We start from the raw sequence: 1,153,433 nt of genomic DNA, 5'->3' as shown, positions 1-1,153,433 counted from the left end.
CAAAGTTTTGGCATATTTACTTATGATTCAGTGCAATCAAATGTGTTACATAAAATGACAGGCTTCATGTATCAACACAATATAATTTATGTCATACAAAATACAATAAATATTGATTCGCCAACCTTCCCCCCTTTGGGAAGTCTTGTTCACAATATAGAAGAAATTGTGAAAATATATTTCCTGTCTGCTTTTTCTAGGCTTGGAGACGGCGAGAGAAAAGTTAAGGACCATCCGGTCGAGGTGAAGTTGCAACAGGAACTAGAAGTAACAGGAAGTGGCACTGGTGTGAATGTCGTCGATATTGCCGGTGTGGCCTGTGGAAGCCGACACTCCTTCATATGGACTCAAAGTGGACAAGCCTACAGCTTCGGGAACAACTTTTATGCCCAGCTAGGCTATGACTTCCAGAGGGCCGACTTCAAAGAGCACCAGGTACGAGATCATAAGCTGAATAAGATGAATTATGGAAAATTTAATTTTCCTTATCTCTGGACTTTGCCTTTCACATATAAACAACCCAGCAGGGGATTATATGGGTCAGACACGTATTCATTTGAATCAAATGAATCAACGACGTCAGCCCGTATCAACCAAAAGTTCTTAAATTTAATATATTTCAAGGTTGACATAATCTTAAGCACCTTCTTCATATTTTTCACCCTAAATTATTTGTAGTCTTTTTATTTTTTCACACTTGCCTCTGTCATCAATGAGCCCACTCGCTCATGGTGAATCCTTTAGACAATATCTTGCTGTATTCTCACATAGGGCTCACCCCAGTGATTTTACTAGGAGGACTAGGACTAAATATCCGGACTTCACTGCATGTCTGAAAGCAGCTATAAAGCCTTTACAGAAATGACGAAATCAAAGCGAAATGCACGATTATCTAAGCATGACGCGCACAATTCTCGCCAAAAATGTGCACTCATCCCATTAAAACCCATCTGATTTTGTAATGCCCAATTAAAAAGAACCACACTATCTCTGCAGTATGATATCATTAGTTTTTAATTCATTGTTGTGAGACAGAGAGATGGGGTCTGACGGAGAAAGGCGTGTGATGGATACCTCCAGGGTGTGGATGGCTGTTTGCTGGTTGCCTCTCTCTCTTTCCTTACATGCCTACCATACAGTCGCGTGCTGTTGAACCATACAAATCCTAAATTAAGTGCTGTGGAATTGAAATTGGCTCTCTTGTGAAGTGTTCCACTTGCATTCGGAGCTTAATTTTGCCTACTCATATCATTTGATTCAGTCCCTCGGTCCCTCTCTTGCTCACGCGGCCCATCACTCCCTCTTCCTTCCCGTGCTAAATAAGCCCATTTACCGCAGTGTGACAGCATCTAGGTGAATGATTGCCACTCAACACTTGATATATGGATATGTGCTTCCGTGCACATGTGTAGTGGATGTATTATATCTCCGACAGATTTTCCCAGTCTCTCGCAGCTACATTAGTGCATTGTTATACTTTAAGTCTCCGTTATTTTGACTCCCACATATTGTAATGGATGGATTGAAAAAGAGGAGGGGTATTTCAGTCCACTCTCTCTCTCTCTCTCTTTCGGCCTGAATAAACTCCTCTGTTTTCATTTATTTTACTGAAATCGCTATGGAGACGCTTACTATTAAAAGCAATTAAATTTCCTCAAAGTCTTAAACGTACAATATGTAACTAGGGGTGTCTCAAACAAAACATCTTGAAGCAGTGTGGGATCGTCTTTACCACCATTGCCGATGTAAATCTACCACTCAGGCGCAAATCATGTTCACGAATGAGGTAATGTAATAAAGTTTTATTCACGTTACACAGTAAACAGGAATGAATAATCGTGATCCATTACCAGTAATATAAACCGTGGAAGGAACAAACAGCCGACTGGGTAACTGGCCAGCAGTGGGTTTGTCAGAAGTTAAATCAGAGATGGCCAACGACACCAGTAAAGTGGAAATGATGCAGTTAAAAGTTAAGTGAAAAGGTCCTGTTACCTTTAATATAGTGGAGATTTCTCTTGATTTGAACATCTTTGGAAACACATTGGATGACGAGAGTACACAAGTCAATATATAAAACATAGGTCCTATCGTTTGTAGACATTTTAACAAAGAGTTGTTATATATTTGTTCACAGCTGATTTCTTTATATTTTTGCCTTTCCACCACACTGCTGTTGTTTTCTCCGGAATGATCAGTTTTCTCTCCATGTTATCTGTTGCTCATCTGGCCTCGTTCCAGCACTTACATAACACTTGCATAGATAGAAATCCCCAGAAGAGATGTGTTACAGCTCATATGCACTCATGCTTTGAGGGGAGGATAGTGGGGGGGGTCAGGGAAAGTAAGGAGCCACCTGGCAGCAGCACGGAGGCCCAGGGGCCAGAGCTCCCACCCTCTCCCCTCTGATAAAGGCCTCCGCATGACTGCACCCAGCCCGAAAGCAACCGATACTGAAGGGGCGACATGCAGCCGCAGTGGCAGAGAATAGCACCTGGTGGGTTTCGTATCCCAGCGTCAACCTTTCCTCCCACTCTCGCATACCATCGGCCTCGGATTGCCCCGGGGTGGAGGCCCAAACCTTGCCCTCCAACCACCCACCTCCGTCCTCTTTCATCCCTTCTGCCTCCTTGTGTGCGCGCTGTTCTTTCTCTTTCCTTCAGTCGGTCCAGACACGCTGCTCCACCTACAGTTATCCCCCAGACATGCGTACTATATGATACCGGCTATTGTTGTATAGAATCTGTAGGTTGGACCTGCCAGCTTCACCCCCGAGGCTCTGTCTCTCCTTTTAATCTGAAACGGAGTGGTAGCCGGCCGCTGAGATCTGAGAAACACTATATTCTGCTCTTTATCGTCCCAGTGGAGAGGTGTTGGGGATTCTGCTCACACCTGCGAGCCCTTTGTTCGGGCCCACTATGGCATTTCACCTGCGACAGACAAGGTTAGACAGAGCTCCCGTTTAACGGTTTGACTGACATTATTTTAATGTCGCACCGTGGGGTTCTGTGTCTGTGAACGGAAATGAAAGTTAATCTTATTTTTTTCCCCCCTCATGTCTCCCCACTCTCTCTGTCTGTCTCTCTCTCTCTCTCTCCTCTCATTAGGACAATGACATTGTCACTTTCTCAGGGTTTTGATGGATGTGTTTGTTCTGCCGACAGGACGATCCCTCTCCAGTTCTCCATGTGCTGCCTTATATCAACATTTTGATAAGAATTAGTAGTCACCGTTGATTGTTTTTCTGGTAGCTCTTGTATCGAGCCAGTATCGTATACCATAGGTCTGTTTGTTATTGTGTATGAATTTCTCTCCCTGTATACCCAGCATAGCTTAGTCTCTAAGTAGGTTAACACCTCCTAGCTGAAAATGTACCACCCATTGTCTGCATTTCTGTGGGAGCATGAAAATAAACTCTGTTCCTAAGTGTGACACGTGTGCAGCTTGAGCTTGGCGTGGCATCTGTGTTCAGCCTGGCTGAGCACAACTTGTTTGAATGTCATATTTATCCCTGTGTTTTGTCAGAAAATTAACTTCCTGCGAGTTTGCGGCAGAGCCGAGCATATGGCCGCCGCTCTCTGGAGATCACAGCCTAGCGGAGCAGGAGCTCGCCGGTGCCGCTGCCCTGCTCTGGCGGCAGATGCTCCAGGCTTCTCCGCGATTAAGTGGAGATCATCACTGTTTTCTTTGAGCACCGCTGTGCCTTGTACTCTGAAGTGTTCCGTTAATCACTGCCTGCCTCCCCGCTTTTTCTACGCAAGCTGCCAATGCACTCATTCAGTTTGGATCTCCCTCTCGCCACTCGCTTGCTCACGGGCTCAAAACCCTGAACTGAATCTCAGCAGTCACGGCTCCGCAGAAGCACAATTTCTTACCGGTTTGCCTGGGGATCATAAAAAACAAAATGTTTTTGTGTACTCTTTATTTGATCGGATTCCATTTCTTCCAATCTTCTTCTGCTGTTCATTCATTTTTAAGGTAGTGTGGATGTAGTGTAAAATGAGTTTTTTGCAGCTGAATGTTTTTGTAGCCTGTGTATGTTACTGTAGTTTGAGTTTGAGTTTCTCCCAAAGCGTTGAGATGCTGCATTGTTTCCAGACATCTGAGGGGGTGACGCCTTTTTTACCTCTGCCTTTTTTTAGTGGTGACTCCTCCTTCTCTTTTTTCACATTATTTAGAAACATTCACAGTTACATTTAAAGTTGTCAAACATAACTGTGTGTGTGTGTGTGTGTGTGTGTGTTTGTGTGTGTTTTTGTTTGTGTGTGTGTGTGTGTGTGTGTGTTACTGCGTGTTACTGTGTGTGTCTGTGTGTGTCTGTGTCTGTGTGTTACTGTGTGTTTCTGTGTGTGTATTGAGTACATTCAGTCAGAATGCAGCTATAATGTATCACACGTTTCACACAGTACTGTGGCTTGTATCTCCTACACAAGCAACCATCCATTGTCATTGTTAAACATTGTGACACGCTTTAACCCTGATTGATCTTGATCTCCGACACAAATAATAATGTGATTAGAGGCTTTTCTCTGCTTCTCTCTACACAGAAGTGGAAAATAACATTAGATATTTCCTTTCACGTTAATCGCCTTGGTTGGAAGTCTACCTCGGTGCACCAATAGGCCTCGGTAATGCCTTCTTTCTTCCCATCCAAAATAACCTATTTGCAGTACACCCCCACACACACATTGCTTAGCTCCTTAACACCGTTATTCTGCTCCCATCAAAGCCTGGCTTGCTTGTCCTGGTGGAGCGATCATTTCCCCACGAAAGCAGGATGGCATTACAGTGCTTTTGAAAGCATTTGCATGGCAAAGCAATAATATGCACCTTGTAAATAAAGGAGCTGATCCCGTTCATCGCAGGTTGGATTTCCTGGATGAAGCAGTGGGGAATGGATCCCTGCTCCATCTCCCATCGATGTACAGACGCCGTTCCCTAATCCTGAAGTTTACTTTGCCGTAACGGCTTCTTATTCTTGTGCTATAAGCTCAGACAGACACATGGAAATGTGCTTTTCTCTGCTGCATTAGTTATTTGGCAGACACGCTGATTAGTGGCAGTTTTGTGTGTGTGCTTTTTTCCAATATGTAGATATCCTGATAAAAACTGACCCTACTCACTGAACCCAGATATCAAAATAGCAGTTGCTGTTCTCAATCAACTATAGAATTGTTTAACATTGTTGGTAATTTTATTTCCAAGAGGCTGTTCTGCTTTCATCCAAGCTAAGTTTACTGACAGCTGGTTCGGTAATCATCCGACAGTGGAAAGATGATGTTATATCTTTTGCCATAGTTTCTTTTTTTTACGAGTGCTATGCATTCTCCCCATCTGAACCTGCCTCTTGTTGTGCTACACAAACGTTTCCTCTCATCCACTCGGAATCAAATCTATTCACAACTGTACAAATTGCTGCTGTGCTCTTGGCAAGGTGCAGCTAATTCTTGAACGAGGAAATTCCTTGTCAGGAGCAGCCAAGGGAGAAGGTGTCAGTTTGATACCACGAGTACACTAACGGCTGCGCGGGAGCATAAGCGTTCGCTGCGCTTCGGTGGCGGTGCGTTTGATTTCAACACTGACCACCGGTGATGCCAACCCTGTAGTCCTCGTCTGAGCTGCCTCTTGAGACGCAAAAACATCGATGGCCCTCCCCCACTACTCACTCAGGCTGCTGCTGCTGCTGCCGAGAGAGGGTGAAAAGTAAGAGACAGGCTGGCAGACAGTAAAGTCACTGCAGAGTATGCACTTCTATCGTCTGTCTATTGTTCCGCTGCAGTTACAAGTTATGCACTACATAGGAACTGGGTGTGGGTGTACAGAGACCCACACTACTATGCTCATCTCCCCCGGGGGCACCTCAAAGGACGCTTGTTCTGTTCCTCCACTCAGGCCCTGGGCTCCCCCTGAAAAATGAGAGGAAGAGACGGGGAAGAGAGGGAACACAGGGATTTAGTCTCGGCTGTGTAGGAAGGCTAACCTGCACCTCTGGAGATGTGCGTCTTTTTCAAAAAAGTACAGAGACGAAACCATCTCTCTGAGTCCTCACTCTCCCCTCTGACTTGTTTAGGACCGCGGTGTGGGAATCGGTCGATACGACGACTTGTGCTGCACTCTGGAACTCACTACAGGCTGCCCGCATTGCTTTGCCTCTCTTTTTGCCATTAGTTGCAAAGTTGGAACCTGACACACGCATTATTTTCTCAGAGTGAACGAGAGAATATGGTGTTTGTGACCTTGTTTCAGTTTGAATCGTAACGCCCCGCTGTTCCCTAATACGCCCCTAGTGTATGTATCGCTGAAAGCACATTTATTACACATCAATAATTCTGTACATTTCCTTCCGGAAAACTAATTCTCATAATAGGATTTTGTCAATGTGATTTGAATAATGATCTCAAAACATCCCATTTTAGGCTACTTAACTAAATAGAATATTACTGATTGCGACACTTATCCATGGTTGGGTTTTTGGTAACCTTCTTTTCTGTTTCTTGCCAACAGCCAATTTTCTCTCAATTAAAGCATGATATTAGCACTCAGTGGGGCATAAACAGAAATAACCGTACGCGACTGAATATCATGCCTTGATTATGAATTTAGGAGGGGATGTACAGATGGATCCAGTTTCTACACTCCTATTAGCGTGCTGATGTTTTTATGTGTGTCTGTGAGAAGAGAGGGGAGAGGAAATCACTGCCTGTGTGTGTGTGTGTGTGTTTGTGTGTGTGTGTGTGTGTGTGTGTGTGTGTGTGTGTGTGTGTGTGTGTGTGTGTGTGTGTGTGTGTGTGTGTGTGTGTGTGTGTGTGTGTGCGTTTGACAATTGGGTTGCAGGAAAAGCTGGAAGTAATCAGCTTTATCCAGTGGAAACCTCTGGAATGGGAGGGCAGGGCGAAAAAAAAAGAGAGACAACAGTCCCAGGTATAGTCAGAAGAAAAAGTGTATCATTACGTTCGGAGCCAGTCAGCGGTGATGCCAGTTGGCCAAAGTTAGCAGGAAGCTGTCCTAGTAAATGGCAGCAGCTGCTCGCAGTTCGAGAGAGCATGTCCCAGTCAGAGGAGAAAAGCGATGGCATCTACATTAATACTACCTTAATGGCCCATCTGGTGCTCCGTAGGGTCCCTGGCTGCGCCACCGACTCATAGGCGTTTGACAGGCAGTCTCCAGCGCACCAGACGCGCATGGCATGCCAAATGGCGGGGAGACGCCTCTGTGGCGCACAGATCTGTCAAACTCTGTCTGACGCTGTAGTCACACAGGCAGGCGAAGTTGAGGCAAGTTTTCACACGTGATTGGTTCTTGACATGGTTCGGGGGGGGGGGGAGAGGGGGAGGAGGAGAACGACTGGCTTGTCTATCTCTCTCTCCTCTGCACACACACACACACACATGCACACACTCGCCATGCTGGATGCTAAGTTGCCATGACCAGATTAAACCCCAATGAGAAAGGCAGGTTAAGATGAGCCAGTGGTGGATTCTCTCGGCTGTGATGGCAAACGGAGATAAGGAATATTATTTTCGCTGCGAGTCACAGCCTCTCTCTGTAAACAAATACTGGAACAAATTGCTTCATTGGAAGAAATGGCGGAAGGTCTTATCGAAACACCACAGGGGTTTCTGGCTGTAATTGGCATAATTTCGTTGACAGAGCAGACTGCAGTCCATGATGTGGCACAGTGATGAACTGACTGATCATGGCTTTAGGTCTCTAGATTGGCCTTTTCAAATATTTAAAGACACTGCGCAATTACTTAATATGCAAACATGTGGGATACTGTGAGTTCCACTGGTTTGTTCTATTTGCTTGGAAAATCATTTACTAATGTTTGTTAAAAAATCCTCATAGTGTCATACTGTATATTTCCAACATGTCATCATAACCAGCTAAAAACTTTCTTTTAATCAACCATATAGTAATTTTAAATGATTTTGTATGAATTGATAGAAGTGGATGATCATCAGCCCCTGTTTAGTTTCACATTACTGTCGCAGTCGAGGTTTCTCTCCGAGTGGGTCACATTGTGCGGTACCCACCGGCACAGATCACAGTCCCAGAAGCACACATCACACTGCTGCTGGGAAACTACTTCTCCTTTCAATGTGAGTAAACTACGCACTAAAGTACAGCATACTTTTTTTTTTTTCTTCTTCTCCTTCCACACAGAGTACTTTAAAACATTTGCTGGCGTTCTTTCGCTCACACTTTTTTCTTAAGGACATTTTGAGAGATAGCGGCAGTTCAAAAAAAAAAAAGAAATGGAACGGAAGGTTCTTTAGAAAATGCATTTCAAATGGCTTATCCAGTAGGTAGCCCCAGAGGACACCTCAGGGATAAACCTTGGCAAGAAAGGAAGATAGAAGGAAAAAAGTGAAATTGGAAAGAAGACACAGCCGTGACTAAAACAGTAGAAATATATAGAGAAAAAGGTATCCTCTTAACCTGCCGACGCCTCTTCAGAGGAGTCGCAGCGCTCCGTATCAGTATTCACTTTGTGAACACTCTGCTGTGTTCTGTGTGTAAAGAAGCCGAGATCCGCTGATGTCTCTTGCCCCAGACGGTCTCATATTTAGACAGCCGGCGCAGGTGATTTCTAAATGACTCACACCACAGTCAGACGCTGTCCCACTTTAGTTTTTGTTGTTTCTTCTCTGGCGTTATCGTTGATTTACTGCGTCGCGAGCGAATCAGCGGAGTGATGGAATTGTGCTCGATAAAAAGGGGATTAATGTTTTATTTTAAACTAAACAAAACACGAAACCAAGGAAATTGATGTCAGGGAGAGGTCAGCTGGACAGCGGCTGCCAAGTTTTTGTGTGCGAGAGGACGATGGGAGGAGAGGAGAGAGAGGGAGAGATGAGGGCTGAAAGAAAAGGCGAGAGGAAGAAGGAGAAATCAGTAAAAATGGGTTGGGGGGGCGGGGGGGGGGGGGGGGGGGTTGAGAGAAAATGAGCAGAAGGAACTCTTCAACTTTCACTCTCATTCCCAGATGTGTTGTAGGCAAGACGTAGCCTTTGAAAAGCTTGTGGCAAAATAGGCAAACTACGAATACGCATACCCTCACTCACTTTCCTTCTTTCTCATACACTTTCTCTTTTTCTCTCTCACTCCCTCGTATTTTTCCTGCTACCTCTTTCACACCCTCTACACATCTCTGCGTCTTTATCTTTCTCCCTGGGCATCTCCATTCCTTAGTGGCAAGCCCAGCTGGGGGTGTTCTGTGGTACTACGAGTGAACCTTCACTGTCTCCTTCAGCAGGCTGCTGTCCCTGCACAACACACACACACAAACACACACACACACACACACACACACACACGCACACACACACACACACACACACACACACACTTGCTACCCCTGCTATCTTTGATTTCACAAAAAAAAAATATCTTTGCATTCGCCTTCTCTACTTCACCTGTATACATATGTGACTGAGTCAAAATGTATCATTTACAAAATAAACCTCACTTGTGATTTGATGCTGACATTTCCAAGAAGGAATAAAGTCTGAATTTTTTTTTATTTTGAAAACCACCTAAGAAAAGGGCCCTGCATTGACCAGCATTCTTTGTTTTGCAATCTACTGTAAAGCCACTAGAGGGAGCTTATATGATGCTGTGCGCCCTTATGTCAGGGATCTGTTTTAAGGAGCCTTTCAAATCTTCTTTCAAATGTTCCTCATTCAATCAATAAGAACCATCCTGCAGCGTCATGTTCTCAACAATGCACGGATCTTAATCTATTACTTGTACAAGAGGTGTACATTTCCATCAGGCGTATGCTTTCTCTCAAACAAAAAACAATAATTGCTTCTCATGCGTTTGTGTGTTTGATATCTTCTGTGTCTGAGTCTTCGTGTTCATGTGCGAGAGGTGATAATTCTACAGTTGCTCGGAAGCTTGAGCCGGGGGGGGGGGGTGTTTTTAATGACAGTAACACAGAGCATGCCCAGGCGTGCTTTCAATCTGCTCCTCAAACGTAATGAGTCTGGGCAGAAGTCCGGTCATCCCAACTTGATCAAAACCGGGCAGGAAATCTGCAAATGATTTATCGTATCCTGCGGAGATTCATCAGTTTCACATGTCAAAATGATGCTGAGCCGAAAATTAAAAGGCATCTTTCGTCACCGTTATTTTTCTAATATAGACGAAGAGAGGGAGCTTCTGTCAGGGTGGGAGAGGAAAAGTGTTTTATCTGGTTTAATTTAGAGCATATTGCATTGTTATTTGATCTTATTCTGTCTGTATCCGTTTTTTACTCAGATCCTTCGCTCAAAAATAATGATGTTATAGAACTATATAAGTCGTTTGAACGAGAGATATCACATGAACCTATTTTTCAAAAATGTACATTACAAATTATGTGATAATTAATATGGCTTATCACCAACATACATGCAAACACGTCTCCATGCTTCATGAACTATTATTCCTGTTTTTAGTGATTTATGGACACCTTATAGATTCACATGCACATTCAGTCTTACCTGATGAGCACCTTTGACCTTCTGCGTTTTATCAGCCTGCAGACGACTAATGCATATTGCCAGTTAATCATCATTTTTTTTTTCTGTCCATGTCCCTTCCTAATAGGAGTTGGGTGACATGACAGCGTCTGAGTCCCGGAGTTGTCCCGCTGTAACGTTACACGACCGTCCCTCTCGTGTTACTAAAACAAGGCTCGGCCGAGTGGGGGGGGGGGGATTCGCCATGCTCCGCTCTTCTCCTCTCCCTCCACTCCTCCTGGCCTTTTCCTGTGACAGGGCTGCCGATGATACAGATCCGCTGTGACATTTTACATTGTGCTCCCTAATTGCAGCAGCTGATAGTGGGATAGCTCACATACAGCTGCATATTTCCCTCTTTCTCCCCTTTTTCTTTTTTTTTTTTCCCCGAGGTGGCTTGGATGGAGCGGTGGACTGGTTTCGAGTAATTTCATTGTTCTCATGTTGTCTGATGGTATGTTCGGTGTTTCTCCCTGTTTTATAACTCTAGAAGTCTAAAGTAGCACTTCATCATATATAAAACCCATCAATTTATTTAAACTTGTAAAGAGATTTGTTTTACTTTTTGTTTTAAAATCTAATTTTCAGCATCTTACATAAGTGAATGACCTGTTTCCGTGGTTCTGTTCGGTCTGTCCTTCTGGTGCCGTGTCCTCGAGCGTCTCAGCCTGGGACTCCCAAACGGAGAGCCAGGATAAACCTGTGTGACAGATGCAGCTCTAATTATACAGTTGTTTTAAGACTGTCAGGTTGCAGGGATAAGGGAGCCATTTGGGAAAGTGAAGGAGGAGGGTGTGCAGTAGTAGGAGACGGAGGGGGGAGCGGGGGCGACGGTTTGATGGACGGACATTGTAACACCAGCATCTGGTGATAGCTGCAGCTGCCGTATCGTTTTCCCACCGCCAGCTTGCCAGCTAAATAAATATTGCCACGATCTGTCTTGTACTAGCAAGTGTAAATTACTTTAACACGTCAATAACTAGTTTACAATGATGTTTTTTCCTGCCATTTCAGAACATGTATTGATTTCACATTGCTGTTAAATGGCTTGAGCATTGTTTCCCCTCACTCTGCACTCTGTGTTTCACATAGACTCCCAACGAACTTGACAGGAACAGGGGAAAGAAAAGGGAAAACCTGTATTGATCACGCAGTTACTCCACGTTGTCACTCTATAACTAAGTACAAAATTGAATTTTATCGTATGGAATTTAGTGTCTTTATAATATCAGATAGGTGTTTGTTTTCACATGGGGTTTTTACACTATACTGTATATGCTTTTTGAACGACGTGTTGACTGGAGTTGGGTTTTTGGGTTAATCATTTTTCAACTGGGAAGGTTGCATTTAATGTAAAAAGGATAAGCTGTGTCTGAAAAAGACGGCATATCTGACTTTTTCTTGCTTCAAGTGAAGCTGATTATAATTAGTAAAGATGTCTTTGGTGACAATGTTACCAGTATAATTTTCACTCTACGGCATTTCAACAGTAGAGAGAAGTCATTAGTTGAGAAAAGTGGTTCAGTTAGAAACAATGCCTGCTTACAGTACACATTTTCTCTGTGTGTGTGTGGTTTGTGAAAACAGACAAAGAAACCATAGAATGCACACAATGTTTGAGGTTGTTTTTGTGTGGACATGCACATGTGCGCATCTTGAAGTGGGAGCACGCACGTGTGTGCACCCATGAAGCATCTTCGCAGGCTACTTGCACTTCTCCAGTGTGTGTGTGTGTGTGCGTGTGTGTGTGTGTGTGTCTATTTTCCTTCATATGGGTTCCTCCTCTAGAGGACAGATGTTGGGAAACCCACAAAAATCAGAGCTGAAGCCGCACTATAATCACCGCGATTTTAATCAAGGTCTCACATTGTGACCCACTTATTTTCTCACAGTACTGATTGCACTGCAGTGCAGTGACGACTAGCATTACAAAACTGCAGCCTGTGATTAACCTTCACATCATATACATGTCCCCTAACCAGCATACAGCAAATCCTAATCCCAAAATTGCATCCACTTGGACTGGAAACCCTCTCCCTTTGTCAAATTTAAACATTTCTTCCCTCCTCATCCTCCCGTCCTCACATCATACGAGGATGATGCCTGCTTCCTGCTCATGAGCAAATTGAGGCATGTCTGAGTGTGTAATACTCAGCTGACATATTCCTGTCAGACAGAATAATATTTCTGTTCAACCATGTACAGACACTGTGACTTGCCAGCTTTTAACTCTATGAGCTAAAAGTATTCACAAAATCTGATACAAATGAAAATAAACAACTCTGTATTAGGCTTTTGTGGACGTTAGGAAACCAAACCTTTATTTTTCATTTTCACCAGTGTTATAATTTTAACATCAGCAATAATAAAGCAGATTGATTATTCATTCTCGTGCTCCAACACCATTTAATTGTGTAGCCGGAACCCTCCAACGTGGGGTCAACAGGGCCCACGCTCATTTACACACACACACACACACACACACACACACACACACACACACACACACACACACACACACACACACACACACACACACACACACACACACACACACACACACACACACACACACACACACACACACACACACACACACACACACACACACACACACACACACACACACACTCTCACACTCACACAAATTCTAAAAAATCTCTTTTCTTCTCCCCCTCCCAGATGCTCGCACTGTGCCTTCTCAAAGCCCCCCCCCCCCACAAAAAACATGCCCAGACTGGAATTTGCCAAAATATCCTTTCTCCTATCAAACACACACTGTGCCTCATCTCGGTCCCTTCCCACTTACTCCTTCAACATCTTAATTAATACCCCTTAGGAGGCATATCGCCCCGCAGAGCCACAGAGACTCACTGTGGTGACGCTGGATTCTCCCAGTAAACGCTCACCACAGATGCTGTAGTGGGTTCATTTGAAACCACAGCACTAAACTGTCGCTTCGCTTTGAATCCGTCCCTCGCAGATTCAACACGCTGGTTCACGAGCAGGTGTCAGATATTGTGTTTCATTAAAAACTTCTCCTCCTGTTAGACAAACCATGCTGCTGATGAGAATATAAATGCAGGTAGTGACTCTGAACTATAGAACATTTTTAGTGGTAGAAACTTGGACCATGGGCAGAAAAGGTCTCTGGTTCGTCTCTGGTTCGACTCCACGGAGAAACAACAAAAAGACGAACCTGGATTGATCTGTCCAAAAATCCAAGAGGATTCTCCCTACCCTGTCTAGTGCCCCTGAGCAAGGCACCTTACTCCCCCAACATCTGCTCCCCGGGCGCCGTACATGGCTGCCCACTGCTCTGTGTGTCCTGCACCAGATGGGTTAAAAGCAGAGGTTAAATTTCCCTCCTTGCATGAGTGTGCTTGTGCATGTCTGTGCATGTGTTTAGGACAAATACAAAAATAAATGTTTCATTATAAACTTTTCCTCCCGTTACACAAACACTGCTGAGGAGAATATAAATGCAGGTAGTGACTGAACTATAAGACATTTTTTACTATTAAATATGTTTATTAATTAATTCATATTCATTTAACAGTGTTTATGAGATTCTAGTGTGTTATTTGATAGCTTGGTAGTTTAAAAAGTGCTACAAAGTCAGATGCCATTTTCATTCCATCTGTGTGACAGCCATACAACCTCTACCACACCTGTAGAGCTGCAACAGTCTCCGTCCCCTCGTCTCTCTCCTCTCGCCTCTGCTCCTGTTCAATGGCTAATGGATCGTTGTGGTTTCCAGGGTCTGCTCCAAATGTTCTCCCGTGGAGATCGCGTAAGAAGTGCCCTCAGCTGGTCCCTCCGTCTGCCATTAGGCCTCTCCACACTTTTTATCCCTGGACCTCCAAGACCTCAAACTGCCAAATGAGTTGAATTATGGCCAGTTATGTGGAGTGGACCCGGCGTCACAGGGGAGAGGCCTGAGTCAGTGGAACTAACCACACTCCTGACCATTAAAAGGCAGCCTGACACTGCCTCTTCATCTTCCCCCACCGTGCTCTCAAAGGCCGGCATTGCAAACCCATGTCTCCCCAGAGGAGAGACGCAGTACAGCAAACCAACCAGTGAGACAGGCAGGCAGCCATCCACTGGTTCAGGCAGGCAGGAAAGCAACTCGCTCCCACATCATTAAAATTAAGCACCTCCTGGACTCTCTCTCTCTTTTTGTTTTCAGGTATTTTTCTTTTCCTCTCACCCGTTTTGCCCTATATTTTTGCCCTACATCTTCACCTGCCTTTCAAATGTCTCTTCCCTCCGTGTTCTTCAATCACTTCTCTTGCCAGGTTTCTTTTTTTTCTCCCTCTGTGCCCTCCAGCTATGTGGGCGGGGTTTCAGGGTTATAACCACACAAGGTTAATTGCCGCAGCTAAAACAAGCGTGTGCGACCGGGGCCCCAGCTACTGTATAAAGGAGGTCATCTGAGTCAGGCGACGCTTTTGCAAATGTACTCACAACATCCACACATGGCTGCTGACCACGCCGGCCTAGGACGCCACTGTTTGCTCCCCTGCTAGTCGCACACACGCATACACACACACAGCCCTGAATTTGATCTGTCACAATAACAGGAGCATCATGGCATGATGGATACAGCCCCTCCCCCCCCCCCTGCTCTTCTCTCCCCCTCCTGCTTCTCTCTGGTAATCTTGATGCGGTGTGTAATGTTTGCTGTAGCCAGCGGCTGAAATTGAATGAGTGATACAACCAGAGGTGCTGGGATTACTGTGGGCAGAATTGATGCTATCTGTCCAATGATGTGTTATTTTGTGGAAGTGAGGCAACAAACCGGAGAGAGAAATGGTCGCAGCACTCTGTATGATTTTACAGTTTAAGTGGTGAAAGACAAATAGAATAACAGTGATGTGCTAGCAGGGGTTGTAAATGGTTGAATAATTTCCCTCGATTTCGACATTCATTTATCTTTCCTGCAGTCTTTTCGCGGGGCTTCGCACGGCAGCTTGAATGCTATTTATCGCTCTCGTCTGCGCCACAGTTGCAGCATCAGCTCGCTCGGCGCCCCGTCTTTAGAGGTGAGACAGGTTGCGTCCAGTCCCTGCTCCTCTAATAAGGTTGGCTCAGAGAAGGGTCAGAGGTAAACTAATGACACCGCCAGTAGAGGCTTCTTCCTGGAAGCTTAAGCCCGGGCTGAGCAGGGACTGGGCTTGTGGGAATAAAGGTGTGCTGCTTTGAGACTCAGCAGGCTGCACCTGGGTCAGACGTTAACCATTGAAAAGACTAAATTCAGCTCTTTCTGCCAGTTTGGGGGCACAAGCTGAGGGTCCGGTGCTATTGTTGTGGGGTCAGGTTAAAGCCGTCCAGATTGCACCAGCAGCTGACAACCATTCATCATGAATCCAGCAACAAGTTCTGCTTAGGTAGGTCGGAGGCTTTGGACCAAACTTAGAGAAGAATAGAGACAAAAAAGAAATTCTCTATTCACCGTTGTGCACAATATATTTTAAATTAAAGGTGGTAACAATAAAGTTATGAATACACTTTGTTATTATATACATACTCAGTTACTCAGACCTATATATATATATACAGAATATGCTGGTTGTATACTGGAATATATTGATTGTATCAGAATCAGAATCAGAATTCTTTTATTTGCCAGGTATGTTTGCACATACAGGAAATTGCCTTGGTGTCATTGGTGCACTACTTTTGAACATAAAACAACAATATAAAAAACAACAATATATAAGAAATAGAATAAAATAAAATAGAATAAAATAAAGTATATACATATATACAGTAACAGACTAACAGAGTTATGGGCACGTGCTGTGCGAAGGTGCAGAGATTAGTGATAGTGCCAGTAATATATAAGTTTATAAATTATAAATTATGTGCAGGGGGTGGGGTGTGGTACAAACAAATTACTATTTCTGTAATTTCCACCCTAGATGGTAAAAAGGTTAGTGGTATTACCTGTCTTTTTGGGAACATGTTTTTAACACAAGTTGCAGTGCAAGCTACTCTGCTGCTTGTTGGCAGAGGAGCGTGACCCTTCTTTTCCACAATGTCCTCGTCTTTCGAGCCTTGGGTTGTGGTCGATGGGCTGTCTTCTTCTTTAACGCTGTAGCTTGAGGTTTCGTTAACATTTTCTGTCGCTCACACTCCTTACTGTTGTGTGTGTACGTCAGGAACCCAAACATTATCATGTGTGCTGCTGCCGGCTGCTACTCCAACACCCTGTGCTGTGTGTGTCAACCTAACCTGATGTGGATGTTACTCTATTCCAGCCACAGATTAGTTCAGCGTAGCACTATTCTCATTATCATTGGCTGTTTGGGTTGTCCGTCAAATCTTGGATGAGTGAGTTCTATCGACTGTCTTATATCTCTATTGAGGAAAAGTTATCTCGCGATGATTATCTTTATCGTTTTATCGCCCAGCCCTATTTGCAACTGTAATTTACAATATGTGTTTATATGTAATAAAAACACAGAGGCAGAGAGAGACTGTGCTGTTGGCTTTGTGGGAAAAAGGAAAAAGTAAGGGCTATTTTTCTCCCCTATGTAAACAGCTGGCAGCATCCCATGCTTGCACAATTAATGGGCAACTAATTGGCAATAATCATTTTTAAGCAAATTTAGAGTAGGCAGTTACCCCTGGAACAAACAGCTGTTGGTGGAACCTTCTGGCAATATAGCATGGATGTTTAAGGATGTGGCTGATCTATGCTTAAAGGGGGGGGGGGTCCATTCACAAACACTTATATACCAACTATTGGCTCACACCTGCACAATGTTTACCATCTGTATTTACCAGCAGGCCTAGAGGATCTGCTGTATGCAGCATACTGGAGCAATGCGTAAAAACAAATCTGTATGAATCCAACTGTACTGCACTTGGTGCATTTAGTGATACATATAGTAAACTGTGTTTGAATTGAAATGCTCTCAACAGAGGATTCATATATACAAAACAATATGGCTTAAAAGTCCTTAAAACAATTGAGAAATCATTGAAAACTAAATTGCTGCCTCTCCTTTAAGGTATTATGGTTGTTAAGGCCTCAAAAGGTTTTAAATACTGTTTTTCTAAACTACATATATTCAAAGGTGTATCATTTTTTTCATTGCTGGTCCCTTTAATTGCTGTAATACTATTGAGATCACCACGTACTATCTCTTATAAGGTGTTCTTGCTTAGGCAGTTCATCCTAGTGAAACTGGGCACTCTGGTCAGATGTTTGCCCAAAGGCATAAAATATAGACTCAGTTTTCGGGTCTATAGAGAATAAACTGCTGTAATCACCAAATTACGTACACACATAGATATCAGCCTCCTAAATATTCCACTTTAAAAGAAAATCAAAATCTTTGTATTATCCTGTTAAGATTTTTGAAAATGTCAAAAAGCATATTTTACATCGTTACAGAAAGTGAGGGGGAAAAAAGTTCCCGTACCGGCCCCTTTGTTCGGATCTGAGTAAAGATTAAATGGGTTCCCTTTCCGTCTGTTCAGTAGTTTTTGTGTCATCCTGCTGAGAAACAGACAGGGATGAATACAACCTCCTTAGCAAAGTTAATTCCCTCATCTCATTTATCATATTGTACATAATGTCTGAGGTGCAAAACCATGCAAAGCTGTGCCTACTTTCCAGCAGCTAATTTCTTTCAGGTCATATATAATATTTTTCATTAGTCTAGTTTTTGAGTGATTCGTTGGATTGGTTTGGTTGAATAGTTTTGACGTTGAAGAGCAGTGTTAGAGAAACCAGTGGTTACTTTGTCTGTACAGATTGTGAATATCTTGGGAGTAATCCTTGAACACTGTGAGCACGATACACACTCTATGAAGTTTGTGGTACTTATAAAATTTGAACTTTGGTTAAAGAGTGGAGTATATGTGGTTGAGTTAAAGAAGCAGTTTTTCAAACCTCAGTCAAAGAGAGGCAGCAATGCATTTTTTGTACAATGATAATTTCTCTATCGTGTCAGGGATTTCTTTGCCATATTGTTTTGAACATACTTGTTGAATCCTCTATTGAGAGCATTTAAGGTCAGACCTCTGCAGTGTGAATCTATGTAGCTGGGATTCCATTCAGCTGAAAGGATCCCTGCCAAGGTCTTGATTCAATAATGAAATACTATGAAACAGTACAGTATTGGCAGGGAGGACAGAACCTTGTGGTTGGCAGACAAGCAGCGAGTGAGCATTGAATTAAATCAAACCGTGCTTCGCCGTATAACTCATCTGGCCCGGAGTTACTCCGACTGAAAACCAAATAGGACGAGAAGAAAAACGATGGTGGCGCTACAGTTCACTTGATGGAGGTACGGTGACAGTCTCTCCGACACTTGCTCTGGAGGCCTCTTGTATACAGTGATGCACAAATTAATTTACATGATGAAGTCTCTTCTGCTTTAAGCCTTCCGCTTGATGAAAGGTTGGGGGGGGGGGACGAGGGAGAGAATGGGTGTGTGGGATGCTGAAAAGTAATGTCAAACATCCTGATTGTGAGACGGGAATGGATTAAAGGCATTGTTTGAGCTGGAAGAGGCACCTTCCATACCGCTGGCTGCCATCTTATCTCGCCCCCCAACAGTGGTTTAATCTGTTGGTCGAGCACGCCTGCAAATAATTTCTACCCGTCAGACAGACAATGGAGCTGCCACCTTGTTGTGCATCATGGATTACTGTACTGTGCATCCTGTCCCGCCCCTACATAGACCCCTGACAAAGGACTTATTTGAATATCCATCCATGGCTAATTTGTATGTGTTGCATGTGGGATCGTGCACGCGTACAAGCTTAGAAGTGCATACAAAATATACACACACACACACTTGTTTTAACATGCGCACTCACACTTCTTTGTGCACATGCCTATAGGGGGCATTTGCATAGATTTTTGCTCATTTGGTTGATGTTGAAAGTCAGGAATTATTGCTTCCAATCCTTATGGCTAAACTGTAAACAAACTGAATAGAGCAGATTCAATTAACTCCGTCGAACTTAACATATAATTACATGAAAGCAGAGAGAGTGACGAGTGGGAGATAATGGAGTTTGTTGCCCTTGAACCTTCACCCCGCTTTTCCCATTTGTTTATCAAATTAATTTAAGCCAGTAGATTTGTTATGCTTGGGCTTAAATACATATAATCACCCATTTTAGCTTCATATTACACTTGTGCTTAAGCTAATTAATCCTCGGTGTTTATCATGCACAAACAGTGATGGCTTTGCATTATACATCCACAGAAGTGAGGGTCTTTTAACTTTTATCCCAAATGGTAATTATAAGGTGCCGTCACAATTTACTCCTTGTCCAAACACACATCTTGCCCTTGTTTTCACACAAACATTGGTGAATGACATTGAATGACAGGGGTCTTAATGAAGGCATGCTGTTTTTTTACACTCGAGAGTCTTCTGCACTTCACAACAGAAATAAAAAATAAAAGAAACCCACGTTCTTGTTTTTGAATTTTCTTTAACACTAAATCAGTTTTCCTGAGAATTTGATATAATACTGTGGAGACTGACATGAGCTGGTGACAGCTGTGCTTCATCTCGTACGATGATGTGTTAAACAAAACACTGCCCACATGTTTGCCCTAAACTAAGTAGCCCTTAACTGCTTGGACAGACAGCAGGCTGTTGCACTTTATGTATTTGTTTATTTTCAAGATAAGGGGGCCTCTTTTATGGATAAGCAGCTGACGCTCCTGCTCTGTCAAGCTGGGACAGGCTGAGGGAAGATAAAATAGAGTCTGTTAATCTGGTGCTGGTGAACAGAGAGAGCGATGTTATTGACCTACGCTGGCAGCAATGTGTTTCAATTATACACCGCCATCCATTTGTCAGGCAAGCGGAGCGATGGGGGGGACACCGAGTTCAGGCCTGGGTTACAGTCATTCTCCATCACTTATGATGTGTCTTTGGAAAGCACTTTAATTGAATTACCCAATTTATTCTTCAAGCAACAATGCCCTGGCCCAGACCCATGACGTGAGACAATTAGATACAAGTTTAAAATCAGGCAGTTTGCATACTTCATCTTTTTACGGTGTACAAAGGGACAGAGACAACTAACTTATGGTGACTTTCTTCCCCTCTTCATCCTGAATAAATTCTATTAATGTGAGTGATGCGACTGTATCCGTTCCATCGTACACCTTCTTTAAAACTGTTTGACGCGCGACGTCATCAAGCCTTTAATACGGTAAGTGGGGCTTCCCATGTGTTGCCATCCACCCATGTGTATTTATTCTGCTGGACTGTATCTGGTCATTTTTCAGCAAAAAAACTCCCAGTGGTTTGGCCAAATGTGCAATTGAGACTTAAATGTATTGTACTGTAAAAGTATGGATAACTTCTACAAGAAAGTTACTTTTGACCAATGCTGAAACTCTCTGGGATTGTTATAAATTCACACAATCCATCATAGCCCACACGTGAAATGCACTCTCCATAAAAACAAGTGTTAAACATCCAAAAGTCTGTTTTCTTGGAGAAAAAAAAAAAGCTGCATATGCAAGCCACATTGTGAAAAGTAGGGTTCACTGCTTTAGTTGAGTTTTTTCCCCCTCCTCGTTTCCCACCACTCTCCTCCAAGCAGATTTCCTTGAATATTTCCCCCCGATATTTGCAAATTGCGCGTGGATGAGCGTGATTAATTCTAATCAAGTTCAATTTATTCTGCTAGAGCAGCTGGAAGAGGCCTAAGTGTTGTCTGTGTTCTATCTGCGAGCTGTCTGACAAGATGGCGAGGCTGTCGATCACCTCGGCCCCAGTTCCAGGTGTAGGGAAGGTGCTTGTGTCAGACGCACACTGGCCTACTTGCACTCTGGCCCCAGCACCTGGCTCTTCACCAATCTGATTGTCAGTTCATCCATTTTCACCGAGACAACAAGTCTCGCTTTCTGCTCCAGCTATCTGTGTCTAATCAACAGTGTTGCTCTCCCACTATCTCCACAGCTCATCTTGTTAAGGGCGAAGAATAGTGGATAAAAATGTACTCTCTATAAGCGTGTAATGTACACCAATTATGTTAATTTGCAGTGTTGCAGATGGTCCAGTGTTGATTGCCGCTTTAGGATCAGGAGAGGCCGTCTGAAATTTGAACGTGGGAGTCACGTGACACTCATTACTGCACAACCTCAACCAAATATCCCTTTGTCACTCGTCATCCATCTGTGCTCACTGTCTTTGACAGATAAGACTATGCAGAACTCGAGGCAGCTAAAGAGTTGCACAAGTAACAAAGAAACGCATTCCATAGTTTTTAATTGGCAGTTCCCCAGTGAAGCTAAATTTGAGTGTTTTCTCAAGACAATCTGCATCATAAGTCGTCAAAAACGCCAACGACTGGGAGACGGAGAGGGGGAAATAATGTGCTACAATGTCCTAATACAGAATTATAATGTCTTTTAAAAAGTAATCACACTCTAAATACACAGCACATTACGAGCTTCACGGTGAATAGAATCATCCAGTTGTTGTGCTTCTTTATTTGTTAGTGTGTCATTTTCCCTAGACTGTCAGCCTCTTGGGGACATGGATAGCTCTCCGCTGCAGGGCCGGGAGAATCCACTCCAAATGCCAGTCCTCTATGGGAACTGTGACATTCGAAGTGTGCCAAGGTGTGCCGTGCGTTAGGAAAGCATCTGCACTCAGCTGTAAATTCATCATCGTCATCGGCCATGATGCTCTTTGTTCCGGCCGCGGAGGCAAGTCGGTTTAGCCCCCATCTTCTTGTAGACCATGCTAAAGTGAGCCCATGCTGATGTTCAAATGAATGGAGTCCTTTCATAAAACCCTGGCCATTGAACCCTGAAGACGGAATATAGCCTTAAGTCTCGCGACCTTTGTGGCGGGGGGTTCCTGCTAGGCATGATTTCTGTTTAGTGAATAAGTGGGGTAATTATGGCGTGGTTGGGGCTGTGCCGCAAATGTCACCAGCAGATAAACAGTGGGAACAACCCTTCCGTAAAGGCCTGATTTATCCACCCTGGACCCCCTGTAGCCTGCAGATGAATTAGGAGCACTTGGGTGTAAAAAAAACAACAAACTAGCTTCTCTTGATTCCACTGGAGTTCAAGGATGCATATAATTGGAGAAGAAGTAGTTTGAAGATAAGGCTCCAGGTTAAATCTTACTTTGTCACACACCAAACATCTCATGCTGTGCTGGAAGGCAGCTGCTAGTTTGATCTCTGGATACCACGGCAAGGAAAGTGTGTGAACTCTTACCAAGATTCCATGTAAGTTGTTTAAAATACTCTCCTCCTTAACTGCTAATAGAGTACACAGGTTTAAAATAATCCATACTTATGGTTTTATGCAGTGCTGCTAAGGTGTGTGAATCTTTAAGTTATCCATTCCAAATCCCCTCCTGCGTGTCCCCGATTGGTAGAAGAAACCACATCCATCGCAGTCCATTAAAGAGTGCCCACTTACGCGTGACTGTAGGGCGGCCTTTATACCATCATGAGCCTGGGGAAATGGGAGAGCGAGCCAGCGTCATTCCATTACCTGCTGAAATGGATGCCCCTGTATCTCCTCCTTGATTAGCTTTGTCTCGAATAACAATGATAGCTTTAAGTGTGTCTAATTGAGGCCGGGCTCGCCCTCCCTCTCTGTGCGAAAGTGCTTACTCATTTTCTCTGTCCTTTTAATAATTACATTATCATTTTACGCCCCTGCCGGTTCCTCGGGAAGAAGGCTGGCGCTTGTGTTGAAGTGAAAGCTCATTATTGGAGCTGAATTATGTGCAGTTTATTGATCCCCATGGTGGATTATGGTGCTCTAAGTTAGTCTAGACAGAATAGTTAGCCAGATGACAGAGAGGAAACATAGAGGCCTCTCGGGAAAGATCCCTGGGCTCAGTTAGCAATTAATGCCTGCCAGGTAATGGAATTTAAGTTTACACTAAATCCACCAATGGCTTGACATTTGAAGTGCCTTGTAAAAAAACGTTAACCTAATGAGACGGTGGAGAGCAGCAGGGGGATTCTTTTACACACTGTTTCTCTTTCACACTTTTCCTCTCTCTTCCCTTCTTCTTATCTCATCTTGTACAAGCCCCAAAATGCCCCTTTATCACCAACCCATTCTGATGCTTAAGTGACTTAAAGCTACACAGGACCAGTACGGTGATGCCTTTTGGGTGTGTTTTCTTCTATTGATTGATTAGCAAGTTTGATTGATTGACTTTAGTTGGGTCCATTTCCCAGGCAGGCTTTGCTAATCTCCATCTCAGGATGTGTGCGGCTGTTTGCGTGATGAAGCACACAATGAGTGGGGGAAAGGCCAAAGTGCTGAGTAAGAAGCCAAGCAGGACATTCGTCTCTATAAAGCCGAGGGTCAGTTTGAAAGCTATCCATCACGATCGCAATGAACACAACACATTACCAGCGGCATGGCCTCCTCGCCTTGTCCTTCAGTGGACATGTGAGGATCTTTGTCACAAGAGGAGTGAAGGAGTGGTGCATGTGTATTAAGGACTGGGTCTATTAAGTGCTGACCGCTTCAGTTTCTATAAACCGCAATAATTGATTGGGAAAAAAAACAATGAGCTGAAAGTTTTTACAAGGCTCATAACAGCTTAAGAAGCTAAAGAATCGGGTGAGAATAATTGTATCGGTTGATCACAACGATCAATCCCCTTTTACTTTATCACATTGTTGTTTGACACATTGTTTTTGTAAAAATACAAATAATCATATAAAAAACAGCAAATGTTAACCGTAAACTACTTGTAATTTTCATCCCTGGTCTGGGTGTCTGAAAAGAGAATTGGTCAGTTTCTCTGTTTACCGACTCACCGGCCGCAGCTGTGTCTTTTTCCCCCCCGTTGTCCGTCCCTCCATCTGAGGTAATTTCTTTAAATTCAGCAAAAACATTTACTTGGATTTAAGGAGGAACTGACTGGATTTGTTTTAGTTAAAGGTCAATGTCACTGTGACCTCACATTCGTCCCATCGTTGCAAATGTGATAAACCAGTCACGCCCTGAGGGAATTTAATTGCATATGACTCAAACATTCACTTTGGATTCCAGGATGCACTTATTAGAATTTGGTAGTGAAAGGTCAAGGTCACTGAGACATCATAAAACACATTTTTTGGCCATGAATCAAAAATCCATACGCTGATTATGAAGAAATACACTTAATGCCTTTATCTAAATTCTTTTAAAGTCTTTACTACAATATTATGAGTCTGGACAGACATCGATGTAAACTGTAACTCGACTGGTTGGCAGAGACAAGGCCACGAGGCAGTAACTCAAATTTATTATTGATGTTTAGTTGTATAGCGACAAATATATAGCAATGCCACATGCTGCAGCATTATAGCCTAAGCTAATTGCCAATGCCTATTAGATTTATCTCTCAATAAAATCCATGTCCATCTACTTGGCTGGGGAAAATGTGATCGCTTTTACATGTTGGTGTTTAGGACACACACTTTTAACTGGGGCAGGCTGCCAGTTGTTAAACTCCGCACTAAAAGATGGCCTTAATGAAAAATACTGGGTAGTCAGGCAGTGCGGCGCACCTGTTAAAGCAGACCTTGTACGTGCCGGGTGTGAGACAGGGAGCCAACAACTTTACCTCATAATGAGGCCAATATCTAGCTCAAAGCCTGTCTGTGCCTTTTGTGTGGTTTACCATGTCCTTGCTTCATAAGCCTTGATAATGTTAGTAAATACATACAGGGGCATGGATAAACTGGCTGTAATCCACACTACCCCTAGATGGAAGAGCGAGGGAGCGCTGCGGGGAGAGGGAGATAGAGAGGGGAGAGAGGCGGCTGATTAGACTGGTTTTACTGTTCCTCTGCCGACCTAGAAAAACACAGCAGCCCTGACCTTGCATAGCAGAGCCCTTATATATCTAATGATCTCTGAGTACCTTAATGATACAATGTGTTCTCTCTCCCACTCTTTCCTTCCATTTTGCCTATCCTTCTTTCATGCCGTCCTCTCCCTGTTTCCTCTCTTTTTTCGCACAAGCTTGTACACACACACACACACACACATACACACAAAGTACACATACACACAAAGTACACGGCCTTGAAAAACCCAGTCAGCAGTTTGGCCTAGGAGTCTAGCAAATGAGCTGTCCTATTGAAATAGAAAGGAGAGTGCTCTGTGCTGCAGAAAATGCTGCTATAGCAAGCCTCACAGAAGAGGGACGGGGGGGGGGGGAATTACTTGTTCGGACAAAGAAACATGAGAATGTCCTTTCACTACAAATGTACCAATTTACATTTAGACGGAGCCGATTACATCCATTTCCACCATACTTTATTTCTTTCTCCTCTTCTTTTTTCCTACCACCCCCACATCTCATTTCATTATCATTCATAAAACATTAGTGGAAGAGTGGGGGAAAAAACTTTCAATTCAAAATGTCTATTTTTCTTATTGATTCCAGCCTTCTTTCCTTCCTTCTCCTCCCAGCTTACACCGTGGGTTGGAACACTCGCAGTGTGGTCGGACTCCTGCAGTCTAATGGCGACGGCACTGTTACACAGCTCAGCTCCATCGCATCAGAGATGACTAACCAACCATAGGACCCTCTTACATTCTCAGAGCGCCGAGCTGAACGCTGTGTAATCGTCTTCTATATCCCACCAAGAGTTTCTATTTTTAGACACGATGGGCCTGCAGTGATTGGACTCACCGATCAAGCATCAAAACCCACAATTTTACTTTGAGTCATAATAACAACAATGATAAAATCGTGTTTTTTAGTCTTCGTTAGGCTGTCGAGGTTCCCCGGCCATTTTGTCAACGTGTGGAAAACAGCTTCTCCTGGCTTAAGTCATTCACTCTAGCGTCTAATTCCCTCTCTTTGGCCACTTAAAGCATAAACCTCCATTTAGTCCTGGTATTCCCGCCTCTGGCTCTATCTGCCCACAGTAATTAAGATTCCATTCTGCTCTGAATAGGAACGTTAAGATGGAGGGTTATCACTGGGCTTCTGTAGGCTCACCCAATGAAACACCTATAGTGACCTCTCTGATTTAGCCAAAAAGGGGGTGCCTCCCGCCCCTCCCTCCCTCGATATCCCCCCACACCACCCCCTCCATGGCCTTCTTGTTGTGTGGTCCCCTCTCTTCGGCTCTCTCATTACTCTGCGTGCGAAGGCGTGGGAGGCGGGTGGCGGGAGGCGGTTGCAGAGGAGGGCTTCTGTCCCTGGATGAGTGAGTGTGGATAAGAAGTTGTTTGAATTCATAATTGTGCTCTTGTGAAGGGGGAGATTTGTAAAGCAAGGCCGGGTTCATTGTGTGGCAGTGCGAGTCCAGTGGAGGGTGTGAGACGCTCAAAGCTAATGTAATCTACGCTATTAGAGAGGGTTAATTAGCTGCTGAACTGGAGCCTGAAGAGCAGGCAGAGCAGGAGAGACACCGAGAGTGTGACACAGAGGGGGGGGGGCAGAGAGAGAGAGGAGGGCGGGCAGTGGGGATAGAGAGGTCTTCAGGGAGTCATTAGAGACTGCTTGTTGTAATACAGCCACCCAGTCAATAGGACTACTCTGAGGAGCAGAAGAAAGACGTGGAGGGACGAGTTCACACCACGAAAAATGTCTGGATGTCAGCAGCTCTGCCACCGGGCAAATGTTGAGAAACCGGAGATTTATTTCATTGTTTTGTTTTGATCTACTGCCAAATAAAGTTTTTTTTGTTTGTTTTTCACCTAAAACATTTTTGTGATTGGTTTGGCCATTATATAATTATTCTAAATATTAATCAAGGACACAGCATCACCACTTTTTCACATATATACCAGTATTATGATAAATGAGTTATCTGCTACTTCATGTGAAAGTTGAAAAAATAAAACATGATTGTTTATTTTTTGTAAATATGGAACTCCTTGTTTTTAAGTCTTGTCAATGGAGCGCTCATTATGGTGTGCCTTACTATATGGATTTCATGCTGTACCCTCATGAAGTAATTTGTGCATGTTTTTATTTAATTTAATTTATTTAACAGAAAACAGTAGAGGAAAAACAAAAAAAACTAAATTCAAGCTTTTTTCTGTAATGGCCCTTCAACTTCCGGTCGTTGCTATGAATAAATATCGCAGCGCAGTGATGTCCTCAACAACTTTTTATAGGTCTGTCTTACAAATAATACAAATTATCAAATTTAGCAGTTCCAATTGATTTCTTCAAACTGGCATAAATGTTTAAACCAAACATGAATTACATGTTGTTCTTGAACCTGCCTCCTTTGTTTTGAGCATTTTTATGGTTTGCATTGTCGTGCACAGAAAGATGCCATCGATCCATTATATATATATCTTTATTACCCATCAAAGTATTACACTGGCCTTCACTGCACTTCTGTAGTAAGGCCTGCATACCTTTTCCTCAGTATTTTCTTCTTCATTGCTTTATGTAGGTGGAAGACCTCATCTTGAAGTAGCTCCGGTGAAGCTCCGCTGGCCCCCTGCTACCAGTCTATTTGTATTTATCACTGTGTCCTCTACTAGTCCATCCTATGCTTGCCATGGGTCTCTTGTCGCTCTGAGTAAAAACTTCACTTAAGATGTGTAGTTAGTGCCTGTTCCCCAGGCATTTTAATGCAGATTAATTACTTTCCCTGGCTGAAACGATCCATTTTTGTTTGTTCGTGGATGTTTTTAGCTTTTCCTTGACCTTGGGGTGAAGAAAGAGAGAAAGCAAGAGAGGGAGGAAGAAAAAAAAACCCTCACCAGTAGACTTATACCCTCAATTTAATAGCCGAGTGAGGTGTTTCTCCAGCATCATCAGATCAATGGAGAGTAAATAGCCCACACTTCTTGTTTCACAGTGCAGTATTGATCTTTTCCTCAGCCTCAGCTTCCCTTTCCCCGGCATCTCGTGTCTTTCAACCCCTGGGACTGTGCTGATTGCCATAGATTGGACAAGCTAACAAGCGCATGATGAGGAACCAGGCTTTCTTTTCTTCTCATAGGCTGTTTCATTTTTTTTTCTTTGTGGCACTGGCATGAACACACACAGAAAGACAGACATACACACAGGGACTTAAAAACATCAGATCTACACAGCTCAGTGCCATGAAGGAGTATGTTTTTTCTTTCTTGTTTCCTCTGTTGTTCACCTCGGTCTGTCTTCATCCACACTGAGAGGATCTACTGTAGCGGCGCCTGTCTTCGGGATGTTTGCCAGGGCTGAAGGAGTAGACCAACTTAACTACAGAGAAACTCCGAGAGACAGTGTGTTTCTTCACCTCACCGGGAACTTTATATTTTTTTCTTTTTCCAGCTGGCACCGCGTTTGTTCCAGAGTCTTCCATCATCTCTGAAAGTATCTCAAGTGGCCTGCGGAGAGCGACATACCCTGTTTGCTCTGGAGGACGGCAGTGTGGCGGCATGTGGGTAAGTTCAGTGTCAGTGCAGCCGACAGTTTGCCGAAGTCCAAACCTGAGGGGGATGGAGGAGAGGCAAGGAGGCAAACCCCTCCCCACACACCCCAACCCTCCTGATGTTTCTGCATAGGCAAATAAGGGCCAAGGGAAAGATCGAAGGGTTGTGTGCGTGCGTTTGGTACATTGATGAGAAATCATTGGGTATTTAAACTTAGCCTTTTGTGCTTGTGTGCGTGTGTGTGCTCATTTGTTTGCATATGTGTGGGCAAGTGTTTGTGTCTCTGTTTCTGCTCACTGTGCAAAGTTGTAATAAATCTTGTTGAGTGCTGGTAAGTGAGGTGCATGTGCTGCTGGGTGGCTCAGAATCAATATGAAGTGTGTTTATTGAATCCAATAGTTGTGTTTGTGGAGAAGGAGAATAAACCAGCTGGAATAAGTGATCAGATTTGCTTTTAAGGCTCATTAACAGCCTGTTGGGCATATAGATCTGCTTCTGAACAGCACAGTGGATTGGACAAGTTTATGCTTGAACACAGCCAACATGATATACTTACATATTTCTGCATCATAGTTTATCATCCACTCAGTAAAACAAATATGGATTTTTTTTCCTCGCAATCTTTAAATGAGTTGTCTGTTTTTTTGTCTGTCAGTTCTGTCTTCATTCAACATCATAATGTGGATGTTACTAAAACTAGCTTAAATTGGTCTTGTATTTATTTATGTATTTTTCATTTGAGGGTTGATAGTAAGACATATTGTCGATTATTGGCATTATATTTGGTTCCTCCATTTCCCACAATCATTCCTATTCGAGATGCTATATTTTTGCTAGTAATGTTAATCATTTAAAGATTATTTAGCCCATGGGAACGAAAACTTGTCTTTGAAAGTGAGGACTCCTAGTACAAAACAATGTAATCTGCAAATATCAGATTCTTAGATTAAGAAAATCTGTTATTAGTTTACAATATTTAATAACTTATGAGAAACTTGACTTAGATGGATGTGTTTGTGTGCATTGGGTTGTGAATAATTCAGAAATGTGTAACATCTGAATTACAGTTGAGTACCTGTAGAATACTAAGTAGTGTAAATGAAGTAAAGCACTTTGGCACAGACAGCAGAAAATGCACTCTAAAGATAAAACTGTTTGGATTAATGTGTTATTTTAAAGATGAGTGCTGAGTTGTTCCTCTTACTGGTTTAATTCATATATATTTTCAAATACAGAATATATTCTCATTGTTTAGAGGAGTTGAAATGTTTTCGTCATGCTTAATAAGAATCAGGCTTTTACAAAGAGTCATAGCATTATTGGACAAAGATGAATTCAGTTCAGTCAGAAGTACAAGAAAATAACCTTTTAAATTAATTTGATTGAGAGATTTTTATAACAATGAGACAGACAGGGGACATACGGAGAGAAGCATACATTACATGGTCCAGCTGGCTGGGAGTCGAACCAGCAACCTGCTGCTTATAGATCACATATGCTCATGTGCTATGAACATTTGTGGATATTCAAGTTTGTTCAGGCTTTGTTTTTGTTCACTCCTCCAAATTCAAAATAACATATCTATCATTCTCACAGAGGTAATCAATACCAAAGTTAAATCACTGTAACCTGTCCTTATTTATTAGCTCTTCACCTACGACTCACCCCTAATCACACACACACACACACACACACACACACACACACACACACACACACACACACACACACACACACACACACACACACACACACACACACACACACACACACACACACACAAAGGCTTGTGCACACACACACACTCACATATTTCTCCCCCATTCCTCCCTCTCTTCTTGGCTCCCTGTGTTTGCATGTGATATTTTAGGCGACTCTGGGAGGGATGACAGTTCTAACTAGGCCTATTAGGTAACCCTCAGGGTGCCCTCAACACTGATTTGAGCACCATTAATTTTCTATTATGGAGTGCTAAAGATGTGCCCCTGCACAGTCATTCACCTGGCTTATTGAGTCTCACACACACCAATTGTGGACTTTTCCAGGGCAGTGTTGCTGAAGGTTTAGTGCGGCCCTCTGGGGAGCTAATTTATTATTTGCAGATATTGATCTGGCAGGGTAGGCCAGCCAAGCCGTGGCTGATGTTGACTCTGCTCTGGCCTGTGGCGACTTTAACCCTTTCCAGCCTGAAGTAGATTCACAATAAAATGGATGGTCAGTGGCTGTCATAACACTGCTATTAGTAGTTCCCATTCCTTTGTCTGTTCAGTGTTTTGTTTAAATTAGGAAGGGATGGAAGTAATTTGCAATAAGGAGAGGATAGATTGTATCGCTCTAGATATAGACCTTTTCCCCTCCTCTTGCAAACAGACAAACAAGCAGACCTTCATATACACATACACACACGTATACACACCTATATACACACACACGCTGTCTGGCCTGTCCAGGGGAAATAAAATCACAGTTAAGAGGAAGGAAAACAAATTTAGAAGGTCACACAAAACATTTATCAAGCTGTGGGTGTCTGGTGGGTAAATAACAGAGGGACAGCAAAGGGCATGACTCTTAAACCACCAGATAACCACAGCAGATCATCACACACAGTCTCGAGATTCACTGCAGAGAACGGATATTTCTCAGAGGGTTGCCTTCAGAGCATTTGCTAATATTCTCTCCCCTGTATTGCTGTTTTATTTTGAACATAAAACTGAGTTATTACAGCATACACCCGTGTGAGTGAAATGAAAGTTATCATGGAGAAAGACAGAAAAGAGAGAACTCCTACACAGACACTTGTGATAAAATGACAGCTTTGATAAAGTGGAAAGTAATGCAATGCACCCAATATGTAGGAGGAAACCCAGTATTGAAAAGGGGAACCCATCTGGGCTCAAACTACCTATACATATACAGAGCATTTCAATGCAAGTTGTACATCCCAGACTTTTTACTTTATTATTATAAATGTATTATTATATATTATTATATTATTATTTATTAGTCTCAATTTAAATGTGAATTACAATGGTTCTCGGTTGAGAAAATACCTCTGACAAGGCCAGAGGTATTTTCTGGCCTTGTCAGAGGTATGTAATGACCTATATGGTCTGGGAAATCCATGGAAATGTTTCAAAATTCTATGTTTCAAAATTCTCCTTAACATTTTTTTAGATACATGACCTATATGCTCTGGGAAATCCATGGAAATGTTTCAAAATTCTATGTTTCTTGCAATATTATAGAAGGTGAAAAAAACAAACAAACTTGGATCTGAATCGGATCCGCACCGAAAATGAATTGATTCTTCCCTCAGCCATTTTGCATCCCTTCACCTTGTTTCGTAATAATCCGTCCAGTAGCTTTTGAATTATACAACTAACAAATGCAAATTAAAACACAATATTCTTGGCAGAGAGACCAGTGAAGTGACTTATATCAAAACAAATTACTCTTGTTAGACTTTACATCGTAACAGTCCAATTCAAGCCATCAAGCATCTGTGGTATTAGGATATTTATTAAGAGAGAGACGGACAGTATCCTGAAAAGGAAACAGTCGTGCTCTATCCTATGATATAACAGAAAATAAGTTGAGCCAAAAACCAGGTTTCTTGGAGAGATGAACAAGGGAGAACATGGATATTACATTACATACAATGTCATTGTGCGTTTAACTGTAGTACTGTACTTCAAACACACACACACACACACACACGCGGGTTACCACAGGTTTCTGCCCAGGGACCAATAAGTTGCTTCCCATAGGCCTCCTCAAGGCCTTCCTACAACCTCAGACTGAGCTTGGCCTATCTCAACCCTAATTGGTATTTAATGTTCTCACTGAACCTTAGAGGTCAAACAGCAGTGTGTGTTTGTGTGTGTGTGTTTGTGTGTGTGTGTGTGTGTGTGTTTGTTAATGTTTGTGTTAAGGTGCTGAGCCAAGTGTGACACAGGGGGTATTACCAAGAAAGGGAAAAGAGGAAAAGCTACAGATTGCACGGCTGTGGGGGCGTCCTGTGATGACTGCTGGGTAGCCTGAATGGATGGTGAATCATGATAGATGTCCAGAGAGGAATTATGGGGGATAATAGACCACCATTTTCCTTTATACTGGTTGTTATGATAGCGTTTTACCTGATCTTTATGGCCTAGAACATAAAATAAAGGTCAAGAAATTTCCCAGGGATGAAAGTGCCTCCAACCAATCCAAATTTGTCCATACTACCTCTGTAAAGACGATTTCATGGTTGACAAGCCCGTCTCTTGTTGAATTTGGCGTAACCTCAGATGTTGGCCCATATTCATCTTCCATATTCATGTGAATCACTTCAACTGAGGTGGAGGTCAAAGAGAAGACATCGCTGATGAGGAAACATGGTGTAGTGGATTTTCCACTGTTTTGCTGCATGGTCTCTGCTAATGCTGTTATGAAAGAGTGGGCAGTCTGCCCATGGAGCCCTGATGGGGAGGAAGACGGAGGGAGGAAGCCACCCCACGCTCCCTTTGTCTCGTTCCGTGCCACTTCCAAAACTCAATTGTCTGCCTTCTGCCAGAGACCACAGTCTGTGGAGACGCTCAATGCAGCTGTCTACACTCAGGGAGAGGAAAGGAAAAGGGAAGAAAAGAAGATGACAAATAAAGATGGAGGTGGGCTGAAATACATGAAATAGGGCCAAGTAAGATATTACCCACCATCCCTTCTTTCGAGATGCCTCTGGCATATCATTCAGTGTTTGATCTACCAGGTCAGACGGCTATGAATAAGACATCATATAGGAATAGTATTTGTAACAATTAGACTGGTTACATACAAAGAGACACACCTTGAATGACCAGAAATAAATTGTGAAATTTGACATACATTTTTTTTTTTTGAAATGTTACATGCTCCTGGTTTATCATAAAAAATCTCATTGGATTTACATTCATTACAGAGCCTTGGAACCTTTGCCAATACAAATTGCTCTATATGTAAAAGGAGTAAATGTGGTTCTAAAGCAACACACTTGTCAATAAGCATCAAGCAGCCGTCGCTGATGTTCCTGCTGTCTCATCAGTAATCAGGCCAATCTGCTTTAGCAGAAAATGGCCGTACAAGGCGCAGCATTGATGGAAATGCCTCATTTCAACTTCATGGTGCCTTGAGAAAGCAAAGCAAATCAGCAAATGTTCATGAATTTGACAGCAGACGCGTGGAAATTCTATGACAACTAGTTGGATGCGGTGAGCTGAGTGCCAGCACTTTGCATTAAGTTACACTAAACACTAATTGGATGCTACCTGGCTCGACATCACTAGCAGTTCCGAACCGGATCAGGATCTGGCTCTGACAAACAGCGAGCTCTCTGGTGTTTCTGGCTGATTGCTCTTAGCAAAGGGAAAACCGAAGCGATGATGAGAAAAAAAAATCCCCTCTCTTCTTCTCTCGCACAAGCCCTCGGCCCTGTTGGCACAGTGCTAGCTTTTTGATTTTTCCTAATGTCCCTGAAATTGATTTTCAGCCATGATTGCATTGCCTCTCAGAGGATAATCAAAGATTTTGAATAATTGCTGCAGTATGACTGTTGAATGGGGAATAACAAGAATAGTGGCTACTTCCCCTCGCTGTCATTTATAGAACAATTTTAGCTGAGCACTACAGTATGACTTCACAACATACCTCTCAAATGGTTCCCAGTTGTAAGCATGACACCATTTGCTTCGCTGGATAAAACTCTTGCAGAGTTTGATAATCACGAAACATACCATGATGTCACAGCTTTGGAAATCTGCTTGGGTTTGTTTTATCACAAAAGAAAAGTATTATTCAGGTAGCTAATATGTAATCACTCTTTTGGCTATGAGGGGAAAAGGGAAACAAGAAATAAATGACTTCCCTTATCCTGTCTGATTCCTACACAGTTGGAGAGAAAAGCTTGATGTCTTCTGAATCCCTACTACACGAGCCCGGCAACACATTAGCTCTCGATAACATTTTCCCTGCATAATCTGGCTCTCATTGATTTAAAAACATCTGAGAGAAGTCGTTTTGTGTTGTTTCTCCTGGTTGCCTCGTGCAAAGGAGACATCACCATCCTGGAGCCACCCTTTTGTGCCACATTGAACGATGGTCTCTCGTTCAACGTGGGAATGTAACCGGTGTTTGCAGGGGGAGAAACAGATTGATTAGAGGGCTGGGGAAGATTAATAAGCTGCACAGGGCAGTTATGACACACATTGTTTCACACATGCCCTGTAGAGGTGTGACTCCCAAAATGCATCATTGTATAAAATATTGACCTCAAGCATATCATTACTCTTTCTCCCGTGTGCTTGCTTTGCTCTCAGAAGGAGGCTTCTAAACAGTGATAGACTATTCTCGCCCTTTTCTGAATTTCCATAAAACCTTAAACAAAAAGTGTACTGTATGGACTCCAAATCCTGTCTTGTGCCGAGAGAGACGAATCAGGAGCACAAGAGCACAGGCCACATTGTCTGGTGCCAACACTTAATAAAAGTGTCTTTCTCCCTGCTAGCCAGGAGGAATCTGTCCCTGACAACAGAGCCAGACAAATGAGAGACCTCTGGCAGTGTAGTAGGAGGCTGGAGTGAGATGCAACCTTGAGGAACAAACTGCACGACCCCAGCGACTTGTTTACTTTTTCATGAGGGCCCATTGTTACTAATTTTGTAGAGCTCGGCGCTGTGAGTTACGACTGGAATGAAATTCCTGATAGCATCATCCTATGAATGGCATAGCTCCGTATTTGTTATTGCTGATTTATTTCACTGAGATATATAAAGTCTAATCCTATTTAACACAATAACCTTGAGCAGTGGCTGACACAGCTCAGCAACACATGATCAAAAGTTAATAAAGTTCACTGATCCACTAGCTTGCATTGTGGGAAGAAAATCTAAGAAACCCTGGAGGCAGCTAAAAAACCCACTGACATACAATGTGAATAGCAATGAAATTAACCCTTTGGAATCACCAGACGCAAATTGATTAATTCCTTAAAAAATAGGGTAAGATCTTAATCTAAGTAACAACTATGAAGAAACAAGCAAATGCAGTTCTTATCAATCATTCAAACATGCACTGTGCAAGTTGGAAAAAAGCTCTGTCAACTCCCAGGCTGATGACATTTATCAAAGCTATTTGGAGTCAGGAGTTAATCTGGGCTTTAATCAATGAAACCAAATTGATGGTGTGTGTTAGAGCTACTTTGACTCAAAGAATTCACTCCAGTATTTTATTTTCCTACCTGCAAGAAGCACCTGTTTGTGTTCATTTTGCTCCTCAAAAGAATCTCAACCATCTAATTTTCATTAATTTATAATTTGCATACAGCTGGAAACATTTACTAAGTTAACTGATATATTATAGTTTTTGATCAGAGCAGTCCTAACATAATCAAGTCCAGATTACAGCTAAATGCTTACATAGATATGTCGATCTCATCACCATTCCTGTTTATGAATCTATTTCAGACAAATCACTGATCAGACATGGTGTCCACCACAGAAGAAACCACCACTCTCTAAAATAATAATACAAACATCTAAGTGCATCTGAAGTTTGCTAAAGAACATCTTGAAACTCTACCACAAAACTGGGAACATATTTTGTGCACTGATGAAACCAAGGCCGGATTGTTTGGGAAGAACAGCCTGTGCTACATATGGAGTAAAGAAGGGAATTGCATACCAACATGAACATTTTAATGACTCTATCTTTTGAGTCCAAGGGGACACTGCTGTCGGATGTAATGTAACTCCCTGAGGCCGTTCCCGTTCTACTGTGTGCAAGGAGAATGGGATGGATGCGAGGTCACAGTGACCTTGACCTATGACCACCAAAAACAAATCAATTCATTCCTCAGTCCAAGGGAATGTTTGTGTCAAATTTGAGGATAATTCCCTCAAGGTGCTCTTGAGATGAGTGGGACTGACGAATGGATGGACAACACAAAACATAGTGGCTCCCATCATCGCTGTTGCCAAGGTGTCACAATACAATAAGGAAACAATCAAGTGTTGAGACTTAATTTTCTCAGCAAACCGTGTGAAGTTGATCCAGAGATCACTAGGCTACTCTGATTTTTTGCGTTATTTAATCAAACTGCACACAACTCTAGAATGTATATGGAAATTATGATACAATTGTATTCAAATATCGAATTAGATGAAATGATGATGATTTATTTCCAAAAGGTCAGAGGTAAACTTCACAGAGACGCCATAATGGTCTCCAAAAAAACACTTTTTGCCATTATTCAATCTCATAACTAATAATAATGATTAGCCAGCTACAAATTTCAGTTATAAACATGTATTTGCTATCTGAAAAAACTAAAGATGAAGCAATTATAGAAATTCTGATTCAGAGATTATTTAAGGTGAATGGAGTAAGGGATATCACTTGAGCTTTATATAAGTCAACAAAACTGTTTATGTCCTTTTTAAACTTAATGCAATTATAACAAACTAATGGATTAATTTGCTATACTCCCTTTTTTGAGGCAGTCATGGATTGAACAATGTTTTGCACAATTTTAGTTTAACTCCCTGTTGTAACTGCTAGTGTCATTTCTGTATGAAGAATGGAATTTATTTCCAATTAGTCAAATAGCAATGTTTGATATTATCTCAAATTAGCTTTCATGTTAGATTTTCTACACTTGTTTTTCCGTGACTTGCTGGAGGCATGGCTTTGTATCCTTTCTATTTAATTTGCTGCCAACCTGTTTTATTTATTTCTGCGGTTGCAGAAAAATGCCTTTTGACCTTGATGATTACAAAAAAGTAAGTGAATTGAAAACGCACCGATACCCAAAATTCAATGGACTGGTGCCGCAAGGTCATTCATCTTCCTACCTTGGTGCGGTTTCAGTTTTGCAGTGGTCAGATTTTAGTTCCCGCTTTGCTGTTTTCATTATCTTAAGAGGGCAGAGGAGAGCCTTTTAGCGAGCGACCTTATAAACTTCCATTTCCAATTGGGTATGCCAGCACATAGACATACCCAAACTCACCACACCATCTGTTATGAGTCCCCTCCCAACCCATGTAAACCCAGAACATGTATAAAAAGTCACTATTTAATGCTGAGGAGAAACATAGCTGCTGCACTTTACCCTCTATAACTCCACTGATGATTTAATATAATTTCATTGGGGGACTCATTTATTAGAGTTTAAAAAAAAAGTGACATCGTCATTTTGGAAGCAGTGTCCTGGGAAACTTCATGGATTTACTTACAGATCTCATTGGGATCTATATGATGGAATCAATTGAATTTATGTAGAAAAAAGAAAAGAAATGATTTTGCAATGAACACTACAAACTGGTTCCAGGATGATTTACTGTAAATGGCATAAATTGTAGCCCAAACAAATGTACTTGTTAAACAAGGGAAGCCTCTGCCACTATGCATATCTATCAATGTTGTCTTTTCTATTGCATTGCACCATATTAATAAATATATAGACAATATACAAATTAAAAAGATAACTGATTCCAGTTCTCGGCCGAGATGCACCTCGTTTTACAGCTCATTGCACCTTTCCCTCTTTGTCTCCACAAGCCTGGACTTTCTAACCCACACACCCACACACATACACACACGCACACACTCATGCATTATAGCCATATCACTTATGACACCTGTAAAATATGGTGCTAATGATGTCTACAGTGGATGAATGGCTGAATGAACATGCCATAGGTCTGTATAGCACCGTGTTCACCTTGGGGTCACTCATTCGATTCAGGGTCTGCTAGGTGGTGATCAGAAATCATTTCCATCTAATGGTGGAGAAGAGGAGGTGAAAGCTGGCAAACGGCATGTCAATGGTCCCTGGGCTCTCAGGTCCCTTCATAATACAGGATAAACCATTAGAGCCACCACTGCTTCCTCCACCTGCTGCCGTAGTGCACACATTTAGCGATGGTTGTGGTCTTTATGTATGAGTAAGTGTTCCCATAACAAAAGTGAGTTTATCTGTTTGCTTTTTATCTTGGTGACAGATCATTCAATCATGCGTTTATGGTCGCACCGCACCGCAATCTTTTGTCTTTTGTACGGTTAGGAAACCATTTCTGGTTGCTGAAGAAGAGTGTTTTATTACACTGGGCAGAGATGTCAACACTTTAATATTACTCTCTGCAGTGGACTCGTGGATACCTGTAAAAATACGATTTCGCTGTCACGTCCCATTCCCAGCTAAATGTAGCTTTATACTCACAATCGCCGATATTGTTGAACAGTTTGTTCCCTGTCTGTCACACCACAGTTCATGTCATCCCAAAAAAATCTCTATTTATCCTCCTTGAAATATTATTTAAAAAAGACGAATGCCATAATTGGATTTGCAATCTTGTCACACAATGATCTCTAGATTAGTGTAAACTACATAAGTATTTTCTGTTTGTTATTGTTCGTAACAGTAATTGCATTTTATCGACCTTTGTTGGTATTTGTTAATCTTGAATAATTAATAAATTGTTGCAAGAGATCTAAAACATTAATGCTTGTGTATGCAGTAATATTTACTGTGTTTATTGCAGGGGGGAAAGTGGTGGAGGACAACATAGAGGTAAGAGGACTGCTGGGTGAGAAATAAGAGAAGCTTATTTGGGCTCTCCACTTTTTCTCTGCTTCCATTTAAGCCCAGCGAGGCTGGTATGGGGGGGGAGTATGTGAGGCAGGAGAGCAGGGAGCACGGGGCACTGTGTAGGCCGAGGCTCAGCATCTGCCAGCCCAGACTGTCCGTGGCTTGTTCCTTTTCCAGCACATCCTTATGTAATTATCTGTGATAAACTTCTCTGCAGTCGAGCCACAAATCCACATGTCAGGGAACAACTCTGAGAAAGCCCCATGCCATGAAGATTCATAAACACGCACACAAACACCCTCACGTGGACGCACAAATGTGCATTGTTACACGCCTACTCACACAAACAAAACTTTGGAATGCAGGGACATGAGGGGTTTGTCTTTTGCAGGCAGAGGATGGAGGGTATAATCCTGGCTTCCACACTGACACTCAGCAGAGTTCAGCAGACTTCAGTGGTTCCTGTCGTGCCCAGCACTTTCCCCTCTCAACACTAAGTTCCTTAAAGTCCCCATGACAAAGAACCTGCTGATACTCTCTACTGTGTCAGAACTGGCACTACAAGAAGTCCTGCCTCCACTTTCGGGCTGTGAACAACTTTTGACAACTCACTGCTCCACAGACAGAAGAGAGGGTTATTTTGCTCAATGTGTTATGACCTCCTCTCCAGTCTCCCCCGATGCTTACCTCCGAGACATCGTTCATATATCGTTATAATTAGCCGTCAATGCATGCACATTGTCGAGATAATCATATTTTGTACCACATTTTGGTACAAATTGGGGCACAAAAATGAAGAACAATGGCCTGGTTTTGAGTTCAAAGAAATAATAACCATATTATTCTCTTGCCATGGCTTCTTATACAAGGGTTCTTGGATCTTCGTTTTGCTGTGTATTATCTAGTCTTATGCCAGCAGAACAGGGGCAGGGGATGACAATGGAGTGGTGTACTGCGGAAGACTGAAGGCTGTGCCAGCAGGATAAGAGAGTGAAAAACAGAGGAGGGTGGGGGTTTCATTAGCATAACTAGCGGGATGCCCAGAACCTTTCTGGAGTGGCATGTTTACGGCACCACGCTTGGCAAGAGCACACTCATTTTATGGGGTTTATTAAGGAGACAAGGGGAGGCACAAGCAGGATTTGGGATATTGTCGATGTGTGTGCGTGTTTATGTGTCTGCTCGCATGTGTGTACGTACGAGTGTGCGCTAGTTTTTTAATGCGTGTTCGGGCTGTTTTGTTTGCATGTGTGGGGTCTGAGGAGGAGGTGTGCTCGGTTTCAGCGGTTGTGTGGCGGCATCTAGCCTAACTACTTTTACATGTTTGTATTTTGGCTTAAGTGCCCTTTAAAAGCAATGAAATAGAAAGTGCATTCATAAGCCAATCCTCCAGAATAATCCCATTTCAGAGGGAGCAGAGAATGGGGCTCTTTGTTGTGCTCTGGCTGCTTTCATCCCTCTGAGGTCATTTTCACAGAGCAAACAGGGAGACTCATTATCAACCTGCACCTGAGAGGTCAGAACCTGAACCCACCCACCCCCCACCCGGGCCCCCACAGCCCCCGCAGCCGCGCCTCCGCTCACTGCTGCCCCTGCTCCGCATTCGGGTTTATTAGCGCAGAACATCTTTTCCAGTGACTGAGCTTGCCCTTATTGTCTACAGCGGTCAGGGTCAAGTCAAGGGCGCTCAGCCTAGATTGGAATCATTTGTCACATGGTCTCGGACTGGAGCTGATTTCAGCAGAGACCGGGGTGAGGAACACAGCGGTTCCAACACCACCTCTGACACAAGGAGCAGAGCAGAGCAGCCACTGGACTACGCAGATGGCCTCAGCATATTACACCGCACCTGCTTGCCAACAAAAAAGCCCCATCTTTTATCCTTTTCTTTTTTGCTGGCAAATTTAAGGGCAATGACGGGGAGAGTGGCTTCAGAGCCTCAATGGAACATGCTCTCTGGATTGTCAGGACATGTGGCTTGCAAGTGTTTTAGCCCTTTCTGGGACCTTTGTCTCCCTTTGACGGTCCAAAATTGCCTCATGTGTGACTGTGATAATGACTACACCTTTTATGTCTGCAAAGATTTTTTTTTTCTTTCGGCAGATGACTTCCTAAATGATGTAAACCATTCAACGTGTTGCAATTTGGTCTGGGAGCACAGGGAAGGGCTTATTTTTTCTCCTTCTACATTCATTGTCAGCAGGAGCTTGCATGAACAATGGATCGTGCTGAGGTAGCATGTGGAAAATGACTTTAATACACCATATAGAATGGCTTATTGCTTTGGTCAATAGGACTGCAGTAAAGATGGTGTATCCTGCCGCTTGGGAAGGTTAGACCTGTCATAGGGCCACAGTGACTGATACCCAGACCCTGCTTATGAGGTCCGTAATAGGTGTGCATGAGTGCGGGGGGACAGACTGACAAGCAAAGTTATAAAGGTTACATATGACACACATCTTGCCATTAAGACTTAGATTAGTCCATATTTTTTCTTATTTTTACATCTAAGGCTATTTCATACATGGCACAATAGGATGTCAAGGTGGCACTAAAAGTGCTACGCCATGAAAAACTGCGAAATAACAAATCTTAACAGAGTCCTGAATCAAATAAACAATATGTTTTCTGCAACCTCGTGAGGAGAACGGGTGGAAATAGTGGAAAAACAAGGGGAAATGAAAGATTGAGCGTCAGACCATTTTAACTTGTTTTCCCTCAGAGAGGGCAAGTGCGGAGGTGAAGGTCACAGAGAGACTAAGCACACAGCTCATAAACAGCACAGCTGGAGGAATCATTGAAATATAGCCCTTTGTTTTCTTGGGGCTGTAATTGGCCCCGGAGCCTTTTCCCCCTTCCCGCTCTCACTGTTTCTCTGCACGTGTTTCGCACCAGCGTGCTGCAGTTTAGAGACACAGATTGTGAAGGCTAATGACTTTGGGGTCAAAGGGCACACCTGCGGTCACAGAAACAATACACAATACAATAAATACAGGAAAACATAAACAAACATATGGGGAAATAACAGTCATAGCCTTCCACTGCGGCCTCCCCCCACGCAGCTTTATTGGGAAGCTCAGACTGTGATTAATACAGTAATAATATTGTTATATTTGGCCATTTCTTTGTATTAAAGGTGGAGCAATATAATTTGAGATTATGTTTCCAAATTGAAATTGATTGAGGGTCAGCGCAATTGTTTTTTTTTCATCATATACGTCATATGAGAGGCAAAGAAAACACAAATTTCAGTTCTGTCAAAGGTTCTGTATTTTATTTAAAATCCTCTACTTCCATGCAACAATATGACATTTTCATCACTATTAGTGCCCTTTTCATTATTGCTTCAGTGGTCTCACAAGGTCGGGGTCAGCTCATCTCTTCAGTTCTTTTTTGGTCCAAACCACCTGACCTAAGTCCAGGATGACCCATGAGGTCAGTTTCAACAGATGTCAGGGTCACCCAGCCATGGAGTGTTAAATGCATTGGTTCAGATATTCGCTTAAAGGTTTAGTTAAACAGGTCAGCAGCATGCACAAATGTATAGTTACATAAATTAATAGAGCTTTTAATTCAGTCTTCATTCTGACTTCTAACTCAATCAAACCCGTATGAACAACACCTACTATTACTTCAGGACATTTGAGAGGAATTTTGACATTCATTTAAGCATGTCAATATTGACACGGTACATGGGGAACCTACTGGGGAGCAAGATCAAGTTTGGATGCCTGTGTCTTTTTGTGTGCGTGTGTGTAATCAAATGCATGCACTCGCAGCAGGTTTATTTTCATTAAGTTGACAGTGGTGGAACACCTCTTGAGGGATTAGCTCTGGAAGACAGCTGTCGCTCCTCCTGACTGGAGGCCTGAGATCTCTGAGTAGAGAGGAGAAAAACAGTATCAGATCCAGCCTGAGATAGCAGGGCTTTGCCGTATAATTACCATGTTAACCCAGATGATTCTCTCTGATCTCTGCAAACATCAGGGCGCAGGCCCCGCCAGGCCGGCTTCGGCACGGATCTGTCACAGTGCACTGTGGGACACTGGATGTATGTTAGCTTGCTAGCAATAGGACTTTTGGTGTGATCTGCATATGCTTTATTTTAAACCCCTTGTGTGTTTTAGTGCACGTGGTTAGTACAGGCGCTTACATTTTCAAATCCCAGAAATGTAAATTGTAAAAAAAATATGCAAATACTCAAAAGAAAGGCCTGGATGGACTGTTTTATTGTTCTTGTTTTAAATTATATTTTCCACCTTGCATACTGTACGAAATATTGTTCTGATCTCGCTGCAAATATCAAAATTGAGAAGGTGTTTTTTCTTCTTCCTGGAAACCGTATTCTTTCAAATCTCCTGTTTCTCCAGATTTTTTAATTCTGTTATTCTACACCTAAACCTCTTTTTAATCTAAACCACACAAAATGGGGATATATGAGATCTGAGACCCTTTCCTTCATTGAGTGTTATCCCCCTGAATGTGAGTGGAGATTCTGTCTTTGGTTGCTTGCTTCCTAAGCCTTATTGATCTGTGGGCGTTTTTTTCCCCCCATTCTCCAAAGTCACTAAGCTTGCATCAATTCATCTTAATCTGTTTGCTCCTTAAACCCGGAACAAGGCATGTCTTGTTCCTGGTTGTAGGAGTCTCTCGGCTGGTTTCCCTCACATCCTTCCTAGTTGGGCTTCTCCTGGGTGGCAACAAGAGGCTTTTCATATTGAATCAAGTGTTATTGAGTTCCCCCGCACACCTCTTATATTCCCCCCTCTTCTGCGTTCTCTCCATCTCTTTTTTTCCTCTCCTCCATCCACTTTTAACAAAGCATTCCTTTAATGACTGAAGGATTACGGGCCAACCTTTTGCAGCCAGTCTGTGGACTAGCCTGTAATCTGACCTCATTACATCCCCTGTGACAAGCTCCTGGGTCACCCCAGAGTGACTACACCTTATCCTTCTGTGAAGCCAAGCTGCAACACAAGCCCCCCTACCCCGAGATGACACTCAGTCAACCAAGTCAGGCATTCAAGGCAGCCTTTCCTCACCGCCATACCTGTCCACCAAAGCATAGGATCCCTTGATCCTGTTCCCTTCCCTGAACTTGTCCTCGGTTTACACTACAGCCAAGATGAATGGTCGTTTGTGGAGCAGATGAAAACACAATTGTGCGGGTCCAGGCATGGCGGTGTTACTGATAAATGTTGAAGGAACATGTTTTTTTTCACAGGCTCCTAATTTTCTGACAGAGTGAGGTTAGAGTACAGGCCTGTACAGCCAAGCCACAAATACAGACACCAGACTGAACTCTGTCTCTTTTTCTGTCTACCCTTTTCTTATACTGTTAGTGGCATCTGGTAACCGCTTTTTATTCAATTTGATTAACTAGGTATTGACTATTATTACGAACTGAAATGCTCTAGGAAATGTCTTAATTGAATACATTAAAGCCAATCAAATTTGTAGTCGACCAGTATGACCACATTGAAATTAAACCAATCAAGTGTATCGGATATCAATAAGAAGCTTATATGTGGTTGTGTTTATATTAAACTATAGTTGGGGCAGGCATGTCTAAACCTATATAATCTTTTACCCCTCTTTTCCGCCCTCTATGATTTGAATGCTCCTACAAACCTTCTCTTTATTTCCTCCCTCTTCTCTTTTTTCTGCCTCACTCTATCCCCATCTCCATCCCTTCTCTTCCCCTGCATGTGTCCCTTCATCCCACCAGTGTTTGAAGGGCAGGTGTTGACAGCAGGCTGGCATGTTGTCAGGCCTACTATGCAGGATTGTGCGGTTGCACTGTGCTTGAGAGGACAAGGGAGGCCAAGGCAGGTCCATTACATCACCCCCATCAAGACTGATTGGGCTCAGGACAGGGATCCGTGCATGCTCATGAGCTGTTGGCCTGGCCCGGCCCATATGCCTTTAATACAGGAACAGATGTGGAGCACAGACCCTGAGCTCTCACTCCCCTTTTTCCCTTCCGCTGCCCTGCGCACCGACTCATGCTAGCCATGTTGTCCTGGGCCATGCTTAGTTGGCTGCTAGTTCAGGTTTAATGGGAACTAACTGGCACACTAAGATGGTTGGGTGGACATGATTTTTATTTCAGATGGCCTCCCTGCAGATTTGTCTTTGTTTTGCTCTGCTCAGAAAAGGGGAGGGAAGCAAAAGTCAAAGAGGTGATGACAGAAAAATGAATTGTTGGCAGATGATACCAACCTCATTCATCATGAAGCCTTGTGGGACATGGTTTCTTTTACAAATACCGAATGGACCGTAACAGGTTTAGAGAAATGTGTCAGTCGATATCTCATCACTTAGCAACTGTTTGTCATGTATTTTTACAGACAGTCATAATAACTAATGCCAAAATAAACCACATTGGCATAAAGGATGCTGCCTGTTCAAATACAACAAGGATAGAGATGCGATACCATTTACCAGAGAATTATCGATGGTCCCAGTAATGCTACACTATGGGCAGATTTGTAGGGGAGTGTGGTGGGGAGCAGGTGGGAGAGACTCTGCTGTGTCCGTGTATTAATTTGTTGGACCTGAACCAATGGCGACTAGGGAGATAGACTGTTCTGTGGCACAGTCAGGTGACCTCATGAGTTCTTCTGTGTGGTCACGGTAAGATCAGGCCTGGTCAGTCTATCATTTCTTTCTAGCCTTTCAGGTCGACTCAGCAAAAGCAAGGATACATGGTATCAATGGAGGTATTTGCACATGGATACAAGGAAGGACAGAGGAAATTGTGTGAAGGGTAAGCAGACAGACATATAGAGGGTTTGGTGGGTCTATGTAAACACATACAAACAAGAGCAAAGGAGAAAGAAGAAGAGGACCAACAGCGATATTATGGGAGAGGAGGAATGAACAGGAAGCAGCAGGGGTTGACTCATATCTCCTCGATAGCATCCCTCTCCTGTCAGCTGTGCCAGAGCAGCTCAGATACAGCCAATCAGGTCCTGAGGTCTCTGGCAGCTCTTTCTTGGAGAGGGATTACCGACCCCTCCTATTGGGCGGGACAAGGCCTCCTGGTCTGAATTCATCAGCGACATGGCCTACGAGATGTAGGAAGCAGGTTAATAGACACTCATCAGACATCTGCCGCTGGGTTACCGTCCAATAATCTTCTCCCTGGAATTGCTGCCAACAATTGGTGACCACATTTTCCCCCCTAAACCTTTCTGCTGCCCTCCCTCCTTCTCCTACTCTCTTCTTCCCCTCCTCTCTGTTCATTCCATCTTCTCTCCAACAGTGTTACACACGGACAGAGGAAACTCTGAAGACAGGTCTGTCGTTGGGGTAAACATGCACATGCGTGCACACATTTTCAACCTTTATCCCCTCACAATCCTAACCATCTCCCATTATGCTGTTCCCATGGAGGCAGACTTTTTCAATTTGGAGGGCCACTTCTGATGGAGTCTGGTGACAGATTTGGGAGCTCAGCAGTGGCTCAGTGTGGCTGTGTGATGAAAAGTCCGCTGTCATACATGAGCCAACTGTAATCGTTGCTTCTAAAGAACATGGCCTACATCCTTCTGGCTCCCAACCACTTCCTGCTCGCGGCGCCAATGAGGAATGACTATCTCTGGCATTGTCTGTCTGTCCTTTTCATTCTGTGTTTTCGTGACGCTCCTATGGTCTCTCACTCTGTCTCGGTTACTTTAACAGCTTGATTTAGCAAGTGGCACTGATGCAGCAACAGTAAATACACAGTGTTTGCTACTCTCTTTTCAGGAAATATGCATGTTTTTTTTATGCTTGCTGCAGCAACTGTCCATAATTTATTTTAAATGTCATTAATTTAAATCCAGACATAACATTTTCCCTATAGCCATTATTACTTAAAATAACTATGATCTTCTATTGACATTTTTCAGCATTCAAGGTTAGTATTTAAAATCCCCGGGCATATAATGGCTCTTCTAATGATTGCAACCACATAACTCAGGTGAAAATCATGTGGCTCCTCTCTTATTGACTGTTTTCTCAACCGGGTTGAGAGGGCAAGTAGAGAGTGAAGCCCCCTCACTCCCCTGGTTATTTATGACTTTTCTTCCCCAAAGTTATTTTTCTTTCTGTGATTGCAGAGAGGTGTGTTAAATCCGACGTGTTGGGAGATTACTCAGCTGGCCGTCAAGTGCACATGGTCAATTTGCCATGATGAGAGCGACTACATAGCACATCCCCGGGAATCTCTCTGTGGAATCTCTGAGGGGGAACACCACACACACACACACACACACACACATGCAAACATACACACACGCACACGTTCAAGGAGGACGCCAATGTGGTAGTCATTTCGGCCGCCAAAATCAAATGGAGGTTCAATCGTTTCCACATTTCTTAAGATAACATTATGAGAGGGAGAGAGATCGGAGGGCCAGGGCAATCAAACATGTTCTGTTTGGTGAGGTTTCTATGGAAGGAGAAATAATGGGGTCAGAGGATGAAAGGTGAGACATGTGTAAGAGCAGTTTCGGGGGTTCAGCTGTAGGACAGTGCCACTTGTTTTTGACTTCTCCTCACACGCACAGTTCACTGCTGTCAAAGGCAGCCTGTTACAGATGCCCTGTGGCCACTCCTCACAGCAATTAGTGCAATTGGACCTAATAACTTTGGGAATTACTAGAAAAACAGCCGAGGAGAGGTCGGTGAAGAAACCTGTCGTGCACAGAGCACATGTTGGAGCAGTTGGGTTCACATCCTTTAAAAAAAAAAAAAAAAAAAACATCTCTCTGACTGAATGATGCAAATGTAAATACATGAATATCAAGGGTTCAATGTCGGGTGCAGCTGTAGCACTGTGCATGCATGAGCCGTTGATTTGCATCTTAAGTTTACCGAAATGTCCTGATGCGTGAGAGGGGAGTGGTCACCAGCAGAAGAGTTATTCATAACTGCCAATTCCTTTGTGTGAGGGATCTGTGTCGGTCAGGGGTGACTTGAATGCGGGCTGGTACCCGTCGCGGGGTCTCAGAGGGACTTTAGGACTTGTAGAATGGGCGAAGGGGCGTTCCCCCCGTTCACACTTGAGCTCTGCCCAGCCATGCTGAACCCCCCCGGCCTTCATCTCTCCTCCAGGCCATCATCTCGTCTTTCCCAGCAACGGAGTAATGAAGTGGGGACCATTACGGTCACTATGGCTAATACTGGGCTAATGGAGTTCAGATAGAGGACCAGCCCACTTCTACCCATTGATATAAGCAAGAGCAGTTAAGACACAATTAAGAACTAGGAAGGCTGAACCTTGGGAGCTGCCCTTTTGAAATTTAAATATGCTCTTCATTTTAGTGGGTGACACATCGCTTAATCAGACTTTTTATATTCTGAGGAAATTATACGCAGACGCATTAGACTCAAAATGGTCCGTAATGTGAATAAAAATAATCTGGAAAAGAAAAAAAATTGATTCACAACAATTTGTGTGTTTGTAATTTGGTTATGTGTTCTATGACACACATACAATCAATTTGAACGTGTAAAATCATTTTACAAATGCACAACCTGAATTAACACTATTATCTCAAGGACCGTCTTTTTTCATCCCAAAGTTTCCTGTGTATACAAATTTCTGTGACAGTATTTTGTATGTATTTATAGATTGTTAAATGTGATTGATTGATTCACAATGATTACTACTGTGTGTGTTTAGAAATCTTATAATAGTCTCCAACATCCCACACATCTACAATTGCATCCTGCATTTAATTGCTGGTTGAAAACTGGCACATCACGGCATTCTTAATAGTCAGAAAAAAGCTCATTGCCCAAGCTCATTGATCAGAACACATACATTCACCAACTTTAGACTCTGCTGTAGGCTATGAATGTGAATCTATGGTTAAATTACGCCACTGTTGAGAGGTCGAACCCCTAACCTGGCCAGTCCAGGCAAGAAGCAGATGCCGGCTGAACCTAACATTTGTCAAAGTCTGATTCTCCTTCAATTGTGTTTCCTTGACAGTTGATAAATGTATGTGTTCTCATTTTTTTCCTGACCTGAAATGAAAAACTAAACGTTTTAAATTAGCAGTGTTTGTAACATTTCATAATTTAATTATAATGAGTCAAGAAAAATCCAGTTTTCATAACTACAAAATGCCAAATTGACGCGATTTGAACTTGTCTCTGTTTTTTCATCCATCTTGTTTTTTTCATCCAGAGTATATGAAGTGTCCTGGATATCTGCAGTTAGAAGTTAATATATCTTTGATTGGTCATTTGGCCATAACATTGAGCTATATGTTGATCCTTGACCTACAATCGCCGTCAGCAACCCTAACCACCATGGGAATGGTCTGTAAGAGTTCAGATTAAGACCAGCATGGCTGAGTGTCAGCCCCACAGCGTTCAGCTCCGTTTCCCCAGAGACACACACACACACACCTGCTGATCGATACTCTCCCTCCCACAGGTGCAGTCTGTTGCTTTCATCGTCTCAGGTGCAATCAAACTCATCTCTCCTACGTCCCTCACCAGCACACAACTTCAAGCACTACTATAGACTGGACACATATAACTGTTAATGTTTTAGCTGTTATGATTGAATACAAACACAAAGAAAACCAGATTGTGCACCTTCATATAATCTGTCTTGTGTGAGAAAATGCTTTGATTAGTTCAACAAAACCATTTTTCTGATTTTTGTTTCAGAATAGGTCATTGATTGAGATACAGGTACACAGATTACATGTCTTGATGTTGGAACAGTTGAGTACCAAGATTGTTTTGGACATTTGTAAATTTTATTTTATTTTTCATTTGTATTTATTTTAATATATTCTAATGTTTGGGGACTGTCCTTGGGATTTTTAGAAAGACGCCTGGATATACAATTTATAATTTTATTTTTATTACTATTATTTTTCTATTATTTGTGACCGTTTTGCATCTAATTTTTCTTTGTAGAACATGAACCTTGTTTCTGCTCGTGTTCCCACTAAGTGCGACTGTGTGCCGAGTTTATAAAAGTTCAGAGCTGATGTTTGCCTGGACTCTCGCAGGCTCAGATGAATGCAAACACTTGCTATCAAACAAGTTTGCTGTAATCTTGGTCACAGTCTGCCTGAGCCTTTAATGAGGGAATTTTTGTCACGATGGATCTCCTTCTGATCCTCGGTTAGAAGTGAGATTCCTGCAGTCAGCAGTCAGCACTTCTCCACACAGTAGCTTGCTGCTGCAGAAACCCACGAGCCAAGAGATTTTGAGTTCCAGCGCCGCCATATTCGAGGCTTCAGTTACATTCCTCGTCCGGACTGGCCTCTGGCTCGGCCACAATGATTTGCTACACTCCGAACTCCCGATGCCAACCGTCTTCCTCTGACTTCTGACATCAGCCATCTTTAAACACTTTTCATTGCGCTTGCATTCTCTCACATTCTCTGTTTCGCTCTCTCTCTCTCTCTCTCTCTCTCTCTCTCTCTCTCTCTCTCTCTCTCTCTTTCATTTGCTTTCCCCCCTTTGTGCTCCTCCTCAGCGATCTGGCTTACAGCTGAAGCTGATTCAGGCATGGAAGGGATCGGATGAGTTCAGCTGGAAAAACTGCATTCTTTTTGCGTATTGCTTTGAACCCTGCCATTATCCAGTTGCCTGTTTTACAGTAATACCCTTGAACAGAAAGACGGGTGATGGAGAAACCTTAGCACAGCCTCTGAGTCATCCAACAGCACTTCATTTCAAAAGTACCCCCATAGAATGAGGAAAACATCATGGGTTTTCTTTCGTACTTGTAAAAAAAATATTTTAATAATCAAAACCCCAAATAATTCTCTCTACTTTATACGACCCTTGCCTACTGTGTACAACTGGACACAACATTTACTCTCTGACAGTTTGGCTTCATTGAGATCGTTTCTATGGAAAATAACAACATTTCAATTTGGTCACAAAAGCCAACAGTTCTATTATCATGACATGTGTCGTACATGATGGGGGCACTTCATATCTCATTGTGGTGTGTGTCGGACAGGGCCGAGGTGAATACAGGGTGTATCCCTTTGGGGGTCCCCGAGAGGTTCCAGGGGGCGATCCGGAATGGGCGATGGGCGTTCCTCCCCGTTCACACTTGATCTCTGCCCAGCCATGCTGAACCCCACGGCCTTCCTCGCCTCCCAGGGCCATCATCTCTACTTCCCTCCGTGCAGCAGAGTAATGGACTGGGGAACATTAGGGTCACAGTGGCTAATACAGGGCTAATGGGGATCAAACAGACGCCCGGCCCATATACCTTTTAGGCACGCAAGTAAATTGAAGACTTTTAAGGGACAATAGTGTTTTTTTTTCTGCTGTCTGAAATGCTCATGAAATATCAGAATACGTCGGTGCTTGTTTCTCATGACAACTGAAATGATTTAGATTTGGATTTAATATTTATTTCAACATTTATCATCAGATCCCTGTGTTATTCCTTCATTTCAAATGTAAATAATGCTTCACAGTTTGTTACTCCATCTTTGCTTAGCAGGTATTACTAGGTTATTATTTGAATGCTAATATTTGAATGAGTAATGTGCATGTTCGAGTGTCAGCATTGCTTGTACATATTATTCTCCATTGTTGAATCCCCCCCTCCAACCTGTTCCAGCCTGTCTGTTTCTCTTCCTGGTCAGTAACTATACGAGGATGGCCATTATTCCAGATAGAGGTGTTAGCTGTGCCGGGGCCGACCTGTATTGATCGCCTGTGAGAGGACGCTGAGCGGGGGAGAAGGACTATTTGCTTTAAAGTTCAATGGCTCTCCACTGCTGTTAGTGTTGCAGCCACGGGAGCAATCGATATCTGGACAGGGACCCGTGTCACGAGACAGGCTCCCCATTTAGAAACATCATAATACTTTGCTGATGCTGTTACCCCACGGCCAGGGCTTGTGTTTGGATTTTTTTTCCCTTCCCGACTCTCTACCCCCTCCCTCGTGTGTTGGTTGTCATTTCCCCCCCTTTGCACCTTACAAGCTGCTTTCTTATTTCACACTGTATGCTGGGTTTTAGCATGGCGGGCTGGAATCAGTGTGAATTGTAATTATAGATGATACACATGGCTGGAAGGGAGAGATAGAGAGAAAACACCGAGTAGAATAAAAGGCAAACAGTCATTTGCAGCAAAGGTAGGTGTCAGAAGGTAACTGATTATGTAAAGAACACAGCGAAGGTGTTCAGTGGTGTGTGTGTGTGTGTGTGTGTGTGTGTTTGTGTGTAGTGTGCGCACACACTCTCTTTTTGCCTATGAAATAAAATATATAATAAAACGCGCTCATTGCATTTCTTGGCTCCGGTTCAAGTGCTGAGGGGAAAGAAAGAAAAAGGGCGCGATTGTTTCTAGTTCAAGGTGTGTAATGCACAGAGGCATTCATACATAATGGGGTATTGTCAGGGGGTTAGTATGAGGATATTAATGCCCTGGTTTGTCCATGCTATTTGGTGCAGTGTCGCTCCCTGAAGGGAACAGCCAGAGCCGGCTGCTCTAACTACTCGACCCCCTCCACACCCTCTTCCCCCAAGGCCCCGACTAGAGGTCACTCTGTTTAGCACAAGAGGCGAAGCCCATTTTCGTCATGATGTACCCAATACTCTCCTCTCCTCCTTTCCTCTCCTGCGCCCGGGACACGGCCTTCTTCCCCTCTCCTCCATCCCTCCTCTCCTCCTCCTCCTCCTCCTCCTCCGCCCCCCTCCCCTTCATTGGTAAACATAAATGCCCCGCCTTGCCTCATTGTGTCCCGAGCATTCACCCTCTTTTTAAACCCTCTCAGTATCTCTGCTCATCCCTCTGTGTAATCCCTCTCTGCCCGTATGCATATGCATAGCCACTCTATGGCTGTGCATACATTTGCGTCAACCCCCCCTTCCACCCGTCTTCTTCTACCAACACCCCCCCCTACCTCTGCCAACACTCCTCCCCATCGCCTCTCAATGAACCTGTTTACGTTTGAACATTTTCGCTGGCATTTGAACTCGTCCCATCGATTTTCCTGGTGGCGAGAGGTTGGGAGGCAGTTCCTTAAAGGGGCTAAAATCGACCATCTAAATATTTGACTAAGGGGTCACTGAGATTGCGCCGGGCCCGAGCGAGAAAACTCAGATGGAGAGAGACGAGTGCGTGAGGGAAAAGAGGAAGTGGCCGGACGTCTTCGACAGGAAGGGGCTGGGTTGAAGAGCCAGTGCTGCAGAGGAGAGAGGAGCAGAGAGAAGCTGCAGTGTTGAGCATAGCTTGCATTATTCTGGGGCTCCACAAGAGGGTGCTGCTGGACAGTGCATCCTGGATCTTTAAGAGGCAGAAGTGGGGGGAAAAATCCCAAACACCACATATATTAAGATATATATATTCAGATTTCAACAACCTTCACTCTTACTCCCTCATAAAAAGTTATGTACTTAAACTTAAGTTGCAGTCCTGAAAGCTAAATTGATTGTCCTTGCACTTCTCTAAGTACCGCTATTATGCATGTGTGACAGTAATTACATGCTAAGCCGTCAGTGACATCAAGCAGAATTGACTTCACTCTTCCCGTGCATTGTCAATCCATCTTTTTTGCCGAACAAAAATGTGTTTCAGAGATAAATCTGAATGGGAAGGGGTCTTGACCGACACTAGGAAGAAATGCAAAATAATGAATCTAATTGAATGTCTATTAAAATTATAATTTCTGCCTGATTGGGAAAGTGAGTGGCAGTGTCCAGAGTATTACCTGCCACAGTGTTTCCTCACTTCACCAAAGACAACTCTCTCCCTTCCTCCTTTCTATTGCGCCCTCTTGTCTCTCTCTTTTTGGGACTTTGTCATCTCTCGCTCCTTCTGTCTTCATCTGCACATCATCGTTTCAGACCGCTTGTCATGATTCACACAGAGTCCCTTCCCAAATTGCAGCATTAGGATATACAGATGACAACATTTGCACTACAATCCCCTCCCATTATGCCCACCATGACAATAGCCCCAGGGCACACAGAGGGGCTCTTGTACCATCTCCTCTGGATCCTTTATGCTTGAATGAATAATGCATACAAATATTCACTGTAAAACAAGTGTGTGTCCTCAGCTATTAGCTTAGCACACATTACGTATTTTACTGTACATATTTTCCATCACTGGCATATGTTCCTTGTCAAGACAATGGTTCCTAGATTTTAGAACTCAGGGGGGGGAGAGGGGGATTTACATCAGAAACATTAGAGCAACGCTTGTCTTCACAATAGCTAGGCTCTACATAATCCACTTGTTATTGGGAGTTGTTTAAATAATGGTAATTACTGATCTCTTTACATTGCATTCTCCCCCATTAACAAGCTGTGTGTCTCCCCCTCTCTTCCTCATTGTCTGTTTTCTTGCACTACAGTCGTACGCTGCCTCGGTGTCTGTATTCGCGGTGTCTGTTGTCATGGTGTTCAGAGCCCATGCCAGATGTCATAGTTAACTTTGAGGGAGAGAGAGCGAATCATGCTAGAGGCTATTTTGTTGTCAGTGATTTAGATGAAACACAGAGATGTTAAAATGTTAGACTTGCCCCACAAAGCTTCCTCCCCGGTTTTTTCATGCCCTCTTTTTCTTTTTTTTTTGAGCGAGATAGTACATTTACCTTGAGGGTAAAGCCTTTTGCTCTGTTAAACACTCGCAAAGCATTATTTACAATCAGCATGAACAAGTAGTTATCAGAGAGGAAGTGAAAGTGGCCATGATGATGAAAAAAGAAGATATTTATGTTCTTTTAATTTCATCCACAAAGGGAAAAAACACAAGCTGCAGTCAGGAGTACAAATTGATTTCTGGATATGAATTTACATTTGTGTCCATTTGATTTTACCTGACATGATTTGTGTCAAACTATTCGCATTCTTAATAATATTATTCTGAAAAGTTAAATTCAAACAATGTACACTTTTAAAAAAAGAGACAGCACAACTGTACAACACATCATTGTGTTGTTTAGGCAAGATGTTGCACTCTTTTCTTCACTGATTATTACAGCAAGTCCTTAAATGCAAAATTGATTTAAATAAGGTTCAAATCTGCATGTGAATGAAGTATGAAATATTACATGACACTACATAGTTTCACTTGGTTGCTTCTTAATGAGGACGAAACATGAAATAGTTAAATTAATTAAAGATAAATCCATGCATATATAATACAACATATGGATTTTGGTTTACATGCATTTATTCATTACATTCATAAATTACATATATGCATATTTATGTACATATATATATATATATAAAATAAAATGAACCTGGACTCCTGAAATTAACTTTTTTACTATTTCAAGTTGCTCAACTGAATTGATCTTGATCACACCATGTTTCTAACCACAAAGTATGTCATATAAACTTTAACATGTTCTAAAATCAATAACTGCATTATATGATATTTATAGCAGCACTAAATCTTAGCATTTGCAGTTTTCATTTATTCACAATTAAGACAATGGATATTTGAAATTGAAAGGAAACAGGACAATATTTTAGTAAAGTTGTTAGTAAATCAAATTAATTAATTATGTTTATTATTCTCTGAGTATGTAGATTGTGTAGATACTGTACAGAGTGGAGCTGCTGTGAATGAATTAGACTGTAACATTTTACATTTAGGCAATAATTCATCAACTAACTTTTATTGGTTTAATTTATGGGAAAGCAATTTTCACTAGCAGCACTGTGGTAAACATCGTTAATCAAAATACATTATTATAATGAAGCTGTTTTAAAATGTTTATTAAAGGAAATAAAAAAGGGGTTACCCTTGCTTTGTGCATCTTTCCATTGTCGTAATAATTAATAGCTAAACTGAGCGTTTTCTTTGCCAATGCAGATGAGGAGAGAGTGCCAGTGCAAGACGAATAGTTGCACTATAAATTTAACAATAGGTAGGCTTAACCTTAAGTGATGAACAGTACGTAATATTACAGGAGTAGTCCCATGCAAATGCTGCACCCCATCGCCTCACACAATGCCGGAGACGACATCCAATTAAATCCATCGATGTAAATGGGCAAACTATTCGTCTGATGCTCATTGGACAGTGGGTGGCCTCCGGATTTTTGCATTTAATGTTCGCTAGTGCTGCGACAAAGGGATTTTATGTCACTTGTGTGTGTGAGTGTGTAACTCTAGTGTGTAACTGCGCCATGTTGAAATTAGGATTCTGAAAAGAGATGAGTCATCATTGTGTCCTTGGCATGCTGGGCGGCAACAACATTGTTCACACATTATATTGAAAATTAACCAAAATTATTTGAATGTCAAGATATTTAATGGCACAGAAATCTGATCCGGTGCAGAGTCGCCTTTGTCCGCTGCTTTGTCAAACTCATGAAACGCACCTCGCCACTTTGTACCGAGACTTAGGTCAGAAAGTGAAGTATGAACACGCACAGGTTCAATCTGTGTCGTTTGGCGACAACCTTATCTCTCTCTCTGTCTTTCCCTCCTGTGGCAGGGATGAGGAATCACGCACCACTCGAGTGCCATTTGTTAATGAAGGCCAAAGTGTTGGATGATAAATATAGTTGAAGAGAAATGGCACATGTAAATGATCTCATTTAGGAACATTACATTTGAATTTATTGGAGTGCTTGGAGGGGACAGAGGGGCCACGGCTCTGTGGGAGAGGGGAAGGGTGCATATGACTGACTTATAATAGACAGTTGGGTAGGGCAGCTCGGGGACCAAAGACATAGAAAGCACGAGCTGTGTGCTCATGTGGCCTTGTGTACGATCTTGCATACAGCTGAGTACTTAAATATCAGTACATAGTGTTAGTTAGAGGCTGAGGAGATAAATTAACCTCTGAATTAACCTCTTTTAATGGCTCACCACTCTGTATGCTCCATTGCTGTAGGATTGAAATGTTAACTTGTTTTTACATCCCTGTAATATGGTATAACAATATAAAAAAACACGGAACAAGGTATTTAACTATTTCACCAATATTATTTTTAATAAACTATGTTTGTCTTCTTTTTAAAGTTGCATTTCATGCACTAAATTTCCTGAAAACCCTTCAATATTCATAACTGTCCTGAAAAGTGTTTGAGTGTAAAACCTGCGAGACATGAGACGTGCATAAAGAAACAACAAAAACGTGTTAAACATGGCATTGATTTGTGGAGGGACATGTTGGGGGAACAGTTTTCTCTTCTTTTCTCTGTATAATCCTCGCATCAGAGGACAAGAGCTTTGCAGGAGTGAGTTGCCTGCTCGCATGTTTTAATTTATGTTCAGTTTTGTTACAGTAGCTACACCCATATCGTGCAGCCCACTGTTCAAAAGAGTCCCACAGTATCTATAAACATTGGCAGAGTGAGACGCGCAGAAGAAAAGAGCCGCGATACCTCCGACTGGTTGACACAATTTGGATTGCAGAAGACGAACAATATATTCAATCCATTTCTTGGCCCCGATGCATTTAGCAAATACAGTGCCGGGTTGGTAAGAGGGATGTTGACAGAAAATCAAAAGCAATGTAGCAGCAGCGTCCTATAATGGAGACTTAGCTCTACTTTACACTCCTCTTACAAAGATCTACGATTTGAAAACAATCAATCCCTTCATGAGAGCTTGTTATTTTCTCCTATAATAAGAGCAACAGCTTTTCATCATTCCTGCACGGCACTGATTGTGTTTACACTGGAAATATAAGCATTCGCAGCATGAGTGCGAGCGCAAAAAGAGAATATAGCAAGATTTTAGTTTGTGAGAATCCCACTCTTTCCCTTTTTTCACTTGTCTGAGGAACTTGTTTTGCTGTCATCAGACGTTAATCACGGCTGAAAAGATCCTCATGGCACATCAACTGCTCGCCATGAAGGTGGCAGAGGACGCCAAAGATTAGTGCGGTGCCAAATGTCCCCACCCTGTCTATAATTTAAGAATTACCAGTAAACTTTTCCTTATATTGACACACAAGGACAGTTCTGCAAAACATCCACTGCTTCTGTGGTCCTGTTGCTTTTGCCTCCATTACTCCCTGAAAGTTTATGTTTCCAGTTCTCACTTCCTGTAGCCGTCTGCTCGATTTCAGCAACATAGTTTCATGTGATACTCTATCTGTTACCTTCAATTACACAGGAACATCTGGAGTCTCTGTTGAAGCAGGTGTTGATAAAGCAAATAAGCTTTCTTAGTAAATGGTTAATGTTTTGACTCGGTGCAGACCAGTGGACCGGAGGGAATGTTTCTTGTTGAGGCCCAATATCACTTTTAAGAGGACACTGTTTGTCTCTTTCTTCAGGACTGTGCCTATGGCGCAGCCTCTATTAGGCCCTGTTTCATTTCTTCTCACAAATGACCGTTTAACCGTCTTTTCCGCACCCTGACGCCTCGCCTGTTATTACCATCATTGTCTCTTTTTCTGCTGTATACATGTGTGAGGCTGGGCCCTTTAATATGCGGAGAGCTTTTCCTAGGCTCTCCTACGGGCACAGCAGTCTGTGTTTACTCCTCAGTCAGAATGCCTCCTTTCCACAAGTTTGACATGCCTTTTTGTTGCCATGGTAAGCCCTCCCTTAAAATATATATTTCTGCTTTTGGCCTGGATGGGTTTTTATCTCAGTGGTTTAGAGCCTGTTGCCCCCAGGGCCAGATTTAAATGTGTGTGGGTCTTCAAGGATTTCTGCGCTGAAAAGCCGTTTGGATTGCAGCCTCACCGCCATACAAGTGCGACCGAATTGTGTCATTTCAGGTTTTTGAGCCATCGTTGGAACCAAAGGAAAGTCCAAAAGAGAAGCAAAAAACACAAGACAAAAGCTGATGAAAATGGACCAGATTGGATTATGTCAGACTTGGCATGTGCCTCGTTATGAGGGAAGTCTTCGTTCTGTCTTATCACACTCTGCCTTACAGCTAAATGAATAAAAAAAAAAAAAAAAAGAAGCAAAGCACGGCTCTGCTCCTTGGAAAACAACAGCCAGATCGTAACTGTAAATACTGGCTTAAAGTGGTGTGGGCTCTGCATGATTTACTGAGTGGATTGGAAAAAACGTACACATTGAATGTACTAACTTTGGGGACATGGACTGTTTTTAAAATCAGTTGTAGATGGGCTGATCTTTTTCAACACTTGAGAGTAAATTTGCCTTGAAAACAGTTTCCTTATTTGCACATCATTTCACACACTTAGATTTCCACCTGAGCATCTACCCATGGGTCCTTATGTCTGGAGTGCCACTACAGTGGGTTCAGGTGGGTTTAACTTTTCAGCTGTTTGTATGCAAGAAAATCGGAAATCTGAACTGGTTGTTCTTTTCATGGTTTGTTTCCTCTTTTTTGTCAGACCAGAACATAAAGAATAACCTTAAAAACACCCCCCAGAGGATGAGGTTCTTTGGGTTATGGAAACAGATTATACAAGATTCTTGGTGCAATTTTGAAGCTTCTATCCCCCTAATTTCTACATCACTTATAATTAGTGCAACGCAACCATCATATCTCTGAGAGCCAGGAGGCTGCCTGTTTGCAAAGTTCAACAGGTAATCAAGACTGATTAAGAACTGAACATCAGCTAATTGCATTAGATCTCAGAAGCGAACTATAAGCATCATAACTGCAAACACGCACGGCCTCATAGAAAATAAGGAGTTCAAATTTACCAAAAGGAGGAGTTTAATTCTTCAATAGAAAGAGAGACACTTGTGATTGTGAGCATGACTTTTGAAATTGAAAACCCACGTAAGATGCCATGAAGTCTGCCATAGTGAGCATGACAACCCTTTTGGTGGGAAATGGCTAAGGTGTAGCTGAACCTTTTAGTTAGACATATAACTGTGTGTTTTTAAAGCCACAATAAAACATTAAGCACATTTTCCACAGGTCAAAAAAACCACCAACATCTGGCTTTTGTCTGCAAGTGGAATGGATACAATCGGCATTCACTCCCGGGTCAAATGACTCTGCAGTAGATACCGGTTTTTAACAGCAGGGATGGAAACGTGACACCCGGATGAACATGATAATTTCTACTTTATTTTGACAGTCCAGATGCTGATACTGCAACGTTATGACTCACATTGAACTTTTGGGCGCTGGCACCTAAATAGCCACAAAAGGTATTTATTATTTTTACATGTTGGGAACAAGATGCTTCGTAATGTGCAAGATGCAACACGTGCGAGACAGTGAGATGATAGAGCTTCTAAGTTTCTCTTTTTCATTTTAGTTGGTTTGAAAAACGTATTGTGTGCCGTATCATGCATGAAACGTGTTCTCATATTCTCTCTCTGCCACATCATAACTGCCGTATCACGGTGAAAGCCTTTTAGTGTGCTGTGACATGTCCTTGTTTAGCACCTCAGTCTGTGTGTGCAGGGTGTGAACTGATACCTTGTGTCAGCTGGTGTCAGGGATAGAAACGGTGAGAAAGAGAAGGCTGCGGCCTACATAAACCAATAGGCCGTGAGGATTAGCCCCGAGTGAGTGCCGGAGACACATTAGGGAGGAAGAAATGAAAATATGAGGTAAGAATGAAGAGGAGTGGAAGAGAGAGTCGGGGTTTCAATGGGAACGTGTCAATTTTCTCCAATTTAGATCAGGAGGCAGCTATTTTCTTGGAATTAGATGTTTGGATCAATGAAGCTCTCCATTCGTTTATTAGTGCTCTGTGACGTCAACTGAAGCTGCTTCCATCACCAGGCAGGAAAACTAAAAGCTAAACGTTCACAGGGCTCAACCTTATCACCACCTGTCAGTTAAAGTTGCATGGAAAGTGTGTGTGTGTGTGTGTGTGTGTGTGTGTGTGTGTGTGTGTGTGTGTGTGTGTGTGTGTGTGTGTGTGTGTGGGTGTGTGTGTGTGGGTGTGTGTAACCACTTTGATTGGGCCCTTTGAACTCAGCCAGGAAAATAAATCAGTTCCCTTAATCCCGGCTCCGATGTGATCATCGTAGCCAGAGGACACAGATCTCTGCATCCATCGTTCACCAGTTCATCCAACTGCAGCACCGTTACTAATGTAATCACCCATGTGATCTGAACTTCGGAACACTGAACCAAAATAAATAGATAAACATGTCAAAGATATGCCGCTGGAGGACAAAGAAAAAAGTTGTGAATGAGTCATGTGTGAAAGGTTCATCCGTGGCGGACCTATAGGACTCCTGCCAGCTGGTCTTGATAGCCTCTGGTGATATGAGCTCTACAATACATGATCTTTTTTTGATCATACAACAAGTAATGCGCCTCTCATTAGCACGGGTCGTGCTCATGGCTTCAGGTAGTTTACACTTTTCATCGTGTTATTTTAAGAAACTAGCATACGAGGATGATGCTGTAAAGTTCAACACTATGTGCATACTGGGGTGGGTGGATGGGTGTGGGGGGGGAATGAATAGTGCAGCACTGGTGTGAGTATGCTTAAAGGAGTGTGGGTGTGCGGTGTGGATCTCCAGGGTTTTAGGGCATCTTCCGTTGAGTACGTCCGAGTCAACATCTGGAACATTGCAGGTTGTGCAAAGATCCCACTTTAGTATTCCCCAAACTCGTAAACACTCCAGATCAAGGGCCAAACACACCTCCGTTTCTGTCCCGGAGAGATCTATCGCCACAATTTATCAACTTTGATTGGTTAACACTCGGACTCTCAAAAACGAGCCCCTTTGTAATTTAGAAGCTGCTCTAAATGCAGTTGGCCGGGCTTCATCTAAATGTTTAAAAGTCAAGTGAAGGAAGGAGGCGGTTAGACCTGAAGTTATGTCCTCCAAGGGAACTTTACAAAGATCCTCTCCCAGATTTATAGCCACTTACCTAGGAGCCTGAGTCGATATTCATAAACATGGCTTCAAACAAAGGCCCCATCCACCATCCCTGCTTGTAAATAAATACATATATGCCTCTTTTACAGACAGCTGCAATCTAAAATATTACCACCAGCATAATTTTACCACATGCATTAATATTTTATGGCACATTGTATTTTACCGCATTGAATCTTAAACTTTCATGGCCGGCCCCAAGGATTTTATACCTAAGGAGTCTGTATCATTATTAGCCAAGATGTATAGTCGGCACAGGAGAAGAGTTCCTTGCTTTTGTTCTCTTTGCCAGTTCATAGATAATGTTTTCAATAATTTCATTTGGGTCAAGGGTGTTTGCGTTACTGAAGTTTTCTTGAAGGTTGAATTACTTTGTGTATTTTTGTTTCATATCCAGGTATATTCTTAATAATCAAAAACACATGTGTATTTTGTGCTAAATTGGCTACATTTAGCGCCTGTTGTGAGGTAAAAAAGAATAGTAACCATGTGTCTTTATAGCAAAGGACTGATGTGTGCGTTTGATGTGCGCGCTCCCTGACTGTCCTTTGTCATTTGTTTTTCTCTGTTCATGAAACTTACCGCCCGTATTCCGATTCATAAATTACCCATGTAATGGCAAGACCCCATTAAATCTAGTTTGAAGTGTTTAGCTTTTCGTCTAAACAAGTAAAACCCAACCTGTACAGTATCTGCCTCATTATGATGGAAATAAACGCTAACATCTGCACGTGTGTATTTGCATCTGTGCTGGTGTTTATGCCCGAGCGGTGATTTAAGTGGTTTTAGTGTCAAAACAAGTCTAATGAGTTGGTGCAATAATTATCAGCCATTTTGCTCTCACTTAAGCTAATTGAGGCTTTATATTAGAGTTAATACCGCTGCCTACATACACTGTTATACAGTTATCAAAATGTTTGGCCAGAAATGGTCCTGCCAGTAATTTAGATTTTTATTTGTGCATGTCAGCATTTTAATATCCCTATCAACCATACTTATGGGCTTTGACAACCCTCCCAGATGGAGGTCATTGCCTGTTTTGTGTATTTTTTTTACTAATGCAAACCACGACTGTATACAATCGTATCAAAGTCAAGGAGGACAAGTAGTTGCCTCACTTCTTTTCTTATTTGCTTTAATAACAAATGTTGGAGTATTAATCTGGATTTTTTTCTTGTGGGAATGAATTAAGATTTTCTTAACCTCTATAGAACAAATGAGGTTAATAGCATCGCTATAATTCATTGTGTGCCGTACAAAGGCTCAGCATAAACTGCAGAAGAGCGGATATTTAACATGCTCTCGCCTTTTTCATGCTCTCTGCACTTTTCTCTTTTGAGATGTCTCTCATGTTTCTTCCTCTCTTCCTTCGCTCTCACTTTGCTCCGTGTATTTGTGGGGCGCTTTGTGAGATTCCCATCTTATCCAGGTGAGTACGAACTGATCCGCAGGCCCTTTGCTCTTGTGAAGAATCTCCCAGGCTATCGGGCTCTCCTGGGGCCCTGTTTCACACACCAAATTGATGTCTCCGACTGGAAATGACACTTTCAGCAGGATTTGCCATTCTAAACCACCTCAAACCCATGTGATCTCACCCATTCACTCTCAGAGGGATTGCCTTGAAACGTACCATAGCTTCAAAAGCCAATGAACATGGCATGCTTCAATAAAAAGCTGATGCATATCCTATCAGGGCAGAAAAAATAAAATATATTCTAAAATGCTTGGCAATGTAGAACAGAATTTTTTGCTCCAAAATAAAGACCAACAGTCCAATGGATGAGTTGTTTTTCCAGGGGAGAATGAGATAGAGGGTGGAACTTAAAGAAATCAATTACCATGTGGATTTTCAAATGGTTTCCCACCATTAGCTTTATCTCAACACCATGTTGTTAAGTGGGATAAAACAGCTCATTAGTGAAACTCAACTCAACCTTTCATAGATGTATTCCTCACAGCAGCAGTTTAAGGTGAGCTCTATCGTTCAGGACCGACCTTAACAGAGCGAAGGCCCTTTGGTTAATTCCTTGGTTTGTGGCCCCTACAGCCATCGCACTACCATACAATGACACCACAGGTTGATGCACTTATCCCATGCATAGCACTTTAGGCCTTTTGTGTGTGTGTGTGTGTGTGTGTGTGTGTGTGTGTGTGTGTGTGTGTGTGTGTGTGTGTGTGTGTGTGTGTGTGTGTGTGTGTGTGTGTGTGTGTGTGTGTGTGTGTGTGTGTGTGTGTGTGTGTGTGTGTGTGTGTGTGTGTGCATTGAGAAGCTTATCATGTCCATGAATACACACAGAGATGGAATGATTTATACATACCAATCAGATCTAGTCACCTTTTTTTAACACTCCATATAAAGGAGGAGCACGGTGACCATGTTGCTTCTCTAAAGGACTAGTTATGATATAATTTGACACTGGAGTGGAAAGAAAGGGGGAAAAGGTGTGACCAAGAATCCCTCCCTTGACTTATTTTCATCCCCGAGTCTTTTTGGGGCTGCACGTTTCTCCGAGGCGGCTCTACAGACTGGCATAATGGATAAGGGCAAGGGTGTGAAAGGAGCACCTTAAGGCTCCTCATTCAACTCTCCCAATCTCTCCTGCACACACTCTTGAGCTGTGAAGGCCCTCTTTCTTTGCCCTGCTAGCATGGGAGCCCTGTAATAGGCTCTAATTGATAGGGAGGTGTTGGGGTCTTTCTCTATGGGCTGAAGGGATGAGAGTAAGAGAAAGAGGGAGAGAGAGGATTACACGTGGGCATGCGGGGTGGAGCGGGGGAGTATAGGAGAGGCTGCGGAGCGGTCTAGACCCCATTGGTAATGAGTCATAATTTCCTAGCGGTTTTGTGGCGGTTGGCTCATTACTGGTCTGCAGAGGAGCAGGAACAAAGCTCCGGGTAGGTAGGAGGTGAGCTTAAATAGTTGGGGCTCAACACTTCTCAACAAAAGGAGGAAGAAAGCGTTGAATGGCACTTGGAACAGATGCAGTAAAAAGTGGCAGATGCAAATTGCGGGAGAGCAAGTCTTCCTTCAAGCACTTTCCTCTTTTTTTATATTTTGTCAGGCTGCAGCCTGAGAGTCTAATTAGTTAGTGAGGTGTTTCACTTCTGATAGGGCCGTGTCTCGTTATTGTCACAAAGAGGATTCGAAGAATCAGGGGGGTGGGGGGGAAACGCATATGTTCCACAGTCCCCCAGTGGAACCTGCTCACCGCAATAGTTTAATTGACATGATTATTTATTTTACCCTATAGAAACTGAAAGCTGTGCGATATCCTAATGCTTTGAAATGGTGCTGTGTATAGTTTAAAATGTGATAAGAGTGAGTGATGATGACAATGCCCACAGGTAATTAATTATGTCTTTAATTATGTGTTTATACTCTTCTCCCTACAGGCAGAATGATTATGGACAAATTGGCAGCGGTCCTAATGAAAATGTGGTCATCCCTCGCTTTGTGGAGCGTGTGGGCCGCGTGTCGAAGGTCACCTGTGGGGCAAACCACAATCTTGCACTCACAGGTACAGTAATGCACTGTTCTGGCTTGCTATAGTACACTGCACTCAATACCAATGTTATTATTAAATTATTCTGATTGAATGTTTTAACTGTTATCAATAGTATGCCCTCGAACAGTTACCTCTTTTGTATGCTACCTCCTATAGGAAGTGGATCCTATCATTAAATTATTTATATGTATTAGATTTTGCTTTATTTCAGAGTCAGAGGTCCATATCAGTGTAGAAGTAAAATAATGAAAGACAAAATATTGAAAATCAATATAGAAAAACCATCAAAACATCAAACTGGATAAATGCACAGAAGACCTTGTTGCCAAAAAGTAAATATAATAATTACTTTGTTTTTACAGTTTTGCATTAATAAAGAATATAAATACTTGAAAAAGAAACAAAAGTATTCACTGCTTAACCATGCAACTACTTGTCACATAACTACAGCATGTGACATGTGTTTCTGGGTCTATGAGGTTTCAAATTGTCTCTCATGGAGCTCCACAGTATTGGTTTGTATAATTTAAGCTGGAACATACATTTCCTCTTTCTAGCTTAAATAATTTCAGTAATCCATTTTCTTTAAAAATAAAGTTTAACATACAAATCCTCAAAATCACAGAGTTATTTCTCAGAGCAGCCAAAAAGGTTTGACCTTCTATTTTACGCTCTCTTTTGACCCTTAGCTGTGCAGCCTTAGACACCTTCAAACAAATAACATGACACGTATAATTCACATTTATAGTTAATTATATTTAATTAAAATTTCTGTCTAAAAGCACTTGGGTGATTTAGATATTACTTAAGAGTACACATTATTTCCCACCCAGCAGAAGAGAGTTAAATCGAAAGGAATTATATTTCTAGAACTGTTCTATGAAAACGCACCAACACAAATCAGCTGGACGGTAACTTAATGAAGCTGACGTCACCTTTCATGAGCTTTCACTGTGCGTTTCAAAGTTCACCTGTTTCACTCAATTTTATGTGAGTGTCGGGCCCTCAAGCCCTAGATCGGCGCATCACCTGAGAGAGAGAGAGAGAGAGAGAGAGAAGGAAGAAGAGAGAGAGTTAGTGAGAATATGGCCCTGGCTCCTGATCCATAACAGTCATTGCCTGTTACATACATTTCAGAATTCATTCAGGCTATGAAGATAATCTAGGTAGTCGACAGTTTCCCCTGCAGCCCAATGGATTTATGATAGCACTGTCAAGAAAATGAGGCGAAATGACACAGTAGCTGACTTTAGCTGCAAATAATGTGATAGGCCGTACAGTGGTGCAGCAGCAGCTGCTGTCATTGCAGGTAATAGGCTATAAAGAAGCCTGATAGCAATACCTGTCATTTCTTAATGGCTGACTTCACTGAAGAGCTTTTGTGGCCTTTAACATGAAGATAATAGAAGATACAACAAATTTTACAGCTTTTGCGTTGCATCCATAATTTATCACCAGAGGCCCCATGCAGCCGCTGCACAACAAGGACAACATGCTGCACAGAGATGCATGATGCATCTGCAGGGGGTCGGAGTCCCCCCCCCCCCTTTTACTTTCTAATTATCTCTGAACTGTACAGAGTCCAAAACATCTTCTTTCACTAGATATTTTGATATGTTTTAAAAAAATTATACGATAAGACCTTTGTTCTGGAAATTATCCTCAAAAATCTTCAGTGTTTACATTGATGCATTGAAAGATTCTGCAGAAATAATTTATAATAATATGTCACCTAAATGAAAACGTTATACATGTATTAACTGGTTCTGGTCTTAGTGCAGAACTGTACAGTTTCCTTCTATCTATTTTCATGTGTATATTAAGTTTCTATTTGTGATGCTTCAAAAAGCTGCTGAATGCCATAAATAAAAGTATCCATCTCTCTCTCTCTATCTATCGATGAGGTGCAGGTGACGGCAGGTTGTTCCAGTGGGGCTGTGGACGTGCATGTGGTAACATGAAGAAGAACATCCTGTCTCCAGAGGAAGTGACGCTACCAAGCTCGCCAGTGAGAGCGATAGCTGCAGGATGTTGGCATAGCATACTTCTCACAGGTGAGTCCCCATTCATGTTTGAAACCTATTAGCGCGACACAGTGTAATGCAGCCGTTTACTGCATTGACTTAATCGAGTACCTTCTGCCTGCTGTTTTATGCATTTTTTCCTGTTCTGTACATGCGCTCATGCACCCTACACGCTGACATGTCCGCGACCTGCACATAAAGTATGTGTAAATCCTTGGTGTGTGTCTTGGCCCTCACACAGACGTGCCAGTGTGAGCTTTTAGCTGTGGTGTCCATCTATCCACATCATTCATTAAGAGCTCTCCCAGGGCTGGTGCGGCTACATAAACACAGAGGTTGAGGCCACGGCTGCTCTTTCACCTCACTGTGGAGAATTTCAAAGTCACCTCTCCTTCCACCGCAGATGAATGCTCCCTTTCTGCCCCGGCTGATATATTGGCCCCTGCTGCTGTCTTCTTACTGTAGTTTGCCTGCGAATGAGGCCCCGTCATGGAGCCCGAGCTACGCCATTTGTTAGCTTTAACTGTATCTCCAAGACCTGGCTTCAATTCTGAAGGGAGGACATTAATCCTTTTAATACAACACTTTGTAGAGTCGTTTTTCCTGTGTTGCTAATGTGTCTATTATTAACCCCATTAAAAGTGTAATACAATTTTAGTTGAGTGCTAAAAGTGGATCATTTGTTGCTCCATTCTGTTCGAATTAATTCTCAATTTATGATTTAAATGATTAAACTATAGGAGTCACCGCACTAAATGAGATTCTTAAATGACCAGGCATACATTTACACACATTAATACAAACATTTATGAGCACGTTTTCTCAGGGACATGTTGAAGTGTACACACACACTCGTGAGGCTACTGTGTGTTGCGTGTGCTCTTCCAAATCCCGTAATGTCCCCAGTTTGATCCCTAGCTCCATTCTGTCATAAGGGAACTGAAATATCCATCTCCAATCAGGCCTTAATGAATAGCCTGATGAGTGTCGAGCAGAACTGAATTACCAGATAGATTTGAAGTGTGTGACAGTGTGTCTGTGTGTGTGTGCGTGTGTGTATGTGTGTGGTTGGATTGGGGAGGGGGGGTAGTTAGAGGGTCAGTAGAACAGGACACATGTAGAAATTAATTCTCTCTGAGTTCAAAAAAGAAATTGGCTAATTCTGTCACATGGAATCGTCTTATCTATTGGTATGAGTTCTCATTTATTGGGGTCAAACTGCGGAGGGATGCACGAGGGATGGAAAAGAGAGGTGGTGGGGGGGGGGGCGAGTTGGACTGATGGAGGGTAAGGTCTGCAAAGTGGAAAGACAGAGAGAGAAAGAAGAGGAGCGAGAACAGGAGAAATTATGGAAAGATGGAGCAAAAAAAAAAGAGTCAGTGGTATGAGAGACAGCTTGCCTGGGCCGGAGCATATTGAGGGCAGCAGGTGGAAGAGTGGCACAGTTAATTAAAACGCCTGTCTTAATGTCTCAGCCCGTCACTCCAGGGAGAGTGAGGGAGAAGGGGAGAAGGAGGGAGAGAGAGCTTTGCCAGGCTGGAGCTCGGCTGCACCCAACCAGCCATCAAGCCAGCAAACCAAGCATCCAGCCAACCCACCAGGCCACATGTCAGACAAGCCCTGACACTTTGCCCTTCAACCTCCTTCATCCTCTGCAGCAGACACACACACACACACATGTGCAAACCCCACCCACAATTTCCTTTTTCTTATCCACACACCCATGCGCCTCTCCAAACGGCCACCCTCTCTAATCTGATTCAGACCTTACATAAAAAAAGAGACGCCCTCCTCTTAAAAACAGGGCGAAAACCCACTTCTGATGTTACTGTTTTGCTCAGCAGCATCTGTATCATGCCTGGAGACTTCCAGCCTTGCAGCGTAATCTGTCTGCTTTTAATAATTCATGGAAAGCACAGGCTGTGCACTATGTACCGAATGCTGAGGGTAATGGGGTGTTGTGATATTTCTATCATGGCCTGTCTGCAGCGCTGAGCGAATCAGACCAGCAGAGATCTGATAAGCAGTCTGTTCAGCGTGGTACTGTAACATCACTGGCTGTCACCACGGCCTTAGGTGGACATCAACAAATCCATTTGGCTCCGTGAACCACAATTTAGCACATCGTGACATGCTGTCTACAAAGTTATAAATTACATCTATTTTTTCACAATCCCAGCATAAATAAGCCCCCAAAAAACCTTTGGTAATCCCGAAAATCCACCTTTGTTTATGGTGTGAATCACAATCTATTTTAGCAGACTTGAATAGAAAGGTATTTAAAGAGAGAAAGGAGGAGTGTGAGCGTGCATCCATCTGCGAGGTCGGGTCTAGAGTTGCACGGCGTTGTTGTTTGACTAATGTTTTATCAGGCTTTGCTGTATCACGGCGGATTGCTTTGTCAATAACCAGCCCCGGTGCCTCTGTGAGCAAGAATCTGAGATTGTCAGGCTGAGTGACAGGTTGGAGATGGCAGATAATTCAAAGAAATTGGAAGTGTGAAATCTTTAAGGGCCACTTCTTAACACAGCAAATGCTAGGGTATCTTTCCATCAGCTGCTGCTCTCACAAGCCACCGCATTGTTAATGGTGGCCTGTCTGTCCATCAAGACCGCTTCAGGAGGGATTTAGACCTGTTTGGCGCCTTATCTCCCCGACTGCCTCCCACTAACCTGACCACAGCGCCGGCCATGAGTGCTGCGTGTGCTCCATGGGGCCGGCAATAGTCATAAATTTACCTCCAGACCAATATATATGTTTTTTTTTCCTGTTCATTTACTTATGTATAGATATTGATTTATTTGATTATCTGTCCGACAGTGTATTGGTGTATATTCATCGTTACATAACCAGGAGGCAATAGTAATGGCTCTGGTAGCACTTGTTAATTTAGCTGTCAACACAAGTGATTACTGATACCCTGGATTGTTGCATCAAGTGCTCTGTTGTTGTGAGTGTGTCCTTGTGAGTCTGCTGCTTTGTTTGTGGATGAACACAGGAATGCCAGTGCCAGTATGTGCTTTGGTAATTTGGTGATGGATTTAGAAAAAAACTAAACATTTAAACTTTACCAAATTAAAGTATTTAGAGAAAATGTGCTTGAGTCCGTTCAAACTGCCAAATAAAGTTTTTCCTAAAAGAGTGAAGAAGGAGCAATGGAATTTATGTCTTCTATGAATATACATTTCATTATTAAATTGAGATCTGGGGCATTTGAAAACCCCAAATTAACCTAAATGTAATTTGAAATATAACTTAATTATTAGTTTGATAATGAGGTTTATGATTAAGAAGTTAATAAAAGTAACAAAAAAGTCCTTTTGTGCTAGAAAGTAAAACTGAGAATTCACAAAGGAGTTAAAAAAGTGTGTGTGTGTCTGTTTCTGTGTGTGTGTGTCTAAGATTATATGTGCACTCCAATGTTCATTCATCTCACCAAACTGCCACTGCTTCAGTGAAAGCCTAGTGTTACGGGTTTGGAAAGCGACTTACTGACCGAACTCTTTCTCTATGTCACATACTAACTTTTCACACTCACTCACACTCACTCTCTGAAAACAGTTCAGTATAGGTTGAGGTATACTGTGTAGGAGTAAGGCAGGAGTGTAGGAGAGAGGTGAAAGAGGACAGAGGTTAGAAAAGTTCCCTCCACATCTGCTTATCCGAAAAGAGCTTGGATTCTGTCCTCTGTTTGTATGTACAGAGAAATAATGAGAGAAAATAGACAGAGAAGCGAGGAAGGACTACACAGAAGGACCCAGTGAGAGGAAAAGAAATAAACAAAGAGGAAAAGAAAGAAATATGTCCCCTATTTTCCCCTTGTAATGGTCTCAATTCCCTGCCAGAGCTCCCTGTCACAGGGAGGTAGTTCCCAGGCCGACACATCTCAAGCTGTTCAAACATCCATTAGGATGTTTTGTTTCATACTCACTACAAATACAGCAAGACGAGAGAGAAACTGGCAAATGATGAGAGGGAAATTGAGGAAGAAAGAAAAGAGACAGACAGACTGAAGAGGAGAGAGAGAGGAGCAAGAGGGGAGTGGGTTTATGAGAACAGCAGAGAGAGGAGAGGAGGAAATTTATCAAGAAACTCGTGTGATATTTAATGATCCTTGTATGTGGAGAGGGAAGACCACACCAGCTCGTTCTCCTCCGCCAAATACCGATCCCCTAACTTAATTTCCTGCTCAATTGCTGTTCTATAGTGCATAGTACAGTGATACAGCCTGGTAATATAGAAAACAGATTGCCTGTGCGGCGGAGTGGATAAGGCTGAGGCTTGTGCTGCTGGAGACCTGCAGTCTCCAGGGGGGTCTTGTCGGTGGGTTTCACAAAACCAACAAAGCCCATCTTTCCCTGCGACTGGCAGCAGCTGGCAGGTAGATCTTCAAGCGCTGGAGGTGGGGAAGTGGATCTGTGGGTGTGGTGTGTGTGTGTGTGTGTGTGTGTGTGTGTGTGTGTGTGTGTGTGTGTGTGTGTGTGTGTGTGTGTGTGTGTGTGTGTGTGTGTGTGTGTGTGTGAGTGAGTTTGCTCCTCTGCAGGTTGTGTGTGCGGTGCAGCGAGTCTATTCTTTGTAGTGGAGAGTTTCTCAGTCTTCCGTCTTGTGTTTGCTCATGTGCTATGACTCCAATCCACTCAAATGTAGGCCTGCGTGGACAGCAGCCATCAATCAGTGCACAGAGCAGTGTGCAACTACACCTACAGTGTGCTTTTCCACACACACACACACACACACACACACACACACACACACTCACTTGACCAGTGTTATTAAAATTTCTTTCTCATTTTATGTTCACCTTATTCCACAAAGAAAAGCTCAATTTTTGACATCCCAAGTTTTATTTTCATGGATTCCGGTAGCACGGACAAACAATTTTTACCGCTGATTGGCAGATGGAAATTTCATAAATTTCATTAAAGTTGTCAGCTCTTATTCTGTAGTTTAAAGAAAAACTACTGGTGATGGGATAGGGTATGGGTCAGGAAAACAACCCATTAAATGTTGCTGAGGATCTGAAAGGCGGCTTGAACTTTGTTTCACTTTCTTAATAGAGTTTCCACATAATTAATTTAATCTATGGCGGTAGCAGGGCTGCATGCACAACAGATTCTGAGTCACACATACGCAGACTAAGGAATGAAAGCGAAAAGTTCTTGCACGAGAGAGAGAGAGAGAGAGAAAATTGTATTGCATGCTACAAGCGGGAATGTGCACGATGCAGCTGTAACTGAGGTCTGTCTGTCTGCGTGGATGGTAACAACTTTATGGACAATACCGCATATGCTAAACACAGCATAAAATGCAGAGATCTGTTAAGCTGCTATATTATCATGAAAAGTGAGAGAAACTTTTTGGTTCATCATGAAACTCTAGCAGGAAATATCAGAACATAGTGGGCCACCGCAGTAAATAATACATAGCCTTGGCAGAGTTATACAATGTCAGAGCTAGATTTTATTGCATAGACAAAGTTTAGAGCAAATGCATGTTAAAGTAAAATTAGTTGTTTGACTGAACTAAATGAAGAAGACCAGAAAATTATGACATTACATATCTTTAGCTCACGCTTTTATCCAAAGCCACTTACAATAAGTGCACAATAAGACACGGAGTGCATTATTATTAAGATACTTTTTAAGCACAGATGCAAGTATCTTATTTATTATATTCTTTGCTGGTTAAATCCATATAGTATGGATTACCCCCTAAGACAAAGATGTTAATGTTGATTCCTTTGTTAAACACAAAATAAGCTCACATATCCTTGTGTATTGAATTACAACCATTATTGATTGTGAATAATTGGCTGGAGTCATTGAAATGCTGTGTTTTACAGCTTGAACCCACAAAGTCTCAGTGTGTTCTCGTGATGCTGCTCCCCTGTCTGGCTCAAAGTAGGCCAGTCTTCTCATGTCTACCTGGAGAACCGATGTTACTCGTATCCCAGTTCTTTTTAAGTTGTTATTTTATGCAGGAAGTGTCACTAACCTACTTGCCACTGGGTTCTGCTCTAATGTTAGCAGTGTGAACCTCCTCTGACCTCTCAAAGTGACAGGGTTTTGTTGCATAACAACCTAGTGTAATGAACTTCCTCCCAGGAGATGTCATTAAGGACGGGAATGTTTGTCTTCCGCTTGCACCAAAATGAATATTCAGCTATTATAGCTGCACAGCATTCAGATCTGATATGAATATTGGGTTTCAGCTTGTACGGAAGAGAGACAGAAACCCGTTCCAGATGAGTTTTATTTACTGTCTCTGCGTCTGTCTGATCTGCCACTGGTACTTCTTTATTCTAACTGGGGTTTCGCAGGGTGAAGACAGTTGAGGTCGTTCCAGTCTTTCTCCTGTAGTTTATCTGGGGTATATCATTCAAGACTCCTCCTCGTCTTTCACTCAGATGTACATATTTGTTTTAACTGATGTCCTGTTGTAGGCCACTAAAGGTCTGTAATAACACTGCTTCGGTTTCTGCAACGCGACCACGCCAAGAACCACAGAGACGTGGACGGGATTGAGTTGTCAGAGGGTTTTCCATCATGCAAGCGGATCACATCCCAGCAAAGGTTCTCCTTGATAAATGAACCCAATTGGTCGGCTTATCGGCTGGATCAACACTGTTCGCCTCTCGTGGCTCGACTCCTTTTTCCCATGCAGGAGGCCCTGTAGAGGGGGAGTGCACTGTGGGTGAGCGTGTGTGATATGGGAAGAAGAGAGAGAGAGAGACAAAGAAAGTTAGGGGGGAAAAGTGAAAAATGTCACAATGATTATTTGAGTTCTCGTGTTTATTGAAAATGACTCCGATCCAAAAATATTCACAGCAAGCGGAAGAGAGAGCAGCTCTCTGTACCTCGGGGGGTGGGTGGGGTGAGTTGGGTTTGGTGGGGGCACCTTGATTACCTATTCCCTTCTGCGGATTCTCATCATCCTAATAGTGAATATAACGAGAGGAAGTAATGATTTCTGCTCCGAATTATGGGGATGTTTACACTGCTTGTCGACTAAGCAATATATTTCAGATCAAAGATAAAGTGAACGAAAGAAAAATAGAAGTTGCATTAGTGCAACACTGGGAAAGAGGAAATGGTGAGTCCCAGTAGACTGATGTATCTTGTAAAGCAATCCCTCCTTCTCCTCCTCCTCCTCCTCCCTTCTTGCTGCACCGAAGGAGTCACTGCCAAGATGGCTGCTCGAGCTCCAGGCCTGCAGGGCTTGACCCCGCGCACATTGCCAGACACCATTTCTCTAAATCCGACCTCAAAATGAATCTTCAGACCCTGGCATAATTCCTCATCCTCGCTTCCTGTCCTCCTCACAACATCGCTCCTTGTCTCTGCGCTCCGCTTTTATTTTTTCCCCATCGCGGGCCGCAGGACGGATGGCGTGGGGCGCCTCAGCCTTCAAATTCCTGCGAGTTAAAGATGGTATAAGACTCACAGAGCTGGGCGTCTGGGGCTCCTCCCTGTAGGTTTGTAATGCTGGCAGCCACGGACGCCTCCTTTTTCAGAGTCGTCGCGAGTTGTCCTCCCCTGAGTCTGGAACTCTCCACCACAGCGGCATGAATCCCTGGCAGATTGTGTGCACAAATAGAGCCATTAACATAGAAGGTCACTTTTAATTGCGGAGCTCACAGTAAGTGTTTTCATGTACTGCTGACCTCATGCAGAACTCCCCTGTAAATGAAACGACACACCATCACATCATTTTTTAATATAACGGAAAACTCTGATGAAATCTGGGCGAACGGGAGAACGCTAGAATTTTTTTGTCCAGTGCACTTGACAAAATGGAAAGTGATACATTATGTTTTCAATGAGATTGGCACATATCGCACTAATGTAAAGCCATATTTTACTAAGCTGAAGGAGTTTATTGTTTGCATTTCTTAAAGCCAGATGTGGGATCAGCTGTATCCAAGTTTAATTGCTTGTGTTGAATATATAGCTCATGAGTTTAGAAAGTCATTGCACTTGACAAGTCCCCATAATAACAGCTGATTTATTGTCTTAGAAAAGAGAAATAATAGGTTTTCTGTCGTAGGCCAATCACTGAGGGCTTTTATTGGATTTTTCCACTCCTCTAATAACTTTGCATTATTTTGATTTCACAGCGCAGTATATGCTACGGAGTTGTTCTCATGGTCTTTTTTTTCCATCATCGAAGGGGCAAACAAAAAATATATATTTTCCACCCCTGTTTGTCACATTATACCGACAGATCCCTGGTTCTGGGCAGGCCGGCCCGGTGTTAACTACTACTTGGACCTTCTCTCTCTATGCCTCTCAGTCTGTGTTGGGTATATTCTCATCCTGTTTTTCTTTTTCATTCAAAATACGTTTTTAGTTTTTTCTAGCGCTCATGAGAAAAATAGTCAAATTAAAATCTGAACTCCAACCACTCGAGTTTACACTTATTCTTTATTTTTGATGAATTTTCCTTTCTCTGAGCACCCCCCCCCCCTCATCCCTCCCCTCCCTTCTCTCTAGAACCACCCACTACGTCTAAGGTCACTCACTAGCCAAGACGAAGGCTGTTGAGCAGGGCTGCAGCAAACTTGGCAAAGTCCCGGTCAGACTCCCTGCTGCTCCGTGGGACATACCAGCTCCTTTGCCAAGTCAAATAACACATTTGGTGAATTGAAAGTAAGATTTAAGTGGGCCAGTACAATGCGGCCAACCCTCTCATCTCTGCTCCTTCTCTTTGTGTGCTAGAGTGTGAAAACTGCGCTTGTTCTCAAGGACTTAATCTTTTTTTTTTTCTTCTTTTCGTGCTGATTATTTGGAAACAGGTCAGTTGCGTGTGGAGGCTAGAACTCCACGCACCAGTTTGATATTTTTTATAAATCCAGATTCACTGCCTCACCGAGTAAATTTTTTCTCACCTCTCAGTCTGTTTCTCCTTTTTTTTAACCAGCACTCTTTTCTCTTCTCTGTGTGAATAAGAACATTTCTCAGAGAATTCAGTGGCTAAGTTCAGGCCCTTGAAGTGATTGGCTTTGATTCAAGACCCTGTTTTCGTCTCTTTGAGAAGAAGGAAAAAACGATGAAAAGGAGCAGGAGTATTGTGCTCTTTTCACCTCACAGTTTTTTTTCTTTAACATACAAATATAAAACATGCAGGCTTATGTTTGCTGTACTCGCTCTCTTTTATGCATCGTGATAGAAAAAAAGAAAACATAAGAGAAAAATCTTGCCACTAGTCTTATTGAATTCTGTTAGATTAGATGTATCCATCACAAAAGTACATACTTGAAATATATATACAACTCCATGAATATCACACTCTTTTTATAAAAGAAACATTCGGGAAAATAACTTAAATGATGTCTTCCCTACAAATAAAGTTTAGCATTCATTTTATTCATAGATTTGGGGGGTTGCTTTGTTTTTAGAGGAACCACAAACAGAAGTGTGAAAATTTGAATTGGACTCATCGAGGCGGAAAACTTTGTCTGGATGTCTTTCTGCCTCTGCACTCTGACATGGCCGTTACTTCAGAAATCAAGTCACATTTATTTTTTTCATATAATGATATAAAACATCCTGAAAAGACAAATGTAGACACACGACTAACACAAATACAACAATTAAACTCACTGGTTTGAGGCTGTTGATTGTTGACAACAAAAATGTATGAGAACTGAAACTATACAGTGTGTTATCAGAGAATTACATTTTTGTATTTTAGATGTTTAAGTTCATTTGAGCCTGTAAATCGGTCACTCTGCTCCAGTCCTTCCTATCTGAGGTTTGCAGTCCCTGATATGAGAAGCACCAGATTTAGCTGCATGTTGCTTGAGGATACACAGAGAACACCTTTTCTGCAAAGACGTCCCTGTTGTTAATATGGTTTGTGATAGATTTTAATTAACTTTGGAAGAGAACAGAGGAATTGCTTGTAATTAAACTCTACATAATTGTACCATCACAGACTTGTTTCTACTTTTCTGTGCATCCAGTATTTTCTTGTTACTCTGCATTTGTTCCCCAGTGTCTGGGAGTTAAAGATGGATTAATGAATATAAACTACTGACACCAAAACTCTACACTGTGTCTGTCTGTGAGACCTGTTAAATGGTTGTGATTTGATTTCACACTGCTAACTATGAGTGGCCAAGACTAGTTTGTAAACACGCCATTTATCTGTCATCATTCATTCTCCAGTTTATGTTCTATTCAAATTCTTTTAGCTGTAAAGGATTCTGTCTTTGTGAGAATCACTCAAGTCAGGTCAAAGGTCATCTCACTGTGAATTATTTTTGTATGTTTTTTTTTTTTAACTTAACTTTACAAGGGCTAAGAGGGTATAACTTATTTGTTGTTGAGAAAGTAAAAATGTAATAAAATAGAATTAAAATCCAGGTAAAATCAGGAAAGGCCCTCCAATAAAAGTATGTTTTAACAAGGGATTTAAAAGAGATCACTGACTCAGCTGACCTGATTGTTCCAGAGTTTTGAGGCCCTCCCAGCAAACACTCTTTCCCCTTTGGTCCAGTATTTGGAACACACAGAAGACACAATCAGTAAATTCTTAAAATCAATCCTAAAACATACAGGGACGCAGTGTAAAGACGCTTTGAGACTTTTCACAGAGAGGCAGGAGATTAGTACAGTTAAGGGTGCAGTGAAAAGTTAAAATCTACGGATAGAATGAGGAGAACAAAGATGGAGAGATAGAGCCGAGTGTCAGGACAGAGAGGGTTTGTGGAAAAGAGGTAAGGGATTTAGGGATCGGGAGGGCAGGCAGAATCAGCAGGCAGTACTCAGAGTCCAGCTGGTCCCCGGCTTCCAGGGTATACTTCAAGGACCACTCTCTCTCTCTAACCCACACACACACACACACACACACACACACACACACACACACACACACACACACACACACACACACACACACACACACACACACACACACACACACACACACACACACACACACACACACACACACACACACACACACACACACACACACACACCTACTACACTCACCCACCATTGCTCATTGTCTGCTTCCAATCTCTCTGTATCCTCACTCCCCACATCATCTCCACCCACCTTCCCCTTCTTTACTTTTGCTGTATCTGTCATTTTCACCCCCTCTCCATTTTTGATCCACGGGCTGATAATGATGAATTTCCCTCAGCTGTACAGGAGTTGGCAGAAAAAGTTTGCTCAGCAAAGTTTTGAAAGTAAAGCGGAGTGCAGCTTATGATATTAGTGCAAGTTCAACACGATGCTTCGGGAGACAAAGCCATTTTTCCTCATTTAACTTCCCCTGGATGTATTTTGCTAAATAAGCTTTTTAAGGTAATATACTGTTGTTGTTTTTTCATAACTTCTTGGTCATTTTTTTTCATCTCTCTGCATTTTCAGATAATCCACAGGCCAATCTACTCCGCTTGGCTGTGTGGCCATGATTTTTAGCTGAGGTTATTTTAATTGAAAGGTCACTCACTAAGTCAGCAAAAACTAAAAATAATAGAAACGTAGTCAAGTTCATTGTTTAAAGTAAAATGAACATAAATACAGTCACGCTGATCAGGAATCTTCATATTCCGTTATTCAGATGCTTCTGATTGATTGACTAATTTCAATATATCTGAAACTAACAGAAACTGTCAGTCTACTGCGAAGATGGTATGTGTTGTCATAGGCTTACTGTAGTAACTCTGTTGTAACCATCTATCATTCATAGTTACTTTCACTCCCTGACACAAATCTTCATTTTCATGTTCACATACTGGGTCAGATAATCAATTATGAGCCATCTACAAAACAAGATTTGTTTTTGTGTGCTTCCTCTCCAGTGACAACCATGTCTGGAGGCATTATGTTGGCGAGTTGTCTTTTCCTAGTTAAACAATTGAAAACAAAAGTCACTGCGTCAGGCGCATGCTGTTTACCTAATTTCTCAATAAAATATTAGTATTTGTCGGGAGTAACATGCATTAAAACACAGTCCTATTCCCCATTCCCTTTAAAAAACAGGGGTGACAACATTTTAACACAATATAAAGCATGGGCACTTAGATGGGGTCAAGAACATTGGTTATTTAAATAATGAGATCGAAAATAACAACAGAAACAGGAAAATACACATGTTTCGGGATGACCAGCTCTTAGCTGGAAGTCAGCGCTCAATAAATCAGGAACAGAAAGCAAAATCCTGATTATATTTCCTGCTACTTGAGTGGTTGGCGGAGGCATACAACCACACGGCGGTAATGCTAGTCTGTAGTTGGGAAAAATACCCCCTCTAGTGGTGACTACCTTGCAGTCTCTCCCCACCTGACCTCTGCCTCTCTTCTTAAACTGTGAGTCTGTGACTGTAACTGTTGCGTGAGTGCAGCTGTTATGTTTTGTTGTTGCTGTTGCTAATGTGTCTACGATGGTTTTTAGCTACTCTGAATTTGCTTTGTTTGGCTAGCTGAAGGTTGAAGGTAAAACAAAAGTAGCGTACATTGCTAACTTTTGTGCTAGTTCGTAGCATCACTGTCTAACTAATGTACGATCATGAGAATATACACTATTGGCCACACTTGTAAATTAATTAGCCATACAGGACATATAGCATGGTAGCAAAGGTAGCCATCAATTATTATATTTTGCACATATATCATTGGCTTCTAAAGTGCACATTTGCAGATTGCATTGTCTGTCGACCAGTTTGCCTAATTGCAAAATTTGAGCTGAGAAGTGAAGTTACTTTTTCTTCATATGTCTTCCTCCCAACCTCGCTCCCTCTCTGTAGGATTATGTGCAGGTTACGGAGCTAGCACAGTGTGGATTAGCCGGGTCGTTTCTCCATGCTTGGTGCCTCTCTTAATGAGATTATGCATCATCAGGCTTGTTTACTGGTAGCTAGTTTATTGTTGAGACCTGACAAAAGTTCAGCCCCCTTCAACCCACTTACTGGTGCCCACGCCCACACACTCATACTTGGCTTAAGCCGTCAAACCCAACAAACAAACTACACGTAATATTCAGTGCTGCTTCCTTTCGAAAGGCAGTGCACGGTGTTTCTCTATTTTGATAATGAAATCAAATATACCACCAGTTGGGTGGAACGCAGAACGCAGTAATGATCCAAACTGTTCTGAAGGATACCATTAGACAGATCACTACGGATCAGGTGTCTCTGTGTGTTCCCTTTAGCTAGAGTCCACTATAACCATCTTTTAGCGTCAGCGCCACCTTTCATTAGCCTAATGAAGCCATCAAGACAGCCTGTTTGTACAGAGCGAGGTCTAGCTCTGTCAGACATCCCAGCTCCGCACTCCATCTGTGGTGAATGAGCCTCTGTGTGGCCTGAGGGGGGTGTGACTTAGACTCTGTGTGTCATTAGCCATTGATGTTATTGGCTCATTATCTCCCAATTAGGCTGCTATCAGAGCTAGCTGCCGTTTTCATTACCACGTAGACCTCCGTGATCTAACAAAGACCAATGCCGCTGATTAAAGATGGTTTCAGCAATAACATGTAGTGCAGGGTCTTTGAACTCTCTGTGATATAGTTAGAGCCGAGGTGATATAACACAATGAAGCTGATTAGAGAGGGCACGTCTCTTATTGTGCCACTTACCGAGGTTAAGGCAGAGTAATACTGATTAATGCTCCCTTGGTGGTGCGTTTTGTTAGTATTGTACAGTCAATTAAGAAGCAGAATAATTCAGGATGGTTACGATTAGGCTTTCAAAAAATACAACGGGCAATTTTGATTTCAATTCAAGACGCTCCATTTGTAAATGTAAGCACCTAGTCTTTCTTCACATCATTATATACTGTACAAATTGCATCATGCAATGTAAGAGCACTGAAGGACAAGTTCAAGTCTGTGTGTGTGTGTGTGTGTGTGTGTGTGTGTGTGTGAGTGTGAGTGTGAGTGTTGAAGTACTAATCAGCTCTGCTAATCACCCAGTGTGGGTGAGCCTGTAAGGCAGGGACAAGAGTGGCCTCTCCTCAGGTAAATCGGAACAAGGAAATAAAGTCCTGCAAATTAAAGCCCAGAAAAGATTATACAGTCAAAATGTTTGTCCTTCACTTTGACCATGGAATCAGTGCCAGCTGGGCAATGCTTCTCCTTCATGTCGTATTACTTTTTTAATTAATCTACTACAGACTCCTCAGAGTGATGAGATACATTAGAGTCTTCTGTTGAATGCAATCAATTATTTAGGTTTTGTTGCTGCAGAATATGGGAGATAATTGACATGTCTTTCTCATGTTTTGCACGACTGCAAGAGCATTTTGATTTAATATGTTGAGTCTCAACCATAGGATCATAACAAACCTTCTCCTCCTATAGGCCTGGACCATCAAGCTTAAGATTAATTAAGGGAAGAAACGGCACAATACAGTAATTGGTAGCATTAATGTTTTTAATACTGTATATATGTATGTGTGTTCTTGGTTGGCCTCGCCACAGCGCTGCATTTCTGCCTATTTACCCGTTAGAGGGGTTAGTTCCCTGATCCGTGAGAACTGTGTAAGTGTCTGCCTGGTGATTAACTCCACATCGCAGCACAACGTCTTCCCCCTCACTGCATAAATGGTCTTTAATTGAGGGAGCCGGCTCCTTAGCAGGGAACCTCTTCTCACTCTGTGTCGATTAAAACGTCATTTTATAGCCAAAAAAGAAACACGTTCCCAATCACTGCCCTTGAATTATTGTTCTGTAGCTCGAGGCTTGTATTTTAAAGTCACTGAATAATTGCAATCAGATTATTCTAATCAAGCGCTGGAACAGTAATTACAGGTTGCAGTCATTTAAACTGCCCTGGAAGTCCCGTACACACTGGTGGTGCGCATATTAAAAGTTTATGTCGCGAGAGATAAATTTAATGAAGAGGATTGTAATCTCCCAGCTACTTTTAGATAGGTTTCACACGTGTGTGGGGAAAGTGCGATCTGAATCCCGCCATCACGGTGACTGTGCCGAAGGCGCTCATCGTGGATATTGTTTCGTACCTCGCGCCATTCTCCTTGTGCCTCCTCAGTCCCCTCAGTCAACGGAGCCCAGGCATTAGCACCAAGCATTGCTCTGAATTGGACTAGACGCGTTTCCTCCCACTCATCTCCCCCCACTGATAACCTCATCTGTGCCCAGGTCTGGATTTCATGTCAAGGCAAACGTTAGGTGACTTAGTGCTGTGCCAAGCTGTCAGAGAGGCATGAGAATTACAATCTGGAGGTCTGTGTGACAGTGGAACCGTCTCTCCTAATCCTGTTTACGCACATCCGCATCACCCTGTTCCAAAACAGAAACCCTAAAGTGTGTGTTTTTTTTGTCTGTGTGCTGGTGTGTATGCATGTGTGTGCATTCATATAAGTGTGTGTGTGTCTCATTCTGAAAACAGTAGGTTTGTGTGTGTGTGTGTGTGTGTGTGTGTGTGTACGTGTGTGTGTGTCTACGTATTGTGTTGATGTGGAAGGTGTCGTACATGCTCTGAATGTATAATTCAATATGACTAATCATGGTGGTGGCTGCCAACCCAGCAGCACTGGCTGACAGACTGGGCCCAAAGCTAATTTGATAAGGTTACAATGCTCTTGAGCTGAGATTCAGATTCAGCAGCAGCAGCAGCAGCAGCAGCAGAACAGCGGTGGCGCTGCATATGCAGCTACCTGCGATACAGTCCCAATTGACTACTTTGGGCTTCTGTCCACACCCAGCTATTCCACATCTAATCCCTATTCAGTTAGTTTGGCTGCATAGGCAACATCTCTGTCTCCGACGCTAATCGCTAAAAGTGTGCTTGCGTTTTTGTGTGTGTGGGGCGAGGAACGGAATTTACAATGATAATAATCACCCGCAAAATGCAATACCTGTCCCTTATGAAACACACGGGGGCTTACCGGAATCAATCACAATGGAATTGATCGCTGTAACACTTCGGCTTGGTGGTGTATAGCTCCCATGCTGCGCTAAAACAGGTCCCATTTTAATCTCTTTACCGTCTGTCTTTTCTGTGTAATTCTCCAGCTTGTCAGTAAATGTAGTAGCTTCTAAATTACATGGTGGTGAACAAAAGTGGTTAAAGGCGAGTGGATGTGGGCTGTGTTCGCCGTGAGGGTATTTCCATAATAACTCAGCATGAGAGATAACAAGGGGAGAAGCCCACCTCAACAAACTCCCCGAACAGTTTGATACATGTTGATTGACGTCTGTTGATTGTATGTTGTGTTAAATTGAGAACTTGATGATTGGGACTCAATGTGGACTCTTAACCTTTATAAGCAGTGTGTGCATCATATTACACGTAATGTTGTGTACTGCTAGATTACCCAATGTTAAGAAATAGAATATTTGAGTGTGGAGTTTAACTTTATTGAACTTTGACCCACGGTGCCCTAAGTTGGGAGGTTATCTGTAGCCTGCTGATCCTCATTTAATATTCATCTGCTTCCACTGTTGTTTTCCTCATCATACTGTAATAGTGTAAGACCATTACCCCAAGAGGCTACAGCTGGGTCATATGTAAGGCAGTCAGGGTCAAATCCCTTTGGTTTGGTCTGAGGACTGATGCAGGCCTCTATGGAAATCAACTTGATGTTGAAGTGATGATCAAGTGATGTTGATGCTTGTTTCAGTTATAATCAAGTTGATCAACGATGACATTTGTCTATTTGGTAAGAGGTTCCTCTAGATTTTACCATTTTCTTTCATTTCACCCTCTTTGTAGTCTTTGCATTATCGGAATGGATGCTCTTAATTTAGAGGCATTTACACCAGGTCGTCATGGTATTCAGACTGATGAATCTGAGCTGGCACCACAGCACTTTATATTTGTTATTAAATATTTAGTTGTTAATTGCCACATGTCAACTTTAACTTAATTTAAAATGTTTGCTGCTGTTACAATACAGTATATAGATATATATTTTTTTTAGTAAGTATTGAGTAATGTATCGTGTCTTCTTATGTACTGTATTGTATTCTACACCAGCAAAAGATAGATTTCCATTAATGTCTGCATTATTGGGCAATAAATGTCTAAATCTTTATTGTTATTCCAAGCAACACATAAGAGATGCCAGTTACCAATTTCCTGTTGTGATATTTCAAAATATTTATAAAAACATTCAACTCTATTCTGACCTCCTGTTTTAAGACGCACTTGCTGGAGATCACTGTCTTTACATTAGATATCTCAGTATCATCGAATCCTCTGTCAAAGGATTTGAACACAGAAATCAGTCAGCTGCTAAAATCAAATACAAGGAAGGAGGAATGGCGAGGGAGCAAGAGGCAAAGGGTGTCAGCAAATGGTTAAGATAAAACTGGCAGGTTATTACACTTTTTCCATTTCGATGTCCAATATAAAATTTCTATTATAAGGACAATTAATTACCCCTGCAAAATGGCAAATGTGCATCCTTGTCAGGTGGAGTGTACTCTGATGGCCTTTCCTCAAACAGAGAATGTGAAGATTTGATCTCTTCTAATGGTTCTGCAGGAAAGGGTAATTACGGCATGGTCAAAGCTAATTTGCTTTCTGCCAGATGAACTGTTGTATTTTATTGCAGGCTGACATTTTAAAGTAATTATGGCTCTGTTGACCCCAGACAATTTCAGATGTAGCATGGTCTTGGGTGATCCTCTCTCTCTCTCTCTCTCTCTCTCTCTCTCTCTCTCTCTCTCTCTCTCTCTCTCTCTCTCTCTCTCTCTCTCTCTCTCTCTCTCTCCCTCTCTCTCTTTCTCTCTCTCTCTCTCTCTCTCTCTCTCCCTCTCTCTCTTTCTCTCTCTCCCTCTCTCCCTCTCTCTCTGAATGGAAGTCAGAGGCGTAACAAGGTAATGACACGGACGGAGAGAGCCATATGGGGCTCCTCCATCCAGCTCGCAGCCTCAAACCTTCACATCATCATTACCCACCATGCATTTCACATTGACTTTGCATCCAGATAGAAATATATGACACTTCCATGATGATGATGATGATGTGTGTGTGGGCATGTGTTGTCTTGCAAGTGTGTGCGTGTAGGTCAGAGTACAGGCTTATGTGTGTGTGTGTGAGGGTAATGTGTATTGTACTTTCATCCCTGGGTTGCATTCATTGCCCATCCCATAGATCCATGTATCGATGAGGGTGTAATTATGTGCCTCAGTGATCATCTCTCTGTTTCTTTACTGCACAGGAATTAAGTAGGCAAAGGTCAATGTGTGCTCCCTGAAAATTGCCTGCAGAAAATCATATGGCGATGAGAGCAATTATGGATTTTTCTCCCCCTCTCAGGACCCCTCTCCCTTCCCCTGTCTCTCCCTCGTACTTTTTTTCCCTTCGTGTTTCTTCTTTTGTCGATGAACATTTGAGCAGATGTCAATTGATATGTGCTTCGAGCAACCTCCGTATTTGTTCTGCAGCAACCCCCTAAATTATCTCACTTGTATTCTCTAGTTATTCTGGAAATGCACACAGACATGGACCTGCAGACACACAGGGAAAGAATTATAAATATGTGAGACAATATGATAGTGAAAGCAAAAGTAAAGAGATGCTTCATTAACTCAAAAGATTATGTGATGAATTGTACTGACAGCAGCAAACAATATGTACTGTATGTAATGCACCCTTTGACCTATTTTTTCATATTCACTGGTACTGATTTGTATAATATGTGAAAATATGGTTTTTCCGTAGATAATTCTACTTAGCACCTGATGATTCCACCTCACTTGTCATCTGGGCTGTAAGATATTTCTACCAGGAAGCGTAATTGTGTCTCATGACCTGATAGCGGAAAATTGAAAAGAAAACCACAAAGTTGGACATTAGATAGTGTGACAATCAAGAAATATGAGAACCGCTGGCACAGTAGAATCCAAGGTAGCCTCACCACTTCTGCATTTGGTAGGGTATTCAATTTTCAGAGAAAATGGCATAAGAAGGATGCTCTCTATCCATCTTGCTCAGTCTATCTTCCCCTTTCCTTGACTAAGCATACTCCTCCATCTCCTAATATCATTCTGGATCTAATAAAGACTGACACTTGTGACACTTCAAACATGTCGCCACCAACAGCTCCCGCCTAACAAAAGAGCCCCTAGTGCTACACGTTTTAATGGCGGAGCAGAGCAGGCCGGTGCAACCCGGCCCAGCAGGTGTCTCCCACACATCCTGGTACTGAGAAACACTCCCTCTCATTCAGCCTGTCACTGAACACAATGGCACAAAAAGCCCTCGCCTGACGGCCTCACAATGGCCACCGTGCACAGACGGGGTCTATAGCTTTGTGATGCCCAGTGTCTTAGAGAAAATGTATGTGTAAACATGGAATAGAGGCACTTCAGAATTGGCAGTATTGATGATACAGAGCAAATGATATGGATTAAGAGAAGTTTTTAGTGCTTTTAGACATGTTTTAGTTTAGTAATGCACAATGATATATGATAATATGTTGTGAGTTTACGGTGATATGTTGAGGAGCAAACCCACTTAACAAAATAGTTGGTAATTGTGTAGGTATGTATAAAGACAATGGATCCTTCAGCTCCCTGTGATCATGAACAGGTTGAGTTTGATATGCAGATGATTATATAGATGAATGAAACCAACCGGTTGAGGCAAATGGCTGCCTACATTGAGCCTGTTTCTGTTTTGTTTCTCTCCACAGTCCCCAAGTGCTCGACCTTACTATGTTAAGTGCCTAAAGTGTTATATGATTTGGCGCAAAAATAATAATAACAAAAAAATATTAACTTTATTCATAGATCACTTTTCATCCACCTCACGAAGTAGCAAAGCAGCAGCACAAAAAACAGACTATTCATAAAACCATCAAATCATACAGTACAATTGATTTGAATTGAATTGAATACATGGGTTCAAAAAAGGAATACAATTTTTTCACAAATAAGACAAACCCCAAACCTAGAGTACAGATTAGAATCAGCAGATTTAAATGGGTTGAATTGTTTTCTAAGGAACCAAGCATCAGGCATATTTTGCTACTGCTTTCACTTAGCAGCATCTGCGCTCATCAACTGAAGTTATGCCTAATTCAAAAGGGTTTTGGGACCTCTACAACCTCCATAAACAATTGGGTGGAAAGATCAAAGGCAGCGAGCCTGCTCTGTGCTGCCTGTAGGGGTTGTAAGTGAATATATAGCCTGCTGTGCATTGTGTAGCTGAGATTTCGTCTTCGTCTCTCAAAGAGCAGCATGCCTAATTATAAAAGCCTTGTCAATTGTCTGATACAACTTTGATAATGTGAGCCTGCAGCTCAATACTGCAGTACAATTATGTTTTCAAAAAGCAAAGCTATAGTTCTTGCTAATCACATTCACCTTAGTAATCTAATAAGAATTCCACCTCCCTCATTTGTATGTATTGAAGTCGTTGCCAGGTGATGGCCTCGTTACAATCTAAGAGGAAGAGTAGTGTTATTGTAAAATTGTGATACGGTCAAAGTAAATTCAGGAGAGGACTTTCTGTTGAGCTCAGCGATGTTTCAAGGACATTATACATGTAAGATTATTTATTTATGGGTAACCACACCCAGCGAGGGTCATGTAATCATATGGTCATGTGTATGTTTGATTACTTTTTTGAACATATGACTTGGAATCCAGAATGCTTAATGCAGTCGTGTCTTTTGGGTTTACACTTGATAATGGTGTACATAACCTCTAATAATTCACAAAGTTAGATTAAACTGACTTATTAAAGCCAGTAGGTTACTTAGTTCATTTAGTACCCAGAACCTCCAGTATGTAGTTGCACTGTGTGGTGTATTCCAAAGCTTGTTCATACCATGTTGACCTTTACTTTTACCTTATATGTAAAGATGCAACAGGCTGTATCTATACGTGTGTTTATGACTAAGTGTGACATAATATAGACAAAGATAGAGTGAGTCTGTGCATGTATACTGAATGTGTATATGTGTTCCCCATAAAGATTATGAAGGATATTAGTGTTGTCCAGGACATTGGGCATTAAAATTGATTTTTTTCTCTTGCCTTCTCTTTTCCACATAGCATGTTTTAATTATAATTATAATAATAACATTGATTTATATATTACTCCTTTCAAGGTAGCCAAGGCCACTCTACAGAATTATGAATTGGGAATAAAAATTCAATTGGAAAATATTTGAAAAGGTAGCCAGGGTTAAAAAACAAGTGGTCGAAAGGCTGTTAATTAGTTTTTTATAAGAGTCCAGGGATGGTGAATTGCGGCACTCTGCTGGAACAGAGTTGAGGCCGCCACACTGAATGCCCTGTTGCCACCGGTTGTTTGGTGAGGACTGGGGACGGTGGGTAGACCTGTATCTCAGTACAATAGGTTCCAGGATGGAGTACACATAGGGGAGAGGGAGGCCAGACAGTTGCTGGGTTGCCGGGGCATGGAGGGATTTATAGAGAGATTATTGCTACAGTGATTTAAGATCTCAAAGTGACTCTTCTTAATAAATGATCAACGATACATATAAGACCCACATACGTTGCACCCTACTATTTGTCAACATATGAACTTGTCTTCCCAATGAAACAGATTTGAGAATTTTTCTATCTGTAACAATTTAAATTTCAGCTACAATATATACCATGAATATTGGTGTTTGTAATGCTGCTCTGTGGCTCGAAAAGACAAAAATGTCTCATAGAGGTATGACCAGGTCCATGTCAGCTGTTTCATCCACATGATTCAGAAAGAAAACTCCAGGTAAAGTTTGTGCTGCAAGCATCACTTATTAATTATATCAACGTCAGGTGATTCCAGAAAAATGAGTCGTACAACATGAAGTTGTATCACCTTGTTGCGTTAATATGGTGCTAGTGTAATAATATGTTCCTTAAGCACTTGTAGACCAGGCTGAGGCTACAGGTTGGATTAGGTCCCTGGAGGTGATGATAATAATAATGTGACTACTATATTAGGTTAGACGGGTTCCGGCCTGTCTGCTCTTGAAGGTGCCTTAGAGCTCCTGATCACTGTTGGATGAGGTTCTTAGGAAGGGGGAAAATGGCTCTTTAATTCATCATGCAATCAACCAACCATATAATTTAAATACTTCTATGGGAATTAGTGTAATGTTATGATAATTGCTGTACAATTCAGAATAATAATTTTTCCCCTGGTTGGAATTGCTCAATTTTTCACTGTAAAGGTGGGTTTTAATTGGTTTATGATTTATTTGAAAATAATAATAAAGTAGTCAGAGCGAGGTTGTTAATGTATCACATTGGCAAAGCTCAAAATCTCTCTGTTCCACATTAACTGAAATAAACCTCAAATGTGGAAGAAATCGTATTTTCTGGATCTTTTCTTTGAAAAGATGGGTAAAAACAGAACGCTGTGTAAATGTGTTGATACTTTAAAGAGCTCCTTTTCAGATTATTGAATAGTGCTGCGGTGCGGGGAGATAGGGCTGAAACGAAACACTTTCTGGAGTCAAAGTTGGAGTTGAAGAAAGTCAAAATTTCAATTTCCTGTTTTCTCTTCTTTGTGTGTTATACATCCAGGTCATCACCCTATTTGCAACACAGCCTCTTGCTTTGTCTCCGGGCAGGGCTGAGTGGCTTAGTGTATTGTATGTGTGTGTGTGTGTGTGAGATTGCGCACACACACACACACACAGGGGAGATATTCATGTGTTTGTGTGTGTGTGTCTGCCTGCCTTCGTGTATATGTGCACAGTGTGTATAGTGGGGGGGCAGGGGCATTGCTTTCACAGCCCATCACCTTCACTTCCACACCCAATTTGTCATGAGTGTCACGCATCAGGGTGAAAGCTGAGGAAGTCACCACAAGAAAATGGCTGCTTCCACATCACAAATGGTGGAAGGGAAGGGGCACTGGCTCGGGGAAGGCGGTGTCGCGCGGTGGCAGAGAGCAAGACGGTGAGAATGGGGAAAAAAAAAAAAACAGGAATAAATAAACACACACTGCTGACCTCTCCTCTGATTGTGTGAAAACACATGCTGACCGCTCAACATCCTCCATTAGTAACCTGAAAGGAGCTGCTGCTCGCGGGTTTTTCCCCGGTGCTGCGCGGTGGCAATGCTAAGTGAGTGGGTGTGGTAGGTGACATGGCTGCCAAGGCTCTGACTCTGACTGATGAGCTGTGCGGTTGGTACCGGGCATCTATAAACATCTGCCCCGCTCCTGAGTGACAGGTCATTAGCAGTTTAATCAGATTCTAGCGTCAGCGCTGGTCGTGATTATTGGTTCATACCAGCCCCTCCCTCACTCTGCATGTAATTATTGCTTTTGATGGCTTCTCCTGTTTTTTGGTGTTTTCTCCCCGGCGACATGCTCCATTAACTTGAATGTAAACTGTGAAACATGCAGTGTATTCTGCTTATTATCATTCCACTGTAGTAGCTGTAAGGACTTGTTTCCACCTTGGGCGAAAAAACCTGAGGTGGAAAATGTTCCAGCAAGAAACGCTTGAAAGCGCGGCGTGTTGGAGGTGGCTTTGAACCTCCATGTACACATTTCCATGACTTTTGTGTTGGCCTAAGCCGAGTGGTCAGAAAAGCCATTACAGAGGGGTAAGGCTTGTAGCCGGCGGATTATGGACTATTGAAGTCTATGTTCGTCTCATGCTGGAAACTATCAGTGACATCTTCACCCGGTCAAATCCCCCGGCATTAGTCCCTTGACCGGCTGACCTGTCTGTATAATAAGGACACAGGTGCCACAAAGCTTTAGATAACAACATACTTCACAACTAAATAAAATAGCCTGTTATTGCTACAATTTACATCGAACAACTCATCACATTTTATAATGCAAATTGTTTATATGATTTTTTATCTTTTTATAAAAATCCTTCATTTGTGTAATATCTTTATTCGTATACAAGTTGTACTTATTGATGTACAACAGGCAGCTTTGGCCCACACATGTTGTCATGGGTTTGTAGCCGTGCATGATCTCCATATTGCACGCTGAGCTCTCAAGTATAACTACTGGAAACAGAATTAAATAGTCATCAAACTGTGTTAACATTCGGGGGAATGTGTCGGGAGGTAACGGGGACTCAGCTGAACACTGACTTGAATATCTGGCTCTTGATTGACAGATGTTTTATTTCGGTACAATGTTCTCATTGAGGGGTCCGGCGCGGAGCAGGGGCTGGGGGGTTGGACAGCGGGGGTTTCAACCTGATTAAATGCACCCTCTTGGAGAGATGGCGACACAAAGGCAGCCGCAGACAAACTTCAGCAGCTCGAGGCGGGGAGACAAAAAGAACGGGACTTAAAACAGAAACCAAAACAGGCTGAGGGTAAAATAGAGTTTGTTGGAGCGCACACCACCGAATAAGAATATCTGTCGAAATAGATGATAGGTTAGAGGAGCACACATCCTGTAGCAGCAACACTGGTGTAGAGTCGAACAAGTTGAAACTCAGAGAGGAGTGCTATGTAAAAAATCAAATGGGTCAATAACATGAAGCATGATGGAATGAAAGCTGCAATTTTTTTTCCTTTTCTGCAGATGACTTAATTTGCACAGGAAAAGCTGGGCTCCCTCTGAAGGGGCTACCTCCCTCCTTCCCTCTCTCTTTCTTTCTTTCTTTATCTCTCTCCCTCCTTACCTCCCTCCTTCTTCTCCTCTTTGCACTGTACCGTGACCTTCATTGGCGTTCCACCTGCAGGAAGCCATGTTTGATTCTCTGTCCGCCGAGACGCCTGCTTGACAGCAGAATGGTGTCATAGGACCGAGTGGAGGAATTTCTCTTTCTCTGTCATCATTAAGGGGCTTCCCCCTATGGTGAGGGGGATGAAAAGTACGATTTAATGTTCTCTGGAGAGTGGCAGCAGAAGAAAAGCTCAAAGTCCTGCATGCTGGTTTCTGAGTGGGTCACTCCAGCCCTTGCAGCGAATGGGATGTCCCTGAGGAATTTGCCATAGACCGGCCTGAAAGGATGGGGATTAAGACCCTTTTAAGGATGGAAATGTAACAAAAGGAGCACTTTTATGATGTAGCAGTATAAAATGAGGGGGTCCATTGTGTAACTGATTGCAAAAGATCTTTGAAACAGGCGGCCCTGCACTGCCTGCTCGCCCGGCCCAGTGGGCTTTAACGGCTTGTACAAAATGACTTGTCTACATTAGAGACAGAGTGGCTCTCGTTTAGGAGGCAATGTAGAAGATTATTGGTTTGTTTCTATTTTCGCCCTTTGCTCCTCCCTCCCTACCCTCGCTCTCCTCCGCTCCCTCCCTCCCGTCCGTCTGCCATCAACACCGGATTGAAAGTGGCGACAGAGTCCCAGTGAAAGTTGGTTAATTTAGGGCGAGAGGGAAGGTAATTAGCATGCCCTCAGGCACGGCTAAGCTAGTATAGGAGGCACTGGCATAGTTTAGGTGTAAATGGGGGAAAACACCACGCTTGGTTTTGAGGCAATAGCGACCAGATGCTCTGACTCTCCTCTCCACAAAAGCCAATCCTGAGAGAGAAGGATGCTGCCAAGGCAACGTCACCACACAGGCACACACAACTGTAACTGGATGCTAATTGACGTCAATTCATGAGTGGTTTTCTTATTGCTCTGCGGTTATTCTGAGATTACATAATAGTACGATCAATATATTATCTTTAGTTACAGGAAAAAACATGACGGCGGAGGAGAACTTGATTGAGAGTGACAATTGTCTCTTTAAATGTATGTTAACTTATAGAAAAAGTATGTTGTTAAAACTTGCATGAGACTGAGCTTGTAGTAAAGTGAAGTACACATGTTGAACATGGGAGCATCTTGTGGGCACCTGCAGTGCATGGTATTCAAACACAACTAGATCCCCTGTAGCAGGTATCTCTGTTTAGATTAACAACACATTTAGACAGTGATTGAAAACTTTTCTTCCAGTGGGAGCAGGACAACACGCACAGGAGAGGCCAGTGAACACTAGAGGGGGAGCTTACCCATGATGCAGCCTGAGCTGCTGTGTCAAAAGGGAGCTGTTCTCAGGGCCCCACCACATCCACGCCTTTTATCACCCCTCCATCCCTCTCCCTCTCTTTCTCTCCCTCCTCACCTCCAGCACAGGCGGTGGGAGACCTCCAGGGATCAGAGGTCAAGGGTCGGGAAAAGCGGCGGGCCTTTTTATTGTCATTCTCCCATGGAACCGAAAAGGGGAAGTGTTTGTGTGTGTGTGTATATCAGGGAGGAAAAACACAAGAAAACTGTCAGTGATTATTTATGTATATTTGCAGGATTGCGTCCACAGACACCAGCGTACACTACATCTGGTTTTAACATGACATTTAATGTTGAAAACAGATTCATATTTCCAATACACATGCACGTGTAAAAATAACTAAGCACACAAGTTCAGCAAGTGCTATGTTGGTACTATATGTGTAAGGTGAATAAGTTGTGAACAGAGGGGTTTGGAGAGAGGGGGCAGGCCTGGCTGTTGAGTTGGTAAGTAGGGGGAGAGAAGTTTAGGAGGCCTCACACTGTGATATGGAGCTCTTAAAAGGCCTCTGGAGGGAGTGTAATATCAAGAGCAGGATTATTTCCCAATCCCTCTTCTCCTCCCCCTCCTTCAGTCCCCCTCTTCTTCTCCTTTCAGCTGACCCTCGTCACCTCCTCCCTCACTCTCCACATCATTTAAATGTCTAAAGAGTAATTGAATGAATTATCATAAAAAATTTTGACAAATTCATTGACTCTGCAGACCGAGTGAGGCAAACCTTTTCTTCCAGTTGTGTCTAATAAGACATGACATTTGAGATTAGTTTATGTGCCGGTTAGACCTTTTGCCTTTTCCCCTGGTTCCCGAAACAAAAGCCCCAACAAGTGCAATAGAGGAAAAGTCCTAAATGCAACACAGACTGCCGACTTCTAAGGGGGAATGTGGTGACTACAGAGCCTGAAACATGGCATCTATCCATTCTACACTCCTACATATTCAGACTGTGCTAAATTCTTTTTTTTATGCTTGTTTTGAAGATGGGCTTCACAAAACGAAGCCAGTAGCAAAGTGAAAAGGGAACTGTTGTGGGGGATGGAATTTAGTGCTGCACAGACTGTTCTCCCTGACCTCGGTGTACCCACATCAAAGGACCCTCCCAGCCCACTTCCCTCAACGCGAGCTGAACAGAGGTCTTTAGTGTGAAGGCTTGTGCTTGTGTGTATACAGTATGTGTGTGTGTGAATGTGTTGCACTGAAACCTTCAGGCTGCCTTGTATGCTGCCAACATGTGGTACTGTATGGCAACACCAACATCTCGGGCTTCACCTGAAACTCCCTGAGCTGAGAGAGGGAGTTGAGTGGCTCATAACGTTTTCTGCATTTTCCTTTTAAAAAATATTTCTGTATTTTTCTTTTTTCTTCTTATTTCTCTCTCTCCTTGTTCTGAATCATTAATTAAAATGATATGTTTTTTCAAAGCCGTGCTTGCTCACTCTACATCCAACACTCTGCGTTTTCCATTTCTGGGGAGTTTGAGGTTTTTCCTGTTGCCACTCACAGCTGTGGGCCCTCCTGTCTTTCGATGACGGAGGACAGAGTTAAATCTGGCGAGTGTGTGGGTCACATGCATGGGGTGCTGAACCTTTGCAAGGAAGATATTCAGGACACACACACACACACACACACACACACACACACACATCCGGGGCCACACACAAGCCCAAACTTAGTCTTGTTAGAGCCACTTGTTCCTTGTGTGGAGTTGTTTGTTGGAGGCAGAAGCTCGAGCGTTTGCCGTGACAAGATGAAACGGCCCGCTTCCATGCCTCCATGTGATGCAACAGCTGTGTCTGCAGTGAGTTGCTCATTATGCCCCCCACCACCACCAGCCCCACCACCACACACACACACGCACACACACGCACACACACACACTAATAAGTCTGACTTAACATGCACGTACACAGTTGTATCCGTATTCCTTCCTCACACCAAAGGCAAAGGAAACATCACTTTTTAAATTTTGCAATGAACTTCTTTTTTTGTACAAAAAACATGTTCCCCTTCGAACTCCCCCCCCACTCACACACACACAGACATACACGCAGACGAACACAGGACTCCCACTACTCCTGCTGGGTGAAAAATGTGTATTTGCTGACAGGCATGGAGAGGGCCGCCACCATGTGCCCCATCCGGCTGGCAAACGGCTCGATACATCATCGCGGCGCTCGCCTCTCCTCCAGTTCCCCGGCTCCAGTCCCAGGCCAAATCGAGCATGATATTCTTTGCTCACATCTGATTTCCCCCAGCCACCCAGTGACTGAGGATTCTCCTCTCCTACAATGGAGAGCGAGCGAGAGGGAGGGAGGGAGGGAGGGAGAATCTGGACACACTTTCCTGCACACACATCCGCGTGCACACGCACGATCCAGACAGTGAAACTGACAAAGGAAGCCACACACCCTTATAAGTAAGCTGGGACACACACACACACACACACACACGCCCGCTAACACACACACATACACTCGCTGACCTCTGTGCTTGCCACCACAAGGCTGCCACTGATCTTCAAATACAGCAGAGCATCAATCAGTTCGTGACTGCCTTTTAGTGTCATTTTTCTTCCTTCCCCTGGCTTTTTGTCGTCATCCTCTCAACCTTTCCTCTGCTCCTTGAGTATTCTTACAGGCGTCTGCTCTTTCTGGCTGAGCCTGCAGAGCATAGGTCATATTCAGTTTATCGCTCAGCTCCCCCTCACATATCGGGACTGTAAAATATCCCAAAGAGATAGAGCTGGATAATGTATGTAAATCCAAGTTGTTGTATCTCAGGCACTTATTTATTCCACTTTTTTATGGAAATCTTTTTGATTTTCTCTCTCTTATCCCAACCCTACCCCCCCCCCCTCCCTGCCTCAAAGTCTCTCTGCATCATAAACTTGAATGATACACAAATGTTTCATCCCGGGTCTGTAACCCGTGATAGCGCACTTCCAAGAAAGAAAAACCTTTTGAATTGTCTCATAAAATAAACTTCATACTGACATCATAGTTTCTCCTCAACACATATGAACGTTGTTAATGTTTACACACTGTTTTAATCATCTGCTATTGGTAATAGAGCAATCACAGTATATTATCTGTACAGTGCTACAGAATTGTATCCTTATGATCAGCTGTAAATAAATCAAAAGCTTGTGCTTTCTCCCAAATATTGGAAACTAATCACAATGTTTAAAACCTCATTATTATTTTTCGTGTGGTATTTATAGCTCCATGTCCCCTTTTTATAATAAATAATACTCGCAAAATTGAAATCCATGTGCTCAACAGTGTCTCAGCTGTTTAAATGTTGAGTCCTTGGTTATAATTTGTGGTCTTGCTTTATTTCAAAAGCTCAATAATGCTCACATTCAGAGCCCAATTAAGTGTGACTGTGTTTATTTTTAGCTTTATGGCAAATGAATTAAACTTCTCAGTGGAAGACTATTAGACGTTCCCTGGCAGCTGCCGCCTGCCAGCCAGCCAGCCAGCTCGCTGCTTTGGGAACGTCAACGCGCTGAACACTCACCCCGCAGAGCACATAATCGTGTTTACTTGGTTGAGGTCCCAAAATAAGTGTTATCTTAATTAATAAACAAATTACAAAATAATATAAAAAAAATTGTCAGCATAGAAGTTCATCAATTACCGGGATTAGCCGGGCAAGAAGCATGTAATCTACACAGAGACATTTATAGGACAACGATTATGCCACCTTCCCCTATAAGCCTTTATTGTGATGAAATTTGGAGCAATAGAGCACCTTCCCATTTCCCCTGACAAATCCTGTACTCCTCCTCAAAATCAAAAGGTGAAGCATTTAGCAGTCCGCCTCTAATGGGTAAAGCCGTGTGACGAATGAATTGCCCTACACACACCCAGTGGTGTGCTAAAGAGGGTGGAAAGTCAAGAAAACAGAGTGAAGGGAAACTAGAGAGCGACTGGGAGATCCAGCTATTAAAACGTGTTGAGATATACTTTTAATGAAAAAATTCACAGATTTATTCCCAAAATCCTGTCGTACGTTGTTGTGTTTCAGTATTTTAGGGAAGTTCCATACAGGATGTGGTGGATATTAACGACATATTGCAACATAAATTACTTATTACTATATCCTGGAGGGAAGATTTAAACTCTTCCCCCTCTACATTTTTGTCTTTGCTGGAGCCGAACGCGGGCTGTTAATTATGTGCAGTGGAGTGAAGTGCAGACTGAAACCCGTATTGTCTCATCTGGCACGGTGAGTCCTGCTTTACGTCTCTCCCAACACTTTATTTCTAGTAATCTGCTGATAGAACCTATGGATTATGAACAGCAGAGCATCGTAAGTAGGTTTCTGGCTCTCTTACCTGGGAATTTGCAACAGACCCTTCTCGGAGTGAGGAGGAGGAGGGGGGGGGGGGTACATGGATGGGATGCACAGGCAAGGGAAATCTCCATGTCTTTCCTTTGATATGTATATTTCCAACCACTTTCTAAATCGGATATTTTTCCCCCTCCCCTCACCAAACGCCACTCTCTTTTACTCGCTACAGTCGTCCTTTTTTTGTAGAGGATCAGTTTGTGTTTTCACATCTCCCTTCTACACGAGAGTAGACACATCTAATATACCTTTGATATGCCTCAGACTGGCATTTTCATCTCTACTTGTGGTTATGTTACTCTTTCAAGTCTTTCATATTATAAATATATACAAGGTGATTCATTGCGTGTTTACTTAAAACGAGCGCCACCGTCTTTTATTCGAGAATGTTTGCCGTATCCATGGCTGCATCCATCTGAAAGAGGAGTTATTTCATATAATCTGTCGCCGGGTGTACAGTCGAGATGGAGTTAATACCACTTCCACTGTACGACTGCACACCACTTCTTTTTATGTCCCAGTGTCCAGATGGCAGAAGCCCTAAATGTACCTCCTTTATGTATTAGTACTTCCGATCGTGTTTTTAATTCCCCTGGCATTAATATTCTCTAATGTCATCTAGCTGACTTCAATTAGTGCTTCCTGCTCAGAGCCTGGAGTCACTGCAGTGCGATGGGCAAACCTTTTGACCCACTTGTCGTAAATGTCAACAAAACATCTCCATTTCTTATTCTCTCTTTTTTGCAAGCTTGCTCTCTACGTAGAGATGTATATTTTAACTTTCCACGTGCAAGTAGGTCACATTAAGTGATTGCTCAATCAGAATGTCATTCAGCGGCACTCGCACAAAGTGTATTTAGTCTTTAAGTTGTCGTGTGTGTGTAATTAAATCTGTTGAATGCTGAATTATTGTAATTAAAAGGTTTGCCCCATTACAAATTAGAAGCACCTCATGACATATTTCCCCATGCTGTACATACAGTATAATACTAGCTTTTTGTCTTGCTTTAAATATTTAGCTGCCCACATATTGGGTTGATCTAAGAAACTATACCCATCTATTCAAAGACATCAATAATCAAAGGTTAAGATATCTCTTCACAAGCCGTAATGAGCAGCCCTGCTCAATTGTTACCATAGGTGTACCGATCCGGGGAAGGCATTAGGGACCGCACTCCGAAAATTTATGATTCCCATAGTCCCCCTCAGCAGGGATTAATTTTGAATTATTTATGCTCTTATACGCGCGGAGCTGAAACATTTTAGTAGGTGTCAGACGCTCACTCACAGATGAGGCTAATGTGCGGACTAGCAGGGGAACTTATGGCAGTCTCTTGTTATTTCAAGTCTACCTTTTTATATTCTACCCGCCCCCCTCGGGAAAAGGGGGGCAAGAGATGAAAACAACATGTCTCTTTAAATAGAAATATACAACGGAATGAGAGGAAAAGTTTGGAGTTGGTGGTTGGGGGGGCACTTGGGCTTTTGGTGGTTTGTTTTGTTGGGGTAAACTTCTCTCCGGCTCACTTGGAAGTGACTGCAGGTCGGCTTTGACGCATCGCTGACGGCCTCGGGGGGGTGCGTCCCTCCTTTATTAGGCGACGTCATGAGTGGAGTGTTTTATTTGTGGAATCCATGTCAGGAGTCAAATCTTTAATCATGTTTTTGTTTTCGCACAAATGAAAATGGATCGACGTTTTGAACCCCTGAAATGAAAAGGTGCTCCAGGTTAATAGTGGCTTATACTTCGCACAATTTGTACAGTTAGTCATTTCTAATATCATTAGGGAAATTAGGTGTGAGGTGATTTATTTGTTTATTCATTTAATAAATCATTTAAACCCATTCTGAATCTTAAGCATGCTAGGCGAAAGACGAATAGCCCGGCTCGCGGTGCCCTTATAAACAGGAAGCCAAATAAATCAGGTAATAAACTTACAACATGTTTTGCATAGCGCTAATTACTAGTGTTTTTAATTTGTCCGGTTCAGGCAGGGTTCTGTTGCCATGTGTCACATCTCATTGCTCTCTGGTGAGTAATGAATGATGTGATTCAGCCTAATTCATGTTATGGATATTCCCCCTGCTTTGTTCTCTTCATGTGTACTAATTAAATTTCCTGCACTGGAATAACGTGGCTTTAAATATGCAGAAATTTTATGTAAATTCTTATATTTTTTTTGTATTAATTTTCACTGTGCTTTTTACAGATCGGCTCAACATAAACAAACTGTAGTTTTACTGGACCACATGCTGGTTGTATTTATCATCATACTGTGCCTGCACACACAAGGACACACACACACACACACACGTACAAGGAGACACACACACACACACACCGCAGTGTCAGTCCTACAACCCTTATAACTCAAGCCAGGCTCTGTAATTGTGTTGGCAGCAGTATTGTCCTTGCCATAGGATCACTGCTACTATTGTACAGAAAAGGTTCCCTTTCTCGCTGCTCAACAATGTCTAATAAATCCTGGGGTGGGGAACATTGATGCTGGGCACTGACTGTGACACAAAAGAAGGGAATTTGGGAAGAGGCTGCAGAGGATAATGAACAGTATTTTAACTCGGCAGTTTAACCTCCGAGCCTGTCAGGACTGACCTTTCGCCAACCCCGGCGAGAGTCTGATTTCTCCTGTTTCTCCCATTTTTTTTTTTTTGTCCTCCTCCTCTTCTTCTTCTTCTTCTCCCTCCTCCTTCACTCCCTTCTCACTCTCTCCTCCTGCCTGCCCCTTCCCTTCCCTCGCCTTCCCCTCTCTTTTATTCTTCTGCTGACAGAGAGTGTACTGGAGTAAAAGAGATGGAGAGAGAGGGTGTGTGCGTGCATGTGTGAGTGTGTGTGTGTGTGTGTGCTTGGGGAGAGAGAGAGAGAAAGAGAGAGAGGGTTGGGGCCGGGATGTGTAAGAAGTGTCAGTCCAAGACATTTACATGAAAAGCAGTTAGTAGTTGAAAGGCGAGCTGTTTCACAATCTGCCTGTACATTTTCTTTTTTCTCACCCTTTCTCTCTGGCTAAGTCTCTCTCCATCTCTTTTATTGCCGCGGTCCATGCCCAGCAAATTGATGTGAGAGCAGGGGCGACCCCCACACGTCTGCTGCAGACTGGGAGGTGTTATTGACTCTCATTGAGGCCTACATGGCCCTCATCCAGTGTGACCTTTATACAACCTTTTGCTTCACCTGAGGTTGACCTTGAAGGAATGCGGCCCCTCCACATTTATATGTCTGCTATTATTAGTGCCCTCCAACTCGTGTTTTCCCCCCCGCCATCTCCCCGCTTTTTTCTCTTTAGTAGCTTTTCCATGCATTCACTCGGTTTCTCTCTCCCTCTCTCTCTTTGACACAGCAGAGGGTAGTAGGTGTAAATCAAGTGGGACCGTTTTCTTCAGCCGGGCCCTGATTAGTGCTGATGATGTTTCCAAAGAGGTGAAGGGGACAACTCGGAGGCCACTGCAGCTGCTCTCCCCTATTCACCTCATGCAGATTTATGTCTCCCTCTCGCCCTCTTTTTTTTCCCCCTCTTTTCTCCGCCACCCTCGCTCTTCTTTTTTCTACCACATTTTCAACATTATCAATATCGATCGGGCGGTGCACTTAGAACCTCTCTTTAACAATTGGCTCCTGCGGTTGATATAAGCATTTATGGTGAGTGCTTGCGGATTGAGGGAGGGGAGGGTGAGAGTGATTTAAAACAGTTTGAAAGATTTATATATTTCCACGGGAAGAGCCTTGCAGATGCCACGATGAGGGGGATTCTCTCCGCGGCGCAGACACGGCTCCATCAATGTAATTTGTTATCTGCATACGTCCGAGTTCACATCATCATGTCGTCTTATCTGCGGCCAAATGTTTACTTTTCGTGGATATTTCATGGGGGGGAGTCGAGATGAGGTCATAGTTAGTGATGCTCCGACTTATGCCGCTGTATCTGTCCCGATGTCCTGACCCTCCCCAGCGTGATTTATGATTATAGGAGTCAGCCGGGGCTTGATGGGCTTCAATCCATTTGGCTGAATCACTTAATGAACTTGACAGTGGTGGGAACATGTGAGAGGCGGCTTTGTCTAGAAATATCTGTGGTATTAGTACTTTTGGTAATATTTATTTTTGATGGGAAACATTTACCGCAGCATCTACATAGCAATTAGCATGGTTAACAAAATGCAAGAGGGCAATTTCTCATATCGACGCATATTTTTTTACAATGATAACTGTAATGAACGCCTGGTTAATTTCATCATTGGCCAATGTTCATCTCGTTTGAAGGCAGATATTTGTGTGTCACGCTTAAAAAACAACCCAGCTTCTCTTTGCCTTGAGAAATGTATAAGGGAACACGTTAAGTCTCATATAATGAAACATTATCACAAACAAATAAAGCAAGGTGTGGAAACAAGAGGCTGATCTGATTGAAAAATAATAGATTTTAATTTTCACAGGGAGCAAGTAGAATTAGTTGTTCCACTGCACCCCCCCTCCCCTGCACAGCATAAATAATTATGCATGGGTGACTAATTTGAAGACACTGCACGCTAAGTATACAAATCCCCCTTTCTTCCCCCTGCTCCGGGGTTCAGGAGAAATAACACATGACCGCAAAACAAAGGCAACATCAAGCTCATAAAATTAACATAGCAAATGACCTGAAGAGGAGGCTCGATAAATATTCTGATCTTATCACCTCTAAGTACTGCGAGACGACTAGAGAGCAGCCAATGAAAACATCCTCGTTAATCTTCTGTACCTTCGGATAAACTTTTTTTTTTTACAGGAAACCTTCTTTCCAGCAACTCTTCAGGGGGTCGGGACAAGGGCGCCTTCTCCCTAACTTGATAGATACTTTTTGGGAGATATCTGACTTTTGTGCAGACAGCTACACACTGACCTTGGACTCAAACTCAATTTAGCTTTTCCTTTCTTTTCGTGCCGCCTCCCTCTTTGTGATGTAGAAAGTCCTGTTTGAGAGACAATATTTAAAAAAACAGAAAAAAAAGACGTCTTGTTTTGATGCTGTATTGAATCAGATCTACAAAGGTGTGTGTGTGTGTGTGTGTGTGTCTGTGTGTGTGCGGGAGGGTTATGGGATTTGTGTTTGCGCGTGTCTGGCTGCATGTGCACTTGCATACATAGTTTGTGTCACAATCTTAACACCTTCCCTTGTCCTGTCTTTGCTCCTAAAGCTGTTTACGCGAGGTGAGGAGACGCAGCTTTGTACAAGTTTGAATGTTGTCTCTTTTCGAATGCTGTCGGAGGAAAACAGTCGCTTGAGAGATGAAGAGAGGATCAATCAGCCTTACCCTCCTCACCTGCCACATGTGTCAGGTGTCTTTTGGCCTGTCGTTCTTATGTGCTGCACTAAGATAAAATGCATAATCCGCCTCATTTGATTCAGGTACATGTTTTGTCATGCTACCATTTGGATGAAAGTGATGTTTCTGAGCATTTTCTTCGCGTACACAGGACTCTCTGAATCACCTCTGGATAATTTTTCTTCATCAAAACTGTAACACTGTAGTGATTAGTATCATATTGTTTGAATTTATATATTTCACAGTATATCTCTTAATTTGCACTTCCCAAATTGAACCCCTGTTCCAAAAGCTAAGTAATGGAAACAATGTTTCATGGTAGTTATTTAAAAAGTAAAATATGTAAACTGAAGTGAGATAATAATTACCATCATTTATAGATCGACAGATTTCTTTTAAATAAAGTTGCGGAGGCTGAATGACGGCAAAACTAAACTGATCATGTTTTCTGAAGTTGTCAAAGATAAGTCAATTATAAATGAAAACATACTAGAACAGAGTATATCAGTACGTATCAAAATAAAGATACAGCATAAGGATTTGAAGTTTTAAAACACATGTACACATGTCCCTTTTTGATATCCCATACTGTAATCCTATTCCATATATGATGGGTTTTATTGATACACATTCATTTATACATTGTTTCCTTTCCTCAAACCTCTGAGCTTCATGTAACAAGCCAAATAAATCACAATGGCTTTTTAGAAAATTCCAAATTTAGTCAGCTATTTGTCCAGGTCCCTTATTTCCCTCCCCCTGGTCATTAGACTGGTTGTCCCACTTGAGGCCCATAGGTTTAGACAAGCTAAAAGTGTCCTCCTCTGAGAAAACAAAACTCGTATCCAAGGCATCCTGCAGCAAGGACAAAATCAACACGAGGAAAAAAAAAGTTAGTGTCACCGCCGCCTGCATCAAAGAACAGGGGCATCTGATGCCCTAGTTTCTCTTTTGTGGCGCACTTCTACATGTGAGTTGAAACAAGCCTCCATCTTTACCTTCTTGCCCTCAGAAGTGTTTGATATCTCACTTTTCCTTACACCTTGACAAACACAGAATAACTGTGTGTGCTGGTGTGTGTGTGTGTGTGTGAGACAGCTGCAGATGAACGGGGGGGGGGGGACAGAATGCGAGTGTCGTGAACAGGTCGGGTCACTGACGAAATATGTCACTCCTCGTCGTTCCGCAAAGGCACACAACACACACGTTGCCGACGGCCGGGGCATAAATCACAATTATTGAAGTTTAAGACACTGACTGGTCTGGAGCGCACAGGGCAACACAGCACAGCACAGGGAACTTCTCCAAATAAGCTTGTCTCCCCCGTCTCTACCCTTGCTGAATGACACTCCCAGAATAGAGATTCGTGCGAGTCGCCGGTAGCCAAACGAGACAGGACAGGGACACAGAGTTGGTGTATTTTTCTGGGCACAGACAGGAGCCTCGGTGTCAGCACAGAGAGGAGAAAAAGGCAGGTCGCTGTGTGTTCTTGCACTGTGACCTGGTTAATTAGGAGAATATGTGTGCGAGTGGGTGTATGTGTGTGTGTGTTCAACTTGTGTGTGTTTGTGCACCAGCCGCAGCCACACACCGCCTCCTCCCGTCTCCGCCGCCTCGCCGGTGGATGACAGCGACAGGTATTTGTCATCACTATTAGTGAGTGATTAGGCCGGCGTTTCCTTCCCTGCTCTTACCACGTCACGAGAGGCAGGATTATGGAATTAACGTGTGATTTTTCAAAAAAATATGACAAGAAGAAAGGGGTTAGAGATCATGCAGCTGCTGAGATAATAAATGGCGCACAAACAATTGCACACAGGTCTATGGCCACACACACACACACACACACACACACATGCACACACACACATCGTTTCTTTCCTGTCTGCGTCTAGAAGATATGATTTCTACTGACATTGGCTCCAGACTTCCTAACACAGATCTGATGAGTAGACTGACCTTGTGTCAGGCTGACCCTGCGTGACCTCCTGTCCTCCAAGCCCCCTCAAAGACAAAGCCTCATTAAGCAGGAAAATGGCCCGAGAGCGGTGACGGTGTGTCTGTGTGTGTGTGTGTGTGTGCGTGGTGCCTGTGTGTGTGTGCGCCTGCTGTACTTCCGTCTCGGCCCCAAAACACCCCTAGTGGCTTCAGGAGGGTATTATGTTTTATTCAGCATGTGCAAAAACAATGCTACAGTACTACAGTGGTGGAGAGGGTAGATTGAATGAAGAGTAAAGCATTCAGATGACTGGTGATGTTTAAATTGTCAAGCTTATAGATCCGCTACAAGTTTATGGGTTTGTGTAAAAAGTTGCTGCTCATTAGATCTTTTTCTTCTCATTTCTGGCTGAATGTTTTGACTTAAATATTGCAGATAAACTGCCGCAGTTCATTCAAAGCAGACAGACGGCAGACACTTAAAATCACACTCATCACAAGAGTATGCGTCTATAAAGTATGCTAATAATTTTAACACTCCTCTTACATTTGATTTGCTGAACCTCGGAACTCATCCCGGGGATCAAAAGGGAATCTGACTTAAAGAGAGAATCCAGGTTCATATTTTTATTTGACTTTGTTCCCACATTCCTCAGCCTCCACGTTATACGAGCCGCGGCAGGTATTCAGAGAGCTATGTATGCATTGTAAAATTTCAAGGATTGTCGACTGTCGCTATTGTCCCCCAAAGCTTTAGCTAATAGGCTGTAAGATGTTGATTTAAGGACAAGAAGGGAATGTCAGCAGTGTAATAATAGGGATGCACCGCACGGAACGAGGAATAAAAGAAGACGTGTTACCTGGATTTGCATTTCTAATGTTGATAACTTAGCTTAGCAAGCAATGGGGGTGGTTTTAAAGGAGGGGGGGGGCTCACGTTTCAATCCATAATAGCTGCTTTTAAATTTATTGAAGCTAAGTAAGAATGCAAGTGACGATATTTTGTTCTGAGCAATTCACTGTACAATTAAGCAACAAACAATTCATGGGTAAACAACACAAATCAGACTTTTTCTTCTTGTATCAAATAAACAAATGAAATTTAGTGAAAACAAGTGAATTTAATCAAGCAACATCAGTGCAGCAGCTTTGGGAAATTGCTTATTTTTTCCCTGCAACAGTCCATAGCTTCCTCAGACATTTTCATGGCATTTTTTATTCATTCATAAATTTACATTTTATACATGATGTTCTCAATCCTCTAATATTACTCATACGCTTGTTTCTTTGTCTCGCGTCACCCTGAAGGTCACGAACAGGAGGAATGAAATTCGCGGCACAACAGACGTCAGGTGTCAGACTCTGCATGCATGTGTTGCAACATGAGTTTTATGACGATAATGATGTCTTGCCGTCTTTCTCTGTATTGACACCTGCCTCCCAGATCAATGGCAGACAGTCCAACAGGTAGACAGGCAGAAGAAAACACTGTGCTGTTAGTTCTCTCCACATAATAAGTTCCCCCGGGGTACAGCACGAGACTTTATAGCTGCTGCTTTCCTCCCGCTAAGAAACTTTGAGGAGATAAGGAAGAGGGAAGAACAGAGGGGGGAAAAGAGAGGATGATGAGAGAGGAGGGAAATTGGGACATGCTGCATATCAGTATTAATGATGAGAATGCTATGGATGAAGAATTTTGAATGAAAGACATAAAAGCGCCTTTTATTCAATAAGTTGTTATTAAATCCCAGGTATTTGGCTTATCTCAGTGGGGCAGTAGTCTTGCGGAGAGCACATTCCAAACAATAACATAATTTGTTCCTTGTTGTAAAATATTAGCTTCAACATCTGTTTAGTGCAGTTCCTGCCATCTCCTCTGCCGTCAGACTGCAGAATAAACAGCTCCTGAAACTTTGTTTTCAGGGTCATGAACTGTCTGTGTGAGGTGTAGAGGAAAGCAGAGAGGATGCTTTATAAAACGGAGTGTTACCTGTGGTTTGCTATTGGGGCTACTCATAATGCATGTGCTTTTAGGGTTTTTTTAATATGATGAATAATTATCCCTAAATCATGGCTTAAATCAGCCAGATGAACAATGTAGTAATTTGATTGGTGTCACATTTTAGGGGTAGAATTTGTTTTTACTTCATGTATTACCCTTCATTTAACTGCATTAGGAAATATATTGATATTTATAACTTTCTGAGAAGTTACATGATTCATCAGATGATGGTACGGATTGAAAGATACACACGATACTACCATTTGGAGTGGCTACGACGAGCTGACTTTTTCTTTGATATTGCCACAAACCATTAAAGAAAAGAGGATGCACTTGACAAAAGCAGGAGTGATATTTTGAGTAATGGGATGCTCCGCAGGTGTAGCCTACCTTCTGCTTGTAATAAATGACGTCCAGTCCCTTAAAGACAATTCTATTACCTCCCCAGTCATGTGCAATCAGTCTCTGTCAGGGAAATGGATATGCACACGTGTTCCCAAATCGGAAGCCAAGGCCCTATCAATACGGGCTGATCTCAAGATTTATGCCACTTGCTGGTGGCTGGTGGCAGGTAGGAGCGAACCACAGCCAAGTCTTTCATTCAAGATCAAAGTACAACCAGCCCAATCTAATAGATATGGAGGACTTCCAAGTGAATATAATGTGGTACGTTTTCATTGCAAATAAGCCTTTTTTACCAAAACTGTTTGTTTCATTACTTTTTCAAGCCAAAAAAAACAAGCAGAAAGTTTGCCACAGAATCTCCACCGCCGTGGACCTGTGATGGACCAGTGGGACTCATTATTTTCTCTTTGAGTCAGCATAACTTCCTCTAAATGCTCTCGTCTCCAGCTCCTCACAGAGGTAGCAGCATTTACAGACAAACATCACTTGAAGGATTAAAAACCCTGGGATGCCTCTTTTTTACATCCAGGGCCGCTTGTTGTTTACTGGCAAGTGAAGCACATGGCTTGAATTTTTCTCTATTATCCTCTGTTTTTTATTTATTTTCTTTCTCTCTGTTTTTTTTTTTTCTCTCTCGCGTGCTCTTCTTTTTTCTATTGCCATTTTTTGCATTTGCGCCGTGAGCATGAAACCAAAGTCAATGAGAACCAGGGGTGTATGGGTCCCAGCAGGGGTGAGGAGATCAGACCCTCTTTGAGTGTCACATGTGGGGCTGGTTAAACCAGGGGTAGACCTAAACAGTCACACACACACACACACACACACACACACACACACACACACACACACACACACACACACACACACACACACACACACACACACACACACACACACACACACACACACACACACATATGAATAGATGCATGTATGCTCCTTTGCTTTCATAGATGGGGGTCTCTGAGCAGCGGTGTCATTTTGTAAACCCATATCAACCATCCAGTACTTCAATTGTTATGGTGGTGATAATGAGAAATATATCTTGATAATACTCCAGTGTACCAATCCTGTAATGATGCTATTAGTTTACGAGAGCCATCAGGGAATCAATCATTCCCTGTGTCCATCTAGGAGCAGATGTACTCAATGCATCTTGTATTACTGTCTGATACTGTGCGTGTGTCTGAGCATGGACACACTGTACCGACTGAATGCACCAGATTTCCTTGAAGGTCTGCGCGCCCACTTACGACTCGCATCTTTTCTTTTCCCCCTCCAAGTTGCACCTGATACATTTCTCTCCTCTTGTGACTGTCCAAATATTTGAGTGGGAGAGACATTTAAGAGAGACCTTGAGAGGAGCACAATAACCCTCCACTTATTTCTCCATTGGAGGGGAAGAAATAAAAGCGAAAGGAAAAAAAAAGAAGCTTTCTCAGGCAGGGGCCCGGACATCTGGAGCGCAGGAAAACACCTAAAGCTACCCTGATTAAAATCACACTTTTCCTCCCGAGCCGTGACAAAATGACACTTAAAAACAGCGAGCCTTAGACTAACACACTCGTGAATTAGAATAATACAGCTTAAGTCTCTCTTTTTATTAGATAAGGGTAAGCACTGATATAACCGGCTCACGCTCTGTTTAGCTTGCGCGTTACACGCCACCTCCAAAACCAAGCAAGTTTTGTTTTCTTCTACCCTCTTTAGCTAATTTGTTTGTGGACTTTTTCAATTCTCATATCATCATCTTAAACTTTCCTCTTAAACCTTGACCCTGTGAGTTATTGTCGAGTACCGTGGGCTGGAGTGCAGGCTGGGTGGGCGGCCGGAGAGGCAGGAAAGAAGCAAGGCTACATGCAAGACTCCTTGGGATCTATTTACACAAACGGAAAGCTTTTTGGTGGGAGATAAAAGTCAGTACAGCATTGAAGTGCTTTTCCCATCGACTGAGGAATCTACCTCACATCAACCCGCCGCCTGTCACTTTAACAGATGTTTGGTTTAGGAAACTGTAAACGATGTCTGCATTTCCATTTTTTCTTATCTCCTTATTACTATAACTCTCCAAGCGCCATATTAAAGTCTTGGCATGGACCCGGTGTCTGCAGCTAAACACAAAACTTTGTGGTGTGTAGCACAAGCAACATGGCACACCCTGTCCTCAGGGAACAGATGAGGATAGAGAACCTGAGGATGTAAAATAAGATGGACCACTACTGCAAATTGACAGATACAATGAATAATAAATATGTGGCTGACTACCTGATTCCAAAAAAAGGCCATGTAAAAATCAAGCCCTTCGCTCTGTGACCCATTGTTTGTCCGCGTAAACCTCTACACGTTAATCCCTTTAGTGTTCAATTAATCCACTCGCTGCTGTTCCAACTTTGTATTACACACCGATTTGTATAACCCCGCTCACATAAGCTGTCTGTATCTATGTTAGCTCAGCCTTTGGTTTTCACAGCCTTCACCATCATCTCCATCACCAGACAGGCAGAGAGAGAGAGAGAGAGAGAGAGAGAGAGAGAGGGAGGGGGAGGGAGGGAGGCAGTGAGGGTCAACATCAAATGTGATGAATTCCTTTCTACGGAAAAGCTGCACGGAATGTCCTTGACTTTAATCAAAACTATTTGTTTTTGGGGCGGCTCGTCTGTTGTCTCATGCGCTCATGTCCACTGATAGCCTGACATTAATGACACCATAAATCAGGCCAAGTGACGCTGGGGTTTTTGGTAATGTTTCAGGGCCGCTACAGAGATGGCGGTCATCGAGGAGGATGAGGAAGAGGGTGAAGAATCGGTTGGAATGCCAGATTATGTGTGTGTGTGTGGGGGGGGGTTAACTAATAAAGGTCGGAAGCTGAGATACGCCAGAGCCAAGAGAACCAGAGCTTGGCAGCTTTTAATATGCATGAGATAATATGTTAGACACAAGAGCTACACGATCGTATTTTGTCGAGAATGTTCAGCACGGTGAACAGGGAAATAAATTTGCCACTTTTCCTCCCAAAAACTATATTTTGCGAAAAAAAAAGCAGCTGATTTGCAATACACGATTCTCTCCTTCCTCAATCCTCAGCAGCCACATGGTAACATTTGTACTTCAGCAGCATCAAAGACTTGGGCCAAACACGACTGATAAGCTGCTCTCTGTGGATATGTGGATGCCATGATTCTTCGCTGCACATCCCTCATCCCTCGCTGTGATAGTCTGCTCACATAAACACACAAGCCCTCGCTGGGCCAGGATCTAAACAAATCTGACATGATTGATTTTACAGAGGCTATGAGATAACTGTTCATCGGCCAATACACTATGAATAGAAAGGGCCCCCAGAAACCCTCATACAGTAGGGATGGGCCAAGAAAACACTGCTGCCCATTTGTGTGTTTGAATAGAGGGGGAGGGAAAGGCTGAACAGATGTTTAGTATTTCTAAGGGTCAGTTAGTGTAATTCCACCTCAATTAGTTAGGATTTCAGGCATTAAGACGTTCTGTTTTGGGTCAGTGTGAACTTTCACACGCCGAAATCGTTAAGAAATGAAAAAGCTTCAGTCTGTTGGAGGCGTAGTCGAGCTCTTGCACTCCATTTCTTACTTTTATAACATGCACATCTGGGTGGCAAATACAGGAAGCTCACGTATGCCCTTAACATATAATTTACTAATGAGCATTTAGTCCAATATAGATGTATTGCTCAATTAAAAAACATTTCAACATTTCACTCCTGTACAAATAAAAGGAAAAACAATCCTCTCTTGTCTTCATAATTGCACACTGCCATAGAGCAGCACTGTAAGTGGTGTGTGGCTTTTTCCCCCTTGTCACAGTCAATGCAAAAACTAAGGAGCAGTACATAGATCACAATCACAAAAGCTGTTTGGTTGAATCTCACATTGGCAAGAGAAAGCTATCTAGACAGTGCCTGCCAGTGTGCATTTCTAATCCCTAGATGGCTCATAGGCGCAACAAATCTTATCTATCTACATGCTGTCAAAAAATGTCACCGACATATCAAATGGGGAAGACGATACCTGAAGGAGAGGTGCTGGAGGGAGGTAAGAGGAGAGGAAATATACAACAATGTGCATTTTCACCAGCGCGCACACACACACCTACACAAATACACTGGAGAGACATGGAGCTGTCGTCAGTTGACAAACAAATGACAGACAAATGACATGTTGGAACACCTCCACCAGGCCCGATTGTAATCGCCCTGTGAAATTGTGCCAATAGCATCTCTTATGGAGAGGGAGGGGAGGGGGGGGCCGTGTGTCATTTTACACAAACAAAACCTCTGCCAAACACCGGATCTGATTGCTTCCACCGCCGTCAACTGTGTCCAATCTAATCTGTCTGTCAATCTGGGTTGCGGGGAGTGAGGACATGGTTAAAGGAGGGATGACGGAGGGGTGGAATGGTAAAGAGGGGAGCGAAGAGGTGGATTTGTGGGATTGGACGGAGGATTTGATGCTAAAGCTGTGGCAGTATGTTAACGTGTTTGCACCTGATTAAACTGATGGAAGGGTTTTGCAGGGATCCCCCCCTCCTCTGCTTTTCTTTGCTGTTTACACACAAGGCTACATGGATGTTTTCAAAGAATTTACGACAGTGGCAAGAAAATGTAAGCGAGTCTTCTGTAATCATGGATTCTAATCTTCAGATATGAGATTATCAAACTAAATCTATTTTAACTGATAAAATACAAAATGACTGTATTGTTCTGCTTCTAAAAACATCATTAGTCCAGTCAAACAGCCAATACTGGTGGTGTGAGTTAGAACTACTATTCAACGTCCTTGAGATGAAAATGAATTGCTAAGTTTATCAAGGGATCTTAAAGGATAATATCAACATTGCTCTTCACCAACTGTAGGTCTGTAGAAGTTGATTGGTTCAGCAGGACAATGACCACATACACTGAAGTAAATGCAGAATGCCTTAAAGACAATCCACCTGCTGGAGTACCCCAGTCTAAGCCCAGCCCCCAAGAGAGAAGCTGTGGGATGACCTCAAGTGACTGTTCCCACCAGATATCTGAAGAACATGGCTGATCTGAAACGAATGTGAAGATCCGATCGACCAATTAATGCAGAATTCAGGTTATTTCAAAGGGTTCAAATACTTTTTGAACTCAACTGAGGTGCGCGCCCCATGTTTAAATGCGTTAAAGAATCTCTGCTTTGTTTTTCTCTGCTTTCTGTGTCACTTTTCTTATATACATGCGCATGTATTTATGGAGTGTCTGCATGTGTTTGTGTGTGTGTGTGTGTGTGTGTGAGCGCATTTGAGGATGGGCTGTATTGTGCCTTGCAGGGTGGGTGTCACGCATCCAGCAGTGAAGCCGGTGGATAATTGGCATCATGGTCTGACTCTTAGCAGCCTGAGCTGACCCAAGAGCTGCAACAAAGTGAGAGAGCAAGGGAGAGAGACAGAGGGACTTAGTGCAACCTAATGACAGAGAGACTGAGTCCATATATAATACAGGAACACTGGGGGCTTATTTATTTATGAGTCCATGAGTGGGGATATGAATATGGTGATGCGCATGTGTGTGTGGGTGTGCACGTGTCTACATGGGAATGTATGTGCAAGCATGGCGAGCACCTGCACCATTAGTAGCAGCACATGAACACACTTGAGAGTTTCATGCACATATTTACTTGTTTTTGTGCAACAGTGAACAGCAAAAAGAAAAAGTAGATTATGAGTGCAGACAGATGTCATATTTGTTACCCCCGGAAATTCTTCTATAATCAATGGAGATGCACTTCCAATTGGCTGGTTTTCTACTTGATTGGACCATGACGAGTAACCAACCAAAAAATTGCATATATGTGTTTCTGTGCTGGTCAAATTAACACTCATGTGCCACACAGTGGTTCACATTTGTGTGGAGGTCCTTTACTTTGTGAGAAGAAGACAAAAGGCTTGTAGTTGTAATACATCGGCAAAAATAAGCTGTGAAGGAACAACAAACCTACTAAGACAATGAAAACACCATACCTATAACACCCAATTTCAGGAAGCTCTTATAAGGAAAATTATGGAATTTGTAACACTGGATGACCATTGTTTTCCTGTTGTCAAGGACAGAGGGATATTTGATACCTGAACCCAGGATACACTTTAGCAAGAAGGTGCTACATCTTTAACTTTATGTCACCAGAATTGTTTAATCTTGTGTCATGCCACACACGCAGCCTGCTACAGATTCCAAAGCAGCCATCAGTTTTTCAACTGACATTTGGAAAATCTAACTTAAGCGTGATGTCAACGTTAAGCCTGACTTCTCAGTGGGTAGATGAAGATTTTTTTGTGGAATCAAGAAATGCCAGGATTCCGCAGTGCCGCCACCTCAACAGCCACATTTGACAAAGTTGCAGCTGTGGGTCACAGACAAGGCCAGGGTTCATGTTGTGTTACGAGTCAGCGCTAGAAATATGACCAAAGCGCTGGATGATGGCAAGTTGCTGAGTTTGCCCTGTATGGCGCACACACTACAGCCAGTGGTGAATGAGGGTCAGCTGTCCCAATGGAGCATCACTGACTCTGTTAAAACTAGAAGGAAGATAGTCAGCCATTTTAAATAGTCACTGCTTGCCAAATCGCAACTTCACGACATTCAGGCACAGTCAACTTAGTCTAGGAAATGATTGCAGCAAGATGTTCCTACCAGATGGAATAGTACTTACTATATGCTGCTATCGCTGACAGAGCTGAGAATTCCTCTGGGGGCATAAGATGCTGAGCATGAGCTGCCAACCACACACAACACACAATGTGTTGAGCCTCCTCACACCTTTTGATTGACTCACAACAGAAGTCAGCTTCCATCCATCTCTGTGCTGAAATTGTTTTTGTGAAGCAGAAGTTAAGGATCAAATGAAACAGGATGCTTCTAACTCTGATGGAGGGCAACACCGCACATGCACCCGAGGAACCTGTTGCAGAAGAGTCCAACAGTAACGGCAACAGTCACAGAACCGCCTGGTACCAAAAAGCCACGTAGTCTTCTGCCTTAAGTGTGTGATGAAGTACTGTAGGACTGGTCATCTCCTTTAGTCAGTTTAGTTATTGTTATAAAAGATAGAAATATAGAATGCAAATTGAAAAGGGCCACAATTGACTTTGAAGGTCAGACTTTGAAGGAAAAAACACACCCATGAAGCAGCCAATAAATGTGCAGTCGGTGCATTTATCTGCAGAATGATCAATCCTAATAAGGCCAAATGAAAATGTTATGCATGATGCACTTATGACTCATCAAAGTGTCATGTCGGGCCATGCTCTGCGACCTTTGAGTGGATGTTTGTGTGTATGTTGGTGTTTGGCTCAGTGCTCTGCTGGCAGATACAGTATAATGTGTGCTTTTTCTTCTCCCTTAATTCAATCAAGTCCCTCCCATTGCCGTGGCCTCTTTATTCCAATTCGATTAGTGGGCTAAAGCCATCAAGATTTCCTGGACAAAATGAATGCTTGTATTAATCCCTGCAATTTCCATTTAAAACGTAAGGGCATCGACTTGATTAATAAGGGCTGATGCTGAATAATTACACAGCAAACACAAGGAGGGTTATAGGAAAAGCACAGCTGGGCCTGCCCCTAAATGCCCTCTGGGAAACCAAAGAAGAGGGGGGTCAAAGTAAAGCAATGGCAATGACTGAGGTGATGAATCTCTTAGCTGGCCCCTTATGCAATTAACGAGCAACGCTTCTATTAATTTGGTTCCCCCAGAGTGGTGACTGGTCAGATGTCTCAGGGTCAAGGGTCAGGGGTCGAGAGCAGGGGTCAAGCCAACAACAGCAGACGCAGAATAAGAGAGAAAACAAGAGGGGAGAAGGACACAGAAGGAAAACGAGAAGAAAAAAAAAATAACAGCCGGATCAAATTCCAATTTAATTTAACGGTCTGCCTTTATGTTTCTAACATCTCCACAGTTTGAGCGGGTATCTGTGAGTCATTCTGTGAAAAATCTGTCCACGAGCATTAGGTATTCAGGGACGTGGGTATGAAAGGAAACATCCAGTGCACATTTAATTGGGAGTGATCAATTGTTGCATGCAGTGTTTGAGCATTCAATAAAGTCCCAATCGATTGTAGGGTTGGGCCAAAGGGAGAGAAGACAAACAATGGTACTGCTCTTTAGGAAGCTGATTACAAGTTTACATTTATTCATTGAAGATATATCGTAAGGCCAGTGTGGCCACCGGCGTAATATTAAACTGGTGATCCATCGTCATCCATTACAAATGTCACATTGATCTAACCCACATTGACTTTTCCTTCCAGTTTTGGGTGGCGAACGATGTTTTATCTTGCTCTGTACTGCAGCTCATGTCGCCGATTCTATTTGTCTTTAAGGAGTACGTGAAGGAAAATGTGGCGATCATAGTTTAACATACTTTGTAGATATAATCGCAGCAGCCACCTAATGGCAAAACCTCAGTGGTCTTTGTGTATTGTCTTATGTAGAGTTGTTTTGTACGTTGTTGGTCGACACTGAAAAGATGCAATGTGTGTCAAGTCTGAGCTTGAACGTTCAACTCACCTCTGTGCCCAGAGAGCTCTCAGGTTTGTCTCTTGGCTGTCTCACAGTCAGAGTTCAAACCAAGTCAAAAATCAAAGGGCGATTGAACTTGTGCTGTACTGGCACCTGAGCTCTGCAGCGGCCTTCCAGTTAGGATTAAGTCTTCTGGCACCGTCTCTGTTTTTTAAATCCGGCTTCAAAACCCATATTTATTGAATCCCTATCCCGACCAATAATCGTCTTTTATTGCTTACAAGTTAGCCTGTCATTCCTATCCATACGCATAAACTGTATATTGAACCGAGCTCTGCTCCAAAAAAACTTCAGGGTCATAACTCAAAGTCAGAGCCCACTATCCATTAATAACTCTTAATAACAGACTTGCTGACCTCACTCTGGATACTCTCATTCTAGGCAGCAACCACTTCAAAAGAGGTCCAGCGGCCTCAAGGTTAATGCCGTACCAAATAAAGGGAGAAGTTGTTAAAATTAACACTGTGCCAAGGCAGCTCTGTTTCCCTTTAGAATATAGGGAGGCTTGATCCTTTTATGTTTGAGAGAAAGCATTCCCACATGTTTTCAAATAAGGGGGAAAATGCTCCAGGGATGGACTGTCATGGCTGCGTCCTGCACGGCTTCAAAATACTTCTCTGTTAAGTGGCAGCAGAGGAGGAAATGAAGCTTGACACTATTTTGATTCTGAAAACACCGTCCTGCCTGGCCCTGCCCTACAGCGCTTATCATAGTTCCTCAATGTGATGCACGCATGAACGGAAACTCGACTCAACTGCCTCTCCTCCTGTGGTAACGCCCCTAACACTATTTCTACAAGGCCAGTTCTATCTCAAACTGACGTGCATGTTTATTCATAACTAAAAAGCACTTTGTTACTGTAGTAATGGAATTAGGAAAAACAAGACTTGTAAATCTTGCAGCCGAAGCAGTGTTAAAAAGTGTTCCCTGTGTTTGTGCTTTCTCCGCTCAGTGTCACAAGTGGATAATTACATGAGCATATTTGTGTCTCTGAACACGCTTTTTAAGTGTGTGGTGCTTAATTTGCAGATACTGCATTTCGCTCTACATGCTTTTATATTTACTAGTAGATAAGAACCACAAAGTGATTTGCCCTGAGCTAATTTCGCCATCTGTCGATAGAGACGCTGCCGCTCAGAGCCTCACAGCACTTGAAGTAGAGCAATACAGTGAGAGAAGACTAACTCTGATCAAAAAGACAAAACAACATATGCTTATACTCACAATTTGAGCAGCAGTTCCTCTCTAATATGTGGTGCCACAGATGACTGACATTGTTTTGTTTTCAGCTGCACTTATCCCATCTGCCAGCAAATGGGCTGGATTCATTACACGAGGACAAGAGGATCCAGTCAGTGTGCAGTGCGGTCGCATGTTTGAGTTTTTATGTTTGGACATGTGGTGAACATGAATGTGGGCGTGCACGTCATGCTTTAGGAAACTGCACATGACTCCAGTATTGATCTCTTCAGGGCTGAGTCCTCTGTTAGGATGCAAAGGGCAGCGAAGAAAGAACAACCCAGGGTCTCATCCCATCTCCCCATGGCCCCACTTCCACTGCATCTCAAACTATTGTTCTCAGACACAGATGAAGCTCCAAGTGGAGCCGCGGCATCGAGGGACTTGGATGGCATGAAGGGGTTGGGTGGGGTGGGGGCTGAAAAGGAAGTGGTTTCCTCGAGGAGGAGAGAGCCATGAAGGAAAGCGGGATGGAGGAGCTGGTCTTTATCTGCCTACATCCTCTTGAAGGCCGACAGGGTCCTAAGCCTGGCTCAAGGGGCTTATGCAGATTCACTGACCTTTTTCCCATGGACCAGATTTTACACTTAAATTACCATTAGAGCGATGGTCTCCCCAGAGGGGCCTGTGGACCCACCCAACCCCCCAGCAGGGGTTAAAAGCCACGGTGGCACTCTGCCTGGATGCATGCTAAACGATGTGGAACACATGTAAACTACAAAGCAGCAGCGCCGTTAGCAGGGAGTCACAAACAGAAGGTGAGGCGGCAGCACGAGGAGGCCACGCATGACTCCTGGAAATACCAGAGGAATTTGCTGATTTTAAGGTTCAAGTGATGAGGAAATGAGACAAAGCTTGTTATGGTCCATCCGGGGCTGTATCATATGGAATTTGAGGAATCTCTTATTAGGAGATGGTGAATGGAAGCAAAAGTCGTTCTACCTTGAGAATCTCAATTGCACGACTTCTTAGGTTTCTCAATAAAATAAGTTAAACCAATCCAGAACACTGGCTGCGAAGGCTGGACATTTTGTCACCTACCAACGCTCTTCTTTTAAATATTAAAGGCACTTAAGAATTGATGGGGATAGGTTTGCAGCAGAGGAAGGAACATGAAATGAAAAAACAACAAACTTCTGCCCCTACTTCTCCTCTCAAACATAAGAAAAAGATGGCATCTCCACTGCTGACACTGTAACTGTGCGGCAGGGACACAAGGACAGGCACAGCGAACACTCACACACATACACACACACACACACACACGCACACAATTTCACCACCTCTTCCCATTGCCGCAGGTTTGTTTGTCTTTAATTCCCTGCTGCGTGGGGGTAATGGGGACTCTGTGACAGCTGTCATTCTGCCGTGACCTCAACGGACTGCAGATCAGAAGTGGCACGATGATTGTCAGGATCAGGTGTGTGCGCACGTCTACGTCTGTGTGTGTGTGTGTGTGTGTGTGACGGTGTGTTCGTTTATGTATGCATGTGTGTGTACAAGAGGACAGAGGAAGCAGGCTGCATTTGATGTGAAAATAGTGGTTAAATACTGAAAGGGACTTCCTCCACTCCGAGGGCCCCCTGCACCCCCCCAAGGCCCTAAAACATGCCACTAGGAATACATCCGTTCAGCGGCAGAGTCGTTCTGACAGCCGGCCAAAACAAGACTTACACACTCATAGGCTGATGTGACACAGGGCATTAGGCACAGGAAAGGCAAAATCTAAGCGGAGACATGTTTTTGTTGAGTTTGAAACATTTCCTCTCACATTTTAAAAAAGCTTTAAAGTATTGAAATACTTATGAATCAGGGATGAAGTATTAGATTTCGGGTCCCAACAGTGAAGTCTACAAATGCTTTTGCTGATTTTCTATCAAATTTCTTTCCCCCTTTTTTTTTCATATACAAGAAAAGACATTGTTGCTTTCAATCCCAGATGCAACAGTTCACCTGTCTCTCTCTCCCACCCCCCCGCTCCTCTCCACAGTCTCTCTAGTTTATGTTACCTACTGTAGCGGAGCTGTCAGAGAATGTGGAAATAGAAGGCAAAGGTGCACATGAGAGCGAGAGCAGAGCGCGGTCGACTGCTGCTCCAGGGGTGTTTGGGGTGGAGAGGTGGGGTGGGAGGGAAGGAAGGAGGGTGCAGGAGGGGTTGGAATAGCAAAGAGACATGGGGGGGGGGATAGGTTCATAGTTAGTGGTGATTCCGCTCACTGACACATCAGACCAGGCTGTGAGGTTGGCGCTCAGTTCACCAGTCCTACCGGGAGTGGGTGTCGGCGGTCGGAGCCTCGCGTTAGACCACAGAATCAGCCGTGTGCTAAAATAAAGGTGCAGAAAAAGTGAGAGCGGGTGGAGGGGGCACGTGGAGCTCACACTCTGCCTTTCTCCAACCCCCCCCCCACACCCAAACATACCCTTCTTATCATCGCAGTCTGAGCCGCCTGAGCCATGTTCTCCACTGGTAGGACAGGCTGTCTCCTGGAGTGAGGGCCAAGGTGTATGCATGTGTGTGTTTGTGGTGTGTGTGTGTGTGTGTGTGTGTGTGTGTAGAGGGCCCTGCCGTCGTGCATGACTCATCCTAATTGGGAAGGTCTCTGCTCAGCAGCGGATCCTTCTCCTGCTGTTCCAGCCTGTTTAAAGTGATGAACCCAGGATGAGATCAACAGTCGGACACCACAGCTTTTATTGCCTCTGTGTTTGACCTCGTTCTGTCTTCCTCACCTCTGTTTGTGAATATGTGTGTGTGTGTGTGTGTATATGTGTGTGTGTGTTGGTGTGTAGTTCATGAGTACATCATTCACTTCATGAGTGTGTACGTGCTTGCAATACATATTGTGTGTCTGTGTGGGAATTCGAAGACTAGAACTATTTGTATTGATGCAGCCTTCCTTCTTTTTCGTTCTATAACATACACTCTCTCTCTCTCTCTCTCTCTCTCTCTCTCTCCCTCTCTCTCCCTCCCTCACCCATCTAAAACGATTATATGTCAGCAATCCCCACAATTTGGTTCCCGCTAAAGCCGCTGTGAACTCATCGCACCCATCTGGGGAATTATGCAAGCTGTAATGCAGGTCTCACCTGCCAACGCACACCACATGGCCAGCCCGGGGTACTGGCCGTCATGTGATAAGTCTGCCCTGACCAGTTCAAAGCTGATTTGGCCAGGGGCTGATTGCTGGCAGCTAATCATTTTAGCTGTACCTAGCAGCAAGAAAGTTCAGGGAAGGTGGAAAAGGAGGAAGAGGAGTCGGGGAGAGAAGAAGAGGTGCGAAGGGAGAAAAAGAAATGGCTCTTTTTATTTATCCCCCTCAATCTTTCTGCTGGCATTCATCTGCTGAACTTGGGCTGAACTCTGAGACCTTGTCTATGTGTTTGTATTATATTTATTCACTTTAACTGGAGATCGTCTGTGAGTGTACAATGCAGTGTGTTATTTGGACAGTGACATATTTCTTTTCTGGTTTTTGCTCTGCATGACAGTGAGGTTAAATCGCTGATGCTCATGTTTAATTCCAGGGTGTTTACATTCAAAGCACTTGAGCCGTGCAGGAATTGATGGTTTCTGTCGCGTCGATTTCAGGCAGTCACTTTTTCCCACGCAGTTCATCTGATGTTGATGTAAATAACCCAAAATTAAAGCGGAAAATCAGCACTTTAACCTCAGAGTCATTGTTTCACTCCCAAACCAGTGTGCGGCAGCGCCGAGCCAAAACAATAAAAAATGTGTCACTGCCCAAATACTGACAGACGGCACTGTATTTTCATCCTGTGTTTTATTGTTCTCATCTGTTTTGTTCTGCTCTGCTATTCTCTCCAGCAGAGGCTACATCTGCCAAACTTTTGCAACAACCTTGGAGAATATGGTTTGACCATCTCTATAACCAACTGAATTTGATGCTCCACAAAAGATATATTCATGGGAAAAAAGATGATAATACACTTTCAGTTTCCTGACAAATACTCAAGGCCTCACAACCGTAATGGACAAGACTTGGCAAATACTGTCGTTACAAATTGAGTCGTTTCGCATTGTTACCTGGAGAAAAAAGAAAGAATCTAATCCCTGAGCAAGCTATTGTATTTTGTGTTTTGATCAACCTCTGTCAAACTCAATTTCTGGTATCGATTTACAAATAATTCTTACATGTTATAGAAAATGTGTGTTACTGTGTTTGCTGGCCTCGCTCTGATTGAGACATCCAGTGCAATGTGTGCGCAGGCTCCCTGGGTCGATGTAAGCAGTGGTCTTGGCAGAGACCCTCCATCATCTTATCCCAGTGGGGAGCGGTCTGCTGCCAAACCCAACCTGGGCTTCACAGGCTTCGATAAGCCCTCAAATGGCACAGGCCAAAGGGGCCAGAGAGAGACAGACACAGAATAGGAAAGACAGAGAAGCAGGAAAGGTAAAAATACCACAGTGGTATGGCGTAACAGTGTGGTCGTCTTGTGTTTGTGTGTTTTGTTGTTGCCTCAGGATTCAGAAATGGGATTTAGTCCATTCAGGGGTTCTTTTGTGCTAATGTATACACACTAGGAAGCTCCTCTTTTTTCCTGTCAATACTTCTTTTCTGGCTGCCTCATATATCATACACAGGGCCTTGCCTTCCCATGTACATTTTTTGTCTCTGTCCCCCATCATCAGTCAACATACATACTCGGTATGTCACAGCAGGCTATGCTCCGAACGCCCCCACAGTGCTTATCTCTACAAAATGTGAATCTGTTATTCTACTGTAATGGAAACCATGTTTGTAACATCTTAACATATTACATTCACTCAAACACACTGTGAAACTCTATCTTACCTCTGTGTCAAAGCTCTTTTTATACTGCGGGAATGTGGGGGGGGATGTGGTGAAACACAACGTTTTTTGCCCAAAGCGCAAACTCTACGTGAATGCACACACAGACTACAAGGTTCCCTTTTTTTTCCCTGTATTCTTTATTTATTTTTTTTTTTTGTTTTAAGCGGACAATTCAAAAAAGGCTGAAAACACAGGAGAATGGTGCGCTTTAATGTTTTGAAGCTCTTCCGTGTCTCTCTCTTTACGTTTGCAGTCTAGCAGCGGTTCAGATTTCTTGAGGCAATTTGTTTCAGGTAACTGGAGCTTTCAACTGCAGTTGAGTGTATCCTGGGAACTATTAGGGAGAAAAGAGAGCGTTCAAGCTTTTCAAAATGTTGATGGATCCAACATAATGAGCTTGTAACTGATCACAAAGATAGACAGATGAGTTTTTTTGTTTTTTTCCAAGAACAGGGTTGTGCTACGCAGGAGAGAAGGGAGCCGAACACAATGCTAACCAGCACTATATATGTGAAGCTACAGAGGCTCTCGGTGGCACATTATTATTCTCCTACTGCTCCTGTTGGGATAGCTACAGGCTGTATACGTCTTTTTTTCCCCTGCCAGACATCTTTGAATTGAATCACTGCACAGTCAGCATACAGTAAGCTCCAAGCAAGAACAGCTAAACATTCAGTTTTGTATGGATCCTCTTAAAAGTGTGTCGACAAGTTTCCTCTCTGTATATGTGTGTGTTCATCGCCTGCATTTAAAGTCAGTTCAATTTGACTGCTGCGAGTTGGAATTGTTTTCCTCATTTGGCAAGGTCTACATCATCGCCCCTCACCCAGGTATTTGAAACATTTTCTCTGTGTTGCCTACTGGGAGACTGGTGTGGTGGTGGTGGATGAAGGGGGGGGAGGCCCCAGGTAAAACATCACTATTTAGGGCATGGATTCCATGGAGGGTGCAGGAGAGACAAGAGGTTGGAGCAGGTTTTTCTCATGCAGACAGCTCCGATTTAGCCTCCAGTCTTCAGGTCGACTGAGACAGTCATCACACGCCGATGTCTCCGGTTTAGAGGACATATGATAATGAGTTTACTGACTGACATGTGACTAAAACCGTTGGGGGGGCTACAGCCCGGACAGGAGGGCAGGTTTAAAACAGACTTTGCCAGCAGTCATGGTAGGAATAGATCAGCGTGGTGGTCCCAGGAGCAGATCTCAGGCTAGGTCTATCATTGAGGTAATTACGGCCATGGTTATGGTGTCTGTAGGAAAGGCTGATCTAAGACCTGTGGCTCTGCTGGTAGCCTTGTGTCGTTAGAGTGTCCTTGACATGTTCTCACAGTTAGAAATGGTGGAAAAGTTTGGAAGTGTGAAACTTTCTAAAAATCTGGAAGTAAGCCAGCGTCTTGTCCTTAAATGACTGTAATTATATGTCACTCGTACCTGTATGTCACTACTGACCTGCCTGCCTGTGTGAACTCTTCCCGTACTCACACTGCACATTACCGGAGTCTTAAGTCGGAGTGACATGCGCCCTGAAGCAGAGATGACAGCAAGAAGTTTGCGAGCGAGTCACTGAAAAGTCGGCATCTCAGACAGAGAGCCGTTGGGGGGGGGGGCATGTCTTGGTTGCATTTTAGTATGGCCTGCTCTTGCTAGCCAAAGACTACCAAACGTAGCAAGAAAGTTTTTATGGTTTAAATAGATCCTAACAAACTCAACATTAAATCTAAATTGCCATTTTAGGGAAATACATTTGATCCAGTATTTCACCTCACCTAAGGTGCGTTTCAATCTACCTGGACGGACCACACAAATGGAGTGTATGGGAGACAGGATGCAACTAACAGCTCTTTTCTTTTATCAAATTAAGCCACGCTTTGGACTGTTTCTCCCTCGCCACCATGACTCCTACCTGTTGCAAGGTTCCTTAATGCACAGGTTTGCAATTATTTTGTAATATGCAGCAGTCAGGAAAGGTAGCTGATATCTGATAAGCTCAGAAGCGTTAGATCCCGATGGTTCCTCGATTTCTATCCCTATCAGGGCCAAACAGAACTTTATCTGACCCCTCAGTTTTACATCATTTGCAATTTGCCACTCACAGGCTGGCCTGACGTGCGCTGACAGAAACAGACAGATCTCTCTATCTCCATCCAGCCCTCTCTCTTTCCCCCTCTGAAGTCAAGGGCACGCTTTGAACTCAAACAGATTCACTTTTTTCTGCCCTGTCGTCCCTTATTCATTTATTTCTCTCCCACTGCCCCCTATCCATCATTTATAGCCTCATCCCAGTATCTGCTAATGATACTGATTTCACAGGTTGTCAAAGGCATGTCAGAATTAGGTCTCTACACTAATAGTTTGGCCGCTGGCATGGTCACACTTATATCTACCTGGACAGGGGGATCCAGCTGTTGCGGCCATGTATACTGGGCATGGGAAGAGACGGGGACATATCCAGACATGCAAGAGATGAGAATGACAGAGGTGACACATTGAATCTCTTCATGAGGACTAAAATTGAAATGGTGTGACTGAGTGGCGCTTGCTGAAGACATTGCCATCCCAGATCCCCGTCCCCATCACGCACTACATCCCGAATCACCCCACCTCGCTCCGCTGTGATTGATTCTCCGCCCAGAGGCTGTAATCCCTGAACCCTTCCCTTTTACTGGACGCTCTCTCTCCTCTCCTCCGCCATACCTTCCCCTAGCACCTGCCAGTTTCCCGCTCCCTGCATGGCATCATCGGCTATGACAAGAGAATAAATCTGTAAGCGGCCACCGTCGCCTAGCATCTGAGGGACGTCCATGACAGCTCTCAATAAACTCCCCAAGATTGTTTTTTTTTTTTTTTCTTCTTCCTCCTTTCTTTTTTTAATCTCCGACGGCAGACGTTGGAATCCTGCTGTCAGCATAACGGGAGCATATTAGCAGGGCTGGCCCCACCTGGACCCGCCGCTCCCCGACCTGTCCCCTCCCTGTAATTATCCCCTAGCCCCTTTCCCATTAACCTACTCCCTTTGATCCCCACACATGCTGATATTATGCAAAACTGCTGAATAGAGAGACTAGGATAGTGCAAAAACAGCACGCAGGTACCCATGGTTCTGATTTCCTCACTTATTCTCCTCTTCTTTTAGCCTCTATCGCCTCCTATTTATCTGCTTCTTTGTCATGGATTAAATTAATTTCAAAGGAGCCTGTGAGGATAGAAAAAGGAGGAAAAAGAGAACAAAGATAGGAGTTGTGGAGGGAGAGCAAATACTGGTATTGGACACTTTTACAAGCCATCTAGGATGAATAAGGGAGCTGGAAAAAAGGTGCCACAAAAGAAGTATTTCTTTTAGTCCCCCCCCCCCCCCTTGCTTGTATCAAGTAAAACGTCTTCATTAGGTCTGGGGCCTAAAAGCAAATATCAGGGCCTGCACAATGCTGAAGGTCTGCGACTGACCTTTCTTTGGTTTTAATCATTGCAACTCTTGACAGCTTAATAAGTTGAAGGTGCTGGGTTGCAGCCTAACTTAATAAGGCCCACACCAGAGCCTTGGCCACCTATGATTGCTCCCATAAGTCTTAGCACATCTGGCGCTGTGTCCTTGGGTGAGAGATATTTTCCATAACTTTCCTTATGCTCAGAAGGCGCCATCGCCTTTTATTAAGGATGGGGATGATACAGTGCACAGTGTCTCCCCGTGGCAGAGCATGTCCGCGAGACGTCAGACGCTCATGGCGATGTACTACAGTCACTATTATCCTTTCAAATGACAGCGCACGGCAGCTCCGGTGCATCCCACCGTGGGATGTTTAACTCGTTAAATAGTCCAATAATTTATGGGTGTACTTTGTATATCACACGACCATATTTACTTCCTCCCTGCTGAAGTATATTGTTAGGTAGAATATATGCCTTCCATATTCTATGGTTTATTACGCCTGTGGATGAATTACCCACCATTTATGACGCACATAAGGTGTATAATTCTATATGCAGTAAAGTTGGATTTTTATGGCGCTGTAGCTTTTCACCCTACACACTTACCCCCCCCACCCCCCCCACCCACCAACCTCCGCCCCCCCAACCCTCCCTGGTCCCCAAAGGAATCAAATTAATCCAAGGCTATATGTGAAGTATTGTTGTATTAAGTTGACTTGCTAATCGTTGATCATATTCTTTCTTTGAGAGGAGAACAGCCTTTTTCCTTAGCGTACTATTAGTGCAAATTAGTTGATTTGTTTCAAATATGTTTATTGGGAAACCAATCACATAACAGAGAAATTAACAGTCGACAGTTATGTTTCCTTTGTTTTTTACAGAAGGGGAAAAAGTAATCCCTGACAAAAAAGACTAATGACAAAAAAGAATTGCAAGTAGTTCGGCAGATTTGTGCAAAGAAATTGTATCTGAAAATAAATATTGTGACAAGGGTTATCATAGTTGAACTCTGTGAATGTGACAACTCTTTCATGTGCAATACAGCAAGGGACGTAGTTTTCTTTCGACCTTTGTATATATACTTGCTATTAAAACTGCAGCATCCAGCCGAGCCAGTTTGCCACGCTGTCATCTGCCACAACTGTTTTTGTCACCTTGACATCTCTTCATCATATATCCCTGCGATGACTGATATTCTATTCAACTGACAGCCGCACTGCCGAAGCCTTTTTCAATTTGCCGGCACTGAGAAATACCCCAGTGTTCATATGAAAGGCTACAGACTGAGGTGAGCTGCTATTATAAGCAGCTATATTAATAAAGGGGACTGGGAGTTGTTTGATTGGACTGTGACACAGGCGAGCAGCAAAGGCCACATCTGGCCACCCACTCATTGTTCAGAACAGATGCTCCTCCACCCACTTTAACATCTTCATTAGTGTTCTGACCCGACCGACCAGTGTGTCTCGCCGCTGAACGCAGAGGCCCTGCCAGCCTTGACGGCCTCCTTGCTGGAGTCCTCAGTTACCTTTTTCATAAGAAGCCACTGCCCGTCTCTGTTGTATACCTGCGGTTTGATCTCTGCCGTGTGTTAGCAGAGGGGCTAATGTATTAGTTTGAACCCATGAGGTTACTGTTGGAGATATTTTAATGAACGGCCTTTGTTTGGGGCTCCGTTTGCCTCTGTGTGATCGCCACAGAGGCTTCGGCAGGCGCGCGGTTGATTGGGTACCCTTAAAGGTGAGGATGAAAAGCCCTTGCCAGCGACACGGGGGGTTGGAAAAGGGTGATGTAGAAGGGGAGGAGATGAAGAGGTGGTAAGGAGACAGCATGAAGGCATTAAAAGCAGGCCCTTGCTCTTTTTAAATCCACCCGTAACAGAGACAGTAGAAATTTAAATGTAAATTGCCTATTAGATTTTCATGTAAAGCATCTCTATCCTCCTTTGTGGCTGCAATTGGACGACGTCTGCTCACTTCTCATGAATATAACAATGAGTCAATTATGTGCAATGGAGCCAGTGTACTGATTTTCTCAAAAATCTGTTATTCAGAGACATGCTGAACAAGTGGAGGATAAAGACAAACACATAAACAAAGTTTGAAATATACGGACTACATATGTCAGGGTCATAACGTTCATTTCATGTTCATGAGGAGAAGAAATTCCTTTTTTATGTATTAAAACATGAATCTTATTTGTTTTACAGTTAAAAAAAAGCTGTGGGCTTTGCCTCAGCTGTATATCTAGTTCCATGTTTGTATTTTCACATTGTTGTATATCAAATTCCTGTAAAGCAGTCCACACGTATCTTAGTTTTGTCACACTGATATAAATTATAGAAGTATGAATTACAGAGATGGGTTCTTGTAACATACTTTTTGCTCGTTTCACCCTTTGATCCTCATTTATCATGACAGCTCAACTTAGGAATACATTTTTGTATTTGTTCTATACTCCCCCTTGTTCTCTGTCTCTTGCTTTTTTTTTCTCTCTCTCTCTTTGTGGTGAAGACCAAATTGAAAGAGTGAGGCGCCAGTTTAAAGGGCAGACCCAGGTCCCTGCCTCCGGGGCTTTTACATCAGCGCTGACAGAAAGCCGTGTGAACCATTGGGAAATGTTTCATCGGTCACGACACATTATGCAGCCAAGTGAGAGTCACATTAAACTTTTCACTTACTCCATCATTGCTTCACTTTTATTGTCCAGCACGCCTGCTGACAAATCTGCAACCCCGGGTCCGCTGGAGAGTTTAACAACTCCGAATGTTTCCTCCAATTAATGTAATTCCTCTGGTCTTTGAAATATGAAAATAAATATTGCCGTGGTTCAGTCACGTACACCGTTAGTTTGTTTAGCCTGTGGGACTGGTACCCTTCATTTTACTTGATGAGAAAAAATAAATACCTGATTGATTTGGATAGTTTTAATCAAACAAAACGTTGTGTCAGCAGTTAGTACGACGTGCACATTGAAACGCCTGTTTTACTGATTTAGTGATTGATGGTTTTATTGTTTCTTCTGACATTTGAATGAAAGACATGCACAAATGCACTTTGAAAACATATTGACTCATAAAAGCCTTAACATCTTTTATGACGCACCAAGATAAATAGGTTGTAACTTACGGTGGTATTTGCTTGAGCATATCTCACTTTATGATTATTTAAACATCTTCATTTTCTCCTTTCTTTTTTTCTCCTTTTCTTCTGTAAAATCATCTCCCCGTCTCGTGAGAAGTCAATACTTTTTCTTTCTATTCTCTTGTTTCAAAAGCTGATCTGCGACTCAACCTATTTTCTTTATGCAAGTGTAATCGGTTCCTCCACAGACTGAATCGATGTTGTATACAAAGCATGTTGACTACGATTCCAAGGAGTGGAGAGATCCCCGCTGTTGCACACTCTGGGAGTGAGCAGGGATGGAAAGGATGGCGAGAACGAATTGCAAGGCTTTGGGAGTTTCCTAGTTTGGGATTTAATCATTTGGATTTGGCTGTGGAACTGATGGATTTGACGCTGACAAGGGGATGTGCCGTAGGTCTGACTGCAGAGGATCTCCTGTGCCCGTTGGATTTGTCGGCCCATGAGGGTGGCAGAGCCGTGCCGCTCCTGGTCAGCATAAAACCATTACAGGGGCGAACGCATGACAAGGAATTTCATCAGGATTATACATGTATGGAGCCACCGTTTTTAAGCTCCAGAGACAAGATATAGACAGACAGCAGGATAAACACTGCTCATTTCTACTCTAAATTATTGTTGCAATATTTTATACCTCCACCAAGGAGGTTATGTTTTGATGTTTGTCTGTCTGTCAGAAGGATTACTCAAAATCTACAGAAATAATTCCATGAAATTCTGTGAAGGTGGGGCACGAAACAAGTAAGAACCCATTACATTTTGAAGCGGAGAAGGAATTTTTTTCACTTTGAAGAGATGGTGTTAGTAATGATTATGCGCTCTTTAAGGATTTTAGAGGCATTTTTTAAAATGTCCTTTCATTTTTCACAATCCCGATAAAAAAAACAACAGGATTGTCTTATCTAATTAGCTACAACACTGAATTTAATGCATATCATATTATTTTAATTTTAGCTTTTTAAACTATTTTAGCAGCATTTGCATTTCATCATGATGCTGCAGCAACATGTGGCACATGTCAGCATGCCATACAGAAAAGCGGGATACTTCCCATATGCAAGTCAAGATGGCTGCCCTAATGGTCAGTCAGCCTCAGCGACCCCTTGATCATGCCCTCTACCGCCTTGTTATGTGTGAAACCCACAACAGGCATTATATTTGATATCAATCTGAATTTCCTTCAGCCTTGGGAGGGGAAAATGTTCACAGGGGTCAGCCAAGGGACATGCAGAGAGATGCTGAGTGTGAGAGAGGGAGAAAGAGCAGAGAAAAGTGGAAGAGAAGGAGATTAGGGGGAAAATAAATGTAACACGGACAAGAGAGCTTTATTAATAGGATTATAGGATCATAGATTTCGATATATCATTGGTTCGTAGAGGGGAGTGAAAATGTCAGGGAACACAGAAAAGAAGGGGAGAGGAGAACAAGAATTTGTTAACAGTAATTTATTGAATCTGTGGCGCTCAGAGGTGAGACTGTGATTTGGCTGAGGAGATAAGTTTCTCCACGGACAGAGCTGTTGTCTGTTGAGGTAGTTAACTTTTTAGAACAGACGTGCAGGAAGAAAGGACGGTAACCACAACACATCATTAAACTTGGCATTTCATACTTGTAAATATAGTCCAAAACGGTGTCCTTCTCAAAATTTATTTGTTATTTTGTGACTTTATATTGTGAGGCTATATACAAAATCACTTTAATCACTGAACCTGCTCTTGCTGATATGCCACTTCATAAAATGTTGTTTATTGACGCTATATAGCCATTGCCAAGCTGTGACGATTCACTAAAAGCTAGACAATAAAAGAGACAGCCACCTTTAATGGGAGGAGGAGCATTTGCTTGTTACTAAACACAGCAGTTAACCTCTTTCGCACACATTAGCAGGACCCAGTGTTAAATCTTATTTCTATTACTTTCCCCACTCACTTTATGATAGCTATAGCGCTCTCAAAGAAATGATATTGCTATTTTGTAATGACCTTTTCTTGGTTCATTAAGCACAAACATAGGCCTGAGTGTTGAGGAGATCTAAGCTATTACAGAATGACAGACTGCTCGGCAAAATAGAGCAAAGGCAACTATTTCTTTGTTTTCAATTATTTGTTACTTATATTTACACGTTTCAGGAGCCACCATCTATAAATTAACATTGTACTGTTTCCATTTTTTCAAGAGTGCTACAGATTATCACCATAGGGTTTACATTAAACCTGCTAAATTAAGGTAAAGTAGTGTGAAGAATAACAAGAGGTATGAGTACAAAGCTCATATACACAGTCAATCTGTTGTATGGCTACAAATGTGGATTTACACTGTAGGAAAATGGTCCCGACAAACCAGGAGGCTGTTGCTTTTTATCTTGACGCACATTGAGTCTATCCTTATCCTATGGAATGTGCCATAAAAATTTGTTTTTACTTGACAAAGATAACTGACAAATGCATGTCAAGAATGAATAAGAGGAAAACGTGTAAAAATAAGAGGATTGTTTCATATATATATATATATATATATTCCTGAATAAATAAGTGAAGAATAACATAATACAATTTTGTGGGATGAAAAGAAATAAGAAAAAATCAAAAACACTGAGAAATTAAACAGTATATACAAAAGAGCAGAGAGAAAAAATAATAATAGACTGATAATAATCTAATAATTAAGAGTAAGAAGGAGAAAACACTATATTGATCCAGTTACGAATCAAATAGAGGGACACTCTACCAGACTCCAATTTAAAGCTTGTGGAAGAAGATGTATTTTAATCTGTTTTTAAAAGAGAAAATAATTTGAGCAGACCTCAGGTCAGAGGGTAGACAATTCCATAGAGACGGTTCATAACGACTGAAAGCACCATATGCTTATAAATGGGCACAACAGTATAGTGTGTGCATTATTTTGTGATTTTCTCTTTGAGCTTGTGCAGGTTGACTGTGTCACTGAAGTTAGTTGATGCGTGGTTCAGTTCTTACTCCCAGAAATGTAACATGCCAATAATCCTCCGGTAGCTTCCACCACTGTGTTGAGTTTTCTCTCGCTGCTCACATGGCAAAGCCTTTATGCTCCTTCATATAAGAATTTAGTTACAGTTCTCCGCTGCCACTTATTATCTCAGTGTCATATTATATTTCCCACAGTGGAGACCAGTGGAGATGTGTTCAACAGCTTTCCTTCCCTCGCTTGTGTGACTTGGACTAGTTCCAAAAGACTCCAAACATAGTAAAGTACAACTTTCTGACGCTACTGCTAAAACCGATAGCTTTCCTAATCATTTCAAACGCGGGGAATCACTCCAAAAACGTCGCACTATATCTGACTGGATTTCTAAGAGCACGGCAACATCTATTTTAAGCACAAAGAGGAGAAATCGCCTATCGTTTAGTGCACATCTTTTTCTGGTGGGTGAGGGGGCGGAGAGAGGTTGAGATTTGAAATGCCTCAGTCTGATGAGCTTTGACAGTAATGCAGCCACATTGGCAAATGTAGCAGATTTCTATGACACCCATGTCATAGGGCTGTGGTTATGCTTCTGCTCGATCATTAGAAGAGACTTCTAAGAGAGACGAGTGAGAATGAGTAATGGTGCTGAAGCGAGCTTGTATAAACATGTCAGGGAGCAGAAAAGTTCTCATGTCATCGAGGTATTTTACTCTCAGAGAGTGACAAACTAAATAGCTAAAATCCCCTCGGCTAAAATCTCCACACTCACATTACAGTATTGGCTCCTAATGCCGTAAGAATGTGACAATCGCATCTGAAGCATTTTTACATATCCTTTCTCAAACAACCTTGTTAGCCTACTGTGTTTGTTTCCCCTTTCTCCCCCCTCCCCCTGTATTCCTCTGCAGGCGAGGCTTTTGGAAGTGGTGATGAATGAGTGGTAGTTGACTCATTATTAAAGGTGGGAGATGATTAATAAAGACCATGTGTGTTTTCCTCTATAGTGTAAATAAAATATATCATTCACGTAATGCGGGGCCGGGGCCGGGAGAGTGATTTATGGTGTGCTAAAATGCACGAGGAGCCAAAGGCTGAGGCCCTCTCAGACACACAGCCATGACAGTGCCCTACCCCGCCGCCTCAACATGGCTTAGAGATCTCACACTCCTGCTCCTGCTATCGCTCTGCGTTTCCTTATCTCGATTTCCGCCATGCTGGATTTATTTGTCTCAGACTTTCGGGAGAGTTCCCAAGATTGTTCTGAGGTCGTTCAGAACTGATATTAATGAGACCTCCCAAAACCTTACATTTCACATTCTTGTGTGTGTTTTTTGTCATAGATGAGATTTTTTTTTCTTCTTCTTCCTGTGATTGAAGAGTAACAGGACTTAAAAATAAAAGGCAGTGTAACATGGCCCAGATTTAGAGGGCATGTACTGCGAGGAATCCTCTGCTTTAAAGGAGACTCACTACTCATCCTTGATGTCCAGAGGAAGACACAGTGGATCTGCCAGTCGCTTTGGCAGGTGGCCGCCACTCAGCAGCCAAGGTATTGATTCACTATAGACCTCACCTTATTTCTCAAGTTTAAATCCTGATGGAGTGTCTCTCTTTAAGTGTTTCAGGCTAGACTTCCAACGAGGCACGTGGATTATCTCCTCATCAATCTCAGCGGCTGTTTTCGAAGCCACATTAGGAAGTAAAGGTTTGAACTCCCTCGTTAGTTTTGGCTCTGACCGAACCCACTACCATGTAGACACATAGAAATAGAAAATGTGAGACTCAAATGTTCAGTGTACCAAAATTGCAAAGCCTTTGTGTGACCGATATATCAGCATGAGGGAGAGAGAAAACAAAGCAGTCATTCAGTCAGTTGTTTTTCTCTTTTTCCAGAATGCAAAAATTGCTGTGTAGTCAACCCCCTCTTTTTTCTCTCGTTGTGATAACTCTGGTTTCACTTAGGATTTTGGGATTTCTGGTTTATAATATTTCTCGGGCTTAAAGGCAGAAACATTGTCCTTTTCTTCAACTGTATTACCGAGCGGCCTCCATCATTTTGCCTGTAACGGCACAGAAAAGCAGATGTCTATATGCTAGTTTTACAGCTGTGAATAATCATCCCACAAAGTCGCGGAGAGAAAAAGACGCTTGCAGAGATGCGTTGGTTTTCACATGGGCATTTTATTGAACCCTTCTAAACCCCGCTTCCCCTGGTGGAGATTACCTCATGTCTATTTCCTTAATATGTTCCCTGTATAGTCCTTCAGAGGATACCACTGTTTGTTTTCTTTCCTCAGCCATTTCCACAGCGTTGTACAGTGAAAGTGGAACAAACGTGTCTATTTGATTACATATTGGAAAACTATTCCTGTCAGACGCAGCAAAGCTCACACTAAATCAGCTGCACATCAATCGACTGCAGCCTGAGATATCTGGAAATTCTATTCCGTATACGTGTGTGTGTGTGTGTGTCTGCGGGAACTTGTGCATGCAGAGTGCGTGCACAAAGACAGAACATGTGTATGAAAGTGTGTGTTTTTGACATCAAAAAAGACTGACAATGGAACCTTGAGTAGCCCCATGATTCAGTATCCTGCCCGATCCCCATGGTTCCTGACCTGGGGGAAGGATCTGTCTGTCTTTTGGCAGACTCCGTAACCGCTGCCCTCCCTCACTGCAGTTATCATCACTTGGTCTCGAGTAGGAAAATAGGGACACAACGGCGGAGGCTTGCAGCTCACTGAGGCTGTTTTTTGGGTTACAGCTATTTTGCAGAATTTCTTTTTAAGTCAGGCCCTTCCAGGCCCACTGGTGGCAGCTGTCTATTGCGCTGTTCACTGGGGGCATGCCCTGGTTTCATGCTTGTGTGTGTGTGTGTGTGTGTTGTGGCGGTACTGATGGAGAGAGAGAGAGCAAGAGGGGGGTGAAAAGATGGAGGAGGGGAATAGAAACACTCCCGTTGTGCCACTGTGCCCCAACCTCAGCCAGGGTGACACACTTACCAGCCAACACTCTGCCACCTTGCCCTGACGCCGCAGGAAAACTGCGCTCTGCCTGCGAATGGGGGCACTGGGTGCAGAGTGAAACCTGTTGGAGGAGATACCTAAACCAGGCTGCCGGGGAGACGGATGTAAATGTGCTGTCTCCGGGTCTTATAACACGGAGTTGGAGCCACACACTCTCGCTGAGTGAGGCTACATGGCAGTGGCTCCCTCATACCCTTTGTTTACACAGCCAGTGGAGTGGGACGACTTTACCTGGACCCGTGGAGTTCGCTCCCTCAAATCCTCCAATATGTACAAGGGAACATAAGGAGCTTAGCCCAGAGATGGCAATGCAGCGTGCTCTCCCGGCCGTCCCTCTGGAAATGACAAATTAGAGATGTTAAACAGCCTGGTGAGGGTATTACAACTAAAGAAGCATTTTTGGGGAGTTATGTACCTACAAAGAGTTATTACTACAAGCAGCCATGCTATAAGCTCAGGCTTAGGCTTAAGTTCAAGTATTAACTACATCTAATATGCTCAAGTGGAATTGATAACATACAAAAACATACATTGCTTGCTAGTCTTGAGAAATAAATATATAACATCACTTCCAGACTTGGTCGTGTGTGAGATGAGTGACAGTCGTAAATATGTGTTTTTCCCGTCTTCCTCAGACACAGACTGGATCAGAAAGCTCTTTGCTCGCCCATTAGGGGAAGTCAGAGCTCACCCCTCCTTTTACCGAACCTAGTGCCCAAATCACACGGAGGCGCAGTAAGAGCCATGTTTAAGCTAATATACAGCATTTTCACGGAGTGGGTGTAACTGACACCAATCCCGGTGGGGCAATTACAAGAAATTAATTACCAGCCATTCCTGTATTAATGGTTTATTTCCAAAATAAAGCGAGCTAATTTATTCATTTTGACACAGAAAATTGACTCAATGAGGATTATAAAAAGCTATTTGCTAAACAAAATGGGAGCGAGGAAAGGGAAATGAAGTAGGGGTTAAAAAAAGAAAACGTGAAAAATCCTTCAAAATGCGGTAATTAGTGAGTGATAATGGCAGCGCCTTGTGCTTTGCTTCCCCCAAATCCCACTGTATGGATTTGGCTGGGCTGTGACTGCCGTTTCCCAGTGTCTGCTCAGGTTTCCCTTCCTGTTTACCCCGGACTGGAGTCGCCAGAAAAGAAGTGGAATCTCCGCCGACACAGAGGATGACGAGGAGGGGGTGAGGTCCTGCCGGGTCTGGGGCCTACGGGCTAGAGGACAAAATGGGTGGCGTTGTCGGGGGAGCAGAAAGAGGGAGAGAGTGGGGTGGTGGGAAGTAAAGGAAAGGGAGTCCGAGAGTGCGCTCTTGACAGCCTGAGAAACCTTGAGGTGCCATCTGGCGTGAGGGGGGGGCCAAAGGACAGGGCTCAGCGACCTTTGACCCAGATCCCTCTTTTAGCAAACATCCCAGCGCTGCAGATTTATGGGCTGCAGAGGAACAATAACTGTCAGAGAGCCGAGGGGAAGGCAGGCAGCGCTCCATTATCTTCAGGTGACTAGAGACTTGAAATGAGTCCAAACATAGATGTCCAGGATGTGGTGTCTCATTTGTGAGTTTGACCTCGCAGCAGCTCAGACAACACGGAGAGACGGGAGGAGGAGGCTGTTTCACATTCCACCGATATACTTACACACGCTTTAATTTTTTGGTTCTTCAGACTTAACCGAGGGTTTATTAAGTCAAAACTTTAGTGAGCTTCCAACTTTTTTTTTCCACTCTTTGCCTGCTCTAGCTTTTAGATGAGAAAAATCATTAACAAGGAGACAGGAGGTGAGGGTTATGTCAAAGGCCGTGAGTTAGGGGGCACAGTTGAGTCTAGTTTGTTTATAGTGAGAAAATAAGATGAGGGCCTGTGCAGAGCAAGAGGCTGGGATGGACTGTGTTTTAATGCGTAAGGGGAGAAACGAATAAAATGGTTTGTGATATTAGCAGGAAGAACAGTCTGTTTTCAACTGATTAGTTTGTCTGTGTGAACATTCAGGGCTGTTTCTGCCTCCTGCCAAACTTTCGATTTGCAGTAAAGTCGGCAGCACAACAGCAATAACGGCAACTGCTCGGGGACCACTGCGACGAGATCAGTGCTGCCTGAGGAGCCCATCAGGGCACCCTGTGGCAAACGCAACCCCGAACAACGAGTGCAGCAAACCCCCCAATCGCACATACATCACACAAGAACACAGACACACACCTCTTCACTCGGCTGTAGAGAATAAAAACTACCTTTAAGAAGAATAAGAACACGACGCGTGTGACAGCCAGCTGTCATTCACCGTCCCATTTAATTTGTGCAATGGAGATCAATAAATCATCTCTCTCAGTTTACTGAAACCCTAACCCTTACTTCATTTCTTTTCATTACCCGCTCGACTCTGTTCCCCTTCTTTTCCCCTCTTTTTTATTTTTGCATCTTACGTGGGGGATGGGCAGGTCTATACATGGGCCCGGGCCTGAATAGACTTTTGTTTTGCTCATTTCTCCTGGTTCTGACTGAGTCAGCCGCAGGCCGCACGTGACGAAGGCCGTCTCGGTCTCAGATGTGGGCGGAGCTGTCTGGTTGCTTAGTTAGCATTCAGAGCGGCCGCGCTATAGCACCCACCAGATAAGTCTGCTACAGTGGCCTGTGCAGGACAAGCTTTCTCATAGACAAGCTTGTTTAGTTTGGCCAAACAGAATCATTTTGTATTTCTCTCTCTCAGAATTGTTCAGGTTCCTCTTCTGATTCAGCTTCTTCACACACACTCAAAACAAAATAATTAGCTGTAAAGAGTCTGCACCTACTGTGAAATGTTGATGTACTCAGATAATTATGCAAATTAGATCAGACGTGATGATATATATGAAGAGCCCTCTATTCAAGTGTACTTATAGTTGTGCTTTATAGTAGGAAAACATGCATGCAGTATGTTTGAGCATTGATCTGTTGATATGAAATGTAAACAGATTCCTTTCCTTCATTTGTTGGACTCTATTACTTAATTATGCGTTTCTTAATTAACTCTCTATGTGAAACGGACATGTGTAGGATTCCTATGGATAACCTAAATAACTCTCCAGAGTGCCTCTCTTGTTCATGCTTTCTCTGCCTCGCATTGTGCAGCGTAGTGACATCACGGATGCTAAAACCCGCTGGCTTGCGTGGCATCTCTAAGTAGGCGGCCCGGAATTCCAGACATTTACTCCTATCAGGAAGCGCCAAGATCAGCAATGCTAACTATGTGGATCATTCTGAGAAGATTGGACCGCAGCCGGCATGTCCTCATAATAATCCTGCGCGTTTCGGCAGTACGTCTCAATCGAGAGCCGCAACAACCCAATGCCTCCATTGTTCCAGTCCTCCTTTTGTGATGCAGTCAGGGGAAGAAAAAAAAAAGCAGCGAGCGGCCCTTTAGATTTCATTTCTTTTCTAATGGCATGAAAAGATTTCATTGAAGTGCAGATTGAGTGTGTGCCGCTGTGGGTTGTGGAGCGAGGCCAAAAGCTCTGTGCCCGCGAAAATGCCCTGACCGGGCAGCGTCATTCCAACGCCATGATGTTCCGATGTTCTTCATTGAGGCCGGACAGTGTCATAGCAACCCCGAAGAGATGCATAAAAGATGACAGCGGAGACGCCACGTTTCTTCTTCCACAACAAGAAGAGACACACGTTTGGCTGGTTGCAAGCTTTCCGAGGTCAAATGAGGATGTTCTAACCAAATAATTTGATGCTGTTGGGTTATTTTCGTTCTGTAACAAAAGAAAACATGTGAATTCATTCAAATGATGCATCCACGTTTCTGCAGGCAAGATCCCATTTGCATTAAATGTAACTTGTGTGTATTCTCATTCTCCTCACATGTCTTCACAAATACATGGATTGAAGTGCAGTGGGGCTGTCAGTCTGCCTAATTGCTGTCTACTCTCGTATGCACACATACCAGAGAAGATATGCTCTGCTCTGGTAACTCTTGCTGGGAGCATATGCTCATGTAAAGCACAGGCGACTGTCTACAAGTCCATCATCTCATACGTCCCTGATGACCAGAAGACACAGCTCTCTGAAGTAAAGAGAGATATTAATCTCCTTTCAGAGATGGAGAGAGTACGAATATTTTCACTTAAATGTGAAAGTGGTACTTTAAAGAATTTGTTTGTACCAACTGTATATTTTGTTTAAACTAGGAATAGTTAACTTCTGTAAAAATAAATATTGCTGCAGGTGATGCTACTGAAGACGATTTCATTGCGTTGTTAGTTAATTGATGAGTCTTGATGTTGGTCCATTTCTGGTGTTTCTACACCAATGAGTTCTGCTGATGCAGGAGGCGGGGTCTAATGTTAACCTGCCCGCTTCAATAAAAATATAAAAAAGTGAACATGTAACGCAATGTATTGAACAAATGTAGTGAGGTAGAAAGTACAGATGATTGGTGGTATATGTACTGGTGTAAAAGGGAGTCATCTGAAAATATATAAGTAAAGATACACAAAAACGGTACTTAAGTACAGTAATGAAGTTAATGGACTGTTACATCCCATTTCTGTATTATATTCTTAAGGCTTCATCCCCTGCAGGTGAACTTTGTAAGTTGTGGACTGTGATGGTGAAAGGGACGAACAGATACAGTGGTGATAATTGCTCGATGTGCTAAACTGTACATCCAGTTCTAGTTCACATAGAAATAGAGATGATGTAAAAAAAACACATACACTTGTTTTTGCAATTTTCCTCCTGCTCCTCTGAGTGCCTTGCTCTGCCTGCAGCACACTCTAACCTCTTCTGTGTAAAAAGTGACAAATGTATGTCACTAAATAAATTCAGAAGGAAAAAGGGGGGTGAATACGACGTGTGTATCTACAGGAGAATGAGTGTACAGCATGCACGGTAAATGTGTGTATCAGTGTGAGACGACAATCCGGCGAGAATGGGATGGGTGGAAGAGAAAGCAATATTGTCCTGTAGGGCTCAGACACTCATGAAATTAATCTATTATCTTGCTGTGCAGCTGCCATGTACGATACAAGGTGCTTGACAATTCCTTGCGCCATTGTGACTCCGTGACATTTGCCCATTCACCGAGCTCGCTGACACCAACAGGATCTGGCCTCGCCGGCAAATTAGGGCAACGAGTGGGGAAATGAGAGCGGTGGCATCAGCCCGGGAGAGCCCGAGAGGCGGGATAGATTTCCCCTTGTGTTTAAAGACCTGACCTAAGCACCTTGCCCAGGGGCTTTTTATCAGCTGGAGCTGAAAAACACCTTCAGGAGGGAGACGGCGATATAACCACAGCCGGTTGTAATGGCGTGACAAGGCTGAGCTGTCCTTGCACACCTCTTGACTCCCCTCTCTCCCCTCCCTGCACCACTGTCCCCCGCTCCTCTCTCCCCTCCCTCTCTGCCAGGCCGGGGTCCACTATATCTCAAACTTTGTCCAGTTGGGAATGGGCAGGCTTTAAATGCCTGTCGCCCGGTGTCACGGGAGCGGCTGCACACGGGGGTGTCCAGTGTCACAACACAGACCGGGCCCTGTCAAGGGCAAAATGAATTTGTTGGAGGAAGGGAGGGAGAAAGGTGGAGGAGGAGAGAAAGAGAACAGAGGAGGGATATATTACGGGGGAATGATGAATAACCCGAAGGTGCACAGATACTCCACAAACGATGAGGCGAGAAAGAGGGGTGAGGTGTTGGGAGGAAGTGGTGTCTGGTGTGAGTGTGAGTGTGCGTGTGGGGGGGCGGGGGGGTCTGGCCTGGCTGTTACTGGCTCAGGTTTACGGATAGCGGCTGTCAGAAGAGCAAGGTTTTATTTATTTATTGTTGGTCTGCTTAAGAGATGGTGAAGGTCAGGCTATGTGTCTGCTCCACAGCTTTGTTATGTGAACTGGATCAATTTATGAAATATGTCTGTTAACAATGCGGCCGATGTAATCTCCCGCCCCCCCCACTCCCCCTCACATGCATTCTTTCTTTTGCCCCCCCCCCCCCCCCCCCCCCCCCCACTTCTCCTTTTCTACTATTCCTGCTCCTGCTGTTGCCACCGCTCCTGCAGTGACCATGGTAACCTCATGACTATATTGGCTGCTGATGCAACAGTGTCCTAGGATGAAGGGGTCAGTATATTATTTCCTTGAAGAAGTAAACGTGGCAAATGTAATTCTCTTTAACTGAGGCTCTGTCAGCTGTGATCACGCTATCAGTGTGTTTAAGGGTTTGTGTCTGGGAAAGCACGGGGTTATTTATTGTTTAATAGCACAAAGAGAGGTGAGTTCTTTTGTAACTCAATTTGAAAGTAGTGTATTATATTTCAATTTCACATCACTGGCTTATCCATTGTATCCATTCTGTGTTCCTGCTCGGCAGCGAGTGCTGTGATTGACTACCACCTTTTACGCTAATGTGTCAGCGTGCATACACCGCATTGTATTTATGCAATATGCATATTGTGTAATTCCCGTAATTTATGTGTCCCCTGTTTGTGTGTTTGCTTTTAGTGTGACAGGTCATTGCTAAAGAGTCAATTTCACATAACGTGATGAACCAAATGGCAGCTCGTACATGCAAAGAGGCGTCATGATGTGATGGATCAGTAAGCCAGTGTGTGTAGCCGATGTCCGTCTGCAGTGTGTGTGTGTGTGTGCGTGTGTAATGTGTGTGTGTGTGTATGGTATTTACAGTGAGAATTGCCACAGTGTCTCTTTTCTTTCCCTCTAAGTGAGTTAAAAGAATGTTCTTTCTGGACTGTCTCCGGCAGGTCCTCAGACAACCCTGCTCCCTAACCATTGTGACCACAACTCCCTGTCACAATGTCAACTTGTGTGTGTTCAATCTGCCTTGAGATGGAGCCTGATTCATTCTTAAATATACTGTACATTATTTAAATATACTCTACAAGGTATTGTGTAATCTCTGCTGTATATTACATCTTTCTCCATAGACGGAGCCTTTGCTTGTTGCTCTTTCTCATCTCACTCGGAACGTCTGGGAAGCCAGACAGACTGTGGTCTGGATCACTGCTGCACCACCGGGCCCTGCGGCCTTTTCCTTGGTCAGTAAACCAGAGGAGGATCAGTGGGCCATCTATCTCTCTATCCATCTCTCCATCCTCCTGTTGGAAAGCTCAGTGTTCACACAGTTTGGGTCAAACCTCAGAGCATGTCCGATCAGTCTGAAGATACCGTAGTGTTTGAGTGGATCCCTTTTTTTATTCCGCGGTTCAACCAGAGCGAAAGGAGGATAAGAGGCATGTTGTTTGGAACGCGGTTGCACATCTGACTTTAATAAAGCGTTTTTTGGTGGAGATGAGTCACACTGTGTGTCTTTCCTTTAAGTGAACCAAAGGTAATCTGGGACAACTAGGGCTCAGGGGCAGCTGGTGTGCACGTACATATCCGTGTGTGTTTGTGTTATTTTGTGTTTTATATGTGGTGTGGTGTGGCGCGGGTGGGAGGCGGGAGAGTGACAGGGGGTGAGTAAACAGTTTGGGAAAGAGCAACAAGGGGAAACACAGGGCGGCCAGTTTGTTTTGGATTGCTCTGGGCCCAATAATTTTTAGACGTAAATATAAACAGAGAGCGGGAACAACTAATCCCTCCGAATGCAAGATTAAGAAATGAAATGATTCCAAGATGACCCTTGATTACAGAGCGAGGGTGAGTTTGATGGAAAGGGCATATGACATGGGTATTCAGCAGCGGGCGAGGGAAACCAAACATGGAGAGGAAAAACTGGGCCACCGAAGGTCCAAGTGATAATTTGCACTTTGTGAGTGACGTAAATAAGGGCTTTGCAGATTTCGAGCCCGAAAGCCATGACCATGTAATTATCACAACTTTCAGATCAATATCCTCTCATTTGCCGAACAAAGCTGCAATCTAACCATCACTCCTCCTCGCTCCCTCTACTTGCATGTGAGTGAGTGACTTTGACAACTAAACTGTATGTGTGCCCAGTTTTTAAAATAGCTCGTCTTATATTCGCTCTTCTGTGGCGACACGTTGAGCTCTCCCACGCACATAGTATCGTTTTTTACGAAAAACTTAAACGTCGAGCATGTGCTCCTTTGCCCCCGAATATCAAGAATCTGTCACTGATAGAGAATTTGATTGATCTATACATTTGTATCCCTTCACCCTTATTCAAACTGTGGATTCATCTAAATTCTATGGAATCTACTGCAACACATTTCTCTTTTTCTCCTCTTCTCCTTTTCGCCCTCAGAGTTCAGAAGCTTGTAGGTCTTTAATTATGTATAATATTCTTTTGCCCTGTTTTATGGAAACTCCAGACTGGATTCGCTCAAGTCATCGACTTGAAAGTTTGAAAACCTCCAGTGACAAGAATATTAATGTGCCAGCAGTGTCATATCTGTTTCAGCTCATGCATATTCAATGTCCCCCCAGCTCTCCAAGATTTATGTCAGACTTTGCCGGAGTGTAGTTTTCCACCATTGGAGATAATAGCATGCTAAATTGATGTTATCGGGGGCAGGTTTCTCCCTCTCTACTCCTCTCCAGGTCGGGGGGGTTGGGAGAGGGGAGAGAGGAAAGCGCAGGAACCCACTCGCCGGGCTGCTGTTCAGACGGTTGGCGGCTCTGGTGCTCACCTCCACCCACCGGCCTCTTCTGTAGTAGCAGCAGACTGAAAACCTCCGTCATGGGGGAGAGGAGAGCATATTTTGGAAGGAGATTAGGGGGCGATCCTGTGGATTATCTTTTAATTAAGGATGGTTGAGTTGTGCCCACTCTGGTGGAGCAAACGCCCAGCTGCTAATGAAGTTTAAACAGACATACTTTATTTAATTACCGCTAATCGCTGGGGCCCAAAGTCCGGCCCTCTTTGATCTGCCTGTCGCACTGTAATCTTCCTGGCAGATACCATCTCCCGTTCTACCCGGATCCCTTTTAGAAGTTGCTACGGGAGGTCCAAGATTAACCATGGGTTAATTGAGACAGCCGAAGTGGAAATGTGTGTTTGTGTGTGTGTGTGTTTGCGTGTGTGTGTGTGTCTGTGAGACATAGGGAGATAGAGGACCGGAGCGGGAGAGTGGTAGAGGGAGAGAAGGAGGGAGGATGGGCAGTGGGTTGATTGATGTGTTTGTGGTCTTAGAAGTCATCCTGTTTTCTCAGTCTCTTGCTCACTCTCTCTCTCTCTCTCTCGCTCTTGCTCACCCGCGCTCTCTCTCGCTTTCTCTCTCAGTTCCATTCAGTTTCTTGCTCTCTCTCTCCCTCTCTCTCTCTCTTCACTGGTCAGTTGCGTCATCAGGATGTGTTGGTCACACATTGCCTGGTTGTTTGACTTTTGGGACACTAGGGGGCTGTGATCATTCCTGACCTATGATGGGGTTTTCTTTCAAGCTCTTGACAAAGATTCATGGACACACAAACAAAAATGTCCCTCTTAGCACAATGTTATGTTTAGTGCAATATTTTTGAATTATTTATTTCATTCAGAATTCTGTAGAATTTCCAGGACCTGCGTCATAACTAACCCCAGTGTCAGATGGATTTCCTTTTATTTTGTTTTTACCAGCCGGGTCACAGTGTGTACCTACAAATACCTTTATCACCAAGTTATCGTTTACTATTGTTTAACTGGGACCATTGTTGTCATTGTTCATATCAATGTAAGTGGATGGTGAGCAGCTGTTATCTTTGTAAGGTTCAGAAAGGTCAGCAGGGGCGCAATAGAGCTCAGTGAGCGGCTTTTGTGTGGCTGGGGTGCATGTGTGTGTGTGTGTGTGTGTGTGTGTGTTTGTGTGTGTTTGTGTGTGTGTGAGAGAGAGAAGAGGAGGGGGTGAGGGGGGTGTCTTTAGCTGACCAGGGGGAGCCACGGGCTGCCTGTTAATTGGGTTAGTGCAGCGACCAGGGGCAAACCGTGTGACTGGAGAAAAATACTGTGAGAAAAACCCTGAGAGGCACTTTTGTCTCAGCAGAGACATATGGCAGAGGAGCTGTGAGCACACTGAGTCTTCATCTGGAGGGACCGAATGAAGACGTGTGAGAAAGAGAGAGGCAGAGAGAGAGAGAGAGAGAGAGATACATGTTTCCCCAAATTAATGTGGTATCCCCAAATCGAGTGAAAAAGAGCCAGAGGACACACTTGCTGTGGTAAACTGATCTCCCTATCGGTATCACTATCTAGCATGTGCACATCATCGCGCGCACACACACACACACACACACACACACACACACACACACACACACAAACACACACACACACATACACAGACACACATACTCAACATCCTTTGTCTCTCCAAATCTCTCACACCCACCCTCTCCAACGTCTCTCCTCAGTCTTTACCCTTTCAATATGTTTCCATTTCTTCCCATCACCCCCATTTTCTCACCCGCCCGTTCCCATCCTCCACACCTGAAAGATTGCCAATAACTGAGTGATTTATATTCCGATAAGAGATGTTAACTAAATCGTTGCATGCATATTCATACCTGAAGCTCCTGATTAATGCCGGCTTCGCCATAACAGCAAATGTGTATTGTTTTCTTTTCCGTTGTAACATGAACCATGGAGTCAGTAAAGGCCGTTACGTGCCTCACAAAGAGATTTACTGCTTTAATTATCCAAAGTAAAATGGCAAAAATTATTCATAGCCCTGCTTAAAACATGGTTGATGGAATTATGCATCGCAATTTGTGAATAATTGAATCTTTCCTTCAGATTGTGACAGAATAGTTAATTTATTAATAGACGTACACAAAGTTGAGTCAAAGCCTTGGTCGGTCCTGCGGGTAGAGCTGCTTTCAAGAGAATGAACCCTTGTTAAATAAGTTACAGAACATAGTCCTGTGCAGACGTCTGAGCTGCAAACAAACCCATAAGACAGAAAGGGGAAAGGAGGAGACAGAAAAGGGAAAGAGAGAGAAAATGTCGGTGGTTTTGCAGACACCGGGTGTTAAACACAGTGACGTCTCAGAGGCCCCTCGGTGGAGGAGATGAAATATTAAATGCTTCAGTGTTTATTAAGGGGATGAAACAAAGGGCTGCTTCCCTTTGACTTGTTCACGTTGACACTTGGCACAGAACAAACAAAATCAAATATGGTATTGATCCATTATGGATGAAAAGGCCAACTTTGAATCAGAAGCATTATTTAAGAACTAGGAAAGGGAAGAAACAGAGAACAGGGAGACACGCTGATAGTAAACATCAACATTTTGTCAGGGGCCTAGCTGATTCATGAGGCTGGTTCTGTCTGTGTAGCACACAAGTTCAACACACAAGCTTCCAAAATATCATGGAATCAACATATTTTGTGACTGTGCATCTGGTTTTCTGAAGAAAAGTCGATGATAATAGTTTGGATCCAGAGTTAATCGATCAGAACCATAACAGGAAATTAATTCAGAATGGAGTTTTTTGGGGCGTTGAGTTAGGAAGTGTAATATATCACCTGTGTTTGGTGACAGTGCTTGATGTAAGCCACTTTGCATTTCCTTCATAGTTAAGTAGGCCGAGGGTGACATTTAATGTTGTTAGCAGTTTAACCCTCGGCCCTGTCCTTGAGGCCCTGTCATGTCCGAGTGGCACCCCAACTAAGCACTTTTGACACGGGGGCTCCGGGCTTGCGGCCCCTGCCTCGTTGACAGTTCCTAACAAAGGGCCCCTCTTCCATTGATTGCCTTTTGCTGTTATGCAAATTCGAGTCTCACAGCTTCCCAACACATGGACGAAGGTATGGGGGGGGGGTTTACGGCTAGTAGCAAAGTTTATTTTTGTATGTTTTTTTCATTTTTGGTCGGATTTTCTTCTGTTGTGTCATCGAGGCTAAAAGTCCTGTCCCTGCCGTTGCAGACCCGCTTTCTCGATAAGGTTTGCGTCTTTGTTCATCCAAAATTCCCAGAACTGTTTCCCCACCTGCTAGTGTTTCATGGCGCAGAATGAAGGAGGTCGGACCTGTGTGCAGAGATAAATTTACAGACGACTACATGGAGCAGCACACACTCACACATGCACATAGCCACACAAACTCCACTCCACTGTTCTCTACTTATGTTCTCTCACTCACTCATCCCCCATATTTAGTCTCACTAGCACACACTTGACACGAAGGAGAAAATCCCCCATAGCCCGTTCCTCCTGGTCGTGGCTCATATTCTGTTCCCTAATGCCTTCCCCAGCTGTGCGTTTGTGCGTCCCAGGGGAGTCCAGACATAGCTGCTGTGGTGACCTGATAAAATCTGGGAGTAACTGATGGTTTTGCCCACATGCTCTGGAGCCTCAGGACCCCACAGGCGTCCTCACACGGGCCCGTTCGCCTCAGACCCTTTCAACACCTCCTCGACACCCGCTTAATACGGATTCCTCCAGCGAAAATCCAAACACACTCTGTGTTTTATTAAAAAATGTGTGCCTCCGGGACTTTTCCTCATGATCTTTTGAAGTTGAAGTTCTTGTCACTGAACTTGGAAAACCACTTTCCATGTTGATTTGCATCATCTTGGATCAAGCTTCCTCCAAAAGGAACCAGAGCTTGCTTAAAAATAAATTTCCACTTGGGTTTTTTAATTCTATGTTATACAGTGGAGTTTTACCATGTTTGTTAAGTCCTTGTGTTGCCACTAAATAAATTACATGGCTGATTATTTGATAAACATTAGCTTGACAACCTCAGCTTTAAAATAATTAATTTGTTAAAGAAATAACAACGTTAAGACCGAGAGAACAGAAATCAAGGTTCTGTTAAAACACAAAATCTCCCTTTATATTTCATGAGTGCCTTGAACTCCCATGACTCAAGGTTATCGAGGCGTCAGAGCGGCCTGTCCTGGGATTCGGAGACACGACAAAACTCAGAGGAGAAAGAGTTTGTCCAAGGCTGCTGTGATGATGAGGATGACAAACTTTTCTCTTCCCTCCAATTTCACAGTAACCTCGTTCGCAGAATATTTACATATTGTTACATAAACCCCTGAATGGGATGAGAATGAAAGAAGTTTAATTGCATGGAGTTTTCATGGCAAATCTGTTTTATTCCTTAACCCCTGGAGCCATATCAACATACCAGTGTGGACGTAGCACTTTGTGTCATGTTCCTCACATTTCACACGGAACTTGTGTTGTGTTTGTGTGTGAGCATGTTTGTCTTCACGTCAACATCTGAAGTACAACAGAGGCACAAAAAAGGGGAGTAAAAAATGCATGATGGCCGATGAGGGGATGCATATAACCCACCCCGTAGGAGGAAAAATAAACAAAACACGGAATGAAGGGGAGGAGGAGGACGAGGAAGAACAGAGGAGGGCGGAGGAATAATAAAAACAGAGAAGGAGTGTTTCCACGCTTGCTCCAGCTGTTTTCCCATGGAAAGGCACCGGTTGTCCTCCACAGCTTGTTACAATAGAGAGAACGAGCCTGGTGGGATCTAGAATTGACAACTTGTGTCTGCTTAGTTACACTAGTTAATGACCCTAATTATCTTCCTCCTTGCTGTGAACAGTCAATAAACAATTAGTGTGGCATATGGACCCCCTAAACTCTGTGTTTTCTATCTCCAAGACAATGGGGTGTCCTTCTCTGGCAGTGGTTGAGTGTCAGTGCAGGCTGATTAAAGTATGTGGGAAGCAGTAATCAATGGCTTATCCTGAGACCCTTGAACACTATCCTGTCCTTGTAGCCTTTCGCTTCTCGGCCTCTGAATCGGCGCTGATGAATGGCAAGACTCCATCCATAGAGTCCGTACGTGTTACTTTTATCTTGCATCCGCTTATATCTGTAGTTAAGTACGAAAGGGGACAAGGTGCTGATTAATACGATTTCACCAGGGACGCGGAGACTTGTGGCCTTTGCCAAGCTCGTCCAGTGTAAGCTCCCTTTGCTTCCCAACTTCCAGGCAGCCTTGAACAGATCTGTCCTGTGTTTTTGAGTTCTACCTTTGAATAGGGCTTTTTCTCCTCAGTAGCCATAGCTAAACAGGCAAAGCTAGCTGGAGGGAGAAAGAGAAGAAGCAAACCCCTTTGAATATGGATGGAGTTCAGGTGAACTACACCTGAACCCTGCCTCTGATGTCTTTATAGAGAGGTGTTTCTGATTTTCTTTTGCTTTTCAGCCACCATCAAAAGTTCAAGAGGCAGTAGTGTTTTGTATTCAGAGGGAAGAGAACCTTTCAAACCTGCGGTATAAAGAGCTGCACGGTGTCAGTCTGAAAGGTAAAGGAGACGGAAGGAGGAGGGCTAAGAGCAGGAGAGAGGGAAAAAAGGTGCACTTTGTTGTGCCGTTTCACAAGACTAATCTCAAATAAGCACCTACTTCCATGGGGAAGAATAAGTGATCAATGATAACAAGGATGGGCAGAGTTTTATTAGCTGATCACCCTTGAATTTATATTCAGGCTTTAAGAATTCTGTGTGTTCAAATCTGAATCATGTCACTTAAAAATTCAGGCCACCCACTTTTTGTTTATGTTTCAATTTGTGTTTTGATAAGAGTCGTACATTTTATACAGAGAAGAAACTGTTCTGCCTTAGATGCAGGATGCAGTTTTAACATCTGATACAGCCGGTGAATAGCATCCCTCAACTCTTTAGTATCACCGTCTTTTCCATAATAGTATTATTCATTTATTCATTGTTTTATTGACGGTCTGAATGTGGTATCTGGTGTGAGGGTGAAAAAGAAAACACGATAGGAATGTGACAGTTGTTTTTGGAAGCAGGAGGCGCTTTTCTGGAGAGTACCATTTTTCATTGTGATCATTTCTTTGCAGAGTAAGTTCAGACCACTCTTGGGTTTCAGGACATTTCTTCTGTAATTTTAGGCTCTGCTAGAATTTAAAAATAAAAATAAACCCAGTAGCACTGTTCTGAATATTTCCCTTTGGCTAGAGAAGAAGAGTTCTGATCTCTTGGTACAAACTACAGTGTATCCCTGCTGGCAGAGGTTCTGACGCCTTGTAATGGCCCTCCATGGATTTGATAAGATTATTGCTTTTCTAACTGTAATGTTTTTCCCTGCACTTTCTCTTCCTTTGGGTTCTGTTTCTGAATTTGTGATAAAGCACTGCAGCTACACTTATGAGGGAAATATATTGTGGCGTGCAGCGTTGTTCATGTGTTACTGTCACATATGAGCCCACAGTAGCACATGTACCAAACAGAAATCCCTGTTTATATTAGACGGCAACTAAATCTTTTTCAGATTTTAAATATATTTCAATTCAGACTTATTATAAAAATACAATAAATTACTATTAACATGGTGGTTCTATATGCACATTTAAGTTTTTAGCTCAATCTAAAAGTAAAATGTGTGGATATTATTTGTGTAAATGCCCCCAGGTGTATTTTACACCAGGTGTTCCTTTCTGAAAGCCCCTCGTTTCTTATTGGATGGCAAGCGCACAACAGTGGCCCTTGTTTGAGAATGGTTTGCATGTTTTTCCCATGAGGAACTTCTCTGTTGAGTAACTTTGCAATTACAAATCACAGCAGTAACAACATTGCACTTAAGCATTGCGCTGCCTCTGGTTGCCTGCTACTTGAAACATGCCTTTTTCTTTGTACGTAATTAGGCTAACTCAGTGCTTCAGCATTAATGGTAAGACTGTCGGCTCAGGGGATTAACTTAGTTGTGTTGGAGGGTTAGTGAAGGGGTCTGCCTGTGAGAGGGGCCCATTGTCCCGCCAGGTCACTGATCTAGGGGTTCATACCCACTCGAGGCCAGGACTTTACCCTCCTCTCTCCACTTCAGCAGGCAGCAGAATTGCCTGCATTGTGTGATATGAGGTGGAAAAGAGTCCACTGCCCCACCCATCCACTTGGGCCCTGGAGTGTGTTTTGAACGGTGCTCATCACAACACTGGTCGCGCACATTCACGCGCACGGCCGCACACAAGCGCGCAGTGGCGTCCCGTTTGCACTCAATAACCAGAGGGAAACTCCAGCTGGGCGAGCCATTGATGCTTTCGTAACAGGCTGATTGTTTCCTTTAGGAGAGGGAGGAGCGGGGTGGAGAGAGTGGGCAGGTCACTAACTCCACCCACGGGCTTTCAGTGGGGCCTAGCAGGTGTAAACACCCAGTACTTCTCTCTTTATGAGTGGGCAAGAGGAGAGGAACCCCCAGGTAGTCATAGAGCACAGCCCTGGGGGATAAGAGAAATTAAAGGGAAGAGAAAAGGGGACAGAGATCCAAGAAGGATCACGGTTCAGGCTGAATACATGTTCGACTCAGGCCAGGTGCTCTGCTGCTGAGATAGTAGCTGCCCCAGTCCTGCTGTGAGAGGCAGATAACCTCTCTATTGACCCAGTCTGAGATCACTTTTCTGTGACCGGACAGCTGTAACACCACACAAGTTAAGGCAGCAGCTGAAATGGGGATAAATAAAAGCATTTCTGTGGCACTGGCAAACACTTGTCAGCACAGGGAAGCTCCTGTGGAGATTCTCGCGGCCCATTCAGATGATGGAAATTCAGCTCTCAATGATTCATCTCCATTTACTTAGCTATGAGTAGCCTATCCCTGCCAGTTTGGAAAGCGATATAGCGCCGGAGCTTAGCTTGTCCCTGAATGGGGCTCGGTGAGAGAAGTTAGTATATGTTCGAGACGCTTCTGATGCTTATTATGCGAACTCTTTCGGTAATGCTGTTGGGATTATAGAGTAGAAGGAGGCAAATATATCGACCAGCGTGCTGTTTATCCGCTGGCTCCACACCCTCCAAACAGAACCCCATTACACAGGCCAGTTTGGAGAGGCTTAACACCTGTTTTTTTTTTTCAGTCCATATAAACTCATTCTCTTCCTCCCTCTCGCTTAGTTTTTGTCTTCCAATGCAAAGAGGATGAAGCCAGGGGAATGAGAAGAGAGCTCCATTATTGCTGTATTTTCTTTCCAGAGAAACGTTATTTACTAGAAAGATATCATCCTAGCTTTTAATCCTCTTAGCGGTGGATTGCGGTTGTACTTACAGCACCATGCACCTGCTAAACTGCCTTCTCTTAATGCTGTATAAACACAGCCGCAGGAGCCATTGCCTTCCCAAACCAAACCCATCAGCTTTTTCTCAGTTTTATTTATTTTTTTATGAGAGAGTTAGAGAGAGAGAGAGGGAGCGAGCTCACCAGAAGTTTAGAGGACACCGTATTGATGGGATGATGCTCGAGGTCCCTCTCGCTCTCCTATCGGATGTGGTCGGACCCCACCTGAAGCCCTTGGTTGTCGGTGGGCTGCTTGAGGAGGATCCTCAGCACCAGTCCACAGACGAGGGCCGGTGTGTGTTTACACAAGAGCTTCGAGCAGGCTCCAATATCCTCAAAGTTTAGAGGGGGGGAGCTGCTCAACTATAGAAAACTCATGGAGGCCCTGACTTTATATTTTAAAAACATTTATGACTTTTCTATGCAATTACTGCTTTACACTTTTGAAATATAGATTTAGTTTTAAGCCTATATCAGTGTTGCTCAAAATGAAACAACCTTCACTTCTTAGCTCTTGTTTACATTTAGAAAATTGAGCTTGAGCAGTGTGGTTTTTTTTCCCTACTTGTGAATAATCCCTCTTGCAACTCCTTAGTAAAGGACATTATGTCTAGTTGGCATGACAGCAGCACTGCACTGTGTTAACATTACCTCCTCCTTTCTAACAGGGTTACAGACACCACTCATCCTCACACTCCCTCATGGGGGAGACAGACGGAGAGACAGATAGAAAGACAAGGGGAGAGCAGCAGAGACAAAAACAGATAGAGAGAATATGTGTGTGTGTGTGTGCGTGTGTATGTGCGTGCGTGTGTGTGCATGTATAGGCTGGAGGAAGGGAACTTCCACTGCAGGCAAACAATATCGAATTTGAAATATTAGCTCGCTCTGTGATTGAACATGGCTCCCTTATCACAGGGTTGCCAGGTTGGCCAGCCATAACGATGACTTATCACAGGGCTGAGGAACATGGAGTATATAACAAGATTCTCCGACATGACAAACACTGCCCTGAGGAGACACACACACCACACGCCGCAGACTGCCCCAAACCAGGCCATCCAGGACTGCAAATGAAGGATTCTCCCAGGATTAGAACGCAGGTGGAGGTGCATCTGAGAGTGGAGAGGCTGCATGTTTCCCACTCCCTATGAGATGAGATGCCAAGTGCTGCGCAGGCTGACAAATGCTATAAGTGCAATGACATTTTACTGTCCAATAGAATCACAGAAGCATAATATATCATCAAAGTTTTGAGAGGGCTGTTTGTCACTGTCACTGCCTCCACAATTACTTTGCCAGGTGCTGACATTTCTGGCTTTCGCACTCACTTTGTGACCTATACGCTCTTGTGGAACCAAAATGAGAAGAGGTGCTTTGAAAAAAAATGGCAAAGCAGTATTATTTTACATGTTACAGTGTTTATAATGTCTGAAAAAGGAAAAAGTAGTAATATCGGTGCACAAAATTAACTCTAGTGCTGAAAAAATGGAAGAGAATATCTGAACATAATTTATGGAACATATTATCTTTATTCCCTATTCATTGGTGAAGCTTGCATAGAGTAAATGATTGTCAGTATTTTTTTCCCATTGTTTAAAATTGTGCTTCAGGTCGCTGATGAGCTGTGGACAGATGCTGACTCATCGTTTTGTGTTCCTCAGTAGGGGATAAAGAAGGGAAAGGCCTAAAGATGATGAGGGGAAACTTGAGACGTTTTCAGACATGTACTCCTCACAATTGGTTCTGGACTTTATCCGGAGTTGCCTTGAACAATGCAGCAGGAGATTCTCCAGTCAGACGTGTTCACAACAATGCAGAAATCCCCAAAGCATTCAGGTTTGGGTGGCACAGATCTCAATGTATTAATTCCGCTGCAATGATCAGAGATTTTCGTTTGCAGCACATCTACACCGGCATCAGTCTTTATCACCAAAAGCTCTTGGATCGCATTGTCTGTCCAGCTACACAGCTTTGTTGGTTCTTCTATGTCTACAGCACGAGAGTTATTTGTATTGTCTGCAGCAACTGACACGGACCTCTGGGTTCTCTCCATCTAGCCTCTCCGGAGAATGTTAGGAGATTATCTGGAGTTCAGTGCATGTCTGAAAGTAGTTGTAAAGGCACACAAGGGTTCAGGTCAGTTAGAAGCAGTCTGAACAGTATGTCTGATCCTCAACTCAATAATTATTTTTGATGAATCTGGGTGATTTCCTCCTCGTGTCATCTTTGTCCAGACGATACATGGACGAGAATGAGTAAATTATATTTGCAGACTGATGTAGAAGCAATTCGGGCCATAATTTGTTCTGAAAAAGAGTTCTGCCTCACAGTGAACTCTTATATGATAAGAGTTACACCACATAATGTTAGAGCTGATCAGGTTCCTCAGTGAACAAGCCTTGCAGCTCAGAACCTCAGAGCCATGACCTCTGACCTTTGAGCTCAAAGAAAAACAGATGCCAGGTGAGTTGACTCACATCCGGCTTTAAATACACTGGCGAGGAATTTTTCACCCTCTTCTCTGCAGTGTTATTGCTTCATCTCCTCCTTCGCCTGCTCTTCCCACCAGTCGTACTCTTTGGCAATGAGAAGACCACCCCCCCCTCTTCCTTATCGTCTTTTCTTTTCACCGTCTCTATCCTTCTTTCCTTTTTTCATTCGCTCTCTGGAGTTTTCATTAATTATGTTCCTTTGCCAGGAACTTGTTTGCTTTCTCTCTGTGTGTATGTATTGCTGGCATTGGAATGGATTTGTTTATAGTTGTGACCTTTGCTGCTTGAAGTCTTAAAGCAGCTCTGCCGTCAAGAGCCAAAACTCTGGCAAGGTCAGCTCATTTCTGTTTACTTTTCGAGCACTATTTACCCTCTGGGGCTTTTAAAAGTACTTCTGCAAAACATCACTTCCAGGAGAGACAGAGAGAGAAAGGGAAAGGTGGAGAGAGAAAAGATTAAATGAGCAACTAAGAGGATGGTGATGGGATTTTAGTTTTCCATCTGTGACACTGTCATATTACCCTGAACCAGGAAATTTGTTAATCCTACTCATATTGTATTGAAAATTGCAGATTCGTGCTCTGCTTCAAGTAACTGCACTAATACATTGACGCGAATATGGTGCATTAACCATAATGGAACTAATTTTCCCACTGCAGCAATACTACTCCTGCATATTACCAACATATCCTAATGCCTTAATACGAAAGCGATACAGTTTTTTTTTTAGCATGATAGACCCTGAGGCTGTTGCCTGAATGCAAAGCCACGGAGTTAGGATTAACCCATCAATAATCACTATCTGCCGTGCCATGCATTTGCCCCTGCAGAGCTAATGATTAATCTCCCCTATATGGGACTGATCACTATCAGATTGATGAATGCACCGACCAATCATGTTCCGGCAAACACCCGGCATGTACATACACCAATAAGTGATGATAAACAGCCTGTGTTGTTTGTTATTCATGCTGGCTGCAAGGGGGAGTCCCTGCGGTTTTCCTATAAGGATACGGCTGCATGGTTTTTAATGTTCATGGGTATGAGTACTTTTTGAGCCTCTGTATATGGGTCTTTTTCGGTGTATGTATGAAGTGCACTGATCTTTCCCCCTGCAGACCAGAGAGGAGTAACGTCTGGTTAACCTCTTACTATGGCTCAGATCTCAGGAACATGCAGTCGGATCTGTGTACCTCATGCTCTGAAATCCCAGCGCAAACATCCTTCCTCCACTATCTGAGAGTGAGTGAAAGTTTTTTTTATGTGAGTGTGTGCGTGCACGCCCGAAAAAGAGGAGCGAATGCAAACCCATGTGGACAAATTGTGTTCGTCCCTGTACAACGTGCTGTATCTGCCCCTGAATGATGGATGTAGATTTTGTCCTTGTTGCTTGTTGTTGTTACTCAGGCCCGGGCCTCTTGTGTGTTCCGTGCTGATGTCCTTGTATAGTCAGGCTTGGGTTTATTTTCTCTGGATCGACAGAGACACCTCCTCTTGAACTTTTATGGCTCCTCTTAGTGATGTGTATCTGAGAGAGTTGACCCTGGTCACCAGGCTTTTACTGGCTTCCGCCTGCGTCTCGGCCACAGTGTTTGTTTTTCCCTTCACTTTGCTTTTTCATATCATTGCTTTTCACAGGTTTATGCATGAGCTGAATGACAGTGATGGAAATAAAATGAGGAAGATTTTATTTTAATATGGCCACTGAAACAAACCAAAAATAATTTCCTCATTTAACATTATAAGTGTATGTGCTGGGATGTACCTTGCCATAACCAGTATTTTTTTTATTTGCTGTTTTTTGTCCAGTGGAATTAGCTTTATTTAATTTTTAAGTATATTCTTTTTCTTTTTTGTCACTATTTTATTTCCACAATCTGTCGTCATATGCCATATGCATATATTAATTTCACTGTATAAACAGTGGGGAGAGTTGTGGTGAAAGCGCTGGGGAGCAGTATTCCGTTTCCCAGTGCTGACATTCAGTCTGGGTCAGTTCATAGTGTAAATTCCAATAAATATTAAGTGTACAGCATAAAGCCTGGATGCCAAAACCAGTAAAGAGGTCCAGAAAGAGTCGAGGGACGCGACCCCCACGAACCCAGCCCACCCTTTACCTTTCACCAAAAACTCAGAGCGACTTTTAGGACACCTCATACTCCCAGCTCGACACACCTCCTGCCTCACACTCACAGGGTGGGGCTCCGAGGGGACCCGTTTGCCGTCGGAACACGACACCAGGTCTGGGAAGATTGTATCCATCTTGCAAAATGGTATTTTAAAACAGAGGTTTCCCTCTAGAAATCACTGACCAGGCACACAGGGAGCTGAGAGTCCGTGGGCCTAAAGCAAAGTGACAGTTATTGGCCCCTCTCGTCCAGGAGGGAGGAAAAAAACTGTTAAGCCATTTCCTGTTGTGTCACATTTCTTGGTAGGAAACGTATTCCCATGCATTTGATACGGCCACATTTAACCACGCACTCATGAGCCCGGTTCATAACTTTTCTCCGGTTGAAATTTATAGCACAGAGCTGCGTTATGAGATACTCATGTATACAAGCCACGGAGTACACCCTCCTCTGTTTCTGACATGCCATAAACTGTGCTACAAACCCCAAAGTGTTGTCCTTTATATTGTTTATGTCATTGCCTTCTTTGTACCCTGAGAAGGGTAAAGGGGACAAATCACTTGCTCTCTTTTTATGACCGATAGAGTTTTGCCTGGATACAAAATCTCAACAAAATCGGTGTCGTCACCCTACTGAGAGCAGATGGTATTTGATTCTAGATTTGTGTTTCTAATCTTGTGCTGCGTGTCTCGGTTTCGAGCGGCCGAGGTGCCTGCCGATGCTTCTTGACCCCATCTGGTCACAATCCGCTCCTTTTCTTTTGTGCATTTTTTGCGTGCTGTGGGTTAATGTTTGTGATATTATCATTTCTTCTTTTTTCCTTTTAAGGTCTGATATGGATCTGAGCAACATTTTTTTTCATGAGCAGATGGGAAACATCTTCAGTATGCAAACACAATATGATACGTAAACACAGACACAGCACATTGATGCCAAAGCAGGCATGATCTTCACTAAACAAATACAGCAAAATAGAGCCCATGGTAGCACATCACATCTGTAATAGAAAACACATGATTACAATTTTTGTAAACTTGAACGAAGCACTGCTCGAGCATTATTTACCCAGTTGAATATTTAGTTTGGTCCGTTCTATCATACTTGTTTATTTACCTTACGAGGGGGATTTATTTGTCCTTTTGGGTTTTGGGTTTAGGTTTTAATGCATCGCAGCTTCACTGGCACCACGGTGTGCAAACTTATTACGGATCCAACTAATCTCGTGCAGCGAAATTCCAACAAAAACAGCTAATTTTGTTTAGCTTCCCTCTGAGTCAGTGAGCCGTATTTGTTTTATTAATTGTGCTTGTGTGGACAGGAGGGAGGAGGGAGGGAGTTCCATGCAGGTAAGAACTGACATGGTACAACTGTAAAGTGTAAGAAAATTTAGAAGAAAGGAGAAAAAGACATGACACACACACATGTATAAATGACTTTTATTTTTTATGAATATTGAAAAATGAGCCATTGGATAATGCCTCCATTAGTTAACGCTGCTGTTTGGAGTGTGTGTGTGTGTGCGTGTGTGTGTGTGTGTGTTTGTTCACAGTGTGAGTTTTTGAATAAACCACACTCGGTTTATGAGAATTCAGACAAACAGGACCTGATTATTGACAATAGTGCAGTAACTTTAAACTTTCTCAAATTTGTTCAAAAATGTTTAATGTTGAAATTACTCTTCTGAATCAGATGAACCTGTGTCAATAATCTCAATGTAAAATAAACCACAAAGACATTTTTAATTAAAATCATTTATTTCTTATTGGTCCAAATACATTCTTGGATTCCATCAGTATGAAGACATCCAGCCATGTAATAAAATATTAAAATGTTTTATAATGTTTTAATGAAAGAATGTTTGCACTGACCTCTGCACACTGTGGAGGCGGTTGGAGTAAATTATAATTCTGATTAAAAATATTTTTGCACTGCCATTAGTAATTGAAATCAAATGAAAACAAAAATGTTTTATTCCCCATCACCTCATCCCTCATCCCCTCCTGGCTGGTTTGTACAGATTAGCGCATGTTGGTGCACGACCCACCGCATGCACTTAAACAGGGATCGCACACACACACACACACAAACAGACACAGACACACACACCCGCTCACTGCAATTAGACCACATCTGAGGAGCATTACCCGTTCCTTCAGTATTTACACAAGGTCAGTCCTGACGAGAGAAAGTGGGAGGTTCAGATGTTCTGACACTCACTGTAATGCCTTTGTCTACACTCTGGCCAGCCATGTGTTTTCCCCGGGGTTAAGTGTGGTATTACTTGATGTTTGGTTTAATGAACGTCAGCGCTAACTGACAACTCATGCAAATCATAAATGGATGGGAATGCTGGTGTAAATGTGGCCGTACTGAGCGATTTGCTTATTACCTCAGGAGTGGCTTGTAAAAAAAAAAAAAAAAAGCCTCTGCCACTTACGAATAGCATATGGCGCTGCATTGAAAACAATTTTCCTTGAATGGAGCCGTTGTGCCATCCCATATGTCCCTGTGCTCAATAACACCCACGCCTTACATATAGAATGCCTGGCAACGTCTATCGTAGCCATTTAAAGCACACTATACTTTGTTGTGTGTGATTGCATAGACACGCGTGTCACCAGCCTCGTTACCTGTCTGCGACTCGTTATCGCACATAACTTGGGGATGACTCTTCCGTCAAAAACAATTTAATTGCCTCGCTGTGAACCTAATGCGCTCGCTTCTTCTGTTGTGGAATAATTGACCTGCATTTTCTAATGAGAGAGAAAAAGGAAGGAGAGAGCAGAGAGAAAAATTGACCAAGTAAAAGAAAAACTGCATCGATTGAACATTAAAGCTGTCGGGAATCTATTTCACAATCCATGAGGCTCCACTATGGGATGGCGTCATTGTGAGCTTTTATCACAACGCGACTGAATAAAGTTGTTGTTTCCTTTTTTACTCAGGACAACGTTTCATAATATTTAGGCATTATGGAAACAAGATGCAATCTGACAATTCATTGTTGTTCCGTCCTTTTCATGTATACACTTCGTCTGTTCGAAGCATTCGGTCCATTATTTCAGAAATCATGTGTTCAACGCATTTGTATGGTGGTATGATGTACGATTATGCTAATTGCGAGGCAGAAAGCCACATAGTGTATGAGACCTGTATTATGCTCAGAGATTAGTGAACCATAATTGTTGTGTAGGTGCTTCCCACTCAGGCTCAATATGTGCTACTTTACATCCCCCATCCATTTTCCCTTTTTCTGTCTCTCTATCTGTCACCCCCCCCCCACCCCTTCCTCCACCTATCCGCGACCTGGTTCTTGATCCCTACATTCGAAGCAGATACTTCTGGTCGGATTAATATTCTGCCACTTTGATGTCAGGAACTGTATTTCACAAAGACAGAGTTAGGATGAGGGGGCGATGGGCAGAGAAAGAAAAAAGACAGAGGGAATGAAAGAAAGAGAGGGATAAAGACACGGGAGAAAAAGGAAAATGAAAAGGTGGCAAAGATGTGAGGGATCTTCACTTGGCAGCCAGATGTATAATCTCATAGTGTGTGTGTGCGTGTGTGTGTGTGTGCGTGTGTGTGTGTGTTTGTGTGTGATTGTGCACGTGACTGCTTGTACATCAATATGTGTGTGGGGGACCTCTGTTGGCAGCTCCCCGGTGCTTCCACCCAAGGCTGTGTTTGCAGAGGCACGTCACCGTTGCTGTGGGCTAGCGGAGGTCAACAAGGGGGTACAGGCCGGGCTGCAGTTGCTCATTGGCTCCCAGGCAGACGCTCTGGCCTTGCCCATTAAGCCAGTCACTCAGAACCAGCTGACCCCTGACAGCCTATCAGCTTACTTGGCCTGGAGGCTGAGAGCAAATAGACAAAGGCAGAGGCGTCGGGGAGGGTTATTTTATTGGAGAGAGGTAGAAAAGAAATGGAACGAGGGAGAGAGAGGGGCGAACGAGTAAAACTGTTTAGCATGGTTTCGGCTGAGGAGCCAAAGGTGAGAGCAAGTGGTGGGCGAGAGCGCCCTTAATCTGTGGCTGACGCGGGCACCAGGAGCCTCCGTACAATAATTACATTAGAGTCAAATGGAACCCTGTATCTGAAAGCAACACATTTATGCCCTGCAGGAGAATCCCTGGCTAATTGTAATCCACCAAGACAGAGCGAGCACAAGAAGTGCCTACCTTTTAAAGTGAAGACGTTTAGGCAGAATGCTTTTGTGTGAATCATTGTGTTTTAAGAGCATGTGTGTTTATCTTGTTTTGGGAATTCTATAAGTCTAATGGTGGCACAAATAAAAAAGAAGCATCCCAAAGGATAATATAGAGGAATTGTTTCCATGTGAATGATTTCAGCCCGCAAGTAGTTATCTCTGCATATCGATATGCATTCTTGTATTTACATGCATAATAGCTGTTGGCTGCGGCGTATGTTGGTAGCATTGCTCCTAGCATTGCTTGAGGGATGTAGGTGTATGGTGGAATGGCAGGATGGCGAGATAGACTTGCAGGAGCATGGAAGGATGGATGGATGGATGGATGGATGGATGGAATGAGAGGAGGGGGGCTAGTATATCTAGTGAGCAGAGCCAGGCGCAGCCGGAGGGGAGGAGAGGTTGATCTGTTTAGTGTCCGTCTCCTGCCAGCTTTCACTGGTCATTAAAAGTAGGCTGTTATCAGACAGTGCAGGGAGGACTACCCAACCAGCCAGCCCAGTGCTGCGTCTTCAGGTAACAGCTCCTTATCTGTTCACTGATTGCCTTCACGCTCCCAATCCGTCTGACGTTGGCGTCTCAATCAGTCTTTAAATAATCTGCCTCCTCACGGAGCAGCAACAGCGCAAGGAGGTCCGCCTCCATACCTCCATCTCTCTCTCTCTCTCTCTCTCTCTCTCTCTCTCTCTCTCTCTCTCTCTCTCTCTCTCTCTCTCTCTCTCTCTCTCTCTCTCTCTCCCTACCCTTGCTCTCTATCTTCTTCTCCCCTTGTTGTGTGTGAGTTGATGCTGAATATTAATGCGGGAAAGCATTCTGTCTCGCACACTTAGAGGAAATAAACAAACAAGTCTCTAAATCTGCCTGGGTGTGCTGTGCTCCCTAGGAGCATGTGCACCATGCGCAGTCCAATCCCACGGATCTGAATCCTCGGCTTTGAGCTGAAGAGCCAGCGATTCACACAGCAATGCTGACATTACATTCTGGGCTTTACCCTCTAAGAGGTTACTAACAAATGCAGAACAATCTGAAGAAAAGGAATTATTCAAAACTATTTGTTTAACAAGTTTATATAGTACTTTACGACTTATGATAATAATTTCTCATAATTATTTATTTGAATATTTAAATGAACCATTCCCAGTATGTTCCTAATCTGAGTATTAGGAACTTGAGTGTGGATATTCTAAAACTTAATGAGCCATAAGGAAAGAGTAAATGGGATGGAATCACTCTTGGTTTGAGGCCATTACATTACTGAAGAGAAAATCTACTTTTACCTCAAAGTTGTTGGAGTTGTTTAGCTCAACTCTAGGGCACCACTAAGTTAAGCTGGCAAGTCCCGCTGCCAACAGCATGGCTGACATGCAACACCAGCCTCCCACTCACCTCCCACCCCGGCCCACAGTACAAGACCACTACTGCTGTCAACTCAGTAGTTATCTCTTCTACACTCCGAGAGGGAGGAGACGTGAGAGAGGTAGAGTCACGGTGAACTGTAATGAGGGAATGAAGGGAAGAGTGAGATAATGAGGGATGTGGTGAGTGAGCGTTGAGCAAGAAATCCAATTCACGCTCTTCTTTGGAGGGAAAATGCTTTTTCTGGCTGAATACAGCAGATAAATGAATATGTCAATATCAAACTTTACCCTGGTCAACCAAAACCTCCAAAGTATCACAAAAAGGTAATTTGGTGCTAAATTGAAATACTTATGGTGTAAATCTTATTTGAGTCATGATTATAGTTTTCATATAAATGTATTTATAAGTGTGGGAAAGTGTGAAAATAAAACCAAAAATGTGTACATGAATTTTCTTTAATTAAATGAATTCCACAAAGTGTAAGTAGTATTATTCAGGAAATTCATGCTACCTCTATGGCTAAACGAATCAAAATATTTTAGAATGTTACCCAGCTCTACTTACTTTATTACGGGAACTCGTCAGTTAAAGTCTGTAGGTGAAAACTAATATAAAAGCTGACTGGGTGAGACTGACTACAAGAAAGCGTTCCTTTGTGTCTTTAACCGTACGTCTCCGTCTGCCTCTGTAATTGTCCCATCATTATACGCTGACTCTGTGAAGCAGGACTCTGGGTTTTACTGGGAAAATATGGTGTTACTATTTCCAAATTATTCAAATCACATTACATTCCTCACGACGTTGGATACTTTCCCTTGTTTCCTTACTTGTGAAACATGATCAAAGTCGGATTCAAGTTTTATCTGTCACATGCATTAAGCTTCCTATAAAACATAAACATGGCCCGTGCCATTATATGCCCATAAGCTTAATGAGGATAATGGCTGCTTGTGATTCTGGAAGTTGGAATAGAATTCAGCATATTTATATATCTCGAAAGATATTGTAATGGTTTGGTGTTACTTGATACATTCAGTTTAATTTATGCTACAGGCAACCAATTATGTAATGATTACATGTATTTATTATGTATGCTTGGTGTTGGGTCAGCATTATGCTTCAGCTGGGTATGTGTATGACAGAAATGTTTGGTCAGGCATTAGGTGAGAAATGTCTTGTATTGATTAGAGCTGACGCAATGAGTCAAATGAAAATAAACGGGCACCAATTGATATCTTCAATTTTGGAGCTTTGGTTTGAAAAAATGTTGAATATAAATGTCAACTTGACCTTATGTCAGGCCTTTTGCACTATTTTCAGACATTATTGACTAAAATATTTAACAAGAAAACTGGCAGATTGACTTAAAATGTCAAATCACTGTTAGTTGCAGCCCTATGAGCACATGTAAGAATCAGTAAACAGTATTAAATTATGCCGAAAATTGAAACCCATATCTACACCAATATATTTACTCTGTCACTATATATCTTTTCATTTCCAAGAGGCTTTTTTCAGATTAAAGTCTGTATGAATGAAGAAGAGCCGACCAGCAGTTGAAAAATGACATCCATCAGCGAAAGCACTGTTATCCTCGGCGTTCGGGCTGAGCTCTGACCAACGAGCAGTGTTTGTGATCAATGGACAGTGATGGGAGGCTGTTGTTTCAGCAGCTGGTAGCAGCTCCAGTAGATGGTGTAATAGTGACTGTACCTATTGACTGTACTCGTATCTCAGAGCGAGTCAGATAAATGAACGTTCCACCTCTGTCACCACTTCACTGCTGATGTCGTATGGGATTTTAGACTGTAGGTGACAACCAAGTAATAACTCCTCTATCTCTCCACCTCCATCTCTCTCTTTTTCGCTCGCTCGCCCGCACGCTCGCTCCCTCCTCTACCTAGAAAGCGCGCTCCCATTCCTCAGTTATCTGTCTCTCTCTGTCTGTCCCTCCAGTCCCTTTCTGTCTCTCCTTCCTCGCCCCTGCTCTCATCCATGTGATGTGTGATATGTATCATTGGTTAAGACTACTCCAGGCCGGCATGTTGACATTCCCCCGTGCCTCTTCATCTCTCCCCGCAGAGCTGAGTGGTGTTGAGTTGTGTTGATTAATGATATTGATCGCTCTGCACACTGCTTGACTTTCAGTGAGCGCGGGAGAGGGGGAGAGAGACGGGAAGCGAGAGCACGGGAGAGGGAGGAAAAGGAGAGTGAGAGAGGAATTGGAAAAAAATAAAAAATAACTCACTCACTCTTGATACAGTTTTTTTTTTCTATCTGCAAGCTCTGTTTCCATGGAAACCATACCATAGGGGGAAGAGATAGCGAGAGTTTAGATGCATAGAAAAGAAGAGGTGGAAAAAAAACAGAACGAGTCTGGTTTACAGGTGATGAGGGGGCATGTAAGTTCACTTATCAATGGCCGTCTGCTCTGCTGCCGAGTTGGTGTGTGGTGAACAGTGTGGGGACGTGTGGAGGTGTCATCAGCACATGGGACAACGCATCGATGGAAGTGGAAAGCAGGATGTCAATTCCTCTCAGGACGGTCTCCATGACACCTGTTAAGTTGTGTCAATAGCAATGAGGAAGTGTCAATACCTTTTTAGGAGTGGAGGACGTCCCCCTGATAGAGTTAGTCACATAGATAGCTGGTATAGATGAGGATGATTAGGTGCCCTATCGGCAGAAATCTACTGACTCACTACTGCCAGTTACTGCTTTGCGACATTGAGGGGAAAATGTGAAAATGTTTTTTTTTATCATCATGAGTGAGATCGTTAACTGTACCATCCATGTGGACAGTTAAAAGTTTTTTTGTGATGATGTGATTATGGCCCTCTGTGCATCTGAGGGGACTTCCCCCCCCCCCCCCCCCCCCCCCCCGTGGTTACAAACCAGTGGCGCTTCCTCTCTCCCAGGCTTGACAGGACCCATGGGGAGAGTCCCACACCACAACTATGGTGGGGTTTGCAGGCTCCAGTGAAAACCTAAATCCCAGGGAAATGTATTAAAACAGTGGTATGAAGTATGCGTGTGTTTGTGATGATGTGTCAGTGCAGGACAGGATGCAGAGTGTGTGAACCAGGGTCTGTCCCACTGAATCAGCGGGCGTACAGGAAGAGGGGGAAACATAATAAGTGCGAGAGGATATTTGAGTGTGCAACATTTTGTCACTGTTATATATGACTAAGGTCTTTTTGTGTATATGTGTGTGTAAGCGGAGCAAAATGAGTGGTATGAGCTGCACACTTTTCCCCTCATAACTACAGGCAACTTCCATGCACCCCCCCTAGGCAAAACAAGCATAAGCAGGCGCCCACCTTCAGTCTGCTGAGTTGATCGGAGCGGGTTATAACCCTCCGGAGGTGTGCCTCCAGAGCCGTGATGCTTTCAACGCCGCCATAAAACAGAAACAGAAACAGAAACAGGAAAAGGTGAAAGTGACGCCATGCTGTCACATGTGCGCACAAACACTGATTAACGAGAGCCTTTGGGTTCTGGTAAATATTCATGAAACGGAGATTGCTCATTTATTTGAGTGTGTACACCTCAAAGTGTGTGTGCGTGTGAAATGAATTCTCCCGGCACATATTTGTTTGTGCGTGTCTTTGTTTTTCTTCTTTTACTTGTGTTCAAGTGCACGTTTGTCTTGCGTGTGCGCGTTTTTCGGGTGTGTGCGTGTGCTGCCCGGCCTATGTGCACTCATGCTCTCTACTGTCTGGCCTTCTCTTGTTCTCCCAGCTGTCCTAACACTGGTCCGTGTTGACAGTAAACACAGCTGCAGGTCACAGAGGCCCCGCTCTGGTCGGACACGGGGCTCTGAAGGCCAACGGGGGAAAGAGCACACAGGGAGCGTGAACGCAGGAGTGGGAAGCTGCAGCTAGATGGAAGAGGCTCTTCTTTAGTCAGGCTTAGTGCGTCCTAGATTAAATGTTTAGGAACGAGGAGAGACCCCTTTTTGGTGCAGCATGTGCCCCCTGACAGTAAAGGCTCCAGTATGCTTCTCCGTGTCCGTGGCGCGGAGAGGGAGGCACGGATCCCACGGACTCTTTTTGATTTTTGCTTGTCCGACAACTGTACGTCTGAAAACAATTCACCGCCAAACAGTAGGTGGCGCAACGGAAGACGAGCTCAGCGAAGCCTACCCCAAATTGTGGGTAGAAGAAGTCCACGTGTTGTTTTTTTTTTATCTCCCTGATTCCCTCACACACAGTGAACGATGGGAACTAACAGAACTAAATAAAGTGACACCCAGCGGGTCAAAAAGCTGATGTAATCGTTTCTTAGCTCAGCGGTTCCCCGGTCTTGTTTCCGAACTGCGTTGCTAATCCCACAGCTTGAAGCTACACGGAGCTAGCTAGCTTCCCCCCCAGCTTCCACACACAGTCAGCAGGGACTCCCGATATTAACTACCACCCAGTGTTTGCTTCTAACCTGACGGTATTATAGAAACAGTGTCATGATAGAAGTGGAATTAAAGTCGTGACAGCGGGTTTTTGCACTGTTACCACCGCAGTTAGCATGGTGGTTAGCCCGCTAGGACCGTTATGAAAGCTCGTTATAACCGTATATGACTGTGCACACATGCCGTCACTGCTCTCACCAGCCACCGTCAGCCGGACAACTCCGCTGGCTTAACACACACGTCACATTAATCGTAGAATCGTAGGTGTGTTTGGGTTTGTTGTGATACATATAATAATATATCAGCCTTAAGAGGCACAGTGAAGCAGGAGGTCGAACCGAGGGAGGCAAATGAGAACACGAGGGCAGAGGCATTACTCCAAAATCAACAAGAATCGAATAGACAGATGAAGAAAATCACAAGGTGCTACACCAGATATTAGAAACGCCGCCAGCATCCAAGAGCTCAGAATCAAAAAACATCTAATAATACCACACTTGACCTGTACCCGTGTGTGTGTGTGTCATTAAATCTCAGTGCTATTACGTGTCTGCATTTGAGAGACTATATCCATGATTGCGGATTGGATTTATCTTATACGGATCGATAAGTTGCGATAAATCATCTATGACTATATGTTTTTAACAGATGACATTAGCATTACTTACAGACGCACTACCATTAGGAGTCCGTGACCTTTGTGTGTGTGATTGATAGATTGTCTGACCCTGTCTACGTGCCGTGGCCTTGCCGTAAGAGACACGTTGTTTTGGTTAGCCACCTATCTCTGAGTATACACTCCCCTGTGAGGGTCCTTGCTGAGGCATAGAGAGGAAGATATGTGAGGCTATACAGACACATGCAAAAACACGAGCACTTACACCCCACTACCATCCTTACACATCAGCACACACACCCACACACACTAGCACCAAAAAAAAAAACATTTGACGTGTTCCTTTCCGGCCCCTAAGGACAGATCAGGCACAGCTGTGACTTGAGAGGTCACGAGGCTCCGAGGGGTCAGACTGAGCAGACTCTGAGAGAGCCCAACGCAGGGTCACAGGTCACTCCCAGCAGCCCTAGCGGTGTGAAAGGTCATGGGTCAGAGTCTCACCACGATGCGTCGGCAGGGTAGGGTTTCAAAAGGCGGCTGGGGCCAGTGAGAGGCACAGATTTATAGATACTGAGCTGAGCCCCGGTCCTCAGCCTGAGGTAATTACACAGAATATGAGCATGCCCGTTGAGGCTTGGCCGCCATATTTCATTTCCACCCTGAGCCCCTGTAGACTGAAATAATACATGAGATAGCCAGGGAGAGACGAGAGACGAGACCAGGGGGCAGAGAGGGAGAGAACGGAAGAGCCATTGATGCAAGAAAAGAAGAGATGGAAAGCGACGGACAGAGAGAGGGAGAGAAAGGGAGAGAAAACGTGGGACGGAGTTAATAAACAAGTTATAAAGTCAGCGTGAGTGCGCGAGCGGACGCGAGACCGAGTGGAAGCAAAGGCAAAGGGTCATATTTGTTACTAAACAAAACTCCATTCTTAGCAACAAGACCTTTTGACGTCAAATTCCAGTAAGACAGGGAGAAGGTCACAGGGATCATCCCCGGGGAATGCCGGGAGCCGGAATGACACGAAGCATGGACAGCAGGGAGTGACGGCCTCGCGAGAGGAGAGGAGCAAAGGAACAGATGGAGCGAGGGAGGGGAGTGAAAGAAAAGAAGGGCCCAGAAATTAGATTAGTTTAGAAAGTGAAGTTGTGATGCAGCGGGCTGGATATCCTGCTCGGAGCAGTTTCCCGTGAGAACCTGATCGGGCCACCGCGGGCTCAGCGAGACAGTTCAAACATATTTACCCCTCGTTGGAAGGTACAAATTAAATTAGGCCCTTCCACAAAGAGGAGATGTTTTCCCCTTCTGTTCTGATGTCATGGTAGTGGGGCAGTGTAGAGTGGGGGTCGGCCGGCTCTGGCCTGAATGCATTTATCTTAGAGGCCATTCATCTTCCAATAACCCCCCAGCACCCCCGCCCCCTCCTCCTTTTCTAGATCCTTCTGTCCCTTTTGCTAAACACTGTATCAAAGTCTTTCTCTGCCTAGTTACACACACACACACACACACACACACACACACACACACACACACGCATACAGGCTACAACAGATGAAATTCAAGAACAGGTCACAGCTCTTTCCTCACCTCAACACTGAGTCCACCTTCCCCCCCCCCCTCTGCCCCACACTGTCTCTCATCTTCCCTCCCAGTGCCCCCCCCTTCTTATCCTATGTTATTTGAAAAGAGTACATTCTGGGGAACAATTGGAGGTGTCCATCCTTTTGTTCCGGCCTCAACAATGTCATCGCCAGGTTTCTTTGGAGATTATTGCAGTAATTGCTTCATAATTGTGTGGACTTCAGCCTTGGCATCAGCCCATTCTCTGAGCACATGCAGGCCCTGTCACACACTCTGTGCATGTGTGTGTGTGACCTTAGACCAGGAACTGGCAGGGTCACTGTCACTTAGCCTTCGGAGAGCCTGGCAGCACCACAGCATTCCTGTACGGGAGAGAGAAACAGAACAAACTAAAACTTGTTATTTTTTGCTCCATCTCACTTTCTCTTCCTGCTCATTACGCCTTCATGCTTTTTCATCCTCATTTCTTCCTCCCATCCCCTGATTCTATCTTGTGTTGGTGGATTATACTGTAAATGTTTCCAGATAATATTGTGAAGGACAGCACCGGGGAACCTTCACCCTCCAGCCTCTCGTCCTGTATTTATAGAGAGCAGCAGCATCTGCTTCCAATGTTGCTGATTTTTTGGAAAAGGCAGAAAGAGTTTGATGACTTGGCCAAGCAGTTTCGATGAAGGTTTACTCCGTCCTTTTAGAAGAACTTGCTGGAGTCAACTCATTGTGGTCTTTTGTCATGTGTGTCATCACAGCGCACATCCTTAAAGTAGCTCCGTGCACTTCCTCCAAGCGCCAACATTAGCCCGAGCTAAACTCTTCCTCTGAGACAAACCACCACTGTGACACCGAGACAGAAAAAAGATCCTTGAGAGTGGTACAAACACACAATAAATCAATTCATTATTTACGAGTGAACTCATTCAGAAAGGAAGCATATGTAATCTACTCATCCATGCTGAGAGGATGCTGGGAGAGAGAGAGAGAGAGAGAGGGACGGAGAGGAGGAGAGGAAGAGAAGTGGGGTGTGTTCAGGGATGAGGCAGGCGGCCAGCTGAGAATGAATTCTGTTTCTGTTCCTAACTCCCCAAAGAGAGGTGGGAACCAGTAAACAAACAACCCAAGTGAGAAAGTGTTTCCTTTTTTAATGACAAAGGGAGAGACTGGAAAAAAAGACAAGGAAAGAGGGAAGTATGGGTAGGAGTTGGCCCAGTGTGTCAGCTGTCAGCCACTGTGTGTGTGTGTGTGTGTCGGTCTGTGTGTGTGTGTGTGTGCCCTCTGCCCTGTTTGTATGCAGGCCAACGGCCTCCACAAAGGCACAGAGGGGGCATACACACAGATGGGTAAACAAAGCCATTGTTTACTATTTTGCTTTTTATTATGTTGGGAGAGATTAGTTGTTATTGATTTTTCTCAGTCAGGGCCAAGACGAGTGGAGGCAAGTGGTAAACGTTCCCATCAGTGGCCATATCTTCACACACACCCACAGACACACTCACAGAAACCCACTCACTGGGAGTCTCACCCCTCCGCAGGACCCCATGACCATTGAGTCTGTCACGCCCCTGTCAGTTCCTATCACAGTGTGTCTACCTGAAATATGCAGATGAGGTCTTTGTGGTCCCCTGTCCCGGCCTGGACGCCCATTCTTTCGGGTTCAGGTCTATTATGGCCTGAGCCCGGGGGCGGGTCTCCGGCAATTCACACCCGCACACACACACATACACACACCGCACTCCTGGGGTCATAGCCTTTCAACCTCATGGGCTCGACTTCTGCCACCGCAGCCTGACAAATCACCCCGCCACACACAAAAAAAGCGCCAGGGCCCCAGCGTGAGAGGGGCCCGGCTCCGAGCAGCTCCTCCAATCTCTGCTGCGCTACAAGCAACGCCAGCGAGCTTCTATTACCCTACTCCCACTGGATTTGGACAAAGGGGAGGAAAAGAAGATGAGGGGAAGGAGAGCGGAAAAGAAGAGGAGAGAGAGAGCGAGAGAGAGAGAGAGAGAGAGAGAGAGAGAGAGAGAGAGAGAGAGAGAGAGGGCTGAAAGGGAGAGATGGGGAGAGGGAAAGAGATGGCGAGGAAGAAAGAGACATTTGGATTCTTTCATTTGGTGGACTATGATAAATGGCTTGGCCTTTAGCTGGTCTGTGCTCCCCCAGCGCTCTCCCCGGGCCTCCCCTGACAAGAGGGTCTTTGAGGGAGAACGGACCCCAAAAATATTGCTCTTTGTCCCAGACAGAGCATAGCCAAGACCCCAATGCTCCGGCTTTAATCAAGTAAAACCAGCAAAGCAAGGGTCTGCTTTTATGTGTGAGAGTCAATCACTTTGTGAGTGTGTGCGGCGCTTCTACTATTCAAGCATTGTGTGTGTGTTTGTGTGGGTATGTGTGTCTGTGTGTGTGTGTGTGTGAAGGAGAGACAGGAGGGGGAGACGTCTAGGAGGACTAAAGAAAACTCAGCACACTACATTACACTGGCACGTCTTCCCATTACTTCTTTTAAGACATTCAGAGCTTTGCCTTAGGGGTACGTGGGTAGATTTGGGGGAAAGCTGAATTCAGATACACCCTAAAGGCATATTACAAACTGACTCAGCGATCAAAACAACTTGTGAAGTTCACCTCTAACAAGGGGAGGTCTTCGCATTTCAAAAAATGTTTGGAAAAGAAAAAGAAAAAAAACACCTTTTTCCCATACTTAACGTTAAATGAACAAGTGCACATCTGTCTCTCTTGGCAACGCTCGTTCATCAATCACAGTGCACCGCTATTCATGAGCTTTATCACCGATGTGTTTTAATGCATTGCTATGCTTGATTTTTTCTATGTGGCCAAATAAACAGTGTATCGGATGCATCGCACTAAGCCCACAAAGGCAAATTATCCAGCGTTTAGAGCGTTACAATCAAGTTAAAAAAAAACTGATTAGCGAGGTTGACAAAAAAATATGTAAAAAGGCAAAGAGCGAACGCCCTTTAGTGTCATAGATGGAGCTTTACGGTGGATTAATTGTTTATGGGGAAGGCCTACTGGCAGCACAGGGTGCACAGGGTAGAATTACACACTTGAAAAAAAATGAATGCTCAGGTCTTGTCGAAAGGGGGAAACTTGGGTAAGAAGAGCTCCTCTACTTTCTTTATCCTCATTCTCACAGCCGTAGTGTGATACTACTTTATGGGCTGTCTGTAACGGTGTGTTAAGGAGATTGTGTACGAAAGAGTATGTGAGGCAAATCGAGTGTTTTTCGGGGTTGCATGGAGTCGTGGGTGGAGAGTGGAGGTTATGGAGCTTTCTTTCTTTTTGTCAACCCCTAACACTCATTCCTAAGCCCTCCCTCGCCTCTTACTCTTCCCATTCCTCCGGTGTCACAGTCGTCTCGTGTCTTCCTTTCGCCCGTGGCCATTCTCGAGCGAAGGATTGGGGTTTAAACTCTGATCACCTCCTTGGTTTTTTGATTCAAAGCAGCCTATACTGTCTCTGTGCGCACATGCACTTCTGTTTGCACATAAATAGCTTGTGTGACTGTGTGTGTCTGTGTGTGTGTGTATGCAGTGAGGGCAACCCTCAGTGCCACACAGTGCCACAGTGCCATAATCCCCGCCCTTGCCCAGTGGCCCAGATTAAATCCAGGCTTTGATCCTCCCCCTAATCTGAGTTTACAGTCTCTGGGCTGAGGGTGGGTACTCCACTCTGCCTGCCAGCTAGATTCTGCTTGCTTCTTTCCTTCCTCCCTTGTCTGTCTGCTTCCCCGCTGCCCCCCCACTGAGGAGCTGGCAATTGAAATCAGCTTTAGAGTTGCTTAATACAGAAGCGGGCAGAATTAGGCCCTTTAATGCTTGTCATGGTCGAAGATTATATCAATGGCTCTTTTTGTCACCGCTACATTGGAGGCAATGGAGAAGCAGCAAGACTGCCAGCACGAGACAAAGGATACATTTTTAGATTCAGTTGTAGTTGATCCTGTCTCTCCCTGCACTCACTCACACACACACACACACACACACTCTTTCTCACACATAACGCACACACCTAAAAGGGTGCACGCACACACAAACATCCACGCAAATAAAATAAAAAGCCCAAACATGTGTTGCTTGTTTGACTTAAACTGTAGTTTCGCCGGGGTATCGAGTGATGTACATTTGGTGATTGTAAAATCAACTTCAGTGGCAACCTCTTTTGAAGTGGAGTGTGGTTCTTTCGTTCAGGGTCAAACACGTACATAGTCTCAATTGGAAACAAAAGCCAGAGTCTTGGCCATGCTTTAATGCTAGAGCGAGTTTGATTTACTGCCCATCTGCGACTGCACAAACAGCCTCTGACTGGGCCCGGACCAAATGAATAAGAGAGCAGGAGACTCGCTGTCGTTAACCAATTTACCAGTTTATACAGACAAGCCCATGGGTGATTAGAACAGGCTCTTCCTAAAGCAATAGTTTACAACGGGGCACGTTAAAAATAATTAGCCCCAACACAATAAAGTTGGAGCAATTTCAGGACCACAAGACTGGGCTGAGTTAGTGTATTAGCCTCCATGGGCTTGATGAGCTGCTCTGTGTGAGCTGCTAATATTTGGGGTTAACAAAGCCCAGAAAATGTACGGAGGTAATTGACAGAATGGCAGCGTCGCATGCTTTGTTACACAGTGTGGTGCAATTAACCCACAGTGTTGTTCCGATGTTTACAGCTGAAAATGAAAAATGTGGGAATAGGGGCCCCACACACACACACTGTTGCACTGTTCATCTCTGCAGAGCGGAGAAGGTCACATTTCCTCACCTGGCGTGAAATTAACTGTCCTTGTTTATGTTGGATGTAATGAAAATGGACACAGCAGAGGGACGAGGGTGGGAAGCTGAGAGAGGTGCCAAACAACACGTGGAAACAAGTCAGGCTTTATTACAGAAAATCTCTTTTGCACTTGTACAAACCAAAGTCGAGCTCGGCTGAAGAGAACACAGCGCACCGCCGTGTATCTGTAGTATCACTCTGACACACTCATCATGTCAGTGCTGAGCCTTAAACACCACTCCTGCGTTTCTCTCTGCTCCCACTGAATAAAACCACATCCCACACATGTACTCTTCAGTGTGAAACACAGACAGGTGCGGGAACAGGCTGACTGACCGACACACACACTCACACACACACGCAGACACACACACAGACAGACAGAGACACCACTCTGCTCTGCTCATCTCAGTCAGATGTGAGTCTAATTCAGCCCCGAGGGATGGGAGTATTGCGCTGGTAATACCTGAAACACTCCATTTCTCATTTCCTGGAAGTTTGGAACCCCCCCCCCCATCCGCCACCCACTCTCCGCCCTATGTGCTGCCTCAACTGCATTCATACACACGCACAGCTAACGTGCGCAAACTGAACAAAGACGCAACCTTTGAAAACGAGCGGATGTCATGTACGGTACCTTTTGGAAAGCCCGAGCAGTCACGAGTTATTTGTCTCGCTTATTGGCAGGGGTTGGCCAATTAACACCCCGATGCTAGGTCCAGATCACTGGCTCTCTGCGTGGTGGTGGAGTGTGAAATGTACCATAAATCCAGGGCACGGCCCGCAGCACATAAGGGTGACAGTGAGGCCTGGCAGAGGGTTCCCTCTCCCGCGTGTGAATGGCAAAGCGGGGTTCACAGGGCTGATCCAATTAAGTGCCGCGATATTCATTGCTTTGTGGTAGATGTTTCAGTTTCAAATGATGAACCCTACTGTTCGTTCCTGCGTCACACAATGTGATGAATGTGATTTCATAAAGAACGGGTTTGTATCAAGAATGGAACAGTCATAAATACTTTTGAAGTGGTTTTGCCCCTTAACACCTTTAACCCATTAAGACATACGCCACTGAAGAAGAAATGAACAGTAAAACCTAAGCATGGTTGAAGACAATCACCAAGGACCTGAAGGTTTTCTGAAGAGCTGAAAGTGTATATTAAAAAAAAAAAGAATTAAAATAGACCTTCTTCCTGAGTGAGCCTTGCAACCTTAAAAAATAAAGAGCGCTCAGAAAGAAACAAATTACATTTTCCACCATGAATTTTGCATTTCTCGTGGGTATTTCAGCAAATCACAATGTACATCTTGAAAATGGCCCTCACATGCTGACCACCATCATATAAAGACATGTCTCATCCGGGTCCAAAGGGAGAAGCATGCCAACATTGCACCTATAGCCCTAAAGGTGTTTACACAAAGATGTTTTATCTTGAACGGGTTAACTGCAGATCAGATCAGTGTGATTACTGAGTGCAGTTCCAGCCCTGAGGCCTGTGAGGGACGAACCTTCGGAGCCTTGAGCTGCTCTCAGACAAGTGTCCTCAAACAATCACTTACAAGGTATCAGAGGCAAGTCAAGGGGTCAGTGGCCCCTCTTGTTGCTCACTGATAAGACAACCATTAGTTTAGAATCATCTGCAGGTAGGTGCAGTTCAAAAGGTCAATGAGGAGTAAAAGGTCACGTCGAGAAACCGACTTTTGTATTGACTTATCTAATTGGTGTCACGTTGCTGTACATTTGTTTTTTGGTGTACTCGTGAATGAAACGGGACGTGAGCGAGGTCTTCCGTACTCGTGTCGTACCTCGGGCCAGTTAATGTGGCCATCCAGCGATTGACATATCAGCTGGTCACCCTTGACCTACATCACAACAGCTCTGTGACCTCCAAGCCCGTTTAAGAGCAGATAGATCATGGTCTAATAAGCTGGGCATCCCCCCAACTTACATGGCAATAAAAATAGGGGGCCGAGACTCTCTTCACTAACACCTCTAAGCATCCCATCATTGACACTTTGTAATATGACTCTGAATGTGAATGTGTCAGTCTTCCCAAAAGGACCCCGAGGGGTGTGAAGGTTGTCTATCATGCCAACAGCACCTCACGCTAAGCCACACCTCTAAACTTGGCCGACTATTGGAGGTCTTTGTGGAGAGAGTTGACCTGAGGTTCCCTCCTCGTCCTCCTCCTTTTCACTGGAATAAGAATTGTGTCTAAATGACTTGGCATGGAGAGGATGTAAATGAACACTGGGGGTTGTTGTGCTCACACCCAGCCAAGGTCAAGCATCCAGCTGTCAACTCATGTTTGGGACTAATCGTTTATGTGCCTGCACCACTCTGCGCCTGTTCCCTCATTCTCTCTGTGCCTGTCACACACACACACACACACACACACACACACACACACACACACACACACACACACACACCCCACACTCTCTTTAACTCAATGTCCTGTCTTTTATCACTTCATTCTTTTTTTTGCATTTATCCCGTGCATCTTTTATCTGTTTTATCCTTCACATCTCACGTCCTTTCACCCAGTGTGAATACCTGTAGTGTCGTTACCTCTGTTATCCAAAGGCTGATTACTTGCTCGATTATAAGAAGGTGTTTAAAGTATGATGCTGTGGTCACCTTGAAATAACTAGCCTAATAGAGGCTCACGCATAGTTTTTGCTGTTTACATTGTAACCATTTTGTATTATTAATCATGCAACAACCACTTACAATGGTTAGGGCAAAAAAGATTTGGGACTTTTAGGTCACTGCCCTGTACTCCTTTATTCACTGTGAAATCATCTGTAATTCAATCATGTATGTGTGTCTAATAGGGATATGCCAAGAAACCCACAGGTTTATTTTGATCTTTGTGCTCGTGACTAATTTATGGATCTTTCCTTTAAATTTTCACCGGAACCCTTTGACGAATTAAAACAAGGGAAAAAAATCCGTCACGTAATTTACTGCATACACACGTTCAGTCATATCGCTCAGATCTTTTTCCATCTCGGACTACCACCACCACCACCACGGCCACGACCATCGCCCTTCTCACTGGTCCGTCCGAGCCCCGCCGACCACGTAAAAATGTGGCAGGTTGCAGAGTTCAAGTCCTTCGAAATGTGAATCGAAACAGCTGCCCCTAATCACTAGCACAAGCTGGGCTTAAGGGCCTCTCAGTTTCACCCCTCATCTGCCTGGAATTTTGAATTTCCTGAGCGGAGATCAAATGGCAGTCCGAGTCAGTGAGACCTTTGATATATGGACACCCATCTCGCGAGGGCCTTCTGCATTGGGATTTACGCTTGACAACACACTCGGTGTCACCTCCGCTCCCGGCGGACGCTCTGCGCCCCTGGAAACATTGGGCCTCTTTGACGGGACAGCGGAGCCCCCCCCCACACCTAACCCACCCCCCCTGGAGTGCCCCAGCAGTTATTTATTAAATTTGTTGTGCCCACTGTGGTACGGTTTCAGAAGGCCACTTAGTTTTGGATTGCACTCTGGATTTTTCAATTATGTGGTTCATTTCACCTGCTTGTGTTCCTTTACCCCCCAGGATCAAGGGCACGGGAGATCACATTTAATTATTTCAAAACAAGAAGACTCAACCAGACCCCACAGATCTATAACACCAGGCTTCCCTATCTGCTGCTCCATCGCCTCTACTTCAAATAAGCAGTGTTTAGACTGTTAAAAAAAGAAACTGAGAACCTCCTTCCTCTGCTTCCGATCACCACATTACCCGTGTCAATAAAGAAATTTGTCTACCTATCAGGAGGGTAAATAAAAGGGCAGAATATGGGATTTCCAGAATTCCCCGCTTGTTGGGTCTCATATGGAGTGCATTAGTGGCCACTTTGATTGACAGGTGCTCCTGTGTGTAGCCAGAGGGAGAGGCAAAGAGAGATGGGAGATGATTATATCCCAGGTAATATGTGAGGGCTGTCCACAGCAGGCATGGAGATGCTATCTGGAGTGGCTGTGGCCTATGGATTAGAGGATGTTAGTCAGACTCTCCACTGTACAATCAGTTTATGTGTGCATCTGTGTGCCCATTCATACATTCTGTGTGTGTGTGTGTGTGTGTGTGTGTGTGTGTGTGTGTGTGTGTGTGTGTGTGTGTGTGTGTGTGTGTGTGTGTGTGTGTGTGTGTGTGTGTGTGTGTGTGTGTGTGTGTGTGTGTGTGCGCGTGTGTCTGTGTATGTTGCTTGGGTCATCCTCCTATATACACATTTTAAATATAAAAAAACAAACAGAAAAAAACATGTCAATTATCAGAGGAACTCCTGTTATTGCTAACTTTATATCCGATTAAAAATGTTCAGCACTTGTGTAGAACCTGTGTTTTTGGTGCATGTATCGGCCCATAAACATTGATTTAGCCCTGGGAATTTTTAACAATTTTTCTGGATATGTAGCTTTAGAATGATGTTTTTAATGCTCTCCCACTGACTTAAAGGTGATTTTTTATGGGGTTATTTAAATTATTCAATCCACAGGTTGATATTTCAAGTGCATGTCGGAGGCCTTGGTGTAAACTGTAGTTTTTGTCGAGTCATTGTTGTGCAATGGTTACCTGTTTGTTTCTCTTCTAATCTCAACTTTGTATAAACTGTTGTCAACCAAAAGAATGAGCGTCCATTGAGATTCAGTGAAAAATGTCTCACACTTCAAAAAAGAAAAGAAAAACGCTTTAGCTCTGTTTACCATTTTCCATTTTCTTTTGTCTGTCTATTCGACTCATGGGAGCCAAATGGTGCTTTGAACAGAATGAAAATAGCCCTTCACAACGTCTTGAGTAGTTCTGTGATTTAAGAGCTTTGTTTTTCTAAGAGTCTCCGGTCATTAAAATAATTCATTACCAATGAACGTTGGAGGCTTCACAACGCTTCAGATGGCTTCTCTGCATTCTTCTAAAGACCAAAAGAGGTGAGGGGAGTGTGTGTGAGGAGGGGGTGGGCTAAATGACTTCATGGTCAGAGCCACGGGGGCGACAGGGCATGCTGGGGACCCCACTGGACGATCAGAATTTATTCTCTGCTGCATACTGGGAGTATGTTTGTGTTCCCAGGACATTGAAGAAGAGATGCCATAGAGGAAATATTAGGTTGAAAGACAGGAAGTGTTTTTTCTTTTCTTTTTAAACTCAAGTTTCCCTTGAACTGCTAATTACATAAATCAGGGTGATAAAGAGGATTGAGAGAAAAGTGTCCGGGGTGGTGCTCACTGACCAGTCCCTGACCCTGGAGTGTGGGACCCCACCTGACCTCAAGAGTCGGGTTCAAACGGTCAATGACAGGTCACTGGCAGAACGGGGTGGGGGTGTGGGGTGGTGTAGTGTGTGAGGTTGTGCCAGAGGGTGTAGATTGTAAAGCTACGTCGTATTTAGCCTCTGATCCCTAATTAATGCTTAGAATGAATGACCCGCAGTGTATCCATTGGAAAACAGTTCAACCCTCAAACACACATACACATCCTCCCTGTCAGGAATATATATAAACATAGTTTCCTATTTTTCACATAGAAGATGACAGCGTGTTTACTTGTACCACATGCACTGACCGTCCCCACTCCTACTGTATGCGTATCGCTCTCTCTCTCTCTCTCTTTCTCTCTCTCTCATCCTCCCTCTCTCTGTCTCCCCCTCTTTCATCTCTGTTATCATCCTATCTCTCTTGCCATTCATCTGTCTCTCCTGTCCTGGCCACCAGGCTGGCTATCTATCCTTCTAATGAGCTCCACGGACTCCTCTAAACAGTTGTCAAACAATCCTCACACAGCCATCGCTTCTACCGAGCTCGAGCTACGGCACAAACAGCAGCAGGCTGCAGGAAGAGGGGGGGGGGCAGAGAGACTGTGGTGTTTGGCACTAAAAAGCACCTTGAGTGATTAGATCACGAGTGGGATACAGGTGCCATTTAATCCATATGTAACTGATACGGACTTCCAGTTAGTCAAGTTCTTCAAGTTATCCCTTTAGATATTATTGTCCTGAACTGAGTTCAATTTAGTTTCTCAATTTCCCTTGGATAAAATCAAATATAACATATAATCTTTTGTGGCTGTTCAAGATGCATTTGATTCCGGTCTGTTTCAGCTCTGCACACAAAAAAAAGTTCTGATGTAAAGAATCATCAATCCTCAAGGTGTGAGAAGGACAGAGACAAATTTTCAGCTCAAACTCACTGTGGAGCCCCTCACCCTCCACCCCGCGATATCACGTCCCTCTAATTTTCCCCCAACCTCGTCCTTCATGAGGCCAACATGGGAACATCACTCAGAGTGTCTGTACAAGCCAAGCACCCAGTTCATCAGAAACACCTTCTCTGGCCCCAAACCCGACCCGTTCTCTCCTGGGGTCAGGATAACAGGCTGCAGGGCTAACGCACTGGATGAGAAATGGACCGGAGACGTGTGTGCATGTGTGTGTGTGTGTGTGTGTGTGTGTGTGTGTGTGTGTGTGTGTGTGTGTGTGTGTGTGTGTGTGTGTGTGTGTGTGTGTGTGTGTGTGTGTGTGTGTGTGTGTGTGTGTGTGTGTGTGTGTGTGTGTGTGTGTGTGTGTGTGTGTGTGTGTGTGCGGATGCCTGCTCAGCTGCATTTTGAATATATGTTACAATGTGTATAATGTGTATGACTGGCCTGTCAGAGGGGGCCTGTGGAGGTTACACAAACACGGAGGAGGGTTATTTATACTACCAGGAAATTACACTTGGTTTCTGTCAGATCTGGCCCAGTCCAGTCTGATCTGGCACAGTCCTGGTCCATAGTCTTGACCTATTTCCAGCCTGCGCAGACCCAGTGATGCAGGGACATGCAGAATTGTGCTAATACGGCTGTCACTGACAACCCCAGTGGCCAAACTCTTGTCAGTCTCCAGCTCTGAGCCCACCTCCACAGATGGTCCAGCAGCACTTAAGAATTCACCCCCAGGGTTTTACTGCTCTCTTGTATGGACGACTGTCACAGCGCAGGGAGCATGTGGTTTGGATATGGGAACAGCATCCTCCAAGAGCTCTCATGGCCTGGCACAATGACACGTCTCCACCCCCAGTAAAAGACAAGACAAGTGGGCATGCCCTCTTTTATGATGGGACACAGCCTACCAGCTGAGGAAGTCAATAATGCTGATTCACGCTAAGCATTGTATTTCACGTAACATGACCAAGCAGGGTCCGTTTGAGCTTTTCCTTAATTTTGTGTCAGAATTTCGATTCACTTTGTTTTACCGCCTCTTGGGTTGTACAACATGCTGATGAGACCTCAGTTTCCATGTACCCAGTCAGTCAACCTATCAAGCAGGCAACCAGTCAGTCATTGGATGGTGTGGATGGTGATTTACTGCGCTGCATCAGGAGAAATGAAACCTGCTGTTGCCTCTTGTTCAGCCGTCCGCCCATTTCCTCTAAACGAGGGAAAAAAGGCACAAATCCACAAATCAGCATTCACTAATTTGTTTATTGCTCTCGCCCTGGCTGCTGCTGCTCCTCCTCTGTCACCCACCCTATTTACCACCCCTCCATACGCTCTCTCGCGTTCTCTCCCACTCTCACTGATCTCCCAGCCTTGGAAGCGAAAGTGTTACAGGGTGTGTTTGGTCTTCAGGAAGAAGCTGTCATGTGCATTAAGGCATACATAGGGAGAGGGTGTAATAAGTCCCTTAGGCATGTTATCCTTACGAGAAAACGGAACACATCCAGCGACAGTCTTGCTTCACTGTATTTATAATGGTGACTCAGAAGCAGTTGGGTTGTACGAGTCCCGGAGGTCAAAGCGCACGTGTCACATGCATGCATGAACGCTAGTATGTCTCACATCCTGCATGTGTGTGCGTTTAAAGCGTATCGGTAAAGTAAAGTGGCAAGCTGGGCCTGATGGCATCTGGAAAGGTGCCAGGTTAAGTCATAAACAAGCAGGGGGTTGAATTTAGGGGTGAGGGGGCGAGGGGAGGGGGAGGTGGGGCGCTCCACTAAGTGTGTCTGTCCTGGCAGGTCCCCTGCTCAAATTCCACTGATATGACTTTAATCGGACCTAATCTGCTTATCGGCCTCCTGGGGCACTGATCAGCCTAAAGTGCTTAACGGAATGCAGGAACCCATAAGATGCTGCCACTTGAAAGCATAAGGTGGGCGGTTGCTGAGGGTTTATTACTTAATCTGATTAATTAAAACAAACTATACTTAAAGGAGATCTCTACCTCTGTGCCTTTTCCCTGACTCCTCTGCCGTCCTGCAGTTTTTTTTCCTTTTTCTTTCACTTGCTCATGACTAATTTTAGGACATTATATGACACACTGAGACCTGTTTCAGTTTGTTTTACAGTACACAGTTTGCATGATTCTTTTATTTGTTTTTTTGTATTTAATCTCAAATTGGATTTTACTTTAGACCCCATTTGAGATTGAGTAATTTATTTGAAATCATCTTTATCAGCCTTTCGCTGATTATATAAAGCCATGTCTGAATTGCTCCACTTCTCTTTTGCAGTGGAAACATTTACACATGCATAAAAATAATCCATTAAACCGACAAGAGAAACCCTAAAAAGGAGAAAGACGGAACATATCGCTTCACATTGGAACAGCTCATCACATCAGAGTGCCAAAGTTCACTCTGCGGAGCATCTGAGAGACGAGACAGGCCATGCCTGTTGTTTGCTGTAATTGTGAAGACTAATAGAATAATCGACTTGATCTTGTAATGCGGGTTAAGAGACATAACCCCAGTTAATGAGAGACAGAGACAAATTTGTTCACGATAATGAATTTCGTTCAAACAAAGCATGTGCGGCGGCATGGCGTGTGCTGGGAACGAGAGGGGAAACGCTCGGAGAAGGAACAGTGTGCGAGTGCTTTCTGTCTCTGTCTCCCTCCTTAATGCACCTGACACTGTGTGATAAGGTGAATGTGATGCAGGATGAGTTCACAGGCCGTGTCAGGGCACTTGTCACCTGTGCCACCTTGTGATCATAGATTATCAGATTAATGCTGATGCTTCACGTGGGCCACCCTCAATTTAACTTGATTCAGGAGATCAGCGAGGGCGCTACCGGGGTGGAAGTGCTCTGACCTCCACAAGGTTTGATTCATTTACACACAATAAAGCTGGTTTGGCTCCGGGCCGCTGCCATTTCTCCGGGTTCATATTTTCCTGCACCTTTGCAACCCTCTCAGTTTCTGCCTCCACCTCGTCCCGGTGTGTCCTCTCCCAATCTATCTCCTGCTCCCATTGACCTTTCATTCCCTTCATGCATGTCTCCTCTCAGAGGACAGGCCCTCGCGTTGAAGTCCTCCTCATGTTCAATGTGATCAATACAAAGGGCAGGGACCTTGCACACACAATCCCCCGCTGACTAAACGAAGAGGATTAAAGGCTGCAGGGACTGTGTGGTGGGTGAGTTTGTGAGTCAGTGTCCTTCTCCGTCTACAGCACATGTGTGTAGGTGCCTGTCAGAACATCACATTCTAAAACTTGTAAATAAATGGTGCTGTGATCTTGGCAGGGTCGGCCATGTGAGCTCAGAGTTCATGACCCCGGTGTGTGTCACAGCAAAAGGTCCCTGCAAGTCATGCAAACACACACTGACACGCACTTATTGCTATTTAACCCAAGGTGAGGAGAGGGAAGAAGTGAGCAGAGAGAGAGAGAGGGATTAACAAAGACAGACAGCACCAGCAGCTGGCCGGCCTTTTAGAGATTCCTATTATCTGTATGGTGCAGTATTAATAGAAACTAGTACTCACTCGGCACGGTCCTCCAAAATAGATGTTTATTTCCCTGACCGCCTGTGATGGGTGGGTGGAGGTGCAACTCCGGAGGTCAAAGTGGCAGACAAAGGTTAACAGGTGCCGAGGTGAAAATCAAATACAAGAACAAAAGCCGTGTCTCCTGTTGAAGCAGCAGCGACAACTGATATATGATCGCTCTTAAAATGGAAAATGAAAGTAAAACTTACGTACTCATTTGGGGTCATTTGTGATTGTACTGTTAAGCAGCCTTTTTAGACATTTATTTACTGCCTGTCAATTAAATCTACTTCAGTTTAGATTTGTGTGGAGCCCTTAGGTCTTTGTTGTGCCACATATCTGGAGGGGGCATTGAAAATGATGTGGCCATTATATGATAAGCAGGATAATGGAGGGATGGATCGATTTTTCCTTTTAATCCATTGTTTAAAATATGTTTTTCTCGTACACATTTATGCTTCAGCGTGGAATGTTGCTCAGACATATTTGATAATGAATCAAAGGGCTCTCTAATCCGGCTCTCAATGAAAATCCAATATTGCATTAGATAGTTGTTGTGCAATAAGAAAAGAGAGTTTGATTTTGGGGGATTTCAGACCAGCACCCTGTTGTACACTATTTACATACAGACACAAGTTTGTAGCCCACCCTGCAGTATCCTCAGTTTCCCTCTTTCAGGATAAAAAAAAAAGCAGATGATGAACTACAGCTGCAGAGGAAAGGACCTTTTTAAAATGTTGTCAAAACACAGTTGTAATTGAATTAATTCTTCTCCACCTCCGCCACTTCCTCCCGAGCTCAGTCACCTCAGGACCTATTAAGGAGTGGTGAGTGACCCCCTCTGCCCTCTTCCTGCCCTCTCTGGTTGTCGCTGAGCGGGGGTCCAGCTCTCTCCACTGGGCTTATCACAGGTCAATGTGCAGCAAGGGCACACACACACACACACACTCACACACACAGACCACAGGCTGGACACTTTTTTAGCATAACTCCTTAGCGCTATAGCAGAGACCTTTCCACAGGGGGTCTGGCGTGTCACAAACAGATAAAGCGCAAAGACACCGAAACACACCCTGACAAACATTCGTCCCCTATCTCCCTGCAACTTAAACACACGCACATTTCCCCTTTCCCTTGCCCTCCGTAACCCAACATACACACGCCTAACTCCCACCTCTCTTGTCACCTCCCATCTCCCAGACCAAGGTCAGCTGTCCAGGCCCACAGCTCTTGATGTAGAGGCTTTGACCCAACATGGCCACCTCTGTCTCTCCAGAGAGATTAACACAAGGCAGGGACAGAGAAAACTCAGCTCTGCTGCAGCCCCACGTTCTCCCGGCCGCGCTCTCTGTCTCTGCTCTCACTTCTCATTCTGTCTCAGATAACTCCTCACGTCTGCAGACTGGGGACCGAGAAGAGCTGCAAATTGAATATGTCTGGCAGGCAGATCTGTGAAGACTCATGGGGGATGTTAGCGAGAGAAAGCAGACTGTAAGTGTCCACATTGTGTCACTCAGGCAACATACATAAAGAAATGTGTAGAAGAAGATAAGAGGGGTTTATTATCCTGCTTGTGTTTCCATTACACCTTTTTTTTTTTTAATACCAATTTTTTTTTGTTCTAAGATAATGTAGCAAAGGAATACTGCTGCGGCTCTCAACAGGCAAATACAGGATCTGGTGACATCACTGAAGACGTGCTGGTTGAAGGGTCAGAATGACTCCACCTTGTCTTTTTTTTTTTCGATCACCCATCCCATTCAGTTGCTTGATTTTTCCACTACATTATTTCTTCTGTTGGATGGGGCTGAGGGGTGGCTGCCCCGGCAGGCGAAAGGTTAAACAAAGTGCTGTGACTGTCAGGCTGAGTGAAACCAACTGGCGCTCGGCTATCAGAAGATAATCAAGGCTAATAGGTACATAATGGCTAACAGTGGGGCCGCACTCGCTGGCAGATGCATCATGGGGGACGTAACGCAGACAGCGTGACCTCGCATTCCCACCGCAGCTCTCACCGCTTCAGAGTCATCAGGCGGAAAGAGCCAGACACCAGGAATTCTACCCCTCCTCTGCCTTGGGATTACTTGCAATGGAGTTGCCTTGATTGTATATAATATGTTTGTAGTTTGCTGTTTGTCTTTTTTCCTCTTTATATAAATCATTTATTGTTGATTTGAAGTTTTAACTTTTTGCAGTCTATCAATTAATGGACCTTTTAGTGCGCGGCCGCGGGGAACGATGTCACCGCGCTGGACAGAAACAGTGGGAGCATTATTCAGCACCAGTTTATTCAGAAGGGATTTATATGGATCTTAGTAAATTATTGTTACTGTTGCATATGCTTTCACTTTTGTCTAAACCAACAAACAGTGTGTTTGTGTAGCTGATGGTCAAAGTGCCCAAGGTCCTGAAGGACACTTTGTTCTCAACACTGAAGATTTATGAGCCTCTCAAGCGAAGAGGATGAGAGCAACGTTGCGAGACAGTTTATTGTGGTTATGTCAATGGCGGAGAGAAAAAAATGTATCCACTGTCTTCAACTACGGATTTAAAACCACATCTAGAGACAGCATTTTGTATTCATCCTAGATTTAGCAAATATAAATAACAATGCAGCCCTCAACCAGCCTGCATTGACTTGTTGATGTGACCTCATATTTTCCATGAATACATTATATAAAAAAAACACACACACACATTCTCACAAGTGGGACACTTTGACCTCACGCAACAAAGAGTTAACATGTTTAAATTGGTGCAATTGAGCAGAAAGGGTCGCAGGATCATGTGTTAACGAACGCGCACATGCTCAGTTCTCTGCGTTCTGCGAAGCATCCAGCCAACACTTCCCCTCTGACAGCACTCGGTTGCCCTGGACTCCTCTCCAAAGACTCTCTCTGTAAACAAAGCCTGCTTTTGTTGAGGCCCAGTGCGTCAGAACCATCATCTCCAGAGGGCAAGAGGGATATGGAGGAGAGATGTAGGGGTGGGCGGAGAGTCAGTCAGAAATAGAGAGAAAGAGGGAGAGAGAGAGAAAGCGTTTAGGTGGGGGTGAAGGGCAGGGGAACTGAGACAGAGGTCTGGGTAATTGCAGCACAATGGAGATTGTGTTTGATCTCTGAGGTGTCCAGGCCTATTTAGTGGGGGTGAATGTGCCAAGCTGAGGAATGTTGTTGCTCTGAAAGGCTGAGTTTATCAGGAGTTCAGCAAGTGAGAACAAGAGAAAAGGGGGGGTGGGGGGGGGGGCGTGCAGCTTGAGAGAGATGGAGTCAGAGGAGAGAGAGAGAGAGAGAGCGAGAGAGAGGGACAGAGAGTTTAGCCAGGCTGCCTTTTCATTATTGGCTAATTATGCCTTTAAACCCTCTGAGAGCTTCACTGTACACACTGTTCACACATGTTGTATGCACTCTATCATGCGTCTCTCTTTGTATTTGAACTGATGTGAGAAAGGCCAGTCTGGTCGGTGGTGCAGTGCAGCAGCAGCAGCAGCAGCCTCCTGATAGCAGGGCTAAACTGCTGGAGAGCAGAGAGTGCCCGCACAGAGCAGAAGGCTCTTTGAACTCTGTCTGTACTCGCTGCTGCAGAGCTTGAACTGGGTTAATCGCTATTAATATTTAACATGCTGCCAAAGTTCCAGCCCAGAAACTATATCAAAGCCAAGAGCTCCATCCAGCCGAGCCCTTTCGCTGCTCTTCTGTAGCAAGCCGGCTGGCATAAACACACTGAAGCTGCCGACATGAGAATCGCAGTGAAACTTATTTAATTATTTTTTATCAAATAAAGGAGCGGATTCTTTTCCATTTTTCCGTTGTGCTTGATATTGTATGTTTTTTTTCTCCGCGTGGAGCAACAAATCACATCCGGGATAGGGCACGTATCTCGTTTTTTAAGACGTTCATTTGTGTGACTGTGAATATCTATATGAAGACGCTCGTGTGATTTTAATATGTTGACATATAGGATGTATTATTGACATGGATGAAAAATGAGTAAAAGGTGTTGGGAGGACGGGGTCTGTTATGAAACAGCTTCAGGTCACCAGGGGTCCGCTCTTCTGTTGCTGCCGCTCCTCTCGCTGTCTGTCTGCACTGTCAGCTCGCAAACTGGATTATTTCATCAGAGTTCAAGCCTCTATTGCCTCTGCCACCGCAGTCTTTTTCACTCTGTGCCCTCCTCTTTACATCTATCTCTCCATCTCTCTCTGTCTGTCTCCCTATCTCTCGCTCTCCTCTCCGTCTCTCTGCTCCCAGCGCCAGGACCTCAAACAGCATGGTTAAATACCCAGGCCAATGTGTCGCTCTTCAAAGAGACTCAGGTAGTAGATACGCTGGCAATGGGCCAGAATCAAAATGAACAGTTGTTGTAGAGAGGATCGTGGCTGCACTTCACGTGGACCTCAGTCGAACCACATTAAGGGGCCCCACATGGGCCCAAACCTTCCCACAAGGCAGTTGAAATATGGGCCTTGAGTCCCACTTCGCCCTCTCTGAAAAACCCACTAATACCACACAGGGACCCATTTTTATTTCACTTCATAAATCAGGCCAGCGGGACGAGGAAGTTCATTTGGCGTAGAAGAGCTTATGTTAGCTTTAGCCCCCGTCGTAAAGTTCCCTCTCTCCGTACATCTGCCTGTGTGAGTCCCACGCTGCAAAAAACAACAGAAACCAAGAGCGCGTTTAAACGGCCAGAATTAGCTGTGATGACTTAAGATTTAGAAAATGAGTGACTGTTTGTTGCCACAAGTCCTGCCGGATAAAATATTAAAGCGCGGCTGAAGGGAGAGCTTTGTAGAAGACAAAGGCTGGAAGCAATTTGTGTAGCTACCAAATTAAAGTTATTCAGCACCAGGGGTAATTTAATTACCATTCTTTAAATGTTTGAATGACTTTGACCTCTGGAGTACTCGGAGGTCGTGCAGGTGTATTTACTTAAGCTAATTCAGAATCAGTAACATGAAACAAGGTCCCAAATCAAACAGGCCCCCTCCTGAAATATCTGGTTACCAAAGTACCAGCTCTTTGTGTTTGGAAATCAAATTAATATCTATCCACCGTGTCATTAGCGCTGTTTTCTCTAAACCTTGAAACATCTCTCGGCCCATACTTATCCCCCTGAGCAAACATGCCAGTGACGGGCTTGACAATGAAAAGACCAAGAAAAGAGAGAGAGTGAAGAAATGGAGACAATGAGAAGCAGTGAGAAAGACATAAACAACAGATGAAAAAAGCTGACAGTGTTTCCCAGGATGCACCTCTCCCAGCATGGCTCATGAATGGAAACAGGTGTGTGTGATTGTGCGGTGGGTCTTGAAGATTCAGGCCTATGTGGCATGTCTACTGCCTAGGTGATTTGGGTCAATGGAGCACATCTGGTACTAGTCACAACAGAGTGCACACGTCCACGGCCCTCAGACACCCCACCAGGCGAGTAGGGAGAGAGGGAGAGGGAGAGGGAGAGAGAGAGAGGCAAGGGCAAGGAAACATCTGGGTTCTCTCTTTCTCTCTCGCTCACACACACACAACCACACACACACACACAGACACAGACACACACACATTTGAGATTCTGTGCTTTCTGGGGTTGCTTGGATTCCTCCAGGTGCATCTGGACTCGGATAGAGAACAAGAGTGTGTGTGTGTGTGTGTGTGTGTGTGTGTGTGTGTGTTGAGGGTGGGGGGGCAGGTTTGATTGACAGCCTCGAACCTGAATGTTCCCTGAGCCGGGTGAGTAACTCTCCCATCATGCCGATTTTTTACTTTTTTCAATTTTTTCTTTTTCTTTCTTGGTTTGTTTCATCCAAGGGTTTTCCCCCACACTTTGTCTCTGCTCCACGGTCTTACCTCATGTGCTGGTGTTCTGCTACAGACTCATTCTTGAGCTGGCCCCAAAAAATTGGAAAATTGCGTATTATGTGTATATCTTACGCTGAACTAAATACGGCAGAGCATTTTTAGTTTGCTCCATACATAAATCAAAATAGCATCTCGCTTCATTTGTTGTGTCAAATGCTGGATCTTCATGAGTCATTCGGTAAAGCAGAGCATCACAGACCGAAAGGACATTTGCTCGCACACACACACACACACACACACACACACACACACACACACACATACACACCTAAACTGACAGTCTGTATTTTGGCTGGGCTCCAAACGTGAAGTGGACTTGATTCACTGTGGTAATGATAGGGTAAAACTGTATATGAGACACCATATTGAATTCTGATGCTGGGACTGTTCAGCACTGACAGCTCTCTCTGCCTCTCTCCCTCTCTTTCTAACCCACTTACCTCACTTCACCCACTACCTCACCGCATGCCCAAGGCAACAACAATAAACACGATTGGTCCTTCACACAAAAGAAGGCGGGCCATCATCTGGACAGGCATGACAAGGGGCAAGTGAAATTGATTTCAAGTGTATCAGCCTGTGTGGGTATGTGTTTGTGTGCCTTAAGAGAGTCTGTGTGTGTTCATATGCGTGCACGTGTGTGTGTGTGTCTGTGTGCGTTTTAACACTGGGTTTTTGGATTCTTTCACTAAGTTTGAGCGGTGTGACGAATGTGGGAAGTGATGGCATGTAGAGCAGAGCGTTTCCTGCCTTATACTCGTAACAGTGGCTGAGGAAACAAATACAGGTTCCTCTCTTTTGCTCACACAAACCAAACAAAGAGTCATGTGTCATAAATGTAAATGTGTTTGCCAGTGACTGTGTCTGTTAAAGAGCAGAGAACATTACATCTGACACTTAGACAGCAAAACAAGAGGCAAATGTTTCGGCACCAACCCACCTCAACCAAACCATTCAAGCCACTTGATCCAGATAAGACAGAACTGAATCCTTCTCGTGAATCAAGAAATCTCTGTCTTTCTGTCTGTTGAATTTCTCGACAACCGCTCATCCGATTGACTTCAGGCTTGGCGAGTGTGTTGCCAAGGACCCCAACCCTGAGGAAGTGCAGTGTCGACTGTGACATTTTTTGGACGAGCGGTTGGCGAGACTCTAACCTCACTCCTATCTCCCTCATGTGTTTTAAAGCTGTCCCGGCTGTGATTCATCGTAACATCGTTAGAGGTTCATGAATTCGAACAACACATAGCGAATAGTCTGCCCTCACATTTGAGACGCTGAAAAACTAAGAACTTTGTCAGTTTTGCATGGAACATGACATGTGAATCGTTTCAAAGTAGTTGACCAATCAGTAGTTCATGTGAGAGACAGCTACACAACCCAACTCACTTATACATTTCAACGAACATGACAACCGTCCAGCTGAGCGATTGCAGCTCCATGTTGGAAATAGTCTAAATCAATATTAACATGGCTGAAAACGCATATTGAAATGCACTGGAAATGCTTGTTCCAACTTGTTGCTCAGTCATGCACCATTAGCCAGTTGTAGCATTTAAAATACAGAGGCGTAAATGTAGCTAAAGCTATGTGTTTTAGAACTAAAACGTAGTATTGCAGATGTAGTCTAAGAATTGTCCTCATGTGGCCATCTCCCCTGTGTGCGTGTGTATTTGTATGTGTGCGTGTGTCTGTTAATTTCATGCAGTAGTGACACTGGGTGACACGAGGGAACGGCGTATGACCCTGGGTTCTTAATCTGGTTAACTAGAGCTGAATGGGTCAGAGTAATGGCTGTAATCCTCACATCTAAGCACAGAAAACCAGACCGAAATAACAACCGATGCCCTTCTTTTGAGTACTCTAAATGTTCTGTTAACTCAGCAGACATCTGCACCAGTTTAAATGGCTGCTGACATACATGCACGAAACCATGATTTAAAACCTTGATCCCTCATTCTAGACTTAATCCTAATTCTTGTGAACTATAACCAGATCCGTTCCAAAATAAGTTTTATTGCTCTAATTCCCGTAATTCCCTTAATGGCTTGCTTCTTGTTGTGTTCTGTTTTCCGACATCTCCCTGTGTTTCTAGGTTAGCGTGATCTGACTGTGTGTGTGGTAGCTGTGTGTAGGGGTAGCCTTGTGACCAGAGTTACATTGTTCATCCACAGCGATGGACTCTGGCCCAGAAAGAAAGCCCACACACAGTCAGCGAGCTATGATCCCACTTGGATTCAGACCAAATAATCTCACATACAAGTCAGGCTGATTCGTGCTGCAACACTATCCACATCTGTGAATTCAGATGTCCTTCAGGACGGCTCAGTTTGTTCAAATGAACAAATAAGAAGATGAGAAAATGAATAAAATGTTTATATCGTACCACGGCCTCTTGAACACACACTTGTTTAATGTGCCTCTTTCATGATGCATACATCAGCTGCCTGTTTGTGTTCCTCAGTCATCTATTGCACACAGTCACGGATGATGCTGCTGCTGTTGTGAGTTGGTGATGAGGTAAGCCATTAGTGGAGTTTTTGTCTACACAGAGCAGTGCCGGGTTACTGGACCCCTTCTTCCTTACAGTTGGCTGATACCAGCAGACAGTCAGTATGATTACTATAATTCCAAACAAATATTTGCCTTTACTTTTTCACTTAAAAAAAAAAAAAAAAAAAAAAAGACTTATTTACTCCACCAATGAGGTCATTTGTTCATCTGCATTTGTTTATCTGATTGTGTTACAGCAGGATTATGTGTGCAAACTACTCATCGATTTCCAGGAAATTCGGTGGAAGGGTAAAAGGTGAAGGAAGAACCAATTTGATTTTGGAGCGGATCCAGACAAACAGATCACAGAATTTTTCTCACCCTCATTAACATGGCTAGAGAGGGCGGGAGGTGCACACACTCTCCCAGCACTCTCCTACTCACCTCCACAAGGGAAGTTGTGTTTTCTATCTTTTAGCAGTATTCTATTGAAACTCATCTATGGATTACCAGGAAATTTGGCTGCATTGCACATCACCTGTGTTTGCACAACTGCAGCTGGAACTATAAGGACTGACTGGATGGTAACCGAGTGTAATTTTATGGACAATATTGTCAGCGATAAAGAAGCAAATAGTGCTGCACACAGCCACGCAGTGCAGCAACGGAGCGAGACAACAAGTTATACATCAAAAAGTGTTTTGCTTTGTTATTAAACCGTGGCGGACCGCATAATAATAATGGGGAAACACGGCTTTAACATGGATAGATGGGGCAATAGCCTTGGCAGAGATATGTGCTATCTGAGCACCCCTCTAGTTTTGTACATGTTTCTTTCATCAGTTCACCCTTATATCCTACTGTACAGTCTCTCCATCTTTTGACCCTGTAGAGTTAGCTCTATATGGCTCTAGATTGACAAGGTTAAGATGTATCCTCATTGCATATCTTGACAAATGTCAAATAGGCCTGTTTACATTTCCGTATAAGATATTCATGGCAGACTCGCTACAACACACAAACACGAGGATCCTGCTGAGATAAACAGAGCGAAGGTGGAGGAGTGTGAGGAATTTGGGATTCTCTGACTTGCCCCTGCTGTGCCAGCTCTGGAGTAAAGGAAGCTTGGAAGTGGAAGCAGCCAGAGAGAGAGAGAGAAAGAGAGACAGAGAGAGAGAGAGGTGCATAAATCCTATTCCTCACCGCTGCAGGAAAAGGGTCTAATATAGGTGTCGTCCAAACACCACTCTTTTCCTAATCCCCAGACACTTGAGCAGATCTCAAAGGGATAGAGCAGTTTACACATCATGCACTCTTCTTAACCACAGGCCTTTGTCTTTGGCAAACACATTTAATGTACTTGACAATAATATACTGGTTCTGGTCTATTTATTTGACTGTTTATTTGGGTTTGTTGTTGCAGCAGATATGGTTTGAGTTATATTTGGATCACTGTACACACTTTCCTGGCTAAAGCAGATCTTTGTGGTCACAGTAGCACCTCTCTCACTCCTACATTTCCTCCTCATTTCTTGGCCTCCTGTTTGCAGTAAAGCACACAAGACAGAGTTGCATTGGAAAACACCATTGATTACAAAAATCATCACCATTCCTTCATCCGAACAGGAGGAGACACATTCCCGTGTGTCATCATTCGTTTCCAGTGACATCACGGCCGGCCACTCGTGCCAGTCTCATGAGCAGTCAGCATGGCTGGTGATGAAGCAAATTGCGCGTCTGCTGCTTGGAAATTTTGTTGCACCTAAATTAGGCTGCGCTAATACTACAGATTGGTCTGTGTGGTTCTTAATCATCTTCAATCAAAGCTTTGTGGGTGTGCATTGCGTAAGTGTGTGCGCATTCACAGATTTGTGTCCTTATGTGTGGATGTGTTTGCATTTGTTCACATCAAATCATGTCCTTGTAGCGGCTTGCTTGTTCTCCGCCTGTGTTTCTGAATTCAAATATCTGTCTGTCAGTCCGTCTGTCCGTCTGTTTGTCCTTGTTCAGAATTTGAGGACAAACCCTTAGAAGCAATGAAACAACATAATTTTCTAGCCCCGCCAAGGTCCAGCTAACCCAAAATTAATCCCCCTTGCTTTGGAAGCATGTTTGCCATTTATTAAGAAAACACACACACACACACATGTAATTAAAACATGCGCACAAATCCACTCAGCAAACACATGCATGCCTAAACCCAGATCTGCCCAGCATCCCTCCTACTGTAATGACTAGTAAAAGAAGGTTATTGGGCTCCTCTGACATGTTTACTGACTGTTGTCACTGTACAACACAGCTTTCGCTGGAAGGACCTCGCTGTGAACTTTTGAACCGCTCACATAAACACAGCAATACTGCTTTGCTATAATGCTGTTCAATGTTACCTTTAAGCCTTCAGTAAGTGGGATTTAGAAAATAATGCCCTTATGCAGCCTGTTTACACAAGATCCCTGCCACAGCAGCCACACTCTTGCCGCCACCGCCACTGCGCCAAGCCCCACCCTCCTCCCCCCCTGCCCCTCCTTCCTCAAATCACATTTAATAGGGCTAGTTTGATCCCACGCCAGCATAAGCATACACTTGCTATGACCTTGGTTGAATTTAATGGGGGTTAAAGAAGTTTTCACATTGGCAGTGTGCACATTAACAGTTTGTCTGGCGGATTTGGTAAATTGGAAGAGACGGAAGTGGAGTCAAAGTGTCCGATTAATTGGGTCTACACAAACCCCCCCCACACACTCTCCTCCATCGCTTGCAAAATCCTGCTCGTGCTCCCAACATCCTGTCCAGGTTCACCTTGGGATACTCCGTGACATTGTGTTAGGGTCAGTACTTTTGTGTGCTTCATGTGTGTATCTCTCTGCATGTGTTTGTTAACATTTGAACATTTTGCACTGTAAGTCTACTACTTATATGTGGTAAAAACAGGCCCAGACTTTGGCGTAAAAAAGTTGTTGAATTTGAATGATCGCAAAAATAACTGTACTCGTAGCTTTAATAGAATTCATACATGCGTTGATTTAAATGTATCCAATTTCCGTGCTCTGTCTTGATCCCCCGATCATTTATTTATGAATTTATTGTTTTGTTCCACATCTTACTGGATTTCGGTGGATTAGTATCGCTCATAGTCTATTAAACATTTTCCAGATATGGCAATGCCAGCCTCAATAATGTAATTTTTTCATGAGTGTCTTTACACCCATCAGACTGTAATATATGTGATAATAGCATGGGATGTAGCATCATCGTGTGAGCCAAACAAGTCGAGTAATCCACTGTAATTGGTTGGATTTTTTTTGCAGTGACTCAACCTCTCTGTCTGCCTGCCTCTTGTGCCTTTGATAATCCAATATACATTTCTTTAATCTTTACCCTCTGCGTCGCGCAAATTAATTAAATATTGACAAGGAATCCGGCGAAACCACGAGAAAAACAGAATGTCACAGCTAAACTGATTACTTCCATGACAGAGGTAAGAGACAGACACGGGGAGATGCATGATCCATCTCATGCACTATAAATGATTAAAGACCATAGACAATGGCTGAATAACCAGTGTGCGGACTGGATGCTGTGTAACGCGAGGCTTGTCTGTCTTACACCGTCAGTCTGCGGCCACTTGTAAATCTTAAAACCCAACATGAAAATGATAACAATGTCTTTCTGAGTGTTTTGCTCCCAGAGAGAATCCCATTTCCCTTCTTTAAAGCCAAAGCACCATCTGTCACCCTGGTCCTGATAATGAAACACTAAGAAAAACAGTTGTAGGATCACACACACACACACAGATGTACACACACATACACACACACACACACACACACACACACACAAAACCTAACATGTTGTAGCAGATGATTTGACCAGAGTCCATGCAAGCTGATGATGTTTCATCCCCCGTGGTAACCTTAGTACGACCCTTGTCCTTTTCTCCGCAAAGGGTAATTGGCCAATCTGGTAGACATGCACATAGTACATTGTGGAAAAGAGCCAAAAGTATTCTGGATCATGTGTGTGGCGGCGGGAAAATGTGCATATTCACGTTTTTATATTTCTACCAGCCGGGTTGTTGTCCATGTGCGCGCTCAAGCCTGCGCGTGCTTGTGTCTGTGTAGAGGCATTCCTGCGACTGTGTTTGTGTCTGACTATTTGGGAGAATCAACATACACAGTGATGATGGAGTTGATTTTATTAGGGAGGAGATTAGGGTCATGTTGCAATACGCTTGCTGTGGTCTTATAATTCTGATGTGTCCGTCTGCGTTTCCTACTGCAGGGAAACAGCTGGCCTGGTAACATGATCCAGACCACCAGCTACCCTCTCACTTCTTCACAGCCAAAGCCAAAGCCCAGGCCAAGGACTAGCTGATTCAGATTTACTAAGGACACACACACACACACACACACACAGACAGAAACTCCTCCTTACGTTCAGCAAGTATATGCAGCAATAACAAAACAAAAATCTGCAGATCTTCCTTCTATGGGGCGCAAAAGAAACAAGTTTTTATTTTCCTTCCAAAACGGTGAGGAACGAAAAAGGAATGGGTGGCTGAGAATGAGTGTGGAGGAGTAAGGAAAAGCCCTCTGGCTGGGAGAGGCAGGAGAAGCTGTGAGTGCTGGGGAGGGAGGAGGATGATTCTCACTACCATCATGTGGCTGCACCGAATCCCTTCTCTCCTCTCCTCTCCTGCCTCTGTGTGAGGAGCGAGTTTGGCCTCGGGCACATGTTCAGATATGGGTGCTAGTGATTGGTTTGCTGCCAACAGTGGCAAAGGTCAAGCTGCTCTGTGCTCTTTGTTGTTGTTTCCTCAGAGTCACTGTTGTATTCTGTTCTCCACTGCAATCCCATGTTTCATTATTACAGTTGGAGGTGGGATGGAGGGGGGGGTGGGGGGGGCTGCGAGTTGCATCTGGTACACGGTTGTTCATTCCCCATTTTTTTGAGCTCGCCTCTTTTGTTGCTTTATTATATTTGTTTAGCTTATATAACATGCCACCTCCTTGACTCTCTTCACAGCGGGAAGTTGTTTGAATTGAATCCTAATGGCTATGTTCGGAAATAACACCGCTATATTCAGAAATTAATCGCCATATTCAGAAATAACATCATTTCACAGAGCCTTACAGCAGGTGTGTTCAGATAAAAGTGTTATCTGTTTGCTGCCAAAAAGAGCAAAACGCGGCTTTGCTGATTAAAAATTAGGGGAACTAATTAGTCTTAAGGAAAGTCCCAAGTGAAACAATGAGCAGTAAAAAGAGATATTATTAGGCGTGTGTCATCAATTATTAACTTGATGTTAAAAGAAGACAAAGGAGAAATTTCCCAAAGTTGCTTTCTGCAGAGAGAGAGAGAGAGAGAGAGAGAGAGAATAAATGTTCACCCCAGTGATTCATAAGCACAAGTGTTTGGTAGTTTGACCTAATTCAGTCCTTGGTGTCATGCAACTGTAAAATATTCATGTTGTGATGCCAAGGGAGGCAAGTGTTTTCATCAAGAATAAATGCCTAAATGATGATATCTTATCTAATCTCAGAATGACACCCCACCCCCCCTTCTCGCTCTCTCTCTCTCTCTCTCTCTCTCTCTCTCTCTATACAATAACATTGTTTGTCAAAGCAATGGTAGGAACTGAGGACTAAGAAATAGATTATATAACCTGTAAAGATCATATTACTTAATTATTTTCTGTGCATGCTAAATTTCTCATTATGCTGATGGGACTTACATATGCACTTTTTTAAATTCTATCATGAGGAAATGTAGTCATACATCTTGTGTGCTGCATAGAATATATTCTAAAGCTGGAACAGAGACCTTTCCTGGAGGATTTCCTGCCAATAGCCATGAGAAGGGTCCTCCTGGAAACGGAGCCTAGAGGAAGTGCAGTCGTCCAGTTGTCTCTCAGAAAACTGGATTTGCATTACGCTGAAAGGTTGTTATAGCATTATTGATTAATAACTCCAAGAATGTGTTACCTACCTGCAGCTTTAACCATAACTGCTCATTAGTATTCAGTATTGACCCTTTTTGCATTGATTACAAACTTATTCTTTTACAGAGCTCCGTTTATACCTGCCTGTGTGCATCCCACCTCTTGTTCACATTTTTGGCTGAACAGGCTCCAGCCTCCCACAAGCCTCAACAGGATCTGTGTTAAATAAAATAAATGGATTGTGTTGTTTGGACCATGTTTGGCTTCTTGTCTCCCTACAACTTTTGTCGAAGTTGTTTTATACTCTCTGCCACTATTTGTGTAACTGTTTTTGCAGTCTGCAGTATGTGTGTCCTCGGGCCTGTTATTTTAACCCCTGAGGTGTGTGCGTTTCATCCCCTTGCCCTCTTACTCCTGAGAGGTGAACCAAGCACACTTAAGACTGATGTGTGTCAACAGCATAGACAGAGAGACTCTAGCCTGCAGGACTTTTCATTTTCCATTATGTTTTCCACAATTTTGTGTGTGTGTGCCTGTGTGTGTGTGTGTTTGTGTCAATGTATGGTTTGGCTACAAGACGGTGGTTAAAATAAGAGAGGTTATGAGGGGCACCGGAAAACCATGGCAACCAGTAGTCATTACTGTTACAGTTATTCTTTTATAATTACTACTTGGGAATGCTCTGGAAAAGCTGATCATTAGATTAACTCCAATTCAGGTATTTGACTCGGTGTTTAAATATGCGCAAAAATATAATTTCAGCAGCAAATGAAGTGGTGGTATTAAAAATGTCCTGAGCCACGTTTCTTTGAGGAAACTTCTTAGCTCTTTGGCTGTTTCTCATCATCGAGATATTTCGTCTGCTCAGCTGAAATTAAGTTTTCCTAAAATCCCTATTTCCGCCCTCTCCCACCATTCCTCCACCCTGCTATACTTTACCCTGTACCTTCACTCCTCCCCTCGCTTCCAATGCCATTCTATTATCGACTTCCCTTCCTCCCCGTTTTCCATATTGGCCTTTTTTGGGTCTCACAAGCCAGTCGCTTTTCTTCATAGAGCCTGGAAAGGCGCTTGAGCAGTGAATAATTCTGAACATGATAAATCCCACCTTAAATCCAGCCATGAGACTCCAACAGGGTTCCACATGTAATTCTAAGCCCTATTATAGGGCCACTAATGCCGGTTGAGGATGGCGAATCACGGCACAGCCTGCAGCCATATAAGAATTAGAAATAAATATGCATCGGTACCAGATAAATATAGCAAGCGGCAAATCTGCCGTGAGACTGTCTGTGTGTATGTGTATGTGTGTGTGTGTGTGTGTGAGAGAGAGAGAGGGAGAGAAGCCACAATTTGCAGGCAATGAGGAGAATTCGCAACAGCTCTCTGCTTAATTGATGGATTAAATTCAGTGGCTAAGGGGTTGGAGCTAATGTGTGCCATAATTTAGAAAAAAGAAAGCTCAATAACATTTTTTGGTTGGTATGTAAGGAAATGTGTTTGGCTCTAGTGATTGAACACCTCATTTCAGGGCTTGTATTAGGTGTCTCGTGGTGGCAGTTGAGGTCTCTATCAGTGGTGTTTATCTTTCTGTTTATTGACTGTGGAATTACTTCAGCACTAAATGAGGGGTGTAAGCCAGCCTGGGTAGAGCTCCAGCTCTGGATATTCTGTGCATACGATGACCCCCTTTGAAGTCACATAAGTATAAGTGTAATATTATTTTACTGAGCCCCGACCAGACAAATTCTTTATGCCTGTTTCCTCGAGCTGCGCTGCAGCTGCTTATGCTGTAGCTGTGGGTCCAAAAGCTGATCTCCTCTCACTCAAATAGCAGAGTTACTCAGATTCACTACACTCCCTCTACAAAGTCTCAGACAGTCTAGCCATCCAATCAGAATGCAGGATTAGGAGAGACGATTCATGATTGAACCCAATTCAAATTCGGTCTACCACCTTCATTTACATGGCTTACATGCCACTGTCTGCCTGTTACGCTAATGATAGCATCTTCAAAATCGGTGCACCTCACATTTTGCATTTTTCAAGGGTAGAAAAAGGGCTCGAAAGACATCTGCTGTAAATCAGCTGGGTTATCAGAATGTACGAATCTATTAGAATATTTTTCGAGGTTTTCTTTGCCTCTTTTACAGTAAACCTGATCCAAATGCCTTATAATCTTACTTAGGAGCAGAGCAATGTTCCTCTTTCACTCTTAATTTTTGAAACTTGCCTATTTTGGATGGAATGTTTGTTTGACTTGTGTTGATGCTGGTTGACATTGTCTTTTTAAAACTGTTGACATGATCTGCAACATCACTTGTTTTGATGAGTCAGCCGCTCTTTATTTAAAGTTCATTGCCATTGAACCTATCTTGTGTCCAAATGGCACCAAATTCATCACCAACCTTCTCATTAATACACATGTATTAAGGTGATAGGATGTATGATATTCAAGATATGCGATTTCTGGAATTATTGGATAAATGTGCTTTTACATATGGTACTGAACCCTGATTTGCCCCTCATAGGAAGTGCTGCCCATAGATACACTGATTTAATGGGTGTGTGAATGGGTGAATGGGTGAATGGCAATAACCTGTTGTAAAGTTGTCATGAAGACTAGAAACGCTCTTTATAAATACAGACCATCATCTATTTTACTTTGTTTTTAAAAGTTAGAATTCGAAATTTACTGGCCACTTTCTGTGAATGCTCCCCAAATATTTTGGGTAATGCCTTCCACCTGTTAACATCGGACATTTGCAATAAAAATGCACTTCTTTCTTATAAATCTGTCCTGAACTTTTTGAGACAACCCACTTGCAAGATACAACAGACAGCAGACTGTGTACCAGCCTGTTAGCAGGGACGACACACAACTATATTCAGGTAAAAGAAACCGACAACACCTCAATTTGCACTGTAAGCTCTCAGATCTCAGACGTTTTATGGTACGTCTATCTGTAGCCATGCTCTCTCTCTTATAAACCGTGTGCAGAACACTGTTTGCTGTCGGTGTGTTCAACCTCTTACTCTCAATTAACCACTGACTGTAAGTAGTCGATACATCAGATCAAGGTCACAGTGGGATACTGTAAAAAAGAGTTAAACAAAAGAAAGACATAAAATCCAGTGAAATGAAAGAGACAGACAAAAGGAGCTTTACATATAGCCGTCCCGTCGCTTTCATATCAGTGATCATACCATTCCGCTGTAACACCCTGTAGACTTGTCACTTGTTGCAGTTAACCTGCGGGTGCTTATCACCCCTCGCTGTGTGCCATCCTCACCATGGCAGCTACATTTTAATTAAGTATTTTGTTGCATTAGAGACCTCAGTTTAAACTTCAAACGTCTTATTAGATCATTTCCCCCCTCTGTGTTTCGACATGAAGACTGAACACTGCAGAGCTTCTTTAATTTTTTTTTTTTTTTTTTTTTTTATCTGAAGGCATATGCTCGTTTTTGTTCTCCTTCGGTGGAGTAGTGGCACTATGACATGGTATTAGAAAAATCCTTGTTTTCTTAACTTATTAATTTCTTGTGTCTATCTAACTGAGCAGCGCGGAGATGACACGGCATGCTGGGATATTCTCTTTAGATGGCGATGGTGGTTGCGGCGGAGGGCGGGGGCAGTGGGTGGAGGGCTTCCTCTTCACTCCCTCCGTCTCTCTCTCTCTCCGTTTGCGTTCCTCCCTCAGCTCATCACTTCATCAGGCTTCTCCGTGGAACACTTAGCCCTGAGGAGAAGCCGTGGGTGGGGGTCTGTAACTTTTGATGAATGAATACATCTCTGACTCACTCCTCTTTTATCTGACTGTTTAATCTTGACTCTCTCTCTCTCTCTCTCTCTCACTCTGTGTCTCTTTCCATCTCTCATTTGCTCCCTCTCTGAACTTCTTCCTCTCTCTCTTTCTGGCCTCTGCTCCTCGCTCAAGACAGTGGTTGCTGATTTAATTGGATTGTGCTGAACTCTGGCTCTCTGTTGCATCTCTTATGATCATCTCGGAGACTCTTTGACTCAGACTTCCTGTGAAGTTCAGCTTTGTAATATTGTATGAACTCTGGTATCTGTCAGAGCAGCTTCTCGACTCCAGGTTTGTTTTTTTCTCAAGGTATACTGTGCAGCGGAGTTTATCAATTACCTAGAAAGTCTTCTGTTACTTGAATCAGTCGAGTGTTCGAGGCAGTGCTGAGCACAAAACCAGGACAGCTGCGATGATTGTGTTTACGACAGGCCCAGAATCTACCTCGGGTTCCGGGGTCTCACTGAGCCAACTGAGACTTAGTCATCCAGAGAAAAACAAGGGCTGCCTCTCGGATCCTCTACCCACACAGGGCTCACATCCTTGGGCTTGCCCCGGTGCCTCGCTCCATGCCCTCCCGCCTCTCCTCTCTCTCTCTTCCCTCTCCTCTGCCCTCCTTTCCCCTACCTCCCTGAGCTCGATTGAGGGAGATGATTAAGACATCAAAAGCTGCGCCTCATTGTAGATCAAAACTCAGGGCTGAGAGCATGATCCCACATAGACTTCCGCTGCATCCCCACAGCCGGAGATTTGCCATTCCCAGCAGCTCTCCTGCTCTACTCCATTAGTATCTCCATGCCAATCGGAGGCTCCCCAGGGTTCGACATGTAGCCAAGGATGAGTCAGTGCTGTGCAATCAACCCCATCCATGGAGAGGCAGGTGCTTTAGTGGTAAGACACAGCGATATGCGTGTGTGTTTGTGTGTGTGTGTGTGTGTGTAGGGGCATCTGTATATGTGTGTTTGTGTGTGCATGTGTTTATCATAGCTCAAGGCCCTTATTCACCCCCACTGTTTTATCATCCCCAACACTGAACAGCAGCAGCCCATCACACCGCCTCTATCTCCTTTTCTCTCCTTTCTCTTCTTCTTTCACTCTCACTCTCTCCCTTGAGGGGTTTTAGTTCATGTGATTCCACGCTCCAGCTTTAGCTCAACTTTGCCACTTGGCAGTCTTGGAAGAATTTTTTTTTTTTTTAGGCTTGTCTCTCGTTTTACTCCTGCTGTTAAAGTGGTGATAAAGAGAACAGAAAAAAGAAAAATACATACAGGATCACGAGGAGAGACTTTTCCCTGCTTGTGCAATGAAGGGCTTCGTGTTCCATCTGAGCGACGTCAGTGGAAAAGGGAGAGAGAGCCAGTCGGAGTCTGTGAGGACAAATTGTGGAAAAAAAATAAAAAAAATAAATGCGGTTCCCATCCAGGCATGGAAATAATGGGAGGAAATAATTGGAGTCTTTCTAGCTGAGGGGGGTTAATAATAATAATCTAAATACAAAAAAAGGAGGTTTATAAAATGATTTGGTGTTTGTTTTTAGCAGCACAGAGATAAAACTGAGCAGGGAACACACTGCACTATAGCGTTATTATTATCCCATAACCTGGCTTTTCTAGGATTTTCTCTCCCCGTGTTCACTGTAATTTGGTGCTGATGTCATGGCTGGTACCGGCAGCAGCAGAATCATTAATGTTCCTGGAAACACAACCTATGAATAGTCTTTATATCCCTGACTGACACAGAGGAATGTGCACCACACAAACACACCCACCCCGACAACACACACTGGCTCTGTAAGCAGGTCAGACATTAACTCGCAATTGACAATGTTAGAATCATCCTTAATTAATCTCCACTTATCGGCTCATGGAGGGCTGTGCCACGCGTCACGTCAGCGCGGGAGCTACAGTCGTCCGAGCAGCCACTCGGTCATTGGGTTTTAGCCAGTCAACCAGCGAGTCAAGCCCCGGGGCTAAGCTCATTAAGGCAGGAGAGTCCCCTACTCTCCGTGCCCCCCCGCGATGCACCTAAGGGCCAGCCCCCCTCCCTGTCAACTCCCTGCCTTTAATTGAGTTCTCACTTCTCTTTATTTTACTGTCAGCATTATACCCCTCGCATTGTTATCCCTCTCGCCATCCCCTTTTCTTCTTGAGCCCATGTCCTCCCTTCCCTTTACTGCTGCTCCCACCAACACTTCTTTTTTGGTATTTCAGAGAGTAAGCACTTTCTCCATATTAAGATGTGAAATTCATTTTGACACTGGGCTGGAAATAGAGTGGAACCGGCAATATGGCCCTATCTGTTCCCCCATACTCTCTCTCTCTCTCTCTCTCTCTCTCTCTCTCTCTCTCTCTCTCTCTCTCTCTCTCTCTCTCTCTCTCTCTCTCTCTCCCTCTCTCTCTCTCTCTCACCCTCTCCTTACTGTGTTTTTTTCCCTCCTTCAATCCGTGCATCGGCTCTCCCTGCCTACTTTCTTAAATCACCTACAGAGTATCCAGGAAACTAAGGGCCTGCCTTGCCCCAAATTATATTTTCATAAGGATGGCATAGAAGGCAGGAAATAATCCTTTGCACCTTTTTCCATTAGTTGAATCTATGAAGAGAGCAAGAGAAAGAGAACGAAGGATATATTTATATATATAAATAATCTGTGATGTCTGTGGTGTAAATTTGTATAATGTTTCAGTGAATAAGCTGATGATGCAACCTAATGTACTAGTGCAAGGATGAGGTTGGATGAAGTTGATATATGGATTTCATGAAAACCATTGCATGAACAGCCTTATCCCTGGGCCATCAAGTGTTTCACTTAAAGTGTTATAGAGGTAGCAGAAGACATAAAGATGATTAGACTGACTGTTACATCTGGCCACTAGCCCAGAGCTAATTCTCATGGCTGAATAACTCTGTGGCTACATGGCTGGATTGCCTCGACTGCCACACACTCTCCCTGAGATGATATGATGCAACCGGATAAAGAGCAGAGTGAGGCTGTGTGTACATGCATAAATGCACTTTAGCCAAGCAGTGGCTTGGCTTATTTGATTTTTTTCCATCATGGCTAAATGTTTGTTTTCCCCCCAGGGACGTCAGGGTTGCGAGATCATGACTCCAGCCATGTTACTGAGGTGGATTTGGTCCTTTAGGCGTGTCTTAGCCTTAAAATCACCTCTCACTTGATCAGATATACATTCAGTGCGTATGCAGGCATGCACTGTATAGAGTATGCAATGGAGCATACAGATGCAAGAGCAAACAAATGCTTGAATAGACACAGAGGTTATACATTTACTGTATTTCTTGACCTAATTTGTAGACCTGAATGTCTTCCTTTGTAAATTAATAGGAAATGGCTATGATCCGTGCATGTAAGTTGTCTCAGCTGACGAACTTGGGTCAATCCTGGGAACAAGTTGTGGCGGTGGCCGCTTGAGCTTCAACCATTGATGCATTTTCATGACAAGCCCTCTGAGCTATGCTGCTTCTTCAGGTCAGACTGGACCCGGTCTTAAACAGCTGAACCAGAATCAGGAGTCATCCTCTGAATACACTGCCAAGAGGAAGCCTGGCTCATCACTAAAGGAACATGGCCTGAGCAAGACATACAGTTAAAAGCCAACATATCAAGGTAATAGCAGTTTTAAACAGATACAGCGACACATGCACACACAAAGTCTTTCTCTGACACACTCGCATGCTCACACATAGAAAGCCTCCCGACCTCCAGCACCGCACGCCAAGTGCTCCAATTTGATTTGTAATCGAATAAGTCTAAAAAAAGCAATCAGCGACAGCCAATGGCTATTCAACTTAACCCCCTTGCACCGTGTGACTAGACTGAGATAATTGTCCTGTAATGTGGTCGAGAGGGCAAGAGGGGCGGGGGGGGGGGGGGGGGCGTGACAGAGAGCAGAGGGTCAGGGCCCATCTCCTCACTGAAAATAGCCTCTAAATGTGCAAGGCAGGGCTCCCATTATTAGGCCTTTTCCGACTTGACAGGGATGTGGCCGAGGCCTGTTTACATTCGCCGGCGATATTTGGAATGAGGGACCGTAGAGAGCGCGGGGAGTGGGGGGGGGAGAGGAAATAAATTACCAGGATGGTCCAGGAGGTGCAAGGCAGGTAATTGCAGTTGACAGTCCAGTCTGCCACACAGTCAATTTGAGCCTGAGCCCAGGTCCCTTCTACTATAGCACACCGTACTTATACACAACACAATCTGTCTGCATAGGTACATGCCCAGACACCATCTCTGTCTCCCTCTCTCTCCCTCTTTTTCTCTGGCAGTAGAATTATGTCGTCAGCAAGATATGAGCAGCCATGTCTCCCCCCGGTAGGTGCACACTCAATGTCCTTATTTTTCCTATAGTTTAATTTTCCACTGAGAAATATTGAATTTTGGGCAGGGTGATAGTGTACCTGTCAGTGATAGGGCGTCATCTCTAACTCCCTCTGACAGGTGGACCATTATATCTGCGAGGGAAAATAATCCCTCTCGACTTTAAGGCAAGCAAATTTCAGCCCTTTTTGTTGGTGATTGCCGAAGAGCAGGAAAGAAAGGCCTCTTAACTAAATCTGCTCCGATCAGTTAATGAAAGACGTCGTTGAAAAAAGCTGATTGCTTTTTCAAAGTGAACGTACAGTAGGAGTGTTTACCAATCAGCTATTTTGAGAATCCACTTCGGTGAACCTCACTGTGGGTACACACGGATACCTATGCATACACATACATGCACAAGTATCAGTTCTCATTCATTTAGCAGAGATTGTGATCTCACTGAATTCTAAAACACAGAAATTAATCTAATATCTTTATATAGAAAAGTGAGTATAACCCACTAGGTTTGACATTTATCCACCAATTCCACAAATATATTTTTGTTTGTATGTGTTATCAGCTTCACACTTTGCCTGCGCATTGCCAAGGGATCAAAGAAGTGCAGTGTTGAATAAGTTGTGATTTGGACATGTTAATAAAATTTGAATAAAAGATAAACAGTGCCTTGCAGTCAGGCGGAGTGGGGCAGTGTGAGTTAACAGTCAGTTTGTTGACCAAGTTAAACATGTTTCCGTTTACGTCCTCGGATAAACTACATCAGTGGTCTGCAACTGGCGGGAGTCATATCTGTCCTAACAGATAATTTTTGGTAATTTGAGCTCCCATCAATAAATCTTATCTCAACTCCAGCATGCTGGGAGCTCAACCTGCTCCTCATTCCACTCCACTGTCCTCCGTGTTAAGGTTGGGAATGCCCAGTGGCCCCCTCAGTCTACTGTACCATAGATGACATCAACCCCTCTGGTCCCACATCCCTGCAACCACTTGACATTTCTATCGACATTTCCCACAGTGCTCTCACATTAAAGGGCGTGACATTTCATTTGCACACGATGTTGATTAAAATACACCCTCATCGTCTCAAGAAAAAAAATGGATGTAAGGCCAGTTTTGTACCCTCTACTTTGGGGGATGGAGAAGAGGGGAGGGAATACATGGAAGATCGGCTGATGCAAGGGATTATGGAAAGGTTCTTTGTGTAAAGACTGTATGATACAAGCCAAAGAACATTTCAGTTTTTCCAAATCTTGACATTGATAAGAGAAAGGAACCATCAATGAAAACAGATATGTATACTTTCAAGGAAACTTCAGTATTTGGCAACATTTGTCCTCACAATGCCTTTTAATGCAAATAAAACCTGATTTGAATCAAACCGAATTCAGTCCCAGTCCATCAGTGGCAGGTCACATTTGCGTCTGTGTCAGGCCACCTGCACGGTGCCACTGTCTACTGATGTGTTAGCCCCAGCTGGACTTGTGCGATCTGACTCCAGGCCAGGTCTCACCTGCCAGCTCCTATCGGCTCCTCCGCTCGTGCGCTGGCCTGGGGCCTGTCACTGATGGGCAGCCTGCCGTCCACTCTAAACGGCTGGCTTCCAGAGACATTCGCTGATGTCTCCTCTCTCCTGCCTGAAACTGCTTCTGACAACACATTGAGATGTTTATTTCCCTTCTCGGTTCATGCTTCTCCTTTGTCTCTCATAAAGCTTGGCATGGACATAAAATCTGTTTTATCTGATGGTCCTCGTATCACATGAAATTGGTCACAAGAATATTTTTAATAATGAGCTGTTGGAATATTACTTGTAATACCTCATGCACTCCAGCTGAATGAGACGAGCGCTGACCTGTGTTTCCACTCATTCTCACGGCACAGCGGTCAGAGTGCCGTGACATCTGTAACTCAATTATATTAAATTAGCACAAAGGGAAGTGTATAACCATAAAAAAGGCATTTATGGTATACGTTTATCCCCAAGCAGCCAATAGGAATCCAGAAAATAGTAACATAGTAACCTAATTAAAAGCAGTTGATGTAATACCCAATGACCGCTCAATTGTTAAACTAGGGGAGGTGTATAGGTTAATCATAGCCTGTGAGCAGCTTTCATGTAATAGAACCATAATGTGATAATTAGTTCACTTTTACCCAAACTTATCTATGTCAATAAAAAATATAGCTGAGCATACACACACACTAGGTGCCTTGGCCTGATCCAATAAATCACAGTAGACGAAACATCGACTATTCCATGCTGCCCTGGATCATGTACAAGCGTCGCCATAATGAGTGTCTACCATTACTACAAGGTGTTTGATCACCATTATGCCTCACAGATATGTTAATTTAGCGACTATTATATGAAGGTTGCCCTTGCACCTTGAAAGTATTTCTGTAATTACTATGGTGACAGCGTTGTCCCACATGGTTACACTATTATAGCCCAAGAGGTTGTGTTTAAAGAGTGATGCCGTTATTAGCATAGCTTTTGTTGTAAGCAAATTCCGTAACCTACAAATTGGCACAGTTAAAGCAATGATGTGAGAAGAAGTGGGACTTTTTGCATGTTTCCAAAAAAAAAAATGCCAGCATATAACTTTCTAGAAATAATCTTTTGCATTTCTCATCTTGAGTAGAGAAGTTGATCCCAATTTCTTATATTCTAACCCTCTAATGAACTGCTCCATTTTGCAGCACGCCATTGCACACAAAAAAATGTGTGTGTGCTCCCGGCAGCAATTCCTCCAGCTGCTGGCTACAGTTACAGTGCACATATCATAGACTACCATCAAGTTATGGAGATGACAGTTATATCATCAACTCCATCAGCCCTCCTCAGTGAAACAATTTCTAGTGTCTACAGGGGCAGACACAAACAAACCGTTTTCCTGATATTCTTTTTCCAGGCAATCGGGCTGCAAGGGTCCCTCCCAGCTCGAGGGGACGGCAGCAGGCCTGTGGAGAAATGGATAGAGGGAGAGAATAGGAATACAGGGAGGGAGGTGTGTGTGTGTGAGAGAGAGAGATGAAACAAAAGAGAGAGACAGAACGACAAAGAGGGGAGAGAGGGGAGCCTAAATTGGGAATCTATTACTGAGGCATGGCTACAGCAGCCCCTCTCTGTCTCCCATAAACACACAGAAATGTGTTCAAGTGCAGGGGCTTTATAAGTTTCCCCTTCTCCAGAGTAATGTGCTTTGAATGGCTGGTAAAATGGGACTGGGAGAATTTCATTCCCGCTGCCTCCCCAGGCGATTCACCTTTGCCCCACCGATGATATGAGCCCTTTTCTATTTTTTTTCCACTTTTACTCTCCCTCGTTCCCTCATTCCATCTACCTGACTGATGGAGAGGAGGAGAAATAAATGGAGAGCAGTGGCACAGCAGGGGATGCCGAGACGAGAAGTGGAGAGGGAGAGAGAGGCGCGAGCGGGTGGGGATGAGGATCGGGGGGTACAGGGCTTATTTATTTAGTGGAATGAGGCAGGTGCGTTATCCACAGCTCAGATTAGCTCATCTGTTTATGCTAAATGCCACACCATGGGAAGCGCGGCCGTGTCACAGGAGGTACAGAAACCCATTTTTCTCACTGTCTGCTGCTCGCGCCGATGGCTGGTTCTGCTCTATTCGCCCGTCAGACCTTCCCTGAGATCCACGTATCGGATGTAGTCAACAGATTATTGGCTTTCCTTTTCACTTAGCTGCGTGTATCTAGTTACCTAATAATCCAGCTCACCGATACGCTTGTTTCTTATTTCGCTTGATTCAATTACGCGAAGGGACATTTTCTTTTTGATTTGCAAAACACAACTGAGGTAGTGCTTTCTGCGGCTCCCTCTGAACCTCTGGGTCCCTGTGCACCCAAATGAGTTGACTCAGAGATTAAAGCGCGTTCAGGTCCCGCGTTGGCCCCTATACTAACATGAAGTCATGGAGCCCTGGGTTCTGGGTCTCTCAGCACCCACTTAAACATGACTGATGGACTGTAAGGCATGGTAACACTAGATGTTAAAAACATTATAGCGACAGAACAACATCCAGTTGTTCATGTAATGCACATGCATGATGAAAGTCGTAGCTCGGGGACATGCTATCCCCTGCGTGTGTATGTTATGTGCTGCTTACACCCTTATATGGTCACACTGGAGTTTAGAGAATAAGTGCGCTATTATATTTCAGACACTACATCATATTGGACTTATCACCTTTACTCAGTATAAAGTGCTGCAAGCTTTAGATAAAGACAATGAACTCCATTATTTATGTATATCAATCTTCACTAAGAACTGTTTATATGACTGTAAGTGATTCAATGTATAGATAGTTAGATGTACAGTGTAGATTAGCAGAAAATGCTTATTTATACTGGCTGCACAACTTTAATTTCCCTCTCAGGTAAAAGCATAAACACATGATCGAATGTGCGCCTGTCATCAGAGGAGCTGCTGAAAATCAGTCTGATATATATTTCAGGTCTAGATGAGAGATTGTCACATGTTGGATTGAGCCAAAGGAAATACAAAAAAAGCAACAGTGAAAGAAATATTACACCTGTTCTTCCAGTTGTGTTTTGCGCGGTGCCCGGTGGTCATATTCTCCTCCATTAACCCTGAACTTGTTCATTACCGCGTGATGTTTCCGCCTCTGCACACCAGGAGGAGAGCGTGGCCGAGCACCGACCTTTCACCTCTCTGTCCTCATGCGGAAAATCCTCTCGATAAGACCTGTAATGGCTGAAACGTTATTGCGTGTGTGTGCGTGTCTTTTGTGTATCCACCTTGTGCATAGCATGTGAGAGGGTCGTAACCCCCGCTGCATGTGTGGCTCCCACCTCCGTCCTCCTCCGCTCATCTCTCTCGGCTCGCTGAGCTGCCGGGCCGACACCGGGTGTTCTGTTTTGCTGCCTTTAGAAGATGCTCGGTAATGCTCCCGTGCTGGCATCGCTCACTCTTCTCCAGTGGCCAGAGTAAATGGAGCAGCTTTTCACAAACAATAAATCCCAGAGGGTCCCTCGGTTTCCCCCTCTCCCCCTCACCTCAGAGCACTGGCTTTTCATTTGTTTTATTTACATAGCCGCCTTTATGAGCTTTCATCAGCAGGTCTGCTTATATGGGAAACTAATGGCTTCTCAGAGCTGTAATTCCAAAGTGTGTGCGTGTTTGTGCGCATGTGTGCATGTGTGCATCCATCCATATATTCTATGTTGGTATTTCCACCCATGGATTTGCATCTGTATGTGTGTGTGTGTGTGTGTGTGTGTGTGTGTGTGTGTGTGTGTGTTTATTGTCCACTATCTTGAGAGCTAAAATCAACATTTTCATGAAGGCTTGTGTTTTTTGCCCAATATATCCCTCGACTTCACTTTTCACTTTCTCCTCCCTCCTCCCTCCTTATTTCCTATATCTTTTCTCTGTCTGCCTGGGAATCCATTTTTCAACCTTACATTTCTCATTGATTATCCATCATCACCACAGCTACGCTACAAGATTCGCTGAATAAATGCCAGAAATTAGGTTTGCCTTAAGATCTAACTGCTTTACTAAATGCTTTAATGCAACACTTCTGACTTCTGTTTATCTCCTTAGTGTGTAATTTACCTGTTTTAATATATGGTCAGTTGCATTATTTCATCATGTGTCAGTTTTCCTGTTTTTATATTTTGTTATTTTACAGTGGGCAGTAAACTCAGCGGGCAACGCAGAAATAAACAGACACATTTATGTTGTGGGAAAAATAACACTTCCACCACCTCTGCTCCCCTCCTCTCCCTGTTTAACGCCCTCTGTGCCCCCCTTGGGCTAAACAGAAATAGGTCCAGCTTAGGGCCATAATTGGTCTTGATCCTTAGGCTGCAGGCATATTCCAGCGGTGGGTCTGGATGGGGGGCTTGTTATGTGTGAAAAGGTGGCAGGGGAATGCCTGGCCAGTAATTAACAGTGTGCAGGAGACTGTGGAGGAGGAAATTTAAAAGTGAATGGGGGAGGCCAGTTCATTCTATGGCCCCCGCTCTGCCTCTCTCTCTCCGCCTCCTCTGTTTCTCATCTATTCAGTCTTGCCTGTTATTGGAGCTGATGGGTTTATAGAGATTTTCACACTTTTGGAAGTTGAGCTGGCATTGTGAATTTGTTTTTTTTCGCTCACTCCCCCGTTCCGCGCCCCCTTTGGCCCGGCCCGCCCGCCACACACAAGCATGCTCCCCCTTCAACTGCCTCAACTTTTTCACTCACTCACTCTGAGCCAGTTTCTTGCCTTGAATGGAAGTTAATTGGTACTATGTAAAAAAAAAAAAAGTGCAAATACTTTGTTTTGGAAAGCATAAAAATCTCTTAAATAGCAGTAAACTAAACTAGAATATATTCTCAGAATAAGAGAAAAGCTGCTTTCAGACATGTAATGAACCTCAGATAATCTTTAAATTAGGGGCTAAATGTGAGAACGCAAATGTCTCAGATCAGTTGCTGTGGACATTCTCCTGAGTCGTTTCTGCCAGCTCCTTAAGTATCTAGATAATGCCTGAGTGAGTCCATGGGGGCAGGATATTTTTTACAGGATTCACCGCAAGTAAGTGTTGATGACGTTTCAAACACTTCAACATGCAAAGACAAAGAGAACATTTGAGAGCTTTCGGTGATAAGGGCTGACATTGGTGTTGTAAACGAAAACACTCGATCCGACCCGGAGCATCTCCTGCTGTGTTTACAATATGTAAAAGGCAAACGCCGCAAAGTGTTCAGATCCAAATGTCCAGACTTATTTTTAAATTGTCTGATAACTTCTTAAGACTGCAGTTTGACCTTCACTCATCTGGGGACCCGTGTCTGTGTGTGTCCTCCTGTCTCTATTGTTAATTGGCTGCCTCTAAACCCATATTTATTCAGGATCCATCTCTGTATCTTATCTCTGACAGACTGGAGGACTCACTCACCCACTCAATCACTCACCAACTCACTCGGCACAGAGTTAAGTCTCCATCTTGTATAGATTTAGTCTACACAGTGTTTCCCATGGCTGAGCTGTCTAAACAAAGAGAGGAGTTGAATAAATTGTAACACAAACCGCACAAATATTATAATAACATTGCGGAATGATTAATGTGATACAGTTAGGGTATAAACAAGTCCGTGAGTTGGTGACCCCTCATGAAAAAGACGCTTATTCTAGTTTTTCAAATGTCTCGACAGCCTTCAAATGGCTTGTCTGTAGTCGGCGATGGACAAAACTTTCCCCACACATGAACACGTTTCCTCTTCCCTTTATTGTTCCTTTTCCGGGGCCGCTTGTAAACAAACTTAAGTTTCTCCTTTAAAAGTTCAATTAGCTTTATTCGCATGAAAGTTGATAAGCAAAGTTGCTGCATACAATTAGGAACAAGACGGGTAAATATCACCGCATTATAAATGCATATTTCACTAAGCTTACATTAATATACAATTTGCCAGCAAAAAGTAAAACAACAACCCTGTCATTGTGGCTCCTTGTTAAAAATACATTTGTATGCTTACACATCTGAAGTATAGGCAAATCTGAATTTGCTGCCTTCAGCTACAACCAAATAAATATTTATATTCTCTCAAATTTATATTCTCTGGATACCTTCGATTGAGATGTTAACAAAATACTGCGCACACTGGTACATCTGTGTGTGTGTGTGTGCATGTGCGTGTGTGTAATAGTATTTTGTGAGAGCAACAAATTGTTGTTTGTGTCTTGTTTCTCCCTCAAGATACACTCGGGTGTTAGCATGCCAGTGTCTCCTCCGCAGCCCCTCGTCTCCTCCGCAGCCGGGCCTGGTCCAGACTAAACACGTGAGATTGAGCAGCCTGTTTACGGTGTTCAGGCAGGCAGGCGGACGGACGGACAGGAAGTGGGCTAAGCGATGAGAACCTCCCCGACAGCTCCGGAGATAAATGGATCCTCTGCTAAATGAAGGAAGGAGAGACTTCAAATGAGCCGTCGCAGGGAAGCACCCGGAATGGGCTTTTAAACACTTTCCCAAGGTGTAGCGCAAAAAAAATGTGTGTGTGTGTGTGTGTGTGTGTGTGTGTGCCTGTGTGTGTTTTTTTAAGGATGTCTGTTCATGTGCAAGCATGTGTCCCCCCTGTGTGTGGTTTCTGGGGGTAACAGGTGGGAGCTATGCCATGTCCTGGTTAACAAGAGTGTTATTGTGTTGTCCTGTCCTGCATGACTGACCGTCAGCTGTGCAGGGTCATCCTCCTTCCCCCTTAACCCCGGAACACTAACACGCCAGCCACGCATGCCCGCACACACATAACACACACACTTTTCAGACGGACACATGCATGCGGCCTCGGCGACACACCCAATCGCGCACACACAAACGGGTGGTTGTTATGCATCAGTTGGTGGCCTGTAATTGAATGACATGATCAGTGGATATTTCTGATTTGGTGGCCCGATGCACCCCAGTGATGAGGCATCTGCTCTCCTCTTTTTTTTCCTGCTGGAGAACAGTTCCATGCTGTATACACACACATACACACACACACGCACACAACTCCTCCCCGCTGCACACATACACATAGCTTTCCTAAGTCACTCACACACAGTGCCCCAGGGCAGTCTTGCAGTTCGGTAACACTACCCAACAACAATACTCCCTCAACTGCTTGGCTGTTTACTTTCTGAAAGAGTTAAAGTCTTCCACTTAAAGGATTACCTTACGCTTCCCTGAACCCCATGCCCTCGTTGGCCTATGCTCTCACCTCAGTGCCACACACACACACACACACACATGCCCGTACATCCACGAACACAAAAACACACATGCATGACCAGTGGTGGGAAGTAGCGAAGTAGAAATACTTTGTTACTGTACTTAAGTCGATTTTTCACATATCTGTACTTTACTTAAGTATTTTCCTGACATTTGAACACAAATTTCTGTACTTTGTACTTCATATATTCTCAAAACTGGCTTGTTACTTGAGCAGCGGAGGTTTTAAATTATATGCATTATAAATTATATGCATATTGTTGTTATAATTTTTCAGTCAGTTGAAATAAATCTTGAAGAGAAAAAATTGGGGTTTTGTCTCTGTATAGGCCTACCATAAAATGCACTTAGCATTTTTAATTTTGATACTTGTACTTGTACTTTTGATACTTAAGTACATTTCAACACCAGATACTTTTGATACTTAAGTACATTTCAACACCAGATACTTTTGATACTTAAGTACATTTAATATGAGCTACTTTAAGACTTTTACTCTGGTCATTTCCTGACGGGGGTGACTTTTACTTTTACCGGAGTCACTTTCAGGTACGATATCTGTACTTTTACTCAAGTATGGCTTTCAAATACTTTATACACCACTGTGCATGACCACACTCACGCACACACATGTCCAACCTGAGGCTGACAGCCACACAAAGACGAGGATGAAGCAACATCGTGCACTGATGGAGATTGCCTTTGTGCCTGTCTTACCTTAATCTATTCTTCTCTACCAGCTACTGACTTTTCACCAGAGCAATAAAGAGCTGTCAGGAACCACGCGTCCTTCTGATCAGCTCCTCATTTATTTAACCAAGAGGGGGATTTTTTTTTTCACCCCCATTTCTTTTACATCTAAACCATTTAACATTAACTTCCTGTTCTTTTACTGCTGAGGATGTTTTACTTTTTTTTTTACCCCTTGTAAAACATTGGAGAACATGCGTTTTCAACATTTCCGTTAGTCCTGCACCGTGATTGGATGCACTCGGGCTAACTTTTCGGGAGTGGAGTCCCTCTCCTCTCCCTCTATCCCTCTCTCCCTCTCTCCCTCTCTCCCTCTCTCCCTCTCTCGCTCTCTCTGCACTCTGAAGTGGAGCTCAAGTGCTCTGACAATCTCCACCTTCTCTTATAAAGCACCCCCCTCCTGGGCTGGGCGGGGCGATCAAAGCACTGAGGCGGGGACGCCGGGTCGTAACTGACGGACTTGTTTACCAACAGACTAATTATTGCCCCCCCCCCTGCACTGCTCCTTGCAAGGCACTGCCTGGCTCTCTGCATGAAGCATTGTGCTCAAAGCAAAGGGTAAGAATCAGGGTCTGAGGGAGCAGGAGGGCCGGAGGCGTGTCAGCAACCCCCTCGCTGACTTGAGCAATTAGGTGCGTGTGGGTTTTGTACCGGCAGGTGTGCGCTGGAAGCCGTGCCCATCGTTATACTCTCTGAGCCCGTTGCGTGCTTGAATGCCCCTCTATCTGAGGAATTCCTCTCATTTATGAGCTATACGTGCATGTCTGTGTTAGCTTTTCTCCTAATCGGGGAGTTGTTACTGTTATAACCTCCTACAGCCTCTTGTCTCCCAGCTTAACAAAAAGCCACATAAAGGTCCGGGGGGGTTTTAGGCTCTTATGCCGCCCAGCACCCGTTTAATTACAGCTCTCGTAGGGCAGGAAATGCCAGGCTTATGGGGGTATCAGGCCCAGCACTGTGGCACAGAGATGTCCGTTTTGCTATAATCCACCTCCCTGGATAAACATTCAACAAGGATTGAGCCACTTTGCACGTCTATTTGTAGCCACACAGTGGGGGGGGGGGGGTACTAGCCCCACGCAGATGGATGGAGAGACACCCACATTTCCAAAGAGAACAACAGACACATAATCCGAAATTCTAATTACTCGGGTAGTGTGCATTTTATTTTATATGTCTGACACCACTCTTTGGCACATATCGGCACACAAGATGACCTTTAAAAGAAACACATGCATCAAGGCACTTGCATAAAGTCACAAAGTCACTCACACACACCTAGGAGGGCCCCTAAATTAACATAATGTCATGCCTGCCCCTTGGAGAATGCAGTAGACAGCTGACTACTGGAGCTTATGAGAATGCTCAGTTGTCAAGAGGCAAGAATTCACATGAAGGTGCCGCTTCCAGTTTATGTGCTATGCATAACCCCCACATGCCAGCTAGTGCACATGGTATGTACATGTGTGTGATGTGGGGTTATGTATGTGTGTGTCGGGGGCAAGTTTGCATGTGCACGTATCCCACTTTATAACACACTGCGTCTGAAGGTGTTTATGAACTCTGTCTGTGCATGTGCATATGTGTGTCTGTATTATATTTTTGAATCTGTTGCATATCTGATCGCCCTCGTAGTGCCTTTTCAAGTGTGCACGTGTGTGTGTGAGTGTGTGTTTGTGTATCTTGAGTGTGAGAGAGAGACAAAAAGAAGACAAAAGACAGGCAGAGAAAGCCAGATCCCACAAAGACTCAACACTCCGTTTGATGTTGCTTTCCTGACCTTGCGAGGTGTGTGAACACACATCCTGTTGGGAGTTTAGCTCCAGCAGCACGAGGAAATGTGCAACTGAAACATACTTTTCTCATGATGGCATTTGACAAGTGGGTTAGCTATTTCACTGTCGTCTTTAGAGGTCACTGCGAGGTCTGTGTAAGACACCCCCTAATCCTCTGCCTTTCTTCTCCTTCGCACCGTCCACAGCGTGACATGTGAGATATTACTGGTAGAAATTTTTTACATGATAATATGAAAGAGAAAAACTGGCGAGAATTCCACACATTTGCTCGGGGCCATTTTTCTTTGTCATTTCAAGACTTAAATCACTGTGTCCTATGATCCATCAGGACTGTATTGATTCAGCTGGCTACCAGTCAGTTATTCCAGAGTACAGTAGATATGAAACCAAATCTCAGGCCAGTGGCTGAAAAATATATATGACTAGAGCGAACAGGCCTAATCCTTGGTAGTAAAAAATATGTCAAAGGGCCATGCTGTCACCAGCGGTATGTTTTGTTCCAGGGTCACTCATTTTCCAGGAGGTGTGCGAAATAGCACTGACCCCACAAAACTCCTGACACTGAAGCATGGCATGTCACAGGTGAGCCCTACAACATGGAACACACACACACACGCACTCACACACACACACACACACACACACACTTACCAACACTGAGCAAATCAACAGCTGGCTACAGTAGATGGTGCGCCTGTTGTGTGAGGGTGAAATTCACAGACACACTGCTAAGGTTATTGAAGCCCTGAAATTTTGTGCATTTCTTCACTGAAAGTGCTGTTAGAATGGATTGTGTACGTGACCTGGGGTAACGGACATTGCAAAAGAGACCTGCAGTAATTGAGCCGTAGCTCAAGTAAAGACCGACTCCTGCACAAAGAGCTGCTCACCTGTTTGTTCAAAGTTTATCGAAGCCAGAATCAGTTCACAAAACCCTGAACCGGAGAGTCACTTGTTGTAGCCATTGCCGTGAACTCTGTTTTTGTGATCAACAACATCGCTTACTTTCATGTGTCCGCTGCTACAGAGTCCTTTATGTCCGTTTATTCAAAGTTTGTTATTATTGAACGTATATTACATCTAAAAATCACCAAAAATGTTACACTGCACTTCCTAGGGCCCTTAACAATACACATGCCGACAGCACGTTTCCTTTTTATTCAAAGAACAACGTGGGATGTTTTACACATCGGTTATATCAGAGTCCACCTTTTGTAAGTGATGAGTCAATCCTCGCACAAGAGCAAACCCACCCACTCCCCCCGTCCACCTCATTCTCACCCAGTGACTCAACTCCCCCCCCCCCTCGTTCCATGTCTCTCACCCTGGCTTCACCCAACTTTCTCAACCGTGCCTCCCTTCAAACACCAGGCCATTTCCGCTCTCTTCCCCTGCTCAACAAATATGTTCTTTGGAGCCCTTCCCAGAATACTTTGGCATACACCAATGCCCACTCCCAATCTGCTCTCTTGTTTGACAATGATCCAGACGACAGCAAGGGGGCAGTGAAGGTGGCGGGAGGGTACGCCCATATAGTTACCGAGCACTCATGGCACAAGTAGCCCTCAAGAAATAAAAAGAGATGCGAGGGAGGAGCAAAAAGAGGAGAGAGGGAGCTTTACCTCATGCCCTCTTCCTCGTAATATGGCATTAATGTGAGGACACGGTTTGTTCTCGGGGGACGGGCTGCACAAAGTGAGCTCCTGCCTAAAAATATCCATTCTTGTCCTCTTTGATGGAAACTATGACTCTGCCTAACAACTGCTGTGAGGTTATGAACAAGTGATGATAGGCTGGACGAGAGAGAGATGAGAGAAAGATGGGAAGGGGGTGAGGGAGGAATGGGAGTGATGGGAAGAGGGTGAGAGAGGGATGAGAGACAGATGGGTGGGGGAGGTAGCAGTGGAGTCTGAGACAGTGCGGTAGGGAGAGAGTGATAGGGTGAAGACACGGACATGGTGGGTCAGCACATGGGTTCAACTTTCTCCTCCCTTGAACCCCCAAAAACATGGATGTTCTTAAAAGGAATCTGGGGCCATTTTATCTACTAAACTTAAACATGTTGTGACTCTAACTGAAAACACAAGCGTTTCAAACTTTCTACGTTGTATTCCCTCAATAGATATATCGTTTTCGGTAGGTCAGGGTAGTTCAGAGAATGACTCAACACAGAGGCCATTGTTGCTCAGTGGTTTTCAACTTTTGTTCATCTGCAGAATCTTTGCACTAGTCACCGTGTCAGCTGTCAACCATTTACCAAACCCCTAACTCGTATTTAGGTCTAATTACCGGTATACTCTCTGGTGCCGTCAATACCCTACTCAGCAAAGCACCCGACTCATCCCTCAAATCTCGTCAAACCTCTGTTTGTCCTCTCGTCCGCTCTCGCACTTCAGAACTGCTCACTAAGGCTTCGGCAATCTCCCGGTAATGGTGTTTTTTAAGTGGCCTGTTTGCATAGAGGGTCTATGGAGAGCGAGCCCATGATAGAGCCAGTGACTAAGTGGGGGCTGTTACAGTGACTGAACTCATATTCAGAGCCCAGTCATCCACTGGGGGACTGGCTGCTACTGTAGTCTGGCTGTGGTCTCTGAGCTATCACCAGCCAACACACTTTTAGCAGTCTACTGTAATGTGACACTTGGGGATTTTTTTCAAAGCGTCACGGCTGTGTAGCGTACTTGTACCATGTGTAGCATATGCGGCAGTTAATGCCTTTATATGTATGTCTGCATGTCCGTGTGTGTTTGCATTCACCCGCGTGAAAAACAGCGCTCGTATCTGTGTCTTCATGTGTGTGTTGAATCTGTGCATGCATAGTAAACATGCTTCCTCTGATTTGATTGTTACCACAACGAGTCCCCCTGAGTGCCCCCGAAGAATTATTAGTCCTCTGCCTTCATCTCTGCATTTAGATTTCTTTTTATGGTGTCTTGAGAATTTTTAGTGAAGTTATTTGCTCTCACTTGGCCATTGATAAAAGCTACATTAAAGCAGAGTGACTTTGATGCAGGGGAGAGGAACCTTTGGCAACGAGCCTTGATGAGACAGCCAAGCGGCCGGCCAGCCAGGTTTTCATTAGATGAATGCTGTTTGGGACTCTGGCCAGATAAGATGGGCGCCAACATACTGGAGCCAACCAATATAGTTATAGCAAGGTGCTCTCTATTTCACTTCCTCTACGTCACTGTCTGTCTCCGTGGAAGTCGGTGTCTGTCTCGCGCTGCACAACCCCGACAGAGGGTGAGACCAGTCTGAGCGGCTTCCATGCCCTTTGCAAATCAACACACCCAGAGCAGCGATTTCCATAAAGATGTCTTGGCCCAGCTTTGCTTAAGAATAGGTCGACTGAAATAGGTGGCTTAGCGGTAAATGTCAGCGAGAGATCCAAGAAGGCAGAGAGACACGGAGAGAAACAGAATGAGAGGGGAGAGTAGAGGAGAGAAAATGTGTGGAGACATAGCATGCAGAAATATGAAAAATTCAAAGGTTCATAGCTGAATTGCAGCTGTCGACATATGATTTGTAATACAGGCTTGCAGTCAAAGGATATTTTTGAAAAGGCTGTTGAATTTTTATACGTATTTGCAATATTTATTCACAAAACTTCACAGTCACTGCATAAGATAATTAGCTTGGAAGTCAAGGATTCAATTTATGTAGGAGCCAATGTCCTTCCCTCATCAAGTGCCATTAAGAACAACTACATGACGACAGTGTACCAGAATTATGTTCCTTGTCACAAGGAATAACTTATATTTCTACATTACTCATCGTTACGGACAAGGGGGAAAAAAGTGTTTCTGATTAGCTAACGATGAGAAGGCCGCTGGACAAACTGAATGAAGGTCAGCTGTGTTGTTCCAGGGTCAGTCTTTTACTGGTGGTCACACTTTTGCCCCCGGACCATGTAGGATGCCCTGGATTTCCCACAGACAATAATAGCTACAGAGAGATGTGTTGAAGAGTGCAGCTGGGGCATGACTTTCCTCCTCTGTCTGGTGACCACACACCATTTATAATGACCCGCTGAGACTCGGCTGCTCGTTCACAGAGACGACACCTAACACAGATTACTCTGTCACACAAAAAAATAGTAATATCAATCGGTATCACATGGTAGGGGGAGCAAATGCATTCCGTTTTTTTTTTATAAACCTGACACGCTGTGACGGGGAACACATATAATCTGCAGTGTTCCTTGGTGACATATCGATTGATGATGCTGAGATAATTCTGCAAGGGCATGAAATTAAAAAAAGGGGTCACTTCTGCCTTTTAGCCTCTTATCAAACATCCCCCTGTTGTATTCAGCTATTTTAGATTCCTGCATTCCTTCGCCAGGGCCCCTTGTCCTTAGTCAGCATTTAGCTTGTGAAAGACATGACCCCAAGAACGACCTGCACACACACACACACACACACTCACAGACAGACACACACACACACATATCCGATCCCCTATTAGGTTTATACCTGCATACACAAACACACAGTCTCACGCACCCATTTATGAGCTTACCAACATTTTACAGGTGTTAGAACCAGTTTCACTCGAGTGTTGTGTGTGTGTGAGTCTGTTTGTGTGTCTGTAGGTTGCATGGCAAAGCCTTCTCCCTGATTGTTTTAACTTTTGAGAGCTTGCTATGCATGCGTGCGTGTGTGTGTGTGTGTGTGTGTGTGTGTGTTTGTGCACACGCAGTGCGACAGATAGCTGATATCTATCGGGGCGTTAAGCTGATTAGTGTGAACTGTGGCCAGGTTCATTTGCATACGTTTCTTATCTCATTAGATTGGTATCAGCCTCTGTCACCATGCACGGCCTGGACCGGGATGTCTTCGTACCTCGCTCTCGGAAACACACACACACACACACACGAATACACAATCACCCTTGATGCCCCTGGCTAACAACAGCGCTAATGTGTAACACCAGCCAAGAAGTGCAGGCTCCTCATCTCCTCTTGTCACCCGCACTACTACACCGCTGTCACGGCAGCACATCACATCTTCTCCTCAGGCTCCCCGTGTCCCTGGTCTTATCAAGGTCATTAACTTGCATCTCCTACTCTCATCTCCACACTGTCACCCTTGTTCATCTCATTGTTTTTCCTCCTTTCCCCTTGTTTATCTTTTATTGTTCTTTATTTATAAGTGAAAACACGGGGTCCCTATGATTGTAGATACATTTTTTTCAGGGTTTGGAATGAAGATGTTTTATTATGTCAGGGGACAATATTGGCATCAATTTGTGTGTGTCTACTGTAAAGACATTTCAAGGATGTAATGCTTAATAGAAGGAATTGTGCAGATTAAAGACAAACAATGCAAAACAGAAACATGTATTAAGACTATTTTTATTATTGAATTGCACAGATTAATCATAGTACATGAACATAGAATTAAAAACTGGCTTTATATAGTCAGACAACATTTATCAGCTTACTTGCAGCAACTTGTCCATCCATCCATCCAAGCAGCTTATCCTTAGAGGGTCCTGGGAGGAATGGAGCAAATTCCAGCTGACATGGGCGAGAGCTGGACTACACCCTGGACACCCTCCAATTAATTGATTAATCTGCATGTGTTTAGACCACAGAATAACCACACAGACATAGGAAAGGCCCCAGCCGGCCCTCAGGTTTTAACCCAAAAAACATTCATGCTGTCAGGAGACTGCTAACCACTGCACCACCGTGTCGCCCAGCAGCAACATAGATATCATCATAGGTATCATTTGCCTCTGCATGATTTTACGCCCCTGTTCAAGCGTTTGAACTCCGTGGACGTTTATAGAAGATTTAACACGATGGCCATTAGACTATCAAAAACTCATGCATGATGATGACCCTTGATTTATCACTTGACATGTTTATTGATAAATGAAATGACACATTTGTTTTTTGGATGTAAAGCAAAACTGTAATTGGGTCTTCCTGATACATGAGTAAGAATAACACAGAGAGTTTAATAGTTTTGCATTTCACCATGAAATAATCTTTTATCTCGCGTTACAGCGGCAGCCTTGTTACTTTGAATCATTTGAAGAGCCACTCGCTCCGCTAACACTCGTGTGGTTTCCTCAGGCGGTGCTGATGTTTAAAGACGCGTCTCACTCCGCTACTAGATAACATTTTATTTACTATCATGCGTTCCCGTCCAAGGACAGCATTAACACTTTGTTTTATGAGTTCTGTCAGTGCCGCCACGCCTGTGGACAAACCAATACATTGTTCTAATTTATCCATCAGGTCCTCGCCCGCCTTGAGTGAGCGGACCTGCGCTGAGTGCTTGTTTCAGCATTGCTCAGTCATCTCCTGTACAAATTTCCATTGTCAGGCCAGACCGCGGCTACTGATGGAGACATACTGTATATCATTGCCTGGGCGGCCGGTGGAGAGACATAGAGGTCATATTAATTTTAAGTTAGAGCCAATAGTGGAGGTTACAGTGTGCTGAGGTTAGCATATGTCCTCCTATAGCAATTTCAGTGCATCTACATTCATAAACAAGGGGATGGTGAGGAAGTCTGAAAGTACAATAAAACTGTCATGGCTGGAGGGAGACCTTTGCTTTATAATATTATCACCCTCCTCAGTCAGAGAGTATGGCTGTGCTGCATCTCCATGGGTGACAGGTTTAGGAATGTGCACCTTGAGAATGGGAAGAAAACAACGTGAGATAAGAGTTTTAGTGGGGAAGGTCGGGTGGGGGGGGGGGGCATAATAGCTAATTGGCTTGAAGCAATTTTCTTTAGTATTTTCACATTCTTTCTCCAAGTGTTGCTAATCAGTTTTACGTCATTGTTTGCAGCAGGATTAACTAATAAAGTATAAAGGATACATTTCTGCATGAGACTGGAAAGGATCTGAATTCCATATGAATTGTCTGATTGTTGTAAACATGGTACAACAGCCTTGTCTGCTAAGAAAACACAAACCTGAGTTCGACCCTGTGATGTCTGAAGAGCTGTTACTAGCCTTTTACTGAGCTGGAACCAAACATGCCGACAATCAGAACAGCGTGTATGGTCAGTGCAGTGTGGAACATAATGTTAGACCATGAAACTAATGCCTGGTTGAAATGGTTCTGTGTGCTACACATAAACCACAACTTTGCAACAGTCATGGAGTTCGTGAAGTGGTTCATGCCAAGTGTCATCTCCTTTCCATTGCACACTACAAGGAACGATGCATGGTTTTGAGACTATTTACTCTTATGTGTCTTTTTTTAATCTTATCTATTGATACTATTTTATAATAATATTACAAAACTTGTTGTGAGGAAGTAAGTTTGTGGTCACTTTATTTTAAAGTATTGCTTTGCAGTATAAAGACCGCAGCGGTGTAGGTCTAACATTCACAGTGGTATGAGATACTTTGAGGAATGTTAAGTTTAAAATATTATGGTCTATGAAATAGTAATAATAATGACAACAACAATAATATGAATAATTAAACTTTGCTCGATAGCACGTATCAAAATCATCTTCTCTACAAAAAAACATGGAAGTAAAACAATGCAGAATAAAAAGAAAGATAACATAGAAGAAAATATTAAAAACCAACAACATACATTCAAACCAGTGAATAAACATTCATTCAAAGGCTTTCCTATAAAAATAATGTTTTAAGCAATGATTTAAAAAGACATGATTCCAGAGTCTCGGGTCCTGACAGGTCCTGACGTTGGTCACCCTTGATTACCAGCCTTGACTTAGGATCTACTAGCATTGGTCGTTAGTTGCTCTGTTATTTAACCGGGGGCCAGCCAATGCATGAGCTTTAGAAGTTATTTTTAAAATAATCCTAAAACCAATCCACAATTTAACTGGCAGCCAAGGAAGGGATTTGGGCTGTACACTTGGTGATACTAACCAACCCCCCCCCCCCCCCAGTTTGTTATCAACTTTCTCAACTTTATTTCACAAAGTTCTACAACTTTACCACAAGGAGAAGATTGAGTCTGTGTCAGATGGAAAATATGATGGAAGTTTTTCCCCTGACCTCCACTAAATGTCGAGATTTCAACATGAGAGTCTCACAGTTTACCTGTTAGTGATTATTTTGTACCCTTACATGTACCTCCTCTGCGATGAAAGAAGTACATGTACACGCCTGCGGGTTAACTGTTAGTTAGAGTTAGTCGGGAAAAGAGAGCTGCAGAGACAGCCCCTCACATCTCGGTTTCCTTCAAGAGGCTAATGCTTTATTTATAACACTGCACCCCCCAGGTGCGCACCCCGGGTCCCTGCACAGCCCTTTCTCTTCCCCACAGGTATACTCCGCGCCTCTGCCTTGTGCCGTGCTACCTAGCGCACCTTCACATGCCGTTCCTTTCAACATCCCACTCCTACGGCTGCAAAAGAGGAGGAAGTTGAGGAGAGGGATACAAAGAACTCGGCGTAACGCAACATACAATCTGCAGACTGAAGCGGTTTCACAGCCGTGGTCTCCGAAGTCTCGCTGCAGCTCTCTGGTGTGCTCGAGAGAAAGAATCCCCTATCCTCCAGCCCCGCTCGCTCCCGCCGAGCCGGAAAACACCACAGAGGAGAAAGACAGAGCGAGAGATGGAGCAAAAGAAATGTTGGGGAACACTAAAGGAATGGAGAAGTAGAATTGGAGGTGGTGGGGCAAGGGGGGGGGGGGGGCGGTGATTGGAGAAGACAAAGAACTGTGCGGGGGGGTTGAGGAGAAAGGAGAGATTGAAGAAAGCATGATAAAGAAGGGAGAGAAATGGTGTCTAGCTCTTTTTAAACTTGGAGATGCTCAATCCCTTCTTCTCACTCCAACCTGCATTTCTGGGTCACTAGAGACATTTAAACTGCACTTATAATTAACAGCTATTTTTAAACAGGGAGGGAGAAGTGGAGCGGTGGCGAGGTACAAAAGCATTAAAATTGCCCCAGATTCGCTATTGAATAGGACACATCAAGGCAATATGCTGGCAGATCAAAGTGAGCGAGGAGAAAGGAGACAGGGCCGATCAGTGGGGATAAATTGTTCCTTTTATAATGGCATAAGAATAGACCTCTCTGCAGCTGAAACAATTTAATAACTGCATTCATTACCTCTGTCCAGCCCGTCTCCCTGTCTGTCTGCTGCACAATGTGCAAACGCCTCTGCCATGCACTACCCCTCTTTGTCTCTCGTTCCCCCCTTTTTCCCTTTGTCTTCCAAACTTATCACCTCACTCACTCTCTTTCTTTCTCTCCGTCCCCCCGTATTCTCTCCTCCTCCTCCCTCCCTCCCTCCCTGCCCACCCTCCGTCGCAAGGCAGCATCCTCCACCTGTCCCCCAGCACCTTATCCCCACCGCCTCGCCTCTTGCATACTTCAGCAGTAGCTACAGTAGCAGAGGTTCCACAGAGCCGATGTGCTGCAGGCCCCCACAATGAAGATGTGCAATGTCTGACACTCTTGGAATGAGAGCCCTAATAGAAGGGGAAGCGGTTATCACAGAGCTCCCCCAGGACCAGCCTCTGTGTGCCTGACGCTAATTATGGCGCATGCAAATGAATGTGCAGCATTAAAGTCAGGAGGAGCCTGCATGACTCCATGTAGAGGGCTTGTGTGAGTGTGAGTGTGCATGTATCTGTACTGTCCGTGTGTGTGTGTGTGTGCAAAATATGCTGTTCACAGTGTGACTACTTGAGCTTGTTTGGATACATATTAATGTGTGTTTTCGGCACACATGTCTGTGCACAGCAGGAGTAAACCACCAGGCCAACACCCGTTTTACCTTTTTACACCTGCATTGGTTTGGATACTTACACTGATTCATTCTTTATTCTTTTATTCATTAGTATAGACTCACAGAGTAGGCCATGCATCAAGGATTAGGATGAAGAAATCTCTCTCTCTTTCTCACGCACACACACACACACACACACACACACACACACACATACACTCACACACACACTGTGAGGCTGAGCAGAGAGGATCTCACAGGAGGATTCCTATAAATACATCTCCCTCACATTCACGAGCAACCTCTCCAAGAGGGCGTCTTTATTAAAACCATTTTGTCTTCTCTTTGTATGCTTGTGTGTACGCGCGTGTGTTTGTGTGTGTGTGTGTGTATGCGTGTGTGTGTGTTTTTCCATTTGTGTGCTCACATGTGCGCATCAGCATATGTTTATATTTGTGTTGCTATGTCTGGACATTGTGCTGGTGTGTGTTTATTTGTGAGAGTTTGTACACATTAATTGTATTTTCCTATTTCTGCATGTGTTTGCGCCCGCACCTTTATGTACCACCCCCTTTCTGTTCTCCCATCGTTATGTGTGTGTTGTCGTATGTGTTTGCGTCTGTGTGCGTGTGTGTGGGTGTGTGTTCGTAGGTGTGTGTGTGTGTGTGTGTAGTCGTTATGTTGGCCATCTTATCTCCCCATTAGCCTCTTGTGCCCTGACCAGTATTCCCTCTCTCCCCTTCCTGCTTTCTCTAATGGGTAATTTAGCCATGCTCGCCTGACATCTAGCCTATTCCTTGTTTAGTTGCCATGGCTACGCAGGCCTATGGATTGCTCCCTTGCTTCCCTGGCCTTGCTGTGGATGCTATAGATGTCTCAACTATTAGAGGGCAGAGCTGCTAAACACAGAGCACACACACACACTGACACAGACACAAACACACACAGATTTTAAACTACACGAATAAACAATCAAGCACTCTGACATGAATATAGATTAAACTCTAAGATCTCTCACACAGATAAGCACTGAAATTGACAGTAATCATGAAGGTGACCGCGATGATGTTGTGATGACAGGTTAACAATTTTATGAACTGTATGTTTTTTAAAACCATCATTACATTAAACCAAAACACACCTGTCATTCGAAGCTCTGGGTGAAATAAGAGACTTGATTGTTTTTGTAAATCAATTATTAAGTAGTTAAAAGCCACAAGGGTTGGATACCATTCAAAAAATATCAGTACTGGTACTGATGTTTTTACTTCAATATTGGTTCCTAAACAATATTCTGTATTTATATATTAGAAAATATTAGATTACACGTTTCTGTACAACTCTTTTTGTTGTTTTGTTTTACAGCTCCCTGGCATTCTTACACAATCCCCCAAAAAATGTTGTGTTATGTTTCAGTACATTGGTGTTTTTCCTCATGAACAAATCTTATATTTACCACAGCTTGAAACTGTCTCAACATAAAATCAGTAGTACAATTGTGTCACTGCCCCAACAAAAACTATTCAATAGTAAGAAACCAAATGTAAAACATCTAACAAATCCATGCACGTCAGCTAAAACTTACTCCTGCAGACTTAAAACATTCGTATTTTACACTGACACTTGGCGCTTCTTCATCATCAGGAAAACAGAAATCGTCTTTCTCAAGTAACAAGCAAGCCTGCTGACATCAGATTTAGTGAAAAATCTTGTACAATTTGTCAAATTATTATTTTTTCTAAACAAATCACAGTCATAACTCCGCCCTCAGTAATCTCAGATGAGAGGGAATCCAGTGGTGGAGATGTTGGAGGTTCTCTAACGAGGAATAAGGCTGTGGCACATCTGTCTGTGGTCTTTAAAGTTTATTTTATACATGTAGGGCTGTACAATATGACCAAAATCTCATATTCTATAATCAAGGTCATTTAAAATTTGTCATTTTCCAGATAAAGGTATGAATCTTTAGTCATTAGTCGTTACTCCTACCTTTTCTTGATCGTTTGAATCGGAGCCATGTCTGCAGATTTGTTGCTGTGTCTATCGCTGCAGGCAAAACCCTCCTGCTGCGTTTAAGTTTGGAGTTGGTTTTGAGCACTTGACTGTACTTTTGTTGCTCTATGGGGTTCAGGCGAATTTAGTTCTCTGTTTGGGTCTGTTGTGGGGACAGGCCTGGTGTATCGTTTTCAAAGTACAGATTTTAAGGAATTGTCTTACCCAGAACACGTCCACGTGAATCACCCAGTTCTGTGTCGTACCTTCAGGGACATTTCCTGCCTGCATCAAACTGCAGAGGAACACAAAAGGTCAATGAAGAGAAATATTGTAGTCTAACCTCTCAAAATACAACAACACACGTGTGAGTGTTTTTCTCCTCTAAGGCTTGTTTGCGTAACGTTGCATCAGGCAGCCAATCTATTATCAATATTAGATCTTGATACAAACATGCTGCCTGCTTATTGACTCACTGACTGATGAGATTTACTCCTTCCCTGTTGAAATGTTTTTATATTCCACAGCATCTGAGCAGATCAGTCCGTGTCAGAGTCAATGTTTGCTGCCCAGTTGTACTTATCCAGAAATAATTTCTCTGCAAGATGATGCGAGAATACGAGGAGCTTGAGTGGTCTCTTTTGATTTTGCTTTATAGTCATCTCAGGTAACTTTTAACGCTATAGTTTGCACTGTGTTGTATTTTTTTATAAGGTTTTATCGCCTCTACTTCCTTGTTATGACAGATCCGGGCCTGGCTGGAGGCAGCAACCTGCTGATAGATGAGGCCCTTTTGTACTTCCCGAAAAGAAATCATAACCCAGACACCTACAGAGGCCAAGCTAGATGAGTCAGTGAGGAAACATAAATGCGTGTGTGCGTATTCACTGTGTGAGAGCGTGTGTGTCTACGTGCATGAGCGTTTGTGTGGCATTGATTTTTTTTTCATTTTCTTAGTGAAATATATAAAATGTATTTGAAAGGTTCATAGTCTCTGCCTCTCCAGAAACTTTAGTGCTTTGTACTTTGTCATCGGTTCTGCAGGGTCGTTGCAGTAGACGCGGTGCCACATGCCCGAGCTGCTTTCGACAAAGGTTACACAACAGCAACACATGGGAAGAACGAGGGTTTCAGGCAGGTGGAGAAAAAGAAGGAGAAAAACGCAGCTTTGGATCTGGTCTCTGTTCCCCATGTATTTTTCAGGACTGGCAAGTTGGAGGTTCAGGGTTGCAGCAAGGGGCTCCGGGGTCAAAACAAACAAACGCGCTTGAAGGTTTTTTCGCGAAGATCTTGTTGTCTTTGAAGTTCTCGCTATCGAGTGCAAAGGAGAGAGGGAGAGGCAAACTGGCATGGAGAGAGAGTTAGGATAGGGAGAGCAGCGAGGGAAGGAGAGCGAGTTACAGAAGTGTGAAGCCCTTGAGTTGAAACTGTGCCTGGCTGGGCCTACAGAGAGCAGATGACAGTAGCTTTAGTTCCTTTTGCAGAGCTCACAGTGCGTTTGCCTTACATAACCCCTCCCATTGTGCTTTTTCAATTATTTGGGGAGAAATCTTATGTATGCACTTTAAAAGTTAATACTTTCATGTGTTTCCGAAGTGAGGGGGCGCGTTCGCAGATCGCACATGAAGGAGATGGCTCCGACAAGTTTGCAGAATATCGACGATTATAATATTCTGTGAGGTATATCAGCTGAGTTTAACAGTGTGCAGGGGGGGGTAGAGAAGAGGGAGAGACGTATAGCGTTGTAAGAGCAGATACAAGCCGTGCAAACTCATTCTTATTTGTTACCCCTTCCCCCAACACAGATTCCCCTTAAGGTGCCCCTTACCCCCCCTTACCCCCCCTTGCCTCTGCTGCTCTGCGAGGTTAAAGCGCACCTTCCCACTAAAGGGCTCTGGGGTCACGCATCTGCATGTGAAATGTGAACCCGCTGACATTCCAGGGCAGCCCTAAGCCGTGCAGTCCTTTTGTTCACCAGGGTGCCAGTGTCAGGCCTAACAAGCCTGGCGAAAGTCTCTGAGGGAGGCGAGGGAGAGAGAGAGAGAGAGGGAGACGAGGGAGAGAGAGAGAGAGAGAGAGGCTGCTGTGTTATTGATGCCCTCCGCAACAATCCATTTTCACAAATGCCAAAGTCGAAAAAAAAAAAAAAGAAAAGTTATGTTGCCCGAAATGGCGATACAAATTATTTCTTTACTGCACAACCTCCAAATGACATTGTTGCCATGAGCTGGCGGTAACACCCGAATGTCATTGCTTTGGGTTTGTTAAAATGGTAATGCACCGAGCGCGTCCATATATTGAATAAGGTCAAGGCAACCATAAAAAAAAAACAGTCGGTCTCCTTGACAACAATGTAGTCGTTTAGCGACCGTGAGAGCAGCGTCGGCTCCGGGATTGCTTATATTCACCGTTTAATATTTAACAGAAATAGGGCGCTTCTGTACGTTTCAACCTTGTGATCTTTGAATCCGCAAAACTAGATTAAACCTGGTATGTTCAACGCGACGCAGAGTTTTCAGACAGAGCGCGGCGGACATGCAGGCTCTTTTAAATCAGGCAGCACACAGAGGTGCTATGGCAGGGCCGGGGTCCTTTCAGCCTGTGAATTAAGTTCTGAGGCACAAAGGGCAGCTATTCACCAGGCAGTGATGGACTTCACACTAGCCTTTATGTCCTCACTGGCAGGCAGAGGGAGAGGGAGAGGGAGAGAGGGAGGGAAAGAAGTTGGAATAAGTGAAACACAAAACAGAGACATTGCCCAGGGAGCAGTGGGATGGACTGACAAATATTTTTAGTAGAAAGTATTCATTAAAATGGCCACAGGCACTCCTACATGTGTTTCTGTCGTTTCCAACGGATTGGAGTGTTTTTTAACTCAATGCATTACGGCTTGTAGTGGCCGATGGACAGAAGCAACATCCGGGGGTCAAATCACAGCTCTTTGTCAGACGAGATGATGCAGGAAGGAAAAACACGTTAGACAACAGGTGTCAGTGAGTCACACAGGATAAACAGACACGTAATATTTACACCCTAATACAGATTAAATGAAAGTGTTTACTAGCCTAAAAAATGCATATTTATGTTTGTCTAGATGAGAACAAAATTATCAACATATGAGTTATGTCCGAAATCCCTCACTCTTATCCGACTCACTGTATAGGGAGTTCCATGTAGAGAACTATATAGTGAGCACATCTGCTAAATGAGAAAAACACTTTCAGACACTACTCAGGTCATTTTCTTTTCCCTGGTAAATACATTATTGTTGTTGCACAGTTTTAACATGCCGCATCAATGTCGGTCCATTTTATAACTCTCTTATTTTCCCACATGAATGTTAGAAAACGTTGTGAGCCTCTGCCAACTCGGATGTCAACCTGCAGGGGGGGGAAATCGCTCGGGACCAGGAATATCACTTTTATCCTCTTTACTGTGGAAGTTTGCGTATAGTGTTTACAGCCTGAAGGACGCTGTTAGTCCAAAGCAGACGGACGATTCAAAACCTCTCCAGAGCTGAAGAGCATTCGCAACAGCGTGGACATGCACAACAAACACAACTGAAAACTATCTCATGTGGTTCAAGTAGGAAGTAGGAACATAGGTAACATACAGTACAAAATAACATATGGGGCATGAACAAAATTATTACAATATTTAGTGTCTGCTTCTTCCTTCAGTTTATTTCATTTTTCATTCTTCCTTCAGACAGGGCAGAATTTAGTGTTCACATCAGACAGTTCTCATCTGTTTTTCTTTTCATCCAGTGCAATGCATGATGGTATTCTTGTTGCACCCTACTTTCCACAATGCATTGTGGGATACAATAAGTTTAGTAAATAGGGTAGTGAAATTCTTACTAAACATTCGGCAGCACCAAAGAAAGGCAAACTCACTATGTAGTCGGTAGTGACTGATTTCGGACACAGCCATGGACCAACATTTATCCAATAGCAACATCTTAACTCATCTTTTGGAAAGTAAAGTTAATATTTGTATTTTTAAGTAGGGTTTTTAATGTTTTTAAAGGGTTTGAATGTATTGACCAGCTTAACTACAACCCTGTGGAATTTAAAAGAGTCATGACACTCCAGCACCTGTCAGGAGATCAATAAAAGCGTCACATTTTGACAGAAAGAGCGAGCCCACTATGTGCACCTGTTATTTCCATTGTGAACCTGCTTTATTTGAAATCTTCTAAAATCAACACCTACTATACCGAGGGTCCTGTATATGCCCTGAAAAGCACATGCCATGTTGCTGCTATCCTGGTGTATTAATGAGCCTGAAGGTCCATGCATGCTTTCACCAAACCTCTCAGGGGTCGTACAAGCACATGCACTCAAACACGTATCACACACACACACACACGTGCGCTGCCCTCTTCACCGTACACTTTTACTTACACATATTTTAAGTGGGGCCGTACACTCCCATCCCACATTCCTCCCCCTGGGGGGAGCCGGGTCCAGTGTGAGTGATTCAGTTAGCGTTACTACGTACATTAGAGCTGTCCATCCATCCGGTCTGCTTTTCCAAACACATCCATCCCAGTCCTAGTTAAAACACTGGGGGATCTCCTCCACTCCACCTCCACCACCACCCCTCCCAAAGTCTTTTATGATGTCCATAAAATGGAAGAGTGCAGCTTTACTTGAACTAATAATATCTGAGCTTACAGGGCCGTGATTGATGATCTTTAAAGCCGGCCCGATCGGTCTCATCTTTCTTCAGATTTTTATCACTGACTTGTTTGCAGTCATGTGCAATCACAAGCACCGGGAGAGGTAACAAGTGCTTGATGTATGATGCTTGAGCCACTTTTGTCAGCTACGCATTTCCCTCCTCTCCCTCCACTTTTTTTTTTTTTTTTTTTTTTTTATTTCTTCCGTTTTCTATTTTAACCCCAGGATTCTATTTGTTGCCTTGCTTAAATTGTCGGCCGGTTGTTTTACTGTGTTCCTTCTCTCCCTCTCTCTGCTTCTCTCTCTCTCTCTCTCTTTCTCTCTTCAGATGGTGGGAATGTCTTCTCCTGGGGGATGGGGCAAGAGGTGAGCCAAACATTTTTCCACTTTTGGCCCTGCCAGGAGAAGTAGAATAAGAACAACACTGGACTCCAGGCTTTTTTCATATGGCACAAACACTCACACACACACACGGAAACTTCCTCCATTTTTTAAACATTTTGAGGTCTTTCTCCCTCCAGAGTAGAGATTAAAAGGTTTTGGGGGACTCGTGTCTGAGCCCTCCCTTCAAGCACTTAATATCCTTCATGGTGTGCCAAGAACGCACATCTTTTTAAATTCCATAAATCACCTTTATGGGGTCTGCTATTTGTCCATTTCAACTCCTCTGCTTCACATGGACAGAGCAGGAAATCCTCTTTGTGGAATCTACTGTAGTTTATGCATGTGCATGACCCTTTGAATGTGCATATAGCCACAAGGATGTGTGTGCGTGTGTGTGTGTGTGTGCGTGTGTGTGTGTGTGTGTTTGCTGGCCCTGTCCTGTCTCCTCCTCCTCCTCCTCCTCTGTTCGATAAAGAATCCCACCTGTCACTGAGGATTGTTCTGGCCTTTCATTTAAGACGTTCTTTAAAGTGCCGCATCATTACACAGCCCCCAGACAGAGCCCGCAGAGTGTAAACCTAGGCCCACCTCAATCCCCCTGTTCCTCTCTCTCTCTCTCTCTCTCTCTCTCTCTCTCTCTCTCTCTCTCTCTCTCTCTCTCTCTCTCTCTCTCTCTCTCTCTCCTCCGTCTCTCTCTGTCTGATTCTTTTTCCTCCCGGCTCTGCTGTTTATCTGGGAGGTCGTTTTGAAAACCTCCGCCAACATGTGATCACTTTTACAATGTCACAGCGAAGGGTGACGCTTCGCCAGGACAGTGAAACAAACACGCAGGTGAAGGTTAGTGGGACGGGGGGGAAGGCAATGAAAATGGTAGACATCCGCTGTTACGAGCTTTGACGTGGCCTTGGCTTCCACACGGCAATCTTATTGTGCTTCTAGTCTAACTAGACTCATTGGATTTTCATAAGCGTCCTCACGTCTATATAACTCAAAGTTAGTCTCTGCAAGGGCACAGTCAATTTCCTCTCTCCCCTCATCGCGTTCTTTCGCTCTCCTCTTTCCTCCATCTCTATCTCCAGCCTCGTTCCCTCGCTCGTCCTCGTTGCTCTCCACTCCTATACCCTTCTTTTTTGCATTTTTTTTCGTACTCTTCCTCTATCTTTCGTGTCTTTCTGCCCTCTCGCTCTCTCTCTCCCCTCTCTCTCCTCTGTCGTGGAGCCGCTCTGATGATTGATTGTTTCTCTCTGCAGTCTGACAGGATGTAGCACACTCTCAGCCCCAGGGGCCCCCTGGCAGACTGCGCCACCTGATTAAGACTCCCCCTGTAATCAGCCACATAGTGCCACACCGAAACTACTCCCATCAACACGTAAAAAATAAGAAAGGTTCCACCTCCTGAAAGATAACACTGTTTGTCGCTGGAGAAGACATGAGACGAGAGGCCATCTTTTTTCCTTTTTTTTTTAACTAAGCGGATACCTTCCTCTCTCTGGGGCTTAAAAGCTCTTATGTATCAGTAGCAGCAGAAAAGCAAAAGGTCTTAAACCTAATAAAGTTCTCTGCTGCCTTACTAAGGTAAACCCAGGCAGCTCTAACCCTATTACGGCTGGTAATAGTATTACTGATAGAAATCTCATTGTTTTCCTCCTATTGAGACTAAAAGACGGACGGCCTGCGCTGTATCACATGATTGAGGTGAGAAGGAATTTGAATGATGTCAGAGAGTGCATGCCACAGGCAGAATCAATATGTTAACAGCATATAACAGGGGAAACAAGTAAGTTTTCAAAGCAGGCAGGAGAAGTCAAAGCGGTGCATCAGGGTTGTGGAGAAAGCAATCGCTTTAAATGTGAAATATTCCTATCCGAATATCTACGACTATTACTTCACATTATGGATTATTGAATTAACCAGTACGCCAGTGTAGCTGATGCCATAAACTCAATAAAGACAAATACATCTGCAGTCTAGAGTCAAGTCTGGATTGCTAATGTCAGCTGTGTGATAGCAGAGTCAACTGTCTGCTGAAGTTCTGACAGCGAGTTCAAACTGGCCAGGGACCTAAATTGACATATCATCCAATTGACTTTAAATACAAGCTCTTAACAGCCTGCGTAATGAGGTGGACAGCAGACGATATTAGTCCAGAGATGAACTACAGTTTATAGTTCATCTGCATTGGCAATCAATGACCAACCCTCCGAAACTAAATTCTGTTAGAAAACATCATTTGATTCTCAGGGAAACGTTGAGGGCTGAAATAGGAACACGTGTGCAGTGTGCAACAAATGCACATGCTGCATATACAGCTCTGAAACTTAACAAATCCCTGCATGATTACCATCTTATTGGATTTAAGATCAAATTAACATTTTTGTTCTATTCTTTAAACTACTGACATGTTTCCGATATTAAAAAATGTAACACTGGAATAAAATGGCTGCCATACATGAAGATATGCAGATTTAAGATAGTCTGGGGTGGTCTCTTTATCTGTATATAAAAAATGCAAATATTACATTCATATATTTAATACATATAATACTGAACACATGTACCTGAGACCACAGATAATAAAGCATTACATTTCTTTTTTCATACCTAGTCTTATTATTTTCCAGACTGGTGAAATGTAGTTGAGAAGCAGGGTCACCAGGGTAGCAGCAGCTTGTAGCATGTGTTTATACATATACAATAGATATGTGTGGCTTTTTGGCCTTTCCATTGCAGCCCCGTCTGTAATGTAATGATGCGGGTGACTCATCAGGCATGGTAAATTATAAAGGAGCCGGTCTGATGGTTGTGGAAACCCCGGGCCTGGTTCCAACACAGTTCAGGCCCCATCGAACCCTGGACCTGTTCCAAATTGATGCTAATATGGTCTGGGCTGCAGCAGCGGAGTAAAATGAGCGTTATTGATACCGCTGATCTACAGGTCCTCCTCTGTGTGAGGGAAGAAAACATGAAAAACAAAAGGAGGAGAGAAACCTCTCTGTGCTCGTGTATTACATGGTGTGAGCATCTTTGCCCGTGGGTGTGTGTGGTGTTTATGCCATGCTCACATTTATATCTGTCTGTGTTTTCCCCCTTTTCCTTCCTGCTGATGCCATCAGTACACACGTCGTGACTGATGACAGTCGTTGCCACAGTCTGATGCTCCGCTGCTTAATGTCCTTTTTGTTTATTAATTAACTGCAGGACATATATGCTGAGAGACACCTATTGATTCTGCTGCTGCATTAATTGATTTTGTGCTTCACTAATCATATTGTTGCTGCAAGATCATTACTGGGCCTCTGTGTTGTCTTTTGTGGTGCAGGATTGTTGTTGTTTTCAGTTTTGTGGGTATAGTGTGGAGCGCTGTTATCATTTTAAATCGATATCCCTCTTTTTTTTTATTATGTGGTAGTTTTTTTGAGTGTAAGGGGCTGAAAGAGGAGATGACAAATAAATCCTGACAATCAAATCTCAACTCCTCCCCAGGTCTTTACTAAAATAATACCACTTCTAATTGTAAACACCAGAAGAATACTTATTAGATTGTTTTCAGAATACTTCTTAGTATGTTTTATTATTGGGTTTGAAAGTAAATCATGCATTTGTGACTGATGTAAGCAATGATTAACCAAATAACGTTAACAGCTGAAAATAGCAAATAATTCAGAATTAATACAGAATGAGCTGTTCCCCCCCGATCGTCCCATCTCTCTCTCTCTCTCTCTCCGTCTCCATCCTCTTTCCTCCAAATGCTGTGTTTGTGTGTCGGAGACTTGTTTGTGCTCATTAATTCAGAAATACGTCTCAGCGTGTCCTGCTGAGGTTGAAGCAGGTTTTTAATTTCAGCACTGGCCTAAAAATGTTCCTCCGTCTAATATGCTCCCACTTTCGCAAAAATCCCAGGTCTGAAACAAACTCTGTGAGCAAACTAGAAATAGAGTGCACACCACTATCGAAGCCCAACAGTCCTCTGAAATCAAGCAAGCCAAACCCCAGAGATAGATATCAGTCCTCTAAATATGCCTGATAGTTTTCATCCAGATCCTTGCACCCTGGGATATCAGTGGAAATGTAACACACACACAAACACACTATTAGAAATGTTTACTTAAAAAACTTTGACCCCTTAAAACAAATCAATATCTGCCTCGACCACTTTCCCATGTTATGGCACATGAGTTGAGCGCAGTTCTGCTAAAGAATGAGTTTTCCTTTTCAAATGGTTTTTGCTTGAAGTTCTCAGAGGTTTTGAGGTGAAGAAACTATCCAGTGTTTTAGATTCCAGGCAAGAAAAAAATAGAAATACAACTCATTTTATATAACAGAAACCAACCGATCCTCTTGAGTCGATCTGAATTTAATTCTGCAAAGTGAAAGAAAGTGACAAAACAAAAATGTTGGATCTTAAATAGATACCACCAAGGGAAAATAGTGTTTCGAGCAATCCTGACAGACGGACATAACCTCCTTGTCAGAGGTAAAAACTGAAATGTCCAGCTCGATTTAATTTAATTATCTGATCATGTAGATACACTACATTGTAGAAAGTAGGCGACAGAGGCCTGACAGCTCAGAAAAGATGAGAGCGGCCCCTGATATAAAACACGACTCTCCTACCACTGGAACAAGCAGATTCCAGTGTTTGTGTGTATCTGAGTGCCAGAGGTTCCCCAGTGAGTCTGACCGGGGTTACAGTGTAACCAAAGCATCTGTCTGCTGCTCACCTCCCAGATCAGCCGGTTCAGCTTGACTGGGCCCAGTTATCTTGGTTTCATACTGACAACTGTCTGGGAAAGGTCTGTCTGGGGTTCAAGTACATTAAAGTCATCCACTCCCCCCCCCCCCACTGAGCCCCAACACAGATGGCTCCAGATGCAGCTGGCACAGCATGGAGCAGCACCTGACAGCGCTCATTCACTGACTCACACACACACAGACACACACACACACTCACACACACACACACACACACACACACACACACACACACACACACACACACACACACACACACACACACACACAAAAGTAAACAAGTACAAACACATGCAGACGTGTAAACTCAGGTATGGACACATCTGCTCACTTACTGTACCTAAACACAAGTAAACTTACACTTGCACATTTTGATGAAAGCACACACACTCGCACTTCCAAACGCATAGACACACACACACACACACACACACACACACACACACACACTCGCTCTCTCTCTCGCTCTCAGCAGGAACATATGCTGCAGCGCGTCTACAAATCCTCACTGTAGCGCACATTCAAATAAGCAATTAAAGACCCAGATTACTCCACGGCACACACACACGCACACACAGTTAGAATGTAAACCCACACATATTGTGCTCACTTTCAAACATATGCCAGGGCATGCTGACGTGCACATGAGCACAGTGCCGAAATCCCTTTGTCTCTGCAGGAGCGAGCAGGAAAGAGAGAAGCAGGACAGCTGAGAGAAGTCAAATTGAACACCCTCACCATTTGCAACACACAGAGAGGGAGAGATGTAAATTGAGGACAATGCATTCTATTGTACTGCACGAGATGCTGTGGTTATTAAGCCTTTGTGTGTGAATAGAGGTTTTACACAGACACGCTCGCCGATGAGGGATTGCATTGCCAGGCAGTTGCACATGATGGTAAATGAAACATGAAACACACTATGCTTTTTTTTTTGGTCTGGTGAAAGAAATACGCGAAGAGCCTTTTCTAACAGTATTTCCTCCTGGGCGGCAGCCATTTGAGCCGAGATGAATTGCCAGTTCCCTGTGTCATATTTAACCGCGCGCAGCAGATATCATAACAGGGCTTTGCAAAGATGCACTTAAATTACGACACTCTTTGACAAATCTAACAACCGTGTTTACGCTCAGGAGCGGCAGGGCAGCGTGAAGGAAGATGAGGTGAAAGATAGATTCTGAGCAGCTCGCGATATTACGCCGCCACGCTTAGCGGGAAGATTCATCTTTCCCCCAAAATTGAAACGCCACTCCGGCATGTGTCTTTATTTAACTCTTCTGTCTACGAGGAATGAAATCATCGGGATTAAACTTTTATTTAATCCTGTGACTGACACTGTATCATTATTTCGCTCGCAGGGACAGCTTGGACTCGGCGAGGACAGGATTCACATCTCTGCTCCTCATCTTCTCAACTATTCTCAGCTCGCCGGAGTCACAGGGGTACGAGCAGGGGACAGCTACAGTGCAGCTGTCACAGGTGAGCCAGACCTGCGAGCCTTGGGTGAGGTTTCTTCTCTCCCTCAGCGTCCTTCACTTTCTGTCACTGCAGATATCATCTCATTGTGACGTGTGTTTTTACAAAATCTTTAAAAGTTGTATTCACTCCGCGTAATATACCCCCCAAAAAATACTTAATAAGTTGAAAACCTTATTTTCCCAGCAGTATCCCTCACTGTGGCTTTGAGCCATGCTCATTTTTCATCTACATCATTTCATTGAGTTTTAATTAACACAACAAGGATTCGGTGTCCTCAAATGACATCACTCGGAGCACAAATTCAACCTCATTAGCTCTCGATATCTCTTAAACCATCCCAGCTAAATTGTGCAACACTGCAGCCCGATGCAGTGTTATGTGTTAGATGGAGTACATAATGAACTGATTTGTTGTTAAACCAGATTTCCCCTAAACTACTGCTGTGAAGATATGTCTGTCCCTGTAGCTACTTTGTTATTAATAAGACCGGGAGATAAGGAAACACCTTCTCTTTACATCAGCTTTTCCACTCGCCCGGCCGTCTTTCCTGTATCTCCCCCCAAAAAAGTCAAACTCAGATTTCTCTTTTTGCCAACTTACTTGAATAAAAAAGTATTTGTAGATCGTCCCTTTTTTCTTATACCTTTCTCTGTCTTTTACATTTTCCAGCAATCCGATTCATGGCCCCTCTGCTCCACAGAGAGCAATTGAACTGCCACGAAACTAGTTCCAATACATTTGCACCGTTACAACGTGCCAAGCCACTGCTTCTCCTTCAATTGCTGCTTTTCCTTCTGTCAGACAGATGGAATTAAAGTGGTTACACAACAAATGTAACATCAGCCACTAAAAGAGAGAATGAAAAAAAAAGGAATTGTACTTGTTTCAAGACCGGGGCACATTTACAGCACCCGGCTCTACAGCAATATTCGGTTAAAAGAATTGCCTATTGTTGAACAGAGACGTCTGCTGGCACTGCGTGCGTAGTTTCACTCGAAATGCCACTGGTTCATTAAATGAACTGCAGTGAACATATTAAGTTTGGTCCCATTTGAATTCTTGGCGCAGCGAAGACTATTTGGAGAGTGGAGCCCCGCTTGCCTTTGGTACATTATGTCTTTAGGTGATCTATAAAATGTTATTATTTAAAACAAGCTCTTTATGGATTGCTTATGAGGCATGCTTAGCACATGATTGATCTGACCTTTCACAGACGGTCGTTCTTTGGGAAAACATCAGCCTTAACCTTTTTTAGCTGGATTACTCTGCCAGCGTCTCTGTACAAGCGCACAAGTGTGTGTGTGTCTGTATGTATACATTATGTATGTGTGTGTTAGCAGCTTAAGCACACGTGTGTGTGTGTGTGTGTGTGTGGGTTAAAACGCCTCGAAACGCCCGCCTCATGCTTTTATTTAGTTTCAGTGAAATGAAAATAATACATTACTGATTGATTGATCAATCATGTCTGAAAGGGTATCTGCGTCTGTGTGTGCACGTGTGTGTGCATATGTGTGTGTGTGTGTGTGGGTGTGGGTGCACGTATGCAGCGGTAAGGCTACGTAGAGCTTGATGCAGGATAGAGATTGATGGAGGCCTGCCGTGAGGAGGATACTCAGTTATCTCCTTGTAATTAAAATCCACCTCATAAAGATTATTGACTCCCCCACCATACAAACCAGCATGCTCCCTTGCTTGGCAGGGTTTGCAAAGCGCTTCTTAAAAAATGAAAAATAGCATATTAAGCAGCCCATATTTCCCATTTATGCAGAACATTTAGATGTGGTTAAGTTATCGTAATGTGCAATAAAACCTGGATGTGAAATTTGTAATCCACTTTGGAAAATTGCTTACTATATTGCTTTAACATCCCCTGAAAGAGCTTTTGAGATGTGTGTGCCAGGTTTATTGTATGCCATAATTTAAAAGTCCTCAATGCAGGCAGTAAATATAAATTTATTAGTGGCAGGTTTAAATAGGCAGACTGAGGTAGTATGAGTGAGTGGATGCTTGAGTGTTTGCTCTGTGTGAGTACATACTGGGTGTGTGTGCCTGTGTGTGTGTCTTTTGATAAGTGCCAACTGAGAATGTCTTCCCTCTGCTCAGCACGCCATGAAGAAAAGTGAGAGTGTGTGTTTCAACGCAGTACTGTACATCCGCACACACACTACCCTCTTCTCAACTAAACCAAACTTACAGGATGTATTTTAAAGTCAAATTCAACGTTTTTTTCATTATGGGTTTTCTTTTTCGAAATCTGAGTTTTAAGGTTCTGTGCTCGCCCGGGGTCTGGTTCCCTCCTGGCTCCAGGGCCACTGAATGAGTAAATATGATCGAGGAGCTTGTAATGCATTGTTCACGGTGGGAAACACATGAGAACCTCAAGCCAACACATAAATCCTCACAGGAGTCTTTTTACTTTCCATAGTTCAGAATCGAAAGGAACATTTGGAGAACGCCTGTCCAACCATCTTAAAGAAAGTTGATCGACTCAATTAGATGGATCCACTCTGGATTTAATGGATTCCAAACCCTTCCACCAAATTTCGTGGAATTTGATTGAGTAGTTTTTGCATAATCCTGCTAAATCAGAAACAACCACCAATGAAACCAACCTCCTTGGCGGAAGTAGTAACGTGGCAAGATGACTCTGCATGTTTCTGAGCATTTCCCTCTTGTGTCCACATCTGCAGCAGGTGGCGAGCTGCTCCTCTGGGGACAGATCCCCTGTGTGTCCCTGCTCACTGACCATCCAGGCCTCAGAAGACTCTGGACCCCCCAGCCTGTTGCACTGGCAGGCAGAAAGGTGCGTGTGTGCGTGTGTGTGTGTGCGTTTTTGAGTAAGACTGCGCAAATGATGTTTTCCGGCTCCTCAAGAGGGAAGTAGATGAAAGCCTCAGGATTTTTTCGAGTATATGAGATTTGGCTGGATATGCATAAATTCTTAAAGGGTAAGTCCACACTGAATCACACAGGACCGAACGCTGAGCACTGCCTTCAATGGGTTCAAAGAATATACATCACTCCTGGCCACGTGACATTAAATGATGTCCCAGATGGTGTTTAGCCTTTCACAGCTGATGTTGCAGAATAACCACCTAAACTTTGTGTGTTGTTTATTCTGTAACTGACAGAATGTAATGCCAAAAGTCCATTTGCAGGAAAATTCTAAAACCGTATGATTCTTACGCAGGTGTGTGATGTCGCCTGTGGGACCTGGCACATGATGGTCCTCACCACACGTGAGTACCCCATCGCCCACCCCGAAACATTCACACACATCCCACTGGTTCATTGTTTTTTGGGGGGGAGTGGCTCAACAAAGGTAAACCAGTTCAATTCCTCCATCGTCTTCCCTCTTCCTCCTCCACGCCGGTTTCTCTTCCCTTTCTCTAAATGATGTCTCGCTCCTCCTCGAAGCCCCTCCTCACTCACTTTTCACTCATCAAACCATAATTCACTTCAGAGGGAGGCATCATTAATGCACAGTAGGACCCAGCAGCTTGATGTGTGCTAATTATATTGTGTGTTTTACACGCCGGATGACTTTTGCTTAGTCAGTGATGAGCTTAGTCTCTGGTAATTGTTTTTTGGATATGATGAGTTTATAAAAGCCTGTGTGTGTGTGTGTGTGTGTGTGTGTGTGTTTGTGTGTGTGTGTGTGTGTGTGTGTGTCTATGCGTTTATAAGTGCGAGTGTGTGCGCTTCCATCAGACTGTGCAAGTGTAAGTTTACTTCTATTTAGGTACAGTGAGTGAGCAGATGTGTCCAAACCTGAGTTTACACGTCTGCATGTGTTTGTACTTGTTTACTTTTGTGTGTGTGTATGTGTGTGTGTGTGGGGGGGGGGGGGGGGGGGTGTGTGTGTGTGTGTGTGTGTGTGTGTGTGTGAGTGTGTGTGGGTGTGTAATGTATGTGTGAGGCTTTTAACTTTGTGCGTTTGCAGGTCTTCAAATGTATATGTGCCTATGCATGTGCAGTGGTGCATTACGGCCGTGCACATACATGTACACAATATTCTGTTTATCCAAGTGGCCCCAAACACAACATCATCCCACATCACACGCTCCCGTGAACTTAATAGCGATTAGCAAACCGTCCAAATCTCCACTTCACCCCGACACTTTTAAAAACTGCGTGCAACTTTAAACCTCCATCAATCCCACTGCAAAACTTAGACATGCACCGTCAAACGTGGCGGCGGCGCGCTGCAGGACTCGCTTGCATTCCGCGCCGCACATGTGATCCTTTTAGTGCCGTGCATCACTCAGCGCCGGAGCTGGAACCGCTGCTCAGCCGTTTGGCTAATCACGCTGATTGGAGGTGTCCTTTGGCTCACCTGGGGGCTTCCAATCCTATTAGGCCAGCCGTCCTGAGCCTCGCACACCCAACAGCCGCCTGTGTTTGATCACTGGTGCTTAGAGCCCACACTTGTCCTCTTACGTTGGTGTTGAGGCACGGTGGAGAGGAGCGGCAGGGTGGGGTTCGGTGGGGGGGGGGGTTAAAGTGTGATCTCCTTAACTCTCTAGGGGGGCAGAGGGGAGCTCGGTGCTCCACCTCCCTCGGCAGAGACACTCGGCTGCTCCTCCGACTGGATTCTGCTCTTTTAAAACTTCAGACGTCAGCGGAGAGGCGGCAAGTCGTTTCCAGGCAAAAGGGATGGAGGGAACGGGAGAGTGAAAGATTAAGAGTGAGAGAATGAAGAAGAGGTTGAACGTTCCTGTTGTGTTTTCACCTTTTAAAAGAATCTCTCGGAGTCTTCGGAGGCACGGAGGCTCTGTCATGCGCTTCCAAGTAAATACACCTGATCCCTTGAGGCCTGTCACCTTCCGCTCCCCTCTCCCCCGCCACGTTCTGCCTCCCCTCCATTACTCCCTCGCCCAACCTCCCCCCCCCCCCCCCCTCACTGCTCTTCTCCCCTCGCAGCACACCCATTACTGTGGCTCTCCTGTGGCTCTCCTTCCTCCCCCCGTTTGCCCCCCACCTCCTTCTCCTCCTTCATCCCTGGGCCAGGAGCGCCCAGGAAGAGCCATGTGTTTCCAAAGTGGACTGGATGGGAAATCGAAGCAGGGCTTCTGTGTTTATCAAGCTACAGCTCCGTCACCTTGCTCCAACTCCCGTCTGGAGGCCCCGGCAAATTGGTGACAGCAGCAACAACCCTGCAGCACACATGCCCCTTTTTTTTTTCAATGCACACACACACACACACACACACACACACACACACACACACACACACACACACACACGGCACCTTGGCCTGTTTAGTTTTATTGCTGGTGTCAGGTGAGGAGGTGGAGGTAGGAGTGCTGTCTATGTTCACCTCACACACACGCACACACACACACACACACGCGCACACAGTCATTTCCACCCCTGCCGACACCTTGGCTAACAAGACCTGTGAACCGCCGTGACAGAACTCGGAGACTTGTCAGAGTCCCAGTCATTTAATGCCAAGACCCACCCGGCTCTAACCCAACAGGGTTTCTGTATGCACACCGAGCCACGATAGACTGCACAGTGATATACTGAGCATGAGTTTACTGAATACTGCTGCTCCTCCAGGTTCATATTCTGGCCTATTTTTTACTATAGTGGATCTGCAGCAATTGTTTCCATGAAATGCTGAATCGAAAAATAAAATCACAAAGTAACATTGTAGTTATTGAGGTGGATTTATTTAGATTCAGTTTAACCCTCAGTTTGCATCTCGTTGTGTTAATCTGCCCCATTACACATTCAATCTATAAATTTTGTCTTCCATCTTGCCAGTGCAGTCATGTGTCTGTAAACCTGCTGTATCCCAGACATCTTTATCCAAAAGCATCTAATAGTCAGTCATTACAGGTAGTTGTGCACGGACCGCTGACCCCTTTGTTGCATGTACACAGGATGCTGGTTGTTCGATACCTTTTTTTTTTATCCTGTATCCCCCTCGCTTCAATTCTCTGTGATCATGTAAACAGAGGAGAAAGGAGAGTGGACTCGGGTTAGAGCCCTGCGCTACCTTGGAAATGAACTGCACAAACAACAGCCGGCCATTGTGCCTAAGAGCTTACAATGATGCCATTTAAGAGAGCATCGATCCAGCCAGTGCAGGGTCAATCACCGGATCAATGGTGTGTGGGCTGGTCAGCTGGAAGGCCAGTTGACTGCATGAATGAATGGACGGCTGGATAATGGATGAATAGACGGTTGGATAATGGATGGATGGATGTATGGATTGATTCATGGATGGATGTGAAGACTGATAGGTGGTGGGACAGTAGAGTCAGGGCTGTATATACATGAACTTGTGTGTTAGTCTGTAGTATTTAGCTGTCAGTCCCCGTCTGTGCTGGACTGTGTCCGTCCTGTTCTGGCTTTTACATCTCTCAAAGATCTACGGTGGCCGAGATGTCTCACACAAGCTCATTAACAGAAAACACGAATAAAGAAGTGTAAACTTACTTCAAAACCACAGAACAGAAACACAATAATAATGGAAGTTAGCAACAACGCTTGTTGACAATGAAAGGAGCATAGATACTTACTGCAGTCAGGTGAGAGTTGACAAGCCAGTCACACACCAAAATGTGATGCTTGTCTACTTGAGGTGTTATGGTACAGGTGCTTAGAGAGCCCAAAAAGGAAGAACGCACCTGTACCGTAACATTTCAAATAGACAAGCATCACATTTGGGTGGGCGACTGGCTTGTTCAGGTTTAAACAAACCTAGGTTCACTCGACCCATACATCCATGACTTGACTGCAGTAAGTAAATCTGCTCAATTAATTGTCAACATCCATTGGTCGCTCTTGTGTTTTCCATTAATGCGCTTGTGTGAGATATCTCGACCACTGTAAAGATCAACAACTCCACTGAAATTCAAATCTTCAACAATCATACTTTTTATTACCTGCCTGTGACTTTTTGCTATGGAAGTCATGCAGCACTAAGTACATGCAGCATGTCAGGGAGCTAGCGACCCGCTACCTGCTATTTTTTCCTTAGATATACACGGGCTTCTTTTGACATCCCTCAAGGAGTTACACTGTGCATATATATAAAGTTTAACTGTGGAGAAGTACAGACATAAATTAAAAAAGAGTCATTGTCGTTAGCATGTTCTTGGTGGATTCTTGTGATGTGTTTACACCGGGGTTGATTGACCTAGTTACCCAGCCCCTGGCAGCACAACACGGAGAAATGCAACACAATGCAACACAAGGGAGAGGTATAGATTCTGTTATTATTCTTACATGTGAGTGCAAACACACACACACACATAAAACTCACATGCAGAGCAGCGATCATCGGGGGCTCACAGAGGTCGCGCCTCATGACGAAAAGGGAAAAAAAGGGAGAATGCTCATTTAAAATTCTGTAAGAGATGTCAATTGTGCCCTCTGCATATTTCTATGGGAAATTTGTAAATAGATCCTTTGTAAATAGCTTCTCTCTTGCCAATCACCCTGTCTGCTCTCTGCACAGCAGCATTAAAAATTGATCCTTAGCCGCACCAGGGTGAAATGCTAACATCGCTGCCAAATGACTGATTAAAAAGAAAAACCTTTAATCTTTGCTTAAAAGTGTCTACTGCCTTGGCATGCCTTTCCCCTGTGCTCCTCTATCTTCCAAGGCTGCGAGAGAGAGAAGGAGGGGGTCGCCGGGGGGGAAACGGGGTCACGCTTCATGTAGAGTCAGCACTGTACAGCGATAGAGCTCCAGAGGTGAGGGATTTCACTCAGAGCAAGATCTAGGAATCGACATGTATTGCTCTCCTCTGGATTTAACCTCAAGCCAAAGGTTAAAGACATATTTGAGTATTCCACAAGAGCGGGTTGGAATGTGCGAGCTCTCCGACTAACAGCTCGCAAGAAAAGCAGCTCCTTCATCCCAAGTCCAAGTTCTCTGCTGGGTGGCATAGACAATGCAGCAGAAGATATATTTGACCTGCCTCCAGCTTAGACTTAAAAGTTTTGATATAGAGAATGATGAGTATCGGGTTTAATATGTAAAAAGGAGTAAAAGTGTTGATTGTAGATGCTGAGAGGTAAATGGATGGATTTTGTATTTATATAGCGCTTTTCTAGTCTGATGAAGACCACTCAAAGCGCTTTACTGTACAGTTTTACATTCACCCATTCATACACACATTCATACAGTGCATCTACTTGCAGCACTTTGTTATTCTATGGGGGGCTATTGAGGGTTCAGCATCTTGCCCAAGGACACTTCGGCATGCAGATGGTTCAGACTGGGGATCGAACCGCCGACCTTCAGGTTGGAGGACGACCACTCTACCCCTCAGCCACAGCCGCCCATGGTGGTGCGTTTGTGTTTTCAGGAAGCAGGGAGAGGAACAGAGGATGCGATCACCCACAACGTGAAGCTCTCTTCGGAGACGTTGACAGGAATCCCCCACCGACGGAACACGCAGGGAAAGAAAACACAGCCCAAGTAAGATAAACACACCTCCTCTCTCTTGCTCTATGGCCCTTTTATTGACTCGCTTGCACACTGTACGGCTCGATCTGTAACTCACTCGCTAACTCAACAGCAGTGGATCGCTCCCGATTGATATCTTCCTCTTCTGCACTTCCTGTCTGCCTTGTTGATATTCCTCATACGCCGCGCACCCACTGTTTGCTTCTCAAACCCACTTCCATTCATTTAGCTGTTTCTCTATGCATGCAGTAATGAGCGACACAACATAACAAGTTGCACTTGAGTAAACAGCACAGCGCTCAAAACCCAAAGTAGCGAATATATTCACTCACCTCTCAGAATATCAGTGACGACTGGTAAATTGTCACCCAGGAGCACACTCACACACACACACACACACACACACACGCTCACACCTAAGCTCCCGCCCCTCCCCATCTCTGTCATTCAGGTGTTTACTGTCATTCATACTCAGGGTTTTGTATAATCCTCTCACCACACCTGAGTGCTCCCCACTCAGTGTCACTGGATTTACCTCCCTCCCTCTTTCTCCCTCTTTCTCCCTCTTTCTCCCCCCCTCTCTCTCTCACACTTCCCCTCTCCGGTGCAGAGCCCTTTTTTCATTTTGCATCACAGCCATTCTTTTACACACACATTTTCATTCCTAATGTATATAACCACAGACAAAAAAGAAGTCAGTTACAGACATTTTAAGATTTACACACACCGCTCGCCGCGTGCTGTATGTTTTCACTCATCCCCTCTCATCAGCCGCTTTGTTTGGAGAAGTGTCTTTGCCTGGAGCCATAAATTAGGGGTTGTGATTTAACTCATTGAGACAAAAGAGAAAGACAACGAAACATGAATAAAACAAATGATGTGGAGAAGGTGAGGGTGGGGGAGACAGAGAGAGAGAGGGGGAGAGAGGGAGAGAGTGCGTGAGGAGAGGAGGGTGAACTGAAGGCAGAAATGGGCCAGTATATATTTCTGCTCTAGTTTCACTTGGGGAAGGCTTCATTAAGAAGTCTGTTTCCAGAGCATGGTGGAATTTGTGTGTGTGTGTGTCAGTGCACAAGAGTGTGTGTATATCCTCATCGGTTAATGTGTGAGATGCACGTGCACGTCCATGCATACATGCGTGCATGCCCGTAAAAATTATTTGTGTGTGTTCAGAGAGAGAGAGAGAGAGAGATTTCTTAAATAATTTACACCGAGAACTCTCTAATTGGTATCAAGTTTTTAAATGGGGTCAAATGTTGCGGTGCAGTTTCATGCAGCTTTCCTCTCGCCTTAAGTCGGTTTCATTACATCTGGTGCTGCGCTGCCGCCGCTTCATTGGACTTGAACCTCTAAATGCTGTCTGTGCCTATTGACTGGGGCCTCTGCTCTCAGGCGGGAGGAACATGCTGCAGCAGGCTGAGGGGGGATTTGAGTTTTATTGCTGTGGTAGAGCTGTGTTAGTCCATCCACTCATGTCTGTTACATAGAGAACATTCTATGAGAGATCTGGTGAGTCGTAAACATCAAACAGAGGTACACACACACACACACACACACACACACACACAAACACACACACCCACAGAGCCTAAGGCAGTGCACGGAGCTGGTATTAGATCTAAGCCCCCTAATAAAGCCAATTAGAATTATACTGTGCATTGGTGAAGGCAACTTTTTCCAGGGCAATTCCCTCATCTCCACACACACACACACACACACACACACACACACACACACACACACACACACATTCATGCAATATGATGGCTGTACGTACACATAAACCAGACATACCATATTTAAGTCTCAGTTTTACGAGTGGATTTACTTTTTATAGTTTCCTTTTTGATATGTTGAGTCTAGCATGTTTAGTTTAATCATTGTAAAGTAATAAGAATACTTCCTCAATAGCAAAAAGTAATTCATTACAGTACTTGTGTTGCTCAGCTCTTGGAAAATAAAACTTATCCCTTTACCCTCAACTGGACTCTACATAAATCCCTATAAACAGGGAAAAACAGAGAAACCTCAGATTGAGTCACAACTGACGGATCCTTCTCAAAGAATTGACAGATGTGCAATGGATGTTCAAAACTTTTACTTTTAATGCAAACCTCTGGTTACCAAAAATTATTTTCATTGCCACTGGGAAGTCCATTGTCACCTCCCTACACCTTGGGTGCATGAAGCCAAGCTCTGAACCTGTATTTCAACTAATACAATAAAATAAAAGTGATATGTGACCTCCATGAAACTGTTGGTATGACAGCAACCAAGGTGGTGCTTACATTTAATTAATATAAGTAATAGATCATCAAATTCTGAATTACTTTGAAGTGAAATTTTAGCTTTTTTTAGATCCATGTGTCCCAATAGGAGAAACCTGAACAGATATTGTGTGTCTTCCTGACAGGACTTTAAGCACAGGATCCAGGATCTGCAGAGACCAGAGGGCCCAGAGGAGGAGGAGGAGGACAAAGACGAAGAAAGCGGGGGGGGGAAAAACCATGATGAGGGCAATGGAGCGATACCTGATTCAGCATTCGCCGGAGCCAGGTCTGCACCGGGGATAGACAGGACAGGAAATGGCCGCTCATCAATCAAATCCGACCAGGGGCAGAGAGAGAGGGAGGGTTGCAGAACAGAGGGGCCGCTGGAGCTGAGGAAAGACCCACGCAGGAGCAGAGCGAGCAGAGAAACAGTCTTCACCACTTTGCATCTTTTACCTAAGACAGCGGGAGAACAGTGCAGGCCGATAGCCAGCTGCTTGCCGAGGCTGCTGACCGGACAACAAGCTCATAGCAGAGTTTTAGCCGAGGCTCAAAAAGTGAGTGTTACTGGGATTATCTATCAACTAATTCCACAAATCTCTGTCTGTCTGTTTGGATGTGAAACTGTTCATCAAATCGGCTTCACACCTGACGTGTGCATCGAGAAAATACAGTGTCATATGTGGTGTGATTTGGACACTTGATACCTTCAATATTAAAACAATTTTAATAAAAAGGCAAACAACGCCTTGTTTTCTTCAACCTCCTCAGATAAACTACAGCAGTGGTCGGCAACTGGCAGCAATATATCTGCCCCCCCCCCCCCCGATCATTTTGAGAATTGATTATGTTTATTTCACCATATTGGACTGAAAGGTCATAGAATCACTTCCTGTTTGTCTGCAAAATAAAGGCACAATGTTCATTTTATTGCTGCAATAATACCTTTTGAGCAAATTCACAAAGCTTTTATTATGAAAAGTTGTGAACTTGCGTCCGAAGATTGTGTCAATTGATTAACACACATCTGGAATGCAGCCTTAGAACTGCGCTGGTCAAAAAGAGTAAATCTAAATGGTCCAGGTTTGTCACTGGTGTATGATCCATGTGTCTCTAAAGAGAAGCACACCTGTTTGCACGTATCAAGTTTTATTTCTTTAACTTAGCCTCGTTTGCCTCAGTGAGTATAATCCAAACATTATTTTTTCTTCTATCAGGATGAGCTGGCAACATCTCAGGGCTGCTGGCCCTCAACCCTTTATTTGTTCTATTTTATATGATCGTGTGAGATAGCGACAGTCAGTGGTGTTGAACTGAGAGGCTGTGTTGAATTGCTTTGGCTGAGTTTAAATAAGAAAGTGTACATTATATTATATATATGCATCAAGTCATTAACCTAGCATCTCAGAAGTTGGTCCTGAGTACGGAATATAGGCTATTTTCGCTGTATTCTTCTTTGTTTTCACATGTGTTTGTCTTTCCAGGAGAGATCTACTCATCTGACTGAGCTGCTCCAAAAATCTGGAAGTGATAGCAGCATTCTGCAGAGTGCCGAGCTGAGACTAAAACCCAGACCTCCTGGGAGATGTTCAGGTCCTGGGGCTCAGAGAGTGGCCTCCTGTCACCACTCAAGAACAAGAATACACACTGGCCCAGAGTCTCCGATTAACAATCCTTCTCCCCGTCTGACCCCTGGACAACAGATTCAGACGTCCCCTTCCTTCCACCAGAGACCACGAGCCAAAGCCTCTCTTTCTCCTACTCCTTCTTCTTCTGAAGCATCCAGGTACTGTCCAACACACAGGAGAGCGGTTTTCTCCCCTGGCGCCTCTTGGAAGAAGCTATAAAAAACCAACAGACCCTGTTCTGTCCACCAGTGGAGCCGAGAATATTTATTTTAATGCTTTAATGTTTTAAACATGTGTGTTTACCCTTTTATGTCAGGTTATGTGAGCATCTTAAAATCAAAATATGTTTATTGTATAACCCCCTGGATAATACACGGCCCCAGCTATAAGAGAGAGAGAATGTGCACTCTATTATCTAATTGATAATGTGTTTCTACAGGCCACATACAAAGCTTAATACTTTTGGCGCCAAGATGACGGAGAAACAGCCTCATTTACTCTGCATGAGTTCTCCAAATTTGACTTCAGATCAGTATTCAAGGGCTCCACTTTACCCCAAACTGTGTTTTGGCAAAAGTGCTCTTCTTTCAGACCATCTCAGTCAATGACTCTCGTGAACTTTGACCTCATCGGAAAGCATCAGGCTTTGGTGTTTGCAGTGAAATCTGCGTGCAGGACTTTCAGACTCCTTGAGCATTTCTACAGAACTTGAGAGGGTTGAGTTTTTTTTTTTTTTCACCATACATACTACCAAGCCACATTGATTTTAATACTTACAGTATGTTGTTTATTAAAGACATAACGCCCTTCAGATCTTGGCCTCTTGTAAGACATTTCACGCTGGAGTGTTTTCATGGCTGCTCATCTCTGCAGTATGAGTCACATGTGCGTACTACTATCGCTCTATAGAGGGTGAGGAAATTGATTTGTTGCAGAGATAACGCTATACGATTAGGTTTCTCTGTGTAAACAGGATCACTCCCTTGAGTTTTCTTTGCTTTTCTGTGTTTTGTTTTCAAATTTCCTAGAAACCTTCATTAGACTCTATTTTAAACTGGTTCTTTGTCGCAGTGTCAACGCATGGTTATTCCTCTTGTCAGGGTTTTACTTAAAAGCTCATTGACGGTAACTTAATGTCCGAAAAGAGATTTGCCTGTTTCAAATTATATCAGTGTTTGTTCATGATCTACACTTCTAAACTACAAATCTTGCTGAGCGAGGTGAGACTCATCACTCAGAAATTTCATCAAATTATGGTTGAATTAGTTTGAATTATTTCAGATTAATACAACTACTAATGATGACAGTATAACAATAATGAGAAATATTAAATCGTTTTAAATGCTCATTTACAAATGTAAATATTTCTCCATGAATGTACCACCTGTGGGTTATGAGTTATCCTACAATATTGGTTAGATATGTTGCACCTATTTTTCTTGTATCAGAGTCGTTGTCATGTCATCTGAGTAAAGAACACGTCAAAACTATTCATGACTTTGATCCCTGTTTTTTAAGCCATGAAAAAGAATTCTAATGTTGGGTATTTAAAAGCAAATCTTATTTCTGCTCCAGGTGACTGATCCGTCAAATATTAACAGAGCCTGTGAATTGCTTTGGTGAGTAACTAACCAAACACTGACTCCACACAGACACGAAGCACTGATGGCATTGAGACATCTGCCCATCCCTCCCCATCATCGCTTAAACTCCCGTCGGTTTGTTTTCGGTGTGTGTGTGTGTGTGTGTGTGTAAGCCTCGGCCGTGTATCACGTAGCTGCCCTGCGAGATTCCTGCCGATCGATTCAAGGTGAGGTCTGTCGATTAAACACCCTGAGCCGCGCTCTCCACCTAACCCCAGGGTGATTCCCACCCCGTACACACACGGATACACACCCATAACAAACACACGCACGCACAGACGCCAACTTCATCTGTCATCCATCAATACCTCCATCGGGGCCTCTATCGATCCCCTCCATCCAGCCTCTTCACCCCATGCAGTACAACACCCGGGCCGAGACGCCGTGTGTGCAGGTGTAATTTCTGACAGATTTACAATAAAGCTCAAGTTATTATTTAACTCTTCCGGCCGCAGTGTGCTCTTTGATTTAGCACCCTGGGAAGGGATGAGTTACAGCTGACACGGAGAATCTGCCGGGGCTGGAATGGTAGGCACCCGGTTCATAACTCAGCCGCCGAATGTGTAGTTAGTCAATCACTTGATCTGTAATCACAAATGCTGCCAGAAATTACATGAGTGATGAGATGTAATAAAAGCACTTACTTTTCCTGCTCTGTCTCTTAAGTGTTATTGGCAGACCCCACTCTCCCAGGAGGCCGCGGCTGTGAAACAAAATCCCGATATAAACTGCCTCATTGGTCCCTGCCTCACGCTCCCTCTCTGGTGTACTGTATGTGTCTGTGTGTGTGACTGACTGTGTGTGACTGTGTGTGTGTTAATGCAGAGTGCTCCCACCCCAGTGTAACACAAAGCTCTTTTCGACAGTCTTTCTTCCAATCTCACATTGCTTTGCTTCAGGACAAATGATCCTCACTCCAGTAAAGACAGTCATCTGTGTCTCCATCATTTATAATCTCTAATGCAGGCAGAGGTGCCGGGGAAACTCGATTCACTGACGATGGCTGTTTTTTAAACAGACCTGCCGCTATTAATTGGTCAGTAAAACACACCGTATAAAAATATAGTTTTAAAGGTGTAGGCTATGCGGCGGTTAGTGTGGGGAGAACTTTCCCTGCCTGGATCTGCTCTCAGCCGAGCGTGTGGTGATAAGTTATGGTACATGAGAGATATGACCTTATGTACAGGTAATCAAACATCTCGGGGCCACGACACAAACCTTTTCTTTGACTGTCTGTGACTGGCGGCCTTTGGCCAAGGGTCATGCGTGACAGTTTTATTGATCCGGACCTCTATAATAATTACACAGCGTCGTGCATGCACTATTGATCAGGCCTATTGATAAAATCATATTTTACTGTAAAGGTCTGTTGATTTGATGCATTACAACATAAATCTCTCCTCACAAGCAGCTGAGTTGGAACTCCTACTGCTGAGTGATGGATGCTCCCGCAGATAAACGCACGCACGCACACACACACACACACACACACACACACACACTATTTATATCTATTGTCTGAATGGGACAGTAACAGACACAGGTTAGAGATAGACAGAGATGTAATGATATCCGCACCTTTAGTCCATCCATATAAATAGACCATCACATCGGGATGACAAGTAGGAGCTGCTATCCAGCCCAGCTCATATGATGTGATATATAAGCGAGGGTGTTTATGGAGTCCCCGCTCCATCTTATCATGATTTGTATTGTCAGCGGGGGCTGAATCTGCATGGTGGTAATAGATTCTAATGTGGTTCAAATGCCCCATGGTGAATGGGAAATAGAGATGAATGTGACAGATCATACAGAACTTGTCCCGTGTATAAACAGCCCTTTAGAACTGTTGCTCTCGCAGGGGAGGGAGGGAGGAATAGACGGTGTAACGGCTGGTGCGTACAGGGAAATGTCATTGGCGGTATTAAAGCGGTGAGCATCCGATCCTCGGAGCTGACCTCTGCAGTCCAGGCACTGAGACCGATGCGATTTCCAGAGGAGAAACACTCTAGACTTTGGCTCCTGCCGTTTCTCTTGTGTTAAAGAGGTCTCTGTTATATTGAAGTTGCGTGCAAGCTGAAATGCAGACTAATGGAGAACTAAACATAAAGTGTCAGGTAATTTACACTGGTGCCTATATGGTGTGGAGCATTATCACTCTTTGATCTAACCATGGAAAAACATAACATGTGTAATAAAGGAAAAGAGCAAATTTATTACTATTGGAGGAAAGGAAAATACTTCTTTATGGTTCAGGTTAAAAAGCAGCTTACTAGACCGTGTTTCCGCTTTGGCCGCTGGTTCAAAAGCGTGTTTTCTTTTTGGACTTTTCTCTGGCTGGATTCTGAACCACTTGGGGGTAGTTCGCGAAGGCTGTGGTGCACCAGTGACGAGCTGGTTTTCACATTTAAAGGAGCCGAAGGGACGTGGGGAACATGTTCGTGTTCAAGAGGCCTACGCGATTCAACAAGCCGGGATATCGAGTTAATCGCCGGCCCCGGCCAAGTCCCCCCAGATCAACGGCTGCTGCTGCAAAAAATCTGACTGGCTGCAGCACCAGGAATTCTGTTCTGCGGAGGACAGAGGAGGGTAAATTGATCCTAATCGACAGCGATTTGTTTCATAAGCATAAAACCTGCTTCAATCTGAGCTCTTTTAAATGTCGTGGAATTCTGATGTGACTAACAGCACAGAGGTTCAGCTCCTCTTATTATTTTCTCATGCAAACCAGGCTCACGGAAACCTGTTAAAGGCAAAAATAAATCAACTGCAAGCCATCGAAGTAAATGGAAGTGAGGTAACGTTGTATTTTTTAAAAAAAAGGCTTTTTGTCACATAAGAGATTTTATTTGAACGTTCCATTTTTTTTTCCTCTGTATTTTCCAGATCTTTTGAGGAGCTAACTTCCACAGTGCATGATTGATATAGTATGGAATGTATCTATGGCGCATAACTAAAGAATTCTGCTGACTTTGAATGTACTCACTACTTTTGTACCACAGCTGTTTGAAATGCTAATATGAAGCTTGTGAAATAGCAACAATACCGCCAGTGTGTTCCCCAGAGCTGGGGGGGGTGGGGGGGGGAGAAGGCAGAGCAAGACAAAGGCAGTTTCTAATCTGAGCGGGAAGCATACAGTGGCGATTCACTGTGACACGGTGATTGATATAAGTGAGTAGTATATTTACTGAGTCTGACGGGATAGGAGAAAGAGAGTGTTTTCTTCCCATCCGCACGCTTATCTCCCGCCATAAATCACCGCCGATGGGATGCATAAATGTGGATGAGCAAACGCCGTATTGCTCCGACTCAGGCTATTCCACTTTGACCTTTACATTTGCCATTGGTCACTGGTGCTAAATGCATGCCGCGACCTTCCCTGACCTTGGGCTATTCATATTTAATAGCCATGCAGCCTGATGGTTCCTCAGATAACATACAGTATATTAGCACACGCAAACACATCACACACAGATACTGTAGTCAAGCCAAACAGCATTTAATGCCACAGTTTGAGATTCTGATCACGATCACCTCTTTTAATTTTCTATGTCAATTAATAATTTCACAAAAAACAAAGACAAGATATGATCCTTTTTTTTCCTCCCTCTCATCATTTGTTTCTTTACAGCTGTGATTCCATTACCCCTTGCCCGGCGGCACTCTATGATGTCCTATGTCCGTGCTAACCTTTGACTCCAGCCAGTGCTTTAAAGGTTCTGCACTTTGCCCTCTCCCATTTGACCTGTCTGAAGTATACCTTTATAATTGCGCCTGTCGCTATCAAACGCTCGTATGAGAGGCTGCAGGGGGCAGGGGGCTGAAGTCTGTCATGTGACCTTTTGGCCTCTCGTGCATCCATTCTGCTCAAAGCAAACGCAGCCGGCCTCCTCCCCCTACCCACAATCCCATACTGTATTAGTCTGCATGTCGGAGTTATTGATGGCGCCCTGGAAATATTTGATTGGTCAGTCATGACCTTTGACTGGGGTAATGCAAACACTAACCCCCCTAAAGCTTCCTATTGACATGGACACAGATACATGGATATATATATATGTGTGTGTGTGTGTGTGAGGGGGGGTCTGTGTGATTGCATTAAAATGTATGTATGTATCTATGTAAATATATATAATATACATATATAATTAAGTGTGTATATATATACTTGTGTGTATATCAATGCATAAATATATATGTATTTGTGTATGTGCCCTTAAGGCTTCTTATGGAAACATATACTTGGATAAATATGTGTTTGTGTGTATATATATTTATATTTATTTATATTTATTTGTGTGTATACATATTTACACAAACACACGATCAGTTATCTAATATAAGCATCGATTAAAAATATCTGAGGGTCGGCATTGCCTTGCTCACTATGCATGTAAAGGATAAATAGTCAAAACACAAATTGACTGACCGGATCGAAATTATGAACAATACCTCTATCTCTAAACCTTCATCTTTCGCAGCCAAAGTGCAAAAAATACAAACAACCGCATGAGAAAATATCGTACACACTTCCGAAAGGTACTTCCTCCAATCTTCCTCCTTTTATTCCACATAAGTCTCTTCATCAGAGGAAGTGTAGCTCGCACTGAAGCGCCCACAATTAAGATAAGCCCGACCACAGCTGGACAATTACCTGCCAACTAACCTTCTCTGGAGGCACTTAAGAATGTAAGGACCCCTGAGGATAGATGTGCCCCGAGTAGAACAAGCACTTCAACGGTCCAGAGAGAGAGAGTGAGAGAGAGGGAGAATAAAATGAATGAGAATGGAGGGGTGGAGAGAGAGGGAGTGACACAGAGAGGAGGGGAAATGATAGAAATAGAGGAAAAAGACAGTATCATGGTGAGATTACCTAATCCTCTGTCTGAGAGGAGTATTTGAAGGAGCTGGTGGTGTCAGACATGTGGCGGCTTTGTGGAGGTTTACCCAGGAGAGGCCAGCTTAGCGGGGGGGATCTGGTGGAGCACCAGGTGACCGGTGCCCTGTCCCCGAGCACAGACCTCAGCCCATGGCTTTGTAAACACTGTTAAATTGATTGCAGGGAGCTGATGAGATTTCCCTGCAGCCTGGGTCATTATCACATCGTGTATCAGCTCCAGCTCACTCGCACTGAGCCACCCCCCCCACGGCTCGTCACTCTTCTTTATGCTGCAGTTTTTTAACATAAGCGACAGTGTTTTCTATCTTAATTGTGGGTGCTTCAGTGCGAGCTACACTTCCTCTGATGAAGAGACGTATGTGGAATAAAAGGAGGACGATGGGAGGAAGTACCTTTCGGAAGTGTGTACGATATTTTCTCATGGGTTGTTTGTATTTTTGCACTTTGGCTGCGAAAGATGAAGGTTTAGAGATAGAGGTATTGTTCGTAATTTCGATCCGGTCAGTCAATTTGTGTTTTGACTATTTATCCTTTACATGCATAGTGAGCAAGGCAATGCCGACCCTCAGCTATTTTTAATCGATGCTTATATTAGATAACTGATCGTGTGTGTGTGTATAAATATATATACACACAAACACATATTTATCCAAGTATATGTGTCCATAAGAAACCATACACACATACATATATCTGTATATATTTATATACAAACAGGTATATATATACACACACACTTAATTATATATGCATATTATATATATTTACATAGATACATACATACATTTTAATGCAATCACACAGACCCCCCCCCCCTCACACACACACACACACACACACATATATATATATATATATTTATATATATATATTTATATATATATATTTATCCATGTATCTGTGTCCATGTCAATAGGAAGCTTTAGGGGGTTAGTGTTTGCATTACCCCAGTCAAAGGTATTTTTGCACTTTGGCTGCGAAAGATGAATGTTGACAGATAGAGGTATTGTTCATTATTTAGATCCAGACAGTCAATTTGTGTTTTCTGTCAGAAGTTCATATATCTGTCACACGGGGTCCGAGTGCGACTGGTGGAGGACCTGCAGTGATTTTTAAAAAATGTGCCATCAATTTAAAAAAACTGAAAAACACCAGTTAGTATTTAATATCCTAATGCTCGGTGTGGCACTGCAGCAACAGGCAGGGTGCTGCAGTCTAACCCCGGCTGCACGACGGGCTGAGTTTCAGCACTGTATGATATCTGATCCCCAAAAACCCTGCAGGGCAGCCACAGCAAATCAACAATGGATTAATGGATCTGGTTCTGCTCATAAATCTCTGTGGGATTGGAAAGCATTGGAGGACAGTCAGCCTGTAGTGGTGTGCTTAATGTTACAGGCAGTTTGGGTTTTTCCCATCGTTCAAAGCAGTGACAGGGCAGTAAAGATGTGGCAGCATCCGATGTCTGTGTTAAATCAGTGAATGTCAGGAATGCCGGATTGTCAGTCTGCGGCGTCGAGAGCCGTTTGGACACTTATTCACCGGCAGAGGTTTGTTAGTCAATAACTCCCCAATGCGTTTTCCATAGCTCTTAGCATACAGCGGGACAACTTCATGCACCGTGGCGGAGACAGAAAGATGTGTTGTGCAGACGTTCCCTAATTCACCGGTGTCACTACAACACCGGGTGCAGCAAGGCCTGGCCATAGATCACGGTGGTTAACAGTTAGCTGCTCCTGCAGGTGTGTAGGGAATGGCAGTAACTGCTTCCATTACTGGAGAGAATGGCCTAACTCCCACAGTCCCCTCCAGACAACGCTGCCATTACCCATCCATTGTAAGGCCTGAGAGGGAGCTGTAAGCACGGCAGACTTATGGCTCTGTTCGAGTGACTGGATGCTCTCCTCTGGCTCAGCACTGGATAAGGAGGGTGACGCCGGTATGGAGGGATAGCCCGGATAGAGTGATAGAGATGGAGGGCGCGGATGAATCGAACACCTCCCCTGATATCCTGCCACCGACGCGCTCGTGAGTAGAGTGCAGGCTGCGGGGGGGTGTGGGGAAGGGGAGGGGGTTATTTGGTGCTATTTTTACAAGAAACGGGTTGATTTGTCTTAGGCCATTACCGTCTATTACAGCTGCGAGTCTTGGGGGAAAAGGTGGGAAGCGGCAGACGCTGGCATTCTGCCTAAAGAGAAATCAATGAAACAAATTAATCCTTCGCAGGCAGCGGTGACACAGTAATCCATCATTCAGGGGGTGCTTTTACACACTGAATCAGGGAGCCGAGGCGAGGGAGGTGGAGGGATTGGGGGGGGGCTGGGTTGGCGGGTGACGCTGGTTGAGGAGGGGGTGGTTGGGGGAGAGCGGCACCACCGAGGGCCCTGGGGGACAGGGGGGAAGACATCCGTGCTACAGTAACACTGGGGTAACGGTGGGTGGTGGCAGGGAATCAAGTGGCTCTAAGCCCTTCCATTACATCCTTGAGCTGCCTGTGGACATACAGAGCAGAGGGGGGGGGAGGAGGAGGAGGAGGACAGGGACGTACACACAACAACCGTGGACATGACCGTGATTACACACATATGCCTACACATTTATATTCCCTCTTGCCAATCGCTTTACTTCCTGGTTTGACCCCAGCCAGGAACAGGAGGGAAACTGTTCATCAGCGCGTGGACAGAACTAGGATGTGAAAAGGGAAGAGAGGAACGGGACGAATCCGGGGAATGTGAGACCCCTGCGGTGATCCCACTCTCTGCTTGACATTCCCAGCTGCACCTTGCGTCGTTGATCATCATCGCAGCACACCCAATGTCCAGGTGTCCCCCGCCCACCCGCATTTCGGAGGCTCACTGCCCTCTTCCCTGAGAACGCAAAACTACACTTAAAGTACATTCCACCCTTTTTTTAGCTACACAAAGCGGGAGAGACAAACACAACGCACCCACAATCGCCACGGTGATGCGCCAGTGCACGGCCAATTAGAGCTGGGATCTGTCCATGTGACTCCAGTCACGTGATCGGCCGCCCTGTGAGGAAACAGTCCCGTCCGGGGCCGGGACCCGTGTGAAGCAGCTGTACCCTCCGATGCATCACGTAACAGGCAACATCAAATAATATCACAGTTCAACTGGGAGCGAGGAGGGAAAAGAAACACACACACACACACACGCACACACACATATCGAGATTGATGTGTTTTTATTAAGATCTCTGCTGCGTTGCATTGGCTTTTAGTGATATTACATCATTATGAAAGCAAGTTCAAGAGCACGATTGGTTCAGTGGGACTGTATCAGCCGGTCTCTGTCGGTCTCCAGGCTCCTCTGTGGCTCTCTGGCTGCGGTGCTGACACTCACCGATAGTGACCGGGTGTGTTTTTACAGCAGTGACTTGTGGCCACACGGCTCCGATGGAGGCTGGTGACGCTTAGGAAACCGAGGTCAGTGCATGGAGAAAGAAAAAAAAAGAGCCAACAGCCGAAGCCATTATTTGCTATGTCGTTGTAATAGGTGGTGCCACTTACCTTAACCAGTTTCTTCAAGAGGTATACCAATAGCCCCCTTCTCCCCCCCCCCACCCCCCCCCCCCCCACCCCCCTAGAGACACAGGTGGTAGCATTCTGTGGAATGGCATGTTAGAAAATCAGAGAAAATAGTTTGGCGGAGGGGGAGAAAGGAGGCGGGGGTGTGCTGGACGACGAGAGAGAGAGAGGGAGGGAGAGGGATGGAGGGAGGTAGGGAGAGGTCGAGATGGGCAGGGTGGGCCAGCGCGGAGAGGGAAGGGTAGAGGGAGCGTGACTGGTCAGGGAGGGAGGGCAGGGAGGAAGGAGTGAAAGGATGGAAAACTGGAGGGGGGGGGGAGATATTGCAGCAGAGCGGATGGTGTGAGGGAGGCAGAGTGAGAAATGTTGCCGGAAATGCTCGAGCCAGCAGCATGTGTAAAAAAAAAAAAACCACACACAGCAACATTTCTCATCCTTGACATCAGCGACAAGCTTTTCCCGAACACACACACTCTCTTTAACACTCTGTTGTTTTCTCTCCTCCTGTAAACAGGGCAGAATCTTACGTTTAACCAGTAGCTGTGACTCGTCATTTCAAAGGGTGTGTGTGCGATCGGAGAGACTCTCGCGGCGGCAAACGCAATAAAACACGAGAACTTTCTCTCCGGCTCTCTCTCTCTCTCTTCTTTAGGTCGTGGAAGAGACGTGTTGTGAGAGAAGCGCGGGGGGGGGTGAAGAATGACGGATATGAGGAGAGGGGAGGAGGACAGGAGATTGTTGTGGAATGTTTGCTGTTCTGGGCCAGAACTCGACCATCTCATTTGTCAGGGCTTGACCCCCCAAACTCCTGGGTCAAAGGTCAAAGGGAACATCTGAGGGAAACTGACTTAACTTTCGCGCACACACACACACACACACAGACGAGTAAACAGGCAGATGTGTGAGTGTCTCCTTCTCTGCTCTCCTCCAACACTCTCTCACACTCGATTCCAGCTCATGCGCAGTACATCTGTATTTATCATCATGAATATCCATCCCAGTCATATTTGTTTTATTAACGCTGAGTGTTATGTTGACCTCTCGCTATGAAAGGACACGCTGCCAGTTTCCCCCCAAAAAAGAAAAAAATATATAATAATTTGAGTTCCAGGATGCTTGGATTTATATCTGCGTAAAAAAAAGTTTGGACTATGAGTTCAGAATGGAAACTCATTACCTCATAAAGATGAAGTCAATTTAAAATGGTGAGCTGACGTTGCTTGTTTATTGTGATTGTGCTCTACTTAATATAGCTCGTTGTTAACCATGTGAGATTTTAGTGTATGTTAGCGTGGTCCATTTTAATAAAGTTGACAGAAATTAAATACGGACACGTTGTATTAACTTAATATATTGTGCCACAGAATGGGGTTGACTGGTTTTATAATGCATCTATTATACTTCAGCAATCTAGGGATTTATCAAGGTGAGAACTTAAGCTTCTCTATAAATAACTATATGATTGAAATGATGAGTCCAAGCATAAACAATGTCCACACACACACACACACACACACACACACACACACACACACACACACACACACAGTGGAGGGATGGTACAAACCATACACATAACTTCACTTGTGTTACGATAGAAACAATGTGAAGAGGAGTAACACTAGTGTACCAATATAACAGCTGTGATGATTTAGAACACAATTTGAACTTCTGCACACCTCAGAGCATTCTGGGGAAACTCTGAAAAATCAAGTTCACATTATTAAATGAAACAATTACGGGAGCAAAGAGCACAGAACACACAGTGTAAGCAGGTCAAATTAAAAGATGAGTACAAATTGAGTTAAATGCAGTATTAAAATTTAAGTCGGGACATTGTTTGAATTTACAGTGTTACTCAATAAACAACGTGTGATATACTTAATGTAAAAAACTAAATCTGATCTGAGCGATGAAATTCACAGAGGGCAGCCTGTTAAAATCCATCCTGACAGGGCCTATTCATTTTAGGCTACCTACCTTTAATGTCACATTTACCACACGTGTGATTAAGTATATTGTCCCTGTCATGCTAAGTGATCCCAACACTTCCACCGAGCAGTGGTATCACCGTCACTGTCCCTATAATCAAACGGCACTCGCCATAAATTACATCTCATCCCAGCATTCAGTCTTCGTCACGTCCCGCTGTGTCTCTGTGGACGCCCGGCCGCCGCTCTCTCTCTCTCTCTCTCTGCAAGGGACACACACAACACACACCTGGTATTAACATTTGGTATTTAGTGAATCCAGCCAGTCTCTGCTTCAAGTTTCAGATCAACGGGAGGATAACGCAGGCAGCGTCCGGGTGGGTGGCCCGCTCCAGTGACCGACATAACCACTGGACACCTGTGAGTCACATGGCGTTGAGACAAAGGCCGAGGGCCGCCACACCTTGACAAGTGAAGATGGTAGATTGAGTTGCAGTTGAGTTTTATTAAAAGCATCTGCGAGAGATTCTTATCATGCACTTACTTCACATGGCTGTCCTCTGGTCTCTCTCTCTCTCTCTCCGGCAGCCCCTGTTAGGAGACAAAGTGTTCATTTTTATTTTTCACATGCAGCCTCCCTCCTTCTTAAGAACCGGGCGAGGTGTCACAGCGGCTGAATCCTCGTGGCTTTTCGAGATGCATCTCAAATCGTACACCTTTTGTCATTCTTTGGCCGGACACATCAAACAGGTGCTATGAATAATTTATCTTAAGAGTTTCACATTGATAAGGTCACAATCTGCCAGGTCTGGACACTAAACACACACAGGACCACCTCCTCCGCACCTCCGCTGTCTCTCCACACACATGTGCCCTCTCACGCAAAACACTGCAGACACACACCCTTTGAAAAAAAGAAAAGACACAAAGCCTCAAGAGATTTTATTTGGCTCGTGTGTGTGTGTGATGTGAGAGACGGTGGCAGGGGGGGGTGTATTTTGGTTTAAATGTTAAAGCTTCAATGCTGCTTTCAATCAGAGGTGTATGGTGGAATTTATATTTCACACAATTTCTGCTATATGTCAGCATAATAATATGTCACACTTGTTTAGGATGATTAGAATGATCATGTGTATACAGTCTATTTTCTTTAATGGCACAAAATATTTACCAGTTTGCTCAATGTAAAAAATAATCATTTCATGTTCTTCCCCTTCACTTTAATTGTATGTGAGAATTTGTGTGGGAGTAAATTTCTGTTTTCTCTGCTCCGATCATTCAGCCTCAGCTTCATGATGTGTCGGCTACGTTAAACATTTCTATCACTGTGTGGTGTTTTTCTTTTTACACTTTCTGCTTTTTTTTTAGTTTGTGTGAGAATGAACGGAGACAAAACAAGATAATGCACAATGAAGTGCTGAGGTAACGATTGGTCAGAACTTAAACCAAACAAGTTGACGCAGAAAAAAGAGGGAGGGAGGTGGGGGTGAGGAAAAAGGGGGGGGGGGAGGAACGAGGTCAAACTCTGACCCGAGCGTCAGGAATCACTGCAGGACACGACGAACAACAAATCCACCGAAAAAGAGAGCGAGAACCAATTTGTTTACGCAGCCCTGTAAATGATTCGTGCAGCGCACTTTCATATTTTGTCTGATGTGCGTTTCTACGCGTCATTAATATTAATGGAGGTTCTTTTAGGCTGCCATCCACTCTATCCACAATGACGAGACACTTTATAAACAGGGATCGTCTGTGTGTGTCACCCCATCAGAGTCTTGTTGAAATCACACGGGGACTCGCACCTTCCACCGAGCCGACACCCCTCACCTCAACGCCTCCCTCCCTCAATAAACGCAATACTTCCTTTTTTAAAAATTGTTTGTGCTCCTCTGTTCTGCGTCGGAGGCTAATCTGGCTCCTTTTGTCGTGCAGCTATATTTCTGCTGCGTGTTGTCGGATAATGTGAGGATGGGATGAAAGGTAATCTGCGTGCAGAATTCCTAAAGCTCCCTTATCCTTGTTGAATTTCTCAAGAATTCCACCTTTGCCCTCCGGTTTCCCTGAAATAAATTACTTTAAGGGTGAGATGCCTTTACGCACACACAGACACACACACACACACTCCCTTTCTCTCTCTCTCTCTCCCTCCATCTGAGCTCCTGGTATTTTCTGTATGTTGCTTTTTAAACGCAGTCAAACAGGTATTCAGTCTTATTTATTTTATTCACTTTATTCCTCAAGGCGCTGGGGGGTTTTCTCTGCACTTTACTGGTTTTCTATAGATGCCACAACATTAAAATGACGCACAACGATGCGTCAGGCTGACACAGTCATGTATGAAACCTCATCAGCGGCCGTGGGGCTGCAGTCAAACCCCCTCAGATAGAACATGTTCCCCTGTCATTACACTCTCTGTTCTGCTCACTTTACTCTGTGTTTCACTGGAGCTGCTGACTGATACACGCCAGGCTCCCGTCCACTGTGGATCCCGGTAAGAGGCTGCACACGCTGGTGAAAATCTGCCTCCCTTCAGCTTCTGCTACTAAAGGTTTTGGGTTTTCTTTTTTTTTGTGTGTGTGTGCTACAAAATTACAGTGTTTGCACTGTGCAACCACGAGGGTTTGAGTGCTAATGGATTTATAATCTCCGTCTCAGGGACCATCCAAAGTAATTAGCACATAGGCTCTAAAGAAATGATGGTTAGTGAGCAATAAAGCCATTGCCCATAGCATAAACTGACAGTCCCTCTAACTTCAATCCAACCTCAAGCCTAATTGGGAAAGTCACTGCAGTTATTGTCCTCAATTATAGTGTGGGATGCAAAAAAAAAAAGAAGCCTGGAAAGAGACTTTCATTCATCACGTCTGAAAGTGAAGGATCTCAAGTCTCTGGAGAGGAGAAGCCATATTAAAAATAATGAGGAAATAGCCTAAACAATACTATCTACATAGGAAGCAAGCTGATTCACAGGGTAATGCAATTTTCCAGCTAAACTAAACTCCTTACAGGCAGAATTATAACTTTAACAAAAACAACATACACAGTGTTATAATGAAATAACAGGAATTAGCCGCTTTATTTTATTACACATAAAGTTGCATTAGTAAACAGATTGTTGTTTGCATCTGACACTTTTAATTTAATATGTAAACTTCCCCAGTCTTTGGAGAGTCACAGCAGAGTTTCCACTCATAATTAATATCCATGCTATTTAGTGAACTCTTGTTGCCTGTTAGACGCATTGGTCTTAAATGGCTGCAGCCTATAGGCTCAGCGATATTTCTAGCTATTTCTCATGAATGGCCATTCCATTAACAGCGATTAGATTATGTCTATTGAAAGTTGCTGATCCATAGAGGGGAAAAAACTAGCGGATAAAAGGCGATTTCAAGTGACCTTCTCGTCCCTTTCACACCAATCTGAGCCCCCCAGAATAATTTGGGGATCAGATTTGGACAAAAAAGAAGCACCCACTCCCCCCCACTCACACACACACTCACACACACACACTCTCTCTCTCTCTCTCTCTCTCTCTCTCAGCCCCCTCCTCCCTTTTCAACATACACTCAAAGCAACAAAACCCTCCAATTCAAACATGTGAATAAGTTAGATTTCTTTTTTAGGACTTGGCCAAATATGAGTGTGTCCGTGTTTATCCTGCATCGCATCTGTTAAAATCACACTTCTTTTTTTATTTCCTTCAAGTCCTCCCTTTATAGGTTTACATTGTGTTGAGAAAAAAGTTTTTCCACTTTAGAAACTCTAGGTTCCCAGTTAAAAATAAAAAATACATGTCAAATTACTGTTGTTTTTAAAGTGGAAAGTTTTAATGTCAATTAATTTACGTGATTGATTTAATTTGAGCCTAATTATAAAAAAACGTAATGGTTGCTCAACTGAAACAGTATGAATCAATTTGTCACTGCAGGATCAGTGCTAACAAACAAATTATGTTTACTTCTGTAAAAACTAACTACACTCAGAACATATTGTTAAAAGAAAGACAAAGGACAAACCCTATGTATTGTCTTCATTCATTGTCAATGTGGCTACTATCTACACCTTGTCTTTATTATACCCCACCAAAATACCCTATTATAGCAGTGTGAAATTATCATATTTAGGAAAAGAATATAATTGAAAGTAGAAATCATATTCTACAAAAAGTAGCTGATTACCAAGATATCATAAGAAACTTCATTATTATTAAATATAAGTTTTATGGTGAACTTCTCCATACAGCAGCCACACTCCAACATGATGTGTAAAGTTATTATTGAGGTTTAGAGCTGCGTTAGTTTTGCCTTACGTGCTCGATTGGACTATTAATGGGTCAAACATCCAGGACCCGACGTGGTGATGTGTTGACGCTGCTTTTAAATCCACGCATCAAGTTGCTCGTCGCATTATTAGTATTTCAATGTTGACTTGTTTGAATTTTTTGCTGACAGACGCTGAAATCGCAGGGATCAGCATCAGCTGAGTGTGTGTATGAACCCTGTAGCACCGTGTGTGTGTGCGTGTGTGCGCGGGTGCGTGTGTGTGTGTGTGACGAGCAGAGCAGAGGCCCCCATTGAAAAGCGAAGCTCACCCTCTAAGCCAATGCAATGTCTTATTGACTATACGCTGTGGTTATAACCCTGATGTGATTACACACAATCAATGATAAATAGAGCCCTGCACCATCTATAACGCTCGTCTCACGTCTCTCTCTCTCTCTCTCTCTCTCTCTCTCTCTCTCTGACGGGATATCGTGCTCGTGTCTCGTTTTATTGGGGGGCCTTGCACTTGTGACCCCAGTGTTTTCCCAACTGATAGTGCTGCTTGTTGGTTTCAGCTGGATTACAGCTGCAACACAAGGTCCCACTGCAGAGGAGTCCCTCACTGATCATCACTGATTTGCCCAAACTGCGTATTTGTGTATGTGTGTGTGTGTGTGTGTGTGTGTGTGTGTGTGTGTGTGTGTGTGTGTGTGTGTGTGTGTGTGTGTGTGTGTGTGTGTGTGTGTGTGTGTGTGTGTGTGTGTGTTGTATTAATTCCCATAAATATTTTAGCTGTAAAGTCATTAGTAGAAACTTTCACACAGAAGGAAAATCCATCATCTATAATCCTTCTGTGGATTATTCACTTTGGATTGAAATAGAAAAAGTCGGATGGAAGTTTAATATTCTGAATATTCACTTCATCATAGTGAATTAAAGTCAGTGTAGGACGGCTGCTGTGAAGCGCAATAGCGAGACGTGTTTAATAAATAAAAAACAATACTAATAATATGTAATTCTTATGTAATTATTCTGTGATGTTCACAGAGTTGTTCCCTTTTTAGAAACTCTTTTAGAGTGCCGTAATGCAAAATTAATAATACTTGGCCCAGGTTGAGAAATTAGGTTATTAATGAGCATGAACTTAATACGCACATGCAGGATTAAGGTCAATGTTATTATGTAATGTTCTTTGACGAGCACTTTGTTCTTGAATAACCTTTAAATACTGTTAGTTTCTACGTGTGGTTTTTGAATTTTTATTACGATCCCTTCATATTAATAATGCTGCTGTGATCTATCCCCCATGTTTGACATCTTACACCTCCTCACTGCTGCCTTGTCTCACACATAATGTAACAGTGCGTGAGATTTAAAATTGAGTGCATTTAAATGTATTATTTACTTGTTTATTTATTTGTTTTTATTACTAGTTTGTAGAGAGTGTATTGGGAGATGGGCAGCGGCTGGTCTCCTCCATCAGCCTTGAAATCCGGTGACACTATCGCCTGAGACAAACCGGCTGCTATCGATTCCGTTTTACTTTGTGTTCTCACAACAAATAGCCTCGCAGGTGAGGTGCGCGTTGAAATAATAACAAGAGGTCCCGGTGTCCAGCGGCTCCACAACACGCCAGCCTGTGATAACACGACTGCTATCTGATGCACAAATCAGCTGGAAAACAGAGTCTCCCTAAATGGGACGTAAAGTAGAGACAAGATGAGACTGTCCCAGTAAAGAAAGCTAAAAAAGTTGTGCCCGGCTCGGCTGCAGGGTTTGGAGTTCCACGGTCATGTGGAGCCGAGCGCACAGGAGTAGCTTTGCGCAGGGAGCCGTGCGCTCCGAGCTCATGGAGAAAGTGTGGAGATAGAACGCGTACTTGCCTGATCTGAGCCGGGGTTCGATCCCGGTGCAAAAAGCTGCTCCTCCGCTGCTCCTCGGCGCCTCCGCTGCGGCTTCTCCTCCCTTCCACGTCCCGCTGCCTGTCGACTTTCTCCCCGGTTTCCCTCGCCGCTCCCCAGCTTTTCTATCAGAGCCTCTGTACCCTGCTCCCTATACTCGCTGCCCCCCCTCACTCTCCACTCTCCTCTCTTCTCCCGCGGAGCCCCCTTTTTTCCCCAATCTGTGGAGTTAAATCTTAATGATACACTTACGGAGGAAGAGAAGGGGGGGAAAAAATTCTTTGTCCGATTTAATCTTATTGGTTTCACCTTTTCAAAGAGCCGGAGACATGGCCGGGGAGTTTTCAGTGGAGTGTCCGAGACAGGGACGGGAGAGAGAGCTCTCATGTTGAATACTTAAAAAACAACCCATCCCTCCGATGCCTTTCCAAAGGGGGCACTTGCATATTTGCGCTCCATTGTATCTGCTAATATCTCTGTGTGCTTAAAGCTCTGTATACAGACACTTTGATTATTTATATTCAACAGCAACTTCGTGTATTTTCAATGCATATTCCATTATTACAACACGGTGTATTACAATGTTTTGGTGACTATAGAAAAACAACGTTTTCGCCTTTATGTTCCACGTAAATCCAAGTGCCATCAAAAGGAGAAGTGCACTTTTGAGGCAGTCTCTATTTTCCTTGTAATTTAACCTATCTTTATTGCTGGTTTTTTTCAAGTTTGTCCCTGGTTATACGTCCTCAACATACAAAATATTGCACTTTTGCACAATAAGTCCAAATAAGGTCAAGAGGAGCCTTTGCGCAAAATGTTTGGCTCGTTTTTAATTTTTCTAGATCAACTTTTAAGTTAAAAAAATTCATGTTTGATGACTTGGGCATGCATTAACACGAGGCTGTAATTGTACAACGTACGCTAGATGGCAGCGCGATCCAGACATTTCTGAGCTGGAGAGGCAGCCAGCCTGCAGAAGCCCTGGTACAAAAACGCCGGAATCCCCCCCATGCAAATTCCCAGCAACTTCACATGATTTTGAATTACTGTCATTATTAAGACATAATGTGACACCAGCGCAGTGATTGTGGAGACTATAGGACCTCGGTAATTATTGAATATTGCTTATTGCTCCGTCTATTTATAGAGATTTCCGGCCGCTGGCACGGCATCCCGTTTGTATAACACGCTCTTTCATGCATCAGTCTTCCCATTGACATTTTTCCTCCCTTTATAAGCTCCTTTAAACTAAATTGTAAGTTTTAATCAGCGAGACTGTGCCGATTACAGACAAGGATTTACCGCAATGCGCATGCCAAAGACAAAACAACGTGTGAAAATATAAATCCGCTTCAGACCAATAATGACACCCGTTAATTCTATAATAAAGATACTGGACTCAGACAACCCATTTTTGAAACTTTGGGGGAATTTCTGAGCCAGAGTCCTTCTTTCGCCGCTGCGCACAGCTTTTTTTTTTTTTTTTTTTGTATATTTGTCGTGCGTAAAAACCTTTGTCCCCCCCCACCCTATTGCCTTTACCCCGCTTTTTCAGCTATTCTATCCAGGGTTTCTTCCTCTTTTTGGTGACAATAGACGGCCCATACTAATCAGGTTTCAAAGTAAATAGCAGCGCGGGGCGAGCTCAATGTAAATTGTGCCTGTCAGAGCCCCCCCCCCCCCCCCCCCCCCAGCCCCCTCCAGTCGTACATGGCAACACTATAAAAAATATCCATCCTCGGCTGCGAGTCGGTGCAGCACTGAGTCTGGAAACCTCGGATTTACCCGAACCAGGAGCCCCGGATCCTCCATCGGACCCGAGCTGCCTCCACTTGCACTCATCATTGTGAGCGTTATTGCATCAAGTGTTCATTTTTTGTAATAAGACAAAAAAAAAAAGGAATCTCCCTTCGCGCTCCGCCGTTTATTTCAAGAAATCGACTCCTTTGGAAAATCTACAGATTCGAGCCCTGGCTGGGAACCGGTGGGATTCGCAGGGTTGCACATTTCTCGGACTTTTTCAGAAAGAAATAATATTCTCTTAAGATTTCAACGCGAGACCCAATGACTTCGGTGGATGGACATTTTTTGCAGTGAATGAACAGAGGGGGACTAACCAATCGCGAGGCAGAGAGGGCTTGGCTATAACCTTAGCCTCCCATTTTCTCTCTCTCCCTGTCCCCCCCTCTCCTCCTCTCCTCCTCTCCTCCTCCTCTATGCAGGGCTCTGGCCAGTCAGTCGCCTTTGATTATCAGTCTCCAGCAGCCCCTCTCTTGGCTCCTTGACATGAGCACCATATAAGGCGCAGCGATCTCCATAGAAACGTGTCAGTTTCAATAGTAGTGTCAAAGTTCACTATATACAGACATTCGCGCAGATCCCCCGTTTCGGAAACATTGCTCTGCTGGTCCTCCCGTTTAAGCGCATTCATTTTTTGGGTCTCTCCTTCTTCTTGCATATTCTATTAGTTGTTGCTGTTTTTCCTCTTCTGCCGCTTCTTGATTTTTTCCAAAACCTTTTTTTCTCCTCCTCGCATCTGCGTTCCCTCCTGCCGGAGAGAGGCGAAACTCTACATGGGCACTTCATTCGGCGACGCGGTCTCCTCTCGCTGCTGGGCGAGATGATGAGGTTTATTTAAAGAATATACATGTAGAAAAATCCGGCTCTCCAGTTTTTTTTCCTCCCTTCTCGTGCGGCGAAGACCGGAGCGCAAAGGAGCCAGGGGAAGAAAAGAGAAAGGAATTTATCTCCGCAGCACTTTGGATCGCGTCTTTCCAGCAAAAGGTTTTTTTACTCGCTCCTGCGTCCATGTGAATCGCTCCTGCCTTTTTCCCTTTGTGGCTATTTTGTATCAAACTGCATTTTGCTGCGTCTGGACTCTGGCTTTCCTACAAGATTAGGGATTCCTGAATGGCTGGCTGCAATATACCTTGGAACTGGCCTCCCGATACTTGCACATCCTGATCGGTGCCTATTCAATCGCTCTCCTGTATTTTTGAATGTATTGATCGCGTTCTGCTCGCCTTCTTTACCCCCCCGTAAGAGATCGCGTGTTCCGATTTGACTTTGCACTGCCCCGTCTGTCTGAGATCTATTTTTGTTCGAAATCCTCCTCGCTTCACAAACACCGGCGATCATTTCGCTTTATAGCACTTTCCGGGGCCGAGATATGGCAATGGTAGTTAGCGTGTGGCGAGATCCGCAGGAAGACGTGGCCGGAGGACCTCCGAGCGGCCCCAACCCCGCGACGCAGCCGGCGAGGGAGCAGCAGCAGGCGGCATCAGCGGCGCCGCACACCCCGCAGACCCCCAGTCAGCCGGGACCCCCGTCCACGCCGGGCACCGCCGGGGAGAAGGGCAGTCAGAATTCTGGACAGCAGCATATTGAATGTGTGGTTTGCGGAGACAAATCGAGCGGCAAACACTATGGCCAGTTCACCTGCGAGGGATGCAAAAGTTTCTTCAAGAGGAGTGTACGGAGGAACTTAACCTACTCATGTCGTGCCAATAGGAACTGTCCCATTGACCAGCACCACCGAAATCAGTGCCAATACTGCCGGCTGAAGAAATGTTTAAAAGTGGGAATGCGTCGGGAAGGTGAATATATATATATTAATATATATTAGTACATATTTTTTTTCAAACCCAGTCATGATTACGCATCCTAGCAGCAGAACGTACAGGGCTGCCATGTTGCATTAAGGTCACAGGCTACACGGCTGGGCATACTGCAGACTCCATCCATGTTTTTGAGGGATGTTTGCATGAATGGTGAGTCTCTGTGTGGCTGTGTGTGAGAGGAGGGTAAAAGGCCAGCGTCGCCCCGAACAAAGCGGCTCGTCGGGTTGACCCTTTTATTTTGTTTTTTCTTGCAGACTAAACGCTGCCATTATCAAACACGGGCATTACCCTCATAACAGGCCCCTTTTACGCATAGGTTTTAGAGCAGAAGAGGTGTTGTGCGAAAGTGTGTGTGTGTGTGAGTGTGTGTGTATGTGTGTGTGAGAGATAGAGTGTGTGTGTGTGTGTGTGTAAGGCTAATAGTCCCTTTCAGAAGTATGGAAAGCTAACTTATTTATAATCGTACAGTGGGGTTTGTGATCTGTGTGTGTACATGTAAAATGCACACACTCCAAACCCCACGTCTGTCTCCAGCTCCCTGTGCAGACTAGACAGCCCCAGACACTGAATAATGCCGCTGAAGTTGTTCATGGCTAATTGTTTTGCCTGGTGTATTACAGGCCGTGGAACAACTTTCCTCCCCACGTTAAGTGTTTGATTCCAATTTATGCAAACATCCCTCATTTAAAATCCACTATTTGTGGCATCACGCTGCAAGCCCACGTATAACGCACCCTGACTTACATTAATATTTAATTTTAATACCAAACAATGGCTGAAATCCCTTTATTCCCAGCTGATCCTTTGATGTGGCTAAAATGTACAAATGTGGCTGCATTCAGCTGTAATTATCAATCCTATTTATAATATGTTTGACCACGATAGATAATTATTCAAATTAACAAAAAACAAGAAAAATATAGAGCTCAAGTAAAGAAGTAGGCTACTGAATGCAATAGGCTCTCGTGCCTCAAAATTTTGAAACTAATAATTTGGCAATTTTACTTTAGGGCAGCAGAAAGTGTGTGTGTGTGTATGTGTGTGTGTGTGTTTTCCGTGTAAAAGTTATTGTGTTTTCATTTTTCTGCCCCCAGCCCATGTAGCCTGTGTTCCTTAATACAAATGCTGTCAGTGTTTAGGTTGAGGGACACAGCACATCTGTTGTGATGAGATATTTACGTTGTCGATAACATAATCTGGAATAATATAGTCGTGCAGACAGCATATACTAGTCAATATGTTTAGAGAAGCGTGCAGAATTTAGATTTGTGTGCATGCCGTTTCAGTGAGCAGAAGCACACAAGCTGTAGCCTGCAGGACTCTTGTAACACTCATGAACAATGTTTATCAGTCCTGGATGCACATTTCCTCTTTTTCTCTTTCTTTTTGTTAGCGGTTCAGCGAGGACGAATGCCTCCAACCCAGCCCAACCCAGGCCAGTACGCGCTGACGAACGGGGACCCTCTGAATGGCCACTGCTATCTGTCCGGATACATCTCGTTATTGCTGCGGGCCGAGCCTTACCCGACGTCCCGCTACGGGAGCCAGTGCATGCAGCCCAACAATATCATGGGCATCGAGAACATCTGCGAGCTGGCTGCTCGCTTGCTCTTCAGCGCCGTGGAGTGGGCGAGAAACATCCCTTTCTTTCCCGACCTGCAGATCACCGACCAGGTGTCCCTTCTCAGGCTGACGTGGAGCGAGTTGTTTGTGCTTAACGCGGCCCAGTGCTCCATGCCCCTGCATGTGGCCCCTCTGCTCGCCGCGGCAGGCCTCCACGCCTCCCCGATGTCCGCGGACCGCGTCGTGGCTTTCATGGATCACATCCGGATCTTCCAGGAGCAAGTGGAGAAGCTTAAGACGCTGCACGTAGACTCGGCAGAGTACAGCTGCCTGAAGGCCATCGTGCTTTTCACATCAGGTGGGTGTCCAACATGTCACATATAGGAACATGTCTATAATCAAATGAGGCCTAGTTACACTCAGGGTTAGTGGGAGTGAGGAGCGGGACACTGGGAGGTGGCTGTCAAAGACACGCTGGTCACAAATCTGACTTTACGAGATGTTTGTGTTGCCGATGGAATCGCTATTTTGTCAACAGCTTGCTACATATCCACTTACATGCATTCCCATGTCAGTTGTAGCCGCAGCATAAGACGTGTAAACAAATCCAGATTGAGCGAGCGCGTCAAGTTTTAAGTGTAACACTCACATCAGTGCTTTTTTAAAATAGGTGGCAACTGACAGTCTCATAGGTGTAAATATTTTATAATTACTCAGATAAAGTTTTTCGGACTCGTCGAAGCTCAGAGCCAGAATGTAGGCTCGCGTCCATAAATTTTGGAACAGGTGTCAAATAATTGTGCGTAAAGATGAAATAGTCCATCACTGCAGTGATATATGACAGCTGATGCGTTTATGAGTGTTGTCGCGGGCTTTTATCCTTGTTTTGCGTGCACAAACACATGTCTTAGGGGGGCAGGAAATAATCCTTAGCAGACTGAGATCAAAAAGACTGATGGAAGTTGAATCATATGTCAGCGCATCGCTTCTGCAGGACGCAGAGTAACGCTGCTGTCGCCTATAGATGGTTTGTAGATTCGTCTTAGGTGACCTATTAATTTTCCCTGTAAGTGAGGATTGTTCCTCTTCGCGCGCACGCTCTCAAAAGTCACCGGCAGTAATTTTCAAAAGTAACCCACATTGTTGATAGCATAATTGATGGCAAGGTCCTAAAGGTCCTCATTTACTCTCGGTGCGTAATTTAGATGCTATTTCGGAGATGGTTGTGTACACTGGGTGCCATTAGGCCTGGTATGTCAGGGGAGTCCTGTGATGATGGGGAGGAAGAGGAAAAGTCCTAATTCACTCACTCACAGGCCCCAAACTACTTGTGAACTTATCTCGAAGTTTATACCTCGTAGTCTCGTATTTGGCCCATTACAAAATTCTGTAATACGGACGAACATTATCTATAATTGGACACGTTCTCGATAAAATATTAAGTTTTAACGTAGTTTTCAGATTTGGATTTTTAATCAAATAATTCCCACTTTCAATATCCCTAGCGTCTCAACTGAATTCTATATTGAAGGTTGTTACACTTGTATTCCAGCATATTTCAATTTGTATTGTTTACTACTTATTGTCACAGGAATCGACACATTAATAAATTAACTCTACTGTTTTAATATTATATTATATTATATTATTTTATTTTATATATTATTATATTATATTAAATTATATTAAATTATATTATGTAAAAAGTCTTTCATATAATTTTATAAAATTGTCAAACAGTTTATAGCTGATAATAAGCTCAATTTAATGAGGATCTAAATTAGAGTGGAGTTAGAGTTCTCCCCAAACTTGAAACAAGGAACACACTGATTGTACGAAACCACTTTCAATGCTCATTGTTCCATTAAGTCGAATACCACATAGGTTTTTCCAACAGTTAGAAGACTTTGTATTTTTACTATTTTTAGTTTCAGGAGCCACAATAACTACTTTCGGTTTCGGGGTTTGGAAGTCTAATCGACACACCAACATTTTGAACGCAAACTGAGACGTAAATATATGTTTTAACAGAAATAAGTGCGTATTTTTCCTCAGCGGCCGTCCTCAAGGAACACGCCAGCCTGTTAAATTCACTTTACTCACTATTAGTGCGTTCATCCTGTAATATCTCTTCGTGCACTGACACATTTGACCATATTTTCCCAACGCACGGCGCATCAGTAACTCACCGCAGACTACACCCAGAGAAACTCCATACGCACATTAACGTTGAACTCCATATATTTCTAACACATCACTTAGTTATAGGTTGGTGGGCTAATACTGGTGTTGGCTATAACAAGTCATGTGGCTCTCTGCCAGGGAGCGCGGTGGAATTGTGTTGCCTTTAATAACACACGACCTTTCGGGTGTTTTGTGCGTAAATAACGGTCACCGGGCAAAAACTCTATTTCAGCACAGTTCAGGTTCATTGTCATACATTAACTTCTTATCCACATGTGTCTGCTGCAGCCAACCTCCCAGCAGAAATAGTGGTTTGCAAATCTGGAAGCTATCTGTTCGCATGTCCCAGCCTATTGAGGGCTGTGGGGTGCAGGGTTGCAGGCAGGCCTTATGGAGAACGATGGGGTGTCTTTGACCAGCTTTCCCTTGACACATACATTCAACTGCAGCCCCTTCCCCGCGTCGCTTTGAACTCCCCACGTATCGCTGAGTTGCAACAGTCGTGCCAAGTTTGATAATTTACAAGAGAAATCTCCAAATGTAATTAATTTCCCCCTTATCGATCGCTGTAGATTTTAAAAAGGGACACTCAGCGTTAATCCACAGGGGGATTTGCATACGGGGGGGTGGGGGGGCGCTGACCGGCCCGGACGGAGGTCACACTAAATCACCCCGAGATCTCCGCGTTGCCCCGGGTTCATAAGGTTATTGTGTCTGGCCACAGTGAGTTATACCACTGAGAAAAAAATCGCGAATAGGCTTAAAAGCATCTGCCCGGTGTTTAATGTGGTGCTTGAAAGCTAAAGCTGTCTTCCCTGTGTCGTTTGTGGAATAAAAAGCACAGCTCAATACAGAATCTCTTAAGGACAGCCTGGGACTCCATGTGGGACCATGCAGCCGACACCAGCGGTTATGCTGCTTGCCTTTACAGCAGTTTATAAGCAGTAGAACACGCATGCTTGGGCTGTGTGAAAAACAGGCTGAAACACTGTAATACACTAACAAGCCTTTTATGCTTTTGTTTATATCTGAGTGTGGCTGCACAACCCACCGGTGAGCACCAAAACGCACGGCCTCGCCTGCGCCGCTTGCACATGCATGCAGGCTCATTTTCTGACGTTTTATGTCGCTTGTGCGCGACTATTGACTTCACCTCCTGCTAATAAATGTGATTGCTTCCAGCGGCCCCGTGTCCTATAGGCTCCACGGAGGAAAAAACAGGCCAAGGCTGGTCTATGGAGAGAAGAGCAACGAAATGACTTAACAGCTTACGCGCGGAGTAATTAGGTCACATTACATCCAGTGTAATTTCAGATTCATCAGTGCCGTTTATGTTTCCTTATACTTGAATCCCCAGAGTCCAGACACGAAGAGCAGCGGCCTTCGGGCCCTGGAGCTGCACTATATGCCACCCTGCCCCATCACTTCTTCCCCCCCCCTCAGCACCGTTTCCATTGCATTTAACTGCATGTTCGTGTTGACTGTTGTACGAGGACAGCAGCAGATATATATTTATCCTCCCCAGTGTTGTGCAAAGCCCTTGTCCAGCAGCAAGCCGCTTGTTTGCTCTGTATGACAGTCCCACCGGTCCCCCTGGCTCAGTGTGATGTAGCATGTTTGGCCAGTGTGTTTGTTCATTCCACTTTGTCAATAACACGTAAAGGCTGATGTTGAATGATAACCAGAGTGCTTTTGCAGGATGTAAATTGGGGAAGGCAAAGTGTGCTCCTAGGCAGAGTTAGGCTAAAAAAGACATATATGACCACGTGGGTTTGCGTATTTAAATGCAATAACTTTTCAAATAATTATAATGGAAAAAGTGAGTTGTCTTTTTCATGTCACCCAAGCTTCTCTGGGTGTTTGGTGACATAAGAAACTGATTTATTAAAAAATAGATATCATTTTAATAATGCATTTGACGTCTACACGTATTGTTTCTTGTTTGTTCCTGGAAATGTAAAAGTTTGACAGGAAATACACACATGTCAGAATCAGCTTCTTTCCCACAGCATGATGTACCTTGGGGTTTTTCAGGGAATTGACAAATCTAACCACAGTCTTCTTTGTGTGTGTGTGTGTGTGTGTGTGTGTTCCACAGACGCTTGTGGCCTGTCGGACGCAGCTCACATCGAGAGCCTCCAGGAGAAATCCCAGTGCGCCCTGGAGGAGTACGTGAGGAGCCAGTACCCGAACCAGCCAAGCCGCTTTGGGAAGCTCCTTCTGCGGCTGCCCTCTCTGCGCACCGTCTCCTCTTCGGTAATCGAGCAGCTGTTCTTCGTCCGCTTGGTAGGTAAAACTCCTATTGAAACCCTCATCAGGGATATGCTATTATCCGGGAGCAGCTTCAACTGGCCTTACATGTCCATCCAATGATCCTAAAATGAAAGTGGAAAAAAGAGAGGGAAAAAAGGACCAAAATTCTGCGCCCCTCCGCCCATCCTCCTCCAAGAAGACTATATATAGGACCTTTTCTGAGAAACTTGGAAGACATAACTTTTTTCTGTCTTCTGGGACTGTGATGGAATACATAATGTACAGAAAAATATCGGAACTGGACTTTACGCCTGTGTAAACCCACCCTCATCTTCAAGAACAATACTCTTCATTTTGTAAAATACTAGTCTTTATTTTCCTTTTTTTTTTTTTGTAAAAAATACGAATAAAATGAAAAACATCATATGCGCAGTAAGAAAAAAAGAATCAAGACTTAGCGGGAAAATAATGTTTCCAAGCAATTATAAGAATTGTCCTGTGTCTATGTACCTCTCTGTTTTGTATTTTTTCTGGTTCTAAACCAGGGTTTCTGTGATTCTATACTAATAATTTTTTGATATAACCTTTTGCTTCTTATAATGAGTGCGATATATGTTGTCGAAGCTATGTTCTCCAAGAATTAAAATTGAAGTGAGAATTTAAAAACAGAAAAATAAAGAAATTTAGACAAATAAGAAACAGTCTAATCGCTATGACAATATCAACACTGATGGTTGAACTTTTTTTTTCCTTAATTGATGCGATGGACCTGCAACCGCAGCAGCAGCAGCAAACTGACCTCCAGGACATTTTTACTGAGAGGACCGTCTGGGGCGCCTTTCCCCCGGGTGTCGAGTCGATCATCAGTCAAAGAGGAGAGACATGAAAATCAAAAGCACTTTTAATATATCATTTCAAAATACATTTTGTTTGTTTCGTCTTGGAAGAAATTTTCATTGTTTCTTGAATTTTATTGGTTGTTGCCTTCAATTTGCTTACTCCATGATGCAGCTTTTTGCAGAAGGGTCGGTTGATGAAGTTGTGTGATGGTGACTGTACTATTAAAAAAAGAAATAGGCAACGATGTCTCCTTCTCAAGCATTTTCCTGGAAGCAATTGTCAAGATTCTCGGGCTTGTTTTACTGTGTGCGTTAACGTGCAGCCTATGTACAGTCGAGTCTGTACCCTGCACCTAATTCTGAGTCCACTGTTTACCTCCATTACACCTACCAGTGAAAACGAGGTGCTACACGGGATTAAGAGTGGTAATTACACAACGCGTGCATGCCTTATATTTCCACAAACTCACTGACATAACTTGCAATGCGAGCACAAAGGAGGAGAGGCTTCGAGGAACCGCACACAGCAATGAGCCCGGTGCCAACCTGCGAGCGCATTAATGTTTAATATTTTTCCCAGACAGCCGAGGGAAGCCTGCGCACCACACAGAGCCACCTCTGTCCTACCTCCTGTGGCTTAATCAAGGTGATTCTCCACAAACCAAACAATATTCCCCCTCTCTCTCTCTCTCTCTCTCTCTCTCTCTCTCTTTCCCTCTCTCCACCCCTGTTCTTTCAACAACAAAAAAACGCACCGCCTTGATAGTGCATGGCTCGGTATTGATGTGGGCGTCGTTTGGCAAAAGGGTTAGGCCCCGCTGCAAAGCTGCTGTGATATGCGTGATCAATCTGGAAAATGTATTTTACAGCATGTAAGCCAGTCGATAGGAACACCGAGTGTGATGCATTGTGTGGGACTGGAGAGGAGGAAGGAGAGAGAGAGAGGTAGAGAGACTATGGAGGGAGGCAGTGCAGACACAATTTAGAGGGGAAACGTGTTTGTGTTGTGTGTGCGTGTGCGTGCGCGTGCGTGTGGTGCAAAGACAGAGACAGAGATGTGGCCTTGGTTTTGCCTGATACATTCAGAGTGTAATGAGTACATCGATAAGTCCTCAATGTGTTAGATGGGTTACATGGAGTTTGTGTCCTTGCATTGGTCCGTCTCAGTGTTTGCGTGTGTGTGTGTGTGTGTGTGTGTGTGTGTGTGTGTGTGTGTGTGTGTGTGTGTGTGAGTGTGTATGTCTGCGTGCGTGCGTGTTCGTCCCCTCTTTATGTGTCTCCTCCATACTCGCAAATGACGAAGCCCAGTTATGGACCTGGATCCATCCATCCATCCCTGTCGTTACTGCGTTATAAACACACACACACACACACACACACACACACACACACACACACACACACACACACACACACACACACACACACACACTTACACCTTCCAGTGCTAAATGTGATAAACTGGAGGGCGTTATGAAGAAGGAGAAAATGGGGTTTCGGTGTGACAATTATTACATTTGCCTGTTAGTCGTCCCCTCTTCGTCACCGGACGTGTTGCTCCTGCGCCATATTGCCCACGTCTTCCTCTGTGCGAGGGCCAGGAGGACAGGAGCAGAACTGCATGTATAGCAAAGGCTGAATTTCAAAACGCCATATTTGTTATCTGCCTCGTAGGATGGAGGGGGAGGGGAATCTGTGCCCGTGGGTTATTTGTTTGCGTTGCCTTGTCTCGTTCAGACTGAGGCTACAGTATTAAGGTATTCATTACAGTGGGCGCTGGTTGGAGTGATGCTATGGGTCTGTGCGTCAGGCTGTCCTCAGATGCTCTCTCTCTCTCTCTCTCTCTCCCTCACAAGAACACAGTTTCTTACTCTTCGTGATTAATGTGACATATTGGACCTGTTAGCCCTCCAGTCTGCGCAGTGTGCAGCAGCGGGTCAGTTGTCACGCAGCCTTGATGTTGCTTACTACACGAACACAAATGTGGTATTTCTTCAGGTTATATCGTTATGATGGAAAATAATCCCCCCCCACCCCCCACCCCCCCTGCAGCCGGCGGTCAGGAGCAAGTTGCAGAATAAACACGGGCCCTTTCATTGCGTCACGCTGGAGCCACGACATGCTGAATTACATTTAAAATTTAAATAAATAAACAGACACAAACCCATCAAATCTTACAACAGACAATTACGGAAGCTCACTAATTATTTAGCGTGTTCGTCGGTTTCTTATATCTTCCTGGGCAGCAAGTGAGAATAAATGTCTGCTTATTTTTTTTTCAAAAAGGATGAATATGGCGTCACCGTGGCCAGCATCCCAAACAGCCCAGGTCCGGGTGGTTCTGTGCAGATCTGGACTAAATTGTTTGCTGGGTTATTAAACGCAGCTTTCAGCCGGTTGTCTCCACATAATGTATTCTAAATCCCTCCTGAGCAACTATCTTTTATCCTCTCGCTGAGAGCATTCTGTTACACAATTGTTACACTACGGGCTATATAAAGCAATAGTTCAAAAAACACGTGAAATTGTGGCATGTGTTCCTAATTAACGATTTCTGGCCAGGCGATACAAGCTAAAGCACAAGAGGACTGTAGGAAAAGTGATATTTTCTATTTAGGCTGTGGACCAAATTCCACTGTCTCCACTCTGACAGAAGCTTAAATTATTCAAATATTGACACAATACGCTTCAAATATCAACTTTATTTTTATTTTTTATTTTTTTTCCCCCAGACGTTTATCATCCTCGGATGTGATGACAACATGAGTAGTGCTCATAGCGAATTAAATAAAGGGAAATGGATGAGGAGCAAAGTGCAGAGTTAATGCACCGTCAGGTTGGACTGTGGCTGCGGTGGGTAAAGGAGATGGATATGTGGCACACTGTAGGCCCCATTTGTGTCTGTAATTTCGGAAACTCCGGTTACCAGAGTGTTAGTACGAAATGAGTTAAATAACCATTTACCTTTGTCTGGTTTCATTCATCAAACCACAAGTGGAGGACTCCTAACACGAGGGGGCTATTTGTTTGCTTTACACAAGCAGCTGGGTGCGATTTCACGTTTGAGATATCTGTCTGAAAGCGAAACATTTATTATCCCAACTTGTCAGCGAACCTATTTCTCCAAAAAAACCCTCAATGCAAGCCAATGGCTTTTTATGCAGCGGTGGAAATGTCCTATTGGCGTTACACGTCACTTCATTTCACTTAGAGTAGCCTGGTTTCCCCGGTCACATTTGACAAATACTGTTGTTGGAGACAATAACAATTTCCAAATAGCTGCTCCGCGTATGAATGGGGGGGCCCTGTGAAGTATGACACGGCTTATTTCTCATGGTGTCTTGTGCGTAAAAAAATGATGACAGCAGCAGACAACAAGTGCTGCGCGCCGCTCGCCTGCCCCCCCACACCTCATCCACACGAGCCTGCAAAATGGCTGGGACCGGCACACATACAAGGGGGGGGGGGACACATGTCCATAAACTAAATGGATTCCCGGGAGATGTGCGCGTTGTATCTGAGCAAACAGCCCGAGTTCCATGTTGTATTGGCTGCACGCAGTCAATGAAGAGAGAGACACATCTTATGATTACAACGCGCTGCTCTGAGATCTGTCCGCGGACCTTAAAGACAACCTCCACGGATCAGATCCAGCCCTGCAGGGTATATGAACTATCCCTGGATGTGAATGTAACATGGGGGGGTGGGGGGTGCATCCCAGGGGCGCCTCCCTGTGCGCGTGTCTGTGCGCACACGCAAGTTTGTAATGATTGTCGCAACTGTACAGGCAGCCGGGTTTTTTTTTATATACATACGTGTGAGGTCCCTCTGCGTAAAAGCGTGTAGCCACCAAGCGTACGTACGCGTGTGTGTGCGCGCTACCGGCCGAGTGAGAGAGGGAGAGGGAGAGGGAGAGAGAGAGAGAGAGAGAGGGAGAGAGAGGTGGTTGTGAGAAAGCCCGGATCGCTGTGTAAGCGGATCCCTTTGTGTTGATTTAGGAAGACGTCTGCTGTATATAACGTTCAAGGCTGATAATATCATTGCCTGGCCAGATAAATAAAGCATTGGCCAAAACCATCGGGTCAGCTATCGATCCGACTCTTCTCCCCGAGAGAGGGAGAGCGAGAGAGAGCGAAAGAGAGGGAGACAGAGGGGCGGGGATGGAGGGTGAGAGGGGAATAGGAGGAGAGGGGGGATTGAGAGAGAAAGAGAGAGAGAGAGAGAGAGAGAGAGAAAGGGAGAGAGACCTCACTCATTAGCATTCCACAGCCATGGACTAAACGCTGACAACTAACAGAGATATCCAGCTCTACACCACTGCATGCATTTTCCCCCCTTTGTCTTCTTCCCCCTGGCCCTTCATTTCCAGCGGACAGATCTCTCGTCACAGCCAACACATTTTTATTTATGCCTTCTCCACTCATGCTTTTTTTTTCCTGTGCACGAATGGACCCCGTGCACAAGAGAGAAACCCTTCCAGTAAAACACAGAGAGAGGGAGAGGAGGGGGTGATGTTGTAAAAGCTGTGCAGAAGTGACAGCGCTAAGCACACAGGCTTTACTTGGGAGGGATACAATTGTGTGTGACTGGACAAAATAGAAGTAGAGACGTTTAAAATCGCAACCTTAACTGCTTTTAATTAAATATTTGAGGATGAAAAATAATAGAGCCTTTACATTTCGTCGTGAGAAGGTTGATTATTCAAATGTAACAGTATTATAATATGTTGTACACGTAGGCTGGGTTTTTTGAACATTTGCAGAATATCTTTTATCTTTAAAAGTTGTTTTGGCGTAATCCTTTATTAATCCTTTATTATTCGTATTCACCAAAAGCTGTAGGACACAATAGGCATTTCAATAGAAGAGCAAAAGCAGTAAATTCAAAATCTTTCATGTTTGAAAAGTTTAAGTTGTGTTTTTGCATTAGTGGCCTAAACAAATTAATCCCAACTACTTTTTTCAGGATGAAACCAATTTTCGGGGGGATAAATCCACATGCGTAAAATGCGTAAAAGTAATAGAGAGACACCACTGACATTTCTTGGACAACCTCCTTTTATTTTTCAGATGACTATATCCTAATACGCGCTCCAGTCTTCACCCAACAATGACAGCTGTTCATCTGATAGTAACTTCTTTCCAAGTTTTTCTCCCCTCCCACCCCGGGGCCCCCAGTCTCTGTCTTGCTTTGTTGTTTTTAAAATATGCATGTCTCTCCGGAATGCCAGTCACGGGTCCAAACTTTGTGTGTCCCAACCTCCCACATGATGAAATGATCCTTTTTAAAGCGGGCTCAATATGTCTCAATCTGCACTCCTCTTCCCTCTGCAAAGCTTCTGAGTGCGGGACGTGGCCCAGAAATATATTAATTAAAGCGCACGACCGGGCGAGTGTTTTTTAGCGCTGAGGAGGAGGAGGCGACGCTTTGGATCAAGTCGAACTCTGTCAGCGACGGATGGATGAAGATTCACGGCAGGAAAAGAAAAAAAGTAAGGCTCTCTTTGACGCTCCTCTCTCTCTCTCTCTCTCCTCTCCCTCTCTCACACTCTGTCTCTCCTTCTCCCATGTGTGTGTGTGTGTGTCTTTGTGTGTCTTTTGCACAGTGTTCTTGTGTGCTCCTCGGACTGAAACGGATAAAGCTAGGGGGAGTGAGAGAGAAAGAGAGGGAGAAGTGTAAGAGAAAGGGGAGGAGGGATATATATATATACCTAAAAAGTGAAAGAGGATAGACGTGTGTCCGTGTGCGTGTGAGTGGGAGAGTGTGTGTGCGCGCTTGTCATCAACAATAAATTAATCAAAAGCACGTGGCATTAAACTCCAGAGAGTTCTCTCTCACTTCTTATACCATAAACGAAGAGTACGTGGTTATAGGTGTTTTCATGCGTGTGTGGGTGTGTGTTGGTGAAACATGTATACATCCTGCGTGGAATAAACCACACTATACATTCCAGGGGGGAAAAAACCGAGAGACTTGGATGGTCGGAAAGGAAATGCTTGGTTTTAAAGGGGAAAGCGTGAATCGGATGTAACAGATTGTTTGCAGCTCAAGAGGAACTCTTAATTTCTCCAGTCAAGTTTGGCAGGATGTGTGTGTGTGTGCGTGTGTGTGTTTGTCAGCGTGCGAAGTGATGCAACGATAAAAGACAAAGCGACTTGGTAATAATAACAAATGTCAGGGTGAATAATCATTAGCTGTTGATGAAGGTTGGGAGGAAGAGGAGGAGGAGGAGGAGGAGGAGGAGGAGGAGGAGGAGGAGGAGGAGGAGGAGGAGGAGGAGGAGGAGGAGGAGGAGGAGGAGGAGGAGGAGGAGGAGGAGGAGGAGGAGGAGGAGGAGAAGCTGGAGCTGAAACCACTTAACCTGTTGCTTCTGGTCCAAACGCAGAACAGCCACCTCAGCACTAACATCCCATGAGCACTGCAGCGGTTCATCCCATAATAATAGTGCAAGCAGCCACAGGGATGTCTGCACAAACCAATTGAATTTTACTCTTTTCTGATCACTGTGTTCATTTATTAAATTTAGATACGTGTTTTTTTAATAGACGTCCCAACAGTGTTGATTATGGCAACATATGGGAGGCCATGCAGTCAGGCCTGGGCTTACATACCTGATAACGCCTGGGCTTTCCAGCAATATTTACGGCTTCTCTTTCTAATACTCTCCAGATGGTGAGTGAGTGTGTGAGTGTGTGTGTGTGTGTGTGTGTGTGTGTGTGTGTGTGTGTGTGTGTGTGTGTGTGTGTATGTGTGTATGTGTCACCACAGTCAGCGAGCTCCTCAATTTTTACTCAGCAGCATTTTGTTGCAATTACATCAAATGCTGAGGCAGAATTTATTGGTGACCCATTTTCTCTGCATTATATGCAAAAAAAAGAGGAAAATATACAAAAAAAGTTCCGGCCACTCCACTTTATTTGCATGTTAAGTTTTCTTTCTTTTTTTTTAACCACTCTGAAATTTACTTTTTAAAAGAGAGAGATAAATAAGAAGCAACTTAAAATTCTCATCAAAAGTATAGAGCTCCAATAGGGCCCACTTCACGGTTTGATGGATTAATAGACAAAACACACAGGCCGCATTCATGCCTGACCAATCTTTGTTGTAGCTGGGCTGTGCAGGGTTTTTTTTCAGCCAGTCACTCAGGCAGAATAATGCTTGTAAAGATATAATCCACTGAGCCTATAACCTCTGTAGTCCTCAGCTATATTATCCACTGACAATACATTGGTAAGCTTTACAACAGGTATCCAGCCTCGCCACTAAAACACATGCAAAGGGGCCATTTGCTAATAAACTGGTCAATAGACTAATGCAGTTATATTACTATAGTCTATATACTATCCTGGGTGCATTTTTGCAGATACTCGTAAAAAGATTCTATGAATATGACAAAGCAAATCATGAATAGTATTTGAATATTATCTATCTGTCTATCTATCTATCTATCTATCTATCTATCTATCTATCTATCTATCTATCTATCTATCTATCTATCTATCTATCTATCTATCTATCTATCTATCTATCTATCTATCTATCTATCTATCTATCTATCTATCTATCTATCTATCTATCTATCTATCTATCTATCTATCTATCTATCTATCTATCTATCTATCTATCTATCTATCTATCTATCTATCTATCTATCTATCTATTGTTTCTGTGGGTTTAGCTGCTGCACTTTACAGTAGGTGTATATTATGATTTACTGGAACGATGCATTGAAGGGTATTTTTCATCTGTGCCACTGAGAACTGAGCTCCTGACAGTGGTAAGGTTTCCCATTGACTCCCTATAGTCTGTCCATGCTTGGTTATCTCTCTGTCTCTCTCCCTCTCTCTCTCTCTCACCTCAGAGGACATGCAGCATGTTGATAAATACGTGTCTCTTTTTTCCATCTTACTCAGCACCATCCATCAAATTTGCATGCCCATGCTACACTGCTCTGCGTAAAGGAAGGGAAGGAGGGAGGAGATGGACGTAGAGTCGTGCAGAAATACAACTCCAGATCACAAACAAGGAACAAGGGATGTGTTTCTTTCTTTCTTCCTCTTAGATAAAGACTTGATCAGTCACTCTTGCGTTCTTAAATTGTCTTAAATCGTGCTACGCCATGTTTCTTGTTTGAAGATGTAGAAGTGGCCCTTCCCTGCGCTCTGTGGGTTAATAACCTCCTTTACGCACCATAACCACCGGGTTCTTGGATCGTGGTCGTGCTGTTGGATGGATGCGTGCCTCTGGCTCGACCAGGGCTCGGACCACTCTACAGAAAGACCAGTCGCCCCCTGGTCGCAAACGCTTTGTGGCCCCACATACCGCCGCTGTGATTATAGAAGTGCCTCCTCTCCCTTGTTAAAGGAGCAAAGCTCTAATCTATAGCCTCTGTGTCGCCCCCAAAGCCGGCGTGCTATATGTGCGTGTGCGTGCGTGCGTGCGCAAGATGTGCAGTGGGGGTCGGTCGGCGCGGGAGAGGAGAGGAGAAGAGGGGAAGGGTGAGAGAAAGGGAGAGAGGGAGAGAGGGAGGGAGGGAGAGAGGGAGAGCAAATAGGAGGGGGGTTAGAGCGGAGTGGCCCTCTCCTTCGTTTGAGTGACACGACCCCTCTCCTCTCTTCAAAGGCCATGCAGAAATAAACGCATCTCATTTGAATGGCGATTCTTCTTTTTTTTCCTTCTTGGTGGTATTTCACAGCCAAGATTTCTGGAATAGGAATGTGTATTTCTTTTTTTTTTTTTTCCCTGCAACATTGAATTGGTTCTGGTTATGGTTCTGGTGTGTGTGTGTGGGGGGGGCTTCTTCAATATTCCCATCTCTCCACGTGCAGCATTCTGCAGCCGGTGTGGTATTTTGTCCATGACTACACCACCACCACCACCACCCATATCACCCCCTCCACCCCCCACACCCCCCGTCCAAATTCATTTGCATCCGCTGATGATATCAGTGAAGAATCGCTGGCACCATATGAGGCGGTTTGGGGGGGGTGGGGGGTGGGGGGGGGGTGGGGAAGGCTTATTTGGATAAAAACTGGACCGCAGAGTGGACACGGCCCTAAAGGTCAGTCGTCCATTCATGTCAAGGTGGCAGGGGGTGTGTGTGTGTGTGTGTGTGTGTTGGGGAGGGGGGTCGGCATGGGATTGCCAAAGAGGCTTATTTGAAAGCGGGTGTATATTTGAGGCGAGGGGGGGGGGTGAAAAAACCACAAAGCTCGTCATACTTCATATAATGTGCCCCGTCACATCTTCACTCTCCTTTCCACGGGTGTGTGAGGAGGAGAGGTGGCTTCTCAGTGTCGTGCATGGCCTGCAGAACAGTGTGGATCACAGAGGTCTAGGTGCACAAAAGAATGACGCTTTGCAAAGTTCTCCCTTTCCTCTGATTTGTGCGAATTCAATGGCGGATGGACTCAACTGAGGAGGCCGGTGCAGTGGTCAGAGAGTTCCTGTAGCGCCTCTGACGTGCAGCATGTTCACGTCGTCTCACGGTGAAGTTTACAGCAGCGCATCGGTGAGGGGGGGGGGGGGACCCACAGAGAACCGTTCTATAAGGTTTCCTCTTAGAACCAGAGGTCTGCCATGGAGGGTGCAAAGCCATAATTGTCAAGGGTATGAGCTGCAAATTGTGTAAATAGTGCAGAATGACCGGGATTTACTTCTACTGGACGAAAAAAAGAAAGAGGAGATATTAGGAAGAGTATAAACGAAATGTATGTGTGCACCAGTGTGTTCAGACTAATAAAGGAAACGTTTGTTCTATATTTTATGTTGAGATCGTGTCATTCTAGGACATTATGTTACATGCGGTAAATATAAATATTTTATAAATATTTCCCCCCAATTAATTAATAAATCCATCAATTTGTTATCCAACACACGCACACACACACAAACACACACACACACACACATACACACACACACACACACACACACACACACACACATGTCATCATAAAATTAGAGTGGAAGGAGTCACAATTCCATTCTAATTATTTCTATAAAACTGCATTAGTGGTCCAGTTATGCGTTTGCTCGTCCAGGATGAACTTTATTCTCACAGGAGCAGTGTGTGTGTGTGTGTGTGTGTGTGTGTGTGTGTGTGTGTGTGTGTGTGTGTGTGTGTGTGTGTGTGTGTGTGTGTGTGATGTGTGTGTGCGTGTGTGTGTAAGAGTTGGGGTGGGGGGCGGTTATTGAGAGCCTCGAGCGAACCAAACATCGTCCCAAATTGCTGGTTGTCGAGCAGCAAGTGACAAGATAACGAATATGAGAATTTTTGCCCCTGACACCTCGGTTCATATATCACTGCAGAAACCGACTAATCACTCACACGCTGTCTTTAGTATTATTACACTTCAATGTCATGTTTAAGTGACGTGTCCGAATTGGAAATTTAGATTTATTTTCCCTTCATAGAAAAAAAACAACAACAAAGGATTTTTTATTTTTTATTTGATCATTTGACCTGGGCGGAGAGACTGATTTAATAATAAAAAAAAGTGAGCCCTTATTCGTGTATGAGATAAATACATGATAATAAGCTCAGTTATAATGTGCACTACATAATTTATAAGTCGAATTAAATGAAACACACGGCAGCTTGGACATTTCCCATGTAGCATTGATTGCTGCGGTAATGGTGTTTGTGCCAGCAGGCTCTTATACCTCTGTTATCATTATTATTACTGCTGATATTGTATGTGGCCATGTAACGACTCTTGCTGTTATTGCACTGCCATCACCAGTAATGATGTTCAAGGGAGAACAACTTACTTGTGTTTGTGTGAGACAGTGGTCTGCGGTGTGAGGGGGGGGGGGGACATGTTACTGACCAACACACACACATACACACCATCCCTGCACCTTTCCCCCCTCTTGTGTTTTTTTTTTTCTATCTGGTCAAACCACTCCTCTTAACACCTCTCAGCAGACATACTGTATAATACTATAAAATTGATTTGCAACTATGTACTCGACAGAAGATGTATTGTTTGCTTTTGCCACACACACACACGCACACACACACACACACACACACACACACACACACACGCACATACGAACACGCATCCCCAGTAAAACGCTGTGATGGAGCTTGAGAGCGATAGTATCGATTGATTGTTGTCAAGTGGGGGGAGTCACACGCCGCCCTCACCCTCCCTCACCCACTGTGACATTACAACTTCTCCCAGTTTCCAGCAGGGCGACTGGTCCGCTGGTCTGACCCCTCAGATGCTCATTAAAATAGGAACCTGGTGGGAAATAATACAATCAGTTCTTCTTCTTTTTGTACAGGCAGCAGAGTTTATATTGTAACGCAAATGTATCCACTGGAGCTGAGTCGTGTGTTAGTCTAGTGCAAATGGCACACGCTTGCATAGCACGGCACGGCACGGCACGGCTGGGATCAGGGCTATACGTCGCGCATGATACACAAAGTTTGTAGTGTTTGAGAGGCGCTAAGCCGCTGCGCTTTGTTGTGGCGTCCCTCTGCGCCCCTGTGCGCGCCGTGTGCGTGAAGAGTCTCTCTCTCTCTCTCTCTCTCTCTCTCTCTCTCTCTCTCTCTCTCTCTCTCTCTCTCTCTCTCTCTCTCTCTCTCTCTCCCTCCCTCTCTCTCTCTCTCTCTCTCTCTCTCTCTATCTCTCTCCCCCTCAGACCCTCTATGCTGTTATTGTTTCTACCTTTGTTTGCTAGATGGCGCTCTGCGTTGTGGGACCCTCTGACACAAGCACCGCCTCGTACCCTCTCTCCTCCCAGTGCTCTCTCCTCCCAGTGCTCTCTCCTCCCAGTGCTCTCTCCTCCCAGTGCTCTCTCCTTCCAGTGCTCTCCGCTCACCGCACCGAGCTGCGTTTTAAAACCAGGACATTTTCTACCGCCGCAACCGACTGTAATGAATATAACGAATAAATCCCCAGCACCGCTGTGAATAGCCCCATCCTCTATATGTCGACTGTGATTTTTTTTTTTTGTGTTGGTTTTGCTAAGCTGTGCCGATTAAAACCACGCGAGCAGTAATGCATTTAATTTTAATGCAAACCCATAATAACGCAGACTATCGCGCACTATTTGAGCTTCGGATAATTAATTGTTTGTTTTAGCAATGTAACGCTGCAGAACATGTGCAGTGAATCACATTTAAATGTTGAAAGGGAGGACTCGAATGATCCATTTTCAAATAACCGTCTCAGTAATTAAAACACACATGCACACACTTAATCGGATGCAACAAAGACATACTATCGATTATCCAACATCCACACAACAATACAATATTTAGCAAATAAAAATCTTTATTATGAGCTGTTAACTGTCACGACATGTGATGTGTGTGTTCTGCTGTAATAATGCGAAACAGAGGCTACAACTTACATTAAAAAGAAATACAATTAACGACAATTAATCTGCCTATATCATTTTGCAGCTTTATAATATTATTGCAGCAATGTGTGACTTTATAATCTGTTATAGATGAGGGTTCCGAGCAAAACGCGTGGTATTGTTTGCTGAGTGGTCCACTCTGCTCCAAAATATACTGCTGCAGTTACACTTTCACTAAATAGCAGCTTGTCGGTGGTTGACGTTGATCTAAATAGCAGCTTGTCGGTGGTTGACGTTGATGAATGTGCTGGAGACTTGGAGAGGCTTTTACAGCTGTCTTAAAAAGCGCCGTGGCCCCAGACCAGCCGCAAACACATCAGGTGCAGGCAGGGGCCTTAACACGGGCACACGCACGCACACGCACGCACACACACACACACACACACACACACACACACACACACACACACACACACACACACACACACACACACACGTTTTTATTTCAAAACCGAGTTGTTAACTTGAGCCATAATCATGTAAAATGCATTTTTAATCTGAGGTGATTTATTTAAAGACGTGCGTGTGTGTGTGTGGGTCTGTGTGTGTAAAGTAAATTAACGTCTTAATGAGGATTCAGTTATTTTATGTTTTTTTGTCGATAGCTGCGTTGATTTATGATGATGATGATGATATTTGAAGCATCTTTATTTTGCCACACACGTCACAGCTCGGATCCAGGTGACACATTTCAACTTATGTGGTTTCAAATGAGCACAGTGCGTGTGCGTGTGCATGTGTATGTGTGTGGATTTAGAATTTTTCTCATGAATTATTTTATTCCTCAAATGGAGACATTTACAACGCAGATAAAACTCCACCAGGTTGCTGTGTGTACAGAGTAGATCGATTATCAGTGAAATATTTTGAAAGGGAGTCAAACTTGTTTAAACAGTGTATTTATAGTAGAGCCGAGTAAATGATATACCTCACACTTCAGAGGGTCACTTCAAGTTCACAGGACAATCTTACAGCAGACAATGGTTCATTGTTGATTGAGCTGTATTACTCGCACGTACACACACGCACGCACGCACTTCCTCCCCCGTCGGGTCCTGGGTGGTGTGGCACAGCAGGTTTGCTTGTACTGTATACGGGGTCTCTCCTCTCCACCTGCAGCCCCCCCCAGAAGAAGAAGAAAAAGAAACCCAGTCAGGTTTCTACCCTCAAAGCCCACGTCTCCTCTTCTCCTCTGCTATTTACAGGAGTTTGGTCCAACACGTTATTAGGGAGGCAGCATTTCAATTATTTTCTTGTGGGCCCATCATACATTTTTGAGTGCTTGAGTAAGACTCTCTCGGTATTTGTTTTTCCTCGACTTTAACAAGCCGTCGTCTCACGCATGCATATAGAGCTCAGAGATCCCGCTGGCAAAGGGCGGGTTGCGGGTTCAATTAAGGTGGAATAATGCATGGGGACAAAGCGTAAGATGACCTCGATTGAAAATGATCAGAAAACGCATTCACCAAAACACACACACACAGACACACACGCATACACAAACACACGCTGCAGCCTCTTTGTTTTTGACTTAATGCTGCAGCCTCTTTGTATCTGCACTGAGGCATATCTGCCTCCCTGAAATCGCAAGCTACTTTGATTCTGGAAATAATTCCAACGCCTGAATATAAAGCTCCGAATTTAATACCACCCAACCTATGTCGAGACTAATTCACTCTTTTTTTTTTGACACTCCTTTCTTTCCCTCCTTAATCGAATTTGCCACATTTAAGCTGGCGTGTGGATTTTGAGGCGTAAGCAGCCATTTGGGCTCGATCCATGGAATGACAGAGAATACGGAGGTTTGTCATAGTTCCCTTAAGTAGAAAACAAGATATTTCAGCGGCACACAGTGGGATTTTGACGAATTAAAATATCTCACTGCTTGCTCGTGATAAAAAAAGGTATATGGGATTGAGGCGCTCACTTGTTAAGTAACTTGCTGTCAGGATAGTTAGCAGTGCTGTGATATGGACGGTGGCTGCAGAGCCTCATCTCTCGGGGTTTTAATTAACAAGCTGTCTCAAAGCTGTAGAGCTCCATCAAACACTCTCTCTCTCTCTCTCTCTCTCTCTCTCTCTCTCTCTCTCTCTCTCTCTCTCTCTCTCTCTCTCTCTCTCTCTCTCTCTCTCTCTCTCTCCATCTCTCTTTCTCCACCACTAAATCCTCCTCCCGTCACTGCCTCGGGCTCTCTCTCAAACTTTGGACATGCTGCTCCTCAAATCAACTTGTTACCACAGTAGGCGCACCAGCTGATAGGGTGTAACTATTCTGAGGAGATTTGCAACACACCAAAAAATTGAAAAAAATAAATAAATTGCTTGTTTGCTAACCATCTATTTGCATGCACGTGTATTCTCCAAACGTGCACATGGCGTGTTCTGCTGGGTCTCTGACTGGTGTGTGATGGAGCGATGACCTGTCTGCTCTGTGAAAGTGGATGGAATCTTTCATTCTGCTTCGCAAATGTGACGTTATGCAGCTTAAACCTGCAAAAACATGCTCTGAGGGATGTTTAACACACTTTAACGAACTCCACTTTTGAATTTGTCCATTAGAAAATACGTTATTGGAGTGCAACTCGGGGAACTGTACGTTTTACTCAGTTAACATTTTAATATTTCACATACAAAAACATGAATATGTGATGCAATGCTCCACAGAGCCACAAGCATGGAAGGCTTTACAACTGCAGCAGTGAAATGCTACTTAAACCTTAATGCATCAGTAATAGTGATGCAGTGATATTTATATATAATAGCAACACTCGCAGAATCATTAGTTTTACTTTGAGGACATTTTCAAACAGTACTCATCTGCTTTAAATGGCATTTTCAGAGCAGGACTTTATTAATAGAGGGTTTTTTTTGTTATACAGTGAACTGCAGCTACTCCTCAGTAAAAGGATTTGAACACTTCCTCTACAACTGGAGGATATTGTTTTAAGAGTATATGTGATCCTCAACTTTTATATCACTGGATCAAATGTGGTCAGTTTGAAAACCAGTGCACAGAGCGGAGTTTAAGTTGTGTACTAGGCTGTGGGAAGTCGTGCAGGGTGCGGACAAGCTCTTAAACGTTTAAAATAATAATAAGCCATAAAATAATGACTTCTTTGTGTGAGTGTTGTTTACATAGACGGTCAGCGCAGCGGCCAATGTAAACCGTGCAAACCTCTTGCTGATTTACCACAGTTTCACAGAGAGGAAAGGGAGTGCTGGCTTCACAGGAGATTTGTCTTTTGGTGGAAGAAGCAAATCTCTCTCTCTCTCTCCCTCCACCTCTCTCTCTCCCTCCCTCCCTCCCTCCACCTCTCTCTCTCTATCCGTCTATAGAGTAACTTGGTGCCGGGCTCTCTCACCACCGTGGCCCAGACGAGGGGGGTAATTTGATAGCGAGGCAAGGTCAAGACGGTGCGCTGTCCATGGTGCTGCGGCGGGGGCGAGGCTGGATGTTATCATCAAATTAGACAGGACAAGTTTCAAATCGATGCCACCCCCGGACGTCTGGAGACCGCCAGCAGTCGGAGTTAAAGTCCTAACAAGTCCCCCCTGACAGGTTAACACCTTAACACAAACACACACCTCTGATGCTGCAGCCTACAGGTCAGCGGCGCTGTGTTGGCGAGATAAGCACCGATCCCACTGAAGGCTCTGAGTGAAATACAGCCCTGAGTCCACTGGTATTTCGGGGAGATGTATATATGAGACCCGGTCAGTTCTGGTTGGATTTCCTGTTGAAATTTTTTTTTTTTCGAGAGAGATTTTTTTCCACACACTTGAAGTCCTTGGCCTTTGCTGATTTATTTGACAGACTCCATTTATCTGTGTGCGAGTGAAAATATCAAAGCCCTCCACCCAAACAGACACAGCTCACACGTCTTCGTTTATTTTTAAAAATCCACGGACATACGGAGGGTCGAAAGTTTAAGGGCTAATGCACAACTCTGATAATATATTGAAGCGTTATAATAAACCTATAAATATTAATATTTGAATATATAGCTGTGGATGTAAATGGTGCTGTACGTAAATGATGTGCTTTTGATCTCGCCAAGATCAAAGGAAACAGTGTTTAATGTATTTTTTCCATCCATAAAAAATATGTTTAGATTGTAATTTTAGATACAATAAAATGGCATAATATTATGGAATGGAATTATCTTTTTTTTATGCACTCCAGTGTCCTGAAATGCATTTAGATTGTACTGACTGTAGAATAGAAAGTACTTTACTTTTAATTTGATGTTTTTGTAATCAACCTGAAATAGTTATTTAAGAAAATAAAGAATTCCCAGTTTGAGTTGCAGTTTATAGATTTTGCTGTAAATTTCACCACATCTGAAATGATTTACTCAATTTTGTTGATATAATACAACTCTGTTTCTTGTTTTTATTCTCATTTATGCCTAAACGTCGAAATGACTAATTGCAACATTCAATATTAATAATTAAAATAACGTGAACAACCTGGCAAATTATACATTTCCAGATGTAGTCTGAATATTATACGTAAAAAGTTATGGTTTATATGTATTTATGTGTTTTACCCAAAGAATAAATGCCATTAGAAACAGTCCATTTGTGGGAGATCAGGAGTGAGTGAGTGGAGAGGGGGATCTCGGAGAGGAGCGAGGAGGGCACTCATTAGAGATGCTGCCAATCTGTCACCACCTGACAGCTTTTGCTGCGGGGATAAACAGCAATAAAGTAGAGTTGGCCGCTGTGTTGTTAACTTCACACACACTCACTCACACACACACACACACACGCCACCGGAGGAGCAGGTAAATTCACTCAACTCCTCACAGCTCCCCCCTCGCCTATCATCGGCCCTGTCTCCCTGCCTGCATGTCAAACTCCCCCCTCCCTCCCTCTCTCTCTCTCTCCCCCTCATTTCATCCTCCCTGCTGACTCAGGTAGCCAAACACAATGAGGAAGGACCTCGGCGACAAGAAAGAAAAGCCATTCAACCGGATGGAGAGAGATTGTGGCGTGGCAGCGCAGAGAAACGTTATATATTTGAATGGTTGATAAAAGAAACGAAAACGGATGGGGAACAAAGTCCGTAAAGCCGTCGGGGTAAAGGGAGGTGGGGGGAGGGAGGCTGCAAGGTGACTGCAGGCCCCCCCAACTCTAATAACACTATATTAACTCGCTTAACCACGGAGATTCAAAATGAGCCCGGGTTCACTTGAGGGGCTCCTGCAAACCATGAAATGCACATCAAAACATACACCTGCCAATCCCACCACCTATATCCCTCCAAGCCCCCCCCCCCACACCCCCTCTTTCTCTCTCTTTCTCTCCCACTATCTCCCCTCTCCCTCCACGCGAGCTGTCTGTCATGGTGTGGCCCAGCTAATTTGAGTTCATTGGATGGCAATAACTTCATTTAGACCTTCATCTTCTTTTTGGGGCTGGATGTAATGAGGCTGGAGGCCGGGGTGCTGCCAGTTGAAGGCCCGCTCCCTCAGTAATAATAACTTGGATCTTATTCTCACCCCACGCACCGCCGCGTGTTTATCCTCGGAGGGCTGCGTCCACATGATGAAACTCATCTATAATGTGTGATTTAATATCGCGTTGCACTCTGTGGTTTTCTCTTTTTTTTCCCTCCCTCAGACATTTTAAACCCCAAAAGAGAGAGAGAGAAGTGTGTGGTGCAGGAGATCCAGAAATAACACGATCACTGCTGAACTTTATTTTCACGTGTTATTTTATTTCCGTGAGTGTAAAAAAGATAAAACTGAAATTTGGGGAAACTTTTAAAAGATACTGTGTGTCAACATCATGTCCCTGCTATCACTAGATTTATCGATTGTTATTTCACAATAACTATTTAAATTAATACAATCGATTAAAGAGGTGAAAAATAAAAAAGGGAAATATTGAATCATTTGAGACTGTCAGATTTTTATAAGGTTTTGCGTTTTTAAGATAAATATTTTTAAAAGGGGATAAAGGAATATCTCTGTGGCTGAGGATTCGATGAAAGACTTTTTTTTCAATGGAAGTCAAGGCCTCGTCTCTCAACGCCAACTAATCGATATGTCTCCAGCTCCAGTGCGGTATTGATTTCTGGAGGATTGTACTATAAGGATCTGTGGAAATACCTAATTATTTCGTCACTTAAAGTGCAAACAAAAATATTGTTTCGTACACAGACGCTCTCATTCGATTTATAATGTTCGCCTGGAATAAGAAAGTGCACTTGATGTCTGCTCCTCGACGACAGTTCACTTGTGCAGCTGTTGTTAGGACGAATACAAAGGTTTGTATGAGCCGAATCACACCAGAAATATCACTTCTTTTATCAGATTAACTTTCCATAAACTTTTAGAAGTCCATGATAAGCTATGAGACAACAATAAAATAACATAAAACTTCACATAAATATTTATTTAACTAGCTATATATTATTTTCGTTTAATTGGTAATTATTTCATGGGTACAACAACATCTCCCTTTTTCGATTTATATTTATATTTTAATATTGCAGTTGTTATTTTTAATAATATCGAATTATAGTAAATAGTTTTCAGACTCCTTAATATATCTTAAAATAAAAGTTATCCAATATAGGTTTCAATGCATTGTGTTATTTATTTGACGTTATCTTTATTATTAGTGTTGGATATTATGTCGGTATTATTACAAAAATAACAGTTATATACCAATAATTCATATAGCCAAAAAACAACAACAATGAGGTCTTTATGATTTTTATTATTACATAAAATATTGGTCCTGTGTTAGACCTTTAACAATATGATTTGCATCTAATTCCATTGGATCCAAACTTGCATCCCAAGTCGTTATAAAAATGAAAAATAAACCGTAAATAATAACGTTAAATAAACAATAGTGAATTAAGTTTAAAGCAGGAAAGATGAGTGAGAACTGTGCAGAAAACTTACTCTCATCCTCAACTTTTCCTGTGTATATTGTTAACACACACACACACACACACACACACACACACAGACACACAAACAAACGTATAATTAAAATTGGCATTTGTCAAAGTGATATTTGAAATTGTACAAATTACAAAGTGCTGAATAACACACATTAAGGCCCCCGATCACAGGCCTGTGCCCTTCATCTCCTCCGTCACTCATCAGGACTAAATGACCAATTTTCTCCACTGAGTCGTCGGTGGCCTGTTAAACTACAGACCAATGATCTGTGTTACACTTTCTTTCCTCCCTCCTTCATCACTTGTTTGCTCACCCGCCCCCCCCCACCTTTTGAAAAATCTTAAAATGCAGAGCCCGTTCTCTAAGAGTGGTGTTGCATTTCAGAGGGTGTTCTCTTACTGCAGGAGAGTCTTCGGGCCAGCGCAGTATCAGAGGAGGTGTAATCGAGGGGGCGGTGAGGGGATAGAGTAGCGGTGTCCGCCCGAGAGCTGCTATTAAAGCCAAATGGACTGAACACCGTAAAAAGCCTCTGCCAACAGCTGTCCCACCATCAGAGAACTACATGCCAGGACCCCCCCGAGCCCACACCACACACGCACTGGGCCACGGTGCCGGTGAGGTGGCTCCTCACGACTGTTGGACGGCAAAGTCTAGGGAAGAAAACAGCAAACGAATATTCCTGTATTATGTTCCACTTCAGCCTCCTTCTGTGTCCTGGTGACTGTGGTCTCTGAAGGCATCTTCTGATAATAACTCATGGAGCAGCAATGTGGCTTGTGGTACACTGGGGTGGTCGCTTTCCTTTACATACATCCGCTTCGTGGTTGTTATAGTAGTTCTTTGACATATTAGCCCGATAGGCCAGGTGGGAGTAAAGGAAGAGGAATAGTGGATCATCTTATTTAGTTTACGTGAAGTGCATTTTCACTGTAGATTGTTTGCGTAAAAAAAACTTTTGATGACAAGGTGTTTTCTGCACTGCTGCATAATATGACAGAAAATGATATGTGTGATATTTCTGTTGATTCAGAGCCTTCTAACGAAATGAAAGCAGCCTGTGTGATGCATTTTCATGGCATCAAATTACAATGTAAATTATTTCAAGGCCATTTTAAGGTCGGGACTTTACAATATTATAGAGAACCCAACAGTTCCTAGCTTCTAACGAGGGAGGAAGTCAGTGCGGGCGACCATCTGCCTCGACCGGTTGGATCGAGTAGAGAAGTGCAACACCTGTGCCCGTCCATGCAGATCCGCATCTCCGCGTCCTGGCTCTGCACAATAAAGCCCACACAGTCACACTCTCTCCCCTAAATGTGACGTGTGAGGCCCCCGAAGTGTTGTCTGGGTCCTCATTAGAATAGAGAAAAGAGGGAGAGGAGTTGTTTCCACTGGATTAAATGGTTTCTCGGCAAGTCAATGAATATGTAATGATGTCTAACGAAACCAGTGGAGTTGTGTGCTCTGTGGTGCACATGCAGGCCTCATATTAAAGAGCTCTTCTGCCAAGGAGAGAAAACACAGTAGCCCATAGAGAGAGAGAGAGAGAGAGAGAGAGAGAGGGACAGAGGGGCAGAATAGGGGGAAAGGAACGGGAGAAGAAGGGATACAATCTTGAATGCACCTCCAGAGCTTATAAGCCAGATACTCTCCCTCTCTCGCTCTCTTTCTCAGTCAATAGATGAAAAAGTATTTGCTCACGCAGAAAGAGAGAAAGAGGGAGGGAGAGAGAGAGAGAGAGAGAGAGAGAGAGAGAGAGAGAGAGAGAGAGAGAGAGAGAGAGAGAGAGAGAGAGTTTGGTTCGGTCTTTTTGGAGACAAGGGTGAATTTACATTTTTTTACAACTGCTTTTGAAATATTGTTTCTGATAAGCAGTCATGCCAATAAAGTAATTGAATTAAATTGATGAGGCGAGGGAGAGAGAGAGAGAGATAAAGAAAGAAGGAGAGAGAGAGAGTTCCTCCACCATGATTGTTGAAGATATTTTTCCTCTCTCTCCCTTTGGTATACCCGATAAAACATTGATTGTTGCAGCTAGCTGACCCGTAAAATTTGGGGGTTAGTTTTCTCTTCTGAGCTGAGCATATAATTATGCAAATAGTGATCGGACAGTGATCCGCCAGAGGAGTGCTGAAGGAGTGTGTGTGTGTGTGTGTGTGTGTGTGTGTGTGTGTGTGTGTGTGTGTGCGTGTGTGTGTGTGTGTTCATTGAGGGGTGGAGTGGGGGGTGACATTCCAACTTTGCCTGGTTCCTTTTTGCAGAGAGTTCATCTTCTGCACGCATGGCCTCCATATCAGAGAGGGGCAAGCAGGCGTGACAACAACTCTCTTTAAGTTAAATAAAAAATTGAAATATCAGCCTGTGGTGGCAGCTTACGGGGAGGGAGGGAGGGAGGGAGGGAGGAGGGGTCCCCAACTTTTTTTTCCTTCTTCATGTCAAGGACTCCACCCCATCCCACCCACATCCATAAAAAAACCCCTGAAATTACAGCACATGCCCCCTCCTTCCATTTCCATTTGGCAGGATATCATCCTATAAGGCTTTACAGTTTTTTTCCCCTCCTCTATGATCCTACGAGGATTTGTCTGTAACTGTCTGTACACTGAGAGTTGACAATAGCTGGGAGAGAGAAACCTATAATCAAATCAGTCATACCTATTATACATTCACACGCTGCAGGAGCTAACTTCCAGCGAGTTGAAGAGACAAGACTAATCAGACAGGTTCTGCTTTTTTTTGGGTCGGAGGCGGGGCGGAGAGAAGTTTTTAGGAAACACAGACGGAGCTTTACATGAGACAGCATGAGTGATCAGTCTGAATAGTAATCACTTAAAGATGAATGGGATAAATGATGAGAAAGAGGAGCGTGAGGTTCCAAATTCAGCTGAAACACTGAGGCTTTTTTTCTTCTGCAAACTGAGGCACATATACTCTACCCAACATATACTCTACACAACTTTTAAACTTACCATGCAAAGTGTCTCAAGGCATAAACAATTATAATTCGTGGCTCGAAATATTATTTATTTATTCACTCGTCGTCTGCAAGTGATGCTTAGTGACTCGAGGTTGTAATTTAAGGCAGGTTATTGAATTCAACTCCGAACATTCTCCCCAATGTTGGATTGTCTGTCTCAGCATCCACGGAGCTGTTACACACAAAGGAGCCTGTGAATACATTTTTAAGACAAGAAGTTGAGTCTGGTCCACTTGTAAGTGTGTGTGTGTGTGTGTGTGTGTGTGTGTGATTGAATGCCTCCCTTTAATCAGCGGCCTGACACGGTGCGAGGGGGACTCGCCTGGTTCCACTTGTTGTTCGGGGGTTAATGGAAAAGGTTTCTAAAGATTTATTGAGGGGGCGTTTAATGACCTGATCGGTTTCACCGTGTGAAAACAAATGATGCTGTAAAACCACGCTGAGTGTGTGTGTGTGTGAGGAGAGAGAGAAAGGGAGAGAGAGAGAGAGAGGAGGGGGTCACTTTGCTAAAATTAATGACCAAAAAGAGGGGAATTACTGTTTATAGTTTGTGTTCCTTTTGACACACTTCTCACTATCGATATAATCACAGTGGAGACGTGGCTCAGAGCAGCCTGACCTGCAGGGGGACAGCTCACGTCTAACTACCACTTTCATTTAGAAAAAACATCACTGCAAATAAAGTTACATGAGTTGTTATGACAGTTTAAGAAAGGTGAGACTGCCAGGCAGGGAAATAATATTAGGTGGTATAGATTTCATAAGATGTCACATGAGGGGAGGCCACTTTTCACTTCTCCACTCTCTCGTCCCGTTGCACTCACTTTACACTTTCGTCCTCACAAACCAAAAAACCTGACACTTTCTACTTCTGCCCATTTCTTTTTTAAAGTTTTTATAATTTCTAAAATAAAACCATCCCATCCAAATCTGAAGGTTTGCAATTAAAGCCTGGGGAAATTATAAAAACAATCAATAATGAAATAGGAAAATGTGGAGCGTTTTTTTTTTCCTTCTCCAAAGCAAAAGTTGTTTTTATTTCATTGGACAGGTTTAATGGGATAATTACAAAAGAAGAGAAACCAATCATGTAAAAGCAGAGTGATTACTGGGCTGCAGAAAAAAAAGTCAAATCATTACTAAAGACAGTCGAAGTGGATCAAAAGAGAAACGTTTCTGAGGATGTATTTTTAAAAAAGGGAGCTGGCAGGACTCTGGCGGTTTCATCAAATTCAAAGGCTTGTGCTGCTGCGATAAAACAAAATAGGTGTGTTTCTTGAACCACAATCACACACAATACACACACATACAAAACATCCGTAAAAAGAATGTCTTCAAGAGCAATTGGCAAAATTAGTCCCCTTTTATTTGCAGGCTGTGCTTTGCATCCGGGCTGCTCTTACATCTTTAGTTCCATTCATATATGGCTTGTTCGATATTATTATTATTATTACAAAAAAAAAAAAGCCCAGCAAAGCAGAGTCTTGTTTATTCTTAAGGCAACAATATACAAATTATGGAGTGAAAAATGAACTGATTGTAGCTGAAAAGCAGAAAGATGAGCAACGGCATCTCGAAATGAAACTCATCAAATCAAACAATAAAGCAACTTCTTTGCTGAAACCTGGAGACATGGCAATCAAATTAAAAGGAAATTAGGCCCGAAACCATCAGCCACAGTTGTCTCATTACAGCAGGAAGATAATCCACAAAAGCCTTAAAACACAGACACTGGGCAGGGATTCATAGTGTAGAACTTTAACAATACTAACTATTTGAAGTTTTTTTTTTTTTTTTAAATACACATTTGAGCATGTGTCTAAGGTATCATACGATTTGGAATTGGGTTTGAGTTTTTACTAATGTCAGGACACATTAGGAATGTATTCCATTAAGCCTTGAGTGGTTTATAAAACACACCAGCCTTATGGAAATTCTTTTTTATCATGTTTGTGTCACATAGTCAGATTACGTGCAGCTGAGCAGGGAGCGGACTTTGTCACTTCTAAGTACATATGAAGAGTACTTTGGTGGAAAGGAAATAAAACAGGGGAAAAAATAGATATGTTACATTTCTCCAACATCTAAGGAAATATCATTCAGGCTTAGAATAATATTGAAATCTTGGATTTCCTGACATGTGTAAGGCGATATATTGAGCTTTATGAGTGTTGTGAGCTGACTTCTGGCTCCTGTTAAAATGAGATATCCCTCAAACCCATTTTGATGCTTGACTTTAAGTGATTTTAAATATGCTCAGCGTCCTGATTTTTTTTCAACACTCAGCACAGGTTGTGTTTGTTTTATTTGTTTCATCACATTCAATCATCCGGAGACATCAATTTCAAGGCTATAAAGGTAGTGGGGAAAAAAAGTGATATATATTTATAATAAACACAGAGAGGTGGACTCTCCACACTTTTACAAATCAAACCCGCAGATATTCTAAAGTAAACATGAGAAATAATGGTTTATTATTAAAGAACAAAAAAAATGTTATTTGTGGATGAGGCGTTGCGGTCAAATTTTGCTCAAAGTAAAAAATAAAAAATTGTAGTAAAAATAAAAAACTGATCCTAGTTATAAACACTTCAATCCCAGAAATACATGACACAGGTGAGGACCACATATTACACTGAACAGAAGGCGAAGAGTCAGTCAAAGGTAACTGGAGTTAGAGAATGAAGAAATTATAAAAACACCTTTTCATAAAACAAACGGTCACCAGTTAAATGTGTGTGTGTGTGTGTATGTGTGTGTTTTCACTCTTGCCAAAAACATGTGTGTTGGGTTTAAGCTGAAAAAGAGAACGAAGACGGGGATTTACCAGGTGAAAATGCTGTTGAATTTTAGCAGAAGATTCCCGACAGCAGGAGCCGATTCCTGGCTACGCGGTCCGGGGCTTTAGGAGCGGGGGGGGGGGGGGGAAGAGGGAGAGACTGAGCAGTGCAGACTGCAGGGCAGGAGGGGCATTAGCTCAGTTCAGGCTGATGTCAGGACAATTAGAGGTGCACCACAGTGCATTGTGCACAGCGCCTGTCAGCCTTAATCTCTGCTGCCGTGGCCCGTACCCGCAGCCAGGCCACAGCCCACGGGAAGCGCTAACACTCGGGCCCATATTGCTTTGACAGTTGCGCTCATCTAGAAGTAATGCAAAACGGTATTGTGATGTATACACGGTGACCCTGCACTCTCGTCTCTCTCCAACAACAAGGCTGTGTGTGTGTGCAGAGCCAGGGAGGGCTGGAAGGGAGAAATGACACTCGGAGAGGGAAAGATGGAGGTTACAGGGAGAGAGCGAGCGAGAGAAAAAGAAAGAAATAGCAGAGAGGATCTGGAACCTTAGCCTCCCTTTCTACACACACCCCCCCCGCCCTCTGATCCGGTGCCGTCCCCCTCCTCCTCCTCTCTCCTCTTGTTCCACATCATTGTTGTTGGGTCCTCTACAAATCCTGGTGTTTGTTTTTGAGGGAGCTGCTGCGTGTGGTGACAATGTTGGAGGTCTCCTCCGCCTCTTCGTCCTCTTTCGCCTCCAGGACGTCACCGAAGAACCTGAAGATGGAGATGAAACTCATCCAGGAGGTCAGCTCGTGTCTCTCTGTGCCTACATGGGAGAGAAACACACAAACACAAACATGAGCTGTACGGCTGCAGGCAAAGGAAGTGCGGAAATGTGGATATTCAAAGATAATTAAAAATGTAACTCCGTAGCACACTGATGAAAGATAAGATAGAGTCGTCTCTTCAGGTTCACCACTTCCACGACGCATTGAATCTCCCCCTGCAAGCCAAAGACCTTCTGCATGAGAGCCATGACAGCCTATGACCTGTTCGTCCAATGGGACAGCCTTTTTATGTTATCCAAGTGGATACCTGATAATCAACACCACCGCATGTCCCCTCTTTCCATCTCAGGCCTTCCAACAAAACCAGAGTTATGTACAATGGGTGCACTAAGTGAAACCAGTGGAGCGGTAGTCATTCATTCTAAAGGGCTGATTGAGGAAAGGCAAGACAGGAGCAGGCGAGAGGAAACTAGCGAACATATCAGGTGGTCTGGCAGCGGCCGGGGGGGTAGGCAGCAGTGCCGGGTTTCCCTCTGACCTTCTTCCAGGTTAGCCGGTTCCCAAGTTGGGGTCACACTGGTGCTTGAAATCTGGTACATGCGCCTCAGGTTCCTCAGGGTTACGGTGTCACCCAGCAGCTTTTTTCGGAAGATAGCTTAAACTCGGTGGCGGTTTCTCCGGCTATAGAAAACCTCGGCTCTGCATCGGAGCGTCGGTGATGAGGACAGATCCCGGCTGCAGCTGCTGCCCGACTCATTTCTCCTCCCGCTCGCTAACCATTCAGCGCCGACAGATAATGGCTTGTTTCTGCCGCCGCTGGCTAGCTGCTCAGCTGCTTAGCAACACAACTGTAGCTGGACTTGAGAAGCCATATTGAGGTGGCCTCTTCTTTCCCCTGAGGGAGAGTAGCTTTGCTGCGAGATGATTTTAAGAGTTTCATCCCTTGATAGATGGATCCAAGAAATAATTTACATGTGTTTACAGTCCGAGGGATGAATACAATACAAGCCTGGCAGGAATGAGTTTTTAATCTTTATTTGCAACACTTCACTTCTTTTTTTTGTCGGGACCTGCAGTTGTTTGTAAGATAAGAACAGTAAAATGGATCCCTGCAATTTCCCTCGTGAGGATTAAGACAAAGATTATGCGCAGGGTTGCCTGGAATCGGCTGGTCCCAGCAGCGCAGGGTTCAAAACCATGACCCCTCAAATCAGTCGTACATTAGAGATACCTCTTTACCTCCGCTCCAGTATTCAGTGCTGTTCGCATTCCTTCTTCTCTTCCGTTCTCCTCCTCTGTGCACATTGTCACAGCTATAAAAGCTAGACTAGAAGGCTGCAGGGATACAATTAGGAGGCACCTTAAAGGCTCCCTCGCCATAGACCGGCCTCTGATGACCACTGCACTGACCCCGTGTTTATTAGATTGACCCCTGCCTGGGCACATTAATGGAGATGCTGTGCGTACATGTGTGTGTTTGTGTGTATGGTCTGGGGCCTGAGAGTGGATTTGGGTTCAGTTGCTGGAAGTGTGTTTTGCTTGTGTGTGTTATTTGTGTGCACGAGTATGTAGGGTTCTCGATAACTCGGGAGATAAGGGACTGCGCTGCGTGCTCTATGGCAACCAGACTGCAGCCAGTGCCTTGGGTCAAATTTACTGGCCTGGCAATCATGGGAGTCAATAACCCGGCCCTCTCGGTGACCGTGCTACCCATGTAGGGCTCAACATAACACCCGTCCCTGGAAAACAAAGACACAGCCCTCTCACACCTCTAATCTATCATTTATATCCAATTTGAGGCACTGTGATCTTTTTCCACCTCCTCCTCCTCCATGCTTTCCGAGTCTCAACGGTTTCTCCCTCGCTAGTGTTTTTACTTCTGTTTTGTCCTTTCTTCCCCTTCCTCCTCCCGCAGAAGCGATCAATGGCGCAGCGCTCTCCCGTTCACCCTGAACTGGCGGTGAACTCCCGCGGAACGCCGCCAGCCCTCTCCACCCTATCCCATCGCCGCTCGGGGGTCACCAGGGGGGCGTCTCTGTGCCAATATGCAGATGAAACGGTGCCCCTCCGATGACTCCGGACTCTGGATCCACCCCTCTATATGGTGCAGGCTTTGAGATGAAGTCCAGCCCCCCCCTCCACCCAGACAACACTCACACACATAAAGACATAAACCCACTCTCACATTGGCTTAAATAGGCCTTTAACAGCTTACGTCCACTCTTCATTTAATGGCCAAAGTGTGTCGAACCTAATGGATGTTGTCAAAGCTGAGATGTGACCACTGATTTAGAGGAGGGACCCGAATGCCAGGCTTCACTGGCCGCTAAAGACAAACGCACACGAGCACACACACACACACACACACACAGGCAGAATTACCTCAGCTATGCCACAAATCAAAGTAATATCTTAAAAAGATGTGGGGATCGATGAGGTGTCATCTGGCTGTATCCCCTGTGTAAAGTGAACCCATAAACAGCCGGTGACAACTACTTATCCTCAGCTTTAGCCCCTCGCTGAGAAAGTTTTTATCTCATAAGCAGATTTTGTTTGGTTTATGGCCGATTGATTTCATGTATTGTTAAACTAAGATCTAAGCGGCAGAGAGCTCTTCCTTTTTCACGACTTTAATCACAACTTGTTTCTTGTATTTAATTGGTCAAATGTTGCAAATAAAGAACGTTGTGCATTTCTTGTGTGCTTCCTTGCGTGGACTACGAATCAATTAAGTTGCATGTGCCAATTTGAACAGGTTTATTGTAATCGCACTAATCTAATGAAGTTTAGCCTAAGTGCAATAATGTCCTCATTTATTGTAAATGCAATAATGATGTTACTGTGAATTCCATAATGCAGAGAATTGTCGAGGGAAATACACGGAACATTTCTCTTTACTTTAACATTGTGTTTATAATTATATGGCAGGCTTAACCGACGTTACCACTGCTAGCGTAGAAAGTAGAATGATGACCGATATGACCTTGAGGTAAGGCGACACACACGTGCACATACACACACACAGACAGACATACACACTGAGCTCCATCATGATGTTTCACAGTAACGCAGGACAGAGCAGGTATAGAAACTGGGTCTGTGGTGAAAGCCCTGGCTCTTTGCTCAGGTCAAGGCAGAGTTTCAGAGCGGCGTCTCACCCGCGCCCTGTGTTTGACCATTTTACATGTGTCGTCTGAGCCGGGTGAGGCCGCCTCATTATGTGACAGGCAGAGCAGAGTATTTGATCCTGGATATTTAGCCTCCTCCTTTCTGTCACAGCCACTGGAGCCCTCTCAAGGTAATTGACTGACTGTTTGATCTCCCTTCGACTCTGCACTGCTACAAGACACTGACAGACACACACACACACAGACACACACACACACTCGTCACATGCAACGGTCTACACACACTCACACATGTAGCACATGCTCCGCCGCAAACACACGCGCCCATGCAGAGACGCACACAAATCCACACACAGTTGTTATCATTTGTGTGCAGGACCAGAGGAGGAGAGTTTTGAGCTGTTCAAAATGAAACAAGGAAACTCCTTCATAGCTATGGGCCATGCTTTCTTCCCCGCGCACCAAACGCTGCATGCTGTTACAAATGGTAATCTGCTCTGATTGTCACAAATTTCAAAACAAACGCTAGGTGACTGAAAAGCCAAAGTGACGCCCCGAGTGATACTCAGACAGAAAGCCTGAATCAAAGCATGCCGACTATAATTAGGTTCCATCTGGGCTACATTATTTAAAGCCGCACCAGTTAATTGCTTGTGTACAAATGGCCTATTTTATTTGAATCAAACTCCTTTTTTTTGTGATTCATAATTACATTGATATGAAGGGGGGGACATATCTCTTTACTTCATTTACAATATAAATACATATTCAAACTATTAAGAGGACTTTGAGGAAGGGGAAATGTAAAGTGATGATACTTTGCGCGAATTGAATTTCTATAAACAATTATGAGAGTTTAATCAAATATACCGACAACTAGGTTAAACATTTAATAAGCTTCAATTAAAAAAAGGAGATGAACAGTGATACAATCATGAGGGGAAAATTACAAAAACAGAATATCTAACAGGGCTGATAAACAACATATTATTGCATGCAGAAGCAAACCTTTTTCTCATTTCCTCTTGTCAAAGTTTTCATCAAAAATCTAACACAAACAGTGCGTTTTCTTATCGATTTCCTATCGACGGTAACCTAAGCTTTTGTTTTATCTCGGTGTGAGGCGGAGCAGTGCGTGGTGCGGCCGGCTCGGGCTGCCGGTAACCTTAGCCCGGCTGCTGGTTGTGAAAACTATCTGTTGCATGGATCAGCGGTGGCGAATCGCTATCTGTATCCTGGTTGTCAGATGATCGGATTTCCGCCCCTGACGCTCTCTGATATTAGATGATCTTCTGCGGTGTGTGTGTGTGAGAGCATGTGCCCAGTGTGTGTGTGTGTGTGTGTGGACACCGTGTGTATTAGATCCTATGGTTGTCCATATGAGATACAAAGGAGCGTATAGACAGTTATGCGCGTTGTCATGTTGCTTGCTGACATGCGTAAAGGTCAAGGATGTCATTCTGTCCCGTGTGGCTGTCTGCCTGAAGGGGGCGGGACCTCGATGCCACTGGAGACGAGGTCAGAGAGCCCGGGCAGGTGACAGGCGGTCAGCCGCACTGCCACAGCGACTCGGCCCTTTGTAACCAAACATGGAGATGCTGTCCACAGTCAAAAAGTGAATTATGTCTAAATTTACTCCACCGCCTCTCAGTTTCCACTCAAGGTAAACCCACAGAATGAGTAGTGGAGGTATAATCAAATAAAACTTTTGTTTGTGATGTGCATTTTAAAATAAAATCACCATCACTCTGAGCCTTCACTCATCAACAGGAGCACAGGAGACAGGAAAAAAATGAAACAGAAAAATGACTCAAAACAGAGCTCATTTCATCAAACTAGTCGTTTCACTGTTGCTTCTTGAATGCATTTCATTTTTAATGCTCGTCGGTTAAGTGGGGCTGCTTTCCCCCCCCCCCATCTCCCTCGTACTGCTTTTAATTACTTTGCTCATTATTATGTGTTGTTGTTGGACAAAAACAAGGCAGAACTCATTACACATCCACAGATGAGGAACCTGAATCACTCGCCACACGGGGGGGGGGGGGGCCACTGAGGGAACTCTGTATTTACTTGGAATGAAATACAAACAGAACAGAGACACAGTGAAACAACGTCAAGCCAAAGCCTAGAAAAGAGAGAATATCGCATTAACTTGCTTAAATCATCACCCTAAGTGAGCTACTTTATATTTCCTGGGAGAGTAAAACTTGCGACTCTACGCTGAAGACTGTGGCAGCGCACTTCTTTCCCCTTCTTTCTCCTCAGGTCCCTCCCTTCCTCTGTCCCCCCCCACTCGCTGCCTCCCTCCCCAGACACTGAGACTGCACTGAGTGCTTTTTTATTTTAATGTGAATGAGTGGCCTTGGCCGTCATAAAGGACCCTCGCTTTTATAGACTTGGAGCCGAATATTTACAAGATAACCCCAGTCCAAGGACGGCCCGGGCTATTTGATACCAGGGTCGGACTCTCCCTTCTCCTCTTCAGTAAAATATCTAAAGCCTAAACATATCCCCCCCCCCCCCCCCCCGCCCCTGACAGCACCTCTCGATGTCAGTTGTTTTACTCGACTGCGCCGAAATGGGACGAGACACTTTGAATAAGAGGAGAGGCAGATGTGTGTGTGGCATTCAACACACACATCGTCTGCACCTTTTGTTCCCCATTTACTTTTTGCATTAAAATGATAATGACATTAACAATGGAGAGACAGAGTTTTGTAAAACTGCATTCAATTATTCAAAAAGAAGATTCAGGTTAACGTTGTATTTGAACGGTGTTGTGAAAACCAACATCGCTCAAAATGTGTCTGTGTTGTCAGGACGGAAACAAGGCAGGACATTAATTTCACATATTAAATTGATGAGAGACAAAACTGTTTGTTCCAATAAGAGTGTACTAATCTCATTTCCCTCATATCAAGAGAGGGACACTGTTACATTTGAATAAAACTGAAAGACAATTGTAGACAAGGCTAAAAAGAAAGGAAACAATTCAAGAAAAAATATCTAGAGTAAAATAAAACAGAATTAAATGTATTACTTGATTTAAAGGGAGCTTTACAGATTTAGGTCCGAGCACACTGTTAGGTGGGTTTGTAATAGAAAGAAAGATTTTAGAAAGCTTAAACAAAACATTATCCCATTAGATGCATACATAAGACACACTCAAACTCCTAACTTCATAAATTCCCCATTATGGAGAATCCCCATCGAGACTTACTGGCAGCTTTTGTTTCTAAAATGCACAAGATCTGTGCATGTACCTGTTGATTTAGTGTTTGTATGTGACGGAGGGAGCCGCAGAATGAGAGAGAGTGACTGGCCGAGTGTGCACATGCATGTGTATGGAGGGGCCATGTTGGGAGTGCCACCCAGACATTACCACTGTAAACAGTGCAGGCCTCCTTCCCTGTCCAGGCCTTTTGTTCCATCTGCGCAACCATTGGTTGGGACTTAAATGGCAAACACTCGGGGGCTGCTAGCTCGCCTGACATGGTTTTGTTTTTGGCCTATTGAGGGGCAATGGAGAGCTTCTGTTTCTATGCCCAGGCACAATGTGTCTCAAAAGCAGCATGGCTGAAAAGAGAGGCCCCCACAAAGACTGTCCATTCGCGGAGGCGCTGCATGCATGCACTCACATAGGCACAGGCACATGCACGCACACCGACACACACATACACACCATGATGCCTGGGCATGGGTCAGGACCGACAACCGCGCCACAGACGGTGGTGGAGGTGGAGCGCACACACGTAGGCAGGACCATGCACACAGTCGCACACTCACAAGCGTAGAGTCTCTAACTGCGCCACTTCACTATACCACACTCGGTCTTCACTCACATGAACACACAACCTCTGCTCCACTTTGAAGTCGCACAATGAGGTCTTGCAGGCACACACACCTCCCGGGCACCTTCAGGACAATACCAGGCAAAGAAACACACACACACACACACACACACACACTCCCGCACACACTCCTCTACAATGTCAAGACATACACACATCACTCAGTCACAAAGAAGGAGGAGGAGAAGGGCTGGAGAGGCCCCTTCTGCACCTGTAGACCTGGAAGAAAGACAGACTTGAGTGTGAGAACTTATCTGCGGCTCTCATTTACACACCATGTAGTCTCATCTTTATAGAAGGATAGAGCTCGGCCATTAACACCACTGACACAGGCTCTGTGCGATGTAAGGTATAACTGCTAGTACCTAAAGGAGTTTATACACTGGCAGCAGCACAGGGAGGGACACTAGAGTACATGCATCATATTCTTAGTGATTACATCCATTCTTCTTTACAAATAACTATTTTGTCTTCTGGCTGGAAATGTTTTTACAGTATTACTGGCAGATTTTAAAAATGCCTTGTTAAATCACAATGCATGGGCTTATATCTAAAAATGGCTGATTTTAGGACCTTATAGCAACAGTAATCATGACCAGCACTTCACCCAAATACCTCATCAGCATTACAAGCTGAAGAAAAGAGTTGTGCAGATGGTGTAACGCAATGATATGTCACCCGATGTGTCACAATCTCAAACAACAGTCTATCGGACACAAAAAGAGAAGAAAAGCTTATGAGCAAACTAGTGGAGCTGCACAATTTCACATTAAGCCTCAGATCGTCCAAAACTGAAGGTGCACACAAAAACAAGCACACACTCACACTTGCATGTTTTCTAATAGGTGAGATGACACCAGACATCTACCTCGCAGCAGATTTCAGCAACAATTCAAACACTGCGTGATTACACCGCTTGGTATCTCCCAGGGCAGTGGGCACACAACACAACACACATACTTCAAAAGATAAAACCAGAGGCTGGCAGACCGACGCTGAGCTCAAGAGGTATTCACAGCATTCGTATTTAAACAAACAAAACAAATCCGGCTTAGTAGAGGTGACTAATGCACAGCGAGAGAGCGACATTAGGCTTCTGAAGGACATTTTCTATACAACTACTACTGATTTGCACGTAGGTTTGGGCTAAGGGTTTCCTGAGAGAGAGGTTTGAAATCTACGTCTGACAACAGAGCGTTCTGTGAGAGCCTCATTGTCTTTTTTTGTCTCAAATGAATCACCATACACACACACACACACACCTGGTGGCCATGTATAGAGGTACTTGTCACGTGACCTTTTGATCCCATGCATTGTAGCACATAGGGTGGAGGACAGGAGAGGAGAGGAGAGGAGAGAGGGTCAGGTGGGGGAGGAGCAGGCCAGGGGTGGAGATAGCAGAGTGGGTGTTGAGGGCGGGGCCAGTCTGAAATAGATCACTTAAGGGAACAAAGTGTAATTAATGGGTCGCCACAGATAAGAGGGCTCGGGCCCTATCTGGGAATGTGCTAATGGAGTTGACACACACTCAACAAGATCAGTGGACAACCCCTCTTTATGTGTGTGTGTGTGTGTTCATGTCTCGGAGCGTGTGCATGTGCATGTGCACAGGCGTGTTTAACTTTTAAGGACACGCGGTGGACAAATCGTGGAAGCGGATTGCCAAGGTGACGGGTTAACTCGGTTTGCTCCATGACGGAGATCTGCCGTCGATGCATTCGCAGAAATCCCAGACGGAGACAAACGTGCGCACACGCCCATAACACACTGCCATGTCTACGTGAGTCGGCCTCCCCAACTCACACCGACTTCCCACCTCACATCAAAACATGAATGATGTTATTACACTTGGCGAGCCGGGACGCCTTCTGTCGCGGGGATGTGGTTGTTTACGGAGAGATGGAGGGGGAGGAAGCCGTCCGGTCAAGAGAGGGTCAGCCCCGAAGTGTTCTAAGAGAAGCAAACTGACACAAACCTCTCCTCCAGCTTCCTGCCTGCGTGTGTCCCTGCGTCAGGGGAACCCGGCTGGAGCCAAGGGGCCTGGCGCTTGTGGATACGAGTGTCTTGGGTTCGGAGCCTGGCTGGGGAGGCCGGGGGGGTGGGGGGGGGGAGGGTTCGCAGGCGCCCACGTGCGCTGGGACAGTGAGATGGCCTGTGATGGACAAGGCAAGACAAGGAGGATTTCCCCTGTTTGTCTGAGAGAGCGGAGCAGCCGCCTCGCATACACACAGGGAGCAGTCTGTCTCCGGGATGGATTTCTTGTGTGAATGTGTGTGGCATGAGGTCAGGCATCTGGTTGGTTTTGTGTGGAGCTATGTGTGTGCGCCTCTCTCAGGGTCACAGACCCCGGGCCCATCTACTTCACTCTGGTTTAGTCAAGACAAGCCGAGGCCACATTAACACACTGCATGACTTAATAATGTAAAGACCTTTGGTTTGCCCAGTAAATACAGAGCCCTGCCGGCCGAATAATCAAGATGTAAACACACATCTTACATCTTTATGGAAATGAACGATTTAATGTCATTACAGTCACCTTGACAAGTCAATAAATAGCAAATGAAGTAAGAGCGTAACAGTTCTTAAAGCACAAGGGCATGACCTCGACAACAGCAAGGTGTGCAAGGAGCTCCGGGTGAATCTTAAATTTTGCATAGTTTTGTTAAATGTGTCAATAGCAGCCCGGAAAAAGAAGTGTGTTTTGTATGTGTGTGAATGTGTGATGTAGCAGTCAGGGGTTAAATAGAGAGAGACGAGACTCCAATCTGTCAGGACAAGGGAAGAGCAGCTTCAAAGACTCAACAACAAGCCCTTTCTCTCACACACACACACGCGCGCATACACACACACACACTAACACACACACACACACACACACACACTGACGGACAGTCCATTGCTCCCAGCATATCTCTACTTTGTCCTTGGACTGTCTGAATACCACTGGAGGCGAACATGATTTGAGAGAGCAAGTGGGAACAAGAGAGAGGGAGACGGAGAGAAGGGAGGAAAGAGGGAAATGATAGAGGGAAGGAGAGGGAGAGAAAGGAGGCGCCCCTCAATGACATCTGAAGAGATAACTCACTCTCCAGAGCTTCTTTTCTCTTGCTATCACTTTCCGGGCAGCAGTCCTTCCACATAAGGCCTTTGCGTGTGTGTGTGTGTGTGTGTTAACTTTGTGTGTGTGTGTGTGTGTATGAATGAGTGACAATAGTGTATGTGGGAATACCGAGTATGTGAAGGTGAAATAGGCAAAGGATTTTTTAATCTCAATGAGAGAATCTAAAGAGCTATCAAGCACAATGAGGTGCATACTGGGGAAAACACATTGTATATGTTCCGCCAGAAAAACAAATGTTGTCAGAGATTATGTGTAAAACTATAATTAACAGAAATATAACTTGAGCTGAGAGTTGCTGTAAGAACTGTATATTCAGGTCAGAGTCATTGAGCTGTGAATCCACACTCAGACGGCTGCTTCACAAACGATGCACCGAACTCAACACAAACAAGCGCCGGCTCCTCTCTTGATTGAAAGTTAACTTTGGGAAAACAAAGCACCGGGCCACCAGCGGGTCACAAGAATTGTCGTAAACACCCAAACAAAACAGCAGGAAAACACAAAGTGGCTCGATGCCGCCACTGTTGTGAGAAACGTTCCCCTCTGTGAGCACGGGCAACTGTGGGGAAGAGTTAACCTTTTGATAAGCTGCTTGGAGCCCCAGTTGATGCATTTTTCATCGAAATGTATGAGTCAGAAAGAGAATAATTATCTCCTCTTGCTCTGTGGAGAGGCAAAGGGTTGCAGCCCCCAGTCTGCTCTTCATAAATTAACTAAGTCCTGAAATGAAGCAACACTGATGAGCACTGAGAGAAGCTGAGCTAATTCATCACCCAAACACAGAGGAGATGTTCACAGTTAAAACTTCACACACACGATGGACTTTGGAATTTGCAAGTTGTATTTAGATGTTGCTTTCACTTTATAACAGACACAACGCTTCACCCAAATATTCTTTTCATTCCAGCGTTGAATAAACTTTAAGACATCTGCAGGCCTCCATTCAGGCCAATGACAGCACTGCTGCAAATAATTGCTTCCTCATTCACTGCAATGAGATCACTGCATGTGCAGTGAAGCTGTGGTTCCTGACTGGCAGAAAGTTGGCATCTGGCACTGCACTGTGTTGGCTGACCAACTATTAACTATTAACTGTTATTTACCTTTTAAATAATGAGGCAGTGACTATGTTTACAGGGAAGGCAATATTCAGACTATTGACCTTGTTCAGAGTAAGACATTATTTCCGTTACCAGGTTAAAATGAGTTTGCCAATAAACTATTCCATTTATACTCCTGTTTACATGCCACAGAGCATAGTCTGGTTATGACTCACGTGCACTACCTCATACGTCCGATGTTCCAGGCAAATCTTTTTGAAAATATCCCCATTGTGATCCTTGCACCCATCACAACACTTCATAATATCCATATCCTTTTAAGTGTGTAGCATGTGTAGTGTGTCGATGTTGCAAAATATTGTAAATATTCCAGGAGGATGTAATAATGTGATTAGATGTATTTATATCTGCATAATGCAACTACAAGATTGAAATACTACGTTTTTAATTCGATTACTGCTTATTTCGAGTAGTGTCTTACTTGGATTAAATCAGAAGATGCTGTTTACAGGTAAGTGCATTATTCAAACTATTGACTTAATCAGGTTAATATCAGAATATTGGTGTCCATGTAAACGTAGCTGGTGATAATACTGCTTGGGTTCAATCAACTAGACCAATGTGATGCAGTGCATTGTTTGACTGAAAAATGGCCCCAACAGCTCTTGCTCTGGAAGACTTTCCTATAATCAGTACGAGAACAAACACACACAGAGACACACAAGTCGAGCTGCCAAACAGTGCAAGGTCACTGATCCCTGCTTCAGAGTGGCCACCATCACCTCCAGAGGAGACACACTCTACACCCGTCCTGGCACAGACACACGTTTACACAGAGACACACAGAGAGAAAAAAGAATAAAAACACAGAGCACCCACCCCGACCGAGCTTAAGACCTTTATCCAACAGCGTCAGCTAACATCAGATACACACACAGTCCTGACCTGACCTTGCAGCACTTCAAGATTAATCAAAATTGTGGCTGGGATCAGAGGTGTGGGTACAACGGGCAGAGAGAGTCATTCATTTTGTGCACGTGTGTGTATTTCTGCTGGATGTGTGTGTGTTTGTGTATATGTGGTGGACAGGAGAGGCTCAGAGATTGAGGGAGGGGAGGTCAGAGGAGGCGCTCACCCTCTCAATCCTCCACTATTGACTTGTGAGAAGAGAGGCCGCGCCGAGCGGTCAACGGCAAATAGAATAAACTGATCAATAACCTCGCACTTGTCAGGAGAGACGGAGGCACCTTTAAAGAAAAAAAAAATACAACTTGAACTATGCAGGAGGGGAACATTGATCAAATCATGTAGAACTGTGCTCGCCCAGTTTTGACCTCTATCCATGACATGTGTGGAGGGAGAGGGACTAGAGAGCGGGCAGTGGGAAAAGGTGTCACTGCACTTCAACAATTGAGAAGCATAACCGAGTAGAAAATTAAAACGTAAAGGGAACAGAAATAAATAACTGAACAATTTGTAGAAAATGGCTTATTCCTAACAGCACACGACTGGAGACTCTGATCGAGTGTGTGTGTGTGTTGGAGGGGGCTGCTTGTTAAGGAAGGTGTTGGAGAAAAGCGAGCGGTAAAAAAGTCAGCAGGAAAGGGGGACTGAGAGAAAGGGGAAGGAAACTGGGAGTGAGAGCGGCAGAAACACAAGTGCGGGAAGGAAGAAGAAAGGAGAGAGGAGAAAAACTACCCTCTGTCATAATTTAAACGAGCCGTGGTCTCCCAACGCTCTGTTTACAGTGTATAATTTATGCCTCCCAGTTCAAACACAGCTTCATCTGCACTCAGCTGCTAAGTGATATGATTTCACTTTTTATAGCACACCCCCACTCCCCACCCGTCCAATCCACCACCACGGTCCCTGTGTAATGCAGGCTGGTGTGATTCTGCACGCCTCATGCACTGACTTTCAACTGTACAGGCCCCCAAGGGCTAAAGTAGCATATTAAACCCCTCCCTATCCCCATCCACTTCCCTCCCTTAAGCAAAACCGCAGTCCTAGACACACACACACTCGAGCACATGCGCCATTGCGTGCACGTGCGCACGCCCGTGGACACGAACACCCTATACGCTGCCTCATATTTTACAGCAGTTAAAGTTTCTTTCTGTATTTATAGCTCTGTTGGTGAGCGGTAATGTCCCATTTCACAGCGCCACACTCTGACCTCTGATCAGAGCCGCTCTCATGACCCCACGGCTCTAACTGAGTTGCACTAATACGCCACTTAAGTTACTTTGGGGTAATGGCACTTTTCATGTGTACCATCCACACTCCAAACATGCATGCAAACACACACACATGTACACCCACATATTGTATTGAATGTCACAAGGGTGGAAATGTTTGAGTTCTTTATACACAAAGGTGCTGTCATCCTTAATTAAGACCTAGTTTCCACAGTGTTAAACCGAACATTCCTTAATACAAGTTTTTGGTAGGTATTAAGAGAATTGGTCACGCAATTAAAAGATTTTTTGAAATTCATACAAATTTTAACCGTTGTACAAAAGTAGCTTTGTGTGGTGTGGATCAGGATTTAAAATATTCAACGGAAAATTTAAGTAACATATAATCATTTCGTCTCTTATGTGACTATCAAAAGACAGCATGCCTACCAAATCACCTTATACGCTCCGCTCTCTTCTCATTATACCATTATTTTACAGATCTATTTATCTGACTTCTTCAAAGTAGCACCCCTCTGCTTTTCCTTTTTCTCTGAACCCGCTCTCCTCTACTTTCCCATGCACCATCTCATCTATTCATCATGCTGCTCCCTTCTCCTGTCCTCCACTATCCCTCGTTTTACTTATTCTCTGCCATCTCCTCCCTTCTTCTCTCTCAGCGATCTGCCTACATAGTGTGCGCGCTAGCAGAAAATTCCCACTCCATCTCTGGGGAGAACTGCGTTTTTCTCTGCTCAGCTCGTGTCTCATTCTTCTCTTGTATGTTTTCCACGCTGGCAAAGCTTCCTCTTCCTGCATGCAGCAGGGAGTGCGCTCAGTCTGAGGCTGTCCCATAAGGGACCCTATAGTGTGATGTTACAATCCCCCCCATCCAGCGGGATCCTCTCTCTATCTTCCTCTCTCTCTGGCTGCTCTTTTCTTTCTTGCGCTACAAGACGTTCATGCCCTCTTTTTCCCTGTCTCTGACTACTTTATCCTCTTTTCCCTCACTTACTTTCTTAATCTGTTTATCTGACTCTTACCTCTCTTGACACTTTCCACCTCACATGCTCTCTCTCTCTCTCCCCCACTCTCTCTCTATCGCACTGACACAGACACACTTTAAATTACTCCTTTTTCCTGTTTACTTTTCTGTTTCCTGTCGTCTTTTCTTGCGTTGCCTGACAATGTCTCTGAAGAAAAAGTGCAAATCCTGCACATATTGGCTGAAAACACAAAAAAAGGAATAATTCAACCTACAATTAACTGAGGCCTGCAATGGAAGTTAATGAAGGTCGGGTTCCAAAGTCTATCGTCCACCTTATAGCTTCTGGTTCAATTTTCTTGATACATTTTTAAATATAACACTCTTTTTGGTGCTTAGCTTCTAACTGCACACTGCATGAAGCCTGGAGTTCTCTAACAGTCCAGTCCCTACTGTTAAACAGCCCAAAGCCTCAGTCTCCAGGGAGGTGGATGTTGTGTTTGTGCTGCGGTCAAAATGTTACTTGTCAGCCAACAGAACAGGGACCCCTGCCATATGGCTCAGGGCTGTCCTGCTCCAGTGTTTCTGTAAGGGCGAAGTATGATGGGCCACCCCACAGATCCTGAGCGGTGCACCACACCCTGTGGCTCACATAGAGGTAAAGAAAGATGACCCAAACACACACTCAAGCAGCAATACTGTGTGCATAGAGAAGAGGGATTTCATTCATATGTACTCGCACGATCTCTTGCATTTTGCAGGGAGTACAATAATTTGTTTAAAAAGCAAGTGAGCTAAACAGAACCGATAGTTTGCACAGTGAAAAAATGTCTTAAACAATATCCACCACTCTACCAAAGGATCACAACCTGGAAATGAGCCAGAGAGTGTACAATTGAAGTGTGCATTGAACTTTATAGGAAAATCTGAAAGGCATATAAACTTAAGCTTACGTTTATTCTGGAAAATCGCATGTTATAAGATATTTTTTCCCTGATAATAATTGAATCCACTGTGCAATGTATAAAATAGAGAATGAGAGAATTTGAAGTGTCCATGTTACGTATTTACTTAAACCCATTCCCCCCCCTGGGGCACAGCCCAGAAAACAGGGCTGTCCGAACATCCTGGTCTTGAGCCAACCTCTCATGTGTGGCCAATCCTCAAGGCCTCTACATCTAGGTACCATAAGGTGTTTCGAGGTTAGCCTCACTTTCTTTTCGCCTGTTATATCATAGGTTCTTCCCTCAAACGTCCAATTTCTCTTCAACAAAAAGACGATGCCCTGAAGAATCACTGGCTCCTTGCCTAACACATACATTTTGAAGGGAACTCCTGAACTTCTTAGGCGATGCACGAATGGTAAATGTTGTTTTCAGTGTTCAGTTCTGGTGATACCTCGGTGGCTTTATGTATCTATCCCTGAGGAAAAATGCCTCCTCCAATGACGAGTTTGCTGGTGGCACAAAAAATTGCATTTCTCTACTTTGTCCTTCATCTCTCCTCGACCTTGTCTGTATTGTCTCTTCCAGTCAAGGTGCTGAAGTCAACCACTTACAATGGCAATGTCTTTTCTTGAGCAGTTCTGAATGATGGTGTGGAGTATACTAAAGAATTCTTCCTTGCTCCCATAGTCGATGTCAGGAGAAGGGCCGCAGCTGTAAACAATGTCCGTGTTTATTCTTTCCAATGTGTGCTCTCCGGGCAACCTTCGACATTATGAAGGCTGCTGCCTGGGTGTGCGTTGTCGTCTTCATGGCCTGAGTACTGCAGCATTTCTTCTGTGGGAAGTCGCTTCCGGCCGGCTATATTCCATCTTGATTTGCTAATTATGAGTATGGCAAGATTTTTATTTCCCATCTTGGTAGCCACTTGTACAGTGTTTTCAGCCTCCTCATGTCTGTCTTTACTCTGGGCCGAGATTTCTTGGACTACTACCATTGATGTAAATGTAGGTCGTAATGAAGAATAGATAGCCACTGGCCAAACCCTTTTATTTTCTCACCCAGTGTTTTAAGCCTCTACATTATGATGCCTACACGTACATAGACAGCCCCAACATTAAAACTTATATGCATATATATAAATAAAGCAGTAAGTGGTGATTGGTGTATAGGAAAATAGAGTATGTCCTCCTGGGACTTCTGAAGATATAAACAGAGTTTAAAAGGTTGACGGAGATTTTCAGTTTGTAAAAATGAAGAGCGATGCCTTGGCGAGAAAAGATGAGGTGCTGTGTGGGTGAGATTTCCTTGACCTGCCATCTATGGACAAGGTCTCCAGTTAATTAAGTTTCTTGTACATCCGACTCCATGGCTATTATGTTTGCGGCTCTCATTGGAGATTAACTTGGAGACCTCTAAATCCACCTTACAATTTCATTTCATTCAACAGGATTTCTTTTCTCTTTTCTAAAGGTTCATATTGGCAAAGTGATATGGGGGTGGACAGCGGTAAAAATGTTTGTGTGCAAGTGAATGCATATGCGTGTTTGTGCATCTCTGTTCTTTTCAGCATGCATCTTGTGACTTGTCTGAGCTGAGCCAATAGAAAGAGAGAGAGAGAGAGTTCTTTTCAGCGAGCATTCTGGCATGCGCATGTGAAAGAGAGGTGTTAAACTGAAACACAGAGAAGGGGATTCGGGTTAAAGCTGGATCACCAGTCTAAATATTGCTCTTGGCAGAGGGTGACACTTTTGTCCAATATCATAGGCTGATTCCAGGCCCGAGACCTGGGAGCAATAACAGGTTGAAGAGCATCTCTTCTTCTTTGACAAAGTGTAGGTAACACAATCCTTGTAAATGTGTAAATGATGAGCACAGAGGGCCTACGGCATAAGTACAATGATTACAGTTGTCAGTCATATGCAGACAAACATGCATTTGAACACATGCACACATGTCTCATGAGCGACTGGTACATGATGTTTGTTTGGGTGGAACTTGAACCTGTCTAAGCCCCAGGACCACAGCCAAGCAGGTGCTGGTGCACACACACAGACACACACATGTAAGAACACCTGGGCTGGACTTCACAGCACTGTCAGACTCACAGGAGCTGTCACACACTCACAGAACGAATGTGACCCTGGAGCTGAGGGGGGCACACCTGTGCCATGGGGGACCGCCCCTTCTCGACGTTGACAAAATTGTAGGCATTTAATTGGCACTTAAACCTGCTCACTGCTAATAAGGGTAGCAACATCTCTCTGAGCCATCTAAACAAAGGGACAAAGAGGCTGGAAAGGCCAAGAGGATAATAGTAATACAGAGAGTAACTTTATTATCATTTTCTGCCTGAAGATTAAATACACTTGAATGTAAAAAGTAGCTGTCTGGCTACCTTACTAGTTCCAGGCTGGTGGCCACAGCTTTGGTAAAACAGGCTAAGTCTGTGTCTTCACAGAGCGGTACAGTGAGCAGCTTTGCACTTTACGCTGCTATGAGCAATCATCAAAGCCAGTCACACGTATACATGAGAGCTGAGTTTCCGGGGTTCCTTGCTCGGTCGCCTGGCTCGGAATAGTGTGTGTGTGTGTGTGTGTGTGTTTATGTGTGTGCATGTGTTTCAAGGGATCTTGGCATTGTTTGATCATTGCCTTGTTTCGGTGCTGGTCAGCCAATAAAAGGAAAGTTTACCTGAGTGTTTAAAAACAATGATGAGGAAGACAGACAGACACAGAAACCAAGTGAGATAGGCAGAGATTAACTGATGAGGTTTGACACTCAGCCATGGGTAGAGACAAACACAATGCATAATGGTGACGCCGAGAACCCTGGCTGGGCAGCTCAGATAGGTACGGACCAGGCAAGGGACGAGGGAGGGCAGTGGGCTTGTGGGTCCTGTCCTGCCCTCGACCTGCGAATGCTGGCACACCCTGTCCTGCTGCTGGCTAAATAAAGAGCCCCAGGGTGGGCCAGGCTGGGCGGCAGGAGAAACAGACACAGAGTCGGCATTACCCAGCTAATCTCATTAGGGAGGCAGCCCTGCCAAGCTGCCAGGGGTCAGCCAGAGTGCCACGTCACTCATCGCACCTTTGGCAGTCCCTGTGACCCCAAGGCAGGTTTGGTCTGATACTCGTGTCCAGCCAGGGTGCGAGGCGATGAGGGGTGGGGTTTGGCGGTAAAGGTGGGCAGCAGGCGGTGAGGCGAAGGAGAGCGGGTGAACCGGATCGGCAGAGGTTAGCCAGTGTAGCTCAGAGGCGAGGGAGTGTCTGCATGCGGCACTTTCAGATAGCGGCGAGAACGGAAACCAGAAAGTGCATAAAAGAAAAGCAAGAACGAGACAAACTCAGCGACACGGACACAAAGCAAACGAGAGAGCGGGAGAGGTAAAATGGGATAAAGGCAGAGAATAGAGCAAGAGAGGGACAGAGAGATGGAGAAAGAGCCAGGGAGGATGGATAAGCAGCTTCCTCCTCTGCAGCTTGGTTTAATGTATTTACAGGGGATTGCATCAGGGTGCTGTAGTTAAAAGGGCCATCGCCATCCAACAGGGTCATCTGTGGTGTGATGTGCCTCTCATAAAGGTGTGTCACTGAGATCACACACACACATGCACATACACACACTATTAATTAACATACACGCCGATACTCAAGCATACACAAGTGTGGGCAATGGGCATACACCTACACATACTGTAGGCAAATCTCTTGAGAAGCCAACAAAGTGTCCTAAACCCTTGCAACCTCTTTCCAATGGAGCCCAGGATACTGCTGTTACCTTCATATCTCTCCTTCCTCCCTCTGTGAGCACAGCAGGGAGCTGATAGGATGAGCCCTTTAAGCTTCGGCTCGGCCAAAGGTAGTTTCGAGGAGTATAGAGCCACGGAGCACCTCTGTCCTGTGAACACCTTTGCTGCATGCTTCTCCAAACGGGGTCAGATACATTCGCTAACGTAACAGACATCACCAGCACTGCCCATTGTGGACACTGAGCAAACACACCAGCACAACCCCGCAAAGTTTCAACATCTATTTTCGTCCACTCTATAACAAAGTTGGGAGTGCACTGACTTTTATTACCTCTGCCGTTTGTCGATTGATTTGTAAGCAAGATTACAACCAAACAGATTTCCATGAAACTTGGTTGAAAGATGTAGCTCAAGGTAGAACTCATTCAATTTGAATGCAGATTTGGATCAAGGGGCAGAGCCAGGGTTTTTTCTTTCACTTTATTTAACATAGCAAGAATGGGCATTTTCCCAGAGTATAGTTTAGGCAACTGATATATATATACATTTGGTGCAGCTTGATTTAATTTAAAGCCCAATCCCATTGAACCCCTTGCCCCTTGAAACGGAGTCACATTGTAATCTCTTTTCTTTAACGTTTTGAAAAAAATTACCATAATTCAATGATATGATATTAAACTAAGATATTACCATCATTATCGTAATTTTTAACTCCTTATTATTGGATAAAATACTACATTTGTGGGTCTCCCTCCCAGCTTGCCAGGGATACGCAAGGCATTCTAGGTACACTCTAGGTTTGAAGTGAGGGTCAGAAAAATACACCTAGGCCCTACCCCTCCGTCCCAACAGGTATTTGGACAGCCTACCCCAAACGTGAAGGTGCAAAATGAAGGGGAAGGGGTAGGTCCAAGGCGCCGAAGTGGGATTGGGCCTAAGTGGGACTGTTGGGCCTTTGTGAAGGTACGTGTTCTAGCGTTACAAGTGTGATTCTAATTTAAAATGCAGTATGCACATTTATAGATGAAGCTTGATCATGTACAAGAAAATGTATACACTACATATCCATTATACTGAAAAAAGGCTAAATGCCAGTCCTGCAAATACCTAAGAAACTGCATTTACATGCTTTTCTAAATCACATTATTGCACATACATTCTCAAGTTCTGGCTTTAACTGTAATTGTTAAGTGAACAAACATTATTTGCTCAGGCCCATATGTAGAACAGCGTATTAATCTCGACCCTCTCCTACCCCTTAAATGTCAGCAGAGTATTTTTCGGAGGGTGAGAGCTATGGAGGCCAGAATAGCATGACCAGTGGCACACACTATGGACTGAGCTCAAGTCTTTAAAACCCCAATCTCATTATTGCAACTCCTGATACTCAGGAAATACAGACTGGGTGGAGAAAAAGGCAGGGAGAGGAGAAAGTAAGCTGAATGCAACATGGAAAGTAGAAGTTGACATATCTAGAGTTGCTGGTTTGTGTCTGCAATGACTAAAACAGGGACTTACAGTCTTTTGGCTGGGACTTCTGTCATTAGCCACAAGCCAGTGCCAGCTGACATACTTAGTGGTTTTAAAAACAAAGTGAGAAAAAGGAAATTAGCGCAATCGCCTTTTCTACTCAGGGGACACATTTTTTCAGAGTAGTGTTAGTTCGCCCAGCTTTGTAATGTTCATGATGGCTGGCTGGCCGATGGTCTAGGTGGCTACTATGATAATTGTTCAGCTGACAGCGTGCAGCAGTGTGACTCCCTGGCCAGATAGCTGACTAGCTGGCTGGCTGCCTAGTTGGGTGGCTTGTTGGTGTCTTGGCTGCTGTCTGGATAATAGCAGAGAGTTTATGTTATTGTTGAGCTCTACTCGACACCCTGAGTGTGTTTAGACGTGCCCTGTAAACTCTGCATAAGAGCACCCAGTGCACATAAAGGCCCTCATCCAAAACCCTCCTAAAATAGGCAGAGATGGAGTCTGGGTAAAAGGGGGAGGCAGCTGACTGAGGAGTGAAGGGCACTGAAGGAAAGGTTGAGAGTTCACAGCTGAGTTCAGGCGAGCCCTGCACCGCTTTGGGCCCTGGGCCAAGGCGGAGATTGGGATAAGCTCCTGATGGTTCCACTGTGAAATGGGATCAGAGGAGGGACAGAGGGAGGGATGGAGGGAGGGCTTTGGGGGGGCATGAATAGGCCAGAGTTGGCGTTGAGATTTGAAATTGTTTAACAAGCTGGTGTTGGAATATGCAGCCGGGAGCAGAGCTGTTGCAGCTGCACAGGGAGGGAACATGCTCGGAGGAATTTCTCTGCACTTGCTGGAATAGTGCGATTTGATTAGACCCCTAAAGAACCACATGACCCGTCAGAGGATATTATCGTCAGGGCATCAAAGAGAAAGAGAGAAATTAACCTATTTGGACAAACGACATGATGCAACTCTCTGTTCGGTTGTATAACTGCTAAAAAACTACTTTTGCACATGGAGAATGTCCGGGTACTTGAGGTAAACACTGAAAGTAAAAGTACACCAAAGTGCCCGGGGGCCCACTGCGCGGCAGGTGCCAAAGTTTTCCTCTAACTAAAAGCTGATCAAGCTAACCTCACAGTTACCTCAGTGAAAATGCCCTACAGTTTACTAAGAGTGGGAGTGCCCTTATCCTCTCAGCAGGGGAGGGAAAGAAGCAGAGGAAGAGAGAGAGAGAGAGGGGTGCGGAGATAAAGAAAGAGTCTTTAGGAAAGCCAGGCTCCTCTGACTAATTTTGGAGGGGTGAACAGTACAGAGTTCGGATTTGTGCCGGAGCTGTGAAAGCACATGCAGCAAATATTAACAGGAATTGGGGGCACATGCGATATATAAGTGCTTTAAGGACAGGGATGATATTAATTAGCTACTAAGCAAAAACTTCTACTTTTGAAATAAGGTGCGCTTGATTAGCTAAAGCAATACAACACGATAAAAAGGATGCAATGACATTAAGTGATGTTGAAGTTGTTCTCACGATGAAATATGTTGAACATTATGTACTAGACATAATCTTTTACAAACCCCGGATACATTTTAGATGCATGTGCTCATTTCCTGTCTTTTATGTAGGTTTCCTCGAAGAGAGAAGTGCTTGTGACGTGTGCATGTACACGTGTATGTTTCAATGCCTCCGTGTGCTCGTCTACATTCTGGGAACTCATTACCAGGAAAATCGATGCATGACATTGGTTTATAGCGGGCAGCTTTTCATCAGCCTAAGACCTCATTCTATCTCCCCTCATTTCTGACTGAGCACAGACACCAACACATATGAACACAGACACAAACACAAATCAATAAACTGGGCGTATAGGTACAGAGGGCATAATCAGTCTTACGAGCACGATCAAACACACAGCTGGAAAACGCGCAAAGGCTTTATTTGTGTACGAGTGTGCTTGTGGGTGGGGGAGACAATATAAACAGCTGGGTCTGCGAGCTCGGACAAGGCTGCACGTTTGTGTGATTGTGTATTTTTCCCGAGCATTTTCCTGCTCGTGAGTGTCAGTGTAATGCATCTTTGTGTGTGTGTGTTTGTGTGTGTGTGTGTGTTTGTGTGTGTGTGTGTGAGAAAGTGTGTTTACAGGCAGGCGTGTCTGATGAAGATATCAGAGTGAGCAGAGCCAGGGCAGGATCGGAATGTTGAGGAGGACTGGGGGGCTCAACAGGCAGAAAAGAGGATGCTGTCTGCCTGAAATGCTAACACCCATACTCTCACACATACAGACACTCACACACTCTCTCTCTTACACACACACATACTTAAACACACCCTTCCCCTTTCTGCCGTGGCCTCTGCTCCTACTGTATGTGTGGCACGCAGCGTGCTTTAAAGCCAGAACCACGAGGCACAACACTGTCTGCCTGGGGAATTCTCTACCTCAACATCACTCTCTTTGCCTTTGCACGCCCCTCTCCCCCCCCCCCCCCCCCCTCCCCTAACTCGGGCTGTACAGGAACCCTGAAAGAACTTTTGCTTGTGCAGCCTTTCCACACAACCCCCCCCCCCCTTTTTCTCACTCTCTCTTTCCCTCTCTTAGCCAGCGAGAAGAGGAGACAGCAACCCCGTGCTCAAAAGTGATCAATTTTTAATTTCTCACCACTTTTTCATGTTGTGTCAGAGAGAGATGTCAGCAAACAGGACCCCTGGGGAGGCTACAGGAAGGAGGAAGAGGGGGTGGTGGTAGATGTGGAGCGTGCAGGCGAGGAGAGCGAAGACGAGCAGAGGATTGGAGGAAGGAGAACAATTGCCAGAATAAAAATAGACAAATATTTGCAATCACGCTAAGTGAACAGAGAGGCCTTCTGCATTTCCGCTGCTAAACTGCACGCGCCATGTGTCATTTACACGTGATAACTATCCAGCTCATTTTCTATGCTATTACCATTTCTGCATGTGTTCTCCAACACATTAATTAAGTTTGGCTCTTCCAGGTGACATGGGCGGTGAAAACGAGCAGAAAATCGAACTGTTCCATATCAAGGAATATTTTTACTGCTGTTAATGTGACTTAAATACCTTGTTCCACAGCTGAGTGGGCTAGCACCTGCCGCAGGATGCTGCTAGCCTATTACAGCTCAGTACAGAGCTGTCGCTAATTTTCTGATTCAATTAGCATGCCTCAGAGCTTTCCAGTTTAATTGCAAACTACTTCACAGTTACCTCTCTGATTAATCGCTGCCCATCTGCGAACCATCGCACGCAGAACTTGGTGAAACAAATCTGTGGATTCTCAAGTATCAGCTGCACCACTCTAAGGGGTGGAACAGGCTCCACTCTCAGATGGTCACTGAGAGGTCCCCATGTCTGACCCCTATGATCTGAGCCCACAGGACTGTGCATTTGGAAGGACTGAAGGCCACATCTTGATGTTCTGGAAATGTTGCCAGGACGTCTTCAGTGTTGGTCCACCGAATGACACTGGCTAATGCTCATACAACGTCGAGAAGAAAGGTTGGAGGCTGTAAAAGGAATGTTTATGTCCAAGCTAAAAAAAAAGCTATGAGTGAATGAAGGTTTTCCATAATTTTCCTAAAGCGAAAGGTCAAAACTAAGAGCATCATATCAGCAGACTCTTATTCCACTGTGATCATTCATTCTTTTCTTTTGGTCCCAACTTCTGTTTGACCTTTTCCTTACATGTCCCAAATTTAAAATCTTACCTCAAAAGCCAGCACCTTAATGTTAATGTATTCACAATTCTGATATTGATTTATGTTAGTCTCATTGCCGTGGGCTTTGATCGATTTCTTTATATATGAAATTAACAATGAGATCACACCCTTAACCATGGCTGTGGACCAGTAAGCCACTAACCCTGTTGGCCTCAAACCTCCCAGAAGTAATGCATCTCATTAGCCTACTGTTGTTTTAACCTCAGAGATTCTAATATAAAACAGTGTAAGAGCAACTTAGTTATCAAATCAGTCTCATAAGGTCGTTATATTAGTGCAAGATCTTAAGATTTGACTACTAACAGGAAGAAATAAGCTGCAAACAAAACATAAAACACAAGAGTTTAGTCCAGCACTAAAGGAAAACTCATACTGATCAGTTATAATCAATAATAACAAGTAATGTGATAACAAAGGCCATGGCATGTGTGTGTGTGTGTGTGTGCATGCAGCTGCTCACAGAAGAGAGGGAGAGGGGTGAGAGGCGCAGGCGCACAGGCGAGAGGTGTGAGGAGTTTAAGACAAAGAGAGTTAGAGAGAGGGCAAGGGTGAGAGGGTGAGAGGGAGAGAGGGAGGAAGAGAGATTCAGCGTTGCAACATGCAGGAGAAGCTCCATTAAACATTGACCAGGCTTTGACGCAAAGGGATCGCTTCAATTGTATTTGTTCTTCTTCTTCCTGCAGCGTAACAGTAACTCTTCTTTCTTGGTCTACCACCATGTAAAAGCATTTCACTTTTAAAGGTGAACTTTGCCTCAGCACTTAGAGTACGGGTGTTTCCAACACTGTTGCAGTGAAAGATGAGAAGATGATGGAGATTATCTGTGAGGTTTAGGAGGGAATCCTGGGTATTATGTGCTCCAGGCTGGGCAGCTCCTAAAGCAGATATGAATATTGCTGCATGCAGAGGGGATGGTATTCGGTTAGTGGGATAAAATTATCATGAAAAAAAACAAGAACAGATGGAGAAGAAATCATTTCCTTTCTGAGCAATTTTAACAAATGCGTTTTCTAAAATCCCCAATAAAGGCCTTTTGACCACAATATTTGAGCTGCGATAACAACTCTAATAATATGATATTCAAACTGTGCATAGTATTGCCTGGTGTATGATATCATTCACCATGTTTTGGATCAAATTTTGAAGCCATACACCTGCATCCCTGGCAGCCCTCGGGCATTCTCAGCAGATCAATATTGACGGAGTGTTGGCCTGATACTCCATTTACCCTAACCTCCCCGAAATGAAGGATTCAGAACATCGTAGTCTAGACCTGGAGGTCGTAAACCTCCCCGAGACCAACCAGGAGACCCCTCACCTCTCCCACCAAACCAGATCAATAGGTCTGTGTTGTCTGGGCTGTCGGCCAGTGTTTACTTGTGTTGACCTCTGGAGCTCATGAAGAGCAGCGCAGGACAGATGACAGAAGAAACGGAGCAAAGCACCACAGCAGAGAAGATGAGGGCAGACAGTGGACAAGCTGTGCAGAGCCGGGCAGAGTTACTGCTATCAAAGAAGAAAGGAGCGGGGTCGGAGAGGAGAAAAGAGAGGGGTAGAGGGAACACGAGGAGAGGGCAATAAGATCTTGAGAGAAAATGAGTACTCCAATATCAAAGAGAAAGCAGAGGAGCAGAGGTGATGGCAGAGCTTATACAATGAGAGAGAGGAGCGCAGGAAGATGGTTAAAGGAGTGTAGCTTGGGTCAGAGGTAAGGCTGAGGTATCGCAGGTTATCATATCAGTCATTTAGCGAGAGACTTCCAGCTATCAGAGCCAGGGCATGTTGCTCTCAATCCCACACAATCCTCTCCTCTGTTCTCCAACCCAGCCCTATTGACAAATCTAAAACCAAGGTCACAGCAGTGTTTACACAGCCTTTAGCCCAAATTACATCATCCAAACTCTGGCCCGCTGGATGCGTCACACTGTCACTGAGAGTAAATGACCTGGCAGGCTGCCGTCGCGCCGAAACAGAGGAGAAGCGGAGAGAAAGGGAGACAGGGGACGTATGGGTGGAGGTGAAGAGGTGGAGTCAGATAAAGTCGGATGAAAAAATGACAAAAAGAAACGGCAAAAGAGCTTTGCTTACCCAAAAAACAAATAAATCCAGTGCCCCCATAACACACAAACACTGACTGATTGTCCCACTGAGGCAGTGTTTTCCCTTCATGAGTCTCCACACCAAACAACCCAGGAGCATAATGCATATTGTTGCGGGCTCCCAATAATGATGCATAACCCGGTGGCTGCACGGGAATATAATACCAATATGTCAGGTCTCTGATTTGGCCACAATTTGCATGGTTATAATAGCTTATCGACTGGCTCAAGGTTGAGCAGGGCCAGGCGGCTTCACTGTAATGACTGGCCATGTGCCTCCGACAGTTTATTTCAAGCTTCTGTGGCTCAGTCACCCGGCCCCCCTATCTCGTCAATATGCAATCTTGATCCCGCTATCTGCATCCTGACAAAGTCTGCACAAACACGGCTGCCCTCGCCTCCCCATTAGCAACAACCTCACCTCACCTCCACCGTTCCCTTCAACCCACCGTTTTTTTATTCCTGCATCATGCGAGTATTTCCCATGGAGATCAATACAGGTGCAATTCATTAGGCCGCCCAAAAGCTGCTTGTCTAAGAGCGTTTGCCCATATTAGAGCTATCGACCCCCCCCCCCCCCCCCCCCACCACCGGGTTGGCCCGGCGCCCACCCTGCTCCATGTCTCTGCGGACGCACAACAGACGAGCTACAGAAACGGAGCCCACCTTTTTGAAATCAAAATTATGGATTTAGTTTGAAATAAGCAAAAAAAAGCCTCTTAAAACCAGCATTTCAGTTGACGGAACAAATGGAAGCTATTTTAGACGTGTATCATTTCAAGGGATTCACAACAATTTTTAGTTCAATGCAATTTTTTAATTATAAAAAAGTTGGACGATGCCACAAATGACAATTTAATTATCATTGCTCTGGAATGAAATTAAATTATTCAATTATGAACTGATAATTAATTTAGTTAATTATCAATTAAAAAGAACACAGCCAGTTATAGTAGCACATATTTTAAAAATTAAAAACTTTAGCAAGGCATTTTAGATCTATATTTACGAAAAATTAAGGATTAAAACATAAACAGATAAATAAGCACGTCTGCCAATAATGGTTTTGAATTTTCCTATTTTACAAGTACATTTTTTCATTCAACTAAAATGATTAAAGTTTAGATATAGGATATCAGGTAATGAAAACAAACATCCACACAGTCCTAGCATGTGGAAGTAATATATTTGCAAAAGACTTAACTGAAATTTTATTTTGAAATTAAAAACAGTAGATCAGAAATGAGGAATGTAAAAAGAAGAGGGACATGAATAAAGGTTAAGTAAGAGGTTGATATGTGTCCAAGAAAGAGAGAAAGAAAAGAGATGGACAGTTTTCAGTCTGTGTCGAGAGCTTTGTAGGGGAAGGAGATCATACCCGAAGAGAAACCCTGCAATCCTAGCTCAGTATAGCCCCAGCTTTGAGAGCTACAGCTATTTTATAAATATAACAGATCTTCTTCATTGCTTTAGAAAAAAAAAAACTGTTAAAAACTGTCTAGCGCAAAATTTGTTGTGCATTGTATAGTTAACCTTTTTCATTAATCTAATTTTTGTAAGGCACAAAATATTGAAATAGAGATGATAGACCCTTATAACCATGTAAAAATATTTTAGTTACGGATTAAAACCCAGGATCTTCACAGTAAAATAGTGAATACAAAAACAATGATCAATTGTATGTACAAATGAATGTTTGTATTCTCCTTGATTACATATTTAAAAATCTCTTATTATTTGTCAACAAGTGGCATTCAACAGAATCTAACAAGGACAAACATGAGAGCACAGAACAAATCTTCCCGAATGTTGAACACAAAAACATTAATGAGAAAATCCCCATTTAGATTTTTTGATCATTGCAAAAAATATTTCAATTTCTATTAAGTGGTGATGGATTGGATTGATGAGATGATAGCACTAGATAAAAAAAAAGAAGCCTAAAAACTAAAAAAGCCTCCCACTGGTTGTCTGATCACAAACCTAGCCCACTGCTTTGACAAATCAATTTCAAAACATCTCTGCTTTGGCTGTTATGAAGCCATTTCTGAGATACAAAGAGAAGGGGGGGTAGTGGAAGGAGAAGAAAGGGATAAATAACAAGGGGAGGTGGAAACAGGCAAGCGGTGGCCCTCAGTTGAGAGGTCAGAGTGAAGGCTGTGCGGCCATGCCCACTGTGGGCACTCAGCTGGAACTAAATGCGGACGTCAAGACGCCAACTACTGCCAAGGACCTCTCACCCTGCTGCGCTTTCTCTCCGGCTAACCCCCCCCGCCCTGTGTCCCCCATCCAAACTGCCACCCAACACACCCCTCCTCCATTTCGCGCTCATTCATTCATTCAGCCTAACATTTTCATTACTGCAAATACAGGGACAGTGGGGTGGAGGAAGAAAGTGAAGGATGGGGGGGGAGGGGAAAGAGACCTCTGACAGCGAAGTCACCCAAAATATTACTCTCATTAATATTTTCACACCCATTTGGGTGATTGGATGGTTACGGCCATGAGTGTTTGTGTAAGACTCTCAGGGACGAGTGGAAGAGAGACAATGGGGACAGTGAGTGGGTCCAGACAGCTGTGGGTGAGCTTGGTGTCATACCGACTCACACACACACACACACGCACACGCACACGCACACGCGCACGCGCACGCGCACGCGCACACGCACACGCACACACACACACACACACACACACACACACACACACACACACACACTCCTATCTTTGTTAAGACACTCATGGACATAAGACCTTCTTTACTCCTTAATACATTTATAACCATCACAAGAAAATGTCTTATTCCAACAATTTTTTAACCGGTGGAATTAAACATTTATTCCAACTGTATGAATTAAACATATTTCTAACTTGAACCTTAAACCAAGGTTTGTACCCTAGACCAGACCATAGTTGTTAAGAGTCCACAACCAGATTTTGTGGACACTCAATGTCATACTGCAGTCCCTAACTCCTTATCCAAGCCTTCACAACTAACCCTAACCCTTAACCTAATCTTATCCCTGAGCCTAGAAGCAAGTCTTTACCTTCAAACAGTCTGGAAAAAAGTGAGGACAGGCAGAAATGTCCTCACTTTCCCAAAATATACTCAGTCTGTAAGGACTATACTTAAAATGGTCCTCACAAATATATAAGTACACACACCTAGCACACACACACACACACACACACACACACACACACACACACACACACACACACACACACACACACACACACACACACACACACACACACACACACACACACACACACACACACACACACACACACACACACACACACACACACACCATCTGTGAACACCAACACATGACGGAGCAAATCGGATTAGAGTATGGAGGAAGACAAGGAGGATGATCCAAACACCATAATATCATTTCCTAGAAGGGACAGGGCCGGGGCAGGGCGCGGACGGGCAGGTGTGTGGTGAGCTGGGGTGAGGGGTTTACCAGGGGTTGGGGCAGGGGCTTAATTGGTCAGGGGTCAGACCTACAGTGCAGTGATCTAATGGCTGTCTGGTTTGTGCACCACAGCTTAGCTCATGTTTTCTGAAAACAAGATACAGAAACTAGGCCAGGATACGAGAGATGAAAAGCACCACAAATAGCACAGTGGATAAATGAAATGCACCAAAGTTCACGTAGTTCAAACCTTTTTTTTTTTTGCAGCAAAACCTTGTTTATCTCAACTCCTTAGAGAGCAGAGCTATTCAGAGGGAAATTATTTGATATGTAAGAAAATATAGAAAATCCCCGATTACAATTTATGAAACACACAACATCATCCATGAATCCTGTCATTTGTGAATTGTGCATTTTTAATCATGGTTCAAATGTCAGCAATGAGCTTTGATTTGTTGGCGGCAATTTTACCTCCTGTTGAGTTTAGGTTAGAGGCCAAGATTGGACATGAACCTTATGATACGGTCAACACAACAAGAACCGAGCGTCAGCTACGATTGGATCCTCGGATTATATCCTTGGTGGACCCTGTCATTCGAAAGAAACACTCTCATATTTTGTTTATTATCATGTGATTTGTCGACCAATATTCAATGTATTAAAAGAGATTATGGCTGCATTAGAGGATAAGAGGTTTTTACGGAACCAGGAATGAATGCACAGTGACCCCTTACACCCATCCATACGCACACATACATTCATGCAAATAATTCACACCAACCTCGCCATATGTGAAGAGATTATGACGTGATTGCCAGAAATGTAGCACAAAACAATCCATTTCTCTCTCATTTGTCCGTACATGCGTTTGTTTCCATGTTTACTGGTTCGAGGGTCTGTCTGTGTGACAGGAAAAGGTTGATCCTGGGGCCACAGAAGGTCAGGAATGCCAAGCATGGGTTTAAGCTGTAATGTAACATCTATGTCAAAAGCCTCATCGTGTGTAAGACTAAATCTCGGAGTTGGGTCGGGTCGAGTAGGAACTACTGAGATAATCTAATATGAACACATTCAGCGTGGTCCACAGGAGCCAGTCTGACATGTGACTGGCTGCAACACCTCGAGGTTAAAGGTCAACACAGATTTCAGCAAATCTGAGCAGGCACGGCATGAGCTTATATTCAGGGAGGGGAGGGGGCATGGCTTGGCCTCCAACCCTTACCCGTTAAGACCCTTGAAGTTTTTTACCCTGACCTAGACTTGACTCCTTCATCTGGGATGTTAGCTATACTAATTACTGCCTGATAGCCGCCTGGTGCCAAACGCAATTCACTTCCCCCTGATTCTGCTCGACTCTGCTCCAACAGCTGGTGCCAACCTCACTTAGCACTCATGAAGTGTTGCAGACACAAAGTATGAGCCCCCACCTTACTTCTGCTCTGGCAAGCTACCTCTTTTGTTTAGGGTTTTGTTATCTGGCCACATGTTGTTCAGAGGGCTGGGTTCGGGGCAAAGGGTAGTTGCACTATGTAACATCAGAAGGTCGGCTGGCATGCACTCTGAAGGAAAAATGCATTTCATAAGCCAAACAAAAGGGGATTAGAATGGTGCCAAAGATGGATTTGGAATCAGAGAAGTGACCCCAGCCGTTTGCATCTCAAGGTTAGATATAAGACAAACGGTCTCATCTGCAGTTGGGGATTCTGTTGGTGTCTGAATAAAGGGCAAGGTTGGGTGAAGGTGGATAGAAGGAGGGCCAGAGCGACATAGCAAGTCAGATGATTTGAGCTTGAGGATGGGGAAGAGGAGTCTCTCTCACTCAGGACCAATTTATTTCCTCAATGCCCTAAGGCCCCCCTGTCCTACCTAGTGGCGCCCTCCACTACCTAATCTGCATGTCTCCCACTTGGCCTTAGACCCCCTTCACTGCCCTGTGGGCCACTCCCACATCTCACTGCAACAGCTCGTCCTATCTGGAAAACCAGAGCGGGCACAGATCAATGCGAGTTTGTCTGTCATTATCAGCATGTGGGTGTATATGTGTTGTTGGGTGCATGTCTCTTTTTGGGAGTGGGGGGTGTATCACTAAGTGTGTCTACATGTGTAGGGCTATCTCTGAGCATGTCCGTGCACATGTGAATCTGAAAGCATGCATGCCGTTGGTGTGTGTGTGTGTGTGTGTGTGGAGAGGAGGCCTGTCCATGTTGATTAGATAAGAGGTGAGCCCAGCAGTAGGAGGACATGCTGGCTGACCAGCACACTGATGCAGAGGCCGGGGGGGAAGGCAGGAGTGGGGGTTTTCCACAGGCTCTGAAGTTTAGCACTAAGAGGCTAACAGAGGTGATAGCCAGTCTGACTCTAGGTCACCCAGATAACATGTCTACACACCCAACATTCCTCAACTTGGGTGGATATACACCCGGTGTGGTTGAGTGCATGTTGAGATGGGTGCACACATTCCTTCATCGAAGGGTTAAGGCTCACCCAATTAAACAATATGGTTGAACATGACCTGTAACAGACGATACAGTTAGAGAGCCTCGGGAGAATCTATCCAAGGTTAGGTTTAATAGTATGGACAGTAATGACAGGCAAGATTAAACAGGAATTACAACACTAGATGCCAAAAGCTAAACTCCAGAACCCCATGATATAGACAGAACATGCACACCATTGAACAAAATTGAAATATCTATTATCCCAGAAATCTCTATCTGTCTCTATGCTGTGCACATATCTTGATATTGCCGTCACACTTGGCATGTGTATTGCTGAGGGCACGAGGAAGTGGAGTGTCTAATGTGGTGTGATGTGGGCACATGATACATTCAATATTAATAAACTGCTCTGGATCTGTGGTGTCTAGATCTCGTCAACAACAAGCAAATCACATCAGAAGACTGACACAAGTGAGACCAGCTTAAATGACAAGGCAGTTGTTAGTAGGGGGGTTTGGTTTGGTCGTAAAAACCCAGTTAGTTACACATTGAGAAAAACCTGCTCCACTGCACCGCACCAATGCTGAGACTCAGAACCAGACCGCTTTCAGAGCTGGAGAGTCAGCTGACACCCAGGTTAAAGGTCACGAGGAGCTGTCCAGAGCAGTGACAGGCCGGCGACGGTCAGGGGATGTCGGTGGATAAACGAGAGACGCAGGAAAAGAGGGTTGAGGATTAGGAGCCATTGCATCAGTGAGGGATCAGCGCAGCCTATCTCATTACTCTCAGGCACAATAAGCACAACAACTCTCAAAGCACTTTATAATTGCTGCTTCCTCGGCCACAAACAAGCTGAGTCTTTTACTTGTGTTTATTGTGTCTATTAGTATTATTCTACTCCTCTGTGCTTTCACTTGGAAAAGAAAACCTCATCCTCTAATTGCCACATTTCCTTAATACTAGCGTACATCGGTTTCACGGGCGGTTTCTCTCCTGTCCTGGAGACGGCTGGTTAATAAAGTTTTTATCTGTCAATGAGGAGCACTGGGGAGGATCCAAGGTCACTGCTGCATATTCAAAACCTGGACGGCCCTGGAATCTACCATCACGTTTGTTTACATAATTACAGAAATAAGATGTAATTTTCTTCACTGTGCAAAATAAGACAAATTAAAATTATATTTTGAGCCTGATTGTGAGTCAAGGACGTTCAAGGATGAACTTTCTAATCATCTCTTTGACAATTTCATGCATTCTAAAGATATTCTCTTAGCTTCCATTTGCTCCTTTTTTATTTCATAACATTTTTGTTAAATGTGCATTTAATTCTAAGCTAATTCGTGCAGAAGAGAAACGAGGGGATACGATATATCAGAGAAGTTCAGCTAAACAGCAGCAGTGGGTTTAAACTAGCAGGAGAAACATCACAACCCTTTGCTCTCACATGCCTACAGTGTACACACACTCACTGACATATTAAATTGAGTGCCATCTGAGATGTTGGATCTCAGCATGATTTCTTTGGTCCAGCAGTTGGGCATAAAGTGTGTGTGGGTGTGTGTGTGTGTGTGTGTGTGTGTGTGGGTGTGTATTAATCAACAGCTAAACCTTATGAACTGGCCCCATGAACCAATAACAATTTTGGATTTTCAAAGAAATGTACAATTGAATATCAGTAGAATATAAATCTAACAAACACAATAAAACAAACTTGTGGAAGTCATGAGAGTAGGTATACAAAATAAGCAGTTGGCCTAGTTCACTACTCATTAAATTAACCTCTCTCTGCCCTAATTTATCCTATTAACTAATTCCACCTACCTAGTGGCAACACCTACAAAGACTACTATCTTTACTACCAAACATTTAAAAATAAGGGATATTTTAACATTGGATTGTGTATGTCATTAGTATTGAATGCATAATACAAATTAAAAGCAAAATAAATAAATAACAGCAATGAAAACACAAGTGCTGTTATGAAGGTGTTGGGTTAACCTCTGTGGCTTGTTTATCCTCTCACAGACAAGGTCAATGCCAATAATAGTAAACAGTAATATCGGAGTGGGTATTGGACACCGTGACACTTGTTGGGTTGCAGCTGACGACTTGTTAATGACGGCACAGTGATACCGGCAGACTATGGGATCAAGGTGATTCCTAAGAGTTATAATCTTAGCAGTGGTAAGGATTTGCCGTGCCCCAGTAAGGCTTACTGGATTAATTCAACACCAGAGACTCCACCTATAACCGGCCTCCTGCTGCAAGAGCCCAGGTTGTTATTATGGAATTTTCTTGCCATTTGATGACACCACAAATAAAAATGGGAAATAGTATTTAGAAACCCACGCAGCCACTGATGATACACCAGCGTTCGTTTTCTTCCTCGTCTTTACGCTCGATCCCGTTGATGCCGCGGCCATCGAATGTGGTATATATGCATGGTTTGTGTGTTCTTTTTTTTCCTAAGTACTTTGCCACATGTCGAGGTCAGGGGTAAAGGCTGGGCAGATTAGAGCCTATATTGACTCAATGAGAAGAGGCCATATGGGCAAATGAGATCCATGTCCGTGAAGCACTAATCTGGGGATGCCCTCTGAGTGACCAGGGATGGACACTACCCACAGCAGCTAAGCGGCTTGGGGATTCGAAAGCAGCCCGTGGCCTGCTCGACTGAACCCTGTACATTAGCTCCCCCGTCTGACCCGGGATACTCAGGGAGGAAAGAGTCTGGCCTCTCAAATGAAATAAGATTTAAAAATAATATCAGGAGTTAACAAATACACAGAGTGAAATTTCCTGCATATGGCATGAAGAAAATGTTTAGTATAAGCAAAGTAATTTAGTTTCTCATATGTTTCAGGCAATCTCCTGGTGTCTGGACTTTAATACTTAAATCATAAATCAGTCGGACTAAAGTCAAAGCATATACAATATATTGGCTTGTATACTGCGGATACAGATGTGTTTGAAGGGAAATAACTTCCAACGAAAGAAATGTGTACAGTTATTAGCACATGAGCGAGTATAATTCTGGGTGTTTGCCCCATAGCAAGTAAATGTAAAAAAAGAAGAAAAAAGAAAAATCATAAATAAAGCAGTAGGAGGTATGGCAAGAGAAGAAAAAAAAACAAGTTGAGATAAAACAAGAAGGCGGGGGTATTTATGAGAGCTTCTGTCCCGGTGATTGGCTGCGAGGCGGGTAGCAGAAGGACAAATGGACAAATCTGAGGAGCTAATAAGAGTGAATACGGAACAGCCCTCATGGGCAAATCTGGCACTAAGATGATAATGAGATTATAAAACCCCACTATATTGCAGCAAATTGTATAAGTGTTTCATTGAACCTTGTTGAACTTTCATTTATGCATGCCAGGCGCTTTCCCTTTTTGTCTCTCCCCTTTCTTCTTTTCCCCGGGATGATGGGTAGAGCATGCGAAAGGAGGAGAGGATAAAATGCCTCCTGGATACAGTTTACCTAGTGCAGGGGTGAACTGAAGACCACAGACTGGGCTTTCCAGACACGCTTCCAGTTAGCATAATCACAATAGCCTAAACTGTTAAAGTGCTCTGCATAGGAGATGTGATTATGTATCGCACTTCACATGTAGTCAGGAGGCCTGCGTATGTCTTATAAATATATATCAATAGGTAAATATAGCTGATGGCCAACAACAGCCACAGCGGCATCAGTTACAAACCTGCCTTCTTCAGTTTGTTGCTTGAGCTTTGATACTTTCCAGTGGATTTAAACGAACCAATTTTAACAACATGTGATGTGCTGCTGCAAGATAAAGGCTGAATGTAAAAAATACATATGAAAAATTGGTTTCAAGATAAATCAAGACACATTTTTTGTGTTAAATATTCCAGGTTTTCAAACTCTTTCTTGACTAATTTTTTGCTTCCTTTAGTTGAATGCAAATCTGACAATGATAATCATCCATGATTAAACTGCATGTGACACATCTCACAAACAATATATTCTGCCGTAGTATCGGTTATAAAATAAAAATCTTGTGACTCATATAAGTAGAGCAACACTCAACATTTCACGCACCTCACATCACTTCTGAAGAATTATATCGTGCTAAGCTTTGACAAGGTTGTATAATCATTAGCTTAGAATATTGATCAACTTCATTTCTTCCTGTTCGTCAGTTTCGACAAAGGGACGGAAACACCCTTGTCTGGGACGTGCAGTGAGGGCTGGTCTATCGACTCTGTCAGCATATCTTTGTTTCTGATCTGGATGAAGATGGTTCAACACAAAGCAAGGCACTGGAACAGATCAATAAACATTAACAATAAACACACGTCTAGAATTGAATCAAAGTGATCAAGTCTTTGATCCATAAGAGATGGAAACCTTCAGGACAGAGCAGATTGCCCTGTCACTACGGGACAACGCTTTGAACGGACACTAGACTGAGGGCAATGTTGCATCTGAGACACAAAATCAAGATTTGGCACAGGAATCCATAAAGGCTGGCTCACATGTTTTCTACCGATTGTTGCTGCAAAGGTACCAAATATAATGGTAATATACGCCCATCTAATCTGTTTATTTATGTAGTTGTTACACATTGACCTTTATCAAGTGTCTACATATAATGCATCCAAAGACCAAGGAAATAAATACACCTGGTCAGAGACCCTGTAATAAAGTTCATCATGGTTATAGTAAAATCAAGTCCTTCTTTTCTTTCCAGGGTCCAGAGGGTTTGTTTTGTTTTTATTTAGTTGCTGAAGATTTAGTCCCCTTGGTATTGTCACAACATGAAGCTTCTGAAACTAAACTTGCCCCTTTAGTGTCTCAGAATCACAAAACTCAATAGGAGGGAAAAAAGGGAATATATAAAAACATCTAACAATGCCTTGGCACTCCCTGTTGCCCACAAGAACCGATAGACACCATTTCTGACTTTTCTCCTTTTTTGCCTTCAACATGACCTCATCACCGTTACCTCAAGGTTGGGGTAAACTGATGCATGTGAATTGGGGGGCCCCATGGTAACTCAACTGGTAAAGTCTAAACTATGCCTTTCCATTTGCTCTACCTTGACTTACCAGTCACTCTCTACTCTCTATCAAATAAAGCAAATTAAACCAAATTGTCTACCCATATCCAAACGTTATTAGTTCCTTACGAACCACTAATCCCAGACATCAGGAGACTTTAGTGTCAGCATTTTCCACAACACTGTGATAGAGTCTGTCATCGCTGTGACCCACACAATAGCTTGATCCAAAATCAGTGGATCCAGGTCAAAGGTTAGGGTCTGGTTCACCAAAGTTTACCTGTCTATTTCCTGCAGCACCAGCACAACGTGTGCCAGTCAGACAAAGGAAACACTCCGACACATTATGGGAAAACACACACACACGCACATGCACACGCGCACACACAAGCACACACACACACACAGACACACACAGTCACATACTCATGACAGACAGACTCATGTGATCTTCCATTAAGGCAGCGGACTTCCACTTTACCAAGCTGAAAAAACAGTGTTCTGAGGGTGTGAGGTTAGTTTGACTGGTCCTGAGTTTCCTCTTCAAGAGTTAAGTAACACAAACATCAATCACACAGTGTGAGTGTGTGTGCGCGTGTGTGTGAGAGTGTGTGTGTGTGTGTGTGCGTGTTAGAGGTGCAGACAGCTAGAGGTGTTTCATGGTCAGCAGAGCATGGATCAGAGAGGTGAAGGTAACGGTCAAGTCTAACCTACAGGAGGACGGAGTAAATTCACAGGAAACGCATGACTGTGTGTGTGTGTGTGTGTGTGTGTGAGTGTGTGTGTGTGTGTGAGTGAGCTCTGTGTTAGACTGTTTTATGCCGTCACTGATGCACGAGCCTTAGGTAAAGAGAAAGCGCAGAGTGACCTCATTGCGGCGGAATTATTGTCAATTCATAAACACTATTGTGACAGTTTTTTAGATAATTATTTTCATTCAACCTTCTAATATCAAGACGTCCTTCCGACGAAATTCGCTTTTAATTACGGAAGATAAAGTAGGAAAGCGAGCAAAGTGGGCACCGCACAAAAGAACATACAGTGGTGTTTTTATGTTGTGAAAGAAAATGAAAGTGAGTCTCTTTCTGCAGTCCATTAGGGTTAATTACAGCCTTGTGTTAGGATGCTTGTAACAGAGCAGGGTTGGTAATTAAAGTACAGGTAAGACATTAACTTACTTTTGTTAGCCATTAATCAGTGTTTACCTTCAGAGAGCTCTCCCTTTGTAATTAATAATCAGCCTGGACAATGAGTAATCACCCAGTTGTGTGCACATGTGTGTGTGTGCTTACGTGTGTGTGTGTGTGTGTGTGTGTTATTAGCAAAGGGAGTTTTCCTACCTTTGAAATAGCATCTTCACTGATCATCAATCTCAACTGGAAAAAAAAGTCAGTAAACCGAGCAACAAAAACAGAGGTGGCCCTTTTGAGAAAAAAAACTATTTTTTCTCTCTTTTCATTCATCTATTTTTCCTCCACCTATTTCACCGATAATGTGTTTATCTCGGCATTTATACTGCAGCGTAGTTTTGAATGATTATATCCGGGGAGGGCCTCAGTATAGCCACTTAACCAGCACCCCACTGACTAACTTGTTTCTCCGGCAGCCTTGAAGCTACTACACACACACACACACACACACTCACACACACACTCACGCACGCACGCACAAACAAAGGGAGATTTTCCAGCAGGAGATCGGTTCCAGTTTATCTGCATATTTAGCCTGTGTTCGGTGTGCTCCTAACTGATAAAATTCTGCTCGTGTGCCAGGCCACCGCCAAACGCCAGAGCAATGACCTTCTTCGGGGGGGAACAAATTCCTTGGGCATGGTGGCAATAAAGAACTGAGTGAAAAGAAGAAAGATTAACACAAAAAAGAAATAAGAGGAAAGAAAGAGGGACGCTCGCCAGTGAAATGCGAAGGGAATGGGTCCAGGTTTTATCGCATTTAAAACAAGAAATGCAGTGGTTGGCAGACCCCCCCCCACTACACGTTACTCTCTCTCTCTCTCTCTCTCTCTGGGTCCTTTCAGCCATGAGCGCCATGCTGGTACACTGCCGTTGCTTCACAGATGATTAGGAATAACAGACAAGCTCTGCCTCCACTTCTCCCTATACCTCCCTCTGCCAAGACTCTACCAGCACGGAGAACACAATCATCATATCATCACTGCACCACACAGGGAGACGGGATGCAAGTGAAGGAGGGGAGAGGCAGACGTATAGGGAGAGTTGGAGGCAGAGCGGAGTATGGAGAGGGAGAGGAACAGATGATGAGACACAAAAAAAAAAGCAAAGGCAAGACCTGTCCTTCAACCCATTTTCCCATCATGCTGTCTGACCAGTGCCAGTGTCCATGTCTAAGTACACATCCAATACTTTGTTAGCCTTAAGACATCTTACCATGTGTGTGTTAGTGTGTGTGTGTGTGTGTGTCTGATCACATGCCATTCTCCACAGCAGCTGAATCGCCCCGGGCCCGGCTCTGTCTGGCTCCACACAAGAGCAGCGGATCACACTGCGATGTGTGTCTGCATATGTGCATCTGCACGCATGACAACAAGGAGTCACGGGTCCGTCCTCTGCTGCTGAGACTCTTATGGTCAACCCCGATTACCGCCACCTACAGAGACACTCACATACTCCACCATAGCAACGCAGACAACAGCCGTCATGGCGGCACAAGAGGTGACTGCTGGGGGCAGCGTGTGCGTGGATTCAAGGGCTGGGCCGCGATGCCCTGACAGGCTTCCCTCAACCTTCTCTCAACCTCATCACCTCTGCTGCTCTGCTGCGACTCTCGCCACAATTGCAGCTGCCTGTGAACCTGCCAGGCTGCCAAGGACACAAAGACGGCCGAGTCAACCTTTGACATCGGAAGCTGCCACCAAAAGACCAGAGACAAACTGAGTTGGCAGCTCTGTTAACAGGCCAGAGACTCGGATCTTTTCAGCTCGGTTAAAGTAGCAAAAGTCAATAGAGCCCGAGTCAATAGTGCATACATACAGATGGACGCTGTGTCAAGCGGGACAATGTCAGGCACGCCAGCAGTTTCATAAAGTAGAGCTGGATATCTTGGCTCAAAGGTTGCCGTGTCTCGATCGGCAGCAGTCACCGAGAAGAGACATAAAACATCAAGGTAAAAAAACTGACATTTGAACATGAAATACAATATGGGTTTTGTATTGAAGGCTGGATGACATTTGAGGAGCTGATTCACCGGTAGATGTTAAGGCCACCCACCCACACAGCTCCATGCCGAACATGGTGTTTCAGTGAGCTGAGATGAGATAGCAGTGTTTGAGATGTCTTTGCCGACACGTGGAGCATGTGTAAGATGGCCTAAAGATTCACCATGATGTCAATGAGGGGCTTTGAAGACAATCAAATCTCAAAGCAGGATCTCCTGTACCGTATGTGCGAAAACATGTAAAAATCAATGCTTAAACATACACCCGTACATTTACTCATTTGGCAGATGCTTTAATCCAAAGCAACGTAGAAGTGAGGGATAGTACTGAAGCTTCAGGAAAGTAGGAGACCTTAAAGAAAGGGCTTCAATCAGACAAGGTGCAGTGGAGCAGGTAAAGAGGAGCACAGAAGGTGTGAGTCAGGCATGTTAGGTTGTTGGAGGTTTCACCAGAAAGTAAAAAAGATAAACGGAACCTTTAAATAATTACGACATATATTTTGTTTCCTGTTTCCAAGCTTGATTTTCCGTTTGTGTGCTCCCTGTGTGTGTGTGTGTGTGCCTGCACGAGCATGTCCGCATGTGGGTCACTCTTCAAACAACACTGCAATCATCATCTCTTATCAACGGTCATGTCGAGGATTACAGCTTTCATCCCTAATCCAACATTAAGGACACATTCTCATGATGGCCGTGACATCATCAAGGCCAGTCAACCAGCGAGAGGGCACAGGGACAGGAAGCCAAACACCACAGGAGAGGATTAATGAATGTAAGAGACAGAGTAGATGATGAAAAAGAAAGAGGAAAAGGGCGCAACCCAAAAAACGAGAGCAAAAATAGAAACAAAATCAAGCGGCTCATTTCAGTAGTGTGTGAGAGACAGCCTGTGTTTCTGTGTGTGTTTGTGTTTCAAGATAATCTGCCGCCGCTTCAGTCTCTCTGACAATGATCCCTCTCAATCAGCCCGACTAAGACCTGCAATCTACCCAACACCCACCAGCATGTGAGCATGTACACAAATGTGTCCACACAAGTATAGAAATACATGCACACACTCAAGCACACGCACAAGAACGAAAACCGTCAACACACCACACTGCACTGACTGAAACCTGATCATCTGCAGATGCTGACCACCGATAAACACATTTACTTGTGCTCATATGATTGACACCAACCAACCAACCTGTAATGTTACACACTTTGTGACGTTTGTATATTTTTTGCTCTAAACTATGACCAGTTAAAATAGTTTAGCCCATCTTTGTCTTCCAGGGGAGAAATATTTATTTCTTTATATTTAAGGAACGTATAGTAACCTTGAACCTGTAAACATATGAATGACCATGTAAATCACCAGTAAAAACTCATAATTTAATACTTTGACAACAACTACATCAGTGACCTTCGTAGTCAACCATGGTTTACCTTTTCTTCTTTGACTGTAAACACTTGGCCGAGCTAACTTCTGTGCTTGGATTAACTAAGTCATTACCTCAAACGATTGTAGTTTACACTGAAAGCAACTAGTTATGCTGAAGTAGAAACTGAGTAATCATGTTGTCAGTGTTGAAGTGTGTTTATACACAGTTTGTTTGATACCTGCAGAGACTCGGGGGCAGTCTGGCAGCATGGGATCCAGCGGCGTGTCCAGGGGCTCTGAACTCGACACCCAGTTACAACAGTGCTGAAGGAAAAGAAACAGGGATTGCCGGTTAAAAACTCTGAGCAAAAGATTTCTCATTATTGCTAAATGTTGCTTCTACAAAAGATTGTAAACACTTCCACAAGGACGGCTCGAGGCATATGAAGGGTTTGTGTACGGGAAATTGAATTTGTGGCATTCTCCAGTTTTATTGCCACAAACACACATGTATGCTCAAAGACGGAAACACAACAGGGGGAAGGATTTTTTCTTTTCTTTTATCTCCTCCTGATGAGCAGCATTTCTGTACTTCATGGAAACAAAGCAGGTTTAATTGAAACTCAAAGTAACATTGAAAGAAGAAAAAAAAGAAAACGGACAAGAAAGGAAAAAGAGGGGAGGCAAGGGAGACAAAGAAAAGGGGGACAGGTGGGGGAGCCGAAGGGGAGGGACCATGAGCAAGAAAGCAGTATGTGTGTGTGTGTGTGTGGCTGAGAAGGATGGGAGGAGAGGGGGAGGGAGGGACGGAGAGAGAGAGATAGAAAGAGAGACAGCAACAAGCAATTAAAAGCTCTGTGACATGTTGCTCAGACAGCTTGGCGTTTGTTTGTGGTGGAGAGCTGAGGCCTTCTACCACGGTGGATCAGTTGGTGCCCTGGGGGAGGGCGTCTGCCCAGCTTGCTGACCAATAACCCCCTGCAAACACCCCTAGTCCTCTCAAACCCCCCCTGTGGTTGACAACTCTACTGTCAGAAAGAAGTGAAGACCTCTTTATCCACTTTTGGCTGTCTTCATCTCCCTGCCCGCGTGGCGCCCCCTCTTTCTACCTAGTAAGTTATTTCAAAGACATCCCGGTTACACCAAATGTAACTTTAATGAACCGTGTCAGTTACTATCAAAACTACGAAAACAGCTTTCTCCATGCTTTGAGTTTTCTCTCTCTCGGTCGGCAGAAGACAACATATCACCGAGCAATGTGGATCCGTATGCCGTGGCTTGTAAGGCTAGTACAAAAACAAGGGGAAACGGGAGAGAGGGAAAGAGGGAGGGTGACAAGGAATGCTTGGAGAAGACGTTCCCCAGATAAGATAAAAGTTCAATAGAAGAAAGAGAAAATGTAAAGAGATTAGAATGTGCAGCTGGCGTCCTTCTGAATCATTCCTTATCTGCCCTTGTTTTCCTTTCACCCTGGCCCCCGACAGCCATTACAGTGTTGTGCATGTTTGTGTGTGTGTGTGTGTTTGTGCGCTTGTATGCGTGGGTCAGTGATTGCATTGCGGGGGGTCTTCCTCAAAGATGAGCAGCGTTGTGAACCCTTCAAACACAAAAACACACACGCAAAAGCACAAACACGCTTGTGCAATTTTTGCCCTCAGCGACCCTGACTCCCAAGGCCCTGACAGGGGAGGGACTGGACAGATAAATGTGTGAAACTTCTCTCCCACTTCAGCCAAACCAACACACACTCTCTCACTCACACACGCACACGCACACGCACACGCACACACACACACAAATCCAGGGTCACATCACACACACCCGCACAGATATTTTTATATATACAGATGTATTATTAAATGGTTCTGTGATGATGCTGTTTTTAACAACAAGCAGGTTTTGTTTCAACCCGTTTGTTTGTTGGTTTGTATGTTTGCCACTTTGACGATAAATATGATTTCGCAAAAACAGCTTGAACGGATTAAAACGAAACTTGCTGGAAGGATGGGGTGTGGGGAGAAACCATTACATTTCGGTGTGGATCCATGAATTCTACTTCAGAGGAGACTCATTTCTATTCGTGCTCTACTGAATCTCATTCTAGTTACTGATTCGAATATTATAACAATATGTATTGATATTATTATCGAAATTATAACAATTTATAACTTTACAACAATCTGAAAACGCTTCAAATACAGTTACATAATTGTTCCTGGTCAATCTCTGCCCCATTCCTCTCTATTCAACCCATCCTGGTGGAGGCAGATGGCCGCCCACCCTGAGTCTGGTTCTGTGTTCTGGACTTTCTCCTCTCCACAGTCACCACGTGTTTGCTCAATGTGAGGACTGTTGTGTTTCTCTCAACCTCTCCTGTAAAGTGCTTTGAGATAACGTTCGCTATAAAAATTAAATTGAATTACACAGGGACACTGAACATAATTGAGGTCCATAAGCTTCTGCAGCTACGTCAAACTGAGCATCTGTTCATACCTGGGATCAACATGCGTCTCGCATTTGATGATGTGCTCACAAGTGGCCAGCTCTAAGTATGACAGTTCACACCTGGCATTAGAATGCGCCTTCACATTCGTCCCGAGTGACCAATTGTGATCAGCGCTCACATCCCCGCTCCATATGCAAATAAACACGTACATAATTGCTGTTAGCAAAGACAAAATGTCTCATTCTTTTTAAGTCTGACTATGACAGACGGCTCCATTGTGTTTGTGTGTGTGTGTGTGTGACAGGGGGGGAGAGAGTGAGGGAGTGGGGCGAGGAGGGGCTGATCGAATCAACGCGCACAGATCCACAATGATATAAGATTTTACTCATTTAAATAGTCAAAAATATTTAGAAAATCATTATGATGTTGTGATGTCGGCCACAAATAAATCAATGAATAGGAAACCCCAAGAAATGAAAAACTATTTGAATTCATCATGAAGCAGCAGCAGGTCAGAGGACTGAGTAGGTGGTCCTTCAACCCTGGCCCACAACACATTCATGATCACACTTCTAAAAGAACGCAGCAATAATAAATATGGCGCATAAGAACTCTGAATGTGATCGGATCTCAATGCGTCCCGGGTGCACTCACACATGTTAATGCCACATTTGAATAGTGCTTGACCTGTACGTCATATTTTGATCCCACAGTCATATATTTACCTAAAGCTCATAGAGATATATAGAAACTCATTACGGGAGATGACTGTGATGAAACATCTGGTCCATGTAATCCTTATCAAATATGATCAACTAAGTGTGTCCGTAAACATTTGTTATTAAAAGAAAGTTTGGCTCATGTGTGATCCGTTGCCGTCCAATCAAAAGAAAAAGAAATGAACCAAAGTACCAATCTAACCTTCTCCACTCTCTTCCTCCATATTTCATTTCTTCATCCCTGTCAATCAAAAGTGCGGGTGGTGCATGGGAAGGAAAGCAGCATGCGAGGAGCCAAAGAGGTTATGGAAAGATCAGCAGAGACACGAGGGGAGGGGAGGTGGAAGGGAGGGGTTCCGCGTTGGGGGAAGATGACAAGTCATCTCGGTAAACAGTAGCATATTGTGTATTTTTAGATCCTCGGCTTTGCCCTAGATGTGCTCTCCTCTGAGCCTGGGCTTGAGGGCAGAGCGGTGCAGAGCGGCACAGAAGCAGTGGGGCTCCTTGACTGCTACATCAAGTGTCTCATTGTATCTCCTTTAATTCATTCAGTCTGTCTGGAGGAAGATGTCAGCTGGGCCGTGGCGCAGGGGGCTGAAGGCGGCTGGAGAGAGGGGAAGGAGTGGAGTCTTTTAAAGAGCCCTCCTCCCTCACCCTTCATCTCCGCCATCGCCACCAATGGAGGCAGGGAGGCCGGGGCTTGAATAGATTTGTCAAGGCAACCACATACATGTGCACTCACACACACACACACACACACAAACGCACGGCCCCAGTTCTGCAAGCGACCGCAGGCATGACAGCAGTCACATAAAGGCGAGGCCTGCTGGCTGGGATTAGAGGAGGCCGATGTGACAAAAGGATGGCACCTCACATCAGCTGCCTCTGACGCCGAGCAGCATCACTTCAAGCAGCCCGGCCGCTGATCAATGGCTCCGCTGAACTGAAGGCAGGCGGAGACAAACATGTAAACAGATCTGACGCTAACCCGCACCTCGGCTGCTCTGGGCATGTGCGTCTGTGTTTGGATTTCCACTGAACGTGCACACACACACACACACATTCCCACGCATACCCTTGCACACACTTAAGCCAGACACGCTGCCTTTTATTTTACTTAGCGCAGTTATCAACTTTATCAAGTACAAAGTTGAAGTAAAAAGGTGAGTTGGAGGTTGGGCTAAGTGCTGAAGGTAACCAATGGGCTGCCAGCATGGTGTGAGAGTAAAAATGACAAACAGGTCTCAGATCCCCCCCCCCCCCCGTACCTGTGAAGGATGCTTTTAAGCCTCCTCCGTTGTGTGTACATGTGTGTGTGTGATCCACCACCTGCTGCCTTCTGCAAGTCAGAGTGGAAGCCTCTCCGCACACACGCACACAAGGAGAATAATGGACACAATTCGCTGCACTCAGCTGATGGTGGGGGGATCTAATGGAGCCATCACGAGGACCAAATAGGTCTCTTGTAGGTGTCCACATCCACTGCACAGTGAGAGTCACAAGAACACACACACACACACACACACACAAGGCCTTTAAAAGAGGATGTGCACTCCCATCCTCCTAAACCTGCATTACAACAACAGCTAACTCAGGTTTCATGAACAGACCCAGATTATCTGTTGTATAAATCATAAAGAAGGGGACTGAATAATTAGATCATTTACTAAATGATTTGATGACAACTTTTCTAGGAAACTAAAGATTTGAATACACAAATTAAAGGACGATTCTGAAACACTGTCCCAGGACTTTAATAAACACAACGGACCGAAATGAAACGATTGGCTGGTGTACCTGTCTGTCACTAACCAACCTGACTACTTGACCGCACCCTGCCTGAACTCTGAAAGTGCATGACTGGAGTCTTCAGTGGCGGAGACAAACATCACTGAAGCAGACAGGGTTGTCAGAAAATTCGTCTTCTAGCCGTTTGCGTTCATGTGTTTTGGGCACGTAGCTTTTAGTGGCAAACGATTTATCGGTTGTTTATTTTCAAAGTGTTTCCTACTCTTTCTAGCTTTTTCGGGCCTTCCAACCCCATCTTTAAATACAATCTGTGTAGTACGCATATTTTCAGTTGCATCTGATTGAGTTTAATGGTGAAACAGTATCGACACCCCGTTTTTTCTCCAAACACATAGGACCAACTCCCATGATAAAAACTGTGCCAAGAGTACAAAAGTCCCCTGAACCATAACACACATGACAGTCTGCAACCTAACTTCTCAGAAAGTAGTTCCGAGAATCAGTCCTTGCTCGCTCTGTGTGTGTCTGTAGCTCCCACCTCATCCAGTTGCTGTATAATCTCTATGGATTAGGATGGTTTATTCATGACCATAGTGTACTCTGTATGTGTGTGTGGGCACGTGTGTGTATGTATGTGTGTGTGTGTGTGTGTGTGTGTGTGTGTGTGTGTGTGTGTGCTCTGGGCAGGCCACTAGAGTGTGACAGCAGGCCAGCACGGTGACAGGAGACACCTTGGAGACTGTGACAGGCTGCCAGCTGTACACCATCATTCACATTTCTCTCTCTCACTCACTTCTCCTCACTATGCTACTCATCTATCCCCACATTCATCTCTTCATCTCCTCTGCTCCATCTGTATTCACTCCATTCACAGCCTACCTGTCTTTCTGTTTTTCCTCCTCACAGCTCTCTACCCTATGTGCTTTCTCTGCGGCAGTCAACAGGATTTAAATAATTGAACATTTCTCATACTTTATTTCTGTGTCTATTTTTTTCTGTCTCGGTCAATAGATGAGTATTTCCATCTCAGCCACTCCTTTTGCCTTTCTCTCACCATCACTCTTTTTTTCTGCTCCCCGGGCAGTGACGTCACTTGCCCCTCATCTGACCCATTTGGTCTGTGTTACATGGCCCAGCAGGTGCAGATCTCTAAATCCCATCTTCTCTTTCTTACTCTCCTCTTCTCATCTCTCCATCCCACCATCTAGTGACTTCTTGAACCCTGGAGGGAGGGAATTATCTCCGTCCGACGAGAACAGAGCAGGGCACTGCTGGAGTGCCCCGACCTCACATGCACACCTTCGTGCGGGCACCCATATTTATTCACCACCCAAAGCATTGCTCTGCATCACTGCTAGCTCCCCTCTGTGATGGGCTATAACATCCAGGCCTGCCTGCTTGTGAGTGTTTGCACTCAGTGGGCTGGTCTGCAAGTGTTGCTTGTGTTCAAGATCCAGCTGTGTGTGGGTTAGTGATAGAGAGATACTTTAAAATGGAGCACTAAAGGCATTTGATGCTGGATCGTTGTGTGCTCATGTGTGTCTGTGTATTACACCGCACCAACAGAGGCATGGGTGCAAATTAAAAGTCAAACTTGAGAGCTGTGGTCAAATTGGGCCAGAGTGGATTTGAATCTACAGGACAGATTACCACGACACTTACTGGAAGGATGTAGTATGGGTCAGGAAAAAAAACATTAAATGTTGGTGCAAATCCAGATCAGGGGGTGGCTTAAGTATTTTTCTTTTACTGTCTTTAACATTGTGAGAGAACATTTTCACAGTTTTCCAAGAGAACAATTCACTGATATTGATGAAAAATCTGTAAATGTTAAGGGGACAGATATTTATAAGCGTTTGCATTTAGGGCAGATCCAGATAATTTAAATGTGGTGTAATAAGGGGACCATTGGGTCTTGGCAGAGGTATGCACTCTCCCAACAGCATCAATCAGAAAGTGGAAATATGAACAAATAATCACTTCACAATGAACTTAAGTGGTTTTCATTTGTAATTGTCTTCATCTAACTATAATAGTAGACTTTTGTATTAAAATACAGAGCGTACCTATTCTTCTATTATCAAGCTAGTAAAAACAATAGTAATCACAACATTTTGTTTTACCAATAACTCATTAATTAATTTGAGAAAATAAGACTAACACATTTTTTTAATTAAATCAATGTCATTCTTAGTAAAATAAGTATAATGGTAATTGATAGAAAAATCTAGTATATTTCTATTGTTTTAGAATAAGCAACAAGTGGTGAGTGATGTAGTGACATAAAAAGTTAAGGAACAGAGGAATACAAAGAGAGGGACGCATGCATAAGGAACTTAGAGGGCACAACATAGGTGTGCCACTGTTTCCCTCTTGAAAATGTCCTTTAATTAGGCGAGCTCGTGTCTTAATTCTGCCTAAAAAGGACTGTGGGTTAATGAGTACGACAGAGTGCTAATCCTTGCCTGTCCCCTGCCTTCGACTGGACAAAGAAGGTTATTTCAGATTTATTGTTCTGGGTAATCATCACAAATAGAAAATCACTTAACATTCCAATTATGTTGTGTCGCACGCATCCCTTAGATGAATCAAAAATAGGAGATGCCAGACAAGGAGAAGGGGGCCAGTGCAACCTTGAATCCCCACAACTCAAACCAACATACAAACACATTCGGAGACGAGCAACACACACTCGAGCACACAAATCAAAGGCGTACACACACAAAATGGAGAAAGACAGAAATAGCAAAAACAAAAGGCAAGGGACATAAAAGAGGAAGTTATACAGATAAAGGTGTGCGTGCGTGCCTGTGTGTGTGTGTGTGTGTGTGTGTGTGTGTGTGTGTGTGTGTGTGTGTGTGTGTGTGTGTGACATTTGCATCTCTGGCTCTCAAGCACCTCTGGTCTTGGCTGGTCCTCATCAGTATGTGCATACTGAGCGAGCCCAGGTGCAGCGTATGGCACAGAGGTCACATCAGAAAGGGCAAGTGCTAAAATGAAGCTAACACAAATGCGCGTGCGTCCTATCTCGCAGGCTTACCCATGAGCGCATAGGAACACATGCATGCGAGCTTACACACATATGCATGGCCGGCCACATGCACGCGCCCCGGGGAGGGTTTACCGTCTCAGTTATTCATTGACATGCACCCAGGAAGAAAAAGTGGGGGTCGATGAAAAAAAAAAAGAATAGAGGAAAAACATGCAAACAATGGTTCTCTATGACTTCTAAGGCCCGCTGCTGGTCAGGGGTACCTGTGTAGGTCAGCGGAGTTGTGCGGGGGGGAAATTAGAGAGGAGCATGAGCCTGGGCGACCTCGGCTCACCTGGGTGAATTTACATGATGAGATGGAAGCCGAGGAATGGACCGCTGTACGTTTCGCGGCATCTTTGTTGCCTACAGGCTGTGTGCGTATCTGAGCATGTGTGTGGCTGTATTCACCTGCTGCATCCAGTCCTGCGTGCCTTTGCTGGTCTCCTGAAGCCAGATGTTGTGAGCGGAGTCGGTCAGAGCCACGGCACACACTCGGTTCTTCACCTGCATTTCCCTCTGATTCATCTGCCCGAGAAAAAAGCGAATCAGATTCCTGTTAGTCACCCTTCCCACATGTTAATGACACAGTCGCTGTTGAGGAGCGTCCGGGTAATTTCACACAACGTTTGAACGACGGAGAGACCTAATGCTGTAAGAGACATAATAACCTCTTTAGAAAAACAAAAGCATCGTTTTGAAAGGTATAGATGAGAATGAAACCATATGAAATACCCATTGTGTCAGTAGGTACTTGCCTAATAGAAATTGTATTCCCTGTGTAATACACACTGTCAGCCTACTCCTCGGACCGTGATAGGACTGGCCCAGTGGACAGCTTTGTAACTGGCGGATACAGATTCAACCTGGTGTGTAGCATAATGTGGAATATGAAAGAGCTGCTCCTCCATAGCGTGTCCTTGTCACGTCCCGTACAAATGTCCTTCCCTGCGCACGTTCAAATACCTCGGTCCCCATTCTTAGTAGTCTTTCCCTTCACATGTCACGGAGAATATGGCATCACCAGGCCTGTCTTCCTATTCCCCTCTGAATGTCAACGCCAAGGAAAATGTCACACAAAGGACTTGTTACCGCGGTACAATAGACTTCCCACACCGCTGGACCTACCCCAAGGAGTAGCACAGCCGGGCGCTGGGAAGAAGTCGTCTCACTCTGCTTCGCTTTAAGATAAAACGTGAAGAAAAGGGAACAGGACTCGCTACAATAGGTTAACAATCACTTACTGTACAATGGCACTGGGAGAGAGTCTGGTGGACTGGGGATGGTCGCAGTACTGTGAAATCGCAGTGTGTGGGTAGTGGGTGTGCGGTCATCGGTACTCTGTGCTACAGCTGCACGGACCGAATGCTACATTAAACTACATTAAAGCTTCATCTTTAGTGTCATCTGGAGGGAGGGAAGTCTTGGCAGTGTCCTGGACTACTCGACTTCTAGTGGGCTTAAAGTAGTGGTGGTGTTTATGGCTCTGTGCCTGAGAGTAAGACTAGCAATTTGGTTGGATATCTAGGTAATGTTAATGCTAAGGCAGGGACCAGAATATGAGGCATTAGTTGGTACTTGTATTTAAGAACATGCTCACTATTCGCCTCGTGCAATAAGCTCAAGTGTAGTAAAGCAAAATAGGCCTGAGGTAAGAGTATAAAGCTGCTTTTCAGGCTGGCATAGAGGGTTTAAGCTGGGGCTTCAGTAGGAATCTGTGTGTGACACTCAGGCTGTGGCAATCACAGAGGACGGCTCTGGCTGGCTGGCTGTACATCATAATGACAGTGGGCATTTGAATACATCCTCCCTTGCCCGGCCAAATTAAAGTGGGAGTGTATAGAGATAAATGGAATCTATTAAGGCACTAAGGACTCATACATCATCCAGCTGATAAGGCTTCCACCGGTGCGTCTTCACCATGGTGGAGGATAATGCAGAATTAGAGGGGAGGTACGACCACAAGCATAAAGAAAGAAAAAAGTGCACATCTGTGGACGCAGACAACAAAAGGAGACAGACACTGCACATGTATGCGCAGACAAATTCCCCGCTCACACGAAAATCACACAATGGCATACACACAGAGAGATACAGACCCCTCGCTGTACTCCCTTCCTCATCCACGCTTGGTTGAAAAGCTTTCCTCTGGCAGAACTGGGCCCGTGGGAGCAGCAAAGTCAACCTTTTAAAACTGGAGGTGTCAGTCAAGGTCTTGTTTTCTGGTGCTAGCCAAACGGGCCAGTCCCTGAGCATAGGGGCTGCTAACAGAGGCCAGGAAACAGGAGACAGTAGACTGACTGCCCGTGGAAAACGCAAAGCACATGACTTCAATCCGGTCAAAAAAACGTCACACAAGCCGGGGGACGAAACATTTTCCCACTTTCCAAGTGGATAAATGGGTCTCTACTTGCTCCTGTTGCACAGCCCTTTAAAGAACTATTATGTTTGATGTAAAACATTGGTGTGCTTTACATGGTGGAAAGTGCTGGTATATTAAAACCGTGACTAATGCTCGGCAACTTGTGCCAAAGTATAGAGTGTTTGCCAACCTGCCATCACTGACAGGTTGTTTAAGTCTATCTTTGTTTGAAGCATTTTGACGTGCCACTTTTAAAACAAAGTACTTTGGAGAGATAACAAAGGATACGCAGATAAATGGAAGCAAAGACACAGAAGAGGAAGAGGAGCGCCAAGACGGACGACCGGAGGAAGTGTGTGTGCCTGCCGTCGTGTGTGGGTACACACGAGGATGTATGCATACGTGTGTAGGACTGAACGTGAGCAGATATGAGAGAAGTGCACAACAGAAGGGCAGTTCGGTGGAGGAGCGAGTGAATGATCGACAGCGGTAAGACAAAGATGGAGGCATGAACAAAGACAAAGGCACAGCTGGTAAGGTGGGAGTGAAGCTCAACTCCACAACTGGTGCTGGGTGGATAAGTGTGGAACCAAATTACTGAACTTATACATTTAGACAGTGCGTGGTTAAATGTGTCTGTCTCATCAAGCCGACAGATGACTGGGGACATTTTTTCTTTTTTTTAATTGGCATAATGAGACCTTTGGAAATCCAAAAGCAGTCATTCAAATTGATTAGATTCAACACCTCCGGTACTCTTTAATGAGTAAAAACAAGTTACATATTATTGGTTTGAACACAATGAGAAACTATTTTTTCTCTGCCTTTGTCTAAACAACTTTTGTGCACAAGTTTCTCTGTGATTTGCTATTCAAAGATACACACGCCATGTTGTGTATTTACAGCAAAGACGGATGGAAATAAACTCTCACCGAAGAGAGAGGAAGCCTCGACCAGAGACTAAAGACCAAAGAACCCAATCTTCCCACCCTGGCTGTATAAATCACTTGTCCTGACAGTTGCCACATTGCCAACACACACATGGTTGGCTGTGGTACGGTTGGAGTAATAGGTTGACAAATAGGGACTTCAGAAGAGAGTGGTCTGTGCAGTGCGGCCTTCAACCACAATAATTTTGACACCACTGGTTCTCGTGTTTTACAAGCCACAATGACAACTGTGGATGGCTTAGTGTTGAGAGGAAAATCTAAGCATGACTGTGTCCTCCGCTCGGTGGGTGATACTCATGGATATCTTACCAACCTGTTACAACCATAAAGCCACATTCTTCAAAAAAAAAAGTGGAGTTGCAATTGCTTTTCAGCGTATGAACTCATCGTGTCGTATTTTTTACACCAATGTACCCCGTGAGTTAGTGTTAGCCATCTTTATCCAGGACATTAAATGTGCTAATCCAGTATGTAACCACAGACTGCAGCTTTAACAAGGAGACAGGCCAGCTGTTGTGATCAGTCTTGTATCGGACAGGGAAAAAAAAAGAAAAAAGAAGAGAAACATGTGGAAATACTTGTTGAGCTAAAACCAACACACAGATGTTGAGACATTTGCCGCGTCTCTGCTGGCCTTTCCTCTGACGCTGAAGCAGCTGGATATGCAGAGTAAAGGCTCGGGTGGAGCGCGGACACGGAGGGCTTCAGGCTTGTTAAAAAAAAAAAAAGGAAAAAAAAGAAAACTGTACGAAAGGGCAGTGGGAATGCAGAGGGTTAGAAGAGGAAGCGGAATGGACATCAAACGTAGTAAAGGTAGTAAAACTAAATTAGGGGACTGATGAGAGACAAAAAAGCAGATGTGAAGAAGAACAAGAAAGAATATTTAAGAATTTTTTTTTTGATCTCCATGAGCAAAGTTATCTTTTTACTTGACCCACTAGACATGGACATCAGACCACAGGGTGAGCTAAAGAACAGCATGTTTGAAGTAACCCTGAAAGCACAAATCATTACAATTTAATAAAACACGTGCAAATAGACACAGTACATGCAAATGGATTCAAAAAATATCTTCATCAATTTCATCAAACAGGACACTGGCCACACATGCACTGCAAATAGAAACATATTGCAAATACACAACCAAATACTCACAACATACCCAAATACTCACAACACAACCAAATACTCACAACACAACCCAATACTCACAAAACGAAGTCATCAAAGTATTCATCACATGTTTTGTGCCCCCTGGAACCACTTCAGTTGAGCTGTGAGTATTTGGCTGTGATAGTACCTGGTTGTATTGTGAATACTTGGTTATATTGTGAGAACTTGGTAGTGTTGTGAGTGTTTGGTAGTGTTTTAAGTATTTGTTAGCTTAGTGTAAGTACTTGTATGTGTATGTGTATGTATGTTTCTCCACGGAGAAACAACAAAAAGACGACCCTGGATTGATCTGTCCAAAAATCCAAGAGGATTCTCTCTACCCTGTCTAGTGCCCCTGAGCAAGGCACCTTACTCCCCCAACATCTGCTCCCCGGGTGCCGTACATGGCTGCCCACTGCTCTGTGTGTCTTGCACCAGATGGGTTAAAAGCAGAGGTTAAATTTTCCTCCTTGCATGAGTGTGCTTGTGCATGTGTTTGGGACAAATAAATGTATCTTAATCTTAATCTTAATGTGTGAAACTGATAAGGTGTTATCTCCAGTCGCATGTGTAATAGTGCATTGAGCTCTCAGGGCCACAGTACAAGTGTGATTTCATTGGCTTCCCAAACCATAAACAGAAGTGGACATGATGTGGGTCCCATCACGGGTGTCTGTCCTTAGCCTGAACCTCCATCCTTACTTCAGCACCTAAATGATATGTTTGTCACCTATGTGATGTATTTCCTTTCTCTTTTGCAACATTTCAGGCTTCTAGATCTGATTGAGACTTCATAATTTAGTCTGCCAAAATAAAAGACAGATTCAAAAGAAATGTCTTGATCTGTTTAGGTACAAGCTGTTAAAATAAAAAAAATAAAATCCCCTGTGATGTGTATTTAATTTGACCACAAGTACACCTCACATTCCTTTGAACCGTGATGACGAAGCTGATTCACGAGTCAGACTCCAGTTCAATCCCCGCTCCACATACGTTCAAACTCTGGATGAACTACAAAATCTTTCTCCCTCTTTTCCCCCCCCGATCTCCATTTCGCCCTCATAAAACATTTCTTTCCTGATTTCTCTGCAGAGGGCCTGGTTGCTATAGAGACACGCAAACATCATAGAATTCTGACCCCCTGGTTGGCACAATTCTACTACATCATGCTTTTCACAAGCTCTATAAAAATCAGACATCCCCCACGAATATGGAGCCACTGAAACACACAGACATGCCGATGCACACACACACACACACACACACACACACACACACACACACACACACACACACACACACACACACACACACACACACACACACACACACACACACACACACACACACACACACACACACACACACACACACACACACACACACATTTACACACACTCAATCAGAGCTCGAGCTTGGGGACATTACATAGGCTGTGGTAGGAAAGTCAAAATAATCTCCTTTCCTAACCACTACTCCTTGACATAACAATGTCAAGGAAAGATGTTAAGGAGAATCAGTAAGGAGTTAGGAAATGAAAATCTTTTTAAACAACAGAATTAATTTGCAACAGAAGATATGCACAAACTCAATGGTGCTCTGTGCTGTATGCAGTGCTGTGACAGTTTTAGTAAAGTTTACTTTCCAAAGCAGAATGACACATACCAAGAAAAGATGTTTTCAGTTTCTAGAAAGAAACATCGAAATAAACAGGACAGAAATTTTGAAATAATACGATAACATGAAGAATAAATGTGGATGAAAGCTATTATGAGTGGATCATTTCTCTTTGTGTGCATTCTGCTATCAGGGAAGTCATTCGAAGTAACTTTCATATTTGTTGCTTCACCGGACAGATGTGACTTCAAAAGCTCAGGTGATTATGTGAGGATTTACATCAGTTCTGGATCTTCTCATGAGAATGTTCTGTTTTTCATTTTTATGTTAGTCTGTCAAGATGCAACTATGCGGTTGTGTGGCGTGTTGGCAATGAATTGTGGGACAGCATTTTCTCCTTTCCTTTTTCAAAGGACGGTCCTGTGTTTACAATGCAGGAGGAGATAAGTTAGGAAGCATTGAAGCACCTTTTCCTTATCATAAAGAGAATTCGAACAGCTCTTATTATGGCGGCTGCTGAAATAAGTGATTTCACAAACGTAGGAACTATCCTAAGCAAAATGGACTATTCGAACGCAGCCATAGACTCACACTGATTTGACTTACTCTAACCACAACTTGCCAAACCGTAACTTAACCCACAACCCTATCTATAACCTAACCTTTAACCCAATACACAGACGTTTCTCTAACCCTTGATTCTCGTACCTGACCTCTCACATGACCCACAGCTTTAAGCTGCTTCCTGCCACAAAGCCAGTTAACTGCAAGACTTTTTTTGTCGTGCATAATCTTATTTTCAACTCAGACGTAGAATGCTAGTGTAACGTGTGTGTGTGTGTGTGTGTGTGTGTGTATATAAATGTAGGGTGTGCATAAAGTGTGTGTGGGGGGGGCTGGCATTAATCATGTTTATTTATCTGGACGAGGAGTTGAAATAAGCGTCAGGACATCATTTAACAGCATGCTAAGCTAATCTCTGGTGGAGATAAATACTTCATTTCTCTGCTCTCCCCGTGACGCTCCCTCGCACGAGACCGCTCCGCTGACGCTACATCCAAACACCGGCAATAATAAAGACAATTATTTAGGCCTTTGATAATTATGTGTCAAAGGCAGCGAAAGCCACTAGATAATTGGGCGAAAAGTGAATGGTAATCTACAATGGAGATCCCCGCGGGGAGACGGGCAGACTCATCCCTAGAAAGAATGCACTGTGAGAGGAAAAGAGAGGAAAAAAACGGGACGAGAGAAAGATGAGAGCTCTTTAAGGGACCATGCTCACTGTCAGATAGTCAATGTGAAAAGCCACAATTAAACAGAGAGAGAGAAGCGAGCGTGCGAACAGAGAGCCACAAACAAGGGAAAGGGGGCAAAATAAGAGATTGAGAGAGAGAGAAGGACAGAAAGTGAGTAAGAGTGAAAAAGAAGACAAAGTGCAAAGTGCTGGTGGGAGGGTACAAAGACCGAGCAGAGGCCAAGGGGAAGGAGGAGAGAGAAAGAGAGAGAGAGAGAGAGGGGCGCCCTGTGTTGATGCCAGTCAGTGACGAGGCTTATAATGTGGCTGCGCCGGGCTCTGCCAACAGCCACAGATAATCTAGGACTTCCCACTGAGCACTGAAGCACTGCTTAAATATTTGATTGATTAACTGTCCTGCTGCTGCCAGGGAGCGAGAGGAGAGCGTCAGATGAAGCCAGGGCGATACACAGGAAAAACAAACAAACACGGACGCGCGTGCACACCGGAAGGGTTGGGAAACACATGGCGCAGACACACCAACACGTACACCCCCATAAATCCCGACATGCCAACGTTTGGAACGGGAACGGCAACACAAACACATAAAGACGTGTACACACTGCGAGCATGTGTAGAGTCTGCAAAGACTGTAGCAAGGGGTTGGGGAAACAACACACACACACACACACACCAAGGCCCTGGCAGTGATTTTCTCTGATCGTAAATCAATAGAGACAATAGACGTACAGATAAACAGAGGCTGAGTTGATGATCTTCAGCTGGATGTGGCTTTTCGATGACTGAGGGATTCACCGCAGGCATGAGCCTTGTGTCTGTGTACAAGCGTATGCTGCTAGAAACTGATCTCAGGTCGTGGCGGGGTGGGTGGGTGGGTGGGGGAGTGCAGCTTGTTCAGTCACTCTACCTACCCGGTCTGTGACACACACAGAGACACGCACACACAAACACAAAACACACTGATCCCTGTTCCTCCCCGACTGTGAAAACACAGGCAGCTGGCCCCCCCCACACTCCAACACCCTCCACAGGAAGAGACAACACCAGCACTTCCTGTGGCTTTGAAGCAGAGGTCCCAGGTCCCCTGTCTGTCCCCAGTTTCCTTTGTCTTAACCGCAGGAAGGAAGCCCTTGCTAGCACGAGGCCACAGGGCCCGAGGGAGTGAGAGGGAGCGGGTTTGTGTGTGTGCATCTTGCAGTGTTGCGGGAGTGTGCAGAGGTTTTTCGCTCGCTGAGGTTGTGTGCGTTTACTCACAGGGGTTTTTCTTCCCCCCCCCCCATGACTCTCCAGTGCATGAACTCTGGGTGCAGAGACGGAGGGAAAGAGCAGGAGAAGAAGTGCAATAACTTCCTCTCGTCTTTCCTCTTTCCTGTCATGGCTGTTACCCACATGCGTGATGGAGGGACGATGAGGGACGGAGAGGTATGGAGGACGGCGGGTGAGGAGAGGGGGTGAAATCTGACAGGGTGAGGAGGGGGGGCATTCCTGGATTGTGAGTGACAACACCGGACACAGGGTAGTGGGAAGTGGTGTACGTCTGCACATGTAGTCCGAGCTCAGTCTTTGGGACACTACATAGACTTATGCGGTATGCACACATATATATCTATACATACATATAAATATAGATATAAGTACACACAGCCAGACGTGCAGACAGATACACACCGACACCAGAGGTGGGGGCAGTGAGGAAAAGGAAGGCCAGTAAATATTTACTGACACAGCAGAAGTAGAGAATGGTTGTCCACCGGTGGAAACAAAAGGCAGAGGATGAGGAGCGGTGTGCCAGGAAACCTGCTGGCTGTGGGCGCTGCGCCCTGCCTGTGCCCGCGTGGAAAACAAGAGGAAGACGGGAAGGGCGGACGGAGGAGGACGAAAAGGAAGAGAAGAGGGGAGGGATGAACGAAGCTGTAGGCTCAAAGTGAAATAATTAGTTTCTTCAAGATTCAGTTCAGAGAGAGTTGGTTTGTGCATCCAGGTTCGTGCGGTCATGCATGCAATTTTCTTTTCTTATGTAACTGGTCAAATAACTTTATACACACCAGTGGAAGTCTTTCCTACGAGACAGTATCAGGGAAATGTTGTTGTTAAGATAAAAGTGGGAACTTTAAGAAAAAAATAAAGTTTGGATTTTGTGAGAATCTGCTGCTTGTTTTCTTTATTCTCTCAACATTAATACTTATTGTCCTAAAATGTGGACTTTTTTCTATTAATATTAATCTTGTTATTCTTGCATTTCTAATTTTGACTTTATCCTCAAAAATTGTTTAATACTTTCTCTATAATCCCAGATAATCTGAAAATATGTTTCCATTATAATACCAAAAAATAATAAGGAATCCCTAAAAGATTTAACTTTTACTTGACTGACGGCTCTTTTATTACAATGTTTTTGAATTCACTTCATTCAGACCCAATAAATCAGGCTGATGCTGAAATGTATAGCAGTATTATAGCTGCTATAACACAATTCAGTTAATTTGTAATTATCATCTGCAGAGTGGTTTGTGTTAATAACTCCAAACAGTTTGATCAGTTTACATTTCTGTCGCATTGAATCCACTGGTGGTCGTTGCTCAGGTTACTGCAGCTATACCATCAATACCTCCATAACGTTCACATTGAAATGGTATCGACACAATTAAGAAAGAGGACAAAGTTTTGCAACATTAGTCATTAAGGATGTTCATATATTGTTTAGCGACAGCAATTACAGAAATTCTCCAAATGATAATTTCTAATTAGGCACAATTCTTTAAGAAAATCAAATTACGCCACTGCGACTAATTAAAGTCTTGCGTTAATTAGAATACGTCTTAGTTAAGAAAATCAGCACAAGCTATAGTGGGCAACGTCTTCATCGTTCCCAAATCAACTGGACATATTAACGGCTTTGGTCTACAGAGTGAAATGAGAAAGTTTCTCATAGAGTCTAGGCCTCTTCTCCAATCGCCCTTTTCTTTCTCTCTCTTTCACTCTGAAAGTGCTTCTTTCTTGTCTTTCTCGCTGTCTCTCAACCCTCCGGCAATGCTGTAAAATAGAAACCTAACCTCAATATTTTCCCTCACGGTGCTGGGACTTGCTGGCCCATTAAATTCCCCTTCCCATGTGTCAGCTTGCACATTTCCACCATGAAATTTTCGTATAATTAAACTTTCTTAATGATTTATAAGCTATAATAATAGCCGTAAGTATTTCAGAGCAGGTTAAAGGGACAGCCTTTAAGTGCACGCCGGGGGATGACCCTGTTTTAACATAGTTTCGGATGGGTGACTCTCAGCTGGAGACGAGGATGGATCGGGTGAGGGCGAGCGAGATTGACGGAGGGAGGGAGGGAGGGAGCGAGAGCGAGTGGGCCTAACAAGGGTGGGTGGAGGAGGAGGAGGCTGAGACCTTTGTGTCGTAACTCAGGGTGATACTGACACCGAGGAGAACCGAGCGCTCCCTGAACCCTGGCCGGGAGGAGACGGCTCGCCGCGGAGAGCGAGACATGCAGAGCAGGCGGACGGAGCAACAGAGGAGAAATAAGTGAGAGACAGACGGAAACCAAGGGCTGGAAGAGGAAAAGACTGAAAGAAACGGGTAGAGAGAGGAACTGGCCATCAGATAAAACTGTAGTTTTCTAAAATAAATCATTAGAAGTACAGCAGGAGGAAATACGCACAGAATAACATGAGACATGGAAAACAGATTCTATTAAATAAAAGTGAAATAATATTATGAAGCTAAATAAACAGACGTAATTCTGGTGAATCAACACACAATAATAAACAGACAAAGTTTACAGATCTAAAGCAGAACTGGAGTTAATGTCTAAATGTGTACACAAACAGTTTGCATGCATGTTCAAGGACGGACACACACACACAGATGTTTGCTCTCGGCTGCCTCTCTGACGGCAAGGCTGATATGATTGCCACTTAGGAAATCAGTGTGTTTTCACACCACTCTCAGCTCTGCCAAAGCTAATGTGTTAAATATCCATCGGGTACTGCTGTCCATTTCTGAGACACACACACACAGACACACACACAGACACACAGACACACAGACACACACACACACACACACACACACACACACACACACACACACACACACACACACACACACACACACACACACACACACACACACACACACACACACACGCCTTAGGGGCTGATACACACTGATTCCTTGTACTAACTGAGCCCAATGTTGGCATTCGAGACACAATTTCTAAATTCGGGTACAGTGAGAAAATTCAACAAGCAGTGATGTGGAATTTTCTCTCATTTCCTCTAAATTTGTTATGAGAAGGTTGAAAGAGGAGCAACAATTCAACAATTGTGTGAATTTTTTCATTCTTCTTGTTGTCGTCACAATATTCCGATTTATTTTAAAGAAAAACAAAAAGTTTTTTTCTTTCCTGAGATCCATATAAATTTAATTTCATGCTTCAAAAATCAATAAATGAAGTCCAGTTACTGTGAGTGTGTGTGTGTGTGTGTGTGTGTGTGTGTGTGCGCACAAGTTCTGAAAAGGTGCAGCACACTAATGGCAAAATCTACCGAATATCTCAGTGGACTGTTTTTCACCTTAGCTGTGAAAGAGGGAGGAGGAAAATGAAACAAAAACAACAAATCTGGAGGCGCCTGCTGCTCTGTGCATTACTGGCAAATCAGGTGTGTGAGTGAGTAAGTGTGTGTGTGTGTGTGTGTGTGTCCCTTCAGGGCTGCAGGAGTTGGATTCTCATAGGAGGTGTTTTGCACAAACTTCTAGGGCCACTCGACCCATCTGCGAGTGAGAGGCGGTTCACGGAAGAAAAAAAAGTTCAGGGGAAGAGGAAAGGGAGGGAGTAGGGGGGGGGGGGGGGGAGTTAAAGAAAGCGACAAAGAGAGTGTTCCTGCCTTCAGTTATCATCCTCTCCTCCTTCATATTTGCTTGTCTCCTGTGCCGTGGGGCAAAAAGGAAAGAGAGCCCCTGAAAAAGAAAAAGAAGAAAAGAAGAAGAAAAAAAAAACATGCACTGTGATCGCCCTGTTCTGAACGGAAGGAGGGAGCGAGGGAGGGAGAACTACAGAAGGCCAAGTGAAATTAATGGAAATATATAACAATCTGAAATTAACTTCTCATTGCCACCAGCCATGATTTAAAACAGCTTTTTAACGAGAGGAAAGATGAGTCAGAAAAGAAAGAGAGAGAGAAGGGGTTGAGGCCATATTACAAATTGGACGGACTGAGGGAAGCTACAAGTTAATTTGCCCGGTCTTGTAAAAACTTTGTAGTTCTCAAGGCACACTCACTTAAATTATTATTTTTATGCCCAAAGTAATCAAGACACGAGAATAAAAGATTAAAAATTATACTTATGTAGGGAATAAGAAAATAATAAGCAATTCAATTAGCCAGTTAAACAGGCAGAGTAACGAAAAAAAACAACAAACCCATTAAAACTATTTAATCTGTCATATCATGATGTTCCGTTGAAGCAGATTTAATAGAAACAACATTTTCTCTTCTTGCCATAAATAGAACAATTTAATTCCATTGAGAGTCAAAAGTTAAAACAAACTTCGGTTTATACTGCCAATTAAATAAAATAAAGTAGGTAAAATATATCTAAATTAATAAAATTATTGTTAGCAAAAACTCATTAAATAAAAGTAACTTTTATTGTTATTATTATGTTATTGTTTGAAGCAGTTTGAAAGAGACTCACGGACACTTGTGCATTGATATCGACTTTTGTTATTCTTCTTTTATGCTTTCACGGTGTTTCATAATATCGTTTATTAAAAAAAATACTTTTCAAAACAAGCGCAGCAATATACTCTGGAGTACATAATGAAATCACCACAAGGATTCCCTTAATGAATTAACTGTAAAATTTACAAAAAGTAGTACACCAGTTGAAGAGCTTTTCAAGTGATATTGTTGATTAAAAACAAAGCCTGAGAGAAGAGTGTGGAGCACAATCACACACATGCCGAGCACACACACGCACACACACACACACAATACGGTATAAAGTATATTATTAATCTTATAAAAAAAGCAATTAAATCAAAGTGGTATAGAGCCCGGAGCTATGAGGACTGTCAATTCTGCTGGAAATGCCACAGAAGATTACAGTTGGGTTTGTGGATTCCATGAACCCTTTTTTTTGATTAGGGAGTCAATTATTTCTCATTACTGAAGATGCTATTTCGGAAAAAGACCTTGTCAGTCAATCATGCAAAAAAAAAAAGTCCTCGAAAAAAGCGTGAATAAACCATTAAAGAGAGAGACGGATCGGGGGGGGGGGGGTGGGGGGTGGGGAGGGGGACGCACGCTGACCCTTTTCCCCACCCAAACTCCTACTTGTAGTCAAATTACCTTTTTAACTATTACACCTCTGTCAGGTCTTTGTCAGCGTATGGTAATGAGGGCCGTCAGCGGGGAACATTTGAAAAGAAAACAGTATATTTATTAGTTTATCTCAGAGAGAGAGGCATTTACCCGGAGCTGAAGGTAAGTTTCGAATGTGGTGATTATCTTGTCATTTTCAGGCTGTTTGTCTAAGAGTGTGCACGTGTGGGCGCCAGTGGGTGTGTGTGTGAGCGAGAGTGTGCACGTCAGCGGGAGCGAACGCTGGCGTATATGACTCCAGGTACTGTGGTGTGTGTGTGTGTGTGTAGGTGTGGATGGACGTATGTGCATTCATACATATATATAATATATTTATAGGTGTGTGTGTGTGTGTGTGTTCTTTCAACACACTGATAGGCAAGCGCAGCACATTTCTCCCTTCCTCTTTGTTCTGCGTTGGGTTTGACACCTCCAAACAATAGCCCGGCCCCAACTCACCGCCAACCACACACTGCACGGACGGGAGCTGCCAATTAGCACCATCAAACATCCCTCATCAGCTGTCTGCTTACCCCCCCACCCACCTCCCCCCCCACACACACACACACAACAAATCAATAACTGAGTTTCCTTCAGAAACAATCACATTCATCAGTGAAGAAGTAAGCACGGTCGCTAATTGTATAGTTGCGGAGTGTGCATGGTAAACACAACAGAGTTCTGCCACACCAAGAGGAGTCCACGGGGCCAGGAGCGGAGGTCTGCTTCCTCTCCGTCTCTCCTCTTTCCAAATCTGATGTCTAGATTTCTCTTTTGCCGCCCCCCCTCCTCCTCGCCACGGCCTGAGAGCGACAGAGGTCTCTTGTCTGAATCGCCGTCCGTTTGGGGTAAACAGGGCGGTCATTCTCATGCACTTTCTTTATCCTCCAACACAAAAACTGTCAGCCACTCAAGGAAAGAAAAATGCACCACTCTCTCTGTCCCTCTCTGAGTTTATCTACCTTTGTGCGGTGCCACGCTGCATGGCCGTTTTTTTTGGGCGGCCACCGGGCGGCCAGACAATGTGGAGCAACCCAGGGGACAGAGGGTCAACGTGGAGAGGGTGGGGGGGTCGGGGGGGCCCTGTCACGAGGAGAGGGTCTCGGAGGGCCGGTGAGGTGAGCAGAGGTGTCTGTGAGATGACTGTCGCTCCTCTCGGTGGTCCAAGCCCTTTTCATTAACCCACAACCCGGGGTTGACCAAACAGAAACAGGGGGTAGAAGTGTGGGGGGGGGTGGGTGTGCTGACGGGTGCAGAGCGGTAACCCTGGTGACCACCAGAGACCTGCCGCCTCCCTGCCTTCCTGTCTGTCTGAATGCAGATCTGTGTCATCCATTACAGACAAGGGACTTGCATTTTGAACAAAACACAAACAGGAGCACATGAATGGACACACAGACACACACACAACACACGCACACACAAGTACACATGCATCCCAGCCTGCTAAGGGAACAAAGGACAGGCAGTGCCCCCTAGTGTTTTCATCAAAGAGAAATCAGACCAAATCAACGAACCATCACCTTGAAAAAAGCCACAAAAACACACACACACACCCACTAGGGGAGGAGGTAAGGAGAGAGGGAGTGAGGGGGGGAGGCAAGAGGTGAAGAGGCTGGATTCATGGGAGAAGTGCCATCACACGGAGAGCACGGGGATGGGGGGGGGGTTGGGGTTGGGGTTGACGGGGCAGGACACTGGGAGATGTGAGGAGAGGGACGAGGGAGAGAGGGATGAGGAAAAAAGGGGAAGTTAAAGTACGGCAGACGGGGGTCGTATGCTACGTGTTAACTGGCGGGCGGTGATCGTGGGAGTTAAAAGACGTCTGACATGACCAAGATGTTTTTAATATTCGAGGCCGGGAGAGAGCGAAAAAGTGAGCGGGAGAAGGAGAGGGGGAGAGAGAGAGAGAGAGAGAGAGAGAGAGAGAGAGAGAGAGAGAGAGAGAGAGAGAGAGAGAGAGAGAGAGAGAGAGAGGCAGGCAGGCCATGCATGAAAGCTGATGTCAGAGAGAGGAGTCCGGCGGAATCGCAGAGTGTGAAGCCATCTAATAGGAAAGCAGAATATATATGAGACTGGGACACACACACACGCACGCACACACACACACACACACACACACACACACACACACACACACACACACACACACACACACACACACACACACACACACACACACACACACACACACACACACACACACACACACACACACACACACACACACACACACACACACAGGGTCACATCACACACACCCGCACAGATATTTTTATATACAAAGCTGTATTATTAAATGGTTCTGTGATGATGCTGTTATTAACAACAAGCAGGTTTTGTTTCAACCCGTTTGTTTGTTGGTTATAGTGTTTGCTAGTTTGACGATAAATATGATTACACAAAAACAGCTTGAACGGATTAAAAGGAAACTTGGTGGAAGGATGGGGTGTGGGAAGAAACCATTCCATTTCGGTGTGGATCCATGAATTTAACTTCAGAGCAGACTCATTTCATGTCACACACACAGTGAATAACGAAGCCACCAAATGTGGACTGGTAACTGATCTGAGCATGAGCCCCAGACTAATGAGTGACATGACCGGGGAGAAATGAAAAAACTCACTGAGACAACAAACTGGCCTTTTGGAGCGAAACACACACTCACGCTTGAAGATTTAAAAAAAAAAAAAAAAAAAAGTACACAAACGTGAATTAAAAAGAAATATGTGCAAACCTGTGCCTGTTTTATATTTTACTCGGACGCCACGTCCAGCTTCATAATCCCACCACGAGACAAGGCCGGCCCCTTCAGTGACTTCGCATTCAGCTCCGAGCCGGAGGAGACATCAAACGCCGCTCTCGCTCGCTCTTCTTCTTCTCGCTTCCTCCCTCTACCTTCCTCTTGCTCTTTCATAACCCCCCGATCGTATTTCACAGCACATAAAGCCTTAAAATGGCACATAAAACAGTTCATCTCTTTTCACTGTCGGCTTTCCAGGCTTGAAAAATTAAATATGTTTTTACTGCAGGTACATAACTAAAACACACCCCTGAAAAAAATAAAAAAGATTGCCATAATGGATTCAAACTAGCTTTTCCATGAGTATCAAAGGCGATAGAGCTGGGGAATAGATTTAGCTGAATGTAGTCAGAATGTGGTATTTCAAGCTTCAAGTGCGGCAAAATATGAGGTGACTGTGCGATTGTGTGTGTTCCATTTGCCATCCCTCCCTGTCGATGTGTTAAAACACGATCCTGCGTAAAGGAAAGAAGCGGCGCCTTCTGCAGGTGATGCACCGACTCTGAGAAATCCTTTACAAACACGTAGAAAGAATGCTGTGACCCTGGTATTCGGAGCGTTTGGAGTAGGCAAGGCGCAAAAAAACCCACAGAATACCAACTCCCCATTCAATGAACTTTAGAAAGCAGTGAAAGACATGGGAGAGCGACGGAGGCGAGCGTGGATGGAGATGCAAAAAGAGAGGAGACGAGAGGAACAGAGGCAGAGGAGGGAGAGAGGGTTTAAACTTCAACCCTAGAGTCAGTGGGTTCACTGACATTTGCACCGGGATCCGCCTTGCTGCTCCTCACGGCTTTTCAGAAACAACACTTTTCTCCCCTTTTCAATTCCTCGCACTTATTCTTCCTCCTGCATTCGCCGCAGAGTGAGACCATTCACACCGTTGAGGGCAGAGAAAGAAAGAAAGAAAGAAAGAAAACAGACAGGAAAGTAAACGTGTGATGCCTGCATGACAATTTGCAACCCCGTGCGTCCTCTCAAGATTCACTCTCCTATATTGTATGCATTCTTATGGCAGAATTAACAAGGGGGGTGGGGGGGGGAGGGAAAAAAAATGACATGTGACAAGCGATTCATTTGAGCTGTCAACATGTCATCTCCACCACATTCAAAGCTCACGTCAGCCGCTCGGATCCCGTCTCTGGTGAAGGTGACCTAGGTCGTAACCAGCTGACACACCCACACACAGCAGGTGAAGGCATGGAAACACCACAGTGGGAAAACAGCTTGAATGAGGGACTGGCAGGAATGAAAAGCAAGTTGGAGAAAAGAGGACAAATAGGAGAAGGGACAAAGTGACATCGACTCGGCGAAAGGAGATAAATGAGGATTCTCTCATAAAAGAACTGAAAGAGGTAGGACTACATTAAATATTACAAAGATAATTCATACGACGTGATATTGAAGTTAAGGTTACTTATTTAGTTGGTTTACACAAAATAGATAAACCTTAAGAGATTATCTTTAATGGTAACAGTGGAAACTGTGAGTGGTGATTCAAATTGCTGCTCTCACATTCACGCCTGTTGAGAAAAGACAAAACAAAGGTCGGTGTCGAGTGAAGGATCGGAGCGAGACGCAAGGAGTGAAATAGCGATGTGAAGTTGAGGTTAAGAGAGGGAGGAGAAAATGAAAGGATCAGAAACAAAGGGGCAGAGCAAAGAACGCTCGAAAAACCATATATACGTGGGGCGACGAGTTATATGAAGAGAGGTAAGTTTACAGACGAGTGTTGAGAGAGAGAGAGAGAGAGGTGTGAGCAAATAAGATGAGGGAGGGTGAGCGTCACAAAAAAAAGGACAGTAATGAGGAGTGGTTTGACATCGGGGGGGCAAGGGGCAAGGGAAGAACGAGCGAGTGAAGTGAGTTTCATTGCGAATTGGGAAGGAACGTTAAAAAACGCGACAAACGCCGCCGGAGGAGCAAAAGGGAAACGGAGAGCGGTGCCCGATGGGTACTAAAGAGTGAATGAAAGAGCGAGAGAGCTCTGAAGTACGGGAGAGGGAAAGGGAGCAAGACCTTGCCTCTGAGGCAACGAGCCGAGAGGAACGAGGGAGGCAGACAAAGCCGCACGCTGCTCTCGCACGGCAGAACAAAGAGGAGAGGTGCATCATGGGAGTCGGAGCCTTGCGCCGTCGCTGACGCCATGCTGGATGAGCACACAATGGGGCGTGTGCGGACAAAAAATGACAACACAAACACATGAGCCGACATGTCATTATCAGATAAAGGGCAAGATTATTATTCAGAGCTCTTGGACACTTGGTCAAGAATCTTAAATACTTAAAAAAAAACTCATGGATCATATTTTTCATAGACTTTCAGTGCCTTACTGAAATATATGAGTGTTTGTGTTTGTGTGTGTGTGTGTGTGTGTGTGTGTGTATGTGTGTGTGTGTGTGTGTGTGTGTGTGTGTGTGTGTGTGTGTGTGTGTGTGTGAGAACCAGAGAGAAGCAAGAGAAGATGGAGAGCACTGATTCCTTTACGAGCACTGACCAAGCGGGGGGGGGGGAGAAGGACGTCCATGCAGGTATGAGGCCAAAGGTAAAATAGAGGAAAACGTGAAACTGGATTTGATTTCTTTTTCAACCCAAGTGTCAAAAATAAAAGTGAAAGCATTGAGAAAATATCAAGATATTAACTCCAAACTTTGTCCATCAACCCCTTCTGACTACGAGTCTCCCCTCTCTCCCATGCTCACTCTTTCGTCTCCTCTTCCTCTCTCTCTCTCTCTCTCTCTCTCTCTCCCTCTCCCTCTCTTCCTCCGGCAGGTCTGATATGCCGGAGCAGGAGCTGAACTCTGAGTAGCACTGTCTCCGGGAAAAAAACAAAGTGATCAATGTGAGAAGGCACGGGGCGCTCATGGACAGGCCAATCAATGGTGGAAAGAACCTTGCCCAGGGCCTTATGCAAATGGAAGCACGTCCCGTAACCTCAGGAGTGAACATGCGCACTAGATCAATGGGACGAGGGTAGAACCTTACAGCAAGATCAGCCTCAGCCAGTAAATATGTAATGATGAATCCCTCAAGATTAAAAACCGGACTCAAATGAACTTCATCTGGGCTTGGCTTCTCTTATATCATAAAAAGTGGCAAGAAAAAAGACCCCCGTGTTGAAGAGGTGGGCTACGGGCTGGGTGGAGCAGGACAAGAGGGATTAGAAAAGGAGCATTAGCACAATGATGCGCTGAGGACAGATGGATTCTTCACTTCCTTTTCACGGTGGGGAAGGGGGGAGGGAGAAGAAAAAAAAAAACGGGAAGACAAAAAGGTGAGACACTTATGAATAGTCACCTCCACAATACTTGTTTGAGATGTAATGATTTTCAATTACGTCGCCGTGGCAACCGCGTGTGTTTTCGGAGAACGGAGAGGAGCCGAGTGTGTGGCGACCTGGTGAAAGCTCATTTGAAAACACGGACCGAAGGGACTGGATGAGGAAAAAAAACTCCTGAAAACAAACAGCTGCCGATACTTTTATAAACCGGAGCCTGAAATTGGCCTCAATCAAAACCCTAATACACACCAATTAGAAGTGATGCATGCCTTAATTACGCACTATATAGGAAACAGTGTCGATGGATCGCTTTTCTGTGGGTAGGACAAATGATAGACAGGGACTTACTGAACTGGTCATGGGGGGGGAAACAAAAACAACCCGACAGCTGTGAAGTCAAACTACAGACTTCCACTGAGACGAGACCGAAACATAGAATTACTGTAAACGACACGTATGGGTTCTTCCACAATTCCAACAATCCTGGAGCGTATCGACCAGTCCAGTGTCAGAGCTGGAGGTGAGAGCAACAGCTCCATATCTGCCTCTTGGCTGCTGAGTATATTATAGGAGAATTAAATCAGAACAAGACACAAATATCCAAAGAAACATATACTATATACCATGTATGTATGTATGTGTGCTGCCTCGATTCGCCCTCGGTGGTTGGTTGTGTCTCAGGCGACCTTTTTAACCCTGCCCCATTCAAGAGAACAAAAGTTTGAGAAGTACGAAACAATGCATGGACGCTTTATATAATTACTTTACACCTATAGTTCTCCTGAAACGCAGTTCATGGAAACAGCTGCTAACAGACTGAACACAGGGTGAATCACTTCCCTGAGAGCTTCTCTTGCCAGTCGGCCTTTTCTGAGCAGCCACTGCCCTCCAGGAGCATCCACTGTATCTCACTCCACTGACTGAATTCACTACCGATGAGAGAAAATCCACCTCTCACAATAACGTTGGTCTCCATGGCATGAGCTGGATGTGAGTTAAACGCCTATGTATGGCTGCAAAATGGCAGGAAAATATATGGACATTTACAAACTGCATGGGGAGAAATCACTGATATTGTAAATTTTAAATTTTTCAAATCCATCATGTACATTGACAGCACGGCTCCTCACTGGTTAGCAAGTCAGGAAGTAAGTAATGTTAGGTTTCCACAGGTACAAAGATTAAACACTGTCATCTGGCTTACGTCTGCAATGGGTAAGGTCGGCATTCACTCCCTGGCTTCTCTGACTGGCAGTGATGGAAACATGACACCTGGGTGAACACAATAATTCTGTCTAGATGCTGATGCGGAACTTTTTCCACTTTACATCTTGGAAACAATGTGAAAAACATTTTTTTTCCCCCACCTACATAACATGCACTAAGCAACACTTGCAGTGAGGTGAGGGAGCATGACTCATAGGGGAAAAAACTGAAAGGCAGTGGCAAAGGAGTCAATTGTGTACTTGCTAACTTTGGAATCAAATAGGTATAAGAGGAAATGGGAGGATAAAAAAAAAGAAGCTGGCAGCGAACAGGACACATGACAGAGGACAACTCAATGGACAGATGTGATCCACTCTGTATTCTGGCCACCTGTATTCATTTTGTCCTGCCTCAGGGGGCTGAGGCTGCTTCCCTCCAGGTTATTGAGATATTATCGAAACAACCCGACCAAAAAAAGAGGAGAGCAGGATATGTACAAACAAAAAGAGGCAGATGTAAAAATGACTAATAAACAGACAGCGACTGTACAACAATAAAACAAGACAGAATTAATAAGGAAAGCAATCAAAAAAATGCAATAAATAAAAAAAAATGCGAAACTCTCGCACAAAATCAATTTCTCTGGATACTGACAAAACAGTACGAGGGAGACAAGAGTGAAGTATGTCGGACCCCCCCCCCCACCCACTCCTCTTCAGCACCGCAAATGTAATCTAGAAAGCAAAGATGCTCCTGAAACATAGAGAGAAACACCAACAAAGGTGAGAATAATGGCGACGTATTGAAGGGAATACTTCACAAAGCCTATTGTGTCAGTTTCCTTTTCAGGCAGCAAACCCGCTGTAATTTGGTCTGCGTCATCTGCCTCCAGCCACAATGCCGCACTACAGCTTTGAAATGGATGGCAAATGAAGGCCATTTGTACATAATCACAGCAGATAGAAGAATTCAGACGCCCCACAATGTGTTGTTGAGGTGCAAAGAAAGACCTTGGTCTATCTGTGGCAGGCAGCGCAGCTAGGGTTCGGGAAAGGAAGGTCTTTTCTCCAGAAACAAGCAAATCAATTCGAATCAAATCAGCTTGCTAGCAGTGACATTTAAACAGTTCAATTTACATCCTTATGTTAAGAGGAGAGCCGCTCTCTAAGATGCCTATTCATTCACACAGAAATTAGACGTCTATATTTCAGCTGCTTAATAGAGCAAATATGCTGTAGCCGCTCTGAGGAACAAGCCAGGTCTTTTCATGGAGCACAAAGGGCCCGGCATTGTCTGTCATTACGAGTGGAGCACAAGAACACAGAGAGGGATAATATGCACAATATAGACAGTACTAGAAAACAGGAGTATGCATGATATGCATGCATTACCACATACATGCACAAGTGCAGACACACAACCACAGCCACACACACCCCATCAGCGTGGATGGTGTATGTCCTAAGGGCTGCTGCCCTGCTGTGCTGGCTGGCAGGCACTTTTGTCATGGTGGTCCTTTTGTTTCACATCAAACAAAATGCCACAGCTTTGCATACGGCTCCACTAATTTCTGCTAGTGTGCTCCAGCCATTTATCATCGCCTCTCACCCTCTCCTTCTCTACTCCTTTCCTTTCCCCTTTTCCTCTCCTCCCTATATCGTGGCTCTGCTCGCCACCAAGCTGTTACAGGCTTCTCCAGGCTAGGGCTGACACACACACACACACACGCACAAACACAAACACAAACAGACACAACATGCACATATGCATAAATGCACATTCACACAAGCAAACACCGAACCCTTGCGATACGTGTGCATCCTCTTGCAGATATAGACGGACATACGCACACATGCACGTTAGCACACGGCAGGCAGACGTACACACAGGAAACTGTGCCGATCCTGCACCGCTTGCAAGCCCGCCAGCTATGGAGAACCTTGAGATAAAAACAAACCTTCTCTTCATCCCCTCCAGAAGCAACAGACAGGCCGGCACTCGGAGTTACCAAGGCGGCCGAGACGTGCATACAACATGAGACGAGGGGGTTTTCACACCCTGACGTTTTTCTCAGTTGGGATGATTTTGTCAACAAATTAAAGTGATTTTTTTTTTTTGTGCTTGCGTGGCGATGAACCCAGGTGAAGGTTGCACTGGTGCATCACAAGCATTTCAGATACATGTGGATGTAGATAAGGAACTTAGTTTGACAGAGTTTAAAGGAACAGTCCACTTTTTACGGAAACAAACTAGTTTGCCGTCTGACTTGGATTAATATACTGCAAAAAGAACGATAATAATTTTATGTCCGTATATTCAGCAGACAGGTTTGACCGTGTGGTGTTTAGTCAAGGAAAACACAAACAATTAAAACAGGGTGGAAACTGGAGTCTTCCCACAAAAGGGGAAACTTCCAACAAATTCCAACCAATTGGACTCATTTATATTTGTGTTGTTTTGCTTGAGTTTTAAAAGTAAGGAAAGTGTGGAATAGTCTCAACCATGAGTTCAGTTATTATCAAGACACAAACCAAAATGCTATTATTTTTATATGTAGAACTTAATGCATAAGAAGAAAAAAAATGACATAAATATCAGAGTAACATCAGCGTATCTATCTTCACCATATCAGTCCAAATTTAGCAGACGTTCGTGGGCTGATCACTTCCTCTTAAGCAATTTGTCTACAAAGTAAAACATTCGTTTTGTTGTGGCAATGCTTGACATATCGAGCTGAATAACAGAGCTTCATTTTGTAAACTTGGGTCTGATGATTGTGTCAATTGCTTTACAGACCTCTGACACAGCCAACGTGCAATTTATGAAAATCCTCAAACTTATATAAAAGCCACACGGGAACAGTAATGAAGCCGTGTGGAGTGGAAAACAGTGTTCGCACACACACTGAACAACCGTGTGTCCAGTTCGCTGTTGCCATGCCAGTCATGGAGCAGTGCAGACCACTGCCAGACCCAGAGCCCTGCACAGAGGGCATAGTTGGCACCGCTGCTGCCCTGAGGGTCACCACGTCTGAGAGAGGGAGAATTAGGGGGACGAAGGAAACGGGGGATCTAAAGCCGGGTGGGTTTTGGGAGGGAGAATTGTGGTGAAAGGGCTCAGTTCATAAACCTAAAAACTGGCTAAGCAAACAAAACTAATAATTAAAAACTGGTTTTATTTTACAGAGAAATTGCAAAGAGCATTTATGGAAAGTAGCTTTAGTTCAACTTGTGAATCTGCTTAGACATAAACACTGCACAAGATAGCTTGTTTATCTAAATGCAACTTCCTATACCGTAAAATATAAATACTTCTCCTTCAGTCTAAGGTTACCATACATCCCGGATATTCAGCCACTTTTTAAACTCTGAGCGATGTAAAACAAACTTCTCCTCCGACTGAGTCTGATTCACCCAGCAGTGTTTCATCTTTCTCATCCTCCACACACACACCGGTGAAACGCTGAAGTCCACAAGGAGCGAAGAAAACCTCCATATCTGTCTGTCTCACCTCGAGCATCTCTTCCCACATCTGACACTTAACCACAACTTACACACAGACACACACACGCACGCACACAAACACATGAAACCAAGGACGGCAGAGAGAACACAAGCCATATTCATTATAGATTGAAACAGATGGCGCTATCCAGAAAGTGTGCAGGCAGATACTTTGCAGGCATGCACTGTATGTATATGGCCTGTTTGTAGAGGACACTAAAAAATCTGTACTCGTGCGTTTGAAGGGCTGTTGTGGCGGCTGGCTGGTTGTCTGGTTGGCACCCACACATTTGTGTACTGGGAGACAGATGCATTCTTACATAAGACCTTATATAATGCTGCCCCTTGTCCTATCCAATAAGAGAGCTCCTTTTTCACTCTGCGAACGGGAAGGTTAGTGCAGGTTAGACAACCGCTCCTCAACATCACCACCGCCGCCGCCACATCCACGCACACCCCCACCTCACTCCTGGCAACGGAGAAAGATGAAAAAGACAGGCTGAGCGGAGGGAGAGGTGGAGGCAGGGCCCTTATTCTCTCGGTCTCCATCGCCTTGGCCCCTTCATCTCGCTGGTACGTTTCTCGGGTGAGATTTCGCCCTCGGATGAAGAACGCATATTGTGAACTTGGAACCTTAACGAGCATGGCCAGTTTATGTGTGTGTGTTGTTTATATGACAGAGAGAGAAGGACAGTCCACAGGCTAACACCTAGAAGGAATATAAGTATACTGGGTTCCCATCTTCCTTTAAAACTCCACAGCGGAGTGAGACAGAGGAGGAGGAGGAGGAGCAGGGAGGAGGAGGAACAGGCTGGCCAAGCAGGAAAACAGATGTCAGAGGAGACAACAGACTCTGAGGAAGAGACAGAGAGAAGGGACAGAAGTGGGAAACATTGAACTGAGATGGATGGATGGATGGATCATGCGATAGCTCGAGAACGGGGGGGAAAAAGGGCCAAAACAAAAAAGGTGGGGGCGCCTTCCCCTTCCCCCTGCAGCACAAGCCTGTCTTTCTCCCATTCAAAGGCAGTTAGCTACTCTTTGATGTATCTATAATTAGTCCGTACACACTGTGAAGTGTTTTAAAAGAAAATCAAATTGCAATGTAACACTTGAGCACTCCAAACAGGGGCTAACGTGCTCCGGAGCGAGCAGCAGAAATGAATGGCGGCGCACGTTTGATGTGCTTGATCAGAAATGTATTTATTAACTGCAAAGGGGAGCGGTAATTAACCCGCAGACAGCTTGTTTTCTCGGGGTCTTCTCATGTGTCAAACGGTTCATCCCGCAAGGCTCCGCTCTCCAGCCGCCTGCCCATGCGCACACACCTCCCATCCCATCCCGCCGGACCACTTTCTCCTCAATTAAGTAGACGGCATGTGCCCGTTAGTTTGTGTACTATTTTTTGCGCGTGCGAGTGTGTGCACGCTCCTGTGTCAGGGAGAGAGCTAAATAGACCACTAACAAGTAAGACGAGTATAGTGGCTGTCTCATGTATAGTATATGGGAGGTGCACGTCTGTAGGTGGGGAGAAGTTTGAGGGCATTTGATTTAAAGATTAAGATGCATTTTATTATCCCACACACATGCACAGACATGCACAAGCACACTCATGCAAGGGGAAATTTAACCTCTGCTTTTAACCCATCTGGTGCAGGACACACAGAGCAGTGGGCAGCCATGTACGGCGCCCGGGGAGCAGATGTTGGGGGAGTAAGGTGCCTTGCTCAGGGGCACTAGACAGGGTAGGGAGAATCCTCTTGGAATTTTGGACAGATCAATCCAGGTTCGTCTTTTTGTTGTTTCTCCGTGGAGTCGAACCAGAGACGAACCAGAGACCTTTTCTGCCCATAGTCCAAGTTTCTGCCACCAGTCCACCGCCTCTCCACAGAGAAAAAAAAGCTTTATATGAACAATGCTCCAAAACAATATATATAGTGCAAATATATAGTGTTTTTAAAAACTTGGGAGGGTGACTATCTACGTTTGTGTTGGTGTCAGGTTGGAGGAGGTGAAGGAGTTTCGACACTGATAGACAACAGAGGCTGGGATGGCCTCCAGGGAAACCTGACAATGGCGTATTCGAACACACTGTAGCTTGAAGTGAACACAAGGAGTCTTTCAAGTCTGTTCTGATGTTATCGCCGCCATACTGAATCTGCTATATATGCACATATTGTCTGAGTGTTTTTAAGAGGGCTTTCACATGACAGGGATATCACATAAAAGAGAGCAGTTAGAGCCTTGTTGAGGCCTCTACTCTAAACACACAGACACAGACACACACACACACAGACACACACACACACACACACACACACACACACACACACACACACACACACACACACACACACACACACACACACACACACACACACACACACACACACACACACACACACACACACACACACACACACACACACACACACAAACACCTTGCCACTGAAGGAAACACAGAGAGACAGAAAGATACAAATAGAGAGAATAGCTACTCTTCGTCACACAGGGAGAAAGCCCAGGAGATTGTGAGGCTGTCACGGACAAAACACCGCATGAATATTTAGCAGCTAAATTAAAATTACAAAATACTAAACAAAAAAAAAAAAAAGAGTAGGTGAAAGAGGAAGAGAGAAAATAAAATATTCCTGAAAGCACCGGTGGGACAAGTGCCCACCTTTAATCCCCCACTAGCTACTTCCTCATTGTGCTGCCTCCCTCCTCCTCCACTACCTAAGAAAAGAGTGTGTGTCCTGAACAATGTAGAATGTAGGAGGGAATCCTTCAGATCGAGAAACCACAGGCACTGTTGAGTAAATTATAGAGAGAAGTAGCGGAACTTAATATAGTTTAAGAAGGCTATTGGCTATAGACTGGCTGTAAATACACGCATACTTATATATAGCCTACTTATGTAAATACTTATTTTATACACTTATCTGCTGAATTTGTTTAATTACGACACGTAGAAATACGAGGCCAAAATATGTTAATATGATAATACAGTATTATTATTATTATATCTTTATATTTTTGATTGCAAAAAACACAAACAACGTATACTTCTTCCCCCTATACTATATTATCTGTTAATACTCTACATCCACAACACATCTCAGTAGCTTGAATCTTTACATCATATAATTTATTTATGTACTTTATGTGTTAGTATACAGTTCAGGACTAAACAGAGTGCTACTGTTTTCATTGCTTTACTGTATGGAGGACAGGTCAAACAGTAAGTACTGACCTATCAGGGTACAAACAAACTCACAATGAAACATGGCTCTGAAATGCACTTTCATGATAATTTACCATCATAGTATCTGAACACTGAAGCTTGCAGAAGAACAACTTGACACACTGTCGGCCCATTTAGCTCAAGGGTGCAGTTATAAAGCCAACAGGCTGGACAAACTTTTATTTTCCCCCTCGTCTGCGTGCCATTGATTCTTTTAAATCCGCTTCCCTCCCACCGTCTCTCGACCTATCCTCTGTCGTTCCTCAAGCTGCGAGATCTGCATGCTACACAGCAGATCTGCCTTAACAGTACCACTGTTGTTGTACTGCCATCCCTGGATTGAGCTATCCAGCGTTCTCCTTTTCCCCTCTTTCCCCCGTATTCTTGATGTGAGGATGAGTAGAGGAGGTGGATACTGCCCAAGGACAAGGATGAGCCAGATTGTTTACAGAAGCAGTCCTTTTTCAAAGAAACCAAATGCTATTTATTTTTAATTGTTACACGATGTTTCACGTGCCCGTCTCCCTGAGGTGACCAGTCTTATACTGCGCTGCATGTTTGTATGGACTATCTTGCATGCATGTATGCATGTACTGTTTGTTCTGTAGCATTGTAAACTCAAATTTGAGTCTGCATAAGAGATGGAATATGCAGATTTCACAGAATGAACATGTGTGAGAGTGATTGTGCTGACAGGAGTGCATTGTGTGTATCAGTGTGTCTTTATGGCAGTGGGAGGTAGGAAGGATAAGTGGAAAACTACAACACTCACCAGCTCAACGAAAGACAGCCCTCCGTAGCTGTGGGCCATGATGAAGACATTCTTGGCAGCGGCTTTGGACACAAAGTTGTCCCACACGTACAGCACGTGGTCCTCGGAGGAGCCATTTTCCTGCAACACACACACACACAAACACAAGTTAGATCCATGACCAAATAGACTGAAGGAAACATTACGAGATTGAACTCTGTCAACAAACTCTGACAAGTAAGCCGCGCAATTAAGAAACATTTATGGTGTCCAGCCAAAGAGACTTAAACATCAATAGAGTTGTCAGACTTTAATGCTGCAGAATCAAAACTGGCAACCCCGGGGCCAGCCAAAAAGAGAGGTATAAAAAGAGAAACCAAAAAAAAGTGGTGCTGGTGGCCTGAGGTGAATTCTATAAAGAGCCACACTTCAGCAGATCAATAAGTCTTGCATATTGCAAATGCCCTAAATGTAAAACTCAATAGCCTGGGAGACGTAACGTTTAAATCTTAATTTGTACCCTGTTGCTGAATCGATGATCCATCTATACACCAGTAGAGGCATAATGGGACGACGCTAGGGGAAGGTCAAAAGAAAAAACAATAGAGAGAAGATATACAAATGCATGTGAACAAATAACATACACGCATGTAGCGTTGCACACACTAACACACAATCTACGAATAAAAAGCCCACATATGTCCTCTTCTGCACACATGCACGTGCAGGACACACAGACACACACAGCTAGAAGACATGTTTAATTAACCAGAGATGCAAGCGCTTATCCAGGGCTGGAGAGAACAATAGTAAAAGTACAGGCGGGGAAAAGGGCATCCGTTAATGAACTTGTGACATTGATTTTAGACTTTGATTTCCTATCAAACTGTCTGGTCCACAATAGAATTCAACGATACATTCCCACAAGAAGTTACACCACACATGGCTCTGCCGTGTATCTGCTGTTTGGATTTACACAAGCACACACACATTTCTCCTAATTAGCATACACATGCATATGTGAAAAAAGAAAACCTCGAAAACAAACACATGGCCTAAGGAGAATTGTGACCTAATCTGTTAATTGAGTGTCAAAAAGTGTGTGAGGCCAAAACAAAAAATGAGTGACACGAGGTAAAGGACAGAGGAAGCAACTAAAGAAACAATCAGGTTTGTTTCCATAAATGTGTTTGTATTTTGCTAAGTGAGATGGTATATTATTACAGGGAGATAAAGACTTCAACAGTCGCTCTCATGAGGATACACACAGAGAGGAAAAGTTAACAACACATCGACGAAACCCAAAATATGGTCTTTACTTTTACAAGAAAGTAAAAGACAGCTTGTGATTTGATGAGACTTTCTCTGTGTGTACAAGTTTGTGTGCATTGTGTGTGCTTGTGCTGTTTGATGATGTGCTGATGTGTGTTTTTGTTGCAGTGTTTGTCTAGAGGTAAATTAACCTGTCAGAGTGTTTGTGTTTACTGCCAGATTAGCATGTGGGGGTTGGAGTGTCAGAACCTACTTCCATTCACAGAGCGTGATGCAAGAGCAGGCAACTCTGCTCTGCCCTGCCCTTCTGCCACCACGGCTGTGCGTGTGCTCGTGTGTATGTGTGTGTTTGTGTGTGTGTGTGTGTGTTTGTGTTATCGGAGCGGCTGGCTGCTGAAGCAGAGTTGTCTGTCTGAAAGGTTGTGGCATCAAAGTGCTTTGAAGTCTCCCTCCTCTCTCCTCCGCCATGTCACCCTTCATCTGCGAAGCCCATTTCATTAGCCTTCCTCCTCCCTCCCTCTCTTCTATACCTTCAACTTCTCCTCTGCTGATTCCACCTGTTCTTCTCCGCACGTCACCAGTTTTTGTCCACTTCTCCACCCACGCTTTAGTGACAATGGAGACATGAGGCAGGGTTTGGTACCGTACAGGGCGTAGCACCTTTATGCACGTTTGTATTTCCTATCAGAAACTTCCAAAATTGTTTAAAGAAGCTAGAAGGGCACTCCACACATACCTCCACTAAGGCACAACAGTGCCCTTATAAATCCACTATATAAATTCACTCGTTCCAGATTTAATAACATTTGGATCTGCTCCAAAGTAAAATCACTCATAGATAAAGGTTCAGATTTTTTCATCATGATCCATGAATTATTCCCTGGGAAATCAATGAAAATGTTGAAAAATCATGCAATGCTCAAGAAAGTGAAAAAACTAATGGATCCACACCCTGATATGAATCTTTCCTAACAAAAACTGCATTCTTCCAGCTATTTTTATGGTAATCTGTTTCGTAAATTTTGCAATCTCACTACTGAAAAACAGTAATTGAAACTAATAAGCAGGCACTCAATAGAGCTCATACCTTCGTCAAGGCCCAACAGTCCCCTTGAATTCAATACAGCTGCACCAACTCACACAATCTCATAGATATCAGTTTCCTAAATGTATTTTTTTTGTTCATCAAGTAAAGTTGCTGGGAAAACAGTGAAAATGTCAAAAAGAATGTTCTGCGTTCTTCACTGATTTATATCGCATCCTTCAATCAAGTTTCATGGTAATCTGTCGGGTAGATTTTGTGTAATCCTGCTAACTAAAGAATAAAACATTGACGAAAACATAACGTCCATGTCTGAGGTAAAAATGTGACAACGAATAACACCTGAAAATTTTTTATTTTTCAGTCAAAGTAAAAACAAGAGGAGGGTATTTATTGTTATACTGTGAATAACACTCCTAATTTTCAAAAACGTATTTCATGTTTGATGTCGTCATGGTGGCAAACAAGTTCCTCCCCGTGCTCCTGACTCCATCACCCAACCTCACACACAAATATACACACAACAACAACACACTATCTTTGCTTGCACCCTCAGCGGCAGGCGACAGAGTGACTGACTACCTGGCATGGCAGTGTAGTGAATTATCTAAACAGCATTTGCATATTGTAGCAATTATATCCCGGGGTTAATTAGCTGCGGTGGAACACACTGCCCTGCGAGACCGGCTTCCTGTCACCGGCTCTCACACAGTATCTTAGCTTATTTATTTATTTTTTCACAGTTCCCCCCCAGTTTGTTTGTGTGTATTAGAGTGTGTGCATGTGTGTTTGTGTGCTGTGAGCGTGTGTGTGCTGTGAGTGCATCTGCCAGCACTGTCAGAGTTGCATCCCAACTGCACACCTGTTGCCAACATCCTTCAGCCATGACTGTCAGGGGACACTTGAGGGAGTGCACTGTTTGTGTGTGTTTACATACATAGGGATCCATACTGTCCCCGCAGAGAATATAAAACACCAATCGGCTCCCGAGACAGTCTCAGGACCAGACAGTCTCCAGATGCTGACAGCTAACTATTATCAAAAAGAAATAAAAATGGTGGGAGAGCCAGAGAGACGGAGGAGCAGAGAGTGGAGATGCACGGATAGACAGAGGGGAAGTGGAAGAGAGAGAGAGAGTTAGAGAGAGCCGTACACATTGTGGTGGGTATACAGCCTATCTCCGTGAGTCGAGCAGAGGAGAGGAGTCTGACAGGTTCAGCCGTTGAGTTGCAATTTGCAACACGCACACGCGCACACACGCACACACGCACACACACACACACACACACACACACACACACACACACACACACACACACACACACACACACACACACACACACACACACACACACAAACACTTTTAGGACATTACATAGCTTTAAATTCACCCAAATGATAACCCCTACTTGTCAAATCCTGGCCTTAACATAACCCTAACCTTAAAGGTGCTTGTAAGCTTTGCTACTACATCAGCACTTACAGCAGTTAAGTTTAGTTTAGCATCAAACTTCTTTCCTGTACACGCCAAGGACTTTCTCCAGCAGTGGAAAGCATCAGCAATCAGTAGCGGTAACCTTCGTGTTTCTATTTGCCTCTATTGAAACTCTACCGGTGTGGCAAGATGGTGCAGTTGTTGGCATTGTCCCCTTACAACAGGGAGGTTCTGGGTTTAAACCTGATCCCCAGCTAGAACCTTTCTCTAGAAAGTTTGCATGTTCTGCTTGTGTCTGTAAGGTCCTTTGGCTTCCTCCCACAGTCCTGACACTTGCAGCTTAGGTTAATTGGAGACACTAAATTGTTTGTGGTTGTAAATGTGAGATTGGATGGGTGTTTCCCTCTATATGAGCACTGTGATGCACTGGGTGTCCTCGCCCAAAGTGAGCTGGGATTGGCTCTTGTCAATAGTATAGATATATACTGTAGTACAGTCCCCTTCTGAGAGTGAGTTACCGTAGTGTCAAGCCTGTCCTGAAGAAGAAGCGCTACAAAGAGGGTTCAGTATAATCACCACCTGCTGCCAGGGAGAAACCACAGTTGGCAGCAGAGAAAACTTACAAACAGCCTCTTTAACCAATGACCCCAAAATTATCTTTTTCACAAACAGGTACATGACTTTAGTCCCTGTTTGGACAAGCTGATTTAGAGGTCTCTAGTCTGAAATTAGTCCCCAAAGGTAGCTAATCGCACACACTCACACACAGACACCTGCATGCATGCAAACCGAACTGCATTTATTGTCAGTCATCACGACCTCTAGGGCAGACAGCTCCCTGTGGTGCAATCTTGTGTAAGTACCTTCATCACACAGCTTGTGCTTAAAGTGATATATGCTCAGCGATTGGACAGCTCAGTCCGTACAGTGAGGATTCTGCCAAACACAGCTTTGAGTGATATACTGTATATATTCATTTTTCCACAATACAAAAGGCTACAGTGAGGGAACTGACCAAAAACCCAGCTTTAGGCAGGTTTCTGCTGAACGCTGATTATGTGTTAAAAACTGATGTCACCATTAAAACTGCTACGCAACTTTGTGAAGAATTACCGATCCCACTTTCAGTCCATAAGTGGTTCCAACTGTTGAATGTGTTTTCCTTCCAATTGTCTAGTTTCAAAAAATTTGTTCAACTTAGCTCTTTCCACTACTTACACAATAACAGCTCACGCTCTGTTCAAATGCCACACATAATTGCCTGCACCCTTGAACACACACACACAAAGAGGCATGCTCCAGGTCTGAATGCACACACACACGCACAGACACACACACAACTCCTGTTTCTTCTAAAGTTGTCCTGTCCAATACTTGCCCTGTGTTTATTCATTGTAATGAGAAGCAGAAAGAGGAGAGCGGATGAGAGGAGTGTGCTGCAGCCAGAATAACAGCCCCCACGCCAACACAAACCCAGCGTCTGACCAACACAGGAAACAATGAATCTAACAACATCAACACACTCTGACAAACAACCGCTTCAGACCTCCCTGCTCCTCCCTTCTGCTCCTCCTTCCCAGGCGTCCAAAAAACACACAACTTCAGAAAAACTTCTGAGGGAGCTGGGACTTCTAGTCGAGGAGACGGTGAGAAGTGTGGACCGGACGGAATCTAGTGGATAAGGGCCATTATACTTTTTACGCTCAGGAAGCTTTCAGCTGGAGCCAGACGTGTCAGGACAGTGTCACGGGATGCCTAAACAACTTTATTGGACTTGAGCTCTTTTACCCGGGTGCACTGGTTCCAATCTCCCAAAAATGTCAATAAGTATATTAAGGTGTCAGTCGACGTAGAGTCAACAGAATCGCACAGCACACAAAAAAATATATAATTTCAGGGTTCTTTTCGGTAAAGGAAGACGCGGAAACAAATGACTCAAAGTACAGAGGAGCTCTCCTTTAATAAGTCACAACAAAAATACCCAGACCTCCATAAACTCTGTCTGACCGATTTCAATCTCTCAGTCCCCTCCTGCTCTCAGGCCACTGGGTAAACCCACATCCAGTCATTACACACTTTAATATATCCTGGTCAGCACAGGGCAGGGCTGTTTTCATTTGGCCTAATGATTAAATATTAAATAAGCAATGTTCGTAATTACATGTTAGCAAAGAGATTATTAGAGCGAGTTAGTCCGTGTTTGTGTGTGAGTGATTGTGCACATGTCTCTGTGCACACAATTAAAAAGTGGACCGCGGTGACACCTGTTTGCAATTGCGTTCTAATCAATGTCTGGGATGTGAACTCCTTCGCAATCTCTTTTCCTTTTTTTTTTTACTTCCTCCCCTTCTCGTCTTTCTTTCTTTCTTTCCCTCTCTCTTTCTTCTCTGGCTTTTGAGGCAGACAGACAGAGAGCTGAAGTTAGCAAGAAGCTGTCTGCGAGCTGATGGGTCTGCGAGAGTGGGGGGAAAAGGCAGCTATGGAGCAAATTAGCGGCAGAGATGGGAAAATAATGACTGTGGCATTGTGGGTAATTAGCAGGTACGGTGCCTATGGAGAGCTGGGAATATAATGATGTGAGAAAGAGACGGAGAAAAGGGAGAATGAGGTGAAAAACGTGTGTAAGACTAACAGAAGTGGGGGAGGGGGGAGGTGGTGGGGGCGACTGCACAAGCGTGCGAGTGTGAGAGAAATCTACGTGGAGGTGTGTTATTCAAGTGCACAGTGAGGTGATGTACAGTATGAGGACAGAGACGGAGTGAGAGAGAGGGAGAGAAAGAGAGAGAGAGAGAGAGAAAGAAGGAGAAGAAACAATGGCGTACAGGTCATCCCACGTGCAGATTAGCGTGCTCAGACTGTACACAATAAAATAGCGTGACCTTGGCGGGGTCAGCCTGCTCTGACAATATTTGCCGGGGCATTGTTTCAAATCAATAACTCATTAACAAAGTACAAAGGAAGTTGCTGTGGGTTTGTGAGATTCTTTATTAGAAAAGAGCGGCTGCGGGCCAGAAAGGTCATCGCTGTGACATCTCGGCTAGCCTCGCGCTGCCGCCCGGATTGTCAGGTGAAATTACTGCGAGCCCTTAATTGACATAAGGCAAAGGAGAGCAGGCAGGCAGACAAGGCTGTGTTTGTTCCAGTATGACCCTGAGGTGCTGTGTGTGTGTGTGTCTGCGTGTGAGTTTGTGTGTGTGTGTCTACGTCTTTATTCGGGTCAGCCTGTATCCACAGCAGGGTTGTGTGCAGAGATAGAAGAGAGAGAGAGAGAGAGAGAGAGAGAGAGAGAGAGAGAGAGAGAGAGAGAGAGAGAGAGAGAGAGAGAGAGAGAGAGAGAGAGAGAGAGAGAGAGAGAGAGAGAGAGAGAGAGAGAGAGGGAGAGACGGGGAAGGAGGGAGGAGGTGCGAGGGAGGGCAGGATGGATGTGTTTGATGGTTGACCTGACTAGAAGATTGGGAGCAGGGATCTGAGACCGGCTACACTTGTTCTGCCTTGAGCAAACACGCAAACACACAGGTATGCATCCACACACACACACACACACAGATGTTGTGTACTACATATTCACAGACGTTCAGAAAAGCTTGCACACACTAGATCGCACACAATCTAACTGACTAACGCCCCTTTAAAACTTTGGAAAGTCAAACACACTCACTTATACACTCAATTCATATTCGTACACTAAATTAAAACATGCCACACAGCCTGGTTGTGGCCCTAAACATGGAAACTAAGCTCACAAAGCAGAAACACTTGTGCACTATTGTTTTTTTTTCTCGAGCACACTCAACCCCAAATATAAAGATGGCATCACGCCAATTTGTTCTCTGCAGCATGTAGGTCAGCTGCCCTCTGGCCCTGGTCATTGACCGCTCCTCTGACCAAGTTCAGAGGTTAATCAAGTCCCTACCTGTCCTTGGAAATGCTGAGCCTCACCTTCTTGGCACGACCACGGGTCAAAGGTCAAATAAACCCTGTCTGTATAATTGCTTGTGGGCCACAGATTGGGGCAAAGGGGTGAAGGTGACAAAGAGCAAAAGCCCGGGTCCCATAGAGAAACACTGTAGAGCTGTGTCAAATACAATTACCGGTGTGTGTGCCTGTGTGTCAATGTCTTAATGTTTATAATCAAGTTTTGCTGTGCGTGTGTGTGTGTGTGTGTGTAGGTGTGTGTGTGTGTTTGTGCAAGTACATTAGTGAATCCTTGGGATGTTCTGTAGTACAGTTAGAACATGGGGATAGAGGACGTCATCTGCTAAGCACAGACAAGGGCAAGGATCTCAGCCTGCCCCTGCGGACAGCTGCAGCTGGGAATAATGGGTCCTGGAGAGGCAGGGGCTTAATAATGGATACTCAGTCCTTTAGGAAACACACCATGTACAGTCCACCAGTCAGACAAGTATGAGACACGACAAGACCCCCTGTTTAGCCTCTTAGACACCAGGCACTTGGAGGGTACGATACTCAGAGGAGTACCGCATCTGCAATGGAGAGAGAAAAACTAAAGGGATGACATACAAAAATGTGTCTTGTTTTCTGGATCTGATATTATATGTAACCAGACTAAAGATAAAACGGTGTGATAATTTTGTATCACGATTATCAAGGTTATCAGTATTACAGTGGTTTTGTAATAACTATTATAAAAGGTTCAAAACACGAGCTATACAATATGTTTATTCAAAACAAAAATACTGTAGCATCATATAACACCAAATCAAATGTGCAACATTACCACTGAAGAAGGAAGGCTGAAGAATATCATGATAATGCCAAAGAAAGCAAACGTGTTTTCCAATGTTCGGTTCCCCCTGTCCAGAGATTCACTTGGACATTTCCCTTCCGGAGAATGTCAGGGAATTATCTGGAGTTAGGAGCGTGTCTGAGAGTAGCTCTGCTAACTTTGGTTAATGCTGGACAGTATCAACCAAATCATGACATCATCACTGTCAATTAAGATTGAAACAGTACAACTAACGGTATGGAATTCTACAATGACACACAATGAAACCGGTAATCGTTTCAAACCTGTACCAGACTTAAGGGTAAAAATTATTCACCATGAAAGAATTAAACAATGCCTTCAGGAGTTCCAATATTATTTTCCACTATTGTGTTGTGATTGTGCCAAATGAGTAATTGCGGAGAAAAGCAGCGCGATGTGATTGTGAAAGCATTCAATGTCCTCCACTCTCACTCATATACGCACATCTCATTCATGAAGTTGCACTGAAGCTGAACATAGAGCCTCAATCGGCTGCTTGAAAATGCTATTGGTGCCAGGGCCTCCCGGTCTACACCTCTCGCTGCACCTTTGAGAAAAGTACAATGTGAGATGTTAAAAGGAAAAGCATTTAAAAAAAAAAAAAAAATAAGGGAGAAAAGTATTCAAGTCATTTATAAAAATAAGTGGTGCTTAAAAGAGAAGGCGAAGCTCTGTTTTTTGTCCCCCTTGCTCTTTTTTTCCCCCCTTCTTCTTTCCAGGGCCTGCTGGCCTAATCCCAGCCAGCCAGCCTTGGGTGAACTCTTTGGAAGCTTCTTAAGCCCATGAATGTGCCTTTTGTTCCTGCCATTCCTCCGCTTGGCTGACAGAAAATAGCTAACTGGATTACTGCTAAAATTCAGAGTAAAGTGAACTCCCAAACTTCTATATGGCAAAGTGCTAAGAAAGTAGCCCCCCCCCTCAGCCCCAAAACCCTTCCACTATCCTCATCAGCATCCCTTCGATCAGACGTTCTATCCCTCCATTCCTCCCTGTGTTCTCTCTCTCTCCTTCCTCAACCGACATCCCCCCTTAAAATGGCCCAGTGTGCGATCTGGGGCTAGAGGAGAGGGATTAGATAAGGTTGAGAGGTTGCACACTATGAACCTAAGGCTAAAAAGTAAGAATCCTAAAAGCAGTTAAGAGCTTATTAATGTGTGTAAGGAAGCGTATTAATCAACTCAACTCTATCAGGGAACTGGTGTGTGTGTGTGTGTGTGTGTGTGTGCGTGTGTGTCGGTGTATGTGTCAAATCTTTTTGGAAATAAAGTAGTAAAAAAAAGATATTTACAATATAATTAACTCAGTCTCAGATGTATAAATACAGAGCAAGACAGGTGTAGCTTCAAGCCTAAGGTGTTTTTTTGTCGTCCATTTGATTTCATTATATCACAACAAGTAGAACTATATATTTCGGTGTCTTTGTTTCTGAATGGCTGTGTGCAGGTGGTCCGGCAGCTCAGCGGGAGTTAGAGTGAGAGGTGTAGTGAATAAAAAGACTTGGGTACGTGTGTGTGTGTGCATGTGTGTGTGTGTGTGCGCGCGCACGTCTTGGGTGGGTGATGAAAACAGCCCAGCTAAAGAGGTTTGATTTGATCCACCACCCACCCCGACTAACAGAGGTGAAAGAGAAACACACACACACACACACACACACACACACACACACACACACACACACACACACACACACACACACACACACACACACACACACACACACACACACACACACACACACACACACACACACACACACACACACACACACACACACAGGCGCATGTCTAAACCTTAGTTCCTTTTCTACCTCCTTGACTCTTTTGTCCCTCAGTGAGGGCACCTTTGGATATCTGCATATGTGTTTATGAGCATGCCTGTGTGTGTGTGTGTGCGTGTGTGTGTGTGTGCGTGTGTGTGTGTGTGTGTGATGGCTTATTCTGGGTCGGACAGAGGCACAAGGGTGGAGAGTAACACAGTGCAGGAGGCGGAGTGGATGATCGCGGCGAGGTCACACACACCCAACATCCTTCTGAATTCTGGGTCAAAGGTCAAAATTCAAAGGGCACCAACACAGAGCCAGCCTGATCACTCATTAATCTTTATCCCGAGTCCCCCAATCCCCGCATCTGATGACAAGTGTATTTGGCCGGAAAATCTAAACCTTCTACATAACCCCTGTTTTTCTGGTTAATGAGGATCATTCTTATTTTAATCTGCCGGTATATATATATAAATATGTATATATATATGCTAAAAGAGAGAGGAGTGACATGGCACTAGGCTGTTGCAGTATTCGCCTCAGTTACGCGTCACAAGTAGTTGTGAAAAACCAAGATTGTTAAACTGAGCAGTATTTAAGAATCAGATCCATGTTGACATGATTGCATCGCACATTTTTTTCTGCCGAATTGTCGGCTGCACATTGATGCTGTGGAATTTCCCGTTTTACCACATCTCAGAGGTGTTCTACACATCTGGTGACTGGGGAGACAAGTGACGACTGTTTCATGTTCATGGAACCAGTTTGAGTTCTTGTGAAACCGTGCATTATCATACTGGAAGTAGCTACTAAAAGATGGTACATTGTGGCCATGAAAAGATATGCATGGTAAGCAGCAGTGCTAGATGGGTCGTGGCTCAGTTGTGTAGAGCAGTTATTTGAGTTATTGTGGATTTTCTTTGTGCTCCAGCCAATCTAACCTCTCTCGTCATCACAGAGTCTCTCTCCACAGATCTGCTCACTGGATGTTTCTTTGTTTTACACAATTCTGAGTAAACACCAAAGACTGCTGTGCATGAAAATATCAGAGGATCAGTAGTTTTATGAAAACCAAAGTCACTATGATCATCTTTTTCATATGTATGATGTTAAGCATCTGACCTGCATCAGCAGGATTTTATGCACTGCACTGCCGCCATGTGATTGGCTGACTGGATGATTGCATGAATAAGTAGGTGAACAGATGCACCTTATAAATTGCTTGGTAAGTGTATGTATATGGAGACAAAGAGAAATTAATGTGCAATATATGAATGAGATGTGGATGGCTTTTTTGCATTCAAATAAACACACTCACACACACACATGCTTGTACTTCTATCTTAGTGAGGACGCTCTTTGGCATAATACATTCCCTACCCCCTCACCCTAACCCTCCAGACTAAATGCCTAACCCTCACCCTAACCCTCACCTAATTATAACCCTCAAACAGCCAATTGAAAAAGTAAGGATCGCTCAAAATGTCCTCACTTTATAGATTTTATGCTTAAAATGGTGTAAGTACAGGAACACACACACACACACAAAAGGGAGGCGTAATCGTCATTAAGCAAACTCAAATGAAATAAGCCATACGTTTTAAATTCTTAGATTTGCTCATGTAAAATGAAGATGTAGATGCAAGCTACTGTGACTGCATCACTGTAGACAGCATGATGGGCTGTTTACCACAAGGCCTTCCTGTCAGAGAGTGTGAATCGAGTTCATCAGCTGCATGATGGAGAAACAGCGCACATGTACAGCCAGGGGAGGGCTGAGAGAAACACCCTGTGTTGACAGCTCACACACCGACTGTTAGTCCCACAGCAGCACTAACTCCTGTCAGACACCAGACACTGACGCACACACACGTGCTCTGACATTACTTTGACTGCACTTCATTTCCTGCAGACTTACTCTAACCTTAACCAGAACTAATACTTGCTGAACCCTAACCGTTACCCAAACCTTAAAACGTGTCTTCACCTTAAAATCGAATGATTCATGTCACGGTGGATTTCTTTGAGTCACCTTAAAGCGACTGGGTCAACAGATTTTAAGTCCCCACAATATTATTAAGACCTGGGTCACACAGACACATGCAGCATTACTGTGATGCTACTGTCATCAACCAAAGTATGGCACAGTAAATCAATGAGGACACTTTTCTATGACACCCTACATTAGAAAAAGGTGTAGATCATTGTGTTTGTTTTAATATTTTAAGCTCTTACTGAATTAAAGCTTCTAAGATAAAAATGCTAGACCCTGTTGGAGCCGTAAATAATGAATGTTCTTGGCAGGGGTGAAAGACGTCTATGAAGAGGCGACATTGTTTTAATTCCTCATCATATTTGTTTTTATGCAGAAGGTTGCTTCCTGTGTTTGACCACAAGGTAGACTGGCTGCATAGGTGTGAGTGTGTGAGTGTGTGTGTGTGGGGGGGTACGATTAGGGGGTGTACAGTCAGTGTAGCATGATAAGAATTTTCTCAGTGTGTTTGCACAGTGTGCGTTAGCGAGATAATAATCCCAGCGGTCAACAAGAGTGAAGGGCCAGTGCTGCACTGACCAGCCCACCGTCTGAGAGAGAAAAGAGCGAGAGGAGAGGAGGAGAGGAAGAGGGAGAGAGGGAGGAAGCCATGTGGTTAACACTTGCTCACTAAGAGGCGACTGGAGCACGGCCAACCTCTTCACACACAGGCTGACCACACAAGAGCCCCTCTTTCTCCCTCTGCCTCCCATCCTCCCTTCATCCCTTGTTGCCCAACATGTCCTTCTCTCGCTTCCTCGGCTATGGCTACATCCCACCCTTCTCCTCCTCCTCCTCCTCCCTGCACCTTCTTCTCTCTTTTGTCTCTTCCAAACTTGCCCAAATCCCTCCCTCCTCTTTTCTCACCTAAGTCTCTACTCCTACCTCCCTTGACCCTAAACTGTCACTCTGTCCGCCCACCCCGTCATGTCGGTTTTTGATGAACATCTATCCCTCTGTCTCTGCTCGCCTTTTCTGCCTCTTCCCCATCTCTCCATCCCTTCCTCCCTCCCTTCACGCTCCGACTTACTCGTACAGGGATCCATTCGGTCTCTGTCTCCTTCTGCGGGTTGCGGTACTTCTCGTAGAATTCTCTCTTCTTTTTGCCCTCTTTGTCGTCTTTACGTTCCTTCTTTTCGGCAGGTTCGTCTGAGTGTTCGGAGGCAGAGGGCAGGGGGTTGGACCTGGCTGGCTTCTCCACCTCCAGGTAGTTCTCGTTGGGGTTGAGCACCATCACACCATAGCCGTCCTAAAACAGATGAAAAAAAACAAACGTGTATGAGAAACGTAAACTCCTGTATATCATGTACTAGACCCACCTTGTATACCCTAATATGTTTTTATATATTCATTAATTTCTAATGACAATGTAATTTCTATTGACTATGTATACAATAAAACAAAAACACACTCACACATCAAATACACAAAGCACATTGTATTTGTGTAGAACTTTGAATAGTTATCATAAATAATTATCATAAAGACGGTATCAAAATGTCAGAGAAGAGACAATTTGAGGTGTGTGTGTGTTTGTGTGGGTCTCTGTGTGTGTCTGTGTGAGAGAACGATTTGTAAAAACTTTACACAAATGGAGATTATTCTTTTTTTCTACTTTATATTGTCAGTAATGCTGTGATTTTTTGTTTCTTTTGAAAATAACCCCAACATGTAAATGTTTCATAAAAGTGTTTCAATATTTTTAGTTAATTGTTCTAAATATTTTTTTTTACTTGTAGAAAAAGCCAATATAAACTTTGTCTAACCTACTGGGAAAAGTCAATATAACACCACAGATTAATCTACCTTGAAGCTCAAAAACGTGCTCAGTCTGATAGTGGCCCATGGTGTTAAAGAAGAAGAAGGATAACTGTGAGCAAATAAAACCGTAACAACACTTAAGAGACACAGATTGAAGAGATGCAAATCCTGCCTGATAGAAAGGGCAGAGACAGAGACGGAGGAGAGAGTGTCACTGCAGGGACAAGCCTGAGAAGTAACCGGGGATTGGAATTCAGCGGCAGTGGTTTCAGTCGGTGAGTAGCATTTAGTGACTCCAAAGGCCAATTGTCACTTAATATCAAACCCGATCGATCCTACCATCACTCAGAAGAGTGGGAAGCAAGTGCATATGTATCTGTGTGAAACTATTTAAAAAATGCTGAGAAAGTTTTCACATGAAAACAACATTTGTATAATAATAATATGTGCACTACTTCAAAATATAAAAAATTAAAGGATGATTTATAAAGATGGAAAATGTGAGAATAGAAACCCAGGTGGTTATAATAAGAACGACGGGAGGGAAGTGTATTGTGGAGAAAGGGGAAGTTTTTTGTAGCCTTCAGTGACTTCTTCAACTTTGAAGCCATTTTAATTAACTGCGTTTATTGTCCCAAGCACTCTGAAACTAAAGCAGGAAACGGACGGATTCCTGTTCCACTTTAAGTCGGGCTTTTCCCACACAACCACCCAAGCTCTTGTGTGTATGCCTGTGCGAGCACACACACACACATCACGCAGACGACACACACACTAAGGAGAGGTGAAAGATATCAGCGCTGACAAAAAGACCTTTAGGAGACGTAAGAGGGAGTTAACTGAGGCAGCATAGCTCAGCTCCCACTGCAAATCGCCATCACTCACGCTGTCCTCTCAAGGCAGCATGTCTCCTCTTCCTTAATAAGTGTTAACACAATGTGCTTGTCTTGTGTGCGTACGTACGTGTGTGTGTGTGTGTGTGTGTCCCTCCTGTGCCCGACGACATCAAACCTGCCATACACCCCTTCCCTTAGCACCTGCCGTGTGTTGACAAGAGCAAAATGACACTTTCACACTTGTTCAGATTATAAAATTAGTCGGATTCTCACTCGCTTCTGCAATTCAGACATGGCTACACTTTCCTTGCTGTAAAAATTTGCTTATTTATTATATAGAAATTATAAACCTGAGAAAACTAATATAAATGAGGAGAAAATTTAGCATTAATGAACTGATTATCTTAACATTTAAAATATGTGTATTAATAATTAATTGACAATTAATTGAATTAAAATTTACGGCAATTGTAATTCATATTTGGCAAGTGATTTAAGAATTGCATTTCCTTGTAATAGTATGTCAACAATTTCTAAGCCCATTATGTTTTTGCAGACACAGATTTGTATTAGTTTGTGTGTGTCCGTGTGTGTGTGTGTGTGTGTGTGTGTGTGTGTGTGTGTGTGTGTGTGTGTGTGCGCACATCAAAAAAGTGAAGTTAGAGCTATTGGCTGAGGATCTGTTAAAGAGACGTAATTCAGCCTTTAGACATCACAGAGACATTTGCCTGCAAAAACAGAAGTTCAGACCCACAAACGCACAATCAGACAGATGGGTTGCCGGATGAGAAAGAAATGGAAGGAGAGATCAGAGGAGGGAGAGGAAGAGAGGGAGACAAAAAAGGGGAGAAAAAGTAAAAAACAGAGAAGAGAGATTATAGATAGATTGTTAAATGATAAGACAGATGGATAAAACGTGGAAAGAGCAACAGAGAGACGTAGTCTAACCAGATCCACACCAGCTTTGTGCCACTGCCCACTGGTGGCAGCCTGATAAAACAACTGACGAGACCAGTTCAGCCTGTGGCAACATTATAAAAGAATTAAAAACCAATTAAAAATATCATTATAATATTCAATTAAAACGTTTAAATAATAAATAGATGTGAAAAAATTACAGAATGAAAAGTCTGCTGCATTGTAAACATTTACTAAATCCAACGAGAGGAAAAAGATGAAAAGCTTCCTCTACTTCGACACCATCACCTCTTTGTGTGCGTTGCTCCGTTCCTCTAATCCCGACTCTCGAGGCCAAAAGTTAACACCGTCCTACGTGTTCGGATGCTAACCCTAAGTGGCCTACAACCCTGTTTCGGCATCGCTGGTCAATAACCCTTCATGGCCCGTAACATACTAATGCTAACCTCAAGGGCCCCGGCTCCTGGCCTTTAGTGTCCTCATGCTAACCTTGAGTGGCCTGTAGCCCACGGCCTTGTACACCTAACAGAGCTAACAGTGCTAACCCTTTCAGCTGTCCAGTCACCCAGAAGGACATTGGTGTATTTAGTCTGGAGGAACAGGGCCGTTGACTTTGCCTCTACGTCGGAAGCAATCATTTACTCGAACACTGAGAGCTCTGTGCTGGTGTCGTGACAACACAGTCACTTCCTCTTCTTATTCTTCACTCCGTCAACCAAATATATAACAAAGAGGCTGGTGATGATCGACCGGGCACAACACAGAGACTGGTAAAATGTCCCTTTACATTTTTATTTACAATTTAACTTTAAATGTAATAATTTTCTTTTCTATATTTTCTCATGAAATATTTAACTCATTGCAACTTGCTACTGTGCTTTGGATATTGGATAAACAAAGCCGATCTACATACACACAATGACGAATGTTTTAGACAAAAAACAAAACGGCACAATGTTAATGCTTTTCCCACAGAACCAACTTCTCCCACAGAGCTCATCTGTGACAGCTAAATCTCTCAGCCATACACCCTAAAAGTTCAGTCATTTGGTCTTTGTGTTAAGCAAACTTTTAAGTCTCTCCCAAACACACACACACACACGCACACACACACCCACACACTGGGTACACCTGCTAAATCTGATCTTTGTGTTGTGATGTGCTGTCAAAGTGTGAATCTTACACAAATGCACGTAGCAAACCTTGGGTCACGCTGCTTTTTATACTGCTAAATCTCTCTCACACACATCGCTAACACCGGGTCACTTTGCCTTTGTCCTATACACACACACACACACACTGTGTCTGGAATAAAAGCAGACACACACGGTCCTCTGGTGTTGGGCCCGTCTTGTCTTCCCCGCTGCAGTATGCAGGCTAAGTCTCTTCCCATGCCCTGTGGGTGCCCCTGTGCCACCACCACACTGAGTCCCTGCCCTGGGGCCAGCGGTCAAGAGGGTCGCCCCGACCCCTGTGAGGGGGGGGGCGCCCCGACCCCCGTCACCCCGCTCTGGACGCTCCTTAGCGCTCCTTTGTCGGCCTGTCCTGCACCAGATAGCACAACAAAGGCTGCCGCTGCTACGGAGACCAGGGCTTGTCTCATCATCGTGATCAAACCCTTCCTCTGACATCCAGGTTTGTGAAGCCCTAATACTCCTCGGTTTCTGCATGGGAAAAAAAATATACTACGTAATATGTAATCTGTAATTTAAATATTAAGACATTATGCATTGATGTTTATTATTATAAAACCAGACCGTACTGTGGCGTCTTAACAATAATGTCAATACTCTTTGATGACACTGATGTGCCCTCTCTATGGTCAAATTAGACGCCATTTGTCCGCGAGAACTTTGATGGTAATAGATCATTATTTTTCCCTTTCCAGCATAATTTAAAAAGAAAGTGGACAGTGTGCATTTGTGTGTGTCTACATGCGAGTGGCTGCACGAGTGCGAGGGAGAGTAAATAAGATGTCCCTTTAAGACAGCAGCGCCTCTATTTTTCCAGTGGCGTCGTAATGAAATGAAATGTGTCTAATGTGCGGGTGCAGGGAGAGAGGCAGCCGGAGTGAGAGGGTGTTTCATCTGTGCGTGTGGAGCTCAGCGAAGCTTTGATGTGAGAGCTCTCATGTAGTGAGCAGGGCTTTGGGCACAGGGAAAAGGACAGCACTTGACAGGTACAAAGCATGGCTGATAGCGGTCACGGGTGCATGCAGTGAGGAAAGTGGATGGTATGGTCGCATGAATTTTTGGGGTTGTGTGTGTGTGGCCGTCTTGCTGAATAGAAGCATGTAAATGCCCTCCTCCACATTACGCTTGTGCCTTAATGCATTTTTCAGCCCGTGCATATGCATCTTACATCATCAGGAGTCTATAGGTGTCCACTGAAATTGGCTCACGGGCAGCTTGCTCTGTTCCTTTTCTGTCGGGGGGGGGCAGCTGCGATCGGGGGCAAGTGGCGGCGCCTTTTCTCCACAGCCCTTCGCTCCACTTCCTCGTTTGGGCGATACGCGGTTCCTGATTCGCTACTCGGGCGTGAGTGACAAGGAGGAAAGGGTCACCCAGCATAGAACACCCAATGAGGAGGAGGAGGAGGAAGGGAGGGATGTCTGCAGGCTACAGTTGGGCTTGAGATTTGAATGAAGCTCAATGGCTACACCGTTGAAAAAAGGCCAAGATGGAAATTTAAGCGTCACACTTTGCTCACATTGAAGTTGCTAAGTGGCTGTTTACAGGGAGACGGACACGACAATAAAGAGGTATGACGGAGCGAGAGCGAAGGTAAATACAGTAATAACAAGTTCACACCCGCTCTCCCTCTCTGTCAGGGCCACCCTGCTCTGTGTGACCTTGTCTGTCTCAGTCTCTACGTGAGCCCTTTTTTTTTTTTTTTTTTTGCACGCAGGGCCCCTTTATCCATCCGATCCCCCTCTCTTCTCTCTCTCTCCCTCTTTTTTTTCCCCTCCCTGCTCCCTTTCTCCCCCCGAGGCTGACATACCACACAGATCGCACAGTACTGTCAGATTAAGTCACGGTGCCCCCTTTCTCATTTTAACACAGCACCAGTCTGAGACCCCCCCCCATACCCACCGAGCACGCAGCTATGATTCTGTGGGAGCAGCGGGGATGGAAGAGTACTTACTGTACCACGGAGGCTATGAAAAGACATATGTGGATCTTCGGGGTGATTTGAGAGGGGATGAGACGGGACTGTCATCGCCCTGTCAGCACAAAATCAATCTTCCTCCTGATAGCGGCTGATACCCGAGAGACCGGACGAGTATTTGGCGGATCTAAATGTTAGTAAGCTTATATGGCTTTGGAAATAAGGCAGCAAAAGGTTGAAGTTGGTAAGGAAAACTAACAAGGCTAGTATTACGGCTTTCTGATGAAATTACATGGCGTGAGTTGCAATGCATACACAATATCTATGGGCTCAACCTGCACTAGTTGGGACCTTGGTTTAAATCCCTGTATGTTAAAGCCAGTAATTGAGCAGCCAACACGAATGTTTACACAGGGAAACTGAGACAAACTGGAGCTTCATCTCCCCACTTGCCCTCTGAGTTAATTTTGAACAAATCACCCACTGCAAGAGTGCACATTTAATTAACTTTCCTCAAATCCAACTTTTTCCCTCCAAGTTCAAAGACTGTAGTCTGCGCTCGCTTCCACTAATGTAGTCCCACACTAATTTGGTCAAAGTAAATAAGACTGTGGTAATGATTATCTTTTTTTTCTTGATCTTAATGAGCACAAATAGTTTGGGTCAGAAAGAGAAGCCAACCTTTCGCAGCCTCATCAAATAGTCGTGTGTGTGTGTGTGTGTGTAATAGGCAACAGAGTTTTTAACCTTGGCATGGATGTCTGGGCTCATTTGGATATTGTTTATATGTGCAGCTGAATATTTATAAATGAGTTCAAAGTGGAGCAGTTGGGTGGAGGAAGTGGAGAGAATAGCACAGCTTCTGATCCCTGATGCCTCAGCTTCTTTTCATGCTCGCATTTACATTTCTTTCTCTCCGTTTCACTTTCTATTTCTCTCTCTTCCTGTCTCGCTCCACCCGACCTGTCTATTTTCAGCACCTTAGTCAAAAAGGAGAGACGTGGAAGACATCCGCGCAAACACTGCTGAGTAACCCTACTCATTGCGATGCCAAAGTCAGTTTACGTGGCAATTATTTACCAACGCTCAATGTCTTGCTATCTGCGAGTTTGTTCAGCCACTATTTGTGCTCTACTGGTTGATCAAGCATCCGAGTGTCTGGACACACACACACACACACACTCGACACTGAAGCACACAAGGAGTCGGGAGGCCTGCTTCATCTGCTCACAGCACGACACACACAGAGGGAGGTGTTGGGCTGGGGGTTGCTAGATTGGGGGTGGATGTAGCATTAATCACCGTCCAGGTGGAAATTGTCAGAGCTATCGATTGTGCAAGTAAATGTTACACAAGTCATTTATCAATTTCTTTTTCTCTCCCCGTACAGACCTGTGTGTCATTTGCAAAGACACAACTGTGAATGTAAACTCAACGACACTTTAGATTTCAGAGCTGAGCGACTGGATGTGTGGTCGGCTCCGTGGCCACTTAGCAGATTGTTTCTGAATGTTTCATTGTGTTCTGTTTAAGTCACAAAAAAAATCTGAAAATGTGATACGAGTCATGTCTCCTCCAACAGTGGTGCTTTGGCAAATTATCAAATCTGTTGCTTACCACATTAACAATATTTCCAGTGTTGTTAAATATAAGAATACAGTAACATGTGTTTGCCTCATAGACGTATACAGTGAGCAGGAGGAGTCCTCAGCCCACAGAGGAAAAGCTATGGGGAAATAAATACAGGAGGCTTATTCTGATGCCGTTAGCATTTTGATTTATATATTCTATATTGTCTCCCCTAAGCATACACATGTATTTTTAATGAGGGCACAGAGAGATATAGATCATGGAATGATAGGTGCCTCCCTGCCCTCCTGCCTAACTATTTAATGTATAAATCAGGGAGAGAGGAGAGGCAAGAGGGGGATTGAGAGCAGCTACAAAAAGAGGGGAAGTCAGGAGGAGTGGAGGCATCCCAGGGGCAACCCTGTCCTGAAGGCCACTAATAACTCCACAGAAGGAAGGAAGGAAGAACTGAGGGAGCCGAAAGCCCGCATGTGAGTGACTACACAAAGATGATCATAATGATGGTGGTTGGAAAGACGTTTCTGGCTGCTTTTCGATATCTGTAAAAATGAGGCATCTGACCTGCAATGACGATAAAATATACAGCTCTTATTATCGATAATATTCCAAATAACAATGGGACTAAAAAGTGAACTTTCCTGTCAAATTGGGTGAGGTTGAGAAAAACCAATACAAGCCGTGTGAATTCTTAAAGAGCGCTGTCGATGAATGTCTCCTCTCCACCATCTGGACAGGTAGTTAGTGCGTTAACACACATGAACACACACACTGTGGGTGCGAGACGCTTGGCCATATGTACCGACTGAGCCAAGCGGGGTCAGTGGCAGGACACATCTAAACATTGTAGACACATGTAGGCAGGCCTGTGTGTGCATAGACCGACAGGCATGTGTCCATCACGGTGGTAAAACAATACACAAACACGTGCGTCAACAAATGAGAATGAAAATTACCGAGCATCTGTTTTTAATCATTCATCGTTACGGCTTAATATACTACGTGTATAATCGTTAATAGTTGAGATGCAGCATGTGTAAAATTCACCTAGATTTGATAACAATAATGAGATAATAGTTCATGAAGACATTTTGTTTTATTCCACACGTCTGCCGAGTTGTGTCGAAAAAATGTCGGTGGGCTGTTCTGAGTGTCATCTACCAGTAATCGTCATTGTGCGGGTGAATAATGAGACGGTGCTGTTGCGCTCGGGGTATTAATCTTACTGAACATCACAGGACCACTGTGACCTCTATGGGCCAAAGGTCAAAGAGGAATCCCTTCACCCCTGGCCTGTTATTGTGACCTCGTAGGGAGAGCCATGGAGAGAACTGGTGGTCCTGCCAATGTTGCTGACTGTTGCGGTGTGAGGTGTGTGTGTGTGTGATATTTCATGGCAAGTGTGACCTTTCATGGGATGAAATTTGCCATCTTACACAGTTTGTGTAAAATATTCATTTCTATCTGCGGCGGTACTGTACACAGTGAGAGTGTAACAGGCTATACTCATGAAAGTGGTAATAAATCTGAAGGCCATAGTATTAGCACACATAGACATGCATCCACACACACATACACACAAACACACACACACACACTCCAACAGTCCGGGAGTCTGACCTCTCTCTAAGTGGCGCTGCACCACAGGTCCGTGAGTCATGGGAGGTCACCACAGCCAATCAGGAGCTGTGTTTGAAGTGTGAAGGGTAAACACTATGGCTGCTCTGCCCTGCCATTTACTCTGCTTACTTTCACAGGATGTAACCTGGAGAAGAGGTGGTGTGGCAGAATACGGTATCTGTCTGTGCACGTGCATGTCTGTGTGTTTCAGCACATTTTCCATAGTGTCATTACCACATGGCTGGGTTTATGCTTCACAGCACACACATGGAGCTACGCATGTATGTTGGAATCCCCTTCATCCTCTCGCCATACGGCCAAGTACACATGGAGAAATCCATGCTGTGGCAACTGAGCAAACCATGCATGGAGCAATAGACATTTTCCTATTAACCCGATGTAGCCTTCAAAAACGGTTGAAAGCAATTAACCATGGAGAGCGGCTGTAAAACACATCCTCTCTCTCCTCGGCTCTCTTTCACACACGCAGCCCCCCCCCCCAAAAACCCCGCCGCCGCCACAATCCTCACTAGAAGCGCTTTCAAATCGACCACTTTTTTTAAGACCACCTGTTGTCTATTATTTTTACATACTGCTTTTCTCATAAATCATAACACTGGGTAATTAATCAAGCTGTCAAAACAGGGACCGGAGGTCACCTGGAGGGGTCGGAGGTGGTCGCAGGGCCGCTGGAGGTCAGGGTCACACCGCATTCCTCATTATCAAGTTGGGATGGGAGAGGGGCCAGGCAAACAAAAGCGAAAGCAGATGGGGGGGAGGGAGGGAGGGAGGGTGGGAGGTTTGCAGATGAAGAAGAAAAAAAAAAAAGAGGGCTAGAGAGACAGAGAGAGTGAGAGGGAGAAGGAGAAATTGACAAAGAAAAGTGAAAGAAGCTGTCAGCTGCCCTCAGATGAAGACAGGGGAGGCGATTCTGAGAAGGGAGACATCACATAAAGAGGTGGAGAGGAAAAAAAGGGAGGAGAGAAAAAAAAAAGAGAGAGAGTGGCATGTTCAAAAAGAACAAAAGAAATCTACAAGATGTTTCTACTGTATAGAGCTGAAATTGGCTGCGGAGAGGAGAAGGAGAAGAGAAGGATGCGGGATGGTGTAGATTCTTGGATGAGAAAATAGGGAATCAGCTGTGGAAGTATGATTGTTATCTTATTCTCTTTCCTAGCACGTGCGTGTGTGTGTGTGGGTGTGTGAGTGTGTGTGTGTGTGTGTGTGTGTGTGTGTGTGTGTGTGTGTGTGTGTGTGTGTGTGTGTGTGTGTGATGAGACAGACTGATATCTCTGTCAGAGGACTGCATATCGGTGTCTCAGTGGGTTGAGAGCCAGTTCAGAGCCCGGACCACGGGCCTAGAGTGGCATGTCACCGACTCCAAAATACACACTGCCGATTAGATCACACAGATTAGATTGACACCTACCTACACAACTATAATACACACACACCCACACAATTAAATTCCCATGGATAAGGAAGCTTCACAAATGTAGCGTCTGCTCTCAAGTTGTATGATCACCATCATTTCAGTGTTTGTTTCTTCTGTCAACCTGGTTTACTCAGGAATATGAAGTATCTCATACGTGGCGAGATGTGTTGACAATCACGTAAAATGAATTATCTCGTCGTGTTGATGGGTTGACTGGGTTATGTGAAGTCGGGTGCAAAATCAAGCGGATGAAAAAAATAAACACGGGAGCAGGATGCTCAGGAGGCTGCATGAAAGGACTGTGACAGACGCCGGGAATGACGGAGAAAGGAAAAGATTAAAAAAAAAATAAAAAAGAGAACAATTTAAAAAAGTGCAAATGCCGCGGAACTCCTTGTGCTGTGTTCACGTCCCCCCCCACCCCTCCTCCCCTGCGCAGAGCATGAATTCTCAGGCGTGGCTCGCTCTATCAAAAACATCACTCTTGAATGAGGCGCCGACCATTGCGCAAAATTAGCTGTCACCCTTTCCTCAAAATCTTTGTTAATCTTGTTTCCAGTGTTTGCGGATTTATCAGCACATGCATCAATGTCAGCTCCTTGGTTACTGAGCCGCACTACTTGGGAGAAGATATAATTAAAAATGTTTGGGGCGTGGGGGGAGTGGAGGGGGGGGAGTGGGGACAGGCGGGGAGGGGGCTGGCGAGGAGCGGGAGCGCGAGGAAAGACAGAGGTGGGGGTTGTCTGGGAGGAGGAAGGTGAAGTCTTCCTCTCGTCTTCGCAGTTTCCCCGGGGGAGCCGGTGGGAGACGGAGGAGCCGGCGATAACACTGGAGCGGGCTCGCTCGCCCCTCTCTTCCTCTGCTGCTCCCTCTCTGGTATCGCCCGGGTCAGGGAGCCCTGCTATCTCTTTAATAATGCAAGTTCCACTGATCTGGCTGCGGTCGGGAAACTGGTGTCACCGTTAACAGCTGCTTGACACAGAGGGAAACAACGACCGAATGCATCTGTCCACCGACATCACGGCCTTATCGACAATGTGATGCACAACACACCTACACACAGGGTTTCACACATGGCTGCGGAGTGGGCATGTACACAACATGCATCATTTTTGCAGAGAGCCACTGTGACACATTTAGTGCGTCTGAACTTCTGTAAAATCTGTTTTGCATGCTCACTGCCTTAAACTAACCCACGTTGACATCTGTAGGGGCGGTGATGAATTACACTGTGGCACCACAGCTTGATCCTTGATAAGTTTCCAGCACATCTCTTATTATCATGTGGCTTTTTGAAAACCATTATTCACCCGTCCAGCTCGCGTCGAGGGACACGATGTGTTCGAAATTCAACGTTTGAGTCGAGTCCCTGTATCACAGATACAAACGCACACCTGACATGCATTCACAGACACACACAAACCCCTCAGGGGGATGGGTTGTGATGCGGTGACGTCCCAGAGAGCCATGCCACAGCACCAGCAGGTTTCAGGCCTGCGTGGACAGACGTGTGGCCACAGACATGACAGGATGACAGACACATGTTTAAAACATGATGCATAAATGCAAACCCCTGATGAGATGACACCTACCACAGCAGCCCTCGGAAGATTGGGGTGTCAGAGAATGCAAAAAAAATGGGGCGTCCCTTTGTGTGAAAATCTACCGCAAAGAAGTGGAAAATTACCACCAGACAAACTGTGTTCTGTATTTGTGTGGCAATTGTTCTAGTCTTGACCATGGTTGCAAAGGGGCGGAAAGTTTCCTGTAAATTTCCGGAAACTTTCCGGAAACTTTCCATGGGAAGTTAAGGTCGGGAATTTTGGGAATTTTGAAAAAACAAACAAAACTAGGCAAATTAAACGCTGATCATCATTCAAAACTCAATTTTAAAGATGTATGGAATGCAGTACATGCTGCATGTTGATTTTCAACCCTCCACTGTACATTCTTCCATCACATGCACAGATAACTCCCAGCATCCTTCACTCTACAGCAGGGCTATTGAGGCCTGCTGTAGTGTGCAGGACTAGTCAGGTAAGTTTCGATGATATTACTGGGGAAAATATATTAGCATGCTGATTGAGGATTGTTCATCTGTTCATCTAGCCTATTTCCATTCATTTATCCATCAATTGTAAAATATTTTTATAGACGATTCCAATTGTTTGGCTAACTATTTATATCTCTGGCATTGCATGAGTGTTTTTTTACAAACTTTTTTCTCATCTTATTCTACAGAACAATGCCACATGGACTATCTCATGTGTGGAGACATTTCACCCCATCCAATGTAGAAGGAAAGGCTGTGTACATTAGCAAATACTGTGCAAAGACCTATGTTAAGAATGACACAACGATGCAGAAGCATATAGTCAAGTGCCCAAAGTTTCCTCAGGGCTCAAATCAGCCTATGACAAAACAAAATGGTTTTATTATGTCTGTATATGACAATGTAAATACAGTTAGTATAGATTACCCACAACATATCCAGTTTATTCCCGTTAATTGCTGTTAATTCCCGTATATTCCTGTTAATTCCCGCTAATTCCCATGGAAAGTTTCCAACTTTGAATATTCCAGGAATTTTGCAACCCTAGTCTTGACCACTCGAAGCCCTTCACAATAAAGTTTTGCCATCCACGCACATATTCAGTGCATCTATGTGCCGCACTCTCTTTCACAGAAAAAGTCAGGGTCACTTGGAGGTTCACTGTCTTGCCCGAGGACACTCTGGCACGCAGAATGGAGGAGCCAGGGATCAAACTATCAACCCTCTGGTTAGCTGATGACCGGCTCTACCTCCTGATCCATGGCCGCAGACAGCTGTGTGAATCTACTGTGGCCTACATGGGTGTTCACATCTCAGCACACGGTGAAAGGAAGGGGTTTGCTGACGATACAGGATTTTTAGAGAGGCAAGAGGAATCGAATAGTTTTTGGTTTCGGTCGCTGACTGAAATTCACACGCAGGTCTTGGACACAAGAATACTGCTCCACCAATGGCAGAGGCTGTGAGGATGGGGGGTGCATGGTAATGTTGCCCAAACCTTAACCTCACACCATGTCTGTTACAACGTGTCAGCACTAAGCGCCGAGCTTTTTATCTGCTACTCTTCCCTCCTCCTCGAAATCTTCGTCCACCCTCGTCTTTTTTTCCCTCCATCCAGACCTCTAAGTGCGGCGTGGCAGGTTTGGCTGGGAGGTCGCGTATTCCCCCTCTTCATTAGTGAGAAAATGGACTCTGGTAAACGCTTGTTAAAGCCCTTACCTACACTCCCCCAGTTAATGGGAGTTATCCATTTGTGTCCGTTTCTGCCTGACAAGGCTTTACTGGAAGATTAATAGTGCGGTGTCAGGCCACGGCCACCCTCTGTCCCGTTCTCATTTCCTTTCTTCTGGGACGCACACATGCAATAATGGAGCCCCGTCTTTTGTTGTAACACCATGATTAGCCAGGGAGGGGAAAAAAGCACAGGAATGACAGAAGGAGAGAAAGAAAACAAAAGAAATGTAAGACAAAAAAACTCTTTCCTTCATGACATGGTACAAGTGTAGGTTTTAAGGTTGTGAATTACGGGCACTTGACAAGGGCAAAGTGATATTATTAATTAATCTCCATGCGAGGTGAAGAGAGGTATAATGGATCACTTATGGATATTCCCTGTGTTTTAAAGAATGGCTTTATCTTGGCTTGATCCAGAGAGAGGGCTTAAAAAAGTTGACGGTGGAATGTATGACAGGAAACCAGAAAAGGAGAGCAAGGGAGAACCATGGGAGAAATAATAGAGACAGAAAAAGAGACAGAAAAGAGAGTGAGAGTACGGAGAGGGGAGAAGTCCTTAAAGGGCCACCCAGGGTTTCGTCTATCACCCAGGCCCCCCCAGCAATCCCTCTTCCTTTCGGGGATGACACTGTCAAGTGCTGTGTCCCTTCACTGGGTGAACAGGATAATCGCTCTTAATAATTACATGGACATTCCCGGGAAGTCTGTACTGTCCAGGAAGAACAATTTTCCGATGAGAAATCCTGTGGAGAAACAAGCCTGGAAATGTGCCACATAAACATATACTTTTTCTTTTCTTGTATCTTATCTCGGTCGTTTCTCTCTGGTAATTCCTGTGATGGGCAGACCAACAATCTGGTAAATACGCAAACACACACCGACAGGCAAACTGCACTGGAACCCCCCCCCCCCCCCCCCCCCCCCCCCCCCCCCATCACTGCATCACAGTCGGTGCCAACGGAGAGCAGGGTGTTTCTCAATGCAGAGTATAGGGGATTGGGGCTGGTGGTGTCTCATTAAATTCTTGGGATTGTCTAATTGTCTTCCGTGGACCTCAGAGAGACTAGTACATTATACTCATTGCAATTAACTAAACAAAAGAGCCCGAGTCGCCCAAGCGCTGGGGACGAGGCTGACTAGGGGGAGCAAGCTGTCCAGCCGGGACCAGCACAACAAAACACACACACACACACACACACACACACACCATAGGAGAGTGCAGAGGAACACCAAAGAACACGAGAGAAGATATGAAGGAGAGAACAAAAAACAAAAAAATTGCTCTCCTTCAAAAAAAGTGGGAGGGGAATGAGTGAGGACTCAGACAGATCTTGGGATTGGCCAGATGTCAGAGTGGGGTGGGAGGTTAGGGTGAGACGGGGTGAGGCAAAAGAGGAGGAGGGTGTCTGTGCTCATTTGAGACGCACCTTTGTGCTGGACCTGTCTTGTTTACTGCACTACAGCTTAGCGGTGCGAGGGTCCTATTCAGGGTCCGGGCCTTTCAGAAGGTACTGAAGGAGCCCTTAAGCCCACTTAACTACCATTTTCACACACTCTGCCTGCTCTCCTCTTTGTCCTTGCCTCCATTACATCAAACGCAGGAACAAAGGCAGGGAACAGAAACTGGGGCTGGCAGAAAGGCGCCCATCACAAATATTAATTTGAAAAGGTGTTGGAGAGTAGAATCTACTTTTATGCACAAGGACAACTTGGGATTTTTTTTCCCTCCACCTTGTGGGGGGGCTCTTCGGGGGCCGCAATGAGCTTGGTTTTCAGGCTGAGGACTTGCAGCACAATTATCCAAGAATAAGGGGCTTGAGACGTGGCACACTGCTAAACACTGAGCACACACATGCATGCGCACTGCCTGTTAAATAAGCTCCAAACATCAGGCCTCATTCACTTGCCAAACCTATGAGGCAGAAACTCAAAGAACACACACGGCTCATGTGACGGCAGCACTTGGTGAACAACAGCTGAGGAGTAACACTTAGAGAAATATATTTGATACATGGCAATTCAAATAAATGGAAACAAAGTGGCATAAGAAAAAAACGATAGCAAAGCTACGTATAAATATTAAGGTGTTTGAAACAGCACTTTCATTCAGACACGCGGGATTGAAGTTTTTGAAATTTTGAAATTTAGTGGTGAACTGATTTGTAAAACTGACCTTAAATTGACTGGGGGAAAGATAATTGTCTGAACTAGGGGCGATCCACAGTCCACCGCTCTTTTTTCTTATTATCCCAGAACACACACACAACTGCGCGCCCAAACCGTACACCCAGACCCCCCCCCACACACACACACACACACATTCATGCAGGTGAAAGGAGCATGCATTTTCCATGGAATGCTGTTTTCAGTCAGATCACATGAAAAAGTGGGGTGAAAAGTTTACGCTGCCATTACCCATCAGAAAAAAGGCGGAATGCCTCTTTCTGACATCGTCCAACACACACAGACACACACACACACACACACACACACAAACGTGCACGCTTGTAACAATCCAGTTCAGTGGAGTCATGGCCAGGGTAGGGTGGTATGTTGAAAAGCCCATCCTGTGTGTAGCGACGGTGCATCGCTCTAATCTGCAGGATACAAGCTCCGCAGTCCCACCCCCCCCACCTTCATCTCAGTCTGCTCCAGGTCTCCATGCTTGTCAGAGCGAACCCTGGCTCTCTCAGCAGGCTGGCTCTCACCCAGCTACTCTGGCTGACCCTCCAAACATGTGGTCAACCTGGGCACCGCTAGCCCTCTCAGGTGTGGGTGGGGAAGGGTGGATGGAAAAAAGAGGAGAGAAGGAGAGAGGGAACTTCACTTTGATTAAATAAATAGATTTGAGATGTAAAAAAGGTAAATACAAATAATGAATAAAAAAGCTGCAATAGCATATGTACACTACAAGGTTGTCTCTGCCTGGTGCCGCAGTGGAATGTAGGAAACTGCGGTGTGTGTTTATGCATATGTGCTTACAATTACCAGCGTGTGTGCAAGCACAGGACCCGTCCACTCACCCACATAGGTATTCCTGAGAGGGAGGGGATGCAAGAGGGGTGGGCGGTGTCCATTTATGATCTATGACAGAGCTGCCACTGCCAGAATCAAACCCCAGCTCAGTGGGGAGGCGGGCAGGCAAGGCAAAGCCACTTGATAGGGGGGAGGGACACTCCATTCACCCGTGCACCAACCCCCCTCCAAAAAACATACACACTTACAATTACTCATAATCTCCTTATGATGCAGGCCTATACGGTGGATTGCAGACATAACCAGAGAGAGACACACACACGAACGCAAGAGAGACAGAGAGGACGGTCTCCAGGTGTCCAGTAATGGTCGAGAGTGAATCTTTTTCTTATTTTGTGATATATTTCATCCACTGCACACTGATTCTTAGACATTTCACACAACTGCTTTGCTCCGAAGCGTCAAGAAGCATGATAAAGAAATAAAGACAGGGTGGATAGGGGCTGAAAATATGTATAATGTGGAATCCACTGCATTTAAGTAAAAAAGGATGATTATAATTTTGTTGCTTCAGATATGAAAGATCATTTAATTTCTTTTGTTTTAATGATTAATGTTTTGAACCAGAAAATGCTAATTTATTAATTTCAATACAGAAAACAAACATTTTTAGTGTTTAGTGTTTTTTGGTGGTACACATATTCAGTTCTTTGGAAAAATAATAATGTTCACTGAAGCAGCAAACAGTAGGCTATAATCTTTCCCTTGCAAAATCCCACAGGGATGTGTGAGTGCTGCAAAAGTAAAAAGGTTGGAGAGATGGATGGAACGAATAAAAGGAATACGACCAGAACAAGTAAAAGCAAACTATTGTCTAACAAGTTAGAATTTACAGCCTTACACTCAGTTATAATAGATACAAATTAAATCAATGACCATCAACATCCACAAAGTACTAACAGCAGTGGATATAAGACCATTCCAGCCCTCTCAGCTTTTACAAACAAGTTTTATAAATGTCATGAAGTCAATAAACAGAACAAAAGTACAGAACAAAAGTTAAAGTGTAAATCAAGCAAATATATCCCCACTGGCCATATTTTGCCAAGAAATTATGTAGAGCACAGAAAGGTTTAAGTTAAATGTAGCTGCTTCGAGTCGGAGGGACAATGAGAGGTATGGTAAAAGAAGGGAGAGCAGTGTGTGTGTGTGTGTGTGTGTGTGTGTGTCAGTCGCAGGTTACAGAACGAGAGGATGGAAAAGACAAGAAAGTCTGCGAGCTGAGGATACCACCACAGCAGTGTGTCTCCGGGGAAGAGTGGTGGGTGTTTCTATGACAAAGCCGTCTATTTCCATAGGCGCTCTGTGCCTGATCTCCCTCTAGTCCCTTAGAGCCACGGCCTTGGTCTGCGCAAACAGTGTGTGTCTGTGTGTGTGTGTGTGTGTGTGTGTGTGTGTGCGTCTGCGTTTATCTGCTCACACCATTTCCAAGTTGACGGTACTGAGTCACAGCTGGTGTGCAGTGCTACAATTTCTCATCCATCCGTTCGTTTATAGACCCTATATCGGACGCAGTGGACTGAAGAGCCGTGTCTGTGCTAACGGCTGCTAACACCACTGCGGTTTAGCATTTAAGCAAGCAGCACCTCCAGGGACACATCCTCAGAAATGGAGAGATAGCCTGGAGGGAGATTGAAAGGAGGCATATCACAGAAGATGAATGATGAAAACAGCGTGATAGTTGAAGCAGAAGACAACCATGAAGGTAGAGAGAGATTTAGTTCAATCCATGACTTGATACTTGATATGATAATTAGATAGGTAGATAGATAGATAGATAGATAGATAGATAGATAGATAGATAGATAGATAGATAGATAGATAGATAGATAGATAGATAGATAGATAGATAGATAGATAGATAGATAGATAGATAGATAGATAGATAGATAGATAGATAGATAGATAGATAGATAGATAGATAGATAGATAGATAGATAGATAGATAGATAGATAGATAGATAGATAGATAGATAGATAGATAGATAGATAGATAGATAGATAGATAACACACAACAAGTCAGAGGGAGGGGGAGCAAAGGGAAGAGAAGAAAGTTTTGATCTAGGCTGACAGTATACTGCCACCTATCTGTCTGATCGGGTAGAACAGCTCCTGCTCTTCACATCTATCCTACAGTCTGTTACAGCTCAAGTTTCATGTTCTTCAGACAAAACACAACCACGAGAAAGGCGAGATCATAGTTGGAGAAATTATAAAAGCCCTTAACAGATTGTATATAGACACTGACAGGTTTAGCAAGTGAAGGATGGAGGGACAGAAAGGGAGAGGTAGAAAAAAACGAGTTCTCCTCAAAGCCTGTTGCATCAAACGGTAGCATAGCAGCCTGGAGCAAACCTCTGCTCACCTGCCAACACTCGGCCTGACCCAATCCCAATCCCTCTCTCTCCTCAACTTCAACTTTATTGTCCCATTTGTCAAGCAGCCAGGTTTAAAAGATATACAACTCACAGGAAACACAGGCAAAAGAAAGAAAAAGATTAAAACACTTAAATAAGTTAATTCATCAAATAAATACGGAAAACTGAGAGCTTGAAAAACCATCAAAATTAAGACCCTCACCAGTCATCAGGAGTAAACAGCAAATGTCAACGAGGTCATAATTAGAATTTAGTAGTTCGATGGCCTGAGTTATAAAAAATGTTTTCAACATGTTGGACTGAAGAGAAGATGTCTCCAGCTTTAGCTGTAGCTCTCTTAGTAAAGGTGAGAAACAGGTCAGACACACAAACACACGTTTCCACCAAAATATATGTATATTTTTTTATCCCTTTAAATTTCACAAATCAATGACCAGAGGAAGAAAAACTGAAAATGTCAACAACAAAAAGAGAACTGTGTTTTCCTTCTCTTCTCATTAACCATCTCATGACCTCTCAGATTTATATGGTGGTTTGAATTAGCTCAACTCAAGCAGCTATAACAGCAAAACATGCAGCTCACACACACACAGTATTACAAATAATATATCAGTCAGAGGCACCAAACCACAATTTTCAATTTAATGGCCTACTTTTGCTACATTTTTATACGAATACTACAATTAATACGGATACTAAAAAGTACTTTTAATCAAGATTTTACAGGCAGAACTTTTTCTGGAGTATTTTTACTTTGCTGTATCGGTACTTTTACTTCTTTAGAGGGTCTGAATCCTTCCTCCCACCACTGGATCTTAAAGCACTCTTAATTTCTCCCAACTCCCCCTCTCATCGATATCAGCATCAATCCGGTTTAGGAATTCCCCAGCTAGGGAACAGGCATGGCCGCTGGGCTGGGCTACCAGCAGCCTTGGTTCATATGCAGGTTCCAGTTCATTCGCAGTTCACACGTACTCTCATCTTTTTGAAGCAGCATCCCATCAGCTCAGGATCATGATTATTCAGGACAGAGAAGAGGAGCGTGGCGTGCCATCAATATAACATCTGCCCTTCTCCCTCCCTTCCTGTCTCTCTTTTTTCTTTTACACACACAGAAAACTCCCTTTGAGAGTTTGCGTCGCAGAATTTAAACCCGTGTTCTGACCCTACATGTAGATCCATGCAATGCAATCATTTGCCTACCACTCACTTTTTATCAGCTCCGCTCTGGCTACAACAAAGTACACTGTCCTAAGCTTTGAACAAACCTGCCAATTTGAGTTAGACTGAGGAGTTAAGGTGAGCATATAGAGTATTTATTTTCCTTATATGTAGACGTGCTTTACATGTTTTTACTTCCTGGACATTAAACAGACAAATGCCACTAATAATGTAACATAAAGTATTCTGACTTAGTCAAGTTAGTGCAAATGCGCACAGAATCTGATACAGAGCGTAGAGTTGATTACACATTAAATTTAAGCAGCTATCAGACCGTTATCCAGTCTCTAGCACAATCAGTAATTTAGAGCTGAAAACCTGAGAAAGCACGAAGCATTGGCTTCCTAAAAAAAGAAACATCAAATAACTGCAAGGTGTATAAATTGGCATACAATCCACTCATTAGCGAGAGGTGAGAGACTAGCAGAGAGAAACAAAAAGGAGAATTTCTCCGCTGGCGTTAAAGGGCAACTAGAGTTCTTTAAAAAGCACTGGATGATGAACATCAGCACCTTCCACACACAGAATTAAGAGGACAGGAATCCCCCCCCCCCCCCTCCCCTGAATGCTCTGACTCAGGTTCCCCAGCAGCGAGCCAGCTTGCTTCTCCTGCACTGCCACCCACTGCCAACACATGCCACTTTCCAAACACAAGTGAAGGCACAAGTTACTTCACACACACACACTACGCACATCAATGTGCACACACACACACACATAGGCATTAGCACATTTGATTTGTGCATTCATACACTTGCTAACCCACCCATCCCTCTAATAGACACGCTCACACCCCCACCCTGCTCGGGGGCGCACACATGCACACACGAACACACGCACACACACACACAAACACACCGACTTTGCTCTTCTCATCTGGCCTCCTCCTCCTCTTCTTGTCTTTATTTTAATCTGCAGGAGAGGAGTTCATGGAGAAGTCAGCGGGGCATACAGGAGTTGCGCCTCCAGCGTCACACACTCGGAATGAGGAACCAGGCAAGCTGGAGGTAAATTTATAAGCACTTTAAAATCAACCAATAGTAAACAGAGAACAATTTGACACACAGACGCGCCCTCACTTCTTCCCACTGCGGTAAGAAAAATGAAAGAACGGAGCTTCCAGAAGTGCAGCGTTTTCCCAGAGTGACAGAGTTTGTAGAAACGGTGTAAAAAGTTTTCTTATATATACTCAAAGTACATAAATTACACCTTTAATCATTTTTATTTTTAAAAAGCTGACTAGAGCAGGGCAGGGGTGAGGGTTCCTAGTTATAAAAAGAACAGATGATGATGGAATAAATGAAAGAGAGAAATGAGAATGAGAGAGAGCGGGAAAGAGGGATAAAGAGACAGAGAGAGAGAGTAAGAGTATCTGTATGTAGGTTGTTGCAGTCTCACTGCACCACTCCTGAATTTCAAACAAGAAGCCTGGGCAGAGCGGAGAGCAGAGCAAAGAGCAGAGCGGAGGAGAGGAAAGAGGAGACTGGGAGGAGAGACAGAGAGGCAGCGGAGCAGGAGAACGAGCAGCAGCAGCAGCAAGCTAACACTGGAGGCTAACAGGAGGCAGGCGAGAGAGCTGGTACTTAATGAGATATCTCAACTAAAGACGGGCAACAGAGACAGAGAGGAGATGGAGGAAGAGAAGAGAGGGGCATGGACCTGGTAGAGGGAAACGCATCATCTGATAGAAGGTGCATACGGGGCTGAGGAGGTGAATGAAAGACTAAAGATGTGCATTTAAAAAAAAAATGTTATTCCCTCAGCCCATCCACGCATGCTGTATTTGAGAATATGCAACTGGTACAAATGCGTGCAGTCGTACACACTTGGATGCGTTGTCCTTAAGTGTATTTGTTTGTTTGCATCTGTCCAGGTGTTACTTTGCGTTAGAGCGTGTGCGCACACAAATCCAGCTCCTGTTGCGAGTGTTCGGCTGCAGCGTCTCTCTAATTGCTGGTGTGTTAGAGGGCCAGCTCTTTGATCCGTGGGCTGTGACGGGCCTCGGCACTAGCTGCGCAGGGTGGTCTCCCATCATGCTCTGCTGATCACAGACGCAGACTCGCTATTGGCCGCCTGGCAGGCCCTCCCATCAGCCTCAGTGCAACACGCCTCTGACAACTTCATTAGCCAGACTCGACCCTCCGAGTCGGCTCTGCTCTGCTCCTCTCTGCCAGCAACGGGAAGCTCGCGCTGCTGCAGCTGAGACACGACCAGGGGAGTTCAGGGAAGATTCTTATAAGAATAATAATTTTTAAAAAGGGAAGAAAACATTTTGCAAAAAGGCAAAATATGTGATAATAAGAATAAAGATTAAATTACATTGTATTTGCAACCTTTTTCCTGATTCTCAATTAAAATAAATCATTTATTCACACGTGTATTTTGTGCGGTTTGTGTCATAAAGCTGCATTCAAGTAGGTGTATTATAACTTTATTATCAGACAAATAATTGATGATCTTTTGATGAGTTAATAAGGATAAACAAGATGACGAAAGACAAATCAAATCGATGAATAAGCCGCACACACACATGCACGTGAACACACGCATACTGTACGCATGCACACACTCACAAACAGACACACAAGCCAGAATATGTTATACAGAATATCTCATAGCCTCCTCACTACTCATGAGCACACACTGTCTATGGCTTGCAATCGAAATGTGTGGTGTGTGGGTGGTTGTTTACGTAAAGCTCACTTTATCCATTACAGTCCTAGGGCCCATGTTTCCATTTTCACACCATTCCTCTACAATCGCCGTCCCTCTCATGCCAAGTGAACCTTGAAAATGAAGATGGGATGAGTTAACATTTATATGTATGTTGCAATAGAACTTGAAAAAAAGACTAAGAAGTAATTTTCTTTGAACCAGCTAAGAACTGTGTATTATAAATATATTAACAAGATCAATGACCAATCTCAATGGCCTTCAAGACTGACAGACACTTCACTTATTATTGAACTGACTGATGGTCCATATCATCAATATCCCTTAATCATCAAAACTGATCAAAGCTGACACATCTACAACAAAATCCTTATTTCATCCCACTTTGTCATAATTCTGATTACATTTTCAGTTGTGTCTCTTTCCAAACCTACTGCTGAACGCGCCAGCTCTTCAGTTTCCATGCTACTCAAACTATCCCCCTCCATGATGCACAGGGATTCCAGAGTAACCGACTCTGTCTCTTCTCGGGACAACACAGGTCCCGCCCCTCCTCCTGGCCTGGTTTTTGGACTGATCTCATGTCCAGGTTGTTGAACATGACCAGTACCTGTAACGCCGGGGTTGGTAAAGCAGGTAATCCAGGGTTATCATCGTTGTAGCTCAGTGGCAAACTATAGAACCCCTCCCTGCAGCTGTGTAGCAGGCTAATTAGCTAGTCGCTGGGATGAGGGGAAAAAAATAACTCTCTCTCTTTCCTCCCCTGCTCCACTTCTACTCCTTTTCATCTCTCATTCATGAGCCTTTGGTCGTGCCCTTGGCATAGGGTATGTAAACTATCAATTCAAACATCACACACAGACCGGGGCTTGGCATTATAAAACCGTAACAGGGGTTGCATAATGAGCACACGGCCTAATGAAGTTGTTTCAGAGGTGATGCTGTGTGAAAAAGAAAAAAATCAATGATTATTTCACAATCCTGACACATATTTCATTTAAAGTGAATTCTAATGTAGTTTGTAGGATGATGTTTTTTTTTTTCCAAAGGTAAACTGGGGAATTTGATGTATCCTCAAAAGAAGGTAAATCATTAACAGTGCATTTGGGTGATATTTATAACCCATTCATGTTTTTAATGTTTTGTTATGTTGCTGCCCTATTCTTAACAAAATAAAACATATATAATTCCCCCCCTCATTAATCTAAACTTAATGTGCATGGTCTTGTATTTGTGCCACATTCCTGAGCGAGCGATGGACATGAACTATATTTTGATGAGAAATTATATACAAGCTTCTATTCTGTGGGTATTGCGATTCTGTAAGTATTGCGATTCGATATTACGATTTCCTGGGATTTCTTTTGGTTATTTTTTTTTTTTTTAAATACTGGACCATGGAAAAATGTTGAATCATTCCTTCAAATACAACACAGTCAAATTCACTTAGAGCTTTACCAGTTTTATTTCAAATATTACATTAACTTATTGACTGCCGCGCAGCCAATAGAGAAAATAAATAAAAATGTGTCCTATTATTGTATAGCCCCTGTCAACTGCACACAAACTGACAGATTAAGAAATGTATGCCACTTAGGCTACTTTTAAACAATAAATAAAAGGAAAATTAAACAGAATGAATAAAAGTTTACTTAAAATATAAACTTTGAAATAAACAAAAAGTAGGCTATTGTTGTTTGCATGTAGCCGATGCAAAGCTAGTGCTTGGGTATGTTTAGATTCTTGTGCAAAAACAAGAGCTGGTAAACATGCTCTGGGGTGATGTTGAATTTTTTTTTTTTTTTTAAATCGATTTGGGAGGCAGCATATCGATTTAAAATCGTCATTCACAATAATCGCGATTTGTAACTGAATCGATTTTTCCCCCCATCCCTTGTGTGTACACACACTCCACCTGGCACAGTGATTCATATGTGCCACGAAATCAACCAATTGGAGAACAGGACCCTGCCTCTCGCCAAACTGAGCAAACTGGGGAAAAGAGCCACAGAGGTGACCAAGAACCTGAGGGTCACGCTGGCTGACCCTTTGAGGAGATGGGAGAATCTTCCAGAAAGACAACCGCTGATCTGGGCTTGTGGAAGTTGTGAAGCAGAAGCCATTTTTTTTACCCATTCTCATTCAACTATTCTATTAATCAAGAATACAGGAGTGAAAAATATCCATCCAGGAAAGAGTGTACTCTGTCTTTTCAAGCAAAAAAAAAGATGGCTGGCTGCATTGCTGAGAGAAAGTCAATCCCACCTCCCGCTGGGGGGGAGACGAGCGCTGGCTGTCGGCAGGCACGCCACCCGACTACCACACAGGTACTGATTTGAAACAAGAGAAGTCAGCAGTAAATAAGAGAGATAGGGAGCGAAAAAATGAGAGAAGGATGGGTAATAGATTTGAGAGTGATTTTTTTGGGAGCTGAGTAAACAGATGGAGTAAACACAGCACGAGGGAAACCAGGGGACTCCCACCGAATCCACTCAATGTGTCACTGACACTGCAGAGCAGAATCAACAAAGTGCTCTGAGGGCAACATGCACACACCCTCACACACACACACACACATATACACAACCACACATGCAGTTCAGCAAATGGCTGGGACCCAGAGCTCCTCTCCAGACTAGTGACAGGCACAAGGAGAACAAGCTGACTGACAGCACATGACAACTCCTCCACTAGTGGAAAAGGAGAGAAGCGTCTCCTTTCTCACCATAAAAACGCGGAAAGATTCCAACACTTGTGATGTCTGGAGCTAAATACCAAAACACTTTATTTGGAGGCATAATTTACCTGATCTCATCTCCTCATCGGTCTCTAAACCTCATCGTAACCTGCTCCAATTTCCTCCATGTCCCCAAACCTGCTCATATGCCCAAACTCTGGTGCCATGTGCCAGTGTACCACCAGAGCCTGCAGGCCGGTCCAAGAGAGAGATAGAGAGGACGAGAGAAAGAGGGGAGTTAGCCAATTAAGATTGGGTAATGGGAGAGTGAATGTGAGAGAGAGTGTGTGTGTGTGTGTGTGTGTGTGTGTGTGTGTGTGTGTGTGTGTGTGTGTGTGTGTGTGTGTGTGTGTGTGTGTGTGTGTGTGTGTGTGTGTGTGTGTGTGTGTGTGTGTGTGTGTGTGTGTGTGTGTGTGTGTGTATGGGTCAATGCCTGACTTGAAATGGCGAAATGTGTGTGTGTGTGGTGCCACAGGCTGCACACACTGCCAAAGTTAATTTAGCAGGCCCAGGTTTTTAACACAGGCCCGAAGCTAACCAGCAAGCTCGAGCTGGACCAGAGAGCCAGAAGTTAACAGGCACTTTGCTCTCTGAAGCCCCCTGAGATCTGGTTCCCAGCCCGAGGGGTGACAGAACTCATTTAGTCATTGATGACCATCACTGATCACGTCCTCGTGGTCATATGTTTCCGTCAGGCACTTCATTACAATAAAACTTTATGGAGCGAAAACTTTACCCCCCCTGACTTTCAAGACCTTGACAGTTGACAATGCTAAACAGAGGTAGAGGGACCACTCAGTTGTCATTGACAAAACTTCCGACATGTTTTGTGATTGTTTGTGAAAGTGACGTTTTGGAGGACAGCTACCACTTGCATTGCACGGTCTGACAGACTCGTACTTTTAAACCACGAAGAACAACAAAGACGACAGTATCCAAGATGTTTTTGTTTCTTTCTGCGTCCCCCGGAAGGGGAGCTGAAAAGAAATGCTGCTTTGTGTATACGTGTGTGTGTGTATGTGCGCGTGTAGTGCCTCAGTGTATGTGTGGCGCATCTGTGCTATCGGCGCTGAGATGGATACGGCGACATGGATTTTTCTTTGCACTGCAGCGGGGCATGCCCTTGACGTTGTTGTCACAGACGTAAACACAGACGCAGCTACAGTCAGAACACAAGCGCACACCTTGATCACTGGTGTATGGGAATTCACACTTGGGGACATAACACAACAAAACAGCGTTGGATTGTGTCTGAGCCTCCGAACAAATATGTGCCAAACTAGCAAAGCAAATAGCAACTGAAATATGGTTTGCCTGCTGCTTGGAAATGGAATTGATAAATATTGCATCAGTTAAAAGAAGATCAATTACATTTGATGGCGGGTGGATGTCGCCTTAAGCTAAAGATGCAGTGACAAACTAAACACGGGACTAAGCATGTGTGTTTGAGCATGCATGGGGTAGCTTGCACGTATGGATGTATGCACACACTTCACACTCGGCGTGTGTCATCTTCTTCCGACGAGGTAATAGGCCGTCAGCTTCACAGCCAGAGCATGACCTAGAAAGTGAAACCACACGGCAAGGGACTAAATGTGTCACATGGGCTCAATCATTTTCTCCTTCTCTGAAGACGGAGCGAGAGAAAGAGATGGAGAGGGAGAGCAATGGGGGAGAGAGGGAGAGAGAGGCTTCTACAAACCCGCTGCACTCAGGAGCTAATTAAGTCATTTGAAATAGCCACAGAGGGTACCTGTATGCAATCTAGCCAAGGCAAAGGGTTGATGAGGCTCCGCGAGGCCCCGGGCTAACTTCAAAAAGAAGGCAAAGGGGGGGGGGAATGAAAGAGAGAAGGAGAAAGGAAGAGGGGGCAAAAAAGAGTGAAAAAGTGAAGTGGGTTTTTTAATTGAAGCCCAACCTGAAGACGAGCATGTGTGTCTCCTTGTGTTGTGCGGCAGGAAGAAGGTTAAGCATGCCCCCAGCAGAGCAAGTCTGCACACACAGGCTTTCATTGGGGGAGCAGGTGGGAGGACGGAGGGACGGAGGGACGGAGGGGTGCAGGAGAAAGACGGAGGATAATTGAGAGAGTTCACGGGGCGGCCATGTCGTATATGTGTATGTGTCCGAGAACTCCACATGCATTAGCAGCATATTCTCGCACCAAGTTGTGTGTTTGTTCTGTCCCTTTGTACATATACCCTGAACTTAAAAGCACCAGTCACACAATCATATATGTACTCAAACTTCTATTAAAGCGGCCAGTTCTATACAGCCGATCAGTTCAGGGTCAAACCGAGGAGCTGATAACCCTGAGGGAGAATGTGGAAATATAACGTGTTTTGAAAGATTAGCAAACGACAGATAAATCGAGAAACATACAGCTGTGCTTGAACAAAGCGCAGACATCTGAGGGTTTTGTGCCCTAACATGCGTGCCCTCACCAGGGGCAGGCCTGGCGACACCAGTCACTGAACTGGGTCACACACACACACACACACACACACTCGGTACAGACTGCGGCATTGGCAGCGTGGTGATCACAGGAGAGGGCAGACAGGGGGCTGGATGTGGAGTGATTGGACTATTCTAGGTCAGCTCTCCTGACAATGCACCACTGTCTCTTAATGTGGTGGGCTTTAGGATAAAGGCGGCGTTTGGCCTGACATTACAGCCCCACGTTCCGAAAGGAATACCTGCAACACACAACACAAACACACAGCCAAAACGCACACAATCATGCACAAGCACTTGGAAAGGATTGACAAAGTGACCCAGGGAAGCACACATCCACGTGACTGTGGCTACAGAGGTTTAGGGCAGAAGACCCCGTCAATTTGATTCACCTCTCGCCTTTTTTTTTCCAAACCGGGTCTATGCAGCAGATCCTCCTCCGCAGCCTATAGAGAGAGATCAGCCTGTGGACTTCAAAGAGGTTGCAACTAGGTCACCACAAGACACTGCAGTCGGCTCGAGCGCAGTCTCTGGTCTGAGACATCTCACTTCTAACCCCCACCCCCCCTCTCCCATCCGCCTCGGTTTGCCAACCACTGCCGCGCTCGCTCTCTCTCGCTCTCTCTCCCGCCCTCTCCCGCCTCGCTCTCTCTCTCTCTCAACACAATGATATCAGTGAAATTAAAATGGATTATGGCGCCTTTCTCTCTTGTCATTCCCTGGGGTTGTACAGCACCATGTCATGTCACTGTTACTATAATGTTACTTCTTTATCACTGTCCATCGAAGCTGGTGCTCAGCAGTTTGACTAATGTTTAATTTAGACACCGAGCGAGAGGGAAGACAGAGAGGCGGCGCGAGGAGAGAGAGAGAGAGAGAATGAGTCAGAGACACCAAGTGGAATGCAGAAGCAGCTCAATCCTCCGTGGTCACACGCTGCCATCCTGATCTGTCAAAGGCCAAAGAGACAGTGACTCTAAAGGCGACGGCGCAGCACTTTGGATAAAACGTCCCCGGAGGCAGCCTGAGAGACAAAACGGGGGGAAACAGTAATCTTAGAAAGACGAGGGAGAAAAGAGAGAAGAAGAGAAACCCAAGAGGGAGAGGGAAGGGTGAGTTTGAAGAAGGTCAAAATGAACAGAGAGCTGCATGGCCGCCGCACATTCCCTCTCTGAATGCCAAGCAAAACACAACGACTCTGTTAACATGAGAAAACAGCCACAAACATCTCAGGGTGGAGACAGAGGAAAGAGAGGGAGGGGGCCGGGAGACAGGGGAGGTACACTTATCAGGTAAGTGAAGGACACAATATATAGGGATCCATACACACACACACACAAAAAGGGAAAGGAAAAACTACTCTCCCACTTCAAACTTGTATTTCTACTAATATCCTGTTGTCTGGGAAAACCACATATGAAAACATATCAGAGCAAACAGCCTCAGTTCATGGGCAGATGTGTGTTTGTGTGTCTGTCTCTGTGTTTGAACTGTGGATGTGTGTGTGTAAACGTGCACCTGTCCCCAACATGTGGTTGTTAGTTTGCATTTTGGACAAATCTCTCTGAAGCAGTTTCCATCAAACTGTGTCACATCTGAAAGTTGTGATCTTGGTTTGGGACAGCCATCCAGATTTATTTATTTATTAACTTTTTTTACACTTTGATTTTAGTATCAAGCAAACTTCTGTTCTATTAGTCTTGGTTACAAAGTGTTTTTGTGCGTAGCGGGAATCTTTTATCTCTGCGAAGCTGAAACATGATACTGATTTTCTGTTCAATAAGGAAAACAATTAACTACTTCTGCTCTCAGTAGGCAGCACTGCCGATTTAATCGTTGACAAAAAGACAAAAGAAAACACTTTACAGAATGAAATCGAAAGTACTGACAGTTATATCAGAACCATTACATTTGGGATAAACGAAGTTGAGCGCTCAGAATAGTGAATTATACTGAATATAACTGAACAATATCACAATCAGGGGCAAAGACTAGAGTTTAGGGATGGGGGTGAAAAATTGATTCAGTTACAAATTGCGATTCTTGTGAATGACGATTTTAAATCGCCATGCTGCCTCCAAAATCGATTTTAAAAAAACAAAAAAAACCAAAACATATTAATTGGTCTATACGGGGGGGATATATGGCCTACATCGCCTACATGCAGACAACAATGAAGCATAGCCTACTTTTTGTTTATTTCAAAGTTGAAATAATGAATGAACTTTTATTCATTCTACTTAATTTACCTTTCATTTATTGTTTAAAAGTAGCCTTAGTGGCATACATTTCTTAATCTGTCAGTTTGTGTGCAGTTGACAGGGGCTATACAATAATAGGGCACATTTTTATTTATTTTCTCTATTGGCTGCCCGACAGTCATTAAGTAAATGTTAATATTTGAAATAAAACTTGTAAAGCTCTAAGTGAATTTGACTGTGTTGTATTTGTACTATGATTCAACTTTTTTCCATGGTCCAAAATTAAAAAAAAATAATAACCAAAGAATCGCAATACATATCGTATCGCCACCCAAGTATCGTGATAGTATCGTATTGGGAGGTCCCTGCCGATTCCCGTCCCTACTAGAGTTCAGCACCAAGAAGCAGTGACCCTGGCTTGATCATACATTGGTATAAACATAGCTTTAACATAGTTGGCAACAAACAAGAGTTAATCTTAGCTTTGCTACTAAAAACTTAATAATAAATCAACTTATCACAAGGTGAATATCAGAATAAGAGCAAAGTCAGACTTTGGTACAAGTATGTGTTAATATTAAGTGCCTCCTGAGAAATCTGTTTGGCTTGACGTGTCCACAGTCGTGACTTTTCTCACTCGACAGATGCTGCTGCTTCCCTCAGTCAGCTGATGAAGAGCTGCATGTCAGCAGGACCGCACATTTCTATCAGGGCACAAGTTGGGATTCTTTTATTCTCACAACAGCGTGTCTGCATTTGTTTTTCCGGAAAGTTCACTTTAGTCTACTGCATGTGCGTGTTTGTGAGTGACGTGTGTGTTTGTGTGCGTGCGTTTCGTCACTGTCGCCGTGTTTCTGGGTGTGCGCCACGGCGTTCTGTGTTCTGAGCTGAGGCTGACGTTCGTTTGACTGACATCGGGGGCGACAGCAGCACAGTGGCATATGGTAACTGCCTGCTAACCGCTAAAACTTGACATCAGCGCAAACAAGTCAGCCAAGCGTAGCATAGTGTGCTCCTAAGAGGGTTAAGGGATAGGCTGTCAGCATACAGCAGGATGATAACACCTATCACGATCACGGTAATGCCAGATAAAGGGGAGGGGACACAGACCACATGCACAGGTTGGTGTTGACGCAGATGAAACTGTAAGAGACAAGTAGGCGAAAAAAGCAAATGGATATAGACACGTGTTGCGTGGTTGTTGTTAGTGGCATCATACGAGGCACATTTAGCCAGATGAGTGTTTTACACCTGACATTAACATGAGCTTCACACCTGAAGAAGGATAATATTCACTGTGACATCTCCCTTTAGTATTTACACTCAAATAAAAATTCAGTTTCCTTTACCGAAATACAGATGATCACAAATTTCTACGGAAAGTAACAGCAAATACCTGTAAAAGTAAAGTAAAGCAACAATTACAGTGGTGTGTTGCATTTATTTTTAAATGTGTGGGTGCGTATCCTTGTTTTGTAGCTTTTATTTACAAATTAAACATGCAAGGTATTCTCACACTAAACAAAACCTGATAAAGACCAGTTGACATTGCAGTTTACACCTTCAACATTTATTTGCTCATGCACACTTCTCATACATCTGTTTCCAAAGTTCAACCCAATGTTGCCTCCTCTTGTACAGGACACACAGAGATATCCAGACACAGTTACCCACTGACCCACTGAGCTGCAGAAGACAGAGGAGCTGCAGACAGATCTGATCGCTGATGCAATCGCTCTCTCCCTCCTCATTGTCCGTCTCTCTTTCTCTTGCACCAACACAAAAGCGCGCGTCTTGAAACACTGAGACGCCGCCGTCACTGCCAGGATCTGATGTACTCAAATGTATATTTCAAATCCAGGACAATACCCGTCTCGAAAGACAGATAAGCCTTGAAATAAAGATTCCAACCTGTGATGTCTGGTCACACACAGAGAGGGGAGACGCGGCAAATCAGTGACACTAACATACACGGGTAAACACAGATCAAACTGCAGCATCAAATAAATACATCTCATATTACCTATCATCTACATAATGATAGTATGATAAGTCATCCAGTGATTGAAAAGCTGGTCCTGTTGTTACAATAAAAAAACAACTGGAAAACAGAGCAGCCCTTCAGCCTCTATTTTCATTTCTAACCACACAGGCGACACTAAAACTATTAACTCAAAGATTTGTTGTTGTTTGCCTCTAACCCCAGTGTACCCCTCCAGAACCGCGGTAACCCTTGTTTAAGAGCCGAGGTTCCTCTCATCGATCAAAGAGTGGCGCACACAGTCCTGGAGCATGAAGCAGGCGCTGGAGAGCTTAAAGCAGGTTTCAACTTTGACCCTGAGAGATGCTCCGAGGCTGATTGTGTGCGCTTGTGTGTGTGTGTGTGTGGTGTATAGTGTCTGTAGTGTATGCAGTGTCGCCCATGTGCTCGCCACTTGCCCCGAGCAAAACTCAATTTCCTCCTGCGGTGTCTACAGCCAAACACCTTTAACCTCGGCAAACCTGCTGAGACGGAGGATACATGTAAAATTTACAGGAGGATGAAAGAGCCTTTGCATCTGTGTGTTCATGTCTGCAGGTAAAATAACTCGGAAGCATGAGCCACAACATTTAAAAAGGTGAATAAGTAAAAGATGCTACATTAGAGCCCATCACAGAGTGAACATGCTGCCACACAGGTTGAAGAAGTGTGCAGAATATTTTGATGTTTTTTTCTTCGAGAGAGAGAGTGTGTGTGTGTGTGTATGGGCCATAGATGAGTGTTCCCAGTGAGAGAGTGAAGAGGTATCCACCACACACTGCCTGGGGGCCTCTGGAATAGAGACTAAACAAGACCTTCCCATTGGGACGCACACACACAGCCTGCAGCTGCAAATGACCTACTACCCACCTCTCACACACACACACACACACACACACACACACACACACACACACACACACACACACACACACACACACACACACACACACACACACACACACACACACACACACACACACACACACACACACACACACACACACACACACACACACACACACACACACACACACACACACACAAAGCCTTTGTGATGGTATAATGTGTTGAATCCCCAAAAAACATCAAGTCAATTATCACACATGGGTTAATAAATGTACCCTCCTAAATAGTCTTTCACAATTACATCAAAGTCTTCCTCTTTTCTGCTCTTTTGATTTTCATCTTCTTGTTCTTCCCGTCTTCTCAGCCCCGAGCAACATGGCAGCATGAGCAGCCCGGAAAATGACACAACAAACTCTCAACAGTGTACATATATATACACAAGCAGCAGCGTGGTTACAGAAGTAAGAATCCCACTCATTTTCTAAATAGAGATTTTGATTATCAGCCATAATAGTGTAACCGTGGTAGATTTACCAGCAGCTTGGAGATTGTGGAACAATGTTATATGCTCCTGTACAAGTCTGCTGTTACCATGGAAATGTTTACTACAACTGCGAATTTTATGTTGGCTTGGATCAGCTATGATTGAATCGCTAAACGTTACTTCATTAGGTTCCTTTACTATACACTAGATGAAACACTATAAAAATACTGTATAAATACAAACTACTTATACTGTTTTTTATATAGTGTATATATACACACACACTATATTAACACAAGGTTAAATTCAAGACGAAGTGTGATGAAAATTGTGAAGGGATTACTCAGAATGCTTAATGGGATGTGTAGGTCCTTCAATCTTTAAATATATACCTACACAGTCTTTTTCTTTTACCTTTTTTCACTTTCCAATACTTTTCCAATGCTTACAACTGTTTCTAGACCTTGTTTTAAAACATCAATGGAACAGAGCCGTTCTAAATGTGGGCGGTTACTGTAACGCTCTATATAGTTTATACAGTTCGTGTGAAGATATGAATATAATGTATTTCAACGCAGTGTTTGTAAATTACTCGGACAAACTATCACACCTACATGTGTTTTTTTTAAACCATAGCACCCAGTAATAGAACCACCTTTAAAGGATATAATCAGAATATCATAATGAATTTCTAACAACCCCATTTTTAGGTCTGTTTACTGTGACAAATGTGTGAGGAACTGTTATTGAAAAAACACAAAAACTGGAAACAAATCTCGCACCGTCCCCTAGCCAGTTTGCATGGCACCCCGCGGTTCTACACCAGCCACTTTGGGAGCAACTGATCTGAAGTGCAATGTTTAAAGTCACACTTTTCAAATTGGATTACTTTTAGAGGAGCAATCCTCTAATGCAATTTGCATGTGCTATGTGTGTAAATCCAGGGGCACGCTGTACAACATAAATAATCTCTGCAAAGGAAAAAGAAATTGCCAGACTTCATTTACTGTAACTCTGATAGTGTTAAAATCAACACTTCCTGTGTTTATATAGACTAATCAACACTTATCAACACCATCGAATCTGCTGCGTTCTGCACTTGAATCTATGATCTTAGCCCAAATATGAAATGTCAAAACGCACGCTCCCACTTTAGGCACTTGCGTGAATAATGTATCTGGCAGATTTGAGCTGGATGAAAATTACAGACGCCAGTGGTAATTACAATAAAGACGGGACCTCCCGAAAGAGCATCCTTTTAAAATAGGGCTCAATATTTAATGGGAAGAAACATGTCAGACACTAATGACATATATAAATAATGATTTAAAAAAACAACAAGTGATATGACCGACAGTGTGTTCAGTAAATACTTCAAACCTATTGTAAACTGTCAGTTTCTCATTCATCAGCGTCTTGTGAAACAATAGTCAGTGTGTTTTCCAAGAGGAAGCCTGAGGATGAACATGTCTTCTTCATATCATTCTCGGACCGACAAATAAAGGCTCCGTGCCAAGAGAAACTCAATGAGACCACAATCAATACACTGCTACAAGGTGCACACACACACACAAACACACAAAAACACACACACACAAAAACACTACATGGATAGCAGATGATGTACGATTACCTGGAGCACATAACAATCAGCTGCATGCTCATACAGTATGCACACACACATACATACACAAAGATCTGTGCACACTAAAGGCACTCAATATGCAAATATTTTTTTTACAACAGGGACAGTCCTCCATTGTTCATCTGGTCATGGGGGGGGGGGCAGATAGATAGATAAATAGGTCTCTAGATATCTACCTTGGACCTCAGCTGATGAGATTTCGCATACGGCAGCAGCACTGCTGTTAGGACAGGGAATACCACCACAAAATAATGTTTTCTCTCCCTCTGATCAATTTTTAATTTGGCCCATGCAGCCGAGCCCTAGCGGGCCTGGCCCCGGTAATTATGGTAGGTTATTGACAGCAGCCTTCCCACGGGAGGCTATTTAAAAGAGGTTTAACCCCAGAGCAAGTCCAGGCCCCACACCTGCCTTTGAAGGTGTCAAGTGCATTGATCTGTGCTCCGGGATGTGCTGGGACCCACCTGGAGGGGTGTGTGTGTGTGTGTGTGTGGTGTTGCTTGCAGGGCTACTATTACAAGGCCATGGCTAGGCAGAGCATCTTTTGACCCTTACACAGACTACAAACACACACATGCACACACACACATGCACACACACACACACACACACACACACACACACACACACACACACACACACACACACACACACACACACACACACACACACACACACACACACACACACACACACACACACACACACACACACACACACACACACACACACACACACACTATCCTCTGGCTAAACCTGGCTAGCTGGATAGAATGATATCTGTCTGATTTCTGTAGCCACCTGATGCCCCAAGATAGATTGAGCACACACACACACAATGTTATCACTGGGACACACACACTCACGTGCACACACACACACAAACACACACAGGTTAACTCACAGCTCGGGGGGAATTAGACGAACTAATGAGAAAGGAGGAGGAGGAAGACTGGTGATTGGAGAGGGAGAGAGAGAAATCTAACAGCACGGCCACGCAACGCAACACAACACAGGAGGATGCCAGGGTGTGAAGTGAGAGTGTGAGGCCGATGTTGAACAAGACATCATCCAGCTCCAAGAAAAAAAACGGGGGGATGAGGGGAAGCGGTGGGGGAGGCATGACAGAAATTAAAAGAGGATTTCTGTGTTTGAGATTGTCTGCCCCGCTGCCCCCTTTCAGCCTCCTATTGAAATTCTGGGCAGATACAAACCCCTAGGCTTTTGACACACTTCTGAAAACACCACTCCCCCTCTTTCTTTCCAGTGGGTCTCCAGTGTCAAGCCATTGAGAGAGAGAGAGAGAGAGAGAGAGAGAGAGAGAGAGAGAGAGAGAGAGAGAGAGAGAGAGAGAGAGAGAGAGAGAGAGAGAGAGAGAGAGAGAGCGAGTTGGGTGAAAAATAAGAGCGGTTTATATATGTGTCTTTTATAGTAATTTATAATTTAGATGAAGTCATTCTTGAGGAAATTGTAATACTTTTTGTTGGTTGTGTGTGGCTATGCTAAATAAAATGAAATTCACTAAAATATGCCCAATGTTTTTTTAAACAAGATCCTTGAATTCTTCTTTGGGAAATCAAGGAATTTGTTGAACTATCACAATGCTCAAGAAAGTGAAAAAAAAAAAGTCCTGGATCCAAACCAAAATTTTAAGAATTCTTCCTTTGATCATGCCCCACCTCTCCACAAAGTTTCATGTAATTAAATAGATCTGATGACTTTTGATCATATTTAAAACCTGTACCTCCAGCTGAACTTCTTCAAAAAAGTCACTTTTTTTCCAACTACTGATTAACACAAGACTAGTGTAGGACAACTTTTCTGAGAGTAGCCAGTTGCCTACAAAACCTGCAGATGAAGACAGCAGGAGAAATCAAGAGGAATAAACAAGTCTCAGAAAGTCAATGAAAAGCGACACTGGAAAATGTTGTCTCCTTGTGCTGATGAGTGGACCAGGAGAGCTACGGCTTCACAGCAGCATTCAGGTGTTTTCTTTCAGTTTGGCCACCGACTTGTTGAAAGTCCTTCTCTTACTCCAGCAGCCACTGTAACTAATGATCCCACCTTTCAATATTCCCTCCCTCCTCAATTATTCTGACTGTAAAACCACAATCTCCCATCTCTCTCTCTCTCTCCCTCCCACTCCCCTCGCACCCACCCTCCACCTCCACCGTCTCAGTCTCGGGATGCAGAGCAGTGACAGGGCCAGAAGGTAATGATACAGCTGCCATGATGCAACAAGCAGACCTGTCGACTGTCAGGAATTGGAATCATGAAGGAATAAGCTGTCATTAAGAGGCCCTCTCCCAGTAGTGGAGCTGTCAGACGCCTGCCTTCTGCCTACTCTCTCTCTATACTCCCGTCTGTCCTCTGCCAGTCCCACCCCATTTGCAGTCACTCCCTAGTCCTCCTCTCATTTCTCTCTTCCCGCTTCAATCCCACTCTCCACTCCTCTCCTCTTCTGTCCTCTTCTGTCCTCTTCCAACCAATCATAATCCTTCTCCCTCTTGGCACCCAGTTCCCAATACCCCGCTCCCCCCATCTCAGATTCCTCTTTTCCTCCTCTTCTCCCCTCTCACTGAATGTTGCTTGAGCAACCTCCTCTCACCTGTCATTTTAGCTCTAGGCTATGGGAATAGCACAACTTCCATGTGCACACACACATATGCACTTCAAGACAACATGCATGAGGCCTGTGGACACAGCACAAAGATGTCCCTCAACTCGGTGTTACTACACTGTACTAAACATCACAATCGTACCCTTTGCAAATTGTGATGCGTTTGAGGTTTTGTGTGTGTACGTCCACATGTATATAGTTCAGACTTTATCTTTAAAGCTTGGGATGCTGCGCACAGAGACGCTAGGAAGAGCAGGCTACACATCGGAAATATGCAGCGGATACATCGCACCCCCCTCCCGTCGGCCCTCTCGTCAAAGCAACACTCCAAAAACTAATGAACATGCACACTGCCTAAAGACTTCTAGAAGCCAACTTTTCTGTGACTCGCTCCCAAACTTCTGGCTATCGTCTCTGCCTCTGCTGTGTATGTCTTCCCACCCGGAGACTCCGGTCATGCAAAGGGAGAGCACAGGCAGGCAGGTCGTCTTTTGAAAGACAGATACCCTAGCCAATCATTTCATCATTTCACTCAGTCCAAGTGTAATTATTATTCCTGTTTATTACAGACCTACAAAAGCAACAGGTTCCTTTTATAGGAGAGGCGTGGACTAGTGGCAGAAACTTGGACTATGGGCAGAAAAGGTCTCTGGTTCCTCTCTGGTTCGACTCCACGGACTAACAACAAAAAGAAGAACCTGGATTGATCAGTCCAAAAATCCAAGAGAATTCTCCCTACCCTGTCTAGTGCCCCTGAGCAAGGCACCTTACTCCCCCAACATCTGCTCCCCGGGCGCCGTACATTGCTGCCCACTGCTCTGTGTGTCCTGCACCAGATGGGTTAAAAGCAGAGGTTCAATTTCCCTACAATTGCATGAGTCAGTTTGGGAATAATAAATGTATCATAATCTTAATCTTAGATTTCAGACAACTTAATTTATTGAATGGAGATCAGAACCTGAAGAGGATTTTAACAAATAAGATTAAAAGTGTTTCAGAAACAAACCCAACCTTAAACATATGGGTCCAAAAGTTTGAAGTCAAAGAAGTCCCCTAACAGTCAGGGAATTGGGAAACCTGTTTTACAATGTTATACTTATGAGATAACTTCATCATAACACCTAGGCCACACCGGCAGCGGCTGCACCACGGAACAGCTGCGTGTCGCGGATGTCAGTTGTTCACGCCAGCTGCGGTTTAGCTGTGCCAGCGCTACGATTCTACATAAGGTTCACCTTGAGAAGGGCCATAAAAAAATCTATAGAAGAACCGTGGCTGAACCGCAGCCAGTGTGGCAGCTCTAATCTGTTAACATGGGCAGGGAATGGACAAGCAAGCCGTTCCGCGGAGCAACCGCAGCCGGTGTGGCCCGGGATGGAATTTGTGATATGTGTGTAGACAGGTACGTGGTGGACACAGGAGGAAGAGACAGGTGAAGGGATGTAAATCGTCAGAAATAGACAGGCTGCCCAGAGATTCACCCAAGAACGTGACTGTTTGAGTGGGTGTTGATGTGTGTTGTGTGAAAGGCCTGATTAGCTAATACAATCAGATATTTTTCCCACAATCTCCCTGATTAGCAGCGGTGATCCCGCTGGAAGAGAGGAAAGGCTGACTCAAGCCTTTAAAGAACATGGCTAAGAATTATTTAAGCCCACACACGCCATAGACTAACACCACATGCACACACACACACACACACGACAGATGTACATTTGCACTGAGTCAAATGATCTGTTGTGCGAGTGTGTTTGTTTTGCAAAGCCACAAGCTCCCACCATATTTCCCTGAATGCACTCCAGTTGACCCCTCGCTTCAGGCTTTGAATTTCCAAACAAGTTCCTGTGAGTAACTTCACATGAGCTGCACTCGGGGGGGAAAAAGGATTCTTGGAGTCAAACCTAAACATAATAAAACACTTTACCCAAGAATGCACTTAAATCAATTTGTAAATCAAAAATGTTGCTCTTATACAGCTACATAGAATCAGGACGTTGCAATGGCCCGTTTACAAAAGAAGGTCTCAGGATAAACCTTTAAAGTTCATATCAACGACAGTTTGGTTGACGGACTTTTCCACTTGTAGTCTCACATCGTGGTATGCCAACACTGATGAGCAGTATAATAACAGCAAGGTTATTTCTTTAGGTTCAACCTCCTCCTCAGTTAGTCATGAATTGCTTTGGACAAGTCATTGTAAAGTTTGCATTTTATTCAACTGGGGCTTATATGTGTAGTTGGAGAGAGACAGAGACAGTGATGCCACATAGTTTCCTGTTGAGTGATTTTTACACTACTTCCATTAAATGTAAATTACTTTTGGTAAAGACGACCACAACAACAACAACAATGGTGTCTCTGCTCGCTTCCTCTCTCAAGGTACATATACCAGCAGTCACCAATTCTGCTGCACATCTCTTCCTATATGAGGAGAAACATTTATAACAGGCTGGGAGTCAGCAAGCCACTTGACAGAAGAGTCGGGCTCCCATTATAAACACTGAAATACATTTAAATGAATGAATCCCTACAGCTATAACGTGTCAAATTCTAAACATAGCCAGAGCAACTGCCCTTGCAGTATATGTATGTTGGTGTATTTTATGTCAGCCCACTTATAGTGTGCGTCGCAAATAATCAATGTGACCCACACTTGATTAACACTTGATTTGTCGTAACAAAACCACTTCCATGTTTGGTACAATGTGTTTTGTCAGCTCTGTGCTGTTGACCTGTAGGAGCCCGGCTCACAGCGTTCCACCAGAACAGATCAAACATGACAAAGTGATTAAGATATGATTATGTCAGAGTCACAAGATGGAACTGTGGAACAGCCCATGTCATACAAACAACTTCAGTTTTTTTTACAACATATCTCCCAGAAGTAAGTGGCAAGCACTTTTTTTTTCTTAATTTGCCATTTTAACTCATGTGTTCTACCTCTTGAGCATTTTCCATTTTATAATACCACATTGAAGAACTATAATGGCTACTGTTGATGCATGTGCAGCATCATCCTCATGACATCACTGATTAGTTCCTCCCTCTCCGCTTGAAGGGAAACTAATCCTTAAAACCGTCTCATACAAACACAAGCCAAAGCTCAACACCTCTCTGCAGATGTTAGAGGAGCTGTAACTCACACGCACACCAGGCATCCACACCAATTACATGCTATGACATAACAAACCACAAACATGCCCGTAATAGCCGGAGACAGGATGAATTGACTGCGAACGCCTGCGCTCGTCTCTTCCGGTGAACACAGGGTACGAGGCCTGTGTGCGGTAAATGCCTGGATGATGATTTGTCAGTGTGTAAGAACACGGTTTCTTGTTTACGATGATGAATGAGCAGCACTTCCTCTACACACAACCATGTTCTCTATATCTAAGCTGTCACTTTGGCTCTCGGCGACACAACTGTAATGCCAGCAAGGGTGACGGTGGAAGGGTTTTGGAGAGAACCTGAATCATCCGACAGCACACGCACGAAACCCGCGCACACACGATCCAAACTGTTGAACGCGGCAGGCGGGGGGGCTTTACACGGCAGTGAAAGTCTTTATGGCATTCTGATTGACGAAAAGAGGGAACGAGGGGGAGAGGGAGAGCAGGATCTCCCCTAAGTCAATTTGAACAGCAGGCTGATGAAATTACACAGGTAGTCGTGGCCGCGTTGACAAATGAGGGGAGAGATGGGGATGAAAAGAAGGAGACAGTCAGAGACACCTTTTTTTCGCTCGCTGACGCACATGTGTGTACACGTGTGTGAGCAGAGGGTCGGGAAAGAAAAACAAATTTATATTTCATATTACATTATCTCCTTCTCTTTCTAAACTCAGCCACCCATGAATACACGGGACTACATGGGAATCATGCATCATAGATACTTGTGCAAGGATGTTTTCTCCTTCAATTAATGTTGAGGAATATGCTTCCTTTCATTAACAAGACGAAACAATACTTTTCTAGATCTAGCACTGTACCCTTACATGTAAAGTGATACTCTATTGAACCCATGTGGATGAATGTCTGAGGTTGTTTTTCACCCCTGTGTATTTGATGGTTAGTTTATTTTATGCGAAAACTACAGAACGGACTTCCATGAAACTTGGTGGAAGCGAAGAAAGAAACCATTACATTTGGGCCCGGATCTGGAAAAAAGGTTGATGTAGGTTTTTTTCTATTGTTTAAATATATAATTGGGGCATTACACCTTCATTGACAGGACAGTTAAGGCCTTCAGGTGTTTCTATGAGTGTGGGAAATTAAAAAAACTGGATCTAACGGATTTAAATGCGGTGGTGGTTTTCCAGTCACTGTACTGTAACAAATAGGGCTCCAAATATTTATCACCACCAATATGTACCTGATATCATGTGGATTCATTCGATAATCAACAGTTCAGATGCATCTCCGACTGTTGTGAAAATATGTCTCTGACTAACATGTCAGATTTGGGCGTTCTGGTCTTGTTATCGTATGACAATGCGAGGCGCTGAAGTTGTTCAGCATCACATCATTTATCAGCCGACACAGGGAAAGTTTACTTTAAACTCCACACTTGGCTACATTGTTAACTGAAGTTCAACTGACTTGAGTTGATGAGTAAGAAAATCGGTTATGAAAGCACAGGGAAACAACAAATTACCCACAATCCCACTCAAAACTCCAAGAACACAAAATACCACAACACTCTGTATCTGATTGAGCCACAACTGCTTCCAAAGCCTCAAACATTCAGGGCTGCCCTTTGAATAAACAATGTGCATTACACTTGTCACACCAACAGACCAACCACCACTCCCACTGTGGGATATTGGTCAGACTATGTGGTTACTCTTTCCACTCAGAGAAACACACAACCTCACATACCAGTGGTGTGTCACAGTTTATACTCTTTGCTTAGGCACGAAAAGTAGAGGAAAAAGGTTCAGTGTCCTCAGTGAACTCAGTCAGACAACAGGAAAAAAGGGACATCTGGAATCAAACATCAGGAAAACGAGTTCGACAGAGTAGCTTGAACTTCTTTTGTTGTGCCTCCTACCTCTATGGCTCTGGTGATGAAGGGAATCTGTGTCCCTGAGTCCAGGTCCTGGTTGATGATTAGTCTACGGGCCCACTGACCGGCCCGCACCACGCCGCTGCCCTGGATCAACACCAGCAGCTTGGACGGGTTGGACAAGGCATCTGGGCTCAGGTAGATGAAACTGGTGGGCTCATCGTCTGTGGCATCCACCTAAATGTTCAGGGAAACTTTAGTTACCATGTGTCACTGACATGTACGTTAATCAAAATAAATCCAATGTAATTCTGACTTAATAATTAGAGCTTTGATTTCTGTTGATTCAAAGAATTATCAAAACATAAATCAATGACTTTTCTTGTGACTTTAAAAAGAAACAGTCCACTCCACTGAGGTATTTGTATTCACAACACCTGTATGCATCTATACGAATAATCATGATCCGAAAACAGCCTTCGTGTGATTAGAGCTGAGGAACAAAGTTACACAGACGGAGGGAGAGCTTTAGTATTTCTGTGTGGGTGCATGCTCTCCGTCCACCTCCCATGAGCCTTTGCATCCCTCCCAAGTATGCCTGGAAGAATCTCTAAGGAGACAAACACTGTCCATAAAAGCCACGGGTGGCAGCTGCACGAACTTAATCCAGGCAGACAAAGACACCCGAGTGGGGGAGAAAATCTTACCCTTTATTCTCTTGTGCTCCCTCATTCTCTCTCCCTATACTTGGCTGCGGTTAATCTTCTTAAAATCGGTGGTCACAAGTTCAATGCCATGCAGGTGGACGGACCCACCGCTAACACACAAATACACACACACAAATGCTGTATACTCGCAGGCGGGTGGGCAGCAGAAAGGCAGAACTGAGCAATTTTCCAGAGGAATAATGAGATAAATAGGGCAGGCAGATAAACCAGTAAAAGTGTATGGGGGCTAATGAAAGCCGCTGAGTCCCTGGCTAAGTGATTTATGGACACTGTTAGCGCAGGAGCTAACTCTGCTGCGCTTCTAAACACCAGCGCCGCCTAACATCCCTGTAAACGCAGCCTGAAAAATGATCACAACTTTTATGAACAGAAAAAAAACGGAGAGCAGGGACGGAAGGGAAGGGAGGGGGAAAAAAGAGACAAAATGCTTCCAGCAACAAATAAAAGGGATCAAGTGTGTGCTCTGAGCCTGGATGAGCCGGGCAAAGAATAACTCCGTGATGGCTGAGAAAGTCCCCTTCCGTGCAAATGAATGCAAAACAGATTAAGCATCGGCATGCTGTGCCTCTGCGCCTTTGAAATGACACGTCACAATACAGTTAATTTGTTGAGGAGACACTTTTGCACAAAAGATGTGAGCAGAGGAGGGGGGGGGGGGGATAAAAAAAGAGAGAGGGAGATAGAAAGGAAAAGACAAAGACTGATCGGGAATTGAGAAGAGCTGACTCCTAGCAAACCCCTTTTTCTTTATTATTATTTTTTTTAAGCAGGGGACTCAATATAATCACACTCTGAAGCCGGAGCATTTACGTCAATTTTCATATTTAGTACTCCCTTTAATCTTCAAGGGCGTAAATGAAAGAGGAAATGCCTCTTTTCAAACTCGGGGTACTTACTGGCAGGAATGCTTTAGTCATGTTGCACTTTTTCTCCAACAGCTCGTAAACATACTGGGTGATTATCTAGAGAGAGAGAGAAAAAGACAGAGAACACACACACATTGTCAGACATTACACTGATAATACAATTAATGTTTTTAATATTGCTGCTGATACAAATCCATCCAACAAAAGCTGTGTGTGTGTGTGTGTGTGTGTGTGTGTGTGTGTGTGTGTGTGTGTGTGTGTGTGTGTGTGTGTGTGTGTGTGTGTGTGTGTGTGTGTGTGTGTACAAGTAATAGCAACAACTGTCATGCTTACAAACAGAATAAAAAAATACTATTCAAAACCCTTGTTTGCCCTCTGGTCTGTGTGTATGCATGTGTACATGAGCTACTTGAAAGGGTCCAGATTGTGCCGTGTGTGTCTGCATGTGTGTGTGCGTGTGTTTGTGTGTCTGCATGTGTGTGTGTGTGTGTGTCTGTGTGTGTGAATCACAGTGCAGTGCGAGCATTGAGGTTGTAAGTGCCAGGAGAGGAAATCTCCTGTACAAGCGAAGGGCTGATGTAAGTTATGTTTATCCCCGCAGCCACAGCACTAAAGAACCTTGTATACCGAGTCATTCCAACCCCGGGCCAAGCCTTTCATGGTTCAGTGACATTAACAACTCTCTTTTCCATTTTCCTTATTTTTTTTCGTTTCCCTCTTTTCTCCTCCCCGCGTCCTTCTCAGCTCAGAACAGAGAGAAGCACTTTGTGAAACAGATTTAGATTTGTGATCAGTTACGAGAGAAAGCCAGAGGAGTTAAAGAGTGATAACAGATGACAGGACACATGGCCACTGGCGGCGAAGCTGCGCTGGAGCCATTGTTGTTGTAATAATGTTTCCCAAACACGTACAATGACAGAGTCTGTGTCCTGGACACGTCGCGACAATACAATGTCGGTCGGATGGACCACGGGGGGGGACCTGAGCAACATGTTTTCGTGCTCTGCTGTGAAGTCTCACTTCGTGTGGCTTTTGAAGCATCAGATGCAGCAAATCAGGAAAGGAAAGGCCAGCGGTGGCGCCACGGCTACAGAGCGTGTCCGAGCCCCAGTCACGCTCTCTAGTCAGAGACCGACCAACTTGCTGACCCCAAAAAGAAACAAGGATCAAACAGAAACTGTCACGTCTCACACCACAGAGTGGGATGATGAGCAGATCTCAATGTGTGCAAAAGTGTAAAACTCCATTGACATTAAATAAGCAGGTAAAACCCACTAAATGTAATAGAGATGGTTCATTACAAACATCTTCACAAAAATACAATTTCAATTACCGCCCTCCTGTTGGGTATCCTCCCCAACCAGTGCATATGAGGTCACCATGACTTTAGACCACTGAAATCAAATTTATCTTTGAGTTCAAGTGACAAAGGCCAACATCATGTTTTGTGAGACATATCACAACCTTGACTTTTGACCGAATCTATTCAGGTAATCTGTGAACACTTTTTGGGAAAGGTTCTCGAGAGGCGTTCGTAAGATTAAATGTCCACAAAAATGGGGTTTTGTGAGGTCACAGTGACTTTGATCTTTCACCACCAAATTCTACTCAGGTCATCTGTGAGGATTTGAAACTCAATTTCAAATTGTCTTTCTTTCTTTTTGGTAAACGATTTCAATTAGAGAATATTTCTGCTTACAAAAACGTAAAGGTGGAAGACCACTGCCCACATAAATGACATTTCACACAGAAAATGAAGGACCACCAAAGGCCAAATGCAACTTGACTACTCAGGTCAGTCAAAAAGACAGACTTTTTGTTGAAAGTCAACTGTGAATCTCTCAGAATAATATTTTATGCCTGAAAGAAACTAAATGTAAATACTTACTTTATTTATTGCTTAAAGAAGAAGATGCAAGACAAATATTACACACCTGATATAAGACAGTATTATTGTTAGGAAAGCCAATCAAAGGCCAGCAGGCTGATCAAATGAGATGATCGATTCTACCATTTGACCCTGGGAAGAGGAGGGGGTGTGGAAGAGGAGGCGGGGGGGTAGAGGAGGGAAACAATCCCGTACCCACCCAGCCTCCAATAGCTAATTCCCTAAAATGTCAGCCAGTCTGATGAAGACTAAAATGATTTTGCGACTCAGAATGCTTGTGTTTAATAACATCAATAAGCCTCACAGGAAATTTCATTTGCACTACGTTATTTGTTCAGTGCCTCAGGTGGCTCGGGAAACATCTGATATAGAAGAAGGAGAGAGACTAATGGGGAACGAGACACGAGAGCGGAAAAACTGGAAAGAATGTGAGAGTTTCCACGTGAAAATTCATTTCCACCGATAAAAGGATACTGCAGATCATGATTAACAATCTAATATCCCAGAGTGTACGTATACGGCTATGTGAGCATCTCTTTTAGTTCTTCATGTCAACGGCAGCCAGATGACCTTTTCCTCTCCGCAAACAAGATTCAAAAACTAAGAGTTGAAAAGGGGACGATGGAAGTATTTCAATAGATAGAAATCAAGTTTTTGTTTTTAGACTCAATGTGATAGAGTCAGGGCGGACACATATAAAGCAGAAACACACAGACACAGCCAACCTCCGCCTGTGTGGGCCTCCGAGGACGACGCCCTCAGCAGCTGATCAGTACAATAAGAAAAGCCCCTTTGTCACCTAATTATCAATGTGTTATTTGCGCTTTAATGAAATGCCGGCAGGATCCAACTCTGAGCGCCTGCATTGTCCCCAGCGGACCATAGGAGTAGTGTGAGGAGCGGGTTCGGCAAATAATATGAAGACACACAAAGAGGAAAGGAATGGGAGTGAGAGAGACAAAAGGATATACAAAGATAAAAGCATCTAAATCAATTCAAATAGAGGCACTAAAAAGTTATCAATGTTCTTATCTGCAACACATTTAGTACACAATACAAATGAGTCCACCTCACTGCACATTTGTAACTATTTCTTCTTCAATGTCAGTATATTTACTTCACAGACCCGTCTAAGCATCGATTCTGCCCCATCTATTCTGTTAGGTCACTGTCATGTTGAAAGGCCCAGGCTTTGGAGAGAGGCTAACATCTTCCCTTTCAAATAAATCTGCTAATTCATGATGGCAACAATGAAGCACAATTCCCCCACATCTTCCACAGTCATCCATTCAAACTTTGCTAACCCCCTAGTTCTCTGTGACCATGCACCTCTCACTGTACAACCCCCACCCCCCCCTCCTTGCGACAACATGCTTTTTGGACCCCATCAGATCCGTGAAGATAATCTTTGGTCTCATCAGATCAGAGCGTGGATTCCCAAAAGTCTTCGCCTTTGACAGCGTGGCTTTAGCAAAGGCTTAACCGGCTTTCTTGTGCTTTTGCTTCAGCTGTGGCTTCCTGTGCGGACGACAACCAGGCATTCCACTTCTGTGTGCATCTTCTAGTGCATCTTATTGTGTGAGATGAAACAGTCACTCCAGTTTGGTTTGCCACAGCTTTTGCCAGCTCTGAGGGACTCGCCTGTACCTTTTTCAGCAAAACTGAGTCTCACAGGAAGGATTTGGACATTTCCATCATTTCTGATTTATGTACCCCTTTTTCTAATGTATTTTGACTTAATGAGATGATTTTCTAATCCTATTGTACCCTTGCCCTTTGCTGTGCAATTAAATAATAGTCTTTGCCAAGTCTCCAGACTATATTATACCATGTGGTGCCATTGTAGTTGCTGACAACAATGGCACCACATGGCTTCAAGTCTGAGATTGATTCAATGTGTTAAGTAAAACTGTAATTGTCGACCTATCACACCTGTTTAACTGTGATGGTTAAGCAGATGCATTTGGTTATCAAATCAAAAATTATTTGAAAAGAAAATGAAAAGAAAACTTGAAAATGGGCTGTATCATGCAAGTATGCCATACTGTACAGTGCCCCCAAATAATAATCATAATAATAATGATATAATAATAACACAATTTTGACTATTTAACATCAATGCACTAAGGCTTGTGTGGTGAAAACTCGGAGTTTAGCCATTACTGTCTCCGGGTGGCCCCACTGGCAGCGCCCTTGCATCCAGGCACATTACCCAGCGCCTCTGCTCTTTTCTAATCATCACACACATGTCTCATAAACTCACAAAGTAAACTTCAAGTACTGCACGTGTCCACATAACTTCTGATTGGTGTCTGTGTTTATTGTTCACGTGTAAAGTGAGCGCAAGTCAGCGGGAGAATGAGGAGTGAGGACAGCACGATATAAGGATACCAGATCTGTAATGTGTGTCTGCTGTGACGCCGAAGCAGCGGCAGCAAGAATTTTGCAGCGGCGGAACCACTTCGGTATTTAAATTTATGAAGATGTAATCTAAAATGTAAGATCTAATGAAAAGTGGGCGCCACAGTCCCCAACTGCACAGTTTCATCTCCGCACACCAGCCGAGACCGACACATAACAATGAGCAGGACGACTTGATGATGATGAACTCTCAAACAAAGTCTTCTACGTGACCATGAGAGCGATCGTGGGAGAGTCTGAAAGAACGGCTCCTGCATCTGAGGTCATCTGTGGTTTGTTTGTGCAGAGGAAGCACTGTGGTGATGAAGCAAGACGAGTGGGATCAGGGAGGAAGGAAGGGACTTAGAGGAGGGCTCAGTGGGTGGAAAAGGGAGAGGAAAGATGGGAGAGGTGGAGAAGTAATCCCCCAGGAGCCAGAGTGCCATGCCAGATCCCACTGCGGTGAACAGCTGAGGAGTCGAGGAGCAACGGACAGTGCGTGGCTTTGATAAGTGGGTGGGCTGCGGCCCCAACTCCAGGCAAACCTCTGGTCATCACCACAACAATCTCTTCATCAGCACCTTCGCTCGCACACCAAGCCAGGGACCGTCGTGGCTGCAAGTCAATACTTTCAAACTCCACACTACTGAGAGAGAGAGAGACCTCCCACCTCTTGTGTGCACACACTGCACATGTGTCAGTTAATGTGTGTGTATCTGTGTTCTCCCACTGATTACAACAGTCACGCCTGGTTTGGCAAACCACACCTGAGGCGATAAGGATATGATTCTTCCTGCACACTCACACACACACACACAACCACAAACACACTAACACACAAGGGAGGGAGGAAGAGAACCTGGACAGGAAGAGGAGGATAGATTGAGAGGAGGGAAAGATGAGGAGATGAGAAACAGGAGAAAGGGAACAGAGACTAAGGTAAACATGTTAAGGAAAGAAGGACAGGGATCAGGGAGCGATAAGAGGGAGGCAGCGGTGAAGTAATTACAGGGGAGGACGAGAGCAATGATCTGAATCCAACGTTTTTTCGAGATGACCATGAAACATGACCAGATGTTTATCAGAGTCGCGGTAAGTTTTATTGAGATACATCTAAGACTCTCTAGGAGCAATTCCACATCAATAACAGTGAAATGTACCACTTATGAATCGTGATGAATATTGAAAAAGTGGAAAATCGAGGTGTCAAGGTGGCATTTAACTGAGAATGCACCCATCAACCAATAAAAGGAACAATTGAAACAGCATCAGAAGTCATTAGTACAGAGCTGTTTTCAGGCCTTCTGAGGATACGAGTTCAAATAATACAATTTCAGTCACATATTGGGGCCAATGAACCAACACTGGTTTATCCGTCACCCAGTGTCAAGTCATGTGCACAAATATACTCAAGTCAGCAGTGCATGAGGCATACACACATATGAGAAACTCGTGTACAGACGCGCACATCTCTTGTCTCACTAGTCCAGAGCCCTCTCCAAAAGCCACTTAGCCAGAGAAGCCAGAGAAGAGAAGAAGAGGCATCAAAGCTGTTTATATAATGAAACTGAAAGAGCTGCTCCATGCCGTATCACTGACTGCACCAAGGAAAGCGTTCCTCCTCCAGAGAATAGAGGAGAGGAGGAAAAAGGAATAGGGGAAAAAAAAAAAGACGAAAATCCCCCTGAACAATGCAGCACAACAACAGCGGCAACAACAGCGCAGCGAACTCGGAGGCAGACTGAAGAAATGAGAGACAGCACGAGGCAATAGAAAGGTTGTTTATTTTAGGTCGGACCCTTGTAGCAACAAAGAGTGGCATTAAAATAGGGCCCGTTGTTGTGAGTCTGTGATCTGTCAGTCCACGTGGGAAACAAAGACAGGGAGAGAGACTGGCGCAGTTCCCATGAGGTCTCTGTCACTCTTCCGTCGGAGGAGAGGAGGCTCTCCGGGGAAGAGAAACTTCTCCGACTGACAGACGGACTGTTTACACTTAGCGTAGAGATCCTTCTCTCTCGCTCACTCCTCTGCCCTCCCTGCACTACTCATCCTAATGGCGTCGTAATGACCTCCTCAGGTGTTAACTGAGAAGCCGGCAGAGGGCTAATTCAAAGTAAAGTACTGTATGCCACAGTGGGTGCCGGCGGTAGTGACAGATGCCAGTGCTGTAACTACCAGCCCTCCTGTCTTCTCTCTAATACACCGCCCTGCACCCCCCCCCCTTCCCTGTCCAATTCCCTTCTCTTTCATCAACTCTAATCCACCTCACTTACACCCTGCAACCATTTTTGTCTGACTGTGTCTGTTTCCTCCTCCCTGCTCTCAGCAGAAGCAACAGCAGCGGTGTTTAAGTGTTTTGGGAATGGAGACGTGATGGCAGTCAGTGAATCAGGGCAGACAGCTGTCATTTATAGTCTGTCTTTAGAGACATCCCATTAGCTTTCCAACAAAATGGTCCACGGCTGGTATGGGGCCTCCTGGTGCTTTATGTACAGTACGAGGGGCCTGTCTCTACGGCTCCCAGTGTGGAGCTGACGCAACGTTTCATGACTGTGTCATGACTTTTTATTCATAGCACTTTGTCAACCAAAATAATCCATCCTTCCATCCCTTGTAGGTTAATGTTGCTTATCTAAAGGGCTGAACATACGACACTATTCTGCTTTTTGAGACTGTTGGTAAACAACGTTGTTAAAACGAGTGACTATGAGGCTGCAGAATGTCTCGATGTACCATTTCCAAAGCAACTACAACTACACCTCTTTTTCGTTTAAACTCATATCAACAGGGCAGATAATAGATCGAGTCGTGTTCACACTTCACTTGACTAATCTGTTTAGGTTCTCAAAAAATGTCCACACTTTTCTTGTTTGCGATGTGTATGATCTAAACTAAACGTTTGTCCTGGACTTACGATTTTATCTAACTCCTTTCCCTGCATTTATTGTTTCTCAAAAAACATTTTGCATCACTGTCACATCAGAATTTTGCTCAAGGGCACTTCAGCAGGGCCTTAAACCTTGGCCAGCTGGTCGCTGCTACCCAACATCGATAACGTGGAAACAGAGGGAGAAAGAAAAAGAAAAAAGAGCGAGACAGCACAGGGTGTAAGAGACGGACAGCAGAGAAAGAGAGAGATGAAGAGAGAGAAGGAGGGAGGGAGAGAGAGAGAGAGAGAGAGAGAGAGAGAGAGAGAGAGAGAGAGAGAGAGAGAGAGAGAGAGAGAGAGAGAGAGAGAGAGAGAGAGAGAGAGAGAGAGAGAGAGGGCTTTCTAATTCAGCCATCTGGCTAGTTTTACTTCATTATAATATTCTGACTGTGTGTGTGTGTGTGTGTGTGTGTGTGTGTGTGTATGTGTTTGTGTGTGTGTGTGTGTGTGTGTGTGTCTGTGTCTGTGTGTATACAAATTTGCGAGTGCCTTCCATTCCACAGATGCAGGCAGAGCAGAGAAGAATCCTCATTTATTAACAGCTTAATAGAGCTCCATCTGGGCCAGACCCTATGCTTGTGTTCTATCAGAGAGCTTCATCACTGAATCACAGGAATTAGACTACAACTGATACCTACACGGGCGGGGGTGACCCTGCTGCACCGAGCTACACCGCACAGATAGCCTACACTGTAACACAGCTGTAATACAGCTGTAATGCAGCCATTACGATAACAGCGGGAGCCAAGGACAGAAAATGTCACCAGAGAGTCCTCCGTTTTTTCAGTCTTGGTTTGTGTAATGTTTTAGTTTGCAGACAAACCAGTATAAAAAAGAGGGAAGAGAAAACATTCAGTACATTCGACCATACTAACATTTACACACTGGGGTTGATGGGAATAAAAAAGATTGTGTAGAAGAGTGTTTAAAATCTATAAAAATTTTAAAAAAAAATGTTTGGTTGCAGACTTCCTATTTCTCCTATAACCACATATAACCTTTCTTGTTCTGTTTCCATTCCCCCAAACTATATAGGATCCCTATGAAGGAATTAGGAAGCAGTTGACTTTGGGTAAAAAGAAGAAAATATCAATACCACCCCCATAACCTAGCTTTTCCTTGAACAACTGTATTCCAACAATAATTAGACACTCCCTGTGGACCTTTCGATGATGCTCATAGCAGATCATATGGTTAGGGTCCTATATGTTTACACTAGGCCAATCAGTCAAAGAGGTTATGTTCTCACCCATGTCTGTTTGTTGGTTTGTCTGGTTGTTTATTTTTAAGCTGGATATGAAATTACAGATCCAGTTTGCACCAAACTTGGTGAAGAAATGGACCAGAAAATATAATTTTGAGGAGGTTCCAGTTAAAGGGGATGTTACAGGATTTTTTTTTATCTCATTCTTTAACTTTAATTTATTATTTTTATCATCATATCATTTCATTTATAAATTTCTCATGGGTCTTGAAAGGATCAGACATCATTAGGATTGTAGACCTTAGTTGAGGTATGCACTCTTTCTTCTTTTAATGTGCATTGTGCATAACTTCAATAAGATATGTTCTACATTTAAACAATTATTTTGTACAACACTAAAGCGAATAGTAGTTAGTTTGATGTATCTCGCCAGTTAGTGCCCTTAATTATTTTAAATAATCTATTGAATCAAAAATGTGAGCTCTAGCAGTTACCATGTTTATGCAAAGTGCAACATGTGCACCATTAAACACACTTTCTCGGTAACTTGCACATACTTTGTGCTGTGGTATAAGTATATGACTGATGTTTTTTTAATGTATTGAACTACAGGCCCCTTATATGGACATAAATATGGCCAATGGGGGAGCATCTTGCAAAAAGCATCTGCAAACCTCCACATGGTGACATAAGTATAGGAGAACATTTTTGAATTATTCTTTATGGATCAAGATGATGAGTGAAAAATGATTCACTGCTCTTGTGCTCAACCCAAATTTTGTTCCCATCTCTTTCTTTTGCTTTGGAGGCCATCACACCAACATCCTCGTGCTCCCTCTTTGTATCTGTCCCTCCATTCAGACGAAGCTGAAGTGCAAATTGGACATCTGGTGCTGTGATGTGTCTGACAATACAGCCGCCACCCCCCAGCCCCCTCACACATGTACCGAGACACACACACAAACACACACATACACACACCGAGTCCTCCACAAAAAATACAGATCTGTGAGGATATAAAGACACTGAGAAGACAGGAGGAGGAGGGAGAGATGGACAGAGGTATGGAGGCAGGGCTGGGCGAGAACAGTATGCGAGTGAACATTAGGGGGCAATGATGATGCCATTCTATTCACACAGTGCCAGGGGCAAACACATGCACCCACGTCCTTGTGCCATCCCTCAGAGCTCTGCCACTGAGTCGTGTCCGGTTCGCAGAACGTATCAGGTGGCAGGTTGATAGAGGGCACTGGGGTGTGTGGTGGAGCGGTGTTGGCCCATAACAGGCCTGTCTGCATAGAAGCTTATTTTACCTATAGCCTTGTGACGTCTGACCCAGTGTCTCCTCTCGCCTGATGCATAAATGAATGGGAGGGATGGGAGGACAGGGAGAATTGCACAAATAGATACGCGTTTGTCGGCAGGACGGACGCAGAAATAATCACGCAGGTACGCCTGTGTGACACACACTCTGAAACTCGCACATACAGAACCTGACTAAGCAGTATAACCTAATTTTCCAACCAAAGGCATACAATTCAGTGGCTGTGTCTATTTATAATGGAGCATTTTTCTTACCAGGAAAAAAAAACAATGCATCTGTTCCTGCAAAGCTGCACGAGAGAGGTACAGTATTCATTTTCTTGAATCATCTGTGGCCTAAAAACAACAGACAGATAATACTGCTTATTCAGGTAGTGTTCCTCTCTTCTCGGCCAGTTAATCTCCTTCAGCACAACACAGAGTATCTGTTCTCGTTACATGAGCGCACATCAACACTGATTGACACCGTTTCACTTTTTTCCTCTCTAAAGAAGATGCTTCTGTCAATTTCTTAATCACAGGATGAATAAAATTTGCATACATCCCGCTTGATGATTATTTGTTTTCTCCAAATGTTTGGCCCCCCCTCGGATGTCTGAGTTCAGTCGGTTTAAATGTCTGTGTGTTCTTTCAGGGCCCCTGTTTTCCTGCTACCAAATGTTTGTTTCTATAGCCGTTTTAGATGTTGGTAGATAGTGCCAAAAGAAAAGAGTGTGTGTGGGGGGAGATGGGGGGACTTCACAGAAGGCATGTTCTCAAAGGAGCGACTGTATACCTGCATTAGAAAGAATAAAAACACCCAGGTAATCCCACAAACGGGTCTATCACTTGGCTTTGAACTTCAAAGAATGCGCACAACAATTAAAAGCAACATAGCGGGGGTTGCAAATAAAAAAAACTGATTACAAAAGAACATTTGTCTCATTATCTTAATGCATATTGCATGCGGTGGTACTGTGGGAGTGAATTGGAGGTGAACTCTATCACGGTGTTTACTTATATACGTATATATGGTGAAGCCACAAAACTTCCTGAGGTGGCATTGAATCCTTGAAATGAAAATCCAAAAGCAACTTTCAGAGTCCATACTTTTCTCCCCATGTGCTTCATGTGTTTACACTAAACAAAACCGCACAGGTCATCAGCTCGTCCTCAGTCAAATCCCATTCACACCAGTCTTGCAGCAGCAACTGTAAAGTCTCTAGAGCTGCTTTCACGATGCATTCAGTGGCTCCAGAGTTTCTCCTGCCAGCCCCGTGGTGAAAACTCCAGATAAGGTCTGAATGAGCCCAGCAGGAGATTCTGTGGAGGATTCACCGCGAGCTAGTGGGCGTGTTGATGACGTTTCTTACACACAACAGATGCAAAAAGGGAAACATTTTAAAAAGAACGCAAATATCGCAGGATTAAAAAAAGAGTTGCGATAAAAATAGAAGACAGACGAAGATGTCAACTTGGAAAGACAACGAGATCTGAGGGAGCGACGCTCGTCTTGATGAGCTGAAGACAAAAACATGTGATTTCCACAGCGAAATTTATACGTTACTTCCGGCCTCCTGCGCCGACCCTCGCCTGAACGCCCAGGAGATGTCTGTGTTGTTGTGAACACGTCTGACTTGCAGATCTCCTGCTGTGTTGTTCGTTTGTATACGGTGAACTCCAGAGACAGCCTCAGGGCCCCAGAGTGCGATCATTTGGTCATTAACAATAAACACCAATACTCATCAGAAGTTATTAGGACCTTTGAAAAGAACTGAAGTGTACTTTGTGTTGGTTTAAATTGCTCCAAGATTCACGTACGCACACACACACACACACACCTTAACCATCCTGTTAACTGAGCTGATAACATATATCTATATCTATTCAAAAACTGTTTTTGTTGACAGAGCTAGAGAGTCAATTTTATTTATTGTTTTAATTGTGTGTGGTGTATTTTAGTAATGTTTTATGTATTTAGGAAAGTTAATATTTCTTATTCTAATTCAAATGTCGGTCTGAATATTCTTTAGAATTAAGTTTAATGCTCTAGCATGATTATGCCGAAATATTATCAATATATCAGTGGTTTTAAAATGGTTTCACAATGATGACAATAATATCATCTACTGCAATAATTGCTGGGACAAAACATCGTCGAACAGAATGTGTTATTATGAAGGGCATACCTTAATATTTTTAATAATGCACCAAGTTAGAGGTTCCCTTGTTCAGTTTACAGCTTTAGTTCTCTGAGAATGTCTTTCATATCGAGGCAAAATTGCTATAATACAATAGAATATCCAGCACTGAATCAATATGAAATCGAATCTGAAATCAAAACCTTGTGAATCGTTTTGGGACAGACCTCTAGTACTGATCAAGTCAGTGGAGGACTTCTTCTCGTGGTTACAGTTCTCAGCAGCAGACTTGGTTTCAGACCTCTGCTCAGGTTCTGGTGAAAACCAGAATCTGTGGATGTGTCACCGTCCTGTTCAGATTTCATATTTGAAACTTCAACTGTAGCTATGTGTTAAATTTGACCTCAAACTCAACTCATACCTCGACTAAGCTGACAAGCAAGATGATTAGGATTGTGCTCACCAGCCTCAGTGGACCATGACTTTTAAAATACTTGTAAGCCTTCCTCATTCTAATCTGACAGAAGCCTGGACCACAAGATACACCTCAGCAGAGGCCAGTCTGAGGCTACTGGTATTTAAGGAGTTTAAAAGAAGGTTACAAGGCAAATCATCCAGTTTGAAATGAAAAGATGTTGAAGAGCTCCACAGCTCCCCTTTTACACACCAATTGTACTGTGCACAGGATGTGGCAATGTACCACATTTTGTTTGAAAAGGAGCTGGGGTCCCTTACAGTCAGGCTACGCAAATGTAACATCTTTAAACACATAAATGTAAACATTTCAAAACATGAATTCCACTACCTTCACAACCCAGTCACTGTTCTACAGTCAAATTCAATCAAACTGCACCAAATAACACTCACTTAAGGAATCAGTCCCCTAAATATACCCGTTTTAAGTAATCCCTGAGAAAAATAACGAAAATGCAGAAAAACACTCGATTTCATATTATTGACAAAATCCCTGGATCTGCCCCTTAAGGATCAGCACAAAAATGTCATGGATTCTCCTTCATCCAAGTTTCACGGAAATCCTTTCAGTTGATTTTGTGTTAACTTGCTTACAACCATATATATAAAATATAAAATATATAAATCAAGCGGACAGGGGTGAAATCATAACCTCCTTGGCGAAGGTAATACGAGTCACATTTTAACTTGAAACACTTGCTACTTTCTATAGAGCTACAGAGGCTTGACCTTGGTTGTGAATTGACACTTGAATTAAATAAAAAGATGAACTTTTAAAATGTCGGAGAACTGAGCTCATTTTTCTCGTGCTTCTAAACTCACCTAACCTTGGTTAATCAAAGACAAAAGACTTGAAATGAAATTGATCTGTACGAGGGCATCCACAATAAACCTGAATGCCAAAACTCCACTCAGCCTTCCATCCATTAAACAAAACAGCGTCTCAGGATTGTGATGAGGGGTTATGTGCCATGTTCTCTGCTCGACAACTAATCAACAGAAACTGCATCAGCTTGTAATGTCATGTTACAAAAACTATTCTGGACAGAAAATCCGAATAGACCCTGTACCTGAGGCTGAAGTTGCTGAAGACGGATAACCTTCAGCATGCGTTAAAGAAAACAACAACAGGAGAATGAGTGTGTTACTGTTAGGATTTCAAATGTTTAACTATAGTCTGTGCTGACAGAATTCTAAACAAATGAAGATAGAAGCATTTCAAACTATATTTGTACTCTTAACCAAATAAAGAAAGGTTGGGACAGAAGTAGTTTTAGCTAGATATTATGCTTCATACAAATGTTTTTAATAACCGTTGCTGTTTAGTGCCAATAATGAATCTTTTACTTGTCCTCATAATTCACTTTTTTGAAATTAAAGCATAATTTCCTTAGCTGCATTCGACATCAGACAGAGTTCCAGGAGCTGTCTGATAAGTCTGGAGTTCGGACAGAGCGACTTTGTTGACTTCATTTTGGGACATTGTTTGGGTTCAGTTGTTGCGAATGTTTACACAGTCAGGTTTGTTTTGATATAGCTGAAACATAATATTCTTTGCTTCACTGGACAACACTTTTGGCCCGTCATGGCACCTTTAATGAAGTAAACAGGTTGCCGAGCAACTATAGCGTCATTGGGAGTGTCTTCCTGTTCACTTCCGTATACCAAATGCCGGGAGGATGGCCTACGCGTGCGCACTTCCGAGGAGGGAGGAACGAAGAACTACTGTTATAAAATAAACAGGCGCCGGATGTTCATGGCGCTCTGATACAACTTGTGTGTGGAGGCCCATTGCTTTGCTGTGACCTGTTAATTGTTTCCTAAATAAATTCTGGATTGAGCAAACCGAGTTCGGCTCTTCTTCTCTTAAAGGATAAACGAACACGCTTTTACAATTTGGTGACCCCGACGACGTGATAAAGAAGAGAATCGCTTTAACATTACCTCTCCGAGAGCTTCGTAGCGTTTCTGGTTCCAGCGGTGAAGATCCTCTCTGGCGTTGAACACAAAGGGTTCGCCTGTTTTTATATGTCTGAGCTGGCCTTCTGTGGGACACACAAAGAAAAACACTTTTAACACAATAATTACCTGTATATAAACTCTTAACTGATGTATAGCTGTTTTTTTTTAATGTGTGTGAGGTGTGTCTGTCTGTTTTTGTGTGTGTGTGTGTGTGTGTCTGTGTGTGTGTGTGTGTGTGTGTGTAGGTATGTTGGGATGTTCGGCAGGTGACTCTGACTAGATGTGCACTACTATACTGCTAATTCGGCGAAATTAAACAAACTTACCTCGACCACATTTTTTGTAAATGTTCAATCTCTCTTTCTTCTAGTCTGTCGCTCTTTCTGTCCCCCCCCCCCCCCTTATAGCAGGTGCAAGGCCTGTGGATGAAGCATTCTTCCAGTCACGACTCGAACGGCCTTCTGGGTAGTCTGGCAGGCTGGGGCTGGACAGCTGGTATGGCAAAAAAATTCTCTCTCCCGAATTTCATCCATCTAAAAGCCTCTCCCTTTCCTATTTAACTCTGTCCATTTCTTTCTCCCTCTTCTCCCTCGCCCACGCTGGCGACGGGCCACAGGTCTGTCCCGAAATCTCCTAGAGAGAAAGCTCAAGGAGCGGAGCGCGAGTGTGTGTGTGTGTGTGTCTGTGTGAAAGAGAGAGCACAAAGAGAGACAGAAAGGTGGGCTGGCACACATTAGCCCCATGACAACAACTGCTCCTTGGAATTGCTGGGCATCGGCCAGTCGCTCTAACAAGCACAGTTCACACACCCAAACAAACACAGTGACACAGCAGCACCTCCAGCCAGTAGCACCAGATGTGAACCTACAGGAAAGAGTCACCGGCTTTTCCAAAATGAGTCACACTGTTATTACAACTGAGCAGAAACTAATGCTCTCTGGGATCATGTTTAAGTTGATTTATTATAACTCAAGGTAACCACCTAACACATCGAGGTTTTAGTTCATATGGAACAGTCATAAGACAAGAGAACGCTGTTTAGAAATGGTACCACTCTTTTTCTTAATAAACAATTACCCTTGTGTGGCTGTGGATTGTGGAGCCACTGTGTTTATACCTTAGCAATGAGCCCATCGATCCTGCGGTTGACACTACAACACAATAAAACACTAAACAGTGTTAAATTTAATTTTGACCTTTATGACTGCAGAATCTGGGAGAGCTGTACCACTGAGGAGTACACATATTTAACCCAAATAGCCAGAGGGCTCTCATACTTTCTCAATTATCGCACAATGTGAGAAAAACCCATCAAAGATATAAATAAATGTAATATCGTCGCAAGATAAAAGAATGCATGAGCACTTTTTTTTCATCTCCTTCTAAATTGCCACCACTTTCACCCCTCTATCCATGTGATCAATCTTGGGTCGCTAACACACTGTGTATCACAGCACAAGTTTTCACTGCTTGTTGTTATACAACATGTAATTCCGAGTGCAGGTTTGACATTGTGTTCCATTAAACAGAAAGAGTCGACTTGTGCCTGAGAGGTAGAGCAGGAGACGAGCGGGAAGTTGGGATAAAGCAGTGTGCACAAAAAGTACCTTGAAGAAAATCAATTATGCATTCGTGGAGGGGTGAGGATCTAAACACTACTGCCTAAGAGAAGGAAGAGAGGAGCTGTAATGAAATCCTACTGTAGGAGAGGGGTGTGTGTGTCTGTGCGAGTGAGGGAGGGAGAGAAGAAGTGTGTGTGTGTGTGTGTGTGTGTGGGCTCCATTACCTCCCCCAACACATCCTCTCAGAGGAATAACGTTTTCTCAACTTTTCTCCTCTTTTCCCGTCATAATTAGCATTCTGTTCTCAATTTGGCCGCTTAATTAGGTGTACATAACCTTGGATTTCCAGTAATGGAAAACCGGAGGGCTGGCGAGATGAAGCCATCATCTTCAGTGATTAAGATACCTGCAAACTATTGTACACAGACTCGTCTGTATTCACATCATTACATGGTCAAATTAACATTTTTGTTCCACCTGTCTCGGGCGAAGGTAGCCCGGGCGTAGCTAGCGCATCGCCTGCGAGTCGGAGCGACTGAGCGCCGACACACTGGAGACCCCCCCCCGCCCGAGGGCCGCCGTGGCGTTAATAGAAATGCTATCCTTCAAAAACAGGCCTGAGTGGAAACTGACATATGGATGGGCTAAAGTGTGTATATCCAAGGGTGGGTGGGTGGGTGGGTGGGTGGGTGAGGCTGCGTTTGGGCTTTTGAGCAGGGAAGGGGCAGAAACAGAGAGATGCAGAGAGAGGTGGGATAAAAGGGAAGAAGTGAGATCAGTCTTCCTCTGTGGGAGCCGCCGGGACTCGAGGCTGCGGCAGAGGGGGTGGTGGGTGTTGGCACGGTGGCTGCTGCTGCTGCTGGTGGTGGTGGTGGTGGTGGGTGGGTGGGTGGGTGGTTGGGGGGGAGAGTGTGCGTGTCTCTGTTCTTAGGCACAGCGAGGTTATGCAAATGCTCCGTCAGGCGGAGGGCAAGGCTGAGTAGGTTACTGACGGGCCGTAGAGTACACAACATGTCCCCCCACTCAGCCAGGCAGACAGCCAGCAGAGACACTGACAGAGAACAGAGGGGGAGAGAGAGACTACAGGGGAATGCTAAGAGTCAAATAAACCACCACCACCACCACCAGCAGCAGCAGCACCACCAGCAGCACCACCAGCAGCAGCAGCAACACCAACAGCAGCACCACCAACAGCAGCAGCACCAGCAGCAGCACCACCACCAGCACCAACAGCAGCACCACAAACAGCAGCACCACCAGCAACAGCACCACCACCAGCACCACCAACAGCAGCAACAGCAGCAGCACCACCAACAGCAGCAGCACCAGCAGCAGCAGCACCACCACCAGCACCAACAGCAGCACCACCACCAGCACCAACAGCAGCACCACAAACAGCAGCACCACCAGCAACAGCACCACCACCAGCACCACCAACAGCAGCAACAGCAGCAGCACCACCACCACCAGCACCAACAGCAGCACCACCACCAGCACCAACAGCAGCACCACAAACAGCAGCACCACCAGCACCAGCACCAGCACCAGCACCAGCACCAGCACCAGCACCAGCACCAGCAGCAGCAGCAGCAGCAGCACCACCAACAGCAGCAGCAGCACCACCAGCAGTAGCACCACCACCAGCAGCAGCACCACCACCCCCAGCAGCAGCACGACCACCAGCAGCAGCAGCAGCCTTTCCAACTCTTCCTCCGTCCTCCACCGGGTTTGATTAAGCCAAAAGAAACCTTAAGAGACTTTTAGATCATCTGGACCCAAACCAGCGTGGCTTCAGCTCTGCTGCTGCCTTGTCCCTGTTAACTGACACGTGCACACCCACCCACCCACCCACACCTGTAACCCCACAGAATGACCCACGCTACTACAGACACAGCTTTAGGTCATTATTTTAAAAACACTAAAAAGAGCTGCAGTTACACAAACACTCCGTTTAGTTGATATTGACTAAAAGTAAAGTCGTATGGTAATTTGTTTTTAAGTCAACTTCACAGTGGATTATAATTGTATTATAATAGTCTGTTTTTATACCAACTTATCAACCACCAAGTGCTTTACAGTACACAGCACAGCTGCAGGGGCAATGTTGGGGTTCAGTTTCTTGCCAAAGACACTTATGGACAGGAGGAGCCTGGGATTGAACCACCGATGTTCTGGTTTGTGGACGACCCTCTCTAACTCCTGAGCATAGCAGAGCTGCCCAGACATTTCTACAGAGGCAAGATCTAAGTGTACAGAGCAGCCGTTCCTGACGTGGGGTTCAACACCTGATATCACTCCTGAATATCTTCAGTTTGTGACAAGGGGTTGAACGTTTCAATTTAGAAGGCTCACAACTCAAAAGCCAAATAAATTGGGAACAACTGCAAAAGACGACAGGAAAGGGAGCAGACTTTGAGTTTTGTTTCCTCCAGTTTATATCCAGACCTCATGTGGGTTTGGCTCAAATCCAGTACCAAGGATTTACCCTCATGTTTACCTGAGCTAAAACACTTCACCTCCACCGTCAGTGTCGATCTCATCGCTTAGACTTCATCAGACTTTTGATCAATTCGAGCTGAAGCTTTGTGTTCATGCCGTGGAACTAACTCGGAGACTTGTGGCTTCTGCTCTGAAGACTAACAAATTAACTTACGCTCACTGAAGGCGTATTCAAACTCCTCCAGTGTTTTGGGGAAAGTGAATGGAGGTTCATCTTTCTTCATCAGTTCATCCAAGTCTATCCTCGACAGCAAATCTGAGGAGAGAGAGAGAGAGAGCAAAGAAAAAAGGTGAGAGAAATGTGAATGAAAAGTTCCCTTTCTTCAGACAAAGTCAACATCCAATTTTCAAATCATAATTTCAATCACATTATATCATAATAAGATCGAGGGAAAATCAACCACATTTGATCATGTCTTCCCATTTTGTGAAGTTATGAAGCGACAAAGCAAATGCTATGCCTCCCTCCTCAAACCAAGAGCCCTTCATCATCCTCAAGTGGCAGGGAAAAAAAGAGGGAGGAAAGAGGATACTCAAATACTAACCAAAAATGTCTATTGACATTTTTCTGCAAATTCTATCACTGAGGCAGAAAGAAACCTGGGGGGAACAAATTACTCATATTGGTGTGCTAAAGGGTGGGTGAATAAATTTGACTCAAGGTTAAGTGGGACATTTCCCATCCTGCGTTATCTACTCTGAGAGCCAGCTGAGAGTTGAAATATGAAGTGGTAGGTGAAGCTTCCAGTTGATGGCACAATTTTTTTAATATATAGTGGATTTTTAAAAAGGCATACACTCTCACCCCGGAGTTAGAGGGAATACACATTCCCTGATGACAATAAGAGACAAAATCAGTGTTTCTGCCTCTTTATTCAAGCATCTATTCCTGTGACTACAACAATATTTATTATATTTATTACACCGCCAGGGAGGTTATGTTTTACACCCCTGCTGATTGGTTTGATTACATAAAAACCACTGGACGGGGAACCACGAAAAACTAAAACAATGCGATATGGCTCAGGGAAGAACCCATTAGGTTTTGGTGCAGATCCAGATCAGGAGTTGTTAATGATATAAAATGAAGTGACAGATCTAAAATAAACAAGCAGGCGCCGTGTTAAACTATTAAAAAGGCAGAATATATCAAACTGAATGGATCAACATTGACGCTCGACTGATTCATCCGTTAGCTGATTATATTTGATGTTTTGCGCATTCACATACGCATCAGTATCTGTATTTATGTGTGTAAACTTATATTTTACATAAGAAAAAATGCAAAATAAGGGTATTTAGGTTTACATTTTACTTAAAATGTCATCACTTGTGTTACTCATGTAATGTATTTCTGTTTCCCTTGATATATAGTTGTATATAATAAAGTGTGTGATTAAACTGTACAATATCAAGCCTTAATTGCAATAATTTATCAGGGATAGTTCACAGGGAAATGATGATTCACTCATTATCTAGTCTTACATAAAGGCTAAAAACATGGTGTCAATTTAGTTGTATTTGAATGTCTGGGCTTGGAGACACTTGGATGACACCCCAGGAGCAGTATGAAGGCATGTTGTGTTATTTTCTGTTGGGATTTTTTACGTTTGAAGAATTGTCACATTTATTTCAACTGTATTGTATTTGGCTGCAACACTGAAACTCCAAAAGTTTTTTGTGGACCCAAACACTTCATCAAAATAGTGGTGAGTGATAGAGTGAATTTTCATTTTTGGGTGAACTATCCCTCTAAGAATCATTGCCAATTCTGTTATTTAATAAATACATATATAACCCAATATATTGGTATGGGAAAATGTTTAATCATCATATCTGCGTTGTATTGGCCACTGGATACCCATATCAGCCGAGCTCTAATCAACATATACATATGCAACTAGTACCAAGTTCTGAACACAGTCAGTTTATAGAGCTTCATTTTCACTACTAGTATTCCCTCTCTTCTTCTCTTTCATGACCACTACCAAACTCCACTGTTTCTCTTCTTCACAACCAACTTCTCCAGTCACCTTTGAGTGCGGTCGTTTTCTCTCTGTCCTCCTGGCCGGCGACCTGGGCCATGGCGGTCCACAGTAAGTGCAGGGCGAGTGTGGCAGCAGCGAGATGAGAGAGCATGAGTCCAGTGCTGCTGGAGGTCACCGAGCTGCTGCTGGAGGTCACCGAGCTGCATCCTGTCCCAGGTGGAGAGAGAAAACAAGAGCACACGTTGAGAGCTAGGCATCAGCAGCACCGGGTCACGTGACATGGTTTACACACGCCTGGTCCTGGCTGCAGAGACACACACATCACATCCTCCTGTTGAATCCTTATATACAGTCTATGGTTGAATCCTGCTGGTGCTACACGCTTCCTGTCTGCCTGCATCACACCGAGCAGTGGATCAGTCCCACTGCCACAACACAACCAGTTTACACTACACAACAACTGTGTGTTGACACTGCTGCTGCTGCCCAACACGACACCGTGCGCTGCGGCCACTGTGCACACGTACAGCCCTCTGAGTTCATGATGCAACACAAGTGGCCATAGTTGTTTACACTCTCTGCTGCAGACAGCTTCTCTTTATTTGACTCTGTCAGACCCGCAGCTGCAGCTTCCGGTGGACTGAGCCGCGGTGGGGGGGGGGGCTGCAGAGGAGACAGGGCTGTTTACAGGAGGAGACACATGCACACGCTTTTCGCTCGACTCACGCACCGTCGGGGCAAACGCGAGCGTCCACACGCTGCAGCTTCCTGGAGGATTTCTACAACAGGAAGCAGTCGGAGCCGCGCGGAGCGTGTGGCGCTTCCGGGTTACCGGGGCAACGGACTGGAAGGGAGATTTAAAGACACAGTAGCACGACGACGCTGACGCTGCTGCTGGTGCTGTTCGTACAGATGTTTATTGTGTGTGTGTGTGTGTGTGTGTGTGTGTGTGTGTGTGTGTGTGTGTGTGTGTGTGTGTGTGTGTGTGTGTGTGTGTGTGTGTGTGTGTGTGTGTGTGTGTGTGTGTGTGTGTGTGTGTGTGTGTGTGTGTGTGTGTGTGTGTAATTTATATATCATGACATTATACCCACTGATATCACTCCTGAATATCTTCAGTTTGTGACAAGGGGTTGAACGTTTCAATTTAAGGGCTCACGACTCAAAAGCCAAATAAATTGGGAACAACTGCTAAAGACGACAGGACAGGGAGCAGACTTTGAGTTTTGTTTCCTCCAGTTTATATCCAGACCTCATGTGGGTTTGGCTCAAATCCAGTACCAAGGATTTAACCTCATGTTTACCTGAGCTAAAACACTTCACCTCCACCGCCAGTGTCGATCTCATCGCTTAGACTTCATCAGACTTTTGATCAATTAGAGCCGAAGCTTTGTGTTCATGCCGTGGAACTCACTCGGAGACTTGTGGCTTCTGCTTTGAAGACTAACAACAAATGAACACAGTAGCACGACAACGCTGACGCTGCTGCTGGTGCTGTTCGTACAGATGTTTACTGTGCGTGTGTGTGTGCGTGTGTAATTTATATATCATGACATTATACCCACCGTTATATGGTGATGAGGTAGTTTTAAAGATTTCGTACAGAGTCATTCTATAAAATATACCCAGCACCAAGTAAAGATGTAAATATTTTGTAATAAAATGACAACATTTAATTTTTGCTAAACAGCTAAACAGGCTGCAAAATATTTGTAAGAATTTTTACTTCAGTACTCTACTAAGTACGGTTTTGATGTACTTTTACATTATACTTCTACTCCACTGGATCTGTCCGGGAAACATTGTACTTTCTACTGCACTACTTTTATTTGACTGCATTAGTTGTTTGCTTTCAGGATGAATATTTTTGCAAAATAATGTAAAAAAATCAGAGATAACAACATCTCCTCTTTCCTCTCTCATGAACCATCAGCAAGCAAATGGAATTTCATTTGATTGAACTGTTCTAGAGGTTTAACCGAAACCACCTGCCACACCCTGTTCCCCTGTTTCCACCACATACCTTTACCTCATGCCATGTGCTGTTGATTCTCTCTCTTTCTCACCAGCCTCCTGGTTAAACTTCAGCTGGATGCCCTACTTGTGGACGGCCTCCAGAAGTTGAAGCTGTCCCTCTGGGGAGCTGAGCGACCCTGATTCCTCAAGCGGAGCACCGGGAGACGCAGCGACGGGAGACCCACTTAAGAGACAGAGATGACATATTGTGGCACTGATATCCACCACGTTCCACACGACAAAGGGGATGCTTCCTGCTCCCTGAGCGCAGCACACGAGACCAGATGTGTGGATTTACACCACATGAGTTGGACTTCTGATAAATCAACCATGTGATCGGTAATTTAACTTAGATTAGAGGTCAGAGACTTGGCAAATTCAGCGGTGAAGGAAAAACTCAATCATTTTACAAATAAATAGACATTAAGTACTCAAGTAAAAGTAAAAGCATCTCATTAACTCTTGAGTAAAAGTAAGAAATAGCTTTTGGATCTACTGAAAGTATTAAAAGTAAAAATACTCGTAGGCGGTTATCTCACACAACAGTCTACTTCATCATTATGTCTCAGCATTGGATCTTCTATATATATTTCTTCATCGGTGATGCTGCTGCTACGGCAAGAGGTGGATCAGTGGACCAATTTCCCTTGTGTTACCCTTTAAACATAGAAAAAATAAATAGAAATAGGAATAATGACAAAAGATGGCCGTCCTATAAATCTAACATGGCAGTTTGCTGTACATTGACATGCTTGTTGAACCCAGTGGATGAACATACAAATGAAACGAACATGTCTGCTGCTGGGGACAATAAACAAATGCACTGAGGGGACTCGGTTAAAAAAGGAATCAGAGAGGAGTCAAAATGCTGTCACCGTTGATCCTGTATAAATATGTCACGCTGAGCTCTTGGTTTCTAAAGGTGTTTATGTAGGTTTGATAATCCCGAAAATGAATTCTGTACAATGGAAAAATTCAATTTATGCTTTGTGGTGAATCATTCTTTGTAATGATTTGCTGTGAATTATACTGTCAGCTTTACTGACAGATGTCTCCTGAGCCGATCACCTGTCTACAATGGAAATACAAACGGATAACCCTTCCGGTGTTTCCTCTGGGGGGGAGGGAGAGGAAGGGGAGAAGTGATGAGAGGAAACTGGAATCTTACCACAGTTATTTGTTTTTTTACCTGCATCACTAAAAATTGTTTTATTGGGTTAAATCAAGGTAATTAAGAAAAGATGTATGTTGTTGTGTCTTTATTCAGAGGCAAAAGCCAAACTCCGTTTTATTCTCTAAGTGGTTCAGCGATTACAATCTTTCTACAATTGCATTAAAAATCTAGTCAAGGAAAGAAACGTCTCTCTCTGGGGAAGAAGGTGATTTCCTTATCTCTCAGAGGACTTGCACAGCAGTAGCCTTTGTGAGCTAAAATGGAATCTTATTGAAGAAGCATAATTTGAGTTGTTAAATTATTATTTGAACATCAAATACAACAGGGAAGGACATGTGATGTATGTATTCTGGAATGTAACATCATGGTGATGAATCAAAATAAATAATGGATTTTCTCAGAGATCACACAAAGTGATCACACAATAGAAGGAGCACATTTGGAGGTGAAGTAAGAATGTTATTTTATTTAAAGGTTTGATTCTAAAACACTCTCTCTCTTTCTCTCTCTCTCCATTTCATGAATAACAAAATACAGACACAGTTGGAAAAATATACAGAGCAATAGTGTTACACATAAAATAAATGTTTTTTCAGGGTTTGCACAAAATACTGAGTTATATGACAGCGTGGGGCAGATTTTTGGGACACAGTGTAATCAAAAAATCTTCTTGTTTCCCAGTCGTAATTTTTTGATGTTTGCTTTCAGGAACCAGGAAAAAGTACGATGACACCAATGTCTTTACACTCACTGTCTCTCCCCAAAAAATTCAACTATAGCTACAGTGATCACAGAGTCATATCTCGTCCCAGGCAAACAAATCCGGGTTTTCCATTTCCCATCTGGAGATGTGCGCTCAAAAAAAGATGAAATGCATTTGATGCAGCACAGAAAAGCACGGGGAGTTTGTGTGATGCATGTGTGTAAAGAGGAAGGCACTGTCTCCCTCGCTCTTTTTGGTTGTTTCACCTTCTCATTCACTCGTGTTTTCATGCACAAACATATAGTGCAATCTCACTGCATGCAGTAAATGCACGAACCCTCTTGCACTCGCACATTCTACAACCACAGGAGCTGCAGCTACATGTTACGAGCAAGTGTTTGCAACATGGTAAAAAAAAAAAGTTCCATTTGCGTGGACTTTTATTGGGCAGCACTTTCATCAGATGGTTGTGTTGCCCTCTGGATCTGCTCTGCTTGCGTGTCCTCAGCGTCAGGAGCGTCCTGTGGTCCCGCACTGCAGCAGCAGACAGAATAGGTTTTCCGAAGGTCTTCCACCATCGCTTTCTCTCCATCATCCAGCTCCGCACCTTCCTGCATCTCCCACCTGGGAAGCACAGACGGCACAGAGAGTGGGTGGACAGAACAAGAGGGAACATCAGCTCTTTTAATGTTAACACACATTTGACGCCCAGACTTAAATAAAAACACGCACCCGGCAGCAGCTAGAAAGAAACCAAGTGAATGTTTAGACACATAAACTACAAGTTGCGCTGCTCTCTTTTTGTAAAAAATAAAAAAATACCGGATCACTGCAGCAGCAAAATGTTGTTTATGTCTGTTTGTGAGCCGGTGCCTCCTCTCTATAAAAGAAAGGACCCCACAGTGTGCAGCTCCGCTCGGGTTCAACACACACTGAGGTGTAACCGATTGTCCAAAATACATTCTCACACACACAGAAACTCTTCAAGCCTCTATAAGACACATTTTCACCCCTTAACTTCTCATATGGGAGCATTCTTCTCTTTATTCTTTCATGCTGTGTGGGTCAGTTCCACACTTCTCTGCTGCTGTGCTACACTATCGGACTTAAATAGAACAGAAACTCTCCTCTGCTTCTACTCGTCTTCCTCTTCTGTCAATGTGATGCTCATGTAACAGTGGTGATTAGCACAAGTATCATGCGTCACAGAATCCACTGTGCGATTTGATTTAATTTAATTTTAGTTACACAAAATCAAAGCTATAACCTGGCGTGTATGTGCTTGCATTGTCAGTGTGGAACGTTTGGTAAAGTCCTGCACCCCTACGTCCACTTTTGGGGGAATCCTCCTGATAAGGGTGTTTCTCCCGCTTCACCTCTCCCCCTTTCTGTTGTTGTACTGCATGGGAGAGGTACGTGGCATTTCTGTCATTCAGGTTTTGCATGTTTGCTTCTCTGTTATTGTGCTTTTATCTGAAGTTTACTCGTAGGACGAAGGTTAAACTATCATCACCTACTTGATGTTCGATTTGTGTCGGGGCTCCACATATTGTGCATGGTTTCTCATTTTTGCCGGAATTAACAGATTCTGCCTCCCAAGACATTCATGGTCCGAAACTCCCCATCAAATAGATCACAATGCAGACCTTATAGACTCCACCTGTTACACTCACTGTGACCAAGACACAGTGTAGCAGAAGCCGTTCCCTCTTTGGCCCGACTAATTTTCCTGAGGGAAATTGCTTCTCATATCTTGTTGCCTTGTTTAACCACTTCTACACTATGTCTCCCCGTCACATTTTCAAATTCCTTTAAGCTATGGAGTGGACGGAGGGCTTCAATAAGAAGACATCAAAGGTAGTCACGTTGTAATTCACCCGCAGTATTTCAGTGGAATCCCTAGATGAGTGACTGTGGTCAATCAAATCCATATGGAGAGCTGGACGAGGGCTGTCTTTGAGCCGCCGCCGCATCGCACTCCCCTCCGAGGGGAATTATATCTGTCTGACTGCAAATGATTGCATTTTCATTGCAATCTCTGCTTCTCCTTTTATCCTGCGCTCTCTCCTTTTCCGATTCCTCCCTGTATCTTCAAATATGTAACCATACAGTTGTGCCCCGACGCTTGTGAGTGAAGCATACGTGTGTTAGCGGAAGGAGAGGAGGTAAAACGCCAAATATGTCATGCATGATAAAAAAGCTGGCTTCTCGATTGCAGAGCACAGAGGTAAAGTTTCAGACACTGTCCTGGAATGTGGGTTTCCTCTGCCTCCCCAGCACTGTCAGCTTGGTAATTAACCATCGGTAAGGATTATATCTCCCTGTGTAAATATGCAGCTTTGACAGAGAGGTTTCTTCTCATGAGACAGCATTCTCCTTCCATGTACACCTGGTAGCTAGTTTCTTTGTTTTATAAATCTCACTCATTCGATTTGTCAAGGAATAAGTGGCCTACCCCTAAGAAGAAAGGGAGGGAGGTAGTTAAGCGTGTCTTCGGTGACTGCTACAGACCGTTAAGGAGGAATGAGGATGACTACTGGGGGAAGACAAACAGCCCTCGTGTTGTTTTTTTTCCAGCGACATAAAATTAAAATCGTTTCCACTAAATAACCATTATGGGACACAAATAACACTCGAACAAAAACAATACAAATGTCACACGGGGAGCAAAACAAGAACATCAGAGAGCGGGCGAGGGAGGACAGAGAGCTAGGAGAGGAGAGGTGGCCAATAAAGGAGGGAGAAAGACAGGAGGGCGAGACAGGAAGGTGCGCTAAAGGTTTTTCAATGTTTAATTTTCAAATAGGATTAAGCAGAATGACATTTAGCTGAAGGTTACAGGCTCAGCATTGTCTTAGCTGATATTGATATGCAGGAGGCGCCCCGCTTGTCACCGGGACAAACACCGTTGATGAATGAGAAGCCTTTCCCCAGGAAGGTGTTAAGTGCAAATTTGAAATGAGAGAGAGGTAGAGGTAGAGAGAGCGAGAGTGGGGGGAAAAAAGACGGGAGCGCACACAGACAGAGATTGAATTACCACAATAGTTGCCATGTATGCTGTCACTAGATAATGTTGCCAAAAGTGTAAAATTGTTCCGTAAAGTGTAAGTTGCGTATTTGTTGAGATTGGTTGATCCTCTGCTGTCAAATGGGCCAACACTACACACAAGGTGCACCGCTGTGTGTATCTAATTCCAACAAGTACAGCACAACAATGCCTCATAGAAATGCATAAGTAGGCTAAAGTTGACAATAACTTCACTGTATCCTCATTTTCGGGCAAGTTTTCCCCCGGAATTTACATCTTAATAAGGGAAGCCTTACCCTTTAATTCTTATGGGCTCTGCTCATTTCTCATGCATTAATACTGGAGCTGCTGACTTGGCTCTTCCTCTGAATACAGAGTAGGACACACATATTAAGAGTCATATATTTACAGGATTGATGCCACGGCAGATTGTCTCAGAGTGAGATGAAAAGGCCGGCTCAGATGTATTGCAACGCGAACATCACTGTAAGCTGTGCTAATCACGGGACTGTACCCGGGACGCACAGCATCCATCCGGATCTCCAGCCGATAATCAGCAGTGATGTCTGACAAATTAGGAGCATAAGCTTTGCTCGGAGATCATCCGGGCAATCAACTTCCTAAATCTAACTGTAACTGCAGATGAAACTTTGATCTGCAGCCCCCAGAATAACAAAAGAGGAAGTGAAGTGATAGTGAAGAAAATATCGACATCGAAAGGGGAGAAGAAAAGAGAAAAAAAAGAGAACGGGCCGAGGTGCAAGTAGGCGAGTGAGTGAGCAGAAGGACAAAGTGCTTGAACGATCATGAGAGGCAGAGAGACAGTGGCCAGTGGTTTCCTCCGCAGCTGTCAGCGGGCTGAGTGGTTTCTCTCAGAGCGCCGCGTGTTTGTGCTGCACTGGGTGCCCTGGCCGCTCTGCCACTGGGACCGCTGTTTGTTTAAAAGGCTCGCCTGTCAAACACAGAGCGCCACCAGCAGCCAGACACTCGGCTAAATGACTCTGACAGCAGTCCTAATCAGAGGCTTTGCACATTGCCGCGGGGGCCTGGAGGATCCATCATAACCCAGGCCTAAATATTTAAAGTGCTAAACTTTCCAAAGGTCAGGGCTTTCCATGCATGCCAGGGCGACATGTGTCAGAGAGGAAGAAGAAGAAGAAGAGGGACTGAACAAGATGGAGAGCTGGGGAGAGGGAAAGAAAGAGCGAGCCGATGGTTAACTGTTCTCTGTCATTTTTGGCCGCATGAGAACAGCTTTCAGTTTTAGACCCTTGGAATCAAGTTACTTGTTGTCAACGGACTTCGTGTTGTGCGGTCGTCATGCCTTCACACATCTCATTTGAGGTTAGGACCCGAGGTTAGAGTGACAGATGAGTTAGAAAAGATTTTAAGTATTTTTTGTGTGCGCATCGCAAAGTTGGGCGGCATCTGACAAGTGTCCCTTCGCTTAACAAGACACTCAGTTTCACCCGCTGTAAAGAAAGAGAGAAACAGATGATTTTTCAAAACTTTGGAGGCAAGTAAAACAAACTAGCACAGACAATCAGGAGTTTGCTCAGTGAAAGCTGGACTGAGATGAATTAACAGATACATGAGCAGAATAAGTTAAGACAAATTCAACTAGCTACTTCTTGCTGTTGTCAGAGTTCAAAGTGAGGCATTTAAAGGTGATGGGTAAAGGTGAGGTGAAGGCTCGTTTATGCTCAATGTTAAATACGTTTATGGAAACTAACAGCACGTTCTGTGTGTGGGCAGTGACGGTTGTTTGTTTGAAACCGACGAATCTCTTTTTGTTTTTAAAGGCAGCGTCGAGGAGCCATTCTTATAGGAATGAAAGAATGACCATATAAGGATGTGCACAGTGTATGTTTCAGACCAGGTGTAGCCAGGGTACGTCCATGTCCTCTCATTTCATGCTCCTATTGGCCTTCAGTTATTCACCGACAATGCCGCGGTGCATCCAGGTGTACGGGAATAAACTCTTACAGGAAAGAGCATGAAGTACTTCTAAGAGATGACAGGAAGTGCTTTGGGCTCTTGTTCTCTTAGTAGTTGTAAGTGAAGCGCATTAATTGCCACAACTTGAGACACACATCCGACCGAGCTTGACCTCAAGCTACACTGCTCCTTAAATTACAGTGAAAAACAGCTAGTAGTTATTAGTCAGGAGTGGATATTGCAGATTCAAATCTGGTACAGTTGGGGGGGTTAGCTGACAAGTTTACAATACAAGACAGGGGGTGGAGAGGCCTGGTGGGGGGGTCATCTCTTTGACTCAATTTCCATTGAGAAGCAAACATCCAATTCAATTTAGATATGTGCCTGTGCCAGGCCACGAGCCGGAGGGAGATTGTAACTGACAGCCATTGGACAGCCGGCTGGATTTGAATATTGACGAGACAGAGACTTGACAGAAGGGATTATGCTCTACCTTCTGACTTGCTGGCTGCTGCACTGATCCATTCTATTGTCAGATCAACTCAGTGTCACGTCTACAGTACGTCCGTATGGCACGGTGATGCCACTCAGCATTAGGGCCCTACCTGAACTTCATCTCAATCCAAAGTGATGTCCACTCAGAAGCTACAAGAGCTCGCACTAAATCAACAAGGACAAAAATGTGCAACAACAAAGCAAATGCATTTCAAAGTAGACATGAGCCGGTAGCTTGAGTCTGCGGCCGCTGTGTTTAGTATAAACGACTGAGCCGTAACCTTATAACTCTCGAGCTTCACTCACTCAAAACAAGCTCTTTACGGAGGTGGATTTTTTTTATTTATTATTTTCTAATCTTGTGATGAGATCGAAAACTCAAATAACAGACTTGACGTATCATCATATTGAATGACGTTCCACTTCAATATGCTTCAGCGAGTCAATCTTAAAAAATGATCAGTGTGTGTGTGTGTGTGTGGATGCTTGTATATTTGTGTGTGTGCCAGCATGTGGGTCAAAACCACAGTCTCCCCAACTTCAAACCAGACCCGTCTCCCACCCAGCACACACACACACACACACACACCCTCCCATCTCCTGGGCCACCGAGAGCAAGCGAGTCACAGAAAGCCTGATCAAAGGGCCTCGGACAGATCTGTGAAGGCCCTTTGAAGGGACATCCACAGTTACACAAGTTGACACGCTCGTACGTGCTTTGGCACAGACACATGCTCCCAAGCTGAGGGGCACAGAAGAGCATGAACAGAAGCAAACACAGACACAGAACCACAAAAAAACACCACGGTTTTAAAACTCCAAATCCATGAAGCAAGGAGTCCAGCACATCAGAGGGCATGTTCCTGAAATGCATTACACAACCAAGGACTCACATTACAGATGTTAAGACTAATTTAACTTTATCATAGGCTATAATAACCTATTCCAAACATGAATTGCACCAAAAGTCGCCTTTACAACATCAGGAAAGTTGAGAGGTAGCGTCTGAGCATTAAGGAGGAAGGACATGACGGATGAATTCGGCTTCTGCTTCGCGTATGACACATCTTTTTCATCCGGAGATATTTGTTTTTCTTCCAGTTTCATCAAAGTCGCGTGTAAGAAAAGTCAACAACAAACAAATTCGCTCAGAGTGAATTTTCTGTACAATATCCTGCTGCATTCTCACACAGGCTCACTCCGACATTTTCCAGACATTTTACTTTGAGGCTGGCAGGAAAAGTTCTGGAAAACGTCGGAATCAGACATTTGCTTTTTCAAACACAGCCTCTGTCCTTTCAATCATCCAACTAGACACCATTCATGACACATCCCAGCTCAACTCCTCCTCATCATCACCACCACTGTCTAAGCACTGAAGGGAAGTGTCCTTCATATCTGGAAAACCTAATTCACAGGACTACTTCCATGTCTCCGATGGGGTCTAAGTGCAACATCTATTGCTCTGTTCCAAATTAATTCAAGTAAATTATAATTTACCCCTTTTTAATTTGTTTCTCTGTAAGTATCTTGATGGGGTTGGATCGCTATACATTTTTAGTATATATTTTATAATAAGTAATTATTCTTTAAACAGACACGTTCTTAGAAGAAAGTGTTTGATTTTAAAAATAAATGCACATTGACACAGTGCATGTTTCTCTGTTGTTGTTTTCCATCCACAATCAAACGGCATTTATTTGTGCATTGATGGCTGTGATGATGATGGTGATGGGTGTGGTTGAGAAGGTGGTGGAGGATGAATTAAAATGATGTTTGCTTCAACAAAGATCTCTTAGCTTGGGTTCCATATGCAATACTGTGTGTGTGTGTGTGTGTGTGTGTGTGTGTGTGTGTGCGTGTGTGTGTGTGTTTTGTTGTACTGCAAGCTGCTATTCCATTACTTCCTGTAATACGACTATATATTCACGTCATGTGACCACATATTTCAAATACTGTTTCCAGCTCCTCGCCATTCTCTCCAGTCATCCAGGGGGAAAGTTTGTGTAAATTTGCAGTGGTTTAATTACTGAATAATTTAGACCATGCTCCAAATTAATGTAGATATTTCCATATTAATGTGTTTGCCAACCAATTCCACATTTATTTGTACTGCGGACAGGAGGGTAGCAATTATCACAGCATATCATAGCAGTTGTGCTGGTATTTCAGACATCATTAGGCGGCTTGTCCACCACAGTGTGACTGAGCACTGGTCTATTGGACACAGCTCGGTACATTCCTCAGAAAGGCTTGCTCTGCTTCTGTGGCTAGGGATCTATCAAGTCCTGCTCTGGTGGAAAGAAGTGTGAGGGCCCATGTTTGAGTCTGACAAGGTAAGGTCCAATTTAGAAACCTGGATGTTTGTGAATGTATTATTACATGAAGTAAAAATAGGGACAACAGCAAATAACCAAACACCTGCCAAACCGACACCTCCGACATCTTGTGGTCAGTGCGGTGCAGTGGCTGAGTGGCTGCACACAGACGGAGCTGTGCACACGTCCCAGGAGGTTGACAGCTCTCTGCTCCTCTTATCTCCTCCACCTCCCCATCTCCCCCACCTCAGTTCACCTTTCCTTTCTTCCCCCTCAGTCTCTTGACTGTTTGGCTCTTGTTAGGAGCTTGGCTGAGCAGCCTGGCACCTTTCACTGAAACAGCACCCAAGAGGAAGGTTGTGACACGGGGAAATGCGAGCAGGTGTGTGTGCTAACGTGTGTGTGTGAGAGAGAGTTTGTGTGTGTGTGTGTGTGTGTGACCCCTCTCCCTCGAGCTACTGTAAATCATTAAAGCAAGGGCCTTCATTAAGGAAGCCAAGCACCCTGGCACCTTTCAGCCATGCCCAGTGTAAACCTGACAACTGTCTTACACGCCCTCTCACACTCCCACCACATAGGGCATGATAGGTATTTGTACAAGAGACCAAAAAGGAACTCCAAATAAATGCCAACCTTTGTATTCCATCATCAGCACTCACATGTATTTCTTATGGTACTCGTCTCGGCAGCAGTAGTTAAATTTATACCTTTGGTTATACCTTGGATGTAAATCTAAGCATGGCAGTCTAATCACATCTACTCCATATGCCATACGACAACCCTCTTCCTCCTTCTTTCACCTTGATTTGTCCTTCCCCATAGTCTGCCATGACCCGAAGAGAGAGAAGAACGGGAGGGAGAGGGATGGAGGCAGAGATGTAGATGAGTAGACAAGCAGAGGGTAGAAATAAAGAGGAGAAAGATTTGAAGGACTCATATTTCTGAAAAATATAACACTTGATGAAATGCACTTATCTATTGTTATTACAAACACAATCACATCCAAAAGCGAAAAAAGGTAGTAATTCTGATATCAGACATGCACTGAACTCCGAATTTTTTCCTGAAATCATCGGGATGAGTTGAATGTGAGATCGCAAACGTCTGAGTCAGTTGCTCCGGACATTCCTTCAAGCCTCAGAGTAAAAACCTCTGCATAATGTTTGAGTCCATGTGATCCTACAGCAGGGAAACGTCTGGAGAATTCACAGCAAGCAAATCGACGTGTTGATGACATTTCTAACATGCGAAAACTGCAAGAATACAAATATCTCAGGACAACAAAGATCTGCCACACGTGTAGAAGACGCAGATGAAACCGTCAACTCAGAAAGACAATGAAATCCGAGAGCTTTTAGCTGATATGAACCAACACTGTGGCCTTGCGCTGTAAACAAAATATGCTGTGGATTCCGTGGACGAATTTATACGTTACTTTGCGCTGCCTCCTGCATGCTCGAACCAGACGCCACCCTCTGTACTTCAGACATTTCCCTGTTCTTTTTAAACCTATCTGACCCAGACCTCTCCTGCTGCGTTCTTCATATGTGAAAGGCAAAGTCCTGATTTTCCGGAGTTGACGTCTGAAAATGGCTTAAGTTAGTCACAGCCTCAATTTAAACCCCCAAAGGTCCTTTTCAGAACTTGCTAAATGGTACGACTGGATCCTCCGTGTCACATGTCAGCTCCTGAATCTTTATGCACTGCCTTGATCCCGGCTGGCTCCATAATTATTCCCCCAGCTTCTTCCAGTCTATTTAAGAAGATGTCTCCAGTCTGCGCCTCATCAGTTCATTAAGTCTCCCTTGTCAGTCGTTGCTGGGGGTTGTTTCTGAATGGTTTGGACATTTTATTGTAAACTTGTGAGCATTCCTGTTTCCTGCCAATATCCAGTCTTTGTCCACGAGTTCCCTGAAGTCGACAGTTATGTTTTCCATGTTCATGTTTTCCTGCTGCTATAAGTCAATATTCCCTTGTCCTCAACCTAAGCTAACCTGCTGCCTTAGTCCTTCCCCTGACATCCAACTGTAGCTTAAACTCTCTACCGCAACCAGATGATCCCCCGATTTCCTTTAGAGATTAATCATTAACGCCTGCGATTACACACACGGCTCCCTCCGTCTTGTGACTGCGTTTGGGTATACTCTTTTAAACCTTGTCACCAAATGCATAAAATATCACCCATGAATTAATGAACAAAGATGATTCAGATAAACAGTCAGGAGCTTCAGATTTTGCCCCTGCTCTCTCGCACACACTCAAGCGCAAACACTGAGAACAAGCATTCACTCAAGCGATCTCCCCGCTGAACCGCATACAGAGGGGAAAAAAGATGTTCATTGTGATTTCACCTCAGTGTGCTACCAGGAAATAGCCTATTACTTATTCAGTACTTTCTCTTTGTCATCTGTGCATATATAAACTGGGAAATCTACTAAGGAGCACTGGGGGTTGAGAAAGTGCGACTTGCTCTCAGACAAAGGCCTCGCTCTCAGACATTGATCTGGCAAAACTTCTATTCAAACCCGGCTATATATCATTTCCATAGCCGCTATGAATAAATTGCATATTTCAGCATATTCCACTTTTTCATGTAGTGGCTTCGTTGGGTAAGTTGCCAGTGTGGTTGATTTTGCGGTGACTGATGGAGCTAAAAAATAAGCAGATATGCTAGAATAAAAGTAAAGTTGGTGGAGCACTGTCAAAAAAACTCAAATCAAACACCACATTTAGGCCAATGGAAACGGTGCAATACAGCAACGGATGCATTGTGGGTGTTTTTAGTCATTGTGACTAAAACTTCCAAATTCCTTGTATAGTTAAAGTTGATCAGCTGCAGTATTGATGCTGATTTTCTGCATTAAATCAAACACTGAAATCACAGGTCAACTCACTGATGATTGTTTTACACACACGAAAGTAGCCTCTGCTTCACAAATGCTGACTGAGCAACTCACTGCAGTTTGATATCGTTGTATGGAGGGGAAAGATATTTTAATGTTCGTTTAAGATTTTCATCTTGATTCTCTTCACATATGAACTACAGTCCAGTGTGAATAACATGTAGTAATTTACCTTCATCTTTACAGTTGAAGCAGAAAGAGCGACAGGTAAAAACCACCTTGAAGACGCTGACGTTGCAGCAATTCACAAAATACATGAGGCGAACGTCCATTGCTTCAGATATTGATCACAAAGTGGATCATCTCACCACATGTTTATTTGAGAAGCACCATGTGTCTTTCAATGAAATCAAACCAAAACCCCAATTCATTTTAAACTAATGGCACTCAGTAGAGTACATACCTCTGCCAAGGGACAACATCCCCCAATGAAACCACAAATGCACTAGATATGGATTTCTATTTAGATCTGCACCAAACTGCACACACTCATAGATATCAGTTCCCTAAATACGCATCCGGGAAATCAGTGAAAATCTCCCTATCTTAAAAAGTCCTGGCTCTGCGCCTTTGACTGGATCCGCACAGAGTGTCCTGTCATCTTACAAAATGTTTTGTGAAATCCTGGTCAGTGGACAGGGGTGAAAACATAACCTCCTTGGTGGGGGTAACAATAGTTCCAGATGCCAGCAAATACAACATGTATGTTTTGGGGTGTGGAAAGCTTAGGTTCACTCACTGACAGCAGTCGGGGCCATAATGATATTATTAGCAATGGGCTCCCACAGTTTTGCGATTACTCCGTGCAGACATTGATCTCACCTTTCTTTCTGTGTGTGTGTGTGTGTTAGTCCTTGGTTGGGGGTGCTCTATTATGGTGTATCAGATCGGGGCCTTGTACTCTTACCATTTCAAACGGTTCATTTTCTACTATGCTAATGTCAGTTTTCGGGGGTTAAGGAGATAAATAAATCCTTGCTGTCACCTCATTTAAAATCAAATGTCACTTAATTATAGCTGTATGTGTTTTCAAACACTTTGCATAATTTATTGTTCTGCTCCATTCTAATCTCCAGATCCTTATCACTCGTGCTCTATTTTACCCTCTGTGTCCTTATAATAAAATTATAATGCTCCCTCTCCCGGTGTTTCGGTCTCTTTCTTGCTGCCAACAGCAGTGTGCAGGAGATAAGGAGGGCGATGAAAAGACGTTTTTAAGTTGTGCCTCACCTTGTAGGGATTTTGATGCTCTAAAGGTCTATTGTCAGCTCAGGAGTGCATACATGCGCACGCTCACACAAATACACACAGCCCTCTGGCACTGTTACATTTCTTACAACCAAAATACAAACATTGTCAAATTCCATGAAAAGCGCAAGGTAACACCGACAGTCACGTTTAGGTTACAGGCACGAGGAACAACTCAACATGGCAAGTGGATTTTTCAACCTCTGTCGGGAAGTTTTAGCTGCTTTTCATCGACTCTCACTTTCATTCCTTCGCAGCACTAATGTGTCGGGAAGCACTCGGCACATTAGTGACATTAATGTACTTGACGGTGTAGGTCATAAACGGAGGTGAGGGGCGCTAATATGCTACTTTACTGTCTGAGAATGTCAGATCACACAGTCACTTTCTGTCTATTGAGAGAAAAAAAAGGAGAATGTTGGTAAGCCGTCTCTGGTGACCTTGCCCACAACTCAATAGGATTAAATTAAGCGGCACTTAAAACAATGGGGCACAGGATGGACTTTAAAGAGGAGGTCTAATTAAAATACATAATATTCCACACAAAGATGGATTAGATTTTGATTACAGAGCAGATTCGTGTTAGTCACCCAATACAGGGATATTAAAGGGCTGAGCAACCTAGACACATTTATTTGTGAGATAAATTCGCAGTCACTGCAAGATATTGCAACTTTAATTTGTTCTAACCCAGATGGATTTTCCCAAGTTTTCGCCTCTGACATGATGAAGCAACAGGGGACCTAACGCCTGTTGAATAAAATGTATGAACCAAATACACAAAGCTGGGACAAACTAACAGGACCTTTGTCATATTAAATACTCTTTAAAAGAATGATGATCTTGGTGCCAACTGTTGATCAAACTTTCCGACAGACCTGAAATCTGTTCGGAAGCGGCTGTGGTTCAGTTTCAGCTTCTGAACCAAGAAGTTTTCATCTCTTCGTCAATAACCAAGGTATTTCATGTTTTTTCACTTCAGTAAGGAGGACCTGGTGATTATCGCTTGATGCGTATTTCATATTTATTTTCCCAAGGAGCAAATTTCTTTATCATTATTTGCTAATTGACAGTATTTTGTTAATTGCACCAGGTTTAGTGTGAATAATCACAAGCATCCAATTCACCTCCGAATTATTCTCTATTCCCTGCCATTAGTTAGCATCACTGTTGATGTGCAAAGGCCTTAGAAAGAGAGAGGGCAGACATCTAACTTTACATTCATACATTCATCATCTCTATCACTTTGCATTCCGGGAGCACGATGTGCTGCACAGCTGCAGCTGCTGATGGGGCTGAAGGGGGTGGTACAGTAACTGTCCTGCAGAACACTGGATCAGAAGACAGATTTAATCCGTATAATCAGTGTATTTGGATTCATGAGCATTTTTTATAATCATTCATCCAAGAACAAGTGTTAGTTTAAATGAGAAAACAGTGGCAAAGTCTGACGCAATGTAATTTCTCACAAACCACTGATTAAAATAGCGAGTAAAAGCTCCAACTGGTATCGATTCTAAAGCAGCACAGATTTAAAAAGGAGTTGATGCTGTTGTATGTGTATAGATTATAGAATAGAGATGTTGTGATTTATCCTTCCTGATACACATCATAAAACCTGTGCTGATTAGATACCAGTAAATAAAAAAACAAAACAACTTATATAACTTATTTTAAAAGCTTTATGCTACTAACCCTGTATGGAAGTATTGATTGCTATCATTGTTGTACGGCCTGACTCAGGTTAAACTGTTTGATAAACAAATATATACAAAGAAATAACAAATTTTAGTGGCAAGAAAAAGTTATTTCTGGGAAAACCAAATTGCAGTGTTATCGGGGTAAATTAAAAATGTGGTGTCGGATCAGTACATAGTTTTGTGTATTCGCTGATGCCCGATCCCGCATTGCACTAGTATCTGAGTATTTGCTGATGCTGGTTCTGGACCATCTCTACTATAAAACACACAAAACTGACCTAATAAAATTGAAAAAGCCTTTATTTAGTCACCTTGGGTGAAGAAATACCCGTTTGTATGAGTTAGAGATGAATCTCTTGGTGATGTACCTACACACACACACACACACACAATGTGTAACACTTTCATCAATGAGCCTCAGTTGGCGTGAACTGGGAGCAGGTGGTGTGTGCATACCTAACAAGACGTGTGTGTGTCGCTCTTTCTGTTCCACACACTCAGAGGAAGTAGCTGTTGCAGCCCCACTACCACTCTGTAATGGATGGGAGGAGCATGCAGTTGTGCATCCTCTCTATGGGCCTTCCATCCTGGGCCAGTCGATGGACCAGACAGGCCGGGGCTTAGTACATCACATAGATCCCATGACTGGACAGCACGGCAGACAGATACAAGTCAATAGGAAGGTGCTGCTTTTGAATATTCACTTTGGTGCTCAGTGGCGGGCTGCATATTAATTGACCACAGAGAAGAAGAGCTGTGTTATCAATTCAGACTTTGTAACGCCTCTGAGAAAGAAGGAGAAAAGAAGGCGCTGTCGATGAAAGTGTAGATGAAGTGTGAGACAACTTTCCCATTCTCTGAGACTTTTGGACCCCACTGTGTGTGTACTTGGTTGCGTGGGTCATAAAGTGTGTATGTGTGTTACTGTGTGTGTTTGTGGTGGTGCAGGCTGGGGTTGTATTCTCTTGATTGAATGACTTAACAGCTGGGTCACTTAAACCAACCCAATCAATGTCATCTAATTCAATCTGGGTTCACAACACAAAATTCATTGCAAATAAACTAATATTGGATAGTATAAACTTCAGACGGACACTGCATTATGTAATTACAACAAAGTAGATTGCTTAGCCTCAGAAAACCATCAATCATATACAGTACAGCCGTTCCAAACATATTCCCTCTAGAGGAGCATAAAGATATTGCTATCGAGCTTTTGAAATGTCAGGGCAATAGAAACCCGGGCATTGTGCAATTACATAATGATTATTGCAAAAAGTTTCTCGCCCTCACTCAGTGTGGCTGTAATATGCAGTGGATGGCCATGGGGGTTCATTAGTGAGCACAGGCTGCTGTTGAAAAGCTCCAGTTTCACCTCTGATCCTGGCTAATGTGATTTGGACCTGAGATTGGTAGTGGGGAGATTAGATGCTAGCTCACCTCAGGGTGGGAACCAGAGAAGGAGACATACATCAATGTTGTTCGCACTCAAACTCAAGCGTCTTCTCACCTCTAATTTGCAACCAGGCATCTGCAGAAAAGAAAAAGTGTCCAGAAAGCATCGGTAGTCTGATTTATTTATTTTTCTCAGGGAGGGAGAATCAGCCGGGACTGAGCGGGTGCTCTTCTAATTCACACTTACGTGAACGAGTGCATGATTTGTCCTTTCATAACAGATCAATTGGTTTGTGAGGAGGGCCGGGGGGGGGACGAGGATCAGCTACTGATGACAACTGTGCTAGCATTCTGCTCTTATTACCACCTGGCACACACCCGCCTGGCCCGCACTGCCAGGCTACTCCTTCTTTCATTTCCTTTTCATTAATCCACTGCTCTCTCTGTCACTTTTTCTCTTCCACGCTTACAGCCTGTCCACCTTGGTCCGTGCACCCCCTCCCCCGGCCCCCTCTACCTCCTCCATTATGCCTCTACCTCTATCCCGTCCCTCATTCCTCTCCCCCCCCCCCCCCACCCTCCCTCTCATTAGGTCATAGTCGTGGTGATTTGTCAGAGTGGCTGTGTTGATTAATAGGCCGGCGGAGCCCCTATATTTGGAGGCTGTCAGCGGGGCTCCGGAGTGCCAGGCACCCACCCCCCCCACTCTCCCGCTGAGCCCCCCTCACCACCCAGGTGGCCCCATTTGGGCTAAATGAGCTGTGAAGGGTCCCGGCTATGCCCGCCTGCCCCACACTAAGACGTTACGCACAAACACACGCACAGGCATAGACATAAAAAGTCACAAACACATGCGGGCGCGCACACACACACACACACACACACACACACACACACACACACACACACGCACGCACACATCTGCGATGCAAACACACATGCAGGCACGCTCACGTACTCAACACCCCGGCTCTCACTGCCACGCACCCCTGCGTTCCCACATGATTTGTCACACTCCATCAATAGACAATAAGTTACTGCCACTCTAGCCTGTCAATGGGCCCTGTCTTCAGCAGACCCCGCTCTGCTGTCTCCCAGCCCGGGGGCGGTGAGGAAGGGTGGAGCGGCGGAAAAAAAAAGTGGTGAGCGTCAAGAGGTTCAGTGTGAGGAAGAAAGGGGATAAAAAAAGAGAGTGAAAGGGAAATAGCGCGTTTGCATGCACGAGAAAGACAACAAAGACAGGTAGATGGACAGAGAAAGAGAGGGAGAGGTTGCAGGAGATATTAGACAAATTGCAGCATCCCACCTCCCAGCGGAGGGCTTACAGGGCTCCTCCTGATGCACAGGTTTAAGGTAATGCGGGTCTGAACTTGTGTGTGCATTTGTGTGTGTGTGTGTGTGTGTGTGTGTGTGTGTGTGTGTGTGTGTGTGTGTGTGTGTGTGTGTGTGTGTGTGTGTGTGTGGAGTAACATGGTTCAGCTGCGCCAAACCAATTGCCTGGCCTTGGAGGCCGAGGTGGGCTGTGTGCATGAACGCGTGTGAATGTGAACGTCCCTCTTTGCAAGATTATTTTTGTTCCCCGCAAACTAGGGAAGGGGGGGAGACCTTGGTGAATGAGATCATCTTGCCATATTTGCACGCACACTCCCACAAATGCACAAGCACGACAAGCACACACACACACACAAAGACACACACACACACACTCACGCCCCTGCAATGATACAATCTGATGATGGGTATTGGAGGGGAAACTGGAGTCTGTGAAGGTCAGAAAAGTCTGAGCAGTAACATCCACCACTGCAGGCTACTGCCGTCGCCTCCACTCCCACACTGTCATTACTGCTGGCCAGCTAGCTCTCATTATCAACTTACTTCATTAATACACTTCATTATCAGCTTGTCCTCAACAGACAGATGGGACGGACCCTCCAGCAAATGACAGAGTAACTGGTATAAAGTGATCCCTTTTAAAGGCTACTCAATGAATGGGTCATAACACACATATAGTCCTCCGCTATTAGTTTATCTGTGATTTACACTTGATTGGACATCTGGGGGAAGAAAAAGAGTGGTATGTTTCTTCAGAAAATACTGTTTAATTGTACCAATGGCTATGCTTTATAATTACATCTGAAGTGATTATAGTCATTATGAAGTCGTTATTTCTGAGGCTGTTGAACATATGAAAGGCGGATGGATACACGGGCTGAATAGACAGCTGTTACTGAAGATGTAAGTAACAGACAGCCCTATCACACTGGCAATATGGACGACCATGAAATTAAGACTCAACGTATAGCAATTACAATGACAATGAGCTTTGTTCGACGTGTCAAGTATCAATCTAACACTTGCCAGGCAGCTTTCATATCATAGCTAATAGACAGTTGGCGGGGCCGGGCTGTTGCCAACCACTGAACCAAACTATTCATAAGCCGGCCCTTGTGCTTAGCGGTTGACGTAACGGTAACACACACATCAGCTACATGTGCCCCCATGCAAATGAGTGCATTAGAGCAGACCTCGGAGAGCGGAGCGTGGCCAATAAATCCAGCTGGGGTGGGAAATGTAGCCTTTACCATGCGTGTCCAACCCCATCTATTTAACCTAATTACACACACCATACCAGGTAATAAAAGTCGGCATGCCATCAATTCTGACATCTCATCCAGGGCACTGCAAGGAATGTCTATTAGGATCTATAAATCCTCGGGATAGTGATCTTCTCTCGGTGTAAAGTGTGTGAAAGGTGTCTCTGTGGGTGGCTGTCTTCCCTCTGAGTGTGTGTGTGTGTGTGTGTGTGTGTGAGAGAGAGAGAGAGAAAGAAGTAAGTCAGCATGACTCCCACACACTTATGACAGGTGTGTATGTATGTGCATGTTTGACTGTGTGTCTTTTTAACTACATCTGCTGGTACTGTATTGGAGCCCACGAGTGAGTGAGCACACCGCCCGTCCGCAGCTGAGCTGTAAGTCAGCCTCAGGATGCAGGAGGGGAGACACAAAGGGATGAACCTGCCGATGGAGTTCAACCGTCCCCGTGCTCTTGATCGGCCCTAATCCCGAGTGGAGAGGCAAAACAACAAAAAGCTGATCCAGACAGCGGTAAAGCATGAGAGCAATCCTGGTTTTGGCCGGCCAGTGTTCCTACCCAGGTGTTTCATGTCGCTTGCTGACAGGCCCGTCTGTCACGCCTGAGGCCAGCCGGAACACGGCTGCAGGTACTTTCACTTTCCAACGTCACGCCTTGCGATTGGTTAAAGAAAACAGGGTGGCTTGCTGAATGGCCGCGGCCAGTGTTTTAGCCACAGGCGGCTGGAGTTAAATAGATGTGTTCACAGCGGCTTCACTCGCACTCTCTTTGCCTTTGTTTGCAGCACACCTGAGCTCCTCTTGACCCCCAGCACACCCGCCTGGATGTGGATCCATGAAAGAGAGGATGTGGGAGGTGAAGGAAGGCAGAAAGGGAGGGATGATAGGGAGTGAAAGACAAATAGCTGAGAGGTGATGAATCCTTTTAGCTGGAAGACAACGCTGTGAACCATTTCAACATTTCACCTCGGTGGTTAATTGGTAGAATGAGGATTAGAGGTCAGATTAGCAGCAATACGGTATTTTAAATGACTGAGTACACTGGCTATAAGAGTAAAGAAGGACATAGACAAAAAAGAAAAAGCTGCCTCCGGCTGTAAAGCCAAAATAAGTAATTAATTGCAACACTGTAGTCATATTATTTTAATATAAAGGGTGTTTCACAAACACTCTGCACCAACGCTCATGTCTTTGTAAAGTGTAAACATTTGATACATTTGATTTGGTTAATTTTGGTTTCGCATTGTGGGCATTGATTGTTTTTTTAGAGGGGCGTGCATCTGACGTGCAATTGTATTTGCTAACTGAAAAGTGCATTGAGAAAGAGTAGAATTTCCATTTGAATAGATACAATTAATGAACCAGTTAGTTCATTGACATTGTAAATCATTATGGTGTTACTACCTGCAAAACAAATGTCCTCATCAGTCTGAACTTCCTGCAATCGGTCTGAAAGTCCAAGCTGTGCAAATAACTCTTCACACTATTAATGATCAGATCCATGGTTCGCTGGACTAAACTTTGGTCAGTTGGCACCTTTCACTCTTGTTGTTTTGATTCGGACAAAAATGAAATGTCTCAAGGTCTGAACCAAACAAAGTAGGTGTGAACTAAACTTAGTTTTACAAAGTAGGCTACAGAAACTGTTTTGAATTATTACTAACAAAGTAGAAAAATCTTTTTACTATATGCATCAATAACATTCTATCCCAAAAAGTAAACGTAGACACCACTCATAGGAGCCTCTGTCTTTCTCTCTCTTCTGTGTTTTGATGGCTCATCACCCACCCAGTCTGCAATTTCTACCTTCCTTGTTCCAAAAGAGGGGGGTGGGGGGGGTAAAAGAATCACCACACCTGGATTTCCACTCCAGGATGTCATCCATGGAATTTTCAGCAGGAAAGCTAATCCATCAAACTCTGTAAAAAGAGCAGCGTGGGTGTGTGTATTTTCTATTAAAAAGGATTACTCCATTACCCAAAACACGCCCCGGTTCTAAAAAAGCCAACTCAGAAATATGCGGGTTTGGTAAATTGATTTATGACTGATTTATCTTACGTAAGCCTGTGATCGTGTTGGCTTGTGGATGAGCGCAGGGCTTTGCGTCACAAACAATTACCGTTTCACATAAAAGAAATGGTGAATTCCCGGCAGCTGGTGTCACTACGTCAGGCCGCTGCGGCCCCCGTTACTGCAGAAAGCATTAAATGGTCTGTGCTGATAGACGAGTTTGATGGGAGGAGGGACTTCTGTTCACTGCACTCATTTAGAAAAAAAGACAAACCGCGAGATTGTCACAATATACAAAGATTTAAAAAACACTCACACACACCACCTTATTCATGAATATACTGTACACACCACACACAGCGGCGGTTAAATGGTGATTCGCTGTTGGTTTATGAAGATTACGCTCTTCCTCATTGTCACATGTTTTCCTGCATTGTGCCGTGACTCCTTGCAGAGCTCCCAGCTTCAAAGCTACTCGGGTGCAATTGTTGTCTCAGTCACCTATTATAAACAACGCGTTTTCTAGAGAAAAGGCTGTAATTGTGCAAAAGTGTTGCAGAAATGGCTTTGTAACATTACTGTATGCCTTTTCTTCGATGCGACCCATACACAGGACTCTGAGAGCTCTCGCCAATTGAAGTTCTGCTTTCATCCAGCATAAAAGCTATGTTTGCAATTGAGCCTCGGCGCTATACCTTTCCTCGCCTTTACGCCCACCCTCCTGTCCTTGTTTCATATGAGTGCACAACCTCAATGGCTTGAGTAATGGCTCCAAAACGCCTTTTCCCTGAACAAAATCGCTGTTTTTGTGGGTCATGCGGAGGTAACTTTGAGAGACCCGAACAACTTGAACGGGCTACCGCCATTACTAATTCCTTTCTCCCTCTCTTTCTCCTCCCCTCTCTCTTCTAATAGTGAAATCTTTCTGCACTACCTCCTCCATTCACCCTGAACACAGCATACACACATGGGTTAGAAGGGGAAAAAATAAAAGGAAGAGAGAGAAACAAACAGTGAAAAACACAGGGGGAGAGAGAGAGGATCACAGGTCAACAACAGAGCTTTTTCCTTGTTTTAAGATGTCAACATCAAGGAGAAGCTTCTCGCCGTCTATGGGGGCCTGCCGGTGGGCCGTGGATGCCTCTCTGCTGCAGAATCAATTGGGGTCCAAAGCCAAACCAAGAGCAAGCTGAAATAGCCTCATGACTGGGTGGTTATGGCCTCACATCTCATATGAGTTGAAAAACTGCACGCTTTTAGTGCCAAGCAGTCGGCCTTGTTTGCTGCTGCATTACACTGACCCTACGCTGTATGGTGAGAGGAAAGTGGCGGAGTGCTACGATGGCACAAAGGTTGAGAGTAAAAAGTTACTGTCTGAGCTTGAAATCCTTTAATTTGGCAGAACTCCAGTCATTACTGACATTTCTACGAATTGCTCACAGCCTTTAATGGTTGCAAATGGACCCGAGACTCTGTCCTCTGATCGAAGCTCACAGCATCTCACCCACTCCTGATGTAATATCCTTTGACATGTATCCTGCATCACATATGAAACATGTTGTAGGTGCGGGCATATGTGTGTGTGTGTGTGTGTGCTCTTGTGCATGTTTAGAAGCGTGAGCAGGCTGCAGACAGTGGCCACTGGGAAATCAAGGAGCACTTTGTCATGCATCCATAAATGTGTGACACTGCGTCTCATGAGACGGCGCCTGATTGGTCTACGAGGCACCGAAGAATGACGGCTGAGTGATGGCCTCCAGGGGATGGAGTGTGGGTGTGGGTGTGTGCGGAGGGATGTGCGTGTGTGTGTTGGCTGGGGTTAGAGACACAGGACAGCACTGTGACATGTCTAGGTGGCACCCTGTCAAAGCCAGCTGGCGACATGTTCGTAATGCTGCCATCAGGGAGTCATACGCCACTCTGGTCTCAGTTTTCAGGATTCACATGCTTTTCAACCCGTATGTAGAAAATCAGTCAAATAAAGAGAGAAAGAACTGCATCAGCTTTTAACCCACCGATGACTCTTTGTGTCATGATTTGTTCGACCAAAGATATCCTAATGAGCATGTGTCAATATACAGGAACATATGTGCACGTGAAAAAACATTTTCATTTTTAAGTAGTGCAAGGACTGGAAGGGAGCTCAATTAAAATGTTCAATTCTTACATCTTACTCACACGATGGGAACAAGCTCAATATTCTTTATTATTTATTATTATATTAGAGGGTTTTTTCTTTTGATTCAAAGTTTATTTTTTGGTTAATTATGAAGAGCTCTGTTGATTTAAACGCAGTTCAAGATTCACGGCTAAAACTTCATGTTTAATGTATTCATGCAGAGTAAGAGAGTAATAAAGTATTTGACTTTTTACTGTTACGTTCACCTCCTCCTTGATGGGGTTCTCCCTCGCAAATTCTGGTAAAGGGCGGAGAGCCAGAGGTATTAAAAAAACAAAAGCAGTTTTTTCAGTCCATTAGCTGCAAATAGATTTCGCCAAGGTGAAGGAGAAATGACAGACACCGGCAATATGGACATAGACAAGCAAGACATGTAGATATATAGTCAATGGCTGAGTTAAAGGTTTCTGAATGGATTTCTCATCTATAATAAATATGAATAAATCCAGATTCTGCTGTGAAACAGTGCAGGTCATAAAAAGTGAGGTTTAAAAAAAAGGACAGTGTGTAATATAATTAGATACCGTGACCATGTAACTATGACGTGATAAGGTTGTGTTTTTTAATTGAGAAAAAAGAGAACAGAATAAAAGAAAGAGAAGCAGTCCTGAATGAATCATGCCTGTCATGCTGTAAGGAAGAGCTGAAATACAAAACCAACAGGGGGCCGGCATAATTACCAAGCGTGTCCCTCATATTTACTATCTCTTAATAAGCTACAGGCACAGAACAGACAATGACCTGTCATCTGCGTTCAGCATTTATTTTAACTGTTGTTTTTTATTGTTGTACTTTCATCAGCGGATAAGGAGTGGCGTGGAGTGTGAGAGAGTGTTTAACTTTGTCTCCGTGGTCTCTGGTTCTGATCGATGTGACCGGCTCTCACCACCCGAGAGGCAGGGAGAGGGAGAGAGGGAGAACGAGAGCGAGGGAGACAGAGAGACATTGAGAGGGGAGAAGGATTTACGCTGGCACCGCATTTTTGTCCAATTAATAGATTGCCAGTGTGTTGCGTATTTTGCATGACAAAGGAGGGTAATATTAAACTGCCATTTGTAATGAAAATGCACTTTGCAAATTAAAAAGTGCAGAAACCCAATTTTTCCTACCTCTTTAGGAAATAAACAGTCCTTAACCAATTAAAGCGCATTGTAATAATTCTGTGATTTATTGCAGGTTGTTTAACTTTCAAAACTCAGCTAACCTATATTAAGGTCACAATCCATCATGTCTTGCATGGAGTGCTGTGGAGTAATGGCTGTTGTATTAGCTGCTTTTGATGATAGTATGAAAGAAGTATTAGCACTTGTCAACAAAACTGCTTACAACATAACATTAGCATGCATGAGCTGCATCGCCTATTCATTATCTTGGCAGCTCCACACACACGGTTACTGCCTTATAAAACATTTTGCCGGGGCTGAGAGCACACGCACACTGTTTGGTTTTGTGATAGAGTGGCAACATGCAAACCATGGGGGCGCGCTCCGGTTGCAAGGCAAACAGGCACCGGAAAGATGAAACAGTCTCTGTGACACACACGAGCGAGGGAGGGAGGAAGAGCAAGGGAGAGACAGAGGGATGGAGGGATGGGAAGGATAAAGGAGATTACTCTCCATCTTTTGCCTTGATCAGTCTTCTCCAGTTAAGCCGAGGTCTCTGTGTCATAAATACACACAAAAAAAAAAAACGTGTCCGCAGGCTGACAGAAGAAGAAGAAAGGGAGGGAGGTACGGAGTGGACAAATGCACCGAGGGTGAGAGAGGGCACTGGGATGAAAAAGCAACTCGCTTTTAGGGTTCATCCGAGGCTGTGCGGTGACTTGCCAGAGAAAGGTAGAGCCAACGGAGGGATGGGAAGAAGTAAAACACAAAACAAGCAATGCTGCTGAGGGTAACATTTGGGGTGGGCTTTGGGGGTAGACCCAGTGAGGAAGAGAAGAAGAAGAAAGCTTCAGTGCTAAGTAGTAACTGATTTGAAGGACAGAAAGCTGGACTTGATGATGGGGTGGAGAGTGGGTCGCGGGGCTGGAGTAGGCAAAGAGAGAGAGAGAGAGAGAGAGAGAGAGAGAGAGAGACGAAGAAAGAGGGCGAAACAGATGTAAACAGAGAGAAAGCACTGCAGCTGAAGGGCACGGCAGGGTACCAGCCAGCCGGAGAGAGATGCAGGGCGCTGTGACACGGTGACATTTGCCTCCACAAATGGGCTCTCTGGCTTTAGCCTGTGCAGTCTGGTGCGATGCCCCCCGACTGTGAGCCAAGAATGCACTTAGCTCAACAAGAGCAAATGAATGGCCCTGTTTTGACTTCTACCATTACACTCCCTCTCCCCTGATAGCTGGTGCTGGGCAGAGTGGGTCTTTGTTGGAGCACAGGGATCCCTGCGTGTTGAAGCACCTCAGCACCACGGCCTAATTAGTGGGATATCAGCAGTTGGATAATATGTGGATTCGACCCTGGATTCTGGAGTTCTGCTTCATTTGACTCGGTGCGGTTGGAAAGCGGCCCGAAATTGAATTTATGTGTCCACGTTTATTGCTACAAAGCAGCACAGTGTACATATCATGCCACGTTTAAGATGTTGCAGACGCCGGTTTCACATCTGCAGGCCTGCTCTCATTCCACTGGACACACTGAACGGTGGCTCCCTATGGAACCATGTTGTTTATGTCCCAGGGAGAGGAATCAAACACCTGACAAGCCCACAAACATGTCAACAACAGGCCATTTAGCAGCCAAAGCCACAACGCCAGCGATTCAATGGAGCTAATTGCAACCAGTAAGGATTCTCGTATATCCGAGGGCAGCCTTGCTAAACATCAGGCCTTTATTAATTATTTACTTTCTTTCCTGGAAGTCCATTTCCCACACACGTGTTCATCCCTCAGAGGAAAAGGAAATCTACTCCCCTTGTTCTGCTCTTTCAGAAGGAGCTATGGCATTAGCTGTTTTTGTTTCTTATGCTTTTTTTAGTCCTCCAACCTAAATGACCATAACGTATATATAGTTCACATTCGACTACCCACTGATACAATCCTAGACCTTGTTTTGGGGATATGTTTGGACACAAAACCTTACGTGGGTAGCTTTTGGAAAAGATTGTTGCGTTTGTAAAAATACCAACTTGAATGTCAATGCTACAATAAAAAACAAAGTGAAGTTTGTGGAACAGTAATTGAAAAAAGAAACAGTGTTAACCATAATGGTAGGAGAGCCGAGGGCCCATCGGTCCCTTTATGAGACCACATTTAAATTCACTCGATCTGCACCAAATGCCACACACTCATTATTATCAGTTCCCTGAACATGTGTGATTTTTTTCATCCACATCCATGAAATAGCCTCAGAGAGAAATCAATCAAAAAATGCCATCTCACAACTTTAAGATGGAGAAAAGAAAATCCTGAATCCTCCCCCTGATCTCTATCGGCACCAACAATTGGAAACAAATAAAAAACCGACCAACTGGCAGGGGTGAGAACATAACCTCATTGGTGGAGGTAATAATCTTGGGAAGCAAACAACATCCTCCTTAGTCCTGTGTTTTGTCGACCCATCCATCCAAACCCCACCTCCTCCTGACATGGACTTTGTCATCACCGGACATCCCTCTTTACTTCCGCCAAACTTACTCTGACTGCTACAGGTCAACTAACAATAAAATATTCTTAACTTAACTTTAGTCATATTTCTGTACTGCATTTGAAAAATCACGCTGGTAGAAAGCAAGGTAACATCCATGCTTATGCATCTTTATGCACTGGTCGGACAGACTACTCTGACTTTCATATTGATATCTGGCCTGTAGCACAGTTACCAGTACATGTCTCTGTACACTGTCTGTCTCTGATCACTCAGCCGCTCGACCCGCTCCGCATTTGTTGATATTCAAATCTCTCCTTTGCTCCGTAGCTCCGGCTCCCAGATGATTATTCATGTGCATTTAACTCTCAAACAGCCCCTCATTAACTGTGGCACGCTGGGCCATACGTTGGGCCAAATTACGCAGCTTTGACATACACAAACCAGCGGGGGGGGGTGGGTGGGTGGGTGGGGGGGGGGGGGGGGGCGCAGCCAGGGAGCAGAGTCGCCGGGATAAAAGGCCTGGCTCTCTACTTGGTCCTCTCTAACCATAGATAATGGCTGCCAACGTGTCTGTATGGTCTTTTATAGCAATCAGCACTTTCACTTTTAGAGGAGTGGGGTTGGGGGTAGGGGGTGAAGAAGGGGGGGGGGGTGAAGAAGGGGGGGTGGGGGGGTAAAGAGTAGGAGGCGAAGGAGGGAAAAGGGGTGGGCGGGGTGTGAAGTGGTAAACATTGAGTCATGGCTGGACCTTCACAATCCCGGGGGGGAAGATGGGTAAAAAGTAAAGTCAAAAATCGACACTAGATATTAATTTCTTGGATGGATAGTTTTGTTTTTTCAAACAGTTTTGTTTTTTCAAACAGTTTTGTTTTTCCAAACATGCTCAACTGTCGTACATGCATTGATTGAGCCGCCTTTGATTATTTTAATGTGGCTCTACTTTAGTTTAAAATCGGCTGTGAAACTTTATTATTTAGAAAAATATAAATATCCGATTGGGACTTGGCAGATATTCAATTTTAGATGACTCTGATTAAGATCATCAGCAAATCATTCCATGCAGACATCCTGCTCGAAACTTTTTCTGATTCTGAATGATAGCTAATGAATGAAGGCTGCTGGGTATGAAATATGGGAAGGTTTATTGGATTCTGACGGCTAATGGAGATTGAAAAGACGCAGAAAATCTACAAGGAAAACAGGGGGAAAAAACTGTACAGTGTAATTACAGCTTAAAAAGTAGACATTGAGCAGTGAACAATACTTTCTCTTGTTGCTACAGTCGTCGTCTATTTTGAGTCGAGAGGACAATCAAAAGCTCTTTATTCATTAAGAGCCGATGGCCTAATAACAGTGATCGCGGTTAAATAGTCTAACAATGGATAATGGTAACAGACATGTCAGGCCTTAAAGCTACGGAGAAATTAGCCCTTGTACGTACAATCACCGCTGCGGCGAGGTGCTTCGTCTCTGTCTGACGAGCTCCTGTACACACACACACACACACACGCACACACGCACACACGCAGACACACACACAGAGCTTACATTCAAAGCTTTGGTGAAACAACAACCTTCACAGTCAGGTTGAAAGCTTCACATGCATCGGCCTCAGAGTCAGACTTGTGTATATTTCGGGGTCAGATTCTCAACATGACCTCCTTCTGCTGCTCTCCTTGGCTCAGGAGCGTTTGTTTCATTTTATGAATCAAACAAACACTATAATACAAACACTGTGAAATTAAAACAGAGCCCCAATTCTACCCCAGTGTGAGAACATGCATATGACTCGATTCCCATCTCGCATCCCAAGTTACTATAGCTGTATTTAGTGTATATACGGACATGTCACTCATTGAGCTTCAAATAAGAGAGAAATTACCCAGCACATCTGTCATCACCTGCGTGCGCTGACCTGCCATAAAATAACTGGGAGAGCGTGAGGACAAGTTTGGAATGACCTCAGCATTGACGAAACACAACATAGCCATTACAAATCAGCCTTTATTGAACTGCAGGCTGAGAAATCACTCATCGTTGCCTCTACCTCCCGGCTCCCCCCCCCCCCCCCGCACATGCAGCTCAGCAATCAAATCAAAATGCATTCTAATTTGACAGTTGCTATGAGAGTGACCTCAGCATAATGTTAATAACTACCCCTTATTATGGGGAAGAATTGAGACTAATTCTAGATAGCTTGTCATATCTGACGTTGGGACCTTAAGGTTTGGGGGGAGGGTGGTGTTAGCGCCATATGCTCAGTGTGTGACAGCTACATCACAGCAGTGTGACAACTTAGAAGTGTATACTCCTCTCATGGGATGGTGTTGAGCACTGTGTGTGTCTCTGTGTGTGTCTGTGTGTGTCTCTGTGTATTTACACGTATATCCTTGTGAGGACGTTTCGGCGGGTCCTTATAATCTCAAAGTAATGTTTAAAGGTTGAAACTTTGTTTAAAAGATTTAATACGCAACAATTCTTCAATAAAATGTCTAAAAATGACTAGAACATGTTAATTAATTTTGTTGGCTTGTGGACTTACATTATCTAAAATTATAATGATAATACTATCTTTATTGATATAACACTATAACAAAGTTATAAAATGGTTCCGGATAAAAATACCCACAAGTGAAAAATATGAAAATAACAGATAAGCACAGTCATGAAAGAATAAAAACAATTAATCAGGGAATGCAGTATGATTTGAATAAGTTTAAATTGAATATTCAAGGTAACAGGAAGTTTAATTCATTTGCATTTCAACTGTGTTTAATCAGCTTCACCCGTGGCTTTGCCCGTCTCTGCTATAACTTACCGGGCAAAACATTTATGGAGAAACCCACTGCTCTCCAGTTAGCTGCTCTGCTGTTATTTCTGTCCACTGTTTGTTTATTGGTCACTCTTAAGGAAACACGATTATTCATTCTCATTTGCTTCCTGCAACTTTAATAGATCAGGCTACCTCATCCAACAATATGAGTCACATCAGGAAGATGTTAAGTCAACATCTCCCATGATCCTAAGCTGCTTCACAACGTTATCAAACCAGGTCTGTTGTAGCTGTGTGCATTGAGACGCCCCTCCAGGCCAAAGTCACATATAGTTCATATAAACTTCAGGTTAGGGTTGGGTTTACACTAGGTAGATGTGCTTGGGCTTGTTTGCTGTGAGTTACACTTGATGGGTAGTGTAACGGGGGGCTAGGGAATGAATTATGTCAAAAAAGTGTCCTCACAAAGACAGAAGTACAAGAATGTGTGTGCGTGTGTGTGTGGGTATCGCAGATGTTTCAGTGTGGGGTCTGGTGCAGATGGCTCTGGGCAGACTTGCCAGTGATCTCTTTCCAGTGAGAACAGCATCCTCACACTCTGCTACCTGGACTCTGTTTAGAGGATAGGAAGTGACATGCTGAACACACACACACACACACACACACAAACACACACACAGGCACAGTAAGACGTACAGACCACCATCAGGGACACTTGCATACACAAAAACAAACACACACTCTGCTTCCTCTGCTTTTTACTACGCTTTAAAACAGAGCTATTTTAAACGCGACCTGAAGCATCAAGCATTTATTAGAAACTTCCAATTTTTTTTGCTTTTTCTCCAGTCAACAAACACAGTTTTTTAACTTCATACAATAATATTTCAGGCAATAAAATGTTTCCTCCGACATAAATGTGACTTACTCAATACACACACACGCACGCCTTTAAAGAAAGCTTGTTTTCAATAGAAAAGCCTGCTAAATCATACATTTTTTCCCCACGCAGTATAATCATCATTACTGTATGTTGTTTATTTTATTACCGCGTAGACTTTATAGACACATGCATGCACACAAACAGACACAAGTACAACAGTCGCTGAGCTGAATCACAGCCCGAGTGTTTGGAAAGAGATTATCTTTGTAGCATCACATCCACACACAGTATACATACACAGAGGAGCACAGGTCTCTCTCTCTCTCTCTGACTCACTGACTCTCTCTCTCTCTCTCTCTCTCCCTCTGTCTCCCTCAGTCTGTCAGAGCCTCTCCCTCTCCTTGTTTCCCTCAGTTTGTGACTGGGGAAAGGTTTCCTCTGGGGGATAGAAATGGCCTCGGGGGACTTGTCTTAGTGCAGAGTGCCACCTTGTTGTCAAAACTGCAATGACACGTTTCTTTCAAAGCCACTCCTGACAAGATGCTCACAGAGGAGAAATGTCACTTCATGATGCGTCGGAACATCAGTGCAACACACACATAGATGGTTTCCACGATTTCCTATTAAGGATGAAAAGGGAGGGGGTGGATTGGCCAGGGGCTAAGTAAATTATGCCATAAGAGTGTAGTAGTTCAGATCCGAACATCATCAACTCATTACAGCACGTCAGTGGCTGGATCCCTGTCTCTGACGTGTGTAACTTCAACACCTTAAACTGATCTTTCAAATTAAATTTGACTGTGTAGTACTTAGGGGGCTGTCCTGCATTTTTTTGTAAAGAATACCAATATGTAATTACAGTATGCCTTTCTACACACACTATAAAGTGTATACAAATTATATATTTATTAACACTATAGAAAAAAAGGGGTGGAAGATTGACCGACTGGTTGACTTGCAGCATTTAACCAAAACCTTATTTTACATAATATAGATAGCAATGGTCGTGTTGAGAGGTGGTGTAAGATGATTTGTAGAGACAATGATGAGCAGTGTAAATTAGGCATCAATGATAATAATGCTATGATGATAGTAATACTATAATACTATAATAGTAAGTTAAGTAAGTATAAAGTTTATGACGTCAGACAAAATAAATCTGTAACATAACCACGTTTATTTTAGATTCCAGTGATTCATTAAAGAAAATATCCACAAGGTTGGAAGAAATGGGAGGATCTCAAAGTTTATCTCTCTGTGATTCATTTCAATAAAGATTTAACCGTCAAACCACTTTGATAGAAATAGTCTCAAACAGTCATGAACGTGACTTTAAATATCACTGCACTAAATCAGTCAGAGACAGATAGATAAGAGAGTTACAGGATGTGTACTGTACGAGTGCATATGTATTAATGGGAAGAAGAAGAAAAATCCAACACATATAATCAATGGAACAGTGTGTATATGCTGGGTTTGTAATGTGTTCATTAATATGTGAGAAACCAGAATACTGGCAGCAGGGTCCTTGTCACAGCGTTTTACTGGATGATGAAGTTAATTAAACGAGGAAACGCAGGATGAAAAGACAGAGAAATGGAGGCGAAGTCAGGAAGGACTGAGGGGTGATTGTTAACAGGACATCTGGCACAAGCTTGTTTCTCTCTGGGAGAAGGCAGAAGGGAGGAGGCGTCTGCAGCCATAAGTACTTGACCTTCCACTTGTCTGACTGGCCAGCTCAAACACGCACGCACACACACACACACACACACACACACACACACACACACACACACACACTGTACACACTCGCACAAAATCAGACTCTAACAAACCAACACAGACATACAACCACATACATATGCAAAAATGTGCTTGGTTTCTGTGTGAATCAGATTCCCAGAGAGCAGAGAGAAATGGTGTGAAGGTGAACAACATGGCCGGCAGGGTGCTGACACGTCAGAGACAGAGACAAGAGGATGAGATCACTGTCCCGACTACGGGCTGCAACGGAAGCCTCCCCTGCACGCACACACACACACACACACACACACACACACAAAGGCAAACACATGTGCACACACTTAAAAACATAAACACGCCGACATACACACATTCTGAACGCACTCGTATATGCGCACACACACGCGCACACGCGCACACGCACACGCACACACACACACACACACACACACACACACACACACACACACACACACACACACACACACACACACAGCCTCATAGTGTCTCTGGGAGTATGCAGTCAGGGTTTGTGCCTGCTGCATATGTGGCCCCATGCATAAACAATGTGCCCTGAGAGACAGTGGAGTGATACTATGGCCCTTAGCACAACTCCCATGAGCCTCTCTGCCCCCTCCATAACCACTACCAGTCTCTCTCTCTCTAACAAACGCACACAAACACACACACAAACACACACACAGGCAAATGAACAACCAGAATAGACACCAATGAAAAAAGGAGTAGCACAGAAACAGAAGCGCAAAGAGGGAGAGAAGGAGGTATGCATAAAAATGTAGAACGCACAAACATATACACACACACACACGCATTTCTGACAAGCACGCTCAGTGATATGTGGGTGCTCAGTGCATGTGCATGCAGGCAAGCACACAAACACATACATTCATCACAGACACACACACTTGCAGACACAAATAGTTTTCAAAAAACATCAGAGAAGCAGCTGTGCGAGCTCCCGTTGTGAGATTACATGTAGATAATAGAGGACACCCGCTGGAAGTGTACATACAAGGTAAACTGCTGAGCTCGAACTGGTAATGCTGGCTTAGCTACACAAGAGAGATGTCAATTCAAAGAAAGTGTAAATATAACGTCCCACTGCAAACCATTATAACGTGGTGTTGATCCCAGTTACGGCCACGCTTCTTTCACCTTTTCAGTAATGGGCATCTGGTGTCAGGTCAGCCTTTCATTAGGAACATTCTTTGGGTGCACAGGAGGACATGCATTTTACATTTGCAGCAGCGGCACCAGCAGTTTGATTGGAATAATTATAAGAGGAGATGGGTGGTTAGCATTTGCAGCCTGGCTAAATTTGTGAAGAAAAAAGCACCACCAGCAGAAACACACACTCTACTAACTTGACGACATATGAGCAAAGTATTTGAGGAGAAAAATAATAATAAGGCCGTTGTGGGTTAAAAATAAGCACAAGTTCAGCAAACACACACACACACACACACACACACAGACACACATAAAGAGGCAGATGCGAAAATAACAAACCCCTGTCACACGAGGACAAGTGTGCTCTGTTAAATCAGTGTTTTGGCTTTAAGTTAACCTACAACAGGCTGAGGGCAACCGAGGTGATAATTAAATATGTGGAAGTAAATTAGAGTAGGAAATTTAAGAGAGGGGGAGGAGAGGAAAGAGGGAGAGAGAGAGAGAGGGAGAGAGAGAGAGAGAGAGAGAGAGAGAGAGAGAGAGAGGGAGAGAGAGGCAGGGTTAGTTTGCGAAAAACTAAAAAAAAGGAGTGACCTCAGTATTACGAAGGAGATAATTGAGATACGCAACTCTAGACTAAATGAGCTTCTTCACTGGCGCTGGGAAAAAAAACATAGCAGGGGGGGGGGGACAGAAAAGAGGGATGCAGAGAAAGAGAGAGAGAGAGAGAGGGGGGGAGAGGGGAGGAAGTCTAGAGGGAGGTGACAGTGGTGTATGTGGCTGAGCTGTCTGTCTGACCTGATTGCAAATAAGCGAAGGAGCTGTGCCGCGGCCCAGAAGCAGTTCCTCGTGCACACAACTCCTCTCACCCACAAACACACACAACCTTTCCCGTTAATAAGACTGCTTAATGGTGGCTGTACACACATGCCACAGCAGTAAAGCATGCATGCTTTTGTGTGTGTGTGTGTGTGTGTGTGTGTGTGCACGGATACATGTAACTGATGAGGAAGGGGACAGGAGGGAGGAGAGAGGGTTGCCGTAGTGAGACAGCAAGGAAAAGGGGGGAGAGAGAGAGAGCAGGAGGGACGTCGGCAGAGAGAGAGAGAGAGAGAGAGAGAGAGAGAGAGAGAGAGAGAGAGAGAGAGAGAGAGAGAGAGAGAGAGAGAGAGAGAGAGAGAGAGAGAGAGAGGAGGGGCAACGGTGGGTTTTTCCGAGACGCATTTGCAATTTAAAACACGGTTTGGTATAATGAAAATGTAAAGCAGTGGTTTTATTTTATTCAGTGTGGCAGGTTCAGATTCCCAGAGAAGCTCCACTCGAGCAATCAGTCCATTAATAATTGAATTTTGTTCGTGAGCCGTGCGTGTTTGCGGATGTGAGTGTATCATTGTGAGCATATGCGCGTGTGGCGTGTGTACACACATGCGTATTAAGGACGTGTCGGCAGAGAGTGCACGCGATCAACCTCTCGTCTCTCTCCAGCTGCTGACCCTAATATGAAGCAGCCAATTAAAGATCTTTATTTAATTGCCGGGCGACTCGTCCTCGCTGCACGCCGTCATGCTCTGCCAGCGACTGGCACTGTGGCGGGACCAGGGACACACACACACACACACACACACACACACACACACACACACACACACACACACACACACACACACTCATGCACAGATGTACACACCATCTCATGGACTCATGTGCACACACCAATACATGCATTTCCTTAATGACAATTCCCAGAGGAGAATGCCTCACTGGAGCTGGTCTGTTTCGCCCCTCGCAGAAGGAAACAATATTATTTTCCTTTGATATCAGCAATATAAATTACAACACGTATGTACCACAGATATATGTTCACCCTCAAACTGCACATTAGAAGCAAACAGGAGGTGCAGAGAGAGAGAAACGCCAGCTCTCTCCTCTTTCAGCTCTGGCTTGTCCTTCATCCTGCTCTCCTCACTGACTGCTGGTTCTCTCTTTCGGCCCAAACTTCTCTCCTGCCCTCCTCTGTGCCCTAAATCGGGTCTCTCCCCCCAATCTCTCTCTCCATCACTATCTGTCTCACTCTCTCTCTCCCTCCTTCCCACTCTCTCTCTCCCTCTCCCTCCTTCTCACTCTCTCTCTCTCCCTTCTTCTCTCTCTCGCTCTCCCACTCCCTGGCTGTCAGAGAGTATCAGATCAGTAGTTAGATCCATGGCCGAGACCAAGCCGGCCTCTCTGCTCTCAGCACTCTACCACAACACATCATTACAGCTGACAGCAGGACTTCACAATGCACTGTATGCACACACACACAGACACACACACACACACACACACACACACACACACACACACACACACACACACACACACACACACACGCGCACACACACACGCACACACACGCACACACACACACACAGTCATAGTTTAAGTGCACTCCCTTATTCGCTCTGTCACTCGCACCAATATACAATATAATAACCCCGTGTTACGAAGCAGGATTTCTCGCCACATTTAATAACAATCGTGCCGTTAAGATTCTACAACTCTTTTGCATGATGAATGATATCGCTGCTGTTTTCTTAATGCCCAATAGGTTTTTTTGTTTTTTTATTTGTTTGTTTGTTTGTTTTGTTTTTTTACAGATGGCTTGGTCGGGTTTTTCTTAGATTCAAAAGGAAGGAGGAGGGGAGGTAAGGGAGGATACCACTTCCAAAACCAACAGCAGCAATATGCCAGAGCTGGCGGGAAGAGTTAGCCTCTGTATAACACTTCCAAAGAGAGACATAGTCCCCCTTACAAGCCGTAAGGGCCAACTGGTGTGTGTGTGTGTGTGTGTGTGTGTGTGTGTGTGTGTGTGTGTGTGTGTGTGTGTGTGTGTGTGTATGCATGTGTGGGTGGATATGTTTTTTAAGCCAGGCTGGGGATGCTGGAGCTTCTGCTAAAGTGGGGTTTACACTCACACACACACACACACATATGAGAATACACCTGAGAATACACACAGTCACCATGTAGAACAACAAATCCAACAGTTTTGCCTCACTTTGATCGGCTATCCGAAAACAGGGCTGGTGGGGGGTGAGAGGGTTGGGCCGGCCGGGTGTCTGAGTGTCTATGGGGGGGGGGGGGGTGTTACTGAAAAGATTTGGGATATGATGCCCGTTAAAAAAAAACAAAAAAAACTGCCCACTTCCCTCCCCTCTTGCAAAATGACAGGAGGAGAGTGGAGGGGAAAAACAAAACACACTAATCTTCTGGCTTCGCAGGAAGCCACAAAGCATCATTTACACAGCGGAGTTAACAGGAGAGCACCAGGCTTCCTGATTTGCAGCGAGCAGCCTTGTTCTAGATAGAGATATTCAGACTGTCAGTATAAACTGCTTCTGTTTTCGTTTTGCATTTATTTCAATGCCAGACTCAGGGCATAAATTTTTCATTACCTGCTAAGCTATGAATAAAAGATTAAAAAAGGAACTGAGAAGGGAGCGGAGGGGAGGGAGAGAGGGACATAGAGAGGGAGAGAATGAGAGAGAGAGAGAGAGACAAGAGAGAGAGAGAGAAGAGAGAGAGAGAGAGAGGAAGAAGAAGAAGGAGAGATAGAAAAAAAGTCCAACAGATGTGGCGCATGCGGTGCAACGTGCAAGCACTGTGTGCATAGTGAGAAGGTCTCGCTCTCCCCTTTCTCTTTGCCCCCACCTGCCCAGCTCCCCATCACACCGTCCGCCCCCCCCCCCACCCTCCACCTCGCCCTCCCTCCCTCTGCACCGCCATCCCAACATACCTCTAGGAAGGGAGCAGTGGCTGCGGTGCAGGGTAAAGATGCTATAATGAGCAGGAGGCAGAGGAGCATCTCACCTTGGCTTTTTATAGGATTACCTGAGAGGTGAACTCTCGGCTCGGAGAGAGGATTCATCAGTACATCCTCTCGCTCCCTCTCCCTCAATCTCTCTCCCTCTCTCTGCCCTCAGCGGTCTTTGACAGGCAGGGCGAGAGTGAGATGTCGAAGAGCTGCCGGAAAATTCTCTGCAATACAGAGCTGACAGGTTCAGGTGGGGGTTAAAGAAGGGAGAGAAAAAGAGAGAGGGACGGATGGCAGGACGAGGAAATGCACAGATAGGGGGGGGGGGGAGGAGGAGGAGTGTATCTGCACTCTCCAACTCTGTAATGCTCGCTCTTTCTCTTGAGTTTATGAAGCTGTACATCCTGCCTCGTATGTACGGGGACTGTTAAATCCATATATACCTCACACCATTACCTGCCCTGCAACCAGCCATGACAGTATGCAACCTGTATTATGAGGGCTGCTGCAGGGTGTCACTTGCATACCCAATGACACTCCTCTATTTGAGTTACAGATAACAGACATGACAGCTTCTAGTATGTCCAGTTGTGGCTGAATACAACAAACACAGAATAGACACAGAAACACCTGTGCACACAAAATACACCTGCTCTTCTCTTCTTTGGCTGTAGTTGACTTTAGAGAGTGTCAGCAGTTTTACTTCATATTCACTTATTTTAGTATGGATTTTTTAAATGAGCCAATGTTGTACAACAATGAAATGCATGTTGAACAATATATATCTTTCTATGTATCTATCTATCTCAGAAGTTTAGTTGTGACAGCATGAACACACAAAACAGACCCACACACCAGTTTACCCAATCACACAGTAGTCTACAGGAGCAGGTAAATGGAAGCAATGCTGAACACAAAAAAACACACACTGTGTACATCATGTCAGTGTGTGTGTGTGTGTGCGTGTGTTTGTGTGTGTGTGTGTGTGTGTGTGTGTGTGTGTGTGTGTGTGTGTGTGTAGATACCTGATCAAAACATCCACTTATACAGACGAGCAGTCACAGCACACCCACTCAGCACAGCAGCCCCTCAGTTGTATATATATACATACATCAGCGCACAGATGCAGTCATATGACCTTGTCTCAACATGTACAAAAAATTAATGTCAGACTCTCCAGGAAATATATACATTACATTGACACAGAGAGAAAAGAACACCCGCCAACTCCGTGTGCCTGTAAACACACAGGAGCATGCAGGCCCATGCTGTTTGTGACCTGGTGCACATTCACACACGCATGCACAAATATATAAAATTTATAGAAACATAAACCCAGTAGGCTTTAATGTATATGTGCAGGGGGAAATTCATCTCTGGTTAGAGTACAGGTAATATATCCCACCAGGACCAGTGTTCCTCGTAGCAATTTAAAATAATTATTGTGAGACCTGATGCCAGACATCAGCCCCGGCTTTCTGCATCTAAATGAGGCTGTGTTTCTGTGTGTGTTGTGTGTGTGTGTGTGTGTGTGTGTGTGTGTGTGTGTGTGTGTGTGTGTGTGTGTGTGTGTGTGTGTATTTTACGGTTACCTACTAGGACACATGTTGGGGTAGTGCCCAAACTGCCCCCCAAAGCCTCCTGAAGCTCTGCTGTTATGTTTTATGCCATTTGAGAAGAATGAGTGTCATATATTTGACGTCAAGCGTCTTAAAACACTATCAGCTCGACACCTGAAGAGCAACAAAACAGGCTACGCAAAAAATAGAGTGTGATGAACTTTTAAGAATGACTTTAATCTGACATTTTCTGACATTTCTGACATTAATCGTAAAAATCAATCCATCCATTATCTATACCACTTATCCTTAAAGGATGCCGGAGTGGCTGAAGCCAATCCCAGTGCACACTGGGCATGAGGCGGGTTACAACCTGGGCAGGAGATGCAGGGCTGATGTAGAGAGACAAACAAACAACCAGACTCACACCTACAGTCAATTTAGTCTCCAATTAACTCAACACTAGTCTGTAGCCACAGAAAATCCCAACAGACACGGGTAGAACATGCAATCCAGGGAACATCTTCACCGAGAAAATTCTTGCTGCGAGACTCTTGGAAAGACTAAAATGTCACATAAAATATAAGTTTCTGAAAATACAATGTGTCTGTCTGCCTGTTTACCTCAACCAAAAAGATTAGGTTTTCACCTCTGCACTTGTGTGTGTTTGTTTATCGGTCAGGTTGCTTGGTTTGTCAGCAGGATTCTGCAAAAAATACTGAATGGTTTTCTGTAAAACCTGGCTGTAGGAGTAGATCTGGACAAAGGAGCAAATAAATTCTTTGCCATCACTTTTTTTAACACAGTGAGATAGGGCCATAACCTCCCCGACCGCAGCTTCTCGTTTAATACACGTGCTCATCATGAAATGACGATCAACAATATCTATCATCTAGGGTTTCTCAAACAAGAAGATGTAGGAAGATAAAAATACTTGAAGTCCGGATAATTTCAGATAAGTGTTTTGTCACTGACCAATCTAGACCCACTTTACAGCAACCAATCATTTAAAAAAGTTCTTGAAATAAATAAAAAATAAATAAAAAGTATGACTTGTCTGTGGAAAAATAGATTTGGAAATCTGACTGTGTGAATAGAAACTGCGGGAGCGTATTTTTTTTTTTTCACGGTGCCATCAGTTTGCCCCTTACACCTGCCTACTCATTCACTCCCTCGCCTCCTGTCATTTCCTCCTCTCACCACCTACTCACCACCTTTCCATCCCACCTCCTATTTTATAAACCCGGTGTCACTCTCCTCGTTACCCCTTTCTTGCTCCACGTCTTGGCACCCATTGTCACCCTCTCTCTCTCTGTCCTCCCTCATCACTCCTATCCGAATCTGACCGTTTCTCAACCTACTTAACGGCAAACTTAGGGCAAACACTGCGAGCCCTTCCTCCAACACCCTCTGCTCTCAGGCGGCGATGAGGGTGAAGGCCATGCCAGGAGGAGTTGGCATCAACCTGTCACCCTACCATTCCCACTTCCTCCCTCTGTCAGCCTGCTTAATCAAATTACCCCCCTCACCCATGCGCATACAAGCCTATTTTTCAATCAACTTCACTCTATGGTCTCTCTCTCTCCCTCTCTCTCTCCTTCTGCCACATCTTTCCCTCCTTTCCTAAACCTTGCTCCATTGGCTCTCTTTGTCCAAACCTGCTCCCCACAGATTGTGTAAAAAATATATAGACTTGCATCCGATTGGCAAAAAAAAAGTGTGTGTGTTTCATATGCTCTTTTTCCATTTGTGTGTCTGGGCGACTTTGCTTGCATCTGTGTGTCGGTGAGAGCGAACAGCGCCCCGCATCCCGCTGTAACAATGGCTGAGGCTGCCGTTTCATCTTAATTAAATTTCCCTCCTCTTTTCAGCTTCCTTCCTGTGTGCCTGCTTTGCCCACGCTCCAAATGTCAACAGGATTTGGGCACATGGAGTGGCATCTGGTGCCACATCACCCAACGCACACGGCTACAAAAAACCTCACAGCACGCCGAGTTAACCTGGAGTGCCGCCAAGCCAGCAGCTACTCGCTAGCTAAGTGCCACAGTGCCAGTCAAGTGCCCGTTCGGCTGAGCGCCCGCCCGCATCACCGCACCGCTCACACACGTACGCACGCTGGCACTTTCAACCCCCAGTGGCACCAGGCGATGACAGGGAGACAGAAGGGCTTTGCCTTGCCGAGCCGCTCCCTGCCCCCAGCACATACTGTAGCGCACCCTGCCTAACCCCAGAGCCATACTGTATCCCCACGCCTGCCTGTGAGTGTGGCCTACGCTCAGTCAGTGTGCGCTCCACGTCCTGTCGTTACGGTGTAATGGCGTCTCCCCTCAAGCACACAGGTAAACTTGCATGCATGTGGGTATGCCAACACACACTCATCAATGACCAGCACCACCATATATATACATAAAGACTAAATGTCTCGTTCGACGGAGCCGGACGTCACCACATGGCGGCCATCTTGCCAGAGGTTGCTCGCTCACCCATAACATTGTGTTGGTAGTGGTAAATAACCAAAACTTGCTCAATTTTTAACTGATTTTGAAATGGTCTGGTTTGTTATAACCTTAGATTTATATATAAAGGCTAGATGTCTCGTTCGACGGAGCCGGACGTCCGCACATGGCGGCCATCTTGCTAGGGGGCATCTCGCTCACCCATAACATTGTTTTGGTAGTGGTAAATTACCATAACTTGCTCAATTTTCAACGGAATTTTAAATGATCTGGTTTGTTATAAACGTCAGAGATGAAGTTATGACACTGCATAAATTATTAATTTTTTTTAGAAAATAACATAATTAGTTATAAGTATGAAGTGTCATATCTACATCTCTGACATTTATTACAAACCAAACCGTTTAAAAATCGGTTGAAAATTGAGCAAGTTATGGTTATTTACCACTACCAACACAATGTTATGGGTGAGTGAGCTGCCCCCTAGCAAGATGGCCGCCATGTGCGGACGTTCGTCTCCGTTGGCCGGCAACGCAGACGAGACATCTAGCCTTTATAAATGATATCTATGGTTATAACTAGAGATGAGCCGGATACTCGGCTGAAACGAGTATCCGGTACTGATAATGCACTTTTGCCGATTACGAGTATAATACGAGTAATCGGAGTCATTATCTGTGCTCGGACTGAATGAAAATCCTCACACAGCGTCACAGCGCTCCTCTCGTCACACACACACACGGCTCTGCTCACTTACTCACAGAACAGCTCTCTGTCTCTCAGTCACTCAGGTTCACTGCGCATCGGGACTGTTCCATAGGCTCAGTCAAGGAAGCAGAAATGATTCGTTCATTTCCCGACTGGGTCTTCGGGTACGAGTCTTTGGAAAAATTTTCACGAGACCTGCATTGGCTCAGTAGAGGAGCGCTGGAGATGCGAGGGACGTTCACTGTCTCCCGGAGAAATGAACACTCTGTGTTTTTAGTATAGAAAGACGTGAATTATATTTGTTCACAAGTCATAATGACTGGTTTTGTTATTTTCACTTTACATTTACACTTACTTTACAGTAAAGTAAACCTCTATTAAATACAGTACAACATGACAGTTTGTATGGTTTGAAATTGTCATCTATTATCACACTGGCATTTAATTATCACGGCAAACAATTACACTGCACTAAACTTTAAGTGCTAATGTAAAGTGAAAATAACAAAACCAGTCTGTATGACTTGTGAACGAATATAATTCACGTCTTTCTATACTAAAAACACAGAGTGTTCATTTCTCCGGGAGACAGTGAACGCCCCTCGCATCTCACTCACACACACACACACACACACACACACCTGGTGTGGAAATAAATTAAAAAAAAATAAAATCCTAAAAAAATGTCAAAGTTAAAAAAGAAAGTTATGCTGAACCAGCCCACTTCCGGGTTAAATCACACCCTCTTCCGGGTAGGCCCCGCCCACTCCGAGTACGGATACGGATAATTCATATGGTTAACAGATACAGATACAGATAATGCTGTACTCGCTCATCCCTAGTTATAACCGTCAGAGATGTAGATATGACACTGCATACTTATGAATAATTATGTTTTTTTTCTAAAAAATTTAATAATTTATGCAGTGTCATAACTACATCTCTGACGTTTATAACAAACCAGACCGTTTCAAAATCGGTTGAAAATTGAGCAAGTTATGGTTATTTACCACTACCAACACAATGTTATGGGTGAGCGAGCAACCTCTGGCAAGATGGCCGCCATGTGGTGAGGTCCGGCTCCGTTGGCCGGCAACGCAGACGAGACATCTAGACTTTATATATATCTATGAACACCACCACTGCATTATTATTGAACACGTACCCATAACCCCCTCCACCCACCCGTTGCACAGAGGTCTCCTTGGATACGTGTGAACGGTCTCAGATGGTTCCATGACAATCTGAGGTCTGGCTTCCCAACCACAGTCTTCCTCTGAACTAATAGCGGCTTCCCAAGGTTTACTGAGGATTGGCCGTTTTCGATGGAAAACATTTCAACACACACCGGCATGCACGCACAGACCCACACTGACACACTCCTGCTAGTCAAACTTTCTACCCTGTGCAGAGAGATAGTTCTGCCGCTTGAATCCAAGGACGGCAAAGCGAGAACATGTACGTTTGAAAAGTGAAGAAGGAGAAAGAGAAAGACAGAGGGAATGAAAAAAGGTAATTGACAAGGGTGACCTTGAGTTCAGGCTTTTCCGGTGAAGTAAAGTCGGAGTCAAAAGGATGCATGTGTTTTAGCTGTGAGAGCAAAAAAGGAGAGTAAAGACATAATGTCTGCCACAAGCAGAGGACTAAAATATTAAATATAATAATTTATATTATATTCTCGTTTTAAAACAGCACCGCACAAGATTTAGTCCAGGGATCCCTTTCTCCTTCACCTCCCACACTTTCTCAGCCTCCCTTCATGCAGATTAGAGTTGACTCTCAATTACCCTGTGTCTCCGAGTGCAGATGACAGTGTGAAGCAGGCCCAAATAAAACACATCAGGCTTTTCAAATAGGTTGGTTCAGGACCACTGAGCACCCAACAGCGCCAGCCAGCAGCCGGCCAGCGCCACATACGACCTGGGCCGTGAAGGAGCTCGAGGAAACTAGAAAGGTAGCAACGCTGCCCGAGTCTCGACATATGCTCCATTCCAATCCGTGTCACTCTTCATTTGCCTCTTCTTCCTCTTTCATCTAGGCGGCTCTAATTTTCTTGTGAATCCAGTAGCTGCTTTTCTCTGCTATGACGAAAGGCTGGCCAGTATTAGGTATGCTGAGATATTGCCGTTTCCTGGGCCTGAGTGGAGAACATGAGAGAAGTCAGATGAGAATGAGAATCATATCCCAGCTCATTTGTAAATTTAGACTGCAGTAATTTGGCTTAGTTCTGGAGCAGTGCACAAATGAAAACAGATGCAAACAGAGAGACAGATTTGGCCTCATAGCTCAAAGAAATGGATGAAACTGAAAAATATATTGGCTCGTTTGTGGTTGTTATGACCCATGAGGAGGTTTCTCCATTTATCTATTATGGGGTTGAGCTGTAGTGTTAGTTGTAGAGCAAGGCGGAGAGAGAGAGACTGGTTAATTCACATGGGGGGTGGGGTTGACTCCCTTTTTAGTGGACTACTTGGTTCACCTGGTGGCGGAGACCCATGGAGGAGCTCAGCTGCAGCCGATGGTGGGAGACAACCCAAGAGACCTCGGGGCAAGACACGGCTCTGAAGAAGGTGACCCAGCAATGACTCATATTCATAGTCCACAATGTGCATAGACTCGTCCCCATCACATCTGAACTAAACCATGGTACAGCGTCTACAACAACAGGGTCTGGCAAAGCTCAGAGCCTGGCGTGGCTCGATGGGATGTCCGACAAACTGCGTCATGGTGGGAGATGTCGGCTGCAAAATCTATAAAGTCCCTGGTCACATGCATATAGGTAAGTGAGGAATACGATCCAAGTAAACTGCCTAAACTCCGGGTACTGAAATAAATGTTGCAGGCAAACATGAAGAAGCAGATGAGAATAGACCTCCTGTGAGAAAAAAGCGAGGCCCATGCTATTTTTCTCCTGGTGCTGCGGCGTCTCTCTATTGAATGAGATAATCAGAGTGATTATTCGATGTGTAGGTAAACACGCCTCATTCTAGATGTAAACATATAGAAAGCAAAAAGCTTTTAAATGACACGCAAAGTTGTTTACCGTGACAAATGCACTTATATGCTTTCAAGTGTATGTACAGTTACACTCATGATGGTAGAAAGGGAGTGGTGGTGGGATGCGTGTGAGCTTGAATGACATTGAGCTTTTAGGTGGATGTGCACGTGCAGGTGTGTGTGTGTGTGTGTGTTTGCGCGCTTCCTGTTAGAAAACCACTCAGTGTGTGGCCTCCACTTGAGTTGGTGAGTCTGTCTAGATCTGTGAAGCCATTCATACACCGAAGAGAAATAAAGCAACTGCTGCTGTGCTATAGCTTAGTGTAGGCAGGACATGCTGAGGGGTAAAAGAGAGTTCATTAAGCGATTCCAAGGCACCTGAAGTTCATTTGTCTCCCTGAAGCATCAAACAGGATAATAAGGACAGAGGGGGGGAGGAGAATAAGGCAACAGCAAGGCATGTCTTTGTTTTTCCCCCCCTCTCTTTAACAATTCTCTCCCTTTAATACCCAAGTCCTTTCATCCTTATCTGCTACTTGTCTCGAAAAATTTCAATATGAAAAAACTTCTTAATGCATTCCAATGTCAAGGCAAACCTGTCTCCTTGAACAATGTACAGATAAGGGAAATAAAATCCCAAGGAAGTCTCCTCTTTACTGTCCATTAGGTGCTTGATGTGTTTGAGAGTCTTGAGTCATAAAGTTGAAGTAATCATCCCTTTACTTCTTGCCTGTTTTGCGTTGATACATACATTTGATATTTCCAACTGCAGCATCTTGAAATCACAGTTTTAAAGAAAAAAAAATCACATCAGTCTGTAACAGGTGATGCGATGTTAAGAGCTTGACCTGGATCGGAAAATGTCGCTACTGCCACTGAATAATTAACAGGGTTTAATTGTTGATTGTGTGTGTTTCTGGCTTCCCTCAATCATCGTTGTACCTTGTGTACCTGTCTCCTGCATATGGCCGGTGCTGAGGCTAATAAATATGCTCTTATAATCCTGCTGCTGGTGTCATCCAAGTGTCACTGGTAGACATAAGGCAGGGTGACAGTGGGGCGCCCCTCGCAGTGTGTGTGTGTGTGTTTATGTGTGTGTGTGTGTGTGTGTGTTTAATGACTTATAATGGATGAATGCATGGTTGTGAGTTTATCTTGGGTGCATGCATGTGCGTGTTTCATTCATGTGTGTGTCTGTGTGTCTGTGTGTCTTTGTGTTTGTGTTTGCTGTGCCCGTCTGTGGGACTGATTAAGACGCACTCTTCTCTGGTGTGGTGGGACACCTGGCCTTAGTGGGAAATTGGGCTGTAGGCCACCAGGGCAAGAGGGTAGGCAGACAGAGAGAGAGGCAAGGGGAGGCAGGGGGGAGGCAAGGTGAGACTACAGGGAAACACCTACATTCACTTCTGCACCAAAAGGATTTTTTAATTTAGCTACGGTCAGATTAGAGAAAGGCACATGGCAAAGGTGGAGACACACATTGCTGCCAAACTATTAGGTAAACTCACTGGGGAAAGAGACAACACGCAAATAGATGTACATTATTAAAACACATAAAGGCTTCCAGGTCTCTTGCAAGGCCATCAAAGAAGACAGACAACCATGTGTGTATTCACAACGTGGTGTCCTTGACCTAGCCGGGATCCAACTATACACTGCAAAAAATGCAATTTTATATATTATCTTCTTTTAATAGTAATTCAATAGAACATATTTCTGAAATGCTGCAGGGTTTGAATGACAGATTTCAAAGGCAGGACAATGATGTGATGAGGTTAGATGGGTTATGTCTCAGCCAGAGTTCATTGCATGAGTGAAATCGTGCAAGCCCAATCAGAAAGATCCAATCACGCAGAAAACATATTAAATTGAATAAATCATTTTCAGGAACATTTTTAAATCCTGTGAAATAAAATAAAAAGAGTGAAGGAAGGTTGAGGAGAATCTCTGTCTGTTTATTTGTGATTCTTGAACGACTCTAATAGGCCCAACAGGCTGGAGCAAGTGGAGAGTTGCTGTGCATGGAAACAAGCTGCTTGAGGTCCGTGTAGCCAGCGATCAGGCAGAGATCAGGCCAGGACACAAGTACAGACAGAATCTATGACGTTCATATTTGCGCGCACACATGCATGCACAAAAACACACATCCACAGTAAACATAGGCATCTTGCAAGATGGAAGTAACAAAGCTAAGCAGGAATGGCAGCTCTCCTGGTGTCTGCTTAGACTTCAAGTAATTGCCGCATGTCTGTCATTGCCGATGAAGGCGAGGAAAATGTCTTCCTCAGCTGCTCCCCTGCCTGTTTTGTTCACTGCACTTGTGTAAAGTGGGAGAAAATAAGTGTCATTCAATGAATGCAGCTATTCTTCCCATGACAGCTTCATATCTGTGAGTTTGGGGGAGGCCATCCCAAAATCCTCCTTTCTACTGGCAACGCCTTTGACAGGGTGTTAAAAACAAGGCCCTACCTCTTTGTCCAAGCATGGGTTAGCACACAGCACACACACACATACACACACACATACAGACACTCACACACACCTACGTCCCACTCTAATAAGTTTTTACACACCCACTCAACAATGCACAAGGACCAACACACAAAGGCAAATGCACAGAGAGAGCAGTGAAGGGTGTCTGTGCTGAGTGAATGGATGCCCTTTTTAACCCTGCTCAGCAAGTATCCCTGTGTTAATACAGCTGATTAGATGGCTGAGAGACGGAGAGCGACAGAGAGAGCAAGACAGAAACAGATGCTGCCGCAGAGTCGAGCGCCGAGCGGAGAGACTTCCCTGTGTTCCTGTAGCCATACCTGTCTGTCTGTCGGCCTGTCTGTCACTCGGTCTGACCCGAGCTCACACTTAAGCTCCCTCGCCCTCGCTTTCTTATGCAGCAGGCAAATGGGTCAGTTGCCATGGCAACAGCTGTGAGGCCAGGGATCTTTGGTCTGCTAAGAAAAGTGGGGGATATCACCTCCACCCCAACCCCCACATATGTATGTGTACTTGCACTGGTAAGAGTGAGATAGGTGATGGTCATACGCACACACGCACACTCATGCAAACACACACACACACACACACACAACTTCACAAGACATATCTCAACAGCAGGTGCAGTGGGTGATTAGAGTAAATTTTCCATTTCCAACTGGCGGGTCAGCAACGATAGCAGCAAATTCTAAGCTCACTGAAAAACATCAAGTATTTCACAATAAAAGTCCTCTCATAATTCACCAATTAAATTCTTATAAGTTGAAGTTGCCAGTTTGCAGCAGGAGCAATAAGGCACGTTTGACAGGGATGTCAGTATACAGAAGTCCAGTTCATCAAAAAGCAAATGTCAAATAGGCCAATTGCAATGCCTTTATTAAACAATCTGTTTTGCCTCATTCTGTGATAATTAGTGACTTAACAGCTTTTATTTCAGGAACATCTTTTGTACCTTTAAAACATTTAACAACATCTGAATCTAGACCCATTTCTCCAAAATTACTTTTTCAAGAAAATTATAATCTTCAAATGTCTTGAGTCATGTGGGTCAGTTAAACTGTATCTCATTTACAAGGAAAAAAGAAATCAGAGGAGTGGAAAATCTCAGTTATAGTGTTGAACTTACTTGTTTTTGTTCATTTCTTTTGCATCCAAGTTGTACCTGCAGCAGAATGCACTCGGGTCAGTTTTTCTCTATACATCCAGGGTTTTGAAAGTGTTCATTGTATGACCCAACATATTGTGACCTCTTGACCTCCCCAAGAAACCCTATAGTCCACCTGACCGCTATGTTTTCTTGTACCGTGGACGTACTCCTGCTGATGGTGCACTCCCTTGAATATTTTAATAATCAATTAAATATTTATCCGCTGTAGTGAGATGATAAGAAAAGGAAGTAAGGGATGGACAGAAGAGGAAACTAAACAAGAGAGAGGTGGAGGGGAGAGTTTGTGAGTAGTAGTATTAGTGTAGTCATCTTTTGCACTGTGGAATTATATACAAAAATAATCACAATCCATACAGATCAATAAGCAAGAGACCTGGTAACATTGTTTTTTCAAACACATCGACTGTGTTTGCTCTTGCTGGGCCCGACAAATCAAAACTGGGGACAAGACATCAGCGCTCTTTGGCATTATCCGATATTATTGTATGTGGTACAAAGCTCAGACGGCAGAGAGAGCGAGAGATATAGCAAAAGAGAGAGAGAGAGAGAGACCCCTGCGGCTCACGCCCTGACGTGCATGTTATGCTCTATTAAATTAGCATGAGTCCAATATTAAAATAATAACATTTACCTCCACAATAAATGCTTTAGGTCCCAAAATCAATACCTCTACTCTATAATGCCAAACGTATCATTACAAATAATAAGAGCAAAGTTGTTGCATTATATTGAGCATTTTAAGAAAGCTCAGAAGGGCATGCACATATAGATTAAATAATTTAATTTGAAATGTCACAGATTCCCATAAGAGTTAATAGAGTTACATTGTTAATGTGATTTTTTATTTTTTTTTATTCATTTTTTTTCTTCTGGTCTGATGACAAAGAAAGAAAGCAGCAGCACAAGGATAACGATAATGTACAGAAAAATAAAACACTTGTACACAAACATCTACTCTGCTTGTGGTACATTGATTTTACTATTGAAGCTTTAATACAGAGAAATAAATAAATCCAAGGCCACCTTGCTATGTTAAGATTTACCTTGTGCGTAATTGCTCGATTAACACATACATCATAAAGACAATATCTAAGGCACTAAACACTCAAAGCAATCCTATTAGCGTATACTCACAAGGCAAAAAAAACCTCCAAGCCTCAAACCACAGAGGGAGAGGAAACAAATCAGTGATTGAGGCATGTTGTTGAATTAGGGAACCTAAGTGAAGAGGACTGGAGTGGAGTTATTACTGTATCATTTTGGAGCTTGTAGAGCAGAGTCTAAAGGTGAGAACAGGCTGATAAGGAACTCTACAGCTGAATGGTGAAGGCCCCTGTCATGGCATCTATGGCCTTATTGGATGAGCCACTCTCAAGGTACTCAGTCTCCATTCAGAGCATGAATCAATGGCTCCTGATTAGATTTCGGGGGTTACTATGCTGTTTTTGTTTGTTGTGACATCTTCCCTCGCTTTGTGAGGTCTCCGTGCTCCTGTCTGACAAAGGCACCACCTCCTCTTATGAGGGAAGAGAGAAACGGGGAGACATGAACTGGGGGAGGGGGCTTCGTCGAGAGAGAGAAACCGTCAAGGCTGTTTCTTGTCAGTCCTTGTTGCGTGGCGTTCGTCTGCTGTGAGCGTTTGTGTTTTCATGTATCAATCCTCGTGTGTTTGTGACCATGTGATGGCATAAAGCATCTACAGACACAGAGAACTCGTCGAGTGTTTGCCAAAATATGTGTCGGCAGAGAGTGCTGCTTCTGCTCTGAATTGAAACCTGATTAATTTTGTTTTTTTTCTTTGTATGTTCCAGCCACTGTTTGTGAAAATATAGTTCGGGCCCCTCCACCCCATTCAGCAGAGAAATTGGGAAATGAAAGCGGGACCCTGAGGAAAAAGAAAGACATTTGCAAATGTTGAAGGATTCCAAGTTTCCAAGTATTCTTAACACAGGTCAGAGTGACATTTCGTCTTATCTGCGATTGCCACTTCAAATGGTGGAAACGTCAAAAGTGGACACAAAGCCGAGCGAGAGCAGCTCACCACGCGCCGCCCTCTTCCTCGGCATGAGTCACATGTGAAACTACTCTGCTGTTCAGGCAGGATCTTCAGTAAAGGAAATTTATAGCGAGAAATGTTTACTGGAAGCTGTTTGAAAAATATATCCCACTGCATTCCGGCCGAGCCAAGGCCAAGCCTCACAGCCATCACTAGTAAACTGCCTATGTGATAAGGGGCTGAAAGAATCCGATAAGCTCTAAATCTAAACAGGGCCAAAGCATCCGCCTTAATAATAAATGTGCCACGCTAAAAGGTTACTTGAACTGCCGAATTCAAATTTAATTGAGCCTGCGTGTTGAATAATTAATCTTTTTCCCAGGGAACACAAGGCGTACTGGACAAGCCGGTGTTGGGAGCCCAGCGAGACGCCGAGCGAGGAGAGAGAGAGACGGAAACGGAGAGGCAAAGATGGAGGGAGCACACTGAGGAGCTCTGTGCCAGCTCACGCCACCATCCCATGAACCCTGCCAGAGCGCGACCCACCATACAACACAGTCAGGGGCATGATGTCATCGCACAACATCATCACCCTGGTAACCAGCCTACGTGTGCCTGTTTGTGTGCAGGAGGGAATAAAGAAATCAACCTTTCAACAGCCGGGCACGAATGGGCGAGTGTGAAAAAGGGCAAATAATGAAAAAAGAGGAAATAATCAAAGCAACAGCAGGAACAAAGAGTACCATCAGATGATGGTTAGGGTTTTTTTTGTCGGTGTTATTGTTGTTGTTGGGGGACAAAGCCAATCTAAAGAGAAGCGTTTAACGTCTGTCTTTAATGTTCAGTATCAGTTTGCTCCCATCTTATTCTCCTCCTCCTCCTCCTCCTCCTCGCCTTCTTCAGTAGGTATTTCACTCGGAGGCGTCTCCTTAGATCTGTGCCTTTTAATGCTGACTGCCGCAAATCTTTTGAGGCTGAGTACAAAAGCAAGCTGGCAGTAAACTTTTCCCCCTGAAGGAGAAAGAGAGGAGTAGTGTTTGGGATAGCGCCGCTCGGGGGAATCTCCTCCCAGCTATAGAGCTGATCTGAGGGTGCCACTGACCCTCCTCTGCCCCGACTGGCCCCCGAACACACACACACACACACACACACACACACACACACACACACACACACACACACACACACACACACACACACACACACACACACACACACACACACACACACACACACACACACACACACACACACACACACACACACACACACACCTGCGACAGCAATAGATCTTACGTGTGTTGGGCTCGGCTACATGTACGCTGACTTTGTATGCTCCGAGTGGATGAATAAGTCAGGGGGCTTTTATGTATCGTTGCTCCGTGTTTATGATGAACCTCGCTCAATGCCGTACAGAAAACATGCATATGTAAACACGGCACTGTACATAATCGTGGCAGGTTTTTATTGCAACAGTGCTGTCAGGCAGCAGCAGCAGCACCACTTCTGGTCCTCTCGCTCGCCCCCTTCACTCCCTCTCTTTCTCCCATCAGCCCTCTCCGGATATAAGTCAGCTCCCCTCCATTGTTGATCTGACTCTGGGCTCCACATTGCTGAGGTGGCGGATTGTGGCGGAGAGATGCCTCTGTCAGGAACGTGCTTATCCTCTTGCTCGAGCCGACCCTCTTATACATAAAATATCAAACATCTGAGGGACAATATGCTGACCTGCTGTGACCTCCACACATGCGGATGCACACAAAAGGGACACACTCACAAAGACGCACACATAAACGCGCACACCCTGGAAAACAGAGACACACATACACGTGCACGGATGAATGCTGGCGTACAGTGACACACACACACGTACACACACACACACACACACAAACGCTCAGAGAGCTCAAGTCGGGCTCACATCCCCCACTCGTACGTGCCTTGACTTTTTTCCATCACCGCCTCATCCCTCAGATGATGTATTTGCGACATCTGGCGGCGCTCGCTATATTCATGGTGAACCGGGACACAGCGCGTGTAGGAGGGAGAGACGGCGAGAGCTAAAGAGCGAGAAGAGAGAAAAGAGCCACGGTTGCCTGAGATGACAGAGCGACTGAGGGACAGCGGAGAAAAAGAAAAAGAGTGGGAAAGAGCGAGGGAAAGGACCCCTAATCGGGGGGACATAGACGGACGGATTCACGGGCAAATATACTTTGAATTGTAAGCCGCAAAAGCCGCGAGCACCTCAAATTCCACAGCAAAAGGCTTGGGTACCCCCTAGTGGGCGCCCAGTGGCAATCTGGCCCTTTTGGCATTGTGGGGGTGCTGCGGTGGGCTGCCATGAATCCATAGCGGTCAGAGGTCAGCCTTCTTGAGTTGCAGTGACATCATGACAATGGGACACTTCTCCAGCCTCAGAAACACAAGCTGATCCGTTCTGCCGGGGCAAAGGCACCAGGCCCCTCGTTTCCCACACATTCACCCCCTCTGCCAGACAGCGAGCGAGGGAGCAGGAGAGAGAGAGCAGAGGGGTGAATGTGTAGGCCTCACCCCCAAACCACCCCCCCCCCAACCTCCAACCCCCATCTCGCTCTCTCTCTCTTTCTTTCTTTCTCCCCCTCTCTTTCTTTCAGGGGCTAGATTAAAAGAGATGGCTTAATTCTGTCTAATTATCTACCCTTACCCTCTCCCTGCCTCCTCCCCCTCTTTTTTTCTCCCTCTCTCTCTCCCTCTCCCTATATCTCAGTGTGTGGATACTAATTAGCTGATGTGAATTGTATCTTCTATTCAAAAAGACTGTGCAATTATGTGAAAAAATTGGATTCCTGCTTTTTTAAAACATGACACATTTCAACCACCGGTACGTTTTCGTTTTCCCAGTTAAGGTGGAACGAGGAATACAAACCAACAGTGGAACCGTCTTTGCTGTGGATCAATCAGCGCTATATGATACCATGACTGACGATATTCATCACACATGATCAGATTGGTCATATAATTGTGAGACATAAGGTCATAAATACCCTAAATGCTGAACGCCACTGTGGACTGCACCTACTGCTATCTCACATCCAAACACCAAAATCATTTGAGTCATCACTTTGACCGTTTTAGCTCAACAATAAACAATACATTCTCACTTACATCTTCATTTGCTTTATGTAATAATACTGCAACTGCTGTGTGTGTGCATGTGTTTGCATGTAAACGTGCGCGTGTGCATGCACGTTACATAAGCAGAAATCACATTAATGAGATCATACACATGGTGTTGAAAGTGCTAATTAGTTGCCGGGCTGAGGGTGAGGAAACTAGGCGAGGATCCCAGTGACTCCAACCATTGTTTCCTAATCCCCCTCCACACATTCATAATTCATTCTATCATGGACGGCGATGATACAGCGGCGCTCGTTTTGTCTCTTTTTCTTTCTCTCTGGTCGGGGGAGATGATGGTTTTCTTCTTCTTCTTCTTCTTCCTCATCTCTCTTTCCTTCTTGCTGTGAGGTTTCACCGCGATCATAATATAATGTGCAAGCGAGGGATGTTCGCCTCGGGACCCAGCTGTCGGGCCACTCTGACAGCTTCATTTGTGGTGTCGCTCTTTGATCCTTCCTGTCACTGATATCCAACGCCACTGAACATACATTTGCCCCCCAACCCAAATAAATAAATAAGTAGTGAACTGTGCAGCGCCGAGCCAAGTGAGGCGAGGTTTTCAAGCTAGTTGGATGTTTGCTACATCTGCTATGAACTATCGCCTCCACCCTCTTTGCTCTCCCACCACCGCAGCGATGCATCGACACCCCCAGGGCTGATCCCTTTGTAAATGCTCTCTGACACACACCCACATACACACACAAACACACACCCACAAACAATCCTGTACAGAAATAACAGCAGAATCCCTCCCAACACTAAGTCCCTTTGCATACAGTGCATATTCCCACAGTGCACCATTACGGCACAGAGGAAAGGAAGACAGAGAGGTGTTGTTCAGATATGAAGAGTGAGAGTGCAACACCAAACAAGAGACAGACAAACGCGGATACACCTGCTTTAATGCACGGGGCTGGGTTGTGATGCTGACAAAAACAGATAGCAGAAGGGGAGAGCCGGAGGGGGACTGATTGTGATCGCTGGTGTCAGGTCTGAGATGCTGAGATGACAGAGATATCGGGCGTATCTGCTCTCGGTGATACAGATACGGAGAGACAGATATCAGCCCACACCGGCCTCCACACTGCACGGACGCAAGCACCTCCAGAGGAATTGATGAGCCAACAGAGCCGAATGCTGCTGTACGATACTGGAAGTCAGATGAGGCGTTTCGTATCTTGGAAAAGAGCATTTGAAGAAATTAGCTATCGGATCGATTTGACCCCTCATGTCTTGTTCACACTATGATTGTGTTAATGAGGATTATTCGATGTGTATTTTTTATATATCTACCTGTCTGTCTGCAAATTCCACAAAGAAAACCCCCAGCCGATGCTGGGATTCAAACCTTCTTGACCTCAGTCCCTCAATCCCAGTCTTTTTAATTTGCCAACTAAGCACCAAGATTTTGATGCCTGCAAAGTAATGCTGCTCTTTAATTGTTGTTACTGCGAGTGCCTCATATACAATCACATTCTAGAGTACTCTATTTGTATTCCTTGACTCCCCTACAGCAATAACAGAACTACATTGTGGATGTATCTATACCTAAATTTGAAGTATTTTCATCATTCATTGTTCCAGCTATTTGTGTTTGGTCACAGCGCACAGAGAGATATGGACACGGTGTAGGAGAACATCCTTGAAACTACTTTGCAGTTGGCAGGCTCTAAGTTTACTGCAGGCAGTCTGACCTCTCCACCAGGCATGTGGGCATCAAAACTACAGACCCTACAGACAGACACCCACCAGGAGGACAGATACAGGTAGGTCTTCCAAGAGAGAACAAAAGAAAGACAGAAGCAGGGAGATGGTGTCGTGTCTTAACTTTCACTCTCAGGTCTTTTTTCTTAGGCATCTAAGAATGAGGGTGTGGGTGCATGTGTGTGTGAGAGAGAGAGAAATAGAAAAATGCGAGAGCAAGAAGGGACTCACCTTGAGAGAAAGTGAAGATGAGGAGGAAGAAAGGCAACGGAAACACCTTTAAACTTCCACTCCTTTTACAGATGAGTGTAAGTGGTGGTGGGTAGAGAGCTGGTGGAAGGATATATGGAGAGCACTGGGAGAAGCTCACCTTGAGGGGAAGAGCTGGAAGGAGAGTAAAACCTCCAACATCCAGAGTCCTTCTGTGTAATAAGCGAAGAATGGATAGATACCTGTTCAGGTGCATACAAAGGGCAACGGAAACAGAAAATAACCCGGACGGAGGCTGACCTTGAGAACGTTGAGGGGCAGAGGGAAGGTCCATCACACACGGTGATAAGAAGGGCTCTTTCTGAGGAGCTGGAGGAAAAACACTCAGACAGGAGGGCCGGGCTGCCTGACTGATTACAAGGTGCAGCCCAAGGGTCACACTCAGACTCAGTGAGGCCAGAGATACTGGACGCAGACATACCAGGATCACAAGGCCCACACATCCACATGAAACACCACCTTCTCCTCACAGACACACATACACACACACACTATACCCCCCTGACCAGCTCTTCATCGTTACAAGTCAAACTCAAGATGAAGAGAAGACAGATTACAAAACAGATGGAGTGATAGGAGGCCAGATAGGAAGAGACAGGACGGGGAGCCTCGACAGTAATCTAAATGTCCTCTCCGATGATTGTCATTGGCATTCTTATAGACTGGCATGTAGCAGTACAATATGTCAAATAATACCACTCACTGTTCAGCCTGCTGTAAAGGGTAGACCTGTTTCCATAATGTCAGAGGAGGGAAAAACATCAACAACAAAAAACACAATGCTTCCAGCGAGCAAACAAGGTCCTGCATCCGAAGGATCTATCAAGATCACTAAATGTCTCCCGTGGCAAATTCAATCTCACAGACTGTTCTTAAGAGTCATGACAAAGCAAAGACACGAAAAGGAAAAACAAAGACCATTTTTTTTTTTTGTCAGGAAAATGAAGGAGATAAAGAATTGATTTCGGCAAAGGGAATTCGCCACAGAGGGAAAATTCCATTGCTTTTGCCTTCATGTTTCAATTTTTTTCCTCTTCCCCTTTTCTTTGTCTTCTGTCAAAAACAACTTGGGCTAACATGGCGAGCTGTCACATCAAGGCCATCCCCTGCATCTCACAAAGGGGAGAATTCTGCAGTTGGATGGAGCCGCAAAGCTCTCAGACGCCCAACCATCGTTTACACACACGAGGTGGAGAGACTGAGGCACAACAAACAAAAAAAAAACAGAAGTCTTTTTCTACCCAAGCCAGTGTTTGTGCCCTGAGGACAAACCCATTACCGCACAGACGTTTTCCATGCAATACCTGAACAAATAAATATGGATGAAATGTACAGGGTACTAGGATCTAGATTAATATGTTTTTGAACTATTCTAAAAGATTGTTATGCACTTAAGTGTTTTTTTTCTTTCCCATAATGAGGAATTTGTCACATGATGGTTATCTGTCAGATCCAGAACAGGAGAATGCTTCGCTTATCAACTAACTCAGAATGTAGCTACAACATGATCACAACACGGTGCTATAACAGAGTCTTTCATCATGTCTTAGTGGACACACACACAAACACACACAAATAAACACACACACACACACACACACACATATGCACACACACACACGCTTTCAACATCAGCAAATGCTTTCAACCATCAACATCATAGAAGCCAGATAAGTGTGCCCCCTCTTTTGCAACAACCACTGGGGAGGTGAGAGGCCTTGTAGTCAACATGCTGAAAGACTCCGTGATCAAAGACTCAGAAAAAAACATGAACCATGATGGTTTCTCTGAGAAGATAGGAGGGGAGGAGGAGCCAGAGCAGGTGAAAGGAGACAGAGTTGAAAGAAAGATATAGCAAAAAGCTGCAAAGGTTGGTGAAACAGAGTGAGTCAGGGGTAAGGGAGGGCACAGGCACACACTGAGCATTTTCACAGATCACCCGACCTGGTCACTGCATTAACAATATACTGATTTGCCTGATTTCAGAAAGTGAACTTCTGATTGACTTAATCTGGCTGCAGCTACTGTTGCACCAAAGAGTATAGCTAGGCTCTGGTAATACACCGGGTGAAAATGGTATGATGCACGAGAGGAATATGGTTCGACATGCCAAAGCATTTAGAATGTTTATTACACCAGGCTTAGGCATAATGCCCTATTAGCTAATGCCGGTGCATCAAACCGTAAAATTGCCGACACTCAACCTGAGCACTGCGGGATAAAGAATAATCCATTTTACGAATATTACCAAAAAGAAACACAAAATACCTCGTCACTGAAGTCAAATGATTATACCTGATGAAAATACTCTGATGAAAATACTTTTTGCTGACTCAAATAGTGCTGTAAGGGAGAGGAGGAGAAGAGAGGGGAGGAGAGGTTTTGATACCAGCTGGAGTGTTCGCTCTGGCTGTCTCCAGATTTGTCAAGACAAGTGTCAGGACAAGTGCACCTCTGTGCTTACCTGTGATGGCACAGGGGCAGGAGGGCGGGACAGGCTATTTCAATTCTGCGAAAGTGTGTCTGAGTAGGTCTAAGTGTAGGAGTGGGCGCGTGTGATTGCGTGTGTGTACTTGTCTGTGAGACAAGAGGATGAAACGGAGAGAAAGAGAGAGAGAAAGGAAAAAGAAAGAAGTGGAAACAAGTGTTCCGGGACAAAAGGCAGAGGGGAAGCGTACAGAGATGACCACATTAGAATATGAATCCAGGTCCTCGGGCAATCTTGGCTCTTAAAAAGCCCCTAAAGTCAAGAGTCAACCATTATGTGCCATCAGTGGTGACACAGGGTCACAAAGCGGGACGCATGAGGTCAGCGCCGCTGCTCACCCTCTCTCAACATGCACCATTAAACAGTCCCACCGAGCGGGAAAGAACGGAGCTGTCATTTGGGTGGAAAGTGACAAGAACATGCGGCTTTTCACACCGGATTTTCTTGTACAGGATGAAACGCTCAGTATGATATTCAATTAGGGGGAACAGAGTCAATATTTGCATAGACATATTCAGATAATTAAATGATGTTTTACATAACAAGTGCATTAAAGGAGGTGGCGTTCGCGGGACTTTGCTCATTCCCGCCGATTAAATATCAAATAAAACACACAGGAAACAAGCTGAATGCATAAAATGCCTCAGTTGTTTGCTGCTAAACCAGCTCTGTAATTACCTGAAGGATGTTTTAATTGTTGCATGTTCTACTCTTAATATTAGTCAACGCTTTAGCGGCTCTCCAAGTGAGATTGATTGGATAAATCAGTCGGAATTATGGGAAAACAGGAGGCCTGCCAATCAGCGATGTGTGAGGGAGTTTGTGCATTTACAGCGTGTGTACGTGTGTGTGGGGCTGGGGACGTGCCAGCACACAAGCGCATGTACATGGTTGTTGGCACGTGTGCGTATCGATGTGCGCGTGTGAAAGTATATGGGGCTGACAGCTGGGCTTGTTCAAAAGGCTTACTGAGCATTCTGCCTGTTTTGGAAGCGACGAGCGCAGTCTATCTGAACAGGGATCTAAAACCTGTGTCAACAGCATAGTACAACCGGTGTAAACAGCCACTGAGTCAACACGCTATCATTCACACACCAATGGAGGAGCAGCGTAATATGCTGCAGTTCTGGAGTTGAAAATAAGATGAAAAATGGCAACTTTATTGGTCACAGGTCACAGGTCAAAAAGAGGGAGTTAATTAGAAAGAATAGGAAGCATGTGAGAGATGGTGTTTGTGTGTGTGTGTGTTTGCATATGCATAGGGCTATTGGTGTGTGTGCGGGTTCTGTATTTACTCTCGTTGTTTGTGCACGTGCGTGTGTATCGGACTACAGTGTGTGAACATGAGTATGGCGCCGCACGGAATGTGTGCGTCGACATGTGTGTCAGGACATCAGCATGTCGGCGTCACAGCCCTTCACTAAATCCCAGATTAACAGTGACAGGCAGAGATCCCTCTAATTATCTCTTCCTGGACCACATGCAAATGGCAGAGCCGAGCGGAGCATTGCGATTGGCCGGGACAGCTCGGGCGCCGCCGACGGGCTAATGAGCCTGGCGACAGGATACAACCTCGTGATGTACCACCAAAAACAAACCCTCACCATCACACAGGAGTGAGCCCACCCGACACACATACACACACAGATACGCAGAGATATTATGATTAAGGCATTAAGCTGATGCCCTTTTCCAGAGTGACTTCCACTGAGTGAGTATAGAGAGGCTGAGTGTCTTGCAAAATCTATAATATTAAATCTGGATATACGAAAATACAAATATTCGTAACTGGCTGGTCTCTTGACCGCCTAGACAGCATGGTGTCCCAGCAAATACACACACAGCGGCAAATATGCTTTGACATTTAGGGGTATTTCAATCTACTACAACTTGTGACTGCAGAATAAATTCAATTCAATTCAACCTTGAGTTTTACAGTTTAATCCTTCTACACTCATCAAATAACCCAAAATATCCTGGAAGCTAAAATAATAAGTCAGCATCACCTCAGAGAATCTGAATATGAACGGCACATGGAACAGAATAGGAAGAAAAAAGAAGAAGAATCCAATGATGCACTGGAACAGACGGTTGCAGTCTGGCTTGTGACAATGGACTGCAGCAGTCAGCTAAAAAGTCAACTCAGTAAATCAGCAGGAAACATGGCAACCACGTCAAACAATCCGCCATAGCTTGAACTGAGTCCCAGTCCATCCAAACTGGTTGACAAAACTGGTTCCAGGGGCAAAACATGGAATTGTTTTGCTGATTGAGCTCAGAAAAACAAAAACCCAGCGGACCAATGAGACTTTTTGGGCAGAAGTTGCTACAAAGCTCCCAAAAGGTAGGTGGAGCAGCAAAATACATGAAGGTAAAGTGTATTAACTCAGCAATGGAGCATCAACATTATTCAGTTAGGGGGGAGCAAAGAGGTTTGCCCCATCACTTTGTGTTATACTAGCTGTTAATATTATTAATTTAGATGATTTTCAGCCTCTGACAAAACAAAGTGATGAAAAAAAAAGTTGGGGCCGCCCTTTGAGTTGGTTTAGTCCAACCTATTGCTTTTCAATCACAGCAAACTGATAGTGATGTGACAGACAGACAGACAGACAGACAGACAGACAGACAGACAGACAGACAGACAGACAGACAGACAGACAGACAGACAGACAGACAGACAGACAGACAGACAGACAGACAGACAGACAGACAGACAGACAGACAGACAGACAGACAGACAGACAGACAGACAGACAGACAGACAGACAGACAGACAGACAGACAGACAGACAGACAGACAGACAGACAGACAGACAGACAGACAGACAGACAGACAGACAGACAGACAGACAGACAGACAGACAGACAGACAGACAGACAGACAGACAGACAGACAGACAGACAGACAGACAGACAGACAGACAGACAGACAGACAGACAGACAGACAGACAGACAGACAGACAGACAGACAGACAGACAGACAGACAGACAGACAGACAGACAGACAGACAGACAGACAGACAGACAGACAGACAGACAGACAGACAGACAGACAGACAGACAGACAGACAGACAGACAGACAGACAGACAGACAGACAGACAGACAGACAGACAGACAGACAGACAGACAGACAGACAGACAGACAGACAGACAGACAGACAGACAGACAGACAGACAGACAGACAGACAGACAGACAGACAGACAGACAGACAGACAGACAGACAGACAGACAGACAGACAGACAGACAGACAGACAGACAGACAGACAGACAGACAGACAGACAGACAGACAGACAGACAGACAGACAGACAGACAGACAGACAGACAGACAGACAGACAGACAGACAGACAGACAGACAGACAGACAGACAGACAGACAGACAGACAGACAGACAGACAGACAGACAGACAGACAGACAGACAGACAGACAGACAGACAGACAGACAGACAGACAGACAGACAGACAGACAGACAGACAGACAGACAGACAGACAGACAGACAGACAGACAGACAGACAGACAGACAGACAGACAGACAGACAGACAGACAGACAGACAGACAGACAGACAGACAGACAGACAGACAGACAGACAGACAGACAGACAGACAGACAGACAGACAGACAGACAGACAGACAGACAGACAGACAGACAGACAGACAGACAGACAGACAGACAGACAGACAGACAGACAGACAGACAGACAGACAGACAGACAGACAGACAGACAGACAGACAGACAGACAGACAGACAGACAGACAGACAGACAGACAGACAGACAGACAGACAGACAGACAGACAGACAGACAGACAGACAGACAGACAGACAGACAGACAGACAGACAGACAGACAGACAGACAGACAGACAGACAGACAGACATCTTTCATACAGACTATGTTGTTGTAGTCTCAGTTCAAATTTGGCGATAATTAATTTTGAGTACAAGCATCGCTCTGTGTAATGATCTCTGCTGTCATCCAGCTGCTTTGTGCCGCACTTTCATTTTATAATTATTTTCCCATTTTCTCACACAAGGTAAACGAGAGGCACACATTTACATTAACAGATTGTTTTGTAGTAGTCTAGTCCTTTTAAGTCTTGAGGAGCAAAAGCCACAATCTGAGTATAGTCCCATTAAATTATGATTGTTCAGTGCTCTACACCAGCTAGTGATGCTATGAGAATAGTTACCACCATAACCTGTGTGTAAAATAAACAGTTAGCACTGGAATTGGAATTTTAACCAGGTTTAACTAACCATATATTGTGATATAAGTTTTTCAGGCATCTAAGGTAGCTATATAAGACCTTTAAAACATATAGATATCATTAGCATTTTTTCCAAGGTACACACTTTTTTACATAAGCTGTTAAAGAGATGATATACAGTTCCCTCACTTCACTTAAATATTAAATCAAGATGAGCCTATTAGACAAAATACGGCAGTGTTTTAATAAGCTTGTGCCTCTGATTTTAAATTAAAACTCATACGGCTGTTGTGAAATAGAAAAGCTTTTAAATAGGCCACACTGTTGCTAAACCATGGCTCATTCTATATTTATAAAAACCTGCTCATATGGTTCATGTAGCTAAAAGTGATCTTTCAAGATGTAGTTCAGCTGCGTAAAGCTCCGACTGCAGGGCCGTCATCCTCAAAATCCTGGCATCGCAGCAAGAGATTCCCTCCTTCCAACAGCATTACCATAGTTAAGACAAAAGCATAGCTTTCTGTTGCTGTGTGGAACACTGTCTTTATATTTGTAGCATCAAATACCCCAGTGTATTTGAAGAGCCTTGGGACTTGCCATTTTTAATCAGGAGCGGTGGCTTTGTCTTGTCCCTGTTCCATCCAGAATTTCTGTTCATCCTTGGAGGGCTTTGCCATAGATTAGATGGCATTCTCATTTAGCTATGGTGTTGCGGAGTCTCTCCAACTATTTATCCGTCCAAGGTTGGAAGTTGGAACAATCACAGAGGTAGCTATTTATGTTATGAAATCATGTGGAATCACAGTTTTTAGAAAAGGGAAATTTAATGAGGTCAGGTGCAGGAAGTTCACAATACACGAGGGATAACCGTGATAATCCTGTTGAGGAGCTTACTGTGTGTCATGAGCACTGTGCTCTAACAGTTCTGTCACTGAATAGTGATATTATTGTAAGCATTGTCGACAATTGTAACCAATTTAATCCCATTGGGAGTGGAGACTGCCGGAGTGAAATGGTTAGAATATGATATTGGATATAATAACCAGAAAGAGAAGGGAAAAACTAATTTTCATGGAGGCATTTAACCACGAGTGCACCCCTGAATGCTCAGTACAGTGAAAATAACAGTTGAAATGTGTGTCAGCATATTCACAATGACCGGCTTATCATTTGATCAAGTTTTATATACTGAATTAATAAAAATGTTTTCGGCAACTGGTGATACAATTTATTGAGGGGTGCAGCGTGAGGGGATAAACACCCTGAAGCCAGACCCAACAAAAATAACACAATATGAATATGCCAGTACTGTAGACTTCATCACGCTGCTGAACAATGCTAAGCTTGCCGCAAGAATGTAGCCTCATTGTGTCGTTGCAACTTTCATGCCGTTTGCATTTTTCAGTTATGTTGTTGGATCTCGCATCCCTGTTGTTGTCCACATAACCTCTGTGCCGACACTTTGAAACAGCAAAAAGGGGGGGGGGGCCACACTTACACCACTTCCAGACCCAACTCTGTTTCCGCAGAAGGTGTGAGGTTGACCTCATCACTTGCCAGCTGCTGAAACTGTAAATTCGGTCGGTCTGGACCCAGCTCAGTTTTTTCCTTTCCTCTTTTTGTCAAGAAATTACCGGATTTACCACTTGGAGTTGCCATATCTTTGCCGGTCAGCTCGGAGTGAAAGTAACTCAGTTAGGTTAAATGGAAACAATTTGCTGTGAATGAAAGTTGGATTTTGCAACAACCAATTAAAGAGCAGCCTCAGGTATTACGAGAATGTGGAAAGCCAAGGTTGAAGAGAGCAGATATTGTTCACCTGGACGGCAAAGTAGAGTCTTCTGTAACCACAGAGAACACAGCAACGTGCAGCAATGACTGATGTCCCCTGTCTGTACAATGGTTTGACCATGACCACTCTCTGAGAAGATGGATCTGCCTCGACCCCTCGGATCGTTTTTAGAGGGACAAGACAAATATTTCAGATGTATCACACTGAGACATCACGCTGGAGGTGAGTGGAGGTAAAGGGAGACTGAGAGATACATACAACGGAGGGTAAAGAGAGAGAGAGAGAGAAGGAAGGGGAGGAAAAGTGCGGCCGGCTTGCCTGCCCGCCTGCCTGGCTGACAGGTTACTCTGTTGGATGTGACTTTCACAGTCTGCTGGCGGTTTGTGTGGAAGCCATCACATCTGTGACTGGCCGTTTGATTAATGAGCCTCTCAGCTTGTCTGTGGAGTTTGAGGAGGGGCCACGGCCTTATCCCAGGCATCACTGATTTATTCGCCTTTGGAGCAAACCTCCAAATATCACACCCACCGAAATATAAGAGCGAGCGTGTACACACATGCAGTCAGACACATGTACGCTCTCCATGATATGCATACGGTATACAAGTTGAGTGTGGTGCCGATACACACAGGCAGGCATGGAAACAGACTCAAGCGCACAAGCATGTCCCTCTCCTCCGCCACCTGCTTACGGCTAATGAAAACCTCAATGTGTCAGTGCCGTCCAGGGCGAGCGAAGACAAAACACACCATGTATAACCAAGCCGACAAAAGATGTGTTCTGTCTGCACCAACACAAACCCGCGTCCCTAGCTGTCAGTCAGCGAAGGGGACACACATAAGGGGATCGACGGGAGAAGAAAGAAGCCCTTCCTCAATGACACATCACACTCTCCTGATTTTCAAAAGTGACAAGTCTTTTGAATTTCTGGCCTCGTAAAGACAGAGAGCCCAATGATGACTTGAGGAGTGTTCCTTCTACTTTCTTTGGCAGCAGCCGCCATGAAATGTCACTCGGGCTAACCTTGAAGCTCTTTCCTCCCGTGTTGTTTAATGCTTCCAAGACTACGGCAACCAGCTGCTCCAAATGGTATGGCAACATCGCCCTTTGAGTCAGATAAATGATTCTAGAAATACTTCCAGGTACAGAAATGTGCATTAACATGTGCATGCCCTCATACAGGCACGTGCGTGCGCTCGCACACCAACACAACCCCCCCACCCACCAACCACGAGCGCACACTCCCTCATTCCCTGAAGCGTAAAGTAAGACCATTAATCCAGACACACTGAGATCCAGCTTCTCCCCAGGTTGATCAGCGTCCGTGGAGGAAGACGAACATTCTGACATATTTGTTTTTATTTTATTCCCTGAGAAAAAAGCCCGCCATATGGCAGCGCCCAGGAACAGATGGCGATTGCCCACTTCCTGAAAGCACAAGTGTCTATTGCCGCAATTTAAGGAGCCGCTCAAGCAAGAGAATGCCACAGACTGGCATTTTTCCACAAATTGCTATTGTTATGGACCTGAGGGGTAACAGCAACAATGAGACAATGCAAAGGATATGCTTTAGTGTTCGGTAGTTACAGAGTAGCTTACCATATTAAGCTTCCAAATCTATGGGTCAATGCTACTAGTTCTCCCTTGTTGTCAATGTGTAAAATGAAATTGTGAGGACAAGTGTTAACTCGGTTTATTGCTGTAAACGCACAGGGCATATCATAGCTAGCATTAAATATTCTAGTTGCGAATGTATGAAGTCTTCATCTTGTCCCCCAGTGGAACAGTGTAAGCATGAATATCCTTGGGTGAGATTGGGTCCTTGTGATGGAGTGGAGGAGGCGCCCTGTGACACACAAAGCCTCATCTCTCATACCAGGCTACCACCTTATCAACCAGGTCAGAGGACCTTCTCTGTAACAGTCTCAAAAAGTCACCTTGGCAGATGACAGTTAAAACGTGACTTTCCATCTGTGGCCGTACAACAGAATTTTTTTTCCAAAGATTTGTTTTATGTTCAATGAAAAGTGACAACAGTTCATAAAGGCCTCACAGCAAAGTCAGAGTTGAAGATGAAAGGGATGTATCTGCATTGCTGCCATAAATTCCAACCTACAAAGGGGTTGTGTTGCTTTCGACGGTTTTGTACCAAAGAGTTGTAAAAGATGATTTCAAAGGGTGAACAAGGACAGGTAAAACCATTTAGGATCTGTTCCAGCACTTGGTACTTTGACTAGAAAAAATAGTCGTCTTGTATCTTGAAGTAAAAGCGTGAGTCGGTGTGGACACATTTCCATTAGCAGATCGTGACGATTAATACAAACACAATTTGTTCAAGGTGAAATATCAAGTGCATATTTCACCTGGGCATTCATGATTTTGACTTAAAACTGAACCTTGTACCAAAGCTGATTGAGACTTCATCAAATATCTATCAAATAGTTTAACAGACAGAGTTTAAAATGAAAAAGGTGAGAAATGTCAAGACAAAGAGAAAGAAAACGCCAACAAATATTGTATCTATTTATAAGGAGTCAAAGGACATGCTAACACGGCTAAAACAGGCTATGAGTCAGACAGTTATTCTCTCCGTCAGTCAATCAGACATCCATCAATCCATTTAATCAGACCCTTCATCGAAGCAGACCAACAGGTTAGTATGCAGCTCAGGCATTCGGTATAAATATAATTTATCCTGTGAGCTATTTGAGCTAAACTTTAACCAATCACTGCATCCGAGAACACCTCACCTCACCAAGCCAGTCTGCCTTGTAGCTCAAAAGTTAGCCCAGCCACAAGTCGTCCATCTATCCTTTCAAACAAAGAGCCTGCCAGGAAGTCAGGTCAGCCAGTCAGCCAGCCATCCAGTCAGCCAGTCAACCCTGGGGTCCTAGGGTGGTATTAATCAGTCTGGTTTCTGCTGAAAAGCTCAATCTGCAGATGATGGATGAGCCATCGTGCTGAGGGAACTGAAGTGACAGGTGACAAAGAAGGACACACACACCTGTATAAATCCACTCTCCCTCCTGTCTGGCCCCCGATGTAACACTGTCAAGGTAGCAGGGTAAAAGTGTGCATGAGCCTGTGTGTGTGTGTGTGTGCGTGTTTATGTGTCACAGCATGTGTCCTGCTCTGCTAATGAAGTCATCTGAACAGTGATTTAACAGCCCGGGTGTAAAAGCCTAGCGCCCTTAACTCATAGCCTTGCTCCATTAGAATGTGATATAAACCCTGGGCACAATAACTGTCCTGCCACTGTAAGAATATATAGGAGGCCAATGGGACACGCGGCTAACTCACACAGTCTGGAGAGCGGGACAAAAAATAGCCGGCTGTGTACAGAGAAGGGAAGTCCTTCAAGGACACTAAAAGTCACGGGACAGAAAAAACAAATCAGCACAAGGTGACAATTATATGTCTTTTTGTACAGTGTGAGGCAACGACATTACTATTAATAATGTCATGTGTGTAAGATTATATCCTGAGGTTTGTCCGGCTGCTGTAGGTAGCAGAAGAGTCATTGTCGGGAGGCCTCTGTGAAAACAGCCGAGGGCACTTGAGTCTGCGGTTACGCAGAAAGCATTATCCTTATCTGCACTAACAAATGGATCAGTGGATTCCACATCAGTGAGCTTATCCCATGAATGGCCTTCTATAGCTTGAGAGATATTCTTGAGTCGGAGATGGATCTGAGGAAAACTTTGACAGCTTACATGTCGCCAGCCGTGAAACTAACTTCCTGCTCTGTGCGAGCGTCGCAGGCAGAACCAAAGCCATTCTCCAAATCCTCCATGAAATCTGCTCCTCTGGCCCGACAAAGAGAGGCTAATGAGGCAAGTGACAGAATCTCAGAAACTTTGATACTGTGAGATTAGGGTTGAATTATATAACCTTTACCCCCCCCTCCCACTCCCCTCCCTCCTCGTGCTGTTTGGTGCCATGTCAGTGTTGACTGCTCTCTCTCCCCATGTCACTCACAGTGTCAAACTCCGAGTCGAATCCATATTTTTTTCTCTCTGTCTCCCTATCTGACTTCATATCCACTTCATTCAGTTTCTATTCATGAATGCCATGAACACTAATTTGGCTCAGTCAGGCAATGACAGTATCTGTTTTAACATGCAACAAAGCACCATCTAAGAGGACGGAATATGGTGTGTGTGTGTGTGTGTGTGTGTGCATGTGTGTGCATGTGTGTGTGTGCGTGAGTGTGGGGGAAGAGGGGGTGGAGGCATGAAGGCGACAAAGCTCGTCACAGCACAGAGCTGCGTACTTCACCCTTATTAGACCTGTGTCCTTGGCAGATGCAGAGCTTGCCCTTTGTTATAAAGGTGTGTGTGTGTGTGTGTGTGTGTGTGTGTGTGTGTGTGTGTGTGTGTGTGTGTGTGTGTGTGTGTGTGTGTATGTGTTACAATGGTGGTGATTTAGAATGGATTGGGCGTAGGCGTGGAGACAAGGTGCTGTAGCCCCATGGCTCCCTGATAGCTGGCAGCGTGACAGCTGTGAATGGAGAACAGGGAACAGCCTGAAGTATTGCCATCTAATATGTGTCACATACCTGCATAAATATTTATGCCCGTTGCAGAGCAGAACAGGAGAGGGGGGGGGGAGAGAGGGAGGATGGGACAGGAGAGGTGGACTTGGGGCGAGAAACTCTTCAATCAGGTGACACCGAGATCTGAGGCAGCCACTCTTTTTCCTCATCTATAACTTCTTTTTATATCTGTCTCAAGGACTCCAGAGTATTCCCAGAAAGGAGGAGTTCCGCAGTTGAAAAATGTCTGCAAAAGATTTGTCCACGACGATGAGTCTCACAGGTGGATTCACAAAGACGCTGTGGATGCCATGAGTCAGCATATTATTCTACTCCAATATAATTTTTCTAAAGAGTTCTTTCCAAAGCTCTTTTTCTTTTTGGCAGCCACACGAGCCCTCTGTGTTTGAACATAGTAAAAGCTCTGATGAGGAGCAGCAAGGCTATATCGTCCCCAATGACTAAAGCTTATGCCAAAGTTATGTTAAAAGGGAATCTGGAGAAACTTGCTTCAGGAGTCCCAATCTGGGGACGTCATTTTGTGCAGGTAAAGGAACGATTGCAGAACGAGACTTTTAATTCATGAAAAGACTCCTCAAAAACCCCCAAAACACAAGTGAGGATCCTAATGACAGCATACAAACATGAAAAAGTCACTTGCACTGTTTACATGCGTGTGTGTAACAAGTCAGTGTTTTACCTGTTGGCCAGCAGAGTTTTGAAGGTGACCGGACTCATGCCCTGATAGGCTGGCAGCAGCCTCGGCCAGTCCCATGCCCAGTCCACCACGGCACTCTGTTGATGTATGAGGATAGCACATTGTTAGTTATTAATCAGGGTTAATACCATCAGTGCATTACCGCTCCAGCTGGGACCCACTAACAAAGGAGGAGGGGGGTCCCCAGTGCAGGCCACCAACACCGGGGCGATCAATCATGTCCGCACAAGACGGTTTTTATTCCAATAAGACAGCAATTAATTTATAAATCCATTTGGGGGGATGTAGCCATCATTTATAGAAAGATAAATCAATTTTGGGAGGGAGTCGTTACTCTTCTGACTGCTCTGCGTTTTTTCCCTCAATGCTCTCCGCCCTCTCTCTCTCTCTCTCTCTCTCTCTCTCTCTCTCTCTCTCTCTCTCTCTCTCTCTCTCTCTCTCTCTCTCTCTCTCTCTCTCTCTCTCTCTCTCTCTCTCTCTCTCTCTCTCTCTCTCTCTCTCTCTCTCTCTCTCTCTCTCTCTCTCTCTCTCTCTCTCTCTCTCTCTCTCTCTCTCTCTCTGTCTCTACCTAGTCCACTCTCTCTCTTTTACCATAACACACACAAACATGTACAAACACACGAGCACCATATTGGGAAAGCAAATAAAAATCAGATTGCTTTGATTGCCAAAATGTCACTCTTAACTCCAGGCTGAGTTTTATTGACAAAAGTAGCAGAACTCCACTCCTTTCTTCCATCCATCCATCCATTCCCCCCTCTGCTCTTTCCTCATAGGTGATTGATGGACGTAACTTTTTCTTCCCCTCCGCCCTCCATTTTATTTGACAAACAACACCGGCACCTGAAGCGGAGCAGGCATTTTAATCATTCTCTTAATAGGGTGTTTCTATGCAAAGCTATGCAGCCTCCTGTGATAAGCACAAAACAGGCAAAGTCTTAGGATTAAAATGTGTTTTGAGGAAAAAAACAATAGTGTCAACATTACAAGGGATCACAAATGTATAAATACTTTATATTTAATCCATTTCTAAATAGCAGAAAGAAACACAAACCTGCATTGAGGAAATACTCGCCTTTGTTGGCTGCTTTATGCGATATCAATGGTATTTCCCTTGTACGATTATAACAAAGGGGGAATTCCGACAACTCTCACATTCAACTAATAAAACCTGTGGGTAGACGTATCCCTTTTAAGTATTAGAACAAATTCAAATAATGAATTTAACACCATGGTGGCCCTCCTGGGGATAAGCTTGGGGTAAGAGGGTACACGGTTCAAAGCCCCAAAGAAGTGCACTTCAACACTGCACACTCCTTTAACATTACTCGCTTTTTTATTTAAAAAAAAACTTTTCTCATCCTTTCACCTTTTTCTTTCTGCCAACCTGACTCCTGCCTGGAAAAGGCACCGACCTATAGAGAATAGGGAAGCCGAGCCTGCACTATAAGACCTGACAACTTCAGAGACTGCCACAGTATCCAGTTCGCTAGAGACTCAAACAAGCGCCTAACCTTCAACTTTAAGCTCCTGGCCTTAGGAGAAAGTTAAAACGACACCAACACGAAGACGTGAAGCGACTCAGATAACCATACTGAACATCAGATGTACCATGGAGCTAAAACACATGAGAAAAAGACAAGATTTGCTCCTGAATGCGATGATAAATGTTTGGCAAACCTGATCCAGCTTCTTCTGGCCAATGTGGTCAAATTGGTGCAGAGGGTTGAACGAGGCTTCGTCTGCGGGACTTTCAGAGCCGAGGACAAAGTTCACCAAGGCAGGAGGATCGTTTGGCGAGTCTGAGCCACCACACAGTTTCGACAACAGCTCCTGTGTCCGAGAAAGAAAGAAAGAGAAGAAACAGAAAACATATCATGACAGACTGACAGTGGAATATTCTGTAAAGATGAACTAAGATCAATTAAAGACCTTCATTTTAAATTGAAATTGAAAAACCAAACCCTCTAAAACTGAAAAAAGCAAGTACTAGGACACCAGTATCCTTCTACTTTCTTTATATCAGTATCCTTTCTTTATATTGCAGTAATGATGAGATTCCAAAAGTTTTTTATTTACTGACATGAATCTAATCAGGTCATAGAGAATTTTCCGTGATTATTTTTGTTTTAGCATCATCTGCAGTTGCTACTTATCGCAGGTGCCTTGCAGGATGGACAGTATAAAGTCATGAGCGTGTGGACTGTACGTCTCAATGAGTGTTTGTGAGTACACGGGCATCCTGGCGTGAATCTGCTATATTCCCATCCGTCAGCTTGACATGGCCTCCGAACCCGCGCTCCCCTCCACCTCACCAGCAGCCCGCTCTGTCCCTGACCTGCGTGTTCTTGCCTCGACCTTGGGTGGGTAGAGATACTCGAGCTGCCAGCGGGGTAACTCCGAGCCTGCTCGGGAATCCCATCCACGCTCTCTCAAATTGCTACATAGAGTTATAGCTGTTTATGGATTCCATCAACAGCAGCATAATGTTTATGGTGCTTACATTTGTGTTAGTCCATGTTGTGTCCTAATAGACAGTCTATAGGTCGACCATGTCAGTTATTCTCACATGAGCAACAACTAGCTCTTTTACTGCACCTATGAATATATTTGAAAACAAAACTACTCTGTGGAATAGACGACCAAAGACTATAACAGACAAACGACTTCACCTTGTCACAAATGAGTGAATCAATGAATCACCAGAAGCCCACATGATGGACCTCAGTCCAAATAATGCAAAATTTCTCCCCTGGAAATATAGTTATTATATTTTCTTCCTCGAGAACAAAAAAAGGGACAAAAATATACTGATGAGTTTTAGTCCATGTGCCCGTGTGAGGTATTTTCCTCAAAAGAGATTAATTCAAATCTTCTGAAGCGCCCGGTAAATGTCTGAGAAACAGCCGTTACTTTATTTCACAATGCCAAAACTGTAATTCTGACTTAGCACTTGATTTAAAGCCCTGTTGAGGGAACAATAAATAGGACTATCAAAACACATCAGTTGTGTTTTATTATTCCATTACTTAGGCTGCTTCATCTTTGTGATAATGGGGACAATGAAAGATAAGATTTGACAGTTGCCTTGTTTCACATTGTGTAACAGGCTGAGCGACATTAAAACAACACCGTGCTTGTGTGCATTCACATGAGAATTTAAGCAAATATTAAAAAGAAAATTAAACGTATTTGTCCAGAGTAACTAATGACTTTTAAGTAACTCAATTAATAAAAACAGTAACCAGTAACTGTACAGAGTTATTCATTTTTAATAAGTTCATTCTGAGGTTGGTCCTTAACAAACCGGGATTTGTATTAAAGACATGGAAAGAATTATGGGATTAATGCACTGTTGGTTTTGGTCTTTTCATTAAATTTGTTGACAGATACAAAATAAAGTACATATAAATTAAATTTGTCTTTAACTGAAAGAGCTATTGCAGTAGGAATATGTTCTTTAAGTGACATGGTGTGCAGACTAGCATTTCTCGCTGTCATTCATTTGTTCATATGTTTCTTTTTGGACATTTTCCTTTTTATATACTTTACATACTAACAGTCTGCTACCGGTGTAAAGCACTCTTTTCTAAACCAGCTGTTTATTTTAACTCTCTGTGTCTCGGAGCCCAGCAGCTACCATCTGATGACAGATTAGCCTCTGGGAGCAATGGCCAATCATTTCTAGCGTCTGGCGTATAGACAGTGGTTATTCAGGCCAAGATTTCCATCTTCCATTGGTCGACGTTGTTTACAGCCTGAGAAGTTTCTTTTATCACATAAGTCAAACATTTCACCACACAAAAACACAAACAATGATGTTGTAGGCGTTTTGAAGGCCAGACGACATTTTGTCTATCACCACCTCTCTGCTTGTGAATGCTGATAAATTAAAAAGCACATGTTTTGCCTCTTTTGCTTTCCACACAGACTGTTACCTACAGGCAACCAAAGCCTGCTCAGACGAGATTGGTCATAAAAAGGGAACCAGCAGGCTTACAACCCCAAAGTCCCGTCCCATGCAGAATCTGCTTTCAGAAATTACTCTATGTAATAATAATAATATATACTGCACAATTACTTACTCCAATTAACTTGGGCACTTTTTAGAGCGATGGCTCCTTTTGTGTTGTATAACTTTTCCTCTGAAGTGATTAATAAATTACAGTTCAGTTACAAAAGAGTCACTGCTCCTCCTCACTGTGTCCTCCTCCAAAGAGCATCACGCTAGAACTCTAGAAACTGTTTGGGGCCTCCCTTTTCTCTCCATGTGGCGAACATATAACACAGGAAATCACTTCAGGTTTGCACCCTCGAGGTCACCTGAACAACAGAAGATCAGAACAAGCAGACTGCACACAAGCAGCACCCGACCACCACCACCACCACCCTCTGCCTCCCATCCTCCTGAACAGCCTGCGGCCTCAGGCCAGCAGCCACCTAATTGCTGGGGAGAGGGAGTGCTTCCCTACCTCATTGCCTTGGATGATGTGATAGATCTGCCTCAGGTAGTCGCTGCCACCTGCTTTGTGGCAGACCTCCAGCAGCATCAGGCCTATTTTCTGCTCAGTCAGTTCAGCCGCAGCGACTCCGCTCTCTCTTTCTCGCTCAAACACACTAAAAGAGAAACAGAGGCGGGCAAAAGAGGAGGAGATGGGAGAGGAGACAAAAAGACAGAAGGAAAAAAAACTGTGTGAGGCAAAAGAGGAAATAAGAAGAGGGGAGGGTGTCAGCTTGATTTTGAAAACCACCCACTGGCCGAGGAAGTGTTTTCCATTTCAGAGATGCATTTGGGATACTGTTAGGAGTTTACTGTACATAAGTAATTCAGGTGAATAAAATCTCCTGAGTTTAAGATATATTTTTTCTTGTTTTTGGAGGAATCACTCTGTCAAGAGGGCAGGAAAAGAAAGAAATTCCAATGTGCTTCAATATCTCTCTGAATTCCACTAAGACCGGTCAAGGCTATCGCTGGTGAGAGTGACTAAGAAATACAAATTACTGATGGATACATAATAAAATAATTGTCACTTTTTTTCCATTACCATTCATGAGATACATGTAGGGAATTTTGACCGAAGGATGTTGCTGCACTAAAAATGATTGGTGTGTGTGTTCTTAAGCGTGTATATGTGTGTGTTATTGTGTGTCAAGGTCCTCATGCATGTACGGCCCCCAACCCTGGCAGATGCCGGCATCGTTTCCCTGCCCTTCTAGTATGGATGGATATCATTCCGCCGTCCATCAAACCTTCTCCTTCACATACACTTCCTGTCATTGTTCTCTCCCTCTCTCTCCCTTCCCTTTTGTAATTATAAGGTGGCAGAAGTGGTGTTGCCTGTCAGCCGACCCATTGGCTGCTTGACATTGAGAGTGGCGAAGGAAGAGGAGTCCCGTCTCGTCCACACACATCCCGTTCATTGCGTTGCCGGGGCGGCCCGGCGGTGGTGTTGTCGGCGGTTGGTGGCTGTGCATCCGTGTCAGCACCTGCACTGTATCCTTTCCTGTCCATCACTGTGCAGGTGAAGCAGATGATTGGATTCAGTCAGCGGGGTGATTAATGAGGGCCCCTCCGGATTTGGGACAGCCTATCAATCATGTCATTAGGGCCAATGTGCCCTGAAAGAGGCAGACCTCCGCCAAGGAATAACTGCATTCATCTTCATCTGTGTATGCATCCCGTCAGCCCAGCCAGGGTCACCATGATGGAGAACAATAATCTTCTCCTCTACAAATTACTTTGCAAAGACAAGGTGGGTGGCGCGGGGGAAGGAGGTGGGGGGGGGGGGGGGGTTACAGTTGGGAAAGGATGGAGGGAAAGTGGGATGAGGGAGCAGAGATGGGAGGGCTCACGAAGGGGCAAATGCTCTTTATAGGGGTGGGTCTGTGTGTGTGTGTGTGTGTGTGTGTGTGTGTGTGTGTGTGAGTGAAGTGCTGTTTTTTAGACTTGTTACATCCACTACACTCTCTCCCTCTCTCTCTCTCTCTCTTTGTCTCTGTGTCTCTCTCTCTCTCTCTCTCTCTCTCTCTCTGTCTGACAATGTATTCTGATTGTTTACAAGCCAGGCGTCACATCCCTGTGAAGGTTAGTTTAATGAATAGTAATGATCCCACTGAATGCCTCCGACAGGTGATACATAATCACTCTTCTTTCACTTTTCCACTCAACCCCCCTCTCTCTCTCTCCCCGCCCCTTCACCCCCCTGTTTTTCTCCTCCCTCCATTTTCATCCCCTCTTCCTGAAACAGACAGCGTTTTCCTAGAACTGGCCATAATCCACTCAAGTGTTTCTTATTTATCTATATCAGTCTTCTTCTTCTTTTTTCTTTTTAATTGTACATGTTGTGTTACAGCGCCGAATCCTGTTTTTTTTTTTTTTTACGAGGATGGATGCATCCCGACTGTTGTTATGATGAAGCGAGCGACCGGAGACACGGTTTCTGGGAACGGACAAAAACGCTGAGCCAAAGGTCACAGATCAGCCCAAAGTGAAAGCTGTTTTCCCATCACTCTGAGCCGCAGCCCACTCAGTCAGACGGCGTGTCCATCACTTACCACAACAAACACACCATCTGAGATTCATTGATCTTACTCATGGAGCTTTTTAATAAAAAATGACCTCCTCAATACTATACATCAGAAGCTGAATGCCCAATTAAAACAAAGCCTATACAAGCTGCATTTGTTTTCATTGTTTTATCCAGAATCTGTATTGAACATCAAAAGTCTGAACACACCATCAGTCAGTTTGCTCAGCTTGAACCTCGACGTTATGACTGATGATACACTGAAATTAAGTATTGGGAAATTCACTTAACAAAAAGCTGCTTTTATGATGAAGATAATCTGAATAAAGTGAATCCTTTTTTTTTTGACGGTGCACTTGAATAATCAATACCAACTGAGATTAATGAGGGAGATTACATGTATGGCATATTCCTGAACGTATGAAAAACATTAATATAAACCACATCGATACCATCCTGACCTTGACCTGTCACTTAATCCCGGCAGTTGACCTCTCACCTGTCGGAGCAGAGCTTGCGGGCTTTCTGCAGCTGCATGTTTATCCAATTGGGTCTTTTTTCCTCCAGGGCCTGCAGCACTTTGAGCACCGTGGGTTTGGGGACACCCTGCAACACAAACACAACAGACCACCAAGGTAAATAAGTAAGAAAATTGACAGTATGTAGTATGGTATCAGCGATTTTAAACATACATCAGGATCAATCTTGATTTTAAGAAGTGTTTATACCCTAAATTATGATGAACCCCTGCATTGTTATTAGTGGTTTTATTGTTATTATCGTTTTATTCAATGACCCTTAGTCCTTACTTTCTGCTGAACGTCCATGGCAGCCTGTAGGCACTCAGCCAGCACGGACAGGAAGTCCTTTGCGCCGTGATCCACGGCCAAACCGCTGATCTGTCCATTTGTGTCTGGGTTCTCCAGGCCCTGGATCAGGCAGCCCAGCAAGGCCCAGAGCAAAAGGCCCGCTGAGCGCAGCTGCCGGGCATGCTGGGTAAGGTGCTTCTCTGCCACTTGGAACAGGAAGCGAATGGGGAGAGGGACAGACGCCACAGCCATGGGCAGGTTGGTGAAAATGAAAGACATGGCTTGAATGGCAAGAGATGTTACAGCTGGAAGGAGAAAGAAGTGTTCGCTGTTAGTGTTAAAGAACAAACCTCTAGAGTTTAATAACTCTCTCGTTTTAAAAATGTGACACAGGATCCATGCATACTTTTAGTTGAAGTCTCTTTTCCCCGTGTTTCCAGTGGTGTGTAGTTCCACTCCTTGGGTATCTTGGCCAGGACACTTCCTGGTATATTAGGCTTGAGCGAGGCTCCACTCTGCTCCTCTGTGGCCTGCCAACCCATCACCATGGAGACCAGATGTGCCAGGAGGCTGTTGGTGGACTTGGTGATGATAGAGCGGATACAGCTGATCACCACAGGCGCTGTAGGCGTCATGTCTGAGGAGAAATTAAAGCAGCAAGTAAAAAAGAGTGAGTGAAAGAATAGTACACTTAAGACTGAAGTCCTACTCTATCAATAATTGATCTTTTAAAGACTTAATGTGGGAAAATAAAAGTATAGGGCTCGGGTATACAAGTTAGGCCATGACCAGTTTGTTACTCTAAGAGGGACCAAACAAAATCCACTGTGAGTGGAGTTTTTGTGGCTTTGTCTTGTAATAGTACATGTGCCGTCATCTTACCTAAAAAAAAAAAAAACTGAGAAAACAGATTTTTTGCCAAGGCAGACATGTTACCTGAAGTAAACACAGTTTTTCCTTAGTTTAAAAGTATAGCTGCATAACAAAGAATGCACTTATTCATGTATGTAGGAGCTTTAATAGTCTTCTATTAAAATACTAATCTATTACAATAAAAAGTCTAAAATCATAAAACTTTTGGTCACAGACATGCCATACTATTTACATAAAAGTAGAAGGCATATACAATTTCATGATTGCGACCAAATTATGGGGTGAGCTACATTTTATATTGTAGGTATTTTCCTAATGGGGTATTAAAAGAAGGAATAGTCCACCTTTATTGTACAACAGTCTGTGGCAGAAATGATTCAAATTGTCCAACAATGGGAAAACACAGAGGCACAGCTGCTCTTAAACTAACAGTATTTTCTTGAAATATCTACTCTCACTAAAAGAAAGTAAAACCAGGTTATATTCAGATGTGCTCTATCAAAACCAGGTGGTCTGACTCTAGAAATCTTAGCGCTCTCTCCAGGTGCACGGACTCTTTCATCGCTCTGTCCTTTCATATCCCGCTCACACTGATAGCAGAGCAGCTATACAGCTTGAAGTTGTACGGCACCCATAAACCTCCTACACAGGTCGGCTGTAAAAACCAAAGGCTACAATGTGGAGAGCTATGGCACGGGAGCGGCGGCAGTGGAAGTGTCCTGAAATCTCCAGGGACGTCTGACAAATGTGTCACCTCAGACCAAAAGAAAAAAGAAGAGAGCGGAACAAAAATAAAAAGTGTTGAGCTTATCGAAGGAGAAGCCCTCTGTGGCAGCTGAGACCTATTTTTCAAAGTTTTCAAGCTTTACACCGCCCGCTACCGTATTGACCAGTGTATTGATTTTAAACAAGCTGCAACCGTGTGATGAAACATCAGTGTAAGTGCAGAAATAGCGAAACTCTCAGTGTAATCTATGAAAGTTAACTCAGTGCACAGTTTAAATAGAAATGGGGGCACTGGGGGTATCCTGTAACCAAAATTATAATACAAAGATTTGGCACAGTCCAATAATTAAACTAATTACCCTGTGAGGATAAATGATGATTGGATGACATTGAGAATTTCTCTCTGGCTCACTCTATCACTTTTCTGTTCTTTTCCCTCTGTCGACCCCTCCCTTGCTCCGTCTCCATCCGAATGCTCTACTCCAATCACCCTAATTTATGCTGCAATAATTACCACTTGCACAGGATATAAAAATCACCACCAAAAAAGAGCTCCATACTCCACAGGAGTTCTGATTAAGCTCTGTACCAGAGAGAGGCGGAAAGAAAGACAAGAGTTGGGGAGTAATTGCAGCCTCTGGAACAGCGTATTAAAGTCATGCTTTGGCTCATGTTCATGCAATGTCAACATAAGCTGCAAAAAAAATACGATATTCTTTGAGGGCAGATTTAGTGTTTAATACATTTAGAGACATTTCATTTCCTGTTATCTGAGCTCGGTCTCAATATTTTGGGAGACGATAAACTGTTTTTCTCCAATTCATTAGGAAATGAGGATGGTACTGACTTAATATTTTATCGTCACTTAATTTTGTAGCATGAAATAGAGAACTGATGCAGTATTTAGGGCTTGAGCAAATAAGCAGCTATAAAATATTTACATATAAGTTGCTCTCCTGAAGTAAAAAAAATCTATTGTCCCAGATATATACAATCATATATTATATTACACTAAAAGGGTAGTTATGTTAATGTTTAATTTCTATTGATATGAGAACTAAACTGTGATTACAGCAATTTTCTTTTTTAGAGCAAACAATGTTTGACACACATGCAGTAATAGAGAAAACAATATGGCCTTGAGTATTACACTGAATATCAACAACTACATCTGTGTAATGTCGGTCTGTGGAGTGTGGAATCCGGACCCGAGCCCGTGAGGACCAAACAGGCTGGGTTGGGTTCGGACAACTTTTGAAATGAGACTGGGCTGATGTTTAAAGCTGCACATGTAAGTAATCGGGGAAAACAAGTGTATCAGACACGGTTTGGTTTCGGACACATACAAAACGGGTTTGGGGGTTGAGGCTATTTTTCTCTCGTTGACCCGAGCTGCACTCTTGTGTGAAGGAATGACCCCTTAAGGACAACTTTATACAGCAGCAGTAGTGACCGTACCTGCCAGTGTGTAGAGATGTTCCCATAGATGTGCCCTCTCCAGATATGGTTGAATGGCCTGAGTCAAGGCCTCTGGAAAATTATTCAAGCAGCTGAAAAGATTGAACATGGTGACTATGAAGTTGTCTCCAGCCTGGCAACTCTCAGCAGACATCTCTGAGGCGCTCTCCTGGCAAAAATCTGAAAGAGAAAAAGAAATAAAATCATTCAGGTGAAGCACTTGAATGAGCAAAAATACAAATAATTTGTGGCTGAATTAATGAAACGTGATATTCTGGAACACTTGACCCACATCAAAAAACCAGGATGCACAAAGACATGAAAAGGCTTACCCATACGAACACCTACATTCAGTTAGGAGTGTGTAGGCGAGTGTTTTTTTAGAAATAATGACTCAGAAAATATCAACCGTGTGGAGGTCAGCAGGGAGAGATGTAAAACCCGATCCTACGAAACAGCAACTGCATTTCCGTGCACAAAAACACAGTGGAAAATGTCAAGGCTGCCCAACCTGACACATGTTAACAGGAAGGGTGAACAAAAGGCATTGTGGAATAGAAGGAGGAGGAAAAAACCCACATCTGTGTTAGATGGAGAAAAACCAGACCAAAAAAAAAAAAAGAGAAAAAGAAACAGATTTCAAGGCCCCCTGGCTGTGGGATCCACAGCACATGGAGGCAGGAAGTGAAAAGGAAGAGGTTTTGACAGGGTGTCCTTGTGGGGGCTGCTGTCTGAGCATGGGGCTGAGGATGGAGGTGTGTGTGTTTGTAACCCATATGGATGTCTACACATGTGTGTTTTGTGTGCTTTCACGTGTGTGTGTGTGTGTTAAGTTGACAGGGGTTGCTGAGGAAGGGCCCATGGCTCCAGAGGTGGCAGACATCCAGAGGTCTGTCAGTCTGCTGTGTGGGAGATGACAGCTATCTGAGCGGCAGAATGTAAGCAATACAGCAGTCAAAGGGGGGGGTGGTTTGATGGGAAAAAAACATGGCTTCCGTGTGAGTAATGCTTGACTATTTTAAAATGGCAGGGCCGCATTAGCTCTGGCATTACAGGGCCAGTAATATCAGTTAATGACAGACAGGTTGGGAGCGTTGCCTCCACTCAAGGTCCAAATGATTTCCTCCGTCTCCCTCTCTCTCTCCATCTCACACTTCCTCTCAGGTCCCCTACTCTCTCTTTCTCTATCACACCCACCCACAAGCACACACTCAAAAGTGGTCAAGCACCCTGACCTACGATCAGTCTATTCAGCAGCATTATGTGGGTTGCACCGGCATCTTGTTGTCCGCCTGTCTGGTAATTGGTCCTTAAGGAGAGGGTTATCTGAATATCACTGCTGCAGTGGTCCAAGGAAACAGGGCGACTTACATTTATTTCCACTTGGGGTGCTGGAGAGCATGGCAGGTTAACTAGGTGCCTTTTAATAATGATCCCATTACGGAGCAGCAGATGACTTCGGGAAAACAGACGACAGTGAGCTGCCACGTCTCTGCGGAGCCTCCACTGCTGCCGCGGCAGCACGCAATCAATCCAGCGTGTTTGTGTCTCTGTGTCGATTTTCTCGGTTGCTCTCTCTCAATTGCTCCTCACTTGCTGTCCCTCCTTCTCTGTCTCTGAGCTTATCCAACCTTGATACATGGCCAATACATACACCTGTTTATCTTCCGGACAACCAGTCAACCAGTCACAGGGGCCCTCTCTGTAAACCTCTGTAATTGGAAGCAGACACAGCGATCATAATAAAAAGGCCGTGTGAGCGTGTGTGTGTGTAAGGGTGTGTGCATGTGCGTGTGTGTGTGTGTGTGTGTGTGTGTGTGTGCATGTGCGTGTGTGTGTGTGTGCCAGAGTTCGTCTATGTCCTGATTTAGGGATTTTGCGAAAGTGAAAACTGGTTTTGGAATTGAGGATAAGGAGTTATCCTTCTGAAATTACAGTTGACGTGTTAGCCAGCTCTATAATGAAGTAAGTGTAACTTATATAGAGATAACTAATCCATTGAAAAAAATGATTTATGTATATATATGTTATTCATCCCGAGGAAGCTTAATGCCATGTTGTTCACAGTATTAGCAATCTATGAATAAGTTCCATTCAATTTTTCACAAGTTTCTAACTTTTAATACTGCACCTAAAATTAGTGGGTATATACCCGTATGGGGAAGTGCAGTAGCTTATGGGAGTGCAGGCATTCAGTCAAGCTGTTCCTTTTGTCTGTCTGCTTCCTGGTTAATTAGCCCGTCACCGTGATAACACGCGAGAGTCAGCGCTTCCAACGTTGATTTACGGCGGCGTGCGGGGAGAAGCATTGCAGAGCCTCTGAGCCAGACTCAGACCAAGCGAGAGAACGAGACAGTGAGAGTTGTTATTAATGAGGTCGCTATAATGTGAATTAATGTGCGAGTGCACAACAGTCTTTAAAGGTTAGACTGTTGCTGGTGCGGAGGAGAGAAGAAGGGAAGGGAAAATCTTTAAAGGTCAGCTCGTGTGCTCCGCCCGGGCCTGTTGAGTGTTTATTACTCCGCTCTATTGATTTAGTGATGATGATGACCAAGGTGAAAATGATGATGATGGCAAAGATGCTGATGATAACTTCATAAAATAGATAGAGCTCATCTAAAGTCTATATAATTCGCTTAGGATCTTAGAGCACTGTAATTAAGACGCTGGTAAACACCGACCCACACGTAGCTCCTGCACGATCAGCTCTGCGGGTCCAGAATTATATAAAAATCATATTAAAGAGTTAAAGGAAGTCTAAAAGATGGAGAAGATGAAATAAGGCTTGCACATAGACAAAGTGTATGTACATGTCATACTCTGGGAGACTTACGAGAGTTTTCAAGGAGTATTCTGGGCAGGTGACAATCTCCTTCCAGCAGCACTCTTAGTAGCAACTTGGGATTGCATCCGGGGTTAGAGGTCAGCAGCCTCAGCTGGCAGGCAAAGGCTGACTGGCCCATAAGGCCGTCTCTGAGAGTGGAAAACAGAAAGACAAAGTTGACAGTTCTGCAGTGTCAGGTGAGAGCACAGATAGCAGTGCATTTAGCAAGGGGCAACAATGGAGGGGGGAAAAAGCTGCACAAGTGAAACACAAAGACGGGAGTCACAGTTGGTTTGAAGGACAATCTAGGAGGAAATGGTGCTCATGCCACGAGCGTAACTTCCCTCAGTGTCACTCACTCCTGATACAAGCTTAGTCTGCAAATGCCTTTACTCTCGCTCACTTATAGTGTGCACCGGGAAGGAATTAGCTCTAATCTTGGCCAGCTAAAAGCAAATTAACATTTGGGAGACAGCCAAATACATGAATATACAGCAATACCCCACTCCTACATCTTTTGTATAAGCAAGAGGCAGCAGGCAGCTGTGGGTAATGAGCCGTATCCTTGGTTTGTGTGTCTGTGTGTGTGTGTGTCTGTGTGTGTGTGTGTGTGTGTGTGTGTGTGTGTGTGTGTGTGTGTGTGTGTGTGTGTGTGTGTGTGTGTGTGTGTGTGTGTGTGTGTGTGTGTGTGTGCATCTAAGTGTGTGCATGTGTGCACCCTTCACTGCCTATGATCGTTGTTATGCACGTGCACAAGTGTGAAAGTATGCTAACATGCATGTGTGTGCCTGCATGTTACTTTATACATCTCAATAAAATCTAATGGAAGGAAAGGACAGAGTTTGTCTGAAGAGCGAGGAGGCGGGAGGCTGTACAGGGGGTATCTGCCCAGAAATGAACTGTTCTATTTGAGCCAGAGAGCTGGAGCAGGGTGCACCCTGCTGCTTGACTGAGGAAAACTATTCCTCGATCTGACAGCGCAATTTATGATGTCACTGGGACTGCAAATCCAGAAGAAATCCTCTTTTAACTGCTCTGATAAATCTACTCGACTACAGCGCAGGGTCAGCTTACAGAACCGAGGCACATAGAGACACAGATGCAGACACACACACACACACACACACACACACACACACACACACACACACACACACACACACACACACACACACACACACACACACACACACACACACACACACACACACACACGTGCAAAGGCAAAGCGAAGCATGAATGTGTGCAAATGCAGAAAGGCACAAAAGGCCAGAAAACACAACTTCAGCTGCTTACTTTAACAGCAATGCTGGATGATATATTTATGTGCTTTGTGATATTATTATTGTTTTATTTAATAACCATAACAGTGGGTTTTACTTTAATGGTCTGGGGAAAGATCTGGCCGCAGAGGCCGGGTCCTGGGCGAGGACCGGCGGATCTGGCCGCGGGCCCACTGGCAGGCCCCCTGGCGCCTCCGCATGCAGGCAGGAGGTGGGAGCAGAGAAATAAATAGGTCATAAAAATAAACTAATTTCAGCTCTCCGATGCTTAGGAGCAGGAGAGCGGGGGTTAGTTTGATTTGTGCTCCATCAGCACGCAATGACATCACCTCTGGCTGTGTGGGAGATGAGAGGGGACTGCACCACGGAGGTCACCACGGTAACTGGATGCACATGTACTCTGGCGTGTGCACATCTGAGCATACGCTAGCACATGCGCACCACAGTGCTCTCTGTTGACACCTCATGTGTAAAGCAAACATCATAAACATAAATAAAATAAGTGTCTGCTGCAACGGTAGTTTTTTGTTTGTTTGTATCTGTGCTGTATTAGCAGACCAACTCTAGCTTGAAGCTATGAGCAAAATCTGGTTTTACATCTACATTCAGTACTTGGTTCCAACTCCACACACACACACACATATGGTTCTCTACATACAGTGGGTGGAGGTGTGTGTTGATGGATTAGCATACCAGAGTGTGCGTGTGTGTGTGTGTGTGTGTTTGTTTGAGATCATGCATGCTGCATGTGTACCTGTTGTATGACGGGTGATAGATGGTGTGATGGGTGTGCTTTACATACCGTATGGCCTGCGCCGTGAAGAGGTCAGGGTTGATAGCGTTTAGCCAGTGTACAAAAGAGCTGTCAGGCTGCTGTGGCATGGATTCCTTTGCAGGATTAATCATAAATGTCCTGGAGGAAATGAGATTGCATGGGACAGCTTTTAACAATATATTTTCAATATCCCCAAAAATCGACCTGCACCTTTTTATTGCAATAGTGCTTCAGGTAGTGATATCACACCACAAAATATTGCTGAGTCCTCCCTTGTAATTTACTTTTTAACATTGGAAGCCCCCCCCTGTTTTTATAAATCTGGTGTCTAAATTCATGGTCATTAAGGAAACACTTGGTTCCAGTCTCAGGTTTTATCTCTGGTCATTTCAGTACAAAACCAATGATATAACAAGAAAGACACTCAGAGAGCGCACACCTCCTCAAAGGCTAATGCCATATCTCTCCATGTTAGACCCTGTTCAGACCTGGTATTAACATCCACACTTAGTGATCCAATCACAAGAGGTCAGCTCTACTAGTACAGGCATGAAGGCCCCCATATGCGACCTCAGACCAGTTGGGCAAAGTCTGGGACGCATGTGCCAACATTCTTTTTGCTTTGTGAATGCAATAAGTCTTTCTCCCTCTCTTAATCTCTCTGTTTTACTCAGCCTGCACACACAGACACACAAACACACAAACAGATACATACACAAGCATTGTCATCGAACAAATCCACAAACTCAGACTGGGTAAAAAAAAAAAAAAACTTTGGCAAACTTAAGTCGGTCCACTTCTGTTGGAATCTGCCAGGACGGATGTTAGTACCAGGTCTGAATAGGGGCTTAAATACAGTGATAAAAACTCTGTATCCCAATGTTTATATGGATATTTCATGAAAAGCTGCACTGAAAAAGAATAACCTCCCTGGTGGAGGTAATTCAGAGTTCATATTTCACCGGAATGTAAGTTGAAAAACAGAAAAAGGATGAAGCGCATACAAACCTATGCAGCAAAGTTAGAGGAGCCGTGACAATGACGAGGACTGTCAGGAGTTGCCCACACAGGCTGTGGATCTGGTACGGCCAGTCTGATCCACCCGCGACTATGGCGACCGCTGACGAAGGGTTGGCACGCAACAAGGCCTCGGGACTTTCGCACAAACTCCACATGAGCTGCTCCACATACAGCAACATCGCTGTGATGTCCCCTCTAGGACACACAAGGAGCAAAGAGTGAAGGTGAATGTGGAGATGAAAACGGAAAGGATGAGTTGGGGCGGGAATATGTGAGATCATGTGAAAAAAAAAAAAGCGAGGGAGAAAGAGGCGGTGAAAGTGAACGTCTCTGTCTTTAGAGGCTGGCACCCACCATTACATCACGACATAACTGGCTCATTGCACAAGCAGTCAGACAACAGAACCTCCTGGTGATTTTACTGCTGGAAAGTTAAGTGTACTGCTGGCTTTGGATTTCACTATAAAAGTCACTGCCTTTACGTTTAAATGCCCATAAATCTGTTTCCTCAATTGGTCTGGGAGAGCTGCTCATCATCGCTCATCTACTCGTCCCTGCTTCCCTGTGGCCTGAATCGATATGAGGCACAAGGAGACGGGCTGATACAGGAGAGCTGAGGCGGCGTAAGAGTCCCAGTGTGAGATCTGTCCAAATAGGGAACCTGGAGAAGCTTTGAAAAGTGATCTGTTTTAACTAGCCTTACACTTTATTACTGTCACCTCAGAAACACACACATTTACCAAGCAACATAAAGCAGGCTTTGTGATGACATCATGCTGCCTGTGCATACTGCACTTCGTCTAGGTCACTCCTTCATCCGCCCAATGTGTGTCACAGTTTTACCTGTTCATTGTCATCCTTCAGCTATTTGGGGGAGAAAGGAGACAATGACAGGGTGAAGGAACCTGCACAGAGTTGTGCCTATTGCACAGTAACGTTAAGTTAATTCCTAACATTGTACGACCTCCACCATGAGGCCTACAGGAGCTGGGTGAAACTAGGACAACTTCATTGTGTACATTCATGTAGATTATACAGAGACGTATAGTGAGGACGGTAAAGCGAGAATTACGCAGTTTGACACATTAGATCTACAGGGAGTTCAGAGGAATCCATTTTGATGGGAAACAAATATGCCTCCTGAGGTTCAAAGTGCTATTCACACAACTGAGTGAAATAAAGTATCGCTACAAGGTCCATTTAGTGGCTGTTCTGAAGCTTTTTATCACATCACATGTTCAACATCAGCAGATGAAGTTTTCCTACTTGTCGTACTCGTGATATACTAGGTGCTCTCATTTACATTTCTTTACTAAGTACTTTAAGCACCTCTCGTCCTTGTTGCCTTAAAAGCTAAGGGTTTAGATTGCCTTCTCAACTGCTGTTTCCGAGGTCAAGACTAAACTTTGAACCTGTGCTGTTAAGCCAACATTAACAGGAAGTCTTTAAAGCTAAAGGACCTTGACGTGAGATTGCTTTCTTAATTACCATCCCATTATACTGCAGCCAGGATAAAATCTTCTCTTACGGTATATGCATTGTGATATTGTGAAATATACTGGCATAAAATGTGATTGTGTACATTTTCTATCAATTTGGTTTAGAGGGAAATAACCTGAGGTGTGTGTTTTGTTTGGGTGAATCCAGTGAATTAAATAGAGGTAGAAAATAAAATTGGTGTTAACTCTGTGATTCCAAAATTGGCATTAACAGAAACTTATTTTTCATCCAAACTCCACATTGATAGTCCCTGGCCAAGCTGGTAATTGAATAGGTAACCTTCTTTCTTTGAGGTGATGGTGCACCACCATGAAACCATTGTGCTTTTTACAGCTTTTTGAAGCTTCTGTATGTAAACACTGGAGAGTTAATCTGCCGCAAAGGAAGCCCCTCTCTCCTGAATGCTTCATCAGAAGTCCGGCTGATATTTCCCTCTCTTTGTGATGTCATGTGACATCAAAATGCTCCACATTTTCATTATGAACACCTAGAGGCTCGTATGACACTCCTCATTACAAAGCCAAGTAAAGCAGGAATGGAGGTCGACATTTTCTACAGGAGCTGGAAGCAGTTGACCAACCAAATGTCTTATATGTTTTAAAATTTGAATGGGTACAGACAATTCTGATTGTGGAAAAATATACATTATTATATCAAATCATCCGTGTTTTTAAGTGTTTCATCAAAGCGTACAGACCCATGTAGCAGTGTAGATATATATTTGGGGGTGCTATTATGTCAGTAGAAGTCTAGTTTGTAAGAATCTAAAATTAATTCTCAGAGAGGTCAAGATGGTAAACGATAGAATACCTGATTTGCAGATGTCTCTTGTATGAAGGCTGGGCCCGGGCGTATCTTTGCACCAGTGTTAATAAAGTCTCTGACAGCACCTGGCCAAGCACATCCTTAGCAAACTCAGGCGGAAGGACTGCCCACAGGTCGCTGCGGAGCCCACACAGGAAATAGAACCACATCTGCACTGAGAAGGAACAGCGCTCGCCCTGTAGATGAAAGCAGTGAGAGAGAAAGATGAAGATATATTGTGATATGGACATTGACATTGAAGGGGGGGGAAAGCAGAGAGGAGGAGATATAAAGAGAGTGAGGGAGAAAACATGAAGGAAAAGAAAGAGGGAGACAGAGACAGAGGCAGTTCTGTCAACACCAGGATGTCTCAGTGGTCACGCCACCTGCACTCTGCACCTGGGCTTCTTCCCCCACTGGGAATTTAGACTGCTTTAAAGTCCTGAACTGGAGAACACATCACAACGGGCACACACATACACACTCACATACACAGAGGAAATGAGAACTATTCTGAATAAAGTGAGCAAAGCCATCAAAACTGAGAGGACAGATAGACAGAGAGAGAGATGGAGAGAGAGAGAGAGAGAGAGAGAGAGAGAGAGAGAGAGAGAGAGAGAGAGACAGAGACAGAGACAGAGAGAGAGAGAGAGAGAGAGAGAGAGAGAGAGAGAGAGAGAGAGAGAGAGAGAGAGAGAGAGAGAGAGAGAGAGAGAGAGAGAGAGAGAAGGGGATTATTATCATGGCATCCTGCAGCTTTTTCAGAAAACGACTCATTCATTAAACCTTCCTCTACCATCTCAACTCACTGTAAATCCACAATTAACCTCAAACAACAATCTGCTTCAGTGGATGGTTTGTAAGTGTGTGTTTGTGTGTGTGTGTGTGTGTGTTTGTGTGTGTTGAAGACACTGAAGCGTCCACACCTCCACTTCCTCATCATACCGTTCAGTCCCTTCTCAACTTCTCCCCACTTCACCTCCTCTATCTCATATTTTAGTCCTCTCCATGCCCCCCCATCCCTCTCTAACCTGGAGCCAGTCATTTAGGGATCGCTCGTTGATGGGGAGCGTGACCAAGCTCTATGTCCGGGATTAGCCCCCCATCCTCCGCCTGTGGACTCAGTTGAGCAAACGCAGACATGGATGTTGGCTCAAAACCAAGGGCGGCTGCGACTAGATGTGCGGCTGAGATATTCTATCCCTCCGTTTGAGGCAAAACTTTGTTTCACCAGCAAGGTCAACTATGAACAAATTCCTATTAGGGATGACAACCTGGCAAGAGTGAACATTGAGTCAGGGACAGGGAATTGAGGACGGAATAAACCCTGCTTGAAATGTTTCATTTTCTTCAGACATATGTTGCTACCATGGCCTATTCAATATTTCTTCGCCAACAGCTATTTGTGTGTCAATATCAATATAAAATAACAAAAAGAAAGAAAAAGGCAAGCTGGAGAGGGGTCTCTCCGGAGCTGCACTGAGCTGTGAAGGAGCCAAGGCACAGGGCTGTGCATCCAGGAGATGGAAACCTGGTAGATACAACTACACATACACACATCAAAAATACAGATACATACATACATACATACTCATAACAAATGAAACACACATCCCGAGATGCTGCTGCACACCCACACGTGCATTCATCTGTACAGATGCACAGCCATGCTTAAACAAAAGCACACACCTGCACACAGCAGGTCTGTCTGACACCAGTGACCCAGGGAGGTAGGGAGGAACAAAGGGAGGGAAAAAAGGCACAAGCGGGGTAAAGTAAGAAAGAGAGGCGAGGTTTAGATTGGTTTAAGGGCATGAAGGTAGGGGAGTTCCAGGGGCCCTATGCTGTTTCCAGACGGTCCCAGTGTAGACTGCAGACTTCAGACAGCTGAATCCCTGGAGCCCCCGGGGCAGCATGGAAGCCACAGATGTTCTCAGGGAGCTCAGAGTCGAAGGCTCGGTTAGAAGAGGGAGCGTAGGAGGTAAAGGTGCATTGTGGGAATGAAAAGAAGAAGCAGGGAAAGCTCCAGAGCATAACTCCTTGAGTTCCTCGAATTCTACTGAACAAGTCTGCTAAGACACGTGGCATTGAAATTATTCACCTTTTTACAATGAATGTAATGAAATAAATACCAAACAATACTGGGGCTGTTTTATGTCTTACTGACTTTTTTTGTGGTAAAAACTTATTTTATCATATAAGAGTTCAGGATAAATCATGTTTCAAGGCACATTAGGTAAAAAAAAGAACATTAAACAATATAAACGTCAGGACATTTTACCTCGTAGAAGGGTTTGGGGTCAGCCCACTGGTGACTCTCTGCATCATGAAGAATGCAGGAAGTGCAGGCCTGGACAAAATAGCTGGTCAGCTGGTTTTTCAAGGCATCTACCGTTTCTTGGTACTTCTGTATAGGCAGTAAGGTCAGGGGTCTAGACAGTAATACAAAAGGCACAGATGGGGTCAATGATCACAATCTGTTATTTCAGATGCATAAATGACGGCTGTTTATTCAGGAAGCCACCAAACAACCCGTGAGGTGAAATGATTCGATGAAAGAACCGATGATTTATGGTCAAAGTTTAGTGTGACATTTCATATCCTTTAAATCTGCCTGCCTTGATACTTTCCAGAGAGAGGCAAGAGTTTAACGGGGGTGCGAGGAGGCTTAAATCCGGGGGGACAGAATGGTGGAGAGAGGAATTTATGACGAGAGGGGGCACAGTGCAGGTGGAGGGGTGCGAGGTGGGACAACAGGGGCACCGAGGGCACCTGAAACGCCTTTAGAGGGGGATCCGCAGAGAGCAGAGGTTACGGGGATATTATGAGGCATAAAAACTCACCAGATGTAGACATAATATGGGTGTCATTACCACCTGTCAATCATTTCCTCTCCTTTTTTTAGACTTTCGGGACCCCTCCTCTGGATCTCATTGTACATTTTCCTTTACATTTTAAAAACCCTTCAGAAACGTTCTGTTTTCTGTCCATATTTCTAAACTCACAAACTTTGGGTATGTCTTTAACCTATCACTTCTTTGGTTCACTGCTTATTAAGTATTTATAACATGACTTGGATTGAAGTGAAGTGAAAAATCATTAAAATTGAAACAGAGGAACTATCTTTGTCATCCATCTTTACATACAGTGGTTTACACTGTAGATCAGTGAATCTGGTCCCATTTGGAATTTTCTCTGTGATTCTATCACAAAGCAACACACATTCAAATCCTTATATTAAACTGTGGAGCAAAATCAGGCTTAGACTAAAGATGCTTGGATGGACAGAGGGACACATGTTGCAGATATCAATATGATAGACACATCATATACAACTTCCCTCCCATGCCACAATAACAACAACCATATGTCGTCCTTACACTTTAGCTGCAGGAGTATTTGGATCTTTCAGCCTGCCGTGGTAGTGCTCCAGTCTTTGGTGCACATAAATGCAAGAGGCCAGCAGAGTGGGCAGGTTCTTCACAGGCGCAGAGGCTGGTACCGCCAGGGCCCTCTCCTGTAGGCGGCCCAACACGGCAAAAGCTGCCCTTCCACATGCCTCCACGAAGCTCGATCGCACCTCCAGGAGAGAGCCGTCTCTGCAGGCTGCTGCCAAGGGTAGTAAGGCGTCCAACTCGGCCACGATCGTTGCACAAAACTGAAGGGTGAGATGGGGGAAGAAGATCTCAGCAACAGAGGGAAAATCATTTCAGTAAGAAGAGAAATGGAGAGAAAACCCCACCAGTAATATAACTCATCAGTTGTAAATAATGGAGTATTTGCAAGGAGACAACTGAATGTTAAGGTCTCAGAACTGAGCAGGGCTTTTCACATGGATCTTTCCCTCACATTGTGCCAGTCATTACAGCTGAGATGCTGTGCATTTGTAGAATACAGATGTCTAAAACAACATGCCCTCCACATAAACCTGGCTGCTGAGCATGCATTATTGGTATCAGGTCAAATAAAACCTTTACTTTGGATGAAACTTCAGCACTTGTCTTACTTTATAGCATCGCGTTAACCACATTCAAACAGAAAACGTTAGGAAGAGGTGGGGTGTCAGACGTGCTGAGAGGAGAGAAACAGAAAAGGTCAGGCAGAGGTTAGAGAGTGAGAGAGAGAGGGAGGAAGGGAGAGAGAGATAGAGAGCGCTGTTTCAGCAATGTAAAAGACCTACATCTTATTCTATTAACTGCCAGAGCAACAACCAAGACTTATCTCTTTTATCCACATTAGTCCTGGAGAGAGGCCTTAAGGGATGGGGCTGCTGCACCTTGCTCTCTCTCCCGGGGTTGGGAGAGTGGCTGATCAAGGCGTATTGAGATAGTTGAGTGTGTGAGCTCGCAGAGACGCAGATAAGCATTCTGGGTATTAGCCGGCACTTACTTAACATTGAAATCTTAATTTTTCAATTAATACAATGATAACAGTGTGTGAATCAGCATGGCTGACACAATACTGCACTGATTTATTCCTTACCTGGTGAAACAATTTAGCAAATGTGGCACTAGACTAGTTTGTGTGTGTGTGTGTTTGTGTGGTTCACGTATTACATTATGGAGACTTTCATCCTTATGAGGACAAAAAGCAAGTCCCAACATAAATCACTAAGGTGAAAACATAGGGTTAAGTCAAGGTAAAGTTAAATTAGATGCAGGTAGGGGTTTAGGTTAAGATAAGGTTATAGTTAGGTGGTAGTGCAATAGTTTTAACACATATTCTGCAGACTGCAGAGAGCAAGGCTCACATCCAGACACACACCCACACACACACCTTGAACACACCTTGAACACCACTGCCTCTGCCGCCTCATGTGCTTCTTATTGACATTGCATTGAGCCCATGTGAAAGACGATCAGGCAAGTGCCAGGGAGTCACACATGTGTCTGAGTTTAAATCCAAATTTATACAGCCATACATGTGAGTTATGTGTCAGGCAGATTCTTAAAAATCTCCTTAAATCTCCTTCAAACAAAGCATATTTTCCATATTCCCTGGAACTATTAAGCCAGGTCACGCTGAAGGTATAAAAAAACATCACCGTAACTCAGAAACCTCGATGCCAGTTTAATCAATCAATCACTCACAGCATGTATTACTTGTGTCGAGAATCAGGCACTCTATTACATGACTTAATGTGGAGCTGGCTGGAAAGTTCGACATCCTGTCAGATCAAGGCTCCGGCGTGTGTACACAATTGACAATCCCACAATCTCTTTACACAATTCCCCCCCGAAAAAAAGCTTCCAGTGTGGTTAAAAGGCCTGGGAACAATGGCCGTTTGGACAATTAAGTCAATATCTGACTGCATGTAGTCATTAGGAGCTTAGCTTTGAGAGAGAGGGAGAGAGAAGGCAGAGGAAGACAAAACGCAGCAGCATTACCAGGGTGATGGAGAGAGCCTGGAGAAGTATCTCATACACGTACAGTGTTGGCGTGCACGCACACATACACACACACACAAACACATTGAGCAGACAGTCCTCCTCACATACACACTCACACAAAAAACAAAGCGCACGCATGCGTCCATGCCGAATTCAGGCTGAAACCTTAACTAGCTGAGATCAAAGCCTGGAAACCCACCAGGACTATTGCAGCAAGGTGAAAGAGATTGTATGAAGTTTTTAAGTGCTCGAGAAGCCTGTTTGTGTGTGTGCTGAATTCAGACTAGACAGACAAGTGCAGAGCTGAACACGCAGGTGAGGGGTTCGGCGTAGTCTGAATACAGAAGAGGCACTTCTGTTGCTGTAATAGAGAGCTCGCATCAAGGTTAGAGGGGCCCACCCAAACAAGTAGAGTTCAATTCCAGGTTCTGACAGGAGGGCGAGTTCCAGCTGCTGAACGCAGGGTATTTGGCATTCAGCACGCATCGGACTGCCAATGAAAAAAAAAAGGGCACTATCTAAAGTACTCTGATGGATGAACAGTATCCTGGCAGCCTGCATATGTATAGTAATACAGACAGTGAAGTGGGTTCACGTGAAAAAAAAACGGGGGGATTGAGGTATGAACATATGAATATAAATGTGTGAAATATTGATCCATCATAATGCCTTTAAACCGGCCATATTTCACGCTCACATCTTGTACAGTAATTTGCTCTCTGCTCAAACACCGGAGCTAGTGTCAAAAAAGGACAGGGGAGGGGGGAAATATATATAATATCTCACGGCCTTGTCTTGGATGTCTGTCTGGCTCGGTGCTACTGAATGCAAATGCATGCATGTATAACCTTTGGGCTGAAAGAGCCTCATCTTTAAAGCGTTGACCTACACGTAAATATGTTGTAGAGGTTCTGAGCAAAGACAAATTCTGACACTCGTTAGTAATGAAAGCCACATCGACTGTCAGTGTTAGGAGGAGGAGGAGGAGGAGGAGGAGGAGGAGGAGGAGGAGGAGGAGGAGGAGGAGGAGGAGGAGGAGGAGGAGAGAAGAGAGGTGAGGCAGTAATGATAAGAGTCTGCACAGTGTGAAGTGTAGAGGAGAGGTGTGGGTAGCAGAGGAGTTGAGAGGAAGATGGAGGAATGTGACTGAAGAAGAGTTCGAGGGAGAATCGGGAGGAGAAGTTTGCTGGTTTTTCAGAAATAATAAAATTAGCAGGAAGATTCAGGGGGGTTTGACACCTGACATGGTCATGGGCCGAACCAAGGTTCATGTCTTTGTTACATTGTTCACATTCAATCTTGTGTTGGTTTCACATTGTAATTTAGAGAGTGGACGAAAGACATTTGTTTGACTTACGTCCTGTCGTCATCACCAGTCGACTTGATATTAACTGGTAAAAACTAGTCGTTCTATGTGCACTGAGAAGATTAATTAACTGCATTGTTAGTTCCATTGCAACTGTAATATCATTATTGTATTACCAACAGCCTAATGAACGTCCTTGTTGCTCAAACATTACATGGTTGGGGGCAAAGACAAGCAGTCCTGCAATTGGCTTCAGCTTCTTTTTCTTCTCCCATAGTTTAATGCCGTGTCAACTCCCTGCAATTGGTCCAAAAGTCTGAATTGAAAGTATGATGGTCTGGACCATGCAAGGTTGGTGTGAAAGAAAAAAAACTACATGGTGTCTCAAAGACTTGGGATCCTAAGAGGAGTAAGAGCACTAATCCTGGTCTCACATCAGACACTGGACTCTCTCCTGAGAAAAGTCCATCTCCGGTGTCTACTTCACCTCCCCCTGCCTTTTCCCAGGCCCTCTCTTCTCAGGGCTCCTCTCGCACTATCCCTTCTTTATCCTCTTCTCTACCCACTCCTCTTTGCCTTTGTGATTCAACCTCTGTATACATCTGTATCATCTGTATACCCTATATACCTTCCCCTATTCAGCGCCCTTCTCTACACACCACCTCATAATAACACCCTTACTGGTTCTTGGTTTCCTCCCGTCTCTCCTTTGTCCCCGGAGTCCTCCCATTTAAGTAATACTGATGACTCTTCCCAAGGCCCTTTCTGATCCAGAGTGTCAACTGTGTCGAGCCCAAATCATTTGGGCTTTCTATTATCGAGGGTGCTTTCCTTTGGGGCTACAAAAACCATTAATCTCTCTGAGTCTGGTTGGTGTGTGTCGACCTGCATTGTTCAGTCAGGTGGATAAAGGAGGATGAATAGAACAGAGACAGCAGGGTGTATGGTAAAACATGCTCATGCACACGGTATATTAGGGACGGACCTAGAGAGGGTTTCTAAAATCGATGGAATATTCCCAAGTTGAATGAATTCTTTTTCTTTGACATTTTATAAAACGTTGAATAGGAAAAGTGAAGACAAGAGCAATAAACTATACAAACAGTACTTGCTGATGATGATTCCAAAGATTAACGTACTTTTACATTTATGTCTCATAGTTCACAAAGGCACCTCATACTACAGTCTGTACTAGTGGTCATCTGGAATGCTGCATCTGTCTTTACTATGCACCTTTTAGCATCTCAACTATCTGTGGGCAGTAGTTTTCGAAAGTCACAAGTTAATTAATTTCTATTTAATGCTGTGAAATAATGAGGAGGCATATTAAATCATCTTAATTAAGTTAGATCTGCTCCATGAAGAAACATATCCTAAAGTCCTTTAAGAGCTTGATCAAAGGAACACCTAACACTAATGATTGGTCAGTATCTGATTATTTATGAGCCTGGGAACACAACTTGATAAATGTTCTACTTTACCATCTAAACTGCAAACTTCAGACCTTAAAATTGAGATGTAATCCACCATTAAAGCATCACTGCAAACTAGTAAGACAAAAAGGTGAGCTAATGCACTTTCCTGACAGAGAAAAGGAAAATGAATTCCTATGCACCACTGCTTTTGGAAACCTGAACCTTTGTCCTTGCTACTAAGTTTGTTGTTGGATAACTAACAAAATATGTTTTAAAAATGTAATATTTGGCTTCCTTTCCAGGGAGCAACTTGTAAGAGATAATTTGTTTATCTCCGCCAAGGAGGTTATGTTTTCACCCCTGCTTGTTTGTTGTTTGTTTATTTGTGAGCAAGATCACATAAAAACAACATGACTGATTACCACAACACTTGACGAAGGTTGTGGTATGGGTAAGGGAAGAACTCATTTCATTTTGGCGCGCATCTGGATCAGGAGGCAGATCCAGAAATTTGTTTTATCAGTTTCTTTAACATTGTACAATAGGATAATCAATGATTTCCCAGGGAATAATTCATGGATCATGATGAAGACATAATCAGGCATATTTATAAATCTGATATCTATGAGTGTGTTTAGTGCAGGACGTGGGTGAGTGCCATTCTAGTTTAATCTGAATTAGTTTGTTTATCAGCTGACATTCTGTCTAGTTACAGTCACTGTACTTAAAAATGTATCTAAATTATAGTAGCAACACCGCATTCTTATAATGTGTTTTTTATTTTGGTATAAAGCGTACTACTTTGTTAGGTAAGGATAACAGTTGGTGCCTTTGTGTGGAAAACTAAAAGAATAGGTAACATGTGTTTTCCCTTTTGTTTTTTGTATAACCTGCAAGGAGATTCAGTTTCCAGGCTCCTCACTGTGAAGCCCTCAGACAGCGTTGACCCACCTGTCAATAATTTAAATTGTGTATTGTGCCTCTTCTGGAGTGCATTTGTGTGTTTGTAATGCACCATGAAGAAAACTCTGCTCGGAGCCATGTCATCAATCAGATCTGTTCAATATTAGATAAACTATCCCACGTTCTGCCCGAGAGTACCTTGGCAATCATTTTGGGAGTCTCCCTCTCTGAGTGTGGGTAGAAGGAGTCCTCTCTGAGAGGTGTGTTGCCGGCAGCGTCGGCGTTGTGTCCAGTTGTGCGACACAGTGTGAGAGAGGTGTGTCCTGAGGAGTATAAGGCCTCTTCCTGCTGTAGACTCTTGGCACAAACATCGTCCAGCACCACTTTGACACAATGCTCCATGTGAGGGACCAGCCCCCGAAATGCTGACCTCCAGTTAAACTCCAGCACCTGAAAAACAGGAGACGAGCCGACAGCAAATTATTGTCTGAGTCCTGTAAGTTATGATATTGAATAGATGTGATTGAAATAGATACTTTCTCTCGGGGTGGAAAGGAGCATGTGCAAAAAAGACTCACCTCTGGTGTGTGGAGTGTTTCTGCAGTGGATTTCCTGCCATCTGTTGTTGTGTCTGAATCCTCTTTACTCTTCTTCAAGATGCCTGGATGGCCGATAAATATTTTTAATGGAAAAACGCTGTGTAATACATCTTAGAAAAGACATTTAACTGCAACCGTTCCTGGTCAAGCTCTCATTTCATCTCAGTGAATTGCCACTAGGGAACTATAATTATACAGAAGATATCCCAATTTGAAAAGGAAATGCTGTGTGGTGGGTGTCCGTAGCATCCTCCCGATCTATGCATTATTTAGCACAACTATTTCCATATCACACATAATTTGCTGTATGATCTTATGTGTTAAAAGCCCTGCGCGATGGCCAAGTTCAGTTACATGAAAGCGAGCGTGTGTAACTCTGAGCCAGATATGGGTCACACTGTCCCCCCCCCTCCCCACCTCACTAACAGAATGAGAAACAGTGACCAGCGTATAAGTGCACATGCCTTAGAGGGAGCAGAAAACAGGCAGTAAATGCTAATGGTGACGACTTTATAAGTCTAAATTTGGGGCTTAGAGTTGATTTGAACCCAGATAGGATCAACTGCATATGGGGTAATTCCATGAGGGAACATTGTGTGGATGTGTGTGTGTGGGTGTGTGGGGGGATGCAGGGGGGGTTGGATGTGAAGACAAGCATACAGGATGTTGGGTTGGGTTGCAATTAAAAAGCGTGAAACATCAAGGCCGCAGTTTCCTAATCAGAAGGCGAAGAGTAAGACCCCAGGCGAGGCAATTTACCCGAACAAGACTACATGGAATGGAAGAAGGAGGAAGCAGCAAGCGCATCACTTTTTGACCTTTAAGCCCATCTGATGAATTTCTGGTAATTAAGCTGTTTGATTGCCTGGAATTAATGATTTGGATAACTGCCCTTTAAAGGCTGTTTACCTCTCTGTAAATTGAGCCTTTCTGCAAGTCTTGTTTTTGTAAATGTAACCTTTATGGAAATTACTCCATGCACCAAAAGCTTTCATTTAACATCTCAGCGACAGCAGTTCAAAGTAGGGAGAGGGGAAAAGGGGATGCTAAAGGCTTACATAACACCAAAGATAATTCCCAACTCAAACGGCACATTTCTTCAGACGCAACTCAGATGTGTTGCTAGAATAAGTAACAATGTGTGTGTGTGTGTGTGTGTGTGTGTGTGTGTGTGTGTGTGTGTGTGTGTGTGTGTGTGTGTGTGTGTGTGTGTGTGTGTGTTTGTGTTTGTTTGTGTGTGCGAAACAGGCATGACTACAGACAGTTTATATACATTTTGAGGTCCCCCTACTGTACCCCCAACAAATTGATGAAATAAAGTCTATACTTTAGTTTTAACTATTTACATATCCTGATTTACTTATTATTTATTAATTAACTGTTTGATACTTTTCTGAGAAGTCTAACTCATATTAATGGACTAAATAATAGTGTTTCAAAATATTCACCAAACACTGAATTCACTTTGAGATTGTTTGACCAAACAATAGTGAGTATTAGGGATATTGGTCTAAATCATATTCATTCAGTCTTTAAAATGTCTGCCATTATAAAATATAAATCTAACCTTAGGCCACTAAGTTCAGAGGAAGAAATGCAGATAGCTCAATGTCACTGTCCTCTGTGGGAGCTTGAACCCCTATTGCATGTCTAATGCATGTGTGTTTTGGAGGGGGATGGATTCATACCTTTTATACAGGGAGCGTCTCCTGTACAGTTAATGGAGATAGTGTGAGTGACCAGCTCTCTCACATTGCTCTCAAACCCCAGCAGAGTGCAGGCCAGCTGGGTTAAGGCCCTCAGCTGGTGGGAGGTTAGACTGAAGCTCCTATTCTTCATGGGGAGCTCCATCGGAGCTGTGAAGAGAGAAACAAAACATAAAACTGATCGTAAAAGGGGAAAGAGACAAAATAAACTGAGCAAGAGAGAGAGAGAGAGAGAGAGAGAAGAGGGCTGAGAGCTGCGCTACAGTTTACAATTGAGTAAAGCAACAGTCTCATGAAAATAGGTTTCCAACCCAACCTCCCAACCTACACGCACTCATCAGAAAACACCCCCGTGCTGAAGTCTTGCCTCGCACGACACCCTTTATAAATATCGACCCATTCATGTTTTCCCAATACACAGCATAAACAAAAGAGACAGTGAAAAAATATGCAAAACTTTGCTCCCTGAGAAGTCACACATGCACATTCTTCTCTCCCGGCACAAAACTTTTCTCCCCCTAACCCGCCGATGACCCCCTCGGCAAATATGGATTTCCCATTTTGGAGGCTGCCAAAGCCATCACCCAGGGGATGTTCCGCATTAAGCTGGAGAATGGGCGGCTGGGAGATGCGTTGCCATACTTCCAGACACATGCACAAATACTTTTGTGTGTCCGCTTAAATGAGCTCCTCCACTGCAAAAGCATTTGGGACTGGATGAACTCGGTATTAGCCTTGACTCTGAAAGCACCGAGATGATTGAGCGCGGAGAGGGAGAGAAAGAGGAGTGGGGCCCGTTTCAAATAATTGTAACATTATTGCCTCTGGATCCTAATGTAATTTTGCCATATTGTTAAACAAAATCTGACAATATGACAACACACTGTCCCTAAGGATGCCTGGTTTAATCATGCATGAGGCTCGACTCGGTGTGTGTGTGTGTGTGTCGGTTCTTGTGCATATTTACGTGAGTGTTTGTGAGTGTGAGTCAATGAGTTTGTGTGTGTTTGTGTTTGTCGAATGAGCTCACACGTGTTTATGTGCATGTTATGCCGGTCATTATAAATAACTTGATTTGTAGAAGACACTTTCACACACATTTGCACATGTCAGTCTTGCAGGATAATTGCCACACTGCAACCAGACTCTGTGGTCACCATGGAATATATTCTGACCTTAAGTTTGTTTGTGTTTGCAAGTCTATGTGCATGCATGTATTTATGTGTATGTTAAGTGTGTCTGTGTGTAAGCATGTATGTAATCACATGCGAATAGTTGTGTAATTATTTGTTGTTAGTGGTAAAATGTTTGTGCATGCATTTGTGCGTATGTATAATTAAGCTGCATGGGTCCACAGCTCGGCACCTCCTCTGTAATGGGGTCCAGTGGGAGTCTGTGTCCTCGATCACCTCATGCTGCATGTTTACATGCGTGACCTGGCTGACACCCACATGCCAGCAGCCTCTCTCGCTCCAGCTTGCACATTGACCCACCCACCCGCCACCGATCACGTCTATTTCTGAAGTCACCGGCAAATCAGCAGAGCTTTCCGTGCCTAAACACAGGGGCAAACTAAAGCTGTCACCAACTCAAGAGTAGACAGCCTAAACCGGATAAGACAGGGACACATTCGAGGGGGTGCTGCGGGATTCTCTAAAAAGCTATCACGGTAAAAAGCAACCTTCTGTGGGGCATTGTTTTGAGCACAGCCGCCATTAACCAGCACTTCATCTGGAGCATCAGCCTTTTTGCAGGGCATCATCTCTGTGTGTCTTCTCCCTCCCCATTCATCCTATTCATTCCCTCAACCTGTGACCCCGTGACTGGTTCACTGGCACATTAAGTCACACTCTAAGTAGTCGCACATGACCTTGATGTTTAGCAATGCCTCAGCCTCTCATCAAGCTCTGCCGCCCGAGCTATATATGTATTTATAGTCACCTCCCAAGCCAAATGGCCTTATAGCCATAGCAGTGTAGTACACAGCCATCTAAACCTCATTATACCTTTGTCACAACAGTGAGGCCAAATGGAGGCTCTCATAGCCAGTTGATGGAGAGGGTGTGCTTAAAAGCACCCAGGTGTGTCATATAGCATAGAGCAGAGCATGTCTCACAGAGCAGCATGAGGGGGGGCACTAGCAGGCAGGAGAGTTCAACCAAAGGTCAGTGTACTGAGAATCAATAAAGGAGGCTTGGTGCTGAAAGCTGGGCAAAAAATTATTTGTGAAATTATATAAGAGCCTCTCCATATGACATTAGGGTGGGCGGATGTTCTTATAAACAAAAAGAAAATCAATGGTTAGCCACATCGCTGTGATAACCATAAAGCCGTATGAATCTTATCAGTCGCCCTCGAAGCAAACAAGCATGTCTCGCAATGTGTCATTCAATAAAACGTGTGAAACAGAAAACAGTGTGTGTGTGTGGGTGGGCTTTATGTTTCATATGGAGCAGAACCGTGAAAAAATTATGTCTGAAAATACCAAACTATGCGGGTCTACAGTGGGCAGTTTCACTTTGTAGCTTTTAACAATGACAACAATGTAACACAAAAGGGGGGGGGGGAACAAACAGAGCAGGTATTTTTGGCAAGCCATCAGTTTTCTCCTTGTCTGTCTCTCCTGTGGGTTCCACCATCAGCTCCACAGCGCACACACACACACACACACACACACACACACACACACACACACACACACACACACACACACACACACACACACACACACACACACACACACACACACACACACACACACACACACACACACACACACACTGCTCTTGACTGGCAGGGAACAGAGAGATAGGCGAGAGAGGAGGAGATCTAGGGGAAGGGAAAGGGGTGGTGGTGGTTAGGGATGAAAACATGAGGAAGAGAGGGAGGGGAGGAGAGGGAGGGGCGGGATAAGGGAATTCCCTTAGCAGTTGTTATTGATTCCGGTGTTTACGGGCGAATAGTTTAGTGCCGTTTACAAAACAGAACAGATGCAGCCAGTGAGCAAAAAGGTAAACAATTGCTGTGTGGCGGGCTGCCAAATCCCCAGTCTGATGTATTAAACTCGTGGTGAAGAGCATTTCCCCTTTGGCTGCACTTATTGCCACTTCATTTCCTCCCCGCTCACACTCTCTCTTTCTTGTTCTCTCTCTCTCTCTTCTGCGTTGTTCCCTCGTTTATCTGTAGAAGAAGAAAAAAAGTCGAAGGGCGTATGAGGAGCTTTTTGACGTCTGGCCGTTTTCTGTCCTTCTCTGACCCAGGAGGCCCAGTTCTGCCTAACAGAGCCATTAGTAGTGGGAATTGCATGTGTCTGACATGGCCGAAAACCAATTATTAGACACTTTCTACCAAATGATGCCCAAGTCTTTTGGGAATGGGCAATCATGCAATAATTTAGCCACTGATTTAATTTCTCTCCGGCACAGCATCTCTCCCCCTCTCATCCTCTCTCCCCCGTTTTTCCTCTCTGTCTCTCATTCTGTCTCTCTGTAGTGTAAATCCGACCATCAGTGGGGTGCTCTGCCTCTCTCTACCCGTCTGGCCTCTCTTATCATTGGCTCACAATATGGGAAGTTTACTGTGTTCTTGCAGACGTGTTTGTTGTACAACGACCTCTTGGTGATGTAGGCATTTGATCACATCTAATCCAAAGAGTAAAGGAACAAAGGACTTCAGAAGGCAAGAACTTTTAGAAGACACTTTACACATATTGCATGAAATACATGAAACTGAAATTGACAAATAAATAAAGTTTTTTTTTATTTCTGTCCTGGCAGCAAATTTATTTAGAAGTTCTTGTTGACTTAGAAGTGTTTGATTCAGTCTCAAAGAGATTTATAAAGACAATAATCGAACCAGCAGGAAATACAACCATATTTGTTCGTATACAGTTTTTACAAGAAACCTAAGATTCCATTTAATTTCATAAAAGACTGATGACATACTAAATGTTGCAACTAATGTGAGGCAACTACTAAAATGTATATCCCAATCCACAAAAACATTCCAATTTATTCATCCAAAGATTATTACCACAACCAAGGAGGTTATGCTTCCATCCAGAGACCAGGGAAGAACCCATTTAATGTGGCTGTAGATCCGGTTAAAGGGGGAGATCCAGGGTAATATCAGAAATATTAATGGTGTTGAGATCTATGACTTGAGTGCAATTTGGTAGAGATCTAACAACTAACATTTCCTCATTAGAGCTGGAAAGACGTGTTGTATTGTTTGGCCTTGACAGAAGTACTGTATGAGATTCTCTTTTTGATGCCAAACATTCTACCTCTTTTTCAAACCTGGTGTCTAAATTACCCACAATGCAACGGTTTGAGCTTTTATATTCAGGTATCGGCTTGTATCAGCTGATGTGGCCCGAATCCTCAAACTTGAGATTTTGAATAGAAGAGGATCAGGTACTGACCCTTGTGGGACTCTACAAGGCACAGTGACCTGGCTAGAAATGAAATAGCCAAATGAAAACAATTTAAACAGTTCCTGTATCAGTAGTAACAGGCCTAAATGTAATGTAATGTCAAACAGTTCCTGAACTTAAATGTTAAAAGTTCTGCATCAATAGAGCCCGAAACATGACTCACCATAACTCACCTAGAAGTTTCACCTGCAGTGGCCACTATGTGCTGTCAGAGATCAGCATTGGAACAGATGTTAAACACTGTAGTCAGGCACCTAAAGTATCAAAATGGGCTGCTCAATACAACTTTGTGTAAGTGTAATTATATGTGTACTTGTGACCCACTTAATTCTTATTGCAGGGCTTTAGGCAGTGAGTGTTATGCTTTGGCTCTTGAGCACTTCTGTGTGTCTCTTTTTGTGGATGTGTTTCGCCGCCTTGTGTGCTCATCTCATAGGGTGTCAAGCAGGGTCGTGTGGTCGTGTGGGTGCCTTGGGGTGCTTCAGTGCATGTTTGTGTAAGTATGTGGGTAGAAGGATGCTATGAGCCACTGTGGACCGCCTGCCAGGCTGTGACAGCTGGGGTCCTCTTCGTCAGTTGCGGCCCACTGCTCGCTAAGACAGCCTTATTATGGGAGGCCTCCTGCTGTGATTCCCCAACACACCCTCTGACACGTGCACGCACACATACACACACACACACACAAACACACGTACACACACACACACACACAAACCACCCGAGTCCCAGTCTCTTGTGGCACTATCCCTGGGTGCTGTCCAACCAGTCCACAGCAGGGGCCACCTGCCCTTCAAAGAAGGGGAAAGTAGCATTATTTGATATCTCAATTAAGTCGCCTTCCCAAGGAGGAGGTGTAGCTGTGATTGTGGTGTTTTTGTGGTGACAGAGAATCAGGACAAGCCTTCTCCTGCTTTATAATTGTTTCTCTATTCTCCTCTGTGTCTGCCTTTGTTTTTGGCTCTCTTTGTGGTGAAAATTGCAGTGACAGTGTGATAGGGGTTAAGATTTCCTTGCTCCGCATACTTGAACCAAGCAGGCTGGCTGAAGAACACGGAGGAATGTATTGTCTTGATGGGAGCATTTCATTAAAACCCACTTGTTTAGTGTCCTTGTTCGCATTATTGTTTTCAAGCCCTAGGCAAATCACACCTACTCTTCATCAATGCTGGCTGCTCTCAATAAGCCCGCCATTTTTTGTATGCGCTTTCTCAATAGAAGGTGCCAGGAAAATGTTCATATCCTTGAGCTTTTCAAGAGTGATACACAAAAGCTATTGTGACCACTCGGAGGAAATGGGGGAAAAAAATAAATGGCACGCATAATACACATTCTCAAGGGCCATGAAACATATTCTTTTCTGTGATTTCATTGGAGCCATGATTTCGAGAAAATTATTAGTGACACACACACATGAACACAGCCAGAGAGCAAAGATCCAGTTCTTTTCATTAAGATTAGTAAACAACCACTTGCTCTGTGTGGTAACTTTCTTAAACAAGGCCTTATCAGCATCCACAAGGACAGGAAGAGGGCGGCATGAAAAAGAATCATCCATAAACTGGAAGAATCACGCCACATGTACACAGACACACACACACACACAAACCCTCCTACCTTGCACATAATTACATGGCAGCATGCAGGTGCACGTCCCTGGCTGACAGTGTGTATAAACTCAGGCAGAGATATGATCTAGTGAGGAGCTGCTCTTATTAAATATTAACAAACGCCATTCCCAAGTAGCCTCAATCCCCACAAGCACCTCCAATGCCAGTCAGAGCCTCAGCCTAGCTATCTCGCATCACTACAGAACCTCTCTCCCCGCTGAATAGGCTGCTGTGCTTTCTCTAAGAAAGAGTTCAAAGAGCCAGAAAGGGCGAGGAGGGGGGGGCGCGGTGGGGGTGAATGTGCTTGCTATACATGTTCTAACTCAATCCTATTTTTTATCTATAGGGAGCTGCCGACGTCGTCATATGGGGAAATTAGTGGAAGTGGAATTCAAATCATTGCTATCAGAATGGGGCTGCAAAGTGTTTGAACAGAAACTCACAACCTCGACTTCACCCCTGTGGTCGATTGTTGGGGAATAAATTGTGTGTGTGTATGCAGAGAAGTTGGAATGGAATCTTTTGATGTCCTACAAAAACACGGATCTCCCATGCATGCATATGCAAATGACAGATGCCATATGGAAATTTAATAGCTCATTTTTAAAAGGGCGGTATTAAATGACTCTTGATCACACAATTTTCTGTGTAAGCTTGCAATTAGTGCACACACCAGCATCAACTCACAGACAAATGGGCAGACATATGCACATGACACATGCTTTGAAAACACACCCAACCACAGAGCCACTCAGGGAAAAAAAGGTAACATACTTAAAATGTGCTATAGCACATGGTTTTGTAAAGAGTGGCTTTTCTGCTCTGGTGTCATCTCCTGTCACTAATATTTGTGTTAACAGGAGCAATAACTGGCTTAAATGTGTAATTTGATAACTAATATGTAAGTGAAACTAATATCATAAATTAAATATAATAAAATAAACTAATATAAATTATTCCGTTTTAATTTACATTACTCTTGAAGTTAGAGATTTGGATGATTGTTGAAAAGTATGGATGGCCTTCAACATTTATTTTAGTGTAAAGGTGCTGAGAAAATGTAAATTTCAGTATTTTTATTTTATTTTGGCAAAATCCATCACACTTCCTCACGAACACACACACACACACACACACACACACACACACCAACATGCAGCCTTGGCCCAACCACTCGCCTGCAGACTCAGTGAGGTGTGTCAGTGGGGTTTAAAGCCTGTATTGTTCCTGACCAGCCAACCTGTCGAGCACACTCCCCAGTCTCACTGCTCACCCCATTACACTTGGAAAACTACAGGAAAATGGGAAAAAGACAAGAAAAGAAAAAAGGAGAGAGGAAGTGAACGCGGGAGGGATGGAGGGAAAAAATGGGGGGGGGGGGTCGGGGAGTGGGGGCTGAGACCCTTCACATCTGTCTAGGTACAATGTCAGAGCCTACCTTTGAGTCGGTGGGGTTAAAAGAGGAGGCAGATCTCGCCATGAACGCTGTTAAATGGTTCAGTGGTTTGACAGTGGCTGATGCTGCAGACAGTGCTGCCCCCCCCGGGAGCCGGCACAGTCTCCCCGGCATGGCTCTTATCAAAATATACCTACCGCCTTCCTCTTGTGCAGAAATAAACAATAAAACAGCGGGGAAGGAGCAAAGGAGATCTAAAGAGTCATTGGATGCTCACAATCACTTCTTTTTTTTTTTTTAAACCACCGTTATAATTGTCTTGACAATTATGGGCGTAACATATAGTATAGACAGTAAAGTGTGAAAGCAGATTATGCATTAATGTTCAAGCTTTGGCTCTTTAGGAGCCACGGGCGTTTGGGTGGTGGATATTCTTGAGCTGTTTTGGGGGGGGGGGGGGGACTTAAAACAGGAACAACACAAAAATGTAATCCCAGTTGTAGCCCTCAAAGCTGTGTTGCAGCTGATAGTCAAACACACACACATACACAAACACACACACACACACACACACACACGTAAAACCAGCACAGGCAAAACTGCTCCATTTTACGATCATTACACAGCACGGGTCCCCCGCTCCCTTTGGAGCCGTGTTCTGCCTCCGGTGCTACATTTGACGGTTTGTTGAGCGGCACGTAGGTGTGTAGCCTCCGCCACGTTACGTGATCAAACAGCCCAACTGACGCATGGCCAATTATCCTGGCTGCCTCCTCTCATCTCACGTTTAAGGAGAGGCAAAGTAAAAACCAGAGAGGGAGATGGAAAGAGAGAAATGGAGGGAGGGAGCGAGTGGAGGGAAAAAGAACCAAGGCTGGTGGTGTGTTTATCGAAGAATGGCAGATGTAAAAAGCACTCCCCTCCCCGATCCGCAGGGAAAGTGACATGTGCACCGTTTCTAAAAAAGTAAACAATGGCTCAGACACTTTTTTTTCGCTGTGAATCTTTACCCTCAGCAAGCCGTAAATAGGCCAATATGAAACAAACAAAGAGTATGGGAGAAATTAAGTATCAAAAGTGACACAGCGTGTGAAGGTATGTGCCCGTCTGGAGTCTTGAGTCTCTAACATCGCCGCATGTTCCGTCAGAGTGACACATTCTGCATTAGTGGGCAAATATTAAAAATTACTTCTTTATATCGTTCTTTTTTTCCCTCTCAAATATTCATCCCACTGCGTAACAAGGTCAGGAGAAAGTTGAACCTCGCTTTAAGCCGTGTGCCAACTCTTTCTCAGCCCCCTGCTGTTCTCTCTACACGGCTTTAGCACTGCTCAAAAGTAAGAGGAAGGTTGCGATTAATCAGTTTCCCTTCTGCACCTTAAGGTCATGGGGTTGTGTGAAGGTGCTGCTGCTGCTCTGCCCTTCTTATGCTTTGTTTTAATCAACTTTATTTTGTTAAGAGGATAAAGAAAAGTATGGTTGTCAACACTGAAAAAAAGTGGCCAGGATGGGACAGTTCATGTAGCCATAGGGCTCAAGGTAAAGAAGTTAATTAACTCACTGTCGCCAAACCGTGAACAGAGCTTGGACCTCGCTTGGGATCGGGGTCACCTCAGTAAAGAATAAAGTGTGTGGTAAATAGTGTTAGAAGTACTTTTAAAAGAAACCTTGGCCCGGTAAATGCTACTCTTCTCTTTTTGTTGGTAAAGAGGAAAGTGAGGCAGACAGGAAAGAGGGCTGTAAAAAGAAAGCAATTACAATGGGAACAGCAGTTACTGACAATCACTTACAGAGGCCTTGGCCCGGGCTCAGATCACTGCAGTTGCAAAGTAGCAGAAAAGTATAAATGGAGAGGAGAGGGAGAAATTCTTGACATTATTGAGGAGCAAAAAGAAACAGAAGGAAATAAAACAGCAGCGGAGCCCATCTACATGTAAACTCTGAGAATCATGAGGAGAGAAAAAAAAAATTACTGTCAGATAAAAATATCCAAAAAGAGCCTCTTACCCACAGTTGCACGAGACCTGGCTGAATATTTTTTTATTTTGCCGCTGATCGTGCTGTTGTCCCTCAGGGCCATCTCACACTCTCTCTCCACCAGGGAGGCCAGTTCTCGGGCAACGGTGCCGAAGTAAGCTGCGTTAAGGAAGCCGAGGACGGTGTGCGGCTCTGTGAGTCGGGAAAGGACTTGGAGCTCCTCGGTAAGCGCTTGGGTCAGAGCTGGGATCGCAGAGTGGAACCCCAGAGCCAGTCTGTCAAAGCCGTGCGTCTCCCCGCCTGGGCTGGAGCTCAGGGTCGAGTGCAGGATAACCTGCACAGATTGGCTTCTCAGGCCCTGGATGAATAAAATCAAAATAATACTGTCATTGTCAAATCACTGATAGACCACTGTAACATACTGGTGCTGCAAATTGACAGTGTTCACCTACAATTTGTGTTCAAACACTAAATATATAAAATATTTAAAAAAATGCATTTTCATATCTTCCAGTACCCGGTAATATGTGAGCACTTCAGATTCAGGATAAAGACATAACAGCTGTTGCAGACACTGGACTCGTTCAGGAATGGAGAGAATAGACACTTGTGTGGGTCCAGGATGTTCTGGACTGTGGGAAGACAGCCGGTCCAGCAGGTGGCAGCGTAAGTGGAGACGAACGTCATCCCATACCTCCTGGAACTTAAAGAAATAATAAAATGAAGGGTAAGTTCGAAAATAAATTAAAGAAACAACAACACTCAATTTAGGAGTTATGTGAATTCTTATCTTATGTGGTAGCTTAGTATATTTTCATTTAGAAATGATTCAGCTGCTGAATTACCCATTCAATAAATTAACCCAAATCCAAATTAAATATAGGGAAGTATCAAAATTGGTGTATTACCTCTAACGAAGCGTCATCTCTGACTGTGTGTACCAACGGGATGGAGGAGGCAGTCGGGTGAGGATGATGAGAGGAGGAGGAAGAGGAAGGGGTGCAAGGGAAGCAGACGCCACAGTGGGAAGAGAGATGCAGCAGGAGCTGAAGTGCCACCTCCTCTCTCCCCTCTTCTTCAGATCGCAGGTACTGTTGCTGAAAGGAAGAGGGAGAATGAAGATGTTTATTAAACTGAGGTAGGAATAAAAAGTTCCTTATGATGAGTATTTTCATCACAAATCACAACAATGCAAAACTGACCCAACAGGTCAGAATGTGAAGGGTCCTCAAAATATATTATCCAACTATGGAGTTTTCTGTTTTGTTAATAAACAAGGCTTCAGATCAACTGATAGTTAAATGTTTATAACAGAATATTGTTGCAGTTAATTGGAAAATTGAGGATACTCAGAGATGTTAGCACCCTGATAAAATCATAATCTTCAACATCATCAACCACAATCAGTTATCAGCCTTCTGGGTGCCTCATTTTAATAAAAACAACTATTTAATTTCAGTTTCATTATCTGTGAAATATCTCAAACAAAAAGCATTATTATCATCATCATCATCATCATCATCATCATCATCATCATCATCATCATCATCATCATCATCATCATCATCATCATCATCATCATCGGTGAGTGTTATCATATTACCAAAGCTCTGAGGAAGTCCATGAACTCTTCATGTTCTGCAGTCACAGGCCGGACACTGCTGTTCATTCTGAGGTTGAACCACTGGAGGCACTCCAACGGGCTCGGCGAGCATTCTACCGTCCGGGAGGCTCCCATTTTGACCTGGATCTCCTTCAGCTGCTGTTCAATGCTGAGTGGACAAGATTAGTAAGTCTGAGAGTTATAAAAATAGGCAAAATAACTACTAACCTACAAAACACAGTGGTCATTGTGTGTGTTTTCTGCTTTTATTTAACCCTGACACCAACAGAAAGGAGTAAAATGCATCTGATGGTCTCCTATGTGCGTGTTTACCAGCGCAAAGTCAACATGTTCCTCTTCATCTAAACTCCTCCTTTACCCCAGTTGTGACTGAACAGGACTGTCAGAATCTGCTGGGTCCAGTGAGGAGACTGTTGAAAGATTAGGTGCACCCGAACATATCCAGGTGAACAACACAGGAAACCAGTCACCCCACAACCACGCTAACAAACACACTGAAGACAAACACGGACCCGAGACAGCACAGCACATTTTGGATTTTCCCCTCACTCTGTGTCGTGACAGATACCGGAGCATCAACAGTAATTAACACAGACGTCGATATATCACTGTGTGAGTGCGTGCTAAGCATCTGGTGTGAAGTGGTGTTACAGGCATTGGCAGGCATCTGAGACGCACGCCTCTTGCCGTCTCACGTCTTACTCTTCCCTTTGACACACACACACACAGACAGACACACACACATACACACACGCACAAATAACACAAACACAGCTCTTTTGATTTTAACAGACACTGCATCAGCTATTCCGTTTCCCCTTTAATATGACAGATTAGAAATGACATCTTTGGGCTCGACATGTTAAGTCATTTCCATGCAAATCTATGCATATATATTTATCGATGTGAGACTCTGTCTGTGTGTGTGTGTGTGTGTGTGTGTGTGTGGCGGAAGGGGGGGTAACATACCTGCATAATTAAACATGTTATGGTGTTGTGAATGTTGCTTTTGTGTCCGTGTGTGACTTTGTGTCCATAGGTGTCTATTGTGCACAATGTGGAATGGATGTGTGTGTGTGGTGGTGCATGCTGACAATTTATAAATTGGACAATCAACCTAAGAAAAGAAGACAATCAATGAATGACATTTTGAACCTCACAGAACTTTTTTGACAGTTTTGATATTAACTCTTGTATATCAAATAAACATTTCTTATTTCTACCCACACACACACACACACACACACACACACACACACACACACACACACACACACACACACACACACACACACACACACACACACACACACACACACACACACACACACACACACACACACACACACACACACACTTCCAATGTCCAATACACCTGGACTGCCTCTCATAACCAAGAACAATGTGTGCTATATTTTCTCTTTAAACTGAACATTATAATACGCCATGTCTGTTATGCTACCTATTTTCTATTTACCAGTACCTGCAATAATTATCATGTGTGTTTGTGTGTTTACATCTTATTTACCTTTTTATTCATTATGTTTAATTTCATTCAGTTGTGTGCAATGTCCTAATGTCCTTCTGTGACATATTCATTTGTTTATTCTTTTACTTATTATTACCTTTTTACTACAGACAGATTTTGTACCATCCTCAATGTCATTTGTGAGCGGGATCCAATTCTACTGCACACTTGTGTGGTGTGAATGAAAATAAAGTGAATCTTGAACCAAATAATCAATAGATAATGCAAATATTAATGAGTTACCGTTACATATCTGTCTCCCAAACGCATGTGAGTGTGTGCATGAAGCCAAAGTGCCTTTTCTTTCCTCTGTCAGACAGCTCATCCAGAACTGCAGGTCTATAAACTGCCTCCTGCCTGCTCCTGGGCCATGAACGCATCCAGATGTCTTACAATGGCAACACATTAAATAACCGTTCAATCTGATACACTTTGGTTTCAGTGGGGGGAAAAACGGGGAGGTATAAAATGTTATAGACTGTTTCAAACCACTATCCTCTAGATTGAACATCGCCTAATGCTATACGGTTCTCTCCTTAAACTATTTCTTCCTCTCTAGGTCAAATGATGCATCTCACTTTACTCTCTTGACACCAACTTGCTGACGGAGAGAAACTCGGATTATACAGTGGGTGTGTTTTTTTGTGTGAATCACAAGTGCAGAACTTTTAAATGCCTTTGTCATTCGTCTTTCTTTTCACTTTACCCCGTGTTTCTGTTAAAACTATTCATGTTCATGCTATTTCAACTTTGTAAAGGAAAGATGTCACCTTAAATGCTTCATCCATGCAAAAACTAGGTTCGCTCAATGCTCACATGCACTGCCACTCACTCATCTTCAGCAAGGCCCAAGCAAGTGGGGTTCAGGGTTGAAAACTTTAAACAACACAAAGGACTGTTCAGATGTTGGTTTGGTTATTTGACCTCTGACTTGGCTTTGTTTAGAAGAATAGCAAATACTTTCCCAAAGAAACAAAATAGTTTCTGTTTAATTTCTATTAAAAATAACAATTTCTCTACCATTTGAAAAAAAGGGCCACTCTGGATGAGAAGAATAAAATACATTTAAGAGTAAAAGCAGAAGTAAGAAATGCTCTAAATTTGAATGTTAACATTGCTTTCTGTCACGTGCCAGGTCCTGCAATGAAACCCTGCTGCCGACTAAATGACAGGAGAGAGCACTGTATGTGTGTTTATAGTGCGTCATAAACATGGATGTTCGTTCTGGGCTCTACCCCAGGACTTCACATAGACAGCAGGTTTCGAATGGGCTTCCATCTGTAGCGCACTTTTCCCCGACTCTCTGAAGTTCATTAAAAACAGAAAATGTAGGTGCATATAAACTGTGCGGAGTGGAGGTCAGACTAAAGTGCAGCTTCACAGGACTTCCAGCTTGTTAGCCAATGCAGGACTGAGATAGATGTTACTGCCGTTTCTGGGACTAGAATGGCTCTAAGGCTGTTATAGTCCTTCCACTTCCAATCGTCTCACTCTTGCCTTCACTCATCAAAACAATACTCTAATGGCTACGGCAACAGCACTCGCTTCAGATACGTTTTCAAACTGTGTCTCCTCTCACACACACACATCCTCTTCCTCCCCACCGTGCCGGCCCCTTTCATCCTCTCTCCTCAAAACTTTCCCCCCGGTTTCCCTTTTCTTCCCTCTCGCCTTTCAATTACACCTCCTTAGGGCCATGCGCTGTAAGTTATAAAGTCAACGTGGATAGCCTGTGTCAAGGAGTCCATCCAGCTCTCTACAATGTTGCGACCTTTTGCCCGGCGGAGTGAAAGCTACCTGCAGCCTAATCAACTTGGCGGGATTAGCTCCGAACCTGATGACTTCCACCGCCGAAGAGCTCAGACGCCGAGGAAAAGAGACAGAAAGGGGAATGAGAGGAGAGGAGGGTAAAAAACGGGTGGAAAACAGGAGCAGTCATGGAAAATAAAACCATTCAACTTTCCGTGTCAAGGCGACAATGGACCGACCCGTAATGGCAAAAATGGAGGAGAGGAAATCGACAAAGGATTCGCAGGATGAGAAAAGAGGGGGAGAGGAAACTGGAAGGAAAGGATTCTGTAGGCCCCTCTACAAACATGTCAATCATCTTACCCTAACTGACACACACACACACAGACTCACACACACCCACACACACACTTACACACACACACGTTGGCTCTTTTGCTGCTAAAGTGAAATCTAATTGTTTTTCAGACCGGGCTAGCTAGACAGTCGACACCGCAACCGTGCTCCCCCCCCCCCATCCCTCACCACCGCTGAGAAGGAAAGGGAGCAACCGGAGGTCTTTTATTAGATATGATGGCACATTTCACAGCTCCCTGACTTACAGAAACCCAATCCCGCGATTAGTCAGCGCTTTGACGTTATCTTAAGTTCCTTGTCAGAATTAATTTAACGTGGGTGGGCTGCTGTGGGCCTGTCTGTCTGTCGCGCTCCGCTCCCCTCCGCTTGCCTGCAGGAGGCGGGGGGGTTGGAGGCAACAGGGGCAGGAAGATCCCTTTCAAATAAGCCCCAGCTCCAGTCGGTGCCAAACCAGTCGCCTGAGAACAAAATATCTCCCTCCATCAAAGGGCCCCATTCTGCGAAAAGGGGAAAGGGAGTGAATGGGGCTTGAATGAACAGGCTGGAAACAGATCCCGTCCTGGCCCAGTCCATCGCCCACTTAGTGCCCTCAGCCCCCCCCCCAGCCACCCGGCCCGGCCAATGATACCGGAGAACCGATACAGCTGATATCCTAACTTAACACACGTGTCACGCACAGCTAAACCCAGAATCAGCTACATACTGCAGGGACTATACAGATCACTATTTTTGTTCGCTGAAAGGGAACCTTGCACAATGTTTATATGGCAGACTCACAGCTCCACCTGCGTGCACACCTAGGCAAAATCCTGAAAATCAGACACTTATACACACACACACACACACACAGAGAGAATCGGATTTAAAAGTACTGATATCGTAAACCTGATCAAGATTGGCAGCCGACTAGCGAGAGCCATTTGCCTTGTCAGTGTGAAACTGGAGGCCTGTCTGCAGTCTGCAGGCCTGTGCTGACACTTCATTAGAGGTCTTTTCCTGGTGCCCCCCCCCCCCACTCCCCACTCCCTACCCAACCCTGCACCGTGCCACTGTCCCATCTGATGAAAACTAATGGATTACAGCATTTCAATTTGGGGGAGCCAGCTCCGTTGTCAGCCTATCTTAATCTCTTTCAATTAGGGAGCAGCTCTTAGGAAAATCTCTGACATCTGAGAAGTGGGAGCAGGCCAGTCACTCTGACCCGCAAACTGGCTGAAGTCCTTCACGGGGTATGGGCAGCCCCATCTCTCGGTTTCCCTTTCCTCTCCTGCACTTCCGTAATTTGTCCCAGACTCTGATAAGTCAATTAGGCATCAGGTGAGCGAGCTGTGGATGTGTGTTTGGGTGCGTGTAGGTCTCCAGCCCACCCTGGTCGAAGCCAGGGGGAGGTCCTGGGAGCTTTGTGTCGGCCTGGATGTGCGCTGATAGCAAAAGCGCTGTCCTGAAGTAGTCTGGGAGGAAGTTAGCAGCAGCCTGACAGAGATACTGACCAGTGGTCCCCCACGGCGAGAGGAGGATTGCCTTATTTTTAGCCCCATTCTCCATTATCCGGACGCTTTGTTCTCATAATGGTTATCCCTCTCCCATCTGCAGGAACACAAAATAACCCTTTAATGCTTAGAAAGCAGAAAAATGGCCCGGCCTCTCGGTAATAAGCCTTGAATTACCTACCCAAGGGTTTTCGTTTCAAGATGTGGAATCTTCAATTATTATGTTCCCATTTAGAAGGAGGAAGGAAAGAAAGAGAGGGAAGGAAGGGGAGGGAGACGGAGAGATAGAGTGAGGAAGGGATGAGTCCCAGACGCTAATGGTGCCAGAGTGAGGCTTTGTTCACTTGCTACATTTAGCCTGTCCTTCATCATCTGCCCTCAGCCTCAAAACGCCACAAACGATAAAGGACCTAAAATATAGATTTCTCTTTGTCTTCTCCCCCCACCCCCCCATGTGTCCATCTCACACTATCCCCATCTGCCATCACTGATAGACATCTATCTCTCAGTCTTCAGTGAAAAAGTAAAATTGAAGTTTCTACATTGCACTGTCTTCCATAACATAGGATTTCAGAATTGTTCAGGTAGTTAATTGAATGAAACCATCATAAATTATCATAAATGATTCGTCTTTCACAGTATGCTATCACATATTTGACCATAGATGTTCGCATTACTGTAAACTAAGTCTTACAGTCTGATGAGTGTCTCCATCCAGAGGCTCCTTAGAGCAACCATCCCAAATCCACTCAACCATGAGCACAGAGAGCAATAAGTCAGACCTGAGACTTCTGACATTTTCCTCTTGTATCAGCGGCTCAGCTTTTACACTGCAATTTTTCAGCGTAAGAAATTCCCTTCCTACTTCTAAAGACAAAAATGTCCTACAAAGAACAAACAAGCCTGAAAACGCATTTAAAAAAGTAACAACTATTTTATTTCACTGAAAGTCCTCAATGATGGTTTAAATCCAACAGATCATATTTACACACTAGGAAATGTCAAGTTTAGGCTGAATCAGACAAAACACTTGTATATAGTTGTATAGCTGAAATAAAGTTGTTTAACTCCTATAACTACTGTACATGCAGGTGGTCCGATTTATCCCTGTGAATAAGCATATGTTTGCAAGGCTTATATATTTTCAATGTTGCAGAATATATGGAATCGAGAGGATTTATTCCGTTTTTGTGCACGGTGCACAGTGAAGTGACAGCTCATTGTCAGCTCACATTGTTTCCTCACACTGTGCGAATGTGTCTGAATTCTACAAACAGGCTGTTCAGCTGCGGAAACATTTACTTTAGTTTCAGAGTGACTTGTAGTAACACTTTGGATTTAATTACTGCATTTTAGATTCAAGAACAGACAGTCACAGAAATAAACTTAACTCTTATTATTCCTCACTGCTGCCATAGACACACTGAATGGCTTGTGTCTATACTGCATATCTAAAAGAAAAACCTGCTAGATCTGTACCTGTGTGTGGGGCCACAAAGGTTACAGATAACTTGCTTACTAGGTGTCCTTCACCATTTTACTCCAAAGTAATTACCTTTCAATCAAGATCAAATCCAGTTATAATAAATGAAAAGTTTGATTCATTTTCAATATACTGATGTTTTTAATAGCAGGCATTTTAATAGGATTATTTTTTAAGCTCTCAAAAGGTGACACATCAACAAAGAATGATTACATTTACCATTCACTCTTCTAATTTGTCTGTGATTGGTGAATTGATCATCCTTCATTCAGGAGAATGACATGGTTGAACTGTGTGGAGTAACACTGAAGATAGAGAGGCAGAGAAGAAAGTAATTCAGTCCAACACACCACATTTCCATGGTGTGGTGGATGGAGCCTCTCTGATTTTAATCATGAAATCATATTTCTACCTTGTGGACACTTCCGCTTGCCACGGTTGTAAACAATATTACTGCTTTTTTTTTTTAAGTCTGTCAGTGGTGCAGGTAGCTCCTCTCTTTAAAATCACACCTGCTGCTGCCTGCACACCCCTCTCACTGGTAGTCAGCATAAAAAAACAGAGATTGTTTTTCCCCAGTATGAGAGTGAATACGTGATCTTGTACAGTTCCAAAAAAATAACAATTTCCATAGTTGTGAAAATCGACTTAGATGTACTACAACTCATCAAATAAAAAGCGAGGGTTTAATTATGTTTTGCCAAACTTACTGTTTAGCATTCATCATTGTGCCTGTTTTGTCATTCTGAGCCTCACATTATATTGCTCTGTGCTTCCTGCCGTTCACCTGACAATCGTAGAAACAAATCAAAGTCTTCTCTTGAAGAATCCTAAACCCCTTACCCTTAAACTAACTGTTACATGTGAGTCTTATGTAAAATCTTGTGGGGATCCATCCATCCATTCATCCACTGTCTTCTGCTTATCCAAGATCGGGTCACAGCAGCCGGCTATGTTAAGTGGTCCATATATTTTCTTAAGCTCTTCCTGGTAGATCCAGAGGTGCTCTCAGGCTAGATGGGATATTCAGTCCCTCCATGAGTTCTGGGTCTTCCCCTGGGCTCCTCCCACTTGGGCGATCCCGGTAAACCTCCAATAGAATTTGCTCAGGAGGAATCCTGATTAGATGCCCAAACCACCTCCACTGTGCCCTTTTGATTTGAGGGAACAGCGGTTATACTCTGAGCTCCCTCTGGATGTCTGAACTCCTCACTGTTTCTCTAAGGCTGAACCCAGCCACCCGGTGAAGAAAACAAATGTTGGTTGCTTGTATTCGCCATCTTGTGACTATAGGTGATGGTCCGACTTGGTCAATCGTAATCTCTGCCTATAGCGGAGGGAGAATGGCATATTAAGTTAATGCTTGTACTGTTGTGACTGACCTGCTGGCATTGAGATTGAGTTTCTCCTCTGTGTCTTTTAGGAACTGATCAAAGTCCAGGTCACTGGAAACCCCTGGAACCAGAAGCTCCACACAGGCGTGGTCGTCAGGAAAGTCAGCGGTCCACTCCATACTGCTCTGCAGGGACAGGAACTAGAGAGAGAGGAAGAGATATAGAGAGTTTAGAACAATAAAAACATCTTACATGTCGCGTACACGTTGATGAAACAAAATGCAAAAGACAGCACTGGTGTCAGTATTCAATAAAAGCTGTAGTCGGCTGCATGATCTGGTCTGTTGTGTAATCACAGTTGCCGTCAAGAAACGATCCACACAAACATTTACACTCCCACAGTCGTGTGGTCTATAATAATTTGAAATTTTCTCAAACAGGCGTCTTATTAGGAGGCACAAATCAATTGCACCCGAAAGGCCCGAAACAAAGGGAAGCTTATCATCAGCAAAAACAGTTTCTTCCAGTTCCCCTCTTCTTCTCCTCGGAAAATCATTTGCTGAAGGAGGAGATCCCTGATCAAAATTCATTGCTTCAGCCTCTAACCACCTCCACCTACTGACACTGCAGTGAGTTAACACCGGGGGAAAAAATAGACCAAATAAATAAACAATGAGGTGAGATGCTCTTCAGTCAAGGCTTTAAATAAACAGCTCATCTCTCTACGTCTCTCAGAACCGGGGCCCCCCCACCCCACTGTACCCTATGGTGCTTAACGCTCATGCTAACAGCCAATCCCATGCCGGTGCCGCGTTGCCGGGTCTCATATCAACACTGTCATCAACACGAGTCAAGTGGAAGGTAATGGAGAGTGTCTGTGTCAATTTGGCTTTTCTCACACTCCGCCTCTCAGCCCTTCCTCGTCATCTGCTCTGATTTTAATAATCCCTGTCAAACTCCAAACAGCTCCCCGCACTCCGCTCCGCTTCCACGCCGCCGCCGTACAGTCGACGCCACTCTCCCTGACAGGGCCGACAGGAAACTCAACATTCATTTAGCGTGCACAAAGGGAGGCCTGTCCAGCTGGACAAATATTATTTTCCTCCGCTGACAGCCTCACCAGTTAAGCTTGTCCTTTATTGTTTTTCCCCCTCTCTCTTCTTCTCTCATACTGTTTCCCCTCATCATCACGCTCCCTCTGCGCCCCAGTCGGGGAACGGGTCTATACACAGCCATTACTGAGAGGGAAGAAGATTTTCAATCCATGGATTAGGAACTCAACATTGTAATTATACGGGCTGATCCTGTGTGTGTGTGTGTGTGTGTAATTTTGAATTGTGTCTGTGGCATCATACTTCGGTGTACACACTCAGACACAGTAGAGTTCTGCTGGGCGTCTACCTCCTGCTTCTCTAACACACATCATCTGTTATCTTGCGCATGAGTGTGTACATGTAAGTGTGTTTCTGTCAGGCTTCTTCCAGGCAACACACACAGGGCCTCATTAGTACTATACTTTAAATCAGCCGGTCTCCATTGTCTTGTCATTAGCTCTTTACAAAGCAGATGTTGGAGGAGCCCCTGTGTTTCACAGTGTTGCAACAGGGACAACTGGGCCAGGCGCTTCCTGCCTGAGACATTGACTCCACAGCTATTAGAACACTGGAAGAAGCAAAAGACACACACACACACACACACACACACACACACACACACACACACACACACACACACACACACACACACACACACACACACACACACACACACACACACACACACACACACACACACACACACACACACACACACACACACAGACACACACACTGTCCTATCTCTCTCGCTGCTGCCTGTCTACCCCAGCTTTGCTAACACACAGGCCTATTTACAGTAATGAGTTTGTCCTGAAATATTTAGCAGCACGTCCCCCAGGCCGCCGCTTTAAAGCCACTTAGAGCATGTCAAGTTAAAGTCAACATTATTTTAGAGGGGATACCTAACAGTCTGCTGTAAAGGAAACCTAATAAATTAAATAGGTGCATATTCCAAAATCACAGGCCTGCTGAGGACTATCTCATGTATCCCCGGGGGGGGGCAGGGCTTCAGTGTAACGGTGCAGTCATGTGACTCAGCTACACTGTGCAGTAAGTCCTGTCTGCTTATAGTGATGATCCTCCGATTTGGTATTGTGTCATTTCTCCTAAATGTGAAGGCACTGATGTTATTAAATGTATTGGTCACTTTTTTTTTCTTTACTACAGGGAGATATGTGGACATAATATCCTCTTAAAACATATTGTGTAAAATGGTTTGAGTATCACAGTGCGACATCTACCAAATGGCCGTGTGATTAGCTTACACTGAGGGAATGAATATTACATGACCTAATCTCACTTGTCATTGCTGTTATTGTGGAATCATCATCATCATTCAACAGTATTATAGTAGCCTGAGCAATGAGACAACTGCAGCTACATTAACACCAGCACTTATAAAATATTGATGATCATCTTGCGCAACTTTTTGCATCCGAGGTGCAAAAAGTGCATGAAAATGTGTCTGGAACAAAGTCAATGTCAGCATAGTTCTCAACAGAGCTATGAGTAGCTCTAAAATAATTAATCATGTGCACAAAGTCTAATAACAATGAATTTTACCAATCCCAAAACAGATATTAACTTTTACGGAGAGGAAGAAATATGAGAACCCTATATGAGAACCTGGAATCTGCAAAAGATTTAAATTATTTTTTATAGTTTTTCTTCATTTATGAATTTTAGAATCAATCCATGAATGACTAAATGATTATTGATTACTTGTTGTTGATTAAGTGGATAATTAATGATCAACAAATCATTTCATCTTACCCCTGCTTTTTATGGTGGTGTTTTTTTACGACATAGGAAAATCAAGATCAGATTTTTGATATATAAATCAAACTCTAACCATAGTTTGTCTAGAAACCATCATCATTTCTAAGACCACAAATTTAAATGTTGTTTTGTGTCCAACCACTAGATTTACACTCTATTATCTGTAGACTACATTATTAATCGTAAATGATCCGATAGGGCTTGATGTTGCTGTAGATTTAATTATGTTTTATGATCATAGTCTTTATTGTAACATAGTAGTGTTAACCAAAAATATCAATGTGTGGTGTGCGTGTGTGTGTGAGAGAGAGAGAGAGAGAGAGACAGAGAGAGAGAGAGAGAGAGAGAGAGAGAGAGAGAGGGAGACATTTGACATAAATGCAGAATAGCTGACTATTACCTGTTTTACAACCAGACACAAACATCTGCTTGAATATCACACTAAGGTGCTAATGCTCAACAGTATTTAGTGATTAAAAAGATGGCAGCCACGCAGCCAAATGTAACACAACATAAACAACGTGTTACCATGAGCGACACCACCACTGTTATGGATGCATCTTACCTTTTACAAGCTCCTTTCATTCGTCTCGGTGTCTCCACGTTAATCCATTGCAGTTGGAGGGAATATAAACAGCGTCATTTACAGTCACTTATCTCTGACATTTGTCTGTGACAGATACCTGGAGCTGCAACAAAGCTGTAAACAGTCAATAAACCTCCAGAGAATAAACACAAATCACTGTGATGAGCAGTGGATCAGACTCTGTCACTGAACGTGGACCGGACAACGCGCTGCTGAACCGTTTCCGGAAACAAACGAACGGTTTCGAGATCAGAGATTCGATCGGAATCAAACCGGTTTCATCGATCGATCGGATCACCCCGTTAATCACAACGAACGGTGCAATAACCTGTTATCTTTCGTTGTTTCCGGGCCCAGAAAGCGTCCGTGACAACAACCCGGAAGTAGATACTGAAAACTTCCGCGTTATGGGAAAGACCAACTGATGAAACAAAACAGGGGGGAATAGAGTGCGTAGTGACTAAATAACCATTTGAATAATCAAACTATACTATAAAAATGAATATTAACATACTGTTAATTATAATAAATAAAATGTGTGTATATTTATTGAAATATCTTGTCATTAAGATGTTGTTAATTCTAAAATGAAAAAATTGAGTGGCTGATTGTCTCCACCTGTCCCTGAAACAGTCAGCTGTGCCCTGTTACTGTCAACATATGGAAGTGAGGCGATGAAGAAACGTAAGGATCTTAACACTTGTTTGCACAACTAATCCGCAAAGTCCAAGAGGAGCCACGTGTGTGTCACCTTCCTTCTGAAGAAGCGAACACAAACTGGCGCTAAACTCCGCTCCTGTTCCTGGACGACTGGGTCCGGGGTTTGGCGCCTTTATGAAAGAGGGAGGACGCAGATGTGTTAGTCGGTGGTGTCAGGAAGGTACATGATCAAACAGCTGTGTTTTTAAACAAATGCAAATGCCTGAGCAGTGAACATGTGCTTTGTTGTTCAGTCACACATGAGAGTGCAAGTTTATTTCGAGCCATCAACGCTGCAGGAACTTATTCACAACTTTGCAGCCATGCATTTAGTGAATGCAAACATAACACAAAAGTGTGATGATGTGTACTTTAGATAATTACAACCTCCCCATCCGGTTTTTCTACCAGTGTCTGTAAAAGCTTTTTACGCCATGATGCAGGCAAACAAGAACTGCAGCATTCGAAGCATGCATTGAAGAGACGACTTATCTGTGACATCTTGTCATAATGATGGTAGTTTTCTTCTGCTTCCTCTTCAGGATGGAGAGCAAGTCACATGTTTTTCAGATCTCTGGGATCAAGAGTCGTGATAAGAAGAGAGCATTGGTGCAGGGGATCCAGCAGCTGGGTGGGAAATACATAGGTGGCTCGGTGAGTAGAGATCACGTCTGTTTCTAGGGAACTGACAGATCCATCCAAGGATACTTTGTCTTTTTTATGTCTGTGAGACGTCTGTCACACAAACAGCGCTGCCCCAGAGTCAGTTACTAGACTCACAAGCAACCTAGAGACCCAAATATAGAAACCCAGGTAAATCAATTAGCTCACAACAATGAAGAAAGTGTAAAGATAAAGCTGAATCAAATCAGTGCTTTTTAATGGTTGTTCCTTATGAGTTATTTATAATAAATTGATTAATGGCAGCTTTTGTCCTCATAGGATCTACAATCCTTTATTGTATCAAGATTCAACAGGTTATAATTACCTTGGATAGATAATCTAAATTTCCCAATGCCGCACTTGAATTGCACTTGCTGTATTGTTCCATCCTGTAATGTTCTATTGTAATTATCGCATTGTGTTATTTTAATATCTTGTCATCCAACCATTAATGATTCCAAGCTAATTTTAATGAAAATCTCATCAAAAATTAGCTCTTATAAGTACGTATTTCTTGCATAGGAATAGTTTTTATGTCATTTATCTGTATTTATCACAGTGAACATGATTTTGATGAAACCATAATTTGTTTATACCATAAATACCCACTTCCAGTTGTCTGCTCTATATTATATTGTGTTACATGTCCATAAACAGATGTGATGATTGTCTTCCAGGTTTATCAACATGCCAGCACCCATCTCATCATCCCTCAGGTGTTGTCCAGTGAAAAGTTTTTGGCAGCCTGTGCGGCAGGTCAGTCAAATTGACTATTATGATAATAAGTATCAAAGTTCAAAAATAATTCTTATTCACCAAACTGAGCCACTTCCAAAGCTTCTCTGTGACTCAATACAACTGTTCTCTCTTTCATTGATTTCTGTTTATTCCCCCCTCCTGTCCACTAGGAAAGTGGGTTGTGACTCCAGACTATGTGCTGGACAGTGTTAAGAATGGTTCCTGGCTTGCAGAGGGACTCTATGAGGTGACCATATCCCCGTTGGCCTCCTCCGCCTTCTACCCCGTCAGGCAGTGGAGGGAGAAGGTGGCCAGCGGGAGACTAAAAGGAGCCTTTCAAGGGTGGAGGGTCCTCCTCATGGTCCAGGAGCCCACTCGCAGAGCCATGTTCAAACGGTGAGCTGTCACCAACACACACACACACACACAAAACAAACAAATAAACAAACAATCCATCTATGGATAATGTTTGATAGTGGAATAATCATATATTCTTTTATCTTTGACAGGCTGCTCATAGCAGGCAAGGCAGAAGTTTTCAACAGCCCTCCCCCTTCTCCTGCCTCCATCACTCATGTCATGGCTAAACCCATTATAGAAATCTCAAAGTCCTACAGCGCTCCTTGTTACCCTGTGAGCCATATTGTCCAGCACCTGTTTGGGGTAAGTCAGACTCATTCGTGTAAATACTATGCATAAAATGTCCAGAAGTGGGTTAAGGGTCAGAAATAGATTCCATTGCTAACAGGGCCGAGGAAGGCCCAAGATGAAGGCTAGAGACAAACTCCTCGAAGGTCAGGCACGATGCAATACAGGTGGTAAACAATACAATGAAGTATAAGCAAAACATTTAGTTTCCAGACTGACGCCTCTTTCTGCAGATGAAAGTTCCCCATGAAACTTTGGGAACGCTGACAGCATACACAGAATTTCTTCAAGTACAGAAAACCATGTCTTCAAGCCATTTTTAAAACAAGGAGAGGAAACAGATTTCCACTCCCTCAGAATAACGCTATCAGCTGTGATTATAGCAAACATGAGGGGTTGTTGTAATGCTGCAGGAAGCATCATAAAGTAATTGGAGCAACCCAAAATCAAAGAGAGACTGTCAGGGATGAGCTCTCTGCTATTTATGAAAGCTTGAGGCAGGAGCAGAAAAGGTGAGCCAGGGACCCATCAGCAGACTCACACTTAGCACAGGTAGGAGAGACAGAAGGAAAAGTTCTATTGAGTTGAGTGTTGGTAAAAAGTTTAGCTGACTTTGTTAACTTCAGTTTTTCTTTGGCAGAGCAATTGTGTGGATATGAATTTTAACGTAACAGATCATCATCCAACAAAGACGAAGAGGACCAGCTTTGTTGATCTTGACTTCTCCAACCTGGAGACGGAGCTCAGGGACCATGTCGTCAAAAAGGAGGTGTGTACGTGTGTGGAATAGAGTGTGGATACCCGATGCGAGCGCCGCGGACCCAATGTGTCTGCCCTTGTTTCGGACAATATTATTAATTATCATTTTGGGTTTGGGTCGGGCTCGGTCATGTTGGCTGGGCTATGTATTTGTTGCACGTGCCTGTAATCAGGGAAAACATCAGGCTCGGGTTTGGTCTCAAAAAAAAGAGTGCCTGTTGGGTTTGGGTCAGACTTGGTGAATCTGCTAGAAAATTTTAGTGTGCAAGCATGTTGCAGAAAAGCACTTAAGTGCCGTTTTCAGTAATACTTTTAGAAACTCCCTCAAACTTCACTCAAATTATCTTTTTTAGCTGCTTCGTATGTGTCATGTGACATTGTCAACATGGTGTTTTTCTACAGGCCCATCCGAGACTGTGCCTCCTCGAGTTTCTGGGTTACCGTGACCCTCACCGACATCTGTCACAGGTAGACCTTCAAACACCCCCCCCCCCCCCCCCCCCAATTCCCAAAGCTCTGATCACTATTATACAACTCTAAAATAACTATGTATTTCATCAGGAGGATCAGGTCATTCAATTTCCTTTATGTCATACTTTTCAATAGAAAGTGACATGTAGAGCAAGCGAGCGTCATAAGCAGGTCACCAATTTAACTACCACTGTCGGCCGATCTGAGAGTTTTGATTGGCAGGTCTATTAACAATACTCTCCACTGTCCTGTCCGTACCTGTACCCAAGTGGATCTCCGTCAGACTGCTATTATAAGTGCTCATGTATTTCCATTCTGTACTTTCTGAGTCCATATGCTATTTGCCAATAAGTGACAGTCAGAAATGACCCCTAGGAACTTTCAATGCCCATTCACTTCCTATTTCCATTACCCTTCTGCCCTCACTTTTCCTCTCCTCTTTCTGCCATCCGTCTCCTTGAGTGCCACGGTTTCTCCTCCTTTCCCATTTACCTCGAACGTTTCACTTTTTTTTTTCTTCCTCCAGGCAACAGAGACAGACTTCAGCAACATTGGTAGTATGATAGAGTGCGGCCTCTTCGCTGAAGCCTTGGACTCGATCAGAAGTGCTTTGTCTCCGGGTCTGCTGCCACCGGGGCCGTACCTGATCTCCCTCCTAGAATACGCACAGCAGGTAGGACCATAATTACCAGAGTGCAGAAACTCCCACACGCTGCTGCTTGATCTCCAAGGCCGTTTTACAGGTTCTATAACCGTTGAGCCTTTTTTGTTGCAATTCTTTTTTCTTTGTCAATTGATAAAAGTGCGATTTAGGGCTGCACCTAATAATTGCTTTAATTATCCATTTTATAACGATTTCCCTTTTGATTAGTCGTTACATTGTAATTACACATTATTTCTGTATATGCACTTATCAAAACGTCTCAGAGTTCAGTTGCTGTGTGTTCATTATTGCACAGGGAAACGCCACGTCTGTCTTCCTGAGAAACTTCCTGCAGGTCATGAATAACCTGCTTTTTACGAACCCTCCCTGGCTCGCTGCCAGCAACGTGAAGAAATATTTCGCCCAGGTGCTGCAGTGTCCTCGGTGCAAGACGGGACTTTGGCCTTTTCTGCAGACGGCCATCAGGTAACCCTAATGTCAATGTGATGTTTGGACATCAGGTAAAAAAAACGTTCATGCACTTATCATATATCTACTGCTTGTCTGTATGTGTGTATTCCTTCAGTTACTGTCTGTCCGGTGAGGTCACTTGTCACCCACTTCCTGGACCGGCCCCTCCACTGCTGATACGTTTCCATAGTGACCTTGTGGCGTTTGTCCTCAGGCTCTTCCAGGGGGAGCTCCACTTCATCACCTCAGGGTACCGGCTCACACATTGGGAGTGTTAAATAAGCAGTCATTTTTTTCTCTCTCAGATATGAATATATACTCTTCAATGAACCGTATTAGTATCAGATGCTCTGTCCCTACCTTCATTCACAACTGTCTTCCTCTGGCTCAGGGACTTTGTGCCTCAGGGAGCAGCAGTTCCTCCGGCGTCAGCATCAGGTTCTTTGCTATATGGAACCTTCTGGACCGTGTGGGAGCGCTCCACTCTGCTGTCTCAGGCTGTGAAACAACTTACTCAGCTCCTAGTACAGGCGGCCATTGAGGTAAATGCTCTGGAACCTGTGCATTGCAATTCACTAGTAATAAGCCAGCAGATAACAACAACAGAAGTAGGTTTATTTAGAACTGCTTTTGGTAAAATGGGACAGTTTTGTCTTATATGACATGATTAAGAGACTTTGACAATTTGATGTTGAACCTAAAGATGATGATGCTGATGCGTGTCTTCATTAAAGGACTTCGTAGAGACGGAGAAGAAGCAGATGCTGCATTTGGCGGACACTCTGCTGGACCTGCTGTCTGTGCTTGTGGAGTTCTGGTGTCAGCAGCACTTCAAACTGAACCAGAACCTGGTGAACAAGGGCCTGAAAGATTTTGCAGAGCACTTTGCCCTCGTCAGCCAAGGTATGGATTAAAAACCTGAAAACCAGGAAGAATATCAAGAAGAATATCTGTTTTTAATTCAGCATTGTAACTTCTGAATTTTTAACCATGCAATCTGTCTGACCAAACTTTATTTTTTCAAGTAATAATCGACAGCATCCTACGTTTTGTGCATCTTTCCTCTGTTGTGCCTTGTAGATGTGTCTCCAGAGGTTCTGGCAGAGGTCATCATCAGGGTTTCCTCCACCAGGCTTAAGTTGGTGATGGCTGATACCATATTCAGGAGTCTGTGTTGCAGAAGTGGATTCACTGTGAGAGATGAACCTCTCTCTCTTAAGAAAATGGTGCGTATGGGTGCATGCACGTACTTTCTTCATTTAATTACCCCAAACATTCCCTCTGCTTTCGCTTTCACTTTGACCTGCTGTAGCAGGCCACAAGTTTAAAGAGTTTGAGCTGGACTTTATTATTTGTTCAAGTACAATAACATTACAATATAATTCAGTGACATTAGGGTTAAATAAGGATGTCAGTTTACAAATTTAATAAAATAAAAAAAAATCTATTACTGATTTAAAAAAGTTTCTGATGAATACACTAGATTTAATCACTTAGTTTTTCCCCTTCCTCTGTGTGGTTGTGTTATGGTAAAGACATAAACCACAGATGTTCTGCATTAGTTAACTTGGCAGTGTGAGAACTTATATAGATTATGTTACAGTTCACTGCTACATAGGGAGAAAAATGCTGATGTGGTTGACCCATCATATTATGTTGCAGAAGAACATCTGGCTTTCTCCCTCACCACTGGTGTCTCTGTGCCTCCTCGGTCCCCTAGAGATGCAAATTCACTTGAAATGTGAAGACACCGTCTAACCTTGTGTGTCTGCGTTACTTCTGACAGGTGCTGTCCTACCTGCCTGCCCTGGGAAGTTTAGCTCGGAGCCCCAGCGGAGCTCGCCTCGGGACCAGACCCACCTCCCACAGCTGCACCAGCCAAGAGACCGACTGCAGGTCAGTCCCACGCAGCTGTCTGTCGATACCTCTGTCAGTCGCCCTGGGTGCATTTTCACAAGAGGCTGCAGCAGAAACATGTGGCGACATACATGCAGATGTGAAGAAGAACAGAACAAGTTATATTAGATAATTTTGTCCCTTCAAGTGCTTTTTCATTTCGTTGTCTTGCATGTGAACATCCAAACCTCTAGTTAACTTATTGAGAAGTTGTGATACCTGGACTTTGCATATAAGGGGATAACAAGTACCGCTCCGATACCAGTGCATTTTAACAAAATATCCCGGCTCAGAAAATGGCCTGGCTCAGGTTAAACACTTTGAAAAACAAATACATAAAGACAATGAATGCCATAGAACCTCTTTTATTATGTAGTTTAACAGTCATAACTTAAAAAGACCACAAATAAAAAAAAAAATTCAAGAATAATCAACAATCACATGGAGTTTGTCCTGTGCAACTGTTGTTTTGAACAGTTTTATTGGCGTAAAAAGACATTGTACTGGATCAGTCCATATGTTTGCATGCTTACACATGTCCATCCTGGCATTTTCAGCAGTATCTGATGTTTTTCTGATGCTGGCATCGGTATCAGAATATCTTTTTATGTTGTCTTTTAAGACCACCGTAGAAATTTCCTTTTTTGTCTGAAGTCTCTGTCTTGTATTTTTAAGCTTGTGTTTGTCCAAAACACCTGGTCTGATTTCACCAAAGCTGTAAAAGAAAATCTGCCACTTTTCTGCCATTGTCATGTTACAACGATAGATTTAAGGCAAGTAGAAACGAGTGAAACGAGCGAAAATGTTCACATTTGATGAGAAACGAGTGAAAAGGAACAAAGGAACACCTGGATAGAGGAGGAGTGTGTGTACATGGTGGGGTGGGGTGGGGGAACCAACGGAAAGCTGGAGAGAGGCAAGTGGAGGTCAGACAGAGTGTGAGGAGTTGGCATGTGATGGGTCATGCCCAGGTCTGATCCTATCAGTGTGTGCTGGCTGACAGAAGGGGTGCAGAGGGAGGTTAGACCCCTCCTCACACACACACACACACACACACACACACACACACACACACACACACACACACACACACACACACACACAGACACACTGCTGAGTCTGATTTGGACAGGAAGCCGACAGATAGACAGAGTACGATATCCCATCAGGCCTTTGTCTACGACCACAAGCGCTCAGCCTTCACCCCCGTTCTTCGCCTCTCTTGATCTTCCCTCTTGCATACTAAATCCCTCTCTGAATGCAATCACACACACACACACACATACACACACTCTCTCTAACACCCTATGTCAGACATCTGCTCCTCCACCAGCAGGTAGTTGGCCTGGAGAAGGGCAGGAGTCACCGGGGAGCAAGTTCATGTGAAGGCTACTGGCTCACACACTGACCAGATCCCCTTTTCCTCTTCCGTCAACCACTTCTCTCCTTCGACTTTTTGCTTTTTCCTCACAGTTTCAGGGATTTTGTGTATTTTGACGTAGACATAGAAGATTAAGAAGTGAATAATAGAAGGAATGCAATCTGTGTGGGTGAGATAAAGAAATGCCAAAGGGCATGTAAAATCATTTGACCCCAAAAGAAAGAATGAAATCAGAATGACAAAGCCTGTGATAGAATGAGAACAGAAACCGCAAGGAAAATCTTCTCTCCTCATTTTTCATGCTTGAATTTTTTATACATTACAATTTCAGTGATGTTGACTCTTTTAATCAATTAACACATCTCACGTTGAAGCATTTACGAGTCTGACACACTCCTCAAACCACGCTTTCAACACAACTTCACAAGTTGTTGGAGCCGCTATGAAAAGAAAGAGATTACAATATAAAAACGGGTAACACCAATAGGATTGTGGATTCAACTGAGACGTATTGATGTTTTGTTTTTGTTTTAGCCGTCTTTTCAAATTGTCAATAGAGAGGATAGATAAGACAAAACCCCGGGAAGATGTCAGGCATTGGATTTGCAAGACAGAGGGTCATGAAGGTTGAGAGGAGCCACATGACCCCCTTTATCTTTCATTCCTGGCTGTTAGGTCGCATTAGGCTGCTTCTGCCGTGACTCGCTCGCTCGCCGCTGTAGCTTGAGAGATGGAGCAGAGAGCACTTCTTCTGCACCGCCACACAGCCTGGCATTAGGGCACACGTCCAAGCCACACCGGGCTGACAGGATGGCTGATTGACCGACTGTTTAGATGGCCGTTTGACTTGCTGGCTGGCTGGCCGCGCGGCAGTGAGTGCTTTTTGCAGAAGGGGAGCTGTAATTAAACGCAGGTCCTCCTCCTGTTGGCTTCATCAAGCTCTGCGAATTGCTGATACCCTTTCAAACCATTAAACTGTGTCATTACTTTGGCTCCAACGCCTCTGACCAAACCTGTGGGTAGTCAGTGTCAGCTGGATTCAAGAAACGCCTGTAAATAGATCGGCCTTGCTAATATTTAACAAAACTAGGGCCTTTTTGTGGCATGTATATTTTCTTCTTGGGGTTGAGGACACTTCTTCTTCACTCATATAGATTATATAGTTTATTGAGAGTCTGCCTCCAAGGGCACAAGCTGCCCCAGGCTCAGGAATGATCGCTGGATCACTGACAGCATGCTGGTCTCAGGCCGTGAGGGAAGGAGAAACGAAGGCGTACACAAGCCAAGTACCAACTTCCACTGCTGCCAGCCTATATGGACAGGGGACACTCGGGTGAATTGGTTTGAAATGAGAAGTGGCGCACCCTCATCCTTGACACTCTCATGGACTCTCTCTCCCCCTCTCTCTCTCTCTCTCCCACACACACACTCTCACACACACTCTCACACACACACACTCATACACACAGAGCTTGTCTCATCTCTTCTCAGCCTTGTCGCCGCTAATAACAAGCAATGCGTGACAGGACGTGTGTTTCCTCCTCACTGCTGGGAGCTCCTTCCTGGCTTCTGAACAAGCCAATTACCAGGGAACAAGCCTCTTCCCTGTAATACGGATGGCACTGCGCTTCACTGTGGCGCACGCGCATACGCGCACGGACGTATACACACAAGACACCTGTCAGGCTTCATGCAGGCAGATCTCCCGTACCCACACACAGGACTAGTGACAGCCCACAGCTATTAGCACGCCACTACTTTGAAGAGGCTTCACTTTCTTTTACTAGTTATTCCTCCTAATGTGCTTGCTCACATTGAATTCTCCAGCTCTGTGTTTGAGGCGTTAAGTGGAAGGAAAAGTGCTTCGGAGACGGGAATGGAGGATTGTGTGTGTGTGTCTGTGTGCGTGTGTGTGTGGCCATCGCAGTAGGGGCTTGACGGATATTGTCAGATTTCATATAAGATGATGCGGCGCTACAAGGGATTCATTTGCTAATGGCACCCCTCGCAGTTCAGCCATGCCCGTTCCACTTTCGGTACCACTGGGTCTCCTCGCTGTCATGCTTGAAATGGTCAGTCACGGAAACGTTGGACTTGTCCGTGTGAATCATGGGCAATCTCTCATTGAATTAGGTTTAGCACACACATGTGTTGCGTGGTGTCTTCTCCATAACTCTGCTGACCGTTTCCTTTGTTTCTTACAGAACCCAGAGCTCTTTGGCGAATGACACCAGTCTGGAGAAAGAGAACACCCCCCGAGGGTTGAGCAGAGTCAATGCAGCAGGTTAGAAACACACACACAGACACACACACACACACACACACACAGAGCGTTTGACAATATGGCTTCGCATTTGCAAGGAGCAGACTTGTAATGGACTGATGCACTGCACTAGGTCATCAGTAAAGAGGGACATGATAGCTCTGTCATCACTTTCGGTTTAATGAAGAGCACATAACGTATGGAGAGAGGGATTGATTTGCATCAGATCACGCTTCCCCCTCGTCAGCTGTAAGAGCAACTTTGCTGCATAAGTAGGCCCATCGTGTACGACTCGGGGGCAAAGTGCGGACTGTGTATTTCCACCTTTTGCATCTCGCCTCCTCCCTCTCCTCCTCCTCCTCCTCCTCCTCCTCCTCCTCCTCCTCCTCCTCCTCCTCCTCCTCCTCCTCCTCCTCCTCCTCCTCCTCCTCCTTCTCCTCCACTGGTTCTACTCGCAAATTTGAATTTAACACTGCACTCTTTGTTTTGTTTTGCTTTTTTCCCCCCCTCCTTATCTCTGCTATTTACCTTCTTTTTTTTTTTTTTTTTTTTTTTAAAGAAGTAACAGATAAATAAATCAATGGCCTGGTAAGAAGAAATAATGGGCACACAAAAAAGCGGGTGATGCGTATTAGTACACACGCGCCTCAGATCTCCATTTTAGGGATATTAAATGCAGCAATTAGGGTATCAGTGCAGATGTACGTCGACTGCAGCCGTGGAACTTCCTGCAATTAGAGGTATGGCACTCTGTGTGAACTCTCGAAGGTGTCAGAGCTCATATCTCCCCCCTCCACCTGATCAGAAAGGCCCTGTGCTGGTTGGTGTGAAGGAGGGGTGGAGGGTAAAGGAGAGGGAGGGAGAGCTGAGGCAGGAGACTCAAGGCTGTTGGCATGTGTTGTTTTTCCACTACGTGATCTCTATACCGATGCGGTCGGCATTAATTTTTGATGAACCATCGGCACAGCATCCTCTCCCCTCGCCCTCTCATCCCCTTCTCTCTCCCTTCCTTCCTCTCTTTCTCTCGCAGGCTTTTTTTCCCCCCACCACATATGTAAGCTCACTTTCTTTATTTGCTGCACTTCTTTGCTTTGGAGCATCCGTCTCGCCTCCTGCAACCTCGGTATCTCTGTCACAGTAGCTGAGAGGGGTTGAGGGATTTGGGATCAACTTCTCTTTTTCGGTCCCATATTTGCTTCTGGAAGCTCAGCAGAGACTTCAATTTCAAATCAGCCCCGACTACACTGTGTGAAGATTGTCAAACAAGAACTGCTGTGTGTTTTTCCCCGACTTAAAATCTGTTTGCCTTAAGCTCCGTGTCGTTCCTCACACCAACCTGTAAACCTGTTGTGATCCATGCAGCAGAACTCATCTAAGATTAGGTTGATTGTTCTTGGGAACTATAGCCACACAAAGCAACTTTCTCCTGCAGACAGAACTAATAACTATTGGACAAATTGCTGCTTTAATGGTTCACTGTGGAGGATTAAGTGGCATCGGCGGATAATGTTGCACTTTGCAACTAACTGAATACCCTTCGCTTCACCGCTTTCACTGCAGAAGAACCTACAGTGGCCTTCAGGAAACATTAAGGAGCAAAAGTGTCACTGTTGAGCCAGTTTTTTAGTTTGTCCATTCTTAGCTACTGCAGAAACATCGAGGTGCAACATGGCGAGGCCGCTCTGGATGTAAATACACAGGGCTTATGCTAAGGTAGTGGAAAAATGTTTTTTATTATCAGGTGATTATACCCCAATGAAAGTATAATGAATAATAATGTTTTCTGCCAATAGAGCGTATTGAATCCTTTAAGGTTGGGCTTGGTAAGCCTGGTAAAGCTTTCAAGAGCAGGCTACACTTGCAACTGATACATCCCGCCCCCCCCTCCCATCGGCCCTCTCATCAAAGCTACAGCCCCAAAATACATGAATGTGCACTGCACAAGCCGTCTTTTCCATGACTCGCTCGGAGGGTTCTTACGGCCATCTCTGTTTCAGGCTGACGAAGTCTCCACTCATGTGCAGTGAGAGCGCAGGCAGGTGACAGGGAGATAGGCCGGCCAATCAGACGCTTTTATTACAGTCCTGCAAGAGCCACAGAAACGCCCTTTTTTTCTTACTCTATAGTTATCCATGGCTTTTGGGATTTTCACAAATAAGATAGAAAGTGTAACCAGCCGTCATTTTATTTGATGAAAAAGTAATTATCTTAAATTGACACAGCCAGAGGTTACAGCGATAACCCAAAGACTGTTATAATTGTTCTAACGGACATACATAAGAATCCACAAATTCATTTTAAAATATATCGCAAAGAATCTCACCACAAGGTCCATTACTAGCTGAGGTTACAGTTGTCAGTTGCTACAGATTTTCTCACAGAGTGTAAAGGCTTTCTGATCTATGTTGGCTTCAAAGTTGAGACTGAAAGGTTCATTTTTGTTCGTCCTTGAAAACAGTTGTTGACGGAAGAGTCTCACCTCAAGACAAATATTTCATCACTGCTCTGCTGTACAGAATCATGATTGATTGATCTTCCTCACTTATTTAAAAGCTCTGCTTTAAAAAGCTTTGCACGTAAAGGGCTCTGAGGACATATACCATTTTATTGAAACAAATTCAATACATGAAGTTTGGCGACTTCATGTTATTTTTTGTTCTAGCACAATTTCAGTGGATGTCTAATCAGCTCATTCATTCTGGAACTGAAATGCATCTCGACTCCTGTTGTAGTCACCAGCACGGTGTGGAGCTGGGCACTGGGAGACAGGGACATAAACTCCATCAGATGACTGTGTGTTGGAGTCGGTCCAGTGAAAATACCGACTCACTCAAGTTCATTTCATTTAACTCTAGTTTACGATAAGATTGCTTCTCCTGAATATTGCTTCTCAACAATTACTATTGTGCTATATGCCACCATCAATAAGAAATACATGACCACATTTTTATCTGGGACTGTCACATTGATTACATTTATTTACAATTGCTCATTTGGCTGACATCTTTCTCCAAAGCAATGTTCAAATGGCTACAATCCCAGAAGATCAAGGTTTTATGTTTAGGATTTACTTCCATTTGTTCAAGAGACTCATGGTTTTGTGTCTCATCTTCCTGCCGGTAGAGACACGAGCATCGAGGGCCTTTGTTCCTTCTCCATGTTCTTTTATTTTTTTATTTTAAGCAATTAAATATAAATATCGTGCATTAAAATCTTCACCAGTGGAACTTTAAAACGATGGTCACTTATGTTAAAGGGCAGTTCATTCTTCCAAAGAGCAGTGAAAGCTGCAGTAATCTTGAATAGGGGGAATTAACGTGTTGCCATTTCATTCCGGAGCCATGAACAGCAGCAGTCTTCAAGTTTTAAATATATCCAATAACTGGCGCTGAATACCTTCCTCACACATTCCTGACAAATAGCATTGTTAGAGCCTTTCTGGTCCAGGGATCGGCAGGCCAAGCTATACTTTGCCGAAATTTAGCAAGCAGACTAAGGGATATAAAGAGCAACACATACATTTAACTTTTCTATTAAAGTGTGAAACGGGGGATTTATAGAAAAGGACAGGCGGATTTATCCTTTCCGTGCTTGTAAATGCTGAGCATGCAATTACCCCTATAATAGAGGCGTTGTGTCCAAATTGGAGCCATTAAAGTGATTTAACAGTGCGTGGATTGGTGCTGGCATTTGTGAGGATGTGTACACATGGGGTGCAGTGGAATGGGTGTTTAATCACAGCGTTTTAGAGCCCAGTAATAGCAGAGCAGCGCATGTAGAACACTGTCGTGCCACACGGTGCAGCTTACTCATTAGGGACTGGAGTTCGGTCCGCGCTCAACCCTCTGTTTGGCCGTTTATGGTTTTGACATTGGAAATGTTGGTTTGTTTCATTGATTGGCCTCATTATTGTCATGGATGCTGATTCTGCACAACCACCAGTGTCTGGTTACTGATGTGACACTGTTATATCTGAGATCAGCTTGAATTTTACACTGCAAAACGTTCAAAATGAAAGTTAGAGGAAATATCTCGAAACTATTAGGACAGAAAATGTGTCACATACTGTAGTGTTGTTAAACTAACTATAGTGTTGTTAAACACTATAGTTAGTGTATCTTTTATGGAGTTGACTATTGAAATTACACATCGACCACCTAACAAAGTTCTCAAAGTTAGTTTTTTAATCAAATACATGCATCATCAGCCTGTTTATATGTTGTTACAATGGCAATAAGTGTCTATTTGGCGACTGGTACTTATACTGGGAAGTAACATTTTTCAGTACAAAACTCTTTTTTTATATGTCTGGCAAAGATTCCTTCGATGTATCAAACACTTATGACAAATTAATGTAATTGAGGCTTAATAGTTTTAGCCATTAACTTTATTATAATTCACTCCTAATAAAAAAATATGCAAATACCTGTTCAATCAAAAATTAAAATGTAATTTGTTAGATGGAATGTAAACATACATTTTAGCATTGTATATTTTGTCAAATAAAACATAAACAATGATACCAATGTATCTGTGAAGGGCTCAAATCAGCCAACTGATAAATTAGCAGGCTCCACTTAAAAAAAAACTAGAACTATTGTCTCTCTATCTTCTCACGTCCTTTCAGTTTTTAGACATTGAACAGCCTATTCAATGACAACTGAAATACTCTATTTTGTTTTATAGGTTGTTGTAGAGCATAGTTTTATTGCAGGACTATACCGACCATTATTCGTCTAATTTTATCATAGAGTGTTCATAGAGGTTTTTTTCTGTAGATGTTGCAGTTGCAGTGAAAGTACTTGTAACTCAAATGTTCTGAGGAATAGGATCATATATTAAATGCATTTAAATAAAGTTTGTCCTGAAATGGAAATAAACAGCACCAAAAACAATGCGTGCCCTTTGAAATTTCCAACTTCGGTTTTGCATTGGATTTCTAGGGAGAAAATAAATGATCCTCTGTTTCGACACACAGTCCTTCTATTTCCACCTTTTTTTTTTTTCTTCCCTTTCCACTGTTCAACCTCTTTACTTCTGGCGGATGGCATTTAATACATCTTCTGCATCCTCAAAGACACCTCTAGGAAGAAAGGAATTCTTCAGAATGAATAGGATCTGGCTTTTTTCAATATTTCCCCCTATCTGCTTTGAAATGCAGGAAACCCTTTCACTCTCTCCTCCACTGCTTCTTCCTTCTTGCTCTCCCCTCCCTCTCCTCCGCCTCCCCCACCTCTGTTTTTTTTTTTTTTTGCCCCAGTCTGTGCTCTGTTGCACTGGAGTGGAGCCCCTGTACAGGCGTGGCATCCTGGGGAGAGCTAGTAAAGCATTTATTACAGGCTTTGCAGTCCTGTATTATACTGGCAAGCACAGAGCCACTCATGCTTGGCCTTTAACTTCTCTCTGAAGTTCAGCCATACATGAAAAGAGGGGGCTCTGGTCCGCTAATATATTCCTGATTTAATATCGTACGAGAGAAAAGGCAAAGCACAGGGGTAAAGATGAGGAAAAAAAGAAGAAGGGTTAAGAAAGTGTGTTTAAAAATGTAAATAAAATCCTCGAGATTATTTTTCCCCCGTGCGTGTGCACCGCTAGTGTGCTGATTAAATATCACGTGGTGACAGTGGCAATGCCCAGCGGAGCTTTTGAACCCGGGATCTGTGAAGAATCCTTTTCCGAGGCTTTGTGCGTGGGCTGTCTACCATAACTTCCTCTCAAGTAACAATAAAGCGACGAGCGGACAGGAAGCGAGACCGCTTTCTCGCCGCCACACTCATTCACTCGCCGGCTGCCCCGATATTAACTTTGTTGAGCTCAGGGTGGAAGTGGAAAATCTCTGTGTCTGTAAAAAAGAAGTAAAGAGCGAGGCGAATTAGACCCAACTCTCCATCTTTAATTTTCTTCCTCCCATTTTTTTTTTTTTTCCCTTTGAAAGTTCTCCCCCCTTCTCTCATCAGTCCTCTTAAATCGCATCCTCATTGGCGGCTTGTACTTTTTTAGGTCAGGCTTTTTTTTGATGGTGTTGGGGGAAATTTCTGTGGTATTTTATTGGCGTGCTCGCCATACGGAGGGGGACAATGGGCAGGACATCGGGCACACCCTAATTTCGGATCTCTCTCTTCTCTCTTCCGCCTCTCCTCTCTTCTGGGTGTGTTTGTCCGTTGTGTGTCCTGGTCGAAGGAGAGACCCTCCTCCACCGAGCTTGCAAGAGGAACCAAGTGGAGACCGTGCTTCAAATCCTGGCGCTTCCTGGCACGGACGTCGACATTAAAGGTACGACTTTTTTCCCGTTTTCTCTGAAACCTGTCTCGCTGTCATCTCACTTCACTCCCACCGTTTGCTCTGGGGTTTCGAAGAGCGATTAACATTGGTGAAAAAAAAAGGGGGGAGAGAAGAAATAGGAGTGCGTGTGCGTCATCGTTGAGTTTAACCTTTCGCTAAAATGTAAAGGGTGTGTCCAGGAAGAACAGGACGGGTTTAAAGGCTCCGATTTATAGATTTACGGTGTCTTTACTCAGCGAATTGAATGCCTTTTGATAAGTGATTTTCTTTTGTCCTTTTAGGTCAAATATAATGACTTTTCCTGCTTTTATGGAAATGTTATGCTGTTTCAAAGGTTTCCCCGATTTTGTAATCAACCTTTAGTAGCAGCCGAAATTAACTTGCATCTTAGCAGGGGGCTCAGGCAAGAGAATCACTTCCCTCTGTCGCCCTGCAGTTGTCACATCAAGTCCCATGTTAAACGAGGCAGAATAGATTTTGTTGGAGTTATTTCACGTCAAATATAACAGATCTACATATAGATGTCCTGTTTTGTCTTCCTGCAGAGTTATTTATCCATGATCGTTTAAATCCTGTACAGAATGATGTTAAACGTGAGAAGATGGACTGAACTCTTTAAACGTTGCACTGAAATTCAGATTTTATTAGTATACGTTAATAGTCTTTAGCACCGTTACTTCAGGCACAATAATGTCCTCTGACAAGCGGATTACTCTTTCATCATTAATTTTAATTTGTTAAAAATGTAATGACTCATATGGAAAGTATAGGATTGTGTATATGGCCTTTGCCACTTTACAATATTCACATAAATATCTTTGTAAGGTCTCTTCAATTTTATTAAAAGTTTTCAACGAAAGTTACACAATGTAGCCCCCATGCTACTTTACTTGGTAACCGCATTAGCTTTCATTTCTATCCGGGTTTGCTTTCTTAGCTAACCATCAACTTAGCTGTGACAGAAAAAGTAGATTTTCTCTGGATCAGATACCTTTTCTATAAAGTAATCTCTCTCTCTCTCTTTGTGTGTGTGTGTCTGTGTGTAGACCATGCAGGATGGACGCCGTTGCATGAAGCGTGTAATCATGGCAGCGCTGCATGTGTGGAGGCTTTGCTGTGTCACCACCCAGCACCGGTGTTTGATAACCAGGTGGCTGGAATTAGTCCACTTCACGATGCCTTGCTCAATGGCCACATGGACATCGCCAAGATGCTACTGGAGCACGCAGGTGGGTAAACTGAACCAATACACCTAGACTGTGATTTCAAGTTTATAAAATCATACAAAGATGTGGAATGCTTTTGAATGTTTGCGTTAAGTGCCACATCAGCACTTTTGTGAGTGTCAAACTCAGAAATCCTTGATATTCATAAGCTGGCTGCACGTGTTGCATTCATAAACTAGAATGAAACTCAGCTCCTTCTAAGGCCCAACAGTCTCTTTAAACTCAATCAAGTTGCATCAAATTGCGTACACTCATAGACATCTGATTGTTTTTATTAAGATCCAGTAACTCGCTGGGAAACTGTTTTTTTAAACGCCCTGTCTCACAATGTTAAAGAAAGGTGAAAAAGATAACTGGATCCAGTAGTTTTTGTGTAAAGTTGTTTACAAACAAACAAACAGACAGCGGTAAAAACTGACTTCTCTGGCGGAGGTGACTAACCCGGGAATATGTGAGTGATTTTGCTAATTCATCCATTCATTTTTGTTACAGCTGAAACGGTGACACTGATATTGGTCATTGCTTCATTCTGTCAGTGCCATTACTCAGGCAGGTTCAATTAAAAACTGCTACTCTAACTGTATGTTGGATGTTTATATTTCCTAATTGGATGGGATACACGCAACTGTTTTTATATGTCCCTCCAGTAATCCATCTTCCTTGCACAATTCATTAAACCAAATGGTCTCCATCACATTGATGGAATCATATAATGTTAAAATAAAACACCTTTAACTTGTCTAGCCAGTTGGCTGCCAAGAGAGCTAATCTGTAGAATTAGCCATTTAGCTAATGATTTACTGCAGCGGTGGGCTGTGTGTCACCGCCGCTGTAGCCAAGAGACGCTTTCAATTTAATGCAGCCGACAAATGTAGCGGAGCTTAGTGACAGATTGAATGCTGTTTCTCGACCTTATTAGCGAGGCCAGTTTTATCTTAACTACCCCCCTGGTGGAGTGAGGGACCTGTTGATGGGGCTTTTAAAGGGACACTCCACCACGTTCTAGTTCAATTTGTTTGTCACATAGCTTCAGCCTGGGAAGCAGTTGTATTCTCTTTTCTACTGGCTTAAGAAAAAGCTTTCTAAAGTCTGAAAAATAACCCAGAAGATTTCTTCACGGTTAAGTTTGGAGATGTCAGTTTTAAAGCAGATTGCCTGTTGGGTGTAAACTGAGGGTGTGATAACTAATAGACATCAGCAGTAGGTTTCATGAGCTTAAATTCAATTTACTGTACGTACCCATAATAAAATACCTAGTTTGATGATGTGAAGCAGAGTGGGATCATTGGGGTTCTTTTCTTGCCCACCATTTCTTGTCCCATAATCATCTTGGGTCCCTCGGTTCCCCTCTATGTTTGCACTTTACTGGGAGAGCTTCAGTGGCAGAACATGCAGCAAACGGCAATGAATTCTCAAAATCCATTACGCGTGACCAATACAACAGTGGAAGGAAAACACAGGTAACACGTTGAGTGGTACCGATCTGTTTTTACTTCGTCATACATCTTACATTTGCCCCGGGAGTTATAGCAGAGTCAGGCAAAATGGGTAAAGTGGATAAGACACAATAAAAAGGCGACTAAAATGGACTAAAATCAAATTTCTCCGGGTTTTAATATTGTTGGAAACATTTTGGATGATGTAAGTACACAAGTCAACAAAATTATATAGCATAGGTCTTTAGACATTTTAATAAAGAATTACATACATATTTTATCTTTGACACTAACAGTTTGGATTTCTCTACCTCCTTGTCTATTGATGTTAAGCTTAGGCTGTGTTCAATTTTTGTATTTTATCTTTTTTTATCAGTCAAATAGTCTTAGTCATTTAATAATAATGTTTAGATAAGATACATCTGTTCTTACCTACGGTACCAAAGATTATGGGCTGCGCACATCCAGCGCAGGTTGCCCCAAGACAAACAGAATTGTTACTGAGCCCCAGAGGCCGTAGCCATATTAATACTCGATCATCTCTACCATCTCTCCCTCTGCCCCCCACTGCTTGTCTTCTTAATCCTCATGCAGTCCTGTACTGCTGTGTGTGTCCATACAGATTACAGCATCACCTCCATAAGATGTCTGTTAATGTCTCTTTGACAAGATTAGAAGAGTCAGGAGCCGCCGCCGCCTGCGTTATTCACGTGCAGTTTTTCGGGAAATGTGTCACAACAACAACTAGTTGGGTGTCTGCGTGTGTGCGTGCCACGTGCAGTCTGAGCTCCGGAGGGTTGAGGTGAGCGTGACGGGTGTCGGCGCTCAGCAGAGTGGCGTAGTTAGGTGTACGGCAGCAGGTGGCAGCGGAAGTGTGTGCGTTTTTTTGGGAAGGGGGGGCTGTCGTTTGCCGGCGTCGAAATAAATCTCCCACGTAGCATACCTCTGCCTCTGCTCACTTCTCAGTTTGCCTAATTATAGTTAATTTGATTCGACTTTCCCATTAACACATGTACATATTCTGTCCTCAAAAAATAAATTAGACTGGGATTGTTTGGTCCCGGAGAGGAAACAAGAGAGCGCTGCCTTCTTTTTCTCCCGCCTGCCCTCCCTCCCCCCTCTCTCCCTCAGTAACAGGAGGGAGAGCAAATTAAAAGAGGTCAGAGGAAGAAGCAGCTATCTGTATCAGTAAAATTAGAAGAGCGAGTGTGTATCTGTGTGTGTGTGTGTGTGTGTGCGCAGTAGACGTCTGGCCTGCTGTCTAGTGCGCTGGTCTCTTTGCAGGAACCGAGCAGAACAATAAGAATAAGAACACTCTCGGTTTGAACCACCTGCAGGCGTGTGCATCATGCTTCTCTCTCCCGCTCGCCCTGGTCCTGACTGTTTGCTATTTCCTCACACCTTGATGCTGGGTTGTCCGAAGGCTACAGCAGGGAGTTGTTGAGGAGGTGGTCCTCTTGACTCCGGGCTATACCGTCTCTCATGGTCTCTTCCACCAAGATCTTCATCTGGTTGCCATGGACACCATCGATAGGCGTAGGATTTTTTTTTTTCCTTTCTGTCTTTTGCCGAGTTCAGGTTGTTAAATGTGGAAAGTTTTGGCTTTGGGGGGCCACATCACACATAGTTACAGCAACTCTCTTTATGTTGTTGCTCATTACAGTTTTTCCCTCTAAACTCAGACAGGACTTTTGTGCTTGTGGCAGCGTTTCTATCACCCATACATCAGATACTTAAAAAAAAAGAATTTGGCCGGGGAGATTCACTGCACCGTCCCATGATAGGAAAACAGGCTAGTGGGCCAGATGTGTTTCCATTCCTCTCTTGTTATTTATTATTATATTCCCACATTTTATTACTCTGTGAGCGCCTGCTACATCTCCTGAAACGATTTTTTTTTTCATTTAGGCATTCTCCCCCGTTGTCCTAGTTGTTTCCAACAGACAGGCTGAACCTCGCTGCCAAGGCCAGAGAGGGCAACACTGACACTGGCACGCCAACAAAGCCTTTATTTGGGAGTGATCTCACCCCTTTGTAAAGCCTGTCTGCATGGAGGCTTGGGCTCTGTTTGTGTGTCTGTGTGTGCGCATTTTTAGGGGTGAATTGTGGGGGGGGGGTGGATGGATCCCACCTCCTACCCCCTCTACCTCAGTCCCTCCAGGCTTATAGAGCTGGCAAGGAAAGGATGCCATGGCTGAGGGCAAGGCTGACTCTGCTCTCCTCCCCTCCTCCTCCTCCTCCTCCTCCTCCCATTGCCGAAGGCCACCCCACATGACCCTGTATATAAGTGTGTGTGTGTGTGTGTGTGTGTGTGAGTGATTGGCTTGTTTTTACACAGTATGGAAGTGTCCTTGGCTATATATTTTTGGTGTATGCGCATGCATGCACAAATATTCCCCTGAATCTCAAACGCTATAATGAGTGTGTGCTGGCTCTCAATTAAGGATCTGATGCTCTCTGTGCCCCTTCCTCAGCTGGTTGGACTGTTTAAATGTTGCAGGGTGTCCAGGGCAGCCGGTACCGCCTGATTGGAATGGAAAATGACCCAGGGCCTTTAGCAGTGCAGTTCAGACCTGGCACACACACACACACACACACACACACACACACAGACACACACAGAGAGAGAGAGGAGGCGTGTCTGTGAGCAAAGTGGGTGGAGAAGTAAAGAAAAGGGCCTTTAAGCTGTCACCACTCTGCCCTGTGACCGTAATCGCGGATGGCGTCCTCTCAATGCAGCCCACCGTGTTAGTAAGCACGTCTGGTCCACCTCGACTTGTAAACACACACACACACTCACTTAGATGCCCGAAGAGGAAAGGATATAGGAAAAGAGAAAATAGTTTAGATACGTGTAAAGTCTTATCAACACTACCTGATTGAATATGTTTTTACCTCAGTTTTGTAAAATATCTCCATCCAGACGAGAAAACGAAAACAACTACAAACGCTCAAACATGCATGTCGTGCCAATAGGTGGCGATAAAATCGACATCAATGATCCGTCAAAAACCAAAGAAGAATACTTTGGTCCAAGTAATATTGGGCAAGGCAGACGCCGGACAATGCCAAGAAAATGCAGTCCAACCAAACGCAGAGAAACCGGTCTATAGCAGCCATTGTTGTTGTTTCTGGCACATGCTCATTAAGCTAAGCAGCAGTGGGTATTTGCAGAGACTTCATCATTTCCCAACGCCCCAACATCCCAAACAGAAACAGATTTTTGAAAGTGTACACTTTGGAAAGACAATCTGTTTTAGTTACTGAAAATGCCATTTGCGTGTAAACAAGAGGTTCAAACGACGAGGAAAAGCTTTGTTTTACAAAATATCCCCATCAGTGTGGACATGATGTAACAGAGTGATGGTTTTTTTTGGGGGGGGGGGGGGTTTTAATATTTTGTCGAATTGATTTGCTTGAATCGATTTCAAGAAGGCAAGAGAGGCTCCTACATGACTGCTTCTGGAATCTCTGTTTGGGTTTTGTGCATCTCTCGTATTGCGCACCAAAAAGCCACACAACCACACACTCATGCTTACTGCACAGCATTGGCTGGTCCCTGCAGATCCTAATGTGAACGAGTGTTTGTGGAGCAGAAAGATGTCATTTGCTCAGTGGCACAGGAAACGCACGATCCCCTCGGACCAACTGTAGTCAGTCATGGTTTGTCTCTGTCTGTTTGTCTGTCTCTGTCATAGATCCACACACACACACACACATGCACACACAGGCACAGGTTGAGCTTTAGACACACTTGGGCCTCTTCACTGTCAACACAGTAAAGAAAGTTCATTCCGCTCCGCACTTATTTCCCTGTGGGTCTTGAACTGGAAACTGCGAGGAGGAGCTGAGCACTCGTACTATTAGAGGCTGTGTTTGCAGCTCTCGGCTTCATTCGGGTGTGTTGATGTTTCAACTGCAGGTTTCTCCAGGCTGTATTTCAAGGACTTCCCTCGCTGGGAATTTTTCAACTAGATACTGCTTTTTTTCTCTCTCTCTCTCTCTCTGTTCGCTCTTCCTGTCTATCTTGTTTTTTTTTTCAGCTATCCACCCCCCAAACCTTTCTTTCTGCGTTTTTCGGGCGGCTACAGTTGCTCCACACATATAAGAAGGGTAAACAGATAAACCTCTGCTTGTTTGTGTCTGTGGTTTTGCATGTTAGCACCAGGGGATATCAAAGAAATAGTGATTTTGCCTTTTGTTTCCCTTTTTTAAACAGCTACAGTATTTAGTGAGCACGAAGGCCACCAGGAGTTTGCTTAAGTGAAAAAAGTAAAGGGCAGAGGTGAAGGAACATTTAACTATGTCTATTTATTTTATTTTCCTCTTTCACCTACAATGTTCAGCCTGAGTTTAATCTCATATATTTATTTCTATGGACGTGATGATTGAGAGTAGTGACTTTGTAAGTGTTGAAAACATGCTCAAAGAAAGCCGAGTTTCAAGGTTCGGTTCATTTCTTTTATTAGCTTCGGCGCTGATTGAAAAGAAAAACGGCCAGAGATGATTTTGTGCCGTTGGCCATGAAGATCATTCTCTGCGCTCCAGCCCTGAACTGCAATCATCATATACTCCGCAAGTACAAAATGATAGTACTCCACCCTCCCAACAGCAGGAAGGAATTCAATAGTACATTTAACTTTGTTTAAATATAGGAAATACAGGCAAGAGAAAAAGTAGCACTTATTCAAAATTCATTAACCAGAAGTCAACAATGGAATCAGCAGTGTTTGGGGTTTGAACTCTGGTGGAGTGCGTGATATTGTGCGGAAAAGGAGAAATTCAACAGCGCTTCAAGTGTGTCTGCTCGAAGAATACTTTCAATGACGAGCCGAAACCCTGCAGCGTATGTGGAGTGTTGTACTTTTAATTGTTCCCGGCGTAAAAGGCCACCTCTGGCTCACCTCCAAATTAAGAATTCTAAAGAAAACAAAAGAGTTGGGAGCAGCACAGCGACTGGGAATACTGAGCGAACCGCTATTCATTCTGTCAACGACAAGTCTGAAGTCGTGAAGTCTAACTTTGACTGCATGATGTCAAATGTAAAAGCATCAGATATAGGGAACTTTTTTACAGGTGGGGTTAAATGTGACAAAGTCTTAACTATTACCAAAAATGTGTGCAGAAGCAGCTTGTTTAAGGTGTGAATGTCATTAATGTGACAATTGTCATCATAGAGGTTTGGAGATGTAATCAAAAATGACCTCAGTTATATTTTTACATTATGATATCATATCACAATTTAGAAAGGGCTGTCTGTTGTTTGTGGAGAGGAGAGAGAGAGAGAAAGGAGCGGATCAGAAAGAGGGTGAAGATGGAACTGTAAAACACAGTTACAAAGTGCTTTACAGAATAAAATCAGAGCACAGGATTATGAAGATGCAGGCTAAATAAACACACATACTAAACATGCATTGCATTATTATTATTATTAGGAGCATGTTAGTATTTGAAGCACCACTGAGAAAACCTGACAGAGCCAGAACCACTGTAGACCATTAGCTCTCTCACTAAACTTACTCCTCTGTCATCTTTGTTCTCTGTCGTCTCCGCAGCACTTCTCGCAGCCTTCTTTGCCACGAAAATAAAACGCAATAGATTAAACTTGTATTACGTCATATATCGCTCCTGGCGTCTATGGTCTTTTATTGATATTAATATTCCCTTTTCTTCCTTATACTGTTTTTCTAAGCTAAACTTCCAAATAGTAAAAGTTAATGGCATCATAGGAAACTGAGCAACAAAAATACACGCATCCAAACTTGATAAACATCAGGCGCTGGACTGAATTATCGAAAATAAGAAGACGAGAAATGTCTGCACACCAGTTGATAATGAAGAGGGGCCTGTGTTCGAAACGTTTCTGACCAGGGAGGGAAAATAAAAGAGTTCATGGGAGAATCAGGCGTCTTGCGGACGTCTTCTGAGCGTGATGATCATCAGAGTGCTGTATATCTGATGTCCACTTACACCAAAGGTAGTCGAGTGGCAGGGGAGCACACAAAGCTATCAGATGGTGTCCATGTCTTTACATCCCACCGTCCCCTCCCCTCCCCTCCCCTCCTAAAGGCTGTGATCCAGGTGCAATCGGTGCCTCACAGCCTGTGAAGATGAAGCTCACCTGCCACCGAGACGACACTTCTCCAGCTCATTGGCTGTAATGACATCAGGTTTATTTAAGGGAGCTACAGCACTGATGCAACCTCCACCTGCTTCTCATCCATGTTTATTTTATACACTGAATATCAAGGTGGAGATATATCACTAAGTGTTCAGACCCTGTTGCTAAAACAGAGAGATTATTGTTTTTAGCACATTCACACGTCTGGCTGGTCTTTTCTGTCTGTCTGTCTGTCTGTCTCTCTCTCTCTCTCTCTCTCTCTCTCTCTCTCTCTCTCTCTCTCTCCTGCATCTGATGCCTCTCCGCTGGCTGCTTTGGTGCTGCACTCGGTTGGCCTTGTTGTTTTTGCTGTGGTTTTCTAGTCGCTAGCGAGCATCTCCCTGTGGATCCGCGATGCCGTGCCCCTGGCTGCAGTTCACACACACTCACCCTGCCTCTCGTTTCTCAGTCTGTGAGAGAGAGAGCGAGAGAGAGAGAGAGAGAGAGAGAGAAGGGGAGAGAGGATGTTTACCATGCTGTGGAGCTGCCTGCTTCCCAGCTTGTCTGCCTCAGCCCCAGCCTGAGACCAGGGTGAGAGAGAGAGTGAGAGAAAGAGGGAGAGAGATAGGGGGAGGGAGCACTGCATCTTTCTTTCCCTCCCTCACTCCCTCCTTCCCTCCCTCCCTCCCTCTTTTTGCGCCAATTTTCCCTTCCTCCACTCCTGCTTTTATATTTCTTGTCTTCGCCTGCCCTCTAAAGGCCAAAGGGCTCTGCGCTCTGTATGTATATGTATGTGTATGTGAAAGTGTGTATGTGTGTGTGTGTGTGTGTATGTGGCAGACTGCATCTGGCTGGTGCATCAGGCAGTGGCTTTTGCTCAGCATGTGAATTCTCTCCCTCTGCTGTGGCTTCAGAGCAGAGGGTTTTGCAGGGCATTTACACACACACACACAGACACACACACGCACGCACGCACACACATAAAGGATGGTGTAATTACCCTGTGCTCTCATGTAATCCCCCAGGTGTTGTATTTATCTCCACTGCAGCATATCTGACACCCAGCGGCAATACCTGGATTCACTTCAGTCGCTGTCCCTGCACCAAAACCATCCCCCAGCCTCTGGTCTCATATCAGTGTGTGGCGCGTGTGCACGTGCGCGTGTGTATTACATTATAAACAGCTAGTGATGCTATTTTCATGTCTCATGTTGGAAATTGTGCCATTTAACAAAGCCTCTGACCGTTGACGTCTGTGTTATGCGCCTTTGAGCCGTGCGGACGAACATCAGAGCGCGTTTTATATCCACTGATTCTTCACGAAACATGCATGTACGCTACAGACGGAAAAGGCATTCCTACAAATGCAAAACATAAGCTGACGCCTAATGGAAATAAGTCAGGCAGGTAGAAATGCAAATGTGACAACGCCACAAACCGCAAACACACAGTTAGCTCTCAGGCAGACAGATCTGCGATCAAACGCACAGACGTACAGTCAGTTGTACAGGCTGTCAAGCAAGCCGAGCCCAGGGCCGTGCTGCAGGGGCCCTCTCCTCTCCCCCCCCACACCAGTGTCATCCCTCCGCTCGGAGCCCTGTCTGTCAGGCGGGTTTGACACAATGACGGCGAGGGAAAGGCTGGAAAACTGCACATCTCGGTCTTGCTTTTTTTTTCCCTTTCCCCTCGCGCTGATGAAGCAAACAGGACTGTGGAGGAGAGAAGTGACAAGTGTATTAGACTGAAAGCACTGAAGCCGATTGCTGCTGTCTTTCTTTTCATGAAATTAGCGTTACACTGTCCAGTTTTCACAAGAGCATTTAGGAATTGGGCCCGCTTGTCTCTGGATTCATGTATATTCACACTTCAAGCGCGACAAGGATTCTCTTGTTTGATAATACTGTTGTGACTGTGAATGTGACTTGTAGTGTTTGTGTTACTTTGTGCTTAAATTATCCCTATTTCTGTTAAAATCCATTTGCATATATTTGCTGATGCAACAAGCTTTTTTTTCCCACGAGAGGAGAAACATATTGAAGGACTTTGATCTTATGTAACTGATGCATGGAATTAATGCATTTCAACAGAGACTGGTGTAAAGCAATTTGAGCAATATCTGGAACACACACAAACACACACACACACACACACACTTGTATGTATTTTTTCTGCTCACTTTTTATTTTCAATTACATTTCTTGGTTAGTTTTTTCAGTTCTCTATATTCTGCAGCCCCTGTGCTGTGCCAGCTAAAGAAAGTACTGCCGCCATAATTCCTGAAGAAAAGGAAAAGAAAATAACCAGGAGTGGGAGAAGTAAACCTTGTCCTCCCTTCTTCCTTTTTTCTTCACCTTTGGTAGAAAACACTCTGCAGAGCACTTGAGTTGTCGGTTCAGGCTTAAAGGCCCCTCGCAGAGCTTCGTCCAAGGTCGGTCCTCTCAAAAGGAAACGATGGAACAGTATGTAATACGTAGAGAAAAAACAGCCTCAGTAGAGAAAAGCCATTCATTCCTGGTTGTAATGCTCATCTGTAGTGACACACAGTGATACGTTTTTTCAGCCGACACTGTTCTGCATGTGCCCGGGTGTCTCTGTGGTTTTACAGTTGTGGGTTTTCTAAAAAATAGAAAGAAAACCCACATTGTGGTGGACCTGAACTTTTCTACTGCGTGTCTTCACATGTTACAGCCACCCCTACTGGATGAGTGTAACAGCGAGGACAGCTTGTTATAGAAACCTGGTGATTATGACTTCCTGCGAACAGCCTCACTCTCACTCTCTCTCTCACACACATACACCACATCGCTCGGTCTCCCTCCATTCTGCCTTTCTCATGTGGCCACTTTGATCAAATCTGGGCTCTTACGTCCTTAACTGCTGCCCCCGACGCCTGACCCCTGCATTTGAAATTGTGCCGCTTATGTAAAAGTTTATGTAGATTAATGCCACAATTTATGCAGATTGAGTTTTTGCCACTCAAGGCTTGAAGCACTAGAAGGTAGACGAGCGCTGACCTTCGCCGCTAACAGCTACGTGAGCTTTCGCCGATTATCTCATAACCCGCCGCACACGGTGTCAGTTCCGTGGCAGACGGCAACACGGGGAGTGATTCCAGAATTCACAAGGTTCACATTTTAACTTTTTTTTCTGAGGACCAGTCAGAGCGGTGGATATCAGGACACAAATACACGCACACAAGCACGGTTGTCCCTCCTGCAAAGCATAACGCTTTCCTGCAGCCCCAGAGCGTCTGTCAAACAAAAACAACTGGCAGCAGTGGTATCAAGCAGCCTTTCAGCTGTCTGTGTGTCACGCGGCGCCTCCACAGAGCCATAAACTCGCTCACAAGTGGCGGCAGCATTGCCGAGGTTGAACAGTCAAGTGCCATCAAGAGCAGTTTGCCATAGAAATGGGTCTATCTGAAAGCAAACAAAGGGCTCGCACTAAACTCGGCCTGCTCCGTGCAGGCTAAGTGCGCCCAGCCCCGTCTGACACTGGAAAATGGCTTCGAGTGGGTACAGACAAAGCAGAAGAATAGAGAGAGGAGAAGGTAGAAGTCACCATAATAACTTTGCTGGTTTCTTAAGAGGGAAAGGAAAGAAAGGGGTTGAATGCAGCTGTGTCTGTAGTGACACGGGGCTAAAGGGCGAGGCCAAGGTTACTGAAGATGTTTTGAATGTTTCTGAAGAATTAATAGCGTAAATAAGGCATCTGATCCTCATCGAGGCTGCAAGGCGTGACACTACTCGTAGCATTGTTACACTGATTTAGATTGTCTAACTATCTAGAAAGAGCAAACTTTTAAACGTAGCAATTGTCTCACGTTACGCTCAAGGTCTCCTCAGTCCTTCCCGGCAGCTCCCTGTGTTTAGTGATGAGGGCGATGAGCTCGCTCACAGCGTTACATCAGAGCGCAGAGGAGCCTCCATTAGGTCACTAACCCTCCGCAGCTTTTACACAAACACAAACTGACCCGCCAGTCACACAGTTAAGACAAGGTGTCAGCTGAAGTTAGTGCTGAAGCGAGCTAAAAGCCCTGGCTGGCACTGAGGCCCACTGGGAAAACAGCTGTTCACTTACACTTCGCTGCAAGTGTGTTCTGCGTTCCTCTGTGTGTGTCTGTGTGTGTCTATGTGTGTGTGTGTGTGTGTGTGTGTGTGTGTGTGTGTGTGTGTGTGTCTGCTGCCGCCGTGTCCTGCCACTGACCCCGTGCAGTGTCTTATTTAATACAGACACAGTCGCCCACACAGTAGCGTAGCTGCACGAGCCCGTGTCACAATGTTTTCACTGATTCTTCAGCTGCAATATTTCAGCTTCCGAAAACGACACGTGGCTGTTCCCCGAGTCGCGTTTCAAGTTCACGCTCACTTTCTTGCAAGCGCTCTCAGGCGATGCCACTTAAAAACAGGAGCAGAGCCCTGGTTGCTCTGAAACACGGCACCTTAAGATGAGCTTTAGAGTAGAAAAATACTGAGGCTGACGCTAGTGGACATGCATGCACTTTTGTTGTTTGGGGTTTTGGATAATATATGAAATGATTCACAATATAAAAAATACTTTTAAGTATCGGGTAGGGCTGGGTATATCGTTGTGTATTGTTTTGTCCAATGCCAGTCGACAATAAGAGCAACTTTTTTTTATTGCTTAGCCAAATTGGAAGCTGAAATGTAACATTAACTGTTTAAAGTGTATGTAAGTCAAATATACAAACATACTTTTATATTTAATAGCTGTCAGGTTCAGGCTCTTGACTATAGCTCGCACATTTGCTGCACGTGTTTGAATCCTTTAATGTCTATGTTGTTTGTATACGGGAAAACAATTTCAGTGCAAAGCTCAGGCACCAGAATGAGCCACATCATTGTAATTTAGGCGACGCCTTCAACTCGTATGTAGTAACCTGAATTGTTTTTGATGTGTCTGTAATCAAAGCAAGTAGAGGTCATGCCATCTGATCCTCTGTCTCCCCCCCCCCCCCCCCCCAGGCTCAGTTCTCATCCAGCAGACTGATGGAAACGGGAGGACTGCGCTGGATCTGGTCTCTGACACCAGTCTGAGGGAGGAGCTCCTTCACAGCGCACAGGTTGGAGACTTGGCCCTGCCGGACAAAGACACTGAGGTCTTGAACCTTCCCCTCCTGGAGGCCGGATCCTGCTTGCTGACACACTTAATCTTCTCCTATCAGCAGGAAAGGGGCCTGCAGGGCCACACGCAGCCCAGCGATAGGGCCCTCAGCCTGGGCTACAGGCTGGTCCGGGCCCTGGAGATTCACTCCTTCCAAAAGGTGACTCTGGGCTGGACGGACCAGCGGGTAGTGAGGCTGGCAGAAGATGCAGAGACGCTGTTGGAGCTCAGCAGAGGGAGGTACCTGGGGCAAGTGTCTCCGGCTATTAAAGAATGTAAAGGACAGAACACACGGTTCCTCATGGAGCTACTGGAGGATCTGAAGTCTCGGGCAGAAACACTAGTCACTGATCTCTGACACAGGCTCGACAGACAATACAACAACAACAAAAAAGCCTTAAAGAACAAAGTGATTGAAATGTTACCAGGGTATCTGTGTCTTTGGTCAATTACCTGGTCACACAATTCACTGATGCCTAAAAGTGTCTACACTGGCCTTCTACTTTCTTCCCTCTCAGGTAAATGGGTAAGCGATTGATTATGATTTTGAAGTTAGATGGATGTTAATTTCTACAGATACGGTGTTATACTCGATCGTCATTGTAGCTTGCTTTGGTTTAAAATGTCGGATTCTGTGCAAATGTTTCTGAAATGGAATATGTAATTATGTTGAATGTTTTGATATTGTTACTACCTCAAGTTTCTACTTTCTACAGTTCCAGTATGTTTGAATATGAAGTTGTTTTTCCAAATGTTAATAACTATTATTTATAACTGAATAAATTGAATTTATTGATGGTTGCACTTTAATATTAAGTGATTTTTAATCAGTTACAGAGGATTATATTAGTTATAGAGGAAAATGGAAACTGCAGCTTTATGGCAGTCACACATATGCAAAGCAACTATTGCTTCACCACAGGATGCAATAGATGAGTTGGTGACTGAGGCCGAGATAAACACATTAACATGAATCCAGACACGATGAAGTTGATAAAAAATATTTAATCTCATATTTGATTTTTCATTTTCTTTTCAAAATAAGCAACATACATCAGATGCATATCTTTTTTCAAACCAGAAATATACAGGTTTTCTTTCGCCGTTCCTGACCTCACCCTCGTCTCAGCTCCCGCCACGCTCCCGCCCTGAAGTGTCATTGGTCAGAACTGAGCACATAAAAATGATGTCATAGGCAGGCAACATTGCAGGCAGAAGAAAAGAAAAAAGACAGACCTTAGAAAATATTGCAGGCGTACACCTACTTTACAACATCACCAGACCATTCACAGGCATACTGTATAAAATACAACCATAAAATAATAAGGACTTCTCATTTAAAAAAAATAGTCTCATTTTCAACCTGGTGCAAATAAAAGTGCTTTTTTTTTCCTTTGCATCTGTCAGTCTGATACATTCCTTGATATAATTTATTTTCTCTTCAACATATGAAATAAAAAAAACACTGGTTTGGTTGCAAACAGCCCAAACCAAATCATAAATAAACATACCAAAGTATTTGGATGCAATACCACACGATAGACGCCACAACTTGCTGTAAAATAACCACATACAGTAGTAGACACACACAGATCAGGTATTCAGACGGTCCCTTCCGGCATTATAAGAAGCCATCCTTCACCAAGCAAAGAGTGTGTTTGTTGAGGAGGCTGTAATCAGTCTGCGCCGCTCGCTCTTGGGGGGACGGTCTGTTATTGTCTTTCAAGTGGATTCCTCAAAACAACAAAACAAAATCAATGGCCCTCTGGAGTGACAGATCCCGCGCCCGTTGATATTTAAGCATGGAGATGGATGGGTGGAGCGGGAGCAGGAGGGGGGGGCGAGCAGGAGAGGTGACGGCAGCCAGACAGGCAGGGGCACGAGGATGACAAAATGGCAGTGGAGAGCTCCAGTCGCTGCTAAGGGGCTTCAGGGTGATAAAGATAGACGGAGAGGCAGACGAGTGTACAGACAAAAGGGGGTAAAAAAAAGGGAACAGAAAGACGTGTGGTGGAGGCGGCGGGTGGTGGGGTGGGGTGAGGTGGGGTGGGGGGCTTGGGATCGGTGGGATGAGAGGAGACCTCCTCAAATGGAGCCTGAGCTGTGATCTTTCAACAGATGCTCGACGAGAAGCCCAGGAGACCGTCCCTTCAGACAGGGTCGCAACCCCGCTCACTGACGAATGAGGGAACCGCAGAGAGCAAACGGAGAGAGGCATGATGGGAAAAAAAGATCTAAAATAGCATAAAACACACACACACACACATATCCCTCCATCCCTGACATCTCAGGCCTAAGTCCCCTCAGACCGTCGTCTTGTCACACAGCGACTTGCTGCTCATCTAGCTGACGGCCCTCTGCACCAGAACACCAAATAACAGCTGGCACTTCTGCTGCACACACACACACACACACACACACAGACTGAATCTAAGCATCAGTCTACAGCTGGAGGGTAGATACAATTGCAACACATTCCGACGCTGAGAAAAGCAACATGTCTTTGATTGCGTAAAACGTGTCTACGCAAACTCTCTCTTGCACAGTTCACATACACAAGCCTGTGTCTCTGGGAAGGCAGATCAAAGTTGAGCTGTGGGCACAGGAGGTGGGGCAGATGGAGAGGGCAGCCAGCCTGGGGCACAGCATCACAGAGAGCATGTGTGTGTGTGAGAGAGTGTGTGTGCTTAAATGGGATGTTGTTTTCATCTGCAAGCAAGTAGGTGCGGTATCTGTAGACGAGCAGTGTATTCACGTGAGAGGTTTGTGTGCTTGTGCCCGTGTAAATGCGCTCGCACACGCACACACGCACAAGCACACAGGAAAGGAAAGGAGACCAGCCTTTCAAAGCAGATTAGGGCTGCGGCTGCCTGAAGGCCTGCCTGCCTGGCGACACTCTGCATGGACTGGGTGACATCTATATTAACAACAGTTAGACAGCAGAAGGCCCGGGCTGCTGCTCCTCCTGTCAGACGGAGAACGTGGATCCACGACTGACTGACGGACGGAGGTTGTGACATGTTTTTCGGGGGTTAAACACGGCTAAGTTGTCCGGACATTTACCACTGATTAAAGTTCAGGGCATATCAGCAACTGTCTCCTACTTTAAAGTATTGTTCTTTTTCCTTTTGGGTCTGATTAAATAGTGATTATATAATCACAATCTATTTAAAAATAGAAATACAGAGTTACTGTATTAAAAACTGATATCACTATCCAGTGTGCTTTGATTTTTTCTTGTATCATTATGTGCACCACAGTCAGACTGCCCATCGGGAATATTTGGACAAAACCTCATGAGCTGAGGTTCCGTGGGTCCTTAAAAAAATCCATAAAGGTTTTAATGCTTCTCTCAATGTACCCGTGTGCATGAGAGCAGGTTGTGTGTGTGTGTTCCTGGTCGGGGGTCACTGGCCACTTGCAAAGTACCAACCCTCACATTACGCTGAGCAAGCTTGAGTCAGCGGTACGGTGGAGGATGTGGTGATGTCACATAGAGGATGAGCAGCGAGGGGTCATGGAAATGGAGGGAGAGGGGAAGCAGCGCGAGCAGCAGCATAGAGAGCTCGGTTTTCGGAAATAAGCTGTTCTCGATTCAGGAGCTGCATCCTTCAGAGGTGATTGCGTCACAGCGATGTGACGAGACCTTACAATTTTTAAAGGCTCCTTAAAATGTGGCCGACAAATGCATCCGTCCACACCTGAGAAACAAAGGCTCCGGCCCAACCTATCCCAGAATTCAAGACATCCAACACTTGAGCATCACGCTTTAACTCAACTGCACGGCTCACATGTAGGGACATTAAAACGTTCTTGTCTTATTCTGGGTCAGCCTTCAACGTGGTCTATGCACCCCTCAAAGGCCGCAGTAACTTCTTCATCCTCCGGGGAGGGCCGACTGGAAGATGCAGTGACTCACTATCAGGGTCACTCTGGGGCTAGCTGCTTAGAATGCTAACATCAGTATATACATGTATTTCTTCAACACAACACATAGACGTCTTTAAACAAAAAATAATCACAAATCCCCCATTTGAAAAAAGAAAAAAATAATAATTTGGCCATTGTTCAACACAGAGAGATACCAGCACGAGCAGTCAGCTTATTGGTCCAGCTTTGTGTTTGTGTAGAAGGACATATCTGGAGGCTAGCGCCATAATTGCTAATCAACTTGGCTGGCTGAGTTAAGTGCAGGCAATCCAAATTACTGCCAGTGAACATAATATCATTAGCACGTCCAAGAGGGGAAGAAAACAAAAGATATTTCAGTACAAAAACAATTAGAAAATATAAACATATTACCAAAGTCATCTAATAAATACAGCGTGAGAGAAAAAAGAAATGAAAGTCCTTCGCAGAGTGACGATGCAGAGTGTTGTTATATAAGGCTTGTCTTTTTGATAAACATGGACGCTCGGAATATGTCTTTGGAAAGGTGAGTATAAATGTTAAAACTCATTGTACTCATTGTTTGACACTTGTGGCAGGAGAATAGATAGAGTTCACCGCGCTGTCAGGGTGATGGAGAGAGGAAAACGAGGAGCGCGGCTCACACGGCTGATAAAAAGGTCATTCCAGCCATCGTCCCCACTCGCCTTTAAAATCAATCAAAAGCATAATGGTGATAACAATTCAAGGGGTGTCTTGTCTTGTTTTATACAAAAATTACACATCGAGAAACCGCACTGTACATGGTGAGTAATTACAGGCAGAAAAACGGGTTAAGAGAAGAAAATGGGAGATAATAAAAAAGGAAAGTCAGTCCAGAGCCGCCTTCCTCTGCTCCTCGGCGTCCAGTCCCAGACAGAGAGAAGAAAAGTGGAGAAGAGACGAGTCGGTGGGCGGACACAGTCATCTACCCGGGGTTGTTTTTCTTCCTTTTATTTGGACTGGGACTGGGATCCAGTTTCAGCTCTCGGTACTGCACCTGTTAAAACACACAGAAACACACACGGAAGCACGCACACACACACACACACACACATACACAAACACACACCACCCGGTCAGGTGGAAAGAGCAAAGGATGCTTGAATAGCACAGAAACCCTCCAGAGGCTCTCTGAGTCCAGCTGTGTGGAACAGTGGCCTGGGGGAAGGGATTACACACTGATTACAACACACACAGACACACACCAGCACACGAGTACACTCACATGCACGCACACACAATCCATATACGCTGTTCAAAGCCCCGACGCACAAAAACACACGTACACACACATACTTCCACAGATGTGGAACAGTGGCCTACGGGAAGGGATCTCACAAACAAACAGAGACTGGGGCAAGGGCTCATGGGAAAGCTTGGAGAGACAACAGAGTCATCTCAGCATGGAGAGATGGAGAGGAGAGAAAGGGCAGAGGAATGGGAAGGAGAGAGAAGGTAGAACAAAAAAACAGTGTTGAAAACCAAAGACTGTGCTTTGCTACTAGTTGTAGTTAGTAATAATATATTAGTGATTGAGTATAGCTGGATACAAACTGTGTAACTAGGCACTATGTCTCTTTCTAAGCTATTTAATAAAGAACCGATAATAAAGGTCGGGCCGATACACTTTGCAAACTCCCGGTCAGAGAGGTTAACAAACACTCAAATTGGATATTTACACGTGTTTGCATCATTCATGAAACAAAAACTAAAATATGAACGAGAACAACTTCTTCTACATCATTCTCTCTCCACTCAGACGCGATTGGAGTGCAGCTAGCCGTCAGAGAGCAGGCCGTTCTTAATAGACTAATAATAACAGGGAAGTCTCCCACTGAGACAATATAAAACCATGCTGCACCTGATGAGTTAAACACATTTTTAAGATAAACAAATGTCTTTATAGCCTTATGTTATATTAGGTTATTTAACAGTATTTTACACTCAGTGATTCTGAGTTTGTGCCTCTAACCCTAGCCCTACTTGACCTTGCAAAGTTTTTCATTTTGGAACACTGAGCTGTTTCCCTTGTGTCTATCGTCTCTATATTAGATATCCGGCTACTAGCTGTTGCTTTAGAATTAACTGACACATGGTATCAATCTTCTCATCTATCATGAGGCAATATGAGTGACTTCCCCAAAATGTCAGAACTATTCTTTAGAACAGATATTTTACTGGCATGTTGCAATCAATTCAGAAAAGAGTCATGCTGCCTTGCTCGCCTGTTACTTTTTGTGGTTGGGTTCAGACGTATCTAAGCATTGTGTACTTAGAGTTGTCGACTGCTTGAGTCCAGAGGGAACAAATCAATGATGTATGGAAATGTAATGATATGATAATATTCCATAAGCGATCAGTGGCCTGGATCCAGGGGATGGGGTGGGTTTTGTTGCTCTCCTTTTAATTGTATATTTTTTTATTGTGTGTGTGTGTGTATGTGTGTGTGTTTGTATTGTCATATTTCTTTCTATAAAAGGAACAAACTGATCATCATCCTCACTGAGGGAACGTCACCTTTTTCTCCCAGAGGAAACTGACTCCCAGTTGACGTGATGTTTTGCGGAGATGGCGAGCAGAATTTAGAAAGAAAGTGAGGGACAGTCAGATGCAACAGCATCACAGTGGCTGAGCTTCAACAACCACAGACTGTCATCCTGGCAGTCTCTCGCTCTCAGATGTACACACACACACACACACACACACGTTAACGCACGCACAAATACAGTCGCTAGCCTAGACAGATTCAAGACACTGACAAGCACTAGCCACTGAATCAGAATACTAATAGAGAAAAAAAAAAGACTTTAACAGTCACAGCACCAAAGAGCAAGTATTGTCTGTGGGATCCCTCCCAGGCTTGTGTACTGTGGGCTACTCTGCCTGTCTGACTGACTGACATCCTCTCTGATTCTCAAGGCAGACAACAAACTGACGTCAATATGGTTCCTCTGTTCTGTCTCGTGGTGGGTCTGTCTGCTGTGGACGGGAACAGCAGCGTCTCGCAGTGCTGGCTGGAAACAAGCCTTTATCATCCAACTTCTACTGGTTCCCACTGTCGCGTCAGTGATGACTTCCAGTACAGTCTGCCTGCAGTGTACAAACCTGAGATGCTAAGAAACACGTCTGTGTGTGTTTGTGTGTGTGTGTGTGTGTGTGTGTGTGTGTGTGTGTGTGTGTGTGTGTGTGTGTGTGTGTGTGTGTGTGTGTGTGTGTGTGTGTGTGTGTGTGTGTTTTCCAGGTATTACCCATGTTATGGGGACCTAATCTGTTTACAGTCACATTATGGGAGCAGGTCCTCCGTATGGGGAGAAACAACTACTACATTTTTTAACTTAACAAGAGCTTTACCCTGAAAATACCGCAGGCTACATAGACAGCATTGGGGAAAAGGAGCTAACATAGTAAGACCAGAGGAAATGTGGCTTCAAATATGGCAAATCCACTTCCACAAATACATTTTTCTGTTGAGACTTGTGTTGGAAGAATATGAACATGCTGGCTTCAGTGGAATCCCCCCACCATTTAAATCTTTATGTATGAACTCGACTCGCATTTTGGAGAAAATCCCATTTACTTTTCTGACTCAAAAGGAGAAGGAGGACAAATACTGGGAAAAATGGGACGGCCACAATCATAAAGACTCTTGGATGCTTGTTTGTGTATGTGTAATGTCTGCACATTGTGTACTGTGCCTGTGTCTACTTTACTCATCTCCGTTGCTTTATTTATTGTTATGTCCCAGCCCTCATTTGTTCCATGTTTATATGAATCAGGTTAGGTTAGGATAATGGTTGGGGTTAGGCACGTTGTAACTATGGTTCAGATCAGGGTTAGTCTCCAGGAAATCAATGTGAGTCAATGCAATGTCCTCTGAGGTCAAGGAGACACGACTCTGTGTGTGTGTGTGTGTGTGTGTGTGTGTGTGTGTGTGTGTGTGTGTGTGTGTGTGTGTGTGTGTGTGTGTGTGTGCGTGCGTGTGTTAAGTCATGTACACAATAACACCCCACATGCCTACTAAATCATGCAAAAACACAACTGTTAGTCACCCTTTTGCCAATAAATGCCATAAAAGTGCCTGCATGCCCACACACACTCAAACACACACACACACACACACACAGGTGTATTTCCTCTCCTCTGTCTCACAGTGCTGGTCACCAGTGTCCTGTTCAGGTGCTTACAGGCTGGTTAGGCCAGCATGTGTTGCTCTCTACACCTCACTAGGCAGACACACTGAACTGATTCCTCACTGTCCACAAGGCAAACTAACATCCCACCAAACAGCTGTGCAAATACAACCGGTTTGTCGGATACAGTGAGAGGGGAGACGAGAGGAGAGGAGGGTCTGAGAGGCGACAAGGAAGCGCTCCAGGTGGAGAAAACAAGGGAGGACAGGAGGGATGGGAGGCAAAGACAGAAGGAAGGGACAGAAACATGGAGGAAGGTGGAGGGAGTGAGGGCAGAGAGCGGGACAAACTAACAAAGGAAACAGGAGAGAAAATATTGAGAGAGTGAGGAAGAAGAGTCTGGGTGAGACAGAGGGAGATCTGTGGACGTCCGGGTGATGACAGATACTTTTCTCATGTGGGTGTGGATCCTTTTATAGCCCTGCCAACTAAAGCAGACAACAGAACAAAAACCCAGGGGACAGAGAGGGGTTTATATGGCCCCATCTGTGTGTGGGAATGTGTGTGTGTGTGTCTATGTGTGTGTGCAGTGGTACTTTCGTTAAGGGACCATGACAGTCCTGGCAGAGTGCCCACATTGACTGCGATCAATGACAGTGGTGCATTCATGGATGAAAATGTGAGTGAATGGTTGAATGATTTAATTCACTCATGAGTAAAGGAGTAACAGCACGTCTGAATGCGGCGCACTAACACGAACATACTGCACATTTGTTAATATCAAATCATTTAAAATTTGAAAATCCACACAGGATCCCACCTTCACGTTCAATATTACTCACTCAATGTTTTGCTACAGGCTTCAAACAAGCTGCTGCGGATCCCAAAGTAGGACAGGTATCGTACGGGATCACTGGCTGCTTTAAAAAAGAAATACGGCAATTTAATTCTGTGCGTTGACATTCCTGTCCAAACAAAACTCTTTGTCAGTGAAGACACACAAAGAAAAGTTTGCATGTCAGCGGGAAATATGTTTTTTGTTTCTCGTGAAGAGTGGTGAAGGGGATCGACAAAAAGAAAGAGTGCAGGGAGGAAAAAAATAACAATATCTCAATCAAATGGGAGTTTGTCTGTGAAGAGCTGCCAGCCGGGAGAAATGGGGCTTCTGCGTCACAGGTTCAGTTCCCCTTCCAGGTGACAGGCCTGCCTGATGCTGTACCCTTGGCTCCCCGCTCACCTCACCCACTAACAAACACAAGCACACACGCAGGCAACAACCCGACGCAGACAACAAGAGCTAGTTAAAGTCAAAAAAACAGAGGGAAAGGCAGAGGAGGCGAGGAGAAAGTGGGATGTTAGCAAAATAAAAGAAACTGGAATTGGGTAAAAGTAAAAAGTGAGGTAATGTGGCGAGCACGTAAGCAATTTGGGTACATGAACGGGGGAGCTTGAAGGGAACAGCGACGGGAGAGGCGGTGGGTAAAGACCCGGCGCCGCTCAGAGGCGGCTCCGCCCTCGCTCCTCTCCTCTCCCTATCCCAAATGTTGACAGTACTAGTGCAGAAACAGCTTTGAAGTGCGCTCCGCTGAAGGGGCGCCGTGTACCATGCAGCGTGCTTCGTTTAACAGCGTTACCCACAAAGCATCCCGGGACCTGCTCCTCGCCACCGCTCTCATTCTCTCTCTCTCTCTCTCTCTCTCTCTCTCTCTCTCTCTCTCTCTCTCTCCCCCTCTCGCATTGAATCTTTGACAGTGTTTTGATGCTGCTGGTGTGGGCAGACACACACAGAGTGAAACCAAGGTGGGTGACAGTGAGCAAAGAAAAAGGCAAATAGGCGAGTAAGTGAATGAAGTCAAGAACGGGGCTCGGTTTTAATGATACTGAGCGGAAAACTCAGCACTTTTTTTTGTGATGCCTAACGGAGCATAAGGGTTATTAAATGTTTCCAAGGAAACACTTTTGTGTACAGTTCAGACATTCGCAGATCGGAGGATTCAGCACTAATGTCAATTGTTGGGGAAGAAGAGGCATGTCAGGGTGACATAAGCCAGTGAGCAACAACAATTACAAAGCACGGAAAGTTTTGCCTGTTAGCTGCTGTGGCACGACACACACTGAAGAGTGACTAATTAGCCACTTGCGGTGAATTGTTGAAATTTGTCACAAAAGTGGGGAAGGACAAAGCAGAGGAGAGAGAGAGAGACAGAGAGAGAGACACCTCTGGTAGACGTGAGTAATGGCATCTGGCAGCGTTTCAACCTTTAACTCTCCCGTCTTCGACCCGTGTGTGTCCAGCGAGGTTTCATCCTCAACATAGATGTTGTCTAAAAATATTAACCCCACTCCCCGCTGTTCATTAGGCACTAGATTGGAATTCATGCTTATTTTTGTACTGCGGGCTTGATCGGGCTTCTGTACACCAATCATAAAGGGCCACTTGGCATGCTAATTGCCTTGGCCCTATTTATGCACTCCGTAGCTCGCATGGCTAATGGCGTCGTAAAACATACCATTGCGCTGACACCTCCCAAACGCCAAGTAGGGAACACTTAGCACTATAAAGGTGCTCAGCTTGGCCTCGTTTTAGAGGACATGAAGGATTTCTTGATAATGGCCATAAAGATAGCGTACACTGGTCAAAGATCCAAACCAGATACGACAAACTGTGAAGAGGGACAGTGGATCTTTGGCGCACCCGTGCCCTATACACACCATGTCAGCTCTTAACATTGCTGCTCACAGAGGGACACAATGATTTAGGTAAACCACTCGGATGGTAAAAAGGTTGCTGCTTCGATGCTTCACCAGGGATTGTGGTTTTTAAAGGGTGTTTGACAAGTTATGGGCTCTGTGTCAGGTATTTAAAAACCTTGATTAAATTAAATTAAATCAAAGTAACCTTCTGCTAACAGTAGGATCGAGGAGAAATTAATGTTGCTGCTCCTGAATCCAAAGTTTCTTTCATGTACTTGAATATAATAAACAGCAATGGATGATGAAAACAGGGGCTGAAGGCTGTTCCACAGTCTCTGTGTTGCTGTGCGGCAATATACATTATGATGGACTGTGGGCCAGAATGGTTGCCCTTTGTATATAAAGTCATTAGAGCCTCATCAGTCCTGGCTGCACTGAAGCACCTCCAAATGATGCGGAACGGTACCTGAAATACCCCCAACCTGCCTCACATGCACTATTGCTGGGTGAGCATTAGTGTGTGTGTGTGTCTGTGTGCTAATGTATGTTTCTTAGGTCACACCGGGGCCCTGAAATAGCACTTCATTAGTCATCCAGGGTGTCAGGCATAGTAGGCCCCTGCACCAATGCCAGTGGGTGCCACCGACACGTGCCCCTGAGGGGACGCTCCATTTGGACCCCAACACCTCTCTGCATCGCTGAAAAGCCTCAGGGGTTTAATCCCCGCAGACAGCTATGACCCGGCAAGGCAGGGGCAGGCGTTGAGGTGAACCCACCACCGGAGGCAGCGGCGGGACGCATCGGAGATCAGAACGTTCTGGTCTGTTTTTAGACCAACGACCACAGAACAGGGGGGAGAAAACTAACCTTACAGGATTCAATGAGAAAGAGATCAGAACAGGCACTTTATCAGCTGACTAGGCAGTGAATCTAAATTTCAATGCCATCATTTTTTTGATGCAAATAAAACTACCCTGCCTTAAATAATCAATAACTAGTCCAACATTCAATCGACTCTACTTGTGCTTTCTGGCCTCATTTCTGCTTCCATTTCTCCATTTCCATCTTCCCTCACAAATATCTATTCTTACCCCTCTCCTCCGTCTATCACCCACATGACTCAGTGAGTCTCCAAACTGTCAGTGAAACCTGGCAACAATTACCATTCCACCAGCTGCAGCAATAACTGTAACAGTAGCACTTAAAGTCTTACTTATACAGTAGGCACAACTCCAGCAGCATGGGCACCAGACCAGAGCAGCATGTCTGCCCCCCCCTTCCCCAGCCAGCAGGCCCTCATTAGGGGCCTTGTAAAGTCGCCGTACCTGCCGGGCCTGGGCCTCCTCGCCGGTCCGCTCCTCCAGGCTCCAGGTGTGTAAGGTGGCTGCACTTTACCAGAGGGGACAGCTTGAGCTCATTTAAGCCGATCACTACCTGCCCTGTGCGTACTGCTGCTGCAGCCCCCAGTAAACTATGAAAGTGTAAAACTGCACGGGGGCAGAAAAGGGGGAGAACACGACGGGCTGGCAGGGGTGTGTAGAGGAGCAAGGATTATGACCCTGTAAAGATGAAAGAAGTCGCAGGCAACAAGCGATCAAAGAGGAAGTGTGTTAGCACTGATGTGGCAGGGGATTGGTCTGATGTGGCCCCGGGTCGTTCGGCCTCAGCCGGAGTATGTGTGCATGTGCGTGTGTACTGAACCCTGCACAGCAGGGCTTAACGGCCACAGCGGACACCATCGGTGCTGGATAACACAACGGCTTTCACAAGCTGCCGCTTAATTGCAGTTTAAACTGCACTTTGTCCTGAGCAGCACAGCACGTTACATTACACACACACACAAATCTATTTTACCTAGCAAAGCATCTGTAGTCTTCAGCCACAGAGTTAATCTGATCTCACGGTTAATGTAGAAGCAAAACCGCATGGAGCTGGTTAACTGTTGGTTTACACTCCGTTCAAATTACTAGCATAGCAGGGAAATAACAGCCAACGGTAATTGTGTGCGAGTGTATGGAGTCAATCAACCTAGTTATACGCCGGCCACTAAACTCACTTAACCCTGTTATATTACACAGCTCCAGCTTTGTATGTGGAAATTGAATTGGACGTGGAGGTTATTAATAGCAAAACACAGGAATGACTTTGAATTAATTTGATTAGAATTCTGTGTGGCTCAACCAAAGGATAGACAGGGAAAAATAAAAGAGTGAGGAGCCAGCGGCTGAGAGGGGGAAAAAGAACGAGAACAGACGGAGACAGAGCGGATGATAAAAGGACCTTTGACCATGTCTGGATCCGACAGACGTGTTTGTCAAAAAGATAAAGAAATATGAAAGTGGACAGTTCACCCACCACTTGTACATCTGAGGGCATTCTGGACAGAAAGTCCAGCAGCTCGTTGTTGTCAATGGTGTAAGGGTCTCGCAGCTTCTTGGTGAATTTGTTCACCCCTGTAGAGAGAAAAACAGAGGGTGGACATGAGCCCGACCTGTGTGTCAGACGAGTTATTGAAACCCTCGTGATTGTTGTTGACGCTGGAACACAACAAAGGAAATTGCCTTGCAAAGCCACTTATTTATCTGTCTACCTAGTAAATCCACAAATGTCTGTCACTGTTTGTATGTGGTTTACTCATATCTGTTCATCTTATCGGCTTCACATTTGTCATGTGTACTTTTTTACCGCCCGAGGAATGTGTTGCAATTGGCGCATGTGATACATTCAGTATTAATAAAATGAATTATAAAGCCAGGCTGTTGTTCTCCGAGCAATATTCATATCATGACTTCCTCTTTAGTAATTTATCTTGTTTTGCTGCTTTATATCAATACAACAAAGCTATTAATTTGGTTCTGATTCTCTCGGCTGCTTTACAAACCTCTAACATAACCAAAATGCAATATATGACAAAATACCAGTTGGTAAAACATTCTAACCTGTATATGAGCATATGGCAGTAAACATTGACTATTAAACATTCTTTGCAGAAAAAACTGATTTTTCTAACATCACTCTGCAACATGGAGTTTTAATAAAGAGTTTTGCACACAAAGTCCAGCACACAAACAATAAAGTGAAGAGGAAATATTGTAGAACTGTTTGAGGAGGAATAATGACAGGAAATAAATCTTTATTGTGCATATGTAGAAACATCTTTGACATTAGCTCACCCCAGGCCAACACGATGTATCGTAGAGGGATGAAGTAAATGATGGTGGTGGCCAATCCGAGAGCCACAATGGCCAGCCAGCTTAAGAAAGGCACAGTCCAGTTAAATGTGCTGCGAAGAGAGAGAGAGAGAGAGAGAGAGAGAGGTGGGCAAATTAGACATGGAAAATACCAGTCCGGCAAAACATGCTGATACAGAATGTCAACAGGAGGAATAGAAGGTATTTTAATACTTCTGGACTACAACTTCTTCACACTTCTTAGAGGTCGGCATGGCAGAGTCACAATGTATTGGGAGTCGGGCCCTTTAGCGTCTAATCAGTTAAATGATCTTAGCTTTATAACACAAGTCCCAAATGTTTCAGTTTGATTAAAAATTGAAAAAGAAAAACACATGGGCTCTAATCAAAACAGTCCCTGGCTTCCTCTTTGCTTTTGATGCATCTATATAAAAGTCAGGGCACCTGCAGCAGAGTACAGTAAGTAAAGGGCTTGTGTGTGTGCATGTGTAGAGATGTGATTTTCAGTTGAGAGGTCACGCAGGGTTAAGTGAGATGTGACTGACGAAGACAGACTGGCTGCCTTTGTGTCTCAGACTGGCAAGAGGAAGTGGGACATCCTGGCACTGCGGGAAAAAAAAACCCAAACACTGGGCCGTGCGGAGCAAAGCAGAGTGGAGCAGGCCGGGTGCCGAGGAGCAGGCTTACGACTCACTTCTTTATCCTCTCGCCATAGGAGGCCACTTCATCCAGCGCATTCTGCACGCTGATGCACACGTCCTGAATGGCATAAATCTTGTTCATGAAGCCCTTTCTCTCCGAGTCCTGCGAGAGGACAGATAGAGATGTAGGCAAGGGAGAAAGAAAGCAAGGGTGAGGTTGGAAGAGATTGGGTGAGACAGAGGAGAAACGGGACCAGAGAGACAGAGTGGTGAGGAGACAGAGGCATCTTTGCGAAAACAATACATTTTAAATAGCGTCGAAGATTTGGAGTGAGGAGCCAAATCAACGGATATCCTGCATGAACTGACAGAGCGCTTTCATTCCAGGCAGTAATAGAGATATAAAGTCGGCAGAACAAATCAAAATGTTTTCCTCCTCACTAAAGCTCACACAGGGAAATTTGAATACGTGAATAGAGAGACAGAATTAAACTGAAAGCCGAATGGATACATCAATCTTTCTCTCTTTTTCTCTCCCTCTCTCTGCTGCTGCCAAGACAGCCAGGAAGACCGGGCAGAGCCCTCTTTTGTTCGGCTGGCTGGCACACTGTGATGATGTCACCAGCCGTGACATCATTATCATCCTTATTAACGCCATCATCCACCATGAAGAGCTCCTCCTTTGCAACTTTTGGTGGTTGAGCACTTGAAAATGCTGCGTGTGAACTGAGGGCAGAAACCACAAACCAGGCAGGCAACGTAAAATGTGCTCCAACCCACAACCCCCCACCAACTGAAACAAAGTGAAACATTTTGAAGAAGTCATGCAACAGGCTGCCTGCTGACTGACTGACTGACTGACTGACTGACTGACTGACTGACAGGCAGGGACAGGATGGATGTGGACAGAATGAGGTGACGGAGAGTGATCGAGAGCCGTTGGCTGAGTCGGGACATCAACACGCAGACCGGCTGTGGTGCCTGGTTGTGATTGGTGGGCATGCTGGGGAGACAAAAGCAGAACATGACCAGAGGAGGACTATCTTATTACAATCAGAGGAAGGTTTAAGAGATTAGGGCGTCCAGTGGTGCGTTCATATGTGGTCAGTAAGGGGAATAAGAACAAAAGACTTTCATTATAAGATCATCATGTTCCAGAGGGTAAGCTGCCAGCAACTCTCAATCAATCAATCAATCAAACTGTATTGGAATAGCACCTTTCATTCAGGTTAGTGCAGTTCTAAATGCTTCACAATCGCCTGATGAGACAAGAATCACACAAAACAAATAAAAATGCTGACAATGACACACCATAAAGATTTTGAAAGCAAAAATAACAATAAAAACTATTTTAAATAGTTAAATTGAAGAAACAAGATTCAATAAATGGGATAAAACATACAAATAATATTAAGGGACGGATACAATTTAATGAAAATTATAGATTTAATAAAATAATGTCTGTAAACCATACTTAATCAAAAGCCAGGCTGAAGATACACGTTTTCAGCTAAAGGGTTATAGTGCCGCTCTAAGGTCTTAAAGTGTTCCAGCAGCTGAAAGCTTCCTCACTAAATGTTTCTGTTTTCTATTGTCGTCTACATGTAGTACACATACATATGATGATTTATAATTTTGTCAGGTTATGAAGCAATGTGCCCTTTTCCTCTATTGTTGAAAAGATTTACGAGAAGATTAAGGATGAAGGATAACACTAGATAAGATTCATGATTTCAAATAAACTCCAAATAAAGATGACGAAAGAAACCAAAACAGTACGAAATAAGTTATTGTTATGAAAGGTTATAGTTCAATCTTCCATGGCCACAGAATACAATGTTTCTTTTCTGTTAGAGAACCATCATGTATATTAATGACCGTGTTATTGATGAAGACGGATGGACATTAGAAGTAAAACTTGGACTAATCCTGATCATTACACCCAAAGAGGACAGGGAAGCAATCAAAGACACAAAACCTCCAGGACCCCAGAGGCCTTTACCACATTTAGCTCCATGCGACCCCCCCGACCTCACCACAATCCTCCCACTGAGACCCAGCACTCCCACCCACCGCCCGGCTGCCCCCAAACCCACCCTCTTCTTCTTGCTCGCTGTCCTCGGATCAGATAATGTGAAAAATGAACCATAGAGAGTCACAGAGACCACACGGCCTCCCAAGCAAAACCACACAAGACAAATAGATATAATTAGACAGAGTCCCTGGGTTATTTGTCTTCGCAAATATTTTACAAGACTCCCTTTCTTCCTTCCTCCGTCTCTCCTCCTCTTCTCAGCTCTCTCCTCAGAGTCCATCTGTTTTTCATTCCTCGCTCAAACAAATCTCCGAACGCAGGGTCTATTGTGCTGGGCTGGGTTAGGGCGAGCCGAGCCGGGCTGGGCCGGGTCAGGCCATTTCATTTTCGGGCCCGCACTCAGGGGAGAGTGTTTGAGGGCCAGGGGAGTGGTGTGAGAGAGCGGGCGGGGGTGGAGACGATAGGTCAGAGGTCGACGGAGTATAAACCATTGCCACATGCCCCTCGGACTGCGGTCTGACTCCTATTTCCTGTCTTCAAACACGGCTCAGGGAGGCGGGAGGTAGCAATAACAGAGAGGGCCACGGAGAACCTTGTTTTCCCAGCTTCCCCGCACACTGTGCACATATGGAGCCAGGCAACCTGTTCTTATAACGCAACCTAATATGCACAAACACACACACACACACATGCACACACACCCTACAGCTATTAGATAAGGTTGATCTGCACACCTGGTCTTGCTGTGTGACTCTACAAACGATATCATCTCCTGACACTGATTAGAGGATGAGGGCCTTTGACTTTTACAAGCAGTTTCCTCCGTACTGGGAAAGTTTCTTTGAGACTGTAACGTGCCCACTGACAGAGAGACAGGACGTGAACACCAGGGAACGACCGGCCGCTCAGTCGCTCACAAGGCAAGTGAGCAGAAATTGCTGCAGACATTTAAAAGGAGTATGCATGAGGATCTTCTGATTTACTTCAGCAATTAGAGACAAGGCACACTTATTTTTAAATATTGAAATACCCATATTGGTCGTCCTCTAATTCAAACATCACTGCTAAAATTAAAAGAAGCTTTCCGTTGAATTACATATTTAATTTGAACCGGGGGCGGTAAGAGTGGATCCATCTCTGAATATTATTATTAGTAAATCAAGATTTTGTCATGCTTTGTGTGTTTTGTTTTTTTAAGAATGTGCGTCAAGAGTTAATCACGACCTAACACGTGATTTGTAATGAACACGTGCCTTTCCAGTCCTGACCAGCTTGGGGTCCCACTCAGACCGAGGAGCAGGGTTATTACAGGAGACTCGTTTATTCCCATCCGTCTCTTCCCGTGTGTGTCAGGGAAACTAAGTGGGTTTGTTTGGAGACCTGAAGGCACGGCTAATAAAGAGAAGTCTCTGAGGCCGCTCGCTCTGACTTGGCTTCAGTTGCAAGTCATGTTAATGCTCAAAGAATGCCACAAATCCCAACACTTCTGACAACAGCGCTCTGATGGATGCTGCTACACGGTGTGACTCGTGCAGACAGATAGCATAATAAGGCTGCTTAATGAGTTTAGCATCACGCATTCTGATAGACTGCGAGTGTAGAGTCATCTATAATGTGTTAACGCCAACAACACGTTACAGTAACTGCCAGTTCAGTCTGAGCTCTACAAATTATCACTGGAGATGACAGAGCATTCACTCTTGACTATTTCACCCAATGAAAAATTATACCTCTTTGTCAGGTACATACAGTATACCATGTTTCCCTGTATATGAAGTACAGTACAGTGCATAATGCATAACAAAACATGCAATTCCATTAATTTTGTTATTTTTTTTAATTATCTATGGCTTGTTTTCTGCAGCAACTGCTCTACATCTGATATTAAACAACGGATGAAAAATGATTGGGTGCACTGCTCAGCAAGAGCAGTATGATCAGGTCAAAATATATATGCAAGAATATCAAAACCCTGCATATAATTAGGCATTCACAATTATGGGTTAACAGAATATATAAGAAGCAAGAATTTAAACTCAGTACTCTGCTAATTATTGGTAATTTGTGTGTCTGCAATACATTCTCGTATAGCTAATATAAATACAAAGGAATCTGCCAATATTATTCATTCTCTTTGTCGTTTCATGTGCGTTGGTTTATCTCTTCTATGAAAGATCCTTTTTTATAATCTATAAAAGTGTGATGTGAGTTCAGGGTAAAGTGCAGAGCAATTTATTACCATGTATTCAATTAAAAAAAGACTATGAATGGCATTATTTGACATCAATTAACTCCAATTAAGTTGGTAATAGTAAATATTTAATGATGTATTGCCTATTGTTGCCAGAAGGCTGCATGTTTTAATTCCATACATGCCATTTAAGGACAATATCTTGTATTTGTGGTTATGTCCAAAGTTTGCATCATTGTTTGGATGTGTGATATGAAATCTCAGCCGAGCACCCGTCAGTTCAGCACTGAGCCGCCCTGCGTAAGAGTGTGCGAAGCAGGATGCATCATGGGAGCGCTCCCATCAGGAGAGACAGAGGCGAAGAAGGCTCGTTAAAGTGATTCAAGTTGTTTGCATGTGTTAAGAAGAAACAACCCACAGTGACACTATGAGAGCCCAGGGAGACACACACATATACACACACAGACACACACACAGACAGAAACAGCCCACTCAGGCTAACCACAGTGCACTTGCTGGTAAACTGTGGTAAACAAATGTGGTAAACTCCTTGAAACGCTTGATTAAATATTTAACAAAAGAATGATTCCCAATTCCTGTGTGTACTCGACTGCTCCACTTCTCTTTCAGAGCATCGCGGCAGAGTACGTCTATATGCAAAAGTGCAAAGTGAGCAGCTGTAAACTTTGCAAAGACAGTTTGTTCTGTGCTGACCTAAGGCCCCGAGCCAAACAAGAGAGAGGTCACTGAGGACTGTTCGGATGGACTCAAATATCTGTCCTATATCTGCTAGGTGGAAATAGAGAGAGCCATTTGAGACTGTTTTAACCTCCGATGGCGTCGCTCTCCCTGCTGAGTTGCGCCATCAAATGATAAACCCAACAGTTATAATGCAGCAGCATATATCCCATCACATTACAAAATGAGTCTGAACCCCAACTGGCTTCTGCTCATTGCTGCTGTGCTAAAATTGCACCTGTTTTTCTTTGTTTTTTTCCTTTTTTTCCTCCCTCAGTCTGGTGGCACAGTAAAAATTGAAATGTCATATAAAATGTGACAGGATGCTAATATGTGGCTCCCAAAGGGCGTCTGAAAGCGTTGTTGTTGATTTTGTGACTGCAGAGAGAGTCAGGACCCCTCCCATTTTCACCCCAGGAAAAAAAATGATTTTTTTGTTTTGCTAAAGTTGAGGAATGCTTTTGGGGCAACAGACAAATTTAATTTCCAAAGCCTGTGCAGGGATTAGCATGACAGGATAATGAAGAGTGCATGCAATTAGCAATTGCTGTATATTTTTAAACTAGATACGTATTTGTCCCTAAAAAATCAATTTTATGAGAAAGAATAATTTAAATCAAATAAATAAAAAAATATACGTTTGCATTAAGTTCAACAAATTGGTAGTTTTTGGTACCAGATGTGTGTAACAATTCTGAGTCAAAATAATACAATGTTCATATTGTCTACCTTCAAAATAAGGCTGGTATCATGAGCAATGAGTGCATAGTAATGGCCATGTTTTGATTTAGAGTTGAATGTTTACAAGACAGGATAATTGAAATAGTTTGGTAAACAGGGACAGATATAGACAAACTACTGCCCTTATCTCTTATCTTCCATTAGTGTCATTAGTATTACAAACTCTACTGTGGATCGTTAAGTCACACATTTCACCAACTGGGATTTGAAAAAAGTTCCTCAGGGAGAAAATTAAAAAAAACAAAAAGACTTGGGGACCTAGTGGCCTAGAAGAACATTTCCCCACTGCCAGCATATGACAGAAAGATGGGACAAAGGCCCAGCCTCAGAGACCACCATGCGCCCTGGCACTCCGCCAGCGCCACGTGAAAGAGGCAGATGTTAATTTGATTTTTGGATTTTTATTTATTCAACACAACACCTAATCCACGAGCGAATTGGGGGGAATACATCTCTATTTCACCTCCTTCTCTTTTTTTGATCATAAACACATAAATATCTGTTTATCCTGGGCATTGAGATGCGCCGCCTGTCCTCCCGGCTCTCATCGGGCCACGAGGAGACGTGGAGCGGCGTCCCCTCTCCCACGGGCCCATGGATGTAATGAGATAGTGTAGTAAGTGTTTCTGTGTGTATCAGAGGAACTCAAAGATTTCTATGAGAACATCTTTGTTGGCTGAAGGTTTGCGCACACAACGCCAAAGTCAAACTGCACTATGACTGTCAGCTGAAGGTGGAGCGGACAGACAACGCTTTCTAGCACTAATTAATCTCTTCACCCAGCCCAGTCCCATAGCGAGGATAAATATACACGTATGTAAAAGAGAGGGATAGAGGGGACCAGAGAAAGAGGGAATAAAAGGCAGAGGTGTTGGTGGTGACTTATTTTCAGTTTGACCTCTGCCTCCTCTCCTAAAGAGAAAGGTTTCCGGTGTTATGAGTGTGCGCTTGTGTGCACGTCTCTAATGTGTCTGGGTGACGGGAGGTTGTTTGCCGCTGATCATCTTTTTCCAACCTCCATCTCCCCCCCCCCAGGGGCCTCCCATCACCTCCACCACACCAGCAACTCCATCAGGCTCAAGGTCGGCCATGACACACACACGCACACACACGACGGCCACCCTGTACTTTCTGCACTTGATCACTTCCCCTTCCTCACCTCCTGCTGAATGCCACCCAACCCCTGCACCCCCCGCCCCCCCACCCCCACCCTGCCTCACCTCTGCTCCCCTGCTCCTGCTCTCTCCTTCCCCTGTCCTTCCCCGGGATCCATGCCTGGCAGTGTGTGATGAATGGGACAACATTACTCTTGTCCTCTGTTGGCCTGGTTAAGCAGCTCCAGCCAATCTCTCCCCCCCCCCCCCCATCCGTCTGTCAGACTGTTCTGTCTATTTGTCTGTCTCAGTGTCTCGTTCTTTGCTGACTTACAACAGAACAAGTAAAGGAAAACAACATATGGGCTTTTGTGTCTTTAGATAAAGTGCAGAATATAGATAATTATGTCAGAAATGTATTTTTAAGATACACATACTTTTTTGATTCTGTAAGGAGGAAAATGCCTTCACAAAAATCTATTCTATTTTCAATTTAATTCTTTTTTTTTTTTTTTACTAATATCATATCTTGGTCTTGTTTGAGTTAAATTAGATGGGATTCATCACCTCGATCTGTAAAACTTGCAAACTTTGCCGTACTTTTAATTACAGCTCCGTGTTCACGGGGAGACAGGCGATAGAAACTGTTGTAACAGCCACTGTTTTAAACCCTGTTTTGGAAAGGGGGGGGAAAAAAAACGACGGAGCGAGAGTGCATCGCTATGAAGTGAAGGGATCACGTCTTCAAAAAAGTAAATAAAATATGCATCCTCTCTGTGCTCATTACAGATTTATGACTCTTGTTAAAAGAAAAGGTGGCGGCTGCCTCCTTACATGTCTGACTTTCAAATTCAGACGACACCGCTGTCAAGTGTTGTGCTCCACATTCTGTCCAATGAGAGGCCGGGGGGGGCTGAGCGTGTGCCATCTTCCACATCCTATCCGGTGAGAGTCTCGGAGAGAGTTACTTTGGGCGGATGGGAGCGCACGAGAACTCCTCACCTACAGTGCAGCGAAGTGCTTTGATGCATAGTTCATCAGTCAGAAAGTTCTTTGCTTTCGTTGCTTCAGCCGCTTGTGTGCAAGTGTTTCAGAACAATAACAGTTGGGGGAGAAGACATGGCTGCATTAGGCATAATGAGCAGTGGGATTTGCTTTAATAATATGAAACAGTTTGACTGTCTCTGTAGCAACTATTTAGAAAAGTGCGTTCAAATCCACGACACACACACACACACACACACACACACTTATATCACTATATCCCCTCAGGGCTCTGAAACTCATTAAAGGATTATAAGGGTTATAAAGTGTGAAAACAACTGTTATTTCTGAGAGAGATGTAATTAGTGCTTTTAAAAAAATATCTCAATCTAAAAGTTTATTTTTGGCAACAAAAATAAAAGTACAATAAAGCACTATGAGATTTGATTCCCCTATGGTCCGTGTCAATTTACAATTAAATATTCAACACAAGTACAAATACTCTCTCAAGTCAATCCCAGTGTCACCAGTGAAGTACCCCAGATACCAGAAGTCCCACAAGAAGAAACAAAGTGGTCACACCTCAATCTACAGCCCTCACGTCACAGTGTAAAAGGTCTACAGTGCCACAGGGAAGTCACACAGGAAACACGCAGCCTCCCATGCTGGAGCTCCACTAAGGTCCCCATCACCTTGGAGAGCAGGCGGAGGCGGAGGCCTGGAGGTGGGGTTGAGGTTGCGGGCCGAGCGTGCAGTGCGTGGGTGTTAATTGAGACGCGGACAGGGAACAGGTGCTGTGTACACAAACCCCCGACAAGACGTAGACAGAGGCCGCTGGACAGACGATGAACTAATAGGAAACCGGAAAACAGCGACACACACCATCAGGAGTCAAGTGCCAGAGCCACACACATGCCCACTTACCACCATCGTTCGTATCCACTCAAAGTGCCAGGAAGCCAACATATCCTCGAGGATATGGTTTTTATCACAGCCATCCTCCCAGGGGCCGGGTTTAGGGTCCTTGTGGATAGATTACAGTGAGATTTTCTCTTTACAACCCATAGAAATTAAGGTGAAAGGGTTAGAGAGAAAAAAATATTGGATGCTTTACAAGTGGGGTCTTGAAGAAACAAGGCTGTGCATTGTGTGTGTATAATATTGTCTCCCACCAAAACGTAGGCACTTTACAATACTCACCTTTGTTTAGACTTTTGTATTTGATAGGTACAAACAGGATGGATTTAAAAGCCATGTGAGGCTTTTATTTGGTGAATTCTTTCATATAGCGATATGCAGAGGAAGATCTAGTCTATAATCTCAACAATGACAGTGGCGAATACTCAGTAAATTATGTTAAAGTGCAGGTATATATAATAAAACTACAAATAAAAGACCTAAAGTGGAAAAAATTATTTACATAACAAAAAAACCAGAGTTAAAGTAGAAGTGTTAAGAGAAAGACGGAGTCAGAGAATGAGGGAGAGATGACAGCAGAAGACAAAGCAGGAGATCTGGGGGGAATAGAAATAGTGAGGGATGATCCACCTGATGTGTGTGTGTAACAAAGTGGGAAAAGCAAACAAACAATGCAGTGTATTTTGCATAGAGAGACAATGCCCCTGCCTGCCTCTTTCACCCTCCTTTTTGTTTTCATTCCTCTCTCTATTAGCCAAACATGATTAAAATGCAGTTCCTACCAGCAACAATGGAAAACACACACACACACACACACACACACACACACACACACGCACAGAGTGAGATGGGAAGAAAAATGCAGCGGAAAAGTCAAAAGCATCTTTTACAGCGTGACGCTTTTCATCCTTCACAGGCGGCGAGAAGAAAAGAACACAGACATTCAAACTTTTTCTCTCTCCCCCCCCCCCTCAGCCTCTGAGAACACCCCCTTGATACCAGAGGACAACCCCGCTCAATAGACAAAAATTTCAGTCACACTATTTTTTTATTTCTTTTTCTTTGCAGAACATTGATATAATTCCCAGTGCTCTCTTTAGTCCAATTACATTACGCCAAGTCACTATCTGAGGGATCAGCACAGTGCCGTGACTGGGACAGAGAGGGGGGGGCGCCAGGGCTCGGGGAAGGTGCCGCGCCGCGCCGTGTGCTATCCGGAGATAAGTCGGGGGGGAAGAAAGTGTTTTTAACCATATTCACACTGAGTTAAAGTGTGTGCCTTATTTAACATTTCACGGAGCGGAGAGCAGAGGCACTGGAGGCGCTCGCTTAATGGTACACAGAAGAAAAGTAGGAAGCTGTGACATAGATGGAGGGAGGGGAGGGTGGGTGGGAGAGAGACAACAGACAGACAATGTATGTTAAAAAGCAGGCCTGCAGGATGGGAGGGTGGTGAAATGTGCTGATCCCATAGCCAATTAATAAACGCACACGTGTGGGATTGTGCGTGTGCGAACATGTGTGTGCATGAGTCATACCTACAGGGAGAGCATCGGAGGGCGGAGCGGCTGTCTCGGCAGTACAGATGCGGGGGATAAAGAGATATATTGGGGGGTATGAAGACGAGCGTTTGGCAGCAGAGACGAAGAAACGGAGAGGATCTCGTATTCTCAGTCTCGCGTGCACAGTGGAGTCATCGGTAAGACTGCCAAGCGATAAGGAAAACACCATTAGCCTCCACCAGATGTGCATCCAAACTTACTGTAACCTCTTTGTGACCAGGGGTTTGCTTAACCACCACATTGAGACTATTAATTGAATGTCATGTAAGATGTAAATACACGACAGAAATCTATCCTCAATTCTTCAGAATGGTATCGTGACCCCGTATGACATAATTAATAAGCCGATGCCTAAAAGGGACCAAATTAGTCATGGAAAGTGGGTTGACCTTCAAATTGGAAGAAGAAAAAAAAAATCTAATTGCTGATTCCTGTGGAGAACTGGGCAAATAAATTGGCCTTAATAATGATTAAAAAGTTCAGATTTTACAGATCAATAAAAGCGAATGAATAATATCTACTCTGCGTTTACCATCCACTGTGCACGTGAGGGAGATGGAAGTGGAAAATGAGAGAGAAACGGCAGACGAGAAAGTAGCTGCGTGTGTGTGTGTGTGTGTGTGTATGTGTGTGTGTGTGCGAGTGAGATAGAGATAGATAGACGCAGGGAGAGAAAGAGAGAAGGAGTGCACCGAGCAGTAAGCCCGTGAGCAGGACATGATTGCAATGTGTATCTTATCGGTGTCAGGTCCTCCTGAGGCTAGTGGAGCCTAGCTGAGCGGAGCACGAGCGCTTCAGTGACCAGTCAACCGTGTGAGGGGTAATCTCCTCGCTCAGTCTCTCTCTCTCTCTCTCTCTCTCTCTTACACACACACACACACTCCGTTTTTTCCAGTAAGCCCCCCCCCCACCCACCCACCCACCCTCTCTCCTCTGGGAGGCAGTTGAGCCACTCCAGCAAAGGCGCTCACACAAACACACAAAACATATCGAAGCGCACAAACAGTTGCACCCATGCAGAGCCGCAGGTGATTGCCTCATGCCAGCTCTGGACGCTCACCCCACAGGTGAGAGGGAGACATCACAGGCCAGATTGCACACTGAAGCCCCTGCAGCCAGGAGCCTGTATATATAGCACCGGGTTGGAAACGCTGTACCTCACTCTACCTCCTTCTCTCAACGTTATTTAAAGCTGAATCGGAAGATATTGAATTGGCACAAAAAACACAGGGGGAAACATATAAAACTCACAAAAGACAGAATAGAAATAAAAATCTTGTGGGTTATGGCCATTGACAGTTGTTGCCTTCCACCTCTACCCAGTGTCAGGGTCCTGGTATTTGCATGAATGAAGACATTTCCTGTGTTTTAATGTATGCATGTGTTTCATCGAACATGACAAGTCAATATATCTGCCACAATAAAAGTATATTCGATTATGAGTTAAAGGCTCGAAAAATAGTTTTCTAAAACAAAGTCAATACCAACTATTTAAATAAATAATAAATAATAATAATAAATAAACATTGCAGAAGGTTGACCAAGTCAAAAGTAAGTTCTGGTGGTTATCCTTCATTCAGGTGTTCGATTTTATTTCTAGTAATACAACTCTGATGTTACTGAACTTCAGCTATGTATTACTTGTAGAACTACGAGAGAGAATAATGAATATATAGATCACAGATAATAAGGTGTATTTAACGATAGCATATTGGATACATTTTCAGAGCACGTCCAAAATAGAGATAGAAAAAAATGGCACGGTCTATGATTTCATCTCAATTCAATATCTCCTATTAGGAAGACGCATATAAACTGCAGAGTAGGATAATGACAGTGTGCTGGTGGCACAGTGATTCTTCCACCATCACATTACACTCACACGCATTGAAAATGGTTCTGCATTAAGACGAAGTGGTTCTTTTGGACCATCTGAATCTACAGTGTGAAAACCCTATTTGTCTTAAAAGCCTCTTTACTGTAGCACACTGACTTTCACAGGGCATATATGTAGAATTTTATTTTGAAGTATCCATTTTTACTCTATGTGTTCCTTCTATGTGCTGCATCACTAATGAGCTTTGGAAAGAAATGCACCTGCATCCTGCCACCGTGTTTAAAATTAGTTTTTATTGAAAATTGAGGTTAAAAACTGGGGCATATTTCATGCATGTGTGTATTTGTGTGTGTGTGTATGTGTAGGCAATAGGAATCGAGCCGCATTCCACATCCAAGGTCAGCACACACACTCAAACACAAAACGCGGGGGAGTCGGGGAGAAGGAGAAGAAAAAAAATGGTTCATGTCTGACATTCCTCCAGCCGTCATGTGCCTGCCTGTTTGGCTTTAACAACTGAGCCATCCCCATCAATTAGTCTTGATGTTGGACTTTCATTGAGATTAAGTGACTAATATCAATGCGTGCTCACAAGAAAGACACTTTTCACGTCTGCCCAACAATCTGTTAAGTCAAAACACATGTGGTGATCCAAGGCAAAAAGCCTGCAAGGGGTCCTCTCTGCAATGAAAAACAGGTGCTCTACTTTTTGGCCATGTAATACCCCATTTAGCCTCTGGAGCAAAGGTTATCCAGCTAATAGTTGCCTTGTGGTGCACTGGGAAGAGCCGCACATGGTCGGAGTAAACATCTGGGACAGATTGTACATACTTGCAACATATGCTTCAAGTTCAATTAAAATGAGGCCTTGGCACATTTATTAATCTTTTTTACCTCTCCTCTCCTTTCTCTTCTTCCTTCTCTCCCCTAAAGGCCTGTGCCATAAAAGAGGCCTCCTTTGACCCGTCCTTAATACTTGCTCATACAATCTCTAGTTACCTCACATCCAATGTAAAAGACCGCATGTGCAATGTAAAAAAGACAAATTTGTTAAGCCTTGAAACTCCATTTGTTCTCTGACACCAGGCCGGCGGGAGAGCAAAGGGAAGAGAGATAGAGAGAATATGTGTCAGAATGAAAGGGGGAAAATGCAGGGAAGGTGACGATTGAAGGAAGGGAGGAAGGAGAGTGGGAGGAGAGAGAGATGTAGGCGAAGAAAAAAAGTAAAAAATGCCCCCTTTCAACTTCCCTACAGCTCAAATGAAATGCTAACAGTCGAGGGGAGCAATAGATCAAAATGTATGAAGCCAGAGTTGGTAAATTGTAGCCTTTGTGGCAGCTGTGCTATCCGGCATCCCAGCGCTGTGTGAGCACAGAGAGCAGGGCCCTTCTTCTGTGGAATAATCAGTTTGGCACCAAATCTGACGGCGGCTGCACAAGCTGCCACTGCACCTCATTTCAATATGAAAGTCCAAAAATGTATTTCATATAATCTGGAGCTTTTCAAATGCCGGTATTTGTTTTTTATTTTTCCCTGAGAGGAGGTCCGAAATGCAAAAAAACGGAGGGCAGATGTGAAGAAGGGGTTAAGGAAGAAATGGTTCAAGGTTGCCTGGTGCATATCTTCAGTCGGCGGCTCCCCCCCCCACCCACCCACCTACCCCCTGTACGTTTCAGCCTTGGAACTTCACAGCCATGAAACTTTGCCTCTGCATCTCTGTGGGAGAGGATGTAATGCTCACGTATCGTCGTGCACTCATCGCCCAACTGTTGACTGATTGCCTGACTGGCTGACTCACTGGTGGGGATGACTATTTGGCCATCTGCACTGTAACACTTTGTTTTTAACCCTTTTGTTACCTACTTGCACTTACGACCCTCGGAGAGAGGCTGCAGCGAGGTTGCAGTTGCAGAAGTTCATTCGGCACACACACTGTTTCCTGGAGCTAAAATAATTTTCAAATATCAAATTTCCCTGGTCAAAGGCCTCGACAATTACCATTACAAACAGCAGTGGTAATTGTTTTGCTCCAAAAAGATTACTAAGCCAGATCAGGCAAATTACCACATCTTAGCCTGCTAACCTTCATATTGCCGGAGTGCGGCTGCAAGGCATCGAGTATCAGCTCGAGTAATTTCAGATTCCCGACTGTTTAGTCAAGGTACTTTATATTATTCACAGTGAAAGATTTGGACTTCACTTAAAAGCTAAAGTTAGGATTTTTTACTCCAGTCGGATCAAACAGAGAATTAGTTTTTGCCTCAGACAACAGAGTGTGTGGATAAATAGCTTTACCAGCGCAATTACCATTAGCAAGTGGAACATTGACAAGGTGCTGCATCCTATCCACTGGCATTTGTTTCAGTGGCTCGTCCTACAGCGTAAACGCACAGAGGCAGTAAAGCAGCCACCTGTTGTTACATGATAGTGTCTGGACAAGCCCAGATGCTGTTTTACTGGGACATAAAGGAGCAGTGAATGGACCTAAATACCTACCTAAGCATTTATATGGGTGTATGTTCTCAGGTAGCTGTCGATGTTGGTAACGTCAATTCAACTGAGTGTTATATGAAGGGAAAAAACAAGATGGTGCAGTAAACGACACCACAGAAGTAAAACAAAAAGGCTGAGGATTAGCCATGTGTGCCCGCTACAGAGAAAACTTTTTTAAAAAAGGTTAAAAGGTTGTACAATCTCTGTACATGTGTTTGAGCCTCAGGCTGCCAGAATAATGGAGCAGGCGAGGAGTTGGGAGGGGGAGATGGAGTCATTTCATTTGTCTGTTTGCGTTTCCGGTCCGTGAAGCAGTGTCAACCCCTCCCGAGGCAGAGTGCCAACGAGTGTGTGTGTGTGTGTGTGTGCGACTGAGTGAAAGCGTGTTTATGTGGGAGAGCATCACTGACACTAGACATAATTACCTTGTCATCTTTGTCAAAATCCTCATCCTCGTCGTCCAGCAGGTCCTCCATCGCTTGCTGACAGTTGCGGCATGGAAAAAGGGAAAAAGGAAAGAAAGAAAATGAGAAATATAAATGTTTACGCAACAGCTATAATGCAGATAAACATTAGATAACACAAGGGTGAACATCATCAGAGCAGCCGCGGAGCCATATTAAAGCCGATTGGTTGTGCTTATGTCTGGCGAGAGTTTTTAAATGAGTATGGAACGGGGTGGGGAACTATTGGATTGGTGTGTGCTAATATGTCATGAGCCTCAGAATGGCTTTGAATAAGAATTTAATTTTAGAAACGTTCTGTTGTTCAAATGTGTTGACACTTCTGGAAATGTAAGGAAACGACTCTGGCTTTGAATCTCAACGGGGCTGAGGATTAAAGTCTATTCATCCACTCAGATGGCGTCGCAGAAAAGCATTTAAATCTCACAGCATTCAGCAGGACGCCACAGCACAACTCTTCTTCTTCTGACTGTGCTCGTTCTCTCCTCTGACCTCTTCAACCCTTGGACTCGTCTTTAACCTCCGACCTCCCCGTGCCCATACGTTCATCTATCTATCGCTTGGCATGCTCTCACAGAGCGATACCCCGTGAAAAGAGTGGAGAGAGAAGCTTCCAGCACAGAGAGCGAGTCGCAAAGAACAGCAACTATGTGCTTCAGTGGTCCACGACCGATGGAACAGGAGCTGGTGCGGCTCTGAAACCCCGAGACACCACGATACATACTGTACAACACAAGGGATAAAACACAAAACACACTTGTGAACCACAAACAGAAAAGCACATTTGGATACATATACTGTACAACATAACAAAGGTGCATACAAGTTGCAGGTTTTCCTATCGATTCACAAAATTTTACACATTAAGAGGCACAGAAATGTAGGAAAAGAAAAGGCTTCAAGGAAAATGCGATTCCTCATATACAGCTCACTTATATCTTTATGTATTACACAAATGTCTTGACAAATATGAAAATCCCTGAACCAATCAGATCTGGTTGAGCCACTGCGTTAACTGATATTGTGTGTGGTTACTGTACAGCATTGTGCATCTTTGCGAACATGCAGAAGCTCGCATGTGCAGTGCGATGACGCCAAGGCGCTAAAAGACCCACAGATCACTGCTAAATCCCATCCACCCTCTTTCTGTCAATCCACCATCAAAGCCACAAGGTCATATTATTACTCGCAATTTACATAAACAACCAGCCATATCATAAGCCTTACAGCTGTCAACCACAGCCTTCATCCGCTCTCATTGTTGTACCAGCTCCAACTCCCACGAACCTTCGCCCGGCCTCGACATCACCACAAGCCCCTAACCACCTCCAGAACAGCTCCAACTAGTTTGGAGAAATCCAAAAATCATTACTTAACAAGACAATAGCTTTTGTCCTTTTTGTTTTTCATTGGAATAAGGAGGGAAACTATATGGCGGCTGACATAAGCCTCTTATGTAAATGCAGCTTCCCACACAAACAAAGAGGAGTTCAGAACAGCAGAGTTGAAAGGGTAGAGTCAATAGCATGTGTGTGTGTGTGTGTGTGTGTGTGTGTGTGTGTGTGTGTGTGTGTGTGTGTGTGTGTGTGTTTGTGTATGGGTTCTATCAATAGCTCAGAGTCACTAGGGCAAAGTGTTACGCATGTGTGCACGGCACTCCTTGTTTTAACTGTCTGACTGTATAGCAACTAGTTATTCCCACTTCACTAAGACTCCATCACTGTCTAGACAAATAAGCTTGACTGTTCACAGTTCACAGTCTCTTTATTGATACTGAATACATTGACTCTTCTCCGCCATACAAATACCAGCGAGGGGAATTTTCTGTGCTCAGCCGCCGGAAAAGATGCCGACGTGATACTGTAAAATGAAAGCCTTCTGGCATCTCCTAACAAACGGCCTATAACTGTTTATAAAGTCATCATGGTTCCTCCCAAATCCTTTCACCCATGCCAAAATACAAACATAATGGATTCCTCCACACAGAGGCTTTGCTGGGGCACGCCTGGCACACGCTCCCAACTTTAAACAAAGGGAGTGAGCATGAGCTAGCTGGAGAAGCATGACCTAGAGAGACAGAGAGAATGATAGAGTCGTTTGTCTCCCGACGCTCTCCGCTCTGCTCTCTCCCTTCCATCGCCTGTGGTTACAGGGAGAAGTCATGTTTCCCGCAATGAGACACAGTGTAAAATTAATAAATAAAAAGACACGGAACATGTCATCTGCCCTGAAGATTGCCACGGCTAAATGCGTGCACTGAAACTATTGTCTCAGTGAGGGAGGATATAAATTACCTCGGTGCAGCCGATGAATTCCAAACATCTTTGTGTCTTCCTCCTCTCCCTGCACCTCGCTCTATTCGCCTTATTCTTCCTCTCTTTCTAAGACCTGTTTGGTGTGTATGATATCATTTGTCTGCTTATCCCTCCATTATCATGTTGTTTGAATTACTATCATTACAACACTGCGGCATCAAAGCCTCGCTGTCGACGGGATCGCGTGGAGCTCGCACTGCCTGCAGAGCTGCTCCAGTCAATTCAATATCTACTGAGGTGGGGATTAACATATTCAGACCTATTCAAATGATACAGGGATGATGCAGGCTACTCTTACAGATTACACAGTGCCCCGTAAATACATACAAAGATGGTGATAATAAAAAATACACACAAAGAATATAAGTGACTACAATGACATTGAGCGTTCAGGAGGTGGTGTGAATATTAATGGGTCCGTTTGGCCATAGTGGCTTCGCCCTAAACAGATGATTTGCAAGATTTAAAGTTTGTGTTGCTTTGGCTCAGATTCCAGAACAAACTACACCTCTACATCACTCTGGGAGTTTTTACTTTCCACAGTCACCAATGTGTTTATTCATTGTGGTAAATGCTGGGTTTTCTCGATAATTTTTAAAGTCTGGGCCTTATATAAAGTGCCTTGAGATAATGTTGGTCATGATTTAGCGCGATGCTAATAAAATGGAATTGAATCCTCTCTCACTGTTTATTCTGTCAGTGCTAAAACTATCCACGAAGTTCACATCTCTGGGAATATTAAAAGGAAAAAAACAATTGTGCATTATCTATTTGCCTTTACTGTAGGTGGCGCTGTGGCAAAAAACATTGCTGAATGTTCCGACAGAGAAAATATGTATTAATTGAATTATTATAACATCCCAAAATCAATTGCTTTACAATTTGTTGACTGGTACTAAATAGCTACATAACAGGACTTGTGACACTTTCATGCATCTTTATTTGGGTGAGTATATTGAGTTTTCCCAAACCAGGATTCTTAAGAGTACAGCACATTCATAAAAAACATTATGCATGTACCAGGATGGGGGACAATTATTCCAGCATTAAACACCTACTGAGCATCTTTGAACACCATTGACATCATGAACGCAGCATGATTTGTCAGATACCTTACGAAGAAAGTAATTGGAGCCCTTTAGAAAAGACTGACTTTCTAACTATTTGCTTCTCTCAGATTCTGTGGGAAAGAACTGTCACCTTCATAGTCTATTATGATTAACTTTGACTCATAGGTTAGCAACAGCCTGGACAACCGCACGTTAACTGACTGACACAATAATACAGACCAATCAGTGTTCAATTCAGATATGTGGTGCCTTGTTTATGTTTTTATAGTAGAAAATATGATAACAAAGTGGGACAGAACTGGATAGATGTCTGGGCAAGTGAAGAAAACAAATATAATACTGTAATCAATATTTAGTGGTATGTTATGTTGAAAACCAGGACATTTTAGTGGTTTATGGTCAGGAGTTAGTACACACAGCTTGAAACTGGGACATTCCCAGGCTAACCAGGACTGTTGGTCACTGTAATTTTTATGTCAGTACACATTCACATTCAGCCTTAGAGAGCAAAATCTTTCTGAGATCCAAATCTAAAAAACATCTGAAAACAAAGAAGAATGTAACGTAGTTGTAAAGTTCGCAGTTGGGTCTGAGGACTGCTTGTGAGAGTGAGGCTGCTGCACCAACTGAGGTGATGAACAAGATGTTAAAAAAAAATAAAAATAATAATAACTTTAAATTTCTATTTATTCCTGAGGTGAAAATGTGTATATTCTTCTTTTTGCCTCCACGGGAAGCTTCTTGCACGCTGTGGCACAACAGCACCCCTAGTGTCTGTTCAAGGAAAAAGACAACACACTTGGGGGCAAAAGAGATCAGTGTTCTGACCTTCAGCTTTAAAGACACTCTAATGACTCTGTAGTGTTGTGGTGAATGAGATGATAAAGGTGATTCTAAGACCCTTAACTTACACTGATCAGTATCAGTCAATTAACATTAACAAAGGGAACTAGTTCTGATAATGTGGCTGATTGATATAACATATATCTTCGGATATATATTAGTAATTTGATTTCATGTTACATTTCAACAGTTTTTCTACAGTTACTATATATATATATGTTAATATAATAGCTGATTGGTGTAAATCAGGGAAGCATTTGTGACTTTTCAGTATCTGAAGCATCGTCTTGGCCAATGTGGATTCATGCCAAATTGTATTCTCCTTACTTCTTTAACTATAACAAAGTGAACTCGAAGTTTGATGCTATATTAGCTGTATGATTTTACCTTATAGACTCTAACTGATCCAAAGTAACAAGAGTCTCAACAAGTTTTAAACAGAAGCTACAAGCAAGGATGTGTCAAATAAAAAAGTAGCGAGGGTTACTAAATATTTAACTACACATGAACGTATCCTTAACTACAGTGTATGGAGACAAAGGAAGAGTTTAAACCTAACCTGACAAGTTGGGAACACAAAGTGGAGGGGATGGATGCTTATTTCATGGGAGTAAAACAAAAGTGCACACACAGATTCACACCGACATTAGCTATCTTTGTTGAGGCACTGATTTACAGTTATTGCGGAGAGACAAACAAACCCAAACATAAGCTTAAATTTATATCAGTTCACACCCATGACCTTAACCAGGTCCTCAGGAATGAAATGCTGTCTCTTTCATTCAGGGTATACTGGTTCCCATGAGGACAACTGGTACCAAAAAGGCTGGTGTTAATACCAGAAGAGATCCTGGAGAGGTAAAAACAAAAACATTTACACTAGTACACGGTCCACAGAGGGAAGGTAAAAACCTACTATCTGAACAAGAATAGCCACAGGATTTCCACCATTCGCCTGAGAGCCTCGATACTGGCTCCGCTCTCTCCCCGGCCGGGCTGAGTTCCACTATCTCCCTTCCTAACCTTCCCAATGACAGCCGCAGGGGGAATTGACACCAAGGCAGACATCCCAGCGAACATGAAGATATACTTTCTCCTCCTTTTTTCTCCCATTCCTCTATCCCTCCCTCCCTCCATCCTCCTGCTGCTCTTCCTCTTTGATACGTGAGGGGGTTTTAACCTCTCCAGCTGCTGAGGTTTGGCCGACTGGCTGGCTGGGGGATCTCAAGGCCCTACTTGGTATGCACTGTCCATGAGCTTATGTGTATGTGTGTGAGTGTGCGTGTACATATTGCCTACACCACAGTTTCTGCAGACTGGGGGAGGGCTGTGTGTCTGATAAGCGCTGCTAGCTGAGCCTGGCTGACCCACACAGGCCCTTCACAAGCTGTCAGAGCCGTGGCCCTTGGAGGGGGGCCCTTCCATCTGCACTGCCCGAGCCATGGCTCACCCAGCAGGGGGCCAGATAGGGGTGAGGCCAGGGTGCTACCAGAGCTGGAGGCAGGGGGTGGGGGTGAGAGAAACACCAAATCTGTGAGCATTGGAAAAGATTGGTTGCTTTTAAACTGCCTCTTCAAGGCGGGAATGCTGTACCTTAATTCCACCTCGATGTTCTGTATAAAAGGCACAAACAAGGGAAGGGGAGAAAGGTGGTTGTTCCTCCTTTACGCCAGCAGTAGCGGTTGTGGACACAGAGCCAAATCGATGTATGTGTAAAAGGGAACAGGGAGAACAGCTCGAAGAGATGCCGATATTCTGGGGTCACATATTGCCTCTCTGATTCTGGAATGCCGGCGTGCGATCTAAAATCACACATGAGGCCAGCTGCATCATAGCTCGTATAGGGTGAGTCGAAGTGAAGTCCAACATCATAAAGTACCAGCTGGTTCAACACAACTAATATCAGGGTCTCCTTCCAACTTGGCTCACCCTGAAAAGTACAGCCAGTGACGCCCAAGTGGGGTCACTAAGTGTTGGTGCTATTCCGATCACGTTGAACTTCAGGCAAAGCTGCAGATGTGCCTTGCCCCAGGAATTGAAATACTTTATTCCGCCACTCTCGCATAAAATGGATGTGAATGGTAGGCGATTGGTCACCACCCCAACACTGGCATCCCTGTCTAATAACAGGATAACTTAAGCTACATTACTTATTCTCTGACGAACACGCAAGTTGAGTCGCAAATATTCCAGCAGCCCTTCACAGGAAATCACAATGTCACTTGTTCCACCTGCATATCAATAAATACAGTAAATGTCCCTCTAAAACAGATGATTCTGTCTTGTTGTTTGTTACTCTGTGAAAAAAAGAGAGCTGGAGCTGCTACATGGCTGTTGTGCCATCTAACGCGCGCAAACTCACAAACATCAGTCGGCTCAAGCTCAAGGTTTAAACCGGAAAAAGTAGCAAACAGCTGCAGCTGCTTTACTGTATAAACAAAACAACAACAACGAGAGGCACCGAGGCAGACTTCTTGAGCTGCTGACGTTGTTAGCAAAGAGCACAGACAGTTACAAAGGTTCAGTGTGATGAAGGGAGTCAGACAAATGGAGGGAAAGAAAGTGAAAGAGAGAGACAACATGATGAGAAAGGGAGGCTGGGAGGATTCCGCGGTGGCATTCCTGATGCTCCCGATGCTCCCGTCCCGCTTCAAACTCTGCCCGTCGCCTGTCTCTCTGCCTGCCAGCCTGCCATCCGATCTGCCAGTTTAGCAGAGACAGAGAGACAGCGCGAGGAGCCGAGAGGAGCCGAGAGGAGCAGAGAGGAGCAGAGAGGAGCGCGGTGATGCCGGGGCGGCACGGGGGAAATCAGTGGGGCACAGGCGCTCCCAGTTAAAAGTGACATGACCTTTTGATTTTGTCACCTGTCACCAACTGCCATGTCTGACTCCGCACTGAGGAGTGCCTGCCATCCACCGCTGCTTTCCTATGCCTCCGTCTTTCTGTCGCCGCCTCCCCTTCTTCCTCTGCTCCCTCTCCCTCTTCCTTTTCTCTTTCTCCTTTTCTTTCCACAGTTGCAGTTTTATGGGGGGAAACGTGGAGGTGTGACTTTCCGGAGGAGTTGAGGTATAATAGGCAGCGTTTCCTCTTTTTCCTTGCAGCTCTCCTAATATTTACTCTTCCCTACGTGCGTTGTGTGTGTGTGTCTCTTAATGAGGGCAGATGTCAAGGCACACTGTGTTAAGAGATGCAGTTTTTTTTTGAAGATGCAAAATCAGGGAGAAAATAGAAAAGATAAAATTGGCAATGAAGAACAATGTTCAAATAGATCAGACCTTATTACCTGGTTCTTTTTACACTAATGAACAATATACTGCCGTCATGGGTGTGTCACAGTCAGGAAAGTAAAGATTAAGCTGGTACTAGTACTAGTTGAAGTAGATGGAGTTAAACCACTAAAAATACAGCTTTATTTTTAAGGGTGACTTACTTATATATTTGCTTTTATTGAAATGCTATAAATCAGGATGAAGAGCTGTGGTCAGCTCTATCTGCTCTGAAGTATCTTCACACCATTAGGGTCTTCTCTTCTGTAATGGCTTGGCAGATCCAGTGGGTGATTCTATGTAATGGACTAAAGTGTGGGATAAAGAGGATGGTCCTCCAGTATGACGAGGCCTAATTGCCCATCATCCAATGCGAGAGAGAGACATCACCAGGTTTCGTATGAGCCCTCTACGACAGCCTGCACTGAAATCACCACCTTTACAACATCTGGTACGGACCGTTTTGGGCCAACTGAACAGCAAGGAAGGATTTCTACTGGGATGTGTCCGTGCTTGTTAATCTCAACGCACATCATATAGGCTCACGCAGGCAGACACACACATGAACATGACCCGCTGCTATGGAAATATACACACACGTGTGTTCACGCACGCCTCGCAGCCTTTTTCCTCTCGCAGCACAGCCGCCTGTCCTCCGATTGACCGAGTCCAGCCCGCTGGCAGCTTCCTCTGCAGCAGGCTTGGGATGGATTGAACCTCCAAACTGTTTCAGGTTTCAAAACAAGATAAAGATGGAGAGGAGATGGCCGTATCATTAAAGCACTTCTCCAAGTCTGAATAGTTGAGGCTCACTTAATAGTATATTATCGGTTTTGAATGTCAAAGTAAAAGAAGTATCCTCCTCTACATATATTCAGGAGCATTAAAGGGCATCTTCTTTGTTTGTTTGTTCCATTGAGCGTGTTGCAGCGTAACACACAGGTCAGCGAACAGTGCTGAGGAGTCAGGGTTCACGGGTCGGAGTGATACACGATAAGAGAGGAGGTCGACGACCCTGCTGCTGCGTCGCCTCCTTTAATCGCTGTTCTGAGGAGGCTCCGACTGCTTAGCAGGTAGCGGTCAAGGTTGGGCCGAGGGTTAGGAGCTCTGATCCGGGATCTGTTTGCAAAGCAGCGTGTAACCACACAACAGTCAGTGACCCTGAGTGCTGAATTACAGCATGTAAAAAACACCGCCTTTGTTTATTTGCTATCGACGGCGCTAAGGACTGTGGTTGTGGTGTAAAAATGGGAGAAGGATCCCCACCTTGAACCCATCATGATGAAGCAAGACTCTTCCCTTCATTAAGAAGTCTGTACTCTGGTGTATACTTTTGTTTTCTCTCATTCTTCCCTTGGCCTATCCCCTCTCTCTCTCTCTCTCTCTCTCTGTCTCTCCCTCTTTCACCCTTCGGAGTGAGTTCAGCGGAGATTCCTTTGGCATTACCCTCACCCCAGACTGCTGGAAAACCACAGCGCTCCGGATGCTGACCCTTGCTCGGCTCAGCACAATGCTTTAATTTGGTGTGTTGTTTAAAGTAATTAGAAAGCCCCCTTTCCCTTGTTTTCTTTTCTATTCTTCTCCGTTGCCTGCCAAGTGCGAGAGGGAAACAGTGAGTCGTCCATGACTTCAGCTTGATAAAGACTCGAAAGATGAATCCGGGGGACCTGGAGAGGAAGCAAAGAACGCAAATACTGTATGCTCCCAACCCCCTGCACTCCCGCAGACTGGGAAACTCTGTCTCAAAACAAACAGGGACAGGACTCGGGGGAAACTTTTGTCTGAAAGTGTGTGTGTGTGTGTGCGTGTGTGTGTGTGTGTGTGTGTGTGTGTGTGTGTGTGTGTGTGTGTGTGTGTGTGTGTGTGTGTGAACAGCATTTGCAAACACAAATGCATACGAATATGAACGCTTACACCACCGCACATCAGTTTTACTGTACGTATTCCAATTTGACACAGGGAAGTAATCTCAACACTGAAGGAGGCAGAGAGTTGATAATCGAGGAAGGAGAGAGGGTTCATCGCTTTCACCGATCCCGAAGGCGGTGAGACTGCGGCGCGGAGACGATGATTGTCAGAGAATCTTCTTTGTGTCGCCTGTGCTGCTCTGTACTCTTCAGCGTTACTGTCACAGCAGCAAGAAAAGGAGAATTATTGGTGCTAATCTGTGACAATTAATCCCACTTTCATCAGATATGTTTCTGCAAATAATGTTTGCACGTAGTCTTGGAAACTCAAGTACACGCAACGACAATAAATTCCCCTACAGACACACAGAGATAACGTATCTCTCTCTGTGAACTCCCACGGAGGTAACAAGCACCTGGAGTGACTCATTCAAATGTGTGTTTGCATGTGGTTCTGCGTAAATCTTAAAATTTGAATACAAAAGACAGGAGACCAGCAACATTAAATCACATACAGTATTAAGTACTCATGCAGCAAGCTCACACCTGCACAGTCTGCCTCTGTCCCGTTCTCTTGCCTCTCAACACTGTTGAACTGTACACAACACACTCGCTTAAATCCACATAGCAGAAGATTTCTTTCACTGCTAAATAAAATGTTCCTGATGATCAGTCCAGTCCAAAGTAGATCCTTCCTCCAAACACATTCTGAAAATGATGATATTCAAACAAACTCCAAAGGCGAATTCCTTCGGGCTGGACTTTAACTAGAGAAAAATCCAAAAGACCAGCTACAAGACAGTCTCCAAGAAATTAAACTAAGTTCAAGGTATTAAATGGTTATATGTTGTAACGCAAGTTTAAATCAATGAAAAATATGTGCTCCACGATTCCTTGTCTGGATGTAGAATTGCCAGTGAGTCAAACTTACAGCGCTTGATGCTACGGCTACAGTATCAGACATCAGACATGTGAAACTACAAGATCCTGAGACAGCACAGTAATAAGTGTCCATATCTGCACTCGTCTCCGAGCACAGGACAACTTTGCGTTAGTGGGTTATCTCACAGAAAGGCACTTGCCAATGCGAGTATCAACAGTATCACCATGTCTTAATGTTCCAACCAATTCCTGAGGTACTTGAGACACAATGGTCCCTTTCAAGAAGTGGAGAAAAGCCATTTTACATGAAGTGGGAGTTACATGTAGTTATTTGTGTGTGAAGTGAGTGGCACATTATGAGGATGTGCATGGGAAAGGAATATCATTAGGTTTGGATAAATACAAGCAGCAGGTATGTGGGGACAGATCATCGCGCTGGGGTTTGTCTTTAAAGTGAGCGGGATTCTTTTTTTAAGCAGGCAATGTCGCCATCTACAGGAGGGAAGAAGCCCCTCTGAAATGTAAGTGTCATTCACAAATAAAGGGCTTTACTTTGACTGTGAACCTGCTTACTACTAAAAGCCTTATATTCTTAACTTAAATAATTATACACAGTTAAATACACTTAATTATTATAAACTTAATGTATATTCACTGGGTTTATGTGAAGTAATATAAGGCTTGTGGTTCTTGGACTGCATTCTGCAACTTTTTTATAATATGGAAATGGAGGCTTATAAAAAGAGCGCTGAAGAATCAGCAAATAAATCTGTGTTGTAAGTTATGTACAGTTCACAGCTAATTCCATTTTGTAATGATTGAATCTAATATCTCCTCCAAATCCAATCTAACTTCATGAATTCTTATGAAGAGATAAATACACACACACACACACATAGAGGGTGAGCGAGTGTAAGAAAATCTAAGGTCTGTTAACTGGTGATTTCCAACGGAGTCCTGGAAAAAGGTACTTATTAAAATTAATCACTTCGTTGTTCACGCTCACTCCATAGTCCAGTTCTCGCTCGCGCTCGTTTTCACTCTCTACTCTCCAAATGTGCCTGGCCATGATTAAAACATGTCTGTTTCTCCATGACATTGCTTTGACATCATTTAATTGGTATAAGAGATAAAAAATAAATGAATTAAATAAATATACTACCAGGTAAGTGGCGTAACGTAGCTCAAGGTGACAGCCTATTATTTCTCCTTTTTCTTTGCCTGAAAGGAGGCAAAGTGAGAAATGTGAGATTGCACCGAGAATGCAGCACCTCGACGAGGAGATGGAGTGAGTAAAAAAATAAAAAAAATGAAGCAGAAAGATTTCTTTTTAATTTAATTCCAATTTGCTCCAAGTTTATGACTCCAATTTAATCAAAGATATGTTGTGAATTAGTTTTTTTTTTAATGTTTATCTTTATGCTGTTTCTATAAAAGAAGTATTTAGATTTCTCGTTCATCAGGAATGAAATGTATGTAAACGTGATGGACGTCGTAAATAAGACGAGCGTGTAAAAGTCTCCACGAGACAATGGCGCCTGAGTGTTAACCCTGCATTGTCTAAGAAAGGAGGCTCCTACAGTGAAATGAGAAGAAAGGCGGAGGGATATAGAGAAGCGATGGGTTGCTCACCACATCTTGCCTGGTGTCCTTCCCCGACGCGATGAGGATGTAGTTCCAGGCCAACGGCAGCATCAATGCCAGCGGGATCATGTAGAGCTCGAAGTTCCAAACGAGGATCACGAAAAACTGACGAGAGAGAGAGGAAAAGACAAAAACCCTCAGGAAAAGAAAAGCGAGACAAAAACGTGAGAGCGGCATGGGTTCGAGCATGTATACATTCACGACCCCATCTTGAACCTGCGTGGAGGGAAAGTCCTGAGAACGTACGCCGACCATATGTGCGACTGGAAGCATTGCTCAAACACATTCATATGCAGAATCATAACCACCGTGGAACAAAGCGTAAAAATAAGGGTGCGCTTCAACAAAAGTGGCTGGGCAGAGGTTCAATTCCCTGACCCTCAAGGCTTTTCCAGGGCCTCCAGCTGTGGATGAGCCCGACGACGAGGGAGAGTAGGAGACGTCAGAGCCTCTTTCCTCCACGCCAATCATCCCAGAGGCTGAGGTCATGTACCAGTTCAGCTGCGGCGCGTCAACGCTGACCCTTCCACACTGACGCCCAAACCCCAGCATCTGACCTCACACACCCCACACCCCAAGTCCCTAACCCTGTCACTCCAAGCTCCAATACCGCGACTCTTACCCCAAAAGACTCATGTGCCCCATCCCTAACCTTCTCTGCACCCATCTGCCAAAACCATAACCTCTATACCTCCCCTCTCATCACCAAACAAGCAGAGTACCATCTCAATATTAACCTCTGGCTAAAAACCTGTATTCTTGTGTTGGCAGGGCTCTTAAGCCTCTGACAGCAGATTATTGTGGTGGTGGAGTGAATATAACTGTGGGAAAGTAAAAGTGCTAATGATGGAAGCTGGTTGTTTCACGGCACTACTGCATATATTGTGAGAAAGCAGTTTGTGAAATATTATTGAAAAATTGAGATGGGAAATTCTGAGAGATTAAAGCATCTTTCAGCGATAGTATATTTATAATGTTTTCTCTTCTTTTATAATTTCAATCTTTAAGTACAAAGATTTTTCAAGGCTGATAAAAAAACCTAAGCAGCAGTTTGAATAAATGCTGAAAATGCAAACCACAGCTAATGCTCAATCTTTTCTCGCAGAACATATTTATCATATTCAAGTTCAAGAAATCCATTATTTCAAATAGGAGCAAAAGAAGATTTGAAATTATTTACTCTCTGTGTGGAAATGCATTGCTGTTTAACAATCAGCTTTCATGGGAAACTTTAGAAAATTGAAACTGAGACTATTACTGTATGAGGCAGATTTACTGGTGTGTGTGTACCAATTATGATCAATGATCAGCGAGAGAAATACGGAGCTGAATAATCAACAATCAAACAGTTTTAATTCTGTGTGTGTGAAATTCAGATTCAAGCCCCTCACTATGTTTACACTGTAGGTTTAATGTGCATATGAAGTTCAACAGCTCATCAAGACTGTGCATGCAGGTCTGCTGTGACTCTAGTGGAGCCAGTCGGACAATACACCGCACACACTCTCGCACACTGTGCAGTCGGTGCTTCACATTCCTTTCACCCACACGCAAACACACACACACACACACACACTGAAAGCAATGCATCTGAATATCAATGCGAGCGACTCCTCACAATAACATCGCAATTAAACAATTCAATTTCCTCAACTTTTCCTCTTCTCACACAGAAAAGTTTGAATGGCTCGTATCCAAACTTCCAGTAACTTCATGTAAAATTAACTAACAGACACGGAGTGTGCAAAGCAAACAAAAAAAAAAGACATAAATTAAACATTAGAAATGACCAGTGCATTTGCATAATGCTCAGAGTAAAATATCATCTTCAAACAAACCTGAATGGCCTTGGTACAACAAGCAAAATGTCCCAGAAGGATCGAAATCTTTCTCCATCTCTCTCAGGCTCAACTTCACTCTCTCAAACGCACACACACACACACACTCTTTTCTCTGACACAGCTGTGTACCACTGCACGAAAAGAAGCTCTTCAATAATTCATATTTGTATACTAATAAACAACACAACCGCTTCCTTTTATTCATCATGAAAAGCTGTTAGAACTGTGAAAGCTCAGAAACAGAAACTCATTCACACACAAACACAACAATGTTTTCACAAAAACAATTTCCTCCACAAAATGCAACCAATCCTAAAATTACACATCTTCCCAAAAATGATAATAATTTACAAATCTGTAGGATCTGCTGATGAACACCGGAATATTGTGGAGAAACATGACTTCAGTCAGACAAACAAAGGAGCTCACTTGTTTCAAACCTATTCTGGTGGAAGCTATAAATAACTGCACACTTCCAAGCGTCTTCATGCACACACTGCTCCTTTCAAACGCTCTGCTATAAATATAACCTACAGTCGGAGTGTATTGTACTGTAAATGTATTTCTCTGATCTAATGTTATTGTTGCCACACAATAGACACATTTATTTCTCCTCGCTGTCCTCATGTTTATACAGAACGTTAAAACTCTGTATATTTTCTTTTAAATCCCACTTTCTGCACCATATGCCTGAGGTTGTTTAACCTGTCGTCTCCCTTCATTCCTCCATTTGGTTAAAGTAGCTGAGGGCGAAGTTTTGACTGGCAGCTGGAGGAACCGGACACCTAGGCTCAGCAGTGGCCGGCTCTGCCCCGTCTCCATACCCCCCGGCTGGGTAATAGGGGCCCTGCAGTGCCTGGACCTTTCCTTCTGGACTGGGCAATCACAGCCACCCCCCATCGCTCGCTACACCAGATAGCAGGCTCTGCGCCTGGGGAAGAGGGAGAGGGAAGCAGCCTGCTGTGGATGTCAGTGACCGGAATAAGGCAGAGAGGAAGAAAAAAACTGACGCTGAAAAGGTGCTGGATCGAAGGGAAGAAAAGGTGGAAAAGAACAATGAAGCTCCAGATGTAGTATAAAGGAATAAGTGTGTTGATATAGACACATAATGTAATTTTTTTATTAATTCTGCTGAACTCTTACCTGTGTGGGAAAGTGAAATATAACTCAGGCAGTGTGTTTGTCCATGTGTTTAAAAACATATATAATTTAAATTATGCAAACTCTAAAATGTACTTTTGAGAGCATTGAAAAAGGAAATTAATAATACAAATGCACCTTTTATTTGTCTGACAACAAAAATAAGTATTGTATTCCTACAAGTATGTATAATATTGCCTGTGATCTTCTAGAGTTTTTAAGAATATAAGTGATCAATATTAATTTTAGTTTATTTGTTCATTGCTGGACATTTGATTTGTCACAAAAAACTCCCTGTAGTTGTGAAAAAATAAAAAGTAGTCAAGACTAATAAAAATAAAGATTCACCTTTATACACCAGATCTTTTTTTCTCAGTCACAATCTATTAAAAAATGATTTGTGCTTCAACAAGTCTCTGGTGAAATCCACTGAAATGTCCCAACAACAAAAAGACTCAATTGTCACTAAACAAAGTCAAAATAATATTTTCCACTGTCAAATCCGCTGAAACATTTCAAAAACAGCTGAAGGCTTAGTCTGAACTGGGCAAACTTCACTTCTGAGCGTTAGTTTAAAATTCAAATGAGACATGCAATTAAAATAGACAACCACAAACACGAACAAAGCAAAATCATGGCTCGATAATTTGTAATATTTTGGCTAAAATACCCACACACAAATTTAGCTAAATAAATTATTCTGACAAGAAGTTGAATTTCATGTTGTCACAATCTTTGATGCTTTCTCTTAATACTAAGAAATCCCCTGAACTTGTGAGGATATATTAAAAATGTAAAAAAGAAAAAGGGAAAATGTTTTATTCAAGCTCTCAGCGCGGCACGTTGAGCTGTATCTCGCATTATTTGTTTCAAAACACAAGCCGTGTCCTTCCAGCTCTGAGCCGCAGCACTGTGGGAGGGTAATATTCAGTACTTTGGCTTACATTAACCACACACCAGGCTAACTTTCCCCCTGCTCTGTCTCAGTGGAGTGAAACTGAAGTTTGGATTTCAGAGTTCCCCTTTATCTTTCTTACATCAACTTCCATGCTGGCACTAAGTGTTGCCAGATAGCAACTAGAAGTCCTGTTAAGTTCGAGAGAACTAAAGAGAGGGAGGGAGACTGTGTCCTGTTAGTGACCGGACCTTACCCATCATTCAGTGGTGCTAGACTGCCCCCTGCTGTACTCCTGCAGAACCTCTACAGCACAAGTAATTATCTTCATACGATAAAAAGAGAAGCCTGAATCTTTAAAAATAATGTGGCACCAAATTGTGCCATTTTGTAGTAAAGTGTAAAAATAAAATAAAGTATCCACCATTTTATGGACGCAGTGCTTGAACAGAACTCTGACACAAGCAGAGAAGTGCGGATGCTGAAGCTCCTCATGTTCAACAAAGGGCCGCACGCATTTTCTCTCTATCTCTGGTGATTAAACTCTGACTTTGTATTCTACGTTAGTCATGCCACCGTATTTCAACTATCATTCATTTTGCAAATCAGGAGAGCAGTAAAATGTGAAAGTATATCTTTCAAAGCTGTCCCTTGCTGTGGGCAAAGACGAACTCCAGACTTTAAAACTTTTAAAAGTTAGACAGGTTCTTTGAAGAGGAGTCAAAGGAGCAATTTAAAGAGACCTCGAGTGCTGTGTACCACTGACTGCTATGGCGTCTCAGCGCTGTGCGTGTGTGTGTGTGTGTGTATGCGTGTATCAAACTGCCAGCCAGATATGTGCAAACACACACACAGACACACACATACACACACAAAAAACACACACAGACACTCCAATAGTTGCTTCTGTACCTGTCTTTGCTTTTTTTCTCTTTTTATTTCAGCAGGGTGAATTTTTATCTAAATGCAAAGCAGGTGATAGGTGCTCCAGTTTCCTCTAGAAGTAGCTCCCTTGTCTGGGCTCTCTTCCTGATAAGAGTCCTACTTTGCCTGACATAAAAGAGCCTGGTATCATTTCCCCTGCCTCCCCAACAACCCCCAGCTCGCTGCCCTCGCCCTTCCCCTAGCTTCACAAAGCTGCCTCTATTTGCTCCCAATTCAGGGCCCAATTGCAGATAAAGTTACAGCAAATTTGTTTGGAGGAAGAGCTGCTGAGGCCTGCGGTCCCTGGGGCAATAACAGCCTTGTCTTGCAGGGGCCGTAGGGAGAGCTGGCAGCGGCAGGAGAACAGAACCCAACACCGCTCAGCCCCACAATGGCCTCAAGTCTCCGGCAGGGAAAGGCAAGAGGGAGGGGAGGAGAAGATAAAGAGGAGCAGGGATGGATGGACGGATTGAAGAGAGAGAGAGACATTCAGCTTGCAGGTGTGGGGAGAGGAAGCTGACGCTTAACCTCGAGACAGGGAGACAGGGACACTAAGATCCACCCATACACACACTCACACACACACACACACACACACACACACACACACACACACACACACACACACACACACACACACACACACACACACACACACACACACACACACACACACACACACACACACACACACACACACACACACACAGACAGACAGACACCACCCATCACGCAGGACAGGAGGTAACTCCAGTCCCGTCCATTGTGCCAACGCCTCAGGCAAAGCTGCCACGGTGGCTGATTCACTGTCGGGATGGGTGGGTGACAACAGCGTGGGTGTGAGAGAGAGAGAGAGAGAGAGAGAAAGAGAGAGAAAGAGAGAGAGAGAGAGAGAGTGAGAGAGAGAGAGAGAGAGAGAGAGGGAGAGAGAGCGAGAGAGAGAGAGAAAGGCTGCATGTGAGACTATGCGATATCTCTCTTTCTCTCACACACACACACACACACACACACACACGCACACAAGCACACACAACATATACACAAATCACAGCTGGCACTAATGGACGATGTGTACATGCGGCTGGCACTGCAGAACATGGGCAGACGGGGAGTAGGGGACCATGAAGACAAATGTGAGCATATTTTGTTGAGGGAACGTCGTGAAGTAGCGCAGTGTGACGACTGCATTTCGATGCCTTGGCGATATCCACCAGGATCGCTGCGCTGGTAAGAAGCGCACGCCTTTGTACATTTACGAGTCAAACTGCCCACTACTCCACCTCTGCAGCAACGGGAAAGTTAAGTGTAACATCTGTCTCGAGGGACGGGCCAGACAAGACACACACGCGAACATGTGAACAGACACACGTGCCCGTAATCGCACACAGCCGCACACCTTCCCGAACGCACCACCTTGGCCAGATGGCCCCCCATAAAAACCCACTTAAAGAGATGAGCGAAGTGATTAAGAGGCCTCTCAAAGTGAGGGAGAAATGAGAAAAGGATGAAGAAATGGAAGGTAGGGAGGGGGGGGTACCTATGTGGAGGAGAGACCCTAAATACTCCGATGCTTTTAGCTAAGTGCACACTCCTACGACAGCACACTCCCAAAAGTGGGAGGAGAGGAGGGGGAGGAGGGCGGGGGGGGGCAATGACACCTCCATTTCAGACTTTGTGTTAACTATAAAACACCGTGGCCTTGGCCTTGATAAATGCTTTATTGGCGTCTGAATACTTGGAATTTAGGGGAGTACAATGAGAATATGAATAGTTGGCACCGTTGATCTGAAATGGATGCGCTACAAATTACGATTAAAAAAAAAAAAAAAAAGGTGAAGAGCTTCACAAGACATGCGACATACGTGTGTGTTTGTGCTCGGACATGTCGGCTGCACCATTCAAGGCTGCGTCGTCCCGTCTCCATTCACCACGTATAGAGTGGAAAATGTGAAGTGACCTTGTTTTGTGTGAATTCCTCCCTTTTTCTTTTTTCTGGTCAAACATTTTCATTTATTTTTGCGAGGGCTTGTACCTAGTTCAGCCTCACATGAGAGGGAAGGCAAACGCACACGACACACCAGGCTCGCACACACACACACACACACACAAACACACACACAGAGGGAAAATGTTAACTGATCAATACTATGTCTCTTCTGACCTGTGTCTTGTGATGACACTGTGACCTGCTGTACAAACACACACATACACACACACAGCTCCTGCAGAGATATAACTGGTGTCAGACGGCCAAATGCTGCTAAAGCCCAGTGTCTGCCGTGGAGCCGATCCCGTGGTCGAGGGCCGGGGCGGAGCCACCTGTCCTGGAGCTGCTTAAGTCAGAACACTAAACCTAGACAGGATTAAATGTCTGCTCTGTCATCTTTCGGGTAGGAACCTCCGTGCAAACCACTCACTGCCCTGCAGGAGAACCTATTTTTACCGATAGCTCTGCTGTCCAATTACACTTCACCTTTTAATACCAGACACGGATGACAGGAAGGGAGAGAGGGAGAAGGTGGAGAGTGAGGAGAGGTTGAAGAGCAGGGGATGACGGGAGAGGCTGCCATTTCCACTGTCTGTACACAGCCTGTCACACTTCAGTAGATTGCAGCTGCATCTTCTAGGTTGTCTTGCATAAACGAGAGTCTTATTTAAATTAAGTTTACGCTGCAAGAAAACACACACCCATCAAGTGTACACAAAGTGGGGCTTGTATATTTGATGCAGCTCCAGGAGAAGGAGCTAATGGAGACCGTCATATCACGATGTTTAGTGTGTGAGTAGTCTGCAGTGAGCGGGTTACAGTGTGTACTCCACTGTGCTCGAGACGCCAACAATCTCTTGTGTTAAAGTGTGCAATTACCAGTGAAGGATCCATACTTTGTTAGCAGAGAGGGTCCTATAGTGTGAGGTCCTACGGTGTTTGTGTCTGTGTGATTCCAGACTCGTTTGTTAGTTCGTAGAAAAAGTAGAGACCTCATGGTTAATCTGGAGGGTTTTCGGGGAGTATGCTACATGTTTATGGCAGTGCATATGCAGGCTCACTTCTACGTACCAAGAAAGCACAGATGCTCCTCTGTGGTGAGTCCCATTCGAAGCAGCTGTTGATGTAGCAGCCAGTATTGATGAGGAACATGATGCAGCGTCTGACTCTGTTAAAGTTGCGTAACAGCAGCTGGAAAGAAAGAAAAAAGAGAGAAGAGACGTATACGTGAGTGTTTTAGACAATCGAAGGTTAAAGAAATGTACCGTGAGGTTAGGTCAAACTTAATTGTCCAAAATGTGGAAATTTGTCTTTGGCTCCAAAGAAAAGCAATGTCATAGATTACAAATAAAAAAAATAGGATAAAACAGTAAATCTGGAGAGTTCAAGTGCATGGCTCTATTTTGAAATGAGTGTCCACAGTTGACTAAAGCATATTGAACTATTCAGATCTTTCCACATTAGCTTTCCTGAATATACTGTTAATTTAGTCTTGTTAAACGAGAAAGTAAAAAAGGAGCAAAGTGTTCAAGCTATGAGGCTCCTCTCAAATCTCAGCTTTTAAAATATCACTTGAATTTAGATCACATGTGAATTCATCAAAACTTAATAAGTAAATGTGTTGCATCTCAGAGTTAGAACCTTGGTTGAAATGAAAAAACAGCCACCAACTCTTCTCGTGGAAGGTTCAGAGCCTGTGGTGCCTCATTCTGCTGTCACTTTGAAATCTGGAGAAGTTACGACTTCAAATTTGTGGTATTGACCTCACTTTGTCTTGCATGTTGCAGCGTCAGAGCCGGGACATTATTATTATTCTCTACAAATGCATGTGGATCAACATATAGAACAAATGGCTCCTTTAAACGTAACAAACCGACACACAGTGATTCTTTGAGTTAACCGTCCCAGTGATAAAGTTAAGTACAATAATAACAATTTCCAACACGCCCCCTGGATTCCCCTCCCTCAGGGTTCTGCAGGCATTTGGCCAGAGATGAGAGAGAACTGGCTAACTGCTGTCCTCCCAATGGGTTGGCAGCCATTCGGGGAATAGCATAACAGCTATCACCCAATCAGGTCACCACCAGGAGAAAGTGCTCCCGAAGGACACACCGTCTCCGCAGATCGCTCTTCAAAAAAACATTCTAGGCCATTATTTCACTCTTTGGAAAAATTGTGTGTGTGAATGTGAGTTCTGTGGGTATGCAAGTATATGTTTGCGGCACTACAGAAACCTCTATTGTCTGGATGTGTGCGTGTGTTTCCGAGTGGATTTGCATGTGGTTAGGGGTGGCTTGGCTGCTTTGATGCTAGATGAGAGGAGGATTCCTCCTTCTCTATGTATAATTATGTGAAGCTTTTTGTTGCCAAAGTGAGGATGACTGTACGGTGTCCTGCTGGGGACACAGAGACCCTGAGGACTGCGAGACTGTGAATCATCCGTTTCAATGTTCCTCGGCGCATGCACTTGATGTACACGCTGTACTCTGCCAGGCTCATTATTGCCATAACTGCCTTGATAAGAATATTTTTTTTCATGAATTATTTCAAAGAGTGCCTTGAGTTATTCCTTAAAAAACACTTAGAAAAGCGGTGAAGCCATTTATTAAGTCAAATGTCATAATTGCAATTAAATGCTTTTATTTGGCAGGCGGGCAGCTTATGTGCTTTTTTTCTTCTCTATTCTATGTATGTGTGTGTGTGTGTGTGTGCGTGTGTGTGTGTGTGTGTGTGTGTGTGTGTGTGTGTGTGTGTGTGTGCGTGTGTGTGTGTGTGTGTGTGTCAGCACACTAAACAGCAAGCAACGGCAGGGGAGCTCCTACCACACAAAAGAGCCCTCATGGGGCAATCCCTCCAAAGCAGCCAGTGACATCATCATTGCGAGACACTGACATGGGTCATCTCGGTGAGTCAGAGGTGAAATGGATGGAGAAAAAAAAAGATTCGGCACTTGGGATAGGAGCAGAGAGAGAGAGAGAGGGGCGACACGTTGAGAGGGAGGGAGAGAGAGAGAGGGCAGCGGAGACGGCAGACGCAGAGAGGAAGAGGGGAATATATAGAGGGCTGACAAAAGGGAGGTGTGGGAGCGGCGTGATGTGCTGCGCCGGGCCCGGCCACGGCTGTGCTCGACTGTGCATGGCGCAGCATTGACTGCTCAGCCCAAACGGTCACTCATATGACACATCTGATGTGGGCCAGCCCCTACCATTCAGCCCTTTGTGGTGCCGCCACACTGAGTGGCGTGACAATGAAGTGCAAAGCAGCAGTGGCAAAGAGGGCCAACTATAAGGATAGCCAATCTACTTATGCACCCCACAGCTGACAGCTTGACATTTCTATTCACCACTCAGAGTGGGATACGAGGGGGGGGGGGAGTGATGAGAGAAGGGAGAGAGGAGGGAAGAAGAAGCAGAAGAAGAAGAAGAAGAAGAAGAAAAAAAACAGAAACGAAAAAGAAACGCTGTGTTTCCTTCAATCATCCTGTTGTATCTGGCCCACACAGTTGTTGTTCTTTGCAAGATGCCACTCTCCGGGGCTTGTTGGTTTTTTGCCTCAGACAGCCGAGCAGAACAGCTCGTACGGTGGTGGACACAGATCAAAAAAAACACGAGGTGGAGAGGTAGACGATAAGTGTTGGCTGCTGATGTACCTGCTTGGACACTCTGGGCTCCTCCTCGATGTACTTCTGCTCGATGGGGATCAGCGTCCTGAGACCAGCCTTCACCTGGAGGATGGAGAGGCAGCGCACACTGTGTCACAAACAGCAAACCGGTGAGATTGAAACCACACTGATCCAGATAAGTGAAATTATAGAGACGCAGACAGGGCAAAGGGACTGTATCTGGGATCGATTAGTGGGAATTTATCTAACACAGTGAGTGCTGAGGTAACATGGCAGCACATGCGTCGAGCGCTGCCCCGTGTCAGAGCCTACAGCGAGAGAGCAGGGGAGAGGGAGCGGTAAGATGGCCGCCATAGGACACACACAGTGATGGTGACTGGGGGGAACAAAGACTGCTGAGAGGGAGTCTTCGATAATTAAAGCCAAAACGACGACGAGGGACAAGGGACGAGGGATGAGATGGAAGCAAGGGAAGGGAGGGGGGGCGGCAAACAGAATAAAGACAACAGCGGCGTGATGGGGGGGGGGGGGGATGCTTGAGAGAACAAGAGAGGATGGAGAGAGGGAGAGAGGGAGGATAATGGGGGTGGAGGGCAAGAAAAAAAAAATCAGGGAGGAGAATCAAAAAAGCAAAAAAGAGAGACTTACAGCATTAAATATCACGTCTATTTCGAGGAAGATGACCCCTTTTGTTGGCCCTGTCAGCTCCTTGCTTTTCAAGGCGTAGGCTTTGCGTTCTCCATTTTGGATCTGTGGGAGAGGGACATGACAGGCGTCTGTCTGGCAATACCCGGCTGAATCGGCTCCCCGGGCCACCTTTGAACCCCAGCTGCTGCCGCTGACAGGGAACCCAAAACAACTGTGGCAACTCTGACAAGTACCTGTTCATTACCCACTGCAGCTCGGCTCTGTCAAACAGAAATTAACTATCCTGGGGAATCACACAGTACAGCGGAGCATGGCTACGTTAGATACACAGCTCTTTCACCGGCCACGTTTTTCGAAAATATAAGAGACGCTCCTCATTCTTTTTTTCCCTCCAAATCGCATCGTTCCATCTCTCGATCAGTGTCATTTTCACATTATCTCTCAGCCCCCTGACTTTCTTTCTTCTCACCTATCAATCTCTTGTGTTTTTTCTCAGCCTCTCTTAATTTTTTTTTTCTTTCCTCCTTCCTGTCATCTCTATCTCTTTGTGAAATAATAACAGTCTCATCTGTGGAGTTGCAAAAATAACCTCTGCTTTTTATATCTTCCACTGTGTGTTTTCATTCTCACTGTTCCTCTACGTTCTATCCGCTATCCCCATGGGGAGAAGGAGAAGAAACGCACACATACACACACAGAAATCTATCTTTGACTCACATGTAGTAGAGGAATAGCCACTCTCCCCAGGAAATCTGCACTTCTGTCTCGGTCCTCGTCGTAAACACTGACCTCGAGTACCGAGTGGACGTCCTTCACGTTACTGGACCACACACAAAGACAATATCGCTGACATATTTAACAAAATAAGGGCGACAAACTCAAAATGTGTGAAAGCGATCACATCCCTGCACAAGCGTCTTTAAATATTAAAGACACTAAAGAAAACAGTTGAAAATCTTAAACGCCATATGAGGCATAAAACTGCCTGGTATTTGAAAACCCCTAATGCATTAACATAAATGATTAAAATTCATTAGCATGCTTTATGTGATATTGCGCTACATTACTGCATGAGCCAAGTAGAACTCAAGTGTGAAGCTCAGACGTCCCATCATTTGAAAACAAGGCTAGAGAGAATATGGCTGATGTTATGTGTATATATATATAAAGCAGGATATGAGGATCTGCACTCAGAGAAAGACCAAATAATAATTTATAACATTACTCAAAGTTTTTACTGTGGATCATACACAGTATTTGTAAACAAAAAATTATGTAGAATTACATGAAAACTTATAATAATATATATAATAATAATAATTATTATAATTGTTAAATAAGGAAACATTTATGAGTCTTTTTAAAAAAATTTAAATTGTGAATTTTAGTTTTTGTGTGCAAACAAAACATTTTAAAACACTGTAAAGAAGAAATTATAACAATAACAAAATTATATTTTTATGATCAAAATTCAACAATTCAGAATATGAACTGTGATCAATAAACATTTTCATGCCAATATATTTTTTTAACAAAACACAGATAAACTGTGATAATGATATGAAGTTAAAAAAAAATATGGGAATGGTTAAAAAAAAAAATTTATAGAAAAATCTACACTGCAGTGAATACAAACTCTCTGTGTGCATTAACACACTCCACTCACAAAGTGAAGACCTTGTTCCACTCTGGGTTGAGGTTTTTGTAGACGGTGTGAGTCTGCAGCCGATCGTTACTCAGCTCCACCACACAGAACGGGTCACTCTTACCTACAGAGCACAAACACAAGAATGACCTTCTCAGTAAAGAGAGAGAAATCAACACTGCGGACACTATAGTCCCGTCAGCTTGAGGTTTCAAAGGAAGCAAGAATTCTCAGAAATTCCAGCAGCTTTTTGTCAATCTCCAATCATTTATATTATTAAAACTGATCATATATGTATAGCTTCCGCCCCTTATAGCACATCAAAGCTCTGATACATTTGACTTATCACAACTGCAATAATATGATTCTTTCATTTGTAGCCCCTATGTCATATATATATATATATATATTATACAACAGTATATCAGTGGAACAGCTGCAAGCCGTTTCTATCAACACCCTGGGAACATGGACGACTAGAAGATAAGCTCTAGGACAACTGTGCCCTCGGCACTCAGGAGGGGGGGGGGCGGGAGAGAGAGCAGACGCTGAAGATTTGGAGAATGGATGGTGCTGAGAACACAGAGGGCGACGTGGCTCTGAAGGCCACGGAAGTTCAGAGTGGGAGATAAAGAGAGCGGAGCAGGGGGGTGAGAAACATAGCTGGTCCACGATTAGCGATTGCAGAGCGAGCAGTGACACGTCAGTGGCCACTGCGTGAAGGAAAGAGGGATGTGAGATTTAAATGATGAAAGAACGACAGAGAAAACATTTCCTCTTTGCATTTCTGCAGAGAAAGATTTTAAATTCGTCTTCATGGCAGCAATTTCATTAATTAATTTCATTAATATAACAAGTGATATTTTACAGTAATAATAAAAAAAAAACATACATCCACACGTGGCTTTATTGTCCAGAGTAAATCATTTTAAAAACTCAAGGATCACACATAAAATCATTGGAGTGGCCTGTCGCTGCAAAGATAAAACTTTACTGCACCGTGTGAGAACTTTTAAGACTCTTCGATATCATAAAGCAATAATGATATATGGCTCATTATAAATCATATTCATCAATGCTAATTCATCCCAACAAAACCTTCAATTCACAATTTACTCCGCTTACGCAACGGGATAGAGAGAGGGTGAGAGAGACGGAGATGAAGAAAAAAAAGAAGCACGATCACAAACTTATGCCGTCCTCCTGAGAATAGCGCACTGTACTATGTCCTATATATCCTCTATTTGTTTACCAACATCTCACATTGCAGTTTCTTTGTACACAGAAAGGACTGAGACCAGCTCCCCACGCCTGCCAGCCCGCCTCCCTTCATCCGCCTCGAAATGAACTAAAAAAAACAACACAACTCTTAATTCAGCCTTTGATCATTACGGGTTTTTTTTTCTATGTTTCTTTTAACTAAAACTGTTGGGAGCTGTTGAGCTGTTTGTTCGAGCTTATCACTTGAAAAGGCTGGGTCAGGAAGTTAAAAAATAAATATGTCCTACGCAAATTTCCTGGGAAAATCTTGAGGATATTAAAAAATGTTAGTAAAGCAGCGATGTTGCATAATGAGACTCGGTAAAAGTTGGGATTGAGTTCAAAACCCCCCACACACACACATACATGCATGTGACAGTGCGTGTGTGTGCCTGCGTGTGTGTGTCTTGGGAAATGTGTGTGAGGGAGTGTGTCATTGATTGGTGTGATTTTCTTCAAATGTTGTGACAAGGGCAGGACATTTAGTGGGCGTGCAAAGTAAATGTCACTGTGATCAATGCTGAGCCGTAGGTGTTGCCTTTCATATCCGTTTGTGGCGCTCTATTGATGTGGAGCGTTTGAAGTGGATATTGACAGCTACGACTCCTACGACAGGAACACAGATACATTCAAATACACCAAACCCAACCGAGACCAGCGCCTCCTGCTCTGAGCTGTCTGACTTCCACGTACACGGTATATTGAAGTGCAAACTCACTATGAATACACATAAAAATGTTATTTCAAATTGTCAATTCTTACAAATCATTTTTCGGGAGCAGTTTCCTTCAGTGTTTTTACAGTTGTGCAAATTTCAAACCCTCTATCATCATCCCAGCGCCTTCACAGCATCAACAAATCTGGTCTCATTAAATTAACATGCAATCACGCAAATTAAGAAATGGAAATTATCCGCGCCGAAGCCCGTCCCTCCGCAGGTTTCCCTCTAATATTTTGCTTTTAATGACACGGCACGCTGTGTTGCCGCAGAGACCCAGTTGTCACTGGTGATGAACTTTCACCTTATTGGCCACCATCACCAGAGGCAGCTGTCTCAACCAATTACACGCTCAGGTTTGAGCGCCACTCAGCCATCTTCCAGGTAATGTCCGAGCACAGCCCCCCCACCCACCCCCATCCTCTGGGTCCCGTCTCTGTGGCGCTGGCTGGGGGTCTGCAGGGGACGAGGCGGGCTCACACTCATTTCAGGGCGCCCTAAGATAAGTGTGGAGGATGAATACAGTGGCGGAGATGAAGGAGCGCGGCTGTAATTGCCTCGCAGGAAGCTTAGCGCCGGCGAGAGGTGAGGTTGGAGAAGGAATGCACGCTCTCCTGTTCCCGAGTAATCCAAATGAATTATTATTCAGACTTACAAAATGTAAATCAATTGCATTTTTGGTCGGTATTCTTGTTTCAGTTCTGTGTCACAATATAAACTTGAGTATTTCCCCTTGTGTCAAATAAAAGCCGTTACTCTACAGGCAGCTTACTGAAGGAGAGTCTTCACCGGCTGCAGTGCTGCTGAACGCGAGTGTGTGTTTCGATGCGTGTGTTCCTTCTGAAATGTTCCAACACTGTAGCATCCACTCAGAGGGACAAGAGCTGGCAGACAAAAGGGATTGTTGGTTTTAGAGACTATTTTCAGTTATCCTACTCGGCCTGGAGAGGAGCTACTCCACAAAAACACTTCAATTAGAGAGAGAGATGGCAAAAGAGAGGGGGGAGAGAGAGAGCGAGAGAGAGAGGAGAGAAGACAAGAGAGGAGACAGGCAGCATGAATGGGAGAGAGAGAGAGAGAGGGTGAACCCACTCTCTCTCTCGCTGACCTCCTCTCTCTCTCTCGCGCTCTCAGTGCGTCTGTTTGTCTGTCCGCCTGTTCTCTCTCACCTTGCTCCTGACCCTCTCTTGGTCTGGGATGTTAAAATAGGGTGTTCATGCAGCGAGGGCTCTTACGAGGCTCTCACACAGAGCTATTGTTTCTGCCAGTGACACACACACACACACACACAGCTTTCCCTCAAAAACAGGAATTAGCCATCTAGAAACTGTTTCTTTGGCTTTTTGTCTTTTATCTGCATTGGATCTTATCTTCTTGTGAAGGAAAATATTTTCGAAGAAAAAAGAAAAATATTTCCTTTGTGTCTGTAAGAACTTGGAAATTCAAATGAGGTAAAAACAGTTTTGAACTCTTTGGATATAGCAAAAGAGTGAAAACCTCCATTTGAAACCAAAGGAAGGTGTAACATCACAACACCTTGTTTTTATACTTGTGTATCTTTTAGCAAGTGGAACCCAAGTTGTCGACATTACTTGAATACGTCGTATGATGCAGGCATTTCTCAAATCATTTTCATATTTTCCACACGTTCAGTAAAAACTTTTCCTTTGTCCGGTTAAACATTTTCCCATGTGTCGATGTCGATAATGAATCGAATCTGATTTTATTTGTGTAGCCAATATTCACAAATCACAGTTTGCCTCGTAGCATAACAAACTGTATAGACTGATGAAAAACTACACACCCCCCCCCAAAAAAAATAACAAAAATTTAATGAGACAGTGTCTTACATAAATGAAGAGGTGTATCACTGTTAAAACTTTTATTCTAAAAGGGAACAGCAATACTAAAACACAACAAAAAAGTTGGTTGTGGATTTTCAAATCTGAATTGACTTTTTCTCAAATGGTTCTTGTGAAGTGAACCTGAAACAAGAATTTTATTTTCACCCCAGGCTGAGAGGAAACTGCTCTGAAAATCGAACCTGTGACCGCGCCGGGCTCACAGACACCCAGTGCAAATCAAATAAACAGCCAATAGACATTTTACTGTATTTCCACAGTTTGTTTTTTTAACAGGGATCCATGAAGCTCAGACTGAATGATGAGCTTCACAACGAGGTCATGGAGCAAATTTCTGCTCCGAGTGAAATACAAGAGCCATTAGCCCTGCACTCCGGTCGCTCCACGCAATAACCCAAATCAACCAGCTCCACTCCGTATTGGCTAATGGGACTGTGTCTGCTTCAAATGGAGAGAAACTTCAGACTTTCTCTCTCGCTCTCTCACACACACACACACCCATGCACGCACACGCACACACACACACTTCTTCTTTCTACTAGATAATACAGAGTGAAAAACTAGCCCTGTCCACTGTAGACCTAATTAAAAGTAAGAATTAATGGAGAATGGAGGATTCAGAGAGAGCGAGCAGAGTAGGAGGAGGAGGGGGGGAGGAGGGAGAGAGATTTGTTGGTTCAAATGTGTACTTTTTCTCTATTATTCAAATGAGCAGCCAGCATCTTCTTCTAAAAATGTAGAGACAAATTTAGTGACCTGCACAAAGTCGAATTTAACTCTCTCTCCAAGGATTCTCACACAGGATCATCCCTTAACCAAAATTACACTGTGACTTTATCTTTGGCTACAGATTTATGGTGGAGGAAAGCGCACCCATGGAAATTGTTCAGTGTCTAGATCCAAAACTTGAGTACAAAGATGAAAAATCAAGGGCCCAACTTCTGACAACGTGAACAAGAACTACCGAGGTTATTATCCTGTCGTTTGAACCTAAGGTTGCCATCTTACCTGTGACATCTGCCGCCATCAGTCCCTCCGCCCTGATGACCTTTACCTGCACCACGCCGACATCTTTCAGGTTGTGCAGCGACCTCCACAGGCTCTGAAACATCACAGGGACAGGGGTGAAAGGTCAAACAGGATGGCAAATTAGCATGGAAGAGAAAGACAGGTCAATAGCCTGACATTTCATTAAGAGAGGAAAGGGTAGAATATGTCCTTTAGCAGCCCTGACGTGAAGATGTGGAGCTGACATTTATGGTCCAAGACAAATGGCCAGATTTAATTTCGCTGAATAGCTGCTCTCGCCTGTGTAAGATGTCTCCTGACTTTGTACTTTTTAGATAAAATGGAACTTTACAACTTCTGGTAAAAAAAAGACGAGCCGTGCAGGAACACACTGTAAAAGGTTATTGCATATAAAAATTGTACGCAGCAAAATGTAGAACAAAGATGGGTCATTGTAGACGACAGGCAAGTTTAGTGCTGTAATATGTTAAGGATGAACAGGATTACAGAAATTATAGCAATGTAATTATAACTAACATACAATTAGCAAAGGGGGGTGCATAACATTATACAATATACACTGTTACAATTAGAGCAAGTGTTTCTTTTGTGATTTTCCATTAACTTCCATTAAAAATAAACAAATCACAGTTTTTGTGAAAAGTAAAGTTTTGTTTATTGACCATTATTGGAGCAAACAAAGGAATACAATTGAAAGTGTGTAGCTTAGGGCTGAGCAAAAAGGAAATACCTATTAATAAAAATCGTAATATAATTTTTATCAAATAGGAATATCACAAAGGTCCAGCATTTAATCGATATATATGCATGGTGTAAGCACATTAAAGAGATATAACACATAACTGAACCTTTTTTGCTGTTTATCAAGAGTTTGTCATTCTCTGTCTAAAAAAAAGAGTTTCTTTACACTTGAAAGAAATAGTATCAATACTGACTGATATGGAAACTTTTATTGTAAAATTATTTTTCATATTTCCCAGCCCTAATGTAATTATTTAATTAATTGTCGTTTTCAAAGCTGATTCCCTTCCTGGTCAGTGAAATATTTCATCCCATTCATTCCACAAAGTGCTTCCTCATTAAGTTATAGTGTAGGATTGAGACGTTAAGAGACATTTTAAAAGTGGGTGAAAAGCGGTGTCAGCTCACATAATAAGTCTATAATATGGAATAAGAACATCTTTACTTCAAAAAGTCCAGGAAAATGAGCAGAAAATGACGGCACACAAACTCAATTTGCATGGGATGTGATTTCACTGATATTATCGCGTCTGTCTTTGCATTATAGAGACGGAGAGTGAGAGTACTAGGCTGATATGTGATAATAGAGGTATTGTAGTGAGAAGACACATCCAGTGAAGCGTGGCTGGCAGTGATATCATAGTTACCAGGCAAAGACACACACACACACACACTGGTGACCTCCACACACACACAAATGGTTGATAAACACATCAACTGTAACAAGAACAGTCGGACACACAAGCTTACTCACAAACAAAGCACATATCCCCACTTGATATTCTCCTCCTCTTGCAGGCTTACACACCATAACAGGACATTTACATACACAGCCAGGAGTTGCCATGAGGCCTTGTGATTGTCTAAAACCAGAAGGGGGGGGAAACTGTGTACACAAGGTTTTAATAACCAGGAGACAGAGGAATGACTATGTAAAAAGAGTTGTTTGTAAATCTGACGCATAAAGAAGGACCTGTGGAGATCTGGGCCATGAGGCATGGGCGCACACAGGCACACACACACACACACACGCACACACACACAAACACACAGAGACACACACACACACACAACCATAAACTCACGCTTTTGTTCACACCCAAATACTCAGGTATAAACACATGCATAGAAAAACCTACACTGAGGCCAAATTGAGTAGCATGTCGGCGTGTCTTAAAAGCAGAGTGGAAATGCACTTCACTTCAATTTATTTCTCTCTCCCTGGCAATAACCCCTTCCATCCCCACAGGAGTAATTATAATTTAAATTTCAGAGTCAGGGCCAGGCTACAGACTTAATTCATTATTACCAACTCTGTCAGACTCTGCCTGTTTCCTGCGATATCATTGTCCAAAAGCTCTCTAAAGGAGATGAGAGGGGAGAGTGTGTGAAAGAAAGAGGGGGGAGAAAAAAAAAAAGAGTGTGTGAAAAAGAGAGAGACATACAGGGGGGAGAGAGGGAGAGAGAGAGAGGGGACAAGTCTCAATCTTAAGGCACGATTTCTCTGAAGATACAGCTGCTTGTTGTGATTATTGGGGGGGGCAGCCAAGAAGAGAGGGGGGGGAAGAGTCAGAGAGAGGGCAGGCAACAGAGAAAAAGACTAGAGCAACTGTTGGCTGTCCACTGGGTGTGTTATACCAAAATTTGCAGGTAAACATATGTTTTTAATGCTGGAAAAAAAGAAGGATTGACTCCTTTCCCGTTGCCGAAAGGAGTTTTCCTCGAACGTCACGTTCAACGCTGCAAACGCTTGACAACTGAGGCGCTCTCTCACTTCGCTGTCTCTCCGAGTGATCACATTCACCTGGGTGTTTCCATCACTGCCAATCGGAGCCGGAGCCGATCAAAGCCCGTGTCCGCTGTGGAGTCATTTGACCCGGAGTGAATACAGATTGAATTAATTCCCATAGCTCGAGACTAGATGGTTAGCTGGTGTTAGTGGGGGGGTTTTGACCAGAGGAAAATATGCTTTAGTGATCAACTGCAGAAATGTCGTAATAGTTATAATGCAGCTGGAAGCCTTTACAATTCTTTTTTAGCTACTCCCCAAAATTTGTGTGTGCATGTGTGTGTGATATTTATGGATTTACATTGTAACTAAACCAATCTAGATTGTGTCTGATTGGTTAAATATGTAATATTTTAATTCCTACACAGTTTACGATTTGAAATAATATTTTAAACAACTATGAACTGTATATGGTTTTGGAAACCTTGGCTGTTTGACATATAAAATTTTAGAAAATTAGGTTGTGTTTGTATCCCATAGCATTATTCAATGTAAGACAGAATATCAAACAACAGATACATATAACAGGCACAGGCACTCGAGGAAGAAAATGAGAAACAATTATTTCTTTAATAAATAGATGGAGAGATTAGTTTTCATCCCCCAACCAATTCTCCGCTCTCCATCCCTTCCTCCTTCCACCATCTAGTCTCCCTGAGGGGACATTGAAGGCTCAACCTCCATCCATGATTGGTGGAGAAGACAAACCCTTCCTCCATGAGGATTCAAATCCCCATTAGAAAGATAGACAGCATTAGATGCACTGGACAGACAGACATGTAGTGAGACAGAGAGATGAAGGGAGGCCAGGTCCACCCCCCACTCCTCCATTTACGTCTCCGCACACCCCCCATCAGCATGCAGGTGGAATGATAGGCATAAGGAGATGAAAAGGAGGGATGAATCGAGGAGAAAAAAGGATGGACAGAGTTAGCTTTCATAAGACAAACCCCCATCCTGTCAGTGATTGACATGTTGTCACTGTGACGTCTTCTTCCCGTCTCTGTCACACTGCACACACGCAAATGAATCAACGTCGGTAAAGCCTCATGACTCACTGTCATCTTTGCATCGTGTCACCTTTCATCAGCACTGCAAATAATATGACACACACACACACACACACACACAAGGAGAGCATCTGCCCAGTAACCGTTTGTTTTAGGGGGACATATGATCAAATGACTGTGAACGCTCAACCACAAACAAAAATGCTTCCAACTCCCACTCCTGTTCATCAGCTCACCATCACTGTCTGTCAAGAATCTATCTCTAAGTTTGCCCTCTGCCCGTCTCACACTTCACCGCAGACCCTGATCGCACTTCCTGCCCAGGTTGTGTCCTCTGACATCACCTCAGAGCATATAGCAGCGGAGTGGGTGGGAGAGGTACTGCAGGTGTGTGATTGTGTGTGTGTGTGTGTGTGCAATACAGTACATGAGGGTGGGTGGTGAAGTGCCACCACTTCGGTGGAGGTCACCATGTCCTCCTCCTCTCATCCACTCATCTTGCGGCCACCTCAGGCCCATTAAGAGCCATTAGTGTGTGTGCTCCTTTGCCATCATAATGCATAAATCTCTTCTTTTCCTTCTCCCTCTGCCCCTCTCTACTTCTAGGAAACAGTAATTAGGGATGAAAGAAAGGTTACAGTGAGCAATAGTACATCTAAGGCAGTTGTCACTGAGTGGGTGTATTGCACCGTGTTGCATACGGCTCAGCCATCAGCTGCATTCAAAGTAGTTTGCGGCAGAATTTTATATGTACTCGTGCACACGCATGATGTAGGTTGTAAATGCAAGTGTACAGAGGCACATATAACAGACCTGGTAGATACACACACACATGCACATATGTAACAGGCATCATAATGCAGAGCGGCTGGAGTTCATTATCCGTCTTCAATGGCCTCAGATTTAGGATTTAAAATCTATGAAGTCTTCTTAAAAAATGGAGAGTGTGCATGCAGCACGCCGCAGTGTTTTATGATCATGTGCTACACACTGACTTAAAGTACTGGCGTATGTGTGTGTGTGTGTGTGTGTTCTATTTCATGATGAGCAAGGTGGGCCATGCCGCTGGCGACTGGGACGAGCAGAGGACTTCAATTGTTCTCTCTACTTTCTTCTGTGAAGGTATCTGCTCTTTAAAGCTGTGATGATGACAGAATGGTTCTTGTATTACTCTGCCATCCCCCATCTCTATAGTAGATAGCTGACACAGGTAGGTACTGTTTTTGCATCTGTGCGTGTGTGTGTGTGTGTCTGTGTGTCTGTGTGTGTGCCTGTTTGTGATTAGCAGTAGTGGATGATTTGTGCAGGCTTGTGCTGAACAGCTGATCTCAAGCTGATAATACTAGTCATTAAAATTGTGCCCAAGCACAAATGCCCACAAACACACACACACACACACACACACACACACACACACACACACACACACACACACACACACACACACACACACACACACACACACACACACACACACACACACACACACACACACACAGGGCAGATTAGTGGGCTTTGAGCAGCACTGTTATGAATGAGTGGTGGTACTTGGTCTTATCGGTACTTTTTGATAAGGTACATCTTTATTGAATTCTGCAACTGAAAGACAGCCAGTCTGGGGAGAAGCAATATGTTAATGGAGAGAGACCATTCAAGTCTTCAAACCGACCTCACAGTGCCCCTTCATCTCCACCCCCCCCCCACCCCCCGCCACCACCACCAGCCTCTATCTCTTCGTCCCTTCATCTGAAGGGAGGGCCACGGCGGCGACAGAGAAAGAGCCGAGGGCTGACGGGAGCGCGGGACAGAGGCGCCGGGGTGCGAGAGAAAGAAGGAAAAGAGTATAGGCGAAGCAAGGGAAATGTCTTGGCCTCAGCCGAGCAGAAAAACGGGGTCTGCGCGAGTTGTGTGAGAGGTGAAATAGCTTTTTCTTTTCATTTTACACGCCTTCCCTTCCCAGTGCAACCATCACCCTTTACCTCTCGCCCCCTATTACACACACACACTAACACATACACACTCACACACACACACTCCCCGCCGTCATTTTGTTAGTGTGAGGAGAGGCACAGCGTCTGTGTCTCGGTCCTAGAGCTCCCCCCTCTGATCCTGGGTGGTTGCTGCAGCGTTGTGCAAAGTGATCGACCTCCTGCAGCTAGCCAATAAGGCACCGGCACGGTTATGTAGGTCGTGGCACCCGTGTTTGGCCTGTGGAGCCGCGCCATCGGTGCTTGTGCACAAACGCTGAAAAATGCTTCTCAGAAACACATCCTGAGCTCACAAACACAAACCAACAGCTGTTTACTCGACAGGAACACATTCACTGTACATGCTCAAAAAACAGATGGAACTAAGTGGCACTCGTTTGGAAAATGTGGCTCCACGTCTCAACTACATGATCAAATACTGATGATATAAATCTCACATATTTATTTTGATATATCAAACTTAGTATTTTGCATGAAAAAAATGATATTAGAATAAGTCAAGCAAGTAATAATAATACCACATATAATTTTGTTGATGTGCAGAGAAATGTCTCATGTCAAGGCTGTCAGTGAATCTCTTGAGAGTCGCTGTTGAGTGTCTTTGTAGCACGGAGTGAGGATGACAGGGTGTGAAGGGTTAACTAGGCTAAGACAAAGACATAGGCTGAACGCATTGTGTGGAGTGGAGGGCCTCTGGAACAGATGGGGCCTTAGGGCTTACTCTTTCTCTTTTCTTTCTCTCCATCTCTCCAATACTGAGCTCGAATCAGCGACAACTGGCTAACAAGCTAAGACGTTTTACACCGAAATAAATAACTCGCATGCATTAATCATGCACTCGCAACACACACACACGAATCACTGCAGGACACTGATGCAAATACCAAACAATACTTGTGGTGTGACTCATAACGGCGGAGACAAAGCAGAGAACATTTTCCCGAACACTTAATTCAAACATCTCTGCCCAAAAGAGACATGTGATTTCTCGTCTCCTTCCTTGACCTCTAAACCCAATGTTTTTCTTCTTTTCCATTTTGTGCACCTCCCACTCCTCCACTTCTAACATAAAAATCACAGCTGCAGGTTGGTGGAATTTATTCCAAACCTCAGCACATCAGCTTGTACAAATAAATACTGGTCTTCACAGATAAGACATATTCTTCATAAAATGCTAATAAAATGACTTCATAACAATCAGAAGAGTGGGGGAGTTGCTGTTTGACACGTCAGCCTGACTCATGACACAAGAACAATACTTTTCTGTGCAACTTGTAAAAGTTGACAGTTAAACAGTTGCATCAATGCGACGGATGAAGCCATAGAATCAGGGACATGGACAGTCAGTAATACAGAAGATCACTGCATAAGGAAAAGATCGAGTAAATGGGCATGGATTTCAAAGAGGGGAACTTTGGAACAACTGTTAAGTTGTATTGATGCTCCCTCTGCCTGTATTGCTGTGCTCAGACAAAGCTCAAAGCATTTTTTTCCTATATATAGCCACAAGCACTTACGAAGTATGTTGAACATATGGACATGATCAAGAATGTGAGGACAGATCATCAAGGAAAAATCTCAATAACAGCATCACAAATTGATCTGCACAAGCTGAAAATATACCTCACATATCTCGACAACCGATCATCTCATGGGGTTCACACTCGGCATGTGTATTGTTTAGGGGTGCAGTGTCCAATTTGTTGCGATTTGGAGACAGGCTACCGTCAACATAAGTAGAATATGAATAAACAGGGGACTGGGGCTGTGTAGCAGCGGCAGCTGGGAGTCATCAATGTCAGAGCCATCACAGCAACAGGCGTGATTCGAGCTTCAGTGAACTTTATATAAACGAGTGAGCAGCTCTCTGTTCAGCAGCTTCAGGATTCTGCAGACTGAGTCCAGCACTCGGTCTTTACTTTGGCGCAGCTCAATTACTGCAGGTCACTTTTACAGCAGGTGACACTGTATTGAAGGTCAGTGTTGACATTCTTCTGACATCAAAGAGAATCAAACATGGGCCATGAATATATTGGCACCCGCTGATGGTAATCAAATGGAGATAGCTTAAGGAAAGTTTAGTGACATAACCTGACCACCAGGTAAACCATCTGTTACTAGAGTCCAGTCATTGGTTCTATCAAACAATGAACCAAGCTAACACTAGGATGAGCTGCCTTCCAGATTTAGTCAAAAACAGTTCAGGGGCTAATTGAGACAATATTAAATTTGCTTCATATTCAATATAAATATAAAAAGAGTGCAGTCAATAGTGCAGTAAATCTGACCGAATCATGATATTTCTTAAAAACCTAGAAAAACAGAATCTTCAGGTCTTCCAGTTGAGTTCTGGCGAACTGTGCACTTGCCTGTCACAGGTATTCACACATTTATCTTACACTCGCTGATACAAGGCTGCACTTTCAATAAACTCACATATCTCTGCATGATCTGGTGTCTCTCGTTCGGGTCGTCCAGTATGTTGATTGACAGGTCTGAGATGGAAACGGCAGCAGAGGCAGTGAGTGTAACCAGTAGCACCATCACGCCTTCGTTTTCCTCCAGCGGCAGGTCCAGCTTGTGTGTCTGCTCTTTACTGAGCTGCGACAGGTCAATGGTACACCTAAAGTACACACACAAAGGCAAAAAGAGAAAAGAAAAATACAATTACTGAGTTAGCATTCATTCCATTTCTGACAACTTAGCCAAAGCTGAGACAATTAAAAGCTTTTAGCAGTAACCTGAAACCGTCGCAATTGATTTTGTAGCATGACCTTGATGTATCTCTGGTTAATATCACGGCCGGCTAGTAGTAATTTTTGCATTTGGGTCAAAGAGTTCAAAGCAAATGTTTCCTCAAGTGCCTCCACTCTGATGAAAACAAGAAAACATTCCACGGGGAATGGCTGAGTATTCACCCAGGGTTTCAATTTGCACAGGAATGTTATTCTCTGCAGCGTATTGAGCACAGGGTCAAGAAAAAAAAGGATTATGTTCATACAAATTAGAGCCATGGTCATTTTGGACTAAATTGATTCCAAGAACCCACAGTGTGAATGATGGGTCACTTGTTCTACCTTTACAGCCTGAACAAGAAGTGAGATTCCAACATATCCAGGGACGGACCACATACCTTCCCATGAAGTCATCCTTCTTGCCAGCATCTTTGTCCCACACTGTGATGTCTACAAAACCTCCCTGCTCCTCATACAGGTGGAAATCAAACTGCTCCCTCCACTGGGGGTTCAGCGTTTTGGGAATTGTCTGAGGAAACAACAGAAGCAAATACACCGTTGATTAATTTGTTATTTAGATGAGATATGTATAGGTCTATTTAAGTTGACAGAGCTACTTCAACTTGGACTTTTCACAGACTATATGAATTAATCTGTTTCACAGTTGCAAGACAAACAACAAGAAAAGACTGAATTCTGTAAATTCACACTGATAAGTGATGCACTTTCCTTCCATAGTGTTAGTATAGTCAGGAATGACTAACTGAGAAAAGCAAAAAAAGATCGAGAGGTGTGTGATTGATTTAAAATATTGCATAGTTCATCTAGAGAGATCTCTCTTTCTATGTAAACAATATTTAAGTCGTTTTTCTATTACAATAGCAATGAATAAAATCTCTATATAAAAATGCTCCTTCCTTACCACTAAAAGAAGAACATATTGACCAACAGGTGGACGTTTACCTTGCTCTTGTACTTCTGGTGCCCCATCCTGAATTTGACATAAGGGTCACTGAGGCCGTTGGCGTCCATGGGCTGCAGGCCGCGACCTTCTATCAGACTGATGCTGACTATACCTCGCCACAGCTGGGACTTTCTGTGCACATCTGACAGACGCATACTCTGATACTGCAGCAAGCACACACACAGTCACGCAAACATGCATTTATTATGACACAGGCGCGTACACAAACATCCACAAAGCAAGCACAGATACACAGACATATGCATTAATTAACCCCGTGGTACAATTGTGGCTGTTGTATACTTGTACACTCACAACTACAAAACACACAGAGAGGAAGCAGAACACACAAGATAACACTGAAACTTAAAACACAAAATCAAAACAGTTGACTTTACCCTTGAGGTGCAGGATCATCTGACTAGAACAGCCAGTGAATAGGTTAAAAGGTTAAAAATATGTATATATGGCCCTCGCACTTTATCTACTGAACAATTTCATGGTGAAAAAATCCTCACTTCTTGGTAGCAGCATTTCTGCAAAAAAAGGGGGAACATGTTCCATGACCCCTTTCTACACTTGTTTACCGGGAATCACTCGTCAAAAATGTGTATGTCACTGCATCTACTTGTTCTTTTTTTTATTTCACACACATTTTGAAATATATTAAATAATAAACGAAGGACTAGAGTGATTTATAGGCTGTCTTGCCCAAACTGGAAAGACCACTGCGACACTGTACTTCTGTAAATTTCGTATTCCATCTGGCAGTGCTGTAAGCTGACAGCTCCGCAAACTCAGATTGATGATTATCCATATCTTAAGTCAGTAGTTTTTTGTATTTTTTTCTCCATCACTTCTCTCAGCACTTACAGGCCTATTTAACCTCCCTTTGAATCATGTCAGTATTCTTCACTAAAACAAAGAGCAGGGTATTTATTTGTCAAACAAATACACCCCCTTCTCTCTCCTTCTCTCCCTTTCTCTGCCTTCCTCTCTCCTCCTCCCTCGTTAGGCAGAATTTATTAGCATAGCTTTTGTTTTGCGGGTGAATTTCATTAAACTCTGAACAAACCCTGCCTTGCAAGTGCGGCCCTTTGATCTGGAGACGGAGCCTCTTAATTTCCATTCTCCAGACATTAAACAATGCGAATGGCTCCCTGAAATACAGCCAACCTCCCATACAGCAACTCCCACATCTTTCATTCCTCCTGTTCACTTGCTCCGAAACACACTGTATGCTAATGACGAGAGGTTGCCGTTATGTCCTACGCTAGCGTGATCCTAATTGTTTCCTTGTTTTGTTCCTACATATTTCTTCTCGCAAAAAGAAGAACCATGGGCTATTTGGATTGGGGATCCGCGTCCTCTCTGCCAGAGCGCAGCAGGAAAGAGATCATGCACAGAGATGTTCGTGGGCTAAAAGTCTTGAAGAGATACCAGTGTTCAGTTGAAAAAACTAATGCCGCCTTGCACATGGTTCAACTTTTCACGATAAAAACGTTTGAAGTGCCAAAAGAAGCATTTTGCCTTGTGGTAAAAGTAGGAGACATGAATTCAGCATGCCTCTGACTTATAATTATTATCTCAAGCTACTTCTTGAATAGTTTGCATCTCCTACTGTGGGTTCAACGCTCACATATGCTTCATTAAAAAGAAGTGGTTGTGTAAAAATAACCGTGCACTGTGTTGCCGTCGAGCACGTAGGCAGGGAGGCACTCAGGAGCAGCGCCTTTTTTTTGGTGGGGTAGCACAGTAGCTAGTTCGTTAGTGTTTGAGCTAATTCCCGAGTCACAGGCGGGATGGCCCAGTTAGGAGGCTTCAAAGGTTCGGTTTGGGGAAGCACAATACAGCAGGACGTCTGCCCAGCTCCAACCAAGCGCACTTCAAATACGCGTCTGTGTCTCTTGGTGGGTATCAAACTTTTTCACGGATGGTTGAGGAACCGTTCAAAACCTCTAGGTGCAATTTAGGAAATCAACTAAAAAGTAAAACAGAGTTTCCAGATTCAGCCCTACTCGGTGACGACAGGAAAATAAATACCCTTGTAGCTTATTAGAATTGAAACATGACTGCAAATTAACAAAATCATGCTTATAAAATCGTCCCTGATACTTATATAATTCTGTATTTGGCTTGAAAAAAAAAGACATGGCAGGTGCTTCATGCAGGAGCAAATAAGAAGCAGAGCCTAGACCAGCATCCAACAGCCACATACAGCAAAATCAAAAAGGAAGCGGTCTTTTACAGTATATGGCAAGATGGGAACTCAAAATAATATCAACTCAAAAGATTTCCACGACAAGGGGTCTAAGAGTGTCCTCCAATCTGCCAACAATCAACAAATGTTCCACAGAGGATCTGGACGCCTTTAAAACCCCAACAAATGTATTACTAATATTTTCTCACACGGTAGCTGCAATACACAGTGCAGGTCAAAGGTGGGAGAAGCATTGAGATATCGTATTTGGAGCTCAGGCTGAGCAAAAGCACAAAGCTCACTAGATTATTTTACCTGTGAGATAAGTTCATTATGAAGCCAACAGAGTCCTTAGAACTTACTTCACTGTACATAGCTAAAGTTTGGGAAGGCTGTTTTTTGGGTGTTAGTAAAAAATAATGCATAGTAAAGCCCTAAAATGAATGATTATTTTCTTCAATAGAAAAGTAGAAAATAGAAAATACATTTCTCATAACAATCGCAGTATTTATATCATGTTACTTCCACCCTTGGGGCAATTTTACATCACCTATGACACATGGTTCCCCTTTAATTGCACTCGCATCCCAACAAAAGGTTTGTTTCAAAACGCAGGTGGTGTATTGCAGCTTGTGGAAAATAAACTGGTGACGATGAGAACGAAAGAACTGATCGAGAAAAGAAAAAAGGTCTAATGCCACTGAGGGAGGGAAGGGGAGGAGGCGGAGGAAGAGAGGGTGGAGGGGGTGGGGGTGGGGGGGATTCCATCCATGTACCAGGACACCAGTGAAGAGTGCAGGAGGGGTGAGGTGCGGTTGGTAGTGAGGTTACATCACAGTTGGAGGTTTGTGGGTGGGGTTACATGCTGTTTTAGTTTACCTTACTAGATCGTTTCCAGTTCCTTCTCAAAAGCATGGTCTGTAAATGAGACAGAGCGGTTACAGAGCGCCCCCCAATGTCTCCCCCTTCAAGCTGCAGGATCAGAAGTTAAAGGGCATGGGGGTGTATGATGGTCATGTTAGCCTTGGTCTGGTGCAGCAAGGGGGCGGGGGGGTTAAATAAGGAGAGGGGGGGCAGTCGTCAGTCATGCATGTTAGGTATAAGCAGGGAGAGTATGAGAAGTGCTTGATCTTGTCATAAGGTCTGAAGTGTTGGCGTATGCACACACGCTGTATCTCAGACTGTATATATAAAGATGGACGACACGTCTCCACCTCCTCCCACTGTCCGGGTCTGAAGCCAAAATATCCCGGGATGACGTCACGCGGAGCCCAAGTCTGTGCAGTGATCAGGGGATGGAGCCGCAGCAGTGAGGTCCAGCCAATGCACATGCTCGACCAATCACGAGTCAGTCTCAGCTGTCAAGCATGACGTCATCCCAACAAACTAAAATAACTAAATCCGAACTTACTGGCTTAAAATGGCCGAAATCTTCTTTGAGAAGTAATTATCTGACGTGTACTTTGACTTTTTAAGTTTGGTTCATGCCCCATCCACTATTATAGAGGAAGGAGGGTTAATAACCTATACTGCAGCAAGCCGATCAAGATCATATGGCTTCACTTTTGGGGAGCCATCATGTCGTCCATCTATAAATACAGTCTTTTGTATGTATACGCAATAGCTGCTGCTTGTGCCCCTTATACATTATAATCACACAATATACACACTCAAACAGAGACAGCAACTGACCCAGCTCCTGACTTGACTTTACTGTTTCAGTCCAGTTATGGGAAATCACCTTGACAACAGTCGAATTTAAGGAACAACCTTTCTTACACTGACAAGGCATAAGAGTGAGGATTATTGACAGGTCCTAGAAATAGCTTAGGGTCTTTTAGCATATTTCAAAGTTTGGCATCAATTTATTTTTGTGGTTAAAAGCGTCTTTCTTCTGTGAATATAATCAATGCAAAGGTTTCAAATATATATATTTCTATATAAATATATATATATGAGGATTAACATGTGCACAACTCATTAACTGGAAACCACTTAGTACATGAAACTGAGCACCACATACAGAAACACTTGATTCTGCATAATAACTAAAAGGGTTATTAGCAATTTGATAAAGAATTGATTTAAATATAGAGGCAAATAAAGTATATTTTCCTTTCCTCTTCCATACCAGTAGATGGCAACAGAGAGCGAGCCATGACAAATGCACTGGTATAACCTTGTACTAATTTCCTTCACAGTTGGAGAAATCCAAAATGATGGTTAACCTAAATAGAGTTTATTTGTTCTGTCAAATGTGGACTCTCTGAACTACAGTACAAAATAAGCACCAGAATTAAGACATCAGATCAAAAGGAATAAAATATTTCCCCCATGACTCTGCCTTGTTCCGGATCGAGCATGCAGGGGTCCAATTAACCAAACAAATAATTGAACAGAAATAAATGCAACTCTGAAACATCGAGCATGTCCGCAGAGGCACGAGCCAACATAATTAAGAAAGAGAATCCGGTGCTCTTTGAACACGAAACTTTTCCACTGAACATGTTAATTACACTTGTGTTTATGCCCATGCATTTGCTGAGTTGGAGAGTTTCCAGAAAGTGAGGCTGACGGAAGCCAGCACACTCCGGTTCACCAGCCTGCCTGAGCTTCTGATGTACGGAGACACACTTCACTGAACTGGAGTAAGAAGTTTCCTTATGATCAAACTTATTGTGCTGATTTGAGTGGTTTCCTACTTAAAACTTCATGTAGTTCCTTCAGCATTTATATTATATGCCTTCAGTATACGAGACATATCAGGTAAGATCGGAAAAGAATCGTTCCCCTGAATGAGAAGGAAATGTGATTTGTTTATAATAATAATCTGACCAATAAATTCACATAGTTTTCTTACAGCGTCCCTGATGTCTCCCTCCTTCGGTGACAGAGTGACAGAAAGATCCAGGATGCCCAGGTTGTGTTCAGGGAACTGTGGGTCCTTCAGGTCCAGCGTCACATCCTGGGTCCTGCAGGGAAACACAGTAAACCGAAGACGCTTTTATCCAAAGCAACTTACAATAAGTGCATTCAACCCCGAGGGTACAAACCCAGAACAACAAGACCATGTCCACTAACTGTACATGAATGTGCTTACAATGCAGGGATTCCACATGCGTATATTAATAAATGCATGTTTCACACGCATACACCCGCTCCATCTGAACATAAAGTCGATTCACATTTTTAATCAGTACAAGTCTGACAAGATGGATGTGGAGCAGAGAGATGAGCCGCCCCTCTGACTGTTCCATTCTGCTTCCTCCCCTCCCCCTTCTAAATGCCAGCCTTATTGTTTTCAAGCTTCCCACCTTGCTAACAATCTTGAATTATGTATATCGGGAAATATGTGAGGGCTTTGACCTGCTATTGACAATTAAGTTTGAAGTCATAATACATATATAAATCAAATGAACGAATTATTCAAGTCAAAAATCTTTACTGATCTACATTGTATAACTTGGTGAGAACAAAATGACATAACAACGGTCAATGGAAACCAAAATCATCAACCCATTGAGGGCTGGATTCCAAACCGCTTGGAAAATCAAAGAAAAAATTTGAAATCCAAATAGCATGAATTTCATCACGGCAACTCATAATTGTCCTGCACCAGGAGGAACCCAGGGCTCACTGCATCGGCCTAAGGTCTTACAATCGCTCTGAGGTTTTTATCCCAGTATCTAACAGCAGTCACGGAACCGTTGGCTGTGACATGGAGATCTATGCGACCCTCTAAGGATATGTCTCCCCGGACCATCACTGACCCACCAGCAAACGGGTCATGCTGGATGATATTACAGCAGCAGACCGTTCACCACAGCTTCTACAGACTCTTTCACGCCGGTCACATTTGCTCAGTGTGAACCTGCTCTCATCTGTGAAGAGAACAATTTGCCAGTGGCGGACCTGTCACTTCTGGTGTTCTTTGGTCAATGCCAATCGACCTGCTCGGTGCTGGGCTGTGAGCAGAGGTTCCACTAGAGGTCGTCGGGCCCTCATATCACCCTCATGCAGTCTGTTTCTGACAGTTTGGTCAGAAACATGCACACCAGTAGCTTGCTGGAAGTCATTTTGTTGGGCTCTGGTAGTGCGGCTCCTGTCCCTCCTCGCACAAAGGAGCAGATACTGGTCCTGCTGATGGGTTGATGCTGTTCTACGGCTCTGTTCAGCTCTCAGTGCGTAATGTCCGGTCTCCTGGGATCTCCTCCATGCTCTTGAGACTGTGCTGGGAGACACAGCAAACCTTCTTGCGACCACACGTATGGATGTGCCTTCCTGGAGGAGCTGGACTACCTGTGTAACCTGATTGGGCTGCAGGTACCATCTCATGCTACCAGTAGTGACAAGGACACTAGCAGAACACACAACTAGAGAAGAACCAGTTTAGAAAATTAGATTGATTGATTGAAAACCACTTGTTTTCTAATGCTATCAATTAAACTTGTGGTTTTCCTGCTATAAAAATCCAAAACGTCTGCAGTGCAAAGGGACTGTTGTGCATGTTGACTCTGTGTCTAACTCATGGGACACAGTAGATTAGAGCCATTATTCATATCATCAGTGTTGTTCCTGTCATGACCACTCAAAATGTGTGTTGTGAGAACAGACTGATTATAACCCAACTTTCACCTTAGTAGAGGTGTGATCAGTCAGTGTAAATAAGTTCCTCTTCCTTTTATCTTGGTATCACTAAAACTCCATAAATTCCCGTTATATTTTAAGGGGTTTGAGGTGAGTTACCAAAGACTGCCACTAGAGGGAGGCAGCAGACTATATTTGGTCAAAATGACTCAGGCAAAGCAAGGTGGGATCCTTGGAGAAGGGTCAGGACTGAATTTCTTTCCAACCATTAACCTCAATATTTATTGTCTATTGAAACATGAGCATCTCTGAACTTGCTTATTACTGATGGATTGTAACAACCAGTATGTTAAATACAATCAGAGGAGAGTACAGGAGAAGTTAAACTGCAGGGAAATGAGGATGTGTCAGTGTAAATAAAGCAGCAATAAAAAAGGAAGTTAAAGTAGATAAAGACACCTCTGATGTTCCAGTGACTCCAGGTGGAGATACGCTGAGCCCATGAAATCATCCTGGAATCCAAAGTCATAGTCAAAAACCTACAAGGAGACAATATACACAACTGTTATCAGAGGCCCTTCCACACAGTTCTACAAAATGTGACTTTTTGCATGTGATAGTCAATATAACAGCAGGATGAAGCTGAACACTTACCTTAACATAGAGCGGGTCCTTCAGGGTTTCCACGTGTAGGGTCACTCGCTCGTCCCACACCGGGTTCAGGTTCTTGTGGATAGTTTTACTCCTGAACACCTCCTTCCCTGCAATCTTGAACTTCACATACGGGTCACTGGTCCCTACAGGGAACGAGAGTAAACACAGAGATACCTGTAAATAATACGATTAAGAGGACTTTAACACAACGATATACTCTTTTCACAGCAGCCATTTGGGTATGAAACAGCAGGTAAACACATTAATGTCTACGTCTAGCCCATATTCACAAATCACAATTTGTCTCATAGGAATTAACAAGATGCAACAGCCTCTGTTCTTAACCCTCAACAAGAGTGAGAAAAGCAACCCAAAAAAAACGATTTAAAAAAAAAAAGAAATCTATATGTCCTGAGATGTAGAACACAAATCCACAATTTGTACGTATATTTTACACCGTGCCGTTGTTTTGTTAAACCTCTATTAGTGTAACAAGGTTTGTCATGTGACTCGTCTTCTGTTGTAGGTCACATGATTACCAATATTTAATGTTGAATCTGTCACGTTTCATGCACCACCTCTATTTGACCAGTAAGTGGCGGTATTGATTCACATTTCATTTTTGTAGCCACACATGTTGGCGGAATAAATTAATACAGCATTTATCGATACATAAACATACATTGGGTGTCAATGCTTGCAAATATTTCTTGCCTTAATAAATATATTAGCATATTTGGGGGGATAAAACTGGGGACATGTATAAATCTGCTTTAATACCCTTTTATACTGTTCTTTGTTTTGAAATTTATTTATCAGACTTTAATGTGTCTACTTATCTTGGAGTCGTGTTAATATTTGTACCACTGGCAGAATTTTTATTTCATTGTACACAGTGTACTGGCAAAAAAGGCATTGGATAAAAGCGATTAATATTTCTACAGTACAAGGGAGTACACAAACACAAGTACATGCAGATGATAAAAATCTATACAATACTATGTTAATAAAAATGTTACGTGGTATATATAATGTTATTTACAATAAAAGCAACTTCCAAACAAGTTGTTTATGTGATTTTCACATTTTCTGTACATGGCTGGTTGTTCAAGTCCGTAACTTGTATTAAACTCTGATTTGAGTTCAAAGGCAAAAAACACCTGGACGATTCAAAACGTTTAATCTTAAAAATGGTTTGACGGTAACTGACATCCAAGTAATCAGTATCCATCTTTTGTTTGTTTTATTTTAATATACATGCTTTTCCACAAAAATATCAGCTAATGAAATAATAAATGAGAATCAAACAATATTCATTGTTCGTCAACATTAATGATTTATACTAGGATATAAGAATGAAAGACAGAAATATCAGATCCTAATATATTGGCGATAGATTTGTGCATCACTGGTCTCAGCTCATGTCTCCAGCACTGACACTGGGACAGTGACATGTGACAGGCTTATACATTTAAACAATGGTCACATGTAACATGTGGAGAAAAAGTCTGACAACCTGGGAAGATTACCGGCTAGACTTCCAGATCTGACACAACTAAAACGCTGCATCGTAACAAACAATAATGTCCCTCGTCTGTCCCACACGTCCTCCAGACTGATCTGTTTGTTTGTGCTGTTCTTGTCTAAAAATCGAAGTCATACTATCATCCTCTGTGACCAAAGTGATAACAAATCAAATCACAGGAGAGGGAAGGTAATCCTGTTATCAAATATTTATCAATCTCTCACACACAGTTTAAATGTCACAGTGATTTGTCCTTTCTGCCAGAATCTACATCCATCAATTATCTGTACAACTCATCCTTTAAGGGTCGGGTGTGTGTATCTACATAATAAAACAGACATTTGAGTAAATACAAAATACATGAAACAGTACCATTAATATGTTAATCTGCCCTGTTTTTCTGTTTAGCAGCAGAGGGGGGATTTATTGTCAACACAGCTCCACACATCAACACTCCCAACACAAGAGGGACAGCGAGGACGCTCCACGATGAAAGGCTGAGCTCTGTGTCTGCTCACGTCTCATCCGTTCGAGATAGTGTTGCTCTGTCATTAGCTAGAGAAGAACATTAACTATAGCTGACTCTCTCATAATGACTTCACCGATGCTTATTAGAGGCAGGATGAGGCTTGTTTAATTATTGGAAGAAATGTGAACTGCAAAGTATCCACAACATTAAACAGAAATATATCAACTCTGTTTGGGTCCGAGTAAAAATTGATGACGTGATTCCCAGCTTTAATGCGAGCGCAGCTAATTATGCACTAACACTGGCCTGCTGGGAAAATATTAAAATTTCTTCATTTAAACAACCTCATGGTAGTCCCCCCCACCACCACCACACACACACACACACACAGAAACACCAGCAGAAGAAAAACACACACACTCGCTGTACACACTGTCGCCCTTGACATATCACTGCAGGACAGCTGCAGCACAGGGACCAGATGACAGGGCGAGAAAAGAAGGAGGAGAAAGGACTCAACTGGTGCAGAACTAGTGTCTGGGCTGTTGAATAAGAGACATAAGGCAAGACAGGACTCTGCAAATCCAAACATGAAAACACGATGCCAAGAAACCAAGATGATACTTTAGGAGCAGGGAGACAAATCGCCCCCCCCGCTGCATCCTGGAGGCAAAAAGCCACCGATCCCTGAAACTGCAGCAACTCTCTCTTCTCTCTCTCTCTCTCTCTCTCTCTCTCTCTCTCTCTCTCTCTCTCTCTCTCTCTCTCTCTCTCTCTCTCTCTCTATCCCACCGGGTCGATATTCCCCAGACACACATCGCTGGCTCAGACTCCCTGCATCCCACAGTGCCAGCGTAATGGTGCCATAAACACAAACGGGCTAGAAAGTATGAAATGGAAAATGGTCGCTGCTTTAAGTGGGTGAGCGGCTGAATATGAGTCAGCATGTGGACAGCGCAGAGGAGTTGATTGAGGGGCTTTCTTGCAAATCAACAGCCGTGTTTGACATTTCTATCAATTATATTTCAGTCTTCCATCAGGTGAAGAAAGTCCATAAAAAGAGAAAGTGACTGCATGTCCCATGTGAGGGCTGGTGGGTGGAGAGATCAATAAGCATAGAGGATCAATAAGCTTAAAAGAATAAATAATGGCTGACGTGATTGCCGACAACCAGTTGAGGCCAAGGTGGGTTTGATGAATCAGCAGACCCTAGATGTTTATCCACCTTGTGGGCTGAAGGCTGTGAAATGGAAGAGCAAGGTCAGGGGGAGAACGAGTGTCACCCACTGATGGACTGGCAGAGGCAGGTAGGTGCAGCTGCAGCCATTGAACGTCAAAAGCGATTTTCTCTTTCCACTATCGATTTATGCTGTTAGAGTAAAACCCATTCACAAAAGGTTTCTGTGTTCTCCTTGAGGGAATTCAGTGCTCAGCTTTCAGAGATTTAACAAAAAGCAGGTCAGAACACCCCAAATCAGCCAGGACAGAAAACAGCAATGTGTCCATTCCAATAAAATCCAAACAATCATTTTGTAGCCTTTTAATCAAACCTGTTTTAAATGGTCACACATCAAACACCCGAGGTGCCTTGTAAGGAGTCGGACTGGATTTACACAGCTCCCATTTACAGCCTATTCACACTCACATTCATACATCGCTTCCTACCAGTCATACACCGTCAGCACAGCCGTCAATGGCTGGTTCAGTATCTTGCCCAAGCACACTTCAGAATGCAGACTGGAGGAACCACCAACCTAATAACTTCTATACCAATGCAGTAAATCCTGTAACAGTGGCTTTTCTGTGGGTGGATTTCCTTGAAGTTGTATATAAAAGACATAGATATGTCCCTAATGCTCCTTTCTGTAGTGACCCCCTGTCTAGACCATTGGGTGCAACGGTGAACAAGTGAATAAGGAGAAGTTACCAAAAACACAATGAGACACTGAGTGGTTCATAGAAAGGTGTTAATTTATTAATTTTCAATATGGAATCAGACCACTGAACAGCATTACAGTAGCTGAGAGCAGAGATAAAGGGTTATGAGAGGAGCCACTCAGCAGGTGAATTAGCCTCAGGCGTGGCACACAGGCCGAGCTAAAAGCCCCGGATCCACTTGTTTTTGATAGCTGCTCTCCGTCTTCCTGACAGGCAGCTGAAAACATAATCCACCACACATTTATCCTCCTCTGAAGACCTAATGGGCAGCGGCCATAAAAATGCTGCTCATTGTGTCTGTCTGCCAGTAAACCAGACACCTGAGAGAGCAACAGTAAGCGTATAAGCACAAGCCTTAAACCAAATGTAAACACAAGCCACTGCTCATAAATCCTACTATCCCCTTTTAGATGGTCATTCAATACAAGGGCAAACACTTTTTGCACATTTCAGCAAACCTTTTAAATTGTGATAGGTGAAGAAACACTATTTGCCAGCCATAGGTCAAACTCTTCAATCATAGTACAAATGAGTATGGTCAAATATTAAAAAAGTGGCCTCCAGTGCTTTGTTTCACTAAAATTCAAATACAATCTGGGGTCATTCGCCATCCAGTTAGTTTTGACGGTGAATCGATGACTGTAATTAAAAAAAAATTCACTCTGCGGTCAACGCATCATTCTCACAGTCCACATGGCATCAAGATAAAACCACCGCCAACTCTTTCTTATTTTTATTATAGAACTAATTCTTATTTCATTTAATGTAAAAGTGCAGATCCTTCTCCTGATGTCAGGGTCTTGTACACGTGGGGAGTGACAGTACATGCATTTTCACATGTAAGGTATACATAGGCGATTGTGCACAATGATTTGGAATAATGACAATAAAACAAAAGATCGAAACTACATCAGTGTGGGTAAACGAGAAAAGGTAACAGTAGAAGGTCCAGCATTATAGAATCACAGCCTATGAATATAATATATATAAGTGCAGCACTGATTCTACATGTCTGTTTGGAATGGGCTGTTTGTTTGGCCTGTGGTCGCTGCAGCTTTGAAGCCATCTTTCTTAAACTTGTAAAAGTGACCTGCAGTTATTAAGCCTCAGCAGGTAAAGAGCAGCTAGGGGACAGAACCCTGAGGCTGCACCACCACTGCTGCACAAGGAGCCAGAGGTGGGACCAAGTCATTTTTTTGCAAGTCCCAAGTAAGTCTCAAGTCTTTGCCCTCAAGTCCCGAGTCAACTCCCAAGTCAAGACAGGCAAGTCCCGAGTCAAGTCCAAAGTCAAGACTGACAAGTCTCAAGTCAAGTCCAAGTCCTGCAGTTTGAGTTTCGAGTCCTTTCAAGTCCTTTTGATCACAGAGTAATAATATATTTACACAGATCATGTATGCTTTTAAAATCTTTATTTATTTATTTATTTATTAAAACTTGCGGGAGCTGCTCCTATGCAGTGCAAAAAGGACAACGGCTCATAAATCCAATTCAAAAACAGTTATTTTTAATTATAGGAGATCTTTACAAATTTAAGTGCAATGACATTAAACATGTCAAAAATTAAACATTTAACATGTCAACACAACATTTAAGAACTTTGGGGAGGACATGTCAAGACATGAACCACATGACAGCTAAAATAAAAAGTTAAAATGCCGCTGTCCCACTGTATATTTAAAATTTTGGTTAATCTTTGGTCCATCTTTCGAGCACTAGTCTACAAACATCTTGTTGAGTTTGAGCAGCAGCTGATTTTCAAGGTGAGTAGAGCTCATCCGGGTTCACTTTGCAGTGAACAGCAATCCAGCACAGCTGAAGAGTCACCCGCAGGTGGCCGAGGCAGGTAGGCCAGTAGGCTATTGAGTTTCAGGCAGTGTTGTCCATGAACGCGTTCATTTTTATGAGAACGTTGAACTAAACGCAACTTAATGACAAATAATGAATTTGAACGGTAAACACGTTCATATTATCTGAGGTCAAGCTGAAACGTTACGTAATGTTTTCCTTCTCCTGAGGAGAGACGCTGTCTAAAACGAATGCTTGCACCATGTCGTTGTGATCGTTGTTGTGTTTATTTGAAATGAAATGCAGTCTTACAGGGCAAAATACCGTCTGAAAGTTGCAATTCCGTTTTTCAACTTTTTTTTGTTGAGGGGGGGGGGGCTCTTGCATAGAGCCCCAAATATGCTAGGGCCTTCCCCTGTGTAGCGCAGTGATTCTCTGTATGGTGCGCCCCTCCGGTGCGGCGCGGAGGCATAACAGGCGCGGGACCGGCGGGAGAGAATGCGAGGCGGATCTAATATTATAGCCGAACTAATGTTTTGACGTCCGCATCTCTTTAACGGCGGAGCAGTAAACAAATCGCTCTTCCGCCGTAGCCAGGGGTCTGCAGCCCGCGGCTCTGCAGCCCCTCCGCAGTGGATCCCTGTGCAGTGTTGTGCCTGTCGCGCATATTTTTCGCGAACAGTGAACTTTACGATTAGTTTTCATATGTTGAATGTGCACGTTACGGAACGTCATCCACTCTATGCAGCATCTACCACTGCAGTGAGAATTGCATTGCCTTTCGTTACTTTACACCACTGACGCACACATACACAATGAAAGATACAGAGCGTTCCTTAATATCCTACTTTTTAATCTTTGGGTTTTGGGGAAAGGAGCAAGTCTTATCAAGTCAGAAGGCTCAAGTCCAAGTGAAGTCACGAGTCATTGATGTCCAAGTCCAAGTCGAGTCTAAAGTCATCAAATTCATGACTCGAGTCTGACTCGAGTCCAAGTCATGTGACTCGAGTCCACACCTCTGCAAGGAGCTGTTCGCCTGCTTAGTCAAAGTCCAGTGAAGCTTGATCCTCGGCTACAAAATCTCTGGTCGCCTTTTAATTATGCATAATCCTATATTGTTGAAGCATGTGCTAATGTGCGGACGCTTCTGTTTGAAATCATTCCATTACCACTGGGAGGCAGTGTGTCCATACTCACCATTTACTCATTGTAGATGAGTAAAAGTCCCCCCTACTCTACGTATTGAGTTTTGTTCTGACAGTCTTTTTCTTTCAGTAGTAGCTTTTGTATCTTTGCCCTGGACTAAATCCAATCTGCCAAATTTGGTTTGAAGACTCAAGTTCCTTTGCTGCTCTTATTACTTTCTCCTCCATCTGTTTAGCCTTCATGCAACATCATCCTTTCTTTCCTCATCTCACCAATTTCCCTTTTGTTGTCTCTCACTCTCCTCCAGCTCTCTGACTCAAATTGCATTATTATGCCTCAACACGCTAACTTACAGTTCATTTATTTTCTGCCACAGGTACTTAGAGAAAGTTACGGCATCGACATATTCTCACCATATCATCCGGCAGCCTGCTCACGGATCAAGTGGCTCAATTTGCCTCGGGGTAAAATGATAATGAGATCTGAAAAATCAGCATCATTGCAAAAAATGATGGAGCATCTAGTATCGAAAGCCCACGCTGTTCTGGTGTGTTGCTTTCTGGATGCAGGACAAATGTAACGGACAGAGCAGGCAATATGAATGTACAGATGTACAGTGACAGTAATGACTATGTTACATATTATATGGCATTATTAAATTACCAGCACCTGACAAATTACAGATAATGTATTGTCAATATATAGTGGTGTAGTATGAAGTATGTGGGATTCTCTTCTTGGTGGAAGGATGCGAAGAGGGTCAGGAAAGAATCCAATACATTTTTAGCAGATCCAGAATATCTGGTTCACTTTCTTGAACATTGTGAGTTAGAAAGTACAACAATTTCCTTGATTTCCAAGCATGTTTAGGGGAGAGATACTAATGAATACCATTAAGTGTGCATTTTTTGCAGATCCAATAAAAATCAGGACTGAGTGGATTTTAATATTCATAAGGGGACTGCTGGGCCTTGGCTTGAGATATGCGCTCGCTGAGTCCTATTATATTCTTAACAGTTTTTTGTTTGTGTTTTTTGTGAGATATAAAATATCCTTTTTTTTAAAGGCCAAACAGTCAGTGTTCAAGAACTTCTGGACTTAAAAACCTATAGAGGGTTTGCAAATAGACCACAGTCGAGTAAACTCCAGTCCATTAAAGCTGGAGGAAGACGTTAGTTGAAGCCGTGATGTAACAGTCATTATGGGGTGAGTTGACATTAATCAAAGAGTAATGATTTAACGATGACTCCATTTAAATGCCAGTGCATCGCTGGGCTGATCCTTAGGCTCCAAACAGACCTCTGAGCACTGATGAGGATGTATTCATTTTGTACATAAAGGAAGAGCACAAATGCACACAGACAAACAAGTGGTTATTCCACTGAGAAATATACAGTGCTCTCTCAATTTTTATTACCACTATAGGGCTGTAGGCAGACACTAGTGCAGACAAATAGAGGTCCAGTGTCATTTATATGTTTAGTGACACATTTGAGGCCAGACATTTGTCTAGTAAATTGTTGTGAGGGGCAAGAGACAATACTCTGGTGTAAACAGTGGAGAAAATACTTCTGTGCACTGTGCACTGTGCAGTTTACTGAAGTTTCCACATTGAACGTTCCTACTTGCTAAACAAAAACTGTTTCAGGTCCTGATGACATTTTGACTAATCTCGATTAACAGCTATCTGAATATGAACACCTTTTCCTTGTGGGCAACCAAAGCCTGCTCAAACCGGACTGGTCAAACTGGAATCGGACACCAGAAGGTTTCCCGTCTGAAAAGATCTTGTCCCTCGCCTACAGACTCTGCATATTCACTGTATGCACAATCTGTTTATAGAGATTGATTGAAACAGACAGAACTCACAAGAGTTAAGTCAAACATATGACCCTGACCTCTGAAAAACTAAATCTTCCAAAACCACAGATTACTTCTATCCATCTGAGACACAGGAACCAGGGCAGACTGTTGTTGGATATGTATTCTGTGCAGAGGGGACTTCTGCAGTCAATTGGAATAATATGAGGCTAAGGTCAAGTTCAGACTTGTTAAAAACACAGTCTACACCACTTAACGTACTGTCATGGTCAAGTCTTTTTAACGAGATAATGAAAGGTGCTTGTTGCTGCTGGAGGGTGAAGTTGACGGAGGTTGAGAGAAGGTTGTGATTAGCAGCAAATTTATACAACAAAAAGCCATTTCCGTTCGCAAGGCTTCACACCAATATGTAAATTAGCCCGCTTCTCTCATTTTCACCATAAACCTGTAGATAGTTGTTACACATTCATGATCAATCCGGCTCTCTGTGTCTGTACAGGGCCGACAAATGGTCCTGAATTATTCACTGATAATATATCAGGAGGTAATTACGTGTCTACAGAGGACAGTTCTAAAAATAAAGTATCAGACTTATTATCTCACTGATGTGGATATTACAATAGAGAACTGTTGTAAATCGAGCCCTAAGCTGGGTGCACGTTCCCTTAACATTACTCCAGTAAGAAAAAAACACACGTCATGGTATGGCAGTGCTCTAAGGATAATAAATAGCAGAACCAGCTCCAGACACTGAATCCAACTGGACATTACACACAAAACTGTGTGTTTTGATGGTAAAGTAGAGCTTTTAAGCTCCGATACCTGCTGATAACATTTTGGCTATCCACATGAAATGAGAATGGATGACAGACCCACCTGCTGACAGCCCGCCAATAATGCAGACATCAATAATGCATAATGTCAGTATGAACTTTCTGCTAAATAACCCAGTTGTAAATTGCAGTGGATTTTATGTGGGGAAACTCCCTAGAAAATAACAGAATACACAGTTTGTGAGCAGTATATCAGACACCACACAGTTTATATACTGCAGCACATAAATGTACAGCAACACAAGATGTTGGTCTGGCATTGGTTGGAGGTGGCTCCATATATAACAGCAGAGGTGACACATCTTTCACAGTGTGTTAGCAACACTGTCAGTCACCATTACTGTTTATCACAAACCAGCATCTAAACATTCTTCACACTGCTCCCTGCTTTACTACCTGTGCTCAGTCTGCTAATACTTCTGATTCCATTGTTTGATTATGCCTGCATTCGTAATGAGCTGAACAATGAGATTATATTATGATAGATGCCTTGTCAGAAAACTATTTGGGCCATAATGAAAAAAATGAAAAATATGGGAACAATGTTGTCAGATTACAAATATAAGGTGCTTATATTATGTAATAACATTAGAGTCGTAATATTGCAGCATGTAAAACTAGCAAGTAGAACCCGTGCTAGTTGGGGTTCAACTATGTCTGGATCCAAAATCTTGATCATCAATCTCACTGTTTCTTTACAAACAATGAAACCCCTTTAAATATGATTTACGATGTAACGAACGATAACTTTACCGTCGAACATCTACCAAACAATTCCTCCTCCAAGTCTGTGCATATCCGTCTTAAAATAGACACAGTACTACTTCAATGTCCTGATACTTGTGATAATGTGGTGCTGATGAGCCAAAAGATTAAGAAGACGTTATTTTTGAATACTAAAGTACAACTTAGCAAGATGCTTCATATTCCTAAATTAAATACAGGCAACATGGTAATCTTCTGATAATTCTCATCCTAAAATAACACATTGCCAAAAACTATGACTTGATTCTTCAAATCTCAGATTTGTTAAAAGCCCTAATACTTACTGTCCAGTAGCAGACATATTTAGTAAGAGGATTTCTTCCAGTGAATAGCAGAGGTGTGGCACCTTTCCTGAAAAAACCTCGGCTCTGCAGAGAAAGCATTACCTTCAAGAAGTGGATCGACCTTATCGGAGAGGAGCTAATCATCTCTGCTGCAGTTTGCATGGGCAAAGGTTTGAAAAATATTCAAGTAAAACCCCGGCAGCGTATTACATTTCCTCAAACTCGTCTTTATATCTCTAAGACCGATTTTGAAATGTTTTAATATATAGTGTGATAAATCATTTCCTGAATGGGATGTAAGAATATTCTAATATGACCGCGCCCCTGCTCCCACTCATCCCACCCTCACAGCTCACCTGCAGGTCAAGCACTCTTTCCAGCTACTTAGTCCCACCCACAAGTGGACAGAATTGTCTTCTTCACAGACCCATGGCTGTCTGAATCGTTTTTTTTCCGCACATTATAAACTTGTGTATTTAAACCCTGTGCTCCCCTCCCTCTGTGGCAGATCGCCTGTTCCCTAAGAGTCAGCGTTCCAGCATTACCCCTCAGTGTGTCCCCTTGTGCTACGTCACGTTTTCTGTACTTTTTGACCTGAGTATGCCCAAGTGGATTTTGGATACCTCTGCCTGATTACTTGGAATGTATTTTACATAACTAACCCTGCCTTGAACCAATAAAGCCTTTTTCACATACCTGTCAGCCTGTCAAGTTGTGCTTTTGTGTCCTATTTGGGTCATTGTGATACAATAATGCCATTACAAATAGTTAATCCAAGGATAATAACTCTTAAAGCAGCATTGAATACTGAAGATATCAGCTTTCTTCTTTTGGTCCCATTAACAGCAGGAGGGTTGCTCTTTCTCTGGCCATCGGTAGCGACTGTTATATTGTGCTTGTTTATCAAGCGCTTGAGGTCGACATCTGCATTTAACATAACGAGTTGTCTCTTCTCTTGCACCGCTCTGTGTGTGTGGAGGGATGACGGTTAAGTTACCATAATAGGGATAAAACATTTGTGCTTCCTCGTCGGACTCCCTGCATAACTGATATACAGTGCAGGACGATCTATTCAGAGGTGGCCAACGTATTGCCTGTCAAAATCTTTTATTGAGAAAGACGTGGAGGAGGATCACTGAGGCTTGTCATGAGATAAGAGAGCAGGAGACGGGGAAAACGTTGTAAAACTTCCCATAAACCCCTCAGTCAAGCTGCCAACCTTTAACAGCCGTGCGCTCCGATTGTACGTACTGTGCGAGTAGACAGTGTGTGTGCGAGTCCGAGTTCTATGTCCTGTGTCAGGACTGAAGGATGGTTGCAGCTCTGGGGATTCTTATTACCCAGAATGCAATCTGCTCAAGAGCACGTATTGGGTAAGGCTGCGAAAACAAGAAGCTCCATCATGGGATGCTGACAGATGGGTTAAGAGCCTGCCTCATTACAATTACCCACAATCGAACACTTCTCTGGCTCTCGCCGCTTTATGCTGAAGGGGGTTTACTTTCCAGTTTTCCGCTGACATTTACCCCAAAGGAACATTTACTAATGTGCAACATCATCCCGCTGTAATTACAAAATAACAAGGCAAAGCATGAGATACAATAACAGCACCATCTCATGTTTGATACAACCCAGTAGTGAAGGAATAAGCAGAGATAAAAATAAAGCAGACAACTGCACAGCATGTGGGAGAAAAACACGGGAGGTGAGAAAACAGCGAAGGGGACTTGAAATAAAATGAGACAAGATGAAGCCAGCGGTGTCAAGCTCTGCCTCTCACTTTGTCACTTTTTAATAAACTGTTGTGCGTGGAGAAAATTAGGCTTACTGAAGCCTCACTGATTTCAGCTGCACTGACATGTGATCACTGTAAACCTCAACACTAACACTATTCCAAATACACACCCATACACGTTTGTGCTTCTATCCTAGTGAGGGCACTCATTCCCTAGCCCCTTACCGTAACCATCAGAACTAACTGCCTAACCCCAACCTAAACTTAATTCTAAACCTAAAACCAAGTCTTAACCGTCAAACAGCTGTTGGAAAAAGTGAGGACCGATCAAAATGTCCTCACTTTCCAAAAATGTCCTAACTCTGTAGGATCTATGCTTGGTCCTCACAAAGATAAGTAAAGGAAAACACACACACACACACTACAATGATCACAACATGTGCCAGCACATGCAAATGAGTTAGTCTCAGAGGAATGAAATTAGGAATCAGTTGAACCAGGAAGCGGTTGGGCTATTTATAGGCAAATTACATAACAGTTCTATTACATATCGAGTCTGGATAATTATTATATACACAACAGTTATGAGAAGTCTAGGTCCAAATTGTTTGTCTTGAGTCTTTTAAGGCCACTTAGACACGTACATTGATGTTGTCATCTATTTGACTCAGATGTAACAAACCAAATTCGGAATAACAATAATTATTATAAATAGATTGTGGCTCCACAACAAAATCAGGGATATTGGATTGGCAACATGAATAAAAAAAACAAGAGCAATAACATATGCAACGAGAGAGAAACGCAACACATCATGAGAGGAACTAATGAGAAATAAGCAGGTGAATGAGGGGGAAGGATACCCGAGGGAGGGAGAGACCGTAAACAGCGCGTGACGAGGCACTAATGATAGGATGCACCCACTACATACAATACAGTTGCATTATGTTTTAATCCGTTTTCAAGCTACCTCAGATAAATACAAAAAACATGATGAGCAGTAATAGTAACGTGGTCTGAAATTCACCAGCGTTTACATGTTTATCTGTTTCAAACAGATCATATTTCGACCTCCACCACATCAATTTTGTGAAAAGAGTCTGAAATTGATCTGTACAGTAGATATGTTGTACATTTATAACAAGATGGCATTAGAAGCTAAAGAGAAAGTTATCAATTAACATACAATCATGATTAATGATTGCAATTTTTATTATGATTAATAGACTTTTGGGAGATATAATAAACATTTTAAATTACAATATACAGTTCAGACTTGCTGCATTTATGTAACACTGAACTATGGATACGATTCAGTGCGGTGAACACTATTTTACAACTAGCACCTGGTGTATTTGCATAATTGTTATTCATTACATGCAAACCAAGAAGTGAAGAGCTGCAGGAACGGTTCCGAAATGGGCATCAGGAGACTCCTCAGAGTTTCGGAGCCAGCTAAGACTTGCATGAAAGAAAACCCCAAGATAAAAGACATGAAACGATCAAGATAAATATCCTCTGCATCCTCTGACACCCACTCATACTTCACCTTGTGGTACCTCACCCACAGGGAAGTTAGGGTAGAGACAGAGGGAGAATGTTTTCACCTTAGGTAACCTACAACGCTGCCGAGCTTCCATTCATCATAGGGAGTTCATCAAATGTGACAGCTTAGACAGGGTTGGGCACCTGGGGGGCACAACAGGGTCTTACCCATGTACGATACAGGGAAATTCATAACATGTCTTTTGACAGGTAGGATTGACTTGACCAGAACAAGGGAAAAAAAGGAAAATAAGTTACTCAGAGATGGCTTTTGTTGTTTCTATCTTTTCTAAGTATCTATATCTATCACTCCTGCTCCAAAGTATTCACTGTTTTCATTTTGTCCATCTTCCTGCAGATTAAATTCAATATAACATCATCAGAGGCAGATGTAAATGACTGGAGGAAGGATTAGATGGAAAACCACATCATCAAGGTAGACGCATGTTCTCCACAAACTGAACCTCGATACAACAACGGTGACAGACACGTGTCATATGATGTCTCCCTCATTCATCCATGTCCAATGCATATTTTTATTTTGCAGCCTCATTGTCAAACCATGTAACGGAATTGGTTTTCTCTCCTGGTGAAAAACTGGAAAATTGGTTAACCATGCAGACTCATGAGAAACTACTGACAAGTTCATTGAGGATGCATTGAAACCTTCAAGCATATAGAGAAAATAAATAGGTATCCAGATACATGATATGATATTTATACTTTGTGAAGCTGAGGCACTTTCAAATTCCACTTAAATCAGAAAACATGCAAAGGAGCCAATGAAGAAAGACGTTCTCATTAAAACTAGTGAATCTGCCAAGTAAAAGAAATGGATCATGACTCATCAGTGTTCTAACTCAGCAAACACTACAGAAGGATGAAATCATAGGCCTATAAAATTATATATAGGTTTCCGATAGGTATTTGTATAATGTGCCATGTCAATGCCCACACTGTGTCTGTGGCTCAGAGTCAATGTCCACCCTCTCCGGCGTCGCCTGACAGCACCTGCACACTCAGCAGAAATCCAAGTGCAAGAGGCTGAAATGCTTTACGAGGAACGTGACTGCTTGTGACAGCTGGAGTCAAGAGTTCCTTTGCCCCATAAAAAAAGTCTTACATTTCGTACACAGCTTTAGGTAAGTAATTAGCAGGAGTGTTTTAAGTTCAATATAGGTTATAAGAAAAATATGTAATATCATATTAGGAAAATGTTAATGTATGGAGTCTTTATGGGACAAATACTGGATATAACACTTGCAGGTAAGATTTGCAGATGTAAACTTGTTCTTGCTGCCTCTCATCAACTTCACTGAATCCGTAAACATCATCAGTATCAAGGGTATTGCATTTCTTTTAAGTGAATCTTGTGCTATATGTTTCTGTTAATGTACAATACTGCATTATGGACAGATAAGTTGAAAAAAAGTTTGATTTTGCAATACTATTTAGCTGTAAGCGCTGCTCCATTTAACTTTCATTGATCCTATTCACTAGTTCCCTCACTCAACTATAAAAAGGCTGCCTTCATGACGACTTCACTGAAGGGACACGAAGGGAAGAGTGTGGAATTGGATGCTTCTGCGGTGAGTCCCTCTCCTTCCTTCTTTTGTGTCTGGCTAGTCAACCTTGCCTCTGGCTGCACACGTCTCTGTGATCAGAGCAGCGGTGTCAGTAAAAACTCTGTTTTGTTAGCTTCTTGTGAAGCGTCTCTGACCTTCTGTGTTGACTGATATTAGAATTAAACTGAAATCCGCCGCCAGCTTGTCCAATATTCCTCTACAAGGGGATTAAAAATGCTTACTTTGAACACAGCGGCTGAGCAGGTTGTTATCAAAGGGATAGTTAAAGTGTTTTGTGGACTAAAATACTTTGCCTACCCCTCCATCGGCATAGTAGCGAGTAGATAATGAGGGTTTCATTGTTGGGTGAACTATCCCTTTCATATCAAAGTCTTGTTTTGAATGTTCTACATAGTCAGAGAAACAATCCTGTGTTATATCTTGAATGTTTCATAAAGCTTCAGGCTACAAAAGCTAGGTGTTGCTCTGTTTGATGCCGAACTAGCTTAGGAAATAAAGAAGTTTCTGTCTGCGTGTAGAGACGTTACTTTGAGCACAGTTATTTTTACTTTCACTTCCAGGTGCACTGGTTGTGAAGATGTGACATTTGTGAATTCCCATAGTATGGAAGTGTTTTTTGAAAATAGTTTGCCTCAAAATGTTTTGCCGACAAAACTGGGAACTGTTTGTGTCATTTATAATTCATGCCTGGGCTTTTAGTGAATCAATTGTTAGCAGAACTTCCCCCAACAAACTTCTTTAATTATGGCCGCCGAGGTCTGCTCTACATACCTGTGAAGGGAGCCTAGACTGACAGGTAAATGGAAAATCCCGTCAATCACATGTCTGCCTTCTCCGATTTGTCTATCGGCTGCTGTACGACAGCAGCAACACGTGAAGGTCCGGACAGAACTAGATGTAAAGATATGGCATCAACTGTTTTTCCACGAAGCCGCCAATATGTCTGTATCTCCCGCTCTCTATAATGAGCTGCTGCGATGGACTCGTGACAGGACGGATGATTTCTGCACTGTACTCATTATCCAGGTGGACAGGCAGTCAGGCAAAATGTGCAAGAGATGGAGCAGGGCCGATTCTTTTAAACTGTCAACACGGAGACTGCAACAGCCACTAATGAGACCTTGGCTTCAGTCACTATTCAAACCACTGTCGGGGGACACCTTGCTTGTTTGTGTTGGCTGTCCTACCCACTACACAAGACATTATTGCCTGCTTACATACACTTAAACACTGCTTCAATACAATGCAAGAGCTGTGTTACATAAAGCTTTCACAGAAGCCAGGAGGCTGCTTGTCCTGCACTTAAAATTACAATCCAGCCCCAACTCCAAAGAAGCAGAAAACTACTGTTAATCAAGATGATTCAATGTGAGATAATATCTTTAATACTGGCATGAGAGTAGATAGACTCTTTTCTTCCCACGATGGGTGAGATAGATGCACAGAGGCCCTGTTCAGACCTGGTATTAACATTCGTGAGAAAGACAGCAAGCAGTGTCAGGAGGGGCTGACTGAATCAATGCTGTGCGTAGATCTACTATTATGAAAAATGTTAAATAAAAGTAGTCATTGTGAGGTTATCAGTTTGGAAATTGTGTGGTGACCACAAACAAATCTACATATTGACACGAAGAAGGGTACAAATAGTGCGTTTGATTCAACTGCGAGGGTCAGACGACGTCAGCTGAGTAGATGGACTGAGTGATCGGACCTCAGGACTCATTCAAGTGTCATTTGGGTGCATTCAGACCTGTTCTTGGCACTGACCTCTTGTGATTGGATCACACAGGACGAATGTTAACACCAGGTCTGAACAGGGTCACAGTTAAAACTCAAGATACCAGCACATAAACATGCTGCACCAACCCCTTTCAAAATTATAGAGGGCCATACAGAATATTGGGAGGGGTGGGTCTCGGATTTTGATTTTTAGATATTTGTCGTGCGAGAGCATGAGGCACATGTCTGGTCTTTATAATAACAACAACAATCACACTTGATCACACTACATGTCCCACTGTGAACGAAATGGTAACGACTTGTCCCATTATTTAAAATTATTTGTATCATTATCTAGGAGATCATACAAGCTTCCACCCAGCACCTCTGAATGTGGCAATTTTCTAGCTGAAGCCAAAGATGCTCAGGAAATGTGTCAAATCATTCTTAGGAATATCTCACTTCACACGTGTAAAATTAAGTGAGCTGCTAGGATGAGATGTGTGATTTAATAACACAACATGGGGAGCGAGAGAGACGTGAGAGCGGCAAGGGAAGTCAAATGTGAGAACAATAGGAAGAGAAAAAAAGAGGACTAAAAGTAGTACATTGAGAAAAGAGGCAGACACAAGAGATGGATGAAGATATATAAATAGAATATACAAAAATTAAATTGTTGAGTTAACAAGCATAAGGGAAAAACAGAGATCCTACCTGTCCGATCTCGGATGGCCAGGTTGTTCCCTTTCTTCAGGACGATATCCACCTGGTACATGGCTGGACTTGGAGGACGAGGCGGGGGTTCTGCATTACTGGGTCCCAGTATGCTGATGCCCTGTGGAGAGAATAGACAAAGGTTATTCAGGTCAGATAACTCCTGTATTTAGGCGCGGAATAATAAGAAAAAGACAAGAAAGACAACTCTGCTTGAAGAAAGGAAAGAGAAGGACAAGAACTGAAAAAAGAAACTAGTAGTGGACTCATTTTTTTTATATATATATTAAACATGTCACTTCTCTCAATCAAAACTATAACAAAAGGCCTATAGTTAGATGAAGTTGTAAAGCAGTGTGGTAATATGGGAGTTTTTGTCTTCACCACTATTGCTAATGAAAATCGACCAGACGTGAATCATGATCCATTACGAGTGACCTACACGGGTGAAGGGAAAAAAGTTGACTGACTGAATTTTGCTGCAGGATCACGATGCTCTGAATAAATCACATTCGGTAGAGCAAAAAAAAAACAGTAAGATCATACTAGAAACATAAACATTGAAATTGTTCATGCTTCATTTGATGTAAGATTAAATCTGTATATTACATCATATATTCAGCATTTGTACAGTCGCCTGATTCTGATAGGAAGCAATGGACCTGCCTCTGAAGCGTCTGAGTGTCAGGCTACTGAAGGGGTCATCTGTGTGGCTCTGCATGTCCGGCTGTAGCCCTGAGGTCAGTACTGTACTCCACTCTGACAGGGATTCCCCACTGGCCCTAATCGTGGATCCCCAAGGAAGTAGAGGCCCATTAGCAAGCCACAGGATGAACCGGGCTGTGCTCCGAGATGCACTGCAGCTTACTTTCTCTCTCCATCCCTTGCTCATCTTATTCTCCCGCCCTCAGTTCTCTCTTTCTCTTTCTCTCCCATTAGAAGATCCATGCGTGGGCACGCTTGTCGTTTCTCCCCAGCTCCCGTACTCTGACATGAGGCTAAGAATATCCACGAAGGATAGGGAAAAACGCGTGTGGGCCACTGGAAGGCTCCAATCACACTATAGGGCTAAAGGCATAAGAGCAACTCCCACCAGGGAGTAGCAGACAGATCTGCAAACAACTAAAAACAAGATTAGGCTGCAAATGGAGAAAGAAAAAGACGACGACCCACAAGTAGACCCCTGTATAAAAACTGTCATTAAAATGCACATTCTGATGATGGGGCTTTCATTACATTAGCAGGAGTGTTTCCCTCAACAACAATGTCTGATTTGTCTATTTTGCAGCCCTGACCTACAAGCCCCTGTAATAACACAGAAGGATGGGGGAGATCCATATATGTCTGTATATGATGGCGCAGTCATATTTCAAAGACTGTATATTACAAAGTTTCTATGTTGAATGCTCAAACAGCCCACAGTGTATTTTTCTTGATGAGGCATGATGGGCCTATATTGGGTTGATGATATGATGGTGCTGCACTGCTCATTCCATTCTTAAGTGACCGCCGTGAGGCTACAGGTTAATAATGTTGAGTGTAATTACACTGTGCTCCAATGCGGTCCCAATGTATTATTGCAATTATTTTGAGCTGCCCTCAGAGATGACTGTGATGAAGATCTTACTTAACAATCCTTCTCTTTGCATGAGGATATAGAGATCTGTTAATATGAAATACAAACTACTGGAAATGAGCAAGAACTTTTAGCAGCTATTCTAGGGGAGACATTTGTTTTATAGTATGGATTTTATTGAAACATATTAAAGTAGACTTTGTAAACATTCTTCAAAAACGATAAAACCACAGTAAGAGTGTATACCCAACCAAACCAAACTGATCGGTTACGTGGTAGTTGAGTGGCTAATTGATTATTGATTTTAGTAACAGAACCAGTTTATTATAGGGCGCAGACAATCTCAAGGTTATGTTTCTTTATATCTAAGCCTGCCTGCCCGTTGCAAAAAGTAATAATGAAAATAAATATTAATAATAAAAATAATACTATGATAATAATTATTTCCATTTAGTTTTACTTATTCTTTTAATTTACTTACCTACTTGTTCATCAATACTTCTATTCAAAATGTTATGTCAAGGAATCACATATATTCAAGTGCACTAATATATCATTTAAGCATGATCATGTATATCATAATTTTAACAGTATGTGTAGACTGTGGTGTGGAATTCAAGGCTAAAACTGCTGGGTGAAAAATGCTGTGTAAAGTTTGAAACTTCAAAATCTCAATGGAAAAGTGAACCCCAGCACAATTTTACCTTAACAGCACCTGCTGAAAAGGGACTAGAGGCAATCTCTTCTGGGCAAAGTCAAAACTGAAATAAATTGAACCCACCAAATGTTATCCGTAGACAACAGGTGCACCGGCTCAGCAAATGTTGGAGGGAAACGAATGTGAACATCAGGGACAGACCGAGCTGCAGCTTTGTGATATGATGGGATAAAAGTGTCAGAGAGCGTATAAGTCACTGTAATTGAACTGCATGAGGATACGACCAATGGGACTGGACAACAACTGCAGTGGACTGACCATCTTACATTAAGCCCCTTTGTCTGTAAAAAAAATAATAAACAAACAGAGAAACACGCAGAGAAAAACCACCATGTCAGGTCGGGTCACATCATAACACAAACCAATTAGGAAGGAGATGGAAATCGCCCAAAACACGCTGCCCACAGAAAATGACTGGTTTTATGCTTCTGTTGCATTTGTATAAAATCTTCAGCGCTATGTATTTTTAGATTTTCTGAATTTATTGTGTGTATTCTGCACAGTGCCACTAACAGACACAGGACGCATACACACATGGATGCACACAAACATAATAGGGAGGACAGGATTTGAAATGGATTTGCAGGATGTTTGTGTTGGCGACATTTTACAACACGATAGGATCAATGGAATCTATTCTACAACAGGCAGAGTTACAACTGTGCAGAAAGGACAAAACGAGCAGTTAGAGACTGAGGTTTGCTTTGTGTTGCAGGTTCAAACTCATGAACAGTGAAAGGGACATTTGCAGGATGAGCAGCTTGACTCAGAAACATCAACACCATCTCACATAATGCTTCTTATTTTTCAGTTGATGCTTATGAGGATGGATGATATGCAGCTGTAGTTTAAACTCTCTTTTTTAAAGGCGCTGATCACTCCACTGTAGCTTCTTTCCAGAAAAACCAATAAAACGGGGGTAGGACTTGGCATCCACTTCTGGTATCCACGAAAATGGAGGAAACAGTTTGTTCTGGCTTTGTCTGTCTATGACATGCAGTTCGAGATGTCAGAAAAAAGGTAGCTCAACTAAGACAGAAGAGCATATTTGTCGGAGAGGATCTGCCAGAGACTGATGCTTCAGGTGTTTTTGTCATTGAAACTAAACCCATGCACAGCATTTATTAATGAAGATAAAAAACACGGCCTTACAAATATAATATGGCCAAATAAACTCATATTTTCCCTTTGGAACCTCGGCTTTTGCCAAATATTTTAACAGAAAATACTTTGAAAAACATGTATTTCTTCTGCTGATTACTCTTCTACAATGAGACTTTAAGCTCCAGAGAAAACAACATATCAGAAGCCTCGTGGGTCACTGCAGCAAACCAATGCATCCTGTGTGTGGAAGTACATCATCAGTAAAGATGAAACCTGTAACCTTATTTGCAAAAAACGCACAATCGTTCTGAATTACAACAGAAGAGAAGAACAACAAGTGGTGTGTACCATCATCTGAAAAGGCATCAACTAATTCTGAGGAACCATCCAATTCCTCTCGATAGCAACTTCACCAAAGATGGCCGCAAATCACCAATTTGCTGGGGAATTTTGCTGTCAAAGATCTTAGACGTTGAGCTTCAGTACACAGGGACAGCTTCAGAACATCTATGCGTAGGTAAACCTAGCTATTAATATTCATCAGAGGTGAGGATGAACAAAGCAAAAACTGCGCCTAAGACTGAGCACCTGCTATTGTTGCATACATTGTTGCAGCTAAATGCAATATCTATTTTTGATCTGTGTAAATGAGCTGTGTTGTCAGCATCCACATTACGTTTATGAATACAGACAGCTGCAAACATTTCCTTCTCCTGAGGTTTAATTGACGATTTGTCGGATAACAAAATCAAAGTAATTTAAGAAAACCAATGAGACGTGCACAGATTCTGGGTTTCTCCAATAATCATCTCAGCGGTGCATCCTTTGGTTCACTAGACTTTCCTCTGTACAGTGAGGCCTCAATTAAAAAGACACACACTAAACACACCTTTACAATGAGAGAAGTGGAGAATAAGAGTAGAGAGAGAGGAAAGGAAAGGAAAGGAAAGGCAGCCGAGATCCATCCCACTCCACAAGCTCTGTGTCATGTTTCTTTGAAGCTGACGGAGAAGCAAACAAAAGCTTCCACTCACTTTCCAGGCTCTGTTCAGTCCCAGTCAGCAATTAAGCTATTTGGAAACAAGTCCTTTCTGATCAGTGTGTGTCTGAGTGGACGAGAGAGCTACAACTTTAGAAACCACATCCAATCCGACAAATCAATTCACTAATTAAAAGAAAAACACACTGCAAATTCTCCCTATCAGCGAATTTAACTTCCTGCTAGTGCCTAAGAAAAAAAAGGAAATGTATCCAGGGAGCACAAAAACACAAGGTTCTGTAAATGGTTGTGTTGAAGGTTTTCGCAGCACACGGGTGGCAAAATTGCGGATACATTTTTTTAATTGGCTTCAGTTTTATGTAGATGTGCATTCAGATCTCAGGGTCCCCATAGAGAAAGAGTAGAAATATCGCCCTGCAGTTATATGCCTTCATCAACCAGTACAGTTTTAGTCGACACACATTTTTATTTCCACACTCATGCGAGTTCACAGTGACCTTTGACCACTGTTGTCTAATCACTGTATCTGTGACAACTGGTCAAAATTTGACGAAATTGCCAAAAAACATACTGAGAAATCAAGTCAAAGACGCCAAATTATCAATTGTGCTAAATTTGAAAAGGGTTCCAGAGGGATTATTATTGATAACATTTTCATAAATTTGGAGGTCAGTGACCTTGACCTTTGACCTTCTTATCAGGTCATCCTTGATCCAAGTAAATGTTTGTGCCAGATGTAATAAAATTCTGTCAGGGTATTACTGATTCATCATGTTCAGGAGAACATGAGGTCACAGGGACTTTGACCCCTGACCACCAACATGTAATCAGTTCAGTGAGGCCGACTGTCCGAACGTTTGTACCAAATTTGAAGAAGTTCTTTAAAGGTTTTCTAGAGATATCGTGTTGAGAGGAATGAGATGGGATTTTCACAGACAAAAACTTGTATTTAAACAAAGTTCAGCATAAATTAGACATAAGAATTCATAGAAATACAAACAATGATTAATACAGATCCAAAAATGTAGATCCTGACTCATGAGCCGGATGTATGTGTGTGAAGCTTGTGAAGCATGTGTGAATAAATAACATCCAGCATCACAATTTAAATACAAGAAAATATTTCCATCACTACACCATGTGGCACTGAGCCAGTGAGATTCAACTACAAGAGCACTTTACATTTACAATAAATAATCCCAAGAGATGCCCACTGGAGAGTGCTCTGGGTATTTGGATACAAGCCTTCAGAGTTTCACTGAAAACCCTTCAGACTGATTCCCCACTGAAACCATTTAAATATGAATCAATAGCTATTTCCTTTTCCAATAACTACAGACTACTGTAATGGGACAAACAGGGTTCGGCCTTGCAGTGTTTGTGTGCAAGTTGACATTTGTCCGTCCATCACAGTTTGTCCATCGACGACAAAAGCTAAACCTTCTAACGTTAATGAGGTGGGGTTTTCAGCACAGCGACGGGAGCTGACCCTTTATCAATAAATAAGAGGGATGACAATTGTGCTTCTGAAAGGAGAGAGAGAGAGTATAATATTCAATAGGATATTCCACACCAGCAGGCTGCAGCTTTTAGACACCGTGTGTATCTGCTGCTTATAGTGCAGGGAGCGGGTCACATGAGGGTTAGCAGCACATTATGAGGTTAGGCTGTGCAAAGTGTCAGTTCATTCCCGAGAAATATGACAATGCCTTAAAAACCATTAAGTCAAAGCAGGCTCACTTCCATTAACGGCCCCCGAACCTAAATTAAAGTTCTGTTGTGTAACAGGGCACAACCGCAAACACACACACCACACAAATTACCACGGTGTGAAGAGTTTTAGTAACACAAAGAGTAATTAAGTGTAAAAGAAAACTAAGGAGACCTGCTAAATGTCCTGCACTGAAAGGTTAAACCAAACTTTACATTGAGGTTAAATGAAGAAGCTTAAGGGGGTTAATCAATGAAAAAACACACTAACAAACTACTGCTTGTCATCGTCTCCCACCAAATTACAATACCAGTATGAGATGGACAAACTTATCAGTTACTGGTAAGCAACCAGAAAGAGTTGCAGGTTTTTCTGCATGAAACACAAAACATTTAGGAAGTTTGAATTAATGGCCTAAATATCCAGACTCACTGTCTCAGGAAAATGAAGCACACATTCAGCATGAGACCCTCAGGCCTCTTTTTTCCTTTCGTCAATAATTCAACCATGACACAGAAAACACTTTTGTGTTATTCAGCAGCACTTCGAACATCCACAGCCTCCCAGATTTACAGGTGATGGCGAAGCCTCATGACAATGTTGTTTTGAAAATTGTTGTTTACGATTTGCTTTCATGTCTTTAAGCGGAGAGCTGCAGTTTGATCTCCTCAGCTGTTCGAAACTAAGTGAAAAATTGCCAATGGGAGGAGAGTTTTAGAAAAAGTTCACACACATCACAACAAAGCTCCTTCAAAAACTCCAACCAGAGTCATATATTTCTTATCCTGGATTCTACATGGTGACAGCAGTGTAATGGAGGAGGAAGCCTGTATTTAGCTGAGGGCACCGAGAGGAGCCAGACTCTCTTTCCTCATAGCGATGGCAGCTCATTTCCAGCCTCTACTACTCCCTTCCTGCATAACAATTACTCTATATTTCTGCTTTGCTCATTAACAAGGAGATCATGACAGTTCTCCTTCTGTTAGTGGAGACGCCTCTTCCTGCTTCCAATATAATACTAATATTCGTCTCCCCCTTTTTAATGGAATGAATTCCTCCCCGCCCATCCATTTCTCTGTCCGAGAATCTTGTCTCGTATTTTATTTATGGTTTTCTACAGCGGTGCTCCAGGCTGAAAAACTTTGAGTTTGAGTTTACGGATAATGAATGGAGGGTTCTCTGCATCAGCTGTGATAAATCCATTTCCATTTACGCCATTTGGAAAGCAACTTGCTCATGTGCTCATATTTTTATGGGATATCTGAAATGATCAAAGTTAATGACTTAAAGTCCTAGAGGCCATAACTGAGGAGATTAGAAGCATATTTCACTGGGCCATCTGAAAAAACTGCTTTGATACGATACATGTAACAAACCACAGTATGAGCCTATCAAATTGAATGAGGCGATTTTAATATAATATTGATCCATATTGAGAGCAAGGTAATTCAGTTCAGGTGATTCATTGCAGTTCGAAAATAATCATTCGAATCAGCCGACAGCAAACACACAATACAAAAAAATCTACTACTGATGTGCCAATAAGCATCAAAACTTCCATTCAAAACCCCCACTGTGGGTCTAATGATCATTGAAAAAGTTTTACAGCAGTAGTTTGAGGTCAGGTGACTCTTTCAAGAATACAATAAAAATGAAATGTGCTGTTGATAGATGGCTTTTACCAGTTTTGTTCACTGACACTGTGACGGATCACTGCAGCACAGCGGTGCAGCGGATCGCTCTGTCTCCTTCGAACCTGTCAGCCGACCAGCGTCTCTCTCTGAGGAGTTTGCATGTTCTTATGTGTCTGTATTCTCAGAGCGCCCCAGCTTCCTCCCACACTCAAAAGAAATGCAGCTTTGATAAGTATAAGTGCATGTCAAAGTGAATTTATTGTCTCTGTATGTCAGCCCTGCAATACGCTGGTGACTTGACCACAATGTCAGCTGGGATTGACTCCAGCCCACCCCTACCCCATGAGCCTCAAGGGATCAGAGTAGATAATGGATAGATGGACACTGTGATGGATGATTTCCTCAGCCACCAGATCCTTTCTTTAAGCCACGCCAACAGAGGTTTAACTCTCAGGGTTAAAAAGATAATTTAGTGTGTTTCAATGACTATTAACTAACTTAATAATAGCAATTGTAATTATTGAATGTGTTATTTAAGCTCTTGGCAGGAATAGGAATGTGTGGTGATGTGAAATGATCACTGGAAAGGAAATGTACTTCACAGAGCAGAACTGACAGGAGAGGTTAGAAAAACTGGCACATGCTACTGAAGTTGTTTCCTCAAGGGCTTGAGGTCTTGTGCGGGCAAATCCATAAAATGCAACTTGCTACATAACCGCATAAAAGAAAGAAATATATAAAAGCCACATTTGTTATCTGTTTGGAGTAAAAGAAAACCCCCACCATGACACACAAACAATATTGAATAAAGGTGAACAGACACAGTGAGTGCAACATAAAGATAGGCTGAGCCTAATGCTGCTCCCAGTCGGAGGTGATATTTCACAGGCCAATACAGGGATACCAATATTTATCTCTATAGTTTTATTACAGCCACAGCGCCTCGGAACAAGCTTTGTCTCCACAGGAAATATATTCATCCATTTAACTACGAATTCAAGGTTTCCAAGATAAAAGAATGTAGGCTCAGCACTATACACTGATTAATCAACTTACACAAGGAGAAACGACGACACATTTTGCAAAGGCACATAGAAAATGCATCATACTCAAATGCACCATGCAATTTCGAGCCTCGACCGCTGCAATAACCACTGACTAGTAATAAATCACACACACACACACACACACACACACACACACACACACACTATAGACACTTGTAATGAAAGGACGGCTCTTTCAGTGTCTGTCAGTGAGGCCATATTAAACTGCGAGAAATGTGTCTTTCATATTGATATATAAGATGTACAGGGGAGGGAAATAGTGGAGAGGAAGATATTCAAGCTGAAGTTGTTTCCTGTAGGTTACAAACCATTACAGGCTTTCTCCCTCCAGCGCCTCCTGAAGGGAAGTCAGAGTGTGACATCTTCAACAACATCTTGGGGGTTGAATCAGCATTAACATTGACTCACAGTGACTATATTTACCTCGGCCAAGGAGGTAACTTCCATGTTTTCACCCCTGTCCATTTGTTGGTTTATTTGTTAGCAGGATTATGTTTTAACTACTGAAGCTGTTTCCACCACACTGTGGGGGGATGGGGCTTGGGCTAGAAAGGAACCCATTCGATATTGTGCAGATGCTGATTCAGCAGCAAATTAAAAACCCTGACGTCAATTAATGAATTAAAAAAACACTTAAATGTAAAAACCCACACTGAGCCATATTTATAGTCAGCAGGTCACATATTGAAAGGTGTTAGTCAGCAACTCAATGAATTTGTCACTTTGTCACAACAATGACATGTGAATCATCGTCTTTCTCTGCTGGCTCTTTCGTTCTGAATCATCCTACTACCGCTCTTTCTTTCCACTTCCTCTCTCCCACAGTGAGACCATATGATTGTACCACAAAATCCCTTTCCCACTGCCACTACTGGGACTTAATACATTCATTTAAATATCTATTCCCACACAAAATTTTTCGTGCAAACTTAATAAAGCATTCATTTCTTACTCATCGCCCCATGGCAGTAAATAAACTTGGGGAAATGTTCTCAATTACTCTTTCCCTGCCAAAAAAGCAGCTCCATTAAATATCACTTTCTTCTCCCGAGAGTGTGCAGGCGGGTAACGTGTAAAGTGACAAAACACAGAGCCAGTGGTGCGGACTCAAGCAGGTAGACAGCCAAAAGCCACTCAGCTAGATAATGAGGTCTTTGGTGTGCACTGTTCTACCCAGTCTAGCGGCGTACTGTAAGAGAGTGAGCTTCAAACTGAAATAATGAGTCTCTTGATGGAGTTGGTGTAATGTCCTGAGACACTTAGTCGTATCTCTGAGCAGGGGACGGTTCAAGTCCTGATAGATGAGTCAACAGTGATCCCAGCAACAGAAAAGCTTCTGATACTGCCTGGAAAAAGTCTGGTAAGGCATCGGCCAGTACGTGAATCTATGTACCAATCAGTTTACACGTCTTTAGAGTATATTAGTTTCACCCAAAAGAAACTGCAATTTCCTTTCTTGGGAAATCCCTTCTTCTTCTCAGCTCCAGAACAACAGTTGTGCTGTGCTGCAACTGTCAAGCAATGTTTCCAAAAAGAAAAAGTGATTTTCAGTAGTGTAGCCTTACTTACAGCTATTGCTTAAATTTCAGCAATTTGGCAATGAGACTAGATGAACTTGTTTTAGTCCCACAATGGGGAAATATGCATTTCACGCTGGAAGGTCACTCAAGCAGAACTGCACTACTCTGTTTGCGATTCAGTTTCGAGCAGTGACACAATTGTTGAGTTAGTAGCATCCAACTGTTAAAATATGTTAATGCACTGTATTGGATTGATATCGGCCAAGATGCAAAGTCGTAATCGAGAAGTGAAAATTTCTACCGGAATATCTCGACAGAATCAGTTATGATGGAAAAATCTTTATTTATATTCTTGCTCTGCAGACACAATTGATTACTGCTAAACTCACATTTCCATGTGAATGCTCTACTTGAATCGGATGCTAAAGTCAAAATAAAAGTTTTCTCCATCCCCAGATGGGGACATTTCACAGAATATCAATGGATCATAAAAGAGAAAAACCCAGTGAGGGGGAGATAGACTCATAAATGGAGAGAAAGTGATTAAAAAGGACAAAGACACACTGACTCAGGGGATGTAAAGACAAGTTCACTCGTTCAATGTCAGTTCAAGAAAAAATAGGGCGTAATGTTTCAAACACAAAGTGTCAATATCAAAACCCCTCCCCACGCAACAAACATTAATTTAACAAAAATAACTTCCTGGTTTTTAGTGGACAGCTTAATGGCCATAAAATAAATCGAAGCAGTGTATGCTCGGTCCAAAGCTTCTACATTAGCCCAAACTCCTACTGCAATGTCACCATCTGACAAATCTATTGTTTAAAGGTGACAATGGAAAAGGTTACAAGAGTTACATTTTGCAAACAGAGGCTTGTTCACTGTGGCTTAGAAATAAACAAAAATAAATCTGTCTAAAGTAGCAAGCACTGAAAACCGTCAATTAACAAAAGCTTAGAGCCAGCGTTTGCTCAGATTGATATTGATCTTTACTTAATCTAAAATACGGTCTAATTGATTTTAGCATTTGAAAAGTTGTGCTCCTTTGGTTAAATGGAAAATAGGGTCATATATTAAATACACTAATCTTCTCGTACGGGCTTTCACAGCCACCGGTCTGAATAGGCAAAGAAAAGGCAAAATTTGTCATTTGGGGATAAAACTGAGTGCTTTTATAGAATTGAGACGGAAATCTGCTCAATTACTAGTTTATTATCCAACATCGTCTTCACACCGAACATCACCTGTGAGCGATTCCTCTGTTGTAATAACAGGTGAACACCTACTGGAAATGATTTATAGTCAACATGGTCGGGGTTTTTTCAGAAAGGAAGCCATCTTTGAATTGTCAATGCAGTAAGAACCCTGACTCTGCAAAATCATACTCATCTCCCCATTGACCAACAATTCATCAATTATCAGATGATTGGCTTCCAGAGGATTTTGTCTTACAATCATTAACATGAATTCATCCATGGCAGCAATCAATAGCTCTTAATACATCAGTGATATGAAAGAACCACACTCCATAAGAGATGATTGAACACCACAGGGCTCTTAATTTAACAATAGCTCCTCAGGAATTGTCATTTAACAACCACAACAAACATTAATCCTCAACAATCTTGCAGATGTCATCACAAGTAAAAGCAAAGTGCATTAATCTTGCAGCTTTTATTGCCAGAGTCGGACCGAGCAAGTTCAAGAAGTCATTAATTCTCCAATCTTTAGGATGGAACCTTTTAAAATATGAAGGTTTCTACCCAGAGGTTTTGGCAGCTCTTCCGGCTCAGGAAGCTGGAGATCATGAGCAATATCCACTGTTCAGCTGAGTTCAAAGGCCGTCAAGCTTTGTTTTTAACATATATAAACAACTTTAATAGTGAATTTATCAACATATCTTAATGTGCTTGGCCGTTAGCGAAATGTGCACAGCTCGTCACTAGTGGCTCTGTTAGCCTGATTAAACAAACACTAATCATGGTGCCAAATTGCAGTGCTTGAGATAACAAGTAAAAAAATACAGTATGAGAAGAGTAATTAAGCGAGATAAGTGATCCATGTCCACACACAGGTTTGAAATTTCACTGCATGGAAATGTTTGCCTTAATTAGCATGGCTCTAGTGTATTAGACAATTTAGACGCTCATCATTTTCATATGAATTGATATTGGATCATTCAGATGATAGATTTGAACTGGAAATTATTAAATGCTCCTCATCATCACTCTTAATTTTACCCCGGCTGCCCTCATGTGTGATTCTAATCTGACCCAGAACTGTAACCCACTTTCCATGCTTCCTACCAGCTGTGTCAAGACCCTTCTTCCCAGTTGTACCAGATGTCAGGGCTGAGCTGTGATGCTTGGCCCACTTTGGGTTATGGTAAACTGGGCCGCCAAAGGGTGATTAAACCCTGGGTCATATACTGGGAGGAGAGCAGAAGGGAGAGCAGAAGGGAGGATATCCCCTTTATTTTAAATCTCATTATGAGCCAGATTAATTTGAAGTCTGTTAGTGTGTGTGTGTTTGTGTGTGTACAGTATGTAGGTGGATTTAACCACTAGCTCCTGCATCCATGGTTAGTTATCACTATGAAATACATGGATTTACTACTGTCATGGATCTTAATGACGTATTGCTTTGGTTCAGAGCATCAGGCTGGAGAGATTTGCGAACCAGTAGTGCAGAATATGGATTAATGTTGCTCTCGTAAATATATTTAATTCAGTTAAAAACATTCAGTCTATTAAGTTTGTGTGGGAAAAAAAGGATGCTGGGGAAAAGGCTAAGGCAGTAAGAGCATGAGATTAAGAATTATATTGGGACACGCTCTAGCCAAGTATGTAAGTGCAGTGAGATAAGCAAAGCAAAATATTTAAGATTTATTTACTGTCCTTGATGCAGAAACGTTTAGGGACTCTTTAGAGACAGTTTTCTATTTGTCCATTTTGGAAACGTAGCAGTGCGACATGGCTGGTTTCATGGAAAAGGACCTGCTCCCTTTGCAGAAATAAGGCTCTGAGTATGACAAAAACAGAGTTTCACACATTGAACAATCTGAACATTATTTATATAATTTAATCTATGCAATAATTCCAGAAACCTAAATCTGTCTGTCTGTCTGTCTGTCTGTCTGTCTGTCTGTCTGTCTGTCTGTCTGTCTGTCTGTCTGTCTGTCTGTCTGTCTGTCTGTCTGTCTGTCTGTCTGTCTGTCTGTCTGTCTGTCTGTCTGTCTGTCTGTCTGTCTGTCTGTCTGTCTGTCTGTCTGTCTGTCTGTCTGTCTGTCTGTCTGTCTGTCTGTCTGTCTGTCTGTCTGTCTGTCTGTCTGTCTGTCTGTCTGTCTGTCTGTCTGTCTGTCTGTCTGTCTGTCTGTCTGTCTGTCTGTCTGTCTGTCTGTCTGTCTGTCTGTCTGTCTGTCTGTCTGTCTGTCTGTCTGTCTGTCTGTCTGTCTGTTTCTCAAATAGGTTCTGTAGGAGCGGCTGCAGGACCTGCAGGACTGTTTTTACTTGCTGTGGTTCAATTGCTGTTACAAGTACAATTCCAAACAAGCAGGTTTAGAACAGGGACTCTCCAATATTTAAAGGAAGTAAAGCTGTTGTTTATGTGGTGAGTGTGTTGGCTTTGATAAGGGATCTGTTTGTTCTGGTCCCAGATATCAGACATCCAGCCCTGTTTACAGTTTTACACTTCCCTGTCTCTGTTGCACTGAGTGACTGAGTTAAACAGTACATTTTAACCAGTCGTAGATAGTACATATTTCATAATGATTATGTAGAAATGCTTTGCTGTACCTAAAAATCCACAAAAAAGCAAAGTGACATTCAACACATCAACATGAACTGTGTAGGCTCTGAAGGTGTTAATACTCCATCCGGATGCCTCTGCACTGAACTTCTCTTTGCAGCAGATTGTGCCGACAGGAAACTCACAAGTGGTTTGACAAACAACGTCCACAGGCACATAGACAAGGGCATGTGAGACTTGAATTTGCTTTGAACTCAGAGAAACAGCTCTTTAGCAGGCCGCTTCAGACAATTACAAAATGCAGCAACTCTCCATAAATAATGAAAAGCAAAGATCTTACAATGAGATGGAAAAACCGAGTGGGAGGAGATGAAATAAGAGGCGGGGGGGGGGGGCAGAGTGATCCCGTAAATGCAGTTACCATTCAAGAGGGAGAGAAGAGAGACAGAATGGCAGCTTGGAGGCGAAGGTGTAGATTGCTAAACGGAAAGTTGGGACAAGACACTCTGAGGTTATGAGAGCGTGAAAGAAGCTGTGAAGTTGTGGAGGTTGGAAAATGAAGACAGGTAGAAAGACAGGAAATCTTTTTTTTGCAGGAAAAAACTACAAACTGCCTCAATGAGATTGTAAACCAGGAAACTTCGATCACACAACAAACATACTCGGCAGACTGCTTAGCATTAGCATCTTCTTCCCTGTGTGTTTGTCACCACTGGGATGTCAGCGTTGAATGTCGCCGGCATCGCAGACGGACAAGGCGGTCGCCCTGCTGTCAAACCAACCAGAGGCGAGCCACTGCCAGCCGGAGGTCAGGCTGACACATCTCTCAGAGCAGAGCACGTTCGTCGGGGAACATTGTTGATGGAGGTTTCCATTTGATGCCTCAGCAACTTCACAGCAGAGGACAGGCAGCCCCCAAAAAAGAAGCTTATGTGATCTTTTTTTGAAGCAAAACCATTCCACTACCAACCACAACAACATACTGCAGCACTTTTCAGATAAATAAAGTATTCAACAGAATTTCCTGCAATGAAATACACTTGAAATGTTGAATGCTATCTCATTAATTGTATCCATCATTAATAAAATATAAACAAGTGTCTTGATTAACTGATTTACTCTCTGGAACGGATGATATGGCAATATGTGAATACTTAAAGTGTAAGTAACTAATGTCATTCGATATGTGATATGGCTAGATAATTATTCACAGTATTCATACTATAAATCTTAATAAATTCAAATAAGAATAATAATTTGTCAGATTCTCAGTAGTTTGACTCAACTGCTAGGGACAAATTGTAGTAGTACAACAGCAAGCCACTAACCAGGAAGACATGAATCACAGAATGACAACCACAGAAACTAATCTGAATTTATTTGACTGGAGTAAGTCAATAATTTGTCCTCCAAAGCAGTTCGGTTTTATGAAAATGAACCTGAGCTTTCAGGCCAGACATGCACTCGGCACTGTGTGTCACCCTATTCCTTTGCTGCACCGCCTACTGCAGTGCTTACCACTGCAGGAGGAGAGGTTCTAGGTTTGAACCTCCCGGCCACCTGGGTCTTCTGTGTGGAGTGTGCACGTTTTACAGTGTTCCAGCTTCCTCTCACACAAAAAGTGAAAGTTTTTTTGTCTCCATGTGTCAGCCCTGTGATGGACAGTCCACACTGTACCCCGCCTCTCACCCAATGTCAACTGGGTTTGGCTCGAGCCCCTCTGCAACCCTCCAAGGATAAGTGGTACAGCTCTGGCAGTGTAGCAAATTGACGTATGGCACTCAAGAGTGTGAAAATAAAAGAACTATTATCATCTAATTTTAAATGCACTCTGGTGTGCTGCAGTCCCTTTATGAAATATGTAACAATTTATTAACCTGAACAAAAGATTGCAGAGCCAGTAGTGGCATTAGCATTTTTTTGTCTTGTCATATGCTGCACCTTCTCCCGTACATACTAATGAGACAGATGGGAGATTCTGTCCATCATTTCCCTCATTCTTGACTCGAGGGATGATTGTCCTTTTTCCTTCCAAAGCGAAGTTCCCTCTCTGAACCTTTAGAGAATGTGGTCTGCTATGTGAGGTATTACATGCCCTGTATTAAATTACATCCATGGCATTTTATTGACTATGGGTGACAAGGCTAGGCCTCTACTCAGTATTGACTCCCCCGCAGCACCACAATCTCCCCTAATGGCCTGAGTCGTGATGCTTGAGTAAAGATCTGGCGGGAGCTGAATCTTTTCAGATGTACTCTGTGCATTGCAAACAACGGCTCTGAAAGACTGTATAAGCGTTACATGATATGGTGCAGCGAATATTGTTAAATATAGTGCACCAGAAACGGTTTGAGCTGCAGTATTAAGGATAAAGAAAAGTGTACAAACCTACACTTCATATGATCCAAAAAAAATGTGCTGTGGTAAAGGTTAAGAACGTGGAACAGATGGGCTAGCATCATTCTGACTATCCATTTTTGCACTGAAGATCTTCATGAAATGTGACTTTATGCTCTCATCAATTTAGGTCGATTTTGTGATGAAGAATCATGTGATGAATGTCTGAAATATAACTGCAAATTGAAAATCCAAAGAAATAAGTCTTCCTTGTTTTTCCTACAAGGAGCAGTTTGTCTCAATGCCAGCTGTTTGCACCCCGGGAGGATCGTGCTACGCTCCACGAGGACGGTGCGGATCCAACGCTGTCGTACCACCTCCACACTGGCAACTAGCAAACCAACTGGCAGAATGACAGCAGTGCCTTTACATCATTACCTCTGGGAACAGAAAATGCTAAAATGGAGTGCCGAGAGGAATTGTAGGAGTGGATGTTATCAGTGCAATGAGCAGGTGATGAATGTGCCCGCTGATGAAAAGAGACAGAGATAGAAACTGTGAGAGGAAGAGCAGAAAGATGGTCATGTGGAGATGCAATAACAATAAGTGTAATTGATTTGTCCATAGATACACAAGCCTGGTGACGTTCAATGTGATGGGAACACTTCATTTGAGAAATGCAGGGGTTTGTTTATTGTTGTATTGATGCTGAAAAACATCCACCTCCATAAACATCCTCCATTGCTGTGTTTCCTTAAAGAAGCAGGTGGCTTCAGCTTCAGCCTCCAAGATAATACAGACCATGACATTTCATTCAATACTAAGAAATGAGCAAATCCATCAAGAGAGTGGTTTTCTATAGTGCTATCTTCAATATGTTCAGTTATCATGGTGTAGAAGCCGCTGAAACACTCCACTATCTTCATGCAAAGCAACCAACAAACCAAATTCCTATAAGTCAATCTATCTCATCTGCAATGAGCAAGAGCCTCCTCCTCGCCAGGTCTCCCCAACTGGGACATTTGCACAAGCTGCAAATGTTGGCTGTAGCTGAAAGCTGCGAGTGCCGGTTGACAGGTGATCAGTCATGGTTTGAATGTTCTTTTAAAATTCTCAAACTCATTTTTAGGGGCCTAGGAGCTGATCAATTTTATGATCCAGCAGCCAAAACTTTCAGAAAAAAGCCAAATGGCACTCAGAGGAGTGCATACCTACGGCCAAGGCTGAACAGTCCCCTTTAATAAGCACGCACCAAATTTCACACAGTCATGGATATCAGTTCCCTTAATAATTTTTCAGATCAAGATCCATAAATTATTTCCTTGGAAAAGGTTGAAAATTGAATGGGATCCTCCCTGACCATGATGCATCTTTCCAACAAGTTTTGCGCTAATCATTTAGTTGTTTTTGTGTAATCTTATTTACAAATATATACATAAAAACAAACAACAAACAAATGGACAGTTCTTGGCAGAAGTAAAAAGCTTCAATCAACTTGCAGCATAAATGCATTGAATGGAAAGTGTGCACAAGTCTTTACAGTGCAGCAGATGCACTTTATATGACAAAATAAATGATTGAGTCATGCCTCAGACACAGAAGACTCCACATTAAACGACTTCTCAAACACTGGTGTCTCCCAGGAGAGCCTGTGTGTGCATTATGCATGAACTGTACTGCATGTGTGAGCAGTAACAAGAAATACTACTGAGGAATTCACTCACAAGTAGCAGCTTTTTTTTTTTAAAAGTAATTTCTTTCAAGGGAGTGGAACTATTTAACTCATTTTAGATGACACAGACATTTCGAGGATGGATGTGAGGACTAGGTTTTCTCAAATGACTTTGCTCCACAAGCTGATCTTGGAAATTAATGAAAACTGTACTTCAACAGAGAGTGGATGCTTCAGGAAAGTCTGCAACGTAGCCAGAATTCAAAATCTGCAGATAGTAGATACAGGTCCCACACATCTTCTCATCATTTCTCTTCGCCCTCTTCAGGCTTCCCCCTCCACTTCCGCCTGCTGTGCTCTAGTCTTCTATCTTCCTGTGTTCATCCCTTTGTACCTTGCCTCCCTCCTCAATTGCGGCTGTGTTGCTCTCATTCTGAGCACGTTCACTATACAGCCCTGGGAAGAGGAATTAAGAGAACAAGGCTGCGTCTGGAGAGGGACGGGCAAATAGATGTGGATCGGGAACACGGGCTGCAGGTGAGGGGGGGCGGAGGACGCACAAGTCTTCTCTCTTTACTCAAGGGAATGATCTCCTTATATTGGATCAATCAATCCTTTTTTTAATCATTATCTGGTCAAGATGGAAGCACGAGTGGGAAGCTATCTGTCTTCAACTGCATCGATTTGTCTCAAGTTCTTCCTCCTTTACTCACACACTTCTCTGTCTTCCTAACTAAACATTTCATGACATTCCATACCAGCAGCCAGATCAGGTTCCACACTACAAGAAACTCGACACGACACACCCACTGCACCTCTACCCCCCCGCCCAGCGCCACAAATACAAACATACACACACGGTGTAACGATGGCCAGGGTCTTCTGATGGAAACACCGGCTGCAAATTGCCACTAACCACAGCAGGCACACTCTGCTTTATGGAAATGCTTCAGGAAAATATATTGTGCATGCAAATGTGTGAACGTGATGAAGTGATGGAAACATCTCACTCAGAACAATTTGAATCCCTTCATCACCTCACGTCACTCAGCTGTCTCTAATCCTCTGGACTCAAAGAACAATGCTGCACAGCCACTGTGGATTGATACTCAACACACCGGCAGGAGAATCAAGAAACAGAATACAACTACAATTAGCCAACCTGGAACAAGAGATGATAGGCAGACGAAACATTACCTTGTGTGTGTGTGCGTGTGTGTGTGCGTGTGTGTGTGTGTGTGTGTGTGTGTATGCATGCGTGTTTACCTACAGTCAGGCTCCGTCCCACAGCTGAGAGAGGCAACGCTAACATCCAGACACTGCACACGCTCCACTGTACTGCTGCTGCTGCTGCTGCTGCTGCTGCTGGCGGCTTACCCTCCAATATGAAACACCCACAGACCGGCTCCCTACCTATAGCTCGCTCACACACACATGCACACGCACACACACAGCAAAGGGCAACCAGCTGTTTGTCTTGCAAACCCAAAGTGCAGCCACTCAGACTCACAACTCTCCCTCACTCACACTCTTTCTCTCTCTCTCTCTCGCTCTCCCTCTATCTCTCCCCCCTCTATCTCTCTGTCACTTATGCACCAACAACTGTGTGTCAATGTTCACAGTAGACAAACTAATCCACTGGGATGGACCAAATATAAAAAACATTAATGGAAGTTCAATCTCAAACTCACTTCCAGCTGCAGACATCTGCGTACATTTATCCAGTGAGAGAGAGAGTTTTATCTGCGCCCCTCTACTCAGCTGGGCATTTTATAAAGATTACACATACACACACTTAACTGAACAATGTAACAAAGAGAATGCGACAGAACGCTGAGTGTGCGAGGATGAATTACAGAGACAAAGAAAGAATTGAGGTACAAAGGACTTGATGAGAGCAGCAGTAGCACTAATACGGGGAGCATGAAGTCCTCGATCAGTAAATGGACAAAAGTTCAATTGCAATTTATAGCAAAGTGCTTTACGCCCTCGCTCTCAATCATCCACAACACACACCAACAATGCCATTGGTGGCCAGCAGGGGTACTTGGGATTCAGTGTCTTGATCAAGTTTAAATTAATTTCCCATCGCATTTATGACAACAGTGTTTTGGCAATGCAACCTTTATTTTTTTTAATTTATATTTAAGATCCCTAATGCATTAATGTCATATTGGCAGACGAGAAAGAGCAAGCAAAATCACCTTCTGTTCAGACTTGGGAGCATTTATGCTTCACTTCATGATGGATACTCTATCTGCTTGCCTTGCAGTGACTGCATCTAATGACTATTTACTGTAAATAACCCATATTAGACACTTTAGCTGTGTTATCTATTTGGAGCAGTTCATTTACGAGTGAAACCAGGAACAAATTCCATTCAGAGTAGCTGAATTGATTGATTAGTCTTAATAATGCATTTTAATTAGATATTATGCCAACAAAACACTAATTTCCAGATTTACCCATTTTCGTCTAGCGCTGGCTGACATTTACTGAGCTTATGTGAATGTTTTTTCCTCCTCAGTTTTTCACAATCCCTGAACAGTATGACATGAATTGTGGCATTATTTTAAGTTTCTTTAGAATTACATCTGGGGTAAATGTTGATCAACCCTAACCCTAACAGTGTCCAGTGTTTCCCCAGGATGGGGGTGTATCAGCAGAGGTAAAGCGTGTGCACACACACACACACACACACGCAGTTATACATTGAATTTCCTGCATTACATTGAATGCCTGCTAGGTTGCTAAATTGTTAGCTTCTGCAGCTTCTTTGTTGATGTTAGTGATGCCTTTGCTCACGCCTGGGCCACACTGGCGGCGTGAGCTTTGCATGTGTTTTGTCAAACATCTTGCTTTTAATTTATGTATCCATGTTATCAGGTTAGAGCGGCCATGCATGAGATACGCACAACACGGGCGCGTGAACCATGCTGGGCGTCTAGAGAGTTGGAGTCTTGACTATTTCCTCAACATGCTGTATGCAGCTCACAAAAAAATAAAAATGATCTTTCTCCATAATTTCAATGCCAAGCTGTCAAATATGTCCCAAACAAATATTTACAACACCTCATCTATCGATTTCAAAGTAAAAGCACTCAAGGCTTCATACTGAAGAGTCCTGGTATATTTGAGTACAACTCTATGAGACACAGCAGATCAGTGACGCAGGCCTTGTGCACTACACTTAACGCCACTGTGGCCCTGGTGATTGCAGCTGTGTTTAATACCAAACACATCGTGAGTTCAATTAAGGCAGCTAAAGTACAGAGTTCAATGACAGTTAAATCAGGAGTCCTCCAAACGTGTTGATGCTGCACTAAATCCTGTCACCACCAAATCTCCCTGATTTAACAAGATACACCTCCGCAGCCTTCATCATTCTTGTCATTTGTGAAAATCTACACTGAAAAGCAAGTCAAGTGGCAAATTGGGATCTTGAACAAAAGAATGTTAAAACCTTCCCTCTGAAACCAATTTACCCCAGAGCTATGGAGCCACAACTTTCCAGCTGAGTAGCAACTTCCCCTTTAGGACATCAAGCTGAGGCGGATCAGTTTTTTTTTCTTTTTCTTTTCTCACAGTTAATTTAATGCTGTGTGGAAAAAAACAAACAAAATGGCCTTAGGCGAAGTTGTCTTAATGATGCTGTTCGACTTTGCTCTGTTCAGCGATACTGCAGAGAATCGATAAAAAAGATTGAAAGATGATAAATACACGCAGATGTTTGTGCGAGCTTCATGTTGCAAATGTTCTTAAGATAACAGTATCATGCATTCTCCTCTTGAGCTCATGTGTCAGCTTTAAATAATGTAAAAGACGGTCTCTCCTCTCCCTTCGTCAGTTCCATCATCATGCTTTTCTGAGTCCTATAGCTTTTCATATCACACATGTGGAGAGTGCTCCTCACTACAAGCTACCAGTCTTGAGGAAAAACAGAGAGCCGCATACTGGGAGAAACTGGGAGAGGGATCACTTCAAAAATAAGAGAGTTCTATTTTGGAATTATAAAAGAGATGGTATAAAACAGTGGGAAAATGTACTGCATCTTAGATCGACCGGAAAGGTGAAAAGATAGGAGAAAAAGAGAGGAGAGAAATCAGATGGTCAATTTAGAAAAATCATTCTGACAGCAGCATAGGGAGTCACAAAAAAAAAGCAGAGACAGCAGAGAGAAAAAGAAGCTAAATCCATCCTGGGAAGCTCGCACAACATTTCTCGCTCTTTTCTGTAACATCTTCCTGAGCACTTTGCGTTTGCGAGGCCAAACAGACGGGTTACCAGGCCAGACAGGGGGGCACGACAGCAGGGAGGTGCCACTCTGCTTCCTGGCAGCGACAGCTTTGCAGAGTCACACAAAAAAACTCGACACAGTGAAAAGAGAGAGCAGAGTTTGTGTGTGTGTATGTGTGTGTGTGCACTTGTGCTTCTAGATCCAGTTTGAGTTGTAGACCTGACTGAATGAAAGGGAGAACATTTTGTTCAGTTGAGCATTAAGACTTGTGTTTTGGTTCAAGATAGACTGAGGTGTATGTTAAGGGTTGGGATTTAGCATTTAGTTGTAATGGCTAAACACACAATATGTCACTTCGGCCACTAGGGGTCTACCAATCAAAAAAACAACGAAAGACTTTGCAGCGTGGGATCATGGGAGTTCCTCACAACCATTGATGATGAAAATCTGCCTGAGGCAAAAATTTTGTTTGCGGATGAAGTAATGTAATAAAGTTTTAATTACGTTACGTAGCCAACGGCAATGAACAATTGTGATCCAACATGAGTGACCAATACAAACAGTAGAAGGAAGAAGTGTGTCCTTAATCCTTTGTCAGACGTTGTGTACTTTGGAAGTTGCATCAGAGATGGGCAAATTCAAGGGGAAAGCGAATATGACTCAATTAAAAGGTGATAAAAATGACACATCCAGTTGTCTAGAATAAAATAAATCATTGTTGGAAACATTTTGGATAATGCAAGAACAGAAGTCAGTCAGAGGAAAAATATATAAATTAAGTCTAAAAGTCTGTAGACATTTTAATGAAGAATGAACTAAGTGAGGGGGTGAAAAAGCGGTGTCACACACGTAGAAGACACCGACGAGAGCTTGTGGTGATAAGAGCTGTCGGCTGCACCAGGCTGCTCCACCTGTCGCCTGAATAATGTGGAGGATTAATTGCTGTTGTGGACCTGTCAATGCAGAGATTCTCCTTCTTTGTTGTGCATGTGTGAAAGGCAGACTGCGGGTAAACTCTGCAGCCAATTCTCCGGATCATACTGTCCTGTCATGTCTGGGAACGGCTTCTGTCAGCAGGTCATATGACCTCAGTTTGCTGAGCTCAATCCGTCACCTCACACACTCATCCGCACAGCCAAGAGAGCGACAGAATAACAGATTAAACACAATGTTGCTCACTTCTCTCAAGCTGTAACCACAAAATGGTTTCAATGCTTCAGTAGTGAAAGCATATTTCCCTCAAGTCAAAGCAATTCTGACAGGTTTGGAAATGACACATGACCTTTGAGGCTCAGAGAAACATAAATGCACGTACAGTAGAGTATGTGTGCATGTGTGTGTCCTAGCTGTGCACATTCAGGTATATTTAGAGCATGTAATGATTGAGGCTATACAGCATAACCTTTCAGCACTGCTCGAGGAAATATACACACACACACACACAAATATATATATATATATGATCTCTATTCCCTTCTGAAATGTGTAATGCTTATCCTTTTCTACAAGCCACAATACAAACAAACACACCCATGCAATGCCTCCATGTTTGCCTGAATCTCCTGTGTTGGCATGTGTGCACCAGTGAACCCTGGAGTGTACACCATCTGTCTGTTTATCACAGAGTACACACGCACGCGCACACACACATGCACGCACACACTCACACACGCACATCACAAACACAAACACCAATACCTCAGTGAAACACAAAAAACAATCAGACACAGCATTAAAACGACTTAATTGTTTTAATGTTGTGGCTAATCGGTCTAAACATACACACTTAAGTTTCAGTCGTAAACATTGGAATGACATGACAGTGGAGCTGACACAAGCTCTTTGAAGCCTCTGCAAACGTCTCCTGTCCTCCCCCATTACTCTTCTGCTTTGGCAGAGTTATCAGTGAAAGACAAGGGAAGAGGCACAGGTTTTTATCAGTATTGGAAGTAGCAGGCAGGCCCCGGATCAGGCAGACAGATGAACAAGAAGAGAAGTGGAAGTGATGGAGAGATAAGCAGAGGGATGAGTGCACAGACGCAAAGGCTGATTTATTTAGTTTCATACCCTGTACCCATATAGGTGACATTCACCTAGAGTACAAATAAATACTTAAACAAATGTCAAGCAGCAACCAGGAGTGGCCTCTACATGCAGTTATACAGAGACAGAAAAGTATCCATCCCAGCAGGAAACAGAGCTCTCCACAAATCAGGGGACCAGGTGACACACAAATGATGCTTGAGATCCGCAATTTCTGCTGCTTTTGTCCGATTGTCCCAATTAATGTCCTCACTCCTCATCAATTGTTTTTCTTCTCTTTTGCTTTCGGACTCCTTTTAACTTTAAAGGAGAGATGGGTTTGTGCAAGCTTCATGTTGCAAATGTTCTCTAACATAACAGTATCATGCATTCTTCTCTTGGGTGCATGTGTAAGCTGTAAATAATGTAAAAGACAGCCTCTCCTCCTCCTCCCCCTCCGTCAGCTCCATCATCATCCGTTATGCCTCCACATGTGGAGAGTGCTCCTCACCACAAGCTACCAGTTCAGAGGAAAATACAGAGCCTCATACTGGGAGAACTGGGAGAGAGAGATCTGTTTTTGAATTATAAAAGAGAGGCTATAAATTAGTGAAAAATATATACAGCATCTTAGACGACCCAAACGATGAATCAGTCAGAAAAGCTCTTTTGCTTTCTGACTGTAATTTTCATTGTAAAGGAGAGATACTATTCTTTTTACTTTTGTCATATCCTCTTTCCTGTTACATTCATTTAGCAAAAGTTGTTATAAAGTTAAAGAGCCTCAAGTCAGCAGTAAAGGGAGCTCCTCTCCTCCACTGAACCCCCTGAAATGCCCTCTCAGCAGTAAGATACCTTTGCATCATTGTGACATAACGCACATCTATGGGCCAGATATAACAAAGGTGGAAGCCAAGGTTTCCTGCAAACGCTGGAACAGGTTGATCATCAAAACAGAGAGGGGCACCTGGCCAATCAGAGTAGACTATGCTTTATTGGGATGGGGTCTTAAAGAGACACAAGCTAAAACCAAGCATTTCAGACAGAGACTGTGTATGTGTATGTGTGTGTGTGTGTGTGTGTGTGTGTGTGTGTGTGTGTGTGTGTGTGTGTGTGTGTGTGTGTGTGTGTGTGTGTGTGTGTGTGTGTGTGTGTGAGCGTGCATGCGTGTGTGTGTGTGTTTCACCCACACGCCCATTGCCTTTCTATTGGATGTTTGTGCAAAGTTGAATTTGATTGGAATAGTCCTGTTGAAAGTCGATAACTGGAATAATTGTGTATCTGGAACATGATATGATCACCAGTGCACAGATTTAACAATAAGCTGATTATTCAACAGTGACGCCTGGTCCAACTTTTCTCTCCTGAAACTGATTCCTAATTCTCAACTCAGAGTATTTGCCAAAACTGAGGACCAATCTGATACCAGTGCTTTTCTTCTCTCGCCAAATGTGGAACTCACTGAGAATCACTTTTACGAAAGGTAACATAAAACACTGGGAAATTGCCTTCACTGTTTGATAATAATAAAGCTACAAAGGAGGAGACCCCTGGGCCCGGTTGAACCTTAACAGGCCATAAGAGATATGAGGAGCTTCGAGAAAAGAGCTTAAGGGTTGCTTCTCCTTCTCCTTAAAAGGGATTGCAGACGAGGTGGTTTGGGGATCTAATCAGGAAGCCTCCTGGGCTCTTCCATTAGACCAATTTATGGAGGCCACATGCAGGTTGGTGCTTGGCATCACCACTGGCATTAACTAGACACAAGCACCATCAGGTCTGCTGCAGAGCAAGACAATGTCAAACAGAAGGAGTCAAAAGTGACTAATATTCTACATGAGAACAAATTTGCTAATTATTGTAGAAAAACAAAGATTCAAACAAATCGTAGCAAAATGAAATCCGAAGGAGATATAAGACTGAACAGTGTTAGGAAATTAAATGAAAGAGAGTTTCAGGTCAGGGCAGGTGAAGGTAACAGAGATGCAGACATGTATAAAGAGCAGAGCCTGGTTCAAGGCTGAGGAGCCCTGATGGCTGCCAACACAGGAGGGTAACACACTGTCGGAGCCAGACACCCCCTCCTGGGAGAATCCCTGCTTCCCTGGATCCATACATGGATTCATCTCACTGATCTGTTTACTTTTGTCTCTGCCAATGTCTCTGTCTGTCTCCCTCTCCCTCCTCCTCCTCCTCAACTTTGCTTCATCACTTACTACATGTACTGCTGCCACCGTCCAAATTCTGACCGAGTCGATGAGTTGACAAACCCTCGGCTCCCTTTGTTCCCATTCTCTTTTTAAATTTGGGTAACCTTGGACAGCTTCTGTTGCAGACAGCATCTCAAAGACAAACTAAAAGTAATCTGACACATAAAAAAATCATACAGAAGAATACAAATTATACATTGAAAAAAGTATTTGTGACATCCCTATAGGATGTGCCTGAGTCCATTGTTCTGCAGCTACATTTCATGTTACTGAAAGAAAAATGACAGAAAATAGTAGGCCTGTACCTCCTGAAGGAAGTATTCTGGGGTTGAAATTGGCATCTCTGTTGACAGTGACTGTAAGAAGTGTTATTGAAGTCCACAGGACTTGGACTCAAGCCCTGATTTTGAGGACTTGTGACTGGACCATTTACTGTCTTTGCTTTGCTACAATTTGTCACGTCTCCCTTAGATATCGTCCCGGCTCCCAAATGACAGAACGAGCTTCCCATTGACATCGGGACTGCAGAAAGTCTACAAATATTCCGCCGCATGCTAAAAACACATCTCTTCCAACTACACCTTGGTTAAAAAGATGATGGCCAAATAACCTCTAACTACATAAATGAAATGTTATGTAACAAACAGTAAAGTAGAATGCTGGATGCAGGTGCAACTCAGTTTTGCATTTAGCGCTGATCATCAGGGAGTAATTCTAGACGACCAAAATCCAGGATGCAAACCGTGCCACAGAGCATTTGAAATGATAGGACATTTTTCAATTCTATCTAAGCAACTGAAAATACACATTATTCAGAGTGAGTTTTACTTTTTAAAATCTTAAGATGTTCCTATCCTTAAATTTTACCATTTTCGTTTGTGACACCTTGCATCTATTTCCTGCAAGATGTTAAAATATGGTATGGTCTAGGCCAGACATGGGCAAAGTACGGCCCACTGAACTTGTTTTTTAATCCGGCCCGCCGAACTTGTTTTTTTTTTTTTTTTAACTAACAATTTAGTAGCAGTTAAATGGCACATACTTATCGCACTTTGTAGTTTTGCTTTATTTTTGAAGAAATCATACTTTCTTGATTCTTGTTGTTCTGGGTTTGAACCCTCAGGGTTGAATGTACTTATTGTAAGTCGCTTTGGATAAAAGCGTCAGCTAAATAAAATTTGCCCGGGAGTGTGGTGTATAGGGCTTGAAAGGGCACATGATCTCCCTTCACTTTTTCCCTTAGCCCTGTGAGCCCTTCTGTTAAATGAGAGGATCAAGAAAACGAAAAGTGGACAATGAGTGCCGAGTGTTTAACATGGAGTCGACAACAAAATACTTTTTCACTGAAGTCCAATCGAAGGCTGCATGCCTGATATGCCGAGAAACTGTCGCAGTTTTCAGGGAGTACAACATCAGCCGTCACTTTGCTACGAAGTCAGTCAACGCAAGAACCGGTGGCTGCAGCTCAGAGGTTGGCGACTAATTTACAGACTCACCAACATTTTTTTTCACAGACAAACTGCGATTAAAGAGTGATCTACCAAGGCATGTTTTTTGGGCGGCATTCGAAATAGCAAAGGCTAGCAATCCTTTCTCTGAAGGCAGGTTCATGTTAAATGGCCTTGCAAATAAGTGCTTTGCTACTTGGTTAAGGCCAAATCCTTTCATAACTAATCTCTCACCATAAACAGCTTGCATTCCGACTGAGGTGTGTGTGTGTGTGTGTGTGTGTGTGTGTGTGTGTGTGTGTATAGCAGCCTATGTTGTTTTTTATATTTGCTCTGGTATTGAATTTGATATCAAGAGTTCAGAAATTCAGTGGTATTGGTGCAGACTAATTCCTGGTAACTGTAATTGTTGTTTGTGTTAACTCTGCATTGCAGGTCATTGTAACTTGAGCCAAAGCAACAGGCAACATAGGTCATGTCCTCATTAAAACAATGCTAATTCTAACTTTTACAGCACATAAGCAGCTGTCCAGCTTTTCAATGTGTCTCTCTGGCTGTGAAGCCTCCTGGAACGTAACACTACTCAGTTCAAAATGTGAGTTAGCACGATGATGAAGACATTTAAATGAGGTTTGTCCATGAGGGAAGTTTATCATGAATGACTTATTCAGTGTCTTTTCCGTGCATTAGAAGTGTACCGTCAAAACGTATCTAATGCATCCAATTCTGAAATATTCAGCAGTGACAAAAACTCTGATGTATGGGTCAAATGCGTTTCTCTTATCTTTATCATCTGATGTGTTTTATTTGAGGCCACAGACATAACTGTTTGCATCAAAATAGCTCCACTGGACCAAAGGGCGACTGACTGGATGTTACCCCATCACATTGCCTAAGAACAATGCTGCGCTGTCTCACAACCCATTTGTTGCAGACACAAAAAACACAAGATTCTCAATTCTCTTATAAAGGTATTCCAGTTAATAAAAAGCCTAAAGAAGACAAATGTGAATTGATTCAAAAGCAAGTTTTTAAATATCTAATAATCTGCAAATTACCCACAAAGAACCAATTTTTACATATTTTTACATTTCCACTATATATGGTCAACCTAGTAAAAAATATACCGTGTTGAGGTAATGGGGTATTATAATAAAATACACAGTAATAAGACAAAAGTTATCTTATTTTGCCTATTAGCTCACTATATAGTCCCCTTTCCCATTAATGGAGCTCCTTATACAGTGAGAAATGTGATTTCAGACACAACCTATGTTTTCTGACATGTGAGGGTGCACGACTTTAAACACAAGTATATAAAACACTACTGGACTGGGTAGTGCTGCGTTTTGCCAGTAAAGAGTCACTGCTGTCATGCCATTAAAATAAAGCAGAGTAATAAACAGAAATCTCCTTTGGGAGCCTCCCGGTGAGTATTGGAAATTCTTTTCTTTAAATAAACAAAGACAGAGATTGTATTCGACTAATAAACCATCAAAAAGTTCCAGGGACATTTTGTTATAATCAAAACTGATTATAGGATCAGTGTGCAGTGCAGTTATAACAGGAAATGATACATAAAAAATGTAATACATCGAGACCATTCTGTTAACGAGCTTCATCATATATTACAGTCACAACAAAGGGATATGAAACTCACCCCTGACTCTGTGGAGCTCATAGTTGAAACAGTCCAATGTCTCTCACATTCAACAGGCTGAGAAGCATTAATGGGTGATGTGTGTGTCTGTGTGTCCCATCCATTATCCAGTGTGTCAGCTGGTGTGTCAACAGCAGATGTATACACCAATGGGAATCCATTCTCACAGCTTCAGAGGTCACCAGAGAGTGAGCAGCACACGGAAGGCCAATGAATTAACACATTTGTGAATGAATGTCTGACACAGACAGCCTGTCAAGTGCAACAGGAATATGATCCTTCACCATATATAGTCAAGTCAACAGTCAACAATACCCCTCCATGTCCCTGATATGTCTTTGAGAATCAAGAGAAATATTCAGTTAATGATAAATGAGGCAGATGATGAAAGGCAGGTCAAAAGAGCTGTAATGAATATAAGTAAAAATGGAAATGAAATGAAAAGTAATTGCGTGAGGAGGAAAGTCTTTTAGTAGACTATGACCTGTGGTCGTAATCAGGACTGACAGAAATAGCAGCCACCTGTTGGAGCCCAGCACAGAGCAGCAGACGGGTCTCTGATGGGAATTGGGACAGAACGCAAACTATTACAGATATTTCTGTTCCTATTGATCTTATAAATAGATAGATAGATAAAGGTTTTCCATTGATGTTGATATGACAACTGTATAATAATGTGTGTGTGTGTGCAGGATACACATTGTCATCACTAGTAAAAAAAAAAATCTGTGTAAAGTTTTGGTTTTGTATTTATATAGCACTTTTTCTGGTCTTGATGACCACTCAAAGCTCTTTACAGTACAGTTTTACATTCACTCTTTTACATACACATTCATACAGTGCATCTATTACCAGCACTTTGTTGTTTCATGGGGGGCAGTCCGGGGTTCAGCATCTTGCCCAAGGACACTTCGGCATGCAGATGGGGAAGACTGGGGATCGAACTGCCGACCTTCAGGTCTGAGGACGACCGCTCTACCCCTCAGCTGAGGGGTTGTCATTTCATTCTTTAAGATATGATAGAAGGTAATGTAAAATAGTCTCACATTATATTGCACATTTGTTTAAGATAAATTATTTGATAAATACCATTTTTTTCACATGTAATTGTTTGTCTAATAATTAATCAGACTTTGAATGAAGATGACAAACAGAACAAACTGGCGACAGTAACGACATGGAACCATAAGAATGAGGAAGAGAATTTTTTCATTAAAATGTTTAAACCCTTTTAATTCATGTGGGTAGTTATCTATGTAAGCCCTAACTCTGGCGGTCTATACAAATCCAACCTGTACGAGCTTTACATAAATCATTAAATGTTTTAACTGCTGCTATTCATGCTGATTTGATCCATTAAGTAAGAAAGGGGTAAAACCCACTTTGAGTGCAGCCTCACAAGTCCTGAAACTTGTGTTGCTAGGCAACATCTAAAAAAGAAGGGGTGCATTTAGCTTGCGGATTAAACTTCTTCACCTGCAAACACATTATAAAACTGGCTCTTATTAAAGAGACTATTTTAGCTTAAGAGGACTGGGACATATGCGCAACGAGTAAGCACTACTCAAGTGTTCAGTCAGGTAAATCCACACTGACTCAACCTCTGTTCAGCCATCTCCGTCTGTCAGCCGCTCTGAGGAACTGAAAAGACGGCAGCTAGGCATCCACTCTTCAGAGGGGGCACTGCTATCAGAAAGTTACTGGATATAAATAGTCCTACTGAAGGCTGCATGAGGAGTAAAAAAGATGAATACTGGTTAGTTTTACGTTTTTGATTCATTGATTCACTGCCTTCAGTGAAACCAAGTTAATTGTGACTATGGGAACCTTGATCAATCATAGATATCACTGAAAGGTCACATCTTGTAAAGAGCTGTGTGTTTCAATAAGCACACACGAGGATAAAAATCTACCTAGAGTTTGTGAAAGCATGGGTGTAGCATCATGTGGATGATACATTTAATTAGAAAAGTGTGTTGTGACCATGAGCTGGGCGAGTGATGGGCAACAAATGCTTCTGACAATACTTATTATAGAACCATATATCGTAATACACGTTTTCTGTGTTGGTGTCCGGTTAGCAAACGGTAATCCACACCTTCGAGAAAGGACACTGAGACACTGTGGCTTTGGTATACAGGAAAAGGAGGAAATAACTTTTTTTTCAAATCACAAAAAAACACCCTAATGGCAGCAACTGGCAGAATGGAACATCTCTTTATCAACAGGAGGCCCTGCAAGACTTGGATCAACAGGATGGTGAAGACACAGAAGCAAACTGCAGACCTGCCCTCACAATTCCTCCTCATGGAAGATGCTGTGAAAGAGAGGATGACCGAGCTTAGACACAGCGGAGAGAGCTGATGGTGACATCACGCTGGCAAGGGAAACTGGAGGAATACCAAAAGAGTGCGGAGGAGGATGTGGAAGATGAAGCAAAAATCGCTGGACCTGGTGACATTGAGCTGTTCTGAAATACCCTCTGGCACAAGCAGCAGCTCCGTGATGAGGGAGAGGAACCCACTAGAACACGAGCAGGGGAATTCATCAGATGTCGCCATCAGATGTCATCAGAAAGCTCAGTCAATCTGTTTCACACAAATTCCAGCTTCATGAGACGGTAACAACGACCAGTCTCATGATATAATAGACAACAGGCTGTCTCTCCCTCTCTGCACCATACAGGTGCTGCAGTGTGCATCACTGTGATTTATGAGTTGCTCACTGGAGGAGGAACTTTCTGGAAACCTACAGTATGTTTCTTTCCAGCTGATTGCCTCCTCTCCTTATCCTCATCCTCTCCCCTCCTCAAAAACACAAGGTGCACAGAGCTCTCATGTTCTTCAAAAATACATTTTAAACTGTGAGATTTATTCAGCAGCTCACCAGGGGGAAGAGTTCTGTTGCTAAAACGGTATGGCGGAGATACAGATCAAAGGTTTCCAGACGCCTACATTAACTTTCATCTATCAGGAAGAAAAGATATTGGTGTGCATCCATCTAAACGCCTCTCAAGCTGTAAAACTTCAGAAAAGGAAAATATCACATTTCCGTAACATTTTCCATACAAGGCATAACAAATAGAAATTTCTATGATTACGATTTTCTACCTCGATAGAAACTTTTACTTCTATTTATGCGTTAGATCACAGCTCTGCTTGCATTTAATTGGATATAATTAGATAAACTCATTATAATCATATATAAAACCATTAATATAATTTATATAAATAATATAAATAATGAGGTGACTTGAGGCCACAGCATATATTTCATAACATTTTCAAACTCAAAGCCTTCAGTGACCCTTGGTACCCTACAGGTGGAGGTGTTGTCTTCCTGTTTCTCCAGCCTTTTTTCCGACACGTAAAAATCTAAAATAAATTAGAGTTGTGCTTGAGTTTTGTGTTCAGGGTAAATCAATCTAAGAAGAAAATATATTTGTATTATTGTATTCAGTGCCCTATGGTGGGAATAACTGAAATCATTTAACCTGATGTGACTTCAATCAGTTGAAAAGAAATGAGTTCGAAATGACTTCTTCAGATGATTGATTTTCTAGCGAGGACAAAACTCCTCTTCATACTGTAGCGAAGAGAAAAAGCAGAGTCTGGCTGCCGTAGCACTCAGGTCCCAGACCATGATACGGGACTGGACTGAGCAAAACACTGAGAACAGACTCTGGTGTCTTATTATGGCAAACAAGCACAGATCATCCAGTGCAGCAAACAGCTGGACACGCGAATGCAACATGCATGTATACACAACACATGAAGGCACATGCATCTAAAAGAAAATGTTGGATAAACCTGCAATAGCCTATTTGGAAGTCTGACTATCTCTCCTCCAATAAAGTCACAAATTAAAAAGACGTTATATTTGAATATAAATGGAAAAAAAATGGGTTGTTAACCTGACTGTTTATAAATCAAACAAGTTGCTGACAAGAATGGATGAAGTACAGACATTAGGGGCAGATCATAATAGATCTTTACCGATTAAACTTGCATAAGTAAAAGTAAAAATACAACAAAAAAGATATATAACTAAATAAATATAAAAACAAAATATAACTGGGTCATACACCACATGCACACCTGCACATGAACAGATGGTGTAACTTATGTAATTTAGCCTTATCCTAAAGGCTGTTTCACTGCAACCTTTGAAAGTAAAATATTGAGAGAAGCTACATTTTCAGGGAGAAAGACCAATTATACAAGCATTACAAGCACTTAACCTCTCCCATGAAGAGATTATGATTTATGCATGAATGGTGTCCATCAACTTTTTTAAAGCTGTAAGCAATAAGTGCTTTATAATCACAGAGAAAAATTGAAGTGTTTAGAAAGCGGTGCAGAAAGTAATTATGATTTGATATTAAAGGAAGGTCAAGCATCACATCCATCTAGGATCCGACTAAAACCTCTCTAATGGTATCCTGACCGTTTTCTCTGTCTTTTCTGCAGAGGTCAACATCAGCTTTGCACCAGTAGGTGGCACCAAGTCCAAGCACTTGGACAATTCAGCTGCAGTGTCACCAAAGTTCATAACCAATGAGTTATCTCTCTGAAGCAGGTGAGACACTGATTTCATGCTGTCGGACTCATTACTAACAGGCGGATGATAACATCAGCTGATCCTCAGTCTGCTCGAGAGGCAGCATCCCAGAATGAGAGTACTGCAGAGAGGCTGCTGTCTGATAGTTCCTGTTATGTGATGGTAATATGCCGAAATGATGCTGCTCTCAGTCAGAGCCCTGAATAAAATCATAGCCCCACCAACAAAATGACAGCTTCACAGAGAAGCTATCAGAAATAACATTTGTGATGAATCTGAGATTTCAGGGAAAACACCTGAAAATACATGCAAAATATATAAATTATGTTGAATATGGGCAATTGCTGTTTCAGGGCTTTGTATTATTTATTTACAGCAGCAGTAACCGAGTTGATCTGGGATCATGGCCAACTGTAAAGGTCAAGTCTATAAGCCATGACTGTTAGAAAAGGGATTAACGGTTGATCATCTCTTTAGCTTTCGCTAACCCCCATGTGTAAGGGGGAGATACAGATTACTTTATGAATACATTTTTTCATAAAGACCTAACAATACAAACAATACAATACATCACCTTACACACAAAAAAATAATATATCATTACATGTTTGCTCTCCTTTTTCCAAAAATAACCAGGCACAAAATGTATAGATTGATCCCTCACACTATATCAAACAGTATCAATGATCTAAACTACCGTACGGATCAGAAGGCGTTCCCTGTTTGTCACCACCGTCATTTTCATAACATCTGACACGCACAATGCTTTGCATTAACAAACCAGGCCTCCGTGGTAAATGCGCTCAGTTGTGCTCGGCTGTGATGAGGTGCATCCTTCCACACCAGTGTTTCAGGACAGCAGCAGTCACCTCCGCAGGCGGCAGTCTGCTCCATGTTCAGATGGCAAACCAACAAAAAGAGACTAATAAAGGTTTGTGTTGACTTAACCTAAATCTCTCTTTTAAGAGTGAACTTGCCAGAATATAAGTTTCATGTCAATGGACCTAAAACAAAGGGCTTGGGTGAGTCAGAAGTCCAGCAGCACTGGTCATAACCTATGTTGATGTTATCCTCCTGTTCTACAGTATTTCCCTGTGGTCTTTACTTCACTTTTTAAGGCAATATTTCGGTACCTGCACCACACGAGCGAGACCTAAATCCACCTTTTTTAAATCTAAATTGCTCTAGGCATCAGCTGAGTGCATAAAATGTAAATCTTTAATTAACATAAAGTGTTCTGATTGTAATGTAATGTTGGTCGAAACACAAGCGGCCCCTTAAGCTGAACTAATGTAGAGTTAAAACATCATTTAGAATCGCCTTGAGCAAACTGAGGCACATAGTGGAATCAGATGGGCTTCAACCAGAGTCCAGTTAATTAATCTAGTATAGGTCAATGGAGTACATAACACAAAGCACCCAGAGACACTTGCACACCATTGACTATATATAAAAGCCCCTTAAAGTGAAACTGCAGTGTTGGTGGTTAACCTAAATGGGAGGAAGTGGGGACACGTGGACAATGAGTTGCATAGACTCAAAATAGTGACGCCATTAAGTAGCCAAAGTTATGAGACACCCACATACTTCTTATTAATCCATTCCTTGATTTAACCTCTGAGCCACAGACTATCACTTTGCATTATCAGAAAAACCAAACCGAAAGAAAAATGTAATTGAAGAAATCATATATTTTAAAAAACACAATTTATAAAAACATACTTTATGGACTCATATCCAGTTTGGAACTTGCTATCTCAAAGCAAAAAGTTAATTCTTCTAGAAAGAACAAACAGATCATAGGATTTGTATGCAAGTTTCTACTGACCAGCTTTTATTCAGCAAAATTAACTACAGTGGAATCTTTGCCTCTAAATCAGTCCCAAAGTACCTGGAAGTGAAAAATTCACTGAAAACAGGCCAAACGTTACTGAAAAGACGTCCAGTAAAAAACATGAGGTGGGCGTTTAAATCTCACTTACAAATATTGCCCAAACTCTACATTAGTATCACCAACTTCCATCTGTGTCTCTGCTTCTCTCTCATGGATCAATACAGTGGCTTTTCAGGCGATTACATCAACTTCCCAGTAAACCCCATTAAGATGCTCCCCCATGTTCAAGACCTTTAGATTGATTAAACCCTTTGTCACAAATTTACACGTCTTTAAAAACAGTTAAAGTATATGAAATTATATTTGAAATGTTTACAAGTAACACGTTTTAATTAAAGCAGTTTATAATTTATGCTACATTGTAAAATAAAGCCATCAACATTGAAAAAGTAGCTTACTGGTAAACTATAACAGCAGTTCTGACAAAGGTCACATTAGTCATCATTTTGTCTTTTGCTTATCCTCTGCCAAAAGCTAATTTCTAGAAACAAAAGCGACTACAGAGGACTGTCAGGATATTTAGATTTATGTTAATATGTATCAAATAAACTCAAATGAGGAACCAGGGTGACAATATGGAAATCCGCTCATCTAAGATTCTCTAGTGGGTATTTTGGCAGAATGGACCACATTCATATTAAACAACCAGTGCACACTGGGAAAAACACTTGGGTCCACGATGAGAGGCGCACACACACGTCCTCTTAATACGCAGTAATTCCAGCTCCCATATTGATCACAATGGGCCACAGGAACACGCCGCGACTATTGGGACATCTTCATCAATGCTGCAGGGAAGCTCATTTGCAATTATTCAATATTCCCTCGCCACTGAGGAAGTGCGGTCTACATTGAGTTGCAAATCATCTGCGTTTGATTAGCATGCGGAGTAGGGAAGGCATCCCACAGACTTTGGTCACCACGTGTTGTTTTGTCTGATAGAGAATGGCCAAGGCCCACCTGTGACATTTCATTACCGGCTGCCTGCGTCTGCCTGGGTTCGTCTTTTCATCTCGTGCATCCGACCCACTTGTAAAAGCCGTCGTAGCTCAGTCTGCTGCTTGTTAAATTTTCCAATCGTCTTTGTCTGCGCTCTCAAACGAGAACATGAATTTACTCGACCTGTCAGACAAAACAAAGGAATATCTGCTTCCTGATAAACAACAACTCTCAAACAGCAGCCTATTGTTGGCTGTCGTATGTTATTTGACTACTTTCCCTATGCATACACACAGACACACACACGATTCTCGACTGATGATTAATGTGTGTGGCGGGGCAGCATGAAGCGTTAGAAAGCTAACTTTGGCCTGACCTATTGATTGAAAGGCCGACCCATCTCCTCCTGCTGTGTCGTTTCTCTGACCATGTTTGCCCATGTTTTTTGGTCTCTGTTAATGTATTTTGATACGATACATTTTGCCTGATCATTGCATCTTGCTGGACCTAAAAAAGAGGAGACGGAGGAAGGAGTCGATTCCGAGTGTAATACCAGCGCCGCATCAATCAGATTTGTCTCCGTCTGAGCAAAGCTGCCATTCAGGAGGATACACCGGCCCTCCTGAGTCATTTAGTAGTCTACACTGTGACAGTTAACCTTGTTTACAATAACACTCGGGCCTCAGACTACCCAGTGACTGTGTGGGCAGGCCTCTGATTACATTAGCCGCATGTGTATGGGCTTGGCTGTGTTTGTGTGCGTATGAGGCTGTGGACGGGAGAGACCAACGCCGGAGGGTAACACAATGTCACAGCGCCCAGCCCGTCTCGCAGCACACAGTCTGGGCTTCTGACGGCGGAGGAATTACTTAAAATTTGTCCTAACAAAGCTCTGGTAAAGGAAGAGTGTTGTTATCCGAGAGACTGACACTGGGATCAGAGCAGAGGACATGTGTCATGGATCAGGGAGAGACAATGCAGGTAAGGTTATCCCTGAAGGACCTGTGACGAGTGATGGAAGGAAGGAAAATGAGACCTTTTTTTTGGTTGAGGGCAATGACTGACTAACTTGGAAAGATTGTGCCCTTGCTGCAGGAACATATACTGTTATTTTCAATTTAAACTGGCAGTTGAACTTGGTGCAAAAAAGACTCAACTTCACACTCGAGTGAATTTGTTGATTCCAGTCGATAAAAAAGTTGATAGCTTGCAGCTTTTTTCTTTTATTATATCTTTGTATAACTCAATTAATCTTTTATTTTTTCACTTTCGTTCAATACAGGCATCAGCGTTACCAGCATTAGCAGATAATGACTCGGTTCCCAGTTGAGTTCGGAAACCATCAATCATCTACACTCACGTTTTGAGTGTCGGGGAGGGAGATGGGACCAATCCCAGCTGACATTGGGCAAGAGGCGGGCTACACCCACGACAAGTCCCCAGCATATCACAGAGCCAACGTAGATACTCTCATGATTACACAGGCAATTCTGAGTCTCCAATTAAAATGAGTTACAGTATATGACTGTGGGAGGAAGCTGGAGTTGCTGGAGAAAACCCACGCAGATACAAAGAGAAACTCCGCACAGAAAGAACTTTTTCCTGGGAGGTGACAGTGCAAACCATCTCACCGCTGGGTTGCCCTGAATTCTCAATAGAAAAGAAAAAATAGACCAAATATGTTCTTTATATATGCAGGACAACAACTTTCAATTAAATGTTCTCAAAATTTTTGGTGGGAACAAAAAAAAAAAAATTGAGATGAAAAGACTCAAAACTGAACAATTCCCCCCTGGGATCAATGAAGTAATTCTGACTCTTCTTGCAGGGAAGAAGAGTCAGAATTTCTGATGCCATGCTTGCACTAAATGGACAGAAAGCCCATATTGTATATATTTCATATTTACATATATTTTTTAAATCGTTATGTGCTTATATTTCTACTCTTGTATGGAGCTATTGTAACAAACACAATTCCCCCTGGGATCAATAAAGTAATTCTGACTCTTATTCCCTGTAAAAAGAGAAGTCTGACTTTTCCAGGGAAGAAGAGTCAGAATTACTTTATTGATCCCAGGAGGGAATTCTGTTTGCCAGCAATATCCTCACATATCCAAGCATGGATATGTGCGGATATTGCTGGCATTGTAATGAGTCCAGTCCATTGACTCAGAAAGTAGAAGTTGTTTAGTTGGATAGCCACAGGCAGGAAAGACTGCAGCGCTCTGTGGTGCATTTTGGTGGTCTCAGCCTTGCACTGAAGGTGCTTCCTGTATGACAAATCGAAAGCAACATGCTGTCAGGTGACTTATTCATAGCATAGTTACAAGGTAACACTCACATTCATACATGCGGGAAATTAAAGCTTTTGGCGCACACAGGTTTGAGGTTTCACATGTCTTCAAATGCAGACAGGCCTTGGAAACTCATGTGAAGCAGAAGCAACAGTTCAACACCTTTGGTCAACACCGGAAATGACTGAGCCATCACATCAGCTCCATCTAAATTAAATAAAAATTTGCTGCCATTAATAGCACTTGCCCTGTAAAACAAATCAAACTGTCCATCGCAGGTTGTTCACAAACATGTCCATCATGGGAGAGACCGAGGTGGAGTCAGATATGTGGGAAGCAGACACCAGGCATGAGACACTATCACACAAAGTGAGAGCTAAAAATCGATCAACTCCATATAGTGTCTGCCATACTTTCACCATGTGATTTCTCTCCACCTAGTTCTTTTTGCCCAGACACCTACGGGGTCAGAATCAATCATTTTCCTCTCAGAGTCTGTTACAGCCCACCCGGGGCTGTAATGAATCCTAATTTGAGCTGTCATCAGGACGCCTTCAGGACGAGGCCGGGCTGTTCCCATGTGACCGTGAAGCTGTTTATCCCCCCCCGTCATTCCTCATCTCACTGTCACTGCATCGTCAAAAAAAGGAAAATAACTAAAACAAATCGCCTGTAAATCTGGCATGCAGGATGTACCGACATCTGTAAACTATCGGTCATGGTTCTGATAACAATTCAGTAAACGGATTAACCGATTGCACCACGTCTGACGCTGCTGTGTGAACAAGTCTCACTTTACATTATTTTACTCCCAGGACATCCTCAGACAAGCTGCAAGATAAGAGGATAAGGAAATGGTTCCCGATCATAAATTCTGATCCTGAACATGTTATCAGCTCCACATTTCTTCAGATACTGCACTACTTAAAAACTTTAAAAACAACATACTGACTCAGTGGTTTAAAAAGGACGAAGCACTTGTCCAGGCCGTGTTCGCCCATAAACAGGTGTATAATACCTCATGTCCAAACATTACCACACATTTATAGGAAGAGAAAAACCTGCCAAGCATATTTTACATTGGGTATATTTAGCATTAGGCTGTTCGTCTCTGTGACACAAAAACCTACTTGCCTGGTTCATGTGTGTTAAATAATTTAAAGAACTACATAAGAGCTGAGCGAAAGGATGGAGGAAGGAAAACATGAGTGCGACCTCAGTGTAGAGTACTGTGATTTGTTTTTGTTGTTGATTAAATTCACTATTTCATTTAGAATAAAAATATGTAAAAAATACAGTGGTTTCTATTTAAAATCCCACAGATCTACAGCCATATTTATCCATAACTGCTCTGTTTAAGTATCCCACTAGTCTGGTTTAAATGTTCCCTTCCACAGTTACCATGGACAGTGACACTTCCAGTAAGAAACCACAGGAAAGCAGAGGCATGGCTGCACGTGTTGGAAATTATGCCTAAGACCTTCTCACCATGATCTCTGCTGCATCACCTCTGCAGAATCATTACACAGAGATGTCAGTGCTGGTATCAGGGGCCGAGCAGGTGCACCGACCCGGGGACCTTCTCGCTGTGTGACACACATCTTTCTGTGTTTGGCGATGAACATGTTCAAACATGTGGAAAACTAATATGTCCAGCATGGCAGAAGAGACCATGTGTGAGCACAGTAAACTGTCTGGAGCAGGCAGCTGATGCCAGCGCACAGTGAGCCACAAAATCACCTCTACTTTACCATCCCACATCTCTCTAATAACTTATGATCCATCTCCATCCAGAATATTCCATTCAGGTCCTTTTCTGGTTATTTCATCATAGTGTTTTTATCTTTAACAAAATACAGAAGTTATCTCTATATTCAATATATAGATATATATATATATATATAGAGAGAGAGAGAGAGAGATATAGATAGAGAGAGGGAGCTCTTTTGTCTCCTCCTTTTCTCAATAGTTATATAACTTTTGAGAAAAGGAGGAGACAAGATATTTTTCATTTATTCTTGTTCCTCATGTTTTTAATATACAGCATTTTGGTCAATTATGGTTGTTTTAGACATTTTCAATGCTTTATAAACTTGACTGGTTTCGAATTGCTCTTTTGACTTGCAACTTGCATAACATGTTACCCACCAGTGTACAGCTGATGGCAAATGTTCTTCAGCAAACTAAACTATCATGTTAAAGTAATGAGGCCTGACTGACAATGAAGCTTAGAAATCTGTATTATGGGAGACTGAGAGCAAGGAATTAAGCAAATAAATAAAATATACAAATAAAATGCAGCTTCATTTGGTCTGCAGGTCTAAAACCCACTCCAAAAGCAGTCTAAAAGCCAGTCAAAAACTATTTTGAGAAGTTGTTTATCACTGATTTAAGTATCTTCCTCCCCTGTATTTGAAACTTATTGTTTTCACCCGATCAGAGTTAAGTATCTACATCAAAAACATACCTCACCTCGGTCTGACAGTATTTAAAAGTAATGCTGGGCTGCAGGTGAATCGGGTAACAACAGAACAACAACTCTTTCTGACACTGAGGGTCAGAGAGCTAACCACTCCAGAGAAAGACAGAGGTTACACCAGAGAATGGCCCACTTTGCTACAGAACACAACACAGGTATGAAAGCGTTGTTGAAACCGCTGTAGATCCAATAAAACTCATTAGCCTGAATGGAAGAAGAGACTACGAAGGGATAAACCCAGTTCAATTTAACATTCACAATTGAAGAGATGGACTGAGGAGGAACACAATAAATACAATAACCACACCAACTCATCTTAAAGTGAATACTCAGTTAATCGAAACATAACTCTTATAACGACTCTGTATATTGATTCAAAATGTACAAGTGATTTACAGAAGTGAAATATGTGTTGAGGGGATAATACTGGGAAGATGACGGTAATAAATTTTGATTTCAGTAGGTGCTGACACACACACACACACACACACACACACACACACACACACACACACAATAAGATGCAACTGTCCTGCATCGCCAGCAGCAAAAGTTAAATGTGCTCACTTTTACTCTCTCTGCTGAGTCAATAATGGAATCACTTCAGAAACTTGGCAATAATCCCCCCAATCCCTCATTTCCCATTAAACTATGCAATGTTTCATTCCATATATTCGTACTCAATTTATGAAATTGGGGCGTGGAGCTTTATGCTTTTACATTAATAAAGAAAAGTTTAATACACTCCCCTAATGCTGGGTTTTCGGGCATGTCTGACGTTGGGTTCTAATCCTTATTGGAACAGGTAAGCGCCCATGCAAATTGAATCAGGCATGTTCAATAGAATATACTTGATTTTTCCCTCGGGTAGAAAATAAAGAATATATACGTCCAATCTCATCTCTTCTTTCTTAGCTTTGCTCATCTTTAATCTTCCTTTATCACACTTCACATCATCTTGCATATTTCCTCATTTAATCACAACTCAGTCACCTTATCACATTTCATTATCTCTCCCACCCGGGCTGATCTCTCTTAATCCTATTTATCTCCTTTCATTACACATCATCTCGTGCCCCTCTTTGCTTCATTTCATCTTTCTGTAACCTCATTACATGACAATTTTAGATCATGCTGTATATCTGACATCATGCTGCTGCTACTGTAAGTAGTGTTTGCCACTGCTCTGTTCTTTCCATGTGGAAAATCCAACAAATGAATAACAGACTTTTTGATAAACATGGTAACAATAGGAGGTAAGTAATGGCTTACGCTGAATGCTAAAACTTTATTTGGCAGAGTGAGATCTCTTGGTATTATGTAATTGACGTGGCGAGGGCAAGATCAATTTCAATGAAGTCATAATTTATTTCCTTTACCTCTTCAGCTGAGTGCAATGCACTTCGGAGAGATTTAATGGATGGGAGAACTTTGGCACCAACCTTAGTGGTCTTGTGCGGCAAATTACTTTCAGACAGCGATCTGGATGATGCTCAGAAGCAGGTTCTGGAGCTCTTCAGCTGTGAGGTGAGATGAGAAGCTTTCCAATAGCTGCTACACTGATGAGAAGGCACTTATGGTCTTTCACAGGTAGTCATTTATCTTCTGTATTTCTTTCTTACACTTGGCAGCGGGACAGAAATGACATGAGTAGGTCTAATGAATAGAAGTGATATCAGGGAATGAGTCCTGAGAGACGTCCCACTCTCATCAGATCTAGTTTACTCCAGCTGACGTGGCCCTTTGATGGGGTTCCTCCTGGGAGACCCTGACTCAGCACCTTGACTGATGTGATATACACAACATCCATCTCCTACACTGTTGATGGCATGCCTGTTGTACATACGCCTACTGGGCCACTTTGCATAGAAAGGGAAGACATCGTAAAACCCTTCAGCATGCAGGCAAGGACACGGTGACAGATGGAGTGTAAAGCAAGGGGCCAATCACTATTATGGCAGTAAAAGGGGTGAGGGTGTGCAAAGGGAGAGTGTTTGGAATATCAGTGCATGTGTGGCCTTTCTTAAAATCAATATAAGGAATTAAGTATAAATGCAGCAGGGATGTTTATACGATATCATATCAGGTAGCTTGTGGTGTAGGCTCTCAGTATAGTGAAGATCTCAGGGGCCTATACATTTGAATGGATGTAGTCATCTGGGCCACACAGCTCGACACGCTGCAGGACATGAGTAAAGGAAGCAGTGGACCGGTGAAACGATGAGAGACTCACAGCGTCATGAAACTTAATTTAACCTCCAGGGGACTGCGGTCCACCATCACGCATTTTAATTCCCCTCATCCCTTAGTAGTGACAGTTACCGGATGAGTGTTAAACCACATGTTTCTGCTCTTGTACTCACGGAATCGCTCGCGTCTTTACGCAGCTTCTCCTCCTCCTCCTCTCCATGCAGCTCCGAGGCCGGCTCCACCACCAGGGTCTCGAAGCACGCCGAGCCCAGAGAGGAGCTCTTCTGCTGGGACGTGATGAGCTGGGACACGGCGTGCGTGGGGCTCCCGTGCGTGGTGAGCTCCGGCTTGCTGCCCGTGGCTCCGGAGGCTGCGCCGAGGGGTCGCAGCAGGGGGCGGCCGTGCGCGCTGCTGGTGCCGGGCACCGCGTCGCCGCCGCCGCCGCCACCGGACCTCGTCTCCCCTTCGAAGGAGGCCGGCGGAGAGCTGGACAGGTTGGGCTGCGACGACGAGAACACCCGGTCGAACTGTTTCTTTTTCCTCTTGAACATCCACAGCCCCGATTCCTTCTTGCTGCCCTCCGCGCCCCCTGCGCCGCGCCGCTCCGAGCCCACCTTCGGACTCAGCCACGGCTTGGTTTTCTTCCCCTGGAAATTCTTCCAGATCCTGCGCTGGTAGGACTCCTGTCCCTTGCCGGTGCCCTCATCCTTGGGTGATTTCTGCTCCATGGTGCCTGTGCAGCAGCCGGCCAGCCTGAGCACACTGTGGAGGTGAAGAGGATGGATGGCACGGTCGGGCTGCTGCGGCTCTGGACTTCCACCGATGATGGGTTCAGATCCCCGGGAGGCAGACGCGCAGTGTGGTGATGGAGGGGGTGTCAGTCGCCTTGTAGAATACCTCTGCAGGCCACGCTGCACATGTCATGTCACACACCGGGCAGCAGCAACGATTGCTGGAAAGCAGAAGCCTCATCTGCTGAGGTGGTGTCTCAGTGGTGAAGTTGGCAGCTCATGCGGTGACTTCTGCGAGATTACCCACAAAATAAACGCTGCGCTCGGCTGCTGTCGGTCCTTGCGTCCCTGCTGTGCACAATGTGCCTAACCAGGGTTTGGGTAAACTTCCTCATTAATTGCCCTATTCAAATGAACGGTGCACCGTGCGCCTCCCTCTGGCCAACCCCCGTCACTTCCCCGGATCGTCTGTAGGATGGTGATTGCATAACACAGCCTCAAAGGGCCTCCTGGAGATGTGTATGTTTCGACGGTGGGTTCACTGTCACCTCACCTTTGCAGACCGACAAGTCGTGTTCGTGCACGGCCTCTAGATGCACTCCTTCAAAGCACAGAGCTGCGTGTGCGTGAGCGGACCATGGCCCCGGGAAACCTTGGAGGCTTCTCTCCATCTCATGATCTCTGCTCATCACCTCTGCAGAATCATTACACAGAGATGTCAGCGCTGGTATCAGGGGCCGAGCAGGTGCACCGACCCGGGGACCTTCTCGCTGTGTGACACAAATCTTTTTATGTTTGGTGATGAACATGTTCAAACGTGTGGAAAACTATTATGTCCAACATGGCAGAAGAGACCATGTGTGAGCACAGTAAACTGTCTGGAGCAGGCAGCTGATGCCAGCGCATAGTGAGCCACAAAATCACCTCCACTTTACCATCCCACATCGCTCTGATAACTTATGATGCTCCATCCAGAATATTCCATTCAGGTCCTTTTCTGGATATTTCATTATAGTGTTATCTTTCACAAAATACAGAAATGATCTCTATATTCAATATATAAAGATATATATAGAGAGAGCTATATAGATAGAGAGAGGGAGCTCTTTTGTCTCCTCCTTTTCTCAAAGGTTATATAACTATTGAGAAAAAGAGGAGACAAAATATATTTTTTTGATTTATTCTTGTTCCTCACGTTTTTAATATACAGCATTTTGGTCAATTCGGTTTTTTTTTTTACCTTGGAGGCTTTGAAAAGGTCTTGTCTCTTGTGTTGCCTGGGTTGCTTCTGCACAGCAGCCGTGCCTGGATCTGCTCTCTCCATCAAATGGGTCAGGCTTCAGTGAATGTTATCACCCACACGCAGCAGCCAGGAGCAGGCAGCCTCCTCTCCTTTGAGCTGCTGCCGCTCGGCTGCTGCAATGTATAAAACAACCCACCACGTCCTCCCCTCTGGCACCTAGTTTCAGCAGTGCTCCCCTGGTTAACTCTGTACCCAGAGTCACATAAATAAACACACTGAGATGATAATGAACACCTCTCTCCGTACTCCCTGTAGCACAAACACAAGACGTAACAGCACGACCTTTTCTCTGCCAACAGGGCGGATGAAATTGCCTTAACAAAAGGGATTATACAATTCCATGGACATGATTCAACTATTAGAGAGGAGGGAGGGTCCAAGGCCTTCTGGTACGACACGGATATGACCTTGGTATCACTTGTAGGAGTGATGATGGAGGCTTGTGATGACTCATTCATGGCAACAGACTTCTATAGAAAACAGCTTCATATAACTTCTGTAGCATAACGGCTTTTGGCCTGACACTAGAGCAGCACCTGTCTGTTTGCTCATCCTGTGGTAACAATTCTACAATATACTTTCACAATCACTATTTTATTGTTAGCATGCTGGTAATTGTCTGAAAAGCTTTTTATATACAGTCAATGGTGCAGGGTGACGTTAGAGAACGTTGTGACCATTCTACCAGGTTTATTTGCAATAGAGATTTTATGTTTTTCAAAAAATGAAACTGAATTTGCTGCATACCTCACATGTCAGCTATTTCAAAGGTCTGACACCCCCGACACAATTTTCCGACCCAAGTTTATATTTTTTCAAAACAAATGCTCTGCAGTTCATATCATAATAAGGCATTACAGTAACAAAATGATTGTTGCACTTTTACTTTGAGAAATTGCTAAACAGGAAGAGATTCTATGAAGGATGTTTTCATGCTGAAGATAAGCACCATGTGCTGTGTTTCAGTCCAAAATGGTGAAATAGAAATATTGAATTATCAAAAAGATCTGGCAGCGATTTTGACCCATGCAGTTATCAACCACTGCTGTAGTTTATCCTAGGACATAGAAGACATGTTCACTCAGTCCCGGGACTGAAGGCTAACTGCCCAGCCCCTGCTAGAGCATCCCGTGGTTGTCCCGTTCACTCCATTTTGATTCGTTTTGAACATATTGCGAGTCCAAAGTGCACCAATTTGACACTACACTTCCCAGGACCACCAAGAACACAAATGCCAATTGTGAAGCCGATAAGCTAAACAGTTCGCAAGATATGTATTTCACATACAGACGTCTGTGGAGTAGGTAGATATACATCTATGAGTAATTTGAAAATCAAACAACTGAATAAACGCCACTGACAAACTTTCTTGTAAGTAGGAATCACGTGATATCTCATCAAACCCATTAAATAAAACATTTTAATTGCAATCAGGAGGTGCGCTGGCAGCAGCACAGTGAACCCCCCTGAACCAAACCACTCTCCTTCCTTTCAGCTGCCAGTGATCTCTTCTATTGGGCGGGTGAGGATAACTGATGAGACTGCCCTGAGCAGGCCTTTCCTCTTAATAATGCTGGTCCTGCTTGATAAGAGACTAATACAGTGTTTGTGGCTGCGCATGCACACACACACACGCACACACACACACACACACACACACACACACACACACACACACACACACACACACACACACACACACACACACACACACACACACACACACACACACACACACACACACACACACACACACACACACACCTTTCACTGACTGGAATCACGTGCAGTTCCGTGGAGCAACTTGATTCATGCTGAGCTATAATGTAGGCCAGGTCTTGGTTAAATTAGAAACGTGACAAGGCCTTTTTCACACAGGAGGTTGATTCATTGCCTTCATGATTCATTCAGTGTAGAGAAAGATGAATGTTCACTTGATAAATATAGTGCTACACAATAAAATATTGAATGATATATTGCGTGCAGTGGAACAACAGATGAATACAATGGCTTTCATGACTTGGCCAACGTTCCCCTCTTTTCCATGGTCAGTTAAAATCTCCCTCAGCCGGTAAGAGGAACTGACCTTGTACCAGGCAGCTCTGGTTCCACCTGTTTGTACAAGCTCTGTTCCTCTTTCTGCACAAAGAGCAGTTGCACTGCTAGATTTAAATCTAAACAGCTTAACTGAATCAGCTGCATGATGAAGAGCCAAAGCTTTGAATTTGCATTTCTACCTTGAAATGTTTCCAACTAAGTCCAAGATTCAAAGCAGTGGTTGTTTACCTTTACATCAAAAAAGCTTGTATAATCCTTACACAGCAGGAAAGAGCAGAAATGTAATCAGAAATGCCGGTGATCTACGTCTCTAATCTCGAGTCATGAACCACATTAAAGCTTTTCTAGTTTAATATTATCTGACAAGCAAAACCATTCGGGAAGCGCTGGATTCTTGAACTTCCCAGAGATGAGCATCAGACCCAGAATGAATCAAATATTTATACCATTCATGAAATATCAAGATTTTATCGAGAAAAGGCTAATTCTGGTCAAATGGAAGGCCAAACCCAATAAATCCCATGCCTGAGCATATCAGAGAAAAGAGTAACTGGTGAGGCAAAGAATAAGAAGGGACTTAAATCATCAACACACAGCAAAATGTTGAGCTTTTGGTGCATTTTCATGTCTATCGCCTTGAAAATTGCAGTTTACGCGAACTGATCTGTTCATCACATTTCGTATAGTGTAAAGTAAAACTCACGTTCACACTCGCAGGTCAGCAGTTTGCAGAGTGACACTGCTTCACCACATGCATCACTCTCGCATTACTACTCAGATGAATACGCACTGGCCGGCACGCCCCAACTCAAGGAGACCACAGTTACCAAGGGATGTGACAACACAAACACATGAAGTGAAGAAAGAGCCAACTGAAGAAAACCACACAGGCCTGTGAGTATGACAAAGAAAACTGCTTAATATACTGTTCATAAAAAGGAGAACATATTACAATAGCCTTACATAGGGAGAAGACTCTTGGAGCTTGGAGAAGACTGTAAAGCTTTCTATTGATTACAGTAATTACAGTAATGAAAAGTGTTAATACATTTAACAAAGCAATAGGGTTGCATTAGAGACACAAGTAAAAATGACTGTAGGGCTCAGCAATACGTGATATGTGTTTTCCTTTTTAGAAAAGAAGAATGTCATACGAGTCAAAGTTAAAGCCCGATCAGAGTCACAGCAGGTAAAGTCCTTTACCTAATCACTGTATTTTATATTGTATGTATTCTGACCATAAAGCTGTTAAAAAATGTACCGCATCAAAGTAAACAAACTTCCTTAGTTTCTGGGGCTCTCTAACTCAATTCTAAAAAAATCAGTCTGCTAGAGATAAGTTCTACTCCCCCACCCCCTACCCTAGCTGATTGATTGAAAATAAGGTTGGGAACCACAAATGACCTTTCTAACACCGCTGTGAATCACATTGATCAAATTAATCCTTAATCCACGGCAGCATCACGCAGGGTGACACAGCACACACACCGGGACATGAAGTCAATGAGAGATCTGGTTGGAGAGTGACCCGAGGGAATGAAAACCAAAGCCAAACATCCCATTTCATCTTCATTCTCCTTCTGGGGGGATGACTGCTTCACTGAATTATGCTGTTGACTTTATCACCCCACTCCCTCCCTCCCCCCGACTGTTATCCTGTGCCCTAGTGCAAGAAAACTTGACTTTGCAAAAAAAAACCTTTGTTGTTTCCCTTTAATTTGAATTTCATGACTCAGAGCTTGTTTTTTTTATTTTGATCTGCTTACTTCCTGATTAAGGCCCGATGTCCTGGAGGGTCGTCTGGGCGGTCAGGAGAGGACGCTGGCTGTGCTGCTGGAGCAGGCCTTCACCATCAGAGCAGAGGTGGCGGCGGGCCTGCAGTCCACCAAGGGCTCGGTTCAGGTCGAGGCCCTTTCCCGCAAGCTGCTGGAGAGTCACATACTGACCATCACACGCATCGTCAAGCAGCTCAGTGTGGACATACAGGTAAACAAATAGGTAGATAAGTAGAGGAGGTGTTGTCTTGTGCAAAATGACTTCATTAAACTGTAACCTCAAGCCTAAGTTTTGGCTGAAGTGGTTCGTTTCAGCATAGATTTGAAAATGAGCGGGGCTTTCTAGATTCCCTCTTATGAGTGGTCGCTGGTGGTGGGGGTTCACCCACCTTTAATCTGCGTAATTTTAAAATTTTTTATAGAGATACAAATCTCATGACATGGAGACATCCCAAACGTTTGACTGCACGCAAGCTTTGGCCCTGCAAGGTCCAAGACAGTTTGAAATATTAGGGGGCGGTTTGAGCCATTTTAAAAATATTTTATTTTAAAAATATTTTATTTTTAAAATATATTTTGTGATAAATGTGATATTAAAATCTGCGTTAATGTCTGTAATCAAAGAACAATCATACTATTTAGTTTGCGGCTTAAAAAAAGACACTTAAAGGTTTGGTGTGTCGAATTTAGTGACATCTAGTGGTGAGGGTGCATGTTGCAGCTGATCCCCCTTACCTCACCCTCCCCCCCCCAAAAAAAGGAGAACCTGTGGTAGCCTTCGGATTTCCTAAAAAATCAAAGGGTGTTTAGTTTGTCTAGTCTGGGCTACTGTTCAAAATATGAAAGACTCAATAGAAAGGACCCACTCCTAATGTAAATATAAAGTATTTAAATATAACATGACTCATTCAAGGGTAAAGAAAATAATTTGTACAATTTAGATTTTATATTTAATTTCTGCCAAAAGATGGCTTTCACATTCAATCTTACACACTGAACTTTGATTGCAGCATCTCTTTAATGTCCTGTGGTGATGCAAACTCGCAGCCTCAAGCTTCCATGTGGATGAATTTGTTTCGTCTTTATCTGCGGTTTTCTTTTCCCCCACAGTCTTCTATCTGCTCTCGTCTCCTCGTCGGTCTTGATGAGCAGTGCGCGACCACACAGTTGATTTGATTACACCTGATAGAATGGTGCAGCGCCCGAGCAGAGCCCGGCTGAGTGACTCCTCATCAGCTCAGTTGTTTTTGTCTGGATGAGCACAAGCTAACGATGTTCACGGCGTGTGGTTAAATAAGTACTTGCCACGTTATGCAATCGTGCCTGAAAAACAGCAGCGAGAATCATTACTGGAAAGTGCCGGGAGATCAGAGTCTTGAGAGTGATGAAGGTGTGGATTCATCTTCAGTAACCCCATATTCAAATTTGGAAATAACACGCAGCTTCATTAGTGCACAGCAAACGGGCCATTAACAAGATTACAGGCTTACATTATCTGAAATAGTAGATGGATGCCTAAGAACTGATTAATTCTGAACATGAAGAAGTAACAAGCTAAGCTGTTTGCTACCACGATAAGCCGATGAGTCGTCTTTTTGATGTTAGCACACATTCAACACAATCCTGTGGAATCATCAATCATGCGTCGAAAGGTGCTGATGAAACTTCTCAGTAATTAAACAATGATCTCTACAGCATTAAAAGGGGGAGCAGAATTAACTTTCAACACTGATTCTATCCTTAGATTGTCCTCATCTTTATTTTGTTTAACTTAAAAGAGTATATCGCCATCATTTTCAAATATAGGGGATTACATGCATTAAGTACTCTGTCTTTGTTCTGATCAGGCACTGGAGAGACAGATCGCCCAGCGGGACTCCGTAACATCTGGAACGTCACTGGCCGTTCAAAGCTTAGACCAGAAAAACCTGGCCGGCATTGGAGACCTGAGAGGAAGAGTCGCCAGGTTCGCACACACATGTCCTCGATCAAACACGGTCTGGAAAAAAAAAATGAAATGAGCACCGAATCAATATTTAGGAGGCCGTACAATAATTTACACCGAGTCTGAGTGGTCAAACTGATTAACTCTCCTTGCAGATGCTCTACTTGGTTTTTCGCCCCCTCTAATGAAGGAGAATTTTACAGCCTGCGCACTGTCTGGCAGCTCTCTCACACACACACACACACACACACACACACACACACACACACACACACACACACACACACACACACACACACACACACACACACACACACACACACACACACACACACACACACACACACACACACACACACACACACACACACACACACACACACACACACACACACACACACACACACACACACACACACCAATGATTCCACTCTCAGCAGACTGAAGTTCCTATGTTTGCACACACTCTGATTAGCACTTGCTCATTATTTTGTGTCTGTGCAGATTACCCTCGTTAGACAGGATTGCAGAAGAGGCTTTGTCGTCTTAGTGCGCTGCTCAACTGTGCATGTGTCAGGATTCAGACGTGGTGTCATTTTGTTAACTAGGGTACTTGTCGTCTCACAACAGGCCTGCCCTCCTCCATGTTGTTTAAGAGGTCGGTGGTGAGGAGGGATATTTGCTACTACTTACCAAACAGCTCATTTATGGTCCAATTAAGTGAATAGAAAAACGCCTCCTACTCAGTCTAATCACATCTTGCATGTTAGTCATAAATAATCAGGTAAATAGGCTAATGGCCAGAGGTTTCAGTATTGGGCTCCGAGGCTCTCTACGGGTAAGTATCCCAAATTGCACATTGGCCATTTTAATAATTAACTGCTAGAATTGATGCTGGAGCTGGTTCCTAATTATTATATTGACAAACACAAATCTATTAAATCAATTGTATCATTTGTTTGCTGTTGTGTTTTGCCTGTTTCTATGTCAGTTACCCTTCAATAAACGCAAACATTTAAATGTGTTTGTTCAACATTCAAAGGATGAAGTCGCACTGCTCCGGATGCAGCAGAGCCTTCTTTGGTTTCCGTTAGCTCACGTATTTGAAAGTATTGATAAGGGCAGCTGTCTGATTCCCCCCCGATCTAACTGCCTGGTTGTCAGCCATCTAAACTGTGGGCGCTTCCTCCCAAATCTCCTTGTCTTCACACCCCTTCCTTATCTCTCTCCCAACCCACTATCCTCCTATGGTGTCTTATCCCCCCCCTGTGCTTACTCACTTATTACCTCAGGTGTGATGCCAGCATCGCCAAGCTGAGCGCCGACGTGAGCTCTGGGGATCGGCACAGGATCAGACTGCAGCAGGAGATGAAAGAGCTCAGAGCAGGTGTGGATGTGAAGCTGGAGGAGCTGGAAGTCACGGTGAGAGATGGGGCATCATTGCCGTGGACTTTATATAAAGATGGACCACGATGGCTGCTCCCCAAAAAAGTGAGGCCAAAGCATCTTGATCTGGTGGTTGGCTGCAGTTTAGGTCATAAAAAAAAGCATCCTCAGCAGATGAGACATGTGCCAATATAAAAAGATAAAAAGTCAAATTACATAATACATATATATTTGTTTTCTTTTTTCCCCAAATATGTTTGTCATTTTATTCACACTGATGATTGCAGCAGGTTTGGATTTCATTCTTTATTTGATGCTCACCTCATGATTGAGAGCCGACTCCCATTTGGTTGAGCAGGTCTGTAAGCTGGACCTGGATACTTCGGCTCCATGCACAGGCTCTTCCTCCAAGTTATGTCACCAGCAAAAGATGGCCTCGTTCTTAACTGGGATATTTTGGCCTCATTTCTGGATAGTGGGAGGATGTGGAGGCGTGTTGTCCATCTCTATATAGAGCCCATGTTCATTGCTGTCAAAGGGTTTGGCAGAAGAGACGTAAATGCTGTATACAAGGCAGCTGCACAATCATATGTCTCAAACACAACTCAGTGGATTGCTTTGAATCTGTGTTCAGACATTCATGGTCCTCAGAAGACAAACTCAGTTACTGTGGTGGTCCTCTAACTTTTGAACTTGTTACAGCATCAGGTTGAATTCTTTTTAATGACAAAAAAATATGTTGGCTTGACCCGGTATTTGTGCACAGAGGAGGAACCGTCCTACCTTGGTAAATCCGCAACTTTTCATCGAGTGCCGCTGGATGGGGATTACCTTCATTTAAGTGCTCCTTCCGTGAGAGAAAAATTATAATCTGATAATACAGGAGGGATGTTGTTTATCCGAGAAATGATGACTGGGTGTTCGGTAGGTGATTTGGAGGTTACTGCTGCCGCAGCCACAGACCCTGAAGGAAATGAGAAGTAAAATGAATTCAGGGACAGAGATAGCCAAGTCCCTCCATTGATAGCTAATACTGCTCACACACCCAGGCTGATACCGCCTGTACTCTGCTCTGTGTGTGGCACAAGGTGGTAAATCACTGATGGCAGCCCATTAGCCGCGGAGCAGTGGTCAACCATGTACAGTTCTACCATAAGGATAATTGAAAATGCAGAGAAAGTGGGTCACTGCTGTTTTGTGGCAGCAGGAGTGGTGCAGTAGCTTGATCGGATCGACTCAGCAGAAACTGGAAAGGATAAAGGTTAGTTTACGGCCGCCACCACAAGATGCTTTCACGTCGCATTACAGCACACGTTTGTTCTCTACTCAGCTTCATCGTGACCTTGGACGGCTGTCGGCATCTTTGACAGAGCTCACCCAGAGCCACAGGAGCTCCCTGTGTGATCTGCATAAACAAGTTCAACTACTAGAAGAGAAGTAAGGCCGTTCATCTGAGTCTTAGCACAACCCACACTTGGATCGTTATTTTTAATAGGAAGGCTATTGTAGCCAACTAGAATGGCCCTCCATCCCCTTAAGACCTCTTTTGAAACCACATTGAAGTCTACTAGACCACAATTGCACACTCATAAATATCAGTGCCCTAAACATCGATCCAGATCCATGAATTATTCCCTGGGAAATCTGTGAAAATGTCAAAAACATCTCACAATTTTTAAGTAAGTAAAATTAAAAATCATTGATCTGCTCCTTTGTTCCTGCTCCAAACCAACAGACAGGGCAATAACCTAAGTGGTGCAAGTAACAAAGTTATTTGTATTTGTTAGATAGGGAAAGTGCTCATTTATCAAACAAAAAAATACTGTAAATGCCAGTTTACTGAACAAGGTCATTTTCATCTGTTGTCCCCGGCCAGTTCTTACAAGGCAACCTGCAATACAATGATGTATCTTTACAAAACAAATCCACAATTAAAACACTGCATCCAATTAAAACAAAGGAAATTACTACAGCTAATAACACTGTATAGGCTTAATGAAGCTGTTTGTAACAGTGGTCAGAGCAACACATCTCATCTCAGGGTGCTAATGTTTTGTGGAGACATACTGACATTACTTTATTTCAATACTTTCTCCAGCCTTGAATTTCTTGTATTATTTATTGTGCTGCTTGTTGCGGCACTGTTTCTGTCTCAGCTCTAATTAACACTGACATGAAAAGCTGTATGGATTAATGATTGAAACTTTGTTTTCACAGCTCAGACAATTTACTTGAGGCAAGTTGTTTATTAGACGCGGGATGCCAATTAACCAAAGGTCTGGAAACAAATTATTTGTCTGTTGCCAGGCACCTTGGAGTGCCACATAGAAACCGATATAACAGATCTCAATTTACAGCGAGCGTTGCCAGCTATTAGATCCTCAGGGGTCCAGACCTGATTCAGTCTATTTACATTTCCCCAGACTTTTAAACTCTATACCCCCCCCCCCCCCCCTCTAACGGTGCTTTTAGTGTCTAGAGTTTGCAGAAAGAGACCATAAAATGCAGCCTGCAACTTCAGCCACGACTGAATCGTTAAAATGCATCCTACTGCATGTCTGTACTTTCTTGGTAGGATGTCAGGTGGGCGGAAGGAGGCCAAGGAGCAGACAGAGTCACTGAGAAAGTGGACAGAACAACAGCTCAACAGCTTTCTGCAGACTCATGCACAGAGCAGCCAGCAGCTCTGCTCACGACTCCAAGACAAAATGGTAAGACTAAATATCTGTGAGGACAGGAAGGGATACATAAAGTTTACTAGGAAAATGGCTATTTCTGCATTTCTACAATCATTTTCTCAGTAAAGCCTTCCTACCAACATTTGGAGAAAGAAAGAGTCATGAAGAAATACATATATAAATGTACAAATAAAAGAATGGAATTGTGGAAATGAATGTATGGATAAATAAATATTGAAATAAATAAATATCGAACTGTATAAATGTGTAATTGTAGAACTGATTGAATGAATGAATGAATGAATAAAGAAGGGTTAGGGTTAAGAAGTACATTCATAATTTCATATTGAAATATATTAATAGATAATTGTAAAATGTATGAACATATACAATTTGATATATAAATGTAGAAGCACAGAAATAGTCTTTTTCATCCCAACCTGCATTTATTTTGACTATATTAATGTAATTTTTTTAAGTGAAAGAGACAGTTTGTTTTGTGGTGTTGGAATGTGCAGGGTCAGTCACACTCCCTAAGCTGTGAATCAGCAGTTAAAGTTCTTAACTTTCCGCTATGCAAGTGGAACAGATGCTGAGAAAGCTGCGGAGTCTAATAGAGTGTTTTGTGTCAGCAAATTGTTCAAGGTTGCAAATGAATGAACATTTGTAAGAATCAATATATCATGTTAAATTAACTTTGACACCATCATACATACTAAAGTGGCTGCTGCAACTTGCAACTTTTAATTAGCAGCATCTTGTATTCTTTCATTTTACTGAAGTTGAAAAAGTTTGAGACTTTTTAATTGTTTCATCCTTTGTCATTGCACTTTTGACTTCGTTTCATACCACAGATGAGCAGAAGAACACACAAGTAGCAGCGTACAGTTCTATCTCTAAAGTTTTATGATTTTGAAAATATAGCTCACTTGTTACAGCAGCAGGTGGTGAAAAAAATGAAATTGACCAGAGACCACATAAGCAAAATTCTGTTGATATTCTGTATTATGTATATAGAGAAATTCAAATGGGCAAGTATGGTTTACTAAACTTTACTATATAATTGAGCAGAGCCTTTGACTGAGGATTAAAAAGAACATTCAGGGCTTGTTATATACACAGCATAGGGATTGAAAAGCTGTTGTCCAGTATTGTGGGTTTTAATTGTTGGATCTTAAATGTGTGTGTTCGTTTTGTGTTCAGTTGGAGTCAGAGGCTAGATTAGCCATTCGGCTGCGTGCTCTGGAGGCGCAGATGGAGAGGTCTGAGCCCCAGCGGAACCAGTCCAACCAAAGTCAGGCAGATCGGCTGAAACGCTCTGAAAGAAAACTCAGCGAGAGAGTGAGCTCAGTGGAGAGCAGCCTCCATCAGGAGCTGCAGCTGCTCAAACAGGACTACCACAAAGGTGGGTGATCCCTGTTTGTAACTGACTGTCATCAGCGAGTAAACACACACACAGTGTACGCACCCTCCTATATACGTCAAGGAAAAAATGTACATGCAAAAATGCTACACCAGCAAGTCAGGAACACAGAGACACAAAGTGAGAGGCACATTTTCTCAGAAATTGGGTTGCATGACCACTTGATGAATTAATGTCTTAAGCACGCAAATGAGATTCTCACTGCATTTAAGTTGAGAAAAGTGAGAAAGGTGAGCTACTGTATATTTGAAATAAGGATGAGCAATAAATAAATATCAATAATTATCAATAAAGCAATATAATGTCATCAATAGCGATATAAGTAATGTTTATATATATATATATATATCCTTTAACATTGTGTCAGCAAAGTGAAGAGGTATAACGCATAATTGATCACAACTTGTGTTTGTCATTCTCTGCTAATAAAGAAGAGTTCTCTAAGGAGCAAAAATAAGTCTTTAAACTTAAAAAATAATAAGACATTTATCCTGACAGTTATCAATATTGACTGATATAAAACGTTTGATCATCCAGCCATAATTTGAATGTATGAGCAGCACAGCGCATAAACACAAATACATAGTACATACACAACCTATTTTAGAATTTTCCTGGTTTCGTCAAGTAGTTTGTCTTGTCGTTAGTTCACAGTGTATTGGGGCTTTGTGGGTTTTTGTCTTGTCATGGACATACAAACTACTTAAATTCTTACAACAGTTATAGTTTAAATTGTTCTGGATTGGCCAATCTTCTGTAATTTTACTAATCATTTGCCTGTAATGCTCTTGCTGGCTCGTAAATGTATTGACAGGTCATGATAGATTTGTTAAGGAACACAAGTTTTGCCCCATAAGGCCTGCAATAGCTAACTGCAGTATATAACTGTTATACTGTATGTATCTCAATATATATGCAGTTTCAAGATGGATTTTCACACACACACACACACACACACACACACACACACACACACACACACACACACGGACAATTCAGTCTTTGATCAGACTTACAGGTTTGCGAACAGGTCGGCTTACAGGTGGAAGTATCCGAAACCCAAAGGCACAAGTAAAAACAAATAACTGGGTAACTAACACATTCACTGGGAATAAACAATGATGGTTCCCTCACTACTGACGAGATGAAGTAGTGGAAAACCAAAGGAAACAGACTAATTACACAGGTGAAGTGAATGAAAGGCTGACAGGTAGGGCAGGAAGGCCGACAAGACAGGAAGCGGAGTCTTCTGAAATGAGAAGCACAGCTAATTACAAAATAAAACAGGAAGTAACAAAGGTACAAATAAGTAAAAAGGACAAATAAATGAGAAACAAATCCGAAAAGCAAACTCAAGGAAGATAACAAGGCCAACGTCCATAAACGTAGAGAAAAGAGCCATAAGAATAAATCATTGAGCTCCCCAAAGGTTTAGAAGTGTCTTCAAAGGCTCCAGAGGGGCAGAGTCACGACAGATAGATAAATCAAACACTACACTACACCAAAAACTACCGAGCTCACCAAAGACTTTTAGTTAAAAACAACTGAAGTATAAGTATACTAGTATAATTAATGATTCAACCTCTTTACTCAAGTGTAAAAGTGCAACTGAAAGTGTACTAAAAGTAAAGACCCTTTCTATCGGCTGTTTCTGTATGAATCAAATAGAGACTCATGTCACATTTTTACAGTTCGAAGGCTATTCAACTTAAACAACTTCAAATTAAATAAATGAACATTATACTAAAAACAGAGAAAAAATGTTGAGGAGGAAATGTGTATATAAGTATTCTTAATCTAAAAAAGGCCAGGGACTGAGGCAAATGCAGCTTTTAAACCAGAGGAAATTGGGTGAATGTGAGCTACAGGTGCTTCGTACAACAACCTCCAAACTCACAAGCCACAGATACATGCAGCCATCCAGCGGCTGAACTCTGCATCAAGCTGCTGTCATCATCCATCCTCTTCTCAGTTACGCCAACGCTCTCTGGGTCTCCAGACACACAGAAAAGAGGCGACGGCCCCCTCAGTTAATCAGAGCTGGAGTTAACTGATTTATGAATCATTGGTCAGCCACCCATCCCAGTGCCAGAGCCATTCATCCATTGCTCTGGTTTATGTATAGGATGAAACGATTGAAGGAGGTGGTGTGAGAGGGAATAAAGGCAATTCACAACTGATACTGATACGTAAAATATGTGTGGTGAGACAGGCAAGGGGCCAGAAAGGGAGGGAGAGATTTAATATCCGTTGATTGTATCAGAAAGTGTATCTCTTCACCTCACAGTTCATTCTCACTGACTATTTTTAGAATAAATTCAATAAGGAAAAATATCAGCATTTTTGACAGTGTTAGCAACCGAAGGCGATATGAAACTAAATAAGAAGTAGAAATGTGACAGATTAATAACAGCAAAGATTAATAAATCACCAAAAGATACAAGTTTAGAGCCAACACAATGAACTACCATAAAGCTAATGTTGTAGATAGTTGATAATTGAACAGTTGGGGTTGACCGATTATCAGCCTGACTAATTATCAGATCTGTTATGCAGAATTCTTATGATTATATGAATTGTGTTTTTTATCCAGTGACCAGTAAAATATTTTAATAAAAAAATGTGCTATTTGGTTCTGCAGTAGCTTCCATCTGTCTGTAGTCACGTTTTCACATGTTATAAGCAGCCAATGGGCCCTTGAGTCTTGTGGAGCTACCAGGTCTCCTGGGATATAACTTGAGAAGAGCATATCCCTGTGTGTGGATGTTAGTATGTTGAATGATCCGGACAGTATGTTACGTTATGAGATGACAGTGTATAGACATAACATATAGAGTCCTTATCATATGATGTAAGAGTTAAAGGAAAGTAATTTCTCCCAGGAATAGGTTGAATGTTTGGGACAGTATGAAACACTTCAGGACATAAGTATTAACATAACATAGTATATGATTCCCTATAGCCAGTGGATTGAAAGGCACTGTAAAAATACTAACTACTAACAGAGTATGATTTACTTTACCCCATGAAGCAAAGGAAAGGCATTTTTGCCGAAACCCGGGATCGAACCAGGGACCTTTAGATCTTCAGTCTAACGCTCTCCCAACTGAGCTATTTCGGCACACACAGAGGAGAAAATCTGACAATTATATTCGAAATATACATGATTTATTATCAGCCAGAGGTACACTATGATTTGAACTACTTACTCATCTAGTTACCAATAAAATGAATTGATGTAAATAGGGAGACGGGTGGAATTGTGCTGAATGTTTGGACAGAATTAGAGGGCTTTGAGACTACAGTATATTCACAAAGCATGTGATTCACTGTTATCCTCGTTATACTATAAGACTATATATCCTAACCATAGTATGCTTTGTACTTTAAGGTAAAGGAGGGTATTTTTGCCAAAACCCGGGATCGAACCAGTCTAACGCTCTCCCAACTGAGCTATTTCGGAACACAAACATCACACAATCTGACCAACATATTCAAGATATAAATGTGTAAATATATAATTATATTTGTATGTATACATATATATATATATAAATTACCATGATTTATTATCAGACAGCGTTACAGTACGCATTTGAACTACTTACTCATCCAGTTACCATTCAAATTAATTAATGTAAAAATGCAGAAATCTACTGAAAAGATTTAATCAATTATTCTACTGAACAGATCTAATCATTTAACTGCTGTTATCTTCTTTTAAGTCAAAGGGCATTAGTCTTGGCGGAGGTATGCATTTTCCAAAGGCCCTTCTGGATTTACATGTTAGCAGCAGTCAATGGATATCGTTAATTACATTAATAACTGACAAAGCCACATTTTACAGTATGAGACTACAGTATTGACATTTGATATATATAACCTAACCTTAGTATGCTTTATACTTTGAGGCAAAGAAAAACCTTTCTGCCGAAACCCGGGATCGAACCAGGGACCTTTAGATCTTCAGTCTAACGCTCTCCCAACTGAGCTATTTCGGCTTGTGGAGACTTTCTCATTTTAATAAATCCGAATAAATGACCATTAGTCTAAATGCTTTTTTTGGTATAACAAAGGCCCATGGGTGGATGTTAATGTGTTGGACAGCATGTCACGCTATGAGATGAGCGTATGTAGACATAACATAGTATATGATTAACTGTGTCCTTATAATATGATGTAACAGGTAAAGGAATGTGTTAAATGTTTGACACCCTTTAAGAGTACAGTATATTAACATTGTATGTGATTTACTGGGATACACAGATTATGAGGTACTATATACCCTAACCATAGCATGCTTTTTACGATGAGGTAAAGGAAAGTAACATTTGCCAAAACCCGGGATCGAACCAGGGACCTTTAGATCTTCATTCTAACGCTCTCCCAACTGAGCTATTTCGGCTTGTACAGATCAGCACATTTTAATAAATCCGAATAAATGACCATTAGTTTAAATGCTTTTTTTGTTATATTTATATCATACTTCAGCCAGACACCAGGGGGCAATCTAGATGTTTTTGGTTTAATTTTGGGAGTTATATCAGCCCCTTTGAGAAACTATATCAATTGACCCCTTCTGTGCAGACAGGCCAAAAGCTCAGCACATACCATCTCAATCTCAAGCAACACCCAGAGAATAATTCTTATCTCCGATGCTTTATGTCTAATAATGGTATCACACCTCTTTTGGACAGGGTTCCGCTCCGTGCATGATGCCATGGAGTCCCTGAGGCAGATAGGCAACATCAAATCTCGTCTTGACAAGGGCGAGCTGCAGAAGGACATCAGGCACATGTGCAGCAAGGTGGCAGAGATCAGTGACTCGTGACTAGAACGGAACTTCTTCTGCTGAGAGGCTGCTCCGATCCCGAAGTGATCGAGTCGATCTTTAAATATCAAAAGGCTCCACTCTCATTATATTCATTATAACAGTTATTGAGACCTTTAATATATTTAATGTTCTCCCTCTCTGGAAAACAGTGAAATGACCTAATAAGTGAAGTTATAAATGAGTATCAGTATAAATGTGACTTAAGAAATATTGCCTTGATCGTTTTAGAACAAAAATGATTCAGTCATTCTTTGTAGATGTAAATTTAAATCTTGAGCAAAGAACATTACTGAATTAAAGGAATGTAATAAAAGAACAATAAAAATATATATTGTTTTAATAACACAGAGTATAATAAATGATTTTTAATGATGACACGTGTTCTCCATCATTTAACAGGTAATTGTTATTGGTTGCTGCCAATTTCTTACTGTCAGTGTTGTGTCCACAGCCTGTCTCTGCTGATCTCTGGTGAACAGGGGAGGAATTGCTATTAATCCTATTTTTCAATTGTATATAAATACATAATTTACACCTCATTTCCCTTCAAAATGGGCCAGAGGACTTGGCTCTTGATTAAGGCCCAAAGTGTTGAATGGTCCAGGTCAGGTATTAGGCCCTGAGAGTCCAGCATATTGACATTGACACACTTTGAATGCGTACTAGGATTTTCACTCAAGTCTTCAATCCCACCGCGTTGAGCAGCTATGAATCATGATCAACAGTTTGACTGCAGGACTATATTCTCTATTGAAAAGACGCACAGATCATGTTAGCAGGTGAACCTGGTGGAAAATGCATGTTTCCCTCAGGAGCCAGGAGGACGGGATGATAATGGGGAACGAACTTACATTTGCCAGTTGGTTGGAAACAGACTCCATGTCAAATAAGAACATTGACATGTGCTGCTGATGGGGCCACTGCTAAGGTGGTATGACAGTGTAGTGACCACATGTCTCTGCTGCTCTCTAGTGGCCAGGAGGGGCATCCGAATGTTGATCGGGCATCAGTGCAACACAAGTTCACTAAATAACTCATTATAAAAACAAACTTCTCCGGAAAATTTGCACTTGAACATGAAGGTGATAAGAACTTTTCAAAATAATGATAATCGAAATTTTCATCAGTCACTGAACAGGAAGACACCACAACTCCTCACTGACTGTAAGGTTAATCTATTTTAAGCTTTCATTTAAGTGCATAAAATCTGATGTAAAGAGTTAACAGGAGTGTTTAGAAATTAGCTGGTGTCAAGATTGAAAAATTAGAAGAAACAGACAAGATTAGAGATTTCAACACAGGAGTAGTACAGTAGAGTATGTTGGGTATGAGGAAAGGCTGGAGTATCAAATAGTCTTATTTTTCCCAGGTTGACAGAAGATACTGGGGTCAAGCCAGCCGACACTCGCGTCTCTGTGGTCAAATCAGCCGACACAGAAATTCTACTGCACGCATATAATGACATTTATGGTAAACGCATCCAAAGCGTTTTTTCAAAATAAAATGTTGACATGGAGCATATACAAAATACATAATAGAAAATGAAATGGATTGGATTATATTCACAAGAAGTACATATCGTCTCACGTGTCATTTTTATGAATAGCATTTTGACTGTATCAATTTAGAGATTTTACAAATTAAAAGTCAAACATTTTTAGCTTCAAGTAGCTAATTTCTTGATAAGTACTGTAAAACACTTTGATCAATAATTCCAGAGAGAGACTGAAATGCCTGTGTTCAGGAGCTCTCGAAAACTATCAATGTACTGAATATTAAACATATTTACTGTATAGATTAAGAGATTTTTCAAAGTAAAGTCCAACATTTTCACTGTGGAATAGATCATTTCAGGATACTTTGAAAAATCTCCAAATCTGTACAGTAAAAATGTTTGTTCTTCAGTATGTAGGTAGTCAGAGAGGTCCTGAACACAGCCATATCAGTCTCACTCTGAACTTATTGAGCAAAGTGTTTTTATAGAACTTTGAAATATCCAGAAATTACCTACTTGAAGCTAAAAATGTGTGATTTTTTTATTTTGTAAAATCGTTTGATACTGATACTGTCAAAATGCTATTCAAAAAAATGACACAGGTAAGACAATATATACTTCTTGTGAATGTAATCCAAGAAATTATTTTTCAATTTTGCATTTTGTATAGGTTCCATGTCAACAGTTTATTTTGAAAACCAGACGTAGGCCTACATGTGTTCCCTATGGTTCTTCCTCTAACTTCTAGTACTCCGTTGCCTTCCCCTCTCTGTGAGGTTTGGATGCGTTTACCATAAGTGTCAGTATATGCGCGCTGTAGAATTTTTGTGTTGGTTGATTTGACCACAGAGATGCGAGTGTCGGCTGGCTTGACCGCAGTAGAAAAATGGCGTTTTCTAAAAGTTGTTGGATTTACTCGACACAGGCCTGGAGGTTGGATTACTAAAGGCAAGTGAAGTTAAACAATGTTTTCAGCCTATGGTTGTCTGAGGCAGTTGTGCCTCAGCAAGTAGATCTCCTCAAACTAAATTACAATTGATCCCAAAGTTTATTGCAATACAGCATTTTTTTAATAAAACATTTTTAAATTAAAGGAAAAGTTAAAAAATAATAAAAAGTGTCACTTTAGTTGCATTTATATGGCACTTGGTAGTTTGGCTTCCTCGATTATTGTTGTTCTGGGTTTGTACCCTCATGGTTGAATGCACTTATTGTAAGTCTCTGGATAAAATCTGCTAAATAAAATCTAATGTAATGTAAAGGAGCCTGCCCTCTGGTGGCGGAGCAATAAAACTTCACCCAGTTGGAGCTGTAGATGTTTTTTTAATTCATACCACACAGCAAGTTACACAATGTATTTATTCTACGTGTATTTATTGAGGATATTAGTAACATGTATTTGTCATGTCAATTATAGCAGCGGGAATAAATATGGAAAATGGAAAATACGTCAACCTAACGTCAGAACGAAAGCTACTGATCAGAAAGTGAAATTGACTAACGGTGGCAGACAGAACGGCTCCGCACCGACGGTAAGTTTGATCTCTTCTCAGCGGTCTGTTAAAGATAAACAAGTCTGGTTTATTTTGAATAAGTAGCTTGACAAGAAAAGTGGTGTTTTCTATAAGTTGCTGGGTTTCCAGATGAACATATATTTAAAGATATAAATGGGTTTAACCGAGTGGGGATACAGTTTGTTGCAGCAGGTGAAAGTGAAAGTGTTGAACTTCTTGGAAAACCTTTTCTCTCCCTATGGCTCTTCACACATAATAGAGCAGTGATCACTTTGTGGTGTCAGTGAATATCGTGCATTTGCAAGTAGATCTTAAAATTGATCCTATTGCTAAAGTCTATTGCAACACAGGAGATACAAGCTGACTGATTTGTGATGTAGATGTGTATTAATAAATACCTCATAGTGTATTCTACGTGTATTTACAGAGGAATATATGTGTTTCCATGTAAATGATGGAAGCTGTCAATAAATTATGTCGTGGCCAGTACGGGGATCGAACCCGCGACCTTGGCGTTATTAGCACAACGCTCTAACCAGCTGAGCCAACCGGCCATGAAAATGATGCCAGTGACGTCATTACAAGTTCAGCCACTCATCATAAAGTAACATTGACAAAGAGCTGGACCACAAAACGAATCGAAGTAAAATTGTTGAATTTATAAATTATACTGAACAGAAAATGCTTCACAGTGTATTCTCCGTGTGTCTACAGAGGATATTAATTGCAAGTATTCACATGTGTGAGTGATGGAAGTTGAAAATAAATATATAGTCATGGCCAGTACGGGGATCGAACCCGCGACCTTGGCGTTATTAGCACCACGCTCTAACCAGCTGAGCTAACCGGCCATGCATCAGTGAGCAATGACGTTTTTTTTTAAATAAAAAATAAAACATAGAAAATAAAGGTTCCTCAGGGACAACAATCAATTTTGATTAATCTGAGTTCTGCATGAAAAATATATAAGTGTGGATAATTAAAGAGAACCATACGTGAAAACACACAAAAGGGTATAGTTTGGAAATATAGTTGTCAAGACAAGTCATTGAATTCATCAAAAGGATAGCTACTGATCAGAAAGTGAAATTTGGTAAGAGCTGGCAGACAGAACGACTCCTCAGGGACACTAAAGGCCAATTTATGCCTCTCCGTTTCTTCTATTACGGACAGATAAGACCGCCCTATCCGTCGTGAAACGCCCTCTCCGAATGCTTCGTACAGCTTTTCGTACACGTCTGATTTTTCTAACTATCCGTCTTCATGCTGGAGACCCGACGGACCGCTCTTGGCTGTGATTGGTCCGCGAACGACATCATTTCTGTATGACGCCATTTCCGTATTTCCGGACCTCAAACTTCCTGTTTACTTCCATGTAGCATCAAACCCAAACACAACTATGATTCTACGATTAATGTGACGTGTGTGTTAAGCCAGCGGAGTTGTCCGGCTGACGGTGGCTCGTTAGAGCACTGAGGGCATGTGTGCACGGTCACAGACGGTTATAACGAGCTTTCAAAACGGCGCTAGCAGGCTAGCCACCATGCTAACTGCGGTGGTAACAGTGCAAGAACCCGCCGTCACGACTTTAATTCCACTTCTATCATGACACTGTTCCTATAATACCGTCAGGTTAGAAGCAAACACTGGATAGTAGTAGTTAGTGTCGGGAGTCCCTGCTGACTGTGTGGAAGCTGGGGGGGAGCTAGGTCCGTGTAGCTTCTAGCTACATGTAGCCTCAAGCAGATTCAAGCTGTGGAATCAGCAACACAGTTCGGAAACAAGACCGGGGAACCGCTGCGCTAAGAAACGATTACATCAGCATTTTGACCCGCTGGGTGTCACTTTATTTAGTTCTGTTAGTTGCCATGGTTCAGTGTGTGGGACGCAAGCTAACATGTCAACAGAGACACGTGGACTTCTTCTTCCCAAATGGGGTAGGCCTCTCTGAGCTCGTCTTCCGTTGCGCCACCTATGGGTTTGGCGGTGAATTTTTTCCGGACGTAGACTGACGGAGAAGTAAAAATCAAAAAGAGTCTTTGCCCCCTGCTGAGAACTCTCCGAGAAACGGACACGTAGTAGTATATAAGAGCCTTAAGGGCCAATTTATGCTTGAGCGTATTTTGTAAAACGGATAGATAAGACCGCCCTATCCGTCGTGAAACGCCCTCTCCGAGTGCTTCGGACAGCTTTTCGTACAGTCTGATTTTTCTAACTTCTCCGTGTTGTGTCGGAGAGCCCGCGGACAGCTCTTGGCTGTGATTGGTCCGCGAACGACATCATTTCCGTATGTCGTCATTTCCGTACGACGTCATTTCTGTTCGACGTCATTTCCGGACCTGTAACTTCCTGATTCACAATTAACACATACACAACTACGATTCTACGATTAATGTGACGTGTGTGTTAAGCCAGGGGAGTTCTCCGGCTGACGGTGGCTCGTTCGAGCCCTGACGACATGTGTGCACGATCACAGACGGTTAGAACGAGCTTTCAAAACGGCGCTAGCAGGCTAGGCTAGCGGGCTAGCAACCATGCTAACTGCGGTGGTAACAGTGCATAACCCCGCCGTCACGACTTTAATTCCACTTCTATCATGACACTGTTTCTATAATACCGCCAGGTTAGAAGCAAACACCGGGTAGTAGTTAGTGTCGGGAGTCCCTGCTGACTGTGTGTGGAAGCTGAGGTTGAAGCTAGCTGGGGGGAGCTAGCTGGGATGGGAGCTAGCTAGCTCTGTGTAGCCTCAAGCAGATTCAAGCTGTGGAATCAGCAACACAGTTCGGAAACAAGACCGGGGAACCGCTGCGCTAAGAAACTATAACATCAGCATCTTGACCCGCTGGGTGTCACTTTATTTAGTTCTGTTAGTTGCCATGGTTCAGTGTGTGGGAGGCAGGCTGACAGAGAAATATAAACACAAGTGGACTTCATCTTCCGATAATTGGGGTAGGCCTCTCTGAGCTCGTCTTCCGTTGCGCCACCTATGGGTTTGGCGGTGAATTTTATACGACGTACAGTGGTCTGAGAAGTAAAAATCAAAAAGACTCTTCGTCTCCCGCTGAGCCCTCTCCGAGAAACGGATACGTAGAAGTATATAAGAGCCTTAAGTTAGATCTTTTCTAAGTGTTCACATAAGTTTAACATGTCGGTTGTATTTTTTATAAGTAAGTACAATGAGACCAATCACTTACCTAATGTCTCATTGTACTTGCCTCTGTTAAGAAATGTTACATCTCCCCCTCAAATCTGCTATAACATGGGGTCATGTGTGTACTCGTCTCTCACAGAGTTGCAGATCTCGACAGGACTTGAACATCTCCCTTTAATCCTCAATCACGATGCCTGTGCACTTCTCTGGCTGGGAGGTGGAGGATGATGGCGCTTCCTTTACTGGTGTGCTGCTGAAAGCATCTCAGAAGCCGAAGGACCATGGCGTTTACACTATGTACCACGGGACCAACGTTGCCAGTGCACGGCTCATCATTGCCAATGGTTTCAAACAGTCGGCTGGTGGCATGCTGGGAAAGGGCGTGTATGTCAGTCGTAGTATGACGAAGGCTTCCAGTTATCCTAAGGGATGTCCCCATGGAGACCGTGTGGTCCTTGAGGTCTCTGCACGGCTTGGCCGTGTCAAGCGCATTGACGTGGACAATCACCCTCTGCAGCTCACCTGGAGCGCACAGGGCTACGACACCGCCTGGGTGCCCCCTAACTGTAACATGAAGTCTGTGCCCAGCGGCCTAGAGGAGGATTGTGTGTTTGACCCCAACAGAGTGAAGGTGGTGTGCATCGCAAAGGCCCCGAACGCCACCATCGAGCAGGAGCTTCAACAGCTTGTGGCAGGGAGCTCCACAAGCGGAGGTGGCGGCAGTGCTCCAGACGTGTGCTCTCTGTGTAAGAGGATGACTCAGCAGGGATCCCAGCACATCGAGCAGCCGTGCTGGAAGTGTGGGAAAAAAATCTGCATTCTCATGTCCAAGCATTTCTGTCCATAGAAATAAAACCAGAGGGCCTGGGATGAGTTTTGGCATGAGAACCACAGCAGAGTTGTACTGACAGGAAAGACAATCACATCAACACACAACAATATACAATCTGAACCCTTAAGTCACCTCACAGCATCAGGTTACCCACCAGTCGTCCCAGTAACATTGTTTTTCCTCAGTGGTCAGGTCACAGATCCACAAACACATGTAACGTCACCACGTACTGTGATTCCTTTTCATTATATACATACATATAGATGTCCACATTTTTCTGAGTCTTTATATCTCTGCTTTAACAGTTAATTGTACACATATCTTTACTATAATGTGTATTGCTGATTTTTTTCTGCACAGGTTTTATAGTCTCCGATCATCATGCATAATGAATTTGTGCCTCAAGTTGAAAAACTGTAAAAAAGCAATACTTTTCCCCTGTCTGCCAGTTTATGTGATAATAAAATATGATTCTGATTCACAGAAGACACTGACGTTTACTCAACACTACATTATGTAACTTATCTAAAACGTGTCACTCTCTCAGAGATGCGTTGCAGGATGGTGTGGAGTGAATCTGACTTTAGTGGTTTTCAAAGGGACACACAAAAAGATGAGAGAAGATGTTTGCAGTTAAGGTTGTGGTTAAAGACTGAGAAGCCTGTGCAGACAGGGATGGGCAAAGATACATCCAAATGTATATAAGAATAAAATACCATAATTGTAAGTGTATCAAACTAAACTACTGTATTTTTGTATTACAAAGATACTTTAAAATACTTTTCCAAGACAGCATGAAATCACATTGCAAGGCATTTATATAATATATATGTCAGATTTTTGCATCATTAGCTGTTGTCAATGTTCTGATCTCAACAAGCAAATTACATAGTAGAGACGAATCAGAAGCACCATCGGTTTTAATTTTTATGATGAAATAAAACTGTTTAAAATGTTTAAAGGTTAAAATGGTTTTAGCAGGGTTTGTCTGAGGGGTTTGTTGCAGCAGGCTTCCAGGGAAAGGGTTGAGCTTTCTAGAATTATGTCTCTCTCTCCATGCTCTGCACACATAATAAAGAAGTGGGCACTTTATGATGTGAGTGAATATTGTGCTAGTAACACAGGGAACCTGGCAGCTGGTGGCTGCACAATAACACCACCCCACTTGCTGATCTACCCATCAATTCATACGACACAGTAAATGTTGCACTGCGTTTTGATTGAGGATATCAGTAACATGTATATGGGATAATAAATAAGTATATGGCCAGTACGGGGATCGAACCCGCGACCTTGGCGTTATTAGCACCACGCTCTAACCAGCTGAGCTAACCGGCCATGAATACAACAGCAGTGACGTCATTACATGTTCACCCACTGATCAGAAAGTGAAAGAGCATCTGAAAGAGCTGGAAGACGAAATGACTGATGTAAGTAAAATTGTTGAACTTTTAAAATTATACTGAACTGAAAATGCCACACAGTGTATTCTGCGTGTGTATACACAGGATATTAAATACATGTATTTACTTGCGAGTGATGATTGTTGAAAAGAAATGTAGACATGGCCAGTACGGGGATCGAACCCGCGACCTTGGCGTTATTAGCACCACGCTCTAACCAGCTGAGCTAACCGGCCACGAATCAGTGTGCAATGACGTCATTTTTTAAATAAAAAATAAAACATAGAAAATAGAGGTTCCTCGGTGACAATCAAGTTTGATTAGATTAGATTAGATTAGATTCAACTTTATTGTCATTGCACAGTACAGGTACATATACAACGAAATGCAGTTTAGCGTCTAACCAGAAGTGCAAAAAAAGGCAGTTAAAGTGCAGAGTATTGTGCATATTAAAGTGAAAATGTAAATAAATAAGATCTGAACAGTAGAAATATAAATGGAATATTACAGTATTAACAGGAATTGTATGATATAAGAACGATGAATACACTATGAGCAGGATAAAAATATAAATATATATAAATATGAATACACTATAGGCGGGGTAATACAGTAGTACAAAAAAAATTAACAGTAGTGCAAATGTACAAATGTTCCAATGATCAGTGGTTGGAGGAGGGTGTGTGGCAGTGTGTGGCAATAAGAAGTATATGAGTATTGTGCATATTAAAGTGATAAAGTAATAAATAGGATCTGTACAGTAGAAATATATATGGAATATTACAGTATTAACAGGAATTGTAAGATATGGGGACGATGAATACACTATGAGCAGGATAAAAATAAAAATATATATAAATATGAATACACTATAGGCAGGGTAATACAGTAGTAAAAACAGTAACAGTCAGTGCAAATGTACAAATGTTTGGAGGAGGGTGTGTGGCAGTCCAAGCCAGGGTGGAGGGGGGGGGGGGATTAATCTGAGTTCTGCATGAAAAATATATAAGTTTGGATAATTAAAGAGAACCATACGTGAAAACACACAAAGGGTACGGTTTGGAAACATAGTTGTCAAGACAAGTCATTGAATTCATCAAAAGGATAGCTACTGATCAGAAAGTGAATTGTGGTAAGAGCTGGCAGACAGAACGACTCCTCAGCGAGGCTAAGGTAGATCTTTTCTAAGTGTTCACATAAGTTTAACATGTCGGATGTATTTTTGATAAGTAGCTGATAAAAGAGTGTTCTGGAAGTGGCTGGTGTCGAGAACAGAGTCAACCTGGGAACAGAGGTTACATTGCGGAGCCAGATGTTGATGATTCTTGGCGTTATTAGCACCACGCTCTAACCAACTGAGCTAACCGGCCACATTTATCAGTACCATGACGTCATTACCTAAAACAAAAAAAAACACGATAGAAAATAACTATTCCTCGGTGACAATCAAGTTTAATGAATCTGAGACCTGCAGGAAAGTATATAAGTTTAGATAATTAAAGAGAATTATATGTGAAAACACACAAAGGGTACGGTTTGGAAACAAAGTTTTCAAGACTATAGATACAGACTATAGTCAAACGACTAACAGCTTAACTTATGTTTAGAGATTGATACGGAGGTGAATTAACGTTTAAATCCATCGTTTGCATAATGTAACATTAAAACAAGGCAAGCCTCAAAGTTTCTCTGTCTTCCACAAATGAATAGTTGTAATTGGTGCAGTTAGTATAATGTTTATATAGTGTCAGATCAGAATGTGTGGGATCATGTGCAATCAAGATAAGACAATCTTTAGAAGTTGAGCAGAATACCTTTATTTCAGCCTGAAGGTGGAGGTTGGTTACATTTTGAAAAAATATGATTGGATTTTCTGAACACTGTATAATGCATAACAAAAGAATCACTTCAAGCTAGTTAATGTCATATTTGTGATATTAGACCAATGATTAGTTCAGGGCATAAAGGCCCATAATGCGACAGGACTTCATTGAGATGCATTTGTGGATTTGCAAAACTCAGGACGAGGCCAGGAGTGAATTGAATTCCAACAGTCTCTGATCTCCCCTCATTTTGGCATGTTGCAAGAGCACCTGCAAAAAAGATTAGACGTAAGAAGACAAGTGACCAGTTTCACTTTCGCCATTTGCACGTGCTGTTAGGGTTTCCACTGGAGTCGTGATATGACATTGAAATGTGTCTGATATCAGGTGTGAGTGTGTGTATGAGGCAGTTGCGTGCTCACATTAATCAGCTCCGGGTCACTTTTGGCATACAAGTGTCTGAGAAAGTACCAGCTGGCCACCTGCACCACCGTCACTGGGAGGTCTTGAGAGGAAGCGTACACCAGCCTCTCCAGCAAACGTCTGGTTTCCCTGCAGAACAGAAGCTCAGAAATGGGCCAAAGGTATAACAACTGGTTGTCAGCAGAATTTTATACTATAAACAATCAAATTAAACTTGTCTTGATAATGTGATTAATTTAGTCACAGAGTTGTTCCTGCAGGATCTCAAAGAACTTTCCCAATTCATTACAAGCATATGGGTTCTCTTTAGACTCTGAAAAATGAAGCACTCTTAAGCTGTTCTTACACCAAGTTTTAAGTTCTGATATCCTCCTTAGAGCCGCGCTTGTGTTCACACATACACACCGGATTGTTTCAGGTGTGTATGTGCACACACCGGTGTTCACTATCCCTTTAAGCAAGCTCCCTGGCCCATCTTTGAGGTTGTAAGACCAGGAAAAGGTTTGTCCAGCTCAGACATGTAGCCATGCACTTGAAGTTTCTGAAACCTTATTGGATCACATTAGATTATGTATTTCAAATAGTCAGTGCAAAAAAACACTTGCATACAAAACACATAGCAACACAGATACACCTGCCTGCAGCTTGCATCTGTGTTTACATACCACCTGCAGCAGAGGAGACAAAATACTGTGAGAGGCACTGACCTTGCTGCCATCTTGGTCACATACTGGAGCAGGGCCTGGAAGAGGTTAGCCACAGGGGATGAGCCCAGCTTTAAAACCTCAGTCGTGGCTTCTACTACCAGGTCCTTCCACTCGTTTCCTTGGGCCCCTGCCTGAGAGGACAGATCACACAGAGTTACAAAATAACTGGCTAAAACATTCTAAATGATGTGTGATTCAGCTACTGGACTGATTTTAAAACGCTTTTATCTGTATTGTTTGCCAACAATGTGCATTATCACCTGTGTAACTGCTTTCAGAGGAGCAGTGGCTGATACATTTACAGAATTAGCTAAATGTCAAAGAGGAAAGATTTGTGTTGACTTGTACACAACCAAGGGATTCAGATGGGTGGATTATAAACCACATTCGCTCTAGTTAAATCACAAAGGAAGCTTCTTTTCATGCTTTTATTACAATTTGGTCGTGGCTGCTGACCCTGTAATTCTGCTCAATATTCCTCTACTTTGTTTCTGCATACATAACAGGAATGTAGACAGGAGCTGCCTCTGGCTTCCTGTATGTGAGTGTGTAGGAATATGTAAATCAGCCCGTCACCATTCCAAAACACTACTAGCTGAAATCATTCTTTTAGAGATGTTTCGATGAGGACACCAGTATCGTATATGCCTCGATGCTGTATATAAAGTACATTAGTTTCACTCAGATAAAACTGCGATTTTCTTTTCATGGATTTCACTTTCTTGCCACTTGTAAACAGCAGTCGTGCTGTATTGCAGTGTAGTGTTTGCAATCATCACTTCCATACAAGGTAACTGGCAAACAGCTGTTAAATGCATTATGTATGTGGTTTTTTATTCAAATGCACTGATGATCGATGGCATTTGGTGTCGGCCGATGTGCCACGCATCGGCAAGGGGGAAAAAGTGGTATCAGGATATTTCTACTATTTTAACTTACATTTTGCAATTGAATTAGATTTGTATTGGCTGAAAGGATCAGTTTTGTAGTCATGGTGTTATTTATTAAAGTCCAGTAGCAGCAGTTCCTTATATAAGCAATATTATATATTATCAATGTAGATTCATGATATATCTGGTGCAGAGACTCACCATACAGGGTCCTAGAGCTAGCAGGGCCAATCGGAGGAGGCTGGCCACCTGGCCGCTGTGCAGGCCGAGCTGTAAGGCAAGCTGCAGACTCTGCCTGTAAGCCATAACCGCCTGCACCAGCAGACCCTGCCTATGATACACCTCAGCCAGCCACTGAGAGGAGGAGAAGGAAAGGGTAAGCCGTGATGAGTGTGAGTAGAGGTGAGGACGGGTGATTCACAGAGAAATGAGTGGGAGAGAGAATACGAGAGGTGAAGGAAGAGGGGCATAGATGGGGTTGTTAGAGGCAAGGTGAGATTAAGAAATGTTAGAGGAAGAGAGGCAGGAATGATTAAAAAATAAAACAATCTTCTATAAGCCTTTCATGGGCTTTAATCTGTGAGCCAATGAGAAATAATTCACTGCCTCATTGACTTAATGATAGTTTGATCATTTCTATACAACATGGCCTGAACGTTTACACAAATGCAAATCCTGGACTGACAGAACCACTTAATTACTTTCAAGGTTGATTGTTTTTTTTTACCATCACATGCTTGTGTAAACTATGTATAAGACTGTTTCAAATCTTGTGGCACTAAAACCAACAGGTCCTTGCAATGAAACAAGTAACGTCTGATCAGTAATTCACAGCAACACAAAGTGCTTTCATATCATCTTAAATAACTGAGTGCCCACTTACATGCCATGCCCCGAGGTTGGTGCGGTTCATCATCACTGTGTTGCTAAGCTGCTCCAGCACTGAGTCTGGGAGGACATTACCACCATCGGCCAGAAGGAGGCGCTGACACTGCACCTGTCTCAGTGACAGCATCACTGCTGGGTGTTCTGGCGAAACATTTAGGACCTTGGAGAATAAAAGGAGACGCAGCATAAGAAACACGCAAGTGAAAGGAAAGAGTCATCACATGCAAGCAATCTGAATATAACTTGTGATTACATGAAGTCTAAAGTAAATCACTAAATAATGTTGAGGTTGTGTGAGTGTGTGTGTCTGTGTCCAACCTGTGAGCAGAGGGCTTCTGCTTGCTCCAGCTGTCCCCCTAGCATGAGACCAGTCACTGCCTGTTGTAGTACCCATCCCTCCAGAGACTGTGCTAGAGGGCGCTCTATCTCCTCCACATTACGCACTGGGGCAGAGAAAGCTGTCAGTTACACATTGACAAACACACACACGCACAGACATACAAGGATACACACCAATTTACACACCTTTCTCAGAAACCACTGACATGAGGGTTTTCTCCAGTCCTTGTCTGCACGGAGCAGAACCTGAGAGATAGCAGGCTGTGTTTTCTGTGTGACAGGCAGCCATTAATCCCGCCCATGCTGATGGATCATCTGAAACAATAGAGAGAAGTCTCACGCAGATGTTTCTTTCACAGTATTTCTTTCATGGTAAAAAGGTAGCTTTACACTTTGATTAAGAAAAACATAAACAAGCTCAAGTATCAGAGTAAAACCTCATTGTGCTGAATATTACCAGGTTCTCGCAGTAGAGTTACAAGCATAATACTTCATTATATAGCCCATACATTACAGAATTTATACAAATGAATTAAAAGACACAGTTTTTCATTACTTTTTTTCATGACCAGTTTGTTTTCAAATATATCTTCTTTTTATGTGCGTTTGTATGGGAGGTAGTTGAAAGTGTTTGTTTTGATGTTTTGTGTGTAATAATGCGCATGTCTACCAGGACAGAGCAGCACAGCTCTCTGCATAGTTTTCAGTGCATTCCTGTGAGCATCCTCTCCTGAGTGTCTTCCGCTAGCCAGCTGGTTCACTCCACTGTACAACAGCGCCCTCTGCAGGGACACAATTTGAATCACTGAAATTCAATTTACAAGCTCCATGGCAAAGACACTAAAGGAACACGTTGAAAAATCTACAATGTGCAATAGATTAACCATGATCGAATTTGAGCAGAAGTAGAGAACAATGATTAAATGAATGACTGTGAGGTACTAGAATAGATCAACAGGACAAAACATGTAACAAGACACTACTGTGATATTTGTACCTTTCCTTGGGTCATACTGGAGAGACAGGCAACGTGACCAGCCACTGCTCCACCCTAAAACACACAGAAAGCAAAACAATGAACAAATCTCTACCTCAGTTCTACAGCAAGGGAGAATAAAGCTCCTGAGTAACTCATTTGAGTAAACTCTATTTCCTGGGTTATAGCTGGGGATGTGTGCGATAATTGTGTGTGGGTAGATGCTTACGTTTGCCTTCCTGGGATAGTATTGTGGTATCACTCTGGACAGCAGGGCCCACAGGGAGGGGTTTCCAGGATTGCTATAATAAGACAGAAAATACTTATTTGTGGCGTGTTCACTCTTTCACTGAGATTTAAATAGAAGAAGTGACATTATTTTATTTTTTTCAACCACATATAATCCCAACCCATCATTTATTATAATGTATCTACAATAACCACTTAGCTGTTGTATATACTGTATTATACAATATATAAACATAAACAACATACTTCTTATTTAGATTTCTCTTAATTATAAGTCTTGGTCTGTATACATGTCTATTCCTTGTTGTAGCAAATGCAATGAAATTTAATTTTCATCGAGGATAACTAAAGTATTTCTGATTCTAGTTTCAAAACACAAATCTGCAGATGATTTGTAGAAGCTGCAAAATTCCTACATAAAACTGACCTGAAACTATGAATGACTGTAAAGTGACTCAGGCAATCAGACAAATATACTTGTGTCTTCTGTGGAATCGTCCACAAAACTCGTGAACCAAAGTGCGGAAGGTAAAAATGTTCCTCATTGTCAATTTCTTTACAATTAAGTGGTCTTCTTCCACAATCAGTGTGTGCGGTTGAAGGGTGCAACACATCAGTGGAGTGCCCTGAAGAAATCTGAACAATGCAAACAAGCGGTTTACCTGTGTACAGCTCTGGAGGCCTCTCTTTGCACTGCACTGTAGTTGCCCTTCAGGGCCAGCAAGGTGCAGGTGAGTAAACACCGCTGCTCTACAACACTCCCAGTGGCTGGACCTTGCTTCAGCAGCTCGGCCAGGGCGGCAGCAGCTAGTGTAACATCACCGTGGACCAGCCCGAGGGCACATAAACACAGCAGGGACTCGGAGATGGGCTCCTTTAACATTGAGCTGTGGAGACAGAAAGCAAGTTTAGTACATGAATCATACTTTATGATCAGGGGGTAATGCAGTTGACAACAATGTGTGTTTTATAAGTGTTTCCTTGACACAATCAAATGGTCTGAGGAACCACCATATTTATACAATACTTTGATATCAATATTTTGTCTTCCATAAGTTTGTCTTTAAAATGTGGTATTCTGGCATTACAGCTTGTGAGGGCGATACTGTTTGGCCATAAGCAATTGAACAATCCCTGACTGAAACAGAAATACAAGTTTAGCTTTAAAATTAAGATAAATATCTTCCTCTACATTGCATTGCCTATTTCTCAAAATAACCACAATAACAACCCATTTATGAGAAATAAAATACAATTAGGGGTAGACTATCTAACGCTTGAAAGTGTCTTGTTTGTTTTATATTGGCCTGGACAGAAAATGAGGACAGGTGAGTAAAACATAGTTGTATTTGGTGGACAGGAACCAGCAGTGCACTCTCACCATTTAAACAGCAGAGTCTTGGCTGAGTCCAGGTTGCCCTGCCGGTGCTGCAGCAGGGCCAGAGCTGTCAGGATGTAAGCTTTCTCCTTCTCACTGGACGTCACGGCCAAGGCACGCTCATATGCTGCAGTGCAAACACAACTGATCATTCACGACCACTCAAAGAAATATGTGATGTGTAATTTCAATGCATCTATCAGCGCTCACCGTTGGTGCTCTCTGGAATGAGTCCTGCTCTCCAGTAGGCCAGAGCCAACCCAGTCAGATCGCTGAGGTCCTGCAGTGGAGTGGAATTATAAACATGCACTGCCTCCTCCCACTGGCCTGAGGTGCTAGAAAAAAACAAAGTGGGACAAACAAAGTTGAGTTTGAAGAATTCCTTAAGTATTTTCTAAGATGGTTAATGGTAATGAGGCAGCTGGTTGTTACCACAGAGCACGGCCATAGCTGCCCAGAGCAAACGCCAGTTCTTCTCCTGAGGATGTGGACTTCAGCAGTTCAACAGCTCTGAGGGAAGATAATTAAGTTTGTAAATTATAAGCAACTATGTAATAAAATGTGTTTCTGATACATAAATATAGAAGAAACATATTCTGTATATATATATAAATAAATTGTTTTCTCTGTGTTCAGTCTCATCTGTTGTCAGACCATGTCAGACAGTCCAATGAAGTCTGCTTTGGTCCTTGTGATGAAAAAGTTGTCCTCCCATGTCCGCTAGGTAACACATGGACCCCTATGCAGACTTTCGCATGCAGCACAAACTTTCAATCAGTGTAATTCAGACACACCTTTGATAAGCCTGTAAGGCCTGTCTTTTCAGCTGCAGATGCTCATTCAGATATCCCAGCATAATGAAGGCTTCGGGGTCAGACTGGATCCTCTCTGTGGGGAGCACAAAAGAAACCTTACACATCCATCTCTAACACATTTTACGAATAAAACTGAAGCATGTGTATATCCTGCAGGATCATCAGAGATAGATTGTGTACCTGTGTACTTGCAGAGAACCACCTGAGCAGCAGATATGGCGTTCATCTGGACTATGTTGTAGCGGTAAAGTTCAGAGTCTCTGTTGCTCTTATCTAGCAAGGTGGAACATACCCAGAAGGCATAACCTTTAACTCCCTCCACCTGCCGGGGAAAGATTGATGGAAATGATTATGAAGAGAGTCAGAGAACAAAAGGAAACAGAGTCTAGCAAATTGTGATGGGGCAAAGAAAATCTACTTTCTGTTACATCATAGTTTCATCACTAATTCCTTCAAACAAAAGGTTTAGAAAAGAACATTTAGCAGAAAAACTGAGGCAGAATGGAGCCTGGATTAAACGATTATCCAGCTAACTAGTGGATATTACAATAGCAAGCCCAGGGTGTTTAGAAGTTCACACACATGTGTACTGAGTTCAGTGGTGTGCCTGAAAAGATCCATGGTGTCGTAGCTTCCCACTCTCTCTGCTATCAGCGCCTAGGGGGATGGAAAAGAGTTAGACACATTTAGACGGATACAGTCAAAGAGGTAAAACTAAAATCCAATATGTTTGGTGATATTGCAGTGACCTTTAAAACATTGTTTCAGGACTTCTCCATAAAATATGCTAGGGTGGGGTTCAGTACCTGTCCAATCCAGCAGTTGACATACAGCGGCTCCAAGGACTGAGCTATCTTGAAGGCCTCGTGTGCGAGCTAAGACAATAAGACCAGAGATTAACTATAAAAATGTCCTCCATCTATGATAATGACAAGAATATATCACACATGCACAAACCTCTATATTGTCCTTCTTCAAATAGAGGGTCCCAAGGTTTGTCCAGGCAACAACATTCTGGAATGAAATATTCAGTTTCTTAAAAAACAACAGAATATGTTCTGATCATTATTTTCGTCAACCGGACCAAAGGAGCTGTACATACATTTGGCTCGACTTGTATGGACTTGATGAAGCAATGTTGAGCCAGAGCAAGGTTCTCAAGACCTGATGTGATGAGACCCAATCAATTTAAATCAGTTGTATGAATTATACCTTTTGTTTTTACAAAAATGAAAAGAAATACTGTTACCTTTGTTCATGGAAATCACCCCCAGGCCATTCCAGTAGCTATGGTTCTCACAGTCCATCATGATTGCCTTCTTAAAACACTGACAAGAGAAAAAAATATATTTTGAGACCACCCCTGGAACAAACAATGCAAAATTGCAGTGAAGGATCAAGTGAATTACCTGCTGGGCTTTCTCTAGGACCTGAGATTGGGAGTTCTGGTCTCCTTCTGAAGAAATTGGCAGTTCTGCCTGGTGATAATAGTTGAGTCCTAAGTCATACCAAAGGCTGGGGGCTTCAGACGTCAGCTTCAAAGCATGAGCATAGCACCTGTAGACAACAATTCATATGATTGACCAACATGGGAGTATACGAAAGAGCAACAGAACAGATCCACTTCTGATTCTCGTTTGTGAACATACCTCTCGCCGACCTTGAGTGTCTGGGCCTGGTTCAGCACGTGGCTCCCTGAGTTGGGGTCTAAACCAGCCAACAGGGCGGGCACAAGAACTTGTGCTCTGTTTGTGGAAACACTGCTGACTGTGGTGCATGCATCTCCCAGCAGCTTCCACAAGCAGGACAGGCCTGGACGCAGCTCCACGGCTCTGTGAGCATAGAAATGAAAAAGGATGGACTAAGGAACTATAAGACATCACAATGTGAGTCATTAAGCTATGTAGTTTATCAAAGACTAAGCATTATAGTATATGAAGGATTGGAAGCTGAATAAACACCTGAAGAGGTTCTTAATAGCTTGCTGAATGAGGTCAATGGCTCCCCCATCTCTGCAGTCCTCCAACAAACATTTTGCCAGAGACAGCTGGCACTCCCCGAGTCCTTCGAAACAGAACATACACGTCAAATTTAAGCTTTGAATAGATATCTTAACAGATGTATGCAAAAAAATAAGCAAATTGTATACCAATTTTTAGGGTAGAGTGAAACAAATACCAACCTTTAAGAGCAGGAACATAGTCCTGCTGTGCTGTGATCTGTAAGTACTCTGTGACCGCCTCTTTGAACTTGCCCAGGGTCTGTTTGATTGCAGCAGCCTGGTAAACACTGTAGATGGAGGAGGGCTGAAGTTGATGGGCTTTACCAAATGCCTTCAGCGCAGCCGTGAAGCTCCGGCGGTTTAGGTAGGCCTCACCTAAACACTCCCAGCACACCCAGTCGTCTGGGTCTGCTCTCAGAGCTGCCTGAAGACTGCAAACATTAACTGAAGGGTCAATAATGTTCATAGTTAAGTTAAAACATCTGGAAAAATACAATTTTTTAAATCCTTACTCAGAAACGGCCTGTTGATGCTCCCCGACCTTCAGGTAGTAAAGGCCTCGTCTCATCCAGGCCCATTTAGCTGAACCGGGAGTGGCTTTCTCGATCACTGACTCCAGTGTTGCTAAGGCAGTGTCCTGTGGCATTAAGGAAGGATGCTTTTACACAAACACAACGAGAAAGTACTAACAGCACACCTGACAACTCTGAAAACTGTCTTTTCTAACCACCAAGGCCACTCACCATATCCTCCTGCTCCATACTGAGATCCACTGAGGCACTTCCAGACTCAGAATCCTCATTGTCCAGCTCAAAGGCCTTCTTATAACAGCCTCGTGCACGACCACGATCAGCAGCTATCTCCCTGTAGTAATGCCCGAGGTAGCGAAACACACAGCCGAGGTGTGGATCTATCTTTGCCGCCTGAAATGTAAAAGTGGAACTTTCAAAATAAGATGTCATTCAACACTACACTACATCTGCTAATAAAAAAAGATATGGTAACATTTCTTCAATCATTTTTGGACAAGTTCATGTAAACTTGAACAGATCATGTTATGACATTTTCTATAGCTGTACCAACCTTTAGCAAGTGTGTTTGAGCTTTGCCTCGGTCTTTACGGGTCTCTTCTCCCATGTCCCAGTAGAGTTGTCCCAGCAAAAAATAGTACTCTGCACAGTTTGGGCTCAGGGAAGCTGCCTTCAGGAAACTGCAAAGGAGTGCAAGAAAGGTTGGATCAGTGCATCATACAAATGGACTGTTTTACCAGTGATCAAGACAGTGCACAGATGTAAGACATGCCCACAGATAAAGACAAAAGACAGGTCTTACCTCTGCTCTGCCAGCTGATGCTGACCTTCAGCTGAATGCACCAGTCCTCTCAGAGCTAAACCCTGGTCCAGGTTTGGGTTGGAGGCCACAAGCTCTGATGAAACCTATGGAAGATGGAACTGTTTAAGTCATACTTTTTACTTCTATCGAATTCAAGATACATATTCATCAATGGGATGAGACAATCACATCACTTGGTCGAATATGTTTTGATTTAATTAGTAGCTAAATTATTTTGTTTCTTATGTTAATAATAAAGTAGACATGACAGTTTCATGGACAGAATTCAGTCGGTCAACCTTAAGTGCTTGATCAATCTGTCCTTTGTTCAGGTATGCACGTCCTTTAAGGGCAACGAGAACTTGGTCTTTTACAGCATCTGGAATCTGAAAAATAAAATTAAAAACAAACATAGTAATGACTTTTCTTGGATGTTCTGTCGCCGTTAAATTAGCTAAATATATTCTTATTAAACCCAGAATAAATAAAAACAATCTATAAACTACTGAATTACTTAATACGTAGTTACCTAGAAGATATTATAAAAATTTTAGTACAAACAAATTAGTATTAATCACTTTACTTGTGAAAAAGTGTCCAAAGCATCATCTGCAGCCTTCTCTCCTCCACTTCTGACCAAAGTCTCAAGCTTCAACCTCAGCAGTTTGACCTTCAGCTCCTTGTCTCCAGAAACACACATCGTCAGACCTAAGAGAAAAAATATAAACAATGAAGTTCAGAGGAGGGCAACGGTTTTTAGTCAACTTCAAAATCCTTTACTTGTGGGAGTTTCTTGTTCACTGTGGGTGATGCAGAGTAGCACAGCAAAAACACTGTACGGAATGTACATTTAACATGTTGCACATTAATAGCAATATCTTTTCTTTAGTATAATTTGTATTGTTCTTTATGTTTTACTTTCATTCAGTATCTGAAACACTAATGTGCTATACAGCAGACTACACAAACCTTGGCAGCATGACGTAGCACTGTGTGAGTATCTGTGCACTTTAAACTGAGCTTCAGCCAGACTGTACCATCCTGTGCTACAGCTCTTCTTCTTCAACCCTAATAAAACAGAGGAGATAGATCGTACAGAGTTATCATCAACTATCACTGTCATTCTGAATCACAGAGTTGCTCATGAAGTGCATGTCTTACTATGAGCACAGTATTCACTCTGGGTCTCAGATCAAACTAACCTTGCGAAAGGGCCTTTATGGCGTCTGTATATCTTCCTTCCTGAAGTGCTTTAGTGCCCAGACCCAAGTGACCCAACCCAGAGTCAGGGGCCAGATCCAGGAGCCGGGAGAAGCAGCTAATTGTATCATCATTAAGGATACCTTCAAATTGAAATATAACACATATTAACACTACCATTTCCTATCCTGCATTTTTAGTTTAATTCATTATTCTCCTCAATGTTTTAGAGATGTACTTACTGGAAATAAAACAAAGCACTCATTTTGATGATAAATTCCAAATAGAAAGCACACTATACATATTCAAATTATTGTACCTGTTTTGAGGTAATGGGAACAAAGGACCTCAAGAGGATAACTTTGGTTGGGGTAGTGAGTGAGCATGGACTCACAAGCCTTTGTCATTTTGTTTTCTTCTTGCGGCAGCTAAAGTAGGAAGAGGAATCACGATTAAATGATTAATTCAATTGTTGTATTTTATCGGATGCGAAAAAAATCAACAAAACAATTTATATAAGCATTAAATTTATGCCATCAGCCACTGTAAACCCAAATTGCTTGACCAATAATGTTGAGCAGGCGATTTAGGAAAGATCTTAGGAAACAGGTGGCCTGTGTTTAGGAACATTAACTTGATTTTTGGCATAAGACAGTGTGTGCTTACTTTAGAGAGGCAGTTAATAAAGTCGGCTGAGATCTTCTTGTGTTTCTCTCCTGGTACAGGGTCCACCAGAACAATGGTGTTCTCAAAAGCTGTGATTAACTGTTGACGTCAAACAAACAAACAATACAATTACCAAATAGCAGATATGTGCACAGAAACTATTATTAAGTAAAATATGATTTTATATTTGTACTTCTGTGTGAGAAATTTGAGCTTGCTACTACTTACACAGGGTACGACATACAGTATCTGCTTTTAAGTTCAAAATATAACCTTTAGGGGATGAAGGTTGAAGGGTTTGGACTAATTTGTACTGCAGAGTGTTGTGCAAAGAGATATGCTAAAGATGGGGGTTTAAAATCACATTTGGGGAAATCTTACATGCTGGTGTGTTTCATTGTCCTGCTCTTTCTCATTAATGCCGTCTGAGAGGAGCTGGATCATCTCCTGCCACAGTTGCAGTAACTCTGCCTTGTCCACAGCTTCTTCCTCTTTCAGCTGAAGGAGCTGCAGCCAAACCTTTGCCAGCTATCCGCACATACAAATACATTAAAATGTGCAAAAAACAAAAAAACAACACACTAACTTTTCATTATTGTTGACCATATATTTTCAGAGTCACATACCTGTAAATATTCTTTGTCAGACAGATAAATATCTGACAACTTTTGGATCACCTCGTAACATTTCTTTTTGTCAGAGCTGTCAATGCACAAAAAAAGGTAAAATGGATTTAAACTAGTTAGAACCTTTAAAGTAAAATACTTAAGAAATCATTATCATTTTTTATAAAATGATTAAACACGTGTACTGATTAAAAATCTTACCTGGCGTATAGATCAACAAGCTTCTGATAAATGTTGGGTAGCTCAACTTTGAAATCCCACTGATCCGTCTTGTCATAAAGATTAGCTAAGCCCTAAAGCACAAACACATTGTTTACATGACAAATAGCATAAAATGCAACATCCTCTGTCAGAACAAAACACTTTTTAAGGCCATTGCCACTGTGCTATGGAACCCGGCTGTAATTTCACTGCTGTAATTACCTTCACCAAGGAGGTTATGGGTTTGTAAGCATTTCTTAGATTGCAGGATTATGCAAAAACTACAGAATGGATTTCAACGAAACCTAGTGGAAGATTGTAGTATGGGTCAGGAAAGAACCAATTACATTTTTTCAACATTTTGACTTTCTTTAACATTGTGGAATAGGGAATTTTTATTGATTTTTCGATAATCATTCATGGATTTTGACAGGGAAAAAAAATCTGGCTTTAGGAGACTGATATTGACGTGTGTGTGCCATTTGTTGCAGGTCCAGATAAAAATCGGGATCTAGTGAAATTAAATGTGGACTGTTAGGCCTTGATGGAGATAGGTGCTGCCCTTGTAGTTTAAACTCAAACCATATTAGACATTACAAATAAATGAATTGCTCTTAGTGTAAAACAAGAAGTCCTGTAAGCAGTTACCACTACACATACACATCTTACCTGCCATGCCAGTAGCTGCTCTGGCTCCAGCTCCGCTGCCTTCTTATAGGCTGACTGGGACTGATCTGGTTGCTCCAGTTCACTGGCTGCCAGGCCGATGAACACCCAGGCATTATAATTGTTCTTCTCCAGCTTCAAAACAGCCTAAAAGCCATATTATGGAAAACAAAGTCAAGCATTAAACAGGAGATTTGCAGTGTCTCATTCAGTACCACAGATTGCACATAACAGATGCACATTACCAGCTCAGATCTTGTGTAAATACGTTATATTCCCCAGTGCCTCAGTTATCTTACCTTACAGTGTCTCAGAGCATCTTTGTACTCTTTGTTTTTAATGGCCTCTCTGGCACTTTTCAGCTCCGTCTTCACTTCTTTACTGGACATCTTGTGGTCACCTGTAACAAAATGAGTCCAAAACATCAACTTGGCTGTTTATTAGCTTCACAGCCGAGAGCACATGCAACCTACCAAGTGTCTGAATGAATGAACGAAGCTCATTAACGCTAATACTATTTATTTTGATAACAATATGATACAAACGTGAGCTACGCTTTTGTGCCTGAATTAAAAGTTGACAAGGGACTTCACAAAGCTAGCTCAGTTAGCCAATACAATTTAGCATTAGCTATTGGCTTGTCAGGGAGTATAAACAACGTACTTTAGCTTATTTAAAACCATAACTGACACATACTCACTTTTTTGAGTTAGTTCAGTTCGCTGTCCCCCGTGTAGGTTTAGTTAATGTGAATAAAAGTTGGTGCCATCCGCTGTGTTGTTGACAATCTGGAGAGTAGCTTCACATTTGCTAACACGGAAGTGAAAGAAAAGAAGCCGCGCCTACATTGGATTTTCAAAATAAAATGCAGCATCAGGCAGGATGAAAAATAAATCATTAACGGGAGACCAGCAAAGATGACAAAAAAAAACAAAATGTAATAAAATATTTATTGATTGAAAAATAAAAGTGCAGCTCATAAAATAACAGTGTTAAAGTTACTAATCATGATAAGCCAGAAATCCAGCTGTCAATAGCTCTCTCATTGGCTAACACATCTTTCTGCCAGTCGACATGCCATCTGAGAGTAGCGATGACCTGGCTGTAGTTTCCTCCAAGATCATCTCGCCAGGCCCCAAATGATTTGATATTATAGAGATGGACAGCCGAGGAGACTTCTGGGTAATCCACGATGCCGCGGAGTAGCTTGTCCAGATAAACCTTCACCTCAGGGAATTTGTGAACCACATTGTGCAGCTCTTCCTTGTCCAGTGAAAGGTCTGCAAAAGAGAAACGAGTAGCAGAAACATCTAAGTTATAGTTGTTTGAATGAAAAGCATATAGTGACTGAATTGTGAACGCTAGGAACTCACCAAAAAGCTGGGGAGGGACGCTCAGGCCATCTGAATAGGTGATGTATTTCCATCTACCACTTCTCAGCATGTATGTGGAGGCATTGACATTACAGCCATGATATTCACTCAGAACCCAGTCTGGACGTTGCTTTTTGAATAAACCACTAGACTTGGACAGCAGAGGAAGGAGGGAGTGTCCACTGAGGTTACCTCCAGGTGAAATACCAGCAATGTCTGAAAAATACACAAGTGTGTTAGGTCAAGTTAAATTAATAAAATCTAAATCTACTAGTGCTTTCATTTTGTGTTTTTACAGACGTCGAGCAGACACTTTAAACCCCTTTAGGTCTTGACAACGATAAGCGCTTTTATCCTGGATTGACACTTCAATGATTTATAATCTTTAATCAACATTTTAATTCTGTCTTCTGTCGACTTTCTTACCCAGCACAGTGGGATAGAGATCAACCAAAGACACAAGCTGGTTGATCTGCAGGCCAGACATCAGGCCAGGCCCCATGATCAGCAGGGGGACGTGGGAACTGCCCTCGTACATCGACATCTTATAAAACTGCCGGTGCTCCATGGCCAGCTCTCCATGGTCAGCCGTAAAGATCACAACAGTGTTGTTGAGCAGCCCAGTTTCTCTCAGGGCTGATATCACATGACCTGGTGAGACAGAGTGTGTGGGAGAGACAGAATAAGCACAGAGTTACAGATAAATTCAGTAAAAATACATTATTAAAACCGTAGCAAAGAGTAAAATGCTGGTAAACAAGATCTAGTGGCAGATTCAACTCTAGAGATGTACTCTAAGGAGAAAATATCAAATATTTTACTTTTAATATTTTAACACGGTAACAAACTTCCAGAAAGAGTCAGAAATGAGACCTGTCATATACTGTCAGAAATTAATGATTGAATAAATTATATATACAATGGCACTCAGTAGATCCAATACCTAATTTCCCTTAATGTGCCTGATTTCTTCTAATTACAATTCATGAATCACTCCTGAAGAATTCAGTGAAAATGTCAGAAAATGCCCTATAACAAGTTAAAGAAAGTGAAATAAACACTCCTGGATCAGCCACCTGATCTGGATTTGCACCAAAATTGTAATGGGTTCTTCCCTGACCAATACAGCATCTTTCCACCAAGTTTCATGGTAATCTTTCAGGTTGTATTTGTGTAATCATGCACACAAACAAACAAACAAACAAACAGATAGGGGAGAAAACATAATCTCCTTGGCGGAGGTAATGAATATGGGCATAGTAGAGCAATTAAGAGAACAGAGGAGACTGTGCTGTAGGTAGAATGGGGATTTGCTTGATTATATAAATACAGGGTTGGTCCCTGTCATTGTGGCACAGAGGAAATCAAGCTTCCCTAAATTCTACTATTGCAGTGCCCATAAAAAGTTTACTAGTTTTAACCTTTATCTATTCAAAGAAATTCAGTGAAATGCTGTCACGTAGTCACTAAGTCTACTTTACTTTCATACATGCTTTTGTCCATGTTGGGCTCCTGTAGGAGAGTGACTCCTACTTTTTTCTGCTGTACATGTTTGGATTTGACAACCTGAACAAGAAAGGAAATTGCAACTTGCAGGTTTGGTATGTTTCATGAGATATCCCCCCCAAAGTCTTATCCACAAATAACTGCCGACTAACCCAGCATGGCATCGGCTTCAGCACACATGGCATAATAGAAGGCCCGAATGCTTTTGACTTCGTCCTCGGTGAAGTCGCCAGTGCAGTTTTTGGTGAAGGTGGAGTAGAAATCAACAGGGTGCATGGCAGCGGTAGGCAGCCATTTGGGAACGGTGATGAGGTCAGACGACACCTGTGTACGTAAAACAAGGAACTAGGATTTCGCTACTAAACGATACTATGTGATACTGAAACAACACAGGAAGCATTAATACAGGGGGTGTAAATAAAGCATGCCTTTTTGAGCCAGTACGGAGAGGAACGGAAGGTGGATCCTCCTGCAGTGGGCCCCAGGGATTGGGTTTGGTAAGGGTGAGGTAAATTGAGGCCAAGGTAAAGAGCAAAAGGCTGGTGCGAGGCTGCAGCTGTTTGGTGGATCCACTGCGCAGCCTTGTCTGTGTTTTTCCAGTCTTTTCTCATAATCCTCACTGTGGACATGTTCCCAACAAGTTGTGTAACCGGCCGGCCCTCTTGGCGCAGGAGGAAATGGACATCTCGTGTCCAGGCCTCAACTCGATTACTGCGGGCAGTTGCACAAACACACAGGAAAACCAAGATGATGCGGAGAGAGGCACAAGAACGGGAAGTGGACAGGAAATGTGAGGGGGGAAAAAAGAATGATTCACGCTGTTCTGGAAAAATAGCTGCCCACATGAAAAGTCTGTTTTTGCTTATTACTCACACAATAAGTTGCTGACAATGTTTTTGTATGGTGTCTGTGTGTTAGATTAATCTTTGTTCTGTGAATAAGTCAAAGTTAGTGATGGTGTTTTCTTTCCTGGAACCGCACTAATCATGGATACAGTTTCTACTTTACAGACACTCGTCAATTCTATTCAATTTTATTTGAATAGTGCCCAATCGCAACATACATTATCTTAAGGCGCCTAACATAGTTAGGTTTGGACCTTAGAATGTTAGAGAAACCCAACAGTTTCCACGACGAGTAAGCACTTTGGCAACTCCCTTTAAAGGTCTAGTGTGTAGAATTTAGTGACATAAAGTGGTGAAGTGTCATGTTGCAGCTGAATACTCCTTATCTCTCCCTCCCCTTCTAAACAGGAAACAGAACCTGTGGTTGCCTTCAGTTGTCATGAAAACTCAAAAAGGTGTTTAGTTTGTCCAGTTTGGACGACTGTAAAAAACATGGTAGCCTCCCTTGAGAGGACCCACGGGCCCATTTTAGGGTAAAGAAAACAATTTACATGAAACACACTAGTGAAAACCTCACTAAGATCATTTTAAATTTTAATTAAATTTATGCCAATAGATCCCTTCCATCTTACACACTGGACCTTTAAACAGGAGGAAACCTTGATCAGAAGAGGAAAGAAAGAGAAGGAAGAAACATCTGTGTAGCTGTCATATTTAAGCTTTGTCAGAGTGGTTGTTAAAATGAAGACTATAAGAATGATACTTAAAGATGTCATGATGTTATTAATTATGGCAGCACTCTCCTCCTCATCTGCCTACCTGACAGAATGACTCCCTGAGGTATAGTCCAGCTTGCCCATCGCCTTGGTGAGATATCCCTTCGCCTGCAGTTCATCCATCCACGAGGTAGCATTTGCATCCAGGCACTTGAAGTTGTTCCAGGACTGCGTGAGGTGGGCAAACTGACCGCTCCACATCGCTGACAACAATTACCACAATATCTGTTTTCTTGCATTTTAAAAGGGGAAATCCTCCTGTGTGTGTGTTTTTTTGTCGGTAAATCTTGCCACTTACCTGCTCTTGAGGGGCAGCAGATGGGAGAATTGGTGTAGGCATTGAGGAAAGTCGAGCCAAGCTCCCTGAGGTAGTTTACATAGGGCAGCTGTACAACTTTGCTGCCAGGGTCAAAGGTCAATCGCCCATCCTTAAGAAAGAGGAAAACTGACATTTAAACCGCAAGCCAATACAAAACAGATAATCAATCAGTCAATGTAAAAAAATATGAAGTATGCGTGCTGCTTAACCTAAAGTCAGAGCCCTGCTCTCTTTTACTGCTGCTGCCTTATAAATAAACACAAACTGCAGTAACTGTTGTGCAGCAATAAAGCTCTGTGGTGGAACTTAACTCATACTTACAAATGCATCACTCATCACCATCACAATGTTAGGTCTGGTTCCATTTTGGCAAAAGCTTTGACCGTCAATTAGAACCAGGAAACTCAGAGCCACTGCTAACACGTTCATAGCGACGGTTCACCTCCTACAGGCGGTTTCCTGTTGAAGTGGATGAGATTCATCAGAGCAAACTTTAAAACAAGTCGCTCTCCGTATGTCAGGTCTGCCCAGTCTGATGTACATCCAGGTCGCACTTTCAAAATAAGAGTATTCTATTCAAACTAAGTCCGGCAATAATAATGATGTTTAAATGTTCCGTTTTTCAGAGTAGACTAAATTTATGAACGTAATTATTCAACACTCACCATCACTGCAAACAATCGTCCCAAATATTCATCACGGAGGGCAAATAAAGGCTTTGTAGATCGAATTAATCAATTTCTGGTTTAACGAGCAATAGCACACAATAGCCTCTAGGGGGAAGCATTCATCTTTTTATTTTAAAAGGTTACACAATTTTGATGAGTTGGCATTGTCATTATCAGAGATGTGCACTATTAGTGTATTAGTATCGCACAGAAGTGAACTGGGCACCTCCTGCTCTAATTTAAGGACTCTTTTGTTTTACTACTGAACATTGTTTTGCTTCCGTAACTTGTATTATCAATTGAATAACATATACTTTTACTAAATTAAGTTGTGGTGATGTTCTGTGCTCAGGTCCTGTTACTTTGAAGCTTTATATGATCATAAATGAATTTGGTTAGGTGGTGACCTGATAGCTGAATGGTTAGGATGCACATACTATGGTCATATATGAGCTGTGGTTTCTATTATTGTTATGTTGTTTGTTTTTTAACATTGTTTTTTAGTATTAGATGGTTGTTTTTACATGACCCTGAATCATCCACATTAGCTAAGCATTGATTTTTTACTCCCAGAAAATCCAACCAATCTAAATTAAGTGAATTTTAAATCACTGAAAAGCTTTCATACACAATCAGATAATATGCAGATTCACTAATATGCAACTATTTTTGTGATTATCTTTTAATCATATGCCACCAGATAGGGTTTGGTGGCAGATAGTATACACCTGCTTCTTTGGCCAATGTTGCAGATGAATGGCATTAGACCAGGTGACGTACTGGGCCTTGTCCTCTATGACACAACTGAAAGGGATGTTATACACAGACCTGCATCCAACCCTGACACTAAGAAATGACATGCCAAATGAAACAAGTCAATGAGTGGATGAATAACACAAATGAAATAATGTATATTCAATTTAAATTTCAGTTTTCTAAAATTAACATTTACAAAACACTCGTTTCTAATACCTGTTTCAGGGAGAAAACACCAATGAACAGATTCAGGGACCTGAGAGCAGCTGTGTCACACAGTCAATGTACTGTACATTACAGTCTGGTGTTCAACAGGTGATATCTGCTCAGCAGTATGGCTTGGAGTCCACCAGGTGGCGTTCTGAGCTTCAACTGAATTGTTTTTCCTCTTAAACTGAGTTGAACACAATGAGAGACCCCCACCCCCTATGTGCATGGATCATTTTAATCTTAATCCCAAAACAGTATATGTGGGACGCCTTCCTGAAGGTCTGCTCTACTCTCTTTACCCATAAACCCACATATTATCCAACATGCCTGTGCTGAAAGCCTCAATGCAACATGCAGCTCTGCAGTTTGCTGCTGATCTGCAGTGGGATGTGCAGTTTGTACTGGATGTATGGGAGACCCTGTGTGTGTGTGTGGATTATAACACAGATTAATGAGTCTAGACATCAAACTAGGAATTGTATAAGAAAATCATGCAATGGTGCATTCATATGAACGGCTGTTCCTTTTGTAAAACAGACAGTATGGATGTGTTTTCTTATTTGTTTCCAGTGCAGTCACCCAACATATTCCCCAGAATGGCTGAGAGAAGAGTGGGAATAAGTGGATTCCTGCTGGGTGGGTGCAATCGTGTATTTGTAATATAACAGATTACCTGTAGCGAGTCACCTATATGTATATTTAAAAAAAAACATCGTTGCGAACATTTCTTTGTGCAGCTGTTTGACCAAACTTGTCATCTGGCTGTGAGCCACTCTCCTGCTCTGCCTCGTCCAGAAGGCGGAAGGAGGGGGCAGTGGCGGCCTGCGCATGCGCCCAAGGTTGTTTTTCACACAGCCCGTCGCTTAAAGTGAGCGGAGCGACGGGGGTTTCCTTGTCTTTGACTGGAGACCGTCGAGCAGGAGAGGCGGACGATGACAGCATCCGTTGCTGTTATTCAGCCTTCACACATCTCAATGAGCTGCCCGCACAGAGGCCACTGATCGCCGCTGCGTGTCCCGCAGGGGCAGACATCCCGGTCAGTGTCTTTCACCCGAGAAGGACACACTGCGCCCATCTTTTTTTACTTATGAGTTGTTTTTCATAGACTCCTTTTTTTTTTTTTTTTGAAACTTCCGCAGTGGGCTCCCTGTCTCTCTGCCTCCACCATGGTGCTAGGGAAGGTGAAGAGCTTCACGGTGAGCTACGACTGTCTCCATGACAGCAACGTGCCCGTGTTCTCCAGCGGGGACTGCGTCTCGGGCCGGGTGGTCATCGAAGTCACCGGAGAGATCCGAGTCAAGTCCCTCAAGATCCACGCCAAGGGATTTGCAAAAGTTCGCTGGACCGAGTCGAGGAACGCAGGCTCCAACACTGCCTACACGCAGAACTACACAGAAGAAGTGGAGTACCTGAATCACAAGGACATCTTGATCGGGCACGAAAGAGGTAAGATGGTGTTTTTCTCATTTGATTCCATTTTAAAACCTGTTTTGTGGGAAGTGACTGGGAGATGCTCTTTGTGCTGGATGGAGGTCGGGTTCACTGGAGGATGCTGTTGCCCTGAATTTTGTAAAATATCAAAGATATAATTCGGGTTTAAGACGAGGGCCATCGAAGGCAACTAGTACTGGTGCTGAAACGTTCCTACTGGGAGACATTTGCTGGCTAATTCTCCATCGTCACTGGTTTGTGTCCAGGTGTCAGAATGAATGACAGCAGCTGTGCTCCCACTTGTTTTTCACCGTTTTTCAAGTGGAAAACGACCATTTCCGTCAATTTTCGACACACCGATAGACGGACCGATATCTCACGATTACACACATGCGGCTTTGTTGCAAAAATTCGCCGCAGAACCGCGTCATATCGAGCGTTTCTTTGTAGCTTTGTGAAGTTTCCACCCATTGTTCAAAGCGGTTCAATCCTGTTCAGAAAACTGGACCAGCGAGGGGGCGGTGGTAACGCGCAGGCCCCGCCCCTGGCCGCCTGTCATTGGCTGAGGTGCTCATGTGTGGCCGAATGACATCACTCTCATGCGGAGAGAGGCAGAAAATTCAGCAAGTTTGGGATTAAAAAAAACTCATTAGAAAAGCTTAATACTACACTTTAAAGATATTGCCAGTATATACTCTTAAAATCTAATAATCTTTGTATTGTTTGGTTGCTTTTTCATATAAAGTAATATCTTTTTGATGGTAATACATTGTTTTTTTTATGCAGTAAGAACCTGCAAAATGTTACAAGCTGATGCATGCAAGAAAAGCACTTAAAACTCTATTAGAGGCGTCACTGTTAATCTACCATTAAATATTCATTTCAACCAATGCATTTTTACTCTAAAAATCGCATCATAAGCAGCTGTGCTTGCATATGCAAATCTTTTTTTTAAATAATTAGCTCATTGTGTTTTCATCCACATACAACCCATTAACACTTATCACAGAATGATTGGGCCAATAGTTTGTGGTATTCAGTTGCTTGAAATTCAGCAGGGATACTGTAACTCGTTTTGTTAAAGATAAGCAGTTTACTCAGCCGGATTAGGTTTACATTTGTGATGTATCGTTTCTATTGAGACAATAGTTTGTTTAGTTTAATCATACACACAAGAACCAGTTTGGACATGAATATACATACTGTGCAAGGAAGACATTTTGACTAGAACAAATAAAGGGGATATTATGAAAAGTGGATATAGAGGTGCACATATACACACATTTACAAGAGGCACAAGTGGAACCAGAAGGACACAAGAAATATCGACACAGATCTTTCTTGTTATTTCATTAAAGTGCAGATTTTTAGGGACATCTAAATTGTTGAGGAGGAGGGTATTATTTTTCCATTAGCAACAATTGATGTGGCATTCAACAATTAGAATACGAATCATATCATAAATAGTAGTTCCTCATGTTGAAACGTTTGCATGCAGTGTAGTGCTGAGTGGATGCAGCTCCAGCAGCAGCAGCTCCAGCAGCAGCCGGCTCATAGTAGTGACTGCGGCGGCGCACAGTGAATGCGTAATGAGAGCAGAGAGGCTGTGGGAAGCTGCTCGCACCGGTTCAGGCCGGTCTCCTCCTGCTGGAGTCTGCGGCTTGACTGACAGCTCTGCACTTGTTTACCACACTGCTGCTGCTGGAGCTGCTGCTCGGGGGAAGGGAGGAGTGCTGAGCTGGCAGGAGCACACACCCGGCCCCTGCTCTTCACACTGCACTCATCATCATGTTAGAATTTAAACAAATTATTTTTGAACATTTTACGAGCAGCTTCAACAGTGTCCTCTTTGGAAGACAGGAGAGCATCTTGTTTGATTGCAAAAAGAAGTTGTTAATGAGACAGATTTGAATTTGATCCTTTAGCCTAGATTTTCCCTCTATCCTGATTTACAGATTCCTCATAACCTACCACAGTGGCCGTCTTTGTTGGCACAAAAGCACCGTCTTTTCCCACACATTCAGCCTCTTTGGTTTGCTCTAAATTTCGGTTGCCTTGGTTTTTCCACAGACCGATATACTGTAGTAAAATCCGTTTATTCTCTTTTCTTCTCCCCCACCCTGTGTTTTTTTGTTTTCTTTGGTATGACTTTCAGATGCCTTCGTAGAGCATTTTACACAGGTATGGTATACATGTGTTTGGAATATTGTCCTCCTTGTTTTTCAGACGATGACAACTCGGAGGAAGGGCTCACCACTATCCCTTCAGGAAGACATGAGTATGCATTCAGCCTCGAGCTTCCACAGACGTAAGGGTCTCTTTATATTGCACATTATCCTGAAAATGTACAACAATAAGCTCTCGATACTTAACTCTGCTTTTCCGCCTTCCTTTGTTTTCCTGCAGACCTCTGGCTACCTCTTTCGAAGGGAAACACGGCAGCGTGCGCTACTGGGTAAAGGCAGAACTTCACAGACCGTGGCTCCTGCCCATGAAGACCAAGAAGGAATTTACGGTCTTTGAGCACATTGACATCAACACTCCACTATTGCTGGTAAGCGCTTAGAAAGCATATGCTTGGTTTTGAATTTGCCTTTCAGCTGGTGGACGCATCGTTGAAAGAGGAGAATATGACTTTAGTGCGACTTAATCTGGATGAATTTCCTAATTATAGGGAATCATTGGAAAGAACATGTCAGCAGTGTGAGTGCTGGAAGGAGGAATCTTGAATGAGTCTTAAAGTGGAAGAGGCTTGACTGATAAATCAATCGAAAGAAAAATATAGTCTCTAATATCATATAAATTATCATTTTATATATACTTTTTTTCTGTGGCGTTTGTTGGAGAAAATTCTACATGTAATAATGATTCTATTTTTTCTCTTTCAGTCACCACAGGCCGGCACAAAAGACAAGACACTTTGCTGCTGGTTCTGCACCTCAGGTCCTATTTCCCTAAGTGCCAAAATTGAAAGGAAGGGATACACCCCAGGTGAGAATATGTCATTGATCATTAATGCCACTGATTGTTAATAATTTATTGACCAGATGACTGAATGAAAGCATTACACTTCATTCATTGATTTGTAGATACACACTAGATAAAGCAAATTCCTGCTGATTTTAAAACGCCGAGGAACTTCGGTTAACCTCTCCTATTCGCCTCCCGTAGGAGAGTCGATCCAGATCTTTGCAGAGATCGAGAACTGCTCGTCCCGCATGGTGGTGCCAAAGGCAGCCATCTACCAGACCCAGACCTTCTATGCCAAAGGGAAGATGAAGGAAGTCAAGCAGCTGGTGGCCAACCTGCGGGGAGAGTCTTTGTCCTCGGGCAAAACAGAGACCTGGAGCGGCAAGATGCTGAAGATCCCGCCTGTGTCGCCCTCCATCCTGGACTGCAGCATCATCCGAGTGGAGTACTCGCTCATGGTGAGCACAGCTCTATTGTGTTTGAGTTCAATTGTCCTTTCTTTTTGTTGTTTGTTGGCCTCTCACCTTGATCAAGAGATTACTGGCCTAGAGGCTTGAATTGGTTTTCTTTTGTTACCTCCATTACTCAGCGCCATTATCGTACTTAATCAATACTTCCTGGTAAGCCAGTATCTCTTCTGGTAAACAACCAGGCTGACTCAGCTAGCACCGGCCAACCACCAATTGCACCAGGTGTTATCTCCACATGCTGCTAAGAGCATTAGCCCAGAATATCTGTGGTAACACCTGCCTTGAAGGCGCTTATGACCTCCTTACCTTGAGAACAGACAGGCGCCAGGCAAGCTCTCTACCTTGCATAACCAACCGACTGTAAGACATTGACCCACATCTTGTTGAACTGCTGCACAACCCATTAAGCCCAGGCTAGTGTAGTATCGGGTTAACTTTATGGTGAATGTTCAAGCCTAAAGCGTATTCTAACCTGGTGTGGTCATTTTCATGCTCAGGTATATGTGGACATACCCGGAGCGATCAACCTGTCCCTGAACCTGCCCCTGGTCATCGGAACCATCCCTCTCCACTCCTTCGGTTCCCGCACTTCCAGTGTGAGCAGCCAGTGCAGCATGAGCTGGCTGGGCATGGGCCTGCCTGAGAGACCAGAAGGTAGGTTACAGCCCACGGTTCTGAATCAAATATTTTTAATATGATTTCCATTGACACACAACATTGCTCTTCCCCACTGCAGCTCCTCCTAGCTATGCAGAAATTGCGACAGAAGAGCAGAGGCAGAGCAGTTTAGACGTCCCAGCAGCCCGTGAGGATCTGGATGGACCACTCTTCGCCTATATCCACGAGTTCCGCTTCCAACCTCCTCCTCTGTACTCTGAGGTAAATGGCAAATACCATAAAGCAAAACTTTATGTATTAATCTTTCTGTTACAGACTGAATTAGATCAGTTATTTGTTTCCATAAAGCATCATATTCTGTTCCCTTCTCCCCTCCAGATTGATCCAAACCCAGATCACGTCAGCCGCACGGAGGAGCGCAGGCTCGATGCTTGTCCATCACGCTGAAGGGTGTTCCTGAAATTCTCCTGATCGATTTTCAGGAACTCACAGAAACCTGTTTTCTAGGCTTGGCTTTGTTTAGTTCTCTCCAACGACGATGTTAACCCTACGCTGTTGACATCAGGAGAAAAACAAAGTATCCAACCAACCAACTGACGAAATCTTGGACAAATACCCACTGTTTCTGCCTACCCTCAGTGAAAGAAACAGGAGTTACAAGTTTGGGGTGTCGCTTCCTTCCTGTCTCATGCCGCTGAGGGTGGGGTGTGTACAGATGAGAAAAATAATGACCCCACTAGCAGCGAGAGTCCTGGCGACAGCGTTGACGATGGGAAGGAAGAATCCCCACCCAAGGCTCAGCCCGCCAAGCTTCTCTTTCTCCCTTGATTCTTATGCACTCATGGCACATATGGACATGGCTCCTCAACACAAAGGGCAGGACTGATCATGTCCAGACTACAGCTGAATCACAGAAAATGGGATGAAGAGAGACAAACAACAACAACAACAACAACGTTCTAACCACCACCAGTCTGTATGAATGAACGTTTTCAGCGGCAGCAGTCATCACCAGAGCAAAGACTAAGGTCCCCTTGCCTCATTTTGGGATTTTGTTTTGCACATTTTATTCTTTACTTGAGTTGTGTGGCTTCGTTTAATGATGAGAATTGAAAAAAAAAAATCACTAATAGTTTGGTTTAAGCCTTGTTATGCGCCAGACTAAAAACGTTTTAAGACTTTCTTCTGCTTAACTTTGAGCAACGCTGAGAACAGGATTTTACTTTTTGAAAGAAGAAACTTAATGAAAAAGACTGAAAAAGTCAAGAACAATGCACTGAATTTGTTTTAAGCTGTTTAAGAATTTTTCTTTCTCTCCTTATGACATTTCCTCAGTGACCTAAAACAACTAGACTGGACTTTTACAACAGCTGCAGCATAATGATTTTCATCTGGAAGCTCTTTTATAAGACGTTGCCTCTTCAGCTTGGATCTCGGTGTGGCTTCCCTTGTTTTTTTTTTTTTTTTTAGTTTAGCTCTGTTATTCTCCTTGTATTTAGCACAAATCATAGAATAGTTTTTATTTTATTTTTTTGCCTCTTTTGTGTTGTGGTTGCTCTGGTTTTGGACTAGGAGGGTTGCAGACCTGCGTTTGCCACTAAAATTTTAGCCCAGGAGAAAAGTTGTTTGTATGCGTTTGTATAACAGAAGGTCGAGGGACCTGCCCCGCCCTGATCGCCTGCAGCCCCTCTACTCCTAATCTCAGGGTAAACCAGGCTTGCATAAACTGCCCAAAAAGCACTGTCTCAGGTGGTCTTCTCACTTGCCAAACGGTTGTTGAAAAAAAAGAGAGAGGAAAAAAAACGTTTAAATTTGCACTGTTAAAAAAATAATAACGTTATTATTTTTATTTTTTAAACTACCAAAATGAGACAATAGACCTGTAGAGAAGCAAGGCAGCTTTCTGAGATGAGTCACATTCCCTTTTTGTCCTTCCGCACTTGCCCAGTTCATCCAACCACCAGTTCGATTTTACCAGACCAGTGAAGCCAGAATGCTATATTTAAAAGAAAAAAAGAAAGGAAGGAAGAAGTAAAATAAGTAGAGGAAATGACAATGCTTCCTCATTTTAGAAACAAACCCAGTGCGTGTGAAAAGCTGGGGACGCTGTTAAACCTCTGTTCAGTCTGGTCAGAACAAGTAGTAGTAGGTTGACATGAGTAATACATTGGTTTTCTAACTCTTTCAACACAAGAAATCCAGCTGCAACAGAGGTTTGACAAAGTCAGGAAATTTCTAAAATGAGAAGCAGCACTTTTTTTGATAAGAAAAAAAACTGCATTCAATGGTGAAGGTCTGGAGAGAAAAACACATGTAGGACGTAAATGCATTACTTAAGATCAATAACCTTTTTTTTAAGTTTACATTAAAACATTGCTTACACAAGTTTGTACGTGGTGTGTGTGTGCGCATGCTTTTATCGAGATCCAGCTGGCAACTAAATACACAGCTTCTGACAGTAATCAACGCATTGCAGATTATTAAAGTGATCTTATCTTAGTGGCCTTGACTCAGACAAAAACAACCTGATCATGATTCTTCATCTTTCAGTGTCTACGTTAACTCTTGTTCTCTTCTTTTTCTTTTTTTTATTATGTTTGTGAACACCTGTATGTTTTACACCTTTTTCGTGTTTTATTTTCAAAAAGGACAAAAAGGGAAGAGGTTTGAAAAAAAGTCCTTTAGAAGCAAGTGTTTAAAAAAAAAGAAGAAAAAAAAAAAAAGACATCCTGGACATGGTTCTCGATTGTGTTTAATTTTCTGAGGCTGATGAGGGTTGACATTCTTTTTTTTTTTCATGTATTTCTGGGCATTGATATAATTTGCTTACTAACCCAAAGCAATCTTGTTGGGTTAGTCTCCTTGACCTCTGACCCTCCCCCCCAGGCCCCAGGGGTGGCAGCTGTTGACCAGCCCCACCCCCCCTGAACTCTGAAAAACATTTTGGTAACATGGGACAGCAGACAACCTGCTTCTTCCACTCATGTTCTATCCTGTTCTGTTTGTTTGCAGCTCTTTGTTTTTGCATCTTATCTTAGGGAAAAGTGAATCAAGCTACGCTGTGATGAATAAGCTCACACGGTGGTTTCAGGTTGGTCGATTCCATAGTCCATTTGCTTGGGCCTCAGAGTAGTCCATTGTCAAAACTAAGCTAAACTCCTGGTCTGTATGAAGGCAGGAACTGAAATGTTCAGAGTTTTAAAGAACCCACGAGACGGGATCTGAAACATTTTAGAAACAAAGTGCAATATTACTCACTGAATTTTTTCTTCATTCTCCAATTGTTTGTTTTGTTTTCGTCTTTTTTTTTGTCTGTTAATCATATCGTTGTATAGATATTCTATGAATATGCTATGTTCTGAATGATTTTACCTTTTGTCTAGTTCTTCCTTTTGATTTGAATAAACATTTTGTTCAAAATTACAATGGACTCTGAATGTATGTACAACACAATTATACAAATACACATTTGAAATATAAATTTGGGAAGATATATATTATATAGAGTTGGTCGATTTTTGACAATCACAACAAAACATATCTTCAACTGTAAATAAAGCAGAGGATAAACAAATTATTCATAATTATCTTTTGATTTACCTTAGAAACCTATTTTATTTTGTTCCAGTTGCCTCTCCTGGACAGGGAAAACGTGTACAGCAGCGCCTCTAGAGGTGGTTGAAAGACAGCACGAGTCCTTGCTGCTAGATTTGTGCTTGCTAGTGAAGACCAAAGGCATCAACAAGGATGTCTTAATTTCATCATGAAAACAAATCACTTAAAAGACTTTTTGTAGCAAGACTTTGTTTTTAGAGCCTGTGTCAGATTTTCATCTCAGAGATGTAAATTCCTCGAAACAGAAATTTGTTATTGGACGAACAAGAATACACTGAATTTATTCCTCCATTCGTTCTGTGTGAACATGTCCACACTGACTGTCACTTCCGATTCCTCAGGTCAGAACAGGCGAGACGAAACCAGAACAAGTTTCGGTTTCCTCTGTAAGAACCAGGTGAAGTATGTGACTGCTTCAGGCCTGAGTGAGTCAGTCTGAATATTCAACCCACACTTCTCAGCTTGTTTTGATTTGTTGGTGTTGATGGAGCAAACTGTTAAAGCTCTTGATGGGTTATTGATCATATTCCTCACATTGCTGCATCTTTGGTATAAAACAGAAGTGTTGACCAGTTAGCTGTTCAAATCTTATCCTAGTTACATGTGTGTGATAAACCACTGTTCATTATGAGAATCAGAAAAACTTCCCCTGGGAGTAACTGTGTTAATAAAGAGACTTAAACTAGTGTTTCCAGTATAATAACTGGGAACGGAACTATCTCAACCAGCATGTTTGAAGAGGATATGGCTTCAAAAAGTTAAGAAATGCCAAAAAAGCACAAAAAAATTAGAAAATGTAGTAAAACAAGAAGGAGTGAAGCAACCGGCAGCATGCGTGGTTAACACATGCACGACTGAAAAAAATCTGTTCAGAGTTCAGTTAAAAAATAGAAATCCAAAACCAGGATCTTCTTTGAGGAGATCCTGGATCTTCTAGGAGACTCACAGTGAACCTGATATGAGTTGATGGCTACAAGCCCGGCAACCCAAAGCTACATGTCAACATACAGCAAAACAAAGCATTTATTCATCACTTCTGCTTTTTCATGATACAAAAGTCTATTCACCAATGAAAAGCCCCTCTGACATCTGGGTTTCTTAGATAAATGCTCCACTTTGAGGTGAAAGTAAGAGGAACAGTGTTGAGTCAATCCGGAGCAGTCCATCAAAGATCAGGCACCACTGCAACACAAGAATATGTCCTCTGCACTGCTTGTGCAAACAAACACAAAGTTGCTGAGATCAGCAAAATACCACAAATCTGAGTCTGAAAAATTTGAGCAAAGTTTTGTCAGATGGGTTTAATTTGGGTAAAGCTTCTTTGCCTTAGTTTGAATTTTGTTTTCAACCATTTTCACCAGCTCGGCCTCAGCTCACGATGTAGAATGTTTTACCTGGAAGAGAAAAATGAAGAATTGGGGAACTCAAAATGTTTACAATTTTTGTTATCCAATCGATTACATTAGTAATTTCTTAAAATGGGTTGCACTATCCCATCTTTAAATAGTGATGCTCTCTTTCTGGTTTGTTTACACATGACCCCTTGATGACAGTCAGCAGTCTGTTCCGCGAGCAGCCCCTCGTAGTGTATCGACTTGCGTTTTACGTCAGCCCGCTAATTGATTTTGACGCAAACTACGGGCATGCATGTGCAAATGAGCTCAGCAAATTCAATCATGTCAGTTGTGAATGAATATACTGTGTGCTGTGTGTCTCCTGTAGGTCAATCTGGAAGGCAATGCACAGAATGATCTACGATAAGCTCGAACATCGTCACAGATGCATAACTGGTGCTGGCAGTGATTTGATTTTCCAAACGTCCTGTGATACATAAACACGTGGTGAAGGTACGGAAAGAGGAAAACTGCTTCCGACTCCAAACTGACAAACGAAAAGTCATCAACTTCTCATCTGGGGACTTTTTTTGTGTGTGCAAATGGTCAGTTTGGAGCAGCATCAGTGATGACTCAGCATCCCCCCGTAAGCTTTGACCAAGCACTTCGGTTTGCTTTTGTCCCCTCCCCTCCTCCCCTTTGGGCCCCTTTGACTTTTGTGGGCCCAGGCCTTTGTGGGTGTCTGACCCCTGTGGATTGAAAAAAAAAAGGAGGAGGGGATTGTTGAGGGAGAGCATAGATGGGGGGGGCTGAGTGCATGTAAGCGTGTGCAGTGGGAGCGTTGATTAGCAAGTGCTGACACTGAACAGGCCTCAGCTGTTTCCTCTCACCAGCTAATCCCACTGTCCTGAAGCCGCTGTGATCCAGAGGTTCTCGGCAGTGCGGTTCAGCATGGATGGGGGGAGATTTGGGACAGAGGGCCCCCTGTACACCTGCCACATCATCACTGTGACATAATAGCAGCACAAGTACACACACACACACACACACACACACACACACACACACACACACACACACACACACACACACACACACACACACACACACACACACACACACACACACACACACACACACACACACACACACACACACACACACACACACACACACACACACACACACACACACACACACAAACTGTGGCCCGGAGCTAAGCAACTTTTTCAGCCCACACATTCCTCAAAACAATGGAATAACCATTATTACCACAAATTATGACAAATGTAGGAATTGATCTGCACACAGGGATCATAAATGACTCTGAGATTTAATAAATGTATCAGACAAAAACTTTTTATGACTGCTATGTTTTATTTTAAGTCAGATGAGTAAAATTTTCACGCTCATGTCATCATACACGACTTATATCACACATATTCATTCCCATAAAACATGTTGCTCAGGTTTTCTTGGTTGTTTCGAAAGCTGTTGTAACATTTAAACCACATTTATTGGCAAACCCAGGCGACCAGGCCGTGCAACTTTTCCTGTCCCATGGACAAAAAGGATTTAACCAGTTTGTTACAAACCACATTGTATCCTCCCGCCAAATAAACCCGACTGCACTCGACATCTTATCCTCATGACATCGTCATTGTCTTTCTGTTCTCCTCCTTTCCTCCTTCCCTCCTCACAGTCTTCTCAAGTTCATCGTCTCACCCACACAACCCAATCTGCAACATCCCTCAATTACTAAACTCAATGTATTTTATTTGAGCAAAAACTCAGCCTATATTAAAAATGATTTTGTGTGAATATTAAAATATTACTTTTTACTTTTTAAAAGGTTTTACTGCTTTGCACGAAATGTCTCCTACTCAGTCTGTTACGGCTTCATCAAGTTTACAAGTCTACATTATGTGCATTACATTATTCTGTATGTTGGATCATAAAAAGCAGCCAGTAGTTGTGATATCACAAAACCCTTTTTGTCCCTCTTCAACTCGGATAGAGGGACTCTCTCCCTCTACAGCTGAATGTGAAATCAGTCTGTTATTGTCAAACTGATATTTTTTGTGGAGAGGGATTTGCTGGCACGTTATTCAGTTAATACATCCTGTAGGAAGGTGCATCAGAGAAAACACTGGGCCACTACTCATTAACTATTTTATCATCCTCTGACGCACAGTCACAGCAGCAGCTCTGCAGCCGCTCTCCATCTGTCCCTAGCACAGGCTTACTCTGTTTCTGGTTCTTAACCCGAAGAACAGACAGAGATAGAGCTGCTGATAGAGGTGGAGTGGGCAGCAATGTCCTTTTTCTTCCAAGGACTTCTCTTTGTGATCTTTCGTGGAAGCTGGTTCATTCCAGTTCGAAACCCTCCTGCATGAGGAGGCTGACAGCAGAGGCTGCAGCTTTTTGTCACTGTTGTTTTGACCTTGCCAGGAACAAGTTGTTTTCTTCCGCTGAACGTACCACCTTGGACCGTTGACAGAATAACTTACCACCAGACAAAAGGTTGACCTCTGCCGGTTTTATACAGAGGATACATAAATATAGAAAAGACTCTAGATTTCAGGTCGCTGGGGTTGAAAATATAACTTACTGAATGGATTACATACATTAGGTTGTTATGATTTATATTATAAGATTTCTAAATACTTATATAATACGCATATGAGGCAATGTCTTTTTTCAATTTATTTTTCATATTGGAGACTGAAGATTTCACTGATGGAATTTACTCCTTTTTTTTAATCACATCAATAATCAAAAATAATATCAGCCATAAATGATAATTGTCTCCATGTTTTTAGAGATATCATTTTACTTAAATGAACAAAGCCTTGTGTAAAAGCCCTTGGACTAAAGATATGAATACAAGAGGAGTTTGGGGTATGTGAGAGATTTCTGGCTCAGTGCATGAGAAAAACTAATTTTAAGGAAATGACCTTCAAAGATATGTATTATAGTTGAAATCTAAAAATGTGAATAGAACACACAGACAAAGTGCCCCTGAATGTGTATATTCTTCTACTAAGTCTGTGAGAATTTAAGCAAAATAGATCAAAATGATAAAACTTACCACAATGTTTTTCCCTGTGTTGTCCTGAGCACAACCTCTTGCAGACCTTTTGTCCCGGCATCTTCTCGCATTACCAACACATATGCACATGTGTTGTTTACTGCAACGACATTTTAAGTGAATGCTAATGCGTGTGCATGCATATCAACAGCAGCTGCAGAACAATATATATCACTTGTCGGTTTTTAGCCTGCTTGACTTTAAATCAGTCCCACAGTGAAAGACAGATGTCAGATTCCTCGTCTAATCTCAGCCACAAGAGTCTGTCGTCGCCTCGCTGTTGTGTCATTATTTCTGTTAACTAGACAAACCTTTATTGTTTTTTTTAGATTTAAGAAAGAGAGACAGTTTGCAGTTGCTAGCCTTGACACAGTGACTGAGTATAATTGATGATGATAGTGCTAATTGAAAATCCTTTCAAATATCCTCTGTGGAGCTGCCTAGGCAGTTGTGGACCATCATGTTTTGTACGGACGGGAACCTGATCGCCACAGTGACACTGTGCTATGTTCCCATGCCAGAACTTCCATTCCTCTCATACCAAAGGCCCCAGCATGATCAGCATACCACCTACGACCATCCCTCACACACTGTACTCCAGTCCCCTCACATGGCATGCATGCAACTCTTACACACAGCAAGTTCAAGACCCTGCAGTTACTACTGCTGGGAAAAGTCCTGCACGGCTCACACCTCTTTTTGCCCCCCACGGTAGATCCGGCCAAAATAGATGCAGTAACATGAAGGAATTAGGTCGAAGGTGCAGGAGATGATATTAGGTCTCATTTTAATTGTATATAGATAGAAATAGTCTGTCCTAAAATAGGGCATATCAATCTCCAAAGTCGCCTTTGAGATTGGAGTTAATCCAGCTCTTTTGTGTCCATCGTAACTGAGCCTACAGAGTCAAAACAAGCTCAGTGCAAAGTGACGTCAGTTTGATCTCTCGTTTCTCAGGCTGCAGAGACATTACATAGATATACCGTTGTGTAGGTATATGATATAAGCTGTGCTCCTCAGCTCCTCCCTGTTTCTCCTCATACCACATCTTAATTTCTCTCCTGTGCCTGTTATATCTTCTGTCCCCGGTCTGTCAGACGTCTTCAGTAGCACACTTATACTTCAAACCTGTGGTCTCTATGTACTGTATACATGCAGTTACCTCTCTAGTGTTGAAACTAGTATTGGATCCATATGAGTTACTATAAAATATTATTTAATTTGGGGTTTTCAGTCTCCTTCACGCCTAGGCCACACTGCCTGTGTGAGCGTTTCAATGTCCATCTATTGAATATGTCACAATCATGAATATTTGTTTTTTGTTGTTGTTATCATTGCAGGACCTTTAGATGCATGTTAAGGTCATGTCTGAGTTTATCATTTTCAGATGCGGAAGCAAAATTCTCGCATAGAAAACCTTGAGAGGCGGTGGCGGAAACATAAGTATATAATTTTTAATAAAATCTTGTTTCAACATCATTTCCCCAGCACACTCATTCACTAGTGTCTCAAACCTGCAAGTTGCTTTTTAACATTCGTCCTTGCTAGCAGAGGCAGACTGAAATGCTTTGTCATGCAGACCTGAGTACAATACTTCAAAATCCTTTCGGAGTCCGGCCACAAAGAAAAAGTCACACAGAGTTCACTTCTGACAGACTTGCCCTTTCTCCCGCCCCCCCTCTATCGCTCTCTCTTTAGCAGCATTTTTCATCTGCAGCATTTTGTGCAGCCACGTTGTCGTCCTCTCCCTAAAGTTTCCATCTAAATCCTCACCTCATCATCAGGTGTGTGAAAGTTTTGCAAAGGCCAAAACTGCTTCGACGATTACTGCAGAACAACAGGAGATGGTACTTCTTATACCGTTGACTTTGGACACTGCATGACATGGATCAAGGAGAAAAAAAAAACAAATTCACCATGATGGGAATGTAGCACACATGTACATGAAGTGAAGTTACATACCCCGAACTCAGATTACTGTATTTCCTAACCGGGTTGAGCAATGCCGGGTGCTCTGCTCTATTCTGAGACCTGGAGGGGAGGAATGGGAGATATCTCCACCACGCCACCTCTCCTCCCATTCACAGAGGATTTGTCGGCAGAACATACTGCGGCTGAAATTCCACTGTAGCCCTAAAAACAGACGCTGAGACGCTGCCAAATAAACCCACAAAATGTTTCAGTTAATACCTTGTTAAGAGGTGAATTGATTGTACGTCCACATTAGTGGCTGTGCGTGTCTTAATAATAGTATCCCACAATCTCCCTTGCTCATTCATTCAATCAGAAGTCGTAGCTGAGAGCTCAGATGCAGCGGGCAGGGTCAACACCATGTCATCGCATCTTGTAAACTGAGATCTCAGGTGATTTAGGTGCTCCACTGTGGATAATTGCTATTCAGTCTATTCGTGGCGTATAAAATATGATATGTGGCCGCGTGTGTCCAAATAAAGCCTGATTATCCAAGGTGAAACTCGATTTATGTTTTATGCAACTCTCTCCGCAAAGTCCTCGATCTCCTGCTTGGCTTCAAGGGGATGAGAAGCCAGACATAAGAAGCTGCTAGACCACAGGTTTTATCTTACACCGCTGGTCCCCACAAGTCCCCACTGGTCCCCGGTGGTCCGCAGTGGAAGTGGCTCAGTCTCCTTTTTTTTAGCCATGGCTGACTCATAGCATAGCCCGACTCCAGTTCACACCACCGCAAACCCCCCTCCTGGACTTTTTAGCAAAGTCCCTGCTCAGCTTAGTGTCCCTCTCTGTGCCTGCTCAGATTCTCCTGAGTCACAGGCAGCGAATACAGCCCGCTCCTCAGCCCACCGCCCCCCCTTTGTGCGTCTCGCTCTTGAAAAACAACAGGTGCAAGCGGGGGCCTGCGGGGGGGGGGGGCGGGCTGTCTGGTGGGCAGCGAGTCCAAAGCCTCCCGGTCACTTCTCACTGTTATTTCACCCCCTCTGGCTTCCAAACATCCAATCTCTCGCCTCTTCCCCCATCATCCTCTAAACCCTGTCACCCCCCTCCCCACCCTTCCGCCCGGCCTCTATCTCTGCACTCGTTCCCCCCCCGCCACCTCTCCGCTCTTCTATTCTCAAACGTCTGCCACTCTCCTCCCCACTGGAGCCACATTCCTTCCGGGAAAATGAATAAGTTGTTCCGTGCTACCTTGCCAGCACAGCAAACAGTATATCGCGACGATGACCTTCTGTTTCAAAAGCAGCTCGATTCATTGTCGTTTTTGACACAATTCTTCTCGGCAGCCGCTTGTCTCTCTCCGTCCCTCAAGTTGCCTCCTGCATGACCTCAGATCAATTTAACCTTTAATGCACACACTCACTTTATTTCATGAGTATGATTTATGTAATTTCACATCGGACTATTTGCGACCGTCCAGTTTAGTGGGTCAACACTCTGCTCTTTGTCAGCAGCCACTAAGGTTTCCAGGGGCCATTTCTTGCGTTGTGCACACACTAGGTTCCAAACATCACATGGCCTTTCTTCTGTAACCCAGATCTCTCTGTAACACCCTCGAGGTGATAGCCCAGTGACTTCCAAAATACCACAGAGGCCTTATCCGCACGGTGAAATAGGGCAAGCTGTACAATACAGCTTTAGAGGAGTAAGTGCACATGTGTTTTACAAGTCTTGAAGGGGTTTTGTTATTGGGTTAGAGGTGGGTCTCGCCGTAAATCTAAGAGAAAATACAACTGCAGTAAAAGCAGTAAGCTATTCCCAAAATACTAACGCTACTTTATTTTAAACACATTGTTCATGCATGCTCATGTTACAGCATCAAAGTTGCTGAGTAAATGTTTCCAAGAACTGTACATGGCCTTGAGGCAGGGTGAATGTTCCTCTGCTATTTTGAGTTTATACTTGTGCGTAGCCTTTAAATCAGTTGTTGCTCTGTCAGGATGTAAACACTCTTTATGCGGAGAAGTCATTAGAAGCTTTTCTTTGGCCTTCCTGGAAATAGGACCGAGACACTTGTTGTTGATTAGTCTATAAATGAGTTGACATTACAAACCAGGCATCAGCAGCTCGATTTGAAAGTGTCGACTAATGTACAAATTGCTGTACTGATTTAAACAAAAAGCTCTCCAAGAAAATATTTGAAATTTTAAAACAAATATAATACGATAAATACCTAGTAAGTTTTTGTTACAAAATACAATTTTTGCATTGGATACTATGCAGCATGCTAACTTCCTTTATTCAGATCAACATGGACCCTATACAGTGGAGTTGTTGATTTGAAAAAGCTAGTTAACATGATGTCAGCCCTTTTCTCGATATATTAAGTGTATTTTGTCAGATTTTTTTAACTGGCAGGGTAGTAATACTCACAGGGCTAATGCTAAGCTAACAGCAGCTCAATTCAGGGGAAGCATCCTTTGGAGGCTGCCCCTGACGGCCCAACCTATCCCAGAATTCATTGCACTTTGGTGATTAAATGTTTTATAAAGATGTAATGGCGTATCACGCTTCAACCTAACCAAACAACAGTTAACATGGCAGTAAAACTTTTTCATCCGGCTCCTCCAAAGGATGGATCCAGCCCATCAACTGAGACACAGCTAGCATTTATCTAGCCTGACGTTGTCAGACTCATTATTCTAGTCAGAATATGAGTCTGAGACCGCTCCATTGGGCTGTGATTATGGGGCGTGTTTCAACAGAACCAGGAAAAGAAATTCCTCTTCGCTCAATTGGATAGACCTACAACCAATCAGAGCAACGTAGTATGTGACGTATGTCAAGCGACGCATAGTTGTTGTCATTTCGTAAGTTATGACCATAACTATGGATCTATGAGACCGACCGATGACCGTCACCACGGTCTTAACACGAATGATGTCCTCATCTCCCTATCCTCGAGACCAAATATCAACAATGTCACGTGAGTGACCTTAAGGGGGCTGGGCTCACCGCCCATAAAGCTCCCCGGTGAGCGCGGCCGCCTCCTCCTTGTCTGAACGCCTCAGCCCGTTCTGAGTGACAAAAGAGGGTGACGGTCATCGGTCGGTCTCATAGATCCATAGTTATGGTCATAACTTACGATCTATTTCGACCTCCCTCAGACCGTCACCACGGTCTTAACACGGATGACTAGTATCATCAGGGTCGCGAAGAACGGAGGACTCTATCGCCTCACATCCTCGCCCAGCAGCTGAGAGCAGCACTGCGGAAGCCAATGGTGTGGGGGAAGCCACATTGACCCTGTAGAATCTAGAGAATGTGCAGGGGGAACTCCATGTTGCTGCTGCACATATTTCTGAAAGAGGGACCCCCTTTAAAGCAGCCCAGGAAGTGGCCATACTCCTGGTGGAATGAGCTACCAAGGAATCTGGGACTGGTATGTTCTGTCCAGAATAGGCCTCAGCGATAGTATTAACGATCCAATGGGACAAACACTGTTTAGACACAGGGTGGCCGACTTTTTTACCCCCAAAACAGACAAATAACTGAGAGTATGAGCCCCTCAGAGACTTTGTGCGTGCAATATAAGCCTTCAGTGCCCTTACTGGGCACAACATAGGCAGGTCGGCTTCCTCCTGTAGTAGAGCTGGATCAGGTTGAAAAGTGCTGATCTCGATCACCTGATTTACCGTCTGATGGTTTATGACCTTAGGCAAAAACGAGGGGTTTGGCCAGAGAGACACACCTGAGTCACCTGCCCTCCATCTTAGACAATCGTCACTTATAGACAGAGCATGCAATTCACTCACCCTTTTGGCAGAGCATATAGCCAGGAGGAAAGCTGTTTTGTAAGATAGAGACTTAAGGCTGGATTGCCCTATGGGTTCAAAGGGAGACTGCATCAGGGACCGTAATACCAAGGGGAGTTGCCATGATGGAGCCCTGGGAGCCCTGCTTGGTCGCAGGCGGTGTGCTCCCTTAATGAACTGAGACACTAGAGGGTGTCTACCAACTGTAACATCTCCCACTGTCTCATGGAAGAAAGAGATTGCGGCAGTGTATACCTTAATGGTGCTAGGTGCCCTGTTAGAGTCCAAAAGTGACTGAAGGAAACGGAGAATCAGCTCAATAGGACAAGCGGCTGGATTTTCCTGTCTGTTGCGACACCATGTAGAAAACACACTCCATTTATGGCCATAGTTAGCCCGAGTGGAGGGAGCCCGGGCATTGTCTATGGTCCTCAGGACAGCCTCATCTAACCTTTGAGAGAGGTACTGAGAAGGGGCCAAGCCCAAAGCTGCAGGATGTCTGATCTGGGGTGCCATATCTGAGCTTCTGCCTGTGAGAGGAGGTCTGCCCTGACTGGCAGGGCCCATGGTTGACCGTGAACCAGGCGAAGGAGCGTTGGGAACCAATGCCTCCCTGGCCACCTGGGGGCTATTAACAGCACCTCGTAGTGGCCCGAGGCAACCCGGTTGAGTACCTGGGGAATCAGAGGGAATGGAGGAAAAGCGTACAACAACCCTTCCGGCCATTCTTGAGATAGTGCATCTAGGCCTAGGGGACCTCCCTGGTTTTCCAGAGAGAACCACATCCTGCAGTGGGTTGTCTCTGGTGATGCGAATAGATCGGCCTGAGCCGTGCCAAACCGACTCCATAGGAGGGATACAACCTCTGGATGAAGTCTCCATTCTCCTGGGAGAGGACCAGTCCTGGACAAGAGGTCTGCTGCTCGATTTACAATCCCTGGGATAAAGATTGCTTTGAGTGAAGCCAGATGCTGAAAAGCCCAAAACAGAAGTTTCTGTGCCACCTGGAGGCAACGCAGGGACCTTGTGCCTCCCTGGTGATTTATATGATACACAGTTGAAGTGCTGTCTGTCCTTATCAAGACATGCCTGCCCTGGATGGAGGAAAGTAGAGCCTTCAGAGCAAGGTGAACCGCTCTCAACTCCAGAACATTGATGTGTTCGCCACCCCAAGGGGGTATCCACGGGCCACGCACCATTCTGCCTTCCCAGGCTGCTCCCCAACCTGTGAGGGAAGCATCTGTCGTCACCACTGTCCTCCTCGAGGGAATGTTCCCAAGGGGGACTCCTTGGAGCAAGAGCACCCGGTCTGCCCATGGGCGTAAGGCTTGGAGACATGTGCGTGTTACACGAAGTTTCACGTGTCTGTCCAGCCTCGGGTTGAGCTTGAAGGCATTCAGCCACCTCTGAATTGGCCTGGCCCTGAGGAGGCCCAGAGAAACAACAGCTGCTGCGGCTGAAATCATCCCCAGCATCCTCTGAAAGCTGATAAATTGTAGCTGCCTGCCGAGACGGAATCGTTTCCGGAAGACTAGAATCTTCCTCACCCTCTGAGATGTGAGGGATGCAGACATTGTAAGGGAATTCAAGCAAAGTCCCAGAAAAATGACCTGCTGCCTTGGCTCGAGGTTGCTTTTCGTCACATTTACCTTGAAACCCAAGGACCGTACATGCGACAACACCCTCTGGGTATCCTCTACAACTTGGCCAAGAGATGGAGCACAAATCAGCCAGTCGTCCAGGTAGGGAAGGATTTTTACTCCTGACAACTGGAGAGGAGACAAGGCCGCCCCAACCACTCTGGTGAACACCCTTGGTGAGAGGGAAAGGCCAAATGGCAGGACCTTGAACTGATAGGCTTGCCCCTGGAATGCAAACCGAAGAAAAGGTCTGTGGTTTGGACAGATGGGCACATGGAAGTACGCGTCTTCCAGGTCTATCGAGGTGAACCACTCTCCTCTTTCGATAGATTCTAAGATCTGACCCGTGGTCAGCATCTTGAAAGGAAGTACCTTTATGAAGGCGTTTAATCGCCTTAGGTCCAAGATGGGACGTATTCCGCCATCTTTTTTCGGCACGAGGAAATACGTGGAGTAGAAGCCAGTGAGCTGTTCGTCTGGATCTACTTTCATACTTGCATCCTTCTGCAGAAGGGTTAAAATTTCCTGTGCCAGGATTTGAGCCTGGACTGGGTCCGTGACAATCGTCATGCGGATCCTGGAGTAAGGGGGGGGCCGCCGCCGAAACTGAATTCTGTACCCCTTTGATACTGTAGCAAGCACCCATGGGTCTGACACAGTTTCTTCCCAGCTGTCCAGGCATAGCCGAGAATGAAGTTCGGCGGGTGTCCCCCCACCCCTAGGCTGTACCGCCCCGAGGTCCTTGACCTCTAAGGGGGCGCCTCCTCTGGGGAGCACCTCTAGTCGAAAAACGGGGATAGAACCCACGTCGACTTTGTGAAGGCTGTTTGGAGTCACCAGAGGCTGTGAATCCTGTAGCCTGTCGCCTGTCATTCACCCATGGCTCCTTACGGGCCCAGGATGATGATCGGTGGGGAGGCTGGGAGCCCCTCAGTTTATACCTGGTAGACGCAGCCCCTCTGAAAGTGCGCTGTACTGACTCTGGTACGCTGAGACTGTTCAGCCTTATCTAACACACCCTGGGAGTCAGGATGAAAAACATGTGCCGGCACGACTGGCATATTGGTCAGTTCTTTCCTGATATTCTCGGGAAGAGTTGTCTGTGCCAACCAGATCTGCCTCCGAGCTACCATGGCAGATGACATAGCTGCACCAATGTCCCTTGTTAACTGGGAATGAGTGACCAGGGAAGAGTCTATCAGGCTCATGGTGTCCTGGTCCTCTGGGTTGGCTGTTCTCCTAAGAGCTGCCAATAAAATGGCGAGTGCATTGCCCGAGCGGGCTGCTCGTGTGGCTGCATTATAAGTCCGAGACACCAGTCGGTCTGACTTATCACACTCTTTCAGGGGACAGCGTGGATTGGTGGTTACCCGCTCTGGACCCAGAGATGTTAAGGCTGCCATCTCCCGCTCAACTGGAGGCATTTCCCCCATACCTGTTTCAGGAGCATACTGATTCTTAGTCAGTCTCCGGCAACCTGCATTGAACTGAGGTGCCCCACTTGGGATGTTCCATGCTTTCCTGAGCATGTGCAAATAGTCACCAGCCACAGGTACAGTAACTGATTGCTGGGTCTGAGTGATGCCGGCCCAAATCCCATCCATTGGAGCAGGAGCCTCAGTTGGAACATTGAGCCCCACAATTTTTGCCGCACTTGAAACCCTTGAGATGACGTCCATGGGTGAAGGCTCACTTTCACCCATGTTGCTGAGGTTGGACGCCCCCTCACATTGTGTGGATTTAGGCTGTTTTAGCCCAGCAGCACCCTCAGACTGCCCATCACTTTCAAAAAGGGAATTTTGAGCATAGAGAGAGAGAATGTCAGGGTGAACCACATTCTCCTCCTGATAGGAGGGTAACCTGTCCGGGGAGGAGTGCCCATGCCTCGATGCCCTAGCTGTTGTGACTGGGCCTCAACTCTACCCAACCTGTCTGACAGACCACGTATGGCCGCTAGGATTTGCAGCTGAGTGTCATCATGCTGACCAGCTGGGTTCTGTGAAGGTTTTGGAGCCTGTGTCTCGCTTGAGTCCCGCCTGCGAACAGGGGTGTGCTCATGCCCACGTTTTCGGGGGGCTTTCCTTGAGGTGTGTCCCCTTTCATTTAGTTTGGCTGGTAGAGGCTGCACGGCCCCAGCACGAACAGACTGCTCCACCCATCTGGCTCTTTTAACACGCTCCTCCACAGGCAGTTCCACTGCTGCCACACAGGGGTTCTCAATATCATCCATTAAATGTGCCATGCCCAAACAAGTCGGGCATTCACGGTGGCCATCTCGGGGATCCATGATACCCCGGCAATAATGGCACAAATGTGAGGACATTTCTGTGTTACTTTTGTGATTTAAGAATAAATATATAAACAATAGCGCCCAGCAGCTACGGATAGCTGGTAAAGGGGATCTTATAAACAGGCTAATCACAGCTGGCCAATATCACATAAAACGAAGGAAGGGGTGAAATAACTAATTCACCTGAAAATGCCCACTGTATGCCTGCAATGGCAGAAAACAAGGGGGGTGGGGGGGTGGAGAGAGAACAACATCCCAGCCACTGCGAACAGGGCTTTAAGGGAAACAAAATAGCACCTACAAAGGGTGATAACCAATAACCAACTGTATTTTATACAGGGAACACAGGCAAACAATCCCACCTGCTGCGCACAGAGGCGAAAAGGGGACACTACCTGGCCTCAAACACGGTTTATTTATTCATTTTTGAAAGGCAAATAAACGTGAAAAGGTTGGCTTTAACTCACCTCCACTCATTGTGCGCAAACGCACGAGGGGGAGTTGGAGAAACCCCACTCCCTGCGGACAGCGAGTTACGGGGTGCCTTTTTCAAGGGGGGTGGGGGGGTGGAGAGAGAACAACATCCCAGCCACTGCGAACAGGGCTTTAAGGGAAACAAAATAGCACCTACAAAGGGTGATAACCAATAACCAACTGTATTTTATACAGGGAACACAGGCAAACAATCCCACCTGCTGCGCACAGAGGTGAAAAGGGGACACTACCTGGCCTCAAACACGGTTTATTTATTCATTTTTGAAAGGCAAATAAACGTGAAAAGGTTGGCTTTAACTCACCTCCACTCACTGTGCGCGAACGCACGAGGGGGAGTTGGAGAAACCCCACTCCCTGCGGACAGCGAGTTACCGGGTGAGGAGGGGGGGGGGCACCCCCGATCCAAATCAGTTTTAAGGGATAGATTATTTATTGATTAAGCTTCCCAACTTTTCTACTCACTCCTGTAAGAGAACAAACTCTGTATGGACACAAACAGCACGAGATAAACAATACTTACCCAAAGCTGTGAACATGAGTAGTTAGTGCCAGGTGCAGCTAATTAAGCTGCCTGAAACAAAGAGCAGAGCTTAACACATGCAGTGTAGCCCTCTGCCTCACTTTTAGAGAAGGGGAAAACCACAAACAATCCTCAGGGACACAAGGCGCCTGCACAAAAGTGTCGGATTGATAAAAGTGGAGTCCCAAAATATCTTACTTACCTGTCGGTCTCGGATGAGGCGAGTGAAGAAAAGAGGAGGCGGCCGCGCTCACCGGGGAGCTTTATGGGCGGTGAGCCCAGCCCCCTTAAGGTCACTCACGTGACATTGTTGATATTTGGTCTCGAGGATAGGGAGATGAGGACATCATTCGTGTTAAGACCGTGGTGACGGTCTGAGGGAGGTCGAAATAGATCTCTGTTTCACAAGTGTATTCACTCTCTAAATAAATCAATGGAAATGCTGCTAATGCCGCTCGTATATCCACCGGAGGCAAAGCCCCCAGGAAGCAGCTGGAGACCAGGGCTGCTCGTGAGAGCCCCGGCCGGCGGCGGCGTGAAGAAGCCCGCTACGGATCTCTCTCAGAGCCTCTCTACCGGCCCGGGACCGCGACCGGCCCGGGACCGGCCCGGGACCGAGGCTCTGAGAGAGATCCGTCCCTACCAGAAATCCACGGAGCTGCTGATCCCTATGCTGCGCTGCAGAGCTCCGCTGTCACGGCTCTGCAGGAGCCAGCGAGGAGGAGAAACAGCAGCTAATCGTTTTACACTTCCTTGTTGCTCCAACATTAACTACTACAGCGTCCCAACTTGTGTCTTTTTTATCTCATATGTGCTGAGGAGCGTAGCGCCCCCCCCCCCCCCACACTCTCTTTTTATTTATATGACTGCTTGTGTGGCTGCAGCATCGGGGCCAGCTGATAAATTAAACTTTTTATGAATCCCGTAGGAGGACGGCAAAAACATCTTTTTGATCTACAAATGCCTTGATCACGTTCCTCTGTTCCTCTTTCTCGTATATCCACCGGAGGCAAAGCCCCCAGGAAGCAGCTGGAGACCAGGGCTGCTCGTGAGAGCCCCGGCCGGCGGCGGCGTGAAGAAGCCCGCTACGGATCTCTCTCAGAGCCTCGCTACCGGCCCGGGACCGCGACCGGCCCGGGACCGGCCCGGGGCCGCGACCGGCCCGGGACCGAGGCTCTGAGAGAGATCCGTCCCTACCAGAAATCCACGGAGCTGCTGATCCCTACGCTGCGCTGCAGAGCTCTGCTGTCACGGCTCTGCAGGAGCCAGCGAGGAGGAGAAACAGCAGCTAACCGTTTTACACTTCCTTGTTGCTCCAACATTAACTACTACAGCGTCCCAACTTGTGTCTTTTTTATCTCATATGTGCTGAGGAGCGTAGCGCCCCCCCCCCCCCCCCCCACACACACACACTCTCTTTTTATTTATATGACTGCTTGTGTGGCTGCAGCATCGGGGCCAGCTGATAAATTAAACTTTCTATGAATCCCGTAGGAGGACGGCAAAAACATCTTTTCGATCTACAAATGCCTTGATCACGTTCCTCTGTTCCTCTTTCAAAATGAATGCGCTGTCGATGTCTGCTGAAACAGACTCGATGGCAGCATCTACACATCTCAGCTCTGCAGGCAGCGCTCTCTGGTGACGTGGTTTATTACGTCACTGTAGATCATCTGTCAATCATCGTATAAAGCCCGCCCTGACGATTTGATTGGTCCGATCAGCTCCTGATCGGCCATAGTTTCTTGGTTTCACGGAGCGACTCCAGACCGAACTTCCCGAACAACAAATGTTGTGGGCGGGGCTAAATTCGTCTGGCACCCAGGCTAGCATTTATCTGCAAAAATATCAGAATCATACGATCACAAGGTTAAAGTCAGCATTTATTTCATTTTATAACAACACTGAGGGAGCCAACATCTTTCTATAACTTAGCCCACTTGACAAGACTTAAATTTCTTGGCCCTTGGGTTCGTTGCCAGATATCCCGGGACTTCAGCTCATGTTCCAGAAGCCTGTCTGGTCTGGACCAGACTGGACATGGTGGGCATATCCCAGAGCCTGCATACCCTCCTGTTAGACCGACATATTAGCAACATGGTGTCACCCGAGCGGGTGTGTGAACCCGGCAGAAAGGATAGAAATGACCAGGTGGCTAGACTAAGGAAAGTGACCACAAAGGGCCACTAAGAAACCCACAGTCAAGTCTACTGGAGTGCACACATTATATTGTCCCTAGGCAACGCTTTAATCTGTGTCCAAATGACAAACTGATGAAAGCCACAAAAGATGTTAATCACAGCAAAGTGAGGGCTGCTGAAATGTTGTTCAGATACGAGTTGGCTGTGTGACATCAGAGGACTAAACAGAGTGGTATTACATAACATCCATCCATCCATCAATTAATCTATCTATCTATCTATCTATCTATCTATCTATCTATCTATCTATCTATCTATCTATCTATCTATCTATCTATCTATCTATCTATCTATCTATCTATCTATCTATCTATCTATCTATCTATCTATCTATCTATCTATCTATCTATCTATCATCTATCTATCTATCTATCTATCTATCTATCTATCTATCTATCTATCTATCTATCTATCTATCTATCTATCTATCTATCTATCTATCTATCTATCTATCTATCTATCTATCTATCTATCTATCTATCTATCTATCTATCTATCTATCTATCTATCTATCTATCTATCTATCTATCTATCTATCTATCTATCTATCTATCTCACTTTCTTCATTTTCAATGTCTTCTTTTTAAAAACTGTTCACTTCTTTTTCTTTATTCCCTCTTTCATTCCTCTCACTTTCTGTCCTGTCTGTTCTCAGCTCTAGGCGCTGAATCACCATTGAGGCACGAGGGTCTGGTCTTTGAGCTGTCTCTGACCAATTCAGCTCACAGGAATCAGCCAATAGCAAGAAGGGGATGGACCGCACCCTCACTGTAGTACCACCCATGCTGCTTCCTACTCCAGCATCAGCCTGCACACACGTGCACTCACAGTTTTTCCTTCCACGTGGTTCCAATTTGCAGCGTACATTTGCTTCTTATATAGATAAAGGGAAGCTGCAGCCCCATAATCACACAATACCCCCTCTTCCTGTTGTATTAAGAGCTGCGTTAAATTTTTTCAGTCAGTTTATCGCTTTTTATTTTCTTTGGCGTGTGAAGTTAATACTAGATGTCGAAGTTCAAATAATAGGCTCTGTTTTTCTGGATCCATCCCAAATAATTTTATACCTCTATACCACCAGAGACACTTACACAAGAGTCATTTTAGGACAAGGGCAGTCCAGTCCGGTCTGCTCCAGTTCTGTGACTCATTTTAATCATTTGGAACGGCAGCCCAGTTAAAAAAATAAAAAGATAGACTAAAAGGCCTCTCTCATTTCATCAAACTGAGTCAGGTTTTGGCAGCGCCCGTCTTTTCCCTCCAAATGAGGAGAGCCTCGCTCATCGTGGCCGCACGCTGGCCAGAGAGGAATGTGTGACACATATCAGTGCAGGCGTCTTCACTCTCTGCTCGCCATGTAACCAGTCTCTCCTCGCTCCACCTTTTTCAACAGCAAACTGGACGAAGACAAGTTCGACGGTGGCTATTGAAGACGTCTCAGCGTTGAATATCATATTTACTTTTTTAGCACTTTTACATTTTAAACATCCTGCTACATATGTCTTTTAACTACATAAAAGCTGTTTAATATAGGACTGTTTAAAGAGCTGGGTGGAAAAAAATTGGTAGAAAATCTGTATCTTTTCACTTATTTTGTCACATGTAACTAATTCAAGTAGATAAAGCACACACCTCTGCCAAGGCCCAACATCTCCCTTAAATTCAATCAAGCTGCACCAAACTGCACACACTCTAAGTATGCCTGATTTTTTTTATCAAGATCCATGAATCATTGAATCAGTGTAATGTCAAAAATGTCACCGTGTTTAGGAAAGTGTTTAAAACAAAATCCTAGATCCGTGTGTTGGTCCGGATCTGAGCAAATGATGGAATGGGTTTCACACCCCAACCTTCCACTAAGATTCAAGAAGTTTAGTTCCGTGGTTTTGGTGTAAGTGCATGGTGGTCACACCATACCCGAACGCGGTGACGCTCACTTCCAATCTTTGCGAGGAGGTGAATAAAACATTTGCTTCCTGTGGTGAAGCAAATCTGCAGCCTGGTTTTGTGTGGTGTTTAACCTTGGTGAACTTTGACCTGCGACTTTAGCCTATATTCACGTGTGTGAGACCATTCCCTAATCCTGCTAACAGACAGACAGAAAGACGGACAAACAATTTTACCTTGAAGGACGTAAAAAGATTCTCAGCCATATTCAGGTATAATAATTCTAGATGAGGGAATAAAAAGAAACATTCATCCAACAGTTTACAATAGTGATGACCATAATTTCAACATTATGACATTAGAAAATTCAAAATTTATCAGTGTTGTTGTGAACTTGTGTTGTTTTTATGGAGTTAATTAAGTCTAATTTACCCGTCGACATGATTAAAGAATTTCAACAGGCACAAACACATTTCAGGTTAATTATTATTACTGTGGTCGATCAAAACACCCACACGGCTAACTGTTATGCTATTAAGACCTCACAGTGCATCATCTGTTGTTCTCCTCGACTGCCGAAAAAGAACAACAGGTGGGCGACTGCGAACAATATGACCTATGAAGCATGTAACCCGTAAAAGTAGCACATTAACTCTGATTGGACCCTGGTAAAGCTATTTAACAGCATAACATCGAGGTGAGAGATATTTGTGAGAGGGATGTACTCGTAAAAAATATTTACTGGATCTCTGCTCTTGTTATTTAACCAGATTTTAAAAAGACACTCCCAATTCTTGGCCGCAGGAAGTCAGACTCTCTGTCAGAGCATGTGGATGGAGGGGAAGTCATGAGAAAGTGGAAGAGAGAAGTTTAAAGGCTTAATGAAATTTTCACTTCTGCTCTCATCAGTGGCCTTTTTCTTCCTTAGGTATTCACAGTAGCTCCATTGTTCCGGGGCCGGTCAGTCAGTCAGTCAGCCTCTCCACCACCAACCCTCAGGTCCTGCTCCGACTGGCTTCCATCTGACATTTCTTCACAGACACGCAACAATAACTGATATTGTTCTCGTCCGTGCAGTCAGAGCCTGTCTGGGCTGGTTACTCTGCTTCGTGCAAATGCTGCTGCTGATGCAGATCAAACCAGCTGAGTCTGGCTGAGCACACACAGAGGAACCAGTGTGACATGGGGACTTTCTCCCTCTGATGTGTCACTTCCCTCAGAAAGGTCACACAACTCTCCTGTGAGGTCACTGCTGGTTTCCCTCTGTATCGCTTCACGACAGCAGCCCTCCTCCTATACACCCTTCCTCTTTTAATCCTGCTTAGTTGATGTCCTTCGCAGTGGCCTGTTATCTGATAGGTGTGCCTGTTAATGCTAATACAACCGCTGTATGTGATATGTGCCTGCGCGATAGCCCACATTTCCACTTATTGTGCTTTGGGTGTGGTATTTATAGAGTGCATCCTCACCTCTGAGGTCAGAAAGTCCTCCACTTCACACAAACAACCTTTACTCATTTGAATGACGGAACTACTTAATCTTGTTTGCTTGTTAACTGGTGAGAAGAGGACACAGCAGAAACTAAATTGGGAACTAAAGATGGAATTTATTATCATCATGCTGCTGCTTTTGATACTGGTGATGAATAAACTTATAAAACTTTGAAATCCTCCAAGTGGATAATTATGTTATACAGCCAGAAAACTATTTAAACTCATCACTATCAATATAATATGAATTATATTCACTAATATGACATTATAACTATCATCACAAGCAGACAATTAAAGTTACAAAACTGTAAACCTGTTTGAATCATGAAATAAGTGATTGTATATTATTATAGTATATTATATATTATTTAATTGAATTATTGTCATGGGAACAAATTAGTTTTGACTCAGTTGCAGTGGTTGATCTAAGATTTTTGGGCCAAAATGTACACAGTGGGGCCAATTATATGTCCAACACACAACTTCTGATTCAGTGAGGTTCACATTTGAGTCATTCCTTGTTTACGGTTAGCTCTATAGCTTTGATTAATCATTCATTCGTTGAATATATTTTGAAAATGGTTCCTTGGTTCAAACACATTGTTTACTCCAGAAATTTGCATCTGCTCAGTTGTTTTTGAATATTGGGTATCCCTGCACACCAATTACCTGCCATTACAATGGGCCTGGTCAGGTACAGGTGGTAGAGATCACCCCAAGGATTTCCCTACAGCTGGTCACAATTTCTCTTATTGTTGAGGGATGTTGAAGAGTCCGTAGCAGCAGACAACACAACAACACCGGATACTCCTAACTTCCCAAAAAAAGAAGGCACGTATCAACATGACAATTTTAGATTTCTTTTTGACTCACATCAGCACATTGGTCCCAGGAGAGTTTTTGATTTACACTAAGACCAGTATACGTGTACTACGTCACCACCTTAATCTCCTCTCCACTGATCTGAGATGGAATGATTGATGGATCAGTTAAGTTCAAGGCGATGATGACGATGGCGTTCATGGTCGTGAATGTGGTCACAATAAATGACCAGAAGATGACAGGTGGGCACATATTGCTCCTTCACATGTAGGGTATTAAGCCGTGCCAGCAAAAGCAACTGGAGGGTGATAAGCAAGAACTGGTCTCAGCCTGCTGAGCAATTGGAGGGAGGGAGGGAGAGAGAGAGAGAGAGAGAGAGAGAGAGAGAGAGAGAGAGAGAGAGAGAGAGAGAGAGAGAGAGTAGTCAGAAAAGTGTCTGGTGACCGACGTTACTCCTCAACGTAGAAAGCTGGTGACTCTGAAATACTTTATCTCTCTGCTCTGCTTGTAATCTGCTTAATTGCACACACATAGACACACACACACGCACGCACGCACGCACGCACGCACACACACACACACACACACACACACACACACACACACACACACACACACACACACACACACACACTCAAGCAATGTGTATAGTGGTGGTGACAGCAATACTATCTCTATAGACTGACCTGTAGTGGAACATATAGCCCTGTTTATGGCAGTGGACATAAAACAACACACACACAGCTTTGATCCTTTCGCGCATACTAATCTGCCTCTAATGATTTGTGGACCTCGGACGATCTGTGTCTCCTGCAAAACAAATCATCTGTCCAAACGAGACTATATCAGGTGGCTGGTGGGGAGGTTAAAAATATAAACTGCAACCCGGAGGCTATAGCTCCTGTGTCAACTTCCAAGAACATGAAAGCATGTATACGGTTTGTACACATGTATCAATTATGCTCGAGCACAGGCGAGTGATGAGGGACGATACAGCGTAGATTAATGTGGACGAGCAGATACTTGGCTGTACATTCAATCACATACAGATAAGCACAAGCAGACGCATAACCCAGAGAGGGGGGCAGGGGGGGGCTGGCTGATCTTGTTTCTGTGCCAACCAGACAGCATAGTGAGAACGAGAGTAGAGTGTTGTTTGAAGACACGATGTTTGTACGCCCGTTGGCTACCTTCAACTCTGCCGTTCGGCCCCTGCGGGCAGCCATGTCGACAAGGCCTCAACGGACAGTATTGCCTTTCATTTTGCAGAATCACATTTCACAGAGCAGTTGCAGCCTGCAGCTACAACACACTGCGCACATTGTTATATGGAAGAAAAACAACAAGGGGCATCAAGGACAGATTTAGAAACAGACCAAAGGGAAAATTAGTCTTCTCTGTTCCGCCTTTCCTTTCTTTTCTTCACCACAGTTGGATTCGCCATTCAGAACTTCTCCGCTAGGCCCCTCTTGTCAATAACCGAGCACATTTTAGCATGCTGTTTAGCTCTATGATGTCTATGTCTACAGCTGAAGACATCCTGTTAGCTCCAGTGCTCCTGGCTACACCTCCGCAAGGCTCTCTTTTAAATCTGCCTGACCTTTGGAGTCAGAGGACGGAAAGGGGGCAAAGGTCGTGTTATCTGACCTGGCTGTCAGCAGCTTCAAATAAAAACCGGGCAAATGTTTGACTCCCTGAAAATTCAAGTACATAATTGGTTTAGACTTTGCTTTCAGTGTAGTTTGTGAATCTTCAGCTGGGTCCCAATTCAGGAGCCGCATCCCTTGGGAGGCTGCAAGACCGATTGTGTAACAGTGGCACAACTAAGCAATACCACTTTGGATTCTTCAACAAAGGCGTCAGAGAAATGGTGATACTTCAGAGCAAACCATGGATCAAATGCAAGGATCTTTGTTGGGCCAACCTATGTCAGGATTCATGGCACACTGGTGACAAAGTGAGCGAGCTGGCTGAGCTGCAGTAAGCGCAGAAAAATAAAAAATAAATCTTTTTAAAAATGGCAGCTTTGACCTGTAAAATCTTTATTCCAGCATCTGACAAAATGTAACGTATGTCTTTTAATAAAATCGACTCTCCCATGCGTCCGTATTAGACCGTAGAGGCCAAAGTCTTCATCTAATCACCCAGGAATAGACACACACTCAAACCCCATGAATGTGTGTCTATTCATCAGCACCAGTGTGACACCTGCACACACACGTCAGACCCACCATTGCAGCGATGAGTGTAATGTATTAAACAGAGGAGAACAAGATGTTCACTTTAGCTTGTTATGTGTAGAAAGAGAAGCACGCTCATGTCTCATAATAGACAATGTTTTCATTTGCTCTCTAAAGAGGAGCCATACAACGTGGTCCTCATTAAGATGATAAACACACACACACACACACACACACACACACACATACATCACTGATGTGGGAACATATTTGCATCATGTCCTCACTGAGCTGATTGTCTGCTACCTCCTGTTGACACGAGGAAAGATGGGAACATTAGTTTAACATTTGCAAACACATGTACAAAAGCTCATTTAAATCGTGTTTAGCCTCGAGTCTCCTCTGTTCATCTGCATACATGAGGTTCTGCTGACTCAGTGATGTAGACCTTCCTTTTCGGCGATGTGGCGTGTTTCAGGGAAGGCTGACAGGAGCATGAGGAATGTAGTGGGTGAACAAGCGCCATGTGCGTAATACAGACATTCACGAATGCGTACTAGCAACGCAAATCCACCGTCCCTGAACTCGACTGAGTCACGAGGTCACGGATTTAGACAGCAGCGCTTGCTCAGCAGTATCTGTTAGAATGTTGGGTAAGTCAAAGTGAGGAGCAAGAACGTTTCATACGTCTGTCTGTGTCTGACGCTCTGCTCCTTCTCATTTTAATCTGATCAGGAGTGCCCGGTAGTGTTATTTATGCTGAGTTAAACGTAATTCAATTTAATCAAATTAAAATAATCTATAATTAAGTTACGTATTATAATTAGTCCACTGATGGTTCTAATGATGGCTGTGTTTTCTTCCACAGGCGGCTGAATTATATGCAGCACAGATAATTGTAAGGATGTGAAGAATACAATTTTTTTAACAAGAGCAACATGTTATTATTTTTCTCTCAGTGCCACAGCGACTCCTGACTCACTGTCTGGCTGAGGCTGCGTCCATACTACCAAGTGTTTGCTTGAAAACACATCAGCTCTGCTACAGACATGCCCTCCGGCGGTTTGTTTTCATCTGGACGGGCAGAAATGGAGATGTTTGGAAACAATGACATAGACACTCACAACCGCTTGCTGATTGGATCTTTTCAATCACGACAAAGACTCTCCTAATTCGTCAGGCTCAGATCACATGACCCCATGAATTGATTTAACAAAGGCTGTTGGTGCCAGGCTCGACTGTATGTGTGAAACTGGGTCAGTGTATTGTCTTCCGAGACAGGGCATTGTAATGTTCAAGTAAAAGGGATGACTAGTGTGTGTTCACCTGAACTGTGCACTTTGAAATAAAGAGGGGTTTTCTTACGTTCGTTGCGTTGAAGAATAAAAGAGCAACAGAAAGCAGTTGAGCGGTGACATTATCACGTTTCAGAAACGCACACCCTTCACATTGAATTTAAAGAACGATTTGATACATGGAGATGGTGGTTGTCATAATAAACGTCAGCTGTACGTCATATGAAGTGTATAAATAAACACAATGTCCTTTCTTTTTGTTTGGTGGTGTAACTTCATCTCCTTTTCTTACAAATATTGTGTCAGACTCATGGACTCCAAGTGTTAAGGAGGGAGATCCCAGATAGCTTCGGAAGTAGGACATGACTGATGGGATTATGTGCTGTGCTCCTTTACTCTGTCAGATGACCCTGCATAAAGGATGTAGTACTTCACTCAGAGATTCACTGAATCAGCTGTTGCCTGGTTGTCTGCTCTCTCCCCTCATGCCGTTCCCCCTGGACATAAAAATGGAGAGGCTTCAGGCCAGAAGAGACCGAGGACTTCCACATTGACTGGTTTGTCTTACAGTCGGAGATACATGACAAATATAAGATAAAAATGTGACAGTCAAAATGATTGTGATTAATTACACAACTAACATACGGACTTTAAAATGCGGTGTGTACTGGGATAACTAGTCATCACAACTTTTAATGCAGTACTTATCAGCACATCTGATCAAAGGTCAGGGAATTCCTTGTTCTCCTGCAGCCTCTGAAGGTACTCATGTTGTTTGCACCATATCTCATGAACATTGATGACATAATGCAGTCTACAGACAACACAGTAACCCCCAGAGGATGCACGATGGGAATACATTGGAGCTGTAATGTCGCCAAAGTGGCAGGCTGAAATAAGACATGGAAATGAATTGCTTGCGTCTTTTACTGGTTTCTTCGAGGGAAGAAAACATTTAAAACCTGCTAAGAAATGCTACATGACAAATCAAAAGTTTGCACTGCACTATAACAAGCTCCTTGGCAGCAGGAGAAAACACATCCACAAGCTGCAGCCGTTAAACTGTTGAGCGTTATCTTGTTAAATGAAGTAATGACTTCTTTGCTCATTACAGCGATGTTTTCCTTTCAAATCCCAGAGGAAAACGACTGGCGCTTAAACAATGGGTCTCAAAGTGATGTAATCACCTTGTAGGAGACAGAGAGTTGGCAAGCACACCGAACATTGTAGTGCTCTGAGATTCTCTTTAAATTTTTCATGGTGAAGGTGTCTGAGAAACACCTCAACTCTACATTCTGGACACAATTTGCTTGCAGCTTTTTCCTGGAAAAGCAATAAATATGTTCTTTTAAATTGTAGGTTCAGTATGGTGAAAGGTGAAACTGAATATAAAATAATCCTAGAGATGTTTTCACGTGTGTGTTTCATCTAAATTGTACGAATTATTGTTTCCTTTACCCCAGATTGAGCCCTTTATATTTAAATAGTTTATATTAATATCGGGAGCGTACTGTCTAATGAGGCTGCCAATTTGGAGTTTTTATGAAAACTGAAGGTTACCACAGGTTCTTCTTCATGTTTGGAAGGGGAGGGTGAGGGGAGGGGTATTCAGCTACAACATGAAATTTCATTATATATTCTGCACACTGATTCATTAAGAGCAATGAAACTGCTGGCTGCAGGGAGGAGAATAAAACCATTGGCAAGTGGCTGGGAGGTTCATCTAGAGACACCACTGTCTAGCTGGTTCTTATTTTTAAGAATATCTCCAAGCAGCATATCTCCTGCTACTGCTGATGCTGCTTTCTCATTATGTACTGGGATCTCGACCTCAACCCTCCACCATGAGCATGGCAGACTTGCTGTAACGAGCGAGGGGCTGGCGACAAATCGAACGCTGGATGATCCTTAAACTCCAGCGTGTGTCTGACGTCTTGTCTTGCAGCCTTCACATTCTCGCTCATAAGCAGTGAAAAGTAACAGCCTCTCACGCTGCCACTAACCAAGTTCAGAAGTCTGTCTGAGGTGGGGGAGAGAAGAGGTTAAAAGTCAGTGCAAGGGTCAAATAGACAGTGGATTCCAAGAGGTTCAACGCTGCTGTTGTTGGGCTGGAAGGGGTCATGGGTTCTTCACGGAGCAGATCATAGGGGGATTCAACTTTTACACACTCAACACTCCTCAGCTCCGATGTTCAGACTCTGGTTTGTTCTGAAACCAGCAGAGGCGTCCGACCTCTGATGAGCGTACAGAGCCAGGCTGTGAAACTCCACTCACCAACAAAACAAACCATCCTCCATGAGAGTGTGACCTCCGACCCCACAGTGCCTTACTTACATAACCATCACAGGCACCCCCCCCCCCCACACACTCCTGTAGTAAACAGCTGTCTTTGGCAAGTTATGAGCCACAATAAACGCAATCAGCATATTCAAATGTAAAATATATAGTAAATTATTTATTAACTATGTTACACAATTTCCATCCTCAGCAGCAGAAGTTGTACTAAATAGGCCACAGCTGGCTATTTCATTTTCTAGGTCACTACAGAACAACAACAAAAAATAAATCCAAATATACATTCAGAAAACCTTCAGGGACTTTTAAAAATTAATTTAGTGAAACATTTCTGTATAGGATTATATATATATACATACACATAAAAAAATGTACAGTAAAAATCGCGTACAGTATCAAACATCTATATGGAAATGTTCCATTAAAAAAGGTTTTTTTTAGTGCAAAAGCATTTTGTGATATAAAAATACTGGGTTGTAATTTTTCCCTCTGATCAGAAGAATAGAGGACATGGGACGTGTGTGAGGTGAGAAGGTTAGAGGTGTGTGTCTGCGATCGGGATTCGTCTCAGCTCAACGATCTGGGAGTTGCTCATGCTTCTGCCGTCGTGGCTTCCGGGGATGGACTCGCTATCGCTGAGATTAAGGCCGGTCCCTGGAAGAGACACAAAAAGTTGAATTAACCCCCAATCCGTAAAAAAATGATTAGCTTTATTTCCATTCATGTATCAATATATATATTGATATATATATATATATATATATTCGCACAAGTATATATACCATGTATTACATATCCATTACTCAACATCAGGGCAACAAACAGCCTTGTTGGTTCAGTGCAACAAATTTCTGGTGCCAATGAGTTCCAGTGCTAATCATCTGTCACATTTTTCATATTAGTGTCAACATGTTATTATGTAATTCTAAATGTCGTAAATTGTGGGTTATCAGAGAGCGTAATGGCCTGTATCTGATCCGTCATGGTGACGAGTTGTAAATGAGAACAGGGAGGCACACACAGCGACTCTTTATCTGTCAAAGGATGAAGCACACAACAGGCCTTTTGGGAAAAATAATGACATAATGGAAAGTTATGACGTATAGTGTGTTTTTTCTATGGTAATAAAAAGATACCCTGCTATAGACAGCATTTATACAAATGAGTTGGGAAGTGTGTTCAAAGGCAATGGACTAAGACACAAGAGATATCTCTCCGTCTTTAATTCAATCGAGCATCTGCTGCAAGGATTTCCCCGCTTTGCAAAACATTTAAACACATTCTAATGGATAAGTGTTCTATGAACTACAGCTCTGCTACAAAAATGACTGTGTGCACATTTAGACATATCTAGACTTTCTCATTTCTCAAAAGGACAACAATTGTTAATTTGATTACATTTTTTGAATAATTTTAGAATATTTCTTGGGCTGGGCATTATCAGAATCATATAGCACACATCAGCATGATGCACTGTCAGCAGAGACATGTATTTATCAACAGTATTATGTGTCCTACATTCAATTCTTTGCCTTATGCATTGAACTGTAACCTTTAGAATGAGGCGATATGTGACATAACTTGTGTGTCCAGACTTATGATCCTTCAAGCAGAGAACTGGTGGTTAAACAGTAAAACTGTTACGTACTAGCATAGACAATGTGTGTGTGTGTGTGTGTGTGTTAATGGTTCACGACCAAATGAGGTGTGAAGACCCTCATTACAGTACGAGTTACTGACCCTGTCCGACATTTATGTAATTGTGATTCTCAAATTATCTTTCCTGCTGACTAACTGGCCGAGATTAAACGTGGCTATAAATCCAGCGTGACACACATGGACAAAGAGAAGGTCAGAGGTCACCAGGGGAAGGGTGAAACAGAAACATGTCCTTGTGACCCGCGGAGCAAAAATGCAGTTTCAACAGAGGAGTTTATGTACATAACCCAAGTTTATCTGCTGATTGATTTTTTCCTATTTTTATAACTCAACTTTCGAGTTAGCGTTCTATTTTAAGATCAGGTGTCCGGTGGAGAGTCACATATTCCTGAGGCCCTGCCAGAGACTTGCCAGGAGCCAACTGCTTTGACTTAATTAAATCTTGCAAGGTTGCCCCTTTGCTACAATGAATAATATGAATGATTGCTTCAATCTGCTGAGTTTGCAGAAAAGAGGAGCAATAACCACCCTGGTTTGTTCGCTGCAGCTCCAAAGGGTATCTAACGTTGAATGGCACACAGACTCAGGACACACGTCTAAACACACTTGTCTTGATCAATTTGATCTGGTCACCACATTAATCAGCTGAAGATTTTCTGCTCAGACGCCTTCACAACAACACAGACATCTCTGAAGTGTTCAGGTGAGAGGTGGCGCAGCAAGCAGGATGTAACATATGAAGTCTTCTGCAGAGATAACGTGATTTTGTTGCAATTGGTGATTCATGAGTGCATGATAAAAATGTCATCAACAAGCCCACTCCCACGCTGTGAATCCTCCAGAGGATCTCCTGCTCTATTCTCACATGGACATTATCTGGATTCTCTACTAGGGGGCTGGCAGGAGAAACTCCGGAGAATGGCCTCGGGCCATTTGTCTTTCACATACAATGTCTTTTTGGGTGCACGACTCAAACAACAAAGTAAAGTTTGATGTAGGTTTTAAAATGTAAAGCCTGCAGCGTCCAAGACAGGGCGTCCAACCAGACCTCAGGACTGCAGCTTTAATGAGCTTAAAACCATCAGAGTCCTAGAGCTGTCAATAGCTGTCGATGATTATTCCAGAATCTCAGGAGAATGACAAAGAAATTCAATCTGACCTAAATCCGTCTCATTAAATTCAGGGTCTAATCAGTGTGGTCTGTTTATCTTAACTACCTGTTTCTTATCTCTCCCAGAGTGACCACAGGCTCCTGCTCTCATAATGATGAGAGACTAAATGGTTTTCATTAGGACAAACAATTTGGCATTAATGGACAGTAACAATGAGCGATAAATAACCAAAGGATTACAATCACATCAGAGATTTTTTTGCCTTGACTGCTTGGTCCATGGCAGTAGTACTTTGATGATTAATTCATATTTCCTGATGAAACTGACTAAAGAACAAACATAATTTTGGGATTAGTATTACTCATTGTCTTTACTAAATTTCTTTTGAGTGTCTAAAGGTTTATACGAACCTGATGAAGGGAAAATATTTATTTAACTTACTGGCAAATAACCCTCACATTTCACAATGCATGTAATATGATAGGAAGAGCCAAACAGCACAAAGACTTAGATTTTACCCTAAACTCTTCATGACATGATTCATGGCAGCAGTTATTCAGTATTGAAGACAGTACAGTTCAGGTGAGACAGCTCAGCCCTGCCTATAGAGTTATACTTCATCAGACTGCTTGATTTGTCACGTGTGAATATGACTCCAGTGGAGTCGTCTTTCTGTCTCACGTCGACAGCAGAGGAGAGTCCTGATGTGCTCAGGCTCCTGTTGGCTGGCGCCCAGCTGATTCTCATTCAGACACAGAGAAGCATTTACCCAGCGATTTGAGAGAGTGAGGAGAGGAGCATCTGTGTGTTTGTATGAGTGTGTGTGTGTGTGTGTGTGTGTGTGTGTGTGTGTGTGTGTGTGTGTGTGTGTGTGTGTGTGTGTGTGTGTGTGTGTGTGTGTGTGTGTATGTGTGTGAGAGTTGGTGATATATCAGCAAGCAGTTCGGCCCCTCAGCTCATTAAACATTGATGGTGGTAGAGGAAGAATGGTTTCCATGGCAGCAGAGATATTTAAGGTCAGCAACAGAATAACTTTCTTTACACACACACACACATATGAGAAATAGTTGAAGAAATAATTTATAATTATAACAAAAAACTTTTCATGTTGACACAAAATATTCAATAATCTTTTTATAACATTAAAATAACTTACAATTGCCATGTAAAATATTTCATGTTATTATGTGATCACGTATATACTTATCAAATGCAACTAATGTTTGCATGTGGATACCTTTCGCAGACGATGCAATATTTTATTTATATTATTATATACTATTATTATTATTTCAAGCTTGGGTTGGGTTTACCAGTTAGCATCCGCTAACTGGTTAGCGGATGCTAAATTCAGCATATGTATCTCACATTGAGGTCCACTGCTATTTCTGTGATTCTCTTGATAAACTTAATTTTTTTTTTTAATGTTCTAAACTAAAATACTTGCATTTATTTGTTGTTATAAGGAGGATGTATCAGGTGAAGATGTGAAATAATGTTGATGCAACTTTTCTGTCAGTAAACTGATGAGCTGAAATCTCATGTCTGTGTTGGTGGGATCCTCACCAGTTTTTAAGGCAAATATGAGGTCATCAAAGTCCTGTGACTCCTCGTCAGTGGTGACCATGTTGGTGTTGATGAAACCTCCCTCTGTGGTGTAGGTCCCCATCATAGGGCTGGGTTTAAACACGCTGCTGTGCTGACTGCTGTGCCGCAGAGATGATCGCTCCCAGTCTGCTGACACCTGACACACACACAGACACACAGTACAGTCATATGAGTCAACAAACAGCAACATGCACACAGGCAAAACACCATCATTAACGATAAATACTATAGTTACAATCAGTCTATTTGTGAGATTTTAGGTTTTACCTTCAAAGCAGTGCATTTATATATCCAGCACTTTTCAAGTTCATTTTATAAAGTGCACACACACAAACACACACACACACACACACACATATAAATGCTTAATTCAGAGAATGGTTGGGTCTGTCAGCCGTGTGATCATGTCCATGATGAGGTCGGGTCACGCAGAGTGCAGGTTGTCCAAGCACCCCAAAGGGTTAAGTCCAACCCACAGGGTTCATGGGGTGAGAGTGAGGTCAGTGGGTTTTGGGTTTCCTACCAATTCAGCCTTGAGAACATCATGAAAGTGATGCTGCCAGCACAATAATGTATATATATATATACTCTACATATAATAGTTACTATGGGGATTTTCCTTATGATAAAAGAACATCAATTATACACTGATTCCTTTCAACATGAATCACATGAATACATTATCTCTTGTTTTCCACTGTGTTCATATATTATGAATGGCTGATTTTTCCATGCACATGCATAAATGTGTGTGCATGTCTCCGTTTTTTTATTAGGCTAGCTTGAACATAACCGGTACAGAGTGTCCCGGTGACGTGAACAAAGCACCAACCGGAACCTCAGATCTGTCACGTCGACTTTGAGAGGAGGAGGAGCAGGAGGAGGAGGTGGAGGAGAAGGCAGCGAGTGGATGACTCAAACCTTTCAATAAACCAATCACCCCTGAATTTATACGTTACTAAACCTATTCTAATCTCACTTCAATTTCCTTTCAACCAATCCACTCCACAAATAATCACTCATCTACGACTTAGATCGCCGCTCTTAGCTTTCATTTTTCTTATTTAATTTCAGAGAGGCGGGAGGGGAGTGTGCCCTCATGAATAAAACAAGATTACTGGACTCCTATGTGTGGAGGGATAACCGAAGAAAAGGGAGGGGGGCCTCGAGTAAGGAAGTTAAACCTTCCCCCTTTTCTCTCCTTCTTTCTGTTCCTCCCAGCAGCTCAGTCCTTATAGGGTATTCTCCAAGGACTAAGTTAGTCGAAGAGACTGTAGAAGTGCTTCATGTGTGTTTGCATGCGATGGGCCTGTATGGCAGAGAAGTCATAATAGGAGTTCATGAGGGTGTTAGTGGGAGGTATCAAGACTGAACGTTTAGACACACACACACACAACAAAACACACATTACATAATGAGAATCAGTCCGTGTGAGTGTCTGAGAGAGTGAGCACTGATGTTCTCAGTGGAGCCACACTCAGCTGATGTGAGAAATGTGTGACCAAGGAGCGGGAATGGGCAAACAGAGCCATGGGAATGAGGGCATGGGAGAAAAAAAGCGACTAAGGTGACAGAAGGGGAGGGGTAAAAAAATCAAAGATAGAAATTTAGTTTTTGAAGGAAAATCCCATTTCCCAAAAATCCCAAATCCCATTTCTTTTACTAACTGATTGAAATGTCTCTAACAATGGTTGTTTTATAAGTTTAACTGAGCCAGTTTAAGGTGCATAACGGATGGAACTGAAGCTCATATATTCTTAAGACCCAGACCATAAAATCCCCCATAATTGTCCTATATAGTTATCAGAGTGGATATGGTTGACAGTGAAAAATGTAGTGTACTGTCAATAAACTATAAGTGACTTTATGCATGAGAGCCAAAAAGTATGAGTAGAAATACTGTAAATCCATATAATTTAACATAAACAGTATATGTATATTTGATTATATGAATGTATCTGGCTCTGTTCTGACCTGGCATATATATATATATATATATATATATAACCAAGTGGACACTCTCACTATGTCGGTTCACACCCGCCACTCATATTTGTCTCCATCGACAACTTCTGGATCTCACTTCCACAGTCTATATAGAAATAAACACGTACATAATTTCTGTTTGCAAAGACCAAATGATCTCTTCTTGAGCCAGTTGTTGTGTGGGTGTGTGCTGTTGTGAGGGAGAGAGAGAGAGAGAGAGAGAGAGAGAAGACATAGCAGGGACAGGAGGGGCTGAGCAAGCTCTGCATGCAGCTCTGTTTGCAAATATTTCATTTTCTAGTCACTTGAAATGGTAAGAAATTGCTTATTGATTTGCTGGGGTCAATCTTGATATTGTGCCGATGACCACAAATAAATCAATGTATGGGAAACACAGCTACAATTTTTCGGTTTGTTATGAAACTGTAGCGAGGCAGAGGACATCAGCTGCGTTGACGGCCCTTCAGTGTGACCACAGATGTGTTCACACAGCTAGGAAGATGAGGCTGTGCGTGTCCCAGACCTCCAACAAAGGTTGTCCTCAATAGTACCTTGGGTGCGCTCACACCTGATCATGTGACTGGACCACCTGAGACAGATCTGAATAGCTCTCTGCATGTGAGTATCTGTAAGTCTTATACCTCCTCCATGGCGCTGATGAGATTCTGGGTTGATTTGCTGATGTCGCCCCCTACAGTGGTGGGTCCCCCTCCCTGGTACGTAGAGTCGGGCGAGTCGTGGCCGTTCATCTCCACAGTGTAACTGGCTTTAGTCGGCCAACACAGCTGGTTGTGCATGACGAAGTACACGGCAAACACATACAGCCCCTGTAGACAGAGAGAGGAAAAAAAATCAGCATGAACAAATATGTTATACAATCTCCACGGTTCTAATCCTGAATATCGTATAAGATCAGTCTAAGCCTGAATAAACACACAGTCTGTCAATTTGCTGGCAGGTTTCATGGTGGCTTAGAACCAAGAACTAAATGCTTTAACTAAATTGTACATATTGATACTCTTAAATAACTGGTTGCATTTTTAAGCAATGCATTGCTATTGCACTAGTTAAACCTAAATTTCACATCATTAGCAGCAGCAGCTTTTCTTCCAGCCTGATTAATGGAGAGTTACTTCATCATCGGGCCATGACATCATTGGCACCGTGGTATTTCTGCCTGCTCCACTTCCTCGTCATTACCAAATCCCCCTGGTCAACAGCATCGGGCTGTGAATTACCCCAAAACACCAGAGTGTCAAATACCACAGGGCCTTCCTGTATTTCACAACACTCATCCGTCGGTGATGACGGCAGCCACAGACAGAGATGGAATGCACGGAGTGGAGAATGAATGTGGGTGCATATAGGTGCACGCAAAGACGGAGACTCAGACACATTTATGGCCTGTGGTTCAATTTGAAGTGAAAAAACAGAGCACCTCCTAAACTGACGCAACCCTCAGAGCTCCCTGCGGACATGAAGTTTAGTTGCATATTTAAACTTTAACACCACAGGCGTTTGTTTCATGTTCAACGGAGCCCAGCACACAGCAGATCAGACAGACGATTAACAAAGAACAATAACACATGTCCAGCCGACTCCTGTACGAGGAAAAGTCATCCACCAGGTACACGAGGGACAATCAAATGGAATAAAAGGGTTCCATCAGTGGTGATGGTCACAAACAACATTAGGAACAACAACAGCGGGTACGACTGGAAACTGTGTGTTCATGGCTTCATTGCCAAACTGGAATTTCCAGCATGTAAGTAAGAGAAAAAAAAAGTCTGCAAATAACATAAAACCGAACGAGGAACAAGCTCACAGGTCATTAGCTGTGTTTTATAGCCTGAGAGAATGAGTTACACAAACTGTCTGCTGCTGCACATCCACACAAAGGCAGAGTTTACAGTTTTCATTCGTGTTCCTTTGAGAACATATTAGAGAGTATTTACTCTGTTGTGACTTGTTAGTTTGCACCTTTTGTGTACGAATATGACAACAAAACAAATTTCTTTGCTGCGTGATCGCTTTGAACATGGAACAAAAGCCGACAGGTGTGTGCTCACGTCTGGGTGTGTATTTTGCTATTCATCACGGCGGTGTTGTGGGTGATTAGCACATAACATTAGCAGGCTGCGCAGCCTGAGGAACAGGCTTTACAACCGTAGGCCTGTTATATAAGTGTTCCCTGTTCGCTGGAGAGGCCACGTCTTTAGAGATGGAAAGCACAGGCCTAAGGAGAGCAGGAAGAGCAGGGAATGTGGAGGGCTGGTGGGGGACAAAGCTTGGGATCAAAAGAAAGCAAAGAGGGATGGAGGAGAGAACATGAGCAAGAACATTTGGAGGCAAGAATGAGGAATAGGCTTTATAGAAAAGACAATTGAATTGAATAGCTACAGAAGTGTGTTTGTTTGTGAGGAATGAATGGGACAAAGATACATAATTATGAAGAGGTGATTCAAAAGAAATGGCGACTTAAGGGACTCGTGTGAGGGTGAGAATGTTGCTGTTGGAGAAAGTTTAGTTCTTGTTTTAATTTGAATAATTGATGCAATACTCCCTTCAGTCCTAACTGCGGAAAGTGCTGTGAACATATGATTTTCTGTGCCCAGTTTCCACTGAATCCTGATTCTTTGCAGGCTGCATACAGCCGAGTATGTGTGAGTGTGTGTGTGTGTGTGTGTGTGTGTGTGTCTGTTGTGGCTCAAGTCTTCTTAATACCACACAGATAGCCTGTCTATTTATAGCTCAATGCAAAGGTTGAATGAGAAATCGTGGCTGGAATTTGAATTACATGGGGCTGGTCAAGGGCTGTGATGATACAACAAATAAAGGTTTAAGCCTGGGTTGCTTTGGCCTACGCAAGTGGCTAATGTCGTTGTGAGTGTTTATACTTGATGTGTGTTGTGTGTCTGTGCTGCTATGTTATTACCAGCAGTCAGCTGTGAGGTTTCTATACCACTGTGTGTTTCAAACAATGGAGCTGAGCGGAACAAGTTGGAGGTGGAGCTCATAAACATCAGACAAGAGTTTACTTGACAGAATTTACTGCGCTACAGAAAAGATGTCGGAGGAGATGATGTGGAGTGTTGTGAAAGGAGTTATTTGTGCTTGTCCAGCCATTGAGGTACAGGGAAGAGACATGCTGCCAAGCTGACCAATCCAAGGTGTGACAGACACCATCGCTGTAACGTGTAGTTTTATTTCTAGGGAGATGTCAGGCTCACATGTAGGGTACACAGCCATGCTGTATCTATGGTCTCCTTTGAACGCAGTGATAAAGATTGGCCTTTACATAACAGAGCGGCCACTGCAGGAGGAGATAATGAGGGTTGGTTGTGGTAGCGGTGATTTGATTAACATATTTTAATTTACCTGATGTGGCAAAAACATAGATCCTCTCTAACATTTTATACAATGGAAGAAAAATAATTGGAAGAAGTAGGGACAGAGAGGATTGAACGGTCTAATTTCCCTCAGTTTGACAGCCTGGTTCTGTCGAAACCAGAGGTTTGTTTCTACACATAGAGCGCTGAGGAGCTGAAGAGCAGTCTCCTGTTCTGCGACACAAACAAAGTCGAGCACAGCTGTAGCATCTGCATGTGTTTAATGGCGCACAGTAATCAGCTGTAGGGAGGTGTGCCACACAACCACATCAACAACACCCCAGAGGTAAACACGGAAAATCCTCCTAATGGAAACTTCACAACATGAAGGAAACAATAACAACAGCTTAAGGATAGTTTGCAGCAGGGACCTGCAGTAAAACGACTTCCCACCTCAAGGCAATGGAACAAAATGGAAGATGATGAAATTAGAGACCCGACTAAAGGACGAGACACAGCTGTTGACATATGGTTTGCTGCTACTGTATTTACAGCGAGTGGAACGGCCTCGCCAGAAACAGTTTTTATCTTATTCTGTGCAATATTTGATTGAAAAACGTTTGTTACGGTGGCGATGACAGTGTTCGATAAAGAAACACGTGTTCTCTTTCATTGTCTCATTCATCAGGATCCCATTTGCTTTCATTAAATCCTCATTCTGCCCCTAATGGAAGACCCACAAATAACACATAATGTCAGCTCCCCTAGAGAAACTCTATTCTCCTTCACAGCTAAATGAATTAAGTTTGCTCTATAAAACTTGCACACACACACACACACACAACACACAACACACAACACAAACACACGCACACACACAAATCTAATTGCAACCATGCTTGGCACATGGCAGCAGCATCTCCATCTACGCAGAGTCCAATTTCTTCGCTTTTTGAAAAGTGGGTCAGACGCGTTTGTTTACTGCTAATCAATGTCCTTGTCTTTGCTTTGGCTTTGGGGCTCTTCACCTGTCTGTTCCACTCTGATGAATCCTTCCTTATTCTGACTGCAGACCCAGACCAAACCCCAGGGGCTGGCGCTTTAGTCTGAGGTTTGAGGTTGCATCGTAGCAGCAGGAATTGAAAATCAATTGTCAAAGTTCTTTTCTAAAAGACTTTCTTTTTCTCCCTGAGAAAGCTTAGTTAGAAACATTAGCTGCAAGGGTCACCTCTTCACCAGAATGTTTCCCACCTGAAGCCGAGGGTGAGGTGGGTTCAATGTCTGACAGGAACTTTATGTTGTATTTGCCCTCACTCAGTAGAAAGGAGCTGATTGCCATAAAGCCAGCATGAGGAGACATGAGTGGACATTGGAGGATTAAATGCGGAAATGTGATATGTTATTGGTCATATCCATTATCTGTATTACTCATCCATTGAGGATAGCAGGGTAGGGTTTGGGGCCGGAGCAAATCTCAGCTGACATTGGGCAAGTAGCATGTTACAACCTGCATGGAAACTGAGGAAATATCAATCTAATTAAAACCCTATCAACAACAAACCTGCTGCACCATGTTATTATGAGAAGTGTAAACATGTTTGTTTGGTTAATAATGAAACTGTGGCAGGACAATTTGAAATGTATATGGGCCACCACAGTCTAGATCAGACATGGGCAAAGTACGGCCCGCGGGCCGTATACGGCCCGTTGGGCTTTTAATTCCGCCCTGCCATACTTGTCCAAATAAAAAAAAAAAAAAAAAAATTAAATTTAAAAAAATATATTTTTTTAAATTTTTTTTGGAAACTAACAATTTAGTAGCACTTAAATGGCACGTACTTATAGAACTTTGTAGTTTTGCTTTATTTTTGAAGAAATCGTACTTTCTTGATTCTTGTTGTTGTTGTTGTTTGAACCCTCGGGGTTGAATGCACTTATTGTAAGTTGCTTTGGATAAAAGCGTCAGCTAAATTAAATTTGCCAGGGAGTGTGGTGTATAGGGCTCGAAAGGGCACATGATCTCCCTTCACTTTTTCCCTTTGGCCTGTGAGCCCTTCTGTAAAATGAGAGGATCAAGGAAACAATAAGTGGACAATGAGTGCCGAGTGTTTAAGGCGGAGTCGACAACAAAATACTTTTTCACTGAAGTCCAATCGAAGGCTGTATGCCTGATATGCCGAGAAACTGTCGCAGTTTACAGAGAGTACAACATCAGCCGTCACTTTGCTACGAAGTCAGTCAACGCAAGAACGGGTTGCTGCAGCTCAGAGGTTGGCGACTTATTTACAGACTCAGCAACATTTTTTTTCACAGACAAACTGCGATTAAAGAGTTTTCTACCAAGGCATGTTTTTTGGGGGGCATTCGAAATAGCAAAGGCTAGCTAGCCTTTTTCTGAAGGCGGGTTTTTGTTAAATGGCCTTGCAAATAAGTGCTATGCTACTTGGTAAAGGCAAAATCCTTTCATGTAATGATTTTTAAATGTCATTTATATTAGTTCACAAAAACACTCCATCCATCTGTTCCTGGCCCGGCCCCTCTGTCAAATTTTGGAACCCATTGTGGCCCGCGAGTCAAAAAGTTTGCCCACCTCTGGTCTAGATAGTTAATGGGAAACTCGGCCACTATTAAAATGCAGCAGGGTTGTCAACTGGCAATGAGAATCACGGTCTCCATAGGATTAATCCTGCAGCCCTACCATCCATGTAACCTATGACAAGGGACCCGAAAGAGCATCATCACTCTATTGGTCAGCCAATGAAACATACCACATGATGTCAAATATTGACAGAAACTCTGCAGCAGCTCATGAACAAGTTCTAAATACGACATCAGCTGCTGGCGCTGACATCACTTCTCCTCATTAGACACTCATGAGACGTTTACTTTGGTGCAGCGCTGTCGTCTTTGGCATGTGAATGCCACATATCACCACGGGTTACCACAGACTTTCTCTGGCACAATTCACAGAGAGATGCTGTCTCTCAGAGAATGACAAAGGAGACTGCATTTATGAAGAACACGAGAAAGAAAATAATCGATTTCACTGAAGACAGCGGGGGGGTTGTAGATCTCCCTGGATATCTACGCAACGAGGACATTACTGGAGTCGCACGAGACAAAAATGATTTCCTACAAAACCACAGTCCATGTTTTAAAACGTGAGGAATATGATCATACACCTTTGAAGTCCAGTACTTCCGCTACTGATGAGGAACTACTGACACTGGGAACTTCTCCCAGACCAAACTACAATGACTTTTCAGCAACATAAATAACCTTCACAAAAAACGTTATCAACGATAGGGCCAATGCAGATGTGCTAGTCTATATAAGATTAAACTACATGTAATCCAGTTTTCCATTACAATGCACACTATGTAATTTGTATATCTCAAGGGATTTCATTTGTTTGGGAAGGCTGTGTAAGTTGTATTACACATTTGGTCATAAATAATTCACTATCAGATACTGAATCCAGACGTATTAGCTGAGTAACATTGACGTTTTTCATGTGACTCTTTGAAGTACCCGTGATACTTGTGGAAATGACCGGATAATTCCATCTGTGAGGAGACATTTGATGATAAACCTGTCCTGTAGTTCATTAACGTCTGCTCATTATCTTCACTGATACTTGAGTCAGAATAAAGACAGGGAGCAGCAACTTGACAGAGAGACAATAAACAGACAAAGTCACTAATAGATAAGTGGAGAAAGAGACAGAAAAAAAGAGAGAAAGAGAGAGAGATGTGTCACGGTGATAACCTTGCCTGTCTCGCCCCACTGTCTCCTCTTGTTCTGCCCCAGCAACACTTCAAAGCAGAGCTTCAAAGTGCGATGAAGTAGACTTCAAAACTGCCTCACTCACTAAGTCAGCGCGCACACGCACACACACACACTTACAAGCACACGCACACACACACACACACACACACACACACACACACACACACACACACACACACACATACATACACAGAAACACACACAAACAGTCTTCAGCATCAATAAAGAATTTTACTGTTGTTGTTATTCCTCTTATATCACAGCCGGTATACTATAAAAACATGTTGTCCACCTATCACACTGAAGAATAAATCAACACTAATCCAAAAGTACACATCCTGATTTATCAATGAACGGGTCATTCACCAACCAGAGTCAGTGCTTTGATTCCCGCTCCTCCATTCCCCATGCCAACGTGTCCTTGGGCAAGACACTGAACCCTAAATTCCAGTCGTCAAGACTAGAAAAGCTCGATGTTTAACATTTACCATAAGCCGTGAAAATGATGAGGAAGATACTGAACAGCAAATCATATACATTTCACTGGTACAGTGTATAACCAGTTGAGAATATAATGCACTTCCCAATACAAGATACTTTTGATGGCTGTGTTTGATTAAATAATTGTATATATGGATATATACCTACTCTTAGTATGTGTACATGCATGCAAACAAATACACAGGTCCATGAGCTCACCAGGAGGCAGTTAAAGATGACGAAGAGGATGAGCATCCACAGGGACCTGTAGCCCATATGCAGCCCCGCCCACAGCCACACCAGAGAGATGAGCAGGAACAGGTAGAGGACAAGCGGCACCTCTGCAGCACAAGAGAACATAGAAATATTAAAATCAATATCAGCAATTTATTATACTTTAGGAATAAGTCTGATTTATTTTACAACAACTCATATACTCTTCCCCTGCGTGTGTGTGTTCACTCCTCTACATCACTTTTATTCTAAGTTCCATAGAGGAGTAAACACTTATCATACCCGCTGTACTTTACAATTTATGATATGATATAGACAAACTCAACTGCTTTACTGAGCAATGATTAAAAGAGTGCAGAATACATCAGGCTTGATTCTCGACATTGATGCATCATCTTTTGGATTTAGATCCTCCTGGAGATTTATAGAGAGTAAACCTTATTGGCTGCTCATGTTTCTGGAGCTAACAACCTGCAACATGTGGGGCAGTAAGAAGAGAGGGAGGGGCAGTTAGAGCAATGAGCGAGCTTCAGGAGCTGATTAATGAGCCAGTTCTTAGAGCCCAAATTCACCATATAAATATGTTGGTCTTGAATGCTACAGCAATCCTCATGTTCATGTGGGTTCATGTGGACCCAGATTAATGTCCCAGCAAGTGACTGCGGTGCACTGCTGGAGAGCACACGAATAACGTTGGCTGTAAAGATCTTACGTGTGCCAATAAGCTAGAATGCAGCGTTTCCTCAGCTCGGTACTTCCACTTCATCCCAGCCACTAAGAGCCTTGTCTATATAACAGTGTTTGTGGTGCCACTAACGCAGTTAAGTGCATATGAAGTGCTGATACTAATCTAAGACTCAGTGTGTCATTTTGTTTGTGAAAATGGTGGAGACAACTGGTGTGTTCGCATTTTTAGCCTCATGTATACATACTGTATGCTTTTTAGATTCTGCCGCTGTGCAAAAACAAACATGAAAAATGAGAGCTGCAACATCCTGAGTTCTGATGAAAGGAAAAACATGGCTGCTCACAACATGCCTTTAAACATTTAAACAAAGAGCCATGGTTTACAGTTTAGTCTGATAAAAGCCTCCAAGTGTTTAAAGCTATGGTTGGCAATCCGGGAAAAGCTAGCATAAGCAAGCTACGCTTTGAAAAGATGCAATCGATACACCCCCGATTTCCCATCGCCAGAACAACAATTGATCACAAACAGCCTAACTCGCTAAATTGTCTCTGCTTCGGCAGTGTGTCTCTCTGGCTGAGGACTCCGGACATGCAGGCAGGTCAGTAAGTGAAATACAGCTAACATGGCCTTTTCATTCCATCAGAAGGAAATGATTATGTTGTATTTATAATCCTGCCAGGGTCACAGACTCTTTATCTATCCATGGCTATCAGGACGTGAAGAGGATTTCAACAAATTAGATAAAAAGTGTTTCAGAAACAACTGAGTTGATTGCCAGAACAGAGGTGAAACATCTTGTGTTCTTACAAAAGTAAAACAATGGCTGCCTGGTTATTGATCCAAAGCCACAGCAGGCCTTTGAACAAAGTGCCCCTCGACAGAATTGGTTCGGTATTTTAAATCTTTGAAGTGTTTGAGAATGAGATTAAATTGAATAATACATGCCAGATTGAAGGTCCTTACAAAAACAACACAAACACTGATATTTCTGAGGCTTTAACAAATAAAAAAGGAGCCGTGCCGTTCCCATGTCAACAAACCTTGTAGCAAACTACGTCTTGGCTAACCTCACCTCTCTCTGTACTTTAGAGGGTGGAACTGGCTGCGACTCATGTTTCCTAAATACCGAAGCTTAACTCATACCATTAAAGGGTGATGTCAATTATTATCATTAATAATAATAATTATTATGGCTCCTCTCTGTAGTTTGAAGCAGTACTTAGAAATCAGCCCTTTAGCAAACACGGCCCTAAAACAAACTGAGAAAAAACTAAATGAGAACTGCCAATCAGGAGCAGGCGGAGTCATCACAACAGGGAGACAGGCCTGATAAATAAAACAGCTCCTTAACTGTTAACCTCAGGAGGGAATAATGAAGGAAAACATATTAGTAACAACTCCTGTATTTAAAAAATATCTGCTGTGGTACTTATAAGACGAGGGATAAAAAAAACCACCACTTAATAAATGAGATATTAAATGGCAGAATATTAATAGTGATAGAACCAAACTTAAAAATTAATGAAATGTATTGATATGTGTTACTGCCCTGTTTAATGGTCAGATGGTTTAAAAAGTACTGTTTCACTAAAAGTTGGTCAAAATTAGAAAAATGTATTATGTCCAGATTCTATGAGGTATGGAGACCTTTCTTAAAATTTTTTTTGATAACTTAAAAGATCCAAAGGACTTGGATGAACATTTCTACAGAATAGATTATACCTCTGGATCTTCAGTCTTCTAAATGATTAATTTATTTAATATTTGATTGTCCTAAATGTATTTCCTTATGAATGAATTTGCTTTCTTTCTGTCTCATAACAAAGTGATTTCTTCAGAACAGATGAGCTGGTGTTAAGCTGACCTTTGAATCCAGTGCACAAATTAAAAATGACCCCACAGAGTCAGTCCGACCTGAGTCTGCTGGTCGGCGTTATGTAGGACAGTCCGTACAGTTCACTTCACGAGTAGGATGGAAACACAAGGCACGAGGCCCAGGTTTGCACAGAAAGTCCTCACTTAGGTGCCACTTCCACCAACACACTCAGTTCCACTCTGCTCAGACCTTTCCTCCTCATCTCACTGCAGTTTTCCTCTATTTCCATCACTCTTTCTTTCATTTCGAGACTTGCTCCCTTTGAACCTTCATCCATTGTTTTCATTGCTGTTTTCAACTTTGTATGTTTGTTTGTTTGATTTTAAGCATAATAACGCAAAAAAAACGATTGCACTGGAACATGATGGATGGATGTGATGTGATTCAGGGGAAAACTGGTAACATTTCGGTTCGAATTCGGATTAGGGGGCAGTTAGTTACTTTAGCAGAATTACCTTTTTTCACTTTCTTAAAAAATAATTGACATCTTTGACCAATGTAAATCTAGCAGCAATCTAGTAGATTTTTTACATGGGGCTTGTAATTTTTCAGCCATATAATACAGTGTAAAGTTACTTTCTGTTGAGCAGATACATGAACTTATATGATAAAATGTGCTTGTTACATTGATTTTCATGTCCAATGTTCAGGAAGTTTCATGACAAGTAAAAGACTTAGGTTTTCAGATCTTGCTTTTTTATTTCTTCTATGATAAGAAGTAGACACATGTGAAGGATTGATAGGCCTTGGTGGAGGTTAGTGCTCACTGAGGGCCATTATAGTTGTTCTATTGTTTCAGTTTTACTCCTTGCTGTGCATTAAGCCCACAGTGGAGTCTGGACATTCTGTCTCGGTGAGTGTTTGCTTACAGCTGAAAGATCTGTTGTTGCTATTTAACCAACTTTCTCCTGCTCCTGCTTACACTTATATCTGCACGGATGTTTTCCAACTCTCTCTCTCTTCTAGCTTGCACATCTGTCTCTTTCTCCTCCCTCCCTGGTAGGATTTTTCCAACCCTGTAAGCACATTCCAGTCTGTGGACGGGCCAGAGCTCCCACAGTAAGAGTAAAGTTCCCATGGCCAAATGAGATATCTCTAAGAAGAGGCAGAGAGAAGCAGAGCAGGCTAACGCTTTCAGCCGGTACATAATGAAGTTTATGTGAGACAAAAGTATGTGAGAGTGACTTGGCTCTCCGCTGAACAGATGCTAAATGATGTCAAGAAGGTATCTTTATGTTTGGCCGAGCTTTAACCCCCAGCGGTGTAATTTCTGTCTCAAACGTCGTCTCGTGATGTTTGGAGCAGAGGAGGGAGCTGCTTTTCTCCACAGTCAGACAGGCTCCAGTTTACTTTTGATCTAAGCGGGTTCCCGGTGTGAGAAGACAAACTGAGAAGGGAGTGCGGGTTCAACAAAAACTGGGAGAAACTCAAGACGGTGCTGACATTACTGCCAAAGAGGGGTCAGCAGCTGTCATAACAACACGCTGCAATAAGAGTGTGCTGTGAAAGTACACCCCACATATACAACTTGTGTTAGTGTGAACGAAGTGTGAACATGTCGACACATTGCAAGCTATGTTTTCCTTACAGTTTAAAGGAAAATAATATTCTACTGATGGCATTATTAAGGGTATTAGGGTAATTTTATGAAAAACCCTAAAGAAATAAAGGATTCTTATGCAAAATTAGAAATTCATAAAGAAAGATAAGCCCAAAAAAAGCAGATTCAGACTTTTCTTTTTAATTCCAGCAAGGAGCCTAAGGATTATCCTGTTTGTTTGTCTGATAGCAGGATTACACGAAAACTATAGCCAACAGATTACCATGAATCTTGGTTGAATTATGTCAGGGTCAGTAAAGAACAAATTAAATTTTGGAGCAGCTCCCGATTAGGGGTTGGATCCAGGAATCTTTTTCTTTCACGTTCTTCTTAACAAGGTGAGATTTGCTCCATTAAGAACATAATATTTGGGTCCTATAAAAAAAAAACCTGGATTGTTTAAAGGACTGGTATTTATGAGAATGTACAATTTGATGTTGATCCAAATAAAAATCCAGATCTCTTGAATTTAAATGTGAGTGTTATTCTAGTTTAATGTTTACATTCATCTGAAGTAATGATCTTCATGTTTGGTTTTAGATGTTTAGTTATATCCAGCCATCATTTGCAAAGGAAACTTATTACACCACATATAAAAACTTGAATTCTTGGAAATGTGCTAAATGAAGCCATAACAAATATTCCTGGTAAAACCAGGTATGCAAAATGAATCCAACATGAACACCATCTAAAAAAGTGTTTGCATTTCAAGGATGTGAGAGCAAAATATAAACACATGTCTGGCATCCAAACAAAGCAACTACACAGCCTGGAAAAGCACAAAGTCCAAAATATGGAGTTCTGCAATCAAACCTCATCACATCTATTTGTTTATTTCCACATTCCTGACCATTCAGCGATCAAAGTGCACGCAGGGAACACTTGGGGCCACTGACACAGAACAATAATGGTTATTCATTCGACTCCGCTCTGTTGAAAATTGAAATTCTGCTCCGTATCAAAAGAACACCATGTCTCTCAAACACACCTTGCGGGCTCAACGGGAAACACGATAAGGGCTTTAACTTTGGCTGGGGCTGTGTTATGAATAGGCACAGTTGTAAGTTCTAGTTTTCTGTGATTATCAGTCAGCTCGGGTCTTCGCTGAGGTACAGGTACATGTCTGCTGGCGGGAGCGAACGTGCAGGCACACACAGGCACGCTTTCTAGATTACACCGACGTCAGAGGTCCAGCTGTGTCTCACTCCTCAAAATCACACACACAAATACAGAGATTAGCCCTCATCTTATTTTATCAGGTTGTTTGCTGCAGTCTGAGAAACTTGAAAATGTCGGCGAACTAAATGGTACGAATAGCATCAGCTATCACACAAATCTCTGATGGATGTGACCGCAAGGTGAAGCTCACACTCTTAGATACATGATATGTAACGTAGACTATTTAAAGGTAAAGGGCAACACTGTGGAAAGAACCTGCAAAAACATATCTGATGAGCATATCAATGTCAATCAAAGGCTTTTTAGCTATAGTCATTTGTTTTGCATATAGAGCATCACAGTGACCATTACACATTTGATTTGGAGAAAAACTGGAATACAGAAAAAATATCTTGAAAGTGAAGGAACAACTCATCCTATAAATCAGTGCAAAAGATCCTTTGGTTATTCTGTGGAAAACTTGTTTTAACAGTTTTGCGGTTGTGGTGAAACATTTCCAGAGACGTCACTATTAAACCCAAGGATTGTGGGTACAGTGTTGAACTTTCCCTTGACATCGACAATCAAACACTTTTTTTTCAAAACACAATTTACTATCACAATGTACATATCATACAGGCTTGGGGTCTCAACAGGAGCATATAACATTGTTTCACAATTGTTTAGCTTATGGTAGGTTAACATTAGATGGTTCAAATATTATGGTTAATATTGAAAATCTCCATTCACTAAACGAATGGGGTCTTTACTTCCGGAGCCAGGCTGTTGAGCCCTGAAACTGGTCGGGGTATTTTGTAGCAGCACCTGCTGCTTTCAAACCAACTCTGACAAACTGTAGCGAGGTACAAAGAGGGAGCAGCTACATGACCTGTGTCTAGAACAATCAAATATAACAGACCTTCCCCTCACTTTGTTTTATTCACCTTTGGACTCTGGACATGTTGGTATAAAGCCAAATCTGATACACTGCACTGTATTGTGCACTGTGTCGAAACAATAACAAAGAAAAGGAAAGAAAACTGCAGTTATATGCAGTCTTTCGTCTTTGTGTGCATGTTGTGTTCATGCTTATATACAATGCTCATGCATGTGCATGTGTATATGTGCTTCTAAAGCCTGTAGGCACAGGCCACACTGATTCATCACAGCAGGAGCTCTGATAATGAATGGTGCTGTCCAAGGGTTTGGATTCGTTTATTTTCTCAGTGCAGCTGCTTTATACAGAACTACACACACATATATACACTCCACATATATTCACACCTCAAGGGAAGCCCCCTGATGTGACACTGCTGCTTTGATGAGTGTGTCCTGAGCTGCCTTTCCCACACATTTCTTCACTCACTCTCTCTTTCGGTGTAAAGAAGGAATTTTAGAAGCTGACGAAAATTCATCCATTCTCATTCTCATTTAACATAAAGCAGAATAATATATTCCTTGACTTCTTTGCCCTCAACTCACCAGAACCCTGTCCTATCTACTTTCACATTCTGTCTACTCTTTATTATGTACTGCCCGTTCTGAGCCTGCCTGTTTGGAATGGTTAGTCTGCTTGGCCTGTGGTGATGCTGGTTGCAGGTTTCTTTGTGAAACTGTTAAATTGACCTGCAGTAAAGAGACAAGTAAAACCTGACTGCAGGGCTCAGTCCACAGAACCATGAAGCTGCACCGCCGCTGCTGCACAAAGAGTTGTTTATTCAAAGTTCGGTGAAGCTCTACAACGCAGAACCATGAGCTGGAGAATCAGTTGTCAACGGTTACTCTAAGTTATATTATAACTGAATGTATCCTGTGTTCAAATCGCACCAGTTAGCACTTTGAACCCTGAACAATACACGTGATGAAGGGTTCTAGAGATATGAGTTCCACATACAGAACTGTCTGGAAGTATAAGATAAACTGAACACATTGTCCCTCCACAGTAAAATATACCTGTCAGGTGAAAACCCTATCATCTGACCTTCAGCCTCAGCCTGGTTTGTGACTGAGAAAGTATCGCTCTCCTTTTAATAATGCACATCTACCTGCAGCTCTGCAGAATGCTGTTTTGATTTCTTTTGCACGACTTCAGAGGCTGCACTCAGTGTGTAGGGCAAACAGCTCACCGGGTCTGGCACCAGTTCAGCCTTTGCTTTGTAATTGAAGGGCCTTGACTTGGCAAAACAAGCTTAAACCTGCTGACGCTTACCGATTGGCCGCTGATTACAGCCATGATACCGAGGGACTAAACTTCTTAAATGGTGCTTTAAACTGCATGTGTTCTGCCAATCCTTTATTTTAGATAAACAACTGTAGTGGCTGAATAAAAGGTCAGGCATTGATAATGTTTTGGTTTCTGCTGAGTTTCGGTATCATGTACGGTGCACACTGAGTCTGAAAGCTGAGTAAAATAGGGGCTGATACTTCTGGCCCAAAATATGGGTGGGTGCAGTCTAGTTCCTGAAGGCATTCTGGCAACAGGCTCCTTGTTTCTGTTGCGTCTGTATGCGTGCATACAACAAGGGTGATAGTGTGACTGTACATAAAAACAATGTTCAGATCTTATCTTTGCGTGTCCATGCAAAGTTTTGTGTCCAAAGTGTGCACAACACATGCCTATGCATTATACTGTGTACATGTTTGCTGGTTTGTTGGGTACCTGTGCTGTTGGTGCGTCCACGATAAATGTCATCGTAAGCCTTCCACTGCTGAGTAACCTGGTAGGCATGGATGAACACGACCAGCACAGCTACCAGACAGATGAGAGGCACCAGCACGGCCGTGCTCAGAGCCGCGTAGATGTTGGGGATAAAGCACCTAGAGGAGAGAGGGACAGAGATGTGAGTGTTTGGTTTTGCCTGAGAGGAGAACAAGGAAAGGTTGAGAGGAGGGAAAATTGCGTCAAAGGTGAGCTGTGGAAAACAGAAACGCATTAGACGCCTGTTGAGCTATATTTACTCCAGTTAAGACTTTCTTTCTTCAGGTTTCACAAACAGGAACGGCTTAAAACTTGACATTGCTCAACAGCAGCTTTTGCCTTCAGCAGCTAAATGTGCATGTTCTCAGCTCCTCTGAACAACCAGGTCGCCCTGCAGCCACAGCGAGTTAATATCTAATGACATAGACACTTTGTTTAAAGGCTGAAAAAACATCACAGAGAACAAACTACTGAATATTCTATTGAAAATGTGTGGATTCAGAGAGTTCACCTGCAGAGAGAACAGTTTGAATTTCAGGTTTAATTCAAGGTCAACTGCTAATTAATTTCTCTTTAGCTACTCTGTTTATTATTTTGTGAGTGAGTATTTGACTGCCCTTCTCTTTGTCCGTTTCCTGGGAAATCTCTGGAGTCTGTTTCCAGTCCGATCTGTTTTTCTTCTATTAAATAAAATAAAACGGAGTGAAATATTTTTCTCTGGGAAAATCAACATCGTCTTATAAACTGTAACTGCCAAACAACTATGAAACCACCCAAGTGACTTTCACAAAACAAGCTCAGCCCCTTGTTTGGTGGGAGAGAGACATACAGATAGGCCCTCAGTACAGTCACAGAAGTAATTGGAACAACACTAGTCATAACATAACATGAGGTATTCCAAATAGAGCACTGCATTATCCCGTCCCAGCCTGACAGCCGGACTATGAGAGTGTGAACTCACTGGAATATGGATATTTGTGCTGCTGTGGCCTTGTGATTAAGGGGATGAGATCCTGCTGCACTGAAAATCTCACAAGCGAAGCGTAAGATCCCAGGGATTCTTGCAGTGGATGGGGGAAGCATTACCCAGGGGCCCATTTCATTTAATTCATGGCTTGGGAGAGAACAAATAAAAGAAGCAATGCCTTTTATGTTTTTTTTTTTTACAGAGTCATTACTGTGATGTTCGTTTTTACACCACGGTGTGAGGTAATGTGTCGTTCCAGGACATGGGTGTGTGACATATGTCAGCTATCAGCTTACATGACATTTTCGAAGGAGACTATAAAACTTGCACAGGGTAGAGGCATGTCCCGCTCTTCAGGAAATGACTGGAGCAGCAATTAATCTGCAAATCTGACCCTAAACCTAACTTATTTATAGTATTCAATAAAATAAAATAATAAAAAATCATACACGAGTAATTTATTTATTATACTATTGCCATTATTGATGAGACAATCCTATTTTGGGGATTTTGTCTGTTGAATAGAGCTTTTGTCTCATCTTTCATCTCCCATTTAAATTGTCTCCCAACTTTATGTTCCCACTTTACGTTTTATCAAAAATGGTCTGCTCAATTTAAAGTTGTACTCCCAACGCAGTCCAGTAAAAACTAAATTAGCTCTCAAGCAGAACATGTGATCCAGATGAACATTAACCTTCATGTACCGTGAGCCAACTACATAAACAACAAGGTAAAGAAATCCCCAAATCATGACATAAACATGGAGAAAAAGGAGATAACATCTGTTGATTTAATAGTGCGCCACTCAGCATACATTGTTGCCTATGGATATAGTAGCAGTTACTATAAAAAGGTGAACAACAGCTGTATGAATATATATATCACACAACAAGAACATACAGTTACAATCCAATGCAAAGCTGACTACTTATGCAAGGTCTGAGCGTGACACCTGTTTGTCCGCAGGCCGAGCGAAACTGAGACAAACAGGAGGCTACCTGTTTACAATGATGAAGAGGAGAGGGAGAGAGAGGGAGACAGAGAGAGAGAGGTAGAGAGAGATAGAGAGAGAGAGAGAGAGAGAGAGGGAAAGAGAGAGAGAGAGAGAGAGACAGAGAGAGAGAGGGAAAGAGAGAGAGAGAGAGACAGAGAGAGAGAGAGAGAGAGAGAGAGAGAGAGAGAGAGAGAGAGGGAATGAATTCTTTCCCTCAAAGAGGAAGGTACGCTGAATACTTCTCTGTATCCCTAAAACTCTCATGTGTACGCTCACTGTCCAACACGCACCCGCCTACAGGAAACACGCGTGCACTCTTGATCCCAAGGATAACAGCCACACCTCGGACCACTGGCTAATTTTAGATGTGATTTATGGGTTTTTAACTTCATCAAAGTTTGACTTGGCCGTGTCACGCACACTCGAAGTGGAATGATAAATAGACACGGGAAGGATAGACACATTTCCTGCAAACACACAGACACACACTTAAACATAGACACATCTGACTAGATTAAACAAACACATAAAGACCCATATCCTATTCGAGTTATTTAAGCTGTTTTCCTGCTGTGTGAAAGCCTCCACCCTCCAGGTAGTGGGGAGACGCACGCAAACACCGAAACTCGCCGATTCGTTCAGCTGATTGGTCGAGCCGCCTCCTCACATGATGTCGCAGACTCAGGTGTTTTCTGTTTGCTCTACTCAAGTCATGGTGTAAAAATGAAACTGAAGTCACCGTGTCTGACACAAACCGGTTTTGAAAGCACATTCCTGAGCCGTCTCAAGAAAAACAGATTACGCTGGATTTATTCCCTTTCATCAGTTCTCACAACCACTTGTGTATGTATTAGCGTCTTGGGCCATGCACTCACACATCTCCTTGCACCAGTCCGTACACGGCGTGTATCGTCCACCCGAAGCCGCCGAGCAACACGATAACCAGGACTATGATGACGAGGGCAGGAAGTCCCCAGCCCAACAGGAAGTAGAGCAGGTGGCGGCGCTCGGTGTGCTCGTCATTCATCACCAGCACTTGCCAGAAGTTCACGGCCTGGGGACACGGTTAGAGAAAAACATGTGAACACAGATATGTTCCTGCACAGGCAACATGTTTATGGGTAATACATTTTAAACCTGCAGCAGCACTGTGATGTTGTGAGGAAAAGCAAAGTGTTTGGACTTTGGATGATTTTTTCCCATGTCTCATACAGCCACACTTCTATACACACACGCACACACCAGTGCTGTTTGCTCTGTAATCTAGCAGGCTTTGATAGACTGTTCAGATACACTAAGCCCTGCATTGTTACATAAGTGGCTTTTCTGAACACCTGTTCGGGGAAACAGACACAGTGACTTTTCCCCGAGTGAAGATCTAACACAGGGACAATGGCATATCATTAATCTGATACACTGGTGAAGAGCAAAGGGCAGAACTTTATTTAAAGTTTTAAAGACGAGTTCAAGGGTAAATACAAACTTGCTCTCTGTATTCCAATCTAACCTGTCCGCCGGGTTTATAGTTGAAGTCCATTGTTATGTTCAGGATGACACACATTTATGCAACGGCGCCACAGCTACAACGAACAACAGCTGACGGTGTTTGTTTTTGTCCGTCTGTCTGAGGACATTCACATTGAGGACAAGGTGATTCATTTAATAACTGGAGGTTAAGAGATGCTTAACCATATCCATACACATACACAACACTGGCAAAACAAACACACAATACACTCTGTGCTCAGGATACACCGTTGTGTAACAGCTTGGCTGCACTGCCCTGAGACAATAGTCAATCACCAGCTGCCTCGCCTTCTCTGTGAGCAGGCTGGAGCCACCAAGACATGCACAGTAAATGGATTATGGGTAAGACTGTGTAACAGAGTGTGTGCTCTGCAGCGGCTGCGTCACTCGCTGGCTGTTGATACTGCCGCCTAAGGCTACATCCAAACTACAGAGATCTCGTTTGAAAATGGCTTTTTCCAAATAAGTAATCTCTGTCCAGCGTCTACAATTTGTCCAAACATCAGTTTTAATCCTGTCCAAACTAACTGAAAGCGCACGTCATGAGACCACTCACATGCAATGGTCGTGCACATAGTGGTGTACACATCACTTGCTCTCAAAATAGCTGGTCTCCTACACATGTAAGCAGCTGTATCATTGTAAATCGAGAATCTACTGCAGAACAGTTGGTAGCAAAGATAACAGGGTCAGCAATGGTCCTAACTAATGTGCAGAAAGAGGATCATGTGACAGGACACTAACGAACTGGCAAAGGCTATATCACAATCGAAAAAGACCCAAGAGTCCCAATCAGCAAGTGGATTTTCAATAATTTACTTACATCTTGTGGTGTTTAGCCATGAAGATACTTAGATGTTAGCTGACTGATGGACTAGATGGCCTTAAAGCCACTGGTTTCCTCTGATCCGCGCTTTTAAAATACTGAAATGTATGTGATGACTAATAAAACACTGGCAACTACAAAGCTATGAGGTGTGCTCCCTAGCTGTTTGATAGTCTCGCTGACTAGCACAGTGAATCAGGGTAGAAATACATTATGAAGCTGAGGCTTAAGTAGGTCTTTCCTGACTGAAAGAACTGTACAGTATTGTTATGTATTGTTATGCAGCATCTGAGGTTGTGTGTACGAGACTCTGCAGTCGGGAAAATAGCTGGTCTAGTAATTATTGGTTGTTTTCTGGCATTATGTCACTGCATATTCTCCTGAACCCGACACGCCGCAGTTATTGATTTTCCCCTTCTTCATGCTCTGAGATGAGTTGCTGCTGGCGCCCACTCGTATCAACCACTTAGCTGAGAGCAGCCACCTGATAGGGGGAAAAATGAGCGGTGAGACATCAGGAAGGTCGATACTGAGAGATTGGTGAGGACAGAGGGGTTTTAAGACCACACATCAATGGAAACCAGGTTGGCAGCGATATTTAAGAGAGATGTAGAGCAGATATGATGCGAGGTGCTTTGGTTTTGACACATTTGAAGGAAAAGTAAAGCGAGTAATTTACGTGAATACATGACTGCATTTTTCCTCCAATTTGAGCTCCTGCTGTAAATCATAGTTTATGTTTTCTCCACTACAACACATCAGCTCTACAACCACACTAACTATTACCATGTGTGTCTAAACAACCTACTTACGTCAACACACAATTTATCCCACTGTCACTCCCTTCACATTTTAACACTTCTGAAGCTACATGAAACGGTAGCCTTTTGTCAGAGGTCAACCAAAAACATTCCGATATAAGACGACAAAAACTGTTTAGCATGTACAGGACTGCCCGGTCCCAGTGTAACCCTAATGTGGTCAGTCTCCATTAGCTAATTCAAAGGGCTAATCTTATAATACTCCAGCGATTGTAACGTATGTGCCAGGAGAGATTATATCCACTGCATAAACATTGATTATGTTCAGTAACAAACGTCACACGCTGTAAAATATTTAAGAGTGTGTAAGCACAACAACAGCCAGAGACTTACAGAAGAGGGGGAAAAAGAGGGGGGGAACGACGATGGTGACTTTTGAAACCGCTCTCCTGAGCCAGTATGTTCTGTACCAGACCAGCTGGCTCATAAGTATGTGGTGACACTCATTCTTTTTTACGTCAGCCTGAATTACTTGACCACAGAGAAACAACTTTCATGGGATTTTGAGTAAAGCGACAACGGATCACATTTCCCAACTCAACAAAATGTATTATTATTTGGGCCTGGGCTGGGAAGGACTTTTAGGGGACCATTTATCCAGTCTAAAAATTCACGCATGTAAAACAAGCAATTGTTTTAATTTGGAAAAAGTGAATGACTCCACAGGGCTCGATAGAGAAAAGGATCAACTGAGGTAAATATTCAATCCCTGATGTCCTCTCTATCCGACGTTCAGCACATTCTTGTTCCCTCATAGAGGGTCAGAAGTCGTCTATTCTCTCCGCGGGATTAAAACTGGTTTAGATAAGATGTGCAACCCCCAGAAAAAAGTCATATTCTTTTCATTTTTGTGTGACATGAATCTATGGCATCACTATGGCTGTACTACTGAGGGCAAAAAAATGTTTGAGGAGAAATGAAAAGTTCTGTTTTTGATGTCAGTTAGACTATAGCCACCAGCGTAAGTCAAGCCCTAATATCTTCAAGTCAGGACTTTGTCTGAGCGGCTTTGCTCTGGGACGTTACGACACACGAGAGAAAAACAAAATGAAATGGAGGCCAGATGGTAAAAAAAGGAGGGGTGGGTTAGGTGGGGCGAAGTGTTACTAAGTGGTACCAGTCTCAGGTCACAGGTCATGTCATGCAGCACAGTGGAGCCTTCATCTCGTCCCCTAATGAAAACAGGACTTAACTGAACACGCGTTTAACTGTTTGTTGTTAACTGCAACAAACTACAAAAAGGAGGTTACTGCAAAAAAAGACACGATGACATTTTAAAATCACTCTATTTGCTGTACAGTTTATCTTTGACCCACAGACTGACCCTCTTGTGCTGCTGCTCGACACTGAAGCCCATTGTGAGATTAAAGGCCCATTGAGCCGACCTCAGTCAGGCTCAGATTTATAACGGTGAAGCACTTCTCACGTCTTCTTTTTCACAGGGACAAAGCAATATCCCTGCTTATATTAGAAAAAAAAAGAATCATCCATCACAACCTGTCTGCACAGCATCGATTCAACAATTATGTAAAAAACCTTTTTTCTATTTACCGTATGGGGTCTCTGTTCCTGTAGAAATCTAAGGGTAACAACAATGATGTCTATGTCCCAATATTTAGGTTTTAATGCCATCAAGGGTTAAAGTTTTTTAGCATCTTGGTATTAACATTGATCCCGAGAGATCCAAATCACAATCCGACAGCACTAAGTCATGTTTTCACACCTTAAAATGTGTCCTGGACGTGTCTCCTGTGGCCACTTGTGATTGGATGTCACTTCCCCCGCTCTATATGCAAATAATCACGACTGCTATTTGTGTTCACAGAGACCTCATGATGTTATTTTTACCCAATGTGAGTTTAGAGATGTTCCCTATGTCACCTTGCGTGCAAGTGAGCGAGAGTGAGAGAGGTAGAGGAGGGGCTGAATGATTCTCGTGCAGCTGCTGTGAAGAAATGTTTTTAACCATCCAAAAAAATATAAAGTATCAATCATTATGTGGTGATCAGTGATGATATCGTGGTGGCTATAAATGTATGGTCACTGAGAACTTCAAAATATATTCAAGTGAATGTGAAACAGCAGCGGGTCGTAGGATGTCAGTGGAGAAGGTGGTCCGACTCCTTCATATTTGGCTGAGGACACATTTGGGTTTACACAAGTCAGAGAATGTGACCACATGCATCCCACTCTCCCAATCCTCTGAATGTGGTTTTGTGGATCTCAGGATGCATACAGGACGCATTCACACCTCACACCTGTGCTGAGCGCTGACCACTTGCGATTGGAACACTTAGGACAGTTCCAGGGTCTGTGTATTACCTGTATGAGCATCCAAAAGAACTGACTGAGGTGGAAGTAGTGAGAGAAGAGTGCCAGAGCAGCACAGCTGTCCTCTGAAAACATCCGGCCCCGGAAAGCTGAGACCAGTAAACAGATCTGCGGAGAGAAAAAGACAAATTTAGAACTTGTGTGAGATGCGAATTTCACACGTTCTCACAGGAAAAGGCAGCAGCAAGTTTTTATGGAAATCCACGTATGTACACAATTTGCTCCGTTAAGAGAACACTGGAACATTTTTGTTTGTATGATGACCTGGCACCCACGCACACGTACAGGTGCACTGCTCCTCGCAATGCCAGCAGTTCATATTGTGTCCTTAGGCAATTTGCAGATTGTCCTATGGTGCATACATTTTTAAAGTAGACAGCATGATTTGGATACCCCGTCCGCCCCCTCCCGAGGAGAGACATCTTATCCTGCAGACCTGTTACATCACCATGCAGCAAGCAATGCAGACTGGAGCCAAAATGAAAACAACAACACAAACAACACAGACAAAATGTGGTCCTTCCTATCGTCCTACAAATGCAAAGATTGGTACAAATGTGTGGGTGTCACGTTTGTCCGGATAACGGAATAAAGGGGCACCGCAGAAAACGTGTGGTAAGTGTGTGTGTGTGTGAGTGTGTTTGTGCGTGGCATAGAGAAAGGGGGAGGGAGATTTTTGTAGATGGAAATGCACCAGGGCCAAAATTCAATTTGTAACATTGGAGGCAGAACTGTGTGGAAAACCCATGAGGGCAGCAGAAAATACTGCTGCTCTGCCGTCCATCACAGAGCTTCATTAACCTCTGGCACTGACAAGAGTTCGGTGCCACTGCAGCTGGCCGATTGTTACCTAACCCGCAGCCCATTGGCCCGCTGCCAGCGCTGTGGACCAGGGAGAGAGGGTGACTGAGAGTGTAGCAGAAGCAGAGGGACGTGGGGGGGGGAGACTGATAACATGGTGTCAAATGTTACCTTACATTATGTGCGCTACACTCGGGAGCCGGGGACTGAAAGCAGCAGTCGCACAGCTTCAGGTGAGAGAAGGAGGGTTTATCACCACATCTTCCTTAAACAGCAGCTTAACATCGCCTCTTTACCCTATGCACACTGTAATTATCTGTCTTTTAGTCATTCAGCCTGCTGATACCACCCTTTGGTTTCGACTAATACACAGCAGGCAGGTCGCTATAGTAACAAGGTAAATAGGTAGGTTGGGCCGGGACATTACAGGTCCACATGCACACTTGCACGCACTCACAAACAAACACAGCTTGCTTTTGATTTGTTTTATGAGGTCAGACGTGCGTTGATATTAAAAGACGTGGCCTTCACATCAAATCTTGATTTGGGTGATGCCAACGTAGTCACTCCTCAGATTACTTTTCTCCACAGTCTTTCTATTTCCCGCTGTCCTACTTTCTTACATTTTGAAAATCCCATCAGGAAAAACCTTTAATAACCATCCTTGGATTTTCCAGCATTTACGAGCAACTGCATGCATCCTCCTGTTGACTAAGGGGAAAAACCAGGGCGTTCATGCAAATAAAGGAATCATGAGTTGTTTTCCCATCCATGTTCCAGGCCCTGCAGGGCGTGAGTGGAAGGGATGGCACAGGAAGGAAACTCATGCCCGAGCTGCCTGGAAAGATGCCTGACTTGGGAGGGGGGGCGGGGGTTGTTCAGGTAGCTTATGGGAACAAAGATTATGCAGGGGGGCCTGTGTGTGTTTTTGGCAGAGCTAAAGCCTCATTCGACCACGGGCACAGGGTGACACACCAACTCTCCTCTCTCGGAAACGAAACAATGGGGAAAGGACCGAGCGAGAAATGCTAAATACACTGCAGGATGTGTGACACATACTGGTGAGCAAACACGCAGCACAGACAAGCAGGCACACATGGAACTGGAGGGGGATGAGTTATCAGTGAGTGTGTCGGGGTATTAGACTTTGGCTCGGCTCATCTACTTTAATGATTATATGGATTTAAATTAGATTTGGCTGCATGTACAGAACAACAACATAGTAAACACTGTCTGGAACAGCAGTGTAAATCTCAACCGGGCTAAGCTTCAAGCAATGTGCCCGCACATGTTTGCTATAGGCTTTAGAGACAAACCCTAAAATCCACCGGGATATCTACTGAAGCACCCGACCTACTGACCCCTGTGAATGACATAAGAGATAATGAGAATTGACCCTGTGAGGAAAGGAGGGCAAAGGGCCCAGAAGAGTGCAGCCTCCGACAGTTCGGTGCCTCCCAGCTGTTGCGTGAGTCTCGGTGTGTTTGTGTCCTCCATTGCCCTGAGCTATAGGAACGCCCTGGTGTGGGCTGAGGATAGAAACCAGGTGAACTCTGTGAACCAGGTTGGGCGAGTCAGCAGGTAACAGGGTGGATCCCTGCAAGGTTTTATTTGATGACATATTGTCTCGATGTATTCAGTCTTATAAAAAGATCAAATAAAATAAGCAGTTCCACAGACAGTCACACAGACAGCAGAACACACACATTTTCACTGTGGTGCCTTTTTATTGCTTTTGTGCCTGTTGCATAACACTCTGTTGTTACTGCTGAGTCGGGTCTGGTGGAGATACGTACTGCATGTCATACAGACACAGCTTTGTGCAGTTATCCAGATGAGGACATTGCATTGCTTAACAAAATCTTATCCCTAACTTCTACCATAACCAATCCATGCCTAACCCTTGCCATAACCTGACCATGATTTAGATCTTAACCCAAACCTTAACCAGCAGCTCAGAAGTGAAGTTGGGTTTCATTTGGTCTGGGTTTTGAGCTCCATGAGTGCTACTGGTCCTGACAAGCTCAGTGTTTATGCTGGACAAAGAGTACACACACACACACACACACACACACACACACACACACACACACACACACACACACACACACACACACACAAACACAAACACAAACTGAAGTTAACATCCAGCTGCAGCTCAGATCTGTGTAAATGCTGCTGTCGCCACTTTCTGGGATAATGTGCAGTGAAGGGTAGTTTTATCACAACACTCAGACAGTCACAGGGGACAAGACACAAGCCTTTAAATAAACACAGGAAACTTCTCGTATTGACTTTACACAGTATATAATAAGACAGTAAAGGACTTTTATAAATAATGTGAACTTGGAATGTTTAAATGGATTTAATTTAACATTTCCGCTGCAGTGGCAGAAGTGTTGACATTGCTCGAGAGGGATCACATTAACAGGTTAAACATTACAAGGCCCCGGACCAGAGGAGGAAATCATCCCAAAGTTGATGTCATCTGTTAAAGAAACTACACCAGTGAACATATTTGGACTGCTACATTTCACCAGCTTTTGAAGACCGGGGAAAAATAATAGAAAGAGGTGGAATTGGGACAAAGGGAGTAAAGTACAATTCATAAAGAGAGGACTGATCTTTGGGCACTTGTCAATGGTGGAACATGCAACCTCTGTGAACTAATGACCTGTGACATAAACCACTGCCTCTCATTATAGTGTCACCTGTGACGATGGTACACGACATCCTTTGTCAGATCAAACCCAAACTAAATCCTTCACCTGTTGCTTTGGCCTTATTGAAGAAAGGAAATCTGTGTTAAGATCAAACTCCGTGCTGTAGAAAGAAATGTAAAGTCAGCAGCACAATATGTTTCGGGACTGGGATTGGATATCGGCCTTTGAAGAGGTCTGAGGTAAGCTAAGTAGATTTGGAGGTCACGGTTACAACTGAGGCCATTGTTCGCTGCTTCGAGAAAAGAGCCTCGGTACATGTCAGCGCCGAAGTAATGAAGATTCGCCACGGGGTTGGATTAGCTGGGCGGGGAGGAGATAGGTGCGGATGTGGAGTTTATCAGAGCAATATCTGCTCCTCTGTCCTTTTGTCCCCGAGCCTCCTCCTCTTTTGTATAAGACACTGGGAGTCGCCGTGTCTAGAGCCTCGGGCTTATTCAAAGCAGAGACAGGGAGGTGCTGCACGACTACATTGCATCTGGTAAAGCAGAAACCACCTAAGCTCACGTACATAATGCCTGAATTCTATTCATTCATTATCTAACCAGGCAAAGAGTAGATATCAAGAGTGGAGAGGCGGTGGACTGGGGAGAGGCGGTGGACTAGTGGCAGAAACTTGGACTATGGGCAGAAAAGGTTCATCTCTGGTTCGACTCCACGGAGAAACAAGAAAAATACGAACCTGGATTGATCTGTCCAAATATCCAAGAGAATTCTCCCTACCCTGTCTAGTGCCACTGAGCAAGGCACCTTACTCTGCTCCCCGGGCGCCGTACATGGCTGCCCACTGCTCTGTGTGTTCTGCACCAGATGGGTTAAAAGCAGAGGTTAAATTTCCCTACGATTGCATGAGTGTGCTTGTCCATTTCTGTGCATGTGTTTGGGACAAATAAATGTATCTTAGTCTAATCTTAAGATTGGGATTTTGTAGAGTGAGAGATACAGAACAATATCTTTTACACCCAATTTTGCGGATATGACCCGGGTGACATTTTTAAACGTGGGTAACCCAGATTGAAAAAGCAGTTAACTCCTTTAACTCCTTTAACTCCTCGCTGTCTTGCCAAATCGCTGGCGGTCAGAGTCATAGACGTCAAAAATCTTTGTCTACTGCAATGTCACTTTGACGAGGGTGTGAAAGCCCGACGTTAGCAGGAGTTGATGGGTTTTTGGTCCAGTGGAAAAGGAGTTTAAAACCGTAAGACATTAATGTAAGAGACTGAGGTCATGAAATGTTATGAAAAAATATGATGTTGTCTTGTCATCAGGTCTGACACCTTAAATCCGAACAATTGGTCCATCTCCTTCCCTTAATGTCCAATGACAGAGCCCCACCCTTTGTTTTATGGCCCTGAAGCACCTCTGCAGCTCAGAGCTGATGTTTTGGTTTCAGATCGCTTGCTGCCCTCAGGGAATTCTTCTTCTTATCTATATAAAAGATTTAACCTCCTTTGATATGACAGGCGGCCTCTGAAATAAACAAAAGGGCTTGTTTCTCAAACCTCGCTCAGCAGTGGTAAATGATTCAAGAGCTGCACGTCAAATGGGATTAATGCCAAATAAACTCATCAAGATGAAAATGAAAGAAAGCAGAAATGTTCAGAAGAAAAAAAAAGAATAAGAGAAATTAAATTCAGTTCATTACAAAACACGTAATGTCTGATGGAGGAGAGAAATGCTGCAGCATCAGACTGCACAGGGGAAACTATGCACAGTAAGTTCTGCTGCTGATCAATGCACCCCCTGTGTGCTGATGCTGAGGTAGCTCAGTGTACCATTGTGGCTAAAAATAGCATCTGCCTGATGCATTACATCACTGAGGGAACAGGGCATTGGCTGTCTGCCTGCCAGACTCTCCATCTAGACCCATGTCCAAAACACTTAACCTCCGCCTCTCCCTCTCCTCCATCCTCCCTCGTCCCAGCTCTTCCTTCTGCAGCCCCTCAACTCCTCGCCCCCTCCTCCTCCTCCTTCTCCCCTTCTCCCTAACCTCCCCCCTTCTCTCTAACAGCTACCGGTCTGATCTAGCTAGTTCCAGCCTCAGCCTGCACCCTGGGTGTTTCCTCTAATGCCTTTGTTCAGGCGAAGAGAAAAAGAAAAAGAAACGAGAGAAAGAGAAACATGAGATTATTATTCCACACTCATTCATTCTCATCACTCTCACTGAGGCAGAGCCTTCCCGTCAGGCCGCCTCACTCCTCTCATCACTGTGCCGCCACTCCTCCTGAGAACTTCAAGTGGCCAAAGCAAAAAGAGGCTAGAATATATATAAGTACACATTTATGTAAGTACACTTAGTGAGGCTTTAAACACAAATCGAGGTGACAGTATTTGTGCCACTCAAAGCAGTTTTTTTTCACACTCTTCGTTGTGAGCAAGCATCATCAGTCTCCTCACGTGCGGCAGCCTCTAAATTCATGCGAGCGAGCATGTTGTTTACGTGCCGGAGCACACAGGGCAGCGAGTTGCACGGAACAGGTCACATGGGGCTGGCTGATAGCTGGGTTAGTGGGCCAGTGTGTTGGGGGATAAGTTAAGTGAGCTTACATTCGCTGACGAGACATGTGAGGCTGGTAAAATACAGAATAAGTGAAGTCAAAACACATCATGGGCCCAGTACGAGCAGCTTGCATCAATGCTGAGGTGGGGGTTGATCAAATCTCAAGTGTCTAATGTCCCAACATCTAAATCTTAAGTTTTAAAAGGGTTTCTATATTTATGAGATTCTGGATTGTTCACCAATGTACTTTTCATGCGTGTTGATGAGCCGCTATTTCAGGTATTTTTTAAAAAAAAAGCGTTTTCAGCTGCTTAAGGTCAGAATGTAGGAGTAAAGTTCACAGGTGTTTGGGGTTGAACCTTGTGCTGAGGCTTATTTGCTGAGCCAGCTGTTTGCAAATAAACACCCACCCCCCTCTCGCATGTTTCAAATCCAAACAAGCACAACACCGAATCCTACATTCGCTTACGTGAGCGCACGTCGCAACCCGGTAACACTGTGTCTACTTGCATCTGTGAGACAGGGAGGGGAGGATATCAGGAGCCTTTATATCGCACGTTCTGGGAAGGACTGATATTCCCACAATAGATGATAAGATGCGAAGTCTGCAGGTTTCAGGGCTTGATGAGAAGGCTACAGCAAGTTTGCACAATTGTCAACAAGTTTACAGTGACATTGATGTCGTTGTTTAAAGGTGAGGGAATGTGGGAGCCAAGGAAAATCACAGTTTTAGTTTTTTTTTATGTGTAGTCAGAATATTTGAAGATTCTTGTGCTCTGTACACTATGTATTTCTGATGCATCATGTTCTAAAAGAAGCCCAATCAATTCATACTTGTTTCATCATATTATTATAATAATAATAATATAAATATATAAGCTTCTTCCCACAGACCATACAGCTGCTTAACTAGATTAGATAACTTGTTTTTTATGCTTATTATTTGTTTTTATTTAAAATCAGTTGAACCCAGGCACTTTATCATTATCGCACTACAGCTTTTTGGGATTGTCATTTGGTTCTGATAAACACGATTTCATTCCATTGTATGTTTTACAGATTTGGCAGAAATTACATTCAAACTTCACATCATTGTTGGTAGGTTGTTTGTCTCTAAGCAGGATTACGCAAAAGTTACAGGACGGATTACTATGACATTTAGTGGAAGGATCCAGTATAAGTAAGGGAAGAACCTCTAAGACCTTGGTCTTTATCAGGGTACGGACTGATATGTATGATGAAGATATGAGCTCTATGTGACATTCTAGCTCTAATTGTGTTAATGTGTATATCTGATTATGAATGTTTTCTGTATAGACTGATGCAAACTGAAAGTAGGGGTAATATGGCTCGTCATAATGTATTTAGTGTACATTCATTTAGAAGCACATAGATCAAAACTACTCCAAATGCCATTTATTCCCATTGCTGCTTTTCTGACACTGCTCATACTAGACTCATACAGGGAGCAGTGCTTGTGCTGCCTCCTCCATACAGACAATCTTAGCACCACCTCCCACACGAGGCACATTTATCCATACAGACCGGCCTCTGCTCTTTTCACCCATTCACACTTCAGTCAAAGAGAGTCTGCAGCTGGAAACCTGCAGCTGCTTCCAATCACAACAGGGCTGCTTTCGAGACGCCTCTCGAATTTCCTTCCTCAACATCTGGTGCGAACCGGTCTGGAGGCCAGACAGAAAAAGTCTTCGGGTTGCAAGGCAGGAACTGTGCGAGTGGATTCACACACGCACACACACACACACACACACACACACACACACACACACACACACACACACACACACACACATGGCTCCTGCTATAAAAACACTGTAACCAGCTGAGCGGGGCCAGCTCCCTAAACACACACACTCAGTGGGTCGACTTTGCTTCACCACAAGACTCACACAGTGTGTTCTTCGGCGCATACATGACGTGGGTGTGCACCGATCCACAAATAGAATTCTATAGTCAACTTCCATGGTTCGACCACATTTGCTTTAAACTATTCTGACTCAATATATGAAATGCCACACAGCCAAAGTTCATGCAAACAGGAGCACTTTTCAGCTCCGGATGATGCTGTGAAAGTTTATTTGTTTCCACTTTAAAGTTTTTGCTTTTATTCCCACAATTTCACCGACTATCATTCTGTATAGGTGAGATGGATTCAGACTGAGAGCCAGAGAGGGAGGAAAATCTGTTCATTTGTATATACACACACAATATTTCTTTCTATCATACACAATGTAAATGCAGCATACATAGACATTTGCACAACAACTATCCACTGCACTGTCTCACAGTCCCATGTGATATAACTCACGTGTCACCATCATAACCGTATCAGCATTTTTAGCGAGTGCTAAGAACTGTGAGAGAGAGAGAACTGATTATGACAGCGCCACGTGTGTTACATCACAGGTAAGACGAGGAACAATTGGGCTGCTGGCCTGGGCCCACATGGATTGTATTCTGGCGGGCCGTTACATCACCTCCAGTTCAGTGGTTCTTTTATGCTTCGTCTAATCATCAGGTGCATAAGTCGACTCCTATTGATCGGAAAATCCTGCAGAAACCTACATTGACCCACTAAGGCAGCCTCATCCACTGCTGTGCAACTGGCCATCGATCCAGCAGAGATTGTGTCTTTGCAAATTGACGGACCTGCAGCAGCTCCCAGCCTCCGTCAGCGGCCGGCTGAAAGGCCGCTCAATATGTGAAGACTCTGATTGAGTTAAATACTGTGTGTTCCATTCATGCTGCTCCTGCCCACACGCGCACTGTTCTCTGTTCCTCGCAGTCTCATTTAGACTTAATCAGAGCCACCGCTGGACTATCATGTGCTGCATAATGTCTCCGTGGGCTTCTTCATCTCAAGTGTTATACACAGACTAAACTAGCACAAGGCCTAGAGGACTTTGGCTCAGTCCAATACATGTAATATAACTCCAGACTGTTTTGCAAGTTTTAATCTGAGCTACTTTAATGAAACTCCTGTTGAGGATTTCTCGATTGGCCGCTCAGATACAGATCAAACATCGCTCCTCATTCAGAGAAGAAGAGATTGAGGATTTGAGTGAAACAGTCAAAAACATAATTTGTCATAAAAAAAGGGGATTCATTGGTATGGTTTTTCATTCACATCTGCTGTTGAACTTGGCTCTAATTGTGGAGCTACAGTGACCCCTACAGGTCAAGGGGACCAAGGACTGTGTTGTTTGCGTGTGTGTGTGTCTGTGTGTGTGTGTGTGTGTGTGTATGTGTGTGTTTCACAACTGAGACAACCTGGGACAAAGCTGACTCTGCTTTCTTGATGATATTGTCATAATTTGTCTATGCAGGTGTGTGTGTGTGTACTTCTTTAACCAGCATAAACACTAACCTTGTCAAGACCAGTAGACCTTATTGAGACCACAGCCTGACCCTAATGAGGCAAATCATCAATGTTGAGCTCCTGGTTAAGGTTAGGGGTAAATTGTAAATGGGAAGTTTGGTACAGTTGTCCAAACAAAAACAAAAATCCTTAAACTGCTCCATCATAAATACTTATTAAATATAAACGTAAAAATGTATTGTAAATCGTTCTCATCACCGGTATAATTAATGCCAATATGCTGCATCATTATATTTGGCGACAGTCGCGAGAATCCGAGAAACCCAGTGCAATCAACAAGCTGGAACGGCAACAATATTGACCTCAACAGTTTCAGGATGAAGCATTTTTTCCTTCTCTAAACCACCAAGGTTCACTCCACTCTGCACACAGAGGTCTGCCAAGACAAGCTGTCAAATCCCAAAATAGAGCAGGGACTTTGACAACTGCAGCTCCAACTTTGCTTATCAGCCACAATGTCAGCAGCCTTTTGATGAACTGGATGGCTCCACCGAATTAGGTAAAAGGTGGCTGCTTCTTTATGTGGAGTTTGGAAAGGACAGCGCTATAAGTACAAAACAATAACTATTGTTACTTTTTAAACAGACTTCTTCGAGCTGGAACATTTATAACACCTAGGCCCTAAATTCTTAAGGTATGAATATGTCTTATTAAAATAAAATGACAGAAAAGTCTGATTAAATTAATCAAGGCCTTGATCTGTCTACACCCTGATATCTATCTGTATCATATTTATAATTTTTGATATATACATACAGATACATTCAATATAAAAGTAATGACATATTTCAGCTGAATGTCCAGTTTATGTGAATCTGTATTTACGAATATATCGCAGTGACTTGTTATTCTGTCTAATTTGTGTACATCTAAAATAACCAATCACCTCTCAAATAACTGCCCCGGGGCTTTGACAGTTTTTCAATTCATTTATTTTTTCTGTTTGAGGGCTTTTAGGATATTCTGTTCGCTGTTCTACATCTCACCTGACCAGATAGCAGGAAATAGAGGAAAGTTCATGGAACTGTGTCTGGGGTCAGCAGCTGTTAGGACAACAGACATTTGGCAAAAATGAGAGTTTAACTTCCAGAGTCCAGAGAGGTCAGAGACTGATGTGGCACAGTATTAAAAAAAGTTAATTTCGCTTAAATTGAACATAACAAATGGAAGTGCCGATAATGGCCACAGACACTAAAGCATAACCACCTTAATTTGTGCGCAAGCTGAGCACACGTAAACTATGAGGTAAGTGAATTTAAGCCTTTTTCGTATTATTGGTCAATAGTTTAACAAGAAAAAACATTAGACTTCCAAGGATGGCTTGCATTGGTTGAAAACTCCACTGTTGGCTCTCTGTAATCTAGGTAAGATTAATGTTTACAGGAAAACTCCACAGGGTGCATTTAAGGACTATAGCAGCCACCACTTTGTAGATGATGTCATTACACTATGATGAAAATGCTGCTGGTAGACATCATGGTTGCTGATTCTCTAAAAAATATATATACACTTACCCACCTACCTAGACAATGTTACTATATATTAGCTGTTTACACAAAACACATCAAAAATGTCCTTTAGTGTACAAGCTCAGTTTTTAAACATGCCTTCAAAGCAGGATGTCCTGTTGGTTTGGACTAAATGTCTCTTATTACATTTCATTTAGCTGACACTTTTATCCAAAGCGACTTCCAATAACTATAAGGTCCCGTATCTTGCTCAAGGACACAAGGACACTCTCCCAAGAGACTGGGACTGCAGTCCTTCCGGTTGGAGGACGGCCGCTCTACCCCTCAGCCGCCTCTATCAGTCCGGAGCTCAGGTGCAGTGTTGGTTATGTCGGTTAATATCTGTTTTGTTATGTTGGTGTGTGAAAAATGCCAAGTGATTATTGCTGCAAACCAATTTCCCTGTGGGGACCAATAAAGACTGATATGAACAACGAGATTTCAAAATACTACAAAAACAAGCGTGTGTGTGATGTCTTCAATATGTTTGACAGGTGTTGGACACTGTGAAGAAATGTGTTCTTTTGAGAAACACTGCAAGTAAACAGAAGTTTTTACAGGAAAACTCTACAGGGTGCATTTAAGGACTATAGCAGCCACCACATTGTAGATGATGTTGTTACACTATGATGAAAATGCTGCTGGCAGACATCTTGGTTGCTGATTCTCTGAGATTAAGTCACTGTAACCAGTTTAGGATAAAAAAAACAAACATGTGAAAATCTTGTCTTTGGTCAAACTGATGATGAGTCATACAGGATGTGCACGGCCACTTTCACTGAGAGATATATATATATAGAGAGAGAGAGAGAGAGAGAGAGAGAGAGAGAGAGAGAGAGAGAGAGAGAGAGAGAGAGAGAGAGAGAGAGAGGAAGAGCAGCAGCAGCCATAATGAGAAGGCAGAGAATAGAAACAGCGTCATTAATCATCAATTTGTGATAAGAAGGTTAAGTGAGAGCAGTATATTTTAGGACAGGCAGTCTGTCTGCCTCGTGTTTTCCTGTTTAGAGGGGAAGAAAGACCTAAACAGTGATTGAGACTTCGCTATATAGAATTTAGCCTCATTTTCCAGTGTCAGGCAAAAGCGACAGGGTCAAAATGAAAATTGAGTTGTAAGATGCTGCCGAGTCGAACAGAGACGGATCAGATGAAGAGGAGGAGAGGAGCACTGAGCACTAGGTGGTGGATCGGCCAGAGGAGTGTAATCCAAGTCTCCCAAGAGGCAACACACACACACACACACAGACACACACACACCCACACTAACACACGCACACACTATTCACTCTATTTTGCTGTGAATGCAGACGCTCCTCAGAAGGTCAGAACTTCCCGACAGGTGAAGGTGGTGTTCGTGAGAGATGGACTTGCAGTTTGCAAGTGAATCTACTAGAGCTGATTGTACGATTATGCTAATTCAATATTTAGATGGCATTCACGTGAATTTTCCAAGTCAGGAACTCATCCTTCCGATTCCGACACTAAATGAACAAACAATAAGCAGCAAAGACTTCCAATCTGTCCCTTTGCTTGTCAATGCCTCTGCTGTCAGTATCTCTGCCTGTTGACTCTTCACCACTGCAGCATCCACCTGCAGGCTCCGACAGGGGGGGAAAGATATTTGCTCATCACTCCCAATTATCTCTATGTAATCTGGGGAAGTGATGAAGTCAGAGCCAAGATGCCAAACTCTGATTATGCTCTGCTGTTGCAATAAACATATGAATAAATATAAACACTTATTTCTCCTCATTCTTTCCACTCTTTCACAATTGAAGGTTTGCTGACGCACAAAACCTCCCTCTGTTTATTAGTTTAGTGATTGGTCATGATGGGAACTGATGAACTTCCTCTGGGAAAGCGGAGTCACTCACTTTATTTATAAAGAACTGTGTTGATAAACTCTACAGGTCTTTGAATTTGGCAATTCATCCGTCTTCATTCCCAGGGAGAGCTGAGAAACTGCATGCATGCCTGTCCAAAACCCGTAACCCTCCAGAGCACCCCCACACGCTGACGACAAACAAGAACTTTAAGGAGTTTTGACGGCAATCAGACGACTTCTTTATTCTTCTCAGAGACGGGAAGTGACTGTGGTGTGTGGTGTTTGTGTGCATGTGTGTGAAGGTAGTGTTTCTGCGGGGGGGGGTTTGAGGAGCATACTTGAATGCTGGAACCTGTCCCAGACCTAACAGGAAATCCTTTAAAATATGAACTAAGAGTCACCTACACACCTCCCAGATACTGGAATAAAGCACTGGGACCACTGGGGTAAACACGTACGACTGCCCGGGACGTGGGGGGCACTTTAATCACAGAGGATGGGGAAGTGTTTTACTTTCCCACGCCAGCTGATGCATACCTGTGTTCAAGCACATACACATAACCCTCAGCTCTATTTCATACTACATACAGGACTTCTGTCAAACATAAGTTAGAAATCAACAAGAACCAAACACCAACGGACTAAGGAATATTTCAGTTTTATCAAACTAACTGAGGTTCCTGTGATTTTTTAAAACTTTCAATGCTGTAAATCTGTTAAGTGTTTTATTTTCAGTCTATGTGGACAACAGTAGGGGAATGACAGAAGAAACAATGACCTCTTTGACACTTCTACACTTTTCCCTGGAAAGTGTCTGTGTGTCAGTGTCCAATGTCATGTACTATTCAGAAATATTACACCACTCAACGTCCTCTACTTTTCTTGAAATTAGTGGGAAAAGGGATCAACCTAGAGCTAAAAAATTAGAAAAAAACGAGTTCAAATAAATTGAAAAATTAAACCATCAGCCATCTAGTTGTGTTTGAAATGATGCCTCTACCCAAATACATTTATGTCTCCACTGCTAATTAGCGATAAATTAATGTGATCTTCACCCTGGAGACGTAGTAAAACAAACTTGGATACTGACCTGAGAGTGTACACTCTGGCCTTATTGCATTTGGAACCACTACATACATCTTTAGTCCATTTGAAAAGTAATGAAAAGCTCAGAATATGTTTTAGTTTAATGAATTAATTCAGTTTTTTTTGCCCCAAATAACTGAGCTTCACTGCTGCTCCTGTGATGAGCCCCGACATTAAAAAGGCACAAATTCTAATGCATGTTACAATGGATACACACAAGGCGAGTTTCACTCCCATCGTACATATGCACTGGGTAAATTTCCACTCTACACACACAATCTTCAGTTGTCTTGCTGAGGGGAGGACAAACTGCTGTCCAGAGCCGGAGGCTGTCTGACCTCTGTGGTCACAAAACATCCACACAAACACACACACACACAGAAAATAACTGAATATCTTAAATATTGGCTTATCTATAGCTATCGTGCTAAAACTATGTGCAACTACATAATACAAGTAATATCAGGTATTTTACTGATCCTTTAAAGTAAAACCTCCAGAAGATTAAGATGACAATTTGAAATAGAGCTTGGGAATATGCTGTATTAGCCGTTCGTATGTTGTATTGATGGTGTCTGAACGATGTGCAAAAGAACAAGCACTGTGCATATAAACCCTGTATGAATGTGTGTGTAAATGAGTGAATGTGACTCGTACATTAAAAAGCTTTGAGTGGTGGATAAGACTGGAAAAGTGCGACACTAACCCAGTACGTTTAACATCCATATAGAAAATGTTATATTCGGCCTAAACCAGATGCCTGAGGGTACCGAAGATACCTTTTGATGCCTTTTTTGGTTATTTTTGGTGTAATTGATTCTTTGAAAAGAGAAACAAATCTGAGCATGTCAAGGATGAGAAGAGTTCAGGAGGAGATGAACAAGATAATAAACAAATTGTATTTTGGAAAGACGTGAATGAATGAATGCTTTTTTTCAATTACACCCCAGTGTAATCCTGTGTCTGCTTTGTCTGTCAAAGCACTTTTTAAACCTTGTTTTGAAAGCTGCTGTATAAATAAAATGTATAATAATAACTATTATTATTAAGCTTATAATTCTACCGAATGTTCCCCCTCTCCATCTATCACGCACTTCTTTTTCTTCTATTAATACTCCTGTTTCCTCACTTTCATAGGTGAATCCATACTAAAACGTACTTCCATTGGGATCTTCAGATCTATGACATTATGCAAATGTTCGTCTAAAAAGGATTACAGCCAGACATACTGTGGCAGTAAAACAATTTTAAAATGTTCATAACTTGAACCACGAGCCTGCAGCTCCTCCACCTGCTCCCAGACTCTCTCAGAGGTGAGGGATATTATTCCAGCTCTCTCCAGGCAACTGGAGCTCTCGCAGCGAGAGAAATAAATCAAACCGGCAGCTTTAATTTTCTCTGCTCTGAGGGCAGCAGCGTCAGTGACCAGTTACAGCTCAGCCACCACAGATGGAGAGCCGCCCTCAGTCACAAGTGGTTGGTGCTGGAACCTCACAGCTCAAATGAAGGGTGAGGCACGAGCCAGGCTATGAGCCACACGTTCATGAGACATCTGTGTCATCGTTTGTGTCTCTTCCACCGGAAGGTCCTTCACCTTCTCAATACACAATATTTCACACAAATCAAATTAATATTTTTTAAATAACGCAGAGGTCTGAGCTGAATACGAAGAAATTACAGGCACAGTGGATCCAAATTAATCTTTTTAAATCTGAATGTCCTCCAACAACGGCCTTGGTGAGAAAGAATGAAACAATGAGCAGCTGTAAAAATGAGATATTTCATGCTGATATCTGCATAGAAAATGATCAAAGACCATCTAATTTTTCCTTTAATAAAAATTGTGTTATTAATTCAAGCATAAGTGTGCTTGTATAATTCTTTGAGAAAAAAGTGTGATTGCATTCAGTGGAATGCAATAACCCGATGTCTGTTTATACCATATTATCCATTCATTATTTTTACTTTAATATTATTATTATTAATACGATTATTACTACTACTACTACTACTACATTGGAAACTATAGGATTAAAAAAATTACATTCTGGATGCCATGTTACTTTGTTCAACTGTGAACTTGTCTTGTTTCTAGTGTCAGTGACAATAAAGAGAATTTTGAATCTTGACCTTGTAAAGTGAAATACATATAACAGCGACTCTTCATTAAGAGATTTTGGTTTTGATAATTCGTCACATATTTCAGCCTCAATCGTCAGCACCTGGTTTTATCCTTTTTAACAAGGCAAAATCAGTTACTGAACATTTTGGCTGACGGCTGTATTGACGTCATTTACCAGGTTTATGAAAATAAGACATCTGAATTTAAGCAGCTGTCGGACACAAACAAAGCTTTTAGAAAGACGAGACTAGAGACAAAAAGACAAACAAATCTCCAGCTGGAGGTTTATACAGAGAGGGCGGTTATGTTTTTCTGTTTCTGGCAAGCCATCTAGGATCTAAGATTAAAAAAAGTGCAGAGTTAAGTGAAGACAATGACGTCCAATGGTCTATTTTCATTCAGCACATCCTGCACAGGGAGCCCGTGATTTTCTCCATAGTATTCCCAGCAGATGAGCACTAAGAGGCTACGTCTTTACACCAGACTTTCAGTTTGCCAGTGTGGAAATCCACCGGACCCCCGTCGACTGGCCTTGACTAGAGGGCCGAAGAAACACAAGCATGTATTTAAAAAACGATATCACAATCCCGGACACGTGTGCATCCAAGGAAGAGGGCCTTGAACACGAAGTACAGTATCAACAAGGAAACAGACCAGGATGGAATTTTCCATCCGAAACCCTCTTGGGTTCAGGGGCTCTGCCTGGGCCATAAACAAGTCGAGCCCGAGGTGCTTCGCCCCCAACGACAGTCTGCTTTAGTAGGGGCTCGTGTTTGTCAACCACAGAGAGGGGAGACCAGTGGAAAATTACCAGTCCCGCACTTACTCATGCACACGTACACACACACACGTACACACACACGGTGGGGTCCAGCTGAGACACTGACGCGCGGCCACATTTCTATCTCGCTCACTGCTTGTGTGACAGCTTGCGTTTTTAATGGGCTGCGGGTGCGGGGGGGATGGCTGCGTTGTCAGGACGCGCCGGCCCGCAAAACTACGCAACCGTTGACATTCAGTGGTGTGTGTTCGCATCTCTGCACATTTCCAAGAAGATACCTGTGACATGTCTGGTGACCAGTGCGATGGGATGGGGCAGCGTGTGTGTATGTGTGTGTATACAGGTTTAAAATAGACTATCAATTTGTGCGTGGGTTTTTTCCTGCGTGTTTCTGTGAAAGTTCGAATGTGTGAGCCGCTCATCCATGGAGCACAGAGAGACAGGGGCCTCTTCCAAAACTTTCCTATTCATCTGCAGAGAGCCCATATATGGAATGAAAATGCCAGAGAAACAAATGAAGGTGTGTGTGTGTGTGTGTGTGTGTGTGTGTGTGTGTGTGTGTGTGTGTGTGTGTGTGTGTGTGGGCGTCTGGAAGTCTCAGCCTTCAGAAGCATTGATTTGTGGGTCTCAGTGCACATTTGTGTAGGGAGTGATCATAGTAAATATGCTTTACCTGGGTTCCGAGGCAGCTCACCATCATGTGGGTGAGCAGTTTGGCAGCAAACATTGGGAAACGGGAGCAGAGCACATGGGATATGATGGCCAATGCAAAGCCTGCAGAGGGGAGTGGAAAACACGAAAACAAGATGAATAAATTATGAATTAACAGCAGTTATTCATATCGATTTGGGAGGGATAGAGATGACCACGATCCGCCGGAAAGAAAGTAAAGCGAAATGCGTATTGCAGGTGTGTTTTGTACCTGAGATGCAAATAAATCCTGAAGCGTAGAAGGCCTCGTTGTAGGATGCAAGGGTGGCAAACTCTGCGTAGGCTGTGTAGACAGACAAGTGGGAGCAGGCACATTCCACATAGCTCCCACTCTCTTTCACCACCCTGCAGTGCTGACCATCTGATGACCAGCTACAGAGGAGGAGGAGAGGGTGCAGGTAAAGGTGAGGAGAGAAAAAGTTGTGACACAATTGTTATGTTAAGATATTTAGACGACAGATGAGGGAAATAACAAGGGAAAGAGTCCTTCGCTCAGCAGTCGCCCCAGTGGTGTTTTTGTATCTTCTTTAAATGATATTATTATTAATCTGGCGTCACATTTATCCCTCACAGATGTTGTAGAACAAACCCGAACATTATATCGAAGTTTGTGCTGGATTCAATGATAAATCTGACAGAATGACGGGGTTTATTTTTTATAGCCAAATCAATCCTCTGAAATGTTCCTCTTAACTTTCCAAACACATCAAGTCATATTGACCTTTCCTTGTTAGCGTTTGACTTTGGTTCTTGTTTCACCTTTTCCTCTCTCAGTATCACTTCCCTCATCTGTTTTGTTTTGCTGGGATAGATTGCCCAAACAGCTGTTCGGGGCCAAACCCAAAAAAACCTGCCAGTTCTTAACAGTGTGTTCCAGCCAAGTCCCGTTCCATTCCCCAAGAATGTCCTCGACAAACCGACTCTGAGTTGAAGGGTTCAGACTGGAGCAGACTGCATGTGCAGATGTGAACGAGAAAGATGTATCTTCCCCCATGGTCCCACAGAGACAGGCCTTGGTGAGAGGATGAACTTGGACTTCTGCCCTTTACTCAGCACACTGGTCTCACTCGCACAGAACGTGTGAGGATGACCGAGGGGTGAGTGCAGCGTTACGGTTTTGCTAAATATTTAGATAGTTATAAATATAGGTGATCTGTTTCAGAGAGACACTGTTAGGAACTTAGAAACAAGTCGCCCTCTGGAAAGCATATTCATAGATCCCAGTCAGGAAATGAGGAAGGAAGATGTAGACTAAAGGTCTTGGCACAACAAGTTATTATTTTCCAAAATTGCTGCGCGTTGAAACGTAAATACAACCTCAACGACTTTGAAAGATTTGTCATTAAAGTTTTCTGAACAATTTAAAGTTTTTCACATCCGTCAAAGGTTCATCAATCATCAAAATCAAACCAAACATTTCCAACTGCTGCAGATTTACATTTAAACACATAACCTGCAAAATACAACTTTACTTTTATAATGAAATCCTATGTATGTGTCCTTGAGCTTACAGTTACCGCTATTGTAGATCAAAAATGCATCAACAAAACAAGACAACATTCATTTTATTTCTTTTGTTTGACGGTGGTATTGAGTAATGTGAGAAGGAGAAGGAAATACCAAAAAGAGCTGGAAGAAGTTGTGCGCTGCATGAATTGAATCATGGTTTCTTACAGAATGATTCCTTATTAGTTTGTTTTGACCCCCCCAGAAATGTGTGTCCTCTCTGGTATTAAACTACATTTGCTTTTACCAGTACCGGTGTTGTTAAATCAATCAGGCCTGAAATTTTTTTAATATCTGGAGTTTTAACAAGTTGTCTGTGGATAACCTAGAGGTACAGAGCATGTGTCTTAATATGTGTGTCTGTGCTGGATCACCTTGCAGTGGTCTGGTTCCAGAGAAGGCACAGAGACCGGCCTGGTTTCACTTGCTGACCAGGGGTGTGGATACGATACACCACCTCATTCCCATCCTCTAAAGGTCGTGACCCTCTGTCCTGGAGGCTGACTGAGAACACCTACATTTAAACACGAGATAACAAGAGAGAGAGTTCAGCTCTGAACTAAAACATTTATGGCTAGTTTCTGTTGGAGCAATACTGCCCCCTGCAGGTATTCTTAAAATAAGTAGTTTCAGTAAAAAAGGTAATTTGATAAACTTCTTTTGCTTCTGACATGACATGAAGAAAAAATGTCTCTACCTTTCCATTGAGAGCAGTGGTTGTATTGTTGCTGATGAACCAGTGTTCAGTTCTGAACTCGGTCTGCTGGATCCGGCTGAGGTTGCCACAGTCGGGAGTCAGGGCTGCTGGTACAGCCAACAGTGTGTCTGGGAGCTGGAAGAAGTCTGAGTTACGGCCCCTGAACTTGTGCCCATTGATTTGTGTTGGGTACCACTGGAAGGCAGAGATGGTCATATACGGACACGTTTCCAGGATGGTACCCCTTCTGCAGAAATCCAACGAAAACATTTAAAACCTCATTAATATTATTGGAAAGGACAATCCTTGATGTCTTGAAGTGAAAAGTCATCGTTAGGTTTATCGCTTGAGGTTTAAAGAGGGATATTGGCACTCACATCGCACACTGGCTGTGGGTGAGGAGGGAGAAAGCAAATCGCTCAGCCACCTCGGCAAGGTGGCTGAGGCCGCGGGTGTCGACTCTAGTAGGATTGGCCAAAGAGCACAGCAGGTCGTAGGTCAAGTTCCGGCTGCTCTCCTGGAAAGGAGTCCTCTCCGCCTCTTCGAGCACCTGAGAGAGAGACGGGGTGAGAGAATCATTAAGAATCTCTGGTACTGTTTGCATGTTTTTGTCACTGATACACATCTGATCTCTATTTGACTCTGGCTCCATCACTTCCTTCAGACCTCTGTGTTCTACAGCTCTCGTGTGTCTCATTCATTCCTTCAGTCATTGTTTCTTTAATGCTATTTGCTTCTGCAGTGTCTCCTTTCACTCTCTCTGTGCACCCATGTATTCTCAAGCTGTCTAACTCCTTTCTCTTTCGGCAGCCCTCCGCACCCTCCCTCATATTAAATTACAGTACTGTCTCCACTCGTCCGGAGGCAGAGCGAGTGCAGTATGCAGACTCTGATGACAGTGCTCTGGTGGAGTGACAACTGAGACCTTTTCGGATGACAAATTAGACCTCACATCTGTCAGACTAGTGCACTGGTGATGTTTGCCCTTTAGTAGAACTCTGTCAGACAAAAACTACTCTACTGACTCACAAACTGCAAGTAGTGGAATTGTATTTTGCTCATTACTGTCTTATTATACAGTATTAGAAAAAAATGAGTCAAATTCAAATCAGTAATCTTTGATTGATTGATTTGCAAAGTCTGGGAAACTAAATATGGTTGACCTCACAATTATTAATTTCTGGCAAAAATCATTAGTAATACTATACTAATATATATTTATAACTAGAATGGCGCTCAAAGTGCATTCTGCCAAGACTGAACAGTCCTTTAACATTCAATCAAGCTGAACCTATCTCACAATGTTAAAGAAAGTTTTTAAAAAAATTACTGGATCTGCATCAAACAGTGATTAAATAACATTTCATGTCTCAATGTTTCTTCAGGTCCTTTTCGCGGGAAATATCTCACTTCTTAATTTTTTCTCTTACCTTCCCCAGAGCTTCGAGCACGGCCGTCATCTGCTCACGATTCAGAGGCGGAGTGACTTTGTTGATCAGCGCTTGCAGCACCTTGTTTAATATATCTGGGCCCAGAGGCTGATGTAATTGGTCGAGTAAAACCCACATCGCTTCACTCGCAGCATCTGACACCAGGGTCACATTCGCCAGCCCGAACTGAGGGTGCACTCTGGCGCCCCCTGTAGCGTTGTAAAGCTCCACCTGGAAGCGCTTCGGTGTGGGCAGGGACGAGGCGAGGTCCGGAGTGAGGTAAATGTCCAGCGTTGTGTTGTGGTGGCCGACAGCGAAGGTTATCCGACCCTCTTGTCTAGGAAAGTCCATCCCTGCTTTAGCGGGCCGGATGAGGGAGGGCCCCACCACCTCATCCCTCAGGAGCTCCTGGAGGAAAAACACAGACATGTTCCGTTGTAAAATAAGACAATCAACCGATCATGACTAATAACGTTTTTTTTTAAAAAACAAATGATGAGAGGTGACATAATGTATTTCTATATGTTCAATACCTGGAAACAGCTAATAAAGCCTTTTAACAGCACATTTGCCATATTATGCACAGTGCCCACATTGTCTGCATCCCAATGTAAATGAGTGAAGTTGTGTCAGATGTAAACCAAATGAGGACTGGCCTTTTATAAATATCATTAAGAACAATAGTATGGGTTTTTATGATGCAGTCTAACAACATGTTTCATCTCTCAGAGATTAAAGCAGACCCTGTGTCTCTGTGAGGTTTAGATTTTTGCTGAGTGCACTAGACACTCGATCCCACTTTGATCTCCAATATCAAAAAGTGTGAGAGCCAGTGGAAGTAAAGCCCTGAGTGAAGTCGAGGTGTCGGTAATAATATCACCTCGAAGAGAAAGGTGAAGGTGAGGAGAGGTGAGGAGAGAGGGAAGCATTTGTCTTGCAGGTCAATAAACCTGGACTTGTATTAAACTATATAGACACTATAAGTGGACGATGGACTGAATAATGGGGGCATCCATCAGATGAAAGGTGAAATTGACTATGAAACACTGCTGTGTTATTGATCCTCCGTTTTAAAAGGCATAAATTAAGTACTGTATCATGCAAAGTTGGTACTTATGCAGTATTTAATTGCACCACTTTGCAATACATAGTTGTGGCTCAGGGGAACAGTGGTTAGCGCAGTCTCCTCTTGGTTTGAACCCTGGACATAATTAAGTAATCACATTTTACAAACAGGTAATTACAAATAACTCCAGTGTTATTATAAAGAAGCCTGATTAGATCAATATACTGCACTGAAACTCAGAATGATGAGGTCGACAATGATAGGTCAGACACACGCGCACACCACATCAGTGGTTGTTGAAAAAATAATTTTTGTTACAAAATGGTTGAAATTCTAAAGTCATCGTTAGGTTTATCGCTTGAGGTTTAAAGAGGGATATTGGCACTCACATCGCACACTGGCTGTGGGTGAGGAGGGAGAAAGCAAATCGCAGTATTTAATTGCACCACTTTGCAATACATAGTTGTGGCTCAGGGGAACAGTGGTTAGCGCAGTCTCCTCTTGGTTTGAACCCTGGACATAATTAAGTAATCACATTTTACAAACAGGTAATTACAAATAACTCCAGTGTTATTATAAAGAAGCCTGATTAGATCAATATACTGCACTGAAACTCAGAATGATGAGGTCGACAATGATAGGTCAGACACACGCGCACACCACATCAGTGGTTGTTGAAAAAATAATTTTTGTTACAAAATGGTTGAAATTCTATTTGTTGAGTTTGAAAATTAGACTTCCTACAATTTAAAATGACACTTCCAAGGCAAAATTTAACAAACCACATCAAGGTTACTATTGCATATTTCACTGTATCTATGCCCAACTGTATTCACATGTAAGCCAGTGAGCTCCACATGTGCATGATTGTTACTTACCCGTGTGCGGTATTGTACAGACATGGCTGAAGCTGTGCTCGCTTGTCTGTAGATCTGCAGACTGAGCCTTGTGGTCGTCAGCGTGGCGATGGGATGTCTGTGGCCCACAGAGAAGAACACAATGCCTTGTGGGTCGTCGCTCTCTGCCAGGGTGATGTTGGCGAAACGAGTGGTTTCGTTAATGGCAGCTCCAGCACCCACCTGATAAATCTCCACCAGGAACCAAGTCTGGATCTCTGGTTCCTACGGCAACACAGATGAGCAGGTTGTGTCATCTGTCTCATGTTGGAATACTTGGTTTGTTTGAAACTTAGCAGGAACCCCTGCATCCCACTAACCTCATCATCATGGACCTCCAGAGTAAGAGCACATATCACCGCTCCTCTCCTGCACAGTGCAGTTCCAGAGGTGTGCAGCAGCTGTGTGGTTAGGTTCACTCCATTGCTGACAAGAGTCGGAGCTGCTTTGTTAAACGTAGCTCTCCAAAAGACCTGCAAATCCTCAAAGACTCTGAACAGAGGGAGATAGGGGAATAAAATGATAAACAATTACAACAACTTGGTGGAAAAAATTATATCAAACTATTGTCGGGGTGAAACAAAACTAAAGTTTTTTTCTTACCTGTCTTCTTGTCTCTGCAGGTAGAGGACAGCAGTTCTGTTCTCTGAATCCTCTTCCAGTACTTGGCCCGTCAGAGAATTAAAACTAAACCCTATAATGCCATTCTGGAAGTCACTCCCTGGTATGGACAGACAAAAGGATGAATAACAAATAAAGAGAAACAGAAGAGTAGACAGAGTAGGAATGAATTTCCTTATAACCTCACGATTACATAATAATTTATTTTCTTTTTCATCAATCCTATATGAAGAATAATCAAATCATCTGCCCACTGATGTGATTATATGAGGCCGAAAATAGCAGATGGAGACGAATGCAGCACTGACATGATGCTAATCAAATGGCATTAGTGAAAGTGGAGACGACTAGAGAATCACTCATTGAGATAATAAACATATGTCCGCAGGTTCATTTGATTTGTAGAGATAAAGATACATCTGCTATAACATAAGGAAGGGTGCTGAATACAAACCAACAAATAAATACTTTGCATCATTCTTATTTGCTGGGAGATACGTCTCATCTTTTCATCTTCAGTCTATAGTGGATGCGAACAAATATCTTTATTCCATCATCTTACCAAGGATAGTGATCTTTGCAAAAGCTCCAAACCCCTCATCCTGTCGGTCCGTGATTTGTGCTCCTCCCTCCGGATCAATGAGGTATATGAAGAATACTTCCTGTCCCTCGGGCTCTGAGTCGTCGAGGATGAGGAGGATAACCTCTGTCTCATTCTGCCCTTCCTGCAGTGACACTATATTGGACTCCAAGCGGAAGTCCTCTTGCTCCTTTGCGAGGATCCCGACAGGTTCGAGAGCGAAGGGAAGAGGAGTCGTGCTTCCATCTGGATAAGAACACACAACAACACAAGTTTAAGTGGTTTTGTAAAGACAGTAAATAACAAAATTCAATATACTGCAATGGAGCAACAAAACAAACACACACCTCCATAGGCCTGGACCCGAACCCTCACATCCCCTGCCACACTGTCCGACCTGCGCACCCTCAGAACCACCCTCCGGTCCTGCTGGGTCTCCTCATCCCTGTCCTCCGCTACCTGGACCAGTCCAGGTCCAATACTCAAAACTCCACCAGTCACGTCACTGGACAAAATGGTGACAGTGGCTGCGCTGTGCTGAGGGTTGAGGCGAGGAGACACTTCTGCCCAAGCCAAGATCGGGTTAAGGACTTGAACATCAGTTAGATTTACATGGAAGTACTCATCTGGCTCTGAGAGGGAGTCGTCAAGTATTGAAAGCTGGAACGATGTGTTGGTCTGGTGAGGAGAGTCAAAGACAGCTCGGCCATTAGGCACCGCGAGAAAGTCCTCTCCTGCTGCTGCGCTGCCGGCTATGGTTTTATAGGAAATGCGGCTGGTATTGCTACGAGAGCCGTAGAGTCTCTGAACATAAAGTGTTATCGTCTGGATGTCCTCTGCGATAACTAGCTGCCGGGAGTCAGGGGCAAACTGGTAGATCCCCAGTGGCTCCACTTCTGCTGTGGTGAAGCCTGACCTGTGCAGGGAAAAAGAGGCTACATTTGATGTAGAACAATATGCAAGTATACAACAGTTGTTTAAAATCCCTTATCAAAGATATCATGTTTTTTTTTATTCTTAATATTTTAAATTTGACCCCTTGATCTTATATGCATTGGTTCTCAAATATTTGAATCATGTTTCCACCATGTAAAGCACCTTGTTACAGTGTTTTGAAAAGAGCAGTATCAAAACAGTTTTTCAATACTGAAGGATACCACTCTAAAAGCCAGTATGTTGACTCCACCAGTAGTTCTACCACTGTGGAACCTTTACCTGAGTTTGACAGCAGCAGTGCTAGAGCTGGCAGCGGTGAGGTGCACAGCATAGGAAGTTGGCTCTAATGCATCAGCAATGGCTGTGAGAGATAAAGATTTGGTCCTCTCTCCATGGGCCAGGGTCAGTGAGCCTTAACAAAAACGAAGAAGCACATTATTAATGGAAAGATCATGCATTTTTATATGTTTAAATATTCGTATTAATAAAACAACAAAGATAGTTAGACGAGTGGGGAGAGTGTGAGTCTATAATGTGACCAAGACTCAGTGATCATTCCCTCTCTGACTGTTTTACCTGAGCTTGGGGTGATGTCTCCTGTCCTGAAGCCTGGTAAATCTTCTCCTGATGGATACCCGGCTCTCCACTGCACCCTGATGTCCCCAAACAGCCCAGTTCGTGTCACCGTTGCCTCACACGTCCCCGTTTCTAAACTTGAAACCTGCAGAGCCAGGGAGGCGAAGCCAACCTGCACGACAAGCATTGAGAAGAGACAGGGGATGGGCGTTAACGTTGTTGCAAACATAAACACAGAAGTACAGTATTTGGTACATTACATTACATTACATTTCATTTAGCTGACGCTTTTATCCAAAGCGACTTACAATAAGTGCATTCAACCCCGAGGGTATAAACCAAGAACAACAAGAATCAAGAAAGTACAAATTCTTCAAAAATAAAGCAAAACTACAAAATGCTATAAGTGAGTGCCATTTAAGTGCTACTGAATTGTTAGTTTCAAAAATTATTAGTAATTTTTTTAAATTTTTTTTATTCAAGGTATAGTCTGAAGAGGTGTGTTTTTAGTTTGCGGTGGAAGATGTGTAAACTTTCTGATGTAACTCACAGAGAGAGTTATTTGTTATGAAGAGTCTTTTTTGTAACACTATTCATTGTGAGCAGACAGGCTCACAGAAAGGCTTTGTGATAGATGGGTCATTCTGAAGGCTTAATGAGAAAAAAACAGCTTTGTGTGTGTGTGATGTGAGTTGTCAACGACAAACTTAGTTTCAAATGATTACGATTAGTGTGGAGAAAGACAATGTGATGCAGTGCGTTCATCTTTGTCCTCTGGTGTCTGACAAATAATTGAACACATAATTATGTATTGAATTGTATTTTCTAAAAGCCCCTGTGTAAATGACTGTGCCTTGAAAGAGCACAGTCATTCTGAAATGAGTAGAGCGTTGTGGCTCATCCATCTAGAAGTGTATTGATTGATGGCAAATCTTACTTTCTGATTGTCTCTGCAGAGAAAACAATTTATCCCCCTGATTAATCATATGTTGCAGAGAACACAATCACAACTCACCTCTGAGCTGGCAGCTTCTTCGGGCACAGTCACCATAGCAACGCTGGCCTCGTGAAGGAGGCGAGGCGGGGAGCCGAGGACGGGGCCGACCAGTCTAGCATCCGTGAGCTCTGCTGTGAAGCTTTCACCCACTGACAAAAACACCTGCAGGGGTGAAGCAGGAAAACAAATATGGAATTAAACGGTCAAGTCTTAATGTTTCTGTTTCTGTACGCGCGTCAGTGAGCATCCTGTTTCTCACCTGGCTGGTGATGAGCACAGTGAGAGTACTGGTGGTGTCTCCTTCCCTCATGAACACCCTTCCTTCAGCTTGTCCTCCCAGTATCTCCTCCATGTCCATCAGTTCATCCATTCCTCCACTGATCTTATAGCCCACACTGGCGTTGCCAAACAGCCCCGCGAGCCGTGTCAAGTTCATGACCAGAGCCCTTGTGACCTCTGACCCGGTTCCTGCAACCACTATAGACTGCTGCTCAGGGTTCAGGGAAAAGACACCGTGGGGGTCATCATTAGCACGCACCCTGAAGGTGAGAGGACAAGATTAATCTCAAGTTATTTTGGACTTTTCTTCAACCTGAATGTCGATATGTGTTATAGATCTAAATGACACACCTAATGTGGGTGCTGATGAGGTTGGGGTTGGCATCCAGAGTAGCACCCCCCTCCACAGCCATGAGTCGGACAGTGTAGAGCTCCTCCAGCTCTGGCACTGTATCAGGCATCAGGCTGAGGACAATTTCACCGTCCCGTTGACCCTCCGGAATCATCACTGACCCAGCTAACGCGAGGAAGTCCCCTGCTGTGTCTGAGTCACTCTGTATCTGCCAGTGCACCTGAGGAGAAAGTGGAGGATCTATGATTTCACTAATTCAGGGGCACAGAGGGGCCAATTTTATGTCCAACATCCATGCACAATTTCGCATTGAGTAAGCTGCACATTATTAGCTCTATAGCTTTGAGAAAAGTCACACATCATTGAATATATTTAGAAAATTGTTCCTGTTCAAAGACATTGTGTTCTTCAAAAAGCAAGAATCCAAAATCTTAACAAATTGTCATATTTATTGTTATTATAGGACAGGTGTACATCGGGAGCCAATCAGATTTTAGCTGGGTATAGTCCCCCCCCCCCCCCCCGGGTCCCGCCCCTAGATCCGCCCCTGAGTTTACGTTTTAACAGTGGCCACTAGGAGTTGAATTCAGCCAAAATTGAGCACTGATACTGAATTCACAGGATAAATAATAAACGTTCATTGATGGAGACTTACGGTGATGTTGCCCATGACCCCCTCTCTGCGCGTGATTGACAGGGAAATGTTGAGTGGGCTCTCTGCCTCTGTGGATTCATTGTAGACATGGTCTCTAAGAGCGTCCGGAGCAAACTGGACGATACCGTTTGGGTCACCAAACTTCTCTATCTGGGAAACAGAAACGCATGAGAGCAGAAGGGTGAGTAGGATGCTGAGACCCCATTAACCCATCTTGGCTCAATCTTAACTGATTCCTGGTGGTGAAATCAACCTGATACCACAACGTACCTTCAGTGTTATGGAACCAGCCTGAGGATCAACCTCCATCTCTCCAGACAAAATGCTGAGCTCTATGATAAATGTCTCTTCCACCTCCACCTCTCCGTGGGGGAGAATCAGCAGCTCTATGGTGCGTGTAACTTCCTCTCCATCCATAAAGAAGAAGGACCCACTCACAGGCTCTCTAATGTCTGTATTGATTGGAGGGAGAACCTCTCGGCTGTTGGGGCCTCGGACGATCCAAGCAACCTACAAATTAAATACAGATTAAATTAAATTAAATAAAACAAAATCAGAGAAGATAAACGACAGAGCTCAAGTGTAGTTGCCCCTCGTACCGTTGCATTGCCCACTCGGCCTCCAGCTCTCTCCAGTACAAGATTGAGCTTGAGAGTGGAGTCGGGGTTGACCACAGTGAGGAGGCTCTCGTTGAGGAAACGGACCACTCCACTTGGAGAGTCACTCTTGCTGATGGTTACCCTGGAAACACGCTGAGCGCCCAGAACAGCTCCTCCTGTTGCTCCAGTCAGCAGGACCTCAAATACCTCTGCATATTCACTGCGGGAGATCGTTCACCAGTTAAAATGGAATTAAATAAAGTGTTTTGTTTATTGCATTTTTTTTCTTCACAGCTGAACTCAATGCTTGACATCTTTCTGAGTTAACTTTGATGTAGCTAGTGAAGAAATATGTGTGAGCGCTAAACACAAAGTACATTAATGCTTGACATTTTACTTATTTTGAATTTCTCCTCTCACCTGTCAGGGTCGTCTATGATAGTCACATTGATATAGCTGGTGTTCTGGCCATGGACAAACGTCACTGAGCCGTTATACAGGATGTAGTCTATGTCAGGGGTGGCACTCAAGCCTCTGGAGATGAACTGAGCTGAGACGGATCCATACGAGCCCACGCTTCTCACCACCGGAATCAACACACTGCCTACATCCTCCTCAACTGACAGACAGAAAACAGGGATTTAACATGGAGTGAATTATCTTCTCTCTATCAAATGGTGTATAGCAAGTTTTGCATAACCTTTGATTTCTATTTGCGTGTTTGCCTCACTTTAAAGTAATTCGTATTAGCTTTTTTTGGACTAGTACCTGTTATACTGACGTAGTCCAGTCTGAACTCCAGGATGCCCTCAATGTTGTCATTCTTTGGTATGACCACAGTGAGAGAGGTGTAGTTGCCTAAAGCTGGAGGTTGATCCAGCCGGAGACCTGACTCTCTCACTGTGTAGTCCACAGCACTGACCACCAGAGGGAGACATAGGATAAAGTGTCACTATCACTTTTACCAGCAACATCAAAAAGGTGTTTTCATGAAATTACGACTTTGTATTTCTTGTTTTATGAATGACAAAGACCCTCTGGTATCATTTACAACATCCTATTTTAAACAATAAAACCCTGTTGAAGCTTTTATGAGATTAACATATTAAAAACAAAGCCTGATCCAGTGATTTACCTGTCATTGACTAACTCCAGGTCAGTGATGTTGAAGAAGAACATCTCAGGCCCCTCTGGAACACGGTCGTCTTCAATACGCAGTGTGACCTGCTGCGAGGTCTGACCGGGGCTGAACAGCAGTCGTCCTGAAGTTGGAGCAAAGTCCCCCCCACTCACCGCTGTGTCGCCCGACGTCTGATAGGTCACCCACACGCTGCCTAGACTGCCCCAAGAGCGTTCGACTGTCACATTCACCTGTGGAAAAGCAAGGAGGTGTAGCTGTGGGTTAAGTTTGTGTTTAATTTATGTATAAAACCTCATTTGTCAATATGTCTAGCTATAGCTGTGTTATTTTCAGGCCCTCACCATTCCCTCCTCCTCCGTTGCCCTGATCTGGCGCTGAGCGAAGGAGAAGAGGCCGTGGGGGTTGTCACTGGCTGCCATGATAACCGTGCCATGTCTGGCTATCGGACTTATTTCTAATCCAGGGGTAGCGGAGGTCAGTGTCAGCTGGTACTCGCGACGCACTTCAGGAAGTTCATCATCCAGAGCCTGAAATCATAGCGGATTTGACAGGGGACCATTTTTAAGGAAAGCATACAAAACTCATCATAATGCATTTTGTTCTGTGAGCAATATCCTGTTTTTTATTTCATATAAAATTAAGGAAATTTACCTTGAGAATAATGGTGGCATCAGACTGTCTGTCTCTCAGAGTCACAGTGCCAGAAATCGATTCAAACTCAGACACCTCAGCTGGAGTGATGTTCCAGTAAACCTGGACTTCTCCAAACACACCAGGCCCTCGCACAAGGCTGGAGGACACACACATAAACACACACCAGGACTTTCTTTGTTAATACATGGAAGTAAAGAAATGTAAAACTCTTATTTGCATGATCTCACCTGACCACAGCACTGCCATTGTATTCTCCCTGAGGTTCTCCGATGAGGATGCTCCTGGACGACTCTGCTATTCCGATAATCCCGAGTGCGGCTTTTCCTGCCCTGATGGTGATGGTGACCATGTCTGCGTCAGCATATAACAGCCAAGGAAGAGAGATTAGTATTGTACAATTATTCATTAAAATACTGCACTGGCCATGGAAAGATGTGGTATGGGTCAGAAAATAACCTACTCAATTATGTGTATATCCGGATAAGGTGTATCCAGAGATTTTTCTTCACTCTCTTTTACATTGCAAGATACAGTGTTTCTGACATTTTTGTTAATTTTTTAAAAAATAATCCAGAGATCTTCATTAGCAGGTGGAATTTGGTGAAGATCTGGATCGTCATAAATCATTATAGGGGTGGTGATCTTCATTCAGATACTGTACACTAACAAATATTCATTTCAACTATATCAGTTGCAGGACATTTCTGAGTACATGTATCTGATCTCACTTTGCAACATGTTGATTAATTGGCCAATAGTTTACAAATACTAACCATTCAAAGGGTCGATGACAGCACCGCTCCCGGCAGGAAGCAGCCGGACAGTGAAGTGCTCCTCTCCTTCCACAACAGAGTCAGCCAGGGCTCTGATCATAAATGTCTTCATAGACTCGGACTGTAAAATAGGAATCAAATTCCATGCTTCATCAAGAAACAAGTACTGTCCAGCAAATAAAGATAATTGGTCTTTCCAATAAACTGGTGTGACAGCAGCACAACACTTGTCACACTGTACCTCAGTGAAGACGAGAGTTCCATTGAGAGGTGAGAGGTCATCTGAGGCCTGATCTTCCAGTTGCCACACCAGCGTCACTGCCCCCTCACCTCCTGCACTACGCCACACTACTAGTGTCGCCACCGCCGCGGGGTCATCCACAAACTCTGGCTCACTGATGGTAACCTGGGAGGGGATTAAGTAACAGTCTAAATGTTGTCTAATGCACACCTAGTGCTGAAGTGATGAATTCCTGCCCCTTATCAGAACTAAAGCTTCTGTATGATACCCTTATATCATGGGCTACTGTTACCAATTAGAAAATGATTATAACAACAATAGTAATGTTATTTTCAGAATTACCTCCAATTCTTGAAATCCAAATCGTCCCAGAGGTGAGTCATTGGCTGGAATACTGACAGTTATAGAGGTCACCTCTCCGAGTCGAGCGCCACCAATCACACGCAGCAAATTCACCGTGAACGTCTCCAAAGTCTCCACTTGTTCATCGTCCAGGATGCTGATGGCAAGTATGGCCTCGCTCTAAAATGAGGAAACACGTGCCAACACAGTTATCCACTGACAGCTTCACCTCACGGCTGTATGTGATAGGGCTGCTTAATTTCAAACCAGAACAAATTAATCCATTCACCTGTCCATCTTGAAAGGTGATGTTTCCAGATGTGGGGCTGAAATCATTGAGATCTGCTGTGATTGGCTGAGCATCCCAGTAGATGACCAGTCTTCCAGTTGCACCAGCGAGTCGCACCACTGACAGAGAGAGGACGTTGTCTGGTGGTGGTATCTCATATGCCAGCACTCTTCCAAGAATATCCTAGACAAATATGATTTAGAAGCAAAATCTAAAGTATTTGATGAAATGCAACATAAAAAAAGCTTTGTTTACTTGCTTAATTAAAATTAAAATAATTCAAGATCCATTAGTTACACTTCTATGAGTCTAATGTGTCACTATTGCATCAGTTGAGAAGCTGCATCTCTATCATGCTCATGTCCAAGTCATGGCTCGAGAGGTGATGACCCTGTGCTCACCTCTGACACATTGAACTGCAGAATCCCTCGAGGGTCATCGTTCTCCTGGATGGTGACCTCTGCTACTTCCATACCCAGCCGTTTCACACTGGGCTGCCCTGCTCCCACTGAGCCCCCGACCAGCTCCACACTGGTGATGTTCACCAGGAAACTCTCTGCCAGCTCGGGAATGTCATCCTGAGAAAAAAACCGTGAACATATACATTAAATGAAGGGAAAAACATATGGGCATGACAAAAATCGTTCATTCTCTCAAAACACATTCAAAATATATCATAACCTCTGTCATGAAATTGAGTTAGTGTTTGCATTAATAGTGAATAATGCAAGAGGTATATAACTTTGGGTATTCACGTTTACAAGTTGCATACAAAGATAAAATCTCACCTGGCCAATAAATATATTTTCGAGGGAAAGAAAGTAAGATGCGATAGTTAAATGAGGGTTGATAGTTATTTCTCTATGAGTGGAAGAGGAGGGAGAAAAGGAGCGAAGGAGAAAACAAGTCTCCATGGACATAAGTAAGGGGAAATTGTGGCTGACATTATGCAAAGTCAAGTTTTACATGTTGACAGTAGTGGATAAATGAAGACTTCATTGTTGTAGGAAACTAAAAACTGAGTCATATTCCTAATATCATCTTCTTTATTCAAGAAGATTTCATAAACTTCTCCATTACCCAACTGCCCATCCTTACCGGCAGGATTGTGACAGTGACAAGAGCCACGGTGGCCCCATGTGTCATGATGATGGTGTCTTCTTTGGCCGTGTAATCCTGTCCTGCCGTGGCCTGGTTGGATGGGGGCTGGTACAGAGCTGGCCTGGTCTGGTAATGGACTGCCACCTCACCTGAAGAGCCCTGCTCCCTCACTATGGACAGGGTTACATTGACTGGAGTCCCTGCGGATGAGGAGAAAAAGAAGGTAACACAAAAACAATGTGACCCTTCTACTCTCACTTCTCAGATATTTTGGGCCTTCCTCCAATACCCAGATTAAGACTAATCCCAAATCCTGGAAATCTCGTCTGATCTCTTTTACAGTAAAGCTCAATGTGTGATTACTGTAACAACTGCTTAAGAACCCGCATCCGAAAAAAATGGGTATTTGGTCATTAAAAAGGAAAAAACAAGAATGGAACAAAGTGAGTCCATAACCGAGAAATGTAATTGGATAAATTTACAATGTAACTGACACCAATTATGGTACTTTAGACTCTTTGCCCTGTGATCCAATAAAACCCACATTTACTGACTGTATTCATCTCTTTCCAGAGAGATTCTTACTCTGTGGTTCTTGTGTTAGTGTAAACTGGGAGTCCAGATGCCATCCAATCACCCCGTAGGGAGAGCCATTTGGCAGGATGAAGAGTGCAGCCTGTGCCCGATGCTTGTCGATGACTGCCGCCTGTCGAAGGTCCTGCAGCCCCACGGTGGTGACGTCCATGAGGGTGATGGTGACACTCTCCGTCAGCTCGGGGACGCCATCTGCGATCACGGCCAGTGAGATTATGGCCAATGATTGATCCTCTGAGAAGGTCACCTGAGAGAAAGGATAACATTTTAGATGGATTCCTCAGAGTTATTAGGATTATCTTTGTGTTTAAATTCTTCCGATGTTTATCCAGCCGAGCTTTTCATTTTCAAACACGTCATCAATGCATATTGTAAGATGTCTTGAGCAGGGTTAGCGGTTTGCTCACCACTCCTGATGTGGGGTATATGTCAGCCAGACTGCCACTTGCAGCCCAGTGAACAGTCAGTCTGCCAAAAGTGCCTCTTCTTCTCTCCACACTGAGAGAAATCTGATTATTTTGCTCCAACTCCTCCACCTCCATGGATAAAGAATCCTGCAGAGAATAAATGACAAAACATTTCTCTATTAAAATGGTTAAAATGCTTAGAAAATACCCTTAAAATTATTACATCCAGTGAGGAGGTTATATTTACAACTGCAGGATGGTTTACCATGGAAACTTGAATAGATCCATACAATTTTGGTGCACATCAGGGAGCGAATCCAAAATTTAGTTTTTAACTTAGTTTAATATTGCCTTGGTGGAGGTATGCGCTCTTCTAAGTGCAATTCAAAATGCGGTTTGTTAACTTGGGTTTTTAACACAATGGCTGTAACATGATGTTCAATGTAAATGTACTGTCTAAATATCCAAACGTGTATCTGCTTACCTGAGCAAAGCCGATGACTCCATGGGCATCGTCATTGGTCGGGACAAGTATAGTCACCTGACCACCAAATCCGATCTCAGCCCCTCCCTTCGGATTCTTCAGGCCGACCTGGAAATGCTCCTGCACCTCTGGGATGTCGTCATCCACGATGTTCACCGCGACCTCCAGCTCGCTGTCACCTGGTGCGAAGAACAACTCCCCAAAACTGAGACGTGAGGAGACAAAGACAAACACAACCTGCGTTATTTCACTGTTCGAAGAGCAAGTCGCCTGACTATCTATTATAAAAAACAATCTGGGTACCTGGGTATGAAATCGGACTGATTAGAGACCGAGGTGAACTCGTAGACGGTGGAGCCGTTCTCCTCAGTGGAAGCCAGGAGGGTCTTGGTGGTGTTGAGGGACGGGACCATGAGAGAGAGGAAGCTAACGGCTGGGGGTGCCCTCAGGATCATGGTGAACAGGTTTACATCGGACCTCCAGGAGTAGAGGACTGAGCCATTTCCTCCAGCCAACAGAGCATAAGCTACGAGGAAGAAAAAAAGGATTTCATCGATCTAAACACGACAAACTTATTTGAAAAGTACGGTGGAAAAGTTCGGCTCGATAAAGTATTGACATTTATGCTTACTGATGCCGGATGAAGTGAAGGGGTGAACTGAGGTGAGGCCTGGGTGAGGAATAGATTGATAGAGCTGTGGTGACAGCTGCTGTGACGCCCACTGTAACACCTCACAGGAAGCTGAAACACACACACACACAATATTACTCACAGATGTAGGTTCTTTCACGCTAGAATAGCATGTTTACGTAAAAGTAAGTACTGGTCTAACTGACACACCCAAGACTGACAAATTACAACCTCGGCCTCGCTCTGCGGCTCCGCTCCGCTCCACACTGAGGCCTTTCCCGTAAACCCACAACAGGTCTGCACCGAGAACACTCACCACTTTTGCAGACTCAGAGGGATTATGTCTCATCAAAATATACAGAGCGTGATATAAATACATGATCTGGTCTACACTGTGAATTTTCTCATCTTAGATTAGACAACAGAACAAGGCTGTTTTGTCTATAACAGACGCACCGTTTCCAAATGGCTTTTAAATCAGAACTGATTTATTTGAGTTGCGCTAACCAACATCTAGCCACGGCACAATCTTCTTGAAAATACGCTGAGACTACAACCACAGAACATAGCATCTCATTATTGCAAAACACAACCATCCTATTGGCAGAACATAGACTGAGTGCACTTGACTCTCTCTGAAGGCCACTTGAATCTCAACCGAGGAGGTTATGTTTTCACCCCAGTTTGCTTGTTTGTTGGTTGGTTTGTTTGTATGTAAGAAAGAAAGATTACTCAAAGAATACAGGACAGATTATCACGAACCTTGGTGAAAGAATGCAGTATGGGTCAGGGAAGAACCCATTTAAATTTGGTGCGGATCTGCATTAGAGGGCGGATACAGGATGTTTTTCCCCCCTTTTTTTCAAATTGCGACATGGAACGTTTTGCTACATTTTTGTTGATTTCTCAGGATCTTGATGAAAAAAACTAACATTATAATAATATTATAACTAAATATAAATACTGTTAGGCCTTGGTGGAGGGATGTGCTCTAGTCTATGAGCTCTACTGAGAGCCATACTAGTTGAGTACCCCACAGGTGAAAAAAACATTTAAAAAATGTTTCTTTGATACATCGCTTAACTTGTTCTCGAATACAAAAAGAGTATCTACACTAGTTTAGATGAACATTAAGTAATTCATTAACATTATATAATATCAGAGTAAGATTGGTCACCTTCAACTACAACCAACAGAATAGTGTCGTCTGCTCTCGTGGTGATCGTCTCCACCTGACTGGCTCTTCCGGAGAGAGGGAGGGGCTTTGGATTCTGAAATCGTCCATTGTTCCATCGAAGAAGGAGGCAACTGACGGTCACGCTGTTCACCCACACCACGAGGTGGGGAACATCTCCACGGGTGAACGGAGTCACACTGAGGATCTCCTGTTCAACGTCCAGGGTCTGGTGGAGGGTAAAGGAGCCACCACTCCAGACAAAGATCTGTGGAGTAATAATTTACAAGTTCAGTCAAATTGCAGCAAAGAATAGAATTAAAGATCTTTAATGTGGAACCTTCAGCCTCACCTGGCTCGATGCTATGAGATAATCTCTGCCTTCAGTGGAGAAGTGTTTCACATCCAGAGCTTCAACACCTAAAGTTTGTTCCTAAAGAATCATGTGAAAATAATAAAGAACAATGCCACAGTGTTAAAAGTGATGTAAAAAGAAAAATAGTAATGTTGTCGTTAATTGGTTTTCATCTTACCAATGTGATGTTGAGGTCCTTGTGCAGTTTGAAGATGCTGAGGTTGGCAGCGGGGGCAAACGGGGGGCCACTGTGTGTAATACCAATGTAGGTAGAACCATTCACTGCAAACCCAACACAAGAGCGGGGGTCCTGAACCCTAATGGACTGTAATGAGAAAAGGGATTTTGAGTGAGTTATCTCTTTGTCGGCGGCTACTGCTAATACGATTTCTATTGGATTTTACTCTCTTGTATATTTCAGTTTACAGCAGGGGCATCATGTGTTGGCTGTGCTGTGGTTGTTCTACCTCTGACGGCACAAATACACCCTGCCATCGATACAGCGTGGCCGAGGTGTGGAGGGATCCATTAAAGGGCCTCCTGTCCAGCCTCATAGCCAGGACAGACAGTTGTTCCGGGAGGAAGCACCAAGCAGATGTGGGTCTGTCCTCAAAGCTCTGGTATACACCCATCACTGGAAGGTGACCGGCTGGAAGGAAAAGAGAACATGTCATTGGTTATTGGAAGGAAACTGGGATTGAAGGAACAACAGAAGAAAAGAGCAGATTGAGACTGTTGAGGTGACTTTAAACATGTACTGGTCTCACCAGAGGCAACAGCTGTGCCAGGCTGCGTCTCCCATTCCACACTGACAGCTGACTCCAGACCATTGCTCCGAGACACGGTGAGGAAGACTGTTCGGCCACCTTCATCAGCAACCACTTCTGTGTTCGTCCTGTGAAGAAAATACGCCATAGATAAGACGACATGCACCTGTGTGTATTTGTACATATTTTTACAGCTACAACTGCATCAGATGAGCTGTGAGACCTGTTGAGTGTGGGTCCGATGCGGAACAAGCCAGAAGGAGCCAGGTTCTCCAGGACGGTGATGAAGGTTTGGAGTTGATCTCCCAGCCGTGCGCCTCCCGTTGGGCTGGACAGGGTCACGGTGAAGGTTTCATTCACTTCAGGCTCAGCGTCCAGGACTGCCCAGATCTCCAGCATCTGAAACAAAACAGATGAGACTAAACAACTTTTGATCGATTACACAGATGTGCATTGCCAAACAAAAATCATGCTTCCAATGAATGTTTGACCATTTGTCCTCACCTCAAATCTGACTCCATCCTCCAGCACCACAAACCCTTGTGCTGGCTTCAGATCGCCCTCTGCTAGGCTGCCGTTGGCATCTGTGATGGTAAACTGAACAGTCACGGCGCCGAATGTGCCTTCCTCTGGGTTCCGCACCACGTACAGTGTGGCCACACTCTCACCCAGCCCCACTACAGATGTGGGTTCTCTCAATAAGAAATGCTCGCTGGTGTTGAAGGAAATGACGCCATGTCCATCGTCACTGGCCATGATGTTCACGGTGGCTGCATGAAAACAGAAACACAATGTTGTAATGGCAAAGTTGTGCATGTTCAGAATATAGGTAGATGGGAACAAATTAGTGATACATTTTTATGAGCATAACTTTAGTTTCAAATCTAATCAAAAACAAAAACAAATAAAGTGGAGGTTTCTCCTGAGTATGTGTAGGTTTAAAGAATGAAAAATGTATATTATTATACATTTTTCATTCTTTAAACCATTTCTGATATAAAATAAGGTTGACTGTATTTAAGGAGTCATTCAGCTTTGTGTAGTCAAATAACTAATGTCTGGAGCAGCATGAAGAAGAAATACTGTCTCTCTTGTTACTTTCAGTTATTTTTTAACCTTGCCCATTTATGTAGAACAAGAATGCAAATGTTCACTGGAACAAGGTTTAACGTGTCCCAACATAGGTTTTTAAAAAAGAATCCTATAAAACCTGCCAGACGAGCAGAAGCTATTTATTTCTATGACAACGTTATAAAACCTCTTTATCTCACGCTGTTAATTCATTAAACTCGTAACCCTCTTAACTCAAATCTCTATAAGTCTCAACCAGGGATTGCACATTTTAGATTGTTCATTTAAACTCGATATGGATTAGAAGCTTATGGTCGGCTATCTCATGCTGTGTGACTCAGAAATTCCAGAAACACTTTTGCAGATTATTCTGCTGCTGTGTCTACCTGTGGTGTTGGTGCCCAGCTCCAGACCAGTGGAAGGCTCGGACAGGATGAGCTGGAATCTCTCAGCTCCTTCTGGAATGTCGTCATCGATGATCTGCACTTCTACAAACTTATGCCTCTCGCCATCTACAAACTGGAGTGTCTGGAAAGACAGAGGAGTTTTCCGTTTTAATACTTGATACTGAAATATTTGGGTGATGGTTTAGCATGGGGGAACTGATGTTTGTGTCAAGCATGTATGTGTGCTTGTCAGGGATTTCTGAAGTGTTTGCTCGCTGGGGTAACTGTTGGGGTTCTCTTTAATTTGGTAAGGTCTGAACCTTTCTATGTGAAGAGACTTGAGATAATGTATTTGTATGATTTGGTGGTTTTTAATCACAATTGAATTGATTACTGTGTATATCTGACCCTTTCACTGGCGTTGTAGTCCAGTCCCTGTTGAGCCTCCAGATTCTGAGCATAGAAGAACAGAGAGACGTTTCCATACGTCCCCTTGCTCCTGTAGGCCACGAGAGTCAGTGACCTGATAGTTTCATTCACTTCGTACCTGGAGAGAAGAACATATTTGCATAAGATATGGATTTAAAGTAGAGTATGGGCAAATTAAATAAGGGATATGTAATTTATGGATGTTTTTCTTACATGGTGTTTGTCCATTCGATGACTCCTCTAATTCCATCATTGGCAGCAATGCTGACCTCTGCAACCAAACCCTGGGTGTCTAGGAAACGGACAACATACAAAGAGTGAACATATAATGACCTTTAGATTATTAATTTATAATAAAAACTGCAGTAAAAAGTTTTGTATCAGAGTCTTATCTAACTTCAGGGCTGTAACTACAGTGCAAGCACCAACAGCAAGCTGTGCATGAGGAAACTACAGAGGATCTAATTTCCATCCGGGAAGGTTTGAGCGGAGGTTTAAAGCTAAGAAGCGTCTCCTGTAAGTGGCTTGTGAGGCTGAGCCGCCAAGTGTTTTGGCTGGACTGATTTATGACCCCGTGAATAGTCCTCTCCCATTCACTTCAACAGCCAAGACCCTGGGAGGCCAGCTCCGGGTTTAGTTTGGCTCTCCCTCTCCCCACCGCACAGTGCTACTCTGATCCCCTTGAATCCCCAGGCTTCCTCAATCATGGAAAGCATCAATATCAGCGTCCAAGCCACATAATGAGTGCTGCCAGAAGAGCCGCCGTGTGTTTACCCTTCGTCTCCAGGCAGAAGGCCGATAGTATTCTGGGAGCCTGCGAGTGCTGCTCTGCTCTGTCGTGTTCTGTCCACTCATCGCTTTCTAAAGTTACTCATTCATAAATTAGACAGTGGTTTGGATTGTGTAAAAGCTGCAGCAGTAACTAACAAGCTTCTTTCATGTTGCATTTTGACTGTCAAAATACTACATGACTACTATGTTCAATGTACAGAAATATTGTACATCAAACTGCCTGGTGAAAGCTGGGATCGCAATGGATTTGCATTTGTTTTTTACCTGGCAAAGTGCAATACACAACCTCTACTCATCAAACAAGGTAAATGATGAGAATTCATAGGAAGAAAAGAAATTAAAAAAAGTTATAAACTTGCATGAACTACTGAATTATACTGTCCATGCTGCAGGTGATGAAAGATAAATTCAATAATGATTGTAGTACAGATCCACATTCAGCTGTTTTGCTCCATACCTAACACGGGAGCAGTGGCAAGGGTCGTGATGAGTACAGCTGATGTTATGTTGACCAGGAAGAACTCTTGCAACTCTGGAATGTCGTCCTGATAAAAGATATGGAAATTACAAACTTTAAATTCCCCATTCAAACAAATGCACCAGAAAGAGAATAAGAGCATATATTGGCAAAAAAACTTGAGTATCAAGTTTTTGATGGATGCATAAATGAAATAATAGAAGAGAACCAGAGTTTTTACCTCCAGTATGGTAACAGGGATGCCAACAGAAGTCTGTCCATCCTGAAGGATCACAGATCCAGCACCAGAGATGAAGTCTTGTCCCGGGTCAGCAAGAGCCCCCTCTACCTGGGACAGGTCCTGTAGAGAGCCCCTTAACACCTCATAGGTGATATTCACAGCTCCTGTAGAATACATTTAGATACTATCAGTTACAGGGTAAAGGATTACAGTGTGTTTAAGCTTGACACCTGAACCAACATAGTGTAGTCTAAAGTAGCATTTAACAAAAAGAAAGAATGAACTAAAGTAGAAAATCCATTAATTTAGTTCTCTTTAGGACTCACTGACCTGAGGCTCCAAACTCTCTGTTGACATAGATCTGTATCGTCCTGTCCCGCTCCTCTGTGGTCACCCTGAGGGATGACTGGGCGATGCTCAGCAGCCCATAGGGCTGATCACTGGTGTCCACAGTGAGCACCGCCTCACTGCCCGGAACATCCAGAGCAGCGTGACCTGTCACCACAACACCTGTGTCCAAGTCAGGGAAATGTTAATCCATGTAGAACCTGAGACTGGGGTTGATTTTAGGTATTTGTGGTATCTTCAAAAAGATTTCACACTCGAGCAACAAGACATTAAGGGCAGATGCATTACCGAGAGTCTGAATGTTGGACAAGGAAACTTTGTATTCATCCATGTCCTCTGGTGTTGCATCATCAAGGAGTTGCAAAACGATGGTGGTGTTTAGTTCTCTCTGGAGGCAAAATCCCAAAATTACTGATGGAGATATCAAATCACAGCTGTATCTTGGATACTTTCAAGAAAAACTAAAATAACAATATACCGATCCAAAGCCTGAGCTGCCATACTGTTCAGTAAATGTGGTTCCTTATGATCCCACACTAACTGTTCAATGATCTCCCTGTAGTATTTACCTCAGTGAAGAACAGTGTCCCTGAGGTCTGGGTGAAGGTCCGGTGCACAAGGGGTCCTGTTGCAGTCCAGTCTACAGTGACGTTACCCAGAGCTGGAGCTGTTCTCAACACCAGTAAGGACAGCCTCTCTCCTGAAATATCAAATATAATACAGTCAGAATTGGGAGTTAATGCAAAGCAAAGAGTGAGTAATGTTCACCTGAGTTCTTAAACTTCAAATATTCTGCTCCTGTTACAATAGTATATTTGTTTTTTCTGAAATTCATGTCATCCAGGTAATATTTTTGTCTTCTTGTGCACTTTAATGTATTTATTTTGCCATACACCAGTGAAAGATACATTTCCATTTATGCCTTAATGCATTAATGGACAACAACGTTTTGAATCTTGAATATTAAATCTACATAAGCCCTTCATAAGCTTTAAATCAGTCTGGAATTTACATTAAAATCTGCAAATGACGATTATCTGGGTTCAAATCTAGGTTTGTAAAGACATGTTAAGTGAACTGCCTTCAACTAAAGATTTCAGAAGAGGTAACTCAATGTCTCTTATTGTTTGGATTCCACTCAGGGAAACTTCAGCTGCTGATAAAGTCAACATATAGTAACCACAGGCTCCACCTGTTGCTGCGTACTCCTGTTGCTATGACTGCATTCCCTTACATTTGCACTCATACATAAGTAGGACACATTTCTTGTGACAGGGAAAATGGAAATGGTTTGAAATGTAAAGTATGGGCGTGCTTTGTATTCCTGATTACTTGACTGGCTGGACTGAAGAATTGCAAGTTGATGGTATGCATTGCAATACGTTTGTTTGTATGTTTCCTGGAAAAAAGACTAACTTTTCTACAACGTGTATCTCTTGTGAGTTTGTTTGTTTGTGTGTGTGTGTGTGTGTGTGTGTGTGTGTGTGTGTGTGTGTGTGTGTGTGTGTGTGTGTGTGTGTGTGTGTGTGCTCTGGGCTTTGACTTGTATCTGTTCTTGTATTATTAAAAACATTTTAAAACAAGTAGTAATGATGATGGAATGATGATATGCATATAGTCAGAAGCAGCCACCCACCCTCTCTGGCGATGACAGAACGTGAGGCTGGATGGAATCCGACAACCCCAGCCACGTTGTCGTTAGCCAGTATCACTATGGTTACAGTATCAGAGCTGGGCAGGATTCGACTTCCTCCCTCCGGGTTAACTAGACCAATCATGAGGCTCTCGTTGTCCTCCGGCTCGATATCATCTCTGATTACTATCTCTATGGTCTTCTTCAGGTCACCTGCAGACAAAGAGGATAAAGTGAATATAATACTACATGCAAGTGCTCTTTAAATTCTCCCAACTCTTAAATTGACCCTCTGGATCACATACCATCAAATACCAGAGTTCCTCCCGTCCCAGTGAAGTCAGCGTCTGGTGTGGCCTTTCCTCCAACAAACCTCCACTCCACTGAGACAGTGCCCAGATTCCCTCCTCTTCTCTCTATAACCAGGGGCACCACGACCCCGGGCTCTTCCCGGACCTCCAGGTAGAGCCCCTCATCAGTGGCATTAGGACTGAGGCTGTATATCAAAAATACACCGAATGCATCTCCGTTCATCGCTATGGTCACCAAGGCCTTGTCTGGCTGGCCGATCGAGGGCAGGTTCTTCTGCGCCACACTCAGATTCAGCAGCTCTACCTTCAAACAATACACAGTGAAACGTATTATTTGCTATGCACAAAGTTAACCATTAATAAAACAGGTAAATTAATAAACGATTGGGTTTTTACCTTTAAGATCTGTATGGAGAAGCTCTCATCCATCTCAGGGAATTTATCCGTTAAGATTTGGACTGTGAGGCTGGCGACCTGTGACCCATCCTCCATGAAGGCGCGCTGAGCTGTCACAGGGGTGTAATCGCCCCCTGCCACAGCCTGGGCACTGAACAGCACAGCAGCTGCAGTGACGTTTTTGAAGTATGTCATAACATTTGCTCTGGAGGTGAGCTCGTCGGCCACTGAAGTCACCCACGTGCAGGATGGTCGGGCCGCCCCTGTGGTCAGAGAGAAGGCCTGGCAGGCACGCTCCCTCAGACACGCAGCGGTACACACAGACAGGGGATCACTTTGACCGGTGAGGTTAAACGTCCCAATGGGGCTCGTTGATGGAACGGCTGCTTTCGGGAGGTCATAGTACGTCAGCAGGTTCCGGCCGTCAGCCTGAGCCAAGCCAACGATGTCAATCTCAGAGGTGCTGTACACGATTTCCAAGCGACCAAAGTCCCCACCTCTGGAAGAAAGGAAAAAAGGATGTTAGGATGAATAGAATTTTAAAATTAAGTAAAACCATTATTCCAGAAAACACTATAATTAAAGTACCTTCTGTGAACAGAAATATTGGCTCTGTAAACTCCCTCCAGTGGCTCCTGAATGCGGTAAACAGACTGTGCAAAGTAGACTGTCCCATATGGGTTGTCATTGGCAGGCACAATTATATCAACAGATGTATCAGTTCCAAGGTTTCCTCCATTACTGGCACCAGTAAGCTCCACCTTAATTATCTTTAAAAGACAGAGTGTAATAGACATTAAAACTAAAATCATATGACAAATTACAAATTGGCATCATTTTAAAGTATTTTCTCCAACAGCTTTTTACCTCTGTGATTTCAGGAATGTCGTCAGGCAGAATCTCCACCTGGAGCGTCTTCATTGTTTCTCCAGGAGCAAATCTCACTTCTCCTGATGTCGGCCTAATGTCTCCCACTGCTAGTTTACCATTGACAGTCGCCTGCCATTGCACCACCACTGTGCCGATAGTTCCAGCGTTACGCACTATTGGCAACGTGACCTCGATGGAGTTAGATCCTGGTTCCTCCACGGTAATTGGAATGGCCTGGAAGACTAGGTAAAAAAAAAAAGAGTGTTATATGATGAAAATAAGATTTGACAAGATGTGAGATTGAAGTTCTTTTCATAGTGGGAATACAAATGTGGAGTCTAATGTGAAGCATCAATCCTCATTTGTGTCATTGTCTCAGGATCACTACCACTTGCCTACTTTAACTTTGACTGTGGCAATTGATAATATGCATAATGTAGTGTACTTGGTGGGGTTGATTTTATTTTTCCTTTTCTTTTTCTTCTATATATCTGTCAGAACCCTGGTTATGCAGGAAAATAATAAATATATTTTGCACAAAAATAAAATTCAATGAAGAACTTACTTAACAATGAGAAATACAACAAACTAGATACAAATACTGAAAGTGTGTAATGCCTACTAACCGAAGGCACCAAAAGGGTCATCAGAAGGCAGAATGGTGATGATGGCACGTGTGAGTTCCCCCAGCAGAGCCCCTCCAGTCGTCTGGTTGATCAGCTCGATGAGAAAAGTCTCCTCCAGCTCGGGAACCAAGTCATTAATGACGTAGACGGGCACAGATTTACTGGACTCCCCCTCTAAGAGGACCACGTCACTGGAGGCTACGCTGTAGTCTTCACCTGCGGGGTCACACACGTACATGCTCATATAGACGTGAAGCAAATCATAGAGAAGAATATTCAAAAGCCTGAGGTCGAGACTTACTGACTCTGGCGGTCAAAGGCACAGCTCTGAACTTAACAGACACGTCAGCAAAAATCCCACCGACCCGCGTGACGTTTATTATGGGCCCCACGTAGTTCTCAGCCACACTGACAGCAGAGGCCGACAGCTGCAGGACGCCGAAAGCATCGTCGCTGGCCCCCACCACCACCTGGGCTACGGTGTCAGTTTTGGAGCCAAGAGCCGGGGAGTTGGAAACTGGAAAGAACATTAAAGGGATATTTCATCACTTAAGTGTCACATGGTTTGGTCTTATTTTTATCTTTAATGATTCTTTTTTTCTTACTGAGCCTCTCCTGCTCTCCTTCGATAAGCTGAACACTGATCAGCTTCACGAACACGACCTCGTCTCGTTCTGGATCCTCATCATCCAAAACTCTCAGAGTGATATTCGCTTCACTCTGATTGGCCGAGAAAACAACCGAATCATCGAGGGGAACAAAATCCCGCCCCTCAGTGGCTCGGCCCACCCCTGGAATCCTGTAAGGGTCCGGATCTGCCTCGTTTAGGGTCCGATATGTGACTCGCACCTAGAAAAACAAATACCTTATGATTCATTCACTATGACAGATGGCATGTGATTTTTTTTTTTATATAACTATTTATTTATTTTACATTTTTAGGCCAAATATATAAGTTTAAAATATATACAAATATTTTAAATGGCTAGATAAACTTTACGTCATCATGAATGGTTTCAATTTCTATGCTCTAAGAAGTTTCTAAATCTTCTGCAGCAGGACTTACCTGACCCATCAGGCCTCTGAGTCTCAGGATGGTGAGGGAAACAGTTGAGTCAGATTCAGGGAGTCGGACAGACTTTGTTAAGTTAGCGAATACAAAAACGCCGTAAGGATCGTCACTGGCGAGCACAGTCAGAGTTGCAGATGTCTGGGCTCCCAGGCGACCGTGTGAGACGTTGACCAAAGAAACAGTGAAACTCTTGTCCAGCTCCGGGATCTCATCCTGAGCCACTTCTATGATAATGTTCTCTGACGTCTGACCGACACCAAAGGTGATGTTCCCGAACCTGCTAAGGAGCTCGCCCTCAGAGCTGGGGTCAGCTTCCCAATACACAGTCACATTGGAGAGGTCTCCAAAGGACCGATCCACCTGGGGGAGACCATCAGAAAATCACACGATGGTGAACCATGCTCGAATAACAGTATGAAACATCGTGACTTTATCACACTGACCTGCAGGATGACAGAGCTGCTTCCATCCTCAGGTTCTGTCCCATTGACAAAGAGCGAGTCAGGACTAAACTGAAAAACTCCATGGGCATCGTCTGAGGCAGCGATGGTCACTGTGATGTGGGATGCAACTCCCAAGCTGGCTGCAAGACACCAGATACAACCCTGGGTTACTTTTTTGTAATATAATGTATTATTAGCTGCATTTTTCATGTTCAGTTTGAAGTAAAGTAAAAAAATAAATGTGGTTAGAGGAGAGGGAAAGGAAATACGGCAATAATATTCTAATAATGCAAGCCAGTGAGTTTGGTCAAAATAGCACAAGGATTTTTAATAATAATTATAATAATACATATCTTCTTATCTAAATAATAATTAAAGTGATGTTCTGGAACAAGCACATTAGACTGAATTGGCAGCTTCATTATTTCCGTCTGAGCGACAGCAGCTTAAACTCTGTGTAAACCACTGAGGTCTCTGACACCTCATATCAACCACTTACCCCTCCTGCCTGAGAAAAGGCTATTTGCTTTTCCCACATCACTTCCTTGGGTACTCTTCACAGGGGTCACGGTACAATGTAAATACCACACACGATTAAACACACACATGCAGGCTCAACCACACAACCTTCTCAGCTTTTATGGGCCAAATCTTGTTGATACAATTTCATCCAGCCGGCCAAAACTAATGCTTGTAAGTTTTGAGAACAGAAAAGAAGGAATGACATGTCAAACAATTAGATTCTAATAATAGAACCTGAATTTAAGAAATGCATCCTTATGGAGTGAGGAATTATGTCGGTGAAGGCGTCAGGAAATGGAGGCTAGAAGCAGTTTGGGGAATAAAGGAGGGGAGATACTTACCATGATGGTGATAGGATGGAAGGAGGAAGTCAGAGTCACTCTCCCCACTTCCACTTCCCTCACTATGCAGAAACTGATCCACTGATGGATCAGCATCAAACAAGCGTCACACCAGGTGAGTATCACACCAGAAGAAGGGAGGTCGAAGGGCAAATGTGAAGGAGGGTGGGCAGGTAGTTACGCAGGAAGGTAGGTGTGTGTGTGGGAGGGCACACAGGAGCACAGCACACAAAACACACAAAAACAGTAGGATAGAACACAGGGTCAGTTCAGCTATGATTAGGATAGGTCAAGACAGGTTTGCGGATAAAAATTTAATGACTTAAAAAAAGATTTTGCTTGAGAAAACTAATTCTAACTATTTATTTCTCACCTCCTGCGTCGGCATTGTAGAGCTCCACCCTAAAGATCTTGTCCAGCTCAGGGACGGGATTGTCAATGATGGTCACGGTGATGAACTTCAACCTCTCCCCCGGAAGAAACTCCAGCACACCATCCGAGTCCTGCAGATGGAATAGGAAGAGGAAACAGGATAGTAGGCAAAATGTTTTCTCTTTATCTACGTATTTATACATCATCAGTGTGTGTGCATCTGTAAGTTTAAAGGGATAGTTCCGACCAAAATTTGAACACTTGGATGACACCACAGGAGCAATATGGAGGGTTTTTCATTTTTGTATCTGTTGTTTTTTTAAGAATGAAGAATTTGTCCCCATTTACTACAATTGTATTGGGTTTGGCTGCAACACTATTTACCACTCAAACTCCAAAAGTGTTTTGTGGAACACTTCACCCACCCATGCATTGGCATAGTGGTGAGTAGATTTTTGGGTTAATAGTTTAGATGAACTATCCCTTTAAGGACTTTGGTGGATACTAACCTCGTAGTCTTCAGGGCTGGATGCTGTGAAAGGGGTTGTCCTATATCCTACTATGACTCTTCCCAGGAGTCCTTGGGCCCTGGCCACTGGCAGACGGATTTGTCCATCTTCCTCGTTAATGGTGATGTGGGCAGGTTCCAACGCTGGAGAGATCAACCCCTCCCCTGGAGGACTTGGCTGGAACTGCAGCAGGCCTGGTAGAAAGAAGGGTGTTTGAGTGTTTGTGTGTGACAGTGATGGTTACAAGAGAGAAAATAGGAGAAATTATAACATACAACATCATCTTAAAAATATGGATCACTTCAATTATATTTAAGTACAAAAGTTCTGTTTTTTGGGTATTGAGGTGAATACCATAAGGATGATCACTGGCTATGACAGTGACGGTGTTGACGGAGTTATTTGGGTCGATGCTTGCACCACTGGTAGGAGTGGAACCTGGCTTCCCATCGCCAGTCTCTGTGGACTCCAGTGTGATCTGGAAGGACTCTGCCAGCTCTGGGATGTTATCATCCAACACCAACAGGTTTAGTACCTAACAGAAAGAAAGGCTGTGCATTAGTTTTGTTTTTTAGTCAAGGCTATACTCCTAAGATATCATAAGACATCAAATCAGCAGCACCAAGCTCCTGGGAGTGCACAGCGCCAAGGTATGATGTGTAGTATGGAAGTGACAAATAAAGCTGAATCTTTTTCATATAGACTATATATCTATATTTCAGCTTTCATTAAGTGCTTGATTTAGGATAGCTGATGACAGCAACTTTTCTTTTGTAGAACCTTTATTATGAGGAGACACCTGTTGCCTCATCTCTAAATGCACAGGCAACATGACCACTAGGTGGAGCTGATTACCAAGAAAACGATCCAACTGGAGGACTGAATTATATGACTGATAAATTTGACATACTGTATATAAACTTCAAATCAATATGATGATGTGCAAATACAGTGGATGACAGGTACATCACACTTGCTTTTACCCACTGAGTGATTGTGCACAATGACACCCTGGATAAACTCAGAGGGGCTCACATGAGGACACATTAATACAGGCACACACACACACCTCAGAACGCTGTCCAGGCAGAAAAAGCACAGCTCCGGTGGCATTGACAAAATCCTGATGTGCTGCCGTGTCATTGTTCAACCTGTCCAGTTGGGTTACAGTGTAGTTGACGTAAACGTGGTCCAGGGATCCCCGCATACGCTCGATCACACAAGAGACAGTGGAGCCTTCTTCAGCCGTCTATGAGGACAAACAAGGGGGAAAAATGTCATTAATTCAGGGACACTGGACGCATAGATCAATATCCAAACACTTACTGACAGTTTTTTATGCTTACATGAGCTAATCAGACCGTCTATGTTAATGGCTCAGTCTAATTCCAGCACAGTAATTAAGTGATTTTGAGAGGGAACACCTGATAGCCCGCATGCCTCTACGTCTTTTTCATCCCCATAGGGTCTAGGATATAAAGACATTCTCCAGTTCTGCTGGAATGTCATGCCTATAGCTCTGCCACCTGTTGTGCTGAGAGAGACAAGGAACAAGATCTCTCATCTCCAGTGCTGGAACTCCCGATACGCTTCTACAGGAATGCCCTGAGTGGCAGAGCTGCGGCGGCCTTGCCAGCTGTCGCTCTACCTGAGAGGGGCCGAACACGACAGGAGACACATCCAATCCAACTAAAGACAGAGAGCATGCTCTCCCTGCAGCCAGGCATGAAGACTGATGAAATATGCAGCAGGACAGGGGCTGACAAACCATTGGGTTTACATTACACGTGTTTCTATGCACATGTTCCCTCTGTGGACACAACAGAGTGATGACACTGTCAAATGCCACAGTAGCAGTGGTCATGTAGAATCAGGAGCTGCATTATTTATGCTCAACTAACAGTCTGCATTATCTGTCACAATAGAGTTTATTGAAATACTTAGCAGCAGATGGGTTCCACTAAATGCCACTGGGTGAACTTACATCAGGTATGCAGGCACCAGTGAATCCAAAAAGCCCATTGGCATTGTCACTCTTCATGACTCGCAAAATGGCTGTGGGTCTGAGGAGGGGGAGACGGGCTCCTCCGCGCACCGCCACCAGCTGCAGGTAGAACACCTCCTCACCCTCTTCTTCATCATCGTCCCTGGTCTCCACCACAAACGACTTCTGCCTCTCGTCCTGACGGTAGCGCAGGTAACCTGAGATGCTCCGCAGGTCTGTCTTGGCGGGCTGGGTGTGAAGCTCGTGGATGTGGCTGCGGTTCAGCTTGATGTGATATAAGCGAACATCCTGGAGAAGGCCTGTGTAGCGCTGTTCACCCTCAGGATCTGAGCCAATGAACAGTGTTGCAGGTCCTGGGGAAGAAGTACGAGGGGAAAAAAACAAAAAAAAATGCTTGGTTAAAAGTTAGTTTGATAAACTTGTTTTGTGAAATTACACAAATGTGTGACTTTTGCACATTAGTCCATGAGTCTTTAATTTGGCTTGAGATCATAACAAAAGAACAGGATCCAGAAGGGGATCTGCATTGTTATAATGATAAATGTCAGATAAACTTAATATTGTTTGTGTTGGAACTAATTTTACTGCACTAGGATCCCAAACATAATCTTGATTAAGGCCACAGTGTGCGTAAGTCCAACTCTTGCTCATTATTAATTTATATCCTTACACCTCTTGCGTCTATTGTTTCCTCCTCTTGTACAAAGGGAACAAATGCAGTAAATCTGCCACAGTGAGCAAATATAAAGCCCCAACACAGAGCCATCCATCTGTGGCTTGAGTTACCAGTAACAAGACAATAACGCATGACATGACTGATGATTATGTATATATCTGCTGTGATATTTCCTCTCTGGGACCATTGGGTCCGCTACAGGCTGCCACTATTGTCTCCATTAATCAGTGAGAGGAGGAAGAAAAGAAAATGCCGACTGATTCCCTTTAGCAGTAACAATATCCAGCAGTGCAGAGGCTGAGTGCTCACTCAAGCATAGCAGAGTCCCAATTGTGAACAATGAGGAGGCAGCTGAGGGGTAAGTGAATGTGTGTCTGTGTGAATTAATCCATACAGTATATGTAAAAAGTTTAGTATTGTTTTTCCTCCATATGTTTAGTGTATTTCTCACACAGCCATGCAAACACACAAGCAGATGTCCATCATTACAAGAATTAGTGCCTCTTTGAATTGCGCTTATAAAAACCAGTGCAGTTCCAGTCGACATACTTTGTTTTTACCAGACTCATATGAGATCTCTGTGACCTCTGATCTTTGAACACTTAAAGCGAATCAGTTCATCTCTCAGTCCAAGTGACAACTGGTCAACATTTGAACAAATCCCTTAAAGGCAGACTGGAAATATCATGTCCAAGAGGGTTACTTCGTGAACATGTTTTGTGTGGCCACTCTTACCTTGATGTTTGGCCTTTGACCAAAAAAATCTAATCCGTTCATCTGTGAGTCTAAATGAACTTTTTTCACAAATTTGAAAGAATGCTCTTCAGGCGGTCTTAAAATGGTGCCTTCACAGGGCAAAAAAGGGTTCGATTCCCAGTGGGTGTTCTTCATTGATCACATTCAGAAGAACATGAGGTTACCTTGACCTTTGACCTTCCACCTCCAAAAACTAACTTAAAACCGAAACAGGCGGCAGCCATGAGTCATAAAAAGAGTATTTTAACATTTTAAGAGTTAAAACCAGTCACATTTTTAAGATCTATAAATGTATCAGCATATTATTTAAATATAAATTAATAGTGGTGCAAAGAGGCCAGATTTTGATTCCCAAGTTTAAGGTGTATTGTTTAACCAAAAAGCCATGGCAACATATACTCAACACACACACACATACACACACACACACACAAACTACAGCTTCAAACACAAGCGATGAGTGTAACAAGCATATGATTGACACTAATTGTTTGAAATATTTCTAACAGTAACTTACCATCACTGATGCCCTCCCCTTTGATGCTCTTCAGACCACCAGGAATAGGGTTCCCATCCAAGAAGAACTGAATAATCCCATCATCAACAGTAATGATGACATGTAACCACGTGTTATCCTCTACGAACTTCTCAGCACTGGCCCGGGCCATCTGAGTAATGTTTGATCCTATTACTGTATAGTACAGCATCACTATGACATGAGACTCATTAGTGTGGACCTTCACTCCATAATACAAGGTCCCATTCCTGGTTCCTTTGGAGACTATGAAGCCATCCGTGTCTGGTCTGGGCACAAGCCAGGCAGAGAAGGTGAAATTGCTGACAGCAGCAGGCCCATCTTCGGGCGAGATGGTCCCATAAGCACCGGGGAGCCCAGAGAAAAACCACGTGTCTGTGGCTGAGTGGTGTCTCCTGGCGTGAGGCCTGAGCTCGACCTCATCTGGGAAGGAAGCTAGAAGGAGCAGGTCATCCATCAAAGGAAGGCCCTCTGGGAAGCGGCCAGAAACAATCTCCCAGGCAACACGCACATCACCAAAAGTACCCTGCTGCCGTAGGATGGTGAAGGAAGTGACATCAGCCATATCATCTTCTGAGAGTACATCTTCGGCTACTTCTTGGTCCAGGTTGCTGTCAGCGATGGCAAAGACGCCAAACGGGTCGTCATTAAAGGGGATGAAAACAGAGGCGTTCAGAGAAGTCTCGGCCAGTCGTCCCCCTTCCCCTGGGTAACCACCTTAAAGAAATTAAAGGCAAAAGTTTAAGGAACTTCATCTTTCTCTGTCATTTTTGGAATCAAAACATTGTATTTCATGGTCAATTTTATCCTGACTAGGTCTGACAAATGTATCACTGCTATCTTGAACTCACCTGAGATATTAACCAGACTGAGGATGTAGAACTCATTGAACTCCGGAAGCTTATCTGAGATGGCTTCCAGGATAATGGGCTTACTCTCTTCCCCTGTAGTGAAGGTGATGTAGCCAGATGTGTTGGTAAACTCCTGGTTTTCCTCCAGAGGAGTCACTGAGTCATTGGCAAACAGCTGCCAGAAGACTGTAACATTACCAAAATGGCCCCTTGCACGCAGGACACTGGGCGAAGAAGAGAAGAGAGGATTAATTTATAGAATACAGGTGAAAAGTATATAGAAATCGAGTTTTGTGCTTGCATAGAGACTGTAAAAATGTTCAATATATATGATTCATGCTCATTCTCATTCAACTTTCAAATCAGTCACAAACGAAAGGTGACCTGAGGACATGTTCCTTACTTGAAATTATTGGTCTTGCCCTCTTTCACTGGTTTCTCTGTGGGTTCCAGGGAGAAAATCCCGTTGGCATCATCGTTGGCCTCGATCACCACAGTCGCTGTGTGAGCTCCATACACGACTGCATCACCTGAGCACACAAACACACTATCAGGTTAGTATAGACCAGTTTGTACGTATATGTGAGCTAGAGATAGGAAGAGAGGTAGATGAAGAGATAGTTAGAGACGGAGAGAGAGAGTCCTTGAGAGAGGCAGAGAGAGAGAGAGAGAGAGAGAGAGAGAGAGAGAGAGAGAGACCGGTAGATAGGTCGACATGTAGGTAAGTAGGTAGTTAGGCAGGTAGGTAAGTAGATAGGCAGATAGGTAGATAGGTAGATAGGTAGATAGGTAGATAGGTAGATAGGTAGATAGGTAGATAGGTAGATAGGTAGATAGATAGATAGGTAGACAGGCAGGTAATTAGACAGGTAAACAGTTAGATAGGTAGGTAACTTTAAAACAGCCGTTATATTTTAAAACCTAAAGAGAATAAGGAACATATAACGAATACAAGGACATTTTTAGCAGAAAATATTATCCCCACAAAGGCAACAACCACTTACAGGCACATACTTCAAGTTGCCAGACGACCAGTCCACTGTAACAAGCACTCAGATCCTCTCAAAATCAAACAGGCAAGGTAAAGGGTGTCAAGATCCCAGTTGCCATTTGACTGACTCCTAACATGAGGGTTATTGACTTTTAACATAATCCCTGTATAAAGGACAATCCACTGGCATAAACCAGGGGCTAACCCTTACTCCACTCTCCTCTGTGTCAATCAGTAAACAGAGCGAGGCCGGTGGAGTGGCCGGGCTTTGTGTCTTAGAAAGTCTGGAGTCTGGTAATTAAGGTCCTGTTGGGGCCCAGCGGTCTTTCATTCCCATCCCTGACACACAATGCTGGGATTAAGGAGCGCTTTCAGTGTGACCACGTACAGTGCTAAATTACCCGGCTACATGCTTCTGTACATACACAGCTGGCATGAAGACAAGAGGAAGTTTAACAGGGGAGAAGTGGGTGATGTTATTTTTTAGATGAATTGTTTTTTCTCGAATAAATACATCGAAAAATCTGTTGTTTTTATCCTTAAGGGAATGAAGATTACGTTATTTGACTTCCACTTTATAACCGGATATCGGGTGTGAGCACCGATTCACCGATGATATCCTTATACTTCACAGTTCACCCCAGTGGGGGTGCAAGGTCCATACTCACCAGTGGCGTTGTAGAGAACAATGTAGAAGGGCTCATCGGTCTCTGGTGTGTTGTCGTCCTCCACGGCCACAGAGATGTTCTTCATCCATTCACCCACGTCAAACACCAGCAACGTGTCGTTACTCAGCAGGGTGAGGTCACCCGGTGACGCGTCGCCGTACTCCACTCGGTACATCATCGTGGCAACAAAGTCGGCCCGCCCTGCCCTCAGAACGGTGAAGTTGGCGACCTCTCCTTCCTGGAGCCGCACGACAACAGGTTCTGAGTTGAGATGGGGAGAAACAAGGGAGACTGGCTGTTGAAGTTCTATATGACTAAATGATTGCATCCCTCATGTCTAGTGAAATCCTTACCAGAAAAGTAAATGGGGTCATCATTCTTATTAATCTGTAAAGTGGCATTGAGTAGGTTTCCAAGTCTTGCACCACCTGTGGCATTTAACAGTGAGATGGTGAAATTCTCCATCTCCTCTGGGATCTTTAATTAAAAAAAAAAAAAAAACCATATTAAATTTGGATGTAAGCAAATAAAGAAACAATGTGGCTTAAAGTCAGGATTTAGTTTTTATGTGTACCTCATCGGGGACAGAGAAGAGAGTAAGATTTTTCAGGTACTCTCCCTCCTCGAAGGTGATGTATCCCTGGAGGGGGCTGACGTCTCCGGACAGGACCGGCTCCAGGACCCACGCCACTGACACCTCTCCGAAATGACCCCTGCTCCTCACTACAGGGTATACAGCTGAAAGAGAATCAATCAATAGATCAGATAAGATACTGGACCTTTCCTAATGTCATTAACTCTTTTATATACACTTTACTCTTGACACTTTGGCTATTGGCGAAGCAACAATTTTGGCATTGAACACAAAATAAAAATCTATTTCTCTGGCGCACAACTAAACTAAAAGACCTAAGTTTAAAACTTCAAGAAAGGTTTTTAGCTGCCTTGCTCACAATAAGTAAAGCAAACAACCCTGGGGATAAATCAATTGAGCCTGAGAAGAAGCTCTGAGGAGCAGATTGACCAATAGATATACACATACCTTATTTATGTGGATGCAAACATGTAATAGACAACACTGCTCACATTTAAATGAACTAGTACATGAACACAGACTATCCAACCCTAACCCTAGTCCAACTCATCACTTATGCATATACACATTCAGTGGTTCACTGAAGGACTGCTACTTCCACGTACCCCTGTGCGTCTCGTTCTCCTTGCTCTCATTGATGGCCACTGTCAGTCCTGATTGGATGAACTCAATGACCCCAAAGGGGTCGTCGTTCTTCCGCACTGTGATGTTGACCTCCCTGTGGTTGCCTAGACGACTGGGTGGAGTGCTGTGGCTACTGAGAACCACGGAAAAAGTCTCATCCAGCTGTGGGCACACACACAAACACACACACAGGTTTAAAGTATAATCTTACGGACACACTTCAGCAGCAGTATGTAGAACAGATGTTGCTTTGTGAACACCAAATGAAAACAGAATTATTCTGCCTCATTTAAAGAGACGTACAAGTTTTAATTCCTAAATCAAATCATTGGAAACTTGACTCCAGAAGTATTTTAGTTTGTAGTGAGGAAATTAGTATTATATCCGCACAAAAGCTCAACAAAGCATTAGCCGTGCTCTTACCTCCGGCACGCCATCAGGCCTTGCCACTAGTGCCACCACCACCTCTCTCTCGCCTGGTTTAAACTCCAGGATGCCCGTGGCACCGTAGAATTCAGTGTTGCCTGAAGGCATGACAGCATATCGCACCAGCTGTTTCAGAAGCTGTCCCTGGGCTCGGACCACATGCAGCTCCACAGCCTCACCCTCCTGGGAAGATTAAATAGCAATATTTGGGGGGTTTTATGCACGTGGGTATCACTTTTGTATTATAACTGGATAAATACTTCAAAGTTTGACTTACATTAATCACCCATGGACCTCTGGAGAACGGGGAGAACTCAAAGACTCCTCCAGGGTCGTCGTTCTCCATAATGACAATCTCTCTGCTGGTGAAGCCAGCTTTCAGGATCTGATTCTCAACATTACTCCTGAGACCAATTCAGACACATATACACAGTATTAGATGGTGCCAGCACGTTGCCATGACTCAAAATCAGCATAAAATGTAGAGCATTGTGGAGATGCTTTTAGACACGACAGATAATTGTCACTTTGTTTAAGCAGATGAAAAGACACGTATGAATGTTTCTTGTTTCTGCAAAATCAAATTAAAATTCTTAAAGCATTCCTCGTATCATGGGATCCTCATTTCATATCCCGACGTCCTGCTGTTTAGACAACTTTTAATAACAATGTCAATCATCTGCATGCCTGCATCTTTGCTGCTCCACGGGGATTTGTGTGGGTGTGTGTGTGTGTAAGAAAATTGGAGCCAAGCGAGTGTCACATGACGGGTAAATTAGAGACAAAGACACGACAGAGTGAAGCACTCCAAACAAACAGTCAGAGCCGAGGCGCTGCATGCATACAAACCCTGACATCTTTAAAAAGGGCAACACAATAAAGCCTGGTTAAATTAGAGCAAAACAAACAGAGAAGACTCTTTATTTACGCCCCAACACCCACCCTCTTCTGGATTCTCTTTTTTTAGTCACACCATCGCAGAAAACCCCCCCCACCCCACACCATCCCAGAACCCCCCCTCATCTCGTCAACCAAAGACCCCAGAAATCCTGAAGTAGGCCCTTCTGTGGAAAACAAAGTCCCGATTCACGCCACACAAAAGGTCCAGGTTCACCCCACTCCCCACTTACCCGAAGAACACGATAAAGCGTGCAGTCTCCACCCTGCACGGAAGGAGTGGGAGGGAGAGGGAGATGCCGTTCTCATCAGAACTAAGACTAACAGATGAACCCATCAACCAAACTGCTGCCACAAACAGGCATGCATCTCTCCAGAAAACCAAAAGGGGGGATGGGATCAGACCCCCTCAGCCTTCTTAATGTGATGTATGAATTAGATCCAGAACATTACTTTCATACCCTTCACGTCAAAAAGTTATTTCACTATAACAGAAGGGTCTACTACGCCTTTTCAAAGTGAACAAAATTAAATCAATGTTATGCTGGACAATTATGACTTTTCTTGGAGTTTCATATCCCTACCTATCCAGAGTTAGGAGTAAGGTCTCGTTCACTTCTGGGATATTGTCAGCCATGATGGTGAGGTTGATGGAGGCATCGCTCTGCCCAGAGAGGAAGACGACAGAGCCGCTCAGAGGCTCCAGGTCTTCAGTGGTAACATCTTGGCGATTGGCTCCGATTGGCTGGAGACTCCAGAACACGACAGCCTGCCCGTCTGTGCCGTCACGTCGCAGAGGGAGGCTCACCTGCACCAAAACATTATTGGGATCAGCCTCTTATAAATAAGAATATAAAGTAGAAGTTATAAAATAAAAGCAGTTTTTAGGGTATACATGACAACTGAATGATGGTAGCATATTTGTAACACAAATTAAGGGACATTGAAGGTTGTCAGATTAATCAAATTCTTCTTATAATTCTTTTTATAATTTCCACAATATGCTGTTTTACACAATACTGAGTCTGCAAGTCAACAGACACAAGCATCACAGGGGTCATATCTTACTGTGCTGGTGTTGCTATCCTCTGGTTCATAAACCACCACTGTGGTGTTACTGGTAAAGCCGATTTCCCCGTTAGCAATGTCAGGAGTGACATTTAAGGTCAGGTTTAGAGGTCCCCCGAACCTCGGGCTGTTTGAAGGGATCTTGGGGTTGATATCGACGAGTTCCAGTGTATTTAACTAGAAGGAAAACAGAAGACACAATTCAACCGACAGAACAGGAGAACTGAGAGATACATTCTTTGTAGAGGAAGCTTTGAAAACAAATGCATGTGTCTTTAATGTTCAATACAAATAAAATTCACATCTTTCTTTACAATCTGCTCATTTCTTTTCTCTCTCCTTTTATGGTCGTGCATGTAAATGTTAAAGGCTCAAAGTGTGTGTGGTGTGAATGTGGTTCTACAGAATTCAAAGACGGCTTCTCTTGTACTTTTTTTGCCTGCTTTACAGGCTTTGCGATGTTGTTAGTCTTGGGAGCTGGACCCATCCCATAGAAGCATGCCATATTTGAGTGCCATTGTCAAACCATTCACACATGCAAATGAGCCACTTAAACCTTGGATGGCACTGATTTGGCCAGAAGTGAAAAAACAAGCAGAAAGAGCACATTTCTGGACATGCAAGCAAAGTGTTGCCTGAATAACAATGTATAAAAACACAGTGTCGCCAAAACTGTGGAATTAAAACCCCAAGATATGTGCAGACTTGTCACCTGTATTAAAAAATTAGCTCCGTTCTGCAGGAAGGCATCATTCCTGATCGGCAGTGTGACGTTCACCACCCGCTCGCGCCCAAACACCACATTAACAGATCTGCTGACGTTCAGTATCTGGTCACGGGCCAATGATGGGTCTATTGGACCTGCAGGAATGTAGAGGGCTGTGAGGGTCATCGACACGTCACCCAGGGTGCCGCCTTCTCGGATGAAACTCAATGAGAGGAAACGGCCCGTGGGTTGGCTCTGGATGCTTTGCTCTTTTGAAGGGTCGAACCGGAAAAGCCCGTAGACATCGTCGCTGTCTTGGATGTAGAAGACCATCTAGGGAAAGAGTGGAAGTAAAGAGAAAGACAAATATTACATTTTGTCCAATAAGGGCATGAAGAAAAGACAATTGCGGATTTGAAGGAAACACAAATCTTGGAAAGGTTGAACAAATATTTCCTTAGTATTATTGTGAACCTGAGACTATGAATTTGGCTGCAATGACACCTTCCACATGAACAGTGACCAGAATTCAATGGCTATAGGTCAAAACAATAGCTAATACATGCTCAGTAAACATAAACGCCTTAACTTTAAACTATCCTGAACAAATACCAACATAAGAACGACATTAACCACATCAGACCATTAATACAACATTAATAAAATAATTACTAACAAAGATTAATTTACCAGGAGAATTCCCAGTCCCATGAGCCTTTGCTCTGTCCAATCAGAGTCAACAGGTTACCGAACGCTTTACTAAAGACTCTTATTTTATTATCTTATCTCTAAAATAGTGTCTCACAGGCTTGGGTTGAAGTTAATAATTTAAATAATTTAAAATAACCCATTTCTAGTGGAGAACAATTAGTCATATTCACTTTGCTTTGGAAGAGACTGTGATGTCACAAGTTTGACAGCAGTCTGGGCCGTGCACAGTCCTGCGTGCAGCGAGGAGCGAGCTGACTGATCTTCAAGCTGAGAGGGGGTAATTGCAATGACGCTCAGATTTACAATTAAATTGCTTTTTCTGGACTTTGATGTGTATCCTGTTTTTGTGCTACGGAGACTGCGACGCGGGTCATGAGGAGAAGAAGAAAGGAGAGAGGTGAAGAACAGAGAGAGGAAAGAAAACAAGTGAGACTGAGAGCAGTAAAACAGAGGCCTGAGCTAACTTTAGAGAGGCATCCTCTTTAATTAACTCTGCTAAGACTGCATGAGGAGTTTTCACGAGCATTTTAACTGGGGGTCATTCCTTTTTCTGAAGCCTACACTTGTCTGATGCGTTGCCCGGCACATACGCGACAGCTGATTTACAGCTCAGTGTAGCGTGTGTATGTTTATGTGTGTGCGTGCGTGTGTGTGTGTGTGTGTGCGCATACACATGTTTGTGTGTATGTATATGTCACTTCCAACATTTACAGCGATTTACATTGATTAACTTGTCCGACAGTCGAAGCTGTGTATTAACTCTTGAGGGAATTTCTGCTGAGCCAACTCCCTGGCTCTGCACAGGTGGCAAACAGACCCTGTAGCCTCACAACCTGAGGTGTTGCTCTGCTGTGCGTGTTTCTGATGTGACCAAAGCAAGCGTCTCATCTCAGGCCTTGAACATGAACGAGACTTAGATCTGCCCACTGCTTTCACACATAGCCCAGAGGCTTGGACGAAGATGGAAGCTATAAAAATGTGTCACCACTTCACCCACTCTTTCTAAAAAAAAGAAGAAAAAATGCACACAGACACCACACACAGAGTGCGCCTGCTGTGTCTGCTTTGTTTTGATTCAGCCACATTAAGGGAACACCCACGGAGCAAAGTGACACATTAAGAGAGGTTGACTTGTGGAATGTGCCAAGTTTGCCACTGTACCTTATAGTAGGTCACACGCAAGCACCCACACCCACATACAAACACGCACACAAACACACATGCACAACAGATGCAGGACATCTGGCGTATTTATGCTCCCTAACAAGTGCACCCTTTTTTCTCTCTGTCATCAACCCCTTAGCAACAAGGAGCAACAACGAATAAATAAATTGACTTTAACCACTGGCTTGTAAAAGATCTCCAATAAACTGACCTCCATGGGTTCGTCGATCTCTGCGTTTCCAGTGACAGTATTCGGCAGCAGTCTGAGAGTGAAGGCCTCTGCCTCCTCAGGTTCATCGTCTCCCACAATGTTTATCGGAATCACAGCGGCCACCTGACCGGCGGCAAACTTCACCGTCCCCGCGGCGGGCGCCAAGTCATCTGACACCGGGGAACCATCGCTGGAGTTTCTGCTGATGGACCAGTTGGCAGACACGGCACCGTAGCTGCCTCCGTTCCTTACGATGGTGATGCCATCAAATCTGTGGGAGTCAAAACCTTATATTTAGAGAGTATACACCGGACATAATGGAAACAATCCACTTGTATTTCCTATATGTGTCATCACAGTTTCCTCAGTATTCACAAACTATCTACCTCTGTGTCAGATCTTCGTTGATGCTGATTGGCTGAATGACTGCGCTGCTGCTGATTGACAGGACGCCGTGAGGCTTATCATTGGGTTCGATGGTGACCAGCACGGCATTAGGTGATATGAGCACTGCATCTCCTCTGAGGGTCTCCTCCAGCAGGACCAGGTGGAAGGATTCTGCGATCTCTGGCACTGCGTCGTCACTGATGTTAAACAGAAGGCTCGTCTGGTAAACAAACGGAGGGAACGTGACCCTGCTGACCGGCTGCAGGTCCAAGAAATCCACAGCTGGCGTGGCGCTGCCCAGTCCTTCACCGCTCACCACCATGTAATCAACAGAGACCTAGAGACAGTACAGACCAGATGGTTTGTATTCATTTGCCTCATGCGCACTGTTTTCTTTGCATCATTATACTATGTATATATATTACATTCAAGATATTTTTTCAAGAGCATGATCTTTCAGTTTGAGCGCTGGACTTTGATATCACGTACAGATTTTGTTTTGCTCTAGGTAGAAACCCTGTGTGCTCAAATAGCCCCACTTATTCTCAAACTGTGTGCTCGCTCTCAAATGTTGCTGCTCGGACAGATTTCCCGGGATCCAGCTTCAGCCCTTCTCCTTGCTCTTTTCTGTTCACTCGTGAAATGCCTGCTCTCTGATTTTTCCTCATATGTTGGATTTTTCAACACTACACCTGAGATTCCATTTGTCTGGGATTTTTCTTCTCCCGAGAGCAGAAGAAAAATCCGATAAGTCCTGGGAAATCAATAAGTCCTGCTCTCAAGCTGAAAGAACATGCTCTTGAATAAAGATCAGGAAAAAGTTTAACAAATAACTAGATTGATAGAAAGGAACCTCAGAGTCGACAGAGCCGACAAGTGGCCCGTCTTCAGTCAGTCGACCCCGGGTCACATTGATGGAGATGACTCCAGCGGACTCGGGCACTGCCATGATGGAGTGGGAGAACCGCAGGGGGCTGTCATTACGCCGGATTCTCAGCTGGACACTGCTGGCATTGGGCCGGAGGAGGGCTCCACCTGCCACACCCGTGAGTCTGACAGAAAATACCTCATCATCCTCTGGGATCTGGTCAACAGAGAAAGAGAAGCACATTCATGTACAGCATATGAAACATGACAGAAGCCTAGTGACAGAAACTCCTCATGCTGTGATTTATTGATTTTGAAATTGAAAATAATGTGACTTTCAAGTTTTAACGAAACAAAGATGTGATGCAGATGTGGTCTGAAGTCGTAGGGAGTCTTTAATAATGTTGATCTTTAAGCTCCACACTATTAAATCAATGCAATTTGAATGATAGCTGAAAGTGAATGTAAAAAGCTGATTTCAATCTCTATCCATATAATCCACATATGTGTGAGTGGGTGCTTTTAATGGGACAGCGAAGAGCCTGTTTATTACCTGGTCATCCTGGATGAGGATACTGAAGTTCACTACAGCTTGTCCTACAGGGATGGTGATGGTGCCTCTGTCTGGACTGAGATCCTCGATGGCCGGGTTGGGCCCTTCAGAGATCTGAAACAGAGGAGTCACAAGCCTCTTTTAAACTGCTGATCCTGCTGCAGTGTATTACAGTTGAAAAAGGATCCCTCAGTATGCTGCCTTTATAATACTGAACCCAGTGTGTGTTTTCAGATTGCATGTCTGCATCTGCGCCTTTCCCTTTAACAAAGCCGTAGATTCGGCTCTTTCACTACCTCCCCTGCCAGCTTAAAGGTGGAACAACAAAGCCCCCCCCATTACGTATTTGTACCTTTTATACAGAACAGCGAGGCAGAATAAAAGCAGAACATTTCAGCCTTGAACAGACTGTATAAAAGGGGCAACATGGCACGCTGATGCACTGTAGATTTTCATTAATTGTTTATACACTGTATATATTGTATATGATTGAGTTATCAACAATGAAACTGCATGTACTCAAATAATTATCTTTGGGTCTAAATTATCGAAACTCTCACTTTTGGCCAGTGGAGAAAACATTTGCTGTGTTTTTCGTTTTTTGATTTGTCCTCTCACCTCATAGTTCACGGTCACGGACCCATATGTTCCCTTCTCTCTAATTAGCGTGAAAGGCACATAATGGTTCCTTCTTCTTGGTTCATCAACTACGATCTCCTCAGTCTGAGATGAAGAGAGGGAAAGAGACATGACACATGAAAGAGCAAACACAATCAGTTCAATTTATTCAATCGTATGCAGTTTCTTATTCAGACTTACAATCAACCAAAGCAAGTACAAGGACACTTGTGTTCAAACGGGACGTACACACAGAGCACAAGGGCGGTGAATGTCTGTTTTGTGACAAATCAACAGATTCTTTCAAAGAACACCCAACCGACAAGTTTAAACAATGCTGCACAATTGGGAAATACTGATTAAACAGTATAAAATAGAATAAAAATATTATGATAAAGTCTGTTTTTTGGTCCGATTTATATTATTAACAGAATTGCAGAAAGTAAAGTGAAATGAGCAGGGGTAAAGCTGCACCCTGCTTCAGGAAATTAATCTGACACTGAATCAAAACATTGATTCTACAGTAACACAGTGAAAGCCAAAAAGGCCATTATGTATTTGGAAGTCATTATCAAGCTACTACAATTTTGAAATGTAATCCCCTCTTGTCCGTCCCCCTGAGGGCCAGCAGCCCTCTTATTGATTGTAGGCAAGACTAATCATCATAGAGCATATTAGACCATCTGGGGTGGTAGGACAAACAGTTCCCAGGATACCTAAGCCACCATGGAAACAATATAAACTCCCACTGATAAGTTAATCCAGCGACTGTTGTGGTTTTAATTGCCCCTGGAAACCCACAACCGCAAGATGCTCACTTCATCCACATCCACAATACTGGCATAATCGACCCTGTCTCTACAGGAGTGGGTCTAAATTACCATTCTCCAAAGTGCTGAGTTTCTTCAACTACTTACTAACATGGGATCTATGTTCATTAATATGGTCACAAGTGGACGCTCATAGTGCAAGTAGTGTGGACGGCAGTCGCAAACTTAGCAACAGTGATGCAACCTAAAACTAAAACAGATTAGTGTGGCTCCAGAGGCAAAGACAAAAGTAGATGAAGGGTTTAGAAATTGAGAATAAATTAAGCAAATCTTAGATAATTTCCTAAAGTATCAAAGAGTCCAGGAAGCTTTTCATGTTTGAAATAATCCAGAAACATGGATTGATTCTGTGTGCCTCCTTTGCTTAAAATAAACTGTCTAACTTATATGCACATAATTATTATTAATCATCATTAATCAGCCTTGTTTTTCCATTTAACTGGTTGATCAGAGCTGCTTTTATATCTGTCTTCTTGCACCCTCCAAAGATAATATGTTAATATTATTATATTAGCCGGCCCTGTTCAGACCTGGTAAAAACATTCCTGTGAAGTGATTTGATCACACGTGGACAGCTCTAAGAATAGAGTCTCACAACTGGCATTAGAATGCATCTACATTTGTCTCCTGTGATCAGATCTCACTCCTCGGCTCCATATGCAAATAAACATGTCCATCATTTCTGCAACTACGACAATTGGGTTTGCTGCGTGTCACTGACATAATTCTTCTGAAAGCTAAAACATACTTGTGAGTAATACAATGCAAATTATCATCATCTTTCTTATTTTTCTTTTCTTTTTTGCATGTGATCCCTGAGGTGATTGTGACAGATGAGTGACAGCATCTGTTGCATCAGGTTGATTTAAAGCACCACAGGAAATATTGCAGCATGTAAGTGATTTTTCTCTCCGCCCCCTCAAATGAATGTCCTTTGGGATAATGGGGGTCGCATGCCTCAATGCATCTTGGGTGCTTTCACACCCGTACTTGCAGCTGTCCACTTGTGATTGGATCACCAAGACGGATTTCACCTGAAGGTCTGAACAGGGCAGTAGTAACACACTGATGCCGTGACACTAAGTATGATAAACCGATGTAGATTGAATTAACCATGGATTGAACTGTAAAAGGCTGTGATGGATGAGAACAGAGAAATAACAGACAAAGACAAGATGCATGCAAAAGGTGGTTCCTTACTGAATTGAAGGCAATTATTCCGAAGGCATTGTCATTGGACAGGATGGTGATGGTCGCCTTGTTTGGCGTCCCCAGTGTCACGCCATTGGACGAACTCTGGAAAGTGGGGAAAAACTGAAATAGTTACACAAACTGCAGGCTAGATACACACTACAGTACAAACCGTAACCTCCCCTGTCACTCATGCTCCTGTGAAAAAATGCCAGCCCCATTCATTCACGGTCTTCACTTCATTCCTGTGCTCCCACTGAGAGACCCAGGTGAGAAGGCACAAAGGCAGGAAGCGCTGGTCTGAGCCCACTTGATCTGTCATGTCAGCTCACAGTGGGTAACCTCTTCAGGACCTGCGCTGTGCTCTGTGATTCGGCACTAAGACAAAACAAACCTTAGCGTTTTTTGTAAATCACAGCGACCTCACAGGGCTTCCACCAGGTTTTTTAACGAAACAAAAAAAATAAAGGAACCACAACATGTGATCTGTGAAAGGAGGCTTTTCCTTTTTCTGAGCCCTGCTAAACAGACCGACCGCAGCCTAGTTATTTGCAGCGACTCTCCGAGGTTTCCATTAGGGAGCTTACCAATGTTTTCACAAGCATCTCATGGACCAACTCTGCTGACCACCGTGTCTGAGTGCACGCACATCCAGCAAAACTTTCAAAATCAAACATACAATGATGTTATGGAAAATAAATGTGAGTGTGTGATTTCTCTCAGCCAAACGCAGTCTAGTTGAAAGTCCTTCGTAAAACCACTGTATGTGTTAAGGTGAGAGCAGGCGAAGCATAACATGAAAAGCTGTATGAGAACTGTCTTTCCACTGCTCGGCTCTGGTCAACTCACAGTCACAGAACCCGCTCACTTTCATTAAGCCAAGCCACTGGCCGAGAAAGTACTCTGAAAACGCACAGGCTCAAGAGGAAGAGAGGGTCTTCCACTAACCAGAAGGTTGGTGGTTTGATCCCAAGCTCCTCAAGTCTGCATCCAGCAGGGTCGTTGGGCAAGATACTGAACCCGAAATTGCACAAACAGCGGGTGATTGTTGGGTGGTAGAAAAATTCCTTGCTTTTAGAAGCACTGTATGAGTGTGTGTGGAATGGATGGGTGAGTGCAACTTTTCCTTTAAAGTACTTTGAGTGGTTGATAAGAGTGGTAGCTTAAAACTATTTAAATACAGTCCATTTACCACACATGCCCTCGCTTTTTACATCAACGTCTAATGATAATTATGTGAGAGTAATCGACTCGCTACAGTAAATCCATCAGCTGACTGGTGGCCAAAGGGACAATGAGCTGTCTGCAGACGTCCCACTGGACAAAAATGTTGGGAAGCTGCCAGACGCTGGTTCATTGTCAGATGGCTGTGGGAGGATGAAGTGCAGTCGCACTCACAAAATGTGAAGGATTACTTCAGGACATACTGCATTTCAGTTTTCTTTTATTATAATATAAAAATGTACTATTAAAAACAACAACCTGTATAGTGTTTCTATAAATATTGCAATGATAAAATGGTAACATAAATGGCAATACTGCATTGATAATGATAATGATTGAATGAAGATATTTATATGTAATGCCCGATGAGCAGTAGGTTGGATGCGATTACATCCCCCACCTGCCACCCCATCGCCTAAGCCCCCCAGAAACAGGAAAAACCCTGACCACACAAGATGCTACAATCTACTGTGTGTCTCTGCCTTCTGTTCCTGTGCACCTGCTCGGCTCCACCACAACCCTTCACTACTTTGGTACAACTGGTTTAGTTTAGTTAATTTCCGAAACATCTAATACAATATTTTCTTTACAGATTCATCTGTCAAAAATGATAGAGCTATATTGTTCAAACATTTCTTTCCCTCACTTGTCCGTGATCTCTGACACCGGATGGTCGCTCCTCTTGTAGTTCACATTCATCCTCTGGACGGTCCTTCAGTAAACCAATAGGGTAGCATTTCGTCAGCAGCTTTGTCTGCACTGTAGTGTAAACAGAAGGCCTAAGTGGGCCTCATCTGGTCCTTTCACTCGGGTGGCACGCTAACTGAGGGATTGTGCAACTGGATTTCAACCAGATGTCGCAAAAACGCAAAAAGCCCCAAATGTTATGAAAGAAGTCCCTCTTTGCTGCTGTTTTGTAAATATACACAGCTGACATCCAGTGACTCCCAATGACCTTTGTCTTTGGGTCTTTCAGCGAGGACAAGACGGGCAGACAGACCAGGCCCCCGAGCTCATCAATCAAAGTTGACAGCTAAAGGTTATATGAAACCATGGAGACAGTCTCTGGGTGTCAGGCATCCTCAGCGGCGATGGTGATTCTTTTGACAGGGATTTACAGTGTGTACCCCATAAAGATAATTTTCAAACTTTAAAACATCTATAAATGTTCTATACAAGACTGTGCACAACGGAATAAAACATGATATGCTCAACATTTTTTATTTTTTTTGAGAATAAAGTAGTAAGACTTTAGATTCTGATGATAACCCGTGTCTCTTTTCAGCACAAAAAGTCTGGAAATGCATGAAAAGATGTTCCTGTACTTCATTGTAGCAGCTTTCATTTATACTAGTGTGTGGTGAACACACAGTAACATATATGAGGGGGAAATCCACGGAACGGACATGCCCATTGAGGTCAATGGGGACAGTGATTTAGAGAACCACTTTAATTCAACGTGTGGCGAGGCGGTGGCTGTCAAAGTTAGTTTCTGTTCACAAAAGGTGTCTTTTTGTGGGGAACCTCACACAACATTTGGGCCCCACCCACGGCAGCCATGGAAAAGTCCTACAGCGCACACACACATCAAAAGACCCTGCAGCTCTGAGCATCCCGGGGCTTACTGTGACACACACACACACCCCCAACACACACTCTCCCTATTGCTTAGTAGCTGGGGTTAGGATTTAAGACGGTCACGGGCAGAATAGGAACACTGGGACTTTGTAGGGAAAAGCTTGGAGCTCTGAAAGGAGAAATAGGCCGTCATTGTCAATCCGCAAAAAGATACCTGCCACATAAATACACACGAGACCACAAAATAAGAGTGTCAGACACACATCGATTAGTAAGCAAACATTGAGCCTTTACCTGTACTTTAAGGTTGAAGGTAAACGTCTCATCGGCTTCAGGCAGGTCGTCATCTTTCACAGCGATGAAGATGGTCTTACTGGACTCAGTGGACAGCAGAAAGGCTGCAGCATTGACGGCCTCAAAGTCCCCTGTGTCCACTCCCTCTAGCTGGGGGACAAACACCAAGCAGGGCATTGTATCACTCACCATTTCGCTAAAGTAAGACGCCTGCTTCTTTGTACATTTCCTGTTTGTTGGAGATACAAAAGATATGGAGACAATGCAGTACACAAGACCAAAGATGAGTTTGATCCATGAATGTTGCAGGTGCATGATTTGTGCTATGGACTGCTAAGCTAATAGGGATCATTGGCCTCTATGCTTTTTCCTGTTTCATCTCTTTCCATCAGCAGAGTCCATTTACTATGTTCCTGCCTCTTCCCTTCACTTCAACTTCTGCCTTTATCTGCTTACTTAAGTTTCTGTGTGCCTCTGTCTACGCCCATTAGATCCCTGAAACTAAGTACTACATTATGAATAAAACAGCCCAGTTATAATAGCTCATGTAAGAAAAAGACAAAATATGGTAAAGATATCTGGAAGATATACCACACCCCCCCTTCCAACCACACTTCACTGCATGGCCAGCTCGCCTTTCCAGACACCAACTGTGAGCAGCTGACACCAGCTCCTATGTGGAGAACATGAAGCCAAACCCATACTGTGAGTTCCAAGACTGTTTCTGTGAATACACAGAGTCTCATGTCACCAACTCTGTCATTGATAAAAAGATCACTGATTCTTAGCAGCCCGGCAACAGAGCAGAGGGATTTTCTCTGTATTACTTGAAGTATCCTGCTGTTACATGTATGTGTTTGGATTCACACATGATATAACAAGTCAACAGGCAGGTTGATGAGTACGTATTCAATGATGTGCTTGCGTCGCATGTCCTTACCAAAACCAAAGCCGTCACATTGACCGGGTCTCCGACTCTCTCCACAACCAGCCGGACCACAGCTGTGCTGCTCTCATTGACGACAAAGTCCGTCTGTCCCAGGAACCGCAGCGTGGCGGACTCGGACGCGGTGCCAGGGATGGACAGAGCCAGAATCAACCCAGCTAGCAGGAGGACAGGGAGCATTCCTACGAAAAGGAGGGAGCACACAGAGGACACATTTAAAAAAGATGAAGGAAGGTCAGACATAATGCAAATACTGAAACTAGAAGGGCACTCAGGGAGAGCATACCTCAAGCAAGGCTAATGCCCTATCTTACCATGTTAAAGAAAGAGAAAATAACTCCTGGATCCACATGTTTATCCAGATCTGCTACAAATGTTAATGGGTTCTTGCCATGCCCAACCATTCCACAATATTTAATTGAAATCAGTTCAGTAGTTTTTGCATAATCTTTCAAATGAATAAACAAAGAATTGCCAATGGAAGCATAACCTTCTTGCCAGAGGTAATAAAGCAGAGGCCAATATGTGTATATGAAAATGGGCATATCTAAAAAATTAAATCTAAAATACATAATATAAGTAATCCTACTCCACACACTAATAAAATGTATTTGAAATTGCAAAAAATATATAATTCAGTCTATGCAGAAAAACTCTAAAAATGTTATTTGGAGAATTATGTGACACAGTAATAAGAATAAACCTATTTAATCTTTAAAGATATTTCCGGATAAATCTGGAGGATAAAGAGAATTGAAAGTAAAAAAGGAAAGAACGTCTGAAAACCATGTTTAAAATGTTCACTTTATGCCCAGTGGGCATCCTAATTTAATTTCATGTCCTATAGACTTCATACTAATTGGTGCTGAAACTAAAATGAATTTAAAATATACAGTGGGTATAGAATAACTATATTGTATAACTAATACGATCCACAGACAGTATTGAGTGGCCAGATGTTCACAAGGTCTGGCTTTTGAAAATGTGCAGGCGGGCTGGCTGGCAGATTTGCTGGTCACTGTGGTCTATGTGATTCATAGCACTATTCCATAATTACAATGGCTGTTGTCCTCATGTTGTCATAACTGTTAAAGCAGTTGTTGTTGAGTTTATTCTATGGATTTTAATGTCCTGCCAGAACCAATGTGGTCACTGAGGGTACGCTCAGACAGTCTGTGCTCTGCCGACACTCTCTCTCTAATTATCTCTTCTTCTCTCCTGCTTCCCCCAATCATCCTCACTTCTCAATCTGTCCCCTCTACACCCGTCTGCTCTTCACGTTACTCTCCTCCACTTGTCTCTCCTCCTCCGCTCCCCCCCTGTCATCCCCTGCTCAGCTCCCTCACGCAGAATAATCCTAAAGCTGGATGGAGCTGCTGGGACAGTTGTCATGGTTAACACAACAAAAAAACACAGCATGACAAGCGAGGTGGAGCCAGCTTAACGTTAAATTGTGGCCACTTTGTCCCGTCTTCCCCGTCCCAGCTGCCTCTTCACCCATCCCATTCATAATCTGCACCGCACGACCTCGCCAAGAGTATGAACACACGTAAGGTCTTTTAAAAAAAATATTTGCTCTTAATTACTAGGTTGAAACTGAACATCGGCAGCTACGGTGGATGAAGTCATGCTGTTTGGTTCCTTTATTTTTTTTCATTCGCAGAAATCGTTTAGGAAAGTTGGACATTGAAAATATCCCATTTATCATATGTTCCATTACTGTTATATCAATCGGACTAATTCTCAGCGTTTAAATAACAACCACACATCAATCAGTTTGTCAGCTCAGAGAGGAGAAGACGGCAATGTTTCAGTATTCCAAGCCATTAGTTGACAGATACAGTCAGAATCAATTGATGCACGTGTTATGGATGTGTGTGATAGAGACAACATTTGTGTGTGTGTGTGTTTGTGTGTGTGGTGCAGGTATTACTCATGCTGTGGGATCCAAACTCTGTTTACACAGTCCCATTATGGGGACTTGTCTTCCTTATGAGTTCAAAAAGCAAGTGCCCATAATGTAAATCATTCATTTCTTTAGGTGATGACATGTTTTAAGGTCAGGTTTAAGTTTAAGTCTAAGTTTAGGTCAGGTTAGGTTACAGTTAGGTTACTTATAGGTTTTGGGCTAGCCAATACTTTATATTTACATCGGGAGCGGGTCTTCTCTACGTTGAGTTTTTTAAAACTCAAGGCTACCACAGGTTGTCTTTCATGTCTGGAATGGGAGGATGAGGTGACCTTACACACTGAACCTTTAGGAATTGCTTTCACTTTCTTTAACATTGTGAGATACAACTTTCCTCGACATATTTGTGGATTCTAAAGAAATAATACAGGGATCTTGATAAAAGAAATCAGGCATATTTATATAACTGATTTATATGAGTGTGTGGAATTTGTTGCAGCTTCATTGAGGGGGATGTTGGGCCTTGGCGGAGGAATGCGCTCTCTGAGTGCCATTGTTATTACAACTCTGATCTTACAGACAGTCAGTTCTGATAATGAGTGACTTAAACTTCTCTCTTTTTAACTGGGACACATTCTTATTAAATACAGTTATTTCTCTGCCACTGGGAGCTTCTTGAGGTCAAGTACCAGCCTCAATAATCATAATCAGTGACTTAGCCTGAGCCGTCTCACAGTGAATACTCAGATTAGAAACTTTAAAAGTGGAAAGCAATACTCCTACTTCTCTTTTGGTTGAGGGTGTGTCAGATAACCTTACACATTCAACCTTTAAGGTTAAGTTTAGGTTAAGATTAGGGTTAGACAAGTGGTAACTATGGTTAAGGTTAGAGCAAGTTTCCAAAGAAATCAATGCATGTCAAAGTCCTATGAAGTCATGGAGACACGGCTGTGTGTATGTGTGTGTGTGTGTGTGTGTGTGTGTGTGTGTGTGTGTGTGTGTGTGTGTTTGTGGAGAGATGTCTGGGAAATCCATCAAAAAGGGATTTAGAGCTGGTGGGTAGCGGGTCTGGATGGATGGAGGGTGAGGCTGAAGTGGGTGTGTTGCTGGACAAAGAGGGGCCGGGGTTGAATAAATCCTGTTATTTGCCCTGGTCTCTCTCCTGTGGTTAGGAACTTCCTGACCTAGAACTTGATTGAAAAGCAATAAACCTTTTTACTGGAACCGCGTTAAACATTATTAGTCTACAGTAGTCGAGACTAATGGGTAATAGTGTACCTGAGGGTACCTGCAATCTCAAAGCATCTAGTCCCATGCAAATACAGTATATCCCCTCGTCTGCCTAATTGATTTGAATAATGGTTACGAATAAAAACGTCTGCAATACGGTCTTAACCACAGCTCGCAAACTCATCACAATTTCATCATGTAGAGTTCAACATTGGACATTAAGTCTTATGTCATGTCTGCTTTCAGTTTTCAGAACAAAAGGTCTCAGAGTCAGACTACTTCTTCAGTAAATCTTCAAAACCTCACTTGATTACCTATCGTCACATGGACCACAATCTTTTCGATGATTGGCAGCAAACATCCAACTCGGTTACCTCGGAAAAAAGAGGGGTTGTCCCTTCTGCATGCACTGACCCAGCTGCTGCCCTTTCTTCAAACGCCCTAACACAAAGCAGATGGTGAGAGGATGGCACGGCACAGGTCTGGCTTATGAAAGGCAAAGCAGTTTTTGTGCTGGCATCATGTGTCGTGCCAACCCTGACCCCGGGGGTAACAGGGGAACCAAGGATCTGTCCGTCACCGCAAAAGGCGACATGGAGTGCCTGGCGCAGACCTCTGACATTGATAAGGCTGGGAGTCAGAGTCCATGTAGAGAGGTGCAAAGAGAGACAGCCACATATGTGTGATGCACACGCACACGCACGCACGCATTTGCGATGCATTTGCCAGAGCTGCCACATTCAGAATATGCATCCAAAACGCAAGGTCTCAATGCTCAGCCAGTCACGCTGGGTGACAGGCCAAGACACTGGAGAGATCTGCAATGCACGAAAAACACCCTGTCCATCACAAAGATCCTCAGCCAGAGGAACAGAAAATGATGACTGGGACCAGGACTCTGGGACCTGGCGCTCACAGCAACACCACAACTAAAGAGACTTGTCATTCTGAACATGCAAAATCACTTTATTATTTTCTTATTCTGAAACTCTGACCTCAGTCAGTTCAATCTTCTTTTATAATGTATTACTTTATTTCAATAATAGTCAGTAAATGTTCTTTACCCACTTTTGGAGGAATATGTGATGCACATCATAATATTCATTGACAACAGAAAAACAAAGCAGCGTCAGATTTTCTCTCTAATTAGTCTTAAGGTTAAAATGAAAAGTCATATTTGGCTTGGATCAATCCTGAATCATTCTTCTTTCCAAACAATAACCGAATTCAGTCTGTCCAGTTCATGAAAATTCCCACCGACTTCTCCCTTATTATCCAACATACAGTCACTGAAAATGAATGTTTCTCTTGAACAGTCAGGCTTTGTACATCCAAGTTGAGTATGGTACAAGTAGAATGACACATCAGTATCCACTTCCAATCACCATCTCCTTATCATGCTCTGCCACACATCTTATCCCTTCATTCTCTTTCTGTGATGGAAGGCTCATCACCACCCACAGACCGGCCTCACAGCAGGCTTCAAACATGATAGTCACCAAGTCAGTGATAATGTCAGTGCTGGTCAGTGGTGGTTTCAACCCTGTCACCTGTCAGTCCTACCAGTGTTGGGAGCCTGGTTCTCAAAAACTGTTGTGTTGGATCCCTTTCAGACACACACACACACACACACACACACACACACACACACACACACACACACACACACAAACACACACACACACGCTGATCTATTGGATAGCCCTATCAGAGATGCTGCGGAGGTGTCTGGTGTCTGGTTGCAGGGCTGCTCCCGGGGTCACTGCTCGCTGCTGATGCCTCTAGGGTTTCTCCTGACAGTGGCTCCTATGCCGTAATCTTTAGCATCAATTATTCACTGAATGACTAAGACTTTAGCCAGATGATGGTAGTAAGCGTGACTGGACGCCGGCTGCAGTGAGTTGGGCGATTTGGTAGTTGACATGTTATCATGTTTTCGTCTGTGTTTGTTTCTCAAGAAATAATACAGAGATCTTGCTGAAACAAATCTGTCGTATTTATGTAACTGATTTCTATGATTGTGTGCAATTTTCTGCAGCTTTATTGAATTGAAGGGGATGACTTGGCCCTGGCGGAGGAATGCGCACTCTGAGTGCCATTGCAGTTACAATTTTGGTTTTACAGACAGTCAGGTTTGATAATGAGTGACTTAAACTTCTCTCTTTTTAACTCTGACACATTTTTTGAGTATTTGTTATTTCTTTGCCAATGAGAGCTTCTTGAGGTCAAGTACCAGCCTCAATAATCATAATCAGTGACTTGGCCTGAGCCGTTTCACAGCGAAAACTCAGATTAGAATCTTTAAAAGTGGAAAGCAATACTCTTACTTCCTTTTTGGTTGAGGGTGTGTTGGATAATAGTCTGTAGAGTCTTAATCAAGGGCTTTCCCATGTGGCATCCCTGCCCTGAGGCTTCCCTGGTCCTGAGACGCCCTTGGTGGTTGTATCTGGCGCAAACACACACACACCCACACACACACACACACACTGAACACTGATCCCCCAGTTGTCTGACACTGGGAGGCACTGCAGTGGGATGCCATTCATCAATCTTACAGCTCTGGTCGGTGATCTGGAGTCAGTCTGGCCACAAAAAGAAACTGCTCTGTCATTAACATCAACTAATATGCCAATGTAGCTGGAATGTTTGTGTGTCTCCTCTGCACAAATTCACACTGAAAACCAACCACGCAAACAGACACTGAGACGGCTACTGACGGAGAAACAGAGAAACAGCAACAAGAAAGAGAGGCGGAGGTGATATCAAATATATCCGTCCAGTTATGTGAGGGGGATCACTGCTCAGGTTGTAAACACACTGCAAAATGGAAGTGCTCTGAGGTCGGATGGCTGGTAACTTTTGAGAAGTCAGACTAAACATTATTTAGAATGGAACTCAGTAGAGCGCATACCTTAGCAAAGGCCCAACAGTAAACCCAATCAACATGCACCAAATGTTGCACACTCCACAGATATCAGTTGCTTTAACATGCTTGATTTTTTTCATCAAGATCCATGAATTATTCTCTGAGAAATCTGTGAAAATGTAAAAAAAAACATAAACAATGCTCATGCTCATAAACAAACATCCAACAACAAACAGGCAAATCGACATGGGTGAAATCATAACATCCTTGTCGGACGTAAGAATTTATTATTGGAGCAGACAGGGGCAGTTTCTAAAAGCCTGTCAAAATTAAAAATAACAAAATAAAGCAAATCTAATAAAACAAAATAATGAATAACCCTAATAACAATACTGTGTTATACAACGCAAATAAATTAGCTTCTCTTTTCATAGAACGGCTGCTGAATTAGTTCAGTTTATACAGTCTCAGGCTTTGTGTTTGGTCCAAAGCCATGGGGCCTCCTTTGTTCTGTTTATTGGATTGTTTTCTGTTTGAGCTGCACTCTACTCTAAGCGATGCCACCAGCCCAGTGCAAGTGGGGCCTATACCTCAGAAACCACCCACCGTCCATTCTCAGCCCGACGCTGCCGCGGCTGCCATACCCGGTCAACTCACGAGCCCATAATTGCACTTCGCATGTAGTTTCTGCCTACGGTATTTTTAGATCAGTGAACGTTCTCGCCATACAGAGACGCTAAGGAGAAGAAATTAAGAAACTTAATAAGCGAGTAGAGCTAAAACATACATCATTAAATCTGACAAAAACACTGTGTTACTCACTAAGGGCTTATTTTGGAGAGCTCGACCCAAAAAACAGAATTCTGTTTATTTTGAGGGGGGAAAATAGAAAACCTACCATTAGTCCAACAAGAAGGTGGAGAGCGATTTTTGGGGGAAAGAAGGATGGAAGAGTCCTGCACTGCAGCCAAGTTATGCCACACAAGGGGACACTAGAAAACCCTTGAATGAATGAATGCCTCTTGAAAGAGAAAAATGCATGAGGTCAGCCTTCCAGCTATTGTCAGACGATACTTTTCAAACCAGGCGTTTCTCCTTCAGGGGCAAGAAGCTGCCAATCAAGTGTGCATTTTACTGTGAAAAAGGAAACAGAGAGAGAGGTATTGTGCACCAGGCCGTGGTCGGCGTCTCTTAAGTTGGGCCAATGGCATATCCCATCCCCAACCAAAAACAAGAGTTTTTCTTTCTTCTGCTTCGGAAATAGTGGGAAAGAAAATAAGGAAAGTGGTTCCAATTGAGTAGGAACCAGTGCGTGAGCAATTTGGAGCCGTTTTCCAGTTCCGCATTGGCTGACTGATTAGTTTGTATGACACACAGTGATGGAGACAGACAGAAAAGAACTTTCAGGGGATTAAACAAGGTTGTGCTCTCCACTGCCTCGAAGACCAAAGGGCCAAATTAGAAAGGGTATTACTTCATTGCATGTAACCAGTTGGGCCTGGATGAAATGCTAATTGCATTTCGAAAGCGTTCCCAAAACAGAGAGGCAACACAAAACGGGGGAGTATTTTCATTGGAGACGAAGAGGGACTTTACAATTCACTGACTAGCACACAATTTTAACGGGCAGGCTTTTGTTCCCTCGTGCTGCTTTTTGTGTTTTCTCTTGCATTTTCTAACATCGCCACAGTTCTCTATTCTTTTGTTTCTCCCACTTTCCTTTGGCTTGCCAGCCTCCTCTTCAACACAATCCAAACCATCCTATTCAGACTCCCGCTCCCTTTTCTCTCGGTTCTACTCTATCACTCCTGAGCAGCGACATGCACGGTGCACGCATCCTCAGTACAGTAGGTGTGGGAGAGCCCCTCATTCAGGCCGACAGTGGGAAGCACACAGGGCCAGAAGGCAGGACTGAGGCGGAGGCAAATCCCTGAACACGTGCGGCCAACAGATTCTATTTATCGTTGAAAAAATTACAAATAAAATATTTTTTTAAGTGCAGCTCCCTTTTTCCATCATAGTGCTCATCATTTTACTAATCCATTAATTACCTTTTTTTGCTTTTACTGGACAAAACATTGTCAACTCGAGAACAACGTCATTTCCCCTGGTTCATGTTGAACCTGTATTTGTGCACAGAGAATCAAAGCAAACGGGAGTGAATCAAAAAGAGTTGGTCAATATGGTCAATTATATAAATCTAACAGGGATTTAGAGTTAAAGACCACAAAAAGCCTTGATAAAGTAACTGGCCAAACTCCAATGAGTAGTCTGCTATTTCGCAAGCAGCGAAACTTATTGAAGAATTTGTAAATTTATTTGGAAAAAAACACAACTATTAGAACCCTGTGAATAACCATGTTGGCAGCCGCTGCTTTACACACACAGAGGAATCTTATCTGAGGTGACTTCTCGATCTCCTGCAGTTCCTCACACAAAGACACAGGGAGTGTTTTCCATTTACGATCAAGTGATCCTAATCTCCTGAGATGTTTTACTCACAAAGCCATGGTCCATAATGACAGGCGTCCAGAGAGTGGATGAATACATCATTATTTCTACAACAATAAACACACCCAGCCACATCTCAGCCATGCTCGGATCAGCCGCCCGCACCTACTTAAGGGATTCCACTGCCATGACTGACTACTGTACAATGAGGGAAGTGAGGGATAAACAGAGAAAGACAAGAAAGAAAAGAAAGAATAAACGACAGGACAGTAGGGTAGGGGGGGGGGCTACATCACCAGGTTTATGTTTAAAAAAGACCCTGAAACTTTTTCCTCTCTCCCACTCACTACTTCTCCGTCTCTCTCCCACCCCCACCCACAGAGAAGTTTAGACCCCACTGAGAAGCAAAGGGGCTTCTGACAAAGAAGGAAGCGGTATGGAGACAGATAGCCATGATGTCCTTCCATGCAGTGTGACCCCCTCAACCTGTCTAAATTAAGACAGGAAGCCGCGGGTGCCGTGGGATGTGTTCCACGTGGCTCCCTCAAAAACATCCAGACACGGCGGCTGAAACTCCTGCGGATTTATGGCCAGACAGAGGGTCCTGCATGTGGGGGTCTGTGCCTCTACAGAACAGGATCAGTGAACAGTGTGTTGACTTATCAAATTAGGCAGGTTTTAGAGCAATGGGGATAATAAACTGTTCCATGTTTGAAAAAAAAAAAAAGAAATACATGCTTTAAACAGTCCTTAAAACTTAATTTAATTTGTACAGAGTCTAGCCAAGCTAATGCGAACCAGAGGAAACAGCCGTCCTAAGCATTCTTCTATTTTTCTCTATGTTTTGATATCCGAGGAAAAGGATGTTACTCCGTTACTCTGTGTGCGTCCTGCACTGATTTTCTTTATTTAATTATGAATAGAGCTAATTTTATTTCTACAAATACGAGAAATTAAATGAATGTCCTATTATTTTTGATAGTACAATATAATTTTTTGGACAATAGCTCACAATGGCTGGACTTAAACTGGTACAGCTCAACGGGAGTGGTGAGATGTTACAAAGTAAATAAATTCAGTTTCTGTACTCAAGTACAATTTTTATGTACCTTTCCTTTACTTGAGTAGATTTAATTTCGGGTACTTTTTCCTGTTTTTACCTCATTAAATATATCAGCAAATATCTGTACTTTCTACCCCACAACATTTTTGCAGTTAACTTGTAGCATTGGAGAAAGGCCACACTCTGCAGGAACATTTACCTTTACTACTTTAAATATATTTTAAAAGCAAGTACTAAATAGTTTTACGCAAGTAGAAGAGTTCATGTTGTACTTATACTTGAGTACATTTTTGTGTATTCATTTGATCTTTTACGTGTATGAGTACTTCCTCCACCACTGCTGGTAGGACAGTCTCTGCAGGCTGACCTGTCTGATGTCACCGACTCTTCCAGCATCACAAGAGGTCAGAGTTCAAGTTTAACACTTCAGTGGAGCTGCTGAGAAAATGTAGGAGGGCTCCCCGTTACATCTACAGAGTGTGAGATATAACAACAAGTGTGTGTCTGCGTGTGTGTACATGAGCGAGTGGGTATGTAAGAATGTGCGATTATGAGAGTTGACAGCGAGGTCGTGGCCGAGGGCTCGCTGCAGCGCCCGTACTCAAAGCCTCTCACCGGGAACAATATGCGGTTGGTCAGGCCCACTAAAGAGACCTCAGGATTGTTGGCCACCACCGACGGCCAACCACTTTCCTGTCCCTCTGCTCCAAGGACAACAACTACTAAAACATGACACCGTCTCCTCTGAGTAAGCATGAACTGTCAAATGATTTCTGAAAAAAAACTGGAACTATACTAGAGAACAGGATACGACACCTATTTATGACTTGAATATGTGGATTCACATCATCGTCACCAGGGTTTACAGACACGATCGTCTCAGTATAGTTAAACAACTGGTTGATGTGCATATAGACTTGCATAGGTGCAGTAATATTTGACACTGGGGAGATTTAATAAATAATATTTGAGTGATATTGTTTGTCATTTTCCTACATTTGTAGTTTCTCTCTGTATTTGACTCTACACCACGTGCCTGGTCTCTTCAGTGTCTCCTCGAGGAGTTCAGAGCTTTAATCAGACTGTCTGCCCACAGCGCCGCCTTTTCTTCCCACATTGACCAAATATCCCATAATCGAGGAATGACACAAAAAACACTGAATTATTTTTTAGAATGCAAATCTCTGAATAGAAGATGGATCTAATCTGGTCGACATGCTCAGCAGAGAGCACGTACATTAACAAACTGCTTAAATCCAAAAGGCACCAAACAACTCAGCACCACATGTGCATATTCAAAACGTTCTGCTTGTCCTGTGCTGCTTCTCCCCCCAAAAATGTTGTAGTGCATTCAAAAAGCATTTAGGGGAAACCCTCCTCATATCAGCAGTGCACAGATAAATGGATCTCTTGCTGCAAAAAAACACGTCCTTTATTGAGTTAAGCTTCCAGTGTTGTGCCGAAGAGGCAGGTTTGAGGTGTAAATCTGTCTTGCACCAAATAGTTATGAATCATTCTACTGCATTGTACCTCTAAAAGAAATTGTAATTCGAGAGAGTGGTGGGAACGAAAGCACAACATTTCATCCTCTCAAGGTGTGGAAATAAAAACCAGACCATAACTACTAAGAGGTGTGTAATAGGTTAAGATCTGCTGCTTTGCACGTCATGAAAAATGTAAATGCTGAACACTGACTGAAGAGAGAACAGCTATAACATCTTGTGTTACCTTGAGTTTCAGAATACTTATAGCAGATATTTCTGATGTGGAAAATCACAAAAATGATCATGAATATCAGTGTAGCTATCAAACTGTACAAAGATGTATTTCAGTTCAATAAAAAATGCTTCCCTCCTCTACAGCTCTGCAGCGCTCTGAGGTGCACAGCCTGTTGCAGGCCGCTGAAGTTCATGAGGAGCTGTGCCGCCAACCTTGATTCCCCTTCTATCCCCACACACGCAGAATGCTCGTCCTCTCCTCCCATGCAGGCGAACATCCATCTCATCCCGTCTGCGCTGTGCAACACTTCAGCACCTTTCATCAATGAGCAGGCTCTGTTTATGGCACTATGTCCCCTTTTGTACTGTGCAGCCATTAGGGGGGTGAGACAGAAAGGGAGAGAAGCAGGCAGTAAAACAGTTTCCGCCCAGTGAATCACATTCAGACCCTCACACAGGGGACTGGGGGGCTGACCCCTGCCAGGCAGTGACATAAACACTGACAAAGAAAGAGCCTGCATGGGCTCTGAGTAAGTGAGGGTCCAAATGTACAAAAAAAAACAAAAAAAAAAAACAGACTGGCCTTGACATGTGTGTTGTGTGATGATTGAAACTGGGATCAAAGGCTGTAAGGAAATAAAATCATGGCACGTTTCATGGCGAGTTTTGTAGACTGTAATTCTTAATTTGATTGAATAAATACACTTCAGAGACAGTTAACAGTGAGGGCTGGCGCTGAGGCAGAGCAGGTGTGAGTGCTGAATGGATACAGAAGCAGCTCCCTCCCTTGTTCCTCCCCATGTGAGAGAAAAAGGATTTAACTCTGCCCAGGCTCCACAGAGGAGGCAACAAAGGAGATTTGCGAAGGACGCACTGAGATGACATCATGTCAAGGTGGACACATTCGATTATGCAGAGAGACTGAAGGGGGAGAAAAAAAAAATACCAACCCCATCAACACAGTGAGAATTAAGGAGCCTTGAGCATGTGCGTAAAATACGCAAAGAAGCCGGCGGCACAATGGGGCCGCGGGCACCACTCGTTTATTTAACAGTATCAGCACATGTGCGCAACTCCAAGTGTGCCAAGATTACTTATGGTCCGAGTAAGCCTATAGATTAGTGAAGGGAGCCCTTTATGTGAGGGGGGTCCTTCGGCTCACCATGTGTGGCGGGTCTCCCCCTCCTCTCCGGAATTGTTGTTGTATTTCAGTGGGAGAGGGAGAGACGGAGAAAACGCACACAAAGCGCAGTAATCACACTGGAGATCCTGGATGTAACCATGGAAGCGTTTGTCTCCCTCCTCAATGGGCTGCCCGGCCATTCATTTACCGATAGCGCTGAATCAATATTTAGGCTTTTCAATTTTATTATATAGCTGCTGCTCCAAGGGGGGGATTTTTTTTGGCATGGCGCAAAAAGAAATTAGCGGTGGCCAAGCACTTTTAATCGTTTTTTTATAGTGTTATACAATACGTCTGCTGGAGCTGTCCGGCATTATTGATGAATTGCATCTCAGCTCGTTTGTTTCCTTTATCCTCGGCGCTATTAATCTACCGCTGCTTCCAATGCAGTCACATTTCATTAAACCGACTGGGACCACTGCAAATATCCACGCAGCGCTCCTCTGGCTCACTGTAAAGGAGACATCCCCCCCCATCAACACAACAAAGTTTTACACCTGATGGTCCGAGCCCAGTGACAACCACGTGTTAGAGAATAAACACACGGAATAAATCAGTGTTGCTTACCTGACACCTTGCTTGGCCTCTCTGTCCAATATAAACTGCTATAGGCTCGTTCTTATCGCTGGGGTCAACATCGATGAGCGGGTCTTCACCTCCTCCTCCTCCTCTTCCTCTGCAGCAGCAGCCAAACTCTGCTTTCTCTTATATTTCTGTTTTTTAAAGAAGGGGAAACCTACTGGAGTCCGTCCTGCATCCGGCAGCGTTGTGTTCCCGGTGGGATGACGCGCTGGAGCCGGGAGCAACAACAGAGACGGAGCGGGTTCCCCGGGTCTCTTCAGGACCTCCTCCTCCTCTTCTTCCTCCTCTCTCTCTCTCTCAGTCTCTTCTCTGCTCGCAGCTCCGGGCTCTTGCAGCCATGTGAGAGCCGCTCATGTACACACAGGACTCCCTGAGCCAGCAGATCCTACTTTGCAGCTCCTCCGTGGCTCCAGCTCGTCTCCGGGTCGATGCCTAATGAGACGAGATGTTTTAATCCCATTTGGCTCATGTGGGTTTGCACAGTGTGCCGGAGGACAGCGCCACCCCGTGGGCCGAGCAGGTGCATAAAGGAGCTCTGATACAGCACAAACGATACACTTTGCAATATATTTGTTCAGCTCTGTACCTTAGAAACTCACACGTCTTTATAATAGACACACATGCACGTGTTTTTATTGGAACTATAGTTCATGTATTATTTTTTTTTTCCTAAACCATTGTTTAATTGGAATCCGCTTTAAATTAATTATTTACCTACATTTTAAAATAAAGAGTATGCCATGATTAAATGATTAAAATTTTTTGTTCTATATACTGACAAGCTAATATTTGTATTAATTTTTTTTTTTTTTTAGCTTAAGCTTGCTCATTCAGATATGAACAAACTGAAACAGAATATTGAAAAGTAACCACACATGAACTCGCTAAAAAGCAAGGATTTTCCCAGCCATCAGTTGCAAATCTAGGATTTTTCTATTTCAGGGTCCTAAGAAGGGCTACAATTTGAAGTTGATCTGATATAAGCCCTGGTACAAGTACCTCAAAGAAAAAATGTGGAATATGGCCAAAATGGCCACTAAATGCAAAAAAGCAGGCTTCCTGTTGTGTTTTTCAAATTACACCAATAGACTTTTTTATTTGTCTGGTCATGATACACATGTGTATCGATTTTTGTGAAGATCGGTCAATGTGAACATGTTCCCTTACATGTTGGTAAGAATTATTTATAATATATAATAATAATAATCCTTACAATTTCAATAGGGCCTCACTGTCTGTCAGTGCCATGCTGGGGCCCAAAAAAAATAAATTAAATTAAATTATATTAAATTAAATTAAATTAAATCAAATCAAATCAAATCAAATTAAATAGTCATCTTCTGCGCATGAGGTGCGCAGTCCACTTCTGCGCAGGATATGAAAAAATAATTTAATTAAATTAAAAAAACAAAAGAATAACAGAAAATAAATGAAAATTAAATTTTAAGTTTTGGTAAGAATTTGATTATGTTAAAGCCCTCAAAAAGCCAATTCATTTGCCCAAAAAATAACAATATCAATACAGCCTCACTGTCAGTGCCTGTCAGTGCTCGGGCTTAAAAACATATGGCCTTTACCAGCTATTAACTGGAGCTATAGCGCCACCTTGTGTCGGACGGCGAGGGGTTCGCAGCAGGGTCACTGGTGGTAACGTCATCACGTCGGTATTGTGTTGACGTGGCGTCAGCAGCTTCAGCAGCAGCTAGCAGCAGCTAGCAGGCAGGTAACAGACCAAGCTGAGGCTGGAGCTAACCCTCTGGGAGAAGCGGGATGGATTTCACTCAGCACAACTGATTGATCGGCGCTCACTTCTTCCAGGTAACGACTAAGGACTTGATAATAGTAACATATGATCTGTTAGGACTGAACTGTGCGAACGTCAGCAGCTACAACAGTTGGACGCTAGTTAGCTCCGGCTTAGCTGGTTCGGACCCAGCCCTCAGTTTGCTAAGTGAGCCGAGTTGTTTAGAGTTTATTACACTTTTATTAGCACAAGACCGAACTCTCTTTATACAACTTTGATTTGTTAGCTTAGGGAAACGCGTTTTTAAAGCCGGTCGATTACGACTGGACTCCTGTGTGTGCTGAGAGCAGAGAGCCTGGGGTGTAGCAGGAGTTTGCTTTTTTAAAAGCTAATTGCCCCTTTTAAAACAGACCTAACATGGGGTGTAGCCACTCCAGCGCTCAGTCTATACGAGCTCAGTTAGTTAATACCTGATACAGAAGAGTGGCTGTGTGCTTGTGGCTAACACCCTGGATAGCTACATGCTAACTTGGCTATCTTACGTTTGCCAAGGAATCTGGCGTCAGGGTCAGACTCGTCACCCGGAGTGAAACGTGCTCAGCTCCCGGCGACTGTGCTGGAGAACACACATGTAACGTTATCTGATGAGACGATAGCTAATGGTTTCCCCGGATTGCTAATAGGCATCGTAAACAGAGGACATTGACTTCTCTGAGGACTGATAGCGCTCCCAGGGATGAAACGTATAATTACTGTAAGTAGACTTAGCTGCTGGCTTTAGGTGTCGATTACAGGTCACAGAGAAGGACATGCAGGTTTGCTGCTGCATGGTGGCAGCTTCCAAAACAGTCTCTTTATATCATTATAGTGTCAGATTCCTGATGTAGATGTCTACTAGAATATGTCCCTTACACCTGTTAAAACTGGTGAGTACAACCACTTATCTTGAGTCACAGGTACAGCAAAAGATTAGACAAAACCCCTGTCCAGTTGCAGTAAATCAGGTTTGCTGGTGCACACCACACCACTAGCCTTTTGCTTTAATAACCACGTGTTCCATCTCCCTGTAGTAGACCACCAAACAGCTTTTATCTGTCAGTTTTTCTGGGAAGAGTGTACCTTGCTGTTATCAATGCAGAACATACAGTACAAGGTTCTCATGTTTATCTTTGCTCCTCCCATTACAGTGAAACAAAATGTCCAGTAGAAGTCAGCACTATGCATTCCAGTCAGCCACCATGGTGCAGCCTGCCAACGGCGGTCATGCCTATCTCTTTGGAAACAACGGCTCGGAGAACGACCTGTCGGAGGAGGACAGCGAGATCTACGAGCTGCGGCCTCGCGGCAGAGAGAGGCTACGGAAGAGCACCTCCAGAGAGAGGATGGACGACATTATCTACCTGAGCAAAGACATCCAGGAGGGGGACACCCTGAACAGCATCGCCCTGCAGTATCATTGCTCGGTACGTCTGGATCGTAGATGAGTGTGTGTGTTTGCATTTCTGTGCTCACTCCTGTTGGGAGAATTCAGATGTTCATTTCATTTCCACTCGGAATGAGACCATTATTTTCCTGTTGACGCTCTATATAAAACAGATCTCAGACATGAACTCCGGAAAATTTTAGGCAAGTTGGGTTTGACAACAGGAAAATGTCTGAAACATTTAGACGAGCGATGACGCTTGAGAACAGCATACAGGTGCCAGGATGTAACCTATAAATTCCACTGCAGAAATCACGTGTTCTAGTTTACAATATATCAACACTGCTCCTATCGTCAAAAGCTTTTCTTTCTTCTTTTGCATGTTAAAAACAATGAATTTTCCTGCTTTATTTGCACACCTACATGTTGAGTTATTTCCCTAAGACCGTAGATGGTTGACGATATGTTGCCACATGTTTACCTAAAACATTAAAAACTGGTTGGGTCAGATGACATAATATTAATTTGCATAATTATTAAATAACTTTGAGTGTGTAAACTAAACTAAGTGCGTCCTTCTTCTTTGTGTTCTCCAGGTGGCTGACATTAAGCGTGCCAATAATCTCTTGACAGAGCAGGACTTCTTTGCGTTGCGTTCCGTTAAGATTCCTGTGAGGCGCTTCAGCGTCCTCACAGAGACTCACAGCACCGGGCCTGTCAAATCGGCCTCGCCCTCAGGAGACGGGCGCCTGCCTCAGATCTCACCCGTTACCTTTCTCCCTCTCGAGTCCTGCACAGACTCTTCTTCTTCTACCGACAGCGTGGAAGGATTCCTCCTGGAGAAGGACAAGGACATTGAGCGGCTGGTGAAATCCACAGGCCCGTCTCGGAGCAGCCTGAATGAGGTGGTCTCCTCCTTAACACTGCAACAGCAGCAGCCACTGCTAGCAGACGGAGAGTATAAACCAGCACCGAGAAAGGACCCTTATTATGGAGCAGACTGGGGCATGAGATGGTGGATGGCAGTGGTCATCATGCTGGTTGTTGGTATCATCACACCTGTGTTTTATCTGCTGTATTATGAGGTTCTTGTGAAATCTGATGTCAGCCATCATGGCGTCCCTGAACAAGCCAATGGCAGCATGCCACATGGAAATCTCCATGGCAATAATTTGGACCCTCCTGTTGGAGAAAACAACAATGCAGGAGCTGGGCCTGGACATTTGGCTGGAAATATGGTTAAAGGAGATCCCTCAGAACTGGATGTGGACAAAGCAGGAGACGGTGGACAAGGAGGCCATGAGAAAACATAGCAAGGGATAATAATTTTATATATAAATGTGTTGCTCGCTAAGAGACCTTATAAAGTGGGTCGATGCTCGCATCTTTAAAAGTTTTTATAGACTAACTACATCAATGCAATCTGACTGACTAAGACAGTCTTTTATATGGTTGAGAGACCAGAAATAAGGGTAAAGGCCACAAAATTTCCCTGTGTTGGTCCACAGTTTTATGCTTTTTAACAAGCAACACCTTTGGGCTGAAAACAGATCCAGCTGTCTCTGCCAGATGTGTCGCTTTTGACAGACAAATGTTACAAAAGGTTGATTTTTTTGGAACCGATGTTAAGTCTCAGAGTTTGTGTCATCAGCAAAGCCAGGAGAACCTGTGATGTTTTTGTCATCTGGGCTGCTGCATTTTCAGGAAACTCCACACAAAGACAGAAAAGTCCTCAACCGTTTCCACAGTGATGAATCAGTGACCAAACCTTATGAGGATCAATTCTGTGGATTTAATTTAACTCCAAATCCACAAAATTACTCAGATTGGTCCAACTGTATTTGTTTCCATGAAAGTATGAATGTTGCCTTTACGCTCAATACAGAATTAATTTATTTCCCTATCAGTATCAGTACTGGGAGTTCCCCGGAGAGAACTGGGTTTTGTTGAAACATTTATTAAAAACTGATAAGAGCATGTTGAAGAAAATGGGAAAATGCACAGTATTCCCACAATGACTCATACTTGTAATTATGTAATTTCAGACTTTGTTATATAGCCCTTTTATTTCATCACTGTGTTCATATTTTATGACAAAGCAGTTTGTGTTGTTGACAGTATGTGCCTTTCAGCCTGTGGAAGAGTGCTACAGGCTGGATAATAAATAAATCTATTTTGAATAAATTATTGCCAGTATGCACATAGTTTGGCATTTCTCATTTACAGAAGTCATTAAGGAAACATTGCTTCTCAAAACTCACACGCACACACACGCAAAAAAAAACTACTGCAAACTAAACGATCACTCGGCTGAATAGCAATTTCAACTTATCTACATTATGTAACCAATAGGAATAATCACAGTGATCATTTGCTCCAACAGTTGAACACTTGCTTGGTTTGCAAGGTCTTGTTGTGTTGTCTCAGTATGTCGCTTCAGTATCCATATTGTCGTCACTGGCTGCAGCAAAATCTTCACCGTTGTCAAAATAGTTATCTATATAGTCGTTTTCCTAGAGAGAGACAAAAGGAAATTAGACTTAAACATCGACCACATTCAATTTACTTCAAAAATCACGGCAGCGATTTCGGGTTATAATTTGTAATCTAACCTCTTCAACATCCTCTTCATCGTATTCTTCCGCCTCAATTTCTTCCTCTTCATCTTCATTCTTCTTCTTCTCCTTATCCTTCTCATTCTCTTCGTCAGATTTTTCTGCGTTCCCGTCGTCTTTCTTTGCCAGTTCCTGAAAGGTGGACGGGATTAAATTATTTGTGTAAAACATGCCGGCTCATAAGGACATAAAAATCCTGAGCTCATGCACTGCACTGACATGACGCTTTCACAAATACATGATAAATCTCTATTGAATCAACAGTGTGCATAATGTGAAATAGTTGAACACAGATTAAAAAGATGAGAAGCTTACATCTAATTTAGTCATGATGTCCGCTGAGTCTTTGCTTGACACCTTCGTTGTTTTCTTCGCAACTGTTGGAGTTAAGCATTTTGTCTTTAATCATATTCTCACAGGATTGAAAAATTGCTTTTTAGGATTGTTTAAAATATCATTACATATTTGGCTTTAATAAATACCTGCTTTAGCCCGGGGTTTTTTCTTCTGGGGCATCAGTTCTTTGGGAAAAAGGTTCCAGTCTAAAATATAAAGAAGAGGCTTTGCTTAATTGTCCTTTTTTTTTCTTAGTTTGATCTCGTCGCATTACACTGGTTTAATGCAAGTACCTGGAATCCATTCTTCATCCACCACCTTGCTCTTCTTCAGGTATCGCTCCGTGTATCGCTCCACTTCTGTTTCAAGTAAATAAAGAGCAAGTTCTGTCTCAATACACTTTAACAAGTCCCAGTTCACTCTCACATCACACTCGGCAGATTAGAAGGACCACAAATGTGGACATCCCCCACTGGGTGCTAGTTAAATCACGTATGATATGTTTTGACTATATATAGAATCACACGTCGCTGTTGCCATAGATATAATCTAGCAAGTTGCCAGGAATTGAAATTAGATTTAGCGCTGTTTTACCAACACAAAGCATCGAAATAAAGCATCTGGTGGGGGGGTCGTGCCTACCCACCTCTCCGTTGGCCTGGTTTAACCGCACCCCTTGCTATAAAAAGGTGCATTATTCACCATTATGGTCACAATGACGATGACAATGCTAATATATAATTTTCACATTTTATTAATATATTGATAATATGCGTATATCAGTGACATTATAAATTTTATATTCACTGTAAGATCATATTATATGGTAATGTATATAGTGATGATAATTATAGTATATTATATTATCGTATTGTTACATCATATATTAATTGCCACTATCACAATGCTAAACTCACACAGACACACCTTCCCTGCACAGGCCCTACTTAATGTGATATAATCCTGAGTCCTGCACAATCTGAATATTACATTCAGCATTATAACGGCTTCGTGTTATTTCTATCTGTATCGATGCCAATTGTGTCCACCTTCTCTCACTTTTGTTTGTTAATCAGTTTAGCTTCTTGTCAAAGTATTTTATCAATAAATAGGAAAAAAGAAGAGAACAAACTAAATCTACTACACGTGGACATATTTACCTCACTGTTAACCAGGGGGACTCTGACAGACTCGTAAAGGCAGACCATAGAAATCATATCCAAGCATCCAGATCAGACAGCAGCTATAACTCAATATCTTTCTCTTCCCTTTCCCAGATATGACCCTAAATTAAACGTCTCACTTCCTAAGTGCTGCATTATCTCTGCTCACGGCAGCCGATGGACTAGCCGTGGCGTTTCTATCAGATGTCAGGTTTCTAATGCACTCCTCTCCTCCTCACCTGCTTTATTGCACAGAGGCTTGATGTTGTGCGGCAGCCGCTGCATGGTTCCCCTCATCTCCTGTTTCAGGGCCAACATGTAGTCCTCATCTTCGCCAACTTTCAGCGGCACTGGTTTAAAGTCTGTGTTCTAGATGAGAATGGATGGTGGAGGGGACATGAACAGAAATTCATTATTTTTCATCTATAAACCCTTGATAAACACCATGGAGAAGATAAGGAAGTAATTTTGAAAAGGTTTTTTTCCTTCAACAGATTACATTTCAGTTTGAACTCATATTACGACAATTTCAACTTATGTTAAAAATAAAAATGATTTCCAGTGGGACTCAAAATTGAACCAAACTGATGCTAAACCCAAACTGAGTGCAAGGATAAAGTGACAGTTCAAATACAAACCAGTCTGACAAGTAATGGTGCACAGGCTTTTAGTAATTTAGAAATAACTGCTTAAAAATATAGAATAAATAAACAAATACAGAAATTGAAATTGGGGAGCCAGTTGTCAGGGGAGCTTGAGATAAATTCTCAATTAGGCGTAAGGACACATTGCCTATTGAGGTCCTTCAACCTTAACAAAGTTGAAACTGAGCAAATTGGACCCTCAGGGGCCTCAACATCCCTGGGCATTTCCTGTAGTCTGTGGTTATCAGATTGAAAAGAAGTTGTTAAGTAATGCATCAAATCACAATGTCATGGTTGTTCTCTGGGCTTGTGCGCAAAATAGAATCAATCATGCAGTGCAATGTCCTTAAAGGGCAGTGTGATGCAGGAGGATACTTACACAATGCACTTAGAATAAAGAGGAGGAGTCAATAGGGGCCCATGTTAAACCAAACCATGTTAAGTTGACCATGACATGACACCATGACATATTCTATTAACCCATCTATAATTATAAAAATACACATATTTCAAATGTTTCACATCTTGTTAAAAAGAATGAGCAAAGTTCACTCGTCTTCATGATCTTAACAAATACTGATAAGGTTAAGTTGGAACTCAACTCTCTCTAAAGGTTGTGCAGTTTAACACTTTGAGGGTGAATTCAACATACTGCAATGTAATATGTCTCAGTGGGGTCTCTTTGTGTATACTTGTTAGGTTGGTTAAGGGCAAGATGTGAATTGGCGTTAAAGGGATAGTTCACCGAAAAATGAAAATGCCTTCATTATTTACTCACCACTATGCCGATGGAGGGATGGGTCAAGTGTTTGGGTCCAAACAACACTTAATGAGTCTCGGGGGGTAGACAGTGTTGCAGCTATGTCTCCATACTGCTCGTGTGGTGTCATCTAAGTGTTCGCAAGCCCCAATGTCTAATATCCAACCTGAAAAAACGTCAGCTACACCAAGTTTTGTCATTGACACCAGTTTTCCGGTAAGTGCGTGAGAACGTGAACGCTGCTCCAGGGAGGATATCAGAGGATATTTAGGCTTAAAACTTGGTGCAAATGATGCAGTTTCAAGTCCAGTATGGATGTCTGGGCTTGCAGACACTTGGATGACACCACAGGAGCCGTATGTTATCTCTTTCTTTGATTTTTTTTTTTTTACGTCTGAATAAGGGGTCCTGATTACTTCAATTGTAACTGGTTTAGCTGCAACACTGTTTACCCCGCGACTCCTAAAGTGTTTTGTTGACCCCAACACTTCCCCCACCCCTCCATGTGTGGTGAGTAGATAATGAGTGAATGATCACTTTAAGGATAGCTGGGAAAAACTGAGTGTGTCTGCACATGTGTGTATTGATTGTGTGTGTGTGTGTGTGTGTGTGTGTGTGTGTGTGTGTGTGTGTGTGTGTGTGTGTGTGTGTGTGTGTGAACTACAGATATCTTTGTGAGGGCCATTTGGAGCTTGGACCTTATGGAGTGGGGGTAAGACTTGGTTTAAGGGTTAGGGATTTAGCTGTGATGGTTAAGGTTAGTGCATGGGGAATTGAACATGACAATCACTGTGTCCTCACTCTGACAAAAGTACAAGAGTGTGTGTGGAGAGAGACAGAAGAGAGATTGATAGAGTGTGAGAGAGAGAGAGAGAGAGACTAGAGTACTTACTGGAAACAGTGGCTTGGGCCCCACCCTGGCCTCTGGCATGCTGCCCCTGCCGATGCCCAGGGCCTCGAGGTTGAAGGAGAAGGCAGCGACTCCTCGGCCCCTGCCTGCCATGTCTGCGTGGCACCTGCGGGACACAGAGTCCACATGTCAACGTCAGCGTCTGCTCCGACCACGTGGTCCCCGTACACGGACCACAACAACGTTAAAAACCCAGCAGCAGCGGCGCCCGTCTCCCCTCGGACTTACAGGCAGATGTGGATACTCACTAGGGGAAGCGTTTAGTGACAAACTGCACTAGATGAGATGGGAGCTCCTACAAAAAGTCCATGTGCTTTCAGATCCACTCAGCGGCTTTTAGCCTCTGGCGAGCCTTCCATGCTTTCACTGTACGTGTGAGAGTGAGTTGCTGGGTGGTGTCTGTTGTTCTGCACCTGACCCGACTCGTCAGATCCCTGTGTTTCAGGCTGGATCTGCCGAGGATCTGCAGAGGAGCTGCTGAGGAGCTGTTTGCTAACACCGGCGTGGTGGACACATTCTGCCCACTCAGCGTGGTGTGGAAGTGTGGCTTTAAAAGGCCCCGCCCCGTGCGTGACGACAGAGAGGCGTGGTGACTTTTACGCCCAATAGCAGCGCGGTTTACCATGACGTCTCACGCCAGTTCGCCCAATCGCATCGCTCTCCTCACACAAGGGCGTGGCGGCGGACACCATCACATCGGGCTGAATGACAACATAGCACCGTTAGCTCAGGAGGCTAATCCCGGCTGTGAGCAGGTTCATCTCCCCGGCTGCCCGCCCGCCACCAGCTGCAGGAGCTGGGATGGCTGCCACCGACTGGTACGCTCACAAGGCGCTGGGAGACGGCCTCTTCTGGATCCAGGAGCGGTTCTTCCAGTCGGAGAACCGGGCCAACATCTGGCTGCTGCGCGGCTCGCACCAGGACGTGGTGGTGGACACCGGGCTGGGCTTGAGGAGCCTGCCGGACTACATCGACGCCATGGGGCTGCTCGGCAAGGACCCGCAGAAGAAGAACCCGCTGCTGGCCATCGCCACCCACGCCCACTTCGACCACTCGGGCGGGCTGCACCAGTTCCAACAGGTGGGCGTGCACAGCGCCGAGGTCGATGCCCTGGCGAACGGCGACAACTTCGAGACGGTCACCTGGCTCAGCGACCGGGAGATCGCCGAGGCGCCGTCCCCGGGATGGAGGGCGAGGCACTACCGAGTGAAGCCGGTGCAGCCCACTCACATCCTGCAGGAGGGTAGGTGCAGCGGGGGGGGAGGCCTCCTCTGCAGGTGGGACTCAGGGTTGGAGGGGTGGAGGGGGGGATGTGATGATCGAGGGACACATCTGAATGCATTAGTCAGGTGATGAGCATTACAGAAGAGTTAATGGCCGCGCCTTGCTGTAGTTTGCACAGCATGCACATTCTGTTCCACTCGGAATCCTCTCCATCCCCACAGGAGGCTCTTACTGCACAATACATTTGGCAGACGACCAGACATGACTAACACACACACACACACACACACACACACACACACACACACACACACACACACACACACACACACACACACACACACACACACACAAATATAGAGGTAAAGGTGGACAGATGGTGTAGGCTATTATTGGGTATATTTGATCAGATTTCCGGTGAATATAGGTGCTACTTATTAAGGTTTAAATGTTTTATTACAATAGAATGTAAAAGTGCAGAGAGGTAATCTGTTAAGAGTTGAGCATCCTAAGTACATTTCTATTCATTGAATGTGAGACAAGGTGCGACTCCGATTTTTTTGGCAGCTTTTTTATGCCTTTGTTATTTTTCCTTGCAGAGCAGTTCTATTTTAAGCCGGGGTGCAGATTCTGTTACATCAAAGAGAGGAAGAAGAAAAGAATGCAAAAACTGGCCACGCACTAATGGGAAACATCCCATAGACTAGAATATCAACATCCTCACAGCACTGTTTTACCCATCACACACACCATGTTATTAGCAAATACATAATCAATCTCCTGAAGATAAAGATTTTTGTATTAATTTCAGGCAGCATAAAGGATGCTGCATGTGCTATCGGATGTGTTTTTCTCAACATTTGTATTGAAACTTTACCTTTTAGCTTTTTTATATTCTTACACAGTGTAATGCCTGCACCGCCGCTCTATACACCAACTTGTTCTGCTGTGTCAGAGCCACTGCTGCAGTGCAGTTAAAATAAGTCGTTGGCTTCTCTATGGCTTTCATCCGGTCTGGACCAATACAGTGTTATATACTGAATGTCCAAGATGCTGTACATGATGAGGATGAAAACACAAATGCACATGTAACCCTGGTTTGATTCAGATAAATAATGAAGAACATAAGGATTTTAATCCATGAATGATATGCATGTGATTTTGGTATGTGTGAATAAATGTGAAGACATGATCCAGACTCTCCCCCTCTCCTGTCTGTAGGTGATGTCATCAACCTGGGCGACCGGCAGCTGACGGTGCTCCACATGCCCGGTCACTCTCGGGGGAGCATCTGCCTCCACGACCGAGACAACAAGTTGCTCTTCAGCGGAGACGTGGTGTACGACGGCGCCATGATTGACTGGCTGCCCTACAGCCGCGTTAGTGATTACATCAGTAGCTGTGAGCGTTTGGTGGGACTGGTGGACAGCGAACAGGTAACACTGAAACACACACACACAATACACAATACACACACACACACACAGCTCCACTGTCTTGGGTCATTAATTGAGATTCACAAGTTTTATGGTCCTGAAATTATGCTGTTGACCATCTTTATACATTTTATGTGCTAAGGTGACTTTAGTGCACCATCTTTTGCAATAAAGATGTCTGACAGTTTACCAACAACTGTGCTTTTCTGGAAAATGTATGTTGTACAGAAAAATATGTTCAAATAATAACCTTATAAATCTAAACATTTGCTATCATTCGTTTTTTAGCTGTATGTACATCATCCTTATGTACCAAGCACTCATAATTAAAGGTCACTGTTAACCTAGAGAAAGACTTTTTCACATCACATGAGTTCTTGTTCTGTTCACCATTTGTCTGAGAACTGGAAATTTCATTAACCAGGTTGACCAAGTCCTCCCCGGACACTACAACACCTTCGGAGCAAAGCGGCTCCACCGGCTTGCAACCTCGTATATCAGCCGAGCCGGAACCTGCCCAGCGAAGTTCTCCACGTTCGCCTGGAGAACCCTGGCCGGGGTGGCGCTGCGGGCGTGCAACCCACGGAGTGCCTGTTAATGTAGAGGGGATGATCGCGGAGCTGGACCAAGCGTTTAAATGCACAAACAGAAACGTGTGTAAATATGCTAGAGTGAGGTGGGGAGGGGGAGGCACCCCTCATTTGTCTGTAACTTTTGACATTCATTTGCTTATGTAATCCAACAGAATTCATGTAATTGCCAAACTTTGAGTAAAATGCCCCCATTGGGTTACATAAGTCAATAATCAAGCATTATATTTAGCATATAATATAAAGTATCTATTTGTGTGATTGTGTTATATATTGATGATTATGTATATGTTGGTCTGAATATGATTAGATGTATGATTTTTTTTTATACTCTAAGCAAATGCTTAGTTACAATAGCACAACACTGATAGAACTCTGCACTGCAAACAGAAAGCAGGGAGATTTGAGTTTGCAGCTGAGACATTTGAAACAGTCAATATGGCCAAAGTGTTTCTCTATGCATACTCTAATGCTCAGTGAAGGCTCAGCATCGACTACCTCCTATGTTTTGAGTGCTTTGTATTATCCATGAACTGCGGCTTTGCCATTGAAACATTGACAATAAAGCCTCTGTTCTACCTGCTTGTCTTCATGCCTCCACAACACAGACTGCTGCAGTTTCAATATGGAACTTTATCTTGTTCACAGAAGAGGTGAGCTCCTGTGGGATTTCTTACTGTAGGAAGGAAGAGAGGCAGAATAGAAATGGACAGAATATGATGCATAGTATGCTCCAGGTGCAGAGTATTACAAGTATATCTCTGATCTGATGGAAATATCTCACCCTGCAGGAAAATGTGTTCACTGTGATATGGAAGACAGACGATTCCTAGATTTATGTGCAGATTGAGTTATATGTGTCTAGTCTACATATATCCTTGAAAGTGTAAGATTCACAGTAAGGAACAAGAAGGGCCGCAGGACAGCACCTACCCCAGCCAAGGCTAACGGCTTAGCTTGTCATGTTGAAATAAGTACAAAAAAAAGAAATAACCTGTTTATGACTGTTTATGTGGATCTGCTTTGGAATCGTACAGCTTCTTTCTTTGATCATCCTCTACTCCACCACAAAATGTCATGTTATCCTGCTGACAAACAGACTAGAATTGATCTATTTAATGGGTTCTTCCTTGACCCCCCCTACCACATTTCTTCTACCACATTTCATGGAAACCAGTATAATAGGTTTTGTCTAATGTTGCTCAGAATTTAACAAACCAAACAAATCCCAACGAATCTAGCCACATAAGGAAAGAGGTGAAAGGACCTCTGAGGTGGAGGTAATGAATTATTAATTTGGACCATTAACTTTTAAGTTTAACTTCTGGCAATTTTACATGTATCAAAATCGTGATGTAAATATTGACAGCAGATCATGGACAAGACAAATAGAATACACACAAGGCAATTTTTGAGTCGATAAAACATTTATTATAATTAATGTTATATTATTTCAGATGAGATTTCCACATTTCTCAATTTCTGTTCACCTTCTCCAACAGCGTACATGCAGAACACGGAGTCTGCTACCAAGGGAAAACAACTCTTGCAAGGATATAACATTCAATGTTATCTATATTTGTAACAGTTAAAAGATCTGCACATCATCCATTAACAACAAGATAATCAGGTATCAATATATAGCTGCATTTATAACAAAAATCAATAATATAACAAAAAGACAAAAGAGAGGTTTATTTGTTAACTTATAAAATTAATTTACAGTAACAAACGCTGCTTTCCAAGCATTTGACAGGCATGTTTCTTTTTAAAATCTTAGTAAAAATGGTTTAGAGAGTTCTGAGCCCCGAGAGGGAAACTGTTACCAAAGTAAGTCCACAGCAAACGACAGAGAGAGAAGAGGGAGAGGCTTTACTGCACTGACTGAGACTCCCCGACATGATGCGGATATTTTCTCCTGATTAGAAGAAACTGCTGTGAGTTAATTTAATGTAACAATGTGAACAACTTGCATATTTAAAACACTTGTGGCAGTTAAAACCATTTGAGGTTTGCTCTTACCACTGTATAATAACCTAAAGCTTGACTTTGTCACCTCCGCCAAGGATGTTAAGGTTGCATTGCTGTTGGTCTGTCTGTAAGCAGGGTTATGCAAATATTACTGAATTGAAACTTGGTGGAAGGACGTGGAACGGGCCGAGGGAGCACCCATTACATTCTGGCGCAAATCTGTGCAATGTGGTGCATCAAGGATGTTTTTTTTAAATTTTCTTCCAAATTGAGAGGGCATTTTTTGACATTTTGACTTTTTGACAGGGAGTACCATGGATCTTAACAGATATTTTAATAATATCTATGGGTGTGTGTAATTCGGTGCGGATAGATTGGATTTAAGGGGACTGTGGAACTTGGCGGAGGTATGTGCTCTAGCCGTCCTAGTGTCATAATTTACTGTCATTGAACATTTTCTTAAATTCAGCCATGCAAAATAGTTTCCAAGTTTCTTTCTGTGTAGCATAATAACAAACTGAAAGTTTCACATTTTATTGGAGTTTTCATTAGTAGGAGTCAAGATTCAATAAAATACGACAATGCTGTTGTGAGGCATTGTAGCAAAACTAGAGGTATGTCTTGGGGTTGTCAATTCTACTTAAGCTTTGGTTAATTTCAATTAATTGGAGGGTTTTTGTTCTATGTACGCATGGCTTTTTGATTTCATCCTGTCAACAGTGTGCAGATACATGTTTGAAAAAAGGAAAAAAGCAGAGCACAGATTTTTACCCTGAAGAGATCACAGTTATAACCAGTACAGTTAGTATGAGCACTTGCATTAAGTTGAGCTTTCACCAGAATCATTGTTGAAAATGATCTCAAGTAGTTTTAACATTTTAACTGTTTAGTGTAATCCTCATGCAACAAAAATAAAAACAAAAACGGTGCATAGTAATTTCAGGAGAGCCACAAATATCATCTGCTGTGTGACTGATTAGAAAATGACACTGACGTAGATATCACAGTACAGGCAACAAACACCAACCCTTCTCCTCCACACTCTGGACTGATTATTATGTTCATCTCGCCACATGCTCGCTGGCTTTCATAGCATTGACACCGCAAACCTTTATTTATAAAACACAGATAAGAATCATCCAGTCAAAACGCTGCTAGTGCATTTATGGAGATGACCTTGAAACAATGTTTGAGTGGCCGGGACGGCTGAGGACAAAACCAACCTTATCCAGTTCTAGAGAGCAGGCGCCAAGTGTGGCCTGATAATCAGAGCAAGTCTTGAATACTGATCACTAGCAAATCCATGATTTCTCAAAGCTAGCAGAGTACCTCCCATTTAGTGTCAGATCCTCTTCAAAACATTGGCAACCCTGTAAAGACGAAGAGACGCCTGAAGTGATTGTCTTTTGTGTGAGGAGACATTCCAGTTTGCCCCAGGAGGGTCCTCAATGATCTATCGTCCACCAGGAGGCAGGCTTGAGGCAGCTTATCCTGCTCAGGGCTGTGCATTGGGCCTAGCAGATAGCCTGAGGTTGGTTCACGTGTTAAGCCTGTTGTAACCGTGATGTAATGAGCACGATTGCCTTCAGGTCAACATTTAATGTCTGCCAGGTTCACACCTGACTTTGGAGCCAGTTGCGAGGATCAAGTCTGGCCCTGAGGTTCCTGAGGCTGCGTCGAGCCGGGGAGGGCCTGGAGAAGGGGGCTCCCTCAGATGACTCAGGGCTGTGGCTGCTCTCGCTGTTGGTGGAGCTGTTGCTGGAGGTGGAGCTGGAGCAGGAGAGCGTGGTCTGCGTGCTGCGCTGGGACAGAGGTGAACGCGCGGAGATGGGTATAGCGGCGAGCAGGGAGGAAGGAGCAGGCTGGCAGGGGCAATGGAAGGTCCCTCCTCCTCCTCCGAATCCCCTCCCTCGCAGGGTGCTGAGCTTGGCATCCAGGGACAGAGTGCGCGGCCTCAGACGGGAGGGGGAGGATGACATGAGAGAGAAGTTTGAAGAGGGCTCGGGCCAGCCGTGGTGTTGGGAGCAGGGACTGGTGCTGCAGTGGCTGTCGCTGTCGGAGGTCAAACTCACGTCTGAGGACAGCAGGCCCAGCTGGGGGCAGCGGTGGGGGCTCATCGGGCTCCGGGGCAGACGGTGAGGGGAGCAGGGACTGTGGCCAGACAGGCGAGAAGTACAGGGACGTGGGCGACCAGCGCTTTTCGGGTTGTTCTCCTCAAACAGAGACATCCAGGTGTGAGAGGTGCCCAGCTGGCTGCGGAGCTCCAGCTCCTGCAGTCTCCGAGCCAGGATGTCGGACACAGTGCTGCTGGGGTCATCGGATGACTCAATAACTGCAGGAGAGATGCAGCAAAGCTCATCATTACACTGCTGTACTGTCGGCCTGTGACTTCTATTCCAAAGGTTTTTAATCTGACAAATTAAAATGATTGCTTAGTTTCTTAAATGTGCATTTTTATTAGTCATGCATTGCACACTTGCACAAATAGTGCAAACAAAAAAGACACTTACAAATTATATTTTCTACATTCTGCTCCCGCTCATTTTAATAGAGAAAATAAGTTAGGACTTCCTATCTAGATGTGTCTCAGTGTTGTTGAATTAATGATGATGGAACAAAAACATCCCATCTTGTAATGTTTTGTTGAATTTGCAAACCATCATCAAGTTGAACCTGATGCAGAATATGACATTAATCCTGAATTGCAAAGCTCCATCCAGATGTTAATGCAATCCAGCCTCTGCAGAGTGCAGCATCTACCACAGACTCATTTGTACAGAGCCCTACTCCTGTTACTTCACCTGTCGTTGTAATAAGATGAGAGCAGAGCACGAATCTCAGCAGACACAGCGTTATCCTGCAGCAGGAGACCCTCACAGGAGGGTGTGGCAAGAGGGGCTGCCAGCGGCGGGCGAGTTAGGAAAACCAAGAGGCAGGTGAGAGAGAAGGGGTGGAGAGGAAAGGAGGTGTGCAACAGGTGGAGTTGGGTTTGTGTGTTTTGATGTTCACGACAGAGATTGATGTGTGTTTATTGAGGAAATGAATGTTGAGGCAGGATAAGGATTCATTCAAGGTTAAATGTAATTCACCCATTAAAAATAAATGGGGAAATTTGGTGGGAAATGTGGAGTTGATCGTGAATAATGTATGAGGACATATGAAGTAATAAAGGAAGGACAAAGGAACACAAAGCCAATGAGTGATGGATTCAGGACACACGAGGAAATATGAAAAGAACAGAGAGAAAAAGAGAAACAGAAGACAGAAAGTAAGTCAGTGTCAGAGATAAGACCCCTTCTATCTACAGAACAGAGAAGTAAAGCAGAGTGTGAGTTCCAGATATCGGAGAGGAAAGTATTTTATTGTGAGAGCATCTCTCATGCACATGGACTTGAGGTATTAAAGCTACACACAGTCACATGCAGTGCAGGCACAGTGCTTTCTTTCCCTGTCTTCCCTCTAACTTGTCCTCTAAAGTGACCAAAGTGTTTTCTTAATCAGGAAGGTGGAGGTCTTACCCATTTCGTGGTAAAGAGAGCCCTGTTTTGGTGTGACAGGAGCTGGCTTCCTTGGTGATGGCTGTTCAATTTTCATTAAGTCATCACAGCACTGCTTCCACTGGCCTGTGTGACGGAGAACAGCATTAATCTTCAACAATCCGAGCAATAGAGAGAATAAACAATAGACGTGTTAAGATGGACGACGTGTCTCTGCTTTCTCCCACTGCCCAGCAATTAAGCTAAAGTCTTCGAGTTATAGAGTCTGTGCAGTAGGTCTCAGGGGATCGAGCTGCGGTAGTGAGGTCCCAACACTATACACTTTCAAGCATTGCGATTCAGTCTCAGCTGCAAGTCATGCCATTTCACCCTATTTTATGGCATCAAAAAAAGTAATTGAAACCAAACTACATAAAATGACAGAAAACCATTTTCGGAAAAATTTTTTAGTTATGACCTCGACTGCAGCCAGCCACCAGGTGCTGATCAAGCTGCTTTATCTGTGTCTCAGTTCAGGGTTGCCTTTGAAAAACTGATTATGTCACTGCAACTAGGCTGTTCCATTTGGAGGGCCATTTCCAATGCGTCCTTTAATCTGTGACAAATCCAATTTTGAAGAAGTAATGATATCGGTATGTGATGAGACGTCCATGATTGTCAACCAAGCAGATAATGGTACACATGTTGGGGCATTACAACTTTCTTGTATGGTCAAACCTCAGCTCGGTTGCTGCACCACAGCAGTAAGGATTTGACGAGATAGTAAAGCCAATCACGAAAAGCCTCGTAGATGAGGCCGTCTCATTTCAGTTTGGCTTTAGTAATCTACGCGGTCCACAAAGACCGCACCCTTCGGGGGCCGGACCTGAATTGGGACACAGCTTTCAGCTTTACTTTTGGGAGTATTCAAGTCGTCCATCTTTAAACAAAGTCTATAAAAAAAATATATTTAATGCCCTTGAGATTTTGGTCTTTTAAGCAGCTTCTGTGACATATGTGAGCAGCTGTATGCATCTACTTACTCATATCGTAGAAATGTTGCCAGAAGGCCTCCATCCACCGGTGTGTGTCCTCACGGCTGTCGGTGGTCAGAGTGTGCGTGACCTCCTCGCCTCCATACTGGTTGCTGATGCAGATATTCTGAACTTTACTGTGGGGGTCTTTCTCCGACGCACGTATTCTGGTCTCCTGAAACACGGCACGAACAAAGAATAAAATCCTCCGCTACAAAATGGCTACAATCAGGAATGAATGCCAGGAACAGAATTATGTGCTGGAGCGAATGATCAATACGGCCGTTGTAATTGTTAAGTCCCACTGAAAATAAGCCCTCAGTAATAAAAGCCACTAATTAGGCCTCTTCTTCCTAACCATTTCCCTGCAGCAATTACGTTAACAATAGGAGCAGACCTCTGAAATTCCCCGGCTTCTCGTTATACTCCAAATGTGACTGTGTGTGACCACTAGATGGCAATGTTGCTCCATTTATTCATCGATCCCTCACACCTACATCCTCACACCTCCTCAGACAGCTGACTAACTAAAGGATCATATGGACCTGATCCGATCTGACTGACTTGGCTGTCGGTCAGCTTTGCACTCAGGATCAGAGGCTACAAAATACTGAATGAGTCCCTGTGGAATGAATGAGAAGCCCGACAGGCATCAGGGACACAGAGACAGGGAAGAAGACGATTGAGAACCTGGCTGGCCGGTGCAAGGACAAACACAAGGATGGGGAGAACGATTGGACCGTTGTGTCTTATTGTGTGTGCAGACACTTGAGAAGATTAGTTTTGAAATCTTTAACTGTTTTCTTTCCAGATATCCCTGCTCCTGTCTTGCTCAATATTAACAGCTACACCCAGAAAGCCCTGCAAACCGAACCATCGTTTTCTACTCTGACAGCTTCATGCCTTGCTTGGGGGCATCTTGATAGAAGATACTGAGGGAAAAACTCATTTCTTATTTACTCTTTTTCCCTCAGACCTTACCAGTTGGCTTAAGATTCAAACTGGCAGCAATCCACAGGCCTTATGATTGGAATGCCTTAGGTGTTACCAGAAATACTAAGCTGTATGTTTTCTGCAGGGCGGGATCAATCTCCGTGGACCTTTTACCACATTTCGGATAGCTCCTCTGTTTTCATGCGATTCCTTTCCTGACCTTATTGATAGCGATGGTGAAAGCTGGTTCGACATTTGCCTCCACGTCTTCTTGCTGGTGGTAGCAGAAAAGGCTTGTTCCTTTCAGAACAGCGTAGACCTTTCTCCAGCTCTGGGGGTCACCGCCGCACTGCTGCAAGGTAGAGAAAAAGATCGATTTAGTGCGTAGTACAAGAAACACAATGAGAAATGGTATCATGAGAGGCAGAGCAGGGGAGTGGAGGGGAAGAAAACGATGAAAAATATACTTCTGACAAGATAAAAGCTACAGAAACCCTGAGAGAGAAGTGTACCAGCAGATAGCTGTGAACTTACCTTAACTTTCAAACATCCACTCATCATCTGTTGGGTCATACAGCGAGGCTGGGCTGCAAGGCGGCAACACATGCTGCCGTAGAGGGGCACCCAGTATGAACACTCCTCTGCAGGGAGAGAAGCATGGATGGATGGATGAGCAACACCATTAAAAAATATGAATATTCCCTTATCAGATTTATAACATATATAATCACATGCATCAACGCCGAGACGCTAACGGTTCCTTCCCGAGTCACACAAACCCCTTTAATAAGCAAAACAAGGCACAGGGGCGTATTGGACTGAAAGGGATTACCGCCAAGGAAGTTATTTGTTTATTGGCATTCGTGTGTTAGCACTATTACACAAAAAAATCCCTAGGTCAGGGAAAAACCCATTCAATTTTGGTGCAGAGCCGGAACAGAAGGTGGATCTTTAACATTTTTAGACATTTTCATCAATAGGCTGGGAGTAATTCATGGACCATAATGAAAACGATCTCTATGATTTGGTACAATCTGGTGTAGCTTGATTGAATTCAAGGGGACTGTATTCCGACATGACATTCCAAATTCATACACAGCATGAAGGCACAGGGGTGTAAACGAGTGGAAGCTGCAGGGAGCGTCATGAAGTTCAGCAATGAAACTTTACAGCAGGCTGAAGGGCCAATGAATAAAAACACTAGGGGCCTGTCTGAGGGCCCAGGCCCTTGTTAGCCCTCATCATTACAGTTTTACACAACAAGTCACCTCACTGGCACAGCCTCTTATTACTGTGACCTTGACAATGGCCGTCTGTCGGAGAGCATGGTGACGGAGAGCGAGGACAAGGAGGGGAAAGAGAGGGGAGGGGCAGACGAAACTGTTCGCTGGGTGGAAGGAAATTATTGGAAGGCAAAGAGGAGACGTGAGACAGTGAGGAGTGAGAGAAGGACAAGAATCAGACAGATGGCTGGTTTGGCAGAGAGAGAGAGAGAAAAAAGATGATGAGGAGGAGACAGATTGATGGAGGCTGCCACACACCGTTGCCGGAGATGGTGAGGTCGTGCGTGCGGAAGCTGTCCTGGACGTGCGACAGTGACAGTGTGGTATGAGCCAAGAGGTGGTACTTAGGGCCTCTGTCGACACATGAAAGAACGAGAGATAAATTAATTCATTGTTCAGTGAAGTAAGCGTGTGTACAGAGAAAAACAGTCTCAGAGGAATATCCATTATTTGTCTCCGTTCTTCCTCCATTCAGTCTTTCTGGCATCAAATGAAAGCTCGCCATTAAAGTTAAAACAAACTCACGGTACAGAGGGAACTGGCAGCAGGAGAGGAGATGCCCCCCCGTTGCTGACAGGACTGCACGGCCCAGGCTCCATGGCAGCACGGAGCTTCTTTCCAGCTGACCGGCCCAGGGAGGAGCTCAGTTTACTGGCGAGCTTCCTCGGCGTGCTTCCTGCTGAGTAGTCGTCCTCCGAGCAGCAGCTGTACAGCTCAAGGCGAAGCTCAAAGCCCGGGCTGGCTTCAGAGCTGTGAAAGGATGTCAGAGTCACTGTCAAGAGGTACGTGAGGTTTTTATGTGACTATTAAAGTTTTAGTGCCGGTGACTTACAATACAATGGTGTTGTCAAAGCAGATATCGGTGAGCGTCCGGTCCACTATCACCATGTCTGTGTCAAAGATCTCTCCTCCCAGCTGCAGCAGGCAGAACACAGCACATCGATGGAGCTCTACAAAAAGAACATACAAAAAGTGAAACACTACATATATGAGACGTCTCAGCCACAGACTGTATATGTAGATGGTCGTAGCGTCTCAACTTCTTCCCACTATCCAGAAATTAAGCATTTGAAGAAAGATCGATATAGAAACCAGAGGATGGAGCAGTCAGTCTCAACTGACTAAGAACTGACTAAGAACGACCTAAAATGACAGAAACCAACTTCGAGGAAAAACCTTTTTCTTTGTGTATTTTTACTTTTTAGCTATATTTTCAGTTCCTACAGCCTTCAAGGTTTATGTGACTGCTTTAACAAACTGTTGAGACCTGAGGTAGAGAAGACATATGACCTGAGTGGTTAAAACTCCTCCACCTGGCTGACATGAACTTCTACTGTTGTGAGTTTCATCCCTGCTGAGAAGGCAGCCTTGTTAGCGGTTTTGTGGCTGAAGCTGAAACACGATGGTGTCTGATGTTGCAGTAAACAACAACACTTGCCTTCTCTACACATTGAAAATAAAGCCTCTGGGAATACAAATGCACTGTGAGGATGCTGTTGTGCTGATTTATGGACAAGCACAACAGCATCGCATCCATAATCAGAGGAAAGAGTACCTTGGGTATCATTGTTGTAATATAAACAATATGGAGAAGAATAGCCCACTATTCCTCTTCTATTGTACAAGTGAAGTCAGGTGATCATCAAATTCTCATAGAAACTCAAGGTTAATAGTGAAAAGGCTGAGGAAGGTGGTCTGTTCCTGTCTACGCCACATTGACCCTTAATATTCAAACGTATTATTTAAACAATGAGTTCTGCCTAAAATATGATACAACATGTGAGAGACGAACGTGCTTCGCTCCTTCCTGTCTCCTGGGCTTGGTTTACGTCTCGGTGTGCTTAATGACCTTGACTAACGGCCTCATTAAGCTTTGTTAAGAGTCTACTACCTGTCTCCTGAGTTCATTTACATGCACGGGCCATGCAGATTAATTCCATTGTAGTTGCCAGGGGAGAGAGCAGAGCACGGACGCTGCTATAATGACGGCGCGGAGGTTAACCCACATTGACTTCATCAAGAGGGGGCGGGATAGAAAATGGTCAATATAAAGATTTCCATTTCTGATATTTTACAGTACATCATTGGATTCTGAAATGCCCAAGATATATTTAAACACGACCTGGTTATTAATGAAAATCAATCGTACAAAAGATTACAAGTGGGGTCCTTAAAGGTACAACTACAGCTTCCCTTTGCCTCCCAGTGTTTTCTGTGTTACGACCCCAGATCAGCACCTGTGGGCTGCTGCTTCTCAAATCCAAGAGGTGCAGCCAACAAGACTGAGCAATGGGTCAGGCTGTGCTGCCAAGGAGTTTAAGTCTCTTTAAAATACGGGAGATATCTGGGAAGCTGCAACAGATTGTAATGATCAGAAAAAGGATCTGTGCTATGGGCCTTGAACCGAGTGGGAAAATATTATACCGTAAGGTCTGTTTGCACAATTCAGTCTCAGTCTCTTGGGTCAGCTTGAAGCCAACGATGAAAAGGTGATTTCTGTTCCACGGTCGGGAGGAATCCCACACTCGCACCAATGATTTCACACAAATTCCCCATGTTTGAATCGGCCATTTCATTATACTGTGCAAAGCCTCTTGCCTTGTCCCTCAGAGGAGAATCATTATTTAAACCTACAGGCATTAATGATTAATAAGCCATCAGTGAATCTCTCCACATGCACACGGAGGTGGTTCCTCACCTCCTTTGTTCTTGAAGTACTCCGTGTCTTTCCACATGAGAGGGATACGGAGATCTGGAACGACAACGGACAGGGGATTAGACCGCAAAAATGTTAATCACCCTAATTGTCGTGTTTGTGTGTGTGTGTGTGTGTGTGTGGTTGTGTGTGTGTGTGTGTGGTTGTGTGTGTGATTGCCTCCCTGCAGATGCTGCTTTCACTTACTGACTAAAATATCTACAGCTAATAACTGACTGAGTGTTTGGACAGCGTGTTCTCCAGCTGGGATCCAGACAGAGACACAGAAGTGCCCCCTTCAGCCTCTATACCCCCCGCCCCCCCGACACACAAAATACAAATCTTTCAACTCGAAAATCTTTATTTCTTTAATTGTTTTAATTGAGCCCCTCTTTTCCTGCTCTTGTGCTTATATGATCTTGAGGATAATTCTTCTGACTGATCCTTTTCTCTTATTGCAGTGGGCAGCATCTGCACGTAACCACATTCGCATCGGTTTATAAAGAGGGAATGATATGTTCCCTATTAGAGAAAGAGAGAGTCTCTCCTTTACCCATTCTTCCTGCTAATTTACTAAAATCCTCCGTTTTAAAGATCCATATTGTCCCCAGTAACTTGCCTGAGATGGCCACTTTTCCTTTGCATGGGAGTCTGTCCTCCATCGGCCCGGCATCCGACGACCTCCTCGTGACCTTTTGCATGACCTGAGCCTCCTTCATCCTCTGCAGCTCCGACATGTAGGCCATGATTCGAGTGCTGCAGGTCTGCAGGCTCTTGGCCGCCTCCAGCGCCTGGTCTCTCTGGGAGCAGGCGGCCAGCAGCTTGCAGGCTCCATCGCGCATCCGGATCTCATGGTCGATCTTCTTCTGGATGTCGCTGTCCTGCAAGAGCAAGGGCCGGTGAAGGGTAAGTCAGACTGTGACAGATAATGTTGCATTTAAAAGAATCTCTGGTAAACGGAGGAGGATGCAAGAGGTTCAATGAGGGCGGGGAAATGAAACACAGAAGAAAATCAGAGAAGAGAACCAGAGGGACTGCAGGAGATCACCGTCCCTCTGTGGATACATTACTGAGGTGTGTCTCTGAAAACAGCCTGGACGCTGTGTTCATTGATGTGTGATAAATGTGAGAGTTAGACAGTATTTTAACACATGGCCTTTTGCCCTCACACCAACGAGCCCGCCCCCCGCTGAGCAGACACGTACATACTGAATCATTTAGTGTGACCTTATTCACACACACGCGCACACACACGCGCACACGCACACACACACGCGCACACGCACACACACACACACACACACACACACACACACACACACACACACACACACACACACACACACACACACACACACACACACACACACACACACACACGAGAGAAGCATCTCGGGTGAAAGAATAAAGAATAAATCTGTCAAACATCAAACATCTGGAGCTAAAACGAGAAGCTCCAGACACACACATGTCCACATCACCATTTTCTACCCAGTGACCCTTTTCCTCGAGCAGCTTTCTCAAAGGAGAACAAAGAAAATATTATCACACTAAATTTGCCCTGGCTTATCTAGGCCCAGAGAGCCATCCTGTGACTCTACACTTAAGCAGGAATACACGCACACACACACACATGCAGACACTAAAGGTTCTGGCTCTGCCTCTGGTGATGCTATCCAGAGTTTTAAACAAAGCTAAGCCGCTCTTCACTCTGTCAGCAGCACAGACATTCTGTATGCATGAACTTAAAACAGGAGACAGTGAGGGAAAGTGTAAACATATGCAGCAAGAGGGAGAAGAGAGCACGGAGGCTTCAAACCTCGACTCAGCAAAAGTAAAGCCAGGTTGACCTTCAAGTGTTCATTACAAAAAAAAACTTTGAAACATGCAAAAATCCACATGCACATCAATTGTTATAATCCAGAAACACTAATCATAAGGTTGGTTTAAGGTACCTTAACAAAATAGGAAACTTTTAACACGATCTGTCTGCATTTTTGGCTTCATATCAGTTTAAATCTGTGTCCATACCAACACGCTTGAAAATGCACATCACATGACCACTCACATACACTAGGCATGCAGGGGCCAGTGTAAACAGGAAGCCTTTGGTTAGTTGCAGAGAGAGGTGGACTAAAAACGGGAAACAACAATGGTGAAAAGTAAGAGCAGGCATTTCTTTTCTTGGGCCGAAAACGAGGTGGAACTGTTGGAGTTAGATTATCCATGTTTTACACTGGTATCCATCCCTCTTTTTCCCACACCACTCTTTCTTCCTGACAAATGCACCTTCTTCTTTTCCTCGACTCTGACATCCACTCGTTTCTCTTCTCGCCCTCTTTCTCTGCCCAATTTCTTATGAATTTTTTATTCTTTTTGATTTAAGCTTTTATACTTTCACTGCCCATTTTCCCCCACTGCCTTCCCCCGTGCTCCATCCGTTCCACTTCACTGTCCCCATCTGCCTTTTCTCTCTTCTCCTCCACATCCCTTCTTTTTCCTTTCTACCTGCGCCTTTCACGAACAAGTGGGAGAGGAATGAGTGCGGTTTGGACATAAAAGTAAATTTGGACATGGTGCACTGCAAAATGAGGTTTCACGTAACTCTCGATTAACCACTGTATTGGAACTTGCTCCTCAGGATAAAACCACAAAGCTACACCAGCAGCTTTAACTCACTCAACTATTCTCTCTCTTAACCAAACCACCACAACATGGAAATACTGTCAGTAAAGGTCTGGCATGAAACAGCATTATCACTCACTACAAAAGCACGGTACGACATAAGAAAATGGACATAGATCTTCGTAGATGGGTTTCTTCTGAACCGCTGACACCGCATGATTCAATTTATTTACAATAATTCGATGATAATGATCAGAGTCGTGTAAAAGCTAAGCTGAGCTACTGCTATACAAATAAGATTGTAATTAAGTAAACACTTTGACTGATTGAGTCTCGACAGCAGAAGAAAGGACGACAGATTACAGCAACAGAATAAACATTGATCGGCTGCAATTTACAAGTGGAGAACTCAATTCTGTGGGCGTTAGTTTATGAGAGTTGATCATCATCAGAGGGACAAAGGATTTGGCTGGTTATTCTGAGGAGAGCTGAATAAAAACATTGCAAGAGACGAACAACTGCACCAACTAAACTCATAATGAGCAAGAGGGTTGTACAATCTTTATTTATTAATTTCTTACCCAGGAAAATAAGCTGTCAGTGACAAAATCATCATCGACCAAATAGATTTGCTGATTGAGGACAATTGTGATACTGAATTCATTGCTGAGGGAAATGATTAAGTGCTTCTCAAATGTTGATGATCTGCTGTTAACAAAGACAGATGGATTCAATCCGAAACAAACAACTGCTGTTAAGTGATGCAGATTGAAAGAAGGACCATAGATAAAGAAAAGGAATGAGAAACAGAAAATCTCCGGTTGTGTCTAAAAATCTTTTTCAGAAGTGGAACTACGAACACAAACTAAACTCAGTCTCTCCATCCTCAAACGTACAACATGTAGCTTCGGCTGCCGCCTTTAAAACATTAACAAATGACCTAGTTTGATGACATCTTGAAGAAGTGTGGGATCATGGGAGTGGTTGCTGATGAAAATCTACTCAGGAGCAAATAATGGTCACAGATGAAAGTTTCATTATGAGTGACCATAGAAACTGTGGAAAGGAAAAAAAGGCTGGCAGTGTGTTATAGGTCGTTTGTCCCAGACATGATAGCAGAGCTGAGCAAAGCTGCAGGTAAAGAGGATATGATGCAATTAAGAGACGACCAAAATGGAACTTCCCGTTACCTTGAATCAAATTTGGGATACTTCTGAGTATGAACATTGTTGGAAGCAGTTCACAACCAAATATACAACATAGGTCTCATCCTCATTTTAATGAAGAATTGTTACATATTATATATATTTAAGTATCTAACTATTGCAACAGAAGATCAATTGCACCAATAAAACAATAATGAGCACAAAGGTCAGTTCATTCTTAAGAGGGGTGAGATCTTTCAGACGTCGTTTATCCAGACAAACAAGCCGTAAGTGATAAAAACATCGTTTGCCAAATTGATAAGTTGATAGATGACAATTTGGATAATTAATTCCTTGCTCAGGCAAATAATGGAATACTAAACAGCTTCTCTGCTGCTTCTCAAATGTAGAGATCTGCTGTTTCTGAACAACAACAAAGCCAGATGGATCCCATCACGAAAAAAAGATTAGCTGTTAAGTGATAAACATAAAAAAAAGAAAGCACTGAGGATGAAGGAACTAAACGAGAGAAAGACAAGCTGAGGCCAAATATCCTCGGGAACCACAAACTACACACAAATCATCGCTGTAAGCCTGAGGATGGCCAGTCAACATAGAAGGAATGCATACACACACACAAGAGCAAAAGGAGATGTCACCACAGTCCACTTCCATGCAGAGTTGACCTGCTGGGAGGAGGTTCAGTATTTATAGCCGCTAAATTAACAAGCCTCTTCTTCTGGGGGAATCTCAGAATAGAAGACGAGCAGCCTAGATCTCACCCTAATCCATGCATCTGTCTGTGCGTCAGGTTCAACCACCTGACATGAACGCTCACAGACTTAAATACAACAGACGACACAGGCTTGCATGCACACAACAATAAGATGGACAGAACGGACGACAAACGTGTACTTTTAAAATGAACTTTTTTATATTCTTGCACAGAAACACACATTTTGCCGCAGTGATTCCCTCACATGGTGTCTGCGGTGGCAGGTGTTAGACTCGTCGGCAGTGCCAGAGAGCGCGAGTGTCTGTGACAGTGTCAGTGACGACAGCAGCCGGATACACGGTGAAGGATGGGTAGGCAGCGGGGATGCAGTGCATTTTGGGTATCAAGCAGTGCCACGGAGGAGGAGGTGGTGCTGTCAAAGACAACGGGGGGTGACTTGAGGAGAAGAACAGAGAGGAGAGAGAGAAAAAGACGAAAAGGAGGAGATATGGGTTGACAGGGTGAAAGGTCTGGATGGAGTGAGAGAGGCAGCTGAGCGGAAAAGAAAGAGATAGTAACTGCAAGTGGAGGAAAGAGAGAGCACAGAATGTCAAGCAGGGCGAAGGATGGAGGGAGGGATGAAGAGGGAGGGGAGGTGAGGAAGACGAGCACGAGTGAGTGAGATCGAGTTGTTCGTTAGAGACGACAAGCGTGAAAAACACAAAAAAAGGGGTAGCAAAAGGGAGATGGCAATCTAGAAATGAAGAGATAGATTTAGCAATAGAGGGTGGCATGGTGATGAAGCGGTTAGCACTGTTGCCCCACAGCAAGAAGGTTCGAATCCTGATTCGAACGAGGCTTTTCTGTGTTTAGTTTGCTTGTTCCCTCTGTGAGTTTTCTCCGGGAACTCTGCTTAATATCACAGTCCCAAGAAATTGTCTGTAGGTGTGAATGTGAGTGTGAATTGTTGTTTGTCCCTGAATGTGGGCTCTGTGATTGGCTGGTGATCTGTCCACTGGCTCCAACATGGATCATGGGTGGATGGATTTAGATATAGAAAAGAAGGTGGTAGCTTGTAAGCAGATTCGCTCACAAGATAAAGAAGCGCAAAGTTCTTTTAACTAATGTAAATAAAATGAAACATTTGGTGGAGATGAACATATGGCGACAAGTGTGTTTCTCCAAAATTTTAAAGCTGCATCAATGGCTAAACTAAAGACATAAAACGTCATAATTAATCAGGAATTAATTATGATTTAATACAATTCACTCCAGGCTCTATTGCACCCGACTGTATGTGTATAAAGTCATTTAGGGCTCAAGCATCTGTTGCAGATTAATGTGTCTGACGCACTCAGTTTCTGCATCATGCCGATGTAACCTTTCAGCAGGTAATCTGATGCCTCACTAGAAACCAGATGGTCACTTCCTCTGTCACCTCTCTGTCCCCGTCTGGCCGTGTGTTTTGATCCTCACTTGTGTGTCAGCGGGTGTGATCCCCGAGACAAGACACACACACAAACACACAAACACACAAGCCGTGGTTGAGGGATTTGACGCCGCCGCAGATGGTGCGTAATGGTTTGTTTACGATGTGTTGTTCTGCTCGAGTGGGCTTTCCTGTTCGGATCACTGACCCTTGACCTCTATCCATAACCAGACCAGACGGCAGCAGTTCCAGCATGGGGCTGTCCCTCTTGGGCAGGGCTCAACACACAGCGAGCATCAAGAAACCATGCAGTTGTCTTTGTACAACCAGGCCAATTCAGACCACATGGGAATGACAGAGGAGGGGTAGTCACATCTAGACTGGGTTAAAATGAATGTCCAAAAATGAAAATAGCTAAATGTCTTTATATTTAATATTTTTTACCCTTTTTGCCATGACAGCAGCATGGCTCCAGGGATTGCAAGTCACTGTCAATCAGTCCATTACTTCGGTCCTGTATTCAATTAAATTTAGAATTAAGTATATTTTATACATTGTGTGCATTTCTGTTAAATTCAGTACAGTCATGGTTCATAGAGAACTCCTCCATTTTTATCCAGGACAGATAACCGTTACATTTGAGGATGAACTGTGGTAAGTTTTCAGATCCTCTTACTTTTCATGGAGTGATATTATTTACTTAAAAAGAATGTTGGTAAAAAAATCCTAAAAAACGAATGACTTCTCATTATCTGCAGGTTAACATTATCATGTAAGGAAATATCAACATGTTAGCATGCTGATGCTAGAATTTAGTTAATTTACACTACAGCCATTCTAACACTAGAATTGGGTTTTTACTGTAGCATGAGCATGAGCACCAATCTGCTGCGCATACACAAAATACATTCGATATTAATACTGACAGTGATTCCAGACAGTGGGATAAACCCTGCAACTTCCACTTAAGTTAACGACTGGTTTCTCTAACCACTGTAGAAACAGAGCTCCCTTTCTTCCTTGCCGGCCATGAAGTTGTTTTCTTTTTGAACAGACGAGACAGGAGAGACTCAAGGGACAAGAAAACTAAAATTGAGATTGACAACAGTGGAACTGAAACTCAGATTCTCACACTCCAAAACAGAGAATCTCACAAGCTCACAAGAACATGCACAATCCGTTAATCGTCATGGCCACTGACACAAATAAGCTCTGTCTGTATTTTTCTCACACACGCACACACACACACACTTGCAAATTCCTGACCACTCCCATTCACTGGGACTTTACCGGACTAACTGCTGGCTTTCAATTAGCCGGCCACAACTATGTGCCTCGCCTTCCTCTCCACCCTCTTCCGCTACTTTCCCTCTTGCTCACGCTCTTCCCGTCTTCCTCTCCCACACCCAGCACCGGTAGGCTGCAGTTATGGATGGAGGGAGCAGCCGAGAGAGCAAGAAAGAGGCAGCGGTAAGAAAAAGGCCAACAGCAAAATCAGCTGAGAGGCTTAGAGCAGGGAAAATTAAAAGTAAAAACGAAGATACGAGTTTATGTAATCAGATGAGGGAAAAGAACAGACAACTCTCCCAAACCAGCCCCGGCCCACTGAAAAACAATGAACCAATTCACAGAACAACATTACCACTGTGTCTCAGAGGCCAGCTGCTGCCGGGCAGCCAGGGCACAACAACAGTGGAGGGAACTGGTTTGGTACTGGTCATGGAAGACGGAGAGGAGGGGGAGAGAAACTGTAATGGGTGGAGTGTTTGTATTCACATTTTTTTTTTTACGACAGCAAAGCTGGCCACAAAGCCGTCCAAGTCCGTTCATTGCCAGGACACGCTTAAGACACACACTCTCTCACATGGTCAAACGTGGCTGTTGCTCTGTGGTGCCAACACGCTGATGTCATCACTGAGGTGATCTGCACAACGGTGAACTACCCGTCGCTCTTACGGCTGCAGCGCTGTGAGCCCTCTCCCCTCCCGACGGCTAATGCATTAAATTACCTCTTGACAATAGAGAGTGTTTCAGCTCTGCTTGCATGGAAAACTATGTGTGTATCTGTGCGAGGAGTTGTCCACATGTGCTTGTGTGCGCGAGGGTGTGTCCAAAGGACTTTGTAGCCAGCTGTTCTCACACAAAAGGCAGTGTGTTTGAATGCAGCTGGGTCCCAGCACACATGGGCCACAGCCAGAACAGAGAGTGCTAAAGAGCGATAATATGCATGTGTCTGTGTCCTAAATCGGGTTTTATGTACATGACGGAATTTGTCTGCATATGCAAACAAGCGCATGCAAATGAATCCGGGCATATTTGTTGTGTGTTTGCACATCATTCTTGCAAGTGGATTGGATTTTTTTGGCTGATGTCCGTAAGATGAGCAACAGTGGGTTGAATTCCGAGCTATAAAACAAATTTGTTTAGGGCTACGAGAGAGCACCAGGGAGCTTAGAGTCTGCCAAGCAGTGATCACCTTCAACAATTTATGGCGCACTAAAGCTTGATGGCTCTCACACGGCTGTGCACACTCAGCCTAAATACACCGGGTCTATATTATCATATAGTGGCACAGCGGGAGCAGAGAGGAGCAGCCGGCAGGCAAAAACCAAACTGCAGAAGCATTTGAAGGCGAGTGTAGGTGGTAAAACAGGAAGTGTGTTTGCACTTCTGTGTGTTTGTGTGTACGTGGTTGTGTGTTGCTTTATCTACTGTAAGAATGTGTGTGGTCTCTCATATAACTAACAGGCCTGCAGAGTATAGATTGGTGAAACACTGCCGACAAGTTCCAGACCGTGAAGCCTCATAAATAACCGGGGGTTGGAAAGAATGGTGTACATGAAGGCTGAAGTGTAGTTTATTATGAGGAACAACTGGGAAAAAATCCCACCAATAACAGCAGTAACTCCTCCCGCTCCTCTTCCATTTCACCTCTAAGAGGACCAAGGGGAACGAACTGAATGGAATTCAAAAAGACAGAGTAATGCACTGTTCAGATGGCCCGTAAATTATCCCTGACTTTTAGAGCAGCATCTAAAAGAAGTACAACAAAATATAAAGCTCCAAATGGGCACTCTATATATTTTTTTTTATGAAAAGGAGAGCCTGTTTGAATAGCTGCTTAGAAAACAAATTTGCAAGAGCAGTTCTGACTTGATGGAGATGGGACTTGAGTTGTGATCCGAGCAGCTTCCTTTTCCAATCAAACAGTAATGGAGGAAGCCTAATGAAAGTAACTGGGCTGTCTGAAGGACTGCAAGCAAGGGGCAATTAAAGAATTACAAAACACACACACACAGCAATACTGTAACCTCATCGGTGCACTTTACTGGCACAGTAAGACATCTGCACTGCAGGCTGAAACGCAGCCACCGACAATTACACAAGTTCATGCTGCATTATTAACTGATTAGCCAGCTTTTTTCTTGTAAGCCACACAGAGAAAGGAGAGGACGGTTCAGGAGTTAAACAGGTAGGACGCAGGTTTTTCTGAGCCGCTGATCAAAGACCGCTGTGATCTCTCTCAATGAGACCACCGGTGCATCTCTAATATAGGGAAGCAGATTTCGAAATTATACACATGAGGCAAAAAGGAACTGACGTGACGCTGTAATCCACTCTGCTGGAATTCTTCACATGTCGTTACATGCTGTTCTTTCACGAACACATTTAATATTCCCTGTTTGCAGCGAGGTGTTAGTTTCTGGACGTTAGCTAAGTCTGTCATTTGCTGCTAACGCTGGCTGTGAGGGGATGGGCATCAATCTTTCTCCTTAAGAGAAAAAACCTTATTTGAATCTCCAAAGGACCTTGGAGTGCATGCAAGTGTCACGGTGATTGACAGCTCTCAGAATGACATGTTACCTCACACCTCGGGAGGGCGTGAGGGAGGAGGGGAAGGAGGGGCAGGAGGCAGCGACACAGATTTGCCATGTGTCCGGGCTTACCAGCAAAATGTTTACAGGCTTGTTCACAATTTACCACATGACTCGTTGTGTTACAGTAGGCCTGCAGGCTGCATGCTTGCACTTGTGCAGTTGTTCAGTGTACAACTGTCTCAAAATATCCCCAAGTGCAAACCCTGAACTGCCATGACTATACCAGTGTTTGCTCACAGCGACATATTGGTATGGAGCAATAGTGTCAACAACCTTCATGATGCTACAGACAAAAAACCAACAAGATGCTCTACAGCAAACTATAGGGTTATATCCATACTGATAGGTTTTCTTTCGAAGATGGCATTTTACACATGAGTACACAGGAAGCGTTTGCTTGTTAGTTGCAGATAGTTTATCCATGTTGCGTTCTACACTGGTAGCCAAAGCTAATGCCCATTGTTTTCCTCTAGAAGTGGGTCATGAGATAGGAGCCTTTGAATCCGTGAAGGCAAAGTCATGACCAAAAAGACCCAATAACGTTTCCAAACATCTTCGTTTCAGGCCTCCCAGATTAAAGCGCCAGCAGCATTACCAAACTCTTAATTGTAGCAGAGTTGATGCATTTTCAGATAAAACACGTGGATGTAGCCGAAGGGTCGAGACCCCCCTCACAAGGGTTCATGATGAGACAATGAGAGCGGATTGGTTCGCAAGATGAGTTCCAGGAATCAAATCATATTTCAAAATGCAATTAAATGACCCTCAAGTGATGATTACAGATTAGCAACAGCATCAGTTGCAGCAGGTCAATTTGCAGCACCACACTCCCAGACCACATGATCGTCTGAGAGGCCCTGCTCGACAGAACAAACACTACATTTTGGAAAAACTGTTCATGTCAGCGATCCCATTAGCAAAATTATAGGTCCTACTTTTTTCTATGGCACCCTTCAATCAGGCAAGGGGATGGAGCCATGTTTACATCATAAGCTGCACGAGAAGGACGTGAAGGGATGACGTGTTGTTGGAGTAGCATGGGACAGACAAATAGATGAGGATGAGGATGAGCTAAAGGGGACAAATGGAGGGTGTGGAGGGCAAGAGGTCACCGTCACAGCTTCCCAAAGGAGAGTGGGGGTCCCTGCTGGGTGCCGTACCATTAAGCTCCTTAAGGAAGTGGGGAGAGGGGGGTATAGTGACTTATCTCACTTGCACAAACCAGTCCGAATACTTACTAAAACGCTCAGAGCCCTCGTTAGTTGTCTTTTACAACTCCCCACCTCCTTCTGAATAACAGTTTCAACAGCCTGACACAATTTCAATGGCGCACACACACATGGGCGCGCACACACACACACACACACAAACGTCTCTGTAATCCCAGGCTTTCCTCTTTGTCAGAATCAGGATGAGCAAAATCTGGGCTAATTAGCTGAGCCGGCCTAACTAGAATTTAAGCCTGCCAAACTCTCCTCCCTGGTGTCTTCTACCTCTGCTCTCTTTACTCCAACACAGACACATGGCGAGGTTCAGTTCAGCTCAGAGCATGTGGGGCTCAAACCATATGCATTCAGATATTAATGAAAAGACATCGTTCTCTGTTGTTAATGAGGCTTCTATTCACATTCAAAACCTTTCTTTAAACTGGGGCGAGTTCAAAATACTTTTCGTTATTATATATGAAATGCTGCATGATCATCATTTCATGAACAATCTTATACATTCAACTCCTCCGCTAAACATGTTTTTTGCCAGCTGCCATGAGAGGAGGAGGAGGAAGAACAGTGTTTATGAAGGAGGTTATGTTTCCGTCTTAGTTATTCAGCAGGATTACGCAAAAGTTACTCAAGTTATTTCCATTAAATTTAATGGAGGAATGGGGCAAATGGATTCCAGGAATATTTTTTTCACTTTCTTTAACGAGGTCAGGCTTTTTTCAACATTTTCCTCAATTTCGCAGATGATGACTTATGAACCATGATGAAAAAAATCGGCATGATTAGTGGGCTGATATTTCCAATATCTTGTGAATTTAAATGTGGTTTCATTAGAAATATACTGAGTGCCATTTTAGTTGGTTTAGGCATAATTTGGACATAGAAAAATCATACTGCACATAGATTACAATTTTTTAAGTAAATAAAGCATCTTATTGGCAGTGATTATTCTATTTTTGACAGGCAGCTTCACAAGCAAAACGTGTAGACCATCCAAGCACCAAGACCTTCCATCCTCTATATTTACACTGTTATCTCTGTTCGTCGTCTCTTCTCTACTTTCCTGCAATTGTCCACAACTCAATTATTATGACTTGGGTCTATAGAGCTAAACGCAATCAGACAATTTTGTTTATAGCTTCTATTGTCTCACTCAAAAATGGGATGATGCTGTCCATGCAAATGTTTCTCAGTCTGTTTGCTCTCTGTGCCCAGCTTGTAACCGAGAGCTGTGGAGCTGCTTTTATAACACTCTATTATTAATCACTGTTGCTTATTTTAGACTGCATGTCCACATGTGTATATGTAATCACATGTGCTGCCCCCACGTGACTTCTGTCTGAGGGGTGGTGAGGCTTTGGGCTCTCGTGAAGGTGCACAGGACAGAGACGACATTGTAATAGGGCAGCAGATATAGTCTAAGGTGCAGCCATGTGTATGTGCGCAGAAGTGTGTGTGTGTCCCCTATCACTATCGACCAGCAAGAGCCCTGAAGTGAATGCAGTTCATTACGATATTCATGAAGCAGCAGGACTTCTGAGCTGAGTTAAAACGAAGCTGAATATCACTAAAAATGACCCTGAGCCCTCGGGATACAACGACCAAGAAAGGGACACACGAGGCACAGCTGGAGGAAGTGTGTGTGTGAGTCAGGTGGGGAGGGGGGGGGGTGGGTCTAGCCACTTACTTTGCAATTATAACCATATCTTTATTCAAGAGATTACTTTATTCCTACCCTTGGTACGTGAGCAGCCAAAAAGCCTTCTGAAAATTTGGAATTTACGTTGACTGGATGTAAAAAAGGGTGACAAGTGCTACACGGTCTTGCGGTACACCATTAATCAATAGCTTGCATGAATCACGGCCCGTGGAATACTGCTTATCACGGGATAGTAAAAGTAGGATTTGTTTCGGTGCCTTGATTAATGACGGCCATATTAATGTCATGGGGAACACATGTAAGGTGAGATTCACTCACAGCCCCTGAGTCTGTCAGTTTGGTTCCACCCTTCTGCCACTTCACAGCACTTACAGCATGCTCTGGTTACTAATGGTTCACATTAACCCTTGGAGTCTCCATGTATGTGTGTGTGTGTGTGTGTAAAAGCGGGTATGCGTACAAGCCTGTTTGTGTCAGTTCAGTGAGAGACAGTGAGGAAATGAGTCGGGAAGGCAAGAAGGCGGATAAGGGCAAGTAAGATTGAGAAAGGAAAAGAACAAGAGAGGGAATATAATTAATCATGGCATGTTCGTGCGTGCGTGTGCTGTTCTAATCTCTGGCCTCCAGAGCATCTTTAACAGGAGGGTGCACATTTACATACACATACACACAAACTAGCGTCAAACCTAAAAACCTCTACACACTCCAACACTTATCTACACACCAGCACACAGAGCTACTGGTTCAACCAAAACATGTATTCAGCTACAACACAACAAAGCAAGGCCACACTATCTGCGGACATGTAAATGTACCATCGGCAGGCAGAGACGAGCAGAGCCGGTCTGAGCTTCACACGGTCTGAAGCCCCGGCTCAGAATGAACCACCTTGGTCTCTCCTGCTTCTGTCTGTGCTGTGAGGGAATCAGTACAAAGCATTAATCCACACAGAATGGAAACACCATGCAAACAACACACATAATATTGGGAAACGGAAAAATGGATGTATGTATTTATATATCCAGTCATATAGTTTATACTACAGTAACCTAGTGTAGTAACACTCAACGATCTGACTGTAGACGATTTGTGGTTTTGGTAAATCTTTACATGGTAACTGCGAGCACCTGAGGATTCTGGGTAGTGTAGTATTTCTTGGTGTCTCAAATAAAACGTGTTTTTCTTAAAACAGAGTTGATATTATATGGACTTGTGGCTTCTACAGCTGCATATAACATCTTTTCACAATATTGTTGCTTGTGGTCAGTCCACCTAGGATGGTTAAAATATTATGGCTGAATTAAAATCTCTATACCGAAAATGAGTAGGATTTGTACTTCCAGAACCACGGTGTTGTGTTGGCAGTTGCTCCATAAACATAACTTTTAGCTCAAAATAGCAGGGCAAGAGAATAAATATAACTGTATTTAAATTTAGAAATTTAAAGAAGAAGCTAGCCTACCACTGGCTACTTGCCAACTCAGTCTAAATATAAAAGAGCTGACCCATGTCGGTCAAGTTTTTCCACCGTGGAACAAATACAGAACAGAGATCTGACAATCAGTCGCGGTTTTTATTCGGGGTTGTGGTAAAGCCTACAAATGAACGGGGAATACATGCACGCAGAGATAAATAAACCAAAGTAAACATTTGATTGTCAGCAGCAGCAGATCACACGGGAGTCAGGCACTCTAGTGTGCACCGCGCCCCAATCACATTCTCCTGGCAAGCAAATCCACAAGCTAGTTCGTGTCATCTATCTCACACAAACACACACACACACACACACGCTTTTCTCTGTGCAACATTTGACCCCAACCCACACTGCCTGAGGTGCCATTGAGACGTGCATGATGTGAAGGGAATGATGTTTGTGAGCATATGCGGCAATATCTTTGATATTATTATTATCGATTATTTACGGCCAATGGCGGTATTTTATCAGAGGGCCAGGGGAGCGGAATAAAGACCTGCCATGATGGATTATCCATTATGAGGGATCTCCGCAGATCTACCGAGTGTGTGTGCGAGTGTGCGTTTGTGTGTGTGTGTGTGTGTGTGTGTGTGTGTGTGTGTGTGTGAGTACACTGTGCACTTTGTGACTCCACTCATAATCGCAACACAAGAGCAATTCCACTAAACAAACATAATCTAATCATGGACTGGCAGCACAGACGCAGTATAAAAATGAAGGACACACGCACACACACACACGCACACACACACACACACGCACACACACACGAGGCAGCAGGTATGACTACCTCTCACACAGAATAAACGACTGTATGCTGTGTAAGTGACGGACAGCTCAGCAGATGCTTCCTCAGATAGAAATGGCAGATGGACGTGCACTGGCACTGATTTTTACCAGCTGCCACCAGCTCTGTATTAGCTGCTTGTCTGATTATCGTCTGTCTGAGGGACTCTCCTCCATGACCATCCATCCCCTCACAATCTCTTTCTGCATCGTCAGGTCATCACTCTTCTCTAATTGTCTCTCTGTCTGTTTATCGGCCTGTCGTCTGTTCGCCCATCACTCCGATCCTCGTCCACTGAGTCAGCATCATCAGACCAAACCATCCCTCCCTGCCGCTGCAGAAATAAACACAGGCTTGTCTTCTTGCACAGTTGCCTTCATCTCTTTTCTTTCATTTTGAAGCACTCACGTGAGATCAAACCCAGGGAGAACCCGGGGGCTCTGCCTGCCGCAAACTTGCTTCTAAATGTAGAAAGAAAAATATGACTTGTCCTTTATAAAGCTCTGACAGGGCAGTTTTTCAACTGGCTGTTTTTGTCTGTATAGCTGCCTTCAGACCTGCAAGCCTGCACCATTGATATTCTACCGAAATTTTTCTGAGGGGCTGTATATGAGAATGCAAATGTCCGGGTTGGTTACGCCAGAGTTTTTCCTGCCAAGATTAGCCGGTGGATTCACCACGCGCAAGTGGAGAGTCTTGATGACAAAATGAAGAGAATACAAATATCCTTCGCTGAAAAAGAGGTGCCATTCATGTAGATGTCATCAAAGAAGATTAGAAAGACATTCAAGAGCTTTTGGTGATACAGGCCCACGCCATTATCGATGTACATAGCTGAATATACAGTATACAATATGTCCTGCCTCCTGCATGCACTACCCGCTATCCCTCGCATGAATGGTCTGGAGATTTCCCGTTTTTGTGCACATGTCCGTAGAATCTCCAGCTCCGTTGATCATGTGAAAGGCAAGGTCAGGTCTGCAAAGGTCTTACGCAAGAACGGTTGTGTATGAATACGTTTGAGATAAAATATTCATAATTAGGTGGGTGGAGAGGCAATATTGCAGCGGATCACAGTACAAGTGGCTCATTTTTCACAATATTGCTGAGACAACTGGCTCAAGGAGAAACACAGTAAAGTCCAATTCACCCTCCTCCTCTTCCTCCTCCTCCTCCTCCCCTTTCGCCTCCACTACAGATCCTGTCATGCTGCACAGTACACAGAGTAATGGGTTGCAGTTGCCCCTGAGTTTCTCAGGCTGAGAAGGTCCTATACCTATATCAGTCCCAACAGCCGGCTCCTGGGAAAAAGCAATGGACAACAGCAGCAGAGAATGTCCTCTACTGCAGACACATGGCAGCACAGAGCAAGGTAGAAGAGGAACAAATAAACACACCCACACGTGACTGCAGGGATGATGGAAGGATGAGGAAGGATGAGGAAGGAGGAGAGACAGACAGATACAAGCAGAGGTGACACTCTAGATTCCTATCTTGAAAGAGAGACAGAAAGCTCGGTGGACAGACAGGGGCTTGACTGCAGAAAGCTCCTCTGCAGTAAGTGGTTATTGATTGAAGAACAAGGGCCAGAGGCTTCCATGGCCAGTGAACTGACACGGGATGCTGATTGTATTTTTTTTCCCTCCTTGCATAATTTTAAACTCAATGAAAAGCATAGGCAGAAATGCATTTAACAGCATACAGGATTTGCTCAGTGCACACTGCAGCCAATAGAAACACGTCACTGGGTAAAAGTGCAGCTTCGCATTTGAGGGGGCTGTGGAGACACTGAAGAGGACCCCTGGAACATCAGAGACCTTTTCACTGCTAATGATCAGAGATGGCTGTGGTTGTAACAGTAGAAGGGACAAAACGAACACACACCACCATCTTTCAACGCACTGCGCACACACACACACACACACACACATACATACACAGAGACTCACACACACATAGACACACAGGCTGTATTCCAGGAATGGAAAGATCACATCTGCCATGTCCCTTGTCTCTGACTGATGCTGATGCTGATGCAGGTGACCTTTGAAATCAACACGAGGCCAAAATCTAAACTATATAGCTGTCGCACGTCAGGAAGCAGCCTGTCATTAACTCAAGTGAAGCCAATCAACAGACAGAGACGCTGCCATGTTCGGTTCATCTGAGCATGGATTGAGTTTCAGTGGCAAGTTAAAATAAAAAAGTTGATTATAGGAAGTTTAGGTCCGTCCGTTCAAATGTCCGCACACACAAAGACAGCAGGACGACTGCCTGTCACACACACTTAGGTTCTATGGCCACCGCTCTCAGGGGGACAGCATGTTGAGGAAAACATTTTTTGGTGGCTGTCCTTTCTTTTTAGTATTTCTCTGAGGTTTGGAGTGAGTGTGTGTGTGTGTGTGTGTGTGTGTGTGTGTGTGTGTGTGTGTGTGTGTGTGTGTGTGTGTGTGTGTGTGTGTTTAAATGGAAATCATGGTGAACTTCTTCCTGAAATAGAAACAGGACTCCATAACAGACATGTCTCTGCTGTGTGGCCTGGCGACAACAGAGCGCCAAAATTGTTCTGCCAAAACCATGTCATTTTAAGATGTTTTGGGAAGGAAAAAAAAGGATTTTAAAAAAGCGTAATATTCTCACATTGAAACACGAATGCTTCTCCAGAATTCAATCTAAATACGGCCTTTTCTGTGCTCCCAACTCGAGGCGTTAAGGAAAGATTTATTCACGAGAGAGAGGGGAAAGGTTGATGACTAGGAGATGTGAGTCATTATTGCAGTAATCCCCCACGGCTGTCAGATTGTCCCTCACTCTGAGAGGCTGGAGGACATGTCACAGCGCTGTCGGGCAACATAGAAATTGATAGTTACAACTAATGTCACCATTTACTGCAGATGCAGCCGAGGAAGAGCCACACGTTATTTAAGGTGAAAGAGGAACAAAATCATTAGATGCTGTATAATTCATAATGTCCACAGGAAATGTACTCAATGTTTTAATGTAACGACATCTGTCCACTGACGTAAAGAGGCATGTCTCATTGTTGTAGGACTAAATCATCGGAGGGTAATTTTCATTTGTAACAATATCTATCAATGTATTAATCATACTTTTTTCGAGCACCATTAGGAGGTATTACACATGACTGTTCAGATTTGCAAAAATATTTTGCTGTTTTTCAAGTTGCTCATAGAGAAGAATGTAAAACCTTCACTCAGCAGCAAAATCTGTTTTTTAAACTTAAAAGAAACAATAGTGTAGCATTTATCGTGATAATTATCTTTTAGGGTATATCGTTTAGCTCTTAAATGTTAGTGGTACTCCATTTTAAAATCTTGCAATTTAAAATAAAATTCAGTTATTAGAAAAACACAAACTTGGAGAAGGTAACTTAAAGAGAACACAAATAATTTGCCAGCCCTCTTTAATTCGGCATATACCTTAGACAGAAATTGCACCACTACCCCCTGGTGAATCCATCTTTTAAAAGTGGTCCATCTATTATTAGCTCAGTCTTCCTCCACTTAGAAACGTGGAGAAGAGCCAGCGTGAACCAACTCTAAAAGTTAGAATTTCATTTATCAAATCCACTAGTTGAAATGAGCTACGCGCCGAATTCATCATCATATCTTTTAGATTCATAATCCACACAGATTGGGTTATGCCAGGAGGACAGACGTCCGAGACCAAGAAGACAACTTTAAAACATCAGGGTTTTCAGTAGGACCGTCGGACATCAGCTGGGATGTCTCCAGAGCCGCTGCTGCTCTGCGGCTCACCGTGGGATCAGCGTGTACGTGACGAGTTAAGCCCCAAGTCGGACGTGACATTCTCCCCATTTCATCTCAAACTTAACATCACTCGGTAACAAACAGAAAAGTGCGAGCTCACCCTTTGATTTGAGCTGTTCATCCTGGAGCAGCAGCGCGCGTCACAGCTCTCCAAACCTGGCAGGACGGGCGCTTTTACGCAACAGCAGCCAGGCTCCGTCCAGCGTCCCGCACACCTCGCGTAATGGTGACACCTCAACTCAGAATTTCCATGAGAGGCGCCTCCGTTTATGAGCCGGACGTGAGGAAATATCCAGTGGAAACCCCGACCCTGCTGCTGCTGCTGCTGCCGGCTGGAACCTCTGGAGTTGTCAAGGGTCCGCGCACACAACGCACCCCGCACTCTGGGCCAATTGGGAAGGACAGCGGTCATGCGTTTGAGCCACACTCTGTGTTGTCCTCATCGTCATCCGCCTCATCTTCATCACTGACGTCGTCGTTGTCCGAGCAGCTCCTGCATGAGCTCCAGTCCGGACGCACGCACGCACGCACGTACAGTCGCACACCACCACCGCCTTCAGCACAAGGAGGGATAAAGACTGATGGACCAACCGAGAGCCAATTCTGTGGAAGCGTGTGCGTGTGTGTGTGCGTGTGTGTGTGTGTGTGTGTGTGTCCATAATCTTTGGAGCAGAGGGGAGTGAATTGACATTTAAGACACATGAAGCTCAAAGCGGTGCCCACAGACCCTCCAGGGCAGGGAAGCTGGCAGCAATGTCTTTCGAGCAGTGTCATCTTTCACCAGATATACATATAACCCAGCTGATGTTTGTCAGAGACATGCATGTAACAAACTTGTATTTCTGTGTTTCCTTTCACATACAGGGGGTCCGTTATGGGGAAAATAAATAGAAAATGTGCATAAAGTCTCAGCAATGTTGGAGAAAGTGACATAAGAAGGATTTGGCAGCCCTGAGTTTGGCCACAGTTTGAGTCACGTTGCGTGAGTGTGAGTGAAATCCACTGTGGCCGCCCTGCACAGTGTACGCTTCCCACAGTGGGTACAAAAAAAAATACAGTTTCTTTTTTTGGAAGTTATGACTCAACTGTTTACACAAGACACTGGTCAATATGCCGATTGCATAGCTGCACATCATCTACAGGCGTGTCCTCGCTTGCTCCAAAGCACGACTATTACGAAATAAGCAGCTACAGTATTTGACAAATCGTTCACACATTAAATTCATGGGAAGTCTCAGATGCCCTTTGGTGACTCATTACTGTGATAAATGTGGGACCCAAAACATCACAGCAAAACTGAATAATGCAGCTATTTCATATTCCAGGTGAGATATAATACAATATGAACATTCTCCAATACAATTTAGTCAATATAATATATAATTATAAAGATTTTTCACTCATACAAAAAAGAAGTCTTAAGCATTACAATACAGTTACTATGCTACTAACATAAGTCAAATTACTCCCACAACACATAGGCGTATTATGATAATTTTGTGGAAATGGCAATTACATAACCATTAAATGACAGTTACAGTGTGCACAAATAACATTTGCCATTAGTCTGCACTTGTCGCACATATAATTCTACTGATAGAGCAATATATCATTCCCAGTAACATTAAACAAAATCTCCCTCTGCCTCCTCTCTGTCTGTGCTCTGCTTATTGCCTGGCCCAAATGTGCACACTATAGGAAGTTGTTGTGCAGCGGAGCGTGTCCCCTTGTCGGCTCGGTGATGTATGAGAGTGATTTGTGGGCAGGTGGAAACGGAAAACACAGATGAGTCCGGCGGGAATTAAGTGTGGGAAAAAAAACTAGGGGTAAGGGTGAATATGACCGATAGTTCGGCTGCAGGAAACTGGGAAACTAATAATGGAGCGTCCAGGAAAATATTTTTGCAAAACATGAGGAGCCTCTAACAATGTTCCCATTAAACAGAGCTAAAAATGATACAATCTCAACACTTGTTTTGTTGTGTGTTGTTTGTGGACCAAGTGAAATGAGACGTGCAGTTCAGAGATGCAGCAGATGACGTGTGGGAGGATCAGGATGGAGGAGGAGAGAGATGGTCTGTGGGCAGCCTCAGCTCAAAGCAACACAGCAACAAAGTGCAGCCTCTCAATGGTGCAATGGTACATTTGTAGAAGTGGTTATGTGAATAAATATCTCTTTAGGACAACAGAGGATGGGCTACTTTGTCCTGAAATGCACTTAGTGGCTGGAGCAGAAGCCAGAAAAGCATTAAACATGAATGATAACAAGAATTAAGGCTGGGCGATATATATAATGATAAAGAGAATTATCGCTCAATAGAAATATAAGACGTGGCCGATACAACGTCTATAGAACTCGTTCCATCCATGTTTTGACAGCCAACACTAACAGCCAATGAAAATGAGAATAGCGCCACGCCGAACCAATCATGTGGCTGGAATAGAGTTAAAGCCACGTCAGGTACACAGCACAGAGCATAGGAGCAGCAGCCGGTAGCAGCACGTGCAGAAAATGTTAACGAAATCTTGAGGTTACCGAAGAGCGACACCTCAACAGACACATCCCAAGGCTCAAAAGACGAGAACAATGTTGAAGGGTCAGAGGAATTCTGTAGTGTGGCGATATTCGGGCTATTTAGAGTCCAACAAGAAGCAGAGTAGCGTGCACTGCAAATTGTCTCAAAGGCATGTTATCACAAAGACAGGTGATACCACTAATCTTTTTCACCATCTGAAGCAGAAATGGTGATTTGATTCATACCGGGCCTGACAAGAATATAAACAAAATCCCCCCGCTGTTTTTTGAAATTATCCGAATCTCTTTCCCCCCCTCTCTGTGCGAGTAGACGTGTGCAACAAAAACAAGATGAGCCTTGATAACTCAGGACTTAGAGCTGTAAATATATCCAACCGTTAATCAGATTAAGGTTTCATCAGCAAGTAGCTGCACCAGGGAGCCGGCCAGCGAGAAGTGCTGTCAGAGACACATTTTCACTCACAGTTCAGAGTCGGGGGTTCGCACGGCACGTGTGGGAGCAGCGGGACAGATACAAAGATGCATCCACAAAGAGGGGGATTAATCTCTCCGTGTACACCTGTTAAATGAGAATGTTTAGTTGACCGAAGAACAGCACATCTGCTGAATCTGGATATTAGACTGGCCTTAAGACTTGTGACACACACGTCTGGTTCAGTTTTCCCATGTCGCATGACTCAGGGAGGACCAGCTGAATGAGCCATAGCATCATTCCAGTGTCATTACACTGCAGTTCACAGGATGAGAGGACATTCCTCCAGACAGACTATAACCTCTCCCTCTGAGGTTCAAGCATTTCCTATTGACTCACTGACAACAGTGCTTGTCGCCAACACGTGCTTCTCTTCCTGTCTGCTGCTGCTGCTGCTGCTATTGTACACCCTCAAAATCTCTTCTTTCCTACTATTCACACTGTAGCATTGTGTCTCTCTACCTCCTATTTCTACTCAGTCTGTTATCTATTTATAAGATATTTGAAGCTGGATAAGAATCAAATCACAAATTCCAATTATTGCCCCGAGGAGGAGCTGCGCAGTGAATAAGCTCACAAAGGTTTACACTTTGGTTTCATGCAGATTTGAATCCGGCGGCTGTTGAGGGACAGACCTGTGTTTCTCTTTCTCATATTCTAGACCTTTTCTCAGCCCTGTGTTTTAAGAAAGGCCTCCGGGCATGTTGACATAAACTGGCCCAAAGGAGCCACTGATGCGTATGGATAAGCTTCAGTTACTTTATGACAAGGTGCTGAGAAGAAGAGATCAAGTGCAAAGGACTGACAATATTTATATTCTTGTTATTTTTACACTGAATTGTCTTTGTATTAGGCAATGGTTGCAGTTATTTGGTGCAGTATATAGATTACACTACATTATAAGCATACATAACTTTACATATTTTCAAAAGAGCTGCTGTGGTTGAGTTAAATTTATTTTAATAAAAATCTCTCTTCAGCTATGGCTCCGGGTCAGAGAGGGTTGTCCGCTAACCAGAATGTCAATGGTTCGATCCCACATGCCTCCGGTCCACATTCTGAAGTGTCCTTGGACAGGATACTGAACCCTAAATTATCCCTATTGGCCATGCCGACAGTGTATGAACAGTGTGTGAGGAATTTGTGAATGAATGACGACTTGAACTGTTAAGCGCTTTAAGTGGTCAATGAGACTGGATTGGTTCGATCTGAATAGAGTCCATTTACCATTTACTTCGGGAAACCCACTATTATAACACATAAAATACAATATTTGTTTGTTGAGTGTGCAGCCATACTATATGACAATATCTACTGCCTCCCTTTATCCAACATTTTGTTTTTCATATGACTACAATGCCCGTTGTTTTTTACATGTGACTGGGAGGAGGGGAAAAAAATAATTTTGGCCCCCTATTGGTCATATGAGGGTATGGGAGCCTCAGCACACACGCACAAACCCTTCTCATTCACGCTCATTGCTGAGCCGCATCTCGTGTCTGAGACACCGTGTCCATGTCGTTAGGTGCCCGTCATGGAGCAGGCACAAGAGTCATGTAGAGACTTGTGTTCTTCCCAGCGTCAGGCAGCCTGAGGGGCTGTAGAACAGGTCATGGACATGACTGTTATCTAACCTCAAGTATGCTGGGAGCGGACTGGAGCCTGACGCCAAACAGTCATGATATCAACATCACGTAAATGAGCAAGTCAGGCTTGTTATAATGTAACAGCAGTCGTTCACCTCTCATAGCAGTGGTAGTTTACATATCAAGTAGACCACGGAATTTAACCAGCCTGTAAATCTAAATAAAACTGTGTGTGTACCACTCCATTATCTGTATATTTCATATCAACAATAGCAAAATAAGAAATATCACCATGAGACAAGCTGCATCGCTAATGTAAACTCTACCTTGGATTTTTGAAAGTTAAATCAACAGTGATCATATTCATAGATATATATACACTGACTGTCAGTCTCAGCGGCTCTAACAGTGACAGCTGCGGTTTCCAACTGTGCGGACATGAGCCGTGTGTGTGTTTTTGCATGGGCCTAAAATAGGGCCTCAATAAACTTCGATTGCAGTTTCATAACAGCCAACAGTGACACACTGGCCAATGAGACAGTGTATCAGAGGGAGGTGGTGCAGCAAGGGTTAATTGGGTTTCTGATGGGGGACATTATCATTCTTCCAACAGAGCTCAACCACTTGGTTCTGGAAGTAAAAATCCAATTTTCTGAATAGAGATTTTGATGACCCTGAATATTTTAACCATCCAAGGCATATATACCACAAGCTACAAGATTGTGAAACAATGTTATATGCTCTTCTAGAAGTCTGTATGATATCAACTGCGTTTTAAGAAAAACGTTTTGTATTCGTCATGTCAAGGAGAAATACTACACTTCCCACAATGCTCAGGTGTAATAGTGAAGGCTGTGATTGGTGGATCTTGCTGCTACCATGGAGATCACAAAAGTTATCAGGTTAACTACCGGATTGTTCAGCGTTACATTATGTTAACCACAGAGTAGCTATGATCATCCTAACATACTGCAGTTAGAGATGAGGAGTAGAGTCCAAAAATAGGAAAATCACTACAACAAGGTAAAAAACAAGAAGATGTTATTGGAAAGGGATCATTTGCAATATTTATGGGATGCGTATTTCCTCTTGTACCTCTAACTTTTTTCCCATTTCCAATTATTGCTCTGAATCAAATGTTTTATGGTCACGAGTCATCTCTTAGCTGGTCGGCCTGGTTTATTATAAGAATTTCCTGAAATGTTAACGACAAAATAAATGGAAAATTAACCTCCGGAACCTGAGCTATTCTAAAAGTGTGAGGGTCACTGCTCTAAAGGAATCCCTGTCCAGGTTCTTAGTCCGCCCCAATGAAGATGAGGTGGATTAACCTTTTCATCTCCTAATGATGACAGGATTAGAAACACATACAGTGCCACATGGACACCCTTCCACTCTGATGAGGCTTTTGGGTAATAGCTTTGCTAATGGGGGAGGTGAAGCAGGACATGGAGGGTAACAGAGTCAAATGTGTATGTGTGCTAATGTTAGTGTTGATGTAATGAGGAAGCAGGAAAAAAATGTGTCAAATGTATCCAACTTTCAGTGTTTTTTAAATCTCACTCTTCTACCCATAGAAACACGCAATCTTCCCCTAACATGACCCTGAGCTTTTGACCCTCGAGCCCTAAACATGACATCATCCAGCTCGAGCTGTTTGTTCCACTGATCTCATCATGGTGAGACATTGAGGCTGCTTTTTTGAGCCTTGCTCAGCCTTGCCTCTCAACACCTCATACCACAACAAGAGGCCCCTTTCAGAAACCTTAGGCCTCAGATCTAACCCAGCCGTAAGCCCTGGCTCCTGCTTGACCTGCCTCCAAACCCTGGAATTCCCCAATGACAGTTTGCCTTTGGCATGTAGATATTCCTTAACAGCAAAGTCATCCATCTTCTCAAGGCCAGGCCTCCACCAACAGAGGTCTCGTCTTGCCTTTCTGGGCTTTTTGTTAGATGCTTTGAGGCCATCTGCTTGGCTTGCTCTCATGCTTTAAGTTTAATCCAACATGTGATGTTGCTGGGTCTCTTACAGAGGCTGGGGAAATTAGACACAGAGACAAAGACCAAACATCATCATTACATCATATCTGAAAAAGAGGAGGGGTCCTGTCTTGTCCTTGATGAAAGCAGAATCTCAGATGGTCCGAAGGCAGCCCTCCAAACGCTGACAGAGCCGTTCCTCCTGCCAAACACACACAGCCGCCAGTGACACACACGTGCACACATGAACTCGGCGGCCAAGGATCCCGCAGTGTGCAGTGATTCAATTAGACACTTTGGCTTGCTGCTTAACTGCACAATGAACACACAGTCATGTTGCACCAAAGGACACAAACTTTGAGGTTGCAGTTGTGCTGGTGGAGCTATTGATGCTACCAGAGGAACAAGCACTGGGGACTGGATCGTTTTAATGGTTGCAATTAGAGCCCGACCGCTATGGATTTCCAGGGGCCGATGTCAATACTGATATTATTGAGTAAAACACTTTGATATATCACTTGATAAAAGAAACAAAAAGAAAGTAAAATGTAAACGTTAATTAAAATATTTTCTGCATGGTTTAATCTGGAAAAGAAAAGTTTTCATTTACGCACTGAAAGGCAAACATGGATGCCGAAATAATATAGATCCCTGCTTAAATTGCAGAAATCACCATTGTAGTCAACATGGTTGCCTATTCGCGGTGATAAACTTTTAACAAAATTATTTGATAAATCAAAACAGTCTCAGCTGCTGTCAGAAGAAATACTTTGAAATTAATTTATCAGCTAAATTCTGGCCAATGTCTATATTCACCGATATGACTCTGAGAGGCTGACATCAGCTGATGATATAGGAATACTGATAAGTCAGTCGCCCTCTTGTTGCAATTGTTTTTTTTAAAGCTTCTGCTTCATAATCGCTATCTCTATCCTCCACCTACTTTGTTGCATGGCGGTTTTCTTTGCATGCGTGCAGAGATGGTTAGCAAGATCAGAGATCAGACAGATGGAGATAAATAGACTGAATATATTCATGTACACATAAAATGCCCCCCACATACAGTAAATAAGCCTCATCAAAGATCAATAAAGTTGCAGCATGAACCATAAACATGCCCACAATCATGTGCTCTGTGCAGAGTGTATCTCACAAGCTGGAACGTTCACAAATAGATCACACAGAAGTGAGCCTAAATTGCATCCATGTGGAAAAAACGCAAAGGCAATATCTACAGGCTCAATTAAACACGTTACCAAATGATCTTTTAAACGCAATGTGTGTTTAAAAAAAACTGCCATCTGATCAAAAGGCCTGCACCAGCAGCTGCATCTCCAGGACACGTTCAGATGTTTTACAAAGGAATACAACGTTTTAATATCTTCCCTTGAAAACTGCGACTCGTGAGCTGCTGACATGCTACATTAAGCTTTGCTTTACATCCAATCTGTGCCGATTTGAATAAGGCCTGCAGTTAATTCAAATAGCTTAAATGGCTCCAATTTTCTTTGCAGCTACAAAAAAAGATTAGCTTTGAACCGTTACAAAAAAATGTGTCTTTGTGCATCTGCAGGTGAGAGCAGAACGTGTGGAGGAGGATTAAAGAAAGGTGACGCTGAAGGGTGAGATAAATGTGTGTGGAAATTAAGGCCGAAAGGTGAGATAAAGGCAGAGTGGAATTATCGACTAGTTTCAGGCAGAGATAGTGTGGAGAGGGAAGTGATTGACGATGGGAAGGTGGAGGGAGTCTGGGCTGACGTTCCAACAACAGCACCTCTCGGCTTGTCTCTGTGTTTTCTCCTTCTCGCTCTCCTGGCTCGCGTCTGCTGTTTTCTGAAGGAAGCTGGCTCAGGCCGCCGCATCGAACTGGTTCCTGCTCACACAGAGCGCCCATTCAGGCCTCCGCCGCTCCTCCTAGCTGCTGTATGGGGGCGATGGCTGGTGTGAGGCCTGAGGTATATGGACGGGGAGCATTCGGCACCGGAGGGGGGGTGGGTGGGTGAGGCGTTGGGTGAAGAGGTGAAGCGGGGGAAAGCCAGATGGTTTGGACTGTGGTTAACAGACTTAATGTTGGCTGGGAGAGGGATGGCTGAGGCTCAGGAAGCTCGATGTGTGGTTCCAAGAAGGAGAGGAGGGTTTAGTAGGCAGCGCTGGGTGTGTGTGATGTGATACAAAGCCTCCTTTTTCCTCTCCTTTACACACCCCGTGTTTGATTTTGGCATACGGCGCTGGAAAAGCCTGGAACCTACTGTAGCTATTCATGGCGCTGATGCCAAAGACACGCTTATAAAAACACACACTGTAAACGGTCTTAAACCCATGTACATTATAGCTACAAGTAAATAAACCTGGGTATTTACATTAACTACTTAAGGATTTCACGCTACTGTAGGACACTCCTCCGTCTAATTCAAAGCAAATGAGACAAGCCCATTCGCATTCAGCATGAAAGTCTGGGTGATAAACCTAATGACTCTCTCGCACGATGCTTTGGCTTACAGTATTGGCTTGTTACACGTGCACTCACTATTTACTCACACACACTGTCGGAGGTACACAGACACACACAGAGACGAGCTCAGCAGGAAGGGTTGTGCGATGAAGTGGTTCGTTGTGGAGGAATGTGCGTTGGCCTCGGACACGACTGTGTATCCTGTGTCACAGGAGAGCGAGAGCTGTTAGCTTTAGCACACCTTCCAATGCGGCGGGCAGCTCTGGTGTAACTTAGGCTACTTAAACAACCTCACAGCTGAACTAACACACTCCTGCAGAGGCACATACACACATTAAAACCGCTGACTTACTGGTTTTTCATGGTGGGATATATCGATAATGACTCTGATACTGAAAGGATGGGCAATAACGGAGATTGCTTAAATTGATGGTGAAAATGATAAATGAAGAAGATGATGGAAAAATGCAAGAACAGGACAAGTGGGATTAAAACATCCATAGATCCATATAGACTGCTTATCCTTTCAGGGTCTGGAGCAAATTCCAGCGGACGTTGAGAGATAAGTGGGGTACATCCACCACAGGGTTGACATTTTAGCCGTTTTCAAACATGAACTCTGGAAAATGTCAAGAATATTGGTTCTGGACATTCTCTGGAGTTTGCCCTTCAAATGAAGAACGCAGCAGGAGATTGTCAGGGCCAGGCAGGTTTTTACCGGCTTCGGACTGTATCACCAAAAGCTCTTGAATCTCTTTGTCTTTCCGAGTTGACATCTTCATCCATCTGTCTCTTAACATGTACATCTTTTTCAGAAATGTCATCAATACGCCCACTCACTTGCAGAATTTCCTGGCCTTTTTCTGCTGTATTCTCCAATGGGCTTACTCAGACATCTCCCAGACATTTTACTAGGGGGCTGGCAGGAAAAAGTTCTGAAAAATGTGCGGAGCAACTGACTAGGGATGTCACGAGAACCGATACCTACGATACCTTTCGATACTAACATAACAAAACGATGCCGATGCCCAAGTTTTTGAAGTACCGTAGGCACCGTCAGCTTCGATGCCAGCAGCTGTTAGCAACTTAGCATTAGCATCGGTGCTGCGCCAGTCGACGTTTACATTCTGAAAACCAAGACGGCAACTGCGGCTGCAGCGTTCGCCCCACCTCGACTTGTTTATTAAAAAGGCACAAAGAGTCGTGTATGGAAGTATTTTGCGTTTGACGCCGGGTTTTCACCACACGGAAGCAACGCCGCCGCTCCGCGCTAATCCTTAGCGCGCCGGCACATGGTTGTTTACACCGGAAGCTGAAGCGACGCATGGGAGTGGATGGGAGCCAGCTGTTATTTAAGGCTTGGTGCTGCGCTTACGAGTCGCTTTGGCGTCGCTTCAGCGTCCGGTGTAAACCCGGCGTGAGGCAGATGTATCATTTTGCATAACGTGTCACAACAAAGCGTCACTCACATGCGACCGCAACTACCGTATAACCCTCAGTATATGCGCAGCGCAAGCACATTGAATTACCGTATATGACATTAACAACATCCAAATAATGCACTTTTTTTTTACCGTGGTATCGAAATTGGCATCGAGAATCGTGTTATTTTACTGGTATTGGCACCGACTACTGAATTTTTGGTATCGTGACACCCCTACAACTGACTTGGACATGTGCTTCCTCACAAACAGCCCCCTCTGGAGCTTAGTGCAAGTCTGAAAGCAGCTACAGAGACAAACAACCATCCATGCTCACACTAAGATTTCTGATTAAAGTAAGCTGCATGTCTCTCGACTGTGGGAGAAAACCGATGCAGACACAGGAAGAATTAACCTGCAAACCACACACAGAAAGGTCCTGGTCGGTCAACAAATGCGAAACCAGGATTAGAATATTACAAATGAAATTGCATGCTAAATCCAGATTTAAGCCATGGGACTGACTCCAAACTTTAAATACTCTGTTTTGCTATTTCAGTAAAAATAGGATTAACCTTTGCTCTCACTGGGAATTCATCATCAGGGTACAGCTTCATGAGGCCAGCCTCACTGCACAAGGAGATACTGGTCAACTGTCCCACAGCAGGCAGGGATTAACTGCTGTCAATTTGGCCTTTGCCCCGCCAGGACCTCCTACATTTAGAAAGCATGAGATATTTGAAGTCGGAAGAGAGTGAGCTGAAAAATATCTGTTAGCAGAGCTGATACACTGAAGGCTTTTGGGAAATGGTAATATAGCCACTTGAGACGCATGAAAACAAACGTCAATCCATCAATCCTCCATACCACTTATCCTTTTGAGGGTCGTGGGGGGAGCCAATACCCAGAGAGGTGGGGTGCACCCCAACCTGCATATCATTGGACTCGTGGGATGAAGCCAGAGTAAACACAGAAAGACCCTTGCCGAACTGGGATTTAACCAGGGAACATTCTTCAACAAGGTTAACTACCATGCCACCGTGCTGCCCACAACAAATGTTCAACAAACATTTGGAGGATATATAAAATAGATCTTACAATCAAAGTTATGTCAGTGCAGTTTCAAAAGGACAAGACACTGATCTCGAAGGACAGGCATTGTTCTATGATATTGAATCAAATTGCCCAGGCAGCTTGACCACTGGTGTGGGATCAGGCTGCGTGAATACCAGCCACAGGATATTTAATGCCTGCCTGCGGGGTCTAGAATCCGCAGAACTATCCGAGGTATGGCCGCAGCTAAGTTTAGGGTTTGGGAGCGTGTGAGAGGTCAAACTTGAGTCGTGGGTGAGGCGGCAAGAAACTCCAACCTGAGCTCACAGTCAACCAGGGTGAGAGGATGAGCTACCGTCGTGCCAGCAGTTGTTCCATAACATCTATTTAATCTGTCATCAGATGATATCATTGATATGATCAGAAGCAGTTTAGTGCCCTGAGCTCAACTCCTTCAGATTAGAACAGGGTGACTCTGATCCAGTGAGGTCGACACACACACATGCACACACACTCACACTCACACTCACACTCACACACACACAGAGAAAGTATTGTACATTGGCAAACAATGACTGGCCTACAGGATGGCATTCCCAACACAAATCCTGCTTTTATAACTTCACGAATGTCAATGTTTAACTGGCAAAGTCACGATCTATGAAGTCAAGGCCAGTCTGGGGGCTAATATTAGACCAGGGAGAAAGTGTCCATCTACGGCCCTCTGGCTATCAATGGGCAGGAAGGAACAGGACAGAGGGACCGAGCCCGGGGAGCTGAAGAAGGATAAGAGAGCAGCAAAGAACAGGGACGCATTAAATATAAAGTAAATGAAAAGAAACTAAACACCCGCTGAGTGTATCCGGATCTGTGTCAACAGGAAGTGGTGTGTATAATCTATATCTATTAATGGCAGTGGGTTCAGTGACATCATGCTGTCTCTCCCAGTGGGAAACAGTAATTGCACATGACCATTTCCTGTTTCCCATCAGCCACCTCTCCCCTGTATACAATCTTTAACACTTCTGCTTCTGAAATGCAGCGGCTGTATGATGGGCCTCCGAAGAGAGGAGGGGAAGAGTGAAGGAAAACAGAGCTGTGGGGCCAAGAATGCAGTCACTCCTATTATAACAGACTTGTTAAAACCTGAACAACAGAAAAGCTACATCCTTCTGGGCTTGAAAATAATACAGAGACAGCTCTCTCTCCCTCTCTGCCCCTGCCTGACACAGCAATTATAAAAGCCTGAGGAATGCTGGAACCCCAGCACATGCATCATGTTCTCACTTCAAAAAATTTAAAAATAAAGACGCTTTTCACTTCTGAGATGGCCATCACAGAGAAAAAGTTGCACCACTTTACAGAGAGTATAGGAGCATGCATGTGCAGGGGTGGGGAGTGACTTTTAGAATTAGTCTACTGTACGTTTCCTGCAGGACCAAGCACAAGGAGGCTCACAGTGTAAGTTGCGATGATCCAGCAGGGCGTTTATGAAAAGCCCCTGCAGCAGAAAGCATCCCTAGCACGCTGAAGTTACAGCTAGACTGTGGGCTGTGCAGCTTCGCCACATACAAAGAATCCCTGTCTCATAAACCCACCCAGGCAGAGGAGACCTGGGGGGGAGGGAGGGAGGGAAGAGAAAGTGACTTCAGTGAGCGAGCATGTGAGAAAACAAGCGAGTGTTTACCAGCAAAAACACTCGTGAGCTGAAGACGAGCACAAAGTCAACGACCTGAAATTTGTCACTTGTTGTGGAAGTGTCGACCCTGACTCCTGAACTCCCTGGGATAAGGGTGGGGGGGAGAAGTGACAAGAGAGTTTTCCCACATGGCCATTAAAGGGGCTCATCATCTTGTTATTACACATTCCTGGCCTTGTAATGTAATTTACAGATATCAGACAAGGAGCAGAAAATGCTTGAATGCACAAAGGGCTCCGGCCTGATATCTGCGTTCCTACGTAATGCAGAAAATTCAATAATCAGCCAAAGTGCCACCATGTCAGCTGAGCTGGTTCGAGATCAGAGAATGCCCTGTGACAGAAAGTAATAAACTGATTAGTAACTGATTAACTCGTCAGTGAAAAGGACCTTGTGACAGCTGGTTTGTGTCTCGACAATCATGACTACAAACACCTCCGGATAATCACGTTGACACTGAATCCTTCAGCACAAGTGGCTCTATAGTGTAATGTGAGATAAAAAAAAAGTAAAGCATACCATCTTAGAAACAGAAAGGATGAGACTTCATACAAACTACAAAAATTTACAGGTGTGTGTGTATGTTTGTGTTATTTCAACATCATGTATCTCCTCTTGTGCTATTCCAAAGCCTGGTACTCTCTGTGACACTTTGGCACGGGTAACAAAGCAACACCTCACACATGCAAACAGTGCCAAACTGCTCGCAGGTACCACACAGCACCAGTGAGACCAGTGAGTGATACCACCGCTCGTACACGGCCCTCGTGTCAAGCTGCTTCAGGCCTCTTGGAGCATCCTTCAGCTGACACAGTGAGAAAGAAAACAGTTTTTGACATCTCTAAACAGCTGCAGCACAGACAGATAAGCTATTTTCAGATTAGGGGGCCAGATAATAAAGTATATTAGAATTCCCCTTTGAAATTCCTGCCACATTTCCAATGTGTTTCCTCTTCACCTGGATTTTGTTAAGAATGAGACAGACACATATTTCATCTGCTACTATTAACGTTGGGAGAGATTGTGAAGATTTGCAGAAGAAATGTGGGGAAAATGTTGCATAAATAATAAACCTTTTGTATGGAATCCTTTCTCAGAACAGTACACAAACACACACACACACATGGACATGCATGAATACACACTCCAATAGGGACTTATGAACGCCATATGTGCAGCAGCTCTGTACTGTGTATGAACCCAGTTGGAAAGAGAGAAACAGAGAGGGAGATGTGGAAGGCATGCAGCCTTGTTTTCTTATTTTGCCGTCAGTGAGAACTTTGCTGTAAAGGTTAGAGACCACACAAGCTCGACCTGTCACAGAGAGTTTCTGCGACCAGCATCACAACAAGCTGAGGCACAGCTGCAGGCAGTGACACAGTGATGCACTGTACTTCAGAGGACAGGCATGTCTGAAAATAGATTTCAGTTATATCAGGACCCCTATTGTAATCAGGCAGGATGTCCAAAAAAACAATCAATCCCAAGAAAAGAAAGGACAACAGTTGGAGACATGATCACGCACTTCTCCAACTGTCACACCCCACAACTTTGAGATTATATTGACAACAGCAACAAAACCGCGAGCAGAGGGTCAGAGACACGTGTAGAGAAATTAACTTGTACCTGTAAACTCAGTGCAATCTGACGGATGTACATCATGTTCAGATCCTCCAATATCCACAGTTTCTCCTCCATGTTTGCGAATTTATCAACGGGCATCCTTCAGGCGAAAATCCACAACTTTGATTCTCCCTTGAATAAATGATCGGGCTGAGTCCGCTATCCTGCAGGTACCGGAGCGAAGAACTTCATCGTGACTGTTTTCGGTTCAGTCGAGAGTTGAAAAATCAGTGCGTAAAAACCGTGCGTAAAAGTTCCGCTCCTCATCCAAACTAGAGGAGTATCTCCGAGGAAAGCAGACAGAGGTGTGGAGGATGACAGCATCAGCTGCACTGTAGTAACCCTGTCCACAAAATCCCCCCCAGCCCATCCCGTTCACGGCGCGTATTCTCCTTCTTTACTTTTCTCCGCGCAACAAAGATCCTCTCAAAACACCCACAGTCAACACCCAGCGGCCGCGGGGGAAGAATGGAGCCTTTTAAAATGGACTTCTTCTCTTTGTGTCCCCGTGTCCTGATTGTGAATGCCGTGTGTCCTCTCGGTGACAAGAGACCTCTCCACAAAAGGGCATCGCCTCTGCGGGGAGTGATCGGCACAACCAGCCCACTGTGCGCGCCCTGACGCTCCCGACCCGGCGCTGGATTAACCCCTACGAGGCGCCTCTGGTGATGGTAATGAACTTTAAAAAAAATAAAAAAGAAGAAAGAGGGGAGACAAAGTACTGTAACCGTACCCACGCCCCTCTAAAACAAACAAATATCAAATACCGCAGCACCACACAAGCATAGAGGGGTGGAGGGCTTTGTTCTTTCTTTTTTTTACTGGCTTAATAGTAAAAGGAGAAATTAGACCCGTGGCAGCTGACTCTCTCCCCCCAACGGGAGTGAAAATGAACAGCCAGAGATGTTATCTAACACTGGTCTGACTCAGAACAACGTCTAGGTGTGATAAACAAAGAAAACAAACATATCATATTAGGGTGAGACAATTGAAAAAGTCTCATTCTGATGCTTGTCACAAACTGATAGTGGGACAACGCTAAAATTCAGAGAGGGTAAGAAAACAAGTGTTTTAGTGGGTCACAGGGTCGCAAACATTGGGCCAATTCAAATACATATTTTATAACACAGATCCCCAGTGTCTCTGATCGTTTCAATCTTTTATCACTTAGCCTTTTAAATATTTATCATTCCTCCTCTCTTGGCAATTCTCACCACATCCAACAAAAACATCACCTCCCAAATTCTAATTTAGCCGTCCAGAAGTTAGATGTTACAGAATTTTTGTTTGAAAAAGAGGTCAAGGTCAGTCTTTCACATGCCTCCAGCTGTTTGGTTGACAGTTTCCTGTCCTCAAAACAAGAGAATTCTATATTTACTCCATGTCCACTGGTGATTCTGCTCCCGTCATCATGGGAAATATTGGTGTACAGCCTATATGCCTCTGCTCTTCAGACTATACATGTGGGCAGAGACCTCTCCAGCAAGTTAATCCTGGTGGACCTGATACAGCTGCTGTGTGTGAGAGATGTTTGTTGAGGTGTGGGTAAGACCGAGCCCCCCCCCCCTCAACAGGAAATCTCACTGAGCTTCATTAATGACGATGCAAACACATTGTTCAGGTATTTAAAAAACACTGAAGCACTGGAGGGGATCAGCTGCTTTCCGAGGGTCACTGAGGAAGATGAGTGAATGGATTGTTAGGGATTTGTATCTTCGCTTTCACGTGTCATTTGGGACTAGATGCCCATGTGGCTCACTGTCCCTCTTAACACTTTTACACAAGCAAACAGGGAAAACAAAGGAGCTGTAAAGCCCTTTCACCTCGGAGGAGGAGAGGAGCCAGGGGTGCCAGTAACAAACCGGGTCATTTCCCCAAGAAAGGCCTCCGCCCTCGAGACTTTCAATCACCAGGCTAGTCTGTCACAGACGCCAACGCGCACACACAGTATGAGAGGAGATTTATTGTTCTTGAGGTGGAAAGAGAAATAGTTGAGGTGGATACACACAGTGAGGGTTAGGGGTGCTTGCAAAACATTCTGGGGCCTTTGTACGAGTGTGTTTGCACTTGTTTCACAAGTGACTGTGGAGATTCATATCCGAGCGATCCCTCCTGAAAGCTGATCTGGCACGCTGCAGAGCTCAAACACCGTGAACATAGGGCTTAACTGGGAAAAACAGGCTTGACTCCTTTAATGAAGCAATCATTTATCTTTTCTCATTAAAAGATCATGAATAAGCAACAGGACAATCATTTAATCATTCCAAATTTCACTTTATCCACTTAATCTGTCTTTAGTCTCTGTCTTTTGCACCCGGAGCAGTACCTTGAAGCAGAATGTGCTGCAGGTAAATCACAACGCAGTAAAACACACAGACTGACACCTTGCAACAAAAGCCTAGAGGCTGAACAAAACAGAACAGAAAACAGCTATTATCTCAATGACAGGGCAGGCAGGCGGGCGACCAGCTCGAACACGGAGCATCGCATGCCTCTTGCTCCCTGAGCCACAGAGGACAAGGAAAACTCAGTTATACCGAGACAAAAGATTAGTGGTTGGTGGAGAGAAAGAAGCGTTTGGGGTTTTTTGCTGTGTTAAATGCCGATTACCTGATGGGACGGTGGATTAGCAGCTTGTGACTGCAGGCCTGATCTGACTGCAGAGCCAGATGTGCTAATTGGCTGCCATGAGGGAGGAATGAAACCAATACATTACACAATCAGTTAATCCGACGGCAACTCGGAGGTTTGATCAAAACACAGAGGATTAAATGGAGCGCCGGCAGAAAAACACTTGTTACATGAAAAGATTAAAAAAACTGGATAAAATCCCTCCCTCCAAACACACACACACACAGGCTGACCCTTGCGTAACAGCTTCTGAAAGGGTTTCAAGACAATGCCCGGTGGCCTTCTTGTTTCGGAACGGACGTGTGGAGGAATATGGAAAACTTCCTGTCCATACACCTTATCAGCTGGAGGAAACATGCTGGAGTGAGAGATGAGGGTCAGCTGGTGGAGCTGTACCCGAGTATGATATATGCAGTGTTTCCATTGGAGGAAGAAAGGTATGACCCAATCTATATTTGTTTTTAACTTCTAAATCATTCATTTTCAGTCCATTCAGATGGACAGTGGTGACACTCTGGACACTGGATCGAGCGAGAAAGGAAGGAAATTGGAGTCCAGAGAATTTGTGCCTTAAAATAGATGACTAATTAAAGTAAAAGACAGAAAAGATAAAGGAGGATAATTCCCATTAAGGTCCCAATTTAGGTCTTGATTTTTTTGTCAGAGCCCAAAGGATGTTGTTCTGTTGGTCCACCACTTTGGTTCAGATCGAAAGACGTCAACAGTGGAGTCAGATTAGATTTTGAAGGGTATTCGTGATTCCCTCACTATGAATCCTGATAACTTTGGTAGTTTCCCAACTCTCTCTCTTTGCCACTATCATTTCTCTATTTATGATTTAATAGCTTTTGAAAGTATGACCATAAAATGTTCTTATTCCCATTTAAGATTAATTATTTCGGTGGTCTCTTGACTTTTATCATAAGGTCAACCTTTTAATTTGGCCAATACTTGTGACTAAACTTAACCCTTGTAAAGCAACAGTCCTCGTAGCATTGTTTGAATGTTTGCAGATGATGTTAGAATTTATGTCAAAGCAAAGCTGACCCCAAGAGAAATAAAGAGGACAGCTGGAATGACTCTTAATATTGTTGCAGTTTTTTTTCATTACCTATGATAACTTACTTATCAAAGTACTTGCTTACTATGGAAACCTGATAGAGCAAATCTGATAAATCAGATTATTTTAACCCAGTTTTGCAAGAATGTCTAAAACACTAAATGTTAACCCGAACCATCTGTAAAGTGAACATCACAAAACTGTCAACAACATGAATCAACTTCTTTTCAAAGGTAGTTTTTGTAAGTTGGAGGTTTGTTTAACACCTGTTTGCAGGGCTGGGCAATAAAGATAAGGGAATTATCGCAAACATGTGGCTGGAATAGAGATACAGCCACGTCAGGTTAGGTTGACACAAACAGCACAGAGTGTATAAGAACAGCATCCGGCAGCAGCACACGGGCTAACGTGCACACCAGTACGTCGGGAGTGGGAGTAAAAGAATTTGTTTACGAAAACTCCAGTGACAGCGGTACCGAAGAAGACAGCCCAAGGCTCAAAAGACGAGGACATTGTTCAAAAGAAGGGTCAGAGGAATTCGATAGTGTGGAGATATTTTGGCTATTTAAGGTCAGAGAAGAAGAAGAGTAGCATGAAATGCAAATTGTGTCGAAAGCATGTTCCTACAAAGACAGGTAATACCACTAATCTTCCTTTACCACCGGAGGCAGAAATGACAAAAATAGTGATTTGAGACAGGCAGTATACAGAAAAGCCTCAGAAGATCCATCTGATACCTTCAAGAGTAGAGAAAGAACCACTGCTGATGATTGTCATACAAATACAATTTTCTCACAACTAATCAGCACTTTGTCATTGCCTCAGATATCGAAGCCACCTCTCTATCTTCAGGACTGTGTAGTCTGTGCTAAAGGTTAAAAAACTGCCCTCGGTCCAACACACTGCAGGGAAACACAAGACGGCTCCGGGCGAGCTGGGCCTCCAAACCACAACAAAGACTCCTGACTGCCATCTCATCTCGACCCAATCTGAAAACTGAACCCCGCCTACACCACGACTCCCACTCACTGACAAACACAGACAGAAGCCCACACTTACATACGCAAATACACACCCAGGGATAAACAAACACTCACACAAATGCTCTCAAAATACAGGACAAATGCAGCTGATCAAGGTTTGTCTGTCTAATTATGGCCTTCCACTCAAACATCCTCCCTGCTGCTTCACACTTTCTCAGACAGTTTGTTTGTACAAGGACGACGAGAAAAAGTGTATTTTCCAACTGATTTATAGTCATAGGCTTAAAATTGAATATGCCAAAGCGCCAGGGTACAAATATCTGTAAGACGTGCGTCACAAATGAAAAGGACGGCTGCAGAAGGTGTACGGATTCTGTTTCTGAAAGATAAAATGAAACTTTCTGTGACTGTGCACAGGAACAGAAGTGGAAGGAAAGCCAGCAGTTAGTTTGAAAGTCAGTCTTCAGAAATAAAAAAAAAGAAGTCAGCCCCACAGATTTGAATATCACAGGACTTCAATTACATGGCTGTGTTACGGCAGGCGCCGGGTCACATCTGCTCGACTCGATGACAGCAGCGCGTGACGAGCTGTGAAACCAGACGTATCATGGAGAAATTCCCCCGGAGGTCATGTAGAGCGTGGAAAACCTGCGCCGACAGCCACACCGTCGTAACTCAGACGCGGAGACGGAGTAACGACACTGTAAATCTCGTCCACGCTCTTCCTTGTTATTAGCTGCATCAGATTCAGTCTGTTATGTCTGAGTGGTCCAATTTCTACTTAAAGATGAGGTAGACGGGGGGTTGTTATGATGATGTGTGTCGAGGAGGTTGTTGTACTGCACTCCAGAGATGATCAAAAGCTGAGGAATGAAACCGCCGCACATAATAATGCAGCGGGAGAGAAGCTAGAGGGGGCTCGACTGCCTCATCACACACTGCAAAAAGAGAACAGGCAGTGATTTAAGGACCTAATTTACAGGAACCATCTGATTCTTCAAGTAGTACTGAGGGGAAAACAGGAGAAACACTACCGAGGCGGTTCAGCGTGTCAGGAGCAGGAAGTGCAGCTCTGGCCTTCTCCCAGAATCATTGCTGACTTTGAGGAACGCTCCCTCAGCCAGTCACAGGAGACTCCAGCCTCTCATCATTCTGAAGGACCGGGCAGCTCAGTGGAAGAGAAACTAACTCAGTAGGCAATTCATCTCCATTGATTTCTACCCTCAGGGGTGAAGGCTGTGCAGAGTGGATCTGTTTGGATTTAAGAGGATATGTGCGCTGCGGCGATTCATTTACTACTAAAAAATTGCATGCCCTTCAGAAAGGACTATTAATGACTGTAAGCCGAATATAAATGGAACGTCAGGTCATTAAAAAAAGGAAAGATGAATTAGAGGAGAGAAAGTTGTGTCTCCAATCGGCGTCATTCTGAAATGGAGCAATGGCTCCCTCTGCAGAGCGGCAGCGGCAGCGCAGCCACATCCGCCACCATGTGATGTCTTGTGCATTAGTTTGGTCAACTTGAATAACTGTAATAGAAGACGCTGAAAAAAAAGGAAACAAATGTTCGGGGAGTTAACGCGCTTGCTCTTTGTTTCTCACTCGGACGAGACAGGAAGATGAGTTTCACAGACGTGAGTGAGGAGAGAATTTTCAGACCAAGACAGATCACCCACATTGTTCCATGTACAAATAACCATGAATTGAACAAATACATTCTGTAGTTTTATTTGCTATGAGGTCACGTCTTCCACAGCGTAATAAATGTTTTTTTCAGTCGAGTTCACAGCAAGAAGCTGCCGTTTGTAGTAAAAGTAAGTCGAGCCACAAATCTAAGACATCTGCAGAAACAATAGGAATCTAAACATCTGCAGAGACGACATTGAGCAGGCCATGTATCACACTGACAGGAATAAACATCTTTACAGCTTTAACGTTTTTGCCAGCAAAGGCTGAGGAGGGACAGCTGATTCAACACGGTACGGAATGTACATTTGTGGGGAACCGTCTGAGTCTATATTTGTGTTTTAAATGACGTTTTGGGGGAAATAATCGTCATGTTGAGGTGTAAAATCCAGCACTGACTTGATGCTTTAGTTGCTTTTACAAGTAGATTCATGTGAGGGTTGTTTATTACATGGTTAACACGATGTCATGCAAATTAGTCGAGCAGCTGAAAACATCTCGCAGTTGGCTGCTGGCAATGACTCTGGGTAATTCCCTGGACTCAATCTGGACAAATAGTGGAGTAAACAATAAAACTGTGAAAATAAAATACATATTGCCTATAAATATAATAATGTGCCGCTCATAATGTACATATCCAGGCAGTATGTTGGGTTTAATTGATAGTGCATAATGATTATTACAACCTTAAATATCGTGGCATATTCAGTTACAAGCCAGCTGTGTAGGTGTCGTATACACTGCTGTGTGCCTGGAGACTATTTCAAATTTAAATCCTTTAAATATGTTCTATAGCTTTTTTGATTGCACCTTATTTAGACACTGCTTATGCTTCCTTCGACACCAATATCACAATTAAAATGCTGACCGCCGTACCTGTTTTAGTGCGGACATGGCACTGACTGACATTTAACCTTATTTGGCTATAATGAAAGGTTGTAACTTTTTTTAATAGTACTTCATCTGTCCCTCATATTTGGAGGTACCCTCACAGAGATATCCACAGTTTGGCATATTCCCCCATATTTTAATGTATATGTGTTTAGTGTTTCGAAACATTGCTTTAACATACTGGGAGGCAAGCAGGCAAGTCAGAAGTGTAGAATAAATGGAATATGGTTGATAAAATGTCCAAATCCGCTTGAGTTAAACACCTAGACGAACCGATCTCTCTCTTTTTCTGGAGGGGATGAAAAAACTAGCGACAGAGAGGATAGACAAATAATTGCTTAGACAGCAGAAACAAAGATACAACAAGATCTGACACCGCAGCGTCTGCCACCGGGCCCAGCAAACAAACACATTAAAACACAGGCACGCTGGCAGGGGCTGGAGTACATAATGCGGCATGCAGGGAAGGCAGACATGCATAATAGACCCATCTGCTCTCATAAAGTCAAACACCTGTTCGGCATCATCAAAGCAGAGAGCGACATCATTGGTGGCTTCGCCCCTTTGCCCTCATCCTCTTCACAACAACATCCAGTGATGGCCCGGCCAGACCGCACTGCAAAGAATGTCCAGTTATTCAAGATACAGTTTTGTATTTAGACCCAATTCAGCACAAAATGATCTGGTTGAAAGAGTCTGAAAGAGCAACATGATCCTGTACACACATCCATCAAGTAAACAGCCGGCTATTACACACAGTTCATGTGTGGTGGGCATGTGGGTGACTCAGCTTGAACTCATCACTTTGTAATGCAACGTATAGTGCAGGAACAAACATGTACACCACACACCTATCCATCACGTACTCCCACGCACACATGCACGGATGCATGGGTGCTCGATTCAGTATTGAATCGTTTCACAATGCATTCCTCTGGAAGAAAGGCCACAGCTCCCGACTATTTCACAATCAAGTCAGATCATGTGACATGTGGACAAAAGGATAGTGAATGAATGGTTTGAAGGGTATAGACAGGAATAAAACAAAAACACAGCAGAAAAGGTTTGACATGTGGCCTGATGTAGACAGGATAACATCTTTCTCGTCGCAAAATTCTAACATATAGCTAGACAAAGGTGCTATTCAGCCTGAGCCTGTTATGGATACTAATCAATATATCTACTATGATATATATTCTGTATTGCTGATACATCAGAAGTCTGAGGAAGCAAATAGATCCTTTAACTGAAGTATTAGGACCGCGGATTTTCTCTTTTTCAAACATTTTCTGATGTTTTAAACATGCAATATACTCTTCATCCTTAATGACCATGTGGAATGTCAGATCAATTACTCCTCCCTGGTGACGTTAGGGTCTAAACCTTAACTTGTAGTGTAATGGATAAACAGTATCATGCAAAGTTAATTTTTTTTTCCTCATTATGCTTATGCTACCTTATTGTTAAATATTTTGATATGCTCACAGTCATATCAGCTTGTTCTTTTAGCCAATAAAAGATACAATGTATTGTTTGTTAATTCCATTAAAATGTACTGTGGGAGTGGAGGTGGTGATGGTAAACCAAATGCAGACATTTACACAAATGCCTAGATTGGACCTATTTCTCATAGTGTAGCACGCCGGTTGTTTTGAAAGTACCATTCAGTAACAAAGCCTCTCATGTTTCTCAGGCCTCTGTGATAAGTCAAAGGGGCCTGACACACTCAAGTGTCCAGGACTGTAAATGACACCACACACTGGAATCTGTGTCTGTCGTTTGTGTCAATGTTTAACAGAGCAGGACTCCGGAGGGGGGGTCCTGCATTCACTGGGAGAAGATACCTTTGGCATGAGGCAGTCAGGTTCTGTTTTACAGTCTGTTGGAGCGCCAGACTCAGTAGGTTAATGTCTCTGTCGGGGCGTGTACACAGAGATGAACAATGGGGAGAGATTGAGGGATAAAGGGACATTAGGCAGATCGTGATATAGGAGTGTCTGGAGGTGAGGACAAAGGAGGACATCATCTGTGTAACCTGGATCATGAAAGTAGGTTAGGACTACAGTCTGTAACGAAAAGACCCAGTTTCCAGTGGCATCAGGGGACCTGAGCTTCAGTGAAGTGCTGCGGCCCACATAGTGCAGTTCTCCTGGGGATGGGAGGTGTCGAGGTTGATAGATTGAGTAGAATTAAACGGTGCAAACATATGGAAGCTCACAGATGCAGACGAGGAGGTTTACCTGTCTTTTTTAATGTCAGACATTTACATTACCTTTAATCTGGTTTAGATGGCATCATGTTACTGCAGCGCTGCACTTAAGCTCTATTCTAGTTTCTTTTATACCTCCTTCACCGCAGCTCAGTGCCATTCATATTGTCTAGAAGAGCTAAGTGTACAAAATGGGCTAAACCTAAATCCTTCCGTTGCAATATCTCCTCCAGTATTTCACAATAAAAATCAGGAGACAAGAAGAGACTTGCATTTCAACAGTTCTGCGTAAATCTTGAATGAAAACACTTAAGCGAATAGGTGGATAAATAAAGTTTATTCAAAGTCACAAGTGCTTCACATGAATAAAATAACCCCATGAAATAGTAACAGAAAATAAATATATTGTATTGTAGAATCCCTTCTCTAGTTTTTACTTTTGTTTCCGCCTATATTCATTATAATTTTTATATATTTGCTTGTATGAAACACACTACAGCAAATTCCTTGTATATGTGGCAAAAAAAAACAATTCTGATTCTGAACATAACGCAAGTATTCAAACACTACAGGGCAAATGGTGATACAAATCCAGTGAGAAAATGGGTTTTGATATGTTGTTAAGGCTTCAATCTATAGGGAGAGTGTCCCATAGTGTTGGGGTCACAACTTTGAAAGCACGATGGCCATAATTTAGTTCTCTGATACGTGAGATGACCAGTAAGCCCTGGTTACATGACCTTAGTGACCTATACTTGGCCAGAATGGATGGAGCGGGTCAGTGATGTAAGCAGGACCATGCAGTGCTCTCTGTGTGTCTTAAAACGAATTCTACTCTTGATGGGAGGCCGGTGTCAGGATGATGAGATGGGTGTGATGTGAGACGACCTGGGGAAACAAGGCGGTGACAGAGTGAGGCAGGTCCGGTGATGCATGGGGGAAGTTTCCCATGTGGGAGAGAGGGAACGCTTCCAGTGATTACACCAGCTCCATCTATCTCCCAGCCTGTCTGTTAACTGAGTCAGTGACAGCCTCGCTCAGGACAACATACACTGAGTGAACAAAGCCTGTCTCTGTCTGAGAATATTCACTGGACCTTGCTCAAGGAGACACTGCAGATTAGTCACTGTCTGGTGTGTGTGTGTGTGTGTGTGTGTGTGTGTGTGTGTGTGTGTGTGTGTGTGTGTGTGTGTGTGTGTGTGTGTGTGTGTGTGTGTGTGTGTGTGTGTGTGTGTGTGTGTGTGTGTGTGTGTGTGTGTGTGTGTGTGTGGACTAGAGGTTGACAAACTGCAGTAATCATATATGACTAATGACGACTTCAAAACGGCAACTTTTCATTCACATCTCTGATAGTACACTGACACCATGTGTGACTCACTTCCTGCTTGTGTGTGTATGTGTGTGTGTGTGTGTGTGTATGTGTGTGTGTGTATGTGTGTGTGTGTGTGTGTATATACACATCTGTGATCCATTTCTTCTTTCTATTAACACCTTATTCAGAGTGAAGCCCTATATTGTGGCAGAATATGTGTCTGTGGTTGGGTGGGGTTCACTTGCAGAATCAGCAGCAGACCCTCAGCTGTCAAACTGCACCCTGACACCAGCTGCCACACAGAGACACGGGCTGCAAACCACAGTCAGTCCAAAATACGCCTGACGACATGCATGGGCCTCACAAAAGGGAAATTATTTAAAGCAAGAAGTGACACTGCAAGAAAGCAGCTAACACAGGAAAGACAATATTAAAACTAGAACGGTACATACCTCCCCAACAGTGCCCTTATGCTACCACATTTAAATTCACTACATTGGAATTGTTTATTTGCATCTCCCCCGATTTGCATACACAAAAATATCAGTCCCCTGAGCATGCCTTATTTTGTAAACAAGTTTGAGTCAATTATTCTCTGAGAAATCCACACCAATTTATTAAATGCTCCCGCAAGGTTAAATAAAGAGAAAAATATTCCTTTATCAGCACCAGAATCTAATTGGCTCTTCCCTGAACACATTCTGCATCTTTCCACCATGTTTCGTGCCAATCACTCCACTTGTTCTTGCGTAATCTTGTTTACAAACCAACCAACAAACAAACCGACAGGGGAGGAAACATAACGTCCTTGGCAGAGGTACAAATTACAGTTGCTATAAATGAAAAACGGCTAAAAAAAAACCAGTTCAAGTTAACATCAGATCTTCACATAGCCAGTTTTACCATTTCTCCACGCCAAGCATTAAATCCATTGGGCCGGGCTGTTTGTGCAGCATGTCCGGTCAATGGGACTGAGATTAGATAAGGCTGCGTGGAAAGCGCTGTCCTTGGGTCTGAGGAGCAGACACAGCACAAGAGGACATACTGTAACTATGAGACCAATGTTGTGTGTGCATGCATGTTTGCGCTCGTGTAAGATTTAGGACAGAACAGAGACCTTCAGGGCTTTAGAGGCCCCAACAACACATGGAAACATCTACACTGTGTGATGATCATCAGCAGTTGTTGAGATAGTCACAGTGCAAATAAACAAATAAGAGACTGAAAGAGATTTTTGCTGCGTAACAACCAGGAAAAGTAACATCTGATGTATGACATTTCCCTAAAAAACAATAGCTCTACTGTGTTAAATAATAAATGACTACGTAACTTTACCTTGCTGCGTATAGAAAGATAAAGAATGTGGTTACGTGAGGTGAACAGCGAGAGAGGTACGGATCTTTAATAAATACTTTTGCTTGAACAATAAAGCTTTGTTCTCGTGTTTACCAAGCTTGTGAGGCAAAACACCTTGTATTGTTACCACGGGAAAAATAAGTGGATGCTGGTTACATTTTTACTCACGGCTTGGAGGAGACTGAGATTAAACAATATTTCATTTGTGCTGGCACTCAAAGCCTGAGTGGGAACAGTGCTCCACAATTATGTACACACAAAGCCTGTGTAATAAAAAGAAGTTAAACATTTGCTAGTTTAAATATCCTTCAGCATACCAAGAGGGCCTCCAAGCAGAAAGCTCCAGTGGTCGAGCTTTGTTTGAGACGAAAGGTCTTAGAAGGGGCAAACTTTTCCCTGGCATCTCCCCCTGCACCCCTGCGATGGTTCAACATGCCAGAACACCCTGAGGCTGCACAGAGACACACACAGACACACACACAGGTTCAAACAGCTATCCTTATTAGGACTTTGCATTGACTTCCATTCATTGTGAACAGCCTAATCAAAACCACATCCCTTACTTTACCATCTATCAACACATACTTTACCTTAATCTAACCACAATTCCTGTTCCCTCCGAAATTCTATTCATTTATTAGAGGTCCAGCATTCGAACCGAAGCCTTTGGTCCCAATGTTTACAAGGTTTTAAAGAGATAGAATCCGAAAAGTGAAGATTCCCTCATTATCTACTCACCACTATGTCGATGGACGGGTGGGTGAAGTGTTTGAGTCTCATGGGCATAGAAGTACAGTACAGTTGAAGTAACAGGTTATGCATTTTCCTAACTCCAAAAAACAACAGAAAGAACATAACATGCCTCACTGCTGTTGTGTTCGTAATCCCTGACATTCAAATTCGACTCGAAATGGCATCAATTACACCAAGTTTTAGCCTAAATGTCGTGTGATCTCCTCCTTGCATAGAATTTGAATGTCTGGGCTTCCGGACACTTGGATGATACCACAGGAGCAGTATGGAGGCATGTTGCAATTTCTTTTTTTGCTATGAGAAGGAGTCACAATTTACTTCAATTGTATTGGATTTGGCTGCAACAAAATATACCCCCTGAAACTCCAAAAGTGTTTTGTGGACTCAAACACTTCACCCACCCCTCCATCGGCATAATGGTGAGGAGATAATGAGTAAATTTTAATTTTTCGGGTGAACTATCCCTTCAAGCACTGTTGGGTAGCAACACTCATTTGGAAGAAAAGTCTAAAAACCCCATGGCGTTGCTCTTTCACTGAACTCTATGTGCACCAGGCAAATTCAACACTGCAGTTGTTCAGGAATTCTACAAGGGTGCATCCCCTCCTAAACCCCCCCAGTCCCCTGAGCCCCTTTCACCAGGCATGTTATGCCCCAGGACAGGTTTTGTGTTTCAGGCAACATTGCAGTGATGGCCCATTGTCCTCCGAGTACACAGAGCAGCCTTAAGAGGGACTTGTGTGTGTGTGTGTGTGTGTGTGTGTGTATGTGTATGTGTGTGTGTGTGTGTGTGTGTGTGTGTGTGTGTGTGTGTGTGTGTGTGTGTGTGTGTGTCTGTGTCTGTGTGTGTGTGTGTGAGTGTGAGTGTGAGTGTGAGTGTGTGTGTGTCTGTGTGTGTGGTTTGTGTGTGTGTATAGGGGGTTGGCATTCGTTGAAAGCAACTCTTTCTCAGTGGGTGCATGATCTGGGGTGCTTCCTCTTTGCTGGCAAAAATTCAACCTAGTAACATCCATGACCTTCCCCCCTCAGTGTATGTGGGGAGCCGACCATATGTTTACATAAACAGGTCTAATTCATCAGTTTTCTTCCGGGCCACATTAAACACTGACAGAAGCCACGGTGAGAGGCGTCTTAGGAGTGCCTGGACTGCACCTGTGAACTATAAACCATTCATCTAAGCATCTGGAGAAAACATATCTGTCTGACAATATTTCTAACTTGGGAGCAGCAGCAGCAGCAGCAGCAGCAGCATGCCTCAGTTCCCACTGATAAAAGCAAAAAAGTCTGTATGATTAAAAGATCAGGATACAGAGCAAATCGGAAAACAAGTAAATATTCCTCAGGCTGAACCGAGTTCTGACAACACAGCATCCTATTTCAAGACAGGACTTACTGCACCACTGGTGTGAATGACACACTGTTTTTAGGCTGGGAAAATACATGTATATGCTGAGCAAAGGAAACACCCACAGTATCCAGAGCTTCACTGAAGTATTTTCACTTTGGATGCTCACTGGTGAGAGTGTGTGGATCAACAGGGTGGAGAAGGGCAGAGCACCAAAACCAACCAAACCACAGCCCAAAACTGTTGGAGCTTTTACTCAACATAAATGGCCGACTAACAGACCTTGCCATACGCTGCTTCGGTTTGGGGGAGTGTGTGGGTGGATGGGTGTGTCACCCACACACACACACGTCTAACCACTTCCTGGGCCCCACAGAGCTGGGGGAAGCCACACTGGTATGGCCGAGTCGGGACACCCTTGAGTTAAACATAATGCAAGGTCAGAGCACTGAAAGCGAGGACATTCCATCCCCACCTCCGTAATAATAACCGCACTATCTCCGGCTCCCACTGCATGCCTGGGTGGCTTCGGCTGAAACAGCAGAGCCGGTGAGGATGGAGACAGAGAGGAGTGCAGAGGCTCACTGGTGGCCTTGTGGATCAGAGAGGAGGGATGCAGAAAGCAGATGTCCTGTCTGCTCCCACTGAGGATGGACAGGATGGCTGCAGAATGGATTTCTGGACAAGTCCCGTAGGAGCGTGTCATCGTTTGCTTCCTCATTCTCCCTCCATGTCAGAGCTACAATACTCTGTGGATGTGTTATACGCACACAGCAGAAAGATTCAGCTCCAAGACCTCAGAGGATGTGGAGTCAGATTGAAGCAAGACACGTGGAAACAATAATTATTATAAATATAAATATACTATAATCTCAAAGGTCAACCTGGATATCTGGCATTATTTTTAATGATTTATTTACATAACTGATTGGCATATTTAGACACATAATCCAGAGAAATCCCAAATGCCTGGTTCTGCAATCTCCAGATTTAAAATAGCCATGATTTAGTCTTACAAAATCATGCTCTTGGCTCAATGTGATTCCAGCCTCCGGGCAGGATAACACACAGATACATAAACGATCACAAAAAGACACTCTCACTGACTGCGGTTACATTTTTAGCAATTTGCTTCACTCAATAGAAATGAAATGTGTCCCTTTATTTTGACAACAAACATTCTAAACACATAGTTCACTGATGTGAATTTAACATAATGCAAGAGTTTAAGTCTGTTAGGAGGAGCATGAAGGGACAGATCTAACCAGCAAGTCCTCTCCTCGAAGACATTTTCATGACGTACAAGTGATTGTTAAAGTTGGCAGCACTGGTCCCTCTGGGTTCAGGTATCGACTGTGTATAAAGATGAACTCCACTTCCTCCTGTTGGACAAAAAAAGGGTGAACCTTGATAACATGGCTCTTTACCCCAATACTACTGCGCAGGATCTGCCTCCAATTCCTCAAGATGTCAGTATTCGTATTCTCGATATTTTGGCTTCATTTTTGGAAAGTGGAGACACGTTTGCCATTTTAGCTGTTTTCAGACATCACCTCTGGGTATAATCCCAGAGGTGATCCAAGGAGAATTGGCTACGGAGTTTACCCAGAGTTTGCCTTTCGCACAGGCACAACACAGCGGGAGGTTTTCTGCACAGAAGTTTTCACAACAGCATCAAATCCTCTGCATTATTCAGGCGAGAGGTGGAGCAGCCGGGTGCAGCATGCAGAGGCAAGAGGTGACGTATTGAATCTGCTGCGTAGCTCACATGGTTTTGTCTACAGCACTCCGACACTGTCGTCAGCTCTTATCACCACAAACTCTCTTGACTCATCCATCCGTGTCTTCACACAGATAAATGTGGAGGAACTGCGGAGTCTGAAAGCAGCTCAGTGGTTTTACGCCAACAAAGCAATTGAAGTGTTTTCTCCTTCATTTATTGTTTGAGAGCATTTGATGCATTTCATTCACTGATAACATGACACTGACTAAGAAAAAAAAACTACATTCACATGAGAGGCTCAAGCGTTGGCACAAACTTGATATCCGCCGGCACAGAGAAAACAGGGGTGCTTTCACACCGAGGTGGCCCGTCTCATTGAAATGCCACAGACAGGTTCCACAGTGGCATTGAGACAGTGCTTACACACAGAGCCACAGCAAAGTCTCCCAATCTCTGAAAGAGGATCATTAGCATTGGAAACAAAGGCAGAGACACAAATTAATCCTGTGTGAGAAGCAGCGGAGAGCAGATTACACAGTTAAGGAAGCAATGATTGTTGTAGTTGTGAAAAGACGGGAAGTCTTTACCCCGATAAGAAAACGGATAAGGAACTAAACAGAGGGAAGTAAGAGTTAGGTGTGAATCTTTCATGACGTGTGACTTTAAAGATGAATGTTCAGAGTATCTATCGCCAGTCGTCTTTTTAAATCACCTCTTCATCTCTTTTGATTAACTTCCACTAAGGATTCAATAGAATAATAGAAAGGAACAAAAACTATCAAATGTGAGATATATGCTCACACCATTGGAAAAATAATCCTGAAAACGCATGAGATCATTCACTTCTGTCTGAAACACTGCACAGACTTAACCACATTACTACTGTGCAGCACCTCCATGAAGAGTTATGTGTTATTGACCTACACAGCTCATGTGTCTGATATGAACTGCCGCTGCTCGGACGGATCAATACGATGGAGTGTGCCGCACTTCAGGGGGCTAGTGGTGTTTTCCTGTGACATGAATTATAAACCACTGATAGACATACAACTGGGGCCGAAAGGACCTGGGAAGGTGGTCTTTTTGGAAACCAGTACAAGCGGACAATATGTATGCATGCGCACACACACACACACACACACACACACACACACACACACACACACACACACACACACACACACACACACACACACACACACACACACACACACACACACACACACACACACACACACACACACACACACACACACACACACACACACACACACACACACACCACACAGAACACACAAAGCAAGAGAGAGAGACAGAATCAATACCCTATCTTTTCCATTTGCTATATTGCACCATTAGCATTCCTTAAGTATCCTCTTACAATTGACCCCCCCTTCCCAAACACACTCTCGCACACAAACACACTTCAAAAGCCGTGTACTTCCCAAATATGGCTTTCGTTTTAATTTAGCAAACACAAACATCCCGGAAACAAGAACATGTTTTAGACTAAATAACCAAATACCAGCGATGTCAAATGAGAACCGAAATAATACACGTATACAGCCCAGGGGGCGTACAGGGAAGTGTGTGTGTGTGTATCTGTGATTGAGGGTGAGAGAGAAAAGGAGAAACACAGGGTAGACTTTCCATCAAAACAGTATTAAAGTGGACAGTGAGTAAAAATAGTTCTAGGTTAGGTTGGAAGTCCCTTCTGAGCTTGTCTGCTCCGCGCCAACAAACAAGAAGCAGATGTTGACATGGGAACTGTGCAGAGAGGAAAACTCGCAGGAAGACCACCACTTGTAATCCACTGGCAAACAGCTAAGAGGGATACACAGCTCTGACCTAGTTCTCAACTTTTGGTGGATGCACGGAGTCTATGTTTTTCTTCCCACTTTTCCCTTGAGGGTGACTGTTCAACACATGCTGCAACCAAAACCACAGCAGATAAGAGACATAAACACGAGGTTGAAATCTAGAGTTTAGGAACTTTGCAACGTTGTGCAAAGTAAATGTTTGTGAGCAAATGAACAAGGTGAACTTCAAGGGGAGAAGATATCTTTTAAGATAAGAATTTAGAGGTATTCTGGATTTCAGGTCATAATACAATATCACAATTATATTCATTTTATATTTAAGTTAATCATGGAAACTGTTATATGTAACAATATGCCAGCACACGTCAGGTCAGCTGGTATTACCTTATTGTGGAAGCGAATTGCTCAGTATATAGTCTCCTTCATGAAGCCACTACGAGAAAGACTGTAATTCCCGGCTGTAATTTCTGTTGTTTTAAGTTTTTATTAAGCAATAATTGGATGCAATATTCCATAATTTCAAATATAGTGTCCTATTGTATGGTTTTTAATTAGTTTTTGGGGGACCTCAGGAATGCTAGCAGTGGGGCACAGTTACAATGTTGATCCTGATAAATAAACAAATCGATAGCAATACAACAAAAGTCCAATAAAGATATCTAATATACCAATAAAGAAGAGTTTAAAACCACAACCTTCACTCAGGAGCAGAAATTGCTCTCACATCAGGTTAATCATCGATATCAAGTTTTTTTTATCATGATGTTTTATATATTCGACCACATTGCCCAGCCCTTAGTTAAATAAGAGCCATCAGGAAAAAACAATATCAAACAATAACCTGGTGCAGGTGCAGGCATCATACTTCATGACAGAAGTATTCCAAACTATTTGGGCTTATTTAAACATCACACAAAGCTCGTATCAGCACAGAGGCAGGTCTCTGAATGGACTGTTATTAGTTCTGGGTGAAGAGCTGTTATTCTGGGGACGTGGAGGCAGAGACACATCTCCTCCAAGTTTAATTAAAACATCACAGAGAGCTGAGCGAAGATTCAAAGTGGGCCAAGTGTGTAGAGGCAGAGACATCAGTCCCAGCTGGAAGTGTGTGTGTGTGTGTGTGTGTGTGTGTGTGTGTGTGTGTGTGTGTGTGTGTGTGTGTGTGTGTGTGTGTGTGTGTGTGTGTGTGTGTGTGTGTGTGTGTGTGTGTGTGTGTGTGTGTGTGTGTGTGTGTGTGTGTGTGTGTGTGTGTGTGTGGAGGACAGAGTTGTGTAGGGGACAATCAGAGGCTCTCTTACCTGTGAGGAGTCCAGGAAAACGCTCTTTCTGAACTTCCCTCGCCGTATCTCCATTTCCAGCGCAGAGCCGCGGGCGACGGTGGCTCTGGCTGCTTGATTTCGGCAAAACATCGTCTCTGTGCGTCCTGGCAACTTCACACACAGAGAGAGAGATAGTCCCAGTGAGGAGACGATCAGATGAACTTCTTCTGAGGAATCCCTCCGAAGACTGGAAAAAACAGCCAGGCGGTGGATCCAGGTCCCCCCCACCACCGAACGAAAAAGTCCCCAGAGATCAAACCTCACCCGGACCCAACTCTGATAGTTCTGGTGAAGCAGCAGCTGAGACACAGCGAGTCCCACAAGCAATAGAGAAGAGAGAGAGAGTTCAGGAGAGTCCTCATCCACAGCTGACTGTTCACTTTCCACACTCACACTGCGCGCGGGACGTGTGACACAGTGACACATGTGGAGGAGTTCAGACCCAACTTTGCTCCACTGAGACCTCTGCTGGTGTGTGTGTGTGCGTGTGTGTGTGAGAGTGTGTGTGCGTGTGTGAGTGTGTGTGTGTGTGTGTGTGTGTGTGTGTGTGTGTTCCTGTACTTACTGTGAGAATCATTCTATGCAGAAATGATAGTGAGGTCATTTTGGTGGTCCTCACTTCTTCAAAGGGTGGTTTGAGGGTTAAGACTTGGTTTTAGGGTTAGAGTTAGGTTTAGGGTCAGGTTGAGGTGTGGGTGCAGGTAAGGTTAGGTGTAGGTTAGGGTGTACTTGCACAGATGTGTGAGGACCATTCACAGCCAAGGATCTAGAGCCTATGAAGTGACATTGACATTTTTTACATTTCATTTAGCAGACGCTTTTATCCAAAGCGACTTATATTAAGTGCATTCAACATTTTGGGTAAGGGGCATTGGAAGGCATTATTCCAATGGGTGTCCTTGCTAAAACAGACAATACATACATGTGTGTGTAAAGCATAAAAACATATGAGTGGACAAAGATAAAATTGTTTTATCCACATTTATAGGCCTAACATTTTCATTCTGGCATATAGCTTTCAAGATATGTAGACACATTTTAAAAACTTTAAAACCATTATCAACATCTTTTCCTCTCATGTGTGTTTTGTACCATATTTCCTTTGTTTACTCTGCTTTCAAAGAGAAAAGTCCACACCACACGACATTTCACTCTACTTCTTTTCAGTAACAAGATATCACGGTAACATCTGCCTGTGCATTTATAGAGCTGCACAAAAGGTAATTTACATATAAAACTATATGGTGTGGAACCTGCCATGTTTGATATCGCTGCAAAGCTTGAGGTTTTCACTAAAATACTTAAATTTTAGGGGATGTTTGGCATTGTGAATCCACCAGTGGGTCCAGCTAGGTCCATTAAGTTAACAGCTCGTGGGTTTTACAGCCTCTTGAATGAGAATACACCTCCTTACCCTAAAAGATCCAGAGTCTGTTTAAACTACACGTTTTAAATAATGTTTATTTAATGCACCTTTGATGCATGACAATCAATAGTTCTTCAATAGGCTACCAATAATGCAGCATACATACGGAGGACAATAAAATGTGGGTATTCATTTTCCCTTTGGTTTTCCATTTTATTTATCTGCAGTAGAGCATGAGGCTCCAGCAGGAATGTGATGAAGGAACGTTTGTGGCGGCACCAGGACTTCAGTTCACCTGCTGTGAGTTGAATTCCTAAGGGTCAAAAGGTCATCGCGGATCGGTCTCGCCAAGGCAGAGGTCGTATCCTGGTAGTCGGTGATAGACGTCTGCTGGGAAGTCACATGAGAAGTCCCATAGGAAAGCACATTTTATGCAGATAAGATCCAGGTCAAGGGTCTCACATTAAAGTTGGCACAGTTTGAGTTATGAACTGTCCACCAGCTGTCATGGTAGCCATGTGTGTTTGCTCTTCATTCAATGAGTTTCAAGTGAGCATTGTACCTGTGTCCGCACAGTGCTGAAAAGACAGTTTATTTATAAAGCACTGTTCGTACACAGAGAAAGATTCCAGGTGCTGTACAAAATCAATTTAAAATCAAAAAGCGCCACTTAAAACACTTAAGAAAAACAATTCAAAAAGGATTGAAAGGAGAAGAATAAAAGAGGTAAAGACAGTTATAGAGGTGAAAAAAATAGAATAGAGACTTAAATAATGTAAAGATAGGTAAATGAGTAAAGTTATACATATAAAATAGACACAAATATGCAAAATAATAAAACAAAACAAGATAAATAAAAAGATGACATGACAGTACAGTGAAGATCTGACAGATCTCAGATCTTTTACTCAAACAAAAAGGAGCCTCAGCACCAAAGTGTAGAAATACACAAGTCCAGCTTTCAACCTTTTATTCAAGTAAAAACACATCTTAGCAGCAACATATATCAAAAGTAAAAGTAGCCATCATACTGAGTGGCCCATTATATTAGTGGATTATAATTATTGATTAATTAATGTGCTCATAACTTTGAATGCATCCTCAAAGGGAGTGTGTGAAAATCCCAATTACCAAGGCTACAGTTGTGTGTTTCCTGCTCACAGTACGACTCCTACACTGATATATACTGTTTCTCTTGAGATTGTCTAAATATATGAGGATCAAAAGAAAGAGGAATCACAGGAAGCTGAAAGCCTGGAGTCAAAAAAGGCTTTGTCAACACAAGCTGTAAATCAGTGCTTTAAGATAAAGTCTAGAATGTCTGTAATTGGGAGCTGTTCAGTATGATTTGCCAACTATTTACAACAAAACTGATTCAACATTAGATACGCAATTAACTGCGAAAATCCTCACCGTCTGGCATCCCAGTATCTTTTTGTGATGGCGAGCGTGTTTTGTTCATTTTAGTCATGAGTTGCAAACAGCCTTGATATTGCAATCTGTCGTCTGTCAGCCAATCATCCAATCTGAATTCAGGCTCTGTCTGCAGACATTTGTTTCTGAAAGAGACTTTACTCAGTTATTCAACAGCTTGTTGTTCTGCGCTTGTTGTTGAACAAAGTCTCACACAATCCCGTGATTGAGTTCAGACTAAACATATTTTTAATGGTTTGCCGAATGGTCTCGGACAAAACCCACAACCATTAACCCCATGCACTCAGTTGTGTTAAATGGTGTTTGCACCACAATCTTAAAAATGCAATGATGACTATTGATCAGCAGTAAGTGCTTGGTCTCCATGAAAAAAGGGGAAAGGGACTGGTGCAGCCCCTGTCTTCCTTTTTTAATCTCCCCCCAGTCTCTTATTTAAAAGCAGGATGTTTGTTGATGTTGGGAGCTTGAGTAAATAACTGAGGGCGCTGTAACTCACGCAGCAGTGAGATCTCACTTGGATGTCTGTCTGTTTCCTAGAAGGGACTATGTGAAATGCAGATTATGTTTACAAGCCTCATGCCGCTCTAGTCAGTAGGGGGTAGACAGTCACAGCGAGAAGCAGTGCTTTCCCAAGCGAGGCCTGACCCCCTTTTAACTCCTCGCCGGGCTCCATCGAGCCCTTTGGGCAGCTCAGTTTGCCGCAGAGTCGGGCGAGCAATGGGCTTATGTGCAGGCTTTGCCGCGGTAGATTTTAAACCCATCTGTGGGGAAAAGATAGGTCTGGTTTATCACCTCTCATTTTTTATTGCATATTCTATTTGTAAATCCCACAAACTACACACAGCCACTGTTCCATCGTCCTTTTCTCTGCCGTTTTCTCTCGTTTGCATATAAAATAAAAAAGGAACACAAAAAGTGACTGCTCCAGTGAGAATCAGATACAGCAGTCAACACGGGCACAGTGGGCTATGAAAGGCAGACCACAGTCAGTATACAAACAAAAGAGCCGCTCTTCACTCAGAGAGCGATGGCTGTGGAGCAGCTGGAGGAGGATCACATGGTATAAAAAAACAGGACACAATCATGTTGTTACATCCCAACACAAAACCCTATTCTGTTCCTCTCTCTCTCTCTCTCACGCACACACACACAGATAGTGTAAGACCAATTGCCCACCAGGTTAGAACCAGAGGAGTGGGTGTAAGCAGGCAGCAAATCACCAGTGTAGATAATACAGGAAATCTGTTTAGCTTTCTGTTTGAACGTGCTACAGGCTCAGCAGAATGACTGTGGCCGCTCCAACTGTAATTACATGTGGTTTTACTGTGTTCTAAATATAAACCTACATTCAGTATTTGCAACCATTTCCCAACTGTTCTTACATTACTGGACCTCAAACATTCCACGATCTGTTTTCAGGACAACTCAGGGATGAAAAAACCCTCCCCAATATTTTTTTTGATAAAAACAGTTATCACAGCCCAGTATGTTAGAGCTAAGAAAGAAAGAAACCTCGTGTTCTGCCACATTAAGTTATGCAATGCGAGTATCCATCTATTCTCCTTTAGGTTTTCTCATCAATGTTTACATTCTGCCAGGTTGAGTTTGTTGAGCGTTAAAGATAATCGGACAAAACGTTTTCAATGATCTTAATGTCTCAGCGATTTTGTTCAGGAATCAATCTTTATCTGCACATACGGCTCAATGTGTCACACAGTCTGTAGCCGAATCCCCGCCTGCTATCTCCCTGAAATATGCATCAATCTTATGGGAGTTGAAAAATATGATGATGGATGTGAGCCTATATTGGGCAGAGGATAAGGGGACACCTCAGAGAAAACTCAGGGCTGAGACGCAAGATATATACTGGAATGATACTCTGAATTAACTGCGTGGAAATCGCTTGAGGGACTAAAGCAGGACTCGCCTCTGATGTGCAGTCAAACTGAAGAAAGTGAGGTGAGAAGCAGACACACTATTAGAAGTGGAGGGTTCCTCTGTACGACAGTGACTATGTGCAGGTTAAACACCATGCTATGATGTATTCATGCCACCTTTCCCTATAACATGAATATATTATACTAGTCTGACTTCTGCTGGACAATGCTTGCCATTACAACAACACACTATTTAGGACACACACACACACACGCACACACACACACATTTGCATAAATAACCTAAATCAAACTCTTCCCTCTTTTGCTAATATTTAAAAGAAATTATAAAAAGGGTTAATAATAATCTACAGTCCAAGAAGTTTTCAATTCACAACATTATGTGTAAGCAGGATAATTCACAGTTAAAAAGTGAAACAAAAAAACCAAGCCAGTTACCAATGCTGCTCTGATAGCTTTTATTTGATCTATTTACAAAGAATACAAAACTCTGGTCCTTGAACTGTGATGAACAATATTTTCACAGCAAGTACACTTAACTCATAACGTTTCCTTTTGCCACAAGAATGAAATCTTGACTGGATCATTTCATTTGTGGTGCAGTTTTGTCCAGTTGGCAGCTTCTTTGCGACCTTGTTTCAAACCCTGTGAAGAAAAAAAAAGATTAAGTTAAGACAGCTCCACTTTTAGAACACAAGGACACCGCCCTATTATGAACCTTTGATAAGTAGAATTACTGTCTCTCACTTGAATACATCTGCCAACCAGTCAAGTAGCAACTTACACAAATGTCTGTGAAACCTCATATGTCGTGAAGACCTTCAAGTAATTTAATAAAGAGAGTATTCAATGTGTTTTATCATGATAAGTGTTATTCTTGTGTTTTAGCCAAAAATGTGTGTTGTGAGGTCCCAGTGACCTTGATCTTTACCTTTAAGCACTAACTTCTATCAGATCACTCAGTAAAAGTGAAGTGTATTCAATTGGAAAAATTTCCCTCATGGCCTTCCAGAGATATTACGTTCAATAAAGTAAGACGTATGTAAGGACTGAGAACAAAGAAATCTTAAATCCTTGAGCTTCAGCGGTCATTGGTGGCGTGGACAAAAAGACTCTTCTAGCTGAGAAGCATCTCAAGATGGAGCAACTTTACCCAAAAAGCAAAAAGTGTCCAAATGGCCATTTGTCCTCTTCGCTTCACTGCATGATACAAGAGACTGAGCCTGTTATACAACTGTTACCTCTTTTATAGCCCATAATAAGCCAGTTAGCCTTTGTGCACATACCAGGTAGTATCCTGTGTGATATCCACTCATGTACCAGGAGATGAGCACACTGCTCAAGGCCTCATCATCCTCCATGTCAGGGCTCATGGGTGGAGGTGGAGCCATCATCTGAGACACATAGAGCAGAGGGAGTGTGATCAGAATGTAAAGACTAGAGGCTGATTATATTTTTAGTCAATCACTAACATAAAAAGTTTGTTTCTCTTTTTACCCACTGGATTAAAAAAACACAACCTAACCCTCAGATAAATCAGTATCTGCTGTAGCTTCTGCATTTATATGTAAGACATATTGCCAACTCACTGGTGGACCAAGCGGCATCATGGGAGGCCAGGGAGGAGGTACAGGTCCATGGCTACCAGATTGCCCGGTTCCCTCCTACAGGACACAAAGGACAAAAAGTGATTGAAAACCACACAGTAATCTCAGTATTCAAAGATCATTTTACATTTGAGCTAGGTTGAATTTACATATAATAAATGTAATCTCAAGCTATTCAGGTCTTATCATGCAGCTCATGTGCAACTGCAAGAAGGCTCAAGAATACCTACACTCTTTTTAAAAGACATTTCGTCATTCTTCTTTTAATGACTTTAGGTATAGAGTAACATCAACACAGAGGGAGAATCTAAATTACAGCATAAATCAAATAAAAGTTATTGCAATCCAATCCAATGCCAACTCGGAGCAGACTTTGTTTATATTCCATTTTCATTGCTCACATGGTAAACATTGTATTGTTCACATTTCATTTTACCACGAGTTCAGAGCCAACCTCCTCACTAAAATAAAAACATTTACATTTTAGTTTCAAGCAGTAATGTGAACGACAACAGTCTATTATCAGTTCACTTTACTCAGTTCAGACTTGTTTCTTACCTGACTTAAGGCCTGCCTGGGGAGTAGGTTTCCACACCAGGGGGGTAGGGGTGGACATGGAGGACACCCGGGGAAGCTGGGAGCCCACATGGGAGGAGTTTCCTTCGGGGCCTTGGACTTCTGGGCTTTACTGTGTGACTGTTGTTTGTGTCGGGTTTGTGTGGAGGACTCACTTCCCTCTGTTGATGATTCCGCCTCATTTACCTGAATTGCACAGACACACCGCTGTAACCATGATTTGACATTTTCTTTTTTATACTTTGGAATTGAATTTCTGATTTAAATATAAATGGGATTTTGGAAGCAGTGACAACAGGTAGAGTTCGAAACTGAGGTGAATTAATTTACAATCCATAAAAGATGGAAGAGTTATGCAAATTACAATATAATTTTTGCACTGCTCGTGAGATAGCAATTAATTTGTTATGTTCATTGGATTCGAAGAGGTATTATTTGATGAAGTACTTTGACATTTATCTCACTGACCTCATATGTCAGTAGCTTTCTGCACATGTATAACCAGTAAAATGAACAGACAATGTAGAACTTTTGGGCAAAAAATTGGGTTGTGTTAATTTGAAGAGTGAAAGACAAACTTGTGGGAACTGTTTGAGGGGATGATGAGTACACTGGAAAGCAGGTGATCTATTTTCAAATTAAATTGCATGTGTAAAAGGGGTGAAAATAAATAATGTTCTGTTAGGAAGGAAGCTGATTTCTTATGATTGTGAACTAAAATCTGACTTTTAGAAAAATACATTTCAGTTATGCCATCAGATGTTGTTGTTTGGATATGACCTCATATCCTTTACATTTGGCACAATGGAATCATACAAATACAAAAGCATTTAGCAAACAAATGCTGGTGTGATAACAAATAAAATCAGTTAAACATTGTATTTTTGTTTGTGTTACCTTGACATGTGTTTCCTCATCACCCTCTGAAATCTCTGTTAGCAGGTCTTCAAGTTTCTGCTCCTCCTGGTTGCCGTAGTCTGTATAAACAACCGTACAGGTGGCACTCTTCTCGTCTATAGAGGAGATTGTGGCGGCATAGAGCTGACCATCCTCTGACCAGTAAGCACAGCAGGAGTCCCCCACCTGCCACTGAGACACAACATAGATCCAAATTAAGGTTGCGGTGCAGGCTGGTCTGAAGTAAACTGAATTCAGAAGTACATTCGTTGTAAGCCTCGATACTTAACAGTCTTATGTGTTAAAATGTACTGTACACTTTTACATGATGTTGATATAAATGCTGTCATAGCGACCCATCAAAACATAACTAACTTTTAAACTTCCTACTTGAATAATTATCATTATTTATAAGATTCAGATCATACGACCAAAACTAGTGTATGAACGTACCTTTTTGTATTTTACAATTTAAACAGAGCTGTGAGGTGTGTGAGGACATTTTGCTGGAGCCAAATAGGAGGGAAATAATTCCCTTGGACATTTTTAAGATTCGTTCAGCTATGGAAATTGACATACATATAGGAAAGATCCCTGTGAATTTTAATCCAATCTGTGGAAATAAATCTTACCCCCAGATCATGCACTAAGGGGAAATACTGAGGAATCAGAGAACAGCAGTGGAGCACAGATCTATAAAATTGTTCATTTGAGACATTTGGCCAAGTTCATGGCAAATTACAATTCCGACAGTCAAAAGTTGTCCTTTCTCTTCCTTCAGAGAGACTGTAGTTGTGTCAACATGTTTAAGAGAAACATTAAAATCAGTCAAAATTGTACACACTTCTTTATCTGGCAGTGCGTTGGTCCTCTTCCTGCTCTGGTTCTTTTTGTTATTTTTGCGTTTCTTCCCTGGTGGGTCTTTTTTTGATGCTTGTGGCTCATCTTCACCTTTCAGGGCAGTCTGTCAAAGAAAGCAGCGGCACCAGAACCATGCAGTTAGTTAGAAACACAAGCATTTTTACACATGTACAACAATGCACAACATAAATCTTACCTTGAAGGTTGCTACTGCCTTGTCATACGCCTTAATGAGTGCTGTGTCATCCCAGATGTCAGAGTCATCACTCTGGAACAGAGAACCAGACATTTAGAGCCTCAACTAACATACCTAACTAACTAACATAGTAACTAGCATGTCCTATTCAGCAGGAAAATAAAATAGATCAGCTGTAAAAGATTGTGGGAAGAGTTTGTATTCGATCTTTATATATTTGAAGTGTTGCCCATTGCATCCTCTCCATTGTGGGAAAGGATGCTTCAGCTGTGAAAGTGCCACATCTGTGTGCAGCTAAACCTAAACACACATTATGTTTGTATCAGACATTATCACAACATCCCCAATAACGAAACACGTCAGGCAGACTTCTGATTTAACCGTTTTTTCTCTTTGTTAACCAACTTAGCCCAACTCAGTTTGTAGCCTAGCCTGTTAGCTTCCGCCTCTGCAGCGGCTTGAAAGGCTGCGGACGTGCTGTTCTCTCGGGCCTGTTGGTGTGTGTGTGTGTCGGGACGAACCTGAGCAGATCCGCGGGTGAACAACGTGTCCTCGCAGCCATTCGCCATGGGAAAGTGCGCTGAGCTCGCTGCTAATTGCTAAAGAAGAAGTAACTGGCAACGTGCGTCGCAACGTCTGATGCGCTGGAGTAGTGATGACGTATAAACCTGGCGACGCATCGGTTGGCTTGGTAACGACGGGAGCTAGTTGTGTGTCCACTACTTGTCAACACGCAGCGAGTCGTGGTTTCCTGTTGGATTTACTGATATTAACTTCAAACTGCGAGCACCGGAGATCAGAGTCTTCACCGAGCCACCCGCAGGAACATGACCGACTCCTCCCTGAGTTCTCTGGGGGCAAAAGTTGTTGTTGCTTCGTCCAGCGATGAGAACCATCCTCCAGAAAATATCATCGACGGGTGAGTTTGGCTTCTCCTGTTCGAGTTGAAGTCTAGTGTATCTGCATGAATGTTGTCAACAGCTGACGGTGTTTTGCTCGTCTCCCTCACCCAGAAACACTCAGACGTTCTGGATGTCCACCGGGTTGTTTCCTCAGGAGTTTATCATCCGCTTCCCCGAGTCCACTAGCATTTCCGCTGTGACAGTGGACAGCCACAACGGTGTGTATACATAGTGTTCATTCATCAAACTGTGAAAGTCAAATACATTGAGATATTAGGAAAGAACTGCTCTGTTGTGCCTTGATGTCCTCCATCACACATTGCGAGCAAATTAATGAACTAGAATGAAGTGAAGTGCACACAAGACCCAACAGTGTTCTTATAAAACTACATTTTAATTCACTTTTCCCTGATTTTTTTGTTGGATCTGCACCAAGTTGCACAGACACAGAAATATCAGTCCCATAAACACGTAATTTTTCTATCATCAAGATCACAAAAATATGAAAATCAGTGAAAATGTTGCAAAACTCACAAAGTTAGAGGAAGTGATTTAAAAAATTGTTTTCCTGGATCCACGCCAGCATCTACATCAATATTTAATGGGTTGTTTCCCGATCAGTACTGCGTCCTTCTACTGAGTTCCCTGGTTATCGTTCCAGTTGTTTGTTGCGTAGTCCTGCCAACTAACTAACAGTTAACAAACAAACAAACAAACAAACACAATCTCCTTGGCGGCAGTAGTAAACGCTTTCCTGAATTTGTCCAATTTATGATTAGTTAGATTTGAGAGAAGACCTAATATGTGTGATTTCCACAAATTGATTCTGGGGACCTGTGGAGCCAAATATACATTTTATAAAAATAAAATAATTATTAACAAGAAATTTGGTGTCTGTATGAAGAAGAGCTTCAGGAGTGTGGTTAAATAGATAGATGAAAAAGACAGACTAAATCATTTACTGGTATCACAGAATAAACCCTTTTAGAAGCATATAACGATCACATGACTTAAACATGTGTATAAATCTACCTTTGTGTATTTTACATTCACAATATAGATTTGAGCTGCTTTACAACATTTTCTGGAGGCAAATAGGTGTTAAATAATTTCCATGGAAAACATGTAAGTTTATATTGGTCTATAGAATTAGAAATACATTTCAAGATACCAGTGCTAATCCAATCCGCAGAACTAAATTCTACCCCCGGATCACGCACAGGGAATCATTACTAGATGAATCAGAGTTCAGCAGTAGAGCATAAATCTAAGAAATTATGTATTTCTCGGGTTTGGCAGAGTTCATGGATTTTTCCATTTCCAACAGTCTCAAGTTTACCCCTTTCATCCTTAAAAGAGACTTTATATGAAATGACAGACAGAGATATATAACAGAAGTTTAAGAGGAATGATAAAGCTATCCAGAATCTGCTCAAACAACCTTAAAGAGGCACAGTGCTGCAAAATCTATACAACTTGAGAAAATTAATCAGTGCCTCGGGAGACTGAACAGAAAAGGGCATATACATTTTGTTTTACATCAGTCCAAATCAGTCGTGTTACAAATATTATTATCACTGCAAAGAAAAGTTAACTGATCTTTATTGATGACTGGACAGATTTAAGCCTTTTAAGATTCAAGACTTATCCATAAAGTATCCTGAATGTTCATGAATCATGAAAGATTTGACCAATATTATTGTTGTAGATCAGGTAGGGATTAACTTCCCAGTTTCTTCAGCTGTGTGAGTTTAGAGAAGCTGACTCTCTGATGTTTGTTGTTCCAAATATAAGTAGAGATATTAGAGTTCAGAGACTTCAAAAGTGCTGTGAGTGTCAAAACAATAATTGTGTATTCATCCACTCAGGATTAATCCTAATGGCCTTGGCAGAGAGGTTAATAAATAATAACAATGAAGGTGACACAGAGAGGGCACCCCCGTCTGCCTCCTTGGCACACTGGAGAACCGTCAGACCTCAGGCCATTTCTGTTGACAGGGACTATCGAATCTGAGGAAGGAATTTTAATCTCCTTAATAGACTTGAACCCAAACCAAATTTTCAGAACACAGAGAACAAAAAAGAGCATTTCACAAAGACAAAGGCTTATAAATGATCAATACCAGGTCTTTATGAGTGTTAGGATTCAAGACCAAGTCGAATATTACGTTTTCTGAGACTCAAGAAGGTTTCTTTTGGGTCAGTGTAACTTGCAATCAGAAGTAAAAAGCCCTATATTTTAATATTATGACCTGCTGAGAACACAGAAACTGTATGAATAGTCAAGGGAGTATCAATGTGATTACATGTTATACTGAAGGGGGCTTAAACGCCTGCACCAAATTCCATGGCAATCAATCCAACAAAGACTCCTTGAAGCCCTGCTGCTAACATTAACTACCTTTTACCACATTGTCGAAAGGAGTTTGTTGATTGGCCTTATGTCCAGACCAAGATGTTCTCAGTTTGGCATATTTTACTCACGAAATCGCAAAATGCAGCTTTTCTGTAAAGACAAATATGTCCTTTTTTTTTCTTTTGCAGTCAAGCAGCTAAGGATTGAAAAGAACACTTCACAAAATGCTTCTCAGTTTGAGTTTGTCACAGAGAAAGGTAAGAGAGAACACCCATCTACAATATGTGTTTGAACATTTGGTTTAAATACCCAAAAATTGGCAGAATTTGACATTGACAATCTGATTGTTTTGTAGACTTTGAACATACGGAAGGGCATCTTCAGTCGAACACTATTTCAGTAAGTAGAAATGAGATAATTATTGTTGTGTAAAACATTTGAATCTATATAATAAGCAGGTAAAACATCAGCTTGTTGATATTTTGTCTTTCAGCTGGATGGAAGCAGCGCAATCCACCTTCGTTTTATCATCACGACAGGATATGATTACTTTGTTTCAGTTCACAGAGTCACTGTACAAAATTGACACACTTGGTTATTGTGAATTAAAGCAGATATTTTTTTTTAATATATGTATATGTTGCTTTATGCCGTTATGGGATTGTTGTAAATGTCAAGTGACCTCATCATATGCTCAGTCTGTTCTAATAAGGGACAAACACACTGACATCTCCTCCCTCGTGGCTGTCAGTGTTGGTGGCAACTGGAGATCTGATAAGAATATTCCATGAATATGTGAGGAGCATTGATTTAAAAAAAAAAAAATCAATGAATGTATGTCCAAACAAAATTAATTTTATTGTCCCGAGCTTATCAGTGAAGCTGCAATTGCAGACAAAGCATATGGTTTGGAGCCCTGGTGCATTTCTAAATCTGGCGTATAATTCAGAAATTATCATCACCCATTTAATGTTATGGATTCACTTATGGGGCTTTTACTTTTATTCCACATTCAACTGTTCCTGCTAATTTCACAAGCTGATAGTTGGCAGAGCTTTAGAATGAAAGAGTTGGATTGTGATGAATGGCAAAATTACTTACGAAGGAAGGTTTCTCTGTGTGAGAATTAGAGTTAATTAACTAGTTTAGAGCCGTGGGGGCTTAAATTGGCATTGGTGCAGCCCCCCCACCCACCTCCCCATGAGCAGAATTTGACATCCCTATAGAAATGGGGGGGAACCACGGGCAAGGCAGCTGGGGGGTTGGGGCAACCAGATGGTCTCCCAGCCAACCAGCGAGTCCATAAAGACTACGGGCCTATTCACAACAAAGTACTCCAACCACCTCCTGTACTTACACAATCCACACACAGTCTTACACGTACGCACACTCAACACACCAGCATTGACTCCTATCTACCTTCAGTGCCATTTCAACTTGTCAATAGCAAGGGTTTCAGCAGTGTGCGAGGACCCTCTGGGACTCCCTCCCCAATTACTTTGCTGACTGCGGAGGAGCTTTGGGATTTTCCGAGGCTGTGTTCGCTGCACACTGGTCTGCATGCAAGCCGCTGAATAAACCAATAAAAAATATGAAATACATGCCTGAATAACTAGCCCCTTGATATTTTAGAGCAACTAATTGCTTAGGGGTATATGGTCGGGATATAGCACATATGAGTGTGTAATGAGTAATGAGGGCGAGGTAGAAACTGATACACTGCTATTGACTCATCTATTATTTACTGGTAAAGAATATTTATTATAATGTTGAGGTGAGGTTCGAGCCAGGAAATGAAGTGCAAACTCCCATTTCACAGGACAACTATTATTTATTTCTGCCGTGGTTCAAATAGTGAATTTATTACATGTGTTTGCTATAAATATATGTAGCCAGAGATCCTGTTTTTTTTTTTGCACAAGGTTTGCAAATGTGCCTCTCTAATGAATGCAGGCCCCTTTGTGTGTGACTGTCAGCCGATCAGGAGAATCACAGCAGGATATGAGTGCATTATTATCATGTCACTGTGGGGCAGGGCTAAATTATCAGCCAGTGTCTTCCTACTGCTGCCTAACTGCTGTCCAATCACACAGAGACATCTGCTGGACTACGGCTCTGTGTGTCCAGCTGAGTCGACAAAACAGAGATAGTTCATCATCACCTTCCCAAAAAACCTTTTTGCCTTCGTGACTTTATTGACAATGGTAGATTAAAAACCTAGCCGGGTTGTTTAAAGCACAGGGACACATTGTTAGCACACTTTGTTTAATGTATAAGTGTCGGTGATCTGTCTGATTTGGTTATTCTGATAAAGAACCCCCCCCCCCCACTCCCAGCCAACACCACCACCACCCACCCAGCTCCGTTATTTTCTTTCATGTCAAACCGGCGACTTTGAATTTCTTGTTATCTCTTCTGTTTGGTCCTTCTTTCATGTCAGCCACAAAGCCGCACGCGTGAACAATGTGCTTTAATTTGATTTCATTTTTGATTCGGTCCAATCAGCCCGGTTATGACAGGAGGCGAGCTGGAAAGAGGTGCGGCGTGCGGAAGGAAACACTATCAAAAGGCTGAAATTAGATGATTAGACGGAGAAGAAAACAATCTTCTCATTATTTAAGTCCAAGAGGGATTGAGAATGATAATGTGGGGCTGACAAGAGAGAGCAGTTGAGACAGCTTTGAGTGTGTAAGAACATCCATATTTATCTGAGTCAAAATCCAGCAGTCACCTGTGTAATTTTCTAATAAATAATAACAAGACAACCCTCTTTTCTGTCAATCTAATACCTCCAAGAATTTATGGCTGCAGTGTATTGTCTATCATGGTGCATTTTACTCAATCAAAAAGATTCACCAATGCATGAAATGATTTAAAGTTCAGTTTTAGTAATCACAAGAAGCAAACATGATGCAGATAAATGTTGTAATATATTTTTGTTTATCTTAGCATATAAACCAGCTCACTTCTTCATCTTCTTTTGGCAAAAAAGCCTCCCTGAATAGGTGTTTTTGCTGAGGTAAATATAATTTACTTTTTTAGAATAAAAACACAGTAATTGAGCTAAAGTGTTGGAAGGAAACGATAACTGTCTGCTGCTGTTATGATCAGATATGAGTTTTCACTCTCACATCTTACCCTGTATTTATTTCCAGTTTCATCTCTGTAAACAGACTTATTCGCCTAGGGGTCTTTTTCCCAACTTCATCCAGGTTTGATTTTATTTACTGAAACCAGAGAAATCTTTTACCAGGGCCATACCTGCAGTATTAACCGACCTTATGCTTCTTCCCTATTTGACCCCCTTTCTGTTGCTAAGGCTGCGAGTATGGGCTGTGAAACACTTACCAGTCACTTGAGTTTGAGTGCCACAGCTTAGAGCACCTCACCTCAGAGCTCCACTTAGCCTGTCTCTCCTGACCCGCTGTCGTAATGCAATGTAATGAAGGCTGAGCATCCTCAAGCAGCCTCGTTACTCAGATTGCCACACACCCTGACACAGTGTGTGCATATACTGTACATGTGCTTGTTCCTCACAGTCTATGTGAGCCCCTGGGTATTGAGTGGGTGTATAGTGGTTCAACTTTTGCTTCACAAACTACTTTGCCCTTGTGGAAAGTGTAATTGCTCCAAAATAGTCAAGCCAAATGGCCGTGGCCAGTGTGAGAAAAGACTGTTTGTCTCTAAGTGGAGCAGTGCCAGCAGACTCTCAGGAAGTTGGATGAACAATGTCGGGAGAGATACAGACATTATCTGGAGATCACTTATTTTCCTGTTGTTTATCTCATCAATAATTGCTTTCATTTCATACTATCAGACCTCTTGTACTCTCTCTTCCTCTTAACACAGTGGATCTCAAAATGGGCATCTGTCTTTGGTATCTGCCAGACGTGTTCTCTAGTATGTTCTGTATTGTGCGTATTTCCTTTTCAGACACTTACGTGGCATTTTAATAGTGTACTTAACCTTCAATTCTCTGCATAGCTCAGACATGTATACAGTAGTTTACTTGAACAAAGGACTCACTGTCAACTGAGGCAAGGTTTTAAACCCTATGTTTTTAATGGTAAAATAATTTGAGTTGCTTCAGTTAATAAGATGACAACTTTCTTCCTGAACCCCGATTATCTAATTTCAGAAGTTAATTTTAAAATAAATAAATAAATATTTCATGAACACGATGAACACATGATCAGTGGAGTGAAATTTATGTTACATCTGACTAGATACTCGAAGTGGCGATTTTACAGAACTGAAAAATTGAAAACAACATACAACTAGTTTAATAAAATATATTAATCCCACTAGTGCACTTTTGTAATTGAACCTATATGATATTCACTGTTGGATTGAATTTAAGGGTGAAAACATATGACAACCCAACATGTATTTGTAGTGGAAACCATTTTGACACTTTATCACATGAGAAGACCTGTGTATTTGTTTAGTTAAAGACTGGTTTAAAACTAATTTCCATGCACAACCCTCTTCAGGCCAGGTCAATTAGGTTCAAACATAGATGCACAATAGATGATAAATCACTGTCATTTTCTTACCAAAGAGACATGTGGACAACTTCCATTATGTTTTATATGCGGCCATTTGACATTAGTCATGAAACAGATGAGTCAGCTGTTTTAAATGAGAAAAATTGAATTGAATGATGAGGGATTTTTTTAGTCAACATAGAAAAAAAAATAGAAAATTCTCATTTGAACATTAAATAACTTAGTATTTACTTTTAAACAAGTAGTAACACGGTCATCACAAAGTATATCACAAGAATGTGCCCTGGACTCAAACAAACTAGATTATGCATATTCTATTAAATAACCATAGTAAAAGACTTGTTAGCAGTGAGCTCCAGTTGTTGTGACATAAATATCTGAGGTGAAAAGAACATTGTTAGTGAGTGCTCACTTCAAATCTCTGTGGCAATAACGTCTTCGTATGTTTGTAACCCTGAGCTGTAGATGTCCATTCCCAGCTCCGTCCGGCTCTCCAGTTCAGTGGTCAGCTCCTTCAGGATCCTCTCCAGGTCCTGGTTCTTCCTGTGCATCTGCAGGTAGTTGATCTGGAGCTGCTTCTGGTACTTGATGACTCTGTCCTTCTCCTTGTTCCAGGTCTGCCTCTCCTGTTCAAAGGTGTTCGCCAGCCTTTCCTGAGCGTCCTGCTCCTCCCTGAGCTGCAGCTTCAGTCGCCCCACTTCTGTCTGGAGTGACTCTGTGGAGGTGTCTTCCCTGTTCTCCTCACCCCCGCCGTGGGTAGGGGAGTCTGAGCCTTTGATTAGTTTTTCCTGAGTCTGGGCATTGGCCTCAAGGTTCAAACTGTGTTGCAGCCTCTCCTCTTTGGCCACAACCAGATCCTTTTTCATTTCCTGAATGTCTTTCTCGAGTTTGCCCACTTTCTCCCTCAGCAGATCAGCCTCGTTCTTCTTGCGTTGGAGTTCATTTTGGCAAACCTGAAAGATTACAACGGAAAAAATTCATACATGGGCAGTGATTTGGACGATTATGTTGACTGATATAACAGCTCTAATTATGTGAGGCGTCAAATGATCTTTTTTTTATTAAAGCTAGGGTTGGTAATCCTGGAAAGGCTAGCAAGAGCAGGCCTCAGACCAACTTTATCGTGGCTCCCTCATTAACTTCTGGCTTTTATCACAGGCAGGATGTGCACAGATATGCAGGTCAGTTATTGACAGACAGGTTCACCAGCCAATGATTTTGTTTGTTACAGCCCTGCAACGGCCCAGACACTGGCTTTCTTTATCGTTTCCATTATAACAATTTTATTTATTGATGGCAATGGAGGCGTGAAGGGGTTTTCAAAAACCACCAATCAACTCATATCTTCAAGACATCATTTTATGCAGTGATGTGAGACTTTTACACCCCACTGTCTGTCTGCTAAAACGTTTAAAGCATCTGAAGCTGATGCATATACCAGCAGTTACCATTCCTTCTATTCATCATATAAGCAACGTGTGGGCATTTTATTCAAACATCCTTATTTAAACTCCATTATGCAATGTATTGCCACTGAATCATCGACACACTAACCTCGGCCTCTATAGTGCGGGAGCGCAGTTTTTCTTCGTGGTCTTTATTCTGTTTCTCAAGCATCTCCATCTTCACTGCGTTCTCCTTCAGTGACGCCCTGAGGCTGACTATCTCGTTTAGCCTGGTGTTGACGTCCGCTTGGCTGTCTCTCAGCTGCAGCTTCAACAGGGAGATCTCTCCTGTCTTCTGGCAAACCTACATTTGATCACACACAATTTTATATATATGTTAATATGGGTGAAGATGGCTATGTAATAGCAAAGCAAGAGATTTTTTTCTGTAATGAAAATGTAAGTAATGCCCCTGATGTAAAAAGGCATTGATGTCTGATTCTTTAGTGATGGATTTGTGTTTTCTCTTTAACATGATACAGAATGTTGGATTTTTCCTCTGGTGATGGACGAGCATCACTCAAGGTTTGAGAACTAGATTGCTTTGTGAGCTGCCAGGTTTAAAAACCAACAGATATCGCTCATGACTCACCTCCCACTGAGTTTCCTCGAGTGTCGGCGCCAACTGTGTGCTCTCGACCTCGTAAGATCTCAGCCTGAGCTTGATGAGATCCTTCTCCCGGGTCAATTTTGAAACGTCGTCCTGGAGCCTCTCCTTCTCTGCCTGTACAAGAGTTCATTCCTCATTATCAACATTTTGCAAGTCTGCTAATGATGATATATTCTACATGAATATGATTCTTAAGCTGCTTTCAGACATGAACTGCTTTTAGACATGAACTGATGTTTGGACATTGTCCTGCAGTTTTGTGGAGGAGCTGTACGTGAGTCCACACACTTTGTCCAATTGTCTGATTTCTAAAATGTCAGTTGATCCAGCCCCATATGCACATTGTCTGTGTGAGCCCATGTTAGAATACTACAGAAATTTCTGCAAAAATCCACATTGAGTGATGTTCTTTGCACGCGACAGACGCAAAATTTAAATATTACAATGCCACATATACGGAGAAAATGGCAACTATGTTGATTTGGAAAGACAACAAGATTTGAGAGCTTCTGACGAGGGTTGGACACTGATCTCTACAGCAGTATCTATCCATTATTTTTGGCCTCCTGCATGCACTACCCAGGTGCCAGTTATTGTCTGGATGTTCCAGACATTCTCCTTTTGCTGTGAACGCATCTGATCCGGACAACATTCCTTATTTATATGTGAAAGACATTTTTTTGTTTGTTTGGGACGTGGTCATGTTCATGTCTGAAAACGGCTACAGATTAATTCAGTGATTTCCTGGAAAGGGAGGAAAGTCAACAACCATACGAGACGTACAGGGCACTGGTAATAAACGGCATATTGGACTGACCTGGAGCTGGCTGACCTGCAGCAGGAGCGCTTGCTGGGTTTTTGCAGCCATTTGCGACACTTGTCGTAACTTTGTGGAGCATCGCTGCTTCAGCCCCTCCATCTCCTCGGAACAGTACCTCTGTCTCTCATCAAAGAGCTGGCAGGTGTCTGCTTCCTTCTCCTCAAAACTCCCCTGTTGTAAGGTGAACAGATCCGAATTGAAAAAAAACCTCAGACATTTGCACTGTCTAACAACTGATGAGGCCATGATCTTGATTAAAAGCACAGTTTTTTTGTTGTTGTGTGACAGCTTGATACCTGTAGGTCCTGCAGTTCAGTCTCTCTCTCCAACAGCCTTTGTTCCAAACGTTCAATCAGCGACTCATCTGTGGTAATGGGAGATCGAATCCCACCCGCTGTTCCAGAGAGAGGGCTTGACTTATCTACGGAAAATGGGGAGCCGGCATCCCCATTAGCCTTAGTTGCAAAGCCATCAGTGTTTAAAAGAGTCCTGTGGCTAGGTTCAAGGTTAGTGCTATTCCCCTTGACCCATGAAGGCAAACTGGGTTGTGCTGCCTTGCCGAGACTATTTGCAGGAGCTGAGCTGCCATCACTGTGACTGACAGGGCCTGTGGAAGCACTTAGGCTGCCGCTGGTGCTGTGGGTGGGGAGGCTGGACATAGAGTTCCGTCCGGAGTCTGACAGAGTCCCTGAAGGAAGAAAAGAAGACATCAGACTTTGCCATTTCACCTGAACAATAAAAAAATGTTGACATAATTTTACCAAAATTAAATAGATAAAGACCTGAAAAGGTGTTGTGTCTAAAGTCTGAACTCCTTGGTTTCTCCAGAGGACAAAGGATGCGGTCCAGGCTGCTGTGACCTGTCTCGGTGGAGGATGCACTCTTGGGAGGCACAGGCTTGAAGGCAGTGGAACGGACCAATGACTTCTCAGCAGTGGTCTGATGATTGAAATGACACACAGTCAGGGGTGCTCTTCCCTATTTCTGTTTTTTATATTCAGTGGCTTGTCTTAGCAGAAAGCACAGCAAAAAAAAATGTATGTAATGCTATGGAAAAAACAAAGAGGTGAGGATAAATCACATCTAGAGACTTGAAAATCGTAATGACTGGCTTTCACCGAGATAAATATTGTCACATGCTGGAAGTCTGTACAAATGAGAGGGAGAGACTTTTTTCACCGTAATTTCTTTTCATATTAGAAATAGAACCAGCGGAGCATGCAGAATTGCTTCACTACAAGCTGGCAGTATTAAAAGCTACACAGCAGTAGTTGCAAGTAAAATTCACCAGACTGTCATAAAAAGAGAAAACTCATTTCGAAGATGAACTTATACTCCGCATGCCCCATCTGTGCTGTCCAAGAAACGTCATGAGCAGTACCGAACCTCCCCTCCTCTCTGTCCTCCCCTCTGCATCCCACATCTCTCCCCCATGTGCTGTCTGAGGGAAGATAAATAGCCTTTCTCTGGGATATTAATAATATGAGCTACTGCTGAAGTGTAAGAGGTAAAGCTTGTGAGCTCAGCATTCCTTCTCACTGACTTCATGACTGGGATGCCTTTCCTCATTTTTCTCTCTTTCTATGCCTCAAACTCTCTTTGGCCCTCGATCTCTCTCTTTTTTCCTTTATCCTCTCCTCTCTCTCTCTCCTCCGCTGCTCCTCCTTTCCCTTCCAATGCCCCCGAGGAATAAAGGCCTATTGAAGGAGTCTCTATTTGCTTTCTTATTCTTGGCACAGAAATGACTTCTCTAAGAAGATCAAGGCATGCTTGGGTCATTAATCTGGGGGGAGGTGATTAATAAACTGAGGATGGCTCAATGCAGGTTATATGGGATGGCTGCTACCTATTAAACCACCTGCTGTGGTTTTATCCTCAACTATGAGGTTTTCAAAGTTGGAGACAGTTTTGCTAGTTACTACTAATAGCTACAGCTTGTCTTAGATTGTCATAAAACAGGTCTACACAGCTAGCATTGTTTGAACGAAAGGTAAAAAAGCATTCATATTCAGCACCTCTAAAGCTCACTAACTAACACCATGTATAAGTTTTTTTCATTCCGTGCATTAAAACTAAGTGTAAAATTGACAATTTTACAGGCAGCATTATGTGTTGATCTATTATTGTGCTGGGAGCAGTAACATGCTGGAGTCTCAAATGATTGGCTGGCAACTGCTCCAAGCCAAGGACTATACGATGCATAATCCCTTGTAAAACTGTTTGTTTTTTTAAGCTTATGGTATAAACAAACGATAAATTGCATTTTAATTAGTGAAATTACAAGTTGCTTGTAGGTGTATTTTGCTGTTTCCCACTGTTTCCAGGCTTTATGCCAAGCTAAACTAAACAGCTTTGGTCTCTGGCTACATATTTAACATACAGTTAGGAGTTTGCCAGTCATCTTCTCATCTAAATTTATTGCAACAAAGCAAATGTAGTTATTTTTGGGGCGGCCGGGGCTCAGGAGAGAGGGTCATCCACTATAACCAGAAGGTTGATAGTGCAATTCCTCCAGTCTGCATCCTGATCTTTCCTTGGGCAAGATACTGAACCTTAAATTGCCCCTGACTGCTGTGCTGACAGAATGTGATTTGTACGTTGAAGTGCTTTGAAAATCACTCTTTAAATAAAGTACCATATTTCCTGAGAAAGTTAAACTATTTGAATTCTATTTTACAAGTGTTTTAGGTAAAGTAAAATTTATATGACAGCAGTAAAATTGACATTTTTCTCACCGCCTCATTCATTTTCCTCGACATGAGCAGCAGCTTTGGTTGCAGTCGCCCGTCTGACTCCCCATCTCTGTTCCCTTTGTCCTCCATCGATCCTACTCGGTGATTGGCTGACCTCGTTTTATTGCTCACCTTTTGTGAAACAGGATAAACATTTTACCTAAGAGCAGGGCAAATATATGCTGTTATGTTCACGTCACCTTAAAAGCATGTGAGCTCACCTTGATGTAAAAGAAATCTTCACTCCGTCCTGAGCGGGAGTGGGTGAGGCCTTTGGAGGAATGAGCCACGGACGAGGAGCCCTGAGTGAAACCACAGTTCAGTAAACCGTCGAGGCTGCAACCGCCACTCTTTCTGTGATGGTCGGTTCCCTTTCTGATCCTGTACTCCGACGCCCGGCAGTGTTTCGTGTTGAGGCTATTGCCGTTGATCAGGCTGCTGACGCTCCCCATGGTCCTGCAGGCATAGGTGGACGGATGGTGGGGCTGAAGTCCAGGCGGCGAAGTTACACAGAAGCGAGGAGAAGACACAACTCATGACACCGGAGAGGCAGCGTCAGAGGTATCGTCTGCAGAACAAGGAATAGATAATACACAAACATCACTGTTGATCCTTAAACAAGGTTTTTTTCTTTCATTAAAGGACAACGTCACCTAACACCTTCCTCTGGTGCTCATCAGCTTCCATGTGTTGTTTGATTTGATTGCTCCCTTGTTCAGTCCAGACATGCAGCGCTGAAGCAGGTGTGTTCACATTTGCAAAGTGAAAAGAGTCCATCTTGGCGCCCTGCCTGGCTTTGTGTGTCTAGATTTATGGCTCGGCCGTTGAATTTGACAAATAACCCTTTGGGTGCCCTTCCTCTAAACAAACTGGCAATTAGGCTATTTACTGCCTGCTCAACACTTGGCTGGAGCTGCCATCAGAATAACACTGCAATCATTTTGCATTTGCTATTTCACTTGAGCATTGCATTGACAGACCACAGAGCAATATTCAAGTGTTGATAGTGTAATTGGCTCTAGTTGTGAAAGAAGATTGGATGAGGGAGCAGAGAAAAAACATTTTGAGAGTTACTGCTGATGCGATCCATCCTCTTTTCAAAGACAAGCAGACCCCAGATGTTGCTTGTCGTGATCTCTAACCCACAGGGGAAAACTCAAAGCGAAAGGCTACTGGCTGATCAGGCTCAAGGGCTCGAGGGCTCCCCTAACCACCTGGTCCCCAGTCTTCAACCATTTCATAATAGCCGCAGCAACAAAGCTTTAAGCCTAATGGGTCCGCTTTAAGTCACATATTAGTCCGCATTGCATTTGGCCCCAGGCTAATCCATACTTGTGTGTCTGTATACACATGGCTGTCAGTGTCATTTTCCAGAGGTGTTTGATGAGCATGATTGAAGGAGAAAATACGGAATGAGCGCTGATCAAGGCTGTCACTTTTCATCAACCCCAAAACAATGATAGGCGTGATGAGACGTGCAGAAAAAAGATGTTTCACCATGAGGAGAATCACAGACCGACAACTAGTGAGACAAGGAATTAGGAAACTTTGAGTGATGGTTATACAGCGGAAGAAACAGCTAACAGTTTCAGTTCTTTTGAGGCGGAACATGGGAGGGAAAGCTTCTAATGATGAAAGAATCACAGCGTCATTGTTAATTAATCTGCCCGCACAGCGTCACTGCTGATCTGCTGTTTGGTTCAGGATGAATTCCTAAAAAAAATTCTACAAAGTACACATCAGAACGTGTTGAGTTAATGAATGTTACGTGATGTTAAATTTGTACCTTCACAAGTACAAAGCAAAGCCTCCCCCTGTGTCCCTGACGCAAACAGCCCCTGACAGGACTGTGACTGCCTCTCTCTCTCCTCACTGTGCCTGCGTGTCTGCCCCTAAATCTAAACCCTGCTCCTCACTATCACTCTCAGATATTACCATCCACTACAGACATAGGACTGGATTAATGAAACAATAGATCTTTACTTACTGCCCGGTCCCACTAAAGCATCCGTCTCTAGCGAGGCCCCTGCAGAGTCATCTATCCCGTCGTGGAGAAAGTAAAAATCCAGATATGTGTGCACGTGTGTGTGCGTGCATGGCCTTGAATGAACCAGCAGCGAATGCAGAGATCACACTATCAGCACAGCCAGGAGGGTTAGCTGTCTGTTCTGTGGTAGAGGGGAGGGTCTTCCCTGCTTTGCTGGATGGCCTGTACACAGCTTTGCATTCTAACCGACATGTAAATTCAGCTGTGCATGTGTGTGTGTGTGTGTGTGTGTGTTTTGGGGCCTCCCACTACCCCCCAGGCCCCCCCAGGGGAACCAGTGTCCAACATGTGCTTCTATAGAACCGGCGTGTGCCGCTCAAGTGATTAACTCCCGGCCTTCACAAAAGATCTTTTACACCCCCCCTCCTCTCCCCACTATCACCCACCGACACCCCCCTGTTTGTCCATCGACTAACTGTGTAATAACCATTCATCCTCAACCCTCCCTTCTTCCATCAGTCCCTCCCTCCATCCATCCGTCCTACTCGGTGCCCTGCACCCACCCTGAACAAACAACACTCCATCCGAAGGAGGAGGGAAAAAAAAGGCGCTTGCCCTCTCTCTTTTCGCTCTTTGTCTGTTGAAGTGTGCCGCTCTTTGTTTGGACTCTTGTGTCCCAGTTGATGTATTCTCCCACAAACAGCCCAGGACCATATTTGAGTGTAAAATAAATGACTAGTCCTCACAATGAGAGGACTGGAGAGCTTCAGTTTTACAGTGATTTACCTCCTTGCTTTCTTGATGGCGTGTGTTCAGACACACACACACACACTCTTCCACACACCTTGAAATGTCTACACAAACAACACACACTTCCAGTCTTATAGCTGGGGTACAAGTCTCTCCGAGGCAGTGGAGCGTTCAGCATCCCACAGAGTACACAATGTTGACAAAACACCTTGTGGATGAAATACAATCACAAACCAAGACAGGAAAATATACAAGGTAGTATGTTCCAAATGAGCGAACAACAAAAGAAAATATGGGGGCCCCTAAGCTGTGCTGGCCACAAAATAAGTGTAAATCTTGCACCCAATTTTTGTCACAAGTAAACATATATTTTCTCCTAATAGGAAGAGAAATGTGAGGAGGAAAGAATACTGCCTACAGATAGAAAACTACGGGTTCATGGATCAAACACAAATCAAAAATTAGATCAATCTGTTAAAAATAATAACCATGAGAAGCAGAGAATGACCCTATGATGTGATCGTTCAACAAATGCAGACAGAAAAGGTTTCAACAGATTACATCATAGTGTCTGAAACTTTTATTTTTTTCCATCAAGTGTTTTCTCTGACCCACTTATCAAATAAGACGGCATCTGTGCAGTTTAATCTTTTTTTGGAGCAGAACCGTTCACTCCTCCTTTCACCCATTGTTCCCTCGATTAGTCCTTTTCACAGCCCCCAGCGTGTTAGTCAGAACAATGATCCTGTGATTTCACTTTTATGTTCCCACTCACCTGCTAATAAAAAAAACTGCCTATTTCCGCTTGTTTTTCATTCACATCTGATAATAATTTGATTGCCCCATCGTGGCAAATTTTTAATATGCGGTTCAAATGGTCTGACCTCACGACGTTTGGGTGGACAGCATGATTTAAGACCTTTGGTGAGGCGGGACGGGTGGGGGGGGGACGACATAATCTCATATCTGATTGGCTCCATGTTTTTTCAGAGTCCATGCAAAAGAGTGTGTGTGTGTGTGTGTGTGTCTGTGTGCACGCAGGGGGCAATGCACGTGTGTGTGTGTGGTGATGGTGGAGGGGTGTGTGTGCTTTGTGTCAGGCAGGTCAGCTGGATCTCAGGAGCTAAAGACGAGACACCACACCAAAACACACGCGCTAACAAACCGCCACACTTACTCATTGACGCTCACACACACACGTCAGAGCATAGCCAATCCATTAGCCCAGCCAGTGGAAGGCAGCAGCGCGCTATAAAGACCCCGGGATTTATACCTGTCTCACAATGACCATGAAACTGTCTTGTGTTCTCACTGTATCTCTGCACTGCCACGGTGCCAGATGGCATCACTTTTAATTCTCACTGTCTATATGGTAATTTCCAGCAGATGTATGTGTAATCCATCTAGTTCAGTGTGTCTGTTTTTTTAGGTCAGTCTTGGACAGCTTATTGTTCTTTGTTCATGTGTAAACACAGTTTTATATCTTTCTCTATGTCACTTTGTTATTTGAAGCCCAAACGTGTTTAAATTATTATGGTGCTCATAAACTGGTTGTAAACAAAAATTTCTGGTTTATTTTGTAACATTTCCTTGTATACATTTAACCCAAACTTAAAAGTAACAACCTTTTATCTTTTTAAGTCTTTCCCCTATTATTCTAAAGTTTGTGGAATTTATTTTTTATTATGATGAAATACTGTGAACAAGATAAGACTTTAGAAATTAAACAAACTACTGAAGAGCAACTTTTTACACAGAGCTTCCAAACTGATATTACATGATTCCACCTCCCTCATGCTGGCTCATCACATCACGTGGCTCAATATGTAAATCAACATATATTGAGATACGCAGCCTGTTTGGCTTCACAGGTTACATCAAGGTTACGTTTTCGTCTGCATTTGTTTGTCTGTCTGATAGTTAGAAGGATTAGGCACAAACTACTGAGCAGATTACCATGAATGTTGGTGGAGGGATGCAGTGAGGGATCCTGCAAAGGTTTGAGAAGAACTGATTCAATTTTGGTTCATATCTACATCAGGAAGCGGATTCTGGATTTTTTTTTTCTGTCTTAAACACTGCAAGATAGGTTTTTTGTCCCACATTTTCAATGATTTCTCAGAAAATAATCTATGGATGTTGATGTGGGGACTGATATTTATGAGTTTAAAAATCAGGAGCTAGTGAATTTAAGTATGTTTTCTTGAGGGGACCTTATTTGCATATTTCCATCCTAGTTAGTGAATCCATTTCTGGTTGTAGTCTCTCTAGTGTGTCTCAATGTTTTAATACATAATGCTATTTCCCTGCACTCTGTGCCAGGACTACAGCCAAACCGAAATGTAATCTAAATTTAAATTAATTATCAAATATTCAGAATTATACCTTTAATTTAAAGGAACATCTATTTAACTCAATCTTTATTATATTGTTCCATCCCTTCAATGCAAAACGTTGAAAAACCTTGCTCACAGTATGATGTAACTTGTTAGATAACTCCCATCGGTCAATGATTCAACACTGCTTCACAATGTAAGGAAGTAGGAATTTCCCATTATCCAACAGATAACTCAGTGAAAAGGAAATTCACAAATTAAAGGGAGACAAAGAGGAAGACGGCGCATATGCAATCGAGTATATTCTCAGAAAATGATGAGCTGATCTGAATTATTGAGAGGTAGAGCTTTCTCTGTCATCCTCTGTCGCCAGTCACACACACACACACACACACACACACACACACACACACACACACACACACACACACACACACACACACACACACACACACACACACACACACACATGCACGCTTCCTCGTCTCATGTCTTACTCACCCTCTGGCTGAGTTGGGATGAGTAATGTGGCCTCCAGCAGAACATCAACAGGGAGTGAGGTGCAGGGTATAGAGATGGCCATCTATCATTGACTCTCAGTGCCAACACACGCGGGCACACACACACACACACACACATAGATACACACACAAACACACACGCACACAACGGCATCCAATAGCAGCTAATTGGGTAATCCTTTTAGTGCATTGTAAAGGAGATTGAGCATGAATGGTGCTTCAATGCTGAGGAGCAGAATACCAGACACTCATTACTGCCTCAGAGTAAGGAGATGGACTACCAGGCACAGAGCGAGAGGCACGAGCAGAAAGAGAAAGACACAGACATGGAAAGACAACGTCTGAGTGTGTGTGTGAAAGAGAGATTTATATTCTGTGCAGCCAACACTGCATTATACATTGATAACTGCATTGTCCAGCAAAACAATCAATGTCTCCTCTGTTCTGAGTTAGAGGAAGAAGGTTTGGATGCGGAGAAAAGTTAAAGAGACTGTAAGTTTGCTTAAATAAAGCGACTAAAACATCTAATTCTCATTCATTTGATCTCAAAGTCTTTTACCGGCAGCCATGTGGCACCATCTTTGACTAAAGGCCAGCTTTTAGCAAAAGGACCCCCCGCTGAAATTAGATTGCACATCAGATGCTATTATGTGCATCCAAATGAGACATTAGGTCAACCAAACAATCAACCTCCTCGGGTTTTAAGAGATAAGGAGGTTGTCGGCGCTGCTCGCCGGGTTCGCGCGGCTGACCAAACTACCGCTCTAGTAGCAAATACATTAGCATAACCTTGGCAGCTGGAGTATAGAGGAAAATGTAATTTTAATGGAGTCTAAATGGAGGCCTTTAGTACTGTAACGAGGATGGGAATTGATGCTGGTGAATTTAAGGAGTTCTCATAGTGTCTTAGAGTTAAATACCCGAAATTTCCCTTTATATTTCTTCGTTGAGCTGCATCCACCCTTACAAGATTGATTATTGCCTGGCCATATGTCGCAGCACTTTTCTGTGATATACTTCAAACTCATGCAGAGCCCTGGAATCTGCCCAACAGTGGTTTTATAGAATTGAAAGTGTCTTCGGTTAGAAACAGCAGCTCGCCAACTTGCTGCATCGGCATAAAATATTTACTTCTTAGCTTTTATGCCACTCTAAGAAAAGCAAGTACACACTGTAACAAGTGAAAGTATTTTTAGACGTTTTTGAATGACTTCCTTTCCATTAAACATGAATATTTAGCTTTTCCATTAACGGTTGCTTGTTTTAAACAGGATTTGTCATTTATGCATGATATGGCAGCTTCATAAATATGAAATGTAAACACCAGTTATAGTTTGTACACTTTTGAGCTCTCAGCAAGAAAGACACTCATGTTGTCTTGGTGCACAAGTTATATTGGTATACATTGAATGGCTGTTACTGGTGTTGGATCAGTTTTCAGATATTTTTGTTTATGTAAAAAAAATATATATTATGATGTCATTTCATACACCTGTGTTCAAAATACAAATGAAATATAAACATTTCATATAAATTAAGTTTATAATATTATTTGTATTATTACTTGGGCCAAGGAGATTATGTTTTTGTCTGTGTGTTAGTTAGCTGGATTATGCAAAAAATACTAAACGGATAACCATGACATTTTGTGGAGGGAGAATCTAGAAATCTGGTTGCTGATCCAGGATTTCCTTTTCTTTAACTGGATGTTTTTCAGCACATTTTTTGTTGATTTCTCAGAGCATGAAGCAAAAACCTGACATATTTAAGAGGCTGGTAACGATGAGTGTGTGCAATTTCGTGTGGATCCAAATATAAATCAGGATTTTGTAGATTTAGATGTGTTTCATGGGGGTGTTGTTGTTTTTTCAGCTGCTGTATGGTGACAAATATAACTAGAAACCCACATCAACAACTAATGAGAAACATCAAGATGTGGCCTTAGCTATGAGGCTTGTTTTGATTCAAAATGACTTAACAGAAGCTCCACTGAGAACAATTCTAGTTTTGTAGTGGTATTAGGATGCTGGATCATACAACTGCATTCTTAACACACACAACAGATACACAGTTTGAACTTGGTAATCGCAGTGAATCATACATATTACATAAACAGAACAAAACTCGGGAATTCTCTAATAGTCACAAAGTCACTGCAGCGTCTCTGTCTGCCAAGTCTGTCTCATACTATTCTTGTTTGATACAGTATCACAGTGGGATGACATGCAGAGGTAGGTGGAGAAGAATGAGGCCTTTCCTGGCACCGGGGCCCATTGACCCTGCCAACTGACGACTCAGTGATAAGCTTGTCATTCAGGAGCATAACCATCCTCCCATCCTCCTAATCTGCTGTAGCTGTGAGCGTGCACGTGTGGATGTGTGCGTGTGTGTGTGTGTGTGTGGATGGTGTAATGTGGGAGTAAGAGAAGGCACAATGAGATCACTTTCGGGGATCTATATCATCCTGAAAGCAGCTGGAAATATGTGCTGCAGGCGATACCTGCACTCAGCTCCAAAATAAAAGCGCTCTCACTTTTCTAATGCAGGGAAACTCAACATGGCCCTTTCATTGCTTGAGGCGTCAAAACCAACAAAAGTCAGATATTCACCATCTGCGCACATCTGTTCAGCTGATTCTCATCCCGTTTGACGGTAATTCTGTTCTAAAGAGCTTTATGGGAATCGTGATGGGAAAGTTGAAACATCGTCATGAGCTGAGACTCACAGAGATGTGGAGATGCTGCACTTCTCTGAGTCAGAGCCTTCACTCACGAAAGGATGCTGTATTTGGGTATCTGGGACAGTTATTTAAAGCAGCGTCTTCTTTAGCGGGTCATGACAGCTCTAATGGTTTGTCACAGATATGGAACTGAGCTGCCTTCATTCCCTTAAACATTGTTAGATTCATTCCCACATAACGTATATATATATATATAAATATAAACATACATGAAATTATACAAAAAGTCCAAATATTTACATCAGCATAAGAGATTCTTCACTTCACATAAGAAAACAAGCGACACTTTTGCGACAAGACGCAGAAGTGTCTTTGCTCTTTTTATCCTCCACACCCTTGTCTCTTGATTCTGTCTCTGTCCTGTGTTTTTCCCTCTGTACAATCGGTTACAACACACAATCCTGAACGTGTCTGAACAGGTGCCCTATCACTACCAATTCACCTTGTCACCAGCACAATGTACAGTAATTCATGTCGGAACACGTGTGAAACTGTGCACAGGTGTGACAGTGCTGACACTGGGAGGTTGTGCAAAGGGCAAACTGTTCCACATGCAAATCTTTTCCTTGAGTTTGCAACAATTATACACCAGAATAATTAAGAACTGCTGGGTTAAGCTATTTCAGAAAATCACAGGGTGGGACGTATCTAGATGGACAGATGTAACTCACGCTTAAAAATACCAATAACGACTGTCTCTGTGCCGTTCATTCCCTCCAAATTGCTGTGTACAGTGCAACACTTAAACGGAGCCTCGTGCTGCGCCCTGTTATTTCTCCAGTTTTAAAAACAATGGTTTGTCCAGGCAAGGCTGCGCTGAAAGTAAGGAACAGTGTCGGCGGTTTCCTGCGAAAGAAAAGAAAAGTTGAAAGCAGACGTTTCCTTTAGAGCTGCCTCAAAACCCAGAGTGGTGGAACACTTGGACTGCTCCCTTGCAGAGAGACTTTGGTTCAGTCAGAACAGGAGGGACAAACATGACTTGGGACAAACATAAGTGAGAAAATTACATCACAACACCTTCACTTAACAAATCTGCATGTACACTGGAATCGGTGCGGATTGCAAGAGCCACTCAGCTTCACTCCTGCTTGAAGTTGCAGGACAGTGAGCTCTGGCCGAGCCTGTGCCATCATTTGTCCCCTGTCACATCCACTCAAACAGCATTAACCTTCCTCCGAGCCCGGCTGGAGGTGACTTACCTCCATTATGGTCTGCCTGCCCCCACAATCACAGTCACTGCCTCTGCTGCTCTGTCTCCCAAAAGCTGTGTGGATCACTGAAGACAAACCAATTCCAGCCGGATACTACTAGCAACTACATCTGTGGGGAGAAAGACACATGTCTGCTTGTGTTTGCCTGAAGTCCTCTGCGGGTGTCCACTTCCTCTTCAAGCACCTGGCTCGGTGCAATGATTCCGTCCCATCTCCCACACACTGAACACTGTCACATTCCTCCATAAGCATGCTCTCTCTCTCTCCCTCTTTCTCTCTCCACCCTCTCTCCCTCTCTTTACAGTGTATCCTAGTTGCCTCTCTCCTGAACTCCCTCCCACTCTCTCCTTCACTCTGAACATCCAACACTCCCTCCCTCCCTCCCTTCGCCCCCCGCCTTGTCCACCTCCTTGTGCACTTCTTTTAAGTTTAAGTATTCTCCCTCTTCCATGCCTTGTTCTCTGCATCCGTCTCTCTCCCCTGTCTCCTCTCCTTCCACTTTACCTCTCTCTTTTCCCTCTTTTAATGGCCTTTCCCAAGCAGCTCTGCCATCCATCTTAAGTCACTTCACTGCCTCTGCACATGCCTACACGCTGCACATCATCCATGCCCACACTTCTGAGCCACGTCTAAGTGGTGCAGCACCAAATAGTGCAAGATGCACTCCCAGTGCATTTCCTTTTATTGCATATCCACCGGTGTGCAGCCCACATGTATGAATGTTTAAGATGAGATAACTTTATTGATCTCACGCCAGGGAAATTCACCAGCAGCAGGTAGGTCAGGATTATAGACATAGAATAGGCAATAAAATAGAAAGATACGGACAAAGTATGGACATAATATACACATTTCACTCCAGAAGGAAATATAATTTGCACACAAATGTACTTCAGTAAAGTACTTGAGTACAAATCTGCAAGTAAGCCAGTAAGTGGCTCCTGGTTTGACCACTCATCCATGCTGTTACCCATCATGCTGTGCTGCTATAGATTTAACCTGCTTCACCGCTGACTCCATTGCTCTCTCACACACAGGAAGCCATGTGTGTGTTTTTTGTGCTTTATCTATGTAACAGATGCGTTGAATAAAATGGAATGGGTTTGAAGCCCACATTGCAAATCCTGGCAGAATACCCATTTGACATGCTTGCACCTCCTCTCATCTCTCCGCCGCTGCTCCTGTTTCGTCTCTCCGTGTCCATCATTTTCCTGTGCACCTGTCTCCCTGTTTTTTTTTCTTCTTGTTCTTCTTATCTTCCTCTTCCTTCCCACTTTCACAGTCTATACCCCACGTTCTCATTCTTAATCTTTCACCCCGAAAAAAACTCTGCTGCAACTGCTGCATGACAATTAGAAGTATGAAAAACTTCCGGCTTCACTCATAATTAATATAATACAATAAAGTTTTCTGGCTGTGAGGAAATAAGTATAATATTCCTCTTTGCTGTCCGGGCATGTCTGCCGGAGATGTAATGACTGCTGCACAGTCTTTCTTCAGGGTTCCCGGTGTGCCAATTTGTCTTGAAATGATAGTCTCCTACTTTATTCTGGGTAATGATATGTAATCAGCAGCCAGGAACGCAGTGAGGGACATAGCCTTTACTCTCAGTGGGTGCCAGATATGTGGGTGTGTGACTGTGTATTTGATAAGGGCTTGTGATCTGTAACCAAGGTGCAGAATGATCTGATTTCAATACACAGTGTCATCTCCCCCATCTTTATGTGACTCAGTGTTATGGCTGAACACATGTTGTTTATGTGTGTGTGTGTGTCAATGTGTGACAATCACAAGGCAAATATTGTCACAACAAAGCAGTGTAATTTTTGGCTTTTTCTTCAAATGCCGCATATCTGACTGGTGTGTGTGTGTATGTGTGAGAGAGAGAGAGAGAGAGAGAGAGAGAGAGAGAGAGAGAGAGAGAGAGAGAGAGAGAGAGAGAGAGAGAGAGAGAGAGAGAGAGAGAGGACCATTTTAAGCATGGTCAGACATTTAGTTGTAATTGTCAAGGTAATGGATAAGGTTTTGGTCAGGCTGTCCAAAATGAATCTAAGTCAATGCAAAGTCCCAATAAGGATGGCTGGTAAAGCGTGTGTGTGTGTGTATGTGTGTGTGTGTACATAATTTCATCATGATCTAAAATCCTTTGTTCTTTACACTAAATATTTCAACGATAGAGTGCAGTGTTGCTTAAAATAGTTATTGATTATTCATGTAACTTTGCACCCTTCGTGCATTCGAGTATTAGAGTTTGTGTGTGTGTGTGTTTTGGTGTTTGTGTTTGTGTGTGTGAGTGTGTGTGTGTGTGTGCATGTGTGTTTACACTCAATGTCATATACATCTTTTTGTAGTTCTCTAAAGATTACTTTACACCAAAACAATTAAGAGATGTTGTGTTTTCTGCCAAAATGAATGAACCGACGTGATTACTCATGTGAGTTTTTTTTAATGTTTGATGATTTCTCTAGTTGAAGGAGCAGCCCAGGCTGTTCGACTGGGAACGGGCTGCAGCAATTGATTAGATTGTATGTCAAATTTACTCTTCCAGAACGTGCCCCTTTTTTTTGGCCTGGTCCCCGTCTCCGTGCTTATCCTCACTCACCCCCACAGACACACAAACAGACACACAGAGACACACACACACACACACAAATATATGCATGAAGGTGGATCAATACTTTTGTTTAATAAAGAAGATCCAGCATAATGTTGTTGACCCAGCTGCCCCAAGAAACTGACCTCAGTCAATGGAGGGTGGTCAGATGCTTGACACAGCTGACACAACACACACACACAGACACACACACACACAGACACACACACACTCTCACAAAATGTGCTCATAACCTAAAAAACACAATATCAGAGTCACATATTCACACATATTATACATTTGAAGGATTTTGGTGAACAAGTTCTTTAAGAAACACATAGAAAGACCCCCCCCCCCCCCCATACACACACACACACACACACACACACACACACACATCCACACACGCGCTCAAACAACAGGCTGATCCCAAAATCCAATTTCTTATGTAAGCCTGGTCCGTGTTTGCACATATGCCTTTTTGGATGTAGGCAGCAGAACATGAATCCATATTACACTGGAGATGAAATAAACTCAAGTCTCAATGGTATCCCACGTCGAACAAACATGAGCAATGGCTGGATGATTTAACAACCATCATTTTAAATTGTAGGCAGCTACGAACATTGAAAAGCATTTTTTATTCTCTGTTGGACGAAAACATGAGTCTAAAATTAAATGTGCTGTTTTGCAAGAAGTAAAACAACAACTTTATTTTATTAATATCAGTTTGGGCTTTTTCATCTCATACCAAATGAGATCAAAAGAGAATAAACACTTTCAAATGATTACTGGAACTAGAGCAAAGCACCATGTTTCTACAGTGGTCCTACACGCTTAAACACATTTTTTTAAGGTTTCATTTCAGTGTCTGAATAGGTTGGTGGCTTTAAAACAGGCTATAAATTGACAAAATTATCCCAGAATGTATTTATATGATTGTTAATTTTGGAACCTTCATCTTTGCTTTAGAGCTTTAACAGGACCATTATTTCCTAAGAATCATTTTTATGAGGAAATATTTCCGCGAGGGATTAAAATACCTTTTCCCAAAATAAAATCCGACTCATTTTGGGAGGACTCCATAATGGTAATTGCCGGTAATAAATGAAAGCCAAACATGTTCACCACAGGCAAATGCGACTCTTTTGGGTCATAAACAGGTAGCAGTGACATTGACGCTCCGGTTTAATTACCGCAAACTACTCCCCAGTGCTTCCTCTATCTCTCTAATAGCTTTTCCACGGCTGTCTGAAATAGTTTGTGAATACTACACAAGGCCCTCCATCATTTAAACTGTCTGTGTGGGGACTATTCACCCCTCCAAAGCGTGAATCACTCAACCTCTTGAAAAAAAAAAAAGAAGTTTGCATTTGTCTAATGCAGGTGCCGCCGCACTAACAAGCAGAATGGCCTTCGGTAATCCTCAGACCATAGTCTTCTTCTTTCTTTCTGAAGTCTTCTCTTTCCCCCCCATCCCTGTCTCCTGTCAAGGCTGACAGCTCCACTGTGAATCAACATGTTCACCTGGGCCCGAGCAGAAGGCCAGATTGAGATAATATTGACAGAAGTTGTTGTCAGACACAGATGAATGATGTCAGCCTGGAAAAGACAGAGGTGGAGAGAAAAATGGACAAGGAATGTAAGTGGGGAGGGGAGGAATAAAAGAGAGATGGAATTTGAGCAAGAAAAGAAGAGAAAGAGGCCAACGGCAGGTCTGGGTGCACAGAAGTAGGGCTTGAGCTAAGGCTTTATTGATTCTGTTGGCTTTGTGTGTCACTGCCTCGGAGGACACAGTTGGCCTATGATGTATGGCTGCTTCATCCTCCGCTGCTGCAACAAGGGCCACGAGGCGGCGAGTCAGGGATCCAGGCGCCCCAGGGACCTGGTGCGTTGCTGCTGGTGTAGCCTGGGCTGTGGCGCCCTTCGTGCCCCGTGTACACAGCAACTCCGCAGAGAGCCGGTGTGAACCACAGAGAGATCAACAGAGACACTCACCTGCTTGTTGACCTGAGAGAACATGGCATCCCAAAGTTCCCACTGCTCATGATAAATCTCCAGCGCTCACTTTGTGACAAGCGACAACATAAACCTGTCATCTTTAAATAACATCCGCACACTGATTTTTTATTTTCTCCTGTGCACAAGTTGTCCTGGCTGTTGCAAGAGATGGAGTGAGGTTATGCACACATACACACACACACACACACACACACACACATACACGTACACAGATGCTCCCACTTCAAAGCAGCGATGGCTGTCTCTCTCTGCAAAGGCAATTTGCTCTTCCCAAAAATCTCTCTCACCAGCAGCATATAAATAAGCCTGGCACGGCGCGGTCAGAGCACACAGTAACAGCCTGTCAGGTTAGATGAGGACAATGAAGTTGTCTTGTCCGTCCCACACACCTGATGAGCACTGGCACAAGCCCACCGGGAGGTTATTAGTATTGATTTAATGTACCTCGCTCAACTCCACTAAGCCACAGTTTGATGAGTCTTTAATTCATCAACATACTCTCCTTGTTGAAGGTGTTGGGAACGGAGCCAGGGCCCAAGCATTCTCTTCAAAGACGATGAGGGATTAGTTGATAAAAAAGTATATGGACTCAACATGAACAGATCTGCTCGTTGATACACATCCCCCCCCCCCCCCCCTTGGAAACATGTGGACCCGAAATGTTAACCGTAGCGCCTGCCGCTCGCTGAATCTTTGTTTGGAGCCGCACCAGCTGCTGCTTCACCCTCAGTTTACCTTTCAGAGTAGATCTGCGCATAATCCTATTAAGTCGCGGGGTAGGGAAGAACTGTTGCTGATGTTTTTAAAAATTTTTGGTGCAGGGGCGTAAAACGTGCAGGGTGACTTCATCCTTATGCAGCACAGATGGATCACTGCCCGAGTCACCCTGATCCATGAGATTTGCCCCCTGCACCCCGGGGGCTGCATACGTCAACATAAATTTCTCTGTGTCATTAACACTTTCAGGGGCTTATGACAGTTGGTTGCTTTGAATCGTCTGGTAATAGGGATTATGTGGGTTATGTTTTGCAGTGAGGTGTGTGGTCAGGTAGCATGAGCAGAGAAGTAGCAAAACACCAAACACCTCCTCACTCTGAAATCTATTTTTAATAGAGCTCGGTCAGGGGGTGTTAGCTCTGGTGTCTGTGTTGTCTTCTAAAGAAAGACGGTACATGTAAATTGTGGTAATAGCATAGCGACAGCTGACTTTTGTGACCTCGTGCCAGCTCTCACCAAGCGTCTCGTTCCAATCATGAAAATAGTGGTCTTTAAACCAGTAGTTACCGCTCTAAAAAAAGGTCATTCCATTGTAAAATGGCCGTCACTATCGTATAATTAAGTCTCAGAGAGCACTAGCACAGCACTAAACAAATGTGTTAATTCTTGCTGCACTAATTAAAAACCTGGCCCTGCTGCATTAATGCACTTAGACAATTCCTGCTGTAGAAATAATACCAGGTTATGATTGCTCTTTATCCATACTGGGATTTATACTCATAATTCACACTGTGCAACACACAGCCCATGAGTTGTTGTCTTCAAGAGTCAGTAAGTAAGGTGTGTTGACAGTTTGAGGCTGAACTTTACGATGAGGCTTCTTAGTGTTTTACAGAAACGAGTGAAAAAATTGGAGATACTGCGAAACTCTTCAGCTGAGTGCAGAGAAGTTGCTTATCAGCTTCACAAGGGGGCACTGTTGCCATTTACTTCATGAACCCAGGCCTCGTGCATTATTTGTCATTTTCTCTTCCTTTTTAGATGATATCAAACATGAAATTAAATTATGTTATTCCTTATAAGCAGGAGAAGATAATTAACAACAAATTCCACTTTCTCTCCCTGGTCAAAATTAGCTGAATACTGATACAGGGGGCAGGTTCCTCCATTGTGCTTGCAGCACACAGGGTCCCTGTTAATTTCCTAGCTCAGTGGTGAGGCAGTCATTATCTAAGGATGGGCATCTACAATGGATAATTATCCTGGGAAAAGGATTTCAAACTGTGGAGAAAATACTGCTTTCAGCTAGGGGGCCTGAATACACAAAAACACTGGCTAGCAGTTAGTCACTGCCATTACGCCTTTCTAGCTGCCTTCTTCTCCAGACGCCCAGTTGTGATTTGAACCAACCCCTGACAAAACCATTTTTAAAATCACTCCCTTTTCCCTACCCCCCCCCCCCTCCACATAATTCTAAATGTATTTCTGTTTTAAATCTCATTTCCAAATGAGCTTGCTGGCTGGAGAGACCAGATAATAGAGTGTGTAATTTGAGTGGACCGCTCGGCAGAGGAGGAGAGTGGACACAAACACAAATAGAGACGAGCCAGCCAGCCCAGGTGCATGTCCACAAACAGGGACACGCAAAAGTTAAGAAAGTAAAAGTTGAAGCTGTGCTGGAGTGTGACGTCTTTCCCTCTTTGTTGAGATGATATCAGCAATTACTTTCCTTTGTTTCAAAAGTAGCTTTGTGTGTGCGCGTGTGTTTGAGTGTGTGTGTGTGTGTGTGTGTGTGCGTGTTGTGTTAAATTGTCTCTTCCTTTAGTGTGAAAGCATGCTTATACCCAACATCAAACAGTCCATTTATCAGCAAAGGCGCTCTCACTTTCGTGCAGTGAATTCAGATGCATGTGAAGGCTACTCGACCCTGATAAGAATCCCCTTCTGATGTCAATCATTTTATCACAAGTCAAAAGATGAATCACTTTAACGTAATGTCATGTCAATGCTATCTCCCCCCTCTTACGTGCAGATCAATACGGCCGTCGATTGCTTTTCATTTGAGGGGGACTCCATTGTAATGGTTGGAGCGGTTCACTGTGGAAAGTTTTCCACAGAGTGTTCATCAGAGGCAGTTTGACCCCGCAGTGCAGGAGATGTTCGGTTCCCTTTAATGCTTTGTGAATTTAAATAAAAGCCCTTTTCTCATTCTAGTGTGGATCTCAAACAAATCCTGCAGAGATGGAATCCACACCCAGCTGCTCTGTGTGGTAGACCCAAATAAACTCCTAGCAGACCGGAGCAACATTATTAATGACCGGGAGCAGCTTCACACTGCAACTGCACACTGTTCTCTCAGTGGAGATTGACCCCCAGTGGGCATGTGAGGAGGAAATCAGATCTTGAAAAATATATCCTAACCTAATATGGTTATCTCTTACAAGCAGATAACAGATAAATAAAATAACAGGAATTCTCTCTGGAACGGGAGTAAGCGAATGACAACACGTGCCCTGATTTGTTTCTGGTGCGCTGGTTTGGCTCAATGTAATTGGCCATACGGTCGGCAGAACACAGGTGATTTACAGATAAGTGGGTCTGCATGGGGCCTGGCCGGAGCTAATGCTCAGCCACTCACATCAGCAGTCGGTCTCCTTTTTTTGTTTCAACTCATTAGACCTGAGTGCTGCGGGGGGGAAAGGGGCTCGGAACCACAGAGCTGCAGTTGTTCAAGACAGCCTCGCGAGTTCTACGTCTTTAATATGTTAAATGAAAAACAGACTAAAACTTCAGAGTGGACTCGACTATGCAAACTCCTTGTTATTGTAACTTGCAGGAGTGAGAGCCGGGGGAGTGAGGAATGAGAAGAGGCAGTGAGTAAGAATAAATATCATACTAAATTCTAGGCTCTGTCACGCTAAACCTGCCACTGTCACTTGAATACTGAAGTTTGTTTTTTTAGATGTTGGGATTTTCCCTCCTCTTTACCTTCTCACAGTTTCAATCCCTTTCCCGAAGAGGCGTCATTATTCCCGTGTCAGTCGACTGTCGTCCAACGTCCCAGTTGGCCTGACGATTAAAGCGAAGATACCCACAAGAAAGGTAATTCCTCCCAAGAGTTTTGCGACATATAGTTAGTATCATAAAATCTTTCAGTCTTTATGACAGAGTTGTTATCCTCAATACCTTTGTTGTGCTTTCACTGTGCAATATATTTGAAAGTACCTGAATCATACAGATCAGGAGAAGAATATTGCAGATGCAATGGCCTTGAATGATGCGGTGTATTGTGAAAATACCCAGGAGTTAAACAGAAAAAGTCTGGCCTAAAAATATTTGAAGTCTCTCTCTTTAAAGTCAGAGTAAAAGACGGGCAGAGCAGCACTTGTGTTGACAGGAAGCATTTGGAGGAACGAGGAGGAATCATCGGCTTTGTGTACGTCCATTATCGTCTTATTGTCTTTCCCCATTAGCTGCACGCATCAACAAGCAGACATGTTCTCTTTCAGTGTACTTGACCCCCTCAATTAATCACCCTCCCCTCCGCTACTTACTTTTTCCATGAAATGTTTACCGTCCTCCTCTCCGTTCAGCTCTATGTCTCTCTGCAAACGTATCTTTCCATCTCACCGAGTCTCTCCACTGATGTCTCCATTGAAGACAAGAGGATCAGCGTTCAGATTTCTTGGACCAGACCTCACTAATCGGACATCATTATGAATACAGCATCTCAGTGGTGCTGTCTTCACTTAAAGGAATAGGTCAGTGTTTCAGGAAATACACTTATTGGATTTCTGAGAGGTTTTAGAAAAGAATAATACCACTCTCTCTCTCTCTCTGCCCATTAAATATGAAGCTGCAACCAGTGAGACGGCAGCGAGAGCTTACAAGACTGAAACTGGGTGGAAACAGTTTGCCTGGCTCTCTGCGATGGTCATTAAATTGTTCACCAGTACTTCTAAAGGTCACTTATCAACACATCACATCTTTATTTATCCATAGGTCTTCTTTGTGCTCAGATGAGCTGACCTGCTGTATTTAGGACAGGGTTTCAGCAGGTTTCAACAAGTTACTTTTAAGTCATTTAAAGATATTTTTAAGAGAAAAATTTATGAAAATCAAAGTACCAGAAAATGTGAAAGAATATTACTTACACTAGAAGATATGATGAGGTGGCAGAGAAGAGGATAACTATCAAAAATCTATTTTATCTCGCAAACTACATGCAGAGGCAATAGAGAACTAAAGTCTTTATGGTGAGCATCCTTAGCACAACCAGTCCGACTTCCTGGTCAGAAATGATCTACTATCGGAATTATTGTTCTGGAACAATAATTCTAAATTGTTTATGATGTAATCGGCGTTAAACGAACAGTGACATAATTAATACTGCTTAACCGATGCTAATCCAATGTCAGCTGGGAGCTCCGGCCCGTGACCCTGGATGGATGGATGGATATTAGTTGAGACAGATAAGTAGCATAATCTCCTTATCTTACTCTCTTTCCCCAAGATGGTGTAATTTTATACTAAAAGTCTATTGAAATATTAGAGAATTCTACCAGTTTGCACATAAATCCTAAATGTAAGGATGGTTTTCAATGAGGATATCTTCTCAGTTAAGAATGCAGCATTTCTCTGTAGGAGTAATCTCCAGTTGTGATTTAGCTCCATCTTCAAAAACTTTACATTCAGTTGCAGCAACAAAGTGCAGCTCTTCATACACACGTGCCAGTGCTGTCTCAGTATTCACACAGAAACTGCTGGATGGTGGGAAAAATAGAACACGGAAAACTGACTTGGTGAAAAAAAAGAAAATCTCCAGCCTGGTTTGTGATTTCTCTCTTTTCCCCCTGCTCCCCCTCTTCATATCTATCCCCCTTTCGCCCCCCCCCCCCCTCTCCTGTGCTCGCACTACATACACACACATGCACCAAACACACACATCCACACTGTGTATGTAGGGCTCCCCCTCCTCATTACTATCTGTAAGACATCATCTCCCGTCCGCTTTCCTCCCTTTCCCCAACTCTCTTGTTATTTCTCACTGCCTGCATATCTTCCTCTACCTCTCTCCCCCCTCCCCACTCTCTCCCTTCCTCTCTGTTGCAGCCCTGCTTGATGTGCGGTTGTAAGAGGATGTGTTTTGACCTGACATTGGGTTTGTCCGGCACGTCTGCCCGCTGCCTGCTGGAAGCCCTGTGGGGTCCTCTGGGGTTGGGGTTGGGGTTTGTTGGTTGTAGAGTTGCGGTTCTCCAGCCGATACGCTCATTCAGAATACAAGCCTGGAACCTGAAGGGGAGGGTGGGGGGGAGAGAGACAGGGACAGGGGTGAGGTGAGGCAGAGGGGGAGGAGGGGGGTTCAACACCACCTCTTCTTCCCTCCATTCATTCATCCACCTTCAGGTCCTCTCTTTCTCTCCGTCACCCCCTCCCCTCCCCTCCCTTCCCTTCCTCTCTCTGTCTCTCTCTCTCTCTCTCTGCCTCAATGCATACATAAAGTACACAGACTTGGAGCAGTACAACAGCCCTGGGCAAAGACCTAAAAATACAAGCTTCAACACATTCTTAGGTGAGGCTACACACTCACACACACACACACACACACACACACACACTGATATCACACTGAGATTCCCAGAGCTGCTCTCTACCGTTGCACCGAGTCCTCTGTGATGTTCACCTTCCCCCAGACTTTCTTTCCACTAAGTAAACCTGTTCACACTTTTTTGTAGTTTATCATCTGAACTCTACTTTTGGTAAGTACAGACTTGAAGGTGTTTCAGATCTATTAAAAATTCTCTTTTTTCTTTTCCTCCCCTTTTTTTCTCCATATTTAAACACCTATCACACCGCTATTTGGAATTTCTGAATGTGTTAGTTGCTGATGTAGACAAATGAATGGTTCATTATAAAAATGTTTTTTTTAACAATGTTCTGACGTCATCTCCGTGATGATGAGATGTCCCCCAGCTAGTCCACACAGACATATTTCCCCCCCAGCTTTTGGTTGTGCAACACACTTAAATATTTATAATTCATTAATATTATTTGCAGTTGGATATGGCATGACTGTTGACATCGAGAAATAAATAAGAGTTGCGGCAGCTTTGCTGGAGCAGCTAAATATGCCGTTTTACGGTAATTGATGAAGCACTGCTGTACAGTATTTCATGTGCTGAGTAATTTTCTAATTGGTCGAAGTTGTTGTGCAGCCCTGCAGCACGCTCAGCGAGGGAAGAAAAAAGAGGAAAGAATGCAATGAATTGTGAGCCTCCTCGAGATATGCAGCATGAACTGTGTCTCAGAATTTCTAATGAAAATCATTATTTTCCGAATACTCGCTGACTGATGCATGCTGCCGGACTGCTCTCCGTGCCCTTCCTCGATTTATAGCCGTGATGTTTTACTGAGGTTGGCCTTCACATTCCTTCCCTAGTGGCCGGGTTTCATACCGCAATCGTGCTGGAATATGTACAGTCTGTGTAAACATGATTACAAGCCTGGAAGACACTCGCATCAGGTTATATCCAATGTGTGCAAGTCCGTAGAGAGCATGTACAAAGAAGCTCCTACATTGGCCCCTTCAACACAGAGGTATGGATTGAATACATTACCATAACTAATTTCCATACCTTACGGTGTCTTGTATAAATTCAGTCCGATGTTTGAAGTTGTGAGATTAAATAAAGAATATGGAGACATTTTATACAATGGGAAAGAAAAATCACCAAAGGGGTGTGCAAGATATATTGAATAGAATTTCATAAGGATTGATTGTCGAACAATTCCACCCTCCCACCTCATTTGAGAAAGGTAATCATGTAATCAAACCCTGAAAAGAGCAGATTGAAAAAGCCGAAAGGAAATCGAAATAAATCATCGGTGGTGGTGCTTTATTTCAACCGCAGGATGTCTCTTGATGGGTCATCTGCATCTAAATTCAAATATTCCACCAGTAAGAGAAAAAAACAAGGGTTGTTTTTTTTAAAGAGCTCCTGAAATCCCCCAAAATCCACCCATACCATTTGAAATCTCCACGGGCAGCAGGAATAATGAATCTTTCCCTATGTGTACGTCATAAACATGTATACGCGCTGGGCCGAGAGGTGCAAGAGTAATGAGAGGCAGTCTAAACAGTCTGTCATCATCTATGCCTTTAGAGTGGGTCCTTTACCCGGGCCCTTGCAGAGTATATTGGTAGCATTATAGCATAGCGGCCCTCAATTTATCAATAAAAGAACCAATGTGTCACTCCAGCAAACACACAGCCGGCATTTGCATTCAAGATAACCAGACCTGTCATGTGAATTTTATACTCTGTCTCCTCGCTCTGTTTGTGCTGTCCCTCTTTCTCGCTCTCCTGCCTTTCGTTTTGGGAAATTCGGATGAAAGCTTCTTCCGTGGCTCTTCATGGACAGTCCGCTGCAATATTTAGATTTCATACTAGGGCTGATAAATAGATGTATTTGCTTTGCATTGTACTGCCCCTATTCTTTTCTATTAAATGATGTCATTGGAGCACTTTAACCAACCACTTATTGTTGTATTAATATTGATACAAGATTATAACCTCCTGATTTACTGTTGAAGATATTTAAGATACATGATTTCCTGTATTGATTAAAATTAGCTATTTGTCGCAGGTTTTTGTCATTACTACATAGTCAATGTTAGCCTCACTGTCTATAAAGATGGAAAAAAAGTGAAGCCAAAGCGCTTTGATTGCCCCCTGGTGGCTAGCTGCAGTACAGGTCATAAACCCCACCTCCATCATGTTAGCAGATGGGACATGGACCAAATGTCAAATACATCTCTCAAAGATGATTTTGGTCATTTTAGGTTTCACACTGATGTTCAAGTGCTCAAATCTGTGGTAAGTTCGTTTTTAATCAGTTATTTAATGATATAGAAACGGGGTAAAACATCAATACCACACCATCCATTCATTTTCTAATTGATTTAGTTACCCTGTTTCCCTGCTCTCCTCTCATCAAACCATCCGGAGAACTTTTCCTACAGTCACTTCTTGTTGCATGCGACCTGCAGTCAGCGCTGATCCCAACTCTCCTTTCCACTCCTTTTTTTTCCTCTCAGGGAGCACATGTCCATTGTGTTCTCATTGTGCTCGTCTACCTTTTGCAAGAATAACTGAACAAAAACATGCCCCGTGATTTGATTCCCATCATTCTCCCTCTGATGAGGAGAAGCAGTAATAAAACCCAGTGAGCACACACTGTTGACAGACCAACCCAGAGAGAGTAAACAACAGCTTACAGTGGTGAGCAGCAGTATAATCCCTGAACGCAGCACTCCATACAGTGCTGTGTATTGTGTGTGTGTGTATATATACGTATATATATATATATGTATGTGCCCTCCACAGGACGACGTTGGCTGTGCAATAAAAAGCCAGACTACAGCTGTGAGAGAGACAGAGATCCCATCGCCAAATCCAATAAGAGGAGTAGAATTTCATTACAGATGTTCAGCCTGGATATGACGGCTCCATCAATAACCGCCCCACATGTGAGAGGCAGAGGACTGAGCATGACGCAGTCAAAGTCGCGCAGCCATGGCAGAATCTATATCGGATTGTTTCACAGTTCCACTGGATCGAGTCCTCTTCTCCCTCCTTCCTGCCTTTCCCTCCGACGCCTCTTTGTTCTTGATGATGCCTCTCTTTTATTCTGTCCGTCCCCCTTCTCTTTCTTTCACCTTCAGTTTTTTTTTCCATCTTGACAATAGAAATGTCCAGTCCATCTTCAATGGAGCAAGGAATTACACGTCAAATGGTCTGGTTCAATACGGCTGTCCACTCTCCTCCACCAGACAACGAAGATGTTTGCTTGAGGGAAAAAATATATGGCCCTTGTTTTGATTTTCAATTACACTCTCTCTCTCTGTGTCTCCATGGATCTCTCCTCTTCACTGAAACAATTTTCCCTTCTCAAATTGGGCGTCATAAGTACCACCATTCCTTATGTAGAAACTACAGGAACAGCTAACAGTAAATTACAAGAACAACAACATTTAATGGAAAAAGAATGCCAGGTTTAGAAAAAATCTGTATAGATGTGTTCTCATTTCCTGTGTGTCACCATAAAAGGAGATGCATCCCTTATGAGCTCTTTACTGTATACAAGACTCATTTTGCTTGCTTCTTCATAATAAACAACTCTTCAAATAACACTCAACAACTTGAGCTCATGTGTGCAAAAGTAAAACCCAGTTCGTAGAACAAGGAGGACGTCGCTGGGGTCTGGCAGGAAGACTTGTCATGCCAATCGAAAGTTTTTTTTGTTTCAGATGAAGTAATAGAAAAGTCTGAAGAACTCATTCAATTCCCTTTTTTTCCAAATGCATCAGACATTTGCTATTTCACAGTGAAATATGTGAAGGATTCCAGTTTTTCTTTCAGAAGAAAAGATGTAGTTTCAAAAGCCCTGCTGAAAGCCATTGACCCTCAAATCTAGACTGCACGAAGCAGCTGTTTTCATTAGATCATACTATTCACATCATTAATGACCTTCAACTACAGACACTATTTATTTATTAGACACAGAGTGACATGCACAGGGTAAATGGATGGATTTGTAATTTATATAGCGCTTTTCTAGTCTGATGATGACCACTCAAAGCGCTTTACAGTACAGTTTCACATTCACCCATTCACACACACACTTTCATACAGTGCATCTACTTGCAGCACTTTGTTATTCTGCTATTGAGGGTTCAGCATATTGCCCAAGGACCGGCATGCAGATGGTTCATATTGGGGATCGAACCGCCGACCTTCAGGTTGGAGAAGGACCAGTCTACCCCTCAGCCACAGCCGCCCTAAGGGTGTACATCACATTCACAAGTTTTTTGGTCATGCTTGTTATTATTTAATGTTAAGATATAGATCAAATGTGTTTCGTCATGTAAGAGACCCAATAGTGAATTAGAGATATTGTGCTTTGGTTGCATGAGTGCAGGGTATTAAACTGCCATCTGTTTTATTTTAGAAATGAAATACATTTGATAGAAGCACATTCCAAAAGGCATCATGAATTTTCTCATAAGCAAGATTTAGTATTTAAAAAACTACTCCACTAGCAGCTAGAATCCCAAAGTGAAAATGATAAGAGCATCTAATGCTTCCTGATTAAGTCTTAGTGGATTCGTTTTGTTTTTTTTTCATTTTAGGTATCAGGTATCATGATTCTGTTTTTCTTTCACAGTTTTTCCATCTATCTTTCCATTATCTATACCGCTTATCCTTTGAGGGTCCCAGGGGGGCTGGAGCCAATCCCAGTTGACATTGAGCGAGAGGCGGGGAACACTCTGAACCTTTCGCCGGTGAATCGCAGAGCCAACATATGGAGACAAACAACCTTTTCCACTTATTACAGTCAATTCAGAGTCTCCAATTAACCCAACCCCAGTCTGCATGTCTTTGGACTGTGGATATTGGGGAACAGTCTTGCAGTGAGGCGACAGTTCTAACCACTGTAACACTGTGGTGCCATAAATGGTTCTTTTATTGTCAAACCTATAAACAAAGTGCACACTCTGCATAACTAGTCAAATTTAAGTGCAAACCCCCACCACCATGATACACAGACATTAAGACGTTCTAGTCTTCAAGCAAACCTCTACAATTAAGTTTTGCCAGAAAGCTTGTGGCATGGGACCTCGTGGAGTGTCGTTGCGGTCTCCTGTATATTGAAGAATTCAGGGGGGGGACTGAGGACTTATGTAATAATCAGCCATTCTCAGGACCCCCACCCCACCAGGTTACTGTGACACTCCTGGTTTTGACTCAACACTCCTGCTTTCGCATCCATCTTTTGTTTGTCAGCTCTGAGTTAATGTCTTCCACACAACAGGTGGGCACTGCAGTCCATTCAGAGGAAGCCGGACTCTTTGCTATATTGTATTTGTCTTTCTCTAATCACTTTGACTCCCTACACCTGACATTAATATTGTATTGCCGATCAATCAACCAGAACGGATTTCTCCCATTTTAGTAAAATATTAACACCTTCAGTGGAACAAATGGAAGCCCAGAGAAAATAATCTATTTTACCACTGGTGACAAAAAAACATCTGCTGGCATTTTGGTGGCATTGTGGTAATATTTAATCTCACAAGGATTTGCTGTATAGAACACAGGACTGAGAATAGTACATTACTCTGAATTTATTTCTCTGCTGCGCTGTCGTCTCTCTCATTTCCCCCCCCCTCCCCCTGCTATTTATGTTATTACATTCATTGTGCATTACAATGCTTAGGATACATGCTGTGGATGGAAATTTTCTGTCCGGGCATCAAAAGAACTATCGTTCGCAGCTCATATCGCAGCGCTTTTGAGAACCATTAGAGCATGCCATACATATTTATCAGGAATCAGCACGTCCAGGCTGCGTATCAAATTTGATAAACAGGAGTTTATATCAAACATCTTGTGCTGTCAAGCGTGAAAAAGTTGTTTTCAAGCACATATGTATCTCCCACCAAATATTTTGCTGGCAGATCTTCTTTTCACCCCCCTGCATCATGAAATAAGCCACATTTACGACTCATTACAAGCTTTTACATCAGTTCCTGTGCTAATCTTCAAACAAAGGCCGTGATACACACTGTGAACTCCAACTGTAGCAGCTGTATCACATACTTTATCTACAAAAAAACTCACTGGCACCTTACCTAACACAGAATGAAGGATCCAATTGCATCAGCTACAAACTTCTGTGGAGAAGAGAAGAAGGGAGACCCACAAAAAACAGGTGGGTGAACACAGAAAGGAACGCTGGGATGGCATTGGGAGCCGTCAGTGATTGGAGCATCCCTATCCCCAGTAAACCTTTCTTCTCTCTCCGCCATGTGCGCGCTGTTGATAAGAGACATCATCCCACTGACTCATTAATCAACTGTGAAATGTACAGCTACCTGCCGCTTTCTTATTCCCGTGCCCCCAAAAACCCCTGTTCTACCTTCCTCCTCCGCTTCTCCTCTTCTGCTCGTTTGTGATGAGAAGACACACACTGGACTCCACAAGGAAAACCAAATTAGCTTTCCTAGCGAATTTTGAGATGTTATACTGCGTCCCAATCGTATCCATATGCATACAACCTTGTGTAGACATGCATCCCCGAAACGAGGGTAAACACACACTGTTTTTAAATACGGGTACGCAAGGACTCTGGGACAAGAGCAGCAGCCGCAACTTTGCAAATGGTTGTGCACTTTAAAATGTGCAGCAGGGCACTTCATATTCTACAAACACTGACACCTGTTCTTTGCCTTGCTATCTTGGTAGGTTAAATCGTGCTCACGCCGACATATAAACATATCATTTTGGCTTTACATCTAACAGCCAAAGCCAGCTGCCACAGTTCACTTCTTTTCACCTATGAAAGCACTTTATTCAGACTCTTTTCCAGCTGTCCCACATCTGCGCTCCTGCTCCGGTAATATCTGCCACAAAATTCCTGTTAGTTTCCAAATTGTGCTGTGTGGGTCTCCTGCATATACATTTTCTGAAGCTGTGTAAGAAATGCTGATCGACTGTCTTTTTCACCCGCAACTCAGACCCACTCCAGGGAGGGGGTTGTGGAGAGAGGGGAGGTTTGAATTTTGATAAGTTTATTTGCATTTCCTACATGTCAAAACCCTTAATTTATCTGCCAGTTGTGATCGCCTCTATGGGAGGCTGACTGTACTGTATAATCACTCACTGTGCGTCATCAATTTTTCTGAAAAGTAAGCAACAAACTGACCAAATCACAGCTTGATTAATAGGCAGGGAGGTATAGACATTATTGTTCCAGTGGCAGCTGCATAAACAAGAAGACCAGAGAGCTATTTTGCTGTAAATTATCCAATTGAGCGAGTTGTAAAACATGCGTAGCAGGCCTGAAGTTCACTTTCATGTTACATTTATAAAACACAGTATACAGCTAACAGGCAAATGCAGTTATTTATATTTATGGCATGCTGTGCAGGCATGAAGTACCCCATTCCATTCCGCGAATGAGAGCCAAAAAACCAAACCTTTTATGTTGTCAAATGGGTTGAACATAAAGTGTCAGTCTACTAGTATGTAACCCAAAAACATCACCAGATTCTTGTTATCATCCCGGTACAAATGCAGGAGTCTGTTTGCATTTGATCTTCTCCCAGTAATAATCCTGCTGAAGACTCTACTTAGCTTTAAATTATTCAGGCTCAATGTAAAATACATAGAAGTGTATGTGAGTGCTGGTAAAAGAAAACCGGACAACCACATGTCTTGGTAAGATAAATACATGTACATGTATACACACACCTATTTACTATTTACTATACATATATATACTTATATAAGTAAGTAAGTACATGTATGTTGATCATAGGAAAATTTATGTTTTACATGGTACAAAACCAGTTTCTCTGATGGAGAAATAATGGTGGGCACTGTGTTGCTGGGATGTGTGATGTGGTCTGGTCTATATAATGGCTTTAGTGCATGGTGCAACATTGAGACTTTTCATGCTAGAGAAGTGGTGGCTCTTCTTCATCCCTGAACAAATTTATCCGAAATTGTGTTTAAATTTGTAAAAGATAAGAGAAAACTCTTAGTTTCTGATTGTCAGACACAAAGTCTGACATTTACTTTGAATGTTGTTTAAGATGGATTATTTTTTATTTTATTATTTAATTTTTTTTAAAGGTGCTGCTTGTAGAAAGATTTTGTTATTGCTACATCATAGTGATGCAAGGATTGCAGTTATACCTGTGGTCTCACGTTTGATCCGCGGTTCGAGTGGTTAGGGTCGTAAAAATGAACATTTATGATTTATAGTGGATGTGTTCAGGTGGGGGAAATAGGCATCTTACATCATTAATGTGTAAAATATGAATTACATTCTCTAAAATGTAAATGAGAAACAAAGAGAATCTTGTGCATTCCTGCAACGAGCACTGACAGGATGTGTCTGGTGCATCTGAAAACTGGGAGAGATGTATGGGGTGGTGTTGGAGACAGGATAACCAGACATTATCTTATTACTTTTATCATTCCCCTTAAGTAGGTTTATTCAATGAATTTATTTTTTACAGGAGATAGACAGATTACACATATATCTATTGACAGCCCCTCCTTCTCCCTGCTCTCTCTCTCTCTCTCTCTCTCTCTCTCTCTCTCTCTCTCTCTCTCTCTCTCTCTCTCTCTCTCTCTCTCTCTCTATGAGACTCACGCAGTAAGCCCTCACCAAAATGACACTAATTATAATAACTTTATTTTAAGCACTTTTCAATAAAAGTAACAAAGTGCTTTGCGACAAACAATATGAAATACAAAAACAGAAAAATACATAAATAAAGATATATATAATAAAAGTCATAGACATCATGCGATAAAAGCTTTTTTACAGAGATGTGTCTTAAGAAGAGAGATGAAATAGGTAACCAATTCTGCTATAATCTCTTTTGGCAGATTGTTCCAAATTGTAGGGGCCATCACGGCAAAGGCTCTATCTCATTTGGCTTTCAGCCGAGATTTGGAATGGCTAGAAACGCCTCACCAGAGGATGTCAGATGCCTGGCTCGTCAGGAGATACAAGGTCTGAAATAAAGGGTGGGGCCAGCCCATGCCTGGCTTTAAAAGTAAAACTAAAATAAAAGGCAGCCAGTGCAAGGATGCCAAAAAAAAGGGGGGATATGGTTATATTTTTCTAATTGTGTTAGAAGACGAGCAGCTTCTTAAATTATACAAAACATGATTGCATGACCTTCCTAATTTGGGGTTGGAAGCTCAGGTTTGGTCAAAGACCACACCCAGATTTCTAGCTGAGGATTTGGAAAATGGTAGTCCGGTCAAGGTTTGCCGTGATATCATTGGTGCTGGAGGTAGGACCAAAGACAATAACATCAGATTTGGAGAGGGATGGTTGGAGAAGGTTGTTTGCCATCCACAGTTTTATTTAAGCGAGACTGAACAGGCACAGAGTTGCAATGTTTGATTGGTCATTAGAACTGATTGTAATGTAGAGTTGTGTGCCATCAGTGTAGCAGTGAAAATGGATATTGTATTTGCGGATGATGTTGCCAAGGGGGAGCATATGGATGGAAAATGGAATTGGATCTAGGATTGAACCTTGTGGTACACCATACCACACGTTTGAGGGGGAAGAGACTCAGCCGGAAACTTTGGTTGGAAAGGTATGACCTGAATCAGTTGAATGGCATGTGAGGGATTCCTGCTCACTTCTCCAGTCAGTCATTGGGTATGTGGCGGTCTACAGCACAGATATGAACACTAGATATCTCGGCCGCGTTGCCGGCCAACGGAGACGAACGTCACCACATGGCGGCCATCTTGTTGCGGGAGGCTCTCTCACCCATAACATTGTGTTGGTAGTGGTAAATAACCATAACTTGCTCAATTTTCAACCGATTTTGAAACGGTCTGGTTTGTTATAAACGTCAGAGATGTAGATATGACACTGTGTACTTATGAATAATTATGTTATTTTCTAAAATTTTTTTATAATTTATGCTGTGTCATAACTACATCTCTGACGTTTATAACAAACCAGACCGTTTCAAAATCGGTTGAAAATTGAGCAAGTTATGGTTATTTACAACTACCAACACAATGTTATGGGTGAGAGAGCCTCCCGCAACAAGATGGCCGCCATGTGGTGACGTCCGGCTCCGTCGAGCGAGATATCTAGTCTTTATATATATCTATGGTCTACAGTGTGGAAAGCAGCGCTGAGATCCAAAAGAACAAGGATGGATGACTTACCAGCATCTTCAGTCAACAGAAGGTCATTGCAGACTTTCAGAAAAGCAGTTTCTGTAGAGTGGAGGGACCGTAAACTGGATTGGGATGTTTCAAATAAGTTATTGTCAGGTGTGCAACTGATTGCGAGTGGAGGGGTCCGGGTTGGATTTTTTTGAGAAGTGGTTCAACTAGAGCAGTTTTGAATTTAACAGGGATGACACCAGAAATCAAGAAGCTATTTATAATTGCTAGAATGAAGGCAAAGTCCCCTTCAGTAGTCTGGTAGGAACCTTGATCGCTTCATGCTCTTAACCATATCATTGCGAGTCAGTGGTGAAAATGAGCTAAGGGGTCGCATGCAAACGAGTCTAGGGTCATGGGCAGCCAGTATATGGGGTTGGCTGCTGGCAGTTATGGATCTGATTTTCTCCATCTTTACTGTGAAGATTATTAAAACACTTTCACGGTGTTCAGGTGATGCATGCAAATGAACAACTACACTGTTGTGCAAAGGAAGGATATGAGAAATACAAAACAATGTCTGGTTGGTTAAGTCAATCTTTGCTGCTTGCAAACTCACTACATCTCAATCTCTCCATGCTTCCAGATGCACCTAAATCATGTCACAACAATACCTAATGCACACAGTCATGTCCCCGGCACTATAGCGCAAAAAAATAGGTCGATATATTTTTATTGACTATTAATTGCAAACAGTTCCACTACAGTGTGGCCTTATTCAGAGTCAGTGCCGACAGCGTGTGTCAAACTAAAACTCATTATAAAGCTACATCATGTGATTGAGTGAAAAGTTTCATCATCCAAGAGGCTTCTGCAGTTCAGTTTGCCAGGTCTTGTTAGTGAAGAACAGATTTATATCTCGCAGACATTGGCTACAAATGATGTCTTCGACTCAAGATGGCAGCATTCATATGAGAGATGTTTTGTCTTCCTTTTTTCATAGTGAGAGTATGTTTATCTTTATATACAGTCTGTAGTTAGCTTCAAAAGATGTTTACTTACCAGTGGATAAGACATTTTGCGATACAGATCTGCATTAAACTCAAAGAGCTGCCTCCATCTGTCAAAAGCAGGGCTAACCTATTTTGATTGGCATGCTAACAGCTAACCCCAAGTCATCTGCTCTACGAATTACCATTTTGTGGGCATCCAGTCACAGTCCAACATGACAAGTTGAAGTAGCTCTGCTTGCTCAGATCTTATCTTGCAAACATGTGTAGCTGAAGGACTTGCTTAGCAAATATTACCACCACCACCTCCCAGTCCCAGCAAGAAATCAGTGGCAACAAAAATACGATGTTTCCTACAAAGCAATAGCAAAAGATTACATAGAGCTGTTAAATTGAACCGTTTTGCACACAACAACGTTTTTCTGTTTTCTTCATTTAAACACCCATGTCTCTGAGACACGTACTATACCATGTGTTGACAGTAATTTACAACAGATTGCAGCTTTCCAGAGGCACATTACAATTCAAAAGAACTGCAGCATTGCCAGGAACAATACCTGATAAAAAGGAGAGATGCTTATGATATGTGGGTTGTTGACTTACTTCTGACAGCGAGCACAAATTGCTGCTGTATCCTGTATAATTTTATCTTTTAAAATGCTTTGTTAGTTTGAAATGTTGACTGATTTTACAACTGCCGTTATTTGTTATGAGACCTGTGAGAAAAACCCTAAAATGGAACAGCCTGTATATAGTCACTCTATCTTTTGACAAACAAAACAATAACAAGTCAGAGCAAGAAAAACGATCAAACACAGTGCAGTGTTCAAACGTGTTGAATGTGAAGCTGACAAGGAAAAATTATATTTGTATGGAAGTGTGTGACACTTTGTTGTTCTCAGAGGCCCAGAGCTGTAAACTCACCAGTTTAGGAAATCATTGTAATTTCTCTCTGACCTGAACACTCTGTATACGATTCAACCACAGTTAGCAATAACAGTGTATGCAGGGTTTCATTTTACATCTCTCCCAGTTGACAGCTTGTAAACCTTTTTCAAAATCATCTGGTAACATAAAGCTGTTGGGTTCAGTAGCATGCATTTATGTGGCGCAACACTAAGCTTGATGTGCCGCCTGAAGACATAAACATTTCAGTGGAAATACTGATTGAGAGCTAACAGGCAGCATTCAGTTCATTCAAGTAAAAAAGATGACGCATAAATGTACAAAAACGCATCATTATCCACAAACCTGCCAATTAACATTTTAATGTTTATATTTAAAAAAGAGGCAATGCATCAAAGGTGAATTATTATTCCCTGTGTATAAATACAGTGATTTACCGTCTATCATTCAGTCCGTCTGTTTATAAGCATATAATGCAAACTATATATGAGACTCTTCATGATTTGTTGAAAATAAATAATTTGTGTGCCAATTATGTACACATGAGCCTGTGAGTACTCTATAGCATGACATTATGACTTAAGGAAAGCTGAACCTATCCTTAAAAACAAATCCCCAAAAATCCCATAGTTCCTGAACCTAGTTTGAAATTCATTGTGGAGTGAGTGTTAGCTCTTACCCATTAAAAGTCTATTCTTATATAAATTTAAGTAATCCTTATCAGGGTAATATATAGTTAATATATCAGAATTTGGTATTTTACTATATTTAGCAAGGTCAGGGTCAAAAAACTTATAAATGTTACAGAATTGTAGTTGCACTACACAGAATCATCACTTTGCACAAAATATTAAACTAAAAGAGAGAATTTTGAAAATTACAGTTTGTTGGGGTAAAAATAATTAGGCAGCAACGATTTGCAGGAATATGAGTCACAAATTATTCTCAGGGTTTCTTGAATGTCGAGCACAAACGTCAAACCAATTCACTGGAGAAATAAGCTTTTGTTGAGGCTCACAACTGAAATGTCTAAAATTGATCACTAACACTTGTTACAATGAAGAGAAAGGAGGAGCGAAACGCAGGAGCCAGGCTTAGGTGAAATAATCAAAATTGTCCTTTAATGCAGAAAATGTCTATATACAGGAGAGCAAAGGTTACAGAGGCATGGTCCAAAAATCAGAAGTCCAAAAACTCAACATGCAGAGAAGCATTAGGAAACAGGAGAAGACAGTAAAGTACAAGTCTTAGGAACAAGACAAACTGAATCACAGAGACAGACATATATAGGGAGGCAGGATAAGTGAAGACAGGTTAAACCCATTAGGAACAGGTGCAGACCATCACAAGGTCGGTAAACAGGACAAAGGCAGGAAATAAAAAGAGACACACAAGGAGTATCATTTCAAAACAAAAGAGAAAACGTGGAAGTCAGGGTAAAACAACCAAACAAACCAAAATGAGGAAAATGTCCATGATGACAAAGTGTCCAACAAAAAAACCAAACAATATTATGTGCAGTTTTGTTTTGTTAACACACATCAATGAGAAAGTAGATTATTTTCCGCAAAAATCTTGGCAGCTGGTTGATTCTTCATTTTATATTTTTTAATAGTTTTTAAATCCCATGTTTGGCAGCGAAATGCAAACAACAACCAAGAGACAGGAAATGAATGGCTGAGCGGGACTGGAGGCTGAGCCACACACTGGCAGTGAACAGCAACCCGAGACTGGTCTGACTTGTGTCTGGCAAGAAGTGGAATTGTCGTTGTGGACCTGAGGAACAGGGAGAGCAAAAATTAGCAGAGGGAAGTATTTAGAAGAAACTAGAGAAATTATAGAAGTTGGGCTTGACATGTGTTGGACTACTGCATTGTTGACTTAACGATCCTGCAGAGTCCGGACGAACAAGCCAGGTATCTGTTCTGCAGAGGTTTGAGCCGTTGATTAGCTGATCGATTAGAAGTCAGCAAGTGAAGCAGCGGGAGGAGGTCAAGTGTCCAAGCCCTACAGAACAAACACACACACACGCACACACACACACACACACACACAATCTAGGAACAAAATGAAAACACAGGGTGGGAAAAAACGACCGGGAAAACTCAAGAAGAGGGACAGGATAAGGGACCAGTCACATGATCAAACTTGAATTCACCTCTTTTACCATGTTAGTTAAATTTTATAAGAATGTTAAACTTTTAGGAAAATATAGATAACAGTCTTAGTCTATGTTTTTGTTTATATCTCAAATGAAATGATATTAAGTTTTAATTGATATCATGTTATGTAGTATTTGAGTAGCTGTTGTTTCCACAGCAAAAACATTTAAGAGATTTGTTTTGTTAGCTTTAAAAATAAATACAAATAAAGCCATTGCAAATGAGTTCTTATAAATATGCTGAACAGAAGCATTTGTATGTTCAATGGTGGTGTAATTTCTCATTACTATTGGGAAATATCTCAAAACACTGCTACAGGCATATGGTTTGGTTCTTAAAGCCAAGCATAATGTTTATGTAAGACTTTCTTTTGGGCAATTCTTGACAAATTTCACAGTGATTATAGTGTTGCAGTTGCCCTTCTTTAATAAGATAAATCTCTGTTTTACACTTTATATTTTTTAATGAAGAATTAAAGCATGTAAACGTGCAATTAGCCTAGATTTAGACAAATAAAATGCATTTAATTTGACAGTTTATTAATGTATTTGAAAAAAAAAAAAAGGATACACATTCAAACACTCTGGTGGTTGTCCTCGCTCTCAAAAACCTTGAAATTAAACAATGCATCATAACCTGTGCTCTCTGAGGGGGAGTACGAACCCCCACACTGGCAATTTGAACTGCTCCTTATGAGCCCCTTTCCTCCCGCATGTAAACACAGACTCGCACACAGCGCAGTAATTGTGCATTCGCACTCAGTGAACACAGTGTGATACACAGACAAAAGGTTATGGCTTTCCAAGCAGTTTGAGCTCATTTAATCTCGTCCCTGTATACGTACATTCTTTGTGATCGAAGCTTTATAGACAAATATAAACGCAGATAATGAAGGTCTTCAGTTAGAATTAATACTCAATACAGAGCCATCTTAGCATACAGTAATGTCCACTCAAGGTACTGTTGATATCATTAGGCTGAATGAAAGGAAATCCTTTTATATACATAAAGACAGAAATATACACATGTGCAGGTGTACGTATGACGAACACCCACAGTCATCAACAACAACAATCTCAAATGACCAAAGAACCATTAACTGTTAACGTCGGCATCTTCAGTTCCTTTTTCGCCGCCGCCGTCTGAAAAAGCGTCTCCCAAATGAAAGAGCTGTACGGTAGATTGATTATGGTCACAGATACTATACCAACACTTAGAAACACTGAGTAGGCTTTACAATTTAGAGTTTACACTGGTGTTGAAGAGACAGAATGTAATCATCCCCCATCCCTGCCCCGAAATTTCTAGTCTGTTCATCCAGGAGAAGATTAAGTCGAGAACCAATTCAGGACAAAAGAAAGTGTGACTGATAGCAGAAATATGTCTCTCTTTCTCTCTCTTTTTCACTCTCACTCTACCCCATTTACTCCATGCTCATTCCTTTTTCCCAACAATTTCTTTTCTGTCAGTGCCGTCTTCTTTTAATTATGTTGTTCCTTCCCTCGCTCCGTCCTTAGGTGAGAAAAGTACAGAAGTCTTTGACGTGAGCAGCTTCCAGTCCTCCAGGTTTTTTGTGTCTCGGTCAGAGCGAGGGTCGTTCTCAGAGAGAGCGGCCTCCGTGGCCTCTGCTACCAAGCGGCCTTTTTCAAAGCCATCTACTCTATCAAAATTGTGTTTTGCCCTAACAACACACCAAATGAACAACAAATTCACAGTTGTAAAACTTCAACATTCACCTCTCTCCTCCTTTTTGTTTTTCTCTCTTTCATAAATGCCATTTACGTCAACTTCCCCCGTGATTCAGTCTTCTTAATATCAGTCTCAGAAATAACACCTCCTGCTTTTGGGATCAGCTTGTGGGTGGATGACCTCTTTTTTTTTCTCTCCTCGTTGCACTTCTATAAGGCATGCTGGGCCAGGACCAGAGCCAACGCCAGGCCGGGGAGCAGAGCCCAGACGTTGGCACAGACGGAGGTGGCGTGATCCTCTAGCAGGCCCTGGGTCTTGCTCAGGCTCGGGTCTTTCTCAGGCCATGGTCCAGGATACTGGGCAAGATAGAGGGACACACAGAGGGAGAGATATGAGCAAAGGTTAGTCATGACTCAGATACTCGTGCTGCTTTTCCTGTTCTGGCATTTGAAGAGGGAGAGGAGGAGAGGGCAAGGAAGTGAGACAGGACAGGGTCAGGGCTGAGGAGATAGGGAAAAAAGAAAAAGTAGGATATACATGTATCCATCGCATACCCTGTTTGGCATGAACATTAAGTGTTTGATCCAACGAATGTTTTGACATGTGAAGTGTATTTCAAGGGCTGTGCTGTTTGGTATGCTCTCTGCCTCTTAAACAACTTGGCAACGAAAGAAAAGCTTCTTGGAGGATTTTTTTCTGTTTTTTAAAACTCTGTTAGGTTGCGCCAGACAGTCTTTACACAGTTTTTACAGCTTATATTTCAGCAAAAAAAACACTGTGAAGTCAAACACACACTACAGACGCCAGCAGCTGCTGTTGTTTTCTTTCAATATTTACTCACCAACAGGCAAAAACATAGTAACCACTCCGACTAATAAATCCAGTAATCTCCTTCTCTACATCTGTTAGTCTGTTTCTTGATTTCCCCGCTCATTTGATCGACTTGGCATGTTCGTTGCTGAGGAGTCTGGGAAGTGAAGTGTCTACTGTGAAGGGATTTGGGTGTCACAGTTGTAACATCTTCAATGACTTTCATAATGGGCTCACAACTATCTGTGTATGAAGATAGACAACATGACGGCTCCTAAAAAGTGAAGCCAAAGTGTCTGGATGGCCTCCTGCTGGCTGCCTGCAGTACAAGTCACAATGCCCTGCCTCCTCCCTGTTAATGGATGGGACATGGACCAAACTAAAAAGTCAATGATCACATCACATAAAGTTTGGTCAAGTGTTCATTTGTCTGGTAAGTTTACTTTTGATGAGTTAATTTTGTGTTAAAAAAATATATACATGTTTTGGCATCATTTCTGGATAGTGGGAGGAAATGGAGATGCGTCGTGCATCTTTATGTAAAGTTTATGGTCACAACCAATTTATGTCACACGCTGTGTCGTGTAAAGCATCTATCGCCCCCATCAGACTGTTTTTCACATAACAATGGGACACACCGAACCGCACATTTTGAACAAGCCGTTATTATCATATTATTAAGCGCATATTACATGTTTTGTGAGTAATATGTTCCTCTAATCAAGTTCAAGCTTGGCGTGTGCCGCTAAGGATCAGAGTAACTATTACACTTGTGGTTGTCAAGACTTTAACCTTAACCCTCCATCCAACTGATGATTCCACATCTGTCTGTCTGTCTTTCGGTCTGCCTGATGGACAATTGTTACATCATCAATGACATAGTACAATTTAAAATAAATAGTGGAGTTATTGCTATGGTTGGTAGTTTCAGAAACTCTCATCCAAAATACTTTACGACCGACTCTGCCCTTTCTTGGCTCCTCAGAACTACCTTGACGTCAACTGGATGAGCTGTTTTCAAGAAACTAAAAGGAGAGCAAGATGCACACACAGACAGATGGACAACGCACCAGTGCAGTGAACAGATACATAAAGAAAGTAAGTACAGGGGCAGAGAATAAAAGATGTCAGACAAGGAAAAAACCTTGAAAAAGTAAGAAATGCTACATTAGTTACCTGGAAGAACAAATACGATGTGAGATAAAGAACAGCAAGAGAAGCCTCTGCACTCTAAATAAATGTGATAGGAGAGTCCAGATAGAAATGCGAGAGAATTTACAGACTTAGATGCACAGCTCCATGAACAGAAAGAGGACAACAATTGGAGGAAGAGGCCCTGCTGGATGAGGCTGACAAAGACACTGCAGAGTTTGATGCTCCCTCAAAAGCTAAAGAACGAGGGAAATATCCTAAATCCCAGGCTTCCCATCATGCCCAGCTGGAGGGGCACAGAGCAAAGACCGACAAGATCAAATAGGGTTGGAAGACCTGCTGGAGACTGAGCACCTCCCCATGCAGCAGGAGAAAACCTCCCTGTGGGATTAAAATGGAGAAATCCAGATCCTCCTGTCTGGCTCAAGTAGACAATGAGAGAGCTGAGAAAAATAACCTGATGGCTGATCTGAGAGAAGAAGGAAAAAACAGCGATGCTTAGTGAGAGTCTCCAGTGGAGGCAGCTGAAATCCTTCCTGCTGGATGAACTGGAGATATCCAGAGCCTCCACTGTGGCTCAGCATAACAAGCTAAAACAAAAGAACAACGACCTCAGAGCAGCACCAAGGTAAGCTGAAGAAAAGCAAGATAAAGACTGTCTCCAATGGACGCAGGAGAAAACCTCCCACCAGGAGGAGGTAGTGAAGTCCAGATTCCCTTCTGGCTCAAGTGGCCAATGAGAAAGGATCCTCGTGGATAAAGATGAGAAAAAGACGCAACAGGAGAGTCCAACTGAAAGAGGGACAAGTCTCTCCAGGACAACTTGGCCTCAGGAAAAATCTGCAGGAAGTGGAGCAGGAAAGAGAAGGAGACCTGTGTAAGGGCCAAAGTGAGTTACAAGAATGAGACTGCTAAAAAGAAAAAGTAAAAGAACACCTTGTCAAGCGTATAACTAAAACTGGTGCCCACTCCTATCACAGCCCCTCATCTTATGGATATGTGGTTATTTCACCTCATAATTTGAGTCAGGTGTCAGGGCCATAGCCAAGTTATCTTATAGGGTTAGGGGTTGGTGAGACTAAACTGGCGTGGAAAAAGTGATCTGGATCCGAAAAGACCAACTTAAACATCTTAAGCTACACGAATATTGGACAGGTTTTTTCTTTGTGGACTTTTGCATGTTCTCCCCACATCTAAGTAGGCTTTTGTGGACACTATGACATAATTTCATATCATCCAAAAACATGCAAGGTAGGGGGTATTTAACCAGACACTCGCCCAGTGTCAGCTGGGATAGGCTCTAGCCTCCCCTGCAACCCTCAATAGGATAAACTGTATAGATGATGGATTTGCTGGTGCAGGGTTGACAGCAGTGCATCTCAAATATATTTGCAGCCATAAAGATTCAGAATAAAGAGTCTGTTGCATCAAACCTTGGTCAGTGAGGTTATATTGTAAGGTCTTAATTACAGCAAGTATTGGCCAAACAAAACTATTCACAATGTTTTCAATTTGTCTTCTTTATGTTAATTCTCAGTCCAGATATTAAACCCAATGCCCTTCAGAGTTCCTAGTTATATCCACACTACAGTTCTCAGAATCATTATGCACCTACATACAGTTTTTTGCATGATGAATATTTTTTTGTATACCATTTGCCTCCTGAATTACAGAAGCCCCATTTCCAGTTCAGCATATCAACACACACAGAGGCACTTCATAAGGAACATGGACCATTTCCTCCTCCTCCACCATCATCACCTCACCTTATTTTCACCAATGCCACCTCAGAGATTGCACTTAAGTCAATTTTGCTGTACATAGAAAAAAAAAAGCATCTACTCAGATGTTATCTACCAGCACCTCATCTTCCAGCCAAGCAAGGAAACACATAAAGGAGAAAATAAATAATGAAACAAGAAAATTGTGCTCAACTATAATAACAAGACAGGCAATTTTTCCTATTTTACCTATAGGAGAGAAGCAAAAAAAAGAAATAGAGTGAGATGGAGAAAGAAGGGGTGTCTCAAGTACCCCCGGTTATCGCAGTACCTGTGCTCGTGTAGCCACCCACTGCATTGCAAAGAAATGGTTAACTGACAGTTGCCAAAATCAGGAGAAACAACTACGGGTAGCTTGACAATGTACCAAACACATCCGCGACTAAAAGCCAATTAATTAGCAAGGGCAGTGATGTGTGGCAGCAGCCTGTTGACATGAGTCCAGATCTCTGACTGCAGCCAATATCCACACACACACTTAGACTGGTGAAGGTACACATGCACAAAAACAAGTGGCTAAAAGCACAAACATGCACCGTGACTGAATACAGAAAATGTCAAAACAGGCATTTATTCAGTCATTTATTCAGGCTTTAATTCATGCACAGAAAGAAAAGAGATGATGGAAAAACTCCACAATTATTTGTTTGAACTGTTGATACGAGTATATCACGTTCGTCAATGAGCTTACTCAGGTAAATACACATGTAGAGAGCATGTGTTTTCATTATCGATCCGCAATGTCAAATTTACTGTGCGCTACGGCTGCATTTCCCAAGGCTATACTCATCGAATAGCCCAGAGTTGCGCAGTTACAGTCCACAATCAATTCGATGAAATTGAGCTGAAAATCAACACATGACAGTGTAGCATGAGAACACAGAGACCACCAGCTTCTCAATGGATAGGAGGTTAGAGGGGGGGGGGGGGTGTACAGATCCCTTCGCAAACAAAACTCCAAATGAAACAAAAAGGGATTTGAACTATTTTCTGTCAAGTGAGGGCATTCAAAATTTAAATCATGCTAACTATCATGAGAAACATTTAGTATCAGTGTATTGAAAAGGTATTTTTTCCCACATACAGTATAGCAGGAGTTGTGAGGGTGACTCCATTGACTTACAATGTTTGAATAATCAAGCTGCAGCCCATATGTTTATTTACTGAGGACAGGCTAAAGCACACAACCACTGACAGTGACTTTTTGAATAATTATGCATCTTAATTGGCTGAAAATACTCTAGAGCCTGTAAGACAGCAGCAGTGCGACTAATGTGACTACGCTTATTCATAGACTGTAGATTCTCCTTCATTCAGTCCTCTCTGAATATGTTTTACATCTATCCATCCATCCATCTATTGTAGTGTTCTAATCATAGGTTTGGAAGGAAGGCCAACACATTAATTATCCAGTTGCTGCCTAGAAACATCACTCCATCCATCCATCCATCCATTATCTATCCCTTATCCTTTGAGGGTTGCAGAGGGAGCTGGAGCCAATCCCAGCTGACATTGGGCGAGAGGCGGGGTGCGGGCACTTACACTCAATTTGGAGTCTCAAATTAACCTAACCCTAATCTAAATGTTTTAGGACTGTGGGAGTAAACCCAAAACCATCTATCTTTCCATGCATCATATACTTACCCAGGCTGTTTGCACACATGTGCCCACACCTTTCAGTGTGAGTGTTTGTGCGAGTGTGTGTTACGACGTGTGCCGCCTTGAGATTTACCGCCCCGGACAGTCAATCTTCTGCCAGGAGGACTCATACCATAACAACACTCCCCCAATTTATCTGCCATGGAACTTTGACAAGTTTTAATTGCCAGGCATAGTTGTCTGAGAACGTAGGGCCGCCCAAAATGTCCCTACCAGCTCCCTCTCTAATTATAAACTTCCTGCTTGAGTAATCACACGTCTTATTGTTTCCTAATTACCATTTTTACAATAAATTAAACACCACGCTGCAGTGAGACAGGCGCAGAGCGGTGCATCAATACTGACATACACACACTTGGAGGAAGCACTTCCACCGTCCATTCCCTCCCTGCTATCCCCTCTCTCTCCCTCTGTCTCTCCCTCCAATACCTTTCCGCGACGTACACACAAGGCAATTGTTATCACTGATGTTTGTTCATTAATTTTCCTCTTTGCAACATTTTTAAGATTTTAATTTGCTGTCTTCACAACAATAAGGGCCTCTGCATAAAGGACAACACTGCATGAGCGACCATTTAATGGCTGTGAAAGCCCCTGGAATTACTCAACATAGATGACTCAATGGTAGTCACTCCTTCAGTACACAAATCTACAATCATAAACCTTTCACGCTGCTTGGAGTTTTTTGTATATCAGCAATAGTCACTGGAAATTTACGTTAACAATGCCATCAACAGCAGCCACAGAGGTGGCAGAAGCAGTTAAAGATTTTACAAAGTACACTTTCATACTACAGTGTTTAATTCAGCCAAGCTTGGAAACTGGGTCTCCTGCAAAGGCGAAAAACGTCATTAGTCTTACAGCAGAAGGCTGCATGGCACATCTAAAATACATCTGTAAAACAGTACAATATTTCACTGTGAAAAGTAATCCCACTCAACAGCTGGACAAAAGGAAAAGAAATAAAGAAGAACCCCTCGTTGGCCCAAAGTACCGCGTGAAATATTTCTGTCCTGTTCAAGAGAGACAGAGACAGGTAGTCTTTTGCGGACAATACGCTTCTGTCTTTTTCACATTGTATTTGAAGAGAAAATGAACATGCATTGTTGCAGCACAGAAAAGAGTGGTGTGTTTTTTTCCCGATCCAGGCGGTGAACCCAGTTATGGCAGAGTTGACTGCAGTGTTCAGAGTAGACAGCATTCAGCAGAGAACAGGCCCTGGGCCAGTATTTTAGAACCTCTAATCCAGATTAAAACCCCCACCCCCCATTCCTTTCACTGCCTCATTGTGTGCGAGAGAAATAAACTATTTCAACCAAATGTCATCATCTTGGGTGTAGCATGAACTGTCTTATCATAAAGTGTATGTTCTGATGTGCCAATTGCTTTAACAATCAAAGAGATTGAACGCGATGTGAATATGAATGGAGCGGAGAGTTGAGCTTCATGGTTTTTCCACTGGACAAAATCCTCCTTTCACAGAAGGAGAGTGGAGGAGTGTTTTTGTGGTTCGTCTTGTAATGGGTCGATTTGAACAAATTTATGCAAAGAACTTGATGGAAACTGCTGAAAATGTAGAGAGTGTATCTGTGCCGCCGCAAATCATATCGGTTAACATTTTAAACAGTGGGTCGACCTATAAAATGACAGACTTCAGGATTTAACACCCTTAATTCAAAAAGCCTCCCTGATTGTCGCGCGGGAAGGAAATAATGGATCTGCGTTACACTTTGCATATAAATTGCAATGCAACAATCAGTGCAAACCTATTACCTTTGATATGGCGACGAATGGAGGTTCTGAGGTGCCCGTTGACCAGTCCCATCCCGTCTTCGTCATCACCGAGGGGCCTGGGGCAGACGCACTTTTGTTCTGCATGTTATCTATCCCGTAACCATAGGCCTGGATGGCACTTCCTGCAGGGACAGAGATATAAAGTTATTTGTTTTTTAACTTGCCATCCCAGCGAAAAGCCAGCAAACAGACAGACAGCTCTAAGTCAACTTCTTGGTCTCCTGCCCAATCTTTGGCAACGAGGGAACGAGGGAGGGCGGAGAGGGATTGAGGAATGAAGTAGAAAAAGAAGAGTAAGGAGAGGAACTCTTCTTTTTTTTTGCTTTGTCAGTAAGCTCGAGAGTCGTTCGTCAAACTAATCAAAAACAGCAATCAAAAGCCTACTTGTGAAATCTGTCACTGCTGCTCAAGCTTTAAGGAGCTGGTGCGCTGCCATTCTAAACCTGTTTGTTTTGAATGGGATGTTCTCTTGCCCCATGTTAATGCTCTGGAGCTCGTCCGGAATGATTCCTTGTCATCAGTAAGTCCTCCTCAAACAGTTCTACAGTATACATTCACATACACCGCGCTGGGCTTAGTGTGCAGAGCTTTTTATAAACAGTCTATGGTGCAGAGTGAAGTTAGAAAACTTACCTGGTTTATCTGCAGTGAAAAAGTGATGGTCAGTGTTTTTCATAAAATAAAACAGAATTAATGAGTTAATGTGTGTGGCTTGAATATAAGTTTGAAAAGATTGACTCAACTGCCGTTATTTTTTCATACATTACATAACTGCTATTTCAGAGATCTGTTTGGCAATCAACACAATTTTCAGACCCAAGTTCACAACTTTTCAAAAATAAAACCATTACAGCAACAGAATAAACATTGTGCCTTTACTTTGAAGACAAATTGAGACGTGCGCTCCACACACAGACAGACGTTTGTGAAATTAGTAAAAGAATGTCTAACATGTTTAGTATCCATTAATTATCCTTCTATAAGTTAATCTGGCAGTCACACATTTACGGAATACACAAAACTTTGTTCCATGGCTCAGTTAAAAGAAATCATGTTGTAAACATTGCTGTCAAATTGCAACAGGCAGAGTAAACAGCTGCAAAATATATGCTCTTGAGATGATGAACCCCAATTTGTTTGCCAGCAGTTGGACACTTATGTGGAATCTCTAAAGAGTAGCAAGTCAATCAGCTCAAACAGAGGAGAGTGCTGGTGTGTGCGCCCGCAGATGTAGTGTACACGCATGCGTGTCATTTTGTGTGTCGAGGTGCATGTGTGAGTCTCTGCAAAAATGTGATAAATCCCTGTTCAGTCAGCTTTTCAGCTAGATATGGTAAAACAGGGGCTGAGCACCTTTTCACTGCTCATCCGTTTAAAACATGAGGCTTGTTTCTCTTTGTTCAGCCAGAGAGAAGGCAAGGCATGTAATTGCTTGGCAACCACCTCCATTATAAGGTCAGCATGCAGAGATTACTTTGAATAGATTTATGTTACTGATCAAATTCAAAACATTCCCAAACAAAGGACAAATGGCATTTTCCTACCAACACACAAAGTATAGATAGGATAGTTATGGACCACACATACTAAATGGGATGGACACACACACACACACACGTTAGTAATCCCAATGCATGGCCACATAGCTTTCACATCTCTGTCCACCTACACAATGTTGTAAGGCACACGCACACAAGTGCACATACTATACAGCGAAACACACACAAACACATACACTTGCACACTTTACACAAATAAAAGAACCCTTCAGGTTTCGCATTCCACTCAGCAACACTTGTGTTACGGCTGCTGCTGGGGAATAAAAGCACAGAGAGTGGTGAAGAGCTGGTGAAGTAGATGCTGAGACATGCGATGTTATGCATCTGTTTGTCAGGGTGGGCTATGGCTAGCTATCCCTCTGCAGATGCTGTAAGACGGGGGAATAAAGTCATAAATCAAAGCAGTTGGCTCGAGGGCCTCCACAAAGAATGTTTTACTGTGCCCAAATGTTCCGTTGAGTGATTAAGCTCATTGCCAATGGCAATTCATTTTTTTAATGACTCCGGGTTAGTTTTTTCCTTTAACCCGTAGGCATAGCCTGCATTGCCCTACCTGCAGGGACAGATGGAACAAGAGATAGGGGAGGAATTTGGATTTTAAGTGTGTGTAATATCCTCTGGATTCCTCACATATTTTAATCAACCATATATTCTAAATGTATTTTTTCTTTTTCGACAATTGAAGTTGTATGTTAACGTTAATGGTTTTTATTTCAGTGTGTGATTTGGTTTGTGGATCAATGGAAAAAGATGCAGGTCATGGGGAGCTGAAGGATAATGTGTCACTCACACAGACACACACACATGTATATATACATTCACATCCTTTCATGTACATAAAAAGTACAACAAACAAGTATATTCCCACACGCACACATTCACACACACACGCACATATATGATTGTGTTTATACATAAACATCCACACATTAACGGTATATTAAACAGTATAACACACACACACACACACACACATATACATACACTCAAACTATTCGCACATGTATATATACAGTATAACACACACCTATATATTCAGTATAAACATACATATATACAGTATACCTATAAGTATATGTATCTAAATACACATGTTTATATACTGTATTCTCCCTGTTGTGTCGAAGTTTATTGCTTGACTGCAGAGAGGAGATGCAGCATTTTGTGTTATTTTTCAAGACGCCTCCTCAGCTCCCAGCCTCATCCCTCATCCCGCACACTCAGCTAAAACGGTACCCCAGCAATCTATTGAAATGGTCTGAAAGCATTATCCACACAATGGAACATGTTAAAGGCAATGGTGTCTTGTAGCGCTGATGACACTGCTCGCTCCGGCATAGCAAGGAAGGAGCTGTCTGTATTTTACTCCACAGTGAAAGAAAAAAAATCATAGGGAGGTTTGAGGTTAGCATTCTGTCATGCTGCACTCCGCGCGTTAGGCATTAGATGTACAGATGTTATGTATTTTAGCTTAACCTATTATTTCATTTGTGCAAGATCTCTTCCTTTACATGAAACTCTTCTCCAGAAAGGAATAAGCCCTTTAACGCTCTCAGATTGAATGTGAAAATGACATGCAAATGGTTTCTTTTGTATTAAAGTCTGGGCAGATCTCGCCCGGAGGGGGGATGAGGACTGATATGAAATAACTCCTGTCTGAAGAACTAAGAACATTTAATTTCAACTTAATCACTGGGAAAAAGGGGTGTCCGTGGATAAGCTGAAACTGTGAAGCAGAGAAATCCATCCATCCGTCCATCCTTCACCCCACTCATCCATCTATCGTCCATTCATCCATCCATCCGTCCGTCCATCCATCCATCCTTCAACCCACATATCCATCTATCGTCCATTCATCCATAAATATTTTTCTCTTAATCCCTCCAGCTTTATTTCCTCCTTTGTAATAACCAACTCAAGTAAATTATAAATTATTTCACGTTCAATTTAAATGAAATTAATAAATTAAAAGTTAATTTTCTTTTGAAAATGTAATACCAGGGTCCAGTCTCCTGGTTTTGACCAACTCTTCTTATCCACTGCCTACGTTGTTAAAATAGCAAATACACTTGTGCCCATGGGCTCGTCTGCCTGAGAATGAGATGTGGTCAGGCACATTGTTGGCACGTTGCTATCCAGCAGAAGGCGATTGTGTGATTGACCAACAAAAACCCTTCTCTGAAGTCAGTGGCACAGTAGTTTATCAAGACAGTATTATGCACCTTCATAGGCGGTTGCACAATGCGCATACATTCGGCTCCTCTCACGCCTGCTTCACCTCAGGGAGCTTTGGCGGATTCCTGCTGTTACGCTAGATGGTCTGCTTGAGGTCTTTCTGTTTGCAGATGGGTAGAACTGTTTCTTCTGCAGAGATGTGCTTTTTCTTCTGAACTGACAAGTCCACGATCATACTGGCAATACACCAATGTGCAAACACACCTGGCTTTTAAAAGGAATGTCACACTGATTACTTTATTGCCTGTTACACGCCACATCACCACATCACCACATCACCACATGACCACACGACCACATGATTAATTAAGAGACCTTTTGAACGATCTGCCGGCCGCAGCCCTCTTTTTTTCTGCCGCTGAATTGACTGGGATATGACGAACCCCAGATGCAACTTGCACCGTGCACTTGGATCAAAGAGCCTTTGGATGTCTAAAGTAGCTGGTAATGCCCACCTACTGCCCCACCACTCATTTTTTCCACATTCAGTCTCCAGCATCCAGCCCTCAACATCACATCCGCAGCTATCTCATGGGGGAGCTCCAAAACATTGAAAAACAGAATCTGACATGAAACTATTAAAGTTGCATTAGATCGATGCTCATGGCTCAGTCTACTCTTACATGGCAGCAAGAGTAACTACCGCACCACACACTCGTGCTCTTATCAATATTGCATGACTGCTGGAGCCCTATCAGTTACAAAACACATTTGCAATGCATGCAGAGTATCCGTGTGTGGAGATGGCTCACTTAGGCATGTGTTTTCCGTGAAGTAGCGCATGAAGTTCGTACACTCCTCCTCTTGGTTTCCGCTGCCCTTACAGGTGCACCACGGGGATATGGTCCAGTTGGAGAAGCTGCTGTCGACATAGTTGGGAGTCATTTCGGTCCCTATATATGCATCCACACACACACACACAAACACACACACACAGAGAGAGAGAGACATTAGGACAAACAGTTATGGGTCACTAATGGACAATAATGGACTACATCCATTGCAAATAGTATATAAAATGGACAACAAGACGTTAGTCATAGGAATTAGTTTGTGCTGTTTGAATTTATGGGAAGGTGGTGAAGCATTCTGTTATGCTTAATTTTAGATGTAAAGAGGCCATTATATTATGAATATTTTCAAAGTGGGTGCTTTAGGAAGTGTTTGTGTGTGTGTGTGTGTGTGCGTGTGTGTGTGTGTGTGTGTGTGTGTGTGTGTGTGTACTGTTTGAATGTAGCCCTGCTGTACTAAAGCATTTTACTTTTTCCGTGTTGATGCTTTCAGGTGGAGTCAGGGGTGTTAGATGCACTTTGTGTAACATTTTCCAGAGAAATCCAGGAAACACTATAACATATTATCACTTCATACTGCACAATTTATGACACATGGTGGGGAGGCACTGACCGATACTGAAATATGGACACTTCAGCAAGCACTATACTTATTTTTTATTTTATCCACATTTGCATTTCCAACGCTGCAAACTGCGGCCGCAACATGGCCGAGGTGCTGTTATCGAACATTTGGCTGGGATTGAAAAATATGCACGAGCTGGTGTGTGCACATTGTTTGAGCAACATTGACTGTGAGCAAACAGATGGTCATCAAGTGTTTTAATTAAGTAAACACGCTCTCTGTGCCTCTACTGCCTAATTACTTCTAGTAGTGAACTGATGTCCAGTGCACTGGGGGGAACTATCAGGCCAGGAGGGAAGAAGACGGAGTCGCAGGGCGCCGCCTGCCCGTCATGATAAAAATGAAGGTACAACAGGCGGCTGTCACACCGTCTCTTGCTCCCTGTAACCATCACTCTTTAGCTCGCCGTGTATCTGTAGTTTTAGAAAATTACTGTGACATGTGGGGATAAAAGTGTGCGTCTGTTTGTCTCCTGCCACTTCACTCCCTGACACCACCCCCCCCCCCCTCTCCATCAAAGTGTCACCCCCACACTGACCGATGAGCCTGGCGTAGGAGGCCAAGCAGGCCTGGTGGTTGTCTTGGTTGGGACAGGTGCTCACTGTGTGCGCCGTCGTCCAGCAGTTCACCAGGTAGTCAGCCAGCCGAGACCTGCAACAGCAAACACCAGAGAACAGCACAGACAGAGAATGAGACGCGGGGTCGAAAACTCAAAGCACACAACGAATGATCACGCACGTATTCCACATATTCAGAGGGCCGGACCTAATTTTTTGGCACACTGTTTACCCGGGCGCAGCTGCCAATTGCGACTAGCATCAAACTGGGATAGTATTTGCAACATCTGTTTCAGGGACGTTACAACAGGTGTCCTAAATAGCAACCAGGTCTCACTCACGTCTCCCGATGTTGACTATTTTCACAGCACGCAACATAAAACCCACAGAAAAGGCATTTATGTAAGGATGAGCATAATATCATGTGTCTCCTCTGCATATCCCAGACATCTTGACTGTCCCCCAAACACACTTTCCCCCCACAAAGCCAGGGAGCTGATAAAGATAGTATGTTTTTGTTTTCGGTGTGTGTTTGTGATAAGAGCTTTAAGTCTGCGGAGGCCCCCAGGGTGGCGTTGCTAATCCACTTAAGTAGGTTTATTGGGAGTAGCGTGTGCAAAGTTGGTCTGTCTGTACTGTTCACATCACAGCTGCCCACTAAGTGAATCACAATCCATTGCACATTTCTCCCTCTCTTCTCCTTCCTTTGGTGGCTCGCTTTCTCCCTCTCCCTCCGTCATGACTCATTCTCTCTGACCCGTTCTGACCAATTTTTTCAGCCTTTAGTTCAAAGGTACTCAAATGCACCTCGGGCAGCAGTGTCCTTTTCTAACACAAACAAGCATGCACGCACACACACACACACACACGCATATGTGCGCTCACACATACAGACACACACACATATATGACTGAATGTGTTTTCTGGCTGGTGTCCACTTGGTTCCTAACTTTTGGGAAACTTGTGCTACCTGATAAACAGCCGTTTGAGTTTGAGTTGACTCATTGATGACAGCTGCTCTGATGGCCTGCTCCTCTTGTCTCAGTCTCTCAAAGAGTCATTTGTTTCTCTGTCTTTTTTACAAAGAGCCGTGAGGGTGGATTTTAATAGCAATACATCATAATCTGATTAATTGAGACACTGCCATAAATAATTGAAGTGCCATCCAGATGCCAGCCAGAGTGCGAGGATTTATCTAAGCCAGTGATGTCAGGAGGCCACTGCCTGTATCCTGGGATATTCTAATATTTGGGAGAAATACCATCATGTACAATAGATAGTTTTTAGCATCAAGACTGTGAAAGAAGATAATGTTGGTATTCTGCACCGAATCAGAGTATAATTAAGCTTCCAATCTCCATTTGTGAGCTAATAAATCTATCTTGTCTGTAGATTAATTTAACACACAGGAGATGGTATCAATCTTCTCTTGTAATTATCAATGTGAAAGTTACTACACACATTTTCAAAAGCTGTCCTTTAAAGCATTTTGTCAACCACGTTTTTGTCTTGAGGCCAAACTCAGACGTTATGTCTTTCACTTTTCCGAATAAGTTGATTTTTTTTTGTCCAATAGAATTACTCTTTTTTTCAACATTGTGAGATTGGGCGTCCTGTCACATTTTCCTTGATTTATCAGGATAATTCATAGATCTTAATGAAGGGAACTGATACAACTATGAGTGTGTGCAATGAGGGGCAGATCCAAATAAAAATCTGGAATTTCAATTAATGTGACTGTTGGTCCTTGGCGGAGGTGTGCGCTCTGCTGAGTGCCATTGTGGTATTTTCTGATTTCTTCCATGACACAAACTGCAGTTCACAAAGGGAAAACAATATCTTTTACCTGTTGAAGGCAATTTTCAGATAAGAAACTATTCTAGTGTCTCAAACTGGAATTGATAACCATCTCATTTTAAAAGACTACACAGATGCAGCACCTGTAAATATATTTTTTAAACAATAAAAAAAAAAAAATGTTGTCAGTACTCGAAAAAATATGAGAATCATAACTTGTTGTTATGTGGGCATTTTCAAATCCACAGGGGACTGAAAAGAGATTCATTGTGACTTCTTGTCCGTTTATCTCGACACCTAAGTGAGAAAGTTTGTCGGATGCATCTACAGCGTTGCATTAATGCACCAACTAAGATATTCATAATTAAAAAAATGCTGACAGCTGCACAGAGCTGACACAATAGCCTAAATAGGTAGAATGTTGTTGTCACATAAATTTAAATAGTGCCTTGTCTTTAAATATGCATTGCAGCTGTGTTGCTTGTTATGTGTTCTATAGAGGTGATGCTTGATCTGTTATTCATCACTTTGTGCCTAATTGGATTAGATGAGATGCATTGTAATGACACTGAGCCTATACCTGCATGTTTATCTGCCCAACACTGAGTCTATTGCTTTCAACCACTTTGTCTCTCAGGAAACTCAGAGAGGAGAGTGCGTGAAACATAGCGAGTCATGCTAGAAGTCTATCAGAGACAGTGTGTTGTTGGGTTGAGTTGGCCACCGAAACTGTTCTGCTGCATCCTGACTCTGTGAATAAGAAGGCAAGCAGAATCAGCTCAGGGGTAATGTGGTGTGATGAGGTAACAATCTCCTGTCTGTCCCTCTCTCTCTTTCACCATGGTGGCCAGTGTAGTGTGATGAGCTTGGGCCTCCAGCAGCAAACCCCACTCAGACTCACTTCATTACTCCAACTCCATCTCCATCCGGCCGCCTATCAAATCATCCGGAGAGACTCTCGACGTGACACACTGCTAGCACATCGAAAGCCTCGCTTCAGAAAACGGGACATAAGCTTGTTGCAGCATGGCTGGAACCACTGATAGAGCGAGTACACAAGTACGCAAACACATGCACACTCAAATATCAATAAAGGGACTGTTAATTCACAAAAGAAAAGCACTCACACACACACACACACACACACACACACACACACACACACACACTAACACAAACACACACACACACACACACACACACACACACACACACACACACTGTCCTCTTCACTAACAGCTCGCACTCATCCACCTTCAGTCTGTTCACAGTGAAAGAAGGCACTTGTGCTTACATTCACAGATGATAAAAAAAAAAGATTCAACAGACAGGGGAGAGAGAGCAACTTTGTTGCACCTCTACAAAGCAACCCTCTAGAGACACATTTTCCATTTTGCTGTCTTCTTAGGAGCAAAGGCTCCTTTACTTTGATGCTGACAAAGAATCTGAGCTGTAGAGTTCTGCGAGAAAGGCAAAGACCACGGCATTTTTTTTAAGAAACCGAACAAGAACCATGTTTCTTTTTAGAAGCGGAGCTTTTTCAGACAATGACGGCTTAAAAACAGTAATTTAAAGTTTAGAGAGGTGTCCTGAGTGTTCAGACAATGGTGTTCCGAAACCAGGATGCAGCACATTTCATGGCGTCCAAGGGCTTTCCATTATACCTCGGCGAAGCGCCACTCGCTGCTGAAATTACAGGCTGTCTAGCTCAACAGAGTTTTATGGTCATTTCAGCCACTCAGCCCCCAGGGAAGTGGCACGGGAGCCCCCACAGAGGTAGACTTCTTTCATCCAACCTGACACTTTAAACACAGTGATTTGGCTGAGCGCTGAGTGCCTGTCCATCCAGCTTGGCAGTAATAGAAAACTAATGGCTTTTTATATGGATTCTTATTCCTATCACTTGATGCCCATGACAAACAATGTGACTCAAATCAGATGAGTGTCAGTCTTGGAAACCATTTCCTTATGAAGGAGGAGAGGCAGCAAGGGAAAAAAATGGTTATCAGACTCCCGAGTCCTCTAAGAGCTTCCTCTCTACATTAAAACCGCAGTCTATTGAGAGTCCTATCTGGTTTAGTGACTTCCCCTCTGTACCCCGTCTACAAATATGACTTCTACGCATGATAATTTCTGTTAAATGTGAAATTACGGCTCTTCTCTCTTATCGCTTGCCTCAGTCTTCCATCTAGAGAGGCTTTAGAAAACCATATCTCTCATACATCTTCAGAAAGCATTACAATAAGCATGACACAATAGCTGCCGACATAATGGAAGTTACATGAAGCAAATGAGGAAAACAAAAGATGTTTCCCTCTGCTCCGCCCCGCAACGCTTTTACCCCTCGCGCCTTTCTTTTGTGTCTGTTGTGTTTGTGTCTGACCTTATCTCTCCTCGTCTGTCCTCTCCTCTCCTCTGTCCTCGTCTGTCCTCTCCTCTGTCCCCTCCTCCCCTGTCCCCTCCTATTACTGTCCTCCTGTCACTCTCGTACAAACTGATTTTCATTGCAGCCTCAAGTGTTGATTTGCAAACTCATGCTGAGGGAATCTGACCCTGGTTGGATCAATAGGACTGGACATCCTTGTGTGTCCTTTTTGTCTTTTGATATTGACTTTGGCTGCCACAGTAAACAATGTGCCTTGGCAAAGCTGATATTTTACCGTTACTCTCTTTTGACACTGCATTGTGCAGCACGGCTCATTACATCATGACAACTTTTATGAAAACCCCAATAACAGCACTGACCTTGTCAGTGGAGTGCTATGAATATATTTTAATAAAAGGTTATAACGTCTGCCAAAGAAATGTTTTTCTTACGACTGAAATACACCTTTTTATTTTCCCATAAATTGTTCAGCTATGATGGCAATCTGCTCTGCCTTCCCATCGAAATTTCTGCTCTTGACCCTGAGATGTGTCTGTGTTGCCCCTTTAGTCGGAGGTGATTGCACATTTTACCCTCAGCTATTTTCTCCTCACTGTCCCTTGACTGTGGCCTGCCTCTTTGGCAGCACTGTACTCATTGGGATTCACAGTCAATACTGTAAAAGGGCAATGTGGACAGATGGCATTCAGTCAAAACACAAGGCAGTTTAGCTTTGCTGTCACATGACACAACCTTTCGCCCGCTTACTCAGCAGAGAATTGAAACCGAGACCAAAAAAATGTCAGCTGACAGAACCTCCCCTGCATTATTTAGCAGAAAATCCAAAGTTACAAGAATAGGGTCAAAACCCAGAATGTGGCTGGAACGTGGAGGGTCAGTGGATGAAATTGAGGATGTAGCCGAAAAATATTGTGGACCCACAATAAGCTGATTATCATATTCATGAAGTCATTGCATTTGTCGTTGTATTTGCATTCTGCCAGGTGTCGGATTCAGCCGTTTATCTGTTTGTACATCGGCTCACTCAGACATTACATGGACTTTTTACAGGGGAGCTGGCGGGATATTGTCCCTTTATAGTCCAGTTCATCTGATTAGGACATTTGTGCTCACTAATAAAGCTCCACAGGGTAACTTGTCAAAGCATCATTTGTCTTTCACTCAACGCACAGCCTCCATCTCTCTCTCTCTCTCTCTCTCTCTGCCACTAACTGAAGAGAGGAGACTTTGAGAAAGATGTCCCTCTCCATCGCAAAGTAGTACTGGTGGCTGTTTACTGAGGTTTCTCCAAAAAGCTGCTAGATTTGTTTTTCTTTTTTAAAATAACTCACTAAAGGGGTCTGAAAGGTCAATAAATCTTGCAACCTCCTGAGGAAATGAAGTTCTTTCCAGTTAATTTAGAAAAACCAATGACCAATGGGGAAAGGCCCAAAACTTGGTCAGTCACTCAAGTCTCCATTGAATGAACTCCATTGAGTTTGCCTTTATGAAAAAGAAAAAGCCGAAGCAAAGAAATCTCTGGTGCGTTCAGGTGACGGGTGGCACAGCAGGAGGCAGGACGTCATCCAAATTATGCTAGAAATTCACATGTTTTTGTTAACAGCATGCAAAGCAGCTCAGTACATGACATATCACCAAAGGCTCTTTGTCGACATCTCCCACGTTTGTGGTGCAGCTTTTAAATCCTGACATGTTTGTATCTTTTTGTCAATTTTGCATCTGTCTGCGTGTCAGAAACATCATCAACATGCCCACTCACTTGCCATGAATCCTCCAGAGGATCTCTTGCTATTTCTTCACATGGGCTCATTCAGACATTTTCATTCTGAGTTTTCATTAGGCATCTGCGTTCTCACATAGAGCCTCTCTCGAGCATGTCCTGAAACTATACAGAGTTTGGTTCATGTCTGAAAGCAGCTTCAGTCACAAACATCTGGGGACGGAGCTCTGGATTCTGGTTGGTCCAACTCAAAAACAATCAACAACCTAAACTCGCATTTTGATCTTATCTGCCCACATTTTGTTTCATTTTGAAACACTTAATTATAGATGACTGCACTGTTCCGTGTTTGGTGACCAGAAAATTGGCTCGTAATCCATTGTTTCTCTTACTTACTCATGCTTTTTGTTTTTGTCCGCACCACCCACTGCAGATGTCTTACATACACCCCCTACTGAATGTTATGTCACTGGGATGCATGCTAAATCAAGTGTGCCGCGCACATAACCCAGTACTGTCTGTTTGGTAATGGCTGAGTAGATTATTCAAGGTTATCTGAACTCCCTAAATACTCTGAGCAAGGCAAACAGCCGTCCCCCAGACAAAGTGTACACGTCAAACAAATGGATGAACGGTCCCTGAATAAATGACAGAGTTAGCAGCAGGCTGCAAAACAGTTATTACCAGTAATTATATAGCTATTAGTCACATTTCAAACTGTTCTGTGTGAAAGCTTTCAAGGAAGGTACATGCTGTAGCTTTCACTTTGTCTCCTTAAGTACAAAGAGAAGTTCAGAGTGAGAATGATGAAGAGTGAACGGACAGGCCTTAACTGACACATTCAAAACCACACATCGACCATTCTGTAGATACGTCTGAAGCCATATTGATAATGTGTGCATTAATAATAGATTCAGTACCATTGGAGGAAAGGATGGGGCAGAGTCGGTAATGACTGCAGCTTTCCGCTGTACCATGTTCCCTTAGAGATTACAGTTAGGAAAGTAAATGGGCATACACTAATCCATGCATTGGAATTAAACGCACAACTTAGTTTCAGTTCCTCTCAAAACTTTTCTTCCCATCTCTCTTGCTCTTCTCTCACCCCATTTGCTGCTCACATGCATGACCAGTGAACCCAGCACATCTCCAACAAAGCCAACGCACGAAACATATGTGAGAGGAAAAGGTCACGGACTGACACATGCTTTGCTTGCAAAACCAGAGATTAACACGACCAGAAAAGACACTTCAGTTTGATGGCTTGTATGAAAAGCAGGGAGACAGAAACAGACTTTTTAGTAGCTGTAGCTGTTTTATGTGTGTGAGACTTTATGCTTCCAACATTGTGAGGGCCATCGTGATTTTGGTAACATGAGAGGTCATTTTGATCAGGCCTTGCTTCATCTGCAGGCTGTTTTAAGATGTTTTCCTCTGCAGTAGGTGTTTCAGCTGCATTTTTCAGTCGTACGTTTCACATGTGATACACTTCATTTTTACCAGGCGGGTTGGTCACCAACACACAGCACACATTTCAACCTCAGTTGATACGACACCCTTGCAGTCGAGAATTGTATGCATGTTTTGTGAATGAGCACAGCGAAAGATGTACATCTACCTGCATGCCTGACGAAGACGGTGTAAAATCTTTATGGATGTTTTACCAGCCACCAAACTGGGAAGGATTTCTCCCGGTGCTGCTGATGCTCAGGCTGACAGACAGTCAGTGTGTTGGTGACGGGAGACAGAGACAAAGAGCGTTCTCCTCCTGTTCTTTTCAATGTCATTCAGTTCCAACATTCGAAACTAAACAGCGGGTCTTGTGATTGAGTTAGCAGCATTATGGATGCTCACCTGTACATACAAATTCTCTAAATGCACACGCAGCACTCTTTATCTCATAGGGAATGGAGGTTATTGATGAGAGGGGATGGCGAAATTGACAGGTTATTAAGCGGGATACATTTTTGGTCATTTCAGTTTTAAGGTGATGGCATTCCCCATTATCCCCCTCCAAATAGGCCACTGCTTCGACGACACCAACCAGAGTCTACAGAGCTTTTTAGTGTCTCTCAGCTCATTGTATTGGTTTTTGATCTCATTTTTCTGTTATAGTTAATTATCACTCCTCTCATCTTAGAGAAATATAAAAATATGTAAATGTTATGCAGCATGAAATAATAAACAGAAAATCGGATTAATCCGCGTACAAGTTGTGACATTTGCTTCTGATTGATGACACCTCGTTCACATATACATATTTAATATAGGAGGTTGAATATGCATTGTTACATACACATTATGATCTTATTTTCTATTCACACTAAACATATTGAGCAATATATTCCGATGCAGCTTTTTTTCCTCATCTTAGTCTGTGTTGCTCATTAAAGTTGCAGCTTACCACAGAGAACTGACCGTATGTGTGAACAGGTGGTTAGGGAGGAATTAGAGACCAAGGAGCACATTAAGAGGCCTCATGTTCACGGACTGCAAAATTGCAAGTGTGCATGTGAGAGTGAAAGTTAAAGTGAGAAAAACTGATGACAAAAGTGAAATATCCGGATTTCTACAAGCTTTGCCTGAGAGGCCACAGGGTGATGCCATCTGGGCACTTATTCTCCTTATACTGTTCCCCCTTAGTGAAGGTTTGATTTCTCAGGTCCAAGAGTCGACTTTTGATTTAGGGCAGGTGTGTGTGTGTGTGTGTGTGCGTGTGTGTGTGTAAGTGTGGATCTGCTGTGAGAGAGTGCAGTACTCTGAGTTTTCTGTAAGCAGAGGCGGCCTGGTAGGCTACATCTCCTTAACTGGGTCAGCTTATACCTGTACAGTGATCGATTGTCTCTCAGCACCAAACTTTGAAAACCAGTGGCCAAAGAACTCAATCAAAAAGCACCCAGTGAGCCCAGAGACCAGGAGATATAAATCAAAGATAGAAATGCTGCATTGATCCCACGGACAATCAATACAGTACATGTATACAACTCAATGCTCTCTGGGTTCGACTGAAATGGGCTTGTGCTGCAGGAACTGACATGGAGATGTATAGGGACTTTCTCTGCTTGCATTTTTATACATGGACACACACATACTCAAACTATACTAACACAAAAACGGCAGATCTAAATATAGCCTATTGTCACAGTGTGGACTCAGCAGTCCCTAATGAATAGATGTTGGATCCATTGAAAAGATGGTGAGAACAGAGGAGTGGAGAAGCAGAGAGGATGATGAGAGGAGATGAGAGGGAGAGGAAGGGAGAAGAGGGAGACGAGTGGAGACAAGAGGAAGAGGACAGGAGATTAGAGGAGAGGATAGGAAGTGGAGAGGAGAGGAGATGAAGTGATGACATTATTACAGAAAGAACAAATATAATAACTGCAGCAGAAGAAGAACCAGGTGTAAGGAAGAAGAGCTGCTCTATTTAACACTTGTTTTCTGTCCAACCACAGTCCCTAGATCTCCAGACTATGTCAACAATTACCTGCATGCAGACTAAAAAGATAATGAAATCTTCCAGTGCAATATGCCACCTAAGCCCAAGCCAAAATTATATATTTGAAATCCTTTCAAATATTTTTTTTTCTTTGATTGAGCTCTGGACTCTGGACTGGAAAAATCTACACTCTCTAAGGTGAATCAGCCAATCTGGCATCCTGCATGCTCACGGTGTCAGTCCAAAAAGTATATTCAAGGCAGTGTTCCAATGAAAAGCAACAAACTGCTGGCCTTTTGAAGTTTGAAATAAATAATGAAATAGGCAAATGTACATTTTTAAATCCGTTTTGACTAGACCGTGTTTCGAGCCCTGACCCGTTATTCATCGGAATGTATTGCAGGGGGGGAGGCTTGTGTTTGAGATGGCTAGCAGAGTCTGCTGATCCATAACTGTGTGACCGAACCACTGACCTCCAACCTGCTGCAGTAGCTTTACGGCCCACATCGATTGTGTGACCATCCCTCGCTCCCCTCCCTCTCGCTCCATGTCTCATTATCTCTCCCTCCTTCTCTTCCTCTTCCTCTCTCTCTCTCTCTCTCTCTCTCTCTCTCTCTCTCTCTCCCGTCCCATGTGTTAAAATGAAAAAGGGGCTCATGCAAGAAGGGTATTCCCTGTTGGAGTAAGAGTCAGACGAAGCATCCCCAGGGGACGGAGGCCTGTCGTTGAATGAGCTCCTCCTGCTTTTATCAATGCATCTCGGAGAACAGAGCCAGGGAAAGTTTCCCTTGGTGTTGCACTTGAGCGGTGCTGTGACTTGCGTGTTTAAAAAGTTGGGGGAGGGCTCTTTGTCGAGCTGTTCAATTGTGTTTATCACCGAGGTTGCACAAAACAAAACCTTAATCTGTGGACTTTGTCTCCATTAGCATGACAAATGAGCTTTAAATTCAATTTGCTTTTATAACACACTGAAGGTGCAGAGTCAATTAAGAGAACAGTGTGCTGGCTACTGCGATATCTCATAAATTATCCAATCAAATGAACTGGACAATCAGTGTTTCTTCCAGGGCCAGACAGAGGACAAGAAGGAATATGTCACATGGTGATGGCGGTGATTGCAGACACCTCTGGGCAGGATAACATCACCTGTCAGAGAGCAGCCTGAGTCCAGCACTGACTTTAATTAAGTTGTAGCGGCATTCGCTCGCATGGTGGCAATTATTCACCGCGGGCGAGTGCAGCCCTGAAACACCGGGTTATTAAAGTCACGTTCAAGCTCGTTGTGGTTGTGTGTAGAACGATTGTGCGTTTGCACGTGTGACTGCTTAATGGTTTTTGGCCTGTTGTTGCTCTGGCCAGCATGTGTCCGTACTGTACAAGTGCATGCGCTCATCGAGCTGTTGACCTCAGTGGGGCATTACAGAGCCACAGATAATGAGCTTTAACGTTCTATTTCATCAGGAGGAGCACAGCAAGACACCTGAGGGTCTAAAGGTCAAAGAAAGCAGCTCAGCCTGAAAACAGATTACACAGTGCAGGCAAGCAGGTAATTATCAAGACAACCATAAATCGAAGGAGAGGCAATAGTTTCCCTACTTTAGCAGAGCAGTGGTTGGATTTAGTGTCGGTGGAGAGGAATTGGGTTTTCACCATTATGCTCAGCCTGAGAAGCTGCTCTCCTCCATGGAAACAGGAGGACTGGGATGTACCACTGAAATACCAGTCACAAGGAGGTGTTGTGCAAAGTTATTTAGCCTGATTTGAACTGGTGTCAATCATGCTACCGCCAAACGAACAATTGGGTGATTAAAATAGAGCAAGTGAAACAAAATGATGACAAATTTTTTCCCACTTACATTTATCCTTTATCTGGCTATTAATCACATTGTGCAACACATTATTAATATTAGTGCACGAGAACTGAGTCGATGAATTGTATTGGTTTTCGCGTCTGCCACAGCAACAGCTGCGAAATGTTTTAAACCCACAAATTCTGTCCCGTCTCTTATTGTCACTGACTTGTATCAGCTGCCTAATCATCTGTTACACTGGGAAATGGAAAAAGTAGCCAAAAGTTTACCCTGCTGATAAGTCTCACATCATGAGTATTATTTTTAGCACACAGCTTCCGAGGGTCTAACACTTGGTCGAACACCATTAGGCTCATAAATGAGCTTTTAAATGCCTAGAATTAATTCAAATGTCTCACATTTGTGTGCCGTTAGACTAATGAACGCAGTGCGTCTCTCCCCAGACTGCTTGGATGTGTTTCCTATCGAGGACCAGATGCAGCACATGGTTCCAGGGGTAAAAAGATCCTGACAGCTGATCAGGCTGACACTGCAACTGCTGTGTTTCACCTGCTCTGGGCGGCACTGACACAAAGAAACATGTCACGGCTGGGTAGGTGTGAATTGAATCTGGCCGCTCGAATCCAATAGAGGCCCCATGCAGCCAAAGTGATCCACTAATGTTTTGTTCGGCTTAATTGAGCGTTGTCCCTTCAACTTAGCCTCACATCTTCTTCCTGCGTCTAATAGCAGCAGCTTCCCTGAAACTCTAATTACTTTGCTGGCAGAGTTACAGCAGAGAAATACAAACTTTTGGATGCCATGGGAGCAGCGAGATTTCCATCAAAACAGGAACTCTCTATAATGCACAAATTCAATTTTCTTTCTCTAATATTTCCAAGAATGTTAGAAGATAATGAATCTTCACATGTGTCAAAACTCTGTCGCTCAAACCGACAAAACTGACATGAACACACATAAAATGAACGTTTGCCCCGCCGCTCGTCACACACAGCACACTTTCTCTTTCTCCTTCTCTGCCCTTAACACCCTCTACCTCACCTGCAGAGCGAGTCCTGGCGGCAGACCCTGCGTAGCTCCAGGCAGTTGGGCTTCTCCTTGTCTTTGTAGGAGCAATCGGGCACGATTGTCTGCCTGCGTCGCTCAGCGCAGCCCACGGTCTGGCAGGGGCAGAAGAGCAGACGGTGGCTGAACTCGGCTGGCACGCGGTCCAGGAACATCCTCAGCGCTTTGTGGCAGCGCTTCTTGCTGCAGCTTTCGCCCTTGTTGGGGTCCTCCTTGCTGCAGGTCGCGATGTAGGAGGAGCGTTGCTTCTTGCAGCTGTTGTTGAGGTTGCAGGCCTTGGCCGCATCCAGGCAGTGGTTGCAGTTTCTCTCGGCATCGGGACAGTGGAAACCTTTCGGTGCCACTGTGAGCATGCCTGACATCGGATACAGAGAAGACAACTCAGTAACTTCAGTGAAATACAAGATAAGGGTTAGATATCATTATCTTGGCACATACACTTGAAATACTCCGCTGGATTTCAGAGTTAGAATTTAAGCAAACACAACCTGGATCAATTACAAGACAGTGATAACAATCTCTTCATTTACGCTCAACATCACCAACCTTATGTAGCTTACAGTGGGCTCAGCTGCAGTGTGATCGACAAATAGAGAATAAATCCCTGTGCCTCGTCTCCTGTCTTGGGAATTCATTGCAAATGTTAAACTTGAACAATGAAGGAGACTTTTCAATATCATCTGTGCTTCGGTGTTTCTCCAACTAACAGTGAGCCACTGGAGAGACGCCTGCAGCTAGTTCAAATCCACTCTAACTGAATTATTGATTCAGTCCGTTTCAGAGCATGAGTGAAATATGAATGAATTAGGCTGTGATTCCAAATTGGATGTTAATACATGATTCATTTCCAGGTGATATTATGATGTGACTATCGTAATATTAGTACATTTTCAAGTTGTCATCCAATGTGTTAAATTTTACATAGATAAAATAAACATTAGATTTAATCTAAGGTTTTTGTGATTTGACTTTCAATGAACTAAACAAGATATTTTGATTAGTCTAATGGACATAACGTACAATACTGCAGGGAAATACTGATGAGACAGCACATGATGTGAATACTGGACAGTGGAAAACAACACTAAATACTGTATCATCGTCCAAAACACGTTAAGCCGAAGAATTTAGCAAGAGTCCACGCTGTACTTCAAGTACAAGATTAAGTTGTCACATTTTTTTTTCTGTGTAATCACAAACCGAGACATTGCAATTATCCCTTAGGCTGCACATCATATTTGTGGAAATCTGATTGTGTGTTTTGTTGTCCTGAGAAACTGCATATAGCAGCAGCAGAAAAAAAAAACTTGCACCTTTTCCAGAGATGTATCGGCAATAAAGCAGGATCAGGTTCAGTTGTGGTACTCCTCTCTTGTATTCAGGCTATATTAGCGAAGTTAACCTCCCTACCCTGTAGATAATGATATTTCAGAGGTCATAGCGGCATGGTGACATGCTGCGAGATTCATCTCTTATTCAACGGAACCAATCTCACTCAGTGTCTATCAGACAGCCTGAAACAAGAAGGGGACGATTTATTTTAAGGGGTTGCGGGTCCGCTAGAGATGCTGTACTGTTTCCAAACGGTGCATTGCCTCTTATCAATCGTAGAAATGGCCACGCTTGAAACACATAGCAACAGAGGGGGGAAATAACAAGCAAACTCCCCAAATCAATGATTTTGTGGTTTGAGATCATGCCAGATAAAAGAAACTCACTGCCACTGAACAATGGCAGAAGTAGAGTATCAAGAATTCATCATAGAGGGAAGAGAGCACACTTAATCTAGCTCTCCAGAAGGCTTTCGTTAAGCTATATCAAGGTTAAATGTAGCAGGCGCTCTGACAAACAAGCAGCGTGGTGAGAGACATCGTGAACAGATGTAGGTGCACCACTCCCCCTTTTTATTCCAACCTTAAGAGCATTTAAAGAACTTGTGACTTTTATAAGATGATTGTTTTATCAAATGAAACTTGGGAGGGTACAAACAGTCCATAACAGATGTCTGGGAGCATTGCATCCTCAGTCCCGTTAATGTTAGTAAGTGAAAATGTACGCGACAGCGACAGACGACAAACCTTACAGACAATTAGCCAACTTTGTCAAGTATAGGAGCAGCTTGGTTGATCTGTGATTACAGCAAAGATCAAAAAAGAGTAGTGACTTTGGGACTGGGCATGAAGAGGCCACTGCAGGGCCAAAGTTTTACATTAAGTGGGGCAAGCTTGGCTGCAACGGGCCCGAAGCAGGGGCGGTGCAGTCCAGCTGGAGGAGAGGTTAGCAGGGCGGTTGTCCAGTAGTTCAGGCTACATTACATTGATGGATTGCAGTTCCTAAATCTCCCCTGGCCATCTGCAAGGCTCTAATATGGGCCACTGGGGGGTCCAGGATGGAAAGAAAATAGGAGAAGGATGAGCTACTAAGATTTATCCGAGCAAGCAGGGCTGAAGCCCTTTTTTTGAGGCTGCAGCGGAGGATGGGTTTTTACTACTTCTGATTGGGGAGCTGAGATTGAATTTGGTGCTCAACCCAAAAAGATGTCCTGGGGCGTACATAAGACACAAAGCCCGCTTGATGGCTCTGACGTGCTTGCACACGAGTGGGATGATAGCGAGAGCATGGAGGAGAAGAGGGAGGAAGCAAAGAGGTGGAGATGGGTGGAGAAATGTGCAGCACTGCGCTACAGAGTTCTAATTGATTTTCAGAGTGCATTACAATGGAGGTTTTCAGCAAACATATTCCGCTATAATGCGAGGAGAGAGGGGTTGATAAGCTAATGATATTAGACGTATAAAAATGGATAAGGCTTTAAGAGGGGCGAGGAGACTGGTTGATTGCAGCAGCTGATCATGGCAGATAGAGGGATGGCATGAGAGGACACAGACTAACAGATTGAACAGACACTTACAGGGACATGCTGGAGAGCTTTCAATTAATCCAGACTAATTCAGGAAGATGTGCGGCTCTTGCTCGGAATAATTAACCCAGCCTATCAGCTACGCAATCAACAGCTCTCGGCATCACAATCGTCTGCACATATCTATTAACTTACCTTGCTGGCTGTTGTGCCAATGAGCAAGTGAGGTATCGACCGACTGAATGGACAGATAGACGAGGGGGTGCACTGATTGATTAATGGATGCTATAAACACTGAATAATCAGTGTCGTTAGGTGCATGAAAAATCACAAATAATGCTTTTTTTCCTCTGTCACCGCAGAATAAATGTTGTGACTTTCGATTTGGTTAATCAAGTAACCCAACAAATAAATTCACATCGGAGAATTAAATGGTCTCATGTTGTTTACTCACAACTGCCGCGTTTGCACAGTTAAAAGTGGTCTCATAACATTTAGCTGATGTTCACAACAGTTGAAGCACTGTCGTTGCTTTCGGTGATCCTGCCGCTTGACTGTAAATAGGCTTTTAATAGGGCTCTCTGCTTTATGGCAGCCATAAATTAGACCCCACTGATAGCAATGTAGTGGATATAACCATCTATTCTTTCCGCACTCATAGCACGCACGGGGGGAAGACAGAGGGACGGAAGGAAATGAAGAGAAAGGAGCGAGAGGGAAGCAGAAGGGGTAAGATGTGAGATAGGAGACGCCTATAGTGAAACAGATGGAGAGAAACAGAGAGTTTCCTAAGACCTGTGTTCTCGTGAGAGAAAACACAGCAATAATGGAGTGGAATAATAAAAAGAGAAAGGGTGAGGTGAGGGAAGTGGACAAAGCACGTATGAATGAGGAGAAGTGGATAAAATGTTCACATTCAACGTATCTTGATTTTGATGCTCTTTTTTCCCAAAGAGTAAGGGATCCTATACTTCCCCTGTAATTGCTCTCCGTCAGCCTAATTTGAATTCTGCATTTCATATATCATCCCATACTCGAGGGACTCGTCGCTGCAGAGGGGAGTTCAGTCCAGGTTAGGAAGAGGTTCTTGGCTGCGGGTATGTTCTCAGTAATTAGGAAAGGTGCCAGAGTTTGGATTTAATACGGCCCTGGGTGAGTGTGCGAGAGCTTGTTAGGGAAGTCTTTAGTCTGGACCCTGAGGAGCATGTCAAGCATTTCAGTGTCAAAGGGCTCATCAGTCATTAGCTCTGTACTCTGTGTCGCAGCAAGGCTTCCAGAGGCGAAGAGGAGATTGCGCAGGATCTACAGCATCCTCTCCCGGAGCCTGATTGAGCAAGTCAGATGTGGGCCTCATCAGAGGAGGACCGGCACAGTTCACGAAGTCTTCTGTTCTCGGGGATCAGCGGAATTTTGGAGTAATCGGTGGAAAGATGAGCCGGCATGCAGATGAGAGAGAACAAAGGGGAGATTGACATGACGAGAGACGACTAAATATTTGTATGTGAGAGTAAAGGTGGGAAAAGCCCTGTGAGAAAGACTAACCCTTAAATTGCTGTGAACACACGCCTGAGCTGTTTGTGAGCATCCGCCCTTCAAGTTGTGCTTCCTCTGGGGAAATTCAAAGCCTGAGCATCTGCAGTTTCCCCCTCATGCACCCTGTCCATCTCCTTCAGCCGTCACAGGCAATAATGCACAACATATTGATATATAATCTACATGAACCTACAAAATATAATAATAACCGAACATCTACTAATCCATTGTCCTCGAACACCATGCTCAGTTCCAAGGATATGATTTGTTGGAGGAAGAGAACAGGGACAGTGAGGTCCTCCTCCACTGACCAGGAGTGGTCAGTTGGAGCCAGCTGGAGACTGGTGTTTGTAGACCATGGGCTTATGGTCCCATCCCAAATTGTCCCCACCACCACCCTTAGACCCAGGGTCGTCTTCTTCCAAGAATTGACAGTAACTTGGAAGGATGCTGTTGATGACCCTTATTAGAGAAAGATGCGTCAGTATGCCGAGATCTGAGGCAGAACAACGTGGCTGTAAATAGTCTGCCCAGCGGAGGATGGCTGCAGGTGTTTTATGGCAACATCAACCAACAGGTTGCTCACAAAGTGAGGAATACACAAACAAGCCGTGTGCTCGACCAAAAAAAAAATATCACGGACTGCAGAATGCAGCAGCTAATGGCTCTGGATCAGGAGGAAAGACCCCAGCTGGGCCCCAGGATGTTAGGGACACACACCCAGGTCTGATCAGCCTGGTGGGCCTGCCTTAGCAGAGCGGGTCTTGCAGAAACACCCGATGATACTGAGGTACACAACTGAAGATCAATGGATGGTGATCTTCTGGTGGTTGTCAACTTTTTGTCAAAGTAGTGTGGACGACTTTCATCTGTAGTGATATTCAGCATCTTGTCCTCTGTTCTAAAATAACCTGCCTCCCTGTTCATGACCAGCATGCGAGAAGCTGACCATACTAACAACCTAAAGAACTGTTATTCACTGCTGTATAATTCAAACTTTTTAGGAAAATGCTGACTATTACAAAGAGATGCTGTTTAGTGAGCTGTAAACAACCGGTCTCATTACTGACCCACAGAAAGACAATCTAAGGCACGACTAAACTGATCAGAAAATTCACACTGAATAATGAAGCACATAAACAAAGTAAGACAAAAACACGCAGGCACAATCACTGACATATCCACAAAAACAATATTGTGCAAACAAGCACACACACAGATAGAGCCAGGCTCCAAAAAAGCAAAGAAAGCTACTGTATGCATTCAAAGAAAAAAAGGTGGTGTTTGCCTAAGTAATAGTAATTATTATGAGGACAATGTGAAAATGTCAAACATTTCAGCAGCATGCTGAGCACGGCTCTTGCACTGTTCCTTTCCCCCCAGCAGAGGAAAGAGCTTTCTGGATTTAATTGGATGGTGGGCACAATGAGCTGAGAGGTGAGAGGCTTAGTGCGGAGAGTTAGAAGGTCTAACTAAGGAACGTTACACTTAATTCCTGCAGGGACCCCTGAATGAGGGACTCTATACGCTGCCCTCTGCTCCTAATAAGTTAATTAGCTCAGTGCTGGGTCAGGAGAACAGAATACATTTCACGTGGAGCATATTAACAATTACAGTCAGTCATATCTTTTCACGCCCGCCCTTGTACGTCAGTCATCAGGGCTTTGATAAGGGTTTAGGTGCAATGTGAAGGTTGGATTCTCGCCCACATTCTTCATACATGATGTCTTATTGATTTGAGCAGAGGGCTATTGACTCGTACAGCCTCTCTGTCCCGAGACGGAGAAGATAATGGTGATGCATTGTAACTGCAGCTCCACGAACACAGCCAGAACGCTCCGAGGTCCTGCACGCAGGTTAAGAATACTTCTTCTACTCGTGGATTGTTGGTTTGCACAGTCAAATTGCACTCTGAGGAGTATGGATGGGCTATTCCCCCATTTTCAGATATGTTCCTGGACCAAATGATTCATTAATTGATTAACTGAGGAAATAATGAGCAGGTTAATGTAATAATTGCAGCCTTGAAGCTTTTCGCCCGCATCAAACAAACTTGTACTACATCAAGCAGCAAAGGTGATTAATTTTCAAAATCTAACCAAACTTGGTGGAGCAGGGAGGTGCCTGTCATCGCAAGGTGTGGGACTGTAAACAAGACAAATGTGCCCTCCTGCAGCATCCTACCACACTTCATCTTTTGCTTGATTTTGTTAGATTCCCACTAGTGTTTGCTCCAAATTGATTAGAACAGGGAAGCTATGCATTATTGCGTTTTGTGCTCAGCTTTTACAGCAACTAAAGGGGTTCTGTGTAGAGAGCTGATTGTCAACAGATTTCCTCTGGGAAAGACTCACTCAGCACAATTCGGCACCGTTTGATGATTAAGATTCTTCCAGCGACAAAAAAAAAAATTACCTGCATGTGTTTTTCTTTTCACAAGCCTAAATGTTCCCCTTGTACCTGAGCTTAACGCTGTTAATGTTACAATTTGACTAAAGGGAGATGGTGCTGGTGGTTCAAGTTTTAACCTTGGGCGCAGATATTTTACACATGGATAAATAGGAGCATGCTAAAATACATTATTGTAACTTTCTTTTCGATTAGACTAGTGCAGTGCCCGTTGTAAGCCTGCCTGTTTGGAATGGGCTGTTTGTGCTGTGGTGATGCTGGTTGCAAGTAAAAACCAACTGCAGGACTCGAGTAGATACCTTACTGCTATTTATGTATTTATGTTAAGTTGATTCAGCCATAATGCACTGGACTGGACCTATTGAAAAACCAAGAATATGCATCAGCAGGATTGTAAAAAGAACTGTGTTGTGCTGCTCATGTTTTTAAACAATTCTGACATTGTGGGTGTAGTGTTGCTAAACAGCCATGTGAAGTTCACTTAATGCATCTTTATTTTGCTGCAAAAGTGTTTTTCATTCCGACGGTGTAACAGCTTAGATACTGATTATAACGGACAAAGATTTCTAATATGTCTCCATCGCACTGAGCTACTTGCTCAGTCGCTGAGAGGTTCTTTTTTGTGGTATTATTAAATCTTTCAACTTCCATTCACTTCTTGGTTCGCTTCCATTTCCAGTCAGCTGTCAGTGCTGTCCTGTTCACATGTTTACCCCGTGTAACCTCTGCTCTCTCTCCTCTGTCATCTCCATCATCTATCTGATAACCGTACTCTCTGCCCTGACACTAACAGGGGGACATGATAATAGAGTGTTACAGGTTACAGGACCGGACAGCACACAGCGATTATCTGACTTCTGCATGTGTACGAGGGAATGTAATTGCAATTGCGTGTGGCTGTGAAGGGTAGGGGTTGACCCAGCCTTTCAAGCACCTCTTCAACTGTCGAATCTGATGGACCCCCCTAAAAACCGGGTTAGGGTTAGGGTTAGATAAAAATGTGTTTAATCCAGGGGATACTTTATTTTAATACAGAAAATTAATTAATTAAAAGAAAATCGCTATTCAATCCGTCAAAAATCAATCTGTTTCTGTCCTGCAGTTGTCAGATGTGTAACTGTTGGTTGATAACAGTGGTTAATATAATAATGTTGGTTTATATTGTCACTGTAATAATTGTTTTTTGGCTGCTAATGACGTAGCGAGTGGTGCTCCAATTCCTAGGGGAGGATTTTCTAGCCCTCTCCCTTGTGGATCTGTTTGGGACACTCCCAGCAAAGGGCACTTCATACCTAGGGGTAGGGCCAAGGGACAAGAATTTGGACAGGGCCTATCTGTGTACAGGCACAAAGAGGAAAATTGGTAAACATATGAAACTCAGTGCTCAAACATCTCACACTGTGTTACATTGGATGATTGAACCTGTTTTTACTCCTGTATCTGATTGGACGCTGGAAAATCTAATCACAAAGCAAAGTCCAATCACAGGGCAGGTGGTTGTGTTACCTTCATCTCTGCTGCCGGCCCTTAAAGCTTTCAGAGATTTTGAAGAATCCACCTTAATCTCCTGCGATCAAGGTGGATTTGCATACATATAAAACACATTCAATGTTAACATAATTATATTTTCCATTGCATCATCACACATAATGAAGCCCGAATTCAGTGCAAAAGAGCCTGTGCCATCATCTGTCTTCAAAATCGTTTTATTAAAACCAGAACTTCCTGCTGGCTTCTTCAAATTGCTGCTTTCCAATTCAATAATATAAAGACTATGTTGCTTTTGTGCCTCTGCAGGCAGTCTCCCCAGCACAAAGCAAACTAACCCACCATCACCCACCACCATCCTTTAGGGGTGAGAGGTGTGGCACACTGAAGAAAAGGAACAGGGGGCTTGGGAGAGAGCCACCACACTGCCATCACAGCAGAGAAATTGCTGGGAAAAAAAGCCCACTGCTGTCAACGAGGAAACTGTAGTCAGCTCTCGATGCAACGGTGCTGAGCACTGAGGTGATGAAACACTGCTGATGCAGGTGCACAGCGCCGGCCCAGCCAGGGCGAGAAGAGCAGAACTCCTCCCAGTGTTTCTAACGAAGCTTCCTTAGCCTTATTGTCATCAGTGTTGCAGAAGAAAAGAGGAGGAAGCGAAGAATTGCCATTGCCCTTATTTAAGGGACGGATCCCAGGGGGGGTTAAATCTGCTCATTTTCTGTGTGTGTGTGTTTGTGTAGAGTGCATGCAAATTTTGAGTCTGAAGTTCTGCCAGCACTGTGCGGCTCAAACTACCCATTAGAGAGGCCTGTTTGAGATAGTTTTGCAGGTATCACTTGGGACAAGGCGGAAACACAGACTCCATATGCTCTGTTTCATTTCGACTTCAGAGTGTGAGTGCTTAAAGTAGAATAGAGTTATTTTTTCAGTTCTATCACAACTGCTGTCCCTTATCTTCCTCCCAGACAAAAACTTTTAAAAATAGGAGAGATTATTTTTCAATTTCCTACCTTTGCTCTTGGAGAGTATACATTCCCCTGTCCTCATCAACCAACCAGATATCATATACTCCCCGGGTCTCTATACAGTTTATACATTTATAGACGTGATTATGAATACTTTTAAATGGTTAGGTAAATGAAGTGAGAAGTATTTCCATGAAACAACTGCGTAATTACTTATCTGTTTGCCTGCGGTTTCCTCTCAGCGCCACAATCAATTACTCAGACCTCAGAAACGATAAATAATGAGGAAAGCTTGCGGCTAAACAGATTTCAGAGTGCAAATTCAATATTTCACCTTGGAGAGACTGGAGGAAACAGTTGAGGAAAATGGATACAGTAATGAGTCCCCTAATCTTATATCTTAATATGTAGGTGCACTGTACTGTTCTCCTTGTTTTAGCATGGCAAGTACTCTACACTGGTAGGCTGAACCTGAGCATCTGTACTTTTGATAATAATAACTTTTTTTACTTTTGATTATAATTACTTGATTATAACTACATAATTACATCTCAAAACAACTAAAGAGATGTCAATAACATTTTGGAAAATGTGGCCACCAGGGGGGATATTTTATCCAATAAATGTTTTTGCTCATAACTACCTACACAATTGAGGTTATATTGTCTAAGTTTGTCTGTTAGTTAGCACGAAACCAGGTTATCACAGAACACAGTGGAAGAAGGTGGTATGGGTCAGTGAAGAACCCAAGAATGTTGTGCTGATCTGAAGGGGGCGAATGCAGGATATATATATATTTTTTTACTGTACTTAACAATGTAAGGTCTTTAACATGTTGTTTTTCAACATTTTCATTAATTAAAAAAATCGTATTAATAAAAAACAGACATGTTTAGGTGATTTACATTTATGAGTGTTTGAAATTTGGTGCATATCCCAAAAAAATCTGGATGTGGTGATTTCATCCTAGCCTGTCCACTCCGCTCTCATCTGCCAATCGGCTTCCTGCTCCCTCACTGGGAGCTAACCACTCAACATAATCACGACTCTTTACTGTCCTGGCTCCTAAATGCTGGAGCGAGTTCCCGACTGACATGAGAACAGCAGAAAGTCGACACATCTTCTGCCGCAGACTAAAGACACATCTCTTCTGATTATACCTTGAATAAAAAAAAATAAACTATATATATATATATTTATTGAGTAGCACTTATTTGGCACTTACATATAGCACTGGCTCTCTTGAAGAAAATTGTTCTTGCTGTTCTGGGTTTGTTCTCTCATGGTTGAATGCACTTATTGTGAGTCGCTTTGGATAAAGGCGCCAGCTGAATGTAATGTCATGTAATGTAATGTAATAAGTGGACTGTTGGGCGTTCATGGCGGAGGACGGTGCTCTACTGTGTGACATTCTAGTTTTCTTGTGACTAGTTGCATATTTCTTGAAGCTCTGTTGAAATGAACTGCCATAACTGTTGATCTGTACAAGTCAACTCTGAGTGATTTGTAATACTTTAATTAATTTGGCAGTATAGCAACGTGATAAATGGCCACAACTCAGTGATAATGAGCCTCCAACACTTGAAAGTTTATCTTTGAACAAAGCCCTTATAAGATCTATCATAAATCAGCATATCGCCGACTTCAAATATTTTGGTGCAGATCACAAATTTGGATGCAACTTGTAAACATTCTCTATCTTTAAAACAACTAATTTGTGCGGATTGTGAAGCCCTGGCAGACGTATGCGCTCCCTGCACGAACGTGCACTTAAAATGACAAATGGCAGATTGCCATCATCGCTCAAAGAATTTCAAAGTACTCAAAGCCTGCACACTATCATATTTATTCTGGTACCCTATTCTTCTTTCCACATACCAACCAAGCGCATTTTCAAAAACAAGTGATACACTGCTGATTTCAAGCCAAGGAGATTATGCAAAAAGCTTGTCTTCCTTGAACCTCCCAGTTATAAGACAAAACAAGATACATCAGCCAAGAGAAAAGGAAAATGTGCTGTCTTCAGTGTTCGTGGATTGCTTTGGGCTTAAAAGAGCAAAAAAAAAAGTGGCAGAGAACATCATGTGGAAATTTCTGTTTGAGAAGGATGAAAGAAAACTATTGAATCTGCAGGTGACTGTAGCCTGTGGCTCTGGCAATGGACGAGTGTCATCCCTGGGTCCAATCACACCTTTTGTAGGATTCGCTTCTCTGGACCGCATAAAACATTGTAGCTGTGGCCTATAATAAGATCTGCATTGGTTAGTGATACTATGATGGTAATAACCAGTAAATGAAGGAGCGGTCTATAGCTCCCCTGCTGAGTGCTAGGCTGTTTGATTAGTAAACCAAAGAGGAAATCAAACTGAAAGCAAAATCAATATGTTGGGATAAAAAATGTGATGTAATACACTGAGACTGAATATGTTTTACCTCACAAGCCCACAGCGACCATTATACGTAGCAAGACAGGGATGGTTGGCTGGTAGTACGTGCCACCGAGATCAACACTTCAGACAAATGCATTGTTTTTATTTTTATCCCAAAGGAACCTTCATTTAATCTAAGATGAATATTTGCATTATATTTCCCCTCGGGTGATAAACCACCTCGTTTTCAGTGAAGAGCAAACCGACAATACCTGATGAGATGGAGGCCAAGCGGAACGCGTCAGGGTGTCGGTTTGGTGCCACAGGTTCATACGGAGACAAGTCTTCCGTGTCTCCACCTGAAACAGAGAGAGTGATAGCAATGATTTATTGTCACTCAGCAAATACAGAAAGGAAATTCAGTCCATGATTGGTTTATCAAGATGCGGTGGTTAGCACTGTCGCCTGGAGGCACGACGGTTTCCAATTGGAAACCCAGCTTGTGTGTGCATGTTTTTCGCATGTCTGTGTGGGTTTTCTCCCACAGTCCAAAGACATGCAGATTACGTACGAGTGTGGATGTGTCTCTGTGTGTTGGCTGTGACGTCCTCTCCAGGGTGTTCCCCGCCTCTCGCTGTCAGCTGGGATTGGATCCAGCTCCCCCCGAGACCATCAAAGTGTAAGCGGTATAGATAATGGACAGATGGATTCTTTTTTTGGCCTTGAATTTTCAAAACGTACACATTGAGCATTTTATCTTTCACTCGATTTAAGGCTGAATGGATGGCTTGGAAATATATGTAGTTTTATCTTGTATGTAAGTAATTTCAGAGTGATAGGTAGAAGCTTACCAACTAACGTGTGAGCGGTGGGGTATTTTTCTTGTGGAAAACTTGATGTTTGGCACTGTCACATCATTTACTTTTGGAGCGAGTGTTTGTTCCGGCTGCGGCTTGATTTGAGGGAACAGTTGACGGACTAAAACATGCACACTGCATCTTCCCTGCACACATTGTGTTGCCAGAGCTGTTTGTAAGAAATAAATATATTAAAAAAAAATCAAATTAGCACTCCTCTGACTGAGTCCCCCCCCATGCGCCTGCTCCTCTGTAGGCCCCTAATCCTGCATTTAAAATTCATAGCCATTCTGTGTGATTGAGACAAACCCTCCAGTGTGTAATAGCTTCACATTCTGATCCCAACAGAAACAACAGGGAGGGTGTTGTGAGGAAGGAGGTTGGAGGCCCGCTCCCGCAAATGAGAAAATCTGAAACCTGTTGGCACAAAACGGCGCCGCCTGGACAACCAATCAGTAGATCCAATCGATAGATACACTACGTTTTGTTTATCAACACGCTGCTCGGATTCTTTGGCAAAGATTATGCAAGCTGATAAAACGCTGTCTTCATGCTGCGGTGATAATAGGATGGGATGTTTTTGTGTTTGTGTGTGTGTGTGTGTGTGTGTGTGTGTGTGTGTGTGTGTGTGTGTGTGTGTGTGTGTGTGTGTGTGTGTGTGTGTGTGTGTGTGTGCCTCTGTTCACTGGCTCGTGCAGACCAGTGTTGTTAATGTCTCCTTGGGACATATCATCAAACAAGAGTCAAATATCAGAAATAAAAAGACACTATATCATCGGATATTTAAAGATAATTAACTACAAGTGGAATGCGAGTTACACAAGTTTAATTCATTCATTAAAGCTAGTCCAAAGCAAAGCGTATAGATCTACATGTTCACTGGCACACGGTGAAAAGGCATGACTAAACTCAGACAGGGAATTACTGGAGGGATCCTCTCATCGTAAATTGTCCACAGAGTAAATGTAACCGCCTCAGATTTGTGAACATGTGCCGAGTCAATACTTCATGTGTACTTCTGCATCTCCAACTCTGCATTCACTATTAATATTGACTTCTATAACAAGAATGAGCAGCTCGACCGGCCATTCTCTGAGCACATATAGCTATTGACATCTGCTGTGGTCGGGGATTGTGCGTGTGTTTGAGATGGGAAAAAGAGAGGCACAGAGGGAGAAAAAGAAATAACAGAAAATGAAAACGGAGAGAAGAAGAGCGAGGAGCGAGGCGACGGAGAAAATTACCTAAATCCTCCAAGTTACGAGTGCGAGCACTTTTCTAGTTTGTCTGTTCTAGTTTGCATGTTGAAAGATATGCAGGCACATGTTTTCTGTCTTTTTTTCAGTTTCCTTGGTATCGCCCACATCTCTATTCACGTTCTTTAAGGTTCTGTCGAGAGAAAGGTTCCTGGACTTGAGATTTCCCAGTATATCTAATTACCACAATTACCTTCTAAAAGCTTTAAGAGAGGGTCCAACACTACCACTTACTCAGCAAACAATCTCCTTTACCTTTCTTCCATGTCTTTATTGAGCAGCAACCTCCGCTTTAGTGTATTTTTAAACGAGTGCAGTGCCTGATGTAAACCTGCTGGGGCCCTGGTAATGGTTGGTTGTTACTTAGTTTATCTGCAACGTTGTGTGTCCGTGATCAACAGGATTGATCCAACGATTCGATGTCTTTCTTAAAATGAAACTGAATTTGTTTAATCACTCTGCATTTTTTCATACATTGCACGTCGACTATTTCAGAGGTCTGTTATGTAACCGACCCAATCTTCAAACCCAAATTCTCATCTCTTCAAAATAAAAGCTCTGTAGCTCAGCAACAAAATGAATGTTGTACTCATACTTTTTAGACAAATGCTAAAGAGAAGGGGTCATATGATGGAGATCGGCACCCATGACACCCGTGGATGTTTGTGTCAGTCTGATGTGGGAAATAAAAATAATGAAACTATCGAAATGACCTGGTCGGCCATATACTTTTGCCGACTGAGAAGACATGCTCAACTCGCTTCACAGATCGACTCTTAAGCCCCGCCCCCACTGACTACAATGCACTGTTTGCTTGTCTATTAATATGGAAAACATGGCGTCGCCACACCGCACTAAATTCGACACTGCACTTCCTTGGGCCCTTATCAATACACATGTCAAGTGTGAAGCTGATAAGATGAACGGTTCTCGAGATGCGTGAGTCACATACAGACAGGCAGAGACTTGTGGAATTAGAAGATGGAAAAGGCAGAACCTAGATTCTACAGAACAGCGTCAGGCTTCGCCGGGTTCACAAATAAAGATGCTGTACGGCAGAGAACAACACTGAATAAAGGATGCTTAAGGCACAACATCTTGTTATTAGGTTTCTCGCTATAATGGTCAGTGTAGCGAAGCCTCTCTGTAAGATCAGCCGGGAATCAAACAGGGATGAGGCACATTCAATTTCATAGGTCCGACTGTACAGCGTGCACTGTGGTCACCCGATAAAACTATAATGTCAAACTCCGACAGAAGCTGTGGTTGATGAATTTTTTTTAAAACTTACTTGCATGGATGGTTCAAGCTGTGTCGTAAAATTACGTAAAATTACAAAAGAGCCACTGCAATCCCACCCACCCTAGGGAGGTAAAAAAAACAACAACAAACACACAGCAGGGGCCCTTGTTGTACTTTAAGAAAAAAAACCTGATCTTTGACAGTCACCCCGAACCCAATTATGCATCCATCAAGTAATAGAAAATGCTTCCCAGCTGTTTAGTGATAAGATGTTTTTAGCTGCAGGGCAACAACTTATCGCTGTAATTAAGCCTTCGTTTGACTTCATTTGCTCTGACAGTGTGGAGCATGACCGGCACGGCTCAGACAGACAATCAGGCCTCTCCCCTGGTTCAAGCATGAGAAGAATAATGCTTTTAAGTTAATTCGCAGTCCTCTCCTTTGCCATGAGGGGTTTTATGAAGTCGTTAGTTGCCATCACTCATCCTTTTCATATCCATTATCAATGAGCTAAACTCCTGAGGTGATGGAAACTGTCCTATGGATTTTTGTTAGGGACATTCTTGGCAAACCGTTTATGGCTGGAAGCAAAGTCAATTTTAATAACTGTCATTCACCTCGTTGTGTTTTTTTAAAGGTGCCATGCGCTGATTGTGCTCGTGTTTAATATTGATTTTGTATAGCTCCCTATTCTTTGCTGTAGGCAAGTCTGGAAGAAGACCAAATACCCCTGTTATATATTACTTTTTATTCAAATAACAGCAATTTATTACAATAATAATTCTGTTTTATATTAATTACACACAAAGAGAGCTTAGCACAGCCTGAGCAGCCTGGGGCTCAGCCGGAGGACCTCTGCAGAGCCCCGCTGTTTGTTGCATGAACTCGGCGCCAGACAAAAGGTGAATGAGCCTCTGCAGCTCAGATGAGCAGAAGTACGTGTCACTGGAAACTGAATTTTAATCATTTATGTTCGAATTTGAACAATTGACTAAAGAAATTCATTTGAATAGCATAATTTGAAATTTAATTCATTTTTTGGAAATTAATTCTGATACACATATGATATAATGAAAATATAATTAATTTGCTTTGAAACTGTATTTGATTCTCTCTCTCTCTTTATACTTCCACATTCAGTTGTTCCAGTTTCAGTTTAAAGAGACGTACATCATTGAGGAAGAGCAATCAGGAGCTGAATCAGACCTGCCTCTTCCATTTATTCTGAAATACCAAAGCAACACTAGACCTTAAACTAAATGAATCAGTAATCTGTCCTCGAGATTATACTAACAATGTTATAATATGTTTAATTATTAATGATTTATTATATATTACTGATAATATAATGAATTGTTAAGTGGTTTCAACTTTCTCTCTTTTTCTTCTTTATGATACAGTTCTCATCTCACTTTCTTTCTTATATTTGGCTTCTTTTGATTAATAATTGCTCAACATTTAAATTGCTTTCTACTTTGTCCTGTAAAGCACTTTGTCCCTGGTTCTCAAAAGTGCTCGATAAATTAGGTTTATTAATATCATTATTCTTGCCGTCTTGCTGTGCTGTGCTGCTTAATCACATTTAACCTAACAACATTAATGCTGCATATGCCTTATGTTAATGGGTAAATAGATCTTAATATTGTTTGTAAAACATTTTTCAGCAACATGACTTAATAATAAAGCCTATTACCTGTTGCAAAGCCAACCAAGCACCAATTACAGCATTCATGCTCAAAAGAATTTCAGGATTATCCTCTAACTTGTCTTATTACCTTGATTTATCATTCCTTGGCTTTAACATGAGAATATTTTATAAAATATAAGTTAAATCAATGCCTCATACTTAATTGGTCATTTTCCATTTTCCAGAATCACAGTCGCAAAACTTGTAACAATACCAAAAATGCATCTCTCTCTGAACACAAGTCTAAGCATAAATTCAGTTAACGTCTCTGCTTTTGAAGTGATATTGACATTTTAAACTCAATTTCAAACCATACAAATAGAATATTGGATTAGCCCCGAATAATATTTGAAGTCACAATTCCAATCCAGTGTGGGCAAACACAGCAGAGAAAATGAGAGCTGAAGTTTCCTGCCTTCCCTTTGGCCATGTTTGAATGTGATGTTAATATAGTTACACACTCGCTACCCTTAAATCAGAATTTTAATACCTGGTGTCAGGTACTAAATGTTGAATACAGTGTAAATCCTGGAAAACTTTCAGTAAAAACTGCTATCATCTTTATGGCATCGCAGCATATTGGGGGAGAGCATTAAAACAGGCAGCAGCAGCACAAACCAATATATCTGCCTTTCTTCACCATCTTCTTTTTCAGATTGGCACGGATGAATAGAAAACCTCAAGCCAAACATCCAGTATTAAGCAACTAAAGTATTTTCTGTAAACATGATTAGTGCTGCGGTGTAAATAATCTAATTGGCTTTGAATTCCTCCTTATGGACGAAAGAGAACGTGGCCATCTCATTTCAACAAGCAGCGATTTCAATTAATGATGCAGAGAGCGAATGAGAGGAGGGAAAAGAGGGTCGCCATTCCGAGGAGACAGCCGCCACGGCCTGGCAGTTTGACTCCTGCGATGCACATTCACTCAGCATCACCGTGAACCTTCCTGCAAGGGGTGAGTCTTAATGCCCACATCATGACAGTATTCACTGAGCAGAATGGCCCGTCACTCTCTCCCCCCCCTCTGATAGAGAACCTGAGAACTCACTCGACTATAAAAGGCCAATCTCAACTCGCCGCTACCTGCTCCCCCCCCCCCCCCTGTTTCACTGACACACTCCATACGAGCCGCGCTGTGAATGGGAGTCATCTCGGGCAGTTCCCTTTACAGTATAGAAAATCATTAGATTTACATTAGACAGATTTACGAGGACAAACAGCTCCCGTTTTGTCGTCATATTTTCTACATTTTGGGATGAGGGATGAAAGGGGAGAAAGAGGGATGAAGAGGACGAAAGAGCTGAGAGACCGTATCGATCCCTTCCAGAAGCTATTGGCAGGTCCCTTCCTCTGGTGATGAAGTAGCCACCTAGCGAGCGGCAGCCCGGGTCTCCAGCGCAGGGAGGGAGAGAGCAAGGAGGGAGAGAGCAGGGAGGGAGAGAGCAGGGAGGAGGCATTCAGCATTCAGGAGCCTGCCTCCCTCCTCCCCTGACATGCAGGGCAGGCAGGAAAAATATTCTGCTTATGACAGTGGATGGCTAAGGTAATGACCAGTGACTGCTTCTATTGCTCATAGTAATGATGGTTTCACCCAGGAATACTGTGTACCTTTGCACCCCCACCCCCCCTTCCACCTCGCTGAATTCTCTGCCCGTGACTCTCTCTTTCTCCCTCTCGCTCTTTCAATCTTTGGTTTCTCCGTGTCTCTCTTAAATTTTCTCACCCCTTCATCATTTGTCCGCCGGCCTGTCCCCACCTCCTGTCTCCTCTCAATTTCCCCTCTCGCTGCCCAAGTGTCTTCATGATGTGCGCGGCATTCTTACTCACTGTCTGATATATGTGTAATGTCCCATATAGGGCCAACTTGTGGCATTAGCACGAGGCCGTATTGAGAGGGTGACCTTTGTAATGCTGACATTCGTGAAAATGGAGTAAATAAATCATTCCACCAAATTTTCCGGTGTTCCCCTACATCGTTATGTCTCCTTTCACAATAAGCTGGTGTGGTCCACTAGTGGAGCTCGCCCTCTTCTTTCTCTCCACATTCAAAGTTGCCTCGGCTAATTAAACTGCTCTGAAAGGTCCTCACAAAAGATCTTCGATTCCTACTTTGCGACCGGGGGCTGCGGTTTCAAAGCTGGGGACATGAAATAATGTATGTGGTAGGTGTGGAAGTTATCGTTTAAATTGCCAATTCTGCTGCGAACCTGCTGGCTACAGCCACATGATGCCTGGGGCCCAATTGTGAGAGAGCCGTGCAGCAGCCAACATCTCTTTCTTAGTAATTAGTTCTTTTATAGATTCAAACTGCTTGACGTTATTGCCTCACACTGACACAGTCCTATTCAGAAACCACCCATTATCCATCAAGAACGGCTGCATTGAGGCATTGAATTCAGCTGCCATTTTCTGTTAGAAAACATAATTAACAGGTCACCATTAGTAGCATTACTGATAGCAGACAGACTGGCATTAAAACGCCCTTTATTCGTGGTTTTTAAGCTAAACAGGGCAGGCAATAGCCTGGAGGCAAGCCGCACCGTTAAACGGTAAAAGGAAGGAATTTGACCCTGCATCATGTACCTTCAGGGCGTGAGGCAGATTCACACTTAATAAAAATAATGGGTTTTGAAATTTAAAAGGCTTCAGAGACGAAGCTGTCACCACCTGCAGAAATGTGTGAAAATGCTCTTTAGCTGATATTTCGAGAAGACACCTCAAGTTACACTTGATGACGGCGCTGAGTCACGTTGTGGTCACCTGGAAGCTGTGTTATATCAAGAGTTGCTCTCAGGAGCAGGACACGGGTCCAGCACTGATGTAGTTGACGCTCCACATCTCAGAGTTTCAAGGGCCTCTCCGTCAGAGCATCTTATGGGGTTTTTGGTCCGACTTGGCTAAAGGTTGAACGATTAAGTTTTCGGTCTCCAGACAGACTCCACAGTTTATTTTCTAATAGCGATGACATTTCAAGTTATGAAGTCCGAAGGAGCAGTGAACTTCCACAAGAGTTGTTCATGTAGGAGAGTTTAGCACAGAGGTTGGAAGCCAATACATGATTGTTATTTACTGGGTGACTCTGAAGTTCAAAGCAATACAAAATGACACCAGTCATCGACATCACAACACCCACACTGTCTACACCACACACAAGTGATGCTTGGTTGGTGTGTTGCAGCATTGATCTACACACACCGTTTGTCCTTCATCATTTTGACCCATTGTTTGCTATCCAAATGTTTCTAATCATGTTAAATTGTTGTACAAACAATATTTTTGAAAAATAGAAACATTTGAACATTTCAATTTAAAAAGTTGCATTCTTTTCTGTTGCTAAATGACATGAAACTTAATAAAAAATAACTTAAGGAGGAAAAACTTTTTCATTACCTGAGATTTTTTGTTTTTACCTCAGTCCAATGCTTTGATTTTAGGTTGATTTTTGTTTGTTTGTTTGTTTTGTCAGCAAGATTATGCAAAAACTGCTCAATGGAGTTCCACAAAACTAGGTGAAATGTGGGTTGTGGACCAAGAAAGAACTCACAAACTTTTGGGGCAGGACCACAAGATATTTCATTTCAATTTCATTTTCTTTAGCTTTGCGATTCAGGATTCATTTTTTTATTATTATATATTTCATGGTTTTGTTAGTGACCAGAATAAAAATCCAGATTTAGTGAATTTAAATGTGGTTTTATAAAGGACTGTTAAGCCTTGGTATGTGCTATAGTCGAATGACTAAGTAGGCCACTCACCTGATGTTAAATACGATAAAAGTGAACTTGAGGTATATCAATAATTTTTTGTATTAGGATATATTAAAATTATCCATCTCAAACCTAAAAAACAGTTTCAAATCACAAATTACATAACAAAAGGTCATAATAACTAATGTGGCTTTCTTCAATTGTGTTAGCTTTTAATTGTAATAAAGAAGCAGCAAAGTATTTGAAGATGCCAAGGTCAATTTGAATGTGATTTTATTCACATCAATGAAAGCATTTAAAGCCTCAAATTCACCTGGTGAATATGTCTGATGTATTGTCATTTAGTTTTCATCTAATGAATGAAGACCTTTGAGATTAAACATGCAATAATGGGCACATTTAAAAATAAACTCGGTTTCAAGTGCAAATGTCTCAGGCTTTGTGTGATGTTCTGGAAGTGTCCCTGCTTCAACTCACACGTCAAATAATGTGTTGTTTGATTATTAAAAAGTCTCAATTGACACTTATTAACTCTGAGCCTGAATACATTTTTATTATGCATATTTCCCCTTTATATCTAATTCGGTTTAAAAGCAACGTCCTGCCCATGACACAATCTGAGTGGTGACACATTGTAAGTGATAGCCGTATCAACACTAAAAGCCACTGTGTACACAGAAAGGCACAGAGGGAAGCATTTGCAGAGGATGTTAGGACGCAGATATCGTAGAAGTTGCAATAAACAACACAAGGTTATAAACAACCAGTCATTTGTTGGCCCAACACAGTGAGTAGACCTTAAGCAACAAAACACACAACCAGCAGAAACCAGAAACTGTAAATGAGACGATATGCAACACATCCCCAGGAAGAGTCTCTCACATCTTTTTAAGTAAGTGAAATGACTTGTCTAAGTTCAAATACAAAGTAAGTCCATTAAATTGTTTTGAGTAAATGTTAAAATATTATATTTTCTAAAAGGGGGACAGGAACATTATATGATGAAAATATATATGATAAACATATCAATGCAAATTGAAGAACATATTTAGGTTACCAGGCATATTTGTATTGGTATTTGAATGCGTTTACCCAGTCTGAATGTCGGATCACACTTAAAATCTTCACCTTTTAATAAAAACTTTTATTAAAAACTGTTAGAGAGCTGTTAGATCCAGCAGCACTAACACAGGATGCGTATTCAGCCTTCTCTCGTCGATACAAATGGGGGGGGACAAGCGAACACGAACACCTGGACACCACAGCAGGTGTCCATAGATTTTATGTAAATAGGGTTAATTTTATTCTTCATTTTTACACCAGCACTTACATTTGGAAAATAAACATATCTGTTCCAAATATTGGTTAACAGTCGCCTTGATTACTAAGAAAATTAAATGAAACAAAAACACATCAGTCGAGCCCTCGTCCTGTCTTCTGTCTCTACAGTTTTGTAAAAGCAACGGATTCTTGCCAATTTTTACTCTGGTTTCTTTCGATAGATCTGTTTGTATGAATGGAATTTCTACATGATAAGCTTTAAAATTGCAAGTACCCTCTTTCCCAGTGTGGAAGATGCCCTAGTTTCCTCTAATGTGTCACTGCAATGCACATTCATGAGTTTGGGGTCAGAGCATCTGAGGAAGCACTGAATGCATGGGTGTGTTTGTTCTGCAGTTGATTTCATATACACACTGCGGAATTTCTTACTCCACCTTCAAAGATAAAACATTTACTCAACCTCAGCCAGACCATTAACTTATAAAAGATGTGAATACACATACTAACTAAGATATTGTAATAACCTTGCCTGAGGCAGTGGAGTATCAGTGTGTGGTTAGTGTAGGGCTGGTCTGGGAGCATTGTTTCATCAGCTTTCTCCTCACAGACGCGGTGGTTTAGCCCTCGAGCTTGCCGGCCCACTCCCTGCCCCTGGCCAACCTGGGTCAACGGAAACATACCAAGTTCTAGCCGGGGTGAAATTTCAGCCAATTTTTTTGGCTTTATATTGGTCTTAGGTTGCAGCGATATGTGCAAAGTGACTGACTATGTTTGTCTTCAGCCATCAGGCACACAGCACCCACTCCACGCTCATGTAGGAATCAAAAAGTCGACAGCCTTTCATCAGTGTTTATATTTCTCCATCGCCCACACCTGCATCCTTCATCTCTCCTCATTAACGTCAGTAAAATGAAACTCTCAAAGTTACGTTACAACTTAACAACTACATAGAGACCTTCCTGTTTTGTCAACAAATGATTTTTAAAGTGGTTTAGCACCGTTTCAAGAGGGTCTGCTGGGATTCAGCCCCCTGTGTTTGTTTCCCGAGATGGATGTTGTACATAGATTGTTTCCAGTTAACAAAAGCCTGCTTGACTGCACAATGGATCGTGATTAGATTAAAGCTGCACTGTAAGAGCTTTTCGTTTGTGTTAAAGTGGGTTTTATCTCCGAGGGTGACAGAGCCAAATACGGGACACTGCTGAGATGCATTCTTTGCAAAGTAACACAAGCTCTGTGAAGGGCACACTGCAGGCACCGGAGGTCTCCATCCTTAATGGCCGGACAACTTACACGACGAATCTCAATAAAGAAAACACAGAGAGTGATGCGGCGATGTGAGCAGGAAAGGTGAGGGAGAGGCTTAGACGGAAAACAGACGGATCATTACAAAGGAAGAAAGTCAGTAAAGGAGAGGAAGACAGGATAGGAGACGGCAGGCCTGCGGAGCATCCATGTCATTACATTTCCCTTGAACTCATGTCAGGGACCCTCTGCTGCCATCAGTCTGATGAAGCGTAGCTGGTGCTATGAGCAGTCGGCCCGGCAAATCACTTCATGGATCACAACACAAAAGCCCGGAACGATCAGAGCTCAGAGACTTTGCAACGCTCCCACCACCGCCCCACGTGTCAAAACAGCTGAGTACATTATGTCCTCCATGTTTACACGGCGTGACACCGGAGTCACGGAGGGTTTGGCCGGCATTGAGAAATGTCGCTCTGGGGTTAAGGTCCCTCCTTTAACCTGATCTCAAAAGGCGAAGCATCTCCAGCAGCTCTGATCCGGTAAGATTTGTCTTAACATGAAACACTGTGTGCTTTTCACCCTTAAGGATGCAAACAAAAGTAATGACGGTCCAGCCGGACGCTTTATGCTTTCTGAATGTAGCGCCGCGTAAAAACCAGAAGGTTCCAACGTTACAACAAGAGTGCTATTTTATGTCCTGTGTAAGTGGACACATAAAGGGCACTGAGCTATACGATTATAACCTAATTACATGGTAATATGGAACACTTTAGGTGAAAACCAATAAGTCTACCATAACAGGTCTACCTAATGTAATCCTATTATAGCTCCATTACCTTCAAGAGGCTGAGCAAAGTGGGAAAGCATATATTTTTCATCAGGGGCTTCTGGGCATCACTATAAGAAGGCATCAGGGAATAAGTCCTCACCAGTGGGTGTTGTGCGTGTGTCTTTCTTGTCTTTGCTCCGTAGGTGCTCTGGTACTTGAGATTAGAGGAGTCATTTGGAATAGATTTCTGTAACCTGGCAGATTGAGACATTAATATCAACGGAGGTATGTTGCACTTGTACAGCCACATAACATTTCCTGCACCAGTGAACACGCCTCTCGTCGCACACGTCATGTTGTACGTGACCATGAGGCTCAGGTAGGGCTCTGCAATGCATACGCAGTTATAACACCAGTGAATGTGACGTGAGCTGAATTCACAAAAAGGGAACGCACTTTAATGGAAATGACACCAAAGACCTGCAGTCTTCACAATCAGCTGCCTGGTAAAAAAAAAAAAAAAAGACTTGAAAAAGCGGCTGCTAATTTCCCATGAATACATTTTCAGTTTTACAAAGAAATCGTGTCACTTTAAAGATGTGTCATTATAAAACAGGTCCTGGCATTTCCACGCAGCTCATTGTGATGTGAATGTTGTGAGGTACACTGAATCACAAAGTCCTCCTACCTTCGGTGAGTCCCATGTGGATGGTCCAGTAGTTCTGCAGACACTGCAGCTCCTTCTTCATGCCCCTTTTGCAGCGGCAGTCGTACAGAGGACTGACCAGCAGCACTTCCAAGGCGGCCTGGCACTCCCTGTTGTTGTCCAGCATGGCTTCCTTCTCCTTGCCCACGAGGCACTGGCGCATCACCCGATAGCGGGAGCTGCAGTACGGATTCTGGTTGCACATGTCACTGGCCTGGATGCAGTCCACCCATTCTGGCTGAGTGCCGGGCCCAGCAGACCCTGGAGCACTGGTGCCCAGGGCCACGGACAGAGCTGAGGGGCCTTCCCACGAACTGGCCTCCTCATCTAGGTGAAGACAGGGAGAGAAAAGGGGGGGTGACAAGATAAAGGGGGCTCAGAATCTGTAAATTAATGTAAGGGGATTTTGGGTGATTCACTGTAACATATCCTATATCATTTACTTGATTTCATTCATGAAACCGGTTGGATGAGGGGCCTATAAATAGGTTTGATGGCCTGTGCATGCCCGAGCATCTCTGACATTCAGTTACATTCTTGCAGATTCCCATTAGTCTTAGACATGTCAACATGGGGTCTTGTTATATCTTGTCTATGTTATATTCAGTGACTGACCTGTGTCTACCTGTAACCCGCTCACTTTAAAGCCGCTGTATCAGACTACACTGCACCTCGCACATTGGTTTGAGAATGATTCAGTCATTATCTCAAGACCCTTAATTCACACCCAGCAAACAGGGATCCACAGAGCACAGACACAGATGCTGGTGTTTGACATGAGTCAAGATTCAAACGCACCTTCGCACAAAAAAACCCACCAAAGTACAGAGGGTTCTGGTGGAATGACAAGAGAGACCCCTCGTGGTGATGCTTAGCATTGAGCTCGGAGGAGAGGAGGCGATACTGCATCAGTATCTGACAGCAACGGGTGAGGGAAGAGTGACATGAAGTTAACAGCGGATTTATTTTATCAGTCAGGTGATTTATAATGGGAGCCCTGGCGTTCGTGAAGGAGGAAATTGATCCTGATAATCGCGATGATGGTGATAATGGCAATGATGGTTTTTTCTTATATTCAATCACAAGTGTCTAAATAAAAATTTCAAATATATTTTCCATTTATTTAAAGCTGTTTTCTGCTGTTGTAAAAAATAAATAAAAAAACAGTATATTTATGTCATGTAAACTGTGGCTGTTTAACAGACCCAGCAGAAGTGATCACACAGACCAAGTTCAGTGTGCAGCTATGGTTGACAATTACTCATAATCTAATTAAACCATCCGAGGATAACATGAACACCCATCAGCATTTTTCTGAGCGTAAAAGCCTCTTCTTCTATTTTTTTTTAAAAACCACACACGGAATAACCTTGTGCCCTCAAACAACTCCAGCTTGACAAGTGCAAACACACCACAAAAATGCTCCCTGGGAATAATTACTGCTGTTAGAATTTAGATCTATGAGCCACAGAATTGCACGCTGTTGTATAAGCGACGTGTTAATTCTCACTTCTCACCTAAGAGCAGCAGAGAGATGTAGACGCACATCCACACAGGGACAGACTTCATATCGGCAGGAATGAGGAGTTGGGCTCCAAATCTGGGAGACAAATATTTCCACCTTGGGAGAAGGTTAATTCCACTCTTCAGCTCCTTCACCCGAATGTAGGATTAAATGAGGTGGGAGAAGTCAGTATCCTCGTTCAACTTCAAATTAAAGACCTCCAGAAAAAAAAATCCTTGCCTCCTCCAATAATAATAATAATCCACAATTCTTTTTTTTGTTTTTAGTAACACGACGCACACAAAATGCTCCTTATTTTGCGGCGAGGGGTGAGGGGGGATCTATCAATCTACAGTCAATCAATCCATGAGAGCAGCTTCTCGGGGTCCGTCTGCGCTCCGGTCATTACGCCAAACTACTGAGACTTGATCTCTCCGCATCCTCTGCGCGCTCCGGCTGCCCTGTGGAGACGATCTGTGCGTAAAACATCCCTCGAACCGGCGCGGAAACGGTGTCTCAGCGACGCAGGAATCTGGAGGAACTCATCTGGAAGTGCAACAAACCCGAGGACTCTCGCTCTGGCTCCCTCAAGGACGGAGAGAGAAGAAGCTGTGCGGTGCGCTCCTCTGGAGGGAGTGAACGCTTCTTACGCACTGACTGCATGCGTGTCGAGGCATCGCAGCACTTTATAAAGCGGAGTTTGTGGGAGCCAGCAGAGGGCGCTGCTGCAGATGGGGGCTTCTCATTGGAGAGCCATGTCTCTATGATAAATGCTGCTGTATAGAGATTACCTCCATAGTCATGTCATTTTTCCTGTTGGGAGCCAGGGAGGGGAAGATGCACCTGTGGTCCTGAGGAATGAAATTGTGGTGACCTGTATTTCCTCCTTCAGTTGCTATGTAGGAATTCGCGTGAAAGCCTAAACAATTTCTGTGCTTCATGTTGAATATGTCCTCCACACACCATCACTCCCTCTTTCATAAGGTGGTCTGCCTCAGAATGCACGTGTAGGAAGGAGCATGCCACAAACGCAACACAGCACGAGAAGAAATAATAAGTGTGTTGCTGACTTGCACTCGTCGCATGAATATCCGGTCATCCAGCAAATAGTGGATCCTCTCATCAAGTATTTCGAAAGGCCCCTGGGCCAATTAATTTTTGGCCGACTTCATTCCAACAACCCATAGAAATGTGTTTTTAAAGGGGCAGGGTTCAAAGGTGGCCTCAACGATGATGAGGAAAATGTCATCGTTCATTTCAGCGATATCCCAGCGCCTCACACAACATCTGCTTCCTGTAATTGAAAGAATGATTCAAAAAAAGAAATGGACACAATGTCTCGCATTATATTTGCGTTTGCTGGAAATCAGCCCACAACCCACAGAATCTGCCATTTTTCAAAGTGGCTTCACATTAAACAAAATGACTTTGTTGTGCATCGCTGCTTAAAAAAGGGCCCGGAATGTCATAAATCTTCACAAATCTTGAAAACAAAGTCTCTATTTAGAGGCGGTGACAGTGACAAACTGCGAGTCCACTGGCTCATAATGATGTTTGACTGTCAGCCCAGGCTTCCATCCAAGAGGGAGAAGCGCTCGCTCTTATAATGGCAAAAATCTGCCTCATTCTGCCTCTATTGGCCTGGGCTTATTCTCGTCTCCCCCCAGAGTTTGAAGCCGCTGTCATTATTAGGGCACTGAAATGCATCATCCACCGCAAATGTATTTGTCCAGCATTAATGCGGCGGTGGCAGATACATCCCAGTCTTTAAACACAAGTGTGTATTCCAACGCAGAATTACATCCTTCTGCCTTTTCAAGCAATGATTTTCAATACCAGACTAATTTTCATCTTTTATTTTAGGACATAACAATGAAGGCGTTAAGGGATTCAAAGTAATCATTCACTGAAGAGCTGTTGCATAAACTTTATGTGTTTTACAACCACCTGAGCAGCAGGCTCAGGAGGAAGGAATTTGTAATAACACCAGAAGGAATTAAATCAAGACAGAAACAGAAGCTTCAAATTCGGATAATAAAGCAGCTAAATTTGCATTGTGATTTTCTTTCTCTAATAGTGCAATGTGGGTAAATCCTCTCCTGACATTAGTTTAGCTTGAGCCTGTGTGGTCCACGGTGGGACTTTATTCTTGTTGACATTGCACGATTCACCCCCTCCAAGGGTCTTTTAATTGCTCCATTCTGACTTCATGAAGCATTTGCAGTGTTTTGCATGTACAATTAAGAGAGAGGCCCACAGAGAGCCGAACGCACGTGCACGGCTCCCCGCTCACACACTGCTCACATAAATCAACATATACTTATGTGCACAGGGGAGAGGGAAGCGCTCGCGGACACGCTCATGCAGATGCACATAATCTGTATGTCAGATAACTGTGCTCCCACAAGATGGCTCAAGACCGTGAAGATAGGGAGTGACAAATCTGGGTATGGGAGACATTGTTCCCACTATTGAGGGAAATCAGCGCGTGCCTCTTAGAAGTGTGTCTAATATGGTGAATATAGATGATATCATTATGAATTCATGGGATATGAAATAATGATACAACAGTCAAAGTTAAGGCTCGGCACAATAACTTGTTCTTATTAAGCCAGCGGGGGGGTTGGAATGTGAGCTCATGCTTACTCTCAGGTGTCAAATAAGAGCGGAGACAGTCTGGAACTGTCACCTTGAAAGCAGGGCAGACAAACCCGCATACAAATGCTGTGACGCACAAGTTTATTTGTGTTACAGTGTGTACAGATAGATTCCTGCAGCTACTGTGTTTGGCCATCAGTCAAACTCGTCTCAGGTGAATGCAGGAACACGAGTCTCCAGAGTGTGAACTATCTGAGGAAGCACCTTGATTCTAATGCTTCCAATAGCACTTTGGATTTAAAAGGGAGCAGGCCAACACTGATAAGCCGCTGCTCTGCAAACATACAATTTATCACGAGATTTTCCTGAGGGCAAAGGTCGCTGTATCTTTCTCTGCTGGTCATGCCTGTTCGAGAGGGTGCTAATGAACTTGCACATAAAATATATGCTTGCACACACATACAACCACACACACACACACTCACAGAGAGGTTAAGCGTGACTGATTAGATTAGGAATTATGGGCTAATTAATGTGTATCTTGGGAGACCTGTGCAGCATGCTTAATAAGACACACAGGTTCAGATGAGTAGAGAACATGACAAAAAACACAAGTGTTGCTAATTCCCAGTATAAGATTAATGTAAACTGTACACTAGGATAGCTCCATTACCTCCTTGTTGATTCAGTTCAGCGTAATAAGAGGAGCTAATGATAAAACCCCGGTCTGTGTCTCATAAATTATTGAAGGTTGGGACTCTGCAAAACATCTGCAAAACTTTTCCCCACTGTAACTCTTCTTTAAAAGTAAAATTGTAAACATTGAAGAGGGGCAAGGAAGTATATGGATCATAATATATCGGAAACCTCACAGCTGTAGTGTGTGTATAAGGTGCAGGGCCCAGTCAGTACAAATCCAATGTGAGAAGGAAATCAGCTGATGAAATAAGCATCAGTAAAGTCAATTGTGGAGACGATGGAGTGACAAGTTCAGCTGGAGGCTACTTCGCATTCTGGGTGAGGCCGTGTGTCATATTCAGCACTGCTCTGTTTAGGCTCACACTTTAACACAATGAAACAAGTTGTTTCCCTTCACAGACCAGCTCCGATGTGTCATTACTTATGTGTGTGTGTCCACTTTGTTTTGGGTTGTTTTGAGCGGATAAAAAAAAGAAAAACACAACACCACATTTCTGATGTGACCTCTGCCAGACTTTCTGGTGGCTATCGACCAGCAGATCCATTTGTTTTCCAGGCATTACAGACGTTGTCCATTTCTATCACATTACTTTGACAGAAATTGAATTTCCTCTGATGCATTTTTATGTATCCTAAGTGCTGCTCTGTCCTCGCTGGGAGTATAGCGTTTCCAGCGGCGTGATGATGCAAAAACACTTTGGGTTTAAAGAGGAAAGAAAAAGAGAAATGGGTTTTATTTTAATGTTTGTATTGATTTCCATGTTTCTTTTTTCTCTAAATGTTTTCCACATTAAGCATTGGTCCTTTGAAGCAACATTTGGGTCTAAAGACTGTTTCAAAATCGTACACATAAGATGACTGTAGATGCCATGCTGGACTTTCTGGCTTGTTAGTCTCCAGAAGATTGCCGACTGTAATGGCAGCACAGTGAGGATCATGCAGCTCCTTCTATCAGGGAGGCACAAACAAATAGAATGAACCTGCAGTCTTTTTCCTTCCCAGCTCTTTTCTGCTTTTTACAGTTCAGGGGGTTTCTTTTTACAGGCAGTGGCTTCAACAGAGATATTTTCTATTCCGTGGATAAAGTGGTCGGTCACTGCCTCAGTTTCAGCAATTTGCCCCAGAGTTGCAAACAGTATCTTATCTAGCCCATCTCATTAAACACGCCATGGGTCCCGTATGGGATATTGACGGGGACCTCGGCTCTGCCCAGCTCGGTGAAGGTCTTGGCATCGAGGACGAGGAGGAAACTGCTTTTCTCCTGGAAACAGAGAAGATTAAAAAATGTAAGAAAGGTCACGGACCACCTTCCTCACAATAATGATGGTGAAAGTATTGAACTTTGTCTCCGTGTCAGACACAATACAACGTCTGTATTAGAGTAATGTTGTCACTGCTGGAGTTTATAACGTATTCTGCTTCACTTCTAGGTTTTTGTTGTCGTTGTTGTTAACTTACTTCTCTGGGTGTGATGATGACTGACATAACCACTCCATCATCTTCCTCAGTTGCATTGGGCGAAGCCACAAAGACAGGCTCAGACGGGAACAAGCCGGGATGACGCCACACCTAGACAGGAAAGATTACATAGACATCTCCCTTTTTACTTTGAGCTGTTTCATGTTAGAAAGCGACTCCCAACCTATTGCCCCCACTCAGTGATAGAGAAAACAGGGGTAGAAATAACTTTGATGTGATAATACTCTACTCAGTTAACAATAAGAAGTCTTTGAGCGATAGCGAACCTTAAGCTCCTTGGTGTGGACATCCATCTTAAGCAGGGAGTCGCTGAAGACGTGCCCGAAGCCGCAGGAGTAGAAGTAGCGGTAGGGTCGGCCGTTGTAGCGGTCGTAGTTGATCTGAGGGAACTCGAGGCCACCGTACTTCAGCAGCTGGTCATCGTAAAGCTCTTCGTGGGTCATGAAGACCTGGAGGGTCATGTGAAAAATCAGGATTTTACTTTTCCATATAACTTATATTTTAGCCTCATAGGCTGTTGAATGGCAGTTGTTCGGCCACATGGTGGACTGTAACCCTGACATTTGTATCTATGGTGACCGACACATGAATACAAGATCCACAACACGACTGCAAAAGACACGCAACGGAAACCAGCCACAATGGAATTGAGCCGCCAATGGCAATGAAACTACAGCAGCCAGCCAGGTGAGCCGACATTTGTAAAAACCTGGACAAGCCATCTGCCACTTCAAAATTGAAGCTTGAGTAGTTAAGGTGTTTAGATTGGAATGCACCTGTACCATGACACCTCAAATTGCCATTTTAGGCAGTGGCTACCTTTACCAGATTTCAGGAATGACGGTTCACTGGAAGTTTCCCACGGTAAGTAACTCTACTCATCTCATTACCAACATCCTTTGCCGCTCACTTCCATTTGTATTTCCTTTTAGTGGCTTTAGTAGCTGTGACATGGCTGAAGTCATGTGGTCACTTCTGCATTTGTGTTGTGGCTTTTCAAGTTGTGTTTCTGTCAATGGGCTTGTGTGAGACGTCTCGGCCAAGTCATGAAATTAGAATCTGGCAGGAAGTACCTTCAGTGTCTCATCATGCTGGATAATTACAGTGTGCGGAAGTGAAACCTTATTCATAATGATTACAGGCCTCATTCATTCCATGATTCCAGGAACACCAAAAATAGTAATGCACAGTTAAACATGATTCATCATATCTACTGTATGTACATGTTAAATCCCACCTCTCCTGGTTTCGTCTTCTTCGCTGTGGCTTTATAGAAATGCAGAGTGACAAGGTTTTGGTCCAGAGGAGTTTTTTCATCCACGTTCAGCGGCAGGATGTATCTCCTCGGAAGGTTTCTGCACAGCGAGTTGTAAAACTGCCAAAAGAAATCAGAGAGCCATGAAAAATTTGCAAACGCGGCTCCCTTGCTGAACCTCAGGATATAAAATACTGACACAAAATCATGTTTTAACACGGCGGTAATATTGTTTGGAGGCTTTTTTGTGTTATTTGGGGATAACTGTGCTTTGATTGAAGTAATGCACTGCAACATGTTGGAAATCACAGAGACTTCAAAAGCTTGTTGCTTTATCACAAACTTACTAGTTTAATGGTTTATGACAATTGGTTTATCTCTGCGTAAGAGACAGACTTTCATAAAAATATATAAATGACGACAGTGAGGGGGGGGGGTGACCTGTGAGAGAAAAGTGAGTGTGTGTTGACCATTGTGGCCCTGAGAGCACAACTCACTACAAATTAAGTAAACACTTGCAAATATACACAACACATGCAAATAGAGGAAGCATCATTTTGTTGTGTTGTGAGTATTTGGGTTGAGTGTTTGGTTGTGAGTATTTGGATGTCTTGTTTCGTGAGTATTTGGTTGTATTGTTTCATCAGTATTTGGTTGTGTTGTGAGTATTTAGTTGTATTGTTTTGTGAGTATTTGGTGGTAATGTTTCATGAGTATTTAGTTGTATTTAACGTAGGTATTTGTTTGTGTTGTGGGTATTTTCATAATTATGTTTTTGTTTTTTGTTTGTGATGTGAGTATTTGGTTTTGTTATGAGTATTTGGGTGTGTTGTCAGTATTTGTTCTTGTGGTGAATATTTGGTTGTGTTTTAAATATTTTTTTGTCTTATGATTATCAGGTTGTATTGCAAGTACTTGGTTGTATTGCTTTGGGCCGATTTGGTTGTGCTCTGAGTATTTTCAGGGCATGTGTCGTCAGATTGATGAAGATGTTTTCTCCATTTGCACGTGTTGTGTCTATTTGCACGTGAATTCTCAGGGCAACTGTAATTGACACATAATTCTCAGTCACACCGCGTTTACCTTGTCCATCTCCTCTCCCGATTTGTTGCGGAGGTTCTCCAGCGTGAAGTCTCCAATGACATCACCATCATCCCCACAGCACATGTCCATAACCAAGAAGCCGTTTTCCTCATAAGCATTGATCTGATGCAGTGTGAACATGGGTGCTGCAGAGTACCTCACTTCACTCTCCTGTTGGAACAGTCAGGACACAGAATCACAATATATTAACGAAATAATAAGTAAGGTTTACAAATGCTTTTTGAAACACAAGGAGGAACCATTTAGGTACCATTTAGGTACCTGTTGTACCTTCACATATTACAAGGAATTTATTTGATGCTTAATGGGTATTCTGCGTAATGAGATGAGAAAATTGAGAAAAGAATGTACGGCATCAGAGTTTATAAAAACAAATCATGGAAAAATCTTAACCATGCACGAATAGATTAGCTCACATCTTGCTTGATGTGTGCAATTCCTAAACGTGCATGACTGTGCAGGCGAGTAGCTTTAACCCACCTCGCCAGTGTGTCTGTCGACCAGGTGGAAGATGGTGTTATACTTAGGCTCCCAGGTCATGACTTTATGAAAGCTCTTCCCCTGGATTTTGTACAGCATGAACTTCAGCAGGTCTAACTTGATCGGCTGCTCGATGAACACGATGTAGTTCTCCGACATGACTGGCGAAGGAGAAATGAAAGAGAAGAAGCCAGCATTAAAAATTGCACTCGACTGACATCCCTTGCTCAGCATGTTTTCATTACATTTCATCATACATCATCAATCACTCTCGAACTCCTTATATCTCCAGCGTCATGGTGGGATACAACATTTAGATTTGGTGAGTGTGTAAGGCGTTTGTGCAGCGCTGCAGTCTGTGGTGCCGTGTACAACTCTACAATGTTCCATCAATTGTGAGATTTCTTGGTGCCTGACAGTCTGGCAGTGCGAGGGTGGTCTGCAGGAAATGTAGATCAAGATGTAATCATGGCACTGGTGCAGTAGAAAAAAAAAAAAATGGAGCAACGTGGCATTGGATCAGTCAGAGCGATGAAGTCGTTCTCCCATTAGCTGCATCCCTTTAATGTTTCATTGTGCAACACACTGCTTGGACTTCAGCTGATTGTTAAAATCCGGTCATATTTGTACAGTTTTGACCATCATAACCTTATCCACATTCTTACTCTGCAGCTCAACCTCCAGATTAGGTGATTCAGATTTTGATACTGTTGACTGTATTATGATCGTATAATTATGCATTCGTTTATTAGGATGATTTGTTCTCCCAGCAGAAGTCTGTTCTGAGAGCTACTTCACAAAGGGTTTCCGCTGGGTCTTAAAAAGTCAACAATTCACAATTAGGGAGGATTTTTATGAAAGTTAATTTAATGCTACCTCTGTTGCACTTATGATTCAGGATATTTTTAGGGGAAACATCATACTTTGTGATGTCTTCGTGTGTCGTAGGTCTTTCTCTGCAATACTGACTTTAACCTGTCGTTATAACATTACAAACAAGACCAATGTGGAACTGATAACTGCTGGAAAACACCCCAGGCAGAATTCATCTCGGTGCACTCAGCTAGGCTTTGACAAAGACGATGGATACAGACTGTCTGCCTGTAGTTTGAGAGATAACGTTGTGTTTCGAGGGTAATTCTCTACTTGGCTACTTCAGCTTATCTTCAATTATGCGAATGTAAATTCAAATATGAGGAATTATTCCTTCATGTCTGTTGTACTTGACATAGGTCCTACATTTCATTCATTATGCTCTTGAAAAGTCCTAAAATTGACTTGATGTAACCTGCTGAGACCCTGAGCAGAGTTTTTTGGGCCAAATCAATCATTATTACCTGCTACATTAGATTTAAGTGTCGCTGACTGAATATTAGACATATGATTTATAACACTTAAGCATAGCTTATAGAAATAAAATCCTCATGATCATAAAAACACAATTTGACAAATAATGTGTATGTCGGTAACAGTGTGAGTGTGAGTAAGTGCGTGTGAGTCAGCGGCAGAGAGAGATAGTGAGAGCTGAACTGAAAGACAAAGGAACTGTGATTGACAAAGAGAAGCAGGACAAGACTAGAATTCAAATGAGTAATTAATAAGAGCATGGGAAAAAAAGAAAAAGAAGCACTGTGATGCTCTCATTCAGTGAAGTAGACTCATCCTGCCAATGCAGACCATCAAAATTCTCGGATTTCATTAATTCCACTTTAGTATACATCCAGCATACAGACAACTTAAAGAAGGTGTGGCCTATTTGTTATGCTGCTGAGTGTATCTCACCAAAGCTATGATAATAGGAAGGTTTCCTGGGTTCAGCTGCTCGGATGGAGCAGATCACTTTGGCTCCGCTCAGGTCCGCAGAGTCCTCCGATGCTACCTTGTCGTCAGGAGGAGGCACACGGATGATGTTGTAGAAGAAACCTGGAAAGTAAACATTGTACAGTATGTGTGATGGTGGATAACATAAGGATATGGACATAAATATATAAAACATATAGGTCTTTGGTTAGTAGCGAGTGAGTACGGAGGGAGAGAGGGTTACCGCTTTTGCCGTAGGAGTTGCCCATGTTGTACGTGGCCCCATCTTGGTCATAGTGTGGATGAGCTGTAGCTGAGTTGACGGCAATGTATTGAGTCCAGTCCACCTTAAATGCAGAGCATCAGCATCAGCTTTGTCGTCCTAACAGTCAGCCATCTTCCTCGTCTTTACCCATCGACTCTTCGTCAGCATGAGCATTCAAAAAGAGACTTTTGTATGTGATGCACGGACTGACCTTCTCCTTTGTCTCCAGACTCTGTGGATCTACTCGCCGCATGTAGTTGGTTTCTGTGCTGACATAATAGTCTCCCTTGTACTTGACAAAGTTCACACTGGCGTTATCTGTGGCCTCTGTTCACACATACAGACGTCAGGAAGATATGAAGTCAGGAAGATATGAAATATGGCACTTTAGCAAAAATTCATAGTTCGCACAGCAGTCATCAGTGAATTATACTCTTACACCAATTTTTTCAGATTGCACTTCGTCTCGCACGCATACACACACAGACACGTGTCTCTATGACTTCAGAGGACATTACATTGACTAACATTGATTTTCTTGAGACTTACTCTAACCTTAATCTAAGTTAGTACTTTACCTTTACTTTAACTAAACTTATCCCAACTTAAAGGTTCAGTGCGTAGAATTTAGTGACATCTACTGGTGAAGTTGCATGTTGCAGCTGAAAACCTCTCACCTCACCCTCCCTTTCGAAACATGAAGGAGAACCTGTGGTAGCCTTCAGTTGTCATAAAAACATTAAGGGTGATTAGTTTGTTTGTCTGGGCTACTGTAATAAAAACATGGTGGCCTATGTAGAGAGGACCCAATCCTGATGTAAATATAAATTATATAAATATAAAGGGCGAATTCTAGTGTAAAGAAAACAACAATGTGTACAATTTAGATGAAACACACTAGTGCAAACATCTCTAGGATTATTGTATATTCAACTTCTGCCAATAGATCCCTTTCGCCTAATTTTTCACATAGGATTTTATTTTCACACAATAAAATCCTATTTTAACCTGTACCTAACCTTAACATAAGCTTAACTTAGAAACACGTCTTTACCTTAAAATGTAATGATTTGATGTAATGGGAACTTCCTTTTTGTCCCCATAAGGAAGACAAGTCCCCACAACAACTTGATCTCACACATACAAACACACACACACAAATATATTGTTCCTTTTACCTTGGAAGGAAACACATTATAATGAAACATCAGCTTTCATTAGGCTACAGCAGCGATACGCAATGCAGCTAGTCAAGGACAGTACTAAAACAAAAGGCAATATACAATATGTAAAGAAGTCAGACATACTGGGAGCCTGAAAGCGTGAAAAGAAGCGAGCGAAGATGTTCTTGCAGGGATCAGGCATCGCCACAGTGCCGAACTCTGACACCACAATGCGGTTCTTCTCTGAGTTTTTGACATATGAGTCACTTTGCAGGAAGCGGCTGCTGTATGTGACACTGCCCTCGCAGATGTGGAATCGGTGCATCATGGCCATGCCATCAAACCAGTGGGTGTAACTAAGAGGAAAAACAAAAATAACTGAAATTCCAAACAAGGTATTTGTGTACAAAAAAATTGAGAGAACGATGGGAGCAGCGTGAGACACAGAAATACTTGTTATGAGGGAATTAATTCTTCGTTAAACACAGAGAGGGAATAAATCTTAACATCATTATAATCTTGAGAAGAATAATTTGTCATGGGGGATGGGTAAAAAGCTTGCGTGGCTCAATAACTGACAGCTTACACCACTTAAATATGAACACTGCCTCTGCAGATAAATCACAGTTTCCCTCAAATGTAAAATCTTGAATACTTTTGTTAATGTCAGTTTAAAGATGAAGATTGAGATCACAGGTCATAGTGGTGGCATTTGTTTAGGGGACTGTTATACATAGGTGTGTGACCGTTGGTGTCCACTCCTTGCCATTAGGTTTAACAATGATGTTCAAGGTGATTTTTTTCCATATAATTTCTATTCTTATTGTCCTGCGTTCCGGTTTGTATATTTGTATTGTTTGAACATGCTTGTGTTCAGGTCAAGAGCAAGTTTGAGCCCTGTTCTTCTGTGTGGTACTTCCTCTATTAACAGATCAAGTTTGACCTTTCTGTAAGCTATCATGCCAGTAAAGCTCAGTGACCCTATCTAACTTTATTCAACTTTGTTTAACTTTTAATGGTGTTCCTCAAATACCTGTCTTTCCCAAATTCAAACTTCCCAGGACCATTTCTCAAGAAGCTCCCGTTGATCCACGTTGGAATAGTTCCCCTGATGGTGGTGGGGATGGGATCGGGCGTTTCTTCCACAGAACGCACGAGAGGAGCCACGCTCTCCAGCCCGTTGGCCTGCGGGCATCGCTGCCTGCTGGGTACTGAGGAGAGAAAATAGTGAAAACAAGTGAATCAGCAGCTGAACTTTGGCCCTACGACTCCACACCTTGCCTTACTTTCCCACCATTTCTCTCTATCTCCATTTGTTTTGTGTATCTATGGGTGTGTGTGTGTGTGTGTGTGTGTGTTTGTGTGTGTGAACCATTTAGAACTCTTTAACTTTGAATGAGTGTGAGCAAGGATGTGATTTCCTTTTCTCTAAATCTGCTAAATGCAGACTTATTATAGTGTTTTGAACAAATGGTGAATCACAATTTCACACCTTCTGCTATGGCCCTTCACACCTCCGTCTTTGTGTTGTCAGCTATTAACGCTCAAACTGAACAATCAAACTTCACAAGTGATAAACAGCATGCCTCCTGTTAATGGTAATGTGAAATCATGGCTCTCGGGGGTCATGCGCTTCGAATGACACCCGCACCACCTTCTGTCTTATCTGTTATCCAATAACCAGCTCTCTTTCATTACCTCATATGTCATACATAATGGAGATTGTAAAATATATATGAGCTTTACGTGATTAGCAGAAGCAAATCAGCACAGCGCCCCATGCTAAGCTCAAGCTACTACATAAGAGTTTTTCTGACTGCGTAAACTGTTATTGCAACCAATCAGCGGAGCCAGAATTTTGTTCATTCCCACGACTCGAGTACAACAGACAATAAAAACCAGAATGTGCAATTGAGAGATAACCGCAACCGGCTTTAACAATCTCTTACAATGTTGACTTTGTGAGTTTTGATTCTGATTACTGCAGCATTACAAATGAAGCCTGAATGTAGGCTGTCAATTATTTTTGCCGGGGTGGGGGTTCATGTAGTTATCTTGACAAAATTGAGTCTCGTGAAAACCAAACAGAGACACTGATGAGCCCCAAACTGCTGTGGGTAATAGCTTCAGGTATTGATTTTTGTCTTTTTCTTTTGAAAAAACTATTGCAACAGAATTTATTTTTAGCTGTTATAGCTTTATCAACTCGTTTTGTTTGTGTCACCAACAGCATGTCAGTGTGCATGAAAATGATCTCGATAGAATTAGCTGTTATATTCCTGCACATTTTCTAATTTGTGTTCTTTTCATTTTTCCTGTGCAGGGACTTGACAGACACTTCTCTTCTTTGAGTTAACAGCGGAGATTGACTAAAAGCTGTTAATGAGACATTGTGTGTATTCTTACAGCTCAGGTTCAACATGAGACCTTGAAGCAGGAACAATAGAAAATGCCAACATGTCGCATTGTTAGTGCAGCTCAGATTGTGAAATGCAACAAAAACAATTATGACTAAAAGAAAAGCTGAAGAGACCACACTAATCGAAACACGCTTCTGTGTGTACACCTTTCTGTGTGGAACAACTGGATGCTAATGAATAGTCCCGTTTCCAAAAGGGGATTCAAAACACAAACATGCTACACTAAGGTTGGATCATTTTTATTTCTACAAATTGAAATGTTGATTCAAACAATCATGCCCTTTTCCAAAAATCAATAATAATTTCAAATAAAAAAATCTGAAAGTGGTGTGTACTCACTGTTGTGTGTCTGGGGCTCTGTGGTGTTGGACATGGTTCGTCGTTCTGCAGATTCCATCAGACAAATGCTGAGGATTTATACAAGCCCTGAAGGAAAACTTTGAACCTTTGGACCCTCTCCAGGTTGAGCAAGTTACGTCAGACACTAAACACGATGGTGCATTGTTGACTATGACTCAATCACATACAATGCCCAACCACTGCACAACCAACGGTCATTAAACTCTTCAAAGCACTGGAGGTCAGTCAAACCTTTGCCATAAATGTCATTGCTTGTTGGGTCATCTTACACATTCTGTGCATCAATGCTGATAATACCTTGGATCTAGAAGATAGAAATCTACAGGTTCCTTCTCCCGACGCTTCGGCGGACAAGAAACAATTGGGAATCACATAACAGACTGGATGGCTGCTTTCCTTTGTACACGTGTTTCCTCTGTTCTTCCTTCAGGAGCATGGCTACCTGTGGCTGATCTCTTTTGTCTATCTAGTCATATTTTTATTACTTTTTCTATTTGACATGCTTGACATTTAGTGACAATAAAGGCTATTGAACTGATAACAAACGGAACATTTTTTGTTTCATCTGTGAT

The 1,153,433-nt window shown here is 43.4% G+C and overlaps 21 protein-coding genes, 1 long non-coding RNA gene and 7 other non-coding genes across 31 annotated transcripts; 10 read left to right on the top strand and 19 right to left on the bottom strand.

Annotated features, from left to right (window-relative positions):
• Nucleotides 1–236,352: 236,352 nt before the first annotated feature.
• LOC133001523 (uncharacterized) lies at nt 236,353–252,386 on the top strand. Its single transcript, XM_061071121.1, has 8 exons — nt 236,353–236,463; nt 239,469–239,498; nt 239,694–239,814; nt 242,505–242,617; nt 243,005–243,053; nt 248,145–248,257; nt 250,659–251,072; nt 252,000–252,386. Exons 1-8 carry the CDS (start codon nt 236,353–236,355, stop codon nt 252,360–252,362), a joined length of 1,314 nt encoding a protein of 437 aa, XP_060927104.1. The 3' UTR covers nt 252,363–252,386.
• A 20,258-nt stretch (nt 252,387–272,644) lies between these two features.
• On the top strand, nt 272,645–281,028 carry nr2f1a (nuclear receptor subfamily 2, group F, member 1a). Its single transcript, XM_061071293.1, has 3 exons — nt 272,645–273,923; nt 275,341–275,868; nt 279,793–281,028. The coding sequence occupies exons 1-3, from the start codon at nt 273,497–273,499 to the stop codon at nt 280,065–280,067; spliced, it is 1,230 nt and encodes a 409-aa protein (XP_060927276.1). The 5' UTR covers nt 272,645–273,496; the 3' UTR covers nt 280,068–281,028.
• Nucleotides 281,029–286,157: 5,129 nt separating this feature from the next.
• Nucleotides 286,158–309,324, top strand: LOC133002321 (uncharacterized). The gene is made up of 2 exons (XR_009678246.1): nt 286,158–286,277; nt 308,545–309,324. It is a non-coding gene; the product is annotated as an uncharacterized LOC133002321 (long non-coding RNA).
• Nucleotides 305,982–463,748, bottom strand: arb2a (ARB2 cotranscriptional regulator A). The gene is made up of 11 exons (XM_061072105.1): nt 463,682–463,748; nt 462,997–463,158; nt 461,118–461,219; nt 456,885–456,985; nt 442,633–442,698; nt 441,054–441,245; nt 398,168–398,386; nt 384,851–384,970; nt 356,741–356,857; nt 348,624–348,708; nt 305,982–306,667 (listed from the first exon to the last, which is right to left on the bottom strand). The coding sequence occupies exons 2-11, from the start codon at nt 463,100–463,102 to the stop codon at nt 306,507–306,509; spliced, it is 1,269 nt and encodes a 422-aa protein (XP_060928088.1). The 5' UTR covers nt 463,103–463,158; nt 463,682–463,748; the 3' UTR covers nt 305,982–306,506.
• A 2,870-nt stretch (nt 463,749–466,618) lies between these two features.
• On the bottom strand, nt 466,619–587,279 carry kiaa0825 (KIAA0825 ortholog). The gene is made up of 23 exons (XM_061071589.1): nt 587,216–587,279; nt 583,823–583,974; nt 575,813–575,981; nt 575,118–575,306; nt 574,727–574,912; nt 574,240–574,567; nt 564,777–564,944; nt 563,068–563,150; nt 562,688–562,939; nt 556,856–557,133; nt 555,757–555,907; nt 553,482–553,672; nt 551,160–551,366; nt 550,179–550,289; nt 548,103–548,242; nt 545,270–545,449; nt 542,619–542,849; nt 542,213–542,517; nt 541,903–542,009; nt 539,349–539,493; nt 536,557–536,709; nt 534,859–534,953; nt 466,619–467,465 (listed from the first exon to the last, which is right to left on the bottom strand). Exons 2-23 carry the CDS (start codon nt 583,951–583,953, stop codon nt 467,282–467,284), a joined length of 3,984 nt encoding a protein of 1,327 aa, XP_060927572.1. The 5' UTR covers nt 583,954–583,974; nt 587,216–587,279; the 3' UTR covers nt 466,619–467,281.
• A 660-nt stretch (nt 587,280–587,939) lies between these two features.
• slf1 (SMC5-SMC6 complex localization factor 1) lies at nt 587,940–618,752 on the top strand. Its single transcript, XM_061071590.1, has 18 exons — nt 587,940–588,116; nt 588,478–588,589; nt 589,276–589,354; nt 589,507–589,732; nt 589,846–589,999; nt 590,625–590,753; nt 591,146–591,211; nt 591,741–591,887; nt 592,174–592,343; nt 592,444–592,578; nt 592,720–592,870; nt 593,063–593,231; nt 593,409–593,554; nt 594,115–594,224; nt 597,810–597,889; nt 604,049–604,141; nt 605,197–605,379; nt 617,898–618,752. The coding sequence occupies exons 2-18, from the start codon at nt 588,479–588,481 to the stop codon at nt 618,392–618,394; spliced, it is 2,646 nt and encodes an 881-aa protein (XP_060927573.1). The 5' UTR covers nt 587,940–588,116; nt 588,478; the 3' UTR covers nt 618,395–618,752.
• A 4,139-nt stretch (nt 618,753–622,891) lies between these two features.
• On the bottom strand, nt 622,892–756,455 carry LOC133001936 (multiple C2 and transmembrane domain-containing protein 1-like). Of its 2 annotated transcripts, XM_061071655.1 has the most exons (22): nt 755,901–756,455; nt 711,712–711,832; nt 693,847–693,989; nt 693,652–693,731; nt 691,466–691,577; nt 689,485–689,523; nt 686,405–686,569; nt 685,840–685,970; nt 685,143–685,329; nt 677,158–677,251; nt 672,331–672,433; nt 671,382–671,484; nt 670,665–670,766; nt 670,044–670,118; nt 667,466–667,585; nt 659,596–659,712; nt 647,642–647,698; nt 641,330–641,428; nt 632,676–632,785; nt 631,964–632,073; nt 631,146–631,243; nt 622,892–622,963 (listed from the first exon to the last, which is right to left on the bottom strand). In XM_061071655.1, exons 1-22 carry the CDS (start codon nt 756,453–756,455, stop codon nt 622,892–622,894), a joined length of 2,793 nt encoding a protein of 930 aa, XP_060927638.1. The 2 variants fall into 2 exon arrangements, with proteins under 2 accessions (XP_060927638.1, XP_060927639.1); XM_061071656.1 differs by lacking the exons at nt 641,330–641,428; nt 689,485–689,523; nt 755,901–756,455 and having other exon boundaries at nt 686,405–686,574; nt 691,444–691,577; nt 711,712–711,772.
• Nucleotides 756,456–760,964: 4,509 nt separating this feature from the next.
• Nucleotides 760,965–773,857, top strand: fam81b (family with sequence similarity 81 member B). The gene is made up of 8 exons (XM_061071120.1): nt 760,965–761,008; nt 761,598–761,805; nt 763,442–763,560; nt 764,832–764,961; nt 766,256–766,362; nt 767,501–767,636; nt 768,807–769,008; nt 773,724–773,857. The coding sequence occupies exons 1-8, from the start codon at nt 760,965–760,967 to the stop codon at nt 773,855–773,857; spliced, it is 1,080 nt and encodes a 359-aa protein (XP_060927103.1).
• trnaf-gaa (transfer RNA phenylalanine (anticodon GAA)) lies at nt 772,075–772,147 on the bottom strand. The gene has a single exon. It is a non-coding gene; the product is annotated as a tRNA-Phe (tRNA).
• trnaf-gaa (transfer RNA phenylalanine (anticodon GAA)) lies at nt 772,955–773,027 on the bottom strand. The gene has a single exon. It is a non-coding gene; the product is annotated as a tRNA-Phe (tRNA).
• On the bottom strand, nt 773,359–773,431 carry trnaf-gaa (transfer RNA phenylalanine (anticodon GAA)). Its single transcript has one exon. It is a non-coding gene; the product is annotated as a tRNA-Phe (tRNA).
• A 2,985-nt stretch (nt 773,858–776,842) lies between the features above and the next one.
• gig2p (grass carp reovirus (GCRV)-induced gene 2p) lies at nt 776,843–781,346 on the top strand. The gene is made up of 2 exons (XM_061071167.1): nt 776,843–776,887; nt 780,160–781,346. The coding sequence occupies exon 2, from the start codon at nt 780,211–780,213 to the stop codon at nt 780,865–780,867; it is 657 nt and encodes a 218-aa protein (XP_060927150.1). The 5' UTR covers nt 776,843–776,887; nt 780,160–780,210; the 3' UTR covers nt 780,868–781,346.
• On the bottom strand, nt 777,350–777,423 carry trnai-aau (transfer RNA isoleucine (anticodon AAU)). Its single transcript has one exon. It is a non-coding gene; the product is annotated as a tRNA-Ile (tRNA).
• trnai-aau (transfer RNA isoleucine (anticodon AAU)) lies at nt 777,647–777,720 on the bottom strand. The gene has a single exon. It is a non-coding gene; the product is annotated as a tRNA-Ile (tRNA).
• A 770-nt stretch (nt 781,347–782,116) lies between the features above and the next one.
• trnai-aau (transfer RNA isoleucine (anticodon AAU)) lies at nt 782,117–782,190 on the bottom strand. The gene has a single exon. It is a non-coding gene; the product is annotated as a tRNA-Ile (tRNA).
• A 227-nt stretch (nt 782,191–782,417) lies between these two features.
• trnai-aau (transfer RNA isoleucine (anticodon AAU)) lies at nt 782,418–782,491 on the bottom strand. Its single transcript has one exon. It is a non-coding gene; the product is annotated as a tRNA-Ile (tRNA).
• A 1,557-nt stretch (nt 782,492–784,048) lies between these two features.
• skic3 (SKI3 subunit of superkiller complex) lies at nt 784,049–798,243 on the bottom strand. The gene is made up of 41 exons (XM_061071166.1): nt 798,137–798,243; nt 797,736–797,836; nt 797,440–797,583; nt 796,771–796,862; nt 796,570–796,645; nt 796,325–796,471; nt 795,944–796,042; nt 795,597–795,705; nt 795,280–795,420; nt 795,047–795,145; nt 794,661–794,785; nt 794,377–794,463; nt 794,078–794,181; nt 793,829–793,955; nt 793,489–793,668; nt 793,258–793,382; nt 792,926–793,176; nt 792,705–792,807; nt 792,393–792,575; nt 792,153–792,300; nt 791,993–792,071; nt 791,846–791,907; nt 791,701–791,757; nt 791,550–791,618; nt 791,326–791,400; nt 790,924–791,065; nt 790,723–790,816; nt 790,361–790,438; nt 790,139–790,263; nt 789,932–790,055; nt 789,213–789,437; nt 788,531–788,603; nt 788,323–788,376; nt 787,996–788,107; nt 787,512–787,640; nt 787,305–787,429; nt 786,982–787,146; nt 786,300–786,452; nt 785,209–785,339; nt 784,501–784,630; nt 784,049–784,348 (listed from the first exon to the last, which is right to left on the bottom strand). Exons 2-41 carry the CDS (start codon nt 797,823–797,825, stop codon nt 784,274–784,276), a joined length of 4,707 nt encoding a protein of 1,568 aa, XP_060927149.1. The 5' UTR covers nt 797,826–797,836; nt 798,137–798,243; the 3' UTR covers nt 784,049–784,273.
• Nucleotides 798,244–798,396: 153 nt separating this feature from the next.
• arsk (arylsulfatase family, member K) lies at nt 798,397–802,772 on the bottom strand. Its single transcript, XM_061071586.1, has 8 exons — nt 802,577–802,772; nt 802,235–802,364; nt 801,980–802,139; nt 800,744–801,026; nt 800,468–800,639; nt 799,236–799,460; nt 798,810–799,025; nt 798,397–798,716 (listed from the first exon to the last, which is right to left on the bottom strand). The coding sequence occupies exons 1-8, from the start codon at nt 802,682–802,684 to the stop codon at nt 798,442–798,444; spliced, it is 1,569 nt and encodes a 522-aa protein (XP_060927569.1). The 5' UTR covers nt 802,685–802,772; the 3' UTR covers nt 798,397–798,441.
• A 1,992-nt stretch (nt 802,773–804,764) lies between these two features.
• On the top strand, nt 804,765–809,996 carry arrdc3a (arrestin domain containing 3a). The gene is made up of 9 exons (XM_061070884.1): nt 804,765–804,925; nt 805,029–805,335; nt 807,547–807,628; nt 807,727–807,874; nt 808,209–808,311; nt 808,492–808,748; nt 809,258–809,414; nt 809,497–809,639; nt 809,757–809,996. The coding sequence occupies exons 2-9, from the start codon at nt 805,056–805,058 to the stop codon at nt 809,823–809,825; spliced, it is 1,239 nt and encodes a 412-aa protein (XP_060926867.1). The 5' UTR covers nt 804,765–804,925; nt 805,029–805,055; the 3' UTR covers nt 809,826–809,996.
• Nucleotides 809,997–840,656: 30,660 nt separating this feature from the next.
• On the bottom strand, nt 840,657–939,913 carry adgrv1 (adhesion G protein-coupled receptor V1). The gene is made up of 94 exons (XM_061071119.1): nt 939,728–939,913; nt 938,788–938,937; nt 935,701–935,796; nt 933,671–933,775; nt 933,053–933,166; nt 932,486–932,716; nt 931,632–931,969; nt 931,246–931,516; nt 929,166–929,492; nt 928,454–928,630; nt 927,970–928,193; nt 926,766–926,892; nt 926,486–926,671; nt 926,044–926,224; nt 925,418–925,581; nt 925,197–925,320; nt 924,844–925,104; nt 923,588–923,714; nt 923,185–923,408; nt 922,316–923,050; nt 920,346–920,719; nt 919,431–919,610; nt 918,716–918,896; nt 918,362–918,555; nt 917,854–917,983; nt 917,477–917,561; nt 916,618–916,753; nt 916,169–916,534; nt 915,708–915,951; nt 915,404–915,619; nt 915,103–915,318; nt 914,474–914,718; nt 914,195–914,376; nt 913,607–914,105; nt 913,205–913,514; nt 912,903–913,112; nt 911,836–911,966; nt 911,555–911,654; nt 911,249–911,428; nt 910,919–911,082; nt 910,678–910,765; nt 909,642–909,720; nt 909,408–909,546; nt 909,000–909,141; nt 908,047–908,312; nt 907,766–907,941; nt 907,543–907,670; nt 907,243–907,424; nt 906,954–907,100; nt 906,773–906,853; nt 906,441–906,688; nt 905,247–905,383; nt 904,919–905,141; nt 904,616–904,820; nt 904,132–904,278; nt 903,716–903,971; nt 903,128–903,330; nt 902,431–902,607; nt 902,030–902,212; nt 901,741–901,920; nt 901,399–901,563; nt 901,158–901,278; nt 900,612–900,735; nt 900,382–900,520; nt 900,072–900,257; nt 899,725–899,960; nt 899,358–899,506; nt 899,010–899,208; nt 898,590–898,809; nt 898,261–898,500; nt 897,991–898,140; nt 897,335–897,555; nt 896,964–897,243; nt 896,723–896,866; nt 895,708–895,879; nt 895,411–895,543; nt 894,539–895,111; nt 894,178–894,434; nt 893,598–893,715; nt 893,315–893,486; nt 892,977–893,219; nt 891,033–891,440; nt 889,980–890,152; nt 889,603–889,849; nt 889,280–889,419; nt 887,611–887,771; nt 887,362–887,462; nt 869,937–870,053; nt 865,316–865,494; nt 862,441–862,598; nt 854,445–854,566; nt 847,269–847,454; nt 844,600–844,777; nt 840,657–840,916 (listed from the first exon to the last, which is right to left on the bottom strand). Exons 1-94 carry the CDS (start codon nt 939,911–939,913, stop codon nt 840,798–840,800), a joined length of 18,609 nt encoding a protein of 6,202 aa, XP_060927102.1. The 3' UTR covers nt 840,657–840,797.
• A 14,507-nt stretch (nt 939,914–954,420) lies between these two features.
• Nucleotides 954,421–958,098, top strand: lysmd3 (LysM, putative peptidoglycan-binding, domain containing 3). Its single transcript, XM_061071570.1, has 3 exons — nt 954,421–954,553; nt 955,667–955,942; nt 956,499–958,098. Exons 2-3 carry the CDS (start codon nt 955,676–955,678, stop codon nt 957,213–957,215), a joined length of 984 nt encoding a protein of 327 aa, XP_060927553.1. The 5' UTR covers nt 954,421–954,553; nt 955,667–955,675; the 3' UTR covers nt 957,216–958,098.
• On the bottom strand, nt 957,897–963,074 carry polr3g (polymerase (RNA) III (DNA directed) polypeptide G). Of its 2 annotated transcripts, none has more exons than XM_061071573.1 (8): nt 962,559–963,074; nt 962,313–962,436; nt 960,256–960,385; nt 959,147–959,212; nt 959,000–959,059; nt 958,833–958,894; nt 958,515–958,649; nt 957,897–958,415 (listed from the first exon to the last, which is right to left on the bottom strand). In XM_061071573.1, exons 2-8 carry the CDS (start codon nt 962,421–962,423, stop codon nt 958,326–958,328), a joined length of 654 nt encoding a protein of 217 aa, XP_060927556.1. In that variant the 5' UTR covers nt 962,424–962,436; nt 962,559–963,074; the 3' UTR covers nt 957,897–958,325. The 2 variants fall into 2 exon arrangements, with proteins under 2 accessions (XP_060927556.1, XP_060927555.1); XM_061071572.1 differs by having other exon boundaries at nt 962,579–963,074.
• On the top strand, nt 963,014–966,158 carry mblac2 (metallo-beta-lactamase domain containing 2). The gene is made up of 3 exons (XM_061071571.1): nt 963,014–963,573; nt 964,776–964,990; nt 965,415–966,158. Exons 1-3 carry the CDS (start codon nt 963,132–963,134, stop codon nt 965,586–965,588), a joined length of 831 nt encoding a protein of 276 aa, XP_060927554.1. The 5' UTR covers nt 963,014–963,131; the 3' UTR covers nt 965,589–966,158.
• An 845-nt stretch (nt 966,159–967,003) lies between these two features.
• rtkna (rhotekin a) lies at nt 967,004–1,011,047 on the bottom strand. Its single transcript, XM_061071488.1, has 11 exons — nt 1,010,521–1,011,047; nt 977,592–977,853; nt 976,976–977,029; nt 975,110–975,227; nt 974,803–975,027; nt 974,536–974,630; nt 973,529–973,635; nt 973,215–973,346; nt 972,071–972,236; nt 971,070–971,174; nt 967,004–969,883 (listed from the first exon to the last, which is right to left on the bottom strand). Exons 1-11 carry the CDS (start codon nt 1,010,614–1,010,616, stop codon nt 969,165–969,167), a joined length of 2,079 nt encoding a protein of 692 aa, XP_060927471.1. The 5' UTR covers nt 1,010,617–1,011,047; the 3' UTR covers nt 967,004–969,164.
• Nucleotides 1,011,048–1,034,744: 23,697 nt separating this feature from the next.
• smn1 (survival of motor neuron 1, telomeric) lies at nt 1,034,745–1,039,072 on the bottom strand. Its single transcript, XM_061071669.1, has 8 exons — nt 1,038,962–1,039,072; nt 1,038,441–1,038,512; nt 1,038,228–1,038,347; nt 1,037,384–1,037,575; nt 1,036,469–1,036,672; nt 1,035,893–1,035,967; nt 1,035,590–1,035,697; nt 1,034,745–1,034,948 (listed from the first exon to the last, which is right to left on the bottom strand). The coding sequence occupies exons 1-8, from the start codon at nt 1,039,007–1,039,009 to the stop codon at nt 1,034,892–1,034,894; spliced, it is 876 nt and encodes a 291-aa protein (XP_060927652.1). The 5' UTR covers nt 1,039,010–1,039,072; the 3' UTR covers nt 1,034,745–1,034,891.
• Nucleotides 1,039,073–1,039,137: 65 nt separating this feature from the next.
• Nucleotides 1,039,138–1,042,326, top strand: hspb11 (heat shock protein, alpha-crystallin-related, b11). The gene is made up of 5 exons (XM_061072153.1): nt 1,039,138–1,039,359; nt 1,039,454–1,039,560; nt 1,041,887–1,041,955; nt 1,042,054–1,042,097; nt 1,042,192–1,042,326. Exons 1-5 carry the CDS (start codon nt 1,039,268–1,039,270, stop codon nt 1,042,282–1,042,284), a joined length of 405 nt encoding a protein of 134 aa, XP_060928136.1. The 5' UTR covers nt 1,039,138–1,039,267; the 3' UTR covers nt 1,042,285–1,042,326.
• Nucleotides 1,042,327–1,046,619: 4,293 nt separating this feature from the next.
• lzts1 (leucine zipper, putative tumor suppressor 1) lies at nt 1,046,620–1,052,265 on the bottom strand. The gene is made up of 8 exons (XM_061072334.1): nt 1,052,035–1,052,265; nt 1,051,817–1,051,945; nt 1,049,864–1,050,020; nt 1,049,378–1,049,769; nt 1,049,079–1,049,252; nt 1,048,244–1,048,375; nt 1,047,761–1,047,955; nt 1,046,620–1,047,159 (listed from the first exon to the last, which is right to left on the bottom strand). Exons 1-8 carry the CDS (start codon nt 1,052,263–1,052,265, stop codon nt 1,046,620–1,046,622), a joined length of 1,950 nt encoding a protein of 649 aa, XP_060928317.1.
• A 34,761-nt stretch (nt 1,052,266–1,087,026) lies between these two features.
• On the bottom strand, nt 1,087,027–1,139,878 carry LOC133001960 (GDNF family receptor alpha-2-like). The gene is made up of 8 exons (XM_061071684.1): nt 1,139,252–1,139,878; nt 1,137,717–1,138,061; nt 1,125,251–1,125,337; nt 1,113,331–1,113,709; nt 1,101,120–1,101,232; nt 1,099,918–1,100,058; nt 1,095,351–1,095,493; nt 1,087,027–1,088,531 (listed from the first exon to the last, which is right to left on the bottom strand). Exons 1-8 carry the CDS (start codon nt 1,139,301–1,139,303, stop codon nt 1,088,385–1,088,387), a joined length of 1,407 nt encoding a protein of 468 aa, XP_060927667.1. The 5' UTR covers nt 1,139,304–1,139,878; the 3' UTR covers nt 1,087,027–1,088,384.
• A 3,388-nt stretch (nt 1,139,879–1,143,266) lies between these two features.
• bco2l (beta-carotene 15, 15-dioxygenase 2, like) lies at nt 1,143,267–1,152,916 on the bottom strand. The gene is made up of 12 exons (XM_061072305.1): nt 1,152,841–1,152,916; nt 1,151,115–1,151,292; nt 1,150,226–1,150,437; nt 1,149,130–1,149,245; nt 1,148,898–1,149,000; nt 1,148,636–1,148,776; nt 1,146,854–1,147,014; nt 1,146,353–1,146,523; nt 1,145,252–1,145,389; nt 1,144,281–1,144,463; nt 1,143,994–1,144,104; nt 1,143,267–1,143,796 (listed from the first exon to the last, which is right to left on the bottom strand). The coding sequence occupies exons 1-12, from the start codon at nt 1,152,896–1,152,898 to the stop codon at nt 1,143,680–1,143,682; spliced, it is 1,689 nt and encodes a 562-aa protein (XP_060928288.1). The 5' UTR covers nt 1,152,899–1,152,916; the 3' UTR covers nt 1,143,267–1,143,679.
• Nucleotides 1,152,917–1,153,433: the final 517 nt, after the last annotated feature.

The sequence above is a fragment of the Limanda limanda genome, chromosome 5 (genome assembly GCF_963576545.1).
Source record: "Limanda limanda chromosome 5, fLimLim1.1, whole genome shotgun sequence".
NCBI classification, from domain to species: Eukaryota; Metazoa; Chordata; class Actinopteri; order Pleuronectiformes; family Pleuronectidae; genus Limanda; species Limanda limanda.
The sequence above is the reverse complement of the archived record's forward strand: the minus strand, read 5'-3'. Positions and strand labels throughout refer to the sequence as shown.

Coding starts and splice junctions, on each gene's coding strand:
- LOC133001523 (XM_061071121.1), top strand. CDS start 236,353: ATGGTAAATTATAAAGGAGCCGGTCTGATGGTTGTGGAAACCCCGGGC. Junction 236,464..239,468: donor TCCAAATTGATGCTAATATG/GTCTGGGCTGCA, acceptor GTTTACGCTCAG/GAGCGGCAGGGCAGCGTGAA. Junction 239,815..242,504: donor CTACAGTGCAGCTGTCACAG/GTGAGCCAGACC, acceptor CCACATCTGCAG/CAGGTGGCGAGCTGCTCCTC.
- nr2f1a (XM_061071293.1), top strand. CDS start 273,497: ATGGCAATGGTAGTTAGCGTGTGGCGAGATCCGCAGGAAGACGTGGCC. Junction 273,924..275,340: donor AGTGGGAATGCGTCGGGAAG/GTGAATATATAT, acceptor TCTTTTTGTTAG/CGGTTCAGCGAGGACGAATG. Junction 275,869..279,792: donor CATCGTGCTTTTCACATCAG/GTGGGTGTCCAA, acceptor TGTGTTCCACAG/ACGCTTGTGGCCTGTCGGAC.
- arb2a (XM_061072105.1), bottom strand. CDS start 463,102: ATGCTCTCTCATCTCGCTGCTGCCACACTCGCCCTGCACTTACTGTGG. Junction 456,986..461,117: donor TGAATACGCCTTCAGTGAGC/GTAAGTTAATTT, acceptor TGTGTCCCACAG/AAGGCCAGCTCAGACATATA. Junction 384,971..398,167: donor CCGAATGGATCCCTGTACGA/GTAAGTCGGAGC, acceptor TGTGTGTTGCAG/GAAAATGGCTCCTCCGAGGA.
- kiaa0825 (XM_061071589.1), bottom strand. CDS start 583,953: ATGGAGTGGACCGCTGACTTTCCTGACGACCACGCCTGTGTGGAGCTT. Junction 542,518..542,618: donor AAAAGAGACTTCAACTAAAA/GTATGCATGGAT, acceptor TTCTCCTTCCAG/CTGTAACATCTCTTGCCATT. Junction 536,710..539,348: donor ACATCATCCAAGGCAATGAG/GTAGGGAAGCAC, acceptor TCTCGGACACAG/GAGCTGTTGTCGAAACTGTG.
- slf1 (XM_061071590.1), top strand. CDS start 588,479: ATGGAGAGCAAGTCACATGTTTTTCAGATCTCTGGGATCAAGAGTCGT. Junction 589,733..589,845: donor CGCAGAGCCATGTTCAAACG/GTGAGCTGTCAC, acceptor TATCTTTGACAG/GCTGCTCATAGCAGGCAAGG. Junction 597,890..604,048: donor GAGCAGAGTCAATGCAGCAG/GTTAGAAACACA, acceptor TCCTGGTCGAAG/GAGAGACCCTCCTCCACCGA.
- LOC133001936 (XM_061071655.1), bottom strand. CDS start 756,455: ATGGAGCAGAAATCACCCAAGGATGAGGGCACCGGCAAGGGACAGGAG. Junction 691,578..693,651: donor GAGTCACTGGAACATCAGAG/GTGTCTTTATCT, acceptor GTTTCCCTGCAG/GACCCAGGATGTGACGCTGG. Junction 685,330..685,839: donor AAGGATGACTTCATGGGAAG/GTATGTGGTCCG, acceptor TGTGTACTTTAG/GTGTACCATTGACCTGTCGC.
- fam81b (XM_061071120.1), top strand. CDS start 760,965: ATGTCATACGAGTCAAAGTTAAAGCCCGATCAGAGTCACAGCAG. Junction 766,363..767,500: donor GTTCAACTACTAGAAGAGAA/GTAAGGCCGTTC, acceptor CTTTCTTGGTAG/GATGTCAGGTGGGCGGAAGG. Junction 767,637..768,806: donor CACGACTCCAAGACAAAATG/GTAAGACTAAAT, acceptor TTTTGTGTTCAG/TTGGAGTCAGAGGCTAGATT.
- gig2p (XM_061071167.1), top strand. CDS start 780,211: ATGCCTGTGCACTTCTCTGGCTGGGAGGTGGAGGATGATGGCGCTTCC.
- skic3 (XM_061071166.1), bottom strand. CDS start 797,825: ATGTCCAGTAAAGAAGTGAAGACGGAGCTGAAAAGTGCCAGAGAGGCC. Junction 788,604..789,212: donor GCCTCCAGAGCTGTACACAG/GTAAACCGCTTG, acceptor GTCTTATTATAG/CAATCCTGGAAACCCCTCCC. Junction 788,108..788,322: donor CCAGTATGACCCAAGGAAAG/GTACAAATATCA, acceptor GTGTCCCTGCAG/AGGGCGCTGTTGTACAGTGG.
- arsk (XM_061071586.1), bottom strand. CDS start 802,684: ATGAACGTGTTAGCAGTGGCTCTGAGTTTCCTGGTTCTAATTGACGGT. Junction 801,027..801,979: donor TCAGGGAGTCATTCTGTCAG/GTAGGCAGATGA, acceptor AACTGCCCGCAG/TAATCGAGTTGAGGCCTGGA. Junction 800,640..800,743: donor CTCCGTACTGGCTCAAAAAG/GCATGCTTTATT, acceptor TTACGTACACAG/GTGTCGTCTGACCTCATCAC.
- arrdc3a (XM_061070884.1), top strand. CDS start 805,056: ATGGTGCTAGGGAAGGTGAAGAGCTTCACGGTGAGCTACGACTGTCTC. Junction 808,312..808,491: donor AAGGAAGGGATACACCCCAG/GTGAGAATATGT, acceptor CGCCTCCCGTAG/GAGAGTCGATCCAGATCTTT. Junction 808,749..809,257: donor GAGTGGAGTACTCGCTCATG/GTGAGCACAGCT, acceptor TTTCATGCTCAG/GTATATGTGGACATACCCGG.
- adgrv1 (XM_061071119.1), bottom strand. CDS start 939,913: ATGCTCCCTGTCCTCCTGCTAGCTGGGTTGATTCTGGCTCTGTCCATC. Junction 915,620..915,707: donor AGGAGAGCAGGAGAGGCTCA/GTAAGAAAAAAA, acceptor TGTTCTTTCCAG/TTTCCAACTCCCCGGCTCTT. Junction 915,319..915,403: donor GCCTTTGACCGCCAGAGTCA/GTAAGTCTCGAC, acceptor GTGACCCCGCAG/GTGAAGACTACAGCGTAGCC.
- lysmd3 (XM_061071570.1), top strand. CDS start 955,676: ATGTCCAGTAGAAGTCAGCACTATGCATTCCAGTCAGCCACCATGGTG. Junction 955,943..956,498: donor CCCTGCAGTATCATTGCTCG/GTACGTCTGGAT, acceptor TGTGTTCTCCAG/GTGGCTGACATTAAGCGTGC.
- polr3g (XM_061071573.1), bottom strand. CDS start 962,423: ATGGCAGGCAGGGGCCGAGGAGTCGCTGCCTTCTCCTTCAACCTCGAG. Junction 959,213..960,255: donor GCCTCTGTGCAATAAAGCAG/GTGAGGAGGAGA, acceptor TACTTGAAACAG/AAGTGGAGCGATACACGGAG. Junction 958,650..958,832: donor ACATCATGACTAAATTAGAT/GTAAGCTTCTCA, acceptor TCCACCTTTCAG/GAACTGGCAAAGAAAGACGA.
- mblac2 (XM_061071571.1), top strand. CDS start 963,132: ATGGCTGCCACCGACTGGTACGCTCACAAGGCGCTGGGAGACGGCCTC. Junction 963,574..964,775: donor CACTCACATCCTGCAGGAGG/GTAGGTGCAGCG, acceptor TCCTGTCTGTAG/GTGATGTCATCAACCTGGGC. Junction 964,991..965,414: donor GACTGGTGGACAGCGAACAG/GTAACACTGAAA, acceptor TTCATTAACCAG/GTTGACCAAGTCCTCCCCGG.
- rtkna (XM_061071488.1), bottom strand. CDS start 1,010,616: ATGCCCGTTGATAAATTCGCAAACATGGAGGAGAAACTGTGGATATTG. Junction 974,631..974,802: donor CTGCCAGTTCCCTCTGTACC/GTGAGTTTGTTT, acceptor ATGTGTCGACAG/AGGCCCTAAGTACCACCTCT. Junction 972,237..973,214: donor TCACCATCGCTATCAATAAG/GTCAGGAAAGGA, acceptor GCCGTGTTTCAG/GAGACCAGAATACGTGCGTC.
- smn1 (XM_061071669.1), bottom strand. CDS start 1,039,009: ATGGCGAATGGCTGCGAGGACACGTTGTTCACCCGCGGATCTGCTCAG. Junction 1,038,348..1,038,440: donor AGGCAGTAGCAACCTTCAAG/GTAAGATTTATG, acceptor TTTCTTTGACAG/ACTGCCCTGAAAGGTGAAGA. Junction 1,036,673..1,037,383: donor ATGAGGAAACACATGTCAAG/GTAACACAAACA, acceptor TGTGCAATTCAG/GTAAATGAGGCGGAATCATC.
- hspb11 (XM_061072153.1), top strand. CDS start 1,039,268: ATGACCGACTCCTCCCTGAGTTCTCTGGGGGCAAAAGTTGTTGTTGCT. Junction 1,039,561..1,041,886: donor GACAGTGGACAGCCACAACG/GTGTGTATACAT, acceptor TTTCTTTTGCAG/TCAAGCAGCTAAGGATTGAA. Junction 1,042,098..1,042,191: donor TTCAGTCGAACACTATTTCA/GTAAGTAGAAAT, acceptor TTTGTCTTTCAG/CTGGATGGAAGCAGCGCAAT.
- lzts1 (XM_061072334.1), bottom strand. CDS start 1,052,265: ATGGGGAGCGTCAGCAGCCTGATCAACGGCAATAGCCTCAACACGAAA. Junction 1,047,956..1,048,243: donor TCGAGGAAACTCAGTGGGAG/GTGAGTCATGAG, acceptor GATCAAATGTAG/GTTTGCCAGAAGACAGGAGA. Junction 1,047,160..1,047,760: donor CCCGCACTATAGAGGCCGAG/GTTAGTGTGTCG, acceptor GTAATCTTTCAG/GTTTGCCAAAATGAACTCCA.
- LOC133001960 (XM_061071684.1), bottom strand. CDS start 1,139,303: ATGAAGTCTGTCCCTGTGTGGATGTGCGTCTACATCTCTCTGCTGCTC. Junction 1,100,059..1,101,119: donor CTCCTACGCCAGGCTCATCG/GTCAGTGTGGGG, acceptor ATGCATATATAG/GGACCGAAATGACTCCCAAC. Junction 1,088,532..1,095,350: donor CATTCGTCGCCATATCAAAG/GTAATAGGTTTG, acceptor TATCTTGCCCAG/TATCCTGGACCATGGCCTGA.
- bco2l (XM_061072305.1), bottom strand. CDS start 1,152,898: ATGGAATCTGCAGAACGACGAACCATGTCCAACACCACAGAGCCCCAG. Junction 1,149,001..1,149,129: donor GTCTGGAGACAAAGGAGAAG/GTCAGTCCGTGC, acceptor TCTGCATTTAAG/GTGGACTGGACTCAATACAT. Junction 1,146,524..1,146,853: donor TCGACAGACACACTGGCGAG/GTGGGTTAAAGC, acceptor CTGTTCCAACAG/GAGAGTGAAGTGAGGTACTC.